The sequence below is a fragment of the Myxocyprinus asiaticus genome, chromosome 10 (genome assembly GCF_019703515.2).
Source record: "Myxocyprinus asiaticus isolate MX2 ecotype Aquarium Trade chromosome 10, UBuf_Myxa_2, whole genome shotgun sequence".
NCBI classification, from domain to species: domain Eukaryota; kingdom Metazoa; phylum Chordata; class Actinopteri; order Cypriniformes; family Catostomidae; genus Myxocyprinus; species Myxocyprinus asiaticus.
This window is the reverse complement of record NC_059353.1, coordinates 14,786,326-15,939,758: the sequence shown is the minus strand read 5'-3', so window position 1 is coordinate 15,939,758 and position 1,153,433 is coordinate 14,786,326. Positions and strand designations below refer to the sequence as shown.

Sequence of the window (1,153,433 nt, the reverse complement as noted above, 5' to 3'; positions counted from 1 at the left end):
CAGGTGGACTGTGCACATGAATTCTTGCAGAGCGTTTACTTGAAACAGAAGACCTGCAGCGAACAATACCCCAATCCCCCCGCACATCATATTTTTAATATATATTTTTTAGTGATGTACCGAAATTAAAATTCTTCGCCCGAAACCAAAAACTGTGGACACATTGGGGCAAAAACCAAAAATGATTATTTTAATTTAATCTAATATTATATATTCGATTAAATATAATATTTAATCACACTATTTAAATATTTTAATATTAAAAAAATTTTCTAAGTGACTATATTTGTTCTTGGTTTAGGTGGTGACATTACTATCAGAAATTTTATATATTATATTAGCTGTATATTTATATCTATCTATATGTATATTAGATACAATTCTACTACTCTACAAATGTAACAACCTACGCTCCTGAGTGTTGATTACAGCAATCTGTTTACATCCATTGAGGAGTTTTTGTAGCGTTGAGCATTGTAATCAATCACAGATACGTCTGCTAAGCACATGAATGCAATGCACAATCAGTAAAAACAAACTAATCCAAATGGGTGAGTTGTAAGCAGTCTAAACAGATGCATGCTTTATGGTTCTCTTTTGTTCTCTGTGACATAAAAATACACTGCTTCTTCACTTGCACATAAGAAACCTGCTCAATATCACTTTTAGTCCCATATTTGTAAATATTTTAAACAAACTAGAAATGTGTTAATTGTTGCATTTTATAGAGTTTATAAACTAAAATAAGGATAGTTCTTGAAATGGATATCCTTTTCACTAGAGTCTTTATTCATTGTGTACAGGCCAAATGGTCAGTGCAGCTGTCCTGCTCCTGCCCAGTTTTTTTTTAAAGAGAACCAAGATGAACATATTACTATTGATAAGGTAAATGTATTAAAGTATCCTCATTATTATTTCCAAAATAATCCTAAATCATCATCATCATCTACTACTCCCATAACCAAACCCTACTTTGATTTGAGATGTTGTTTATGATGCTAGGTCTGACAGGTCTTTTTTCATTGTCAGGATCCGGTGACTCCAGCACCCACGCTGGTCTTAGGTAGCTGTGATGGGAGTCCACTTGATAGCACAAATGTGACAATCAAAACGGATGGAAATGTCATGGTCCATGACGATGGAGGAGTTGACATTTCACTTGCAATGGGTCTGGCATTTTCATTGTTTCACGTGTTCCAAATTGAGTATCCCAGAAAATAATGTTGTTCCTTGAGGCATTTGTCTTCAAAATGAAAATTAGAGTACCAATTGCTGTCCAGAGAGTTTACAATTCTTTGTAAGCTGAATGTCTAAGAAAAACTGTTTTTTGTTTTTGTTTTGAGGCAGTTGTCTTCAAAATGAAAATTCAGTTTTTTAATTGCTGTCCAGAGAGTTTACAGTTCTTTTGTAAGCTAAATGTTTAATGTTTAACTTGTCTTTAAATTCCATGTCTTTTTAAAATTCAGTCTTAATGTTAATTTAAAGAATGAAATGCTAACTACAGCTAACTTGTTATGTTACCCAGGGACTATAAAGCCAAAGTCATTTGTATAAACTTAATGTTAAATTGTAAGTAAATACTTGCAAAAAAAGAAAAGAAAAAAAAAAAGCCAGATTAAATTAATTAAATCTATAAAAGCTATGGATGGTTAATTTTAATAAAATATTTGTTATCATTTTCAAAGGCTTTGGATTTTTTTATTTATTGTAACTGACCACATCCTTTTCTTTTGCTAAGTATCTTAACAGTGCTGTATAAAGCCCTTGGTCCTTCAGAGATCTAATGTATATTAGGTTCTTTGTGGAACTGGAAAAGTTTCTCCTATGGCATCACTCTTAAGAACCTTACTTTGGTTCCTTAGTGCACCATAGTACTAAGAGTTCTTTAGAGAACTTGTAATATCATGGTTCCTTGTGGCACCGCTGTGAAGAACCATTTCTGGCACTAGTATATAGATGGTTCTCTAGAACTTGACAATAAAGGGTTCTTTGTAGATCTTAAAAGGGTTCTCCTATGGCATCACTCTGAAGAACACTTATTGGTTCTAATTGGAACCTTTATTTATAAGTAGGTATAAAGGATACAAACTCTCAGAAATCTCTTGCAGCTACTGTCTATAGATATACACACAGTGAAATAACTGCCATTCTGGTGGCTAGAACTGCACGAAATGAAGCAGAAATGTGATATGTGATAGCCTAAGTTGTTGGATAATGCAGTATGCGATGAGATAATCCAATGATGACCTCATCAGAGCGTGCAGAACATCGGAACCCCCACCTTTATACTGTAGTTTTTTTGGGGGGAAAAAGGACTGTCTATTCCAGAGATCACAAACATAGCTGTTACAAAGGTTTTACCCTTAGCACCATATTTTCAAATACATGCTCCGTCATTTGTGTCCGAAATAATTTTGGAGAAACATGATTTTAGTCTCAGCTTCCAAATTATGTCCATTTTATCACAAAATTCAAACAAGAAATGCTTTTTTGATGCTCTTTAAAGGTGCACTCAGTAATTTTTTTACAATAAAAGTTGTACTTTTTAAGAAATGATTTGTATTTTTGAAACATACATATATATATATATATATATATATATATATATATATATATATATATATAATCATGAGCACTCACATGAGATGAAGACACAGTGTCATATCAATAACCTTATAAAAGCTGTTTTATTCTACATGGAGGGGGTCCGCACATGGGGGCTGCCATGTTAGAATCACATGACCAGCTGAGGACTACTCGCTTAATCTCAGCAATCACCCTGTTATTGAACACTTTCACTCATGGATTAAATTAATCGTGGCTGACTGTAAATAGTGAATTGCTACAATGGCATCAGTAAGTGAAAACATTTGTGTTTAAAATAATGCTGCATCCAGGCACCTAGGTGTCAGTATCCGTCTGAGGTGACTTGCATACAAAATTACTGAGAGCACTTTTAATGCTGTGTGTGACAGATCGCGCTAGCTGCCCATTTAAATGGATCAGGGCACAACATCAAAAGGTATGTTGTAAGATACAGTACAACTTACTGAAATATGTAATCTCATGTAATGCCCAATATGTTAATGTTGAAATGACATGGAGAAAATGAATGGGAAATCGCTCATTCTTTTCTGTGTGTCCTTTGAAAATAACAGCACTATGCACAGAGATATGAGTCATCAGGGGCTATCAAAGCTAAAGGAACATCAATCCCTCTAGAAAACATGATCACATGGAAAATTGTTAAGTTGCTTGAAATCGACGTCATGCTGCTGAATTACTAACAAGCGTCATCCCCCATTATGACTCTCTTTTTTTCTGCAGAACAACAATGAAGATATGTTCGTAGATGTATGATGTGTTTATATCCATACAATGCAAGTCAATGGGGTCCAAAACTTACAAAACTTCTTTCTTTCTTTTGCGGAACACAAACAAAGATTTTTGGATGGAGATATGATGGCTGTTTGTCCATACAATGAAAGTCAGTGGGGTCCAAAACTTCCAAGCTCCAAAAAGGACAAAACAGCAGCATAAAGGTAATCCATATGACTCAAGTGGTTTAATCCATGTCTTCTGAAGTAATGCGATCGGTTTTGGATTAAACCACCTGAGTTGTATGGATTACCTTTATGCTGTCTTTATGTCCCTTTTTGAAGCTTGAAAGTGTTGGACCCCATTGACTTGCATGTATGGACAAACAGCCATCATATCTCCATCAAAATATCTTCACTTGTCATAAGAGTTTTTCATAAGCCATAAGAGTTTGAGACAACATAAGGGTGAGTACATAATCGGCGAATACAATTTTTTGATTATTTCAACTAATTCAACTATTTATTTAGGTACTACTATGTAACCTTTAGGGACAGATGGGTCACTTAAGATACTAATATGTACCCTTTAGGACAGTGGTTCTAAATTTGTTTGGTTCACGCCCCCTTTGAAACAAGAAAAACGTACAAATAATCTAATTGACAATGATTAAATATAAAATAAGGCTTCACCTTTTTACTGAAAAAAAAAAACATTTACTTTTAACTTCATGTCAAAAAAATTTTGTTTGTTAAAAATACAATGAAAACTGAAAGAAAAGTTACTCTCTTCACTAAATTACGTTTACTTTTGTCACTAGGTTTTTCTGTTATTTTGTGAATACTTTGTTACATAAATATATAAAATTAAATAATTATGCCTATATACTTTCAAAACATCACAAAATAATAAAAATAAATAAATAAATAAATAATAATATAAATTGATACTGCTGCAGGAGCAGCCCCTGGGCATATTGTTGTATTTCATGAGACAGTGAAGTTTGCTTCCTCCAGGGGGCGCTTGGCATCTCTGAAAACCGAATCCTCCATTTATCCACATTTAACTATCAGAATGTTTTATATCTCATTGGAGAAATTTTTACCCTAGATAGTTATTTTTAATAAAAACTGATAATTGAAAGGATTAAAAAATGTGAATGGAAATAAGCCACAGCAGTCTCAATAAAAGTATTTTTTAAATCCTCATCCAGTTATATTAAACGACTGTGATTGGCCCATCCTGACCAGCGTCTATGTGCTGTGACATGTGCAGTCCCCCCACCCAAGTCTTTCAAAAATAATATGAATTTTTCATTCATGAAACACAAGATTGAGGGATGAGAGGATCGTGATTGTGGCTGTCCAAGCTCCAAAAGCACACATCAAAGCACCTTAAAGTAGTCCATAACACTCGTTGCTTGGATCTAAATCCTTCTGTAGCCATGTGATAGTGCTGTGAGAGGAACAGACCGCAATTTAAGAGTTAATTCACCTCTTCACCCATTTGAAACTGGCGCGCACGCCAGAACGGCTTGTTTACATAGCCTGTCGACAGGACGCACTGCGGTGCCAGGCGAAAGTTTAAACAAGGCAGGAGAAAAGGCAGAGGAAAAGATACGCCTTGCGTTCATTATCAGTATTTTTGTTGAACGTTGAAACTGAGATTTGAGCGGCCAGTCTCCGTGCCCCTCTATCTGCCCCCCCCGGGGCACGCCACCACACTTTGAGAACCACTGCTTTATGGACCGGATAAAGTACAAATACATTCCGACTGACATGTAGAGGGTACAGTGGATGTACCTTTAAGTGAACTGCTCCAGTGACAAGCTATTGTACCCCTAAAGGTTCAACATTTTTCTGACAGTGTTCACAGTGGTATTGCGTTGTTTTTAGCGCTAAACAAGTACGTTTTCACATGAATACATCTCCTTTTGTGTTTTGCATAAGAAAGAAAGTCATTAGGGTTTGGAACAACATGAGGGTGAGTAAATTATTGCAGTATTTTCATTTGGGGGGGGGGGTTACTTTAATATATTATAGGTCTTTATACATAATATGTAATATTAATTATTTTATTGTTATGATTCACACAAAGTAAATCATTTTTGTCTAATTCTAAATGCAGAAAAAGCTTTCTGCTGAAGACTAAGCAAAAGTGTGTGTGTGTGTGTGTGTGTGTGTGTGTGTGTTGGAGACACACGCACACACACGCGCACACACACACAGTAGGACTGTCTATTTGTCTCTTGTTTAGTTAACAAACAGCTGTCTCTATAAAAAAATAAGCAACTTATCAGCAATTACACGAAAATGATTACACTGCCTGTGTCATCTGTCAAAAGTTTACATGTCAAAAGACGATCATTTCTTTGTTGCTTCTGTTTAGGAAATAATTATCAATTTCTTCTTTGCAGAGTCAAATACAGTATCTGTCTCTTTTCCTTCCAGCCATTCTGAATTAACTCTGCTCTATTCTTTACTTCCTCCACTGAAAAGTACGTCTACAGACTCAATGTCCAATCCAACTATCTCAAGGTAACACTAACAAAACAAAACACTGCATTATTGATGCTGCAATTAAGAAACTGATTTAAAATTTCATATAGTCCACACACAAGCAGTCCCGTCTTCCTCCTTTCACGCTCTATTATATACATACAAACACCCTCACGTATTTATACTCACGCAAACTCTATCATTTCTCCCAGTGAGACGTAAATTTGATTATCTTCTAAATAGATAATAAGCACAGAAAATGATTTATAACATCATTATCGATGAAGGCATTTTTACAGCATCAATATAACCATATTTCATAAAGTGCATTCCCCCACGACAACTGAACTTCCAACTTTCACCAACAATATAAAACAATCAAAACATCCCGAATAATTATTTTCAAAACAATCATTGTGGAGAAAGAGAAAGAGGGGGAAAAAAGCCTTTTCAGAGAAAAGTAATTTGATTTAGCTGGAGGCTGGTGAGTCATACTTTTTTGTAGCATAGCAGGAAAAAGTCTAACTGCAAAAGACTTCTCTAATTTTCCGACAGTCATATGACTGGGCATTTTTAACCTGCATGCGCCCCCTCCCAAATCTCCTCATTTACATACTGAGGAATAATAACCCAGAGATGTGAAGCTACAGAAACACTGTGACTTGTGGTGTTGATTTCAAGTTGGCTATGAAACATAATTGCAGCACAAAGCAAAATGAGAGACAGTATGAAGTCCCATCTGATCCGGCGGCAGACAGCACATTGAGATGAGGCTAAAACCAGCTTTCCTCAGCCCAAACATGCCACTTACGGTGTTTAAACAACCTTAACAGCAAATTGCAGACAAATGTATCCTCACTCTGAGATGACCAAAGGTCTGTACACTACCAAACGTCAAACCATTTGGTCACTCAACTTGTGTTTTTATTTGAACTATTTTCCACTTTTTAGAACAATAGTAATTAAAACTATTAAATGAGACAAATTGAAGTAGTATGAGAATTATATAGTGACCAAAAACTATTAAACAAATCAAAACAATCTTAATGTATATTTTAGCGTCTTCAAAGTCGCCACCTTTTTTTGAGATTACAGCTCTGGACACAAGCATTCTCTCAACCAACGTTATGAGGTGCCACATGGGATGCTTTGTAAACACTATTAAAGTTGAGGTATTACTTGAAGTTTTTAAGTTGGAGTTCATGGTATTTTATAATATACTCAGCAGTTTAAGTTAAGAGCATTTAACATGCATGTATTGTACAAAATCTAAATCTTAAAGTTCTATTAACTTAAACTTTTGAGTTAACTTATTAGGGTTTACAGTGTACTCTAAAGTGATGATTAACAAGCTCATCACATTTTCCAATCCAAATGAATTCAGTGTGATGAGAGACAATGAGTCAGACAAATTTCCTTTTAAAGTCATGAAAGAGGTTTTGTTTTTACAGAAATACAGATATAGAATAGGAATTAAATAGAAGGTTTGTCATATTTAATACAGGATATGTAATTTCCCAGTAAGACTATTTAAATAGGGAAAGAATGTTGTCCCTGTGTGACTGGTGTTGTGTGGCTACAGCTAAGCTAAAATCTGCTGATTTGAAGTGATATAAAGGGATAGTTCACCCAAAAATGAAAAGAGAAAAGTATTTGAAAATCTGTAAAAAAGAGAGTGACAAAGTTTTAGGACAGTGTAATAATGAGAAAATAAATAAACTACTCATCCCCTTAAGCTTTGTTAATGATTTAAATGGATAGTTCACCCAAAAAAATATTCACTTTGTTTGTGTTCAGCAGGAGAAAGTCATACACATCTGGGATGGCATGAAAGTGAGTAAATGAGAGAATTTTCATTTTTGGGTGAACTATCCCTTTAATTGAATCAGTCTGGTGTTTTGCCCTGTAAAAACTGATTTTGAGGTTTAGGTCAAAATCACCTAAACAACTATCAACAAAGTCAACTATCTTTTTTGAGTTGACACAACTAAAATTTCATGCCAACTTAACTTGTTAAGTTTTGATTCTATTAACTTGTACTTAAGTTGGATTAACAACTGTATTTGCCATTTCAACTCACTTAACTAAGTTGACTGAAAAAGCAATGATTTGCCAGCTCCCAGCATGCATTGCAGCATTAATAAATAATGAGGTAAGTGTTGTAGGCTTATTTTTATTTATTTATTTATTTGCGATTTGTGGACTTTATTTGTGTTGTTTTTGTCATTGCTGTTAGTTTTAAACATTAACAAATGAAATGTTTTTGTGAAGAGTGATCTGAATGGTGTACACACATGAGATGAAGACTGTACTCATAATAGTTTTCTATAAAAAATGTTTTTATTATACATGGTCATCCCCTTCAGTGTGTTTCGCCATGTTGAAATGACATGGTCCGCTGTGTTTCACTAAATGCTGAATCCTTGCGCTCATTGGCTGCTGCCTATACAATTGGCTATGCTAAGAACAGTGTTGTTTGGGATGCGAAGAGCAAAAAGAATACAATGGAACATACTTATTATCGTGTTTAAGAAGTCGAGACAACAGGAGATTCAGTTGCTGTACTGCCGAAGAGGCGAAAAAGGTCTGAAGCAAGAAGACGGAAAGACCGGCAAAGGCCAAAAACATCAGTACGGCATACACAAGGTAGAAAGATTTGATGACGGAGAAAAACATGAGTAGTGATGCCGAAGTTGCTTCTTTTTTGTTGGACAAGTCAGGAATTCTTAATTGTTTAGACCACTCTCTAAAATATTACCGGTGGAATTTACAGAAAACTCATACAAGTTTCCCTCAAACTTTTTAAAATTATGTGTGTAGTCAACGTATGTTAGTAATGGACAGTTTTCAGCGATGTTTACGTAACCGGAAAGCAATGTGCAATTTTTAATTTTTTCTTATCATAGCCATAGTAAGAGCGGCCCATCTACCTCCACCTCTATGAAATTGCATACGTATTCATCCGTTTAGTAGCTTGGCACAGCGACTGTTCTGGATTGTGTGTAAACCATGACATTTTATTTGCTTGGAAACAAAACGAGTTCTCCAAATACAGTATCCATGGACATGCTAAATTTGATCATCAAAAACAATTCTAATCTTTCCTTTTAACATGACATTCTGTATCACTAGATAATTGAGGTTTATTTTATGCTAAGCAGTTCTCTAATAAAGGTAATAACTGTCTTTAGAAATAACATCACCAAAGATTATTGATACGAGGGACAATAATAATCGTCATGGTTACTTGTGTAACCTCCGTTCCCTGATAGAGGGAACGAGATGTTGTGTCGATGTAGTGACACTAGGGGTCACTCTTGGGAGCCCGAGACACCTCTGGTCTTTGATAAAAGGCCAATGAAAATTGGCGAGTGGTATTTGCATGCCACTCCCCCAGACATACGGGTATAAAAGGAGCTGGTATGCAACCACTCATTCAGGTTTTATGCTGAGGAGCCGATATAAGGTCCGGCCATTTCAGCGGGTGGTTCAGCGTTGTGGCAGGAGGGACACAACGTCTTGTTCCCTCCATCAGGGAACGGAGGTTACCCAAGTAACCATGACGTTCCCTATCTGTCACTCACTCGACGCTGTGTCGATGTAGTGACACTAGGGGTCCCTATACGAAACGCCACAATTGGCTGAACTGTGTTACGTGAACTGGCGGTGTGTGGTGGGCAGACTACTGTGTGCCTCATAGCCAACACACCAGGTCGACACGTAACCTCCCCCAACATAGTTATGAGTGTCGAATGGCCCTTTTTGGGGACAAGTCGACTACCCAAAAGATAGAGACAGGCTTAACCAGTCGTGGCCTCTTTTCCCCTTCTTTTTTTCCACTCCCTAAAAAAGAAGGGAGATTATCCGACTGGGCCGCCAGGTCTAGTCGGGGGGTGTCCCTCCCAAGGGGAAGATACAGCGGAGACCACACCTTGCCCAAAGAGAGGGGGGGATATTTAAGTGGAAAAATATGTCACATGGTCTTTCCAACCATGTGGAGAGTCTTCAAGGTAGATCCTGCCCAGTGGGGGAGGAGTTACTACAAACATGGAGACTGGGGCAGAGGGGCTCTGTCCAAGGAAGACACAGTTTGCCAACAGGGAAACGAATTAGCGGAAGATATATAATCGCATGGGGTTAGCCTTGCAGGGAACCGCCACATGCGGAGCACCTACCCCAGAACAGGGCTCTTAGTTAGCACGTGTACTGGGCCGGCAGCTAATCTCTCCGAAAACTCGACTGCCACAGGGCTCGGAGGAAGTCAACCAGGGAACAAAGTTTGTGAACACTACTGGGAATTAATGCCGCACGTCTTCAGCTCCAAGGGAGGTGGAAAGCGCTATGTGCAAGCGATACACCTGGCCAGCTACCCCGGGCTTATCCACTTGTGTTGCGTGCCACTACCTGGGATGAAACCGGTTCCACCTGGAGGTTGTAAAACCTTGCACAGGTGTTGGGTGTTGCCCAGCCCGCTGCTCTGCAAATGTCTGTTAGAGAGGCACCCCTGGCCAGGGCCCAGGGAGCCGCTACACCCCTGGTAGAATGGGCTCATAGCCCTACCGGGGGCGGCATGTCCTGGGCGACATATGCCATAGTTATGGCGTCAATGAGCCAGTGGGCGATCCTCTGCTTGGAGACAGCGCTTCCTTTCTGCTGTGCACCAAAGCAGACAAAGAGATTCTAGAGATTCTAAAGCTCTGCGTGCGATCCAAATAGATGCGTAATGCACGCACCAGACACAGCGATGACAGGGCTGGGTCTGCCTCCTCCTGGGGCAGCGCTTGCAGGTTCACCACCTGGTCCCTAAAGGGGTGGTGGGAACCTTGGGCACATAGCCCGGTCAGGGTCTCAGGATCACGTGAGAGTAACCCGGACCGAACTCCAGGCACAATTCGCTGACAGAGAAGGTCACCTACCCTCTTGATGGAAGTGAGCGCAGTCAGGACGGCAGTCTTCAAGAAGAGTGCCTTAAACTCGGTCTGGAGGGATTCAGCCTCCTGGTGCCTCTTAGGAACCTGATGATCAGGTCGTGCTTCCCTAAGGACTTACCATCGATTGCGTCGTGGTGTGCTGCTATGGCGGCAACGTATACCTTCAAGGTGGAAGGGGACAGCCTCCCTTCCAACCTCTCCTGCAGGAAGGAAAGCACTGATCCGACTGTGCATCTCTGGGGGTCTCCCCGACGGGAAGAACACCACTTAGCGAACAGATGCCACTTAAAGGCATACAGGCACCTTGTAGAGGGGGCCCTAGCCTGAGTGATCGTGTCTACAACCGCAGGGTAAAATTAAATTTTTTTAAACATTAACAAATGAAATGTTTTTGTGAAGAGTGATCTGAATGGTGTACACTCACATGAGATGAAGACTGTACTCATAATAGTTTTCTATAAAAAATTTTTTTATTAAACATGGTGCGGGTCATCCCCTTCAATGTGTTTCACCATGTTGAAATGACATGATCCGCTTTAATTCCGCGTCCTGTCCAGGGGCCAGACATGGAGATTCCAGAGGTCTGGGTGCGGGTGCCAGATGGTGTCCCTTCCCTGAGAAAGAAGATCCTTCCTCAGGGGAATTCGCTGGGGGGGGGGGGGCTGTCGCGAGGAGCGTGAGGTCCGAGAACCACACCTGGGTGGGCCAGAAGGGTGCTACCAGGACGACCTGCTCCTCGTCCTCCCTGACCTTGCACAGGGTCTGTGCAAGTAGGCTCACTTGGGGAAAACGCATATTTGCGCATGCCAGGGGGCCAGCTGTGTGCCAGCGTGTTTATGCCGAGGGGGTCTCGGTCAGGGCATACCAGGGCAGGCAGTGGGGAGGATTCTTGGGAGGGGAACAGGTGCACCTGTGCCTGTCGAATCGACTCCAAGTCAGCTGGACCACCTGAGGGTGGAGTCTCCACTCTCCCCTGAGGGTAACCTGTCATGACAGCACGTCCGCTGTGTGCCCATTGCAAACAGCACACCAGCCCATTTTGGAGGTGTCTGTTGTGACCACAACGCACCTGGAGACCAGTCCTAGAGGAACGCCTGCCCGTAGAAACGAGAGGTCAGTCCAAGGGCTGAAAAGACGGTGACAGACCGGCGTGATGACCACGCGACCTGTCCCGTGGCGCCATGCCCATCTCGGGACTCGAGTCTGGAGCCAGTGCTGAAGCGGCCTCATATGCATCAACCCGAGCGGGGTGGCCACTGCCGAGGATGCCATATGCCCCAGGAGCCTCTGAAAAAGTTTTAGTGGAACCGCTGTTTTCTGTTTGAATGCCTTCAAACAGGCCACCACCAACTGGGCGCACTCATTCGTAAGGCACGCCGTCAAGGAGACTGAGTCCAACTCCAAACCAAGAAAAGAGCTTGCTCTTTTCCCAGTTGACCCGAAGCCCTAGTTGGCTGAGGTGTGAGAGCACCAGGTCCCTGTGTGTGCACAACATGTCTCGAGAATGAGCTAGGATTAGCCAGTCGTCGAGATAGTTGAGAATGCGAATGCCCACCTCCCTTAATGGGGCAAGGGCAGCCTCTGCGATCTTCGTAAAGACGTGAGAAGACAGGGACAGGCCGAAAGGGAGGACTTTATACTGATACGCCTGACTTTCGGACGCAAACAGCAGGAAGGGTCTGTGTCGAGGAAGGATCGAGATGTGGAAGTACGCATCCTTCAGGTCTACCGCCGCGAACCAATCTTGATGCCGAACGCTCGCCAGAATGCGTTTTTGTAAAGCCTAGTTCAGTACTCACAGGTCCAAGATTGGCCACAACCCACCGCCTTTTTCGGTACGATGAAGTAGGGGCTGAAAAACCCCTTCTTCATCTCGGCTGGAGGGACAGGTTCTATTGAACCCTTCCATAGGAGGGTAGCGATCTCCGCACAAGGTAGCAGCGTTTTCGTCCTTCACCAAGGTGAAGTGGACACCGCTGAACCTAGGCAGACGCCCGGCGAAGTGAATCATGTAGCCGAGTCGGACGGTCCAGGCCAGCCCTCGTGACAGATTGGAAAGCGCAAGCCATGCGTCCAAGTTCCGGGCAAAGGGGGACCAAAGGGACAACGTCATCAGACGTACCGGCAGGTGGGACCTTGCGGCAGGGCGGAGCTCGAGGTGCCATACCACGTCATGGCCGTGCTGAGTCTAAGGACATCGAAGCACTTACCTGGCTCCTTGTTACCACCCCCGGAACAGCCTGGGATGGGGGAGGAAGAGGTCTGTCCTCGTGACCCATGGAGACTGTCACATCGGGGGCGGATTTGTGCCACAGCTAGGCGCTCAGGGGCGGGAGACCGCCGCTGGAGCGCCAAACCTGCCAAATAGAGTGGTGGATGGTGGTCATGATGATGGCCGTGCACACCGGATACGTGACCCAGGGAACAAGGAAACCGCTCTTGCTGAGCTCTTGAGTACTGCAGCCACTTGGGCATGCAGCACAATTAAATGCAATAGGTAACAAAAAGATGGAGAGATCTGCTTACCAGCTCCAGAGCAGCGGGTTTCGTTGTCCCTGGGTCGCCCTTCTCAAGGGCGCTTTGAAGCCTTTCACGGGTTCTGGGCGGCCACGAGACAGGTGGCATCTGCTTCCTGCAGTGGGCTCCGCGCAGGGACTGGGCCGAAGGGGCGGGCTGCCGTGGAGCCGGTGCAGTCACCACAGGGAGATGCCCTTGGCGATGAGTAGATGGGGTGCGGGATCTTGAGCCGCGCCGGGGCAGGATATGCCGGCTAGCATCTGTCTACTGCTCCACCATCGAGAACTGCTGGGCAAAGTCCTCGATGGTGTCACCGAATAGGGCCACCTGGGAAACAGGGGCAGCAAGGAACCATGTCTTGTCGGCCTCGCCCATCTCGACCAGGTTGAGCCAATGGTGGCGCTCCTGGACCACTAGTGTGGCCATCGTCCGCCCGAGAGACCGCGCCGTGACCTCCTTCGCTCGGAGAGCGAGGTCGGTCGCCGAGTGCAGTTCCTGCATCAATCCCGGGGCGGAACTACCCTCGTGCAGTTCCTTTAATGCCTTGGCGGACTTGCAGGAGAGCCATGGCGTGCAGGGCGGAGGTGGCTTGTCCAGCGGCACCGTAGGCCTTGGCCGTCAGAGACGACGTAAACCTACAGGCCTTGGACGGGGGCTTTGGGCACCCGCGCCAGGTGGCGGCGCTCTGCGGGCATAGGTGCACCGCGAGTGCCTTTATCCATCGGGGGATTGCCGGGTAGCCCTTGTCCGCCCCACCATCGAGGGTAGTGAGTGCGGGGAAGCTGAAAAGATCGTGACCGGGCAGTAAAAAGTGCCTCCCACGACCTTGTCAGCTCATCATGCACTTCCGGGAAGAAAGGAACGGGGGCGGGGCATGGCCGTGCTGACCCACTCTGACCTCTGGCGGATGACAGCTCGCTCCTCCCCTGTTGGATGGCAGCAAGTCCTCCGACCCCTGGCAGACGGAACGGTTCCTCCCCTTTCTTGCCGGATGACATCGGTTCCTCCGACTCTCTTGGCGGCCAGCAGCGACCCCTCTGTCCCCAGGCAGATGTCCGCGTCTGATGCAGCGGCGAGGACTCCACGACAGCGCATCCCTCCTCCTTATCGGGTTTCGGCACCAATGTAACGGGGTAAGGTGGGCAAGGAGGAGGCAGGAACCGGCTGAACAGTCAATGCAAGTTTTAATAACATAAATGAACTAAAATCAACTTAAACACAAACACATAGACACACACACACAGCGGCTGCATGTGGCTCTCTCTCTCTCGGCACCTCCAGCTCATCTTTATCCCCCTCCCGGCTGATTAGCCCGATTCAGGGCCGGGCCTGTATCCTCACGGCCCGGCCCGGCCCCGCCCTCCTCCTCGTCACATGGTGTTTTATCTTTTCCATGTTAATCTGAGTTGTTTTTCCTAATCAGACGTGACGAGTAACAGGAAAATATTTCAATTGCTTGGTCCTTTGTAAATTTGCTGGGTTGCCTCGCCCACTATGAAATCTCCTTGATCCAAAATTCTACTCTTCAGTATCTTACGTTAAACATCAAATATGTTCTAATTGTTTGTGACTGTGTTGCACCACACAGCAGTTTTACTTTCACTGTGGACAGACAAACTGCTTGTGGTATGCAAACTTGTGGTATCGTGCCTATGGTTAGGACAAAGTTTTAGTCAAAGAGGAATGTGGCTTTGTTCTAAAATTCAAGGCGCATTTAGAAAAATCTGAAAAAAGTCCATTGTGAGAAGTAGTGAGGCTATTGGCCACATCATGGGATCAAATGTAGTGTACCTACATTTATTTCCATGATGTGGTATGTGTTAACTTCAGAAACACATGGTTCTAGAAAGACCATCATCACAGTCTGCGATCAATGATAATTATTTAGCTGGATCAGATCCAGGGTGAAAACCATTGGACCACGTTCACAGAAACAGTCCCACCCAGTAACACCAGTTGCTAAGGGTCTTTGTACACTCAAAGACAGCAGGCACAAATTCAAGGCTGGATCTTCTAAACCAAACCCAAATATAAACTAAAATCAGAGAAACCACAATTCTGAGTCAGCAAAGACTTCAGCTTCACTGACAAATTCCTTCACCCCATTCTTCCTTTGCTCCTCTTTGATGGATGGTGAATTGCAATCCCTCGAAAGTGGCATCACGGTTAATGAAGAGGAATAGAAACCATTCACATGATTACACATTTCTGAATGAGCCACATGACTGACTTTTCATGATATTATTTGGTCTCAGGCAGTCAGAAGATGGAATAAAATAATTATGTAGCAGGATTATTAGTCAAGCCAATGTGAAACAGGAAACAAACACATGTGCAGGGATCTGGGTTAAGATGAAGATAGGGACCATTGTAGCTCCGTGATGCACAGCAAGGTGCTCTAAAATTAGAGTTTTGAATGTAAGCATAGCAGAATATCTCATTCATGTGGTATGGTGCTGTTCACTTCTGCTGTGTTCATTATTTGCAATGTTTATGTTTGAAGTGAATGGTAAGATCACAATAATTTGTTTAATGAAAGGCACTGAGTCACAGAGAGACGTTACTGTTGAATCTCTCTCCATATATGGACTTTATGCATTCAATTGGATTGTGTGTGGTCTAGTCTGAAAAGCTCTCTTTAAATTGACAGTGCTTTGAAGATGGTGGCATCTCCCCTTTGCACAGACACACAGCGAGGGCAGATGCTGAATTAAGAATGCAAACAAATTTCAATAGATAGCCTGAGATGAGCTAAACTTCAATGAACTTGATGTGAAATTTACCCCACTGTTATTTTAGTTTTTCAGAATCGATGAGCAATGAACCTCAGTTGGGCTGGAGTACGAAAATGAGGATATAGATTGATAGATACATAGATAGACAGACAGACAGACAGACCATCAGATAGAAAGTCAGATAAACCATCAGATAAACAGACAGATAGATAGACAGAAAGATGGATGGACAGACAGGCGGGTGGTTGGGCAGATAGATAGATAGATAGATAGATAGATAGATACACAGAAAGACAGAGAGATAGACAGACAGATAGATAGATAGATAGATAGATACACAGACATATGGATATATAAATAGATAGACAGATAGACATATATATATATATATAGATAGATAGATAGATAGATAGATAGATAGGTAGATAAATAGAGACAGACAGACAGACATATCGATAGATAGATAGCTAGATAGATAGACAGACAGACAGACAGACATAGAGATTATAGATTGGTCAGACAGATAGACAGACAGCCAGGCAGACAGCCAGACAGATAAATGTTCGCATAAGCTGGGGCAAATTTCTTTCCCATAGCTGTGCCATGTATTTGTAAATAGTGTTTAGAATTAAATACAAAATCAAAATTCTGCTTAGACCCATTTCCAGCAGTGACAGAATGATCTCATCTCATCTTCCTGGATCTGGATTTCTCAAAAATATGTTCTTTACTGACTTGAGTCCCAAGGCTGTATCAATATTTTTATAGAGGCTATCAATATCAATAGAAAACAAAAACATCTTTTCAGTAACTACAATATATCTAAGTCTCTGTACAAAATATGTATCCTTTATGTAACTGGTATGCATCTGTGATAGGGGATTTAAAAAATAATCAACATATTCTGCCACCCGACATGACTCCGAGCCACAGTCCGATACTATGGGTCGACCACATGGAACTTAAAAGGGAACCATCCATGTTGTTGGATCCTTATGTATTTTTGGTAAGAGATAAAACGCGCATGTGCACGTGGATTTGGGCCTATAAGATACCTCAGTTGCTTTTTATTAATATATTGTTGTGACAAGGAGGAGAGCGTGGCCGGGCTGTGTGGACACATGCTTGGCCCTGATTCGTCCTAATCAGCCGGGAGGGGGATAAGGATGAGCCGGATATCACGTGTCTGTGCGTCTGTTTCGTTGTTCTGTTTAAATTTGAGTTTGAAATTAAAGTTCTGTTGGTTGTTCACTCCAGTTACCGCTTCCTCCTTGGTAGGGAAGGCAGAGTCTGCCACGATTGTTTCTCATAAAGTACATTTAATACTTGTCTTATGCATAAATTTAAAGAGGCATATAATGTTTTACATTGCTTAACTGATGATTTGCTTCTAAAAGATATTGGCTACTATCCATAATTACTATGGCTGAACCTTTGTCCGCAGGTTTATAACAATATTCCGGTTTGTTTTTAAAAACTTTAAGGCCCTGCGTTGTTTCATTGTAAAGTTATCCATAGAATCCTGATTATTGAAATGTCTAAAAAGAACATTTCTATCTCTTTGAATAATTTTCTTAATAAAAGGAGACACATTTTTCTCTGGTGGTTCCCACATAGATTTTTCAATAAAAGGGACTGAGGAAAATTCATTATTAAAACCAAAGTGATCTAAAAGTTTTAGTTTTCTATGATATTGGTATAAGTTCCTTCTGAGTTCCACATAGTTGACCCTTTTGGGCATATGGACAAATGTAAGACCCTTCTCCAAAAGTTGTTCTTGGTCTCCAGAAAGAATAAAAGACTTTGACAAATTTTAAATACTTCCAACTTGTGGGGTAGTAAATACACACCCCCCCCCACACACACACACACGCGTTTAACTAAAACAGCCAGTGCTCCAAAATTTGCATTGCTGTTTCCTTTGACCAATGTACAGGATCACTTGGAACAGTACAAAAGAGGAGTTGATTGATATCTGTTAAAGAGTTACATTTATTCATTATGTATTCATTAAGCCTGCAGACGAGATTTTGTTGTCGCCCTGGTAACTGATCAGAGAAATTTATAATGGGCACAAACTGTGCATTGGGAAAAATACCCAAAGCTACATTCAACAATTGCTGTAATTGCTTGATCGATGTTAACGGTTCTTGTTCGCTCAGAAAATTATTTAAGCCCAAAGAGAGAACCACCCTCTGTACATTATCTTGAGGCGTCATTTTTTTCAGAACCCCAGTCATATGATAAAATGTGGCTCACGTAAAGCTATCAATCTGAACTAAGGGGTCAGGAAAATAAGGGATCCGAGATAAACTGGAACACAACACAATTGGTTTGTTAATCTCTAGATTCCAATCATTTATTTTCCTATTTGAATTTGGATAACGGGTTACAGATCTAACAGATTTGTCTTAGCTTAACAGTCCCATTGGAGGGAGGTGGATCACGTAAGGGCTTTGGGGGAGATATATAAACAGACAGACAGACAGACAAGCAGATAGATAGATAGATTTTTGCCCAAAGTTCTCTTTCACGGGATAAATAATTTCACACCAGTCACAATTATCATTATTCATACTTTATTAAATAATAATAATACCAATAAAAAAGAACTTTTTTTCTGTACAAAGTCTACAAACAAAATTGTTTTAATGATCAGACCAGTGCCGGGATCTCCATCTCTTTTGGTGTTGGCCTCCTGTCCCAGACAGACGAGGTAATACTATCACAGCTCTGCAGCAAAGCCAAAACAGGCCAGAGCTTCAAGGCACTTGGAAAAGAGTCAACAGAGTCTAATGAAAACAGAGCTGAATACACAATCTCTCTCTCCCAACAACTGAGAAAGCCATGTCTCTGGCTGCTTTCCGCACCTCCTAATAAGACAAGACCCTCCCTCCCTCACCCACAAGTCAACAGGACTCCCAGTGTGGCTCAGGGGAGTGAGAGGCCAGTCTGAAGTACAATAAAGAAATTTACACATACCTCCCACTATGTGCTCGCTTGTACTATCGCTCTCTTCACCTTGAGGCGAAACATTCTGTGAAATTCTCACCCTTCTCCCAGGTTTACACCAAACCTGGTCTTGTTAGCCTTCATTTTCAACAGCCCAAAATAAACCGTGGAGTAAACAGACAGGTGAAATAAAAAGAGTAAGGTCTGACTCCTCCAAGGCCCCAGTGACTTCAAACTCAAGAACTGGTGTTTCAATGGCTCTCCTCCAAAACAGTTTGCTTAAGGCTCAATTGTTTGTACATGAAAGTGGCTTGGGGATTTTCCAGCTCATTCACTAAAGTCGCTCTGCCAGCTTGAGTCTTTGTTACTTCAAGAATAGGGTAAAGCGAGGAAGAGAGAATCTGAAGATGCTTTCTCTCTTTGCACTCTCTCAACACTCTTTAGCTCAGTGGCTCTTTTTCCTTAGCAATCCATAGGTTGCGATAAAATTAGATTGACATTGTCAGCACAGTGACTTTAACGCTATGCTTATAAACCAAACAGTCAAAATTAAGAAAAAAATAAAATAAAAAAAGAGAAGAAAAGAGACACAAAAGACAGTTCTAATACTTCATTCTAACTTGCTTGCTAAAAGGATTTTTTTCTGAATGTAATAAACTTTCCTCATTGTCTAATGGCCACAACAAAAACATTAGGCTACAAACAGACTGAACTTAAGTATAAAACATTCATAAGAGGTGTTGAAACTTCAAAACAGTTGTAGAAAGATGCAAAGGATGATGATAGGATGGGAACTTAAGCAAATCAGCAAACAGACACAAGTCTAAACTAAATCAAATGTCCACAATATTCTAGGCCACAGCGTTCACAAAATAGAGGCAGAGATTTCACAATTGATCTGTCTTCTAGTCCTAGTGCCTCTCTCTTCTAACTTCCATTAGGCTTTATTAGATTGTATTTTCTTTACAAATCTATAGCAATATACATTTCTTTGAAGTTTTTTTTCTTTTTTTGAGAAACTCTTTAGCTTGATATGTGTTGATCCATTTTCACACCCGCTGAGCTGTCCACAGGAAGCCTCTATGCTCCCAGTGCTCCAGTCCGAGATCATTCCTATATTAGTGTGAGGTCCATTCACAGTTTTGAATCGAGCTAGCACCCGTTAATGATCAGTGATAAGGGAGCGCTGGAGAGAGCACACAGTCGCACCGATCCCACAAGGGCCTCTCCTGATCAGGTTCCTTCAGGCCTCGGAGCAGTAGCGCTGCTGGTTGATTTTCACTTTGTGCTTGATGCCGTCATATAGCTCAAAGTTGTAGTTCTCCAGGGTGGTGGTACTGCGTGAGGAGAGGCCATTGTAGGAACAGGTGCAGTAGAGCAGGAGACCGGCACACACCGCACCCAGCAGAACGCCCAGGGAACTCATGACAATGATGGTGACCAGGATGGGATCCAGCGTGTACAACCAGGCATTGTCTTTCTCGGAGAGCCGTGTCACTGGAGGCTCTCTTGAGGGGTTTGCCGTGGTCCAGACAGGGAATGGGAAACCTGGAAATAAGAGAGACAAAAATCAGCAAGCATTACATTAGTTCAGATGGGACACATTTGTCAAGCTTGCCTTTGTAAAAGAAATTGTTAAATTACACAGTAATTTTATTGAAAATTGTGGAAATTGTGAATCAGCATTGAGGCAAACGATTATCACAATCACTTGAGAAGAAGAATCACTTGGGAAACCGAACAGTGAAAACACATCATATGGGATTACCGAGGAGGGAATCACCACATATGGAGCACTGAGCCCAGTACACGGGCTCACCTGAAAAGGGACATACCACGAGTACTGGGCCTGGTGGCATTACTCCTCCGCCGAGTTCGCCACCAAATAGTGCTTAAGGAATTAAAGAAGCATCCAGTGTTCACCAGTCACAGGGAACTGTTGTGGACAAGATTGTGCACATTATTACCTCAAAAGGGGAAAGGCGCAATGCAAGCGATACACCTGACCGGCCGCCCGGCCAACCTGTTGTTATTCTGTAACATTCGGGTTGAAACCGGTTCTATGCGCAGGTTGTAGAACCTCGCAAAGGTATTGGCACTGCTCTGTATATGTCTGCTAGAGAGGCACCCCTCGCCATTGTCCAGGAGGACGCAACACCTCTGGTGGAGTGCGCCCGGACTCCCAAAGGGCACGGCATATCTTGTGGTTGGTAAGCCAGAGAAATGGCATCCACAATCCAATGGGACAACCTCTGTTTGGAGACAGCTTTACCCTTCTGCTGCCCTCCAAAGCAGACAAGAGCTGTTCCGAGCATCTAAAGTTCTGCGTGTGGTCCAGATAGATGTGCAGGGCGTGAACTGGACACAACAATGACAAGGCCGGGTCTTCCTCCTCTGAAGGTAGCGCTTGCAGGTTCACCACCTGATCCCGGAAGGGAGTGGTGGGAACTTTGGGCACGCAACCGGGCCAGGGTCTCAAAATCATGTGAGAGTGTGCCGGCCCAAACTCCAGGCATTCGCTGGTGACAGAGAGCGCCTGCAGGTCCCCCACCCTCTTGATATAAGTGAGCGCCACCAGGAGGGCTGTCTTCAGGGACAAAGTGCTGAGCTCGGCCTGCTCCAGGGGCTCAAAGGGGGCTCTCTGTAAGGCAGGTAGGACCACAGAGAGATCCCAAGAGGGAATCAGGCAGAGTCTAGGGGGATTCAATCTCCTCGCACCTTTGAGGAACTTGTTGATCAAGCCGTGCTGTCGAGAGGGTCTCCCATCCAGTGTATCGTAATATGCTGCAATAGCAGCCACGTACACCTTCAGGGTAGAGGGAGACAGCCGTCTCTCCAGTCCCTCCTGTAGAAAGGACAACACAGACCTGACTGCGCATCTCTGTGGATCTTCCCTGCAGGAAGAACACCAATTCGTGAAGAGACACCACTTCAGAGCGTACAGGAGGGGGCTGTGGCCTGAGAGATCATGTCTACCACTGCCCTTAGCCACTCCGCCGTCGAGGGTAGTAAGGGTGGACGAGCCGGCGAAGCGTGTACGGGCAGAGATTGGTGCCTTCCACGACTTCGCGAGCTCCTTGTGCACTTCTGGGAAGAAGGGCACCGGGGCGGGGCGTGGCCGTGAGTCACGTTCCGAACCCAGGAACGAATAATCCAGCCACGAATGCACAGGGCAGAGCGGAGGGTTCCACTCAAGCCTGATGTTCGTGGCCGCCCGGGAAAGCACGGCTGCCATCTCAGCTTCCGCCTCATCCTGAACTCTACCGCCTGAGAGCGGGAGCTCAGAAGATTCATCTGCTTCCGAAAGCAGAAGCGCACCCTCCGATGCTGCAACCGATAACTCATCCTCATCGTGAGCCCCAAACGAGATATTAAAACCGCCCTGAGGTGGACCGCCTACCTCGCTCGTGAACTCTACCGGGCAGAACGAGCATGCTGGGGACTGGGAGGTCCGCGGGGATTGAGCCAGCGGAAACACTCCCATATCCACATCTAGATCGCTCGTGCTGCTCGCCGACGCAGCCGCCTGAGTTTCAACCCAGGACGGACCGGGTCGGGAAGCAGCCACGGTGGCTCTCTGCTTTACGAAGAAGGAAGAGAGCCGTGACCGCAACGTTCTCATGGGCATGTTCCCACAGTGAGAACATGACCCCTTGGCGACCCAAGCACTCGAGACAGATCTCATGGCCATCCGGTGGGGAGCGATAACGGCCGCACCCAGTAGCACAAAGGCGAAAGGACATCTTTAAAAAGATGGCAATCGTTTGGGCGAGCTCTTTTAGAGACAATATACTCTTTTGGAATATACTCTTTTAACACCTGTGGACTCAGCTGCCGAAGCGCCCAGGGGAAGCACAACACTCGACCGTGCGAGGGTCATCATATCGTGATATGCGCCGTAAATTCCAGCAGCAGAAGATAAGGTGACGGGACGAACACACACACACACATGCGCTCGCTCCGAAGAACAAGTCTGAATGAGTGGTGCACGCCATCTCCTTTTATACCTGTATGTCTGGGGCGGAGAGTGGCATGCAAATTCCACTTGCCAATTTTCATTGGCTTTTTCTGAATAAAGCAAAGGTGACTGGGGCTCTCAAGAGTGAACCCCTAGTGTCACTACATCGACACAACGTCGAGTGAGTGACAGACAGGGAACTGCTCATAACGTTTCATAACACACTCACTATGATGCTGTGAACTCTTTATTTATTATCACCTTTACTGAGACCTGAATCAATACATAAATGAACTAAAGTTAAGTTATTAGCTTTAAATTACTTTAGAGCAAATGTAGGTATAATTGCTGAAGTTCATTTGGGAATGAGGACTGACACAGTTTAATCCATAGCATGCTCTTCTTGGGATTTGTTAAAGATAAAAAAAAGAAAGTTAAAACACTGCATGTATCATCTATGCTTTAGGTACCTTGTGTCACTATTACAAGTGACCCAGAATTTTTTTTGGATCATTTCTATAAAATTCAGCAAAAATATACTCAAACACACATTACTCCCGTAGACTCATGTTGGAAAAAAGCAAGTGCTTGACAGAGAAATGGCGGACGGCAACAGTTGCTAAGATAGAAATGGTCAGAAATGTTTTAAGGTGGGGCTTAGCGAAGGGTCAGTTGTAGCGCCTGGTTCACACATACTCCGTGAACGGACCGTGAGCATGTTAACAGATTACAGCCTTTACATTGCGTGCATGAGCCACGAGGTGTAGCGTCCCTGAAGAGTCCATGAAGCGTCCCAGATGCGGCAGTAAGCTGATAGTTTCGGCACTGAGCCTATTTTTTGCAGCACGGCTCATGCTGAATTTAGCAGCTCTTGGTGCAGTAGAAAAAGAAAAAAAAACCAGGAGATTATAGAAAAGACACAAAAGCAAATTACAAATATTTCAACTGAACCTACAATAACACTACAATTTATAGGTCTGAATAAAAACAAACACAAAATAACATTAGCGCCCAAGTTTTGTATAAATAGGTGTATAGTAAATGTGTCACAGCATTAACCAATCACGACCAAGTATACTGATATACAAGTGCACGTGACTGCCCACCGTTGTCATTGAAGCAAAAATTTAGAAATGACCTTCATTTATTTAGGATCTGCATATTAACGATGGATGATACCCGACTGATTGTGGAGATATCAATAACCCCCACTCAAAAAATTATAAATTATGGCCTAATGAAAGAAAATATTTGCCATAGGAATCTAGAGATAACTTTTTTCTGCGCACAGCAGCAGCACTGTCTCGCAGAAGAGATGCGGCCACTGGATGGGCGAGGAGTTTACCCAGAACAGAACCATAATGCCAAGATTGCTTTAAATGGTCTATAAGTCAATAAAAGTATTAATTTGATGGAAGTGGCTGACTGCAATATATTTTTTACTGCTCTGCAATAAAAATGTTATATGTATTGAATTTTGTATGAATCAATGTGACCTAAATTGATAATCTATAAAAAACAGTAAGGCCCTGTATGCAAGTATGTGAACGCAAGCACATCTGGCTTTGCAAGCTTGGTTTCACTCATTGTCGCCTTCCGAAATGTGTCAGAACGCAATTGTGCTGCTGCAAGGGAAGCTATAGCAAGCTATAGCAAATCTTCTTCTATAATCAGATTTCTCTTTCAGGTCAGCTACTGTCATAGCAGAGCAATAGCTCACTAAAAGGTTTAAAGAGAATCTTGCTGAGCAAGTTAGTTAAAGTTAATTAAACATTCAACATGTTTTTAGCTATCTACCGGAATAACACATCCAGTTTAATGGCACAGGCTTTTGAAGGTAACTCAAGGATAAAGGAAGAATGCACATTAAATATGTATAACAGGACTGTGTGCTTTTAATGTTTTGGCCAAGTATTTGTGTTTGTGTACTTGCATAGATGTTTCTGGCCCCAGACCTCGAAATGTGTGTATTTTTACAATTATGCTATTATACGCTTGAAGGTTGATGAATGGACTTACCTTGACCAGTTCGTTCTCTGCCGTGGAATAGAGGGTTGTTTCCAAGGTCTTCAGGTCTTCGTTCTGTTTGGAAGACAAACAGAACCAAAATGAAACACTCAGTTATGTCAGATTGAGTTCAGGCTACATAAACCAGGCTTTTTTGTATCTTCCAAGAAAAGAACAAATGTGAGCAAGTAATAGCAATAGTACAATGTGTGAGCACATAATTGGCAAGCAAAAAGTGCATGTTAACTGAAGATAACACCATATGACTTGGGTACAAATCATTATGGAAGTATGAATGCAGACAGTGTCCATTTTACATCATCAAATAAAAAGAACAAACCACTTTATCTGCAGTTTGTAGAAAAATATCACTTTATTATAACATTCCAAACAACATTTCCAAGACCATGAAATCCAACAGGCTAAAATATACCTCATATTGTATGTATATAAACAGGCAGAAATGCTGCATTGTAAACAGAACAGAACAGGCTAATATTGATGGCAGGGTCAAAGCCATGAATTCACAAAGGAAAAAAAAGTGCACACAACCACAGACTCTAAAACTTGTATCAAACTGATTCAAATTAAGAATAATGTTGACACAATGAACATCACAAAATCATGTTCAGTAGACATGAACCAGTTGTTTAAGCAAAATATACTGTATATAGAGTATACAACCTGGATTATTTTTTTGAACATTAAAATTCATAATTTCTCCAGACATACACTTTACACTAACTCTGTCTCTTGGAGGGTTGAGAGCATTTGCAGTTTTGTGCAAGTCAGAGACAGGTTATTGGCATCATAGGGGCCTCACTGAGTGCTTTTGCTTTTAATTAATATATATTTTTTAATATATAAACAGGCTTAATAAATGTAATCTAATCCATTAAATAATTAAAAATATTTAAGGATTACTCAAATCTCAAAAAAGCAGCAGACATATTGTTTTTTTTAGCAACGCAGCTAAAATAGTGAAAAAAAGACTGAGATATAAATAAAAAAGAAACTTTCACTTCTGTGAGGAGAAGTTCATAAATGAAATGGGTTAAACCCTCTAGAAAATAGAATCACAAATCACAAATGCTTTGTCTGAGTGAACAGCTCAATATAAATTCATATATTAATCATACAGGCATATGAACAACCAGGACTCTTCAGAAAAATGTATCTTGCTCAACATGACTCTAAACAGATGTCAAATGTGAGGAGTCAAAGAGGATAATAGCTCAAGACAAGACAAGACATAACAAGACAATTTTAACAGTAGCATTGTTACACATTCAGTTGGATGGCACAAAAAGTCATAGTAATATGTTTTTTATCTGCAGATTCTGCATTTAAGACCCCATGAAATCAGAATTGGAGTTTTGTGGCTTTTAGTCCATGTCTTTTAGCTTTAAAGCCATTTAAATGCCAGTATACTCCTAAAAGTTGACAAAATCTTTCTCAGACTTTCTCTATCAGAAAAACTCTCTCTAGAATTAAAATCCCTCTCCACCTAATATCAGCTGCAACTGACTAGTAAGAAGCCAAGGCTTCATGGCTGACGTAAACTAAAGCCTATTGGCTAATTAAAGAAAAGGGGATGAGCCCTTCAATATGTCCTGCCCAAACTTCCTGTTTCAATAGGAAATACACTCACTAAGCACTTTATTAGGAACTCTATGGTCCTAATAAAGTGCCCGACATGGTCTTCTGCTGTTGTAGCCCACCCGCCTCAAGGTTCGACATGTTGTGCATTCTGAGATGCTATTCTGCTCACTACAATTGTCCAGAGGGGTTATCTGAGTTACCGTAAACTTTCTGTCAGCTCAAACCAGTCTGGACATTCTCCGTTGACTTCTCTCATCAACAAGGCATTTCCATCCACAGAACTGCCACTCACTGGATGTTTTTATTTTTTTTTTGGCACCATTCTAAGTAAACTCTAGAGACTGTTGTGCGTGAAAATCCCAGGAGATCAGCTGTTACAGAAATACTCAAACCAGCCTGTCTGGCACCAACAATCATGCCACGGTCAAAATCACTGAGATCACATTTTTCCTCATTCTGATGGCTGATGTGAAAATTAACTGAAGCTCCTGACCATATCTGCATGAATTTATGCATTGCACTGCTGCCACAAGATTGGCTGATTAGATAATAGCATGAATAAGTAGGAACACAGGTGTTCCTAATAAAATACTCAGAGAGTACATTAATACAGGACAGAAAACTTTGCTCGTTAAGCAATTTCATGGGGTCTTTAAACAATAGAGAGATTCAAAAGGATCCACAATATGGCACTATAATGAAGACCAAATGTTCAGTAATGTTGAATATTTCAAAAACTGTAATTTTAAAACCTTTCTGAACACAACTGATGTGTCTCCTAGAATATTTCACATGAAAAGCTGTTGTGTACAGCTCGCAGCAGCTGTCCCATCTCCCCAGAACACACTCTACTGTATAGAGGATTAGGTGAGATGAGAAATAGAGAGAGAGACCAGAGAGAGACAATGCTCCTCTCTCCAATGGGCCACCAGGTCAGGTGGTCTCTTTAGCTGTCTGCGAGGATCTTTTATGTGCTTTTGTGTTTTAAACAAACCCCTTTAGACCCTGGATTTTTGCAAAGAATGTCTATATTTAGAGCAGGCTTTGCTTTGATCTCACCTTCCATCTCCCCACGCATTCTTTCGTGAAGAGCAGATAAACGGGTGAGAAAGGGAGAGTCCATGATGAGGGATTATTTTCACCTGTTGCCAGACGGAGGACATAACAAGATATCAGGATTTACTTTCTCCTTTCATCACATTCGCTTTAGATGAAGCCAAAATCTGACAGATGCTTTCAGTAATGGATGAAGCCTCAGACTCTCTTTATGTGTAGAGAGGAAAATATATTTTGTCGAGGGAATTTCCACCCTAAGCTCTGATGGGGCCTATTTTGTGTGTTTGTTTAGTAGAGAGGAGAACATTGAACGCTATGTACTTGGACAGAACACCTCACACCATATAGCATGTTTTGTCTTTCAAAGGTGCATCACCACGTTTCAAGTAGCACATGAAAGAGATTAATCTAATACTCACACTAAGACTTTGAATCAGTACGCAGGGAAAACTATTTCCAAGTGCATTTTAAAGGAATAGTTCTGAAGCTTTCTCCTGCATATATAATATGTTTTAATATGTTACATTAAAGACAAAAAAATCTGCTGCAAGATTGTCATATGCAAAAAAAGTTTTTCCAAGAATTCCTTGATCTACACATTCAGTTACAGATAGACATTGGAGACATGGTCTGGTGGGTCATGCCCACCACCTTTTTTTCTGTCTGCTCTGTAACTGTGCCAATATATATATATATATATATATATATATATATATATATATATATATATATATATATATAAATGGCAAAAAGGCCCCCAAAAATAATAATATAATAATTACAGACTGAGTGTTAGTTAGAGATTCAGTAAGACATCAGCAGGTGTATATATGGAGTGTGAAGATGTACAGGTCCAACGTGCCAACTCACTCCTTGTAGCAAATTCAGCAATCCAAGCGCTACTGCATTGACTGATACTTGGCAGATTTACAAAGCTCTCACTCTCTGCTCTTTTACAAGACTGTGTGTAATCAAAATCTCTGAGGAAACAACACAAAAGCATTAGCTATAAAAATAAAGCAAAGACGGTGTATCACATATCTTGACTATCAGCAAACTCAACGAATACACTCCATTTGAATATGAAAAGATTAAATGAGAAATGAGAACAGTGATTGGCTTGAACTAGCCCAATGCCACTGAAGCATCTTAAGGCCAATGTTGTGTATGTTAGTCGGCCAATCAGAGGAGCAGGCTGGCTAAGGCAGGGTCATTTGACCTTTGCATATAGGCAATAAAATAACATACTGTATCTCTTCAGACGTAAGTTGTAAAGCCCAGTGACTTTCAGGAAAGAAGTGTTTATGTACAGACACACTGACAAAAATTCAAATGAATTCTCAGAAAATGAGAACACAGCCTTCAAAATGCTTTTAAGAAGCTTCATTCATTCCATTCACTGGTCAAAAGGAGATCAAATAGGCTACTTAAACGTCTGTCTGAAGAAAAAAGGACCAAATCCATTGCCCTAAAGGTCCCTTACAGTTCATAAGAAAGAAAAAGGACCAGTCTTCATAATGTGAGCACTTTGTTGTAGAGGTATGAGGAGTTTAACAATTCTGTATATTATGTGATGCATGTAATAAGGACCCTACTCTTCCCCTTATATCCTGTGAAGAAGTTACAGACACTGATTCCTCCAGCAAGAGTGGAGGAGACCCAGAGTTTTCAGTTCTGTTTGCAGCTCATGTTTCGTCTGTTTCTTTGTATCTAAAACCTTTAAGTGTGCACATGAGATGCAGTACACATGCAGGAGTTTCCATGTGACATAAACTTTTTCTTTTATGTTCCAATCCTTTCCCATCTGTCTCTGCTCTTAGGCTCTCCTCAGAGTTTGGCAATGAGTTCTCTTGACTGTACAATAGGATTGGTCATGAACAGGAGATTAGAGCTTTGCACAGTGAGGTTCACATCCTGCCTTTCTCCACACAGAGAGCAGAAGGGGGGGGGGGGGAGAGGGTGAGGAGTGCCTGCCATTCAGGATTTTGGCTGGATGTCCCTCTGCACAACACATTTCCACTCTCTCTCATCCCTTGAGCTCTAAAAAAGTGTCCAAGAGGAACCCAGAACTTAACAACTCTGTTGTTTTTGTGTGTCCTCTTTTAACATCTTCTTCTTTTCAAAGTGGAGCTCATCCTGTGCAAAAATGAGTCTTTAAGGGGTACAATATGAGCATCCTCATGTCTGGTTGTTAGTTAGTTAATTATGAAACAGTAGGAGGAAACAATACATCAGTATTCTCTCAGCACTGGGAGCAGGGCTCTTCCTTCTCTAACCTAATAGTCAGCATGGGCTCCACCCCAGAGCCAGTGAGACCCCCGGGGCCGTTGCCTACGTACTGTCCCGTGCCCGTGCTCTGGTAGGACACAGAGTGCTGGCTCTTCTTGGCCGCCAGGTGGTAGCGATAGCAACACAGTACCATGACCAACGTGACGCAGCCCAGGAGGAAAAGGGCGCCACCTCCGGCTATTACGTAATACCAGTAGGTGGGCATGGGCTGCAGGGACACTGTCGTGTCAACAGTGGGTTCACTCCAGCCAGGTAAGTCTCCTCCTGGTGGAGAGACACAGAAGAGTTGGCTTGGGGTAGAGAGGCATGCAAGACTGCATAGCTTCAAGCCATTTTGGATTTTACTGGAATGGTTTTGCTCTAATTTGATGCTGTATACAAACAAAACAGACACAGACACGCAGATGCACATGCATGTTGCCTGTCCACGGCGCCTTCGCAGAGTTCATGTGAGCCAGTAATTACAAAACTGTGTCTTTTCTGTATGTTCTTTCAAGTAGATAATGTTTTGCTCCTATAAGTCACAATAAGGGGTCGTTCAGACCTACTGTGTTCTTGCGCTAAAAAAGGTAGATACGTTGCAATGAATAGTGCAGAAAGCATTTTTAAAAGTTGAAGTTACTTTTAACATTACACGTTGTCTAAAAAAAACGCAGCACACCTGCAAGACGTGGCACAACGGTCAAAAATGGACGCAAAAAAACATCTGGTGTGAACGGCCCCTAAGAGTGCTAAAATGTGTTTTATGGGCAGTGAACGGAAGCTGTATGATGTGGGTTTATAAAGAGCTCAGATACTTTACTAGAAACGTTTGCATTCATTGTGGAATCTGTACTAACGGTTTCATATGCAAACGAATGTCATAAAAGAATATTGTGTCACAGGCTGATGTCAGCACTATCTCTCAGCTGGAAAGGCCATTCTTTTGTAATAAAACTTTCTGGGGTGAAAGTTCTGTATTATTGCATGCATATATCTGTGCCAGCTTCATCTGCCTCAAGCCAAATTCTTCCATGAATCCAACCCAGCAGTGCATTGAAACTGCTCACCCATAACACGTGTTTATACATACACTCACACACACATATCCAGGAGATTAGTAAACCCCCACCAATTACTTCTTCTATGTCCTCTATTTCATCTTTCTCTTGTCTGTGTGTAAAATGCAAGTAATCTAGAAGTTCTATACCCAAATGCTCAGCAATGGGAAAATAACACATTTAAACAGGGAATTAATATCCACTTTAATTAAGAGAAAGGAAGATAGCTACTCAAAGAATATATAATTACTGATATATTCTGATATATAAATTACTTGTCAAATCATCTAAAATAGAGTGAAGGGAATTATTCCACTGCAGCTGGCTATATCTGATTGACCACAATCAAACAGCTGTCGGGGAACAAGCATATGCCATCCATAGCTGCACAGCAGGTCACACACACCACCAGTGAAATGCTCACGCACTTAATAAGGTAAAATATTGAATGTATTGTTGTTATTATAGTAATTTCATGAGGTTAGCACCTTATGTTTTTGCTAAAAAATACAAGTTCAATGCCACTCTGGATGAATATGTACAATAATGGACCTTTTCACAGACTGTAAGAACGCATTTTCACCTTATTTAGCAGCTTAAATCTAGCAATTTTTTTATCAAATATTTGCAATTGTTTAATTATGTTGTGTAAATGTATAACATTACACTTTGTATTATATTACCCTGTGATTAGTTTTAAAAACACGAGTTACCACAGCTGCGATGAGGTTTCTAATACAGCTGCTCTTTTTCTCTTCTGACTGCTGAAATCCACCACTTTTTTTTTCTGCTTTTGGAAAGCTGTGAAATCGTAATAGTGATTTTTTTTTTTCTTTTGCTGTTGTAGTAAACAGCTAATCAAAATTATATTTGCTGTGGTCTCACATTCACCTCTATACAAGTTTACCCTGCAGTTGTTTACTTCCGCATTCCAAACCCGGATATGTGATAGGGGTCCATTGCTCAGAGGTTGCTTTTTCAAAGCTCAGGAGACTTTCGGTTATGTTTTAAATATCAACTTTGTCTCAGATGTTTTGCTTAGGAAAAATAAAAATACACTTTTTCTCAAGAGAAAAATCTGAGATGCAGAGAACTTTCTGCAAAAGTCTCAATTTGCTCTCCATGCAGTCTCACTGCTTAGGTAAGCTCAGGTAAGGTCATATTGTTTATAGTCCCAAAATTTAAGGGGTAACATTTTAGGGGTAATATACTAAATTAATCTACAGGCCATATTTGTCCATGTTTAGCTTGATACCGGCACCATATAAGACAGCAAATGACGTGAGGCTACAGATGCATGCTAGGATACAGCCCATGCTCCAAATATCTGTATGACAATAATGATAGTAAGGACAATAACAATGATGAAAATAGAAATGGATTGACATCGAGGCACCAGTGTCACTTTACTCAAAACTTGACACAAAAAACTGCATCAGCTTAGCTTCTTCGTGTCTGACTGTGTCTTAAACTTGTGCTATGGGTTTGGAAACAAACTCTACAAATCCCTACTTGGTGTTGGAGTAAAACTGAACTAAAAATATAACGACTATCAAGCGCCCTTTAGGTGATGCAAGCTGCTAGGCATCAAGCAGGAAGCACAAACACTGGCACAGGAAATGACAATATGCCAGTGAAACTCACCAGTCATTTCAGGTGGGAATGCGGCAAAGGGTTCTGAAATATGAGAAGAAAATAAAGTTAGTGAAAAAAAAGTGGGCGAAAACTAAATATATCCACATAAATAGCAACAAAGCAGATGGACTGCGAATGATTAGGTGAAAAAAATATTCTAGAACTCTACATTTCTTTTAAAGCTGCCGTAAGTGTTGTTAGCCATTTCACTAACTTACGCTAGACTTTACCATTAAATACCGCCCCCTCTATCCAAAATCCTGCAACTTAAAAACATGTTAGCAAACCTGATGTCTGCGTAGAATGAATGACAAATGTTCTGATTGGCTATATAGCATTCCACAGTCAGATTATTGCTTGCTGTTTACAGAGCCTAGGGCTGTCATAGAGACTAAACTGATATGTCAGGACACCTATTTCAGTGATATCTGTCAGGTAGTAGGGACATTTTCTGTGTGCTATTACATTTAAAAAAAAAAAAAAAAAAAAAAAAACTTACAGCACCTTTGAAGCTGAAGTATGTATTTATTATTTAATTTTTTAAGTTAAAATACTTTGTCATATCCCAGTTTAATATGTAGGGTCTATAAGTAAGCCATTCAGGTTGATTTCTCTAAAAATTTAAACACTGTGGAGACAGAGGAAGTGTTCTTGAAAACTGTTTGAAAACATCATCTGTTTGGTGACACTAGTCATATTTTAAAATTCTTAGCAGAACTCTACTCCTCAGAAACCATAAAAAAAATAAAAAAAAAATAAATAAAAAAAAACTCATCAAGAAATGTGTTTGTGGGGCAGATATAAACAATGAATTTGGTTCATATGAAAAGAGAAAGAGAAAAAATAAATAATGGAAAAAAAAAGAGAACTTCGGGAAAGGGAGGAAATAGGATTGGGCTGCATGTCATTTGGCAAACTGTACTCTGCACACACTCAAAGTGCCAGGGAAATGGAATGCCAGTACACAATGTTTGGAATGCAAATGCTTTTAAAGAAAATGTTGCAGAGAGACAGGGGACAGATTTGGCAGTGACACAGGGGCTGGCACGTGCAAGTCGAATAGCTTTAATTGATAAGAGCTGTCCCAAAGCCTGGGACTGTGGAGGAAGTGTGTACATGAGTGAGTGAATGTGTATATGACAGCTCACACCAATAACTTTAATGAGTACATTATAACTCATTTTTTTGCTGATTTTGTTGCTTTTGATGGCTGATTTGCTAACATTGACAAGTATGATATATGTCCTGGGAGGAAGAGCAATGTTTTCCTCAGTAAATAACCTTCACAGTTCAGCATTGTGAGTCACTTGCTCTAGCAAAGAGCTTTGTTAGACATTAACATCTATTCTGTCTTTATACAAAGCTACACTGTTGAGAGCAGGGCTGCGTAGTTATAACCTGGCATGGCTCTGGAAAGATCTGTTTACAGATAAGAGAGGAGAATGAGCGGGGCTGCGTAGTTATTCCCTGGCATGGCTCTGGAAAGCTCTGTTTACAAATAAGAGGAGAATGAAAAAAAAAAAAAAATTAATCATAGATTGGGATCAGAGCCCACAGGATGAGTGTGGCCTAGTTTGCAGCTTTTTGTGTGTGCCAAGCACTTGAAGAACACATTCCATGTGATAATTTTTTTTTCGGGCTTGGATGGACAGAGTAGGATTGTGGAAGGGTGTACTTGTGGGCATGGAATGTGGTCTGTATGTAACGTTCGGTGACAGGCATGATGGGTGGTGGTTGAAAGAGAGAAAGAGGGAGAGAAACAGACTCAGATAATGATACTTACGTGTGCACTGCTCAAGCTCTGTGTTGGAGCTCATATGGATATTGTCGACCCAGATGTGCCCTCGACTGCCCCGCTCGAAGAAGCCTTCTATGACAACCTGGCAAATGACAGAGAAAAGAGGGAACTGGAGGCTGCAAGTTGACTATAATGCTCTCAGTTCACTTTGTAGGGCTTTACTGGTTGTTTAGATCAGTGTTACTATCAGAAATAATTAATAATTATTTCTGTAGATATTAATTAATATTTAAATTAATTAATTGAATCTAACTCATTAAAACCTCATATGGGGCTCCAGTAAATGTAGTGTGCTATGTTTAGGAGCAAGTTTGGTTATTAGCAATAATTAATAATTATCAAAGATAATTATTAATTATTAAAATCAATAGAACATTGATGAGAATCAATGTTAGCTTTTTTAAATCCTATAAATCAACAATTATCAAAGATAATCGTTAATTGTTAACATCGATGAAACATTAATTAAAATTAACACTAGCTTATTGATCATTCAAATTCAATCATCAAAGATAATTATCAATTATCAAAAATCAATAGAATATTAATAAGGATTAACACTGACGGGGCACCACCCTGGAATTAGGGTCAAGTCAAAAGAGCCCACCCCAAAGTCTCTATATCCGCATTTACACTATTAGGCCAAATGAGGGGGTACTAGTGTGTGCCAGGGCCTGTTGTGTTTCCACAGTCACTACCGCCTAAGGCCTTTCTTGGATGAACGATTACCCTTGGGCCAAACAAGGCGAACTGGGGATTGAGGCGGGGTCAATGTCAAAAGTGGAGTTTCACAGAACTTGCCAGTTTGTGTCCAGCGCACAACAGTAGAGGTTCAGGAAAAATAAAAAATTCAACGTTAAAACACACAATGGACAAAGCGGTGCCCAAAGAAAGAATTTCCATGGTTCGAGGTCATGGACGGTGTGCTGGGACATCGTCCCACTGTTAGTGGAGAGACCTACTCGGGACATCATGGCAATTACAGTCGGTGAGTTGTCATCACAAACTTTTTTTGCTAGCTAGCTAATGTTTACAAATGATATAAACTCAATATTCTAGATAACTAGATAACATGAAACCTCAGCTTGAGCTTCCCTCTTGCTTGTGAAAAGGGTGGGGTGTGTGACGTTGGCATCAGGGCGACGTTAAGGGTGGGTTTTAGGGCAACGCTGCGAGGCTATTGGCCCGACGGTGGGAACACCGTCTGGTCTCGCAGCTTGAGGTCCATGACTATTGGCCCCGGCTGGCCAGTTGTTAGCCCTAGCTCGCACTGGCCTGGTTGTGGAAGACTATGGGATTTTTTCCTGCATGCTTTATGGTTCAGCAAGTACAAACCATAAGTCTGATCATTTAGAATAGTAATAGCACAACTCTCTTCAACAAGCCACACAATTTGAAGTACAGTATCATTCATGTCTGTAGCACAATCATTACATAAATAGTCATGCCCCTCTATCTGATCTTTGTGTATAAGTACCTGATATTGCTTAGGGGACTGAGGCAGGATGGTGCGGCCCTCCCTCCACATGGGCCCCTGGTCTCCTTTCAGAGTCCAGAGCAGCGTCTCCTCCTGGTCGTCGTCTCGGAGCAGCACGCGCAGGCTGTCCTGACCCTCTCCCTGCAGCTGATAGTAGAAAAGCAGACAGACGGGACGGTGCTCGGGTCCCACCGACGGACTCACTAACCTTGCATGTTGTGGCTCTGTTTTAGGACTCGCTTCCACATACAGGAAATTCCCAAAGTCTGAAGTTAAAAAGAGACAATATAGAATGGATTGAATTTAAATGTGTAAATGATACTAAACTCCTTGAAACAACTGACAGGAGATTAGAAAGATGAATATGATATTGAATATGAAGTACTTTGAAGTGCTTACTCTAATGTATGGGAAAATCTCTTCACTTTTCAAAATTTTGCACTCAAATTTTAAGGTGATCATGATTTTGCCTAGTAGGGTGTGTTCCTGTATCAACATCTTTTATTTGTACTGGAACAACATTCGTATCAAACAAACAGTCCCTAGCCCTTATCCCAATCATAATCCTAACCCAAGCACCATGTCCAAACCAGGCCTGACACGGTATCTCTCATCTATGTAAATTATGTGTAAGAATTTTTGTCCTAACCATCTCTGACCATGAAATTTAATCTCCTAACCTTAATCCTGAAACTAATCTAAACTATGTTGATCTTGTTGACAGGAATGCTGCTTCAGGACCATTAAAGATGTTCATCCAGAAACATGTACTACTTGAAAAAAATCATCGTTAGCCAGATTTTATTTCTCCCTTTCTCTGTCTGCTTCACTTCTCAAAGCTGCATTAAACTAAACATTCTAGTACGTTGTTTATGTTTGGTAAGTGATTAATATTTGATCTAGTATGTTCATTATAATTTTAAGCAGGGAGGGAAGTAGAAAATCACCTCCCGACATAAAAGCACCTATGTTTTCAGAAGAATGGGTGCTTGGCCCTTGCAAAACAATCTCTGTCACATCCCACTGTGGACATCTCAGTAAAGTGGAGGAAAAATGAAGGAGAAGAGGGGAAGAGAGGATAAAGATGTCCAGAGAGAGGCCGAGACAGGAGGAGGACAGGACCCGCTCTGTGAGTTATCTGACTGGACTGCGTGGCACCAGAACTGATCATCATTACCCGTCCTGCCTCATTTATAATGTGGATGCAGAGATTCATGCTCATACCTTCTGCTGATGTATAGAGATGGCATAGTAATTTATTTTCATTTGCTCTACTTTGACACATTTCTCATTCTAAACTCACTTAAAATACAGCCCTGCAATCAGATCAGATCAGACTGCCATAAGTCTGAGATGCCTGAATAGATTATAAAATTAACTAATGCAAAAAAACTTCCTCTGTTTGATCCTGGGTATAAATACAGGAAAATTAATTACCCTTTCACAAGGAAAGTTCGCCATGGCTTGAAGACTGCTGAGCATAGGTTGATGTGCTTGTGAGTTAACTTTAGGGCAGGGGAAGGTACTTCTGGGATTATTGTTTTTAAATGGAACCTTCTACACCTAGAGTTAATTAGGCTGACTGCGTATTAACCCTTTCTGGCCCTCTTTTTATGTTTCCTGGTTAAAACACTGGGGTATGGAAATTCTTACTTGCTCAAAGTGCTGTTCCAGGATCCCAGGGAATCTACACGACTTGCTGGGATGTTGGATCGCTTTACGAGAGTGAGCTGAGCTGTAAAGTGAATGAGCTAAGCAGCTCTTGTACAGGGATGCTGAGGAGGGTTAGGTCAGAAAAATACTTCACACAAGTATGCAAACGTGAATGCTTGGCCAAAGCATTGCAAGTGTGTGGTAACAAACATCAGTACTCAGTACTCAAAAGAGTTAACTTCAAATATCTCTACCATTGAACAGTGTGTTGTTATTCAGATGTCTAGATACAAACATAATAACTGACATATTTTTTTATTTTAACTAACTTAGTCTACTCAATATTAGCACTCTTGGAATGCTACTTGTCCACTCAGATTACAGGACCAGAACTGTTGTATAATGTCCGCTATAGCACTCCTTGCTGTGCGCTGTAGCATCCCTTGTGGCAATGCTAATAATTAAATGCACTTCTGACACGAGAATTGGCATGTTTGTATTCAAGTACCAGCAGAGAGTATGTTTCAGGCCTTAAGGTCTCAGCAGAGTTTGTTTGGTGAGGGTCTGACACGTAAAGTGACTCCCCTGGTGTTAAAAAGAGAGTGTGTGAGTGACAGGCGAAGCGACTGGAAAGACTTGATCTGGAGGCTCAGGGGTGCACTTGGTTTGGGAATGGTTAAAACAGGAGTGGATTCTTTCCTTGTGACTCCTGGATCTCTCTTTAAAACCTAACATATGGAAAAGAGCTAAAGATTGCTTTAATGAGGACATGGAGAAATGTACACTTAGTGTGCGTGAGAGCTCAGAATTTGTGAAGCACTCCTCATTTTCTTTCAAGCAGAGTTTATAAAGGTCAGGTAAGCTTAAGGCTGGAGAGATTAACTAACTCCCACAGGAGGAGCGAGGATGGAGAGAGAGAGTGACAGACAATATTCACAGATGTCAGCTATCACATTAATTACACACCAGTAATGAGATGGATGGATGGAATATGAGTGAAGAGCATGTGTGTATGAGTGTGTGCATTTGGAAAGAGGACAAGGGCAAAGGAAGGTCAGAAAATGTCAGTAAAAGCACCTCTCATGCAGTGCGATCATAGCAAGAATCACATCACAATACAACACAACATTTTTCCATTCCTTTTAAACTTTCTTACTGAAAAATCACTTAAGCCATTCTAAACCTGTTTGATGTTCTTCAGTTGCTCCAGCCGGTCTCCAACACCTGGCAAGTGCAAAAAAACCCTCTAAAACTAGCAAACAGACCAACCTGACCAGGCTGGAAGACCAGGGTAGACCAGCAAACCAGTTTAAACTTTTTGTGTGTTCTCAAAATTCCAGATACTGTATTTCCGATAACATCCCAAAATTCCTAGTGTTCCCAGAGTCTGTGTGTCGAGTAATGCTTGAAGAAATTAGTGCAAACATTTGTTTGTTTATTTTAGGTCTTATAATATATTTTATTAAGGTGGACTTACTGTCAGATCCCAGTGTCAGGTCCAGACTAGGACTAGAGGAACTGTACAGAGACCAATTTAGATCAGACATGGGGTCATGGGTCCATCCGCACATACTCAGCTCAAAGTTACACAGACCACCCAGAGATGAGACAGTGGTGGGAGCTGAGAGAGAGAGAAAGAGAGCAAACAAGAAAACACTCATTATTCTGTATCCTCAGATTCTGCAGCAGGGTCTCTCATTACATGCACATTTGCCATAAAGTCCATAAAAATTTATACAAATGTATACAATTTATGTACCCACAAATATTTTCTTCATGTATATTTATTCAGTATGTGTGTTTGTGTTTGTGTGTGTGTGTGTGTGTGTGTGTGTGTGTATGCGTGTTATATGTGAATAGATTATTTTCTCACTGTATGTGTACAGATTGGCCCTAAAGCTAATGTTGGAGCTGTGTTAACATGCAGACACTGACAGACTCCAGCACAGTCTCATCTACATTAAGCGCAGTGCCTCAAATGTCAGTAGGCCTCTGTCATCCATTCATCCAGCAGCACGCTGCTATGCTAGTTAGCATAATGTTAGCGCTCATGCTGCGAGCTGCAACTCATCTAGACATAAGTTTGTACAAATGGAGGGTGCGACAATCTGTTATTAGAGCTCTGGGAAAGAGAGATTGGGACTGCACTCACACTGCAGATTACTGTAAATGAAAGTATTTGTATGATATGCTAAAATGTTTACTTACACTCATGAATGAATATGCAGTTAATCTGTGGTAGAGATGACTTAATGGCAGGTTGAAACAAGGATTAAGTCTAAGTGTTATGCATTGATCTTACTGGATGTATTGATTGCCAATGTACGTAGAGATCCTGTACTGTTTTGTTAACTACCATAATATATTCAGCTGGAGAAATGCTCTGACTGGTTACCTGGTGTTCTGTAGGCAGTACTTGTCTCTTCCTGAAGGGGGAGAGTAGGTCTAGCTGTGTCAGGGATGGTAGTAGATTCTAACAGGAAATAAAAAATAAAAAACATAGAGAACAAACTTTAGAAATAAAAGTGATACTTTAAAAGTGCTTTAAGCCATTTTTTCATGGTAAGGTATGCAAAAAATTGTCCTACTCCCTGAAAGATATTAATGAAATAAGCGTCCTGAGATAACTTACCAACCTCTGTGACAGCTGTAGACTCTGTAAACAGCAAAAAATAAAAATAAAAAAATGTCCATGGTTCGCGGACAATGAGGCTTTCTACCTGTCAAACATTTTGCGCGTTTTCATAGTATTGTAGTTGCAGCTAATTATTGAGGCATAATGCATTTTTATGCCAGTTGTCAGCTGAGGGTGCTATTTTGCAGCTGTTGTTTTAAACCACTGTTTCTGCTCTCAATAAAGCTCATTTTGGTATCTTTGGAGTGTGGGATTTGGAAAGAGGGGGTGTAGCTAATCCAATGGCTCATTCTTGTGGAAGTAGAATGGCTGAAATTGCTTACAGCACCTTTAAGACCAGAGTACAAAATAATGTTCTCACAAGTTATATTTGTGATTTTCTTTGTCTTTTTGCACTGCATACTTTATATGTGTATTTATTTATTTTTTTTCCTTTAAGCATAAACAAGTGAAAAACAAGTGTGACAAAAATCTGCCAGTTCCACAAAACAAAACTTATAAGATCATTCTTAAATGTTCAAGATAGATTCTAATCGTTTTGATATTTAGATATTTTTTCTGGAAAACAAGACAAAGACACTGGCTGATTTGTTTTTTGTAGTGTGCACACCAGCAACTGTCTACAGAAGAATTTGCCCACAACCATCAGGCACACTTGCACATATAAAACACAATTAAAAATGTGCACATGCAGCTCATACACACACTGTGCTTTTACAATAACAATAAGATATTGCAAAACCACAGCTTGAAAAAAATTCTGAGCATCTGAGAACTCTAATTGAGAGAGAGAGAGAGAGAGAGAGAGTATACTCTGTGGGGGCCTGAATATGGGGTAAAATAAATGGCTCATCACTGCTGCCACTGCTATTTTCCATGAGTCACAACACTTGCACTCCTGGCCTCTCAGTCTTCCAAAGGGGTTTACCCTCCATTCTCCCCTCTGACACTGTATTTATCTCCTTCTAGCTTTCTTTCTCACAGTGCAATGAGTTCACTCCTTTAGCATTCTCTATTTTCTGTCTCTCCAAATCTCTCTACATGAGTTTTGAACCAAATGACACAAGTCAGACGGCAACAAAACTTTTAGTGTCGCTGATTACAGCGGCGCTCCAACTTGGTTTCTGTGGTGATAATTTGTTATGACAGAAAATTTTAAATCAGCCATTCCGTCTCCCTTCACTTCTCAGCGGGGAATCGAGCGAATAAAGATTTAGAGAAAACAAGGCATAAATGAGTAATGATTGTCAGCTCTTAAAGTCATTAATGTCATTACTCTTAACAATTCCCAGCTTAATTGGCAAATACGTGAGTGGCGTAACACTAATCATGTAGACACTTCAGCGCAACATGAAAAGGAGAGGCCTACTGTAATATTAATATGTTATTAATTTCTATAAGCGGGTGGGTACATGAAAGGGATGCACCAGCTGGCTGCTTTTGACATTAAACTCTATTAATTCTCTGCCCTTTACAAATGCAATTAGCCTCCCAGCAAGTCCTGAATATCTGGGAACTGTAATCTCTCTTTCTCACCTAAAACCAGTGTTCATTTTTTCACAGTTTTTTGTTTTAGTCATAGTTTTAGTCTTTTGACAAAAATGTCCTTTAAAATTAGTCAATATTTCGTCATCTCATTTTCATTAGTTTTAGTCAGTTTTAGTCTGACGAAAATGACATAATTTTAGTCAACGAAAATAAAATCTTTTAGCTGGCGACAATGTGCAAAATGGACAAAAAAGTGTGTCAAACTGTAACAGACCAAACTTTAATCAAATTTTCAAACATTTAGGGAAATAAATTTATAAAAATTTTCTAATTAAAAATGTATCAAACATATAACTATACATCCTAAATTAATAATGAATAGACTGAAGTATTAGCTACTTTTTAGAAGTTAGCCTACTGTACTCTGAATTCTTCGTGCTTTACAGACTTATTAATTTTCCGTGAAAGGATATTACATTGTGTGTAGCGTGTTTCTTACGGAAACAGTGTATTCACAACACAAGTTATGCAACGCAAATTACGCATATTCTGATTAGCGAGTCATTTAGTTCAAGTTCACCTGTTCATTTGCTTCACTGTGCAGATGTAAGTTGTTATATTACATATATATTGTGTATATAGGCTACTATAGTGATTAAAATACTGAATGAATAGAATGCGTTTGAAATAGGTATTTACCCCGTTTTGAAGCAGTTCATTATGCCTGTGTTCAACTCACACAGCTCAAGCAGAGAAATACCAACCCGATCTCATGAAAATTCGTAAATAATTTACAGATTGGCTATTACGTATGGTCTTGCACGATGTTGTTCACATAAACTCGTAAGAATTCATCACATGCAAATTCCCGGATGTCAAATGCGGAAGCGCGAGTTCCGCTCATGAGGCATTAAGGACATTACCCAAATCCCTTATCTAAACTTAACCAATCAGTAGAGTGTGTAAACATGATAGGAAGCTGTTGTGTGTGACAGAAGCAAGTAATTGTCGCATATTAGATGGAAACAATGTCTAGTGATGTAATTTGCTGAGGTGAAAGTCATGGGAATTCAAACGAGTGCAGTCGCACAATATCATACGAATTAGCCAAATTTAGAAAATTCGTAAGAATCCTGACAATTTCGCCTTGAGAGTGTGTTGGAAATACCCAATTCCCTCCACATGGTCCTCACCGAGAGCCTTCCAGAAAGGTCATGCATTTCTAACCATATGCCTTTTATCAGCCAAATTGTTTATATGACATCTTTTCAAATGCTGCCACCATGCACAATTCAGTGAACCATTCTTGAAATGAGGGAGCGCCAATTGACTTATTATCTGTCTGCCAATCATTACGCTAGTTTGGACCCAGCTTTTTGTATAATTGTCACCTAGTTTAATAACCGCCCCATTTCCCAATATACATATTCTGGGGCAAAATGAAATTTGAGTATCTAAAACCTCACAGATAAAATTCTGGACTCTTGCCCAGAATTCTTGAATCTTAGCGCAGAACCACAGAGCATGGGCTGTCTCCATCCTCCAACTGACATCGCCAGCAGGTAGGTGTGTCTTTTAAACCAAGCCTAAACAATCTAGAGTGAGTCCAGTAGAAAAGATACAAATCTTAAACTGAATAAGGCATAGTTTTAATTTTTTTTAATTCTTTCCCACTCCCCATCCTCCAATACCAACTTCAAATCTCTTTCCTATTACCTCTTAAGAGCTGTTAAGGCCCCATCACCAAGACTCTGAATCAATGAGAAATAATATACTGATGCTTCATGCCCCTTTCCAAAGGCTGTGAGCACCATACAGAGGGTGTCTGCAGCTTTAGGGGGCTGTAAACTGCTACCAAACATACAGTGCATCTGGAAAGTATTCACAGCGCTTCACTTTTTCCACATTTTGTTATGTTACAGCCTTATTCCAAAATTGATTAAATTCATTATTTTCCTCAAAATTCTACAAACAATACCCCATAATGACAACGTGAAAGAAGTTTGTTTTTAAATCTTTGCAAATTTATTAAAAATAAAAAATAAATTAAAAAAAATCACATGTACTTAAGTATTCACAGCCTTTGCCATGACACTCAAAATTGAGCTCAGGTGCATCCTGTTTCCACTGATCATCCTTGAGATGTTTCTACAACTTGATTGGAGTCCACCTGTGGTACATTCAGTTGATTGGACATGATTTGGAAAGGCACACACCTGTCTATATAAGGTCCCACAGTTAACAGTGCATGTCAGAGCACAAACCAAGCCATAAAGTCCAAGGAATTGTCTGTAGACCTCCGAGACAGGATTGTATCGAGGCACAGATCTGGGGAAGGGTATAGAAAAATATCTGCAGCATTGAAGGTCCGAATGAGCACAGTGGCCTCCATCATCCGTAAATGGAAGAAGTTTGGAACCACCAGGACGCCTGGCCAAACTGAGCGATCGGGGGAGAAGGGCCTTAGTCAGGGAGGTGACCAAGCACCCAATGGTCACTCTGACAGAGCTCCAGCATTTCTCTGTGGAGAGAGGAGAACCTTCCAGAAGAATAACCATCTCTGCAGCACTCCACCAATCAGGCCTGTATGGTAGAGTGGCCAGATGGAAGCCACTCCTCAGTAAAAGGCACATGACAGCCCACCTGGAGTTTGCCAAAAGGCACCTGAAGGACTCTCAGACCATGAGAAACAAAGATTGAACTCTTTGGCCTGAATGGCAAGTGTCATGTCTGGAGGAAACCAGGCACCGCTCATCACCTGGCCAATACCATCCCTACAGTGAAGCATGGTGGTGGCAGCATCATGCTGTGGGGATGTTTTTCAGCGGCAGGATCTGGGAGACTAGTCAAGATCGAGGAAAAGATGAATGCAGCAATGTACAGAGACATCCTTGATGAAAACCTGCTCCAGAGCGCTCTGGACCTCAGACTGGGGTGAAGGTTTATCTTCCAACAGGACAACGACCCTAAGCACACAGCCAAGATAACAAAGGAGTGGCTCCGGGACAACTCTGTGAATGTCCTTGAGTGGCCCAGCCAGAGCCCAGACTTGAACCCGATTGAACATCTCTGGAGAGATCTGAAAATGGCTGTGCACCGACGCTCTCCATCCAACCTGATGAAGCTTGAGAGGTCCTGCAAAGAAGAATGGGAGAAACTGCCCAAAAATAGGTGTGCCTTGAGACCTGAGGCTGTAATTGTTGCCAAAGGTGCTTCAACAAAGTATTGAGCAAAGGCTGTGAATACATATGTACATGTGATTTTTTAAATTTTTTTCTTTTATAAATTTGCAAAGATTTCAAATGAACTTCTTTCACGTTGTCATTATGGGGTATTGTTTGTAGAATTTTGAGGAAAATAATGAATTTAATCCATTTTGGAATAAGGCTGTAACATAACAAAATGTGGAAAAAGTAAAGCAATGTGAATACATTTCGGATGCACTGTAGTACAAAGTAAATGGTGCAACAGTAAATATCTGAAAAATTGAAACCTAGAAATCCCAAATTGCTGTGTTATATTTTCAAATGATCTCAAAGCTCCATTTTCATAAAGGTCACCAAGTGTAGCAACACCCCTCTCAATCCATTCTTTCTAGCAAATGGGGAATTGTTAATACACAATTTGGGGTTCAGCCATATGCTTGAGGACACATTTAGGTAAATATCAAAATTGAACAAATGGGAAACCTTTATCCATACTGAATGTAAGTGTGAAATAATGGGATGCATTTTTACTTCTCCAGGCTTTTCTTTGAAAGACTTCGCAATGGCAAGATTGTGGCAAGGACCGCTTGTTCAATGTAGTACCAGGGAGGGGATCTCTCAAGTGGAAGAGACCAATGGGCCAAGTGTCTAAGATTAAAAGCATAGTAATAAAACAAAATTTTGGGGAGGCCTAAACCTCCTTTGTCAATTGGTCTTTGAATTTACTAGAATGCAACCGAGGTAATTTACCATTCCAAATAAAGGATTTTTTATTAAATTGTTTAAAATGAGAGGAACTTCTAAAGGGAGAGACTGTAGCAGATAATTTAATTTTGGGATACAATTCATTTTTATAACATTGACCTTTCCAGCCATAGACAAATGTAGTGAAGCCCACATATCTACATCACACGAGAATTTTTTCATTAATGGGTCAAAATTAACTCTAACAAAATCTCTCAAATTTGCTGGAAATAAAATTCCTAAATACTTAATGCCTTGCTTGTGCCATTGAAAGGCGTCAGGTTGGAAAGCCGTGGCAGGGCAATATGCTGTCAGAGCAAGAGCTTCCGATTTAGACTAATTCACACTGTATCCTGAAAATTTGGAGGAGGAATTAATAATTTTATGGCGGCTAGGCATAGATCTACTAGGGTCGGAGACAAATAATAATATATCATCTGCATAGAGTAGAAGTTTATGCACCACACCTCCTGTTACAATACCAGGAAAATCTTCCTCTATTCTTATTTGCGGCTGCTAATGATTCCAGGGCAAGACAGAACAATAAAGGGGAGAGAGGACAGCCTTGCCAAGTTCCCCTATCAAGAGAAAAATAATCTGAAATTATTCCATTAGTTTGCACAGCTGCTAATGGTTGTTTATAAAGTAACTTAATCCACCCAATAAAACTGTTCCCAAACCTGTAAATTTCCAAAATCTTAAAAAGGTAGTCCCATTCCACCCTATCAAATGCCTTCTCGGCATAAAGTGAGATGGCAGCGATCGGAGTCTGATCATTAGCTACTGACTACATAATATTTATAAAACATCTAATATTATGAGAAGAACTACGACCATGAATAAACCCCCACTTGATCTATATGTATAATAGATGCGATTACTTTATCAATTAACCAGAATTTTAGACAATATTTTTACATCTAACTGGATCAGGGAATTTGGACGATAACTTTTACATTAATTTGGGTCCTTAACTTTTTTTAAGAATGAGACTGATCAGGGCTTGCGTCATGGTTGGCAGTAGTTCCCTATCTGTCACTCACTCGACATTGTGTCAATGTAGTGACACTAGGGGTCGCCCTTGGGATCCCCAAACACCTCTGATCTTTGAGAAAAGGCCAATGGGAATTGGCGAGTGGAATTTGCATGCCACTGCCCCGGACATACGGGTATAAAAGGAGCTGGCTTGCAACCACTCATTCAGATTTTTTCTTCAGAGCCGAGCGGTTGTGTTTCAGCGAGCTGAATTCCTCCGCCGATCCATTCACCTCGAAAGATGTTGGATTTATGGCGCATTATAGCAGTTTCTCCCCCTCTTGCACCGGTGGTGTGCAGAGAAAGCCCCTGGGCGCTTCAGCAGCTAAAAGAGTATATTCTTCCTAATAAAAGAGTATATTTTCCTACTAAAAGAGTGGCACAGATGTAGTGTCTTTTTAAAGATGCCTTTCTGTCTGTATATAATTCCTGGTTGCAGTTGCTATCTCTCCGCTTCTGACGGCCACGATCACTGTCTCACGTGCTTGGGCGCTGCCCACGCAGAGACATCGTTCGTGGATGGGTCATGTCCTCATTGCGAGAACATGACTATGGCAACGTTGCAGTTGCGGCTTTCCTTCATCAGAGGGAAAGCCACCCCAGCGGCTCCCCACCTCGGTCCTTCTACCTATGGGTATGAGGCTGCGGCGGTTAGTACTGGGGGCGATTTGGAGACCTCAATGGGAGCTTCTCCGCCTGGAAACACCCCATGGACCTCCCATTCCCCAGTACGCTCGTGTGCCCCGGTCGAGTTCTGGGATGAGACTGCCAGCTCGTTTCAGGGTGAGTTCGTGATCTCATTTGGGGCTCACGAAGAGGATGAGCTCTTGATCGCAGCATCGGAGAGAGGGCTCGTCCAGTCTGACGCCGAGGACTTGAATGGGCTCCCACCCTTGGGTGCAGTCACCCAGTCGCAGGCTGACGCGGAGCTGGCAGCCATGCTTGCCTGGGTGGCTGCGAGCGTCGGGCTGGAGTGGAACCCTCCACTCCCCCCTGAACCCTGGGCGCTCGATGACTGGTTCCTGGGCTCAGAGCGCCGCTCACGGCCGCGCCCCGCCCCGGTTCTTTTCTTCCCGGAGGTGCATGATGAGCTCATGAGATCGTGGCGGGCACCTTTTACTGCCCGGACCCGATTTATGGGCTCATCCGCTCTTACTACCCTCGACGGTGGGGCTGCCAGGGGGTACTCGGCGATTTCCCAGGTGGATAAGGCGGTTGCGGTGCACTTGTGCCCGCAAAACGATGCCACCTGGCGGAACCATCCCAGACTCCCGTCCAGGGCCTGTAGGCTTATGTCGTCACTGGTGACTAAGGCCTACGGTGCCGCTGGACAGGCCGCCTCCAACCTGCACGCCATGGCTCTCCTGCAAGTGCATCAAGCCAAGGCACTGAGAGAACTGCATGAGGGTAGTTCTGACCTGGGATTGATGCAGGAGCTGCGCTCGGCGACCGATCTCGCCCTCCGGGCAACGAAGGTCATGGCGCGGTCTCTCGGGCAGGCGATGTCCACCCTGGTGGTCCAGGAGCGCCACCTTTGGCTCAACCTGGTCGAGATGAAGGAGGCTGACAAGGTACGATTCCTTGACCCCCCATCTCCCAGGTAGGCCTATTCAGCGACACCGTCGAGGACTTTGCCCAGCAGTTCTCGATGGTTAAGAAGCAGATGAAGGCTATCCAGCACATCCTGCCACGGCACGGATCAAGATCCTGCACCCCGTCTGCTCGTCGCCAAGGGCGTCCCCCTGCGGCAGCAACACCGGCTCTGCTGCAGCCCACCCCAGGAGGCTGGCCCCAGCATGGAGCCACCCGCAGGAAGCAGACGCCACCTGTCTCACAGCCCGCCACTAAGAACCCAAGAAATGCTTCGAAGCACTCCTGAGACGGGCGACCCAGGGAGACGGAGACCCACTACAGACCTGAAGCTGGTAAACAGACCACTCCATCTCCCAGTGGAGGGCCAGGAGGAGAATCCTTGTTTTCCTTTTCTTATGATTTCGCCGCACGGCCAAAGGGCTGCGGTACCCACATTTTCAAGAAAAGAGCGGTTTTCTCACTTCCCGGGTCACACATTCGGTGTCCACGACCGCCAGGCACTGCACCTTTATGGCAGGCATGGCGCTCCAGAAGCGGGCCCCCCGCCCCCGCGCGCCCATCTGTGGCACAATTGCACCCATGCCAGGGCGGTTGCGACAGGCTGCGAGGACGATTTCCCTCCTCCCCGTCCCGGACCAGTCCTATGGTGGGTATACAGAGCCAGGTAAGTGCTTCGATGTCCCCAGACTCAGCACGGCCACGAGTTCGGGGCTCGAGCCCCCCAATGTGGCGCCTCGTGCTCCGCCCCGCCACGAGGCCCCACCCGCCAGTATGTCCGACGCAATTGTTCCCTTGGTCCCCCTCGCCCAGAGCTTGAGGGAGTGGCTTGCGCTCCCCAACCCGTCGCAGTGGCTGACCAGGACCGTCCGACTCGGCTACGCGATTCAGTTCACCAGGCGTCCGCACAGATTCAACGGTGTCCGCTTCACCTCAGTGATGAGCGAGAACGCCGCTACCTTGCATGTGGAGATCGCGTCCCTTCTAAGGAAGGATGCGATAGAGCCAGTCCCTCCTGCCGAGATGAAGAAGGGGTTTTACAGCCCCTACTTCATCGTACCAAAGAAAGGCGGTGGGTCGCGGCCAATCTTGGACCTGCGAGTACTGAACTGGGCCTTGCACAGACTCTCGTTCAAGATGCTGATGCAAAAATGCATTTTAGCAAGAGTCCGGCATCAAGATTGGTTCGCGGTGGTAGACCTGAAGGACACGTACTTCCACGTCTTGGTTTTACCTTAACACAGGCCCTTCCTGCGGTTTGCTTTCGAGGGCCGGGCGCACCAATACAAGGTCCTCCCCTTTGGTCTGTCCCTGTCACCTCGTGCCTTAATGAATGTCGCAGAGGCAGCCCTTGCCTCTGGGACGTGGAAGACCTAAGTGGCCTACCGCCCGCGGTGGTAGACACGATCACTCAGGCTAGGGCTCCCCCTTCGAGGCACCTGTATGCCTTGAAGTGGCGTCTGTTCACTAAGTGGTGTTCTTCCCGATGCAAAAACCCCCAGAGATGTGCAGTCAGGTCAGTGCTTTCCTTCCAGCAGGAGAGGCTGGAGGGGCAGCTGTGCCCTTCCACCTTGAAGGTGTATGTGGCCGTAGGAGGAGGCAGACCCAGACTTGTCGTTGCTATGTCCGGTGCATGCTTTGCGCATTTGGATTGCACGCAAAGCTTTAGGTGCTCTGAGCAGCACTTTGTCTGCTTTGGAGGACAGCAGAAAGGGTACACTGTCTCCAAACAAAGGATCGCCCACTGGGTCATTGACGCCATCGCTTTGGCATATCATGCCCAGGACGTGCCGCCCCCCCTGGGGCTACAAGCACACTCTACTAGGAGTGTGGCGGCCTCCTGGGCTCTGACCAATGGCGCCTCTTTAGCAGACATCTGCAGAGCAACGGGCTGGGCAACACCCAATAACTTCGCAAGGTTCTACAATCTCCGGGTTGAGCCGGTCTCATCCCGTGTGTTGTCAGGTACGAGCAGGTAAGTTGCAGGACAGCTGGCCGGGTGTACCGCTTGCGTATAGCGCCTTTCCCCTCCCGGAGGCGAAGACGTGAGCTTTTTACCCTCAGTTGTGTTCACGAAGTCATGGACCCTGGATGTCCTTCCTCCTTAGCCCTGTGGCAAGCGAGTTTGTGGAGAAACTCATTGCCGGCCCAGTAAGTGTGCTTACTTGGCCCTGTACTGGGGTAGGTGCCTCACATGAGCTGGTTGCCCATATGTAACCCTGTGTGATGTATCTTCTGCGAGACGGTTCCCCCGTTGGTGAACTCGTGTCTTCCTTGGGCAGAGGCCCCTATGCCCCCGGTCGCCGTGTTTGTAGAGCTCCTCCCCCCCTGGGTAGGACCTACCATGGGGACTTCTCCACATGAGACACTACCGACAAGACTCGGTAAGGCCATGTGATGTATTTCCACACAATTTCCTCCCCCTCGGGCAGGGTGTGGTCTCCACTGTGTCTTCCCCTTGGGAGTGACACCCCCCCGATGCGGACGCTATATGGCCCCCAGCTGAACAATTTTTCCTTTTGGGGAGAAGAAAGAGAAGAGGCCGCGGCTGGGGCAGCCGGTCCCCATTTTTTGGGCAGTCGACTTGTCCCCGAGGTGCAGGGGACCGTATGATGCTCGTAAGAGCATTGGGGGAGGTTATGTGACGGCCGGGTGCGCTGGCTACGAGGCACACAATGGTCTGCCCGTCTCACACCGCCAGTTCACGTAACACAGTTCAGCTAGTTGTGGCATTTTGTGTAGGGACCCCTAGTGTCACTACAGCGACACAACGTCGAGTGAATGAAGGTCCTGGTTACTTTCGTAACCTCCGTTCCCTGACGGAGGGAACGAGATGTTGTGTCCCTCCTGCCACAACACTGAACTACCCGCTGAAATGGCCGGGACCTTGTCTCAGCTCCTCAGCAAAAACCTGAATGAGTGGTTGCAAGCCAGCTCCTTTTATACCCGTATGTCCGGGGGAGTGGCATACAAATTCCACTCGCCAATTCCCACTGGCCTTTTCTCAAAGATCAGAGGTGTTTGGGGCTCCCAAGGGTAACCCCTAGTGTCACTACATCGACACAATGTCTCATTCCCTCCATCAGGGAACAGAGGTTATGAAAGTAACCAGGATGTTCAACTTTCTTTAATGACTCTGTGAAACTTCCAACATAAGTGGAGCCAGTTCTGTGACATACTGTAAGATCTAAAAAATTCTGTGGCAAATCCTTTAATTACCTCAACAAACTCCTCCAAAATAATATCTGAGTCAAGAGAGTTTTTTTTTTTTTTGATCACTCATCAGTTTAGGAAGTCTACAAAGTTGCTAATATCTTTATCAGTAGACAAAAATGTGGAACTATAAAGATCGAAACACAATTCTTTAAAAGGCTCTATTAATATCTGTGGCAGAAGTAAATATATTGCCTCAGAAGACTTCACTGAAGGAATGGTGGAAAAAACTCTCTCTGTATCTGGTAAGTTGTTTCCCCACTTTGTTCCCCCAACCTTCTGTTACAGAATAGTATTGCACCTATATTTTAGCTGGGTCAACTCTCTAAGAACATTGGATGACATTTGACGCTTCAGCTCAGTTTCAGCACTTTAATACTCTTTTCCAATTCTATGAATTCTTGTGCTTTGATATTTATAATGAATGAGGCATATTGTATGATCCACCCCTAACAACTGCCTTAAGCGCCTCCCATACCAAGCCCACAGAGGACACTGAGGACCAGTTGGTTTCTACATAAACATTGACTTCTGTCTTTAACATTTGCTGGAATTCAGGGTCTTGTTGGAGGGAAGTATTAAAGTGACATTCTTTAATGACTCTGTGAAACTTCCAACATAAGTGGAGCCAGTTCTGTGACATACTGTAAGATCTAAAAAATTCTGTGGCAAATCCTTTAATTACCTCAACAAACTCCTCCAAAATAATATCTGAGTCAAGAGAGTTTTTTTTTTTTTTTGATCACTCATCAGTTTAGGAAGTTCTAATTGCTCTACAAAGTTGCTAATATCTTTATCAGTAGACAAAAATGTGGAACTATAAAGGAAAGGAAATCATAAGAAAAGGAAAACAAGGATTCTCCTCCTGGCCCTCCACTGGGAGATGGAGTGGTCTGTTTAAAGAAGACATCTATATGATTTTCTTCTCTCTATATGCGGCAACAACTCTAAACACACCAAAGCATGATCTGAAACCAAAATTTTCCCAATTGAGCAGTCAGTGGTAGATGGTATAAGAGACTTGGATAAAAAAAAAAATCTATTCTAGAATAAATCTTATGAACTGATGAAAGTGTAGTCCTCCCAGATGGATTCAGAAGTCTCCAAATGTCTGTAAGACCAAGATTTTTACACATCCTCTGAAGTGTCAACGTTGTTTTAAAGGGTCTACACACTTTTGCATCACTACGATCAAGGACTGGATCCATTAAAAGATTGAAGTCTCCACCCAAAACCATATCATGTAGGATCCCAGCTGCTTGTAGCTTCCCCTCAAGATCTATAAAAAAGTTCTGATCATCAGCATTGGGTGCATAAATATTAGCCTAAATAAGGTTTTGCCTCTGTATTTCATCCAAGACATCTTCCTAAATGGTCTTTGATCTGTTTGAGACATTTAAATTTATGCCCTACCATGCTTTTCAGCTTCCTGTGAAGAAAGGTGCGTTTCTTGAAGGAACACTATATCATATTTTTATGCTTAAGTAAAGATACAACCTTCCTTCTTTTTATAGGGTCCCCCAGCCCATTAACATTCCACATGGAGAGAAACATTTGACCTATATTCAGAGGTGGGGGACTCGAGTTACATGACTCGAGTCTGACTCGAGTTGCAAATTTAAGGACTTGTGACTTGCTTGACTAAATGAAGAAAATGACTTGACTTGACTTTGACTTGAGAACCAGCGACTCGAGACTTGACTTGACTTGAACTGCATGACTCGACAATGACTTGAATTTTTATTATTATTATTTTCAATAACTTATTATAAACAGCAATGAAATGTGTTTAAAAAAATATTGCGAGATCAATTAATTCATATACAAAAATGTATGCCTGCCAGCATCACAACGCGCCAAAATGACAGATGATTGTCAAGTTCCCAAAATAATCTCCTTTGGATATAAAGATTCGAATAAAAAAAGATTTGCCTGATGCACAATGTCCTCATCAGGACTCGACTTTGAACTTGCCTCTGAACAAAAGTCTCTGTCATTCGACCGCAAGTATCTTGCCAGGATAGATCAGTGTCTATCACCCGCCACGGGAAGCTGACTGAAAACTCTGTGGGCACGCTCAATTTCGAGCCGGGGGTCCGCTGTGTCGATCAAATTCAGAATAAGCCTCTCCAAAAACTTCACCATATCTTGACTTGACCTTCCTTTCCCTCGGGGATTCCACGAAACGAACATTATTACGCCTGCTCTGATTTTCCATATCCTCTCGTTTTTCCCACACACGTTAGTCTGGACATAGGTTAGCCTGTAGCTCTCTTGCGGCCGACTCCAGAAACCCGACCTGTTTTTCAACATTGTCCATTCTTATGATCAGGGTGAAAAGTTTCACCTCCATAGATGTGATCGTATTTCTGCGAGGCCCTCCGAGTCAGTCGAGATTTTCATCAGCGTTGCATAAATGTTCGAGATCTCCCAGCCTACTTCATGAAGTTCGCTGCCACCATCGACTGGACCTTTGCCATCTTGATCCTGCGAGGCATCTGACACATGAGAACGTAAGTGCTTTTTAATGTCCCCACAGGCCAACGATTTTGAATTTTCGACATCCTGCCACAGTTAGCAAACAAAACTATTACAGTTATCACTGGTTAATATTGCTTAAAAGGATAACTGTAGCAAAGTTAAGTGGAGCTCGCCTTTAATTGACCAACCTTCGCATAGCGTCACGTGACTCCTCAGCATGATCTTTAAAAATATTCATATTTTGAGACTGCTACCTGATATTTCTCTTAGAATGGCAATTATTTATATTCACAAATTGTGTGAAATGTACTGCTGCAGATTCCTCACAACACCTGAAGATCCAGCCATGGATCAGAGCAGAACATGGCAATAGATTTCTCTATTTAATTCCCAGTATGCACCAAAGCTCTACTGACGCAGCGAATTGATCTGGATCCAAGCACTCTCTGGGCATCGCTGACGAGATTTCCTCCACAGCCTGATAACACATTAAGGCCTTGAAAAGTTTCCAAGTCCAAAGATAAACCAGATATGTACAAGCAGGTGCTAGTTTTGGGATCACCCTCTCACGCCTGAAAGATTACCTTCTCTTTAACCTCTGTATTCAGGGCACAGAGTAGAGTCAGCCGTGTTCTACCCTCAAGGGCCCCACTGAGCCCCAGCAATATCTGACTCAGCGATTTCTTAGCAAGACAGAATTTTTTTTCAATTATGTAGAAAGCCTTGGAGTAAATCTGTGCCCCTGGCAGACAGTCCGGCAGTACCTCAGCATCTGAGTGAGATCTTGAGCAGACACTGCATTACAAAGGAAAGCAAAGGCTGTTATGTGTGGACCAACAAATCGAGAACAGGAATCAGATCAAATCAGCAACAGCAACAGCGACAGTGATCATAAAAAAGCTGATGAGTGAGAGGGTATGATTTTAAAATGTTTGAAAAAGTGTTCAAGTACACAACAAAATAGCAAACATGCACGTAATGAAATTCACTCACACATACAAACACTGAAGTTTATTCATAGGCAACCTAATTAAACATTTCCAACTTGAAAGACAAGGCTTTTTGGCCTCCAGAATTGTATAACAATAAAGCTGTTTTCCAGCAGCACTGAACTAATTAAATCTTTTGTCTCTATGTTTTTTGAATACAGAATGTAACAGAAGGTTTATCGTGTTATCACCGAGCTAGTCAATTCTCCAAATACAGATGCACAGAGACACACTGAGTTCAGGCAGGCCTGTTTGCTTGGCCCCTGATAAGGACCTTCCTCCCATGCTCAGTTAAACCAACAAATCATCTCCAGATAATGGATTTTGAATATGCTCCGCGTGCCCAGAAATATTCAGACCCAGATTAATATTCACTTCAGATGTCCTAAGAGAACCCTCTTCCAAAGGCAAACTGAGATGAGTGGCAAAAATCACAACAGCTTGGTGGAGAGTGAATACTATCTGTCACAAACATTTCCAATGTTAGAAAGTATTGTCACTGTCTGAAGAGGGATCATCTGAGTTTTTAAGCTGTTCACTATGCTTAACTGGTTAATGTCTTAACCCTGTGTTAAAGCCATTTTTATTCTTGGGTAAGGCAATGTTTCACATTCATAATTTTGAAAGGGTTTTGGTACCTCTTTTAACACTGGGTTAGTTGTTTAGAAACAGACAACCAATTTTATCATCAAAATAGTGCTTAAATAAATGCATTCATTAAAAATGTAATCAATGAAAATATAACAATTAATTTTTAACAAGATATTGTATTATTTTTAACAGTATTGGTAACGGTACATCCCTAATTTCTATAATGTCCATTTTGCTTACATAAGAAAGAAATTCTCTCTCAGCTAATGCTGTAAATTTTACGAAATCATACATTATGAAAATATTATTTAAAAAAAAACATCCAAACTGTCAAGAGATCAATAATAATCAACACAACAAAAACTGAAGACAACTTTAAAGTAAAAATGAAAGATTGATCTTGGGATTTTAAGAATCGATATTGGAATTGTTCAAAGGAAGATTGCAATTATTTAGAAGATCAATATTTTACCCAGCCCTAACATATACTGATTTACAGTAGGAGAGCTGTACTGTAAATTGCAAAGACAGAAGTAGGCACTCATTATATAATAGAAGGCATGGAAGACATGTGCTGTATGGGAAGAGAGGAGGATAGGAGCAGAGCTCAATCTAAATATTTACACTGGGAGGATATGAAGAATGACATGTGGGCTGTGTGTGTGTGTGCAAGCATGAGTTGGAGGCTACACTAAACAGAAACATGTGGATGATAACTTCAAAAAGCCAATTCAACTGGAAGAGGAGAGCTGCTGTCTGATGGTTTACATACATTAATTCCGATACCAGTGAATCAGAGAATGAAAGACCCAGTCACTCCAGTTTTAGCGAGAGGAAAGGACAAAGAGCCAGACAGCAGAGCGAAGTGATTACACTCTGCTTGTCAAAGATGAGAAGAAGAGGAAACTATTTTCCATCAAATTTCTCCAGCTGCCCAGGCGAGGAATGAAGGGTAGCGTGTTGTCATTAACCACACCCACTTTTCTATTGATGGACAGCAAAAGGCTCCGCCCACAGATGCGAGAGTGCTTAGTGCACATTCATTCAGACAGTTCAGACTCTCCCTCTCTCTTTCTGTTTGGTGTGTATCATTCTTGTTTACAAATTTAGGGTATGTTTACGCTGTCTTTATGGCTTGTGGCAGATTTAAGACTCCAGCTCTAAGCGAATGGAGCTGCTATTCCTTCCACATTTGACTCTGGGCACAAGGTGAACTCAAAGTCCCTTCAAGGCAAGCCAGTTCACTCGATGACGATCTTGCTAATGCCCCTGGACAGCTGTTTTCTATGTAGGTAATAGGCAAGCACAGCTCCTATCTACCTGCATGGGGAAAGACCGAAATTAACAAAACTGTCTGTCAAGATTACAATTAAATAGCATATTTCGAATCAGCCATAAATTCTGACAATGGCATAATAAATGTAGCTTCTTTAGCTCAAATCGAAAAAATAAATAAAAATAAAAAAACACCTACGTAGCAGGTTCAGCTAATGCACATGCATGTTTTTGAGTAATAGAAGCAGCCTCTTTGAAAAAGCTGATGTGTTTCAGATGTTTAATTGTGTTATGTTAATTTGATGTTATTGTAAATTGGTATATGTCTCATCACTGTCACGACTGCTATGTTGATCGGAACTGCACCCAAGAATTTCACACACCATTGCACTTGTGTATATGGCTTTGTGACAATAAAGTGATTTGATTTGATTTGATTTTTATGTGAAAGGTGTGACTTATATTCTCACAGCCGCCAAATTGAGCATTACAGTTTCTCTCATTCATTTTATGTGTGCCTGTCTCTTCTTCTTTTTACTGTCTCTGGTGAACAGCAGTGACCCTCTGTTCCTATTCTCACGTAGCCAGACCAATGACTACGGAAAAGGTCTGGGATCTATAACAACTTTAATTGTCCAAGAACCGCTCATTTAGACAAGAAAAGCCATCTAACTGACATGTTAAGTGACCAATCATAGTTATTTTTGTCATTACGGAGTGTTTAGGGGTGGGGTTATAGGAGATACATCATACCAAAATAAAAGACAGACATGGGGAAAAATTATTTATATAATGCCGCACGATTCTCCACGAGCGATTGCAAAGAAAACATGCAGGAAAATAATGCAAACTGTGTTGAGAGTCTAAATACAGCACAGAAAACATTACAGCGAATTTCACAGTCATAACTAAGTAAACAAAGCAGAAAATGCAGCTCTGTTCGTGGATATCTGCTTTACTTTATGTTACGTGCTTCAAACGAAACTCTGAATATCTTTACAAGATTTGGTGTCACTAACCTGGCAAACTTTGTCAAATTCTGTGATTATTTCATCCTTAGAAGCACTCATTGTATCAGTGCGGAACCTTGTGAACACAGCTTTGTTTCCAGGCGATTGATGAAAAGTCCTGTGTGCTTCTATTTGGGAAAGTTCCAACCAATCAGATTTGCGCTGATTAATCGAGAAAGTGTTTTCCAGTTTTGTGTGCCATGTGCATCAGACATAGAGCACGGACAGGCTAAGAGAGAAAAGAAGTCTTGGAGTGCCCAATCTGCAGGGTCACAAGCTGTGTTAAAGTTGTCTCCATCCAGCTCCAGTCATTATGAGACACATACATCCAGTAGAGGTCACTGTCCTCACTCTTGCTTCCTCTCTCTCTCTCCCAGAGGCAGGGACCTCAGGCTTGACATGAGGCTGAGTATAGTAATGAATAATAGACAAGGGTTTCTGATTGAAATATCTAAAGTCCCTCCGTGTGTCTTTTACGGTCCTGTTCACGCAAGGACTGTCTGCCATGCCTCTATTTATTTATTCATCAATTCATTATTTCTCTCCCCATGTCCCTCACCCCAGATTTCCTTCCTCTGGGAGAGTGAGGGGATTTTGGGACAAAATTTTAGCTTAGCCACATCTCAGGAATCCCGCCACATGACCTTGGTATTTTTGCTAAATTTGTGGCTATGTTTGAGTATTGGTGCGAATACAGTATGATACAAGTGATAATTTACCTTTGACTAACGGTCTGGTCCAAAATGCATACGAGAGACATGAAACTAGCCTAACTGTGTAAGAAATCGGTTGTCTGGGCAATGGTCAATTATAGAGTTTAGCGATAACTATACCAAATAATGTATTAAATTATAATAATTGTGTCTTAATATAAAAGTATGTGTGTTTTGTCAGTAGATTGCTCTGAACGCTATAGCAGATGTGTGATTGGCGTAAACAGCTCTGTGTAGTGGAGTGAGACTGATGTAGCCCTGTGAATATTTAACATCTCTCAATCGAATCCCCACGGCCTCTCAAAATCAGAACAAGAGCAGGCCACTGCATCACTCACCCTTGCAACACAGCTGCAAACAACCACAATTTACAAATGTACTGTCATGGAAGTGTGCTTTAGAGTGCTGAATTAGGGCAGTCTGATTCAAACATTAGTTCTGCATGTGTTTTGCTGTCAAATGGCTTCTTTGAGGAATGGTGCTGATAGTGATCACAGTGTATGTGCATAACAGATGTTAAGGAAACACATCTGCCATTGTGATGGTTTGTGTACAGAAAGAAAGAAAGCTTTAATGACATTCGAGCTGGATGGACTTAATTGTGCAAAACCTGATGATTTGAGAATGTTCCATCTTGTGTGCTTCAATAAGCTTGCATAATCTTAAATAATGTCATTCTGATGTGTAATGTTTCTTTGTTTTACAATTGCCAAAATCCTAAAACTTTCTGTTTATTTTTAAATCATATTTTAAATTCCAGATTTGCCATATGGTCTCAGAATTTTGGATCCCACTGTATGTATAAATAATACATATAAATGTGTGATTATAAAAGTATGTTTGTGCATGGTTTCTGTAAGGTTGTTTCTCAGAGTCTGTATGTGATTAGTTTTAGCGTGGAGATTATGCACTGGGCTGTATTTTCAACAGTGAGTGGGGTAGATTGAGCCCCCTGTGTCTTGAACATCTGGTGCACAGTTGTGCACTGCAGAGCCTAACCACACTGTCATTGCACACTCTCGCATTCCCTTGCAAACATATACTTGAGCGTACACAAACACAATCACAGTTTTTCCTCACTCATTAACTCACTCTCTTTGATTATTCCATCATTTTTTTCTTCTTTTGATTGTCTTGATTTTCTATGCCTTTGCCTCTCTCTCAATCCTTCATTCTCAATCATTTATGGCCCACAGGCTACATGAATCTTTGCCAGAATCACACCAAGCACTGATGATGACATATGAAGCTTTCATCCCGGATCACACCTTCCGCCTGCAAAGTGCCACCAACTAACCCTGAGCCAGCACCAGCTCTCCACCTTAGATTGCATCATGCTTTCTTCCTCCTGTAGCCCTGCTATGCTAAACCTGGGAACTCAGCCCCAAGGCTTCCCCTGGCCTCCACCCACACTGTCTCTTCTACCTCCTTCTAGCAGCTCCTCTAATGCTCCTTAGCCCTTGGCACTTCTGCAGATGCAGAGCTATGAAAACAGCCTGTCGATCACTGCCCCATGGCCAGGCGCTTTATAAAGCCCAGGCCAGGTCTAGCGGGCGAGGCCATGTGTCCGTTTGTCTGATCATCATGCAGCGACAGTTTAAATATTTAGGAGGAGGAGATATGAAGGACATCAGGGACAGAGAAGAGAACTGGAACTGACAGAGAGGATGGAGGGCTGCTCCTTTCTAGCTAAGATAGATGGTGTAGCTAGGGGCAGTGCGTTTATTTTGAATTATACAACTGATAATTCAGAGACTGAGATTTTGATTGGATCAGAAATGGAGCCACATTTAGAAGAAAATAGTCAAAATAGGCATACTTGTGAACGCACATGAGTTGAATTCTATATTAGTATGAAGTTGCTGCAGGCAACAGTAAACAGCCAACAGCTAGGCTAATGAACTATATTACTTAATGTCTGAATTGTTTATCATGATTATTAATCTGTTTTGCATCGTGCACATGGCTGTCATTTAAATCCATGGAGACTTGAAAAAAAAGTTTTGTGGGGAAACCCCTTTCCCTAGACTAATGTGAAAACTATGCCATAGAGGACCGTAGTGGGCCCAGGACGATGTTTCCAGTAGACCCCCCCCCCCCTTGCCTTAGTTGTGCCTAACAACATTACATAAATTAATGTAACACGCAGGTGGGGTCTTACCTGGCAAATCACAACCCAGTATTTCCAGCCTCATTCCAATGCCGGCAGGGGACCACCTCTCTGGATACACCCGGATAAACTGAGCCACAATCTCATCGAAGCGGCGGATTTCTGGGGTGTCGTAGTGTGTGTTTCCCTCAAAAAGCTGGAGAAGCAGGATCACAAAAGCACTTTAGCACAGCTGTGTGATTGAGAGAGCAAAGCTAATGGTCGCTGTTGGCCAACAGATGGCGCTCTGAAGCTCAGGTTTTAATTAACACAACTGTGGATGATTTTACTGGAATGTTATCAAAAGTTCGCAGTATAATTGAATTCTGCTCTGAGTGGAAGAGTTCTGAGTGGAAGATTGGGAATCTACAAGCAAAATGCTAAGTTGCTAAGAATGAAATGAGTCTGTTAATAATCTGATTCTGGTGAACTGTTTGTTAACAAGATGTTCTACTGATATTCTATCTGATCAACCATCTAGACCAGCTTGAACGAGCCTGCAAAATGACCACAAATAACTTGTATCAGCTAGAAACCTTTAGTTGGTTTTAGCTGGATTTTCTACCAGGGTTGATTTGAAAGTGCAGTTTAGTGTGTGCAGTACATCACAAGTCTGATTAAGGTTTGGTTCCTACCTTTGGGAGACTTGTCTTAGGGTCAATAATGTAGCTCCAGTCTTTTCCATTCAAACTATGGGACAGTCTATATTTTCGCACAAATGCTCGGTTCTCCGCACTGGTACTGCCGTCCACCCCACGGGCCCCTTGTGTGATGATACCACGTACAGTTTTCGGAACTCCCAGGTCCACCTGCAGCCATTCCTCCCCAGCCACGGGCTGCGTGGGACTGGGAAACCACCCTGAACGGCTGGCCACCAGCCGGGCTGCACCTGTGGCCCCATGGATGTCCCTCATGGAGGAGGCTGAGATCTGAGAGTCAGGAAGGAGGCCAGAGAGCATTCCCTGCATCTCCGAGCATGGAGCATCTGAACAGAGGTAGGGAGACGAGGATAGACAGACGAGTAATGGTGAAGCAGAGAGGAATTGACATTTTAAGGCTGGAGAAATCAATGTCATAAGAGAGGCCTTAGAAGTAAATAATAAATAAACAGAGAGCATGTGTGTGTGTGTGTGTGTGTGTGTGTGTGTGTGCACATACATATGTATATTCTCCGGAGTGGGTGCTTGTTTGGGGGATTTATTACAGGAAGTATTTTGTCTGGTGGTTTCACCTCTACTGAGTTAAAAGCAATCCCACTGAGCCCCAAACAGTCAGAATACAAAAGTACCAGAAATAAGTGATTGATTTTGGCCTATGGCTTAAATAGAGAACAAAAGAGAAGGAAAAATAGAGGAAGGGAAAACGGACACAGTCTGGGGCGTCTGCTTTAAGCCCATCCTAACAATCTCAGTTGAATTACACCCAGAGGTACACCCACACTCCGAGAGAAACTGCCATAAAACACAGATCGAGGCTAACAGTACAACGTGATCAATGGCTTCACGGGCATCTTTATGGGCTCGGCACAGCCAGATATCCTGCGGGCCGAGCATCACTCTTCCATGGGAAAGACAGGAAGGGCAGCAACATGCTTCACTGAAAGCGGTTCGTACTGGGCTATATGCCCGTGGGACAATGGCCCCCCTGGGACTGAAGCAGGTCTGAGATGGAGGCCAGTGGCCTGTTGTCATGCGTCGTTTGTGTCAGTGTTGAAAAAGACCCCATCTCTAAAAGCACATTTGTCCTGCTCAGTGTCAAAGAAAATAGGAGCAAATCACTGTTTAATAGCGCAATGATGGAGTGTGATGTCTCTGATAACATCAGTGCAAAAGCAGTTCACCTCTCTCATCTGCTCCAGAACATACTAACAGAATTAGACAACTGCTATCTCCATAAACAGCCAAATTCAATCAGAACCTTAAAGAGCTCTGATAAATACAGATCTGAGATCGGTTGAGAGGGACACAGTGGGCTTCTGGAACAATATTTGTCACGTACAGTGTGTGTTACCCTGCTGTGTGTAAGAAAGTTCATCTGAAAGTACAAAACATCTGAACACAGCTGTGTATATGAAAGAGGTGTAAAACTAGTTAGTGGCAGTACAAAGTTGCTTTGCATTGAATATTTAATTATTTTATGTTCAGCACAAAATGTTGATTCTAAAAGTCGACAACCATAAATTAGTACCCTTGGTGGAACATATTTGATTCTAGGATTTTCTAGGTGAAGTGAGTTTTGATGCAAAGACCACTAAAAGTAAGCTATTTGTACTGTAGGTTGATTTTTCTGAAAAATGTCAACTTTAACCCTATGAAAACATTACTTTGTTTGTTGGAGTAATCTGACCAGCCCAACTTTTAGCAACATTGGCTCAGTCAATGGTGTCAGTTTTTGGGTTGGGCTGTCTGGACCAACCAATGACAGACAGTTGTAGAGTGTTCGAGAAACCAAATCTTTTTCACCAGTTCTTTCATTTGGTGTCATTAGAGGCACAGAAACTTCACCTTTAAGTCAAATTTAAGATTATTCGCAGACTTAGAGAAAGTTGTGTGGAGAAAGTTTTACTGACCCGTGATTTGACAGCCGTAAAGTTCAAAGCGCAAAGCTATTCCATTCTTCCATGTCTGTGGACGAATACGGACAAACCGAGCTAAGACAGGCTGAGGGACCCGGTTCAAGACCACCTCTGAGGGGTCTACGTTAGCATGGAAAACCTAAGGAGAGGGAAACAGAGAGAGAGAGACAGAGAGATTTATTAGCATTCAGGGGCTGGTTTGGCAAAGACTTCTCATTCTGCAAAAACAAACTAACCCTGCAAACATACACAAATTCTCACACATTAAGAGGATCTTTACTAGGGTCAAGTGAGATTTTAACTTTAATCACTGCAAAAACACACAAGCCCCTCTAAACACAAACAGATGCCTGTGCTCACATCGTAAATTCAAACATGAAAAGTTGTTTCCTCCAGGATGAGTAAGAGGCCACAGAAATTGAACAGTGTGAGAATGTTTGAAGAATCAATTGTCACTTCAAGGGCTTGAATGTCTTTGTATAAACACAATATGAGATGCAACCACATTTTTTGGGCATGTCCCAAAGGAAAATTTTAGTGCTGAGAGGTTGCTCTTTTATAGATCAAGAGATTGTCAGAGAATTCACAGTTATGTTTTAGATATGTATCAACTTTCTCTCAGATGTTTCTCCAAAAATTCCTTAAAAATAAAAACAATTAAGAAAAATGTTAAAGAGTATAGAGCTCTATAGGTAAGGTGGGTAGCGTAGCTCAGATAATTTGGTCTTGGAAAATGTTATGAGATATTCGAGTTCACACTGAAATATCAGATTTTGATTACGATTTTGCTATCTTGGCAAATATGGGCAGTTTGTAATTACTGGAGTCTTTTTCTCAGGAAAAAAAATCTGAGAAAAAGGAGGAGACTTAAGCAAAATGTACACTCATTGCTGTCTAGGAGAAACAACCAGGGAGACACTTTTTGCATTGGTTGCAAGCTCTGCCAATGTTGTCATTGTTTACATGAATTGGGCAGATCATTAGTATTTCAACAAGCAATTCCCAGGCCATCACATAAATGTGCCATGTGCTTCAGACACAACATCTTGGGATGGTGAAGATGGACAAGATGACAAACTCTGATAACACTTCTCTATCTCCATCCTCCTTCCTCAGACATGTGAGTCTTTGTCAAGGTCTTGTCTCCAGAGAAAGGAAGTGGGAAAGAGGAGAAGGGCCAGAAGAGGGCAAGTCCTGCTCCAGTGCACACAGAAAGCAAGCCTGGACCCTAAGGACCTGCCCCATCTCAGGATTCAATGACATCTGGGCCAGCTGGCCTGGGTCAGGTCTGTACTAGGCCAGCTAATGTGGAGAGTGAAGGAAGAGATGAAAAAATATGTTGGAGAAGAAAGAAAATTAGAAAAAGCTTTGACATTTATCGTATCGCCCAATATATCACAAAATAAAAGAGAAGAAAACTATGAACTGAGGACCTTTGGTTATTTATCATTGTGCATATGGTTAGTTAAAAGATATTTAAGAGCAGAGAGTGAAATGAGAGAACAGAGCAAAGAGGGGAAAAAAACACTATCCAAGTGCAAAATGTAAGAGCAAATTGCCTTTGTCAGGTAAATAAACAGAGTTACTCACTAGATGGCCAGAAACCTTATTAGTAACTGTATAATTAAATGATGTAAGAACAATAGTCTGACCATCCTTCATGCAAGGCACTTAAACTAGTTGCAGTTATCAGGCGTGGCAAAAACTTAATTTTGTACCCTGCTTGGGAAATATGACTGTGTGTGAGAAGAGAAAGAGAGATTTTAGAAGGGAACGTGTTGTTTGTTGTCGGTAGGAAGATGCAGGCATGCATTACAGAAATCTGCTTTTGTTTAATGACCTCATGAAGGAGTGTATGACCTTGCCCCATCTCTGCCTGTGAAGTTTTTCAACACAGCACAGTATGTGAGAGCCGAGCGATGTGTGTGTGTGAACTGGTGGAAAGCAGTGTGTAATATATCACTTCTTTAATGTGTGGGAGAGTCCCATTTCTCACAATACACTGACATAACCTGCCACACACCCAGCACTTTAAAAAAAACACAGCCGCATCAAGAAGCCTGTGAAATGTTCTAAATCTGTGACCTTGGTCATAGGGAATATTCACTGTATTCCCCGAGGAAAGAGCAGGTCACCTTACGACCAGCGCACACACACAGGAACCTAATGGCATCACCATTACTTATTCTACTTAAGGTTAGGGATTTTTCAAAACCCCTACTGTATATCAAACTACGAATTAAACCTCAACATTTAACTTGTCATGTAACTACTTTTACCAGGCGTACAATAAAGCAGGTGAATATCCTTTAGATTTACACTGAAGGAGGAACGCAAACCAAATATAGGGATCAGAATATCATACGGGTGGGCACTTTTTACTTGGGCCAGTAAGCAACAACCTAGGAACTACCCAGAACATCCTAGCAACCATCTAGCAATGCCTTAGCAACCAAATAACAATGCGCTAAAACCACACAGAACACCTCATTAACCACTTAGCAGTGCTGGGTAGATTACTCCGGAATTGTAATCTGGTACCGATTACAAATTATGTAACTGAAATTGTAATCAGATATGTAGTCTCTTAGATTACCTTTTGAATTACCTCTGACCTAACTTTTGTTTATTTGATATCACATGCATTTGAGTAGGACGATCTTGTACCATTTTAGTGCAGTGGTGTCCGACCGACAACGTTTTCACTGTCCATCCGGGGGGTGGTGGTGTTCGACCGACTGTTGAAAATAATAAAGTAAAAAAAATGTATGACATGACCCTTTTGAGTTTTGGAAGGTACAGTTTACTTTGCACAGTAATATTTTTACCCTGTGTCTCCTTAAAAATTATATGATTTTTGTAAATCCAGTGGTCAAATGCTGAGTGAGACCGCTTCATCTTTAGTGTAATTATAGCCGCCTGCCGAGTGGCTAGCATCAGGTCTGTGTGTGCAATGCCGAAAACATTCTAAAGACTTACTAGGTCTCAGTTAGGCTGATTTAGAATAAAATATTAAAAAAGGAAGAATTAGGGGAATTAATAAATTATGAACAATTCACTGCCATTGCCTAATTAATAGTAATCACGTAATCCATAGAAAAGTAACTGTAATCTGATTACAAGTATTTAAAAAAAATAATGTGATCTGTTTACAAGTACTTGATTTCTAAAATTTGATTATGTAATCCAGATTATGGGTGAATTCCAATTGAAAATGACCATCCCTATGCCCTACTCACAACAAACAACAAAGCTCTTGATGTGGGCTCTCTAAAGAGAGCATGGCATTACAGTTTGAATGCACCCTTCACTAAAAGTCCTGTAAAATGGCCCTTTGTGAAAAAATTAACTTTCTTTCTTTTGTTTAGACTGACTCTTCGAGTGGCATCCCCTTCCCGAAATGCCATTCAAGGGCGCATAAATGCCATTTGGAAAACGGCCTATATATTATCGTTACTACCCAGCACTGCCGCTAAGCAACCACCAGTAACACAAATCGAGGTGGTGAGTTTTGCACGAGCAAGTACCAGTCACATTATCCGAAGGAGTAAACATCTAGTTTTATTCACTGTTGTCCATAGACTGGGCGGTTCACTGCCCTGGCTACTGATTGGTCAGCCTTGTTAATCCAAACCAGCACACCACATACAAACAGATGTGTATCACATGGGATTTAGGACAGAAGGCCCACTGGTAATTATGGGTGAAGTTCCAAAGAGGAGAGTATTAACTATGAAGATGCCAAAATATATACAGTATATATATATATATATATATATATATATATATATATATATATATATATATATATATCAAGAAATGTGTGAAAATCCTAAAATACGTAAAAGGATTGAACAGTCCAATTACAGTAAGGACTTTTGGGAGCAGGCTGAGATGAGTCTCAAGCACTGTGATTTCCCTCTGGTCCTCTAAGACAGAGGAAGATGGGAAGTAAGAGGAATGACAGAAATGACATAAAGTCCTGGGTTCTGAAAGCAGCAGTCAATCTATAGAGGGAGGCAGAGTTACACTGACACAGGTTTGTTACAAAAACCTAGTGAGCTGCCTGGCTACCTAAATAGGCCTTCTAAGTTAGCATCCTAACCACTAATTTGTAACACTCTAATTAGGCAGCAACTCCACGATCCAAACAATAGCACTCCGCATGGGAGACTCAACTCACAAGTGATTTTAATAGAGTTTGGTGTTAGCATGTTAGTAAGCTAATGGTGCAATACTTTAATAAACGTAAAAATATGTAGCACAAACAAATATTTGGTAAAATAATACATTTTTAATTACTTTGTATTGAAAAGTACTGATCAAAAATATACTGTACGTTTGAATGAAATATACGTTTAATGATGAAATCTCATCTTGTCCAACATTTTGGTTGTGTTTTTTCATTTAGCTTGTCGCTATGCATTGGATTGCCTTCTCTGTGAAGGATTCAAGCAATGCTGGTTTAACATTTGGGCAAATTGGGGTATATAAGACAGCATAATTAAGACACCTTCTGGAACACCCTTCACTTTGGGATCGTGCATATGAAACCTTGAAATGCTGCACCCGTAGCCAGCTCACTAGGAACACAGCAATAGCTTTTAGATTACCATTTTAGTGATATTAAATGCATGCCTTGTTATTCCTTTATTTACTCCCCCTTCTCTCTTTCTCTTTCAAACATGCACCTGTTAATGTTGTCTTTGCATCCCTGTGCTATGTTGGGCCCTGACTGGTGTTGTGTTAACAGATACACTGGTGCTGGTAATGACAGAATCTCACACAGTGAAACAGAAATGCTGTCAAGCCTGCTGCCATAGACCGTCTACTGATACAAGGCCACCCTTGCACTCGTTCTCTCTACTGCCTCCCTTTTCACTCTCTCTCCCTCTCCCTCTTTGCAGTCTAGGCGTTATCTATGATTGATACATTGTCTGTGTGTGCACACGTGCCTGTAGCCGGAGTTATAACGAATGGATACATGGCATCAGCATGAATCATGCATTTGCATGTTTTACTTATATCACCTTCCCTCCCCGCACTGCTTCTAGTGTTTCCCAGCAGGCAGTCACTAGGGGGGATCAGGTATGTGTCGCCTGTCTCAGGTGATGCTGTTCTATTCATGGAGGGGGGTCTGAGTGTATCTGAATACACACTTATCCAACCTGATGTTAGATGAAAGCCAACAAATGTTTGTTTTTTTAAGTTTATGTAAACAAGCTCAAATTTTAAATTTCCCAAACTTTGCCTCTTTTTACACACTACCACCAACATTTTACCGAAACTGAAAGTATATTACATTTGAGCTTCTTCAATGTAGCTACCATTTGCCCAGTTTTACACACTTTGGGTATTCTCTACTTCATAAGGTGCCACCTGGGATGCTTTTTTTTAAACAGTATTTATGGAGTTGCCATGTACAGTATGTGAACACTTGTTAGATAATTTTCCTTCAATATCTGGTCCAACTCATTCATTTCAAAAACATTTTACTTTTTTTCTTTTCTTGATATTTTTTTGTTCTATTTCTTTTTATTTTCGTTCTATTCTCTATTATGTGACGAAACTAAAATAAAATTAAATGTAACAAAGATGTTTTATTGATGTCCTCTGTTAGCCTTCTCAATAGTTAACAGTTCCATTGATGATGTGTTTCACTAGTGTTTTTATATTTCATACCTGACATTCACCATATATCTCACCTACACTCAAGCAGAGCTGAAGAGAAGAATCAACAAAAGAGAACATGTTTCACTTGTGGAGAGGAGCAAAATCACAGAAGAACCAGGAAAGGTGCAGCGAGCAGAACTATAACATCTACACCATTAGTACAGCTGGCACTGCTCAGCAAGAGAGAGATGGGGAAGGGGGCAGGCACAGGGCAATAGGTGTAGGTCTTCCTCCCTTTTCCTTTTCTGTGTGAAAGTGAGCACTCATCCCATTCATTCCTGCTCGGTCTTTCCCAGACTCTGACTCTGTGACCATATGTGAAAAATGACTCTCACGAGTAAAGTGTTTCCTCTCGAATGTTATTTGCCTTCACACAGAGCTGATTTTAGCAGGACACGCCAGATTTTTTTCTGATGTACTTCAGTACAAGAAACATTTGATTCAAATTGAGAGATTTTCTGATCAAGAAGTCAAGAGAAGCTTAAATTTACATTAGCACAAATAACCCTGCTGGTGGTCCTTTTGGCTGCATTTCTCTGCAAGGCCTAGTGCACAGATCTAATATTTAGATACATATCCGATTTTTTTTCTCCAATCAATTTATATCCAGTTCAGACATAAACGACTATGTTTACATTAGAGCTGTCAATAACCTGTTAATTCATTCGATGGGCACTGGTTCGAAGGGTGGAACCTTTGCGATGTGTCCACCCAGAGTCAATACACTGATGAACACTTCACAACACACACAGCAGTGTTTTAGTGTTAGTGATAAAGTGATGGGAGCTCTTAATGCTATTTGTTGTACAAAACAAGCCTAGATGGAACTTGTGACAGAAATCAAGTATTTTTTAGCCTATGTGAGGCACATTTTTATTACCACAGAAGCATGCCAAGTCTTAACTAACACCAAAATGCAGAATGAGTTTTTGTCTGCAAGCGATTTTCATGTGGAGTTCAAATCTGCGCTTAACGCTGGCACTGACGCCCTGACACGAATCATGAATGAGGCTTCACGATTGCTGTAACAAAGTGGATAGCCACAGTCTGTCGGCTAATTAATATTGTGGAGAATGAGAGTTTAAGAGATTTAATGCCCATTGCAAAGAAAATGCAAACTATGGGGAGACGAGTTCTGAAAAATTAAGTCTGCCAGTCCAAGGAGTCTAGAGTACAACAGATTCCTCAGAAAAATTATGTGGCTATATGAATGAGGTAAAATGGGGACCTCAGTGTTGGCCAATAGGGCAGTAGTGAAGAGTGCCCAATTTTTTTTATTCTTCTAATTATTGAAATATACATGCAACAAGGGCAGTCTGCTGAAATAATAACAACATCCCAAGGTAAACCCTCTAAGGTTAGAGTGTGAAGACAGAACAGCCTCAGTAACACACTTCCTCTGAAGCTTTCTCTGCTATTATAACAGAGAGAGAGAGAGAGAGAGAGAGAGAGAGAGAGAGAGAGAGAGAGAGAGAGAGAGAGAAAGAGAGAAAGAGAGATTGTGTTCTTATAGATGTGGACACTCTCTCCCACAAAGCCTCATTGCTTGGGCTATGTTCCGGAAAGTCACACAGCCACAGCGAGGTCACGGGAGATGAAAGAGGTGCTATGACAGACTGGACCGAGCTATGTTCCCCGGTCTGTCCATCTTTCTGTCTTTCATCCCCCATCACTCTCTCCCCGCATCACTTGCTGCTTTGCATTGGCTTGCTGCCATATTTTTTACCATAGACTGATGGGACCACTGGGAAATGTGGTCAGCATTCACAGTTCTGCTCGAGTCATTACTCTCTCCCCCTCCCTTTCTCGCTCTGCCCTTCTCCTGCTCTTTCCCAAACCTCGATGCCCCTGATGAAGATGTTGACAGAGCATGCTGGCTCTGGTTGGCTGCAGGCCAGTCCGGGCTCAGCCTCAGTGGAGGAGAAAGACAGAGAGATATAGACAGATAGAAAAAGAAAGAGAGAGGAAGTGCTAGAAGGGACCGATAGGGCTAAACACTGTGACTCACAAACTACAGAAAGAGGCACAAAATCTCAAAAGGTATAATGATGTTTGTACACAAACGACTCATCTTTCTCTTTTCCCCAGGTTCTTTTCATATATTTCTCTTGTATTCTTTCAAATGAATCTCTTCACACATTCTAATTTCACTTTTCTATATTTGGGTAGTTGAAAGAAAACACGTCCATGTTTTATTGGTATAAGTTTATATTTTTAGATGCTGTAACTGATCACAGTTTCTCTCACAATTTCACCTAGATTTTTTGCAATTCACTCTTAAAGTTCACAATAGTAATATTATATAGTAATACTATACATACAGTATAATATAATATACATAATTGCAAATTTGGTGCAAGGCCATTAACTGAGTGGCATTCAACAGTGTGCATGTGTTTTTGTCTAATGGGGCCTGTGACGTTGTTTTCTTTATGTGTTGTGAATTTCAAATTTTAAAATGAAATAAAATATTAGGCATAAATCAAAAAATTTTAAGAGTGTGATTCTACATGTTGAAATCTCTGAAAATCTGTTTATTATAAATGTAAACATACACAACAAAACTCCCTCTAAAAAGCTCATTAGTGTGGAAGCTCAGCTTGTGGATTACAATGGCTGGCAGACTTAATCATTTTCAAAGAGAAAAAAATCTGTGTAGAATGTTGATTTAGTTCTCTGGTTTCCTCTTAATTCCCAGTTTGCATCCAAGATTGAGTTGAAGAAACTGGAATGTGAAAGCCGTCCCTCCTTGTTTTACCTTCTCACTGTTGTAAAGAAAACATTTACAGAGAATTCAACTGGAATAAAGCTGCTGATGTCATTTGTTTGATGTTAAAATAATTCCTCCTATCTCAGTTTAATGTGCACAGACACTTTAAGCAAGCCATTTGTAGGTTGATTTCCCAAAGAGTGTAAACACTGTGGCTATGCTGAAACATTGCTGTTTGAGCAACGAGTCAACTTCTGCATCAATCAATGTCATTAGTTTGGGGAGAGACTTCCTGTTTCTGAACAATGGAAGACATGGAGAGTGTTTGGGAAGCCTTTTTGGTACACTAATCATTTTTGCTATTTTTTTTGGTGCTGCTAATGGCACAGAAATTTCACACTGCCGTTATGAATCAGAACAGAGTAATTAGAAGAACAGATGATAAATTGTATGACCCTCAGAGGTGTAAATGCTTCCTCTAAAACCACCACTTGTCATAGTCAATGATAACCATATTTACACTTCAGACAGGTAGCCTAACCGCGTGTTTCCATTTGTGCTTGCGAACTGGTTTCCTCATTTCACTGAGCACATTACACCATCACACACTCTGCCTGTCCTTTATGTAGATGACCCATCTGAAAGACCATCTATTCTCTATGACATCACAAAAGGTTAAATGCTCCAGAAGAACAGAGGATTCCTCCTGGGATCTGGCTGCTGTCTTCCATTATATTTGCGCTTCATATGAAATGAAGGAATGCACAGTGATGGACGGAGCTGTCAAGCTTCTGTTTTGAGGTCTGAGCTGGTGTTAACACACATACCATATGCTTTCACTCTAGATAAACCCATTAACAGAGACTTGATGGTATTGTTAAACAAGCAAGGAATCCAGCAGACCTTTCTAATGGAAATTACAATGGAAAGGGATATAGACCTTTTGACTTCCTCGCAGTTTGAAACAGCATGTTTGTGAAAACAGCTTAAAATTTCCTGTCGTTATGTTGATGACTTCATCAGATACATTCTCAGGAGGGAGATAATTTTTTGAAATGACACATTTTTGGGATTGAGTGTATATGCATGTTTCTTTGTATGTGTGTGTGCTGTGCTAGGTTTCCAATGAAATACTGGTTTCCAAGGAAGTCTGTAGCTCTGTTCCAAAATCTAGTAAGCTAGACAACATTTTAAGGCATAATAGTCACACTCCTGATGTGAAGGCTGTTCCAAAAGGTAGGCATCAACATTATGCACCTTTCTAAGATAACTTGTGTTGGCCAATTTCTAAGGACACAGCATTGCATGTATCCTTATTGGAAAAGGCAATACAAAAATACAGTAAAATTTGTTTTATTTTAAAATAAAAGATTGTTATGCTTATATTGTATTGCGTTGTTAAATCATTTAATTAAGAGGTTCAATTTTGGTCAGGATGCTCCCTCACAAGGTCTGTGTCTGTGCAAATCAGCTCACTAGGTTTTGGAACTGACCTTGTATGTGTGTGTGTATGTGTGTGTACCTACTTAGCAATAGTTTTGGGACAGTTTTGTACCCAAAAGTGAGCCAAATCAGACAAAACCTCCCTTTTGGAAAAATTTTGGACATCCTCATTTGGAAAAACTATCCATACATAAATAAATAATGATTTTAAAAGTTCCTAACCCTAACACAAAAAGTTTTCTGTTAGGGTTGAGTTTAGGGTGTGGGTTAGGGTTAGTTTAAAGTAATTATAGAAACATATATAAACATATAACATATAAAAACAACAGAAGTCTATGGTAGGTTTCCATTAAGATAGCTGAGCAAACGTGTGTGTGTGTGTGTGTGTGGGCAGGTTTAAGTGGTTACGAGGACTTTTTTTTAGGTTACAAACTGGTAATTACAAGGGTATTACGCTATAAATGTGATTTAAGAGGACATATCTAGTGTCCCCATTATTCAAATCACTTAAAAAACATACTGAATTATGTTTTATTGAAAATGTAAAAATGCAGAAGGTTTTTTGTGAGGGTTAGGTTTAGGGGAAGGGTTAGGGTTAGGGGATATAATCTATAGTTTGTACAATATAAAAATGTCTGTGGAGAGTCCTCATAATGATAGCTGCACAAACGTGTGTGTGTGTGTGTGTGTGTGTGTGTACTTATCAGAATTGATTAAACTGTGATTAAAATAAATGAGTTGCAGGTAATCTGGTAGTGAACCGAGAGAACTACCACAGAAGCTGGGAGAGTTGGAGAAAAATATAAGCTCAAACTTCTGATATCACACTTTCTACATCATGAACACCTTATAAAGAGGCTATCAACCACCAGGCTACAGACAGTTCTTATTATTTACAGATAGCTGCTCTAACTGTTTGTCCCTAAACACATAGACAGGCAAACACACACATCTATCAGTGTCCTCTGGACCCAGGAAACACACACCTCCATCACTGGAGGCTGATGAGGGAATGATGTGTACATCAATTTAAACGATCACCACACACCCTGAAAAATAATAACCTGGCTGACTCTGAGCCTGTTTACACAGACGCCTACATGCAAATGTTTTACAGTATTGCAAATTTACATATTCATTCAGTGCCAACACATTATTTCCTGTTAATCTATATTGCAGTATTTGGTGATATTAAAACGGCATGCCTGAAAGCATTCAGACAGACAATATATTTGCAGGGCTAGAACATCTTGCTAGATAGCTGCCAACATAAAAATAAATTTCTTCCAGGCATATGAATAAATAGTACATTATTAAATAGTACAGTTCCTAAATAGAGACAGATCGGTCATGCATTTCTCCCATTCCGATACAGTGAGACTTCTTAACAAAGCTTAGCCGCACTGAAACTAAAGCCGTAAATACACAGCACATTAAGGGAAGACTGAGCTTGGAGATTTTCCGGGAGATTAAAGCACAGGCTATTGCAGCAGGGGTTCCAGGGGGGTTCCCTTAATCTAGTTGGTGGTGGTCGGGTCGTATCGTTTTTTTCTGCCTCTTCCAAAATCATCATCATAACATCAAAGCTTTTAGATGTTACCCTGTCAAGCAATCAGCTCCAAACAGGATTTACAGGGGATTTGTTAATAAAATATTAGACACGTGTGCCACACAGGAGGGTGCCTTACTCCAAATAAACAAAAAAATGTCTTTGTCATCTTTAATCAAAATTTAATCATTTGCTCTTCCTCTGAATTGAATTTCCTTTTAAGCTGACATCACCTAGGCCATGCAGGCTTTTGAATAATGTTAACCAACATTCAAGCTATTTAGGTATTTAGGTCTAACTTCAATCTGATATGGAACGCCCATGCTTGACGATCTGATCAATGGATAAATCAAGTTCTGCCATATATTTTTTCTCATTTCAATATCCTGTATCACTCAAAATACATTACATTACAATGCTCATCAGCACAGAAGCCACTGACAACAGAAAACACAATTTTCTAACAAACCCACACAGCCTCACTACTAGAGCAAAACACACCATGCTGCTCTAAGAAGAGAAGAAAAAAGACCTAATAACAGAAAAGGGGGAAATTACAGTTAAACAATGTCCTGCACCTTTTTCTTATCTTGTTGGGGTTTTTTTTCTTGTTCTCTTGACAAAGCTGGCTAACAGCTCTATTAGACATTCACACGTGCAGCTCTGTTAGCTACACACAGTTGAGTGTGACAGTGCTTCACATATCTCTGATAAATAACCAGCACAGGAAGGAGAACCAACCAACTGCTCTCTCGCTCTCTGATTTTCTCTTCAGCTTAAACAAACCCACATATTCACATATCATGGCATTCCCACATTATCCTACCTTGTGGTTCTTGCCGAAGCGGTAGATCATCCAGTCCTCTCCATTAGTGCTGACCTCCAGCTTAAAGGTAGTGACGAAGTAGGACTTGTGTGTCTCCTTGGAAACCGCGCCCTGGGTGGCGATGCCCGTCAGGACCTTCAGGAAATGCAGGTCCACCTGAGGAGGAAGAGAAGAGAGAGAGGAGGGTAAAGAGAGATATTAAAAGGGGAGAAGCAACAACAAAATTCTTGGTGATTACTGCTGTAGGGCATTTCTAGGTGGTTTCTAGGGTATTCTGGGTTGTTGCTTACTGCCCCAAGTCAAATCCCAAAGTCTTTGTGACTAGATAGGGCTAGGGTCCCTCCATCTATGGGATTTTTCCAGCCTTCATATCGTCCATCACAAAGTAAAGTAATAGTACACCTCTCATTAAAGGGATAGTTCACCCCAAAATAAAAATTCTCTCATCATTTACTCACTCCCATGCCATCTAATATGTGTATGACTTTCTTTCTTCTGCAGAACACGAACGAAGATTTTTAGAAGAATATCTCAGCTCTGTAGGTCCAGTGAATGCAAGTGAATAGTGACAGCACTTTAAAGCTCCAAAAAGCCCAGACAGTCATAATAGAAGTAATCCATATGACTCCAGTTAATATACTGTATGTCTTCTGATGTGATGCAATCACTTTGGGTGAAAAACAGATAAATATTTCAATCATTTTGTACTATAAATCTTAGCTTTCACAATCCCTTTCAGAATGTGGAAGAGAAAGTAGTGATTTATAGTAAAAAAAAAAAAAAGGACTTAAATATTTATCTGTTTCTCACACACACCTATCATAATGCTTCTAAAGACATAGATTTAACCACTGGAGTCATTTCGATTACTTTTATGCTGCCTATGTGGGATTTTTGGAGCTTGAAAGGTCTGGTCACCATTCACTTGCATTGTATGGACCTACGGAGCTGAAATATTCTTCTAAAAATTGTTGTATGTGTTCTGCAGAAGAAAGTCTTACACATCTGGGAGAGCATAAGGGTGAGTAAATGATGAGAGGATTTTCATTTTTTGGTGAACTATCCCTTTAACAAGCCACATAATATGAGATAGCATTTATGTTCATAGCACAAATGGAGTGGGATGAGATTTAATACTTAAGGTTAGGGTTTGTTGAAATCCCTAACCCTAAATATGAGCAATAGTAATAGTGCTGCTTCCCTTCGCAAGCACCACTACAAATAGAATGATTCGACAGTGATGGGAGAGAGAACTGGGAGGAAGCAGAAGGTGGGGTGAGAGAGAAATGAGCTAGAGAGAAGAGCTGAAAGATAGATAGAGCTGTGGCAATATGAGTCTTTCCTCCCTGCAGATCAGCAAATGTGTTATCAGAGTCTTAAGATCAATCACCTCAGTTCTGATCGATACTAACTCTCTCTCCACACAGATTATCAACCCCCCCCCACCCCCCACACACACACCTTCTGTACCCCCCCCAGATGATGATGAAGATGATTACGGTATGAGAGCTGCCTCTCTGCTGCTCTGCCTTGACCGTAGCAAGGTCTTTAATCAGGCATGCAGCTACTGTCCTCAAGAAGGGCTGTTACCCATGATCCTCGACTTTCCCTGCTCAGTGGGATGTCATCCGAACATGAGCGGGAAAACTGCAGCATTTGTTATCTGTCAGAGAGACAGGTGTGGCTTTCACACACAGATTCAAGCACACACACACACACTACCTTCTGTAAAGCTGCTTAGGGCCACAGAGAAACACACCTAGACAAAAAATCAATAGAACCCAGAACTGTTGCTAACTATTAATTCCTAGGAAAGGACCCTCATCAATCAAATGGTTGTTACCATCAGTGCAGGCTGTGCATCATCAGCCCCTTTGCCCAGAATACAGAGAGAGAGAGAGAGAGAGAGAGAGAGAGAGAGAGAGAGAGAGCGAGAGAGAGATGCAGCCCCCCACATTTGAGAAGGGAGGGTAGAATAAATCAGTCCCTGATGAATTGTAATAAAGAGAGAGGGAGAGAAATAGAGAAAGACAATGGCTGTATCAATGGGAAAAGAAGAGCACACATAAGAAGATCTCATTAAATGTTACAGGAACATTCCGGGTTTAAAATAAGGCTGCACTTTTATCTAGCATTTGTACAGTAGCATAATGTTGATTACCATAAAAAAAATATTTAAACTCATCACACAGTTATCTTTAAGACAAAAATTGCTGTTACAATAATGCACTTACAATGTAAATACTGTAAATGGGGCCAGTGTCCCAGAGAGTTTAAAAGCAGAAATTTGAAGCTTGTATTGCTTATAAATTATATATATATATAAAGAACGGATTATTAATGGAGCTGTAAAGTTGTCTAAATAATCCTCTTTGAGGTGGGACAACTTTTCTAGATGGTTCAAATTCTGGTTATGCATGAGTTGACTGTAAACAGTCCCTTTCTGATATCCTGTAGCATATTATGCTAAGTTACCAATTTTACATGGTCATGACATGAGTTGAAATATTGGATATAACTTTACACAGACAAGGACAGTAAGCAATTTAATCACACTACTCTCATACCAACACGTACTGTTTGAGTCTTGTGGCTTTACTTTCAGTAAGCTTGTATTTTACTGTAACTACACGAAAGAGATTGAAACTGATCCTGCAAATTCACTCTTTCTCACTGACGTTCTGGGTGTCACATGTGCATTTGGCGCTCTTTCAATCCCAATCCAATTATCATATCATGATGAATCGAGATGTATCGAATCATGCTGTATGTTTCGCTATGTAAAACTTTGTCCTTATACACACATACAACAGAGCAAAGGTGTCTGGTATAAAGTATGGTCCTCGGGCATGTTGGAATTTATGACTGTAAGCTGTTTGTCAAGACAGATGTCTGGGCCATGGAACCTGAATGTGAAGGACTAATGTCAGACGTTAACACAAAACAACAGATATGAGTTCTACCACAAGCCCAAAACTCAGCAACATCCTAACACAAATACGATACCCCAATAATGGCAATACCAAAAGTAGTGAATGTCATTCAGAAGCCCTGGTCTGGTACCTCACATGAGTGACTCAGAATACAAAAGTTGAAGTCTGACAGTTCAGTGTCTTGAGATTTCGAAACAACGTTTAAAAATTTCAGCCAAAATATATAAAAATGGGAATGAATAGACAGCTCGCGAACGCACCTGCTTATAGCTACTTATGCATGATTTTGTGTGTCGCATTCTGACATAACACAAAACTCATATGCAACAGTACCTATAGAGAACATTAATCCCAAAGTATACTTTGGCCAGATGCTGAGCTTACAAGAAGCTTGACACAAATCTCGAGTTCTTTCAAGGTGCCGAAAAATTGCAACAATGCTGGACATGCATTTGTGTCTTTGTTTGAGTACATACGTAAAGCCTTATGCATAAGTATTACAATGGCCATCACTTGTTGTGGACATAATGAAGATTAAATGTGCAGAAAAGGAGATGAAAATGAGCAAGTAAGAGACAAATAAAGAGAGAAAACCTCACCTGGATGTATTCTTTGTTGCTGTCCTCATTGGGCGTCCATGCATTGTCATCAAAGTTAAGGCGAGCTTGTCTTGGAGACCAACGGCCATCATAGAAGGAGGATGATGCAGAGATCTGGTCATCGCTGATCTTGCTTGACTCCATGCCAAAAGCATTACTGCAGTGGAAATCTGAGGAACACCAGAGTTCTCTGAATTTAGATTTAAGAGAACAGAGATACACGCAGGTAAAAAACACAACAGTTGAGTGCACGTAAAAAGAAAGAAAGGACACTTACTGTCATTGACCTCCTTAAGTGTCATGTTGTAGCGGGCGGAGAAGCCATCTTTGGCCACGGCCATGTCCGTGTGAAAGGACAGAGAGAGGATACCTGTAGACGACTGTATTTCAGCTGGGATTTTGGTACCGCAATGCCGTCCAATTAGAGGGCCGACTGAAAAACACAAAAATGGAAGAATAACAAATGAATCGAAAACAAAAACTTTTAACAAGCTTCAAATCATCCAAACACCTTTTCATTTTCTCTGTCTACTGTTGGGCCTCATGTATTCAGATAGAAGACAAAGGCAGGCCTAACACAAGTCGTAAAACCTAACTCAGCCCCCACACACCAAGTCGTAAATCTTCCTGATAATAATCGCGCCAAAATCAAACAAAGGGAGTCCAAAACAGACTACAAATCCATGAAGCCTTGCTCACTAAAGGATCGAACTCTCAACTCCTATTGGATGAGGCACACAACAGAACGTCCCTCAAACATGACATCATCAGGAGTTGAAATATCTCTGAAATGTTTCGTGTGTTACTTCCAGTGACTTTGTTCACCGAATATAGACGTAGCTCTTTGCTGCTCTCAGGTGCAACCTCGTGGCACAAGGAAGTAACATCCGACTTGAAACTGTGGCCATACAATCTCCATCTAGCTGGACGAGTTGAGATTACTCTGTGTTCAACCAAACACTCTAACGGATCCGAAGGAGACCGCCGAGCAATTCGCATCTTCATCCGTTTGCCTACAGAAGTGAAGAGATTAAAGATTTCTCTTACATCTTCAATCAAGTCGACATTTCTGAGTTCTCCGCCAGCCTGCCGAGAATCAACAGCCGTACCGCCCGGCGACAGAGCGAGGAAACGGCCTCCCGTCATCACCCGAGCCTCAAGGAACCGGGTCATAGTTAAAGGATGGAGGAAAACACATTCTACCTGTGTCCTCATGCGATTCAAGTAAGAGGTTTACGTCTGGGCAGAGATAGAATATTATAGTGTGTTATTCTTGTGTTTCAAGGTTTTTGCTTGTACAGTTTATGGATCGCCATGTCCGCTCATTATTAATGCTCAGGGTATTAATTATCACAAATTTGTTTTGCTGTATTGTGGTCCAACCAAATTGGACTGTTGTGCAATTTCGCCATCACGGGTGAGACAGCAACTGAGTTCATCCATTAAAGAGTCAAATAACGCGGGACTTTTACGAGCCGTCCACCGCGTCTCTGAGTGATAAACACAGCTGCTTTCTCTCCCACTATCGCGAAATTGGCTTTAGGGCTGTCACTTAATCATCTCTCTCTCTCTCTCTTACTAACCACACACCCACCCACCCACCCACCCACACACACACCCACCCACACACACACACACACACACCTTATGTGTTATAGGATTATTTTATTTCCATATCTAATCATATCACTGTTTAGTTTGTAGTTGTAAGTCAGAAGTTTATTGACTGCATTGTATTAATTATTCATTGATATTACTGCATAAATAAACTTTGTTATATTACAAAGAGAAGTGTTTTGGTTTGTTTTGCATACGCCTGTGTCATGCTGACGGGATGTCAGTGCTCGGATTCAAACCTTCATTCGTTGTTTTTTTTCCCGAAAATCGATATTCTTCGGATGTCGATTTTCCTAAGAAAACAATCTAATTTTGAGACTGTTTTACTATTTGGTTATTAGTCCCTAATTCCAGGGTGGTGCCCCGTCAATGTTAATCCTTATTAATATTCTATTGATTTTTGATAGTTGATAATTATCTTTGATGATTGAATTTGAATGATCAATAAGCTAGTGTTAATTTTAATTAATGTTTCATCTATGTTAACAATTGACGATTATCTTTGATAATTGTTGATTTAAAGGATTAAAAAAGCTAACATTGATTCTCATCAATGTTCTATTGATTTTAATAATTAATAATTATCTTTGATAATTATTAATTATTGCTAATAACCAAACTTGCTCCTAAACGTAGCACACTACATTTACTGGAGCCCCATATGAGGTTTTAATGAGTTAGATTCAATTAATTAATTTAAATATTAATTAATATCTACAGAAATAATTATTAATTATTTCTGATAGTAACACTGATCTAAACAACCAGTAAAACCCTACACTACCATTATAACATTGAAATAATAATAAAACTGAAAACAGAACAGCGAAGTCTGGCTTTAATATATGAAATCCTTAACTGACAAATGTAAGCTCTGATTGGGTGTCCAGAGAGACTCAGAGCCATACACAGAGCTGTGTGTACTGAAGATCCATAAAGCTGTGCACAAAAGGGATGTGGGAATATGGTTTCTCTGTGCTGTGATGTGAACTGGTCACATTTTTACCTCTTGCTCCAGCTGGCCACTCTGAAGATTAGAATGCTTATTCGTCATATGTATGTAGTCAACCTATACAACAGAGCACCTCTGCGTACTGGGACGTTTGTGTCAACAGATGTATATGATTTAGTTTTCCCGGGCTGTATTGCTGTAGAGATGCTGCTGTCTCACAGTAATGAATCCATCCTCCACCCTCACACACTCACAGTCTTGGATGGATGAAATAGCATTGTATCATTCACACACATTGATTTTCTTCTCTTTTGGAGAGGAAAGGGCTTTAATACAGCAATAGCTCTTGAACATGTGATTGAAATAACTCTTTCTTGCCTTTGATGGTGTTGATGATCATATCAGGTGGTTAAGGTATCCTACTATGATCAGGACTGTATATCTGTGTGCATCTCTTTAATCGGTTTCATGTCGCTTGTGTGGGGGTAAATATAAAAAAATAAATAATAAAAAAAAAACATTTCCAGGTCACATTTCACCCCAAAATATAATATATATATTTTGCATTTTATATTTTGAAGAACATTAGCCTTATTTGCTTATTTTGAGGACCATTAATGTATTTTGTTTTGTGACATTATCTTCATTTACAATTAACCCCATTATTAATCGCTTATTAAAAGAGAAGTACTCAGTACTTTCAAATGTCATGATGTTGTTTTTTTGTTTTTGTTTTTTTTTTGTAATTTCCATTTTTATAAATGTTGAAACTCATGGGATTCTCATTCCTGTGATATATATATATATATTTAATATAAACAAAAAAAAAAATTAGATTGTACAACAAATACTAACACAATATATACATACAATTTAAACAATATAGCATTGTTTTTTTATGCATTACAACAATGAGAATAAGGATTTTTTTTTTCAATCCTAGTCTAGATGGTTGATCAGATGGACTACCAGCTCTTGGACCTGGTTTTGACCTGGCAAACCATCATAGTCAAGCTGGTTTGGGCAGGCTGACCACCAGCTACCTAAAAACAAAATGCATTCTAAAAACAGCTTGACCGCCTTAACTAGTGACCTGGTTTTTCCACCAGGGTGGTCCTTCAGTGTAGCGGTGTGTTTGAGTGACTGTTATCTGATTATATGTGCATGTGCAATGATAAAATATGAATCACTAACCAGATTCATGAAGAGTGGGGGGGTCAGTGTAAGTCTTTCAGGACTGAAGCATTAATAAGACAGCTGGGGGAAAAGCAAGTATTCCACACCACTCTACTCCAGACAAGGATTAAATCCTATTGCAGTGTTATTCATGCCCCATTTTCACTGCACTGATAAAGGTTACCATGGCTGCTGTTACCCCCATCCTTCATCTTCTCAACCCCTCTGCGTGGGAGAATATGGGTGTCATGGCTTTTTGTCCCGCCTGCCGCAGATAAGGCAAAGTAAGGCCCTGGGCTCCGCTTTCATCTGCCAACGCTCAGCACTAAAATAGCTCCAACGGCAGCCGCAGTAACAGCACGACAGAAATGCGCCTGAGCTTTATACCGGCGGAGTTGCTGGAACAACGGACAATGGGACCGGCTTGTGCGTGTTACAGGGGAAAAAGTGAACAGCTGTATAGACTAGTGGATAAACTAACCAGATGGCTCAGACAGACTCCCATAGTGTAAAGGGGATGGTATGTGGATTTGAAATCATTAAGTGACCAAATTATGTATGGCAGACATGCGACATACTGATCTCAAAGTAGACAATGAGGTCAGAGGTAAGTGGGAAACGCAATCCTCTTAAAGTCACGGGTGGTCTGGACTTGGAATACCACAGTCCTAATCCGAATTCTGACTATAAATCCACATGGAATTCTTCAGGATTACGGGCATCTAAACTCACCCTGTGGAAGGCCATCCCACACCTCCAGCCAATCGTACTTGCACTCGCCCTCAGACCCCTGCAAGGGGTCATTTTCCAGGTCGAAGGTCAGGAAGGTGAGGGTGACGTCCATGTTAGTAGGAACGATGATGATGAAGGTGCACTCCAGATTGTGGGGGTATTTGTCAGGGAAGCCGGGCGACTCGATTACGCCTGATGGACTGGTAAAGTTCCGGGAACAGTCAGAGCCTGAGAAGAGACAAATGAGAACATAAAATGCAGAGAGCAGATAAAAAACACTCTGACAATATATGTGAACGGTGGCCCCAAAAAGTATTTGGACCCTTAAGGCACACTTAAAAATATATGAATGCCTTTCCATTATATAACAAAATATTAAACCATTGGCATTTATTTAAAATAAATATAGCACTTTTCCAGCAAAACATTTCACAAAAAAAGTTTGTTAAATTATAAACAAAAATAATCTGGACACTTTCTGGTAGTCAAACTTTAGTGAACCATGTCCATAGTTAAAATAATGAACTACACCTCTGGTTACTCTGCAAGGACACCTGTATGAACTTGAGGGGAACTGACTTCAAACATTCGCTAAAATTGACCTTGAGACCAGTTCCCTATCTGTCACTCACTCGACGTTGTGTCGATGTAGTGACACTAGGGGTCACTCTTGGGAGCTTAAAACACCTCTGGTCTTTGATAAAAGGCCAATGAAAATTGGCGAGTGGTATTTGCATGCCACTCACCCGGACATACGGGTATAAAAGGAGCTGGTATGCAACCACTCACAGATTTTCTCTTTGGAGCAGAACGGTCATGCTCATTGAGCTGAATTCTCACGACTGTTCATTCACCTCTGCTGGATCTGACGGCGCATTTCATAGGCTTCTCCCTCCTCTGCACTGGTGCACTGCAGAGAACGCCCCTGGGCGCTTCGGCAGAAAAAAGAGAGTATATTTGTCTAAAAGAGTATATTTCTCTAAAAGAGCGGCACACACGGAACGTCTTTTTAAAGACGCGTCTTTTTAAAGATGCCTTTCCGATTGTGTGTTATTCCTGGTTCCGGTCGTTACCTTTCAACTTCATACGGTCACGATCGCTGTCTTTCATGTTTGGCCGCGACCCACACGGAGACAGCGTTCATGGATGGTTCATGTTCTCACTGCGAGAACACGACCATGGCAACATTGTGGTCGCGGCTTGCTTTCATAAGAAAACAAGCCACCCCAGCGGCTCCCCGCCTCGGTCCTTCTACCTACGGGTTTGAGGCCAGCGCGGCTAGCACTGGGGGTGCCTCCACTGGGTATCCACCATGGACCACCCATTCCCCAGCACGCTCGTCTGCCCCGATCGGGTTTCCGGATGAGTCCGCCGGCTCGTCTCATGGTGAGTTTGACCTCTTGTTCGGAGCCCGTGAAGCTGATGAGCTCTCGAGTGCAGCATCGGAGAGCGGGCTTGTCCAATCGGATGCAGAAGCCTCAGCTGGGCTCCCCCCTTCGGGGTCGATTGCCCAGTCACAGGCTGATGCAGAGATGATGGACATGCTTTCCCGGGCGACCGCGAGCGTCGGGCTAGAGTGGAACCCTCCGCTCTCCCCTGAACCCTCGCGGCTCGATGATTGGTTCCTGGGCTCGTGGCACCACTCAAAGCAGCCATGCCCCGCTCCAGTGCCTTTCTTCCTGGAAGTGCACGAAGAGCTGACAAAATCGTGGGAGGCACCTTTTACTGCCCGGTCCACTTCACCTTGGTAAAGGACAAAAACGCTGCTACCTTGCGTGCGGAGATCGCTACCCTCCTACGGAAGGGTGCGATAGAACCTGTCCCTCCAGCCAAGATGAAGAAGGGGTTTTACAGCCCCTACTTCATCGTACCGAAAAAAGGTGGTGGGTTGTGGCCAATCTTGGACCTGCGAGTACTGAACCGGGCTTTACAAAGACTCCCTTTCAAGATGATGACACAAAAACGTATTCTGGCGAGCATCTGGCATCAAGATTGGTTCGCAGCGGTAGACCTGAAGGACGCGTACTTTCACATCTCGATTATTCCTCGACACAGACCCTTCCTGCGGTTTGCATTCGAGGGTCAGGTGTATCAGTACAAGGTCCTCCCTTTTGGCCTGTCCTTGTCCCCTCGTGTCTTCACGAAGGTCACAGAGGCAGCCCTTGCCCCGTTAAGGGAAGTGGGCATTCGCATTCTCAACTATCTCGACGATTGGCTAATCCTAGCTCACTCTCGGGACATGTTGTGTGCACACAGGGACCTGGTGCTCTCACACCTCAGCCGATTAGGGCTTTGTGTCAACTGGGAAAAGAGCAAGCTCCTCCCAGTTCAGAGCATCTCTTTCCTTGGTTTGGAGTTGGACTCAGTCTCTTTGACAGCGCGCCTCATGAACGAGCATGCACAGTCGGTGCTGGCCTGTTTGAAGGCTTTCAAACAGAAAACAGTGGTTCCACTGAAACTCTTTCAGAGGCTCCTGGGGCATATGGCATCCTCAGCGGTGGCCACCCCGCTCGGGTTGATGCATATGAGACTGCTTCAGCACTGGCTTCAGACTCGAGTCCCAAGATGGGCATGGCGCCTTGGGACACATCATGTGGTCATCATGCCGCTCTGTCACCGTCTTTTCAGCCCTTGGACCAGCCTCTCGTTTCTACGGGCAGGTGTTCCCCTAGAGCAGGTCTCCAGGCACATCGTGGTCATGACAGGCGCCTCCAAAATGGGTTGGGGTGCTGTTTGCAACGGGCGCGCAGCCACCGGCTTATGGACGGGCCCATGACTGCATTGGCACATCAACTGCCTCGAGTTGTTGGCAATTCTGCTCGCCCTGCGGAGGTTCCGGCCATTGATCTAGGGAAAGCACGTGTTAGTTTGGACAGACAACACGGCAACAGTAGCATATGTCAACCACCAAGGCGGTCTGCACTCTCGTTGTATGTCACAACTCACCCACCGTCTCAAGTCGCTGCGAGGCACTCACATCCCGGGCGACCTCAACACTACAGCGGATGCGCTGTCATGGCAGGTTACCCTCAGGAGAGAGTGGAGACTCCACCCTCAGGTGGTCCAGCTGATTTGGAGTCGATTCGGACAGGCACAGGTAGACCTGTTCACCTCCCAAGAATCCTCCCACTGCCCGCTCTGGTACGCCTTGACCGAGGCACCCCTCAGCATAGACACGCTGGCACACAGCTGGCCTCCTGGCCTATGCAAATATGCGTTTCCCCCAGTGGGCCTACTTGCACAGACTCTGTGCAAGGTCAGGGAGGATGAGGAGCAGGTCGTCCTGGTAGCACCCTACTGGCCCACCCAGACGTGGTTCATGGACCTCACGCTCCTTGCGACAGCCCCCCCGGCGATTTCCCCTGAGGAAGGACCTTCTTTCTCAGGGATGGGGCACCATCTGGCACCCGTGACCAGACCTCTGGAATCTCCATGTCTGGCCCCTGGACAGGACACGGAAGACCTAAGCGGTCTACCACCCGCGGTGGTAGACATGATCACTCAGGCTAGGGCCCCCTCTACGAGGCGCCTGTATGCCTTTAAGTGGCGTCTGTTCGCTAAGTGGTGTTCTTCCCGACAGGAAGACCCCCAGAGATGCGCAGTCAGATCGGTGCTTTCCTTTCTGCAGGAGAGGTTGGAAGGGCGGCTGTCCCCTTCCACCTTGAGGTGTACATTGCTGCTATAGCAGCACACCACGACACATTGGACGGTAAGTCCTTAGGGAAGCACGACCTGATCATCAGGTTCCTGAGGGGCACCAGGAGGCTGAATCCCTCCAGACCACGCCTCGTTCCCTCATGGAACCTCTCTGTAGTTCTTCAGGGTCTACAGAGAGCACCCTTTGAGCCTTTGCAGTCAGCTGTGCTTAAGGCACTCTCCTAGAAGACTGCCCTCCTGACTGCGCTCACTTCCATCAAGAGGGTAGGAGACCTGCAAGCGTTCTCTGTCAGCGAAATGTGCCTGGAGTTCGGTCCGGGCTCCTCTCACATGATCCTGAAACCCCGACCAGGCTATGTGCCCAAGGTTCCCACGACCCCTTTTAGGGACCAGGTGGTGAACCTGTGAACACTGCCCCAGGAGGAGGCAGACCCAGCCCTGTCGTTGCTGTGTCCGGTGCACACTTTACGCATCTATTTGGATCGCAAGCAGAGCTTTAGGATCTCCGAGCAGCTCTTTGTCTGCTTTGATGCACAGCGGGAAGGAAGCGCTGTCTCCAAGCAGAGGATCACCCACTGGCTCATTGACACCATAGCTATGGCATATCACGCCCAGGACGTGCCGCCCCCCGGTAGGGCTACGTGCCCATTCTACCAGGGGTGTAGCGGCCTCCTGGGCCCTGGCCAGGAGTGCCTCTATAACAGACATTTGCAGAGCAGCAGGCTGGGCAACACCCAACACCTTTGCAAGGTTCTACAGCCTCCGGGTGGAACCAGATTCGTCCCAGGTAGTGGCACGCAATACAAGCAGATAAGCCCGGAATAGCCGGCCGGGTGTATCGCTTGGACATAGCGCCTTTCACCTCCTCTCAGCTGAAGATGTATTCCATTAATTCCCAGTAGTGTTCACAAACTATGTTCCCTGGTTCCTCCGAGCCCTGTGGCAGTCGAGTTTTCGGAGAGACTCACTCCTGGCCCAGCACATGTGCTTACTAAGAGCCCTGTTCTGGGATAGGTGCTCCGCATGTGGCGGTTCCCTGTAAGGTAACCCCATGCGATGTATATCTTCCGCTAATTCGTTTCCCTGTTGGCAAACTGCAGCTTCCTTGGGCAGATCCCCCTCTGCCACAGTCTCCATGTTTGTAGCAACTCCTCCCCCGTTGGGTAGGATCTACCATGAGACTCTCCACATGGTTGGCAAGACCATGTGACATATTTCCACTTAAATATCCCACCCTCTCTTTGGGCGAGGTGTGGTCTCCACGGTGTCCATCCCTTGGGAGGGACACCCCCCGACTAGACCTGGCAGCCCAGTCAGATAATCCCCCTTCTTTTTTAAGGAGTGGAAAAAAAAGAAGGGGAAAAGAGGCCACGACTGGTTTAGCCTGTCTCTATCTTTTGGGTAGTCGACTTGTCCCCAAAGGGCCGTTTGACACTCATAACTATGTTGGGGGAGGTTACGTGTCGGCCTGGTGCGCTGGCTACGAGGCACACAGTGGTCTACCCATCACACACCATCAGTTTACGTAAAACAGTTCAGCCAGTTGTGGCATTTTTTATAGGGACCCCTAGTGTCACTACATTGACACAACGTTGAGTGAGTGACACATAGGGAACATCTTGGTTACTTGCGTAACCTCTGTTCCCTGATGTAGGGAACAAGACGTTGTGTCCCTCCTGCCACAATGCTGAACTACCCGCTGAAATAGCTGGACCTTGTCTCGGCTCCTCAGCATAAAACCTGAATGATTGGTTGCATACCAACTCCTTTTATACCCGTTTGTCCGGGGGAGTGGCATGCAAATACCACTCGCCAATTTTCACTGGCCTTTTATCAAAGACCAGAGGTGATTCGGGCTCCCAAGAGTGACTCCTAGTGTCATTACATCAACACAACGTCTCGTTCCCTCCATCAGGGAACAGTGGTTACGCAAGTAACCAGGATGTTTTACATGTCATTGTTAAACTGATTAAGAAAGGTGAAGTTATTTCTTAGAATATTTTTAGCATAAACTATTTGCAGATTCCACTTGGTTTTGCATTTTTTTATACAGTTCATACTGTATATGAAGTTCATACATTTTTAAGTGCAACTTTAGTGTCCTTTTGGGGGGCCATCGAATGTGCAAGATCTTCAGAGTTTCATAAGAGACAGTCCTTTTTGTATTGACCAAAATGTCAGAGAGTGCACTTGTTTTGGAGTGTTGGCAAAAGCACATTACTTGCTCTCCAATTTTCTTGTATTTTTCACAAACAGAGAGAGAGATGCACTCGGTTAGCTCTCTGAGAAAAACATATTGATATGAATGAAAATGAGAACATTCATCAAAGTGAAGCTTTAAATCTTTACAGAAAATTCTTCATCTGCAAAAGTGCTGAATTAGAGTGATTTCCTATCCCTGGAGCTGCTGTCAATATTAATTTACCACGGGAGTCTGAAGCAGCACTCAAAAGAGTTTCTAAATGCTTGTGTGTGAGGGTCTAATGAAGGAGTGGCGACTTCTGTTAAACAGACACAGATGTAGTAGTGTGCAGGGTAGCAATAAGCATGCTAAGGTGTCATGTCAGGACATGATGTATGATACGCATTCATGTACTGTATCTAAGTTTGACTGTGTGGTAGCTCTTTTTGAAGCTTTACAGTATAAATCGTCAACCACTTTAATTGTATGAAAAAGAGCAGCCTGGACATTCTGCTAAAAAACTCATTCTGTGTTCCACAGTAAAAAAAAAGTAAAATAGGTTTTGAATAGAATGAGGGTATGAAAAAAATGACAATGTTTTCCTTTTTGTCTGAAAAAAATATTCAAGGCTACAAGGTAAACGTGTGCAGTTTTATGCTGGATTTAAGTCTGTGCTGGCCAGTGCTAGGCTTTGTATCACAAGGGTAATTGTTTTGTATGCTAACACATGCACAGTCATGCTTCACCTTCAGCCAACACATATGTCCTACATGCCAAGTCACCAGCAGCCTTTGACATGATGCACACCACGTTAACGTGTAATGCCATCTCTTCTAAGAGATGCAAAGTCACTGTGCTCATACTAATGCACAGAAAAGCACACACTCCTCAAAACACACACATTCAGTGTGCAAATGAAATCCTGTATGATACATATTGCAATCTAATATCTGTTAGAATTAGTTATTAGTAAATTGATAGTAACAAAGTTACACGCATAACATTGAGGTAGGATACAAAAAAGAGAGTAACATACTGGCATGAGAGATAGAAGGAGAGAGAAATAGTTTGAGAAAATGTTAACAAGGGTTTGGAATAGGTGGTGGGCTCAGGGTGGGGGCAAAATATTGGAGGATCGAAGAACAAATGCTCAGTGATCTGCGTCTCTTAACTCTTCAATAACTCAAACACTAACTATTTCTGTGCTTGCCGAGCAGCTGCATGGGAACCGCACAGACAGGGAGTGACAACTGTGTCTTATGGGTACATACATCCTCTAATCACCTACACACTCTCCATCACCCAGGAGAGCATGTACACACTTTTATTCCCTAACACTAACTGTCCTCTTCCTCCATGGCAGTAAAATCCATAAGTGAATCGTTCCCATTCCAAAAATAACGGCTCTATTTAAAGTTCTAGAGTTGCAGACAGAGCAGTGTAGTGTCTGAAGCCTTAATGATGGGTCACTGACCCCATGGGGAAGGGTTCGGGCCAGACCTCGACACTCATGATATACACAAACACTTGCAAACACACTCACCCTGGCAAGGGCTCTCAATGTGGATAGCAAACAGGAAATCTGGTCCTGTCTGGCACCCTGGCAGCTGATAGAGAGAGATGGGCCCCAGAGAGACAGCAGGCCCCGGTTAATGTTACACTCACTGCTCTCTCCTCCACTAATACTGCACACTACAACTGTTCAAGGCCTCCGTGTGTACGTGTGTGTGTGTGTGTGTCTGTGAGGGACTCACATTCTGGGTCAAATGGTCTTGCATATACACTAGCACCTGCTTGCATACGTCACTTGTTTGAATGCAATATCTCTCTTATATAGTGTACAGACACACACACACACATTCCTTTCTTACTGATGCTTTCTGCTGCCCACGGTGATCAGAAGTATTAACTCATTACATATACTGTATGCTTGTGTGGGTGAAATTTAGCTCTCAAACAATTCCCATCATGTCTTTACATAACACAATGTTGTCATAACTGACAGCCCAAAAATCCACCCTAATGCTTAAACAATTACTAACTCTAAAAGAACCCTAAAAACTAGAGCTGTCAAAATTAACGTGTTAACACATACGATTCATTTAAAAGGCTTAACACGTTAATTTGTCTTAATTGCGATAAACGCATTTACCGTTAATACAGCATAAACAAGCGTAAACACTGGTTAAAAGGGCAGAACCTTTGAGATGTGTCCATCCGCGGTCATTACACTGATACACGCTTCACAGCACACTCAGCAGTGATTCAGTGTCAGTGATAAATTCATGGAGAAAGGACCTCTTAACACTATTTGTTGTACAAAACAAGCCTAGATGGAACTTGTGACAGAAGTCAAGTATTTTTCAGCTTAAGTAAGGCACATTTTAATTACCACAGAAGCACGCCAAGTCTTAACTATCACCAAAACACAGAATGAGACATTTTTGTCTGCAAGCGCTTTTCATATGTAGTTCAAAGCGGCACTGACGCCCTGAAACAAATCATGAACGAGGCTTCACGATTGCTGTAACAAAGCAGATAGCCACAGTCTACTGGCAGATTAATATTGTGGCAGATGAGAGTTTAAGAGATTTAATGCCTATTGCAATGAATATGCAACCTATGGGGAGACGAGTTCTTTTAATTAGTCAAACTCCCACTTGGACTTTGGGAAACGTTTAATGTTACTTGAATTGGTGCTATTTTAGTACATTTCTATCGTAAAACTGTGAAAGGATTTGTTTGGAAAATGACAACACTAATAAAAACACATATTTTTTTCTGTTTTAAGAACAATTTAGGGTTTATCGCACCAAACATTCTTAACTGAAGCCTTTATGGTCACTACCATGTATGAATTTTATCTTGCCACAGAAAGTGAGTATGATTTAACACAAAACGGTACAAAACCAATGACGAAACCAAATTCTATTGCCCAGAGGTTGCTCTTTCATTGGTCTTTCAGTATTTTTCTTTTAGATGTTTCTCCTTAAATGTCTTTGGCGATAAAAAAATGAGACAGTACATGTTGACATACAGTAAGAGTATAGACCTAAAATTTATGTGGATAGCATAGCTCAGATAATTTTGGAATAATCTGATGAGAAATGAGAGTGGAGATTTTATACTGAAATCTATCATTTTTTATCGCAGAATTTCGTATTTTGACAAATCTGTGGACAGTTTGTGACATTTCCAGACACCTGGGAGAAGCAGACTTAAGCAAAGACTTCCAGTAAGCAAAAGCAAAAGTCTCCATTTGTTCTTCATTTAATCTCATTATTGTCTATAAGAAACTTTTGAGATATAGAGATTTCTCATTTGTGATATTTCTTTCATGTTGGTGAATCTGTTTCATTGCATTTAGTTTCCTCCAATCACCTACACATTAAAACCACACAAACACACTTGCGTGAAAGCATCTAGTTTGAGGGTGCCATGTTGCCCACATTACTGGGTCAGATCTGCTGTCAGACACCCTTTACCCTGCAGTAGTGACATTCCGCTTCATTATGGCCTGTTTCTCAGATTGGCTGTGTGTGTGCGTGCGTATAGCCAAGCGTATATTCCTGCTTATGAGACCCTGCAAGTCATGCTCTGACCCCTCATACTCATGCCACCTCAGACAGGCAGACAGTTTCCTAAACCCCCGCTGAGCCTCTACTGTACTGGGCTACAGTGTGTATTGCATGAGTGACCTGGATTCCATCAGCCTTTTTGTTCTCTCTCATTAATTCATGTTTGTGAGCATGGTAAAAACAGCAAGCATGCAGAAGGTTGGGGGAACTCTCCCCCACCCCTCTTCTAGCAGGGGAAAGCTGCAGCTGGGCTGAGCGTTGGAGGCTCAGAGCCGAGATTGCGAGTGTGATGGGGTTTGTCTGTGGCTGGAGGGGAAGGGGGTGAGGTGGGGGGGGGGGGCTGTTAATAAGGACCGTTGCTGGGTAGAATAGGAATGTTTGTCATGGTTGAGTGAATTGTGTTTGTGTGTGAGAGATTACTGTAGTGAATGTGGGAGGTGTGCTGGCATGATTCATGTCATGAGCAATATTGCAGATGTTGGTCTGTGTGAGGAGTTCTGGCATAGTGTCAGTGTGTCCATATGGACCTTGCATGTTTAGACAATTCTAAGCTTGTTTATTGGGATTCCTGGCTTTAAGAATGTAGCTTGAAAGTTAGCAAACTTTATTATTATGCCAATATTTGGTTTAAGTTGTCATGTTTACGTTAAAGACAAATTCTGCACTGCACAGTAGGACTTTATGGATCTGTGGTGTTTCCAGATGTGAAGATTTCTGTACTACTGTGATAAGAATCTAATGAGAATCACCATTTAGAATAATGGGAATACATTTTATACACACTCCAAAGTAAAACGTCCAATCACTTTAAGGTAATGAGAATTTGTACTTATTTGTCATTAAAATGACACAATGCAAAAAATCTTAATGGTTCTACAATAAGCCTCATTTACTTATACTGTATATACATTTTCTTTATATATATATATATATATATATATATAAAAAAATACATATCATATTTTCTTATATATTTGTTTTTTTTTTTTTCGTGAGATAACGCCCCCCCCCCCCAATTTGCCCCAGATTGATATTTCAAACAGCTGCGTCTCATCACAACAAAAAATAGCTGTGATCTGATTGGTGAACATGCCAGGGCATCAAAACTTCTCGAGGGCAGTATCTCCATCCGTTAGTCACTATTAATTCTGATAGTAGATGGGATGCACTCACTACTGGACTCTGGGCATCACTAGGGCTGTAAGGCAGTTGTATTGTGATCTTTAATTGGCTGTTACTCTACTAGACCTCTACTGATGAAAATCTGATTGGCTGAGATTTTTCATTTTGTTGCTGTGGCAACAGAATCATAGGGTTATATGTACGGCTGACTAAACTAAGGGGTTTTTATAAATGAGGTTCAGATTTAAGGCGGTATGTAAGGTGACTGGGCTTACACTAACACTTTTGGTGTTGTTTATTTTTTTGCATATTATGCAAATCAGACAACTGTGCCCACAAAAATCTGAGATCTGACCACACAGCGCAATTCTCAAACTTGCAGGTCAGTTCTGAGAGCTAGAGTGTGGAGAATGTAGCAGACTGTCGCGATCTGGAATACTCTGCTGGGACTGTAGAAATTCATTTAAATACAGCCCTATTTCAACACTGATTGCGCCTGGTTACACTGGATTGCAGGAGGTTAGTGAATAAGATGCAGGTTTTTGTGCTGAAAGGCAGCACACAAAAGTGCTGCAACTGTTTAGTGAAACTGCCCCCTTACAATTTTGATTTGAGTACAGCAGCCTCATAATAAAAATGTCTGATAATGACCACTTGAAAACAAATGTCTTTTTTGGGGTGTTGTCCAAGGAGCTAATGCTACATCACACATTAATTCTGCAAAATACAGTAGGAGTCCTGGACAAAGCTCCAGACAGCTTAAAAAATTACACATCATTTTGCTCTCAAGGGCAGGGGTTTGGTGGCACCAGTGGCATACACAGAAGGGGGGAACAGAATAGGCTATTATTTGTGATAAATTAAAGAATGGAAAAATTAGGATATGTATATAATAAAAGAAAATGCTTAAATACTGTAAAAACAAAGAAATAAGTATATATAAGTACTACTCATTCAAAAAAAAAAAAAAAAAAATCAGTGCCCTTTTTTTTAACCTTCCGCCCCTTCCCCTGCCCCTGCCGAGGTCTGTGCATGCCACTGGGTGGCACAGATAGCTGTTGGGCGGCCTTAAGTGCCACAAAATGCTGATTTTCTGTCTGCAACTGGAGGTGGAAAATTGATGCAATGTTTCTTCGCAGCAGGCTGGGCAACACAAGGCGGACACACCTCCAGGCTGTGTATTTACCCAAGATTCCTATCACTGCTAGAGAACACTGCCCTGACAGTGCCAGGACATGTACAGTAAACTCACCAATATAAATAAACAACACTTACACTCTGGTTTTCTGAAATCCATTTAAATTTCTGCTGTTGTTTCTCTCTTTAACTCTCCTGTTTATATTTCTTGGTGATTTAAAGGGATAGTTATCCAAAAAAAGTCACCATCCACTTTCATTGTATGGAAAAAAAATAAATTTTTGCAATGAAAGTGAATGGTAACTGAGGCTGTCATTCTGCCTAACATCTTCTGTGTCTTCTTTTTTCTTTTTGTAATAGGATCTTATTACAACCCTTTCTGAAGTATTCTGGTGACACAAAGGTAAGTTTAAATATGATTCAATAATGGCTAGAGAGTTTATGTTGGAATGAATATGCATACATCACCAAATCATGGTGGCAAACACATACAGTATTCTCTCAAATTTCATTACAGTTCAAAAACTCTCTTTGTCTTTGTGTTTGAACCAGTGCACATCCACACACACACTCCCACACATTTTCACACACACCCTGTGAGTATAATGAGATCTTGTTAATGCCATGGCAACTGAGAGCTTCCACACACCAATGGGTCTCATCATTATTGCTTGTTTATGATAAAAAAAAAAAACCTGCAACCTGCCGTCATGATAGCGTTCATCACTGTCTCGAGTCGTACCTCTGCGCTGTGTTCGGCAGGTTGCTTTGGAGCTCTCACACTATCAGATTACACTCACGTGACTGTGGGCTAGCATGTCATCACTTCCTTCCAGACGTGGGGCCTCTGTTTATGCTAAAGTGTTCACTGATTTCTTTCTCAGTGTTGGGTGTTCACACTAATGAGTGAGCTTAGCTTTTCGACTGACTAGTGGCTCATAAAGAACTCTCTTTTGTGTTTCAGTCCCTTAGAACAATCCGACTGTAACTTCCCCCAGGCCTAGACCCTCAATCTTGACACGACTAACTGGTCATTTCTGACAAATGTCTTCCTCCAACATCAAAACAGCAGCTCATGATAGGACCATGCCCTATCCTGGTTCACTACCGCAGGGAGTTGTGTTAGTTGTGTTGTGTTAGTAGCCCCAGCTGCCCTGCCCCCGGACTCAGGGGATAGTAGATCAGGAGTCAATTTAAGAGGCATTCCCGGAATGCTTTCAGAAGGTTGAAATAGGAACAAGGAACGTCCCCACTCTGTTTATTTTGCCCGCTAGCAGCTGCCTTGATCTGAACTTGTGACGGTGAATGTCGAACATGCTCCATAAAGAGAAGGGAAATCATATACTGTAGGTCTGTAATTCTCAACTGGTGGGTCAAGATCCAAAAATTGGTCGCTGGTCTGTTCTAATCGCAGGTCATGGACAGAAGGAAAAGACTAAACAAGTTTATCAACTTTCAAAAAAGGAGAAGAAAATGCTTCCTGTATCTTTTGTTGTTGATGTCAAAGGCTTTTGTCCAATCAAACTCCACCGTATTTTGGTGAAAATTCATCTGTGATTTGGTAGAAGCTGCCAAATTAGGCAGATGCCAGCATGGACAGGCTGTGTGACATGCCCTCATCCTCAAAAACCACAAACATATGTATGTAAGGTAAAAGAAAATATGACCAAGACTACATTTAATATGGGTTGAAGGGTAAATATACAAAACTGCCCATTTTCCAAGTCAGCCTATGTGATGTTAATAATATTGCATATTGTTGGACATACGGTATGCAGTTCGTTGAAATATTACAAAATTTAAATATTCAATCTCCAGGAGATTTTAGTTTAATTGGTAAATAATTGTTGAGTGTTGAGTTGCCACTTAAAGGGTTAGTTCACCCAAAAATTTAAATTCTCTCATCATTTACTCACCCTCATGCCATCCCAGATGTGTATGACTTTCTTTCTTCAGCAGAACACATTTGAAGAAAAATAGAAAAATATTTAATTCAGTAGGTCCTTAAAATAGTGGATGTTGATCTAACCTTTGAAGCTTCAAAAAGAACAGACAGTCAGCATAAATGTCATCCATACGACTCAGCTGGTTAAATGAATTTATTCTAAAGTGAAACAGTCACTTTTGGTGCGAAAAAGATAAATATTTAATTATAAATCATCTCTTCCGATCAGCAGCAGTTCGCGTGTGTGACGTAATCGCATTGGCATGTTCACGCGAGAACAGACACATACCAGGAAGAGCAGCGCTGTTTACAACTAGCAGGAACGCTGTACAGAAGCTTTGTTGGTTTTGGTTTGGAATAAGTATTTGTATCTGTTTGTTTACTCACAATGGTGCATTTGTGTGCTCATCCTGGATTCTCAGCCAAGAGAAAAGCGTGAGATTACGTCCTTAACATGCCATCGCGAATACGTCATGCGAGAGACCACGTGAATTCCACCCTCTCAGTAATGGGAATACTGTTGCTGACCAGAAGGGTTGATTTATAGTTAAAAATTACTTAAATGTTGATCTTTTTCGCACCAAAAGTGATCATTTTAGAAGACTGTTTATTACTATTAATGTAACCAGTGTGGCGTATGGATGACCATACACGATGATGAGCATATGGATGAGCATCCACTTGGTGCTACCTGGACCCACTGGGCTAAGATATTTTTCTATTTTTCTTCAAATGTGTTCAGCTAAAAAAAAAAGAAAGTCATTCACATCTGGGGTGGCAAGAGTGTGGGTAAATGATGAGAGAATTTTTATTTTTGGGTGAACTATCCCTTTAATGTTCAATCAAAAATCTGGTCCTGAAGCAAAACCACTGTAGTTGAGCTACTAGCATATTGCAAGAAGGCACCAGAGGTCAGCTACAGTAAAGCTGAATGTTCAACCCTGAAGACCTAAAGAAAGTCAGTAAAGGAGATTATAATAATGATGATCTACTGCAGTCTACTGCACACCCTTATCTCCAATCCATAAAAATAATTTGGAACTTGTCATAAATGGTAATCATGGCTTCCTGCTTCTGAACTCTCCAATCAGAACTTTTCCCTCCAGTTTACCAAAGCGAATCTTTACGTTTCAACCAAAGTAATAAAAATGGTGGGCTGTCAATGACGCCATGCTGACCAATGGAGACTCTTCCCTCCGATTTACAAAAGCCAACCAACACTTCTCAAGCAGGTGGGATTTGACACATTGCAGCCCATGCTGCAAAGAGCAGTGAGTAAATAAAAGAAGCTGTGCACTACGTGTTTCCTGTGTGAAGGGGAGAATTTGAGATACGTGTTAAGAGAGACAGTTCCATTGACACAGAAATCATGCTTTTCTCTGATCTTTACAAGCTCAATGGGGCCACACCAACTCTCCCTACACTTAAAATGTTGTGTTAGTAGACTCTACTTTGGAGCACAGAGGAGAGATGTGTAAACAGTAGGCAAGGCTTTGACACCGTATTGTTTATGATGAATTTCATCCTGCTGGGTATGGTACACGCTTACCTGTCTTATAGATTTCATAGCGTAGCGAGAAGCCTGCCCCCTGGTGGGCGTAATCTGAGACAAATTTAATGTGCAGAACAGGACCTGAGGAGATGATCGCAGGGGGAGCAATGTTACTGCAGTGTCTCCCCAACAGATCAGCAGTCTCTGAGTTCCCATCCCGGATCTCAATGAAGTCGTACCTATGGAGAAGACCAAACACAGGGACATTAATGCAAAGATCGGGTGTGTGGATAATCATCATGCAAAGTCGAAATTTTGATCCTCGAAAAGGGAATATACAGTGGCATGCAAAAGTTTGGGTACCTCTGGTCAAAATTTATGTTGCTATGAATAGGTAGAAGATGAACTGATCTCCAAAAGGCATAAAGTTAAAGATGAAACATTCTTTTCAACATTTTAAGCAATATTTAGAGTGAAAAAAAGGAAAGGAGCACCATGCAAAAGTTTGGGCACCCCAAGAGATTTGAGCTCTCAGATAACTTTTACCAAGGTTTCAGACCGTAATTAGCTTGTTAGTGCTATGGCTTGTTCACAATCATTGTTTGGAAAGGCCAGGTGATGCAAATTTCAAAGTGTTATACAAACTCTGACTCCTCAAATCTTGTCCCAACAATCAGCAGCCATGGGCTCCTCTAAGCAGCTGCCTAGCACTCTGAAAATTAAAATAACTGATGCCCACATAGCAGGAGAAGGCTATAAGAAAATAGCAAAGTGTTTTCAGGTAGCCGTTTCCTCAGTTCGTAATGTAATTAAGAAATGGCAGTTAACAGGAATGGTGGAGTTCAAGTTGAGGTCTGGAAGACCAAGAAAACGTTCAGAGAGAACTCCTCATAGGATTGCTAGAAAGGCAAATCAAAACCCCTGTCTGACTGCAAAAACCTTAAGGAAGATTTAGCAGACTCTGGAGTATTGGTGCACTGTTCTACTGTGCAGCGTCACCTGCACAAATATGACCTTCAGAAGAGTCATGAGAAGAAAACCTTTCCTGCATCCTCACCACAAATTTCAGCATCAGAAGTTTGCAAATGAACATCTAAACAAGCCTGATGCGTTTTGGAAACAAGTCCTGCGGACTGATAAAGTTAAAATATAACTTTTTGGCCGCAATGAGCAAAGGTATGTTTGGAGAAAAAAGGGTGCAGAATTTCATGAAAAGAACACCTCTCCAACTGTCAAGCACAGGGGTGGATCGATCATGCTTTGGGCTTGTGTTGATGCCAGTGGCACAGGGGAACATTTCACTGGTAGAGGAAAGAATGGATTCAATTACATACCAGCAAATTCTGGAAGCAAACATCACACCATCTGTAAAAAAGCTGAAGATGAAAAGAGGATTGCTTTTACAATAGGATAATGATCCTAAACACACCTCAAAATCCACAATGGACTACCTCAAGAGGCGCAAGCTGAAGGTTTTGCCATGGCCCTCAAAATCCCCCAACCAAAACATCATCGAAAATCTGTGGATAGACCTCAAAAGAGCAGTACATGCAAGAACTAGAAGACTTTTGCAAGGAAGAATGGGCGAAAATCCCCCAAACAAAAATTGAAAGACACTTAGCTGGCTACAAAAAGCTTTTACAAGCTGTGATACTTAGTACTGACCATGCAGGGTGCCCAAACCTTTGCTTCAGGCCCTTTTCCTTTTTTGTTATTTTGAAACTGTAAAAGATGAATATAAAAAAGTAAAATTGCTTAAAATATTAAAGAAATGTGTCATCTTTAACTTTAAGCCTTTTGGAAATCAGGCCATCTTTTGCTCGCTTAGCGATTCACAGCAACAGAAATTGTGATCAGGGGTGCCCAGATTTTGCATGCCACTGTAGACACCAGATTGTCCATTGTATGCTGGAAACATGAATATACTGAGTTTTACTAATAGCTTGTATTTGGATTCTCATTTGTTTCACCTGGACAGCAAAGAAATTTAATGTAGAGCAAAAGAATGATTTTGCCTATGTTCTCAGATTTTTTTTCTCCTGAGAAAAAGACCCCAATAATCTCACATGTCTTCACTACAGTTTCAGAAGAGGTCTCAAAAATGTCTAAAATTGTGCTCAGATATGCTAAGATAACAAAGTCATCAATCAAAAGTCAGATATTGCAATATTAATGTTAGTTAATATTGAGGTCTGTCTGCTCTGCCACCTCTTCATAATGACTTTTGTCTTTTTTTGTCCTCCCAACGAGAAGGTGCATTATCTGCTCTCTTTTGAAAATGTGAATAAAATAGTTACTTTTAAAAATAAAACCACAGAGAGAAGTGATACTGAATCCATTTGGCAGGTACAAAGATGTAACAAAGTATTGCTACTTAGCACAGTGCTACTGTGTTAATAAGGCTGGGTTTATGAAGCTGTACTAGAAGGAACACGTTTGACACCAAAGCGTGACTCCACACAGCACGCTGTGCCTCATTTAACCAACAATTCAGCAAACCTATGGACCCTCAGAGAATCTGCACCTTTCAACACTAGAGAGTCATTGTCTAAAATGCTGCTCCAACTCAAGAGACAAGCACACAGACAGAGAAATCAATGAGCCTGGAGTTGTAGAATGCATGCTCTCTCTGTCCTCTGAAGTATTTATTCAGCATGGTGCATTCCCTTGCAAAAATTGCATTGCTCAAAGGTTTTTTTTATAGTTTGGGAGTCCTAATGAAGTTCTCAGTCACGATTCAAATATCAACTCAGTCTCAGATGTTTCTCCAAAAATTAGATACAATGAGATAATTGTTGACATACAGTAAGAGAAGAGTGCAATAAAATGAAAGTAAAAAGCATAGTTTATAATATGGTGTTGGAAGATTTTGCAAGAAACTCTTGAGTTTATATTGAAATTTCTGGAGCAAAAAAGACTAAACAAAAACCTTATTCTTGTGCATTATTTGAGCTATAAATTTGTTTAGGGTTTTAGGGTTTGTTTACATTACAACTTCATTGCAAAAATTTTGTTTTTATAATTGGCTATAACTTTACACAGAAAAGGTTAGTAAGCGATTTTATCACAATAAAATCATGTTAACACACATATTGTTTATGTCTTGTGGCTATACGTTTAAAACAGAGAGGGGCAGATTCACTAAACAGGTGTGCCACTTTTGCGCGTGGTATTTCAGTGCAAATACCTGCGTCTTATTCTCTAACCACCCGCAATCAAGTTTAGTGGCCGCAATCAGCGCTGAAATTGCGCTGCATCTTCAATATTTAAATGAAGTCATTGTCATTCTTTTCCGCATAAACAGGCCTCCTTTCTATGTAAATTAGGCTCGAAAAAAATTGTGCTTCATACACAAAAATGCATTTTGCCCAGCGCAATTTTCATCACACTATTATTAAAATTAAAAAAGATGTTTGTGAAAATTTGTAATCGATCATTTTAGCAGTAATTAATCAAATAATCATTAAATGATGTTGACGAGCATTATAAACTGGCATATATTCAGATGCCCTGTGTTGTCAAGCACACGTTCTGCATGTTTAAGAGATGATCCAGGTGTCTGGATCAAAGTGATGCTCTTCAGTCCCGGCATGGTGGGTCAGATACAGTGGTCTGCGGCATCCTCGACTATATTGCGCTCAGAATCGGGCCGCAAGATCAAAATTGTGTGTGCAAATTGCGTTCAGCAGAGATTCTTTGAGCACGTTTGTGCCGTCACCTGATCTGTATAATTTCTCTTGTGAATCAGGTGCTAAATGAGCGCAGTTAGGGCATGCAAAAAAACGCCACTTTTAGCGGGCGCTATTCATTCTTAGTGAATCTATTGAGTATTTTAACGTTTACGGATTGGCTCCCATTCACTTCCATTGTAAGTGCCTCAATGTAACCTCGATTTTTGCATTTATTTTAAAGAAAAGGAGGGATTAGTCGAAATAAATTTTTGTGGTAATCAACATTATGCCACAAATGCTGTCGATTGAGCTTAACTTGTATTGAACCCAGAATATTCCTTTAACCCTCAATCTAAATGCTCTAAAATAGCTTTGCACAGTGAGAATTTAGTGAAATCGGTTCTAAAACAAATGTGCATACATTAAACATCAGTGTGCGCATTTCATTTTTAGTGAATTCATCCCTCTGACTTTTGATTGAAGACTTTGGTATCTTTGCAAATCTGAGCACAGTTTGAGATCTCTTCTAAACATCTTGAGAAGAAACGTGTGGGTTTTTTTTCTCAGGAGAAAAATCTGAGAGGAAAGAGACATAAGCAAAAGTCTGCATTTGATCTCCATTTAATCTTATTGCTGTCTACAAAAAACAACTGAGATATTAAATACATTTCATTTGTGATTTTCTCTCCTGTGGGTTTCTACAACTCTAAGTGAAAATCTATCTGTAAGGAGCATATTTATTAGTGGCTAAGTGTGCTGACCTCAAAATGTCGCATCCCTTTTGCTTTTGGTTGGATTATCATTTGTACACTTCCTTCTGGCTAACATTTTAAACACAGTGGTAGTTCTTGCTATGTGGGATGGGAAAGAGGCAAACTGGGGATTTATTGTAAAATTTAGTAGGCTATGTGTCTTATGCCATTCTATGAAAAATATGTAGAGTATGCCAACATCCTGATTCCTTTGCCCCCATCTGTTTGTCTTTTTTTTTGGCAGGCTGCAGGGTTTACGGAAACAGGGTGGGACTGTTTGCTGTGAGAGTAAAAAAGAAAAAGAAATCTCAGGAGCTGAAGGCACCGAGCACTCTCTCCAATCAAACATTTGTACAGCTCTCCTCAGTGCTTCTGATAACATGTCCCACCTGAACTCACACTGTCTGTCCTTCCTTCTGTCTCCTTCCTCATAATTACATGACATTCAGTGATAAAAGATGAAAACTTGACAGACAGCAAAAGAGAGATGGAAGTATAGAGAAACCAGACACTGCTATCATTTAACAGTCTGACAGACATTGGCAGCTGTTTGCAACTATCCTTAAACACACCAACACACTCTCAAATAATATTATTAATGTTATTAAATAATGCTGTAATGTTATTATTGTAGACTAACCCTAACTCCATCCTTAAAAATGTTTTGCATATTTAGAATTAAAATAATAATAATAATTGCTTTATTTAAGATTAAGCAAGACATTCCAGGCATCCTCAAAGGAAGGTTTAGTAGCTAACTTCTTAGGAATGAGTATAGATAAGTAACACACATGCTATTTTAGATCAGAACACACTTTCACTTTTCCTTTCTGTATCTTCATCTGAGCTTGTTAAAATTAGCTAATTCAACACAGTCTCCAATTAACTAAGATATAAGCTCTGCTACAAAAAACACCATTCTCCTAACACTGAGGACACTTGCTTTGTGGGGCAGTCACATGGGCTGCAAAACACAAACACTGGCTTGTGTTTGCTGCAGATGCAAAGTAATTAGATTTTCATGGATCTTATTACTGAATGTTGTTACCAGGGTGAATGTGTTTAGGGTTAGAATGTTGCCATTGTCAACCAACCCGAAAACATGTGACTACAGAAACTGTTTGTGATTGTCTTTTCTCTTTTGGCGATTTCTTTTCTTTCTATTTGTCTCGTTTTTACTCTTACCTTGCACCAGCAAATAAGGGTAAACACAGGCTTTGGCATCCCTGAGTTAGTTTCTGTGTGTGTTTTATTTGACCAAGGCAGAGTATCTGCAGATGTACCCCTCCTCCACTGTCAGAGCCGCTGGTTAATTGCTTTTCACGCGTTGTGTCTGGAAGAACTATTTTTCACACCTGCACATACCTATAAAGTATCAGAGGTCCCCTACAGATCCAGGCATCTGATCTCAAACACATTCTTGGTTACACAAGGTAAAAAAAAAAATATATATTTTGTGTTCGACAGCAACATATTGTAAATCAGTATCAGAAATGCAATCCGTTTAAGTGGCCAAACTGGGCCAGACATAACAGTGTTTAACCAATGCCGAGAGTTGGGGGCGAGGCTACCTGTTTGTCTGTTGAACGTTTCAAGCTCTTTGAAATTCTGTTGCTGCTAGTTTGAAGATATATTTGCCCTGGAACTGATTTTCAGGGGCATTTTTACCTTCATGAAGGCATTATTGTGTTCTTAACATATATAAACACACAACATGCCATTTAGAAGCATCTATTTCTGTCAAATACTTCAATTAAATCAATTAACTGAACAATTATGGCTGTTACCTATAAAATCAAATCATTGTCAAAAACAAAAGCACCTCTATATAATGCACAAATTAAAATAACACAATATATTTTAAATAATTGGCTATCACTATGTTAGATTAAATAGCGCTCTACAGTCCACTGTCACTGTGGATTTTGATGCAACCACGTTTCATCAAAAATCACTTCATACTGTATTAGCTATTCAACAACTCTTACCTATAGAAATATTTGCCAGCACAGTATCTATGGTGTCTGCACTACACCTATTGCAAAACAATAACTAGATAAGTAACATGTAAAGAGGGAGTATTTCACCTTTTTTGCCCCCATTGTACTGTAGATTCACTAAAAAATCAGCAGATTCACTCAAGTGGAAGGAAGTCTCACCCTTTGAGCAAAAGTAGATAATTACGGGTTTTGCGTAAAGACCTCAATCTTACCCAGAGGGAGAATTAAAATACTGAAAGTAGCTCTAAAATATAAACTGCTTCTTTGACAGAATTCCCAGACCATGCTCAGATCGTAGGCTATTTTGTTGGGCCATAAAAAGAGCTGTAACTGCCTTTTTTTTTATGTCAGAGAGAATTCTGGAGCCATGGTACAGTTAAATAATTTACCAAATCTAATAAAGAATTGTATTCTTCCATTATAGACCAAGCTATAATGGAATACTGTATAATGATGTTTTACAGGTAAGCATATTATGCTAGTATAAAAAATACACATTGTCTATTCATTAAATAGTCAATAATCTTCTGACCTGCAAGCCAAGCAATATGCCTGTACCCTGAGAAAGACATGATATGTGTGGGAGACATGCGTTACCCCCCTGAGTCTAGTCCACCTTCACACCATCCATTGATTCTTCATTACAAGCAGAAAACATGCATTGATCAGAAAAATCCCTGTGGAGCTGTGCAGAGTGATGATATCATCCACTACTCTTCGCCTTACTCAAGAGGAAATCTAGCTGTGAGGGTAGATGTGTTCATTTGTCAATTCTGTTCCAGACAAAGAGCCAAGCAGACAAACAGATAGGGTAACTGCTGTGTAAAATTGTTAGTTTCATAGATGTTCATGTCAATCATCAGCGACTAAGAGGCTAGTCCGTACATACTGGGCCAGCGAAATATCACTGCCTTCCCCTGTAAGGGTCCTACAGCAACAAAAGCAGCTGTCTTTGATCCCCAGCTGGAGCTGGTGGGGTGTCACAGGGCCCGTGATCACAGCTCTGCATGTGGCCGGAGATGAGAGGCTAAAATTGCTCTTAGACTATGGTCACAGTTAGGATCTCCCTCTTCACAGATGACAAAACCAAAACGTCAGTGAACCTCGTAGTAAACATGTGACACTGGTACTAATCTCCAGTGTAAATTAACTCAGAGACTCTTTTGAATGATATCCAAGACACCTTTGCACTCTATACACTAGGTAAAATAATCTTTGATCTACAAGTTTAGGATTTCACCACTGGCAATCTGAAGTGTATACAGGTGCATCTCAATAAATTAGAATGTCGTGGAAAAGTTCATTTATTTCAGTAATTCAACTCAAATTGTGAAACTCGTGTATTAAATAAATTCAATGCACACAGACTGAAGTAGTTTAAGTCTTTGGTTCTTTTAATTGTGATGATTTTGGCTCACATTTAACAAAAACCCACCAATTCACTATCTCAAAAAATTAGAATACATCATAAGACCAGTAAAAAAAACATTTTTAGTGAATTGTTGGCCTTCTGGAAAGTATGTTCATTTACTGTATATGTACTCAGTACTTGGTAGGGGCTCCTTTTGCTTTAATTACTGCCTCAATTCGGCGTGGCATGGAGGTGATCAGTTTGTGGCACTGCTGAGGTGGTATGGAAGCCCAGGTTTCTTTGACAGTGGCCTTCAGCTCATCTGCATTTTTTGGTCTCTTGTTTCTCATTTTCCTCTTGACAATACCCCATAGATTCTCTATGGGGTTCAGGTCTGGTGAGTTTGCTGGCCAGTCAAGCACACCAACACCATGGTCATTTAACTGACTTTTGGTGCTTTTGGCAGTGTGGGCAGGTGCCAAATCCTGCTGGAAAATGAAATCAGCATCTTTAAAAAGCTGGTCAGCAGAAGGAAGCCTGAAGTGCTCCAAAATTTCTTGGTAAATGGGTGCAGTGACTTTGGTTTTCAAAAAACACAATGGACCAACACCAGCAGATGACATTGCACCCCAAATCATCACAGACTGTGGAAACTTAACACTGGACTTCAAGCAACTTGGGCTATGAGCTTCTCCACCCTTCCTCCAGACTCTAGGACCTTGGTTTCCAAATGAAATACAAAACTTGCTCTCATCTGAAAAGAGGACTTTGGAACACTGGGCAACAGTCCAGTTCTTCTTCTCCTTAGCCCAGGTAAGACGCCTCTGACGTTGTCTGTGGTTCAGGAGTGGCTTGACAAGAGGAATACGACAACTGTAGCCAATTCCTTAACATGTCTGTGTGTGGTGGCTCTTGATGCCTTGACCCCAGCCTCAGTCCATTCCTTGTGAAGTTCACCCAAATTCTTGAATTGATTTTGCTTGACAATCCTCATAAGGCTGCGGTTCTCTCGGTTGGTTGTGCATCTTTTTCTTCCACACTTTTTCCTTCCACTCAACTTTCTGTTAACATGCTTGGATACAGCACTCTGTGAACAGCCAGCTTCTTTGGCAATGAATGTTTGTGGCTTACCCTCCTTGTGAAGGGTGTCAATGATTGTCTTCTGGACAACTGTCAGATCAGCAGTCTTCCCCATAATTGTGTAGCCTAGTGAACCAAACTGAGAGACCATTTTGAAGGCTCAGGAAACCTTTGCAGGTGTTTTGAGTTGATTAGCTGATTGGCATGTCACCATATTCTAATTTGTTGAGATAGTGAATTGGTGGGTTTTTGTTAAATGTGAGCCAAAATCATCACAATTAAAAGAACCAAAGACTTAAACTACTTCAGTCTGTGTGCATTGAATTTATTTAATACACGAGTTTCACAATTTCAGTTGAATTATTGAAATAAATGAACTTTTCCACGACATTCTAATTTATTGAGATGCACCTGTATATAACTTGAATCTCTAAATGAAAGACAGACAATTTATGAATGAACATCTGCACTAATTAAAGGGTTAGTTAACCCAAAAATTAATTTCTTTCATCATTTACTCATCCTCATGCCATGCCAGATGTGTATGATTTTTTTGTTTCTTCTGAACACAAACAAAGATTTTTAGAAGAATATCTCAGCTCTGTAGGTCCAAACAATGCAATTGAATGGGGATCAGGACTTTGAAGCTCAAAAAAGGAGAATAAAGTCAGCATAAAAGTAATCTATATGGCTCCAGTGGTTTAATCAATTCTTCTGAAGCAATCCAATTGGTTTTGGGTGAGAACAGACTTCAATGTAACTCCTTTTTCACTGTACATATTGACATTAGTCTCCCTGGCGATCATGATTTCAAGCTCGATTACACTTCCTATGCACTCTGCGCATGTGTCATGCATTAGGAAGTGTAATCGAGCTTGAAAACATGATCACCCAGGAGACAACTGTCAAGTTGTACAATGAAAAGGAGTTACATTTGCGGTCTGTTCTCATCCAAAACCAACTGGATCGCTTCAGAAGACATTGATTAAACCACTGGAGTCTTATAGATTACTTTTATGCTGACTTTATCTCCTTTTTGGAGCTTTTGGAGTTCTGGTCACCATTCACTTGCATTGTATGGACCTACAGAGCTGAGAAATTCTTCTAAAAATCTTTGTTTGTGTTCAGCAGATGAAAGAAAGTCGTACATATCTGGGATTGCATGATAGTGAGTAAATGATGAGAGAATTTTCATTTTTAAGTGAACTGTCCCTTTACCTCCAGCAGAAGATAGTCTAACCTATTGCGTGAAAGTAAATAATTAATGGTTTTACATAAAAACCTCAATCTTACAGTACCTGGTGGAATAACTAAAATACTCAAAGTGGCTCTAAAATATGAACAGCTGGTTTGAGAGAATTCCCAGATGCTCAGATCAACCATTGACATCAGAATGGTACTCAAAGACACTTTTGCACTGTTATACACTTTGAAAAATGATTTCTGAATGACAAGCTTAAGAAGGCACCACTGACAATCTGAAGTGTATATAACTTACAATTTTAAATGACAGTTTTAAAGCTAATATACACAGTATATATATATATACTGTATATATACATATTTTGTGAATGTGTATTCCACAGTGCGGAAGCCTCGGAGACAATATCGCTCTGCTGAATTCATAAAAATCCCCCGGAAAGGGTGAAAATATATAAATTTCTTGTGTATTAATATGGTGATGAGATAAAATCAAAAACTGGAATACTGTGCCCGAGGGAGGTAAAGAGAGTGTTAAGAGAGGAGAAGGAGAAAAATGAATAAAGATGAAAGAGATGGATAGAGAAAGAGAGCAGTAAAAGAGAGAAAGAGCCATATCTTCTACTTGCTCAGCCCCTGTCTATCTCCATGTCATTCAGGAAAGCAGCTTTGCTGATTGCATTACAGATATTTCATGATAATTCAACCCATGCTTATTATATTTATTCCACAATAATCTATTTATACCTTTTAGGAGCAGGACACATTTGATGCTGTGCCAAGGATGTGTGGAACGATCTGGTTAATTAGAATGCATTCGGTATGACAAGGTATGCTGCGAAAAGACAGAAGAGAGAGAGAGCAGAACAGTCTCTTCTGTGCAAGCTCTGAGTTTGCATTACATCTTGTCTTTGTCATCTAACCAGTAGAATAAATTGTGCACTTCTCCTCTGTCTTTTTCACACTTATCCTCTGCCCTTTTGTGACCTTCTGGGTCTGTTCCAAAACCTAGTGAGCTGCATAATTTGGAAGCATTTTAAGGTATCATAAATACGCTCCTGACACAAATGATTCCTTTTTTAGGCCAAATTTTAAAGGCTAGGGTGTACTTCGTTCTTCTGCGTGTCAATCCGTCTTGCACACAGTCATGCGTTCTAGTCTTTCAATATAAATTATTTTGACCTCAAGCCCGTCCTGATGTGCTCGACTCATCCACACTACAACTGCTTTGTGATACTCTTTAGTACTGTGAACAGAAGCCGCAGGTGCAGATGTCACTCTCAAACCGCATATCAAGAAAAACTATGCTGCACGTCTACAGTCCGCACATACTGTGCTGATGATGAAATTTGCTGTTTGCACACAGCACCATGTGGAAAACCAAGTTATACCTTGGCCTTAAGGCAGCAATGCATGTGTCCTTCATGAGAAGAGATAAATATACAATATACTTACTGAAAAGTATTTATAAAATGCAGTTTAATCTATGAAATATTGACTAACCCAATGTTTGTGTATATTCTATATTTGAATACTTATTAGAATATCACATTGTTAGCTTGGCAACATGCTAATTGAGTCGAGTCCCCTGTGTGGTTTGCATGAGAAGCACTATGTGTATGGTTCTATTTCATTTGGAATACTGCCATGGAAGGTAGCTGCCTAATGTGGCTGTTGACAGCAAGGTAGCTCACTTGTTTTTGGAAAAGTCTCCAAAGTTGCATCCTTTCCTTTAGTAATAACTACTCCAGAGCTTTTATTCAGCACTGTCTGTGGTGTGGTCTCTGCAGAGCACTGAAGATGCTGTGGAAGAAATGTTTGCCATGAGAGTGTGGCTGGACTATCAACACTGTTTACTTCATCCATGTCTGATGAGAGTGAGTGCTGACTGAGGGGAATGTGGAATAAAGCAATACTGAGAATGGGCTGTGCCTTGGAAGATGACTCATTTTAATCAGCTAAAATGAACGATGGAAAAGGGGGAGAAAGAAAATGAGTTGGAAAGTAAGAAGGAAAGAAATAGTACAAGAGAGCAGGAAATAGAAGGAAAGGGATGGAGGGAGAGAGCGAGACCAACATAGCTGGTCATCATTGTATTTTGGAATGCAGGTCGCTCATGCTATTCCAAACCAATGGATGGAAAAAAAGATGCAATAAAAGTGAAAGGTGACTGAGGTTAACATTCTGCCTAATATCTCCTCTTGTGTTCCACTAAAGTAAGAAAGTCATAAGGATTTGTAATAACATGAGTGTAAGGGAATGATGACAGCTAGCATTCCTAGGAAGACCATGCAGGTGACCAGCTTCACCAGCTATGTTTTTTTCCATAAGCTATACCAGCACCAAACCAGCACAAATCAGCATAAACCAGTCTGCATCAGCATGGAAAGAGTGTGGATGGAAGACCAAGAAGGAAAGAATACAGGACAGAAGGGAAGATATGACTGAGTGAGAAAGAAATGGGTGTAAAAATGAACATGAGGGTGTGGTGGCAGACAGACAGACAAAACCTCATGAGGTCAAAGGGGAAATTCAGAAGTCCAGCTAGTTTTCAGCATGTGTGCACATAAACATGTGTTAGTCAGTCAGAGTCAGGACTGAGAGGCATGCCTGGATATGATCTCTGAGCTGCATAATAGTATCTGACAGGGAAACGCTTCAGGTTAAATAAATTAAGTATGGCGCTTGGCTGCCGGTTGCATCCAGCAGAAAGATACTGAGCTGTTACTAAATCTGTATCACCATAAATCAAATAAACAATCTTCCCACAGTATCTATAACACAATATGTATGAAGGGTGAGAGCATATGATACATATGCAAGACCGTCGTAAACTGTACACACCCATAATAATAAGAGAAAGAAGTAGAAAAATACAAATCTGTTATAAAATGGCATTTTGTGTTATTACCCTGCTAGAAATAAATAAAAAAACAAATAACAGTTAATTTAGATTGTACCACATGAAGCAAATTTTTTAGATTGCCAAAAAACATTTAGATGTAGACTATTATTTTCATGCTGATCCAAGCTGGTTTGTGTTGGTTAGTGCTGATTTGGTAGACAGCCATTCTGTTAACTAAGGTATATAGAGCATATTTAACATACTGCAGCATGTGCTGCTCGGACCTGTGTCTCTTGATATCCATCTGTAGTCTTGACATTACAATAGAAGGTTCTGTCCATCACACAAAGACTTTGTTGTAACACCTCTACAGCGTGGCATCATGACAGTTTTCTCTGTTGAAGCTAATGGGAGAAGCAGACCTCTAAACTCGGAGAATGGTTGCTGTGTTTACGTGTTAATGGATAGATTATTTTATAACTTGTTTATTAAAGCCAAGCTTGTGTTTACATTGCATTAACAATTAAGATGTGTGTTGGGCCCCAAAAAGAACTCAATACTCCTAACTTTGTTCTTAATTCATCTGCCTGGCCAAGGAACAAAAACAATAATAACTACAGAAACAGCAGAGAACCAGCCAGGGAGTTTAAAGAAACAAGAATGGTAGAGCTCGATTATTTTTTTGTTGATTTTAGCCAAGAAGACTCAAATTTTCTTGTCTTGCTTTGTGTTGAACAGACTGACATATAATTAGTCTATTTGTGAAGTGTTGCTTCCATAAAGAAAGCTTTTACTGTCTCTGTGAAATCATAGGCTGTAAATAACCATACTTAACCTTTATGTGGTTGAAATGGTCACAGGGTTTCAGAGACAGAGAGATAAAATCAGAGCACAGGGTCAAAGTGGTGATCAGCTGAGCCCATATAGCTGTAGTCAACCCTATCAGCATACATGCCAGAGGCTTACAACTCAATTTTAACCCAATTCTGCTCTCAACCTCAAACAACATCCTCTAATTAAAGGCAGTTATGATTAGAGGTAGACTGATATATCGGTTTTACGAGTAATCTGTGCCAATAGTTGCATTTTCCTCTTTGTGTTCCACAGAAGAAAGAAAGTTATATGGGTTTGGAACAACACCGAGGGTGAGTACATGATGACATAATTTGTATTTTTGGGTGAACTAACCCTTAAAAATAACTAAGAACACACTGACTATGTTTACATGGACACCAGAAAGTGGCTTATTGTGAGAAAAAGGGCTTATTGCGAGAAAGCAGTGTATTGTGAGAAAGTAGCTTTCCTGTTTACTGTACATGCACTGTATAAGCGGCGTGCTCTTTACTCCCGTATACATGTGGCTCGGTCAGTAAGCAGCTTTCTCCACAGCAACTAAATTTCTCCATGACGCTTGTGTAAATAACAAACATTAATTACTATTTTATTCCCCGTTGTGTTGCTTTATTTCCAAATATTCCACAGTTGTTGCTGTGTCTGTATCCTTAACTTTCTATCACGTCCTGCAGTGGAATTGAGCTCTTATGTAAAACTCTGGGATTCCCCCAGTCTATGAGCACAAATATGCAAAGGGACAGTCAATATTTTACATTGGTGTGTATAAATGGGTATAGTTTATAGTGTATGTGATTTTCCCAATGTACTCCAAGAAATGTTGAATACTATCCCCTGATTTGACTTGTTGATGGGCTCCATCCTATGAGATTTGTTATCCAGTCTGTTCATGCACATGCAAATTCTTCAAAAACCTGTAACAACGCCGCTTATGCGTTTACATGGCCACATAAGCCACATTCTTTGGGAGAAACCTGGGTGTGTTAATCTGCTTTCTCTTAATCCCTTAAACGGCATAAGGAAATCAGCGTTTTTGTTTACATGACATTTCAGAACGCCGCTTACTGCAAAAACCCTAGAATAAACAGTTTTCTTAAGTGCCTGTCAACGAGGTCACTGCAACAATATAACAACACAATGGCATTATGGCTCACATTTTCTTCAAAAACTTTTAAAATACTGCATCTAGTTCTAACGTTTGTAACAGTTCAGCAGATGAGAGGTTAAAAAAAGAGAATGTTTTTAGTCTTTGATCTGGTTGTGTAAACCTGAGAACAACTGATGAAACTGTCCACTTTCCTCCTTTCTAAATCGAGCAATGTGTCTGATTCAATATGGAGTTCTGTTTACTAATGGACATGCAATGAAATCCCCTGTGAGAGGAGAGCACGGAAAAGGATGTGTGATGTAATGGAACGTGCAGCATCTTCTGTCAATCAAGCACAAGCGAGAGAGACGAAAATAACAACAGTACTTTTCTGTGCACAAACCACTAAGGAGTAAGCAAAGTGGTGAAATGAAACATATCACAGACCTTCTTGTCTCTCTCTTTTCATCTCTCTCTCTTTGTCTGTCTGTTGCTGTGCTTGCTGGAAGTGCTCCGAGAAGAGACTTTCAACAAAAGATTCTAAAAAATTAATGCTCAAATTCCAACAAATGAATGTCAAAAGCCATTCCATAAAACTCTCTTTAAAAACACTTCTATGTATAATTAATAGATCTAAAATGTTAATAAATGCCAAAAGGACAAAGGGCAATATTCAGTGAGAAGAGTGAGAGAGTCTGAAGTGGCAGGTTGTGACAGGCTTTGTGGCTCTGCTGAGAAGGGTTTCTAAAACATGACTCATGAGTGTCATTACTAGTGAGTGCTAATTCCCACGATTTTGTCCCACTTTATGAAACAAATCCACCCAAACTGTGAAAATAAAGCGAAACTTCAGTGGCTTCCTTTCGTATTATACTAAAAAACTGTATGTACCGGGTTCCATGCATTTCTTGACCACGTTCGATGCATTTCCGCTGCTGTCCAATAGAGGGAGGAATCAGCACAGCTGCCAGTGAAACCCAAGCTGTGAGCTCAGGCCTGCACATTTTCATTATTCCCAGAAATGTGTGTCAAAGCTTTGCTTATTGGATATTTAATTAAAATGAAAAGCATGTTTGTAATCTTGAATCTAGAGCCAGACTCAGCAGGGCATTAAGGGAAGACTTCAATAATCACAAGGCAAAAGACTGGAAACTTCAGCAGCCTTTTCCAAATCAACTATTTTTTAAAAGCACTACAGTTATGGCTGATGTTATGCAACAGAATTAATTAAAAAAATAATTCATTAAAAAAAAAAAGAAAGAAATTGATTGCCTCTTTTCCCTGGGTGCATGAAACATAGCCTTATCAAAGTGAATAATTTGCTGTTCTCCTTCACTTTCTATTTGCTATGAGGTCTGGGACTCACAACGTAAAAAAATTAAAAAATAAATAACATATCAAGAACTGTGTAAGAGAAATTTTTACTCACTTTTAATGTACTGTACTGACACATTCTTATTTCTTTTTTTTTTCCGCATCATCATGTGGCTAGTGGTGTAACCAGTGCTCGACGTGGAAGAAAAAAAGTGCAGGTACTCTCCTTGGGGGTTGGGGGCGCGTAATTATCTTACCTAACACATTTAATGTAACTAACATGTTAACATGAAAAAAAAAATTGATAATGTGCATTTATTTATATTAAAATAGTATGTAATTACATAAACAAAAGGTATTTAATTACAATTTTTAAGGTCTGGCTGTAAATTTTAAGGTCTGGCTGTAAATGAAGAACAAACATGACCTCAAACCCTCAAATTATAGCTTTACTTTGATAATAAAACATACAATGTAGGGTTATTGTTTATGAAAACTGAGGAAGAGCATAAGAGCATTTAGATCTGCTAAAGTCAGTATCTTTGACAATATCAACCCACATAAGAGACCATTTAAACAGTATGCATTAATACATTTGATAGAATAAGACTCGATAAAATACGCTCACCTAAAAGTTGCTGGTTCATGTTTTGGAGAAGAGTGTAACTGAACTATGGCCAGACAAGCCTGCACGCTCCTTTGGAACTGGACCACAGATCGCTTGATGACCACCAATGCTGTTGCGCATGTCAAGTGTTGTTAAACTCACCGCTGAGTTTTGCGCAGAGAGGGCTCGGATGTTTACCGCCGCGATTTTATCAAAATAATTTGGAAGGTCAGATAAAAGTGATTGGCTGTCCTCATCGCATCACTGACTACATTAAATAAAGACATTATATCATACCGGGAGACTCTGAGAAGTGGTAGTATGCAAGAAAAACTGCCGGTATGCTGTAGACAAAATTAGAGAAGTGCAGGTACTACGTACTGCTGCGTACCACCCCACTTCAAGCACTGGGTGTAACATACCCAACATATGCACTTATGACTACAGTGTGATCACCATGAGTTATTACAATGTTATTACAACTGTTTTCAGCAAATAAAGCTTCTCTGCTCACCTGCAGTCAAGTTTCTCAAGTTCAAAGTGGGGGTTGAAATTTAGGACGATACGTTGGGATGGTTCAGGTGCCGTGATCACCCATCTGCAGTTCTGGTGGGGTGGATACTCCAGTGGGTAACCGGGTGTGGTGATGTATCCTGCATCACTAGCATCCAAATGTCCACCACATGCCTCTGTGGAGATGAGAAGTGAAAAGGTGAGACGCAAGATTTGTGATTCAACTGTACGGTAAAAAGTAGTTACATGCAGTTATTCCCTAAGAAGCTATTTCTACCTGACCCTTAAAAATGGCTTTTGTTAAGTGTAACCTGATATATTCAGGTTGATTCAGTCATAGTAAATAATAATGTGACTTGAATAAATTAGTGTATCTTTTTTAGGTTACATTTTCTACCATAATGACTGGTCATTGTCCAATTGACTGAATACACATGAATCAATGTGATACAAATTATCCTTTAAATAACTGATTTAAAGGAAATTGCTGACCTCAACCAGTCAATAAGCTAAAAAGCTTTGTTCATTGTCCCTTTGTTTAACTCAAATGAACAGAAACTGGGCAATTAAACAATATGCTTTGCGTCCAGTGTCAAATATGCCTGTCCCAGCAGCCACAATTAATCACAGGCAACATCTAGCATACAACTGTATCACTCTCAAGCAGTCTGCAAACATTAGGACACAATTTTCAATACTATCAGCCTATCTTCAAAATAACCACTCTATCACACAGAGCAAACTATTCTGTGACAGGAAGTGTGTCTGCATGAAGTGAAAGGTCAACCCAATGCTGTGAGGAGTCCAGTGATCAGCCACAAAGATGCCTTTTTGTGTGGATAAAACAAACAGATAGTGCACTCTTTCGCTCTCTCCCTTGCCTGTGTTTACTATTCTCTTCCTGAACAAGCTCTTGGCTCCCACAGCTCAAATTATTGATATGGCTCTCATTCGTGATTGCTCTGATCATAGTATTGAAGCTCAGCTGTTTAACGTCTGCTAGAGCGTTACAGTGTCAGTGAGTATCAAAAACACATGTACATGGAGAGGCAGGGTATGAATGTTTAAGTTACAGAGGCACTGAATGATTCAGATCAGATGCTGTGTAGCAACTATGCTAAACTTGAGGTGTGCTACAAATTCCTCAAAGCCAAGCAACTTAAATGACTTGATAAATTGGTCACATTTTGTTCTAGAACTCGACGGTTACAGTAAATCAACAATGTGGCATGCACGTGAACACATGCTAACTCGAAAGCATTGTGCTGCCGTTACTTGAAATTCACAACATTTACTGCGCAACCGACATGCACGGAGCTGATGTTCCAACGTCACACATAGTGGTCCAGTGGGGATGCTGGGAAGCTGTTCAGAGGAAGTGAGAGCTTTGATTGACAGTTTGAGGTCTGTGGCTGGTTTCCACAGATCATTCTGTGAACAATAACAATTCATCTGCATTGCACACTCGATCTCTCACTTATTCACTCACTTCGTCACTGACTCTTACTGTCGGTGGATGTGGTGGGTTGCAACCTCTTCATACCTTTAACCCTTAAATGCATGGGTGTTTTGCCAAACATTATTACATAACTCAGGTCTTTAGTGACCCGGCACGTATATCTATCACAAATGGATCTACAAAATGCCAAGATAGTGAACATTTTTAAAAACATTTTCAAGAAAATTTGAAGATAATAGAACAGATTATATATTCTGTTATATTCTACTGTTTTATTTTTCATATTTTATAGAGATGATGCAACAAATGAGAATGGGATTTATTACTTCCACGCTGAAATTGTATGAGACGCAACAGGCTGTCAAACACATACTGAGATACACATAACAAACATATATGTATTTTCTCAGGCATTTATTGAGTCTAAATAGATATACAACTTACAGAATTTCAGTAGTACACCCAAATGGCAATAGTCATATCATAATGTCCATTTGTTGTACTTGTTATAGTTTACTTCCACGTTTCTTCTTTGTCAAATAGCAATGTCAAATATAAATAAAAACAATCACTGAAACAACAGTGCCACCTTGAGGATCGAATAGCATGTATAATATGCACATTATGTGTATTTGTCTTGTAATGAACAATGAAATACAATAAATATTCCGTGACAGTAAACTTATATAGATATGAAATTATTTCAAAAATATGATTTATAGAAACGCAATATATTTCGCAACACTATTACATATCTTGGGTGACTAACGACCCTATACACTTTTGGTAATTAAGATGTAACAAAAAATATATTTTTTGCAGTTTTGGTTTATTTTTATTGTACACTGTTCATAAGAGAAATGTTGTGGAATACTACAGAGGTGGGGACACAACTCCAAAAAATGATGAGGTAAAGGGGGTGGAATGAGGTCCTGGGTCACTAGAGACCCGAGGTATGCATGTAAGGGTGAAGTTAAAAATGCATCATGTTTTGAGTTTAATTAAGAATTGAATTAACTCAAATCTTAAGCAGAATGTTAGCTTTAGTCACCATTCACTTTCATTGTACCTTTTCTGCATAAAATCAAAGTTAAGGGTGACTGAGGCTAACATTCTGGGGTGCAGTTCCCAAAAGCATCGTTAGTCAACTATGGTCGCAAGTTCCATTGTTACCAACATAGTTCAACGATTTGGTGTTTCCCAAAACCGGAGTTTAAAACGAACATTCGCAAACAGCATCGCAAAGTTGTGTGGTTGGAACTACAGCTCTTTACCTGTGGTTAGAAGTTTAGTTCCTTGTTAATTTGCTGTGTGGACATCATTTGACATAGCTGAGGCTTCTATATCTTTCATTCTGTCAAGACTTTGACCACGTTTACATGTATTTAAGAAAACGATTTAGTCCAGGGTTTTGCAGAAAGCGGTGTTCTGAAACATCACATACTGTAAATGCGAGTGCAGCCTTTTAAGGGAATAAAGGATGTTAAGAGAAAATGCTTTATCACACACGGATTCTGTCAGAGAACACAGCTTTTATGTGTTTATGTTAACGCATAAGTGGTGTTAATATGTTAATATGTTTTGGCATTATCAGTGCGCATGTGCATACGCTCAAGTGTGTCGGGGAACACTGAAGTGTAACATAGAGGGAGACCCATCTATTGCAGCGCAATGCATCTGTCACATTACAAAGTGCATGGTGCCTTCGTGTCTTCAGCAGCTTTCTCGCATTAAACGGATTTCTGGCATAGGCTATGTCAAAATGATCTATTATAATTTAATATTTGTGGAAGTTATTACTCCACCCCCGAGTAACGTCATTAATGACAACTCAACCAACAACATGAGGGTGAGTAAATTATGACAATTTTCATTTTTAAGTAAAGTGAACTATCCCTTTAAGGTCAACCGCACACTGCAACTAAACCTGGAAAAAAGCAAACACCTTTTCTCGCTCTAACATGGTTTCTCGTCAAATATTGAACAGGGGAATGACACCAGCTGCTTGCAACGCAATAGAATTTCAAGTGTTGACATTTGGAAAACTATTATGACAACAGAAGTGTGCACAGTGCTGTATTGGATTTGAAACCCAGCTGGTCAGCCAACAACAGAAAAAAGACCCACTTTGGGAAATGATAACAAATCCACTTTTCAAGTACCACTAAACATGAAAAAAATAATGCAATCCCAACTCAAACTTCCAAACAACAGCTGCATTCAAGGGTTTGTCTGTGGGCTGTTTTATATGTCACTATACAACACTAAAACACCTCCTGGAGACTGCAACTGGACAATCACACCATCTCAACATGTTTCATGGTCTAGGCCGGTTCGTTTGTGTATGCGTGTGCATGCAGAAAGAGGAGGAGGGTCGACATGCTGACGGGTCTCATTAGGAGGTGTTCTTCCTCTCTGGGCCTCCATAGAACCGGTCTGTCAGTGCAGAGATTCATTTCTGCTCTAAGTAGAGAGAGATGGAGTAAGGGAGAGGAAGATACTGCAGTAGTGTTGTGTTGTGTGCAGTGGCCTCATGAATTATTGTGTCTGTGCCGCTAAAGGAGTCTATCCATCTACTGACTCTGCCACATGCTATCACAGCAGTACGCAGCCCTGGTGACTGGGACAGAGTCAGCCCCCAGTGTGTGTGTGTGTGTGTGTGTGTGCGTGTGTTGGTGATTTGCTATCCTGCAAATAAAGGTGAAAGTAGAACAGAAAGTTTGCATATGTTAACATTAGTTAATGCAATAGTTAATGTGAACTAACAATGAAAAATACTTAATCTTAATTTATGACACGTTCTACATGCTGTATAGTAACCTTTTTTTGTTTTGTTTTTTTTGTTTTTTTTTTTTGTTAAAAGATTAGCTAAGCATTATGAACTAACATGAACTAACACCAAATAAGTATATTTACAAATGAACATTAACCAAGATGAATAAATGCTGTAAAAAATATTGGGCCATAAAGCCGTTTTGATGTGAATTCTCGGATTCATGAAAGTTTTCGTATTCTCATAACATTAGTTGGTATGAACAAAATGTACACCTGCATTAAATAAGAAAAACAAAATTTAAATGAGTGAAATGAACTTTAAAAAAGAACATAATAAAAATAAATAAATAAATAAATAAAGCTTTGTTTTCTTTTTAAACCACAGCTTATACTTATTTAGAAACGTTTCTTTGCTGCTTGCATTTTTGTTTTCAGTTTCGTTAGTATCGTTTTTCCAGCAGAATTGCTTGACATGGGGTGAAAGATTCACGGAAAGACACAGTTTGCCTTTGTATTTCTTTAAAAAATTAATGCCCTCTAATGTGACTGGTTGGACATTTTATTTTTTATATGAGCTCTAAAATTTTGGTTTCATAATTTAATATAGGCATCGAATCGCGTTCAGTTGATAAAGTATGTTCAATGCTAATGCTGTTAAACACATAATTTTTTTTCTCCCAATTTGGAATGCCCAATTCCCACTACTTAGTAGGTCCTCGTGGTGGCGCGTTTACTCACCTCAATCCGGGTGGCAGAGGACAAGTCTCAGTTGCCTCCGTTTCTGAGACAGTCAATCTGCGCTTCTTATCATGTGGCTCATTGTGCATGACACAGCGGAGCCTCACAGCACGGGAGGCTCATGCTACTCTCCGAGATCCACGCACAACTTACCACGCACCCCATTGAGAGCGAGAACCCCTAATCGCGACCACAAGGAGGTTACCCCATGTGACTCTACCCTCCCTAGCAACCGGGCCAATTTGGTTGCTTAGGAGACCTGGCTGGAGTCACTCAGCACGCCCTGGATTCGAACTCGCAACTCCAGGGGTTGTAGTCAGCGTCATTGCTTGCTGAGCTACCCAGGCCCCCCTTTAGGCATTCTATTAATTTCTCTGAAGATTCTTCCAGATGCAAGTATATCACTGTTACCATCATGATTTACCCGAGAAGTTTCACAAATGATGCTGGTGGTGCGCTGCGAACTGAACCAGAGAAGGTTAATGGTGGTGGACATCCTCCTTCCGGCATAAACTGAAAATTTTTACACTCATGTCAAACCATTTATACTGATTTCTTGAACTGTTTAATTCACAAAAGAGCATCCGATGACAGCAAAAACATGCAATTTACTGTAAGTCCTCACTTTCTTTGAGACGCTGTTGTGCTTGCTAAATTAAAATTTTACAATGTGAATGCACTTCATTCATAAAATCGATTTCATTACTGTTCTGCATAGCGAGTCTGGTGCCTTCCTTATATGGTGTTTTCATGGGCGTGGATTATGATAATAGTGAATGAACGTGCACACGCCCCCTATTTACGAATGTTTGGAATACACATGCTTTAATAACAAATCTGGGGAGTACGAAGCTTTGTGAATCCGGCAGAAAGTTTTCAAGAAGGTCCATTTTACGCGCAAATTACTTAAAATTTACTAATGTTTAATGATTGAGGCCCATTGTTCGTTGTTAGTTCATGACACCTAATGCATTAACTTACAGAATCTTATTTTAAATTGTTATTCTGGCTATTCCAGTTATTCTGGAGTTTTTCACAGACCTTTTAACATTGGATTGGGAAGATTGAAGAATGATAAACTGTCCGAAGTTAGAGTAGGACTGGAGTGTTGGCTCACCGGAGAAGCTCTAAGCCTGTGATATCATGGCCCATGCTAAAGCAGAACCTCACACAGCTCAATAGAAAATGAATCTACTTTCGCCAATAGAACTCTTTCGATTAACAAAATCAAATCTTGCCTGAACCAATCAATAACTTGGATTGTAGCACAGGTCAATACTATCTTCCATCCTCACTTTGCCTAAGACTCAGAACTCAAACACTCACTATTCCGCACAACCCTATAGTCAGCTTGCTGTTCTGCTGAGTAAAACAAAACAGCAGCCACAGATCTCAGTCTGTCAGAGCTTCTGGTGTCGGCACACTCGGTTTGTCAACTCGTACAATCTCACGCCTCTTTCCTCTTCTCCTCTTTTCAGATGAAAGACACCTCTCCCCGCCTCACTTCCTACAGGATTGAGGATGCTGCCAGTAGGAAGGCCTGCTGCCTGCCCCCTCGCTTCAGGACCATAAGTAACTGTAAACGGTGCTGAGCAGGTGGGTGGGGGAATAAGAATGGAGCTGCATTATTTATGGCTTTCTTGCTTGTTTTGAATTTCATCTCGATAGCACTGTTTCAGCACATTTTCCAGCACCTTCCATACGAGAGTGAGTGAATGTGTGCCTGCACATATTCTGGCGCGAATACAAATATCTGACCTTCTTCTGGCTGATTTACAGGCCCATTTTCTGCTAAGGGAGTGCTAATATTACCCATTACAAGAGATGGAAAAAGGAAAAAACAGTGCAACCGAGTGAGCAGACATGACAACAAACTGCAGTCATTTACATAATGACCATTGTTTGTAGAGATTCTTTGCATTTATCTAATTCAAACTGATTATAAGTTGCAATAACATATGTGATTCTAATTGGCCTGTCACTCACACTAAGTATTTTTTATCTGATTAAACTTTGATGCTCAATGGTTTAGTGAGTTGCTTTGCCAATATGGAGACATATTCTGCACAGGGCACAGGAATACATTTAATCTGAAAATATTACTCAGCAGGCATGGAATGCATTGCCCTGGTCTAATATTCAGTGTTTGTTCTGATAAAAAAAGACGGTTGTGGTACACCAAGTACCTCTCTCTCTCACACACACACACACACACACACACACACACAAAGAGGTTGCCAAAACACCACTTCTGCCTTTCATCAGTGTCATCAGAAAAGGCTCAGAGGAGGTGCTGCTGGACAAAACCTAACTCTACACACACAAACACAAACATAGACACATGAAAGTTAAGGATCTAACAGACATCAGCCAGGTGACTCACATTAAGAGCTAAATGAACAGCTTAAAGGGAACCAAGAAGTGAAACTCAGAACCAATTGCCTATAAACCCAAAGATGTTCGCATGGAAAATGAAACAAGCTTGAGGCCACCGAACAGCAGAAAACGAACATGACAAATGGGCTTAGCAGGGATGCGATGTAACTTTAAAGAGATGCCATTCACTCCGTATGCCATGGAAAACAACCAGTGCCAGGACAGAATTTCTCTCATATTCCCCAAGAAATTCAGCACAACACCCCCATTAGCAGATTTCACAGTGGCTACCCGTTGAGTCTGCGTAGGTAGCTGTACTTTCTCTGAAGCGTGTTGATGGCTGGAGATGCAGGTGGTCAGGTGTGTCTGCACAGCTGCATAAGCATGTAATCAATCGCTGCGTTACGTGCAGGTGGCCAAAGCTTTGCCAACAACATGCTCTCTGCACTAGCAGCAATAGGCACACCAGGAAAATATGGAATACCATGTGAACGTGCTCTTTTCAGGCTCAAACATGTAGATTTAGACTCATCCACACCCTACCATACATGCCTGCTCTGCTCAGCAGCCATAACCACCGCCACAGGCAAAGAGCTGGAAAATATTTGCGGCTGACTGGCAATAGTTAATAAGGTATCTCATTTTCACTGAGTGAACATCAGCTGATGAATAGCTGATATTTCATCACAGTGATGAGACACTAAGAGCTCTAACATTCTGTCTTATTAAATCCCCCCTCCCCCCCATAGGGTTTCTCTAACTGACTACCTAGTCTAGTGTGCACTTCATCAGCTGCTGTCCCAGCAGTAGATGTTAAAGCCATTCTCTCTCTCTCTCTCTCTCTCTCTCACTCTCTCTCTTAACCATTCATCCATCTGATTCAGTAGGTCTGGAGCTTAACTGGACTAATTAAGGCACTGTTGTTGTCTCAGAAAGATAGCTGGGTTTTTAGAAGTACCCCTGTGGAGAGCTCCTTCTTGATCAGGTGCAGATCACCATGAAGATCTGTTGTGTCTGGCAGCAGTGCCTTCTACATTTAATTGGAAAATAAAGCTTACTCTAGTCCAAAAGAACTTTAGTGGAGAAAAAAATAATGTTCCAAGAGCAAAAAAATAAATACATACATAAATAATCATTAACAAAACCATAAATGATCAAAAACGAAATACTGTAACTACCTTAAGTGTTCAGACGTGAAATTTAAAGGAGAATGGTTCACACTTTATATTACTGTTTTTACTGTGTATTTGAACAAATTAAAAATACTGACCAACAGCCTACTAATGAACAACTTAACAGACTATGTAATTATTTTATGAATAGTGTTTAAGTACAATGCAATTACACACGTTCCTATATTGTAATCAAGTCTAGTAACATGTTATATGTATACCTTAGATACTGTAAGATTAAAAAGTGTTACCATAACTTAATAAGGCAAATATTAACATTTAAAAGTGACCCACAGAATCACGTAATGCTAACTATTAAACGGGAAAAATCCCCTTCATAACGTTTGGAAATAGGTTTTAGACATAAGACAGAAATAACAAACACAGACAAGTCTGCGAAAGCTAAGTTATCATTTACACGCCAGTTTATTAATTCACATATATATATATATATAAGTCCAGTCTAAACCACATTTGTGTCCAAACTTCCTTACTATATGGCTAATAAACAAGGTTACTTATGTCAGTCTTGGTTGTTCTCGCAATTCTCTGGTGGAAACATTAAATACCATTCCAATCTTTAGCTGTATATTGATGTAAAGATGTACCAAGACAGAAAAAAGCCTGCGTCTCCCTGAGTTAGTCACGCTTAAGATAGTTTAGATATTCTGTCTTAACAATCGAGAAACACCAGCAAGCAGGAAAAAAAAAAAAAAAAAAAAAAAAAGAAAAGGGAAAAAAAAGAAAAGAAAAAAAAAGAAGAAGAAGCCAACTAAAGGCTAAGTAATTATAATCATGCATACACATGTAACCGTGCAAACATACTTAGGCTAGTTTTTGTATGTAGCCTATTGATAAATTTGTTCATTTTATACTGTATTTGTGCTGATATTCTTTTTGAGTCCCTGAAGGTGCCATCATCTGCCCGTGGCTGCGCATATACAGTCGTCAAGATAAAGTAACCATGACACGGGAACACTAAAATAAGGAAATACACCAGTAAATGACGGGTTATGACCTCTGTTTGACAAAATATTTCAGTAAATTGTACAATTTGTAAACAAAAATAACTGATATTTCATTTAGAATAAAAATGTCCATCTCATGGCAAAATAGTCAGTGTGAAGACAATCTGCTGCGTAATTTACTCCGGACAGTGTATGTGCGTTTGTGGGGAAAATATCCTGACAATGACTGGAGCTCATTACCTAGCTCATTAAAAATGGATATAAGAGCGTAAAAAGAGTGCTGTGGAGTCCAGTGTGAAGCGCGGCGTCTGTTTGAGCTCATGCCGAGCGCGCGTCACCTCCAGCGGGGATGAGACTGGCTGTGCGCGCGGTGAGTTTTTACACATAACCAGACTAAACTCTGTTTAAACCATTTATATGAGAGGCTCTTTAGCCTGTTTTGGTGTTAATTGTATCCGTTTGGTTTTGTTCTTTTTATTTCTGCCTTTTACTTTTTTCTTCTTTTTGAGTTTGCTGCTGAAATTCTAAAGTACGACACCTGAATAAAACTCGATATAAACGATTAAAATTACACACAAAAAGACATATCAATAATACGGTCTCTGTGTCTAAGGCAATATCAATGGGTACAATTGACAAAAGTGTACCAATAAAAAAATAAAATAAAAAAAAAAACAAGAGAGAGAGAGAGAGAGAGAGAGAGAAAATGAACAAATGGCAAAAACAACAAAAACTTACCTTCTTCCCCATAAACTAAAGCCGATAAACACAAGACCAGTAAAGATCCACAGAGCTTTGTGAATAAATCCATTTTTTCTGGGTGAATATTCACCCAGTGCGTGCAGTGGAAATAGTGAGAGCTTTAAGTTCTTCTGGTGCTGTTTTAAAAATGTTCTTGTCCACTAATGTATCCACTGAGAACAGCTCGTGTCTTGAGTCTGATAACAGTATCTTCTGTTTGACGACCCGCCTGCTTTCTCGATACGCTTCAAATGTTGGATGTGTAAATTCAACCCAGACTTGGCTGTTTAACGTCTCCGAAACATAGTGGCTATCATATCCTAAACAAAAGCAACAGCAATGGGGGGACAACAACAACTGGATAAAACTAAATAACTTTTTCTTTATAAGCAAGTGTTCGGACAGAAAACATATTTCTGAGGGCGCATAACCTCTGGCTTGATTTCCTCGAGCTCGAGCTGCGCGTGGAGTGAGTGAGCGGGGCTCGCGCCTTCAAATCCAAGCGACATTAAGCGTTTTCCCGTTCTCTTCCCACCAGAATCCACTACAAGACACTCTATCTCGCATGGGAAACTGTACCCACTGCGATAAACTGTCAGAAAAAGGCAGTTCGGATCAGATCTTCCGTAGAGCGAATCCGTAATTGAAGTCTTGTGATACAGATCCTCCACGCGCTGTCTCTACGCTGCTCCTTTGCCACTGCGCGTCTGTGCGTTTGAGCCCTGAGTCTCGAGCGGCAGCAGCATGTGGATGTAATAGCATTAAGGACGGGTGCAGCTATCGCATTACAGTCAGCACCTCGGCCCGCCTCTCAAGTCTCTGATTAAAGACGAGCCACTCGCTTTAGACCGGGAGTTACGCTATAAAAAGGCGAGGGAAAGAAACAGAAGCGCCCACAGTCACACGGGCTCTTCAAACGCTCGTGGCTGTGTGAAACCACAATCTGGTTTCGAGAGTTTCTTGAAAGTGGTGGATCATGTATGCTGATAATAACAATGCTATAGATATAGCGATAGCATAAGAAAACAACAGAGGGAAACTGTTGTAATTATGGTAATTAAGTATGAGCTGCTGTTATGTTGACTCTTTGATGCAAGGTTGATGTTAGAAACTGAAACATTTGTGATGCCCTTCAGTTGACTTTAGGCTGAAAACTGAAAATGCTAAGTTGAACCAGGCATTAGATAAGGCAATGTGCATGGTAATGTGTGGCTGAAGTTGAATTAATGCATAAAACATTTTTGATAGCAAGGCAAGGGTATAAGGGTCAAACACAGTGCAAAAACACAAAAAGCTAAAACAATCCAATAGGTCAATGTACTATGACAATGGGGGGATTCTCTTGACTGATGCACTGCTGAAAAATACCCCCCCCCCCCCCCCCACACACACACACACACACACACACATGAAATATAAAATAAGAACAGAAAGCAGAAGTTTGTGGTAGGAGATGTTGTGGAATAGAGAAGGAAAGCAGATTTTGTGGAAAGCACTGTCCCTTCTGGCTTTGCCTATACATAAGTATACATATGAAACACATATGAAAACATGACAGAAATGAGACATTAAGGTACAGCATGAGGGTTATATGGTTTAGAGAGAACATAGCTGTGGGCTTAACCTCACCAACAACACTGCACACATCAAAGCTTCAGCAATCACATACAGAACCCAAACTCCAAGCTATATTCTTGTGCATAGATCTCTTCTGATCCACCCAACATAGGGCCAATAAGGGCCTCACTCTCCCTTTAACTACAGTGCCCTTAATGACACAGCATTACCCTGCAAGAGCCCGAAATAAACTTCTCCCTCTTCAACCATCAACTGGCAGGCGCTCTGCACACACTCTACACTGTGACAGAAGGCAGCTGGGGAAGTTTTTCTTCGCCTTGATGCCTTGTCAGTTTCAGGTCATGTTTTATTGAAGTCAGATGATTAATCATGTGCTGTGCCATGCCTAAAATGTTTATGCAGAGAATCATATCAGGGAAATTGGAACTGCAGAAAACATTTGCTTTCAAATCACTGGACTTTTCTACATCATCACCAACAAGTCAATGAGATGTTTCACAGATCAGCCTGACATCACCACAATGACAGCCCGCATGCTCTTATCCCTCTGAGCGTAACCTGCTGACTCCATCTCTCAGCTCTAGAGACCACTGCACTATTTGACCTGGGAGCTTATGCCTGTCAACAGAAATACTTGATAAAGGTCGGTACGCTACACCGTCTTCAGACCATTCATGCAGTTTCACCTATCACGGCTGAGGTTTGAGTGTTTGTGTTGTGATGACTGGTCTTGGATCAGTGCAAAATGATGGCTTCTTTTTGAAGTGTTGACAAGCCTGGCCTGTGCTGTCTACTCACACCTTGACCCAAAGCAGACCTGCGATCATCCATCTTATTGGCTAATGGCAGGCTGAGCATGAAGAGATCTCAGTAGAACAGTGGAGCCTCTGTGTGTGGTGGTGGGGCTATCTGCACTCTCAGCCTCACAGGGGGAATGTGTTGAGTGTGTGTGTGTGTGAGCGCTGAGGATCCTGATGGGAGGAAAGTCCCTGCTGAGGTCCCAGTAGTGGCTCTACTTCATCTTCCATAAGCCATTTGAGCTGCTCGAGCCAAAAAGCAGCCAATGCTGACACATCTGCCTGTTTACAGCTACTATTGCTGCCTTTTACTACTGGACATATTACACAGATTAACACCCAGATCCAATTACCTTTGCTAAGCAAGGCCCTGGAGCTTAATAGTGTACCACAGCTGGAACGGGCAACTGCTCGCCACCCAAAGTGGGGCAGACAGTTTTGGATGATGTACAGGCCTGGAGTAGAACTAGATTGGAAGCAGAGATTCTGTTTGCCATGGATATAACCACAGACATACAGCAGTTATCAGTGTTTACATGGAAGATGAATATCGAATGAGATAGTGTCCCTGTTCTTCCTTTAAACTCTTTTCAACAATGGTTCACGCATTTTGCCGAGAAAGACCACATGCTCACTAATGCCAAGTCATCAATGAGGACTTTAATTCAAAAGAAAACAAGATAAATCCTTACTTTGCATTACTCACTTCTTTATAAGTGAGTAAAGCCCAAAACATACTCTACACAAATATGAGAACACAGGTGCTTGTGTCAGACCGCAATTCAAAACACAGCACAAGTACATGCTGCAGTCTTAAAGGGATTCTTCAATCAAAAATGAAAATACTCTCATCGTTGGGTGTAAATTGCATGGTGGTGAGTAAATGAGAGATTTGTAATTATGGGGTGAACTTTTCCTTTAACGTTGCAATAAAGGGCGCTATAGCAGACATTAGTGTGAACTGTCCACTTCTACAGTGAGTTTTCTTTTTCAGGTCAACTACTGTACTGGCGGAGCAACAGTTTGAAGAGTAAGGAAGTAAAAGTCTATATACTCATAGCAACTTACCTGAATAACACGTACAGTTTAATGGCACAGCCTTTTAAAGGAAACTCGCCCTTGAGTACTGATGTTATTTACCGCCACAGTAACGTAAGAACGCACGTTAAGCATATTCAGCTGAACCGCGAGTACTATGAAAACTTGCATATAGTATGCTTCTGGCCTAATGTAGCACATACACACATGCAAAAACGATTTACTGTTCCTCAGATAAAAGGTAAGTTCAGTTCACTGAGGAGACCTATGAGGGAGACTAACAATGTGCATGTAACAATGTACATCAACAGTACATGTGTATATATATTAGTGGCTCTCTAAAGAGGAGCTTGGCTCTGCTGAAACATAGCTTTGCCCATTTACTTGGGATATCAACCTGTCCCCATGTTCAAACGACCCTTTGAGTTATTTCTGCTTCTCCATTTCACCCACTGCCCACACATACAAACATCCAAACACAGTAATCACATCTATCCTCTCTGATCTGCCTGTTTGTGTACAGAAGTTGTGCTGGGTGCAGTAAACCCAGATCTGAACGCAGTAGATCTTAGGCCGGGTTGTCTGCAGGAGCGGCTTTTATTCTCTATTTACTGCTGTGTGTCAGCTGTGGCCGCCTCTGGCATGATTATCACTGCAGGTTGAAGTGTTGTCCCGGGGTTCATACAGAAGAATAGTGGTGGAGGAAACTGTGCTTCTCATTATCCACAAAGCCATCCAACTCCCATAAGGCCTTTTGGTCTCCATACGCTCACATTCATTTAAACCAGCCTAAAGATATACCTACTTACCAGCAGAGAATAGGAGGCTATTGGATATTTTGGCCCTTGCTAATAATGTAACCTTGAAAATGAGTGCAGAATTTAATTGGTCTCAGAATATTACTTAATCAGCTGCTCTCATTGCGTTTTAATGTCCAAGGTGTCGCAAGTGATCATCACTGATGTTACTGATGCAAATATTCTGATCGTTATCAGAATGAATTAAATAATTAAACTCATAAGCATCATCATTAACAGAGGACCTGCATATTCCCACAAACGTCCTTATGTGAATTTTGGAGTCCTTAGGATTTGATGCAGTTCACCTTTGAACCATGAGGGGGCAGGTGTCTGCCAAAGGAGACAGATGAAAGCATTGCTGGATCATGGAACACACAAGAGAATTAAAGCCTATTGATCAAACAGTCACATCAAATTTAATGTTAAAGTTTAGGCTTATGCTTAATCAAAAGCATATAACTACAGGGTGGCAGTGTGTAGAATTCACTAAGGCAGAATTTCATCCAATAAGAGGCTGAATTTACTCAAATCACTGTGGACTGCAAAGACATCCTTATTAAATAACAATATTATATCTAAACTTGATGATTCACGATGAGAAATGATATGCAGTCGTCTCTAATTATCTTCACAATAGCTCTTGTCTCAGTGTGTTGTTCACCCCCTCCAGGATACGGTATTAACTATGGCCTGCTGTAAACACAATTTCCTCTTCTTTGATTTGGGATTTCATTTTGCAATCAGTGCATATACCCATCTCTCATTTATATGACATAAACTGCAAGCAGTTATTTGTATGGGACTGAATGAGCTGTCAAATAACAGGGAAAGTGCCCAGGGTGCATTAAATCTCTGGAGCACATAAATAATTGTTGTGTGCCTCTTGATCTTAGTTTTAATTACATAACTTCAAAACACTAGTATCTCAGAACCATAAAACAACACATATTTACACACGCATTGTAATTGAAATGCCTGGGGTGAGCTCCCCCCATTGCCTGTAACGGCCTGTAATGTGCTCCCCACTTCTTAAACACTGGTCATTGATAAGCCTTGGGGTCGGAGGCCAGGGTTTCTAACACTGATAAGGCAGTCTGTGGAATCCCACGAAGCTGATTGGGATCTAAGCAAGCACGGAGACCAGAGAATGTAAAGGAACACTGATCAAACACTGAAGTCTCCTCCTTATCACTCTTCTTCATTCCTTAGTGTGGTCTCCTATAGCGCTTCTTATCTGTAACTCACCATGACTGACATATTTAGTCCTCATCTTTCTCATCCATTCTCTCAGTTTTCTGTCTTTTTCTCTAATTACGTGTTTGGAACTAACATGCTCATCTGTGTTCAGGTCTTTCAAATGTTTACTGTAAATATGGCCAGCAGGAACCCAGCAGGGAAAACAAATAGGTGATTGTCCTCAGTGAAGAATGTCTTCAGGCTTTTTCCCCATTCACCCCATCTGTGTCTTTTCAGAATCAGACCTTTCCTTACATGCATAAGCAGAGGGATAGTTCACCACCCAAAGAATAAAATTCTGAAAAATAATTGTATTCCTCCTGTAGACAACAAAAGGAGATGTTAGACAGGATGTTTCACAAAAGCATTTGTCTTAAGATGGTTATTTATATCTTCAGCTTTAGTGTGTCAATAGGAAATATAAATGTTAGACTCCCAAACATTAATTTTACAAATAGAAAAGATTAGAACAGAAGAACAGGGAGCCCTACAACAGATGTCATGGCCCCACAAAGCCCCCCACTGAACATCGGGCGGCCCTCTTCAGCATATCGCGGCTCGTCCGTCATAATGCGGCGGCCCGTTTCAGCGTATCGCTGCACATTCTGCCCCGTTTCGTGGCCAGCCCACCGAGAAAAGTCCCAGTTCTCCCTATGGGCAGTCTGCCCCTGCACGCATTACACGGAACAACTTTTACTCTCAACGTGCAGTGAAAGGATCTCGCTGCTGAATACTTCACCACTATACTAAACAATTACTGGTGAGTGAATTCCAAACATTTACCAGCCAGTTGCCAAATATATAAATTTTAGTCGCATAGTGTGAAGTTTGGTTGCAAATGCGAATTATTTCCTCTCATTGTAGTAGAGGGTTGCGCATAGAGTAAAAGATCAATCTTAGGATTTAAGGATCGATATCGAGATGCATCGGAAAATCAATATTTTTACCAACCAGCACTATATTCCAAATCAAACAAAAGTTGTACTTCCCCTTCACTGATAATCTTCCCATATATTGTAGTCTAGCTCTCAAATCTCACCTTTCGTGCAATATGAAGGCACTTATTCAAATTTGGTGCATCGAGATCAGTAACAAGACATGCAAGAACCAGTAATGTTTGGCATAATTGATGTCAAACGTGGTGTGATACGTCTTGACCTGCCATATCTGAATATACATGAATGAGATTTGAAAGCAATGGTGAAGCAGATTATCAGTGATAAATGTATTAAATATCGACCTGTTCCTCAAACAGAGCTATCGAATGTCTTCAAAAGACTTGGAATATAGTGCAAGAGTTGTATGGGCAACTTTTTTGGTACTTTTATGGAGTTTTTAATGCTTTTTGGAGCTTCACAACCCCTGATCCCATTCACTTTCATTGTTTAGACAAGAGCAGTGTCAACATTCTGCTAAACATCTACTTTTGTGTTCCAAGAAAGTAATTCATACAGGTATGACATGAGGGTGAATAAAGGATGACAGAATCTTCATTTTGAGTTGAACTTTAAATAATTCTTAGCAGAGGGAAAGAACACAGTTTGGAGACATAAATACAATGACCCCAGTTTGATTAACAACCTTTATGGTTTAGCCCTCTGTAGAAGGAGGGAGGTGAATCTGTCTGGTTCTAAATGCTTCATTTGTTGGAACAATATGGAAAGTCTGTGATTTGCCAAGGCTGAAGCTCTTTGGACAGAAAAAGCCTTGACAGCAAAGTCTTATTTCACAACCTACATAAGTGCAGAAGAAACAGAGTGCTTTGATATCAGCACTTTTGTAATTTATTCTTTGAGTTATGAGTATAAATGAGGGGAGTTGATGATTGTGCGTTACTGTTTGAGATTAATATTTGCAGCATTACCCCAGGCAGAGCAAGCTTGCAAATCTGTATTTTCCTTGCAATCGTAAACATTTGATTAATCAAAAGTAAACACATAAAATAGTGCAGTATCAACTGAGATAGTCATCATACAATTGTGTAATAAATGGAATGTCATATGAATGCACTGAATATTTTTGAGCGATGCAGTGAGGATATTTCTGCTGTGTGTTCACTGCATGCAATCAAAGTGAGTCGCCATTTGGGTAATTAATTTGAGTAATGAACACAGAAATTCAAACATCTGCATTTTTCTCCTGTTAGGTCATTTTTCTCTGCATCTTTGAGACAGTAAAATTAAATGTAATTGAAACACATGGAGTTTTACCTTGTTCTGCGTCCCAAGTCTTTCATCACTGAGTGTTTGATAAATTATAAAACAGATTGCCAATTGTAACAGTCACATAAAATGACAATAAACTGATAATTTTTTTAGACACTTTTACTGCAAAATCTGGGAACACTCACCAAAATAATTGAGACTAGCACTTTTCTTTTCTTAAGAGCTTAAGGCTTCCACAGGTCTAGTATTCATTCTAGAGACTTTAAACTCTCCATTGAGAGTTAAAAAACCAATGACAATAAGGCAACAGAAGATAGTGAATGATAAAAGGACACTTTAACGTAATGAATCACTAAAAGCATTGTTTAAATTGAGCAGGGTGCAACTGCTCTCTGAGCATACACCAAAATGGATAAAGAGAGAAAGAGGAAAAGATAGGGAAATGAGTGTGTTTTAAGATAAATACACTGATTGATTATTATTATTTTTTTTTATTTATAGATATATTACATGAAGACAAAGTTAGTAAAGTAACTTAAAGGTTCTCAATGTTCATCAAAGTTTTCACTTGTAATTTTTTAGATGAATTAAAAAAGTACAATGAGACTAAAGGCCTCCCCAGTGGTGAAAGGCCCATTTTCTCCTAAACACCTGTTTGTCCAAATGCAATACAAAAGTTCCTGATCCATGATTGTACTGCATGCAATGACAAAAGGTTACATTTGAGGTCATTATCTTGCAACATCATTAGAATTTGTATATGGTGACTACAGTAATTCTCCTGATTTTTAATCAAAACAAACTTCTTTTACCATTTCTTTTTGCACAAATTATATTTCTCCATCAATCTTTAAAAAAAGGAAATATATTTTTTCATTCATCATACATTTTGGGACAATTTTGGGGCGGGTTTGGGTGGTTTACGTGGACATTGTAACCTAAAGAAAACTGGTAATAACAAGGGTATTATGCTACTAAACGATGTTTTTTTGAAAATGTAAAAATGCAGAAAGGTTTTTGTGAGGGTTAGATTTAGGGGTAGGGTTAGGAGACAGAATCTATAGTTCGTACAGAATAAAAATCATTATGTCTATGGAGAGTCCTCATAAGGATTGCCACACCAACGTGTGTGTGTGTGTGTGTGCGCGCGCGTGTGTGTATTTTTGGGTACTGGGGCAGACAGAGGATTTTGATGGGTAATGGGCTAAGGTAAATGAGGGGGGATTCTGGGAAAGCAGCAGATGTTGACCCCCTTGTCTCCGTCTATTGTGTCGGTGTGACGCTTCTCAATCAGTTAGGTTGAGTTAATCAGTCACTCATATCAGATGCTCAGTGAACCATCTTACTGACAATCCAATGCCAAATTAAATCTGAGTGCTACACGAACCCACCCTCCCACCCTCCTCCTGTGGGGACATTTGATTCCCACAATGTAGTATAAACATACACACACACACACACACACACACACACACACACACACACTCACACACATACACACACGTACACACAACACTGGCAATCCAGCAGTCACAGGTAGTGAGGTGGAAAAAACTGAAGAAAAAAAAAGATGAACATATGTAGACAGCGGGAGTAAGTTGTGAAATTTTAAATAATACCAAGCTATAGAAAGTCAGATTTTTTTCATCAAATTATTTATTATGTTTCCATGAATGTTGGTTATTCATGTTTTTGAGACATTGCATACATTACATCAGAACTTAGCATAATTAATTCTGATTCAAAGTAATGGCTGGCATCATCCAGTCACTGCCAACCATATTAAAATAAAATTATACATTATAAATTCTGAATCAATATGCTGATTACCATTGTCCCATGTCTGCCAAACATGTTGAGTGGTCCAAACATCATCTGCAGCCTGAAACTGAACTTTTGAGAGGAAGTTTAGATTGAATGCACTAAGCTGCATAGAGGGTTAGGATGCTCCCTTGCTCCCTATTTAGTGAATGACTTAACCTCTAGTGTGCTGTCTGTCTGCACCGGTCTCAGAACAGTTTGAAATGACCTTATTTTCATCCTAACTCCATATAAATCCTCTGAAAGCAAAATTTTTCAGCTTTTGGATGAAACCATTAATTATTAATGTGAGAATAATAATTATGTGCAATAATGTGCACAATAAATATAGGATTTCTAAGGAAAAAATGCTCTAAAGTTCACATTAGTGTACATTGTGTTTAAAAGCATGGCATTTCATGATAAATCGCTCAAATTTTAAAAATGGCATACTGGATGAAACTAGAGACTCTAATCTTTTGATTCACTGTAAAAACTTAATTAGGTTTCTTACCAGATGTAGTTTTTTGGCATTTCTCCCAAAGACAAACTCTGCAGTGATCTGCGCCATGATGTTTTGTCACATGACTCGGTGTGTTAAAAGTTTAACATTTTACTGACAGCACATAGTCTCCTGAACTGAGATTAGTCGGTATAAATGTATTTAAATTATGCTTTGCATAAGGCGAAGCCAAAATAAAAAGTCCACTCATGTGTGTGCGGGGTCGCACGAGGCTATAGCACACATGAACAGTGGTGTAGTAGTGTCTGAAGTGGTGGGCATACTGTGAATTTATGGATCCCGGTCTCTAAAATTAATATTTTTACATTTATATACACAGTACTTACGTAAAATGAAAATTTTATTTTCATAAAAAAAAACAAAAAAAAAACAATAATAATAAATGACTTGTAATTACAGTCCCACATGAACTTACAAAATGTATATCAGGGTAAGTTTCGTGCTGTACAGTACACTACTAAGAAACATGGTATGGTAACTTGATGTTAAATATGCATTTAAATTAATAGGTGCCATTAATGTTCCTTTCATTAGGCTACTATGAAAATTGTTAATACTTTAGAATTACTCTAATTAATAAACAAATACATACATAATACACAATAAACTGTATAGATAATATGAATGTAGCAATGTTCAACTTAACACGTTATCTTGTATTACCATATACAGCCTACATAAGAATGAATGGTTATTTGTTTTATTTGACAGCAGTAAAATAAAAAAAAAAAAAAAAAAAAAAAGAAGAAAGGAAAAAAAAAGACATTTGATATAATTACGGGACACAAGAGCATCAAAAACTAGCAGGGGTGCAATAACATGCAGTAAAAAGTTTAACTGCATAAGTTACATTTAAATGTATATATTAAAATATATATATAATATTTATTTACGTTTAGCAGGAAAATAAATTTACAGCGCAAATTATGTTTACTCCAGGGATGCTTGTGTATCAGAATTAGATGCTGGAAAAACAGAAAATATGATTGGTTAGCAAATATCCAATCGCATATGAAATTAATGTTCTGATTAGTTGGACTGTCCGTCTTGCCCATGCCATCGCTCCTGCCTCCCACAGCTCCATGTGCATTTACAGAGAAGCTCTATACACTTAAAAAAAAAATTATATATATTATATATATATTCATTAATTTAACGCGTTAGTAGAATGACAAAGTTCCGGGTCAAAAGCCTACTCGTTGTTCTGGCGGCCATATTTATCATCAAAATCCTAAGAAAGATAGGTGTGCATATGGCGTATACCTGCGTATGCCCTAGACTACACTACTGCACATGACCATTTAATCACTCACCTGTCATTCTTCAAACTTTGGAGGATTTCAGTATTAAGGAAAAATATAGACTCTGCATTCTACGCACACACATGCACAGTTTCACAAATAAGCTTTCACAAAGATACACACTCACACAGAGATCCCTATATAATTCTATTTAAATCCTCATTGCGTTTGTTGTCTTTTACACGGAAGTATAATAGTGACATTATTGGCTAAATAAAATAAATAAAATAACAATAAAATTGCTTTATGTAACAAAGTAAACAAAAATGTACTCACTGAAATATTTTAAATGGTTTATTATTGGTTTCTAAACGTTTCTTGAATGGCTTGAATGCTCTCAGCAGGACTAATTTACTGTACAAAACACATTGTGGCTGGAACAACCCATGTTTATCCTTGTTGCAAGTGAAATCGTATTTAACATTTTCTCCTCCCTTTTAAAAGTTCATACATGAATATATGTCTAGTTGCATCCTATCATTTGAATTTAGCATTGTTTTTACCTTGTTCCTGTAACGTTGGGTTCTTGGAGTGGAAGAGGAAGAGAGGAGATGCAGGAGTAAGTACTTTCAATCTTTTAATAACAATCGCTGGAGTGGAACTAATAATAAAGCTAAACATCACAAACTAGTAACGCAACGTAACACTTCATCAACACAATGTAACACTTCAAGGACCATTGATGAACAAAACTAGAGTGTACATAGAACATAAGGGAGACAGACTGTGACATTACTAACCCCCCATTACCCCCCCCCCCCCCCCCCCGAGGACCGAGGTAACGCCAAAGGCTCGGAGGACCGAGGCGGAGCTGGGGGTTCTGAGGAAAGAGGCAGAGCCAGTTGGACTGAGGAGGAGCCGTAGGGAAGGAGGTCCCCGGTGAAGCTGGAGGCTCAGAGTGACGAAGCATAGCTGGAGGATCAGAGAGCCGAGGCGGAGCCAGCTGACCGACTGACCAAGGCGGAGCTGGAGGAAAGAGGGACCCCGGAGAAACCGATTGGCTGAAGGACCACGGTGGAGCCAAAGGGACATAGAGCCGAGGTGGGAAAGAGGGAACGAAGGGCCAAGGCGGAGAACAGGGACAGGCACTGGGACGGTCGAGGCTACAGGCACTGGTTCTGGGACGGTCGAGGCTACAGGCACTGGCTCTGGGACGGTCGAGGCTAAAGGCACTGGCTCTGGGACGGTCGAGGCTACAGGCACTGGCTCGTTGACCATGGACGGCTTGGAAGGAGGAGTCTTGGATGGCTTGGAAGGAGGAGTCGTGGACGGCTTGGAAGGAGGAGTCATGGATGGTGTGGAGCAAGGAGGTGGCGCGGGGTTCCCGCCAAAACCCACAATGTGAGAGGAGAAAGCTGGGAGAGGAGTAACCGTGGTAATGGAAGATAGCAAGAGGTGATGAATGTTCAGTGTGGCAAGGATATAATCTGCAAGGGAGAGATTCTCCGCCTTTAAAAAAAAAAAGTTTAAACCCATACCGTAAATGGACTTGAGGTACATATCCGATATGGTGGTTGTTGCAGCGAGTTGGAAGAACTTGGTGGAATATTCCAAGAGGGGAAGATCCTGCCTGAACAGTTCCATGAAAACCCCTGTTAGCTCCATGCTCAATGATGTGCTTGTAGAGGTCTGGCTTTCTATGAGAGTGGGATAGCTGGAGTAGAGGAGGACATTAGGAGGAACAGGTAAGTGGATAAGTATTCTTTGTCTGGTCAGTCCTTCTGTAACATTGGGTTCTTGGAGTGGAAGAGGAAGAGAGGAGATGCAGGAGTAAGTACTTTCAATCTTTTAATAACAATCGCTGGAGTGGAACAAACACTGGATTAGAACTAACAATAAAGCTAAACAATAGTAATCGCTGGAGTGGAACAAACGCTGGAGTGGAACAAACGCTGGACTGGAACAAACAATGGAATACAGGTGAGGATGATGAGGAGCAGATGGAAGTGATGAGGGAAGTGAACTATGGGAGATGTAGTCCAGGGGAAAACTTCAAAATAAGTGTCCTTGAAGAACATGAGGGAGACAGACTGTGACAGTTCCGTGACCTCATTAGAACACACCTACAACCCATTTTTTGGGGTCGCAACCTACCACTTAAAAGCTATTGCTGAGAAAGACAACTAATACATACAAACTTCCAGCTATGGAAAAGAATGACTCACCCACAAAATCCTACCCATCCCTTCTATTAGCAAACTATAAATAAATAGTAATCCCTGTTTTTCCAGCCATACCTAAATATGAAAATAATCTCCTCAGAAACCTTTGCATTGTTTGTTGCTAATTCAAATAAATTAGCAAGATACACATGGAGAAACACTGCAATTTAAAGTGTTGTTTGCCACAAAAGTGAAAGTACAGCTCATTTTCCATAAGAAAGGTGGCAGCAGAGAGGGAGGTGCTTGACAGGTAGATGATACATTGACTAAAAGAGGTCTGATTTATCTGAAGGAGGGAATGTGTGCTTGATGAGCTCAGGAAACCAACAGCAGACAGTAATTCCATTCCGTCCTTTTCTTTTATCACAGCGTCTGAACAAGCTTCTCAAAATGACACAATAGATTTAAAGAAGTGCTGCTGCACACTCTAACTCTATTCTTTTATGGCATAAGCAACACCACAAGTTTTATAATGGCACCGTAAAAGGCAGACAAAAGACAAATGGTTGTCCGTAAATTACTGCAGCCCTGAGGGCTGAAACTGGGCACCTTATAGTGAAGAAGGGGCTAAGAGCAGAACAGAAGAAGGAGGGGTGTGTTATTTTGTCAGTCAAACCCCAAAACAAGGTAACAGTGGTTGGATCCAATCGTGTCCCCCACCTCACCCCCAAAAGCATACATGAACACACATGGCTGTCCTACTGCATCAGCTTTAATGTTCCCTGATTGGTTGGCATAACAAAGCCTTTTTGGCTGCTTGGTCAAACATTAGTGTATCTTCCTATCTCTCTGTTTGAGCTCCAGTACTCTCATCAAGACAGAATTTAGTGGAACGGCATCTCCAGTGCTTTTCTAAAAGGATTGTCAGAGTGTGAAATAACAGTAGAAAAATAACGGAAATCCACTCTGAACTTAAACTACACCCAAGCATAATGCTAGTCATGTCCCATACTGCATTGATTAAGACCAGTGTTTTATAAATATTGCCCACTATGATGTTTTGTAATGTTTTGGGTTTTGACATGAACTGGAATTTTGTATTATAATTGCTAAAATTATATTGCTCAGAGGTTGATCTGCAGTTCCAAACCCACTTTCTTTCTTATGTGTAACAAAAAAAGGAGATAATTTCATAAATATTTGTTCAATAATTAAATACAATGGCAGTACATTGTGACTCACTTTAATGCTCAATAAAGCACCCAAAAGTGTATAAAAAATAGTGTCATAAAAGGAAGTAAATCAAATTAAAGGTGATCTCAGTAACTTTTGTCTTTGTGTCATCTTGGACTTACACTGACACCCAATGGCTTGGATGCAGCATAATTTAAAATCAATAGTTTTCAGATTCAGATGACATTGTGGAAATGTAGTATTCACAGTCAGCCATGATTATTTTAATCAATGAGTGAAAGTGTCAAATAACAGGATGGTTACTGAGATTAAGCGAGTAGTATTCGGCTGGTCATGTGATTCTAACATGGCAGCCCCCATATGCGGACCCTCTCCATGTAGAATAAAACAGCTTTTATAAGGTTACTGATATGACTGGAGTCTTAATTTTAATGTGAGCGGTCATGATTTCCTACATATATTAGAAAATTATAATTCATGTCTTTAGGAGTTAAACTTTTTTTATGAGGAAAAAATGACTAAGTGCACCTTTAAATCAATAATAAAGTTGGTAAACAACGATGATATCAAATGTAGTGTCTACGTCGATATCACTCGCACGTCTCATGACCAAACTTCATGAAACAGTGCCCAAATCAAATATTGCAATGCATAGGCCTGTTGCGATTATTAAATCGTCTGATTATTGTGCACTTTAAATTCCAATGACATTTTACTGTTCAGATAAGGGAATGAACAGCGCGTTTGAGTGTCTCATTCAATTGAACTCCAACCGCATGCGACTCTAAAGAGCACGTTAAGACAAACCGCTTCTGAACTGTGATGCACAGGTTCCTGCCAAAACTCCCACGGAAATATAAACGAGGATTTTAGTAAATGCAAAGCACTCTGATTTCACTTTAATTTAACGGTTGTGTGATGGCAAATGTTAGTGACATGCAAGTTTTTATGTTTTGACGTTTTTAAAGCCTTAGAGGAAATTATGTAAAAGTTAAATATGAATAAATTACTTCTTAAGGTTTATGAAGTACACATACACCTATGAGAAAAGTATGATAATTTGTATGACAATTAATTGTCATAATCGTGAAAGCCCTAAAACAGACAATTAATCATCATAATTTTGAGAGCCCTAAAACAGACAAGTAATCGTCATAATCTCAATTATTTGTTTGACAATTGATGCGCGGATTGATGGTCTCCAAATTTCAGCCAAATTTCTTAATCGTGACAGCCAGGGACACGCACAGTGGGGTGGCTCGGTGGCCCAAGCCACTGCCCCTTTGCCCTCCTGGGCTGAGATGCCCCTCTGGAGAAAGCAATTTAATTTGCAAATATTCAATTTTGCAGATGCTTTTTATCCACAGCGTCAAAGCATTTAATACATGATGAATAGTGAAACACTCCCTGCATAATTTCTTTTTTTTTTTTTTTGTGGATTTTCTCCCCTTTTCTCCCCAATTTGGAATGCCCAATTCCCAAAGTGCTCTAAGTCCTCGTGGTGGGGTAGTGACTCGCCTCAATCCGGGTGGCAGAGGACGAATCTCAGTTGCCTCCGCGTCTGAGACCATCAATCCGCGCATCTTATCACATGGCTTGTTGAGCGCATTACCACGGAGACCTAGCGCGTGTGGAGGCTCACACTACTCTCCACGGCATCCACGCACAACTCACCACACGCCCCTCCGAGAGCGAGAACCACACATTATAGCGACCACGAGGAGGTTACCCCATGTGACTCTACCCTCCCTAGCAACCGGGCCAATTTGGTTGCTTAGGAAGCCTGACTGGAGTCACTCAGCATGCCCTGAATTCGAACTTGCGACTCCAGGTGTGGTAGTCAGCGTTGTTGGGCCTCATGTATTCAGACAGAAGACAAAGGCAGGCCTAACAGTCATAAAAAACATTCCTCAAGCCCCCTCCTTCTAAGTCATAAATCTTACTGATAAAATTGCGCCAAAATCAAACAAAGGGAGTCCTAAACAGACTACAGATCCATGAAGCCTTGCCCACTAAAGGATCGAGCACTCAACTCCTATTGGATGAGGCACACAACAGAACGTCCCTCGAACATGACATCATCCGGACTTCAAATAATTCTGAAAATGCTTCCAAAGTTGCTTCCGGCTACTTCGTTCACCGAATACGGACGTAGCTTTTTGCTGCTCTCCGGTGTAACCTCGTGGCATAAGGAAGTAATGTCCGACTTGAAACTGTAGCCATACAATCTCCATCTCGCTGGACGAGTTGAGATTACTCTGTGTTCAACCGAACACTCTAACGGATCCGAAGGAGACCGCCGAGCAATTCGCATCTTCATCCATTGGCCTACAGAAGTGAAGAGATTAAAGATTTCTCTTCCATCTTCAATCAAGTCGACATTTCTGAGTTCTCCGCCAGCCCGCCGAGAATCAACAGCCGTACCGCCCTCTGAGAATCAACAGCCGTACCGGCCGCCGACAGCGCGAGGAAACGGCTCTCGTCATCACACGAGCCTCAAGAAACCGGGTCAGAGTTAAAGGACGGAGGAAAACACATTCTACCTGTGTCCTCATGCGATTCAAGTAAGAGGTTACGTCTGGGCAGAGATAGAATATTATAGCGTGTTATTCTTGTGTTTCAAGGTTTTTGCTTGTACAGTTTACGGACCGCCATGTCCGCTAATTATTAATACTCAGGGTATTAATTATCACGAATTTGTTTTGCTGTATTGTAGTCCAACCAAATTGGACTGTTGTGCATTTTTGCCATCGCGGGTGAGACAGCAACTGAGTTCATCCATTAAAGAGTCAAATAACAAGGGACTTTTACGAGCCCCGCTCGTAAAACCGCGTCTCTGAGTGATGAACACGGCTGCTTCATCTCCAGCTATCGCGAAATCAGCTTTCGGGCTGTCACTTAATCATCTCTCTCTCTCTCTCTCTCTTACTAACCACACTGACACACACACACACACTGTCACACACACACACCTTGTGTTATAGGATTATTTTTATTTCCATATCTAATCATATCACTGTTTAGTTTGTAGTTGTAAGTCGGAAGTTTATTGACTGCATTGTATTAATTATTAATTGATATTACTGCATAAATAAACTTTGTTTATATTACAAAGAGAAGTGTTTTGGTTTGTTTTGCATACGCCTGTGTCGTGCTGACGGGATGTCAGTGCTCGGATTCAAACCTTCATTCATTGTTTTTTTTTATTCGAAAATCGATATTCTTCGGATGTCGATTTTCCTAAGAAAACAATCTAATATTGAGACTGTTTTAATATTCGGTTATTAGTCCCTGATTTCAGGGTGGTGCCCCGTCAATGTTAATCCTTATTAATATTCTATTGATTTTGATAATTGATAATTATCTTTGATTGAATTAGAATGATCAATAAGCTAGTGTTAATTTTAATGTTTCTTCGATGTTAACAATTGATAAGTGTTGATTTTAAAGGATTAAAAAAAAAGCTAACATTGATTCTCATCAATGTTCTATTGATTTTAATAATTAATAATTATCTTTGATAATTATTAATTATTGCTAATAACCAAACTTGCTCCTAAACGTAGCACACTACATTTACTGGAGTCCTATATGAGGTTTTAATGAGTTAGATCCAATTAATTAATTTAAATATTGATTAATAACTACAGAAATAATTATTAATTATTTCTGATAGTAACACTGATCTAAACAACCAGTAAAGCCCTACATAATAATTGGTGCCCCGTGTGAGGAATCCTACGTGCCAGTTCTGTCACAGTGTGTATGCATAAGAATCCAAAGTAATAAGTTGAAATCCTTACATCAAAGTTTGGTTCTGTTTGACAATTTACTTCTCACAACTTGCCAAACATAAGCCAGTGTGGTGTGAAAGTGCTCTTAAGAGTGAATTAGGGGTTGGTAAATTTACTATAGTCTGCTTAAAACCTGCTGTTGTTGTTATTTAACTCCTAACGCTTTCATCTAAATGTTACAGAGAGGTGCCAAGTCACTTCATTGACATCCACCAAAGAGAGAACACAGTGAAATTTGCACATTACATAACAGTAGACCGTAAGCCACAGGTCGAAGCCTCTCAACTGTGCTTTCGTGTTAGCATTATATCAACTGTAAAACAACAAGCTGTCAGAGCCACTATCACAAGAATTTTTACGGCCCCAGTAAAATGAGTCACCAATCGCCCTGTGTGACTGGAGCTGAAGCTCCACAGAGGTTAGTCGACCCAGCACTGCAAGATGTAGTTGCTGCTGTCCTTCGTCTCTCCATAGAGGAGAGAGATAACCTTAACGGCTACAATGTTAGTCGTTGTGATGAAGCATTGCAGGAACTAGTTGATTATGTCAACAACCCGGTCGGGAAGCCAATGCGCACAATCCTGGACCTAGTGGGCCAAATGTTCCTTCTTCATCACCGCAAAACCCAACTGCAAACCGCCGAGCACCAGGCCCAGCTCGCACAGCTGCAGAGCAGCTATCATGCGGTGCAGAGGGAAAATCTCAGCCTGCACCAAGAAATTAGGTGCACTCAAGCTGAGAAAGTCCAGGCACAGAAAGATAATGCCCGGATGCTGGAGGAAAACGAAGCCCTGCGCAGGCAGCTTCAAGCTGCCCAGCTAAAAGTAGAGTCAGATCAGGTAAGTGCAGCTGAAATGCACCACACGACATCTGACATAGAAGAGGGCTCCCTTTGTAGCGCTACGCGTAGAAATGTGCCCCTGAGAAACCCAGGAACACACGCTAGGAGCCGAGCTGCCCCTAGTGGTACAGTCTCTGACTTCGTCCTCCAAGACACCTTTCAAAATCCTCCAGCAGCCCGCTGGTTGGATGCAGGTGCCCCTCCTTATAGTTGCCCCCCCCAGTCAGTTTTCAGTCACGCCACCTTGCGTTTCAAACCGACTGATTCCACACCACGAAGGGGGGACAATTATTTTCAAGCCCAGAGTGGTGTAAGTGGCTCAAAGATCCCATTAGCCAGGGAGCTGTACGCAACCCGGGGTCCACCCCCATGCGTCGACTGGACTCCTTCCCCACCACGAAGGGGAGGAAGTCGTCCTCATCGCTATAGCGATCCGAGTGACTATGATGTTTCGGATGACTCGGACGACCCGTGGTCATACCGACACCAGCGCTTGCGCATCCGACAACTTGAGTCCCTCGCAGGGGACATAGAACACTTTGACCCAAATAATCGAGATTCAAACATCGACAATTATCTTAGGGAAATTGAGCACTGCCTGATTGATTTGCCTTACGCTTCGTCGCGCGAAAAACTCAAGCTCATATGGAAGACCACGGTAAGGAGTGTCCATGCTTTCATGGAAACGCTACCGACTAGTACACGAAACCGCTACTCAGCTCTGTGTAAAGCCCTACGCAAGGAGTATTCGCTGTATATCGACGAAGCCTCCGCTACCATAGCTGCTTTCGCCATCACCCAGAAGAGGCACGAGCCTCCGCGTGAGTATTATAGACGCCTGAGAACCATGTACTTCCAAGGAAGTAATGCACCAGGTCTGGAGGAGGAACGAGCTTTCAAGTCTCTTTTCCTTCACAACCTCCACGAGTGCGTGCGATATGACGTCACGATGCACTGCAGAATGGGCAACCCCACCATGCAGGAAATCAGAAGATACGCGCAACTGGCATGGGAGACACGAGTGCGCCCTGCCCGAGGGCACGAAGGTGACGCCAGAGCCCTGGGGATCCAAGCCTCATTTGCAGACCTAGTGCTTGAAGGCAACGAAATGCCTCGCGTTAAGGTGAATGCTAGAACAGGACCCCAAAGGTGGCGATCACCCCGCCAGCAGGGTAGGCAACAGAACCAGGGGGGTGGTGACCAGACACACCCCCAGGGTCACGGCAGGCCTAAACAACAAAACGTTCGCCGGCCGAAAAGAAATGCGCGTTTCGAACGAAAACCCAAACAAGAAGGTGAGTGGGTAGGCAAGGTTTCAAATCCCCTCAGAGAACAAGATTTGAGAGAGGAAATGGAGGATATAAGGAGACGCTTGACTGAGTTAGTAACTAAGCTTGACGTGCTCCATTGTTCACCAGGTCCGTCGACCTCCTCAAAGGAACACGGCACTGAAACCTCGTCAGTATGACTAGACGATGTACCCCCTCCCGTTAACGCCAAAGTTTACTTTGTATGTCGGGAAAAGGGGAACAGTGTCCAAGTTGCTCCCCAAAACAGTCACTTCTAACATGCCACACCCTCCTTTTCTGACCTTCTTGGGCGATCTGTACCGTAAGGGCAACGCCTGACACGTGGGTCATTCCGCTCCCACGCACTACTCGACACCGGTTCCGAAATAGTCTAATGGGTTCCAACACCTTCGCAGAGGTGGCTAGAGCAAAGCTCTCCCTTGGCAAACCGTTATAGACAGAGACCTGCAACGTAAGCGTCACAAGCTACACGTAAGATAGGTCGTCTATCACAAAACGGGCCTGGATTGACACCTTTCAAGGGATGATGCTAACAGACCCTGTTTACATATGTCCCATTAATACGGAACCACTGTTAGTTGGCCAGGACCTACTGAACCGATTGGCTCCGCTCATTGACTGCCGTCGTGGACACGTGGGCTCAGGTTGACATACCGAGACCACTTGGTCCAGAAAACAGTTCGCCAGCTTCAGATACACACGTCGCCATTGTCCAAAAATCCAGCAGAGACAACGACTCCAATAAGAACAATTACAGGGCCTGGGTAAAACCCTTCAGGGTACTATAGTCACTGTAAATTCGCAATCCGTTCTTATTGATAACACTTTGCACTCTTTAGGGATTTTGTCAGAGAAAACAACTTATGCGTGTATCATTAGAGATCTAATGCAGGACCTCAGGGAAATTAGCTCCTCAGTCAACAGTCTGAGTGGTGGAAGGATTCCAGATTACCTGGTCTCCCTAGACCTTTTCGAACAAATCCTTAGATCTGCTACTATCTCCATTGTGCAACCTTCACAGATACACATGGCATATAGTTTTGGCATTGAAATTCCAATCCATGTAAATCCTCAGAATCTCAAAATAGGATTTATCCTCAATCTACCATCATAGGCAGAATATATATAGACTAAAATCTGTATTTAATGTTGGTTTTCAGAGAGGTAATGCACACATTCACCTCAAAACACCACCAACACTCGCCTACCATGATGAGGACCCCTCGCTCTACCTTATCTCTAACCTAAACATATGTACCAAGACAAAGTACATTCAGTGGGTTTGTCAAAACGCAACCCCTTTGTTAGAGAGGTGACTAACTACCTCTGCGGCCAAAGAGCTGAATTCCATGAACAAGTGTCATGATAGCATGTCCATCAAAGATGAAGGAACGGAGACAAAGGTAGAGCGAGCAGGCAGTCGCTGGCTCGTTAACACACCAGCCACCGAAGTCATACGACTGCCATGATACAGCCACTAAGCTAAGGCCACTAAACTAAGGCTACCAAACCAAACGGTGTTCTTAATGGTTCCCCAAAGAGCCAGCGTGCACACTGACGATATTGTCCTCCATCATCTCAATGTCAACAAACATGACGCAGAAATTGAGATCTTGGACTCATTTAGAGGTCACGGGCTCACCGTTGATGACACCCTTCGACAGCAGCTTCAGGCTGAAGGGATGGAATTAGTGAAGTTCAGTCTCAAACCGACTGGCTTGACCACTATATTTCATAGTCACATAAGCAGATCGTCATCTTACCGAGAACACCCTATCAGTTTGGTTGCCCTCTGGCTCCTCCTTAGTGGTTGGATCATCATCTCAATTATTGAACACGCCATGTACAGGTACATTCAACACCTACAGGCCAGACTGGACTCACTTCTCATACAGCTGCGTTTTACACACCAGTCTGAGCCCATCACACAGGTTAACTCCATCATTTCCAAGGATAAGCCTTTTAACCTTTAACCCTCCTTTCCTCTAACATTTTGTTCCTAGTAACCAATGTCAGGTTCTACTTTGATTTTGTGTTATGACCAAAGAACAACAAAGGATTGTGTTATGGTTAATGCTGTGCCTTCCAATAACTTGAAATGTTTATGTGTGATGAATGTAGTTTTAGAATTAGCTAGAAGTTCTATGCCCAGATGTGCCTCAATCTCTGTCCAGACGATAAAACCTCTGTGAACTCTAATGAACTGTATGGACTGTGCAACCATTTCTCTTTCCTATCAGGAATACATGGATGGCGTAACCCACAGGTTACTGTGAACCGACAAGAACTGTTCGGCCCTTCAGTTGCTCTAAAGATGCTGGACAACAACCAACTCTTCAGAACAAAGGGGGGAATGTTGGGCCTCATGTATTCAGATAGAAGACAAAGGCAGGCCTAACAGTCATAAAAAACATTCCTCAAGCCCCCTCCTTCTAAGTCATAAATCTTACTGATAAAATTGCGCCAAAATCAAACAAAGGGAGTCCTAAACAGACTACAGATCCATGAAGCCTTGCCCACTAAAGGATCGAGCACTCAACTCCTATTGGATGAGGCACACAACAGAACGTCCCTCGAACATGACATCATCCGGACTTCAAATAATTCTGAAAATGCTTCCAAAGTTGCTTCCGGCTACTTCGTTCACCGAATACGGACGTAGCTTTTTGCTGCTCTCCGGTGTAACCTCGTGGCATAAGGAAGTAATGTCCGACTTGAAACTGTAGCCATACAATCTCCATCTTGCTGGACGAGTTGAGATTACTCTGTGTTCAACCGAACACTCTAACGGATCCGAAGGAGACCGCCAAGCAATTCGCATCTTCATCCATTGGCCTACAGAAGTGAAGAGATTAAAGATTTCTCTTCCATCTTCAATCAAGTCGACATTTCTGAGTTCTCCGCCAGCCCGCCGAGAATCAACAGCCGTACCGGCCGCCGACAGCGCGAGGAACCGGCTCTAGTCATCACCCGAGCCTCAAGAAACCGGGTCAGAGTTAAAGGACGGAGGAAAACACATTCTACCTGTGTCCTCATGCGATTCAAGTAAGAGGTTTACGTCTGGGCAGAGATAGAATATTATAGCGTGTTATTCTTGTGTTTCAAGGTTTTTGCTTGTACAGTTTACGGACCGCCATGTCCGCTAATTATTAATACTCAGGGTATTAATTATCACGAATTTATTTTGCTGTATTGTAGTCCAACCAAATTGGACTGTTGTGCATTTTCGCCATCGCGGGTGAGACAGCAACTGAGTTCATCCATTAAAGAGTCAAATAACAAGGGACTTTTACGAGCCCCGCTCGTAAAACCGCGTCTCTGAGTGATGAACACAGCTGCTTCATCTCCAGCTATCGCGAAATCAGCTTTCGGGCTGTCACTTAATCATCTCTCTCTCTCTCTCTCTCTTACTAACCACACTGACACACACACACACACACTGTCACACACACACACCTTGTGTTATAGGATTATTTTTATTTCCATATCTAATCATATCACTGTTTAGTTTGTAGTTGTAAGTCGGAAGTTTATTGACTGCATTGTAATAATTATTAATTGATATTACTGCATAAATAAACTTTGTTATATTACAAAGAGAAGTGTTTTGGTTTGTTTTGCATACGCCTGTGTCGTGCTGACGGGATGTCAGTGCTCGGATTCAAACCTTCATTCATTGTTTTTTTTTATTCGAAAATCGATATTCTTCGGATGTCGATTTTCCTAAGAAAACAATCTAATATCGAGACTGTTTTAATATTCGGTTATTAGTCCCTGATTTCAGGGTGGTGCCCCGTCAATGTTAATCCTTATTAATATTCTATTGATTTTGATAATTGATAATTATCTTTGATTGAATTAGAATGATCAATAAGCTAGTGTTAATTTTAATGTTTCTTCGATGTTAACAATTGATAAGTGTTGATTTTAAAGGATTAAAAAAAGCTAACATTGATTCTCATCAATGTTCTATTGATTTTAATAATTAATAATTATCTTTGATAATTATTAATTATTGCTAATAACCAAACTTGCTCCTAAACGTAGCACACTACATTTACTGGAGTCCTATATGAGGTTTTAATGAGTTAGATCCAATTAATTAATTTAAATATTGATTAATAACTACAGAAATAATTATTAATTATTTCTGATAGTAACACTGATCTAAACAACCAGTAAAGCCCTACAGCGTCAATACTCTCTGAGCTACACAGGCCCCCCCTGCATAATTTTTTTTTACTGTTTGTTTATATAAACATGCTAGACGGTCAGTTGCATCGCATCTTTTGTTTTGCAGGCAGCGGATCAGGCACGACAGAAGGAGTGGTGCTTGACACTTGAGTGGTTCCAAATGTGTCAAAAATGCGCATGAATTAGTACTGACATTGCTTGAGCGTGCCCAAATGTTGTTCATAAGGTGAATGATCAGATAGCAGAGCTAACGTAAGTCCCTAAAAATTTATAATTTTCTTTCATTTTGATGTTATTTAAACTTAAATGTAGGCTGTCCAATTACTACAGTTGCTGCACAGCTAAATCATAAAGTTATAATATAAATGATAAAGAATGATGAAGTGAGCCCTTCAACTGTTGCTGAACTGAACATATAAAGCAAGCTGTCTGTGGTGATGGGGGTGTGGTCGTGTGTCTGTTTGCGGAAGAGAGGGAGTGGTGTGGCTGGTCAAGCTGGTTGACATGATTTCTAACAGCTGTTTCTTGTTACAGTGATAGCAGGGAGAGGTCTCAAAAGCAACCAAAACACGTCAGAGAGGCAGAGAGAGAAGGAGTGTGCAGCACTGGCATCTGTTCACACTGAGTGTTGAATTTATGGAGTATTGAGAAAAAGTTTATGTTTATTTTGAGAGTGTTGATTATTGAACTGAGTGAAACATTGAAATGAGTACAAACGCTGCACATAAAGGCAGTGAAAATAAAAGTCTCACCTGAAGCGTGTCACTGCTCCTAGTCTCATTTCCACCCACAAACCCTGGTGTGGTGTCACACTGTCTTTTACAATTTATGGTGTATTAAAGTATACATAAATATTTAAAGTCAGTCATATATATATATATATATATAAAATAACAGTGAAGACAGTGATAATAACACTTAAGTAACCTTGGAATTTAACTGCATAATGTTAAATAATACCAGGTCTGCATATCAGGCATCACCTTATGCTGTGCATATTGTACTGTATATGTTCAAAGTGTATGTTGCACTATGTTATAGTATATCATGCCTTCACAAAAAAGATGATCGAAACAGAAAGAGAAAGAGTGGAGGGAGGCTGCTAAAGGGAGTGTTTCTTTGCAAAGCTGGATTCAAAACACCGGCAAGCAATCTTCATGAAAATATGTAGCATAAGATCTTTCACACTGTCTACAGGAAAGTTGTTTAGGAGGTTGCAAAAGGGGTGCCGCTCTTTTTCTCAGTTTGAGCCACTGCCCCTCAAAATGCACGGCCCTGGTGACAGCCCTAGAGACGCATCAATTACATCAAACCTCATCATGTTCTTGAAGCATGATTTAGATCAACGCCAGGAATGATAGATACAATCTCCCACTAGAGCTCTCTATCCATCAGAAGATATCAAAATATCAGAGTTTTGTCTGATATCGAAAACCAGTCAACATCAATTTGCAATTATCATCAAGCTTGCTATGTTAACTCTTCTACCAGACCAAGAGCTTTGCTTTGAGAGCAGGGCAATATAGCAGAAGGCAGGAGATGAAGTGATGATGAAGATAATTTATTGTATAATCTTAATTGTGTCTGTCTGAATGCTCAGTATGACTTGGTCTGACCAGAACAAATTCAACACGTGTTATTATACCAAGCAAAGACAATTGAAAATTACTGCTTCACAACAGGGTCCTCTGATGTTTAAGACCTTGAAATGGAGACAGCTCCCTGTAATAATGCATAGCAAGAGCAAGAAACAATATAAAAAAAGTAATAAGTAAAATTTAATATTTAAAATGAATATAAAGAAATAAGTAAATACAGTATATAAGTAATATGAAAGAATTAAAGAAACAAATGAAGAGCAACACAAAAGTATGTTTGCTCTCTTGAAGCCGCACACTCTCAGGTTGCTTTTAAAACTCAAGTGAGATCTTTAGATCCTTCAATGATGTCATAATGTTTGGTCACAAGATGTTTTTGGTTGCTTTATTTTTGCATAAAATTGAGTCACTATGTACTGCCATTGTACTGAATTCATCGAAGGGGAGATTACTTTAATAATTTCCTTTTGTGTTCTGCAGAAGAAAGTCATACTGGTTTGGAACAACATAATGGTGAGTAAATGTTGACAAAATTTTATTTTTTGGGTGAACTGTCCCTTTAATGTTTAATTTAAATATCAACTTGTTTCTCAACTTGTCTCAGATTTGACCCTCAAATTATTTTGAAAAAGAAACAGAGAAACAAAAGAGACAATTGTTAACATACTGTAAGAGTACAGAGATATGAAATGAACGTGGATAGCAGAGTCCAAATAATTTGATGTGAAATGTTTGAGTTCATATTAAAATTTCTGATTTGATTGCAGACTTTGGGATCGTGGCAAATCTGACCACAGTTTATAACTCTTCTGTAACTCTAGAGGACACACATGTTTGTTTATTAGTGTTACTACACAAAAGTAAAGTCTCTGGGTGTTTTCCATTTAATATCATTGCTATCTAGGATAAACATATAAAAAAAACAATTGAGAAATTATTTGGTATACTCTCCTTCGTCATTTGTCTTTCCTACAGGCTTCTACACATGGAGAGAGGCTCATTCCCCCTAATGTTGGTCCTTGGAATTGTATTTCCAGGTTTAAGCATGTTGGGGGCTTCACTGGCCCCCTACCAGTCAAATCAATCCAAGGGGTGGGGTCAAAAAATAAATAAACAGAGTACCTTTCCTTATCAGTGATCAGAACGACCTCCAAACACACACTCACAGTGACTACTAGATAAAGCAACAAAGCCCCCCCCCCCCCTCCTCCAACTGTATCAACACTGAGAAAGATTGTTAGGCAGACACACCCCTCTACTCTAAAAAAAAAAACAGATAATTTCAATATCAAGCAGACATGTGATGCTGTCTTTAATGTGGCTAATTGATCAAGCATCCCTTTTGTCTGCAGTTACTGAGATGCATGAAAAGGAACACAAAAACTCATGAACAGACAAACACACACATAAACAGCATAAACAAACAGATAAATCCATTCTTTCTGACAGGACCCATGGCAAGGCTGTTTGCACGTGTGTGTTAATGGTTGTTAATTGATGCACACCATCCTTTGTTTCATAATTTAAGAGCCTCCGTCATTACTGTGCCATTTTGAGAACAGAGTGCATCCACCACGCTATAAACAAGCAAAATGGGCACCTTGAATAGCCTCATTTTATCATACTGACAAGCGCTCTCTCTCTCTCTCTCTCTCTCTCTCTCTCTCTCTCTCTCTCTCTCTGTGTGTGTGTGGGTGTGTGTGTGTGTGCACGTGCATGGGGTATTGATGTACATATTTACAGAGTGTTTATGCACAAATAATTCATGAAGTTTAAAGGAACGTATGTGGGAATCCTTCTGACTTTAAGTGCTGGGGATTTAATTTGCGGCTGCCCCTACCTGATACTCTGTAAAGCTTTCATTGGACATAACATCTCACTGTCGTTTCTGCTGAGTCTATTTGAGTGCATTGATACACAACAGATGCTCTGTTCTGTTTGTGTTTCTATTTGGGAGGGTGTTTTATCTGTAATCAAGCTAAAAGTGTGTGTACAGTATGTGTGTGTATACAGAAGCAAGTAAGACCCTCAAAGGGTTTCAGGATAGATGGTGGAGACCTCCCAATTTGACCTCGCCAGGTGAGCACCTGTGTAACTGACATCATCTCTAACAAGTCAATTGTAGTCCTGCATGAGAAAATGTCATGGCTGCGGTCAGGGGTGGATTTACGATTTCTGAGGCCCCAAGCAACTAACAACCCCCCGGGCCCCATTTCGAAAAATGTAGCTTAAAAAAATGACAAAATTGATTTTAAATCATAATTTTAAATTCATCCTATCAGCCGTTGTTGCCAAGTACATTCAAAATGTTTAATTAAATAAAAATCTAGTTAAATATAATTAATGCATGTTTTCCAGTTTTTCCACAATACAGTGATAAAAAAGCAATATTTACCTGCATATATTTTTACAAAACACTTTTTTTTCTTCTTCTTCTTCTTTTTTTTTGTTTTTTTGGTGTGAACAGGGTGTGCAAAACTACTTCACCCAGTAACATTTTGGAATTCCGTTGTTACAGTATATATTATTATTATAACCCAACAATTATTTATTGTTGTCCAGTTTGTCATTATAATATGATACAGTATTATTATTATTACTTTGATGACTTGTTGTATACAGTAGTAATATATTTTGGTCTTATTTACTTTAATTTCATCTGGAGCTTATATTCTGATGCTGCAGTGCATTGTTCACCATGTTGCAAAATGCTTTATTTTATTTAAGCATCGTAGGCAACATTCGTAACTGTAACAGAAAACATACAAGGCACGGCGGCCCCTCAGCACACTACAGCAGAAGGAAAAAAACATTGCTGTTTATCAAGCTCTGAAACTTTGCTTGGTGCAGAACAATCTTGAATAATGTTAAACATTGTAACAGTCACCTCTTTGCAACCTGAACTTGTATTTGTGACACCTGTGCTAAAAACAACCTAGATGCAGCGCAATGACTGAAACAGAACGCAGGTGTCTCGACATACGCTTTTGAAACCTGAAGTTATTTTTAACTTGACTCATTGTCTAAAAATGTGCCAGTCCTGCGTGAGATGCGGTGCAGCAGTCAAGGACGTTTGTCCAGTGTGTTTACATAGAAAAACAATGGAAAACAGAGCAGACACACGCAAAAACACTAACCCCTAACTCATCCGTTCACGAGTTTCTGTGTGAGTAAAAGCGCGTGGGCGAAACAAATTCGGAAGGCTTTCCCTCAGAGAAAATGCTACGAACACATTGTTCTGCTGTTAAAGAACTACATCTTGGTAAACAAACACAAACAAACAATTTAGAGAGCGAAGACTCACTGCTCAAGCTCTTTATTCTCCAGAGAGAATGAGAGGAGAAGGAGAGAGAAAGAAAGAAAGAGAGAGGAGGAGAGGAAATGTGGTGAATAGATGCTGATGACTCCACCGTTAAGAGGATTTTGGTGGTTGGCTGAGTGGAGGGAATGAGAGGAGATATTTGGAGAGAATTACCCTAGAATATTAAAGCTTTGACACACTCCCTCCAATTGGAGCTATGAGCAGGAATCCACACACACACACACACACACACACACACACACAAGCATGGTCAGAGCTCTCAGGAATGCAGTGTGTTTGGCTACTCTGGCGGGGGTGGGCTGGGATGATATGACAGATAAGAAGACTATAAAAAGGCCAGTTTGCCAGGCAGGTCAAGGATCCTGTTTGTTTGTAAGAAAGGTCACTCATCTGTTGCAGTGTGGACATACCCACCCAAACAGAGCAACCTGTGTCTTTAAGTGTTTGCAAAAGATTTCTTATCTTTCTCAGTTTCACAATTTGTCAAAGCCTAGTCCCAACTGGAGAATGACCACCTCTTAAGGAAATGGTTCACCCAAAAATAAAAACATGTAGTTTCAAACCTGTATGATTTTCTTATGTGGAACACCAAAAAGATATATTTGTTGCAATGTTGATTTTCATACAATAGTAGCTGATAGTGACTCACTTTAAAGCTTAAAAAAGTACCAAAAAGTGTCAAGAAAGTAGTCCACGTGACTTATGCGTCACATTCCAAGTCTTCTAAAGGCATTCCATCACTTTCTATGATGAACAGACCAAAATCAAGTCATCATTTACTCTCAAATCAAATCATTGCAAACAGTGCATAAATCCAATATTGAAAAACGTCAATAACATAAAACGTCATTGATTCTTGTTTATTTGGTCATGGGACATTCAAGAAGCTATGAGCTTTGACGTAACTGACGTGTCACCATATTTGATTCAGAGTTTATTAATGATTTCATTTGATTTTAGAGTGAGTAACAACTTAAATATCTCTGTTCATCTATTCAAGTAATCATATTCCTTCAAAAGACTTGGAATATAAAGGACAAGTTGCATGGACTACTTTTATGGCACCGTTGGGTGCTTTTTTAAGCTTTAATGTGAGTAATTATCAACTGCTATTGTATTGAAAACAGCATCGCAACATGATTTAAAATATATCCTGTTGTGTTCCACAGAAGTCCTAATTGAATTTCAACTATATTTCAACATTTTTTCAGCATAATTTTCTTGGAAAGAATTAAATCTTTTGGAAAAAGATCCTTTTTTTATTTTTCCAAAGTGGTTAAAGAGAAGACATGGAAACATCTAATCATTTCAACAATTATATAATCTTGTATTTTTACTTTCTGAGCTGGGAATAGACAATTTCATGAGTTTACTTACTTTAAACAACACATTTGTTTAGTTAGCTTTGGCTTCTAGGTAGATGGTTATATAAAAATAAAACAAATCAACAAAACAATGCTCAGGGAAAGCGATTCATTTCATTTTAGAGTGAACTATACTTTTAGTTGAATGAACATGAAATCTTTGCTCAACCCTTTAAATGACAAAAGTCTATCATAGCAGTCCCAGAAACTCAACTACTAATAGGTAACCAGACCAAAAGACATGTCACATTTGACAAACTTTTGTTTTTGTCCAGTCTCAGCAATCTCAAATGATAATCAATCAAACTGTCAAGGTCTTTGGGGTTTTTGCTGTCATTCCAACAAATCAGAACAATTTTAGTCTTCCCATCTGTGTGGTGATTAGCATTGCCTCTCTATTTGCTTATGCTGAAACTGGTCAGCAAGTGGAAAAGCATCTATTATGCATTCATTAGCACTGAGGCACCATGGGAAGAAGAAGTTGCTATACTTACACCTTGTCACAAACCACTTGTAAGCAGAGCACGGAGAAAAGAGCCATGTCCTAATTGAATTTCAACTATATTTCAACATTTTTTCAACATAATTTTCTTGGAAAGAATTAAATCTTTTGGAAAAAGATCCTTTTTTATTTTTCCAAAGTGGTTAAAGAGAAGACATGGAAACATCTAATCATTTCAACAATTATATAATCTTGTATTTTTACTCTCTGAGCTGGGAATAGACAATTTTATGAGTTTACTAACTTAAACAACAAATTTGTTTAGTTAGCTTTGGCTTCTAGGTAGATGGTTAAATAAAAATAAAACAAATCAACAAAACAATGCTCAGGGAAAGCGATTTGTGGTCTCTCTCTTTCCTCAGTGGTAGTAGTAGCTTTTAAAAATGGCAATGAATCTGAGGCTGATTCCTAATACACCTAATTTAATTTGATTGGTGTTACCATGGTAAACTCTGCAAAACCTGGGAGCATTCTTCAAACCTAAATTTCCCTTCAGCAATTAAAACAAAACGTATTCAAACACATACACATAGACCAATAAAAAAACCCTTCTGCTAATACAAATACCATAGACCAGGGGTTCTCAATGGGGGCGGTACCGCCCCCCAGGGGGTGCTGAGAGCAAATTAGTAGAGAGGGGGGTGTTAGGTTACAAATGGGTGGCGTTTATCAGTCATAATAATCAAATCTATCGTCAAGATCCTCTTGGAGTACATCAGCTGGTTCTCAATTATATGGGTTGGTACGCATTTGTACCATGGTTCATCTGATTTTGAAGTATCTGGTTTAGCAGCGTCAAATACACAGGCGGAGGCACAACCTCGGCTAATGCACCTGTATGGCTCTGTAGACAGATACAGCTCAATGGACAGAGCAGCGAGAGTGCAAAGCAGGTGTGTTTTTACTCGCAGCTCTTAAACACGCAGCTTTGTGAGAATCGGTGAGAAGCAAGGCGTGAGAAGCGGAAACCATTTGAATTCGGCACAGAATTCTACATCACCACCCTTGAATTTACTATAGTAACACTAACTGTACTTAATTGGCAGAAATGGATTTATAATAAATATTATCATATCACTAATTCAGCTCCATTAAATTTGTCATAGGCTACATTAGGGGAGTCAGGGAATATAATACATTTTTGTTACAACTTATAAATATTTATATTTTGTATTTGGGGTAAGGGAATGAAGTGGGGGGCATTCATCAAAAAAAGGTTGAGAACCACTGCCATAGACGAACCATTTCCCAATTCTTTATTATTAACCATTTTTATTGATTCCATTCAACAAATTAAATAAACATAACAGAAAATGCGGAATCAATCAAATTATATAAAATTAAACCCTTTCCCCCAAACAAATCCCTCTCCACTGCCCCTCCCTGAGAACCCTCCAAAAAGGCCAAATAGTCGCCCCACTTCCTATTAAACCAATCCAAGTTTCCTAGCCTTATACATGACATTTCTTCGAATGCCGCTACCCTACCCATCTCTGTGCACCACTCTTGAAATGAGGGTGCTCCAGTCGAATTCCATATCCTAAGAATGATCCCTCTGCTGATCATAACACCAGCTTGGACCCGACTTTTTATGTATCTGTCCCCTATATTAATGACTGCCCCATCACCTAAAATACAGAGTCTAGGGCAAAATGAAATTTGAGTGCCCAATATTTCACACATAAAACTCTGAACTCTTAACACACCACCAAAAAACATGGGTTGTGTTCCCATCTTCTGATTGGCATCGCCAGCAGGTGGGTGTGTCTTTAAGACCAGGCCTACACAATCTAGAGGGGGTCCAACAGAATCGATGTAAAATCTTAAATTGCATAAGGCGCACCCTTGCATCTCTAGATGGAGACTTGATGTTTTTTAGAATCCTAGCCCACACTCCCTCCTCCAATACCATATTTAAATCTTTTTCCCATAATCTCTTGAGAGAAGTTGAAGCTCCGTTCCCCCAGACTCTGAATTAGCAGGGAGTAATACACCGATGCCTCATGACCTTTTCCAAAAGCAGTAATCACCACTCCCAGAGTATCTGCCAATTTAGGGGGGTGTATGCTACTCCCAAAAATAGTACAAAGCAAGTGGTGCAGCAGTAAATACCTAAAGAATTGATACCTGGGAATCTCAAAATGTTGAACCATATTTCCAAAGGATCTCAACACTCCACTCTCATATAGGTCACCGAGCATATTAACCTCACTCACAATCCACTCTTATTAATGCATAATTTGGGGTTCAGCCATATGCTTGAGGAAACATTTAAATAAATGTCAGAATTAAACACTCTGGACACTTTTGTCCATACCAATTGCAAATGCGAGATAACGAGGTGTAACTTAAATTCTCCGGTTAGTTTGACAGAAAGGCTTTGCACTGGCGAAATAGGGGTAAGAACTTCCTGTTCAATACAAAACCAGGGAGGGGCTCTTTCAGGTGGAAGCAACCAATGAGCCAAATGTCTGAGACCGAATGCATAATAATAAAATCTTGCGTAGGCCTAGCCCAACTTTGTCAATCGGCCTATGCACCTTACTGAAATGTAATCTGGGACGTTTCCCATTCCAAATGAAGGACTTCGCTATGCTATCAAATTACTTGAAATAAGAGAAGGGGGACATCTATAGGGAGAGATTGTAGCAGGTATTTGAATTTTGGAATACAATTCATTTTAATAACATTAACCTTCCCATTCATAGATAAATGTAATGAAGCCCATATACCCACATCGCTCGAAAACCTTTTTATTAAAGGGTCAAAATTAACTCTAACTAAATCACACAAATTTGCTGGGAATAAAATACTCAAATTCTTAATGCCCTGTTTGGGCCACTGGAAGGCACCCGGCAGGAAGACCGTTACTGGACAGTATGCTGTCAAAGCCAAAGCTTCGGATTTAGACCAATTGACTCTGTATCCTGAGAACTTAGAAAAGGAATTAATAATTCTGTGGAGGCAAGGCATAGATCTAGTGGGATCGGAGACGAATAATAAAATATCATCTGCGTAAAGCAAAAGCTTATGTGCCATACCTCCCGCCACCACCCCTGGAAAATCATCTTCCTTTCTTATCGCAGCTGCTAATGGTTACAGGGCAAGACAGAACAATAATGGGAAAAGAGGGCAACCCTGCCGGGTGCCCCTATCCAGAGTAAAATAATCTGAAATTAATCAATTTGCAGGGTTAGGAGGATTACTTTTGAAATGTATTCCACTACAGATTACAGAATACATGCTGTAAAATGTAATTTGTAATGTATTCTGTTAGATTACTCAAGGCCAGTAAAGTATTCTTAATACTCTGGATTACTTCTTCAGCACTTAAAAAATCTGCCAGAGCAGTAAGACAAAATACACATGCTAAAAATACATTCTCTGAAAAACCTAAATATCTTATGCAGTGTTGTTTCTAAAACAAGATAAATCAAATTTATCTTGTTTTAAGGATTTGTAGATATTTTTACAGGAAAACAATACAAAAATTATCAAGAATACGATTTTTGCCCTAATATCAAAGGTGTTACTAGAAAAAAAGAAATTATGATCCAATTTGAATTTTCTTGATAAAAAAATATGATCGTGCCTAGTAACGTGCATGTAAAATGGTTAGAAATGGCATTTTAGCTTAGCATAAAGCTGACAATTTACTCAAGGTTTATTTCTATTTCTTCTGCTCCAAATATTAATGGCTGAGGTAAATAATTCTCCACCAGCAGATTTCACTGAGGGAATGGAATAAAAAGACTCTCTCTGCTTTATATATCTAGCCAGAATCTTCCCTGCTTTGTCCCCTGACTCAAAGTATGACTGTCTTGCCCTGAATAGCCAAAACTCCACCCTCCGCGACAAAATAGTAATATATCTGTATTTCAATCGGGTCAATTCCCTGAGGCCATTCGACAACAATCGGCGCTTCAGCTCTGCCTCGGCACTTTTAATATTCCCTTCCAATTCCACGAGTTCTTGTGCTTTGGATTTTTTGGTGAATGAGGCATACTGTATGATCCGACCCCTAAGAACCACCTTATGTGCCTCCCAAGCCATGTCCACAGAGGACACTGAGGACCAGTTGGTCTCCATATAGACACTGATTTCAGCCTTTAGCATTTGTTGGAATTCAGGATTTTGCAAAAGGGATACATTAAAGCGGCAACTATATGATTTATTTTTCTCTGTACATGGCAACACCTCTTAACATACCAGGGTGTGATCTGAGACCAAAATGTTTCCAATTGAGCAAGCAACAATAGATGAAATGAGGGACTTAGATATGAAAGAAAAATCTATTCTAGAGTAAATCTTATGGACTGATGAACATTTCGCAATTCTTGATGAACATCACCACGGAGAAAGGGAGGAAGAGCAGTGCAAACATTTTTAAAGGTCTTTTCAACAGTTCCATTTTTTACTGAATGTGATTAACTATAATTATAAGTAATTCACAACACATTACTAATTACTACTGTAAAATTGTAATCAGATTACTGACTACTGATTACATCATCTGAAAAATAATTGCATTACTAATTACTTTTAAGTTACTTTCTAAAACACTTTTCACAGGAAAGTTTTTGTTTTTTCACTCAACAAATTCAAAATAGGCACGCATCTTTCAGCTGTCACAGAAACGCAAACAGATTTACATATTAATGTAATGTTATAAATATACTCCACATATACTATATTATTATTTTAGAAATATGTGTAACCCAATAAGTCAATCTGATAACAAGAATTTTTAACATTACTTTTTTTACTAGGTGCTATTAGGTTGAGGGACATTCTCATTCTAGAGAGCATTTGTTGGACAAAAATGAGTGCAGGATGAGTCATCAATATTTTTATTCCATTGTCCCGGAGGAGAGAGACAGGAAGTCTCTTAGGAGTAAACTATAGATGGCTTTAAAGCTAACAGTCACGGACTAAAAGCCACAAAACTCCAATTCTAAATTAATAGGGTTCTAAGACTGGTTGTTAAGAATTAACTTCTGTTCATGGTACAGTAGTTCATTACATGGCAGTTTCATGGATGTAGTGTACTCTATTTATCAAATTATCAGATTTCTGGACCTCCTCTATAGATTTCTGGGGTTTCTGCAATGTTGTGTGTGGTATGAGTTAAGGCGGATAGGGCAAATGTGGGGTGATTGCCCCACTTCCCCTGGTGTCGGCACAGTTTAGGTTTAAAGTCATTATTGTGACCTTTGATCTTTCCAGCACACAGTTTGAACCAGTGGTTTACTATTATTCCTGGCAACTCAGTGAAGCGGGTCTGACACTGGGGATAATGGGCCCAGATGGACTCTGTACTGGTCCAAACTGGTCACAGACCAATGCATTTTACTGCTTTACAACTCATCACCTGTGGAGGGTTTGCAAAGCAAGCACTGAAATGAGCTAAAGCAGACCATGTGGGTAACTACTATGGGACATTATGTATGATGAGGAAAACAGGCCACTTATATGGGAACTGACCACCACATGTGAATGCTTGGGTTGATTGGCCATGTGACTGAATGTCCTATGAATGTCACCAGGGGCAATATGCATCAACTTTTTTGAGGGGGTGCCAATAACAGTTCTTGCTCACTTGGTGCCCGAGTAAGATAAAACAAAACAAATGTTTTTATTTTTTTATTTAACATTCAAGGAGACACTGGTTCAAATCTCAACCTACAGTAGTATTGAAATACCAGGGCTAGTTGTCACACAGGGAAGTTGTCACAAGGTCTTTATCTCACTAAATGTTTTGAGTCAAAAGTCCAATTACACAAATGTGTGTTTTCTCTAGCAGTATTTTTGTATGTTGATTTCAAAAACAGGTTTAAAACCCTATTCAATTTGAAAAGTTTTTGTGAATGTATTCCTCCAAACAAAACAAAAAATCAATATCATATATTAGTAATAGCTGTTGGGTAAACAAGTAAAAACAATAAAACCACACTGGCATACATTCAAGTAAGGGTCAATTTTATAATGAAGCTCGATACATTTTTGCTGTTTCATGATATGATGAATAGTGAATAGAAGAGTGATGCATAATTGTTTAACTTTTTTTTCTTGACTCAATTGGACCAAATTTGTGTAATGTGTATATACGAGATACAAATGTTTAGTTTAGAAAGTTGTGTACAAAATACACTTGGTTAAAAAATTTGATGGGACACTTCTGTTTGTCACCTAAAATGGTTCAGAGACTTCTTGTGTGACCACAGTGTCTCTCTTTCAGTTTATTTTTCCATAAACTTCAAGCCAAAATGAACCATTTCCCTTGTAGGCACAGAGTCTCCATTAGAAAAGCCAACTTTGTCAAGTTAAGTGTGTCTTTTCTAGTCAGTCCCTGAAAACTCACATGGGGCAAAGTGAATTGTGTAAGTGAGGCTGTGACTGGGCTGAGAGATAAGAAAGACAGAGAGAGAGAGAGAGAGACAACGAGAGAAGAGACCTACTCGTCTGCTGAAGTGTCACAGTGTGGCCTTGTTCTCTCAGGACAGGAAATGAGGACGGGAAAGGATCTGAGACATTAGCGCACAGTGCTGATTCACGGCACATTTCACCGCTGTCTTCCTCCAGTGCTGATAGCACCACTGAATAAAGTACTTACCTGACAGTCTGCTGAGCCTTGAACGGCTTGGTATCCAGACAGACAGGACTGTGCCAGAGAATAGAAACCTATGGGGTGGATTTGGGACAGAGGACAAGTAAATCTCAGAGCTTTTTTTTTTGTGGTGAGAATGCAGATAAACAGAAATAGAAACAGAAATTCTGAGAGTGGGATTCAAAATGAAAGGCTGTTATTGAATCAAAACTACATTTATCGCCCAGGGCGAGTGGAATTTGTTTAGACAACTTCCATGCTACACAATGGCACCATGGACACTCTCTCAAGATCTACCATCGGGTTAAAAGAATAGAAACCCAAAAAAGAAAATTCTGTCATCATTTACTCAGTCCATAGTTCTTTAAAGTGCTTTTTTGGTTACACTTTAGAATAATGGTCCGTCATTAATAGGTAATTATGCAGAAATTAATACAAGATTAATGAGTAGTACTACGTTAACACTTTAGTTAATAGTATTAACTAATATGGAAACATGATTAACCAGTCAGTAAGTAATAGTGAACTGATGACTGAGGTAGTTCACTCTTAGGTAATTAATAATTACTGAATTAGATCTGCCTCATTGAGAACTATCAACTAACTATGGCTAATTTAAAATAACTACTTATTAATTACTAATCAAAACATTAACATGTGTCTAAAATGGGAATGAATATGTTTTTATTCTGAACAAGATCATGCATTGGTTATTTGTTGGAATTAATTTATGAATGTAACAGGCTAAATCAAGGCTACAGTGTCAGGTAGAGTATCAGAGTCAAGGATATAACCACATATTCAGGACTGATGGGGACCAAATATAATAATGTAATAATTAGCCATGGAGGGCATGGGGGCATGTCCCCCTCAATGTCTATGGTAGTTACGGCCATGATCATAGTTAGCTTACCTTACAGAAATACAGGGATGTATGTGCCCAACCTGTGTTCTCCTTGGGATACCTTTTCTGTTCATTAAAAAATAAGTAATGAGTCAAGTGTTACCACATAAGTATGAAGGAATTACTAATGATCTGGACCATTATTCTAAAGTGAGGGTCATGGTAAGGCATTATTGAGATCTTACTGTTTCCTTCCTTGGGAGTTAAAGGTTATCTGGACCATTATTCTAAAGTGAAAACACATTATAAATCATTAATAGTAACTGAGGTGATACTTGTCAGTTAGTAATGAATACTCAAGTGTTTGTTGCTACATTTTATTCATTTAATCAAACAGATCAAACAAACATTCATGAGCACCAGCATTGAATATGGCAAACCCTGATTGGATTAGAAGCTTGATGGATGTGACACACATTCTTTTCATAAATAGAAAAGATAAAGCAATATCAAACCTGCCGAAGTTAATAATTTGTAATGAACAGAGATATCCAAATGAATACACATGTTGGGCACATACATCTGTAAGCTGACTATGATACTCTACCAGACACTGTAGCCATGATTTAGAGAGCTGTTACATTCATAAATTAATTCCCACAAAGAACACACGTGAGGCGCATTTTATTGATCATGTTCACAATAAAAACATAATCATTCACATTTTAGACACTGTTTATGTTTTGATTAGTAATTAATAAGTAGTTATTTTAAATTAGCCATAGTTAGTAGATAGTTCTCAATGAGGAAAATCAAATTCAGTAATTATTGATTACCTAACAGTGAACTACCTCAGTCAACAGTTCGCTATTACTTACTGATTGGTTAGTCTTGTTTCCATATTAGTGAATAGTAGTAACTAAAGTGTTAATGTGGTACTACTCATTAATCCTGTATTAATTCCTGCATAATTACTTATTAATGATGGACCATTATTCTAAAGTGTAACCGTTTTTTTGTTTGTTTGTTTTTTGGTCCTCTTTTGACATCCATGGTCACTATGAACGTTTATTGTATGGAAAAGAGCTGGATGAAGATTCTCCAAAAGTTCTCCTTTTGTGTTTCATGAAAACTATCAGTCTGGACTGGTACAGTCAAATTTTAAGACTGAACCAAACTTGAACCAAGAATGACTCACTCTGTATTTATTTCTTTTCCAAGCAAGAAGACCCAGAAATGTGTTAAATTTCATCTATTGTCTACAGTTCACTTAGATGTGATTTTTATCCCCTGTATGAAATACTAACCAAACCTAACACAATCCCAAAGTTTTCACCCAAATAAATAGAAAACTGACCTGAGTGTTTCTCTACTCTGCTTGTTAACTTCAGTCATCTGCATGTAAAGACAACAGCTTTTGGACAGTCAGGCAGACGTAATTGCACCAAATGAAATGTACAGAGCAAGGGAACAACAACACCTCGGCACATTGAACTATAGCAAGATATTGTGGCTTAACATTACAAATAATGTAGCTATGCATTAATTTGGCTAGTGAAGCATAATTCACTCTCTTACTAAAGTAATAAAAGAAAGAGAGCCACTCAGACAAAGAAAACACACTAAAGGAGAAAATCCAATTGAGAAAATTGGTGAGGACTGAAAAAAATGTCTGAGGTGAGAGTAAAATAATAAACATGACCCTGCAATTTATTTTTACTTTAGACCTCAATTAAGTCTAATTGCATTTTTAATGAGGGTGACATTTTTCAGCCCTAATGAGACTCGGAGAGGTGATGGCCCAGTGGCTTAAGAACTCTGAATGTGTTTGCTGTTGGAAACCTCATATATCTCCACTTTCTAAAAGGATTGTGCTCTCTCTCTCTCTCTCTCTCTCTCTCTCTCTCTCTCTCTCTCTCTCTCTCTCTCTCTCTCTCTCTCTCTCTCTCTCTGCAGCTCTTTTCTCACTCACACTCTCCAAGTAATGTTTGTTTAAAATTTCAAACCTGGAATGTTTCAAGGGCATTAGCGATGGCTTTTAAAGTAACCAAACTCTTGGTAATTGAGATTAAATGACTGTTCATGCATCAGGATTCAGATTTTATATTGGACATATACAGTAGTGGCAACCCAACACAGAACCAAGCCAGTAAACCATATTTAATGCGGTCTGGCTTGGATTTTCTTTTTCCTTGCGTAGTTTTGTTCATGATTTTCGAACCTGCCTATGTTGGCATCTGCCTTTTTAGACTAGCTTCTACCAAGTGACATGAATTTGTGCCAAAATACTGTGGAATTTGACTGGACAGCGTTTGGTGTATATAGCAAAAGATATGGAAAGCATCCCCTTTTAACCTTATGTGACCCTGCGCACACATGCGTGAACGTTGTATTTTTGCTTTGAATAAGCAACGCATAATTTAAATTCATTTAAACCAGTTGATCTCAGTTCAGGAGGCTCTGTGCTGTCATTAAAGGGTTAAACTTTGGACGCACAGAGTCATGTGACAAAACAACATGCCGCTGACCACAAGGGAGTTTGTCTTTGGGAGAATGCTAACAAAACTACAGCTGGTAAGAAACCTAAATAAGTTTTTACATTGAAACCTGTTTGAATCAAAAGATTAGAGTCCAGTTTCATCCAATAGGCCATTTTTTTTTTATTTGAGCAATTTATCACGAAATGCCACGCTGCTAAACACAATGTACACTAATGTGTACTATAGCATATTTTCTTCCTTAGAAATCCTATATTTACTGTGCATTTTCACATTGAGAATCAATGGATTTATCCAAAAGCTGAAAAATGTTGCTTTCAGAGGCTTTATATGGAGTTAGGATGAAAATATGGTGCATTTCGAACTGTTCTGAGACAAGTGGAGACAGACAGCACACTGGAGGTTAAGTCATTCACTAAACAGGGAACAAGGGAGCATCCTATAGCTCTCTGTGGAGCTAAGTGCATTCACTCTTAAAATCTGAACAAAAGTTCAGGTTCAGGCTGCAGATGATGTTTGGACCACTCAACATGTTTTGCAGACATGGGACAATGGTAATCAGTACATAGATTCAGAATTTAAAAATGTATAATAATTTTATTTTAACATGGTTGGCAGTGACTGGGTGATGCTGGCCATTACTTTGAATCAGAATTTAGCATGCTAATTTCTGATGTAATGTCTGTAACGTCTCAAAAACATGAATAACCAACACTCCTGGACACAATTTGATTAAAAAAAATTTTTTTAAACTTTCATAGCTTGGTATTATATTAAAATATTAATATTAAAATGTCACAACTTAGTCCCTCTGTCCATATATGTTGCCATCAATTTGTAGAAAACTATTTGCTCAAGAAATGTTTTATTTTATTATTATTATTATTATTATTATTATTTTGCATGTTTATTAGGTGCAGCTATTTACAAATCAAAAAGGTCAAATGTAAAATGCACACAGAAGTCACGCTCAGGTCTCAGGAGCTTAAATGTAAATATGCCCATTTATTTTGCAATTACAGGATTAATTGCATTTCATTATTTGCACTAAGCATTGTTTTAACCCTGCTGTCCATGACCCTCTCTGAACAGTCCTGCGTCCCATTTTTGTGTCACAACTCACCAGTTGAGAGCAACTGCTCTATAGAGTGTGAACAAGAGCAAACCAACAAAAGAAACAGACAGGAGTTAAACTGCTCATAAGAGGGGAACCTGAGATACTGAAACGGAATCAGTGTCCAGGTGATAATCATTTCTCACAGCTCAGGCGTAATTACTCATATCACAAAAGGGCCATTCGATTTAGTCCTCTGAGTGAAGTGCCACATGGACATTAGGCTGAAACATAAGAAACTTAAACCATGACTATGAGCTGCAAGTGAGACATACGGAACAGTGAGAAATTGCACATTCATTATTGGAGACAGGGCAGACTTTGTGTGTGTTTTAAGTATAAAAGTTATAAAAAGGAAATATCTGACTTTTTATTGCGGATTTGGTATCTTGGCAATTCAGAGCATTGTTTGACACTGTTGAAAACTCCTCTGAAACTCTAGAGGAGACATGTAAGACCCTTACTGTAAGTGGTTTTCTCAAGAGAAAAATCTGAGAAGCAGGTGACCTACAAAAGTCTCAATTAGCTGCTCATTTAATCTCATTGATGTCTAGGAGACATAACTGAGATAAGAAAAATATATGCTTTGTTGGTTTCCTTTCCATTTGTGGGTATCCTAGAAGTTTCTATGCTGCCTGTGCCTGCCTATGCCGCACATTTATTTTGGAATGATTTGTCTGAGCTTTTAGATGGAAACAGAGGGAAACAGATTCATGTGGGTGCCCAAGTTCAGCAAACTTTATTGTGAGTTACAGCAACATATGGGCCCTCTCCAGGAATCCAGGATAAGCTGTGTTCCAAAGCATCCTGCTCAGACCTGCTAACTAAAACATGCATGTTCACAGCAGGGGAGAAGGGTGGCGTCAGTATGAGAAAAACAGAGACAGCCAGAGGGAAGGAACGAAAGTGAGCCTGAGCATCGCCGTTCTAGGTGTCATGTTGTTTACGTTCACTCAGACACAGTTCTACAGGTTCTCATCCCTTATCTTTTCCAGACTATTTGATGGTCAACACCAAGATGGAGGTGTTCCATATAAACGGTGGATGTTTGGTTTTAACTGTCCACCTGTTCAAAATAGACATTTTTACTGAACATTGGTTGTATATTCATTCCTTTGGAAGGGTTTTCCAAGAGAAGAGTTCTAAAATACACTCAATTAAATGGACTAGTTCTATTGATTGCCAACAAATGTAAGATTATGAAACCTATGTTCCCTATCTGTCACTCACTCGACGTTGTGTTGATGTAGTGACACTAGGGGTCACTCTTGGGAGCCCGAGACACCTCTGGTCTTTGATAAAAGGCCAATGAAAATTGGTGAGTGGTATTTGCATACCCCTCCCCCGGACATACGGGTATAAAAGGAGCTGGTATGCAACCGCTCATTCAGATTTTCTCTTCGGAGCCGAACGGTCGATGTTTACTGAGCTGACTGTTCATTCACCTCTGCTGGATCTGATGGCGCATTTCAGCGGCTTCTCCCTACTCTGCACTGGTGCACTGCAGAGAACGCCCCTGGGCGCTTTGGCAGAAAAAAGAGAATATATTTTCCTAAAAGAGTATATTTCTCTAAAAGAGTGGCACACACAGAACGTCTTTAGTAAAGACGCATCTTTTTAAAGATGACTTTCCGTTTGTGTGTTATTCCTGGTTGCGGTCGTTACCTCTCAACTTCTGACGGTCACAATCACTGTCTTTCGTGTCTGGGCACGACCCACACGGAGACAGCGTTCATGGATGGATCATGTACTCACTGCGAGAACATGACCATGGCAACGTTGCGGTCGCGTCACTGCGAGAACATGACCCCAGTGGCTCCCCGCCTCGGTCCTTCTACCTACGGGTATGAGGCCAGCGCGGCTAGCACTGGGGGCGATTTGGGGACCGCAACGGGACCACCTCCGCCGGGTATGCCCCCACGGACCTCCCATTCCCCGGCACGCTCGTCTTCCCCGATCGGGCTTCCGGATGAGTCCGCCGGCTCGTCTCACGGGGAGTTCGATCTCTTGTTCGGAGCCCGCGAAGCTGATGAGCTCTCGAGCGCAGCATCGGAGAGCGGGCTCATCTAGTCGGATGGAGAAGCCTCAGCTAGGCTCCCCCCCTCGGGTGCGGTTGCCCAGTCACAGGCTGATGCAGAAATGACAGACATGCTTTCCCGGGCAGCCGCGAGCGTCGGGCTAGAGTGGCGTTCAAACAGAAAACAGCGGTTCCACTGAAACACTTTCAGAGGCTCCTGGGGCATATGGCATCCTCAGTGGTGGCCACTCCGCTCGGGTTGATGCATATGAGACCACTTCAGCACTGGCTTCAGACTCAAGTCCCGAGATGGGCATGGTGCCGCGGGACACATCGCGTTGCCATCACGCCAATCTGTCACCGCCTCTTCAGCCCTTGGACCGACCTCATGTTTCTATGGGCAGGCGTTCCCCTAGAGCAGGTCTCCAGGCACGTTGTGGTTATGACAGACACCTCCAAAACGGGCTGGGGCACTGTTTGCAAAGGGCACACAGCCGCCAGCTTATGGACGAGCCCGTGGCTGCTTTGGCACATCAACTGCCTCGAGTTGCTCGCAATTCTGCTCGCCCTGTGGAGGTTCTGGCCGTTGATCCAGGGCAAGCACGTGTTAGTTCAGACAGACAACACGGCAACAGTAGCACATGTCAAACGTCAAGGCGGACTACGCTCCCGTTGTATGTCACAACTCGCCCGCCGTCTCCTCCTCTGGAGTCAGCAGCACCTCAAGTCGCTGTGAGCCACTCATATCCCAGACGACCTCAACACTGCAGCGGACACGCTGTCACGGCAGGTTACCCTCAAGGGAGAGTGGAGAGTCCACCCTCAGTTGGTTCAGCTGTTCTGGAGTCGATTCAGACAGGCACAGGGGCCTGTTCGTCTCCCAAGAATACTCCCACTGCCCGCTCTGGTACGCCCTGACCGAGGCACCTCTCGATATAGATGCGCTGGCACACAGCTGGCCCCCTGGACTTTGCAAATATGCGTTTCCCCAGTAAGCCTACTTGCAAGGTCAGGGAGGACGAGGAACAGGTTGTCCTGGTAGCACCCTACTGGCCCACCCAGACGTGATTCTCGGACCTCACGCTCCTCGCGACAGCCCCCCCCCCGGCAAATTCCCCTGAGGAAGGACCTTCTTTCTCAGGGACGGGGCACCATCTGGCACCCGTGACCAGACCTCTGGAATCTCCATGTCTGGCCCCTGGATGGAACGTGGAAGACCTAAGTGGTCTACCACCCACGGTGGTAGACACGATCACTCAGGCTAAGGCCCCCTCTACGAGGCGCCTGTATGCCTTTAAGTGCTGTCTGTTCGCTAAGTGGTGTTCTTCCCAACACAAAGACTCCCAGAGATGCGCAGTCGGATTGGTGCTTTCCTTCCTGCAGGAGAGATTGGAAGGGCGGCTGTCCCCTTCCACCTTGAAGGTGTATGTGGCCGCAATAGTGGCACACCATGACACAGTGGATGGTAAGTCCTTAGGGAAGCACAACCTGATCATCTGGTTCCTGAGAGGTGCCAGGAGGTTGAATCCCTTCAGGCCGCGCCTCGTTCCCTCATGGGACCTCACTGTAGTTCTTCAGGGTCTACAGAGAGCCCCCTTTGAGCCTTTGCAGTCAGCTGAGCTTAAGGCACTCTCCTTGAAGACTGCCCTCCTGACTGCGCTCACTTCCCTCAAGAGGGTAGGAGACCTGCAAGCGTTCTCTGTCAGTGAAACATGCCTGGAGTTCGGTCCGGGCTACTCTCACGTGATCCTGAGACCCCGACCGGGCTACGTGCCCAAGGTTCCCATGACTCCTTTTAGGGACCAGGTAGTGAACCTGCAAGCGCTGCCCCAGGAGGAGGCAGACCCAGCCCTGACATTGCTGTGTCCGGTGCACGCTTTACGCATCTATTTGGATCTCACGAAGGGTTTTAGAGTCTCTGAGCAGCTCTTTGTCTGCTTTGGTGGACAGCGGAAAGGAAGCGCTGTCTCCAAGCAGAGGATCGCCCACTGGCTCATTGACACCATAACTATGGCATATCACGCCCAGGACGTGCCGCCCCCAGTAGGGCTACGGGCCCATTCTACCAGGGGTGTAGCGGCCTCCTGGGCCTTGACCAGGGGCGCCTCTCTAATAGACATTTGCAGAGCAGTGGGCTGGGCAACACCTAACACCTTTGTGAGGCTCTACAATCTCCGGGTGGAACCGGTTTCATCCTGTGTAGTGGCATGCACAAGCAGGTAAGTCCGGGACAGCGGGCCAGGTGTATCGCTTGCGCATAACGCCTTTCACCTCCCCTGAGCTGAAGACATGCGCCATTAACTCCCAGTAATGTTCACAAACTGTGTTCCCTGGTTGATTTCCTCCGAGCTCTGTGGCAGACGAGTTTGCGGAGAGACTCGCTGCCGGCTCAGTACACGTGCTAACTAAGCCCTGTACTGGGGTAGGTGCTCCACATCGACGTATATCTTCCGCTAATTCGTTTCCCTGTTGGCAAACTGCCTCTTCCTTGGGCAGAGGCCCCTCTGCCCCAGTCACCATGCTTGTAGTAACTCCTCCCCCATAGGGCAGGACCTACCTTGGGACTCCCCCACATGGTATACTACCGCAAGAGGGAAGCTCGGCAAGACCATGTGTTGTATTTCCACTTAAATACCCCCCCCTCTGGGCAGGTTGTGGTCTCCGTGGTGTCTTCCCCTTGGGAGGGATACCCCACCGACTAGACCTGGTGGGCCCGGTCGGTGAATCCCCCCTTTTTTTAGGGAGTGGGAAAAAAAGGGGAAAAGAGGCCATGACTGGGCTAGCCCATCTCTATCTTTTGGGTAGTCGACTTGTCCCCAAAAGGCCGTTCGACACTCATAACTGTGTTGGGGGAGGTTACGTGTCGGCCTGGTGCACTGGCTACGAGGCACACAGTGGTCTGCCCATCACACACCGCCAGTTCACGTAACACAGTCCAGCCAGTTGCAGCGTTTTTGTATAGGGACCCCTATTGTCACTACATCGACACAACGTCGAGTAAGTGACAGATAGGGAATGTCCTGGTTACTTGCATAACCTCCATTCAGAGAACGAGACGTTGTGTCCCTCCTGCCACAACGCTGAACTACTCGCTAAAATGGCCGGGACCTTGTCTTGGCTCCTCAGCATAAAACCTGAATGAGTGGTTGCATACCAGCTCCTTTTATACCCGTATGTCCGGGGAAGTGGTATGCAAATACCACTCGCCAATTTTCATTGGCCTTTTATCAAAGACCAGAGGTGTCTCGGGCTCCCAAGAGTGACCCCTAGTGTCACTACATGGACAAAACTTCTCGTTCCCTCCATCAGGACGTTCCTTGATGTGCCAGGTCATAAACAAAATCTTTGAGTTTCAAGTTTTGAGTTGTAAGTTTAAAGCTGAAGTTGTAATTTTTTTTTTTTTTTTTTGTTAAAATACTTTCTTCTATTCTAGTTTAATATGCAGAGACAACTATAACTAAGCCATTTATAGGATAAATTCTCAGAAAAGTATAAAGTCTGTGATGCTATAAAAAATGCTCTGTTTGAGCATCCCAATAAGCAACAAAATTTGCTCAACCTGTGGTATTAATTTGTGGTGGGACTATCTGTTTGTTCGACCAATGGAAGAGGGAGGAAGTGTTGGGAAATCTGTTTCAAAACAATCACTATTTTTGCCATTTCGTTTGTGATCCTAATACAGTAGCTCAGAAATTACACACTAGCTTTAAGCAGGGACAAATTAAACTTTGCAATCACCATAAAACCTTTTTGAGATGTTTAGCATTGAGTTTATGTTTTAATTTAACAAATGGTCTTGGAGTGTTCTTAGCTCTCTGAAACTTTAGAAACACCGAAACCACTTTTAGATCCCAATTATTTTGCACTCCTGAAATCTCTACCCATTTCCATGCCATATTCCAATGTGAGTCTACCACACTTTTCTCAATGAGGACTGGAGAAGGCCAATATTCCAATATTCCTGGCTCTCTCTCAACCGTTAATTGTTGAAAGGTTGCCATAGAAACTGTTTGTTATAAGGTGGCAGTTGCCATCACTGATATTCCTGAAGACCCCACCCCCCCACCCTGCCAGACCTCCCCAAACCCGTCTCACTCTGCTGCATTCAGGGAGATGGGAGTAAAGTGTATCTTTACGCATTTTAACTGGATAGGATTTGAATTTACACTCAGTTAACAAGCAGGATAAGACTCCCCAACAGAGCGGATTAATGTGTTGAGTACTCGAGAGTGATGAGTGGCAGAGACTTGCGCCGTCTGGCTTTCACATGGCAACATGTCAACAGCATCCGTTACCACAGCTACTCCATCCTCTCCTGCTCTCCTTACCTCTCCTGCTGTGGTTTGAACTGCGCTTAACTGTTGCAAGGAATTTTTCATTTATTTTGCGTATTTATTTATTTAAATATTTATTTATTCTGTTATCATGAGCCACCACAAAACAACACATGTTGGTAATCTAGGCTGTACATTATGTGTGGTGGAAAATCCCTTTTTGGCATTTTCTCACCCAAATAGCTGTGTGAAGAATGTAAGCGATCTTCCGTTGCCGTAAATTGTGAGTTCTCTGAGGGTTGTTCGAGTGCTCTGTATCTGTGAGGAGCAGATCTAAATGGCTTTGCCTTTTCAAATCACTCTGCTTGGACACTTCAGTGGTTTTGGATTAGGCTTCAACTTCCCTAATGCAAAACCATTTAAATGCTAGCACATGTCTACAGAGACTATTTACACTGTCAGAAATTCCAAGCGGTTTTTTTTTATAATAAAATTTCCTTTCTGGAAATGAATGCCTTTTTGACAGTAATTGTGAGATCCAAGTACAGAAGTGTGCAGACAGAATGCTCCCTAGACAGCAGTAACAGGGTGCAAAAACAAAGCAATTATCTATAGGCTCCAGTTAGCGTAGCGTTTGTCTAGCTCTACCGTGACTCGCGTGGTACTTACATTTAGCAGATTGAGTGTGGATGACCACTTTGATCATGCCAGTAATGCCCACTCAACTGTTCAAGCAAGAGAGGATTCCCTGGTTTTAAGAGACATATAATTCCACATTTAAGGAACCCATGAAAATGTAGTTTTGTACCTTTTAGTCCATGTTTTTTAGCTTTGAGGTTAATGCTGGCATACTCCTAAAAGTTGATAAAAACAACTTTTAGTAGATATTAATATAAAATCATAGTCTATCTCTTCCTGGAGAATATACCAATAATATTGCTGACTGATTTTTTACACAGGGGGATATTAAAATTGAAAATACAACACAATAGACCAATCCTTTGACAACATCACTGCCTACGTCACCGACGGAAGTGGTAGCAAATAGACCGGTGCCAAAAGTAAACCAAACCTGAAGTTAGCTGACCCAACAGTCCTCAAAAAGTGAGCTGTTTACTTTGAATTGTCTGATTAAGCTAAATGAAATATGTGCTGCATTGTTGGCTGTCAAAATCGCAATGGCAAAAACCGAGGGCTTCACTTTTTCGTCAACAGAGCTGACTGGAGGTGATCATTTCCAACTCATGGCATTGCAGCAAATATTTTATTACAGGTACTGTATGTTATTAACTCATATCATTATAATAATTGTATAGCTACAAATATTTCTGTATTTATGATGCCTTTGTGTCGTACTTTCATTTTATTGATGATTATAACTAGCTATTACTAGCAATAGTGTACCCAAACTTAGCTAGATTTTAACCTGAAGTCTAATGTTATTCTTTATTATCTTTTAGCTATATTTAGAGGAGCTAGCTAGTGCTAGCTGTCTAATCTGTCAAATCTAACACAACAATTTTCTGACACCATTTACTGTGCATGTGCTGCAATGTTTGTAAACAATGGGATTGGTCTATAGCTATTGCAAGTAGCAACTTTTTTGTTAGTTTTTTGCCCAGAATTTAAGATTTTAGCTGGTTAGCATTAGCGATTAGTTTACATGTTGTAATTACACCATTATGTGGGCAAAAAGCATTTTTCCTCATTGGTGGCTATTCAAAAATAGTCATGGCCATATAGTATTATTCTGACTAATTTTTTATTTTTATTTAAAGCAACATAACATGTCATTAGTGACTTCTACCAGTGTTAAAAGCATGAAATCATGAACAAAGATAGCAGCATCCAGGTCGCACATTTCTGGGGCTTTAATGACCAGCCATTAAAAATGCAATTCACACAAAACAATTACTTGTATACACCTCTTCTATGATGAACATGTTTTCAGTTACTGAGTTGAAAGTTATTTTTATATTTTAAAGTAAAAAAAATTAATGTGGTGTAACCATCAAAAAATATCAAAGTCTCATTAAAAGATGACATTCTTGAAAAAACAAATATTGGTATGAGAAGTTAAGCAGAATATTTTATCATTATATTTATAAAAAAAAGCTGTGAAAACATTAATAAAATATTATTAATAAATACTGTATATATTTTTTAATTGCCCACCAAATCAAAGTAGAAAGTGTAACCAACAATTAGATTGCCATTTTGTTGTCATGTGAAAAAAAGAATAAATCATAAAATAGAGAGGACCCTTTAAAAAAATCTGATATTTTGACATTTTCATGAAAGGCAAATTTTGTTCAGATCAAATGAGTAACTCTTCTTAAACTTCTTAATATTCTTGATATTATTTTTGTTTACCTTGATAAATATGTTTGAAAACTTTTTTCTTTTTTTTTTTTTTCAAATGAATAATTAAAGTTGTGTACAGTCTTATGTATTCAAAGAGATTTTACTTGATGGTTTCACCACAAATCTATTATTTTTTTATTTTATTTAGAAAACACTATACATGTTTTAAAACATGTGAAAACAAAATAGACACAAAGATTAAATTTCTATGAAATTGAAACGTGTTTTAAACTATATTTTTTTTTTTTTTTTTTTTTATCAGGTATGCTAACATTTAGCTTTCTCCAGGGATATACGATTTCCTTGGTTGAAATAGGAAATATATCAACACAGGGAATACAGTTTCTTTTTTAAATTAATGGGCAAAGGTTACATGGCTCTTTAACATTTAAAATGTATGAGACAGACTGTGGGTTTTTCTAAATAAATTTGCAAGAGAAGAAACATACCATAAAGGAAAACCAGCCCAACAATCAGAGAGAGAGGTAAAGAAAATTGTGAACTAAATGATGAGTGAATGAATCAGGCAAGAACAACCTAGATGAGATCAGGCTTGATTTTTGAATATGGGTCAATTTGTTCCTGTTTCTTTGCATTTAGAGTGAGTAAAGAAACTTGTCTCGGTGACTCTTTTGCAATCAACTCACAAATAACATCAGCCTTGATGAAAGTGCGAGACATGATGAAAGCTCACTGGGTTTTAGTCATGCACTCAGAATAAAGACGTCAGATTCATTTAACGTTTTCTTCCCTGAACTCAACACCTTAGAGCGCAACAGTCTGGTTCTGGAAAAATCCCATAATTTTTTTCCACAGACAAATTGATTTTCAAAGACTTATAAACCTTTAAAGAAAGACCTACCATGAGCTCCGAGGTTGTTCATAGATGGTATATGCTTCTGTTGAAGGCATCCATCTGCCTTATTTCAGCTTAATAAAAAAAAAAATCATGTTTGATAGTGGAATTCATGGTAAACAACTACATTACCCATGTACCAGCAGAAAAAGCTTCACTAATCAGAGAACCATTGCCAACCAAGCCCGTGAAACATGCCTCGGAGTGAACGCACACTCCCATGATGCACTGTGAATGATGTAATCGAGTCGGTGTCTCTTCACCCATAAACTTCTTATCTTACCTTTCGGAATATTTTGCAATAAACTTAAAATGTATTGTTTCTATACTTATAATCAACAACCTAATCAATAGTTTTATCCATAATGTTTTATCCAGTGACATCATTTACATACTTCATGGGATTGTAGTTCGTGCCTTCATGAGAAATGGTAAGTACACAGTCTTGTACCTTTGTCTTTTTGTCTGATTTTCAAATACTTTTTTTGCCTCAAAAAGTTTGTGATGTTGTGATTTACCTCGGAGCTGGAACTCTTTTATGAAAAATCACAGATAACGCCGTCTAAATCGGCATGTAGTTGCCAAATACTGTCTCAGGTTTTTATCAGACTGGCCATGACCCCTCGGGACTCTCAGGGTGAACATGTATCATAAGACCCCTGGCAACAAGCCTGACCACAGGAAGCAGAAAGCACAACAGCCCTCAGCCACTCTAGGAATGTGGGCCAACCTCACAAGACAAAAGGAACACTGTATTCTTGAAAGGCCTAATAGAGAGGGAAACAAAACTATGCCAGAATTCTCTATTTCCCAAGCTCTATTTCCTTATTGGTTTCTGGCTATTCCTCTCCTCTCTGCACAATATGTTTGGGTCAAGAGTGGGTATGGCAGGGAACCGCAGCCAAAAGGGAAACAGCTGCTCCGGTGTTTGCAAGCACCATTAGACTGATACGAGGACAGGAAATGGAATTTATCCAAGCCAGATGCAACTCTGCTTTAATAGGGCTGAGCCAGGCATCTTAATACTCTGCCTATGACCTTCATGGGGAATACATTTTCAGGGTTGTGGTATCAGTGATACTGTCGTCAGCATCTGTTTTCACTTTTGTGAGTATTACAGTGTGGCCCTATCAAGCCAACGCCGTGACCGTGTGTTCTCCGCATCTGCAGTAGTTCTAGGGTCTAATTCTAGAAGGGCAGGAAGGAGAAATGTGAAATTGAGAAAGAGACAGCGGGAGAGTCCCTGTAACTGAACTGATGGAGCATAGACAGGGGCATGGGTTCGATTCCCATGGAACACGCAATCGATGAAATGTATACCTTGAATGCACTGTAAGTTGCTTTTGATAAAAGTGTCTGCCGAATGCTTACATTTAATTATAAAGACCCCATGAAATGGCTTAATGAGCGCAATTCTTTCCTGTTTCCTAATGAAAATATTAATGTTGGGCATATCAAAAGGCTCATCCCTTTTTTATTTTTAATAGCCAAAAGTGTTTAGTTACATCTCATACCCATGAACCAGTTACAGGGCAACATTATATATATATATATATATATATATATATATATATATATATATATATATATATATATATATATAAATCAACCCCATTCTGTCAAATAACTTACAAGAGGTAACCAGGAAGTAAATGCGTTCACATAAACAATGGTGAGCTTGATTCGGAGGTTGCTTTTTAACTCTAATCTTAAATTTCTAGTCTGCTAATGGTTAGGTTTAGGGTTGAGGTTTTGGTTAGGGCGTTTGGTTCATAAAATATGCATTACTCTTGACTATATTATATAATTTTCAACTAAAAATACAACTCGCTTTTTGGCGCCACTCTGTGGACATTTCACCTGGAAACTGGAGCTACCATGTGCCCTTACATTCAACAACACTTCCAGCATCGGCCACTGGGGGGCAGTGATTTAAATTTCAGTAAGCATAAATTTTAGCAGCAAAAATTCGACTTACTATTGCCGAATTCATTGTGTGATCAGTCTGTAGGGACAAGGACATTCTAATACTAGAAAGCATCTGATTGGAAAAAATCTTTGTAGTGCAAGATGAGTTTTTGGTCCATTTTATTAGAAGAGAAAGACTGCACATTTTAAATGTGTATATCTGCTAGAAGTACGCTAGGATATAGATGGCCTCAAAGCCAATAGAAAAAGACTAAAACCACAAAACTCAAATTTTGATCTTTAATGTCTGAGTCAATGTGATTGGGGTTTTTGAAAGCATCTGTATTTACTGAAATATCACAAAAGACAAATGTGAGGTTTTAAGCACCAGTAAAAACAGTACAAAAGCACTGTTGGTGACACTGAACATTCAGCTCAGAGCCGTGGAAAAGTTAAATGAGCGTTTTTATGTTGGTGTTAAGCTCTTAAGCTTGAACAAAGGGATAAGGGAGGAAACAACTCCAGACTGTCTGTCACAACTATCATAAATCAGATTCCCAGCATGCATTCACACTCAGACAAAGACACACAAATCAAAAGAAAAAATCATTCACACACTTGTCTTGAATTTAAAGTACATTTCCACTGGAAAATTGTAACAATTCACCACAAAATTTAATTCGTAAACCGTTTGAGAAGATAAAATCTTCACACTAAAGTACTGCTTGGGTTGCAGATACTCAAAAACAATACCAGGGAGTTTTTGATTGAATTTGAAGGAGAGAGAGAGAGAAAGAAATAGATGGTGAGAGGAACAGAACTTAATAAAATACAGCTCAAAACTAATAACACTGCTTTTCTAATATTACGCATAAGCTTAATCACCTGTCCTTTTCGCTTTATCAAATTAAATTAGTATCAAATTAATGACTTGTGTTAAAGAAATGATCCGTATGAATGACAGCCCAATAATTTGATCACACTGTGTAAGAACCATTCAGCATATCTATAGGAGACGCTTTACCACCAAAACATACACCTCGGAACCCCTCTCCCCCCGTCAGCCGTGACAGTGCGTACAGCCACACTAAGTAGAAATGTATAATTACTACGGCCTCACATGCTAATTAAAACTTTGCCTAATAATAACTTTCAATAATTACACATCCCAAATGAATTCTGGGGGAGGCAAACATCTAGCAATTATGGCATTGTACTTACTGAACTGTAAGAGAAATGAGCCATCCACACTCAAGTAAAAAGGAGAAATCCTTGCAAGCATATAGAAAACACAAATTATCAAAGGAACGAGGAGACAGAAAGCATAAAAACCGTGGAATAATAGAAAAAGAATATCATTAGATGGTACAGTAAGTAATTAAGTAAAGGGCTATACTAGAACCTATGATGTTGATTCCTTGTGTGGCAGCACTACATTTTTAACTTAGTGGTTAAAGATCTTGGCTGATTACCAGCACATAATAAAGTACTGTATTCATAGATAGCAAGTGTCAGCCAAGAGTCAATATCTACAGGTTTAGGTAAACGTAAATACTAATGAAAAGCTATGCAGATATGTATAATTTTTTTCTCGTATTGTCACAGCTCTGGTGAATTTGTCTGTTTGTTTTGTATGTTTTGTCATTTTCTCTCCCTCATGTCTCGCAGGCGCGGCCGGCATGCATGATTGGCGTTTCTATGGGAACATTGATTGTTCCCGGGGAAACGCTGATCCTGCCACTGATTAGCGTGCCGAGCAACACCTTGTCTCCTCTAATTCACTCCCTTCTTAAGCTTGTCGTATTCTCAGTATCTTTGCTATGTTGTTGTTTGATGTTGAGTACTAACCTCACTCTGTCTGCCTAGTTGGTCCTGTCTCGTGTATCTGTTGGTTGCCCGCATGTCGGGTGTGTGGTTGCCTTCCAGTATTGCTGCGTGTCAGCTGGTCTTCCACGGAGGATACCTTGTCTCTGCCAGCATGTCGGGAGTTAAGTTCGCTCATCTCTGCTGGGTGTTGTTCTGCATCTCACTAGCTTCAACGGAGGATTCTACAAATCTGTTCCTGACTTCCACAACGCACACACTCATCCTACGAACACACTTTTCACGGATTGCCCCTTGCGTGACTATGACGTGCATGCCATTGGAGATCGCTTCCCGCTGCTGCAGCCGGTGTAGGGATTTTCTACATTCCTCAACCCAGTGATTACTCATTATTATTGTTAATAAATCCTTTGAACTGTTCCTCTGCTCTTGGGTCTGTTTATCTCACTATCATTTGTTACAGAACAATCTAGCCAAGTATGGACCCAGCGGAGGAATCCACTCTTTGCTCTGTCCTCTCTCAGCAGGGAGACTTGCTGGGACATCAGCAGTATCAAATCGCTGCCTTGAACTGGGCTTTGGAGATGATGGCTTCGCAGCTTGCCAAGCTCACCTCCTTTGTTCAGCAGCTCCACCTATCTCCTGATGCTGGCCCATCTCTGGAAGCTTCCTTACCAGCTCCGGTGGTTCCAACAGCTCCTGGATGCTTTGAAGCCCGTATTCCCCCTCCAGCCCCATATTCTGGTGAGGCTGAATCCTGCATTCATCCTGAATTTCTTTTCGCAATGTTTCCTGTTTGTCATGTTACAGCCCTCCACTTTTGCTTTGGATACAATGAAAGTGGCCTGTTATTACGCTCCTCACCAGGAGAGATGGCGAATGGGGCACTGCCATGTGGGACAACAGACATCCCTGCTGCGCTTCCTGTCATGCCTTTACCATGGAGCTCCGCCGAGTGTTTGATCGCTCGGCTCAAGGTTGGGAGGTGGCAAGGTTTTTATCTGGTCTGTCTCAAGGAGATCGACGAGTATCAGATTATGTGATTGAATTTCACACCCTAGCTGCTTCTTGTGAGTGGAATGACCACACTATGTGGGATCGATTTCTGCATGGTCTTTCCGACGACATTCTGGATGTGATTTATTCTTTGGGTTCTGGATGAGATTTATTGACGCCGCTTTCCACCTGCCCTGGCGACTAATCCTCCTACCCGTTCTGCCTCTCCAGCCAACTAGCCAGTATCATGGCCCGACACTGAGCCTCTGCAAGTCGCTAGAACTCAAATCTCATGCAGGCAGAAACAGCGACGTCTCATTAATGGACTGTGTTTTTACTGTGCTGCTTCTGATCATCTCTTTGCTTCCTGTCCGGTAAAAGACATAGCTCGTCGGTAGGAGAGGGGTTACTGGCGAGCGCAACACCTTTGGACAAAACCCCTGGACTTCGGACACTTCTCCCAGCCCGGCTGCAGTATGGATCTGCCTGCTCTTGGCTCCTGAGAGGGAGGCCATGAACAGGTATATCAATGATTCTCTGGCAGCCGGTCTCATTCGCCTTTCCTCTTCACTGGCAGGGGTGGGGTTCTTCTTCCTGGAGAAGAAGGATGGCTCGCTTAGACCCTGTATAGATTATAGGGGCTGAATGATGTCACGGTGAAGAAAATCGCAGTCCTTTACTGTTGATGTATTCAGCCTTTGAACTCTTGCAGGGAGCGTCCATCTTTACGAAGTTGGACTTACACAATGCTTAACAACTTGTCCGGATTAGGAAGGGGGATGAGTGGAAGACAGCTTTTAATACCCATAGGGGGCTCATGAATGATGTGCTTAGAGACATGGACGATCCTTTTGTGCTTGATAATCTTGATAATATTCTGATCTTCTGCCAGAATATCCAGGACCATGTGCAGCACTTCAGGCAGGTGCTTCAGTGACTGTTAGAGAATCAGCTGTTCATCAAGGCAGAGAAGTGAGCTTTTCATGCACGTCGGTTCCGTTCCTTGGGATCATCACTTCGTCCGAGGGAGTGTGCATGGACCCAACTAAGGTTAAAGCCGTCTCCGATTGGCCAACCCCAGATTCTCGCAAGGCATTGCAGAGGTTCCTGGGGTTCGCAAATTTTTATCTGAGGTTTATAAGGAACTATAGTTAGCTCGCAGCACCTCTGACGGACCTCACCTCCACATGCACTGACTTTTGTTAGTCTTCGCAAGCTGAGGCTGTGTTTTCTAAGTTAAAGGAGCGGTTTCCTACCGCACATATCCTCGTTACTCCCAATCCTGCAAGTCAGTTTGTGGTGGAGGTGGATGTGTCTGAGGTCTTGTCGCAGCACTCCTTCTTGGATGGAAAGATGCATCTGTGCACTTTTTTTGCACCGCTTAACACCAGCTGAACGGAATTATGAAGTTGGCAACCGAGAATTATTGGCTGTCCGGTTGGCCTTGGGCGAGTAGCGTCATTGGTTAGAGGGTTCGGGGGTACCTTTCGTGGTCAGGACAGATCTCGCTGGGCACTATTTTTCACGCATTTCAACTTCATGCTGTCTTATCACCTGGGCTCTAAAAACGTCAATCCCGACTCCCTATCTCGATGTTTTGAGGTCGAGACCTCCACCGCCCCACCGGATACCATTCTACCAGCCACTTGTGTGGTGGGCCTGGTATCCTGGGATGTGGAGGCTAAAGTCCGTGTGGCACTATGAAACACCACGCCCCCCGCCACGTGCCCAGCGGGCCGGTTATTTGTTCCGTTATCTGCCTGGACACACGTCCTACAGTGAGGACACTCATCCAACGTCACTTGTCATCCAGGGGCAATTCGCACTCAGCGATTCAGATGGCCATCATTAGTGCAGAACATACATCGATTCGTAGCCGCTTGCTCCATTTGTGTGACTAATAAGATGTCCTGTGAACCCCCAGCCGGGCTCCTCCAACCGCTGCCTGTCTTGCAGTTGTCGTCTACAGGGTTATCACCCTTCCAGTGCAGCCTCATTATCAGCCTCATCTGTTCCCTGCACAAGAACCCGACGTACAAATTCCGTCCGTCCATGCCTTTATGCAGAGGTACCGACGCACCTGGAAAGCTTCCAGAGAAGCCCTCATATTGACTGGCACTCGCGTTAAGAGGTCAGCGGACCGGCACCGGGCTAAGGCCCAGCTTACGTGTGCGGGCAGAAGGTTTGGCTGTCCTCTAAGGACATCCTGCTCCGACTCCCCTCATGTAAGTTGGGTCCAGGGTTTATCGTGCCTTTTCCCATCGCCAAGGTCATTAGTCCAGTGGCGGTCCATCTCAAATTACCTCCTTACCTTAAGCGTATTCATCCCGTTTTCCACGTCTCCAAAATCAAACCTGTTTTACGTTCTGAATTACACCCCGCCACACCCGTCCCACCTCCTCCGCATCTTGTTGATGGCTCTCCGGTGTACACGGTCAGGAGACTGATCGATGTCAGGCGGAGGGGCTGAGGGTTCCAAAACCTGTTTGACTGGGAGGGTTATGGACCTGAGGAGAGATGTTGGGTCCCGGCCCTCATAGATCAGTTTCACTGGTAATTCTGCCGGGGACGGCAGAAATTAAATGAAAGGTAACTTAATTCATTTGAGCTGGGCTACATGAATACTTTCGTGGTGTTAATGTAGTATTGATGAAACTGGGCAGGGGATTTCCTCGAAAGGGAGAGTAAACATTAAAATTAAGTGTTATTTTATATTTTGTGCAAGATGAATATAAAGGGGGATACTTGTTAGTGTTTAATGTTTTGTTATGTTGAGATTTAGAAGAATTTCTGTTATGTTAACCATTATTGTAAAGAGTGGAGCTTGAGCTGATGATGAGGACAGATTCATTGAGCAAATGCTCTGCTAACCATAGCATAGTTACAATACTACACTCTTAGCATGCTGACACCCACTTTTGCTAATTAGTACATAAAGAAATAAAACAGATTTATTTGAGTTACACAGACACATCTAATTTTGTTGGGTTTACCCAATTCAACTAGGTTCTTCTACACAAAGTGTTTGTGTCGAGATAACAGTAATGTTAAGAAAACTCATTTAAAACATGTGGAACCACTGTCCACGACTGAATCAAGTTCAACCAAAGAGCTATTTTTTGAGTGTAATGTTAACAAATGGAATCTTATTGTAAAGTGTTACCACTACTCTTTGTGTGGAGTAATAATATCATGTCAACTTTTGCTCAATGAGTGTTGTCAGTTTGAGGAGGTACTATCCGTTTTTCTGAACAATGAAGAACAAGTGTTTGCAAAATCTGTTCGAAAGCAGTCACCATTTTTGCATTTCCATTTGCTGCCACTAGTAGAACAGAAATGACACATTTCACCTTTAACACATGCTGAACTAATGCATCTCTCTTTCTTTCAGCATTCCTCTTCTGAGAGTCGACACAGAGCACTAATTAATCTAGAGCAGATAATGTGGTCTGCAGCCTTTATAATTATCACATGCAGCTCTTCATTCTGCAATAGCCCAAATTTAATCTCAAATGTATAAATTGGGCTATAATCACAGATGCATATCACCTCTTCATCTTAATTGATAATTACTGGTGTGTTAATTTGCAGCCATATATTATCACACATGCAGGTAGTTTTTATCAGGGGGATGAGAGATTAAACTGAAAATGTTAACACCATACTGGTGGACAAAATCGTAAATGTTATTAATTCTCCACACAGATACTTTCAAAGTTTCAAAAGACAAAAAGCACTCATTGTTTAATATGTATGTTTATTGAAAATGTGTTATATAAAAGACATTTTTTTTTTTACATAGTAGGCTATTAATGTATGCAGTGATACTGGGTGCACAGATCTTTTAATTTTTGTTTTATAAAAGTTACATATGTGTTTGACATGATTATTGCATACTACAGTAAATAACACTTGTATTTATACTGTTACCTGAACTCTGAATGCAGAGAGAGTCTTTCGTACCAAAACAGGTGAAATCAATAATCAGGAATAAAATACAAAATAGTAAACAAACATTCAGATCCAAAATAATTGATGGCCCAACCCCTTTCTCCAAACATGTCAGGCCAGGGATCAACCTATTTAAAAGGGTTTGGATTCAGGTGGCAACTCTGTAAGCTCGGGACGGCGCTCGGTTCCTGGGGGTACAGATCTGACCCTCTCTCATCCTTCCTCTGTCAGAGGTTTTATGGACCCTCCTTTCCTCTTCCTGACAAACACTCTTTTTCTTTATCTTGCTCTGTTTATATAACTTCAGATACAGGACAGATTTCATGAGTGCTATGTTAAGTTGTATTGTGCTGTTTTAAAGGGATAGTTCACCCAAAACTCATTTTGTCATCATTTACTCACCCTCATGTCATTCAAAACCTGTATGACTTTCTTCTGTGGAACATAAAAAGTAGATTTTAAGCAGAATGACAGTCTCAGTCACCACTCACTTTCACTGTATAGAAAAAAAGATGCAATGAAAGTGAATGTTGACTGAGGCTAACATTCTGCCTAATATTTTCTTTTGTGTTTCACTGAATGCTAGCAGCCATATGGGTTTGGAATAACATGAGGGCAGAAATAATGAAATAATTTTTATTTTTGAAAATTAAAATGATGCCTTTAACAAAATATCTGAGACCTACTTAGATTTACTGTATGTAATTTGAGCTACTTTTTCTTTCCAATACACGTGACCAAATCTTTGAGTAAAAAGGAAATATTTATAGCTACTTTTTGCAGAGTGACAAAGTGATTGGTGGTGATTTGCAGTCATATAGTGGCTTCCACAATAAGAACAGAATGGCTACACTCAAGAAGAGTATGGAGTGCTCTAACATACATAAAATAACACCCTTTCATCTTTAAACATGCAAGTATAACCACACACACATTAGTATATAAATTCCACAGTTTCACATGGCCACTGTAAAGATTGTACAGTACTACTATTGTAGAGTTTAATACAGGGCGCAAATGCTCCCTCATACTTAAATTGTCCAAACCTCAGTCTACTGAGATGGCACATTATCTTTGGGCATTGCAGGCCAACATTTATTCAAAAAACCAGCTCTAAAACCATCAAAACAGACCAGGGATAGATCACCCAAATATGAAAATTCTGTTATAATTTACTCACCCTCATGTTGTTCTGAACCTGTGTGACTTTCTGTGGAATATATTGTACATTGGAGCATGTCAAAACTTTCACTGGATGTAAAAAAAACAAAAAAACAAAAAAAAAAAAAAAAAAAAAAACAAAAGCAGTGTAAACATTTTGCAACATTTCTTCTCTCTTGTTCCAAAGAAGAAAGAAAGTAATATGGGTTTAAAACGAAATTAGATGACAACTTTCATTTTTGGGTGAACTATCCTATCAAGCTGAGGTGGCCCGTAACCACAGAGCATTGTGGGACAGCATTCATCCTAAATAATTCTAACTGACACAAACATAGACTTTAAAGGGATAGTTCACCCAATAATGAAAATTCTCATCATCATTGTGCATGACTTTCTTTCTTCTGCAGAACACAAACAAAGATTTTTACAAGAATATCTGAGCTTTGTAGGTCCAGATGGCATGAAAGTGAGTAAATGATGAGAGAATTTTCATTTTTGGGTGAACTATCCCTTTAAGCACAGTCACACACACACAGGGAAAGGGACAGTCTGAGGCCTTATACTGAGTGGAACTGGGTTACATATTGGGTAATAATTTTCCCATCACAACTCCAAGATGTTGCTTTGGCTAGCAAAATTGTTAGTAAAAAACATGTAAACACCTGTCGATAAACACATGATGCTCAATCTGGTGCTTATTCTATAAACAACGTACACAGGGCAAAAAATAAATGGTGGGTTTAAACAGCTGCCGTCATTGCACTCTTCTGTCTCGGGTCAGAGTGTCGCTGATCTCCATATGCGTAGCGCTCTGGGCTGAAGTTGCGGTAGCCTCCGCGATTTATGGTGTCATAGCGTGGGCCTCGGAGAGGTATGGTGGGAGAAGGGGGCACGTCCTGCCGCAGTGGGCCTCTCTGTTGCGGAGGAGGGTGATAGAACCCTGAGTCACTCTGCTGAGGGTCCACTGGGCGAGGGTAGTTTTCCCTGGGAGGGTAGCTGGGGTGGTAGCCTGAGTGTGGGTTTGGGTAGTGCACAGGGTCCCTGTGTCCTGCCCACGACTGCAATGGATACACATTTTCCACTGGTGGTCTTCTGCAAGCGAGAAAATATGGAAAAAGTACAGTTAGGATCTGGAAAGAGTTTGGTCAAACACTATTTTATTTTACCTGAAAAAATGGGCTATTAAACTGAAACAAGCTCCAAAAATGGGCTATTAAACTGAAACAAGCTCCTCCACTTTAGTCAACACAACTGTGAACAAGAACAAAGGCTTATATTGTTTCTGACATTAAAGCTCTGCTCCAAAACCACAAGAGCTGCCTACTTAGGTAACATTTCTCGGCATCAGAGGTGGGCAGTCAAATACCTTTGCACAGATAAATTGCACAGCCAAAAAAGGCATGGGCTGATGTTGAATGCGTGTGAAACCAGCAAAACACTAATTGCCAAGCAGCCTATTTTTAATGCTGCACTTTATACTCTGTGAGAGTGATGTTAAAATTTGCCGCTAAAATGATATCCTTGTCCATTGTTAATATTCATTATGGCTGTATATGAAGCAACGTCCACAGAGGTCACTGCCAAACCAAGCAACTTCCTATTCATCAACGCAACGAATTCGCCTGTCCAAGTTCATCAAACTTGAACTCCACGCAAAATCCATGAAGGGCAATTCTTCACCACTGGAAGTCTATCGTGTGAAATTCCCATTTAATTGACTGCATTCTCATTGAAATGACTGCATTTCGGTGTGTGAAGGTTAATGTCACCGCGCCTTAAAGTGGTTTGCTGGTCTTAGCTGGTTTAAGCTGGTCTCCCAGCTGGCAAATGCTCAAAGCCCCTCTAAAAACCATTAAAACAGACCAGCCTAACCAGCTTGGTCAGGTTGGGAAACCAGCTAACCACCTTAGGTACACTATGTTTAAGCTGTTTTTTACATAACAGGGTGGCTTATGTTTTTAGCTGTGTTTAACTGTGATGGAATAAACTGAGATTTAATCGAGTCAAGTGTGGCTGACATGAAGAATGCTATATAGGTGGTGTAAGTAAGTGATTATTAACAGTCACAGCCTATGAAGAGTACTCAATCACTTCAGTCACTTGAGGTTCCATTTCAGTTAGGATGCTGCCTATAGGGCCATTCAATCGAATGCATTTTTGCCTCCATCTGCACTGTTTTTTAAATTATCTTTCAACGCAAGCCTGCACTAAATGGACAGTTGTGCTGCATTTTGCCATTTTTTCAGCATCTTGCACAGGATTGCCATGTTTTTTAGATGCCAAGTCAAAAAGAACTTCAACAGTTAAAAACACATCTTGAGACACCTGTGTTCCATCCTATTTGCTGCGTCAAATTTTATTTTGCACAAGGATGCATTCAGTGTGAAGATAGCTACTTGTATGAGGCACCTCACAAGAATTTGTATCAGTGTCAGTGTCCTGAGCAGGAGTTTGCAGGGTCTGTAGCTTGTACACTAAAACACTGTAGGGAAAAGGAGCCAATGGAAGAACCGAAAAAAGAATATAGAAACCCCTAAACTGACCAGTGGAAAGAGAGAGAGCGTTCCAGTCATGGCATCATGATCCTGCGTTACATGGCAACTTGTGCTGAGGCAAACATAACATAACATGGACCTGCAACATAAACATTTTAACACTTCCTGATTCAAGCACATAGTGTCTGGGACAGGGACTGACATGCGGTCAGGGTCCCTGGAGATGGTAATAAGGAGTCAGACAGTTTCATCTCTAGTTTCTTCAGGCTGGCTGATTAGGGTATAATCTCTGCTGTAAGGCAAGACACTGCACAGTAATTCAGCACGGATCACCTTTCATAGCACAATTCACATTTTTCCAGCTCATGCGCTGCTGTGCCCTCAATGTAGAGTTCCAAAGGCTTTAGCTGGCAGTTACATTACACCTAAGCTCAAAGACAGCCAAAGAGAGGCCTCTGAGAACAAGAAACCAGACCGAGGGCAGTATGATCGCCCCCTCTTGCTGTACTGCCAAATCAACGGTCTTCGTTCCTTTTCATTCCTGTCATAGCTCAGGCTAGTATCAGTATCAGCCCTGGCATGCCACATGTCTTAGGGAGCTGGGATCATTCTGTTTGACTTTCCAGACCATCCCCATGAACTTATTTATGTGTACAAAATGTGTCTGTGGACAAGTTTTGCGTTTGACGCCTCTCAAAAGAATCAATTATCTGCCATGTCCCCTATAGCACAAAACAGCGTGTTCGGCACGTATCGTGTCACCCCCCCCCCCAATCAGTCTTAAGAAAACATCAGTCTTAAGGCCCTCGACAGTAAGTTCAGTCTCTCGCTGTGGTCTTGCGCCCGTCTGGAGCACAAAAGGGAGGGTTTCCTGAAGACCTGGAGGGCAGGAAGACATTCCAAAAATCATCAGCATCCTCTTAATCTCTCCAAAGCTGTGACCACCCATCTAGTTGGGCGTCTTGATGCTTACACTCCTTTCTGACTCTTTCTGTCAGTCACTCACCATGTCATTGGCCAAAGCCTCAATGATGTCACAGCTTCACCAGTGTCAGATAAACAGCGCGTACTAGCGTCAGACATGAACCAGTCATGAATGGTGAACTAGTTGACAAAAAACAAACAAAAAAAAAAACATCTATTTCTATGTCTATTTAGTAATTTTAATACATTTAGCAGACACTTTTATCCAAAGCGACTTGCAAATGAGGAACATAAGCATATTGTCATATAAAAGTTAATAATATCTGCAGCATCGCACTGCCAAGTTTCAAGAGTCATCTAGTGAATTAATGAAGTCGACTAGCTTATGTTGTTGGATTTTATCTATAAATTATACAGATATCTTTAGTGGTGGTGCTTAAATTAACATGATATATCTTAGCTGTCAGAAAGTTTTCAGGGTACAACCCTCTCAGAAAAGTTGCATCTTTAAATTCATCCCTTTAAAGCAATTCTGCTATATCAATACACATTTAGACACATATTTTGGCCACTGCATCATATCTTGCATTGTTTTCTGAGTGACCTGCTACAGGCATTGCATTTTGAGGACAGCGTGTCAAGTTAAAATTGTCCAAATAATAAAAAAGAGTCTTGGGACTCCTGCATTCTGTTGCATTACATTGCTGTTCGCTGTTTCATTGTGTTCGCTGTTTTTGAACATCAAAGCAGGTCTTAAGTAACCACCCCTTAATAAATGTGTATGGTGTGTTAGGTGAACCCAAAAGCAGCCTGATTATACAGGACTTCCTTAAGACAGACTAGTCGTTCAGGCAACCCACTAACTAGTCGATTTTGAAAATACGTAGTTTTGCACATCGTTAGGATGTGTTTGTAAATTGCCAGTGAAGGCCAAAACCATCATTACTGAAGGAGATTATGGGCTCTATTTTCAAGACCGTGCTAAGTGCAGCGCTACGCTCAATGGCCGTGTGCTACGTCTTATCCAATTTCATGAGAGCGCTAATTCAAAGCGCAATTTTTGTGCCAGCGCAAAGCGCAAGTGGCCATGGGTGGGAGTGCTTGCGCTATCTGTGGGTGTATGCGTGAAAACTGTGGGTGTATTATATAGCGCAATTGGCTATTTTCCCTAGAAATAGGTCATTGAACTAAGACATTTGAGAAGCACATTTAATATCAGCTCAAAGTCTAAACTCAGTTGCTGCATTTGCAGATTGGAGATTCCACCAATAGTTGGTAATTCAGTTCATGTCCAAACTCTAAAAGTACAGAACATCATAATGTCCCAGACAATTAGGGCTGTCAATTGGGCAAAGAATCTAAATTCGAATTTTTACCTTAAATATTTTCAAAATGTGAATTAAATTCGAATTTTAAAGTCAGCTGATTTTTTAACACTGACTTTGTTTCTTTAGTCCACAAGAGGGCACATTGTATACATAAACCATACAGCACTGTGTTATATTATTGCAAAGAACATTCCTTGCTGTTAAAAAAAAAAAAAAAAAAAAAATAGTATTCCATTTTAAACTAATGTGCATAAAATAAATAAATAAAAAGTTTTAGTTTGTCCATATTCTCAAATGATAAGTCAAAAATAAAATGAGGGGGGAAAACGCTTCAATAGACAGTTCACATTGTGTTACACTTACACTGATGCCACAGTATACTACCGCAGATTCAAGCTTCATAATAACAGTTGTATGTTGGGTAGCAATACCACAGATAGCAGTGGTATTTGGCTGAACTTTCTGGTAAAGCGGCTCGACTGTGAGTCCAGGCCAGGGGCTGTTCAAACAGATGGAACACAACAGAATGGAACCGAACGCGAGGATCTCGAGATACACATTTCCAAGTTGAACTCTTTTCCTGACAAAGCATTTAAAAAACTCATTATAAGTGAGCAAGATGCAACGGCCAAAGACCTCCACCTACTGCAAGGGGCTGTTTTGCAACCATCCATTTGTTTCTCTATGTAAACGCGTACTAGACGAATGTCTTTGTCCATATTTCTATTCTTCTAATTCATTGCATAGTCCATTTACACTACCAACTTCTTATGAATGTGCTGTCTTTATTTATATTGCTGGTGCTTGACAGGGAATGGACTATATAATTGGATGAAGATGATGCAATAACTGAAGACAACCTCAGAATCAAACTGCACTTGACCCAGCCCATTAGCGTTTTGCGCACAATTTCGCCAAACCCACTTGTGCCTAGACTTAGCGCATGCTTGCACAAAAATATCACAACTTTGTGGCCATGCCCATTGACTACACACATGACTTAAAGCACAGCGCTGCACTTAGCACTCTTAATAAAAGGCCCTATTAGCTTTACCACACATTATGGCTGCCTGCACCTGGTTGTGCCAGCTTATTTACAGACACAAATCAAACAGAGTTCTTAAACAATTAATCTGTCATATTATTAAACATATCGTCCTCTAATACAAAACATAGCATTTACACACCTGTTCTGGTTTAGCCTTTTCTTGATGTAGAGTCCTAGAGTTTCAATGGGTCTACAGGGCCAGTATAACACAACAGGCCTAGTGGAGTAAAGAATGTTCCACTGTAAATACAATCAACAGCTGGGGACACCAGAGAAAGTAACAGGACCGGAAACTATTACTGTATTCTAGTCAGCCTCTTTCTTCACATTACGACCACTCATGTCTTCCCAAAAAGAAGAGGATGTTCAGGAGGCCTGTGTTGTTTGGAACAGGCATGTAGTGGGCAGATGAGTGATCAAGTTTAGAAACATTAGGTCAGTTCTTGTATAATTATTTCATGGCAGTGAATTTAGTATTCAGTCTGTGAAATCCTGATTTTTCAAACTAAATTTACTACAGTGGTATGAGGCCCTTTGGGAGGCATTTCCCTAATGGTTTAAATACTCTGTGCAACTGCCTTTAGGGCTTGGTTGAGAATTGTAAGACATTCCTGATTTGCAGTTATTTAAATGGTTTTGTGAGCTTGACAGCTGGGAACAGCTGTTTGGACCAACTGTAGACCTATTGAGGGTAGATGTAATATTAAATGATGCAAATGAAAATGAGGCTGTAAGGGATAGAAGTACAGCCTGTTCAGTGTTGTACAGTTGTGTACCTTGGTGTCAATCGTTCAGTCGATGAAACACAAAAATCTATAGATATTTTTTTACTGATGACCAAAGGAAAATACAACTCCAGAAAACATGCTACGTGAAAATTAGATGTGACAGCAAAATACGTCTGCCTAGTGCATCCAAAGACCAACAATAATAAGAAGAATATAAATATATGTATATTTAAATAGGGCAGTGGAATGCAAAAATGTGCCCTGTGTGAACAGCCCCTAAGACAGTACATTTCAATTGAATGGACTGTATTTCTGTCCCACTTTACCCTTACTCAGTTCCACAGCAGAGAAAAAGTTGTTACAAATGTATACACATTTTGTTGTTCAGTGACCACAACCTGTACCTACAAACATTTTAAGCTTTACAGTGCCAAACTGGATGCTTTTGGTACATACTGTATAATTATAGCATGATGCTGATGATGGAGATGGTGCCACAGATGCTGCTTCGGTGTGGAGCTCTCTAGCATTTGTGTTACTTTTGTTTGTTTGTCATGTTTTCTGTCACTCTTTCCCAATCAGTTTCACCAGGGATGAACTGCTGAATATTTGTAGAGCATGCCTGATAATTTTTTTGCCTCTGTTTGATTATTCTGACATTTTATTAGACATCTTAGTTGGAGGCACAGTGGTGCTCTACAAGCGATCCAAAAAATGCACGTGAGGGAAGCGAGCTGGCACGCTTGTGAAGCTTCGTCAACGTGGCATTAGGACTTCGCTGCAGAGTATTCATCTGGCGAATGTCCGCTCCCTCGCCAACAAAACGGACAAACTGCTTCTGCTCACTCAAACAAATAAGGACTTTTCTAACTCCGCTGCTCTGTGTTTCATGGAAACCTGGCTGAGCGAAGCCATCCCAGACAGCACGTTACATCTGCCAGGCTTTCAGCTGTTCCGAGCGGATCGCTTCGCGGAGTTATCGGGGAAAACAGGAGGCAGTGGAACATACTTTTACATCAATGAAAGTTGGTGTACAGATGTAACAGCGTTGAAGATGTGCTGTCCTAATTTAGAGGCACTTTTCATCAAATGCAAGCCTTTCTACTCGCCACGTTTATTCTGGTGAGTGTTTATATCCCACCACAAGCATGAACGCAGCGTTGCAACAGCTGGCTGATCACATCACAGACATGGAGCAACAACATCCGGACTCACTTATTATTATTCTGGGAGATTTTAATAAGGCTAACCTCACCCATGAACTGTCAAAATACAAACAACACATCACATGCCCCACCAGAGAAAAAAAATACACTGGACCACTGCTACACCACTGTAAAGGATGCATATGGCTCTGTCCCACGTGCAGCTTTAGGACTCTCTGATCACTGTCTGGTTCATCTTCTCCCGACCTACAAGAAACTAAAATCAGCTAAGCCTGTAGTAAGGACTGTAAAGAGATGGACCAATGAAGCAGAGCTGGAACTACTGCTTTGACTGCACAGATTGAAGTGTTTTTGAGGCTGCAGCCACAGACTTGGACGAGCTCACAGATACTGTGACATCATATATCAGTTTCTATGAGGATATGTGCATCCCCACTAGGACATTTTTATCATTCAATAACGATAAACAATGGTTTACAGGAAAACTCAGACAGCTTCATCATGCCAAAGAGGATGCTTACAGAAGTGGGGATAAAACATTGTACAACCAGGCCAGGAACACACTTACTAAGGAAATCAGAGTGGCTAAAAGAAGATTCTCTGAAAAGCTGAAAAAGCAGTTTTCAGCCAACGATACTGCATCTGTGTGGAAAGGCCTAAAAAGCATCACCAAGTACAAGACACCTCCCCCTCGCTCTGTAGAGAGTCAACTAATGGCTGATGAACTGAATGTGTTTTACTGCAGGTTTGAAAAGCCCAGTTTCAAACCCCTACCCCGCTCTGATCTTCACTTCACACACACCAACACCTCCTGGAACCCCTCTCCTCCCCCCTCCTGATACTCAATCTGCACTTATGATCTGTGAGGAGGATGTGTGCTGGGTCTTTCAGAAACAAATGACTAGGTAAGCTTGAGGCCCAGAAGGTGTTTCACCTGCCTGTCTGAAAGTTTGCACTGACCAACTGGCCCCCCATCTTCACACAGATCTTCAATAGATCACTGGAGTAGTGTGAAGTTCCCTGCTGCTTCAAATGCTCCACCATCATTCCGGTCTCCAAAAAAAAAAATCATAGGACTTAATGACTACAGACCTGTCGCTCTCACATCTGTGGTCATGAAGTTGTTTGAGAGACTGGTTTTGGCCTACCTGAAGGACATCACTGGACACTTCAGTTTGCTTACCAAGCAAACAGGTCTGTGGATGATGCTGTAAATATGAGACTGCATTATATCCTGCAACACCTCGACATACCTAGAACTTATGCAAGGATCCTATTTATGGACTTCAGTTCAGCCTTCAATACCATATTTTCTGATCTTCTCTCAACCAAACTGACTCAGCTCTCCGTGCCCACACCAATCTGTCGATGGATCACCAGCTTTCTGACAAATAGGCAGCAGCTAGTAAGACTGGGGAAACTCACATCCGGGACCCTCACTATTAGCACTGGTGCTCCTAAGGGATGCATCCTCTCTCCACTGCTCTTCTCCCTGTACACGAATGACTGCACTGCAAAAGACACCACTTTTAGGCTCCTGAAGTTTGCAGATGACACCATGTTCATCGGCCTCATCTGCGATGGTGGCAAGTCTGCATACAGATGGGAGGTTGATCAGCTGGCTGTCTGGTGCAGTCACAACAACCTTGAGCTGAACACACTCAAAATGGAGATAATAGTGGACTGCAGGAGAAATCCCCCGCACACCCACCCCTCACCATCCTGAACAGCACTGTGGCAGTAGTGGAGTCATTCTGGTTCCTGGGCTCTACCATCTCTGAGGACCTAAATTGGGACATGCACATAGATTCCATTGTGAAGAAGGCTCAGCAGAGGTTGTACTTCCTTCACCAGCTGAGGAAGTTCAACCTGCCACAGGAGTTTCTGACACAGTTCTACTCGGCCGTCATTGAGTCTGTCCTGTGTACATCTTTAACCAAAACAGTTCCATTGTAGTTTCCTTCTGTCTGTCCTGTGTACTTCTTTAACCAAAACAGTTGTGACTGTTTTGGTTCAGCCACCAAATCAGACAGAAGGAAACTACAATGGACAGTTAGGACCGTTGAGAGGATTATTGGTTTCCCACTACCCACCCTCCAAGACCTGTACATCTCCAGAGTGAGGAAACGTGCAGGTAGAATCACTCTGGACCCCCACACACCTTGCGCCAGGACATCCATGCACAAGAACAGTTTTTACCCTCAGGCCATTTTCCTCATGAACAATTAAACTGCCTCAGGACTCCCCCATAGAGCAATAATGTAAATACATATCTCATGTACATATGTAAATTCATATATTTAATTCAATAACTGTATGCACATACATTACCACTTGCACATGTACATATGCCATTCTGTTATATGACCTATTACTTTTATGTCTATTTATACTCTTACCTTCTTTTATATTCTGTGTCTCACTGTAATGTTCTGTGTGGACTTGTTTCTCCTATCACCAAAAAAAATTCCTTGTGTACATGAGAACACTTTGGCAATAAAGCTCATTCTGATTCCGATTCACTATTGATAGCCGAATCGATGTACACAGTCCTGACTTCTAAATTTGTCTTTTGACAAAATACAGCAATATTAAAACGCTAAATCAAAATTATCCTTCACCGAATGAAAAATGAATGGTTTATTAAAATCTGCCTGCAGTTTTCCATCATGTAGCAATGAGATGCAGAGACAATTATATTCTGGGACTGCTTTACTGTTACTTTCAAATGGTGATGACAGTCAGGAAGCCGCCACGTTATACTCTAAGACATCTTTACTTTCTCATGCTCTTCATATCAGCCAAGTTCAACCAGAAAGTAAGAGACTGTAGTCGTTATTTTGGCTTCCTAACAACGTTAAATTCTTATGAAACCCAAGGTAACAAAGTTTCCCTCCTAAAATAATTTTTTTATTATCAACTCAATTATTCCTTAACGACAGAGTGCTCAAAACAAAACAAAAAAACAATATAGGTAAAGTGAGAAATAATGAATGATAAGCGTTTTTGCCAACCATCACCGCAGAGAGAGAAGAGAGCAGAAACAGAGGGTGTTCATCTCAAAGCCAGCTGCTCTCTCCTCAAACTTTCATCTTGGAACATCAACTCCAGTGTTTGATTGGTGAATGGTGTCTAATGAACGTCTGTTGTCTTGTTTTCTGTGTTTTCCTCTAGGACTGTCATATTCTGCTGCCTGTAAAGCTCCTCGCCTGAGGAGTTTGTAGCTGACAATCACTTTTTGACACGTTAATATTCCTTTTTCATCTAATGTTTTGTGGATGCTGAGGATTTGGAAATCCATCTCATCTGATGTATTTCTTTTGGAATGCTATACTGTATATTAGAGAGGTAGGCATTTTCAGACGCAGGATATTCTAAGTAAACCAATTTCGGTCAAAACACCATTTTAACAAAGTTTAGTGTGTAGGTACTGTGTTTTTCCTTTGCACAGCAGAGTAGCTTCCTAGACAGGAGCTGTCATGAACTGAGTGCCATGTTTTTAAGATTAGGTCAGAACTGGTCTCCCATAGTGCACCTGGCAGCAAAAGTTACACTGTGGACCATATGAGAGCAGAGCTGTTTATTCAGCTGCCCTCGGGAACTGCGCACCTTACCATCACACACACAGACACATACACAAATACACACCTTACTGACCTCTGGCAGTCATATAACACCAGTTAGGCTCCCACTGAGAGGAGGATAGGAGGACAAATCCTGGCAGGATTATTTGGTTAGAATTCCAGACTTTATTGGGAGCAGAGTAACAAAGAAAAACATTCAGCTCTAATTTCAGCTGCATTTGTTAACAAGATATGTGTCTATCCATTAAAAATGTTTGCTAGAATGTAATTATACAAATTGGTCATTATTTTGCCTGCAAAAATTGCAGTTTGGAAAAATATTGACTGCCTGGGCGATTCGAGCTTTATCATCACCAGTAACTGAAGCTTCGCACTGCAGACGGCTTTGACAAAAGAGAAGTAAAAATGAGCAACAGAGCTTACACTTTAACAACACTCAGCCTTGAGAGTCTGAAATTAATAGGTGTCTATATGAATGTCTGAGAACTGTATGAAAGGTATGCGATGGGTGCTACATGCCTTCAAAGATGAGTTAGGTGGTTAAGTGTCCTCGTCCTTGTTGCGACTGTGAAGTCTGAAATAGATCTGTAGATTTTGATTTTCTGGTGTGGATTCTGAATCTCAGGCTGAGAATGCCAAGGTTCGATGCCTCTTGAGAATAATACCTCTCGCACTGCAATGCAGCCACGGGAAATGGTGAAAAATGCCCAGCTATTCCAATACCTCCAAGTGAATTCTGAGCATTGAATGAGTAATGATTGACCACATTTGCTGCTGCAAGTGAAACCATCAAAAAATTTCCATCTGCTTCATTTAATCATTAGCTTAATATTCTCCATCTGCTACCTGCCTGGCGTGGTAATGGAAGCTGGGGTTAAAATGGAGCTAAATGAGGTTTGTTCTGTAGAAGTCACGCTTGCGTGGTTGTCCTGCTATTGGACAGGAGACCGTCTGGGCAGGAGCCTGCGGTTCCCAGCTTGACAGACACCTGTGCGCTCACTTGTAGGAGACGCTAAACAGCAAACAGCCATCAGGGGTGAAGCCATAAATGGACCATGTCTTTAACATGCCAATGCCAATTTACAAACCTGATGCACCCCATAGGAGGCCGTAAATTTCATTTTGAATCTTAGAAGACTGAGGTGATTTCATGTATACGAGTGCAAGGGGTGAAGAATGGAAAAATACACATATGTACAGGAAGAAAAGGAAAGGAAAGAAGGAAGGAAAGGAACAGAAAAATATGGGAAACAAATGTGAGAAATAGGAAGAGGAGGTCCAGCCTAGCACAGATGGTGGGTGTTGGTTACCAGGGCAACACTGAACAGGCAGAACAATGACAAATATGGCATTATTTTCAGAGCCTCTCATCAAATGTAACCTTCCTCAGTCACCAGTTATTTTCTGACATTTTCATCTTAAAACTGACAGCTCACTAGCTAATCTAAAAGATATGAGAACAATTCCCCATTTTAACGCACAAAGGGTTGAACAAGAATAAACAACCTGACCATTGTGACTGTTCTGGGAAAGCCCACCAGCAAAAAAGTCATTGGACTGAAGATTCTTTGGAGAGATTTAGGAAAATCTGCATTCTAAAGAATTTAAGAAAAGCTTGGGTTAGTTTTAGAGAAGACAGTGAAGGATGGGGTGAGGAAGAATGTTTGAGTGAGATTGGTTTGTGCACCAAAGAACAGCAAGTAGCTTTAGTTCATTGAGATGGGCCACTATCTGTGCATTCATCAGCTAATTATCAATAGAACTGTCCAATGAAAGCCTCCACAGAATGAAGCAGATCTTCGACTTGCCAGTTAATCCAATAATCTGGAGGCAGGTGGTGAACACCCCCTTGGATTTGCTGACCCTCATTGAACACACTGTGTAATAAGTGGGTGTATCAATGCACTAATGGTTATAATTAGACACACAGAGAGGAGCTGCAGGGTCAGTTGCCCAGGCCAACGCTCAGCCAACTGCAAAACCAGTTACCTCAGCATGGGTCAGACACAGATTTGAACCAATTTCAATCTGGACTGGTGTAATAATCAAAGCCGGGGTTTGCTGCAGGCGTACTTGGCCCAAGTTTGGCCCCTTTATGCGTCAGCACAAAAGCACGTACTACCTTAATGGAGCTAGAGAAAAGGTGTGAAGCACTATTTTGAAGGAAAATAGCGTTGAAAGTATACCCTGGGGTCACTGATACTAAAATCTGTTCTGATAAGCCATTTTGGGGGACTGCAATTTTAGTTCAACCCAGTAATGATGCTGTAGGGCAATACTTTATATTGTGTAATTGTAATACTTTACAATACTTTATTTTAGTGTTCTATTAAAATTCTATGAGTGCTTTTAAAATGCAATGCCAACACACTAAAAAGTTCATCCCTTGCAAGTTCATTTTAGATTTCTTAATCTGGCAGAGATGCTCTGATTTGTTATCAGCTAGCTGTTTATAGTGGTCTGCAATCATGTGATGACAGGCCCAACATGCTTGCATGTGCTAACACCAGCGCTGTTAACACAGACTGCAGAGGGCAAACAGGCTGCGGACTTTACGAGCCAACAATCACGCCTGTACGATTAGTGCTGTGCCACTGTTTGTTTGCGCTGGTTGCAGTGGCTTGTCAGGTACAGCAAACATGTTAAGATTGAGAATGATAGATAAAAGAGAGGAGATACAGACAAAAGCCACTAGGGCTCTGGTGATAAAATCGTATAAATCAACCAATAAAGTCGATAAATTGCAATACGTTTTTGCACAATATTTTCCATGTATCAATGTATTTTAAAAAAATACAATATATGGCAATGTATTGAACATGACATACTGTATGTATCCCGATGTGTATCATATCATGAGGTAGCTGGCGATACCCAGCCCTAGAAGACAAGAAGGACTAGATCGACGGAGCTGAAACTTCAGTCTCCAGACATATACTCTGTGATCAGGTTACAGAGTTGTGACTGCATGGCCGCCTCCCTGGAGAGGATCAGGTGAATTCCCAGGATAGGAGGGCCTCAAAAGGCAGACACTCCAGATTGAATTATATGCTTTAAAGATGATTATTCAGCTCTAAATGAGAGAGAGAGAGACAGACAACTACCTGCTCTCCCCCCCTCTTTTCTCATTTTAATTCTCTTCCTTTCCATCTTCTCTTTCTCCCATCTCTGCGCCTTCAAACATCCATCTCTCTCTGTTTTGCCACAGAGGATGGAGGATTGATGGTGGCCGCTCTTACCTGGGCAGGGAGGCGTAGTGTCGCTCCACATCCTCGTAGCGGGGTGTCAGTCTGGGGTCAGGGTTTCTCACTGGCATCTGGTAAAGGGCAAGAAGAAAGCATAGTGAAAAAGAACCGAGAAGGGTGGGGGTTTGCCTTGACACAACAACCAAAACTGGACTGCAATACACAGGTTCCCACACCTTTTGACCAAAAAATATTCCATTACCTTTTCATGATTTTTTCAAGTTGGTCGTGATTACTTAAAACATTTTGAACATAATTTTAAAGATTTTACTGGTTGGCCAAATATATTAAAGATGAGTATAACAAGAAAAATTATATTCGCAATCAAAATTTCTTTGACTTTTCCATTACTTTTTAAGTCTTAATTAATTTGAATGACTTTTCCAGGCCTGGAAACAACAATTTTAAAATTCCTTGATATTTCCAGGTTTTTCATGAGTCTGGAAGCCCTGAATAAAGTTCTTTATAAAGTTGCAATATATAAAAACAAGTCAAGTTTATTTGTATAGTGCTTTTGACAATATACACCGATCAGCCACAACATTAAAACCACCTGCCTTATATTGTGTAGGTCCCCCTCGTGCCGACAAAACTGCGCCAACCCGCATCTCAGAATAGCATTCAGAGATGCTATTCTTCTCACCACAATTGTACAGAGTGGTTATCTGAGTTACCGTAGACTTTGTCAGTTCAAACCAGTCTGGCCATTCTCTGTTTACCTCTCTCATCAACAAGGCATTTCCATCCACAGAACTGTTGCTCACTGGATGTTTTTGGCACAATTTGTTGTCAATTCTAGAGACTGCTGTGTGTGAAAATCCCAGGAGATCAGCAGTTACAGAAATATTCAAACCAGCCCATCTGGAACCAACATTCATCCATGCGATTATCTAATCAGCCAATTATGTGGCAGCAGTACAGTGCATAAAGTCATGCAGATACGGGTCAGGAGCTTCAGTTAATGTTCACATCAACCGTCAGAATGGGGGAAAAATGTAATCTCAGTGATTTGGACCGTGGCATGATTGTTGGTGCCAGATGGGCTGGTTTGAGTATTTCTGTAACTGCTGATCTCCTGGGATTTTCACACTCAACAGTCTCTAAAATTTACTCAGAATGGTGCCAAAAACAAAAACATCCAGTGAGCAGCAGTTCTGCAGACGGAAACACCTTGTTGATGAGAGAGGTCAACAGAGAATGGCCAGACTGGTTTGAACTGACAAAGTCTACGGTAACTCAGATAACCACTCTGTACAATTGTGGTGAGAAGATTAGCATCTATGAATGCTATTCTGAGATGCAGGTTTGCGCTGTTTTGGCAGCATGAGGAGGACCTACACAATATTAGGCAGGTTGTTGTATTGTTGTGGCTGATCGGTGTATATAGTTTCAAAGCAGCTTTACAGAAAATGCCTAGAGTGAGCAAGTCAAAGGCGACTGTGTTAAGGAAAAAAAAGAAGAAAAATAAAAAACTCCATAACTTGCTTAGGTGAAAAACCTTGGGAGGAACTAGCATGTAGTCCTTTTAATATCAAATAATGTCTCAATCTAAACAATTATAGATGTTTCCTATAAAATCAAATGAACAGCAAATACAAAAGTAGCTCTAAATAATGCACAATATCATAACACAGTAAAAGCTCTGCTAGAATACATTTTAAATAAATGGCCTATCACTATGTTAGTTTGAATCATTGTTGACAGTTTAATATACTGACTATTTAAGGGGAGTTTTTACATGAAATTCAGTGTTTTCAAAGCAGATTTTATTATTTTTCATGAAAAACCCCTTCATATTAGATAAACAATCATTAACACTTGTGTAACAGGGTAACAGGGAAAGGAGGTGGCGAGAACTGGACGAAGCATCAAAGTAATATTTAATTAAACAAAAACACACAAACATAAACACACATAGGTCAGCTGCCTACAGCTCTCTCTCTCGAACTGCCACCTCCGGGTGCCTTTATCCCTCTCGTCAGCTTGATTAGCTTGATTAGGGACTAGGCGTGTGTCATCATGGCCCGGCCCGGCCCCACCCTCCTCCTTGCCACAACTTGCCTCCGAGACATTGAATAAAGATATCTGACTGCTAAAGGTTACTACGGTGTGGGCATAATAGATTTTTGTCACTTTCAGTTGCATTTTTTACCTGTTCCATGGTTAATTTCTGACCCAGGTGTGCTGGCACCTACTCTACCAGACAGACACCTCTATCGGTCATGATAGATTACTGTAGAGCTCATTTTTAGACACGAATTAACATGTGAAAAATTCATTTAATGCTAAATTCCAGACAGGATGCTGGCCCTTCACTCTCACCCTCTGCATTAATCACAGAGTTGCATTCCCCCTAAAATACATGCTGTGTCCTGTAATCAAGCCATGAAAGGCAGTGTGAGTTGCTCACAAAGGCTGCTTATTGGGGATTTAGTACAGAGAGTCATGGGGAGGGGGTAAAAGCCAGATCCCAGATTATGTTTCTGAAAACAGGATGGAGCCTAGCTGTCCTCCAACCCTCCTGGACTAAGCCTGACTCGAGCCCAAGAAAGAGCAAGATTAACTGTGCGCATTACAATAGCAAGATGAGCAATCTCTTAAAAGAATGGCTAAACCTCCCTCATTCAGCACACAGATTTGCGAGTATCTCCCGTTTCCTTTCTCTAAAGACCAACGCTTTTAATGGGATTTGCTCACAGCATTTCCAATTATGCTGTTTACACTGCACAAATAACTTTCTACATCAGTGGGGTTTTTTTTCTCTTTAAACAAGAATAATTTACTAGAGGCAAAATTGCCCAGGATATTAAGACTTTTATATCTAGTTTTAGGCATAAACCTCACCACATTTCGTATGCTTAAGGACATTTTTTATTTTTTTGCCAATTCCCTGAAAGCAAGTATTATCATCTTCAGCCATTTTGATTCTTACTGAAAGTAAATTTATCTTGTTTTAAGGATTTTAGATATTGTAACCGGAACAAATTCTGATTAAGAAAGTTCTTTTTGGCAGTGTAGAGCCTGAATAGATATTCAGATGCAGCAACTTCATTTTGTAGAGACTTTCCACCTCCATTTGTCTAACGTTTAAAGTTTTTCTCGTTGTCTTCTAGTCCCTCTTCACCCACGAAAGCAAAAAAGGTGACAGAGGATTGGGATTGGGAAAATTATACCCAGACACATATAGGCAACTTTATAAATTATAAATACTGACATATAATCAATGAGAAATTTATTCCAGTAGATTTAGCAGTGCCTGACAGTGCCTGACAGATGACAATATTTAAAAACCGACTTCTTTTCCGAGGGCAATATGTGTGAAATTGTGTCATCTGTCTCGATGAGCTGATTTTAAATACACAGCTCGCTGTGCCGCCACCTCTCTCTCCACTGTCCTCATAATGGCTGCCCTCCTGCCTACATATTAGCCACATTTTTCCTCTCCGTCTCTCAAAACTGTATGTCTTCAGGGATTCAATATATAAGATGAGAGGACAGGCACATATTATTTGGAAAAAAGGCTACTTGAGGAAGGGGCCAGTGATCGACAAGCAGAGAAATAAGTGTGAATGAAAGGAGAATGAAAGAGGAAATAAAATGTGCGAAAATCTGCGTACTTCACTGTTACAGAGTATGCAAAAAGCAGTATGTCAATGGAGTAGGATGTCGGAATACTCAATATTCATGATAAAATAGGTGAACAATACCCAGATGGCTTACTGCATCTGTTGAGATTCTAAAGTGTGCAACCAGTGGACACTTTGCTATCGCATGAGGTGAAAGGAGCTGAGAAGCCGACAGACAAAAAACAAAACAAAACTGTGAGGCAGAGAACTGTGAGACGGGTGGCTCATTTAAGTGTACACAGAAAGGTACCAAGAAAGGTATTCCTTGTGATAAGGTTTTATAAACAACACACAAGTAAATTGGTTTCACAATTATTGTTAGATTGTCATAGGTCAAAACTGCAAAAAATTGTTTTCTCACTCAGCATTTTTGTCTTGTTTTCCACTAAAAATATCTCAACATTCTTAAGAAGCAAAATGACATAAGATATTAAGGTTTGTATCAGAGAAATCTAAAAATTACAATATAGCTGCAAGCAGCAATTACTGGGGCAAAGCACTTAAACAGCAGAGTAAGCAGTTAAGCAAGCATAGCCGAATAATCCATTGAGAATCATCATTTTAAATCAAGCAGATTGCAGATTATTTGTAGATGTTACCATTTTTGATAGCTTTTGGCCACTAGGTTGAAACCCAACCTGAAACTTTACATGGAATCCCATGATCATGAGGTCAAATACCAAGTTTGGTATAGGCATCACAATTTTAGCACAAAGTATTCAAAAGATACAAGTAAAAATAGCAATCTTCCAGATTTCCACGTCACTGGGTGGCGCTGTGCCCAAACTGCTCGGGTACCCTCAGGGCATGGTGGTGATGAGATATACTGTGCAAAGTTTCATTTCTAAACACCAAAGCTTTGCTGAGATACAGCCTCAGATCCTTTTTGGAGTCTTGCCATCAACTTTGTAGATGCGTAATTCAAGAACCGTTTTGTCTATCAAAAAGCTTTTGATACTTTTTTGTTATGATATGCACCAAATTTCGTGTCAATCGGATGTACGCCTAGGAGGAAGTCTAAGGAGTAGATTTTCAATTACATTCAAAATGGCCGACCATGGCAAATTGGGTATCTAAAGAGAGCAGTCACAGGACGGTGTGCCAATGACACATACCCAGTATTGTAAATTTATGCCATCTCTTTTGTAAAAATACAGCAAATTATGACAAAATTCAAAATGGCTGATGCGCAAAGTGGCCTAGGAATACTGGGTATTTTTTTGATTCTGCATTCCCCAAGAAATCTAAAGAGACCAGTCTCATGACTTTAGACCAAACTATTCAGAAGTCCTATGCAAAAATGTCTATTTTTCCTAACTCTTGACAAGCAGGTGGTGCTGTGCCGAAACTGTGCCGGTACCCTCCCGTCATGCTTTTGATGACTGATGCCAAGTTTCTTTTCAAAACGGCAAAGCGCTGCGAAGATACAGCCTCACGTCCATTTTGGCATGCTTGAATTCGTTAAAGTGTTATTTGAGAATGGTTTAGTTTATCTAAAAGCTTACAAATTTGCAATGAGATATGTTGGGACTGGCATGTATCTGTGTGCCAAATTTCACAACTTTCCTATGGGCTGCCATAGTCTTCAAGCCAGAATAATTATAATAATAAAAAGAAAACTAACAACTATACAGTGCTTGGCCCTAATAAACAAATAAATAAATATTGAGGTTTATCCTTTAAAAAATAAAAAAATAAATAATAATCCAATGGAGTAAGAAAAATAAACAATTGATAGGGAAAGCAAGTTTATTTTTCTCACCCCCTTGGCAAATAGTTTTTCTTGTGAGCATAAACCTCTTCAAAATGTGTTAGATTTCTTTGAAAACAAGAGTAAATATCTTACAAAAATACTCACTAAGATAATTTTTTACAGTGGAAAAAAACACAAGGGTCAAAAGACATTGCCAACCTGGCGCATATAGTACGGTCCAGGAATGTATTTGTACTACACATCTACATACTTGCAGAACACTAGGCATGTCATAAAATATTGATATATCGATTACTGATAGGTACATCATTGTATCTATATATTTTTTGGGCATCTTCCATTAGCTGACATTTAAATTAGAAGTCTAATTTGTGTGCTTTCTTGGGCTTCTGTTTATTGTCTTGCATAATAGCACTGGGAGACAACAAGGGGGTGATATAACATTTCATGAAGCAGGTCGCAAAGGACAAGTATCACAACATAGGACTGGTATTTAAGAGTCAAAGATCTTCTATACTGAGGTAACAACCTCCACGTTTTACCATTGGAGAGAGCGTAACGGTAAACTGCCGTGTTACGACAGTAAGTCACCGTTTGCGGATAACATACAAATGAATGGGGAGGCCGTAAACTGACAAAATCGTTTGTGACTTCTCTTATAAAACAGCAATTTTATTGTAGTAAACTGCACACTTATTTAGTGAAAACATGTTGGAGATTAGCAGACATTGATGAACTGTTCCCACTGATGGCTAGATTAAATAGCCTTTGTCCTTTGATAATGATTTGGGTCAAATTTAATGGAAAACTATGTGAGTTGCGCTCCGTGGTGCTGCACATTTTTGAGCAGTCTCCGGAGACAGCGAGCCAGCAGTGTGTTTGTACCATAGAAAATAATTGTTTCCAATTTAGAATGTGCCATGTCATCTATTGTGCAAAGGGTAATCATATCAATCAGGAAAATCCCGATATATCTCGATAATCATAGGGAAAATCGTATGATTGTTGATGCATACAAAAGGCATCGATCCCAAGCCTACAGAACATATTTCATCCACAGTTGGGAAGTAAATTCAAGCAAGTTCAACAAATGCAATACATACTATGAAAGTCAGGGAATTTACAGCCAATGAGTAATTTATTTTTAATCATATGTGTCTTTTTCCTTTATCTATACCTCTCCTTTGTCAGATGCCCTGCAAGATGCAATGAACTCAACAAGTATCACAGAAGTGGGCGTCTTTGAATGCTGATGATGGTTCTGAGCAAAGATTTCACAAGATCATGTGCCTGGAGGGTTAAAGAAAAAAACGTATCTCCAAATAGAACAGACATCACTATTTGAGAGATATAGGTCTTGGCCTTCAAAGTTCAATATTTGGTATAGACACATATTTCAATGATCCTTCCCCAACAGGGATCAATATCTGCCTGGATCTCTCCCACTGTAATGATTGCAGAAATGTGCTTCATTATTTGGCTTTGGCCTCACATTCACACCATACAGCTAACCGTTTCCACACTCTGCCCTCTTGCCATCTGTGCTTTTAACTCTGGACAGAAGCTGCCAATCCACACTGACCAAGAACCAGCTAATCATGAGAAATGGAAAAACTCAGGGGTATGAAACAAACACATCACAAACCTGACATTGATAGAGCAAATGAGAATAAAAACACCTTTCCAGACATCTAGTCTCTGGCCAGAAATTAGATGAAGAAATTAATGATGATTTACCTAATTTAAAGGGATAGTCATTATTTACTCACCTTTGTCATTTCAAGCTAATATGACAGTGGATCATGACATCATATTTGAGTTGTTCAATGATTTAATTTAATTTGATGGTCAATAACAACTTAAATTAAATTTAACTTAAATTTCGGTCTGTTCATCATACAAAGTGATAGCATGTCTTTAGAAGACTTGGAATATGATGCATGAGTTGCAGGGACTACTTTTATGAAACATTTGTATGCTATTTTAAGCTTTAAGGTATGTCACTATCAACTGCTATTGTACGAAAAAATATGTCCTCAGAAGAAAGCAAGTAATATGGGTTTGGAGTGACAAATCCATACCCTGTAGGTTGCAAACCCCGTTTCTAGTCAACTGCCAACAAATGTTTAAATATGCTTTATTTTCATGTATTTTTGAAAATCCCTTTCTAAATTCTCAGTACACGAGTAGGTGTGTATGACTAAGTTAATTTGTGTCATCGAATGTGTGTGTAGGCACAGAGACCAGTGTTTGTGTGGGGTGTGTGTGTGTGTGTGTGTGTGTGTGTGTGTGTTTGCACAGGGGGCACTGCTGGTCCCTCTAGAGTGTGTGTATTCCATTCCTTTGCTCTGAGCAGTGCAGGGCACAGGGCTCATGCATATGTAAAACACACAGATGAAATCAGTCTGAATTTACAGTTCACTGCGGGCAAGGTAAACAAACAAATGAATGTGAGGAGGGGAGAGGTGTAGGATAGAGTTCTGGAAGGCAGGGTGGCACCTGCTGACTCACACCCTAAAACAACTGGCATCCCCCCCGGCCTCATTAGATGGTCTCGCCTGCCAGGATAACTGGATAAATCTCCTGATCTGCTCGCGCAAACTCTCACCCGCGACATTATCAAAAGTTTGCTCAAGCCAGCCAAACTCGCAGGGCTGGAAATGGCACTTGTTAAATGTTAATAACCCATAAACGAGTTTATTCATGGAGAAACCTTTTCACAGTGCACACTAATCTGGCCTTTTCGCTTCTCTCTCTCCTAACTGAGGTTGAACAAAATATGCTGTGTAGTCTGCCGTGTGCCATTAAATGCTAATTACATGATATCAATACATTGATCTTGTGCAGCATAAAGCAAATACATGTCAGATATGTCTGGCTCCACATAATAATTGATTTACTCTATGGTGAACATGAAATATCAAAATATGGTACACCTGGTGTATGTTACATATTTGGGTTCATATTGAAGGGCATATACACCTCTCTAAATATCCGTGAGCTTGCTCACTTTCTTGTGCATGTATCTAGACAGCAGTTAGTTTCAATACAAGTTATTATTAAGATTTTTAAAAGAATGCAATGGTTATTTATTTTTAAAGAAATATCAGACTATTCTACATATGCATAACACTTATGACATTAAATTTGTGTCTGTCAAAAGGTCTAAATCAGCTTAGTCTCAACTTTAAGAACAAATGCATATACAGTTTATCATGTATATATTTTATGTTTGAGTCATTAATTGAGAGATTTTAGAGAAACTTCCCACACCTGTAAATGTAAGGTGTATGACTATAAGTTATAAGGAGCGTAGATCAGGTTTGTAGGAATTCCTCACAGTATTACAGAAAAATATGCCGGCAATTTATTGCGAGATACTGACGTTTACTTGTGAGTAGCAGTGTTCCTACAAGCAAGCAAATGTTTTGGTCACCTCATCTTTAGCCATTCATTGCAAATATCATCTGAGAGAACAAAACATATTTTCAGAGTCACTTTCAGGCTTCTTATCACATATTGCTTCACAATCCTCCTGTGAGATAGGCCTAAGACAGAAACAAAAATAAATCAAAAAACCTTTGCTTGCTCTTAACTTAACAGGACATAAAAAAAAGTGCATAAAGCATGACATTGCAGCAAAAATTTAAGGACCCAGCAGACTGATCAATTGGGCCCCTGCTGTACTCTGCCCAGGGTGATGGTGGGCAGAAATAAACATGGTGGTGTCTGATTGACAGACATGCTGGGTGATGTGTGTCAGAAGCTAAGCTTCGTAATGAAGGCCAATAGGATGGCACGGTGGAAGCACAGGCCTGTGCTATATCCTCTGTCCCACTCGTCCCCCATTCCTTCAGAGCTAATGGTCTACAGAAAGCCATTTCACGGCGTGCCGAGCAGAGGAGAGAAGAGAAGAGAGGGTAATTCTGGCGGAAGAGACTGACACAGCCAGTCATAAAGCGTCTTCCCTATCCCTTTGCGCTGTGCACAGCCCATGAGCCCATCAGTGCTATTACCTGGACCTCCATTTGGCCTGGGCCACCCGTGCTGAAACTTATTTCGACGTATCCATCCCTGACACAAGACCAAAAATGGCAGGCACACGGCTGTAAAGTCAACATGAAACAACATTTGCAGACTGTAATTTTGTGATGTCATTTTAATAATGTCATTTCCAATCGCTATTAAAGCAATATCACACGAGCAAGAGTGCTGCATGGCCCTATATTAGCACGGCTGTGATTTGGCCACAGGCCATACAGCACGATTGCGAATGTGATATTGCTTATATATATATAACAGTTAAATAAATAAATGAGAAAAAACTAAGGACTGTCACAACCCCCACCCCCCCATAAAAAAAAAAAACCTTGTGTATGGAACTACTTTATTATACCATGGATCAGGATCTGCTGTTGCTAGTTCAAAAGATACGCTTAAGCATTCGTTAGTAATTCAAAAACGTCACTTTAAAACTAGTAATGATGGCTTGGGCTGTACAGGTTATTGGAGAAACAAGGATGTGTGTGTGTGTGTGTGAGAGAGAGAGAGAGAGAGAGAGAGAGAGAGAGAGAGAGAGAGAGAGAGAGTGAGTAGCGATTGATTATGTGAGATTACCTGTGTCTGTCACAACTCCCAAGCAGAGCTGAACAGTAAAGCTATAGTTCTTTAACTCTTTTCCTCAGCTGTATGTAGTGTTAGTGAGTTTGCTGAAGATAATGTAATTTTGGTCAAATACATTCTATTTGCTCTGTGTAAAAATAGCTGTCCTGCAACCGCTCCCTATTTCGCGGTTGCAGGTGGCGGTGCGCAAGAGTCATTCACTATAGAAACTGTACTCCCCTCCACCATGTTAAATGTTTGTTTACATCTCTTCCCAAAGTAATTCGAGCAATCATGGAGTGAGAAGTAATTACCGATGACTTCAAAGAAACCGCTCGCTGACTGGAAGCGTTCAAATGAACGTCAGCTCAGCTCGCTCATAACACACAAAAATGGTCTTTTGTCATCACCTGCTGGCTAAAATCTTTAAATATTACAGGGATAAATTAAAATACACATCTAAATCTTTTACACATCTGTGTTGCTCTTACGCTTTAGTTTAGAACACCACAAACACAAGCGGAGCGATACAAACAGTAAAGCGCCTCAGTGCTGCTGGTCTGAGACATTAGCACTCTTGGAACATCTCTTGTCCAATCAGATTCAAGGACCAGAACTAACTGTTGTATATAATAAGATATATATTACAAGTTTGGATATAGAAACAAAAAGGGAAGGATATTATTTTATCAAGCAGTAATATATTACTTAATGAAAAGGAGACTTTTGTTTAGGAGGCTTTTTGACTGAGAGGTTAAAGGTCAGTTCGCCCTCAATAGCTCATTGTATTCCAGTGGTAACACTTATTTTTCAAATCTACTGTTATTTGTTGATGTTCCCTGTCACCTTTATTACATTAACCGGCATTAAATTACAGTGTTAACCATTGACAATAGTGTTAACTATTGTGTCAACCTATAATAGTAGCCTAAAACAAAGCCTAAATAGCTAGTTGGCTGTTGGTTAACATTAACAAATAGCTAACCTCACCTTGGTTACTCAGCTGACAAGAAAAAGTCATTTTAGAGGCGGAACAAGCAATTTTGGTGAAAGACAACAATGTTGTTGTTTGGAATAACATGCACATACATAACAAGACCAGGAATATGTATTAAGAAAGTAAACAGGTTCAATTTTAAATTCATGTTGACTTTAAAATGTGACATGTGATAGTACAGAGTAGATGACTTCAGAAAATAGAGAATGTGCAGGGTGCAGTATGTGAAATGCCCTAAGAGTGAGGGTGGATAACATGCTGATATTTTGTGACAGGTCATATTTAATCTAATACATGCTGTTCTGGCATGTAAAGGACTGGAGCAATATTAATATATCTGCATTGATAAATAGGCTCAATTACTCCATCATGTTCAGCACTCGTAAAACACAGTGAACAAAAGGGGAACATAAAGAGTCTGGGAGGAAAAAATAAAAAAATAAAATAACAACGCTGCAGAGAGCTAATAACATCCAGCTTCTTTGCAATTTGTTAAGATCTGCCTTTCCCTCTGCTAAACGACAAGCTTTGGTGAATAATGAAAAGACCAGAGTTTCGGCTACTTTTCCAGCTGACTCAAAAGTTTCATCATCCATCAGAGAGCCGTGCACAAGTGCGAGCCTCCACTAGTCATTACTTATGCTCAGACATCTGATCGCTTTCTCCACAGAACATGAATTACCGGACATGTCAATTCTAACCACAGGGCAATCATTTATTCCTCTGAGCTGGTAATATAAATGTAACCAGCGCTCTAAACATGCACCACTTCCTTCTGGAACTGTTGAAAGTAGGAATGATGAGAAACAGAGAGATGAGCTAAGAAGAATATATCTCAATCTGGGATTGTTCATAGGAAAAGGGGACTGTGGTGCCAGAGTTGGATCTGGCACAAAGATGCATTCATAATCAAAGCCCTTACTGGCCATCTTGGTAATTCCAAAGCAGCTATTTTCTAGGCATTCAAGTACAGATCCTATCGTCTATCTAATGGGAAAAGACCAAAATCTTCAAAACTGTGTGTCAAAATTTTGTTTTATTATACAACAGTTAGTTTCAGGCCTCTCAAAAAAAGTGTCAAAAGTAGTCCATGCAACTCGTGCATAATGTACAGAATATTTTCAAGGCATACAATCACTTTGTGTGATGAACAGATTTAAATTTAAGCCGTTTTTTCACTCTCAAATGAAATCAAATCACTGATCAACTCCTGTATTTTGAGCCCAAATCAAATATGGCAAAACGCCAACGTCATCAAACCTCAATGGTTCTTCAGCATCTCAAGACCAAATGTCATGACAAAAGAACTAAAGACGTTTAACGTTATTTACGGGTCGCCATATTTGATTTGGGCTCTGAGTTGAACAATGATTTGATTTCATTTGAGAGTGATTAATTACATAAATTTCAAGCTGACCGTACGCCTTCAGAGGACTTAGAATATGACCCAGGAGTCAACGGACCAGGGTTTCCGTTAGCCAGTAATAATAGTTTTTTTTACCGTTAAAATGTCCGACAAATTCAAACAATGTCAGGCACAATGTCCGGTGAAAATATTAAAACGATGCGTCATCAACCCCTTTAGTTGATGCCACAAGTGTACAGCATGACATGATGCCATTGAAAAATGGAGGTTGAATTTTCCCGAAGCTTGGGTTGGGTTACTTTGGGTTGTATCCCACACACTGTCAAAAGCAGCCTACATTTCCTTTTCACATACTAGCAGTGAGAAGCTTCTAAGTTCAGAATCACATTAAAACAGCCTTGCGTTGCCAGCTTCTGGAGAGAAGGACTCCAGGGCTTATGTGAATCTCAAGTTGTAAAGAAACACTGGACACATTTGACTTCACTCTGGCAGCAAAACACTTTTGTGCTATGAAACATCAGAGGAAAATAGTCATAAAAATAAAGAGCCAAAGGAAATTAGCCAAGGTGAGAAATTATATGACATAAAAATTTGTTATTTAAAAATAAATTTATAAATATATTGTTAAATTTTTTTTTTTTTAATTAAACGCAAATTCCATGATTGACGTTTTTTTATTTTCCGAATTAAAAAGCAGCTATAATGAACAAACGTTTATCGTTCATTTGACTTGTGCCATTATTAGCCTATATCATATTATTATGCATAGTCCATCGCGTTTACAGTGCAAAATAAACAGCGAAATGAGATCCAATCTGTCTGGCAAACTTCATCATTCCCAGACACATTGGCTGGCACCAAAATGTATTAGCGGAAACTCTGGCATGGACTACCTTAGTGACACTTTTGGGTGCTTTAAGCTTAAAAGTGAGCCACTATCAACTGCTATATGAAATTAGCGATCGTGACATTCTTTAAAATATCTCCTTTTGGGTTCCAAAGAAGAAATTATACCATGTGCATTTGGAATGAAATGAGGTGGACTGAATAATGACAGAATTTTTATTTTGAGGTGAACAAATTCTTTAACTTCTTGTTTACAGAACTGTTGTATAAAAAGAAGCATACAACAGTACTCATACTCATATGAAATTGGTTTAACCCCTTAAACTCTATGGACCCACTGGCGGGTCCAAATTGGGGCACTATATCGCTAAAACAAGTTTATGCTTAAAACGTTGAAGTCTCCGTCTACATAAGTCAGGCATATGAGGTATCATTTGAAAGCTTAGAATCTGAACTTTTCAGAGATAACCATCACTTCTGCATTTTACTAAAATACCAAAATAAGGCCTCAAAACATTCACCTTGAAAATTAGCACCCCCCCCCCAGAGGTAATGGGGTATAAATATTTATATAAAAATAAAAGTCCTTCACATAAATGGACAAGTCATACATCAAATTAAATCTCTCACTCTCAGGAATGTGACTGTACAATAATACAAATACCACAATTCAAAAAGATTTTCAAAAAAATCACAAATATGAAATATGATTATGAAATATGACTTCTGTAGGTCATCAAATATGAACGTCTCTTTTATGCTCGGAAGTTCTCTAAAAAATGTGCCATTGTTTACTTGTCTGTGAGCTTGCTTGGCTGAATAATCCAATGTTATATCTTAGAGGTCCAGAACAATATACGCCATCCAGAAGGAAAAGCATGCAAAACAAATCATCAGAAAATAAGTTTTCGACTATTAATGATAAAATATTTTATATCATTACAGGAAGATCTCAGCTTTCTAATTGTATTTTTTTGTCTCCCCTTTTTGGAATGCCCAATTCCCAATGCGCTCTAAGTCCTCATGGTGGCGTAGTGACCTTAATCCGGGTGGCGGAGGACGAATCTCAGTTGCCTCCGCGTCTGAGACCGTCAATCCGCACATCTTATCACGTGGCTTGTTGAGCGCGTTACTGCGGAGACATAGCACGCGCACAACTCACCACATGCCCCACGGAGAGCGAACCACATTATAGCGTCCACGAGGAGGTTACCCCATGTGACTCTACCCTCCCTAGCAACCAGGCCAATTTGGCTGCTTAGGAGACCTGGCTGGAGTCACTCAGCACGCCCTAGATTCGAACTTGCGACTCCAGTGGTGGTAGTCAGCATCTTTACTCACTGAGCTACCCAGGCCCCCAGATCTCAGCTTTCTAATAACACTTAGACTGAGCTTCTAGTCCACTCAGAGGCTAAGATATTCAATGAAACAACAAGGGTGGTGCTTGAACTGAAAATTAGACCGAATGTCTATGGACGAGCACAACTTTGTAAAATGCGTTAGAGCGCCACCTACATTTCAGATCTGCATATTGTGATGGAATGTGATAGAGAAAAAAATATTTTTTCTAGTGCTTTCTGCCACCTAGTGGAATAAAATAAGACTTTTCAAAGTGAGACTGAGTGAACAGACCTAGAATTACATATTTACAAAGTTAGGACAACAAAAAATTTATCTATAAATATATATATATATATATATATATATTTAAAAGATTTCTGATTATCATAAAATTATAAACACATACAATATTCTTTATGAATAATTGGAGTGTTTTTTTATTTTTATTTGGACGGTTCTCTAAAAAAGTAGGCATTTTTTTTGCAATTAATCCATAGTATGTGTGAATGGTGAGATTTTAAATGTTAAAATTTAAATTGTTTTACATTTTACAATTTAAAAAATTGTGGACGCCAGCCCAAAAATCCAGTTTTAAATATATAAAATCTGAAAACAATGGTCTCATAAATTGTACTTCTTAATCTCATGCTAAAAAAAATTCCAGGCTGGTACTGAAAAATAATGTCCAAGCTAATTCGCATATGGGTTCTAAAAACAACACAGATTAGCTTTTTAAACAGAAAAGCAGGACTTCCCTTCTTATAGCCGCCATATTGAGTGTTGCGATCCAGTTCACTTTTCTACAAGTGGTCTGTCTGCTCCTCCCTATACTGTCTCTGGCGTAACCCTTCACACACTCAAACACATAATGTGCTCTGGCCTTGTGCGGCAGATCACAGAAGACCAGAATGCTTTGACTGATGACACTGATGGAACAGTTTCTCTGGCATTGACTACCAGCATATCACAGTCAGTCCTCCAAACCGCACAAGCGTTTGCCTTGAAAGAGTCTAATCTCAAACACCAATCTCTCCACACACACACACTTCTACACCCATACGCATACACACTCCAATGCATCCACCCACATCCAATCAGCCAGAACCACAGGCCCTCTTCTGACTGTTAATTGAGTTTAGCCAAAGTGCTGCCATCACACAAGTGATGTGAGTTATAGATTATAAGAAGCTCTCACACAGCCATCGATTCCACACAGGGCAAATGGCCCAGTACAGGGCTAGAGAGAGCTGATGTGAGCTGAGCATTACTCTGAAGATCTCTGCCATTTAATTAACAGGAGGAGAAGGTAAAAGGGCACAGATGCACCTATGCCACTAATGCAGCTATGAGAATATGTTTAAGGCATGTTTATGAATTACAGGAGAAAACAACAGATAGGTTAGATTGCTAACAATGCTGGGTAGAACTAGAGTCGAGCAGAACTTGGGACTCGGGTTGTTGTTACAGTACCAACATTTCCATAGTAATACCAGTGAAATTTTACAATTCTAAATACTACTTTCAATACACAGCAAAAATTAATATGCTATGGAACTCTATTGATGCTATGACGATTTTTAGTTACACAATTATAGAAATATTAACAAATTAAATTAAAACAATGGCATATAGCCTTCAAATATTTCTCAATGAGTAAACATTGCTTTAAGTTATTTTTAAACATTTAAGTACACAGTGAGTAAGGAAGAACAAAGAAATAAATCAAGAGCAGTATATGCAAGCATTCGAAAGCAGCCGTCTTTTAGTTAGGCAGCACCGAATTGAGTTTGCAGTCAGCATTAACTGTAGCCTAGAAAGGCTTGTATTGTTACAAAGTACCAGTACTTTTAATATTCTTTCTCGGGACGTAAAAATTCTCACATAGCTCATCCTCTCTCTCATTCAGTAATGATCAGGGCTCTTCTAATTCAAAATGGCTTTTCAAGTTAATTTCTTTTTGGGCTTTTTTGCCAGTGACAGTAGAAGGGAGACAGAAAATTACTTGGGAAGAGAGGGGTCAATGGGACAGACACATAATGCAGGTCAGTTTGAATGTAAATCTCCTGCATGAGCACCACGGCTCAACGTGTCTGGAGCATGTGGACTTCTGATGTGAGAGGAAGGCGTCTAGAAAGACCTTTCCTGCATATTTCACTTAGTCTACCATATTTACATGCAACCAAAGAAGTAAAGAGCCCCCAAATTTCAATGCCAAGCAAAATGTGACATGTATAGGGTGGAAATGGATTGTGTTTTGTATCAGCAGCTGAATCCCGATTGTCATTGTGGCTCTTGTTTCACAAAATTCAGCACTGTGAGGTCACAAAATGGTTTAGATTAAGCTGATAAAACAGAGCTGGTGACTCAAGCACGAACCAGCTTTTGGAACAAAAGTAGCCTTCCTGTGGCTGTGTCAGCCCAGGTCATCCTCTCTGTAAAGAGCACCTGGCCCTTAAAACTGCCAATGCAAAATGCATACAACCTCGAACACAAAACTAATTCAAGTAAGGTACTAAATGGTGTGGCATTCCTGTCTTACTTCAGTAAGAGGAATCGTAATTTTTGCATTTGACCTTTGGTCTTTCTCAGCTCTCTCTCACTCGTTCGAAATGTCACGAGGCAAAAGAAGAAAAACAAACTCATTCATTCAAGTCCACTTCTATCTGCCACTCTCCTTTACTGCAGTAATTGCTGTGGCTTGTGAAAAGCCATCAGTTTCCAACTCTAATTAGTGAAGGCTCTTAACAAAGTCTCTCCAGCAGACCCTCAACGCCGTTCCCCGCCGGCAGCCACTGCGATGGCCAATAGACTCTTACCCAGCAACAAAAAGATCTATTTGATAGCTTTCATTTTTCATAATTTTCTCTAATGAGGGTGAATTGATTTTAACTAGGACATGAATGCTGTGAGGGAGACCGGGAGCTAATGCAGTGATTTCTCTCTCTCTTTCTCTCTCTCTTCTTAGTTCCATCTTTATGATTATGTGTGCAAACTTGATTGGGCATCTGCTTGTTAATGTAAGGTTTTTGAGTTGTTTGTGAGTCTTTTTGGTAGGACCAACACAAGCTAATGCCAGCCTGGTCTCATAAACATTACTTGACCGTGGCAACATTTGGGCAAAACGAAATAACGCAACTTATTACGCGTTTGGCTGCAGTTTCCCAGTGAAATGTCCAGTGGGGGGCGCCAAAAGTGAGTGAAATGGTGTCCTAATCAGATGAGGTTTTTAAGGTGAATATTAGATGGAGGTTTTAATGAGCAAAATATTGTATTCGTTATTTGTGTGAAAGTTAATAAAACGTACAGTTGTTGTAACGCCTGTTAATTTCACTAGGAAACTGCAACAAAACGTAGAATTTGGCACGTAAAAGTCAGTTGGCGAAAATATAGTTATAGTAACGTTCATTCTATGAGACTATAGGTTGGCTAATGCATATCAACTTGAGAGTGTGCCCTAGATAATGCATTCTAGGTCTCATTTGGTTATTTTTGTATAATGTATTTTGGGTATAAGTGCCTTCAAATATGCATAGTAAGAACATGAAATTTCTTGTCTATGATGTGTTCCTGTGCATATTTTAAGGAATAATTCACTGTTAATAATTCTGTGTTAATTTAGTGTGAAAAAAATACTTTAGTATATAAAAATAACACCTTAATACATTAACACAATTAATCATGCCACCTAACCTGTGCGTAAATTCCATATTAAAAGTACATATACCATTGGAGCAATTCACGTTTGAAGGACTTGGAACTTTGTGTTGTTAAGAGCTACGTCAGCATGGGGCAGTCAACAAACATCTCAAACAACACAGCCACAGAACGAGGGCTGGTCACACAGGACGTGTTATTGACAGCTGAATGAAGCACAAGAGAATGCAGGGATCTCAAGATTCTCAAAGTTTCAACTATTTTAATTTAACAGAGCATTCTAAAAATGCAGTGTTATGATGCTGAAAACCAATGAGATGCTTCAAAAGTGTTAATCTTACGCATAGTCCAACAGTTAAAAATAGCGCAGATGGAGTTGTAAGAACAGGACAGATTGATTGAACTCAATTATAAAATGGATTGCTGCGGACTATAGGTCAGTGGTAGGCTTATGCTCAATGATTTGGGAATAAAACAAACAATACATTGACTTCTAAAGCCATTTTTTCCATTGTCTAACCAATGCTTTACTCTTCTGCCACAATAATGCAGTATATTACAAATATATATGAAATTCTGAATCACTGTATTTATTATTATTATATTTGTAATATTGATATATGCGATTAATTTGAAAAATGATCTGCATGTCATGTAATAATTTTTTTTAATTGACTAAAACATTTAATCAATTGACAGCCCTGTTTCTGTCATCATTCTGTCATTGGATTGTACTGACCACTTGAAATGTGCTTTTTTTTTTTTTTTATTAATTATTTTGAGGCTGAGAGCCCCAGTTTTTGGGTGAACTATTCCATTAAAGTGGTCTGTAATACACAAGAAGCAGCCTGTCATCAAAATCTATCAAAATCCAAATGTAAAGTTGCATGAATGGAGGAACTAGTCTTCTATTTCTATTTCCTCCTCATCCTGTACTGAAATGTCAAAGGGTACCTCCGGGATGTCTATATGAGTATGAGTGAATGTGTGGGTTTGTGAGAGGATGCAATGGAATATGAGTGTCTACAAGGTGTCAAAAAAATGCATGCGAGTACAACTGAATGTGAAAGTGTGTGTGTGTGTGTATGTGTATTGCTATAGGCACATGGGTGTATCTTTGAGGCCTCTCTGTGAAGTGCGATGAAGCTCCCACATGTAATTAGAACCGTTTTCTCCTACTTTACTTTTTTCCACATCCACTTAATTTTAGCAGCAGGGTTGGTTACGTAAACCTGGGAGAGCATTTCAACACTGTCACTTAACTGTGCACAAGATGATGATTCCGAAATGTATAATTACTTCAAATCTCGTATCTGTATTATAATGCAATAACAAAAGTGTGCGGATTGAACGGGGGTGTTTGTTTGCATTGCCAATCTTCAATCGCAATCTACACTCGAGTTAATGTTAATTTGAAATGTCAAATCCTTTCAGGATAAAGCCGGATAAACAGGAAAATAAGAAATGCCACATACTCAAGGCCCCGACACTCGGGCAATTAACCACATTAAAGGGCAATAACCAAATGCATGCTCCTTTTAATGACTAAGGCCTCTTCACACATGTCATTTAATGGCTTCCCATGTCTATTTTTATTTAGCTTCTCTCTTTAAAATAGCAAATCCAGGTCTGAAATTTTAAATGTTACATCGGGGCCAGCAAAGCTCAGTGCTACTGGACGTAAGTACCTGGTACAAACTAAATGACCTTCATTCTGTTTCATGTCTTTTAAATGATTATGTCCTTAACTCAAGGTTCTTTCAAGATAAATTAAGAACCCATAAATAGGAACCAGATTTTTTTATTTTTTTTATTCTAGGATGCAGACATTCTCTAGAAGATGGACCAATTTTGTACCTTCCTTTGTTCTCATAATCCCTGTCGAGAACTTCTATGATGGGAAGTCTGAAAAATGGGGGTCCTATCTGGGTGGCAACGATTTAAAAAAAAATTATCTCCAGTCTTAAACCCCCTTTTCATTTCCACTTTCCTCCTCATTTCTTCCTTATCGTCCATCCACCTTGAGTATTTTCAAGGACAACCTGCAAATTTAAGGGGGAAAAAAAAATCTAAAAGCCAGACCCTTTTAAATCTGATTGGCCCAGTGAAATACATCTTACCTTACATAATAGAGTTCTACAGTGAGTGTACTTTTTCTACAAAGAGAAGCATTTAAGTATTAGTTACTATATATACATGTATATGTTTGCAAACAGATCACTACATATAGTGTTGTATATAGAAATATTTTAAAAGAACAGTTCACTAAAAATGAAAATTCCTCATCCTCATGTCATTTAACCTGTGAGACTTTTTCTTCTGTGGAAAATACAAGATCACAGAATGTCCAAGCTGCTCTTTTCCATAAAATTACACTAAAATCATTTTCAGTGAATAATGCCTTAAATTTCAGTCTGTTCCTTGCATAAAGCTATCAAATGGCTTAAAAAGACTCGCAATATAGTGCAAAAGTTGTATGGACTACTTTTTATATGCTTTTATTGTGGCTTATTTTTTGTCCTTTTTGGAGCTTGACAGTCCCTGGTGCCCATCCACGTTCACTGTATGAAAAACAGCAGTTTGACATTCTCCTAAACTTCTCTTTTGGTGTTCCACCGGAAAGGAGTCACCATACAGGTTTGGAATGACTAGAGGATGAGTAAATAATTACAGCATTATCTTTTGAGTGAACTACTGTATCTCTTTAACTTACCGTTTGTTGTGGATATATTCTTGCTAGGACTCATTGGAGAATACTGCTGGTCTACTTTTGAATGTGGTAGTGACTTTTTTTAACTTGCTGTTTTTTCTTATTCCATGCTGCCGGCATGTCTGAATATGTTGCTTCCAAGCTGATCCCTTGTTTCCCCTTTATTATATTTAAAAATGTTTACATTTTCACACACATGCTTGAGAAAACAGGTTTGAACTTTAGCCTGTGAGTGACAGTGTGAGTGCTGTATTTCACCTTGTGTGTAAACATACATTTGGATGTGTGTGTGTGTGTGTGTGTGTGTTGGTCATGTGTCCAGACATGTGTCTTTGTCAGATAGGAGCGCAGCTGGCTTGGCAGGCAGCTTCAGATGAGGGTATAATGGGATGGAGAAACTGCCTCTCTCTCTCCCTCATGGAGATGATTGCTAGAGAGCACTTGGTTTCGAAGCAGCACCCCGTGCAACACCAATTCCCACAGCTAGCCACCGCTGCGGCCATCAACCACAGAATCCTACCTGTCAGTTTGTGCAGCAGACCCTCTGAAAATCACCTATACATCACACAGCACTCCACTGAGGACAGCTTCATTCTGCAAATCATGGGATTTTTTTTAAAATGAGAGGCCATGCATTACAGTGATATTACCACAACAGAAATACATAATTGTTCAGATGTTAAAATACTTTCTTCTAGCTTAATATGCAGAGAAAATAAAGGGATAGTTCACCACAAAAATCTTCTTTTATCATTTAATCACCTTCATGCCATCCCAGATGTGTTTGACTTCCTTTCTTCTGCTGAACACAAACAAAGATTTTTAGAAGAATATTTCAGCTCTGTAGGTCCATACAGTGCAAGTGAACGTGTGATCAGACCTTTGAAGATCCAAAAATCACAGAAAGGCCACATAAAAGTAATCCACATGACTCCAGTGGTTAAATCTATATCTTCAGAAGCGATATAATAGGTATGGGTGAGAAACGGGTCAATATTTAAGTCCCTTTTTACTTTCAGATGTGTAAGTGAACCTAAACAGGGTCCACATGTGACTCTTAGATGTAAAAGTGAAAATGGAGATTTAGAGTAAATCAGGGCACACATTTTCATCTGTTTCTCACACACACCTATTATATCGCTTTTGAATATATGGATTTTACCACTAGAGTCTTATGGATCACTTTTATGTTCCCTTTATGGGATTTTTGAAGCTACAAAGGTCTGGCCACCATCACTTGAACTGTAAGGACAGAGCTGAGATATTCTTCTTAAAATCTTTGTGTTCTTCTGAAGAAAGAGAGTTATACACATCTGGGATGTCATTAGGGTTAGTAAATGATGAGAGAAAATTCATTTTTGGGTGAACTATCCATTTAAGTGAGACGTTTGTAGTTTGTACTGTGGCTCTGTCAAAACATTGCTCTGTTTGTATGAGCGTCCCAACCAGCCGAACATAGCAACACTGGCTCAAACAATGGTGTGAGTTTGGGGAGGGACTATCCCAAACTGGACTATTTTGACCAATAGGAGATGGGGGGAATGGTTCGGGAAACCTGTTTAAGAATAATCATTATATCTGGAATTACGTTCTGTGATGCTAATGGCACAGAAATTGCACACTTCAGCTTTAAGAGGATACAAAGCTTTATATTCAATAAATAATTAAATGAAATAATAAATCACAAACTTCATCTACTGTACTTCATACAACTTGCCACATTCATAAACAGTTCAACAGATGTGCATATATCAGCAATTTAAAGAAACAGGTCACCCAAAAGTGACAATTCTGTCATTATACTGTATATTCACACTCACATCATTCCAAATCCACATGCTACTATTTTTTCCATATAAAACAAAAGGAAAAATGTGTATGTTTTTGCTGCTCAATGACAGTTCATGGTGACCAGGGGCAAAAAAATAAATAACATATATATATATATATATATATATCAAACAAACAAACCCAATGAAAAAGCACCATAAAAATATCAGAAATGCAGTCCAACTCGATTTGTGCACTATAGTCTTATGAAGTCATATAATAACTTTTTCGAGGAACAGACCAAAATTTAAGTAATTATTCAGTGATAATCTATTCAAAGATCTTTCATTTGTGGGTAAACTATTTCTTTAACAACAGCTTTGAATGTCACACCAAACAGATTTTAGATCAGGAACTTTCTGTTTATAACTTTGAATTAACATACATGGTAAGATATGTAAATATTATTAATGTGTGATATATTACTAAAGAACCAAAAACGAACATGTTTGTTTAATAAAGAGCTGATTAGTTTTCTTCATTGACACATTTGTTACACATAAAACACAGCTGCAGTACTGACAAGCCAAAAGTCCACGTTTCAGGGGAAGTACTGAGGTCTTTAAGGATAATTGCTACGTGTTCTCTTTCGGTGTGAATTTGTGGAGTTCTGACACTAAGCTTGGTTAGGCGCTGACATTCAGCTGTGCTGTAATCAGCAGCATGACGTTAAGGTGCATTACTGTCCATTACTGAGAGCCATTTAGTGCTGAACGCAGGCAGAGAGGGAACAAGAGGAGGCTTACTGTCATGCTGAACAGTACAGAAGAGAAGGTTTATAACTGCTCCCACTGCGACGTCTGTTTAAAAGGAAATGGGGAGCAATGACATCTAAATTCGAATATTTCTTTTTTGACATGCTGAACAAAACTAGACTCAATTCTAGAAATGAAAGAAAACAAAGTAGCAGATGACTCTAGATGTTTCAGGCCTAGCAGCTTATTGGTTTCTGAAACATCATTTGTTGAACAATACAGGCTAAAGACAGTGAACAAAAGCATCTAGTATATATAAACAGTATATACATCAGAAAGTGGTCATTGCTACACAGACTACACAGGACGCATGACTTCACCCCCATTTTTAAAATTTTAAAGTATAAATAATCTATATAAAATAAAAAATCTATTGTAAAAATAAAGTGTAAAATATTAAACTGCATTATCCTGCTTTTTATAACATAAGCCACTTTTATTAAAATATTGGCACCCTTGGTAAATATGAGCAAAGAAGGCTGTGAAAAAAAATCTGTATTGTTTATCCTTTTGATCTTTCATTCAAAAAATTCACAAAAATCTAACCTTTAATTGAAGAAAAACAATTGAAAGAGGGGAAATATTTAATTATTAAATAAATATTTTTCTCCAAAACACATTGGCCACAATTATTGGCACCCTTAGAAATTCCAATGAGTAAAATATATCTGAAGTATATTCCCATTCATATTTTAAATTTTTAGTGCACCTGGGTGACTAGGAACATTAAATTGTTCAGCCATGACTTCCTGTTTCACAAGGGTATAAATATGAGGTAACACACAAGCCAAATTCCCTTAATCATCAATCACAGTGGGTTAGACTAAAGAATATAGTTTGTTGAGTTTAACAAAATAGGAAGTGGCAATAAGAAAATAGCCAAAGAATTAAAAATGCCCATTTTCAATAATTAACAAGTTCCATTCAACTGGAGATCTTAAGAATCGACCTGGAAAAGGACGCGTGTCTATACTGTCTCCACGCACAGTGAGGAGGATGGTCAAAGAATCTCCAAGGATCACAGCTGGAGAATTGCAGAAATTAGTTGGGTCTTGGGGTCAGAAAGTCTCAAAAAAAAAAAAAAACAAAAAAAAAAAAATCAGACATCACCTACATCACCACAAGTTGTTTCGGAGGGTTTCAAGAAAAAAAAAGCTTCTGCTCCCATCCAACAATAAACTCAAGCATCTTCAGTTTGCCAGACACTACTGGAACTTTAAATGCGACCAGGTTCTATGGTCAGATGAAACAAAAAATGAGCTTTTTGACAGCAAACACCAGAGATGGGTTTGGGGCACACGGAGATGAAGAAGTACCCAATGCCCACAGTTAAATGTGGTGCTGGATCTTTAATGTTGTGAGGCTGTTGGTTCCAGATGGGCTGGTTTGAGTATTTCTGTAACTGCTGATCTCCTGGGATTTTCACACACAACAGTCTCTAGAATTTACTCAGAATGGTGCCAGAAACAAAAAACATCCAGTGAGCAGCAGTTCTTCGGACAGAAATGCCTTGTTGATGAGAGAAGTCAACAGAGAATGGCCAGACAGGTCCAAGCTGACAAATTCTAAAGTAACTCAGATAACCGCTCTGTACAACTGTGGTGAGAATATCATCTCAGAATGCTATTCCGAGATGCGGGCTGGCGCTGTTTTGGCGGCACGAGGGGGACCTACACAATATTAGGCAGGTGGTTTTAATGTTGTGGCTGATCGGTGTACAGTACAAGTCAGTACACGTATGGCACACAGAACCACTGAAACACTGCTTGAATGGGAGTCTATGGCACAAACCTAATATCAACTATCAATGTTCACTGGATAGCAAGCTTTAAACACGTCAATTTGTGTCCCTCCCTGATTGTTTATTGGATAGTGAGACTTCCATTCATGTATTTCTGTCCCACCTGGAAGCCTGATTTTTCCATCTGATTATTGGTGGAGCTCACAAAAGGGCAGAATTTTGCAACACAAGGCCAATAATTGAAATGGTGGAGTAAATGACTGACAGTGTTTGAAATTAAAAACATTAGTTATCAATTTATGCAGAGTGCTTGGAGCAAAGCACCAGCCACTAATGGTAGCAGAGTACCATGGTATTACCATCTGATACCATCACTGTAACATGGTATCACCACTGCACTTTTTTGTTCCACTGTCAAAAATATTTTACCAAAAAAGCAAGAAAACAGCTTCCTCTTCAGATCTTAATTCTAGCCAAGTTAAGCAGAGATCTGTTTTGTCCAACCGTGAATTGCTGCCCGCAGCAAGTTTCATGATGCTAAACCTGAGGGATGAAGGGGATGGTGCATTCCTTGTGGCCAAGCTGATCTCCAGGTGTTTACTAAATTCCTGAACTCCGGGTGGCATCATATTCTTTGAAGCTCTAATGCAGTAATCCATGGATGTAACCGGCACCCCTCATTTCTCCTAAACAATCTCAGATCTTCCTAACGCTCATTAACCAAGCACCAAAGCCTCAACAAAGCATACCTCGCTTTTCTCTCTTCCTTCCCCATGAGGCTCAATGAAGTGGTATAATCCATCCTGTCCTGTCATTCCTGTGAACCCCCCAGAAAAGATACAGGTCAACCCCAGGCAGGAACCACCAAGCACGACACCAGTGGCCGTGAGCACAGGGGAGGGCTCTAAGGTCTTTACCCACACTGTTCCAGGGTCAGAAGGTCAGAGAGGTGTAGATGGTAAATTTGTTAAGAGGCAGGGGGCAGACCTGACCGGTGAACCATCACAATCACACCGGGAAACCACAGCAAGCCAATTAGCTTAATAAGGAATGCAGCTGACCACAGCTGTCCACAGGATGAACAGAGTAGACAAAGCTGACTTAGATACCAGAGTTCTTTCAGGGTGCATAAAACAAGCTGTTTAAAGTAAAAGCTTGAAAAAGATATGGAACATTACAAGTCCTCATATAGTGCACAACAGCTAAAGAAGATATGATTTTGGCCATTGAGACAGGGAATTGAAAAATGAATAAGAAATTTCAATGTTCAACATGGCAGCTGCAGGAAAGGAATTTAGTGGTTAAAGAAATCGCCTTTTACGACAGTAATTAGTCTAGAATGTGCTTTAGCTGGACCAACCTGAAAAATACCTGATTTGAGCTAAATAAATCAAAGCTTGTGATGCAAACTTGACAAACACTTTTGGAGATTTCAGTCTTTCCACCAGATGAGAGTACTTGTTCTGTACTTGCATGACTGAAAATAGTTGCTTTGGAGGCGTTACCAATATGGTCGCCATATGGACTGAATCGGATGGACTCAAACAAGCTCAAACTGATGGTAATTAAATAGGAAAGATTTCCTGGATTCTAAAACAGCCAGAAGGTTGTTGTTTCAGTTGAACAGAGGAGTATTTAGCTTTGCCACTTGACACTGCTGAATGATGCTAGGAAAAACTCTTAAGTATGCAAACTAAACAAAAACAAACTTTCAAAACAAAAGTTGGCATTTTAATCCAAAATGTGTATTAATTAGGGAAGTGTACACAGCTCTTTCAATCCAAGATCTATTTAGACCAAAATAACAGCTTGTACACAGGTTTTTTTTTTTTTTTTTTTGTGAAAGCTGACCTGAGAGATTGAATCAATGCAATGAGATTACTCAAATACAGCCCACGCAAAAGGTCACATGTGCACTTAGCCAGGGTAATGTGGCTATACATGCTCAGATTGTATTTTGGGATTTGAACAGTAAGAATTGATTTCAAAGGTTTTGACTAACGCAGCAATTATTGCTTACACAAAAACATTTTGAACAGTGTTACTGGCCCTCTTGTTACTTTGGCTCTATGAGAGTTTACACTTATGCTGCTGCTATGGTAACTCCAGTCTCCAAAGAACCCAAGTGCTCGAACAGCCTGTTTATCCATCATGCTTTCTGTCCAGGGCAAGTAACAGAGCTTAGACCAAAAGCAAGGAATGCAAGCTCCCTTCTCAGAAAATACAAATTAGGACAATTCAATTTGCACCTATCTGTGCATGTTAATATTAAATGCATGTTCAATCAAGAATTCTGTTAGAGAAAGGAAAAGTAGGATCAATAATGGACAATTTAACAACAAGTGGGATTTACATGGAGTCATTTCCCAGTAAGCAAGCAAAAGTTGGCAAGATGTCTGTAACTAAGTTTCCATCCACTTTTTGCATTATTCTGTTATCAACATAGTGAAAATGAAACTGAGGAAAAAAACCTGAGTCTCCTCATCAGTCCAAGTGTTCCTCTCTGCTATGCTGTTTGTTGTGAGGACAGATGTGATATAATTATGTCATGTGACAGTAAATTTTTTGCATTAATGTAATTGTTCTCTGCTAGCTTTTCATGACATTTTATGTATCGACATAGGATTTATGCGCTAAAGTTAAACGAAAAAATATGTAGACACTTGTGAAATGTTATCTATAATTTGCGTTTCCATCAGCTACTGTATATTGGTAAACATTTTGATGCACTAAAGCTTTTTTCGCAAAAAAATCCTTGGATGGAAACGCAGTTTGTAACAGAGTGCATAATGGAAAGCATTGAATTCTCCCTAAAAATTCATATTTGTGTACACACAATCTAAATCATAAATGTCACAAAAAGACCTGCGGAATGACAGTCTAACATCCGTCAAGGATTTATTTTGCAATGTGTGGCAGATGAGCAAACACTCCAAAAATGACATCTTTCAGACGAAAATGCACTCGTCATATGTAGAAGTGTTGGCAATATGCATGTGCTATCGGGGTCGGGTCAATTTGCTAACATATTTACTAAGCAACTGGCTGCTGGCACCAATGCGCTGACTGTCAGTGCTGAAAAAAACAACAACAAAAAAACAGCTTAAGCCAGCCAAAGATGGTTTAAGATGGTCTACAGCTGGTCTTCCAGTCTTGCCAGGCTGGTGTTCAGATGATTTAAAAAAAAAAAAATGAAAGTCCAATCGAGCTCCTGGAAACAGAGTGACCTTCTGCAAGAGAGAGACAGAGAAAAGCAGAGCTTTGAGATTTTTGTTCTAATGAAAGGAACAAAGGCAGAGGAGTTCCTGTGTCCTGAATACTCATTTCTTCACTTCTGATGCGGGGAGAGAATGAGAGATAACACGCTGTGGGTGTGACGCTGTAACAGCGGCGATGAAGCTCAGGCTTAGAACACCATCATTATTCAGCTCAATAAATGAGAGGAAAGGCAGGAGCTGCAGATCTCTCATTACACAGAGCAGCAGAGGGCTCCCAGTGAAATACGCTGTGGATATTATACACCCCTACCAACAGTGTGTCAGGCTACTCACCTCCAGATTCTGCCAGACTGGCCTGTAGCATCCATTACCACCCTTGAACTGGACAAGCTGCACTAGAGGTGCCAGGTTAAAGGAGCTGAGGCCAGGTATGGCCAAGAATTATATATATATATATATATATATATATATATATATATATATATATATATGATTGGAAAGAAATCCAGATGCAGTCTGGGATGATTTAGAAAATGGGGGAGTGTTCAGGAAACCTGTTTGAAAACAGCTGTATGAAAGTCATATGAGTAACTTTGGGATTACATGCGACTGACCCAAATAAAAGTAAAGACACTAATACCAGATTCACTATAAGCCAAAAATAAACTCCACAAATGAGATACATCTTAAATTAAGCTGAAAATTGCTACAAATACTTGGCAGCAATGGGGTCTGAAAAAAGGCCTGGGTAGAGAAATTAAGTTTACAAGTTAATTAACTTGTCTATCTTAAGGTCTTGACAAATCCACAGGAGCAGTCAAGGAACCTTATATCCTTTTCAAAAATCGTAGTTTAAGAGCAATAACCTCAAACCACAAAGAGGCTTGTATAGCTTGGTGGTGATTCCGTGTGGAAACTTTCAGGCTTTGAGCTAATCTACAATAGCTGTGCTGGCCACAAGGGCCACGGCCAGAGCCAGAACTTTTTAATCAGATTAAACGTGGCTGATGTGGTGTGGGTCAGTACACTGAGCCCTGGTGCTGAGCGCCACGCGCTGGGCTTGAGGGTTATCACAAGCTCCCCAGACGTGTTGATTGGAATCGGGCAGCAGGCCGCTCTGGGCCATAGGGAGGTTAGATTAGAAGCGCACTGCAGCCTACACAAAGAGGCTTCTGTTTTCATAAGCGATTTTCTCTCCCCTGCAGTGGATCCACCAAGTCCCGGTTATAATCAAACACAGATCTAACTTTGCCACTGATTAGAGCCAATGGGACACACTGCAGTCTTTCACTATTGACCTCTATTAACAGGGCAAACCCAAGAATCGTAAAACTGGTTGGATTAAGCTTAATGAATGAATAAAACACTTTTTTCTTATTGCAACTATATATGGCTATATATTGTTGCAATTATATATGTATGGGTATAAAAAAGTGAGGTGTGTAATTTCTCTGGCACAAGAATTCAGTCACCAAACTGATGTTTGTCAGGTTTCCAAACATCTCAGTCTGCCATTAGTTGCAACAGAGAGGCTCAAATAAACAGTACAATGTTTGGATAGAGTCACAGTGTTTACACTTTTCAAAGAAATCAACCTACAAATGGCTTACTAATAGTCCTTTTCCTTATGGCTTACTTATATTTACTTATTGTCTCTCACTGATTCTTGAGACATGGGACAAAACAGATTTATATATATACAGTTGTGCTCAAAGGTTTGCATACACTGGCAGAAATTTTGACATTTTGGCATTGATTTTGAAAATATGACTGATCATGCAAAAAAACTGTCTTTTATTTAAGGATAGTGATCATAGGAAGCCATTTATTATCACATAGTTGTCTGGCTCCTTTTTAAATCATAATGATAACAGAAATCATCCAAATGGCCCTGATCAAAAGTTTACATACCCTTGAATGTTTGGCCTTGTTACAGACACACAAGGTGACACACACAGGTTTAAATGGCAATTAAAGGTTAATTTCCCACACCTGTGGCTTTTTAAATTGCAATCAGTGTCTGTGTATAAATAGTCAATGAGTTTGTTAGCTCTCACGTGGATGCACTGAGCAGGCAAGATACTGATCCATGGGGAGCAGAAAAGAACTGTCAAAAGACCTGCGTAATAAGGTAAAGGAACTTTATAAAGATGGAAAAGGATATAAAAAGATACCCAAAGCCTTGAAAATGCCAGTCAGTACTGTTCCATCACTTATTAAGAAGTGGAAAATTCGGGGATCTGTTGATACCAAGCCAAGGTCAGGTAGACCAAGAAAGATTTCAGCCACAACTGCCAGAAGAATTGTTCGGGATACAAATAAAAACCCACAGGTAACCTCAGGAGAAATACAGGCTGCTCTGGAAAAAGACGGTGTGGTTGTTTCAAGGAGCACAATACTTGTTAACCCCTCTCCAAACATAGCGCTTATGGTTGTGACCATAAAGCTCTATTTTGGTCTCGTCACTCCAAATTATAGTGTGCCAGAAGCTGTGAGGCGTGTCAAGGTGTTGTAGGGCAAATTGTAACCGGGCTTATTTGTGGCATTGGCTTCTTTCTGGCAACTCGACCGTGCAGCTCATTTTTGTTCAAGTATCATCGTATTGTGCTCCTTGAAACAACCACACCGTCTTTTTCCAGAGCAGCCTGTATTTCTCCTGAGGTTACCTGTGGGTTTTTCTTTATATCCCGAACAATTCTTCTGGCAGTTGTGGCTGAAATCTTTCTTGGTCTACCTGACCTTGGCTTGGTATCAAGAGATCCCCGAATTTTCCACTTCTTAATAAGTGATTGAATAGTACTGACTGGCATTTTCAAGGCTTTGGAAATCTTTTTATATCCTTTTCCATGTTTATAAAGTTCCATTACCTTGTTAACAAACTCATTGACTATTTATACACAGACACTAATTGCAATTTAAAATGCCACAGGTGTGGGAAATTAACCTTTAATTGCCATTTAAACATGTGTGTGTGTCACCTTGTGTGTCTGTAACAAGGCCAAACATTCAAGGGTATGTAAACTTTTGATCAGGGCCATTTGGGTGATTTCTGTTATCATTATGATTTAACAAGGAGCCAAACAACTATGTGATAATAAATGGCTTCATATGATCACTATCCTTAAATAAAAGACAGGTTTTTTGCATGATCAGTTATATTTTCAAAATCAATGCGAAAATTTCACAATTTCTGCCAGGGTATGCAAACTTTTGAGCACAACTGTGCATATATACACACACACACACACACACACACACACACACACACACACACACACACACATATGTGTATGTTAAACTTGGGAAACGCAGAAATATAAATGTGTATCTTTAACCCTTTAAGCTTTGAGGGTGTTTTTCAAGATTTCACCGTTTCAGTGGCATACCCAAAATTAAAGGCTTATATTACACACTTAAAGGGTAAAAATAACCATTTGGATGCTTCACTTCCCACTACAAGCTACATGCTAATGCACTGCTCTAAAACTAGACTTTGGGCAGTCTGAGAGGAAACAGCTTCCCTTAGGAAGTTTAGCAGACATGAAGACACCTGGCTCTGTCTGAAACCGTGTGTTGATCTTCCTGTGATGGGCGCAGATTCCACCACCACAGAGCCAATGAATAGACCCAAGCAGCTCAGCAAAGTCAAACTAGTCTATAATCCAATTAAAATTCCACAGTTATTACTGAACACATGCCTCTGTCTCTTTTTATGTCTTTCTCCAAGCTCAGACAGTCATCTGATCGATTTATCCCCACTTTGACCTCTTACTCTCTCTTTCCAAAACTCCCTATCTCATCTCCATGCCCTTTTGGTTGTGTTTTCCTCTCCATATTTGGATCCTACTTCCAGACCACATCTCCTAATAGTTTACCCTGTGGTAGAGGGTAAAAAACTACCTCAAAGAAACTCTACTCCCCACACAAAGACATCTGCAGAAGCAAAGGGCAAATCATGCTTCTCAAACAGCAAAGGTCACCCTGCCAATGGAGCTAGACCAAGAATACATGTCCCAGACCAACAACATCCATATGTCTTATCACCATTATCTAAACACACACAATAAAATATAAACTGATGGCCTGTAATTGTGATAGGCCCACGCCCAAAACAAAACTGTAATCCAGCCTTTAATCAGCCAGAAGATTTGTGTGCAGCATGTTCTCACGGGCGAGAGAAAGTGCTGAGGTCCTGATGACTACGCCAATGTGGTGCTTGGGTTAAACTGAGCGGGTCTGTGAAAAGCCTGATGGTTTTAGTCTGGTTTATATGACCGTGAGAACTTCATACATCCACCTGCGCTGCTCTAAAACAAAGAAATGCTAAAATAAGGCCAATCATTCTCTGTTGTGTGTTGAATGTTTGGCAGAATGTCATATACATTTATTATGGTGAACAGTATTAACAGTTAACAGTATTTGAAGTGAATACCTTCATGCTTTCTGATTCAGGTACTTAATTTCTGTCTGGGAAATTGTTGAGTTTTTTTTTTTTTTTTTTTTTTTTGAGAAAGGTTCTTGTCTGTCTGGCAGTATGCATTTGCTTTTTTGTTTTGTTCTTTTTGCTGAACTAATCTTTACCCATCAATAATGTGTGATCAGCACTACATCTTGTTTAATGATAGAACACCACATTGTTCATTCTCTTTTTGTACCTCCAGAAAAATGTGAAAAACAATGGGCAAGTGTTTCTACTGATGCAATTATTTAAGCTTACATGCATTCCTAGACATATCCGAAATGCTTAATAATTGTGTTGTGACTTAAAAGGGCATAAAAAAAACTATTCTTCCATCAACATGGCATCTGCAAGCATTCCCAGACAAGGCATTGTCTAAATATTAACTATTCCTCCACTTTTGTGAATGTCAGGGAGAAATTGACTCTGTACCACCATCTCAAAAACTTAAAAGTGACCATTCTCTTACATTAGTATTCTGGGTATTTTTGTAACTTGAGGATATGTGCTCAAACCGAAGCTAAATTGATTCAAGTTTACTTCCACTGTTCTCTGGCCTAGTTAAACTAAGGTTATGATGGTTGGCACACTATGTTTCCCATACTGTATTTTAAACTTGACACAATACATGGGCACAAAAGCCTTAATAATTCTTTAGAATTAATCTCCTCTGTGGTAATCTCATAAGCACCGGATACGTCAACACTTTCTCCAAAATATGTTGGGACAAAACCAAGAACAACTGATTGACAGACCAAAACATTATCTAAGTATACAGTTGAAGTCAGAAGTTTACATACACCTTAGCCAAATACATTAAACTCAGTTTTTCACAATTCCTGACATGTAATCATTGAAAACATTCCCTGTTTTAGGTCAGTTAGGATCACTACTTTATTTTAAGAATGTGAAATGTCAGAATAATAGTGGAGAGAATTATTTATTTCAGCTTTTATTTCTTTCATCACATCCCCAGTGGGTCAGAAGTTTACATACAATTTGTTAATATTTGGTAGCATTGCCTTTAAATTGTTTAACTTGGGTCCAACATTTTGGGAAGCCTTTCACAAGCTTCTCACAATAAGTTGCTGGAATTTTTGCCCATTCCTCCAGACAGAACTGGTGTAACTGAGTCAGGTTTGTAGGCCTCCTTGCTCGCACACACTTTTTCAGTTCTGCACACAAATTTTCTATCATACTGAGGTCAGGGCTTTGTGATGGCCACTCCAATACCTTGACTTTGTTGTCCTTAAGCCATTTTCCCACAACTTTGGAGGTATGCTTGGGGTCATTGTCCATTTGGAAGACCCATTTGCAACCGAGCTTTAACTTCCTGTCTTGAGATGTTGCTTCAATATAGCCACATAATTTTCCTTCCTCATGATGCCATCTATTTTGTGAAGTGCACCAGTCCCTCCTGCAGCAAAGCACCCCCACAACATGATGCTGCCACCCCCATGCTTCATGGTTGGGATGGTGTTCTTCGGCTTGCAAACCTCACCCTTTTTCCTCCAAACATAACAATGGTCATTATGGCCAAAAAGTTCAATTTTTGTTTCATCAGACCAGAGGACTTTTCTCCAAATAGTAAGATCTTTGTCCCCATGTGCACTTGCAAACTGTAATCTGGCTGTTTTATGGCGGTTTTGGAGCATTGGCTCCTTCCTTGCTGAGCAGCCTTTCAGGTTATGTCGATATAGGACTTGTTTTACTGTGGATATAGACACTTGTCTACCTGTTTCCTCCAGCATCTTCACAAGATACTTTGCTGTTGTTCTGGGATTAATTTGCAGTTTCTGCACCAAACTACATTCATCTCTTGGAGATGGAATGCATCTCCTTCCTGAGTGGTATGATGGCTGCGTGGTCCCATGGTGTTTATACTTGCGTACTATTGTTTGTACAGATGAACGTGGTACCTTCAGGTATTTGGAAATTGCTTCCAAGGATGAACCAGACTTGTGGAGGTCCACAAATTCTTTTCTGAGGTCTTAGCTGATTTCTTTATATTTTTCCATGATGTCAAGCAAAGAAGCACTGAGTTTGAAGGTAGGCCTTAAAATACATCCACAGGTACACTTCCTATCAGAAGCTAATTGGCTAATTGTCTAAAGGCTTGAAATCCTTTTCTGAAATTTTCCAAGCAGCTTAATGGCACGGTTAACTCAGTGTATGTAAACTTCTGACCCACTGGAATTGTGATAGTCAATTAAAAGTGAAACAATCTGTCTGTAAACAAATGTTGGAAAAATTACTCTTTTCATGCACAAAGTAGATGTCCAAAACGACTTGCCAAAACTATAGTTTGCTAATATGAAACCTGTGGATGGTTAAAGAATGAGTTTTAATGACTTCAACCTAAGTGTATGTAAATGTCTGACTTCAACTGTAGATTTATTCTTGACATATGTAAGCACACTACTGAGAAAAAAAAAAAAAGAAAAAAAAAAAAGCAAAGCAATGCAAAACAAAACAAACCAAAGCAAACCAAAACAAGCCAAATCAATTAAAACCAAACCAAACTAAAACATCTTACCCAGCCTAAGCTTTTCTCCCAGCCTGGTGTGGTTTGCTGGTTTTAGAGTGATTTTGGGCACTTGTTGTTCAGGCTGGGAGACCATCTCATTGTCTCATTTTTAAAGCAGGCCATTTGAATAAAGCTGGAATCAATTTCAAATATGAAATGTCAAAACTATCCAAACTTACCTTCATCTTACCTTTTTTTAACCATCCATTGCAAAGTTTAAGTCACTATTCTGAACCAATTGACTATTTCCTCCAGTATAATCTAATAACTAGAAGGCAGAAAGAAATGGGAAAAAGTATCGCTTTAACCCAGGTAAATTACGTCTGAGAGACAGACAAAACCTCATCGGCAGCTAGCATGACTCAGGCGTCCTGCTTTGATCCTAAGTGGCAGTGACTGTTCCACCAGATAAGGTAGAAGCGTTATGACATTGCACCTGAGTCAGCATCAACTCACCTTCGGCAATAAATCACAGCAGTTCATTCTGCACCTAAAAATACACTGAGGGCTCATATAACCCTCTGGTTGACAAGGTGAACGAGAAGGAGGGGGTCAGGGGAATGGAGCAATTGAGGAAGTTAGTCTTTTACAGCCTTAATTCCTTCCTTTGATGCTCTCCATTCCGCCTGTGAAAATGAACTCATGTTGAGTGCTTGAACTTGGTCATTCAGTCATGCGTGTTGATACCGATAATAGAATGGGCAAGTGATTACATAATGCATGTCTAGGGCTCAAGCTCCATAGACACTGGTATAAGACAAATGGACAACACCACACTACCCGTCTGATAGTCTCCTTTGCACTAGACACACATTCCAGTCCTGTGAGGCAGAGAAAGTGTCCCATTAGGCCTGTCTGAGAAGGTAATGAATATCCACAAGGTCGTGACCTCTGTTCAGACATAGTTACATCATCATCATCACAGGAGTTATTGAGGCTCAACATCTGCCCCTGAAGCTCCATATGAGAGAGGGAGAGGGAACCGATAACAACCCTCATCTGTCTTTATCACTTTCTCTCTAACACTCTGTGATGTAAAGCGTTTTGAAGTGAAGACGGAGTGTGTGATATAACAACATGCTTTCTGAAACTATAAACAGGGGTGTGGGGATTAAACCGTGTGACTTCAATCCTGTTTGAGATAAATCAAGCATATTAAAACAGATTAGTGGAACTTTGTTATAATTCAGGCCAAGTTTTTCAGCCATTGTATTTATTAGTGAGCAGTTCAATCTTTTTTGGCCTTTTTGTCACTTTTATGGATATAGATCAAGGTTATTATCGTAAACTAAAACGAAAACAAAATGTAAAAAAAACATTTTCGTAAATGGAAACAAAAATAAAAATCAACAATTGGAAAAACTGAAACTAAACTAAAATACATTTTCATGGCTCTGAAAAAACATATATATATATATATATATATATATATATATATATATATATATATATATATATATATATATATATATATATATGCATGTATCACGAACCCCCCAGGTGTCCCAGTTTGACACTTTCAATATCTGGTCACCCTATAGAAAACGCACTCGCCGTGTCTGGTACTTCAATTATGACACATTTGAACCTTTATTGGAATGACTGTTTGTCGTGTTGCCAATGCATGATGTTAAAACAAAGAGAACTAAAACAATATAATATCCAGTAATTTATTCTAACTTTCTTTCTACACACACACACACACACACACACACACACACACACACACACACTTTTCACTCATTTTTTCTTACACTGTCAATCAGTGATTTGTTTTACATTACATTTGGAATTGGTATAGAGTTTTGTTTGATATTCAGTTTTCAGAGTTGTGACAATACTTATTCCTCATGTCAAATGCACTAAAGAGGAATTTGTGGTTAAAGTTCAATGAAAAAGAAGCATTCTTAAATCAGAATTATGTGTTTTGTAATAACTGTAATATCAGTAATGAAATTCAGTTGGTCTTCTTAAAATTAAGATTTTTTTATATTATAAGTATTATTTACCAACTGTACATTTGGGTGTCCAGCTATACAACCCACGTTGCACAAATGCCTGTTTTTCCCATTCTATATGTATCACTTGATATAAAAATTAAAACTAAAATAAAAACTATATGTAATGAAAAACAAAAATTAAACTATAAAATATTTAAAAACTAAAACTAAACTAAATTGGAGCAAGAAATTTAAAACGAAATAGAATTTAAAACAATTATAACCTTGATACAGATAGACTATCAGTCAAGAGAGGGCAGGGAATGATGGGAATAAGAGGGGGGGAAATGACTGGACAATAATGCAAGTCGGATTCAAACTTGAATTGCAAGTGTTGAGCATGTAAAGCATGTGTAATAACCGCTAGGCCACATCTCAGACCCGAGATTAAATATAAACATTTTTCAAATGATTAAAAAAAAAAATATATATATTAAATAATAACTTTAAACAAAATAATTTTACTGATTATGGATTTTAATCATTTTATATTTTCCCTAAGGTCCACTTATGATGATAGTAAACTAGTTTTGTTTTTAACTGCCCCATCATAAGACTAGCTCATAAGACACATAAACAGATTCATAACACCATCACCACTGAAATGTGCCACATCAGACTGAAAATGGACTTTGACAAAAATAAACATTAGCCACTCTTTTCTTACATCAGTAACTTTTGGAAAGATATGCAGAGCGGCAGGTGCTTCACTCAGCCTTATTACTTCACACTGACTGGACATGCCACATTTCTGAATACTCAAAAGCCATCATTGTTGTCTAAGTGTGCAGTCATGTAAGAATGTATTCTTTTTGACATCATACATTGAGAATTAGTCATTTTTACAGCTTACAGTTTCAGTAAATGTTATTTTTGGACAAGGAAGGAAGTTTAAAGTTCTGAAAGTTCCTGTACATTTTTATAATACATAAGTACAAGTACTTTTATCTCAAACAATCAAAGAAAATTAGATTTATTATGGTATTCCCCTTTAAAGAACAATATAAAAGGAACTTGTAGCTTCCATTCTTGCAGCAGTGTTAAATGGAGTAAATGGCAGTTAAAAATCATGGAATAATTTTTTTTCTCCCATGTGAACTTCCTCTTCAGGAAGGGTTTGAAGTGTATCGGTGGCTGTTTGCAAGTCAAAGGCCTGGGTCTAAAACATTTATAACAATCTAAAGCTGGCATGGATGACATCCTGAATGTATTAGTCATTGTAGAACACATTAGATACAAAGGACAAAGCCTGCACTATACAAGGGAGAGAAAACACAGAGAAACAACAGCAGGTTGTTCCACTGCTTCAGTTGCCAGCACAATTAAGAAGAAAATCAGGCTGGAAATGAATTATCTAGCCCTCTAATCTCATCATAGCCATGATCAAGAGGGCAGGTTAACACACAAATTAGTGTGGAGTTCAGTGTCGCTCCCATGGTACCATTTGGTTTGAGGTCAAGGTGAAAAATAAAGTAACTGCAGTTCTGAATTCACTGAAAGAAAAACAAAGTAAACTCTCATACAAACTACCCTATTGTATAACTGTGACATTTGATATTACCTCAGGAACATATAGAGCAAATTATATTTCACAAATATAGTTTATGATATTCTTCATTAACTCTTGGAACATAGAAGTAATTCCAGGTTGTCTGATAAATATTGCTTCTGTTGAATGAATGAGAACACAACAGTCCCCTGAATTTGGCTGCAACAGAGAGACCATTCACAGAAGACAAAAATGTTTTCGTTTTCACATTACAAACAAATAGAGACAGGGGGGCCTGGGTAGCTCAGCGATTACTGATGCTGACTATCACACCTGGAGTCGCGAGTTCGAATCCAGGGCATGCTGAGTGACTCCAGCCAGGTCTCCAAAGCAACCAAATTAGCCCGGTTGCTAGCGAGAGTCACATGGGGTAAACTCCTCATGGTCGCTATTAGTGGTTTTCGCTCTCAATGGGGCGCGTGGTAAGTTGTGCGTGGAACGCGGAGAGTAGCACGAGCCTCCACATGCTGTGAATCTCCACGGTGTCATGCACAGTGAGCCACGTGATAAGATGCGCGGACTGACTGTCTCAGAAGCGGAGGCAACTGGACTTGTCCTCTGTCACCCTGACTGAAGTGAGTAACTTCGCCACCACGAGGACCTACAAAGTAGTGGGAATTGGGCATTCCAAATTAGGAGAAAAGGGGATAAAATAATTTTTTTTTTAAAACAACTAGAGACAAAACTGTTGTACTGGCATGCTATTTTTATAACAATAATGTAAGACCTTGTGCAATGGCATCTCATTGAATAGCCAGCCCCAGATGTTACATGGTAGGCAGCGGCTGGTTCTTACATCCATTGTCCAAGAGCAGCTGAAAAGAAAGATATAGATTTCCCCCCAAGAAAATCAGTGCGGCACTGACCATTTATAACCGCTCAAGGGGTGACCACCATGGGCCAGGTTCATAGACACTTTTTTAAAAAGTTTTGCAAAACCCTGGTGTTTTGAGTTAGTTCACTCTTTGGTGGAAACCTGATTCGATAAAACATTAAAGCTATAGATCGTTTGAGGTGGGTGGTCTGTGGGTGACTGCATACTCTGGCATGGTTCGTCTCAAATGTGACATCAAATAGAAGTAGAGAGTACATTTAATGCCCTAAATGGTGCACTTCATGTGAACTTGTGGTCTTGTGTCCTTCAGTTGCACTTGTTTGTGAAGAACACAAGACTGTACATTGTCCCATTTGTCATTTTATGATTCAGAGGAGTGCTTACAAGTTCCCTCTTTGTGGTCTGCAATCCTCAGTCCTCACGGTCCTCCTTAGAGTGTACATTTTGCCACGTGGGCTTTTGGGTATCAGTCTGGTGTTAAGTCAGGCTTGGCAAAAGGGCACATTGAGGGTGCATGGCAGCCTCACATATTTTAAATCAGCAGTAAAATATGACAACAATGGTATCATACATTGTTCTTCTTTAGCTCAGGTCACGCATAGAAAACACAATTTTTCAAGCTGGTTCAGCTAATGCACATGCGCATTCTCGAGTTGATTGTCAGGAGATCTCTGCATCTCTTTTACTTGTAAGGAGGTGCTTCCTTCTCTGAAACTGAAAACGCATGTGAACACATTGTGCTCGTAGTGTAAACATTGTGTTTGAACAGCAGTGAAGTGACACCTACTCACTTGTCCATGAACCGCTGCGCTTAAAAAGAGTTCAAACTTGCAAGAATATCTGGGCAAAATAGAGCAGATTTTTTTCCCCTTTGTGACGAGGAGGAGGGCATGGGCAGGCCGTGATGGAGCACGGCCGGCGCTGAATCAGCTGATCAGTGGGAGAGCGAGATAAGAGGAGCTGGAGTCACCGGTTCGAGAGAGAGAGAGAGACGCACGCGGCCACATTTCATATGTGTCTGTGTTTGTTTACGTTTGTTTTAAGTTGAGTTTCTCATTAAAACTTTGTTTACTGTTCAGCCGGTTCCCACCTCCTCCTTGCCCATCCATGACCTGTTACATTCTCACTTTTTTTTTTTTGCACTATATTATCACGCAGTATTACACTTAAGTAATGACTGATGTATGTCGCCATGAACATGTTGCCCTAAACACATCTTAATACCAGGTGTAAACAGAACAGACTTCACGGACGAGCACAGGTGAAGGTAACGATAATGTAAGTCCACATCAAGTGCACCATTCCAGAGAGGTCTATGTGACATTGCGTCACAGAAGTGTAGACTCAGAGGAAGACCACAAGAGCTTTGGGACAGGGCCATAGTCTGACTGCAACAGAGTTCTGTTTAACTGCCCTAACTGAATGACTGCTAAACCAATTAGCCTGGAGATGGTGGTCTTACTACAATTACCAATATTATTGTTTATAGATGTTTTTTCCATGTTACCTCATACAACGGAGTACAACGATTGGTGATCCCACAAGATACACTGTTATGAGGCATGCTGCCATCCATAATCAGACGAGAGCTAAACCAAGAGTCACTTAAACAGTGAATCAGCATCAATTACCACCTGGCAAAAGGACTTAAACACAAAACTAAAAGGTCTAGGCATTTAAAGGGCAAACTTATCCAGATTTCACTGACAGCCTTCCAAGATCTCCAATGCGGGATTCTAACTCCTTTCCCCAAGTCTGATGTCTCTTTCTCACTCTGCTTCAACTCTGTGGTTTGTATGGCTCCCACAAAGGAAAAGATGACAATGGTTAGCTGGGGAACATTGGGGAATAATCATTCGAGCAGACAGGAACCTATATGCTGCTGCTGCTCATTGTTACAGCCCTTGGCTGGGTCTCATGACACCATGTTGCTAATTTTGATATATGCTTTTGCACTGGGATTCAGGACTAACATCAAAGGATCAAGTCACATCCTGTCCCTCTTATGCCCAAATCAACCTTGACTTTGTAGAGCTGCTACCATGATACGCCCAGCAGTTCCGCAGAATCTCAGGTCAAAATCCTGCCGAGAAATTTGGGAAAACACACAAGGGTTGATCACATCTTTCTCAAACCACAACTAAAGAACTGACTCTTGCACAGTGAAATCCAGCACCCAACCAGAGAATATTAAACAAGCATTCTCCTCTATTATTTCAAGGGAAAAAAAAAATCTCTACTGGCAATGGGCTTTATAAAAGTGTAACTTGAAAAAATAAAAAGGAGTTACGGGAAAAGTGTGTGTGGGAAGTTTGTGTCATTGTGTATGTGTGTATACAGGAGATGTAGCTATTGACGTGTGCTGAAGAAAGATCTGGATCGTGTCCCAGCTTATGAAAGGAAACAGAGGATGATTCTCAGAGCAAGGGAGACAGAGAGAGAGAGTCTCTGACAGATTTGTGAGGTTAGTTTCTCATGGTCTGCATCGTTTCTCATGGACAAGAGAGAGAGAGAAAGAGAGAGAGGTGGCAATTGTTGCATTATCATACCAACTTTAACTGCACTACAGGCCCTAAAAAAGAGAAGCCTTTGAAAACATGCACTGCCTAATTCACAAGCCCATTTGCTTGAAATTTTCACAGGGTAAAAATAGCTTAAGTACATATTAGACACTGCAGGCAACACATTACATAATTGTTTGTTACACAGACAGTCTGGCTCGGTTTTATCTCAACATCTAAGGAATGAACAGCATAGACACAGCATGACAGCAATAGCATTTGCCTTTGAGCCTCTCACGTGCAAACAGGAAGTATTTAGGTATATAGGGAGAGCTGGGCTGGTTGTCACACAGGGAAGTCACAAAGGTTAGATCTCAGGAACAATAAAATTTGTCAAAAGTCCAACTGCGCAAAAATGTCAGTTGTCTCTAGCTGATGTTTTGTATGTTGGTTTCAAACACCTAGCTCAAAATTCTCCTACATTTGGTGAGTGGTGGTGGCATAGTGGGCTAAAGCACATAACTGGTAATCAGGAGGTTGCTGGTTTGATCACCACAGCCACCACCATTGTGTCCTTGAGCAAGACACTTAACTCCAGATTGCTCTGGGGGGATTGTCCTTGTAATAAGTGCACTATAAGTCGCTTTGGATAAAAGCGTCTGCCAAATGCATAAATGTAAATAAATGTAAATTAAAATAATATTCAAATTTTAAAAGTAAATTTTCAGCTATCATCATATTACTGTTGTAGCTCTTGGGTAATCAATGGAAAATAATCAAACCACACTGGCACTCATTAAGGAATAGTTCACCCAAAATGAAAATTCTCTCTTCATTTACTCACCCTCATGCCATCCCAGATGTCTTACTTTAGCAGAACACAAATGAAGATTTTGAGGAATATTTCAGCTCTGTAGGTCCATAAAATGCATGTGAATGGGTGCCACATTTTTTAAGCTCCAAAAAGCAAATATAGCCATCATAAAAGTAATCCATACGACTCCAGTGGATTAATTAATGTCTTCTAAAGCAAAATGCTAGGTATAAGGAATAGAGTAGATCAATATTTAAAACATTTTTAATAAAAATTCACGAGGGCCGAGGTCACGCAGCCTCTCACATAACGCAAACGCATTGGCAAGTTCATGTGAGAACTGACCTGAGAAATACGAAAAAATACAGAAGTGCAGTGTTATTTACAAAAGAGGAACATAGATATTCATACATAGATGCCTCATTCGGCTTGTTTGGATTTGTCAACTGCAGCACCATCTTGGAACGGTCAACAAGGAGAGCTGTTTGAATTGATTTGAATGCAAGTGAATGGAGGAGATGCCTCAGACCGAGCTCCTTGCTCAGACCGCTGCATAAACTACTTTTGTGTGGAAACAGGATTGCAGTCCATAGGAGCAGCTGCTAATAAGGCATCTACATATGAATGTCTATGCAGAGAAGGCTTATGTGCTTACTTCACGCGAGAGGCAGTTTGAACTCCACCCTCATGGAGCTGGCTGGAAGTGATTATTTTTATTTTTTTAATCTATTTCTTACACCTAGCGTTTCACTTCAGAAGACATTAATTAATCCACTGAAGTCGTATGGATTACTTTTATGATTGCTATATGTGCTTTTTGGAGCTTCAGAAATTTGGCACCTATTCACTTGCATTGAATGGACCTACAGAGCTGAGATATTCTTCTAAAAATCCTCATTTGTGTTCTGCTGCAGAAAGACAGCCACACACATATGGGATGGCATGAGGGTGAGTAAATGATGAGAGAATTTTCATTTTTGGGTGAATTATTCCTTTAAGGCAAGGGTCAATTATATCATTAAGTCAAAATTTTACCGAAAGGTCTAAATGTGTTCTTAGGACAAAGAGATTTTTCATGAAGTTTGGGGCATTATAGTACTACTTTTTAAAATTTAACTGAAGAGCTTATAATAGATTGTTTAATGTTGCAAATGCCATGTTCTAAACTTCCTGGGTACCTTCTGGAAAACACACATTGTTTTCTTGACCTATTAGTAAGAACACAAATACTGATGTAACAAATAAAAACCTTGAATTTCATAGTCAGAAGTCCTCAAAAGTGAACTTTTGATCACTAAAATGACTACACCACAGCCATGCCTGAGCAGACAGGCAATGTGAGTCAGCACAGAAATTCATGGAGTGGTCAAACAATCATCAATCAATGTCTATACACTCTATATCCAACCCCTCTCTAGTTTTGAAACACAGTTTGGACCGAGCAAGTAAACACTGCAACTCTTCGCATAAATACAAAAGAAAAAAGAAATGTTTATAACATCAGCAGTAGGGTCCTCAAGAGGAGGAAAAGAGTGTGATTGGCTAGGTAGGAGTGTGATTGGAGAACTATGTGTAAACTGAACTGTTCTTGTGTGGGAATTAACTGTACAGTTCTGTTTGCAGCATTCAGTGTTAGGTTTGTCCAACAGAACATATCCCAGTCGAAATATCTTTCTCACTTCTCAGTGTTTATTGTGAACATCCATGAGGGTTGATCAAGTGAGATACAGTACATAAGGGATAATATAGTCAGTCATTATTGCAAAATAAAATAAGGCGATCAGGACCCCAACGCGAAGAGGAGTGTTATCATCCTGAGGGTATTAATTTTGCGATAATGACCGACTGACTGTTCATTATCCAATTTGCTTACATAGCTACACACAAAATATCTGACTGAAGAATGCTGCGACTGACCAATCAGAATCAAGTATTCAGAGAGCCGTGTTATAAGTTAAGATATACCCATAAATGGGATAAATCTAAAAGCAGAAGTGAGCCATAACAATAGACAGCCATAATGCGTTGGTCATGAGGTGTATTTATATCTGAGGTGTAGACTACGTCACAGTAACGGAACAGGGTGTGTAAAGTTCTGTGAATGTCTGTCTAAGTGTGTGTGCGTAAGTGTATGAATTCACAGAATATGGGGATTTCTCTCATGTTCCCTTCAGGCAATCATCATCATTTCCACAATAAAATCATGTGGCCTGTAGGCAGCCCCAAAAAACTTGCCAAAACTGCTTTCTTTGACCCAAAAATGGTAGCTGATAACTTTTGTTTTGACGCAATGAATGTTTGTTTCCTTTAGTCGCTGAATAATTAGCACTGAACAAATAGATAAACAAGCACCAACGAGCAAACAGATAAATGCAGTGTCGACCTTAATGAGCAGGCTCGTTAGATTGGGTGATTGCTGTTTGGAGTTAGTTTAATTCAATCTGCCTCTCTAATCCCGCAGCCTGCGATTCTTCATTGTTCACCGCAGCTCTAAATAAAAAGACGTTAGATCATTAAAATTATAGAGGTATAACTATTGATCTCACATAAAAGGAATTGCTAAGTGTTCTGAGTGAAAACAAATTACTCTGGTTTGTCTCTTAATAAAGGGGCAATGCCTAAGGTCGTATATTTGGTGGAAGTTTCTGTGAGTTCTGATTATGAATGGCAAAGTCTGTACTGTTAAGGCAGTATGGAAATAATGAGGCAGATTAAAGCAGGGGGTTCCTGTGACTGGAAAGGTGAAAGTATGTGGGTTTGATGTCTTACTTTGTGTGGGTCATACTCTGGTCCTCTCCGTCGGGCCTCTAGCTCCTCGTAGGATGGAGCTGCTCCCTCCCTACGAGCCTGAAGATACTCTCTCCTTAGTTGCTGAATACGGTCCATACCACTGCAAAAACACAATTAACTTAGCTCAACTATTAAATTAATCAAGAAATATCATACCTGCAAACATCTGACATCACGTTAAGGGCGGTTGTTAAGGACGAAAAATGTCTTTGATCACGTAAATTATACATTTTGGATTCATAAAAGAGAAATTCTCAGAAAGGTGACTAGTTAGCAGCACTAAATAGCCAGAAGGTTGTAGGTTAAGCAATCCATGAACTTTCACCACTGGTGAAATTGGTCTATGTACATATGCTTTAGACTGACATTTTTTTACCTTTGCATCGCATCTCGCTGTTTTTTATTTTCAGTGTCTCGTTTTTAAAACAGTGTGTCAAGTTAAAACAGTTTAACTTTTTAAAACACATCAAGAGCCCTACATTTTATTCCATTTTGTTTTATTCCATCTAGCTGATTCTGAAAGGAAGAACATGTTGTGGTTTAAAAATGAGGCCCCTTTTTGCCATTTTGATTGGAGTGAAATGGTTTGAAGTTAGTTAAAATAATAAGTCAAGTCAACACCTATTATATCATGATCGATCATTGCCGGTGTTGGGTAAGTTACCAAAAAAGTAATCTACTACAAATGACTAACTAATTCTCTAAAATTATTATCAGATTACTTTAATGATTATTTCATTGAAAACGTAATCACATTACTAATTACTTTTAAGTTATTTTTTCCGCTCAACAAATTCAAAATAATGTCTATTTTCTACTTGTTAATTGTCGCACACCCTTCAGCTGTCACAGAAATGCAAATGGGTACATATGAAAATATGAATTCACATTTTAACTGTATTACACATAAATAATATATTTTTTTTAAATATCTGTAATCTATGTACTTAAAAGTAATAATTTCACTGAAAGTCAGTAACTGTAATCTGATTACAAACATTTTAAATGTAATGTATTACACTACTTTTTGTGCTTAAGAGTAATTAGATTACAGTAGCGAATTACTTTGTAATCCGATTACACCAACACTGATCATTGAAATCACATATTTGTGCCCATCCCTAAACGGTCATAACGATCGTCACTTGTGGGATCTGAACCTAAACCCTTTTGCTTAACAATCCAATCTTTCAAGACTCATTCACACCATCCCATTATATCCACACTCAAACGCATGAATACAATTCCCCAACATACACATGTATGAACCTTAAGCCATATACGCACATAAAATAAGCACCTGACCCCTACCTACCCTCACGCAACCAGAACAAAGGGCTTAGGCACTATCGATTTGACCTATACATGTGTTGGGATAAAAATCCAGAAGTATAGCATATCAGGCTGCTGATGTCCAGATTGTAGCCACTTAAGAAAAAGTCAGGCCACAGTGTGGTAGCACAGGCTACAGCTCTATCATTTGAACATATCACAAACTACAGGGTGACTATTGAGCTCAAGCAGACATAGAGATGACTCAATACAGTGACAGATAATCAAAAGCCCTATGTTACAGGCTACTTCAATTCACATAATAATGCACACTCACACACACAGAAGACTCAGAATGACACTGTCATTTAATGAACCCATGAAGTCAAAATTTTTTGTTTTATGGCTTTTAGTCCATGTCTGTTAGCTCTGAGGCCATCTACTGTACTGTATGTTAGTGTACTCCTTATAAAAACATATATTTTGGCTAAAATAAATACTTAAAAAAATTATTTAGTGGCAACAGACTGAAAATACTGATGACTCATCTTGCATGCTACGTATTTTTGTTCAAGAGGAAGAGCCCCAGATGTAGTAAAAACAATAAAAAATAATATTACAAAACAAAAAAATACAAATAAAGAAATAAAACATCAGTGTTAAAAATTACCAATATGGTATAACTTAACATTTTGCACCTGTCCAAAGCACAATATAACATATCTTCCTTTCCAGACAAAGCAAAATGACGTGCTTATCAGACATTCTAGAGAATGTGTGATATTTTTCTTGCTCATATATTGAGTTCTGGCACAGAACTGTGGAAGTATGACATTGGAGATAAAGTCCTGCCCAACACAGAAACATCAAAATCAATCTCTCAATGGTCAAGTAACACAAACACAACCTTTTCAACTGTTGCTTTCTCTTGTCAACCCTTAAAGTCGAATAGCCATGTCCACCATCTCACTAAGGAGTATATGTAGTGATCAGACACTTTGGTAAGAGTCCTTTCAGAAAATCCACACACCAGACAGTCATTTCGGAGGGCACCCACCTCTGGGGCATCATGCCAGTTGTCTCGGTACTATGAATGTGCAGCTAAAAAATATAAGAGAGCAAATGTTGATGCAAGGATCACTCAGAAAGTCTGGCTCAATGATACTGTTGAGAAAAAGGGCAACACAACGAGTTGAATAATTCTATGTTTAATAAAGACACTGTTTTGATAACCTAAACAGGATGTAACCAACAATTACAGTGAAAATCTAAAAGAAGAGGAAGCACTGCAAAGGAAGTACAGTGCATTGTAGAATTAGTAATATTATAGTTATGTTTTGACACACACACACACACACACACACACACACACTGGAATCTTGACGCATTGCACCTAGTAACGACGAGGTGTAAATATGTGCTAACAGTGCTCGACATGTAGTGAAAAAAGTAGTGGAATCTCTCCCTGAAGAAAACAGTCCTGTTTTCTCACTAAAACTACAACTCTACAACAAGAGAACAAGTAGTACTTTCATCAAAAACAAAGTGCACATTCACCACTTTCCAAAACCCCCTTACATTCTCCCTATAGACACACAGAACACTGAAATTCAATTTTCTTTTCTTCAGGTTGATGATCAATCAGATTATCTGAGAGAATGAAAGAGTAAGACAGAGAGAGAGAGAGAGAGAGAGAGAGAGAGAGAGAGAGGGAGAGAGAGGAACAGAGGATGAATTCGTATAACGATTAGATTAAGACAAAACAAATTAACATGCCTTTTTAAAACCTCGTTAGACAGACGGCGCAAGTGCCAAGCATTCCAGAGGGATGATGCTGTGGGAAAGGTCCAGAGCGCTGCAACCCGGTAGCCACACACACGCACACACACTCCTGTACACAGGATACTGAACTTGTACAGTGAGGTCTCAAAACAAACTAAGTGCCTATGCAGAAACTCACAAACGCAGGGACACACAAAGAACAGGTCTCATTGTGGATTAATAACACGCACCCACACAAAACACTGTGGCCGACCTCTCTCCATCATGCGGTTGTCATAAACAGTCTTTTTCATCTGTTGTTCTTTCAGGAACAATGAAGATTCCTGTGACTCAAGCAGGTTTAATGTTGCTGCCGCTGTGGCTCCCAGAGGTGTTACTGTGAAGCACATATTCAGACACACATGTAAACACACAAACATACACATATCTCCGCTCTCTTTGTCTCTGCTTTTTTAGGCCACAAAGTGTAACAGAGTACCCTGAACTCTCAGAGTTTACAATCAGTGTTATACACAGTGTCTACAAGGGATGCATGCTGTGGTCTGCAGTCAAAACTAAATGTCCATACAAGCACCAAAAAGGACAAAAACACCATAAAAGCACCACAGTAGTAGTCCTTAGTGCATCGAGTTTGGTTAACTGACACATGAGAACCAATGGCATTTGCTTTCACTGATGTCAAACCTGTTGCGATGTGTCTTGTAGGACCAAGTTTGAAAGTGTGCATGCACAAGGAATGTTCTGTGTTCAATACAAGTTAAGCTCAATGTACAGCATTTGTGGCATAGTGTAAATGAAAACAAAACTATTTCAACTGATCCCTCGTTTTTCTTTTTTTTTTCTAAAAGCAAAAATCACAGTTACAGTGAGGCACTTACAAAGGAAATTAATGGGGCCAGTCCACAAACATTAAAATACACAATGTTTTTCATAAAACATTATTCATGTTTTCAGGATTTCAGTGCAATAAAATTGCTTACTAAACTCATCTGTGTAAATTTATATCCAATATTACAAATTCATTGCCATTACATTGCCACAATTTTTGCATTTTATTTTTGATCTTTTTACATAATCGAGGGAGGAGTTTAAATTATTTCCTGTGGCAATCAACATCATGCAACAAATGCTGTCGATTGAGCTTAACTTGTATTGAACCTGGAACATTCCTTTATACATTCTACAAAATTTCTCCCATGTTGTACAGAATAAAGTAAGTAATTCAGTCATTCAGTGTCGAAGGCGAGTAATTAAAAGTTAGAATTTGAAATTATTTATTTACTTTCATTTAGTTATTAACGTTCCTGTAAAGAAATCAGGAAATCAAATTTGACATTATTTATATTTAACACACATTATGTTCCTGCTCTTATAGAGCGCAACAGTGCCACCCACTTTTTCAGTCATCTGGGTTCCAGAAGTATTTTCCCCATTCATTTCTTCCATGGACTTTTTATAAAATTCTTCATAAAAGCCATGAACCAAACCAACCAGCTCCAAGGTGAATCACAACATCACAAACTTTGTTTTAAGGCAAAAAAGTATTTGAAAATTGGACATAAAGAGGTTCAAGACTGTGTACTTACTGTCTTTCATAAGGGGAACAAACTACAATCCCATGAAGCATTGCAAATTATGTAATTGAATTAAAAATTATGGGAATATATAAAACTACTGATTTTAGGTTGATGATTATAAGTATAGAAACAATATATTTTACTTTTATTGCAAAAATATTCTGATATGTACAAATACGTAAGTAGTTTAAGGATGAAGGGAGACCGTCTCAATTACATCATTCACAGTGCACCATAGTAGTGGGCGGTTGCTCAGTGGCACGTTTCGTGGGTTTTGTTGGCCGCAGTTCTCTGATTGGTGGATCTTTCTCAGCTGTACCATGGGTAATGTAGTTGTTTACTATGAATTAAGCTATCAAATTTTTAAACAATGAAGTTGAAATAATGCAGATGGATGGCTTCAACGGAAGCATATATCATCAATAAACAACCTCGTAGCTCATGGTAGGTCTGTCTTTAAAGGTTTATAAGTTATCGTTGAAAATCAATTAGTCTATGGGATAAATGAATGGGATTTTTACTTCCAGAACTAGACTGTTGTGCTCTATTGTGCAGGATTCATCACTGCACTTTACTCTAAAGAACAACTTTAAAACATATTTCTTACTGACGTTACTAGAGCCATGTAGGCAGGGAAATATTTTCACTGTATGTTTACACATACAAAACTTTACCGAGGTTAAATGCGTTACGAATCCCGTTTCATGATGTCTTTACATTCACATCAGCATGTGATCCCATACCAACATGGCCACACACACAGAAGGCCAAACACATCAACAACCACAGAAATGGACCCCCATACAGAAGAATCACTCTGAGGCACCAGGTCTATAGATGCACTGCATCAATGATCAGGGTGGACAGCAGTCGGTCAGACAGACAGCAGCTCATCCGGGGAGGGTGGATGCAGAGTTATTCCCCTATTCCAACCCCGCCATTTTTCACTTCTCAATCTCAGTGATTGGAGAGCCAAGAGAATAGAGTGGGAATGTGTAGCAGTATCCATCTTCTCTTCACCACACTCCCTCACGGCTACTTTACACAATTTATGAGGCCCAGAAAAAAAAAAAAAAAAAAACACAGAGAGAGGAAGAGGGAACAGGGGATGAAATCACATGCACAAGTCTGCATCCAAATCTTGTATTGATCGGAACAGTGAATAAGGCCATAAAATACTAATACATAAAATATTATGAACTTTTACAGCTAAATTGAAATAGACTACAATCAAGAGCGATGGTATTATGCATACAAGCTTGCTGCGGCAGTTGTAGTTCACAATAATGGCATCTGAAATGGGCCAGTACTGTTAATTTCCTGACTGTGTTATTCTTAGGGCACCAACACACTAGCATTTACACTGCGTCAGAGAACGCTGCAGATCTATTGGTTTCAATAGTGATGATGTGTCACAAGGGTGTAGAGGAAAAGCACAAGGGTTTGCTAAAGTGACGCTCTGTCACTTTTGTTGCAACGGACCATGATGTAAGCATCTGTTAACCAACAAGAATTTCAGAGAGGCAGGTCCAGTTTGCTTTCGTAAATTCTATTTGCTGTATTTGAAACTCTCCCGGCACTTGCTACACCCTCAAAATGCATCTTACGCATTCCTATCTGTCAAATGCACTGTCAGAGCTTTCTAAAGTCTGTAGATGACCTTACTTTACAGAACAACATGTGATATGGCAGGTCTACACTAGTGCACTAATTTATGTCATACGATTAGTAGGGTAATGGCAATAAGTACACAGGCAAAAAAACAAAACAAAAAAACATTACTACCTTTCCAAATCTTTCTAAGAAAGAGGCAAAACTTGAAATTAAATCGAGTGAACCTATTATTATATGAGCATGATGCTATAACTTAAATCTGTGTTTAATAATGTTTTTGAATTAGGAGGCAAAAAGACCACAGGAGAGTTATGACATCGCTTTGAAATGTACTGGAGACCAATGACTATACTACACATTGATTGCAAAATGGCATGCATATACAACCATAATTACTGCACATCTTAACCACATCAATGACGTGATGTGGATACAAGATGGAAATCAGCTTCCATTGACATCATCCACAACCTGCGTTTTCAACCAAATATATCCAATCCATACAATTTCCTTAGCACATTTTTAATAATTAATACATTTCTAGCTTTCTAACTAATGATCTGTTACATATTATATAATGTAGTATTACTGTTCTTAATGAAAGTTATTTTGAAGTGTTACAGAGAATCTAGCTTTTTTATTGTAAAGGTTCCAGGGTTGTTTGAGAGTGTGAATGAGGCGTCCCTGTGTCTGTCAAGGTTTAAAACCCTAGATCTATCACTTTCATTAAGAACATTTAGAAAACAAAACAGGTTTTCTTTAAAGGTGTTTGGTAGGCATAAACCACAAACACACAGACACACACACTGTACAGCACCAAACATGTGTGTGTACATTTATTTTTGGCCTCTGGTTTCCAAGCAAGCCATTTCCCCTGCAGCGTCTGAGCAGCATAGTTATTCTTTCAACAATCCATCACGCAGCCATCATATCCAGAACGCCTTAATTACTGCTGCCATTTTGACTGAGCACCCTCATCATCCTCCAAGTGAATAACACCATCAATGTTTAATAAGGGTCCTGCTCTAATCAAAGACACAAGCACACATCTTTCACTCAAACACACGAGTGCACATATGATTCACCCGAATGTACACATAGCCCGCAGTTACAAACATAATCATAAACTCAGCTGGTCACACACAGACGGAAACCTTACATTAATATGGCCACAGGCTATGGAACTGGGATGAGGGAGGGAGGCAGAGAGAGGGGGTATGTTCAGAATGGCATACTGCCAAACTACCTGCACTATTTTTGCAGTATGCAGTGTGTATAATGTGCAGAGTACACATGCAATGGAGTCATTTTTTGGATGATTTCACAAGTGCAGGTAATATTTTACCACAAAATAAAAATAAAGACATCCTGTACATAATTTCAATCATTAGAACTTTAATTTTGTTCTTTTCTGCACACAAAACTAACACTTTAATTGTCATAGAAATAAGGTCACAATGCAATAAAGTCGTAAAAGAAAAAGTTCACCCAAAAAGATCATACGTTTTTTTTTTTTTTTTTCATTTACTCAACCGTTTGAATTGCTTTCTTCCATGGGACACAAAAGGAGGTAATATAGGAAGAATGTTAGCCTCAGCTCAGTCACCATTTATTTGAATTGAATAGAAAAAATGTTCCTCATTTTAATTATGCAAAACATCATTTCTTTTGTCTTTTTTTTATGTTGGTACAAAATATGATCTGGACATGTTTTTGTGAAATTTACCAATTTGATCAGACTGCCAAAAGTTAAGAAACATTAACAAAAATGGATTGAAAATGCAGAATAACTATATTTTTGGACAGCACTTGCTGAATTAAGCATACAACGAAGTGAAGTCATGTTATAATGTAGAATACTCTTGTTTGAAACAGTACGGTTGCATACTGCTGTTTCAAAATATATATATTTTTTAATTGCAGGCAGTATTCAGTACATACTGAGCAGTCTGTGAGTACTGAATTCCAAACTAGTGACAACAAGATCACATGGGAAGTCAGCATGTTGTTTTCGAGAGTTCCAGTACCCTAGGATCGGCCACAATATGCGGACTCCTTGACAAGTGGCATCTCCCATCAGACATTTTTGCATCGGCACAAGCGTGTTTTTCATTCCTTGTGGTGTGACCGGAAGCATGCTGTTGGATCCTGCGTTGCAACCAGAAAGTAATCGCATTTGCATAATCAGTGACGAGCACAATTCGGAGGTTGCATTTTCCCCTCTGACATTACATTTTAGCTACACTGATGGTTAGGTTTAAGTTTGGGGGTACAGTTTATAAAATATGCATTCCTCTTCACTGTATTACATCCTGGACAGCTGAAAACAACTTGCTTCAAAACTCGCTTTTGGCGCTCCTCCGTGGACATTTCCCCCAGAAAATGGAGCTCACACCTGCCCATACGTCCAACAACACTTACCGCTTTGGCCACTGTGTGCAGCATTTTAAGTTTCAGTAAGCACAGATTAATTTTATATAAAGAAAAGTCAACCTATTGTTTCCAGTTTCACAGTGAGATCAGTCTGGTTGTGAAAGAATGCTTTTGGTAGAACAAGAGACAGAAGGTGGGCAGCAGCAGGAATCAAATAAGGGAACTGCCTCTCTGTATAGTGTTTCCTTCAATAAGCTGAGCCACAGCACCTGGTGACTAAGAAAGGCTTAATTTGAACTCTGCTCTTTTGCTCACAGAAGCTCATTCTACAGGAGTGTTACAACAGAAAGTTCAATAAAGGGTAAATGTATTTATTTTCTCTCTCTGCCAGTGGCAGGAAAGCACAGCATTAACTATAGCCAATGGTATCGATTCCCTCAGGTCAGCACCACGTCTGTGTGACTGCAGCGAGGGGGGAATTTAGTGTTCGGCCGCAAAACAACAAGAGTTGTGATTTTTATCTATTAATTTTATCCTCAAGAGACCAACTTGGCCAGCTTCCTACAGAGGGGGAAGATGGGAGATATTACATGAATGGAGTCGTTAATAACAGACCAAGGAACCTTGCCTTAAATACACTGAAGGGGTGGATTTTCGAAATCCTTTTTATTTTTACAAGTTATACCTTATCTTTTATTGTCATTTATTGTTATTATATTAATCATTTGTATATTTTTCTTTTACTATAAGGTACAAGTATTATGTATGTGATTTCAGAGGTGACTGAGGGTCTGGACCATGCCAGGAGTGCAGTAACAGTGATTACTTATTTAGCCCGGCCTCCAGAGAATGTGCATTTTATGTTGTATTGCATTTATTCCATTTCTATTTCTATTACATAACGCATCTTATACCCTATTTAACTAGATGCAGCAATAGTGTGCTCTCTTGTGCAAAGGAGTGCCCTTTTGTTTCTCTCTGTGCTCTGTCCTAATATTCCACAGATGTGAGGCCCAGCATTCCATCTGGGTTGGGGAGAAGGCCTCTATTCCGGAGGAGAAGATAGCACCGATACATTGAATGTCTAGATAACTTATGTCTCTGAATTATTTACTGTTATTATGTCCTCTCAAACTTGACTTTGCCATAGTCGAAAACAACTTCCAAGGATTTTAATTGCTCTCCTTGGTACCCCTTTGATGTAAAGAAATAAGGAGTAGCCATAACTGATAGCTAACCTCTGATATCTGATCATAAGTTTGTCTCAACCAAGGATGGGACCTCGATTCATGTTGTGGCTAACAATTATTGTTTTCATGAAGACGGAAACAGTCCATATTTGTAATATGTTGAAGCAGTTGACCTACCAGAATTGTGGTATGATGACACCCTTAATGTAATTTGCACATGACTATAATTGCTTTGGAAAGTTTGTAAAACTTCACTTCGGCTTCCTGTCTTTCTAACTGTTATATCTCATCGACTCATGATGCCTACTGAACCTGCAGAGAACAATCAGAGTAAACTCTCTCATTTGATTACTGCAAAACCTGACTCAGTTTAATTCTTCAATATACATATTGAGGACCCAGCTGTTACCCCCAACAGCTTATGGTGGAGAATGCGGGCAACTTTATCGGTGTAAACTTGATCAACCAACAGAAATATGGTAGGTAGATTTTATTATTTTGTTAAGGACTGTCTGGTGGAGAGATTGAGTGAGACGCTGTTATTGCCCTGAATAAAAAGAGGCCTAAGACACCCCATGCTCTGTAAGGAGAGTGAGTGGGAGTGGTTACACCCTGTACTCTGTAAGGAGAGCTGGTGGGAGTGGTTCTAACAGTCCATGCTTATGTTCTAGTCCTCACTTAGAGTCTTTATTAAGAATCTAGCAGTGGCTAGATATTACATACGGTGTGGTATCTTGATTAGAATGCAAGGATGTCCTTGAGACATCGGAAACATCCATGAGGATGGCGCGCAAATGATAGTCTGCAGACTTATGGGAAAACTCGTCTCTCTTGGTGTCTCCAATCAGACAGGGGCGCCCCGAATTTAGGAAAGATAGATAATAGATTATTTTAGTTTAGATTAGATATTTATTTTTCTTTTATTTTCTTGCTTTATATACACAGTGTAGGCACTGGTTGATCATGGGTACACTGAGATCTGCCTTTGAGACTAAAATAAAAGGAAAGTAAATTTAAGAATGATTTGGATCATTTCATGTTCTCTGCAGTTCCAGTTCGCTGAAGTTGTGCCCTTAATACCTGTTCTCCTGATTTTTATGTGTGGCAGCTTGCCAATTTTGTAATGCTTTTTCCTTGGGTTTGATCTGTGACCAATCATGCCACATAAAATGAAAAATAAAGTCCCAATCTCCAATAAGAAAGCAGAACTAAGCAAACAATGTAAACAGTTTTGCACAGACGCTCTGATATCTAATACAATTGAAATTTTCTTCTTTTGTAAGTGCATAAAATGGAAAATGTTATTCGTGCTAGAAGTTCTGATTTGAAGATTTAAGAAATATCTTTTATGTAATTTGATTGTAAAAATATTGATAATGCTAAGGGAAATTTGGTCATTGGTAGTAAGTGAAACCCATGGACAAACGTTAAGATTAAACTGAACATTGTAACTTTCTCAACTATGAATGTTAATAACTTCATATTCATGCGTCTATTCTGTGTGTGTCTTTGATACTAACTATGTTTTACCCTTTCTTTTGTCATCATTATGTGTATGTTGTTTCACTAACTCATTCTGGAACCAGTCTCTCATCATTGCAGATGGCTGGGCCAGATGATTTATTGAAGCTGCTAATACTGTAGGAGGAAGCCCAGAGAAAAAGAAGATTGAAAATGAGGTGGGCTTTTATCCGATTAGTCCTCCCACTCTCATTACTGCTGGTAATCATTACTGATTTGCCATTTATAATGTGGATTCAAATTTCTCTGGATAAGTTGATTTCAGTATTATACCACCAATTGGGTTTATGATTTTCAAGACTGCCATCCATGGGTTCAGTACCCATGTCTAAATTTTTCTGAGGGTCTAAATTTAAATCCAACATCTAACCAGTGATTTATTGATTTGAAGAGTAAATATTACAAACCTGATGGCAAAGTTAGAGTTACCTATTGGATTGGTTACTCTCCCAAATTTTCCAGAGAGTACCCTCACTTTAAATAAAGGTTATTGGGTGCTACAAAGAAGGATTGAGTGTCTTTTTCTATTACTACTATTTATATTTTGAGATTAATCCATGAAAGTATCACTTTAGAGGCATACAGTTTCTGCACTGTGAATTTTGGTTCTGCTATTTAACTGAATAATTTGTCAGGAAATGCTGATAAGTATAAGAGAATAATAACTGAAAATATTTATTGTTAAATGATGCTGAAACATTAGGATAAAAAAAATTTGAGATGAGAATAAAAGGTTCAAGCAACTGTTCTAGCAAAAAGTTGACTCTTCTCAACATATAAGAGACATGAGAATTAAAAAGGCATTGTGTATTTTACTAATCAGTTATTTCAAAATACAAGAGATTTTTTTTTTAATTTCCATTCTTTACTACTTCTGTTTAAAATTGTATTTACTTTTCTTTTAGTTTAAAAGGTGATTTATGCTATTTTATTAGATAGAATGGAAGTTCCTTCTCCTGAGAAAGAGCAAGGCAAGGGAAAATGTAGTCATAAGACATTTGACTTAATAAAAAATAAAAAAAAAGGATTGTAATATATTAATAAGATGACAGGACTACAAGATAGGTGTTGTAAATTTAAAGTTCTGCTTGAACAGAAGGGAAAAGAATGTTTAATTGAATGTAAAGTGAATGTGGAAAAAGAAAGGCAAAGTTTGTGTTTTATTAAAGATTTGAAGGTTCTACAGTTTTTGATGTTGTATGTTGTTTGAATGGACAAAAGAAAGTAGGGGATGATAGAAATGGGTTGAAAGTTCTATAAGAGGTTTTCTTGAAGATGGTTTAAGATGGGAAATTTTGAAAGAAACCTTTGGAGAAGCTTTGTGAGAAAAGCAGTTAATATAATGAATTATTATAATTATCACTGTTTTCACTGTTGAAGAATAACTTAAATATATTATTGTGAGATTATAAAATGAAAAGAAGTATCAACTGTAATAAGATTAGAAACAGCGTGAGTTAGTCCCCCTCCGAATTTCTCCCCCACCCTACTATCTCTCTCACTCTCTAAGTTTGATAAGTGTCTGCTTGAAACAGAAACACAAGAGCAGATTTTGAAGTGTGCTAAAGGCACATCTCTAAATTGTTCTCTTTTCTTTTGATTTCATTTTCTTTTATATGGAAAATGATGTGACTTGACAATAATGTTTGATTCAGTGATATAACGGAAAAGTTCAAACAGCTTTCCTCATCATGATTAAAGATTTTGTATATTAAGAGGGCAATCTGATTTTTTTACTAAAGATAAGATGTTCAGTTGAATGTTCATCTGAAAGAATAAATGTAGGTTCAAAACAATCTAGAGACCATTACTGAAGTAAGGTGATGTTTTTAAATTAAGCTTCCTAGAAGCTTGAAAGAGGATACCCTTTATTTTGTTTTGTTCTGATGTTAGTCCCCACCATGATACATGCTCTTTTGTGGCATTTGTTACAGAAGTAGCAGAAATACAACCTGAATGGCAGGGCATCACCATCCTGGAAACCTGCCCTAAAAGGTAGGTGTGATGTGGGTTAATGAAGTGGATGGATGCTTTTAGGTCGAAAGCATCAGGAAAGGGAGGTCTAAAGGAAACTTGCACAAAAGTTCCACTCAACCTGACTGAATTTTAATAACTGCTTTACTAAAACAGCTTATCAAAGTGTTAAATACCAAGCATTAGGTCATTGTGCCATCAGGGGATGTGTACAAGATTATTATTTATAGATTGGTTTTGGGGGTAAAGTTTTGAGAACCGTTGCAGAAAAAGGGGTGCCTGACTTGGGAGACTGTTAGTATTAAACAAACTTGGAATGTTTGTATGATGAATAATTAAGATTGAAAGATGATTTATTACTTTTACTTATGCTTTTATTGAACTCATATACATTTTAATTGTAATGAATACTGAAAAAAAAAAAAAAAGGTTTAAGATTGCTTGTCTTGTTTGTTTATAACAATTTAAATAGAATTGTTTAAGAAATAGGAAATAGAAATTAGTAAAAAAAAAGAAAAAGAAAAGTGAAACAGACTAATAAGAAAAATGTTTCTAAAACCAAATTCTATTTTGTAACTTGAGTATGAAAAGCAAACCTTAAATGTGAAAACTTCACATTCATGTGTCTGTTTTACATTCTGTCTTGTCCAGTTTATGATATCCAGAGTGTTAACATTATATGTTGCCTTGATGTTTATGTTACACTCATTATGTTAATTTCTTCCCTTTATTATGGAAACGGTGTTTGGTAAAATTCCAGAAGAATTTTTAAACTCTTCAAGTTTGTATGTGTTTTCATATTCCCATTTTTATGAGGTTTAAGATGAAGCTTGAGAAAATGAAGGAAATAAGAAAAGCTTCAGTTCAGTTATTGTTTGCACAAAGACGGAAAGAGTCCATATTTGTAATATGTTAAAATGTTTGAAGCAGTTGACCTACCAGAATGCTAGAAATTGTGGTACAGTGACACCCTTAATGTAATTTGCACATGACTATAATTGCTTTGGAAAGTTTGTAAAACTTCACTTCGGCTTCCTGTCTTTCTAACTGTTATATCTCATCGACTCATGATGCCTACTGAACCTGAACAGAACAATCAGAGTAAACTCTGCCATTTGATTATTGCAAAACCTGAATCTGAGTTTTATTCTTCAATATACATATTGAGGACCCAGCTGTTACCCCAACAACACACACAGCATCATGTGGCAGGGTACAACGGGGCTGAAGTCTCCCATGGGGTAAAAGGCTCTTTTGATTTTCTTTTCTCCAAAAATACTAAATAGCAACAAACACCACCAGAGTACTTCCTTAAACACCTGTTTTTCAGTATGCACTGCACAATATGCAAAATTCCTGATCCATTACGTGCAATTAAGGTTTACTGTGATACCATTTGATATAGCATTTAATAATTTTTTTAAATGCTGCACATTTATTTTGTTTATGAAAATCCCTGAAACGATCACATATATTTTGAGACAAAAGACAGATATTTTTATCTGTTTTGTTCAAGGTGATTAAATCTATGTTTTTATCAATATTGTCAGGACAGTATTTGGGGTACTAAAAGTAATAAATATTTAAGAGGTTATGAAATGCCAAAAGTGATAAAATAAATAGAAAATTGATGCACCATATTACTAACGTAGTTCCTTAAAGGGGGCTTTTAGCCCTGTTGTTCTCTGTATAAGATATAATATCTTACAGCCTTTGACATCTCTCTCTTCATCTTTTCACCCCACAGTGAACAGTTTTCTTCTTTGTCTTGACACAACCCCCTGCTAGGTCTAAAGGTGGCCTCACTCTGTCTTTTAAAGGGGTCATGACATACTCTTTTGTTATAATTTTATTATCTTCCCTGAGGTCCATTTAGAATGTTAGTAAATTTTTTTTTTTTCAAACTGTCATAATTTAGTCATATATAATCATTTTCCTCCTGTCTCTGGCCCTCTGTCTGAAACGCTCAGTTTTAAGCTGCCTGGCCCTTCAAGACTTCACTGTAAATGCCCACTGTTGTGTTTGGCTAACATCGTGCAGCCCTTCCAATACAGTCATATTTGAAATGCAATCTGAAGAAAATGAACAAACTCCACACAACATTAAAACTACATTTCAGGGTTAACACATAACATACACCCAACACATTTAATCTGTATGTATCAAACTGTTCACTCAAACAGCACAGCATAAACTATCAAACAGTCATGACATATGAAATATTCATGAATGAAATTGGTTACTTACAGTTTTTCATCCAATAGTCCAATTTTAACTGCACCATCTTTCAATAACAATGTGTAGTAAGTCAACTTTGGATGAATCTCCCATGACAGGTGCATCTCTCTCCTCTTCACCTGTGTGACTGAGCACCAGTGGGCAGGTTTGTGGAGTAACGGAATACATGTAATTGGATTACGTATTTAAAATACAAAATATAAGTAACTGTATTCCACTACAGTTTCAGTTTAAATCATTGGTAATTAGAATACAGTTACATTCAAAAAGTATTTTGATTACTGAAGAGATTTCTTTGCATTTTATTGTCATTTGTTTCATTTCATATTTAGTCCATTCAGATGGAAAACATTTATACATATAAATGATGCGATCCAAAGTGCATTTGAACAGCGGTGAAACACTTTCTTATGATGTGTTACATTCATACGAGCAGACAGAGAAGTACGTTTGAAGTAAGTTTGAAGTTTGGAGCACAAGAAATAGAAATAAACCTTGTGTAAATTGTCAGCTTTACGCTAAGCTAAAATGCTATTTCTAGCCATTTTACATGCAAGTTACCAGGCACAATCATATTTCTTATCAAGAAAATTCACATTAGATCATAATTTCTTTTTTTCTAGTAAGATCTTTGAAATTAGGGCAAAAATCATATTCTTGATAATAATTTTTTTATTGTTTTCCTGTAAAAATATCTAAAAATCCTTAAAACAAGAACAGTTTGATTGATCTTGTTTTAGAAACAACACTGCATAATATATTTAGGTTTTTCAGAGAATGTATTTTAACGTGTATTTTGTCTAACTGTACTGGTAGAGTTTTTATAGTCAAAACAAGTGAAAAAAATCTACCAGTGCTGAAGAAGTAATCCAAAGTATTTAGAATATGTTACTGACCTTGAGTAATCTAACGGAATACGTTACAAATTAAATTTTACAGTATGTATTCTGTAATCTGTAGTGGAATACATTTCAAAAGTAACCCTCCCAACCCTGCCAGTGGGCGGGGCCAAGGGTGCAATGACAGAAAAATAGGTATTGATGACTTGCTGAAGAGGCAGTCATATTCAGATGTATTTGGTCCTTCCAAACGAGACGTTTTTGCAGCTTGGTTTAAATAAATGCTCTTTTTCTATTAAGGAGGACATTTTTCATTCTGAAACTTACAGTATGTTTTTATAGTACAATGACCTCTTATATGTCAAAAGATCAAGGAAAATATTATTCAAATGTGGATCAGACTTGTTGGTCCAGCACATCCCACAGATCTCAATCGGATTCAGATCTGGGGAACATGGAGGCCAGGGAAACACCTTGAACTCTTCATCATGTTCCTCAAACCATTCCCGAACAATGTGTGCAGTGTGGCAAGGCGCATTATCCTGCTGAAAGAGGCCACTGTCATCAGGGAATACCATTGCCATGTAGGGCAATGTTCTGAGCAGAACATTGCCCAGAGCATCATACTCCCTCCACCGGCTTGTTGTCTTCTCACAGTGTATCCTGGTGCCATCACTTCCCCAGGTAAACGGCACACATTCACACAGCCGTCCACGTGATGTAAAATAAAACAGGACACATTGGACCAAACTACCTTCTTCCACTGCTCCAAGGTCAAGATCCAACATTTGCGTGCCCACAGTAGGCGCTTTTGCTGGTGGACAGGGGTCATCATGGGCACACAGACCGGTCTGCAGGTTGCGATGCACTCTGTGTTGTGACACATTCCTCCCATAACCATAAAAAAAATGTCTCCCCTTTTCTCCCCAATTTGGAATGCCCAATTCCCAATGCGCTCTAAGTCCTCGCAGTGGCGTAATGACTCGCCTCAATCCAGGTGGTGGAGGACGAATCTCAGTTGCCTCTGCATCTGAGACCGTCAATCCGCACATCTTATTACGTGGCTTGTTGAGCGCATTACCGAGGAGACTTCTGCGGATGGAGGCTTCACGCTATTCTCAGCGGCATCCACGCACAACTCACCACACACCCTACCAAGAGCGAGAACCACACATTATAGGGACCATGAGGAGGTTACCCAATGTGACTCTACCCTCCCTAGCAACCGGGCCAATTTGGTTGCTTAGGAGACCTGGCTGGAATCACTCAGCACTGGATTCAAACCCGTGACTCCAGGGGTGGAATTCAGCGTCAATACTCTCTGAACTACCCAGGCCCCTCCCATAACCATCATTAACATTTTCTGTGACTTGTGCCACAAAAGACCTTCTGTTGGTTCGGACCAGACGGGATAGCTTGTGTTGCCCTCACGCATCAATGAGCCTTGGGCATCCAACACCTTTTCGCCAGTTTGTGGTTTGTCCCTCCTCGGACCACTATCTGTAGGTACTCACCACTGCTGATCGGGGACAACCCACAAGCCTTGCTGTTTCAGAGATGCTCTGACCTAGTTGTCTGGCCATTACAATTTGGCCCTTGTCAAAGTCACTCAGGTCTTTACTCCTGCCCATTTCTCCTGCATTCAACACGTTGACTATGAGAACTGACTGTTCGTTTGCCATCTAATCTACTCAGACCTGGACATGTGGCCTTGTTAGGAGATGATCAAAGTTATTTGCTTCACCTGTGAGTGGTCATAATGTTTTGGCTCATCGGCATGTATGTATGTATATATATATATATATATATATATATATATATATATATATATATATATATGCAGTATATACAGTATACAGTTGAAGTCAGAAGTTTACATACAGTTGAAGTCAGAAGTTTACATACACCTTAGCCAAATACATTTAAACTCAGTTTTTTATATATATACAGTATAGGCTTGTGGAGGTCAACAATTTTTTTATGAGGTCTTGGCTGATTTCTATTGATTTTCCCATGATGTCAAGCAAAGAGGCACTGAGCTTGAAGGTAGGTCTTAAAATACATCCACAGGTACACTTCAAATTCAGTACACCTCCTATCAGAAGCTAAGTGGCTAATTGTCTAAAGGCTTGACATAATTTTCTGGAATTTTCCAAGCTGCTTAAAGGCACAGTTAACTTAGTGTATGTAAACTTCAGACCCACTGAAATTATGTCAAAAAATATAGTCAATTAAAAGTGAAACAATCTGTCTGTAAACAATTGTTGTAAAAATTTTATTGTTTGCACAAAGACAGAAAGAGTCTGATCTATTGTAGATATATATATATAGCTTTTAAACTGGAATCTCTCTTATTTCTGAATAAGAACCAGTTCTCAATTCCCAACTCTATCTGCCAGTTCCAAATAGCTAGGAATGTTGCTGATTTACACACTGTACAAAGAGAGACATACATTTCTGACTTGAAGAACTGCAGAACAGGTCCGAAATGCTGAAATCAACACACACACACTAACAAACGCCACATTTGAAACACACTCATGGGCCATCAGGGGAATCTTGATGTAATCCACCAATTTAAATTCGGAAAAGCTCATTTGGTTGATAATCGGCATGCTTCTGTCAATCACACGCTCCCAAATCAAAAATCAATTCCATTCAAGCGCTCTTTATCAAGCCTGTTTAACACACATTATTAACATATTATCCTAGACCAACAACAAGAGCTTGACTGGGTAAGTACACCTGAGAAACCAAAAAAAAAAAAAAAGCATTATAATCAGAATTTGTTAAACATCAAAACCCTGGGGACACAAGGAGGGTTTCTGTATTTATTCAATAATGTACATGAGGTCGAAATATATTATATAGTTATGGCTTGCCTTCAAGCACTTCAGCCGTGACTATATTTACAATAGGAAATTCATTGAGTGCCATCTTTCTGCTAAAAGATATAGTCCCTTACATGTAAACCAAGGTCAACGTGAAATCAAAATATTGTTTCACGTCATAGTTGTTACTATATCAAGGGTTCACACACCATGAATTGTTATGTTTTTTTCCATGACTTTTTCAAAGCTTATCAAGTCGCTCTTGATTTTCTGGATAAGAGATTACTATTACAATTGTTAGCCAATTAAGCCATGCATAACTAGGAAAACTTATTGTGGCAGCGGGGGCGTGGTCGAGCATTCGTTCGGAGAGAGAGAAAGCAGTAAGGGTGCATACACCTGAGCCAGATAATGATTAACACCTGTTTCCAATTGTAGTGAGCTTGGGGAGAGTGGCATAAAAGGGACCTTGCCAGCACCAAGAGGACTGAGAGAATCTGGGTTCAGAGACCTATTGTGAAGCTGATGTGTTATTGTGAAGTGGTAAAGCTGATGTGTTATTGTGAAGTGGTAAAGCTGATGTGTTATTGTGAAACTGTAAGCGCTGGAGTTTATTCATTAAAAAACCTTACATGTGAGTGGAAGAAACCAGTTCCTTGTGTCCTCCTTCCCCTCCTGACCGGAAGTTTGTTACACTTACATTAATATACATTGTCATGACTTGTGCATGACTTTATTAAGATATTATTAATTTCAATTACTTTTCCAAACCTGGAAATCATATCCTGATATTTTCAGGCATTCCATGATTGTGGGAATCCTGAATAATGTGCATTTTAGCACATATGTAACACCTGACTAATAAGCATCTAAGACATTAAAGGTGCAGTAAGCAATTTCAGCCGTTCTTCTTCCACGAGACTGTGCAGTTAAATTAGCCGCACCCCTTCTTTCCAAAACCCTGAACTCCAAGGATACCAAATTAGCTTTATTGAGACCGACACTGAGCAGAAGCAGCTAGTCAAAAACAACAGCAGCAAAACAGCACCCTAAACTAATAACTGTTATGAACAACATGGCATAAAAATGGCATTAAGCCTCAATAATTTTCTGCAACTACAATATTAAGAGAACATGCAAAATGATTGACAGCCAGAAAGCGTCAGATAATCCACAATTATCCTGTGGATAATTTTTAATTTATTTTTTGCTGTTTACAGAGTCTAGAGCTGTCACAGAGATGGGTGAGACATCTCACTACACTTATTTCATTAATATCTTTCAGGGAGTAGGAAACTTTTTGCATAACTTTCCATGAAAAAAACAAAAAATCATTACATTACCTTTAACCATCCATTATATAAACAAGCATTAAATCTATTAGTGTTAGATGGAATCAATATAATTCAACCATGTCTAAGAATCAGTCTCATTCATAACAGATGAGAGAAAGTCTAACCTTATTCCCCTGACCTGCTGTTTAAACATGACCCGCATCACTCATGCCTGCAAGTGAGGTAGACGAGTAATTTTGAAGAAGACCATGTGACTCTCGAGGCTAAAAATGTCATGGGAGTGTTAGGACAGGGAGTGGAGAGGACCTATCAATTTCCTACCATTTTCCCTTGAGTAATTTCGCACTGGGTTTCCGCGCTCTAATTGGTGGACATTTTCAGAAATGAAATTTGACAACAAAAGATAGCGCACAATGACCAGCCGGCTCCCTAGCTGCCTAACCAGAAGTGACAGCACTTTTATATGCCATCTGCAATTGAAGAAATAATTAGAAATATGTTTGCTAGTGTAAAATTTTTTAGACGGGTCTTCAATGTTTGCCGACCCCTCCCGCGTCCTTTCGTTTGCAGTCGTGCAGGTGAAGATCAATTTGTGCCTGGACTGTTTCATTAAAAAAACACCAGTCACACTGGCTGAGACTCTATATTGCAGAAAGAGTGCATTCTGGGTAGGCAAATCTGTGTAAGAAAGATGGTAATCAAGTCTTGTATCCTCAACCTTCCATTCTAAAATTCTGCACCACAAAAAAGGTCTAAAAAAGAAAGAATATAAAATATTTCCCTTTCTGTTCAGTCAAGCTGAAATGGAATAATGAGGTAAATATAATTTAAACCAATCTGAGATTTCTGCTTTTTAGAAAGAAGCTTTCACATCCTTCTTTTTCCAAAAACAGAACTGTGCCATATGCAGCGGTATGACTTGTTGCTAAGCTACAAGATGCATCTAGAAGAAATCGCTAAGTGAATGCTTTGTGTGAGCGTACACGTGCGTTTGAGCGCATGTGTGCTTTTTTTCCTCATATGTGATTCAATAGGAGAGAGATGTGGAATTGCTTTTCTTCAATGAGTGACAGGAAGGAAGTTCTTGAACAAATATGAGAGAGGAGGAAATGCAGAATAAAAAAGGGAAAAATAGAATGAGGGAAGTGCATTGAGAGGAAAGAAAAGCTCAGGGGCGGAACGCATGAGTAGCACTTGTCCTGTGCTTCAGATTAGGCCAGATGAATCACAAGGACCCAGAAAAAAACAGAAGAAATTTCCCCTATACACTATACACTTCCCCTCCTGTTTTTCAGTCTTTCAAGGACTATTCACATTAAGTCTGAATTTGCGACACAAAAACGCAAGAAAAGATTTTAAAACAAAACAATGCACCTCTATGAACTTGATACATAGTTTGTACCATCGTAGTGATGATCTGTTGTTTCTGTATGTTTTATTTGATTTATTTTGCTTGTTTGGACACTGAACAATCAATTCAGGTCTCCAAACCTTTTCAGAGAACAAAAAATTGCAGTTGAACAGCTAATAGAAGACACTGTTGCTGACTTTCAATTAATTTAATTACTTTACTCAAGTACTTAATGTACTTAAGCACATTATTGGGTTATGCTTATTTATAACATATTATTTATAAGAATACATTAATTATGGCAATGTAACGAATCATTGTGAAGGAGAAATGTGATGTGCTGAGTGTGACTTGTGTGTAACAATGAACAAGAGAGAAATATAGACATTTTTTTATTTGTTAAGCAGAAAAGTGTTATAGAAAGTAACTTGAAAGTAATTAGTAATTAGTAAAAGTGATTACTTTTTCAATGAAGTAATTATTCAAATAATCTGATTACAATTTTAGATAAATAATTAGTAACCGTTAACTGTTTTTAAGTAACTAACCCAACACTGGTGAGTTGCACCAGACATAGAGTAAATAGACTTTATTTGGACACAAAAGTGAATCTTTAATTGTTCAGATGCAGATTCAGTCAGATATCCAAATATTTTCAAAAAATGAAAATTCTACATCAGATGTGAATAGCTATGCTGCAAATAATTGAGAAAATTTTATACTGTGAACAGGACTTATTTGGTTCAGATATCAAACAATTCAATCAGATGAAAACTAAGCATTAGATAGATTTAGTGGAAAAAAAAATTGCAAATATTTTATACTTTTATGTTGTTTAGCTGCACCGGACTCGGTTTGAACAGGCCTGTCTTGAATTGTGTTACATGGTCACCAATATTTTTTTTCAACAGACACATTGAAAACACATTAAACTCTCACTGCAGGAAAGATGGTGAAAGCAAGAGACAGAGGAGCAGCATCAGACCAGGGAAGGTCTCGCAGATGCGGGGAGACACTTAAAGGAGCGGGTTGGCCCCCTTTAAAAGCAGCCGAGCGCCTGCAGTGCTCATTCAGCTCAGCAGAATGGCTGATTAATTAACGGGCAGAAAAGCACTCCAGCACACAACCAACACTAAAAGCTTTTCTTTCTCCATCTAGTGATTTCTATAATTATTTTGATGGCGAAGCTGTGCTCCAGGCCTCAAGAAAGTGCAGTAAGAGGTGGTGGAGGGGACGAGGAGGAGAAAGAGCCCTAATAGTGGAACACATTTAGGTTTTTTATGTAGGCCAAATCTTTCAGCAAGATATGTGGGCACAATGGTGGCTGATGGGGGACTTGAGTGGACACTGATAACCTGTGGAGTAGCTCTTGATCGGTTTGTGCTGTGTTTAGAACTGACCTTGGCAGGGTGGCGTTGAGGATTGGTGGACTGTTTGCTCAGTGCTGCATGGGGGCTATTGTCCATGAGCACATCCAGGACACAGTATTCATATGGCAAGGTAAAGTGCTGAGTGGAGAGCAAGCAACCTTGAAGACCTTTTCCTCCTGTTATCAAAGTGATTCCCCTGTTTTTGGAGATGTGTAAGCAAAGGTTGCCTCTCTATCCTGCTCTCCGGTAGTCTCTAAAGAGCCCAGTCACCCCTGTGCGGATAACTGAGCCACCTGTCTCCCCCCCATTCCTCTCTCTGGAGGAAACAATGATTATTTTTTAATTGGAGCAGAGCAGAGCTCTGGAGAGTTTGGTTGTTATAGTAACTTTCCACGTTGAGTGCAAAGGGGGCTCTTCAGGGATTTGTTCAAGAAGCAGCCCTGAGCTCGCTGTGGCCCCCTCTTCTCACAGCCAATGCCAAATACCCCCCATCCCCCAGCACTCACTCTCTCATGAGGAGCACCTCAAGAGCCCCCCGCTCTTTTCTCTCACTACATTCCCAATGTCCTTCACCTGCCTGCCTGCCTCTCCATCTCTCACTTTCAGATAAAAGGAAGGATGGAGAGGGGGAATGAATGTCTTGAAGATTTCAGGATTTGGGCATTTAGATGATAAGACTTTCAGGGTTTTTTACTATACTTTTATATATACTGTATATATGTTTCCTATCACAGAATATCAATTTCTTTGTTTATCACAATCAGTACTATATTAATAAAAATAAATACTATATCACGTTGATTTTCTGTGAAACAATTAATTAACAATGGTGATTTATCAGTAACACATATGAGTGTAAACATATTATACAAGTTATTTCTTCCTAGGTGGCACTGCTGTTTTAGTGATTGACTTGATTTACATTTGGCATAGCTATTTGATTAAGAAACAACATGGAAGTAAACTATAGCAAGTACAACACATGAACAGTATGATATTACTATTGTTATTTGTGTGTACTACTGAAATTATGTAAGTTGTGCATCTACTTGGAATCAGTAAGTGCCTGAGAAAATACATACGTAACTTACGTGTAGCTTATATGTAGATTATGTGTTATGTTATGTATAGTTCAATATGTTTTTGACAGCCAGTTGCATCTCAATTTCAGTGTGCAAGTAATGAATCCTGTTCTAGATTTGTCACGATTTGTTGCATTTTCTCTTTGATATATGCAAAATAAAACATCAAAATATATCAAAACTTATTTTATTCTATTATTTTCTAATTGTCTTGAAAATATTTTGAAAATTTGACACTATCTGGGCCTTCTGTAGATCCATTTGTGATAAATATACAGTTGAAGTCAGAAGTTTACATACACCTTAGCCAAATACGTTTAAACTCAGTTTTTCACAATTCCTGACATGTAATCATTGAAAACATTCCCTGTTTTAGGTCAGTTAGGATCGCTACTTTATTTTAAGAATGTGAAATGTCAGAATAATAGTAGAGAGGATGATTTATTTCAGCTTTTATTTCTTTCATAACATTCCCAGTGGGTCAGAAGTTTACATACACTTTGTTAGTATTTGGTAGCATTGCCTTTAAATTGTTTAACTTGGGTCAAATATTTTGGGTAGCCTTCCACAAGCTTCTCACAATAAGTTGCTGGAATTGTGGCCCATTTCTCCAGACAGAACTGATGTAACCGAGTCAGGTTTGCAGGCCTCCTTGCTCACACACGCTTTTTCAGTTCTGCCCACAAATTTTCTATCGGAAAATAGAAATTATGCTGCCACCACCATGCTTCATGGTTGGGATGGTGTTCTTCGGCTTGCAAGCCTCATTCTTTTACCTCCAAACATAACGATGGTTATTATGGCCAAACAGTTCCATTTTTTTTCATCAGACCAGAGGACATTTCTCCAAATAGTAAGATCTTTGTCCCCATGTGCACTTGCAAACTGTAGTCTGGCTTTTTTATGGCAGTTTTGGAGCAGTGGCTTCTTCCTTGCTGAGCAGCCTTTCAGGTTGTGTTGATATAGGACTCGTTTTACTGTGGATATAGATACTTGTCTACCTGTTTCCTCCAGCATCTTTACAAGATCCTTTGCTGTTGTTCTGGGATTGATTTACACTTTTTGCACCAAACTACGTTCATCTCTAGCAGACAGAATGCATCTCCTTCCTGAGCGATATAATGGCTGCGTGGTCCCATGGCATTTATACTTGCATACTATTGTTCAGGCGTTTGGAAATTGCTCCCAAGGATGAACCAGACTTGTGGAGATCAACATTTTTTTTTTTTTTTTCTGAGGTCTTGGCTGATTTCTTTTGATTTTCCCATGATGTCAAGCAAAGAGGCACTGAGTTTGAAGGTAGGCCTTAAAATAAATCCACAGGTACACCTCCAATTTAGTACGCCTCCTATCGGAAGCTAATTGTCTAAAGGCTTGACATAATCTTCTGGAATTTTCCAAGCTGCTTAAAGGCACAGTTAACTTAGTGTATGTAAACTTCTGACTCACTGGAATTGTGATATAGTCAGTTAAAAGTTAAACAATCTGTCTGTAAACAATTGTTGGAAAAATTACTTGTGTCATGCACAAAGTAGATGTCCTAAACGACTTGCCAAAACTATAGTTTGCTAATATTAAATCAGTGGAGTCATTAAAAAATGAGTTTTAATAACTTCAACCTAAGTGTATGTAAACTTCTGACTTCAAATGTAAGTGCCGGGTCTCTAAATACCCAGATATGTATGAGTGTTTGGTGAAATTCTGATGCATTTAAGGGTTAAATTATATCAATTTACATATTTCACTTTGGCATACCTAAAATACTTCAGTTAAAAAACAAACTTAAAAATATAATGGAAATATTCTATATAATATACAATATATTATATAAAATATATTGAAAATCTGTAACTAGAGAAAACAGAAATTGAAAAAATTCACAACTGCTCCTAAGATACAGCATTTTTTAGCAAAATTTTAAGGCAGCATCACATGTATCCTCTATGGTGATGTCAATCTCAGAATGGATTGTGACAAGCTCAGTGAAATGTTTTTATTCAAGATGGCGGAGAAGGCGACAGAAATGTAGACCATAAATGTATATTTTATTAAATAATGAAAATTAACCATAAAAACAGCAGTGTAATAAAAAAAATAAAAAAAGATATTATTTTATCCAATATTACTTGTATAATGTATTTTTATGCTTATTAGATGAGAACTGGAAAAACCACACAGTTAATTATTGAAGGGACATAGCAATGGCAATGTTGCTTTAGCTCTTTTCCTGGTTTAAAGCACTTGTTCAAAATGTCTGCTGCACCAGGTGTAATTGTGTCAGAAAGATTTGCTAGAAGCAGGCAGTGCTGTGTTCTGTTCTTGCCTTCAGAGAGACAAAATCATTTCACAGGTAAAGTTTGCGCTTTAGGCAACAGTAGTGAAGCTGCTGAGAGGACAAAAGGTAATAAAAGAATATTAAACATTTTATAAACATTACAAATGCAGTCTTTCACACCAATACCATTAAAGGGAACACACATAATAGAAAACAGGACTTTTCTTGCACTTTTAAAATACAATTAGTAAAAGTACATTTGAAAGAGTTATTTTGCAGCCATAATTAAACATAAAGCTTCCTTCCCAGCTCACCCAGGCCATTAATGGCAACTAGGGCTGCAACTAATGATTATTTTGATAATTGACTAATCTAACGATTATTAGAACGATTATTCGACTATTCGGTCGATTATTGCAAAGATTAATCATTAGCTCTAAACCGACTATTCAGCTTGTGCCCCGATTTAAAAGGTTGTATACAATAAAGGAGGACAAAATCATCTTTTAAAAATACCTCTAAATGACATTCACTGAATTAAAGAGTAAAAATTTCACTACAAAAAAATCCTATTGTTATCAAATGTATTTGTCTTTTTTCCATTTAAAATTGTCTAAAAATCCTTAAAACATTTACTTGAGAAGTAACATACAAGATAATTAGACTTGCTTTAAGAGAATTTATCTTAAATATAAGTGTATTTTGTATATAAGTGTATTTTTTCACTTGGTTATACCTCTGCGAGTGCAGTAAAGACAAAATATACTTATATTCAAGATCTATTCTCTAAAAGCAAGTCTAAATATCTTATATGCTGCTTCTCAGGTGAATGCATCTTTTTTTAAAGGATTTTTAGATATTTTAAAATATTTGTATTTTTAATATTATATTCAACATTCTCAGATAAAAAAAAAAAAAAAAAAAAAAAAGTTCTGCAGTATAGCTGCTAAAATAAATGTATGTTGTTTTGAAGGAGTTTTAGATATTTATATTGGAAAACAAGCCAAAACAAAAACAAATAAAAAAATTATTTTTTGCAGTGTATAATGGGGCGAAGACCTCTCACCTTTTTGTTCACTTCAATCCATCTTTAACTCACAAAAAAAACAAACTCTTTCTTATTAATAAAGCTGCGTTTTGCCCATTTTCTTCATGATAAGAAATGCACAGTGACATATTATGATTCAATAAGCTGCCATCGCGTTATAATCTAGCTGCATTAAGTGCGCGCACTCGAGGGATGAGCGTCCCCGCAACAGAGTGTACCTCAGCCGGGTGCAGTTTCAGTCTCTCCCCCTTAGATCGGGACACTTCGCGCAACTCATAGAAGAGGCGCTGACCGCACAGAGAAATGCCAGTTTCCTTATTATTTTAACTTTAATAAAGCTATAACACATTAAATAGAACTGCATTAAAGATATAACGCCAGGGTGTTTCCTTTAAAGACGCTCGACATGCAAGTTTTGCTTAAGCTGAGCGTCAGCTCCGGCTCTGCTTATTCCACAACAAGAGTGCTTCTGTATTTACTTTTTGTATTTTTGCATTATAATTCCCTCATACTTTGCGATCTACATCACCTGAAGCTGTTTGGAAAGTTTAGAGTGCGTCTGGACTGTGAGATGTGTTTTCTTCCTCTCCTCAGTCAGGCGCGAGCTGCAGTGCTGCTCTTGTGCAATCATTAGAGTTTCATATGATGTTATGTTATGTTAAGATCAAACGACTATTCGACAACGAAAATTTTTGTAGACAATTTTTTATTGTCGACGTTGTCGATAACGTCGACTAATCATTTCAGCCCTAATGGCAACTAAGCTGCAGAAAAGGGTCATTCAGAAATTGATGACACAACCATAAGCACGTTAAGAAAAGACCACCTACATTTCAACTTCACCCGACCTGATTAGCAACAGTGACCATGTTTACATGCACTAAAGAAAACGGTTTATTTCAGGGTTTTTGCAGAAAGCGGCATTCTGAAACATGATGTAAACAAGAACACTTTCTTGTGCAACTTAAGGGATTAAGAGAAACTGGTTTAACACACAAGGGTTCCTCCCGGAGAACGTGGCTTAATGAGGACATGTAAACACATAAGTGGCATTCGGATGGGTGTTTGAAGAGTGCGCATGTGCGTGAACAGACCGGATAAAAAATGTCATAGGATGGAGCCCAACAACAAGTCAGTCTTACTGACAGAGCCACATGTATATGGGAGTAAAGAGTACACTGCTTATACAGTGCATGCAAACCAAAACTCACCTTTCTCGCAATAAACCGCTTTCTGGTGTCCATGTAAACGTAATCAGTAGCCGCGTTTCCACAATCGGGCCAAATGAGGGCATGCTAGTGCGTGCCAGGGCCAGTTGCGTTCCCACTGTCACTTCCGGGACTTCATCGGGCCTCCACGCCGATTACCCTTGGGCCAAACATGGCCAACCAGGGATTGAGGTGGGCCGAACTTCCCAGGTTGTGTATCCAGCGCACAACTATACCAGTTCAGGAAAAACATACAGTAAATAAAAAAAATGCGGGCACAGTACAAATACATTAAAATGGCCAATGGACAAAGCGGTGCCCAAAGAATTTACTTTCCATGGTTCGGTGAACTTTCATAGAAGGTGTGCTGGGACATTGTCCTGCTGTTAGTGGAGAGACCACTCGGGACACCATGGCAGTTACAGTCGGTGAGTTGTCAATGCTAACTTATCCTTCTGTTTACATTCAATATAAACTTTAACTAATATTCTTGATAACTAGATAACATGATACCTCAGCTTGAGCTTCCCTCTTGCTTGTTAAATGGGCAGGTTGTGTGACGTTGGCACCGCAACGGCGTATTAAGGGCGGGTTTTAGGGCAACGCTGCGGAGTTATTGGGCCAATGGTGGGAACACAGATCGAGGTCCAAGGCTATAGGCCAGTTGATAGCCCTGGCTCGCACTGGTCCGGTAGTGGAAAAGCGGCTTGTGTGAACTACGCTGGTGAAATTTTCAAATCAAAGAGGTTAGCCAGTCATAACACAGGTTATTTACATACAGAAGTCTTAAAGATACAGTATCAAAAACAGCCCACTTAAATGACTAATTCACCAAAATAAAAAATAAAAAATTGTCATTATTTGCTCACTCCATTTCATTCCAAAACTATATTATTTTATTTTATAAAAAAACTTGCCACATCCTGACACGGCAAGAGACATGTGACATGAGAACCAACTGTGTCAAACCTGGCGGGACACATCTAAAGGTGCCATTTTTGAACTGGCATCGAGAGTAAATATAGATTTGTGAGCTCTGACAGAGAAAAAGAGTGAACAATGATTTATAATTTGGTCTGTTCCTCTAACAAAGCTATTGCAAAGCTTCAGAGGAATTGGAATATAGTGTACAAGTCATACAGACTACTTTTTTGGTGATTTTTTTTTTTTTTTTGTCCTTTTGGAGCATAGCAGTGTAAATCACCATCCTTTTTAGTTGAAAAAAGTTTTCATTGTGCATTCTGTTTAACACCTCTGTGTGTGTTTTATGAAAGAAAGAAAAGAATATGGGTTTGAAACACCATAAGAGTGAGTAAATGATTTTACTTTTTGGTGGACTTTTTTGGGTGAGCTATTCCTTTAATTATAAGGCTCAGAAAGAGGGTGAAAAATGCTCATGAAAAACTACATCACAACTGTTTTTGGGGCAAGAAACCTTGAAGTGAAAATTGCTACAAGATGAATACGGTCCTTTTAAACAATTTATTTATAAAATGATGACAAAGCAGCAGAACAATCTGGCAAGGTGTAGATAATCCTGTTGCACTTCAACACAAATCACACACACACAAAATCCACCACACATTGAGAAACCCTTTTTATGACCGTGGTGGGTAGCAGACTGTGTTAAATGGCCTGTCCATCTAAATAAGTGAGCCGCTTTAATGACTCTCTGAGGATGCTTTTAAATCAGGCAGCAGCCATACGGCAGAGCAACTCTAACGTTTAACAAACTCTTCAAACGACAGGAGAGCATGCTTACACTGACACTAGAGTCACTAATGCTATTCTCATTCACAGCCTCACAATTTATCCTTTATCAGCCTATCAGCATGAACTCTCCCAAAAATACTCCCTTTATGCAGGGCAGAAATGAATAAGCAGCATTATTCAAATTCGCACCCTGACAGGTGTTAATCTAAAGGTGGGGAAATGAACCAGGTTGTGTTTATCAAAGACGGTGGATGTAGGAGTTGAAGACATCTGGCCACTGAGTCAGACGATGTGTCATACAGAGACGAATATGATAAAGATATATCTTTAATGAGCTGAGCTATACCTGTTATACCTTTCTCTCCATGTGACAGACAACTCCTTAATGTTCCTTAATGGCATACTTTTCAGTCAAGTATCTGACAAACAACTAACCCCACATGCTGTACTGACACATATAGTACCTGCTCCAAATTAAACTACTTGTGGCCAAAATATGGTATTCACAGTGATAATAGGTATTCTAGAAAAAGGCTGGTTTTCATTGAAAAATACTGCATAGTATTGGGAAATATTACTTTTAAAAGTAAACTGTTAAAGGATCATGAAACATGCTAACAGATTTGTTTGTGTTGCAGATGTTATAATACATTGCTGGCAACAATTCGTTTTATTTTCAAGGGGAAAGTGGTAATTTAGGGACTTTGTGCCTATTTTCTGGCTGGTTTTGTGCCTGGTTTGAAATCTATGTTGAGAAAATGTCACGTAAATGTGATGTATGAGTTTTAGATTTACACTTGATTTGAGCATGTTCACGTTGGTTTCTCGCGATATTTATGAGAAGGGGTGCTTAACCAGTCAGAGGCGTTGGTCGCGAATATGAAATTGCGTGGTTGAAAAGTTGCATGTTTTACACTGCAAAGATGACAATAACTGACACATTTGAAATGCTTGTTTGAACAAGCAGGTTTTTAAAGGGAGTTTATCGATTTATGGCAATGTGGACTGTGGCTCATACGTGCAAAGATAGTGGGCATGGTCACGAACTTTTGGCTTTATTGTGCAATCATGCGGTAAGTCTAGGCACAAGTGAGTTTTTATGCAACGCGTTAATGGGCTGGGTCTAATACAATTTATTTCTGAGGCTTTTCTCTGGTTCTGTTTCATTCCTACTAACCGCCAGAGGCAGTGTTAAGCACTAATGGATAATCGCAGCGCCAGCTAGATAGGTCGAGAAAATATAACAACAAAGTCACGTCGTAACATAGACCGAGCAAGGATATAATCCACAGTACCTCGGTACTCAGTCTCTTTCGCTTTCTCGCTCTATGATAGGTCATTTCTCTGCGCTGTTCAGTGCAGCTTACCTGAGTAGCGAGGACTCGCCCTCTCCAGCTGTGACAGCGTGCTCTTCACTATTCATCTGGACAGAACTTCATCTTTCGTGAGTGTATATTATTTCATTTACTGATTGTTAGTGCTGGAGATACACTGCGCTTCATGGTACTATCCGGTGGCTGGTATCTGACCGCGCAAAGGTAACGGTTGCCCCATAACCTATATTATTTATCGATTCATCTGCCATTACATGGTTATTTCCAGTGATAACTTATTGTGGGCCATACGGTGCTATTCAACGGCCGGTTATTTCGTTCTTGTGTTTCTCTGGCTTGCTTGTCATTCACAACTTACTATTTTCGGTTCTATCTGAAGATATAATTGATAGTCCAAGTTTTTATTGATTATATCTTGGCTGTCTGATTCCCTACGGTCCTAACCGAGGGCGTGCAGTAATCGGCTGACTCATGGCTCACAGCTTCATTGTCACCGGCTTCCCACCGAGTTGTAAGCTGTGTCCGAACACGCTTCTGCCTGATGATGGACACGATCACTGCCCATCGTGTTTAGGAATCCAGCATTTAAGAGAAGCTTTGACGGATCCGTGTTTGCACTGTAGTATGCTGCCTATGTCAGAGAGACAGCTGCGCCTCGCCGAGTTAGATCCTCGCTCACCTGTTAGCCTCACACAGCATGATTCAGCCCCACAGCGCGCTCAGAAGGCTGGTGCTCCGCAGGCAAAGACAATTCTGAGCATTTGCTGACGAAGACTGTCGCTAATCTCTCATCAGAAATGGCAGAAATTTAATGTCTTTGTAGAGCCGAGGAGGGCGGGGCCGGGCTGGAATGAGACACACCCGGTCCCCAATCAGCCTGTTGGGGCGCCGAGGGATAAAGGCGGCCGGGGACGACAGTTCGAGAGAGAGAGAATTGCAGGCAGCTGTACTGTGTGTTTTTGGTTGTGTGTGTTTGTTTAAGTTGTTTCCACTGAACCCCCTTACAGTCTTCTTCAAGCTCTCCAAACTCCAGCATTACATGCATCCTCTGGGAACACGCCAGTGGAATTGGACGTTCTTTCCATGAGTGCCTCCAATTCACATTTTCATGATGAGGAGTTGGTTGATGCTGTTATAAATCCTCCTTCTCAGGAAGTTTTTTCCAGCCTGTCTGTTACAGGTGGCTCGAGCGGGGGTTCAGCTCATTCACCTGGGATGGGCCGTCCTCTGCGGTTGACACTTTGATGGTGCTTCAGATGCCGGTGGCATGTTTGGGCCTGGACAAGTCACCTGTCCAACCCATTCAGGCTAAAGTGTTTTTCAAGCAAACATCAGATACAAACGCATTTGCCATGCTACTGTGTAAAGACTTTGTTTCAGAGTTTTCAAGCACTCTGACAGGTTCCAATGTGCCTAAAAGGAGATCAAAGATGGCCCGTATCCAAGCTTCAGTGGCTGAGGCCGACTCCATAGGTGTGGGGCGGGCTCTGGAAATCGAACAACCGGTGGCAGCTTTAGTAGTTTCACCAGATGAGGCTTTAAGAGGCAATGTACGGTGTCCAAGCGCACAGTGTGGACGTACTGACACTCTATTAAAGAAGCTTACGAATCAGTGGCCTATATAACTCGAGCAGAGAATACTATCTGCCAGCTGCTTCTTGCCTGCAACATCACATTGGGGTCGTCAAATGTAGACACTTTGGTACCTCAGTTCCTACAAACGGCTTTGTTGGCCATGGGTCATGTGACTCGCGAACTGGGTACACTTTCAGCAACTCTGCTAACAGCCCGGCACCAGGTGTGGCTTGCTCAAGCAAAGCTGCCTGAAGATTTAAAAAGACTCTGAGGGACCTGCCAATCGTACCGGGGGCATCTGTTTGGCCCCAATGTCTCTGAGGTATTGGAGAAGAGGGTGAAGTTGTCGGAAGCTTCCCGCCAGCTGACTCGGGTCCAACGGGCACCTAATTTTAGGATGCCACCAGCTCTAATGCACCATCGCTATCCAATACCAGAGCAGCGATTTCGTCACCACACTGCTTCCCAACCTCAGGCCCCACAGTGTCCTTGGGGCGTTGAAGAGGCCCAGGGCCGTCGCCCTTTTCAACGTCAGCCACAAGGGGGACCATGTCAGCACCCCCCCAACAGGAGCTAAAGGCAGAAGCCACAAGCCCTGAAGTGCTTGGGCCAGCAGTCGGTCGTTTCTCCCTACAACATTTAGACTATTGGAGAACCTCAGTGTCCGACCCATGGGTTCTGGCAACTTTGAGCAGGTGATATTCTCTGCAGTTCCAACGCCGGCCCCCCAAGTTTTCAAGAATTCTTCCAACAGTTGTCGAAGGCGTAGCCCGTTCTATGGCTCTTGCTCTGGAAATTTGTTCTTTGTTAGAGAAAGGAGCAATAGAGAAAGTTCTTCCCCTCAATCAGAGGGAAGGTTTTTACTCAACATACTTACTCGTTCCAAAGAAAGACGGCGTGTTTTATCCTGTTCTGGATTTATGACATCTAAAATGTTCCTAAAGTCTCTTCCTTTCCACATGTTGCGCACTGCCGATGTTCTTCGGTCCGTAATGAAAGGAGAATGGTTTGTAAGTGTAGATTTAAAAGACGCTTTCATGTTCCTATTGCACCACACCACAGGAAGTTCCTGAAATTCAGCTTTCAGGATCAAGTTTACCAGTTAAAGTCCTACCGTTCGGTCTGTCTCTGGCTCCCCGTGATTTTACAAGATGCATGAGTGCAGCCCTGTCTCCTCTTTGGTCCAAAGGCATGAAGATTCTGCCCTATTTGGAGGATGGGTTGCTTTGTTCCCCAACAAAACTGCTTGCTTTACGCAACAGCAAGATATTGTTAGAGCACATTCAAAAGTTGGGCCTCACAGTGAACGAGACAAAGAGTTGTTTGGTTCCAGTACAGTCCATAACCTTTATCGGAATGACACTGGACACTCTTGAGATGTCTGCCACATTGTCTCTCGCTCAGACAGGAAGTATTCGTCGTCTGCTGACTCGTTTTCGCCTTGGGGCAAAACTTCCTTATGGCGTTCTCCTACAACTAATGGGGATGTTGGCAGCTGACACCTCTGTGGTTCCTTTAGGTTTGCTCCACCTCAGTCCCCTACAGAGATTGAACTACAGTTTGCGGCTGAACCCGACAAGACATCGTCATCGTATGATCATGGTCTCCCATTCTTGCGTCCGTGCGCTGAAACCTTGGAACCGGTTAGCGTTTTTGATAGCTGGGGTGCCCATGGGAGTTGTTCTTTCTCACTGGGAAGTGGTCACAACCGATGCTTCGCTGACGGGATGGGGGGCAACAAGGAACTAGAGGGGTATTGGCAGCCATTGGTCGCAAATAGAGAACAACATTCTAGAATTGAAGGCAGTGTTTCTAGCGCTGCAACATTTCTTACCAGCCCTTGTAGGCCGCCATGTGCTTGTCCGTTCAGACAACACATCGATGGTTTTTCATCTGAATCATCAGGGCAGCACCAGGTCTCTCAAGTCCTTACAACTGACTCGACGGATCCTCTTATGGTCTCAGTACTGACTGGTGAGCCGTGAATTGAGCACAAAAATTGAGCTTAGAATTAGCACTCTCACGAAAATCGGATAAGATGTAGAGCAAGTCGTTGTGCGTAGCGTTTAGCACGGTCACGAAAATAGAATATTTTAGATATAAAATCATCTGTGTATTTTGGATTGTATTATGAGCTTACAAAAGTGTTTAATATATTTGTGCATTTTGTGAATTACAACATGCCGTTACCTGATTAAAGCAACATAAAACTGACTGGATGTGAAAGACAGTTGGTGTGTTTTCTTCCCTCTCCCACAGGGGGTTTCATTACACTTTAAATTATTGCATTACTCCCTAATAGAATTAGCCAATTACATTACATTGTTACTTTTTATAAAAACAAAATCTTTAGTTACTTTTAAGTTAAAGAGAATAGATTTTCTGGAGCATTTGTAAAAATAAAATAGAAATGTAACGTGTAACTTATTTTAAAATCTGTTATCTGTTATTGGTATTATGATATACAGTCACTGAGCACTTTAATAGGAATGCTATGGTCCTAATAAAGTGCCTGACGTGGTCTTCTGCTGTTGTAGCCCATCCGCCTCAAGGTTTGGCATGTTGTGCATTCTGAGATGTTCTTCTGCTCACTATAATTGTACAGAGTAGTTATCTGAGTCACCGTAACCTTTCTGTCAGCGCGAACCAGTCTGCCCATTCTCCGTTGCTCTCTCTCATCAACAAGGCATTCCATCTGCAGAACTGCTGCTCACTGGATGTTTTTTGTTTTTGGCACCATTCTGAGTAAACTCTAGAGACTGTTGTGCGTGAAAATTCCAGGAGATCAGCAGTTACAGAAATACTCAAACCAGCCTGTTTGGCACCAACAATCATGCCATGGTCAAAATCACTGAGATCACATTTTTTTCCCCATTCTTATGGTTGATGTAATAATAATAATAATAATAATAATAATAATACATATTATTTATAGGTGCCTTTCATGACACTCAAGGTCACCTTACAAACAGAACACAAAAAAGTCATCCTTGAAAGCATCAACAATAACAACATTAAGCAAACAATACTATGATATACAATAAGACACTGGAAGATACAAAGTATGAACTCAATGCATGCACAGTCATAAAAAGGCCTGTTTAAATAGGTGAGTTTTAAGATTAGATTTAAAAGTATGAAGACTATCACTTTTACGAATATCCAGAGGAAGTGGATGTCATAAGTGAGGGGCAGTATAACTAAATGCTCTAAACCCCATAGTGTTCAGACGAATCCATGGTATAACAAGAAGAGTTGATGAGGAAGATCTGAGGGTACAAGTAGGTGTATAGATATGAAAAATATCAGAGAGATATGAAGGAGTAAGATTATTTAAGGCCTTGTAGGTAAGAAGCAAGTTTTTAAAATCAATTCGGTACTTAACCAGAAGTCAATGCAAATGTTGAAGAACAGGTGAAATGTGCTCAATAGTAGGGGTTCTAGAAATGATTTGTGCAACTGAGTTCTGGACCAGCTGAAGTTTATGAAGAAGTTTGGAAGGAAGACAAGAGAGGAGAGCATTGCAGTAATCAATACGTGATGTAGCCAGCGCATGAATGAGAACGGTAGTGCTGTTCAATGTGAGAGAGGGACGAAGACGATTAATATTACGTAAATGAAAGTATGCAGAGTGAGTTATGTTATTAACATGGGCTTCAAAGGATAAGGTGCTATCAAGGACGACACCAAGTCTCTTAACCTGTGAAGTAGGAGAAGCAGTGGACTGATCGATAGTCACAGAAAAACTGTCAGTTTTTGCCAAATTAGATTTGGTGCCTAAAAGGAGGATTTCGGTTTTACCACAATTTAATTTGAGAAAATTATATGAGAACCATTTTTTTATTTCAGCTAAACAGCTGGACAGAGAGGGTGGAGCAAGGGAAGAAGTGGGCTTGGAGGACAGGTAGAGCTGGGTATCATCAGCATAGCAGTGAAAATAGACACCATGTTTCCTAAATATATGACCAAGGGGCAGTAAATAAATAATAAATAGAAGAGGGCCCAAAACTGAGCCTTGTGGAATGGCAGTGATAACTTGTGATGACTTAGAATGAAAATGTTTGAGTTGTACGAACTGAGTGCAACCAGAAAGATACGATCTAAACCAAGATGGGGGGTACCTGTAATTCCAACTGAGACTAGCCTGTCTAGGAGGATGTTATGTGAGATCGTATCAAAGGCCACATTCAGGTTAAGGAGAATGAGTATAGACAGCTGACCAGAATCCGCAGCCAACAGCAGATCATTAGTAATTTTGACAAGAGCGGTTTTCGTACTATGATGTGGACGGAAACCCAATTGAAATTGTTCAAACAAATTATTAGCTGAAAGATAATCATAAATCTGAACTGCAACGCTCATTTCCAAAATTTTGGAAATAAACTGTAAATTAGAAATAGGATGAAAATTATCAAAATTAGTAGGATCTGCCCCTGGTTTCTTGAGTATTGGGGTTATTGAAGCAGTTTTGAATGATATAGGAACCAAACCAGAAGACAATGAAGAATGAACGATCTCCATGATTAAAGAAGACACAGAAGGTAAACAAACTTTAACTAAATACGTTGGAAGAGGATCGAGTTGACAGGTGGTGGGTTTGGATTTCCGAATAATAGAGGATATCTCATCAACTGTAGGAATTTTAAAGATAGAAAAGGCAGAAAGAGGTAGTTCAAAGGAAACTGAGTCTGACGGGCCACAACCAGTATTACTGAAAAGTATTTGCTTGTGAATATTTTCAATTTTGGTATTAAAATAATCCATGAATGTGTTACATACAGTAGTAGAATACATGTGTGATGGTAGAGATATTATTTACAATGGAAAAGAGAGATCTAGTGTTCCCTTCACCTGTCCTAATTAGATTAGTATAAAATTCAGATTTCACTTTAGAGATGCATCCTTATAATGTTGCATATGATGAGCATACAATTCTTTCTGAACTGTAAGACCAGTTTTGGCATACAAACGCTCCAGCCGATGGCCTTTAGTTTTAAGCTGGCGTAATTCAGGGGTATACCAATGAGCAGAGTGAGTAAAAGAAACAGTTCGGGTTTTCAAAGGGGCAAAAACGTCTAAGATCTCATGAAGTCCATCTTTATAATAAGATACCAGGTCATCCACAGTCGATAAATCAACTTTGCTAGAGAAGGTGGCAAGTTCATCAGCAAAGACAGATATATCAATAGTCTTGATATTGCGAAATGTGACGGATCGACATGAGTGTATCTTAAATACTGTAAGGTGGGCATTAAAAGACAGCAACAAATGATCAGATATGGACAAATCTGAGACAGTACGGTTATGAGGAGTTATACCTGAACAACAGATAAGGTCAAGAATGTGCCCTTTGGAGTGAGTAGGAGTGTTGGCATATTGCAGTATACCAAAACTATCAAGACAAGATAAAAATTCCCTTGTACATATACTACTAGTATTATCAATGTGAATGTTAAAATCACCCAACAAAATCACATTGGGAGACATACAGTTGTGCTCAAAAGTTTGCATACCCTGGCAGAAATTGTGAAATTTTGGAATTGAAAATATGACTGATCATGCAAAAAAAAAAAACTGACTTTTATTTAAGGATAGTGATCATATGAAGCCATTTATTATCACATAGTTGTTTGGCTCCTTTTTAAATCATAATGATAACAGAAATCACCCAAATGGCCTTGATCAAAAGTTTACATCCCCTTGAATGTTTGGCCTTGTTACAGACACACAAGGTGACACACACAAGTTTAAATGGCAATTAAAGGTTAATTTCCCACACCTGTGGCTTCTTAAATTGCAATTAGTGCCTGTGTATAAATAGTCAATGCGTTTGTTAGCTCTCACGTGGATGCACTGAGCAGGCAAGATACTGAGCCATGGGGAGTGGAAAAGAACTGTCAAAAGACCTGCATAACAAGGTAATGGAACTTTATAAAGATGGAAAAGGATATAAAAAGATATCCAAACCTTGAAAATGCCAGTCAGTACTGTTCAATCACTTATTAAGAAGTGGAAATTTCGGGGATCTCTTGATACCAAGCAAGGACAGGTAGACCAAGAAAGATTTCAGCCACAACTGCCAGAAGAATTGTTCGGGATACAAAGAAAAACCCACAGGTAACCTCAGGAGAAATACAGGCTGCTCTGGAAAAAGACAGTGTGGTTGTTTCAAGGAGCACAATACGATGATACTTGAACAAAAATCAGCTGCATGGTCGAGTTGCCAGAAAGAAGCCTTTACTGCGCCAATGCCACAAAAAAGCCCGGTTACAATATGCCCGACAACACCTTGACACGCCTCACAGCTTCTGGCACACTGTAATTTGGAGTGACGAGACCAAAATAGAGCTTTATGGTCACAACCATAAGCGCTATGTTTGGAGAGGGGTCGACAAGGCCTATAGTGAAAAGAATGCCATCCCCACTGTGAAGCATGGGGAAGCACCAAACATCCCGGTATCAAACAGGCGAGCCACCTTATAATATCATCCAGTATAAAATTGCTCATCGTAGATAAAAACAACTAAAACACAGTTTAAAAGCTTCCTAAGAAGCCGTGCCTCAGCATATTAAACAGCAAAACAACTTAATAATAATGAATTCACGGAGAGCCAGCAGCAGCCAGTTACGCCAGAGTTCACCACTCCGGATGTGAACATTAACTGAAGCTCCTGACCCGTATTTGCGTGATTTTTGCATTGCACTGCTGCCACACAATTGGTTGATTAGACAATCACATGAATAAGTAGGTGTACAGGTGTACCTAATAAAGTGCTCAGCAAGTGTATATTCATAGGGTAATTTACAATTTTACACATTACTCCACAAATGCACAATTTGTGGTGTAATGAGTAAATTACCCTACAAAAGCAAAATTTTACATACACACACGAAAACATTCTCATTATGTAGCGTGTTAACCCGAACAAAAGAAAAAATGTAGGATTGAAAAAGGTTGTCTTACAGTAGCTGAAGGCAAATTAGAAAATATTACTACATTTCGAATGCACAATCAAAAGAGGTGAGTCGCAGCATGGATGCATCAGAACTGATGCATCGGCATTTTGCTGATGCATCAGCAAAATTTTACACACACACACACACACAAAAACATTCTCATTATGTAGCGTGTTAACCCGAACAAAAGAAAAAATGTGGGATTGAAAAAGGTTGTCTTACAGTAGCTGAAGGCAAATTAGAAAATATTACTACATTTCGAATGCACAATCAAAAGAGGTGAGTCGCAGCATGGATGCATCAGAACTAGAGACTAAGTTGAACTGTCCAGCAGGAAGTGAGAAAATCAATATAACAGCAGTGGAGGGAGCATGCATGGCTACTCTGGGTTTACAGGTGTCTCTCTGTGTCTTAAGGTTACGAGTGTTGCACAGGAAACAACATTCACTCAGTATGTTGGTATAGCATGGCAGTATAGTCATTTCAAGTCAAGTCATTTTTATTTCTATAGTGCTTTTCACAACACATTGTTTCAAAGCAGCTTTACAGGAAATCATGCATTAACAAAAACTGAAACTGTAATATCTATGAAGTCTTGTGATCATTGTGTAGTTTGATTAAATATGATAAAATTAATTAATTAAATAATAATTGTATTTAGAACCCCTGTGAGCAAGCTGAAGGCGACTGTAGCAAGGAACGCAAAACTCCATAAGATGTTGGTTAAGGGAGAAAAATAAACTTGGGAGAAACAAGGCTCACTGTGGGGACCAGTTCCCCTCTGGCTAAACAACATAAATATAATGCCAATATTAGTTATTTGTGTGCAGTGCAAGTCATGGTTTAAAATTTGTAAACTAAGGAAGTGTTAAGGTCCAGTGTTTATGAACTTCAATACATGGTACTTTGCTATATGAACTTTAAGATTAATGACTAATTTCTTTGAAGTTCATCCTGGATTAACTACAGAAGTTCACATAGATGCATTGTCCTTTGTTAACTGGCTGATGAAGGCTTTTGTTGGCAATTAAACGATAGTCTATGTATTCCATTTCAAGAGTGTAGTCCATCAATAGACAAAGGTGATGCAGGCAGAGATCAATGAGGTATATACTTTGCAATGGTAGAAATGTGTCAACCAGTCAATTTTGCTATACCGTTTATAGAGCGGTAGATATGTTGTGCGACTATCTATGGTTAGGTCTGCTTTATGTTATTCACATGTGAGAGTGATAAAGAAACATGGATGAATGTGAAAATGTAGAGCATGAGTTGTCCCAAACAAGTGAAGACAAGGAAGAACATGTCATAAGGGGTGTTGTTAGGCAGACGCATCTTGACAAATTCATACGGTATAATTCAACAGATGTATGGTCACAGGTGTGTGCACATAAACGTCTTTTTAATTTTGAGTCTTTTGTTTTAAAATCAAGTGTTTACTAACATGAAGCTGTTTTTGCAATGATGCCAGACTTGTCAGTCATACCTCTTATTTGTAAATTGTAGTTATTTGTTAAAACAGCTATATTGTGATATATAGTTACTTTTAGTCATATTGCCAATTTGGTCACACTGATCAGAACAACTAATGCATCTCATGTCTGTGATCTTCAGACACTGGGTAAACAGATGAGGACTGAGAAAAATGTAAATTAAGCTCTTTTACACACTAATCCTTTGTCAATCAATACAATCCCAAGTCCGCAGACTAAATGCAATCCAGGTGTGGTGCGATCTTAAGGGCTTGGCAAACGTGTTATGCTGGAAACACCTTCATGTGTGTAAACCTGAAGACGACGTGTGTGTGAGGCCTCTTACCTGTCCGCTGCAGATGGTGGAGGGCTTCGTTGTTTGTTGACTTTAGCGTACAGGCCGTCCAGAGGGTCCTCTGTGGATAGCTCTCTGCTGTGTGACACTGGGGGTGGGGGTCTTTGTGAGTAAGGGCAGCAGTTCCCATATGCGGGATGGGAAGGTGACCCACGCTGCCTGAAGTTGTTGATACGGGCGTAGTTCGGGTCCAGATCATCATCCTCTACGTCAGGTGGGGCAAAACAATCTTGAACCTGCCGGTCCCGCAGCTCCTGGTGCTTGGCCTCAATTCTGTCACACGGAAAAGATCATGTAAGAAAACTGTTAAAGGTGCACTACATATTTTTTTCTTTATGTTATGCTGGCTGATATGATCATCGTCTTGGACATCAGCTGGCACCCCCTGCCGTGGATGAAGCATCATGCCAATGCAAAAGATCTTAACATAGCTGCCACTATGATGAGGGACCAGATCAGAAATGTATCAGACCACAATTCATAACTCAGTGCAAGTACACGTTGCATTCTCAATGTTCAATGCATTCTCAAAGGGGCGTTATTGCAGACATTAGTGTAAAATGTTGGCTTCTACAATAATTTTTCTCTGTCATACTGGCGTAAAGAATGTGTCTGGCCTAGCCAAGTAAATGCAGCACCACACCCTGACAGACTCAACATATTTTAAAGGTACAGTGTTTGATTTCTGGGCCACTAGTGGAACCGAACAGAACTACACAAATAACGCTTGTTTTCAAACAGGTTTTCTGCATATTCCCCCATCTTACACAAACTCACACTATTGGTTGAGCTAATGTTGCTATATCACGCTGGTCAGGATACTTAAACAAAGCAATGTTTTGATAATGCCACAGAGCCACAATGTTTACACATTCTGGAGAAAATAATATGAATGGCTTACTTATAGTTGTATCTGCATATTAAAATGGGTTTAAGGAAAGTATTGAAATCACACACTACTCTTTAACTCAGAAAATATCAGTAAGATTGATATGAGATTGCCAATGAGAAGATAGTAAACCATTCATATAATGTATCCACATCTGAAAATACAACTGAAAGAAATTAAACTTGAATCGTATTTACACTTTCAAGGACAACTCCAAAAATACAATAAACTGGAAAGGTCAAGAAAGACCTTTCGGACATATACAGCTGATTTTCCTTCTCTCTCTCTTTCCTTTTCTGTCCCTCTCAGGAGCTACAACAGGCTCAGTCAATAAAGTCTCTCTCTGAACAAATGCCACCGTGAAGCATATGGAGAAGAACAGCATGGCTCCAGCTCACACTTAACATGCTTCCAAGTCCAAATAATCCTCAGCAAACACTTCACAAAATAATGACTATAAAAAACATCCCTGCATCTCAGCTAATATATATCCATTCCACCTGCCTGCGGGTACAGTATATATAATGCACATACAGAGAGGAAGAGATATCTAGTCCTGTGTGTCATCTTAATAATGGACCACACAAAGCTGTCAGACCTACAGAGAGAATGAAATGGAAAGAGTGAGAAAGAGAGAGAAATCTAGTCAATGACACATATGACAATGATATATTTATTATGAGCGTTACCTTTGTCTCCTTGTGGTGAATAACTTTCCTTCATATTAACAGAGTATATTTATGAAATCTACTTCAGCCAGTAACTAACTGACACCACTCACTAAGGCCTGCCTGAGTCAAATTTTAAAAACTTGTGGTGTAAAAATGCTATTCTCACAAATGACTAAACATACAACAGATTAATGCAGCGGTACCTCATTATTCAACTAACCTCACCCCTAATGACTGCTCTTTTTAAATCAGTGACATGTGTTGAGGCCTGGGTAGCTCAGTGGTAAAATATGCTGGCTACCACCACTGGAGTTCACTAGCTCGCTGGTTCGAATCCCAGGGCATGCTGAGTGACTCCAGCCAGGTCTCCTAAGCAACCAAATTGTTCAAGTTCAATTGAAAAAAAATAAATAATAATAATAACATTTTTGGTATCATTTTAAAGAAAACTTTTCAAAAAAAAATTTATGATATAGATTATGATAAATTATGCTGGAAAAACCACACACACACACACACACACACACACACACAAAAAACATGAGCCAAAAATTAAAGTTTTTCTTATTTTTCTGATTTGCCATTATATACAGTATCTCAGGGTGTAAATAAAGTAGCTCCGAATATCTGCTTTTTTTTTTCTCGCAATCATGTCATCTGCAACTGAGTAAAATTTTGTGTTGATACGACAAAGCAATCAAAAGTTATAGCATTACAAAAATAATTTATCCTAGTGTCTCCAAGTGTCCAAAAGCCTCTCCAAACAAATAAAACATAATAATTGTACATAATATCGAATTACACATGCAAATACAACAATGACTCCAAAGCATGCAGGCAAGAGTAATAAGATCTCATTCAGTTCCATTCTGTGTCATTTGAGCCATCATTGAGACATGCACTTGGCGCCATCCACTGGTGACCATATGTAATTAGAGTGAACGATCCTCTCTACCCATATTTGGATGACATTCACCTCTGGTTGTAGCAATCTGAATCTTAATAAGATTGGTTTAGCATTCCATGATGCTGGACAACATACTTCATAATTTCCGTTGAAGTCATCTGATTCAGGAAAGCAAACATGTTTTTAGCCAGATGGCACATTATGTGCTGTATGCACACTGTGCTTTGTGTGGATTATCTAATGATCTATGCATACGATTATGTTGTGTGGGAATTCCCTCCTCTAAGTAATTTTATGTGATATTTTATATTCTATTTATGTGATAGTTTATTTTTTGGGAAGTTTTAAGCGAAAACAAGCAACACCTGTTTACAAATACATACACTATATTGCCAAAGGTTTGTGGACACCCCCTTCTAATTAACAAATTTGGTTACTCCATTAAATCCAGTAAAGAAAAATCTTAATGTTTCTTTATATAATGGCTTGGGCTTTGTGTGCTTCCAAATTTGTGGCAACTGTTTGGGGATAGCACTTTTCTGTTCCAGCATGACAATGCCCCTGTGAACAAAGTGAGGTCCATAAAGAAATGGTTTACTGTGTCTGGCGTGGAAGAAATTGACTGGCCTGCACAAAGCCCAGACCTGAACCCCACTGATCACTTTTGGGGTGAACTGGAACAACAACTGTAAGTCAGGTCCCATCAACCAACATCAGTTCCTGACCTCACTGATAGCCTTGTGTCTGAATGAGAGCAAATCCCTGCAGCCATGTTACTACATACAGTATAGTGGAAAGCCTTCCCAAAAGAGTGGAAGCTGTTATTACAGCAAAGGGGGAAATTGATGCCTATGTTTTTGAAATCAAATATTCATCAAGCACATATGGTGTCCACAAACTTTTGGCCATATAGTGTATACTTAGCTATTACTCGCTATATTTTTGTTTGTGAGTGAAATAAATAGGCTGGTTGTATTCTACTTTAGAGATTTCCAATGACACATGGCTATTTGAAAAGATTTTTTAACCATTTACAATAATATGTTCAGTGCAAATTTATAAATGCATAATTAAAACGGAACATTTCAAAGCATTTTTTCAGTTTTGGTTTTAATGCCTACATGCATTGTAAAGTACAGCTTCTAAGTTTTAAAACGATACCTATTTTGTGTTCAAGACTGTTGCTATTAATATTTTGATAATATTTTTCTCGGCGGGCCAATCTGACATTTTACCACATTTGTCATTCTAAAGAACAACATGGCAACATGGTAATGGCTTAAAGTTTGAGATTAAAGTCCAAATGTTATGGTGTATTGACTCAAACATTTGTCCTTTATCATTTTTACTCAAGTTTGGTTGGCAAATCTTTGGTTGTCTTTAAAACAAAAAAACAAAAAAATAGCATTATGTTAGCAAATATTAAATTAGCCAATGTTGTTTTATACTTGTACAGAGGACATTTAAGGTAATAAATTCAGTTAGGTTGCCTATGTAGGCAGTAGACAGCAAGGCAGCTCACTAGGTTTTGAAACAGAGCCATTGTTTTGTGATAATGTAATGACATGATTTAATACATGAATCCCACCTTTCTCTCTCTTCCTTCATCCTCTCCAACTCTTCCTCACTTAGAATTTCTGACATCTGCTTCTGTGCATTAACTTTTGTCTCCGTCTTGCTCTTCTCTTCTTTTTTCTTCCCAAATCTGAGAGAGAGAGAGAGAGAGAGAGAGAGAGAGAGGAGGGTATAGAAAGACATCACTGAGTGATCATTGTTAACAAATCACATTTATCTAGGAAAAAAGGCTGAGTGACTGTCTATATGTGTGTGTGTGTTTGTGTACTCTGGGGAGTTCCTAAATTGCTGTATAGGCCAGAGCATGTCAGTAGAGATGTTCCGTTAACATGCATAATTTCTGGAGTCCTGTGCCCTTCTCCATTTTCTGCGCTCATAGAAGGTAATTTCTCATGTGTGCTTGTGTCTCAAACTCACTGCCGCCCAGCCGAGCATCACAGTACACAGCTTCAGCACACAGTATCAATGTCACAGCGAGCAGAGGTCATGGCCTCCAGATATACACTCACACACATCAGGATATGTCTATAACCACACACACACACACACACACACACACACACACACAAACACACACACACAACCACACGCACACAGTGAGAGCAAATCACACATGTACACACACATACACCGATCAGCCACAACATTAAAACCACCTGCCTAATATTGTGTAGATCCCCATCATGCCGCCAAAAAAGCGCCAACCTGCATCTCAGAATAGCATTCTGAGATGCTATTCTTCTCACCACAATTGTTAAGAGCAGTTATCTGAGTTACTGTGGACTCTGTCAGTTCGAACCAGTCTGGCCATTCTCTGTTGACCTCTCTCATCAACATGGCATTTCCGTCCACAGAACTGCCGCTCACTGGATGCCGCTCACTGGATTAAATTCTAGAGAATGTTGTGCGTGCAAATCCCTGGAGATCAGCAGTTAAAGAAATACTTAAACCAGCCCATCTGGCATCAGCAATCATGCCACGGTCCAAATAACTGAGATCACATTTTTTTTTTTCATCCTGATGGTTGATGTGAACATTAACTGAAGCTCCTAACCCGTATCTGCATGATTTTATACACTGCACTGCTGCAACACTATTGGCTGATTAGATAATCACATGGATGATTTTTGGTGCCAGACAGGCTGGTGTGAGTATTTCTGCAACTGCTGATCTCCTGGGATTTTCATGCACAACAGTCTCTAGAATTGACTCAGAATGGTGCCAAAAAAATAAATAAAAAAAAATAAAAAGTGAGCGGCAATTCTGTGGACAGAAATGCCTTGTTGATGAGAGAGGTCAACAGAGAATGGCCAGACTGGTTCGAACTGACCAAGTCTACGGTAACTCAGATAACCACTCTGTACAACTGTGCTGAGAAGAATAGCATCTAAGAATGCTATTCTGAGATGTGTTGGTGCTGTTTTGGCGGCACGAGGGGGACCTACACAATAATAGGCAGGTAATTTAATGTTGTGGTTGATACCATACACTCTGAGAGTATACACATACTCTCCACATACAGGGACGTGATCTGATCTTGATTAGCACACTTTAGACCCCACACATCTGCACATAATGATCATTATGTGAAATTTTCTTCCGTACATTCAGAGACAGAGGGGGAGAATATGAGCTTTATAGATTCCTACACAGTACTTTAGGTAGCACTCATACAAGCCATAGTGTTACTTACATAACATAATCGCAGGCCCTGTAACAGAGAAAAATACAAAGAACACACACTTACAAGAAAAGAAAGAAATTAAAAGTGAGGGAATGTTATTGGTGGTATTCTGTACTTTTTTAAAGGACACTGAATGAATAAATGAATGAATGAATGAATGAATGAATGAATGAATGAATAAATGAATGAATGAATGAATAAATGAATGAATGAATGAATAAATAAATGAAACAAATGAATTAAGGAATGAATGAATTAACACAAATGAATGAAGAAACCAATGAATGAACAAATGAATGAACAAAAGCAAGAACCAAACAACAAATGAAGGACCTATCAAACAAATGACGGAAGTAATGAATGAACAACTAATGGAATGAACAAATGAATAAATGAATCAACAAAATAATCGATTAAAATACAAATTAAACTAAAATGAATAAAGCATCTTTCATTTGTCTTGGATGAATATATTTCTCTAAGTAGTCATTGATGTAATGCAATGCATTCATAAACTCGAATTTAACACTAACACAAAATGACAGATGTTCATATGTTGTGGTAAAGTCTGTTTCCAGAAGGCACACAGTGAATACATCTAAAAGAGTTGCAAAAAACAGGGGATTCAGCCATCCAGGCCTTATCTAAATCCACAGATCTGCCCAGAACATTCTCCTCTTTCATTCAGTCTCCACCTTGTTACTCAGCGCTTTTGCAGGGGCTGATGATTCACTGCCCACCAGCACTCCAATATTTCCTCTAGTTTCTAAACAAAGTCCAACAAACAAACGCTATGTTGCCAATTCACTGATTGCCACCGACCCTAGGAGAACACTGTTTCCCCAAACAAACTGAGAACTTTGGCTTACTCAATTGTGAAGGTAAATTGTTTTGATAAAAGTGTTTTTTTTTTAAGTTTACTGACAGTACACAGAGAAAGCAACACATGCACACATACACACACTATTAAACGGCTGAAAAAAGAACTCAGATGTAAGATGACAGACAGCTCTTTGACCCTAGAGAGGCTAGACACCTGCAAAAACCCATGCACACATACACACAGTTCTTTTGAGTAATTTTTTTGTGACTAATACAGAGTCCTTTTAGCGCAGTACCATTCTTTCCATCGTCCACTCGGACACATCACAACAACACCCACATCTACTTGTTCTTAAAGCACTCCCTCTCTTTCCCACAGACATAAACATACAGTTGAAGTCAGAAGTTTACATACACTTAGGTTGAAGTCAGTAAAACTAATTTTTTAACCACTCCACAGATTTAATATTAGCAAACTATAGTTCCCTGTCTGTCACTCACTCGACGTTGTGTCGATGTAGTGATACTAGGGGTTCGATCTTGAGAGCCCCAATCACCTTTGTTTAAAATAGAAAAGGCCAATGAAAATTGGCGAGTGGAATTTGCATGCTACTCTCCGCCCCGGACACACGGGTATAAAAGGAGATGGCGTGCATCACTCATTCAGATTTTTTCTTCGGAGCCGAATGCTTGTGTGTTCATCCTCTCACCCTTTGCTATGCTGCTGGATTCTTACGGTGCATTTCAGTGGTCACCCTCACACGGTTGAGTGCTGTGCAGGGGTTTCCCCTGGGCGCTTCGGCAGCCTGAGTCTGCAGGTGTTAAAAGAGTATATTAGAAAGAGTATATTTCCTTCTAAAAGAGCTCGCGCAAACGCTTGCCGTCTTTTTAAAGATGTCCTTCCGCATTTGCACTACTGGTTGTGGCTGTTATCTCTCCCCTCCGGATACCCATGAAATCTGCCTCGAGTGTCTGGGGTGCCAGCACGGCGAGGCAGCTTTCGTGGAAGGGTTATGTTGTCATTACGAGAGCATGCCCATGAGAATGTTGCGGTTGTGGCTCACTTCCTTCTTCCTGAAGCAAGGAGCCACCACGGCTGCTCCCCAACCCGGTCCGTCCTGGGCTGACGCTCAGCCGGCCGGGTCAGCAATCATCGCGGGCGATATGGATGTGGACATGGGAGCGTTTCCACCAGCTCAGCCCCCGCGGACCTCCCATCCCCCAGCACGCTCGTTCTGTCCGGACGAGCTGTTGAGCGATGCAGGCGGTCTGCCTCAGGGCGGGTTTAATGTGTCATTCACGGCTCGTGATGAGGATGAGCTTTCAGTCGCGGCATCGGAGGGTGGGATTCTGCTATCAGAAGCGGACTAATCTTCTGAGCTCCCGCCCATGGGTGGTAGAGCACAGGATGAGGCGGACGCTGAGATGGCAGCCGTGCTTGCCTGGGCAGCTGCGAACATCGGGCTGAAGTGGAACCCTCCACCCTGCACTGAGCGTTCACGGCTGGATGATTGGTTTCTGGGCTCGGAGTGCAACTCACGGCTGTGCCCCGCCCTGGTGCCTTTCTTCCCAGAAGTGCACGAGGAGCTAACGAAGTTGTGGAAGGCACCTTTTACTGTCCGTACACGCTTCGCGGTCTCGTCTATTCTTACTACCCTTGACGGTGGAGTGGCTAAGGGATATGTCGAGCTTCCCCAAGTGGAGCACGCCGTAGCGGTGCATTTATGCCCGCAGGGCGCAGCCAGCTGGCGCGACCAACCAAGGCTCCCTTCCAAGGCCTGTAAGTTCTCTCCCTCTTTAATGACGAAGGCTTACAAAGCTGCGGGTCAGGCCACTTCCGCCCTGCACGCCATGGCCATCCTGAAGGTCCACCAGGCCAAGGCACTAAAAGACCTGCACGAGGGAGGATGAGCCAGGGCTGATGCAGGAACTGAGCACTGCGAACGACCTCACCTTACGTGCGACGAAGGTCATGGCACGTGCCCTGGGGCGGACGATGTCCACGCTTGTGGTCCAAGAGCGGCACCTGTGGCTCAACCTTGCGGAGATGCGTGATGGCGAGAAAGTCCGCTTCCTTGATGCGCCAATCTCCCAAGGGGGGCTTTTTGGTGACACCGTCGAGGAATTCACTTATCAGTTCTCGATGGTGAGAAAGCAGACCGAGGCAATTAAACACATCCTGCCGCAGCATGACCCGGCCGCCTTCAGGCCACCGAGATCCTGCACCCTGTCTGCTTCTCGCCAGAGGCGTTTCCCTGCGGTGCTGGCACCAGCTCCTGTACCATCGGAGCCCACATGCCGACCTCAGAGAAAAAGATCCTCCCACGGGAAGTCGGCTCCACCTGCCCGTCAGCCGGCCCCCAAGAACCCCAGACAGACTTCGAGGCGGTCCTGACATGGCCCGCCCAGGGATGAGGCGACCGCTCCTGACCGGTCTGGCCCGGGACATCTCTCCAGCCCCACCATTGCCCCTGGGTCAACGTGTGGTACCCACATGGTCAATAAAGAGCAGTTTCCTCATTCCCTGGGCCAGCACACTCGCAACAGCCAGGCGCTGGAAGTCTTTCCAGTCAATCAGGTGAATGAGAGTACTTCCCGTTCCCTCGTTCTCCATCGAGAGACAGCTGGCGAACAGGTAAGTGTGCTGGTCTCTGGGGCCGCTCGCCCGCCCCAGTCACCGGCCACCATTGCAGGCTTGCGGAGCAGCACGTCCCCCCTGGGCTGTCTTCCAGGTGGGGCGCCTGCTCTGCCTTGCCGCGAACCACCCTGCCCGGGCACGGTAAGTCCAGTCGTCCCCCTGGTGCCACTGTCACGGAGACTGGAGGCCTGCTTAGAGCTCTCCAGCCCCTCAAGGTGGCTCATCAGGACGATTCTCCTCGGCTACGCGATCCATTTCACCAGACCCCCACCCCGGTTCAGTGGTGTCCTCTCCACTACGGTGCAGGGCGAAGGTGCCTCTGTCCTTTGGGCAGAAGTTGCCACCCTTCTGGCGAAAGGGAGCAATAGAGCCCGTCCCCGTAGCCAAGTTGCGCAAGAGCTTCTACAGCCCTTATTTTATCATGCCCAAGAGAGGGTTAGGGTCGCAGCCAATCTTGGACCTGCGTGCCCTGAAAAAGGCCTTACACAGGCTTCCGTTCAGGATGTTAACGCAGAAGCGCATCCTGGCGTCAGTACGACATCAGGATTGGTTCGCGGCCATCGACCTGAAGGACACGTACTTTCACGTATCGATCCTTCCTCGACACAGACCCTTTCTTCGGTTTAATTTCGAGGGATGAACATACCAGTACAAGGTCCTCCCCTTCGGTCTGTCCCTGTCCCCTCGTGTCTTTACCAAGGTCGCAGAGGCTGCCCTGGCCCCGCTAAGGGAGAAGGGCATACGCATTCTCAATTATCTCAACAACTGGCTAATCCTAGCTCACTCACGAGATCTATTGTGTGCACACAGGGATCTTGTGCTTCAGCACCTCGACCGCCTCGGGCTTCAGGTCACCTGGAAGAAGAGCAAGCTCTCCCCTGTGCAGAGCATCTCTTTTCTCGGTATGGAGTTGGACTCGGTCGCTCTCAGGGCACGTCTTACAACCGAAACGTGCTCAGTCAATGCTGACCTGCCTGAAGACGTTCAGGCAGAAGGTAGCGGCGACAGTGAAATGTTTCTACGGGCAGGTGTTCCCCTAGAGCAGGTCTCCAAGTGCATCGTGGTCACGACGGACGCCTCAAACTCAGGCTGGGGTGCCGTGTGCAACAGGCAGGCTGTGTCGGGGCTCTGGACAGGGCCCCGACTCCAATGACACATCAACTGCTTAGAGTTGCTGGCAGTATCGCTGGCCCTGAGGAGGCTCTGGCCATTGATTCAGGGCAAGCATGTGTTGGTCCGAACTGACAACACAGCGACCATAGCGTACATAAACCGCCAAGGCAGCGTATGCTCGCATCGCATGTCGCAACTCACTCGCCGCCGCTGCCTCCTTTGGAGTCAGCAGACCTTGAAGTCTATGCAAGCCACTAACATTCTGGGCGCCCTCAACCATGCAGCAGACACACTCTCACAGCAGGTAATGCTCCGTGGGGAGTGGAGACTCCCCCACGTAGTTCAGCTGTTTTGGGAGAGATTCGGGGAGGCACAGGTAGACCTGTTTGCCTCCCAAGACTCCTCTCACTGCCCCCTGTGGTACTCCCTGTCCGAGGCCCCCCTCGGCATGGATGCCTTGGCGCTCAGCTGGCCTCGGGGGCTACGCAAGTAGGCGTTTCCTCCTGTGAGCCTCATTGCACAGACTCTGTGCAAAGTTAGGGAGGATGAGCAGCAAGTCCTGTTCGTTGCGTCATACTGGCCCAACCGGACTTGGTTCTTGGATCTGATGCTCCTGACAGTAGCACCTAGCAGGTCTTCCGCCAGTGTTGATAGACATGATCACTCTACGAGGCGGCTATATGCCTTGAAGTGGCATCTTTTCACTAACAGGTGTTCTTCCCATGAGGAAGACCCACAGAGATGCGCCGTCGGGTCTGTGCTGTCTTTTCTTCAGGTAGTCTGGAGAGATGGCTGTCTCCCTCTACCCTGAAAGTGTACATGGCTGCCATAGCAGCTCACCACAATACACTGGACAGCAATCCCTCACAATAGCGTGACCTGATCAACAGGTTCCTCAAAGGCACAGGGAGATTGAATCCTCCTAGACCACGCATGATCCCCTCTTGGAATCTCTCTGTGGTCCAACCTGCCGTACAGAGAGCCCCGTTTGAGCCCCTGGAGCAGGCTGAGCTCAGCACACTGTCTCTGAAGATGGCCCTCCTGGTGGCGCTCACTTCCATCAAGAGGGTGGGGGACCTGCAGGTGCTCTCTGTTACCAGCGAATGCCTGGAGTTCGGGCCGGCACACTCTCACGTGATCTTGAGCCCCCGGCCCGGTTATGTGCCCAAAGTTCTCACCACTCCTTTTCAGGACCAGGTGGTGAACCTGCAAGCACTCCCTTCAGAGGAGGAAGACCCGGCCTTGTCGTTGCTGTGTCCAGTTCGCGCCCTGCGCATCTATCTGGACCTCATGCAGAGCTTTAAATGCTTGGAGCAGCTCTTTGTCTGTTCTGGAGGACAGCAGAAGGAGAAAGCTGTCTCCAAGCAGAGGTTGGCCCATTGGATTGTGGATGCCATTTCTCTCGCATACCAGTCGCAGGACTTGCCGTGCCCCTTGGGAGTCCGGGCGCACTCCACTAAAGGCGTTGCATCCTCCTGGGCACTGGCAAGAGGGGCCTCTCTAGCAGACATATGCAGAGCTGTGGGTTGGGCTACGCCCAATACCTTTGTGAGGTTTTATAACCTACGCATAGACCCGGTTTCGACCTGAGTGTTACGCGGTAACAGCAGGTTGGGTGTACCACTTGCATTGTGCCTTTCCCCTTTTTCAAAGGTGATAATGTGTGCTTTTTGTCCACAACAGTTCCCCGTTCTGGTGAACTCCAGATGCCTCTAATTCTTTAGCACTGTCTGGTGACGAACTCGGCGGAGGAGTAACACCACCAGGCCCAGTACTCGTGGTATTCCCCTTTTCAGGTGAGCCAGTGTGCTTGGGCTCAGTGCTCCATGCATGGTGATTCCCCTTTGGTAATCCCGTATGATGAGTTTCCACTGTTCGGTTTCCCCCTTAGATGAAACCTGTGTTTCCCCTCGTCAGAACTTTCTCTGTCTCGGCCACTGTGCTGTGTACCCTCTCTGTAGATAGGGTCCTCCTGTGGTATCATTCCATATGTGTACTTCCCCTTTGGTAAGTCCATGTGAGGTATGCTCCCTTAACGGGACTAGGGAGACGCCTTACCTAACTCGCTGGAAGGTCACGACATGGTTGAGCGCTCACTGCAAGGCACACAGCAGCTTGCCCATGTCCACTCTTCCATGCCTCGTGACATGGTTCAGTGCCTGCGGCGTTTCCTACAGGAACCCCTAGTGTCACTACATTGACACAACGTCGAGTGAGTGACAGACAGGGAACATCTTGGTTACTGATGTAACCTCTGTTCCCTGATGGAGGGAACGAGATGTTGTGTCCCTCCTGCTGCGGTGCTGAACCGGCCGCTGACATGGCCGGGACTCTCTATCGGCTCCTCAGCATAAATCTGAATGAGTGATGCACGCCATCTCCTTTTATACCTGTATGTCCGGGGCGGAGAGTGGCATGCAAATTCCACTCGCCAATTTTCATTGGCTTTTTCTATTTTAAGCAAAGGTGATTGGGGCTCACAAGATCGAACCCCTAGTGTCACTACATCAACACAACATCTTGTTCCCTCCATCAGGGAACAGAGGTTACATCAGTAACCAAGACATTTTGGCAAGTCATTTAGAACATCTACTTTGTGCATGACACGAGCAATTTTTCCAACAACTGTTTACAGACAGATTGTTTCACTTTTAATTGACTATATCACAATTCAAGTGAGTCAAAAGTTTACATACACCAAGTTAACTGTGCCTTTAAGCAGCTTGGAAAATTCCAGAAAATGATGTCAAGCCTTTAGACAATTAGCCAATTAGCTTCTGATAGGAGGTGTACTGAATTGGAGGTGTACCTGTGGATTTATTTTAAGGCTTACCATCAAACTCAGTGCCTCTTTGCTTGACATCATGGGAAAATCAAAAGAAATCAGCCAAGACCTGAAAGTATCACGTTCATCTGTACAAACAATAGTACACACGTTTAAACACCATGGGACCATGCAGCCATCATACTGCTCAGGAAGGAGACACATTTTGTCTCCTAGAGATAAACGCAGTTTGGTGCGAAAAGTGCAAATCAATCCCAGAACAACAGCAAAGGACCTTGTGAAGATACTGGAGGAAACAGGTAGACAAGTATCTATATCCACAGTAAAACAAGTCCTATATAGACATAACCTGAAAGGCTGCTCAGCAAGGAAGAAGTCACTGCTCCAAAACCGCCATAAAAAAGCCAGACTACAGTTTGCAAGTGCACATGGGGACAAAGATCTTACTTTTTGGAGAAATGTCCTCTGGTCTGATGAAACAAAAATTGAACTGTTTAGCCATAATGACCATCGCTATGTTTGGAGGAAAAAGGGTGAGGCTTGCAAGCCGAAGAACACCATCCCAACCATGAAGCATGGGGGTGGCAGCATCATGTTGTGGGGGTGGTTTGCTGCAGGAGGTACTGGTACACCTCACAAAATAGATGGTATCATGAGGAAGGAAAATTACATGGACACATTGAAGCAACATCTCAAGACATCAGCCAGGAAGTTAAAGCTCAGTCACAAATAGGTCTTCCAAATTGACAATGACCCCAAACATACCTCCAAAGTTGTGGCAAAATGGCTTAAGGACAACAAAGTCAAGGTATTGGAGTGGCAATCACAAAGCCCTGACCTCAATCCAATAGAAAATTTGTGGGCAGAACTGAAAAAGCGTGTGCGAGCAAGGAGGCCTACAAACCTGACTCAGTTACACCAGTTCTGTCTGGAGGAATGGGCAAAAATTCCAGCAACTTATTGTGAGAAGTTTGTGGAAGGCTACCCAAAATGTTTGACCCAAGTTAAACAATTTAAAGGCAATGCTACCAAATATTAACAAAGCATATGTAAACTTCTGACCCACTGGGAATGTGATGAAAGAAATAAAAGCTGAAATAAATCATTCTATCTACTATTATTCTGACATTTCACTTTCTTAAAATAAAGTAGTGATCCTAACTGACCTAAGACAGGGAATGGTTTCTATTATTAAATGTCAGGAAGTGTGAAAAACTGAGTTTGAATGTATTTGGCTAAGGTGTATGTAAACTTCTGACTTGTACAAAAAAGATGTCTGAAATTAAATGAAAAAGGAAGCACTGAACAAATGAGTCATGTATGACAAACACCCCTCATGTACCCCTGTTAAGGAGTTTATGGTTTATTCCAGAGCTCAACAATAAGGATTTGTGTCTGTTAGTTCAGATTCTTACTTGCCTTGTCACAATTATGATAAATAGCTATTTGAACAACATATTTTGTATTATATACTTTATATTAGATAATATACTGTACAAAGCAATATCACTTGAGTAAAATTCTGCTGTTCTAAATAGCAGAACGACAAAACAAGAGGTTAATATCAAGTAACTTTCTTTTTATACACAATATGGCCAGTTATTTTGTCTATTTTTTCTCCACGAATTAAAATAGCTCCAAACTGAGCCAAAGCAGGATCAACCATTGTGTGTTCCAGGTGCTGTTTTATTAAATACAATATATGGGCAGATGTTTGTGGGTACCCTCTTTTAATTAACAAATTTAGCTATTCTATTAATTTCAGTGAAGACAAATCTTAAAGGATTAGTTCACCCAAAAATGAAAATTCAGTCATTGTTTACTCACCGCTGTGTTGTTATAACCCTATATGACTTTCTTTCATTTTCTTAACACAAAGGGAGAAATTGTGAAAAAAAAAAACAAAAAACAAAAACAATTGTGCTCAGTGATGTCATACAGTGGCAGTTTATGGTGACTACCTCTTCAAGCTTCAAAAGGACACAAAAGTATAATTCACAAGTCTAATAAATTATTCCATGTGACTCATGATTGTTATGAAAGCATACGTTAAGGTTTGGTGAGAAACAATTCGAAATCTAATGAATTATTTAGTGAAAATCTTCACCACAAAACAGAGAACAGAACTTACTAAATATGTCTGAAGAGTTTGTAGTCGAAGAATTTATGCATTTCTATGCCCAGCCTTATTTTTTTGAACGGAGTACTTGGAAATCAAACAGAAACATAGAGGAGGCTATATGCAGCCACAGTCACACCATGTTCTAACCTGAAGGCAAATTACATGCAATAAAAGGTATCTTTTCTATGTTAATCAGAGTTTTTGTCCTAACAAGCAGTGACGAGCGATGGTACATTCTATCGATCGCTTATTTTCTATTTTCTTATTTTTCTATTTCGCGCCGGCAACTCCGTCCACTGTGAACTGGCACCAGTCCAAACACAAAAAAAATAAGGCTGGGCATAGAAATGCATAAATTCTTCGATTACAAACTCTTCAGACATGGTTAGAAAGTTCTGTTCGCTGTTTTGTGTGCAGCTGTGTTGTGTTCTGTTGTCGCTATCGCTATGGCGAACCTGTTTTTAAACAAAACATGTTTTCAATTAAACACCCCAATGTCGCAAGGGGGCTGCGTGAACTGTTACTCTCATGCCTTATCATGAATGAGCATCGAGATCAACTGTCAGTGAACATTTTCACTAAATAATACATTCGATTTCGGTTTGTTTCTCACCAAACCTTATCGTATGCTTTCATAACAATCACGAGTCTCATGGAATAATTTATTAGACTTCTGAATTATACTTTTGTGTTCTTTTGAAGCTTGAAGAGGTGGTGACCATAAACTGCCACTGTATGACATCACTGAGCACAACATGTTTTCACAATTTCTCCCTTTGTGTTGAGAAAAAGAAAAAAATAATAATATATGGTTATAACAACACAGGGGTGCGTTAACAATAACTGCATTTTCATTTTTGGGTGAACTATCCCTCTAATGCTGCAGCATACACTGGCATTCAAAAGAATTGTGTGCTTCCAACTTTGTGGTAACAGTTTTGGGAAAGCCCTCTTCTCTTCTAGCATGACAATGAGTTTTAATAAAATAAATAAATGTCCATAAATAAATAATGTGGTCCATGACAAAGCGAGGTCCATAAAGAAATAATGTACTGCATTTGCTGTGAAAGAACTTGAATGATCTGCACAAAGTCCAGACCTGAACCCCATTGACCATCTTTGGGATGAACTGGATGCTGACTGTGAGCCAGACCCCTTCACCCAACATCAGTGTCTGACCTCACTGATGCTCTTGTGTCTGAATGGGAGCAAATCCATTGTGCTATATTCCAACATCAAGTTGAAAGCCTTTACAGAAAAGTGGAAGATGTTATAGCAGCAAACAGTGGGATTCATGCCTATGGTTTTGAAAGTAAATGTTCAACAACTACGTATTAATGCAAACACTGTACATAATCATCAGATATAGGATGTGGAATAATGTGGCACTGGCCTGATAGGGAAAATGACAACTCTCTGTCAACTCTCCTGAAACTCTCTCACACTGGCCCTGGGCCATCAGTCTATAATTTTTGTTAAGTCCTGTATACTGCAGGTTGTTCAGAAAAAAAAAAAAGAAGAAAAAAAAAAACATTTAGAAGTCAACTAGCCAAAAAGGTATGTGTATACCAGTAAAGAAGTCATGTATGAACATGCATGCATTATGCTAAATTTGAATGAATAGAGGAGAAAGGACAAGCTATCCCACTGTTTCTCCCACACACCCACTTTTCCGGTATGTCCTCTGGCTGTGTATTTGTGTGTGGATGCAACACCCTCATAACTTAATTATTGTATTTATCTTATTAGAGTGCAGCTATTTAATGTTAGTGCTTTGGCATGCGGTTCCCACATATCCATTCTGCTGCCTCATTAACATCAGGCCCTATGAGACCTGCACGCTAAAATTCACACTTACATTAACACGCAACATGCTGCTAATGCATTTTGACACAACATATATATCAATAGAATGCATGTAAATAATTCATGGTAATAAAAAGTCTTCGCTGCAATGCCTGTGAACAACTGCTAGATGACTCCATGGGATTTTAGTATAGAACAAGCTAAAGATAAGTTTAATATAATGCATTATGATTTGTTTGATATTAAGACAGGTTGCTTGCATCTAGAGCATGCAGCAGAGATGTTTGCTTAGGCTGATATCCACAGTTATTTAGTTATATACATCGGAAGACAATCCAGCTAATCTTGCAAAGCCAAACTTTTGACTGTCGGCATAACGTCTGGTCCACAATGCAGCCATGCAACCACAACAGCTTCCAGCAGTCTTCTGGGAAAGCTTTCCACTAAATGTTGGAACATGGCTGTGGGAATTTGCTCCAATTCAGACACAGTGAGTTCAGGCAATGATGTTGGGTGATGGACACTGATTTACAGTCAGCGCTCCAATTAATCCCAAAGGTGCCCAGAGTGGCTCAGGTCTGGGCTTTGTGCAGGTCAGTCTAGATGTTCCACACCAGACTCCAAGTAAACCATGTCTTTATGGATCTTGCTATGTGCACAGGGGCATTGTCATGCTAGAACAGAAAAGCACCCACCCCCAAACTTGGCTCCAATGTTTTTTAAATTCAGTGCTTTGAACGTGTTGTCTAAAGTGAATATGCACTTCAGAATATTTTCATATATAGTACTGTGCAAAAGTGTTGGGCACATAAGATATTTCACAAAAACATTTGTCTTAAGATGGTTATTTATATCTTCAGCTTTAGCATGTCAATAGGAATTATACATTTTAGACTCCCAAACATTCCTTTTGCAAATATAAAAGAACAGAAAAGAAGAATAGGGAACCCTGCAACAGATGGCATGACCCCAACAGAGGCCCCCCACTGAACATCGTGTCAGTCTGGGATTACATGAAGAAATGGAATAAATGGAGACAGCCTAAATAGATAGAAGTACTGTGGCGAATTCTCCAAGAAGCTTGGAACATCCTATCTGCCAATAACCAAGAAAAACTGTCCAGGTGTACCTAGGATAATTGGTGCTGTTTTGAAGGCAAAGGTGGTCACACCAAATATTGATTTAGTTTGCTTTATGTTCACTGGATTTAGAATGACGTTAATTGATAAATGAAAAATATTTGTCATTATTTTTTAAGAAATCCTTACTATGCAACATTTTTCACAAGTGCCTAAAACTTTGCACAATACTGTATAGTACAGTAAGTAGGTCATCAGGGTGTTTCTCACCTACTGTTTTAGGAAAACTGCTCACTTAAACATTAAGGGGCTATCTTGCGTAAAGCCAGCCAACCAGAATGGAGCTTGAGAAAGCTCATGTCTTCATATGTGCAATATGCATGAGATGCTCTGTGACTGGTCTGGGATCTAAGGCTAAGACCAGACTACAGCTGATGTTCCTGATTATAAGTGAATGCATGAGAGACAGGCATGTCATTGAACACAATCTCTGACTTGATGTTAAAGGGCAGAGCATTGCTGTCAAAGGACAAGCCCAGCTGAGCTTAAACCAGCAAATGGTTAAATAAAGGCAATAATTAGGCTGTCATAGGAGAATCTGCCACTGGCTTCAGCTGTTCAGAGACATTTCAAACACAGCCTGTCAATTAACCACGCACAGTACTTAGTGGGGGAGTGGTAATGGTACGAGAGAAAGTAAAAAACCTATGCTGAAATCTACAGCTTAAAACCAGTCGACGCTGGTTAGCTGGTCTCCCAGCATGGTCAGGTTGGAGGATTTGCTGGTTTTAGAGGGCTTTTGAGCACTTTTCAGCTGGTTGGGGTGAGAGCTGGTTAACCAGCTAAACAGCAGCTTGGCCAAGCAGTGAGACCAGCTAAAAAATGGCTGTATTTTTAACGGTAAATGAATTGAAAAATGTTACAGTAAAAAACAAACAAAAAAACTTAACTGGTAAACGGAACATTTACGGTACATTTTTTTAAATATATATTTAACAAGACAATACATGTAATTTTATGGTAAAATATTGTTTAAAAAAAATGACGCTTTTACTGTATAATTAATGGTAAAAATGTAGATTATGTTAAACAAGAGATCATATGTAAACTACTGTTAAAATTATGGAGAATAACAATAATCGGACCTTCCCAGAAGTCACATTTCATAATATTTTATGGGAATAGTTATGTTTCTTCTTATTTTTAATATCAGTTATGTACATTGGGGTGTACTGTGTTCTATTTCATGTAGTTTAGTTATTGTATATTGCATTATATTAGTGTCACATGTGTTACCCTGATGGTGCTTTGTGTCTGTGTGAGTAACACTGAACACTGTCTCAGAATATAGAATGAGCTTAGTGCCAAGTATGCTTACACACACAAGGAATTTGTCTTGGTGACAGAAGCTTCCAGTGCAAAGAGAATGCAACCATATATACGTACATACAAACATATACATCTAAACATACAGTACTGTGCAAAAGTCTTAGGCACATAAGACATTTCACAAAAGCATTTGTCTTAAGATGGTTATTTACACTACCGTTCAAAAGTTTGGGGTCACTTGACTGAAATGTTTCTCATGATCTTAAAAATCTTTTGATCTGAAGGCGTATGCTTAAATATTTGAAATTAGTTTTGTAGACAAAAATATAATTGTGCCAACATATTAATTTATTTAATTACAAAACTAAAATTGTATATATAAAAAAAAACGTTTTTGAAATGTATGACTTGGACCGAATAATTAAGAAAAGCAGCCACTAAGGGTCCAGCATACAGATGGGAACTCCTTCAATACTGTTTAAAAAGCATCCCAGGGTGATACCTCAAGAAGTTGGTTGAGAAAATGTCAAGAGTACATGTCTGCAAATTCTAGGCAAATTGTGGCCACTTTGAAGATGCTAAAATATAACACAGTTATGATTTATTTTAGATTTTTTTTGGGATTTCACAACCTAATTCCCATAGTTCCATTTATGTTATTCCATAGTTGTAATGACTTTACTATTATTCTAAAATGTGAAAAAAATAAAATAAAAAAATAAATAAATAAAGAATGAGTAAGTGACCCTAAACTTCAGCTTTAGTGTGTCAATAGGAAATATAAATGTTTGACTCCCAAACATTAATTTTGCAAATAGAAAAGATTAGAATAGAAGAACAGGGCACTCTGCAAGAGATGACATTGCCCCCACAGAGCCCCCCACTGAACATCGTGTCAGTCTGGGATTACATAAAGAGACAGAAGCAATTGAGACAGCCTAAATAGATAGAAGAACTGTGGTGAATTCTCCAAGAAGCTTGGAACAGCCAACAACCAAGAAAAACTGTGTCCAGGTGTACCTAGGAGAATTGGTGCTGTTTAAAGGCAAAGGTGGTCACACCGAATATTGATTTTGCTTTTTTTATGTTTACTGGACTTTGATTGACATTAAGTGATAACTGAAAAATATTTATGTCATTATTTTTGAAGAAATCCTCACTATGCAACATTTTCTTAGGATTTGTAGGATATGTTAAAAAATTATATAAATTAAATATAGATATAAGTAGGAATGGATGGATTGAATATTGCACATGGTTGTGTTGACAAAAAAGGAAAGTATTTGGGGACAGTTTTAACTGTTCATGAGGTGGACAGCCTGAGGGAAAAAAAAACTTCTGTGCCTGGCTGTTCTGGTACTCAGTGCTCTGTAGCGCTGGCCAGAGAGCAACAGTTCAGAAAGGAAGTGTGCTGGGTGAATGGGGACAAGAGTGATTTTACCAGCCCTTTTCGTCACTCTGGATGTGTACAGTTCTAGCAGGGTGTCTACATGCATATTAATTATTCCTCCAGGAAGGAGGATAAGGATTTTAAAAAGACTTTATTCACAGCAGCATCATCTTTTAACAGGAATGACAACGAGGCTGTGCAGGATAGATGTACAGTCACTTAAATGGGTTTTACAGTTGTTTAAATTGTTTTAGGATCGTTCCCCTGATGAAAAATTTAAAACATATCTTCCCAAGAAAATTCAGTAGACAAAAAACTCCAGAAAACATGAGTTGTGAAAAATTAGACGTGATCTAGGAGCTTTTTGATAGCTTTATACAGTGCATGTCATTGAAGAGATGGTAAGTGTAACCTGTCAAGTTTTCATTCCTGTCAAAAATCAAAGATGGTGCTAATGTGAATAAGGTCTATTTGCTAATGGATCATTCAGAAAAATTTATCAAATAGTTTGCCCGATTCATTAAAAATATTCATTAAAAAGACTAAAAAGAAAGATTCACCCACTAATGGGATATCACTATGGTTTGCGGGAGAGCATAACTAGAAAAAATTATACTAACTATAGAAATTTCAATGACTTTAAGATTGTAATAATTTTATTGACTTTTCTTGGCCTGGAAAACACAATTTTAAATTTTCCTGATATTTCAGAAAGTTTCCTGATATCCAACCCCCCACAAAAAAAAACCCCAAACAAACAAGAAAAAATAATCACATTTGAAAGGATTCTGCAATACAAGTTTTTATTGAAGCATGATGCTAAATATTGTCCTAACAATCTGTGACAATTCAAGCAATGTTAAACTGATTTAGAACACTGATAGTTTATCAAAACTAAGAGTTAAATTGGCAGCAGAGGAGACAAGAGCTTCTGATTTTTCCACAGTGTTAAATTTATCACTCTGCAGTAAACTCTACAGGGGGTGGAAGCCCGCGGAGAAGCCAAACTGTGCTGAACATTACCAAGAAATACATCACGGCTCTCTCCCTCTCTGTCCCAAACACTCATTTTCACCATGTCTAATTAAACTACCTCCTCTTACAGTAAAAAAATGTAGCTTCTTACTCTCACATTTGCCCATTAATTCACTCTTTGCTCTCCGCACTGCAGGCAAATCCATATCCTCTCAGGATAACTTTTCCCTGCAGGCTGAGGGAAAAGATGATGGGAACAGACTTGAGTTCAAGGTTCAATCTTTTCTTCAGAAGAGATGGGATGAGTGAAAAAGGTTATTTAACAGATTTTCTCACTCTGATCGTCTTTAACACAGATACACACACGAACACGTAATGCTCCACACACACAGTGCTACACACACACACACACACACACACACACACACACACACACACACACACACACACACACACACACTAGTGCGGCTATCCTTATTAGGACTCTCCATAGACATAATGATTTTTATACTGTAGGAACTATAGACTCTAACCCTAACCCTACCCCTAAACCTAACCCTCACAAAAAACTTTATGCATTTTTACATTTTCAATAAAACATCGTTTAGTATGTTTTTAAGATATTTGAATTATGGGGACACTAGAAATGTCCTCATAAACCACATTTATAGCATAATACCCTTGTAATTACCAGTTTGTAACCTGAAAAAAATTTCCTCGTAAACCACCCAAACCCTGCCCACACACACACACACACACACACACACACAAACACATTCCCTGACACCACAAAGAAACAGGGAGGTTTATTTAAAGACAATCCAGATAGATTAATGGAGAGAGCTTCAAACAAAGAGTACACAGCAGAAGAAGAAGGGGTTAAGATTCAAATATCTACTGTACACAAAACTGAAAAACTCACACCAAAATGTGCACAAACACAATGAGCTCACACACACAAACAAAGGCGTGCGTGTGCACGCACGCAAACACACACACACAGCTTCAATGTGCTGATAAAAGGAAACACACAGGGCACGTCTGTGTGTGATCTGAATATTATAGTATGCGGGGTGAGAGGCAGTTCACATCAATCCAAAAAGGAAAGACAACGACAGCAAGAAAAAACATGAAAAGCTCAAAACGCTTAAGGGCAAAACTCTACAGGCCACTTGATAATCATTATACCATGTACTACAGTGAAAATAATAATTACTGCTGGAAATGTTTTAGGGCGTTTTCACACCTGGCTCGTTTGGAGCATTTATTTCAGAACCTGGTGCGTTTTCTCCTTTGGTTCGGTTTGTTTAAGCATATATGAACACGGCAATCACACTCGGATCTGCACCAAAACAATCGGTCCGAGACCACCTCACCGATTGCAAACAAACTCTGGAGTGGTTCGCTTGTGGTGAGAATGCAAACCGACCCAACGAACCAAACAATATCCCTATAAAAACCATGAACATAACTGAGGGATCTTTGGAGAAGACATCTGTAGATCAGCACTTCTCTGTAATTCATCATCAAAACGTGGATATAGCCTTTTGGCAACTATATTAGATATAACTGCACGTTTAAAATAGGAGCTGTTTTATAATTCCTGAGGTAATTTTAGTACGATTGTTTCTCTCTTTTGGATAGCGGCAGAACACAAGTAGGATGGTGTTAGCAACTTTTTGACAAATAACAATGTTTTTTTTTTATGTGGCTTTACTTTGCTGTTTGTGTGTGTGTGTGTGTGTGTGTGTGTGTGTGTGTGTGTGTGTGTGTACGTGGGAGAGAGGGAGAGAGAGAGATCTGTGGGAACAGGCATGTTTCAATGGAGAAATAATGCAAAAGCAACTAATGATGGATAAAAGTAACCATGACAGAAACTTTACAACTCATATCCATCCGAGTGATGGATAATTTGTATTTAGAGCACAACCTCTAACTGGCGACGCTCGAAAATTCTCTAAAATTAGTAATGGTTACACATTTTTTACAGTCATATAATTTTAACCGTTATATCAATGGATGAGCTTAATCCTGGAACAGCGAACAAACATAGTGACCAATAAGGGGAGAGCTTGCTCACATGTGACTTTTATTGACATAGTTTTGGTCCATTTTGAAATGTTGCCTTGTGAAAGCAAACCAAACCAAGAAGAAAATGCAACATTGTAACAATTTAGTCCCCATTTCGGAACAAAGCAAATGGTCCACAGGTCTGAAAACGCCCTTAATGAAATCTATGCTCAGGATTTCTAACGGAGTTGAAAAGTAATAGTTTTTTTGGTGGAGGCAGTTCATCCAAAAATGTAATTTCTGTAATCAATTGCTTACTTTCATTTAGTTCCAAAACCGTATGATTTTCTTTCTTCTGTAGAACACAAATATGAGATGTTTTGTAGAATGTCCACTCTGCACTTATCCATACAATGAAAGCGTACAGTGACCTTGGGCTGTCAATCTCCCAAAAACCATAAAAGTACCATAAGAGTAGTCCATATAACTCATGCAGTATATTTCAGGTCTTCTGAAGCCATTAGATAGCAGTGTGTGAGGAATAGACTGATATTTAATTAGTTATTTTCTGAAAATCGTTTATTTATTTTACTTTGGACGTGTTGCAACACGTTTAACCTCAATGTCACAAAACGCCATTGGGGCTTGTGTGTCTCGTAACCAAATGCAACGTGTCAAGGACTACTGTTAAGGTACTTTAATGGTCCTTTTTCATTATATACACCGATGAGCCAAAACATTATTGGTCCTCCGCATGCCACCAAAACAGTGCTAACCTGCCGAGACATGGACTCTACAAGACCCCTGAGGGTGTCCTGTGGTATCTGGCACCAAGACATTAGCAGCAGATCCTTCAAGTCCTGTATGTTGCAAGATGGAGGCGCAGTGGATTGGACTTGTTAGTCTAGCACCTCCCACAGATGCTCAATCGGATTGAGATCTGGGGAATTTGGAGGCCAGTGCAACACCTTGAACTCTTCATCATGTTCCTCAAACCATTCCTGAACAATGTCTGCAGTGTGGCAGGGTGCATTATCCTGGTGAAAGAGATAACTGCCATCAGGGAATACCATAGCCACGAAGGGGTGTACCTGGTCTGCAATGATGTTTAGGTAAGTGGCCAAGTCATTTTGACGTCCATATGAATGACCGGACTAAGGGTTTCTGAGCAGAACATTGCTCAGAGCATCACAATCTCTCCAACGGCTTGTCGTCTTCCTACAGTGCATCCTGGTGCCATCACTTCCCCAGGTAAATGGCGCACAAGTACGCAGCCGTCCATATTATATAAAATAAAACGGGACTCATCGGACCAGGTGACCTTCTTCCACTGCTCCAAGGTCCAGTTCCTACACTTGCGTGCCCATTGTAGGTGTTTTCAACGGTGGATAGGGGTAATCATGGGCACTCTGACCGACTGGTCTGCAGCTATGCAGCCCCATATGCAGCAGAGTGTGATGCAATGTGTGTTGTGACACATTCCTACCGTAACCATTTTTAAAATTTTCTGTGACTTGTGCCACAGTAGATCTGTTGGTTCGGACCAGACGGGATAGCCTTCGTTGCCTTCGCGCATCGATGAGCCTTGGGCACCCAACACCCTGTCACCGGTTTGTGGTTTGTCCCTCCTCAGACAACTGTAGGTAGGTACTCACCACTGCTGACCGGGAGCACCCAAAAAAGCCTTGCCATTTCAGAGATTGCCATAACAATCTGGCTCTTGTCAAAGTTGCTCAGGTCTTTACTCCTGACCATTTCTCCTGCATTCAACATGTTGGCTATGAGAACTGATTGTTCACTTACCATCCAATCTACCCAGACCTTGTCATGTGGCCTTGTTAGAAGATGATCAATGTTATTTGCTTCACCTGGTCATGATGTTTTGGCTCATCAGTGTATACAGTATATATTATTGTTGTATGGAAATCAGCAGCATCAACAATCTTCAAAATTTGTACTTTTGTATTCTCTGTGTAGGTAAAAAAAACATACAGATTTGCAATGACATGAGGGCATGAGACACAAAAGAGAATGATGACAGAATTTCCATTTTTAGGTAAACGTTCACTTTAAGACATAAACTGTTTTGATTTCTTGTAAGTGATTGTGAACAGGAGCTGTTTTTCAGGACACCTGCAGACCAGAGCAAAGCTGTCTCTATTTTAATTATCTCTCCCTACTGCTTTTCCATATTCATTATGCTCTATTCCACCGAGACAAACACAAATCCACACACACTCTCAAGAAACACAACTACATACACACAAGGAACACAGGAAACAAACACAAGCACACATATGCACACAAGCAAAGAAAATGCAAGTCAAAAGAAGAGTCTCTGTAGAAAAGTCAAATTTTTAAGGACAAGCACAAATTGGGAAAGTTAAAATTTTTGTTCCTTTCTCTCCCTCTTTTGTTTTCCCGACTGTTACTTCAGCAGCAGTGTTATATTGCAGCGGGATTCAAGACCCAAATAAGATTAGCTCTGGCTGAAGTGATGTCACCGTTCTGACCTTTACAACTGTCTGTCGTTCCCAACAGGGCACCTCTGAATTAATGAGACTTCGTTACCACAGCAGCTTAATAGGTGCCAGTTGCAGAAACTGAATGAGCCAATCAGGACGGAGCACTGCTAAGTACCATCTAGCTGGCCTAAAAAAATATCCACTTTAGCCAAAGAACATTCCTGACACGTCAAGCTGTTAATGCTCAAAAAGTGCAAATGGGTATTAGGCTATTAAGAAACTGGCCTTTAACAATAAAAAAAAAAAAAAAAAATTAATCATACATATCAATACAATGGATAAATGATAAGGAGTCTCTGAATGAGGCCAAACATTCTGATTGGCAGCGAGGCATGCTTCTGATGGAGACTGGGCTGTTCAAATGGCCAATTAGCAGCTGATTCTGATGAATTCATTAGCATGTTCTCAGGTAATTAGACGAAGCGGCTGAGTGAATACTAAATATTCAACAGGAGAGAAGACACTGCCACACAGCTCGCCGTGTTCCTCTGAAGACTTTCATTAGCATAAACACACACACTTTAGCGACCTTCTGAAGAGAGACTATTTCATTCACAGATATATCAAATTCACACCTCCAAAATAGCCTTTCCATTTCAGGAAGAAACCAAGAGAAAGGTAAACAAAAAGTCTTCTATTAACATATATAAAATATTTTTGGTGAGTAACACATTTCTCACTGGTGAATACGATCTTTAAATACATCATGGAATGTTTTGACGAGTTCAGCTTTCAAATCCCATTTCCATTCAGCCAATAGCCCTTTAGTTTACATCACAGCCTGACAAAACCTGCGTTTAGCTTGTTCCATGCACTAAAGCAATCAAGACACTTTCAGAATGAATAAATTGCAACCACTTCCTTCGCAATCAATTGATTGTTGGGACAGGAATAAAAAATAAAAACAATTGCTTAAATGCAATGAAAGACACACATATAAATGATGGTTTGCTACTTTGTCTGGCGTCGCATCATCCAGGTGGATGCTGCACACTGGTGGTGGGTGAGGAGGGTCCCCTGTTCTGTATGTAAAGCGCTCTGAGTGTAGTGTCAGAAAAGCACTATATAAATATACCATTCATTTGTTCATTCATTCATACTTGCTATTGCTTGTCAGTGCAAAATTACCATGTTTTACCAGAACAGAAAGACAGTATAATGTAAATGTATTTATTTGTTATAAGTTAAATAGTATTGAGAGGTTTGCGTGTTAAAATAAAAAGAACTAGGTTGTTACCCAGGAGAGAGAGAGAGAAAAAATAACTCAGGATGGTTTGCTATGCTTAGCTGGTTTAAGATGGTTAAGCTTGTGTTCCAAGCTGGCCAAACTAGTATTAAGATAATCTGTCTGGTCATCCAGTTGTTCTCCCAAACTGACCAGCAGACAATTGCCATAAAACCCCTTTAAAAAACATCCAACTAGACCAGCCTGCACAGTGAAAAACAACTTGTTGGCCAGCTAAAGGCCAAAGTATATTTCAGGTGTGCGCATTGTGGGTCCCTCCACGCAAAGTATGTGTGACGCAAATTGCATCTCCTGCACAGCTGCGCGGCTTGACCGTGTGCTGCCTAGATTTTCTTGACTCGCGCACGTGGTCCTTGGCTGAGCGCGTTGTCTGTGCATGCCCTGGCCATTGACTGTACTAAAAGAGTGTCACAAAGCAGTTGTAGTGTGCATGCGTCGAAAGCGTTCCTATTCGTTCGCGGTCAGAAAAGTATACTCAGAAAAGCAAAGCCGTCACTGGGCACGAGGCGATCCGGAACACGCAAAAACGAATTATACCTGTGCCTTAAGACTAGCAAACAACCTTAGGCTGACTTAAGATGATTTCTTTCATCAGGAAATGGTGTATTGTATTCAGGCCTTATATTAGACCCCGAGGTGACTGGTGTAGAAAATAATGTTTAATAAAAACCTCCACAGTCTGTCTATCCCTACAGTTAGACATTAGAAGAAGCCAACCCTGTCTGACAGACAGTTGAAGAGAATAATATATATAGACCTAAATAACTTCTCTCATTCAATAGCCCTCATAAAAAGGTCCAGAAAAAAACCTCCTGGTGTCCATGCTCTCCAGGCCAGAAGGATAACAATGCTTAAAGCTAAGGGGAGCAGTGCAGGCTCTAGGGTTAATGGCACCCATGGTGCAGGGTACGAGAGCACACTGGCGTGGGTTGAAAGGGCAGAGGGATGAGAGGTGGGATCCAAGACTGCCAGCCCATCTGTTCCAACACACTGGGAGAGAACCAAGAAAAAAAACAGTGTGAAATTTCTGCCATCACTACAGCCACCATGCCAGGATCTTCATCAGAGCAGAGACACTGTGAGGTATGAGACAAAATGGAGTGATGGTGAAAAAAAAATACAGCATGAAAGAATTCAATAGCTGGATGGATAGAGAATGGGAACACTGGGGAGTAAGTGCAGAATAAAACACACACACAAAAAAACAAAAACAAAATATAAAAAGAGAATTCAATGAAGAAGAAAAAAAGAACAAAAGGACAAGAAAGAGAAGAAATAAATGAATGAAAGAACAGGGAATGAAAGCAATCAGATAATGAGTGAATGAAAAAGAAAGAAGAGATCAGGATTAGATCAGAGCCAGGTGGACAGCACTCATTCAAAGGAAAGTACTGCTTTAGGAAGTTCCACACATGTGCTCGTCAACAGAGAAAAAGAGTGAAAAACAAGAAAGGAGAAAATCTGCTCTTCTCAGAGCCTGCCACACATAGCCGTGGGGTATCTGTGTCTGAGAGGCACTGGGAGACCAGAGGGCAGGTTAGAGATGCCAGGGGCCACTCTGATTGATGTGTGTGCATCACTGAGACCACAAAAGGCCTCATTCTGCTCTCTTCATACTCCAACAATCATCTACACCAATGGCTCTATAATTAAAACACAATCAGTTATTCTATATGAGAAGCTGTTATTAAAGCCGGTGCTCTGAGAATGCTGTAACAGTCAATGCAACACTACAGAGGGAAACAAAAAAAATAAAATAAATCAGAAAAAAAAAAAAAAAAAAAAAGGGAATGAATTAGGATGTCTGTAAATGGTTTATTAGGCTTCTGAAATAACCGTGGCCATGGCAGATTCAGTAATTTCTAGTAATTTTACACTTCCATAGCAGATTCCATGCCTGTTTTTGATGGGGAACATCATGTGAGCCACTTGTGTTCACACTGCCAGAAAGACCCCGCGGGTACCGAGAGGGGAAAAAAACCCAAAAAAACACCAACAACAACTGACTTAACAGTCTGGGACTTGACCTGAATTACACACATACATACACACACACACACACATACGCACACACAGCTTGCCACCATTCATTATTTCCTATAGTTTGTTGATTGTTAGTACAGCATGGCGTCTTAATCAGTCACTAGTCCAAGCTCATCTGAATATTAACACTCCAATCAGAACTCAAGATTAGAACTTTGTGCAACAATACACAAACCACATTTTGCACATTTGTTTTTGTGATACACTTAATGTCTTTAATTGATTGGGCTTTTTGGTATTTTGATATAGTAAAAGTGGAGAGATGACAGGAAATTATGGGGAATATTCAATTTACACAGAGCAGTTCTACGACCGATTTACACAAAGTCGTTCTGCTCATTTTTCATAAATGATGCCTAATGGGCTGGAGCATATGTGCTAACCATCACCCTGCTGATAAAAAAAACAAAAACAAAAAAACAACTGAAACCAGTCTATGATGGTTGGCTGGTTAATCATGGTTTCCAAGCCTTGCTAAACTGGTGTTCAGCTCATTTAGTCGGCCAGGTAAATGAGCACACAAAATCCCTCTTAAACCAGCTTACCAGACCAGTCTGACCAGGCTGGGAGACCAGTTAAAACCATTTTTTTTTTTTTTTTTTGGGAGGATGAAACAGAATTATTAATGTTATTTTGCTGTGTTGATCTGAGGCAGGACAGGTAAGTGCACCCTCATTCGGACAGATCAAAGACAGGGGACATCAAATCTTAAACCAGATGGACTTAGCAGCAGAGGTCTGGGGAGCGACCCCTCAAAGCCAGACCTGATACTGGCCTCTCTAAACTCTCCACTACACCAGGAGGAAGTGGGAGAAATCACTCTTCCTGAAAACTGATCCCAGAAAACATTTCTCTAGACTCAATTAGAAACATATGGAAGTGTATATTCTGACCACTCATTTTCTTTCTTTCACTCTTGCCTCCCTGTCTTTCTACTTCTGCCATCTTTCATTGCAAAATAAGTGATTAAACTTTTTGCAAGATATCTTGGGTGAGATTTGCTTTGAGCATTTGGGGTGAGTACTGGCAGAGGAAACCAATCAATACCTCTTTGCCTGATGATGGCCATTCAGGGTGTAATTGTGTCGGGTCCTTTTTCCTCCAATGGAACATAACTGCCCCTTTCATCTATGCACTTTGTAGTAGACTCTACCAATTTCGCCTTTGTCTAACCTCTAATGGCTCTGAGACCCGCTCTGTCTTCTGACAGGTGCTTGAACGCTATAGATTATGTACAATGAGTAATGGACATTTTAAACTAAGGACATGCATATGACCTTTTAACTTAAACAAGAGCTTATTGCCATAGAGTATGCTGACCTGTAAAACAGAGGCATCTGAAGGGTTTAATTAAGCCAAGAGCACACTACACAACACACAGTTTTCACCATGTGTATGCTTAACGACTCTTTTTTTTTCAGTTGTTTTTGGTGTGCACACTACAAGACTGATCGCAGACCACAAGACCATTCGACCCCAACTGAAGCTACAATACCGAAATTAATTCTCACATACACTCAAGCACATAGCAACAGGAGAGTTTATTCGTGATAACATGTCAAACAAAATAAGAGAAGAGCTTGCAGACTTTTTGCACTTATTTGCACAGAACGGGAAAACATTTCGAAATCTCTCAAAGCGTATGAGCGAATTCCAATCGAAAGTGAGCCATGTGCCCCACTCACTCCGGAGGGCAAAGCCTTTGAAGTGGGTACTCTGAAGGGACCATGGAATTACTCTGTATATGTATCCTTCGCTAATGCCCTTGTGGAAGGGCCCTTCATGAAGGGATTCAGTTGAACAAAAAAGCCATTTGGAATTCACCCGTAGTGTGCACTAGGCTTTACCACAGTTGCTGGAATCAAGAACTGTTGGCCAAAACTCCAAAGGCCGGTTTGTTTTTGTGAGGTGTGAACGCAGTCATGTGGTGACATTACTGATACATCTGCACCAGCTGTCTCCAGCACGACTGCCTGTGCTTTTGATGCCAAACCTCCCACCACAATAGCACCAGCCATATCGCGTGAATACATTATCAGCTTTCACTACGTCAATGAGCTAAAGCTTCATCACACCTCGACAACCAAGAATCCCGCTAATTATGTACAGAGACTCTACGGTGTCTGTCCTGAACACTGCAGAGGACAACTGCACATTAAAATGGATGTCAGAGGCTGGTAATGTTAATGCACATTAACATGGAACTGTTGCTTTGCTCTGGCCGGCAGCCTTAAGCTATAGAGTTGACTGAAGATAATCTGCTCACGGTATGGAAGAGAGACAGAGGGAGAACAGAAGGGAGGTGAAGGAAACACTTGTCTGAATACATCCAGGAGGTGGCAAGAAGCAGAAGGAAGCAGGCCTGGATGAACAATGGAACAGACTGCTGAGCAGAATGTCTCCCCCCTGCTCAGATCTCTGGCTTCTGATCTTGGTCACTGCAAATTCTCTTTCGCCAAACAGAACTTCAGAAAAACTTTCCTATATCTTCTTCTGCAAGCTTTCCTGATTTGAGACAAAAGTGTCCTCAGTGAAAGGAAAGTGACACTTTGTCAAATACTTTCAACCATCCTCACTCTTTAAAAGACCCCATGAAATGGCTTGGCAAGTGCAATTATTTTACTTTCCTGTTGACGTATTTCCTATTAAAACAGGAAGTTTTGAAGGGCTCATCCTTTAATTTTAAGTAGCTAATAGCCTTTAATTAATGTAGGTGCTTTAATTAGAATCACAGTGAGCTTTATTGCCAAGTATGCTTACACATACAAGGAATTTTTCTTGGTAACAGAAGCTTATAGTGCACAAACAAAACAGCAACAAGACAGAAAAAAAATATATATATGTATGTACAAATACAAATCTGTTATATATAGTGCAAGGGAATGTAATGCAGAAGAGGTAGGTTATGTTAAATAAATATAATTGACTAAGCTGTGTATTGCACATAATTACTGCAGTTTTAACTGCCCCATTTAGTTTATATTACAGCAGAGACTAATTAGCAGAGACGAGCCACTTCTATTATACTATACAAGCCTGGAAAATTGCATTTTTAGCATAATCTGAGATAAAGAAACACAATTTATGATTCCAGTGTTGTCATATTTTACTGTCGATTTCAAATATGTTCTTTGATCGTAATCTTGACCAACTGTTTTGGAGATTTCGGTGTTACCACCAATTCAAGTAGATAGTAGCTGTTCTTTCATGACTGAAAATAGCTTCCAGGGAGTGTTCAGAAAGATGGCTGCCAGTGGACTGACTTGCTAGAAAGACTTTGGTTCTAGTCATGAACGTGATTTTCTACTTGGTTTCCTGCTAGTCAAAACAAACAACTGAGTGCAAGATAAGTCAATAATACTTTTAATACTTTTTCCTGGAAAAGAAAGATTGTACATTTTTAATGCATTAATTTGCTAAAATTTTATTTTGTCACTAGCATATAAATGACTTCAAAGCTAACAAATACTATATGGATTAAAATTTACATAAAACCATGTGTATGTTCACTTTCAAAAAACAAATCATTGAGATGTGAAAAGTTCATCCTCATTTCTTATCTGGCTGTGATGGCTACACCAGCAATTCTGAGCTCCACCACTCCAGGGAAGGCTCATAAGGTTGAGTATTGGCCATGATGCCAAAACCTCAGGGCCATTACTTGCCAACATGAACACAGAAATGGCTGTCATGAACATAGACACTTGTGTCAGAATAAAGCACAAGTTTTGATCAGCTTTATCCTACATCTTCGTTTGAGTGCTTCCGTTTTCCCTAACACTTGATTGACAAAGCAGATCAACTGAAATGAACTGAGAAATTATTTCCGGAAACCGTCCAATTTGAGGATGGGATTTTAATTCATCTGTGTGTGCCTGTCCTCTGACTGAGACATAACAGATAGAGATAACAGTAAAGAGCCTCCTCCTTTTTTAACAAAGAAAAAGCAAAAGTTGGGAAGGCATTTCTTTTAAAAGATTTTGTACTGAAAAAGACCCTACCAGAAAACATGCAAACCAACAACCACTTCGGTGATGGGGAGAAACGGTACATTTTCAGCATAGGTTGGTTTGCTGGTCTTAGCTGGTTTGAGCTGGTCACCCAGCCTGGCCAAACTAGTGTTTAACTACCAGCTAAAAAATACCCCAGAACCCATCTAAAACCATCAAAACAGACCATACTAACCAACCTGGCCAGACTGGGAACTACCAAAGTCTGGCTAAAGCTGTTCTTTATACATGTTTATGTATAAACATAAATACATAAGAACCCCAGAACCCCCTCCAAACATTCTGAGTTTGAGCATATGGTCAATGCCATTGCCCAAATCCAGAGCGTAGTTAGAGGTAAAACACGTTAGGTCTAATCATACATGTGGTGCAACACTAATCTGTCATGTTCATTAGCACTTGCCGTGCACATCGTTAGCATTATCCACAGAGCACCATAATGGCACAAATTACACCATCATCCTCAGCTATAATGACCTCACTTTCCACAGCCATTAAAACAAGCAAAGAAAGCCTGGGAGCCTTCAGTGACTTGAAACAGCCCCCCCCCCCCCACATCAGAAGTGGGTTTGCTCTATCTAGGATTAATGAAATAACTGCAACCCTTTCTAAATTGCTTTAATGTCTTGTAAATCATAAAAAATTTATCACTGAAATTAAGCAAAATAATATTATGAAATTATTTTAGGCTAATACATTCGAATTTTCTCACAAGACATTTTTTGATTTAGGAACTCTATTAGCCAGAGCCATATGAGGTACCTGACCCTCATAGATCTAATGGTTCTGTGATTATCTCTTTTTGTGTCATGGCTAAACCAAATAAGTTTCCAGTTGAGACCAATTAATCATTAGTCCGTGTGTAACTACTGACCTCTGCAGATGCAACACCATCTGCACTAATAAAGTTCCTGCCTGACTGTCCTTTGAACGTGAAAAATGAAGGGTTTGTTTCATGGAAACAAATTAATGTTTGTCCTGAATTAAATTACACAAGATTTTTCAGTGATTAACTACTTCTAATAATGAAAGAGAGATTTAATTTGGGGCTCAGATACTTCTGTATGGATTAAACTCTCATATAGTATATTGGGTACATATATTGGACAAATTAGGAAATTGTACAATCTTCAATCATTGTAAGATTTCCTGGTCACAAATAGCTCACAAGTAGTTCTTGTAGCTCAACTGCTAGAGCATGGCCTTAGCAGCGCCATGAGCATGGGTTCGATTACCAGGGAATCCAGAAACTGATAATATGTATACCATGAATGCATTGTGAGTCACTTTGGATAAAAGCGTCTGCTAAATGCATACATGCAAATGCATACTCTTTGAGATAACATAGACAACTAACCTCATATAGTGTACACATTGCATAACAAGAAATGACATTTGCTTGGGTGTGTTTCGGGTTACTTAAAGGGGACATATTGTGCCCCTTTTTACATGATGCAATATAAGTTTCAGGTGTCCCCAGAATGTGTCTGTCAAGTTTCAGCTCAAAATAACTCTGTCTGCAGCTTTAAATGCAAAGGAGCTGCTGCTCCCCACACCCTTTTCTGGAAGTGGGATGTGCTTTCCCTGCTGGTGCCATAAAGGAAAAAAAATAATAATAATAATATACTGGGTCTTCAGTGGCTCAGATGCCGTGAGTACATGAAGACTCTTGTGTTCGCTCTTGCAGTCAACAACAGAGCATTTGACGTGTTTACCTCGTAGCTGGGACATTCTCGAGTTAGCACAAGCGGCTCTAGCGAGGAAATAAATATGGCGGACTGTGCGCTGCTCCTTCAGGTTTTAATGAGGGTGGATCTAAGCTACTCGGGCGGATCTCTTCGCCAGCCGTAGGCAGTACCTTTCCCCTTTTGATGTTATATTGGGCTGCAAACCTGAACGGCTCGTTCAGAGACACTGTTTTTTATTGATGGGGAAAGGAAAGAAACAAGGGGATGGTCTTTTACCATATGTTGTGGTTGTCTACACACACTGGGGACACATAATTATGTTCAAAAAAATGGAAAAAGTGCATTTTGCATAATATGTCCCTTTAAGTTGTATTATGGGACATTCAAGCTCAAAGAGCAGTCAAGTTCCTGTTGACAACAAGAAATATGAGATGTTGAGCTGATGGACTTCACTTTCTCACATGGAAAGGTGCAAATTTGCTTATGATTAACACAAGCTGGAGCTCTGAGTGATGACATGAAACAACATCAGAAAAAAATATATAGTTGAGATTTTCAGAAGGACTTTTTTGTTCAAGTCAACATGAAAGCAAAAATGACCATATTTACTTCTTTTATATATGTTCCTGGTGCTGCTGTGCACAAATCATCGATGCACTTTCTTCAAAAAAAAAATAAAAAATCTTTGTAATCTTTAATCAAAATGCTTAACCAACCTTCCTTCACCTATGAAACAACTTTCCTTTTCAGATGACATCACAAAGCCCCCTTATTTTTGCACTCCTCTCCTCCAATCACTCCATTCTGGTAAGTAACACCCACTTTTCATGATCCAATCAATTCCTGCTGGACAAAATCAAGTCCAAACCTAAAAAAAAATTTTTTTCTCATTGAATATTCAGTTTCAGTGAGAACCATATTACATTACACAAATTAAATGGATTGTGAATACCGTTTTTGTTGATCATGTACTAACCAGAGAATTACTGTCAGTCAAATTAGGGTTGACATTTACTGGAAAAAATAAGACTCAGCAAGGGTGTTTGCAGCTTTAGAGGAAAAATCAGATAATTTTAATTCATATAGGTGTCCTCCAGTTTTATGCCAAAGAGACAGCAATTACTTCACAGTGACAGAAGCAGAAAATTAGAGCAATACACAATATGCAAATGCTAGTGGATATGAAGGATACAGCAGAAAAGGGGCCACATTCAAATGCTTTTTTTTTTACAACACTTTAATGTTAATTTAAAGTTTCTTGCATCAAAAACAGTAATAAATTATTCTTACATTTCCATTTTCTACCCTTTTTCTGACCCTTAGAATTAAACAGGTTGTGTTTGCTACTGTAATTTTAAGGCTAGAAACATGCTTCACAAACATTCACATGCTGTACAGGGATTTGAGTGCTTCGCCAATGCACAGTCCGGTTGAATATGCTTAAAGGGCGTTCTTGCGTTACTGTGGCAGTAACAAACATCAGTACTCAAGGGGGCGATAGAGTTTCCTTTAAAAGGCTGTGCAATTAAACTGTATATGTTATTATTCAGGTAAGTTGTTCTAAATATATTGACTGACTTACTTGCTAAGCTATATTCTCTTCAAACTGTTGCTCCGTCATGACAGCACTTGGCTTGAAAGAGAAACTTACCGTACAAGTAGACAGTAGACAAGTAGACGCTTATGTCCGCTATACAACCCCCTGCAACACTGAGAATGCAATGTGTACTTGTGTTGTGTTATGAATTGCAGTCTGACACACTTTGGAATGCAACAATGCACAAAATCGAGCTTGTGTAGCTAGAAGTGTCTGCGTTCACGTTCTAGCATAGAGTATGTTTCGGTCTTAAGACTCCAATATGTAAATGACCTCTGTTATTATTGTCTGTCCTCCACACACTAGCATAGTTGATATGATGTGGTTCATCAAGACAGGCCAAGCTGCTGACGTATGGTAAAGTATGCGGCCATATGTTAATATGCAGATGGTTGTGATGTTATCACTATGAAGAACATGTTTTTTTTGCCCTGCTTAGTCTCCATGAATGGCCAGGGCGGACTGGGGAGGGAGTTTTGCATTACACTACATTTGCATTACATTGCTTCACATTACAAAAAAGTATGAGAACCCTTTGGAATTAGCTGGTTTTCTGCATTATTCGGTCATAAAATGTGATCTCATCTTCTTCAAAGTCACAAGTATACACACAATGTGCTTAAGCTAACAACACAAACAATTCTAAACTTTTATGTCTTTATTGTGCACATCCCATAAACATGCACAGTGCTGTGGGAAAAAGTAAGGGAACCCCTGGTTTTAATAACTGGTCAACCCTCTTTTGGCAGCAATAACCTCAACCAAGCATTTCCGGTAGCTGCATATTAGACCTGCAAAACGTTCAGAAGGAATATTGGACCATTCTTCCTTACAGAACTGCTTCAGCTCAGCCATATTCTTAGGATGTCTGGTGTGAACGGCTCTCTTGAGGTCATTCCACAGCTTCTTTATTGGGTTAAGGTCTGGGCTCTGACTGGGCCACTCAAAAAGGTCGATTTTCTATTTTGAAGACTTCTGTAGAAGATTTTCTTCAATGTTTAGGGTCATTGTCCTGCTGCATCAACCAACTTCTATTGAGCTTCAGCTGGTGCACAGCCAACCTGACATTATCCTGAAGGATATCTTGATAAACTTGGGAATTTACTTTTGCCATGATGATGGCAAGCAGTCCAGGCCCCGAAGCAGCCCCAAGTCATGCTCCCTCCACCGTATTCACCAATGGGATGATATTTTCATGGTGGTATGCGATGCCCTTTTTACACCATACATAGTGCTGCGTGTTCTTCCCAAACAATTCAACCTTAGTTTCATTGGTCCACAAAACATTTTCCCAGTAGCATTGTGGAGTGTCAATGTGGTCTTTGGCAAACTTCAGGCATGCAGCAATGTTTTTATTGGAAAGCAGCAGCTTCCTTCATGGTGTCCTGACATGGACACCATGCCTGTTTTATGTTTTCCGTATAGTAGACTCATGAACAGAGATGGTAACCAGTTTCAATTATTCCTTCGAGTCTTTAGCTGTCACTCTAGGGTTCTTTTTACCTCATTGAGCATTCTGCGGTGTGCCCTTTGAGTAATCTTGGCTGGACGGCCTTTATCAGGGAGAGTAGCCACAGTACTAAATTGTCTCCATTTATAGACAATTTGTCAAACTGTGGACAGATGAATATCTAATCTATTCAAATTAACTTTGTTACCCTTCCAGCTTAATGCAAAGTAATAATTCTTGATTTTATTTCCACGGCAGCAGATGCTTCTTGTGAAGTGCTTTTTATAAGTCCAAATAGCTCTAACCCACACCTCCAATCTAGTTTCATTAATTGGATGCCAGGTTTGCCAACTCTTGATTCTAATTAGCTTATGTTGATGTAATTAGCCTAGGGGTTCACATACTTTTTCCAACATACACTGTGAATGTTTGAATGATGTATTCAATCTTTACAAGAACAATAAAAATAATTATTGTGTTATTAGTTCAAACGGATTAAAACAGATCTCGTTTGTTCAAGATTTTAAGACACATTTATACAAAAATGCAGGTAATTCCAAAGGGTTGACATAATTTTTCTTGCCACTGTAGAACATCTGATCAAAAGAGCAAAGAAAATCCTGTTTTTCATTATATGACTCCTTGAAAAAATCAGAACAAAGTACAGCATGTAAACAGACAAAAATGGGTCAGTAGGACAATCTACTGTCACCAACCTCAACAAAACCCACTTTATTCAATACATCTGGGAGCGCACACTGCAAATTATTATTTAATGATTTCTAGAAATAAAGAAGAGCACTATTGCCACTCCTATTTAGCTGTTCCTATTAATTTCCGTTCAAACCTAGCATATTCTCTTGCTGATTGTTACCTTTCACAGTCTGGTCTAAGCAAGTCTGCCACATCTCCACTCTTTAATCTAATCAAAGGCAGGAACAGGCCCGTAATAAAAAGATGATAAGACTGAACAAGAGCCTTATCACAGAGGTGCTACTGAGGAACAAAAGAAAAAAGAAAGGAAGAAAAAAAAGAGAAGAGATCCATTCAGAGGTGGGACACACAGACCCAATCACATATTCATGCCATTTTTCATTCAACCAATGATCTTAATCAGGATATTGCATCTTGGGAATTAAAGAGGAGATGAACTTCCTTTAAAGGGGCCTTTTAGTGATTCATATGTAGATGTGGAGGGGAGAACAGAGGAGGCCAGTTAGCTACTGTATACCTCCACTCGAAATGCACGTACGAACCGCCCGGTGATACCATTACCATGGAGAACTCAAGACGGAGAGACCATAGTCTTTCATAGAAATAATCTCCAGTGAGGTGGGCGCCAGTGTGGGCGGCTTTTGCCATTGACGTGAATCTGGTTTTGTATGCCTAGTATTGATTGAAGTTGGGATTTGGGGTACAGAGGAAGGTCCTTGATCTAAATGCTACAAGTCCTAGATCTGATAAAGAAAGACCAGCAATGTTCTCAGCAGCTGGTTGCAAGAAACCCCTTAAGTAAAGAAAACCCTTAGTGACAATTAGAACTTCGAGTTTTCTTAATTTAAAGAGGTTTCTTGCAACTCTGCCCAGATGCATAAGCAGCCATGTGTCTCCTTTAAGCCAAGCGTACACTAAAGTATAAACTTATTGCCCCACATTGTAGCCAACTCGCGCTGTGACTAGTTGCATATGCTGTGACTTAAGGCTGTGCAATACAACCATATACTGATACATCACAATACTTTAAAGTACTGTATCTGTACTTTAGATCTCTGTATATTCATATTACGTCCAACATTTCATTAATAAAGAAGCAGGCCATCCAATAAGAGAAAATTGACCATCATTTCTTAATCTGGTTACAGCCGTTTTTATGAAGCATGAGAGTAATTGAAACGTACTCGACTAACTTTTTTTTTCTTGTAGACATGCAAATAGTGACGTGAATGGTATGTACTAATCAGAAATTTGCACTTACAGTAATTCCAGTATTGCATGAACAGACCATTAACAAATGTGTAAAAGATGTAACCAGACAAGAAAAGTAATATAGTATTTATAGTGTGAAAATTTTATTTTATAATGTTTGTCATCATTATTATAATCACATTTTAACTTTTTAAAATAAAATAAAAATCCACATTCTATCAATGAATATGATGTCATGAAATTGCATATGTAATAATGATATCAGCTGTCACTGTTCGAAATAATTTGTCAGTATGTACATTGAGTTTACATTCATTTGTATTACATGCAACAAAATGGTAGTCTCTTTAACAGCGACAGTTCAGCGAGCATCTCACAGTAAGGATATTAAAACAAAAAATATATTAAAAGAGGCATTATTTAATGTAAATAGAGTGCGTATATCATCTTTGATGTACACGCAACAGAAGCGTTCATGCATCACAACACGCAGTACAAGGATCACAATTTTTTTGTCGCCTAGCGTGAAATTTGGTACCATATGTGAATAATTTACTGGCCTTGTAGAGGGTTTTGTATCAACATCGACATTCGGCAACACTGTGTGCAGTGGAAATTGCAAACATCATCAAAGATGTGTGGAAAATTAATATTTGTTTCTTAGGCATGCTAATGGCATAGAAACGGGGTTGCAGACAGTTATCACATCAGTGTGCGCTACCTGGACAGATTTTGTGGTTGTGTGCTATCTCGGTGTTTATATCCACATCTCCCGCTGAACCCGTTTAGATGCACTATATGTGGACCCCCCTCTACTCCGGCCCCCCTCAAGACTGGGACAAAAGGTCAAGCTGTACCCCCTTATTGGTGGCCCTGCGTGAAGGCCAGTGTTGTAGTCAAGACCACCTAAACTGAGACCAAGTCAAGACCAAGACCAGAGTGTATCGAGACCGAGACAAGACCAAGACTTTGAGGGGTTGAGACCAAGTCGAGACCAAGACCAAGGCAGGGCGAGACCGAGTCAAGACCAAGACCAGTGCAAGTCCCATGCTGCATGACACACTTATGTTAAAATGTGGAACATGCAAACCATAGGCACTCCTCAAATTGATCTGAAAGATCCACATTCCCATTAAAACACCCACAGAAAACAAATGAAGATTCCTCTTCATTCACCTCTTTTATTGCCATATATTTTATGATAATAATTTTTATGAACTGAAAAATAACTGAAAAATCTTGCTTGCATAAGTATTCAAACCCACACATTAATATTTGGTTGAGCCACCTTTTGCTGCAATAACTGCTTTAAGTCTTTTGAGGTACATATGTACCAGCTTTGCACACAGTGACGAAGTGATTTTGGCCTATTCTTTTCAGCAGATTTGCTCCAGGTTGTTCAGGTTGGTTGGGTGATGCTTGTGGACTGCAATTTTCAAATAGTGCCACATATTCTCAATAGGACTTTGACGGGGCCACTGTAGGACATTTATCTTTTTGTTCTTGAGCCACTCCAATGTTGCTTTGGCCTTGTGCTTGGGATCACTGTCATGGTGAAAGGTGGATTTCCTCCCAAGCTTCAGTTTTTTAGTGGACTGAAGTAGGTTCTCTTGTAGTATTTCCCTATATTTTGCTCCATCCATTCTTCCTTCAATTCTAACAGATGTTCAGATGTCAAACGCTCTACGTGAAGATTACAGTACCTCAGAATCTACACATCGTATCACTTGTTTAAAACAGGAGAATTTGCTTTTAGTAATCGTATGTAACAGTTTCTCATATTCTTTTTATGTTTCATGAGAGAAACGTGACAAGTAAGCCACATCTGTTCATAACATCTTTATCTCTATGCTGTGCACAAATAAACAGCTTTTAGTCTTTGAATAAAATAATACACCGGTTGTATTCTATTCATTCATTCGGTTCACTGACTGAATGTTTTTACTACAAGTGTGTGATGATGAAGCATAATTTTGTGGGCATGTGAGAAGTTGCATTTGACAGCGGACTAGAGTTTGTTAGAACAATAATGTTATGATAGACAAAATATTTAAACTGGTTGCATAAAATACTTTATAATGGAAAATATACTGAATTGGCAACTTTAAAACTCCTCTACCGTCTCTATGCCTTCACTAAAATACCAGGAATTTTTTTTTATTATTTATTTATTTTGAGGTACACTTGACAATCTTAATTTTCCATGGCACACCTGACAATCTTTCACGGCACACTAGTGGGCACAGTGTTTGGGAAACACTTGTTTAGTGAGCCAAATTGTATTACAGAAAATTTGTCTGACATCTCTCAGACAGCTACAGTTTCTTCTCCTGTCTCCTGCATTCACTTTCTTGGAGTGCATGTGAAGGGGGGTATGGAGGGGTGTCAGCCGTTAACAGTAACAAAAATGTCAAATTAGAAATGAGTCAAGTTATTGCTTGCATGAAGCAGGAAGTTTTGCATCCAATCACAGAAATGATGTTAACAAATAAATCAGACAACACAGAGGCAATTTAGTGATATCCCCACAGTTGTGGTTTTGACATAAAATCCTGAGTCCTCTTCGTCTGAGACCGAGACAAGACCGAGTTAAAATGCGGTCGATTCCGAGACGAGACCGAAACCTTCAAAAAGTGGTCATGAGACCAAGACCGATCTCGAGTACTACAACACTAATGTAGGCATTATGAACAAAACTGAACGAGTGTTTTGAAATTTTCAGACAAATTAGAAGTGTTCCGTTTTGATAATTTATTAATAATTTTGCACTGTACATATTATTGTAATCGGTAAAAACATGAAACTGATTGAATAACCATGTGTCATATGTCATTGGAAAGCTCTCAAAGATTACTATACAACCAGCCTATTTGTTTTACACACAGTCAAAATAAATCAGGCGAGTAGGTACATGTCTTTGACATACACTCTCTGAGCACTTTGTTATTAACACCCGTACGCCTACTTATTCATGTGATTATTCAATCAGCCAATCATGTGGCAACAGTGCAATGCATAAAATCAGACAGGCTGGTTTGAGTATATCTGTAACTGCTGATTAGATAGGATTTTCAAGCACAACAGTCTCTAGAGTTTACTCAGAATGGTGCCAAAAACAACAATCTCACACACAAAAACATCCATTGAATGGCAGTTCAGCAGATGGAAATGCATTGTTGATGAGAGAGGTCAATGGAGAATGGCCAGACTTGTTCGAAAGGTTACAGAAAGGTTTGACAGAAAGGCTACATTAACTCAGCTAACCATTCTGTACAATTGTATTGAGCAGAATAGCATCTCAGAATGCAAAACACGTTGAACCTTGAGGTAGATGGGCTACAACAGCAGAAGACCACGTCAGGCACTTTATAAGGGCAATAGCGTTCATGGAACGCTAAACCAACCGTATTAGGATAGTTGCAATCAGAGGTGGAAGTCATCCAAATATGGGCAGATAGGATCGTTCACTCTAATTACATATGGCCACCAGGAGATGGCGCCAAGTACATGACAGACTCGATGGCTCACAGAATAGAACCGAATGAGATCACGTTACTTATGCCTGCATGCTTTGAAAAGAGAGCATATGTTTAGTCATTGTTGTATTTGCATGAGTAAATAGTTTGCATGTACAATTATTTCGTTGGAGACATTTTCGGACACTAGGATAAATAATTGTTATAATGCTACAACTTTTGATTGCTTTGTCGTGTCAACACAAAATTTTACTCAGTTACAGGTGACATGATTGGCTACTTTATTTACACCCTGATATATATAATGTCAAATCAGAAAAAATAATTCAGCAGTTTCTTAGGCTGAGAGTCTCATAATTTATCACCATCTATTTCATTAACCAATCTGAAACATTTTCTTTTCTTAAAATGATATCAAACAACTGACCCTCTTAAATTTTTTTTAAGAGTTATAAGCCTTTAATTTTGGGCATGCCACTGAAAAAGGAAATCATTAAAAAATTCAGAGTTAAAAGGGTTAAGCACTTAAAAGACCTTGTGCCACCCATGTACCTAGTCTGCGATTATATGTTAAACAAGAAACTGTGAGTCTTTCAATGTGTGCAAGTCGGTGAGTTTCAGTACTGTAGTGTGCACATGGCTTTACATTATTTGCCCTGCTGTGTAAGGCGCAATGATGTCAGTTCCCATTTAAAGCGTTCCAGGTTTTTCAGATCAGTGTCAGACTTTGGTGTTGACTTGATCAAACATACAGACACAGAAGGAAAGACAAAATGTGTTAATTGAGAAAGAAAAAAAGAGAGAGAGAGAGAGAGAGAGAGAGAGAGAGAGAGAGAGACAGAGAGAAGAGGGAAAAAGAGTGTTGTCGCTCCCTCAGCAGGTCTGCAAGGGAGGGCCGAGGAAAGTTGTACCATCTGTGACTCCGACACTTGCTTCAGAGGCTTTTAGAGACCATTAGCACACTCACTAAAGGTCACACACCAGTGCTCTCTCTGACACACACACCATAATACATAAACGTGCACATGCATATACACCAACATATGTGCATATTAATAAACACAGTCAAGTACATTTGTACAAACTTGCACATACACAGATGCATTTAAACAGCTCCAGTCTGGCTGAATATCAATATGAAAAGAAAAAAGTTAAGGATGTGGCCAGCATGTATCTGTCCATCTCATCATCCTGAACATAAGGTGAAACACTTGAGGTGAATTTGAAAGACAAGACTAAAACAAGACTCTCTCTACTCAACCAGGCTTCAGTCAGCAAAAAAATAAAAATTTGTGACAATAATCTAAAGTGAAGTCGCCATTGCCGGCAGATGCAAAAACTTAATTGACATCGATATGCAGTTTTATGAGATATCATATGATAAGGAAGTGTTAGTTTTTACATCATAAGACTGCATGCCAGTGTTTTCAGTACCACGATTCAGCATCTTTCAGTTGAGTTATCCTCACTGAAAAAAAAAAAAAATGTACACAGTGCAACCTTGTGATGACTGTTTCTCAATTGTATTGTGTTCGAGTTTTTAATTTAATGAATTAGTTAAATGATTCACAAGTCATGAGATACAGGGTTTAAATAAAATTTCTATTCAGGGTTCCCATAGTCATGGAAAACATGGGAAATATCATGGAAATTTAAATATCAAAAGTATTAATAAAACCTAGAACATTATGGAGAAGTAATGAACATTTCTGAAGTCAATATAGACAATACTGTTATGCTCAGCTCTAAAATATATGATCAACTAGAAATTGCAAGTAGGACTGGAAAATTCATTGGTCAGGGGTGGTTGGGGTGGGAACCCTGTCACATGGTTATAAACAAGCCTTCCTAATAGCCTTCCCAAAAGAAAAGAGCCGCAATCATGGCAACTGCAGTGGCATTTGCTGGAAGGCAAAACGTCCAAAAGATGTGAGGAAAATGAGAAGATACGTAGAGGCAAAAAAACGAGAGGAAAGAGGACAGCTGGTGAGAGAACAGAAAGAGCGGGCCTGCTGCAGTTAATGATGGCAGCAAAGTATTGAACACTTGTTCTCACAGCTCTCTCCTCTACATAAACATCCGTTGGGGGAGCGCGCACACACACACACACACACACACACACACAAACACACACACATAGTCATTACACACATACATACACAAATTCAATGCAACTTTCTCTCTCACACGCACATATACTTTTCTCACTCACTCCACCCCTCCACCCCTCCAATACTTCAAAATCCGTCACATCTCACGGTTTTCAATTCACAAAACAGCATTTACATAGAGCCCTGCCTTCAAAACTATTTATCACACATGGCTGACTGAAAAGACATACTAATAATCGCTTGCCTTAAAAGGTAAAGAATGCTTTGAGGAACTGCAATTTTGCTGATTTACTCCAGATTAAGGTTAATTATGTAATATTTCATTTCTGATAAAAAGTTGATGAGATAAAAGGTAATCTGGAAATTTCTAGTTTCACTGTTTTAAGTGTTTCAAGACAAATGGCTCAGATCTGACTTCTTGACAGATTAATGCAAATTACCCCAACTTGCATATTAAGAGTTGAGTTCAAAATTTAACAAATGATGAAACAAATAGTTCTACCGCATTCCAAGACGTTGTAAAAGGCTGATAAACGCACAACTGTGAGCGCACATTCTATTTAAATGTAGGAAATTGCTATGTTGTTTGGCAACTGTAAATAGGCTACAGTTAGGCAAATAAACTATATTACTTGGAGAAAAAACAACCACAGGTAAGGGGTGTTTACCGCCTTTAACCATGGTAAAATCAATGCAATGCACATATCTTAGCTTACTGGTTTAATATCTTACAATTCACGTATTTGAGGGTGTGTCTGTTTACATTTGTGAGGAATATTAGGTTTCATAGGATTATGTGTGTGAGCAAGTGTAATGTGTGTTTGTAAGGCTGTGTGTGTGTGTGTGTGTGTGTGTGTCACACAGCAGCAGAATGAGAAGTATTTGGCAGTCCACACGGCTTCCATCTGTCTGCAAGTTGTAAAACATCCTAATGGGCCCCATCCTCCGCCTGGGGCTATACCTTACGCTCCATACAGCTACTCCATCTCTCTGTCACACACACACACACACACACACACACACACACTGTTATGACTTGTCGCTCAAAAGGATGCAACAAAAGAGAGGGACACATGAGTTTTGCCAAAAATAAACTTAAGGATTTATTAACAAAAGATAAAGTACAAAAAATAAAACAGCCAAAAAAAAAAAAAAAACACAACAAAAATGAATGTCATGTGTAATTGTCAGTTGATTGCGTTTTTCGTGGTCGACTGTATGGTCGACTGAATAATTCAGAGTCATTGAAAAGGCTAGATTTCATTTTTGGTAATTTGCCTCATTTGCAACGTGCAGAGATGAGTGTGTTTTTGCAGAGTTTTCAGACTTGTTTGGAGATACGCCGTCCCAAACAGACTAGACGGAACATAATACTGACGTGGGGAATGCTAAACCCATTAAACAGTGTTTTTATAATGTCTCGCCAGATAAATGTGAGATAATGGATGCAGAAATTAAATACATGCAGGAGAATGACATAGCTGTACTGTCTTTTACAAGTTGGGCATCTCCATGTCTTGTTAGAAAACCAGATGGGTCAGTGAGATTTTGCACCGCTTTTCGTGAAGTTAACAGTGTAACTTAACCAGTTTGTTTTCCACTTCCAAGGTTGGAAGACTGTGTTGATCAGGTAGGTTCAGCTACATTTGTGAGTAAGTTTGACTTGCTAAAAGGCTACTGGCAAGAGCCTTTGAGCAAGCAAGCTCAGGATATTTCTTCCTTTATCACTCCGTCAGGCCTCTACTCTTACAAAGTCATGAGTTTTGGTTTTACGGAATGCCCTGGCGACATTCCAGTGCCTCATGAACCATGTAATTTCAGGTCTTGTGCAGAAGGATGTGCAGTGGACGTACTTTGACAGGCCATTTTTCCTGCAGGTGGATGCCAGTCATGTTGGAGCTGGAGCTGTTCTTCAGCGGTCTGACGCGCAAGGTGTCGTCCATCCCGTCAGTTTCTTTTCGCGAAAGTTCAACTCGTACCAACCTAACTACTCTGTTGTGGAAAAAGAAGCGTTGGCTCTTGTTTGGGCATTACAACATTTTGCTGTTTATGTTAGTTTAAGTCTACCTGTTGTCATTTATATGGACCATAATCCATTGACGTTCTTGAACTCTCTTCAGTGTCCCAACCAGAGACTCATCCGCAGGTCTTTGTTTCTGCAGTCATAGTGCCTTGACATTTGACACATTCGAGGCTCAGAAAATGTTGTGGTTGATGCGTTGTCACGCGCCCCTATGTATGAAGACTAAATGCGGCCCATTTAGTTATTTTTTTGTTTTTCTAATTTTGTTTTGGCCCCTTGGCGGCTGTCCCTGGTTCTGAAATTGAAGAGCCTTACAGGTTATGTATGGAGATATCATTATTGTTTATGTGTGGTGACATCGTGTTTTTTTTTTTTCCCACATGGATTCTTGACAAAGCCCCTGTCTTATGGGGAGGGGTGTGACGGCCTTCTGTCTTGTTTGGAACGTGGTTTCCAGTGCTAGATTGACTGCTCCAACCAAATTGTCTCATTGCACACACGTGTTGGGCACCAGTACCTCTTTAAAAGGAGCCATGTACTGGTCCACAGGAGAGACAGAGAATGGGCTGCATATTTTGTTTGGACTTTTTCATTTGCAAGTTTAGTTTTGTACACACAACATCGTTACATTTCCATGTATTCATATTGCATTACATCACTGGATGGAAACACAATTTGATTCTGACCACTCCTGCAACTCAGCAACACATTCAAAGAGGGTGAAAAAAGTATCAGCATCATCTTTGTTAAATTTGGGAACACATTTTTAATTTGAAGTGCGAAAGTACCACGGCAGAATTATCACCACCAATCTTACCTTCTTATATAAGGTTTAGTTTGAGAAACTCCATCTCAATTCTTGCTTTCTTCAATTCAACCCTACCTTGTTCAGACTGCTGTTTAATTTTTTCGTGCTCAATTTGCAAAAGCAACAACTCTTTCTGTTGTTCAAAACTGAAGACAGACTGCGAGCTGGTCAAAACTGGTGACGGCGAGGTCGGAGCTTTATCCATTTGGAAGTCAAAATCCCCTCTCACCCAGATTAGACTTCAAAATAACTTTAATATTTTCCTTCAGTCTTTTATCACTAATCTCTATTTTGTAATGTTGAGCACTTTTTCAAAAGTTGCTTAAAACGTGAAACTAGACAGATTTCCAGATTTCGTTGTGACAGACCTTTTATCTCATCAGCTTTTTATCAGAAATGAAATATTACATAATTAACCTTAATCTGGAGTAATTCAGCAAAATTGCTGTTCCTCAAAGCATTCTTTACCTTGTAAGGCAACAGATTAGTAGTATGTATTTTCGGTCAGCCATGTTTGATAAATCGTTTTGAAGACAGGGCTCTGTGTAAATATTTTCCAAAAAAGCATGCAAAGGTGGTTTAATAAATGCATCAGTGTAAGCCATAAAGAAAAACACCGCAAACTAATAAGCAACAAGTGTGCAATAAAATACCTGGAGCGTCCCCCACTACCTACCTTTCTCAATAATAAGCTATCTACCTACACATGAGATTTGCCAAAAATAAACTCAAGGATTTATTAACAAAAGATAAAAGGAGAAAGTAAAAAAAAAATAAAAAATGTAATGTCATGTATAACGTCAGTGATGTAATGCAATATGAATACATGGAAATGTAATATGCTGTAGCGGTGTTGTGAATGTACAAAACTAAACTTGCAAATGACAAAGTCCAAACAAAATATGCAGCCCCTTCTCTGTCTCTCCTGTGGACCAGTCCATGGCTCCTTTTAAAGAAGTACTGGTGCCCAACACAGATGTGTGCAATGAGCAGTCAATGTAGCCTGCACTGGAAACAAGACACAGGGCCGTCACACGCATGCACGCACACCCTCTCTCTCGCAGAGCTAAATCATCTCTCTGTCAAATAACAACACACAGTACCAATTCTTTACCTTCAACGAGGTGTATCTTTATATCTCTCACATTCAAACACTTATACACACTAAACAAAGACATATGCAGTGCAGGCATAACAGAAGAGAACCATCACACAGCTAATAAACTAAAAGCATGTAATACATGTGCTCATGCATATCCAGTAGCTATAACATTCAACTATAACCTGTAATAGTAATAGCAATACATGTTCTACACAGAACTAATACAGTGAAGAAAAAGAAAATCCAATATAAACACCATTCTAATGCTACAAAAAGAGAGTATTGCACGTGACACACAAATGTACGGTGGCCATGAAGTGCAAAACAATATATCTAAAAACACAACGGCAAATCCAAAGACAAAATAATTCAGAAACACATCAACAAATCATAAAACACAACGGCAAATCCAAAAACAAAAGAGCAAATCAGAAAACACAACACCAAATCCAGAAACAAAACAAGTTAGAAAACACAACAGCAATTCAGAAAACACAACGGCAAGACAGAAAACACAACAGCAATTCAGAAAACACAAAGGCAAGACGGAAAACACAACAGCAATTCAGTCGAAACAGAGAGGGTAGGTACTATAGCTTCTCACCTGATTGGCTGTGCTGAAAATATCTAGTCCTTTCCTCAGGACTGGTTCTCTGCCCACATACACGATTATTTCAAAATTAATTCCAAATGCTCCATTACTGAAAATTGTGTTGAGTGGTTTGTCACTCAGTAAAACAGTAATGGGACACTTTATAACACAGATAGCAAAAATATCGTAAAAAAAAAAAAAATAAATAAAAAATAAAAAATAAAATTTTTTAGGTACGATGTTCATCAAGGGACCGTCTAAAAATTCCACAAACTGCGCTAAAATGCCGGTGTCCAAGCGTTCAATAAATTTCTTGCATATTTTAACATAACAAACATTTTTATTAAAAAAGCATTTTCTCATTCTAAAGATTGCAGTAGACTGCCGGCGTGATGGCTCACTTTCTACATTTGAAACCAGCATGTCTAATTATGAGTACAGTGTTCAATTATTTTAGAAAAAAAAAAAAAATGGCTGAAATTTAACCAAGATTTTATTTTCATATTATAAAGGTTGTAGAAGGCTGCTATTAGATATACTGATTTACTCTAGGTGAGATTTTCCCAGGATGTGGAATTATACATATACATTATTCAATAATTTTTTTAAATAATAATAATAATAATAAATCAAATAAAAATGTGTAGTCATTCACGCCAATGGCAGCCTGCTACAACCTTTGTAATGTAAAAATTACATCTTGATGAATTTTAGTGGTGTTTTTCCTAAAATAATTGAATACTGTATCCATATAATTAGATATATATGGAAAATCTATCCATTGGCAGCAACCGGAATCTTTATCATTTTTTTTTTTTTTATTATTATTATTATTATTTTTTTAAACAACAGTGTTTAAAATGATCTAACTTAAAAAGTTAGAAAATGCAAAATGAATGAACGCTTGGACACCACCAACATTTTAGCGCAGTTTGTGGACTTTAAGACGGTCCTTATGCACTAAATGTACCAAAAAGACAACAGATGAACATCGTACCTAAAACGAACTTTTCGCGCTCGCTGTTTTTACTTTCTGTATTATAAAGTTTCCTGTTACTGTTTTCCCGAGAGAGAAAACACTCCAAATGATTTTCTTTTTCAGTCAGTGACCTTTTGGCATGGATTTTGATAAAATCAGAGAACAAGTCCTGAGGAAAGGACTAGATCTCATTCACACAGCTAATCAGGCGAGAAGCTATGGAACATACCCTTTCCATTTTGACTGAATTGCTGTTGTGTTTTCTGGATTTGGTGTTGTGTTTTATGATTTGTTGATGTGTTTCTGAATAGTTATTTTGTCTTTGGATTTGCCGTTGTGATTTAGATTTGTTGTTTTGTTTTGCACTTCACAGCCACCGTACAGATGCATAGGAAACAGGGATACAACAGATTGTTACACTGTGTCTTAACTGGGGTGACGCAAAAGTGATAAATCCTATCTCTTTCTGGTTAATCTAAACCGTTATGACCACGACAAGTAGCACACAACTTTTTGTTGGTTTCTTACGCACTGGGAAGCTTTGTTCACAATGAAATCTCATTGGTCCAAAATCTGAACTCACATAGCTGTATACAAGACATCAAATATGTTCTGATTGGCTGTGATTTGTCATGAAAACAAATACAAATAAAATAAAATATAGCTGCAAGCAGCGATGACAGGCCCAAGCACAACTGGCCCATTTCCACCCGGTGGCATTCGGAAAACAATGCAAGGTGGACACATGCATTTGGCATTTGACATTAATCTAAACAATTTTGAAGCAATCTGGGAAAATATAAGAGGACTACTTTAAAGTCTGTTGTAAGAGCCACACATTCTGCTGCCAAGTGGTGGCGCTATGACCGTGACCCAAAATAGTCAAATCCATGTGATTAGCCCCCAAGACTAAACATACATCTCAATTTTCATCATAATCATGCAATGCACACAGGAACTTCCTGTTTCACATTTTTAGCCATACATTTTTTGCTATGCCATGGCGACACCGTTCAAAATATTAAAAATCTGTTTGCAATTTAGCATCTACAATGTCTTGGCATGATGTTACACAAATTTGGTGCAAGTCACATGAATCTCCTAGGAGGAGTATTTAAAAGTTCAGAGCCTGCGATTTTCAGAAAATCCAAAAGGGCCGACTTACTGTTGGGTGGAGCTAATTACTGTACGGAAGTTGTTCGGCTTTATGAGAACTACATATGTACCAATTTTGGTGACTGTAAATGGGGGTGCTACAGAGCCACCTTACATGCCCATTTCAAAGGGGTGCTACAGAGCTACAATAGCTCACCCAAAAAATGAAAATTCTGTCATTAATTTTCACCGTTATATTGTTCCTGACCAATAAGAGATGACAGTTTATAGTGATCCGATGGTCAAGCTCCAAACATGACATAAACATAGTCCATACGACTTTGAAACAGCCATAAATCACATTTGCAATCACGTGTTACGTTTGTCGTAGGCAAACCAGTATGCCAGTTTAAATGCGGAAAGAATAACGTATTGGTGCTGCAATGCTGTGGATGTTTTTCAATGAATAATGATCTAAATTCCATTCTGTTCCTCACACAAAGCTTTCATAGGCTTCAGAAGACCTGGAATACAGCAGATAAGTCATATGGTCATCATTTTATTTATTTAAGAATAGTGGTCACTATAAACTTCAATGTATGGACAAGAGCTGTATCAATAAACAAACAATGTGGAGACACACTTTCTGATTTAGTCAGTGGGGTAAGAGGTAATAATCCTCTTAGGGTGTCTGGCCTGCACTTCACCTGCTCTTAACCCTTGAGGTCAGACATCACAAACACACATAATGCTAATTGAAAAGAGTAGTCAATAATCTTCTATTGATCTAAATGATGTGTGAGATGCAAGATCCCTGGGCAGGAAAAAAATATGAGGGCGTGTACAAGAGGAATATGAGAAAAAAGAAACATGTAAAGGTGGTGCTCTAGGTTATGTAAGTACTGTATGTGAACTCTGCAAGTATCTTTGATATACGTCAGAAGAACAAGTAGCTCAATGTACAGCAAAAACAAGACTAACTCTTTATATTTAATCCAACTAAGTTACACATAAAGGACAAGAGGGCATACTGTCCAAATTCATAAGAATCAGCTGATTAAGAAATGTTTTTGTATAAGGCAAATAGTGTCTTGCCCACTATGTGCTTTCCACTTCATCTTCCAAAACAAACATATTTTTTGCAGTAAAAATGCTTTGCGACACAAAATAAAAAACTCTAGGAACACACACACACACACACACACACACACACACACACACACAAATGGAAATAAAATGAATCATTGTAGTGAATCATTGTAGTGCCAATTTTCTAACTTTCTTTAGAAAAGTGCTGAGAATTTTAAATTGGTGTGAAGAGCACCTTTAGCTTGACTCATTGACAGTCTCAAAAAAAAGGCATTTTGGTGGGTTCTGGAAGAAATAAAAACTCTGTCAAGGTCAAACTGAACAAAGATTCAGCGTTTTTACCCCATACATCACTGTACGGAGAAAAAAAAAAAAAAAAAAAGCATGGGTGCTCACTCTACCGAAGACCTTCAAAAAGTTTGACTGAAATGGCAGACACTGACTTTTCTATAAACCGTTTTTCAGTCCCTTTAATCCATCGATATTTGGCCTGTGCAGGTGACAGGTCAGTCAAGTGGCAAAAGAGGTAAATTTACGTCAGCTTTGAGCGAAGGCTGTGTCAGATTCTGTGGGCCTCACTGGCACGCACCGTCACTGCTCACCTTTCGAACCCACATCTCTAATCCCTGCCACCTACCAAAAAATAAATAAAACTACTGTGTTTTTCAATAATCTTTACATCCTTTAGCCCATCAGCACTGACAAGCCAGCATATAAATGCTTATCTTTTCAGAACAACAGTGCATATTAGAATGATTGCATGGGCGCAGGAGGCGAGTTGGCCACATTGTGCACACTGGCAGACTCTCGGTAGATACAAAGAAGACGAAAGATGGGAGATCAGGTCGAGTCGGATTAGTGGAAACGAGAGCTGTGTTGTAGCCCACACTTTTGATAAGTAGAGAAGGTTCACCTTGGAGACAGACACCTGTGGTATTGGATGCAAAACTACATATTTTTAAAAATGACTAGTCAGTAGGTTGCCTAAATGTCTAGTCAGTCTAAAGGAAGCCCTTTATATTTAGGCTGGTTGCAACCCTGGTTTTTGACCATAATTGGATGCATTTGTTAGGGGTTGTTTACATAAGACAAGTTTTTTATGTTTAACAACAGCTAAACGGAGCACCTCGGAATGGAACAGAACACAGAGGTCTAAAGATGTAGTATTGTTTAAGGTGGACTACTTTAAAGGGGTCATGACATGACCAAATTTTCCTTGATCTTTTGACATAACAGGTCATTGTACTATAAAAACATACTATAAGTTTCAGAACTGAAATACTTAATAGAAAAAGAGCATTTAATAAAACCAAGCTGCAGAAACAGCTCGTTTGGAATTTGTACAACTTGCGACATCACAAGGACCAACTACATCTGCATATGCAATGCAAATGTTTCCCTCATTGCAACCTTGGCCCCACCCACTGGTGCTCAGTTAGTCACACAAGTGAAAAGCAGAGAGATGGGCCTGTCGTGGGAGATTCATCCAAAGTAAACTTACACAGGACGCCTTCATGTGCCTATCTGGATTGAAATCTTTTTCTACATAAGCGTGCACTAGATGAACGGCTTTGACCCTTATCATACATCTCGTGCCGCTTTTAAAAGACATGATGTGAAGTTATAACTCTAAGATGGAGACCCCTTTTGTGTTTCATTCAGCTGTACTGTCTTGCTGAATGAAACACATCTCATTCTGCTGCAGCCACTGACAGGGAGAAACACATGCAGTCCTGTGTAAACAAACTGGGAAAATGTGAGACGTGAAGACCAGCATCTCTGCTTTGACCTGTTGAAGCCCGTTGAAGCACCCAACATCACCGTGGATTGAATTACGTTTGTGTATTCAGAAGATTTCAGTGTGAATTGCATGTGAAACAGACACAATATGATTCAAGCTTTGCAAAGGAACTGTTATTGAAAGATGGGGCAGTTAAAATTGGACTATTGGATGAAAAACTGTAAGTAACCAATTTCATTCATGAATATTTCATATGTCATGACTGTTTGATAGTTTATGCTGTGCTGCTTGAGTGAACAGTTTGATACATACAGATTAAATGTGTTGGGTGTATGTTATGTGTCAACCATGAAATGTAGTTTTAATGTTGTGTGGAGTTTGTTCATTTTCTTCAGATTGCGTTTCAAATATGACTGTATAGGAAGGGCTGCACGATGTTAGCCAAACACAACAGTGGGCATTTACAGTGAAGTCTTAAATGGCCAGGCAGCTTAAAACTGAGCGTTTCAGACAGAGGGTCAGAGACAGGGTGGAAAAATATTATATATTAATAAATTATGGCTGTTCGGTGCAAAAATAAAACTTTACCAACATTCTAAGTGGACCTCGGGGAAGTTAATAAAATTATATATCAAAAAAAAAAAAAAAAAAAAAAAAAAAAGAGTATGTCATGACCCCTTTAAACTTGACATATCGTCATACAGTCAACAATGCTTGAGCAGCACTCATCCCTCGACAAAATCAGGGATTTACTGGTGTTGTGGCATTTACCAGATTACATGGTTTACATTGCATTAATTCTTCATGAAAACAATGTTGTAACATTGGATATACCGTACACTCACTGAGCATTTTATTAGGAACACCATTGTCCTAATAAAGTGCCAGACGTAATCTTCTGCTGTTGTAGTCCATCCGCCTCAAAGTTCAACGTGTTGTGCATTCTGAGATGCTATTCTGTCACTACAATTGTACAGAGTGGTTATCTGAGTTACCGAAGCCTTTCAGCTCGAACCAGTCTGGGCAGCATTTACCAAAAGTATTGCAAGCTTAAGCTGATCATAGAGACCATTAGTGCCAATGGTTTCTACAATCTACTTAGGCTTACGATGCTTTTGGGAAATGCTGCCCTGGACAATTATGCAAAAATTGCTGTTGATTGAGCTCAACTTGTATTGAACCTGGAACATTCACTTAAAGGACATTCATTTAAAGACGTTACTTTTCTGAGAGGATTTTACCATGAAAACTTTCTAACAGCTAAAGCACAACATGCTGTTACCATGCTAATTAACAATACCAAAAACTAGAGAGAATAAAATCAATCAATAAAGAATAAACTATACTCAAGATCTCACTAACCATGTAGTTGGTTGCTGGATGACTAGCTTACTAGTCAACAATCATGACCCATCCCCTAGCTTACTAGTCAACAATCATGACCCATCCCCTAGGCTGACATCAAGTTCTCCAGTTCTTTCTCCCTCTCCACAGTTTCCTCCATTGTGTCTATTTCTCTCTCTCTGCTGAAATATAGCAGCATGGTGTGCTTTTCAGTTTTCCCGGCAGTCATCCAAATTAAAACAATTATAGAGCTAATTGCCCATTAGGTGGAGCCTGCTGGGGCATCCATGCTCTGATTTGTGGAATCAGTCATGCAGGTCGTCCTCCACTGTGATGGACTTAGCCACTCACTCTTACTGGTGCTGGAGCCAGCGCTAACCGGCCGGAAGATCCACGGGCAGATGGGCAGGGGTTGGCACAGGTGCCCACCGTGATGCAAATTAGGCCTGGCACTGGCGTGGTGTGAAGAGATTGAGCAATGTGACGTAGAGACAGCATGCCATATGGAGCTGGGGCTCACTGCTCCTTTTACCAGTGGTCAAAGTCAGTTACACAAAATCAAGTGGGCCGAAACACTCACAGCTGCAAGTGTGAGCCAGCAAAGCATCCCAAAGCAGCTCGGCCAACATTCCAACACATGACTGTGACCAGCCAGCAACCCGAAACTGCAGCTTATCATGTGTGTAAAATCAACTGTCATCTATCCTGACTTTAACATGTGTGTAAAGATCTGCAAATCAAACTAGCCTCAGGCTTAAGAGAGACAAAAATAGAGAGAGAAGAGGAGAGGCATGGCTCCAGACTGTGAATAAAATGGTCACAAATATGAAAAAAATAAAAATAAAATAATATTAATAATATCTGCGACAATACTTTAAAATCTAGTCACCACTGGTAAAAGTTGGATAAGAGAGACAGAGTGACATTGGCACAAATAAAATAATAATCACTAGAGTGACAGCATCAAACCGGAACAGACATTTAAAATAAATATAATTAAATAGACACCCTAGTTAAATTTATTTAAAAGGAATAGTTCACCTAAATATGGAAATTCTGTCATAATTTACTCATGTCACTTCAAACCCGTATGAATTTCTTTCTTGTGCGGAAAACAAAAGGAGATGTTTTAATGAATTTCTCAGTATTTCTTTCAATACAAAGGCACTTGATAGTGACTCACTTTAAAGCTTAATGAGGGCCCAAGTATCATACAAGTAGTTCATGTGACATCATATTCCAAGTCTTCTGAAAACATACGATAGGTTTTAAGAAAAACAACTTGATATTTAAGTAATTTTTCAGTGAAAGCATTCGTTGCACGTTCATGCATGCATATCGCTTCAATATATTGTGATAGAACATGAGAATGGACCACAGAGCTTCTGAACAACCATTTGTAACTAAAAACAATTGTAAGAGCCAATGGCTCCCTAGTCATTAATTTAGCCTGGAGCCCTGAGTGGGACAAAAGAGAACAAAACTAAGAAAGAAAGGGAAAACAAAAAATTGGGGTCTTACCTCAGTAACCCGAATCCTTTCTTCTTGGTCTTCTTATCCAGCTCATCACTGGCCTCCTCGGCTTTCTTCTTCTCTTTCTCCTTTCCTTTGCTTTTCAACTTGTCTTTCTTCTTTCCTTTGGCCTTCTTCTTTTTATCTTTCTTGTTCTCCTCATTGTCTCCTGTACCCTGTCTGGAGGAGCCGCTGGCCGGAGTGTCTCGTCCAGAGCTCTGGTCCGACCCGTCATCTGTTTCAACACAACAACATCTTTTGTTGACATCAAAGGCTGTGTCCAATCAAACCCTACATTATTTTGATACAAATATGTGTCAATTGGTAGATGCTAGCTAGCCAATTAAGATTAGATGCTAACATGGAGAGGTTGTCTGACATGCCTTCACCCTCGAAAACCATGAAGAAAAAAAAAAACTATACAAAGTAAAAGAAAACAGACAATTCAATAATAATAATAATAATAATAATAATAATAATAATAATAATAATACAAATCTGTGTTTGAGTTTAAGAACATTTCTGTTAACTTTTTTATGATGAACAATTTTGGTATCATATTGGGTCACTGGCCTATATCTCATTTTGAGTGTCTCTCACATCTGTACAGAGATCTACTTTTCAGTTAATCTCCCCTGAGCATGACAAATTTGCCCACATTATCATAATTAGGAGGAAAAAGAAAGGAGGGTTGGTGATAAACTGGGGAGAGAAAGAGGGAGAAAAAGGTATAAAAAGAAAAAGTACAAAAAATAAAATAAAAAAAAAAAAAAAACAGAAAAAAAGGCTTGGGTAACTTAGAAACCTGCTGACATAACCATCTGTTACTGGCTATCCACTGCGGGGCACTATGTCCGAGTGTGTGTATGTGTGTTTGTGGCAATCAATCGTGGCTGCATTATGTGTCTGCACCATGGTGGCGGTAGTGCTGGAAACAGATGTACGTTTACCAGGCCACCTTGGAGAGCATGTTAAAAGAGAGATGAGGAGACATGTGAAAAAGCATCAGTCTTTCATAAGCCTCACAGCAGCCATCTTACTAACTCTGCACTTGTCACGCAAGGAAAGCTCCCAATAACACTGTACTCTATGATTTATTGATGAGGGGATAGTTGTTTCTTTCTGGCAAAAATAGGACAAGGGAAAAACCCACATTTGAAGTCACATTCTGACTATTTTGGGGGTGAAGCCTAGAGGTTAAAGATCTGGGCTGATAACTGAAAGGCTGAAGGTTCGAACCTCAGAGTTAGTAGTTGACCGATATGTGTTTTTCAATGGCCTATATCTAAAGAGCATGGTGACATGGTGGTCAGTTAATGCTGATATATGCATAATGCAAATGAGATGTACACAATATTACTGAAATTAAACGATAAAATTAGTTCTGTTATGTCTTTAAAATAGTATGCACTAATTACTTTTGGACAGATGTGAATTCTGATCACACAGTGATCAAAAGCCAGTGTTTTCTTGACAAATGTTCACAACGACATACAGTACAATGAATGTGGTGTACAATTCCACTGGCTCACATTGAGTGGTGATAAAGATATATACCATTCTATATGGCTCTGAATATATTGCTTATACCATTTTGCATAACAGGGATAGACAATAAAAAAATAAAATAAAAAGACACTAAATGCTATCCCACACAAACTTAACATAAATCAGAGCTGTCTAACAGGTTCAAGGATGAAGCACTCTTCTGAGACTCAGTCCAAGGCCACAGCAGCAGCATCTGTTTCCCTGCGGCCCAATTTCTTAACAAACAAATGCAGATCCGCCGTTTAAACTAGCATTGAATTGAGCAGCACAGTAATGACTGTACAGCGCCCTATTATTCAGAGGAAGCTAAAAAGGCTCGCTCCAGCTCCCAGCTCTCTAATATGCATCAGAAAACTCTTTTGTTGGGACCAGCGCAATGGCTCGTTGTAAATATCAATCCCCTGAACACAATGACAAACACCAGAAAAAATGGTTTGTCAGGCTGAGAGAGAAAGGATAAGGAAAAAAAGGGGTAATATTTCTCATCATGCTCTCGTCTCAATATGAAAACACTTTAAAAGAGCAGGGCTTGAGGATTGAAAGAGCAATACCTGTGCTCCAAAAGCCTTCATAATAAAGCCATAATGACACTGCTGTGAGCTCAAAGAAAAATAATGGAAAGCATTTCAAAGAAAAATAAATCCCTTCTTTAAATGCCTCTGTGTTTATCATCCTCACTGATGTACGGTCTTTGATATTTATATGGTTTCTTCACTATGAAAGAAGGCCTTAGTTGGAGACTTTATGTAGACTGCATCCTCTTGACTTCTTTTCGCTGGGGTTGTGTGGTGTACTGGTTAAGGCTCAAGGCTGGTAACCTAGAAGGTTGCAGGTTAAATCCCTGCAAGAAATGATCCAAAAACCATCCCCATTATAGTTTCGAGGGCTGCCTACTCTGACAGGAATAAACCATCTGATGACATGTAAAGGCCAATTTACACTGCCTGAACAAATGCCAACAAACTCCAACAAACACTGTTGTTGGATTTTGTTGGATCAGTGTGCTAACCCTTTTGGTGTTTGTAGGGGCAGTGTGACAATGACAATTATACTTCACAACTTTTGAAAAACAATAGTCATCTTTAGAATGTTTTTGTTTGTTGAAGCAGTGTGATAATGACAATTATGCTACTCAACATTATAAATTCAACAGCCAACTTTAAAATGTTAGTGTTTGTTGGGGCAGTGTGAAAATAAAACTTATGCTTCTCATTTTAAATCCAACTGGTGTTTGTTAGTCTTTGTTGGGGCAGAGTGACAATGACAGTTATGCTTCGCAACATTCTAAATTCAACAGCCAAATTTAGAATCTTGGTGTTTGTTGGTACAGTGTGACAATGGAAATTATGAGTCCCAACATTCTAAACCCAACAGCCAACTTAAGCTTTTTGGTGTTTGCTGGGGCAGAGTGAAAATAAAACTTATGCCTCTACATTTTAAATCAATCAGCCAACTTTAGAATGTTGGAGTTGTTAGGCCAGTGTGACAATGAAACATATGCTTCTCAACAATCTAAATAATAGCCAACTTTAGAATGTTGGTGTTTGTTGGGGCTGTGTGACAATGAAACTAATGCTTCTAAACATTTTAAATCCAACTTCCAACTTTAGAAATTTTGTGTTTGTTGGGGCAGTGTGACAATGAAAGTTATGCTTTTCAACATTCTAAATCCAACTGGTGTTTGTTTGAGTTTGTTGGTCTTTGTTGGGGCAGAGTGACAATGACTTTTATGCCTCTTAACATTCTAAATCCAACTATCAACTTTAGAATGTTGGTGTTTGTTGTGGAAGTGTGACAATGGAAATTCTGTGTCTCAACATTCTAAACCCAACAGCCGACTTAAGAAAGTTGGTGTTTGTTGGGGCAGTGTGACAATTAAAGTTATGCATCTCAACATTTTAAATCCAACTGGTGTTTGTTGGAGTTTGTTGGTCTTTGTAGGGGCAGAGTGACAATGATATTTATGCTTCTTAACATTCTGAATCCAAAAATCAACTTTAGAATGTTGATGTTTGTTGGGGCAGTGTGACAATGACACTTACACTTCTCAACATTCTAAATCAAACAGTCAACTTTAGAATGTTGGTGTTTGTTGGGGCAGTGTGACAATTAAAGTTATGCATCTCAACATTCTAAAACCCATCAGTCAACATTAGAATGTTGGTGTAGTGCAACAATGAAAGTCATGCTTCTCAACATTCTAAATCCAACTGGTGTTTGTTGTAGTTTGTTGGTCTTTGTTGGGGCAGAGTGACAATGACATTTATGCTTCTTATCATTCTAAATCCAACAGTCAACTTTAGAATATTGCTGTTTGTTGGGGTAGTGTGACAATTAAAATTATGCATCTCAACTTTCTAAACCCAGCTGGTGTTTGTTGGAGTTTGTTGGTCTTTATTGGGGCAGAGTGACAATGATATTTATGCTTCATAACATTCTAAATCCAAAAGACAACTTTAGAATGTCTGTTTATGTTGGGGCAGTGTGACAATAATAGTTATGTGTCCCAAAATTCTAAAACTCATCAGTCAACTTTAGAATGTTGGTGTTTGTTGGGGCAGTGCAACAATGAAATTTATGCTTCTAAACATTCTAAATACAACTGGTGTTTGTTGGAGTTTGTTGGTCTTTGTTGGGGCAGAATGCCAATGACATTTATGCTTCTTAAAATTATAGATCCAACAGTTAACTTTAGAATGTTGGTGTTTGTTGGGGTAGTGTGAAAATGGAAATTATGTGTCCCAACATTCTAAAACCCAACAGCCAACTTAAGAATGTTGGTGTTTGTTGGGGCAGTGTGACAATAATAGCTATGTGTCCCAACATTCTAAAAAAAATAACAGTCAACTTTAGAATGTTAGTGTTTGTTGGGGTAGGGTGACAATGAAAGTTCTGCTTCTCAACATTCTAAATCCAAATGGTGTTTGTTGGAGTTTGTTGGTCTTTGTTGGGGCAGAGTGACAATGACATTTATGCCTCTTAACATTCTAAATCCAACTGTCAACTTTATAATGTTGGTGTCTGCTGGGGAAGTGTGACAATAGAAATTATGTGCCAGGGAGCCATCCGGCCTGCACAGTACTACCCCACCCCCATTTCTGGAGAGGAAGTCTGCAACAGCCATCTGCGCCCCCGGCCTGTGGACCACCTCGAACTTAAAAGGCTGAAGAGCCAGATACCAACGGGTGATCCGCATGCGATGGAGCCACTGGTGAGGGGCGTGGTCCGAACAGAGGATGAAAGCCTGTCCCAGGAGGTAGTACTGAAGGGTGAGGACCGCCAAATTGATGGCCAGACACACCTTTACAACAGTGCTGTACCTCACCTCTCTCGCCGAAAGCTTCCGGCTGATGTATAGCACCGGATGCTCCTCCCCCTCGACCACCTGGGACAACACGGCTCTCAACCCCCTGTCCGACGGGATGGCCTGTACAATAAAAGGGAGAGCAAAATCAGGAGCATGTAACAACGGCCTGCCACAAAGCGCAGCTTTCACTTGCATAAAAGCCTGTTGGCACACTGGACCAGGTCTGGGGCTCATTTTAGTGAAATCAGTCAACGGGCTGGTGACGTCCGAATAATTAGGCTCTATAATAGCCAGCCAGACCCAGGAACTGTCTCACCTCCTTTTCGGCCTTTCAGTTTGGGGTCGCACCTGCCCGTGACCCAAGTAGAACCCCAGATACCGTACCCCCACCCATCCAATTGCGGACTTCTTGGGGTTTTCCGAGAGCTCCGCCCGTCGCAGCGACCTCAGAACCGCCCTCAGATGCTGCATGTGCCACTGCCAATCATTACTGTATTATAATGATGTCATCCAGAAAGGCATCAGCATATGTGGAGTGCAGTCTGAGGACTCTGTCCATAAGGCGCTGAAACGTAGCCGGAGCCCTAAATAAACCGAACGGAAGAGTCACGAATTGGTGTAAGCCAAACGGTGTGGAGAAAGACGTTTTCTCCCGTTGTCTCACGGGATCTGCCAATAACCCATTTCTTTCAGAATCCCACTCAGGAGATGATTCTTAAGAGTGCCTCCGCAACACTATGTGCTTAAATATTGTGTAGAGAAACTGCTTCCGGATATCGCGTTGCGTAGTCCACCAGAACCAACATAAAGCGATACCCGCATGCCGTCTGCGCTAATGGTCCGATGAGGTCCATATCAATTCTTTTGAAGGGGACCTTGATCAAAGAAAGTGGCCGCAAAGGCGCTCTTGGGGTGGCCTGCGGATTCACCAGCTGACATTCACGGCATGCTACACACAATCTGCGAACCCCTGAATGCCAGGCCAATAGAAACGGGCCATTAGATGGTTCAGTGTCTTTTCCTGCCCTAAGGGACCCACCATTGATTATAATGAGCCGTCTGGAATAACATTTCCCGACGGCTCTTCAGTATTAATGACTGGATTGTATCTTCTTTTGTCTGAGAGTCCTGCGTCACTTGATACAACCGGTCATTTATAATAGAGAAGTACGGATATGCGAGTGCAATGTCTGGCGGAAGACGCTGACCATCAATCACTTTCATTTGGTCGAAGGTGTGCCTAAGGGTCTCCTCTTGTGTCTGCTCCAGAGGGAAATCCCAGGCGGGGAATCCTCTAAGGGTTGGGGAAGCCGAGACTTTCCCCTTCCTTAAGTTATCCTAATGCAGATCTAACGTAGACAGCCTTGGCTCCGCCTCCCCAGCCAGTGCATCACAAATCCCACACCGAGATGCTTTGTTACAGGACCCATCTTCACAAATTTCCCTTAATAAAGTGGAAAACGCTGGCCAATTTGTGCCCAAAATTAGCGGATGGGTGAGGCGGAGACTAACAGCAGCCTCAACACTATGCTTTTGTCCCCGAAATAGAATCGTCACAGTCACTACCGGATAATCATGGATATCACCATGCACACACCTTACCTTCACCTTGTGACTAGCATCCAAAGCCTCGGCTTGCACCAGGCATTGATGGATAGAGGTTTTAGAATGTTGGTGTTTGTTGGGGCAGTGTGACAATGACACTTACGCTTCTCAACATTCTAAATCGAACAGTCAACTTTAGAATGTTGGTGTTTGTTGGGGTAGTGTGACAATTAAATGTATGCGTCTCAACATTCTAAATCTAACTGGTGTTTGTTGGTCTTTGTTGGGGCAGAGGGACAATGACATGTATGCTTCTTAACGTTCTAAATCCAACAGTCAACTTTAGAATGTTAGTGTTTGTTGGGCCAGTGTGAAAATGACATGTATGCTTCTCAACATTCTAAATCCAAAAGACAACTTTAGAATGTCTGTGTTTGTTGAGGCAGTGTGACAGTAATATTTTTGTGTTCCAACATTCTAAAACCCAACAGTCAACTTCAGAATGTTGGTGTTTTTTGGGGCAGTGTGACAATGAAATTTAGGCTTCTTAAAATTCAAAATCCAACAGTCAACTTTAGGATGCTGGTTGTTGGGGCATTGTGGCAGTGACAATTATAATTCTCAGCATTCTAAATACAATCAGTGTTTGTTGGTGTTTGTTTGGGCAGTGTGACAATGACATTTATGCTCCTTAACATTCTAAATCTAACAGCCAACTTAAGACTGTTGGTGTTTGAGAAGTGTGACAATGGTGCTATTATATGGCGACATTGCATGAAAGTCGCAGAAACAAATTCCACTGGGATTGTATGGTGATACATAAAACTTTGCTTCTTGATTCTAATCTAAGAAGTTAAAACTAGATATGTGCAAGCATGTACAGCGAATATGTGCCAAACATTATATAAAAATGCAAGGACAAACAACCCAGCATGGATTAGGTCTTCTCCAAAGCCGCAAAGGATGGAAATGTAATTAAAATCTGAAAGAACATATGACATGAACATGCATAAGTAGACAGATAAACATATGTATGCATACAATTAGACACACACACACACACACAATCTGGTTAATGTGATGTTCGAACTATGTTCCCTGAACAGCGGAAGATTATCAGTCCATGACAGGAACAGTAATGAGAAGTGAGAGGAAAACTGTGTGTCTAATTACTGTCCTCAGTAATGAGCTGCCGCTGTTTTCTTGACCAGAAGATCTATGTGTGCATGTTAGAGTGTGTGTGGTACTGTGGGTTTGGGGGTGGGGGGCGGGGGGTATTTCCACATTGTGGTAAACAGCAGATGTAATCACACACTGACGAGCAAATGAGAAAATAACCTGATAATTTGTGTTAATGAGATTGTTTTGAAGCTACAAACTCATTGCACTATTGAACCAGATTTTTGTTTAAAACATCAGTGACCACGTTTACATGCACTTAAGAAAGTGGGTTATTCTAGGGTTTTTGCAGAAAGCGGCGTTCTGAAGCATCATGTAAACGAGAACGGCAATTTCCTTACGCAGTTTAAGGGATTAAGAGAATCACACACCTAGGTTTCTCCCGGAGAAAGCTGCTTAACACATATGCACCATTCTAACAGGTTTTTAAAGAGTGCACAGTTTTACGTAAAGGAAAACCGCACTATTGAAGGGCAATTCTGCTGTATAGAATGGTAAGGAAACAAACAGCAACAACTCTGGATATCTTGAAATAAAGCAAAGCAACAGAGAATAAAATAGTGAAGTCTTCCTCGGATACCATGTTTGTTTTTTACCCAACTGACGTGGGGTAATTACGTTGCTGTGGAGAAAGCTGCTTACTGACAGAGCCGCATGTATACGGGAGTAATGAGTACACCGCTTATACAGTGCATGCAAACAAGAATTCTGCTTTCTCGCAATAACCCACTTTCTGGTGTCCATGTAAACTTAGTCAATGAATGTCTTTTAATAAAGAGATTAGAGATGGCTCATGCCAGTTGATTGGTTGTCCAACAACCCGAGTCAATTAGCAAGGTGGACTAGTTCATCTCAATTTTTTTTAGGAATAATAATAATTATTATTATTATTTTTTTTGCAGCAGAACTTTAACTAGTGTGCTTTGCCTTAGCTTTTAGACAAATTGTGTGGTAAAACCTTCCCAGAAAACCTGTGTTTTTAAATTCTTCCCCCTATAAAACGATACTGCTACAGCCATACAAATTCAGCTGGACATCTTTGCTGGTTGCATCACTTCCTGTGTTGTTGTTTTTTTTTTTTTGTACATCCTGCCATGAACATTGCACTTTAAAGATGGGGTGTCAAGTTAAATCTTTTTTATACAGGTGAACCGAGTAAGGAAGTTAGACATAGGTGGAGTGTCAATGTGGTATATGTTATTGCATTGGGATGTGAGTGTATGTGTGAGATGTGTTCTTAAGTCTTCAGCTGTGTCGTATCTGTTCAACCTGACCATAATGAACAACCTCTCTCCTCTCTCACACTCGCTCTCTCTCTTTCGCCACATGTCTGTAGTCTGTCGTTTCACAAAAGGGCCAATTAGACTGGTAAGGGGAAAGAGGAATCTCATGACAGGGACAAAGCCAAACACTTTACTCTCAATTACTCTCTTTCACCAGCCACACGGCATGACACACACTGACATTACTCACATACATTCACAGCCTCTCTAAAATCACTGCTGTATTATCGATAAATTGCATCACCTGTGTCTATCATCTGTGTCTTTCTCTAGACTTTTGGACTTTTATATAGGGATCAAAGTGAAATGTGGAGTAGAGAACATTTCTTAAATGTGCAGTCAGTAATTTTTATCCCATTAAAAAAGTTTAACTCCTAAAGACACAAATTGTAATTTTGTAATATATGTAGGAAATCATGACCACTCACATTAAAATTAAGACTCCAGTCATATCAGTAACCTTATAAAAGGTTTTATTCTACATGGAGAGGGTCCGCACATGGGGGCTGCCATGTTAGAATCACATGACCAGCTGAATACTACTCGCTTAATCTCAGTAACCCTCCTGTTATTTGACACTTTCACTCATTGATTAAAGTAATCATGGCTGACTGTGAATGCTACATTTCTACAATGGCATCTGAAACCGAAAACTATTGATTTTAAATTATGCTGCATCCAAGCCACTAGGTGTCAGTGTAAGTCCAAGCTGACACAAAGACAAGTTACTGAGTGTGCCTTTAAAAACCCCATAAAATCATAATTGGAGTTTTGTGGCTTTTAGTTCATGTCTATTAGTCAATCAATATGCTAGTACACTCCTAAAAGGTGACAAAATTAACCTTCAGCAGATATACAGTTTTTAAATTTACAGTCTTTTAAATGTTGATGACTCATCTTGCACTACATAATATTTTGTCCAATCAAATGCTCTCTAGATTAAGAACGTCCCTCCCCCTAATACTAATGGCAACCAACTAGCAAGCAGCAAATCATGATTCATGGATGTCATGTGACTAAAGCCTATCGGCTACTTTTAAAAAAAGAGTCCATTGATATGTCCCATCCCTTTTTTTTTTGATAATAAAAACTTTAATTCACAGAGAGCACAGAGAATTGTAAGATAGTCATTTGTGGATTGACTCCTTTGCTCTGTTTGTTTAAGTGGCCTGACATGTCAACTTTTGGCTTAAACAATGGCATGTGTTTGGGGCAGAACTATTACCTGTTTGGTTGAACAATGGAAGACCTGCAGAGTGAAAATCTGTTTGAAAAAGTAATTATAATGTACTTGCAGTTCTGTTTGATGCCGCTAATTGTGCTGAAATTACACACTACACATTTAAATCCTGTGACTGTATTGCTGTTGGAAAGTGGAAGCTCACCGTCATCATCCTCTGGTGGCCCATCATACGATTTGTCAATGGCTGCGCGGAAGCTCTCGTTGCAACCACGCCCCCTAACCATGTGTGGGCGGGGCCTATGGAAGTGCAGCAGATCATTTTTCTTAGCCTCCGTCATGGCAGTCTGCAGACTCTCAAGAGAGCTGGACTTCTTCAGGCCTAACGTAGGTCCCAACTCCACCACACCACTCCCTGAGGAATGAGAAAAAAAAAAAAAAAAGAAAAAAAAGAACTTTAAGCATTATCACATGAAACAATAATTACAAGTCAATGTTAAATGGCTTTAATACAGTGTTTCCAAGGCAGCACTGTATTGACCCATCAAACATAATGGTTAGGGTTTGTTCTAAACTCCTAACCCCAAGTATTCTGCAAGTAATTCAGCCTAAACCACTTACTGTAGAGACTCCATTGAAACAGACTTTGGTGTACAATCTGTTTTTGTTTTTGCCATTAGGAAACTTAACAGCCAAATAAAACATGCATTCAAGTCAATTTTATATTACAAAACTGATGCACATATATCATGAATATTTTATATATCGGTCAGCCATTCAAAATATACCCATCATCAATGACATCATCGTGATGTCTGCACATGAAATTGAGATTTGTTTTCTTTCTTGCATTTATTTGCATACAAGTAAGAGTCATGACTAGTCATTTCTTTCTTACATCTGCAAAGGTGGCACAGAAGTTGTACTGTATGTTATAAACTGATTCTTGTGCAGAGCAGAGAGAAAACCAGATGCAAAGCAGCATTTCATTTACACTGAACTAAACCCTAAAACTGTAACACTATTCTTTTGCTGCCATGCCAGGACTGATATTTCCAACAAATCTAAGTTTTTGTGCTAATCAAAGATGGTGAGTCAATGGAGTCTACTGGACCATTTTCCAAAGGCATTCTAATAAGAAGACAAAGTGAAACATTAATAACAGGTGAAGTGCCAAAGCATGATCTTTACAAGATTGGACATGCAAGTGTGTATATACATAGAGTGCTTTTTGTATGTGCATTTGTGAGTGCGAGAGTATATTCATGTTAAGTCTATGTGCGTTTGTGTGATTGTAAACCCTCTCTCCTCTAATGAAAATAACTTTTAAACATGCTCCTCCACTAGGAATGATGGATGAGGGCTTGTTTCTCCATCAATCTGATCCATCCATTTCTCTCCTTTCTATGTCTAGATGCCACCATCCTTCCCTCTGTCAGCCCCACCCCGTCTCCATGCATCTCCTACACCCAGAATCATTAGTTAAAGCGCTGCAGCCCCCAGAATGCATTCATGAATCAGGAAATCATCGTATCGACAGGTGGTGCGCCTCACTGGAATTCCAATCAACCTGGCCTGCTGCCTGCACCAACCCCCTTTTTGTTTGGCTAATGGTCGTTTAAATGAAAGTGGAAGTGGGATCAGTCATTTAATCTGTGTGGCCACCAAACAAGCCACAAAAGGCCAGACGAGATGACTCCAGCCAGGCCCAACTGCATATCTCCTGCTCTCAGGATTATGACACAGGAGAAATGTATGCACATATAATTTGGGTTGCGGCAGAGAGAGAGAGAGAGAGACAGAGAGAAAGAAAGAGAGAGAGAGAGAGAGAGAGAGAGAGAATGAGGAATGAGGCGCTGAGAGATAGGAAGGGTGGACAGAGATGAGCACACAGCTGGAGTGTCTTTATGTATGATCACAACAGATGGCACCATGACATTTGATAAGAAAAAAGTTCAAAGTGTGATAAAAGACTGCATTAGCATTTTAACTTTACTAGTGTTTTTGACTATTTTATTTTTAAATAATAGTTCACCCAAAAATGATCATTCCCTCATCATTTACTAATTCTTACATATGCTGTCTCAAACTTATGACATTCTTCTGCAGAAAACAAAAGATAAAACATAAGATATTTTCATAGATGTATCATGTTTATATTCACACAATGTAAGTCAATGAATTCAAAAAACCTCCAAGCTCTAAATGCAGATGTCAAGATTTATAGTGAAAAATGGGTTACATTTTGGTCTGTTCTCACCCAAAACCAATCGTACTGCTTTAGAAGACATGGATAAAACCACTCAAGTTGTATGGATTACCTTTATGCTGCCTTTAGTCCTTTGGGAGTTTGAACGTTTTGGACCACATTGACTTGCATTGTATGGATATAAACACATCATACATCAATAAAAATATCTTTTGTTTTACGTCCTTGACAAAAGGGAGCCAATAAACACATCTTTTCAAAGTGTATGGTGGTCCATATAAATATGTCTCTGGCTCTGTGAATTCAAGCAATGGTCCTGACCACAGCTCAATGTGTCAGAGAACTTGCCCTAACCACCAGGCTACAGTCCAGACAACTTTTGACACTTTAACACTTTCATACCTACCGTCACATATATGTGTGTGATGGTTAATAACTGGGTCCCGCAGAGCAACATAGAAATATGTGTTTCTGCGATATCCAGTTATGTTACAAGCTGCCAGATTCAAATTGGCTTTCGTGCCGACACAGGCTGCGCTGGTCAAGAGTCTATAATTTATATTCGCTCAAACAGTTACTCATATAGTCTTTTAATCCACAAAATACGTTTATTTTATACACTGTACATACATCCAACTCGTCACCAAAGTACCACGATAAAAAGTTTATAGCTCTTACATGCACAGTCAATATATCAAATGCAATATTCCTCTGATGCGTGCTGCCATTTGTTTACATTAGTAGCGATTGCCATTCATCAAACAAACAGCTACTCAAAGAGTCTTTTCAAGCACATAACAGGGTTAGGCGATCTTATCCATAGTCAGATCGTCAGTTCGTCAGCATGTGAGATTGCCAATACCGATATGTTTGCTAGGTGATACTATGGGGTAATTTTATTTAAGCAGGGTTAGGGTTAAGCCTACACAATAAAACAAGACACCTTGATTTCAAACTTTGAACTTTATTTTTTATTTATTTTAACAAAAAATTCAAATGAAACTGAAAAAAAAAAAAAAAAAAAAGATGTGCAATTAAAATGTGTGTTGTTCAACTTTTTCAAAGATGGCTTTACAACAGTTGTGAAGGGCAACATCCCTTTGGCAAAGAACCTACTGGGATATTTCGTTGTCCGGGAAAATACATCATGTGTGTGAATACATTTGTTTTGTTCCATCCTTCACAATATACTGTGTATATATATATATATATATCGCAATATCCAATTACATCGGCAACCCCTGGGCTGAGGGATCTGTGAATATTCTTGCTACAAAAAAAAATATATATATATATATTATATTTACACTACCATTCAAAAGTTTTGAAACACTTACACATTCTTTATTATAATTTTTTTTTTTTTTTTTTTTCACATTTTAGAATAATAATAAAGTCATTAAAACTATGGAATAACATAAATGGAACTATGGGAATTATGTTGTGACTAAACAAAACCCAAAATAAATCAAAACTGTGTTATATTTTAGCATCTTCAAAGTAGTCACCCTTTGCCTAGAATTTGCAGACATGTACTCTTGACATTTTCTCAACCAACTTCTTGAGGTATCACCCTGGGATGCTTTTTAAACAGTATTGAAGGAGTTCCCATCTATGTTGAGCACTTATTGGCTGCTTTTCTTTATTATTTGGTCCAAGACATCAATTTCAAAAACTTTTTTTAAATTTTTATTAAATGTTAGTTTTATAATGAAATAAATTAATATGGTGGCACAATTATATTTTTGTCTACAAAACTAATTTCAAACATTTAAGCATACGCCTACAGATCAAAAGATTTTTAAGATCATGAGAAACATTTCAGTCAAGTGTTTCAAAACTTTTGACCGGTAGTGTATATATTATAATTGTTACAAAAAAACAATTATAAATGTAAAAATAATAATTATAATGATGATAATAATCACTGAAATATAAATCATGGTTTGAGGTGAACATGTTTTTGTATTATTTTATGTTTTAATCACAGATGTATAGGCTGCAGAGTTGTGGTCACAATGAACTGCTCTGTGGAAATAAAGCGAACTGAACTCAAATCACCTCCTGAACTGAGATGTCCGAGGTCATTTGCAACACTCATAGATGATACTGTTCTTGCAAAAGAAAATTCAGAAGACAGAAACAAAGAAAGAGTAAGAATGTTTTACATGCGCGTGTTCCACGAGACTGCACGCCTCCGTACAAACAGCGTGTCATACATGCGCATAGACGGCTTTTCTGTCATCTGTTCTTATTAATATAATAAAGTGTGTTTCTTCAAGCGTGTGTCTGTGTCTCTATGGGCAAATTATTTGTAATATTAATTTGATAATAATAATATCCTAATAATAATAATAATAATAATAATAATAATAATTATATTAATTTAATTAATTAATGGGAAAACGAGCCAAATATCATCTTGACATCGTCAAAGGCATCAGCTATTGCCGATCCCTCTGACCATCATCGATCCCCGAGATCATCGTCTATCGGCACAACCCTAGCACATAATATGTTTATTTTATATAACAAACAGCCTAACTGTCACCAAAGAACCAATATAACAGTTCACAGCTTGTATATGCACAGCCATCATATCTAAACGCGATCTTCCAATGCACGCAGCCACGTCTACTTATTAGATGCAGATGCGGTTTTCATTCACACAAACAGCAACTCAAACAATCTTTTCAGGCATATGTTTATTTTCTGAAACAGACAGCCAAACTATCACAAAAGCACCATGATAACAGTTTAAAACTTGTATACTCACAGTGAAAACATGCTGATCAAGCATGATTATATGATGCATGCAGCCAAGTCTGTTTACATTCATTAGTGCTTCTCTCACACACACGCACAATGTCTGAGAAGTCAAACAGTGCATACAGGCAAACTGGACCGCTGATTTTATTTGTTCATTTGTTTTTTACAGCTATAAAAACGAAATAATTAAAACAAATGCAGTACAGGAGACATAACCCATTTGTTCACGTTTACTATATTATATACAGTATTTTTTATTACAAGAAATAAAAAAAATAATAAAAAAACAAATAAATAAATAAATAATAAATAAATAAATACTCCTCTACACTCTGCCCACCTCTACCGGCTGTGCAGTGTCACATGCAAAAATAACTCACTCCAGGGGGCAATTCAGGGGAATTTATACCCTACTCATGAAAAGGTTCATTTAAAGACTTTAAGAACTTTAAAAAACTTAAGGATAACACATTTCCCCAACCAAGGGATGTCAGAAGCAGACCACTCTTAAATTGGACTTTAAAGTACACAGGGGTAGAGGATCATAAAGAAATGTTCATTAAACATCAGTATGGAGCAGCAATGAGTGGGTGAAGTTTGCTGCAGCTGAGCTCCAGACACTCAAAACAGAGCTGGATTCGTGTGAGAGGAGGTTTATAAATAGCGGCCCGCTGATGTACCAGCCAGTGTGACTGAAATATTCTCTGTGTTCATGTCACAAACTTAATTAACTCTGTCCCATGGTCGGCTGACAGAATTAAGCAGCTTTTAAGAGTACTGCATAAGTGCCACTTTTACAACTATCATGTCTCTAACAACAAGACGTCACGTCCGCAACGCCAGTTGTTCTTTATTAATGTGAAAATGACAAATAACAGAAATTAAATATTACATGCTCTTAGGAGTGCCAACCCTTATACATTTTATGTGGCTATTATTATATATGGATTGAGTATTTAAATTCAGTTTTTTTTTTTTTTTTTTTTTTAACAAAGTGTGTGGTCTCCAAAAAAACTCATGTCCACTTTTCCAATGATTCGAACAGCTTTTTATTTAATTTGATTAAATAAATGTAATATTATCGCACTACTTTTTCTCTGTGCTTTATTACAGTAGGGCAGAACACTTGATATAACAACATCGCATAGATAAATGTAACCATTATTATTATTATTCCAGTAAAATACGCTGGTTACCACCCCTGGAGTTCGCTAGTTCGAATCCCAGGGCGTGCTGAGTGACTCCAGCCAGGTCTCCTAAGCAACCAAATTGGCCCGGTTGCTAGGGAGGGTAGAGTCACATGGGGTAACCTCCTCGTGGTCGCTATAATGTGGTTTGTTCTCGGTGGGGCGCATGGTGAATTGAGCGTGGTTGCTGTGGTGGATGGCGTGAAGCCTCCACAAGCGCTATGTCTCCGTGGCAAAGCGCTCAACAAGCCACGTGATAAGATGCGCGGGTTGACTGTCTCAGACGCGGAGGAAACTGGGATTCGTCCTCCGCCACCCGGACTGAGGCGAATCACTATGCGACCACGAGGACTTAGAGCGCATTGGGAATTGGGCATTCCAAATTGGGAGAAAAAAGGGGAAAAATCCCCCCCCAAAAAAAAGCTGGCAGTGACCAAAATGTAAGAATCCGCAGCTAGGTGTGCATTAAACTATTTTAATGCACAACATGGAGGCGAACAACCATGTGGAGGTGGTTACCTCTCACTTATTTAATCAGACTCACACACATGAATTTTCAAAAGAATGCACCAGCAGAGCAATATTGTGGGGGATATTGAGAGGAGTTTGTCCAAATCCAAAGTTTAGTAGTAATGCGTTTAAAGGTAATGATTTTAGCTTACAGTAGGCCTACCTGAGAAAAAGGGGTCTTTGGTATCAAGAGATGCAATTTTATGACGTATTAATAGGTTGCATGTACCAGTATAGAACATTCTTTTAGTGTGTGCAAAGTGGGATGAATAAATTAAAATACAAATCTATACAAAAGTGCTGTATTCACAATGGCAGTGATGTGCTGGTTGATACACACTTGACCTGTGTCCCAAACTGCATACTTCGATTACATACTTTGTAATTGCACCATTCTATGCCATTTAGTAGATTAAGTAGTGTGAGTAGCTGGTTCACACACAAAAAAAAAATGCCAATGGAGGAAGAGTACTTTTAGTCCTCGGATGATGTCCTTCTTCAATTGAAACAAAGGAGTGTGGAATGTTGGACACTGCATGCACTCAGAACTCGTGACTTGCCCTATGTAGTGGAATAGGTGGGGTTACCTTGTGGTGATGCTGGCCTGAATAAACAATTGTAATTAATTGTGAATGTGTAAATTATTTAAGATATACATGTTGGGCTGAGGTTGGGTAACGTGTTGGAGCTAGCAGCAACACATGGCATGCGCTTGAAATGCCTCTTCCATCAGCTAAAAAATGGCACACAGCTTTGGTCCCAGACACAGATGAAAAACAATGCCAATTCAGGAGATATTTTAAAGAAACACATTTAGTCCAATGGACGACTTCACCTGTAACTACAATGCTCAATATTATATCAGACCATGTGATAAGGGTAAGGGACATAGGTCCTCTATGACATGGTGTCCCAACAAGGGCTTTGTGAACCGCTAAGGGAATACAATTTTTAACTAATAATAATAATAAAATAACTTTTACATAATATCATATATATTGACAGGTTAAAATAATTTAAAAACTCTTCAAGTAAGGGGGTTCTTCAAGTAAATAATTGACCATTGGTCAAAGGGGAGACCCTGCTCTAGATAAAAAAAGCTGCTAAACAAACTAGCACTGGATGAAGAAAGACTAGGAGTCTGACACTACAAAGAATAATCTATTGTGGTGGAACTCAAAGGAAAAGAAATTCAGCTGTCTTATGCCGAGTTTACACTACACGATTTTAGCCCTGATTTTCCACTCGCCGACAGTTAATGGAGATCGCCGACAAAAGCCCGAAATCAGAGGCAAATCTGTGCTCGCTCACGTGACCGATGATGGCTATGTGTGAATTTTCAAAGATGCGATCTGAGGGGGCCTGGGTAGCTCAGTGGTAAACTACCACCGCTGGAGTTCGCTAGCTCGCTAGTTCGAATCCCAGGGCGTGCTGAGTGACTCCAGCCAGGTCTCCTAAGCAACCAAATTGGCCCAGTTGCTAGGGAGGGTAGAGTCACATGGGGTAACCTCCTAGTGGTCGCTATAATGTGGTTCGTTCTCGGTGAGGCACGTGGTGAGTTGAGCGCGGATGCCGCGGTGGATGGTGTGAAGCCTCCACACGCGCTATGTCTCCGTGGCAAAGCGCTCAACAAGCCACGTGATAAGATGCACAGATTGATGGTCTCAGATGTGGAGGCAACTGGGCTTCGTCCTCCGCCACCTGGACTGAGGCAAATCAATATGTGACCACGAGGACTTAAAAGCACATTGGGAATTGGGCATTCCAAATTGGGAGAAAAACACCAGCAGGCAGCTATCTGCGTTCATTGCAAATTTATTTATTTATCTCCAACTCGCTCTGCAGAACAGACAATTCTTGCTGCCCGCATCTCCCCAACCATTCTCTCCTCCATATTCTTTTCTTTTTTGTTTTTTTGCTGTAAATCAGTGCACAAACAACTTGGATTGCAAGACCACCATTTTTAAAGGGAAGAACTCCAGTCTCGCATGAGAACTCCTGTCTCATGCGTGATCTACATCATTTCCTGTATCACTTCTTGCGTGCGTTTTGTTGTGAAACGTAGTTTGGAGACTAGACAAAGTTGTCGGGGATTCTTCCTAGTGAAATGTGCAAACCACAGCAACTTCAAGATACCCCATTATAGACAGACAGTTGTGTAGTGTGAAAAGAACAGCAATCCGACATCTTTGAAAGTCGTATAGTGTGTGGGCGGCATTAGTGTCACTTGTGTTTTCCTGTCAAACTCAGAAACACTTCCTCTCTGTTCATAATGGCTTCACGAAGCGGCTTTTTGTGTGTTACACTCCAACATACCTCACATACCCCTTTCTGTCAATCAAACTCAACAGTAATTCAGTCAGGAAGAAACGATAGACACACATATGCCAGTTACAGTCCAGACACTCGTCTGCTTCCCATGAACACACTCTGAGATCCCACACAGACTGTAAACCTGCTCTCCACCCCCAAAGCTGGCATACATCACCACTATTAAAATCATCTAATCCTGGAATGTTATGATATTTTTGCAGTGGGAGATGTATGGCTTTGATAATTGTCTATGGCAGACATTTAAAAGGCATCTCATAATTATGGATCAACTCTATTGAGTTAGTGTGTGTGTAGGGGGTGTAGCAGGGGTCGCTGACTCTCAGAGAGAGAGATGGTTGTGGGCGGGGGTCTGTCACTTTTTGAGTGCAGGGTGATGGATGGTTACTTGCATTGGTAACCTGCACACACCATTAAACCCCACCCTCATACCAGCTCAAGACAGAGACTCTCGCCTAGCCAGAAAGCTTTAATCTTACTTTGATGAAATAAAGATTGTATCGATCAATCAGAAATTCATTAAGACCTAAATTGGTGAAGGCAGGTATGTGTTTAATGTATGTGTGTTTTTGGGACTCTGCTACTTATGTTTACTAGATTTTAAATTGTTGTTCCAAAAACTGTACATCACTGGAGCGAAGTTTAATTCAACTGCAACCAACAGAGACAAGCAAATACAAGTTACATAACAGAAGAGGTGACTTCATCGCAGTTTATTTGGATGTGTCTATATTCATCCAAACACACCTGGGAAAATGCAGTAACAAACACAAACGCACACTGAGAAACAAACAGATGGCTTTCCACATCTTAAATTAATCTATCAATTCCAATCAGCTAAATATGGCAGCTTTCAACTTTAATCAAAAACAAACTCATCCTCAATTGTGTAAAGAGATTAGTGTGTGGGCACACGCAAATGAGACACACACAGAAAGAAAGAGAGAGAGAGAGAGAGAGAGAGAGAGAGAGAGAGAGAGAGATTGAGAGAGAGAGAGCAATGTGACATAAGGCTTCTCAACAGGCCAGCGTTTGGCAGTGAGTTTTCAAAGTCAAAATTATACACGAGACACATCAGACAATGAGCAGCAGCAGTCAGCCCTCAAAGCCTTCACAGCCAGGCTTCAGAGGCCTTTTGATCAAGCGGGGTACAACATTTGTTTTTTGCCACACCTGCTAATGCTAGGTGAAAATGTTTCGGGCAGGAATATTTCTTATGTACGTCTAATGACGTCTTAAGTTTACTGATCACCTCATCTTTTCTCTCGAGAAACCTGCTCTTTCATTCTTTTGTAAACAAATAAATTGCGTACGGTACAACTAAACTGACGGTTAATTTTATCGTCTGTAGATTCCTGGTCCCTGTATGAGATTTGCATGATAGCCAATTTTATATAAATAGCTCAGATCATTTTTGTTTAGTTTGATGTTAATTGTTTTTGTGTTATTGGCTGCTGTCTACCAACTGAAATGCCTCACAAGAACAAAAAAGATTGAAAGTGAAAGTAACTATCAAAAAAAAAAAAAAAAAAAACATGGTATCAATGTGCATTGCAATTTTATTAATATTAAATAATATGAAAATTATATATATATACAGGTGCATCTCAATAAATTAGAATGTCATGGAAAAGTTCATTTATTTCAGTAATTCAACTCAAATTGTGAAACTCGTGTATTAAATAAATTCAGTGCACACAGACTGAAGTAGTTTAAGTCTTTGGTTCTTTTAATTGTGATGATTTTGGCTCACATTTAACAAAAACCCACCAATTCACTATCTCAAAAAATTAGAATATGGTGACATGCCAATCAGCTAGTCAACCCAAAACACCTGCAAAGGTTTCCTGAGCCTTCAAAATGGTCTCTCAGTTTGGTTCACTAGGCTACACAATCATGGGGAAGACTGCTGATCTGACAGTTGTCCAGAAGACAATCATTGACACCCTTCACAAGGAGGGTAAGCCACAAACATTCATTGCCAAAGAAGCTGGCTGTTCACAGAGTGCTGTATCCAAGCATGTTAACAGAAAGTTGAGTGGAAGGAAAAAGTGTGGAAGAAAAAGATGCACAACCAACCGAGAGAACCGCAGCCTTACGATTGTCTAGCAAAATCGATTCAAGAATTTGGGTAAACTTCACAAGGAATGGACTGAGGCTGGGGTCAAGGCATCAAGAGCCACCACACACAGACATGTCAAGGAATTTGGCTACAGTTGTTGTATTCCTCTTGTTAAGCCACTCCTGAACCACAGACAACATCAGAGGCGTCTTACCAGGGCTAAGGAGAAGAAGAACTGGACTGTCACCCAGTGTTCCAAAGTCCTCTTTTCAGATGAGAGCAAGTTTTGTATTTCATTTGGAAACCAAGGTCCTAGAGTCTGGAGGAAGGGTGGAGAAGCTCATAGCCCAAGTTGCTTGAAGTCCAGTGTTAAGTTTCCACAGTCTGTGATGATTTGGGGTGCAATGTCATCTGCTGGTGTTGGTCCATTGTGTTTTTTGAAAACCAAAGTCACTGCACCCGTTTACCAAGAAATTTTGGAGCACTTCATGCTTCCTTCTGCTGACCAGCTTTTTAAAGATGCTGATTTCATTTTCCAGCAGGATTTGGCACCTGCCCACACTGCCAAAAGCACCAAAAGTTGGTTAAATGACCATGGTGTTGGTGTGCTTGACTGGCCAGCAAACTCACCAGACCTGAACCCCATAGAGAATCTATGGGGTATTGTCAAGAGGAAAATGAGAAACAAGAGACCAAAAAATGCAGATGAGCTGAAGGCCACTGTCAAAGAAACCTGGGCTTCCATACCACCTCAGCAGTGCCACAAACTGATCACCTCCATGCCACACCGAATTGAGGCAGTAATTAAAGCAAAAGGAGCCCCTACCAAGTATTGAGTACATATACAGTAAATGATCATACTTTCCAGAAGGCCAACAATTCACTAAAAATGTTTTTTTTATTGGTCTTATGATGTATTCTAATTTTTTGAGATAGTGAATTGGTGGGTTTTTGTTAAATGTGAGCCAAAATCATCACAATTAAAAGAACCAAAGACTTAAACTACTTCAGTCTGTGTGCATTGAATTTATTTAATACACGAGTTTCACAATTTGAGTTGAATTACTGAAATAAATGAACTTTTCCACGACATTCTAATTTATTGAGATGCACCTGTATATATATATATATATATATATAAAATTCAGTGATACTACTCTGCAACAGTTAAATTGTGCATTCGATTCAGTAATCACGTTTGTAATTTATTTTGATTCTAAACGGGTCTACCTTCATAAAAACAAAGAAAGGTAAAACTACTATTATTTTTTTTTTTTCTTCAGACATTAGCATTTATTACAATCAAAAATGATTTGGCTATTCACATTTGCCGTTTATTTGTTGGTGTTTTTATGTATTTTTTAATTTTTTTTAAAAAAAAACAGGAGAAAAACAGAAATGCATTATTTGGACCTAATGTTTTGGAAAATAGAAATAGATTAATTTTCAGTATCGATATGTTCTTACCCTTTTAGGGTAAAGAAAATAAACGTATGATCAAACAATTGCCATGTCGTAAGTTTGAACGCACTTTCGCAAGTTAGTCTACCTAAAAGACTATATTAAGTCATTACAAAAAAAGTGTACTGTAATCTAGGGAAAAGCATACTTTATTCATGCATTTTGAGAAATGAACAGATGTAATATAAACATAACAAATAATACAAATTTTACAACAGTATTTTACAGTAATTATATTTATGATTGACATTCAATAGCTTATGCTAGCCAATTATTTTACTACTTTTGATATTGGCAACAGTGAAGCATGATCTATCACAGGTTTCTACAAAAAGTACATAAACAAAAGCATTAAGTAACTGTATGTGGAGTTTATAAATCAGCACCCAGAGTTAGACAGGGAGATACACATTTTGTGAACTGAGGTAAAAATGGTGTGTGCTGACAGGAGCATCTGGAACTCACACTGTCTGTGTCTGCACACAACATCAGAACATCAAGCTGATGGTTGAGTCAGCAAAGCTAAAAGTGGACTACAAGGACCTGCTGGAACTTCTAGTCTGTGACATAAACAGTTATGACTGCATGCTCAACAAGTGTGACCAGTGTCCAGGTTTAGAGGCATTACTGCAGATGCTTGAAGAGTCAGACAAAGATGACACACTTCCTGATAACATCACCTTTAAAGCAGTGGGTTATGACTGACAGAGCAGATATCGTTCTCCCTAGGGATTAATTCTCTGTTTCTCTAGCTGAGAAACTCAATGCGTTAAAGACACATAATTGGTTGAGGACATCAGTGAGGAAAACTGTGATGTTTTTATAAAATTCTTCCACCCACCTGGACCAAGAACATCATTCAAAATGTCTACTGAGGACAAAGTGTGGGTTCCCATGAACAATGTTCACAGAAAACTGCCAAATTGACTTCTGCCACCAGACGCTCCCACAACATTTCAGAGAGACTGAGTGAGGAAATCTCACAGCTTCTAATAAAAAACATGTACATGCAAACATGTAAAATACTGTTCACTTTTGTTATTTGTTATGCTTATATTAGATCTGATCATTTCTCAAAATACTTTGGCTTTTCCCCAGATTTCTACTTGCCTCACTGTAACCCAGATTTTTGCTTTTTTTTTTTAAAGAAAAGAGGGGACAAGTAAAAATAATTTTTTGTGTTAATCAACACTATGCCACAAATGCTGCCAATTGAGCTTAACTTGTATTGAATCCAGTTCCTAATAAGGTTAATGGCTAACTGTTTTATTTACTCACCAAAGACAATTTTTACTCACATTTGGTGCTTGCAGAGGGATAATTTTCTCTAAATGGCTTTGCTCTCTTGCTCAATCTCTCTCACATATACACGCATGTGTACGCACACAGGTTTTCACACTTTTGATTTTAAATCCAGGGTAATTTTTAAGCCTGCATAACCATGCAGTCCTGGGTCAACTTCATCTATGTTTCACACTGTACATACTTCTGCACCGATCGATCAGCCACCGATCTATATCGGCCGATCTTCATCTTAGATCCATGATCGGCGATCGGCAGATCTTTTTTGCAGAACGCAAGGAATCACACATACACTGCTACTCTAATAAATGGGCACTAGCTCAGCCCTTGAAGCATGACAGAGTGGCCTTTGGAAGGTGAATTTTTGGCAATTCTAATCATTCATGAATTTAAACTTTCAGTCATGATGTAATTCACATGAATATGCTTTTTTTTCCCTTTTTTTTAAATGTGTAAGAATTACACGTGTATGTATATTAAGTTGCCCATTTTCTAGAGTCATTACGGTAGTAATTCTGACTCGCTGCACAGTGAGCACGGAGAGGATAAATTGGCTGCAAACGGGCATAAAAACAAATTAAACAACAAATAAACATGCAAATACAAATCTGAGTATATGTGATGTAATGCGAGTCGTGACAATCAGACGTTGTGGGGAGTGACAGAGACTGTTTGAGCCATCATGAGCGCTCTCGGTGTCAATCAAACATGCATGCTCTCAAGGTGCTCTAAATATCTCATCAGTCACTCATCTCAGCGCTATTCTGGGAGGAATAATATAATAATATAATATTTAAATAATATGATTTAAAAAGAATTTAAATCATATTAATGTTGGTCACAATACCACTAATAACAGATATAACTGTTTAAAGGTGCAATATGTAAAGAAAATTTTTTTTTTTTTTGCCAATGTGTGAATGGCTTGTAATGCAACTTAAAAAATGAGCCCTTCCCGGACTTCCTAGGTTGCCTATTAAAACCTGTAGACTGATTTTCATGCAGAGGGAGTGGGTCACTTTTGCCGGGATAATCCAAAGGATGTGACGTTTATGCGCACTCCCGAGAGCCTTGCCTCAAACAGTAATAGCTTCTCTTCCACTATTCAACAGCGACAACAAACTGCAACTCTAGGTAACGTTATCTTAGAGATGGAATCCAGCAAACGTCTGGCTCCCAGCACAACATCAACTCCTACAGACTCAGAGTAAGCCCAAAAAAAAAAAAAAACATTTATCTACTGAATCCCGTCTGGCTAGGCGGGAACGTGATCGTAGTCGAGCGAAAACTAGAGTGAACATCGGCAGGGCATTTGATTCCTGGAATGACCTTCGTTCAGTTTTGGGGATCAAAACCGACCTTAAATTGGCGCTCTTCTTATTGGACAGGTAAGCTTACATAACTGCAAAGCATGTGAAATATAGTGCCATAAGGACTGATCCGTGTCATTTTAGCTAACTTGATCTTGCCTGCTAATGCTGACGAATTGCAAGCTACTTTGCTTCGTAACTTTCAAATAATTTCATCAATCTTTATACTAAAAATCAGGTATACAGGATAAATTTAAGCGGACTGGCCATCGGGAGAACCGGGACTTTTCCTGATGGGCCGGCCGTGAAACGGGGCCGAACAGGCTGCCGTGTTATGCAGAACGGGCCACAAAATGGCGCCGCGATATGCCAAAGGGGGCAGCGATTGCAGAAAAGGACAACTTTTGGGCCAGTTTCTATGTAAAATCCCGGGCCGATTTCTCTTCCCACTCCGCACCTGCTGCAGCATATAACTTGCAAAAGTGTGGCAAAGGGCACTTTTTTTTTTTTAAATCAGTATCGGCCGATCTTAGTGTTAAAATATATGAGATTGGTATCGGCCTATCTTAGTGTTAAAATATCGGAGATCGGTATCGGCCTCAAATTTCCTGATCGGTGCACCAATAGTATTGTGGCCTGATGGCAAGCTACTCACAAGCTACTCTCTCACAAACAGAGAATGTTGCACTCTGGAAGAAATGGTGGCTTGAGAGAAGCTGAGAGAGATGCATGAATATGATATTTGTTATAGAAGAGATTCTGGGCAGCATCCCAGCTCTTGAGTGAGTGATATATGGAGAGAGGGAAACCACTGAATGAGAGCCAGCGAGTGAGAGAGAGGGAGACAGTAAACTGTTTTAGACAGTAAGCATTTATCTGTCTCCCAATCAACACACCTTTGTGAGAGTGTGTGTGTGTGTGTGTGTGTGTGTGTGTGTGTGTGTGTGTGTGTGTGTGTGTGTGTGTGTGTGTGTGTGTGTAAACTCCTGACTCAGTCTCTGAGCAATCTGAGTGCTGGAGGTGAGGAGATACAAACACATACAGCTGGAAAGTGCTTGCTCAGCACACATGGACTAAATCCATTTCCAATACTCCTCTAATACACTTAGCCAAGACAAAATCCTTACAAAGAACACACTGCTTCCACACATCTTTCTTAATCTGTTAAAAAACACAAAGATAAACAGGAACATAGAACAGACAAAATCTGATACGGCCTCCTCCCTCTGCAACACAAATAATGACACGCATGCGCACACACTACATGAAGTGTTCATTCTTGCCAATGTAATTCCTAAAAATTTCCTAGCCCGTTTCTGTTTGTTCTCTTGGCATCCCGGCCAAAACCTCAGACTGATATCCAGTGTTTTTCCTCTGTCTGGATCTGTGAGGAAAAACAAAAGTGAGGAAACATCTGTGGCCTCCCCGCTTAGGTCTTGTCAGCGATTTTCACTCTGTTGAGAGATGAATGATTGAATAAAACAAGCTTTTTAGTGCTAAATGATTCACGGTGAACCTCTCAAACACAGCTCTAGGCAGCTAGCGCTAGAGGCCAAAGTTACAGATATTTTCGTAAATATCAATGAGCTAACCAATCACGTTTAAAGATGAAATACACAATTTCAGTGCCACTAGTGGCACCAAACAAAATTGCAAAAATAATAAGTTTTAACTTTTTAAACAGTTTTCCTGAACACTCCATCCATCTGCCATCGATCGGCAAACAGATTTTTATTTTTTTTAATAGCAAAGCCTTTAGTTTCCAACACAGCCATGAACACGACTTGCTACTTGCTAATGCTAGTCAGAAGTTGGTGGTATTATGGGAAGGGAAATTCACATTATTGAGAGCATTTGATTGGACAAAATCTGTGAGTGCAGTATAAATCATCAAAATGTTTGGTCCATTGTCCAGGAAGAGAAAGACTACACATTTTAAATCTGTATATTTTCTAAAAGTGAATTTTGCAAGCATTTAGGTGTACACTAGCATATAGATGGTATCAAAACCAACAGACTGCACAAAAGAAAATTATAAAATGTAAACAGAGAAAAAACTATTGCACAAGTCAGCTTAAAGACCGAAAGGATTCTGCCAATCATACTGCTTTCCTCAGTGGATAAAAATGGACACGAAACCTGTAATGAAGAGTTTTCCCAAAGCTACAGACAAACACTTACTTGTTTTATGTACTGTATTTATGAATTTACCTAATTTGAACCAACATTCACATGTTGAAGGCAGGAGGCCTGGAGGACCGGCATGGGTTATTTGCACATGACAGCAGTTTCTGCGTATGCAACTCATTAGCAGAAAGGGTACAACCATTCTGAAAGCGAGAGAACAGGGTCGGGTCACACTGATTGTAATCTGCAGCATGCGCATCTCAGATGTCTGCATTTAATTTCTACTGACTGTCTTACATGCTCGCTTGGGCCTTATTGCACACTGGTGTTTGATACTAGTGGCATTTTATTCACCTGAAGATCATCGCCAGACAAGGGCAACTGTCCGATAAGAATGCATCAAAAACAAATGGACACAAAACTTTATTGTCTAACAAGAGGCCTCCTTAATATGTTTAACATTAACATGTTTTTGGCGATCAAATCACAATTGGAAAGCACTTGAAGATGCACTGAAATGCAGAGCGTAAATGCAATCTAGCTAAAGAATATCCAGATACTATCTTGGTATGAAATGCATGTTAAAGCCAGGTGTAAAGGTGGACAGATATTGGATTAGAAGCAAAAATCAATGCCTTTGGTGGGAATCATATTTTCTGTAGTTTCTGACTGGCACAGTGACCTTCCATGTCTCAGCGAGGGTTTGGATGAGTGGGGAGATGGATGAGGAATCAAACTCGCAGGTGCAAATATTCTGTTTAGTCTTGCCTTAAGCAGGTATTTGATATTACTCTGGTACACACCGCTGTGTAATAAAAATGCATGATCTTAGGCAGAGAAGAGATATACACAAGGAGAGAAGCTGAATTCTGTTTTACTTTTTAATGAACCAGTGCCCAGTTACAAGAAACCCCGTAAGTTAAGAAAACCCTTAGTTATAATTGTAAGTGTATTGTCACCAGTGTTGGGTACGTAATCCACTACAAATCTAAAAAAAGTAATCATATTACTGATTATTTTAATTTTAAGTTACTTTCTAAATCACTTTACCAAGAAAAGCTTTTGATTTTCCACTCATTCAAAATGTCTGTATTTCCTCCTCATTCATTGTCGCACACCCTTCAGCTGTCACTGAAACACTAACAAAAGTATATATTAATTCATATTTTAGATGTATTATACATATTACTTTAGCACAAGTTATGTACTTAATTACTTCAATTAAACCTCAGTAACTGTAATCTGGGCTCGTATTCACAAAGATTTTTATCTTACCACTAGGAGTTCTCGAAAGAGTTCCTAGCTAGGTGTTTTTGCTTAAAACCTATCCACAAAGCTGCTAAGAGCAAGCTTTACTAAGGAAATCTTAAGATAAGAGTAAGGCGGAATTTAGCTCGTTGCTATGGATGATGCCATGTTTTATTAGCACACTCTTTTAAATCACCTTCAGTGATTTGGTAGTCAGGGAACCACTATTTGTCAGCTACAACAGACAATGATATATATATATATATATATATACAGTTGTGCTCAAAAGTTTGCACACCCTGGCAGAAATTGTGAAATTTTGGCATTGATTTTGAAAATATGACTGATCATGCAAAAAAAAAAAAAACTGTCTTTTATTTAAGGATAGAGATCATATGAAGCCATTTATTATCACATAGTTGTTTGGCTCCTTTTTAAATCATAATGATAACAGAAATCACCCAAATGGCCCTGATCAAAAGTTTACATCCCCTTGAATGTTTGGCCTTGTTACAGACACACAAGGTGACACACACAGGTTTAAATGGCAATTAAATGTTAATTTCCCACACCTGTGGCTTTTTAAAGTGCGATTAGTGTCTGTGTATAAATAGTCAATGAGTTTGTTAGCTCTCACGTGGATGCACTGAGCAGGCTAGATACTGATCCATGGGGAGCAGAAAAGAACTGTCAAAAGACCTGCGTAACAAGGTAATGGAACTATATAAAGATGGAAAAGGATATAAAAAGATATCCAAAGCCTTGAAAATGCCAGTCAGTACTGTTCGATCATTTATTAAGAAGTGGAAAATTCGGGGAACTCTTGATACCAAGCCAAGGACAGGTAGACCAAGAAAGATTTCAGCCACAACTGCCAGAAGAATTGTTCGGGATACAAAGAGGAGAAATACAGGCTGCTCTGGAAAAAGACGGTGTGGTTGTTTCAAGGAGCACAATACGACGATACTTGAACAAAAATTAGCTGCATGGTCGAGTTGCCAGAAAGAAGCCTTTACTGCACCAATGCCACAAAAAAGCCCGGTATCAATATGCCCGACAACACCTTGACACGCCTCACAGCTTCTGGCACACTGTAATTTGGAGTGACAAGACCAAAATAGAGCTTTATGTTCACAACCATAAGTGCTATGTTTGGAGAGGGGTCAACAAGGCCTATAGTGAAAAGAATACCATCCCCACTGTGAAGCATGGCTCACTGATGTTTTTGGGGGGGGGGGGGGGGGGGGGTGTGAGCTCTAAAGGCACGGGGAATCTTGTGAAAATTGATGGCAAGATGAATGCAGCATGTTATCAGAAAATACTGGCAGACAATTTGCATTCTTCTACACGAAAGCTGCGCATGGGACACTCTTGGACTTTCCAGCACGACACTGACCCTAAGCACGAGGCCAAGTTGACCCTCCAGTGGTTACAGCAGAAAAAGGTGATCACAATGTATAGTCAGGCCATTAATAATGTGAAAAATTACTATTACAAAAAAAATAAAAAATAAAAAATAAATAAAATTAAACTACTTCAAAGAGTTCTCATCAAAAAATCCTCCACGTGAAGCAATGACAGCTTTGCAGGTCCTTGGCATTCTAGCTGTCAGTTTGTCCAGATACTCAGGTGACATTTCACCCCACACTTCCTGTAGCACATGCCATAGATGTGGCTGTCTTGTCGGACACTTCTCACGCACCTTACAGTCTAGCTGATCCCACAAAAGCTCAATGGGGTTAAGATCTATAACACTCTTTTCCAATTATCTGTTGTCCAATGTGTGTGTTTTTTGCCCACTCTAACCTTTCATTTTTGTTTTTCTGTTTCAAAACTGGCTTTTTCTTTTCAATTCTTCCTATAAGGCCTGCACCCCTGAGTCTTCTCTTTACTGTTGTACATGAAACTGGTGTTGAGCGGGTAGAATTCAATGAAGCTGTCAGCTGAGGACATGTGAGGTGTCTATTTCTCAAACTAGAGACTCTGATGTACTTATACTCTTGTTTAGTACATCTGGCCTTCCACATCTCTTTCTGTCCTTGGTAGAACCAGTTGTCCTTTGTCTTTGAAGACTGTAGTGTACATTTTTGTATGAAATCTTCAGTTTTTTAACAATTTCAAGCATTGTATAGCCTTCATTCCTCAAAACAATGATTGACTGAAGAGTTTCTAGAGAAAGCTGTTTCTGTTTTGCCATTTTTTATCTAATATTGACCTTAAAACATGCAAGTCTATTGCATATTGTGGTAACTCAAAAACAAACACAAAGACAATGTTAAGCTTCATTTAACAAACCAAACAGCTTTCAGCTGTGTTTGATATAATGGCAAGTGATTTTCTAGTACCAAATTAACTAAATTAACAATTTAGCATGATTACTCAAGGATAAGGTGTTGGAGTGATGGCTGCTGGAAATGGGGCCTGTCTAGATTTGATCAAAAATTACTTTTTTCAAATAGTGTTGGTGCTGTTTTTCACATCAGTAATGTTCTGACTATACTTTGTAATCAGCTGAATGCCACTTTGGTGAATTAAAGTACCAATTTCCTTCCAAAACAACAAAATATGTACATTATTCCAAACTTTTGGCCGCCAGTGTATATATACAGACAGACAGACAGACAGATAGATAGATAGATAGATAGATAGATAGATGTAATGAAATAAGTGTTGATATAATGTAATTAGTGTGGATTGTGGATTATAATGAGTAATGTCAACATTATAATATTTATAATATTATATTATTAAAATACACTGACTCAATTGTGATTCAGGTGATACCTTTTTAAACGGTCAATGTCATAATAATATTCGAATGTATTGTTTTTAATGTGGATTGACGACAGCAGCCATGCTTTGGATTGTTTGTGTGTCACTCTAAGCTGTTGTGGGTTTAGGAGCTACTTTTAGCATTAAAATGCTTCATGAATTACTCTTAGAGGAAAATGTTACAAGTCCTAAAATTAGGAGTGGCACGCCCTTAGAAGTTGCTCCTAAATTTCTGCATTAGAAACTACTTTTAGCCTTAATATTTTGAGTGAATACAGGTCATGATTACAATAATTTAAAATGTAATATATTACACTACTTTTTGACTTAAAATAAATTAGATTACAGTAACTAATTACTTTGTAATCGGATACACCTAACACTGAGTCACTAAGAGTTTTCGTAACTTAAAGGGGTTTCTTGAGGGGAAGATTGAATAGTGAATGACGAATTAAATTTCTTCTATTCTTCACATAAACCTATTGTATAGCTTAAGATGATGTAGTATATATCACGCATGTTGTTTAGACTACTTTTTTGCTCATTAAGGAAAAAGCAGTGCAAACATTCTTCAAAAATATCTCTTTTTGTGTTCCGCAGAAGAAAGTCATATGGGTTTATAACAATATGAGGGTGAGTAAATAATGAAAGAATTTATTATACATAACTATTCCTTTAAGATACTGTAAAACAGTCCAGGCCTGCATTTGAGAACACGCCCCACTCACATGATTTACTTTATTCTGATTTACAACTGTGTGGCATGGGGGCCGTGGTCATATGTCAGTCTGCGGGAGAGAGAGAGCGGTAAGGCTCGTCACCTGGCTCATAATTATCTCTAACACCTGTCTCTCATTATAGTGATGGCGGAGGGAGACTTAAAAGGCACGCCAGAGCATCAGTGAGGGGAGAGTGACCAGAAAGCTACAACAGTCAGAGCTTCTGAGAGTTTATGACCTTTTATGTTTATAACGATGGTTACCGTCATTTGTTTGAAAAACCTGCAAATTAAAGAACTGAACTTGAACCTGCTTCGTTGTCTTTGGAAAAAAAATAAACTTGTCTTTAACCTCAACTGGTTTAGATGGCAAAGATTGCAGAATCTCAGTGTGAGAAACACTGTGCCTTGGCTTCATCTGTCTGGCATATTAAAATAATAAGAAAGAGAATACAATTTCTGACATTCATTTTTCCATACAAAGTGTTCCCTGGTTTTGGCAGTGGTGAGGTTTTCCATGACTAAAGAGGGAAAGTTGGAGTGTTTGTCCTGTAGTAAAACCATGTGGTGTTGGGGTGTGGAGGGACCTGCGGTCTCTGTATTTAGGCCAAAGGAGGAGGAGAATAGGTTTCCCAGGGTGCTTTGCGCTTATGCCATGTTCTCCTTGTACTGCTGGCAAAAGACCTCATCTGCCTGAGACACACATGCATAGAGTCTCCTAATAGAAAGCAATGCTCAGATATGCAGTACAAGTGCAGAGGCTTTAAGGAGAAAGACATCTCATGCTTCTTCTCTGTACTCTTTCATCTGCACTTCACTGCAATTAAGGAGGAACGAAATGGCCACTCAGAGGAAGTGGATTTGACTACCCTCATACACTCAGACACAGATAGATGGAGAAAGCAACAGCGTGTGATAATATGACCGAGAAAGAGCAGTGGTGTCTAGGGAAATGTACAGATAACAACCTGTCATACACTACAGTATATGGCAAAAAACTACGTCGACACCCAAGCATCACACCCATATGTGTTTGCTGAATATTTAATTTCAAAACCATGGGGAATAAACAGTTGGTACTCCCTAACAGCTTCCATTTTTCTGGGTAGGCTTTCCACTGGAACATAGATACAGGGAATTGCTCCCATTCAGACACAAAAGCATCAGTAAGGTCAGACACAGATGTTCAATGATGGGGTTGTAGTCAGCATCCCAATTCATCCAAAAGGTGTTCATTAGGGTTCGATCTGGGTTTTTGGCACATTCATGTCATGTCCGAATTACCGTAACTATGAGATTTCGACTTGAAAAAAAAAGCTTTCACGTCTTCATAGAACTCGTAATTCGACTACAAGCTGAATACTTGTAATTGACGTAATGTAAAAAGAACCAACATGGCAGCGGTCTCAATAGTTCAAGGTAGTGAACATATTTTTGTTTGATATTCCATTTTATAATGCCATTTTGCTAAGCTAATGATGCAATACTTCAATAATTATTAAAATAGTAATTTTAATCAATACTTTTACTAAAAAAAATAGTGCTGTCAGTCAATTAAAATATTTAATCGTGATTTATCGCATCATTTTTCATAGTTATTCGCGATTAAATAACAGATTTTAGAAAGGGCTTAAATTTTACATCTCTTGAAACCCTCATCCTCCACAATATTAATCAATGCTGTTCACTTTGCTATAGCAATTGTGAAGTCGCATTCACATGATTTTTTTTTTTTTAACTCCACATGAAAAGCGCTAAATATACTGTATATCTATATCAAACTTTCTCTCTTCCCCATTTACCATTTTGGATAATTTTTAGTCAGCTTGCACCAGGTCACATTTTGGAACAAACACTGCATCTTAAGTGCACCTATGCTGTCTTAAAATGCTGTCTAGGTAGGCCGCTCACAAGGTTTTGAATCTATTCATTATATCCCTCAAACAGACATGCATGAAGATCATTTAGAAACCAAACACACACAAAACACACAAACAAGGGACATGCTACATCAACACACTCAAGATTCACTGAAGCGTTTAAGTTTGGTTATTGCTGGGTGTGGCGATTAGGGCTGCAGTATTGGATACAGAACAATATTGGCTACCATCCCACATGTGATTATGGAATTCTGCCGCTGAATAAGCATAGGGAATCAAAACTTGTGAAGAGAAAATGTTCTCCTTATTGTGTTGGACTGTGTCCCGCATCTGGTGACTGGATGCAGATTACTGCCTTGAGCTGCTTGGCCAGAGAGAGTTATGGGAGCTCTCGAAGCCGGAGGTGTAACGCAATTTTGATGGGAATTGGATTCCGAGGCTAGGAATCACGTGTGGGTGGAATCACAGCTGCCAAGAGAGGCTGAGGCAAATAAACAGGGAGGAATATAAGGAGTGATGGAGAGGGAGAGAGGGTGAAATTTGAGAGAAAGAAGACAGGAGAACAGGAGCCCAGCACTGAGAAGGTTTTAGGGAGATTAAAAGCCCAGTGCAAGGGCTCTTAAGACCATCCTGCTAATTAAATATGTCAAAGCACATAAAGACGCTTTTCCCAGAGCCAGGCTTTACCAAACCCACCTAGTCAGCAAAGCCTTCACATCTTGTCAATAAACATTAGTCTGGGCACCAGTAAAACATCCACAAAATGGATTGGTTTATTAAACGCATTACCAATAGGCCTTTTACTATAGTCTCAGAAATAACAGAAAAATTGCACATGCCACACAATAAAAAAATAAAAAAAAGAAAGAACTGAAAATTGCTAACCTGACCAAAATAAAGGAATCTGCCATTGTTTATATTGTCTGATAAAAGGAAATAGGAAGAACAATAAATATTGAGGAACAATGATGGACTGTAATCACATACTGTATGCAGTACAAAGTCATGTAAGCTCTATTGCTATGTTCCATTTAATTTAGAAAGTCTGATTTTCAGCCTCCTACGTGGAAAATTGCAACACAACAGCACTTAATGTCAGATGTCCAACTAGGAAATTCAGAAATCTACAACCCTGAAGCACCTGATTTGACTGGAATCTTGATTTCATGTGAATCCATACAATTTTAAACATATCTGTCCAATTTGTAAAAATTCAGATGTTTTATTAGAATATTTGAGTGTTTTTACTTTCATAAAGTGTGCCTTAAAGCTAATAAATGCATCAATAATGTAAATATGCAACATTACATTGATAATATAACCTGTTTGGTAAACATTTGCTGTGAAAGCTGTGTAAAACATTCTATTTTTTATTTTTTTTTCACCCACAGTATCAATTGTTTTTTAGCAAAAATAAATAAATTAATTAATAAAAAAAAATATATATATATATATATATATATAATTATTGTAATAACGGTCATTTTAGTAATCAAGTAAGGGTACTTGAGCCTTACTGATTGGCTGTGGGGGTACGTAAGACAAAACAGGTTAAATAACAGCGCAGTACACAAAAGACCTAAATTGTTCTGAACGAGGATAAAAAATGATGAGAAGGGTAAAACCTTTCACCATCTCAGTCCTTTCACTATAACTGGGCTCAGTCCAGAAGTGAAGGGCAGACTACAGAGGACAAGTGGGAAGGTAAAGAGAGGAGAAGTGAGGGATGAAGGGAGAGAGAGAGAGATCATAAGGTAGAAAGCATCTGCTGGGAACATGTTCCATCACCTCATATGCAACACACGTACGGTACACTTATCATGCAGACAAATGGGCTGGGCTTAATACCTAGTCAGCTGCCTACCAAGTCTGGATTTTTAAGTATCATAAACACATGCAGCATTTCTTAGGATCATACATGAGTTTAGTGCTGGCAGGCATGACGATATATATTCTGTGCAACGGTCTGAAGATGTCTGAAGTGACAGAGATTGTGCTATTACGGTAGATATATCTGCACGGCTTTCAGGGGGCAGGACTGCTTCCTTTTTTTTTTTTTTTTTTTTTATAAAGTAATGTGAAAATAGAGTAGCATGTGTCCCAAACAGGTCAAGATGGAAAATAATTTGTTATTAAGGGGTGTTGTTGCGTACAAAAGGCAGAGGTTAGTTGTTTAGAGTTGCCGAGCAACACCAACACCTCCATTATAGAAATCAACAGGTGTGCGTGTATCAGCTACTAAAATGGCTGCTTGGCTCTTCCAATCAGATTTTAGAATCAGAATTATAATATTTTTATCAAATTTGTTGTATTGTTTAGAGTCTTTTGTTTTTACTCAAGTGTTAAAAAAAACAAAGCTGTTTCTGCACTGATGGCAGACTTAAGGCGTGGTCACTTTTACCTTTGCATGGCAAAATTCTGCATGCAAAGAAGGCTGCTTACAAAGCATCGCCAACACAGAGGTCACTGCCAAACCAAACAACTTCCTATTGGTCAACGTAACAAATTTGCCTGTCAAAGTTCACCAAACTTGAAATCCACATGAAAACTGTGAGGGGAAATTCTTCGCCACTGGAAGTCCATCACACGGATTCCCATTGAGATGACTGTTTTTCGTCCATGGAATTTTGGATGGATTTTTTTTCATTAATCATATCTTTTGGTTTGTGTCCATTAAGTACCGAATAAAGAGAGAAAATAATCACATGAGCTAAATTACCTTACATTTCTTAAGTATTACATTCCCTGGATTAGTCCACAATTCCACCTGAAATCCTTTGAAGTTGGGAAGAAACTAGACTAAACTAGAAGCTAAATCCTTAACCACATAATTCACTGGTTTACACTAAGTTTCACTATTTCAAATATAACCCCCTGGACAAAGACTGCAATGAATTTGCTTTAAAGGAGAGACTGTGTTTGTGATATTTTACCAGGGTCCACACATTGCTTCAGACAATTCAACATAGTGCAGGGAAAGAATAAAGACTATTTGGTCTCCCTGTCTTACTCTCCTCTCCAGGCCCACAAAACCCAGCATGCTCATTACAGTGGTCTAAACTTGGCACTCAAGGGCCAATCCGTCAAGTACAATCACAACAGAACAGGTCTATCAGCAGAGCACTGTAGTCAGACCGGACACAGCTGTGGGCATGAGTGTGAGTGTGTCCGCTCTGATCCAAAGCAAGCGAGGGTGTATTCATTACCTGACTTCTGTCCTGACAAAGCACACATTGCTTTCATCTACCACAGAGAGAGAAAAAGAGAGATGAAAACTGTGCTCACTGTGACACTGGTGAGGCTGAGACAAAGATTTACAGAGATGAGAGAGAAATACTTTGACAAACTTTCAAACCTCATGCCACAGTTCACCTACTAATGCATGCCGGGCAGAACTAGACAGATACCCCCTAATTATTCATATTGAAATGCACAACATTGAGATTGCCTGCAATGACAACAAGCTCAGTCCGATGATGCTGTGACACATCGCCCCAGACCATGACGGACCCTCCACATCCAAATTGATCCCGCTCTAGAGTACAGGCCTTGGTGTAATGCTCATTTCTTCGATGATAACGCGAGTCCAACCATCAACCCTGGTGAGACAAAACCACAACTCGTCAGTGAAGAGCACTTTTTGCCAGTCCTCTCTGGTCCAGCAAAGGTGGGTTTGTGCCCATAGGCGATGTTGTTGCCAGTGATGTCTGGTAAGGACCTGCTTTACAACAGGCCTACAAGCCCTCAGTCCAGCCTCTCTCAGCCTATTGCGGACAGTCTGAGCACTGATGGAGGGATTGTGCGTTCCTGGTATAACTCGGGGGGACGTTTCTATAAAAAAGGGACGTTTCTTTTTTTGCTGAGTTTATATATATATATATATATATATATATAATGTTTTTTATTATTGTTTTTTTTTATTGTTTTTTTTTTATTATTATTTCTTGTGTCACCTGTTGCTCTGCCTTTTTTTTTTTTTTTTTTAAATTTGCTTGTTTTTGGTCAAAAACATTCATTGTTTGACTTAGCACCAGCTAATCTTATAATTTTTTGTATTTTTTTTTTTGTGATTTGGGTTGCATCAAATGACAAAAACGTATATATAAAAAAAAATAAAAAAAAAATAAAAACAGACAAAAGTAATGTGGGATGGAGGCATTGGTCTGAAAGTCCAGTAGGAGTGTTACAACAACAACAACAACAACAACAACAAATCTGTTACTAAAAATAGTATTTTCTGTAGTTTTTTTATTTATTTATTTTTTTTATATATAGTAAATTTTTATAGTATATTTTTAAGAATATAGTTAGGACCAAATATTTAGAATGCTTCTTCAAAATTTCAATTCAATGCAATTTCTGAATCATGAATTGATGCATTACATGTAATCAGAGTCAGGAACACAAATCTTAATTCCTTATGATTAATTCCTTAATTCCTTATCCTAGGGTTCACCTGAGAATAAAGTGTGTGTGTGTGTGTGTGTGTGTGTGTGTGTGTGTGTGTGTGTACGTGCACATGTGTGTGGGCAGCACATGTTCTTTGAATGCACACCTGAATGGAGCAAAGATTGCTTAGATCAGGAGAAAAAGGAAGTTTTTTTTGTGTTTTTTTTCCCACACACTGGTAAACAAAGTAAAACCACAGAACCACAGGGCTTGCTATTCATTTGAAGTATCACACAGGGGAGGGAAGAAGAAAAGAGAGAGAGAGAGAGAGAGAGAGAGAGAGAGAGAGAGATAGCCTGTCCTGTTGCTAATAACTCTTGCTCTCAAGTTCTAACCACAATCCCTGTTTAAAGCCAAGGCAGAATTTACATCTACGTCCACCCAGCTAAAGTGTTAACACAAACACCCCACTTGCTCAAAACCAGCATTATATTGAAAATAAATCATAAATGAAACTGCAACACCCTAAAAAACCCAGCCAACATACTGAAAGTGAGAGAAAAAGACATGTTGGCTTTCAAGAGCTTGGATGGTTGATATTAGTGGACTAGTTTATGTTACAGCCCTGCTACTTCAGAAGTGAATTGTGTACAAGTCCAAATAAAAATACATGGGGATGAAATTGGCAGGGATTTACAGTATTTATTAAGAGCTGGGGCTGTTGGGGTTGGGCCCTGTAACAAATATGATATGATGTTAAATTGAAACAAGTGATAGCAGTAGAGGTACGTGTAATCCACAGAAAAGGGATTTGAAGGGAGAGAGGCAAATGCCGGCAAGCAAGCAACGGCCTAGCACACAGTAATAGGTTTTCATTACATTGCAATCTCTTTTAAATAATCCCATTCATTTTTCATGAGGTCAATTTTTCCCAGCAGATGAGAGCTAGAAGGCCAAACACAGCCGTCAGTGGGCTGTGATCCGTCATATCATGATAGATTGCACAAGCTCAAAAAAAAAGCTAGCTTAACAAACACTGTTGCAAATTTATATTAGGTGTCTCTAACTACTGTGTATGGACATAAAAAAATAAAATAAAAAAGAAATTAAAAAAAATACAATGTACTTTTTGTGTACATAATACAGTGTTTAAAATACATTATTATTATGCAAAATTATCGAGATTTGTTTTTGCTGTTACCGAGTTTAAGGTATGGGTAGGGTTAGGTGTAGGGTAAACAGTATAATTACAGATGTATTTACATGCAGGTACCATGTAAGTACAATGCAACAACTTCTACAAAGCAACATTGTATACAAAGCCTCATAAAAAAAAACATAACTCCAAAATACTTGTGTAAATATACAAACAAAAAGACACAAATGGTAAACAAACTTCATATACTAGGTCACTAGATGCAGTTGGAGAGTTTAGACAGATTGGGTTCTCTTTGAAAAAAAACAAACACTTTATATATATATATATATATATATATATATATATAATGATAATAATAATGTTCTAAATTATAACTGTGATTTTGATTTCCAAGAAGAACAAAAGAAAATTGTCACAAATCAATCTGAAAAGGGTGGAGAGATAATTATGTCATCATTGTCTATTTCAAATGTGTGAAAACTTGTTGACTCAGCAGCAAAAATAACTTGAAAATGGTCTGTCTGTTTGCTGGCACCAGTGGTTGCAGCTACCAGAGGAGAAGTAAAGATGGGTGTGAAACAGTGCACTATTGTGTGGAACAACCGGTTTATCCTTTGTCTTGACTACAATGATGTGCATGGAGCTAGATTAGCCAATCCGCTTAGAGAACAACCCAATGAAACATCCTGCATAAATTAAGTCTTCACCCTAAGTCATTTTAACAGGCCTTTGAATTTATCTTCTGTCAAAAAAAAAAAAAAAAAAAAAAAAAAGCCTTATTGGCATGAATGAAAATAATAAAAATACAATGTTGTTATAGCATTAAAGATACTTATACAATACAGGGAATTAATAGAAAAATAGATTTGAACAAGTTTGAGTGGTGTTTGCCCTGTGCAAAACTCGCCACCACAATGCTAGCATATTCAAGGTAGTTGCCAGGGCATTGCTATGGTTGCTAAGGGGTTCAGAGCAGTTATTAGCACTTTGTTATGTGGTTGCTAGAGTCACATATTCTGGTCCCTAGATATGGATATGGATATGGCTTCAATACAAGTCTATAAGATTTTTCAATTTTTTTATTGTCCACCAGGCAAAATTGGTAAGCCTGATTGTGTATAAAAGAAACAGAACACCTCTCCTCAAAAAGCTGCATTATTTGAGGCATCATTAATGGCCATAGCACAAATGCTGCTGGAAAAGTTACGTACCAAAATTTAGAGGAATAGTTCACCCAAAAATGTAAATTCTCTTATCATATACTCACCCTTATGGTGTCTCAAACTCGTTGAACTTTGTTCTGTGGAACACCAGCAAAGATATTGTGTTGGAGATATGAGGTGTTTTTGTCCATACAATGGCAGTCAATGAGATCCAACACTTTCAAGCTCCAATAACAACATTATAGTAAAGACAGCATAAATGTAATCCAAGCTGTTTCTCATTCAAAATTGACTGTATTGCTTCAGAAGACATACACCAATTGAGTTGTATGTATTACAGTTATGCTTGAAAGTGTTGGACCCCACTGACTTGCACTGAACAGACATCATATCCCTATCAAAATGTATTTGTGTTCCGCTGAAGAAAGTACATTTTACGAGTTTAAGATGACATAAGGGTGAGTAAATGGCGAGATAATTAATATTTTATAATATTTAATATTTTTGGGTGAACCACTTCCTTAGTATTTAGGGTTAGGTGCTTGTTGAAATCTTTAACTCTTTTTTTTTTTTCTCCCCAACTTGGAATGCCCAATTCCCAAGTCCTCGTGGTGGCATAGTGACTCGCCTCAATTCGGGCGGTGGAGGACGAATCTCAGTTGCCTCCACATCTGAGACCGTCAATCCACGCATCTTATCACGTGGCTTGTTGAGCGCGTTACCGCAGAGACGTAGCACGTGTGGAGGCTACACGCTATTCTCCGCGGCATCCATGCACATCTCACCACACACCCCACCGAAAGCGAGAACCACAGATTATAGCGACCACCAGGAGGTTGGACCACCCATGTGACTCTACCCTCCCTAGCAACCGGGGGCCAATTTGGTTGCTTAGGAGACCTGGCTTGAGTCACTCAGCACACCCTGGATTCGAACTCGCGACTCCAGGAGTGGTAGTCAGCATCTTTACTCACTGAGCAACCCAGGCCTCCGAAATCTTTAACTCTTAAATATGAGCCACAGAAATATTGTTGGCACTACTAATAAAGTCAACATATAGTAAGATAAACAGTGTAATTTGTAGGACTGGGTATCACCAGCCACCTCACGATACGTATTGCGATACACGTCATGATTCCATTTATTGCGATACATCACGATATCATGATTTGATTGCTTAATTCGCTTAATTGAATAATTTCAATGAATTTGGTTATAATATCCATTTTGTACAGTATGAAAAAAAATATTTTTCAGCTTATGCTGTTATTCATTATACAGGGGACCTTCTAACTTGTTAAATTACAGACAAACAGTAACAATTTTACAAGTTTTACTACAATTTTTTCATCATTTTGTTTTTTTAAATATAGTCCATGATTTACATCAATAAACATGATGTATTGAAATTGAATATATTATATTGCATGTATACAGTATATTGTTACATGTTTGTTGATAACATGCCTAATTTGTACTATTTACAATATTTACTTTGATTTGTAGAACAAGTGCTAAAATGGTAGTGTCTCTTTAAGACCAGTGAGAGGGACTTTGACAGTAGTGTTTGTTTGGTCGAATGGCTTCTTCACAGCATCCATGATGTGTGATTAAAATTACATTTTTATTTTGTTGTTTTTGATAAATAACAGAAACAGAAAGGATATTAAAAGAGACATTATTGGTTTCACGTGACGCCATGCAAGAGACAGACGTGTGAGCGACTAGCTCTGCGAACTTTGATAGTTTTTTAATTATTTTCATGTTGTGATCCGGTGAGATTCGATACACCCAATTACATACTTGCTCTTTGAGGTAAATATGGCAAAGAAGTCCAAATTCTCAGACTCTGGAGACATTAAAAGACACTTATGTGTTCAAGCTGAGGCCTCTGACGGGACTGCGAGCCGGGGACTCGATTTGGATGGCACGTCGGGAGAAGAAATTCAGCGTCAGTTGTCCAACATGTCGGTGATGTTGACGAAGGTTCTTGCTGACTTGGAGGATCTCGCTGTAATACGTCGATCGATTACGGTGATGGAAACGTGGAAAAATGGAGTTGTTTACAAGAGTGACAGAAGTTGAAAAACGAAACGATTATCCTGAGTCATCGGAAAGGGAATTATCCGCTAATCCGCCCGCGTCCAAAACAGATTTGGAATTAATTTAGGAAAAACTGGAATATTTCGAAAATGTGAGCCGAAGGAATAACATACGAATTGTTGGAATTTCTGAGCATGAAGAGGGCAGAGATATGGTGAAATTCCTGGATGAGTTTTTCCAGAGTCTGCTTGACATAGGCCACAAGCTGGAAATCGAGCGAGCTCACAGAGTCTCTGCTCGCAGATCTGCTGAGGGAGACAGGCCCAGATTGATTCTGGCCAGATTTCTGAAATCATCCGATAAAGATAATATATAATATTATCCATAATATTTTCTTGTTCCCGGACTTTGCGAATTCCACAAGAGAGAAAAGCGATCGGTTCAAGGAATGTAAGAAACTCTTTCACCAACAGAAGATCACTTTTGCAATGATGTTCCCGGCCAAACTGAGAACTGAAACGAAGAATGGTCGCAAAGTATTTACTTGTCCAAAACAGGCACTCTCTTTCATAAATACATTGGAGTAAGCCATTTGATGTTTCTTATATTAGTGGACTAACTCGCGGTTCATGGACTCTATTATCTGAGGAAGCTGGGTGCCATTTTTGTTTCTTTTTGCGTTGACTCTGCCTAGCGGCTGGAGTTTGTTTTATGGCATGACTCCAAGAAACTTTTGCATTGACTGAGGATTTTTTTTTCCCAGCCAGATCGAGAATGGACACTTTGGATGACCACAAAATATCTACATGCTCACATAAAGGACGTCTTTTATAAAGTTGACGGGCTGAGTAAGTTATGGTGTTTTTTTTTTTGGCGCAGCCTCCGAGTTAGTTTGGCTCTTGATCATCTGAGGAACCGGGATGCCGGTTTTGTTTTTCGCGCTGGCTCTGCCTAACGGCTGGAGCTTGTTTTGTATTTGGTTTGGAATTACACTACTTCGGGACGGTTGTGGTTAAATATGTTTGTTCTTTGTGCTTATGCCTCCTAGTAGAATGATTACCTCATCTGCTGCACTCATAACAGCTGGCTCACTGATCATTTGTTTGTCTGTCCGAGGAAACTGAATGGCTTTATATCAGCTGGAGTTTATTTTGTGGAGGAACACACCTTCGAAACAGTTTTGTGAATGAATCTACATGTTTTTTCTGTTATTCTGCCTGTTGGCTGGGGTCTGTTTTACAAAGTATTTTCTGTTATGTAATTGTGCCTCACAAAATTTGAGCAGAAACACCGGACTTGAATAATCCGATGGCAAAGTTGTCGCAGGGGTTCTCGTAGGCGTACATGGACTCTTTGAGTTTTAAGGGATTGACGCCGGTTGGCACTGTCGTGTACAGGGTTAATGCGCACGTTTTTCTTTTTTCTGTTTGTTTTGATCCAGGGGAAGTTCAGGGTTTGATTGTTTCACTAATGGGGAATGTGGTCTGTGTAATCTTGTTTTTGACACACTCATTTTTTTATTTTTTTATTATATCAATATGTCAAATGTTAATGTGAATGGGTTATCTCTCTCCACATGGAATGTGAATGGGTTGGGGCACCCTATAAAAAGAAGGAAGGTTATTACTTTTCTTAAACGTAAGAAATATGATATAGTGTTTCTTCAAGAAACACATCTTTTCCCGCAGGAAGCTGAAAAATTTGGGAAGATATGGGGTGGACATGTTTTCTTTAGTGCTGGCTCAAGTAAGAGCAAGGGAGTTATTATATTGATTAATAAACATCTACAATTCAAATGTCTCAAACAAATTAAAGATAAATTAGGAAGAGTCATTGTTTTAGGAGAAATTCAGGGGCAAAGGTTGATTTTGGCTAATATTTACGCACCTAACGTTGATGATCAGGGCTTTTTTATAGATCTTGAAGGGATGTTGCAAGCTGCTGGCATCTCTCATGACATAATATTGGGAGGAGACTTTAATCTTTTGATGGACTCAGTCCTTGATCATAGTGAAGCAAAAGTGTGTAAACCCCCTAGAGCAACATTGACACTACACAAGATCTGTAAAAATCTTGGGTCTTGTAGATATCTGGTGACTTTTGAACCCATCTGGTAGGGATTATACTTTTTTTTTTCATCAGTTCATAAGATTTACTTTAGAATAGATTTCATCTGTTGCTGATTGCTCAGTTGGAAATATCTCAGATCATGCCCTGGTGAACTTAGAGATATTGCCACATACAGAGAAAAGGAAATCATATAGTTGGCGCTTTATGTATCCCTTTTGCAAAATCCTGATTTCCAACAAATGTTAAAGACTGAAATCGGTGTTTATATGGAGACCAACTGGTCCTCAGTATCCTCTGTGGGCGTGGCTTGGGAGGCACTTAAGGCGGTTCTTAGAGGTCGGATCATACAGTATGCCTCATTTATCAAAAACTCCAAAGCAAGAGAACTTGTGGATTTGGAAGGAAATATTAAAAGTGCCGAGGCAGAGCTGAAGTGCCGTATGTCATCTGATGGTCTCAGAGAATTGACCTGATTGAAATACAGGTATAATACTATTTTGTCGCAGAAAGTGGAGTTTTGGTTGTTCAGGGCAAGACAGTCATACTTTGAGTCGGGTGACAAAGCAGGGAAGCTTTTGGCTAGATATTTAAAGCAGAGAGAGTCTTTTTCTACCATTCCCTCAGTGAAATCTCCTGGTGGTGAAATATTTACCTCAGCCATTGATATTAATAATGCTTTTAAAGAATTTTATCTTGATCTCTATAGTTCCATGTCTTCGTCTACTGATGAAGATATTAGAAACTTTGTGGAACCATTAGATCTTCCTAAACTGACGAATGAGCAAAAAAACTCTCTTGACTCTGAGATAAACTTGGAGGAGCTTGACGAGGTAATTAAGTCCTTACCTACAGACAAGGCTCCGGGGCCAGATGGTTTTGCCGCTGAATTTTTTAGATCTTATGCTACAGAACTAGCTCCACTTTTGTTAGAAGTTTATACTGAATCATTAAAGAATGGAAAGCTTCCGCCAACCATGACACAAGCCCGGATCAGTCTGATTCTTAAAAAGGACAAAGATCCAAGTGAGTGTAAAAGTTACCGCCCAATTTACCTGATCCAGCTAGATGTTAAAATTCTGGCTAAAATTTTGGCTAACCGATTAAGTAAGGTTATGACATCTCTTATACATATAGATCAGGTGGGGTTTATTCGGGGCTGCAGCTCTTCTGATAACATCAGGCGTTTCATCAACATCATGTGGTCAGTAGCGAATGATCAATCTCCGGTCGCTGCCATCTCACTTGATGCCGAAAAGGCATTTGATATGGTAGTATGGGATTATCTTTTTAAGATTTTGGAAATGTATGGGTTTGGGAGTACGTTTATTGGTTGGATCAAGTTACTTTATAGACACCCTGTAGCAGCGGTACAAACAAATGGATTAATTTCAGATTATTTTACTCTGGATAGGGGCACCCGGCAGGGTTGCCCTCTTTCCCCATTATTGTTCTGTCTTGCCCTGGAACCATTAGCAGCCACGATAAGAAAAGATGATGATTTTCCAGGGGTGATTGCGGGAGGTGTGGCGCATAAGTTTATGCTTTATGCAGATTATATTTTATTATTCGTCTCTGACCCCACTAGATCAATGCCTTGCCTCCACATAATTATTAATTCCTTTTCCAAATTCTCAGGATACAAAGTCAACTGGTCTAAATCCGAAGCTTTGGCTTTGACAGCGTATTGTCCAGTAATGGCCTTCCAGCCAGGCGCCTTCCAGTGGCCCAAACAGGGCATTAAGTATTTGGGCATTTTATTCCCAAAAAATTTGTCTGATTTAGTCAGAGTTAATTTTGACCCTTTAATAAAACGGTTTTTGAGCGATGAAGTCAGGTGGGCTTCATTACATTTATCGATGATTGGGAAGGATAATGTTATTAAAATTAACTGTATTCCAAAATTTAACTACTTGCTACAGTCTCTCCCGGTAGATGTCCCCCTCTCTTATTTCAAGCAATTTGATAGCATAGCGAAGTCTTTCATTTGGAGTGGTAAGCGCCCCAGACTACATTTCAATAAATTACATAGGCCGATTGACAAAGGTGGGCTAGGCCTACCCAAGATTTTGTTTTATTATTATGCATTCAGTCTCAGACATTTGGCTCATTGGTCGCTTCCACCTGAAAGAGCCCCTCCCTGGTTCTGCATTGAACAAGAACTTCTTGCCCCTATTTTGCCATTGCACAGCCTTTCCATCAAACTGAACAGAGAAGTTAAATCACACCCCATTATTTCACATTTACACTCAGTATGGACAAAAGTGTCCAGAGTGTTTAATTCAGATATTTATCTAAATGTTGCCTCGAGCCTATGGCTAAACCCCAAACTATGCATTAATAAGTCCCCTTTTTGTTGGTCAGAGTGGATTGCGAGGGGGGTTAATTCACTTGGTGATCTTTACGAGAGCGGAGTGATGAGATCCTTTGAAAATCTGGTTCAATATTTTGGGATCCCCAGGTATCTTCAGTTATGCCATTTGCTCTGTACTATTTTTGGGAATAGCATACACCCCCCTAAAGCAGCAGATACTCTAGGAGAGGTGATTTCTGCTTTTGGAAAGGGCCATGAGGCATCAGTGTATTACTCCTTATTAATTCAGAGTCTGGGGGACGGAGTCTCAACCACTCTAAAGAGATTATGGGAGAAAGATTTAAACCTGGAATTGGAGGAGGGAGAATGGGCTAGGATTTTAAAATACATAAAAACTGCATCGAGAGATGCAAGGGTGCGCCTTATACAATTCAAGATTTTACATCGGTTCTATTGGACCCCCTCTAAATTGTATAGGCTTGGTCTTAAAGACACACCCACCTGCTGGCGATGCCAATCAGAGGAAGGAGACGTGGCCCATGTTTTTTGGTGGTGCACTGAGATTCAGGAATTTTGGTTGAAGGTACAGAGTGTTCTGTGTGACGTGTTGGGCATTCGGATTTCGTTTTGCCCCAGACTCTGTGTTTTGGGTGATGGGGTGGTCATCGACGCAGGTGATAAATACATAAAAAATTGGGTCCACACCAGTGCAATGATAGGCAGGCAGATTGTTTTAAGGGGTTGGAAGTCGGTGGGAGCACCCTCAATTCGGGAGTGGTGCAAGGAGATGGGAAGGGTGGCAGCCTTCGAAACATGTAGAAGGCTGGGGATATGGAATTCTTTTATTGGGAGATGGGGTAGCTATTTGACATTTTTCTTGCAGTGGGTCTGTGGAGAGAGAGGTATAGTTTAGAGTTGTATGTTTATTATAGGTGTATGTGTGTATGTATGTGTGTGTATATATATATATATATATATATATATATATATGTATGTGTATGTATATATGTGTATATGTATGTATGTGTCTATGTATGTGTGTGTGTATATATATATATATATATATATATATATATATATATATATATATATATATATTATATATATTTATTTATTATTTTATTCTCTGTAAATGTGTGTACTTATGTAAGACCACTGGGATGTTCGTTTGGGGTCGGGTGGGGTTCTTGATTGGGGAGGGGAAGTAGCGGGAGTTAATGTTGAATCATTATATATATGTTTTGTTTTTCTTTGTTTTGAAAATTAATAAAAATGTTAATCACTAAAGAGACATTATTAAACAACAAATGGTTTTCTTGAATCTAGTCCTTGGAGTCAAATCTTTTACTCTCAGCACACAGTGAAAATATCTCGGTGCTGAACTTCTATGCCACTACACCACTCAAACACTGGTCAGTGAAATCAAAAAAAATGACCAGCCAGTGGCTAATCACAGACATTTTTATTTTTTTTTTTAGCAAATGGGAAGTATTTATGCACATCTGATTATAGGGGATTGCAGATAGAAAGAAAGAGCAATCTTTGCATTTGAAGAATCAACATTGGGATCATACAAATGAAGATTAAGAAGAAAATTAATATTTTTGCCCGGCCCTATATCCAAACGCGTGAGAGAGGTCCAGCATGTATTTGAGAGAATATGTGAATCCTGCTAGATCAGTTTCAGTCTCTTTCATGCCTCATAGAAGCATCTCAGACTGCACTGAAAATATCACAATATATCACGATACATGGATCTAAGTATCAATACAATATCATGAGAAACAATATCGTGATATATCGATATCCGATTATATCGACAGCCCGAGTAATTTGTTGTCTATCATACATTTTTAACGATCACTCACATAATAAATGTATTCTGAAATGAACAACAATGGCAATACCTCACACATTTATGCACTATTGAAGACACAGACAAACACACACACACACACATAAAACCAACTGTACATTGTACAGTATAATGTCAATTCCTTATAGACAATTATTTCCTGTTTTTCCTTTTCAGATGATTCCTAAACCAGAATCTGGATAATGGTGTTTCTGAGCATTACAAATCTAATTCTGATTCTAGGGAGAGGGGTAAAACAATACAAAATAGGTCAATGAATAATGCTTCACGGTAAGACTCACACTCATCAAGCGAATGTATTCCTACCCTGCTGGTGAGAACAAAAGCCCAGGAGAATAACACACTTTGGCCTTGGACCTCCACACGGAGATCAAAGACGGGCATTTAGGACAGTTTCTGATCAAAAGAAGCCAGAAATAAAGCACTCTGAGTGCAAGTATTCATCTTCAAGTGCAATCGTACTAGTGTGTGGGGATGAAGCATTTTCTCTGGAGAGGCTGGTATAAGGTTTGTGTGAGAAATGCAATTATGCCAGTATCCATTTTATATCATTCACTCACGGCAGTGTTTTTTTCAGACTGTTATTTCTTTGTCATTGCTTTTTGTCTATTGACTGTGATCAAATACATTTTCATTTAGGCAGTAAGTCTAGGTATCGGCACCAATTTTCTTGATTAGAATCCGATTCACGAGCTCTCAATTCAATTCGGTATTGATTTATTTGAGAATTTTTAAAGTAACAATAGCAGATGGTTTAAATTAATCATCAGATCACAGCAGTAAATAATGTGCATTGTGCAAGCAAAACACTTCTGATTTACTTTATTTTCACGGTTACATATTTAAACAATATTTTGTTTTTTGTTTTTTGGCCATTAAAAGATCAATTTAAGGATTTTCAAAATCAACACTAGATTGGTGAAATGAAGATTGTGGTAAATATTTTTAGCCAGCCCTATGAATCAATTCTTCACCGCAAATGTCCCCAGTTACATATTTACACCCATAAAACCAAAGTTAATTAAGTGCTTTATCAAATATATATATATATATATATATATATATATATATATATATATATATTACACACACACACACACACACACACACACACACACACACACACATCGAGCTGGCTTGAGTAATTCTGTAACTGCTGATCTCCTGGGATTTTCACACACAACAATCTCTAGAATTTACTACGAATGATGCCAAAAACAAAAAACATCCAGTGAGCAACATTCCTGTGGATGGAAATGCCATGTTGATGAGAGAAGTCAACAGAGAATGGCCAGACTGGATGGAACTGACAAACTATATGGTAACTCAGATAACCGCTCTGTACAATTGTGCTGAGAAGAATAGCATCTAAGAATGCTGTTCTGAGATGTGGGTTAGCGCTGTTTTGGCGGCACGAGGGGGACCTACACAATATTAGGCAGGTGGTTTTAATGTTGTGGCTGATCGGTGTGTGTGTGTGTGTGTGTGTGTGTATATATATATATATATATATATATATATTCATCATTTGGTTTGAACCAGCAATGGCTTACGTCGCGTAAGAAAGTAGTTCCATGCACAAATTCGTTTTTATGACCGTACTCATTTTTTTGAACTTACTTGTTCATTGAACTGTTGTAAATAAGCAATATCACACTCACAATCTTGCTATATGGCCCTAAATCAGCACTGTTGTGATTACCTACGGTACTCGGCTTGCGGCCGAATCACAGCAGTGCTGATGTAGGGCCATATCACACTCTTGCTCATGTGATATTGCTTAAAAAAAATATATATATATATATATATAAAATAAAAAATAAATAAATAAAAATTAAAATAATTATATATTTATGTATATATATATATATATATATATATATATATATATATATATATATATACTCCTGTAATCACAAAGAAGCTTTTTAACATCATGAAATGGTTCATGAAGCTTTTATATTCATAACTGACTGCTCAGGATGGGTTTTTAGGGAGATGAGGGTGATATCTGAGTGATCTGCTACTGCAGTGGCTCACGTGTGGTGGTTCTAGGTGAGAGTCGAGATGAGGTCATTAAACTCGAGAGATTCAGTGAGATAAAACAATTGTTCTGCATTCCTTTTGTTTGCCTAATATCTCATTTAGAAACTAGCAAAAATGTCTCCGCTTCTGAGTGAGAAAGTGTTTTTGTATGTGCCTGTTAGAGAAAACTAGAAACGCACACGCACTTTTACACCATCAAGGTAATGAAAACCAATCAATTGTTTGCGTAGTCGGCTGCCGCCACTGAAACATTACCCTGTAAGAACCAAATATGGAAAACTAATGAAGTGTAATTGAAATTCTGCTGCATTCAGCTTTTTAAGAGAGTGAAATATTCCTCACTTGGTGTGTTATGGACAAAATGCCGAGCTAATAGGGTCATCCTTAGCTAATGTGTGGAAATGTGCTGCACTGTTCAATTCTCATGGTGAGCTTTCAATTTTTAGAGCCGTGCACACATCATGCCAGTATAGAAAATGACTTGCTAAAGCCGCCTTCTCATTTCTGTTTTAGTGATCCCTCCATTTCTCAGAGGCAGTCATCAAGCGGGCCCTTTTCCTCTTTCACAATGTCTCTGTCTTCTCATCTGCACCTCCAGCACCTCTATAATCTCCTCTTTCACTCTCATTATTCCTTTTCTTTCCCGTCTCTGTCCTGAGGGAGGAAAGGTGGCAGAAGTCTGCCATCGTTCTCCCCTGTGTCTCTCTCTCGAAAAAAAAAAGAAAAAGAATCCCTTCGCTAAAACACAGAATGTTGGACTACCTCTGTGGAGTGCTGCAGAGACCCCTGAATATTTAATGCAGGCATAGGTTATATAAAAGAAGTAATGGATTATTGACAGGAACAGTAGAGAGAGGACAGGAAATGATTGGGTGGAGATGACGCGAGACAGATTCGAACTCACATCGCCCACAAGCACCACAGCTCAAAGTATCAAAAATTCTAAATGGATGCAATAACCACATGAATCTCACAGAATGCCTGGGTCATTTTTCATCCCAAAACCAAGAGACAGAAATTAATAAATAATATTTTGTCCAAAGAAAATAAAGTCTATTTTAGAAGAACCAAGATTTAAACATTATTTTCATGACAGTTAAGCACATTTTCAGGCATTTCCATCTGGACATTTAACTTCCCATTATTGTCACAATGCAAACATTTTAATGGTCCTAAATACAGGCTTTTTAACAAATGCAAAATATAATTTTCTTTTGATTGTGGGGTGAAATATGACATGTTCTTGACAGGTTTTCTGAGATTCACCCAACCGCTGTGTAATGGCTCCAATAAAGATATTGCAATTTCACCTTGCATGGAAAACAAAGCACTTGCACTTTCAGCACTCTTCATTAATAAAGTTGCTGGCCTGCCCTGCTCTGGGAAACAAAAACGACACTGAAGCCCTCATATCACTGCATCCACAGTAATCAAAACAAAGCCATTACTGCAGCTGTAAACCTAAATCTACTCAACAGGTTTATATGCTCTAAGCTATTCACGAATCCCAGGGTGCCGAAGGCATTATTCTCCGCCTTTTTTTATTTTTTTATGTGCCCACATCCAGGTGAGAGAAAAAAAAAAAAATATATATATATATATATATATATATATATATATATATATATATATATATATATTCAAACTTTCTATTATTCATGAACTAAAGGAGGCTCTCTTTATTGGTTATGCATTATTAATATCCTAGCGCTCATATCAAAGATGATCCAATTTCATATCCAGCACTTGGAACCAAATTACAGTGGGTTTTTATTTAGGATTGAATTGGACCACAGGGCTCGCTCAGGCTGGCCATTGTGCCGCCCACCATAGCCACAGTCGCCACAATCACTGGAGAGCAGCCCCCCTCTGCCTTCTATCATTTTAAGCTCTCCGATACTTTCAAAAGTGTTCTGTTTTTAAATGTCATCATGTGACCCAGATTTGTTCTGTAACAGGACTGATGTATCAGAGATAGAGCGCCACTGATTAGATTTTCAAGGCAACAGTGGAACGCGTAACACGGATTAATTGTGTTACGGTGAGGAGGAGCATTGATTGGTCCTCAAGCATGCACTTACACCAGTCAGTCCACATTTTATAACAGACAGATTACTAGCAAGTGTACTGTTTCCCATTCTGTTTATTATATATTCTAAATACACGATCAGCCACAACATTAAACCTGCCTAATATCATGTAGGTCCCCCTCGTGTCACCAAAACAGCTCTGACCCATCGAGGCATGGACTCCACAAGACCTCTGAAGGTGTCCTGTGGTATCTGGCACCAAGACAGTTAGCAGCAGATCCTTTAAGTCCTGTAAGTTGTGAGGTGGGGCCTCCATGGATCGGACTTGTTGGTCCAGCACATCCCATTGATGCACAATCAGACTGAGATCTGGGGGAATTTGAAGGCCAAGTCAACACCTTGAACTCTTTGTCATATTCCTCAAACCATTTCTGAACAATTTTTGCAGTGTGGCATGGCGCTAAGCTAATGCTGAAAGAGGCCACTGTCATCAAGAAATACCGTTGCCATGAGGGGGTGTATGTGGTCTGCAACAATCTTTAGATAGGTGATACGTGTCAAAGTAACATCCAAATGAATGCCAGTACCCAAGGTTTCCCAGCAGAACATTGCCCAGAGCATCACACTACATCTGCCGGCCTGCCTTCTTCCCATGGTGCATCCTGCTGCCATCTCTTACCCAGGTAAACAACGCATACGCACCCGGCCATACACATGATCTAAAAGAAAACATGATTCATCAGACCAGGCCACATTCTTCCATTGCTCCATGTTCCACTTCTGATGCTCAAGTGTCCATTGTAGGTGCTTTTGGCAGTGGACAGTGGTCAGCGGCCATGCAGCCCCATACGCAGAAAGCTGCGATGCACTGTGTGTTCTGACACCTTTGCATTATGGCCAGCATTACGTTTTTCAGCAATTTGTGCTACAGTAGCTCTTCTGTGGGATCGGACCAGAGGGCTAGCCTTTGCTCCACACACGCATCAATGAGCCTTGGGCGCCCATGACCCTGTCACCGGTTCACCGGTTGTCCTTCCTTGGACCACTTTTGGTAGGTACTAACCACTGCATACTGGGAACACCCCACAAGACCTGCCGTTTTGGAGATGCTCTGACCCAGTCGTCTAGCCATCACAATTTGACCCTTGTCAAAGTTGCTCAGATCCTTACGCTTGCCCATTTTTCCTTCTTCTAACACATGAAATTCAAAACTGACTGTTCACTTGCAGCCTAATATATCCCACCCCTTGACATGTGCCGTTGTAACAAGATAACAAATGTTATTCACTTCACCTGTCAGTGGTTTTAATGTTGTGGCTGATCATTGTATATACTGTGTGTGTGTGTATATACGGGATCCACTCACAGGTACACCATCTATGAAACTAGAGTTGTGTCAAAAATATATATATATATAAAAAAAAGCATTAAACAAAAAAAGACAGAACTGCCACAAAAACAAAAAAAAAAACAAAACAAAAACAAAAACAAAAAACATGATCTCAAAGGCAAAACTGCTGAGTTATTGTTCAGGTTAATGGCATATTTTTGTTAAATCTGGGTTACATTGAGGCACTTACAATGGAAGTGAATGCGGCCAATCCATAAATATATTCACGGTTTCAAAAGTATAGCCACAAGACGTAAATAATATGCGTTAACATGATTTTAGTGCGATACAATCGGTTACTAACCTTCTCTGTGTAAAGTTATAGCCAATTTTACAACTTCGTTGCCATGATGATCTTATGTCTACAAACAAGTTTTTGTCTGCAAGCGCTTTTTATGTGAAGTTCAAAGCAACGATTGACACTGGCGCCCTGATGCGAATCATGAACGCAGCTTCACGATTGCTGTAACAAAGCGGATAGCCACAGTCAACTGACAGATTCATATTTTGGAGAATGAGAGTTTAAGAGATTTAATATCCATTACAATGAAAATGCAATCTATGTGGGGACAAGTTTCAATTAGTCAAACTCCCAATTAGACTTTGGGAAATGTTTAATGTTATAAGAATTGGTACTATTTAAGTGCATTTCTATCTTTATGCTGTTGAAGGCTTTGTTTGGAAAATGTTAATAAAGCATTATATTGTTGCATATTGTTTTGTTTTCTTCCCTAACATGGAAATAAATGTATTCTGAAAGAAAATAAGTATATTTAGTGTCAAATTTTAGAGCTTTCAAAATCTGCTTCAAAAGTGGACACTCCACCGAGACTGCCCTGCTGTCTGTCACTGAGTCACTGAGACAGGCGAAAGCTGGATCCAGATCATCCGTCTTGATTCTATGGACCCTTCTGCAGCCTTTGACACAGTCAACCATCAGATCCTGCTCTCCAACCTCTATATTCTGGGCATCACAGGAACTTGTGCTTAACTGGTTTAATTCCTATCTCTCAGGTAGGTCCTTCAAGGAAGCCTGGAGAGGTGAGGGGTACCTCAGGTCTCAGTGCTTGGGCCACTTCTCTTCTCTATATACACAATATCACTGGGACCCATCATTCAGGCACATGGCTTCTCTTACCACTGCTATGCCGATGACACACAGCTCTACTTGTCTTTCCAGCCCAACGACGCCACGGTGACTGCTCGAATATCTGCCTGTTTGGTGGACATCTCGGCCTGGATGAAGGAACACCACCTGCAACTTAACCCAGCCAAGACTGAACTCCTTGTCTTTCCAGCCAACCCTGCTGTTGAACACAACATCACCGTGCAGCTACAGTAATACCTTCCAAAACGGTCAGAAATCTAGGGGTAACTATCGATAACCAACTAAATTTCACAGACCACATCTCAAAGACTCCACGATCATGTAGATTTACACTCTACAATATCAGGAAGATAAGACTCTTCCTCTCTGAACATGCCACACAACTTCTTGTTCAGTCACTTGTCATAACTAGACTGGACTACTGTAATGCTCTCACTGCAGGCCTCCCTGTATGTGCAATTAGACCCCTGCAAATGATCCAGAATGCAGCAGCACGTATCAAATTCAAGGCTCTGATGCTGGCATACAGAACAGTCACTGGGTCTGCTCCAGCATACCTAAAATCATTTCTGCAGAGCTACGTTCCCACCAGAAGCCTGCAGTCGGCTAAGGAACAGCACCTTGTTTTACCAACACAAAGTGGCACCAAAACACTTTCCCGGACTTTTGGTTTCATCGTACCACGTTGGTGGAATGACCTTCCAAACTCCATCCGTGAAGCTGACTCACTTTCTGTCTTCAAAAAACGGCTAAAAACACATCTTTTCCATGAGCAAAAAAAAACCTTGTTGCACTTTAATCTGTCTTGAATACTACTATTCTGATGCTAGAGAAACTTTGTAATACAGCACTTTTCGTGCCACTGTCTCCTTAAGATGATTCGCTTATAATGTATTACTCTTTTGCAAGTCGCTTTGGATAAAAGTGTCTGCCAAATGAATAAATGTAAATGTAAATCAGGATTAAACATTTTACAGCACTAGTGAAAACACACGGTGGTGTTACAGAAGTCACTATCTTTGAAATTTACTTTGATATGAAGTCACTGTCACTTTGGTTAAAGACACTGATCATACATGTTGTATGAACAACACAATTCAAGAGTCATACTTGTAATACAAACAGTTGACAATCCTAAACACTGACTGTGTGAACATACATAATCTGTGAGTAATGTGAGCCTGCACGGGGTGGTGAGTCTTACCCAGATCCATGCTCTTGGAGGACTTGACATGATTCCGCTCTGCAGGACCCTGCTGGCCTCCATCAATCACAGAAGTGTCCGCTGAATGAAGACCTGAATTCACACTGGTCACACACAACAAAGGGCAGATTTTCAATACTCCATTACCTTTATTCAACACAAATCAAGGAATAAGAGACATGTTTGTCAATTCTGATGGTCCAAGGCAAATCCATGTTACCTCTGCTGAAGCATCAGGCTGTCCTGTCTGTGTGGATTAGTGGAAGACCCTTCATTATCCCCCTCTTCCATGTGACTGTATCCACCATTTGAAACTATAAGAGAACGGGCAAACAGAGAGAGAAAAGCAATCATTAGAGCTCAGTGGAATTATTAAGCAGGCTCATTTAAGAGGGGTCTGCTGGGGTCAGGCCTACAGTGGAGAAAGGTGACAGTCTGGTTTGAGCGCTGAGAGAGAGAGACTGAGACCATTATCAGCTCCAACATTCTACTCACCTTTAATGATCTTTCTCCCCTATGATAATGGGACTTGGGCCTTGGATTGACTTGATTTTTTTACGCTTCTGTCTGATAGTGTGTGAGAGATGGTGGCTTTGTGTCTCTATCACTAAAATCATAATAATTATTACTATTATTTACATATTTAAAGCTGAAGCATGTAACTTTTGCACCACTAGCAGCACCAAACAGAATTGACACAATAATTATTATTCTCGAACAGGTTCCTGAACAACATTTGTTTTTAGGTAAGCTGGTTTCACTGTAGCACACTATGAGAGTTTTCTCTCTGAAACTCTCCTCCTCTCTAGCACCACTTGTCTAGTTCTGCTTCACAGGGATTGTATGTACATGTCTGATGCAGCATGTAGCAGTAGCGAGTCTATGTACTTGCTCTGCAGTTACACCAGATCTAGTCCGAAGACCAAACCTACCAACTCATCATATTCATTTTAACAGGACTGTGAGTCGCAGGGTGTTGTCTGCAAGTTTAGTGTATGCTTGGCTTAAGTTAGTTTCTTGCTCAACACTGAATTTTTTTTTTTTTTTTTTTTTGCATTTTCTATTCTATTTGGTAATATTGCTCATTTACCTTATATCAACTTGTTTGTGTTAGTGCATACTGTCAGTTTAAAAGCAACTGCTTAACAAGCATAACCAAAACATGGTGCTTCTGTAGACAAGGGTTTATTAAAAATTGCAACAATAGTAGACCTTCATTTGCTAATATTTCTTTCAGCAACAATAGTAAGCACCATATGGGATGAACTTGTGGCATCCATGTTTCTTGTTTACAGCTGCGAGACTTCAAAACTTTGTAATATGTGTGACACAAGTATTCCATACACACACAGAATGATGCTTCATAGGATTCAATAGGATTACACTCACTCCCTGTCTGTCAAGACTGAAATTCACACTGAATACTGATACTGAATATTCAAAGTGTGAGAGGGTTAAAAAGATGCACGTATGCATGTCGCACAAATAGCCCAACAGAACAACTAGAAAGGAGATGGATGATAAACGGAGAGCAGTAGGCAGAATGATGCGGTGTATTCGCCTTGTGTTTAATTGACCTAAACAGACTACACACCACTGCAGGGCTCTGCTAGGCAACACAAAAGCCTTAAACCACCTGCTTTAGAGGAAGAATCAAAAATTCATGGATAGTCTATGAGTATTTTCTCAGAATTCTCCACATTCTTTAGTTTATTATGATTTCAGTATCTGACCCGTTATGACAATGGCCTCATTAACGTCTGTTAGGCCAAACAGTGCAGAACCACAACCAAGTCTGGAGGTCTTTGTCTGAGAGCCAACAATGTAAAATTGAAAACAAATGCCTCAGATTCCCAGACACTTAGCAAATGCTTTTTATGAACAATGTACAGTATGAGCACTCATCAGTACAGTAGTTCAAGAGATAGGCCCAATGCTTATACTATAATAATTTCCTAAATCACTTCCTTAAGTTGGAGGACAAAAGGGCAAGAAGTAAAAGAAAAAAACCTTAAGATTTTTAAACGGAATATGCTGTCATCATTTATTCCCCATCATGTTGTTACAAACCCGTATGACTTACTTCCATGGAACACAAAAGGAGATGATTAGGCCAGAGTGTTACAGAAGCCTGAGTCACAATTTACTTTCATTGTTGAAGATGTTTTCCAAGGAAGAAAGTCATACATGTTTGGAACAACATGATGGGGAGTAAATTATGACAGTATACCTTAAAAAAAAAAAAGTACAGTGGAAAGAGTCCATACTGTATAACTCATAAACTATATTTCAGAGAAGAAAACATAATTTGTTTATGAATTAGAGTGATCCAATTCTTGAGTTTAAATCACCAGACTCAATAGTCAGGGTTGCTGCGGATCTTGCGTTCTCTGCTCACTGTAGGGGAACACTATCAAGTGTTAAGGACTTAAATTTTGGTCTGTTCCTCACAAAAAGCCATAATGTGGCTTCCGAAGACTCAAAATATAGCACACAAGTCGTATGGACTACTTTTATGGTGCTTTTTTTTGTTGTCATTTTTTAAGTTTAAAAGCCATGGTAACTAAAACTGAACTGTTGTTGTATGTAAAAAAACTTGCATGAAGATTCAAAATATCTCAGTTTTTTGTTCCACAGAAGAAAGAAAGCCATACAGGTTTGGAATTTTTAATTTTCGGTGAAATATTCCTTTTACGTCTTGCTGTGTGGTGCTGGGATATGGAGACCACATTCTTCTCCATCGTTGTCGCCTTTTTTTTTTTTTTTTTTCTCCCCAATTTGGAATACCCAATTCCCAATGTGCTCTAAGTCCTCGTGGTGGCGTAGTGACTCGCCTCAATCCGGGTGGCAGAGGATGAATCTCAGTTGCCTCCGCGTCTGAGACTATCAATCCGTGCATCTTATCACGTGGCTTGTTGAGCGCATTACCGCGGACACGTAGCGCATGTGGAGGCCCATGCTATTCTCTGTGGCATCCACGCACAACTCACCACGCACCCCACAGAGAGCGAGAACCACACATTATAACAACCATGAGGAGGTTACCCCATGTGACTCTACCCTCCCTAGCAACCGGGCTAATTTGGTTGCTTAGAAGACCTGGCTGGAGTCACTCAGCACACCCTGGATTCGAATTCACGACTCCAGGAGTGGTAGTCACCGTCAATACTCGCTGAGCTACCCAGGTCCCTCTTCTCTGTCTTCTTGATAAAGTGTCTGTGTTTTGGCAGAGTGGAGCTGAAAATCGGGCCTGACAATCACATAGATCAGTGAGCCCCACCCAGCACAACGTCTCATCGTTACTCATCAGATTGCACTGGAATGACTGCATATTAGTATTATATATCTCATCTGTTTGTGTGCTGCACAACTGCTGTAATACATCAAGTCCGTACACACACACACACACACATAATTTAAAGATGAACTGATGTTGGAGTGAATTAAAAAATGAACATATAAACATATACACATTCTCAGTCACACATGCAGGCGCTCACGATTATTTATGTGCTAAAGTGCAGCGTAGTCGAAATGAAATAAGCCGTTCCTTCTGAAGATTATGGATCAATGGCTCTTCCAGCTTAAACATGGTTATTAATCCTACACGGCATGTGCTACCAGATCTCTCACCAGCAACAGCAAAATAGCTCCTTATGTAAAACATTAACTAAAATAAAACCCATATTCCTCTCAGCGAGGGCTGTGTATGAATCTATTACCACACACACTGGACAGATACAGTATTCTATATCTGTATACAGTATTCATGGTGACAATGTGCTGAACAATGTACACAAGATATATCCTAAAATAAAACTGGATTATACAAAATGCTGTTTTGCACATATACTATATAAATACCATGGTATTCTTTAAAGTACCTGGTTTTCCTTGACATACCATGTAAATAAAATAATATATGGATATGGTTATCACTCACATGGTATATTTCAAAGTATCATGGGAATACCATCTAACTAAATACCACCTTGTCCCATACCCTGACACACTATACAAGTTTTTTATTTTATTTTTTTATAAATACATAAAATAATATTCTGCATTTAAATTCCACAGACTCAAAGTTCATCTTCTGATGAAGGCGTTTGAGGCCAGAGAACAACTCTTCCCACTGTGTAGATGGACAGAGTTCACGCTAGTTCAGAAACCGTAATATTCATAGCAACCCACACTTCCACCCTCTCCTCAGCTTCCAGCCCACCGTTATCCAGAGTTATAATTAGAGCTAATTCTCCTGAGGAGCACCACTTCAAACACAAACACAAGACACATAAATATGTAAGAAATCATTAGCTTTCTTTTAGAGCTCAAACAACTACCCACAAATTACTTCCCTCAGCCCAAATGGCTGTGCCACACTAAAAAATTCTGCACTCTCTTGATGAGGGCATTATACATTTTAAATTATTTGTTACGCTATGTGATGAGCGGACCGCATTACTGTTGTGCTTGTGGAAACATGGCCTAGATAAAATGCCTATCAACTTCAAGGTCAGGGTGAGAAAATACAAGGCAAACACACAATCACAACAAGAGCGGAGGACTTGCCATGTTTTTGTGTTTTCCTTGCTTTCTTTTGTTCTTTGCTTATGTAACAACTTATGAAACGGGTGGGCAGTATGACCAAAATCTTATATCATTATACAAGTAATTTTGCATTGCGGTAATAGTACTGTTAAAATCACTTCATAGTTACACTATACAATTATGGGATAACATGGATTATACATTTTTTGCATAAACTTGTGGAGTCCATGCCAGCTCAAGTGCATTCTGTCATTAAAGCAAATGGGGACATTCCAAATACTAAAAAAAAACATGTTAATTTTGCATTACAATTTGTACTTAAATAGCATTGATAATAGCATTGGTCCTACTTTATATTAGGTGTTTTTAACTACAACTGTATCTACTACCATTCAAATACGTACAATTCAATGTACGTATTGTGTAACTAATTTTTTGTCTCCAAAATTCTCACAAGATTCACATTTGCTGCTACTGAGGTTGAGGTACATGTACTGTAGGGTTAGGGGTAAGGTTAACAGTGTAACTACAGATGCAATTAAATGCAGGTACTTTAAATGTAAGTACAATGCAACAACACATATATACATAATAAGTACATTGTATCAAATGCTTAAGTACATAGTAGTTAAAGACAACTAATATAAAGTCCACACCATTTGTAATGAAAACAAAAATTCTATTAAATTAAATGCAAATATATATTTTGATATATTAAGTGAACTCTTAAGTGGACTTTTAAACACTATTGTATATGAATATTTTCTTTTTTCCTGTTTTTTTTTTTTTTTTTTTTTTTTTTTGATGGACACAAACCAATAGGAAAGAATAATCAAAGTGAATTAATGATAACTGTGGCAACAGTACAAAAACAGCAAATTCACATTTTACAGTATACAACTTGAATTTAAAAAAAAAAAAGAAAGAAAAAATCATTATTAACGGATGAACAACATGTAAAGCGATTAGAATATTAAACAGTCAATATACACTCCTTTGACATTGTAACATAATTTGAATTCTACATTAATTTGCAACCATTAACAACATTGTATCTACCGGTACAGTACATCCGACGCCAACCAGTCCACATCTACAGTACTATATTGCTCCCTTTTTAATCAACAACGTAGTTTGCAGAGTAGACTAATGTTTTCTGCTCTGTGTCGGATGTTTTAAATAATGCTGTGGATATTCCGCAGTATAAACAGTATAGCAGAATACTGCCATATTTCTACCATCATGCAATATATACAGTACCGTCATACCACCCAGCCCTAGAGAAAATCATATACCCTGTTTGCAGAGGAGAAACGAGAGTTTATTTTTGACATATTTTTATGTATTACATATTTTAGGTATACCATGGAAATAAACAACAGGGGGAGAAATGAGAAGTGGCAGGGAGGGAAGATATTAAGCTGATGTGGCTGATATTGGACTATTTGTATTATTTCTTAGCACTGTGCACTCTGGGAATCCCAATGAGTACAGTGTGTGTGAGAGATGCTCTGCAAGAAAAGCTGCAGACACATAAAGCAGGCAGCTCCATTTTTAAGCCCCACTCTCTCTGTCTGTCTCTCTTGTGTTGAAATCCTGGAGGAGGAGTGGTACTCTTTCATCTTCGCTTAAAGGGATGGTCCACACGACAGGCTATGCACACAGGCGTTTCACATGAAAAGAATTGCAAATGTGCCCCAATTCTCAGACGAGTTAAAACTTCCAGCTTCTAATACAGCCATGATAAAAGAGTCTTTCCAGGCATGAGAGAGAGAGAGACAAAGAAAGTACATGTACTGTACATATTGTATTGATAGTGACAGACATTCATGTACAAACATATTTCCAGTACCACACATGCACTGAAAAGCCGAGACAATCCCTCTGTTCCAAACCTAGTAAGCTGCCTATGTAGGCAGCATTTGAAGGCATCACATGCATGCTCCTGATATAAAGACGGTTTCAAAATGCACCCTGCTGAAAAAACAAACAGCATAAACCAGCCTAAGGTGGTCAAAACGGTTAATGATGGTTTTAGAGGGGTTTTGGGCACCAATCAGCTGATCATACTTTGAGACCAGCAGGCTGACCAGTTAATCCAGCTAAACGGCAGCTTGAACAGGCTGGGAGACCAGCTAGACCAACTAAACACCAGCTTTAACCAGCTAAGACCAGAAAACCACATAGGGCCTTTTTACTTTGCCTAAAAATTATGATGATATGCACTGAAATTGCACCTTGAAAAAGGTGTACGTTTGGTGATATTTCTGCTGTTCACACACATCCCTGAAACTTTTGACCGAAGAGAACTCAGGTAGTCGAAGAGTGTTGATGATTGATTAAAACTAATCATGTTTGTAGTTTATTTATTCATCTTCTTTATTTATTTTCCTCAACAAGCTCATTTTTAAATGATGCCACACGTAGAATAAAAGCAGGCCAGGGTGCTTTAGTTATTTTAACTCAAAATGTTTCGAGTGCATTTTATAAGTCAAAGTAACTCTAACCCACAACTCCAATCTCATTTCATTCATTGGATAAGCACATTTTGTTTTGTCTATACTTGTGACTTTGATGAATATAAGATCACATTTTATGACCAATTAATGCAGAAAAACAGCTAATTGCAAAGGGTTCAGATACTTTTTCTTGACACTGTATTAGGTTCTATTTTGGTTATGATGCTTACTTAGAAGGCAGCTGCCTATGTACTGTAAGCATTAGACAGCAAAGCCACTCACTGTTTTGGAACAGAGCCATTGTCTAGTCCCACATGAGTCTGACCAGAACTTGCTTTCATTCTGGACATGTCTGGACATGTCTATTTATTTTTTCTCTGGTTGTCCACCTTCACCTTACAATTTCATAAGATAAAATGAAGAAGCAAACTTTCACTGTTTAGCCGATGAAGAGACAGCTGAGAGATTAGAAAGCAAATTTGCAGTAGATGACAGAGAAATATATTAGAGCTTGATGTTTGTGTGGCCTTCTCCTTGAACGTCTCATTGCTGTGCTGAGAGTCTATGAGATAAAAACAAACTGAGCCCATCACTCACCTGTACATCGCTCATAGATGCTGTTCATCACAATGGGTGGCTGAACGCTGGCGTCTGATTGGCTGAGGTGCCCTGCCAGCCCCATACAGCTATCAAAGGATCGATTGAGAATTTGTCGCATTTCCTTGAACTCCTGCGAGAGAGAATGAGAGAAGTTGTGTCACCGTATCGATTCTGTTTGTGAATTATGGAAACAGAAGAAGCAAATCTGAGCGTCAGGATAGGTTAAGACTTTAAAAATGGTAGGGACATCGTTAAGCCCGCTCCGGCATTCATTACAAAACAAACAGCACACTGAGATTTAGATTTTGGAGGAAGCAAAAGACCAGAAAGAGCTGTAAGAACATCTAGTATCTGCTCCCAGAAGTCCTCTTAATTCATCTGATTAGTCTAGCTGTCAAAGGCATGAAGGATTTAAGCCACTCACACAGATGTTACAGATTTTCTGTCTCTTTCCCCCAGAGAGAAAGAAAGAATGGTAATTCATTTCATTATCTTGCCCCCAGGCCTGAAGCGCCACTATGAAATATGTTAATTCGATTGGCAGATTTAAAATGCTGGAGAGAGGGTGCAGCACATTAGATGGCTCTTCTAATGGCCTGTTCGGATACTGCACATGCTGCCGGCATTTGGTTAACTGTGGATCATTAGAAAAGCAAACTGCTTGCATATATATTGTACATCAAGGTAGGGGTGTGTGTGTGTGTGTGTGTGTGTGTGTGTGATATTCCCTAGGACTAAATTGAATATGAGGGGCGACCGCGCTTTTGAGGTAGCTGCCCCTAAACTGTGGAACAGCTGACCTATTTATATTAGATCAGCATTAACAATACATGATTTTAAAACTAAGTTGAAAACATATTTTTCACCTTGGCTTTTAATCAATCCTAGAGGTTGTGCTTTGTATTTCTGTATTATGTGTGTGTTCAATGTGTATTATCTTGCTATTTTTATCCTTTTGTATTGTACAGCATTTTGGTCAACATCTGTTGTTTTATTTTCTGCTTTATAAATAAATGTGAATTGAATTGAATTGACATTCCTTAGTTGAATGACTGAAGGTCTGAAAACAGCAACCACAGAGAAAATCAAGGTGTCATGGCTTCTGTGGGATACAGCAAGCCATTTTAGCATTATTATTATATATATATTTTTTAAACATTTATGTTTTAATGTTCAGATTTTGGCTGAGGTGACGGCAACAGAATTATTTGATGCATGCCACAAAATCCATACGTTTTCACTCTTTGTGTCTCAAAATGACATTTGTTAACATGCAGCTCTGATACACTCAGATTTCTGTAGTGATTGAAATGACTGACTGCAGGTGTGTTTGTATCAAATCTGCATTATTCCACAGACTTTTACCCAAAATCAGAGCAGATATGTAAAGAGTCTACAGATTACATTTGGGCCTGCAAATGACTGTCCATTAGGACTGGGTACCACCAGCCACCTCACAATACAATACGTATTGCGATACACGTCACGATTAGATATATCACGATACATTATGATATCATGATTCGATTTTGCTTAATTCACTTAATTGAATAATTTAAGTTAATTTGGGTATCTTTCAGTTATAATGTGCATTTAGCTTACATACAGTATGAAAGCAATTCTCTTTCAGCTAATGCTGTTATTCATTATACAGGGGACCTTCTAACTCGTTAAATTACAGACATACAGTATCAATTTTAAAATTTTAATTTTAATTTTATTTTTTTCATCATTTTGGTGACATTATAGCTTTTTTTTATTTTATTTTTATTTTTTTTTATATATAGTCCATGATTTACATCAATGAACATGATGTATTGAAATTGAATATATTATATTACATATATACAGTATATTGTTACATGTTTGTTGTTTACATGCCTAATTTGTACTATTTACAATATTTACTTTGATTTGTAGAACAAGTGCTAAAATGGTAGTGTCTCTTTAAGACCAGTGAGAGGGACTTTGACAGTAGTGTTTGTTTGGTCGAATCGCTTTTTTACAGCATCCATGCTGTGTGATTAAAATTACATGTTTCTTTTGTTGTTTTGATAAATAACTGACTGTAAAGAACAGAAAGGACATTAAAGGAGACATCATTAAACAACAAATGGTTTGCTTGAATCTAGTCTTTGGACTCAGTAAAAACGTACTCTCAGCATGCAGTGAAAAAATCTCGGTGCTGAACTTCTATGCCACTACACCACTCAAACACTGGTCAGTGAAATCTAAAAAAAATTACCAGCCAGTGGCTAATCACAGTCATATTTTGTAGCAAATGGGAAGTATTTATGCACAGAAAGAGCAATCTTTGCATTTGAAGAATCAACATTGGGATCATACAAATGAAGATTAAGTAGAACATTTATATTTTTGCCCGGCCCTATATCCAAACGTGTGAGAGAGGTCCAGCATGTATTTGAGAGAATCAGTGAATCTTTCATGCCTCATAGTAGCGTCTCAGACTGCACTAAAAATATAACGATATATCATAATACATGGATCTAAGTAATGGTACAATATCATGAGAAAATGTATCACAATATATTGATATTTAATTGTATTGACTCAGCCCTACTGTCCATGTTTACATATCAATGCCCATTCAGTATTCAGCAACTTCAGGACATCCTGAACAGTGTAAACAGGACTTAGGCCAATCATAACAAAGAACATTTACATACAGAAGTCTACAGCAACAAAACTAGCCTGTTTAATTGTAAGAGTCAGAGAGAGGGTGGAAAGTGGTTGTGTAAACTAAATTACAACTGATTATTTTTGTTAGCATTCTAATCTGAGCACTGGGACAAGTTATCTTTAGCGGAAAATAAATACTATGAAAGTGTAGAAAATGGTAGAATATATATTTTAAAAAGCAGTAGGAACAGGACTATGGAGGGGGTGGCCCGGAAGGGAAGTGAACCCAGGCTGCCAAGAGAAGAAACAGTGGCGGGGACGAAATTAGATTACAGAAGGGAATCAATGAGGATTCCCCAGCCAACCTTCCTGTTTCCCTTTTAATATTTATCAGAAAAAAAGAGCAGGACAGCTTGCAATTTTCATAATAGGATGAGATTTAGAAAATGTAGGTGAATCAATACGAAAAAAAAATAGTTGAGAGTGGGAAGAGGGGGTGTAAAAGGTGTAGTGTAAAGTGTTTTAGGAAGAGATGCCTCTTACTAGTAAATAACATCCCCACTGCTAGAAAAAGTAATGTTCAAGTTGTCACCCTATCTGAGATACTCATTGATTTCTTCCAGATAAATACTGCTTTGGATGTAATTATAAATTAAATAAACTAAAGTTAAATATCTAATATATACTTAAAAAGATAAAAAGATTAATAGCATTGAAGCCTTCAATAGATGCAGCTTAAGCCACTTTTTGTTAGTAGCTTATAGTGCAGCTAACTACTTTATCACAAAGGCAGCTTTATTGTAGTACAATTCATTCAAATTATTAGTAGCATGTAGCTTGAAAAGCTAGTTTGTTTGGATAACAGTCTCACTGTGTTTGTGTTCTTGCTGTAGGCTTTTAGCGAAGAGAGGTCGACAAGGTTTTCGCATTTCATTGACAGGCACGCAAAAGACCACAGGTTGAGTGTAACACAAAAAAGTCTCTGGTCAGAAGATGAGAGGTATTGCATTTCCCACAGCCTCTCTCTCTATCTTCAGACACTGCTCTCAATGTCTGACAGCCTCATCCACACCTCTCTGCTTGAGGGTCCATCCACAAAAGCTCCACTTATGTCTTAATCAATCTCACAAAGAATACAATTCAGCCTGCTGTTAAAGACAAAAGTGGCCTGGCAGGTCTGTGAGACCCCCTGAGGCAGCACAGCAAACCTCCTAGCACTTCTGTGGCACAAGAGAAACAGGAAACAGCCTTGAGGGCACAGATCGGGTGGGCTCTCCCTGGCTACTTTTCATTATTAATACCCAGGCTGTAATGAGATTGTGACAGGTCTATTTAGATGGCTGTCTCAGAGAAATTGTGAGATGTATTGATTGGATCAGGCTGCAGAATAACGTGTTTATTCTGTAGAGAGGAGAGTTCCAAAAACAAACAAACAAACAAACCAACAAACCAAGCAACCAACCATCCTTTAATATTAATATTTATATATATTAAAACAACCAATGGACCAGAGGAACAACCAATTCACCCAAACAGCTATTGCGACCAAGTAGATTAAACGTGTTTTATGTAAATCAAGTTAAAAATAATGAAGGCATATTTTCCACACAGTTTTATACAAATAAACACAAAGAATGAGAATCATACTTTTTAATTTATTTGCACTATGTGGCATGGGGGGGGGCATGGTCATGTGTCCGTCTGCAGGAGAGGGAAAGTGGTAAGGCTCGTCACCTGGGCTGTAATTACTCTAACACCTGTCTCGCATTATAGTGATGGCAGAGGAAGACCTGATAAGGCACGCCAGAGCGTCAGAGTGGGAGAGATAGACACACACGGAGCTGTGTGTGTGTGTGTGTGTCGACCTGATGTTATGTTGCAGTTCAGTGTTTTAAGTTATTATTAAACTCTTGTTAAGTGTTAATCCGGTTTCTGACCACAACACCATTTGGTCCTAGGCCAGCTGGGTAGTGGTCCTCTGCGACGCCGGGTGATGACACTGGCCCTCGCCTCCTGAAGGATGGCGGCTAGCTCCTCAGCCTCGCCAGCGGCTGCTCCACCTCCCAGGCGGATGGCGGCAAGCTCCCCGCCCCTGCTGGATGGTAGTGGCTCCTCTGCCCTCTAGCGACCGGCAGCAGCTCCTCCACTCCCTGGCGAACGGCAGCGAGCTCCCTCACCCCCTGGCGGACGACAGCGGCTCCTTCATCTCCTGGCGGATGGCAGCGGGCTCCTCCACCTTTGGGCGAACCGCTCCAGTACCACTGCATCAAACATCCTTGGCGTCGTGAACCTCCGTCAGCGGCGAGGTCTCTCTGACAGCACATCTTCCTCCAGTCCCAGTGTGGCAGACAAGCCTCTTGTTCATCGGGAAAGGAGGAAGCAGGAACCGGATTAACACTTAACAAGGCTTTAATAATAACTTAAAAAACTGAACTGCAACATAACAACAGGACGACAAACACACACACACAGCTCCGTGTGTGTCTCTCTCTCCCACTCTGTTGCTCTGGTGTGCCTTATCAGGTCTCACTCCGCTATCACTATAATGAGAGACAGGTGTTAGAGTAATTACAGCCAAGGTGACGAGCCTTACCACTTTCCCTCTCCCGCAGACAGACACATGACCACGCCCCCCATAACACACTAATATAAAAATACATATTAATTATCAGTCAAATTTACCTATGAAATATTTATACAATAACATTTTATTATATGAAAAATGTCACTTGGAGACGTGTTTAAACAATGGCACAAATTTTTAATCAAATCTTATTATTTAAATTTACCAACTGTACCTCTAATATTTTAATCAATTAAGACAGTTTAATCAGTCTTCAGAAAATTTCAAGGTCAAATAAAAAACATATTAAAATTATTGTAAAATTCACAATGATGCTCATTTTTACACTAAAATCATTGTGATTCAATATATTGACCAGCTACACGGTACCATATCCAAAAAAACCAAAAAAACTTTTTGGTACTTTTTTGTTTCTGTTTTCTCTCTTGCCACAGTTTCCTTTTTCCATAGATTTTTGCAGAGTTGGCCAAAACTGGATTGGGATTGAGTGTAAAGCTGTTCTTTGATGTCTCTAAGAAAGTGCCCATAATTAGTGAAGTTACAGTAGGTCAGCAGATCCAAGCAAGAACACAAGAGTATAATGTACTCCCAGAAGCTCAGTAAGACTCAGGAGAACGGGGTAAAGCAGAGAAAAGGTATATATATATATATATATAAATGCATTTCCCTCACACAAAAGGGAGAATCTGTGAAAAATTAAAACTTGCTCAAGGGCAGAAGATAAGTTTTTGAGCTGTATTTATTAGAGCTGGAGAAAATCGCACAACTAGAACTGTCTGAAATTCATTAAGATCCTACGAATCACATATATAATATAAAAGAGCAAAAGCTTCAACAATACTTCCTCTTAGAGCCTTGTGGCTGTAGAAACTAATCTTCCCTTTATTACTGGATAAAGCTCTTACTTGTGGTACTAAAAGCATGCTGAGTAATATTTCAGCATCAGTCCACTGAGAGTTTCACCTCAGGATGAAACTTTCATTTTCCTGCATATGGCTTGAATGATCTATCGATTTGAACCCAGCGACAAGCTCTCGGATCCCATTCAAAGTCTCCTCACACACAATCTGTCCCCCATCCATTCATGCTTTTCTCCATCCATCCATCCATCAGTCCATCCATCCATCCACCAACTAGCATCTCACCCCCAACTCACGTACACACAAGAGTCAATAGCTTCCCATCAGCCCTGACTCCATTCTACGCCACATCAACAGCCATGGCGTCTAAAGCCATAAAGCATAATGAACATGAATCTTTATTTTATGAGAACAATAACACCACTGCCTTGCCAGCCAACCCCTCCCAGCCTGTCAGTCCTCACAAAGGGCCCCCAATAACCATCAATCCATATGGCCAGAGGAACTGCTCCATTATGTAGCCTAATTACACACCACTTTGGAGCAGTTGGAGGCCTTTGGGTGGAGTGTGTCAGCACGTGTGTGTGTGTGTGTGTGAGATAAAGAAGGGAATACTGAGGTGAGCATATGGCTGCTCTCAAACCCAGGTGCAGGGGAGGGGAAAAGGCTAAAACATCCTGCTGGAGGCAAATTCCACCAGCACAAGCAGAGAAAAAAATGGAGAAAGTTAAAGGATGTGGTGAATTACTAACTGCAATTACCAGCCGTTTTAGCAGAGTTTTATGACACAGCAAGCATTTGTCTGCATCCGGTCAATTAAAAGTCATAATAACTAATTAAATTAAACCCCAGTTAGTTTCTGTCCTGTAATTTGATTGGACAAGCAAAGTTCAAAGAGCACTGATATTTAGTATAGCAGCACTGGGACATTTTACTGTTTGAATCACTGAACTTGTTTGCTTGATGACAGCTTGGCGACACGCAATTGTGGAATGCGCTTTGGCTTCTTTTGGATCTATTTTCATTGGTGGAGCAAAACTAAATTAAATAGCTGGCCACAGTGTGTCTAATGCTTCACTATTTGTATCACTCCACTTCTCTATGTTCGTGGCTTTCCAAATAGTGATGGGGATTTTGATTCATCATTTGTTAATTCACTGATTCGTTCAGTGACCATTTTTGGAGTTCAAATATTTACACCAGTAGGTGGCGATAAATGAGTCATTCAATGATTGACTCACTTATTCGTTAAAAACAGAGTCGTTCACTAGAATCACCACTGAAACAATAGAACGGGGATGGAAATGATTTGTTCACTTAAAATATTTGTTCAAAAACAATGTGCAGTGCAGAGAACGCAGCTGTACTTGATGTTTTGGTCTCTTTTGGGACAATTTTTGTTTGTGCAGAATGCACAAACTAACTGGGCAAATTCTGTCTGTAATTCAAGTTATTCATTATTCTTTACGTTTTGTTGAACTGTTGTAAAAAAGCAATATCACGCTCGCAATCCTGAGTCTATACTGTCATGTCAGGCTGGACAGGCAGGTCAAATAAACAGAGCAATTTTGTTAAGCACAACAGAGCCACAGGGTTTTGGTAAAATCAACCTACTATTGGCTTACTTATAGTAAACTCTACATATTAAGATGGAATAGGAGAAAATACATCAGCTTTAGTCTAGATGAAAGAGAATGAGCAACTACACAGAGTATTCGTCTCTTCACTTTCAATTCATTCAAAGATGTAACACTCTACAGAGCAGCTCCATACTCACAGACAAGCAATGTGCACTTCAGGAGAAAAATTTACTATGTGGCCTGAAAAGCACACAGAAACGCCATTGCGGTGGCATGCAGTAATATAATTTTCCAAAGAGGCAGAGCATTAACCTCAGTCAAGGAGAATCTCAGTCGGCTTATGGGAAGAAATGAGTAATCTTCGTGAATATGCTGAACACCTGTGACTGAGCTACTTGTTGAACTGTTTTAAAGACAAAGGATAAACACATGGTGGAAGCATCGCTGGAAAAACAAGATCCTGCCAGATTAAGGTCGTCTAGCTGGTCACCAGTTCAACTTGTGTTTTGGAAGATGGTAGAACAGCTTGACCAGGTCCCCACAAGCTTAGCAAAGATGGTCTGCCCCAACCAGGTAGACCAAGAAAGTCTACCAGGTCAACCTCAGAAACACTAGCTTGTAATCCAGCTGATCTACCAGTTGAACCAGCTTGGACCAGCTAGGAACAACATAAAAGCAGATACCATCAGAGTCTGGTTTTAGCTGGATATTTCAACTTGAAAAAGAGAGTTCTGGGATCAAAGCAAATAGACATTCAGAGGTAAGTACAGTACATGTACCTGGTTAGATGGTAGGGCACGGAGTACCACAAGTTGGATCATTCCTCTCAGGTTTCCTTCCATGGACATGGATCTCCGCAGGGTCTCCATGGCCTCATGGTTGGACTTCCCCAACAGTGACTCACCATTGACGGCAATAAGCTGGTCATTGATGCGTAAATGCCCATCCTAAGTGAAAAATTATTTTGATTTAGTACCACAAGACCACAGTTGGTGATTTTGCCTTAATTTGTTTTTAGCAAATTTCACACAATTTCACAACAGAACAGCACAATGAACTGAAGGAAAATTAAATTAAGGAAAATCCCTGTGGTGCAACCTTGCTCAAGGGCACAACGGTGAAGGCTGTTGGTTTGGTTCTTGCAGGGATCAAACCAGCAACCTTCCAGTAACCAGCTCTGATCTTCAGCCACTACACCACATCAAGACATTTGGATTTGTGTGGCTTTTATCTTCAACTCTGTATACGGTTTCCATCGAAAGCACCTTGGCAATGTCCTACTTTCTACACATCTCTGCTGTATTTTCTTCACATTCTACAAAAACTCTCGGCTTTCCACAGGCGTATTATGCTCAGTTAAGCCTATAGGGGCCTGCTGTCAAGGAGTACATTCCCCACAATCCAACATCTCGGTCTCTCTGGTACTGTATAAGCACATTATAAGACATGCATATTACATGGCATATAAAAAGCCCTAAAGTTCATTAAAATTAATATTAATTAAAGTATTCACTGCAGAGGCCTCTGATCTGCTTTCTCTATCTCCAGGCAAGAGAGAGAGAGAGAGCGAGCGCAGATGCACATGAGTGTTTAAGCAGAAGCTTGCAAAAAAGCCTCAGATATATAAGCAAAAATTAATGGATAATTGACAAAATAATATATTACTGTATTAAAATAGGAGTGTTACAAACTATAGTTGATGAAAAGATTCCAGTGGCCCCAGGAAGGTTATGGACACTTAAACCACACTTCAAATGTATAAATTATGTTGTATTAGATAACAAAATAATAAACCAAGTGGCATCTGGCAACAAATGATGCTGGACCTTTTCACAGAACTTCACTTTTCGGAACAATTTTGTGTTTGCTAGCCCCAAGGTCATTTTTGGTGGATGTAACCGGTCAGTTTCCCTCATGTTCCCAAAGGTGTCCTCGAAGAGTAACCACAAGTGCAGTTATCACATTAACTATGGACATTTTCAACTAACGTATGACAACCAGACAGTGTCAAAATACTTCATATTAATTTTGAACAGTGCATCTATTGTTTTATGATTCAAATCCTAACAAACTTTGTGCGTGTGTGTGTGTGTGTGTACTGTTTTACTTTAAGAGTGTTTTGCTGTGCTATCTATTGTTAAAGCTGAAGTGTTTCAGCGCCACTAGCGTCATGAAATTAAACATTGAAAGTAAAAACAGTAATAAAAAATGTTTCCCGAAAACAGTCTCTGACTGCCATTGGTCGGAAAACAGATAGCACTGCCCAGAACTCATGTGATTGGTGGACCCAACTAGCAATGATAACGACGCATAGCCAGTGTTTATACTTTTCGGGGAAATAAACAAACAAATGGCTTGCTTGTAATTGTCTCTGCATTAAAAATAGACACTTCAGCTTTAAAATAAATGCCACTTGGTTTGATCATTTGTTATCTAATGTAATGACATTCATTAATTTAGTTTTTAATTGAGTAATTAATTTAGTTAATTTAATGTGTGGCTTAAGTGTCCAAATACTTATTGGGGCTACAATAAGTACATTAAATACATTCAAAACAATACCTGATACAGAGAAAACCAGAATGTTTTGCCCTGAATTTACTCTATAAGATTTATGGCACTCTGTGGAGACCTGACAGAGACAATGAGAAAGTCTATGGCGTGATAGAACTTTCTGTCCGCATTTACCACCTAACAGTGTTAACAGAGTACCTCCACATGGTTAAACAGAGTTAACTGAGATTACACACCCACACACTCTCTGAAAACCGTTCATAACATTTCTCGGACTAACCTGGTTGGCCTGATAGAAATGATGGAAGCACATGAGCCCTGACAGTGTGATCTGCTTTGGCTTTGTGTAAATGCAGGAGATTGGCTTTCATTACTGAGGTCTTTGGGTGAAAAGATGTCCTGTCCTCATGACACTATGAGTCACAGAGAATTAGGGATCTTTATTACAGTATAATCTAATTTTCAAACTTGATTCTGTGGAATCACATAATCCATCTCTGTCTGCAAGTTATGGTACTATTTTAACATTAGCACATCTGTCTCACATTCTATTTACTTTAACCTCCACCTACACTTTAGGACTGGGTAATACATAATGTGAAACAGTAGTTTCAACCAGTAAATATTTTGTTATAGTGTTTATACTGTTTATGGATATACACTGAACATTATGACCACCTGCCTAATGCACTGCTGGTCCTCCGTGTGCCGCCAAAACAGCACTGACCTGCCGAGGCATGGACTCTACAAGACCCCTGAAGGTGTCCTGTGGTATATGGCACCAAGACATTAGCAGCAGATCCTTAAAGTCCTGTGAGTTGCGAGGTGGAGCCGCCATGGATCAGACTTGTTGGTTCAGCATTTTCCACAGATACTCAATCGGATTGAGATCTGGGGAATTTGGAGGCCAGGGCAACACCTTGAACTCTTCATCATGTTCCTCAAACTATTCCCGAACAATGTGTGCAGTGTGGCAGGGGGCGCATTATCCTGCTGAAAGGGGCTACTGCCATCAGGGAATACTATTGCCATGAAGGGGCGCACCTGGTCTGCGCCCCTTGTCACATGTCAAATTGACGTCCACATGAATGGCCGGACACAGGGTTTCCCAGAAGAACATTGCCCAGAGCATCACACTTCCTCCACCGACTTGACGTCTTCTAGCAGTGCATCTTGGTGCCATCACTTCCCCAGGTAAACGGTACAAACATACATGGCCGTCCATGTGATGTAAAAGAAAACGGGACTCATCGAACCAGGCAACCTTCTTCCACTGTGCCAAATTCCAGTTCCGACACTTGCATGCCCACTGTAGGCACTTTAGACGGCATCATCATGGGCACTCTGACCGGTCTATGGCTACACAGCCTAATATGCAGCATGGTGTGATGCAATGTGTGTTGTGACACATTCCTCCCATAAACATCATAAAAATCTTCTGTGACTTGTGCCACAGTAGACCTTCTGTTAGTTCGGACCAAACGAGATAGCCTTCGTGCACTGATGAGCCTTGGTCGCCCAACACCCTGTCGCCGGTTTGTGGTTTGTCCCTCCTTGTTAGGTACTCACCACTGCTGACCTGGAGCACCCCACAAGCCTTGTCGTTTCAGAGATGCTCTGACCCAGTCATCTGGCCATAACAATTTGGCCCTTGTCAAAGTCACTCAGGTCTTTATTCCTGCCCATTTCTCCTGCATTCAACACATTGACTACGAGAGCTGATTGTTCACTTACCATCTAATCTACACAGACCTTGACATGTGGCCTTTTTAGGAGATAACCAATGTTATTCGCTTCACCTGTGAGTGGTCATAATGTTCTGGATCATCAGTGTAATGTGAAGCTGTTTTTGTGCTGATGCCAAACTTATCATTAGTTTATGAATAATAATGAGAAAATTAGGTGAGATGAAGTATCTTTAATTTGTGACATATTTTTCAGAGGATTATCAAAAAAAAATAATAATAATATATATATATATATATATATATATAGGCATTACAGCATGATTATTTCAAATATCAAAAAAGCTGAATTCGGAGCACACTATCTTTATTGTGATGTATACTATTACAGTGATAAAAATTATGTTATTGCATTTCAGCCACAATGCTCACCAATTCTACTTTCTTTCATTACAGTGCTTGCAAGGCAGCATTATTTAAGCCAGTTGATGGCTATTCTGAATAACAGTGGAGATGAGGTGGTGAATAAATAGCAGGAAATGGGGTATTGATTCTGATCACACTGGTCTTTGTAAATTAGAGGAAACACACATGCCAGTGTTTTATGAATCATGACTGACAAGAGGCAATTCATGCAGGGAAATGTTTTTTTTTAAGGGCATATTGGGAACAAAGTGATTAACAATTAGGGAAACAATTAGTGATTGACCTATTTGGGGCCACAAAATTGCTGAAATTACATCAACATTTATTTTACACAAAAGTTACTCAATTCAATTGCAAATATTTGAAAACTAAAAACAAGCAAACATCAATTGATGGCAGTCGGTAGATTTAGGAACTGACATAAGAGAAAACAAACACTTAATTGGCCAATTGTGTCCTGACTTGCAAAGGCAAAATGCAGTAATTCCACATTTTGTCAAAACTGAGTTGTAAACAAAATCCAGTCTCTTGGTCTCTGATCTGTCCTGTGACAGATGGCTTTGGCTAAAATATGCTCAAATTCAGAGAAAATGGAGTAAGAATAATTAATAATCCACATTTGGCTGGAAAGTAAAAAAAAAATAAAAAAAAAAAAGCTTTAAAGCCATTTGCTCACATTCAGTGTTGGCATAGTTATTGTGTTTTGGCTTTGTAAGGCAGTATGACCCAGTGCCAATAATCTAAAAATGGCCAAATATATGTGATTAATCAATCTGACTTACATATTAAGAATGACTATGACTAATTAGGACACTTTTGGATGTTGTTAACACCACTGTAAGTTTCTATCTAATCCAACCACCAAAAATTCACCAGACACATAACTATTTACCTTTACTGCAACTGAAAACAATCAGAAGTGTTGAAGAGTGGTTGTTCCTTAGCATACAAAGGTGCAAGAGCTCGGACACACTAGAATGAGTTCTGTACGCGGAAACTGCATTTTCCTGTTTTGCAAATGCAAGCCAACTTTAACTTTGCAAGAAACTGCTTCATTCACCCCGGCCTCCTCTTGCCTTCCCACTTTGGCTCTTGGAAGAAAACACATCCCACTCACAGACTCGGGACACTTCCAACTCATTAACATGGGCTTGGAGAGTTTTTAATTAGCATTAATGTGTTGGAGCTAACACAGGCAGCACTCTACAGTTTCTGCACTCCCTCACTGGGTACTGGATGGGGAATTAGGAGCATGTTACCCAGAGTTCTGCTGTGCTGGGACTCAAGTGTGAGAAGTCATGTGTATCACCTTTGCAGTGGCTCCTTCTACCCCTGTCTGAACAGTATGATCTAACGAAGCTTTAGGATGATGGAGAAGCTTTGGATTTAAGTCGTTTTTTTTTTTTTTTTTTTTCTACACAACCTCTGAAACACAAAAGCTGCATTTCCAAGCCGCTAAAGGCCTAAAAGCAAAGTGAGATGACGCAACTCAAACCCTTATCTTCACAAGTAAACTTCACACACTCGCGCATGAATGTGAATGCTTTGGGTAGAGACACAGATACACAAATCCACACATCTGACAAGTACATTTTCACATGACTGAGCAAAGTAGTAGCTGGAAGAATCTTGTAGTGACTGGTTCACAAAAAAATCTGTGTGGGCCATTGAGTCATTCATGTTTAAACATCATGACATTTATGCAGTAGTAGAGAAGGTAAAATCTCAAAGCAGAGACTTTTAATACCTTGCATAAATCCTGAAAAAATCCTGAAAAACTTAGATAAAAGAGATAGTTCACCCAAAAATGAAAATGTTGTCATTATCTACTCACCTACAAGTTGTTCCAAACATATATGCTGTTATTTTTCAGTGGAACACTTAAGTATACATTTTAAAAATCCATATACAGCTCCTCCCATACAACATTATTTCATGGTGATCAGGGGCTGTCAAGCTATAAAAAACAAAAACAAACTTACACCATAAAAGCAAAAAAAAAAAAAGCAAAAAAAAAAAAAAAAAAAAAAGGTCCATAGGACTTGTGCTATATTTTAGGTCTTCTAAAGTCATACAATAGCTTTGTGAGCGAAACAGACCGACATTCAAGTAATTATTATTTGACTATTTCCACTTTTGCCAAAGATCACATGCATCCCACATACACAGATTTATTTTTTTTTAAATGGTGTGCCAATGTCATTGATACCAAAACAACATTTGTTTTAATGTGTGTAGTAAACAAACGTGATCAGCGATTTTTGAATTCCGGACGTAACACGCAGGCTAGAAGTGAGCTTCAGGGGAGGGCAAGATTATCTGTAAATAATGACTTAAATTGCGGTCTGTTCCTCAGACAAAGCTATCGTATGGTTTCAAAAGAATAGACCACATGAGTTGTATGTCAAGATTATTAAATAATTGTCTGATCGTGATTATTTGATTGTATATTATGATATGATATTATATATATATATGATATGATATATGATATTATATAATATATAAAGCATGTAGCGAAAAAGACAGTCTTGTGTGTGCTATGACCGAGTTGAGCTGACGTTGACAAACGATGTTAGTCAGTGCATACATTTCTCTGAAGTCATATGGAATTGTCTCTCACTCCATGATCACTTGGATTACTACTACAAAACAGCTGAGAAATAGATTTAAACTAACAGCTTCAGCATTACTGCCGATCACAGCTGAGAGTTGCGACAGACTGAGAGTAATCAAATACACTCAGGGCATCCGAGCTGGGAGAACAAGTTCAAAAGAGGTAAACTTTCAACATGGTGGAGGAGAGAACGCTTTCAGTCTCGGTGTCAAAATAAGAGATCCCCAAGAAATTTGCAAGAATGAAACTGGTGTCCTTCACGTTTTATCTCTAATAACAAAATACTAGTAGAATATTTCAGATAACACGTATGGCAGCATCACTCCATGATTGGAGCCGATTATCATAACACTACTGTCAGGGAAGTACTGAGGATCCAGAATCAGAGGTGCAGTAAGTAAGATTTAATTGAGAAACAGATAAACAAAAATGCAAAAACAGTCACAAGGTGGTGAAGGAGAGACTATGGCGGTGGCCAGCTGCAGTAGTTGATGGAGAATGAAGGAAAACCAAAGTCCAAGGCTGAAACACAGATAAACAATCTACAATGTCCAAGGCAGATATTATCCACAGGGCACGAGGGCAGGCACCAGTAGAGCTGCAGCAAAAGGCAGAGAAAGCAGGGCAAGAGAGTCTGACAAAAAATAAATAAACCAAAGATAAATAACAAAACAAGAATCCAATCATAGCAGGACAAGAAACAGTGAACAAACAAGACGACCAGGTGACGAGACAAAACAAACACAGGGATTAAATAGACTGGGGGAAAATGAGCAACAGCTGCTGCTAATGATTAGCGAGCAGCACGAAGTGAACGTTGCCTAGCGACACTGCCCACAGCAAGCACGCGACACCAGACACACAAGGGAAAACAAACAGAAAACACGTGACCACACAGAGCAAACCTGGTTGGAGATCTGGACGATGACAGTACCTCCCCCCAGGAGCATCTCCTGGCACTCCAAGGTGGGTTGACGCAACGAAGATTAAACTCGTCAATGAGGGAGCGGTCCTTCGAGAACCGGTCCACCATGGTCAAAATTACCATATTGCCATGGGAAGGTGGAAGACCAGTAACAAAATTAATGGCAATGTGGGACCAGGGTCTCGAAGGGACTGAGAGTGGCTGGAGGAGGCCTGCTATGAGACAAACGGAGGTCTTAGAACAAGCACAGACTGAGCAGGCCAAGACAAACTGATGGGTGTCACGTGCAATGGATGGCCACCAGAATCGCTGCTTGACAAGGGCATGACTCACCCCTTGGTGACAGGCCACATTGGAGCAATGACACCATTGGAGGATGCTGGACTGAACACTCTCAGGCACAAAAAACTGACCCAGTGGGCAACTGGAGGGAGGAGTGACTTTGTGTAAAGCGGAACAGACTTTAGACTCGATTTTCCAGGATACCCCCGCTATCACCATATTGGTGGGAACGATGGTATCCGGGGACTCAAAAATATGAGACAGCGCATCAGGTTTAATATTCTTAGACCCCGGGCAATACACACTTCTATGCCTTAATGAAGAGCAGATTCTCTAGCAGCCATTGGAGCACCAACCTGACGTGCCGTACATGTTCCTGGAGAGACTGGGAGAAGGTCAGTATATCATCCAGGTACATAAAATGGTCTACCATGTCCCGGAACACGTCATTGACCAGTGCCTGGAAGACAGCCGGGACATTAGAAAGACCAAAAGGCATAACCTAATACTCAAAATGTCCTGTAGGGGTGTTAAAGGCTGTCTTCCACTCATTTCCCTCCATATACATACCAGGTGATAGGCATTGCGAAGGTCAAACTTTGTAAAGACAGATGCCCCCTGAAGTGACTCGAAGGCTGAAGACATCAAGGGTAAAGAATAGGTGTTCTTAACAGCAATGTCATTCAGACCCCTGATAGTAAATACAGGGACAGAGCGATCCGTCCTTCTTCTCCACAAAGAAAAACCCTGCACCAGCCGGAGAAGAGGAAGGGCAAATGAGACTGGCTGCCAGAGACTCTTGTATGTACTTTTCAATGGCCTCTCTCTCTGGGGTGGAAAGTGAATAGAGTCGGTCCTTGGGCAGAGAAGCACCCGGCAACAGATCTTTAGCATAGTTGTAGGGATGACGAGGAGGGAGAGACGCAGTCCGAGACCTGCTGAATGCCGCCCTCAGGTCATGATACTCCCCTGGTATGCCAGACACATCCACATGATCATCCTGCAACACAAAACAAAGAACAGGGGAGGATCCAGAACCAAGAAAATTAGCATGACAATAAAAACTCCAAGAAATAACGTAACTCTCTGCCCAGCTGAGGTGAGGATTGTGCCTCGCCAGCCAAGGATGCCCTAACACCACCGAAGTGAAAGGAGAGTACATAAGGAGAAATTGAATCTCTCGGTGGTTGCCAGAAACCATAAGACTCACCGGAACAGTACAGTGGGTGACGTTGGCCAAGTGTGATCCGCCAACGGCTCCAGGAGCAGAAAGGACAGAATGCCCATCCCCTTAGCAAACTTGTGGTCCATGAAATTGCCCTCGGCACCTGAGTGCACAAAGCACTAGTGTTGTTAACAGAAGAACCATACTGCAGCTTGGCCAGGAGGAGAGTCACCTGACAAGGGGTTTTCAGAGTCAAAGTACCACTCACCAGCAACCCCCAAACTACTAATGAGCTCTGTCTTTTACTGGGCACTTGGCAGCAATATCACCTGTACCTCCACAGTACAGACAGAGTCCCTGAGAGCGTTGTCGATGTTTCTGCTCCCATGATAGCAGAGTTCTGCCCACCTGCATGGGTTCGACCTCAGGAGACTGCTCTGAACCCCCTAACAGAGAGAGACAGGACATTGAAGAACAGACAAGGCTTCTCGGTGCAGGCCAGTAGAGCAGTGACATTGACAAAGAGCCAGATACCAGATTCACTAAGTCGTCAAACTTTGCCAGTAGGTCCAGTGCGTAGATCTCATCTTTGATGTAATCCGCCAACCCATGCAGGAACCGATCCCCCTCATTCCAGTCAGAGGAAGCTGCCAGGGTTCGGAACTCGATGGTGTATTCAGAGACAGTCCGGTCACCCTGGCGAAGATCAGAGAGAGCCCGTGCAGCCTCCTTGAAATAGGCTGTATGGTCAAACACCTTCTTCAGCTCATCAGCGAAGGACTGGAATGAGGCACAACACGGGTGGTTATTCTCCCAAACCGTGATTCCCCATACACAAGCACGCACAGACAGAAGAGTGATGACATAGGCAAACTTTGACTGTTCAGTGGGAAATGAAGATAGCTGGAGAGCAAAGACCAGATAACAATGAGAGAGAAATGAGCGGCACGTCTTGAGTTCACCAGAGCAGGAAGCTGGTGGGCAGAGGCATGGTAAAGAAACCAAAGATACCTAAAGCGAGAATCCAATCATAGCAGGACAAGAAACAGTGAACATACAAGACGATCAGGCGACGAGACAGAACAAACACAGGGATTAAATAGACTGGGGGAAAACGAACAACAGCTGCTGCTAATGATTAGCGAGCAGCACAAAGAGAGCATTACCTAGCGACGCCGCCCACAGCAAGCACGCAACACCAGACACACAAGGGAAAACAAACAGACACCACGTGAACACACAAAGCAAACCTGGTAGGAGATCTGGACCATGACAAATACAGCTGAGGAACAGAGTTAAACTAACAGCTGCAATATTACTGTTCATCACTGCAAAGTAATCACATGCACAGTCTCTCTTTCTCTCGTCCCTTTTTTCTCCAATAACTTGTTAGAAACAGCCCAAGCTGTTGTTAGCAGCCATATCACCCTGCAGCTCCTGCCTGGTTGCCCACTATAGCTAAGCAGGGTTGAGCCTGGCCAGTACCTGGATGGGAGACCTCCTAGGGAAAACTAAGTTTGCTGCTGGAAGAGGTTTTAGGGAGGCCAGCAGTGAGTGCTCACCCTGAGGTCTGTGTGGGTCCTAATGCCCCAGTATAGTGACGGGGACACTATAATGTAAAAAGACACCATCTTTCGGATGAGACATTAAACCATGGTCCTGATTCTCTGTGGTCATTAAAATTCCAGGCTTCTCGTAAAAAGTAGGGGTGTAACCCCGGTGTCCTGGCCAAATTCCCCCATTGGCCCTTCTCAATTATGGCCTCCTAATAATCCCCATCCATTAATTGGCTCTATAACTCTACTCTCCCCTCTCCACCAATAGCTGGAGTGTGGTGAGCGTACTGGCACACTTTGGCTGTCGCTACATCATCCAGGTGGATGCTGCACACTGGTGGTGGTTGAGGAGATTCCCCCTATACTATGTAAAGCACTTGAGTGCCTAGAAAAGCACTATATAAATGTAAGGAATTATTATTATTGTTATGAATTCTAAATTGTGGATTTTTAAAGGAGGCTTTGGGGCATCTTTTGAACTATCAAAGGCAGATCCTGAATCAGTGGCATAAGAAAGTCGTTCCACACACTAGAGCATTTTTTTTGGGACAGTCCTTAGTTTTTCCCTTCTTATTTAATTACTTGTTTGTTGAACTATTGTATAAAAACAATATCACACTCCTAATTGTGCTGTATTGTCCATCGATCAGCATGTCTGTGATTACCAATGGCCAAATCATAGCCATGCTGATAGATGGACATACAGCAATTTTGCTCCTGTGATATTGCTTTAATATAATATAATTACTTTTAGGTGGGATGGGTTCCAAAAACAACAATGTAAATGCAAAATGAAAGACTAAATGTGACCAAAAAGAGAGACATATTTGGAACTATTTGATCAAATATTTGAAGAAAAAAAAAAAAATTTCATGTCATCCTACACCTGTGCAATATTGTACAAGTGTTTAAAGCCTTTGAGGAAAGCATATATTCCTATTTCATTATGATTCCTTTTTAAATATGAATAAAGGACTTCTTAAAGTGTATGAAACACATATACACCTTGAGAAGTATGACTATTTGTATGAAAAGTAATCCTCATAATTGTGAAAGCCGTAAAACAGACAATTAATCACCATAATCACAATTAACAGTTTGATATTTAATCGTCAGACAAATTTCATAATCGTGACAGCCCTAAATAAAAGGCTTGACACCCTCGGACAGGTGCTTAAGAATTGTTAAAAGAATCAACTGTTATTGTTCACACAATAACAAAATAAAGGTTGAGAACAAAATAAAAGTGAGTAAAAGGTGGCAGTATTTTTATTATTATTAATGATTTTCATTATTATCAATTATTCCTTGTAGGCCCAAATGTTATCAATACCATGTGACTTCAGGACTGCATGTGAAACTGGAAAATGGCAGGTGCATCTGGAAAGAACATCAGAGGAAAGATAGAATGAGGGGTATATAGCAATCATTCTCAACACAGAGTTGGGTCCACTTAGCATCCTGCTGTCAGTCTCTATCCCTCCTGCCAAGGTTAAATGAAACCGATTCAATGGTGGTACCAGAGGTCGGAGGTCAAGGGAACCAAAACACATGCTAAAAGCAACTAATAGGGATTCATGACCTCTTTACAGTCTCAACTCACAACCCCAAATCAATGTTTAACACAGTAACACCTCACATCTCATTACCTTTCATAGATTTAATGAAGTTAGTTTAGAGACCTCCTAAGTTTGTCAGGTTTTAAATGATAAAACAATAGGGATGTTCAAAATTAAGACAACATTTTTTTATTTATTTTTTTTTGGATACTTTCTGGTTGCCAGATGTCAGTAAAATGGCACAGTGGAAATACAATTGTGATGAAATAACCCTGTGGTTTCTTTCCTAAGACACCTGTGTAAACATGAGGGGAACTGACCATTCATTCACTTAAATGCTTGGCAACAATTGATTAAAAGCAATTACAGGAGATATTTAAGTTGGGGCAAGCCATATTAAAGGGCTGATTATTTTTTTCTAATTTGATTCAATGAGGCCATTTGATGGTCATCAATATTTTTGGTTAAATTTCCCAGAGGTAAAACGCTGAACGTTTAAAATGTGTGTGTGTATGTATATATATATAGAGAGAGAGAGAGAGAGAGAGAGAGAGAGATTGCTATATACCCCTCATTCTATCTGGCCTCTGCCACCTATATATATATATAGTGTGTATATACGTGTATATATATATATATATATATATATATATATATATATATATATATATATATATATACTGAATATCTGTGTATATTAATAGATGGCCTCAAAGTAAACAGACCTTGACTAAAAGTCAAATAACTCAAAGTTTGATTTCATGGGGTTCATGTGATTTCATACCACAGTCGCTGTAGTGAAAAAATGCACTGGATAAAATCATCTGTCACATGAAAATGTGCTGCATTACCTTAAAAGCTGCTCCTCCATGGATGATGGACTTGATGAAGATCCCCAGGTCCTCGCCGGTCTCTCGGGACTTATTCCCCTTCAAGCTGATCCCTAACCCAGCTGAGCCTGAGTCATTGAGAGGAACCTCGAACATCAGTTGCTCCTTACCCTCCTCAGACAACAGCAACCGGGCCTGCTCCTCTTTCTGAGTGGACAACAACAATGATGGAAGAAAAAGAGAAAAGGAAGAGAGGTTATTCCATTCAAACAAAAAAAACCATCTATTTCAGCATAGAATAGCTCAACCTTTTCATGCCTCTTTTCAGTCTGTGATGGCAATGGGGTCATTTAGAAACATAATACATTCTCCATTACGCTCCCCACTGCATTCTCCCTCTCCGCTTTTCCCCATTTCCTTTTTTTCTCTCTCTCTCTTTGTCTGTTCTCATTCTATAATGATGCTAAATTTACCTGTACATCTCTTCAGCAAAAGTTTGTTTTAAAATGAGTGTTAATAAAAAAATAAAAAGGCAGGAAAAATTACATTATTATATCTGTATGGTGAAAGCAATTTTTTTGCCACCAGGGAAACATACTTTTATCTTGGGCTTTCTTTCCAAAGATCGAAGGAGAGCAAATTAAGAAGAAAATGGGTTTTAAAAAGGTCAGAAATAAGTCTGTATTTGATCTATACAATGGAATAGCATATGTTAGTAAGAAAGAGATAGCGAGGGATGCTGACGCCAGAGTGTCTAACAGTATTTTAATGGCACATTCGAAACATCCTACTCTCTCTGAGCATCTCAAATCTTTACTATACCAATATTATGCAGAGCATATTAAACAGGAAAAAGATTTTTCTTGGTCTTTTAAAATAAAATGATGCAAGTATGTTACCAAATGTTTAAGATTGGGGTAAAAGTAAATGAAATTGGCTAGATTTTGCACTTATGGAAAGAAATTGATGTGTTTATTCACCAGAGTGGCATTCAACTGATCACAATGTATAGTCAGGACATTAATAACATGAAAAATTACTATTACAATTTGATTTTTTTTTTTTTTTAAGAACTTCTTAAACTACTTCAAAGAGTTCTCATCAAACAATCCTCCACGTGAAGCAATGACAGCTTTGCAGATCCTTGGCATTCTAGCTGTCAGTTTGTCCAGATACTCAGGTGACATTTCACCCCACGCTTCCTGTAGCACTTGCCATAGATGTGGCTGTCTTGTCGGGCACTTCTCACGCACCTTACAGTCTAGCTGATCCCACAGAAGCTCAATGGGGTTAAGATCCATAACACTCTTTTCCAATTATCTGTTGTCCAATGTCTGTGTTTCTTTGCCCACTCTAACCTTTTCTTTTTGTTTTCCTGTTTCAAAAGTGGCTTTTTCTTTGCAATTCTTTCTATAAGGCCTGCACCCCTGAGTCTTCTCTTTACTGTTGAAGCTGTCAGCTGAGGACATGTGAGGCACCTATTTCTCAAACTAGAGACTCTGATGTACTTATCGTCTTGTTTAGATGTATCTGGGCCTTCCACATCTGTTTCTGTCCTTGTTAGAGCCAGTTGTCCTTGACTGTAGTGTACACCTTTGTATGAAATCTTCAGTTTTTTGGCAGTTTCAAGCATTGTATAGCCTTCATTCCTCAAAACAATGATTGACTGACGAGTTTCTAGAGAAAGCTGTTTCTTGTTTGCCATTTTTGACCTAATATTGATCTTAAGTCATGCTAGTCTATTGCATACTGTGGCAACTTAAAAACAAACACAAAGACAATGTTAAGCTTCATTTAATGAACAAAATAGCTTTCAGCTGTGTTTGATATAATGGCAAGTGGTTTTCTATATATACTGTGTGTGTGTGTGTGTGTGTGTATATATATATATATATATATATATATATATATATATATATATATATATATATATATATATATATATATATATATATATATATATACACACCACACACACACACACACATATATATATATATATATATATATATATATATATATATATATATATATATATATATATATATATATATATATATATAAATTACACATACAGTATTATTCAAAAGTATTAGGCACATAAGATGTTTTACATTTTTTTTTATCTTCAGCTTTAGTGTGTCAATATGAAATATAAAGTTTTGACTCCCAAACATTCTTTTTGGAAATAGAATAGAAAAGAAGAACAAGGTGCTCTGCAACAGATGGCATGGCCCCCAAAGAGCCCCAAACTGAACATCGAGTCAGTCTGGCATTACAAGAGACAGAAGCAACTGAGACAGCTTACGTACATAGAAGAACTGTGGCAAATTTTCCAAGAAGCTTGGAACATCCTATCTGCCAACAACCTGGACTTAGTATCATGTTAATTTATAAAATGAAAACTATTTATGGCATTATTTTTGAAGTAATCCTCACTTTCCAACATTTTTCACAAGAGCCTAAAACTTTACTGTATATAATCGACCACTAATTTCACTTTAAGGGCAAAGTGACTCCCTCAATGTCCATGGTGGTTACAGCCCTGGTTTAATGTACAGGGTTCCCACACCTTCTGGTGAATAAATTTCCAATTAATTTCCATGACTTTTCCAGGTCTTTTCATGGAATGGTATAGATGTCACAACCATGATAAAGACCATTTCAAGAACGTAAACAATAACAAAGGAATTAGAATGCTACTGCTCATGTCTGGCCCTGAAACATTTCCGGTAGCTGCATTTTTATAACCCAGAACTGTCAAAACAAAATAACTAGTGTGTACTTTCAGAGTCTAGCTAAAACAGAACAAACAATATATGTGTAAAAACTGAAAATAAACAATGAGGAATCATTACCGGATCCTTTAAATAAGTCAACAAATTTTCTCTAAGAACATCAAACATTAACATGAAGTGACTTATCCAGACATGTTGTTGATACTACAGAGGCGATGAAAGGGTCTCGTAGTTCAGATGTTTACAATTATATCCTCAGTGGCAAGGTCGGGAACATTGGATCGCTCCTGTTATAAACAATGAAGCTGTTAAAGCTGAAAGTGTGTGACTTGTAGACAAGGTAAATATTTGTTTTTATAAAAAAAAAAAAAAAAAAAACTTTCTTTGTGTCTCTCTTTCTTCTGCGGTAACTGTTATACTACTCCAGCTACTCTAAGATCTTGGCAGTGCAATACTGCAGATATTGTTGACTTTTGTTTGACAAATTGCTTATATTCCTCATTTGTAAGTCACTTTGTATAAAAGCATCTGCTAAATAACTAAAGGTAAATGACTTGTGCAGTTTCATTCATTATAATGAAAGCGATCTATAGTCACTTTTAGAGCCCGTAAAGAAATACTCTGACTTCACTAGCCAGATAAACTCTACCCATCAAACCAACTATTAGTTGGCAAAAATTTTGTTCACCTACCAGAGATAAGATGTGTGCTACAGTTGTTAGTACTACACGTATCAAGCCATCTCACTTCACTGCTGCAGTTCATGCACCTACTGTATTTGTGGTTTTCCAAAACACTTTAATTTCCATTAGTTCCAGGCATCCAGGGAGCATCCAGCCACCAAACAACATGGTTCACATTTTAATAATGATATTTTATGACAATCTTGTCAACGTTATTAACATTAATTGTGGTAAAGTCACTTTGAAAGAAGCACCTTCTGCTTTTGCTTTGCATTATTGTTTGAGTTTGGCAAATAGCCTGGAATGGAACAAAGATGTCCCTTCCTTAAACAGAGGAATAGCCCTTGAAATGGTCTATAGAAGTCTAAAATCTACAGTAGAAAAAACAGCCAACTTTAAATTACTTTTAAGGGTTGAAGAGAAGAGAGATTGGAAAACAGTAAACTAAAACTAAATTAAGACTGTTTTGTTGCAAGAAACATTGTCTAACATTATAAGTGAACTTAATTATAAGTGAAATCGCAAAAAATTTAAAAGCGACAAGTGTAGAATATACAGTTGCAATCAAAATTATTCAAACCCCCGACCAGCAATACATTCTGGTGATGTGAATTAAAACACATCAACTTAAACCTCAGTAAACAGTCAAAGTAAGTTTTTAATACACATTTGAGTGATTTTGAGAACAAAGAGTTCAGTTTACCCAAATTTAAAAATAAAAAATAACTAATTCTCTCCACAAATGTCATGTCAAAAATATTCAACCCCCAAAGTCAATCATTTTGGAATATCCTTCATCCTTAATATCAGCAAATAAATGTTTCAGGTAAGTGTTCTCAGGCTTCGGACACCTCTCTATTAGAATTGAGCAAAAGCTTCCAGCTCATTGACATTCATTGGTTTCTGTGCTCCCACTGCTTCCTTGAAATCCCAACAAAGGTTTGCAATGGGATTTTAAAGATGGACTGAAAGGGCCATTTAAGGACATTCCACGACCTATCCCTGAACCAAATTTTGGACAACTTGGATGTATCCTTGGTGTTACTGTCTTGCTGGAAAGTCCAGTGATCACCGAGCTTCAATTTACACACTGAAGGCATCACATTTTTCATGCAAAAATAGCCTGATACCTGAAAGAATCCATGGTGTCAGTCATATAGCCAGGATAGCCATTTCCTGCAGCCGCAAAACACCCCCATAACAGGACTGACCCACCTCCATGCTTGACTGTGGGGATGATGTCGTTCTTGTCATCACCTTGTCATCTTACTCCAGACATACTGCTGACCCATGGGTCTAAAACTCATTTTCAGTTTAGAGTCATACGTCTATAAAACTTTCTTCCAGGACTCCACAGGTCTTTCCTAATTACTTCTTAAATATTCAAGTCAACATTTCCCTTGGTGAAGTTTTGCTTTCTTCCACACCCCAAGAAGATTGCTGTTGTACCATATTTAGAAAATGTATGAATGGTGCTGCCAACTTTGTCTATTGGAAATTGAAGTGCCTTGGAAATGTACTTTTAGCCATGACCTTTCTTGTGTAATTAAATAATCTCCTCTATTAGCTTTTGAGACAGCTTATTTTAATTGCATTTTTTGCATAGAAATAAATTTTTGCTTACAACGCTAAACTTAAATTTTAAAACTTAAATAAGTGCCATTGCAGATTGATGACACAATTTTGTTTTAAAACAATCACTTGTGTAGCCTTACATATTTAAGAAACAGCTACATGCAATAGGGGGTGAATAATTATGACGTGGCTGTATTTTTAAAAAATCTTGCTATTTACAAATATTAGGTTATATATTCACACTATGACTTTGAATGTGTCACTCAACTGATATAGATGTAAAGTTTAAAAATTCTGGGTCATCAGAAAAGCTTACCTTTGTAAATCCTTACTGTCTAGAGGGGTTGAATAATTTCGATTGCAACTGTAGTTTAAGTCCCACCAGATAGCACATAAGAAACGTGATGCATAACCTGTAGTGTACAGAAAATACCTAACACTGACAGGAGCTATGACCACTGTAAATATTAGGAGAATTTACAGGAATGAACAAGGCTGAGAAGGCCAGCTAAGACTGAGTATGTGTGGGTCAGCAATGCCTGGTTTATCTCTGTTCACTGTGGGATTGTGGGTTTCGAAAGTATTAGTGTCAGGCACTCACAAACACACATTCGACTCAGCAACTCTGAGATTTTTTGTGAAAAATAAAAAAATACGGCAGACTGTATGTCATCATGAGGAGAGAAAAAAGCAAGGGATTTTAGGAATTTAACCCAGAGATGAAGCCCCAAATGCCCTCAAACTAACTTCCAAATGCCAGAGTGACTGGCTCTTACATGTCAAAACTGTCCAAACATAAATTTTTAATTATTATTTACTCAGGGACAAAGGCCGTCTTCAAATGCCTTGACACTTCCCAACAATGCCCTGATAAATAAGCCTCTGATCATTAACTGTGAGCTTTATCTGTCCTTGACTTTAAATTTGTTAATTACTAAAGCTAAGAGAAACCAATGCACACAACAGAGTAGGTAAGGGGAGCAAGAGAGGTTCAGAACAAAGACAAAGTCCTCAAATCATACAGAGTTGATCAGCAAGGGAAATCGCTGCGATAAAGCATGTTGTGTGTACAGCTACCAACACTTCAGTATGCTTACAGTCATGATATTTCACAGCCAAGCCCTCTGCCAGGACCCCACTCTGAATCAAAATGCCACATCGGTTTTATTTCAGCCATTTTCCACAGTCAAAATGGGTTTATCAGTCAGCTTGCACTCTTGCATATTTTTTTTAGGAGACATCTGTCTCAAGCGCAAGATGAGAAAACAAGTCTCCAATAAGCTTTACTGTGTTAGTCATTAGGGCAAGCAAATTCATTCAAACTGCAATTCTTACAAAGGACACAAGTATGTGAATAAGTACCACCTATATGTCTTAGGCATGCACTGCCTAATCTGCATATGAAACATCTGTTCCGCCACCGTTGAAACCATCTTAATGATGTCATAAAAACAACATATGATGTCATCAGCCACAGCAGATTGATCACCATCGTCTATAGGTACAGCAGCAAATGACATGCTGAGGATTTAAAGATGAGCAGATACACAGCTGTTCATTCAGGAAATTACGCTGTCTTTCATAACCTCTCTCACTCTCTTTATGTCAGTCACTCACAAACACATGTAGGCTTCTGTCTCAATTGTTTGTGTGTGAACAGAATTATTGAGCTTCAGAGACATAGATAGACAGTGTGTATGCTTAGTGAAGACAGGAAGAGGAAGTGAGAAGGTTCTCTGGGGAACTGGGATGTCATTGGACCTCTGTCATCTCCAAGAGTGAGCACTTTACAATAGCTACAGTAAACAAAGCTTTTTAGGCCCCCTCCTGAGCCCCATCCTCACCCCCACACAAATAAGCATACACAGCACAAAAAGACCTTCTGTGATAAACTGTAGAATACATCTGATGTATAATTTACCCACATGGGGAGTAATACTTCTCTGATAGTCCACAGGGGCAAAGAGATCACAACAGTGGACAGATGCTAAGAGACATGTGCACCATCCAAAATAAATTCATGCCAAACCAAAAGCTGTTGTGTGGTGTGACACTACAGCCAAGACCTCAGTTGTGTCTAACTGTCCATGCATCCATCCATGCTATTTTTCAATTTAGTTTTTTCTATGTAAACATGTGCAAGACAGATGTATTTGACCATTGTGCTGTGTCTCTGCATCTTGTGTTTTTTTCAGCTGCTCGGGCAGGAGTGTCATGCCAAGTTCAACTTTTAAAAAAGCATCTCGAGACACCTGCGTTTGGTTTCATTCGTTGCACTGCGTCTAATTGTTTTTAGTGCAAGAATGCATTCTACCTGAACGGCCCCTAAGGGATTACCAGAACTTTACCTCTCTGAATGACTCCAAAGACAAGGTGCTACAATAGAAGATTGTAATTCTACCCCTAATATTCATCATTCAGAATTAAAAATGGCATTCCAGGGAATCAACATTTAAGTGGCAAACAAGGTTCAGGAAAGCCACACCAAATGTGTCCACTGGTGCAGAGTAAATAATTTTAATACTGCCCAAAATGCCAGAGGTCTGCTTTCGGGGTGTGTCAGTAAAATGTACAACAAATTCTGGTTGTCTTCAGTATGATCTACTGTATGATTATTTTCAAGACACAGTCAATAAAGACATGTATACGCAGGATCATAGTTGGAAAAATCAAATGCAGTTTCAGAATGCCCGAGTATATGCTGTTACTCCATCCACAGCTTACTGTAGCTAAAATGACCATGTTTACATGCACTAGACAACGGTTTATTCTAGACTTTTTTTGCAGAAGCAGCATTCTGAAATGTCATGTAAACTAGAACGCTGATTTTCTTACACAATTTAAGGGATTAAGAGAAAGCGGTTTAACACACCCAGGTTTCTCCCGGAGAATGCGCTCATGCGTTGGGGGAATCCCAGAGTTTTAGTTAAGAAGGAAACCCCACTATTGCAGAACAATTCCGCATCAACTGGAATATCTGTAAATAAAGCAAAGCAACGGAGTATAAAATAGCCAAGTCTTCCTTGGATGCCATTTTTATTATTGACACAAGTGTCGTGGGGAAATTGCATTGCTGTGGAGAAAGCTGCTTACGGACCGAGCCGCATGTATACGGTAGTAATGAGTGCGCCGCTTATACAGTACCTGTAAACCATGTTGGGCCTCATGTGCTCAAATAGGAGACAAAGGCAGGCCTACACACAGTCATAAAGCCTGACTGAGGCCTGTAGGAACACTCAAAGCCTGATAACACAGAATCAGCCGCTAAAATCAAACAAAGGGAGTCCAAACAGACTGTAGATCCCATCAAGCCTTGCTCACTTTACACCTAGATGTGAAATTCTGAAGGATCGAACTGCTTTAGAACTCCTATTGGATGAAACACACGACAGAACGCGTCCCTCAACCATGATGTCATCGAGAGTATAAAACCCCGGAGATTCCTCCTAAGCCTTGCTTCCAGCGACAGCATTCGCCGTGTCTTGTTGCAGCCCTGCTGCTCCCAGGTGTAGCCTCGCTGCCCAAGGAAGTAACATACGTACCTGAACTTTGGCCATACAATCTCCATCTCGCTGGACGAGCTGAGATTCTCCGTGTTCCACCGAGCACGCTAACGTATCCGAAGGAGACCGCTGAGCAATCCACGTCTCACCTTTTTGCCTGCAGAAGTGAAGAAAGAAGATTTCTTTTCCTTCTTCAACCGAGTCGACTTCACTGATTTCTCCACCAACCCACCGAGAATCAGCCACCGTACCGCCTGCCGACAGAGCAAGGAAAAGGCCTCCCGTCATCAGCCAAGCTTCGAGGAACCGAGTCGGAGTCAAACGACGGACGAACACACATTCTACCCGCGTCCTCACATGACTCAAGTAAGAGGTTTACGTCTAGGCAGAGATAGATTATTCTGGTGTATTATTCTTGTGTATCAAAGTTATTGCTTGTACAGTTTACGGACCGCCTAGTCTGCTCATTGCTGCTAACAATACTCAAGGTATTTCTCTAACTTACGGTTACCATGAAATGAGATTTGCTGTGTTGTCGTCCAACCACGTTGGACTTTTTGTGCAATTCCGCCATCGCGGGTGAGACTGGCACACTGAGTTTATCCATTAAAAAACAACCACGGCGGATGGATTACGAGCCGTTCACAGCGTCTCTGAGTGATAAATCTAATGGTTGCCATCTCTCCCATGATCACTAAACCGGCTTCGGCGCCGTCATCCTGTTCTCTCTCTCTCATACTAACCGCACACACACACGATCTCTCACAAACATACCCGCACACACATTTGGCGAACAGATAACTTGGCGATAGAGCCCAGCTTTGTCCCCAAGTTATCGTACCAGCGGAGACACGTGTTAAACGGGCAGACGCCATTAACCAGTCTCTCCGCCCACATTTTCTGGCCGGAAACCTCGCGTGACACACTCTCCACTAGAGCCACACCTGCCATTTTGTGCACTCCTTCTCTCCATACATACACACACACACACACACACACACACACACACACACACACACACACACACACACACACACACACACACGCACAAACACCCACCCACCTCTACCGTCCTCTCTTGTATTATAGGCTTATCTGTTACCATATCTAATCATGTTACTGTTTAGTTTGAAGTTGGAAGTCAGAAGTTTATCTACTGCATTGTATTGATTATTAATTGATATTACTGCATCAATAAACTTTGTTATACTTTAAAGAGAAGTGTTTTGGTATTGTTCTGCATGCACCAGTGCCAAGGGCTGGCGGGGGATGTCAGTGCTCGGATTCAGGTCTTCATTGTTCCATTTTGAATGTCGATGTTCTGTCGACGTAGTTACTGAAAGCATGCCAATCTGGGTCAGAAATTAACTTTTCCATCGGGGGCAATATTTGCAAAAGGGCATTTTTTTATTTTTGTACGGGCTTTTTTTTTTTTTTTTTTTTTTTTTAATTCATGTATTTCCAAATATTTGTGGCTAAGTTAACATAGCCTATGAAACTAATTTAATGCAACAACAGAAGAGCAGATGATAGCATTTCTCCAGATTTGGAATGAGGAGCTTATTATGCAAAACTGTTCTTCATACCAAACGATTAAAACAAGGCAAAAATAACTATTTCACACAGTGTTAGTCAGAGATACATTATAATTCACACAGTAAAACTATTAGGCTTAACAAACACAGATTAGTTAACATATTAATATTATTAATTAAATTGCAGCATTTGGTTACATGTATTTTGTGATTTCTCAAAGCTGATTACTGTACTAAATATATAACCCTCCAGCACTTTTGGCCTCTAGCAGGTGAGAAGGCTTTTCAGACAGACAGATAGGAGCATACTGTAAGTGAGATGGACAGGGAAGTATAGCACAGGGAGCAATAGTGTTAATAACTAGGACCGTTTTTGTTGAATGAGAGGAGCAAATGGTCACAGAGCACGACACCGTACTGACGTGGAGCAAGAAAAGTGGTGAGCCCATCTGTGCGGGTTGATCATGCAAGTAACCTCCACTGATTCAGCAACATCTGCAAGATGGACGGCACTACAAATAATGTTCAGCGAAAATCAAATGAAGATTGCGATGTATATATTTCTATAGCAGATGTTTTTAATAAAAAATAAAAAAGAAAAATGACCCCCATATTTTGAAATTATGGGGCATTTTTATCCTTTTTTTCCATTTCCATCCCTGGTGCAAACTGCTTTAGAAATCTGGGAAAAAAATAAAAATAAATACTAATATGTAACAATTTAAGCACTGAATCCACCACAAACTCCAGGACACTCCAGGACTGTTTGCATCAGATTTTGATATACTTAGGACAGACGTCACAGCCGTCTGCCATTTTTCCCTTAACTTTTGCAGAATTTGTGACGCTCTCATTACTTGCTCTCCTCCAATGTTAATCCCTCAATCCCACAAGCAAACCAGCCACTCAGCTTCCACAGAGAGTGAATTGGAAACGCCTGCTCATGCTGCGCTCACTTCATTCCAGTAAACATGTAGGGTTGGTCAACCTCATCACTTCCTGCTGTGAAAGTCCATGCATTCATCCTATTAATGGGCTACAATCCTCAGCAGTCTTGCTACTCAGCCAGCCAGGGAAAAGCAGACATGCCCAGATTAATCAGTCCAAGGCAGCTGCTGCTGAAAATGAGAGTGAGACAACATCCCACAGATTTATCCAAGCATTAAGATCAAGGAAAACAAATGCACAAAAACCTACAGAGAATCAAGCTCTGGTCCAAAACCTAGTGAGCTGCCTGATTGTCTACTGTCTGCATAAGCAGCTAGCATTTTGGCAGCATCTGAACTGAAGTATACAAGTATACATACGATGCTGACTTTGAGAACATGAGGCAGAACAATTTTGCAGCCTACTGTTTGGAACGCTGTTGAGATCTGGACTGATCCTATGGCCAAAAATGGTGTCTAGGTAGGTAGCTCAATAGGGTACACACAAGAGACTAACATTCTTCTCTTTCTCAATCCCTTTAAGGACAATGCTAAGAAATAACATAATGGAATCTAGCAACACAGATTAGTTGTTTGCATGTGACATGTGCATGTCCAAACAACACTTGAAAACAGTCTAAACTTGTAGTTATGTAAACATTTGCATGGTAGCAGTCCCAAATAGACCATTTGTATCTCCAGTAAATGAGGAAAAGCAAGCTCAGGAAGAATATCTCAGAAGGAAATCTCAGGGTCATGGGTCCTGACTCTCTGCCATCCATGTCCTCTCGATAGTGTCCTGCAGAAGCTGATTCAACCAACGAAAAGGGAAGAAACAATGAGGAAGAGGAAACACCAAGTCACCGTCCTTAACTGGCATTCTATCTGTCATTAATCTTAAAATTCCTCCTTTTTGTTTGCCCAGAGGGTGTCAGGAAATCAAGACTCAAGGCCAGTGTGTAAAAACATGTGTCTGTGACAAAGATAATGCAGCAAGTATTTAGACAGCAAACACACACAGAGCTTTAATGGTCACTTTAGCTTCTTTAGTGGTGAGCAAACTGAAAAGACAAAAAACAGGTGTGTTTTGTCAAGTCTCAGGAACAAAGAGAGAAGCCTTTCACTCTACTGAAAGACAGTTCCAAAAGGTGGGCAAGTTAACTTTGCTGCCTTCTAATACACCGTTTTAGCCCAATTATAAAGCAGCATCACATTCCCAAGACCAGAATACACTATGATTGGGGTTCCCACTCATTTTGAACTATGAATTTCTGTGACTTTTCCATGGCCTTTTCAGGCGTGTGATCCCTGGATACAAATTTTAAAACAAATGTATCTAATTCAAACCTAGTTGCTAATAAGTCATTCAGACTGATTTGTGAACTGTTTCAACTAATTCATTCAAAATAACTGACTCAAAAGAAGGATTCACTGACAAATCTAACATTACTATAGCTTGCAAGCAAGTTTTACTCTACACGAGAGCAATAGTTAGCTCAGTAAGGATGCTGCCTTAGAAGGCGGCTGCCTATGTAGGCATTAGGGAGCTAGCAGGTCGATAGGTTTTGGTATAGAGCTACTATCTGTACCTGGACACTTGTGTCCCAAACAAGCCCTGTCTCAGAGGACACATAACAATGAACTGTACAGTTCACAGGCAGCTTTTAACACCACACACAAACACATGCACACACACTCTTAAGAGCACACCCCAAAAGGGCAAATTCAGCAATAAAGAGGATGTGGACAATGGGTCATCATATTTTACCACTCAATAGTAATAAAGTGATGTTTTGGATATGGTCAATTCTGCACATCTTCCAACTCTAAAACCTTGTTTGGTCAGTCTAAAAATATATGGCCTCCACTATCAAAATTACTATACAAACAAGATTTATACTGGATGTTCTCATCTACTTAATGCAATATGGCACAAAGGGAATTAGAGACACTGCGTTATCATACATAAGTCAGGAGCTAAATCATGTATGTGGTCATCGTGAACAACAAGTGAATGTGTATTTCTTAGAGTATTTCTGTTCCAATGTGACAAAGATGTCTAATTTCATTAACCATGAGCAAGAAATATGGCACTGTCTTTTATGCACAAACAGGAAAATATGAAATATTGAATTATTCAGCCTGAGCTCATGAAATTTACGTGACAATGGCAACATATTTGCAAACCAAAATAACGTGCTTCATTACACATTTGGCTGCAGTTTCCCACCGAAAAGTCCAGCAGGGGGCGCCCCAAGCCCCAAGTGAAATGATTTTGTAATCTGACAAGGTTTTTAAGGTAGATATTATATTGATGTTTTAATGAGTAAAACGTACCTCTCTAACCTAAAACTGTAGCCTGAACCTAACCAAAAGTGTCCTAAAAGACAAATGAGAGGTGAACAAAACAGACCTCCTTACCCTAAACCAAACCCTAAACCTAATCGATAGTGTTGTAAAATTAAATACAATATGAAAAGCACAATTAATGAAGCAACCATATCATTTTGAGTCGCTTCATTTCATGTTCACTTTCGTTTCGAGCATCCTTGGCTGGGTTCTAAGGCTGGGTCTCCAAGTTCAAAGTCCAACACTCTATCAGGTGAGCTACCGTCCTGCCAAAGTTAATCACATTGAAATAAGTGTGTAAATGTAGGTGGTTCTGTATTGTAAGCATTAAAATGTATAGTTTTTCAAGTGATGCATTAGAGTAAAAGTGTTTGATATAATAGCATAGCAGGGTGTGGGTTATAGAGCCAAACATAAGTGTTTAGAAAGTCATAAACAGCCATAATACCCGTGATTTGTGTGAAAGTGAATCAAATGCACAGTTCCTGTAGCAACTATAGTGATAAGTTCACCTGGAAACTGCAGCAAAGCGTAGAAAGTGGCACGTAAAACTTGGTTTGCAAAAAATGTAACGTTCATTCTATGAGACTTGGTTCCAAATCTTATTCTGTCTTCCACAACTGACACAGTATTAGATATTATGCAAAACACAACCAGCTACATAAGTGAGTGCAGCTGGGTTGGTATTAGCTACAGCAGGTCTGTAAGCACACCTAAATCCTGGATAAACAGAGTGGAGAAGTTGAACTGCCGGCCGGCATGCTGGGGATTTTCAGGGAAAAAGAGGATCTGATGTGACTGAATGCTGGCAAGTTGCACTGGTCAGTCATGAACTCATCGAGACATATAGCCACATGGGTATTAACTCATCTTGAGCCGATGAGGTCATAGTGATGTCAGAAGCATGCCAGGAAACAATCTCTTGAGAACGGAGGGAGGAATCTGCTCTCTTCTTGTTTTGAGCTGTTGTCAGTCTAAATTCTTGGTTGACTTTTTGTAGAGTGCTTAGCAGATCTTCTGTAATGCTGATTCAACGTTGCTGATAATCAAATCCTGTGAATACACTCACAAGCACACGACTCAAGCCCATGGAGGCTTTTATTAGGCATGGATCAAAGGCCTGGTTCTGTTGGGAAAAAGATAATCTTGCTAGAAAGAGACAGCTCACGCCATTGTGCAAGGGAGGGTGCTCAATATCTCCAGCATGTTTCTAAATGATTCTTTCATTTCAGAAGCACTCTAATGCCTTTCAGCAGTGAGCAGGTGGTGAATTGAGCGCAAAGGTGTGTGTTTATGTGTGTGTTGGTGGTGGTAAAATGTCTTTGTAGTACATTCTGTACATGCATTAAGAGTGTGCAGCAGATGGTAGAGGAAGGTGTGGGATAGAGGTATACCATCATTACACTTGTACCCACCATCATTAACAATGTACACTCTCTATTTCTCTCAAAATTTGCACCCGTATATCTTGTCCTCCTGTGTACGCCAAACTCTAAGGATAGGGAATCATCACAGACCTGGCATTATGATATTATATCAATATCTGGGTAGTGATGCAATAATATTGCTATTCTTTATGTCTAGTGTATTGTAATCTTTCACTCAATTGTTCCTCAAACCATCTTAAATGGACATTGGTGCTTTGCGCAACAAGTGCTGAACATCCTATTTCATCGTAGAGCCATAAAAGTAGCGTAAAGCACAGGCACATTAGTGTCAGTAAAAAATAAATAAATAAATAAATAAACAAAATGAAATTTAGGGAATAGTGTAACTTGGTTCCATTGTGTTTATCATTACACAGAAACCATTGCTGTCTATCTGTAAAGAGTATCTGTATGGTCAAAATGCAAACTCAGCTTGTTCAGAGTTTATATTTTGGTCAAATAGAAATAACTGACTGTTCATTGACCTAATGGCTTTTTTCCTCAATATATAGTGAAATATGTAAACCAAAAATTTTATTCTTGGCTTTAGAATGTTAAACAGTATTATACAAAAAATTTATACTAAAAATACTTTGAAATACAGATCCCGCTCTCCTGTTTTACCTCTTTTTTTTTTCTCTAATTCATCATCCTCCTCTCTCTTATTCCCAATTATGGTTCAGTCAGCAGTGGATATGTACCATTTGGGTCGTTATCTTTGGATTTTACAAAGCCATCAGAATAGACTTCATTTCAGCAAATGGAGCACATACCCTGATCATAATCAGGTCTGAGAATCAATAAATACCCAGTGCTGTTAATCGAGCCCAATTACCTATTCACTACGAGACGAATACATTTCCTCTTTTAATATAATGTCTCCGAAAGCTGTGTATGTGGTTGCAAGAGACTCATGAACCATATCATCAACCTCTCTGCTTACGGCACACATGCTAAAGTGAACTCTTTACCCCACGCATGCATATGGAAAGGACCATTCACCTTGCAGACCACAGCAACATTAAAGGAAACACTAGGATAAAATTGGAGGACAAGTACAGACAAACACATAACCTTTTAAACAAAGAAATGTCTCCATGACCCTTTCGAACAAAGCCAATGGACGGCTAAAGGCAGGAACACATGGCTAAGAGTGAAGTTTTCCATGAGTAAATGGATTCTGTTTAAGTGGAGATGAAAGCAAAACATTGAGAGAGGATGACCCTGTAAAAGAGAAAGAGGTCTGTGAAAAGAATTCAACGTCTATAACCCTGTCCTCTTTTGCTCAGGAAGCTGCTTTATTTACTTGTAAAGAGGCAAAGACTTCTCTACTTATAGATCATTAGCTTGTGCCTGGAAACCAGGCCTTGTGGGCCCCCAAGATATCAGAGGCAATGATACCAACATCAAAGGTTTCTTGAGGAAGCAATGCAGGTAGTAACAAGGAGGTCTGGATATGAGATTAAGGAGCAGAGAGGCCACCATCCCGGCTGGTTCGACTTCCTCGTTTTGAGTAGAACGAGCCAGAAAGGGGAAGACTGTCACAACAACATTATCGCATGTGCTAACTGCTCGTCTTCACAGCTGGAGTTTTTCTGGGAGAGATAAGGCTTTGTCAGAACCCTTATTACCCAGCCTGGTGCCATTGTTAGTGGGCTGTTTTGAAGTACACAAAGCCGCCTGTTTGAAGGGGTACAAGGGTCTTTTGTGACAAGCTCCACACTCTATTTTTAATCTGCCTCTGTTGCAGATGAACACTACAAACTGAACAGGATATGAGTCCCCAATCTTTCCCCTTTGTTCATGGAGTCATTTCTAATATCACTATTACAATTTCATCCAACAGGGGCAGCAGACAGAGCTCTATCCCCTACTGGGGGTCCATGCAATTGGAGAGAGATTAGGGCTGACTGTGTAAGGGGTGTGTGTGGTCCTCTGTGTGTGGTATTTGAAGAGCAGGTACAAGATTTTAAGACTCTTTTGGTCAGGCACTATGTTGCTAAGGGTTCCTGCTGATTCTCTGTTCTCCTTAGATGACCTCCTCTTGTCCATCCATTTCCACTGCATGATCTCTCTATCAAATTCCACTACCTTCTTACAGTCTGAAGCCTCTTCTTCATCTGTCAAGCTATATGGCTTGTGGTCGACTGATATGGGTCTTTCAATGACCATTGCCAATATCTAGAGAGTTGATACTGATGCAATTTATATAGAAACGAAACGCAAGCAAAAGAAATGTAAACAAAATTGTTGTGAATAAATTAACATTTATTTTACATAATACTTACTGAAAGTTCCCTCAAAAATCTGTGACAGTAGATAATGTGCACTTTGTATTTCTGCAGGTTTATCAGCTGATACCGATAATCAAAAAAATAAGAGACCGTCAGAAATGTGGTCTAAAGAAAAGAGCATGTGTGATGTCATTTAGAACAAAATCTGGCCAAAAAGAATGCGCTTTTTGTGTTCATTTCGGTGGTTCGTAACAGCTTGCCTGGATGAACTTTTAGAACAAATTCTTACCGGCTTCTAAATACCTTCTTTCTTCCATTGGTCCACATCATCGGTAGGTGTGACCTAGAGCTCCACCTACCTTGAGGCAGACAGCTAATTTTGTTTATGTTGTTCAGTCAGTCAAAATCAGTCAACATGAACACATCGACGAGTAGAGTTATTAGCGATCTGGTGCAAATTTACCTACATCTGTACAATAGTCCACTTTGAGACATTTTACAAGAACATGTCATGCAATTTTTGTTTTGTTTAATTAGTCTATAAAAGGAATCAAGTCTACTTAAATACTCTAAAGTTCCCATTCACTCGTGCCATCTTCAGCGAAAGCCATTCAAACATCTGCCCAAAGTAAGATATGCCTATCATCATTCTTTTGTCTTTATTCTGCACATTAATACTTTTATACACTCATCTTTGCAATATTATCAGTGTCATCATAAATTACAATAACAATGTAAATGGCACATTTTATGGCCACATATAGTGTGTTAGCGCATTAGTGTCACAGATTCAGAATGTAAACAAGACAAATTAAACATTTTCTACTGCATAAATATTACTTTAAATCATCATTGAGTGGTTAAAACAACTTATTTTACTGAACTCATGTGAATTCTCATAGAATGAGGCATAAGGTAATTGATAACACATTTCAATGCCCCATTAATTGATGCTTTACATGTAGCTCCCTCTTTTAAATGTACTTCTAAACGCCTCCCACAGCGGTGTGGCCAGTGTCTGAATGTTCAGAAACATTATACCATTGTTCAGCTGTTTAGAACTTCTTTTTACCCCTGAAAGAACAAAGAAGAACTTCTCCATAAGTACAGTATATGCAGTGCAGATTAATATATATTTATTTATTTATATTTATTACTTATTTTTGATAATACTGTTTTATTCAAAATTCTGCAAAAGGCCGGAATCTAAATTGTTCAAATGTTTGAAAATTATCTTTACTTTGGGCATTGTTTTAAGTCAAAAGGCACTTGCATTACTGTTTTAGTAGTTTAAGAATTACTTTTCCAAAAATGTGTAAAAAGTTATATTTATCATTATTGACACTTTTAAGAATATGGAATATAAGAATAAGCCAATTTTTCGGCCTGGCCGATAAATCAGTTTACACTCAACAATGCCTTTGACCTTTCACATTTCTGAATTACACCATTTTTGTATATATTTTCTTCTATCTTTGCATTATTCCTCAGGTTATTAAATTTCACCACCTCTTGCAGGTTTTATATTTCTCTCTTCTCAGCGTTTTTGTCTAAGAGTGAGAATGACAACTTTCTCTCCACCCTCTGTCACCACCCTTCTCTCTACCATTTCTTTCATTCTCTCTACCCTTTTCTCTTTGCCTCTTTGTCATTCATCACTTCTCTATCAGCGTTTCTATCTCTTTCACCCATTTTAAATTTTTACATTTCAATCACACTCTCTTTCAGCTTTTGCTCTTAAAATGTATCTATAGTCATCTTTCACTCTTTGTCTCAGAGCTATTTTTCCCATACATTAATCTACCTGACTACTCAGCCCAGACACACACATAGACGTCAATCCATCAGTCACTGAGTCAAGCAAACTCAAAGAAGCTGTTCAGTAATTCAAAGCTCAATGTGTATATTTTCCACAAAATCCAGCAAACGTTAGTTAGACAAATAAAATAATTTCAGTCACTGCAAATAATGTGCATAATTTTGTGTTCGTTTGAAGACCTTATACAGGTGCATCTCAATAAATTAGAATGTCGTGGAAAAGTTCATTTATTTCAGTAATTCAACTCAAATTGTGAAACTCGTGTATTAAATAAATTCAATGCACACAGACTGAAGTAGTTTAAGTCTTTGGTTCTTTTAATTGTGATGATTTTGGCTCACATTTAACAAAAACCCACCAATTCACTATCTCAAAAAATTAGAATACATCATAAGACCAATAAAAAAAACATTTTTAGTGAATTGTTGGCCTTCTGGAAAGTATGTTCATTTACTGTATATGTACTCAATACTTGGTAGGGGCTCCTTTTGCTTTAATTACTGCCTCAATTCGGCATGGCATGGAGGTGATCAGTTTGGGGCACTGCTGAGGTGGTATGGAAGCCCAGGTTTCTTTGACAGTGGCCTTCAGCTCATCTGCATTTTTTGGTCTCTTGTTTCTCATTTTCCTCTTGACAATAACCCATAGATTCTCTATGGGGTTCAGGTCTGGTGAGTTTGCTGGCCAGTCAAGCACACCAACACCATGGTCATTTAACCAACTTTTGGTGCTTTTGGCAGTGTGGGCAGGCGCCAAATCCTGCTGGAAAATGAAATCAGCATCTTTAAAAAGCTGGTCAGCAGAAGGAAGCATGAAGTGCTCCAAAATTTCTTGGTAAACGGGTGCAGTGACTTTGGTTTTCAAAAACGCAATGGACCAACACCAGCAGATGACATTGCACCCCAAATCATCACAGACTGTGGAAACTTAACACTGGACTTCAAGCAACTTGGGCTATGAGCTTCTCCACCCTTCCTCCAGACTCTAGGACCTTGGTTTCCAAATGAAATACAAAACTTGCTCTCATCTGAAAAGAGGACTTTGGAACACTGGGCAACAGTCCAGTTCTTCTTCTCCTTAGCCCAGGTAAGACGCCTCTGACGTTGTCTGTGGTTCAGGAGTGGCTTGACAAGAGGAATACGACAACTGTAGCCAAATTCCTTGACATGTCTGTGTGTGGTGGCTCTTGATGCCTTGACCCCAGCCTCAGTCCATTCCTTGTGAAGTTCACCCAAATTCTTGAATCGATTTTGTTTGACAATCATAAGGCTGCGGTTCTCTCGGTTGGTTGTGCATCTTTTTCTTCCACACTTTTTCCTTCCACTCAACTTTCTGTTAACATGCTTGGATACAGCACTCTGTGAACAGCCAGCTTCTTTGGCAATGAATGTTTGTGGCTTACCCTCCTTGTGAAAGGTGTCAGTGATTGTCTTCTGGACAACTGTCAGATCAGCAGTCTTCCCCATGATTGTGTAGCCTAGTGAACCAAACTGAGAGACCATTTTGAAGGCTCAGGAAACCTTTGCAGGTGTTTTGAGTTGATTAGCTGATTGGCATGTCACCATATTCTAATTTTTTGAGATAGTGAATTGGTGGGTTTTTGTTAAATGTGAGCCAAAATCATCACAATTAAAAGAACCAAAGACTTAAACTACTTCAGTCTGTGTGCACTGAATTTATTTAATACACGAGTTTCACAATTTGAGTTGAATTACTGAAATAAATGAACTTTTCCACAACATTCTAATTTATTGAGATGCACCTGTAAATGTATTTTAGTCCAATGAAGGGTTTTAATCTCCTGTGCGCAAGCAGAACTAGTGGTTTGTGGGTAATGAGTTGCAGTCATTCCTCAGACCACTGAATACTACATACTAAGTAATCAGTGGCAACGACGCAGTGAGAAGACCATTCAACACAGTGTATAGGACTCATAATTAAACAGTTAGAGGCCTAATTCGCTAGAGAATTTACCAGAACAATGTGTGAACAAGTGTGAATTGGCTTTGATACATTGAAAATAGACATTTATTGTCATCTTCTACCACAATAAATAGAAGGGTTTAGGGCATCAAGTGTTGATGTCGTTATCTTTGGGAAATGTTGATATTAGGGAAGTGCAATATACCAGTTAACGGCAAACATAAAGAGAAAAGCCATCAGATTTATTGAATGACGCTCAGTTATTATTACACAAAATCTGGATTAGCAGTCTCCCCCCCAAACAAAAGGCCAGTTAATTTATATATACAGTGTATATATATATATATATATATATATATATATATATATATATATATATATATATATATATATATATATATATTTTATTTTTTATTTTTATATTGATTGAGTACGGTATTGCTATTATTCACCCCAATTCAAAAAATGTAATTGTTAGAATTGTTGGTTTTGTGCATTAATTTCTATTTACGGGTGAGAGTGAAGCTCAATTGACATGGCATTTCAAACCTAACTAAGATATACAGTGATGAGCCAAAGCATTATGACCACTCACAGGTGAAGCGAATAACATTGATCATCTCCTAACAAGGCCACATGTCAATGTCTGGGTAGAGTAGATGGTAAGTGAACAATCAGTTCTCGTAGTCAACATGTTGAACGCAGGAGAAATGGGCAGGAGTAAAGACCTGAGTGACATCGACAAGGGCTAAATTGTTATGGCCAGATGACTGGATCAGAACATCGCTGAAATGGCAAGGCTTGTGAGGTGCTCCCGGTCAGCAGTGGTGAGTACATACCGACAGTGGTCCAAGGAGGGACAAACCACAGACAGATGACAGGGTGTTGGGTGCCCAAGGCTCATTGATGCGCAAGGGCAACGAAGGCTATCCCGTCTGGTCCGAACCGACAGAAGGTCTACTGTGGCAAAAAGCACAGTAAATTTGAATGATGGTTACAGGAGGAATGTGTCACAACACACAGTGCTTCGCACCCTGCTGCGAATGGGGCTGCGTAGCCGCAGACCGGTCAGAGTGCCCATGATGACCCCCGTCCACCATCGAAAGTGCCTACAATGAGCATGCAAGCATCAGAACTGGATCTTGGAGTAGTGGGAGAAGGTCGCCTGGTCCGATGAGCTCCCTTTTTCTTTTACATCAAGTGGATGGCCATGTAAGTGTATGCTGTTTACCTGGGGAAGTGATGCCACCAGGATGCACTGTGGGAAGACAACGAGCCGATGGAGGGAGTGTGATGCTATGGGCAATGTTATGCTGGGAAACCCTGGGTCCGGCCATTCTTGTGGACATCAATTTGACTCGTGCCACCAAACTAAACATCGTTGCAGACCAGGTACACCCCTTCAAGGCATTGGTATTCCCTGATGCAGTAGCCTTCTTTTAGCAGGATAATGCGCCCTGCCACACTGCACACATTGTTCAGGAATGATTTGAGGAACATGATGAAGAGTTCAAGGTGTTGCCCTGGCCTCTAAATTCCCCAGATCTCAATCCGATTGAGCATCTGTGGGATGTGCTGGACCAACAAGTCCGATCCATGGTGGCTCCACCTCGCAACTTACAAGACTTGAAGGATATGTTGCTAATGTCTTAGTGTCAGATACCACAGGACACCTTCAGGGGTCTTGTAGAGTCTATGCCTCAGCGGTTCAGCGCTGTTTTGGTGGCATGCGGAGGAACAACAGCATATTAGGCAGGTGGTCATAATTCTTTGTCACATCTGTGTATATTAAATACAAATTTAATTAAGTGGGGCCTGGTTAGTCAGCAAGTATTGACGCTGACTACAACTCCTGGAGTCGTGAGTTCGAATCCAGGGCTTGTTGAGTGACTCCAGCGAGGTCTCCTAAGCAACCAAATTGGTTTGGTTGCTAGGGAGGGTAGAGTCACATGGGGTAACCTCCTCGTGGTCGTTATAATGTGGTTCTCGGTGGGGCGCGTGGTGAGTTGTGCGTGGATGCAGCAGAGAACAGTGTGAAAACTCCACACGTGCTATGTCTCTGCAGTAACACGCTACGCCAGTCACTACGCCACCACGAGGACTTAGAGCTCATTGGGAATTGGGCATTCCAAATTGGGGAGAAAAAGGGGAGAGAGAAAAAACAGTCCGATGGATACCAATTATAGTATCATGAATTCCTCTCATAGCTCTGTGAATTTATCTAAATAAGGGGGCAAAGTTTGAGTGGCTTTGCAATGGCAATTGTCAAGTGTGAGTGGTTCTCATCAGTTGGTTATTTACAGAAATCGCTGAGTTGTACAGAATTTGGATGACAGTGGAGAGACGGGCACTACGCTGAGGGAGATACAGGAAGAGCCAGCACACAGCTGCACAGTCGTAGTCCCTGACTTCACACAGCCCTGCATGCTCCAGCACTTCCTGTAGGGGCGCTCCGACCTCCTGCACCACTTCCTGCCCAGCGCTGGATCAACAAGCATGGACAAGAGCAGGAAGTTAGACTAAAAGGTGTGCAGAAGGGTGTATGCAAGTATGTTTGGCCGAGTCTGTGGGTCGCAAGGATCATCAGGAAACATATAGAACAGATAAAAAGAGACAAAAACAAAGGTAGGGAAAGTCAGTGGGAGAAAGAGAGTGACAGGTGAAAAAGTCTGAACATCCTAACAGACAAAAGCTAGCATGTTTACACATCCCACAGGGGTTTGAGACAATGGCAGGAAACTCAGGACTTCCCATCCTCAAGGTCTGAGGAACTACAGAATGACTATGACCTTTTCCAGCTAAGACAGCAAACAGAGGCTGCTGGGCTCTGGAGATGGGCACAACAGTACAAGGCATTCCAAAGGAACACATGATATCACTGCAGATGACCCAAATAACATGCCACTACATTTCCTCTTGGTCTAAAGCACAGGAAGTGCCTTGACGATGTACACTGGCATATAAAGATAGTATATTTGCCGTTCATGGAGGCCGATTACTGATTAATGTTTTTTTAAAAGCTCCATTTAAACCATGGGGGTGGTTTGGTTCAGCGATAAATGACGATGGCTGTAGCACCACAGACAAAATAAATTATTTTAAATTTGTAAGAGATTATACAGTACAAATTGTAAGTGGTGTGTAATACAACAAAGACATAACATCTATCTACTGTACTGTGTTGTCTTCACTTGGTTTTACATGTAAAAGCAAACATAGCACAACCAGTGTCATCCACTTGTCACAAACGTTTTACTCTTGTGAGCTATGGGATTATATTTGTGCCAGTTGTTTTGAACTAACTTTTCAAGAAATGAATAAAAATATAAAATAAGAATGAATAAAAACAATCTGAAACTTAAAAAATAAATAAAATCAAAGGCAAAATTTAAACTCAGTCTTCGAATAAACAGCATCCTTTGTTAACGATATTCTCTGCTTGCGTTTGCTGATCAGGATTTACGAATGCACTGCTAGAGTTTTCAGTCACGATTCCAAAGTTTTAAGTTATGCTCCCTGAATTTTCGTTTACAGTTCTGGCACAAAACTCTCTTATGGGCAGGGCTAACTGAGATAAGTTCTCATTGGCTAGTGAGTTCTTGATTGACAGCTGTTTGACCTGGAAGAAGACAGGATTCTAACCCGATTAAGGAATTAATTATATTTGTATGGATTTAGCAAATGAGAATTCTGTCATTATTTACTTGTATGACTTTCTTCCATGGAACACAGAAGTCAAAATGTTATAATTCAGTTTCAGTACTTTTTTTTTTTCTTCTTTATTTGTTCTTTTTTTATATATACAATGAAAGTGAATGGGGACTGAGGCTGTCAGTCCCAAACTTTCTGCCTAACATTTCCTTTTGTGTTCCATGAAAGAAAGAAAGTCATACATAAGGGCTTGAAATAAAATGAGGCTATGAGTAATGACATAAGCCATTTTTTAACAATGTTTTAAGAGTAGCCATATCCACATTCTAGAAAATCATTTTAGAAGTAATCAAAAAACTAATAATATAAAACAAATACATTAATAATTTAGATCAGCCATTTGTTACATTGGAGTTCAAAGTCATTTGTAGTGTTTAACTATAATCTCTTTTCCTTTTCTTTTAACAGGACAAACAAAATTCTTATGACCCAGATGATGGAATGGTGGAACCTGAGATCCATTGCCCCTTATCAGACTAGAATCTTGCTATTCTGCACAATAAATACATCCCCTGACATCACCTTTGAACAGTGTTGGGGAGTAACGGAATACATGTAACAGGATTACATATTTAAAATACAAAATATAAGTAACTGTATTCCACTACAATTACAATTTAAATCATTGGTATTTAGAATACAGTTACATTCAAAAAGTATTTTGATTACTGAAGAGATTACTTTGCATTTTATTGTCATTTGTTTCATTTAATATTTAGTCCATTCAGATGGAAAACATTTATACAAATAAATGATGCGATCCAAAGTGCATTTGAACAGCGGTGAAACACTTTCTTATGATGTGTTACATTCATACGAGCAAAGTAAGTTTGAAGTAAGTTTGGAGCAGAAGAAATAGAAATAAACCTTGTGTAAATTGTCAGCTTTACGCTAAGCTAAAATGCTATTTCTAGCCATTTTACATGCACATGTTACCAAGCATGATCATATTTGTTTATCAAGAAAATTCACGTTAGATCATAATTACTTTTTTTCTAGTAAGATCTTTGATATTAGGGCAAAAATCATATTCTTGATAATAATTTTTTGTATTGTTTTCCTGTAAAAATATCTAAAAATCCTTAAAACAAGATCAATTAGATTAATCTTGTTTTAGAAACAACACTGCATAAGATATTTATGTTTTTCAGAGAATGTATTTTAACGTGTATTTTGTCTTACTGTACTGGCAGAGTTTTTATAGTCAAAACAAGTGAAAAAATCTACCAGTGCTGAAGAAGTAATCCAAAGTATTTAGAATACGTTACTAACCTTGAGTAATTTAATGGAATACGTTACAAATGACATTTTACAGCATGTATTCTGTAATCTGTCGTGGAATACATTTTAAAAGTAACCCTCCCAACCCTGCCTTTGAATGACCTGGATCTCCAGACACTATTATACAATGATATTATGCAGACTATGTTCTACTAAATATGTTTTGTGTTCTAGATTCAAACAAACACAATTCACAAGTACACAAACAGTTACAATTTATTAGACTACATTAGACGCTAGTCTCTGACTAGTATCCCGACAAATAAATGTTAATGCCTGATATTGCACTCAGTACCACGTACTATAGAATGCATACTTGGAAACGAAAGCTTATGTTACAGATACATCACTAGGAAGGCTACATTATATTAACATCCTTTATGCTTATAAAAATACCTGAGACCACTTGAAGTTTATAGACCAATTATAATAGTGTATTTGTACAGAACTTTATCTCTAGACCAGAAACAGGTGAGTTTTATAGATGATAAATTATGACTGACATCTGATGTCTGAAAATGAACATGAATGATCATTCTCTAGCTTGAGTGTGCACTTATCGATGCTTGAGGTGAAGACATTTAAAATGATATATGGTTTGTCCAGATTAATTAAATTGTACAGTACCAGTTAAATCTAAAGTACAGGAACACTGAATAAATAAAAAGAAACAAGTCCTTAATGTGTTGGCGTCCTCATGAATGTTCAATTATAAATGGGGTAACACATTAAAAAATATGTATATTATTATTATTTTTTATTTTTTTGGTCTATATTATTTATTGTTTTATTGTCTGTATATTGTGTAAAATGTGTGTATTATGTAATATGGATACTGTGTATTATGTGTACATATTGTTCAGTGAGTGTTGTGTATTCTGTATATCTTGTTACTACATGACTGCAATGTTGACGGAACTGCACTAATAAAGTGATTTGATTTCCACAAAAATTGTAATCAAGTTTAATCCATTCAAACTTTAAAATCAATCACTAAGCTGGTTTGTTAAAAGTCACATTTTGAAGCACTATTTAAAATGTCTTTCAACAAAAACATTTGGATTGAATACCCTTGCAATGCAATACCCTTGAAGGTCTACATCCTGTGAAAACAAGCTCCATGCTTGATTGCGATTTTCATAATCTGTTTAAATTCTTCAGAATTAATAATAATAATAATAATAATAATAATAATAATAAAGTGGGAATTGTGATGGTTTGAGTGCATGTGCTGACAATGGGGTAATTAAGTGTGTTTTCATGGTGACGGCATTCGTCAGTGCTGCTCCGGAAATCTTATCGCAACAAAATTTTAGGAGAAAAAAAAATACAGATATAATACAAAAGCAAACGCCTAAATATATATCACTAAATATTAATGAATTATAAAGATGCTTGCAGATTCTCGCACATTTACATGAACCAGAGCCCCTTCCACTGACTGACCTCTTCTTCCAGGTCAAAGAGCTGTCAATCAAGAACTCACTAGCCAATGAGAACTCATCTCAGTTAGCCCCGCCCATATAAGAGTTTTGTGCCAGAACTGCAAATGAACTGAAAACTTTGGAATCGTGACTGAAAACTCTAGCAGTGCATTTGTAAATCCTGATCAGCAAACGCAAGCAGAGAATATCGTTAACAAAGGATGCTGTTTATTTGAAGACTGAGTTTAAATTTTGCCTTTGAGTTTATTTTATTTTCCATTTCAGATTGTTTTTATTCATTCTCATTTTTTTTTTTTTTTTATTCATTTCTTGAAAAGTTACGTTCAAAACAATTGGCACAAATAGAATCTCATAGTGAGCCAGTTTATTTGAATGAATCTGTCAAAAAGACTCCAAAACGTATGCATTCAACGGTATGTTTAAATTATTCTAACAAATCATTCAATGAATCTGTCAGAACAGTTTCTGTGTAAACCTCTGACTCACATAATGGAAAGTCATTATAACTTTCATTCATGTCAGACTCAAACACAAAACTGTTACTGTTTACTTAAGGTTCCTGAGACTAAAATCAGAATATACAGGTGTATCTCAATAAATTAGAATGTCATGGAAAAGTTAATTTCAGTAATTCAACTCAAATTGTGAAACTCGTGTATTAAATAAATTCATTGCACACATACTGAAGTAGTTTAAGTCTTTGGTTCTTTTAATTGTGATGATTTTGGCTCACATTTAACAAAAACCCACCAATTCACTATCTCAAAAAATTAGAATACATCATAAGACCAATAAAAAAAACATTTTTAGTGAATTGTTGGCCTTCTGGAAAGTATGTTCATTTACTGTATATGTACTCAATACTTGGTAGGGGCTCCTTTTGCTTTAATTACTGCCTCAATTCGGCGTGACATGGAGGTGATCAGTTTGTGGCACTGCTGAGGTGGTATGGAAGCCCAGGTTTCTTTGACAGTGGCCTTCAGCTCATCTGCATTTTTTGGTCTCTTGTTTCTCATTTTCCTCTTGACAATACCCCATAGATTCTCTATGGGGTTCAGGTCTGGTGAGTTTGCTGGCCAGTCAAGCACACCAACACCATGGTCATTTAACCAACTTTTGGTGCTTTTGGCAGTGTGGGCAGGTGCCAAATCCTGCTGGAAAATGAAATCAGCATCTTTAAAAAGCTGGTCAGCAGAAGGAAGCATGAAGTGCTCCAAAATTTCTTGGTAAACAGGTGCAGTGACTTTGGTTTTCAAAAAACACAATGGACCAACACCAGCAGATGACATTGCACCCCAAATCATCACAGGCTGTGGAAACTTAACACTGGACTTCAAGCAACTTGGGCTATGAGCTTCTCCACCCTTCCTCCAGACTCTAGGACCTTGGTTTCCAAATGAAATACAAAACTTGCTCTCATCTGAAAAGAGGACTTTGGACCACTGGGCAACAGTCCAGTTCTTCTTCTCCTTAGCCCAGGTAAGACGCCTCTGACGTTGTCTGTGGTTCAGAAGTGGCTTAACAAGAGGAAAACGACAACTGTAGCCAAATTCCTTGACACGTCTGTGTGTGGTGGCTCTTGATGCCTTGACCCCAGCCTCAGTCCATTCCTTGTGAAGTTCACCCAAATTCTTGAATCGATTTTGCTTGACAATCATAAGGCTGCGGTTCTCTTGGTTGGTTGTGCATCTTTTTCTTCCACACTTTTTCCTTCCACTCAACTTTCTGTTAACATGCTTGGATACAGCACTCTGTGAACAGCCAGCTTCTTTGGCAATGAATGTTTGTGGCTTACCCTCCTTGTGAAGGGTGTCAATGATTGTCTTCTGGACAACTGTCAGATCAGCAGTCTTCCCCATGATTGTGTAGCCTAGTGAACCAAACTGAGAGACCATTTTGAAGGCTCAAGAATCCTTTGCAGGTGTTTTGAGTTGATTAGCTGATTGGCATGTCAAAATTTTCTAATTTTTTGAGATAGTGAATTGGTGGGTTTTTGTTAAATGTGAGCCAAAATAATCACAATTAAAAGAACCAAAGACTTAAACTACTTCAGTCTGTGTGCAATGAATTTATTTAATACACGAGTTTCACAATTTGAGTTGAATTACTGAAATAAATGAACTTTTCCACGACATTCTAATTTATTGAGATGCACCTGTATACATACTGGTTGCTCATATAACAACATGTAGTTGGAGTTCACACAATCACAACAGAGAGCATACAAAACATAATTCAGAAATAAACTTTTTGCATTCATCTTCCCAAGTACCCTCCCTGCCAGTTGTGTTTGTGGCAATTTATGCACTGGAGATGAAGAAAAGACCCAGAGAGTTAAATACTTTAAGAATTATTTATTAGCAGCAGATACGAAGGAAAAAGTAAGTTTATAAGATGGAGTTTACTGAGGGACTGATGACTGCAGAGCGGCAGAAGATGCACTGTAGTTAGAGAAGACTCTTACCAGCTCACGTGGTAGGAACATGTCTTCCTGTCTGGCCACAACCAGACACACACTGTCCCCCTGCTTAGTACTACGTAACATGGCCACCAGTTCCTCCTGAGTAAAACCTGTGATGTCCACACCGTTCACCTGAAAACACGTATGACTGCATTACACTGATTGCAATGAATTCCATATGCAACAACACATTGGCATTATAATTGTTTTGTATTCAGCCTGTGAGCATTCTCAAATTACATTGAAAACACCACTGAGAAAAATAGATATCAAAAATATTTAATTAGAATAAAAAAAACAACGTTCATTTAAAGCAGTCTATGCACATTGCTATATAATGTTAAAACGTCATCATACTCCAGAGAAGACACTCACTTCCAGGATCCTGTCACCTGACTGCACACGGCCATCTCTGACAGCAGCTCCTCTGGGCAGGATGTTTTTGATGAGGATGGGGCCAGGTCCATGCACTGAAGAATCTCTGGTCACAACCGTGAAGCCCAGACCTTCAGGACCTACAAAGAGATTGCACAAAGGTAGTACTAAAGTCTCCTATTTGTGTACAACCATCTGATAAATATCTTAAAGGGGTCATGACGTACTCTTTTTATATATAAATTATATATATATAATTGTATTATTTTCCCTTTGGTCCACAATGTTAGTAAAGTTTTTTTTGTTTTGTTTTTTGCACCAAAACAGTCAAAATTTAGTGATATGTGATCATTTCCAAGATGTCTCTGGCCCTCTGTCTGAAATGCTCAGTTCTGGCCTCAGAGTCTCCTTTAAACTTCAATGTAAACGCCCATTGTTATGTTTGGCTAACATCATGCAGACCCTCAAATACAGCTATAAATGTTTAAAATTCAATCGGAAGAAAATGAACCAGCTTCGCAATGAAAAAACTACATTTCACATAACATTTCACACAAACCCAATAAACTGCATCCGAATATAAACTGTTCACTCAAGCACAGCAGCACCATACACTATAAATATCAATCAGTCATGGCACATAAAAACATTCATGAAAGGAATTGGTTACTTTGGTTACGGTTTTGCGATCGGTTCCGAAAGTGTTTTTAACTGCCCCATCTTTTAATACCAGATACTTTGCAAAGCTTGAATCATATTGTGACTGGTTCACAAGCAATCAACACAAAAAAACAATATAAAACACGCTGAAATGAGCCGAACACACATACAGTACAATCCACGCTGAAATATGCTGAACACACAATATACAATCAACAGTGAAACATGACGCATACACACATAATACAAGGTGAAACATGATGTGCGCACATATCATCATTCACTGATGTGATCATGAACTTTGTTAAACTTCAGTCACTATTTCCTAATGTTGGGATGCTTCAACAGATGCCAAAGCAGAGACGCTGGTCTTCACACGCACGACATTTCACATCTCACACCTGTATAATATGGAGGAGACATGGTTCTCCTAGTCAGCAGCAGCAATGGAATGGATCAGAAAAGACACGTTTTTAAAAGTTACGCTTGTTCCACTCTTGAAATGCGGCGTACATCGTCGTAAACGCATCAAAATTGACAAACACATCAATCTAGTGCATGTTTACATAGGCCAACAATTAAAAATAGTGCAGACGGGTGCAAAAACGCATCCAGGACGTGTTTATACTCAAAACAGCAAGACGTAGAATGGAAGTCTCCTTTTAAGAGTTATAACTTGATATTGCGACTTTTAAAAACAGTGTGAGATGCATGATAACAGTTGAAGCAGTTCGTCTATTGCATTTTTATGTAGAAAAACAAGAAGGAGTCCAGTGTAAGTCCCCTTCGGTGTGCAGGAATATTAGGCCCATCTGTCTTTTTCTCTCCTCTTTACCTTTCTGAATGAGCACCGGTGGGCAGGCCAAGGGCACGATGATGTAAAAGTAGGCATTAAACTGTAGAGGCAGTCATGTGCATGTATTCATCTGTGTTACGTCACAAAGTAGGGAAAATCGAAACGAGCCATTTTTTTGCACCTTGGTTTAAATAAATGCTCTTTTTGTATTGAGAAGTTTTGAGTTCTGAGACTTCCAGTATGTGTTATTAAATCCTACATGTCAAAAGATCAAGGAAAATTGTATTCCTCATGTCACAACCCCTTCAAAAAGAGCTGATTCACATCCATTCTATAGAGGTCGACCAATATGGGATTTGGCCAATGCTAATATCTAAAGAACAGGGTAGCTGCTTGTATAATGATTTTAAATAAACAATCAAGTTAAAATATTTACTCAAAAATTTAATAAAATATATATGAAAACAGAAAATGTGTACTAGCCCGACATCACTTTGGTTTGCTTTGTTGATAACCTTGGGAATAAAAATAACTGTCACGTTGCAGCACTCGCTTCCAGAGTAGATCGGGTTTACACTGACCCTTCACTAACCAACCCAAGGAAACATCTGGGGAAAAAAATATTTTAGTGATGTATCCCATTTGAGCTAATTCCCTAAATGCTTTAATTTAAAAAAAAAAAAAAAACCCAGTCTCAAAACGATTAGCAAACAATCACAGATTTTAGCAAAGTTCCAAGACCTTTTTTATAAAGACTCAAAGGAAACAGTTGGAGGAGAAGTGATAGACTGGCTGAGGCTCTACCAGCATTAAGACTAAATACATACATGTGGGTCTGTCTGATGCCTGTCAGGCTGATAAAGGCCATCCTTGTGGGACACTGAGATTAGAGCTGACTGGCTTCAGAAACTGAAGTTTAATTTCACATATGAGCACATCTCAAAGAGCCAGAGCGAAAGGGACAGACAAAAAGAGATACAGAGTGCACGAATATCAAAGGTAGGATGAGAGATAGTTTGCAAACATGCCTATGTAGGCCAAAAAAAAAAAAAAAAAAAGAACGCAGTGAGGGGAGATAACTGTAGAAATCTTACAACAAGTTGACCCAGAACAGACACATCACAAGACGTTCGGGTCATTGTATGGCAAGAGCTGCGTAAAAATTCTTATAAATGTATCCTTTTCTCTTTTTTGATAAATAACAGAATACAGGTTTGAAACAACATGAAAAAAAAAAAATTGGGGGGGGGGGGGAACGTATCGCTTTAACAATAATTCATCCCTATTTTCCCTTTCAGCCAAGACAAAAGGAAGATATTAAAGGAGCAGGCCACTCTCTACCACAGATGGTGGTCCATTTAAACCCTGCTGCTGCCTTGAACTGTGCATATTGCTTCTTACGGTGGTGTTGATGCTGTCACGGTGACTGATAGGTAGATTAGAGAACAAGCTATAGCCCCCCATGTGACATGAGGCACGTCTTTAGGTCGGATATTTCCATTCCTGTCCCTGACGGGGCTCAGGGATATAATGATGGACAGAGCATGAAGTGAAAAAAAAAAAAAGAAAAGAAAAACTCAAAGAGCAGACTGCCTGAGGGGCAGTGGTTGTTCTTTAACATGGTTTTTATCAGACCATAGAGGACAATACAAATTGAAGGCAGTCTGTGGAACAGTGAGCCCAGCTGGAGCATTCTGACGGAATTTTATGCTTGTCATTTAGCACAATAGTTTTACGGTCAGCACTTTTTTGTTCCAGCAATGAATTTATATCATCATTATATGCTGGATCAATAAGAACTTAATAGACTTTACTGCCTGAAATTATAGCTTCATCAATTTGGCTAGACTGCCAAAGCCACAGAATACAAAGATGACCGTTGGAGTGAAGGAGAATAATTTTAAAAAGTGCACTCATTTAAATTGAAAAGATCTCAGGATTTCCCTTTCTCTTTTGAAAGATTGATTTTGTTGTTTTGTTTTTTTGTTTTATGTAATGAAGTCACAAGATGTAATATGTAATGTGATAACTCAAAAAATAGATGCAATTTTGTCGTTTGCTTTCTATTTCTGTTGATTCACACTGGGTAGATCCGCCCACAGTGACATCTTATTACTCCAAAATCCCACTCCATTTAACAATACATTAAATATCAAATTAGTTCTGACTGGATGCGATTGTGTCACGTCACAACATTTCTGTGTTCATTGTAAACAGAAAAATGGCTAGTTGGGACACCATGTAAGCTGCAAAAATGTCTAGTTTGAGAAATCATCATGGCTATACATCACTAACATTACATTTACATATTAACGCAATACTTGCATACTGAATGACATTGTGAACAACGCAGGACTGCAGAGGTTAGCCAATCATAACAGAGGTCATTAACAAAGAAGTCTAAAAGGTATAGCATCCAAAATAGACTGTTTAATTCAAAATGTGGAAAACAGTCATATGAAACTAAATTAAAAAAAAATTTGGTGCAAAAAAGCTTCACTTACATAAACGAAAAACAAAATAAAAAGTGTACGATATGGGCCTTTCAATATCCCAGACAACAGTAATCTCCTATCTTACCATCTTAAACATCTGTTTACCTTTCTTGAGGTCAATTCTAAGTCTCTTCCCACCCTTTTTGTGCTGATTTTGCACAGGTGATTGTCCCATGCTCATTTTCAGGAGGGGGCTATCACTGCTCTTGCCCCTGGGGGTGGGGGAGAGGCTGTGGGTGAATGGAGAGCCCAGAGAGTGACTCTCAAGATTGCTGCTAGACTCCTGAAGCTCGGCTTGCCCTCCCGAGGACTCCAAAGGCAGCATAATGGGCTTCACCTTCAGTGGAGAAGGGTCTTTGGTCTGTGTAGATGTGTCAGGGTTTTCTGAGTTAAAGAGGTGACCGATCACACTCTTCTCATAGCGATCTTTATTAACAACTGGAACGACTTCTAAACGAACGGTGGGTGAATGCATGGCTTGCCGGAATATTTCCTGTGCTCTGGTATGAGAGACAGAGAGAGAGAGATAAGGTATGCAGCAAATAGAAAAAAGCAGTAGCAATTAAGGGACAATCAATTATTTTACAATTATTTGCAAGTAATGTGATGAAATAAATGAACCTGAAAACTAAAAAAGGTGTAAATTATTATACTGAATAGTCTTAGTTTAGATAAAACTCACTTTGACATTTATTCTGACAACATAATTGGGGTTATGACTAATGAGTCTTACGCATTACAAATGACAAAGCAATCCCCCTCCTTCATTTTTGGTTGAGTGATTTAATTTAAAAACTGTCCATCCATCCTCAGCCTAATAAGATTAATGTGACCTTCTACTGGATGGGAGTCATTTTCCTTAGTAAAGAAATGTATTTATAACATATGCATAATGTATATATACAATGACCCTGGAACATCTGGGCAATGTTTCAACAGGTTCACCAAGGTTTTCAGACAGAACTTACATAATTTATTAAAGATTAGATTTTAAGTCTATAAGATACTGCATTTTTATAAACCTTTTAAGATCTGAGCTGTAGAGCTCAGTAGAGTTAAACCCAGGCATACAGATTCTCACAGGCTCAAACCTAAAGTGAGTGTGAATGACATATTTGCGCAAAACGGGTTCTGTTAAAATTAAAGCATAATGCTTGTGTTATTTAGGGACAAGCAGGGATTTGTGAATATAGTTTTCATTTCTGTAGCATCATGTTGGGTAGCCCCTTCCACTGTGCATCTCATTGGTCCAAAATCCCTCATAATTGCACATTAAATTTCAAGGTAACACTTTACAATAAAGTTCCATTTGTTAACATTAGTTAATGCATTAGGTATCATGAACTAACAATGAGCAGTAATTATATAATTCATTTAACAATTTTAGTTAATGTTTGTTAATATACACTCAGTAAGCACTTTATTAGGGACACCTGTACACCTACTTATTCATGCGATTATCTAAACAGCCAATCATGTGTCAGCAGTACAATGCATAAAATCATGCAGATTCGGGTCAGGAGCTTCAGTTAATGTTCACATCAACCATAAGAATGAGAAAAAAAATTTGATCTCAGTGATTTCGACCGTGGCACGATTGTTAGTGCCAGACGGGCTGGTATGAGTATTTCTGTAACTGCTGATCTCCTGGGATTTTCACACACAACAGTTACTAGAGTTTACTCAGAATGGTGCCAAAAAAAAAAAAAAAAAAGAACATCTAGTGAAAAGCAGTTCTGCGGACAGAAATACCTTGTTGATGAGAGAAGTCAATGGAGAATGGCCAGACTGGTTCGAGCTGATAGAAAGGATACGGTCACTAAGATAACCACTCTGTACAATTGTCGTGAGCAGAATAGCATCTCAGAAAGCACAACTCATCGAACCTTGAGGCTGATGGGCTACAACAGCAGAAGACCATGTCGGGCACTTTATTAGGACCATAGTGTTCCTAATAAAGTGCTGAGTTTAGATAACTAATGTTAACTCATACAACCATATTGTAAAGTGTCACCAATATCAAATATGTTCTGATTGGCCTATTGTGATTGGATGATCTGACAGAGATTGCTTGTCACTGGAAACTTGCCAAATCCCATCTGGTCAGGACAGTGTAAATTATTGATATACTAATAATCTATTTTTTCATGAATTACAAGCCGAACCCATTGCAAACACGAAGTTATACATGACAATCTGACCCCTAACCCAATTCTTAATCAGCATGACAACCTGCAGTAATGGAGTGTAAGAGATATGCTACATGCCATAAATATAGTAGGAATGCACCGATCCAATTACATGGATCAGTATCGGCTCTGATACTGTTGTTTTTAAATGGATCGAGTATCGGTCCGACAAGCCCGATCCAAATCCGATACTGTGTTAGTCATATTCGTTACTCTCAAGCTCAAAAAATGACATAAAATAACCATTAAAACACAGTTAAAGTAGTTCATATGACTCGTGCATTATATTCAAAGCCACTTGAAGATGTGCAATAGCTCACAAAAGTCTGTGTTTAATAAGTAAATATATAAAATGCATGTGCAGCTCCAGCGCATCAGTGAATGGTGCTGCTCTGTTTACACACACATGCGTGGCTATTTTTAGACTTCATGTGGTGCACAATATTTGCTGTTTCTACTCACAAACAGTATCTCAGATGTAGATGGTCAATAGTTCGGTTCACTTATAATATGCATTTAGAACGGCACCGAAGGTGCATTTGACCAGAATTTGAATAAGAAGCTAATTAAACTACTCTAAATTAGTCTACAAACACACACATACAGGACTTCCTGGAGAGTTTAGAATGTCAAAATAAAAGCATGATGGTTTAAAAGTTAAAGGTGCACGATTGAGATATATTACTATATATTACTATTATAATATATTATTATTATTATTATCATTTGTTTACAATTTATAACAATATTTAAGTTGAATGGGTTCCAAAACATAACTGTATGAATGAAAAGTGAGCTGATATCTTACAACTAAATTGAACAAAAAAGAGATCTGAATCCTTTAAAGTCCAGATACAAGCTGAAACAATTTTGCACAAAAAAAACAAAAAACGGCTTATTTTCTACTGATGACTTATACTGGAATTACTGTTAATTTTGCTGCTACATTATCCAGTATACTAGTTAATAATAAAGTGTTTCTTAATAAGCTATACATTTATATTGAAATAATGTGTAGTTAGAGGTTTGTGTTTCTTTACATATTAAAGAGTACTCCCAATTAGTTCCACACAATAATGTAAAGATATTCTAAACTGATTATGCTAAAAAACAACACTGGTATCGGATCGGGATCGGCCGATACTGAGATTTCCGATATCGGAATCGGAAGAGAAAAAGTGGTATCGGTGCATTCCTAAAACATAGTGCAGTAATGTAATAACTATGACTGCTGGATGGGCTGATGCCTTGAGTCCAGTGTTTTTTCAGTCCAGAGACAGCCATAAATAGAGTGCAACAATGGAGACTGTGAAGACTGACTGTTTTTACAACCATGACATAAAACGATAGGGCTAAAAACTAAGTAGCTAGACAGGAAGGAAGGGAAGGGACATGAGAAGGATAATAAGAGTGAGGCAGCAGGTGGGTTCGGCTCGGGGACTCACTGTGAAAAGGATTTGTCCATTAATTCAGTGTCATTGATTTTAACGATACACTCATCGTCCTGAAAGATGTCTTCCCTCTTGGAGCGACTATTCTCCTCCACGCCTCTAATGTGCAGGCCAAGAGCCCTGGGAAAGAAAGCGAAGCATAAATCATCAACAAAATTCGAGATTACAGCAGCAACTAGTCATGACAATATGTGCTGCTTAAATAATAGAACAACAAAAAAGTGCCAGTACACCAAGTAATAACATTAAGTTAGAGAGATGGGGAAAGAGATGCAGCCTCCCTCTGAAACTATATCCACTGGTGTTACTAATGTGCTTTACACGATATCTAATCTTATTTTACTTTGTAATATTTATTTTGCTTTATTTCTGTCACTGCCTCCCTTGCCTTCTCTGAGAAAATGCTCTTGTTCCACACTTATAAAGTCATGTCTGCTTTACTTATAGGACAAACAATGTGTTAGTGTGTAAGAGATGGAAATCCCTTGCTTTATTTCAAATTTGCTGCGTCTTCCCTTTGCCCTCCCAACCCTCGTACAAAACTAACACACACACAAACGGCTTGGCAAAACACAAGACAGCAGCGCTCTGGCTGGCAGTGATAAAGGCTATCAGGCTGAAACTCATAAAGCAGCAGCAGGAACAGCAAGCGAGAGTATTAATCCCTCCACCTTCGCTGTAGGCTCAGCAAAAGAGTCCATTCAGATTCATACATTACATTACTAAAGACATTACTGCAGCCCACTGTATAGGCATAGACAAATGATGGGAGATATGTTTGCACAGATTCAAATGGGCAGACAACAGGTCATTGTGTCCACACCAAACTTAAAAGTCAGAAAGGTGATATCCCACGTGAGGGCTGGGGTAAATTTGGGGTATGTAAATGAGAGACTAAGTATATGTGTCTGCTTCTGCTAACAGCCAGCTCACATCTGAAGCCATAATAACTGGCCTCTTAATGATTCTACATGACACTTAAAAACATTGAAGTACAACAGCAATGCAGAACAATTTAAATAACTATAGATGAAATTACCGTTACGTCACACAGCGGGCAACCGCGCTTCCGGGTCCTTCAACGCAGCAGGTAGATTTCCAAAATGTAGGATGGCAGGGGAAAACTTATTCGTATTTAAGATGAAAAGCACTACCTGGTTGGTTAGATTTAGGTTTAGGGTTAGGTTATAGTTTCTCAGAGCAAATCAGGTAGCGCGCTTGAATATTGATGAATATTACTAATTTGTCCAATCAGGTATGGCTTTCTTTATGAATATAAATGACTCTTTCCCTGCCATTATATATCTCAGAAATTCACATGCAGCAGGTTTCAGGGATACGGTTTAAAGTGAAGAAATATATGTAGGTTATTTAAAAAAAAAATAAAAAAAAAAGGATCTTACATAGAAACAAGATTTTTATTAGACATGTACTGTAACAGGTTGCTGTATGTCTCTGATATCGATCTATCTATCTTGTCTGTCTGTCCGTCCATATATATATATATATACAGTATATACAGTATATATATATATATATATATATATATATATATATATATATATATATATATATATATATATATATATATGTATACACACACACACACACACACACACATTACTAAAGTGAGAAATGTGGCATATAAAAGTGAAAACTAACAACAGACATGCAATATGCATCTTTACTGCTTAAATGATTGGTCCACTTACAGTTAATAACAACATGTGACTTATTCAATATTCAATTTTTTTTCTAGACAGAAATCTCAAGAATCTCAAATCATCAATCATTTTTGGGAGTTTTAAACCCACAAAGAACACTTTTGAGACATGTTCAGCTCAATTTGAACGAAACGCACAATAACCGCAGTTCTTTTCTGAGCTGCTTAAAGAACCCGGAAGTGCCATTACCGAGCATTTGTAAACAGTAACTTCATCTATACTGTGTGGCCTCATTCTAAAATATATCAAAAATGACAAAAATGTCAATATATCAAAATTCACATTTTATAACAGAAAATTATACATTTTCAAGGCTGTTTGTTGATTTTGATACTAACACAAATGATAATTTTGTTAATTGGCTTAGCAGCTAAGGTTATGGCCTGATACTGATAACCTCAAAATGTCAGAAAATCAACTGATTTATCTCTATAGCTGATATATATCACAAATTAATTATATATTTTCAATTTCTGGAACTAACCAAAACTCTGAAACAATATGATTAGGAGTGTATTTGTGTGATATTGAAATTGAAATATGAAAAATAATTAAAGGGAAATTTGTTTTGGACTCCAGATTATGCATGCATATACGATACAGAGACACTCACTACACTACAAATAATTGTAAAAATTACAATTTAAATAACTTTACAACTCAAATAATACATGAGTTTTAATAGAAAAAAAATATGTAAGAGCTTTTATACAATTAAAAGCTTGTTTAAACCCTGCAAAAACTGGACCCATTAACTTCCATTATAACATTGATTTTTGCTTTTTTTAAAGAAAAGGATGTACGAGTCAAAATAATTTTTTAGTGGCAATCAACATTATGCCACAAATGCTGTTGACTGAGCTTAACTTGTATTGAACCCAAAATATTCCTTTAAAATCACCCCATTTCAAACAAACAACAGTAAATAAATGCCTTATAAAACATTGTCATAAAACCTCATTTAAATAACAAAATAGAAATAGAGAATAAATAGCTATATCACCCAAAATATTTGTATGCTACCCTTGAAACTTAATATGTAGCATTTTGACTGAAATAGATTTAATATGCATAGTATATAAGGATTTATTTATTACAGTTACAGTGCCCATCGGCTACCATCTACCAGACAGTAAAAGCTTGTGCTCTGTATGTAAAGTATGTGATGGATCTGGTATTATATTTTGTGCTTGCTTGAGAACAAACTGCTCATAAATTAACTCAAGGGAAAGCTATCTTTTATCCTTTCATTACTGTTTACAGCTGCTGTCCATCCTAAACAAAACTGCACAAAATTTTTTTGTCTCCTGTTATCACCTTTAGACTAAACAAAACAATAAAGAACAAAAACAAACATGTGGAAGAATTCTTCAATAACATGCTAGAGGTCAAATTAGCACTGTGGAATCTGTGTGAAGAGAACAGCGCACAATCTGGGGCAAATTAGCCTTGTGTTGGTGTAAGACGCCAGTGTGTGACCTGCTAATGCTCAGGAAGGATCTCTTCACCCCTCCATTAGACATGCTAAAGGCTACCCTGTATTTGAAGTTAGTCTGCATTAGCTAACAGGCCTGTTTACATTATGCTCAGCTCACTTTAGCAGAATATTAAGGCAGTCTTAAGATGGGTGACCTTTGACACGTCGATAGAGGGGGTAAGCCATGTCTAAAGGAAACAGATGGAGGTTATGGCCTGTGGGAGATATGGGAGGGGGATGAACAAGAGATACAGGCTGAATGGATAGAGAGAAAGAGAGATATTTCTATCCTACAGGGAGGTATATGTCTTTATTAAGACTGCTGTGCTGTCTCAGTCTCTTGTGAAAATCTCTGATGACTCAGTTTCAGTCTTCCTTGGTGCATGTCAGACAGTAAGACTGCTCAACCGTGACAACATCTGGTCATTAACTGAGCCCTTCTACTGAAGTTCATGCGAGGTGACAGTTAGCTCAAGTTTCTAAGAATCTGCACTTTGAAGATTAGGTGAGCTGCAATAGCCAGTCTTCTTTAAGTCAAATCAAAGACATCAAAATCAGAACTGCTTTTCGATTCAATATGTTTCTTCTAACAACAGCACAACAAGCCACCAAAGCCAAGTTATTAAAGCTAGAGATGTACTGATAAAGACATTTCAGACCATAGCGATTACAAGATTATTTAGATTATGTGGTCGATATGCAGGTCCAGATGGAAACTGTAGGTTTTGTACCATTTTCTGCACTGATTTTGCAGAAAAATCGACGGAATGTATTTAAAAATGACAAATTATGTTAAAAAATATAGTCGAAGACATAATAAAACTAGCCAAAGTATTCAATAAATGAGCAAACGAGCAGTGAGAAATATGCAGAATTGTATAAATAACAGGCCATTTTTGAAGTAATCTGTGGAGTTTTCTGCGAGCACAGATTTCATGTGGACTACTTACAGACTGCTAAAATGAACATATATTTGGCCAAATCAAAACAGTGCCCGCTGATTAATACATGTGTTAATCCTCCCATGTGTCAGTTCCAAAATCAATCAGTAGTCAATGGAAAATGCACACTTTTATTGCACAAAGATCTTACTTTTTGGAGAAATGTCCTCTGGTCCGATGAAACAATTGTTAACTGTTTGCCATAATGACCATTGTTATGTTTGGAGGAAAAAGTGTGAGGCTTGCAAGCCAAAGAACACCATCCCAACCGTGAAGCATGGGGGTGGCAGCATCATGTTGTGGGGGTGCTTTGCTGCAGGAGGGACTGGTGCACTTCACAAAATAGATGGCATCATGAGGAAGGAAAAATGATGTGGATATATTGAAGCAACATCTCAAGACATCAGCCAGGAAGTTAAAGCTCAGTCGCAAATGGGTCTTCCAAATGGACAGTGACCCCAAACATACCTCCCAAAGTGTTGGCAAAATGGCTTAAGGACAACAAAGTCAAGGTATTGGAGTGGCCATCACAAAGCCCTGACCTCAATCTGATATAAAATGTATGGGCAGAACCGAAAAAGTGTGTGCGAGCAAGGAGGCCTACAAACCTGACTCAGTTACACCAGTTCTGTCTGGAGGAATGGGCCAAAATTCCCCCAACTTATTGCGAGAAGCTTGTGGAAGGCTACCCAAAATGTTTGACCCAAGTTAAACTATTCAAAGGCAATGCTACCAAATACTAACAAAGTGTATGTAAACTTCTGACCCACTGGTAATGAAAGAAATAAAAGCTGAAATAAATTACTCTTTACTATTATTCTGACATTTCACATTCTTAAAATAAAGTAGTGATCCTAACTGACCTAAGACAGGGAATGTTTTGTACGATTAAATGTCAGGAATTGTGAAAAACTGAGTTTAAATGTATTTGGCTAAGGTGTATGTAAACTTCTGACTTCAACTTGAGCATTAAATTCTAGTTACTGGCATTGAAAATAGAAAAATCTGTATCAGTTGACCACTAATGTGAGCCTGCCAATGATAAGCCATATGGCCAAAATGACAAATCTATACTGTTTTGTAGAGGTAGACAATATATTGGTTTTACCGAGAAATCTGTGCCGATAGTTGCATTTTGGAACTATTGGTTATCTGCAAAAAATCTCTGCCGATAGGTGCAGATAGTTTTTTTTTTTATTTATGATTATTATTATTATTATTCCTCATCAATAAATCTCATCTGGGGAAATATATATATATATATATATATATATATATATATATATATATATATACACACACACACACACACACACACACACACACACACACACACACACACACAAAACTCTTCATTTAGTGAATATATAGGCTAATAAAGCTTCATTTGGTAAATATTTTTATATAGAGCATTGTAAGAGAGCCAAGTTGCCGGTGTATTTCAGGTCCCGCATTACCCACCAAAACTTCATTTCTCTGGCTATTATTGTGATTTTGGTTGCATTATAAACTGCTTTTGGGATTTTAATCATTTTGGACTCTTGTAGCCTCAATGTCTGTGCCTGTCATAGTAAAGAAAGACAAATAAATCTTATATATATATATATATATATGTATATATATATTAGTGCCCGACCGATATATAGGCTGATATTAGCCTTTCGCCGATATATCGGTATCGGCGTATATTTTACTGATATGCGCCGATATGAAAACTTTTTTCAGAAAATATAATGGTTTAGAATTGGTGTCATAGCGTAGTTTGTCCAGCAGAGCACACTCTGACTCCACTGTTTACAGAGCTGACTCTGAACTGATGGTGGCTCTGCAGACAGGGCGGAGTTAAACAGTGCGGATTTGAGCGATCTCTTCTCATTAAATTGCTAACTAGTTTGTGAAATACATACTGGAAAGTTAAATAAAAATTACCCCATCATTTAATATAACTAATATAACGTTAACCCTGTCCCTGACAACCATGCCACTCATGTTGATCAGATCTGTTTGTTATGTTAGCCAGCTATATTTTGTCAGTGCAGTCAGTAATGTAGCAGATTGAAAGATAAACATCAGAGCATCTTTTTGCAGCTCAGCAGACAATGGTGCGGTAGTGGATTGTGTCTGTTGAGTGTTGATTTCACGCTATGTTGTTACCTAGTTGGTGAGACACAATGCTGGAAAGTAAAATAAACAACGTCCGTCTTTTACTCTCCGTTACAATGAGCTTACAGCTAACTAGCTAATCACGTAGCTACTTTCATTGCTTGTCAGCTGAGTGGAAGCTAATGTGTAAACATGTATTCACCAAACTGATTTGTTCAGGATTCATTGTTTGGTTTTTCAACCGAACAATTCCAGTCGTTGCAGTTATAAAATGAAATATTTAAAAGTCTGGTTTTCCAGACATTAAAATAGGATATGTAATAAAAGTAGATTTAATGAACAGTATGTTTGCCCTGTGTAAATAAATATATATATAGGAGCTGTATCTAAAATAAATGAGGGGTGATAAATAAATACTATTACAATAGACAGGAAAAACAGACATTTATTAATTTTAATATACTATATATATTTTGAATGTGTTGAAACTTGACACCGGGCGACGCACCCTAAAAATGGCACCGTTAGATCAGTTTCATGGTGAAGAGCTGCTTAAAAGTACTTTTTTCTCTCTCTCGTAAATGTAAACGAATGTAAATGCCAAGAACATCATATATGTCGAAAGGACTGATGCCTGTCAACCAAAACATGAGCTCATTGATGTCATTAAATGAGTCTGCTTTTTCATTCCATCAGTTACTCCTGGTCGGAGGCTTCCGTATATATTTAGTTTATACGTAGGGTTACGTCCTACCTAAGTTTAATGGTGCAACACTCAAATATTTAGTAGAGCGTAAATTGTGACTTAGTGCTCATTTACGCCACAACAAGGCTAAGTTGTAATGTACATATAGCTGAAGCAACCGGCCCCTTTTACTTAGCTATTTATTTTATTTTTATTTATTCTTTATTTAAATGGTCAGCAATTGACTGATTCTAAACATACAGTACTGATTTTTATTTTATTTTATTTATTCTTTATTTAAGTGGTCAGCAATTGACTGATACTAAACATACAGTACTGATTTTTATTTTATTGTATTTATTTTATTTATTCTTTATTTAAGTGGTCAGCAATTGACTTAACAGAATCAGAATCAGAATGAGCTTTATTGCCAAGTATGCTTACACATACAAGGAATTTGTCTTGGTGACAGGAGCTTCCAAATACAAAAACAATACAAAAACAGCAGCAAGACACAGATAATAACAAATAATAATAATAATTATACACATACGTACAGACACACAAATACATACATACACATTTTTATTTTATTTTATTTATTCTTTATTTAAGTGGTCAGCAATTGACTTATACTAACAGTACTGATGTTTATTTAGCTATTTATTTTATTTTTATTTATTCTTTATTTTAATGGTCAGCAATTGATGATACTAAACATATAGTAATGATGTTTATTTAGCTATTTATTGTACTTTTATTTATTCTTTATTTTAATGGTCAGCATTTGACTGATACTAAACATACAGTACTGATGTTTATTTAGCTATTGTATTTGTATCTATTCTTTATTTTAATGGTCAGCCATTGACTGATACTAAACATACAGTACTGATGTTTATTTAGCTATTTATTTTATTTTTATTTATTCTTTATTTTGATGGTCAGCCATTGACTGATACTAAACATACAGTACTGATGTTTATTTAGCTATTTATTTTATTTTTATTTATTCTTTATTTAAATGGTCAGCAAATGACTGATACTAAACATACAGTACTAGTTTTTTATTTTATTTTATTTATTCTTTATTTAAGTGGTCAGCAATTGACTTATACTAAACAGTACTGATGTTTAGCTATTTATTTTATTTGTATTTATTCTTTATTTTAATGGTCAGCGTTTGACATACTAAACAGTACTGATGTTTATTTAGCTATTTATTGTATTTTTATTTATTCTTTATTTTAATGGTCAGCAATTGACTGATACTAAACATACAGTACTGATGTTTATTTAGCTATTTATTTTATTTTTATTTATTCTTTATTTTAATGGTCAGCAATTGACTAATACTAAACATACAGTACTGATTTTTATTTTATTTTATTTTATTTATTCTTTATTTAAGTGGTCAGCAATTGTCTTATACTAACAGTACTGATGTTTATTAAGCTATTTATTGTATTTTTATTTATTCTTTATTTTCTCAGTGTTCATTTCTAGAATTTGTTGAAAATGTATAATAATAATGTCAAATATTCTTTGATAAAAATATTTGTTTAAGAAAGCAGCCTTCTGAGTACCTTTGCATAGTCATATCGGTGCAAAATCGGTGCACAATCCACACAGAAAAGGTCTGTTTTCATTCCAGCTCAAATTAGCTATATCGGTCACTATATCGGTAATCAGTGAATTTTCCCTCTCTAAAATCAGTATCGTCTCAAAAATCCCATATCGGTCGGGCTCTAATATATATATATATATATATATATATATATATATATATATATATATATATATATATATATATATATATATATAGTCTGATTAAACGGTTATCAGCCTGAATAAATTGGTAAAAAAATTATAATATTTTTTAAACTTTTTTTTTTTACATTAAAATAAAATTTGATATAAATTTTAAGCCTTAATAGGATACCAATTACTTATATAACTAATAAATTACTGATATTGAAAAATACCACAAATTAAAGCATTTAGGAAAAGAAACAATTTAGGAAAAACACGTAAATCTGAATCTAGAATTTACGGCCCAAGGGCCGGATCCAGACCCTCACATGGTTCATCCTAAAAACCAACATATCATTTATCCTAAAAGTGTTTTTTTTTATTAATGTTTTTTTATTGGATATTTCAGTTATCTTGCATTTGGACCTAACACTCCTTCACAAGCGTTTAACATGCTCAGCGTTGCCAGATAAGAGACGCAACTACCCCAATTTGAGATTTATACTTGCACAAATTGGAAATATTCTGCCTAGTGTTATACTTATATTGTGCAATCTGGCAGCTATGCACGTGAGTGTGCTCTTTCTAGCTCTCACTTTCCCCTTTAAACAAACTTAGCGATCTCTAGTGCAATATTCTGCTCAAGGAAAAGTGATATACGGCCACTCTGTGTCCATTCTAGAGGCTGCTTGTGATGTTTGATGCTACTAAGTTTGCAGGTAAACCTTCTCAGTGATGAAATTAAATACAAAAGTAGATCTCGGCATCATTGACACGTGGTGGGGTAATCACTGACACGCAAGCAAAAGCAAGCGAAAGACGAATATGTATATGTATTTTATATTTGTGCAATTTCGAAATGTTGACGTTCCCTCGCACCTGTATATTAATCTAACTCTTGCAGTAATCATTTATCATTGTCATGCAGCCTGTTTTATTCAGTTGTGTGCTGAATGTAAAGTCAAACCATTGACGAGGCCCGCATCATGACACTTTTAGCATGTAAATGGGTAATGTTTTGAGAATAAAATAAGTAAACGCACCTGCTTTGTACAAACATTAAAAGTTCTAGAATTTTCGATTTTTTTTATTTTTATTAAAACAGACCCCTGATGCAGAGAGTGTTACATTGCATAATAAATTAACAGGGAAGTAGAGATGGTAAATTAAATAATTTATAAGCTCAGCCTTTATTCAGTTTCTAATGCCTGTTAGAAAAGTATCTACCTTTGTAGAGCAATACAATACTTTAGGCAATTGCAGAATAGTCCCATTAGTCACATAAACACTTCAGAAAATTTAGTACACAACTATTTCTGGGCTTAAAAGATACAAAAACAAAATCAATGTGTAACATTGTATCTCAGGAATACAATGTGGCCCCCTATGCACTACTTAAAGCCTGATGTGGCCCCTTCACACTACAACAGACAGTAGTCTATTCTGTTCTGCAAACAGCATCACACCCAAACCCCTCTTTTAGCTGAAGTACTTAACTCTTAACCCCTACTAAATGACAATGAGTTTTTCTGAGCAAGCACTTCATGCTGACCTCACAGCTCTGCTTCTGCAAGCATTCAAAGAGAGCTGTGGGTTTGCATACTGCTGACCCACTCCAAACCCCAGCTGCAGTAGTCTGCTCATACAGGACACACTGGTTTTACTCACAGCAACAGAAAACAGATTTTATTTATTTTTTTCTCACTATATGATCCTCACTTTCAAAGCATTAAAGCCAAAGAGCTCAAAAGACTACCAGTACAGTGTTGTAGTGTTCTTTTTTAATATAATTTAAAGATGGCACATCATGGGACACAAGTATTTTGCTCTTTGCAAAAATAAAAAATAAAAACAATGTATGATGTAGCCTACTATATTGGCATAATTTAACCTCTACGCAAAGCTCCCTCCCCAGTTCACCCTCACCCTCATTTATGGAAAACCTGCAAAAACGGTAATTTAGAAATCATGATTGTTTTAATTTTTAACCATAAGCACATGCACACATGACCGCACACATTTACAAATATATATATATATATATATATATATATATATATTATATACAAATAATCAATTTCTGTGATTAATTGAAAGTAATTATGTTACATGATACATTACAACACACATTAAAATATAATTGTAAATATATTGACTTTATACTTTGTCTCTCAAACAACTTGCAAAATATTGAGTAGTCATAATCAATATTTATTTTATTTAAATATGTACATGTTAAAATGTTTTTTTTTTTTTTTTTTTTTTGTACAGAGTTAATTAGACACTTTTTACAGGTATAAATCTTTAATTCAAGTATATGTTTACATGCCATAAAATCAGTGGACACACTGTAATTAAAACTCAAGGATCAAATGGCAGATTCAATTTATAACAAGCTTTATTGGAAAGAATTTTAGCTTTCCAATAAAGCTTGTTATAAATTGAATTGTTATAAAGTGTACATTGCCAGTGCATTATTAGACACTGTACATACAGATATAAAAAAAAAAAAATTGAATGCTTAAGTTTAATTTGCTGAAGTTTAAAATCTCAAAACTATTATTTTCTCTGGCTGCCGTTTCTTCTCTATTGCGCTCACACTAGGTCTCTCGCAGGGTTTTGTTTTTGACACTGCTCAGATGACAGTGAATGAGCGTTTTCAGGATATGCGAAGAGATACAAAAACTTGCCCGTATCTCTTCCACACCTGTGAAGTCTCCATTTTTCACACAATAAATCCACTCCTGTGTTTATTATTCTCTAATAAACTATAGACAGCGATAGACCCGCTATAGACAGCAACACAATCCCATTCATTTTCAAAAAGATCATAGCAACTTCCGGCGACATGAGCTGTCGTGTCATGAGGGCGACAAGACAAAGCTGACAAAATTTCAACTTTATGCAAATGACGAGCGACATTAACGAGTAACTACCAATGAGAGTGAAGACAGCGGAGCTCACGTCATCTGTCTCCTGGCAGACGGAGAAGTTTCAGCGTTGCTGTAACCACAGACAAATGATAAACAATGATGCATGGAAAAGAGTGTCAGAAACGGTCTGCATTCCGAGTGAGTTTGATTCATTCATTCATGATAGACTGGTTGTCTTGTAAATTATTTAATGCACTGAACACTGCTGTGCGTTTAATAAACAATTTACACTGCAGAATGTTAATTTTTAGAGGCAAGAGAACTGATTCCTTGTCACATTGTAATATCATCTTAATTTTACCGGTATTAGGTCTCATCCATGATCAAATTTTCAAAAGCTATGGCCAGACGTGCAGTCAACCAATAACGTTACAGCAACAAACAGTAGGATTGGCCACTAGCGACACCAAACCACAAAGTCGCTGGCAGTGTGAACAGGGCTTAATGAAAAAGCGTGCACTGCTCCACACAAGCAGTTTCTGTGCTAGGATGTGCAGTCGAGTGGAGCGTGTACCTGCTGGAAATTTTTATATGGCAATTTTAGCTACAGGAAGTGGGGAAAAACATTAGTGAAGTTTAGGAAGTGAAAAAAAATGGACAACAGTCAACTATTAATCGCAGAAATCAATGTGTTAAATTTTTCATATATACTGTATATACACCTAACACAGTCATGCCGCCAACCCCAAAGTAAATTCCGTAATTAGGAATGTTACTACCATCAAATCAATTCAAGCTTGATATACAACCTTGATGCTTTTATGAATATGTGACAGTAAGGGGCAGTCCGCACTCCAGCTGTACAGGCAACACGCCTCGTCAAACCAACGAGCAAGTAGCACAGCCAGAGATCTTCCGTTGCATTGGAGAGAGCGTAACGGAGAGAGCGAGACCGTTACATTGTAGAAAGCGTAACGGTCAACTAGGGTGTTACAAGGGTGACATTAAGTCACCGTTTGCAGATACCATCCAAGCGAATGGGGAGAACTACATGGCACAAAATTGTCTGTGACTTCTCTTATAAAACAGCAATTGTATCGTACTAAACTCCACACATAGTTCATTCCAAAAGGCTTGTTTAGTGTAAAACATGTTGAAGAATAGTGGACAGGCAGTCAATTCATTAAATGGTGATCTGTTTCCTCACAAAAGCAGTTTATTCAGCATAATGAAGCATCTCCTCCATAGACATCCATAAAATAAAAAAACAGCCTCTTTTTTTCCCTCGCCAGTGTACCACCCATAGAATGTTATGCTATTTTAGGCTAAGCTTGTAGGCTCCCCTATGTAGAAGGGTTCTGGCACAGTGTTGCACATATTCCGCACTCTTATGTTCGACAGCTGGACTGAGAACAACAGAATGCAGGGCTCTCGAGACGCATTTATTAAAGCTTATTTCACAGTTTTCCCTTATAACTACATATGATGAAAAGCAGTGCAATGCAACCAAAGTGAGATGCTCAAAAAGCTCTTTTTGGTGCAGGAAACCTTGACTAACATTATACTGTAAATGTTATGCATGTAATTCAACGGAAGAAAACATTTAATTCTACAAGAGTGTAGAATATTACCCCTTTTTTGTTTGGAGGAATCAAATACACTATATGGCCAAAGGTTTGTGGACACCCCCTTCTAATTAATGAATTTGGTTACTCCATTAAATCCAGTAAAGAAAAATCTTAATGTTTCTTTATATAATGGCTTGGGCTTTGTGTGCTTCCAAATGTGTGGCAACTGTTTGGGGATAGCCCTTTTCTGTTCCAGCATGACAATGCCCCTGTGAACAAAGTGAGGTCCATAAAGAAATGGTTTACTGTGTCTGGCGTGGAAGAAATTGACTGGCCTACATAAAGCCCAGACCTGAACCCCACTGATCACTTTTGGGGTGAACTGGAACAACAACTGTAAGTCAGGTCCCATCGACCAACATCAGTTCCTGACCTCACTGATAGCCTTGTGTCTGAATGAGAGCAAATCCCTGCAGCCATGTTACTACATACAGTATAGTGGAAAGCCTTCCCAAAAGAGTGGAAGCTGTTATTACAGCAAAGGGGGAGATTGATGCCTATGGTTTTGAAATCAAATGTTCATCAAGCACATATGGTATCCACAAACTTTTGGCCATATAGTGTACATATCAGAACTAGTTTTGGAACACATTCAATGACTTCAACCAAAAGGCAGCACAGAATATAACTCCATTCCCAAAACCACCCACAAAAGAATAATAAATAAATAAATAAATAAACCTATAAAAAAAACATGTACAATCAAACAAAGAACTCTAAATGTGTAGTGAGGACTTTAACATTTCTCAAGCACCGTCACTGTGCTTCAGGCAAGACATGCATCATGAGAGAGTGTAAGTGTGTGTGTATTAGGATGAGAAATTCTGGAGCAAAGCACTTACCTTCCACTGAGAGAGGAGCAGTATGCCACCACGTGTATTCCTAGAGGCCCTTGTTCTCCAGAAATCTCCACTGTCTTTGTGAGGCTGCTACACACACACACACACACACACACATACACACAAACATACAGCATCAGTCACATTATTAAGAAGTCAGACATCACAACATAAACACGTGTAAACTCACTATCTCCTGCCCCTCAGATCTCTTGCGTTCAACGGTGCTGAACTAGAGTACATGTCTGTGAGTTAGTCAGCGCTTCAGCAACACACTTCAGTTTCCCTACACTCCCTGCTCAAATTGTTTCCATGTCTGTCTTGCTGACTAATTTTCAAATGCTCCACATTTTTTCAGCTTTTTCAGCAGTTAAAGGAACAGTTCACTGAAAAATGCAAATGGTCATCATATACTCAGTCTCATGTCATTCCAGTGAAGCAGCTTGGACAATCTTCCTAAAATGTCCTTCTGAATTTCACAGAAGAAAATTATATGGGGTCAGAATGACAGGGTGAGTAAATTATGAAAATTTTCATTTTGGGGTGGATTATTCCTGTAATGTCCTTGGCATGTAGTGTGATGATATAGCAGGGGAGTATGTGGATAACTGCAGAGAGAACGGTCTGGTGCACTGCTGCAGTGATCATCCACATTTAATCTACAACTAATAGCTCTTCATGGTGGAATATTTGCAGAGTCATACATGAGTGAGTACAGAGAGCCACTGCAGGAACTGCCAAAGAAGAGCAAAAGCAAGAAAGAGAGAAAGGTTGACAATGGATTTAAAATTATCCATGCAGTGTTCCAGCCAAGGTGTCCAGGTTTGGCTGGTTAGCATGGGCCAGTTGCATGACATTGATGTCTTAAATTTTAATTAAACAGGGAGTCATTTGTCTATTTACAGTATACTTTTTATTGTTACCATTATAAACTTAGTTAATTTGAATGTTTGCAATGTTATGAATGTCTGCGATAGTCATAAAGATACAGTTTGACTGATATTGCTAAATATATGAGAAAGATGTGATAGACCGTGACTATGTTTGGAATAGCATGTTACCATACTACTTTTAGTGTCTATGCAGTATTAAAGTGATAGTTCACCCAACATTTTTAATTCTCTCATCATTTACTCACCCTCATGCCATCCCAGATGTGTATGACTTTCTTTCTGCTGAACACAAACAAAGATCATTAGAAGAATATCTCAGCTATGTAGGTCCATACAATGCAAGTGAATGGGCACCAACATTTTGAAGCTCCAAAAAACTCAAAGGCAGCATAAAAGCCAGGCTGACAAACAACATGGTAAAAACAACCAAGAAGGACTTGCAAATGTGGAGATACATTCACCAACTACTTTATTAGGTACACCTGTACACCTACTTATTCATGCAATTATCTAATCAGCCAATCGTGTGGCAGCAGTACAATGCATAAAATCATGCAGATATGGGTCAGGGACTTCAGTTAATGTTCACATCAACCGTTAGAATGGGGAAAAATTTAATCTCAGTGATATCGACAATGGCAAGATTGTTGGTGCCAGACGGGCTGGTTTGAGTATTTCTGTAGCTGCTGATCTCCTGGGATTTCAGCAGCTACAGTTCTGTGGAATGCACAACACATCAAACCTTGAGGCGAATGGACTACAACAGCAGAAGACCATGTCGGGTTCCACTTCTGTCAGCCAAGAACAGAAAGCTGAGGCTTCTGTTCTAGGTATATAGGTGTTCCTAACAAAAGTGGTCGGTGACTGTATGTATCCCTTTATTTTTTGAAGAGCAATGGATGATGTGATTAAACAAACTAATCTTGAAACATTGAGCACATAACCGAATGTGGGAACAAGCACATGAAACTCATGGCCAGTAAATGGCATATCTGCCATGCAACAGATGGAGACGTTAAAAGAAACAAAAACTATTTTGTAATATGCACAAGTCAAAGTATTAAAAATGAAAACGAAAAATATGTTATGATCATTTCTATTTCATTTTAGTTTTAAAGTAATGCCTGATAGTTTCAGTTTAGTTTTAGTTTTTTTTGAAAAAGTTAGTTTTAGTTTTAATTTCGTTTTCTAGGTTATTTTTTGGAATTTCGTTTCAGTTTTATTTCCAGTTAACTATAATAAGCTTGCTTCAAAGTTCTGGTCACCATTCACTTGCATTGTGAGGACCTACAGAGCTGAGATAAAAATATTTTTTTGTGTGTTCAGTAGAAGAAAGAAAGTCATACACATCTGGGATGACATGAGGGTGAGTAAATGATGAGAAAATTTATTTTTGGGTGAATTATCCTTTTAATTCTCGATTCATAACACTGATGCAACAATCCGTTTTGTTTAATCCAAAATGGGTTTCCTGTTCATTTATACACACTGAAGGACAAAAAAATCGAAATGACTGTCTGTGGCAATCACCAGCATGCCACCATTGAGAAACATGCACATTAAGCTGTAACTAACCTTGAAATTCCTTTAAGTACAGGTAAATATGAAGAGTTGCTTGAAAGTTACTTGTCAATTACCTTGCATTTAAAAAGTGCTGCTTAAGTAAGTTTTACCAGCCCCTCTATTCATTCCGACAGTAAACAGGTTTTACGTTAGTCATCCTTTAATGCCACGTGTCTGGTATATTAGCCACTGTAGGCTGACAGCGTGATTGTATGCACTGTGCTTTCCGCATCCCTGTTGAGTGACTGGATCCCTGATTGTAAGGCCGAATTAAAGTCCTCCTGAATAGAAGGATTATTTCAGCCCTGTAGGGGAGCTTTACTCTTGGGTTAAACACTTGCAGGTAAACACACAGCCTTGTTCGCACCATTTTCCATTACTCAATCCTCTCCGGTCTCCATCAGACATCTCTGAATTCTCACACACAATAGCCGCCACATAAAGAAACGGTGACTGTATTCAAATAGTACCTTATTCAAAAAAGAAATATTGCATGTTTCTCCAGGAACTCTCATGAAGCGGCCCACACTCGGCCGATACACAAAGCGAGACCGTTAATCTGAACCACTGCTCTCCTATTTGTGCAAAGCTGCTGGAGCTCAGCACTTTGAAGATGGGAGTTGAAAAGATGAGAGAGCTTTGGTAATTTGCTCTCGTTTATTCCTATCTGCCTTTTATTTCCTTTTTTGTACCTTATGTCTGTATGGAAGAGAGAGAGCTGGTAAATAAAGAGGACACCTGCCTCAAGTGCCCTTTTTCCACCCCTCTTTCCTGTTACACAGTCATCCTTTCATCCGCTGTCCTCATCTTTAGACGATGCGGCAGGCTTTCTTCGCCGTTCATTTGTTTGCCTATTGATGCAGGATGTTTAACTGAAGAGGCAAATACGGAGTTAAGGAAATGAAAGAAAGCAAATGGAAGTGAAACGTGGGAGCTAACAAGAACAGAATGTGTTGGGGATGGAGAGAAACAGAGGGAGGGAGAGGTGGAATGATGTTGGCTTATTTATTTTATTTTATTTTTTTCTCATTTAAGCTAGTATAATTATTTCTGGGCTCCTTGGACCCTCCTCATGGAGCTCCTTCTGTTTTAAATATCTTATTTGGTCCAGCCTTGGTTAACAAAACGTTTGGTGAGTTGATGAAACTGCATTTCACAGGATTTACCCATGCTTACTACAGTTTGTTTTTCTATCTTTGTTGCTTGCCATCTCTCTTTCTCTCTCTCTCTCTCTCTGAGAGAGTTATCTGTGCTAGGGTAGCTTATCAGTGCTGAGTCCTCTGAGCCTTGGGCCAACAGCTCTTTCCTGCATTAGCATCTCAACAGTTTCAGTCTTTCCCTTCTCCAAATAGACTCTCATATGCAGTCATACACAACCCTTACTACATACTTCAGAGGGAAAAAATGGAAGAATTAAAGTCAAATAGGAGTATTAGCAGCCTGGAAAAGTGTGTATTTGCATTGCTGTGTGTGGTCAGCCTGGTAAAGTCATTAAGACCTTACACAAGGGCAAATTATTTGACTAGAAGTCTGTTTGGGAGCATTGGAGGCAAAGGCCTCAGGAAAAGAGAGGTTATCCACACATTCTTTAACTTGCTATGTTTTATCCTACCAATACTCCTCTTCACGCTTGCTCACACCTGACTGAAAGTCACAGCAGAGGCCATAGAGTCAAAGTTGCATCTCTACAGACCCATTATACGGTCATTGCAAAATATTTTATTGTGCTACGAGGACTGGAAGATATAGCTAAACAAATCTCGATATATCCTGATGTTTATGTATTTTGTATTAAATGGCTTAAAAGCATTTTATTTCTTTTTTGTTATTATTATTTTTTTACCTAACAGCCATTGAACCCGATTACATAAGGAAGTTGTTACAATGGAAGTCTAAGGGATGATCGTACTGGAGGGTTTAAAGGCAGATATGTGTATTTATTTATTTTTTTTAAGTGTTTACATGTATTCCTCAGTACCAAAAAAATAAATAAATAAATAAAATAAAATAAAAATAAAAATTCCATGCACTTTCATACACCAATTAGGCTTGATAAGCCGACAACCTACGTGGTCATATATTTGCATTAAAGGGTTATCGGGGTAAGGTAATAAATGATTTAACCAAAATACGATCAGCACTCATAGATATTTGCCCATTACACCAATTTTGCTTTGCATGTAAATATACTTTGGTTTTCCATCTTACGGATCGGATGACACACAGTATGCTTGATGCAATTTTCCACATCAGCAAAGTCTGCACGGACTGTCCTTGTGTGGCCCAGTTTTTCTAGAACCATGGACAGTAGTCTGTGTGCAGTCGCACATGTGCCTGCTGTTGACTGTTCTAAAAGAGTATCACAAAGCAGTCGCAGTGCCCATGCATCAAACACGTTGTCAGGGCCAGTTGCGTTCCCACTGTCATTTCCGGGGCTTCATTGTGCCTCCTCTGGGCTTCCTCGGGGCTAATGGCCAGTGGCCTTTGGCCCGACGATTACCCTTGGGCCAAACAAGGCCAACTGGGGGTTGAGATATGAAACGAAGACATGATTAAGTATATTGTCTTCCAACTTGCCAACTTACAGGTTCGGGAAAAAACTTAAACTAAACTTAAACTAAACTAAAACTGACAGTTACAGAGTGAAAACTATTGAAAACTAAACTTGAATGACAAATTGAAAATAAAATCAGTCTCCAGACTGAGCTGCTGGAAGGACATAAGCTGCTCACTGCCGTGGTGTCAGTCAAAAACTCAAGAGCAGAATGGGGCTCTCAGTGCACCCTTCCCTTGCATAATCCTACTGCCATGTTGATCCGATGCGGCGCTGACGCTGTCACAATGTGGCTCTAATCCACTGTGATACTGACCGCTGAGCCTCAGATTACCAGCCACACATCTTTTCATTCCTTCAATTACCTTTCACTTCAAAAAGAGCTCTCGCTTAATTGATTCAAGAGAGACTGAGTGCTTTCTATTACAAAATTTTAAGCACCAAGGTATAATCTTGTGGCGGAAACTAATACAAGGCAAGTCTTTGATATTGCTGTTTATCTTTGCTGAGACTGAAGTCCCAGAGGCGGCATGTCTGAAATATTATCCCACAGACTGTTTTGAGATAAGTTAAGGGGAAATTCAGAGTTAGATGCAGGAGTTGGGCTCAAAGCTGGCAGGTTAGAGTTTAAGATGTTCTCTCTGATCAAGCGGATGGTTATCAGTGGATGTGTGTGTGATTGGCAGAGAAGGTGATGAGAGGATCATGATAAACGGGTGTCAGTGTGAAAGACCCAGAGGGGCTGACAGCAGGGAGTCAATGGCACAATGGCACAGCAGATAAGAGTGTGCAGATGATTCTGCAGCCCATCAGACTGAGCGGAGAGACAGACAGAGAGAGAAAGACAGACAGAGAGGAAGAAGAGAAGAGAAAACAGATAGGGAAAGAGGTGAAGAAAGAACAAAGGTAGAGAGGTGAAGTACTTATAAAGAAGGGGGCACAGTGGCAGACATCAATGCGACAAAATGATGATGAAAAACTGGGAGACAGAAACACACACAGGAGTGCAAAAAGGCCAAATGAGACAAAGTTACAAAGAAAATACAGAACAGTCTGGGGGAAAATTGAGAGAGTGAGGAAGAAATAAAAAGATAAAGACTGAAAGGGTCCAGACAGACTGACAATAAAGAGAAGATCAGAGAGTGACAGCACACACCGTGAACCTACTGTATGTTTAGCTCATACACTCCATGGGGAAGCTGTGATTCACAAACAAACGACTCTTTAGCTAGTTCTTTTAAGGAATTGGTCAAAAAGACTCATGATCTCTAGAGTTGTCGGTAATCATGCCCAAATAAAATAATTTTCGGTAACACTTTACAATAAGGTTCAACATTAGTTAATGCATTACACGTCATGAACTAACAATGAACTAATATATATATATATATATATATATATATATATATATATATATATATATATATATATATACACATATACATATATATATATATATATATATATATATATATATATATATACACATATACATATATATATATATATATATATATATATATATATATATATATATATATGATTTTTTTTACAGCATTTATTAATCTTTATCAATATTAGTTAATAAAAAAATTGTTCATTGTTAGTTCATGTAAGTTCATAGTGTATTAACTAATGTTAACATATTCAACTTTTGATTTAAAAAACGTATAAATAGGTTGAAATTAACATTAAGAGTAATAAATGCTGTAAAGGTATCGTTCATTGTTAGTTCATGTTAACTAATGTTAACAAATGGAAGCTTATTGTTTTCTGTACAACAAACTGCATCCCTTTAGCTGCTTTTAGAATGAAGGAACATTTGTCAAAACATTTATAAATACTAAGTACCATATGTATTACATTATAATAATATTATATTTATTACAACTGTAATTACAACTGACCACTGTTGTTTATACAGTAGACTACTATTCTATTAATATATTCCTGTATCACACTATCACACTATTTTAGTAGTACATTAATGGTTCTTTTATGGTGTTTTTCCCCCTTGTTGAAGTTTGACAAACATGGTCAATATGAACTTTTGCTATATTGAAAAGAGTGTGAATATTCTACTTTTTATTCCTTTCGTGCCCCAATGGAAAAACAAAACAAAAAACAGCATACTGGTTTGGAACAACATGAAGGTGGGTAAATGATGAAATAATGTTCATGTTTTGGTGAACTATTACTTTAAGATGACCAACCAAGAATGCACAAAGCACTCGATTACACATTCCCACAATCTATACATGTTATCATCAAAGTGCTGTCTGTACTTATGGCTCACAATTTCTATATTCAAAGTGCAAGTGATAATTCATTTTTTCCCCCTTTCAATTTCAAGGATCATTTGCCAAAAGCAGAGAGCATACAGCATTCCTCACAGTTATGGCAAAGAGACTTCCATGCTCCATGGATATAGCCGGTTGCTATGGTGAGAGAGCAGCTAGTGTAAGAGTACAGGAGCCAGGCAGAAAGGTTGTGACCCTTCATACTGTCTGTCTGTGTTCTGAATGTGCATATGGGAATTTCTGACTCTCCTTCCTGCAAATCAAATAGGGCTGGGTATCACCAGCCACTTCATGATACGATACGAAATGTAGTACGATACCCATGTAGCAATTTGATATATCACGATCAATCACAATATGATGATTTGATTAAATTCCAATTAATTTGTGTATATTTCAGTTATACTGTCAATTTTGCTTACATACAGTATGAAATAAATTCTCTTTCAGCTAATGATGTTCATAATAGCACAGAGGACCTTCTAAACTTGGTAAACTATGGAAATATTAATTTGACCATTTTTATTTTATCATAATTTTTTATATAATTTGTTTCTATTTTGGTCACATCTGAACTTTTTTAAAATATACAAATTCCATGTATTCCCTCAATAAATATGATGTCTTGAAATCGCATACATTATAGAGGTCGACCAATAGTGGGTTTTGCCGGTACCAATAACTAAGGTGGGAAAACAGGCCGACAAACGATTAATCAGCCGATAGTTTTAAAAATGTATAATATGAATTACAATTTTTTACTCTATGTAAAATAGTACTGAACTTTAGTAAGTATCACTTTCAGAGGTGATACTTTAATAAATGTCTCCCACACTGGTACCTTCTTCAAAGCCTTTGCCATTTTAAATTAATTAAAATATTAATTAAAATATTACAGGTCAAATGTTTTCGTTGCATAAATTACTGCCTTACGAAGCCAAATAGTCACTGTATGCTTCATCAATACTGACAATGTATATATAAAAAATTATTTATGTGAAATCTATGAATGAAGTACATGAAAGGAAGAGAGAAAAAGGGATAGAAATAAAATCAACTCAAGTCTTGTATTTTTAAATTTAATTATAGAATGGCATTGTATATATTATATATTCATGTGCCCTCACATGAACACACTGTATATATTACATAACAATGTGCCCTCTCAAGAATATCAAATTTATATTTCAGATGTATATATATTTTACCATGCTCTTACGTTTCTTTTGTACATAAATACGTCATAAAATTAGGAAGCTTGGACAGAAGTTTATTTTATCAGAGCGGAGAAAAGTTTGGGAAACTTTATAGACAAAAAACGATCAAACTTAAAACTATAAACCTGTTCCTGCACGCGTGCATTCATATAATGTACTGTGCTCGCTCTTGGTCTTCTGACGCAAGCGAACGGCTGAGCAAAACAAAAACTCAAACAGCATTTTCACATAAGGTTGACATTAACATGGTATTATGATTTACTACTGATATTACCTTATAAATCTGCTTCGCTACAAAACCTCTTCAGAGCGCTTATGTTTATAACATGACTGGAACAAATTGCACGCCTCTCCACCCCGAAAAAAAAAAAAAATTATCTGCACAAATTCATAAGTGACTTTTTGATTCAAAACGACAAATTAAGAGGAAAAGTAAGCAGTTTTCATCTTTGACTTTGTAACATTGTTCTAACCATTTGAACTGATGATGTTCCTCTCTACCTTGTTGGCAATGCAGCGATTAGTTTGAAACAAATTAATTATCAAACCACATTTGGTGGTCTTAAATGATTGATTTATTGTACCACAACAACAATAATAATATTGTGTATTGTATACTTAACTTGGCTTTTCTCTGTCCATGTTTTAAATACACGTCCGTCTCTGCACAGCCTAGTCAGGTGACACAACAAACTCCACACGGAGTCAGTGATTGCTTATTATTTAACTCTAGAGGGCACCGTTATACTGCAGAACCAAGTAATTTAGACTGTAGAACCCTCCAGCAGCGCCCAAGAAGGAATTAATAAAAAAAAATAAAAATAAAAAAATAACTATCTGTATTGATTTTTGCCCAATACACAGTTTAAAGAAATGCAACTATCAGCCCCGATTAATAATTAAGTCCAATATACCAGTTGACCTCTAATACATTATATTGCATATATACAGAATATGTATATTTTGCAACATTTTTGCTGTTTACATGCCTAATTTGTTTAATCTGTACAAGTATTTACATCGATATGTAGAAGTAATAAAACGGTAATGTCTCTTTAAGACCAAGGGCAGGGGACTTCGTGAGAAATGTTTCGGTTTAATGACTTATTTACAGCAATCGTGCTATGTGTGATTGAAATTAAATGTTTCTTGTGTTCTTTCTGATCAACAACTGACTGTAAAGAACAGAAAGGGTTTTAGAAGAGACATTATTCAGCGATAAATGAATTGGGTTGATCCCGTCTTTGGACACACATTACACAGAATGAGACTCTAAGCACGCAGTAAAAACATTTCGGTGCTGAACCACTACACTATTCAATCACTGCTACTGAATTCTGAAAGATTAATAGCCAGAGGCAAATCACTGACATTTTTAGTTGCATAAGTGAGTGATTTTCTCGCATTGTGTAGGGTTACTCATAGAATAAAAGAGCATTTTGGAATCATTCAAATTAAGATCATGATTAAGCGGAAAAATCAATAATTATATATATATATATATATATATATATATATATATATATATATATATATATATATAAAAAATTTAAGAATTTAAAGAATCAATCTAAAGAATCCAAACCCCCATTCTGGCTAAATAACTCCACTTGTGTTCTATTAAAGAAAGTAAGTCAACACGAACAACAAGTGGGTGGAAAAAAATAACACAATTTGGGATTAACTATTTCTTTTACTATATGCGTTTTTAAAGTGCAATACATTATTTTAAATGCAACACAGTATTTTGATCAAGCCTGGGCAATATGAGCCACTTGGGACAAATGAAAAAATTAAAATAACGAGACAATAAAATACATTGTTTTGCAGCTATTTTGAAGACCATAATGAAAGCACAATGACATTGGAATTCACACCACAGTGGTCCTACCTGAAGTAGCGTGTTTGTGTGTTTGAGTGTATGTGTTTTTGGTGTACAGGAGTTGAAAGTGAATGAGAAGTGTCAATCTGAAGGCCGGGTGTGTGCCGGGCTCTAATGTTCAGATGCACTCTGGGATTCAGAAGAGGCTGAAGAGAGAGTCTCTAATCCCACACTGCCTCATTAGTCATCTCTCTCCTTGATTAATGCATGTGTTTGTTTGTGTTGGGCGAGCCCTTCCCCTCTGCTTTCTGAAGCTGCTTAATGAATAATCATTTTATATGCAAGTGTCACAAAGCCTTGATCTTCTCAAATGAGGAGCAGGAGAAATTGGGATGTTAGCTAATAGTATGAGGGAGAGAAAAAGAGATGAGAATAGATGCAGTGGGGTCCAAAAGTCTGAGACTACACTGAAACTACAGAAAATCAGGGATTTTCCTGGAAATTAACAGAACGAAGAATGAACAAAAAGAAGTTTTGAGGAGAAATATTTGAGTTTCTGCACTTTTTATGTCACTAATCAACACTGACCATGTTAAACTAATTTGTACAAAGATTTCCTTGATTCCACTGAAGCACACTAGATGCTCATTCTCAAATCATGCTGGGCAACATGGATCATCAGGTTTTACACAAAGTTGTGGAGTCCATGCCGGCTCAATTGCAAAGCAAAAGGGGGACATATCACATACTAAGAAATTCTCAAACTCATGTTAATTTTTTCAATTCAATTTAATTTTACTCAAAATGTTATGCAAATGTTTTGTGTGAATTTTATATGCTATTGTTATGATAATGCGTGTATAGAATTTTAAAAGAATGCAAAATAGAAGCATTTTCACTAATGGTCTCACCCCACTGTACATAAATGTGACACACATACACACAGGCTTCTTACTTGACACTGAAATGGCCAGATTTGTTGCTGCCAGTCACCTCGACTGAAAAGTCCATGTCAGTCTGCACATGTATTCCCTATGGAAACAGGACAAATGCATAGAAACAGTGAAATAAAATGAACAGTGAGACAAACTCAAAATAAAAGGCTTACAGTGCATAGAGACTGTACATCCTCAAACAGAGCAGTTGTTCTCAACTGGTTTTGCTTCTTGATTTTACAAGTTAACAAATGTACAAGTGTCCTTAAAGAGGTCGACCACTAGTGGATTATGCAGATACACATAAACAAGGTGGTAGAAAAGGCCGATAACTGATTAATCGGACGATATTTATTATTTTGTATTTTTTTTTAATCAGGCAGATAATAACCAGAAAAATTACGATTTGATGCATAATGTGGGACCTGAAATACACCGGCAACTTGGCTCTATTACAATGCTCAATTTACCAAATTAAGCTTTTTTATAGTCTATATATCTCATCTCATCTATATATGTCATCTGCAAACACTGGTAACATTGATAAGAACATTGGTAACATCTTTATATGTATATTACAAGATGAGGTTTATTGGTGAGGAATTAAATATATATCATATATATATATACATACATCCAGTGTGCGGCAGTTCTGTGGACGGAAATTACTTATTGATGAGAGAGGTCAACAGAGAAAGGCCAGACTGGTTCGAACTGACCAGAACTGCAGAACTGTCTATGGTAACTGAGATAACCGCACTGTACAATTGTGGTGAGAAGAACAGCATCTCAAAATGCTATTCTGAGCTGCGGGATGGCGCTGTTTTGGCAGCATGAGGGGGACCTACACAATATTAGGCAGGTGGTTTTAATGTTGTGGCTGATCGGTGTATATAAACAGCTCTGAAAAAAATGAAGAGACCACTGCAAAATTATCAGTTTCCCTGGATTTACTATTTATAGATATGTGTTTGAGTAAAATGAACATTTATGTTTTATTCTATAAAATACTGACAACATTTCTCCCAAATACCAAATAAAAATCTTGTCATTTAGAGCATTTACTTGCAGAAAATGACAACTGGTCAAAATAACAAAAAGATGCAGTGTTTTCAGACCTCAAATAATGCAAAGAAAACAAGCTCATGTTCATTTTTAAACAACACAATACTAATGTTTTAACTTAGGAAGAGTTCAGAAATCAATATTTGGTGGAATAACCCTGATTTTCAATCACAGCTTTCAAGCGTCTTGGCATGCACCCTATCAGTCTTCCACATTGCTGTTGGGTGACTTTATGCTACTCCAGGCACAAACACTCAAGCAGCTCAGCTTTGTTTGATGGCTTGCGGCCATCCATCTTCCTCTTGATCACATTCCAGAGGTTTTCAATGGGGTTCAGGTCTGGAGATTGGACCACAGGGTCTTGATCCAGTGGTCCTCCTTCCACACCTTGATTGACCTGGCTGTGTGGCATGGAGCATTGTCCTGCTGGAAAAAAAACAATCCTCAGAGTTGGGGAACATTGTCAGAGCAGAAGGAAGCAAGTTTTCTTCCAGGATAACCTTGTACGTGGCTTGATTTATGCGTCCCTCATAAAGAAGAAACTGCCTGATCCCAGCTTTGCTGAAGCACCCCCAGATCATCATCGATCCTCCACATGGTCGTCTTATGGTCAGATGGAGATCTGGAGAGGCCTTCATGCCACAGTGTCTTCCACCCACTGTGAAATTTGGTGGAGGAATAGTGATGATCTAGGGGTGCTTCAGCAAGGCTGGAATCGGGCAGATTCATCTTTGTAAAGGACGAATCATTTGCTGCAAATAAATGCTCTAAATGACAATATTTTTATTTGAAATTTGGGAGAAATGTTTTCAGTACTTTATAGAATAAAACAAAAATTTTCATTTTACTCAAACACATACCTATAAATAGTAAATCCAGAGAAACTGATAATTTTGCAGTGGTCTCTTAATTTTCCCCAGAGCTGTATGTGTGTGTGTGTGTATATATATATATATATATATATATATATATATATATATATATATATATATAAAACCACTGCACAGATTTCACATGAGCAAATTATTAGGACATCTACTTTGTGCATGACGCAAGCACTTTTTCCAACAATGGTTTACAGACACATTGTTTCACTTTTAATTGACAATATCACAATTCCAGTGGGTCAGAAGTTACATACACTAAGTTAACTGTGCCTTTAAGCAGCTTGGAAAATTCTAGAAAATGATGTCAAGCCTAATTTAGCTTCTGATAGGCTTGTGAGGCTTGCGAGCCGAAGAACACCATCCCAACCGTGAAGCACGGGGTTGCAGCATCATGTTGTGGGGGTGCTTTGCTGCAGGAGGTACTACTGCACTTCACAAAATAGATGGTATCACGAGGAAGGAAAATTATGTGGATATATTAAAGCAACATCTCAAGACATCAGCCAGGAAGTTAAAGCTCGGTCGCAAATGGGTCTTCTAAATGCATCTCCAAAGTTGTGGCAAAATGGCTTAAGGACAACAAAGTCAAGGTATTGGAGTGGTCATCACAAAGCCCTGACCTCAATCCAAAAGAAAATTTGCGGGCAGAACTGAAAAAGCGTGTGCGAGCAAGGAGGCCTACAAACCTGACTCAGTTACACCAGTTCTGTCTGGAGGAATGGGCCAAAATTCCACCAACTTATTGTGAGAAGCTTGTGGAAGGCTACCCAAAACAAAGACAGACTCCATGGATGGAAGGTTCATGGCAGTTATTGAAAAGAAGGGTGGCTATATAGGTCACTGAATATTTTTGAAAGGCCAAAAATGTTATTTAATTGTCATTTTGTGTTACTTATTTGTTGCACTTACTCTAAAAATTGAGAATAAACAATTGAGTTGGGAGAATTATTTTTTTTTTAATTTAGTTGCCAAATAATTGTGCACACTAATAGTTGCCTAATAATTGTGCAAACTTATGTATTCCCCTGAGAAAGACAAAACTCACTTTTCCTTTTTTTAACATTCAGGTTTGAGGTTCAATAACATTTTGGATTGACTGAGAGCATTGTGTTTGTTCAACAATAAAAATTAATCCAGAGGAATACAATTTGCCTAATAATTGTGCACGTAGTGTATATATAAAACACTCAGCAGAGATTTTTACTGATAACTGATATTTCCAAAAAGCAACTTTCGGCACAGATTAATCAGTGAAACACATATCGGTCTACCTCTATTCCTTAAAATCAAACACTGAAAGTTAATACAATAACAATGAACTGCACAGACCTAACAATATGCAAATTTACCAAAGGCTGAATATAAAAACTGACAATTTAGTAAATGCATAAACAACAGCAGAAGTGCGATTAACCAGTCTAACACGTAGAACAAACCCTAGGCCAAATATTGTATTAATATTAGCCATACTACCAAGTGGCAGATGAATTTGCCCCAAAACACTGTAGAGGTTGATTGAACACATGACCTTTGACATCAACAACAAAACATATGGAAAGGTTTTCCCTTTCACTATCCAAACTATACTGCATTTTGTAATTTTGTATAGTTCTTTCCTGCTGTCTGCAACGCTATTAGAACAGACTTATGACCCATTTTTGGGTCATGACCTACTTTATATCTTTTGTGATGTACAAATAAGACACTCACTTGCATAAAAAAAAAAAAGAAAAAGAAAAGAAATAGAATGGAACTGAGTAGTGGGGTCTCGGGACATAACCAGATTTTAAAACTTGCCAAGCTGTTTTGATGCAACACTCATGCTGAAAGGTGTGACTCAACAAAGATGTCCATCTGATGAATATATACACTGGCCAAAAATTCAAAAGCACAGAAGAAATGCAATAATAATGCATTTATGAATGCCTCCTAAAACAACAAAAAGCAACACTCAGAAAAGACACAATTATTTATTTATTTATTTATTTATTACATTTAATGGTAAAATAAACAGCCTTTTAAATAAATGTCAATGCTAGCTAATGACAAGTAAAATGAGTCTCCTTTACATCTCCCTAAGAAAAGACTCACATAATAGAATTTTATTTCACTCGCCAACTAGTTGCAAGACTCAAGGGAGGCATTTCCTCTGACAGAAATGTCTGCTGATTCCTGCATTAAAAGACCATTAGAATGAATGTGCCAGAACTGATGAATTTCAGTCAAGAAATACACTAAATTTATCTCATGTCAGGATTTGAGAATGATCATTAGTCATGTAGGTGCTTTTACTAATGTGAAAGTGTGGGCGTGCGTCACATTATACATGACAGTAATTACAAATATGTAGCACATATGCGTGCAAATGTGGTTTGTAGTAGGATAATGACTTGAGTAACGTGTGTCCAATGAAATGCAGTAATTTATTGTATGTGGCATGTCAAGCTTCAGTTGGATGGCTATGTTTATATCGAAGACATCATTTACTGGCTGTTGATCAGAGCATATAGAGGTGGCCATTAATGAGTATAACTGTAACAAACAGTGTATTAAGAGTGTGTGTGTGAAAAAAGTGCTTCAATCAAATGTGAGGTTTGTAGTGACCACAGTAGTAATGTATAGTATGTAGTTTTGGGCCAGCTGAGGTGGGGGTGACAACCCTGGGGAGGGCCAGTCACTGAGACGTATCGAGCAGGAGAAAATGCATCATGCTGCCCTTCAGCTTTGACAGAAAGTGTGGCAGGGGTCAGCAGCAGCAGAAAGCCCTAATGTACTTGCCTGTAACCTCTGACCCCATTAGCACCTGTCAATCAAATCGCTACCCCACAAAGCTGTCCTTTCAAAAGCCAAAAGTGTGATTTAAAGAACGAGGTCAGGGGGTTTTGAGAAGAAGGGAGCTTGATGTTTAATATATCATATGGTCGGCCCAATAAGGCCTCCTTTTCTTGCAAACAAGGCAAAATAACTTTCCTTTAAAGGGGCATTTCATGGAAATCAGGTTTCTCTTTTGAAAAAGAAGGGTTTGAAAGCAGGGCTGTGTTAACATCAATATATAAAACATTTTCTCACTATATCGATACATTAGATCTATGTACAGCTACTTTGTACTTTCTCTGTGCAATTAGAGATGCTTGTATAAGGTGCCGTACTGTACAAAAGCGAAGCGAATCGCTTGAGAGTGACTGATCCTGCAGATTCATTCCCTTGTGCGGATATACTTGGACTCTGTTGCACTTTTTGTTTCACAATCTGATTATGACATTGTGATGCATCATCCTGTATTGAATTGTGATAAATTTACTGTAATATTCATATCATAAAGTAGTCGCAATACCCAGTCCTATCCCGATGCACTATGTAGTAGTGATAGATTACTGCCCAAGTCGATTAATCAGATTTTTGGCTATTTTGAGAATATTGGTGTAAGCCGACAACTGTGTCCGCAAAAAATGCACATTTTCTTTTCTTTTTTTAGCTATTTTAAATTTAGACTTAAATTGTGTGTGCATCTCGCCATCACTATTATATGCATTTGACATTATATCTGCCATCGGCCACACTGCTCTCATGATATCGGCATAAAAAATACTTATCTGACGATCACTCTACGTTAACAACACTCTTATGTTAACAACACAAAGCAACTTGACCTGATAAAAGATAGAGTGAACTACGCTGGTAGTTTTCACATGCAAAGATGTTAGACAATCATAAAAGCAATATGATCACATGGGAAAGTGACATCTGAATGTCCATGTACCCTAAAACAGACTCAATTCTTCCAAATTACTGACAAGCGCCATCTCCCATCAGACATTTTTCCATCAATTCAAATAAGATCAACTTATCTTCTAATGCTACTGATGGCACATTGTGGCTACAAAATAATAATAATAATAATAATAATAATAATAATAATAATAATATATATATATATATATATACTTCGTAAGAGCACTTCAGGCAAAATAATTTTATGCTACATAAGTGCAGAACATGGCCCCTTTAATTCAAAGATAAACATCAAGATGATCTGGTAACCGCTGTAAAACTCAAGAGAGCCAAGCGTTTGTAAAAAGAAGCTTGGATGTAGGATTGAATGTCTCATCTACTTCACCTCAAAGCCTTTGTACCGCACATTGGGCTTTACGCAAGGCACTGAAGATAGAGGTTAGGACACAAACTACTGCATGGTAAATGTGTCATTGAGTGTCGACCTAGGCAGTGAAGAAATTTCTACCATTAAAGGGATAGTTTACCCAAAAATTAAATTGCTGTCATCATTTAGTCACCCTCATCTCAAACCCCAATGACTTTCTATCTTCCATGTAAAACAAAAGGAGATGTATAATGGGCCTCATACATGAAACTTCGTAAATATATGAGTAAATCCGGAGTAATGTGCGTGTAAAATGGACCTTCCCAAAAACTTTCCGCTGGATTCACAAACGCTTCGTATTCCCCAGATTTGTTAGTAAAACGTGTGCATGTTAGTGAATTCCAAACATTCGTAAAGAGGGGGCATGTGCACGTTCATTAACAATTGTCATAAACCATGCCCATGAAAATGCTATATAAGGAAGGCACCAGACTTGATAGTAAATGCTTTTAAGATCTATGCGGAGCGGTAATGAAATTGTTTTTTATGAATGAAGAAAGTTGTTGATTTTGCACAATAGCGTCTCAAAAAAGTGTGGACTTGAGCCCTGGGTATATTTCCATTTTGACGCGAACGCTCAGCGACGACTGCTATGAGACACCAGACTTTCTCTTCAGGAGTTTAGACCCATTAAGATGTCTTTATATTCCTTCAGACTCGAGTTATACAAATGCAGGTATCTCCAGACCTCTTCACACGTGCTCTTGACTTGCACGTCCACTGTTGTTGTTTTACCTTCATCTCCTGATGTTTAGCGGCGACTACATTCACTGACCGCAACGGCTCAAAATGTAAGTATTGCCACCTTGTAGACCCACTAATTAGTGCAAATAACTCTAGCCATATGCGCATTCTGTGTGTTCAAAGATGCACATTTAGAAAAATTGGGCTGCTCGCATTCAGAGCTCACGCACTCTACTGATGACTAGATTTGCATCACACGTCCTGTACGGTTTGACATGAGTGTAAAAAAAATTCAGTTCACGCCGGGAGGAGGATGTCCACCAACATTAACCTTCTCTGGTCCTGTTGAGTGCATCACCAGCATCATTTGTGAAACGTCTCTGGTAAATCATGATGGTAACAGTGATATAGGCTACTTGCAACTGGAAGAATCTTCAGAGAAATTAGTAAAATGCCTGAAGAAAATATTTGACCGATTCGCTGTAAGATATTATAGATTTGCAAACTATACAACAATGTGCGGGCTTTTTCTATTTTTTCCACATTATATTGTGTACGCACCTGTCCGCAACGTGTTTATTTATGGATTTTAACAGCATTAGCATTGACCAAACCTTATCAACTGAACACGATTTACCGATGCCTATATGAAACCTAAATTATAGAGCTCAAATCAAATTTAAAAAACTGCCCAGCCAGTAATATTTTAGGGCATTATGTTTTTCAAGAAAAATCAAGCAATTCTGCTGGAAAAAACGATAAGCAGACATGGGAAAAAACTATACTTTAAAAACAAATTCAAGCAGTAAAGAAACATTAATTTTAAACTAATTAACGTTATTTTATAAGGTTAATTTCTTATTACTTATACATTACTTTTTTACTTTCACTTCCATCAAAACATAGTCATGACAGTTTGCCTGAAAGAAAACAACAAGTTAGGATGTCTTACACACGATTTACACATGATCGGGAGCAAGTTTAAATTTCGTTCATACCAACTAACGTTTTGAAAATACAAAACTTTCATGAATCTGAGAATTTACATCAGAATGGCTTTACGGACGATTTACCAAAAAATTTGTTCTGCTCGTTTTTCATGAATGAGGCCCACTGAAGTAGATGGACACCATGAAGAGCTGTTGTCACCAGAAAAGAACAACTTGGACATTCTCCTTGACATCTCCTATTGTGTTTCACTTAAGAAAGTCATAAAGGTTTGGAACGAAATGAAGGTGAGTAAATGATGACATAATTGTCATTTGTTGGTGACCCTGTAACAACACAAGCAGTTATGTCAGAACGCCCACCTTAATAGACAGGCAAAGCAAACAGTTAAACGAAGAGTGACAACTGATGGCGTGTTCCCTTGTTAATACAGACACACAACATCTTTTTTAATAGGCACAAACAACATAAACGCCCACCCCAAAAAAACTAAAACAAGAGTGAACCTGTGATTCATTCTCCTCTCATTTTTAATTATTACTCTGTGCCGTTTGAGTCACGCTTTGGTGCTGTTGCTAATTGAAGAACAAAGGCATTATTCTAGCGGCTGACTGATGATCTGATGAATGTGTCACCGTTTTTATTTGCACATAGTGCCTGATCTCCTCGCACTGACCCCCTTCTAATGAATGACACGGTCGGAGCTGCCGGTAATGGAACGGTGCCAAACAAAGACAATGCAGCAGCCGTGATAGGGCAGAGAGGGAAAAAGCAAACACACTGGACGAGGGCATGACGGTATATGTACCACATGCTGGAAGAGTTATGAGAGTTTGCTTATGTATTTATATAGGTGTGTTTCATCGTTTTACCCAGGCAAACATCATACACCCCTGAAGACATCAATAACTCCAAGCTGATGATGGTTATCAGCCTGTGAGTTTGACTACAGTGGGCCTGACATCTTAACGTATTACAGTTAATGCAGTTAATGCAGTTAATGCAGTTAACTTACACTATTTAGTATAGGGAAGAGAGGTGTAACTAAACAAACAACATTATAGGGATTTGGAAAAACCAATGCAGACAAATGAAGTAAACCAAACCATTTCTATGCACATCAGCAAAAATTTGGGTCAGAGTGGTAAGTAATTATCTGAACAGGGGCAGCTGACATGAAATACTTTTGGAAAGTTGACATGTCCTGTGGTGCGACAGGCTATACCCCATTATTTCTATTACACATTAATTTAAATTTTAACCTAAACCAGTGGTTCTCAATCCTGTTCCTGGATCCCCCAACACTACACACTTTGAATATCTCCCTAATCAAACACACCTGATTCAACTCATCAGCTCATTAGTGGAGACTCCAATACCTAAATTGGGTGTGTCAGAAAAGGGAGATATACAAAATGAGCAGTGTTGGGGGGAAAAATGTACAATGGTGTTACAATTTTTTAAAGACACAGTACCATGGTTTTACCATGATATTGTTCAAAATACCTTGGAGAGTACCATGTAAATACCATAGTATATGAATATAGGAATCAATCAGTACCATAATATATATATATATCAAAGTATCAAGGTATCTATCTGATAGCATCAAAGTATCACAGTGCTTTTCAGTCAGGGTTGATGCTTCACTCAGAGTGTCATGTCTTTAATGAACAGCAACAGAGGATTGAAACCTTATTCAATAAGGCAAAGAACAATCAAGAATCTAAGTTGACTTGTTTTTTCTCTGGTAAATGTTCTATTACCATCGACACATCAGGTGAACGACCAACAAAGACAGTGAGAATCTCTGTCAATAATGTACATCAAACTCCTCACAGGAAACACAGTGTTATTTACTATCAAACACACACTTAAACTATACACAAAGACTCAGAGGCCCCCACAGGAAGAGAGGCATCGCAGCACCAACAATTGATACATTTAAAGTAACACTTATTGGCGACTATTCAACCCAGAGGGTTTGAGATACTAAAAAATACTCCCAGAGCAATTAGCAGCCACTGAGATTCTCCCAGAGGATGACAGTGCTAATGAAGGCAGGACTGACAAATAGACCAGCATGTGACAGACCTCATCATGGCCAAAAGCATTTACGGTAGAAGTGAAGTACAAAAAAATAGACAAGGACTAGCATACAATAATAAAATTAAGGATGCAAAATATAACGGAGACAAACATTGGTTTAGGCCAATGTTGGCATCTATTACATTTTCTGTATTGCTGTGATTTAGGCCAATAATTGAAGCAGACAATATTACATGACTCTCTGGAATACTTGATTCTGCTTGGTCAATCACAGCTTTCTGAGGTCAAACACTTTTGCACATTGACTGCTACACTGTATAATTACCACTATCTCCATCAACCTATTTCCTACAAAGCTATACTAATTTCTTAAATCTTGTGTCTCGTAAATGTTGTAAATCTCTGCAGTCTCTTTTCACATAATAAAAACCATTTCAACTACTGAATTAATTAAATTCAATCAATATCGCACACCCTTCCTTCTTAAAAGACCAGCTTAGATCAGCATGTATTTAAATTTTTATGTTGGGTATTGTTGGTTTAGTGCTGTTCTAGCTGGTGGACCAGTGTAGCTATGTTATTTACCAGCAAAACTTAGCTAGTGAAGCTGGTCAACCAAGTTCACCAACCAAGTCTGGTGGGGAAACAATCACATCACGTGCGTTTTTGACCACATCCATATGTGGTTTTTGTGATCTGATCACAAAACTTTTTGACCCCGTTTAGATCAGTATTTAGGGCTGACCACATGTGATCAGATCACACGAAACGCATCTTAATGCCAGTTGTAAACATGGTCTACGTGTATCTTTACATGCCTAATATAGGGCTGTCAGAATTAATGTGTTAACACGTGATTAATTAAAGTTTAAAGCGTAAATTTTTCTTAATCACGATTAAGGCATTTACCATTAATACAAAATAAACACTGGTGTGAAGGGCGGAACGTTTGTAATGTGTCTGCCCGGAGTCATTACACTGATGCACATGCCACAAACAGACACACAACAATGCCAAGAAGCCTACATGCTTAGCATAAAACAGCATAATGCGGCGGTCACATAGACATTCTATGTTATAGAAATCAAGTAATTTTCAGCCTATGTAAGGAGCGCTTGACGCTGGTGTTGCCGCCCTGACGCGAATCATGAATGTGGAGGATGAGAGTTTAAGAGATTTAATGCCCATTGCAATGAATATTTAACTTATATTGGACTTGTTCTTTCAATTAGTCAAACTCCCACTTAGACTATGGGGAAATGTTTAATGTTACTTGAATTGGTGATATTTTAGTTAATTTCTATGTTTATACTGTGTTTAAGACTTTGTTTGGAAAATATTAAAGCATTCTATTGCTTCATGTTGTTTTGTTTTGTTTTCTTTCCTAAGATGGGAAAAATTCATTGAGAAAAAAGGAAGTATATACAGTATAGTATCAAATTTCAGCACTTTCAAAATCTGTGATTAATCGTGATTAACTACAAAAAAAAATAATGAGTCTAACCACGATTAAAAATTTTAATGGACCGACAACACTAATATATACACCGATCTGACACAACATTAAAACCACCTGCCTAATATTGTGTAGGTCCCCCTTGTGCCGCCTAAACAGCGGCAACACATATCTCAGAATAGCATTCTTAAATGCTATTCTTCTCACCACAATTATACAGAGCAGTTATCCGAGTTACCGTAGACTTTGTCAGTTCAAACCAGTCTGACAATTCTCTGTTGACCTCTCTCATTAACAAGAGTGGATGAAGATCATCATCACTGGATGATTTTTTTTTATTTTATTTTTTTTGGCACCATTCGGAGTAAATTCTAGAGACTATTGCGTGTGAAAATCCCACTCTGTAAAACTGTGGTGAGAAGAATAGCATCTCAGAATGCTATTATGAGATGCAAGTTGGCACTGTTTTGGTGGCACGAGGGGGACCTACACAATATTAGGCAGATGGTTGTAATATTGTGGCTGATCAGTGTTTATACAGTGATGAGCCAAAACATTATGCCTAATATGCTGTTGGTCCTCTGTGTGCAGCCAAAACAGCGCCGGCCCACCGAGGCATGGACTCTGCAAGACCCCTGAAGGTGTCCTGTGGTATCTGGCACCAAGACATTAGCAGCAGACCCTTCAAGTCTTGTAGGTTGCGAGGTGGAGCCACAGTGGATCAGACTTGTTGGTCCAGCACATCCCACAGACGCTCAATCGGATTGAGATCTGGAGAATTTAGAGGTCAGGGAAACACCTTGAACTCTTCATCGTGTTCCTCAAACCATTCCCGAACAATGTGTGCAGTGCGGCAGGGCACATTATCCTGCTAAAAGAGACCACTTTCGGGAGTCGCGTGGCGCTACGCGAGGGTCAGACGTGTGAACGGTGAGCTCTGCGCACTTTGCTAGTTTTTAATACTTTTTGTGTCATAAATCAGTGAGATTCAATACACCCTGTTCCATAACTGTTCTATGAAGTCAATATGTCAAAGAATTCAAAATCCTTGGGCTCTGGAGACATTAAAAGACACTTACGTGCTCAAGCCCTGATACCCCTGACAGGGCTGCAGACCGGGCACTCACTTTGGACGGTGCAGCGGGAGAGATTCAGTGTCAACTGTCGAGCATGTCGGAAATGCTGGCGAAGGTTGTTGCTGACTTGGAGGGTCTTGCTGTAATATGTCGATCGATCACTGCCATGGAGATGAAATTCTCTGAGTTGGTTACAAGAATAGGGGACATCAAGAAATGGATCGATTTTCTGGAGTCATCGGAGAGGGAATTAGCTGCTAACCCGCTAGCGACCCAGGCAGATTTGCAGCGCATCTGGGAAAAGTTGGAAGACCTTGAGAATTGTAATCGGTGAAACAATGTCCGAATTGTTGGAATTCCTGAGAATTAAGAAGTCCGAGATATGGTGAAATTTCTAGACAAGCTCTTCCCGAGTCGGCTCGACATAACAGGCCATAAGCTGGAAATCTCACAGGGTCCCGGCTCGGAGATCCACGGAGAGAGACAGGCCCCAATCAATTCTGGCCAAATTTCTGGCAAGGTGAGGAGCAAAGGAAGGCTTTCTTGGAAGAACCTGTTGGGCCTCATGTATTCAGATTGAAGACAAAGGCAGGCCTAACACAGTCGTAAAACCTAACTCAGCCCCCACATACCAAGTCGTAAATCTTACTGACAAAAACCGCGTCAAAAATAAACAAAGGGAGTCCAAAACAGACTACAAATCCCATGAAGCCTTGCTCACTAAAGGATCGAACTCTCAACTCCTATTGGATGAGGTACACAACAGAACGTCCCTCAACCATGACATCATCAGGAGTAGAAATACCTCTGAAATGCTTCCGGGATTTGCTTCCAGCAACTTTGCTCGCCGTGGATAGACGCAGCTCATCGCTGCTCTCAGGTGCAGTCTCGTGGCACAAGGAAGTAACGTCCGACTTGAAACTGTGGCCATACAATCTCCATCTCGCTGGACGAGTTGAGATTACTCTGTGTTCAACTGAACACTCTAACGGATCCGAAGGAGACCGCCGAGCAATCTGCATCTTCATCCGTTTGCCTGCAGAAGTGAAGAGATTAAAGATTTCTTTTCCATCTTCAAACAAGTCGATGTTTCTGATTTCTCCGCCAGCCCGCCAAGAATCAGCAGCCGTACCGCCCGCCGACAGAGCAAGGAAATGGCCTCCCGTCATCACCCAAGCCTCGAGGAACCGAGTCTGAGTTAAAGGACGGATGAACACACATTTCACCTGCATCCTCATGCGATTCAAGTAAGAGGTTTACGTCTGGGCAGAGATAGAATATTATAGTGTGTTATTCGTGTGTTTCAAGGTTTTTGCTTGTACAGTTTACAGACCGCCATGTCCGCTCATTATTAATACTCAGGGTATTAATTATCATGAATTTGATTTGCTGTATTGTGGTCCAACCAAATTGGACTGTTGTGCATTTTCACCATCGTGGGTGAGACCGGCAAACTGAATTTATCTATTAAAGAATCAAAGAACGCGGGACTGTTTACGAGCCATCCACCGCGTCTCTGAGTGATAAACACAGCTGCTTTCTCTCCCACGATCGCGAAATCGGCTTTGGGGCCGTTACTTAATTTTCTCTCTCTCTCTCTTGTACTAACCACACACACACACGCGACCCCTCACAAACATTCTGGCACACATTTTTGGCTAGCAGATAGCTTCGTGATAAAGTTCAGCTTTGTCCCTAAGCTACCATTGACTGGTTTCTCTCCGCCCACATTCGCGGTCATATTCCCTGGCCGGAAGTCTCGCGTGACATACTCTCCACGAGAGTCACGTCCGCCGTTTTGTGCGCGTCCCTCCTTACACACACACACACACACACACACACACACACACACACACACACACACACACACACCCTCATGTGTTATAGGATTATTTTGATTTTCATATCTAATCATATCACTGTTTAGTTTGTAGTTGTAAGTCGGAAGTTTATTGACTGCATTGTATTAATTATTAATTGATATTACTGCATAAATAAACTTTGTTATATTACAAAGAGAAGTGTTTTGGTTTGTTTTGCATACACCTGTGTCATGCTGATGGGATGTCAGTGCTCAGATTCAAGCCTTCATCCAAGGATGGCCGCAAAATATTTACATGCCCACAGCAAGCATTGTCCTTCATGAAGTCAATGGAATGACTAGGTCATGGTGTGATTCTCACGTTGCAGCAAGTGAGCCTGACTCACTGAACATTCACTTGACCGTCCAAGGAAGCTGGGTGCATTCTTTGTTTCTTTTTGTGTTGGTTTCACCTAGCGGCTGGAGTTTGTTTTGTGGAATAACACTCCTTCAAGAAACTTTTGCATCAACGAAGGGTCGCTTTTACACTGAAGTTCCTGGCCAGATTGAGAATAGATGCTAAGGATGGCCGCAAAGTATTTACTTGTCCCCATCAAGCATTGTCCTTCATTAAGTCAATGGAATGAGTAAGTCATTGTGTGGCGCTCGCTTTGCTGCCAAGTGGACCTGACTCACTGAACATTCACTTGACTGTCCGAGGAAACTGGGCACCTTTTTTGTTTATTTTTGTGCTGGTTCCACCTAGCGGCTGGAGTTTGTTTTGAGGAATAAAACTCCTTTGGGACAGTTGTGGCTGAATCTGCACGTTCTTTGTGCTTATGCCTCCTATTGGATGGAGTTTGTTTTGTGGAATATTTTTTGCAGGACATTGGAATGATTAGGTCATCTGCTGCACTCATAAAACAGTGAACATTCGTTTGAATGTCCGAGGAAACAGAATGTTTTTTTGTTTTTGTTTTCTTGTTTTTGTGTGTTTTTGTGTGTGTGTGTGTGTGTGTGTGTGTGTGTGCTAGTTCTGCTAGAGGCTCGAGTTTGTTTTGGGGAGGAACACACCTTCGGGACAGTATGTGGATGAATCTACATGTTCTTTGTGTTTATTCTGCCTATTGGTTGGAGTTTGTTTTATAGATTTTCATATGTTATGTAATTCTGTCTCACAAAATTTGTACAGAAGCACCGGACTTGAGTAATCCGATGACAAAGTTGTCGCGGGGGCTCCCGTGGCACACATGGACTGTTTGAGTTTAAAGGGATGGACGCTGGTTGGCGCTGTCGTGTGCGGGTTAATGCGCACCTTTTTCTTTTTTCTGTTTGTTTGGTTCGGGGGGAAGTTCGGGGTTTGACTGTTGCACTAATGTTGGAATGTGGTCTTTATAATTTTGTTTTTTGACACACAATCTATTTTTTCTAATATGTCAAAATGTCAAATGTTAATATGAGTGGACTGTCTCTCTTCATGTAGAATGTGAATGGGTTGGGGCACCCCATAAAAAGAATGAAGGTTATTTCTTTTCTTAAATGAAAGAAATATGATATAGTGTTTCTTCAAGAAACGCATCTTTCCCCACAGGAAGCTGAAAAATTTGGGAGGATATGGGTGGGCATGTTTTCTTTAGTGCTGGCTCAAGTAAGAGCAGGGGAGCACTGATAAGTAAACATCTATAATTAAAATGTCTCAAACAGTTTAATGATAAATTAGGAAGAGTCATTATTGTTATAGCAGAATTTCAGGGGCAATTTCTTATTTTGGCTAATATTTACACACCTAACGCTGATGATCAGGGCTTTTTTTTATAGATCTTGAAGGGATGTTGCAAGCTGCTGGCACCCCTCATGATATAATACTGGGAGGAGACTTTAATCTATTGATGGACTCAGTCCTTGATCATTGTGAACCAAAAGTGTGTAAGCCCCCTAGAGCTATATTGACGCTTCACAGGATGTGTAAAAAACTTGGTCTTATAGAAATTTGGAGACTTTTGAACCCATCTGGTAGGGATTATACATTTTTTCATCAGTCCATAAGATTTATTCTAGAATAGATATTTTATATATATATATCTAAGTCCCTCGTTTCATCTGTTGTTGATTGCTCAATTGGAAACATCTGAGTCTCAGATCACTCCCTGGTGAGTTTAGAGGTGTTGACACATACGGAGAAAAATAAATCATAAAGTTGGCTCTTTAATGTATCTCTTTTGCAAAATCCTGAATTCCAACAAATGTTAAAGGCTGAAATCAATGTTAATATGGAGACCAACTGGTCCTCAGTATCCTCTGTGGGCATGGCTTGGGAGGCACTTAAGGTGGTTCTTAGGGGTCGGATCATACAGTATGCCTCATTCATCAAAAAATCCAAAGCACGAGAACTCATGGAGTTGGAAGGGAATATAAAAAATGCTGAGGCAGAGCTGAAGCTCCAAATGTCGTCTGATGGCCTCAGAAAATTGACCCGACTGAAATACAGATATAATACTATTTTGTCGCAGAAGGTGGAGTTTTGGCTGTTCAGGTCATACTTTGAGTTGGGGGATAAAGCAGGGAAGCTATTGGCTAGATATATAAAGCAGAGAGAGTATTTTTCTGCCATTCCCTCAGTGAAAACTGCTAGTGGTGAAATATTTACCTCGGCCATTGATATTAATAATGCTTTTAAAGAATTCTATCTTGATCTTTAGAGTTCCACGTCTTCGTCTACTGATGAAGATATTAGAAATATTCTGGAACCATTAGATCTCCCTAAACTGAAATTCTCTTGATTCTGAGATAACCTTGGAGGAGCTTGACGAGGTTTAGATCTTATGCTACAGAACTGTCTCCACTTTTGTTAGAAGTTTATACAGAATCATAAAAGAATGGAAAGCTTCCGCCAACCATGACACAAGGCCGGATCAGTCTGATTCTTAAAAAGGACAAAGATCAAAGCGAGTGTAAGAGTTACCATCCAATTTTCCTGATCCAGCTAGACGTTAAAATTTTGTCAAAAATTTTGGCTAACCGATTAAGTAAATAATCGAGACATCTCTTATACATATAGATCAGGTAGTGTTCATTCGGGGCTGCAGCTCTTCTGATAACATTAGGCGTTTCATCAATATAATGTAGTCAGTGGCGAATGATCAGACTCTGGTCACTGCCATCTCACTTGATGCCGAAAAGGCCTTTGATATGGTAGAATGGATTATCTTTTTAAGATTTTGGAAATGTACGGGTTTGGAAATACTTTTATTGAATGGATTAAGTTACTTTATAGACACCCGGTAGCGGCGGTACAAACAAATGGATTAAATTCAGATTATTTTTTTCTGGATAGGGGCACCCAGCAGGGTTGCCCTCTTTCCCCATTATTGTTCTGTCTTGCCCTGGAACCATTAGCAGCCGCGATAAGAGAGGAGGATGATTTTCCAGGGGTGAAGGCGGGAGGTGTGGCACATAAGCTTTTGCTTTACGCAGATGATATTTTATTATTCGTCTCTGACCCCATTAGATCTATGCCTTGCCTCCACAGGATTATTAATTCCTTCTCTAATTTCACATGTTACAGAGTCATTTGGTCCAAATCCAAAGCTTTGACTCTGACAGCGTGCTGCCCAGTAACGGCTTTTCAACCAGGCGCCTTCCAGTGGCCCAAACAGGCATTAAGTATTTGGGCATTTTATTCCCAGCAAATTTGTGTGATTTATTTAGAGTTAATTTTGACCCTTTAATAAAAAGTTTTTCGAGTGATGAGAGTAGGTGGTCTTCATTACATTTATCTATGATTGGGAAGGTTAATGTTATTAAAATGAATTGTATTCCAAAATTCAAATACCTGCTACAGTCTCTCCCTGTAAATTCCCCCTCTCTTATTTCAAGCAATTTGATAGCATAGCAAAGTCCTTTATTTAGAATGGTAAATGTCCCAGATTACATTTCAACAAGTTACATAGGCTGACTGACAAAGGTGGGCTAGGCCTACCCAAGATTTTGTTTTATTATTATGCATTCGGTCTCAGATATTTGGCTCATTGGTCGCTTCCACCTAAGAGAACCCCTCCCTGGTTTTGTATTGAACAGGAAGTCCTTGCCCCTATTTCACCATTGCAAAGCCTTTCTATCAAACTAACCGGAGAAGTTAAGTCACACCCGTTATCTCGCATTTGCACGCGTTTTGGACAGAAGAGTCCAGAGTGTTTAATTCAGACATTTATTTAAATGTTGCCTCAAGCATATGGCTGAACCCTAAATAACATATTAATAAGTCCCCTTTCTGCTGGTCAGAGTGGATTGTGAGGCGGGTTACTACACTCGATGACCTATATGAGAGTGGAGTGCTGAGATGTTTTGAAATTTTGGTTCAACATTTTAAGATTCCTAGATCTCAGTTCTTTAGGTATTTACAGCTGCGCCACCTGTCCTGTACTATTACTGGGAGTAGTATACAGAGATGATTTTTAGAAGGCTGGGGAAATGTGATTTGTTTGTCAGGAAGTGGGGGGTTATTTGGCTTTTTTGGAAGGTTTTTGGGGAGGGGCTGTTGAGAGGGATTTGTAGTTTAGTTGGGTATGTGTATTATTGATGTTGTTTGAATGTATATCTTTTTTCTTTTTTTGTTTATGTTCAAGTTATTAGTGACCACAGTAGTGTGTGTTTGTGTCGGGTGGGGCGTGGGGGGGGGGGGGGTTGAAGGTTCTGGAGTGGCCATCACAGTCTCCTGACCTTAATATCATCGAGCCACACTGGGGAGGATCTCAAACGAGCGGTTCATGCAAGACGACCAAAGACTTTGCATGACCTGGAGGCATTTTGCCAAGACGAATGGGCAGCTATACCACCTGCAAGAATTTGGGGCCTCATAGACAACTATTACAAAAGAATGCACACTGATTTTAATTGCACATTGATGCTAAAGGGGGCAATACACAGTATTAAGAACTAAGGGTATGCAGACTTTTGAACAGGAGTCATTTCATTTTTTTCTTTGTTGCCATGTTTTGTTTTATGATTGTGCCATTCTGTTATAACCTACAGTTGAATATGAATCCCATAAGAAATAAAATAAATGTGTTTTGCCTGTTCACTCATGTTTTCTTTAAAAATGATACATATATTACCAATTCTCCAAGGGTATGCAAGCTTTTGCACACAACTGTATATATATATATATATATATATATATATATAAGATTTTTTTTTATTTCAAATGCCTTTTTCAATCACTTAAGTCCAACTGAAATCGTACCAGATGATTTTTGCAAATCCAGACAAAAAGACCTAGATAATGCAATTGCAGCTCGGCTTCTTCAGCATGTGTATAAGTTATTCAGACCACAACTGGACCTCAGCGTTTTGTGCCAGTGGTTACCAGTATTGCCATTTTTCACAGCAGGGCTTTATTTAATTGGTAAGTCACCAAGTAATAAGCGAGACCTGAAACTGTTATTGAAACTGTATGTTGGAACTGATCAGCAATCTCTCCATTTTGTTTTAAAGATACTAGTTCAAAGTCTGAAATCAAAAATGTGAATTTCAGACTGAGTTAATGTACTGGATATTTTGTGGTGATTAAACTTCCATTAGTTAAAGATGACCATCTAAATGCTAGAATAAGAGAGCAATAATTGTCTGAAAAAAAGTCACGTCCAAACTAATTACATCTTAAAAATCACTTGAAATAATGCCATGTGAATGCTCCAATAGAGTCTGTGTGGAATTCTGGATCCTTTAAAGTGGGTTATTACAGCACTTCTTTTGTCTTTGGAGAGGGAAGCGTATTTTTCTTGAAAGTTTAAAATATCTGCCTGTGCTCCTCAGTGGGATGTGAGGGCATACCCAATGGCCATTTCTCTCTTTTCCAACCACTTACTTCTGTCAAAAAGGGCAAGTGACAATCTGAACAATTACACAGTCCTATTACCTCAATTAGGTATAGAGTGGTGTGGGCTCTCTCTTTCTCTGCCTGTCTCTGGTGGTTTGGGCGCAGCTCTAAGTGCATTAGTGAGTTCTAACCCTGTCATTTCTCAGACACACTCGCTTATTACTGACACGCCGCATGCACCTGCAGCCAGGGGAGGGAAAACACAGAGCAGACAGGTCTAGCAGAGAACAAGAGGTAGAGGTGGGTGAAAGACCAAGAAGAAGAATGGTAGGTCAAAGAGACACAAAGCCTGTCTTTGTGAGCTGCCTGGAGAAAAAAAAAAAAGTCCCAGTCAGACCAACTGACATGTGCCCAAAACCCTAGCTTTGCCAAGCTTGTTTGAATTTTTTTTTTTTTTTTTTTTTCAGCAGGGCTGTCTCCATAGATCCAAACTGAAATGATTACTTGTTTGAAACACTGAGAGCTGAAAATTGCAAGAGTCAAAACCGAGTAATGCTCACAGTAGACTTCAATATATAGTATTGCACGTTGCAAAGCTAACAACATAATACTCAAACAAAACAAATGAATGGCACTCACAGCTATATTTAAGTACATATGCTTTGAGCAATATCGTCCTCTTAACTGCAACTGTGGTTTACAATAGGCTATTTTGACTGAAGTGTCACATAAATGAGGATTTCTTCTTTCCTGTCTCTTAATAACATAGAAGCCATCACATTTATTCATAAGGTTGGCCTATTAAGACTGAACACAATGGCCATGCAATACTGCTTCTGTGTGTAGGTGTCTGAGTGAACAATGTCTCAAAAGCTTATTGCTGAATTCAATTAATGCACATCACTATTAACTGAATACAAAGACTAACTAACATGACAATACCCACTAGGCCCTGTGATAAAAGCTTCTCATTGAGATTATAAAGATTAGAAGGAACAATAGCTGATTTAATTAGTCATAAATTAAGTCCATATTATCAACTATTATATACATTAATGGTTCTCAGTTAGTTTTGCTTTAGGACACATATTTTAGATTGGGCATCAAGTGGCAACCCAACACAGCATCAAAATCATTATGGTACAAATGTAACCAAAATTAAAATGGTGTTGATAAATAAATGTGTCCAAGGTTGTGACCTCAATAATGTGACGATTGCAAAGTACTTTGAACTCCTATTTATAAAGGTAATAAACTAGAAAAATATACATATATTTTCATTCATGATGCATTTCCCTTTAAATTTCACAGAACAATACAGAGATTGTGTCATCTTCAGTAGTCTCTAAAAACTGCTTACTATTTATTCTGGATTACCACTGACTGTGGCAAAAACATCTTAATTTGGGAATGACAAAACTGCGCTGAGAGAAATTCTAGTAATGGTCTCCTGCCATGTTTCTAATGTTTCTTTGACTGGTTTCTTTGTTCAAATTCTCTCTCACACAAACACATCTCTCCTCCAGCTGTACATAAGCCTTTATCAATGAAAAGTGCCAGTTTAATTACACCCAATGGGCTAAAAAGAGAGAGAGAAAAAGACAGAGAAAGTAAGAGAGGGAAAATGCGAGACAGAAAATTGATGTTAATTGGGGGTTTGTGAATAAGAGGCTGTTGGATTAGATGCAGAGCCATTTTAATTTGAGATCACGTATCCTTTTTGAGTGTAATTTTAAAGCGGCACGAGAGAGAGCGGAGTGTGTGTGAGAGTTCACACTGCACACAGCAGTCTGAGACACTGTATCATCAGACAGAAGTCAGGCAATGACATCACAATTAGAGGAACTATAATTTCAGCCAAACAGCCATTGTAGCCAATTAGATTCAAAATGTTTGTTGCAATAAGTAAAATACTAGAGGTAGACCGATGTAGGTAGTTGTGCACTGGAAGCTCCTGTCACCAAGATAAATTCCTTGTATGTGTAAGCATACATGGCAATAAAGCTCATTCTGATTCTGATTCTGATATTGGCAATACGATTAATCGGTGCTGATAGTTGCTTTTTGGAATCAGTTATCAGCAAAAATATACGCCAATTGTTTGTTTTTTTTGGTTATTATTATTACTCAATTTTCCTCAGTGGCCAACACTAGAGGATTCTACAGTTACAGCTTAAATCTACAGTTTAACAGCGGCCTCAAGAGGTGAAATAAAAACAATTACACAGGGATATGCTATATTTAAATCTTTTATCACTGACAATATTAATCCATATTTTTATACATCAACTCAATGCATATTTTGAAATTGTAATTGTAACTTAGCTAAGTCTCCATAATTTTATAATAATGACATCCCTTGTGTGTTTTGGGCTTGTTCCCGCATTATGCACCAAATCGTACGTTATTAAAGTCACCATGAATTCAAAATGGACAATTCTTATTTTCTTATTGGATGTTGCTGTTTTTATTATAAACGATTTATTCATCCACATTGGGTTTTTTTTTGTTTTTGTTTTTTTATGGTTTGCCTCTTAATCTTTAATGAAAAACAATATCTTATGAAATTGCAGGGTTTACACATAATGCACATCCAACACATTGCATCTGAATATATTAAACTGTTCATCTCAAGCACAACTGTTAACACTCAGCACCATAAACTATCAGTCATGACATTTGAAATATTCATGAATGAAACAGTTTACTTAAGTTTTTGAAGTGTTTTTAACTGCCCCATTCTTCAATAACAGCTCCTTTACAAAGCTTGAATCGTATATTGTCTGTTCACAAGCAATCCATGCTGACATGAGCCGAAATAAACGCACATACATAGCCCAAAGAACAGTGAAATTACGCACATACATACTGAAGGCTCAATGAGGCGCACATCGGCAAAAAAACACAGAAACGGTCGAAGACATCCATCATCAAAGACATCCTATTTTTACATACAACAATAATTAAAAATAGCACAGATGGGCGAACAAATGTGTCCATGATGCGTTTGTGCTCAAATAAACAAGAGGCAGCAGCAGAATGAGAGAATTGTTTCTCCCTTAAAGAGTTGTAACTTGACACCGCATCTTTTGAAAGCGGCGAAATACGTGACAGCGGTCAAAGAGTGTATGTAGTTCATGTTTATATACAAAATAATTCAAAATAGTCCAGATGGGTCCCCTATGGTGTTACACAAGGCCTGCCGTCTGGACTTGAAATGCGCACCAGTGGGCGGGGCCAAGGGTGCGATGACGCATGTTGTGGGATGTGTAAATACAAATGAGCAATGTGTTGTGACATCATTAACACAGAGATTTCAAAACAAGACATTTCAGCAGGGTGGCAACAATAAATGCTCTTTTTAGACTGGGGAGAAAGTTTTGAGTTCTGAAATGTAAATCTAAATAGCAAGGAGAATTTCATTCTCCATTTTATGACCTTTTAAGATGTGTTGCTAGGTAAAAGGAGAAGCAGAGTTTAGCTTTTTACGATTGGCGATGAACAACGCAACTTGCAGCATTGATATAGAATTCATCTGATATGCAATCACAAGTTGTTGAAATATTTCTGAGTGAGCTGAGTTCAAAATGCAACCTGCAGTCCATAACTACCGTTGCAGTGACATCACACATTAAATTACATGGCTCAGATTAACCTGAAACTAATACAGCCATATATCCCCGTCCAAGTTTACCCAAATAAAAACAGTCGAGATGTGAAGGGTTTCACACTGCCAGTCACCCAGCATTACTGATATTCTAGACTGTACAGCAACAGCTGAACCTCTACTTCAAGTCCTGCTTAATACAGGTGTGGAAAAAACTGTAATTATCTGGTATAGTGAGATGGCCTGGCGTGTTGCAATACAAAAAAAGCACTTTGATGGAGCCATGGCCTAACAGGTAGCAAACAATGTTTGAAATGTCTTTTGAGAGCAGGATTTTGGAATGTGTTTAAATGGTTAAGAATAATATTCCAAAAAACCTGCTGACAGCATTTTTGATAGTGGGTAAGTTTACAGTTGTTGACCAGTAATAAGCTCTTACATATGCAGAAACGTCATGAACTATTAGTCCACATACATAGTTAACGAGCTCATTAATTATGGTATGTGTGTCTTGGCCAGTGAGAGCACTAGACATCCTCCATGCCATGAGTGACACAAACACCAACAAGAGAACACTATAATCCCAGAGAACAGAGGTGTGCTGCCAGCTGACCCCCTCTGAAGCCCGGAGGTGGCCGGTGGGACAGCAGGGTGAAGTCCCTGGGTTCCTGCTCGGACCACCATCATAACAACCAGCACAGATAAAAACAAATCAACATACTAATTGGTTCTTAAGGGACATAAACATTCAGAAGGCATAAAAATAGACTGGGACATGCAGGACAAATATATCTCTCTGGAATTTCAGTCTCTCATGACTAATACCTGTAGAGATGTTATACGCAAGCAATGGTTTCCAAGGTTACAAAAGCTTATCTGCTATCTCCATCCTCTAGAGTTCTGATTTTAAATTGAAAAGTATGATTTTCAAAGTAAATTTAGATAATGTGCAGGAAGGCCCATACAGAATCAGTGCACACAGAATATGCAGAAAACCAAATATCCCCTGCCCCTTGCTTGTTTATTAAATATGATTAAATATTTTAGCTGATTTAATAATGCTTTCAGCAACCACTGAGACTACAGTACACCCAGTTCATTTTAACACATTTTACTGTTAAAATTCACAGAATTCTTCAGATTTTCCTGCAAAATCGTTGCAAATAATGGTTTGATATTAGCCTTGGCTGGGCCTTATCAAACCACATGAAAGAGTTTCAAACAACAGGTTGTGATATGGACTCACAGAACCCTAAAGGACAGAAATAAGTTACAAAGCTATATTTCCTCACCCTTTCGATCTTTTTTTTTTAGCTGCTAGTTACCCTCATTTCTTACCAACTCCTCTATCCAATCACTATTTCCAGATTTTCCTCTCCCTAGTCTTAGACAGCAGACCCACAGAATGCCTACAGTCCTCTCGATGATCACCTAATGCATATTGCAAACAAAACTGGAGAGCATTTTCTCAAACTAACAAACTCTAATCTGACTGCCATGCTGTATGCAACTCCCAGTTTTAGAGCAAACAGTTTTTAATGATTTATTTCTACACCAGCTTATTATTGAGGTATAATACATTTTAGTTAACCCTGTCACCATAAAAAAACTAAAACTGTGGTTGGCCAGTTTGCATGTCGGTCAGACTGTCTCTTCCTGTCTAAGCAGGTGGACAGTGCCTGAAATTCGGCACGGGATTGCTGGTATTGCACACATTTGGCCATTTTTAATGTAAGTGCTAGGTATTGACTTGTACTCTTACTAAGGGATTGTTAACCCAAAGTTGCTTAAAAGGTTGCTTAAAGGGATGGTTCACCCAAAGATGAGAATTCATGTTGCAAACCTCTATGACTTTCTTTCTACATTGTAACTCAAAAGGAGACATTAGGCAGAATGTTAGTTTCAGTAATCATTCACTTTCATTGTATAGAAAAAAAAAAAATGCAATGGTGACAGACTAACATACTGCCAAACATCTTTTGTGTTCCATGGAAGAGAGAAAATCATATAGGCTTGAGGGTGAGTAATGATGACAGAAAAGTCATTTTTTTGGAAGAACTATACTTTTAACTACCTGTTTAGGTGTTTGTTAAAGGTATTGGCCAAGAACAACAAAAATCTCTTGTTAGCTCATGACTGCATCATGGCTTGCAGGGTAACAAGACACTGAAGGGCCATAATGTAGGCTGTAACGTACACTGATGAGCCAAAACATTATGACCACCTGCCTAATATTATGTTGGTGTTCCGCGTGCTGCCAAAACAGTGCCGATCACCGAGGCATGGACTCTACAAGACCCCTGAAGGTGTCCTGTGGTATCTGGCACCAAGACATTAGCAGCAGATCCTTCAAGTTCTGTAAGTTTCGAGGTGGACCTGATTTGGATCGGACTTGTTGGTCCAGCACATCCCACAGATGCTCAGTGGGATTAAGATCTGGAGAATTTGGAGGCCAGGGCAACACCTTGAACTCTTCATCTTGTTCCTCAAACCATCCCTGAACAATGTGTGCAGTGGCGCATTATACTGCTGAAAGAGGCCACTGCCATCAGGGAATACCATTGCCATGAAGGGGTGTACCTGGTCTACAACAATGTTAGGTAGGTGGCATGTGTCGAATTGACGGACACATGAATGGCCGGACCCAGGGTTTCCAGTAGAACATTGCCCGTAGCATCACACTCCCTCAACCGGCTTGTCGTCTTCCCACAATGCATCCTGGTGCCATCACTTCCCATGTAAACGGCACACTTGTACACAGCCATTCACGTGATGTAAAAGAAAATGGGCCTCATCTGACGACCAGCTGAAGAGAATGTTCTGGGCTGATGAGGTGTTGCGGGTGTGAATGAAAGCTTCTCAAATCTCCATTGACACATTCATGCTGCTTGCGTTCTAATGAAGTGTTCACAAAAACAGACATGTCCAACTGACTTAGTTCCCTTTTGCTTGATTCAGGGGTCTCAGAGCAGTTCGCAAGAATGTTGGGTTGTATGTGAGCTCCAAACAAACCCATACCATCTCAGAAGTCCACTGTGCGCTAAGGTGAAACAGCAGTTTCACCTTATTTTTACATTTGCATAATTCCAAATATATCTGGCCATTTCACGATGCCATATAAAACTAATCACAAACTGACACACAAATACACTGGAACACAAATAGTAGACAGAGAAATGTTTGCCATAAAAAAACAAGAGCAACTGACTTCATGTAATCTACGACTCCTCAACACAGGCCCAAAGCATTCACAGGTAAATTAGCCATTAGTCAAAAGTCTGGCTACACAAGTCTACTCTCTCTTTAGATCAGAACAAGAGCAAACAAGGCAAGAGTGTAAATGAAGCAGCCCGCCATCTGCTCCAAATACTGGTTCCATATTCCATTGCACAACCTATTATCTTTCTTTGTGTGTATCTATGAGACTGAGCGAGATATGTCTGTGAGTGAGTGTGTGTGTGTGTGTGTGTGTGTGTGTGTGTGAAAGAGAGCAGAAAACCACCATTTCTGCTGTGCCCCAGGTGCTGTGAGCCCCAAAGCAAAATAAAGCTTAACTACAATGAAAACACAGGAGTCAGCCAGCCGGCTGCTAAATGACATACAGGAGATGAGGGGAGCGATGAAGGAAGCGAGAGGGAAGAGGGAACAGGAAAGGGAAACGGGCATGGCCACAGGTGTGAGGACACCCAGGAAAAAAATAGGAAACCTGCCAAAAAAAGCCTTAATGTGTAATGAATATCTAAGGAAGACAAAACAACAAAGAGAAGATAACAAAGGTCTTAAGGACAGAAACCAAGGGCCAAAGAACAGAAGTCAGGTTGCAGAGGGAGGAAGCATCCCCATTTAGGAATTTTTGTGGAACATTCCGGAATGCTGACAAAGTTGTGTGGGGGCATATACTCTCAGGGTTCCGTTGGCCGCTTCACATTCTTGTCACCTGGAAAGAGAGGGAGTTCCCTTAACCCTGCAGGGAACAGGGGGTGTAAGACACTTGAGGTCTTCTGACCCTGGAGAAAAAAGATAAGCTCATTAATCTTGGTACTGCAGCTTTATCTGTCAGCTTGCATTGAAGGTGGCTGTCTGTCGTACTGCAAAAGCCGGAGGAGACACAAGAGTTTCCTGCAAGTCTGAAGGTGTGCAGACAAAAGGAAAATTTCCCCTCCCTCATCAGACACATAAATTATGTCAGAACCACTCTAAGCCACCTGATACTGCAGGAATACCTCTGCTCTGATCTCAGTTTATAACAGCCGTGGAGAACACACAAACCCCCATCAATCATACAAAGACCTAGAAGCACTCAGAAAAGTGTAATAGAGAGAAAACACTAATTAATTACCAGCGTGTCATCTGCCACTTGCATTAATCACTCAGCCACTGCTACATGTTAAGGCCTATTCAAACAGAGCATGTATTTTCATTACTACACGTTGTTAAAAAAACAATGAATTCTTATGGACCCCTTCAGATTGAGAGTAAAAATTGTAGAAAGCTTTATATTTCACGTTTTTCTTAGTATGCTCAGCAAATATCCTCACTGACCAATAAGATGCAAGCTTTTGGGTCATGCTATATTGTTAATGTTATTTATCTATTTTTATTTTTTTGTCTTTTTTGCCAGAAAGTGGACCGAGGACAGGATTTTTAAAAGAATACCTCAGCTCTGTAGGTCCTCACAATGCAAGTGAATGGGTATCAAAAGTTCCAAAACACAAGCATATAAAGGCAGAATAAAAGTAATCCATAAGATTCCAGTGGATAAATCCATGCCTTAAGAAGCAATTATGATGGGTGTGGGTGAGAAACAGATCAATATTCAAGTTGTTTTTTTACTATAAATTCTCCTCCTTGACCAGGTGGCGATATGCATTAAGAATGCAAATCCCCAAAAACAAAAGAAATGTGAAAGTAAAAGTGGAGATTGATAGTAAAAAAGGACTTAAACATTGACCTTTTTCTCACCCACACCTATCATATCACTTCTGAAAACATGGATTTAACAACTGGAGTCTTATGGATTACGTTTATGCTGCCTTTATGTGCTTTTTGGAGCTTCAAAATGTTGGCACCCATTCACTTGCATTGTATGGATCTTCAGAGCTGAAATATTCTTCTAAAAATCTGTGTTTGTGTTCAGCAGAAAAAAGAAAGTCATACACATCATGAGGGTGAGTAAATGATGAAATAATGTTTATTTTGTGTGAACTATTCCTTTAAAGCAGACTAAGGTGCACAAGAGAGGATTTATATGGCAAAGCCAAAGAGCAGAACTTTCAAGATCTAACCCACATATATACACAAAAATCCCACATACAGCTGATGAGTAAACATGTGGTCAGACAAAGAGGAAAAATGAAAAGGGAACAGAATAAAGCAACAAGAAAAAAAAATTAAGAAATTCAGAGTGAGAAAAAGGACAGCCAGAGAAGAGAGAAAGAAAGAGAGGTGAAGTACATTAAAGCCATTTACGCTGCTTCAAAAAAGGCCCCGAATGAGCAGAGTGGTAATCATAAAAAAAATCCATCTATTCTGAGCCAGTCCATTAAGCAAGGTGGGGGGAGAGTGAGACAGTCCATTAAGCAGACCAGGGGGGAGAGAGAAACAAATGGGTATACTTCACTAACTCGACAAAGCTCTAAATGCATTCAACCCACTGTAGCGATACAGCTCTGTTCATATACAATTTCATCAGAACATTGTGGCTATTCTAGATGTTCATTTTATTGATGGAGAAGAGGGAAAAAAACACAAGAAAATGCAACAAAAGAGAAAGGTCGGTTATGAAAGAACACAAAATAGTGGATCAATGTCTCAGTGTTGGTTACAGTGTGGATGACTTAATGGAAACCTTGAGACAAAGACCTTCTGCAATATAACCAGTTACAAAAACAACCTTCCTTACAATGAATATGATACAGTGAAGTGAGAATGTATTAAGTATGTTTTTTTTTTTTTTTGGTGTGTGTGTCCAAGCCGTGGTGCAGTGGGCTGTGCTGCGGTGCTAAGGAAATAAAAGTGCTGTTTGCTCATGGGGATCCAGGTTCGAGTCTGACCTGGGTAATATCCTGATCCAACTCCCCCCACCCCTCTCTCTCTCAACCCTACTTTCCTGTCATACTCTACTGTCCTATAAAAAAAAATAAAGACCCAAAAAAAAAATATATATATGTTTTTAGCTGAATATTATGTTAAAGGTGATGTTTGTCTTTTCTTCAATGTTAAAATACTATCTTTTTGTGCAGAAACACATAATAAGTAAGCCGTATGTAGATTGATTTCCCTGAAAAGTGCAAACATTGTAAATCTGTGGCAATATAAAAGCATTGCTCATTCTTTGGGTGACCCAAAATGTCAAATTTGGCTCAATCAGTGATGTGAGTTTGGGGCGGGATCATCTGTGTCCGACCAATGGAAGACAGGGGGAGTGTTTGGGAAACATCTTTGAAATCAGTCATTATTTTTTGCAATTCCGCATTAATTAGCATTTCATATACACCATGTTGAAAAAAAAACACTTTTCAATTTGGAGAAGCTTACATGATGCAGATCTCAGTCTTGCAATGCTGGTCTGTTACTGGAACAAACTGGTTAAGCTGGTTATTGCAGGTAAATAAGCTTCATGTCACCATGATGGATGACCAGCAAAATGCAGAATGAAAGTGCCCAAAACATACCTTACAGTATGAGGTCAGTAAGAAGCAATAAGGTGCTTTTTAATGGTCATGTAAGCTGGTCACCACCTCAACCTTTGTTTTGTTTAGTTGGTGAGAGCACTTTTTTCAGCAGGATCAGTAAGGTTATAACAACTTAAGTGGAACACATTGATTGAACATTAGAAATAATGGTGATACATACAGTATAATCATTTGATGACATGAACAGGATGACATGTTGACAATTATGTGATGACATGAACAGGAAGAAACTGATCTGAGATCAGCACTCTCAAAGAGCTTTGAGAATGTGTCAGTGTGGTTTTACCATGTGTCTGCCATTCAGATCATCAGTCTGAGGGGATGCAAGGGCTGAATCACTACTACTCCGTACCAACAGAGGAGTACCTGAAAAACAAACACAAACAGTGACCATAGGGAGAAAGAAAACTACAAAGGCAACTACACTTAAAATGTTCATTTTGTCTCCTCATTACATATTTTACATACTAAAATATTTTAGACAAAAAATATATGCAGTTCAACATTGCTGTTTTTGTGCTGAAGTTGTGTTAAAGGAATAATTCCCCCAAAATTATAATTCTCTCATCATTTACTCACCTTTATACTTTACACTTACTTTCTTCTGCAAAACACAAATGAAAATATTTTAATGGAGGTCATCCCCCCCCCATGCAAGTCAGTAGGCACACATGCTGTACATCTGTCAAGCATGAAGAAAGTGAAATCAAGCTTCAAATCATGATCGTGCCTAGGAAACTGCAGATGTCAAGATTTATAGTGAAAAAGGAGTTACATTTTATTCTGTTCCTCACCCAAAACTGATCGTATTGCTTCACAAGACATGGATTAAACCTCTCAAGTTGTATAGGTTATCTTTATGATGCCTTTATGTTCTTTTTGGAGCTTGAAAGTGTTGGACCCCATTGACTTGCATTGAATGGACAAATATACCACATATCTCCATCTAAATATTTTTGTTTGTGTTCAGCAGAACTAAAGTTGAGTAAATGATGAGAGAATTATGATTTTTGGATGAACTATTCCTTTAAATTGGTAATGAAATGTAATTCTTCTTGTTCACTTCGTGAAAAAAAAAAAAAAAACTGTTAGGTTATATAAAACAATTTGCTACTTGAAAACATGGCTGTTTGTAAAAAAAAAAAAATCACACTTAGAGAAATGCACGCATCTGTTTGGACTCGTTTTAATCACAATGCTGTGATGCAAGTAACCGCATGAAAACAAACTAACAAATTATCAACGAAAATATCTGCAGTAATTCTATTATCAGTACGTTAACAATATTTAGATTTTCCTGGTTATCGGCCGATAATATATCGGCCGCAGATATATTGTGCATCTCTAGTTGTGAATGCTGTTTCATGTTGTCTTCAACAACCGTCTCTTCTTAAGCCCAGCACACTCTGTTTCATGACTGGATGTGTGCATTTGTTGTCTTGTTATCAGTCTCATTCCTCCAGCTCAGCAGCAGCAGCTGACTCTGAACCTGGAGTTAAACACAGTTTACATCTCACTTATTCACACTTCACTGGAGCAGGGGCACATCAAGCACCCAATGAGATTGAGGAAGTATAAAAAAAATCTGACAGCGTTTCAAGAGGTTTTAAGGGAATATTTTGTTCTTTTTCAGCATAGTAAACATGGGCTGTCTCTGTGTCAGAGGCTCTGACATGACACCTTGTAAATTCCAGTCGGCTGCCTCGCTCAAGCATGCTGCATTCAATTTTAGACCTGTTGCCTTCCATCAATAGTTTAAAACACCTCTAACCATGCATGTGGACCACAGCTCTCAGTGGAAAAGACCCCTCATGGTTCTCTGGGTGATATTCTAACTGAATGTGTAAAAATAAAACCTCAAAATGTATGTTATATATTAATTATTTACATAAGATGTGGATATGTATCACTTACTGAGATAAAACAGATTTGTACATAAAAATTGGAGTGTCACTTGCCCGTGCACACCTCAGTGCCACAATGCTAAAGAGCTGTTAATGGTTGCCAGGGAGTTGCTACAGGGTTGCTAGGTTTACGATTATTGGCCCAAGTCAAAAGAGCCCACCCCCAAGTCTCTATGATATTCTGATTGCTAGAACTGACTCTGGGTTCAGTTGCAAGAAACCCCTCAATTCAAGAAAATTGTAAGTTATAACTGTAAGGATATTGTCACTAATGCTACGTCCACATTAAAAAACATTTGAAAACTGTGTTTTCATAATGCTCACCATCCAAAATGCTGTTTTCAAGCATTTTCCCAAATTTCTTGTCCACACTGAAACATATGAAAACTCATCAATCCCCTAACTGCGCATCTGAAAAACTGCCGTTCCATGTACAGTCTGAACACAATTGTCTTTGTGTTCTGTCACCAGACAACAATTCCGAGTAAACTTCCCATCGCCTTTGAATGAAAGCAATGTGACGGTTGTTCAAAGTAACATTTATCTTTAACAATGTTATCAAAGTGAGTAGCAAGCACAACAGCACTAGCAAATAGGCCTCCATCTTGAATGTTTTGGGTTTAATGGATCACATGAATGCATCACATGACAACAAATATATCATCGTTTTCAAATATCTCCATTTGGGAGAGCATTTTTGAAAAGCTCAGTTTTTGCTAGATTATTACACATTCTCAGTGTGGATGGAAGGCCAAAACGTAGAGAAAAAGATGTGCTTTCAAATGAAAACATATTAGTGTGGATGTGGCCTAAGGGTTTTCTTAACTTAAAGGGATAGTTCACCCAAAAATGAAAATTGTCTCATCATTTACTCACCCTCATGCCATTCCAGATGTGTATGACTTTCATTCTTTAGCAGAACACAAACAAAGATCTTTAGAAGAATATGCAATCTCTGTAGGTCCATACAAAGCAAGTGAATGGTGATCAGACCTTTGAAACTCCAAAAAGGAGATAAAGTCAGCATAAAAGTAATCCATACGAATCCAGTGGTTTAATAAATGTTGAAGCAGTCCAGTTGGTTTTTGGGTCAGAACAGACCAAAATATAACTCCTTTTTCACTGTACGTCTTGCCATTGCAGTCTCTAGGCACAATGATTTCAAGCTCAATTACACTTTTTATTGCACCATCTAGTGCTTTGCACATGCATCAAGCACTATGAAGTGTACCGAGCTTAAAATCATGATCGCTAAGGAGACTGCTGACGAGATGAACAGTGAAACATTTTACATTTCGGTCTGTTCTCACTCAAAACCAACTGGATTGCTTCAGAAGACATTGATTAAACCACTGGTGTCTGATGGATTACTTTTATGAAGACTTTATCTGCCTTTTGGAGCTTCAAAGGGCTGATCACCATTCACTTGCATTGTATGGACCTACAGAGCTGAGATATTCTTCTAAAAATCTTTGTTTGTGTTCTGCAGAAGAAAGAAAGTCATACAGATCTTATATGGCATAAGAGTGAGTAAATGATGAAAGAATTTTCATTTTTGGGTGAATTATCCATTCAAGGGGTTTCTTACAGTCGGCTGTTGATCTTTCCTTCAATGCAAAAAGATTTTATTTTATTTTATAATTTTTTTTTTTTTTTTTTTTTGCCCGATTGATCAGAAAATTAGCAGCACATTTCTCCTCTACACGCCGTATCATTTGATGCAACATTCATGTCTGTAGTGTAAACAGTGTGGGAAAAGTAACCCACCGAAGTTTAATACTTAGGGTTATGGGTTCATTCAAATCCCTAACTCTAATTATCTGCAGTGGTAATAGCTGCTGTTGTTGTCATTGTGGCTGCCTATCATTACCAAAGATGATGCCACTTTTGAAAATGGTGGTTGTGGGCTACTATTTTTTTAAGCAATGTTATTGAATATACAGTATTTTCCAGAAATAAAGTCGCAATTGAATATAAGTGGCACCTGGTCAACATCGTGTTGTTGAGAGAAAAAACATAGGTGAGTTGCATTTTTGTATAAGTCATACCAAAAGAGGTTTTTAAAGGTTTTTTTTTTCCGCTTTGGAACTATTTTCACAAGTGGTACATTTACAAAACTCTTATGGTGCATTCACATACAACTCGAAGTGAGCGTTTTGCGTGCCGCGATTACATACAAAGTCAATGCAAAGATGCGAATAGATGCAAATTCACGCCGGGCAGCGTGAATGACGCGACTCGAACACAAAATTTTTCAACTCGAGCGAGAAATTTGCATGACGTGTTGTCGCAAAAGCCTATCAGCATTGAGATTGTCCGGATGTCACTGACGTACTGAATTAGTAGCAGAAAAAATCTGGAAAAATGGATGAAAAAATTGGTGTAGCGGTGTGTGGGCACCTGGAATTATATGACACAACGTCATACAAGTACAGAGACTGGACGAAGCGGCAGTCATCCAGACGCAATTCCTGGAGAAGGCGGTGAAATTCACCGAGCTGTATGCGCCTCCGGATGATATCATGCACCCAAACACGATGGTGTTAGGTTTTCCGACGTACTTCAACAACAGATACACAGCAGCAACCGTTGTGATATTGGCCATGGTTGATGGCGGAAAGATAAGTTGTCGTAGAAGCCCCTCCTCCTGTCCTTTTCTGGAAGAGTAGGGGGAATACTCGCGGGTTCGCATTACTTGCGCGAACGTAAGTTTAAACACAAATTTATAATCCAGCGGTCAAACTCGAGCGAGCAATGCGAGGTGAAAATTTTCTTCGCGTTGTATGTGAACGCACCATTAGTACTAATATCTAGTAACTGCCTGTCATAATGCTATTACTATTAAACTTTTTTATTTACATCTCTTCTCATTTATTTGAATACATTTAAGTATAATTTCATCCAACTGATCTCAACGATTAATAAATTAATAATTTGGTATATCTATAGATTTTCAACTTGTTTAACTAATTTATGTGTTTGTAAAATATCAACATCTACAATAAATCACATGTTCAGAAGAGCATAACCAAGCATAATGAATTTGTTACAATATTGATCATTTATATCCTACTATTTACAGTATGTAACATACAGTATAAATTCAGAGTGTATGAGAATTTGCAATTTATAAACATAGAGCAGGATAGACTGCAAGGAAGAGGAACCAAACAAAGAATTTGTATACTGGAGGCCAGTCAGAGAGGTCACAGAGGTCACAGAGGTGGGCATCAGGGGGAGGAAGAGGGCAGGAACTGTTAAGCCCAATGACATCTGGGTCATCCCAATGTCCCAATGTCAACTATGTGATTTAGTAAACAAAGGCCTAACTAATGTAAAGCAAATTACAAGACTGTGACAAATCTGTGAGTCTCTCTCATTTGTAAGTCACTTTGGTTACTATAAAAGTGTCTGCTAAATGACTAAAAGTACAGTAAATGTAATTACTCACCCCAATCTGAAATGGTAAACTGTCCATTCATTCATAATGACTTTACAGTACTGTAAAACATGTTCAACATCTTTATGATTAATCTGTAACATGTATCTTGCATTGTTTGCTACAGAATGAACAGACTGATAAAATTACTAAACTGAAAGATCATCATTCTGTTGTGTTTGGTTGATTAAACCAAATGTTCTCATTACACATCACAATAATCATGTTTTCTGACAGTGGCTACGTTTACATGCACCATCAAAATGTGATTATAATGTGATTAAGGCAATTCTGCGATTAAACTATAGGTCATGTAAACAGAATATTGCATTATGATAATAATCATAGCAATGATAATCAGAGTAATGATAATCGGAGTAAGATATGTGGAGTACTCTTCTTTTAATCGCTTTATTCTGGCATGTAAACACTTTAATCACATTTCTTCCACTCTGACCAAAGTGCGCCTGTGCCAGTGCTGCAGACAGATTATGTTCTACTCAAGCACAGGTTCAAAAACATTGTGAAAAAGATGAAGCAGTTCCATGCACCGTTTTCCAGCATTTGTGCTCCCCCATCTACAGCCCCATGGCAAAAGAAAACATATTTTTCAGAGTTGTGAATGTCCATTTGCAGTCTGAATTGAATGTTGGAGAGATAAAAAGACCATATGCCGCAAAACAATGGGAAGGAAACACGTCTTTGAAATGTGTTTGTGCTCGCGGGCGAAACACAACAACATCCATCGGGTGTATTCCAATTCACACAAAAATGACTCTTAAGAACCGATTCTTTTTAGTGAATCAAAACAGACAGAGCAACCATTGTAGTCTGACAAACAAATGACTCTTATGAACAGATTCTTTTCAGTGAATCAAAACAGACAGCACATCCAGTGTAGTCAAAAATGACTCTTATGAAGTGGTTCTTTTAATAAATTGTTCAAAAAGACTCACAAACTGACTGACTAATTTTCCCTATGCCAAACTCTATTTAAAGAGACATATTTGCAACATGTTTTTTGTAATAAATATTCATTTATAAAAAAGCAATAAAACATTACATTTCTCAGCAAATAATCAGAGTAATGGCAAGTAGCATGTAAACAGGATTGAAGTGGTAGGCACAAATCATGTAAACATCTTAATCTAATTATTCCTTATACTCTGATATATGTAAACCTAGCCAGAGATTATCTGAAAGGAAACATGTACAACCCTGATGAAAGCATGTTAGGAGGTTTTGAAAGAACAACTAGCTTTGTTACAAGTGTGATCAGTTTGGTGCTTTGTACTTAGAGTTTTGAAAATTAACCACTTGCGTGTGAAAACAGTACCAAAGTGAATAAAAACTGTACAACTGTAATATGGCAGGCACTAGGACCCGGGAGCAGCCACCCAACTCCCCTTCAGCTGCTCAATGTCAAAATGTGCTCCGTGAAGATTACTCCAGGTCCTACGCATTGTATCGCACAGTATTTGACCTTGTTTTAATCGGGAGCATTTGCTTTAAATAATCGTGTGGAACAGTTTTTTTCATATTCTGCTTATGTTTCATGAAAATAATGTGACAAATAAGCAAATGCAACTCTATGCTGTATGCATATAAATGGCTTAAAGTCTTTAAACATTATGCCTGTTCTATTCTATTCATTCATTAACGTTAGCAACTGTCTGTCTATTGTTATTTTATTTTATTTTATTTCTTTATGTACTAATAATCCGGTTCACTGACTGAATGTTTTTACTACGAGTGTGATGAAACGTCATTTTTTGGACATGTTAGGAGTTGCATTTGACAGCAGTCTATAGTTTTTTAGAACAATAATGTTACGATAGACATAATATTTAAACTTGCTGTATTAGAAAAACTTCTACCATCTCTATGACTGACTGATGTTTTCATCTGTTTGTGTGAAAGCATACTTGTTTTGAGTGCAGTTTGTTTGACTGGCTGACATCAATTACATATCAATTATGTAAATAAGTCATTTCGGACTATACAGTAAGTCGCAGGATCTTTCCGATTATGAAAAACACGCAACTTAAATTCCGGCAAATATGGTAATAGTGATGTTTGCCTTTCCCTAGTCCAGCAGGGGGTAAGCAGTGTGTCCATCTCTTGGTTTTCATTCAAACCTGAACATCCTTTCAAACCCTTGGAACCCAAAACTCCCAGCTGTTCACTCACTCTCTACTTCCAACTTAAGCACAGTCTCCTCAGGGCTAAATGCCCTCCAGGGCTGCCCCTCAGCCTTGCTCTCCCTACAAGAGACAATAAGCAGACAGTTCTCTGCCTGGCCCTTCCAGACCCCCAGCTGTTAAGAGAGACAGTCAGTGTGAGACTCCTCTCCATTCAGTCAATTACATCTAACAAACAGCCCAACAGAGAAGCATGTCTTCTTAATGCAGCAAAAGTATCCTAATATAACAGCTCATAGGCATGAATACAGATAAACAGTTTAATAAATTACCATGTAAACTGAAAGAAAGGACATTGTGTTAACCACAGGGGTGTGTGCTGATTCAGAACATTTATGTAATGCTCTATACTAGGCATACACCGATACAGAAATACAGACTGATGCTGGTAGCCCAAATTCTTTTTAGTATTTTTTTTTTTATTATAACCGATAGCCTATATGATGACCAAAATATATCAATATCAATACAATGACTATCTCTACATTCTAAATGGCATAAAAACCCTTCTGCTTTTTTTTTTTTTTTTTTGCAGTTTAGTTTGCATAAATGGCCTGGGTGGACAGGGAAGGGAGCTTTGCTTTGCAAACCTTTATGTCTATATAGTTGGCCCTACTTTGAACACTATAAAAAAGGAAAATCCTGTTCTACTTCCTTGATACATTTACTTTAAATTTATTCACATATGTTTTACTTCAACCCTATAACTATTTTATTAGGAACACCTGTACACCTACATATTCATGCAATTATCTAATCAGCCAATCGCGTGTCAGCAGTGCAATGCATAAAATCATGCAAATACGGGTCAGGAGCTTCAGTTAATGTTCACATCAACCATCAGAATGAGGAAAAATGTGATCTCAGTGATATGGAGCGTGGCATGATTGTTGGTGCCAGACGGGCTGGTTTGAGTATTTCTGTAACTGCTGATCTCCTGGGATTTTCACGCACAACAGTCTCTAGAATTTACTCAAAATGGTGTCAAAAACAAAAAAACATCCAGTGAGCAGCAGTTCTGTGGATGGAAACACCTTATTGTTGAGAGAGGTCAACGGAGAATGGCCAGACTGGTTTGAGCTGACAGAAAGGCTATGGTAACTCAGATAACCACTCTGTTTAATTGTTGTGAGCAGAATAGCATCTCAGAATGCACAACACACTGAACCTAGAGGCGGATGGGCTACAACAGCAGAAGACCAAGTCGGGCACTTTATTAGGACAATAAAGTGAGTGTATAATCCACCCAGAGAACATTTCTACATGGTCTAGATCTGAAACATGTCAGAGTGTAGCTTCTTTAAATGCTTAATTTGAAAAAGTGGAATCAAAATTAAGCACACCTCCATTAACCAACAGAGTCAGTGGTAGGGTTGCTCCGATACCAAAATTTTGGCTTCGGTACGATACCAGCCCTGGTACCTCGGTATCGATACTAAATCGATACTATAATCAACAAATAAAAAGCCTCAGATTTTTTATGAAAATACACAGAAAATGACTTGATTAAAAGAACTGCATAAAGTCTCACAGCTACAAATTATGCGTTTTCCGTTTTAATTTTTCTGGATTCCATGTTAACTGTTTTAATTAAATATCATGATCAAATGGTGTTTAATGAAATTGATACATACAGCTTTAATCAAATCAAATCAAATAAAAAAAATAAATAAATAAATAAAAATCTTCACAGTATTTATGAAAACATTAATGGAATAAAAATCTGATTACCTGTGGCACAAGACTGTTATGTCTGAATCACAACATGCTGATAAAACACTTGCATTTGTGATATTGCATACAGATAATAATAATAATATTAAAACAACCATTTCATATTATATCATTGTTATTATAAGTATTTATTGCTACTTATTGAATATTACATTTTTATATAGTAATTAAATTTTTCTGTCTTCAATTTCATGCATCCATTTGAATAGAGCTTTCATGTCAGCGGAACATTTATTTTGACAGACCTTTGAGTTCTTCCAGTTTTTCGGGTTAGTTATATCAAGCTTCCCATTAGTGCTGGGATAATCCTATCGTGACTCTTGAGCTGAAATCTCCGAGCTGCACCGGAGGAGTTCATTTAAGTGTTAACAGCCATTTATACTCTAAACACACTGCATGAAAATTAAGACCCAGTAGTGTGTGTTGGGTTTGTGTGAGTGTGTGCGCATGCATGCGCCTGTGTGTGTGCGTGTGAAGCAGATGAACAGAACGGCACCTCTTGTTCATTCTGTAGTGTGCAGCGCATGTGACTGTATATTATTTAATTAAATTACATCCTTCTGCAGTTTACTGATCACATTTGGCCATATCCAGAGGTTTTTTATTTTATTTTCAATTTGTCATTGATTTCATCTCAAAACTGTCACATCTCATATTGTTTTGCTAATGACAGCATACTATAATATGGTACCGACATGAGCAACAAGATGATATTGTACAGTTTAAATTTTTTTGGTATTGCGATACTGCGTTAGTACCGGTAAACCGCACAAACCTAGTCAGCAGCATGTCACACAATGACAAGGAACAAGAGTGAACACCTTAAGCACAATTAGAAACACTGGCCTTCCTCCTCACCACACCACAACATCCATCACTCTCAGTCATGTGTGATTAGCCTAGCATGATGGCTTCAGTGGATGAGTGTTAGACTCCAACTTTGATTTGGCAGCACTAGCTGATTCATCAGTCTTACTTTGCTTTAGATCACGCAGCTTAGGATACTATTGGTCAGATGAGAGCCGAAGGCCATTAAAGGAGAGCGTAACGGATGGTGTGTCTGCAAGATGATGGGTGTAGATTTGGACTCAGGGATCAAGGCAGATGGAGACACGTTGCCAGAGACAAGGGGGACGTTCTGCTCGGTGGTCTAAAACTGTAGACCTGGGGGTCTTTTCACTGTCTGTCTTTATTTGTCTCTTTATTGCTGGATGAATGATCTATCCTTCTCTCTTACGGTTTGTGTGTACAAATGAAAGAGAACAGAAAAAAGGCAATGTCCTTTTTGCCAATGAAATGATGTTTACATGCACACCATTTTTATTTATTAAGGTATAGACTAAAGTATAGTCTCTGGTTACATCTTCATTATGAAAAAGATGTTTACAAACTTCACAGCTTTTGGAATATTTCTTTATACAATCTAAATAAACAGACTTGCACATTCTTCTCCTGCTATTCTCTTCTTGAAATAGCAAAGATGCTTGCTTTCTTACCATTTATCATGCTGCATTTGAGTAATTTTGGACAGTAACTACTCAATTCATTTATTCTCATTAATTGGCCAGAACAACAACGCACAAAAGCAAGATGAGTTCCAAAATGAAGGTCGACATTTTAATGTTTGTAAAATGGCAATAAAAAATAGTTTCCTCCTTACTGCAAAAATGGGTTTCTGAAATAGCTTATAGCTTCAGCAGTTTTACTGTCTCTATTTAATATTAACCAGAATTATCTTTGTTTGGACATGGGCATATACAGTATAAATGAATGTTCAGTTACAGCGGAAATTCCAAATAATGCGAGCTGTCCTATTAATATTTCTAGACACCAGAATATTGGCTTAATATGGCTATGGCAATCAAGGTAATGCATTTACACGATGCTTATATTATCTGAATATGACTGAATTCTGATTAATATTGGAAAATTTTTGTGCATCTAAACACAGTCAATGATGAGCTACCAATCCAGAATAAAGGTGTCTGACAGTTCATAGAGGACATCATGGAATGCTAAATTGATACTAGGAAAGAGATCTGACCTTTGGATATCAAACCCCTGGGGTCTCACCAAACCCAAAGAAAATGTATGGGCATATGTCAAAAATATGTGTAGGGTCAAGTATTGATTCTGATTGAAAGAACACCCTGGATGCATTTAAATCTGGAGTTATTGATGAAACCAAACAACAACAAAAAAAAATCAATGCTCCTTTTAATCTGATCATTCAAAATGTGTTTTAGGGGTACAGGGTGGCCATTGTGTGTGTGTGAGAGAGAGAGAGAGAGAGAGAGAGAGAGAGAGAGAGGACAAATTAGAGGGGAACATTTTATGAATTATGGAGTATAAACATATTTTATGGTGTTGTATCTGTCCTTTCTGGAGCATGACAGCCGTGGTCACAATAAACAGTTTTTGTATGGAAGAGCTGCATAAAAATTGTTCAAAATGTTGCTTGTTGTGTTACACTGAAAAAGAACAACAGCCTATTGGTTTGGAATGACATAAGGATGAATAAATAATGACAGAATCTTTGGGTCAACTATCCCTTTAGCTCTTCTGAAAAAATGCAAAAACTTAAATACCTGGCTGAAGATACCTGTTTTCACCAGCATAGCTTTCCCCATGATTATAGACAGGAGAGACAACCTGACTTCCAACTGAGCAGAAATAATGTAAAGAAAACCTGTGACTTACATTTACAAACTGTATTTGAGATTACTTAAAAGGCTGATTTTGCAGTTAAGTCTAAAAGACCTCAATGTCCCACAACGTAAGACTGTTCTTTATGTTTAGAGCACTTCGGATTCATTGACATTATTATGGAAAAATTCCTTTTGAACAGTAAATGCCAGCAACATACTCTACGCAAACAAGCTTGATCTTTTGGCATGTAAGAGGTCATTGTACTTTAAAAACATAATGAAAGTTTCAGAACTCAAAACTTCCCCCTCTCTGCAAAAAAAGCATTAGTTGAAACCAAGCTGCTGGTTTCAACTAATCCTCCACATCTAGTTTCAACTAATGGGAGTCGTGTGGCGCCATGCGAGGTTCGGATGCATGAATGGCGAGCTCTGCTGGTTTTGGTACTTTTTGTGTCATAAACCGGTAAGATTCGATACACCCTGTTCCATAACTGTTCTATGAAGACAATATGTCAAAGAATTCAAAATCCTCAGGCTCTGGAGACATTAAAAGACACTTTCAAAACTGAAGCCCCTTAGCAGGAGGCTGAAAGCCTGGGACTCAATTTGGCCAGTGAGGTGAAAGAGATTCAGCGTCAACTGTTGAATATGTCGGCATTGCTGACGAAGGTCGTTGCTGACCTGGAGGATCTTGCTGTAATACGTCGATCGATCACTGCCATGAAGACGAAATTCAATGAATTGGTTTCAAGAGTGGTGGATGTTGAGAAACGGATAGATTATCTGGAGACATCAGAGAGGGAATTAACTGCTAACCCGCTAGCGACCAACGTGGACTTGGAGCGCATCTGGGAAAAGTTGGAAGACCTCGAGAATCGTAACCGGCAAAACAACGTCCGAATTGTTGGAATTCCTGAGGATGAAGAAGGCTGAGATATGGTGAAATACCTAGACGACCTCTTCCTGAGTCTGCTCGACATAACAGGCCATAAGCTGGAAATCGAGTGAGCTCACAGAGTTCCGGCTCGGAGATCTGTGGAGAGAGACAGGCCCTGATCAATTCTGGACAAATTTCTGAGATCATCCGATAAAGATCTCGTGTTACGCGAGGCGAGGAGTAAAGGAAGGCTTTCTTGGAAGAACCACAGTATTTTCTTGTTCCCAGACTTTGCGAATTCGACAAGAGAGAAACATGATCGATTCAAGGAATGCAAGAAACTTTTACATCAACGGAAGGTCGCTTTTGCACTGATATTCCCCGCCAAATTGAGAATAGATACTAAGGATGGCCACAAAATATTTACATGACCACAGCAAGCAATGTCCTTCAAAAAGTAAATGGAATGAGTAAGTCATTGTGTGATGCTCTTGATGCAGCCGAGTGGGCCTGACTCACTGTACATTTACTTGGCTGTCCGAGGAAACTGAGCACCTTTTTTGTTTCTTTTTTTGTTGATTCTGCCTAGCGGCTGGAGTTTGTTTTGTGGAATAACACTCCTTCGGGACAGTTTGTGAATGAATCTGCATGTTCTTTGTGCTTATGCCTCCTATTGGATGGAGTTTGTTTTGTGGAATATTTCTTGCAAACATTGTAGTGATTAGGGCATTTGTTGCACTCATGTAACAGCCGAATGGGCCGGCTCACTGAACACTCGTTTGACTGCCCGAGGATATTGAACAGCTTTCTTTTTTTTTTTTTTTTTTTTGCTGGTTCCACTAGCGGCTGAAGCTTGTTTTGTGGAGGAACACACCTTTGGGACAGTTATGTGGATGTATCTACAAATTTTTGTGCTTATTCCACCTATTGGCTGGAGTTTGTTTTATAGATTATTTTCTGTTGTGTAATTCTGTCTCACAAAATTTGTATAGAAGCACTTGAACAATCGGTCGGCAAAGTTGTCGCAGAGACTCTTGTAGGCGTATTTAGAGGGATGGACGCCGGTTTTGGCTAATATTTACGCACCTATCGCTGATGATCAGGGCTTTTTTATAGATCTTGAAGGGATGTTGCATGCTGATGGCACCCCTCATGATATAATATTGGGAGGAGACTTTAATCTTTTGATGGACTCAGTCCTTGAGCATAGTGAAGCAGAAGTGTGTAAGCCCCCTAGAGCAACACTGATGCTTCACAGGATGTGTAAAAATCTTGGTCTTATAGATATTTGGAGACTTCTGAACCCATCTGGTAGGGACTATACATTTTTTTCATCAGTCCATAAGATTTAATCTAGAATAGATATAGATATATATATATATATGTATGTATGTATATCTAAGTCCCTCATTTCATCTGTTGTGGATTGCTCAATTGGAAACATCTTGGTCTCAGATCATGCCCTGGTGAGTTTAGAGGTGTTGCCACATAGGGAGAAAAAGAAATCATATAGTTGGTGCTTTAATTTATCCCTTTTGCAAAATTGTGAATTCCAACAAATGTTAATGGCTGAAATCAATGTTTATATGGAAATCAACTGGTCCTCAGTTATCCTCTGTGGGCGTGGTTGGGAGGCACTTAAAGCAGTCCTTAGGGGTCGGATCATACAGTATGCCTCATTCATCAAAAAATCCAAAGCACGAGAACTCGTGGAGTTGGAAGGGAATATTAAAAGTGTAGAGGCAGAGCTGAAGCCCCAAATGTCATCTGATAGCCTCAGAGAATTGATCCGATTGAAATACAGATATAACACTATTTTGTTGCGGAAGGTGGAGTTTTGGCTATTCAGGGCAAGACAGTCATACTTTGAGTCGGGGAACTAAGCAGGAAAACCTCTGGCTAGATCAGACATGGGCAAAATATGTCCCCAGGGCCGGAACCAGCCCGTGGACCATCTCAATACGGCCCGCAACATCCTCAAAGGAAAACAAAACAACCCACAAAAAAATCAATAAAAGGCAGCACTATGTTATTGAATCTCGAGGCGAATGACTACAACGAGTCTGTACTGCTATTTAAGTCGATTCCAACAGAGGGCGCTGTCTACATTTAGATTGGACTAAAGGCCTCAATTTGACTCTTGCTCATCTCAAGTTGGCGGTTGTGTTGACAGAATCATTTTACATTTACATTTTTACATTCATGCATTTGGCAGACGCTTTTATACAAAGTGACTTACAGTGCCCTACTTACAGGGACAATCCCCCTGGAGCAATCTGGAGTTAAGTGCCTTGCTCAAGGACACAATGGTTGTGGCTGTGGGGATCGAACCAACAACCTTCTGCTTACCAGTTCAGTGCTTTAGTCCACTACGCCAACACCACTCCTTGAGAATCAGTTAGGATGAATGTCGCATTTTTAACCAAGAATGGACATCTAAATATTTCATCACAAGTGTTGGTTCAAAGGCGGTATGTTTGATATGCCAAGACAGTATCGTGGTGTTCAAGGAATACAACATCAAGAGACATTTTTCGACCAAGCATGCTAACTATGCCACAAACTTTTCATCGCGGGAAAGAGACGAAAAAGCCCTGAAATTGTCTTCCAACTTAATTGCAAGACAGAATATTTTTACAAAGCAGTTGATCATCCAAGAATTGGCAACGAAAGTTAGCTACATGTTGTCACACAAACTCGCTAAACAGAGCAAGCCTTTCTCTGATGGTGAATTTTTGAAAGACTGTATGGTAGAGGCGGCTAGTATACTGTGCCCTGACAATAAAGCTCAGTTCGAAAATGTCAGTCTGTCTCGTCGCACAGTCACTCAGTGTGTGGAAGTAATTGATGAAGAGTTGTCTGCTGAATTGTCAAAAAGGGCAGCTGATTTCACATATTTTTCCATCTCGCTGGATGAGCACGGATATCAAAGATACCGCCCAGCTACTTATTTTCATTCGAGGGATCAATGACAGGTTTTAAATAGTGGAGGAATTTCTTGCCATGGAGTCGATGAAGAGGACAACAAGGGGATCGGACCTCTACAACAGGGTGTCGGGATGTTTGGAGAGACTGAACCTGCCATGGGCTAAATTGCTGAACGTGACAACTGATGGATCTCCAAACCTCTCCGGGAAGAACGTCGGGCTTCTGCGGAGGATAGAGGACCGGGTAAGAGAGGACAAACCCAACTCAGATTTGATCTTCCTACACTGCATCATTCACCAGGAATTCCTGTGTAAATCTGTGTTGCAACTTGATTATGTCGCTAAAACGGTGGTGAAACTCGTGACCTTTATCCGGGCCCGAGGGCTTAACAATCGCCAGTTCATCCAGCTACTGGAGGAAAGTGACACTGAACACACAGACGTGCTGTACCACTCGAATGTTCGCTGGCTGAGCCTGGGGAAGGTGTTTCGCTGTGTGTGGGAGTTGAGAGGAGAGATAGGGACGTTTCTGGTGACTGTCGGTAAAGCTGACGAGTTTGCAGAGTTGCAGGACCCGGATTGGGTGTGTGACTTTGCATTCGGAGTGGATGTAATGGGCCATCTGAATGACCTCAATCTGAAGTTGCAGGGGAAGAATGTGTTCGTGCACGAGCTGTATTCATACGTGCGAGCGTTCAAAGCCAAGCTGACCCTGTTTTCCCGACAAATGACCAACAAGTGCTTCACACATTTCCCAACACTGGCTACCTTGGATGTGCCACCCTGCCACACCAACAGATACACCACTACTCTCACAGACCTCCACACCGAGTTCAACTGGCGTTTCTCTGACTTTGCATAGATTGAATGAGAGCTGGAGCTGGTGTCCTCTCCCCTTTCATTCGATAGCGAGAAAGCGCCCCCAGATGTGCAGCTAGAACTGATTGACATCCAGTGTGACACTGCTCTCAAACAAAAGTTCACTACATCCACACTGGACAATTTCTATGGCTCACTGAAGGAAACACAGTTTCCGAACCTGCGCAGGCATGCACAGAGGATGCTTGTTTTGTTTGGCTCCACTTATGTGTGCGAACAAACTTTTTCTGTGATGAACTACAAGTCACATTACAGATCCCGGCTGATGGATAAACATCTGTCCTCTGTGCTGCGTATTTCAACATCAGACAGGATGCCAGACTTTGATGGTCTTGCAAAGAGAGGTGACCGTCTCAATTGTTCCCATTAGGCAAAAAAATGACATGGGTAGGCAATGCTTTTCATAACACACAGTGTTATTCATAAATATCTCAGTTTTAATTCATTCTCATAGGTTAGTTACAGTTACATGAGTAAAACAAAACAGAAGATAAATTAATGTATTAATGTATAAGACAATGTGTTTGTTCATAAATAGTCAATATTAGCCTAATCTGTTCTTCATTCAGTGATGCAAGTCTGTACTGCAATGGTATTAACGTTTGAGTTAGCTAAACAAGTAAAAACAGTCTCACAAAGTTACACAACTAATAACAGAAAAAAAAAATTATTTGAGTAAAGTAACTACTTTACAGATGTAAAAAAAGTCAACATTTTCTAAGAGAAAGTTCTTATTTTTTGAAACAACGACCCAGGCCTTCTGGGCTGGCAAATAGCGTATTGTAAAGCAATCTGTCATTTCTACCAAATTCATGTAGTTTAACATGACTGAAACACTTTTCAATTCAATTGTCCAATATGTGGCCCTTCGCTTATTTTATCTAAGTCAGTATGGCCCTCTGGAAACAAATGTTGCCTACTCCTGGGCTAGATATATAAAGCAGAGAGAGTCTTTTTCTACCAGTCCCTCAGTGAAATCTGCTGGTGGTGAAATATTTACCTCGGCCATTAATATTAATAATGCTTTTAAAGAGTTTTATCTTGATCTCTATAGCTCCACATCTTCGTCTACTGATGAAGATATAAGAAATTTTGTGGAACCATTAGAACTCAAACTGATGGCTGAGCAAAAAAATTCTCTTGATGATGAGATAAACTTGGAGGAGCTTGGCGAGGTAATTAAGGCCTTGCCTACAGGCAAGGCTCCGGGGCCAGACGACTTTGCCACTGAATTTTTTTTAATCTTATGCTACAGAATTGGCTCCACTTTTGTTAGAAGTTTATACAGAATCATTAAAGAACGGAAAGCTTCTGCCAACCATGACACAAGCCTGGATCAGTCTGATTCTTAAAAAGGACAAAGATCCAAGCGAATGTAAGAGTTACCGTCCAAATTCCATGATCCAGCTAGACGTAAAAATATTGTCAAAAATTCTGGCTAACCGATTAAGTAAAGTTATGACATCTCTTATACATATACATCAGGTGGGGTTTATTCGGGGCCGCAGCTCTTCTGATAACATAAGGCATTTCATCAATATCATGTGGTCAGTGGCGAATGATCAGGCTCCGGTCGCTGCCATATCACTTGATGCAGAAAAGGCATTTGATATGGTAGAATGGGATTATCTTTAAGATTTTGGAAATATACAGGTTTGGAAATACTTTTACTGGATGGATTAAGTTACTTTATAGACACCCGGTAGTGGCGGTACAAACAAATGGATTAATTTCAGATTATTTTACTCTGGATTGGGGCACCCGAAAGGGTTGCCCTCTTTCCACATTATTGTTCTGTCTTGCCCTGGAACCATTAGCAGCCTCGATAAGAAGGGAAGATGATTTTTCCAGGGGTGGTGGCGGGAGGTATGGCGCATAAGCTTTTGCTTTACGCTGATGATATTTTATTATTAATCTCTGACCCCATTGGATCTATGCCTTGCCTCCACAGAATTATGAATTCCTTTTCTAAGTTCTCAGGATACAGTGTCAATTGGTCTAAATCCAAAGCTTTGTCTCTGACAGCGTACTGCCCAGTAACGGCTTTTCAGCCAGGCGCCTTCCAGTGGCCCAAACAGGGCATTAAATATTTGGGCATTTTATTCCAAGCAAATTTGTCTGATTTAGTTAGAGTTCATTTTGACCCCTTTAGGTTTATGCCCACATCACTCGAAAACCTTTATATTAAGGGGTCAAAATTTACTCTAACTAAATGGTCGGCATCATTACATTTATCTATGATTGGGAAGGTTAATGTTATTAAAATGAATTTTATTCCAAAATTTAACTGCCTGCTACCACTCCCTGTAGATGTCCACCTCTCTTATTTCAAGCAATTTGATAGCATAGCGAAGTCCTTCATTTGGAATGGTAAGTGTCCTAGATTACATTTTAATAAGTTACATAGGCTGATTGAAAAAGGTGGGCAAGGCCTACCCAAAATTTTGTTTTATTATGCATTTGGCCTCAGACATTGGCTCATTGGCCACTTCCACCTGAGAGAGCCCCTCCCTAGTTTTGTATTGAACAGGAAGTTCTTGCATCTATTTCGCCATTGCAAAGTTACTAATCGGAGAAGTTTAAGTTACACCCCGTTATCTCGCATTTGCACTCGGTGTGGACAAAAGGGTCCAGAGTGTTTAATTCTGACATTTATTTAAATGTTGCCTCGAGCATATGGCTGAACCCCAAATTATGTATTAATAAGTCCCCTTTTTGCTGGTCAGAGTGGATTGTGAGGGGGGTTACTACACTCAGTGACCTATATGAGAGTGTAGTGTTGAGATCTTTTGAAAATTTGGTTCATCATTTTGGGATTCCCAGATCTCAGTTCTATAGGTATTTACAGCTGTGCCACATGCTCTGTACTGTTTTTGGGAGTAGTTTACACCCCCCTAAAGCGACAGATACTCCAGGAGAGGTGATTACTGCTTTTGGAAAAGGTCATAAGGCGTCAGTGTATTACTCCCTGCTAATTCAGAGTCTGGAGGACGGACCTTTAACTTCTATCAAGAGATTATGGGAGAAAGATCTAAACTTGGTATTGGAGGAGGGACTGTGGGCTAGGATTCTAAAAAAACATCAAGTCTGCATCTAGATCTGCATCTAACCTTATGCAATTCAAGATTTCACATAGATTCTATTGGACCCCCTCTAGATTGTATAGGCTTGGTCTTAAAGATACACCCACCTGCTGGCGATGTCAGTCAGAAGCTGGAGACACAAACCATATCTTTTGGGCTGGGGTGTTAAGATCCAAGAATTTTGATTGAAGGTTCAGACTTTTATGTGTAATGTATTGGGCACTCAAATTTTATTTTGCTCCTGACTCTGTATTTTAGGCAATGGGGTGGTCATCAATATAGAGAATAAGCACATAAAAAAATCGGGTCCTAACCAGCATCATGATCGCCAGACAGGTTGTTTTGGATGGAAGTCGGTTGGAGCGCCCCCATTTCAGGAGTGGTGCTGGGTGACATGGGGAGGATGGTAGCTTTTGAAGAGGGGTCATCCAGAAGACTGAGGAATTAAGACTTGTTTGTGGGGAAATGGGGCAAATATCTGCCGTTTTTGGAGGGCTCTCAGGGAGGGAAAGTGAAGAAAGAGGTGTAGTGGTTAATGTGTGATTATTATAATATATATATATATATATATATATATATATATATATATATATATATATATATACACATATTTTTTTTTGTGCGTCTATAATGTGACCACTGCAGTGTTGTTGGGGTGGGAGGGGGTGTTAAGTATTTATTCTGTTTGTATATGTTTTGCTTTTCTTTATTAAACAGATGAATCAATAAATACATTTCATTAAAAAAAAAAAAAAAAAAAATCCTCCACATTGTGGTTACACTGTGGTAGACATTTGCATCTGACCACCTCCACAACAACACATTGACACCTACTTTACCATATCACTTCCATAGCCCGCCCAGTAGAGGTGAGCAGTGAGATGGCAAGAAGAGAGCAGGACAGTCAAGAGCAGAAAGCCAATCATAACAGCAAGTGTGTACTGTCAAGTCTTAAAGGAGAGGCAGCACCAAAACAGAGCATTTCTGACAAAGGGTCAGAATAAGGGGGAAATTATCATGTTTTACAAACATATGAGTGTCTTTTGTGCAAAAAACTTCACTAATATTATAAGTGAACCTCAAGGAGCATATTTAAATAATTTAAAAAAGGCATGTCTATCACCTCTTTAATGTGCATTCTTGCGTGTTGTGGCAGTAACAATCCTCAGTACTCAGGTGGGCAATAGAGTTACCTTCAAATGACTGTGCCAATAAACCAGGGGTGTTATCATTCAGCTTGCTAGCTATAAATATAGCAACTTTAACTAAATCGCTCAGCAGGATTCTCTTTTAACTGATGCTCCACAATGAGAATAGTTGATCCGAAAGAGAAGACTCACTTTAAAAGAAGACCGTCACTTGTGGTAACACTTAGAGTGAAATGCATACTTGTGTTGCGTTACTGAATTGCAGTCTTACACATTTAAAAAAATATAACGTATATAATCAAGCTTGTGTAGCTAGAAACGTTTGCGTTCATGTACTTGTATAGAGTATGTTTCGGGCCTTTGTGTAGCTGACTACATCGGGTTTTGGAAGAATTCTGCACACTTTCATAGAGCCTCCGGAACTGTGGGAGTTTACAGTTATGTCATGGAACAATTCATAAACATGTCAGGGGTGATAAAAGTGTACAGGTTTGGCTGTGTTAAAGATAACCTCTCTGCCAGACTTCCTCATGCAGGCCGAACACTGATATTAACCACCAGGCCTCAGGTGACACTTGCCAGAAACCCTGCAGTGAAAAGAGCCCTCTGAGCTAAAGCATGCACTTCCTTACTCCTTCATCTGTCTTGTCCTAAATCACAATCAGCCACTCTCTCTCCTGCTGTCTCTTTCTCTTTTATGCTGTCCTATTTCTTTCCACCACATCCCTGCTTTCTCTCCTCTCATCCCTCGCTCTCTCTGTCCCATCTCACGCCTGACAGCATGACAAATGCTACGTTAGACACTCTGCTGCCATGTGGCCTGTTTTGGATTAGGCGAGAGATTGCGCCGGAGATGTTTACACTGGCCATCAGTGCCGGTACTTCAGCAGACTGCAAGGTCAGGATGGAAGAGAGAGACCTATGTACACGGTCAATGGGGAAAGGTTGAGTGTGACAGAGGTAATTTACAATGACAGCTCCTGAGGGACACGTTACTCACAGTCCAACATCCAACAAAAAACCCTAAGGTTAGAGATAATGTCGATGAGAAAAACATGGAGAAGCCTAAAAAAGGATTGAGACATCAGTCTAAAAATAAAGTAGGGAATGGTCTTGTAAAGAGTTTAAAATAAAGAATCCAAGCTGATTTGTAAAACTGAGAAGTCTGATTCTTTTTAGCAGATCAGTTAATTGGGATGTTTCAATGTATCAATGAACAAGTTACAAAAAACAATTTGTTGGAGTCGTCATTCAAACATGGTGTCAGAAGGCCACATGCTGCATTTATATAGTATATATTACAGTATTAAATACTACTGTTTATCACTGTGTTTTCAATTAAACGGATGGTTCAGCTCTAAAAGAAATGTAAGCGCAGCGTAGTTCTAGCGGGAAGGCTAGCAGCTGTACATCATCGCACCATTAGCTAGTTGTGCTAACACGGCAACCTCCACCACCCCACCATCACCAGTCGAGTCTCGTCCTGCACAGGGGTAGGTTCCTCGCCCCTGCCTCCTATCTCTGGCAGGATATGACGGTTCCGAGTACAACTTCTTCGGACCGCCAGACGGGGCTTACGCCAAAGAGAGACATTACATTTCTGTTCTATATTCATCAATAAATGTCATCTTAAATTTCACTCAAGTCTGCAAGACTTCCTGATAGAAATGTAAGCGCAGCGTAATTCTAGTGGGAAGACTAGCAGCTGTACATCATCGCACCATTAGCTAGTTGTGCTAACACGGCAACCTCCACCACCCCACCATCACCAGTCGAGTCTCGTCCTGCACAGGGTTAGGCTCCTCGCCCCTGCCTCCTATCTCTGGCAGGATATGACGGTTCCGAGTACAACTTCATTTCTGTTCTATATTCATCAAATAAATGTCATCTTAAATTTCACTCAAGTCTGCAAGTCTTCCTGATAGAAAATGTTATCATAAAAAAAGGAGATATTCTTTACCTAGGGATGCACTGATTGTCGTCTTAAATCTGTGATCGGCGATCATGCATACATTAAAGGCTGATCTTTTTTTTTTTTAAATAGCAACAAGCACACATGCACTATTCCAATGAATGACCACTTTCTTAGCCCTCGAAGCATGACATTGTGGCCATTGAAGGGTGAGTTGTTGGCAATTACACGTGCATGAATATTAAGCTGCCTGTTTTCAAGAGTCATTACGGTAGTAATTATGACTCGCTGTACAGTTACCCTGCCTTCAAAACAGGTTAAATCCACCCCCAAAGGGCACTTCAAAGTGAGAACACTCATGATAGCCATGCTGTAAGATTGCTTCAAATGGAATTTCCAATAAAAATGACAAAAAAGGTGAGTTCTCAATAAACGTTATTATTGAGCCCCATACCTTTCAGCCATCCAAAGCTCTCACAGTGGATGGTAAAGTCTTCGAAGGGAATAGGGCATAGGGATGAGCACTTAAAAATGGAATGTACCCTTAAAGACAGAGGACAACGATAGTGCAAACGGATGTAAAAACATGAGTGGCAACAGTCAAACAGTATGTGAAGCGATAGAGATAGTTTGAGCGATTGTGCGTACTCTGTTTCACTTTCCAACTTGTGCAATCTCCAGGTGCTCTCAATCTCTAATCAGTCACTAATCCCAGCGCTATTTTGTGAGAACCCTGATTTAAATCAGAGATTTGTCACAATACCACTAATAACAGCAGTTACTTAAAACTTTCAATAACGGCACCGCATCTTCGAGCAGTTGCCTTATAATTAGTAATTCATGTTACAACAAAATGCTAAAGACTGTAAACAAATCAAATACTAATGATTTCTCACGGGAGCAGTTTGGAACTTGTAGTGGATATATTTCTTATTTTTGAACATATCTCAGCTGTGTGTGATGCTCTTATTGTGTTTAATGGCTGGCAGTATGTCACAATAATATTTGAAAGTGACAACAGAACTATATATAACTGTTTTTAATTCAAATAAATGTTAGAATTTTACAATTAATGTAAATGTAATGTCATTTTACAGTGTGGCAAAAGTAGCCTGCGTTATTCCAGTCTCACATGCCCGCAGTGAGAAGTTTCTCACTTCAGAAACGCATTAAATAGCCTTGAGTTGCCGTCTTCTGGAGGACTTCACATCGGCAGCAAAACACTTTTGTGCTACAAGGAAAACAGTCATAAAAGTAAAGAGAAAGAAATGAGGCAAGGTGAGGAATTATATGATATAACAACTTAACGATTTTTGTTATTTTAATATTTCTTCGTGAATGTAAACCTGTGGCAAACTGCAGTTTAGCTTTTTGCTTTGTCCTCTGTTTCTGTTTTGAATGGATTTTTTTTTTATTAGATGCTAATTCCATGAATGCCATTTTTTATTTTTATTTTTTGTATTATTATTTATGGAAAAGCTGCTATAATTAACTAACATTTATTGTTCATTTTACTTGACTGTGTCATTATCATATAGCTTATTATGCATAGTCCATCACGTTACAGCGCAAAATATAACATCGAAATGAGGGGAGGTCACATGACGCTATGCGGATGTGTAAACGACGAGCTCTGCGCACTTTGCTAATTTTTTATGATTTTTATGTCATAAACCGGTGAGATTCAATACACCCTGCTACATATCTGTTCTTTGAAGTCAACATGGCAAAGAATTCAAAATCCTCAGGCTCTGGAGATATTAAAAGACACTTACGTGCTCAAGCTGGTGCCTCGGACGGGCCCGCAGACCAGGGACTTGGTTTGGACAGTGCAGCGGGAGAAATCCAACGGCAGCTGCCGAGCATGTCTGTGATGCTGTCGAAAGTCTGCGGACTTAGAGGATCTTGCTGTAATACATTGATTGTTTACTATGATGGAAACGAAATTCTCTGAGTTGGTTACAAGAATCAGTGACATCGAGAGACAGATCGATTATCTGGAGTCATCGGAGATGGAATTAGCTGCTAATCCGCTAGCGACCAAAGTAGATTTGCAAAGCGTTTTGGAAAAACTGGAGGATTTGGAGAATCGTAGCCGGCGAAATAACGTCAGAATTGTTGGAATTCCTGAGCATGAAGAAGGCCGAGATATAGTGAAATTCCTCAACGAGCTCTTCCCGAGTCTGCTCGACATAACAGGCCATAAGTTGGAAATCAAGCGAGCTCACAGGGTTCCGGCTCGTAGATCGGCTGAGGGAGACAGGCCCCGATAAATTCTGGCCAAATTTCTGAGATCATCTGATAAAGATCTTGTGTTGCCCAAGGCGAGGAGCAAAGGAAAGCTTTTGAAAAATCACAGCATTTTCTTGTTCCCAGACTTTGCGAATTCAACAAGAGAGAAACGCGATCGATTCAAGGAACGCAAGAAACTCTCCAAGTGTGCTGTCTCACTGTACATACACTTGGCTGTCTGAGGAAGCTGGGCGCCATTTTTGTTTATTTTTGTGTTGGTTCCACCTAGCAGCTGGAGTTTGTTTTGTGGAATAACACTCCAAGAAACTTTTGCATCGACGAAGGGTCGCATTTATAATGAAGTTCCTGGCAAATTTGAGAATAGATACTAAGGATGGCCGCAAAATATTTACATGCCCACAACTAGTGATGTCTTTCATAAAATCAATGGACTGAGGAAGTCATGGTGTGTTTCTCACGTGCCTCCAAGCTGTCTCGCTGAACATACACTTGACTGTCCGAGGAAGCTGGGCGCCTTTTATGTTTCTTTTTGTGCTGGTTCCGCCTAGTGGCTGGAGTTTGTTTTGTGGAATAACACTCCTTCGGGACAGTTGTGGATGAAACTGCTCATTCTTTGTGCTTATGCCTCCTATTGGCTGGAGTTCTTTGGTGGAGTATTTTATGCAGGATATTGGAAGGTTTACGTCATCTGCTGCACTCATGAACAGCCGGTTCACTGAACATTCGTTTGTCTGTCCGAGGAACTGAACAGCTTTATACGTATTGTGGAAGAATGATCTGCCCCTCCGGCTCGTCATCGTCGCCCCGCCTCTTAGGCCCACCCTTCAGCCAGGCTCACGACGGGAGTTGGGCAGGAGAGTGAGAAGAGGTGCAAAATTAATAAGCCTCGTTCATCTGATGTGAATAATGCTTCATCACCCCTGTCTTTTTTTTATGTGCTGGAGGAACACACCTTCGATACAGTTTTGTGAATAAATCTACATGTTCTTTGTGTTTATTCTGCCTATTGGCTGGAGTTTGTTTTATAGATTATTTTCTGTTATGTAATTCTGTCTCACAAAATTTGTACAGAAGCACCAGACTTGAGCAATCCAATGGCAAAGTTGTCGCGGGGACTCTCGTAGGTGTACATGGACTTTATGAGTTTAGAGGGATGGACACCGGTTGGCACTGTCGTGCTCGGGGTTAATGCGCACATTTTTCTTTTTTGTTTTCTGGGGGAATTTGAGGTTTGATTGTTGCACTAATGGGGAATGTGGTCTTTATAATTTTATTTTTGACACACAATCTATTTTTTCTAATATGTCAAAATGTCAAATGCTAGTATGAGTGGATTATCTCTCTCCGCGTGGAATGTGAATGGGTAGGGGCACCCCATAAAAAGAAGGAAGGTTATTTATTTTCTTAAACGTAAGAAATATGATATAGTGTTTCTTCAAGAAATATATCTTTCCCCGCAGGAAGCTGAAAAGTTTGGGGAGTGGACATGTTTTCTTTAGTGCTGGCTCAAAGAGTCATTATTGTTTTAGCATAATTTCAGGGGCAAAGGTTGATTTTGACTAATATTTACGCACCTAACGCTGATGATCAGGGCTTTTGTATAGATCTTGAAAGGATGTTGCAAGCTGCTGGTACCCCTCACGATATAATATTGGGAGGAGACTTTAATCTATTGATGGACTCAGTCTTTGATCACAATAAAGCAAAAGTGTGTAAGTTCCCTAGAGCAACATTGGTGCTTCACAGGATGTGTAAAATCTTGGTCTTACAGATGTTTTGGAGACTTCTGAACCCACCTGGTAGGGACTATACATTTTTGTCATCAGTCCATAAGATTTATTCTAGAATAATCATTTCATCTGTTGTTGATTGTTCAATTGGAAACATCTTAGTCTCAGATCATGCCCTGGTGAGTTTAGAGGTGTTGCCACATATGGATAAAAATAAATCATATAGTTGGTGCTTTAATGTATCCCTTTTGCAAAATCCTGAATTCCAACAAATGTTAAAGGCTGAAACCAATGGCATGGCTTTGCAGGCACTTAAGGTGGTTCTTGGGGGTCCTAAATTCAATAAATTACATATGAATAAGTCCCCTTTTTGTTGGTCAGAGTGGATTGTGAGGGGGGTTACTACACTTGGTGACCTGTATGAGAGCAGAGTGTTGAGATCCTTTGAAAATTTGGTTCATCATTTTGGAATTCCCAGATCTCATTTTTATAGGTATTTACAGCTGCACCACCTGCTCTGTATTGTTTTTGGGAGTAGCACACACACCCCTAAAGCGGCAGATACTTTGGGAGAGGTGATTACTGCTTTTGGAAAAGGTCACGAGGCATCAGTGTATCACTCCCTGCTAATTCAGAGTTTGGGGGATGGCGCTTTAACTTCTATCAAGAGATTATGGAAGAAAGATTTGAACTTGTAATTGGAGGAATGAGTATGGACTAGGATTTAAAAATATGTGAAGTCTGCATCTAGAGGCATGGGTTCGCCTTATGCAATTTAAGATTTTACATAGATTTTATTGGACTTCCTCTAGATTATATAAGCTTGGCCTTAAAGACACACTCACCTGCTGGCAATGCCAATCAGAAGTTGGAGACACAACCCATGTCTTTTGCGGGTGTGTTAAGGTCCAAGATTTTTGGTTGAAGGTTCAGAGTTATTTGTGTAACGTTTTGGGCAGTCAAATTTTACTTTGCTCCAGACTTTGTATTTTGGGCGATGGGGCAGTCATAAATTTGAGGGACAAATATATAAAAAATTGGGTTCTGACTAGTATTATGATTGGCAGACAAATTATTTTAAGGGGTTGGAAGTCAGATGGAGCGCCACCATTTCCAGAGTGGTGTGCAGAGATGGGGAGGGTGGCAGCTTTTGAGGAGATGGTAGGTAGAAGGCTGGGGTTTGGGGAGTTGTTTTTCAGAAAGTGGGGTAGTTATTTGGCGGTTTTTGGGGACTCTCAGGGAAGGGATGAGGAGAGAGAAGTTTAGTTTAATTATGTATGTTTATTATATATTTTATTGCTTATTTATTTATTTTTTTGGTTTGTTTGTTTGTGTGTGTGTATTATTTTATGTGACCACAGGGGTGTTCGTTGGGGTTAGGGTGGGGTTGGTGTTTGGGGAGGGATATTAGTGGGGGTTAAAAGTGAAATGATGATTCGGTGTGTATGTGTTGTGTTTTTCTCTTTGAATCAATAAAAATGTTAATTACAAAAAGAAATAAACACCAAAATGAGATGACCGTGTTTTTTCCAATTTGTCCGGCAAACATTATAATTCCCAGACACGTTGGATGGCACAAAGATTTCTTAGCAGGAACTCTGTGTGGGGCATAAACATATAACTGCTGCATATAAATTATAAAAGTGTGTCAAGGGGTACTTTAAAAATAAATATCAGTGATCGGATTAGTATTGGCGGATCACAGTGTTAAAATATCGTTGATTGGTATTGGCTTCAAATTTCTTGAATGGTGCACCACCATCTTTAACACATTTTAAAATAATAGCAAAAACATCAAAACTATGAAATAACACAACTGGAAGTATGGGAATTATGTTGTATGTAGTTTTCCAACATGTTACCCAAGCTACAGTTTTACTCCCAAACTTCAAAAAGTGATGTGCAAAAAAAAAAAGTTCCAACAATAGTCATAAAAAAAGAAAACTGCTTATAAGGATGATTCAAACATCTTTTCAGCTGTGCAGGATTGCACATAAACTGAGGACTGTGCTAGTAATTATTCAGGAGCCCAACAATGTCACTTCCTCTCAAAATGAGAAGCTTTTCCAATTTTCACATCCCAATTATTTCCAACTGAAAAATGACGAGCAATTGTAGCGTTTCTCCAACTTAATGTTAAATGTGAGCCCAATGAGTGATGAGAACTGTCTAATGGCTGCTCCAGTGTGACAAACTAATTAAAGTCTTTTAACTGTCTTTCTTGGGTTTTAACTCAAGCATATGGGTGCCAAATAACAAAAGTACTGCATGTTTAAATGTGTGTGAGTATTTATTCACACACAAAGACACAACCTCTCCCTCCCAACAGGAGCTCACGTCTCAATAGAAAACACTTGAATAGATGTGAAACAACCAGAATGATGTTTGCAGTAATAAAACAGTGTCCCTTTATAAAAGAAGATCAATGAAGGGCTGCATTTAGACCTATGCTCACTGTGGTACTTATAGAGCCTTGTAGCAGTTGAGCAAAACAACTGAAAGAATAGTTAACTTAAACATTAAAATTATGTCATCATTTACAAACATTCCAAACCCATGTGGTTGTCTTTCTACCATAGAACCTAAAAGGAGTTATTTTATGAAGAATGGCCAAACTATTCCTTTCCATAAAATGATAGCTTACAGTGACTACTGGCTGTCAAGCTCCAATCTGAACATAAAAACATCATAAAAAGTAACACATACAACTCATATGCTATATTTAATGTCTTATGAACCCATAAAATACGATTTTTTGTTAATTTGTGAACTTTACAGTCACTTATCACTACTGACATTGAATGTATTGAAAAGAACAGCTTGGAAATTCCACTAGACATCTCTTTTTGGATGTTGAAAAAGGAAGAAAGAAAGTCATAGTATGGGACGACATGACATAGTGTGTAAATGATGATAGAATTGTAATTTTAGGTTGAACTAGTCCTTTTTAAATACCTTTTAAAGCTCTGGAGACTGGTTGCTTTACTTCTGTCAAGCTAACTGATATCAGCTGTAGGTTTGTTTTGAGGGATGGCTTGATTTTGTGATTTCCAATAAGAACTATGATATTTGTTTTTGGAGCTGCAAAGTGACAAGAAAGTGAGAAAATGTATATTTTAAAAGGGTGCCTGAAAGCACAAAGTTTGGTTCTTTAAAAATATGTTTGTATAAACACACAGCGAAGGGATAAATATCACAAAACATGTCAAGAACATGTTTATAGAATGAGCCCCCCTCCCCCCATTGCATATGATTGTAATGCAAAAAAATAAGTATATTTATTCTCATCACTGTGGTGCAAAAAATAATATATTCTTTAAACATTAGGCCTGTACATAGCAGCTTATATTTATATAATTTAAAAAAATTATTAAGACCACTTGAGTCATATGGATTACCCCTGAAAGTGTTGAAAGTGTTTGAACCCACTGACCTACTGATTCCTAGGCATGTAACGATACACAAATTTCAAGATACGATATGATACAATATGATACGAGCACCCACAAATGTTTCGCTCAAACTTACTCAAGAATTCGACATAAATGCCACAAAAGTGTCTGACCCTGGAAAGTAACTTAAACAACAGCACTGCATTTATTTTGTTTGATTGTTGAGAAAAACTAATATGAACTCACAATTTTCATGTTTTCTTGAGAACATAAGTTCGTCTACACTCATTTATATTTGTATAGCACTATTCACAATACGTATAGTTTCAAAGCAGCTTTATAGAAAACCATTCCTTGTCTGAAAGCCCCCTGTGAACAAGCTGAAGTGACTGTAGCAAGGACAAAACGCTTTCAATGTTATTTAGTGGTGAAAAACACAAAACAGAGAGGAACCTGACCTCTGGTTTTACGATATATGCAGCCTACATAATCCAATATTATTTCGCGGCTTGAGCAAAAGCCGAACGGCACACTTAATTTTTTTTTGCCCTCTTCCCCGCTTCACTTTGCATGTAAATTTTAGCGCCGTTATTACCGGCTTATAACATGTGCGCAAATGTTGTTTTCAAAGCTGTTAACAAATTCGAACTCAAAAGCAGATAATTATAAGTCTCATGTAATCGAGGGTTTCTTACGCTGTCGTCTTTTTTAATAAGCTGTTTTTTTGATAGTTTTTGATAACTCATATCTTATGAGCATCTTGCTGTACATATCACGCTCAGTGTCGGCTGGGAGAGGCAGCTGTTAAACTTACTGCTGCTGTTTCTGCCTCACAAATCCACCAATTTGCGCAGTGATGTCAGTGTAAATAAAACCACATGTTTAATGTACTGTAGCACCAGGACATGACACCGTTGTATGGCAAATTTGACAAGCTGTACCATTACAGTACAATCTACTTGCCATTTGCCATCGATCGTCTCGCCTATGTACTGGAACTGTGTTGCTCTGCTTTCCTGTGAGTGCTCAGAGCTGCCTCTCCGGGGAGGAGACTGTTCCGCAGCTCTCAATATTGCGCTGCTTGGTTTTAAATACACTATAATATATTTGTTTATGTATCGTACGATACATATGGTATTATATAGTGAGCGTTGTATCGTACAATATAATACAATACAATATTTTTTTACACCCCTAAGTCCTATCATATTTCCATCAAAAAAGTCTGTGTTCCACAGAAGAAAGAACGTCACACGAGTTTTAGAGGGCATAAGCGTGAGTAAATGATGAGAGAATTTTCATTTTTGGGTGAACTATTCCTTATATAAGAATTTAGGGGAAAACTATGATAAATTGCAAAGAAAATAACACCACAATGGAAAAATCATCCCAAATTGCCTCAAAAAGGAGGAATGAAATATGGCGTGGACATGTTTTCATGAGAGTCACCCACAGAAATTATGCTGTGACGCATTGTGCTTTGCTTCTGAGAACAAAATAAACAACAAATAAATGAATGTATTATATTCTAGCATGTCTGCTAATACCAATATTAGTATTCATGATAGTTGTATGGTTCAAGCAATAGTCAAGTATGGCCACAGTGCTTGCCAAAAAAATGGGCTGAAATGTATACAGCCTCAGCAGAGACCAGAGCTGCTGGCTTTTACCAAACTACACTGCATCAACAGCACACTATAAAGTACTCAAGATGAGAGTATGTGGGGAATGTGTGTCTACTCCCCGACACACTCCAGATGACACTGCTGGTCTCAACAGACCTCTGGGCATGAGCTTATCAAAGCACACATCACTAGTGCAAACATATGTGTGTTAAACAGCCCAAAGTGACAAAACAACATCCTGTCAAATCAAATTAAAATGATCCATGAGTTCACATACACATCAACTCAACAGCCGCTTTTGGCCCCAAAAAGTCCACCAATACCCAGCAAACATACAACTAGCTAGAAGCGTTATACTTCTGTGGAGTACGTTTCTTGCCTTGTGGAGCTAAACTATTTTAAATTCACCCCTCCCTGGTCTGCCCTGAACAGTCAGTGAGCAATCTTTTCAAAAGATGAAATTAATTTCTTTTTTTTTTTTTTTTTTTTTGCCTTTCTGCTTTGAGAACTAATTGTGGTAATAAAACAAACCTATAGAGCATAAAATAGAATTAAAGTTCTGCTCTCATTGCTGGATTTCACAGGTCATCATATAACTAAATGAAAGGTGGCTGATTGGATTGTAAAGACGTGTATTCTTCCTGTGTTCATGGATGGCTGAATGCTGAGCATTCATTTGGATTGGAGGAATAATCCACTTAGAGAGGCAGGTCGGGCCATACGCTGGGTATTTAGGGAAATACCAGGGTGTGTGTCTGTGTTTTGCCTGCTGAATAAAGCCGCTTAAATCAGCCTAATGTGGTTTGGTGGTCTTAGCTGGCCTCCCAGCCTGGCAAAGCTGTTGTTTAGTTGGTCGACTACAGTAGCTGAAAAGTGCCGAAAATCCCTTTAAAACCAGCAAAACAGAACAACTTAACCAGCATGGCCAGGCTGGAAGACCAGATGTCAAGGACTGGTTTAATATGCTTTTATCAGCAGAGTTGGAAGGTGTTTTTAAAAAAAATAATTTTATGACAAATTTTTGCAGGGCTGAGTCTTGACAAAAATGCAATTTTAGAGTACAAATGCATTTTATAGGCACTTTAATTGTTGATGTACGCACACATGCATTAGCGAATGTCTTGATTTGTGTCTTGCTGTTGTTTCCGAGTCTTGTGTTTTTAAGACAGAATGCTGCATTAAAACAAAACAAAAACAAAAACTACTAAAAAACTCACACTAACCCCTTAAACGCCCACAATTTTTCACACTCAAATTTAAAAGCTCACCATTCACACATACTGTGGACTAACTGAAAAAATTGGTCTCATTTTTCAAAGAACCCTCCCCCCCAAAAAAGACTCCAATTATTCATAAATAATATTGTATGTGTTTATAATCTTTTGATAAACTTAACTTTGTAAACATGTAATTCTGGTTCTGTTCATTCTACCTCAAGTTGAAAAGTCTCATTTTATTCCATTAGATGGCAGCAAGCACTAGAATTTTTTTTTCTCAATCACATTCCATCATAACATACAGATCTGAAACATAGGTGGCGCTCTAACGCATTTAAGCCCTCACACATATGCTCGTCCTTAGACACTGATTCTAATTTTCAGTTCAAGCACCACCCTCGTTGTTTCATTGAATATCTCTGCCTCTGAGTGGCCTAAAAGCTCAATCTAAAGCGGAGATCCTCCCATTTGTGATGATATATAACATTTTATCATCAATAGTCGAAAACATATTTTTCTGATTATTTGTTTTGCATGCTTTTCCTTTTGGATGCCATATTTTGTTCTGGACATCTAAGATATAACATTGGATTATTCAGCCAAGCAAGCTCACAGACAAGTACAAAATGGCTAATTTTATAGAAAACTCCCTTTTACTCCCTTGTATATAAGCAGATATACAATTTTTGGCTGCTTGGGGCTTACAGCAGAAGTTATCGGAGAATAAAAAAGATGTTTGAATTTGATGACTTACAGAAATCATATTTCACCTTATGATTCTTTAAACATCTTTCGAACTGTGGTATTAAGGCAACAAAATTAATGTACAGTCACATTACTGAGAATGATAACTTTCATTTGATTTATTTATTTATTTTCATATAAATATTTGTACCCCATTACCTCTACATTTACATTTATGCATTTGGCGACGCTTTTATCCAAAGCAACTTACAGTGACCTTCTTACAGGGAAAATCCTCCTGGAGCAACCTGGAGTTAAGTGCCTTGCTCAAGGACACAATGGTGGTGGCTGTGGGGATTGAACCAACAACCTTTTGCTTACCAGTTCAGTGCTTTAGTCCACTACGCCACCACCACTCCACCTCTAGGGGGCGCTAATTTTAATGTGTTGAAGCCTTATTTTGTTATTTGCAGAAGTGATGGTTATCCCTGAAAAGTTCAGATTCTAAGCTTTCAAATGATACCTCATTTGCCTGACTTATGTATACGGAGAATTTTACATTTTAAGCGTAAACTTTTTTCGCGATATAGTGCCCCCACTTTGGACCCACCGACGGGTCCATAGAGTTAAGCTTTAAAACAAAGGACTAATCAAAAAAGCAAGGCACAGGACATCAAGCATATTGAATGTTTACATTAAGAAGTGTAATACTGTATATGTCTGCTACAGTGTTAGAGGAAGCTCATATCGTGCCGGTGTCCGGTTGTAAACCCTAAATTGTGCAGCATACTCAAGAAACAACAACAAGAAAAAGACTGGAGAAAAAAATATCGACAGTGGGGACTAAAAGTCTCAGACCACTAGTAAAAATGATTGTATTTAGCCGTTTTTTAATTTAATATAGTAAAATTATTCGAATATATATTATTATTATTATTATTATTATTATTATCATCAGTGTAACAAATTTTGCAAAAAAAATTCAGAATTTCTCAGCATTTTGTATGTCGCCCTTTTGCTTTAAAGAATGCATTAAATCGAACTGGCATGGGCTCTACAAGATTGTGCAAAGCCTGATGATCCATGTCAGCATGATTTGAAAATGTTCCAAAGAGCATCTTTTGTGATTCAATGGAAGCAAGGAAATATGCCATTTTTTTTTTATTTTTTTTTACAAAGGAGTTTATGTGGTCAATGTCTTGCAATATCATACTTCATATAATTTCTGTGCTTTATTATTTATTCATTTTTTTCAAAATCCTAAATCCTTTGTTTATTGCCAGTTTTACTTCGATTTTGAATACCAGATTTGATTGTCATTGCTAATTCAGACTTTTTAACCCCAAGCATCTACATCACTTAGAGTCTCTGGTTAATTTGTACATTAAAACGCACCTCAAGAACCATGAGATCTGTTCCATTCGGTTACACTTCGGTTCCATTCTTGAACACAAGAGCAAATTCTGTATGTTCTGTGTGCCTGCTTAGAGTTGCAAGCCCTAATGCTCACCACTTTCTTTCCCCACACAAACTTTATGTGTGTGTCTGTGTACAGAGGTGCGTGTGATCTCCCTTCTTAACAAATGATCCAGATTCAGATGTATGTCAGACATGACAAACGGCATATTTACAGGCATGGAGAATGAAAGAGGAAAAGATCACTCATTTAACTGACATCTCCACCTTGATGTAGAGACACAGAAACTCGAGCACTTCCCAGAAATGTCTGGCTCAAGGAGAAAAAAAAGCCACTTTTCCAGCACACTGAACATTACAAGCCCACATGTCTATCTTTACAACGAAACCTAAAACACAACAGGCCAGACTCACAAGGAGACACAAAGAACTCACACTTACGTACAAATATACACACAATTCCCTAGCTTATTTTACCAAAGGTTTAATTTTGGTGTGTAAACATGTTCTAAATCACACGCACTCTCTGACATTTGGATGAAATAGGAGTGTGTTTTCTGTACTGGAGGTGTGCATGACATCAAGCAGAGGTGAAACAAGCCCAGATTTAAAAAAAATATATAAACTACCGGTCAAAAGTTTTGAAACACTTACTCATTCTTTATTATAATTTTTTTTTCACATTTAGAATAATAGTAAAGTCATCAAAACTATGGAATAACATCAATGGAACTATGGGAATTATGTTGTGACTAAACAAAATCCAAAATAAATCAAAACTGTGTTATATTTTAGCATCTTCAAAGTAGTCACCCTTTGCTTAGAATTTGCAGACATGTACTCTTGACATTTTCTTAACCAACTTCTTGAGGTATCACCCTGGGATACTTTTTAAACAGTATTGAAGGAGTTCCCATCTATATGCTGGGCACTTATTGGCTGCTTTTCTTTATTATTCGGTCCAAGTCATCAATTTCAAAAATGTTTTTTTCTTTTTTTTTTTTTTTTATTAAATTTGAGTTTTATAATGAAATAAATGAATATGGTGGCACAATTATATTTTTGTCTACAAAACTAATTTCAAACATTTAATCATACGCCTTCAGATCAAAAGATTTTTAAGATTATGAGAAACATTTCAGTCAAGTGTTTCAAAACTTTTGAGCGGTAGTGTATGTAAATATATAAAATAATAAAATAATAAAAGAAAAAAAAAAAAAAAACAGTCTCCTCAAGTCCTGATCTGTTTAAACTCTAATGTCCTTCACAAAATAAATGAAAAAAGCGATATATCACAATAGAAAACTTTCTTAATTCTCAGCAGTAATGATTTTCTCATTGTACAATTTTCCAGACAAATTTTATTAAAGGTATCAGTCAGAGAGGTTGGCTAAAAAAATTGTTTTTCATTGAAAAATGACTAAAATTTGGGGTTATTTCTTAATAAAACCTATCATTTACTTTCAAATAACTCTGAATATGACGCACAAGCCACATGGGCTACTATTATAATACTTCTGGGTAAAGTGAGTCACTATCTTTTGTAAACTTTTATATAAAAAAGACGGACCGCGATATTCATTAAAAATTCATCTTTGTGTTCCACATAAGAAACTATATGGGTTTGGAATGGCATGAGGCTGAGTAAATTGTGATAGAATTTTCATTTTTGGTTAACTATTCATTTAAGGTGAGCACTGTAAAAGTGATATTACCTTTCAATATGAAAGAGTGCTGTAACACAGGGAACAGCGTTCATTTGTTCACGACCACATGAGTGAGTCAGAGCATTTCAAGCTTAAAACAGGGCTCAATTATACCATATAATATCGTCTTTCATAGTGAAAGTCTATTATTTCACTCACCATTAACTCAGAACCACACAAAGAGCTTTGATCACAAGTCTGTTTCTGTAATGCTGATACATTACCTTCTCTCTAAATACTTTGATTTGAAACACTTTGTACTATTGGATACGTACTAGATTTGAGGGCAGAGGAGTTGACTTCGATTTCTCCTCCTTTGATTGGCTGGAAACAGGTGAGTTCAGAGTCATAGGGTTCAGGGCTGGACTGTCCTGTTATGCTGCTCCCTGTCCCTGTTCCATTCCCAGGACTCATGGCACCCCTCTGCTGGGCCTCCTTTTCCTCGTACACAGCGATCAGCTGTAAGAAATACACATCACAATCAGATTCAGAGCACCACACAACCGACATCCTAAACCACAACAAAAGAAAGATGGTCAAGTATAAACACGCAGACAGAATCACCATCATTAGAGACAAATAACGTTACCATACAAAGATACACTCAACTGACATAAAACAGATCTAAATTCTGACTGGATGAGATATGTTAGAAGCAGTTGTAAAATAACCATTAAGCACACCTGTGACCAAATATCAGATGAATTCTATATTAATGTGCCATGTTACCTCAGGCAACCACAAACGGACTACAGTTGGGCTCATGAACTGTATTACTTAGAGTAACTGACTATGTTATTACACACATTATATCATATTGCCGTTGCCATTGCTTTGTATCCAAAATTACCCCTTTACTGGGGTAAAATCACTGTAATGCACAGCCTATTGCTTCATTAAGATGCACTCACATCACATCTGTACCCAATACCCACTCTCGTCACTGATTTACTATACCCTATATAGCGTATGCCAAATAGTTCACTTTATGGAGTACATGAACATTTGAGCGTTTATTGTCCACATGCGTCCATATTATTATTACCATCCTGTAATAATAATAGTTATCATCAATAACATAAATTGATTAGAGAATATGTTACCTGCATGTAATACTTGAACTAGAGGTAGACCGATATATAGGTTTTACCGATTAATCGGTGCCTATAGTTGCTTTTTGGAACAATCAGTTATCTGCAAAAATCCATGTTGATAGTTGCAGATAATTTTTTTCATAATTTCTTCATTTCAAAATAAGAGTCCCCAGTGTGTTTCAAGCTTGTTTATACTTAAAAGTCCCTTGTTATGCACCAAATCTTCATTTGTTCTGGTTATTATTTGAATTTGGTTGAACAAAAAACTGCATCTGGGATTTTATTAATTTTGGACTCTTTGTCTTTGCCCTCCATAGTAAAGAAAGATTTTATTTTATTTTATTTACATTCTATGAATCAATTTTAAAAACTATTGGCCAACTAATCAGTTATCAGCCTTTTCCACCACCTTAGTTATCGTATTGGCAAAATCCACTATCAGCTGACCTCTAACTTGAATATTTGAATCATCCACCAAATTATCATTTCCTCTGTGTATAATAACTTTACCTCAGTAAAGTAGTTAAAGAAAGATCAAACGCATAGCATTAAGCTAAGTTAAAAGGCTAAATCTAGCTATATTTCAGCTTGCTATATTTTTATATGATTTTTTATTTTATTTTTTATCAGTTGATGGCTTATCAAAAAAGTCAGGACTAGTAACACAGACAATAAACACAGCAAGATTCAGGAAACTGAAAACTGTGTCTTTTTTTCCGATAGTCCTCTCCACATTGGATAATGAAGAATATGGTATTAGTTGGTACACGCTAGAAAACAAAGATCTAATATCATAATCAGCTGAAAACTACTTTAACATTTCTAAGGCAATCAAACAATAGGCAAGATACTGGCCTGCATACCTTCTGGATCAGGATGCTATAGAGGACATCTAAGGAGCCCAGCATGGCTAGTGTGTATGAGGTTGATCTCACTGTGCAATAACGTCCATTTACGTAACTCAGTTCTGTATGAGTGTGAGGCCCGCTGGCCTAATCAGCACTGTTATATACATTCACAGAGTCACTGACTCTGCATGTAGACTACTAGCTTCACTGCTGTTCTAGGGGACTCCATGTGTGTGTGCGTTTGTAGGGCTGAATGCGGTGAATGAATGCACAGTCAGGGACTGGTAAAACCTGGTAAAACTTGAGGCTTCCTGTCTGAGAGAGACAGCGGGAGAGTAAACGTATAAACAAACAATTCACAGTGTGACATCCGGGGAAAAACGGAGACTGTAAGACTGAAAATGTGAAAAAGGGCGGTAATTGAACAGAATTTAACCTGTGAAGAGCTACAGCGAGAGTTATGGGGAAAAAATTTATAATTTTGTTCAATCATCCATAAAATTGACAAATGATCAGAGAGAGAGTAAGAGTAAAGGAAAAAGACAGGGAGATCATGAACGGCTAAATGACAAAAGTGACAAAATAATTGTACTGTATAAATTTCATTTATTATCATCTCTCTCTCATTCATCTTTTCTGAACAGCTGCCAGTATGGAAAACTGCATTCCAAACAACCCGCAAGGCAAGTGGAACACCACTAGAGATCAGTTAGCTCTAACATCAAAATATTCTCTCTTTATACTAGTAAGACCCCAATATCTCAGTCGATGTGGCTGATAACATGAAAATTATTATATTATATTTTATTTTATCTATTGAGTACATATTATGTCCTCTTATTTTATCTGTATGGAATACTGAACATATTGATTTTGGAATATCCACAGGCAAATTCCTCTCTGTGTGTCATTTTATGGTATAAAAGTTTGGCTGGCATAGAGCCCAATAAAATCTGTTTTATTTTTTCCCAAATTTCATGTTTTTCATTTTATAATTTCGAATTCTGTGTTTTAATGTTTAATTTAATTTTATCATCAAAAAACTGTCTAATTAAATTAATCAAATTAAAACTGAAAAATTACTTGTCAACATACTATTGCATTATTTTTATCAAATGAAGTTGTATTATAAAGATCCTCAGAGCAAAATCCAAAAAACAGTATTAATGAAATCATTAATAAAATATATTATTCAGAACAAAAGCACTCTTGCTTGTGAGATATTGCTTAAATATAATGTAATTATTATTAATATATTATTATTAATAATAATTATTATTACTACTACTAAATTGAAAATTACATTTTACTATATAGTAGTGATATATTTTTGTCGCAATTTGTTCAGTTTCACGTGTCTGGTTAAACTGATCTTTTATTTTGGATTTTGATCATTAATTTAAGTGTGCAGCACATGCAGACTGTAAATATACTGTATATATATATATATATATATATACATACAGTATATATATATTTCATTCAATCACAGACTTTTGTGGTTTAATCATCACAATATAACGATTTGAATTTTATTATTTTTGCATTCCACATTGTGGAAATCATAGTGTCCTACTGTCTCCTGTTTCAATAGTGTAATTGGCCATGAGTGTTTGCAACAAATTTTGACTGGCCACTCTAGATTTTACATTTGTAGGTGATTCATCTTTGGCTTGAAGATACTTGAAGAAGGTCGCATGACCAAAACGTTGTTTCAGTAAACTGATAGATTGTTTAAAAAAAAAAAGAGCAGCATGCAGGATTCTGTCTTGTTTGTATTCTTCAAAGTTTTTTCCAATACACCTGCTACACCTGCAACTATCAGGTGTGTAGTGGTTAGGGTTGCAACGGTATGAGATTTCCACAGTACGATAAATATCAAGGTTTCATGGTATACGGTATTACACAATTAATATTATCAGTTACAATGACCCTTAAAGAAGTGAAAACGGAAAGCATTTTTTTTTTTTTTTTTTTTTTTTTTTGGTTGAACAAACGCTTTATTATAATTGAAACTTGAAATCTTTTTCTTTTTTTTAATGGAAGTATGTGTAAAAAAAGTATCCCTTTTGAAAATAAATAAAATAGAATAAATAAGAAAACTAACAGAATATAATAATAAACCGAATTATAAACATGATAAAAAAACAGCATGTAACTATAACATGTTATATAACTAAAGCATGTTAGTTTACATGTTTGCATAGCATGTTAAATGAACTACTAAATGAAAAATAACATCAGCTGTGTGAGGTTTTAAAGTAATGACCTATGATTATTAACAATTAACATATACCTGTCTGTACCTTTAACTCAGTGGTTCTCAAATGGTTTTGCTTTAGGCCCCAGATTTTACATTGGAAATCAAGTGGCGACACACCATAGGAAAAACTTAACCTGTATTTAATGTATCCTGGGTCGCATTTCCTTTTATGTTGCATAGTTTTGTTCATGGTTTTCAAGTACAAGGACATGCATGCATCAAGTGACATTATTTTTGTTGTTGACGTCAAAAACAAAAGCACCAGGAAGTTTTCTCTCCCCCCTTTTAAAAATTGAAGAGCATATTTACTTATATGAGCCCATTATTACCCCGTTTGTTTCCTAATTTCAAACATAATTCAAACAGAACATACATATTACACAGGAGGAAAGGCTCCTCATTACCATGGTTAGGTCAGTGTAGCTAGTCTTAAATAATAACAAATTATAATATTTAAGAAAAAATAAGTACTCGCTGAAACACATCTTGAAACTTTAACTACAACTGCCACTGTTGATATAAAATGAGTTCTAATAGATTCTACCTTTAGATTATCTCATATGAAATTATAACATTTTGTCAAAATATAATAGTTACTCTTACTCGTGTAAAATCGTGAAACAATTTTGTAAAGGTGATGACTCAAGATGGCGCCGAGTATGGCTGCTGCGTTGCGAGGTCCGACACAACATTGTAGTGTTTTGTTTGTTTTGTTTACAATTCTTATGTTTTTTGTATTGGATGTTGTCTGCCTTATTGTCTACGACAGACAAAAACTTTTGGACATTGGTTCAGCAATTACACACCGTAAACCTGACTTCAAATTCCTCAATGCCGACCCGTTGTTTACAAACACACCAGCGGAGCCCTTTGTCTGAGCTGCCTGTCCACGGAAACGCAGGAGGAAAAGGGGAAACAGAGCTGGCATTCTCATCAGAGTAAATGTTCAGTCTCTGGATAACAAGCTCTGCGAGCTGAAAGCGGGGATCTCTTTCCAACGAGAGACGAGGGACTGCTGCATTATCTGCCTAACAGAAACTTGGATGTCTGCTGAGATTCCAGATTCAGCCATTGAACCCGCGGGGTTCTCCGTGCGCCGAGCGGACAGAGCAAAAGACCTCTCAGGTAAAAGCAGAGGTGGTGGTGTATGTTTTATGATCAACAAATCCTGGTGTGATCAGAGGAACGTACATACTATCAAGTCTTTCTGCTCTCCTGATCTGGAATTTCTCATGCTTCTGTGTCGACCATTCTGGCTACTGAGGGAATTCACAGCGGTCATTATCACTGCTGTGTACATCCCGCCACAAGCCGACACAGACCGGGCACTCAAGGAACTGTACAGGATTATAATCAAGCAGGAAACCGCGCACCCTGAGGCTGCGTTCATTGTGACCGGGGACTTTAATAAAGCCAGTTTCAAATCAGTCACACCAAAATACCACCAACACATTAGTTTTAACACACGAGGGGACCGGGTTTTGGACCATTGCTATTCTCCCTTCTGGGATGGCTACAAATCCCTCCCCCGCCCACCATTTGGCAAATCAGACCACTCTTCCATTCTGCTTCTGCCCGCTTACAGGCAGAAACTGAAACAGGAAGCACCCACCCTCAGAACGATCCAGTGCTGGTCGGACCAATCAGACTCTACGCTACAAGACTGTTTTGATCACGTGGACTGGGAAATGTTCCGGTCCACCTCTGATGACGACATCGAGCTTTACGCTGATAGCGTAACGTGTTTCATTAGAAAGTGCGTAGAGGACGTCGTTCCGACCAGAACAATACGGATCTATCCGAATCAGAAACCTTGGATTAATAGCGATGTTCGCGCAGCACTTGATGCGCGGACCTCCGCTTTTAATTCCGGGAACGCGGAGGAGCATAAACAAGCCAGTTATGCCCTCCGAAAAATCAGATTAGCAAAACGTCAGTACAGGAACAAGATTGAAGGACAGTTTAACACTACCAACTCTAGAAGCATGTGCCAGGGAATTAAAATCATCACGGACTTTAAAGGGAATAAAAACTCCGCCATGAACACTGCTGCCTCTCTCCCAGATGAGCTAAATACTTTTTATGCTCGTTTTGAGGGAAATAACACCGCCCTCACGGAGAGAGCTCTCGCGGCCGAAGCTACAGAGGTTAGTTCCCTCTCCGTCTCTGTAGCGGATGTAACCCGATCCTTCCGACGGGTGAATATCCGCAAAGCCGCGGGTCCAGACGTCATTCCGGGCCGTGTCATCAGAGCGTGCGCAAACCAACTGGCTGGTGTTTTTACGGACATTTTCAACCTTTCCCTCTCTTTGTCTGTAGTCCCCACATGCTTCAAAACGTCCACCATTGTGCCTGTACCAAAGCAATCCAAAATCACTTGCTTAAATGACTGGCGTCCTGTTGCTCTGACCCCCATTATCAGCAAATGCTTTTAGAGGCTAATAAGAGATTACATCTGCTCTGCCTCACTGGACCCATTGCAGTTTGCTTACCGCAACAACCACTCCACTGATGATGCCATTGCATCTACAATACACACTGCTCTCTCCCACCTGGACAAAAGAACACTTATGTGAGAATGTTGTTTGTAGACTACAGCTCAGCATTCAACACCATAGTGCCCTCCAAGCTTGATGAGAAACTCTGGGCTCTGGGCTTAAACAGCTCGCTGTGCAGCTGGATCCTGGACTTCCTGTCAAGCAGAAGCAAGGTGGTTAGAATAGGCAGCAACATCTCTTCATCACTGACCCTCAACACTGGAGCCCTGCAGGGCTGTGTTCTCAGCCCACTCCTGTATTCCCTGTACACACATGACTGTGTGGCAACACACAGCTCCAATGTCATCATTAAGTTTGCTGATGATACGACGGTGGTAGGTCTGATCACTGACAATGATGAAACAGCCTACAGAGAGGAGGTGCACACTCTGACACACTGGTGTCAGGAGCACAACCTCTCCCTCAATGTCAGTAAGACAAAGGAGCTTGTGGTGGACTTCAGGAGAAGAGATAGAGAACACAGTCCCACCACCAGTGGAGAGAGTCAGCAGCTTCAAGTTCCTGGGTGTCCACATCACTGAGGAACTCACATGGTCCATCCACACTGAAGCCATTGTGAAGAAGGCTCATCAGCGCCTCTTCTTCCTGAGACGGCTGAGGAAGTTTGGAATGAACCACCACATCCTCACACGGTTCTACACCTGCACCGTAGAGAGCATCCTGACTGGCTGCATCTCCGCCTGGTACGGCAATAGTACCGCCCACAACCGCAAAGCACTGCAAAGGGTGGTGCGAACTGCCAGACACATGATGAGCTTCTCTCCCTCCAGGACATATATACCAGGCGGTGTGTGAAAAAAGCTTGGAGGATCATCTGAGACTCCAGCCACCCGAGCCATGGGCTGTTCTCACTGCTACCATCAGGCAGGCGGTATCGCAGCATCAGGACCCGCACCAGCCGACTTCATGACAGCTTCTTCCCCCAAGCAATCAGACTTTTGAACTCTTGATCTCCCACGATCAAAATACATCAGCACTGCACTTTATTACTCTTACTCTTATATCTCACACCGGACTGTCATAATTATATTATTATTATTTTACACTATATTGCCAAAAGTATTCGCTCATCTGCCTTTAGACGCATATGAACTTAAGTGACATCCCATTCTTAATCCATAGGGTTTAATATGACGTCGGCCCACCCTTTGCAGCTATAACAGCTTCAACTCTTCTGGGAAGGCTTTCCACAAGGTTTAGGAGTGTGTTTATGGGAATTTTTGACCATTCTTCCAGAAGCGCATTTGTGAGGTCAGACACTGATGTTGGACGAGAAGGCCTGGCTCGCAGTCTTCGCTCTAATTCATCCTAAAGGTGCTCTATCGGGTTGAGGTCAGGACTCTGTGCAGGCCAGTCAAGTTCTTCCACACCAAACTCGCTCATCCATGTCTTTATGGACCTTGCTTTGTGCACTGGTGCGCAGTCATGTTGGAACAGGAAGGGGCCATCCTCAAACTGTTCCCACAAAGTTGGGAGCATGGAATTGTCCAAAATCTCTTGGTATGCTGAAGCATTTAGAGTTCCTTTCACTGGAACTAAGGGGCCAAGCCCAGCTCCTGATAAACAACCCCACACCATAATCCCCCCTCCACCAAACTTCACAGTTGGCACAATGCAGTCAGACAAGTACCGTTCTCCTGGCAATCGCCAAACCCAGACTCGTCCATCAGATTGCCAGATGGAGAAGCATGATTCGTCACTCCAGAGAACACATCTCCACTGCTCTAGAGTCCAGTGGTGGCGTGCTTTACACCACTGCATCCGATGCTTTGCATTGCACTTGGTGATGTATGGCTTGGATGCCGCTGCTCGGCCATGGAAACCCATTCCATGAAGCTCTCTACGCACTGTTCTTGAGCTAATCTGAAGGCCACATGAACTTTGGAGGTCTGTAGCGATTGACTCTGCAGAAAGTTGGCGACCTCTGCGCACTATGCGCCTCAGCATCCGCTGACCCCGCTCTGTCATTTTACGTGGCCTACCACTTCATGGCTGAGTTGCTGTCATTCCCAATCTCTTCCACTTTGTTATAATACCACTGACAGTTGACTGTGGAATATTTAGTAGCGAGGAAATTTCACAACTGGACTTATTGCACAGGTGGCATCCTATCACAGTACCACGCTGGAATTCACTGAGCTCCTGAGAGCGGCCCATTCTTTCACAAATGTTTGTAGAAGCAGTCTGCATGCCTAGGTGCTTCATTTTATACACCTGTGGCCATGGAAGTGATTGGAACACCTGAATTCAATTATTTGGATGGGTGAGCGAATACTTTTGGCAATATAGTGTATATTCTCTCTTAACAACTTACTATCAACCGACAGCCTGAATGTCAATACAGTACAATACAACCTACTGTACATTCTATATATACTATATATACTTTTTTATTGTATAATGAGTATTCTATATTGTGTGTATTGTATACTGTACATTGTATGTTATTATTTGTATATTGTGTTGTGTGTAATTATGTGTATATTAGATTTTAAATTGTATTGTAAATCTGATGTTTATTGTAATTGGTATATGTCTCATCACTGTCACGACTACTATGTTGCTCGGAACTGCACCCAAGAATTTCACACACTATTGCACTTGTGTATATGGTTGTGTGACAACAAAAGTGATTTTGTTTGTTTTTGTTTTGTTATAATGAAAAATTAGCGCATAGCAGAGTGTTGCTCTTTTCCTCCTCAGTGCTGTTTGGCATGTCAGGGCAGCCTACTGTTTGAGAGGTTCGAATACCTCCTTAACGCTTTAAACTAGAAAAGTCTCACTAGAATTGAAATTGGTCACGTCAGTTTTGAGGTCTGCGCTCCGCAATATCGAGGGTAGCCCGGTTGTTGCACGCGCGCACCAGAGAGAAGAGCAGACCATTAGAGCGAGCTGGTTCTGTTACACTCATGCGAAAGTGCAGATGAGAAGCCTTTAGCTGATTGCGAGATTATCATTAAATCTGCCTCGGAAGTCCTAAATAGGCTATCACTTGGGCGGCTGCCGAAATATCTTCAATGGGAGAACCATGGCATTGTTCTTTCCCTGCTGTCCACGACCCAGTCCGAACAGACCTGCGACCCACTTTTGGGTCGCGACCCACCAGTTGAAAAACACTGCTTTAACTCTCACACACACACTCACTTATGTCTGAAACTTCACCGATTACCAATATGGTGGCCGATATAGTTAATTTTTGAGCTGGAATGAAAACAGACCTATTCTATGTGGATATTTCACCGATTTTGCACCAATATGACTATGCAAATATACTCAGAAGGCTGCTTTCTTAAATATATTTATCAAAGAATATGTGACATTATTATTATAAATTGTCAACAAATTCTAGAAATGAACACTGAGAAAATAAATAATAAATAAAAATGCAATAAATAGCTTAATCAGTACTGTATGTTTAGTATAAGTCAATTGCTGACCATTTAAATAAAGAATAAATAAAAATAAAATAAATAGCTAAATAAATATCAGTATTACTGTTTAGTATCAGTCAAATGCTGACTATATTAATACTGCCTAGTCAAGATAAACAGCAGCAGCGGTGTTACACCGTCTTCTGCTATACAAGTTCAAGGGAAACTTTCAACAGTGGAAAACCAGACTTTTAAATATTATATTTTGTAAATGCAACGACTGGATTTGTTCGGTTGAAAGGGGTACCAAACTGTGAATCCTAAACAAAACAGTTTGGTGAATTCATGTTTACTCATTAGCTTCCACTCAGCTGACAAGCAATGAAAGTAGCTACGTGATTAGCTAGTTAGCTATAAGCTCATTGTCATGGAGAGTAAAAGACGGACGTTGTTTATTTTACTTTCCAGCATTGTGTCTCACCAACTAGGTAACAACATAGCGTGAAATCAACACTTAACAGACACAATCCACCACCGCACCGTTGTCTGCTGTGCTGCAAAAAGATGCTCTGATGTTACCTTTCAATCTGCTACATTACTTACTGCACTGACAAACTATAGCTGGCTAACAGCAAACAGACATGAGTGACATGGTTGTCAGGGACAGGGTTAACGTTATATTAGTAATATTGAAAAGGGAAAATGATGGGGTCATTGTTTATTATCTTTCCAGTATGTATTTCACAAACTAGTTAGCAACTTACCGTGAAGACACACAGCTCAACTCCGCCCTGTCTGCAGAGCCACCGTCAGCTCAGAGTCAGCTCTGTAAACAATGGAGATGGAACGTGCTCTGCTGGACAAACTATGCTATGACACCAATTTTAAAGCATTGTTTTCTGCATTATATGTTCTGAAAAAAGTTTTCATATCGGCGCTTATCGGTAAACATATATGCCGATACTTATATATCGGTGAAAGGCTAATATCGGTCGGGCACTATTGTTACTTACATTTGCCTCTGAATATCAAGCTGGGATGGCAGAAAGAACTTAACACTTAAAAAATTACATCACCTTTAAAGCCTATTTCTAAGCCTTGGACAACAGAATTGTTTTATGGTAAGACATCATCTAGCACTCAACTCTAACTTTGAACGCAGCATTACACACCGCCCTCAACACAATCCACACCTCAACCAATACTTCCTCATCTATCCATCCATCACTGATTGGTATCATCTCTTTCCAAAGACAATTTTTTTTTTCATGATTAGGCCTTCTGCTTTTACTGACAGATCTCACACACAACCACATATACACACACACACACACACACACACACACACAGAAGAAGGGCTAGGGTGTGATCACTGTGGAAGGCTTTTGATTTATTCACAGAGGCAGGAGAAGAGCGGAGCACGTCCTCCATACCAGAGGGAGGAGAAAGCATGGGGCTTTAGAAATGTCATCAATCTGTTCACCCTGGGAGGGATATGAAAAGAGAGAGAGAGAGAGCAGGAAAGAGAGCAAAGGGTCTAGCACTAATATTTATCTTTTCTGCTCTCTCTCTCTATTTGGCTCTGTGTGATGTCTCATTTATTTCTAGCAGAATGTCAGCCCTCCTATAAAACTGGCTGGGATAGCATTTGAGGAGAAACTCATGTAAGAGGTGCCCATCTATGAGAGGAAACAAGATTCAATTCAGCTTCAACACAACCACCCACTACAACCATACACCATTCCCAAATACACACACATCACAATACCAAACACACATGTAAAACATGGGTGAAAGATAAACCCTTATTACTCGTATATATATATATATATATATATATATATATATATATATATATATATATATATATATATATACAGGTGCATCTCAATAAATTAGAATGTCATGGAAAAGTTCATTTATTTTAGTAATTCAACTCAAATTGTGAAACTCGTGTATTAAATAAATTCAATGCACATAGACTGAAGTAGTTTAAGTCTTTGTTTCTTTTAATTGTGATGATTTTGGCTCACATTTAACAAAAACCCACCAATTCACTATCTCAATAAATTAGAATATGGTGACATGCCAATCAGCTAATCAACTCAAAACACCTGCAAAGGTTTCCTGAGCCTTCAAAATGGTCTCTCAGTTTGGTTCACTAGGCTACACAATCATGGGGAAGACTGCTGATCTGACAGTTGTCCAGAAGACAATCATTGACACCCTTCATAAGGAGGGTAAGCCACAAACATTCATTGCCAAAGAAGCTGGCTGTTCACAGAGTGCTGTATCCAAGCATGTTAACAGAAAGTTGAGTGGAAGGAAAAAGTGTGGAAGAAAAAGATGCACAACCGAGAGAACCGCAGCCTTATGAGGATTGTCAAACAAAATCGATTCAAGAATTTGGGTGAACTTCACAAGGAATGGACTGAGGCTGGGGTCAAGGCATCAAGAGCCACCACACACAGACGTGTCAAGGAATTTGGCTACAGTTGTCATATTCCTCTTGTTAAGCCACTCCTGAACCACAGACAACGTCAGAGGCGTCTTACCTGGGCTAAGGAGAAGAAGAACTGGACTGTTGCCCAGTGGTCCAAAGTCCTCTTTTCAGATGAGAGCAAGTTTTGTATTTCATTTGGAAACCAAGGTCCTAGAGTCTGGAGGAAGGGTGGAGAAGCTCATAGCCCAAGTTGCTTGAAGTCCAGTGTTAAGTTTCCACAGTCTGTGATGATTTGGGGTGCAATGTCATCTGCTGGTGTTGGTCCATTGTGTTTTTTGAAAACCAAAGTCACTGCACCCGTTTACCAAGACATTTTGGAGCACTTCATGCTTCCTTCTGCTGACCAGCTTTTTAAAGATGCTGATTTCATTTTCCAGCAGGATTTGGCACCTGCCCACACTGCCAAAAGCACCAAAAGTTGGTTAAATGACCATGGTGTTGGTGTGCTTGACTGGCCAGCAAACTCACCAGACCTGAACCCCATAGAGAATCTATGGGTTATTGTCAAGAGGAAAATGAGAAACAAGAGACCAAAAAATGCAGATGAGCTGAAGGCCACTGTCAAAGAAATCTGGGCTTCCATACCACCTCAGCAGTGCCACAAACTGATCACCTCCATGCCACGCCGAATTGAGGCAGTAATTAAAGCAAAAGGAGCCCCTACCAAGTATTGAGTACATATACAGTAAATGAACATACTTTCCAGAAGGCCAACAATTCACTAAAAATGTTTTTTTTTATTGGTCTTATGATGTATTCTAATTTTTTGAGATAGTGAATTGGTGGGTTTTTGTTAAATGTGAGCCAAAATCATCACAATTAAAAGAACCAAAGACTTAAACTACTTGTCTCTGTGCACTGAATTTATTTAATACATGAGTTTCACAATTTGAGTTGAATTACTGAAATAAATGAACTTTTCCACGACATTCTAATTTATTGAGATGCACCTGTATATATATATATATATATATATTTTTTTTTTTTTTAACATATATGTTTTGCATATACAGTACTGTGCAAAAGTTTTAGGCACTTGTGAAAAATGTTGCATAGTGAGAATGTCTTTAAAAATAATGCCATGAATAGTTTTCGTTTATCAATTAACTTCATACAAAGTCCAGTTAACATAAAAAAGCTAAATCAATATTTTGTGTGACCGCCTTTGCCTTTAAAACACCACCAATTCTCTTAGGTACACCTGGACACAGTTTTTCTTGGTTGTTGGCAAATAGGATGTTCCAAGCTTCTTGGAGAATTTGCCACAGTTCTTCTTTCTATTGCTTCTGTCTCTTCATGTCATCCCAGACTGACTTGATGTTCAGTGGAGGGCTCTGTGGGGGCCACGCCATCTGTTGCAGGGCTCCCTGTTCTTGTATTCTATTATATTTGCAAAAGGAATTTTTGGAAGTCTCAAATTTATATTTCCTATTGAAATAGTTAATATTAACTATTGTAAAATACAACCTTATTAAATAGAGTTTAAATAGAGTTTTCTTTAGTGGTGTTTACGGCAAGAATCACTTTTATTATTGCTCAAATTTGGTGCATAAATCATCCAACATCATGAATGACACCTCAAATTGTGCTGTTTGATGAGATGTGTGCCTTTCCGATTTCTGGTTGGCAGACAATAAAACAGGCAAAAAAATAAATTAAAAGGCTAAACAAAATCCATAGTCATTGCTTAATTGAAGGAGGAACCAGAATATCATAGAGATTTAGGGTGGGCTTTTTTGACACAGACTCCTTAATACAATTGCAAATGTAGTTTTAGTCTCAACTCCATATAGTCCTAATAAAACTTGCCTAAATTAAAAGAGAAAAAGTCATTCTGTTTCTTGGGATGTAACTGGATAAACTCTAAAATGAGGAAAGTGAGACGGGACAAGACGTAAACACAGCCACTAAGGCTACTTTAACCCTGGCTATTTAATCACAGCATTACCCCTTTACAAGCACTTACACAAGCAGAACAAATGTGTCCAAACTAACTTTGGCCAAATGAGCTAAATCCATCAGCTCTATTATCCAATCATGAGCCCACTGGACCCGGTCTGGTTCACACTGCCACACAGCAAAGAAATACACAACTCTAAACCACCATCTTCACAGGGAACCAATAGTGAATCATTCAGACTACAAAATTGGATCAATAGTCTGTTATCAAGTGGAACTGCTCAACAGGGTAAATAGCCACTTCTTTCTCTCTGTCCTTAGATAGTCTGAGCTTTCACAATAAAAGGCAGAGGACTGAACCAGACACCATCATTTTACATATCTGATTTAAACAACATAATACAACTTAATTTATACAGTGCTGTTCATATAAGGAGAAAGAGTGTTTGAATATGAATTATCCTGTAGTTCCATAAGTTCAGAGGCAGAGAGCTCATCGATATCTCATTCAGCTGGAGTTTGAGTGGCATAGTCGCTCACCAAACGGTGATGATTGTTATTTGTGCAACAGTCTAGAGGTGTTAATGACCTCACATGACGTTTAAATGAAGAGTTCATCCATAAAATTAAAGTTGACATGGTTGCATTATTCCATGTCAAATCAACCAAATGTCAGAGACATCCCCAGCAGAAATGTTTGATTTTGTTAAAACTTTTTCAGTAGAAAATTGAAAAAAAAAAAAAACACATATGTGTGTCGTTTTTCCAAAGTTGAAGTGCGTGTAACTTCAGATGAATTAAAGATATCTTAATATCCCTTTAGATTCTGGTTCAGAACAAACCTTCCTTTTTGTATCTTCATTTTAATATGGTTAAATCCCAGAGATATGAGGCTGTCCTAATGTGGCTCCATCCAAAAATTGCAAAATGTAACCCATTTTCAATGGTGGGTCATAGTATAAGCCTATTTTTCTTGTCCACCAAAACAAAGGTCTTAAGTACAAATAATGTTGAAACTAGAAATGTACATTTATTTATATAACAATAATAATGTCAAAAATTTTTGACCAAAAATACACATTATTAAGATTAAGTGACAAATGTGGCTCTTCAGTTTGTGCAACACCTATCTCTGGTTTTTGGATTTCAGAAATCTGCAAAGCTCTGGAATGCATCATTAGAGGTCCAAGCACAATTTTTTCCCCTCTCTAAATCCTTTGAACCAGGGATCTCTGGTTGAGTTGACACAGAATTATCCAATTATTTCTGTAGAATACTGTAGAGCCGAGGAGGGCGGGGCCGGGCTGGAATGACGCACGCCCGGTCCCCAATCAGCCTGACGGGGCACGCGAGGGATAAAGGTGGCCGGGGACGACAGTTCGAGAGAGAGAGAGAATTACAGACAGCTGTACTGTGTGTTTATAGTTGTGTGTTTTGTTTAAGTTATTTATTAAATTATTATTTATATTATTAAGCCGGTTCTCGCCTCCTCCTTTCCACCGAACCCCCTTACACTGGTGCCGAAACCCGGGAAGGAGGAGGGATTCCCGTCGCAGAGTCCTCGACACTGCCGTCCACCCAGGGGAGCGCCGCTGCTGTCCGACGGGGGACGGAGTAGCCCGACCACCCGGACGCGGGGAACGGCCGCCGTCCGCGAGGCAAGTGGGGACGGGACTCCCCGACCGCCTGGAGCGAGGGAGCCGCTGCCGGGGGCAGAGGAGTGCCCTGCCGTCCCCCGGGAACGCGGAGGGGTCGAGGGAAGACCGCCATCCGCGGGGGGAGGAGGGAAGCGACTCCCCGACCGCCTGGAGTGGTAGGGCCGCTGCCAGGGGCGGAGGAGTGTCCCCACGGGACGCCGGGAACACGGAGGGGCGTTCTGTCTGCTGGGGGTCGGAGGTCTGACTCCGGTCCGCCCGGGGAGGAGCGGCTGCAGTCCGCCTGAGAGGGTGGAGTAGTGATCGAGGACCACGCGACGGCGCATCAGAGAACCGGTGAGTTTCTTTTTCTCTCTCTCCTCTCTCTCTCTCTCTGTCGCTCTGTGTTGGCCTTTCCCTCGCCATTTTGTTTTGTTGTTTTTCCCCTCCTGTCTCCTCCCAGGTCGAGGAAGGCGGGGATGACCCGCCGGCAGTCGGGGCGTAAGGCACGCCCCCCCCCCCGGAGAGGAAGGGTGGGGGATGTACGTCATGCCAGGGGCTCCCCGGCCTGAGGCAACGCCGGGAGGAGTGTAGAGCTGAGGAGGGCGGGGCCGGGATGGAATGAGACACACCCGGTCCCCAATCAGCCTGATGGGGCGTGCGAGGAATAAAGGCGGCCGGGGACAACGGTTCGAGAGAGAGAGAATTACAGGCAGCTGTACTGTGTGTTTATGGTTGTGTGTTTTTGGTTAAGTTTATTATTAAACTATTATTTATATTCTTAAGCCGGTTCTCGCCGCCTCCTTTCCACTGAACCCCCTTACAAATACAAAGGTGTAATTTTTGAGGAATTGTTTTTCTTGCCATTAAATGACAGTTCATATTAACCAAAAGCTGTCAAGCTGTCAAATAAAAGAAAAACTTTTAAAAAGTATCATAAAAGGTATCATAAAGTTATCATAAAGAAAAGTTACTCACCGATAATCTGGCCCTCGAGTCAAGGTCGGTTACTATACACTCGAGAACCAATGGCGTTTTTCCACCGATGGCATCAACATGCTATTTTTGAATCTGGAGGCGGACTAGACACAATCTTTGGCAGATTTTGTTGTGATTTTCAGACAGTCAATAATTACATTTTGGTCTGTTACTCACATAGTTAGGAAAGGACACAAACGGAAGCACATGCACACATATAGTATACACAGGAAGGTGCACTCGTACAGGTGTGTAAAGATGCGAGATCGATGCCAAATTACATGTGACAGCGGAAGCAAAACCTGTCAAGCACAATAACAAAACTGACTCCATTAGCGGAAGGGACAATGATGTCAGGCTGAGAGAGGGAGGGAAACTCCGGAAGAGACGAGTAGCAAACCGCCTGTGAAACTGCATACGTGTCTGATGAATTCAAGCCGAGATCCTGAGGAATTAATGAGGGTGATCTAAGGAGTTAGACCGCTCTGGACCGCAGCATGCATTTACCTTTCAGAAAATTAAAAGCTGATAAAGTACACAAAGTGCAGTAGGGCAGATGAGGACAATAAAACTCATTTGTTATCAATGAGCGAAAATCACTCAATGAGATCAACGGTCCCTTTAGACTAATTTGATGGGGTGTTTTTATGCATCTTTTTACAGCATGTGAGACAAGTGAGATGGACAACCAATAACTACAGCAAGTCAGGCATGCCAGTGGGACTACAACTACCAGTCACTATAGGCTTGTCAGGTAACTGTTGGGATCAAAATGCAGAAAATACCAGCAAAAGACTGAATCTTTAAGCCAACCACCTTTAATACACTTAATATCTCTCTCTGGCTTTAAGGCTGCAGTGATGTATTGTTGTGTATCGTGGCAAAGGTCCTTCTCCTTGAACCGTGTAACCCACAGTGTCATAAACACATCCATCTTAATGAGTGTAACACATGCAGTAAAGTGTTCTGAACACAGAGGCCTGGCAAAGCAAAGTTGGATTCACAGCAGGACAGCACAACATAGGATTATGCAGAGAGAAATACAGGAGCTCTGTTCCAAAACCTGCCTTCCAAGGCAGCATCCTAGCCATCATGTAACCTCACAAGTGACCTATTTGGAACAATTAAAGTCCAAATAGGCAGCAACAACATTTTCACTTCATCTGCCATCTTGAATGGATTTTTTAGCACACTCCAAGCAGGGATACATCCAAAGCTCCACTGCATATGAGAGAGAGAGAGAGAGAGAGAGAGAGAGAGAGAGAGAATATACTGTCAAATTTTAGAGTAGCATCTGTGAGTAATAAAAGAGAGAAAAACAATAAAAAGCTGGGAGGAGAGAAAAAAAGAAATAAGACGCTGATAATCATGAAAAAGAAGAAATGAAATGCCCCCTCAAAAGAATATTCTGGACTAAGGAGTACAAATAGCCATTTATAAAAAAACAGTTCATCCATGGCCAGCACCCACACACATCAATAAAATGTGTGTTCGCTTTATCATCTTACTAATCAAAACTGCTTATTGCTGATTCATGCCCTCTTTTCAATCAATAGGATGTTAATCAACTAAATGTACTGTCATGGAGGTTGCTATAGTGCAGACTCTTAAATAAGCTTCTCTGTTGTTTAGTGCTGGATGGAGCACCAGTCAGAGTTAGCTTAAAACAGTCATGAATCAGGACGGACCAGGCTTTTGTGGAGTCAGCACAGGGGAGTGACTACTTCATTATTGAAGCAGCCAGTATCTGATTCAAGTAAGGGGAAAAAAAAAAAAAAAGAGAAGTACTTCACTGTCTGGATGGGATGATATGGTTATCTCATGATTCGGTTCGATATACGATATGAGTTTCATGATTCGATATAATCTCGATTCTATATAATAACACAAAAATGACAAAGTATGACAGAAAATTGTGTTTATTTTTTGAAAATCTGTTTGCACAAAATGCACATTATAATTTCTCATCAAAATAAAGTTCTTTAATACACAATATAAATGCTCAAATTTTAAGTAATAACAGTTGCTCACATACCTTTCTCAATAAGAAAAGATCACAAACAAATAAGCCTTCAAAAATAGTGGGCGACATTCAGGCTGATCAGGTGCAGAACAAGCAATAGTACTGAAACTGACCCTGTCCTGAAAATGTCTGTAAAAGTGTATATTTATTTTTTTAATCATTTGTTTGACACCATTATTATAATCACAATTGAACTTTTTTTAAAATATAAAAATTCTACATTCTTTCAATTAATATTATATCATGAAAATGTATAATAATGATATGAGCTATCAAAGTTTGAAATAATGTGCACAATTTACAAGTAATAACATTGAGTTAACATTCATTTGTAGAAAAAGCGCTAAAAAGGTTACTGTCACATTAAGAGTTCACCGCGCATCTCACATACTCACACACACACAGTGTCCCAGTTTATTAACAAGAGAGGTCTCGATTTTTTAGCGCATCTAAGCTATTTGTGATTAAAATGTATATTTATTTTTTACATTATTCGATGAAAGTGGAGTGCAGGATCTCATCATTGATGGACACACATTACATGGAAGAAATGTTCTGTTTTAATTTCAAGCACTTTTGAACACAAGGTGACTTTCCAGGTATTCCAGTACTCACATTTCTAAAAGCTAAATTCAAGCACTTTAAGGACCTTGTGTGAATCCTGTTAACAGTGTAGAAATAAGTGCAGTGGGGGTAGTATCAAGCAATAAAGAGATTTGAAATTGATGGGTCATTTCATTAATGATCACATGAACGGAAAACAATGTTGCACATTTTGAAATATCGAGTTTTGCCTCGATGTGGTTTGTCATTTTTTAAAAGATATTTTTAAAAGTGAATTAAGTAATTTCCGTGCAACTACCAGTACGAAACAGAACTGTCCACTCAGGTTTCCCAAACACCCATCTTCTTTTGGCCGTTCAAACAGTTAGTCTTGCCCCAAACTCACACCACTGACTGGGTCAACAGCCCCATGTACTGTCATTTACTGTAAATGTGTTTTCAGTGATCGGAAAGCTATCGAATAGCACTTGACCACATTAAATGCCAGGTGGAAATGCACCTGAGACGAATTATGATCAGATCACTGAAAACACTTTCGGAGGTGGTCAAGGACAGATTCTGGGATGGAATAGGAATCCATGCGATCGTGAATTTCGCGCTATGGACTTCCTGTAGCGAAGAATTTCCCCTTGCAGATTTCGCACGGAGTTCAAGTTCGGTGACCTTTAACAGGCAAATTTGCCATGTTGAACAGTACAAAGTTGCTTGGTTTGACAGCGACCTCTTTGTGGGCAGTGTTTCGTACACAGCTACACTGAATATTCGCAATGGACAAGGATATCATTTAAGTGGCGAGTTTCATTTTAACTTCACTCTCCCACAGTATAAAATGCAGAGGCTGCTTGGCAATTAGTTTTTTTTGCTGGTTTTCACATGCAGTCAACAGCCGTCCTTGCCTTCTTCGTCCGCGGAATTTCGCCATGCAAAGGTAAAATGCACCTTTACACAGTGAAAGACAATTGCGATCTTGTCACAAGATTTAACAAACAATATCCAATCATTTACTCTATTAAAATATGCTTGGAATCTCTCGTTTCTCTCAAATCCCCACTCACGTCTCTTTCCTGGTCTGTTTACTAATCACTGTTCCTCATGCAACACTCACATGAAACCAGGCTTCAATAGTGCCACACAGATGCATGTTTCAGATGGAACATATTTAGTGCTTATAAACATTTTCCATTGACTAAAGGATCTACACACAATGACTAGTTGAATTCGACTCAACTAATGGGCTCGACTAGTCGACTATTAAAAAGCAGTAGTTGTGCAACCCCTAGAGTCCACTCAACTTAAAATCTACTAAATGTTTACAACCAATCAAAACTCTTACATTTATCAAGTTGTCATTTTTGCCAATGAGGACGCAACACTCAGAACTGTGTTCCTGTGTTAAGAAAAGAGATAGAAATCTTATAGAGAAATCAGAGCTCGTGGATGAAGGTGTTCTCTAGATCTCATTTATTCACACTGCATTGACCCCACTGCAGAATTTATGTCCTTGCCATTTAAAAAAAGCCCATGTTTGTGTATTATTTGCAATGGTTTCCTAGCCTAAAACTGAAATGCTCATTATATATCCTGCACATAATATGAAACCAAACAATAACTCACTAGCTTTTGATTCTCTCGATTTCTTACAAATGTATGATTCTATGACTGAAATAAATATCTGTATTTATGTGGATGTCTGTTATAATTTAGAAATAGAAGAACTCATTTGGAGGAAATCAAGTGGATATATTTATTATCAAATCATCTCATCTCAAAATAAATACCAGAAGAAGAAGAAAAAAAAACACTGAGCTTCTTCTCAACAGTTTTATTGTTGAAAATACAGAGTGCAATGAGAGACATGAATCTAGCACAGTTTAGAACATTGGTTGCTAGGGACAACAGTTAAATATACAGTTTAGCAACTATTATAAAAAGCTGAGCGGAGATTGCTGCGATTGACCAATAAGAATCAAATATTCCAGAGTGGAGAGGTCTTTCTACTATAAAAACATTTTGTAAATTTCAGAACTCAAATCTTAATCCCCAATGCAATAAAAGCATTTATTGAAACAAAGCTGCAAAAATGCCTCGTTATCTACTTCTGCGACTACCCTATGTCATTTGGGGGCTCCTTAATTCATGACCACCTCTACAGCTCAAAAACATCAACGCCTACTTAAAATCATCACACCCTTGGCCCCACCCAATTGTGCTTCAGTTCGTAAATTGAGAGAGAAGGACAAACAAGGACTACTGTGGCCTAAATATTCATGAACACCAAAGAGGACCCATCTGGACTATTTTGGATTATTTTTGAATATATTCATGCATCAGACAGACATCTTTGACCACTTGATACATATCTCTGGCCACTTTAAAAAGACGCGGTGTCAAGTTACAACTTTGAAGAGGAGACTGCATTCGTTTTCATTCATTCAGCTGCTGTGTCTCGTTGTTTTAAGAACAAACATGTCATGGATGCGTTCTTTTGCCCATCTGCGTAATTTTTAATTGTTGGTGTATGAAAACATGCGGTAGATGGACGTCTTTGACCACTCTGATACGTTTCCGGCAATGTGATTCTGTATGTGTGTGCGTCTAGTTCACACAGTGCTTTAGACTATGTGTGTGTGTCATGTGGATGAGTCTTCAACATATATCTTGTATGTTTTTTTGGCTCATGCATGGATAATACGATTCAAGCTTTGCAAAGCAACTTTTATTAAAGGATGGGGCAATTAAAAACACGTGGACCTGATGCAAAACAGTAAGTAAACCATTTCATTCATGAATATTTCAAATGTCATGACTATTTGATAGTTTATGGTGCTGAGTGTTAACAGTTAACTTAAGATGAGCAGTTAATATATTCTGATGCAATGTGTTGGATGTGCGTTGTGCAAACCCTGAAATGTTGTTTCCTAATAATGTGGGGTTGTTCATTCTCTTCCAGTTGAGTTTCAAATATGTCTGATTTCGAGGGGTTGCACGCTGTTAGCATAACAGTGGGCATTTACTTTGAAGTTTTAAGGAGGCACTTAGGCCAAAACAGAGCGTTTCAGACAGAGGGCCAGAGACAGGGTGAAAAATGATCATATATTACTAAATTATGACTGTTTTGTTGAGGGGGAAAAACTTAACATTATCAGTGGACTTATAATAAAGATAATAAAACTATATAAAAAAGAAAAGAGCATTTCATGATCCCTTTAATAATAAAAAAATAACTTATTCAGGCTGTCTTTCTTGAAAGTTACCAGAAACTTGTTTTACACCTCTCAGTTTAATAATTCTGGTGTTGTAACACTACTGAGTGTTTACTGATGTACATCTCTGTTTCCTTAATATTACCTTGTTGTCACTCCCTCTTCATGTCTCGTCGAGTCCTTTAACCTGCTTTTGCATGAAAATAGAGATGTTGCATCCCAGTGAAAGAGAGGAATATCTGCTCATTGTTCTAAGCCCCACACACACAGTCACACTGAGCACAGATTGACAGCACCACCTAGCTCTTGTAAGGATTAACTGCATCTCTATCACAATACTTTGCTCAAGTTCTTTCTCTCTCTCTCTCTCTCTCTCTCTCTCTCTCTCTCTCTCTCTCACATACACAAACATGGGCGATACTCGGAATCGAATATACAATACTATACTGTATACAGCCAACTATTTTTGAATTACAGGAAGTGTAAAAAATACTCCACATTTAATGTTTTGTTTAAAACAGTTGTATTCCACATTGTGGTCACATAACCTGTGAGTTGTCTTACCAATGGCATCTCTTGGAAATAAAAATGTTACATTATATATGGCGGTAGGTCATCCAGGTATTCCATGCATTCAGAAAATCTGCATATACTGTGCACAGTATACATAATTAGTAGTATGTAAGTACTGTATGCTATGCTAAACAGTCATATATTAGAGCCTGTTCCAGCCATATTAAGTTTTTTACCATAAAGTACCATAATATTACAATGTTTGTCTATATGTACCATGGTAGTACCATGGTATTCCTTGAAGTACATTGGAGCAATATGTAAATAGCAAAGTATATGAATATGGTATTAAATGAATGGTATTATCATTACTGCACCATGGTATGGTACAATAACTTTTCTGAAAAGTGAGCTGCAACACTACTACAAAATCTCTCTTTCTTTGATTCGCTCTCTGTCTGTGATTGATGGGAGGTCACACACAAACTCCTACAGCCTCTTTATGCCTCAATTCTGCTTTTGTTTCACTGTCAATTCAAAAGTGTTTCCTTTTCTGCATGACAGGACCAGCACAGCAGAGATTGTCTGTAGCAAACCCACACACACACCCAGACAAAGCACATCATTCAGTGTAATTACCACACTGTCTTACTGTACACAACATTTAACAAGCCATGTATATCCAGCAGTGCCCACATAAACCCTCTATTTTTCTCAACTTGTGTTTTCTGGACTTTTTTGTTCATTGACATTTTTGGGAATAATGTATTTTCAATGTTTCGTCAGCTGAACAATCAAAACCATTTAAACAACACCCATTTAACTGACTACGCTTCTACCCTTACAACCTCGTTTTCATTCTCGTCAAAAATTAAACATGGCGCGACTCTGAATATGGTCCATACATTCAAGACGCTTACGATCAATTGTTCCTGGCCACTTTAGTCTCCTTCTACACAAGGCCAACTGTATGAATGGGCACAACTACCCTCTTCACATATTTACGCAACATTCACCTTTACAATCTCCATAAATGGCTTTCCTTACAGCCTTCCCTCCATTGATTCTCTTTCTTTCCTTCTCATTAAATAACACAGAAAACAAGGCTTTGAATTGATACTTTGCAACATACTTCTTTTAACTCATCTGGTAGTTTTGGCTTCTTTTAAATGGAACTCATTACAATCAATTCAAGCAAAGATTGTTAATGTGTCAGGTTGGACTCTTGTTTCACAACTCAATCCAATCAAGGTGAAACAGATTCAATTAACACCACATTAACCAATCACATTGATCTGGTTTTCTTGATCACATATACCAGCTCCTAATGATTAGAAGTCCACTCCACACCTGACTAACACACCAGGTTAAACACTTCAGCTTCACCTGGAATTAAAAACTATAACATTAACTTCCCATATTAAGCCCCTGTAACCACTGGAAATATTCATATTCCATAATGAGTTTTCACAGAATTTTTTCAAGTGCATACTCTGCACAGTATAGGTACTATAAACTGCAGAAATAGCAAAAGTAGCATGTTATCCTGCTATGCCAAACATAGCCATACACAAGAGTCCCTTCCAGCCAAATAAAGTATAATACATGGGCCATCCTTAACAAATTAGTACCATGGTATTACCATAGTATCTCTTGAATTACCTTTGGCCAACATGTAGCCTAAACACCAAGGTATATTGATATTTTATTATTTTAATAATAATATAGTTTTAACAGTTTATTATACAACATTTTACTGAACAAGCAGTGTTTGAAGAGTGCTGATAGTCACTGTGATGCTTCACTGTTTGTATCACTGTGCTTGACTGTGTTTGTGGCATTCCTGACAGGATGTCAGTCTGAAAAATATATACATTTAAACTTACTGGTTTAAGTTACATACAGGCTTACTTAAATGTGCATTAAGCTATTTTTTCATGGAAAGGTATGCAAGAAATTTCTTACTCCCTGAAAGATATTAATGAAATAAGCATTGTGAAATATCTCACCATTCTCTGTGACAGCTCAAGACTCTGAACACCAAGAGTGGAGATCCACTAGATGCAGCCACACTGTTAACTGCTGTACATTACAGTAGTTATTATTTGTAATAACTCATAAAGGCGAGAGATGAACTTCCCATAAATCACACAAGGCCAGGAGGCGTAGTAAGGTTCGACAGGTCTTATTTTTACATCTTACACAAATAAAACCTAATTCATCAAGGCCACACAGCTAACGCATCGCACGCCCTACTATATCTCCGCTCTTACAGCTCCACCTCTTCATTTCTTTGTTCACTCGTTCGGTCCATCTTCAACTACACTCCTGTCCACAGGGGCGGGGAGGAGAAAATGGAATTTGTGATTAACCTGCACTCAAAGCTGCTCCCTAACCTTGTACAACACAGCAAGCCTGAATGGGGTCCTTTTACAGGGTGCCCGAGCTAAGTGCCTGAGGAAACTGCTCTTTGTTATTACAGCTGCTTTATGATGCTGGAAAAAAAGCCTTATTAGTGCTTTAGTAATTGAAGCGTAATTTCCAGCAGTCCTTGGGCTATTTTTCTTGATTGCTCATGCTAGAATTATTCTTTTCACTTTTCCCCCTCTCCCATCCTTCTTTCACACTCTGAAAAAGTAAATGATTCATTTTTCCAACAAGGTAACATTTACATCTCACTCACACCTTGTTAGCTCTTACTCATGCATCCAAAAATGCCTAATAGCTGTCAAAATGTAGGTGCTTCTCAATGTCTGTCCAAATGCATCTTCTTCTTTTGTGCAAATCACACTGCTGGTCTTTTGGGATTCTGGAAAACGGCAAAAACTTTGTGAAATCAAAACTGTAATTGGGTAGTTGTCACATAATCAATGACACTTTAATTAACATTAAGATTTTAGGTTACAATTTATATGAATGTATAAGAGAAATTTTGCATATTAGGTCCTGTTACTGGTCACAATTTTTAATAGTTCCGGAATGTGAAAAATGAATTTATAAAAAGTACAAATATTCCATGTAGTCTCTCTTACTTTAATGAGGTCAAAAAAGCTACATGAATAATAATGATAAAAGAATTAGCAAAATGCTGTTTAAAATAGTTTAAGATGGAGTACAGCATGCCGCAGTGCAGGACATGTCAACTAACCAACTATGATGCAACAAATCTTTAAATTTAAACTGAAAATACAAATTCAATCTCCTCATTTTAGTTTATTAGTCTTGAAGTGCTCCACATTGGTTATGAAAACTGCATATTCATGTCTGTTTCCAAAGAATGAATCCAAATGCCACAACAAATTCAATTCCAAATCCCGAGGATCTCTGTTCAACATTTCTTCTTAAACTTTAGTTTCACAATCAATGTGAAAAACTGTGATTATTTCAAGGCCAATCAATGAGTGAGTCCAACAGCCCATAAGCATGACATTCAATACTTCATCTATTCCCCCAATGTCAAAAGCTCAATATGGGTATGATGTGATGAAGATGAATGTGTTTAATGCATTTCTAAAATGTCAACCATGTGAAAGCTGAAACTGCAAGTCTGTCTCATCAGATTCACATCACCGCTAACATTTGTCTATCAAAAGAACAACCAATAACAAAAGTAAAGCTATGCATCCAAATAGTTTTATTGATTGCATACAATTAAATGCAAAAATGTAAAAGTATTAAAGGGAAAAGACCATCACTTATTAGGGGTTGCACAGACCAGTCGACTAGTCAACTATCACTAACGCAGTCAAAGCCAAAAGCCAATTGTCAAAGACGTTTGATGTAAATTCTTGGATTCATGAAAGTTTTCGTATGTTCAAAACATTAGTTAGTAAAAACAAAATTTAAACCTGCTCCCGACCATGTGTAAATTGTGTGTAAGATCTACGAAGGTTTTGTGTTCTTTTAGACTGCCATGAATACATTTTGATAGAAGTGAAATTAAATAAGTAATGAAAAAATAACATTGAGTGAAATTAACTGTAAAATATAATCAAATTAGGGGGAAAGAGAGCTGGTGGAACATGCTTTTTTACATCAATGAAAGTTGGTGTACAAATGTAACAGCATTGAAGAAGATGTGCTGTCCTAATTTAGAAGCACTCTTCATCAACTGTAAGCCTTTCTACTCGCTACAGGAATTTTCCTTGTATATTCTGGTGAGTGCGTACATCCTACCACAAGCATGCATGAACACAGCACTGCAACAGCTGGCTGATCACATCACAGACATGGAGAAACAACATTCAGTCTCTCTTATCATTATTCTGGGAGAATTTAATAAATCTAACCTCACCCGTGAACTGCCAAAATACAAACAACACATCACTTGCCCCACCAGAGACAGAAATATACTGGACCACTGCTACACCACTCTAAAGGATGCATATTGCTCTGTCCCACGTGCAGCTTTAGGACTCTCTGATCACTGTCTGTTCATCTTCTCCCGACCTACAAGCAGCAACTAAAATCAGCTAAGCCTGTAGCAAGTATTTTAAAGAGATGAACTAATGAAGCAGAGCTGGAACTACAAACCTGCTTTGACTGCACTGATTGGAGTGTTTTTGAAGCTGCAGCCACAGATCTGGACGAGCTCACAGATACTGTGACATCATATATCAGTTTCTGTGAGAATATATGCATCGTTTACAGGAAATCTCAGACAGCTTCATCATGCAAAAGAGGATGCTTACGGAAGTGGAGATAAAATATTGTACAACCAGGCCAGAAACACACTGACCAAGTAAATCAGAATGGCTAAAAGAAGCTACTCTGAAAAGCTGAAAGACCAGTTTTCAGCCAATGATCCTGTATCTGTGTGGAAAGGCCTGAAAAGCATTACCAAGTATATGATACTTCCCCCTCGCTCTGTAGAGAATCAACAATTGGTTGATGAACTGAATGTGTTTTACTGCAGGTTTGAAAAGCCCAGTCTCACACCCCTCCCCCACTCTGATCTTCATTTCAACACACACACCAACACCTCCTGGAACCCCCCTCCTACTACTCAACCTGCACTTATGGTCTGTGAGGAGGATGTGTGCCGGGTCTTCTGGAAACAGAAGACTAGGAAAGCTTCAGGCCCACACGGTTTCTCACCTGCCTGTCTGAAAGTCTGCGCTGACCAAATGGCCCCCATCTTCACACAAATCTTCAATAGATCACTGGAGTAGCGTGAAGTTCCCTGCTGCTTCAAAAAGCTCCACCATCATTCCGGTCCCCAAAAAAACCCAAATCACAGGACTTGATGACTAGAGACCTGTCGCTCTCATGTCTGTGGTCATGAAGTCATTTGAGAGACTGGTTTTGGCCTACCTGAAGGACATCACTGGACCGCTGCTAGACCCCTTCAGTTTACTTACCAAGCAAACAGGTCTGTGGATGATGCTGACAACATGGGACTGCATTATAACCTGCAACACCTCGACAGACCTGGGACTTATGCAAGGATCCTATTTGTGGACTTCAGTTCAGCCTTCAATACCATCATGCCTGATCTTCTCTCAACCAAACTGACTCAGCTCTCCATGCCAACCACAATCTGGATCAACAGCTTTCTGATAGATAGGCAGCAGCTAGTGAGACTTGGGAAACTCACATCCAGGACCCTCACTATTACCACTGGTGCTCCTTAGGGATCTGTTCTCTCTCCACTGCTCTCCTCCCTGTACATGAATGGCTGCACTGCAAAAGACCCCTCTGCAAAGCTCCTTAAGTTTGCAGATGACACCACGGTCACTGGCCTCATCCGGGATAGTGACGAGTCTGCATACAGACAGGAGGTTGAACAGCTGGTTGTCTGGTGCGTTCACATCAACCTTGAGCTGAACATGCTCAAAACAGTGGAGATGAGAGTGGACTTCAGTGGACTTCAGGAGAAATCCCCCCGCACACAGGATTATTGGTGCCCCCCTGCCCACCCTCCAAGACCTGTACGTCTCCAGAGTGAGGAAATGTGTGGGTAGAATCACTCTGGACCCCACACACCCTGCCCAATCCCTTTTTGAACTATTGCCCTCTGGCTGGCGCTACAGAGCACTCAGCGCCAGGACAACCAGGCACAAGAACAGTTTTTACCCTCAGGCCATTTACCACATGAACAATTAAACTGCCTTCAGGACTCCCATAGTGCAATAATGTAACAATATTTCATGTATATGTAAATTCACTCATATTTAAATTCAATAACTGTACATACCCCTACCGTGCACATATATTACCACTTGCACATGTACATACACCATTCTATGTAATATATCCTATTTTCCTGTATGTCTATTTGTACTCTTGTTTTATATTCTGTGTCTCACTGTAATGTTCTATGTGCACTTGCTTGTATCTCCTATCACCAAAAAAATTCCTTGTGTACGTGAGCACACTTGGCAATAAAGCTCATTCTGATTCTGAAAAAAATTATTAAACCAAATACTTAAAGCTTTTCTTTGGTGCTTGCATTTATTTCTTGAAAGTATAGTTTATTCCCAACTCTGCTTCATAAATTTTATATCACTTTACAGCAGAATTTCTTGCCATGGGGCGAAAAGTTTGTGGTAAGAAGCAATTTATGTTTGATTTTCTTGAAAAAAATAATTCCTTCTAAAATGACTGGTTGGAGAGTTTCTTCATTAGATATTAACTCTATTATTTAGGTTTCCTAAATTTTGTATAGGCATCGATACATTGTTTTCAGTTGATAACATGTGGTCAGTGTTTATGTGTTTCAGTCAAAGTCAAAGACCTTCGGGAATTCTATAAATTATTTTGAAGATTTTTCCTGTTGCAAGGTAAGTATATAACTGTTTATAACTTTGTACTGTACTGTATATAAGTTTCTCCAATGATGCTGGCGATGTGCTCAACTGAAAACAGAAGGTTAATGCTCACTCCATAGTACAGGCAGCGCAAGAGCTTCAGACTGCATTTCAGTCATTACAAACTGCTCTGCTGAGTTTAAAATTGGTTTTGAATGCTCAGAAAACAAAGTTTATGGTCTTCTCAAAAGCTCATTTACAGCTGCTTGCTGATTTTAGCATTCTCACCTCCGATGGTAAATCCACTGAAAGGGTGTGTTCGTACAAGTATTTGGGTATATGGATAGACGACAAGCTTTTATTTAATGTAAAGTACATATTGCTGATCTAGTTATTAAGCTCAAAGATTGGCTTTTATTTTAGAAATAAATCTTGCTTTACTTTTAATGGCAAGATAAACTTGTGGAAGCTACATTTCTGCCTGTGATTGATTACGGTGATATATTGTATATGCATGTAGCCTCCTCGTCTTTACGGAGCCTTGATTCATTACAAATGCAAAGTCTCTTACCATTGTATTCTTTATGATTTAGTGGGTTGGACATCATTGACCACTCGCAGACAACAGCATTGGTATATTTTTATCTATAAAGCTATACTAGGTAAACTTCCAGCCAACCTCTGTACCCTTCTCAGCTTTGGCAGTTACCAGCTGCGCTCTTCCAAGTGGTTGCTTTTTAATGGGTGGTGACAGATCTGGTGAAAACTGCATTTTCTATGCACACTATGCTCCTTGGACATGGAATAATCTACAGAAAGATCTCAAATTAAACTTATATCCATTGATGAATTTAAGGGCATCATAAAGAATATGGTGGAGGCGGCATGTGATTATTTTTCATGAGAGACCACTGTGTTTAAATAGCTGTTCATGTTTATGGGTCAAAGACGAAAACGGGTTTTCAAGCATCAAAAAAATAAAAGTGTAATACAACCTTAAATTTGTACTTTTTTCTGTACATTAGAATGAGTCCTGTTTAAGTTTTTTTTTTAGTGGATGCCCACTAAAATGTCATTCAGTGTTACAGTAGTTTATATACAATAAAATCTTGTCAGGCATATTTATAACAACAATCATTTGATCTTTTAACACATTTTAAAAGACTCTATTTAAGGATCACAGTGCAGCCCCCAAATACTAATTAGTTGTAATTAATTAATTTTAAATCTTTATACTTTGCCAATATCCTTCAAACCACTAGGGTTTACCCATTTGTCAGCAAGAAGTTTTTGTAAGGAAGTGAAATTCATTTAAAATATAATAAAATGTTGTAAGATCACATATTCCTTTATATATTTTAATAAGAACAGGTCAGAATAAGTATATGGTTTTATTTTTACCTAAATATATGTTACGCCAAATGACCATGTTTTGTTACTCTGAATGACGTTTCGTCAAAAAGCGAGTGTTCCCATTATTGCAATGTTTTTAGTATTAGTCTGTATCATTAAATTAGTTTTAATAATATTCTTGAGTAAATGATAGCATAAGCAGATGTTGAAAAAGAATAAGCATTTTATTCTATGAGGCATGTGAATAATGGTGCAACCTGAAAAACATGCATAACGAAGCCCTTTAAACTGAAAGGTACAACAGAGGGAAGTTTAAAAACCTACAGGTTGTGTAGCCCACTAGAAGAACAGATTGTTATACATGTATAAACAAAACAAACATTATTGGCAATACAATATATTCAACATCTCTCATTTCATTGAGAACTTAGAACTTAAAGAACACACACGCACGCACACGCACGCACGCACACACAGTTCTGCCTACTCAATAAACTTCTCCCAATCTGCCCTGTGTTTTCTTTGATTTTCCCCCTATTGCTTTCACCTCTTCTCAACTGCAGCATCTGATAAATTCCTGATTGCCGTGTGATCAGGATTTCCACCCAAGTCTGCTAGCTTACTTCTCTGATAGCTGAAATGCAGATTTCATGCAATTATTGACATGAACATAAAATTACTGACTTGGATATAAACTCAGTGTTATTAATTATGAATACTTTCTGTTTGCCAACATAAATGACATGTTATCAGGATGGGTATTTTGGGTGGGGAATCCCTTCAGTGGCCTCTCTTGAACTTGACATAGGGAGGGGGGACTCTATGTCCAGAAATAGTGGTAAGCTATTATTCTGACAATTGCAATCCTCCATACCTTTCTCGCTGTCCTAGCTACTGGGTCTGCATTTACTTTCTGGCTGTGCCTAGCAACTCTCTCTTTGTTCGTGGGCATCTAAAATAAATCAATAATATTAATTATCTTTATTGAAAATGAAAAATACAAAAATGCATTAAAATATTCATATTTATAAAGTTTAACACATTTGTCAGTGCTAAACATCCCTCATTTATCTGAAATATAAATAAAATGCTAAAATTGTTATCTAAACAGTGATACTGTCATTCAGTACAATGGATGACACTGTGGTGTAACAGAGGATCTGCATTACACCGAATGACAAAAACATTACCCTGGATGATGAAACGCCTACTTCAGCTTATATTGCAGGCTATCAACTGGCTACCTATATCAAATAGTGAGCTTGACCAGTAAAGTTAATCACAGTTATTCACAACATCTACTTACTTTTCAAAAAATCTATCAATAAAAGTGTTTTTTGGCATTTCACTGAACGACATGTGGTTTTGTAACTTAGGTTACCACACCATGAAAAGGTGAAATTATCAAATATTTAAGAGCAATAAACTCACCTTGCTGCATCACCACACGGTCTTCAGGGCACCTTTTGATAATGTCACAGACTGTTGAATGACTATTAGGCTGTGTCTCGTTTCGAAGGCTGCATGCTAGGTAGGACGCGTCCTTTGAAGGCTGCAGTATACCGAGTGTCCTCCTTTAAACAAGTCTCGTTTAAACGAGACGGCCTTCGTAGGACAAACGGAAACGTAACGTAACATGGTTACTATGACAGCACGCCACTTAACAAGTGCGAGCACTTTGAGTGACAAGGGAACAAAGTCCCTTTAGAATGGAATATATGAGGTAAAATTTAGGAGAGTTATAATGATGTAAAGAGAAAAGAAAATAGATTTTACAGGTGTACATTTAGTCTAATATATATTTTAATTATATATTAATATAATTATACATATTATATACTCTGCACTCATCTACTGAGGTACTTCAACTTGGGAATTAACATTCCTTGCATTTGATTTATGGGCAAATTGGTGCTATTTGTTTTTAGACAGTTCCGTTGAAGCAAAGAATTTTGGGTTGTGAGTGGCCACGAAGGATACACCTCATGCATCTTCCGAATTCCCGTGAAAGAAGGTCACATTCGAAGTGTCCTACTCGCTTTTCTGAAACGAGACAGCCTCAATGACATATGCAGCCGACAAATGCAACCTCCGGAGAATGCAGCCTTCCAAACGAGACACAGCCTTAGTTTTTGATGAGATTTCAAAATGGCTTCTTGATCTAACAAACTGCATATTTGGGACAAAAGTCCCCTGGTTATTTCAGTACTTAAGAAAAACAATAAGACACATTCCTTTTAATATAACACAGCCAACACTTATTTGAATATGCCAAGAAAACAAATATATTTTTTTACTTGGTATTTTATATGTTTATTTAAAGATGTAATGGTAAAATCAAAGTTCGGACCATTACACTGAATGACAATTTCGCAGTTTGGAACATTATTTCACCCATATTTTGACATTTTATCTCCACAAAAGTTATTTGAAACATTAAAGTAGAAATTTGAAACACTTTACTTGCATTTAATAGGTTTTCTATGTATATAAAATCACTTTTGTAAATTTAATTCATTGCGTACACAAAATGGGGACGTCTCGTCTTTGACCCTTATATGTTACATTTTAATATGTTGTGAGTTTGTATGGCTGCTACCTTGGCCAAGTCTCTCTTGTAAAAGAGATTTATGATCTCAGTGGGACTTCCTGGTAAAATAAAGGTAAAATTACATTAAAATAAATAAATAAATAATGGTGGTGGACATCCTCCTGCCATCATTAACTGAAATTGTTTTACAATAAAGCTTCATGTCAAACCATTTTTATTGACCTCTTGGACTGTTTAATTCACAAAAGATCCTCCAATGACAGCAAAAGCATGCAATGACCAAGTTCCTCACTTTCTTTACAATGAACATGTCAGTGTTTGCTAAATTAATATTTTATGATGTGAATGCCCTCCATAAAAAAATACAAAAAAAAAAATGTGCCTACCTTTTATGCCATTTTCATGGGCATGGATCATGATAATTGTGAATGAACATGCTCTATTTATGAATGTTTGGAATGATCTAACATACACACTTTTTACTAACAAATCTGCAGGGTACAAAGCATGCATGAATCCGAAAGAAAGTTTTCGTGAAGCTCCATTTTACGTGTAATTACTCCCAATTTACTCATATATTTATGAAAGTTCATGAGTGAGGCCCAGTGATGCTAAGCACAAGCTCAAGTGTCTTGCAACCAATCACGACACACAAAGTTTAAAAATGTAGAAGCATGATTGAGTTTTCAGAGCTAGGGCTGAGGGCAAGAGAAAATGAAAACAGAATGTTCATATTTAGGTAAACTATCCCTTTAATCCATCATAAAAACAGATTTTATGCAGAGGCACTTTTGAAATGTAAACATGTTAATAAGTGATTCTAAATGCCTGAACACTTACAATAAACAACATCTTCCAACTTCATTATTAAAGATAGAAATATGTTTTTGTTGTTGTTCCATTCAAAATTCACCTGGCTCAAAAATCTGAGGGGCACGTGCCCCCTCAGAATGGGCATGATGCTTCTGCTAGTATTTTCTCATAAACCTTCAAATCTGAATAAAACACCTGTTGAGAACTAGGGCCTAACTGTACCATAAACTAAAATGAAATTAAACCCTTATTAAATTAAACAACAATTCAGAAAACACATTTGCCATGCATATCCTGTTATATCCAGTCATACTGGCCATTTCATAGCATCATCTCAGGGGGAGTTCACACTCTGTAAAGTTCACACCAATCTGTGCAACATAAAGCCCATCAGCACTGGCCTCTTATAGAGAGTGATGGAGGTGAGCAGGGGTCAGAGACATTAGGCAGTCTGGGTACATAATCATACATAAACAAACACTGCAGTATTATCGCTTAACAGCCCCACTCTCAAACCAGTGCCGGCATTAACCTCCACTTTGCCTTTTATTCGTAGCTGTTTGAGAGCAAATACAGTAAGGCAAACAAAACCCCTCTTACCATGTTCCCAAAAAAACATTCCGCCTGTTTGATCCACACACTGGGTGGTTGCTCAATAGATGAGCAGATATGAATATAAATACTGTTATAGATTTGGCTGACTAAACACCAGAGCACTAAAGGTCAGCACCAAGAATTCTCTCAATCAAATAGACTGATGCTAATCAACCAGGTCGCCTTGACTGGCCCCTAACCAATAACACTGAGCTGGATTTACTACTCCGACAGGTCACTGGTGTCAAAACAGTTTTGGTGTTTAAACTGCAGAAAACCTAATAAGCGAGTTAAAACCTGCTGTTTGTCCACGCTGGTTCACATGCACTCTATTTCCAATGACCTTGGTAGTAATAATCCCTGAATGTGTGTGGTGTCTGCTCTGGGGTCAGGAGATTGTGTCCTTGGGGTAGTTTTCGGCTTTAGGAATCCAGTAGTCTAGAAGGACCCAAACCTTCTGATGCAACAGCACAATGAGTCTTTTCACACATGTCACAAAGGCAAGAAGTGAATGAAGTCTTGTTTACACCAAGGGGTCAAGCTTTGGCTGGTTAGCATGGTCCAGTTACCCTCATGCTGGTATATGCCTTAACTACACCATCTGGACCCAAAAGGCATCTTTCTCATTTGAAAGCCATTCAAAAGCAGCGGTGTACTCTAAAAAAACTAATGTAGGACTTCTTGTGGTGCCATCAGCCAATCAGTGTTGTCATAGAATCATTTCTGTGCGGTTTCAGAGTTATTAGTCATGTGGCATTTACGGTCAAAGTGATCTGCCCAAAGAATTCAGTGATTCCCATTAAAAATTGTGCAGGCTACTTCCGGGGAGGTCCAGAACCAGCCAAGACATTGAGATGAATGGGAATGCTAACGGATCACTCTCTCCAGGTAAGGACCTTAATCAGTGTAGAGCCATATTTAATTTTTTGACAAAAATGAGAACAAGGCTATAAATGATTTAAGTACAGTCTGTTCAATGGGTTGGACTGTTCAATATTTTTGCAACTATCGCTCAACTGACGAAAATATTCAACATCATGCCAAAAGAAATCCAGTTGACAAAAAAACTCCAGAAAACATGGGTTGTGGTAATCTAGAATATGTAGAGACAGTAAAATCCATTGAACAGACTGTACGTCCATCCCTCTCATCCTCATTTTCAAGTACATAAAAATAAATATGGCTCCATTCTGAATAAGGTCTATTATAGACCACCTCCACACCAACTGTAATTTGACTTAATGGCACGAAAGCATACATTTTTCACAATGTTTTGCACCAAAGTCTAATGCTAAAATTTTGTCATTGTCGTAAAAATTTTCAGATATCCAAGTCCAATGAGACTTAATGAAAAACATTTATACAATTTTCACAATGTTTTGCAAGGTTCCACAGAGTCCAATGCCGAATTTTTTTTATTAATGTTGGGATATCTGAATGAACTGTGCCGAATGCAAACAACTGGGGGGAAAAAACAACAATAAAAACAACAACAACATAAAAGGAAAGGAGTAGGGCTGCACGATTATAGCAAAAATCATAATTGTCGATTATTACCCTTGATATTGTAATCGCAATTATTAACGTCGATTAAAATATGAAATTACCGTGATGTCACAAAGCAAGCAACCGTGCGGTTCTTCAGAGTAGCAGATTTCAATGGTGGATATGAGCTGCACTCCAGTTTCTTTTAAGCATTAAATATTGTAATAATGTTTGTTAATGTTAGGACAAATAAAAATTCTTTTAAACGGATATCTATGGTATAGAATAAATGTTAAAAACTTTAAATTATTGCTAAATTACTGCTTTAATTATTAGTCCACATACAGTAAATAATATGACATATCAATATTCAAACTTATTAACAGCCGATTTAAATCGACCAAGTTACTGCGTTCAGTAAGCCCTTTGGTGGCGAGACAGGGGACCATTCATCCCTTTAGATCTTCAATGGTGATCTTATTCATGTAAGATCATCGTTAGATCATTTTTGGCCTCAGTGGTGCACTTTGGAAATTAACATTTGTGATCGGAGTTTGTGCGATTCGTGAAAAAGATAAATCTACTAATACCAGCTGCATGGCAATGGGTCTTATTAGAGAAGATGCGATAACAATGACAGTGATTCCTGAAATATGCTATTTATGCCATATTCTTTATGTTGGCTACACCTCCAAAACAAACTTAGAACAGTTAAGCTGGATTAATTTATTGATATGTTGTACAAATTAAATTCACACTGGTATACTTCTTAACATAAAAAAAAAAAAAAAAAAAAAAAACTGTTATTGAATTTTTTATAAATTGTACACAGAAATCGAGCAATGCAACAGACTCTCCCATTACAATGACTGCTGTCACTCACTGCAGGTTTACACTGTTTGAGACATACAGGGCATCCGGAAAGTATTCACAGTGCTTCACTTTTTCCACATTTTGTTATGTTACAGCCTTATTCCAAAATGGATTAAATTCATTATTTTCCTCAAAATTCTACAAGCAATACCTCATAATGACAACGTGAAAGAAGTTTGTTTGAAATCTTTGCAAATTTATTAAAAAGAAAAAAAGAAAAAAAAAAAGAAATCACATGTACATAAGTATTCACAGCCTTTGCCATGACACTCAAAATTGAGCTCAGGTGCATCCTGTTTCCACTGATCAACATTGAGATGTTTCTACAACTTGATTGGAGTCCACCTATGGTAAATTCAGTTGATTGGACATGATTTGGAAAGGCACACACCTGTCTATATAAGGTCCCACAGTTAACAGTGCATGTCCGAGCACAAACCAAGCCATGAAGTCCAAGTAATTGTCTGTAGACCTCTGAGACAGGATTGTATCGAGGCACAGATCTGGGGAAGGGTATAGAAAAATTTCTGCAGCATTGAAGTTCCCAATGAGCACAGTGGCCTCCATCATCCGTAAATGGAAGAAGTTTGGAACCACCAGGACTCTCCTAGAGCTGGCCGCCTGGCCAAACTGAGCGATCGGGGGAGAAGGGCCTTAGTCAGGGAGGTGTCCAAGAACCCGATGGTCACTCTGACAGAGCTCCAGCATTTCTCTGTGGAGAGAGGAGAACCTTCCAGAAGAACAACCATCTCTGCAGCACTCCACCAATCGGGCCTGTATGGTAGTGTGGCCAGACGGAAGCCACTCCTCAGTAAAAGGCACATGACAGCCCGCCTGGAGTTTGCTAAAAGGCACCTGAAGGACTCTCAGACCATGAGAAACAAAGATTGAACTCTTTGGCCTGAATGGCAAGCGTCATGTCTGGAGGAAACCAGGCACCGCTCATCACCTGGCCATTACCATCCCTACAGTGAAGCATGGTGGTGGCAGCATCATGCTGTGTGGATGTTTTTCAGCAGTAGGAATTGGGAGACTAGTCAGGATCGAGGGAAAGATGAATGTAGCAATGTACAGAGACATCCTTGACAAAAACCTGCTCCAGAGCACTCTAGACCTCAGACTGGGGCGAAGGTTCATCTTCCAACAGGACAACGACCCTAAGCACACAGCCAAGATAACAAAGGAGTGACTCTGGGACAACTCTGTGAATGTCCTTGAGTGGCCCAGCCAGAGCCCAGACTTGAACCTCATTGAACATCTCTGGAGAGATCTGAAAATGGCTGTGCACCGACGCTCCCCATCCAACCTGATGGAGCTTGAGAGGTCCTGCAAAGAAGAATGGGAGAAACTGCCCAAAAATATTTATTTTTAATAAATTTGCAAAGATTTCAAACAAACTTCTTTCACGTTGTCATCATGGGGTATTGCTTGTAGAATTTTGAGGAAAATAATGAATTTAATCCATTTTGGAATAAGGCTGTAACATAACAAAATGTTTCCGGATGCACTGTAAGCTCAGTGACGCTCCGCACAAAGTTCTGCACTCTTGCGAATGCTCATTAAAAACAAAGCTGTCTAATCAGCATAATAAATCAATTATTTACACCACGTCTGTGCCATGATTAGAACGTGAGTGTTTTGCCGTGTTGCTCATTTGCAGTGTATTTCACATCTACGTTCAAAGCGAGCAGTGCAATATGCGATGAATCCGAAATAATTCCAAAGTGCTTTTCGCTCTTGTTCTACAGCTTCTTTTTGAGTGTCAGGTGATGTTTCTTCAGTGTTAATTTTCATGTGCCACCGTAAACAGAGATGGAACATAAAGCAAGCATCTGGGCATTCAGACGATTTTAAAACTTGCGCATTAGGATCAGTTGCCATTACTGATAGGACGGAGGACTAATTCAAGCTGCTCTGATTGGCCATTGGCGTTTCATTGCTCAACGAACATGTTAGTGATTGGTAAGAATACTCAACCACTGCAAAAACATGTTGTAAACAGAAACCATTGACGCAAAAAGAGCAGACTTAAATTGAACTGTAATCATCCATTTTCACGATTACATAATCGTGGCAGTTGTAATAGTAAATCGCGATTAGTTTTTCGATTAATTGTGTAGCCTTGAAAGGAGAAAAGGCTAATCATCAAAGTAGATATGTCAGTGTTCATAAAGTTGCATAGATATGCCTTGTTTCATTTTAAAATCTCACTATGCATGTTTTTGTGCCAAGACTTGGTCTTAAAAGTTATAATTGTCAGTGTTTTTTGTGAAGTAGGGAACATGTGTAGCCACAATTAATTATTTCTTATATGGCCTATTGCTCTGCTAGCAAATCCCTAACAGAGAACAAGTTTTATTAGGGTACCATCATCCAAGTTTAGGTTTTATATGCTTCCAGAATAATTATCTTATCACAAAACAAATGTGTTACTGTAATGTTGATGGTAGAGACGAGACGGGAGAGTGTGGATCCAAACGCAGACTATTTTATTTAATGTAACTCAGAAGATGAAGACATAAAATGAAAATAAAACACTTGAGAAAAAGGGCAAATCAAACGTCACAGCAGTTTGCTGGTAAATGTGAATGTAACATTTGAATTAACATGTTAACAAACAAACTGACAAACTAACAAGAACCTACTAAGAGGGAAGGAACAAGAGGGTATAAATACACAGAAGGATAATGATGATGATGGAACAGGGAACAGGTGTGGAAGGAGGAGGGCAGGTGAGGGTAATCAAAGATGTATCCTGGGAAATGAAGTCCATGAATAAGGGGAAAACAAAGGGCAGTTCGTGACAGTTACCCACTATTTCCAAATATCTTTGCTGCAATAAAACTTTATGCTGTATTAATGCATCCTAAATCTCTTGGCTTCGCTAACTATTAAGCAAAACAAACATTTGGGCTACGTGAAGGCTATGTGACAAACTACTGCAGATGGCAATATGAGTCCCCTTAGAGTTACATACAGAACATAAGACCTATCTGAGGTAAAATGTTTATAAATACCCAAGCTAAACGTAAGGAGTGAAGCAATATAAATCATATATATATAAAAAAAAAAACATTCTAATCGCCCATGATCTCATGCATAAATGCTAAACCCTAAAACAACTATTAAAAAGAGCCCTTTCAAAATATATGCTGACTAACAGTACTTAATAAACTCCTCTTATCCATTTATATCAACAGTCTTTAGTATACTAATCAGGATATAGATGCATTAATTATGGATTAGGATCAAGGCGAGCGGGGAAATTACAGCCAACAGCTGTTCAGAGAAGGAGCACTGCAAGCATTCAGTATGCATGCTTGGAAAAAGAGATGAGCATTTTGAGTGTGAAGTCCACTTCACGTCACATCTCCCCTCTTCCATTTCAATGGTACATGTTGCCTGGAAACTGCCTTAATAGCAAATCCATTTTAATATCTGTTCATATGTATTCCAAATGTATTATTCAAACATTTAATATCTTTTTAAACTCCCTCTGGGTAGTTAGGACTATTAGAAAGTGCCTTTATTCTGTTTTTGCCCCAGTCTCTCATTCACTCATTCTTTTTCCCAGAGGGGAGACAAGACCACGGCTCGTTCGCTGCCTCCTTATAGAAAAGTCTGCCAGCAGGAGAGTGTGTGCTTTCACTCAGAAAGAGTGGAGAAGTAGTTATGAGACTGAAGAGAACCTCAAGATGAAGATTGGAAAAATGTAGGAACAATAGACAGAGTAAATACTATATTTAATTTGACACAAACAAAAACAGTCTTTCGCCAAATTGCCAGTGAACTACAATTTGCAGCATTATGAGCCAATAATATCTGGTTAGATTTGCTGATCTAGAGCCATTTTAATAAAGGCCCCGATATACTTCCAGAGAAGTTCTTCTTTGTTCAAAGGTAAAAAGAAGTTCTAAACAGCCGAGCAAGGGTATACTGTTTCCAAACATTCAGACTCCGGCCCCACCACTGTGGGAGGCGTTTAGAAGTAAATTTAAATATGAGGGCACTACATGTAAAATATCAACTAATGTGACATTAAAATGTGTTATCAATGACTTTGTGTCATTCTATGTGTAGAATTCACATGAGGTCAGTAAAAGAAGCTGTTTTAATCACTCGATGATGATTTAAAGTAATATATACTGTATGCAGTAGAAAATGTTTAATTTGTCTTGTTTACATTCTGAATTCATGACACTAATGCATAATGTTACACTCTGTTATTGTATTTTATGACACTGATACTAGGGCCCTATGATTCCTATGATGACAGCGGAAAACACGGTCAGAATCGCGGAATCCAGTCATAAACACTTAATTAACTATAAAACACGGAATGTCACAAAAATTTACATATTTGGGATAAAATGAATGTATAAATGCACAATTAATTCAATTAAAATTGTAATATGTCCTAGTGTGATTAAAACATAAAAGGCTGAGATTTCATTAAACAAATATATGGTTTAAACGAGCTGCACTTTAACAGTAAGTGAATGTGAAGCCACTACTTAAACACTAACCACATCATTAAAATCACGTGCAGGGTCCGAAATTAACTTTTTAGCCCACCAGCCAAGGTGGCTGGTAGATGAACAAAATGTGCAAGCCAGTCAGATTTCTTAACAGCTAATTTCTTTTATTTATTTAATTGCACTTTATTAAAGTGGATTTTACAGACATGATAGAAAAATAAACAAAACTGTTGGCATGTTTAAATTATTTTTTTTTTAAAGAATTATTTCTGAAATATTTATTTGCCAGATAGTCCATTTAGAATTATTTTTCAGATTATTCACTTATTACAACAAAACTAAATTTGTATTTTAAACTACATGTTGTCATATGAACAACCAGTTTGTAAATGAGCTTTTAGTACACATAACCTAGTAACAGTTCTTGGTTTATTTGGAGTCAATTAATTCAGTCAGCCCCAACTGATTCATACGTCTTTTTAATTCACTAAAGAAAGCCGGCTTATAGATTTACTGCTAGTAGGGATGACCCAATACCATTTATTAGTTAACGAGTACTGATACTTCCTTTTCAGTACTCACCGATACTGATACCTGTTTATTTGTTTTATTTTTTCTGAAATCCATGTCAACAGTTTATTTAAATTTTATCATCAAAATGGTGTCTACATAAATGAATGAATTAAAACTTTAATCAAATGAAAATAGAACAATGAATTCTCAACATAATATTGTATTATTTATTTCAAATGAAGTGCTTTTATTCAGAACCTCACAGCACATTCCAAAGTACAACGCTATTTTTGTCAAATAAAGTGATGCATAACAGAGCATCATAAGTGAGAGATACTGCTTAAATATCATACAATTACTACTGATTTATTATTATTAGTAGTAGTAGTAGCATTACAGTGAAAGTCCTTTCCGTTTCTGTTTTAATGGAATTTTTCTCTTCCAGAAAAGCTGGTCGTTCCCTGACTCAAAGTGATTATTAAACTGCAAATGGCTGCTATTTAATTAAATATGTAGTCTGTATGAACTGAATTAGTGCTCTGCTTGCGGTAATCTGCTACAAACAGAGCATGTGAGTGTGAGCCAAGGTGCTCGTAAGAGCAGCCAAATCAGCACAACACTGGCTCCACACATACAGGCGCCAATCCCGTGAGTGCTCGGGCGCTCGAGCGCCAATCCCGTGAGTGCTCGGGCGCTTGAGCACCCACGGGAATGGCTGAGCACCCACGGAAAAACACGAGATATTCCCCATTAATTTTCTCCATAGGCATTTAAAAAATAAATAAATAAATAAATTTTTCTCAGCCTTGACCAAAACCAGAAATCTCTATTATTAATTAACTACATTAAAACATTAGATTTGAAGCAAATAATCACGGTTCCAGCCAGAGATCTGGACCCAGAGGGATTTTACGAGACACAACTGCAGATTGAATTCTTTAATAATTAATTAAGCAAGCGCACCAGCGCACGGAGAAAAAACTTTGTGATTGAGCAGGCTGATCATGCGCAATCTTATATTCCTTCCTATTACTTAGGATAAAAATGTTATAGTTAATGGGCATTTGTTGCATGCATAAAAGTGTTTGTGCACACACCGTGCTTAGTTTTTTGTCAGACACCCCATATATATTGAAGGCTTTGTGTCTTGTATTGAAGCAAAAAAGGGTCTGACAACAAGACTCTTGAAGAGGACTCCCATCTTTAATTGAAGCACTCAAACTGCTCAAGAGTCCCATATTACGTGGAACATTCAACATTATCGCATTGTGGTGGCTCGCAGCCAGTGTGATACCTCACCTTATGTGCCTGGGTAGCTCAGTGAGTAAAGACGCTGACTACCACCCCTGGAGTCACGAGTTCGAATCCAGGGCATGCTGAGTGACTCCAGCCAGGTCTCCTAAGCAACCAAATTGGCCCGGTTGCTAGGGAGGGTAGAGTCACATGGGATAACCTCCTCGTGGTCGCTATAATGTGGTTCGCCCTCGGTGGGGCACGTGGTGAGTTGTGCGTGGATGACGCAGAGAATAGTGTGAAGCCTCCACGCGCGTTGTGTCTCCATGGTAACGTGCTCAACAAGCCACGTGATAAGATGTGTGGATTGACGGTCTCAGACGCGGAGGCAACTGAGATTCGTCCTCCGCCACCCGAATTGAGGCGAGTCACTACGCCACCACGAGGACTTAGAGCGCATTGGGAATTGGGCATTCCAAATTGGGGAGAAAAAGGGGAGAAAATCAAAAGGGGGGGCGGGGTTGGTCGTTAGGGCACCCACGAGCAGAAATAAATCGGCACCTGTGCATACAAGTACATGAGTGCGGTATCCTTTCTGCTAACTGAGATGTTTGATGAACAGCGGGACTAGCTAATGAGAGCCGTTCTATGTAAACACCTGCAACCTTAGTGACTGCTGGCATACTGAGCCCCCTTGAGGACAAAACTGGAACATTATTTTACAACTTGAAACAAACTGATATAAAAAGAAAAAGGCGCCCGCCAGAGTGGAGCATGATACCACAAAATTCACCAGCCATATAGAAAATGTACCCGCATTTGGCACTTGACAGGTGTTAATTTCAGACCCTGATCACATGCAATCTGTATGTGTATAAATTACAAAGAGAAGATCACTTTATTCACTGTGACACGCAACACATGCACACTACATATTTATAAAATTAAATCATAGCCTTTAGCTAATTAATAAGCACATTAGCCCTTAGAGCGAACGGCTTTTCTGGAGGTAAGAAGTGAAGTCATCCAAATCATCTGGTTTTGTGGTAAAATTTTAAAATAAAAGCCCCACTTAACTAGACGCATGAAATTTTAAAAATGCGACTGAAATATATTACTTCTCTATAGCAAAATGTAATATTCAGTGTAGTAGTAGTAATAATGATAATAATACTAAATCAATAATAATTACATTGTATTTAAGCAATGTCTCACAAGCAAGAGTTTCATCATTGCTTTCATTAATACCGTGATGCTCTACAGTGCAGCACTGTGTTTGACAAAACCATTTTTTATAAAATTAATTTAAAAAATCTAATTTGGGGTTTTGGACTGTGCTGTGAGGATCAGTATAGAAGATCTTCATTTGATTAAAATAATACAATAGTACATTGAAAAGTTATTGTTCTGTTCTCATTTGATTAAACTTCTTTGAATTCATTTGATTAGTATTTTTATAATGATATACTAAAATTAAACTTTAAAACCCGGAATTCAGAGAAAATCAAACGGAAAACATGGAATTTGGGAAAAAAATCAAACGGAATTTAGAAAAAAAATCAAACGGATTTCATAGGGTCCTATCTATTGCAAAGATGGGTGTATAAAAGAGTTTTAATGTTCAGAATAAAGACAAAAAAAATGATGATAGGCATGTCTTACTTTGGACAGATGTGTGAATGGCCTTCACTGAAGATGGCTCATGAAAGAATGGGCACTTGAGAGAATTTGAGTAGATTTGATTTCTGTGTCTCTACGCAAACCATCGTACAGATGTAGGTCAATTTGCATCAGTTCGCTAATAAAAGCCCAGATATACACTGGCGGACAAAAGTTTGGAATAATGTATAGATTTTGCTAATAAGGAAAGAAATTGGTACTTTTATTCACCAAAGTAGCATTCAACTGGTCACAATGTATAGTCAGGACACTACTGACGTAAAAAAAAACAGCACTATCACTATTTGAAAAAAGTCATTTTTTATCAAATCTAGACAGGCCCCATTTCCAGCAGCCATCACTCCAACACCTTATCCTCAAGTAATCATGCTAAATTGTTAATTTGGTTAATTTGGTACTAGAAAATCACTTGCCATTATATCAAACACAGTTGAAAGCTATTTGGTTTGTTAAATGAAGCTTAACATTGTCTTTGTGTTTGTTTTTGAGTTGCCACAGTATGCAATAGACTGGCATGTCTTAAGGTCAATATTAGGTAATAAATGGCAAAAAAAGAAACAGCTTTCTCTAGAAACTCATCAGTCAATCATTGTTTTGAGGAATGAAGGCTATACAATGCTTGAAATTGCCAAAAAACTGAAGATTTCATACAAACGTGTACACTACAATCTTCAAAGACAAAGGACAACTGGCTCTAACAAGGACAGAAACAGATGTGGAAGGCCCAGATACATCTAAACAAGAGGAAAAGTGCATCTGAGTCTCTAGTTCGATGCCTAACATGTCCTCAGCTAACAGCTTCATTTAACTGTACCTGCTCAACACCAGTTTCATGTACAACAGTAAAGAGAAGACTCAGGGGTGCAGGCCTTATGGGAAGAATTGAAAAGAAAATTCAACTTTTGAAACAGGAAAACAAAAAGAAAAGGTTAGAGTGGGCAAAGAAACACAGACATTGGACAACAGATAATTGGAAAAGAGTGTTATGGATCTTAACCCCATTGAGCTTTTGTGGGATCAGCTAGACTGTAAGGTGCGTGAGAAGTGGCCGACAAGACAGCCACATCTATGACAAGTACTACAAGAAGTGTGGGGTGAAATGTCAGCTGAGTATCTGGACAAACTGACAGCTAGAATGCCAAGGACCTGCAAAGCTGTCATTGCTGCATGTGGAGGATTTTCTGATGAGAACTCTTTGAAGAAGTTCTGAAATTTTTTTTTTCAAATTGTAATAGTAATTTTTCACGTTATTAATGTCATATACATTGAGATCAGTTGAATGCCACTTTGGTGAATAGAAGTACTAATTTCTTTCCATAAGAGCTAAATCTTTACATTATTCCAAACTTTTGGCCGCCAGCGTTCTTCATACGAAACTGAAGAACGAATGGGTATGACGTCATTTAGAACAAAATCTGGCCAAAAAGGTGTTTTTGCATTTGTTTCGATGGTTCAGAACAGCTCACCTGGGCAAACATTTAGAAAAACTTCTAGCCTGCTGTTGAACACCTTACCGCCATTGGTCCACGTCATCGGTAGGTGTGACCTGAAGCTCCACCTACTATATGTTTTTCAGTTAGTATTCAACGTGAACACACCAGCGTGCAAGACCATGTTATGCTTTCATTTTTTTTTTTTAATTAGTCTACAAAAGGAATCAAATCTACTCAAATACTCTAAAGTGCCCATTCACTCGTGTGCCATCTATAGCTAAAGCCATTCAAACATCCTCCCAAAGTAAGATATGCCTCTCTTATCATCATACTTTTGTGTATTTTGCCCAATATTACACTTTTATACACTCATCTTTGCAGTTTTATGTGTCACCATAAATTACAGTAACAGAGTGTAATCAGTGCATTTCAATGCCACGTATTCTCACGTATTCTACTGACAGCAGATGTCTTCGACACATTTTTTACTAACAAGGTTAGTAAGGTCAGCACCACACCCCCTCAAACACCTGCCTCCTGTATGCAGCTCTTCTATCTCTATGTTCTCTCCTCTGAATGACACGGAGGTCTCTAAACTCCTCCTCTCTAACCACCCCACCACCTGTTCCCTTGACCCCATTCCTTCCCACCTTCTCCAGGCCATCTCTCCGTCTATCCTACCTGCACTCACACACATAATTAACACATCTCTACTTACAGGCATTTTTCCAACTACATTTAAGCAGGCTCAAGTAACCCCGCTGCTGAAAAAACCTGCACTTAACCCCACACAAGTAGAACACTACAGACCAGTCTCTCTCATCCCATTCATGGCAAAAACACTTGAAAGGGCAGTTTTCAATCAGATCTCTGCCTGTCTCTCACAGAACATGCTGCTGGATGACAATCAGTCAGGCTTCAAAAGTGGACACTCCACCGAGACTGCCCTGCTGTCTGTCACTGAGTGTCTGAGACAGGCGAGAGCTGGATCCAGACCATCCGTCCTGATTCTACTTGACCTTTCTGCAGCCACTGACACAGTCAACCATCAGATCCTACTCTACACCCTCTCTACTCTGGGCATCAAAGGAACTGTGCTTAACTGGTTTAATTCCTATCTCTCAGGTACGTCCTTCAAAGTAGCCTGGAGAGGTGTCCAAGTCACATCAGCTACTTACTGGGGTACTTCAGGACTCAGTGCTTGGGCCACTTCTCTTCTCTTATAACATCACTGGGATCCATCATTCAGGCACATGGTTTCTCTTACCACTGCTATGCCAATGACACACAGCTCTACTTGTCTTTCCAGTCCAACGACACCATGGTGACTGCTCGAATCTCTGCCTGTTTGACAGACATCTTGACCTGGATGAAGGAACACCACCTGCAGCTTAACCCAGCCAAGAATGAGCTCCTTGTCTTTCAAGCCAACCCTGCTGTTGAACACAACATCACCGTGTAGCTGGGTTCAACTACAGTAACGTCTTCCTACTATTCTGATGCTAGTGAAACTTTGTAATATAGCAATTTTCGTACCACTGCCTCCTTAAGATGATACGCTTATAATGTATTCCTATTCCTGTAAGTCGCTTTGAATAAAAGTGTCTGCCAAATGAATAAAATGCAAATGTAAATGTATAGTGTGTTATTGCATTAGCGTCATGAATTCAGAATGTAAGCAAGACAAATTAAACATTTTCTACTGCATATATATTACTTTAAATCATCACCGAGTGGTTAAAACAACTTCTTTTACTGACCTCATGTAAATTCTATATATAGAATGAGGCATAAAGTCATTGATAACACATTTTAATGTCACATTAGATTAGGATTTACATGTAGCGTCCTCATATTTAAATGCTCCCCTAAACGCCTTCCACAGCGGTGTGACTGGTGTCTGAATGTTCACAAACAGTATACCGTTGCTCGGCTGTTTAGAACTTATTTTTACCTTTGAACAAAGAACGCAGAAGAACTTCTCCGGGGCCTTAACTCTGCTCGTCGGTGTGTTTATGTTGAATGATCTTTACTGACTGAACAACAGCTGAGTTAGCTGCCTGCCTCAAAGTAGGTGGAGCTTCAGGTCACACCTACTGATGAAGTGGGCCAACTGAACTCTTACCTGCAAATCGGGATGATGATAAGACGTGTGACCACTAGAAGCTCGAAACGTCACACACACCTTTTGGCTCAAAACAAATAGTAAATATTTCAAATCTGCACGTTTTTACTGTTGCAGACAAATTAACGGACAATTTATTTTAACATTTTGAATAATATTATTTGCTATTTGTGATATTTTATATAACATATACAGTATGCATTAAAATAATTTAATTAGCCGACAATTAAATGACTGTATCTCGACAAAGGTTTGGAGTAGAATCATCACAATTTTATCGTTAGAAACCTGAGAGTTTGCATAAAACTCAAACTTTAGTGCTATTTACATTCTATAGACCGTATTCATGGTAGTGCCATCTTAAACTTTTAATGAGAATGACAACGAGGCTGTGAGTGATAGACTTACCATCTCTTCAATGGCATGCACAGTATAAAGCTGTAAAAAGCTCCTAGATCCCATCCGATCTAGAGTAGAGCCCACTGAAGAGACTGTACGTCTGTCCCTCACAGCCTTGTTGTCATTCCCTTTAAAAATCAAAGATGGTGCTGCTGTGAATAAGGTCTATTGGCCATTGGCTATTCTGCTCTCGAGATATTAGTGTTGGCATCATCTTTTACAAAACCCATCTCGGTCAACAACTAACAGAGACGCAAACACAACATGTATATTAGATTAAAAAAATGTAACTGTAGGGACTTGTGTTCCTGCGTGGATCTTAATTCTTCCACAGTTGCGGAGACATGCCACCACCTGTGACACACTGAAATGAATGTCTTTAAAACACTGCTAACTGCCTGGAGTGATTAAAAAAAATATAGAAGATGCAGTAATTATGATGTGTCTTATTCATCTTATTTATATTATCGTTTCCAGAGAGGACCTCCTAACCCTGACATCCTTCTTTCCTTCACACATGGCCTGTTGCCATGGGGAGCCAAACTCACATTTACCACTAAGCATGACCCAGCTGTTTACAAATGTAGTGGACAAAGCAAAAAAAATGTAAGCGTATGCACATACAGTACTGCACAATAAAAGCACAATGAGTTTGAGCGTCAGTCTGCCACATAAAAGAATTCACCTTTATTTTCTGTATTTATTTGTTCTGTTGATGTGTTACTCGCAAAAACGCAAGTTTTGCAACTACAATTTCCTTTGTTACCCAATTTAACCTGCGACTGTAAAGCATACTGGGAAGGAGGTTGTGTGCTGGTTAAGGTGAAAAACATCCCAGTCGGGTCCAGGGGAGGCAGAGAAAGGTAATGAGGGTGATCCTTTAGGTGTTACCCTTCGCTCCACTCACATTAGGGAAGTCTTTTAATTAGGGCAATGATCAGACATAATGAAGTGGAAATGTCATTTCACATTTTTTAAGGTACTGCTACTTAGCAACCCTGGGTAATGCAGTCTGTTTTAACTAGTGGTTCTCAACTAGTTTTATTAATTATTTTTGGACGACCCAACAAAGTACCATTATTGTTTACCATACAAAAGGAAATGTCCTAAAATCAGACACTGAATTGTATAATTACAATTTATTACATTTTATGGCTGTCAATTTAATGCTTTATTTTGTGCGATTAATAATATTAAAAACCAATTTTCCCTAAAAATTCCCAATGTTCAATGATATGAAATAAAACAATGACTTCTAAAACCACATTTTTATTGCCTATAATCAATGCTTCACTCCTCTGCCACAATAATGATATGTATTAATGATATTATATTTATTAAATACATTTACCATATTTATATAAGAACAAAAAATATAACTATATACTGTATATTTATAAATACAGTTGAGTGCATAATTTTGCATGGCCATTTTGCCTCATAAATTTATACACCCCTTTCGAATGTTCACATATAAGAAATATATTAGGGATGTAACGGTACATGTATTCATCCCGAACCATCACGGTACTGACATCATGGTTCGGTGCATGCAGTCAGACGAAGAATACATCTGAGTCAGTCACAGGCGATCCACTCCAATCCAGAAGGTGGCGCGTGCGGTAATGCAATGCTGTTTGCTAACCGCCACAACAGGAAAAAGAGCAGAAGAAGAGACCATCTATGCACCAACCCAAAATAAGAATGGCTTCTCCTAATGCACAAGTTTTATCTTTCATTATTCTATTTATTTTGTACTTTTATAACACAAGAGATGCTTTTCAGTTTTGTAGCTGATTGTGACCAAATACCTTTTGTTTTTTATCAACCCTACAAAAAAATATGGCCTATGCAAGAGTGCATTCTGTTTACTGCTTAGTGCTTAATACACTAAAGGAGGCTGTACTGTACCAACTGCCTCAGGGGGCACTAAATGCCACTAGGTGGAACAAACTGTAATTTGCACTACTCTCTGTTCAAAATAAATGAAAAGAAACCTAGCATTTGGGATTTGTTGCTTTTTCCTGTTGTACCGAACTCGTATCAAACCGTGACCCCAAAACCGAGGTACGTATTGAACCGTGACTTTTGTGTACCGTTACACCCCTAATATCTATATCTATATCTATATATATATATATATATATATATATATATATATATATATATATTAAGTACTGCCCTTCAGAAGCTACATAACAGATATTTACATATCTCCCACAAGACAAAATAATAAAGATGTACACAAATCATCCTGTTCAAATGTTTACATCCCCTTGGTTCTTAATATGTAGTGTTGCCTTCTTGAGCATCAATGAATGTTTGCAGCCTTTTATAATAGTTGTGTTTGAGTCCCTCAATTCTTCTAAGTGTCAAGAGCTGGATGTCAACATCATGTAGCCACTGTTGGGAAGAACTGAAAAGTGTAGAAGACGCTGGGGAACCAAAGAACGTGTAGTACCTGGAGAATTGTTTTGCTTAAGAAAAGTGAGCAAACACAACTTTTACAAAAGACACAAACATTAATCAACACACAGTAAAAAGAACAAAGGGAATATATACTTTAAACAAATTTGTTTAAATTAAATTATTATTTTGTCTTGTGGAATACAGTATATGTGAGTATCTGTTATGTCAATAGTGTCATCAAAGCAAATAAAAACAGGCTAAATAAACAAAATTCATTTTTATGAATTTTTTTTCATTTTGCAGATTCTGCAAGGGGGTGCAAACTTGATCTAAACTGCATATTTATAGTACTGTGCAGAGGTAATAAGATGTTTCACAAAAACCTTTGGCTTAAGATGGTTATTTTATATCTTCTACTTCAGTGTGACAATAGGAAATATCAATTACAGATTTCCAAACATTCCTCTTGCAAATGGAATAAAATAGAAGTAGAACAAGGAGTTCTGCAACAGATGGCATGGCCCCCACAGATTGAAGATATCAACATCAAGTCAGTCTGGGATTGCTTGGAACAACCTACCTGCCAACAACCTTGAAAAACTGTGCTAAAGTCTACCAAGGGGAATTGGTGCTGTTTGAAAGGTACACTTTGTATGAAGTTAACTGATAAATAAAAATGGCTGCATTACTTTTGAAAATGTCTGCACGATACAGCATTTGCCTAAAAGTTTTGCACCTTACTGTGTGTATACAGTATATGCTATATATATATATATATATATATATATATATATATATATACACAGTTGTGCTCAAAAGTTTGCATACCCTGGCAGAAATTGTGACATTTTGGCATTGATTTTGAAAATATGACTGATCATGCAAAATATTCATGTCTTTTATTTAAGGATAGTGATCATATGAAGCCATTTATTATCACATAGTTGTTTGGCTCCTTTTTAAATCATAATGATAACAGAAATCACCCAAATGGCCCTGATCAAAAGTTTACATACCCTTGAATGTTTGGCCTTGTTACAGACACACAAGGTGACACACACAGGTTTAAATGGCAATTAAAGTTTAATTTCCCACACCTGTGGCTTTTTAAATTGCAATTAGTGTCTGTGTATAAATAGTCAATGAGTTTGTTAGCTCTCATGTGGATGCACTGAGCAGGCTAGATACTGAGCCATGGGGAGCAGGAAAGAACTGTCAAAAGACCTGTGTAACAAGGATATAAAAAGATATCCAAAGCCTTGAAAATACCAGTCAGTACTGTTCAATCACTTATTGAGAAGTGGAAAATTCAGGGATCTCTTGATACCAAGCCAATGTCAGGTAGACCAAGAAAGATTTCAGCCACAACTGCCAGAAGAATTGTTTGGGATACAAAGAAAAACCCACAGGTAACCTCTCTCTCTCACACACACACACACACACACACACACATATACTGGCAGCCAAAAGTTTGGAATAATGTACAGATTTTGCTGTTTCAGAAGGAAATTGGTACTTTAATTCACCAAAGTGGCATTCAACTGATCACAAAGTATTATCAGGACATTACTGATGTAAAAAACAGCACCATCACTATTTGAAAAGAAGTTATTTTTGATCAAATCTAGACAGGCCCCATTTTTTAAAGGTCAATATTAGGTCAAAGAAACAGCTTTCTCTAGAAACTCATCAGTCAATCATTGTTTTGAGGAATGAAGGCTATACAATGCTTGAAATTGCCATAAAACTGAAGATTTCATACAAAGGTGTACACTACAGTCTTCAAAGACAAAGGACAACTGGCTCGAACAAGGATAGAAAGAGATGTGGAAGGCCAGATGTACTAAACAAGAGGATGAGTACATCAGAGTCTCTAGTTTGAGAAATAGACACCTCACATGTCCTCAGCTGACAGCTTCATTGAATTCTACCTGCTCAACACCAGTTTCATGTACAACAGTAAAGAGAAGACTCAGGGTGCAGGTGTTATGGGAAGAATTGCAAAGAAAAAGCCACTTTTGAAACAGGAAAACAAAAAGAAAAGGTTAGCGTGGGCAAAGAAACTCAGACATTGGACAACAGATAATTGGAAAAGAGTGTTATGGATCTTAACCCCATTGAGCTTTTGAGGGATCAGCTAGACTGTAAGGTGAGTGAGAAATGCCCGACAAGACAGCCACATCTATGGCAAGTGCTACAGGAAGCGTGGGGTGAAATGTCACCTGAGTATCTGGACAAACTGACAGCTAGAATGCCAAGGACCTGCAAAGCTGTCATTGCTGCACGTGGAGGATTGTTTGATGAGAACTCTTTGAAGTAGTTCTGAAAAAAAATTGCCAAATTGTAATAGTAATTTTTCACGTTATTAATGTCCTGACTATATATTGTGATCAGTTGAATGCCACTTTGATTAATAAAAGTACCAATTTCTTTCCATAAGATTCTTTCCAAACTTTTGGCCGCCAGTGTATATATACAAATATTGATATATGCGATTATTGTGATTAATTAATCAGCACAAAATGTAATTCATTAGAATAAAATATTTATTGATTATAAAGTCCTAACTAATTAAGCTTATTATTCACAGTGCAAAACAAAACATGGTCTGAATATACCATGTTTATCCTTTTTGCAAGTGAATCTGTATTTAGTCCGATTTTATTTAACCTTGCCTTTATTTTCAAAAAACATGAACTATATTGTGAATCACAACCCATCCATGTTAGCATCTGCCAAATTTGGTTAGCTTCTACCAAGTGACAGAAGAATTTGAGCCAAAAAACTGTAGCATTTGATTGAACACCTTTTGATGTCAGCAACAAAGACATAGGGGAAGTGTTTTAACTTTCCTTGATTGCTCATGAGCCTATTTATCTATTTCTCTGCATGGTTATACTGTTAAGATTGTTCCTACACTATTGTTTACAAGTAAAAATTTGCAAAAGCTCTGATATAGTACTTATGTTTAAAACCCAATCCCATTCTAAGTTCTAAGAACTGAAGTAAACCCTACATCTGGCCCATGATCAGCGGAGTGATGTTTCAGCTTACCGGCAAGAGAATCACGCCCTCCTCAAGGTGAATGACAGGAATTATGGGCCAGTTCTTCAGAGCCGAGCTATCTGAGGTTAGGCAATTAGAAAACCCTATTATCATTGCTCATGTAACTAAAAGGGTTCAGACTATCAGGCTAAGTCAAATTACCATGTCAATGTATGTTAATCTCAGGTTTTCTTTGCCCTGTTTAAATCAGATTCAGCCACCCTAAACCTCAAATTTTTTTTTATTCGAGCTTTCTTATAGAAGACCACACAATGGTCTGTCATCTTAAGCCTCACAAACTTCAAACGTTTTGTCTGTCTAAAGTTTAGGTTTAATACAGCTGGTAAAATCATTTTAGCATAGAACTGCCTTTCAATTTCCACAAAGCCCCTGTACAAATCAAGAGCCTGGTATATAATTTCTGCAAGCTGTAAAGGGATGGTTCACCTAACGATGAAAATTCTGTCATCATTTACTCACCCTCATGTCGTTCCAAACCTGTATGACTAAGGAGATACTTGGAGGAATGTTCAAGCTGTTTATTTCCAAACAATGAAATTGGATTGGAAACAGGGACAGCTTTGGTCACCATTTACTTTCATTGTATGGAAAAGAGCAGCTTGGATATTCTGCAGGATATTTATCCTTTTGTGTTCCACGCAATAAAGAGACGGTCATACGGGTTTGGAACAACATTAGGTTGATGAGTAAATGATAGAATATTAATTTTTTGGGTGAATTATTCCTTTAAGGTTTTAAAAATTCCTTCAGTGTGATTTGAGCCATACATATTTTGACAAAGCAATGTGTTTTACACACTCCTAAGATGATAATTCAAACTGGCAATTTTGATGGGCAACCATCTAATCAGGTGAAACCATTCATTAAGGTCATTAATTACTTTGGTAGAGCCATCGAGAGATAAATATGATAACAATAGTGCCAGCTCCTCAAACTAATGTGGACAGGCCTGGTCCCAGGTGCTGTTATTCTCTTTAATTGAGGGTGAAAGACCACAAAGAGTCTCACTTTAACATTTCATTCACTCATCCAATTAACCTTGTGTGCTGGTACCAGGTCACGATAACATACCCCCACCTGCTGCTCTCAAGAAGTGTGACTTAAAGATTATTTTAGTCATTAATGAAGGGGAGAAAAGGCATTGGAGGTGCAGTGAGAGAACACAGTGACAAAGGTCTATAGAAAGCAGAAGCAGGAGTTACTCAACAGACTGTATTTATAGACTATTTAAGTAGGCTTTAGCCAGTGTTTTCAAGGCTAGATGATATTGTATTTTCTATAGACTATGTTATTAGTGATGTTTGCTAAGGCTGGAAACCTCTGTTTTAAAGAGATGGAAAGGGGGGGATGGCCATCATTATAAAGTCAACAGACAATAATTCTAGTATTAACTGACATTATTAAGGAACTGCCTAGAGTGGAAATCTAATAAAGAAATGACATATATGTGGTGGCACTTTTCTTTTTTGTTTAATAGGTCTGTATTAACTCTTCCTAGCTTGCCGCCTGTTCTTAACATGTTTATGATTCATTACTGGAGCAGATTCAAGCATCTGTAGTGTAAATGCAGCTCTATACATTAACCAGATGGTTGAGACACTTTCATGGTAGTGAAAGTTACTGCACAACATTAAAATTTCCACAAAATTAAATTAGCTTTAAGAAATGTTCCACTTCGCTGCTTTGGGATTGTGCGTAACACAATTAAAAACACCTTGCCTGTGGCAAACCCTACACAAAATAGAGCCATGAATTAGCACAATGAATTAAAACCTATATTAAAATGTAATATAATTTCCTCTTATTTTTATTGCCATTACACCAGATGCAGGGACACAAGCAATCAAAGTAATGGAACATAACAATTGAATCTAAAAGGCAAGTATGGTCCCTGTCTTCTACGCATTAAGCTATAGTCATAAAATGCAATCTAAAAGATTTAGATAGATGTGTCATTAAAGGCCCCTTGTCACATATTTCTCTGCCCATTTAAATCACGGTTTTGAACTCTGGTCTGATGAACTCTCAGCGAGAGTAAACGTTCTGCTCACCTCTAACATCGCCCTCCATTAGTGCGTAATGAACAGCGCGGTTTGAAAGTGCAGCCATTAGACAGAAAAATACAATGCTCTGAAATCCCGTTGACGACAGCAATTTAAAAGGGGTGCATTCAAGTGCTCCATTTTGTTCACTGATAACATGACAACTAGTCATCAAGAACATAACATCAGGAGGAAAAAACAAAAAAACATACCATTTTATAAGTGTTCTCTTCAAGGGAACATAATGAAAATTGGGATTTTAATGCAGTCGTAATCTAATGTTTGCATCTTAAGTAAAAATGGAGGATATGTCTGCATTATCTTGCTGTTGCACACTGTGTGTCAAATTCTGTGAATCAACAGCAGGGTTAAACAGGGTTCAGCCTGCACAATAGTGTAACACTAAGTCATTACACTGTATTGCCTATGGCGATCAGTTAGTTTTCATTGGCAGTGGTTCAGTACAGCCAGACCACAGACCATTTAAAAAGACACATTATGCCCAGAATAACCATAATTCTGCAGGTTCTAGACATTTATGAACAGTTATAAAAAGTCTCAGAATTTAAATGTCACTCTGTGGCTGATCAAACAGTTAAATCTGAGTTTTATTAGGCTTTAACCAACAGACAGGGTGGCCCATCTACAGTAAAGTATAAAAAAAAAACCTAAAAACAACACTGTTAGTACTGGCAAGGGGGGAATTGATATTTCAAAGTATCAAGAAATATTAGGCTACTGTATCAATATTACAACGGCAAGAATCAATATCAGCTACATTTTTCACATTAATATTTTTTTGGGGGAAAAAGTGATTGACCACCATTTAATGGCAAGAGACTGAGAAGATGAAACGTACTGCAGTATTACGTCAACAAACACTCAATTATTTCTATTCAGCTAATATGCAAATTTAGAACACGCTAAGAATACAAGTCTATGACTTGTTTCATTTGGAAAGATGTCCAGATTCTCTGAACAGCTAAATTGCAAAGGTGTGTGTGTAATGATACACACTGGAACAAAGGTTTGCCATTCCTTCACATAATTTTTGTTACTGACGCTGACGTGTCTATGATCTACACTACCTCTATGGCTCTACGTTGAAGTAAAGCAAAAGTTCAGCAGTTGTACAAAGAATGAAAGTCCAATGAAGATGAATGAGGAAACAAGTGAGTATAAGATTGCAATATGTCATGGTTTGAAGTCACAATACACTGAAAAATTAAACTGCAATATACACCGATGAGCCAAAACATTATGACCACTCACTGGTGAAGTGAATAAAATTGATCATCTCCTAACAAGGCCTGTCAAGGTCTGGGTAGATTAGATGGTAAGCGATCAACCAGTTCTCGTAGTCAATGTTTTTAATGCAGGAGAAATGGGCAAGAGTAAAGATCTGAGTGACTTTGACAAGGGCCAAATTGTTATGGCCAGACAACTGGGTCACCGCATCTCTGAAACGGCAAGGCTTGTGAGGTGCTCCCGGTCAGCAGTGGTGAGTACCTACCAACAGTGGTCTGAGGAGGGACACCCAAACTGGCAAAAGGGTGTTGGGCGCCCAAGGCTCATCGATGTGTGAGGGCAACGAAGGCTATCCCGTCTGGTCTGAACCAGCAGAAGATCTACTGTGGCACAATTCAGGAAAATTGAATGATGGTTACGGGAGGAATGTGTCACAGCACACAGTGCATCGCACCCTGCTGCGTATGGGGCTGTGTAGCCGCAGACCAGTCAGAGTGCCCATGATGACCCCTGTCCGCCATCAAAAGCACCTACAATGGGCACGCAAGCATCGGAACAGGACCTTGGAGCAGTGGAAGAAAGTCGCCTGGTCTGATGAGTCCCCTTTTCTTTTACATCATGTGGATGGCCGTGTATGAGTGCGCCATTTACCTGGGAAAGTGATGGCACCAGGATGCACTGTGGGAAGACGACAAGCCGGTGGAGGGAGTGTAATGCTCTGGGCAATGTTCTGCAGGGAAACCCTGGGTCTAGCCATTCATGTGGATGTCAATTTGACACATGCCACCTACTTAAACATCATTGAAGACCAGGTACACACCTTGATGGCAATGGTATATCCTGATGGAAGTGGCCTCTTTTAGCAGGATAATGCGCCCTGCCACACTGCGCATTTGGTTCGGGAATTGTTTGAGGAACATGAACATGCCTCCAAATTTCCCAGATCTCAAGCCGACTGAACATCTGTGGGATGTGCCAAGTCATCCTCTTAATTTACAGGATTTCAAGGATCTGCTGCAAATGTCTTGGTGCCAGATACCACAGGACACCTTCAGGGGTCTTTTAGAGTCCATGCCTCAGTGGATCAGCGCTGTTTTGGTGGCATGCGGAGGACCAACAGCATATTAGGCAGGTGGTCTTAATGTTTTGGCTCATCAGTGTACCCCTGCATCGCGACCCCATAACAATATAATATTCCCAACCTAACTGACAAAATGTCAAGTTTACCAGTCACATTGCCTAAATATTTACACTTATAAAAAATTAATGTAATTTCTATGGGAGAATGTAGAAAAATAAGTCTTAAAGGGATAGTTCACTGTAACTGATTTTGAGTTATATTTTGGTCTGTTCTCACTCAAAACAACTGTATCGCTTCAGAAGACATTGATTAAACCACTGAAGTCTTATGGATTACTTTTATGCTGACTTTATCTCCTTTATTGAGCTTTTAGAGTTCTGGTCACCATTCACTTGCATTATATGGACCTACGGAGCTGAGATATTCTTCTAAAAATCTTTGTTTGTGTTCAGCAGAAGAAAGTCATATACATCTGGCATGGCATGAGGGTGAGTAAATGATGAGAGAATTTTCATTTTTTGGTGAAATGCCTTTTAAAGCCCTCCTATGGAAGAATGAGAGACAAACATTCAACCAATAACAACAAAGTGAGCCTGATGAAATGAAGGAAATGTGGCATTCTCGATAATTGCCATAATACTTCTCATTATAGCTCACAGCCACATCCATGCTGTTTTTGTTCCAGAAAATGAACATGTGGGGCCCAACATAAATGAGACCAACACCACACTGTCCCCCACAAGGCTTATGCACACACTTTCTCTCTCTGCCCTGAATTATGTCTATTTTCAGGAGAGACTCATAAAAAGGCCAATTACCCAGCACTCCCCTCCTGCCTCCCCATCATCATTCTCGGCAGGAGGAGCGGACTGGCTGTCAGCCTGACAGAACAGCCTCTCAGCTACTGGTGTTTTCACAAGTTCCCTGGTCCTCCAAGCTCCCCCGCCAGGAGATGAAGGGGGAAGAAGGAGGGGGCTAAAAATCCATAACGCCTATTCAGAGGGAAGGAAAAAGGGAGAAATGAGGAGAGTTAGTCATAGGACTCATTTCCTAAATGAGGCTGAATTATCTTAACAACCCGACATCAAACCCAGCACTAAGCATCTGTGCACCTGATTTAAAAGGTGGCATTTTGGTGCTAGTTTTCAAGTTCAAAGCACAAAATAAAGGTGGTATTTTTTATTTTTTTTAAAGAGCCTGGGCAAAAATATCCCTCAATCATTCTACACTACATGTTAATTTTGATTCTGAACAGGTTTTTGTTATAAGAAATAAATGATTTAAATAATTTCTACAGACAATATTCAATCTATATTTATATTCTTGGTCAAATAACTAAAAAGAAAAAGACCAATCATAACGCAGTATGCAAATATGTAAGAAAGAAAACCAATCGCTATTCAGTGTTACAATGATGTCATCACTGTTGGTTACATTTTGAAAGATAAACATTCTACAAATTTCAATAAGATCTTAAATTCATTCTTAAGCCCAAAGTTTACTTTGGTTTTGAAGCGAACGCTTATCGTCTGTGAACAGTCAGAGGCTATTTAGCAGAGACGGAACCCATCTATTAAAATAAATGGAAGAAATTGGAATGCCCAACGGCCAATGGATATAGAAAAGTAAGTCCCGTCTTCTAGGTAAATGAGCCAATCACCTTTAAGATACAGACATTGGCTGTCAATCAACACTAGAACACGCATGAGACTTTGGTACAGTCGAACACTATCCTTTCAAAGTATACTTCATTTGACTGTGCATGCATACACAGGTGGTTGGAAGTCACGAGTCCTGTACGCGTACGCATACGCCTAGCGTTCACATCTAACCAAAAGTAACCTTGTTTTCAAGATGGCGCCGTGGATGGCAGCCTCGGCGTGGAGCACTCCACTTCTTTTGTTGTTTTTGTTTGTTTGTCCTGTGTTTAGTAATTTTTTTTTCGATCATTTTTACCAGGGACGAACTGCTGAACATTCGGCAGCACATACCAGACAATCTTTTCCCGATTTTTGACTATTCGGATGTTTCGCTGAACATTTTAGTCGGAGGCGCAGCTGTGTTGTTCAAGCACGCTATGAGATGAAACAGCCTGCAGAGAGGAGGTGCACACTCTGACACACTGGTGTCAGGAGCACAACCTCTCCCTCAATGTCAGTAAGACAAAGGAGCTTGTGGTGGACTTCAGAAGAAAAGACAGAGAACACAGCCCCAACACCATCAATGGAGCACCAGTGGAGAGAGTCAGCATCTTCAAGTTCCTGGGTGTCCACATCACTGAGGAACTCACATGGTCCATCCACACTGAAGTCGTTGTGAAGAAGGCTCATCAGCGCCTCTTCTTCCTGAGACGGCTGAGGAAGTTTGGAATGAACCGCCACATCCTCACACGGTTCTACACCTGCCCTGTAGAGAGCATCCTGACTGTCTGCATCTCCGCCTGGTACGGCAATAGCACTGCCCACAAACGCAAAGCACTGCAAAGGGTGGTGCGAACTGCCAGACACATCATCGGAGGTGAGCTTCCCTCCCTCCAGGAAATATATACAAGGCGGTGCGTGCAAAAAGCTCGGAGGATCATCAGAGACTCCAGCCACCCGAGCCATGGGCTGTTCTCACTGCTACCATCAGGTAGGGGGTATCGCAGCATCAGGACCCGCACCAGCCGACTCCATGACAGCTTCTTCCCCCAAGCAATCAGACTTCTGAACTCTTGATCTCCCACGATCAAATACATCAGCACTGCACTTTATTACCCTTACTCTTATATCTCACACCGGACTGTCATAAATTATATTATTATTATATTATATTCTCTCTTAACAACTGACTATCAACCGACAGCCTGAATGTCAATACAGTACAATACTGTACATTCTATATATATATATATATATATATATATATATATATATATATATATATATATATATATATACTTTTTTATATATTTTTATTTTGTATTTTTATTGATGAATGTGTATCTATATAGTGCGTATTGTATACTGTACAGTGTATGTTATTATTTGTATACTGTTGAGTGTAATTATGTGTATAACAGATGTTTAATTGTGCTGTGTTAATTTGATGTTATTGTAAATTGGTCTCATCACTGTCACAACTGCTATGTTGATCGGAACTGCACCCAAGAATTTCACACACCATTGCACTTGTGTATATGGCTGTGTGACAATAAAGTGATTTGATTTGATTTGATTTGACTTGAGATGCAAGTGAGGGAAGTGAGCCGGCAGCTTTCGAACAGCGCTGCAGAGTATTCATCTAGCGAATCTCCGCTCTCTTCCTAACAAAACAGACTAACTATATCTCCTCACCCGTACAAACAAGGACTTCTCAAACTCTGCTGCCTTGTGCTTTACAGAAACCTGGCTGAGTGAAGCCACTCCGGACAGCGCATTGGACTGAATCATATCCTGCAACATCTGGAAAGAGCAGGGACATATGCAATGATCAGACAACACTACTGCCTTGCAGACAACACTACTGTCATCTTCCTCATCCAGGATGACGATGAGTCTGCATACAGAAGAGAGGTTGAACAGCTGAATGTCTGGTGAGGTCAAAACAACCTGGAGCTGAACACGCTCAAAACAGTGGAGATGATAGTGGACTTTAGGAGGAGCACCCCAACATTGACCCCACTCACCATTGTGAACAGCACTGTGGCAGCAGTGGAGTCATTCATGTTCCTGGGCTATACCATCTCACAAGGCCTGAAGTGGGAGACCCACATTGACTCCATTGTTAAAAAGGCCCAGCAGAGGTTGTACTTCCTCTGCCAGTTGAGGAAGTTCAACCTGCCACAGGCCCTGCTGATACAGTTCTACTCAGCAGTCATTGAGTCTGTCCTCTGCACTTCAATAACTGTCTGGTTTGGTTCAGCCACGAAATCAGACATCAGAAGACTACAAAGGACAGTTCGGAATGCTGAGCGGATTATTAGTTGCCCTCTGCCCTCCCTTCAAGAACTGTATACTTTCAGATTGAGGAAAAGGGCTGGAAAAATCACTCTGGACCCCACTCACCCAGCCCACTACATTTTTGAACTGTTGGCTTCTGGCCGGCGCTACAGAACATTGAGCATCAGAACCGTCAGGCACGAGAACAGTTTTTTCCCTCAGGCTATCCATCTCATGAACAGTTAAAACTGTCCCACTGAGCAATAATTATGTATAATACACAGCTTAGTTTATTTATATTTATCCAACATATCCTACCTCTTCAGCCATTACATTCCCATGCACTATCTGTATAACAGATTTGTATTTGTACATACGTGTGTGTGTGTGTGTGTGTGTGTGTGTGTGTGTGTGTGTGTGTGTGTGTGTGTGTATATATATATATATATATATATATATATATATATATATATATATATATATATTTGTCTTATGTATTTCTATATATACTTATATTTTCTATTTGCTTTTTATTTTTATTCTATTTTTGTATCATCTCTGTCTTGTTGTTGTATTGTCTGTGCACTGGAAGCTTCTGTCACCAAGACAAATTCCTTGTATGTGTATGCATATTTGGCAATAAAGCTCATTCTGATTCTGAAGTATAATTTGGGCTTTAATACACCAATAAGGTTTTTTTTTTTTTTTTTTTTTTTTTTTTAACTCAATGATTTCGCACTGTTTACGCCTCTCATCCACACTAGAACAGAGATTTCCTCCACTGAAAATGCATTTGAAAACGCTCTCCATAACCACATAATTAAGAAAATGATGACGTAAAGAAACGAAAAATGGAGGTTTCAAACCAAAATGTATTCGTGTGGATGTGGCCTTAAATTCTGTAAAAAGTATGGATGGAGTCAGCATGTTAAGTGGTTTGGACTGAATTACTGGTAATTGCAGAAGTTTAATACTTTGGGTTAGGGATTTAGACCTCTTAACAGAATTTTGAGGAATATCAATATAGTGCTGCCTTGCAAGCATTGCCATGGGAAGCAACACTCCCTGTCGGCGTTCCAGCCCACCCTGTGAAGTTCTGTCAAAACAGTGTACGCATGAAAAAAGTATGACAATTTATTAATGTTATTTGAAAACTGTCGTATTCTGTTAATCTCGTTAACGAAAGTAATGACGAAATATATAGGGTATTTTTTATTTCAAAACCATAACAAAAACGACAAGAAAAAGATGATTGACAAAAATTTAATGATTTTAATTGAAAAAATGTTACTCTATGAAAATGTGAGAATTTTTTTTTATTCTGAAAGACATTAACAGTTTTTGAAAAGGAATAATCAATCAATATTATGTATTAAATAATCCAGGCATAATGTTAGTGATTTCCCCGCTTGGGCTGCGTGAATTGAGCTGATCACTAATCACAACACCATAATAAAAAGATGGCTAATACTAGCTAATACTTTATTATTATTTTAGGAGTGCAGATTTTCACAAGGACAGTTTTCATACCCTATGTTATATATTTTATGATCATTAACCTAAATCTGTTCATAGAAATGTTTCAATAAATTTTTATACATTTTTCGAAATGTTTAATTAATTGGTTAAAGCTTTTTTATATATATATTTGACTGACACATATTTTATAGCGGTTTTATAGCGTTATAGGGTATTATAGCACAAGTTTGATTTTATGTCTCCAACACTGCATCATCACCCCCATCCCCCCACAGTTAATCTAATAATTGATTTACATAATGGTTAAGTTGCAACCAATATAAAATACAACCAGAACAAAAAAGAAAAAACGGACTTACCACAACATTGTTGCTTCTTCAGCATTATTCGTTTAACATGCATGTTTTTTTTGGGGGGGGGGGGGTTGGCTAAAAAATGGCCCTACAAAGGTCAACAGAAGTCAAACTAAGGAGCCGTAACTGGAACCATCGCCCAGATTTCTAAGCAATCCCTCCAAAGCCATAAACATTCTTTTCCTCTGCCCTCACTAAACGAACATTTTCCTAAAGCTTAATGGGCTAATTTATATTAACACTAATTAATACGACTACTGCATTATTTATGAGGCATAATTTACAAGCAGGACAAAGATATACGGAGGCCTCTTAGTGGAGAAAGGAAACCATTGTGATGCACAGCTACAAAACGCCACACTATTATTTACAAATTATCATCATCATTTTTCCTTTATGGATGCGGTGCTCGCTAATTAACTGGCGCATACGGAGAGGTGGAGTACTCAGATAGGGCTACAGTTCCAAAAGCATTTCTGTGAAATTACATTTCTAATTTCTTAATTACAGTTATTTTCTTTCTGACAAATGAGAGAGATCCAACACAGAAACAAAAATGAACAGTTTTTTTTTTTTTTTTTCAAAGCAGAGTAGAATGGAAGCAATTTGCAATGTCACCTGCATATTTATAAAAAAAAAAAAAAAAAAAGATTTATTCTTTTAAAGCTTTTACCACATGCCAGAATCTAAGCAATTTCAGTCATATTACTGAAGATCAGTATGAAAGGATTAAACATGCCAATAAGCCTCTTTTACCAACTATAACTAGAAACCTGTTGCTGTGTATATTAAATATATATATATATATATATATATATATATATATATATATATATATATATATATATAATGCACTCACGTGTGATTCATGTGATTATCTAAATCAGGCAATTGTGTAGCAGCAGTGCAATGCAAAAAATCATCAGATACAGGTCAGGAGCTACAGTTAATGTTCACATCACCATCACAATGGGGGAAAATGACAAAAAATGATGGAAAGGCTACGGTAACTCAGATAACCACTCTGTACAATTGTAGTGAGCAGAATAGCATCTCAGAATGCACAACAAGTCGAACCTTGAGGTGGATGGGCTACAATAGCTGCGGCACTTTATTAGGACCGTAGTGTTCCTAAAAAAAAAAAAATAGCACAGTGAGTGTTTATATATTTAAAAAATTTAGGATTTTGCTGTTTCGGAAGGAAATTGGTACTTTAATTCACCGTATTCTCTTAGATTATTCAAGGTTAGTAACGTATTCTAAATACTTTGGATTATTTCTTCAGCACTGGCAGATTTTTTCACTTGTTTTGACTATAAAAACTCTGCCAGTACAGTAAGACAAAATACACATGTTAAAATACATTATCTGAAAAACCTAAATATCTTATGCAGTGTTGTTTCTAAAACAGGATAAATCAAATTGATCTTGTTTTAATGATTTGTAGATATTTTTACAGGAAAACAATAAAAAATTTATCAAGAATAAAATTTTTGCCATAAGATCAAAGGTCTTACTAGAAAAAAGAAATTATGATCTAACGTGAATTTTCTTGATAAAAAATATGATCGTGCCTGGTAACATATGCATGTAAAAAGGCTTGAAGCTGACAATTTACACAAGGTATATTTCTATTTCTTCTGCTCCAAACTTACTTCAAACTTAGTTCTCTGTCTGCTCGTATGAATGTAACACATCATAAGAAAGTGTTTCACCGTTGTTCAAATGCACTTTGGATCGCATCATTTATTTGTATAAATGTTTTCCATCTGAACGGACTAAATATTAAATTAAACAAATGACAATAAAATGCAAAGTAATCTCTTCAGTTATCAAAATACTTTTTGAATGTAACTGTATTCTAATTACCAATGATTTAAATTTTGTATTTTAAATACGTAATCCCGTTACATGTATTCTGTTACTCCCCAACTCTGTATATACACATAGTTGTGCTCAGAAGTTTGCATACCCTTGGAGAATTGGTAATATATATACCATTTTTAAAGAAAACATGAGTGAGCAGGCAAAACACATTTCTTTTATTTCTTATGGGATTCATATTCAACTGTAGGTTATAACAGAATGGCACAATCATAAAACAAAACATGGCAACAAAGAAAAAAATGAAATGACCCCTGTTTAAAAGTCTGCATACCCTTAGTTCTTAATACTGTGTATTGCCCCCTTTAGCATCAATGACAGTGTGCAGTCTTTTGTAATAGTTGTCTATAAGGCCCCAAATTCTTACTGGTGGTATAGCTGCCCATTCGTCTTGGCAAAATGCCTCCAGGTCATGCAAAGTCTTTGGTCGTCTTGCATGAACCGCACGTTTGAGATCTCCCCAGTGTGGCTCGATGATATTGAGGTCAGGAGACTGTGATGGCCACTCCAGAACCTTCACCTTTTTCTGCTGTAACCACTGGAGGGTCAACTTGGCCTTGTGCTTAGGGTCATTGTTGTGCTGGAAAGTCCAAGAGCATCCCATGCGCAGCTTTCGTGCAGAAGAATGCAAATTGTCTGCCAGTAATTTCTGATAACATGCTGCATTCAACTTGCCATCAATTTTCACAAGATTCCCTGTGCCTTTAGAGCTCACACACCCCCAAAACATAAGTGAGCCACCACCATGCTTCACAGTGGGGATGGTATTCTTTTCACTATAGGCCTTGTTGACCCCTCTCCAAACATAGCGCTTATGGTTGTGACCATAAAGCTCTATTTTGGTCTCGTTACTCCAAATTACAGTGTGATAGAAGCTGTGAGGCATGTTAAGGTGTTGTCGGGCATATTGTAACCGGGCTTTTTTGTGGCACTGGCACAGTAAAGGCTTCTTTCTGGCAACTCGACCATGCAGCTCATTTTTGTTCAAGTATCGTCATATTGTGCTCCTTGAAACAACCACACCTTCTTTTCCCAGAGCAGCCTGTATTTCTCCTGAGGTTACCTGTGGATTTTTCTTTGTATCCCGAACAATTCTTCTGGCAGTTGTGGCTGAAATCTTTCTTGGTCTACCTGACATTGGCTTGGTATCAAGAGATCCCTGAATTTTCCACTTCTCAATAAGTGATTGAACAGTACTGACTGGTATTTTCAAGGCTTTGGATATCTTTTTATATCCTTGTTACACAGGTCTTTTGACAGTTCTTTCCTGCTCCCCATGGCTCAGTATCTAGCCTGCTCAGTGCATCCACGTGAGAGCTAACAAACTCATTGACTATTTATACACAGACACCAATTGCAATTTAAAAAGCCACAGGTGTGGGAAATTAACCTTTAATTGCCATTTAAATCTGTGTGTGTCACCTTGTGTGTCTGTAACAAGGCTAAACATTCAAGGGTATGTAAACTTTTGATCAGGGCCATTTGGGTGATTTCTGTTATCATTATGATTTAAAAAGGAGCCAAACAACTATGCAATAATAAATGGCTTCATATGATCACTATCCTTAAATAAAAGACAGGTTTTTTGCATGATCAGTCATATTTTCAAAATCAATGCCAAAATTTCACAATTTCTGCCAGGGTATGCAAACTTTTGAGCACAACTGTATGTACAGTTGAAGTCAGAAGTTTACAGACACCTTAGCCAAATTCATTTAAACTCAGTTGTTCACAATTCCTGACATTTAATCGTAGAAAACATTCCCTGTCGTAGGTCAGTTAGGATCACTACTTTATTTTAAGAATGTGAAATGTCTGAATAATAGGAGAGAGAATGATTTATTTCAGCTTTTATTTCATTCATCACATTCCCAGTGGGTCAGAAGTTTACATACAATTTGTTAGTATTTGGAAGCATTGCCTATAAATTGTTTGACTTGGGTCAAACGTTTTGGGTAGCCTTCCACAAGCTTCTCACAATAAGTTGGTGGAATTTTGGCCCATTCCTCCAGACAGAACTCGTGTAACTGAGTCAGGTTTGTAGGCCTCCTTGCTCGCACAAGTTTTTTCAGTTCTGACCAAACATTTTCTATCAGACTGAGGTCAGGGCTTTGTGATGGCCACTCCAATACCTTGACTTTGTTGTCCTTAAGCCATTTTGCCACAACTTTGGAGGTATGCTTGGGGTCACTGTCCATTTGGAAGACCCATTTGTGACTGAGCTTTAACTTCATGGCTGATGTCTTGAGATGTTGCTTTAATATATCCACATAATTTTCCTTCCTCATGATGCCATCTATTTTGTGAAGTGCACCAGTCCCTCCTGCAGCAAAGCACCCCCACAACATGATGCTGCCACCCAATGCTTCATGGTTGGGATGGTGTTCTTTGGCTTGCAAGCCTCACCCTTTTTCCTCCAAACATAACGATGGTCATTATGGCCAAAAAGTTACATTTTTGTTTCCTAAGACCAGAGGAAATTTCTCCAGAAAGTACAATCTTTGTCCCCATGTGCACTTGCAAAACGGTAGTCTGGCTTTTTTATGGCGGTTTTGGAGCACTGGCTTCTTCCATGCTGAGCAGCCTTTCAGGTTATGTCGATATAGGACTTGTTTTACTGTGGATATAGACACTTGTCTACCGGTTTCCTCCAGCATCTTCACAAGGTCCTTTGCTGTTGTTCTGGGATGGATTTGCACTTTTTGCACCAAATTACGTTCACCTCTAGGAGACAGAATGCATCTCCTTCCTGAGCAGTATGATGGCTGCATGGTCCCATGGTGTTTATACTTGCGTACTCTTGTTTGTATAGATGAACATGGTACCTTCGGACATTTGGAAATTGCTCCTAAGGATGAACCAGATTTGTGGAGGACCAAAAACAATTTTCTGAGGTCTTTGCTGATTTCTTTTGATTTTCTCATGATGTCAAGCAAAGAGGCACCGAGTTTGAAGGTAGGCCTTAAAATACATCCACAGGTACACCTCCAATTCAGTACACCTCTTATCAGAAGCCACCTGGCTAATTGTCTAAAGGCCTGACATAATTTTCTGAAATTTTCCAAGCTGCACAGTTAACTTAGCGTATGTAAACTTCTGACCCACTGGAATTGTTATATAGTCAATTAAAAGTGAAACAATCTGTCTGTAAACAACTGTTGGACAAATTACTTGTGTCATGCACAAAGTAGATATTCTAAACAACTTGCAAACTATAGTTTGCTAAAATGAAATCTGTGGAGTGGTTAAAAAATTAGTTTTAATGACTTCAACTTAAGTGTATGTAAACTTCTGACTTCAACTGTGTATAAATATATATATATGTGTGTGTGTGTGTGTGTGTGTGTGTGTGTGTGTGTGTGTGTGTGTGTGTGTGTATTAGTACCTGAAGCATGATTATATCAGCCAAAATACAGCACACAGTCAAACATGAAATGGGCGGGGAATGTGTACAGCTAAATGAATGACAGGCATTCAAATTCTGCTGAGATTAGTTCCCAAAACTGATTAAAAATAAATATGCCTGAACAAATAACAGAAGTGTGTTAGTTACCCCCTTTTTCAGTTTCAAAATGTATCAAAACTCTGGCAATAGATAATGGACCTGTCAATAGATACAATCTGTTTTCAGGCAGGTTATTTATTGTGAAATATGAGTAAATATTGTTTGAAATATGAGCCTATATATTTTTTTTTTTTTTTTTTTTTTGTGAATTTCATTTGCCAGCATTATATCAGCCACCCTGCTCTCTATATACTGTATTGTAACAGCCACTGGAAAACTTGTATCAGTGTCACAGTACTTTTTTTGTAAGAGTAAATTGAAATTTAAGTGCATTCTCAAGAACTAGCCTATTCTAAATCCACTGGGGCACAGGACCCTGTGTGTTATTCACACTGCAGCATTTTTCCCCGGCCCTTCAAAATTTCTCTGATCTTCTCAAGTGGACACAGAGAGACTGAAGGAGAGTTTTCAATGCAGAGAAGATTTGGACTGAGACTAAAGCCTGCAAGACTAAAGCCCTCCTAACTGTCTGGATGTCTGGCAGACCTCAGACACACACACACTGAGCCCTCAAACCAATGCCAGCTCAAACTTCAACTTATAGAGGACACCTGGAGTGCCAGTCCAGATCCACTACACCAAATGTCCCATACATCCACCTAGGGATGCCCCCTAATAGTCGACCCTACATTAGTCCATGAGAAGAGTCTTGGTCGACCAAGTTTTGATTGGTCGGTTGGTCGCAGAAAATAAAAAACACTCCACAGGAAACCAATGAATTATTACCGAGTATTACCGCTGGTTGGACACTAGGTGGTACTATGGGGTAATTTTCGTTAAGCAGGGTTAGGGTTAAGCCTACACAATAAAGCAAGATACCCTGATTTCAAACTTTGAACTTTATTGTTTATTTATTTTAACTAAAAATTCAAATGAAACTGGAAAAAGTTCAACTGTTGTTCAACTTTTTGTTGTTGTAAAACAGTTGTGAAGGACAACATCTCTCTGGCAAAGAACCTACTTCATCTGCGCATTCTCTACCGGTCGGGTATTTCGTTGTCCGGGAAAATACATCGTGTGTGAATAAATTAGTTTTGTTCCCTCCTTCACGATATATATATATACATATATACACAGTATATATATCGCAATATTTCTAAAATCAAATTGCACACCAAACTAAACAAAAAAGCAATAACATAGTGAAGTGATCAAAAAAATAATATATAAATATTGCATAAGTAGCCTTCCATTTACCGTCAGGCATATATCTATCTAAACATGCAGACAGAAAATTACTTACACAAATAAAAACAATTATAAATGTAAAAATAATAATTATAATGATGATAATAATCACTGAAATATAAATCATGGTTTGAGGTGAACATGTTTTTGTATTATTTTATGTTTTAATCACAGATGTATAGGCTGCAGAGTTGTGGTCACAATGAACTGCTCTGTAGAAATAAAGCGAACTGAACTCAAATCACCTCCTGAACTGAGATGTCCGAGGTCATTTGCAACACTCATAGATGATACTGTTCTTGCAAAAGAAAATTCAGAAGACAGAAACAAAGAAAGAGTAAGAATGTTTTACATGCACGTGTTCCACGAGACTGCACGCCTCCGTACAAACAGCGTGTCATACATGCGCATAGACGGCTTTTCTGTCATCTGTTCTTAATAAAATAATAAGGTGTGTTTCTTCAAGCGCGTGTCTGTGTGTCTAAGGGCAAATTATTTTTAATATCAATTTGATAATAAAAATAGCCTAATAATAATATTAATAATAATTTAATACAAAACAAAAATGAGCCAAATATCATCTTGACATCGTCAAAGGCATTAGCTATTGGCGATCACTCTGACCATCGTCTGTCGGCACAACCCTAATGTGCATTTCTCTCTATAAATTAACAAAATTTTCAGACAGTCTCTTGCTGATTTTTCAAACACATTCAGAATCATTACCACTTTTGCTGGTGTCGCTGCGGCTTGCTTCGTGCGTGCACATGTAAAATTTATATTTTAAAGGCTCATTATTATGGTTTAGTGTTTCTCTGTAATGTAGAACAGTGTTAGCAATGTTACTTATAACATTCTTTCTCAGCCCTGGAACTCAAACCCTTTTCTGATGTCCCCCAAAAATATATATTTAAGTAATTAAATTAATATCATAAAGGTGCGACAACTAGTCGACTAATGGCTTAAACTAATGACTACTAGTCAACTAGGAAAATCTTTGGTCGGGGGCAGCCCTGCATCTGCCGGACATGAGACACTTATTTAGGGCCCATTTAATGTCAAACACACTGGAGAGAGACACAGCTCTGTGTTCTGCAGGAGAAGTACATGAGCACAGAAAATCACTTCCTGATGTTCAGCAGGGCAGAACTGCTGTCGAAAAGCATGTTTACAACAATATCTGCTATTGCATTTATGACTGCCTATGTCTAACACTAGGCCTACGATCATGTTCTTTTAAGATTTAACACATTTCAATAAAACTTGGTCCAGTTACATTATTCTTTTTAAGTCCGTTTTGACGAGAGGTACACCGGTTTTACAAATTAATCTGTGCCAATAGATGTTTTTTGGAACTATCGGTTTTTGGCAAAAATGTATACCGATAGTTTTTTTTATTCGTGATTAACAATCACGTTGGGATTTGCTGTATCTATTTTGGGCGCTTTGTTCAGGAGTGGGTTTGGTTATTAGCAATAATTAATAATTATTAAAGATAATTATTAATTATTAAAATCAACAGAACATTGATTAGATCAACATTAGCTTTTTAATCCTTTAAATCAACAATCATCAAAGATAACTATCAATTATCAAATTCAATAGAATAATAATTATCAAAGATCATTATTAATTATTAAAATCAACAGAACATTGATTAGAATTAACATTAGCTTATTAATCCTTAAATTGAACAATCATCACATGTGTGTGTATGTGTGTGTATGTGTGTATGTGTAAGGAGAGAAGGAGGGCAAAAAATGGTGGTCGTGGCTCTTGTGGAGAGAACATCATGCGAGGTTTCCGGCCAGAGAATGTGGCCACGAATGTGGGCAGAGAGACTGGTTAATGGCGTCTGCCCATTTAGCGCGTGTCTCCGCTGGTACGATAACTTGGGGACAAAGCTGGGTTCTATCGCCAAGTTATCTGTTCGCCAAATGTGTGTGCTGGTATGTTTGTGAGGGGTCGTGTTTGTGAGTGAGGTTAGTACGAGAGAGAAAGAACACGGTGACGGCACCGAAGGCAGTTTTAGCGATCGTGGGAGAGAAGGCAACCGTTAGTTTTATCACTCACAGACACCGTGAACAGCTCGTAATCTGTCTGCCGCGGTCGTTGGTTCTTTAATGGATAAACTTAGTGTGCTAGTCTCACCCGCGATGGTGGAAATACACAAACAGTCCAACATGGTTGGACAACATCACAGCAAATCTCATTCATGGTAAGAGTAAGTTACAATAATACCTTGAGTATTATTAGCAGCAATGAGCGGACTTGGCGGTCTGTAAACTGTACAAGCAATAACCTTGATACACAAGAATAACACACTATAATAATCTATCTCTGCCAGACGTAAACCTCTTACTTGAGTCACATGAGGATGCGGGTAGAATGTATGTTTGTCCCATGTTTGACTCTGACTCAGTTCCTCGAGGCTCAGGTGATGACAGGAGGCCTTTTTCCTCGCACTGTCAGTGGGCGGTACGGCGGCTGATTCTCGGCGGGCTGGCGGAGAAATCAGCAAAGTTGACTCGGTTGAAGAGGGAAGAGAAATCTTCTTTCTTCACTTCTGCAGGCAAATGGGTGAGATGCGGATTGCTCGGTGGTCTCCTTCGGATCCGTTAGCGTGCTCGGTGGAACACGGAGAAATCTCAGCTCGTCCAGCGAGACGGAGATTGTATGGCCAAAGTTCAGGTACGTACGTTACTTCCTTGGGAAACAAGGCTACACCTGGGAGCAGCAGGGCTGCAACTAAACGAGGCACATCCTGTCGCTGGAAGCAACGCCCAGAAGGATTTCTGAGGTTTTATACTCTCGATGACGTCATGGCTGAGGGGCGCATTCTGTCGTGCTTTTCATCCAATAGGAGTTGAGAGTTCTATCCTTCAGAATTTCACACATAGGTGTAAAGTGAGCAAGGCTTCATGGGATCTGTAGTCTGTTTCAGACTCCCTTTGTTTGATTTTGGCGGCGTTGTTGTGGCTGAGGCTTCTAGTGTTTATACAGGCCGCAGTCAGGCTTTATGACTGTGTGTAGGCCTGCCTTTGTCTCTTATCGGAGTACATGAGGCCCAACACTAAATCTTTCATCACTGACAATATACATCCATATTTTTATCCTCACTTCAATGCATATTTTATTTTGATTAGACAATCAAGTGTTCTTAATTGGAGCGAGGGCATGCAACATCGTGTCTACAACTTCATATCTTGTGAATAATAATAAACCTTTTTCCTCATTAAACCTCATCTGGTGAAATATAGTCACAAAATCCTTTATCTTGTAAATATACTGCTAAAACAATTATTTGGTAAATATTTATTTATTGAACACTGTAATGGAACCAAGTCTCCCTCATTTTAAAATAAAAGTCCCTTGTGTGTTTTGGGCTTGTTTATAGTGAAAAGTCCCACACCAAATCTTATTTTTTTTTTTTATGGTAATTATTGTGATTTTGGTTGAACACTGCATAGCCTTTATGACTGTGCCTGTCATAGTTAGGAAAGACTTAAAAAAAAATGTACATTCTATAAATCGATTTTAAAAATTATCTACCAATTAATCGTTATCGGCCTATTCCACCACCTTAGTTATCATATCAGCAATATCCACTATGGGTCAACCTCTAGTTTTGACACTTAAAGAGAGAACAGAATGTGTGCTAACTGCTAGGCCACAGCTTCAAAAATCCCCCCAAAAAAATCAGAAAACACCCATAAATGAACTGCAAATGAATAACTTACAGTATTTTTGAAAAAATTTTGTTTAACAGTATTGCGTACAATTAAATTGCAGAAGAGACCGTGAATCTTTGCTAGTCTAAATTGATCTTAATATTAAACTGCTAATATGAGCAATGCAACCTAATACCATGATACCATTATACTGTGAAAATCTCATACCATTACACCCCTAGACTGTCTAAAAGCTATATCACAGCACATTGTCAGCACGTTAATGAAAGCACCACAGATAAAATTATATATATATATATATATATATATATATAAAAACAATAATCTAAAACTAGTCAACCTCACTAATCAACTAGTCAGTTGTTGGACAACTAGCGGACTACCCTGACCCATCCCTAGTCTCAACCCCAACTGAAAGAGAAATAGAGAAAAAAGGAAAAAAAGTGAAGGGGGTGGGGTGGGGTTTCCTCCATTTCCCTCACTGCTAGAGCGTGACCATATAATACCGGCTCTATTATCAGAGTTCAAGCCCAGAGTAAAGTCATGCTCGCTGTTCCTCCCCAAATCGCTCATGTCTGTTTCACTTGAGCTGATGATAAATTAAAGCCTCAGAACAATAACAACAACAACACAGAGGAAAAGAGCATAAAGACCACAGTCAATAGTCATCCACAACCTCTCTAAATGACCATAAATTAAAACCTACGGACCACACACACCAGCAAGGGGGACAGAATTTCTTCAACAGCGATTCTCCTTTTATTTTCCCTGTTTAAAACTCCTTTCCCTCCCTTGATGGTTCACAGCTGATTGCTTTTTAGGAATCTTTGAATTTACAGCACGGTGAATTCCGTGGAAATACGGATGGTGGCTCAGTGGCCTGAGCAGGGCTCAATAATAAAGTGTAAGAGAGTTTAGGGTCAGTTGATTGTAGGGCTGCCCCCTGATAGTCGACCAAAGGTTAGTCAATGAAAAGAGTCTTGATCAACCAAGTTTTGATTGGTCGGTTGGTCGCAGAAATAAATCCATATAAAAACGACGAACTAACAGTATTAGCGCTGGTTGGACACTAGGTGTTACTATGGGGTAATTTTCATTAAGCAGGGTTAGGGTAGCCTACACAATAAAGCAAGACACCTTGATTCCAAACTTAGAACTTTATTTTTTATTTATTTTAATAAAAAATTCAAATGAAACTGGAAAAAAAATAAATAAGTGCAATTAAAATGTGTGTTGTTCAACTTTTTGAAAGATGGTTTTACAACAGTTGTCAACATCTCTCTGGCAAAGAACCTACTTCATCTGTGCATTCTCTACTGGTCGGGTATTTCATTATCCGGGAAGATACATCATGTGTGAATAAATTTGTTTTGTTCCCTCCTTCATGATATATATCCAATTACATCGGCAAATACTGGTGAATATTCTCGCTTTAGTGATTTTGCATTGAAAATTAAATGTATTTAGTTAAAAAAATGAAAAACTTAAATCAAATACATTTCTAAATTCAAATTGCACTCCAAATGAAACTAAAAAGCATTTAAAATAATGAAGTGATAAAAGAATAATATATATATATATATATATATATGCACGTAGATGGCTTTTCTGTCATCAGTTCTTAATAATATAATAAAGTGTGTTTCTTCAAGCGTGTGTCTGTGTGTCTACGGGCAAATTATTTGTCACTTTAATTTGATAATAATAGCCTAATAATAATAATAATAATAATAATTTAATACATGGGAAAACGAGCCAAATATTGTCTTGACATCGTCAAAGATATCAGCTATTGGCAATCACTCTGACCATCGTCTGTCGGCACAACCCTAATGTGCATTTCTCTCTATAAATTAACAAAATGTTCAGACAGTCTCTTGCTGGTTTTTCCGACACATTCACGATCATTACAGGTTTTGCCAGTGTCACTGCGGCTCGCTTCATGCATGCGCTTGTAAAATTTACATTTTAAAGGCTCATTATTACAGTTTAGTATTTCTCTGTAATGTAGAACAGTGTTAGAAATGTTATTTATTACATTATTTCTCAGCCCTGGAACTCAAACCCTTTTCAGATGCCCCCAAAAAATATATATTTAAGTAATTAAATGAATATCATAAATGTGCAACTAGTCGACTAATGGCTTAAATTAACTCCTACTAGTCGACTAGGAAAATCTTTGGTTGGGGGCAGCCCTAGCTGATAGAACTGAAACTTGCCCTGTTGGGCCAGTGCTGCAATGTCACTAAATCTTACATTCATTGATATTTTACATGAGGTTTTTATGCCTTGAAAATTGTAAACATTTGGTATTCTGTGATATATTTACGTTTTTTGTAGCAAATTCTGCTGATTTAAATTTGCCACCATTACAGCGTTGTCTAGCTGGCTAACATAGATGAGGTTTAGTCAAAATTCCAAGAATGACTTGTCAAATCATAAACCAATCACTAAGTTGCATCATATGGCATAATATTTAACAAAAATATTTAAAATGCCCCATTTATAAATGTGTTGGTGTCATGGAGCTACGTAAAAGATGTAAAAATGTCCTGGTATTACAGCAAATTTAAAAACCTAGTGGGTTATTTTGCACACAAAATAAGGAATAGTTCACCCAAAAATGAAAATTCTCCTCTTGTGTTCCAGAGAGGAAAAAATAATAATAAGGGTTTGGAATGACATAAGTAGGTCTTAATGATGACAGAATTTACATTTTTGGGCAAACCACCCCTTAAACATTTAATGAAAACTACAAAAAACATTTCTGGCACATATAAAAAAACATTCCTAAAAATAAAATGCATTTCTTTTGTTTTTGTGGTGGGGCCAATTAAATGTTGGCAGGGCCAAGTAAAAATCTGGATGAGTGGTTCAACCGGGCCTGCAGACAAAATCCTTATGTTAAGCCCTACTGTGGAAGGATGATCAGAGCTAAATTGACTGGACAAGATGAAAAGGCCTCTCTAGTCCAGCCTGGCTGTGTGGTGTTAGTTGCTGCTGGGCCAAGGTTTTCCATGCCATCACCCCTGCCAGTTTAATGACCATTATTTTCATTCATCAGCTCCTGCTGAATATTCATCAGCTCGTGCAATCGGCCCAACCAATGGGGCAGTGAGCCTGCTGGGGGTTAATGGCAACTGGATGAGGGGGGAGTACGGTAATCAAATCACACAGCTTTTCACATCTCAGCCTCTATAGCGAGCAGACAGCAGCACTGCTGAGAAGCGAGAATGGCTGTTAATTAATCTTGATTAACCTATTTAATTAGCATTAAGTGAGATTTTAAGAAGCCCTCATTGTAATCAGTTTGAAAGAATCAATCTCCATCTAAACCCAACAAAGACATGGAAGAGTGCTCTATAAAACCTCTCATCTTACGCGAGTTATCTTTTACATGCACAAAATCTTAGTAGCCCTGAAGAGAGCTGATTTGTGCTAGTATGGAGTGTTTAATTACTCCAGATGAAGCACACAGACATTCTAATCCCTCCAAATGTCTGAGATTTTACCCTGCATTCTATTTCCATGGCTACAAACACACACACACACTGTCTAAATGGTATTGCCTCCAGTCAAATACATGCAAACAAAGTTATACACACTGCTAAAATCTTTTGTTCATGACATACCATATAAAAATTAATCAAGACCAGCACGCAGCTTGTCTTTCAACATAAATATCGGGTACAGATAGAGAACAGCGTTTTTTTCATAATAGGAATGACTGCTGCAAAGGACGAAATTATCAAAGGATTGTAATTTAGTTTGCTTAATTAGAGATGAATCGATCAATGATTCATAAGGCCGATATCAACTGCTGATTGCTCTGCAAGCAAAAGTGGCAGATTCCAATGCAGATTGGTATCAAATACAGCAGTAAGAAAGAATTTCTATTTATGGGACAGGACCAGAGCTGGAGGAATTTGTTTCTGCGACTTTCAAACAATGTTATCATTGACTGGCACTATGAACCCGATAAGATAAAAAATATATATGGTAGATATAGATGATATGTGAAGATTAATATCATGTGAAATTATAGCTTAAATTAAGATTATTTACACTGACGTTTGTGTAATGTGTGTGTATATGAAACAGTGTGCGAGTTGCTCCCTCCAGGCCTGGCTCGCAGTCTTCGCTCTAATTCATCCCAAAGGTGCTCTATCGGGTTGAGGTCAGGACTCTGTGCAGGCCAGTCAAGTTCTTCCACACCAAACTCGCTCATCCATGTCTTTATGGACCTTGCTTTGTGCACTGGTGCGCAGTCATGTTGGAAAAGGAAGGGGCCATCCCTAAACTGTTCCCACAAAGTTGGGAGCATGGAATTGTCCAAAATCTCTTGGTATGCTGAAGCATTCAGAGTTCCTTTCACTGGAACTAAGGGACCAAGCCCAGCTCCTGAAAAACAACCCCACACCATAATCCCCCCTCCACCAAACTTCACAGTTGGCACAATGCAGTCAGACAAGTACCGTTCTCCTGGCAACCGCCAAACCCAGACTCGTCCATCAGATTGCCAGATGGAGAAGCATGATTCGTCACTCCAGAGAACGCGTCTCCACTACTCTAGAGTCCAGTGGCGGCCTGCTTTACACCACTGCAACCGACACTTTGCATTGCACTTGGTGATGTATGGCTTGGATGCAGCTGCTCGGCCATGGAAACCCATTCCATGAAGCTCTCTACGCACTGTTCTTGAGCTAATCTGAAGGCCACATGAACTTTGGAGGTCTGTAGCGACTGACTCTGCAGAAAGTTGCCGACCTCTGCGCACTATGCGCCTCAGCATCCGCTGACCCCGCTCTGTCATTTTACGTGGCCTACCACTTCGTGGCTGAGTTGCTTCTTTATATTTATTTTTTTAAACGCCATTTTGGAAGTGTGCAATTTCAGTGCCACTTGCGCCACCAATCAGAATTGCAAAAATAATGACATCCCAAACACTGGCCGATTTCCCATTGGTTGGACCAAAAAACAGTCCCGCCCCAAACTCACGCCATTGACTGACGCAATGTTTCTACAGTAGGTAGTCAACCAAAATGATCCTTACTGCTTGCGCAGTACCGCCACATTTACACTGTAAATTCTTACATGTGAGACTCCGCCATGTGGTGCAAAGGAACACTTTTTGCACCAATGTTTAGTGTAAAGTGAGAGTTGTTATTATTAACATAGTTTATATTATTATTTTTATTGTATTTTATACATTTTGGTGAGTAGGAGGAGATATAACAATGCAAAGTTAAATGGCAGCATTTATAGCTTAGTTTGCTCATGAATTTACCATTGGCATATAGGAAAAAATACTGGAATGTCAGCCTTTTTCAATAAATGGAAACCGTTGCTTCAATGGTTAATCGTACCATCTTCCTGAAAATCGAAACTAAATACATTGTGCACATTTATAATTTGATTTAATATTATATGTTATATACATTAAAAGTTACAGAGGGTGCTGTGGAGTATACAATAATTCATAATAGTTCTCTAATGACACAAGTGAACTGGCAGTCTCGTGGTAGCACATTTGGCTCGTGCAGCAGAACGCAGGTTTAAAACTCGCTTTAAATTATCTTTTTGTTTGTTTGTCTGTTTGGATACATGTAAAAGTAAAATTCACCCAGCAGATGAGTGATATGTCTTAATTGCATAAATACACATTTGACCACATAAATGATAACATTTGATACTGATACTGTAAAATCATTGTTCATCATTTGATCTCATGTTTGATATTATGCCTACATGGTATTTGGTCTTATACTTTTATTTTCACAAATGTTTCACAAATGTCTCCACAAAACACTTTCAAATATTTTATGTAAGTTTTTAATAAAAGAGAGTGTCTGTCTTTGCTGACATGATATGGAAATGGGAAGAAGAGTGGGATCAGGAAAAAACTGATCTGAACCCAGGTCACAAGTAGAACCAACATCACAGATCACACCATTACTCTGTTAAAAATCCAGGGGTTTTCTATAGTTTTGTCTGGTTCCCTCTGATTTGGAATGTAAATGGATTGTGAACTTGAAGGCAGTCAGTGCTATTTACATCTAGAACACAGTTACTCCATAAAAACAGAGGCTTTAAATATATTAATCTCATATACATAAGCTCCTTGTCTTTCACACTGCATGAACCAGGACTTCATCCGCAACCTCCTTCAGTCGCATTCTTTAAAAGGATATGACCCGCAAAGTTTGTTGGTATTTATTAATGCATTATAAAAATAAGATGAGAATTTCCCACAGAAGGCATTTCCACTTGAAACAGATCATTGAACAATCAGTCAGTCAGAGAGCAGAGGCTGGAAAGTGATCCGGAGTGGGTGGTACTACAGTTGCGGTGAGGGTTTTGTTCTGCTTTCACAGAAGGCAGCGTGATACAAAATGGCATCCATAAAGTTGTTTCCCAGTAGCAATCTACTTCTCACAAGAATGAGCTATAATGCATTCAGAGTACATTTGATTATTATTCAAAGACTAACAGTTAGATTACAAAACGATTCTCGATGCATCACGATGCATCTTGTCCTCCAATTTTTTTATCAATACACACACTCAGTATTAAATAGTATTAAATTATTAATTTCAAATTAATAAATCCCTAGCCTATTACTATAACCACAACTATTGGTTGCTGGTCCAGGATGGCTTCATATATCTGCTTCAGTGAGAGTGCAGATGCCATCTTATTTTCCAGTTTTCACACTTTCTGTGCAAATCAAGCCCATCTTTCATGATGTTTGTTGACATTTTATCACAAATAAACTCTTCTGTTGCTATGTGCTTGAGTTTGTGAATGAATTTTGGGATTGTAGTTTCAGTCAGGGACGATGGTCGTGTGGTTGATACATACACGTGTGGCTTTCGTATATGCACGTCTGACCATGTTTCTAGCATCTCACTCTGCCGTGGTTTAATTAAAGTCAGAATCAATTCTGAATTTTAGAAATGATTCAGAAACATTAAAGAAAGATTTACACTGCATCAGAGAATCGATTTTTTCTCTCACCCCTAGTTAGCATGTTGAAGTAGTATGGTTACAGTGCCATCTAGCAGTTTAGAAAGAAGTGGACAGTCGCCGTGGCAACCACAGCAGAAAAAGTTCATTCTGGTTGAGTACCATCTGTATGTTGGAACAAAGCAAACAGAGCAATATTTTGATAATGCCACAGAGCCAAAGTGTTTACATTTTCAGGAGAATCAAATATGGCTTAGTTGTCTCTGCAAATTAAGCAGGGATAAGAAAAAGTGTGTTAACATTGAATAAAATTATACACATCACCTTTAATAACACATTTGCCATGCTTTAATATGTTCTGTCTTGAATATATACATCAAAGACTGGCTTTTAGTACCCATCTAGTGAAAGGAACATCGACCAATCAATCACATCCTTAAAAATTTAGTCAATCAATTTTGATCAATAGGCTTTCAAACTAGACATAAACCTAATCAAGAAACTGATGCACAGGCCCCGAACATTCAAAGTCAATGTTGAAATCATCCGGTTGAAATCAGAGAGGCAACAAGACCAAAAGACTTCCCACTTAGCAAAGACAGAGCACACTATTAAGTTTAAAGATAAACTGAGATATGCCACAAGACAAATAGATGGCTCAAATTTAGAACCCGAAGAACGTTGCGGTCTGATGTACCTGAAACTGATGTCATTGAGAGTTGTTTAAATGCCTCCCTCCATGCTTGCCTTTACACTCTCAGTAGAGACAGCAAAACAGAAGCCAGGAACACCATAGGCCGACACGCATGAAACAGTGCAACTTATTGAAAAACGGAAGCTGAAGGCATTATGACAAGCCCCTTAAAGCGGTAGCACTCCACTCGGAGTGAGATGAATGTTATCAAAGTCTCAGGTGAGAGTAGGCCGAGACAGCCTCAAACATATCTTAACACTCAGACAATGTAAAACACTAGAAAAATGTTTCTGTTTTTAGTACATCGTTGTCGTGTAAACGTACCCTAAGGGGCCGTTTACACGACAATGTTTTCAAATGAAAATGGAAAACTTTTTATGCGTTTTGGCTGTTCGTTTACACGACAACGGCATTTTGAGGCCTGACAATGCAAACTTTTGAAAACGGGTTTCAAAGTGCAAGTTTTTGAAAACGATGCTTTTGTAGTCTCCGTGTAAACATACAAACACGCGAATTTGTGAAAACGATGATGTAATGCGCACGTGTATTACATGTTCAGTCTATAGGCATGTGCGCAAGTACTTCAAAACAATGCGCGAGACATTCAAAACTAAAATGCCGGTTTGTGCTGCTCAAGACTTTTAGTAATAAATAATCCTCATCTTTGTCCAGACAAAATTGCTCGATGCTTTTGCCATCTTCACTGTTTGTCTTCACCGCTCTGTGGAAGAATGCTTATGTGCACAGGCGCGTAGTGTTTCTTTACAAAGTGACATCGCCAACTATTGGCCTGGCATGCATAATACAGCGTTTTTAGTCTTTTTTGCGGATCCATGTGAACGCGAAACTTTTCAAAAACGCAAAGGAAAACTTTTCCGTTTTTTAGTACATCGTTGTCATGTAAACGTACCCTAAATTTATAACAAACAAGTCGGATACAACTAAACTGGAAATGCACATGAACGATGTTAAATTCATTACACCCATACTGTATAAAGGTATGTGATAATTGTAACACATTGTAATCAATAAAAAGCATTATAATATCAATATATAGTATATATTTTATGTGTATATACTAATGTTAGTAACGTCAGTATTAGTAACTTCATTTCGGCTGCTCTAAAAGCAGCTCTTCCATACAGACAGGATCATCAAAGACATTGTGTAATACTGTGACCAAATCATACCAAAAAACAACACGAAAACATTTGTAACTTCTGAATGAGAGACGTTTTCAATGATGCACTGGTTGGTGCGTGTACTCGCTGGTTGCAAATTAGGCTCACTGGTGTACAGATATGAATCTTGGATAAAATATATTTAAATTTCCACCAAAGTCAAATTTTGCAATATCTGTGCTGACTTTAGATCTATATATACTTTTGCTGAGACTTGGCATGGATCAAAAGCAATTTTTTGACGTTTCTCTTGATATTGTTTCACAGGTGTTTCTCGCTTATGGTCACAAATATGGGCATTGCAAGGTAAAAGTGACCTCAATGAAACAGGTCAACTAGCAGGTCAGAAAAAGCATATATTAGTACAACGTTTATGTGGAATCTTTGCACAAAACGTGGATGTTGCAAAGAGCAGCATTAACTTGCTGAATAATTGTGTCACTATTTGTTGAATTGAGATGCATCGAGAATGGTTTTGGAATCAGTTTGTCAATGAACAAAACTCAATGAATTAAAATCGAATCATGATGTATCTAAAGATTCCCACTCCTAGCATTTGTGTGAGAGAGTGAGTGTGTAAATGACCAGTACAGTGTGAGCTGAAAGCGTGTGATTGATTTGAGGCTGGTCAGTCTGCCTGCCTGCCCTCAGCCCATGATGAATGACTGGAGCTTTTAATTAACCTCCTTCACACACATCAATATTATTCACACACATTACTCCATTTCCCCTGCTCTCCCATTACACTGTAACCTTTAAGATAGAGTTTTGGGGCTGTTTTTGAAATACCATGAGAAATGAAAAATTGTAAATACTGTGTAAAAAGTGCTGCGGAAAATCTATAAAGAGCGTTTTGCCATTTTTGTTTGTTTTAAATCTTGTTTTCGCCCACTGTTCACCTTCTGACACAAAGTAGCTAATGCAGAATGTTAAACTCTGAGCCAGGGGGTCTCAAAGGGGGACCGTGGTGGCATTTCATGGGGACTGCCAATTTTAGTTTGATCTCAAATATGCTTTAAACAAAAATACAATATTAAGCTAACTTCAACCACAGCTAAAGTTAAGAAGCTAAGTTAAATTAAGTGTTTCACTATCCCTCCCACATTAAAATCTATCAAGTAAAACTAAAATGTAAAATGTACAAGTATACAACTCTGTATTTCATAATTATTTTAATGGCTTTGCAATGTAAGCATCATGACATAGTATGTAAATAAATACATATGGTTCTTAATGCATGTTAGTATATGCCACGTTTAAAATGCAACACAAAAAGGTTGAACACCCCCGATCTGACCAAGAAAAAAAATCTACACCATAAATTACCTCTAGAGGGCAGAAATGAGCAAGTGAACTCCGTAATTCCTTCCTCCCAAACACAAAGCATGCCTGACACCAGCCAAATAAGAAAAACAACTCAGCAGCACAGATTCAGATGAATATTCTAATGTCTTTCTCTCTTCATATATTGATGAGAGTGTTGATTAATGAACCATTTTTTGCCTCCAGTTGAATGTGAATCAGAGCTGTGAGCATATCATTAACACATAGAACATGCATCTGTGAGTACTATATGTGATGGTGTGTGCTCACGCTTATGAGGAACATTTCAGAAGTAAATCGGACATCTGAAAACTGTTGACTTTTCCAGCTTCAGAAATAAAACTAGAGCACTTCTTCACACCAGACAGATAAAAATATATTCGAAAAAGAACAGTTAACTCAAATCATTTACTCACCCTCAATAAGTTCCAAAAGCTGTATGATGTTATTGCTACATATTTTGTAGTTTGTGTGAGAACAGACTGAAATTTCATTATTCACTGAAATCTTCAAAGAATCATGACTGAAATATCAGTCAGCTTCTCATATAAAACTATCATATGGCTTCAGAACCAACTTGGAATATAGCGCAGAAGTCACAGACTACTTTTATGGTGTTTTTGTCCCTTTGGAAGCTTGACCGATAGTGTATTTTGCAGATACCGATAACTAAGGTGGGGAAAACAGGCCGACAGCCGATTAATCGGCCGATAGTATTTCAAATGTATAATATGAATGAAAAATTTCACTCATTGTAAAATAGTGCTGAACTTCAGTATCACTTTCAAAATGGCAATACTTTATAAATGTCTCCCACACTGGTACCTTCTTCAAAGCCTTTGCCATTTGAAATTAATGAAAATATGAATGAAAATATAACAGGTTAAATGTGTTTGTTGTTCAGCAGTAACATAAAATACTGCCTTAGAAAGCCAAATAGTGACTGTACGCTTCATCAGTACTGAAATTATTTATTTTAGTATCATGAAATCTATGAATGAAGTACATGAAAGGAAGAGAGAAAAAGGGGTAGAAATAAAATCAACTCAAGTCTTGTATTTTTAAATTTAATTTTAAAATGGCATTGAATATACAGTATTATATATTCATGTGCCCTCACATGAACACATTGTATATATTATATAACAGTATGCCCTCACATGATTAACAAATTTATATTTCAGATGTATATATATTTTACCATGCTCTTACGTTTCTTTTGTACATAACTACGTCATAAAATTAGGAAGCTTGGACAGAAGTTTATTTTATCAGAGCGGAGAAAAGTTTGGGAAACTTTATAGACAAAAAACTACAAAACTGAAAACTATAAACCTGTTCCTGTGACTTGAATGACTTGACTTCCTATCCGAGTACATTCATGCAATGTACTATGCTCGCTCTTGGTCTTATGACGCAAGTGAACAGCCAAGCAAAAGCAAAAACCCAGGCAGCATTTTCACATAAGGTTGACATTAACATGATATTATGATTTACTGCTGATATTACCTTATAAATCTGCTTCGCTACAAAACCTCTTCGGAGCGCTTATGTTTATAACATGACCGGAACAATCTGGAAACCCCTCAACCCTGGAAAAAAAAATTGGATCTGCACAAATTCATAAGTGACTTTTTTTTATTTATTTAAAACTGCAAATTAAGAGGAAAGGTAAGCAGTTTCCATCCTTGACTTTGTAACATTGTTCTAACCATTTGAACAGCTAATGTTAGCTCTGATTATATCCTCTCCACATTGTAAGCAATGCAATTCTCCCGTGCAGTGATTAGTTACAAACAAATTAATTATCAAACCACCTCTGTTTTTCTTAAATGATTGATTTATTGATTAATTGTACCATGACAATCATAATAATAATAATAATGTGTATTGTATACATAACTTGGCTTTTCTGTGTCTGTGTTTTAAATCCGCTTTTGAAGCGTCTCTCTGCACAGCTTAGGAGGAATTAATCCCAGAGTTAAAAAACGCAACTATCGGCCCCAATTGATCGGTAAATCTGATATATCAGGTGACCTCTACTGGTCACCATATGCTTTCATTATGGGAAAAAGCAGCAAAAACATTCTTCAAATTCATATGGCTTTGGAACAACATGAGGGTAAATAAATGATGACAGATTTTTAATTTTTGGGTGAACCACTCTTTTAACTAGACATTGTGTAAAGTTTACCCACAGTATATTTGCAAAAAACACAGGGTCACAATAAGACTGGCCCTTAACAACACATCAAATCCCATATATGCAATGTTCAGTTCAATTTAGATATCATAAAGTTCGTAAACTGCCAAAAGATGGTTTAGTGAACGTAACGGATTCTATACTACACATCACAATGTTGTTTGACACAGCAACAACAGCTAGTGTGTGTATACACTAAAGCCCAAACCAAGCACATCTTGTAATTTGCCTCCAGGCTGTGTCTGTGTTAACAGCCGAGTGGTTCATTATGTTAGCTTCATTAAAGAGGGAGTGGCATGGTAATTACCAGAATGCTGCTCGTGTTTTTGTGGACTTGGAGGAAGATCTTACGCCCTAACAAGATAAATGGCACATTCCACAAACGCAAACATGCACCATATGTGTTAGTTCTAGAAAACTGATTTTAAAAGTACATTTTGCAGCACACTGTTTGTTTTAAATGACATACATTTTAGATGCACATGCAATGATTCAAAATTACTGCAGTACATTAAAGAAATATTTCTGAAGAAAACCCCACTCCCAGCTTACAAAAAGCAAAGAATAATTATTGGATCACCAGGATACAGTAACACAGGCTGTGACATTTGGGAAAGCTGTCACCATGGCAACGTCAGTACAGCCAAAGCTCATTCCTCCTCCCGGTCTGGATTTATGAGTTAATACCCAATGAAGCCACAATACCAATGGGCAAGTGTGTGCCTGTCTACGTATGGATGAAATAAGGAGAGAGATGAAGAATCCATGTTTTTATACAACGAGTATGTGTGTCTCCATGTTAGCTTGTATGAAATGCAGTTAATTACAGCACAGAATATTCATACAAATCAGAATCAGAATCAGAATGAGCTTTATTGCCAAGTATGCTTACACATACAAGGAATCTGTCTTGATGACAGGAGCTTCCAGTGTACAACAATACAAAAACAATACAAAAACAGCAGCAAGACATAGATAATAATAAAAAATAAAAAATAATTATACACATACGTACATACACACACAGACACACACATACATACATACACATACATAGTACAAATCTAATACAAATCTGTTATCTGTTATGTACAGTGCAAATGTTTTTTTTTTTTTTTTTTTTTTTTTTTGAGGAATGAAATGGCAGAAGAGGTTGGATGTGTTGGATAAATATAAAAAAGACTAAACTGTGTATTGCACATAGTTATTGCTCAATGGGGCAATTTAACTGTTCATGAGATGGATAGCCTGAGGGAAAAAACTGTTCCTGTGCCTGACGGTTCTGGTGCTCAGAGCTCTGAAGCATAGGCCAGAAGGCAACAGTTCAAAAAGGTAGTGGGCTGGGTGAGTGGGGTCCAGAGTGATTTTTCCAGCCTTTTTCCTCACTCTGGAAGTGTATAGTTCTTGAAGGGGGGGCATGGGGCACCAACAATCCTCTCAGCAGTCCGAACTGTCCTTTGTAGTCTTCTGATGTCTGATTTCGTAGCTGAACCAAACCAGACAGTTATTGAAGTGCAGAGGACAGACTCAATGACTGCTGAGTAGAACTGTATCAGCAGCACCTGTGGCAGGTTGAACTTCCTCAGCTGGCAGAGGAAGTACAGCCTCTGTTGGGCCTTTTTAATAATGGAGTCAATGTGTGTCTCCCACTTCAGGTCCTGTGAGATGGTAGTGCCCAGGAACCTGAATGACTCCACTGCTGCCACAGTGCTGTTTAGAATGGTGAGGGGGGTCAGTGTTGGGGTGTTCCTCCTAAAGTCCACAATGATGTTGTCCAGCAAACTGAAGGGGATCTAGAAAGGGTCCAGTGATGTTCTTCAGGTGGGCCAACACCAGTCTCTCAAATGATTTCATGACCACAGACGTCAGGGCGACAGGTCTGTAGTCATTAAGTCCTGTGATTTTTGGTTTCTTTGGGACAGGAATAATGATTGAGCATTTGAAGCAGCGTGGGACTTCACACTGCTCCAGTGATCTATTGAAGATCTGTGTGAAGATGGGAGCCAGCTGGTTAGCACAGAATCGAAGACACGCTGGTGAGACGCCATCTGGGCCTGAAGCTTTCCTTGTCTTTTGTTTCCGAAAGGCGTGGCTCACATCATCTTCACAAATCTTAAGCGCAGGTTGAGTAGCAGGAGGGGGGTTGCAGGAGGTGTTGGTGTTTGTGTGAAGTGAAAGTCAGAGTTGGTGTGGGGTGTGAGATTGGGCCTTTCAAATCTGCAGTAGAACACATTCAGGTCGTCAGCCAGTTGTTGGTCCACCACAGGTTTGGGGGTAGGAGTCCTGTAATTTGTGAGTTAGTTCATGCCTCTCCACACTGATGCAGGGTCGTTAGCTGAAAACTCGTTTTTCAGCTTCTCAGAGTATCTTCTTATTCAAATTAACTTCAAATTAATGCTCTATAAAAAGGCACCACAAAGTTAATAGCCCAACTCTTAATCTTTAAATCATAGCAATTTTTCATCTTTCATATGCAAATTATTTTTTCAGAAATGGGCTGCATTGCCTATGGCTAAACCGTATAAAACATTTCTATACTTTATGATTATGAAGCGATATCCCAGAAATCATCTTACTCCGAGTGAGAGAGAGAGAGAAACCCAAACAGCCTGGTGCCTTCACTTCTATTAATTAGTGTGCAGAAATCAAAAGCTTTGCATCTGATAGACCATTTGATGTCTGTGAGAATTCAATTAGGAGGAAAATGCCCTTCTGTGTTATCGAGTAAGGGGCAGCCACACGGCTCAATATAATAACCTTCATACAGAGAAGGGACAAACAGAAACCCCCAAGGGCTCATTGGAGAGACCACTCTTTCCTGAGTGAGGGTAGTCCAAATGGGCTCCTCGCAAGCTAATGTCAATGATTCACTTTCCATATGAAATGCTGAAGTGTATGCTGTGTGTCCATTATGAACAGTGAATGACCATTATGTCTATAAAAGGTAATAAATACATTATGTCTCAAAATTTCTATCATGACCTCCATCAAAGACCTGAAAGTACTTCACATTTTAGTGTTGCACCATTTACTATGTTCTGCATCATTTTCACAGGAAACATATTGGGTGCATATTGCCTTGCAACCATACCTGTGATTTTTCAAGGTTTTCTCAACAAACCTTCTCACATTTGCACGAGTAAATGTGTGCTGGTAAGCAATCCGTGGCAGGTTTTGTGCATTGTTTTGTTCCTCTGGGATAATTCTAACCACTGGAGTTGAACACAAATGAAGATTTTTGGAACAGTATCTCAGCTCTGTAGGTCCATACAATGCAAGTGAATGGTGACAATAAAGGCAGCATAAAAGTAACCCATATGACTCCAGCAATCCAAATCTTCTGAAGCAATCCAATCGGTTTTGGGTGAGAACAGACCAAAATATAACTTATTTTTCACTGTACATCTTGCCATTGCAGTCTATAGGCACAACCATGGTTTCAAGCTCAATTACACTTCCTAGTACTTGACGCATGCGCAGAGTGCTATATGGCGCTATAGGAAGTGTAATCAAGCTTGAAATCATGATCACCAGGAAAACTGCTGATGTCAAGGTTTATAGTGAAAAAGGAGTTGCCATGTAAGGCACTCACATGATCAGCCGAATACTACTCGCTTAATCACAATAACCACCCTGTTATTGAACACTTTTACTCGTAGATTAAATTAATCATGGCTGTCTATGAATAATGATTTTCTACAATTATATTTTTAACTGAAATCTATTGCGTTTAAATGATGCTGCATCCAGGCCCTTAACTGTCAGTGTAAATCCAAGACGACATGAACAAAAACATATTGAGTGCACCTTTAAAGTATCATAAATATTGTCCAGACAACTCACACGTTATCTTCCAAGTCTTCTCTCACCATATCATTTAATGCATTAAGTGAGATTATTATTTTTTTAAATGTTTTATCATGTCCCCTGACCATGCATAAATTCCCCAATAAGGAACTTTAGCAACACAACCACAGTGACATGCACTAAAAGTGTCAAACACATATGTACTTAGATCAACATCTCTTAAGTCTACCCAAGACAGACTGACAAACTTAATTGTAAAATGGATTGCTGTGGACTGTAGTGCCAGTAATAGGCACATGTTCAATCATATGGAAATAAAACAAACAATATATATACTTCTAAAGCCACTTTTTGTATTGTCTATGGGTCCACAGACCCCTGGTTGAGAAACGCTCATCAAAATAATGCTTTACTCATTTGCTACAATAATGTAATGTGTTTGAATTATATGGATTATTTTACTGTATTATATATTATATACTGTATAATAAATGATTTATCAGTTTAATAGTTATAAATATCATTTTAATGATATATACGGTGGCAAGAAAAATATTTTATATATATATATATATATATATATATATATATATATATATATATATATATATATATATATATATATACACACATATATACATACATACATACATACACACACACAGGCAGCCAAAAGTTTGGAATAATGTACAGATTTTGCTGTTTCAGAAGGAAATTGTTACTTTAATTCACCAAAGTGGCATTCAACACATAGTATAGTCAGGACATTACTGATGTAAAAAACAGCACCATCACTATTTGAAAAAAGTCATTTTTGATCAAATCTAGACAGGCCCCATTTCCAGCAGCCATCACTCCAACACCTTATCCTTGAGTAATCTTGCTAAATTGTTAATTTGGTATTAGAAAATCACTTGCAATTATATCAAACACAGCTGAAAGCTATTTGGTTCATTAAATGAAGCTTAACATTGTCTTTGTGTTTGAGTTGCCACAGTATGCAATAGACTGGCATGTCTAAAGGTCAATATTAGTTTAAAAAATGGCAAAAAAAAGAAACAGCTTTCTCTAGAAACTCATCGGTCAATCATTGTTTTGAGGAATGAAGGCTATACAATGCTTGAAATTGCCATAAAACTGAAGATTTCATACAAAGGTGTACACTACAGTCTTCAAAGACAAAGGACAACTGGCTTTAACAAGGACAGAAAGAGATGTGGAAGGCCAGATGTACAACTAAACAAGAGGATAAGTACATCAGAGTCTCTAGTTTGAGAAATAGATGCCTAACATGTCCTCAGCTGACAGCTTCATTGAATTCTACCTGCTCAACACCAGTTTCATGTGCAACAGTAAAGAGAAGACTCAGGGGTGCAGGCCTTATGGGAAGAATTGCAAAGAAAATGCCACTTTTGAAACAGAAAAACAAAAAGAAAAGGTTAGCGTGGGCAAAGAAACACAGACATTCAACAACAGATAATTGGAAAAGAGTATTATTGATCTTAACCCCACTGAGCTTTTGTGGGATCAGCTAGACTGTAAGGTGCGTGAGAAGTGCCTGACAAGACAGCCACATCTATGGCAAGTGCTACAGGAAAAGTGGGGTGAAATGTCACCTGAGTATCTGGACAAACTGACAGCTAGAATGCCAAGGATCTGCAAAGCTGTCATTGCTGCACGTGGAGGATTGTTTGATGAGAACTCTTTGAAGTAGTTTAAGAAGTTCTGAAATTTTTTTTCAAATTGTAATAGTAATTTACGTTATTAATGTCCTGACTATACATTGTGATCAGTTGAATGCCACTTTGGTGAATAAAAGTACCAATTTCTTTCCATAAGAGCGGGTTTCTCTGCAAATATTGATATATGTGATAAATTCATTTAATTAATCAGCACATCATCTAATAGGATTAAAAATGTATAAATTGACAGCCCTAGTTCTTGCATGTGACTGTGCCAAATATGACATGCCAGTACAGATATACAGAATGGAGAGTGAGATTTGAGATTTGAGAATGACAGATTTGGAACAACATGAAGGTGAGACGATGACAGGATTTTCCTTTGTAGGTGAACTATTGCTTCAAAACCCAACTGTCATTTCATGATCCTTACCTTGTCCTTGTCTTCCACGAGGTCTGTTAGCACATCATCAGGGTCCAGAATTCCCCCATCACAGTACTCAACATGGTGCGTTCGTACCAGGAAATCTCCCTCCTGCAAAACAACGTGTTGGTGTAAACTATCAGTAAGAGCACACAATGACACACATCACTGACCTCAAACTTATCAGTAACCTAAATTTCCCACAGCGGTGTCTGAACTGTAACTATGCTTTAAAAAAATATTTTACTAGTGCCATTGGCTTGAGTCTGCCCATCAGGGCTGACAATATTTTTTGTGTGTTTGTGCTAACATCAACGCAGTGTGTATCCAGACACCCTGATTACAAGCAGGATGGGACGTTGTTCATAAAACAGAACAGTGTACCCACTGAACTCCTCCATTGTTACCTCCTACAGGGGGAGTGCAGCAAGGTTCCAGCTTGGGCCTAATGGACTTTTCTGATTAATGCTGAGAGAGTGCAAAGTACCACACATCAACACACACAAATCATCAAACCAGTGAGCTCACAACAACAACAACCATCAACCAGGTCCCAGAGATCTGTGTGATACAACTACAAATCTGTGCTCTTAGGCCACATTAACACAGTCAAGCAATACAGATTTCACATCGGTCACACATCAGGGCCCATATTCACAAAAAATCTTAAGGCTAAAAGTAGCTCCTAATGCAGAAATTTAGAAGCAACTCTTAAAGCTATACAATGTAACGTTTGACCCTCTAGCGGTTAAAGCATAAAACTGCAGGTTACTTGCAGAGGAACATTGTTTTGGAAATTACATGAGTTGGGCTTCAAATCTGATGGTTTGAGGAGTAACCATGGTTACAGGTGATCATCTTATCAGAGCAAATGTCACTAACGACAACAAAACTCACCCCCTCCCCTCAAAAAATAAATAAATAATGAAAGGAAGAGAAAGACGGATATCTGAAAGTATGTCTTATGTGTAGGTAGTAGCATATCTCCCGCTGTTGTTTTGACTAATTGAAAATAGTTGTTTTAAAATAAATAGCATTACAAAAGTTAGGCAACGATGACATTAGACGTAACAATTGCTAGTCATATCAGATAAAAACTATTATAACTTAGCTAGCAGTCAAATAGACCAAGGCAGTAACTAGTTTAGAGACTGGCATTGTTACCAGCATAAAAGTAAAAATTTTTCCATTGTCCTTCCTTCCTCGAAAATGAAATTGAAAGCACTGCAGTACCACAATCCATAATAAAATGCCCCATTAGAGTGGCTAACACCATCTAATGACCTACCACGCTAACAGAGCCACCTGGCTCACTATCAGTCCAGTAAAATATCTGTCCAGCAAGAAAAGCTCCAACTCTGTGTCGATTTTAAATCCTTAAAAATCTCGGAGTTGTCGCCACCTCTGAAAAGCCAATCCGATGTTGTTTTGTGTTTTATTACAGGTTCTGTCGCTTTTCCTTTTTGTTTGCAGACTCTTCTTGGTTAGAGGTTTCTTTATTTTGAAAACGGGTGATTCCCCAGAGGCTTCCCTTTTAGAATGGTCTGTGGTCAATGTCGCAATTTCATATTTCCGTAAAACAGCAATTGATAGTGACTCACTTTACAACTTAAAGCAGAAGTAAAGCTAAACTTTTTTGGTGTTAAAACACTCTCTCCTTTACCAGCTTTATATCCAGAGACGACTATAAGCCATTTGTAGTGAATTTTCTCGAAAGCTGTAAACACTGTGTCTCTGTGGGACTATGAAAATTCCTCTGTTTGTTTTGAGCAACCCATCCAGCCTGAAACAACAACACTGACTCAACCAATGGTGTGAGCTGGGGGAGGGACTATGTTCGTTGGATCAACAGCAGACCAGGGACGTTTTTGGAAGTCTGTTTGGTGGCACTAGTGGCACAGAAATTTCCCTAAACCTAAGCTTTAAAAAAGCACCTAAAAGTGTCAGAAAAGTACTCCATGTGACTCACTGGCCTGAAGGTATGGGATCACTTTGTATGATGAACAGACCACCAAAATTTAAGTAGTTATTCACTCTCAAATACAAATTCAAAATAGCGACATGTCAATAACATAAAATTTCAATGAATCTTAAGCATCTCATGACCAAACATCATGATGTCACGACACAAGAACCAATGAGGTTTGATGATTAAACTTGTTGCCATATTGGATTTGTGCGCCGATTACAAGAGTTTACAATGATTTTATTTTTATTTGACAATCGGATAATCGGACAGAGAAAAGACTGATATCTGTCAAAATATCAGATCTGTAGGTCTTACAGCGTAAATGCAACATCTATGTAATGATAAGCTTCAATTTCAGCTTATGCCAAGATGTAATATATAAACATGACTTATGCATGCTTTTGCACGAGAAATTACTTAATTCCATCTTGTGCATGATTTTATGTCGTTACATCTAATTTTTTGGATGCATTTATGTTGCTTGATCACTTCACATGAAGCAACTTTTGCAAGTTGATTGTTTTCAAGCAATGTCATGTAGAAAGACTAAAGCCAGCAGTGGGAGGTATGGTATGCCTAAATGGTGTTTACCTTAGCTTGGAGTAAATGCAAAACTCCATTGATAGAGTGAAACATGACATTGATATGGTCCTACGCTGTTTATCTTGGCTGTTGAAGGTCTACAGAGCTTTCAGCTTTCACAGGATGAACTGTGATTGCATGTATGACTCATATAGTTATGAAAGGCTTGTTTAAAAGCCAAGTCCCACCACTGGAGAAAAACAGTCACCAGATTTGACCTTCTCTCAGTACATACTAACATATATCATCACCACTAAGAAAACATACAGTATGTTTAAAAGTGTTTAATCGATATTGCACATCGGCCGATTCTTTTTCCATTTTGGCCACGACAGCACCGAGAATCACCTACCTGCATGTGAAGGAGCCTTCTGAGACATACAAATGACCAATCACAGTTTGTTTTGTTGTTACGCACCATTGTGTTACCACAATAATAGACTGGTGTGCAACACTGTCTCATTTAAACGGTCCTGCATATCAGACAGACGCGTATGAGCTCATGATGTTTAAGTGCTCACGCACTTTTCTTCCTCTGGAGCGCTCTTATATCTTCCTCTGAAGCACATATTATAACAGCCTGTGTCCCTCTGTCTCATGAATGTTGTGCCACGACAAAGACTATTCAGCCCGAGATGTACATATTGGTGGACCTCTAACTTTTAACATTAAAGAGATCAAGAAAACTACATATCCTGGAAAGTAGAGTGGAGAAGCCAGACCAACAGCTCTGTGTTGACACAATCAAAAGTAGCCCATCTCTGGGGGCCTGGGTAGCTCAGTGGTAAAGATGCTGGCTACCACCCCTGGAGTTCGCTAGTTCGAAACCCAGGGCATGCTGAGTGACTCCAGCCGGGTCTCCTAAGCAACCAAACTGGCCCGGTTGCTAGGGAGGGTAGAGTCACAAAGGGTAAACTCCTCGTGGTCGCTATAATGTGGTTCGCTCTCGGTGGGGCGCGTGGTGAGTTGTGCGTGGATGCCGCGGTGGATGGCATGAAGCCTCCACACGCACTATATCTCCACGGTAAAGCGCTCAACAAGCCACGTGATAAGATGTGCGGGTTGATTCATCCTCCGCCACCCGGACTTAGAGCATATTGGGAATTGGGCATTCCAAATTGGGAGAAAAAGGGGAGAAAATCCAAAAAGAAAAAAAAAGTAGCCCATCTACCTACAAGGGGTGGACAACAAATAAAAACAGCCCAAGAGAAAATGTATCTTTGAAGTAACAATCACAATTTCAACTGCTACTGCAGCTAAAAGTGTGCAAAGGTGAGTTAAATTAGATTGGCAATTAGTGGCATGTGACAGCTCCAAAAGTTTATTCATAGGTTAAATTATTGTAAGGGATAGATAGCCCCAAAAATGAAATTGATGTCATCATTTACTCACCCTCGTTCAATATTACCATATTATTATATTCAATATTACCTCCCCCTTATATCACCTTCCTTGGACAAGCAATAGCTAGTAGCAAATCATAGTTCATGGCTGTGATGTAAAGCAAAGCCAGAAAGTGTGTATTTGTGTATTGCACGTAAACATGCATAATTATACATGCTATTTGTTACTCAATGTGGCACTCTTGTGTCAGTGATTGACTTGATTTACATTTGGCATTGCTATTTGATGAAGAAACAACATGGAAGTAAACTGTAGCTAGTACAACACATGAACAGTATGATATGACTATTGATATTTGGGTGTAAAAATGTACACTATCTGGGAACATTTGAGATACATTTTTTGATAGATATAAATGCCGGGTCTCTAAAGACCTAAATATGTAAGAGTGTTTGGTGAAATTCACATGAATTTAAGGGTAAATACTGTTTAGAAAGATGGTGAATATACCATGAAGCTGGTTGAGAGAATACCCAGAGCATGCATAGCTTTAATATAGGAAAAGGGTGTCTATTTTAAAGAAGCTACAATATAGCATAGTTGTGATTTGTGCATTGATATTTTTTCATCACTTTACTTTGATCAGCCTTACTGCCATACTTGCAAAGTTGTAATGACTTCATTTTGGGAAATAGAAATAAATGAGTAGGTGTATCCACACTTTTGTTTGGTATGGTACATTATCTTTTCCATTGTTATAAGGCCTTTGTGTTTACAAAAATTGAATTTTCATTTATTCTATATATTTCATTCTAAAAAGGTATATGTGAAATCCCCCACATACAATTCCAAATGTGACTTATTGCAGTCTCATTATATCAGTGCAATGTTAATGGATAGCAGAAACCCCACTGCATCACTAAAAAGCTTGTATTCCACTCAAACAACAAAACCGATGAACCTGGATCCCACACAATCTCATCTCATGCAGCTTGTGTGCAGAATGACATTCAACAGCCAACGCACCGGTCTAATCACAGTTTCACCCAAATGAGCCCTGAGCTTTTGAATGCTAGCAGTGCAGCAGGGTGAATGAGGGTTAGCCAAAGGCCACGAGTGGTGCAGTTTCTTGCATTCAACAAAGTTATTCTGGCATTCAGCAACAGTATGCCAGTCTATGGGAAGAATGCTGTATTACATGCCACATTAAAGCATATTCCCAGCTGTGCAGCCACTGAATGGGGGTATGTGTAGTGCGGCAGATAGCAAGGCTGCCAGGTAATGAAATGATAGAAATCTCTGGAACATTTTGCAGTTTTTACCATGATGACAGTGAGCGGCAGGCCTCCTGCCGTATTTCTACAATTGCTTTTGTTGGCGAAGGGTCCATTACCAAGCCTAACATCATTACCAGCATCATAAACAGTAATGATGATCATGATGATAATGATGCAATAAGACGTTGTCCATCTCCGAGAACGAACTCCCACCTCCACACCGCATTCTTACACTTTCTGGTCAAATATTAAAATACCAATTTTGCCATGAATTGAATTTAATAAACATACCATTTTCCTACCCACACCTCATTTTCCATTATGGACCACAATATAGCCTGAATGAAATGAGATACTTTTTATATGGTAGTAAAAAATTAAATTAATATTTTCCTGGACACAGAGGGCAATGTGGGTGAAGTGATGTGAATGTGGATAATCAGAGCTTAAATGAAACTAACAGATACAGGAAGAGTCCTGATCAGACAGCCTGTCTGGACAGCCCACTCCCACTCCAGCATTGTGCTTGATAAATATCTGCATTGCTAATGCAATAATCAAGAAGCCAAAGCAAATAAATTATCCACAGAGACATGCACATACAATTTCACTCTCTATAATACACAGACAAATCCATAGACTTCTAACCAGTGTGTAAATTATACTTGACTTTTAGCAAAGTCCACTTGGCACCCAAACATCCAAATATGATGGTCCATAATATATTACAATTCATCCACTGATCAAATGCCGCTTTGAAATTTTTTTCTAGAAGTCAAAGAACATGGAAATATTCAAACATTGTGATTTCTGTATGTACAACTTAGCCTAAACCATCATGTTCAGGAAGACAGGAGTTGTGTTAACCCTCTCAGAAAAGTTGTCTCTTTAAATTAATCCCCTTTAAAACACGGCCACTACCTTACAAAAAATCTAGAGTTCAAGCAAACTAGCCATAAACTTGCCAAAAATTTGCCATTTACCATTTTCACACTCAAATGTGCTTATGGATGTTAAAATGATCAGTAGCGAATTTGGCGCAAGTTTGCGGCAAATCTGCCATGAACTCTCGTCAGATGGACATCTTTGGCCACTGAATTGCAAATTGTACCGTTTTTTTTATCCCCTTACGAAAATCAAGAGTATATGGCAAATTTACAGGGAACTTTCCGCAAATTCGGCACTGATCATTTTCACATGCAAATGAGCTTTGCGACAAACTTACGGCAAATTGTCCATTCTTGCCAAAAGTTGGCCGGAGGTTCACCACTACCGGCAAAGAGCTGCAAACTTCTGGAAAATATTTGTAGCGAATCAAAAGCTCATTTGCATGTGAAAATAACAAGCAACATATTTTCTGCAAATTTGCGGCTATTTTAGATTTTTTTGTAAGGGAAGTTATGTGCTATGAGCGTTAAGTTTTTAAAATGGCGTGTCACGTTAAAAATGGTTCACTTTTTTTAAAAACATGCCTCGAGACCCCTGCGTTCTGTCCAGCTGTTTTTAACACAACAATGTGTTCTATGTGAATGCCCCTAAGAAACTCATCTGATTGGGGTCAGGTGAACCCAAATCCCAAAATTTTCTAGGTTTCTTTAAAGCCAATTGTCAACTAGTCGTTCAAGCAACCCACCGACTAGTCGATTTACAAAATATGTAGTTTTGCACATTCCCACCATGCACCTAGTTTGGACGCTTTTCATTAAGAGCTGACGCTAAACAACTAACTCTGTTTCTAAGGCGAGTCATGCTAATTGTTTTCTCTGCTGGCAGACGGCCAGGCTTTTCCATGATATCAGCTGCTTTGGCAGCCAGCTCAGCACTAGTGCATCTGGCATTCTTAAGTTTAATGAAAAAACAGCAGCACAGCTCCAGCCTACATTTGCCTGGGTAATTAAGTGTCCCTTTTCAATGGCCTGATAACTTCCTGAGTGACTCCTGAGCACTTCCTCCACCTCCTCTTCTAAAGGTCTCACACTCAACAATTTACTGCCTCTGGCAAAGGCTTGCAGACATGCAGAGTATTTAGAGTCTACGAGTCAAGCACATTTCCACTTAGTTTCCCAGCCCGGAACATTCTTGAGCATGCTGGCTGAACATCACAGGAATCTCTTCTTCCTGCTGGAAACTGACATGTCTGGGTCAATGGAAATAGGGATGTGCAAAACTACATATGTTTAAAATCAACTATTCTTTTGGTTGACGAAATGACTTATCAGTCTTTAGGCTTGATCCGATTTACCTTTGCACTTCGAAATTTTGTGAAAAAGGTGTAAGAGGATGTGAAGCAAGTGTGAAATCTGCAAAAACAACTTGTCAAGCAGTATCTTTTTTATTCTGCACTTTAAACTATGGGAGAGATGTTAAAAAGAAACTCACAGCTAGAATTATTTGCTTGTTCATTGAGAATATTCAGCACTGAGCACACAGAGGTCACTGCCAAAACAAGCAACTTTCAACTGGTCAGCACTGTGAATTTGCATGTCAAAGTTCATCAAACTTGAACCCCATGCGAAATTCGTGTTAGGAAATTCTTTGTTACTGGAAGTTCAACATGCGTAATTTTCTGATCGCAAGGATTCCCAGTGAAATGACTGTATTTCAGCCGTGGAATTTTGCCAAGAAACAACTGAGCTTTTCGAAAACATAAATTTCAATGTGGGCAGAGAAAACTGAGATTTTTCTTTATTTATTTTTGGAATTATCCAAAATAAATCACACAATAATCAAATACACAATAATAATAACCACAAAAACTGAGATATTTGAAAACGATGACGTATTTGTTGTCATGTGAAGCAGTCATGTGATCCATTCAACTCAAAACAATCAAGATGGTAGCCCATTTTGTAGCAGGTCCCCTTTGATAGCGTTGTTAAAGATAAATGTCACTTTGTACAACCTTCACATTTAATTTCTTCAAAGGCGACAGTAAGTTTACTCTGAATTGCTTTCCAAGGGTGGAACAAGGACAATTGTGTTTCATATGAACATGGAAATAACGCAGGGCCAAGCTTCTTACATGTGTTTCTTTTCAGCATGTGCAGTAAGGGGATTTAAGTGTTTTCAGAAGTTTCAGTGTGGACGAGCAACTGAAAATGGTAGTGTGGTATTTTTTGAAACGAAAACTGCATTTTCAAATTTACCCGGGTTAATGTGGACATAGTCTTAAGAGCCGTTTACATAAGAGCCGTTCTTGCATTCAAAATCAATTTGGAGGACACTTTTAAATTTTTTATTAGATGTACATGCCTTGATGTCTTACAAATGCAATGCTTGTGGCAGCACACAAAAAACAGTGCAAGACGCAACGCATTGGCCAAAGAGTTCATCTGAATGTTTACAGCTGTAACAGCCGTGGTGTAAAGGGGCTAATTTTAAAAACGCAACATTTCCAAGAGGTTTTTACCATACAAGCGGCCTAATATGGTCTAAGCGGTCTCGCAACACATTGTCAGCACATAGTTAAAAGCACCATAGTTAAAAATATCAATCTAAACTATTTTTTTTAGAAAACAAAATCTAGATAAGTAGCCAACCACATGAATTGACTAGTCAGATGGTGGGCAACTAGTCAAACACCTCAGTCAATAGAATAAAAAACAAAGCAAGAAATGCAATCATGGGTCGCAGTATACACACACAGTTGAAATTAGACCGAAAATCCTCAAAGTGGCGGCTGTGCTCTATTCAAGTGATAGTGATAGCTCTTGTCCACTGATGTATGACACTTTAAAAGGGGTGAAGATTAGTGCAACTAAATCATTTCTCGTTCACTTTAATCCTGAACTGCATTAAATGCATAATTACACAGCTGCAGGAAAAAAATTAAAGTCTGTGAGCTGCCGAGACTTCAATGGCGAAGAAGGAAATCTGGTAATTATGGGGACGATAACGCACAACCAAGTAGTTGTGCTCAAAGCTGTGACAGCTACAGTAGCTAAGAGGTCGAACTGTCCGCAAATATGGAACACAGAGTGAAAGGCTACAGCTTAACCTCCATTAACTTACAGGCATTTGGAAAAGTTAAGAAACAGCAGTGCAACAAGGCCTTGCACGTTGGCATGTTCGATTTGCAGCTCAATTTGTTTACAGGAGAACACTGTTCACAAGCGAGGGCATGTTAAATTGAAAGCAAAACCAATAAAGCTTGTGAACAGTGTTGTCTTTTAAACAAATTGAGCTGCAAATCGAACATGCCAACGTGCTTAAGTCACGCGAGAGGTGGAGGGAACCAAGTGCCGTTGTGGACAGGCATCGGACAGCAACCGGAAGATACAATTACAGTGAAAAGGACTTAAATTATGATTAGTTTCTCACCCAAAGCAATCGTATTGCTTTAAAAGACATTAACCACTGGAGTCGTATGGATTGCTTTTACTATGATTGTCTGTACTTTTTGCAGCTTTAAATTGCTGATCACCATCCATTTGTATTGTATAGACCTACAGAGCTGAAATATTCTTCCAAAAAGCTTTGTTTGTGTTCTGCTGAAAAAAGTCATACACATAACAAGAGATACTTTAATCTAGCTAACGTGAAATGTTCAGAGGATTAGTATTTAAAACCGATAATCAGGGTTTGAATTTAACATCCACAAACTCGCCAAATGCGGGTATTTCGTGCACAGTGGCGGGTACTTTTGCTCATCTACCCGCCACTGTGGCAGGCGACCATGTAAGACATCTCAGATGGACATATGACAAGAAATTAGACACAAAGACACATGTTTGAAGAAACACACTTGACATATTTTTAAGAACAGACCAAAGAAGAGCTGTTGATGCCCGCCATCCATATGAAAACAGTCTGATTTGCTGTGTGTTCAGAGGTTCAGTGGCGCTCTGCCCCAATGAGCGCAGCACGAACGCTTCTCACGGAGCACACGCATGGATAGAGTTCTCACTCTTTCTTCTCCATTTCAGTCATCTGAAAACAGTTTGCAAGAATAGTAGCATGTAAAATGAAAACCCCGTTTTCAAATGTATCCGGATTAATGTGGAAGTAGCCTTGACGTAGATGTTGTTTCCGTTGCCACATCTTCAAATATAGAAATAATTTCCAGTTGAAGATGCAGAAGCATTGATCATGAAGGTCTGAGGACACTAGTGTTGTCAAAAGTACCGGTACTTCGGTACCAAATCGGTACTAAAATAAAAAACATGTAATGATATCAGTGTTTCTGCGATACCGGTAGTACAGAGCACTGACTCTATCCAGTAACATCACGCAGTATGACTGACACACGACAGCTTTAAAATGCTCACGTGCTTATTTTAAACATGTGCTCTGTTACTCCTTTTACACTGAAATGGACAATTAAACCAAGTGACATGTCCTAGTGTGATTTATTAAACCACTGAAGGCTGCAATCTTAGCATGGATAAACTGCATACTATAAATTAATGTATAAATCCTACCGCTCATACTCTGGAAACTCCACAGACATTGAAATTCATTCACGTTGTATGAGATGACAAAGCAGAGCACTAATCCACTGTGAACCACGCAGAACATGTAAACTATATATTTATATATTTAAATCACAGCATTTGTGCTTTAATCTCAGCTCAGCTTTATTTATATTGCATTTAAAACAACAGAGTTGACCAAAGTGCTTCACAGTAATAAAATTTCAAAAATTTCAAAATTACCACATACACAAACACCAGTAGTCTAAAATACAAACACTCCAAAACTGTCCTACATTTCATTTGTCAGACAATGTAAACAGGTGAGATCAGACGTGACTTAAAAGTAGGGATGGGGAGTCGACTCCAAAAGAGTTGATTCCTCGACTCTGACTTGTCCCAGAATCTGAGTCGACTCTACTACAGCAATCTATTATTTTGTTTGATTCCACAACTTTACTAAAAGGACGTCATGATTGGCTCAAATCAATGAATTGCCATTCTTAACAAACAATCACATCCTCTGCAAATTCCTGTTGGTTGGTGGGACACTTATTCCTCATGTGCGCAGTGTTTGAGTGAGAGATAATTTGCATGCGTGCAAAAGAGAGAGGATGTGTGACAGATTTGAAAACTTTCGGCAGCCTACTTTGTGTAGTATTACATCAATGCATGGGGCAGTGGTTGGAGTAGATTCTTCCAATTTGTCTAGTTTCTATTTTACAGTTAAATTAATTATTTCCGACCCCTCTTAAAATTGGATATGAGCAGCAATAGATAATGACATTGTTACCGGTTATTTGAAGGAAAAGTTACGTAATGTCTCTAAATTAGACAAAAAAAAAAATTTCATGTAATACATTAAAAAAATTCTTAACAGGAAATAAAAAATACATTTAGTGTGCGATAAAGACTGCATTCTTCACAGGGCCATCGCCAGAAGGAAATGGAATAGTAAACAATATAATCTTAAATATACAGGTAACCTTGACATTTTTCAAAGCAATGACCACACCAAAATATCTTAATAAATCCCATTGCTATTTAATCCGTTGAGGTCGAGACTATCGAGTTTAAAAAGCTGCCGTTTTTAAATTTTCACCACATTCCATAAAAAAGCGATTTCACATGCCATACTGTACGTTCCATTAAAAACAATGGTCCAAATTAATTATTTTCTTATTTGATTACGTCTCCATACTATGCTTATTGATAATTACTGAAGTGAGTCAGGCATTAATATATGTGTGATTTGTTTTTCCATCGGCATGGAAGCCATGTAGAGTCAGCTTCTCCCTTCGCACTAACAGTTAAGGTTATGATTTGAGTAGACGAAACTGACCAGGAGTTACAGAAAAACTTCAACTTTATCACAGGGTGGCAATAAGAATTGGATTGAGCAAACTATATACAAGTGAAAATGAATGATGATTTCTATAATTCCATTGATTTTCCGTTCATGCCTGATAAGCAATTTTGGTGGGGGAAAATGCGTCACTTGGGAAGGCACTGCCCACAAATGGCTACCCCTGGTGACGGCCCTTAATTTTGACACAGTCCTGATTAAATTAAAGTCCAACGGCTGAAGTCGGGAATCGGAGTTTACTCCAAAAAAACTAGAAATTGAACACCCCTACTTAAAAGTCTTTAATCACATCTGAACTGTGTCGCAAACTGTTTATCTGGAAAAGTGAAGCTTCCAGCAAAAAACACGTCATAATAAAAGCATGATTCAAAATATAACCTAGATGCTTGAAATTGAAGAAATTAAATAAAAAATGGAATAAAATATATTACAACTGTATAGTAAAATATAATATTCTCTGTAATAATAATAATAATAATTAATCAATTTATCACAAGCAAGACAGCTGTTGAATAAACGTTTGGCAAAAGAAATGCAGGCATGTTAAAAAGTAGTGCCCAACCGATATACTGATATTAGCCTTTCATATATATCGGTATCGGCGTATATTTTACCGATATGCGACAATATGAAAACTTTTTTTCAGAACATATAATGCAGAAAACAATGCTTTAGAATTGGTGTCATAGCGTAGTTTGTCCAGCAGAGCGCGCTCCGACTCCATTGTTTACAGAGCTGAACTGAAGGCGGCTCTGCAGACAGGGCGGAGTTCAGCGGTGTCATCACGGTAAGTTGTTAACTAGTTTGTGAAATACATACTGGAAACTTAATAAACAATGACCCTATCATTTTCCCTTTTCAATATAATTAATATAAAGTTAACCTTGTCCCTGACAACCGTGTCACTCATGTCTATTTGCTACATTAGCCAGCTATAGTTTGTCAGTGCAGTCAGTAATGACTGAAAGGTAAACATTAGAGCATCTTTTTGCAACTCATCAGACAATGGTGCAGTGGTGGATTGTGTCTGTTGAGTGTTTTTTTTCACGCTATGTTGTTACCTAGTTGGTGAGACACAATGCTGGAAAGTAAAATAAACAACATCCATCTTTTACTCCGTGACAACAAGCTTATTTATAAAATGTAATATTTAAATATTAATTTCTATAATTTGTTGACAATGTATACTAATAATGTCAAAAATTCTTTGATAAAAATATTTAAGAAAGCAGCCTTCTGAGTACCTTTGCATAGTCATGTCAGTACAAAATCAGTGCACAATCCACATAGAAAAGGTCTGTTTTCATTCTAGCTCAAAAATTAAATATATCAGCAACCATATCGGTAATCAGTGAATTTTCCCTCTCTAAAATCAGTATTGTACCGGTCTCAAAAATCCCAGGCTCTATTAAAAAGTTATATTTTCACATATTAAAAGTTTAAAGAATTAATTGATTAGACACCATTTTGATGATTAAATTAAATTAAACTTTAAAACATGTTCTGTAAAATAATAATAATTATAAAAATAATTATTAAAAATAACTAAACTTATGTGTTCAATAGCACATTATCATATTAGCATATTTTTACTGTTGTATCGAAATTGGTATCGAGAACCATGAAATTCCACTGGTATCGGTACTGACTACTGAAGTTTTGGTGTCGTGACAACACTAGAAGATACAATGCAAATGATAATTTAGGAATCCAGGAAGTGATCTGATCAGACATACCAACTGAGAAGAAAAAGGTGCATCATTTGCAAGACAGAACCAGAGCTGGGGATGCAGAGAAAAGACACTATCTATCAGGCAGAAAGAAACCTTATCTGTCTTGGTGAATGATGAGCTTTACAAAACATCAAAAGCAAGCTCAGCATGTGCGTTTCATGTCTATGGTAATCATTGAGAAAGCTATCAGACACAGCAACCCCAAATCATTCATGCATGTTCAGCAAAACGTAAACTACATGCATTCAGGTTTTCCACCAAGTGTTGAATGTATTGGCACTGAATTCAAGCTCCATGTGGCAGAGCCGAGAGGTTCATGAAAGGTTCAAAAACCACACTGATTGATGAGGGTGCTAGTATTCCCACAAACATAAAGCTCCGTTTGTTCTGTGTTTTCTGCTGAAAGCACTGGGACATGATTTGTGAAGCCTCCCTGCATTCATGAATAAATGCAACATTATGATTATTAACTCTATTAATGAAACTTCAAGGGAAAGCTGAAGGGCATTAGTTACCACCAGCTCTGAATCATAGTCTCACAGGGATAAGTACTAAGTAATGAAAACAATCTATCACAAAGATCAATTGTACAGCCTTCTCGATAATGACAAACCATACTGTAGTACAATGCTTATGATAATAAACAAAATATATGTAAACCCAATCTTACCGTGTAGGCCAGTAACCTACTATTCATGAAGCTAATATGATTATCCATCACTGTGTGCGAGTGTAAATATGTTCAATTGTGTGCATGCATGTATAATTTTATGAACAAAGGCTGCAAGATTATGACAAAAATCGTAATTGTCAATTATTTCCCCTGATATTGCATTGCGAATAATTTCACTTACTAGGACTTGCATTAAATACTTATTTTGTACATGGGAAATCTGTATGCCATATTAGGCTACACATCCAAAACAAGCTGAGAAGGGTGTTCCTGAATTACTTTATTGCCGTTTCATAATTAAATCAAGACAGTGCCTGAGCGTCACATTTACCCCCTTAGTAGCATGACAAACAAAACTTTGAATAAATTAAACCCAAAGCAAGCAACAAAAATGTTTGTGATTGGTTACACTACTCAACCGCTTAAAAAATCATGTTGTTAATATAGAAAATGTTGATGTAATGAGAAGAGGTCAACCTCTTCAGAACTAAGGTGGTGGAATAGGCAGATAATGATTAATTGGCCAATAGTTTTTAAAAATCGATTTATAGAATGTTAAAAACTATTTATTCTTACTTTACTATGATAGGCACAGACATAAAGGCTACAAGAGTCGAAAATGAATTCAATTCCAGATGCAGTTTAGTTTAGATGGGCTGGTATGAGTATTTCTGTAACTGCTGCTCTCCTGGAATTTTCAGGCACAACAGTCTCTAGAATTTACTCAGAATGGTGCCAAAAACAAAAAACATTCAGTGAAGGGCAGTTCTGAGGACGGAACCACATTGTTGATGAGAGAGGTCAACAGAGAATGGCCAGACTAGTTCGAACTTACAAAGTCTATGGTAACCCGCTCTGTACAATTGTGGTGAGAAGAATAGAATCTCAGAATGCTATTCTGAGATGTGGGTTGGCACTGTTTTGGCGGCACGATGGGGACCTACACAATATTAGGCAGGTTGTTTTAATGTTGTGGCTGATTGGTGTATATATACACAGTATATATGAAAAATCTACTGGTAAGAAGTGGCTGGTAAGAAATCAAAGTGGCTGTTATAACTGACCACTCACCCGCCTGGTGGGCAAAAAAGTTAATTTAATATCCTGATTCACAAGCTATGAAGTTGGAGACACAATGTTGCATGCCCTCGCTACAATTAAGAACACTTGATTACTGAGTCACGTGACGCCATGCAAGGATCGGACGTGTGAATGGCGAGCTCTGCACACTTTGCTAGTTTTAACACTTTCAATGACATAAACCAGTGAGATTCGATACACTCTGTTCCATAACTGTTCTAGGAGGACAATATGTCAAAAAATTCAAAATCCTCGGGCTCTGGAGACATTAAAAGACACTTACGTGCTCAAGTTGATGCCCCCAAGCAGGCCGCGAGCCTGGGAGTTGATTTAGACATAGAAGTGCGGGAAATGTGGCCAGAGATGCTGAACATGTTGGCAATGCTGACGAAGGTCGTTGCTGACTTGGAGGATCTTGCTGTGATACGTCGATCGATAACTGCCATGGATGCGAAGTTCACTGAGGTGGTTACCAGAGTGGGGGATGTCAAGGAATGGATAGATTATCTGGAGTCATCGGAGAGGAAATTATCTGCTAATCCGCTAGTGACCAAGGTGGATTTGGAGCATGTCATGGACATGGAGAACCGTAGCCGGCGGAATAACGTCGGTTTTGCCTGAATTCCTGAGGGCGAAGAAGGACAGGATTTGGTGAAATTCCTAGATGGGCTCCTTCCAAATCTGCTTGATATAGCAGGCCATAAACTGGAAATCGAGCAAGCTCACAGGGTTCCTGCTTGGCGAGCCGCGGAGGGAGGCAGGCCCCGATCAATTCTGGCCAAATTTCTCAGATAAATATCTTGTGTTACACGAGGAGTAAAAGAAGGCTTTCTTGGAAAAATCACTGCATTTTCTTGTTCCCAGACTTTGTGAATTCAACAAGAGAGAAACATGATCGATTCAAGGAATGCAAGAAAACTTTACATCAATGGAAGGTCGTTTTGCACTGATATTCCCGGCCAAATTGAGAATAGATGCTAAGGAGGGCCATAAACCATTCAAATGCCCACAGCAAGCGATGTCCTTTATAAAGTCAATGGAGTAAGTCATCTTGTGGAACTCACTTTGCAGCCATGTGGACTGGCTCACTGAACTTGACTCTTTGAGGAAACTGAGTGCTTTTTGTTTTGTGCTGTTCCGCCTAACAGCTGGAGTTTATTTTGTAGAGTAACACACCTTCAGGACAGTTTTATGCTTGAATCTACACACTCTTTGTACTTATTCCTCCTATTGGCTGGAGTTGTTTTGCAGAGTATTTCTTGCAAAGGCATTGGATTCATTTGCTTGCACTCATGTTGCAGCCGAGTGGACCGGCTCACTGAACATTTGCTTGACTGTTTGAAGAATCTGTGTGCTTTTTTTGTGCTGGTTCTTATTTTGTCAAGTAACACACCTTCAGGACAGTTTTATGGATGAATCTACACACTCTTTGAGTTTATACTGCCTATTGGCTGGAGTTTGTTTTATAGATTATCTTTTGCTGTGTAATTCTGTCTCACAAAATTTGTATAGAAACACCGGACTTGAGTAATCCGATGGCAAAGTTGTCAAGGGGGCTCTCGTAGGCATGCATGGACTGTTTGAGTTTGGAGGGATGGACACCAGTTGGCGCTGTCGTGCGTGGGATTAATGCGCACGTTTTTTTTTTTTTCTGTTTGTTTTGTTCTGGGGGAAGTTCGGGTTTTGATGGTCGCACCAGTGTTGGAAAGTGGTCTTTATAATCTTGTTTTTGACACACAATATATTTTTTCTTATATGCCAAAATGTCAAATGTTGGGGGGTCACGTGATGCCATGCAAGAGGCAGACGTGTGAGCGACAAGCTCTGCGCACTTTGCTAAATTTTTTATTAATTTTATGTTATAATCTGGTGAACTTTGATACACCCAGTTACACATTTGCTCTTTGAGGGAAAACATGGCAAAGAAGTCAAAATCCTCGGGCTCTGGAGACATTAAAAGACACTTACGTGTTCAGGATGAAAGCCCCGACAGGCCTACAGACCGGGGACTCAATCTGGATGGTGCGGCGGGAGAGGAGATCCAGCGTCAGTTGTCTGACATGTCGTTGATGTTGACGAATGTTCTTGCTGACTTGGAGGATCTCGCTGTAATACGTCGATCGATTACTGCGATGGAAATAAAATTCTCTGAGATAGTTACAAGAGTGACTGATGTTGAGAGACAAATTGATTTTCTGGAATTTTCGGAGAGGGAATTAACCGCTAATCTGCCCGCAACCAAAGTTGATTTGGAACATCTCCTTGAAAAGCTTGAAGATCCTGAGAATAGAAGCCGCAGGAATAACATTTGAATTGTTGGAATTCCTGAGCATGAGGACGGCAGAGATATGGTGAAATTCCTTGACGAGCTTTTCCCGAGTCTGCTCGACATAACAGGCCACAAGCTGGAAATCGAGCGAGCTCACAGAGTCCCAGCTCACAGATTTGCTGAGGGAGACAGGCCCCAACCGATTCTGGCCAGATTTCTGAGATCATCCGATAAAGATCTTGTGTTGCGCCAGGCAAGGAGCAAAGGGAAGCTTTCTTGGAAGAACCATAATATTTTCTTATTCCCGGACTTTGCGAGTTCGACAAAAGAGAAACACGATCGGTTCAAGGAATGTAAGAAACTCTTACATTAGCGAAAGATCACTTTTGCTCTGATGTTTCCGGCCAAACTGAGAATAGAAACGAAGGTCGATCGCAAAGTATTTACATGTCCCAATCAGGCAAAGTCTTTTATTGAATCAATGGTAAACCAATGGAGTAAACCATTGGGTGTTTCTCATGTGAATGGGTCGACTCACTGTACTACTCTGGCTTTTGAGGAAGCTGGGCGTCATTTTGGTTTCTTTTTTCTTTTTGAGTTGGCTCTGCCGAGCGGCTGGAGCTTTTTCTGTGAATAACACTTTTCCTTAAAGAAACTTTTGCATTGATGAAAGATTACTTTTGCATGGAAGTTCCCTGCCAGTTTGAGAGTGGACACTACGGATGACCGCAAAATATCTACATGCTCACACAAAGGATGTCTTTTATAAAGTTGACGGATTGTGTAAGTCATGGTATATATTTTATGCAGCCTCCGAGTGAATTGACTCAACCATCCGGGGAACCTGGATGCCGGTTTTGTTTCTTTTTGTATTGGTTCCGCCTAGCGGCTGGAGCTTGTTCTATTGAATAACACTCCTTTGGAACAGCTGTGGATTAATCTGTTTGTTCTTCATGCTTATTCCTCCTGCTGGCTGGAGTTTGTTTTGTTGAGTATTTTTACGGGACATTGGAATGATTACATCATCCGTTGAACTCATAACAGCCGGCTCACTGAACATTCGTCTGTCTGTCCAAGGAATCTGAACGGTTTTATATCAGCTGGAATTTGTTTTGTGGAAGATCACACCTTTGAGACAGTTCTGTGAATGAATCTACACGTTCTTTGTGTTCATTCTTCCTATTTGCTGGGGTTTATTTTACAAAGTATTTTCTGTTATGTAATTTTGCCTCACAAATTTGTGAGGCAAAATTGAGCAATCCGGTGGCAAAGCTGTCATGGGGGCTCGTGGGCGTTCATGGACCTTTTGAGTTTAAAAGGATTATCGCCGGTTGGCGCTTTCATGCGCAGGGTTAATGCGCATGTTTTTCTTTTTTCTGTTTGTTTTGTTCGGGGGGAAGTTTGAGGTTTGATTGTTTCACTAATGGGGAATGTGGTCTGTATAATTTTGTTTTTGACACACAATTTATTTTTTCTACTATATCAAAATGTCAAATGTTAATATTTACATCTCTCCCCGCAGGAAGCTGAAAAATTTGGGAAGATATGGGGTGGACATGTTTTCTTTAGTGCTGGCTCAAGTAAGAGCAAGGGAGTCATTATATTGATTAATAAACATCTACAATTCAAATGTCTCAAACAGGTTAAAGATAAATTAGGAAGAGACATTATTGTTTTAGCTGAAATTCAAGGGCAAAGGTTGATTTTGGCAAATATTTACGCACCTAACGCTGATGATCAGGGCTTTTTTATAGATCTTGAAGGTATGCTGCAAACCGCTGGCACCCCTCATGATATAATATTGGGAGGAGACTTTAATCTTTTGATGGACTCAGTCCTTGATCACAGTGAAGCAAAAGCGTGTAAACCCCCTAGAGCAACATTGACGCTTCACAGGATCTGTATAAATGTTGGTCTTACGGATATTTGGAGACTTTTGAACCCATCTGGTAGGGACTATACATTTTTTTCCTCAGTCCATAAGATTTATTCTAGAATAGATTTTTGTTTTGTTTTTTGATATCCAAATCCCTCATGTCATCTGTTGTTGATTGCTCAATTGGAAATATCTTAGTCTCAGATCATGCCCTGGTGAGTTTAGAGGTGTTGCCATATACAGAGAAAAAGAAATCATATAGTTGGTGCCTTAATGTGTCCCTTTTGCAAAATCCTGATTTCCAACAAATGTTAAAGGCTGAAATCAATGTTTATATGGAGACCAACTGGTCCTCAGTATTCTCTGTGGGCGTGGCTTGGGAGGCACTTAAGGCGGTTCTTAGGGGTCGGATCATACAGTATGCCTCATTCATCAAAAAATCCAAAGCACGAGAACTCGTGGAGTTGGAAGGAAATATTAAAAGTGCAGAGGCAGAGCTGGAGCGCCTTATGTCAGCTGATGGCCTCAGAGAATTGACCCGATTGAAATATAGATATAATACTATTTTGTCGCAGAAAGTGAAGTTTTGGTTATTCAGGGCAAGACAGTCATACTTTGAGTTGGGGGACAAAGCAGGGAAGCTTTTGGCTAGATATATAAAGCAGAGAGAGTCTCTTTCTTTCATTCCCTCAGTGAAATCTGCTGGTGGTGAAATTTTTACCTCAGCCATTGATATTAATAATGCCTTTAAAGAGTTCTATCTTGATCTTTATAGCTCCACGTCTTCGTCTACTGATGAAGATTTTAGAAACTTTGTGGAACCATTATATCTTCCTAAACTGATGATTGAGCAAAAAAACTCTCTTGACTCTGAGACAACCTTGGAGGAGCTTGACGAGGTAATTAAGTCCCTACCTACTGGCAAGGCTCAGGGGCCAGATGGTTTTGCCGCAGAATCCTATGCTACAGAACTGGCTCCACTTTTGTTAGAAGTTTATACTGAATCATTAAAGAATTGAAAGCTTCCTCCAACCATGACACAAGCCCGGATCAGTCTGATTCTTAAAAAGGACAAAGATCCAAGCGAGTGTAAAAATTACCGTCCAATCTCCCTGATCCAACTAGATGTAAAAATATTGTAAAAAATTTTGGCTAACCGATTAAGTAAGGTTATGACATCTCTTATACATATAGATCAGGTGGGGTTTATTCGGGCCATAGCTCTTCTGATAACATCAGGCGTCTCATCAATATTATGTGGTCAGTGGCGAATGATCAGACTCCGGTCGCTGCCATCTCACTTGACGCCAAAAAGGCGTTTGATATGGTAGAATGGGATTATCTTTTTAAGATTTTGGAAATGTATGGGTTCGGGAGTACATTTATTGGTTGGATTAAGTTACTTTATAGACACCCTGTAGCAGCGGTACAAACAAATGGATTAATTTCAGATTATTTTATTTTGGATAGGGGCACTCGGCAGGGCTGCCCTCTTTCCCCTTTATTGTTCGGTCTTGCCCTGGAACCATTAGCATCCGCGATAAGAAAGGAAGATGATTTTCCATGGGTGGTGGTGGGAGGTGTGGCGCATAAGCTTCTGCTTTACGCGGATGATAATTTATTATTTGTCTCTGAACCTACTAGATCTATGCCTTGCCTCCACAGAATTATTAATTCCTTTTCCAAGTTCTCAGGATACAAAGTTAATTGGTCTAAATCCGAAGCTTTGGCTCTGACAGCGTACTGTGCAGTAATGGCTTTCCAGCCGGGTGCCTTCCAATGGCCCAAACAGGGCATTAAGTATTTGGGGATTTTATTCCCAGCAAATTTGTCTGATTTAGTTTGTGTCAATTTTGACCCTTTAATAAAAAGATTTTCGAACGATGTGGGCAGGTGGGCTTCATTACATTTATCGATGATTAGCAAGGTTAATGTTATTAAAATGAATCGTATTCCAAAACTTAACTACCTGCTACAATCTCTCCCTGTAGATGTCCCCCTCTCTTAGTTCAAGCAATTCGATAGCATAGCGAAGTCCTTCATTTGGAATGGTAAATGTTCCAGATTTCTTTTTAATAAGTTACATAGGCTGATTGACAAAGGAGGGCTAGGCCTACCCAAGATTTTGTTTTATTACTATGCATTCAGTCTCAGACATTTGGCTCATTGGTCACTTCCACCTGAGAGAGCCCCTCCCTGGTTTGTTTTTGAACAGACAGTTCTTGCCCCTATTTTGCCATTACAAAGCATCTCTATCAAACTAAACGGAAATGTAAAGTTACACCCCGTTATTTCGCATTTACACTCGGTATGGACAAAAGTGTCCAGATTGTTTAAATTGGACACTTATTTAAATGTTGCCTCAAGCATATGGCAGAACCCAAGATTATGTATTGGCATGTCCCCTTTCTGCTGGTCAGAGTGGATTGTGAGGGGAGTTGCTACACTTGGTGACCTATATGAAAGTGGAGTGTTGAGATCGTTTGAAAATTGGTCCAAAATTTAGGGATCCCCAGACCTCAGTTTTATAGGTATTTACAATTGCGCCACCTGCTTTGTACTATTTTGGGGATGCTTTGGGAGAGGTGATTGCGGCTTTTGGAAAAGGTCATGAGGCATCAGTGTACTACTCCCTGTTAATTCAGAGTATGGGGGATGGAGCTTTAACTTCTATTAAGAGATTATGGGAGAAAGATTTGAATTTGGTATTGGAGGATGGAGTGTGGACTAAGATTCTGAAAAATGTCAAGTCTGCATCTAGAGATGCAAGGGTTCGCCTTATGCATTTAAGATTTTACAAAGATTTTATTGGACCCCCTCTAGGTTATATAGGTTTGGTCTTAAAGACACACCCACCTGCTGGCGATGCCAATCAGAAGTTGGAGACACAACCCATGTTTTTTGGGGATGCGTTAAGATCCAAGATTTTTGGTTAAATATTCAGAATTATTTGCGTGACATTCTGGGCACTCAAATTTTACTTTGCCCCAGACTTTGCATTTTGGGCGATGGGGAAGTTATAAATTCGGGCAACAAATATATAAAAAATTGGGTTCTGACTGGCATGATGATCGGTAGACAAATTATTTTAAGGGGATGGAAGTCAGACGGAGCGCCATCATTTCCGGAGTGGTGTGCGGAGATGGGGAGGGTGGTGGCTTATGAGAAGATGATAGATGGATGGCTGGGGCTGGAGGACTTATTTTTCAGGAAGTGGGGTAGGTATTTGGCAGTTTTGGAGGACTCTAGGGGAAGGGATGAGGAGAGAGACGTTTAGTTTAACTATGCATGTTTATTATATTTTTTTATTTTTTTATTTTTTATTTTATTGTTTGTGTGTGTGTATTATTTTATGTGACCACAGGGGTGTTCTTTGAGGTAGGGTGGGGTTGGTGTTTGGGGAGGGATGTTAATGAGTGTTAAAAGTTAAATGTTGATTCGGTGTGAATATGTTGTGTTTTTCTCTGTTGTGTTTTTTCTTTGAATCAATAAAAATATTTTAATTACAAACAAAAAAAATATTGTCAAAATTTTTGGCTAACCGATTAAGTTATGACTTCTCTTATGCATATAGACCAGGTGGGGTTTATTCAGTGCCGTAACTCTTCTGATAAAATTAGGCATTTCATATTGTCATGTGGGCAGTGGCGAACGATCAGACTCCGGTCGCTGCCATCTCACTTGACGCCAAAAAGGCATTTGATATGGTAGAATGGGATTATCTTTTTAAGATTTTGGAAATATACGGGTTCGGGAATACTTTTATTGGGTGGATTAAGTTACTTTATAGACAACTGGTAGCAGCAGTTCAAACAAATGGATTAATTTCAGATTATTTTACTCTGGATAGGGGCACCCAGCAGGGTTGCCCTCTTTCCACCTTATTGTTCTGTCTTGCCCTGGAAACATTAGCAGCCGCGATAAGAAAGGAGGATGATTTTCCAGGGGTGGTGGCGGGAGGCGTGGCGCATAAGCTTTTGCTTTACGCAGATTATATTTTATAATTTGTCTCTGACCCTACTAGATCTATGCCTTGCCTCCACAGAATTATTAATTCCTTTTCTAAGTTCTCAGGATACAGAGTCAATTGGTCTAAATCCGAAGCTTTGGCTCTGACAGCATACTGCCCAGTAACGGCTTTTCAGCCGGGCGCCTTCCAGTGGCCCAAACAGGGCATTAAGTATTTGGGTATTTTATTCCTAGCAAATTTGTGTGATTTAGTTAGAGTTAATTTTGACCCTTTAATAAAAAGGTTTGAGCGATGTGGGTAGATGGGCTTCATTACATTTATCTATGACTGGGAATGTTAATGTTATTAAAATGAATTGTATTCCAAAATTCAACTACCTGCTACAATCTCTCCCTATAGATGTCCCCCTCTCGTATTTCAAGCAATTTGATAAACAATTGAGAAGTCCTTCATTTGGAATGGTAAATGTCCCAGATTATATTTCAGTAAATTACATAGGCCAATTGACAAAGGTGTGCTAGGCCTACCCATGATTTTGTTTTATTATTATGCATTTGGTCTCAAACATTTGGCTCACTGGTCTCTTCCACCTGAGAGAGCCCCTCCCTGGTTTTGTATTGAACAGGAAGTTCTTGCCTCTATTTTGCCACTGCAAAGCCTTTCTATCAAACCGGAGAAGCTAAGTTACACCCCATTATCTCGCATTTGCACTCAGTATGGACAAAAGTGTCAAGAGTGTTTAATTCGGACATTTATTTAAATGTTGCCTCGAGCATATGGCTGAACCCACAATTATGTATTAATAAGTCCCCTTTCTCCTGGTCAGAGTGGATTGTGAGGGAGGTTAATACGCTCGGTGACCTGGGTAGCTCAGCGAGTTAGACGCTGACTACCACCCCTGGAGTGACTCCAGCCAGGTTGCTAGAGAGGGTAGAGTCACATGGGGTAACCTCCACGTGGTAGCTATAATGTGTGGTTTTCGCTCTCGGTGGGGTGCGTGGTGAACTGTGCGTGGATGCCACGGAGAATAGCGTGAAGCCTCCACACACACTACGTCTCCCCGGTAACACGCTCACCAAGCTACGTGATAAGATGCACGGATTAACAGTCTCAGACGCGGAGGCAACTGAGATTCATCCTCCGCCACCCGGATTGAGGCGAGTCATTATGCCACCACGAGGACTTGCTCTGTACTGTTTTTGGGAGTAGCATACACCCCCCTAAAGCGGCAGATACTCTGGGAGAAGTGATTACTGCTTTTGGAAAAGTTTCGGGGGGAAGGGTTTAATTTTATATAATTTTATTCTGTATTTTCTGTTATATTTATTTAATTTGTTGAAGTGAATCGATAAAAATTGTTAATAAAAAAAAAAAAAGAACACTTGATTACCTTATCAAAATAACAAAATATGCATTGAAGTGAGGATAAAAATATGGATGTGTAGCACTGCCACATAATGTGCACATATGTATATGTATTTTAAATGCATTGTAAATGAAAAAGTAAGAACAATGCAAAATTATGATTGTATATATATATATGTTTAATCCTCAATAGTACTCATCTTTGATGAAAGACTGGATTGTCAATTACTTTTGTGAACTTGCATTTGAGTTCCTGTGACGTGATCACATGACAGGAAGGGGGAAGTGGATATAAAAAGAACTTACCATCTTGAGGAGCTCCCTTCATTACCATCTCAACTACAAACACATGTTGTTGTTGGATTAATCCTTATTTTGGAGTACCTGCTGCATTCTTGTGGATTTAATTCATCTGGGAATACTTTCTATAAAGGATTATTAGCACCTTCAGTATGGGCAAAGTAACCTGTGACTGAAACCATGTCTGGTGAGAGCTATCCATTATCAAGACTGTTGAATCTGTGGATTGAGACTTCCAAAGACTCGTATCCTTCAACGGACTGAACAGGAGAGAGAAAATATAGGCTTATGTGGGTTGTTTCTATTCCTTGGTGCACATTGTTAATATTTGTAAATACATGGGTGACACTCAACTTTTAAGGAGAAGGGTAATTTGTTTAATCACACACGCTGCTGAACTAGATCCCCTTGGTTAGTGTAACAGGGCTAAGATGCCAATGTCAATGAACATCAGACAATCACCTTGGCCTGGAAAAAAGGCCCTGGAGACAACAGCCAATCAGGATCCCTCAAGCAGTTCCATCCATCCTCACTGAGCCCTCCCGTGCATCACCAACTCAAACGTCTATTCCTCTGAGAATAACAGGCAATAATAGCACTGGGCTGATGGGAATAACAAACACACAAATAAAGGCTGGGCACGCACATAAACGTGTCTGAGTGAAAGGACGTGCCTATACCAAATAAAAAAAAAATTGTCTGAGCTCAGTTTGACACGCAGTGGCCTCTGTGAGTAAAATCCTGTTAAGATCTCACACACGATCGCATACTAAACCCAAGCAATACCCAGATCTGACCGGCAATCTCACGACACAGCCCTGACCTGCCAAATTCATTGTGTGATATCACTCTCTGGTACACGACAGGGTGCAATACAAGACAACCGCCACCCACGTTCCGATCACTGCCTGTACCTGCTTCTGTACAAATCGCACAGACTACCTCTGATCAGTCAAATTGACCACTCTAAAGACAAAGCAATAACATACTAAACTGTAAGGCGAGGAAGTCTTGCAGCAATCTACGATCTCATTTAGGCCCAGCGGCTCCCGGAGAGATGCAGGATAAAAAGCCTGTTGTTTATTAGGGGCTAGACTACACCCTAATGCACAGGAAGAGAGAGCCAAATCCACATCCCCTCAGTCCACAGAGAGCAGGCAAAAATGGATGCCACTCAAACTATTTTGATGTTCTATTTAAATAATGAAGCTCAAGCAGCAATGAGGGAGACATCTGATGAGAGGGCACAGGGTCAGTGCTCAGGGGAGAGACTGGCCGCCACATTTTAACTCTGATTTGCATTCATCAGAGAGAGAAAAATTGGACAAGGCACATCTGCCCCGACTTGCATAAAATCAGTTTTGCAGTTTCCTGTCATCAGAGAAAGGCTCTGTGAACCCCTTTTAAATTTTACAATAATAAAGAGTCAAGGTCGACATTTTAGCTTCCATCAGGAACCAAGGATGTGATTTTGATTAACAGGTTTGAAATTAATGAATAAGGCCACTTACAGTTCACTCAATCCTATAAGGTACAGCATGCATTTTTGAACAGCCTCTAATTAAATTTAAACCCAACTATTAAAAAGGGATTATAATATAGCGTGTGGTAGTCCCACTGTGATTTTGGCCGTTTTGTGTTAAAATAAGACTTAGCCTAATTAGGTGACATTAAATCAATTACAGTTAGTGAAGGAACAAATCCCATTAATTATTATAAACCTTCATAAACATGTAAAAGAAGAACACATTAAGGCCTTAGTTCAACTAAAATTGCAATTCTGTCATCATTTAATCACCATTTTTTCATTCCAAACTGGTACCTCTGATTTTCTCTCCTCCATGAAACACAAGAGGAGATGATTTGCAGAATGTCCAGGCTAGAGGTCGACCAATAGTTGATTTTGCTGATACCGATAACCAAGGTGGTGGAAAAGGACTATAACTGATTAATCGGACTATAGCTTTTTTAAATCATTTTATAGAATGATTTATTGTGCAACCAAATTCCAATAATAACCAGACAAATTACGATTTGGTGCATAATGTGGGACCTGAAATACATAGACGACATGGCTCCACTACAATGCTTTATATTCATGTATTTATCAAATGAAGCTTTTTATAGCCTATATATTCACCAGATGAAAATGTTTGTGTATATAATATATATATATATATTTCACCAGATAAGGGTTATGTATGAGGAATTAATTTATAAATTTTTTTTAACTATCGGCAACTATCTGCAGAGATTTTTGCCGATAACCGATAGTTCCAAAAAGCAACTATCAGCACAGATTAATCGGAAAAACAGATATACTGTCTACCTCTAGTCTAGGATGTTCTTTTCTATACGGTGAAGGTATACAGTACAGTGACCAGGGGCTGTCAAGCTCCAAAAAATGGACCAAAAAGTACCATAAAAGTATCATAACAGTAGTCCTTATGACTTGTTCGCTATAATTCCAGTCTTTTAAAGACACACAACTAGGGATGCACCAATACAAAATATGTGTGCCAATATCGATATCCGATTATCTCCCGATACCAATAGTTTTGTAGTTTTGTGGTTCTGCTACCATCACTGATGATTAATCACACAAATTTGAAAGAAATGTAAATAATAACTTTATTCTCCATGTCTATACTAGGGCTGGCTGATAGGATGATGTAATCAGATATCGACGTGTCTTACAAATATCCTGATGCCGATTTCGACACTTATTGACAGACGATGACCGACAATATTGGGAAATGGCAAAACCATGGATCTGGAAATTCGCCAAATCTATTAAACACCCTCCAAATGCGACGAGGCTGAATCCAGCTCCTTATTCACAAGCTCCTCATCCAAATGCAGATATTTCATGCACAAGTAATTTTGCTCATCTTCCTGCAACAGTGGTGGCCATCCAGTAAGATGTCTTGAGGTAGACAAGAAATGCATTTAAACACAAAGACATGCGCATGAAGAAAAACACTGTATTATTTTTTTAAGAACAGACAAAAGAAAAGCCGTCAATGCTTGTGTCTGAATCGCTGTTTGTTCAGAGGCATGCAGCAGGAGCGTGTCTCGTGGAACACATGCATGTAAAGAGTTACCACTTTCTTTTCTGTTTCAGTCTGTTCTGAAAACAGTTTGCAAGAATAATGTCATCTATGAGAATGCTGCAAATGACCTCAGAGGATCTCAGGAGGTGCTCGAAGTTTAGTTCGCTTTATTTCTACGGAGCAGTTCGAGCTTAACATGCGTTTTGAATGTGAAAACAAACTCTGCAGGTTCGCTCATATATATCTTTGTATTAAAGAAACAAAGACGAAAGTGACTAAATCATAAAATAATACAAGACCATGTTCACCTTGAACCTAAAATTGAGTTGTATTTTCTTTTCTTTAGGCAGCATTAACTGTAGCCGCTGGAGATGGTAAATGTTTGGATTTGGGGAGGTGGTAATATACGATTTTTTTTAATCATTTTGTTATTTTAATTTATTTTTTGTTTTGTTTAAAGTACAAATTGAATTTAGAAATACCTTTTGTTTAAGTTTTTGTGTTTCAATACATGAATATAATTTTTAAAACAAAATCAATAAAGCAAAAAAATCCACAACCCTCAGCAGGGAGGTTGACGGTGTAGTCGGATATCCTGATATTTTTTCTATCAAATATTGTGAAAATATTTTTTGCATATCACCAGCCCTAGTCTATCCACCTTTTTCCTACATCCCGTGATGCTTAGCGCGAAATGTGAGCATTACTTCCGTTGTCAAATAAATACAGTTGTTGTTGCGGCGTATGTACTTTCATTCTTTCATTGCGGTGTTGGGATTTTGAGGAGAGCGTGTATGATTTCAAGAGGACATCAGTCACTATATCAGTGTGTTAAATCAACACATAAGTTTAAACTTTTGTTCGGTGGGTGATTGACTGGTGAGAGGTAGTACTTCGCTGCAATCCGTGACACAGCAAGACGCAGTTTTAAACCTCAAATGCGATATGGTTTTTGACTACCTCTGTATGTGTTTTACAACTATATTTAGCGCTGACCATTTGCGGGATCATCTGAAATGTGTCTTATTACCAGATGTAAACAGGGTCTAAAATGACTGCAGCCAGAGTTAGGGAATGCTGTAGAATGACTTCCGGTGGAAGTCCCATCTGCATTTGTTTCCCTCCATGTTTCAGAGGAACTGGCCTCAGTTGTAAACAAAACATTATTAACTCACATTAACTGAATTCTGACTGATGAAGCTTGTCCCTTTTTAGCTGAAGCACCCTCCGCTTTAGCTTTAACAAACTCATATCCCTTGTTGCGTCAAGCTTTTAGGTGAATAATCAAATTAGTTGTTTTGTCTGACCGAAAGAAACTCATACTAGTTTGAAACAATATGAGGGTGAGTAAATGTTGGCAAAATGTCATTTTTGGGGCGATTAATTCCTTTAAACCAAATAAGATCTCTATATTCACCTGCTCCAGTAGTTTTCTGTATCTCTGGGTAGCTTGCTGGATGAGATCCCGGACCGTCCATCCTTCCTTACATGGGACAACTACACCAGTCCTTCCAAAAGTCACTGTCACTTTCATTTTTAATCCAAAAAGTGGATGATTATTCCAGATGTGTCCTTAAACAAACCCACCAGCAGCAACAGGTGTTTATCTCCAGCCAAACTGATCTTCTGCATCCAACTTCACAGCATCAAAGATGACATTACCTAATTCTAGAAGTAATAAAAAAAATAAAGTCCTATGTTTTAGTTATGTTTACTTAGTAAAGGCAATTGTCAGATTTGCTAAACTGTTTGCTAAAACGCATGAGTGAAGATTGTCATGAAACATTATAGAGTGCGTGTTGCGTAGCAACAGTCAGCTGGAGGGAAAAGTTGGATAGAGTCGGTTCGCTAATAACATAATACTTATAATTTCAGGCTTATTTGTATTATTACAGTTCGAAATTGACGACAAGAAGGTGGTAAAGGACCAGTTTACTGAAATCAGGCGGCTAACTGGTTAGCTCTAATAGCAACAGTTGTTTAAACTCCGTGCAAACTCTTTAATAAAAAAAATGCACTGAAAAGAGGTGCATTTGACAGTTAGTACATGCATTTATATGTATTTCTATAGGCCACCAAACCAGTTTTGCACTTACTTGGGAAAAAAAAAGATGGAGAGGCGAGCAGGTTAGCGGCAAAACAAAATTGGCGACGAGTTGTTGAATAAGCTCAGAAATCATGCTATCGTTATGCCTTTCGAGAAATGCGCCACCATACCGATGACCGAAGAGAAATGCGCATTTAGTAATGAAAGCGAGCATGTGAGGATGTTGTTTGCATCCGTATTTTCCCAGGATGGAGTTGCATGCCTTCCACCATTCCTAAAGTTCCCCAGCAGCAGCCAGCAGCAGCCAGCAGCAGTGTTATCCCAAATCGGAGCTGGGCCACACAGTGGAACTTTATTAAAGGGCCAGAACACACTATATACGGGGACGGATGCAGGACAGGACGCACTCATGTCTATGGGTAGAAATGTATGAAACATGTCCTAAATATTTTGTATTAGCCATATACTTTTAATACCCCAAAGTATGTATCCATCCATCTATCTATCTATCTATCTATCTATCTATCTATCCATCCATCCATCCATTTATCTATGTATCTGAGCACTAAACACAGTATGCTGGTAGATCAGTGTAACAGTATAATAGCTAATTTCTGGGTCATAAAATAAAACTTTCACATGAAAAACTTTCAGTTGCTAATGAGGCCCCGAAGTGAATGCAGATAACTTTGAGGATGGTGTTGAATAATTAAAATCTGTCCAAAGAAATAATAATTTGCAATGCAGACATAATATTAGCTCGAGAAATAGATTTCATGAAAGAATCCATGATAATAGTTAGTCACTGGGGGCAGTTTGTACCTGGAGCATACCGTATTTTATTGAACGTTGGTGGTATGCAAGGGTTAGTTATAACAATAAGACTAGCTGAGCTACATTTTTCAATTGTGCAAATCAGTGAATTGAGCAGGCTACATTTACTGCAATGGGGAATTCAAGGGAATTATAATATCAGCTAATGATTACACCATCAGCATTTTTTTTTTTTTTTTTTAGATTCAAAACACCCCAAGATCCAGAGATAACGGTATTCAACAAAATTAATTTCCATTCTATTGCGATTACTTTGTGAACATTGCCTTCATTTATTCAGAGCTTACTGGAGTAAGCTGGTTGAAAAGGTACATAAACCTATCAGTGGCACAATGAGAACATTGCTGTGTTTGTTTGAGAGGCCAGTCCAGACACTGCAACACTGACTCAACAAATGGCAGGACTATTTGTTTGTTTGACCAATGGAAAAATTATTTGGGAAAACTGTTTGAAAACAGACCTTGTTTTGCAATTCTGTTTGGTGATGCTAGTGGCACAGAAATGACACACTACAGGTTTAAGTGCACAATGGGGATCATTTATGGTTTGCTCCTATTGGTTTAAATCTGCGACCAGTGTGTTCAGATCCTTAACCATTGGGCTATTAACTTTCAAATTAAGTTTCCTCCTGTCTAATATCTGTATACACATGATATATATATTTAAAGTACACCCCTTCAAGAGCTTGTCATGTAGACAAACCTGGCGTCGGTCGAAGCAGCAAACGCACTCTTTGCATTTGCAAACTACACTGGTTATGCACACAGGCTTGAATTTTTACATTTCAATGAAGGAAGAATAACTGCAGACTTGCGGTTGTTGTTCGAGGCATTTCACGGCTGAATGTTTCCAGAGGTGATCACTTCTATATAAAATTCGAGTCGGATGCAGAGAAAGTGGCTGGAGTTTATTCATATTTTATAATGTAGGCATTTTTCTGAGATATCTTGGTATGTACAGTACAAGTAAGTGTTCTTTATTCTTTATATTTAGTATTTTGTGGTTCAAAATGCGGAAATATTGTGATCTTTCTCATTCATCTGCACTGAACTTGCACAATGGCTCCAACCTCGTCGTAAGCAAAGATTGTGATGCGCTGTGGTCCACATGCCCGCCTCCACTTCCTGTTTCAGTAGGGAATATGTCAAAACTGCCCTGTCAAGGCACTATAAGAAACACTAAGTGAAATTTGCAGACAATGACACCATTAATGCAGAATAGTGGGGAGAAATCCAGGAATCCAATACTTTTTCAGTAAAGGATAGTATTGTTATGCTGTTGTTACTTTTGTTGTTTGGCATCTCATGTGTGGTAATATTATCTACAGTATAATGCAATATTGGCACTCACTTTAGAGTGAAAGAAATTCTTCATATGAGTATTCATATAAACAAAGCAACTTCTTAAAACCTTTTGAACACAGGGCATATCAACTACGAAACATTAGCATGAGGTTAAGTATGAGAATATGTCAGACAGATTTAAAAGCTGTTATTTGCATTAGAATCAGAAGTCACTGAAAATTATCAATGTCATTTCATTTAAGGATATTTTCCAGAGACTGAATGTCATAATAGGGCCGTAAACTTTTTGCAAAATGCAAATTGTGCCTGCTATTTGTACAGTATGTAAATAACAAATGTATAATAGACATTGGCAAGCAATGTGTTTACATTTCCATGATGTGCAATATTGCTATCATTTAACAGCATTAGCAACTGACTATATACCACTGAACTAATGTACAGAAACAGCACCTAAATAGTACTTACTGTAAATAGCAAGTTTGTGAATAAGGCACAATCTATTATATGCCTAAATTACATAGAGAGGGGATGTGTTTGCACTGAAAAGCATGACTATTTAAATATCTCCATATTTAAAGCACTATTTCAGCAAACTGTATTTAACTCTTGGTTGAGATGGATTGCGAGTGGTTATTAAATAAACTCCAATATATATAAATATATATATATATATATATATATATATATATATATATATATATATATATATATATATATATATATTTCATAATTGAAACATCCTTAAATCAAGATTTTAAAATACTTGACAAAAAATATATAGCGTACTGATTTTCCCTTTAAACTTATTTTTCTTGCACCATTGGTATTTGCATTTTTTTCTTCTTGTTTTAAGCATAAACCTTATTAAATGTTGTTTTGCATTTCTCTGAAAACAAGACTTCTTATGAAATAAATGATGACATTTTCATTTTCAGTTAAATGTATCTTGTTTTAAGGATATTTATTTATTTTTTTAATGGGAAAACAAGATGAAAATACTAGAAGATGTAAATGTGCAGTGAAGCATGCTTTTGAAATACCCTGTGCAAAAGTGGTGCAACTCTTTAGTGAATTTGCCCCTGTGTGCCTTAACATAAAACACATGAGATGGCACATCTGCCCCCCCAGGAGAAACAATTATTGGTAACTGGGGTTGATACTTTCCAGGTGATAAGCAAATACAATCTCAAATTTAAAGCAGAGCATCTCAAATGAAAGCATAACAAATTTCCATAAAATGGAGGTAGCACGTGCTATGAGCATTGAGAGATTGCATTATCAAGCATAACATCTGTAATAGGAGGTGTGATTTACATGTGTTTTAGGTCTGCATGCCTGAAAATCCATTCTCAGTGTGCGGCATGCACGGCCATGTGTAAATGCACTCCCACTGTTCGGCAGAGACGGTGAGAACAAATCGATGTGTCTGTACAACATGTCCAAACCGAGGAACCACAGCGGGGGGTGATCGTCACTGAAGACTTCCCACTGAAACATTACATTTCCCCCTTTAATTTCCAGTTACATGGAGTTTTAACCATACCATACCAGCATCCATCTTTCCCTGGGATTGGGGGTCTCGTTTGTAAAGTCATGGTAAAGAGTGATCAGTGTCTAAATGAGTAGGGTGAACTTGGATATAGAATTGTTATCTTGTTTTACTTGGTGAAACAGTAGGCATTATTCCATGATTAACATATCAATCAGTAGTATGCTACATTGTTTTCACATAAACTCACAACAATTGTAACATGACCTCATCGCATTGAATTTGTAATTTAGTGAGTGGCGTCCATTTATCATCTTGAGAAAAATATTGTGAAAAGATTTCTTTTGGCAGTCAAACAATGAGTCTGGAATGATTTCTAAAATCCAGGGCTGATGTTCCATCACACTGGAAATGGAAGGTCAACCCAACTGCAGTTTTGGGATACAATATTCCATGCTGTAAGCACTCTGTATACTACTAATTTTAGCAAATATAGATCATCCTGATATTCTATATGTAACGCTGGGTATGAAGAGTGGAAGAGAGAAGCAGAAGTAAATCCTTTAATGACAATCGCTGGAGTGGAACAAACAATAAATCTTAACATCAAAACTTAACACAACGTAACACTTCAAGGACTGACAAAGGAATGGGCAAAACTAGAGGATATTTATACAAAAGGAACAGAGGGAATGGAATACAGGTGAGGATGATGAACAGATGGAAGTGATGAGGGCAGTGAAACATGGGAGATGTAGTCTGGAGGGAAACTTCAAAATAAGAGTCCTTGAAGAAAATGAGGGAGACACACTGACACTATATGCATACAGAAATTCACACACATTTCTCTTACACATATACTGCATTAATGGTAAGATTGAAATGTTTATATGTTAGTCCATACACTGTAAAAAAAAAATATCCTGTTGTTTTTACAAAAAAAAATTGGCAGCTGTGGTTATATAAAAAATACAGTACAAATATAAACAACTTTAAGAACAACCTGTACATTTTACAGTTTAAAACTGTTGTGATTTACATGACCACACTGGCACAGTTAAAAAAATTAAAAAAATAAAAAAATATCTGCTTTTTACTTTATAAGGTATTGTTAATCACCGTAAAAATGACAGTTTAGCACATGATGACATAAAGTTCACCAATAGTGGTTCTTCCAGGAGCAATGACCAATAAACATGTAGAGACAGTGCTCAGTGTCACTCACACAAACATTAAACACCATCAGGATAACACATGTGAAATTTAAATAATGCAATATAAAACAGAACACCCCAGTGTACGTAACTGATATTAAAAATAAGAAGAAACATAACTATCCCCATAAAATAAAATGAAATACGATGGGTCATGCAGGGAATTGTGTGAATGCCCGATTATTGTTTTGTACTGTAATTTTAACAAACATTTACTGTAAAAAGTACATGTACTCTCTTGTTAAACATAATGTAAATTTGTACCATTAATTATACAGGAAAATCTATCAAATGTAATTTTTACAAAATGTATTGTAAAAACTAGAGTATTGTTTCTGTAGCATTTTTACAGTCTTTTTCCATTAAAATGCATACATTTTTTACAGTGTACAAAGCAATGGCTTTGAATGAAATTATCAGTGTGTTTCTACTTAAAACCACCATAGTGCTCAGCAATATACAGTATATCACTTGCTTGCTCACAGATTTGAATCCGTTTTTAGGAGTCATGCCTCCATGTGCTATTATTGTGAGACTTATTCAATAAACTCTGCTTCATTGGCTCTTATTCTGTTCCATTTAAAAACAAGTTCATTTGATTACAGTTAAAGGAAAGAGAATACAGAGATCTGCCCTTTTGCTTTCCTCTGTACCTTGCAAAGATTAATACATAATAATCTCACTTTCTCATGAACAGACGTAATGTGAAATGCAATTGCTTTTATAGATATTTTTGCTATTATTATTATTATTGAAATACTCTCAATCGACCCCAGACTCAAAGGGATATTTTACCCAAAAATGAAAATTCTCTTACCATTTACTCACCCTCATGCCATCCCAGATGTGTATGACTTTTTTTCTGCTGAACACAAAAAAAGATTTTTAGAAGAATATTTCAGCTCTGTAGGTCCATACAATGCAATTAAAGTAATCCATATGACAACAGTGGTTAAATTCAGGTCTTCAGAAGCAATGTGATAAGTGTGGGTGAGAAACAGATCAATATTTAGATCAATATTTTTATTTTTATTTTTTTTTATTTTATTTTTTTATAAAACTCCACTTTCACATTCACATTCTTCTTCTTACGTTTTTGGCGATTCACATTCCTCATGCACATCACCACCTACTGGGCAGGGAGGAGAATTTATGGTTAAAAAAATTACTTAAATAATTATCTGTTTCTCAACCACACTTATGATTTTACTTCAGAAGACATTCGCTGCATCCGATTATCCATACTTCTCTACTATATAGTATGCCAAAAACAGTATGACAATATAGTAGTATGTCTGAATCCACAGTATTCATGAAGCAGTAAGTGAGAAAGACCTGGAGATTTCCGGCAAGATTCTGAAGTGCGCAGCGAATGGACACTTTACGATTCCATAATCCCTCGCGAGTTGAGGTGACATCATGTTCAAAACACTGGATTTAAAGGAGCGGCAGTGAATCATGAGGCGGACACCTCTTCTCAACTGTAAGTGCTATATACACCAAGATAATTGTTCCTTGTGCTTAAATGGTGCTTGTTTAACAAAACCAAAGCAGATAGTTTTCACAATTGTTGTTATTACATCATATATTCGGGTCACGAGACGATGCTCACATCCCTGGTTGAAGCATGTCCGAAATCTATTCATACTACTCCAAGGGTGTTAAAAGTACACAAAAATTATACTTAAGTGAAAGTATGGATACTGAGTGAAAATTTTACTCAATAAAAGTCCAAGTATAAGCCAAAAATATACCTGAATGAAAGTAAAGAAGTATTCACATTAAATTGTATTTAAGTATTAAAAAAGTAAAAAGTCACTTTTTTCCTAGCTAGAATGAAATCAAGAGAAGAGACTGTGTGAGAGAGGATGTTAAATTTGATTGGTTTGTTAAGTTACTGTCATATTTCTCCCCCAGTAGCATTTGCAACCTGGTCAAAGAATCATGTTACAATAACTAAATTTGTGCATAATGATTTTAAGTGGCCTGTTGTACATAACACGGCAATTTCCTGGTGGAATGAACACTAGAGGCACTAAAACATCAATGACTTTTATTTCCTTTCACTCAAATCACCAGTAAAATGACAGATTATCAATTCATTAAATTAATTGAAATTCAGTAACTGTAATCTGATTAAAATAATTAAAAATGTAATGCATTACACAACTTTTTTGACCTAAAAGTTATTAGATTACAGTAACTAATTACTTTGTAATTGGATTACACCCAACACTTGTCATCATTCACTAAAATTTGTTTCACTTTCAGCCTTCAAATCAAATACAATATGGTGACTATGGTGAAGGTTTGACGTCATGTCATTTTGTTATGAGACACTCAAGATCCAATGATGTTATGTACTGTATGTCCAGCATGTGCCATATTTGATTTCAGAGTGCACATGCGATGTGAACTATGGTGCATTTATAATACTTTTTTGTCCTTTTTGGAGTTTGACAGCTTGTGTTTACTACGGTATGAACTGTCAGGAAAGATCTATGTGAAGCATCCTTGAAAAATGATGTTTGTATTCCACAGAAAAATAACAGCATGGTTTGGAACCGCATGTGCATGATTATAATACAGAATTTTAATTTTCAGGTGAAACAATCATTTAACCCCATGTGGAATCGATAAATACATTAATATTTCTCTAGTCTATGCCTGCAGCTTGCAAAATTCCCAAAATTAATGCCATATTGTAGAGTGTAAGGAACCCCCCTGAAACAAATGATAGTGAAAGGGAAAAAAAGTGTTTGTGGAAAAGAGCTATAATGCAATGTAAGCTAAATCTAGCATTGCTGGAAGGATTAAACCGCACTGAGAAACAGAGCCTCATATCTAATGCAGTAAGTAATATTTCCTATAGATATGACTCTCATGCTGTCATTCTCTATATGCTTATTTTAAGCTGAAAGGCACACATGTTCCCATCCTCAATCTTTTTTCATTACCTTAACATTTTGCAGGACAATATTATTTTCCACCCTTGTTTTGCATCTGACATCTCTGCATTCTAAATGCAAATGTGAGGTCCTTGAGAATTTTTCTTAAGTCTTAAATGCTCCATAATATCCTCTTTCTTCCTGACTTTTCATCAAGAATGTGAATCATAGACATATGTGAATGTATTGCATTTCTCACACTCAGAAACACAGCACCTATGAGTGTTACTGAGGAGTTATATCCTCCAGGAGAATCACAGGAACACGTAAGCTTGCACCTGTGCCTAAAAGACCAAATTAGCACCTTGTCACATAAGACAAAATTTTCTGTGTGCATTTCCGCTTATCACTGAAGGTGTGGAAAATAGACAGTAATTATATCTGTCGGCAAAGAGACCTTTATGAAATTAATTAGGTGTATCATAATAGGAATAGAAAATTGTTAAATCACCTTCTTCTTGATGTAGTGCTGTGTAACCATGACAGTGAGCCATATTAAGCATGCTGCCACCATGCCAAAATGGTGCACAATGATCACAACTATTTCATGCTCTAGTATAAAGCAACTATTTTTAATGTATCCATTAATACATTCATGGTTTTTATATGAATGTTTCAAATACATGTCACTAATTTAGTGAAATTAGAAAGAATTAAATTTTATAGTTGTTCACCCATATTGGAAATGTCTGTCATAATTTACTCATCCTCATGTTGTTCCAAACTCATATGACTTTCTATCTTCCATGGAACACAAAAGGAGATGTAATGCCAAATGTGAGCCTCAGTCACCCTTCAGTTTCATTAAAAAAAAATTCTGGTGTTCCAGACGGAGTGTTGGAGTATACATGAGTTCAGAATCAGCTTGTGCAGTTGTTGGCTGTCATGACAACTCTAAGAAGTTTGTTATATCAATGCAACTTACCTAGGTCCAAAGCTTCACATCATCCACCAATTCTGAAAAAAAAAAAAAAAATGGTCATTGTGACTCTCTAAATATCGGCACTATGGAGCCACATGCTTTTTTGGCCATTTTTTTTTTTCTTTTTCAAATTTTAGACACAAAACATCACATTTTCCAAACACTGCAGACCTGAAAGTAAAAACAGGCTGCCGTTATGAATCGTGGAACACTTCCACATTCAGGAAAAAAAGGTGGATACATTGAAAGTAAATGGTGACTGAGGGTGTCAAAATCAAATCAAATCACTTTTATTGTCACACAACCATATGCACAAGTGCAACAGTGGGTGAAAGTCTTGGGTGCAGTTCCGAGCAACATAGCAGTCGTGACAGTGATGAGACATATACCAATTTACAATAAACATCAGATTTACACAACACAATTTACATATCTAATATACACATAATTACACAACACAATAATAATATACAATAAAAATAGTATATATATTGTATATAAAATATACAGTAGGTTGTATTGTACTGTACTGACATTCAGGCTGTTGGTTGAAAGTCAGTTGCCAGTGTGTTGTTAAGAGAGAATATAATTTATGACAGTGAGATAATAAGATTAATAAAGTGCAGTGCTGATATATATTGATTGTGAGAGATCAAGAGTTCAAAAGTCTGATTGCTTGGGGGAAGAAGCTGTCATGATGTCGGCTGGTGCGGATCCTGATGCTGTGATACCTCTTGCCTGATGGTAGCAGTGAGAGCAGCCCATGGCTCGAGTGGCTGGAGTCTCTGATGATCCTCCGAGCTTTTTTCACACACCGCCTGGTATATATGTCCTGGAGGGAGGGAAGCTCACCTCCGATGATGTGTCTGGCAGTTCGCACCACCCTTTGCAGGGTTTTGCAGTTGTGGGCGGTGCTATTGCCATACCAGGCAGTGATGCAGCCAGTCAGGATGCTCTCCACAGTGCTGGTGTAGAACCGTGTGAGGATGTGGTGGTTCATTCCAAACTTCCTCAGCCATCTCAGGAAGAAGAGGCACTGATGAGCCTTCTTCACAACGGCCTCAGTGTGGATGGACCATGTGAGTTCCTCTGTGATGTGGACACCGAGGAACTTGAAGCTGCTGACTCTCTCCACCGGTGCTCCATTGATGGTGATGGGGCTGTGTTCTCTGTCTTTTCTCCTGAAGTCCACCACAAGCTCATTGGTCTTGCTGACGTTGAGGGAGAGGTTGTGCCCCTGACACCAGCATGTCAGAGTGTGCACCTCCTCTCTGTAGGCTGTTTCCTCATTGTCAGTGATCAGACTTACCACCGTCGTATCATCAGCAAACTTAATGATGGCATTGGAGCTGTGTATGTGTGTACAAGGAATACAAGAGTGGGCTGAGAACACAGCCCTGCGGGGCTCCAGTGTTGAGGGTCAATGATGAGGAGATGTTGCTGCCCATTCTAACCACCTGGCATCTGCTTGATAGGAAGTCCAGGATCCAGCTGCACAGCGAGCTGTTTAAGCCCAGAGCCCGGAGTTTCTCATCAAGCTTGGAGGGCACTATGGTGTTGAATGCTGAGTTGTAGTCTACAAACAGCATTCTCACATAAGTGTTCCTTTTTTCCAGGTGGGAGAGAGCAGTGTGTAGTGTAGATGCAATGGTATCATCAGTGGAGCGGTTGTTGCGGTAAGCAAACTGCAATGGGTCCAGTGAGGCAGAGCAGATGTAATCTCTGATTAGCCTCTCAAAGCATTTGCTGATAATGGGGGTCAGAGCAACAGGACGCCAGTCATTTAAGCAAGTGATTTTGGATTGCTTTGGTACAGGCACAATGGTGGACGTTTTGAAGCATGTGGGGACTACAGACAAAGAGAGGGAAAGGTTGAAAATGTCCGTAAAAACACCAGCCAGTTGGTTCGCGCACGATCTGATGATGTGGCACGGAATGCCGTCTGGACCCTCGGCTTTACGGATATTCACCCATTGGAAGGATCGGGTTACATCCGCTACAGAGACGGAGAGTGAACTAACCTCTGTAGCTTCGGCCACGAGAGCTCTCTCCACGAGGACGGTGTTATTTCCCTCGAAACGAGCACAAAAATTATTTCGCTCATCCGGGAGAGAGTCAGCTGTGTTCACAGCTTTTTATTCCCTTTGTAGTCCGTGATGATATTAATTCCCTGCCACATGCTTCTAGTGTCAGTGGTGTTGAACTGTCCTTCAATCTTTTCCCTGTACTGGCATTTAGCTGCTCTGATAGTTTTGTGGAGGGCATAACTGGTTTGTTTATGCTTCTCCGCATTCCCGGAATTAAAAGCGGAGGTCCGCACATTAAGTGCCACGTCAACATCGCTATTAACCCATGGTTTCTGGTTGGGGTAGATCCGTATTGTTTTGGTCAGAACAACATCCTCTACGCACTTTCTGATGAAACACGTTATGCTATCAGTGTAAACCTCGATGTCGTCATCAGAGGCGGACCGGAACATCTATTAGTCCACGTAATAAAAACAGTCTTGTAGCGTAGAATCTGATTGGTCTGACCAGCACTGGATCATTCTGAGGCTGGGTGCTTCCTGTTTCAGTCTCTGCCTGTAAGCGGGCAGAAGGAGAACGAAAGAGTGGTCTGATTTGCCAAATGGTGGGCGGGGGAGGGATCTGTAGCCATCCCGGAAGGGAGAGTGGTCCAAAACCCGGTCCCCTCATGTGTTGAAACTGATATGTTGGTGGTATTTTGGTGCAATTTATTTTAAATTGGCTTTGTTAAAGTCCCCGATCACAATGAACGTGGCCTCAGGGTGCGCGGTTTCCTGCTCACTTATATTCCCATACGGTTCCTTGAATGCCCGGTCTGTGTCGGCTTGTGGGGGAATGTACACAGCAGTAATAATGACTGCTGTGAATTCCCTCGGTAGCCAGAATGGTCCACACAGAAGCATGAGAAATTCGAGATCAGGAGAGCAGAAAGACTTGACAGAATGTATGATCCTCTGATCACACCAGGATTTGTTGATCATAAAAAATACACCACCACCTCTGCTTTTACCTGAGAGGTCTTTCACTCTGTCCGCTCGGTGCACGGAGAACCCCACGGGTTTGATGGCTGAGTCTGGAATCTCCGCAGACATCCAAGTTTCTGTAAGGCAGATAATGCAGCAGTCCCTTGTCTCTCGTTGGAAAGAGATCCGCGCTCTCAGCTATCAGAGCTTGTTGTCCAGAGATTGAACATTTGCCAGTAGAATACTGGGTAGCGGGGGACAATTTGCGCAACGTCTTACTCTGATGAGAACGCCGGCTCTATTTCCCCTTTTAATTCTGCGTTTCCGCGGCTGGGTGGCCCAGACAAAGGGCTCCGCTGGTGTGATTGTAAACAGTGGGTCGGCATTGATGAATTTGAAGTCTGGTTTTTGGTGTGCAATTGCAGAACCAATGTCCAAAAGTGTTTGTCTATCGTATACAATAAGGCAGACAACATCCAAGACAAAAAACATAAGAACTTTAAACAAAACAAACAAAAAACTGTAATGTTGTGTTGGAGCTCGCAATGCAGCAGCCATACTCGGCGCCATCTTGAGTCCAATCAGTCCCTAAAATCCTGCCTAATATCTCTTTTTGTGTTCCAGGGAAGAAAGAAATTGATACATGTTTAGAAAACAACATGAGGACGAGTACATGATGACAGAATTAAAATTTTGGGGTGAACTTTAATATGAGCTAAAAAAGTATATAAGTATTTCTGTTTAATCCTAATGCACAATGTCACCAATAGTAAACAGATCTTTAAAAGGCATTTTATGTTATGTGTTATGTTAAATCCAAACTAAAATGGGTGAATAAACTTGACTCTTTAATTTTATATGACTGTTCTCCTCTTTATATGTCTTGAGTCTTGAATTTATGAAATCATAAAGTCAACATGGTGATGCTGGAATATTAACTATTATACTGTAATGGACAGATGTGTAATTCTAAAAAAAAAAAAAATTATATGCTTGTTTTTAAGTAAAAGAAACATTTAGATTTGTTTGTGTCTGTGACAAGGTTCTTTCAACTCTCTCAAGGAGGAAGCGGGAGACAGGTAACAATTCAACATGTGTTTTTATTTCCCACACAAACTTCAAAATGCTTTCCAGCTTCAACACAATGACCACACACATAAACACAGTGCTGCGTGCAACTCTCTCTCCCCTCCTGCGGTCTGGATTGCCCTTTAAATTCCTCTCCACTCTCACTGCAAACACAAAACAGCTGTTAGATGTGATTTCCCACAGGTGTCAATCCTTACCATACTTGCTCTCTCTGCCTCGCTCTCCACAGACATCGCTTGGCCACGCCCCCATCACCACATACCCCCATCGCCCGACTCAGGCTGGGGAGCCATCTTTAGTCGCATGCTCTCATAGAGAGAAAGTACAGCACAGGGCGCTCCTCCCCCTACTTTCATCTGGGACAGTACCTCTCCAAACACCCATCTGATGCATCCATCTGCAAGATAAAAGGGAGAGAGAAGTCAGAAGAGTGCAATAATGGCCCACCGCAAAGTGCAGCTTTCACTTGCATGAACGCCTCCTGACATGGCTCCGCCCACTGGACTGGATCTGGTGCCCCCTTTTTAGTAAGATCAGTCAGCGGGCTGGTGATGGTCCAATAATTAGGCACAAACCTTCGATAATAGCCAGCCAGCCCCAGGAACTGTCTCACCTCCTTTTTGGTCTTAGGTCATGGGCAGGCTGCAATTGCTGCAGTCTTATCAATTTGGGGCCGCACCTGTCCATGACCCAAGTGGAAGCCCAGATACCGCACTTCCACCCATCCAGTTGCACACTTCTTAGGGTTTGCTGTGAGTCCCGCCCATCTCAATGACTTCAGGACGGCCCTCAGATGCTGCATGTGCCACTGCCAATCGTTACTATAAATAATGATGCCATCTAGTTTGGCAGTGACGTAAGCGGCGTGTGGTCTGAGGATTCTGTCCATCAGCCGCTGAAACGTAGCCGGGGCCCCAAACAAACTGAAATGATGGGTGACAAATTAGTGAAAGTCAAACGGTGTGGAAAATGCTGTTTTTTCACAGGACATGGGAGTTAAGGGGATTTGCAAATATCCCTTCATTAAATCCAGTGTCAAATAAAAGAGAGCCGTGCCTAACCGATCGAGCAGTTCATCAATCCGAGGCATCAGGTACGCATCAAATTTAGACACTGCATTGACTTTTCTATGATCCACACAGAACCGGACTGAGCCATCTCTCTTCGGAACCAACACCATCGGGCTGGCCCAGTCACTGTGGGATGCTTCTATTACCCCCATGTCTAGCATGGCCTTTAATTCTACAATTTATTTTGTGCTTGGGAAATCAGTAGGGATGACTGCGTACCACTATCCCTGGGTTCATTTCGATATGGTGCTCTAATAGATTCGTACGACCGGGAAGAGGCAAAACACGTCAGAGAATTCTCCTTGCAACCTGGCAACCTCCCTGACAGGTGACGGTGAGAGGTGGTCTCCACAAGTGACCATGGTGACACGATCGGTGGCTTTTAAGTTCACCTCCGGTCCGAGCTCCTCCCTCTCTGGAACCACCGTCGCCAAAGTCACGGGGACCGCCTCTCTCCACGGTTTTAGGAGGTTGAGGTGTTAAATCTGACATACTCTGCCTCTCTCCGTTAGCTTAATCTCATAATCGATTTCCCTGACTCGCCACGTGACCTCAAAGGGCCTTTGCCACTTGGCGAGTAATTTAGAGCTTGATGTGGGGAGTAATACAAGAACTTTATCTCCCAGTGCAAACTCCCTGGCTTTGACATTCTTGAGCCTGAAGCAAATTCTCCTGTGTTAATTGCCCCAGTGTGTGGACTTTTGCTCTCAGGTCAAGAACATATTGAATTTAATTTTTAGTATTTGAAGGTCCTGCCTCCCAATTTTCTAGTAGGACGTCGAGCATGCCACGCGGTCGACACCCATACAGTAATTCAAATGGGGAGAACCCCGTGGAGGCTTGCGGGACCTCTCAAACAATAGGGGCTCAAGTCACTTGTCCCAGTTTCGAGCATCATCGTGCACGAACTTACGAATCATATTTTTAAGTGTCTGATTAAATAGCTTGACCAAGCTGTCCATTTGGTGGTGATAAACACTGGTCCAAATGGATTTAATCCCCAATAATTCATATAGTTCATGTAGTGTGCGTGACATAAATGTTGTGCCTTGATCAGTGAGGATTTCTTCCGGAATCCCCACTCGGAAGATTATTCTGAAGAGTGCCTCCACAATAATACACGCTGAAATGTTGCGCAGAGGCACTTCTTCCAGATATTGCGTTGTGTAGTCCACCAGAACCAACACAAAGCAATGACCATGTGCCGTCTGCTCAAATGACCTGATGAGGTCCATACCAATTCGTTCAAAGGGGACCTCGATCAATGGAAGGTTGCTCTTGGGGTGCTCTTGTGGTGGCCAGCGGATTCACCAGCTGACATTCACGACATGTCACACACCATCTGCGGACATCTCCGTGAATGCCCGGCCATTAGAAATGGGCCATTAGACGGTTCAGTGTTTTTGGAATAACATTTCCCAAAGGCTCTTTGGTGCTAATAATTAGGTTGTATCTTCCTTTGTCTGAGCATCCTGTGAATACGGATATGCTTCGCAATGTCTGGCTTGAGAAATTTACCATCAATCAATTTCACTTGATCAAAGGCGTGCCTAAGGATCTCGTCTCAGGTCTGCTCTAGAGGGAAATCCCCAGCAGGGAATCCACTAAGGGCTTGGGAAGCCAGAACTTCCCCATCCCTTTTGTCATTCTGACACAGAGCTGACATAGATGGCCCCGGCTCTGCCTCACCAGCCAGTGAATCGCAAACCACACACAGAGACACTTTGTTACAGGACCCATCCACACTAATTTCCCTCAATAAAGTAGTAAATGCCGGCCAATTCGTACCCAAGATTAGTGGATGGGTGAGGCGGGGACTAACCGCAGCCTCAACACTATGCTTTTGTCCCCAAAATGGAATGATGACTGTCACTAACGGGTAATCGTGAACATCCCTGTGCACACACCTTACTTTCACCCACTGGCTTGTATCCAAAGCCTCGCATTGAATCAAGCTTCGGTGAATAGAGGTTTGATTACAACCTGAATCCACCAAGGCTTGGTATGTACCCCCCTTTATACTCACAGGTATCCGGTACACTCCTGCTCCTGTGGCGCATCGGGGACCGGACCTATGTCTCCACCTTCATCATTGGGCATCAGTCCTGGAAATACCCAGACCCCTGCAGCTCCAGCAGACCGGCCCAGATTTCACACCCACACCAATGGCAGCAGATTCACCAGCCTGTGGGGGAGAGCGGAGAGGGTTAGCGAAGGCTAGCGGGACGAACAGCCCATGGGACCAAGAACCAGTTTTGGGGAATTAATTCCCTGTTTCCGGGGAGCAGGAACAGGATGAGGGAAAGGGAAGGGGGAGGAAAGGGAGAAAGAGGGAGAGAGAGAGAGTGAGAGAGAGAAGGGCTTGCCATCCCCTGGATACGCTGCTATATGGTCCTCAGCCAACTGGATTGCCTCCACCAGTGGCGCTGAATGGTGGCACTGGCCCCATTCCGCCATTCCCTTCGGCAGCTGGGAGACGAACTGCTCCAGCACCACGATATTGATGATCTGCGTTGCCCTCCTCCTCAGCCAGCAACCACCACCGGCAGGAGTTGCGAATCTGTTGTGCGAAGGCAAACAGGCGGCCGACCTCGCTCAGCATCAGTGTGCGGCTGAAGGATCACCTCAAAATGCTTCTCCTGCTCCATCCGCAGCTCCATGAGGGCCTGGTGTTGTGCTTGGTGGATGCTGGCGAGGGACTTGAAGACTTCTTCCTGCGGCGAGGACGTCATGGCAGCATATCCTTCCTCCATCACTGGTTTTGTCACCAATGAGACAAGGTCCTTTCAACTCTCTCAAGGAGGAAGCGGGAGACAGGTAACAATTCAACGTTCAGTGCATCCAGAAAGTATTCACAGCGCTTCACTTTTTCCACATTTTGTTATGTTACAGACTTATTCCAAAATGGATTAAATTCATTATTTTCCTCAAAATTCTACAAACAATACCCCATAATGACAAAGTTTGTTTGAAATCTTTGCAAATTTATTCAAAATATGAAACAAAAAAAATCACATGTACATAAGTATTCACAGCCTTTGCTCAATACTTTGTTGAAGCACCTTTGGCACCAATAATAGCCTCAAATCTTTTTGAGTATGATGCTACAAGCTTGGCACACCTATTTTTGGGCAGTTTCTCCCATTCTTCTTTGCAGGACCTCTCAAGCTCCATCAGGTTGGGTGGGGAGTGTTGGTGCACAGCCATTTTCAGATCTCTCCAGAGATGTTCAATCAGGTTCAAGACTGGGCTCTGGCTGGGCCACTCAGGGACATTCACAGAGTTGTCCCGGAGCCACTCCTTTGTTATCTTGGCTGTGTGCTTAGGGTCGTTGTCCTGTTGGAAGATGAACCTTCACCCCAGTCTGAGGTCCAGAGCGCTTTGGAGCAGGTTTTCATCAAGGATGTCTCTGTACATTGCTGCATTCATCTTTTCCTCGATCCTGACTAGTCTCCCAGTTCCTGCCGCTGAAAACATCCCCACAGCATGATGCTGCCACCACCATGCTTCACTGTAGGGATGGTATTGGCCAGGTGATGAGCGGTGCCTGGTTTCCTCCAGACATGACACTTGCCATTCAGGCCAAAGAGTTCAATCTTTGTTTCTCATGGTCTGAGAGTCCTTCAGGTGCCTTTTGGCAAACTCCAGGCGGGCTGTCATGTGCCTTTTACTGAGGAGTGGCTTCCGTCTGGCCACTCTACCATACAGGCCTGATTGGTGGAGTGCTGCAGAGATGGTTGTTCTTCTGGAAGTTTCTCCTCTCTCTACAGAGAAATGCTGGAGCTCTGTCAGTGTGACCATCGGGTTCTTGGTCACCACCCTGACTCAGTTTGGCCAGGCGGCCAGCTCTAGGAAGAGTCCTGGTGGTTCCAAACTTCTTCCATTTACGGATGATGGAGGCCACTGTGCTCATTGGGACCTTCAATGCTGCAGAAATTTTTCTGTAACCTTCCCCAGATCTGTGCCTCGATACAATCCTGTCTCGGAGGTCTACAGACAATTCCTTGGACTTCATGGCTTGGTTTGTGCTCTGACATGCACTGTTAACTGTGGGACCTTATATAGACAGGTGTGTGCCTTTCCAAATCATGTCCAATCAACTGAATTTACCACAGGTGGACTCCAATCAAGTTGTAGAAACATCTCAAGGATGATCAGTGGAAACAGGATGCACCTGAGCTCAATTTTGAGTGTCATGGCAAAGGCTGTGAATACTTAAGTACATGTGATTTTTGTTTTGTTTTTTATTTTTAATAAATTTGCAAAGATTTCAAACAAACTTCTTTCACGTTGTCATTATGGGGTATTGTTTGTAGAATTTTGAGGAAAATAATGAATTTAATCAATTTTGGAATAAGGCTGTAACATAACAAAATGTGGAAAAAGTGAAGCGCTGTGAATACTTTCCGGATGCACTGTATGTTTTTATTTCCCACACAAACTTCAAAATGTTTTTAAAGGAATAGTTCATCCTACTGCTTTTGGCTGCTCCCATTAGGGGTCACCACAGCGGACCATCCATGATCCACATATTTGACTTGGCACAGGTTTAATGCCAGATGCCCTTCCTGACACAACCCCCATCTGGCTGGGGGACTCTCACTCACACCTACAGGGCAATTTAGAGTCTTACTTAACCTGCATGTTTTTGGACTGTGGGGAACATCCAGAGGAAACCCATGTGAACATGGGGAGAACATGCAAACTCTTAACAGAAAGGCCCAGTTAAGCCAGGACTTGAACTGCAAACACAAAACAGCTGTTATAGCTGATTTCCCACAGGTGTCAATCCTTACCATACTTGCTCTCTCTCTCTCTCTCTCTCCACAGATGTTGGCCATGCACCCATCACCACAGTGTCCTTTGTCAATTCAGAATTCATACATCATAGGGTGAAATGGGATTTTAAAGGAATAGTTCATCCTTCTGCTTTCAGCTGCTCCCATTAGGGGTCACCACAGCGGACCATCTGTGATCCACATATTTAACTTGGCACAGGTTTGTATGCTGGATGTCCTTCCTGATACAACCCCCAGTGGCTGGGGGACTCTCACTCACACCTTCAGGGTAATTTAGAGTCTCACTTAACCTGCATATTTTTGGACTGTGGGGAGCATCCAGAGGAAACCCATGTGAACACAGGGAGAACATGCAATCTCCTAACAGAAAGGCCCAGTTGAGCCAGGACTTGAACCCAGGACCTGCTTGCTGTGAGGCAACAATGTTAACCACTGAGCCACGAGCTTGAAGATTCTGCCATCATTTACTCACCCTCATGTCATTCAAAACCTGTATCACTTTCTTCCTTCCGTGGAACAAATTAGGTGATGTTAGGCAGAACTATAGCCTCAGTCACCTTTCAATTCCTATTGCATCTTTTTTCTCTATACAGTGAAAGTGAATGGTGACTGAGGCTAACATCTCCAGTTGCCTAACATCTCTTTTTGTGTACCATGGAAAAAAATTGAACCAAGTTTGGAACAACATTTTGGGTGAACTATCCCTTTAAGTAAATTATTTTACCATATTAATTTAGGTAGCTTGGAAAGATTTATAATCAGGTAAATGTGGATGTGCCATTATTTTTCTTTCTCCATGACCTTCTTTTGTCTGTAGGCCAGTGAAGGCCATATGTGAATAGATCTTTGGTTCAGTTGGGTTGACTTAGTTAATCTGTGGCCATGAAATGTCACCTCTGTTGCACTTCACAAAAACATTAGTTATTCTCATGCATGAGGCAATTTATTTATTTATTTTTATATAAAGAAAAGCAGATCTGGATGAAATTTGCGTTACGTTTACTGTGCGTGGAGCGATCAGCAATGTGAAGAACCGAAGTATACTTACTTGACTTGGAGGTGCTTTCAAAACATTGCTGTTTTTTTTTTGAGCATCCATTCAGCCCGACAATGCCATGAGCCAACCAATGACATGGTTTGAGGCGGGACTACAGTATCTGTTTGTCTAACCAATAGAAGAGGGGGGATGTTCAGGAAACTTGTTTGAAAAATAGGATAATAAAATTGTTGTACCATTGAATTGTTTCAAAATGACGCATTTTTGGTGAAGATATCTCCTTACTTCTACATCCCCTGTCTCTCTTCACTATTCCCATAACAAATCCTTTTACAGCAACACTTTCTGATCCACACTTCCTATCAGACCTGTGATTTATGGCCTGTGTGGTTCTGAAAGTGCTCAATGTCTTCTTCAGTGAGTATTGACCCATGTGCTGGTGACCTGCAGACTCAACATGCCTGGACCTGCTTTGACACTCATGTATTCAGCAAATCTGTTCAGGGCCAATATATCGCTTTAATGACTTTGTGGGTCTGATAGCTATCAGCCACAGTTCAACTCAATAAAACACCACCTCCATTGTATCTGTTAACACACTGGAATGAGTGCAGGATTGCTATGGTTACACTGGATGTAATAATATCTCTTCAGTGTTTGCTTGCACATACTTGCTATATTATAGGCTATTTATGTATTATTATTTTGCATTGTGTCATTCACAGAATAAGAGTTTAAAAAAGGGGAACATGTAAGAAATTCAACAAGGAAGATAATGTTATATGGGTCAATGACAAATGTTTGCAATGATGAAGAGGAGCAATCTTTTAAAATAATTTCTGAAATATATATATTTCAACAGCAACTTTTTTTTTTTATTGGTAATACTTTACAGTAAGGTTCCATTCATTAACACTAGTTAATGCATCAGGCATTATGAACAAACAATGAACAATTTTCACAGCATTTATTAATCTTTGTTCATTTTAGTTAATAAAAATACAATTGTTCATTCTTAGTTCATGTTAGTTCATAGTGTATTAACTAATGTAATCATGTATAACTTTTGATTTAAAAAAATTTATGACTATATGTGAAATTGACATTAACCAAGATTAATAAATGGTTAATGAGTATTGTTCATTGTTAGTTCATGAAAACTAATGTTGTTAACTAAGTGTTACTAAATAATTTTAAAGACTTAAAGTATATAAGTTTATTTATGTAGCGTAAGTAAAAAGTGATACAATATTTTCCTTTCCTTACAAATCATTTTTAAAAATAAATAAAAGAAAATCACAAAAAATACAAATTATTATTATTATTATTATTATTATTATTAAAATAATGAATAGTACTTGGAGTTATTCCATTTGAAATTTTGAAAACAAATATACCTTGGCATACAGTCATGAGGTTCTACAGTGGTCCTCTCTGCGATATAATTTCCTATAATGCATATATGATTTTCTAGTCACATAACAAAATGACATCCTGAATATATATCACATTAACTTTGATTTGATGGACAAATAAACAACAATAATATATATATATATATATATATATATATATATATATATATATATATATATATATATATATATATATATATGATTATGAAAATGATTAAAGTTTGTGATAAAAATGTTAAATTTTTCAAGAATTTCAGTCTATACATCAACTAGACATTTTTAAATTTAAGCTCCACAAAATACTGTATATCAGAATTAATTTGAACCCTGCTGAAAAAATAAATAAATAAATAAAAAAACAAAGCAAAAAAAAAAAACAACAAAAAAAAAATCCAACCAATTTGGATTGATTGGCTGACCAGTTTGAAGGTGCCCAAAAACCTCTAAAACCAGCCAAATTACTGGCCAATGAAATGCATTTTGAATGTATGTTTGAATAACGTAATATATATGTAGAGTCACGTTATTAACCTTTATGTTACAGTTTCAAACTATAATCTTTCTTAGAGAACAAATTTTAGTCAAAAAAATGACTTTTAGTCTTCCAGTGAGTCCAGCTCTATGGCAACAGCGCCCTCTAAAGGTTCGCACCACCGGCACCATGCCACACCACACAAGCGAGCTGACAGCCTCTTTGGTACAGCTTCGCATACATAGAAAGCAAGTGTATACACACACACACACACACACACACACACACACACACACACATATATATATTTTTTCTTCTTTATAGATACCTAAACGTATTCAGAAATTTCTTTTGCATGCATGACAAGCACACAGATCTCATATGAACGCTGTTGTGATGTTCAGGTGCGGTGTGAGGAGAGAGAGAGATACAGTTTATTTTTGGTAAATTAAACATGCAATAGAGCTTTTTTTTTTTTTTGTTTGTTTGTTTTTTTACAGATATTTCCCTCCCTTTTCCCTTGGTCTTAATTAGTCACCCACACATGGAGCTAAACGGATTTGTTTCTTTAGGTGGATTCAAGAAATATCCACACGAAAGTGGAGTGACACTTCCAGCAGAGATTTTAGCCTTCACAAGTGTAAATGAACCCGAAGGGTTAAAGGAGAACTGAATGACTGTAACTCTTACAAAGAGATGGCGGAAGGTTGTATATAAAGCAAACTGGAGGTACTGTAAGTGATTACAATTGCTTTACCTTTGGTTTGCATTTTGAAATTATATGATTGCATCCATTCATCCAGTCACATGTTTATGGCACTAATATAAATGCACACTCAAAACATCTGCTGGAGTGTTAAGGACCCTTGAATAAATGTAAAGACCCCATGAAATTAACATCAGAGCTTTGTGGCTTTTATTTCATGACTATTACCTTTGAACCCATCTATTGTATATGCTTACATAGTTCTAAAAGTTAACAAAAACAATGTTTAGCTTACATCCAGATTTCAAATGTACCCTCTTCATCTTATGGGAAAACTGACAAAAAATACTGATGTCACATCCTGCACTACACAGATTTTTGTCCAATCAAACGTTCTCTGGATTGGTAATATTCCTCCACCTTACAGGAATTGTTCACTCAAAAATTAAAATACTCATACAAATCCCAGATGTTATTACTTTCTTTCTTCTGCAGAACACAAATAAAAGATTTTTATAATAATATCCCAGCTCTGTTGGTTCATAAAATGCAAGTGAATGGGTGCCAACATTTTGACAAAAAGCACATAAAGGCAGCATAAACGTAATCCATAAGACTCCAGTAGTTAAATCCATGTTATGTGATAGGTGTGGGTGAGAAACAGATCAATATTTAAGCCAATTCTTGCTAGAAATTCTTCTCCCTGTACAGTAGGGGGCGTATGCATGAAGAATGGGAATAACCAAAAACACAAGAAGAAGAATGTGAAAGTTAAAATGGAGATTGATTGAGCAGGGAGGAGTAAAAATTAACTTAAATATGTATCTGTTTCTCACCCACACCTATCATATCCCTTCTGAAGACATTGATTTAACCACTGGAATGATATGGATTACTTTTATGCTGATTTATGTAATTTTTGGAGCTTAAAAAATTCTGGCACCCACTCACTTGCATTGTATGGACCAAAAGAGCTGAGAAATTCTTCTAAAAATATTCATTTGTATTCTGTTGAAGAAAGAAAGTCATACACATCCGGGATGGCATAAGGCTGAGTAAATGATGAGAGAATTTTCATTTTCGGGAGAACTATTCCTTTAACACAAAGTTCAACCAAAAATAAAGTATACAAATCATAGTTCATGGCTGTGACACAGGTACTGTGGCTATTGGTTACATATTTAAATAAAAAGACAGGTCCTTTGATATGTCGTGGTTTCCTATTTCAACAGGGAATATGTGAACAAATGTCAACAAGGAAAGAAAACTCATCATGCCATTTCATGGGGTCTTTAATATCAGAATTTCTTCACTTGAACTCTTCTGGGAACAGCAAAGATGATTCCTGTTTCTGATTTGACTTCTCCCTCCTGAGACAATTTCCAAAGAACAGGTTTGATATATTTCCAATCCACATGAATAAATGATACAGAATATATGCAATGTATTTAAACTACACAGCTGATGTTATTCATAATTACCTTGTGTAGTTCACTGCAAGTGTTTACCTATTCCATTGAGCTTTAGATAAGTCTGCCTGCTATCAATACGCATTTCCTAAGCCTTGAATTCCCCACCCTGTGCTCTTCACTGTGCCTAAGAATCCAGATTATGAAGTCACTTTACGCTCCTTTGAGCATAAGTATAAAAAAAGAGTGGGGAAAAATTAATTCAATCTCTCTCTTTCTCTAAAACAAACAAACAAACAAACAAACAAACAAACAAACAAAAACAAAACGTTTTCAGGAGAGACATCTCTTTTTGACACATTTAGATAAACTGCTGGAAAAGCATAAAACATGCTAACATGGCAAAGAGGGCTGAATATCTCCTTTAACCTCGAACAGTGGAGGCAGTGAATGTGGTGCAGCAGCTCAGTTGAATTTTGCAGCTGGCTTGGTCAAAATTACCATAAGTCTTCACAGTTGAAGAAAATCATTTTGACTTGGCATTCAGACTTTTTACTGCAGAAACTGAAAATCAAATGTTGTCGTAACACTGTAGACATAAAGGGGACACATGGGCTCTGGAAAAGCCTCTGTTTTCTTAACAGTGTAAATTAATATTAAGGATATAATCTAAGTAATTTCAAGAACATTATGCTCTGTGGAAACTAGTGATCAGCCTTGCTTTTTAGCTGCCTACATAGGCAGCTACATTCTAAGGTAGCATACTAACCATCCCTGCTTAAAAAGACCAACGTAACTAGCATGCAATTCCCACGATGGTCTAAATTTGTGCTGTTTTTGTTGTTATAGTTGGTGGACCAGTATAGCCATTCTTTTCAAAACCAAAACCTAGCTGGTGAAGCTGGTTGACCAGCATGGTCTTTCTGATGAAACTTGTTAAGATAGTTTAAAAGCTTGTTGCAGACACCAGCACACCAGCATCCCATGCTGGATAATCAGCACCAAAAATACAACATAAACTGGTGACCAGCAATGCCTATCTTTTTAGCACAGATAGAACCTCATAAGTGACTCATGTGGAACTGAACTCTGTTGGTATCAATAATGTTTGGCATTAGCATGTTGCTAAGCCAACAATGCAATACATTTATTAATTTGGCAGATGCTTTTTTAAATACTCTAATACTGTAAGCATGTTAATTTTTGGTATTGACTGAATTATATTTATAATCAACATTTCTCTTGCATCATCTGCCATCCTGAATGGATTTTTTTCACTGAGCAAGTCACAATACATGCAAGGTTGCCTTAGAATTTGGCCAAAAGAAGGTTTCTTAGAAGGTAGCATAATCATGTTACCTACATTTTGGAACAGCCTCAATTTCATGCCTTAGTTGCATTGAAATGCAGCTCACTAGGTTTTGGATCAGAGCTTAAAGGGGTAGTTCACACAAAAATGAAAATTCTCTCATCATTTAATCACCCTCATGCCCGCTCAGATGTGTATGACTTTCTTCTGCAGAACACAAACGAAGATTTTTAGAAGATATACAATGCAAGCGAATGATGGCCAAAACTCCAAAAGATTCAAAAAGGAGATAAAGTCAGCATAAAAGTATTTTATAAGACTCCAGTAATTAAATCAATGTCTTTTGAATCGATCCAGTTGGTTTTGGGTGAGAACAAACCATAATATAAGTACTTTTTCACTATACATCTTGACAGCAGTCTCCTTGGTGATCATGATTTCAAGCTTGATTACACTTCCTGTAGCGCCATCTATCACTCTACACATGTAATCGAGCTTGAAATCATGATTGTTCCTTGAGACTGCAATGGTAAGATATACAGTAAAAAAGTAGTTATATTTTGGTCTGTTCTCAATGCAAAACCAAACGGATCACTTCAGAAGACATTGAAGAATGTCATACACAACTGGGAGGGCATGATGAGTAAATTATGAGAGAATTTTCATTTCCCTAACTGTCACTCACTTGATGTAGTGACACTAGGGGTCGCTCTTGGGAGCCCCAAACACCTCTGATATTTGAGAAAAGGCCAAAGAAAATTGGCAAGTGGAATTTGCATGCCACTCCCCCGGACATACGGGTATAAAACTCATTCTTGGAACTTGGAACCACTCATTCAGATTTGTTCTACGGAGCTGAGCAGTGTCGATGAATTCCACTGCCGTTTCATTCACCTCGACAAAGTATTGTAAACTGCTGGATATATGGTGCATTGCAGCGGGTTCTCCCCCTCTTGCACGGATAAGTGCAGAGAACCCCCCTGGGCACTTCGGCAGCTACGCTAAGAGAGTATATACTTAAAAGAGTATTCCCTCTAAAAGACTGAGCACTGACGGAAAGCATCTTTTTAAAGATGCCTTTCCGTTTGTGTGTAGTTTCTGGATGTGGTTGCTATCTCTCCGCCTCTGATGGCCACGATCGCTGCCTCACGTGTATGGGCCGTAGCCACGCCAACCCAGACTTGGTTCTCAGAGCTCAAGCTCCTTGCGACAGCCCCTCCCTGGCAAGTTCCCCTGAGGAAGGACCTCCTTTCTCAGGGACGGGGCATGATTTGGCACCCATGCCCAGACCTCTGGAATCTCCACATCTGGCCCCTGGACGGGACACGGAAGACCTAAGTGGGCTACCACTGGCGGTGGTAGACACTATCACTCAGGCCAGGGCTCCCTCAACGAATTGGTGTTCTTCCCAAGGTGAAGGCCCCCAGAGATGCGCAGTCGGGTCGGTGCTTTCCTTTCTGCAGGAGAGGTTGGAGGGGCGGCTGTCCCCCTCCACCTTGAAGGTGTATGTAGCAACTATAGCGGCACACCACGATGTGGTGAACGGTAAGTCCTTGGGGAAGCATGACCTGACCATCAGGTTCCTTAGATGTGCTAGAAGGTTGAATCCTCCAAGGCTGTGCCTCGTTCCCTTGTGGGATCTCTCTGTGGTCTTGCAGGGTCTGCGGAGAGCCCCGTTTGAGCCTCTAGAGTCAGTCAAGCTAAATGCCCTCTCCCTGAAGACAGCCCTCCTGACTGCACTCACTTCCATCAAGAGGGTTGGGGACCTGCAGGCGTTCTCTGTCGGTGATACGTGCCTGGATTTCGGTCCGGCATACTCTCATTGAGACCCCGGCAGGGCTATGTGCCCAAGGTTCCCACTACCCCTGTTAGAGACCAGGTGGTGAGCCTGCAAGCACTGCCCTGGGAGGAGGCAGACCCAGCCTTGTCGTTGCTGTGTCCAGTACGCGCTTTGCGTATCTACATGGACCGCACAGAGAGCTTTAGACGCTCCGAGCAGCTCTTTGTCTGTTTTGGGGGACAGCGGAAGGGGAAGGCTGTCTTCAAACAAAGGATGGCCCATTGGATCGTGGATGCCATCGCCTTGGCATACCAGGCCCAGGGTGTGCTGTCCCCCCTGGGAGTATGAACACACTCCACTAGGAGTGTGGCATTTTCCTGGGCCTTGGCGAACGGCGCCTCTCTAGCAGACATCTGTAGAGCAGTGGGCTGGGTGACACCCAATACCTTTGTGAGATTTTATAATCTCCGGGTTGAGCCGGTTTCGTCTCTTGTGTTGGCAGGTACGAACATGTACGTTTGCGGGTAGCTGACTGGGTGTACAGCTTGCACACAGTGCCTTTCCCCTCCCTGAGGTAAAAACATGCACTTTTTCCCCCCATGTGAGTTCCCGAGACCGGTGAACCCTAGATGTCTTTCCTCCTCAGCCCTGCAGCAGGCGAATTTGGTGGAGAAATTCGATGCCAGGCCCAGTACTTGCATTAGTATGCCCTGTACTGGGGTTGGTGCTCCACATGTATTGGTTGCCTGTGGTAACCCCATGTGATGTATTTTCCACGGTACGGTTTCCCTGACGGCAAACCCATGTCTTCCCTCGGGCAGAGCCTCCTCTGCCACCAGTCGCCACGTTTGTAGAGCTCCTCCCCTCTGGGTAGGACCTACCGTGGGGGCTTCTTTCCACATGTGTACTACTGGTTGGTAAGTCCATGTGATATATTCTTCACATGTTAACCTCCCCTTCGGGCAGGATGTGTTCTCTGCGGTGTCTTTTTCCCTTGGGAAATAGAACACCTTCCCCGACGTGAATACATCTGGCCCCAGCTGAATGATTTTTCATTTTTTGTGGGAGAAAAAGAAGAGAAAGGCCAAAGCGGCTGGTGCGGCCTGTTCCCATTGTAAGTCTCGTGCCACGAGATCTCGCGATATTAAAACGTGACATTATTTCTCATTGAGTTGAAAAGCTGGATCACGATATCAGCATGACAGAGTGTGAGGATGAAATTAGCATAGAAGATGCCCCCGCCACTTTTAAATCGTTTGTGTGGCAGCATTTTAGGTTGTGTCTCGTTTGGAAGGCTGCGTCTTCTGGAGGTCGCATTTATCAGCCGCATACGTCATCGAGGCTGTCTTGTTTCATTTTTTCGATGACGTATGCGGAGGATGCAGTCTTCCAAACGAGACACAGCCAATATGTAAGCACTGTAAGAAAATAGTGCTGTACACTGCGGCTAACACAAGCACTATGCAAAGACACCTATAGAACCACCGCAGCTCTCAACTAAAATCAACCAGGTCTGAAGAGACTCATGTGAAATCATACAGGAGAGAAGCCAGTCAGTTGAGTTTGTGGCAAAACCTTTTACAGTGCTTGCATATTGTTCTGTCTTTTACTGCATATGATAATTCATACTCAGAAAGTAGAACTGAAGTGACATTCATTACAAGATGATTAGTTAAAACATTTCAAAATGCACCTGCATTGTTTTGCATTTTGTGACTTTCAGTCAAATAAAAGACTATTTTTCCAGTCATATACACTACCGGTCAAAAGTTTTGAAACACTTGCCTAAAATGTTTCTCATGATCTTAAAAATCTTTTGATCTGAAGGTGTATGCTTAAATGTTTGAAATTAGTTTTGAAGACAAAAATATAACTGTGCCACCATATTAATTTATTTCATTACAAAACTAAAATGTATTTTAAAAAAAAGTTTTTGAAATTGATGACTTGGACCAAATAATAAAGAAAAGCAGCCAATAAGTGCCCAACATAGATGGGAACTCCTTCAATACTGTTTAAAAAGCATCCCAGGGTGATACCTCAAGAAGTTGGTTGAGAAAATGTCAAGAGTACATGTCTGCAAATTCTAGGCAAAGGGTGACTACTTTGAAGATGCTAAAATATAACATAGTTTTGATTTATTTTGGATTTTGTTTAGTCACAACATAATTTACATAGTTCCATTTATGTGTTATTATTTGTATATTGTGTTGTGTGTAATTATGTGTATATTAGACTTTAAATTGTGTTGTGTTAATCTGATGTTATTGTAAATTAGGATATGTCTCATCACTGTCACGACTGCTATGTTGATCGGAACTGCACCCAAGAATTTCACACACCATTGCACTTGTGTATATGGCTGTGTGACAATAAATGTGATTTGATTTGATTTGTTATTCCATAGTTTTGATGACTTTACTATTTTTCTAAAATGTGAAGAAAAAAATTATAATAAAGAATGAGTAAGTGTTTCAAAACATTTGACCGGTAGTGTATATAGTGTTAAAATATCATCTCGTCTCGTTCTTGTGAACCCAGTATCGTGTATTATCTCGTCTCATGAGCTAAGTGTATCGTCACACCCCTACCCTAATGTCACTACATCGACACAATGTCGAGTGAGTGACAGATAGGGAACTTCTTGGTTACTGTTGTAACCTCCGTTCCCTGATGGAGGGAACGAGACGTTATGTCCCTCTTGCCACAACACTGAAATAACCTCTGAAATGGCCGGGACTCTGTCTCGGCTCCTCAGCACAAACCTAAATGAGTGGTTGCAAGCTGGCTCCTTTTATACCCGTATGTCTGGGGGAGTGGCATGCAAATTCCACTTGCCAATTTTCGTTGGCCTTTTCTCAAATATCAGGGGTGTTTGGGGCTCCTAAGGGCGACCCCTAGTGTCACTACATCGACACAATGTCTCGTTCCCTCCATCAGGGAATGGAGGTTACAACAGTAACCAAGACGTTTTGGGTGAACTATACCTTTAAGGGTAATTTTACCGTCATCTACTGTATAGAGGAGATCAGTATGGATGGTTAGTTCACCTGCCCAATCTTGGCTGCACAAAAAGTAAAATAATTTTTTTTTATAGAACCTGCAAATAAGACCTGACTTACTGTATGCTACATTGTCCTCTATCTAAGTCATTGATAGGGAGATTAAATGAAATAAATAAAAACATTTATTAAAAAAAAATTCACCAAAGAAAGGTTTACAGATGGTGACATCTGACCACTTACTGAACATTTGGTTCACTCTCCTCCCTAAGTATTCCCTTCCCAGGTCATTAGTGTGTTCAGATGTGAAGAGAAGGAAGAAAAGATTAGTACAATGCTTAGCCTAGTTCCTCTAATGTGTTGATATAATAAGCAAGTATAGTCAGGGAAAAACACAATGCAGGGTATCTGTGTCTATTCACTTCTTCAAAGGTTTTTTTTTTCTACTGATGTCCTGAAAGAGACTGCAGCCCAAACTGATCCTTCAGTCATTTATTAATTCTTTCTTTTACGGCCTGAAACAGACTCAATGAAAGTATGTGAATGCAGACCCTTCTAGATGCCACAAGGTCTGTTATAGCATAGGGCCAAAGCAATGGTTTAAAGAGAATTTTGCTGAGCAAGTTACTCTAAGTCGCTATGTCGCTAGCTACGTAACTCTATAAAAACAGATCTGGTTTAATGTCACAGACCTTTAAAGGCAACTTTATCGGCCCATACTGAGGTTTTGTTACTGCCAGAGCAACACAGGGACGTTAAGTGTGGTTAGTTGAACCGTGTGCTTGCAGTGTGTCGAACAAATATTTGCATCTGCATTTGTGTACTTGCAGAAGGCAAAGTTTTGTATGTTACGTATGCTTCTGGCCAAGACAAAATTTATCTAATTATTTTTCTTGTCAGTTCCACCTTTTCCTCAGTCACATGTGTTTCATGTTTTGGAAAAGAAGAGAAAGAGATGAGAAAAAGTAGAGAAAAATTCTATGTTGAAAATGCACAGTGTAACTAATCTGTTCAGCGAAAGGGAGTTTTGGAAGGCAGAAGACATTTTCAGAGAGGCTTAAATATAATCTAAAGTGGAGCTGTTACTTAGCTTAGCTCCTCAAACCCCATTCTGAATGCCACATTTAGCTCACGGATCATTCGACCAACACCAATGAATTTGAATGTGACATCTTTCTCATACATACTCTATATCTAATCCTATATCTATCTGCTAGCATAATCTAAACAAATCTATCTCCTCAATAGAGAATCTTTCGATTTGGCTCCCTGAATATCCAGTGGTTTCATAGAACTGACTGTGGTTTCCATGGTATCAAAATGACACCATCTTGAACTTGGCATGGTGCTATCACAGCATGGCCCTCGGAGAGTCCTGGCAGTGGGTATTAATAATTGGCTACAATAAGAAAAATTAGCATCACATTCTAAGATGAGAGCTCAAGCTGTGTCCAAAAAATATGACCTCTTCAGAGAGACAGGAACTGGATGTTCCAAATGAACCTGATTTATTTTTTAACTTGCACCCCCCTCAGAATATAAAGGCAATGAAGGGGAAGGGTGGTGATGGTGGTGGGTTGTGGATAGTTCTGGCATCCAAACAAACTGGCTTGTTATATAGGGAAAACAAAATCCCTGCAGGCAATTTTGCCGTCAATGGATAATCCCTTATAAGTTGTAGGATTTGTGTGAGGAGAGGAGCAATATCATGGCCATGGCCCAGGAAAGGGGCTCAGAGAGTCTCAATTATGAAGCCTTAGCCCTCCTGAATGTCACATGGTCCCATCAAATACCCTTCTGTGTGAACCAGCATCAGCCTATTCTACTCACCTTAGCCTGTCAGCAACAGTCAAGATGGCAGCTGTTGCTGCGGAGATAAGTTTAAGTGAATTAATCAAAATAAATGGTAATGTATTGATAAACCCTGAATGGATTTTTGTGAGAAAATGAAAAAATTTGGGTTCGAATTACTTCGAATTCTGTTGTTTTTTTAGACCACGTCCACACTAATATGTTTTAAAACGCATTAATTTAGCTACATTTACACCGTTCATCCACACTATTAGGCATTTTTCTTCACCGAAAACGCTCTCCGTTACCACATACTTTGGAAAATGACGACGTTTGCAAACTGAAAGCATTTTTCAAGTGAAAATGGATTAGTCTGGATGTGGCCTGAAAATAGGGGAGTTAGCTATATAAAGTGAGTAATATTCAGCTGGTCATATAATTGCAAAAATGGCGGCCCAAATGAGCCAATAATCATGGCCCTTTCCCAAATGGGACACTAGATGTGGTCTTGTGGACTCGTGGCCTTCATTTGCGCATCCCCCGAAGTCCACGAGACTGTAGGGTGTCCCATTTGAAATTTTAGTGCTCAGAAGGATACTCAGGAGCGCCTCCTTTGGTGCACCCTTCCGCAACTGCTATAGGGTCCTTGAGTATATAGTACGAGGAAGCGCATCTGGTGGAGTTTATGGTGCCCACCTGGGGTAAGATGGTGCCTCCCTAGGGAGTTTGTGCAGTACTGTGTAATATGAATATAGGGAGCAGCTGGGTTTTGTTTTTGTTATATCTGCACTTTATTGAGTTATTTAATAAAAACAAATATCCAAAAATTAGTTTAAAGTGTGTTCCTTTACCATTTCTATCAATGTCTTGACTTGTACAAAACATGTACAAAAATCTGATTGAGTCTTGAAGCATGTCCCAAATGCATGCTTTAACAACTCATGCACCCTCATGGACTCGCTGAATAACGCCCTATCGGTCTGCACTGACTGTCACCAAAGTCCGGATCGGAGGATACGTAGGAGCTTTGGGTGCTATTTGGGACAAGGACTTAAAGGGACTCTCATCATTTACTCACCCCCATGCCATTCCAGATGCATATGACTTTCTTCTGCTGAACACAAAGGTTTTAAAAGAACATTTTAGCTTTGTGAGGACCTACAGAGCTAAAATATTATTTCGTGTTCGAGTGCTGGCTTGTGAATGGAGAGCGAGATCGGGAGATGAGAATGGTGAGGGTCATCACCTGTCATTGATTGTCTCTAATAGCTGTTTGTCATTGCAGTGAGAGTGGAGATGGATTTAAGAGCATGTCAGATGGAGAGAGAGACACAAACACACACAGCAGTGTTTATGTGTGTGCTTTTGGTGTTATGCTGGAAAGCGAATTTGTGTTGAAAAAATAAATACACTTTTGAGTTGGATTTCGCTGTCTTCCGCTTCCTCCTTGCAGAGAGTTAAAGAACTCGTTACATATGTATATTGTTTACATCTTGTGGCTATACTTTTGAAATAGTGAGTATTTTAAAGTTTACAGATTGGCCCCATTCACTTCCATTGTAAGTGCCTCACTGTAACCCAGATTCTTGCTTTTTGTAGAGGAGGGACAAGTCAAAATAAATTTTTGTGGTAATCAGCATTACACTACGAATGCTGTCGATTGAGCTTAACTTGTATTGAACCCAGAATAATCCTTAAAATATTTATCTGTTTCTCACCCACACCTATCGTATTGCTTCTGAAGACATGGATTAAACCACTGGAGTTTTATGGATTACTTTTACACTGCCTTTATGTGCTTTTTGGAGCTTCAACATTTTGGTACCCATTCACCTGCATTGTCTGGACCTACAGAGCTGAAATATTATTCTAAAAATCTTTTCTTGTGTTCAGCAGAAGAAAGAAAATCATACACATCTGGGATGGCATGAGGCTGAGTAAATGATGAGAGAATTTTCATTTTTGGGTGAACTATTCCTTTAATTGAGAAAATGAGTCTCAAAGATTTGTAGAACCACAGCTGTTTTAATGAGGAAAGTAAAGAAAAGACAACTGAAATGACTGGAGTCATGTGAGTGTTTAGCATTTTAAACATCTTTTTCAAAAGTACTAGGCCTATTCATTTTTTGGGGGTTAATAAATTACTGAGTGCAACTTGATATGATAGATAGATACAGTAGAAAAATAGATAGATATAACATTTGCAAGCTGTTTAGCTTTCAAGACATATATGAATGTCAGATATATTTCCCCTGAGCAAGAGAGCCTGACAAATTAGTCATTCATGCATCCAGACATCTAGACCCATAAGTAAGGCTGGTATGAGCCAGTTAGCAATGTACATGTTGCACAACAGCTGCCGCTAATTAAACATTTATGCTTAGGTTCCTGTGAAAATCCTGTTTGTTGGTGAATTCTGGGGGAGGGCTGGCAAAATGCAACATAAGGTGGCGAGAAAGCGACTTGGGCAATTGGTAGATTGTTTGTCTCATCCAGTACAGCCATGTGGTAATGAATCACACACACTTTTTAAGGTGTTGCTCATAAAATGGGTGTGAACATTTATGAAATTGCTTATTTTTATTTGCACACTAGATGAAAATGTTCTTGTTCTCATAATTACTCCCCCAAAAATACTAAGTAAATATTAATAATCTTACAGCTCTACTTACTTTTCAAATTTAAAGACCTCTGGTGGGCTTGGTTTCACTTATAATTTAGTCCAAATTAATTTCTATGCTAATATGCTGAATTGAAAAATGGAGATAACTTTTATAAGTTGTCATTTTTTTATTTTTATTTATTTGAGCAATTATATATGTATAGTAGTTAAGAAATAATGCAGATACAGTTTTATTCAACCTGAACATGCACATTTACTTGGAAACAACATAAATCAAAGTGTCCTTAGGTACCATCATAACACATAATGACATTATCTACAAACATAGTCAAAGAGTCCTTTAATTATTCAAAAGTCTTGGTGCCCATTCAATGAAAATAGCACTTTTTTTTATGTGCATAAGTCATATTTATTTGTTTATATTTTTAAAGAGATAGTTCACCCAAAAATGAAAAATCTGTCATTGTTAACTTACCTTCATGTCATTCCAAACCTGTATGACTTACTTTCTTCTGTGGAACACAAAAGGAGATACATAGAGGCTGAGGCTGTCTGTACCTTATGTTCAGTCTAATCTCTCTCTCTTTTTTTTTTTTTTTTTTTTTTTTGTGTGTGTGTGTGTGTGTGTGTGTTCTACAGAAGAAAAAAGTTAGGTTTGGAATAATATGAGAGCAAGTAAATGATGAGATCCCTTTAAAGGGTTAGTTCACCCCAAAATGAAAATTTTCTCATCATTTACTCACCCTCATGCCATCCCAGATGTTTATTTCTTCTGCTGAACACATTTAAAGAAAAATATCTTAGCTCAGTTGGTCCTTAAAATGCAAGTGGATGGTGATTAGACCAACCTGGTCTCATAGAAAAAAACGTGACCCTATATACATTTTTGCCAAACTTGTTATACGTGTCTCCAGGTCCAATTCACTGCAGTTTTCAGGTGAAATGAATGATAGAGGCGCTACAACAACTGTGTGTTTTATTAAGTTTCACTCAAATCATGACTTCATAAATTATAAATTTATGCTTGTATTACAGACCCACCTACATATATATATATATATATATATATATATATATATATATATATATATATATATATATATATATATATATATATATATATACACTTATTCCAATATGATTAGCTTGTGCTGTAGTTCACCTCATAGAGTGTTGGACTTTGGACTTGGAGGACTGCAGTTTAAAAAGTTTAAGAATCAAGCTGACATGTGACAACAGAGAAATAGAAGTGACACGAATTGATGTGGTTGCTTCAGAAAATGTGCTTTTCATTAGGCTTCTGCATTTTAAAACACTATCGGTTAAAGTTAGGTGTTGGTTAAAGGCAAGGATATCTGTTTGGTTAAACTCTCATTTCTCTTTTCGGACACTGTTGGTTAAGTTTAGGGTAAAGTTTTAGGTTAGGGAGGTACGTTTTATTAAAACCTCAATCTAAAATTCGCTTTAATAACCTCGTCTGATTACAACCTCATTTCGCTCAGTTTTGGTGCCCCCTGCTGGACATTTCACTTGAAAAGTGCAGCCAAACGTGTAATGAAGCACGCAATTTCAATTTTGCAAAAATGTTGCAATGCTCACGTAATATTCATGAGACCAGGCTGTATTAGACCTTTGAATCTCCAAAAAGAACAGACAGTCATCATAAATGTCATCTATATCACTCCTCTGGTTAAAGTAATGTCTTTTAAAGCGAAACGATAGCTTTTCCTGCAAAAAATATCAATATTTAATTCAATATTTGAACTATAAATCATCACCTCCGTTTAGCAGCAGAACTCGCATGTGACATAATTGCAAGCTGGCATGTTCACGTGAGAAAAGACACACATGTGACACACCCAGAAGAGCAGCACTGTTTACAAATGAGGAGGAACTCCTTTTACTCACAATGGGGTGTTGGTGTGCTTATCCTGGATGTCCCAGCTGAGAGAAAAACGTGAGATTACATCCATAACATACTGGCGTGAACGGCGTGAACTCCGCCCTCTCGTGAATGCACATACGACTGCTGACCGGAAGCAATGATTTATAGGCTAGTTAAAAAGTACTTAATTATTGATCTTTTTTGCAGGAAAAGCAATAGTTTCTCTTTAGAAGACATTAATTTAACCAGTTGAGTCGTATGGATGACGTTTATGCTGACTGTCTGTTCTTTTTTGAGATTTAAATGTCTAATCACCATCCACTTGCATTTTAAGGACCTACTGAGCAGAGATATTCTTTTATTATTCTTCAAATGTGTTCTGCTGAAGAAAGAAAGTCATACACATCTGGGATTGCATGAGGATGAGTAAATGATGAGATAATTTTTATTTTTGGGTGAACTATCATTTTAATGGTAGGATATGACAATAATTCAACCAAAAATTCAAATAAAATCTCCACATGTATCAGCCTTAAATGCTTGCTGCCTGTGAAAAAAACAAATTGCATCACACTTTTACTATAGCCCTTTTACTATAGCCAGTTTTTTCTTTTCTTGTGACCCTGCAAGGCTCAATTCAACCCAGTGCTATTTCCAGAGCGATGACAAGCCCCCCTCATTAACACAGGAAACAATACAAATGGACCGAAGATCGAGACAAGACCCCATGATGTCTGATTCGAGCTGTTAAGTTCATCTCTGGCACAGTGTGTGTCATTTTATTTGAACAGGCCTGCAGTTGAAATCCAGCAGTACTGCTCAGCAGCATGTCCAGCTCTTGGGGAAAAGGCGAGAGTTAAAATCAAGGCTGTGGGTTCCAGTGGGATGAGTTTCACTGGAGAAAGCTCTGCAGGTACAGCTATATCTATACAATGGGTCTTTTACAGTATAATTACTCTCAAGAGAACAATCACCAAAGCCCACTTTAAAAACTTTTTTTTATTTAGATATGTTGCAAAACAGCATTGCAAACTAAATAGTGAATTTCCATTCAGTAATACAATGCATGTTTATGCCTTGCTTTAAATGACATGTAGGTTATAAAATGACTACGCCCCAGCATCTTTTATTGTACTCTCCATAAGACTGCCTTTTATAAGATATTTTTTACTCGTAACGATATTTTTATGCACATTTATTCCAGTTATTATTGCATAGGAATAGAACAAGATACTAAATTATACTGGAGAAAACAGCAGCATTGATTAGTCAATTCAATTACACTCCTTTCAAGTCTAATATATTGGTACACAAATATTTTTAAACGCATTACACCCAGATGCCAGTATTTTTTATTTTCCATGCTAAAAACAATCCTGGAAAATCACTTACAAAGGGCTCCAGTTTCCATAATGATCTGTTGAAATCAATGGTCTGAGACCAGAAAAATGCTGGTGATTCTCGTACTTTGCGGACCCCAACACATCTCACAATGATTTATTAAGTCGATAGGTAGCCTACTGCTTCAGTTTAAAGCAGAGCATGTTCGTCTGTGAAAGGGCGCCATTTTCCAAATAATTAATGCATTTTAGTTGGTGCACCCAGTCTATAGGAGCAAGATTTGGTTTAGATCTTTGCTTTGGTCCATTAAATTTGAAACTTTGCTAGTTGGATCCCATTAATTAATGCTGTGTGCTACAGATACATCACACCACTGTGAACTGCTTTTAATGGACAATTCTGTTTTTACTCTGTGACAGTAGACTAATGCAGTGACATGGAACATCGGCACTCTAATGCATGAAGGCCAGCACTGAAGAGAGTGAATGCAGCACATTTTACCTTTCTTTTGCAAAGAATGGCCTTCCCATAATGGGTTTTGTAAAAAAAGAAAAAAGGCAGAGATGGTAGAGAGAGATGAAGAACATGCTACATCTGCTTAGTAGAACAAAGAGCTGATTAAATTAGTTTCAAGCTTTTATCCCCTTATATCTAATCAGCGATGAGAGGTGCTGTTTTTCACACCTTGCTTGTGCTTTTTAAATGTTCTCATTTGCTTCGTTAAAATTTTTCTGTCTATACTGCAAGAAACATTTTCTTACTCAGTATTTGTGTCTGGTTTTTTTGTAAAAAATATCTAAAAATCCTTATGACAACATACATTTACTTGAGAAGTAAAATGGCATAAGACCTTAAGTCTTGTTTTCAGATAAATCTAACAAAATTTGATGAAGTTTATGCTTCAAACAATAAAACGCTATCTACCAATGGCATAAGAAAAATAAAGTTAACCTTACTCTGGTTACTCGGGTCCTTAGTTATATTTATCTGAAAACAAGACTTAAAGGGATATTTCACCCCAAAATGAAAATTCAGTCATTGTTTACTAAACCCATATGACTTTCTTATTTTTTTTTATAACACAAAGGGAGAAATTGTGAAAACATTGTTGTGCTCAGTGATGGCATACAATGGCAGTTTATGGTGACCACCTCTTAAAGCTTCAAAAGGACACAGAAGTATAATTCAGAGGTCTAATAAATTATTGTATGCGACTCGTCTTGTTCTGAAGGAATAAGATTAGATTTGGTGAGAAACAAACTGAAATCTAATGTATTATTAAGTGAAACTCTTCTTGACCAACAGCTGATCTCCTGTGCGTGTTCATGAGTCTGCACGCAAACTTTAGAGCTCTTGGCATGAGAGCAACTGTAGTTACGCTGCCGCTCACAAGGTGGGGTGTTCAAGTGAATACTCATTTTGTTCCGCTTCAGCAGGACCACCAGTGATGTTAACAACAGAAAGCACAACATAACTGCACACAAACCAGAGAACAGAACTTACAAACATGTCTGAAGAGTTTGTAGTTGAAAAATAAATGCCCAGCCTTATCTTATTTGTCCTCAATCAAACAGAGAAATGGGGCTGAAGGTAGCTACAGTCACACCGTATCCTACTCAGATGCCAAATGACACGCAATAAAAAAGAAACAATCTTCTATGTTAATCAGAGTTTTTTGTTCTAAGCAGCTGTGATGAGCAACGGGACATTCTGTTAATTGCTTGGTTTCTATATTTGGCATCGCACCGGGTAACCCTGAACTGGCACTGGTCAAAAATGCGATGCGTGGTGCGAGCGCGAGGCGATCGTCTGTGTTCCGCGACTATTTTTGGGTCCTTGAATAATGTATAACGAGCAAGTAAGGGCAGCCGGTGGAGTTTCTGGTGCCCCCCTAGGGTAGGGAGTTGGTGCCCTACGCAGACTGCATAATATGTGTATAGGGAGCGGCGGTACTGGTAGCTACCTTTGGCCTCCTCCATCACACTGTTTGATTGAGGACTCCGGTTCAAACAAATAAGGCTGGACATTGAAATACATCTATTCTTCCACAACAAACTATTCAGACAAGTTTGTAAGTTCTGTCCTCTGGTTTGTGTGCAGTTATGTTGTGTTTTCTGTTGTTAACATTGGTGGTGGTCATGTTGAAGTGAAACAAAACGAGTTTTCTTTTGAACGCCCCATCTCACGCATGCTGCATAACTACTGCTGATCTCGTGCAAAAAGCTCTAAAGCTTGCCTACAGGCTGTCTCATGAACACACACATGAAAATAACGGTCAGTGAACATTTTGACTAAATAACACATTAGATTTCAGTTTGTTTCTACCAAACCTTACCGCATTCCCTCAGAAAAAGACATGTCACATACAATCATTTATCTTTTTTTTTCTTTTTTTTTTTTTTTGCAGTGTAATGGATAAATACAGCCACTCTCTCCTCCCTTACACCCCCTTTTTCCTCCTATATGCCCCTCTCCCCCTCTCACACGCTCTTTTCTCATTACAGTTCATGGTCAACATGCTGAGATGCAAGGCTTCAGTAATGGTCTCAGCCTGCAGGAAATTGCAAATGCCCCATAATGAAATATCACAATCCAAGGACGTAAATCAATGGCTATAGAGGATGAGTCGTCCTCCATTAAAAGACTGTAATACCCATCGTCATCCAGAGTGGCTGATTGGTGTTGATGGAGATGCGTCCTTCTTGTCTTGTTAAGTTCCTTTTCATTCTGTCCTCTTTTTCAGCCCAATGGCCTGCCGATAATGGAAAACAGCGTCTGTGTGCCCAGGTTCATGATGAAGACCAGGGAAAAACAGAATGAATCAGGCTTGCTTAGACACAAAGAAGAAAAGCCTCTAGAAAAGCAGGAATTGCGGTTAGATAAAAAGCAATCACTTTTCCTTGAGAGAGATGGGCAGTACAGTTGAACAAAATTTCAAGAATGTTAAATGAGCAGTTGGGTCGCCCTGAATACTATTTCAAGAGGTATGTCCATGAAGACCATGAGTGAGTGAACATTACAGATGATCAATACCCTCTTTCACGCAACATACCAGGCTCACATTGTTAAGATAGGGAGTAAATAAATAAAGAAAACACCACTGGAGTGGTGTTTGGATGTGCAAAACTTGCTGTCATGATCCTAGGTGGTTTTGGGTGGTAGCTAGAGTGTTGCTACTGTAGTTGGTTACTAGGGTGTTCTGGGCGATTGCTAGGTGGTTGCATTCTGGTCAAAAGAGCCCATCCCCAAGTCTCATGATACTCTGGTACCTAGATATGGCTCCCTCCCAGGCCCGAATGTAGAATGGTTACATTTAAGGGGGAGTTCCAACTACTCCAACTACTTAGTTGCACCTCTGATATTGACACATAATTTTTCTTTGCTGAGAAGGTGAAAATATGTTGAAATTTTTATGTAATGGCTTAATGTTGAGTTTAGAGCTGCAATTTTAATTCAGATTTATAAACAGATTCACTTTCCTGTTTCAACTTGGACTTAGCTTTTATGGACTCAGAGCAGCACTTAATAAATAGGTTAGCTGATCTTCAACTCCTGGTGACTAAAGGCCTTTACTCATCAAACACAAATTTTAACATTTTTAATTGAAACAGTGGATTTCTATGAAGCCATTCATACCTGGAGAGAACATTCGCATGCCGACTGAGCGGGATTTTTGTTTACAGTGAGTATGTCAGTGGTGTTTTTTTCGCTCACATGATGAAAAATATGAGCTTTGGATCACGTGTCAGGAGCTGTTGCAGTTACTAAAACCAGCACAAACTGTGGCGCTAAAGCACAGAAAGCTGTTTTGACCACCAACAGTAAACGCTGAAGTAACCAGCAGTGAGAATGTGTAGTTAATTTAAATACAATTCCTTAAAAACTGAAACGTTTTTTTTTTCTCATATGGGTTCTCTTAACATGTAAATTATTATGCTGCATCACTGCCTTGCATCCCCTTTAAAAAAAAAAAAGCTATGTAAGCGTAAGTGGTAGTTCTATCAGGAAGACTTGCATACTTGAGTAAAGTTTAAGATAACATTTATTTGATGAATATGAAAAAGGAATGTAATGTCTCTCTTTGGCGTATGCCTCATCTGGCTGTCTGAAGAGATTGTTCTCAGAACCTTCAGATCCTGCCGGAGATAGGAGGCAGGGGCGAGGAGCCTACCCCTGTGCAGGACGGGACTCAACTTGTGGCGGTGGGGTGGTGGAGGTTGCAAGCAGACTTATAAAGCGATGGCTGACACATGATTGGCTAGGAGTACCTAGCTAATAGTGTGATGATGTACAGCTGTGAATCTTCCTGCTAGAACTATGCTGTGCTTACATTTCTGGCAGGAAGACTCTGGACCCTTATGCTTTCATACAATCAGGCATCTTATCCAATCACAATACAGCCTCTGTTTTATAAGCCTACACACCTGTCTTTATTGTTCGCATACTTCCATTGCTTTCACATCACACGCTATGCCTTGCTTCTCCAAGCAACAGTCGCTTCATGTCGGATTATACATCATGGTCTACTCACCAAGATGTTCACGCTACTCAGCGCAGCTGATCTCCATCAGGAAATACGCTAAGTTCTCCGTCTATTCTTCTTTTGGGGAACAATCATCAATGCAAATAGCTGGTGGTCGATGGGGTTCTAGTCTTTCTGCTAGCAATGTTCTCAATTATACGTGCATCATTTCCCTTATACTGCAGCAATATCACTTTCAAGTGGCAACAATAAATTTTTACTACAGTTCTCTGTTCTCACCAATTATGTAAGGTGATCGTGCATTCTGCCAGCATGGCGGCTAGGTTCGTGAATAACCGAGCCCTGGCCATTCTCCCATGGGAGAATCAGCCTCCAAAATAAATGCACATCATCATGCATAAGTAAGGCTCTGATGCTGGCATACAGAACAGTCACTGGGTCTGCTCCAGCATACCTAAAATCATTTATGCAGGGCTACGCGCACACTAGAAGCATGCGGTCGGCTAAGGAATGTCGCCTTGTTGTACCAACACAAAGAGGCACCAAAACACTTTCCCGGACTTTCAGCTTCATTAAACCACGTTGGTGGAACGACCTTCCCAACTCCATCCATGAAGCTGACTCACTCTCTGTCTTCAAAAAACGACTAAAAACACATCTTTTCTCCATGAGCACTTAAATAGTCATAAAAAAACAAACAAAAAAAACATTTCCTGTTGCACTTTATTCTGTTTTGAATACTATTATGATGTTAGTGAAACTTTGTAATACAGCACTTTTCATACCACTGTCTCCTTAAGATGATTCGCTTATGTTTTCCACTTTTGTAAGTTGCTTTGGTTAAAAGCGTCTGCCAAATGAATAAATGTAAATGTAAATGTAAATGTAATTCAATGTATGGGGTCCATTACATCCGTTAAGACACTGCTTCTGTCGGCGCTCCTATCGCATGTTAAATCATGTGCTTTCTTGACTTCTACATCCTTGTTCCTTTTAAAGGGGAAGTATCATCCGTATTAGCTGTAGGCCCTCTGACACCTAGTAGGCTTTGCTCATTACATTCCTATTTCTTTAACAGCTCAATGCATTTGTTGCTCTAATACAAGTAATAATCAAGTCAAAACAATGAGGTAATAATTCCTATTTACAGTTATGTTACATGTTCTGTTCTATTAGAGTCATTCTGGCCAAAAAAAAAAAAAAAATGCTCGCCACCATCGTAGGGCTCAAACGCAAAATGTTGTTAAAATGCAAATATGTTTTCTTTGCAAAGGTATTACACAAACAATGTTGCCCTCATCAGGGCTCAAACGCAAACTTCTTTTTCCTCCTGCAGGGGTATTGCACAAACAATGTTGCCCCTATTGTGGGGCTCAAACGCAAACAGCGTTTGTCCTTTTGCAGGAGTATTGCACAGAATACGTCGCTCTTATCAAGGGCTCAAACGCAAAATGTTGTTTTATACTTTTACAGGGTACTGCACAACTATGCCCACATTTTTTCAAGGGCTCAATGACAAGGAAGGGCCCAATCACGAGCATTGTTTACACCTCTGCAAAGATATTGCACAACAAGGCTCACCCATTCGCAGGGGCTCTACAATTCTAATAAGCTTACCTACCCTTCAGCAGGGTCTGGCACAATAGTAGCATGTCACACAGTCATACAGGCATATGTTTGCATCATTCATTGATATTTCCTCTTCTTTCAGATTTGTCCCTCAACAGACCTGGGTGTTGTCCTGAGTCTAATTATTTGGTTTTATATTTTCTTTTGGGGGCATAGGTTAAATTAGGTTCTTATTCCTTTTGGGGTAAGCTCCGCTCCCCTGCCATCATTGCCTCAAGGCAGGATCTGATGGTTCAGGTGAGTATCTGAGTGCTGAACCGTAGGATGGGGCTTACACCAAATATTATACGTTTCTCTACATTTGAAATAATTCCAATCATCAAGAGTCTTTTCTGATAGAACTGATCTTATGTGGATTGTCTTCATAATTTATTTTATATGTCTGCATTTATTGCCTTTGCATTTAATCTTATGTGCATTTAATCTTACATGAGCAAATCAACAACAAAATCATCATTGCTACTGCAGCTTGTAGAGAAATTTGTTTTCTTTTTTCGATCGGCTTGCTAGAGAACTTGCCTGCATGTCTTTTGTATTACAATTTCAAGGTTGTTTTGCAAACTTCTCAAGTAGTTCTTCTCATCAGTGATGGGCGAGGGGCAGACCATCTTAAAGGTTTTTTTTACCACCTACCATACCGCGGTAAAATTGCTTGTCGATTAGTGCCACCTATCATAAAGTCGTGAATGTGTTAACATCAATCATTCACCTCGATTTTAATGTAAAAGGGCCATTCGTTGGAGATTCGTTTCATATTATTGCATTGCCTCTGGTATGCAAAGGCCTTTAGCTGCTATAATCCTACTCAGCACTACTGGATTAGTAAAAGCACTTTGCTAATGAACTCTGTGTGGATGCTCTCATCATAGGCTGTGAGATGCTTGCCATCCTCCACTTCTATCCTCTTACTCCCCAGCACTCCTGACCTGGAAGATGTCTGGACTAATCACCAGGTTTGTAAGCCACTTCTGAAGCCAAGGTAAGTCCCAATCCCTGCCTAGATGAAATCAGAATGCCGCAGTGAGACACAAAATGAGCCAGCCTGTCCAAATGAGACAGACTCTGAAAATTCATCTCTGGCATCTGCGGGATAGCTGTTTACCTGTTCGCCATGAGCACAGAGCATGGTGGGGACAAAACCTCGGCTTCAGACGAGCTCAGTGGGGAGGGGATTGCACTACATCTGATTGGATGATTGATGGCAGCAGGAGATACAATCAGGGCCTTTCAGCAAGTACAGTTTGTTTAAGTGGACTGGCAGAAGGTATTTCAGTCTGTCTGGCCCAGCAGGGTTGACATTTGGATTGCACATTTCTATTGGAAGAAGAGAGAAAGAAGGGGATGGGATAGGAAAGGAGGAGGCTGGGTTTAATGCTGCAAAGCAGTATCAGCAAGTTATCACTGTTGGCTGCCAAGAAAAGCCTCATAATCATGGCAAACACCAAACGGAATGCTGGCTTTCTTTTTGAACATTATTGGCACACATGTCCAGAGCTTTGCTTTATTTTTCTAAAGCAAACAGCTGTCTTTTGTTCCAGGGGGAGCGGACACTGCTGTAGATTCTCCTTGTTTAATGAGCGGTTTGACAGTGAACATCTTCACCCAAGGGGCTTCTGAGGAGGCGCTAGACTGGGAAAACATGTAGCTACCAGCCCAGCACAACCCTCACACAATTAATCACAAATTCAATTGCCTAAACATCTGATGGGGGGATCAAAGACATCAAATGTGAAATTGGTTGAAGATCAGTTTGATGGAGCTTGTCCTTTCCTCAATTCAGTCTTGCAAAACAATGCTCTTTCAACATAATCTCCCCCCTCAGGAGTATGTCATTGTTCACACTGATCATCATTTGTGGGGGGAAAATTAGCTGGTATGTCATAATTCTGACAGTATGTAGGTGTTGCTAATGGTTACTGTTTGGAATGTTGTCAAAATGAAATGAGTTCTGTGTTCCATGTCATTTTTGGTCATTGTATCTGTCCTTGTGGTGTTGTATTTCCACAAGTCATTGATCTGTATTGGACAGAACACATTCTGCATTATGTGAAAGAATTCTAATAGATCTGACAAAGATTACAAAAGCTTTCAGTGTGTGCAGGGATAAACCCAATGAAACAACTATTGATTCAGTCATGGTAGCTGCTTTGTACCAGTGATGTTAGAGATATGCCCATGATGAAACACATTTTGCTTTCAAAACTATAAATCATTGGGAGACCTGGTAGAGTTTTTCCACCATGTATGGCTGTTTTTACAGTAGGAAGTCTCAAATAATTTCCATCCTCACACATCGTTATTATTAACTGAAATTACAAAGACACAAACTAGCAATAATAAAAAAAAATAAAACAAATAAAAAAAATAGGCAAAATAACTTCTAAACAACACTAAATCTAAGCTTATTTGCTCTACAATACAAACAAAAAATAAATAGAATTACAAAGAAAATGTCTTAGTATATTTTCAATCAAAGCTGTATGGTATAATTCATCTCCCAAACCTGTCTTCTGATTTGCGTATTCTGTCCAAACAACTGCCCTATCAGACAGGAAGGGAGCATCGGATCAATATGTAAAACAACCAACCACAGTTTGCTTTTTGTATATGAAGCAGTCAAATCTGAAATTGATGACACCACAATATTTTTTAGCACGGTGCTATATATTTTGGAACAATCCAAAAGTCTATCAGTGCAAACAAAACATTAGAATTCCACCAGCAAATCATAATGGACACTTGATTTACCCGATCAACATAGAGCAGTGGTTGCACTAGAGGTTATTGTATTATACTGCTGGGTTGTTACAGATGGTAAGACTATTGCAGGACTGTTGAGTTGGTTGAGGAGTGACCCCATCTGTTACACAGTGCCATCTAGTGGTGGAAAGTGAGAGTACATTTGCTTTAATCTAGTGTTCCCTATCTGTCACTCACTTGAAGTTGTGTCGATGTAGTGACACTAGAGGTCACTCCTGGGAGCCCAAAACACCTCTGCTTTTTTTTAAAAAGGCCAATGGGAATTGGCGTGTGGAATTTACATGCCACTTTCCCGGACATATGGGTATAAAAGGAGCTGGTGTGCAACCACTCATTCAGATTTTCTCTTCGGAGCCGAGCGGTTGCATTCAGTGCACTGAATACAATTCCTCCAAATTCACCTCGTAAAACTGCTGGATTTACGGTGTGTTTCACCAGCTTCTCCCCCTCTGTGCCTGTGGAGTGCAGAGAACACCCCTGGGTGCTTCGGCAGAGTGAAAAAAGAGATTATATTCTATTCTAAAAGAGTATATTTTCTTTCACAAAAAGAGCGGCACACACGGAACGTCTTTTTAAAGATGACTTTCCGTTTGTGTGTTATTCCTGGTTGCGGTCGTTATCTCTCTGCTTCTGACAGCCACGATCGTTGTCTTACATGTCTGGGCGCTGCCCACGTGGAGACATCGTTCGTGGATCGGTCATGTCATCATTGCGAGAACATGACCATGGCAACGCTGCGGTCGCGGCTTGCGTTCGCGGCTCCCCGCACTGGTCCTTCTACCTACGGGTTTGAAGCCACGTCGGTTAGCACTGGGGGCGATTTGGGGACATCAATGGGACTACCTCTGCTGGGTATCCCCCCGCGGACCTCCCATTCTGGGCCGGCAAATTCCCCTGAGGAAGGACCTTCTTTCTCAGGGATGGGGCACCATCTGGAACCCACGACCAGACCTCTAGAATCTCCATGTCTATCCCTTGGACGGGACGCGGAAGACCTAAGAGGCCTACCACCCGCGGTGGTAGACACAATCACTCAGGCTAGGGCTCCCTCTACGAGGTGCCTGTATGCCTTGAAGTGGCGTCTGTTCGCTAAGTGGTGTTCTTCCCGACGCGAAGACCCCCAGAGATGCGCAGTCGGATCGGTGCTTTCCTTCCTGCAGGAGAGGTTGGAGGGGCGGCTGTCCCCCTCCACCTTGAAGGTGTATGCAGTAGATGGTAAGTACTTGGGGAAGCACGACTTGATCATCAGGTTCCTGAGAGGTGCTAGGAGGTTGAATCCCTCCAGACCGTGCCTCGTCCCCTCGTGGGACCTCTCTGTAGTCCTTCGGGGTCTACGGGGAGCTCCCTTTGAGCCCTTGGAGTCAGCTAAGCTTAAGGCACTCTCTTTGAAGACTGTCCTCCTGACTGCTCTCACTTCCATCAAGAAGGTAGGGGACCTGCAGGCGTTCTCTGTCAGCGAATCGTGCCTGGAGTTCGGTCCGGGTTACTCTCATGTAATCCTGAGACCCCGACCGGGCTATGTGCCCAAGGTTCCCATGACCCCTTTTAGGGATCAGGTGGTGAACCTGCAAGCACTGCCCCAGGAGGAGGCAGACCCAGCCTTGGCGTTGCTGTGTCCGGTGCGAGCTTTACGCATCCATTTGGATCACACGAAGAGCTTTAGAAGCTCCGAGCAGCTCTTTGTCTGCTTTGGTGGACAGCGGAAAGGAAGCGCTGTCTCCAAACATAGGATCGCCCACTGGATCATTGACGCCATCGCAATGGCATATCAGGCTCAGGACGTGCCACCCCCTGAGGGGTTATGAGCCCACTCTACCAGGAGTGTGACGGCCTCCTGGGCCCTGGCCAGTGGCGCCTCTTTGGCAGACATCTGCAGAGCAGCAGGCTGGGCAGCACTCAACACCTTTGCGGGGTTCTACAGTCTCCGGGTTGAGCCGGTCTCGTCCCATGTATTGGCAGGCATAAGCAGGTAAGTTCCGGGACAGCTGGCCAGGTGTACCACTTGCGCATAGCACCTTTCCCCTCCCTTGAGGTGAAGATGTGCGCTCTTGACTCCCAGTCGTGTTCACAAACTGTGATCCCTGGATGATTTTCCTCCTTAGCCCTCTGGCAGTTGAGTTTGCAGAGAAACTCGCTGCCGGCCCAGTACGTGCGCTAATGAGGCCCTGTACTGAGGTAGGTGCTTGACATGTGCTGGTTCCCCAAAGGCGACCCCATGTGATATCTTCCGCAAAATCGTTTCCCTGTCAGTAAACTGCGTCTTCCTTGGGCAGAGGCCCCTCTGCCCCTGGTCGCCATGCTTTGTAGAAACTCCTCCCCCTTCGGGTAGGACCTACCATGGGACCTCTCCACATGATATACTTCCGACAAGACTCAGTAAGACCATGTGACGTATTCCACTCAAAATACCTCCCCTCTTTTTGGGCAGGGTGTGGTCTCCTCGGTGTCTTCCCCTTGGGAGGGACACCCTCTGACGTAGACACTTATGGCCCCCAGTCGGTTAAAAAATTCCACTCTTTTTGGGGAGAAAAAAGAGGAAAAGAGGCCTCGGCTGGTCTAGCCTGTCCTTATTGTTGGGCAGTCGACTTGTTCCTGAAGGACCGTTCGACGCTCATAAGAGCGTTGGGGGAGGTTACGTGACGGCCTGGTGCTCTGGCTATGAGGCACACAGCGGTCTGCCCGTCACGCACCGCAAGTTCACGTAACGCAGTTCAGATAGTTGTGGCGTTTTGTATAGGGACCCCTAGTGTCACTACATCGACACAACGTCGAGTGAGTGACAGATAGGGAACGTCATGGTTACTTTCGTAACCTCCGTTCCCTGATGGAGGGAACGAGACATTGTGTCCCTCTTGCCACAATACTGAACTACTCGCTGAAATGGCCGGGACCTGGTCTCGGCTCCTCAGCACAAAACCTGAATGAGTGTTTGCATACCAGCTCCTTTTATACCCGTATGTCCAGGGGAGTGGCATGCAAATTCCACTTGCCAATTCCCATTGGCCTTTTTTAAAAAAAGCAGAGGTGTTTGGGGCTCCCAGGAGTGACCCCTAGTGTCACTACATCGACAAAACGTCTCGTTCCCTCCATCATGGAACGGAGGTTATGAAAGTAACCATGATGATTCCCAATTAGGGTTGTGTGTGAAGTAGCCAAATGGGGATGGTGTTTACGGCCCCTAACTACAACTCAGGGGTTATTCAAAGGAATAGCTCACCCAAAAATAAAATTTTTCTCATCATTTACTCACCATCATGACTTTCCAGATGTGTTTGACTCTCTTTCTTCTGCTGAACACAAATGAAGATTTTTAGTAGAATATTTCAGCTCGGTAGGTCCATTTCAATGCAAGCGAATGGTGATCAGACCTTTCAAGCTCCAAAAATCATATAAAGACAGAATAAGAGTAATCCATATGACTCCAGTGGTTACATCCTTATCTTCAGAAGCGATATGATAACTGTGGGTGAGAAACAGATCAATATTTAAGTCCTTTTTTACTACAAATCTCCACTTTCACTTTCACATTCTTTCATACGCTTTCTTGTTCTGAAAGTGAAAGGGGAGATTTATATTAACAACTGATTGAAATATTGATCATTTTCCTCACCCAAAGTGATTGCATCGCTTCAGAAGACATATATTAAATAACTGGAGTTGTTTGGATTACTTTTATGCTGCATTTATGTGCTTTTTGGAGCTTGAAGGTCTTGCCACCATTCATTTGCATTTAAAGTACCTACAGAGCTGAAATATTCTACTAAAAGTCTTTGTTTGTGTTCAGCAGAAGAAAGAAAGTCTTACACATTTGGGATATCATGAGGGTGAATATATGATGTGAGAATCTTTATTTTTTGGCAAACTATTTATTTAAACAGGTTTCAGGGGATACTTGGAAAGATTTACATTTTCCTTTGTTAAGCCTGCAAGTCTTTGTTACTTGTAAGTTGCAACTTCCCATTAAAATTTGTACCAATTTATTCTATGGTGTTTAAATTCCACCATACAAAGGCTGCAAATGATTTTACTTTTTTAAACATCCCATTTAAATTTCTTTTATAAATAAGTTCACCATTAAGTCTTTCTCTGTTAAAGTTTCCCTGTGATTGCCCCCAGTTCAGGTTTAATTAAAGGGTCAGGATGCTCCAACAAAAAGTAATATTTTGAAAGCAAAACAGAGCAAGTGTTTATACTTTTTTGTGAAATCAAAAGGCCTAGTTACAGTTTAGTGTATTTTATCGAATAGGAGAAAATCCAAAACTATACAAAAACATCTAAAAAATTAAACACTTTTAGATTTAGAATTGATGAAGTGAATTTTTGAGGTTGCAGCATTATAAAACAGAAATATTGGCATAAAAGCTTACACCTGTCCTCCCTCAAATCCCAAATTGAGGGCCAAAAATGCTACTTGTTGGATCACCAAGTGCTCTTAAAATTTGGCAAGACTGAAGAAAAGCTTGATTGTGTGTTTCCACTCAGAAGCACGCACGAAAGTCATCATCATTCCTCACTATATTAACTGAGTCCAGACAGAGACCTTACCGCCTAAGCACTTAAATCAGCCCGAGAGGAGAGTGAGAGAGAGAGTGGGGCGACACAAACACAGAACAAAAGTCATTAGGCATTCCTCCATTTCTTTGACAATATTGCGTTTGTGTGGATGCATTCTGCGGGGGCTGTATCAGATGAGAAGAGTCATCCGTCAGGGGCTGATTATGTAATTTGGGGGTAATTGCCCCCTCCCGCCCCCTGTTCCTCCTCTGCGCTTGCGGTATGGTGTGACTGTGATCTCTGCTTTGTGCTAACAGGCACTAATAATTCTGTTTATCTGAACTGGCTGCAATATGCATATCCGCCCTGTTCCTTTGGCAATCAAATTACAGTCACCCTACAATAAATCACTGACAAACTGTTTATTAAACAAAGAGGCTGGGATTGCATTAGTAATGACAGAGATTAATTTGGGCTCTGTTGTGTACAGAGAGTGCAGCCCCCTGGGTTTGAAGTTTTATGCATAATTTGATGCATGACTTTACTATATATGGTTGATGCAGTGTTATGATCAAGGTGGTAGAAAGTAAACATGACTTATGGCCTCACTGAATCTTTGCCTAAATCCTCGCAATTTGAAAGCGAGAGTTTAAAGATGTTAAACTAACAGGAAAATTAGAACTCATTTTCATAATTGCAGGACAAGCAGGGGCAGGTGCGTGAGAAGAAGCAACATGTGATGAAGTAACTGTATTTGTATATGTGTACAGATGTAATTTATGTTTTCTCACTTATTGATTTTTCTGCTTGCCGAGCCATCTGTCCATCCATCCATCCCTCCATCCACTAGCTGCTGTTTTCATGTTCATGCTCCTGTATGTGGCCAAAGATGTTGACAAGATCCAGAGAGAACTATTCAGGTGCAGAGACAGAAGTTTTGCACTGGAAAAACGTCTTCATTGCATCACAAACAGTAAAATGAGATTAGCTGTTCCTCTAAGATGCAGATCCTTTTAAATGCTTATTTTTATTTAATTGTCAAGAGCACACTGCTTTTAACAAGTCAGACACCTGCCGTTTTACCATATTCATTCAGTTATTTTTTTCTAAAAGAAAATATGTTTCAAAAGGGATTACAACCAGTGGTGCCTACAGAATTCCAAACTGTAGTATGCAAAAGAAAAACTTTGGTTTTAGTAATAAGTTTAAAAGGGATAATTTGTCCCAAAATTAAAATAATTATTTTTTTCAGCTGAAAACAAACAAAGATTTTTAGAAGAATATCTCAGTTCTGTAGGTTCTTACAGTGCAAGTGAATGGTGGCCTTTGAAGCTCCAAAAATCACATAAAGGCAGCATAAAAGTAGTCCATACGACTCCAGTTGTTTAATACAATCATTATGGGGAGAAAGAGATATATATTTAACTTTTATTTTCACTTTCAGAATGTGAAAGAATATGAAAGTAGAGATTTATAGTAAAAAAGACTTAAATATTGATCTGTTTCTCTCCCACACCTATTATATTGCTTCTGAAGACATAACTTTAACTACTGGAGTTTTGTGGATTACTTTTATGCTGCCTTTATGTGATATTTGGAGCTTGAAAGGTCTGGTCACAATTCACATGCAAATCACTTGCAAATGATGAAGGATTTTTCATTTTTGGGCAAACTATCCCTTTAAATGTGACACAGAGGTGATATAAATGTAATTACACAAGATTCATATTCCATAGCTTTTGTTGCCAAGATCAGGGTACCACTGTTGACGACAGTGTCAACTGATGAAAACAATGTCTCATGCCCATTTAGATATGTGATTAAAGTTATTAAAGCAACAAAACATGAGAGGCTATAGGTTACAGTGATTTTTGTAAAGAAGGAACAACGCAAAACAGAGTGCCTAAACCCCCTTACCCATCGTCAAAAACACATTTATACAATTATTATTAATAATAACCGGTATAAAAAAGGGGCCTGGGTAGCTCAGCGAGTATTGATGCTGACTACCACCCCAGGAGTTGTGAGTTTGAATCCAGGGTGTTCTGAGTGACTCAGAACCAGGAGTGCCAGGTCTCCTAAGCAACCAAATTGGTCCAGTTGCTAGGGAGGGTAGAGTCACATGGGGTAACCTCCTCATGGTTGTGATTATGTGGTTCTTGCTCTCAATGGGGCGTGTAGTAAGTTGAGAGAGTAGCATGAGCCTCCACATGCTGTGAGTCACCGCGGTGTCATGCACAATGAGCCACGTGATAAGATGCACGGATTGACTGTCCCAGAAGTGGAGGCTACTGAGACTTGTCCTCCGCCACCCGAATTGAGGTGAGTAACCGCGCCACCACAAGGACTCTAAGTATTTGGCATTCCAAAATTGGGGAGAAAAGGTGATAAAATTAAAAAATAATAAATAAATAAATAATAATCGGCATAAGCAATTCCTTCGTGAAGAAATATAGCTCCTTATCCTAACTGTAGGCTGTTTGCGGTTGCCAGACAACATAATGTATGAACTTGGCACATTAATATAGCCTTGTGCGACCCCGCGTACACATACATGGATGTTGTATTTTGGCTTTGCTATATGCAACTCATAATTTTATTTCATTTAAACAGACTGATCTCAGTTCAGGAGAATCTGGGCTGTCAGTTAATGGTAAAACTTTCGATGAACCGAGTCATGTTACAAAACAGACAGCACACTGGGGGTTAAGTCGTTCACTAAATAGGGAGCAAGGCAGCTTCCTATAGCTTTCCTATGAAGCCTTCCTTCCAAACTTCCAAAAGTTCAGGTTCAGGCTGCAGATGATGTTTGCACCACTTATCATGTTTTGCAGACATGGGACAATGGTAATCAGTACATAGATTCAGAATTTATTATGTATAATTTTATTTTAACATGGTTGGCAGTGATTAGACAATGCTGGCCATTACTTGTATCAAAATTAATTATGCTAATTTCTGATTAGTGAAATGCTTCAGCACCGGCTATCATTTGTTTGTTTGACAGTGCAAAGAGAGAACATTGAGATTTTGTTGCCAAAGTAGAAAAAAACATTGTAACATAAAAGTAAAATCAAGTCACATAATTTGTATTTGTATAGTTTTTTTTATTTGTGCTTTTCCTAATTCATATTGTTCCAAAGCAGCTTTACAGAAAATCAGCTGTAATGTCTGTAACATCTCAAAAATTTGAATAACCAACACTCCAATGGAAACATTGTAAAAATTATATATAAGCAAATCGGACTTTCTATAGCTTGGTATTATTTAAGATGTCACAACTTAGTCTCACTGTCCACAAATGTGGACATCCATTTTTAGAAAAACCATTTGCCATAGAATTCTTTTTTATTTATCAATTTTTTCATGTTTATTATGTGCTACTAATTACAAATCAAAAGGGGAATGGAAAATGCACACAGTAGTCACGCTCGGATCTCAGGATGATATAATGTGTGCTCAAAGGTGTTTGTTCATTGTCATTTTACCACTTCAGATGTGGCATATCCTGTCAGAATTCAGAGTCGAAACTATCAGATTTATAATTTTCCTTTTCAAAATATAATTTTACCAAACAAATTCAACACTGTACATAGTTCCTAAAATCTACATTTTCTCATCTTCAGCCATCTCAACAGACCATTGGTCAGTGCCCACAGCACCACCCACATGATTTAGCACACACACACACACACACACACACACACACACAGAAGATAATGTGTTTTTTGAACAGTGCAACACATGTAGTGTAGTATGCATCTCTGGACAGTGGTTACTTCTGATCAGCTGTCTCCACTCTTGTTAAAGGTACCCATAGCAGCTGGTAGTGGAGGGAAAGAGGGGTTGGGCTGCATTTGGGGAGTATTTGCCTCCTTTTTTTCTGGGCCAGATGGGTGCTGATTATTGGGAACTAAGCTAGAGACACTACGAAGCCAATTTGAAGCTCCCCCAGGGCCAATTGAAAATCCAACTGAAAATGGAGCACAGGACCCTATTAAAGATATGAGTTTGACATGCATGATGTTTTTCCCTGTCACGAGGCCCAGAGATATGCATACGTGTGACCAATCCGGTACTGCTAAATCAAGAATGTAGGAAATGTATCTATAAGTGGTGCGTCTTCAAAACCAAGTTTTAAAGCCAGGCTGAACTGTATAAGCTTTCTGAGTGAGTACCTCCCAAAGGCATCATCTAGAGTTTGATCTGTGAATACCCTGACCAACTAATGAGAGACAGTTGTTAAATAGGAATTGTTCAATGACCCTCAATATCTGAACTTGAGTGACATACACAATGGAATTAATTAGGTATTGTCTTCTATGCCTGATGGAAACACACAGCTATATCTAATGAACTGTTGAGGCCTTCTCCCATTGTTTCCATTGAGTGCACATCACATTCCAGTTCATCAAAATTGGTAGGGAGTTCAGGTGGGGGATATGTGACTTGTGATGGAAAGAGGTGTGTTGGCTGTATGCTGTGCGTTAACCTTATCTGGCACATATTACAGACGTTTTGTGGTTGAGATTCTTGTGGGAGCTCCTGCGGCAGTGAGCAGATGTGTTTGTGTGTCTCTCAACATGTTTTTGTAAAAGTAAAATTCAGGGCTGGTCTTTAATATTTCCATTGGTTTTAAATATTTCACTTCTTTCACAATAATATCTTAACTTGATTTCAGATGAAAATGAAAATGAAAATTCTGTCAATTTTACTCACCCTATGTCAGTCCAAACCTGTATGAGTTTATTTCTTCCATGAAATATGAAAGAACTTTCATTTCAAACAACTTTCATATATATATATATATATATATATATATATATATATATATATATATATATATATACAGGTGCTGGTCATATAATTAGAATATCATCAAAAAGTTGATTTATTTCACTAATTCCATTCAAAAAGTGAAACTTGTATATTATTTTCATTCATTACACACAGACTGATATATTTCAAATGTTTATTTCTTTTAATTTTGATGATTATAACTGACAACTAAGGAAAATCCCAAATTCAGTATCTCAGAAAATTAGAATATTACTTAAGACCAATACAAAGAAAGGATTTTTAGAAATCTTGGCCAACTGAAAAGTATGAACATGAAAAGTATGAGCATGTACAGCACTCAATACTTAGTTGGGGCTCCTTTTGCCTGAATTACTGCAGCAATGCGGCGTGGCATGGAGTCGATCAGTCTGTGGCACTGCTCAGGTGTTATGAGAGCCCAGGTTGCTCTAATAGTGGCCTTCAGCTCTTCTGCATTGTTGGGTCTGGCATATCGCATCTTCCTCTTCACAATACCCCATAGATTTTCTATGGGGTTAAGGTCAGGCGAGTTTGCTGGCCAATTAAGAACAGGGATACCATGGTCCTTAAACCAGATACTGGTTGCTTTGGCACTGTGTGCAGGTGCCAAGTCCTGTTGGAAAATGAAATCTGCATCTCCATAAAGTTGGTCAGCAGCAGGAAGCATGAAGTGCTCTAAAACTTCCTGGTATACGGCTGCGTTGACCTTGGACCTCAGAAAACACAGTGGACCAACACCAGCAGATGACATGGCACCCCAAACCATCACTGACTGTGGAAACTTTACACTGGACCTCAAGCAACATGGATTGTGTGCCTCTCCTCTCTTCCTCCAGACTCTGGTACCCTGATTTCCAAAGGAAATGCAAAATTTACTTTCATCAGAGAACATAACTTTGGACCACTCAGCAGCAGTCCAGTCCTTTTTGTCTTTAGCCCAGGCGAGACGCTGAAACCCATGTCTTGCATACGTCTGTGCGTAGTGGTTCTTGAAGCACTGACTCCAGCTGCAGTCCACTCTTTGTGAATCTCCCCCACATTTTTGAATGGGTTTTGTTTCACAATCCTCTCCAGGGTGCGGTTATCCCTATTGCTTGTACACTTTTTTCTACCACATCTTTTCCTTCCCTTCGCCTCTCTATTAATGTGCTTGGACACAGAGCTCTGTGAACAGCCAGCCTCTTTTGCAATGACCTTTTGTGTCTTGCCCTCCTTGTGCAACGTGTCAATGGTCGTCTTTTTGGACAACTGTCAAGTCAGCAGTCTTCCCCATGATTGTGTAGTGTACAGAACTAGACTGAGAGACCATTTAAAGGCCTTTGCAGGTGTTTTGAGTTAATTAGCTGATTAGAGTGTGGCACCAAGTGTCTTCAATATTGAACCTTTTCACAATATTCTGATTTTCTGAGATACTGAATTTGGGATTTTCCTTAGTTGTCAGTTATAATCATCAAAATTAAAAGAAATAAACATTTGAAATATATCAGTCTGTATGTAATGAATGAATATAATATAGAAGTTTCACTTTTTGAATGGAATTAGTGAAATAAATCAACTTTTTGATGATATTCTAATTATATGACCAGCACCTGTATATATAAAAGATTAAATGAAAGTGAAGGGTGACTGAGGATAACATTCTGCCTAACATCTTCTTCCATGGATTCATGAAAGTCATATGGGTTTGGAACAACATGACGGTGAGTGAATGATGACAGAATTAAATTTTTTTTGTGTGAACTGTCCCTTTACACTTAAAGTAAAGAAGTCCTCCTGGTCATGTCCTTACCAAAAATGTTCTTTCAGTCTAATATTTCCAGTCCCTTGCATGCTTTTGTCTGTCAATCACAAGAACCATGAGGTCCAAACCCAATCACTCTATGATTATGCATATAGGGGAGGTGTCCTTGCTATGGACAGTCAGCAATTACAGGCACTCTCACTAAATGACTAATGAATCACCATCGATAACTTGGAACACCAGGCCTGACATTTGCATTAAACATCCACAGTCAGCAAATGTACCTATACTGCTTTCATCTCCTCTCTCCTGAGCCCTTAAAAGGCTAAATACTAGCCTCATATGTGCGTGAGAACTGATCATGGACCTATCAGAGATTGGCCATGCTAATGAACTTAAGTTAATCCTGACATTACTAGTCTCATCACATTTTGTGTTAAGAACCTTTTAAACCACAAGCACACTCCTGAGAGAGTTATAACCATGCGAAGGTTAATTAGCATTTCACGTTTAACCTTTATCTAAGGAAAATGACCAAAAAATGCAGTTACTTTGATCAGTGAGATGGTAAATTTACCTGGCTGAGAACTGATATTTAAGATAACATAGATATGTCAATGTTTTATTCAAATCTCTGCAGGGGTCACATCAAGCTCCACTTATAATTCTAGTAATGGCTTCAAAAAACAGTCCTCATTTATTTTTATACGACAATTTTCCACCATTTCTCTAACTCTGACTTTATTTTTTTTAATTTTTTGCTGGGAGCCTTTTAGACTTTATGTAATGTGACTTCTTTGCATGTGAAATGGGAGCAGCCTTTACTCACGGGTTGTGGGTTTACTATCGGGCAGGGACTAAAAATGAAATGTTTTCATTTAGGCTAGAATGGAATTAAAGAACAGTTAATAATGTTCTTTTAAAAAAAATGAAGTACTCTTTGCTAAGGGTGAGTGATGTACCAGTTGTAGTGTTAACAGATCTCTCAAGAAAAAAAAGAAACCTGGTCTGGAAAAACATGCTCAAATTATGGAACTTGCCTCAACCAAAATAAGTGATAATAAACAATTAAAAAATGAATTATCAGCATAGAAATCATAACAAGCAAAGTATACAGTAGCCAGTGTTGTAGTCGAGACCAGCTAATCTGAGTCCAAGTCCAGTTCGAGACCAGAGTAGGTCGAGTTCGAGTCAAGATAGAGACCAGAAGAACATGGGCGTAGAATACGTGTCCCCCTCACTTTCAATAAAACCCAAGTTGGTCCCCTGCACTTTTTCACAGGGCAAATATGCTTACATTGTCTGTATTATACAGCAAATGTGTAAATATGTAAATGTAAACGTTCAAATTTATAGGTCAATCTCTTAGGAGATCAGACAGCTGCTCAACCACGCACTGAATGAGCTCATCATGTAGCGTTGTTTCCATGGCAACCCTGTCAGTCATCTGGGCTAGATCTGCAGCCACCGGCCACTGGTCACAAACTCAATGTGACAAAATACTTTCCACTCATGTTTTTACTGTGACGTCAAGCAATGTAAGTTGTCTTTGCCATCTGTTCATGTTTTGATGATGATCTATTATATTGTTATAGTATGATAGCTCGAATCGGAAAGCGGAAGAAGCTTTCTTTTAATTATGCGACTGTGACTAAGAAGAAGGGCTGAAAATTAAAATTAGCCATATAACTTAAGCATTAATGCAGGGTTTTAGATGGCTTATAAAATTTAACGTTATCCAGCCACGAAAATGAATTTTTCTCTTGAAATTTGCTGTCAAATGGAGTAACTACGCCAACACTGAAACTGGCTTAAAACTTTTTGGATTTATTTCCAGCCAAATCTTCATTATCAAAATTTTCACACTTTGTTTCCTCTGAATCTTAGTTGAACCAAACCTGTCTGTCACAGGATAGATTACTAAAAAGTGGAAACCTGCAACTGTTACCTTAAAAAACTATTTCTACTTGATCTAACCCCTGAAGCTTGCTTTTTTCAGTTATGTTAAATCATATTTTTGACTTTTGACAATCAAACCTGTTACCATTTAGATGTTACCACATAAAGCACTTTTTTAGGTTAACTTTTTTTCTCTTCTAAAGAGTGTAAATTTACACAATTCAGATGTGTTGTTTCTGTGTTTTGCCTTTGAAGGACAGTATTGTTGTTTGTTTGATTTTACCACTCTAATGTAGTGCATATAAAAATGTTTAGTCAGGTAGCTTGTGCTAGGTAAAAAAAAAATCTGCTGTGTGGTAACATCTAATTTAACTGCTTTTTAAATGAAAAACAAATTATGACTAAATCCACCTGGTTACATTAACAACAAAAGTATTTTTTTTTAAGGTGAGATCAGGTAGAAGTAGATTCACAATATAAATATTTGCCTTTTTACAGAGTAAGTTGTAAGAAATCAAAAACTTTCTGGTAAATTAATTTAATAAATTCCATTTGCTTAATAAGCTCACACAGCTCCTTCATCGTTCATAATGCCTCGTTGTTTTCACCCCCACCACCCCATCACCACCAGTTTAGGTCCCGTCCTTCCGTAGTGGTAAGCTCCTTCTCTCCTGCTGCCTTCGGCAGGATCTGACGGTTCGAGCAAGTATATGAGCTCTGAACCATAGGACGGGCTTAATGATCTAAAGGATCTAAATATCTCTACATTCGTATTCATTCCAATCATCCCAAGTCTTTCTTGATAGAAGTATTTTTACATTTTCTTCAGTATGTGTAGCATTCATGTAACTAATGGCTAAAGCATTTCTAAAAGACTAGAGGCCGTTCAGACCAACGCAGTGCAACGAAACTAGACAGCACACGTATGTCTCCGAGATGTCTGTTTTAGATCTTTTTGATCTGGAAAGTATTTAACATCTGCTAAACATGTAAATCAAATTTACAATTATTCTAAATCATAAACATCTCAAAGACATTTGCTGAATGTCTTTGTAGAAGATTCAACAACAAGGAAGCGGGAAGCGGGGTGGCAGTCCAGGTAAATCAAGCTTTAATGGTTTTCCCAGTCCAACATACAGTCTTTGGCTTTTCAGCTTCACAGCAGTGCATTTACTCTTCAGCATCACACCAAGGTATCTACTTTAGCTTTAGTCATAAGAGACAACACAAACTCATAAATAATTAAGGTTAACAGCTTTGCAGTGTTCAGCTTCACGATCTGGCAGGTCTGTGTGACTGGGACTCTCTCTCCCTCACTGGCATTCTCGGCGGCCTTTTCAAGCCCATCTCTGTCGTCACTGTAACGAGACACAGGTGTTACGCATCATTAATCACCGGGGCCGGATGCACCAGCTGTGCGTAAGTTCAAACTTAGCCTAGTTGTGGCGTAAATGGGCACTAAGTCACAATTTACGCACTACTAAATATTTGAGCGTTGCACCATTAAACTTAGGTAGGACGTAACCCTATGTATAAACTAAATATTTACGGAAGCCTCGGACCAGGAGTAACTGATGGAATAAAAAAGCAGACTGATATTTTATGACATCAATGAGCTCATGTTTTGCATGACAAGCATCAATCATTTCAACATACATTATGATGTTGACATTTACGAGAGTGTGAGAGAAAAAAATGTACTTTTAAGCAGCTCTTCAGCATGAAAATGGTGCAGTTTTCAGGGTGTCACCCGGTGTCAAGTTTCAACACATTCAAAATATATATAGTATATTAAAATGAATAAATGTCTGTTTTTCCAGCCTGTTGTATTAGTATTTATTTATCACCCCTCATTTATTTTAGATACAGCTCCTATAATATTGTTATTTACCCAGGGCAAATATACTATTTATCAAATCTACTTTTATTACATATCATATTTTAATGGGGATGTAATTTATTACAGCTGACAGTTACATGAGCAGACAAGGACTGAACATCAACTGTAACAAGATCAAATTGAAGTTCATGTCTTTTTAATACTTCTGTGCACAAATTTGAAGGCTGCTTATTGGATAAATACAGGTAAACGTCATTATGCGACTACGCATCATTTTACGGAGAGCTTACGGCCTACCAGTTAAGTCTTGCCTTAAGAACAGGTGGTGCAACCAAATTCAGCACTGACTTAGTTACAAACTAACTAGTAGTGACTAAGCCCTTAGTGTGAACTTTACGTCCTAACTTACGTGAGAACTTATGCACAGCTACCCAGGGGCCGGTTGCACCAGCTATACGTAAGTTACAACTTAGCCTAGTTGTGGCGTAAATGGGCACTAAGTCACAATTTACGCACTACTAAATATTTGAGCGTTGCACCATTAAACTTAGGTAGGACGTAACCCTACGTATAAACTAAATATTTACAGATGCCACCGACCAGGAGTAACTGATGGAATAACAAAGCAGACTTATTTAATGACATCAATGAGCTCATGTTTTGGTTGACAGGCATCAGTCTTTTTGACATATATGATGATGTTGGCATTTACACTCGTTTAGATTTACGAGAGAAAACATTATGTTAAAAATGTACTTCTTCAGCATGATTAAACCAGTCTAACGGTGCACTTTCCTGTGTACGCCGCCCAGTGTCAAGTTTCAACATGTACGAAATATATAAAATATTAAAATGAATAAATGTCTATTTTTTTCCAGCCTGTTGTATAAGTAATTCTATATTTATTGTCCCTTATTCATTTCAGATACAGCTATTAAATATTTTTATTTACATAGTCTAAATATAACATTAATGAAATCTTGTTTTATTATGTATCATATTTTAATGGTGATATAATTTATTACAGCTGACAGTTACGTGAACAAACAAGGTTTGAACATCAACCGTAAACTGAAATACACAGCTTTTTAATACTTCTGCGTACAAATTTGAAGGCTGCTTATTGGATAAATACAGGTAAACGTCATATTATGCGACTATGCATTACTTTACAGAGAGCTTACGACCTACTAGTTAAGTTTTGCCTTAAGAACAGGTGGTGCAACCAAAATTAAGCACTGACTTAGTTACAAACTAACTAGTAGTTACTAAGCCCTTAGTGTGATCTTTACATCTTAACTTACATGAGAACTTACACACAGCTGGTGCAACCCTGCCCAGGTGATGGCCCTTACCGCTTCCTCTCTCCCCAGTGACAGACATATGTCCATGTCCCGCTCCACAGTCTTATTGACATCTGAGTCATACTTATTGACATACGTCTTATAGATGTATTGCAGATGAGCAAACAACATAAAATAGACATCTTCTAGAAGTAAACACACACATTAACTAGATGCCTGGGTGTTGTACATGTGCTCTCAGGGAATAGAGTATAATATGAGTGTCTCGCGACACGTTTTTAACAGCTGATGTTCTTTTTAACTTGACAAAAGAACGTAAAAAAATTGTGGTGCTCCTGCATGAGACGCCAAAAAACACAGCGATACATACTGCAATGGTCAAAGACATCCGTTTAGCATGTTTACATTGAAAAACAACTGAAAAATAGCATGGATGGATGCAACAACACTTTTGGTGTGAACAGCCCTTATTAACTAGACAAAGCACCAATGGAAGTTTTTCAAAGTTACCTCTCAAAAAGTAGTCTTTTGTTGACTGTATGTAAATATCCACTTTATCCAACATTGGTTTGTTTTCAGTTTTCTAAAATATCCCGATGCTGTTTTAATGAGTGAGAAACTGCTGCCTAGTATTGTGATGTTATCTTGAATGAAATGGGAAAAGCAGTTTGCACAATTGTATTTCCTACAAATGTGTAAAAGCTTCATTAACACTCAATATATTTTTCATAGATCTGGCTGTATAGGTATAAATCATGTACCTGCAAATAATCAGTGATGCAGGCCTGATGTCAGTATAGATTTATGTGAGGAGTACATTATATTTATATTCATATATATTTAGGTTATTTACTGTGTAAGAACACTGGTTCAGATCATGTGAGCTGTCAACATAAAAATCATAAAACTGCCTCCAGACTGAGCCTGGCTTTTTGCTGTACGCTTACATCACTATGTAAATGTATCAAATTCATCAAATGGACTGTTCACTAAAATACAATATATGTAATTGATGAACACATTTTACAGATGAATGATATGACAGGCTTCAAAGATATGCTTCGGGTGACTGTAGATAAGAGTTACTGTCCATGGTTGAGCCTTTTATTTTTAAAAACAAACACAGTCATGAGAAGGAGCATCAGTGTCAAAGACAGACTGTCAGTGACACTGAGGTTCCTAGCCACAAGTAAGTCATGACTTGCATAAAAGCAAAGATTTAATACTGTATTTAGCCTATGTGTCTTTATTTTCTTTCTCTTTATCATTTCTATGTAAAGCATGTTGAATTACCATTGTGTATGAAATGTGCTGTATAAATAAAGTTGCCTTGCTTTGCTTTCATAAAATAAATATATTTGACCTTTTTTTTGTGTGTGTGTGTCCAGGGGAGTCACTTGGCTTTCAGTATTGGTTGGGAAGCACAACAATTGGTAGGATTGTAGGAGAAACATGTGAAGCTCTCCACCAAACTATGAAGAAGGCTTATTTGAAGGTTTGCAATCACTGGCAAAAGAAGAAATACATTTTACAATCTATGTGTTTGCATTTCAAAGTAAAAAATGTGCACAATACAAAATGTGACTTTTAAACGTTGCCGAATTATTTTATTTTCTGAAATATAATGAAATAAAACAATTACGTTTTCACCAATCATTGTTCTATTTAGCATTATACCATGACTTTGCCATTGATTGCACCATTTTCAACTGGCTGTGTCTTAGTTAATCTGATAAACATGTGACATGATGTCATGTTTACAGACACACACTTCTGAAGAGGAGTGGAGGAAAATCACACAGGAATTTGAAGTCAAGTGGCAGTTTCCTCATTGCCTCGAGGCAACTGATGGAAAGCATACTGTATCTTTATTCAGCCCCCAGCCAACATTGGCAGCATGTTCTACAACTACAAGTCAAGATTTTCCATCAAGTTGATGGCTGTAGTGGATGCCAACTATAGATTCATCTACACAAATGTTGGTGTTCAAGGCAGAGTTTCAGATGCAGGTTTATTTGCACAGTCTGATTTCCGAGCTGCCCTAGATGAAAGATAATTAAACCTTCCACCTGCTGAGGCCCTACCAAACAGCAGCATCATTATGCCATATGCTTTTGTGGGAGATGAAGCTTACCCCCTGAGAAATGACCTGCTGAAACTACTACAGCCTGAACAACACATTTTCAATTATAGACTATCACGTGCAAGACGAGTTGTGGAAAATGCATTTGGGATTCAAGCAAACCGACTCAGGGTTTTTGACACAACCACCTGCCTTGAGCCTAACAAAGCAGTGACAATCACACAGGCAGCATTTGCCTACACAATTTCTTGCGTCACAAGCAATCAGATGCCTACCTTCCACCTTTCTTCATTGACTGGGAGGATGGGATGCATCAGCACCACTATGGGGTATGGCGAGAAGAGAGAACCTTGCAGTCTGTGCACTTGGGAGGAGCAAGAAACCCAACAATAGCTGCGAAAAAGCAATGTGACTGTCTGTAAGATTGCCTTGTCTCCCCAGCTGGCAGTGTAAGATCAGTGTGTGTAATGGCTAAATTGATGATTAAGCAGAGTACACATTTGTTTATTTGCAACATTTTGTACTGTACAACGGATTAACGCTGAACATTTTTAACATGTAATGTAACTTGTTACAAAAAAAATTATCTGTAGATCATAAATTAAAATAATAAATAAAATAAAGACACTATAATAAACTGTGAAACAAATAAAAAAAGTATAAAAATTAAATTTCTTCACAGAAAATCCTTGTTGTTTTGGCTGGGTCTTTTAAGTTTTTCTGAACGAACAGTATTTTATTGGAAATTTCAATATAACCATTTATAGAGCTGTACTATATCATCACACAACACAGAAAACAGAAAAAATCTTACAGCACTTCAGAACAGCCATCCAGCCCAAAAAATAAAGAAATAAAAATGAAAGCTCTTGTAGCTGACTGCACCCAGTGTCATCTGGCTGATGCAGCAGTGTGTATGTTTGCTGGGACAGTAAGGGGGGTGGTGTTGGCATGGGTACTGAGGATGGTGGAGGAGGAATGTATGCTGGATGGTGAGAATAGTAACTTCCAGACATGGGGAAGCCTGGATAAGTTTGCATAGGATGCATTGGGTGGGATTTTTAATTTGCCCGAGTTCCTCCCTGACCTGTTTCCCAAATGAATACTCCCCCTTATCCTCTCTGTTGGAAATTTGGTCAGCAACCTTATTGAGTATTGCTATTTTTTGTAGCTCAATGTTGTCATCATTTGTCTGAAACCTGTACTTGGCATGGCATGGCATGACATGACGGTGGTACAGAGCCTTGTCTTGCAGAGCAAGATGGTGCAGAGCAAGGTGGTGCAGAGCCAGGTCATGCTGAGCAAGATGGTGCAGAGCCAGGTCATGCTGAGCCAGGTTCTTCATTTTCACAAGTTGTGTCTGAAAAAGAGGATCGCAGGGGACTCTGCTCTGGACCAGGTGATGGATCAATTTCAATTTCCATTTCCATGTCCTTTCCTTCTTGAACAGTAGTCTCATGTTCCGGCTGTAAAAGATACACATTTCTTATTGTAACAATCAAAATGGAATAATAACAAGGAGAATCTTAATTTCTCCAACTCCCCCCCCCCCCCCCCCCCATTTCTCCCTCCCATTATTCTTTGTCCCTAGTAAATCTACTTACTTCCAAACTAGTTTCACTTGGTCTGTGCAAAACAAAAGGCTGCAGGAATTGCAAATGTTGAATTATCCACTTTGCCTTGGTGTTAGCTGTTTAAAGCCACTCCCGCTGGGTTTTCCTTTGATGAGCTTCTCAAACTGCATCCTCAGCATAGCCATTCTAGTTAGGACATCTTCTACTGTATAAACAATTACCAGAAGACAAACAGCAAAGTTAAATTGATTGTTGAATTGAAATTGGGTGTGTATGCATGTGAATGCCAATTTGGGACAAATTTATACCAAAATCAGAGAAAACCTCCTGTTGGGTACATTTTGGGACATCCTCATTTGGAAAAATGATCCATACATAAATTTTTTTATTTAGTTTTTTTTTTTTTTTTATCATTCTACTAACAATGCAAACATTTCTGTTAGGGTTAGGCCAGTTTATAGTAATTATAGTTAGCCTTATAAAACAACAGAAGTCTATGGTAGGTCCTTATTTAGTGTGTGTGTGTGTGTGTGTGTGTGTGTGTGTGTGTGTTGTGAAAAAACCTGTAGAAATTACAAACAACATAGCTAACTATCTACCTATATGTACTGCAACTCACCTGACAGCTGTAGCTCTTCAGCAATCCTCTGTTCAATGTCATCTCTGATGACCCTGTCATGGGAGACACTACAGGAAACATCATACAGAGCTTGCTGCTCCTGCCAAAGTTGAACTATTTTATCCTCTTTTCTTACGAGCGGTCGTGAGCTGCTTGTAATTCCTCTCACACGATGCGACAGGCAAAAATCACACCGTGTACGCCTGCCTTTAGGGTTTGTTGACATTACATCGTCATGGTAATGAAGTTGTAGAATTGGCTATAACTTTACACAGAAAAGGTTTGTAAGTGATTTTATCATACTAAAATCATGTTTACATGCATATCCATATGTCATGTAGCTAAACTTTTGAAACAGTGAGTAATTTAACATTAAAAAATTGGCCCCATTCACTTCCATTGTTAGTGGATCACTGTAACCCAGATTTTTGCATTTTTTTTAAAGAAAAGGAGGAACAACTTGAAACTAATTTTTGTGGTAATCAACATTATGCCACAAATGCTGTCAATTGAGCTTAACTTGTACTGAACCTGGAACATTACTTTAAGGCAAAGAAATATGTGATGGTGCAGTTTCCTTCAGAATCAAAGGACATGCTTATCATGTTCAACTAACAAGAGAGAAGCCCCATTTTTGGGCAACAGGAAGTGATGTAGTTCTGAAAATTTCGCTTTTTTGGCTGAACTTGATCAAAGTCTTTCTAGCAAATCCACTGTCAGCCATCTTTGGAATGCTCTCGGGAGGCTATTTCCAGTCATGAAAGTGCAGCTCCTATCTACTTGAATGAGAAAAGACAGAAATCTCCTAAACGATTGGTCAAGATTATGATCAAAGGATATATTTCAAATCAGCAGTAAAATGTGACAACACTGGTATCATAAATTGTAATTCTTTACCTCAGATTACGCTAAAAAACGCCATTTTCTTGGCTTGTATAGCTAATGCACATGCGTTTTGTCGAGTTGATTGACAGGTGATGTCTGTATCTGAAAGGTGATTGTCTCTTTTACCTGTAAGGCGAGACTTCCTTTCTACATCCGTTGACTGCCGTTGGGCGTTCCATTTCTCCCATTCATTTTAACAGAAGTGGCCCATCTCTGCTAAGTAATCTCTGAATTGATTCAGTCGTAGAGTGGTTCCACGTGTTTGAAATTAGATTTCTTAATTTAAAATTACTACGTTATCTCAACACAAAAGCTTTGTGTAGAAAGAACCTAGTAAAATTGGGTAAACCCAACAAAATTAGATGTGTAAATCTAACTCATATAATTCTCTTTTATTTCTTTATGTACTAACAAGTGAAAGTGAATTTTCACATGCTTAATACATGCTGGTTGGAAGCACTACAGAGTGCAGTTTAGTAACTATGCTATGGTTAGCACAGCATTTACTCAATGAAGTGAGCATTTAATTTCACCATAATGGTAACTTCCAAATCTCCAACATAACAGTGTCACACCTGAGACTTTTGCCCTAGCGCCCACCAGAGGTCGCTAGGTGTTTAAGAGACTTTTAGTTTGAAATTTTGTTTACCTCCTTCTGTCTCTTACCACGCCAGCCACGGCCAACGAGCCAACGCCCACACTTGTCACGGCCAACGAGCCAATGCCCACGCCTGCCATGGCCAATGAGCCAACGCCCATGCCTTCCACGGCCAACGAGCCTGTTCTTGAAGCCTCGTCTGTCCCAGAGCCAGCATTGCCAGCCTTGTTTGTCCCAGAGCCAGTGTTCACGCCCGCTTAAGCCCAAGTGGCCACCATTGCTCCGCCCCTCGAGCCTCCCATGGCACCACCCCTCGAGCCTCCCACAGCTCCGCCTTCTGAGTCTCCCACAGCTGTGCTCACAGCCATCCAGAAGTGGAAGAGGAGAAGGGCTCCTACTCCCCAGGCACTGCCAGTGCTCACGACCACTGAGGTCGTTCCCCAATCTCTGCCCATGCGCACGACCATGGAGGTCATTCCCCTGTCACTGCCTCTGCGCACGACCACGAAGGTCATTCCCCAGTCGCTGCCAGCGCTCCTGACTAAAGTGACTCAGCCCTCAGGGTCTGCCACGACTCCACCCACTCCCCCAGAGACTCCTCCTCCAGCGGATCTGTCCACTCCCCTAGAGACTTCTCTTACAGTGGCTCTGCCCACTCCTCCTCCAGCGGCTCTGCTGCCTGATCCTGTCTCGGCCTTGTGTCCACCTCCCAGGCCTCCTGACCCTGTCCCAGCCCTGTGTCCGCCTCCCAGGCCTCCTGACCCAGTCCCGGCACTGTGTCCCAGCCATGTGTCCACCTCCCAGGCCTCCAGACCCGGCCCTGTGCCCACCTCCCAGGCCGCCTGACTCAATTCCCAGCCCTGTGCCCACCTCCCAGGCCGCCTGACTCAATTCCCAGCCCTGTGCCCGCCTCCTGACCCAGTCCCGGCACTGTGTCCCAGCCATGTGTCCACCTCCCAGGCCTCCAGACCCGGCCCTGTGCCCACCTCCCAGGCCGCCTGACTCAATTCCCAGCCCTGTGCCCACCTCCCAGGCCTCCTGACTCAGTCCCGGCCCTGTGGCCGCCTCCTGACCCAGTCTCTGCCCTGTGGTCACCTCCCATGCCTCCTGATCGTCTGCAAGCTCCTCATATCAAAATTTTTTTTTTGGTGTTATGTTTATGAGCACCAGGAGTCGCTCCTTAAAGGGGGGCCTATGTCACACCTGAGACTTTTGCCCTAGCGGCCACCAGATGTCACTAGGTGTTTAAGAGACTTTTAGTTTGAAGTTTTTTTTATCTTCTTCTGTCTCTGTTCCTGGTTCCTGTCCTGATTGTTCCCAGATGTTTTTCGTTTACCTTGTTTGCCCCAATGTATTTAATGTCCTTGTGTTTGCTTTTGTCTTTGTCAGTTGTTGTTTCCTGTTATCCCCATGGATGTAATATTTGTTCAGTTCCCGAGTTTTAGTTTTGTTTTGTTCCTGTATTTTCCAAGTTTTGTATCTGGACTAATTTTCTCATGATCCTACTCTCTTGACTTCCTCCTGCATTCGTTACAAACATAAACTCGAATAAATCTCAACATAATAAAACATTAAACACTAACAAGTATCCACCTTTATATACATCTTGCACAAAAACACATAAAATAACACTTAATTTTAACATTTACTCTTCCTATTGTCCCATGCAAAGCATCCAGGGAAATAGAAATCCCCTGCCCAGTTTCATCAATACTACATTAACACTACAACAAGTATTAATGTAGTCCCAACTCAATTGGATTAAGTAAACTTCAATTTTATAAATTTAAATGAATAGAACGCAATGAAATAAAGTTGTGGCAAAATGTTCTAGAATTGTGTTGCTTTAGTTCATTTTAATTAAGTAAAATGAACAAGCAGCAATAATTATTTTTTTATATATAAATAAACCATTTAGACTTTGGTTTCATGAAAAAAATTAACCGGTTATTAACTGTTTACCAATATTTAACATTATAACAAATAACGTTTTCACTCTGGAGCAATTGAAAGAGACTTAGTTCAAAAAACTTTATTCATTTTTATTTTTGGCTTGTCCTACCTTTTTGTTACAGTTTCATTGTTGGTCGGTCTCTACGTGGTAAATTGGTAAGTACTTTTTTTCTCTCTTCCTGTTTGGCTGTTTTCGTTTTGAGTGTGGAAGCAGAAGCAGACTGGGAAATTAAGCTGCGTGAATGGGATTTGTTGGGTAGAAAGCCTGTTCCATTACCTTGCCTGTTCCATTGCCTTGCTCTAGACCTCCCTCTGCTTCTTCTCTTGCTAATTAACCTGTTGCTGCCTTAACTCAAAACCCTGACCTCACACCCTCTGAGTCTAACTTTGATGTTGGCAAATATATTAGACTGGTGCCACCATTCAGAGAAGCCGAGGTCAACTCTTACTTTGTTGCTTTCGAACATGTCACTGCGAAATTGAGGTGGTCTATAGACATGTGGGCTTTATTGTTACAGTGCAGTCTCTCTGGTAAAGCCCAGTAAGTTTGTTCTGCCTTAACAATAGAACAGTTCCTTTACTTCGAGGTCGTGAAATCCTCTGTCCCCGAGGCATATCGCCAAAAGTTTAGGTCCCACACTGAGACAGTGAAACAGACACATGTAGAGTTTCACGGGAGAAAAAAGCCCTTTTTGAGAAGTGGTGTATTTCTAGCAAGATTGCAACTTTTGAGCATCTTCAGGAGTTGATCTTGCTAGAAGACTTTAAAAGTTGCATGCCGGAGAATGTTGTTGTCCACATAAACAAGAAGAAAGTAGCTTTGCTTTCTGATGCTGCAGTTTTGACTGACAAATTAGTGTTGACTCACCGAAACATTTTCCCCTCCATATGACAGTTCAATATTTTGTCTTCAGTTGCTGACGGTTCGGGTAGAAAGGCGGCTTGTGGTCCCCCAAAAGTGAGGATCGGTCAAATTTGGGTCGTAAGTCTACCTCAGTGCAATCCAGTGACAGGCGAATTTGCTTTTACTGCCTTGACCCTGGTCAACTGATTTCAGACTGTGAAGCTTTGAGGCAGAAAAAATTGGTTTCAGAGGTTAAAAGTGTTGCTCTTGCCCAGTCTGTGCCTAAATTGAATTGTGCTGAGGTTGGGACTTATGAGCCTTTCATGACTGGTTCAGTATCTCTCACTGCTGAATCTGAGTACAGACCAGTCTTGATTCTGAGAGACACTGGGTCAGCCTAATCGTTCATTTTGGAGGATATCTTGACCTTTTCTGCAGTCTTCTGCAGTCTTCAGTCTTACACTGGCCCTGACGCATTGATACGCGGTATTGAAATGAGCTGTGTTAATGTTCCCTTTCATACTGTTCACTTAAAATCTGATCTCATCACAGGTCCTGTTAAGCTGGGTGTGTGCTCGCAGTTACCTGTGGATGGTGATAGTCTCATCTTGGGGAATGACCTTGCAGGTGGTGAAGTTTTTCCCTGTCCAGTTGTTGCAGATGAGCCTAAGGCCTGTGATCAGCCTGACATTTCTAGTCCATGTCCCTCTGCATTCCCTGCCTGCATAGTGACGTACGCAAAGTCACGGAAGTTCAGAGATGATGTTGGGCTCTCTGACTCACTCTTGGCTTCTCCATCTGAGCTTGAGTGTAAACGTTTATTTGACCCTGCTCCTTAACCTGCACCCATGGTTTCTAGTGCAGTCACACCGTCCGTTTATAGTCCTGTGGTGGATGGGCTTGTCGTATGTACTCTAATCTTCTTTATGCATTTGCGGAAAATGTTGCTGAAGACAGACACCTCCGAGGTACAGTAGAGGTTTCCCTACCTTACAGCATTTCTTCCCTAGTGACCACCATTAAAGGGCAAGTAAAAAAAAAACAGTACATTTTTATGGCTTTAAGCTTTTTCCCATCTGTTCAGGAAAACTGTATATATGTGTGCGAGGAGCAGAATGGTGGGAAAAGAGCAGATTCTCTTCATACAGAATATTTTCTGGACATTTACATCTCCTTACCCGTAAGCCAAAATTAATGTCATACACAAGCCTCGCTTTTGAAAGGCAGCACATCAGCAAAACGTAATCTTCAGACACACGCGTATATTACCAAAATGCAGAATGAGATGTTTTTGTCTGCAAGCTCTTTTCATGTGGAGTTTAAAATGGCGCTTGACGTGAATAATGAGCACAGTGTGTGTGTGTGGAAGCTTCACTGGCTGGTTGAAAAGCAGCAGTTTTACATTGACAGCTGAAAAGCATTAATTTTATTTGAGTTGCATTCAGACTGTGTAAATAAACTCACGTAGTTTGCTGAAGCCGTCTCCCGCTTCCTTCTTTTGATCCAAATATGAACATCTGTTACACTGGTGCCAAAACCCAGGACAAGGAGGAAGACTACGCTGCTATGGAGTCATCTTCGCCTCTGGAGGAATTGTTCCGATCCCTCGCCAGCATCCACCAGGCTTAACACCAGGCCCTCATGGATCTGCGGGCAGAGCAGCAACAGAGCTTCGAGACGCTCCTTCGAGGCCAAGAGGAGGAACGACGGGAGCTTGGTGCCTCAGGAGGGGGCGCACGCCATGACCCCGGCAGCAGCAAACCCCCATGTGTTGCTCGCAAAGATGGGGTGCAAGACAATCTGGAGACCTTTCTGGAGCTCTTCAAGCGCACGGCCCAAGCTCTGGAATGGCCGTGGGCACAATGGGCCGTCCACCTCTTACCGATACTGACAAGGGAGGCCCAACTCGTGGCCCAACAGCTCCCGGTCGACAAACTCCTGAGGTACCCTGAGCTGAAGAAAGCCATCCTGCAGCGGGTTGACCACAGTCCAGAGGAGCACCACCAGCGGTTTCGATCTCTGATGCTGAGCGAAGTCGGCCGCCTGTTTGAATTTGCTCAACATCTCCGTGAAACCTGCCGGCGATGGGTGCTGGCTGAGGAGCTCAGCTACGTCAGGTATGTCATTGATCTCATGGTGCTGGAGCAATTCATCTCTGACCACCGAAAGGATCGGCGGAGTGGGTCCAGTGCCACTGACCGGCGTCGCTGGATGAAGCAGTGTAGTTGGTGGAGGACCATTTAGCGGCGTACCCAGGGGCTGGCACGCCACACTCACTCTCTTTCTGTGATCCATCCCTTTCCCCTCCTTCCTTCCAATCTATCCAGTTCCCCTGGAAACGGTGGTGTATTAACCCTCCTGTTTCTCTCTCCCCCAGCTCTAACCATTCTTCCTCTCAGGTGGGAGAAGCTGCCGCCACTAGTGTGGGTGTGAGGTTCGGGCCAGTCTGTTGGAGTTGCGGGGAGCTGGGTCATGTCCGGGAACAGTGCCCGGTGACGGAGGTGGGGACATTGATCCATGTCCCTGACACCCAACAGGCTGCCCCCTGTGGGACATACCAAATACCAGCAGACGCGAGATGAGATGCATAATTTGACGCATTTGACCAAGTGAAATTAATTGATGGTCAGCACCTTCAGCCATGCATTGCACTCACATATCCATATTTCTCAATAATAAACAATGATGCAGGACGCTCAGACAAAGGAAGATACAAACCGGTTGTTAGTGCCAAGGAGCCGTCGGGAAATGTTATTCCAGGTGGCTCATCATAGTCCGATGGCGAGTCATTTGGGACAGGGGAATCACTAAGCCGTCTCATGGCCCATTTCTATTGGCCGGGCATTCGCGGGGATGTTAGCCGGTGGTGTGTGACATGCCGTGAATGTCAGCTGGTGAATCCGCCGGCCACTCCAAAAGCGCCATTGCGCCTTCTTCTGTTGACCAAGGTTCCCTTTGACAGAGTTGGCATGGACCTCTTCGGGCCATTAGAACGGTCAGCATGTGGGCATTGCTTTGTGTTAGTTCTGGTGGACTATGCAATGCCCGGAAGCAGTGTCTCTTCACAACTTCTCAACATGTAGTGTTGCGGAGACACTCTTAAAAATTATCTCCCGAGTGGGTATTCCGAAAGAAGTCCTCACTGATCAGGGCACTACTTTCATGTCACGTACATTAAGTGAGCTGTATGAATTATTAGGTATTAAGTCGATTCGGACAAGTATGTACCATCCACAAACGGACAGCTTGGTCGAACGATTCAATAAGACCTTAAAAAATATGATTCGTAAGTTCGTGCACGAAGATGCTCGGAATTGGGATAAGTGGCTCGAACCCCTGTTATTTGCAGTGCGAGAGGTCCCACAAGCCTCCAAGGGGGTTTTCCCCATTTTAATTGTGGCGTAAGCCCCGTGGTATGTTAGATGTCATGAAGGAAAATTGGGAGGAGGGACCTTCACAAAGCAAAAATGAAATTCAATACATTCTTGACCTGAGAGCAAAACTCCACACACTGGGGCATCAATCACAGGAGAATTTGCTTCAGGCTCAAGAACGTTAGTCCCAGCTGTATAACAGGGGATCTCAGCTATGGGAGTTTGCACAGGGAGATAAAGTACTTGTATTACTGCCCATGTTGAGCTCGAAATTACTCGCGAAGTGGCAAGGGCCCTTGGAGATCATACGGTGAATTGGGGAAGTTGACTATGAAGTAGTGCATACGGATAGGGGCGGGGCTTGTCAAATTTAAACCCCAACCTACTAAAATCATGGAGGGAGGCAGTCCCTGTATCCTTGGTGATGGTAGTTCCGGAGAGGGAGGAGCTCGGTCCAGAGGTGAGTCTAAAAGCCAATCAGTTCACCCCGGTCCCTTGTGGAGACCACTTCTCACCGTCACAGCGTATGGAGGTTGCCAGATTGCAAAAAAGTTTCTCTGACGTGTCCTCGCCTCTCCCCGGACACACTTACCTCTTAGAACACCACATTAAAACAAACCTCGGGGTAGTGGTACGTAGTCGTCCCTTCCGTTTACCCGAACACAAGAAACAGGAATTATGTGAAGAATTAAAGGCAATGCTCGATATGGGGGTAATAGAAGAATCCTACAGTGATTGGGCCAGCCCGGTGGTTCTGGTACCTAAGAGCGATGACTCGGTCCCGTTCTGTGTGGATTATAGAAAAGTCAACGTGGTGTCGAAATTTGACACGTATCCGATGCCTTGTATTGACGAACTGCTTGATCGGTTGGGCACGGCTCACTTTTACTCGACACTGGACTTAACAAACGGTTATTGGCAGATCCCCTTAACGCCGATGTCCCATGAGAAAACGGCCTTCTCCACACTGTTTGGATTACACCAATTTGTGACCCTTCCGTTCGTTTTGTTTGGGGCCCGGCTACATTTCAGCGTCTCATGGACAGTGTCCTCAGACTGCACGCTGTGTATGCCACTGCTTATTTGGATGAAATCGTTATTTACATTAATGATTGGCAGCTGCACATGTAGCATCTGGGGTCCGTTCTGAGGTCGCTGCGATGAGCGGGGCTCACTGCAAACGCAAAGAAGTGTGCAATTGGACGGGTGGAGGTAGGGTATCTGGGGTTCCACTTGGGGCATGGGCAGGTGTGACCACAAATTGATAAAATCGCAGTGATTGCGACAGTTTTTGGGGCTGGCTGGATATTATCGATGGTTTGTGCCTAATTATTCGGACGTCACCAGCCCGCTGACTGATCTCACTAAAAAGGGAGTCCAGTGGAGGGAGCCGTGCCAACGGGCTTTCACACAGGTAAAAGCTGAACTTTGTGGCAGGCCGCTTCTGCATTCCCCTGATTTCTCTCTCCCTTTTGTTTTGCAGATGGACGCATCGGACAGGGGGCTGGGTGCTGTACTGTCCCAAGTAGTGGAGGGGGAGGAGTGCCCAGTGCTATACATTAGTTGGAAGCTCTCTATGAAAGAGACGAAGTACAGAACCATAGAGAAGGAGTGTCTGGCCATCAAGTGGGCATCAAGCTTTGTTTGAAAAATGTTAATAAAGCATTATATTGTTACATATAGTTTTTTTCCTAAGAAGGAAATACAATTATTTTGACAGGAAATGAAGTATATTTAGATGACTTGGACCAAAAAAAGCAGCCAATAAGTGCCCAGCATAGATGGGAACTCCTTCAATACTGTTTAAAAAGCATCCCAGGGTGATACCTCAAGAAGTTGGTTGAGAAAATGTCAATTTACATTTATGAAAATTCTAGGCAAAGGGTGACTACTTTGATGATGCTAAAATATAACACAGTTTTGATTTATTTTGGATTTTGTTTAGTCACAACATAATTCCCATAGTTCCATTTATGTTATTCCATAGTTTTAATGACTTTACTATTATTCTAAAATTTGAAAAAAAATTATAAGTGTTTCAAAACTTATGACCGGTAGTGTATATATATATATATATATATACCATACACACTGGTGGCCAAAAGTTTGGAATAATGTTCAGATTTTGCTGTTTCGGAAGGAAATTAGTACTTTAATTCACCAAAGTGGCATTCAACTGATCACAAAGTATAGTCAGGACATTACTGTTGTAAAAAACAGCACTATCATTATTTGAAAAAAGTAATTTTTGATCAAATATAGACAGGCCCCTGTGACAAGGTTAGGATGGGCAAGGAGGATGTGGGAACCGGACAAACCATCAAAATAATGTTTAATGAAAACGTAAAAAGACACAAACATAAACACACACGGCAGCTGCGTGTGGCTCTCTCTCTCCCGAACTGCCACATCTGGCTCAGCTTTATCCCTCTCGTCTGCTGATTAGCCTGATTTGGGGCCGGCTGTGCACACTCACTGTGCCCTGCCCTCCTCCTCGTCACACACCTCCCTCCTTTGGCTCAGGCCGGGGAACCCCCAACATGAAGTACCCCCCCCCCCCCCCATTTCCATGCCTGCCGGCAGGCTTTCCCTGCCTTTCAAGCACCTGGGAGGGAGATAATGGGAGGGAAAAGGGGAGAGGTAAAGAGCAAGGTGGAGCAACAGTGAGAGAGAGAGAGAGGAGAGAGAAAAAAAATTGCTCGCTGGTTCCCAGACACACCGTCGTCTGGTCCTCGACCACTCCTCCACCCTCTGGCGGACGACAGCCACTCATCCCCGGGCAGACAGCAGCAAGTCCTCTGACCCCTGGTGGATGGAACACCCCTCCATGTTCTGGGGGCCGGTAGCGAGCCCCTCCGCCCCTGACAGAGGCTCCACTGCTCCAGGCGGCCGGCAGTGAGCCCCTCCTCCCCTCTCGGATGGTGGCCATTCCTCCGCGTCCAGGTGGCCGGCAGCAACTCCTCTGTTCCCCGGCGGATGGCCGTGGCTGCTTCTATGGGTGGATGGCAATGGCGAGGACTCCACGACAGCGCATCCCTCCTCCTTCCTGGGTTTTGGCACCAATGTAACAAGGTTAGGATGGGCAAGGAGGAGGCGGGAACCAGACGAACCATCAAAATAATGTAACAAATTTATCAAACATAAACACACGGCAGCTGTGTGTGGCTCTCTCTCTCCCGAACTGCTCGGCTTTATCCCTCTCCTCGGCTGATTAGCCCAACTGGGGGCACAGCCTCCTTGTCACAGCACCATTTCTAGCAGCCATCACTCCAACACCTTATCCTTGAGTAATCATGTTAAATTGCTAATTTGGTACTAGAAAATCAGTGCCCGACAAGACAGCCACATCTATGGCAAGTGCTACAGGAAGCGTGGGGTGAAATGTCACCTAAGTATCTGAACAAACTGACAGCTAAAATGCCAAGGATCTGCAAAGCTGTCATTGCTGCACATGGAGGATTTTTTGATGAGAACTCTTTGAAGTAGTTTAAAAAGTTCTGAAAAAAATATTTCAAATTGTAATAGTAATTTTTCACATTATTAATGTCCTAACTATACACTGTGATCAGTTGAATGCCACTTTGGTGAATAAAAGTACCAGTTTCTTTCTATAAGAGCAAAATCTATACATTATTCCAAACTTTTGGCCGCCAGTGTGTGTGTGTGTGTGTGTGTGTGTGTGTGTCTATATATATATATATATATATATATATATATATATATATATATATATATATATATACATACAACAGATTGGACAAGAGACTGTTCCATGAGTACTGATGGTCTCACACCATCATCACTCCGCTTGTGTTCGTGCCATTCTAAACTAAAGTGTAAGAGCAGTGCAGATGTGTTAAGAGCTACTGTATATGTGTCTCTTTACATGTAATTTTTTGACATTACATATGTTAGCCAGCAGGTGGTGGCAAAAGATCATTTTTGTGTGTAATATGAGCTTAGGTAATGTGAAGTAAGTCAGCGTCAGTCAGTGTTTACATAAAACAGCACTACGTGATTGCTTGTATTACTACTACACTACTAAAGCCAGGAAATTGCTTTAACCCTCTGGGGTCTGAGGGTGTTTTGGGCCCTGGAGAAGTTTTGACATGCCTTGACATTTGTGCTTTTTTCAGTTGCTTAAAAACATATTAATGGCTAAAGTCTGATAACAGTGTATTCAGCACAAACTGGGCTACAATAATATGTGAGCAACATGTATGTACTGTACATGTTTGTATTTTTTAGAAAATAATGTTTATGCGTGGTTTTTTAAAAACCTAATATTTTAAGTCACTGAAATAAGGCCATATAGCACATACTAAACATTTGTTCACAAGACTTCCTGATCACTCATTCATACAAAACAATATAGTCATTTAACTTTTGTAAGACACTTTTAGTGTTAGAAAGGCCATATGCGAGGTGGCGTGGATGATCATTAATATTGATATGATTCACACCTGAGGAGACATAGACCCCTCCCCTGAGAGAGAATGAATGTGAGGAGACTTAATGATTGAATGTATTGTTTGTAGCTTATTCACAAAATCAAGTTTAAGTTAAAAGAAGTAATCTGACTATACATTTTCTTTACATAAAGACTTTACTTAAAAACCTTAGACCTACACTACTATTTAAAAGTTTTAGATCGGTAAGATTTTTTAAAATGTTTTTAAAAGAAGTCTCTTCTGCTCACCAAGGCTGCATTTATTTGATCCAAAATACAGCAAAAACAGTGATATTGTGAAATATTTTTACAATTTAAAATAACTGTTTTCTATTTGAATATATTGTAAAATGCTATTTATTCCTGTGATGTAAAGCTGAATTTTCAGCATCATTACTGCAGTCTTCAGTGTCACATGATCCTTCAGAAATCATTCTAATATGCTGATTTTCGAATATGGGCATATTTACAGCACATTTTACACATTTACACCCGAACAAATATTTGCAAGCACAAGTTTCGTTGATGATAATGAGGCAGCATAAACACTAGTTAAAATATAATCTAAACATTCATATTATTTTTATATCATATTACATATTATATTTATATCATACAGCATACAATTTAAATACCTGCTTTAGCCGAAACAACATTTAAATGTAAGTAAAACTTGCCTATTAGGACATATTTCAAATTTCAATACTTTGAATACTGGCTGGCAAGTCTGGAAATAATCCATCTAGTAAAATATGTACATGTTTATATAAAATAGCATGTCAACTAATGTAAGTAAAGACTTACTCATCCGAAATTGTATTCTCGGCTGGATCAAGTCACTCTTCAAATGTTCATCATCGGAGTCCCGCTCTTCTTCTGAGGAAAATGCTTAGGAACTCTTCCTACCTGTGTAGCATGCCATCTTCCAAATACGCAGGAAAGTTAATGAATCTGATGATGAACTTGATGTTTTTTAAGGCATTGTTGGGGGCGTTTACCATTTGCATTGATCGCCTCAGCACATTACCGTATGAATAGCACACTCTGCTGGTGGGTGTGATCACATTAGTGATAATTAGCTGAGCCAGGAGAAACTGTACATCTCTTTAGTTTCATACAGATTACATTGCAGAAGAATATTTGTTTTAAATTTGAATTGTTTTATTTAAAAGTAGACATTTTAAGCTTTCTTTAGACATATGTTTCATGTTTGTCTGATAAGTATTAGCGGCGTTTCAGTTAATTTTTGTGACGTGTTTCAGAATGATGCTTGAGGAGACAGAGACGGATGAAAGTGCACCCTGTTTATTTTCTTTATTTTACAAAAGCACAAGGTTTTGTTGTTATTGTGAGTGTACACAAATAAAAGTAGACCCTTTATAGTTTCTAATGATGTCTTACACTTATCTGTATGCCCAAAAATGACGGAGTATTTTAAATTGTTTCCGCTGTTATGAGGAAAAAATCCAGCAGGACGCGCTGGATCGCGTTCCGTCGACCCCTGAGGGTTAAACAGCTTTAAACGAACAACTTCAGCAATATGGCTCATAACAGCTGAGAGACACAACAGACTGATTAATTACACAAACTCAAGGCACTTACCTCTTACTGGAGTTTCTACATTGGAGAGAACATACTGTTTAAAATGGCGGAGAAGATTGCGGTTTCTATTGTGAATGACTCTTGCACACCGGCTACCGTGAAATAGGGAGAAATACTTTACTATTATTCTAAAATGTGAAGAAAAATAAATTTATAATAAAGAATGAGTAAGTGTTTCAAAACTTTTGACCGGTAGTGTATATATATTTAAGCAATATCACACGAGCAAGAGTGCGATATGGCCCTAAATCAGCACTGCTGTGATTACCTGCGGCCAAATCACAGCAGTGCTGATGTAGGCCATATCGCACTCTTGCTTGTGTGATATTGCTTAAATATATATATATATATATATACACTACTGGTCAAAAGTTTTGAAATACTTACTTATTCTTTATTATAATTGTTTTTTTTGTTTTTTTTTTGTTTGTTTTTTCACATTTTAGAATAATAGTAAAGTCATCAAAACTATGGAATAACATCAATGGAACTATGGGAATTATGCTGTGACTAAACAAAATCCAAAATAAATCAAAACTGTGTTATATTTTAGCATCTTCAAAGTAGTCACCCTTTGCCTAGAATTTGCAGACATGTACTCTTGACATTTTCTCAACCAACTTCTTGAGGTATCACCCTGGGATGCTTTTTAAACAGTATTGAAGGAGTTCCCATCTATGTTGGGCACTTATTGGCTGCTTTTCTTTATTATTTGGTCCAAGTCATCAATTTCAAAAACTTTTTAAAATACAATTTTAGTTTTATAATGAAATAAATGAATATGGTGGCACAATTATATTTTTGTCTACAAAACAAATTTCAAACATTTAAGCATACGCCTTCAGATCAAAAGATTTTAAAGATCATGAGAAACATTTCAGTCAAGTGTTTCAAAACTTTTGACTGGTACTGTGTGTGTGTGTGTGTGTGTGTGTGTGTGTGTCTATATATATATACACATATTCAAGGTATATTTGCTGCTTTAGATGCAGCTTCTATATATATATATATATATACAGGTGCATCTCAATAAATTAGAATGTCGTGGAAAAGTTCATTTATTTCAGTAATTCAACTCAAATTGTGAAACTCGTGTATTAAATAAATTCAATGCACACAGACTGAAGTAGTTTAAGTCTTTGGTTCTTTTAATTGTGATGATTTTGGCTCACATTTAACAAAAACCCACCAATTCACTATCTCAAAAAATTAGAATATGGTGACATGTCAATCAGCTAATCAACTCAAAACACCTGCAAAGTTTTCCTGAGCCTTCAAAATGGTCTCTCAGTTTGGTTCACTAGGCTACACAATCATGGGGAAGACTGCTGATCTGACAGTTGTCCAGAAGACAATCATTGACACCCTTCACAAGGAGGGTAAGCCACAAACATTCATTGCCAAAGAAGCTGGCTGTTCACAGAGTGCTGTATCCAAGCATGTTAACAGAAAGTTGAGTGGAAGGAAAAAGTGTGGAAGAAAAAGATGCACAACCAACCGAGAGAACCGCAGCCTTATGAGGATTGTCAAGCAAAATCGATTCAAGAATTTGGGTGAACTTCACAAGGAATGGACTGAGGCTGGGGTCAAGGCATCAAGACACAGACATGTCAAGGAATTTGGCTACAGTTGTTGTATTCCTCTTGTTAAGCCACTCCTGAACCACAGACAACGTCAGAGGCGTCTTACCTGGGCTAAGGAGAAGAAGAACTGGACTGTTGCCCAGTGGTCCAAAGTCCTCTTTTCAGATGAGAGCAAGTTTTGTATTTCATTTGGAAACCAAGGTCCTAGAGTCTGGAGGAAGGGTGGAGAAGCTCATAGTCCAAGTTGCTTGAAGTCCAGTGTTAAGTTTCCACAGTCTGTGATGATTTGGGGTGCAATGTCATCTGCTGGTGTTGGTCCATTGTGTTTTTTGAAAACCAAAATCACTGCACCCGTTTACCAAGAAATTTTGAAGCACTTCATGCTTCCTTCTGCTGACCAGCTTTTTAAAGATTCTGATCTCATTTTCCAGCAGGATTTGGCACCTGCCCACACTGCCAAAAGCACCAAAAGTTGGTTAAATGACCATGGTGTTGGTGTGCTTGACTGGCCAGCAAACTCACCAGACCTGAACCCCATAGAGAATCTATGGGGTATTGTCAAGAGGAAAATGAGAAACAAGAGACCAAAAAATGCAGATGAGCTGAAGGCCACTGTCAAAGAAACCTGGGCTTCCATACCACCTCAGCAGTGCCACAAACTGATCACCTCCATGCCACGCTGAATTGAGGCAGTAATTAAAGCAAAAGGAGCCCCTACCAAGTACTGAGTACATATACAGTAAATGAACATACTTTCCAGAAGGCCAACAATTCACTAAAAATGTTTTTTTTATTGGTCTTATGATGTATTCTAATTTTTTGAGATGGTGAATTGGTGGGTTTTTGTTAAATGTGAGCCAAAATTATCACAATTAAAAGAACCAAAGACTTAAACTACTTCAGTCTGTGTGCATTGAATTTATTTAATACACGAGTTTCACAATTTGAGTTGAATTACTGAAATAAATGAACTTTTCCACGACATTCTAATTTATTGAGATGCACCTGTATATATATATATATATATATATATATATATATATATATATAGAAGCTGCATCTAAAGCAGCAAATATACCTTGAATATGTGCATTTACACTGATGTTTTCATGCACAGAGGTGGCATAAATGGATTTACACATGAATCACAATTGTGGGAAACAGTGTGTCATGCTTGTGTGCCAGTAGCTCAGCTGGTCAATCATGGTGCAAGCAACATCAAGGTCATGTGCTCAATTCCCAGGAAATGCATGGGATAAACGTATGTATATCCCAAATGCAATGTAAGTTACTTTGGATAAAGAGTGTTTGCCAAAATGCATAAATAAATGTATACATTTAATAAAGTTATTGAAGTGTCAGTGAAAAGCCAAAACTGTATGTAAGCATACAGTGTTTTAAGATAGTAATAAGAAATTGAACCACAACACCATTCTACCCACAAAATAATAATAATAAAAAAGAAAGTTTTTTTTAAATGATTGATTTATTATTTATTTACATGTTCAAACAACTATTAAACAGTTTCGTCCCTGGCAGAGTAGTGTTTTTACTAGTGAACTTGAAAGCAGTGTTATAGAAGAATTAAAACAGTAGACACAGCCACACTGGACTGGAATAAAAGAATAGAGTGAAAGAGGAAGTAAGGAGGAAAGGAGCAGTGTTGGGGGTAATGCATTATAAGTAACGCATGTTACGTAATCAGATTACTTTTTCGAGTAACAATTAAAGTAATGCCATATTTCTTTTATTTTAGACCAATAAATCTGAGTTACTTTTTAAATAAGTAACGTGTTGCTTTTGTACACCTCTCCTTTCCCAGTATTGCGATAAATCAGGAGTAAAAGTGTGCAAGCTTCGCAGAGGAGACATAGTGCATGATGGGCATTGTATTTCTAGAGAGTGGGAGGCTTGATTACCAGAGATGCACAATGAAGTTGTAGTATGTGTGTGCATGATGGGTATTGTAGTTCTAGAGAGTATGAGCCATACTAATCAGCGATGGGCAGAACACAACAAGTCTTCTTTTAGCCACTTTACTTTTTGTTTTAAAAACTGCTAAATATTGCTGCCAAAGGAACGTAAATCTGAATGCTTCAGTGGAATACAGATGTTCTTATCATTTGCAGCGGTTGATTTTTTTTTTTTTTTTTTTGTGCACTGGAGCTTACATGAGCAGCCCTCATAAACTTTGCCGTTGTCATGACAATCACAGCAAGAGTTAAGAAATGTGTCCTCATAAGGCAACATTCTGTCAAGAATGTAACATTCGGCTAAGTGATACTTTGATTCTCGCAATTGATTCATGTAGGCTGCATTTAAAAGTGTGTAAACACACATTTTCGTGGTATAATATAGCACAGGCATATGCCGGGAGAAGTCTTCCCGTGGCCACGGCATGATTACAGTTACATACAATGTGGAATGATCACTGACTGCAGGGGCAGACTGGCCATCAGGAGCACTGGGCGTTTTCCCAGTGGGCCGCTGGGTAATTTGGGCCAGCCTGCTGCTGCGCAAGTACAGACCTGTCCTACAGGCGATATAGGCGGCCGTCCTGGGTTCCAACATGCTCGCACGGAGCAAAAAGTAAAGAGTAAAAAAAATTTGAAGAAATGCTGACTTGTCACAACACCTAAAATACACACTTTCCCTTGTACCTTTATGTACATTTGAACCTATAACTGTATTTTGGGGATAAAAAGGTTTCGGACATGTTATTTGTCTGAGCTATAAAGTGCTTATTTTTAGGGCTTTCTCTAAAAAATCCACTCATCACATTTACAGTGGTTTTATATGTTTTAAATATATGACAATGTTTGTACTGGTGGGCTCATTGTCATGACTAGCAGTCAATAGAAATATCTTTTTTTCAATTGAGTTGGAAAATGCAATCAATGAGCTTGTGTTGTGTTGCGGGCCAGGTTTGGTGGGCTGCTCTGGGCCAGAAAGTCCAGGGCCACTTTTTAGTATCAGTCCGCCCCTGGCTGATTGTTTGAGCATCCGAATTGCTTAGTTTTAAAACTGCCCATAACTACTTCTCTTGGATCAGTTTGCATCCGAACTGCTCTGTGTTAAAGCATTTAACATTCAACATTCGGTTGAATGAAACACGATTGACTCAGGTGTAAATACATGCTGATTAAAAAAAATCAGTAAACGCAATTTGCAGAGGGATTATAAGACTAGCCTTCCACTGGCCATGGCATGATATACAGGGTGATATACTCGCTCAATTCACTGACTTATGCAGCCAAACTGCTCCGTGTTAGAGCTCCCCGTAACTAGGAGAATGGGATAAGAAAAGCTGACTCTGGATCAGTGGCTGTGAGCAACGTACTAAATGGTTTTAGTATGCAGACAAAATGTCTTAATTTCTTAAAATATTTGACATTTTTGCTTTACAATAAACAAGTAATGTGATTTGTGAAACATACCGTTTGTTTGACATTTTGGTAGCATTCGATTCCATTCAAGTTGTATCAACATGCGCGTTTGCAGTAGGCTGTCCGCAGTACGCACCATGGATCAACTCAAAACAAGCTGCACTGAGAGTGAAAAACATTAATTTATTCATCAGACTTATTCCTTGAACATGTTAGGTTGGCATTTCCCACTGATTTTTATCCTGACTTATGAAAAACATCTCAAGTTGACTCTGGCATTGTCGATGGGCACCACATATGATGACATATGACGCAGGTTCAGATGTTGAACTGTGTTGCATTTGGTAAGACAGTGGTTATTCTTCATTATTCATGTTGTCTGCCATATCGATGGAAAAACAAATCATGCATATTCCTGTTATTGAGTCTTTATTATGCATATGACATGAAGATCTACTGATTGTAGACTTTCTAAATATCTGTTTGTTTAGTATGTTGTTTTGACAAGAGTTTTGTACAGTAGCTAGCATGACCTGTAATGTCTCTTGTATGCAATGCATGGATTATTTGTATGGAATGCATAGCATAGCAGAAGAGAATTGTACAGTAGCTATCATGACCTGTAATGTCTCTTGTATGCAATACATGGCTTATTTTTATGGAAAGCATAGTATAGCGGAAGAGAGAGTGGCGGTGAGAAAAAAATGTAATGCAAAAATAACGCAAAAGTAACGTAACACTTTTTAATTAATTACGTTATTTTTTAAGGAGTAACGCAATATTCTAATGAGTTACTTTTAAAAGTAACTTTACCCAACACTGGAACGGAGATGTGTTGAGTAGAGTGTTTCAGATTGAAAATCCCTGAGGTCTGATGCTGCATGGGCTGCTATGATTGGAAAAGTAATTATTGGCCTGTGCGGGGCATCAGGGTGAGTGACAAGCTGAGCCAGAGGGTCTAAGGCAGAATGTGTCAACCTTCTCCACTTACACTACACTGCCACAGAAGCCCATCTCCATGGGCATGTCAAACCTAGGCTGTTTCTATCCCTCTGACACACATTCAAGGAAAAGTGCTTATTCCTTTTGCTACTCTGTTAAAACTACTTAAATACTGCACTGAAGAGAGATATGGAGGATCAGGGTACAAGGGGTGAATAACTGTATCCACACAAGAGGTAAAACATGTTTCATCCAAACTTTTGAATGAAGGTTCATCAGCCCCAAAGTAGAGCCTTCGCTCTGTTGCTCTCGCCAGAAAACATACTGGTATTCTAAGTGTCATACTATAATTTTTGACGTGACTTGATCATGTCAGTGGAGCAGATTAAAGATGTAATTTCTGTGCCACTAGTATCACCAAATGAAATTTGGAAAAATGAACACTCCTGAACACATCTTTCTGCCATTGAATCATTGCCATTGGTGGAACATAAAGATAGTCCCACCCCCAAAGTCAAGCCATTAGTTGAGCAGATTTTGCTATGTTGGGCTGGCCAGGACGCTCAAACACTTTTCAGGGGAATCAACATGCGTACAAATAGCTTACAGCCATTTCTGCATACGTAAGCTGAGCTAGGAGAAAGACATCTCCTATAAGTTACCTGGAACTTGGAAATACATAACACAACTTGTTTTAGACTCTGAGAATTAAAATGGTTTGTATCATGCAGAGTTCTTGTTTATATATTTGTCATTTTCTTGAAACACCTGAAATCTGAGCGTTAATCACTTGTTAAATTTGAACTTTGATTCTCAAAACTTCATGGTTAGCAAACATAAACATTACTTTGTGTCCACTTTATGTATCCATGAGTTTATGTATCTAATTTTGGATCAAAAGACTCCATCAAAAGCTTGCTATGTTAAACTCTTGAATAAGACACCAGAGCATTAAAAAGCAATCAGGGAAGTGAAACATCTGACACATTAATAAACTATAGTTAATGTAGTTCAAACCAATTTCAAAAGCTGCCTGATTGCAACAAAATCAATATGTGCTGGTCTACCAAAGGGCAAACCATGCTTTTTGAAAGACTGGAAAGTGTGAATAGAATGGTTTCCATATGAAGGTACACAAAGATTTCCATGTACACAAAATGGACTGCCCTATTGAAAGACAGTATGGACAACATAAAAACATACGTATATTGTACCGTTTCATTGCTTCACAAGAAATTATATTCTAAAGTCTACTGTAAAAATAAATAAATAAAATAAATCTTGTTTTTACAGTAATTTACTGCCTTTTCATGAACCATGTTAATATAGTACAGTGCTCAATGTTACTCAAAGACAAAACAAAATCATGGTAACAGACATGATATAAATGTAATGCAATAAACATTAACTAAGCAACATAAATATAACATAAACACCATACTGTATATAACTGATAGTAAAATAAGAAGAAACACAACTATTTAAATGAAATATAAACAAATGTGATTATATTTAAATCAAAAGCCATTTCTGGGAATGTCCTTTTACTGTTTTCACAGTAAATTAAATGGTAACATGGTTTTTACTTATATACACTTTCAATTATTTTACAGACAGACTGGTTGAGCTTCCACTCTCGGAACAGTGGGGGTTTAAATCTGTCTGTAACCCCTGTGTAGAGCACCTAACATCAGTGTCAGAGGGTCAGGTGTTTGGGTCGGAGAATGTTTGTTTACTGAAGCCTTCAGTTATCTCAAACCCCATTAAGAGACCCCAAGCACAACACTGACCAGTCCAATGTGGAAGTCTGAAATGAATAGTACATATGGCCGACCATGCACGAGTTACATGATGCAGACACCATTAAATTTATATGGATCACCTTCAGCAAGAATTTAGACCTTGCAAGAGAGCTTGCAAGTTATTGATATCGAGTTACATGTGCAGTTTCCTTGCTTTTCATGTTATATTTTTCTCAATGTTAGTCAATATTCGCTAGTTGTCACACTTTATACTTTATTGAGCATTTTTCAGGTTTGATTTTTTACATTTCAAAGGAATACTGTTCATTTGTTACATTTTAACCTCTTGTGAACTATAGAGGGGCATGTTGTCTGTCTATATGAAAAGCACTATATAAAAGCTTTATATAGTGTGACAAGGAGGAGGGTGTGGCCGGGCCGTGAGGGTGCACGTCCAGCACTGAATCAGCTGATCAGCGGGAGAGTGAGATAAAGGGGAGCCTGGGGACGGAGGGGTCGCTGCCGTCCACCGGGGGAGAAGCGAGCTGTCGTCACCAGAGGAGAGGACTGGTTGAGGACCGGCGTGTCCAGGAACCGGCGGGCAAGTTTTCTCTCTCTCTCACTCTCTCTGTGTCTCTCGCTCGCCCTTTCCCTCTCCCCATATCTCCCCTTTTCACCTCGTATACTTTTTTTTTACATGATTTGCAACACAAGCCCTACAAAGACAGCATGGCCAAGACAAATGAGTAGAGAGAGATTCGAGTTTTTAAAAGTGGAAGGGGCCGTGAAAAGTTTAATAAAGCAAAGAAGCGACATAGCGCTAAAAACACAAAAAACCTGTATTATTGACTTTAATTGTGGTTGGAACAACATGTTTAATTCTGTGACATCACCCTCAATGAACTAATTTTAAAACGACGCTGTGCGTAGTATAAACGCCAGCTTCGATCGCCTAGGGTGCTTTAGTTTGTCCAGGAGACAAAAGTTTGGCTTCTTCCAAAGTATAAACCAGGCTTAAGGTATGGATTACTTTTTTGTTGCCTTTATATGCTTTTTGCACCTTCAGAGGTCTGGACCAACAGAGCTAAAATAATTTTCTTAAAATCTTCGTGTTCAGCAAAAGAAATTCATATACATCTGGGATGGCATGAAAGAGAGTAAATGATGAGAGAATTTTCATTTTTGGGTGACCTATCCCTTTAAGAGTGTTTTGAACTATGTGTTTCAAACCACTGCTATACTGAAAACAAACATTTGTGTAACTGGACTCAAAACCTAATAGTTACTGAGATACAGCTCTGGTGACAACTTCTTCATGTGACAAGTAACTAGTCCCATTTCTCCCATAAATGCTAGAGAAAATAAATCCCTTTTACTCTTGCAGGTACAATGGATAGATTTAGCCATGGACTGAAAGCCAGAAAAACAATTACATCTTATCGACTAATTTTTTGTTTCACAGTCAGCCAGCAACAAGCTTACCTGTTCCCCTTCCATCTTCATTCTTTCAACACATATGAGCATGACTGACACTTAGATTTTTATCTGTTAATTTTTAATATCATGCTCCAGTTATTTATTCTTTAGGTGTATTAAAGCTGAGCTTAATGGTGACTAGATCCACCCTGTTAGCTTTAATTGCCTGTCTTTGTTCATTCCTATCAAAGTTTAATGAATGAGCCGATAAAAATTAAAAATGCGTAATGAGATTACGAGCCCAAACAGCCAACACATTTCCTTCGGCTGGGTTTGAGTGGGGTTTAAAACACGATAATAATAATTTATCACTGAATTGTTGAGCTATACCAGGCATGTTCCATGGGCTTTGAGACTGGGCAAGCATCAAAGATTTTTAATACACATTATTAAACGCTGTGCCCAAAAAACATTATACTGGTGAGTGTAATGTTGCGGAAATGTTATTGACGTAAATTGTTGCTAGAACCCATCAGTCAATGGAAACAATTGTCACAGTGGTGAACTTCATGACCAAAGTGTTTTAAATTCGGGACAATAATATTGCACATATCAAAACAAAATAAAGATTGTCATATATTGAGCTGAGCATGTTTATGTCCATTAAATCATACAATGAACCATAGTGCCAGAAGACATACAACAAAAATAATTATTATTCATTTATAGAATTATTCGATTATTTGTCTTCTTTATCTTATTTATGTATAAATTTTTATGTAATATTTTTTTCCTAATTTTTATTTTTAATTTTCTTATGATTTATTTCCTTGTTATTACTATTTAATGTAAACTGAAAGCTTTAATGAAATAAATCTATTTAACTTTCTGTGTTTTTTACCTAAAGATCTCAAATCACCTGCAATATATTTATACACATCTGCTACATATCTTACACAGCTTTGTTTTTTTTTTCTTTTTTTTTTTAGAATTTTTGAAAAGTTCAAATCCATTTAACTTCCTGGTTATGTGACCTAGTGATGTCAGAGCTATGACAATGTTCCCCCACTCTAAGGATTGGTTTTTCCAGAAGGACAATGCTCCATGCCACACAGCCAGGCCAATCAAGGTGTGGATGGAGGACCACTGGATCAAGACCCTGTCATGGCCAGCCCAATCTCCAGACCTGAACCCCACTGAAAACCTCTGGAATGTGATCAAGAGGAAGATGGATGGCCATAAGCCATCAAACAAAGCCGAGCTGCTTGAATTTTTGCACCAGGAGTGGCATAAAGTCACCCAACAGCAATGTGAAAGACTGATAGAGAGCATGTCAAGACGCATGAAATCTGTGATTGAAAATCAGGGTTATTCCACCAAATATTGATTTCTGAACTCTTTCTAAGTTAAAACATTAGTATTGTGTTGTTTAAAAATGAACATGAACTTGTTTTCTTTGCATTATTTGAGGTCTGAAAACACTGTATCTTTTTGTTATTTTGACCAGTTGTCATTTTCTGCATATAAATGCTCTAAATGACAATATTGTTATTTGGAATTTGGGAGAAATGTTGTCAGTACTTTATAGAATAAAACAAAAATGTTCATTTTACTCAAACACATACCTATAAATAATAAATCCAGAGAAACAGGTTGTTCTTCGCATAACACATTTGCCAGGTTTTATAACCTAGAAGTGGCCTCTCTCTCTTCACTGGTCCACCCTGTCTAAGAGTGCTAATTATTCCAACACTCAGCAGATGAGCCCAGGCTCATTTATATGAGTGGGCTATCTGCTATAATTTTAATACAGCTGCCGGTATGTAGACCGCTGTCAAAATTAAGAGCACTTCTTATTAACGTCTTCCTTCCCAAACCTGGTTGTGAAGTACTTATACTAACACTGTGTATTTATAAGATTCATATAAATTCCTAGTCAATATTAATTTTCCCTCCTGGGTTTTCACTAAGTAGGGAGATTAAATATTACTATGTACTTTGAGGCATGTTTTCACAGTCTTATTTGGCCTGTGACATCCTATACATATCCTTCCTCAAGGATGTCTATGCCTCGGACAAGGCCCCTCTGGGGGGTGTGACGTCACGTCAGTAGTGTGGCGTGATTGGACGCTGTTCCCATAGCATCAGCAATGCAATATTGAGAGGCCGTAATTGAAAGGGAACATCTTGGTTGCGCATGTAACCTTGGTTCCCTGAGATGAAGGGAACGAGACTAAAGTCGCACTACTGACCCAGAGCTTTGAGGTGCGAGTGTTGCGGTCCTTATCCCTCAGTCAAAAAATTCTGAGGAAATGGTGGTTTCACACCCGCTTATATAGGCCAACTGCACACCTAAGGGGGCGGGGCTAAAACACCATTGCCAATTTTAGAATTGCCGTTATTGTACAAAGGGCTTCAACTAGGTAATTGAGAAAGGAATTTCCCAGAGCGTCAGCGATGTAATGTCTCATTCCCTTCATCTCAGGGAAACAAGGTTACATGCGTAACTGAGACGATTTCCTTTCCCTCTTTTCTATGGCGTTTGAGTGCACTGCAATTACAGCTGTAATAATTCAACTGTTAGGACTTTATATTAGAGTGTAAGTACATAAGCAAGTAATGAGTTATATGTTACTGTAATAGGCTGTTTTTCTACAGCTCCTGACACAATGTAAGTGTTGTCAGTGCAACTACTTAAATTAATATAAGGGCCTAATAAGTGTGATGTAACCATGTAAAAGTACAAAATGTCCAAATGTTCAGGAGGATATTTAAAAAAACAAAGATGGGAAGGATTTTTTTTAAAATTATTATTATTATTATGGGTAGGATGTGTTTACAAAAGCATTAGATGTGGTGTGAAATCATCAGGTCACATGACCAGGAAGTTATATAGATTTTAAAATTTCAAAAATTCATAAAAAATACATAAAATCATTTTCCCAAAGTTCAAGTCATGTATGATGTGTTATAGGTGCTTGTAAATATATAACAGGTGGTGTGACATCATCAGGTCGCATGGCCAGGAAGTTATATGGATTTGAACATTTCAGAAATTCATAAAAAATACACAAAATGATATTTCCAAAATCCAAGTTGTGTAAGATGTGTGTCAGGTGTGTGTGAATGCATAACAGGTGGTGAGACATCATCAGGTCACATGACCAGGACGTTATATAGATTTGAATATAAAAAATCATAAAAAAATTATTTAGTTACGATTCCAAAATAAAAGTAATTTAGGGTGGAAAGGTGTTGTGTATACATGTGCTATAGGAGGTCTGACATGCATCTATTTCTGTTAGCTTTAAGTTAAATGCAATTTCAGTTACATTGCATTGTTATAGCATCATTACATATCCTAGGGAATAAGCCATTTATGGCTTTAAATGTTTGTTTTTTGTACCATATATTTCTAATTTACTTGTTTGACAATATTAAGTTACTTCTGGATAAAGCTAAAAATGTTATAGCCTTTGTCCATTTTCACTTTAGAGACACTCCCGAGCTTTGCCTGCCGAATGTCTAACGAATGTCCAATATAAAAACAAATTTACTGCAGTGAAGTTTCGATAGCCTCTCAACTTTGCCAAATCTGTGTAGGTCTTCAGTGCTTACACTAGATAAATTTTAGCGCTTAATAACGCATAAGTTCCATGAACTTGAACATGTTGATGCAAAACAAAAATCTAGCCTATCAGATAGCGTGTCTGAAGGAAGCAGTTTTTCATTGGCTTACTCATTATGGTAAGCATGCTTACCTTGGCCATTTGTAGTAGCGGATGTGATTAAGTTTGAATGAACATACAGTGTTGAATGAAAGGGCGGTAAAGAATGCTTTGAAACAGAGAAAGCATAACATAAAGTGCTTACACCTGAGGTTGGCACCAAAGCGAATAAATGTGTTGCTCAACTGAGATGAAAGATGACGAATTTGAACGAAAACAGTAGTTTATATTAACAATTATATTTAAATATTTCATAGTGTCATTTTTCTTTTCACCCTTCTGTTAGGTAAGCACTGCTTACATTGCTTATATGGACGGCACGTCCCTGAGCTATACAGTATAATGACAGAGAACTGATTTCCAGTGTTTGTTATTATTATCATGCTTATCTCAGTTTGAACTAATATGCCACAGTTGAAGAAACAGCAAGCCCTCCCATTTGTTCAGGCAGTATATTTCCATGGATGGGAAAAGATTGTTTGTCAAGATTATGCGTGGCATCAGAAAAGTCAGGTGCCTCGTATATAAAGCAGACGGATGTCAGTATGTGGTGGTGAGGTGGAGAAAGCAGAGGTAGGAAAGAGATGAATGTCACTGCTAGAAAAACAAACGGCACCCGCACTGTCCCTGCACAGAATTAAACCAAATTTCATCAGACTAACAGCCTGCTGTAAACTAGAGTCTTCACTGGAGACAAACAGCCATTTAGATGCAAGTTAACAAGTGGGACTGCATTGTTTTGTGGCTGATGGTTTGTCTAAATGCTAATTTATGTTCAAAAAGCGGTCAAAATTCCAAAGGCATCGTGTGTAGATAAATTGCAGCAGAGACATCAAGGCTGTGAGTGTGTTGTTCTGTGCTGGAAGGTTATTTCCCCCCACTGGCCAAAGTGAGATTGGATTTCAGTAATGAAAATGCCTAATAATGCTCTTTATACCCTTAATCTGGGGACATTTTTTTTTTTTGTGTGTGTGTGTAATTAAAAAGTAACGTGGAATTTATCACCCCAAATTAGACAAATGCGGCGTGATGGATGTGGAACTGAAATGGCTTCTGAACCATTAAAATATCAAAATAAGCGATATAGCAAAAACTATTATGTCAAAAGATTTTTTTTTACTTTTAAAATACAAATGAAACAAAGAATGCTATGTAATCCAACCAAGCTGTTGTAGACTAAGCATATCAAAGACAACTTGAAGGCACTTTTCTTTTGAGTTTGCCATATTTTCTTTGAATTACTCCAAAAAGAGTGGAAGCTCCAAACCACCAGCAAAGATATAAGGAGCCCCAACCTAACCCATTCCCTAAACCTAAGCATGATTGGAAGTGACGCCCCCTTTTGGAGTTGGCGCAACGCCCTTTTTTTTAGATAACCCGCCCCCTTATGGAGTAACCCCACCCCATTTGGAGATCTCTAGCCTACAGCTATACCTACTTGAAATCTCCAACGAATATTAAGGTTAAATAACCATCTTGAATGATTTCGCCGTAACACCATCAGACCAGCTTAAATGCGGGACAAAACATGTCCTGTATTGGTTTTGATATGGGACGCATCATTTAATCTTTAAAAACGGGACAAGCAGGATTGGCTCTGAGTAGCTTCTGAGTCTACAGTTCACATTCTAAGAGCAGTGGTACTGACCTGGGGTCAGCTAAAGTTTACACTTTAGACACAAATGCACAATCTCAGCTGCTGGCCATGATTCTTTCTTAATTTCCTGCCTGTCTGCTAAGAAAAGATTGAGTCAGTGGGATAATCTGCCAAATCAGCACATCTTTAGCCACACAGAGAGGATGAAAGAGAAAGATCATGACAGATCATTCAAAGTGCAGAATTCACAAAGTAAGCCATTACAAGCAAAAAGATCAATTTTCTTGATTTTGTGTTTCATTGCACAGATGAAACTCCTTCAGATAACGTCTTAATACCCCATTTCATGACACTTTTGAAGGAAGGAATGGAAATGTGGCATGAATACGTTAATGTCTCACAGTCTGTGTTGCAATCTGGAGAATGGAAAATCATGTGAGACCAACTGACACATTTCAGAAAGCAGGCCACACACACACACACACACAAACACACACACACACACACACATACACACACATTGGTGTGGCTAACCTTATGAGGACTCTCCATAGACATAATGATTTTTATACTGTACGAACTATAGATTCTATCCTCTAACCCTAACCCTACCCCTAAACCTAACCCTCACAAAAAACTTTCTGCATTTTTACATAAAAAAACAAAAAAACAAAACAAAAAAAAAACATTGTTTAGTATGTTTTTTTTAAGCGATCTGAATTATGGGCACACTAGAAATGTCCTCATAAACCACATTTATAGCATAATACCCTTGTAATTACTAGTTTGTAACCTAAAAAATGGCCTTGTGATAGCCAGTTACAGTAACTAATTGAATGTTAATCACCACCTTTATTGTTAGTTTAAATGTGTCAATTTTTTTCACCAACCTAGAGACTGACAAAGAGCCAACATGCTAAAACACCTTCCTACATTTTACCCAAACTATTCACACTAGGTATTGAAACATGTTCAATAGTTTGGGGGAAGAGCAAAGGTGGTATACTAAGGAGGTTCCTAATTATCCATTCGCCTCCCGGAATGTCAGTCAGAACACAGGATAGGATCCTAACAGCCAGGTTTAATTCAAAGGGGATTTATTTACATTGAAGAAGCCACACGGCACAGGCACATGACAGGTTGAATATTAAGGTAGTCAGGTTGATATGAGGGTTATAGGAGAGTATTTGAATGGGTGTGTTTATGCTTGTGTGTGTGTGTGTGTGGTTCTACAACAGAAACAGAAATAAATAAATAGATTAACATACCATCTCTGTACTGTTATACCTCTAACAAATCACAGGAGATTATGTAATTGTAACGTGGTGGTGATCTTTTAGAAAAGAGGCTTAGGATTTAATTGCAACTTCTTTTAATGATAACAAGGAAGAAGGTAATTCAATAAACATGGAAGAATACAAAATAACTAAATATATACATCAATTCCACAGCTTAACATAAGAACAAGAACTGACAATAAGTGAAGGAAACAGTTGTGGAAGATGGAGGGCAGGTGAGTGTAATCAAAAAGGTGCATACTGGGAGATGTAGTCCATGAACAAGGGGAAAAACTTAACAGTCACTGAAACTGAACTGAAGATGAGGGAAAAACCCAAGGCAGTTTGTGAGTAATCATCAATAGCAACAAACATAACATAACCTAGGAATATCAACAGGGAAACTGTCCATCTGTGCCCTCCTTAGAACAAATTTTTCGGCTTCTCAGTAGGCACTCACTGGGGGAGAGTCATCCTGCACAACAGCTCCATGTAGCTCTCGAGCGACAGCCTCTACAATGGCCTCCCACCTGTTGTACTTCCTCTCATAAGAAGTAGCTAGGGTCACAGTAATGATTCCACAGAACGAGCTCCCTTTCAGCTCAGTGGTGTCCTCAACTTCGGAAAGTGCAGGGCTGGAGGAGAGGGCCTCTCTGCTGGAGGTTGTTGTAGGAATCCTGGGCCTTGTATCCATCAGTTAGGACTGGCAAAGTCTTTCAGGTTCCTGCCTCGGGTGAGATTGTCAGCAGGGTTGTTTGCGGAGTCTACATATCGCCAGGCTTGTAGGTCAGTCAACTCCTGAATCTTCACTACTCGGGTGCGTACGAAGACCTTATAGCGGTAGGACTCAGAATGCAGCCAATGGAGGACGTTCATGGAATCTGTCCAGCAGGTTTCTGAACTCGTCCGATTTCCAGAGTGAGCTCCTCCAGGAGCAGTTTTGCCAGCTGTGCTCCTGTCAGGCCTGTGCAGAGCTCCAACCTGGGAATCGATTGCTGCTTTCGTGGGGCAATCCTGGAGCGGGCTAGTAGGAAGGCAACATGCAATACTCCTTGGGGATTCTTTGAACATAGGTGGGCGACGGCCCCGTATGCCTTGTCCAAGGCGTCACTAAAGATGTGAATCTCATGGCAGGTACCTGGATGATCCATTGTGATAGGAGTGTAACATCTAGGGAGTGTTATCTGTGGTAGGTATGGTAGCTCATCCTCCCAGGCTGTCCAGACCCACTGGAGCTCATCGGGTAGCTGCCGATCTCGTTGGCCGTCCCATAGCTGCTGCACTATTATCTCTACCTGGGTGGAATAGGGAAGGATGACTCCGAGGGGGTCATACTGGCTCGCCAGCACCCGGTAGATATTCCGCATGGTCAAAGTCTTGTAAGTGATAGGTCGGCGATTGAATCTCAGGCGGTCCAGCTTGCAGTGCCAGCTCAGACCTAAGGTAGACTCTCTTGGTCAGCTTTGTCATGGGAAAGCTCCAGCTCGGTGGACCGGGCCTCCTGGGGTAAGTGCTTAATGACCTCAGTTACATTGCTGGCCCACTGATGGATATCAAATCAACCGGAGGCTAGAATCTTGAGCAGCTTGTCCAGTAACTGTTGCGCCTCTTGTGCTGTGGGAAGGCTCTGTAGAAAGTAGTCAGGAAACCGCAGGAGGAGCCCTAGGAGTGAAGGACTTAACATGGGGCCAGGTAAGAGAGAGTCATTAAGGTTCAGACCCTCATATTGAAAGGAACAGTTAAATACTAGGCGGTCCTTACTGTTGTGGTGAACCATGTGGTGTGGGATGTACCAGTTCTAACCTAAGGCCGCACTCTCTGCCACTGACAGCTTGGCGGCCGCCCATTGTCCTCCAACTTCTTGATCTCTGCCTTGTCCACTTCCACCTTGGCAGGGATCTGGGCGAGCCATCGCTCCATTCCTTGGAGATTAGGCATCACTGCATCCTTTGGGGCACGGAAGAAAGGGAAGTCTTTTCTGCATAGCAAACGAAATACTCCATCCACCTCCACTCGGGTGATCACTGCTTCCAGGAGGCGAATAGCTTCTTGAGCCTCCTTAGATCTGGTAACTTGTTTCTCACAGTGGTAGGGCAGAACATCAACTTGCCACAGCCTCTCGACATCCTTCCACAACGCAAGATCAGCAGGGGTGTAGGATAGGAAGAAGCAGTTCTGCAGGCCTATCTGAGCCTTCACCAGTCTCACAGGTCCTTGCAGAGTCATCCGAGCCTGGTCTGAATAGCAGCAGATCCTCCAGTTGGGCCTAAGCAGACAGGGGATATAGGTGTAATGAGGTGGGTATTATCTGCTCCAATGAGCAGAAGTGGGTGTGCTTTCTCAAAGCCTTGCAGAGGCAGGTTTTTTAGGTGCTTGTACTTTTCCAGAACACTTTGAGGGTAAGAATGGTCAGCTAGGCCTAAGTGCTCAGCTGTGAAGGCAGCAGTGATCTCGAATACTTTCTGTGGTTGCGTCAGAGGCGAGGTACAGAAGGAGACTGAGGAGCCAGTGACTATATGCACATCCTGTCAGATGGTCCGCAGGGCTAAGTTCTCCACCTGTCCACAGACCCCCAGCTCTTTAGCAGCAGGTGATAGGAGAATTGTCCTCTCCGAGCCGTCATCTAGAATGGCATGAGCTGTCGGAGCTGACTGTGTAGGAACTTGAAACCGTGACAACCCTCCGACGCGCTCTCTGTCATAATGAGGCGCTAGGTTGTAGGTAGGTGCAGACCACTCATCCATAATGCTCCAAGAATACTGACTAATAGGGCTGGAGGCTCTGTCTGACAACGAAGGAACTCTCCCGACATCATCACACAGGCTACCCTTTCCTACCTCCTCATCATATAGTGACAAAGGCTGACTGACCTGTTTCTGTCGTGTGGCCGTGAGCTTATAGTCCTTTAAGTAAGCTGGAGGGTGGACGTGCCGCTGAGGCCTTCCTCCAACTGCATATACCGCTTGTGGCTGCATATTAGGGCTGATGAATCCTCTTTATCCAGGGGAACAACTGAATCCGGCTCGAAGGACCACAAATGTTCGATAGTTTGGGGGAAGAGCAAAGGCGGTAAACTAAGGAGGTTCCTAATTATCCATTCGCCTCCCGGCATGTCAGTCAGAACACAGGATAGGATCCAAACAGCCAGGTTTAATTCAAAAGGGGTTTATTTACATTGAAGAAGCCACACGGCACAGGCACATGACAGGTTGAATATTAAGGTAGTCAGGTTGATATGAGGGTTATAGGAGAGTATTTGAATGGGTGTGTTTATGCTTGTGTGTGTGTGTGTGGTTCTACAACAGAAACAGAAAGAAAGAAATAGATTTACATTCCATCTCTGTACTGTTATACCTCTAACAAATCACAGGAGATTATGTAATCATCAGTAGCAATATACATAACTTAACATAGGAGTATCAGCTTGTAATGAAATAATGCTCAATAAAATGCACTGATATGGCTTTAAAATGTAAACACATAGAAACTGAAACTGAAAGTAAACTGCTGAGCGGCAATGAACATCACTCAGGTGAATTACACTTCATTCATACGAACATAACAGATTAATTTTAGTCATCATCAACACAGTGACATGTAGAAAGACATAATTTGCAATATTATTGTCTCAGGAGTCAGATACACTATATTGCCAAAAGTATTCGCTCATCTGCCTTTAGACGCATATGAACTTAAGTGACATCCCATTCTTAATCCATAGGGTTTAATATGACGTCGGCCCACCCTTTGCAGCTATAACAGCTTCAACTCTTCTGGGAAGGCTTTCCACAAGGTTTAGGAGTGTGTTTATGGGAATTTTTGACCATTCTTCCAGAAGCGCATTTGTGAGGTCAGACACTGATGTTGGACGAGAAGGCCTGGCTCGCAGTCTTCGCTCTAATTCATCCCAAAGGTGCTCTATCGGGTTGAGGTCAGGACTCTGTGCAGGCCAGTCAAGTTCTTCCACACCAAACTCACTCATCCATGTCTTTATGGACCTTGCTTTGTGCACTGGTGTGCAGTCATGTTGGAACAGGAAGGGGCCATCCCCAAACTGTTCCCACAAAGTTGGGAGCATGGAATTGTCCAAAATCTCTTGGTATGCTGAAGCATTCAGAGTTCCTTTCACTGGAACTAAGGGGCCAAGCCCAGCTCCTGAAAAACAACCCCACACCATAATCCCCCCTCCACCAAACTTCACAGTTGGCACAATGCAGTCAGACAAGTACCGTTCTCCTGGCAACCGCCAAACCCAGACTTGTCCATCAGATTGCCAGATGGAGAAGTGTGATTCGTCACTCCAGATAACGCGTCTCCACTGCTCTAGAGTCCAGTGGCGGCGTGCTTTACACCACTGCATCCGACACTTTGCATTGCACTTGGTGATGTATGGCTTGGATGCAGCTGCTCGGCCATGGAAACCCATTCCATGAAGCTCTCTACGCACTGTTCTTGAGCTAATCTGAAGGCCACATGAACTTTGGAGGTCTGTAGCGATTGACTCTGCAGAAAGTTGGCGACCTCTGCGCACTATGCGCCTCAGCATCCGCTGACCCCGCTCTGTCATTTTACGTGGCCTACCACTTTGTGGCTGAGTTGCTGTCATTCCCAATCGCTTCCACTTTGTTATAATACCACTGACAGTTGACTGTGGAATATTTAGTAGCGAGGAAATTTCACGACTGGACTTGTTGCACAGGTGGCATCCTATCACAGTACCACGCTGGAATTCACTGAGCTCCTGAGAGCGGCCCATTCTTTCACAAATGTTTGTAGAAGCAGTCTGCATGCCTAGGTGCTTCATTTTATACACCTGTGGCCATGGAAGTGATTGGAACACCTGAATTCAATTATTTGGATGGGTGAGTGAATACTTTTGGCAATATAGTGTATCAGCGAAAAAACACATGTGAAACACCGTGCAGATGACGGCAAACATCAGATCTCAGTACACTCAATATCAGCGGACAAACATCATATTAACAGTCATGAAAGGATCTGTGGCTTAATCAGAACATATATCAAGGAAATAATTACTCACAGTCACTCATGGACGCACACTTTAGCACCCACAACAAGTTATCTTAGCACATTTCATGGGCATGTCTCTCCTCTGCCTTGCTTCGCTGTGCAATGGCGGTAATTGACAGGCGCTCTAAGCTCCGCCTTTCCAACAGATACAGATGTCCTAATTAGATTCTGGTTAATATGGCTATATTTCAGTTGTAATGATCATTTTGCTCACATATGCATTATTTTTTCTCTCATCTAATGCTGTTAAGTATACAGGGGACATTCTAACTGTGTTTATGTCTAATATACTGTATGAATTACAGTATAAAATGTTTTGTTTTAATGTTTGGGCTTTTGTTTTGTGTGCAATTTTACAGGATAGTATAGATGGACAGTAAACTGAGGGGGAGAGAGAAGGTACAGGGTCGAGACATGACCCAGGCTGGATTCAAACCAGGGTTCCCGTGAGCCAACAGCTTTGACATGTTAGGGGCACTACCTTCTGCTCCACAGTTACAGCAATTTAAAAAAATATATATATTATATATTATTTACATTTTGTTTTATCATTAGTATTTCATCATTTTGATAAGATTTTAGTTTAAAAACAATTTACAAATCAATTTATTCATCAATAAATATCATGCCTTGAAATTGCAGAATTTGAATGGTTTACAATTATTTACATTGATATGTAGAACAAGTGCTAAAACGTCACTGTCTCTTTAAAAATAGCAGCAGCTCAGCTCAGCAAGCATCCCACAGATGTGTTTTGGCTGAGCACACATCAACGAGAGTGGAGTCAAATGGCTTTTTTATCGCATCCATGCTATGCGTGATTAGAATTAAATGTTCATTTTAGAAAGGATATTAAAAGAGACATTATTTAATGACAAATGGATTGCATGGATATCGTCTTTGGACACACACTACATGGAACAAATCTAAACAGACTTTTACTCTCAACATGCAGTGAAAGGATCTCAGTGCTAAAATTCTTCGCCACTATCTTAGTCAATTACTGGTGGGTGAAATCTGAAAATTTACCAGCCTGTGGCCAATGTTCCCTCTAATTTTTTACAGCACTGAGCAAATAAAAATTTCCCTGTGCGCAAACTTCAAAACTGTGAGCAACTTGCGCAAAAAATGTCTTCTGTGACTGTACCAGTAGTCTACATAAAAAGGGCATGTTACCATAAACTAATATAGTCTTGGATGACTTAGTCCCTTCTGTTAGCTGTTTTACAACAAGTACAGCAACTAATGATAATATGACAGTAGAATACTTTTAAACAGCCACATTTTCATTAAACCCATATATATATATATATATATATATATATATATATATATATATATATATATATATATATATATATATACATACCGACATCATGGTGCTGCTAGAACTTCATCAGTCCCTTGACTGGCCCTGCAGGTCTGTGGAAGACTTCACTCAGAGCAGCACCTAAAAAACAAAGATGCACCACAATAGTAAAAACACCACATACACCACCACATTATTACAGTAATAATTAAGATGAAAGTATTGCTAGGCACTATACAAATAAAAGTGCCCTCAATCTTCTATCTCTGTCTGTTTCACTTCAGTGATTATAGACCTTGTTTAGGTATATACACTCCCCTGTTTCGGCTTATTTCTACTGGTCTGTACACATACACCAAAATAATAACCTAAACTTAAACAAAATGTAAAGCTTCAGTCAGCTAATTAATAATTACTTTATACATTATAATGATATGCTTAAGGAATTATTAAAATTGTTATTACAGTAAACAGTAAAAATATTGTTCAAATCAAACACATGAATACTAAATATATTATTTAGTATTGTAGCCTACCTTAAAACTTCTCCCGTCTGTTCTTGTCCCCTTTCCAGTGGTTGTAGAACTTGTCCAGATTTATAGGGTCCTCTGCTTGTGTAGACTGGATTCTCATTAGCTGATCCATGTGCGTGGTCTCAAGTCAGTTCTGTGATTTTGTCTTGATACGATTCATCAAACTGAAACCGCGTTCAGTCTGCACTAGACGCTTGGAATGTTCCACAAATGTCAATCAGCTGTACAAGCTCAGTGAACTACTCACTTTTTAGTGTCCAGGTTACCATCTCAGCGAATGTCCGCAGCGCTCCCATCTTTCGTTTTTCTTTAATAGTGAACTTGAAATCCTTGTACTGTTGACAGATATGCTCTGTGGCGGTCTTGTCTGTTTATTTTAGAATAGCTTGGAACTTCTCTGTCAGTCTGGTTACATCATCTGTACCATGATCAAAATCGAGTGTTGAATCCAATGTTTCTAGGTTAAAAGCAGACCATTCTTTAAGCTTACCTTCAGGAAATCGAGCATCAAGATGGTCACAGACTTTAAGAACAAACAGAATAATATCCACTGTATTTACCGCACTGTCACTTGTTTCCAACAGCTCGTTTACTTGGTTGCTCCAGTAAACATGCTCTCCGAGATACTGAGACCGAAGTTTTTCCATTTTTAGTTCTGGCAAGGCAATGGGCATCAATGATGCTAAGATTGCTTCACTGCAAGGAGACACAGAGCTGAGCTAGTTCTTCCAACACATCTCCAAGCACAGTGAGAGCAATTCTGTACTTCGGATCAGTCCGTTTTTTGTGACAATATTTTGCAATCGGGTCGTCATTGTCAGCTTCTTTCACGCAGTACTCTGTTAATACACTGTAATTGTGCAAAAATGCATTTACAGCTTGGCAACGTGACAGCCAACGTACCTCATTCAAAGGTCTGAAAGACAGTGAATCCACTTCTAAAACATTTGCTAACTCTTCGAATTTGCTTTTCTTCAAAGAAGACCTACTAAATAGTGAATATACCGTTCTAAGCAGTGTTTCCACTTCCTTCATCAAAGGCACACCTGTCCAAGCATCATCAATTCCCAAATCCTCTCTATGACCAACACAATGTTGCTCCGTAAGGTGCGGTATCTGTTGTCTCAGTATTGCAGTGACTCCATTATGTTTACCTAACATGACAGAGGCGCCGTCGGATGTTAACATTACAATTTTCTGTAAATCAAGTCGGTGTTCTGTGTAGAACTTTATTATTGCATCCACAATATGCTGAGTGCTGCATCCTGCCAGCTGAATGATCCCGGCAAACACAGTTTTGTAAGTGATGTCATTTTGCTTCCTAAACTTAATGTAAAGAACCACCATTTTATGCACTGTAATGTCTGTGCTTTCATCGACTATCAATGTGTGAACATGGGGATTTCTCACACTTTCCATAGTCTCAGCTTGTACAACTGCATTAATTGACTCATTCAAATGCATAGTTTTTACTTCTCCAGCTGTCGGGAAGGCTAACATATTTCGACAGATGATAATGAATTTCTTGAACAGACAGCATTGGCGTGTTCATTTTGATGGCAAGAAGCACGTTATCGATCAATATTTTGATTTGTTCAGGGTTTGACTTGTTCTTATTGGTGAGGTCAATACGCTTTTCTCTCGATTCTCTCGACTCCCCAAGAAGCTGGTTAATCGAAGTTCCATGTTTTTGATTATGTGATGTTTTCACAGCAGCAATGTGACCTTTTTGTGTTAAGTAGCGTTTTAGGTAGTCAAGTTTCCACTTGGTCCACGTTTTCCCGATGGAAAACTCTCCTTTGATTTTAGCTTCAGAGCAAAATTTGCACACGACCCCACTAGCTCCGTAGCAGAATATGTCAGACATTTTAATTGTCTTACTAGGACCATCACTTGTATTCGTTTGAACTATTTCATTTAGCCATTCTTGTTTGAAAGTCAAACTAACCTTTTTCTTAAGAGGTTCTAGAGGTAACGTTTCTTCTTTTCGTTTCACCATTGCTGCTCACTGGATGCTTGCCTACTCGGTATCTAGTAAGTTTTTGTGCGCATCCTAAAATTGTGCTGTACGGGACCTTCAATCAGTCAGTGCGGCCACGCACGCGCGCAGCTTAGAGGGAACATTGCCTGTGGCTAATCACAGACATTTTTAAATGCAAGTGATTTACTCGCATTTTAGAGTGTTGCTCATAGATTTTAGTGATCTTGGGATTTAAGAATCGATATCGAGATCGTTCAAATGAAGATCACAATGCATTGAAAAATCAATATTTTTACCCAGCCCTGATTCACAACAGAAATATCATCATGAAACATAACTTGATCATGCATTTAAATATTTCACACAACCTTTAGTCACAAGTTAAGGATAAATGCCATAGAATCAATGCTGTGCAATCAAAGCCAGTTCAAAACATGTAACTAGTTTAAGTAATAGCTATATAGGTACATATGTTTTATTAGTAGTTTACAATTAACAACATGAGTTTAAATGGTAGCTGACATGAAATACTTTTCCGCTAGTTGACATGTCCTGTAGTGTGACATGCTATACTCCAGCTAAACCTCTTTTAAACAGCTTTTTGCCAATTCTTGTATAATTATTATGCATTCAGCATTTATGATCTTGTAGTAATTGAGAGCCTACATGGAATATTTGTACTTCTAAAAAACTATTTGTCACACTGCAGTACCATTTAAAATGAACTAGTGAAGGTACAAAGGTGATTAAAAATTATGAACAAATTTAAAAGAAATTGTGACCAGTAACAAGACCTAAAATAAACACTTTCCCTTTATACAATTTGTAACCTAACATTTTTCTGTTGATTAAAAAGTCCATGGACATGTTATTGATCAACTATCCATTTATTTAATCTGTCTTTCATTATTCTCTAGATGATGGGAAAACTACTGAGTTACTGAAGAACAATGCAATTCTATCCCTTTATCTCCCCAGAGTGTCCTTTACTTATCTACTCTGCAAAATAATAAGCAATTTGTTAAACACTAACTTCTACTTAAGACAGTGGGGGAATTTGCTTCATTTCTGAGTGCTTTGCCAAATCAAATATTTGGCTCTTCATACATCATAGTGCATCTGACATTAAGTAGCTCGGTGTGCACTGCAGGGTAGAGAGGAAGGCCCACAGACTCGCCACAGATTGATTTACGGAGGCAGAAGGCAGTAAATCACCTGCCGGAGGGCGAGACCGCCTCACAGAGCTCGAATAACAGGCCGCCAGCCAAAAAGCTCTGGGAGTAATCTATCAAGAATGGTTACAGTCAGACGCAAGGGGGTATAGAGGGTCTACAATCTCTCTTGTCTTTCAGAGACACCAGCTCCCATCACAGAACAGGAAACTGTTTTATCTTTGAGAGAATAAACTTCCTTTGAGACTATGTAAAATTCTGAACATTCACTCAGAATCAATGTCTGCTCAGTTCTGGAGTTAAGGAGTCAAAACGTCAAAGTGTGTTCACAAAACTCTGAATAGGCAACCTTTTTACACTGAAAAATGTGTGTAAGGTAAAGTGGCCAAACGACCAACCAAATGAACAAATTGCTTAAAGGGGGATTCAGTAGTTTTCTAGCTAGCTTTAGCATTGCTCTTCTTCGTGTACTTTAAGTACTGATACGACAGTGGTGTTAGATGCTGTACTGCCATCTATCGATGTGGATAAGCATGATCGTCTCTGCTGCCCCCACCAGCTTTGAAATATCATTTGCATCTGGAAAATATCGGAGTTTGAGGTAATTTCTAAAGTTATTTATTACTACTATAATATAATTGCTTTGACTAAAAACAAACATCTTCAAGTGAACAGACTTCTACAGTTAAGGACAGATTATTATTGTCCCTCATATCAATAATCTTTGGAGATGTTATTTCTAAAGACAGTTATTACCTTTATTAGAGAACTGCTTAGCATAAAATAAACCTCAATTATCTAGTGATACAGAATGTCATGGTAAAAGGAAAGATTAGAATAGTTTTGATGATATAATTGAGCATGTCCATGGATACTGTATTTGAAGAACTCGTTTTGTTTACTCAAAATCCACAACAATCGCTGTGCCAAGCTACTAAACGGATGAAGATGTATGCCATTTCATAGAGGTGGATGTAGATGTCCCCCTTACTATACCTGTGATAACAAATAAAATAAAATTACACGTTGCTTTCTAGTTGCGTTTGTAATCACCGGTGAAAACTGTCCATTACTAACATATGTTGACTACACATGTAATTTAAAAAGTTTGATAGAAACTTGGATGAGTTTTCTTTAAATTCCACAGATACTATTTTAGAGAGTGGTCTAAACAATTAATAATGTTTTACCTGTCCAACAACAAAGAAGCAACATTGGCATCACTACTCATGTTTTTCTCCGTCATCAAATCTTTCCACCTTGTGTATGCCGTACCGATGTTTACTCTAGTTTTTTGCCTTTGCCGGTCTTTCTGTCTTCTTGCTTCTCACCTTTTTCACTTCTTCAGCAGTACAGCAACTGAATCTCCTGTTGTCTCTGCTTCTAAAGCCCGATAATAAGTATGTTCCATTGTATTCTTTTTGCTCTTCGCATCACCAAACAACACTGTGCTAAGCATAGACTCGTGTATCTACATAATGTGCAAAACTTTTTAAATTAGCCCCAAATTACTGAATGCACCTTTAAGAAGGCACAGAGCAAAGTGCATTGACCTAACACCTCTCATCTACATTTTCCTTGATCAAGACCTGAGAGAGCAGATGGCACGGAAATGAACAGGAGAATTTCATTAGCGCAAAGACTGGAGTTACAGATGCACCGGACACTGGTGAATCTTAGAAATTGTAATATATTGCCCTGATAATACAATTCCAGGAAAACAACAAGAGTGAATCATGGCTGAACAAAGAGAACACAGCATGACTGGTACATACAGTATGCAACTGTTCAAATGCACAGTTGATAGAGTCATTTAACCCCTCTGATCCATACATTTTTAAATAACAAAGGAAAATAATATATTAATGTTTCTTTTTACTTATGGCAGTTACAGATGGGCGTTGCATCTAAGCTGAAAGATAATACTTACAAGGCTATACAACTCTCTGGTCAAGCTATACGGCTAGATGTTTTTGGTTGGAATGTGTAAGGTTTGAGGTTCAACTGAGGTTGACTTATCATGAACACAAGTTCCATTAAGAACTAACATAGATTATAATCATATATGTACCAATCACATGTAATGAGGACCCACAAAATAAATCGTAAGCATAGAGCAGAGCCATTCATCACTCAGACCAGCAGACTCATAAATCTCACCAGTTTTTACACAAAACCATGGGCCATTGATCACTTCCATACTTGAATGCATGAGTCCAAGAAAACAGTGAAAGTGTATGGAAAGATTAATAGAGATGTGTTGGTCATTCACACAAATAGCATATAAATTAATTGATGGACAATCTCGGATAAACAGACTAATCAATCACATTGCTAAAGATGGATGAGAGTATTGGCAATGGAGAGATGTAATCTACAACACAATATTACCATTTCACTTCTTACAAGGCAAGTTTTTCAAGCAACATAAATGACCAGTGGCTTTAAAACAACATTCTTAAATTTCAAAGTGAACCTATGAACCCCTCATTACAGTAATGGATGCTCTTTTAAGATCACAGATCACTTTTTACATCATATAAATTAAAAAAGAATGGTCTACATCCAGGGTTTTCAACAAGGGGTCTGCAGATCCCTGAGGGCCTTGAAGGTCCTACACGTGGTTTGTGGCCTCCTAGGAGGATTTTGTTTTGGGCCTAGAAACAGCCCTGGATCTCAATATCGATTCTTAAATCCCAAGATCGATCTTTCACTCTGTGCGGCAATGCTCTACAATGTGAGTAAATTGCTTGCACATGCGACCAAATTTAGTGCTATGAGACTAAAATGCATGTGGTTAGTCACTGGCTGGTAATTTTTCAGATTTCACTCACCATGAGTAGTGAAGAAGTTTAGCACCAAGATCCTTTCAGTGTGTCTTATGTCCAAAGACGAGATCCACGCAATCCATTTGTCATTGAACAATGTCTCTTTTAATAACCTTTCTGTTGTATTTGCAGTCAGATGTGGATCAAAAACAGCCAAAAAATAAACATTTAATTTTAAATACACATAGCGTGGATGCAGTAAAGAAGCCATTAGACTCTGTGCTATATGTGCTCAACCAAAACACTTGTGTGAATGCTCCCTGAACTGCCGCTATCCTTAAAGAGACAGTACCGTTTTAGCACTTGTTCTACATGTCAATGTAAACTGTAAGTAGTACAAATTATGCATGTAAACAATAAACATGTAACAATATATTTTCAAGACATTATATTTATTGATGGAATACATGGTACATTTTAAAAAGCTAAAATGGGACCAAAATGATGAAAAATGAATGATATTTTATTTTGGACATTTTTTTTTATTTTATTTTTTTATGTATTGTAATGTATTTTTTGTAATGTACTGTACTTAGTTAGAAAACCCCCAGTATAATTAATAGCATTCACTTAAATAGAAAGCCTTTCATATGTAAGCAAAATGGACATTTTAACCAATTTACCCGAATCAGAAAATCTGTATAAATTCTCAGCCCTATTTTATAAAGTTTCTAATTATTACAAAATGTTGCATAGTAAATCTAGGTTTTTAAATACAGTCAGAGTAAAACTGGCTCTCACTCATATTTTAAAACACAGAGTCTGATTTCGGTGTTTCCTTCAAAGGGGAAACTGTTCAGGCAAATCTTAAGAGAAACTGCCAAACAGATACTAAGGCTTTTCATCTTTAAAAAACCCTTTTACTCCTGCCAGGTAATCCTCACACAAGAAATCTTTGATTATCAGTGCACATCTTAATGGTGGCTAATGTAATCACACATTTCTGTAAAGAGATTCAGATGTGTTTGAGAGTAATGTGATTTTCCTTGGCTGCTCCTTAGCCAACCTGGCATGATATGTTTAGATTTTCATCTGATCCGGATTGGATTCAATAACAAAGGGCTACACCAAAACAGATTTCAACACTAACACAGACCAGCCAACAAGTTAGAAATATGAACACGGGTAATAACCATGATCCAAAAACACTGATCCATCTCCTGCATTCCATGGACTGAATGAAGAAAAACACCTGAGAAGCAAAACAGGGTGCAGGATGAAGTCTTAGTCTCTTACAGAGGAAAGAGCAATACTGCCATCTGCTGTGAAAACATCAAAACAACATCTTGTGTCTATTTTGTGTAATATAACAACATAATTACATCCAGGGGCCACCCTCAAAGATGCTCTGCCAACCAACAGACTCCCAACACAAAAAAGCTAAATTTTTTTGGTAACACTTCATAATAACTTTCATGTAGAATATTTACTAACATTACTGCATTATATAATGCTTAATAGATTAGTTTTAGACCAAGAGTTAGAATTCAATGGCATGTGATGGACTTTTGAAATGAGGAGGAAGAGCCAGAGACTGATAGAGGAAGAACCATTAACCTGTCCCATATGAAGTAAAATATTAACACATGTACAAGACATACAGAAAAGAGGAAACATGGACATTGCCCTCAAAAAATCTGAGAGATCATATGGGGATTGTTTTGTATGTGTTAGCAACTGGGACTGGATCAACATTCCGATCATCATCACAAACCAATCACAAAGCCAGGGTAATAATAACTGCATACAGTGCTGAATCATATTGTCAGGATTTGTTAAGGGATAGGTGAGGATTCTAATACAGAGTACAACAATGGGCTTTATTAATAAAAAAATAAAAAAATAGACAAAAACAACCCCAAAGGGGAAAAACACTGTCCAGGGCGACTAACTCATAGACGGGCTGGGCTGGAGCAAAACTGGAGACACTACTGACGGGACAGACAGGACGAGGAAACAAGACGAACTGGCACAGGACAACGCACACGAGGAGACTAAAAAGGGAGAGAAATCAATGGGTTAACAAGCAGAGTAGGTGAAACTAATGAACTGATAATGGGCAGACAAGGAGGCAGCAGGGACGGAGCCAGGAATTTTTCACAGGGGTGGCCTGGCAGGGGCCAGTGATCAGTCTGTAGTGGCACAGAAATTTCAGGCAGCATTTCCATATCGGGGGGGGAATACAGTGACACCCGGGACAGAGAGGTGCGGCGACCTTGGTGTGCGCACGTGTTAAGACTCCTGTGTGTTGCGGTTGTACAGAGACAGTTCCACCTCTAAAAACTAAATTGTGCCCAAGACAAAAAATGACCAAAGCGGCAGTTGTGAGTGGAGTGGCCAAGGCGGTCCATGGTGGCCACGGCCACCCCTGGCCACCCCCTAGCTCCGCCACTGGGAAGCAGGGTATTACGCAAGACTGAGAGACACGTGGCAAAACAGAAACAAAACAAAGCCACACGCTCTCACAAAACATAAACACACGAATGACACGAGTGCATATCGGCAGAATCTACAAGGCAACATGCGCTCATGCCAAACAACAGACGAGACAAGAGAATGCACGGCAACGCCAACAAAGTGATGACATGCACTCTCACACTAGACAAAGCTTGAGCGTACACCGTGAAACAAAAAACACAGGATGCATACAACAGGTGACAAAATGAGATGAGACACCTGTGCGAGAGTTCGGTCACAAATAAACAGGCAACTAAGATCGAAGCGGCCGAAACCCAACACAACATGAAGACAGATTGTGATCCGGACGCGCAGCACAAAGCGAGCACAACGCAAAGTGCACCCGAGGTCGCGAGAGACAGACATAAACAATTGACATGAGTGCATGCCGCCAAGATGACATAAGAGCAATGCACTCACGGCAGTAATCGACAAGACAATGCCAAAGGCAAGCCATGCATTCTCACACAAGACACAGACTAGACAAGAGTGTCAGAGTTCAGCAACAAAGACAATAAAAACACAACCTACAGAAATGGCTGAACCCTGACACTACCCCCCCCCCCAAGGGGGATGGGAGGAAATGCAATAGGGGCTCGGCTGCCTCCTGGCAGTCATCAGCGGGCTCCTCCTTGCCAAGAAAGTAGGTAAAATACATCCAGGTTTTCTGTGGTTCCTCTCTTGCTGATTGAAACAGCATAGCTAATCCACTCATTATTTCAGCTTCAAAAGTCCACTTGCTGTCACGGTGACGGATGACAAACGCAACTTGTTTAGAATCAGCTTTACAGTTTTTTTGTATCTCGCATAAGATAACTTCGACTGTTTGCCCTTTTGAACTATAATAACGATTGCTCATTCATTGCCACGGCTGCTAACGTTAGCATTCCTAATTTGCTATCGTGTGCCTTAACTCCATTCTGCCTCTGATGTCACTCAGTTCGTTGTGGCTCCTCTCTGTTTTTCACCTTATTTCCCATCCCGCACTTTCTCATCCTAATTTTACAATGTTGCATGTTACAACACACACACACAGCACCATCATCATCAGCGCTGTCTTCTAGGATCGACTTGGGTATTACACATAATATTAAACAGACCCAGGACCCGCAGCAATAGAATGGGACCCGACCTGGACCCGGTGGACGTCTACTACCCCCCCGCAACTTTTTCCAAGTCCTAATGGCCGTCGACTCTGATGTGTGTGCAAAATTTAAGCATGCCAAGTGCCTCAAACACCCAACTATAGGAAGAAAGGAATAATAACAATTAATACATTGCCATGGCAACAGTATTTAAGATATAAAATATTCCTTTACAAATTTACATCAGCAGTGTCTTGTCATTATTCTAAATAATTTTTAAGCAATTCGTGTAAACACAAGACAGCTATTTCAAAGTCTGTTAAAAGTGCCACACTTCCTGCTTCCAGATGGTGGTGCTATGACTGTGACCCATAATAGCCACATCAATGTGATCAGCCCCCATTAACAAACAAACAGCTGAATTTTCATCAAAATCACACAATGCACACAGAAGATATAAGGTACTTCCTGTTTCCCAATTTTCACCATAAATGTATTGCTTCGCCATGGCGACACCATTCAAAATATAAAAAATCTATTCGCAATATAGCATCTACAATGTCTTGGTAATCCCCACACGCCCATGTGTGAAATTTTGCCCAGTCCTAATGGCTGATGACTCTGATGTGTGTGCAAAATTTCATGAAATTTTAAGCATGCCAAGTGCCTCAAACACCCAACTATAGGAAGAAAGGAATAATAACAATTAATGCGTTGCTATGGCAAACGTATTTAAGATATCAAATATTCCTTAACAAATTTACATCAGCAGTGTCTTTTCATTATTCTAAAGAATTTTGAAGCAATTCATATAAACACAAGATGGCTATTTCAAAGTCTGTTAAAAGTGCCATACTTCCTGCTGCCAGTTGGTGGCACTATGACCGTGACCAGTAATAGACGCATCAATGTGATCAGCCGCCATTACCAAACATACAGCTGAATTTTCATCAAAATCATACAGTGCACAATTTTTGTCCTTAATTTATTGCCCCACCATGGCAACAACGTTCAATATATCAAAAAGCTGTTCGAAATTTAATGTCTTTGCATAATGTTGCCTGAATTTTCAATTCAATCCAAAATGGCAGACTTCCTGTTGGGCAGAGCTAAAGACTAATTTTGAAAGTTGTCCGGCTTGATGAGAACAATATATGTAGCAAGATTGGTGACCATAGAAGAAACTGACCCCACCACTTTTGTCAAAAGGTGGCACTACAGAGCTTCCCAGCCACACCCATGTGTTAACTTTTGCCCAGGCCTAATGACTGACAACTCTGATGTGTGTGCAAAATATCATGAAAATTCAAGCATGCCAAGTACCTCAAAAACATGTGAATATACATAAAAAGGAAAAATGACATTTAATGCATTGCCATGGCAACACTATTTAAGATATCAAGAATCGCTTCAAAATTTTAAATCTGCACTGTCTTGACATTATTAAAGAAAAATTTATAGCAATTGAGGTAAACATAAGAGGAATATTTCAAAGTCTGTTAAAAGTGCCACACTTCCTTCCGCCAGTTGGTGGCACTATGACCGTGACCCACAATAGCCACATCAATGTGATCAGCCTGCAAGGCCAAACATACGGCTCAATTTTGATGTAAATCACACAATGCACCCAGAAAATATGAAACACTTCCTGTTTCCCATTTTTTTTTATGTTACTTTATCATGTCGCCATGGCAACGCCGTTTGATATATCAAAAATCTGTTCACAATTTAGCATTGTCAATGTCTTGGCATGATGTCACCCACATTTGGTATTTCAAATTCCAGAGCATGCATTTTTCAAACAATCCAAAATGGTCAGCACGAAAGCTGTCCTGCTTGATGAGATCTGTATATGTACCAATTTTTGTGACTTTAGGTGAAAATGGGGGTGCTACAGAGATCCCCATACATGCCCATTTTCAAGGGGGCGCTACATGCCTGCCAACCTCCCCCTGCAACTTTGCCCAGCCCTAATGGCCGACGACTCTGATGTGTATGCGAACATTCAAGAGTTTTCACTCATGTTAAGTACTCCAAAAGTACCGAAAACCTTGAAAAGAAGAAGACGACTCATTAGAAGAACAACTGGGCCTCCACACTTTCAGTGCTTGGGTCCTAATGAGATGTTGTTATATATTCTCTCTGCGAGTTCCCTTGAAGCTTCTAGAAAATAGGGTTTTCTAGAATAAAAGTTATGAATCAGCTGTATTTTTTTTTTTGGAAAACATTTTATTAAAAAGTATTTTTGTCCACAGTAGTTAAGACTTTGGCACCTAAAAAAAAACACAAACATAAAAACAGTACACACCCATAATCTGCATTCCATAAAAATGCATACATAAAATGGATAAATAAAAATAGCAAACAAATGTTTACTTCTTCATTAACACAGTGCTTTCCTTTGTCTCCTGAAAGACACAGAGGCCACAGATTTAAACCAACCAATCAGATTAAAAGGGGTGGAAATTACATCATACTACAAAAAGGTGCCTACAAGGCACAAAGGTTTTCATTGTGAGACAGTGCTTGTTTTAGAAAAGAACACCAATAAACGTTTTGATCACTGACAAAAAAAGTCACAAAATCATTAAAAAACACACTGTAATCAGACAAAAGGCAATAATACTGAAAAATGATGAGATGTGTTGATTCTCTGTAGATGTTCCACTGATATCAGTTTAAAGTTGACCTAGAATGTTGCAATGATGTGCAGTGGTATAGATCTTCCGCAAGACTTTGGAATTGAAACAAATCTGTGGAATTTTGATTTATAAGAATGGTGACTCTCCTTTCTATGGAAAGACATGAAGAAGCAACTAACTGATCGGCTGAGGACTCAACCAATCAGAAGAGTGAGAAGTTTTGTCTCCGGGCATGATGTCACAGGTGGGCAGCGGGTGGAAGCAGCAGGACAGAGTTTGCAGTGTGGGTAATATTAGGATGGAGAAACACTGACGGAGCGAAGTACAGTCTCTGGGGGGTGTGACCTCTCCAATATTAGGGAAAAACTGTTATGCACATTTATTCTGGGCTCTGGGCATCTGCTAGCAGGTCTGGTCTGAGGCACTCAATGGGACATTGGATGTTCTGTAGGAAAAAGTAAAAAGTGCATTTCATTGCCAAATCCTAAACATATGCAAATCTCCAAATGCTTTATACCTAAATGTGAACATGAAAACAAAAGTTTACTTAAGTTAAGTTCACCAAAACATGAAAATTCTCACATCATTTACTCACCCTCATGCCATCCCAGATGTGTATGACTTTTTCTTTTGCTGAACACAAACAAAGATTTTTAGAAGAATATCTCAGCTCTGTAGGTCCTCACAATGCAAGTAAATGGGTTGCAAAATTGTGAATCTCCAAAAGCACATAAAGGCAGCAAAAGTAATCCATAAAGCTCCAGTGGTTAAATCCATGACTTCAGAAGCGATATGGATAGGTGTGGGTGAGAAACAGATCAATATTTAAGTCTTTTTTACTATAAATCTCCACTTTCACATTCTTATTTTGTTTTTGCCGATTTGCATTCTTTGTGCATATCGCCACCTACTGGGCACGGAGGAGAATGTATAGTAAAAAAAGGACTTAAATATTGACGCAAACACCAGCGTGGCCAATTCAGACACAGCAACAACCTCTCAGAGTCCTTCCCAATAGGCAATGGTGTAAAGCAAGTCTGCATCCTCACGCTGACTCTCTTCATGATCTTCCTCAGCATGATGCTCCAAAGGGTCACAGTAGACCTTGATGACGAGGACGGTGTCTACATCAGATACCACACCGATGGCAGCCTGTTCCACCTGAAGCGACTAAAGGCCCACACCAAGACAGAGGAGCAACTCATCTGAGAGTTACTCTTCACTGACGATGCTGCTCTTGTTTCCCATATGGTGACAGCTCTGCAGTGTATAACATCCTCTTCGCAGAGGCTGCCGAGCTCTTCAGACTAGAAGTCAGCTTGAAGACAGAAGTTTTCCACCATCCTGCACCTCAGGAAGATTACCACCCTCCCCGCATCATCATTGGCGAGTCAGAGCTGAAGACGGTCCACCAGTTCAACTACCTGAGGTGCATCATCTCTTCGGACGCCAAGGTCGACAAAGAGATTGACAGCAGTCTGGCAAAGGCAAATTGTGCATTTGGCAGACTGTACAAAAGAGTCTGGAACAATAAGCATTTGAAGAAAGGCACAAAGATCAGTGTGTACAGAGCCGTTGTACTGACCACCCTCCTGTAACCATCACCACCTGCAACTCCTTGAGCGCTTCCATCAGCACTGCCACCGCACCATCCTTGACATCCACTGGAATGACTTCACTACCAACACTGAAGTCCTCAAACAGACAGAGGTCACCAGCATCGAGGCCATGCTGTTGAAGACACAGCTGCGCTGGATAGGGCACATCTCCAGTATGGAGGACCATCACCTACCCAAGATCGTGCTGTATGACAAGCTCACCACTGGCCACTGCAACAGAGGGGCACCGAAAAAGAGGTACAAGCACTCTCTGAAGAAATACCTTGGTGTCACATTGACCACCGACAGTGGTCTGCTTTAGCCTCTGATCACAAGGCCTGGACACCATTCACCAGGCTGTCTCCTCCTTCGAGAACGCGCACAGGGCTGGTCTTGAGGTCAAAAGGAGATGGAGGAAGAACCGTGACACTGCAGCACCAAATCTAGAACAGACATTCCCTTGTAGTCGCTGCGGCCGAATCTGCCTGTCCTGCATTGGCCTCGTTAGCCACCAGTGTGCCTGCAGCAGACATGGACAACTCCCTTCCTAAATCTTCATTCGTGAATCCAAGCCATGAATGGATGAATGTGCTTTTTGGAGCTTCAAAATTGTAGTACCCATTTACTTGCATTGTATGGACCAACAGAGCTGAGAAATTCTGCAGAACCTCAGTTTGTGTTCTGCAGAAGAATGAAAGTCATACATATCCTGGATGGCATGAGGGTGAGTAAATGATGAGAGAATTTTCATTTTTGTGTGACCTATCCTATGACTTTAATGCATGCTCCTGGTCAATCAATGCTTGTTATTCTAAATGAAAAAACTGTTTGTCTTTATAATCCTCTATCATAATGTATTGCAATAACTCAAAATATAATCCTTTAATAAAATATAATTGCTCCGCCTCTAAAACAATGAACACTTTAGGATGAACGTTCGATTTTACATCACAAATCCCTTTTACTTTTTCGATCCCTCCCCAACAAAACAGCTGGCTCCATTCTGGTATGTGACACCACACTTTTCAAGATCCAATCAATTCCAAATGGATAATATCAAGTGCTTCCCTATATTTTTTCAAACGGTGTTTAATGTTGACTTTAAAATATCCACAAGTGCTACAGTTATAACCAAAAATGACTCTCATTAGAGATTAATTTGAATCTTCTTTTGTACATAAACGTTTTTGTTATTAATTTGTCTGTCAAATGTATTCCATGAAAGACTCACAAATTTACGTAGGGCATTCTCTCTGTAGCGGTTGAAAGCATCCGTGTGCACTGGAGGCTGAATGAGGTCCATGTCAACTTCAGCACCAGGCCGACGGCAGTTCTCACAACGCCAGCCCTGGGGAAACAACATGGTTTTACATACACTATAAAATCCTCATCCACAGACTAACCCTAAACCAGACTCCAACTAAGACATGGGCATACCAGACCCCCAACACATGGGCATATAAAAGGGAAAATAAAGCAGTGGAAAGGTTTGCATTACCTGTTGTCCTCCATAACAGGTACAAGTGCAGATGGCTCCAAGATACTCCTTCTGCCATTGGTTCCCAACCTGGTACAACTTCCCCTCATCATAACACGTAGACTCATCTACAACAGAGCATGTTTAACAAGTCAGTGAAGCAACAAATAGAGTGTGATACAAATTTAGACACAACAAAACACTTTCAGACTTACGGGGTTCACACTTGAACTCTCCTTTCTCATTGCCCAGGCAGGTGCAGCTCATCATGTGACCATTCTCAGCATGGCGGTCCCACTTCTCACCAATTCTGTAGTTGTGGCCATTGTCATGGCACCACTCTGCAGATTGAGAGATGTGTGTTGGTTAGCATATATACTCTGTGCATCCTCTTAGTTCTCAGGTCATGGAGAAAACAATTGAGTAACATTGTTCTTGTTCCCAGAGAATTCCTCCTTCACACACACACAGCACTGAAGCTTACATTCAAACAGTGGTTGTAGCACATGGTAAGCTGGTCTCAGAGTTTAATATCATCTGGTTACAGGGTGACAATACAAATCTGAGACAGAAACCACCTCCTCTCAGACTGTCATGTTTGATGACTTCTACAAACATGTCAAGAATGGCTAGCATGGCAACAGTATGTAGTTTGAACTTTTGTTCAACAATTATTTCACTCCAGTTTTGTTCTGAAGAGTATTCCTAAAACAAAGATACAGTGGGGTTTAATATGAAAATGCTTCCATTTTGCATTTTTCTTACTGAATACAGTTTCTTTTTATTACAAATTACATTATCAACATAATAATTTGAGTAAAATATTTAATTGAAAAATTAACGGAATTCTTTATATTTAGTGGTATTTGCTATGTTCCCTTTTTGCTTTAAAGACAGCTTGCACTCGAGCTGGCATAGACATGATGGAATCATGTCAATGTCACAAATTTGCTTATTTGTTTAGAGACCTAGAAATAGTGCAGAATCTGTTCTGTTAAATATTTCGTATTCATTTTACATCATAAAATAATAAAATATATATTTTTAATCCTTAAATGGGATAGTTCATCCACAAATATTATTTCTCTCATCATTTACCTACCCTCATGCCATCCCAGATGTGTATGACATTCTTTCTATTGCTGAACACAAACAAAAATATTTAGAAGAATGTCTCAGCTCTGATACAATGCAAATGAATGGTGGCAAGAACTTTGAAGATCCAAAAAGCACATAAAGGCAGCATGAAAATAATCCAAAAGACTCCAGTGGTTAAATCCATGACTTCAGAAGAGATATTATAGGCGTGGGTGAGAAATAGATCAATATTTAAGTCCTTTTTCTACTATAAATACTCCTCCCTGCCCAGTAGGTGGCGATATGCATGAAAAATGCGAATCGCCAAAAACAAAAGAATGTGGAAGTGAAAGTAAAAGTGGAGATATATAGTAAAAAAGGACTTAAATATTGATCTGTTTCTCATCCACACATATATAACTTCTGAAGACATGGATTAAACATTTGAAGTTTTATGGATTAATTTTATGCTGCCTTTATGTGCTTTTTGGAGCTTCTGGCCACCATTCAGTTGCATTGTATGGACTTACAGAGCTGCGATATTCTTCTACAAATCTTTGTTTGTGTTCAGCAGAAGTAAGAAAGTCATACACATCTGCAATGGCATGAAGGTAAGTAAATGAGAGAATTTTCAGTTTTGGGTGAACTATCCCTTTAAGAAAGTAAACTTTGTTTTCATGTTCACATTTAAGTATAAAACATTTGTAGATTTGGAGACAAATTCTAGATATTCAATGTGGACTTTTAAACCCAACTGAACATGAAAAATATTAAACATAAAAATAAAATATTTTTAAAAAAATGGTTGCCCATGCTAGAATGGGGTGTGGTATTTAGCATGTAGCACACTGTCCATTCACTCACTGGATGAATCACATCTGAAATGGCCACTGCCGAGGCCAAGACACTTGCACCACAGCTTAAATCCTGTCTCCGACATACGCTCCCACTCCGTGCCCACCTCATGGTAGGTGGCAGTGAATGTGTCATGGCATATATCCCTGGCTGTGGGGATCACTCCAGACCCTGGAACTAAAGCACATGAGGAACACATTTAGAAGGGTAAAGAACAAGCATATGGACATGAAATCACAGAGAAAATTATGAACTGTGGTTACAAATTAGATTGGTTAACAGAGGCTTTACCACTGTTTCCGACAGTCACAACATCTTCTAGGACTTTCTCTTTTTGGTCTCTACTGACAGACTCCACAACAACATTGTAAGAGGCACCAGCAGTGAGACCGATCAGTGTTGCACTAGTAGAAGTTCCAGGCAGACGCATCTGAGAGGGAACAAAATTAGGAGGTTGTTGTCTAACTAATAGTCACTGATAATGCAACGAAATGAAATGAATAATTAAACAATCAACATCTAGAAGTTGCATTATATACAGTGGGGTTAAATGCCTCTATTTGGACTTTTTTCAAATTTAATAAGAGTTTTTTTTTTTTTTTTTCAAATTATATTATAACTGACTAAAATGTTGAATTGAAAAATTAACATGCATTTCTGAATTTCTCAGTATTTGATATGCCCCCTTTTGCTTTAATAACAGCATACACTTAAAGGGACAGTTCAAGCCAAAAAGAATAATATCAATATTTTTGTCTTTTTTTTTTTTTTTTTTTACACTAAATCTCCACTTTCACATTCTTCTTCTTTTGTTTTTGGCGATTCACATTCTTTGTGCATACCGCCCCCTACAGGGCAGGGAGAAGAATTTATAGTAAGAAAAATGACTTAAAACTGATCTGTTTCTCACCCACACTTATCATATCGCTTCTGAAAATATGGATTTAATCACTGAAATCTTATGGATTAATTTTATGCTGTCTTTATTTTCTTTTGGAGCTTCAAAATTTTGGTACCCATTCATTTGCATTGTGAGGACCTACAGAGCTGAAATTTTCTTCTAAAAATCTTTGTTTGTGTTTGAGAAAAAAGTCATACACATCTGGGATGGCATCAGGGTGAATATATGATGAGAGAACTTTCATTTTTGGGTGACCTGCCCTTCCTTTAAGCTGTCATGGATTTCACAAGATTGTGCAAAACATGATGATCCATGTTTTCCATCATGATTTAAAAATTTCCATAGAGTCTCTTGTGTGCTTCAATGAAAACAAGGAAATCTGAACTTTGTACAAAGGAGTTAACATGGTCAGTGCCACAAAGTTGATTATTTGATTAGAAAACTATAAATAGTGCAGAATCTTTAATATTTCATATTAATTTTACTTTATAATTTTTTTTTTTTACGTTTTAAAACTTAGTTTATTTCAAGGCATAAATTAGGTTTTGAATCAGATTTTTAATGTGGACTTTTTGAACGCCACTGTATCTTACATATTTTGGTTGGAAATATAGATTGCAATATATATATAACCTACATTTCTAAGCAGGTCAATTTGCAATTGTTGCTTTTGTGTTTTTATAGAGTCTTAAGATTTGTTTCTGCATGCGTGTGTTTTTTTGGACACCTATCTGTTCATTTATAGGAGTACCCATGTCAGATATGGTACATTTCTGTTCTCACCTGGAAGCTCTTCTCATTGACCTCTGTAACAGGACTGCATGACACCACATACTCTGAAGTGTGCGGCACAGGTTGCCATATAATTGTGGTCTGGGTCTGAGATTCCTGGGGCAGGTTTGTCTCATTGTAAAGGTCTCCGAATGGGAAGCTGGGTTCAGGGCCCTCATTCACCTTCACAACTGGCACTCTCTGTCCATCTGCTCCCGGCAGGGGGATATAGACCAGGGGCTCTCTGTGGTTTGGGGGGTGAAGCTGCTGGCCGTTGTTGCCCAGGCTGAAGCTCTGATATTCAGTGTAGATGTGCTGGCCCTGCTGCCCCAGTGTGTTGTGTCTGTTTGGACCCAGCATATGCACATGATTGTTGAAGTGGTCATTATCCTCTGGCACATCCAAGATGTCAATGTGTGGTCGACTGGGGTTGGGGAGCTGGGGGGTCAGTTGGTGACTTTCCATATCTGGTGGGAAAATTGTGTTCAGGGCAAAGAAATGAGTAATGCAATAGCATATTTTTTTTCAAGCAGAGGGCACTGTATGTAAAGTGCATGTAATTTATTGTGCTACAGCAATCCAAAAAGGCATAATATTGCTTTAAGGATTTTTTAACAAGCACCAGGTTTGATTCATGATATGCCCTGTATTATTAACAGCAAACTATTTTAAAATATATCATAACATTTCACTGAGAATAGCACCACCAAAGGACTAAAATTTTACAAAATCAGGCAAAGGACCCTGCTACATATTGCCTAAAATGTGCTGGCCAGTAAGAGTATGTGTATATATTAATATATTTACATACTGTTATGTATACATGGCAAAGCCATTAAAGTAATCATTATTGATGTATGTACAGAGTCATCTACTTGCACATTTTAATTTTATTTAATAAATTTTAATGTGAGTTGGACAGTGAAATATTTAGCTAAACTTTATTACTTAAGCTAAACTTTTTATTTTAGCTTTGGTTAATCCCTAAATCCATTGGCTTTTGCAAATTTTATTACATACCTCAGGTCTTTTGCAGCCCGGCAGTTACAGTATATCTATCACAAATGGATCTACAAAAAGCCTAGAGGGTGTAACATTTGTCAAATAATTTTTAAGACAATTAGAAAATAAAATAACTAAACTATATGCAACAAAGGAAAGAACGCAATTCATTACTTCCATGCTGAAATGTTATGAGACTCAACTGGCTGTCACACACATACTGAGCTACACATAACACATAAGCTACACATGTGTATTTTTTCAGGTGCTTACTGTGTCCAATTAGACTTACAATTTATGTGATGTACTTGCTATAGTTTACTTCTAAGTTGCATCTTCTTCAAATAGCAATGTCAAATGTAAATCAAGTCAATCACTAAAACAAAAGCGCCACATAGAGTAACAACGTGTATAATATGTACAGTATGTGACACGCATATGTGATACTGATAATTCACCACCATTGCTCAGAAAATTGACATGATATAGTAGTAATTTGTATGAATATGGCTCTCATTTGACTTGTAATAAACAAAGAAATAGATATCCTGTGATAGTAAACTTAAATACATATTAAATAATCATAGAAATATGATTTATATAAGTGGAAAATATATAAAAATACAGTATATATTGTATCAGAAATATATATTGTGATACTATTACATATCTCGGATCACTAATATTTTCTTTGCAATTTTGTAAACATTTTTATTGTTAGACAATTCATAAGAGAGAAAGGTTGAGGAATACTACAGAGGTGGGGGCATAACTCCAAAAAATGGATGAGAAAAAGGAGTCAGAATGAGGTCCCAGGTCACTAAAGACCCGAGGTATGCATTTAAGTGTTAAAGGTAAATTACAATTGAAATTTTTCTAATGAATATTTTAATAATAATAAAAAAAATTGGTTTGAGATTAAACTGAACCCTGTTGATAGTTCACCAAAATGGTGACTGAGGCTAACTTTATGCCTAACATCTCCCTTTATGTTGCACAGAAGAAACAAAGTCTTCTGGGTTTGAAACAACATAATCTTGAGTAAATGTTGACAGAATTAAAAAAATTTGTGTGGACTATCCCTTTACATTTCAACATGTAGTGGAAATATGGAAATGCTCATAAGGGTGTACTTACGAGTTCTTGCCTTTCCAAGCAGCGGAGTGCTTCTCTGAGCATTATTTAATGCAACAATCTTGATAACATACTCAGTGCCTGGTTTCAAACCTACACGTATAAACACACAACAACAAAAATGCTTATTAAAAAGGATGATCCAGTGGCGAACTATTGAAGAAGCAGATCCCAAAAACCAGGAGTATAAAAAGAGTGTTATGACAGAAACTTCAGTACCAGAGATGGAAGCAAAGGTCCTGCCAGCCTGAGGTCTAGGGGTCAACTCTTTGGGAATGTCCCCTGGCTCCTCATAGGTGACATAGTATCCAGTGATGGTGCTGCGTGGAGGCTTCCAGGTGAAGGAAATTGTGTTAGGAGTCAAAGAGGTGAAGTGGAGGTTGGTAGGAGGGCTAATTACTGGTTTTGCTAAAAAAAAAAGGCATATCATAATAATATTTATTAAATGGACCTCTGAAATAGTTGATTATGACTGGTCAATCATGGGATTCTTTGGTTAAATATTGCTTGTTTCATATCTCTCGTAGCACTCTTTGGTCAACTTTAAGTTTTCCATTTATTTTATTTATTGGGTAGGTCTAGCCATGTAATTAGCGGGATCATTTACAGTTTCCTGGTATTATACAGTTTCCTGGTATAAACTCAGCTGGCTGTACATTATTTCTTAAATATTTTTAACATCAAGAACCAAACATTTAAACAGTCACCATGCATTTTTTTTTTTTTTTTTTGCATTTGTAGTTTGAAAATGGTACCTGTAGTGGCTGTAAGGGTGAAAGGCTCACTGCGTGCATTTCCATTCAGTGTATAGATATTGATTTTATAGGTGGTTCCTGGCTGCAAACCTATAGGAGACAGATTCATATGATTGAATCTCACTACAGATGCCCTTTTAAAAAAATATATTATTTGCTAAGCATAGCTTAGATTAGTGCTTTAAAATAGATATGATACTGCCTTTAGTATAGATTATTATAACTGAGTGATGTTGTACCAGTAATGGTGTAGGTGCGTGAATCAGGTTCAATGGTCCTCTGAATAGGGTTATGGCTGCCAGTGGTGGGAGTGGCTTCTACCAGGAAGCCGGAGATAGTCTCTGTCTTAGAGCGCCAAGTGAGAGTGATGGAGGAGTCATTAACATTGGAAATACGAACACGTCGCGGTGGGCTGATGTCTGAGAAAATGAGATCTGTAGTGAGTTTTTACCAGCACATTTAATGGAGAATAGTTGGTACAAGTCTGATTCAGAGAAGTTTAAGAAAGATGGCTTACTGTCAAGTGTCGTGACTTGGCCTTTGACACGATGGCTAGTAAGAGAATTCTTCACACCATAAACCTCCACTTCATAATCAGTGCCAGGCTATAAAAACACATACAGGACAAAACTGAAGAAAAGCCTAGATAATCTGCTCCACAAAAGCGCCATGTAATCCTCCGAAACAATCTACGTAAGGCTTAAATCTTTTGATCTACCCACTGAGCAAAATTACAAGGTGTGTTGTACAATCAGTGAAGTTTGAGAGAATGCTCTTTGGCTGTTTGAGATGCTTACTCACCGTGAGTGAAGTGGCGTGGAACTCAGTGGAGTCCGGGGCAATGTTGACCTCTTTAGTGGGGCCACTCTTGCTTTTGGGGGTGATGGCCACACGGTAACCTGTCAGCTTGACGTTGGAAGCAGACCAGGAAACAGTGAATGATGTTGGACCCACCTTGGAGAAGTACAGATTGGTAGGCCCAGGAATAGCTACACAGAGAAAAGAGAAGATTAACCAAACATGAATTATTTTACATTTTCTGAGTGGCGAGTTCTGTAAAAGCGAGTGGTGCTTTCCTGTGCAAAACTCGCCTCCATGATGTGAGGGTGTATTGATTTTACAAATGTATGCACTTCTAAAATGGAAAGCAGGTATGTTTTTTACAATAAACAATATAACATGATGCTGTTTGGTTTATATGTATGCGTTTGCGCCCTCCTGTGGACTTAGGACAGGTGTTTTCAAGCTTTTTGATGCCAAGAACCCCCATATATTTTGATCCCCTTGCAAGGGACCCCCTTCCTAAAGCATAAAAACAGCTTTATATTTTCATATATAAAGACCCCTTTATATTGTGTGAGAAAAAAATGTAAACAATATAAAGAAGAAAACATGTTTTTAATTAAATCCATTAAATAATTAGTTTTACAATTTTAATTTAAATAATTCGCTTTTATATTTTTATTGTAATACATTCAATATATATATATATATATATATATATATATATATATATATATATATATATATATATATATATATATATATTAAAAAATGTAATTAGAATCAAATTACATGTATGATCACGAAAAAAACCTTTTTTGTTCAATTTATTTGAAATTTGTTTGTAGTCTTTAGAAAGCAGAATGAAACACTAATGTGTCAAATCAAATGTCTAATGGTGTAAAATGTTAAAATTTGTTTCTCTGAAATTTTCCACGGACCCCATAGCATCTCCTTGCGGCCCTCTGGGTGTCCTCGGATCCCAGTTTGAAAACCCCTGATTTAGGAGGCAACGTTGGTTTAAAAATCTGGTAATCACTGATATATTGTAGCTTTTCCCCCCCAACTGAAATTAGAATTTTAATGTCTTTAAAATTCAAATATAATTCTTATTTTGTAATTCCACCACTAATTCCAACTAGTTATTATACTTTTTTTTTATAATTATAGTTACAAAATGCTGAATATGAGAAATTTTGGTGTCCCTGATATTTAAAGAGTAGACGAGCATTTGCTTAATATAATACCTGTTGTCTGAGTGGCCACTAGTGGAGGACTGGGTGTCCGGTCATGCAGAGCAATGACTTTAACTGTGTATTCTGTGCCTGGTCTGAGGCCTTGAAGCACCGCAGACTCGTCATCTCCGCGTGGGGCAGGGAATAGCTCTCTCTCTCCCTCTTCTGGACTGTAGTACAACACTCTGTAAGAAGAGACCAAGCCATCAGGACTTTCCCAGGAGATGCGCATGGAGGTTGAGTCCACGTCACTGAAGGTTAGGTCTTTGGGTTTGTCCACCGCTGAAAGACAGAAATATTTTTTGAAACTACTGAGTTCATCTATTTCAGGTATATGTTATGAAAAGAACTGAATTGATTTGTGAAATTTAGTGAGTTATCTAGTACCCTTGCTAAATATTTGAAGTTCTTTCAAGTATTCGTATTATGCAAATGAACAATTGCACCATGTTGTACTGTCTGAAAAAAGAAAATGAAAAGAACAGATCTGCTGGATCTGTTCTGTTACCCCTGGGGGTTTGATTCGCTGCTCTCCCTGCTCTTTCCATGCATGGCTGCATAGATAGGCAGGGAGTTTTTGGCCAGAACAGAAACATACTGCCAACACCAACAGATTGCTTTAGAAATAAAAGTGTTCAATTGATGAAAGTGGTCCTGACTGAAATGGCTATTTCACATTTTTAATCCAAGTCTGTGTAAAATTGTCTTAACATCTGGTAGTTTGGAAATGGTAAGAGAATTACATTTGTACACCTACTTGTGACTATAGTTTCGACCAGAGGGGGGCTCTCTCCATCCTGACCCAGAGCAAACACACTGACTGTATACTTTGCTGTCGGCATCAAGCCAGAGAACGTCATTTCAGTCTGGTCTGCAATTACACATAAAAGACACACCTTCTTAACTCTTGCTTTGACAACATTCCTTATGTACTCTTTTATATCAAATGTATCAAATTTACATTTTTAATTGACAATGTTATGCATTACCTGGAGCCACCACTTCAGAGAAGGCAGGACCCTGTCCATTGAGTGGCATTCCTGTGACACGATATCCTGAGATGGGGCCTGCTGCTGGGCTCCAGCGCACAGTAATAGTGTTGTCCTTAACGTCAGTCACCTCCATCTGTGATGGCGACTCAATATCTATAAAAAAAATTAGTCCATTATTTATACTCTCCCTTTCCTGTTATGTAGGCATATTTAGCCCAAATCTCTCTTTTTCTCTATTTCCATAAATCATATAAAAACTGTCAGCATATTCAGGTGCATTTGTGATGTACCTGTCCTGTGTTTAACTTTGATTGGCGTGCTGGAGGCTGGGCTGTCCCCTCTGCCGGTCACAGCGTAAACAGTGATGGTGTAATCAGTGCCTGGACGCAGACCCTCAATGGTGGCAGTTGACTGGGAGCCAGGGACAGTAAATTCCTGAGTAGTGTCAAAACCTCCTGAATGGGAATAATAAGAACAAGATTCAGCAAACATAAGGCAAAACCAGAAGCATCATGCACATTCAAACTGAGGGGGCATGCACCCCATCATCATGTCACTCAAACTTTGAATGACTTTTTCCTGTGTAACAAAAATATCATTTTTTTATCAAAATGCCAAAGCTGCTATTTTCCATACAGCAAAAATGCATGGGGATGTCTGGCAAATCAGCAGTAAAATTCATTGCAATTTTGGTTGGTTTATTAAAAATATCTATATACATAATATACAGTATATTTCATTGGTCAGATTTTGAACCTGGGTCCTCTTGCGCACTATATGAATGACTGTTCCGCTAGACTAATGAGTCTTATAATTATTTATTACATGGCTCTCTGGAATACTCAATTCTGACTGATCAATCTTGGCATTAAGTGATAAATATATTTTTGAATAATGCAAAAAATTTTCCCATTCAGGATTGAAGGGGTCGATAATACAGGTTTATTTTGTGATAATAACCGGCTGACTGTAAATCATCCCCTAGTTAAAGGGATAGTTCAACCCAAAAAAATAATTTATTCACCCTCATGCCATCCCAGATGTATATGATTTTCTTTCTTCTGCAGAACACAAACATAGATTTTTAGAAGAATGTCTCAGCTCTGTAGGTCCTCACAATGCAAGTAAATGGTGACCAGACCTCGGAAGCTCCAAAAATCACATAAAGGCAGCATAAAAATAATCCATTATATTCCAGTGGTTATATATAAGTGTGGGTGAGAAACATATCAATATTTAAGTCCTTTTTACAATTAATCTCCACTTTCATTTTCAAATTGTAAAAAAAAAAAAAAAAAAATTACTTACATCTGTTTCTCACCCACACCTATCATATATCTTCTGAAGACACAGATTTAACCACTGGAGTATAATGGATGTACTTTTATGCTGCCTATATGTGATTTTTGGAGCTTCATAGGCCTGGTCTACATGTACTTGCATTGTGAGGACCTACAGGGCTGAGAAATTCTTCTAAAAATCTTCTTTGTGTTCAGCAAAAGAAAAAGTCATACACATCTGGGATGGCATGAGGGTGAGTAAATAATGAGAAAATTTTCGGTGAAAAACGAATAAGTTTGCCTAGTGAACCAAGGGAGCCAGGACAGCCCCTGGTGATCCATTCACCCACCTGACTCTCCATGTGTGATCCTGTAGTACCTCACAGTGACAGAGGGGGCATCCCAGCGAACGGTAATGCTGGTTGGTGTTGAGGAGGTAACCTCCAGATCAGTGGGGGCATCTGAGACTAACAGAGAAATAGTGATAAGAGACAAGAAGTACTATTAAAACAAAGTGAGCTGTAGATATGCAGGTAATACACTGAGAAGTCAAAAACAAGAAGTGAGGTTACAGCATGTAGTTATAATGACAAACATACTGGTAGACTGAGTTCCAGTCAATGGCAGACTCTCGCGGGATCCACTAACGGCATAGATGTTGATGCTGTACTTGGTCTCGGGGGTCAAGCCTGTGAGAGTGAAATGACTCCTGGATGGAGGCAGTCTCTCCTCTTTAGCACGCCCACCACTGGTCATTTGATAGCGGATACGGTATCCTGAGATAACGGCCTGAGGAGCCTGCCAGCGCACGGTGAAGGAGTTGGTACCGACATCAGAGAATTGCAGACCGACAGGAGCATCCAGGACTGTTGAGTAAAAGGATGCGTAACTTAGTCAACCACCACAACTGCAAGTACAGAGCTAATAGATTTATTTGCAAGGTTGAACTTGATTATTTTTTCAGTTGGCAGGTAAAAGAAAATGGTTCTGGAGTTTGGAAAATGTGTCCAACTCCTTTTAAACCAATGAATTTTGTTTATGCATTTGTGGATATCACTGGATAAGGATTCCCAAAAATAATTTTGATAGGGAGTGCACTCACAAAGAGCAATTTCTAGCCATTTTATCTATGCAAAAGTTATTGTTCTACAGTTTCAAGCAAAAACTCACCAGTTCTTTTAGTGCCAATTACAGGTGAGCTCTCTCTCTCCTCATAGACACAAAGCACGCTCACCACGTACTCAGTATTGGGCACGAGATCTAAAAATAACAAAGAAGGATGTGACCACATATTTAAGAGTGGGGAAACCAAATATAATTATTTAACAAACAACCAATATAAACCCATATCGGTCGACCACTAATCTAAATATTGAGGGCAGCATGACTTCCTCAAAAGCCGCGTTTCCACTATCGGGCCAAATGAGTGCGTGCTAGTGCATGCCAGGGCCAGTTGCATTCACAATGTCACTTCCAGGGCTTCATCATGCCTCCTCGTGGCTTCGTCAGGGTCAACAGCCAAGCGCCCTGGCCCATTGATTACCCTTGGGCCAAAGAAGGCCACCTGGGGATTGAGGCGGGGTCAATGTCAAAGGCATTGTCAGTTTCGCTGAGTCAGGTCAGATGTTTCAGCACACACTAATTTCCCAATCTTTCATATTTTGCTACCAGCCTACCACAACAGATCGACGGAGAATGGAGAATTGTCAGTACTGTTTAGTAGACTAAATCAGGGCTCTTCTGAATATTTGGGCTGATGAAAATGTGCAACGTCAGATTGACGTCATCTGCCGAAACGAAGATGTGATTAAGAATATTGTTGCCAAACTTGCTAAGTGGTGTATCCAGTGCACAATGGTACAGGTTCGGGAGGAAAAAAGTACAAATCAGTGTTCATTTCGAGGGCTAGCTTGTCTCCTGCCTGTGAAATGGGAGAGATGTGTGACGTTGACACCATGGCTCCGTATTAAGGGCGGGTTTTAGGGCAATGCTGCGTGGCTATTGGCCTGATGGTGGGAATGCAGATCGATTTAGGTCTTGTGGCTCAAGGTCCGAGGCTACTGGTCCCGGCTCACCAGCTTATAGCCCTGTCTCGCACTGGCCCGATAGTGTACAAGAGAATACATGGTAGTTATGGCCCTACTAACGAGTGTTCAGTGTTCATTTGAGACAGTAAAGATGGGACTGGACAAATAAATATGGATAAATTCTGCTGTAAGTTACATACTGCGAAGAATGACAAATTCTGAATTTCCATCCAGAATGCGCTCAGTGGTGTCATCTTCGTCATCAACTGGGTGGTAGCGGATGATGTAGCGGTCAATATCAGAGGGTTTGGGCACCTGAGGGGCATTCCAGGTCACCAGCATACTGTCTGCGGTCACGTCCCCAAATGACAGACCAGATGGGGCAGGGACAGCTAAGAGAGGATGAGAGACAGGAAAAAATATATATATACAATTTTATAGAAATGCTTGATTTTCTTCAACTGTGATAACAGTCTGTGCCACAGTTGCTTAAAGAGATAAATATGTGAGCATAATGAACCTCTGGTTTTAAAGCCTGTTTAAACGTAACGGGGTAAAAGCCACTGGTGGAGGAAAGAGTGAGAAAAGGAGCACCATCTTGAGGCATCTAACTAAAAATGTGTTTATGTGCAAAAAGTAAACTTCACAAAGATTGATGCTATGTGAGAGTACACGTCAGTTTTCTTCATCCAAAAGAGAGACAGAGTGAGCGCCCTAAATAAGATACAGCTGCTAGTCTTTCCTCAATCAGCATTCAAACGAGGATATGGCTGCCACATGTACTGGGACTACGAAATATTGTAGCAACAAAGAACAGGAATGTTAAACAAGTTATGAAGGCACAGACTTACTCCAGATACAACTAGGCCAACAGTTCATTAAGTTCACAGATCTTACATTTCTAATCCATGTAGATTGTTCAAAAATGTAAAATACAACAAACTTTACAATATTCGATTTGTGAGGCTGACAAGCCCTTAGAGGTACACTAAGTCATTTTATGTTCATGTTTCACTGACCGATACATCCCAGTTCTTGGACTTTATACTTTAAAATAGTAAATTTAGAGTTTACAATCAGCATGAAAGCAGAAAACAAACGTTTTCTATTGTTCTTCAATTATGCTAATATTAATTATTATAGACTAACTTCAACCCAAAGCTTAATCTTAAAATCATATTTTGACTTCTTTAAGAAATATAATAAAGACATTATTTGGTGTCTATTATTAATTTTTCCTTTTAAAGCCCAAAGTATACTTCAGTCAGACACGAACACAGGACACGTGATGCAAATTTTGTCATCAGCAGAGTGCTCGAGCACTAAACACGCTCAGCCCGAGTTTTGTAACCTCGCGTCTTTGAACACGCAGAATGTGCATGCACCTGGAATTATTTGTACTAATTAGTGGGTCCACAAGGTGACAACCCTCACATTTGAGCCATCATTTGATGCTGTTGCGAAGAAGCGCTAGAAAAAGATGTAATCGATGGTAAGCAACAAGGAGATGAATGTGGAAACAACAACAGTGGATGTGCACGTCAAGAACGCATGTGTGAGAAGGTCAGGAATCTCTAGCCTGAAGGATTATAAAGACTTACTTTGACTTTTTCTGTCTAAACTCCTGAGGAGAAATAGTCCCGTATCTCCTGTGTATGTGCACAGTCATACGAAGTATACTTTGACAGGCTCGCATTCGACTGTACGTAGACGCTAGGTGTTTGCGTCAAAACCGAACTATACCATGGGCTTAAGATGTATTCAAAAAAGTATTATTTTTTAAGGTTTAGGGGAATAGGGATTTTTTTCAGCAATTCAACCGCCAAAAGTATGGTTAGTTTATACAAACACACCCAGGCACACATACACGGTCTTACCTGTTTGCTGGGTGATGGTGATGGGCTCACTCTCTCCATTTTCTGTTATTGTTGTGATGGTGATGTTATAATCGATCCCAGGCTCTAAACCATGCACAGTATAAAAGCTTGTTGTGGGCTCCACAAATTCAACAAAGATTGGGACACTGTCCCCAGCGGCCAACACGGTGACGCGGTAGCCGGTGACAACGGTAGAGTTAAGTGGACTCCAGGTAAGGCCGATAGTGGAGTCAGTAATGTTGATAAAGTGAAGGTCAGTTATTTTGGGCACATCTAGAGGACAGAAAGTGCCAGAAGCCAAACACAGACATAGACACAAGACAGAGAGGTGGATGTTAGTCATCTATCCAGAGAAAAGATCCTTCACGGTTCATATTGTGAACGATACTGAACCACGGAGATGTGCGTAGAAGACATCTGGGGTATGAGAAAAGCATATTGAGCTCTCATGTTCTGGTTGCCAACATTAAAAGCGCAGGTAAAAAAATATATTGTATATTTTGTTCATCTACTGATTAGGAGGCTGTTAATGTTGACAGCAGAAACATGTTGATTATATTGTTGCTTCACATTTCTTTTAATTGATTGAAAAAGCAATGTGTATTCAGTTATATGCACGTTCTTTGAATTTAATGTCTCAAACCAAACAAAAATAGACATAAAAAGCAAGTACTGCAATTACAATACACATGCTTTCACAGTTTATGCATAATTATTGATCTTGAATATCAAGCACAAAAAGGCAAATTTGTACCAAGGAATTTTTCCTATCATAGATATCAAAGATAGTGCATCTGTACCCCTCATGTACAGTAGATTGAGACCAAAAATATTCTCTGCCCCCAAACCCCAACATGACTACTGATTTAATCCATTTCCTGTTGTAATTAAGAAGCTTCTACACCTACCTGGAGTCATGGTGGTTGATACAGGGGTGCTCTCCATGTCATCCTTTACTGTAAACACACTAACATTGTACTCCACTCCTGGACTCAGGTTCTCTAAAGTGCACGAGTTCTGTCCTGCCTTCACAAACTCCTCCACTGAGTTCCCATGCTGCCCTTTGGTGGGAGTGGAACTCACTCTGTAGCCAGTGATGTCTGAGGGAACAGAAAAAGTGTTGCAAAGGCAAGACCAAACAGTACATTTTCATAGTGAATCCACAAACTTAATCCTTCATGGTCTTTCTTCGAGTTCACACTTTGGTTACATAGTTTTAAATAAGTCAGGTTTCCATCCATGTTGCGAAATTAATTTATGAAAAATCTTATATCAAAAACACTAAAGCAGAGTGTCCATTCCATGTGTTCAAGTGAACATAATCGTCACTTTCGGGGAAATTGGCACAAAGGAGAAATGGAAATGGAAGTTGTAGCCACTAGGCATGTGACGGTATCAAATTTTCACTTTACGATAATTGCTGAATTGCTTTTATCACTGTATACGGTATTGTCATGGTATTGAATTACATTTAAAAAACAGGTTGAAAGATAAACAAACTTTATGGTTGTTCTCTTAATAACAAGTTTAATAACTTTTTCAATACCAAACTGGCCTTTTAAATTAACAGATAACAAAGAACTTTGAAAAGAACCCAGAACATTTAAAAAAAAAACTAATTGAACATATAAATAATTAAAAAAAAATAAATAATTATAATAAAAAAATAAAAATGACATACAATAAAAAATTGTACAAATGTATAAAGTAAACACATTTTTGAAAATAAATATTAAGTCAAATAGTCAAAAAGTAAAGTGCAAAACTGCAAACATGTAAAGTCCCATATGAACAACTGCCACATTGCCATTATTAATTACAGGACTAAGTACTAGCTGATTACAACTCTATTTTAGTTGTTACTACAAGACACAAATGTTACTGTGTAGCTAGCAGAGTTTTAGTGAACTACTCTTCGGCCAATTGGAAGCAAGTTACACATTATCTGCAAATGGCAACAACAGGTCACTTTCTTTGTCATCTTAGTTGTCACTTAGCTAGTTGTCTCTCAGTTTTCAAAAAAAGTTTGGAAAAACGAGCAGAACTCTCACTATATACTTTTGTCTATCTGAATTGCATGTGATGATTGTCCTGCAGATGAGCGAACACTTTGGAGGTGTTCCCATGTTTTTCTGCCACATGTTTTGCACAGAGGGGAACATCTTTGACCAACAATCCCTCTGCATTTTTATTGAACTCAAAATACTTCCACACTTCCGCCTTCTCTTAGATAGTGGATAAAGGATTGGCTCTGTTCCTCCTTCAGCCATGCTTCTCGTCCATGTTGATTTTGTTTACATCAGAGTGTGCATGTGTCATTTAAGCCGAATACACGGGTGTTGTGAATCTCGATTCGTTGATGGGGAAAGAAACTACTGTGTGATCAGAAAAATCTAAACAATTTGGCTAAAAGGTTATCTAGAATTATTTACGGTATTTTGAAGTGCCCACGATAACAATATTGTGTATGTTAATTACCGTGATATACCGTATTACCGAATACCATCATATACATAGTAGCCACTGGGAAAGCCACTGTGGCTGTTTATTAAATGTAATAAATTACGTTTTAGTTTAGTTGGCTTGTTGAGGTAAAGTAACATGACGTTTTGATGCACATCTAGGAATTTATTTGGTAAATGAATTTCTATCATAGTGTATACATGTCTTCTTACAGAATAAAAACAATTATTCACCTCAGGCAAGTGTATTTTAAAGCAAATTTTATCCACATCTTGATGTTTCCATTTAGCATGTTTTATGCGATAACCCCAAATTCTAATAAAATATGTGGATGGAAACCCAGCTATAAACTGTCTATAAACTGTCAGGTAGTAGTCCGCATCAGTGCAGGCTTAGTAAATTGAGGTTGCATAGCACTTGTGAGCAACCTTCTGAATTATAAAATGACACCCATTCCAAGTCTGCAAGTACACATCAACTGCATCATTTGGAAAAGGCCTTTGAGAGAGGACTTTGCTTTCATCAAATTAACCGTTAGCAAATTCACAAATTTATGATGAAGTGCATGGTGCTAACCTGGAGTTTTGGCATCTTTCCATTGAACAGTTACTTCTCCGGTGTTTGGGTTGGACTTCAACTTCAGATCAGTAGGTGGAGAAAGAGCTGTAGACAGATAGTCATAAGACAGCTGCACAACTCTGCCAACAGTGTGAGAAACCTACCTCTAACACTCCCAAATCTTTATTAAATCAGTTCAATATCAAAAGAACAAAAGCACACTTACGAGTGACCACACGTCGTGTGATGGGGTTGCCGTGCTCATAACCGTTAATGATGGGCTGGACGCTGTACGTGTACTCAACTCCAGGGGTTAGACCTGAGATAACAACACTACCAGACTCAGAGATCACATCCCTAGGGGCTTCTCCACCTTGGCTTGGCCTCACGGTCAACTGCAGAGCAGAGTTAGAGTGAATACGATTGTGTACAGAGTAGTATAGAGTGATCATGGATGAAAATGTATGAAAAAGAATGTGAAATGGAAGAATGTCAAAAGTCAAACAAGCTGTATGGTGAGAGTTGGACTGTTCCTCAAGAGTACTTTTACATGTCACACACGGCCCATTAAACCTAAGAGGGATGGCCTATAGCTGTGCTTCAGTGCCTCTGGTATGTTTGAACAGTACCTTGTATCCAGTTCTAGACAGAGGGGTCCAGGATATAATGATTGATGTGTCTGTGACATCAGTGCTGAAATGGGGAGCATTTCCCATTGGCTGAACTGAAGGCAGAAAATGCAGTGATCTCACTTTAGTACTTGTGTTTTTCTTTAAACATAAGCAATGCTCAGGACAATGAAATGTATTTTAGAACTCCATATTAATTAAGACTATCAGGTACATGGTACTTCTAATGATATAAGTGCAATGTTTTCGACATCATTTGAAAGCAAACTTTTACTTAAAGGTGAAGTGTGTGATTTTTCAGTGTAAAAATACCTTCTCCAATTCCAGCATTATTTGCAGAGACAACTATAAGTAACCCATTCATAGGTTGATTCCCCAGAAGAGTGTAAACACTATGACACTAACATTATTTGTTTGAGCATCCAAACTGGCCTGACACAGCAACATAGGCTACACCAGTTGTGTGCGATTGGGGTGGGGCTATCTTGTTGCCCGAATAATGACAGAGGTGTTTTTGGGAAAACCCCAAATACTCTTATTTGAGCAATTCCACTGGGTTACTTTAGTGGAGCAGAAATTACACACTTCACCTTTATATTCAAATTTAAAGTATGACTCGAAACCTTCAATGACTTGTCATGGCAGCTGTGACTAAGTTTGATACTCACTTGTGGTGAAGGTGGCGGAAGACCCCTCGCTAAGCACGTTGCCTCTTTCTGCATGCAGAGTGGCAGTGTACTCAGTATCAGGCTGCAAGTTGAGGATGGTGTACCGTGACAGGCGGGCAGGAATACGCAGCTGTTTGGGGTTCAAGCCCTCAACAGTCAAGAAGAGCCTGTAACCTGTGATCTGAGCCTTTGGAGGGGACCAGATGATCATAGCACTGTCTTCAATAACATTAGTGAAGTGGATATTGGTGGGTGAGTCAGGCTCTGTGCAGAGAAAGATTTACAGGGTTAGTGCAAATTGTATGGCCAACAATAATAGGAATATAGAGCCAGATGTTTCATATTGTAAAAATTATCAAACTGCTTTGAGAGCATATTGACTGTCAATGATTAGGCAACTATTATTGCTGTTCCAGACTATGAATTACTGTGGTTTTAACCACGACACTGCAGAATACTTGATTCTGATTGGTTGACAGACATTCCATGGTATTGATTAATTTTCTATAACTGAATGGCTATGAAGTAGATCCATGTTCACTACGCCATGTCTTTCTGAATTATTAAAATGTTTCAAATAATCAGGACTTCAAAGAGCCATACAGTCTACCATAGCAAAGGAACCAAGAAAAGACACTGAACAAGTACAGCTTGTAGCCAGTAATGGTGGCTTGGGCTGTTTCTAATCTGGAGGTTGAATCAGTGGTGTAAGAAACTAGCTCTACACAAAAAAGCATTTTTGTAATGAAAACCTGAAAAATGTATAGGAAAAAAAAAATGTCTTACAATAATACATTTATGTGGTATAAGCAGAATAATTGAGCCCTGACCATCGAGGCCACATTACTACTTTGGGTGCGTATTCATTTTCAACTTTGTCTGGCTTGACAAAGCCTTGTCTGAAAGTTTATACAAGTTTTAAAAGTTTGATGGTTATACAGACATTACCCAGACAGCACACATACATCTCAGAGATGTCTGTTTTAGATCTTTTCATCTGAAAAGCATCGCATTTCAATTAACATCTGCTAAACATCTTAAAAGGATCAACTTTACAAACATTCTAAATCATAAACATCTCAAAGATATCTGATTATTGTTACAACCGAGAGGAAATGTATTATAGACAAATTGACAGTCAGACAGACTGGCAGCTAGCTAGCTAGATAGTCAGACAAACCGGCAGCTAGATGGATGGATGGATGGAACTTAAAACAGATTTAAGGTGTTTTGTGGGTTTGTTTACATTATAATTATTTGACAGTTGGAGTTTGAATTAACAAGCATTCCGTTGGCTCATTTGAGCATTCCCTCAATGGGCAAATTCCAAACTGAAGGGAAGTTCCAAACAAAAGTGAGCAACTCAAGCTCTCCATGAAGGTCCCTTCCACAAGTTAGTAAAGGGTATATGCGATGGTCACTTCGAAGAAGTAATTTTACAGTTTATGATCACGTGACCCTGGGTGGCGTGTCGCCATGTCCTCAGCAAATATTTTATAGCAAGATTGTCGATCAGAACATACAGTATTACATGTTCAAATGCTCAGGCAAGCACTATAGCCCTTTGTAACATATACTTCTCCTCCTCTGCAGTTTACATTTTGTCCTCATACATGAGATAGTAGAAAGCCATAAGCAGAAAGATACTCCAAAAACAGGGTCCATTTCTTCCTGTAGACTATTCTAAACACTGTGGTTTATGATTATTTTTTATTATGACCTCTGGTGCACCAAATAACTTTCGGTGGGAAAAGTTCATTAATGTATTTTATATACATATATGTACAGATATATTACTATTGTTATTATTATTATTATTATTAAGACAGCAGCAGTAAGCAATTTTAAATAAGACACAAAAGGCAATGTTTGACAAAAAAAAAAAAAAAAAAAAAAACTATTACATAAAGTATATTTATTTGCAACAACAAATTAACAGCAATAAATAAGAGATCCCTGTTGTTAGAACAACGGCGCCGCGTCGTCATGGTAACGTTTAAGGCGAAGATAAAGTGGAAGTGACGTATGTCTTTCATTACTCCCTTCATCAAGGGTGTTCCAAATGGCCATCACAGTCAACATCAACGGAGTCACAAGTGCCCTGCTCCAGGGCTCAGCCCTTCGGAGGGAGTAGGGCATAGGGATGCTCACTTCCGCTTGGAATTCGCCCGATGTAAGTCTATGGTATTGGTCCAATTTTGATCATCTGCTGTGCAAAAACTGTAAGTCTGACCAGTTAGAAAAGACATAGCATGCTATTCCAGAACAATCTGAAGGTCTGTGCCGAGTTTGGTGGACGTAGCTTGAAAACTCTAGGAGATCATTTTAGAAAACTTGGGGCTGGATTCACAAAATGTTCTTATGAAGAAAATTCTTCTTAACTATCATTTTCTTCTTAATTTCTGTCTTAAGAAAAAAGTTAAGAATATTTTGTATTCCTGACAAAAAGTATCTTTTTTCTTAAAAGTGTTCTTAAGAATTCTTGAAAAAAAAAAAAATCTTAAAAATCGTCGTAAATAACATCTTAAAGTTAAAATAACCTCAGAGTTGTCTTAAACCCCAAAAGGTAAGATATTTAATGAATTTACTGGGTTCTTTCAAATGTGTTTCATTCTATCATGTTGAGTTATATATGTAGAAATGAGATTTTAGACCAAAACACGTTTTTAAGACTGTTTTGTATTTGTTATTTTTATTTTCAGATTATAAACCATGTAAATGTTATCACAAAATTTAAACAATACATGTTGTTTTGAAGTTTCTTAATGTTAATGCTAGTATGGATGCACTGCATAGCGCATTCTCTCCACGATCTTTAGAGTCCATAGAAACATAATAATGAAATCATCACATGTGACTCTACCCTCCCTAGCAACTGGGCCAATTTGGTTGTTTAGGAGATCTGACTGGAGTCACTCAGCACACCCTGGATTTGAACTCGCGACTTCAGGTGTGGTAGTCAGTGTCAATACTCACTGAGCTTTCCAGGCCCCCTCTAAGAAGTTTCTTAATTTTTTCTTAAGAACATTTTCGTGAATCCGGCCCTTGGTCTCGGTTTAGGGATTTTGAAAAAACCCTGAACCAAGTTTGTAGAATAAAAGTATGTTGCCAACATAATAATAGTCAGTATCACCACATATTTATTTTTTTTCTTGATTGAACACAAAACTGTGAGAGATAAGCATTGTAATCAGTAGGTTGTAATTTTTAATATCTTTGTGTGTACCATTATGCCAAAAGAAATCCAGTTGACATAAAACTCCACAATACACAGGTTGTGATCATAAGATGCAATTTAGAACATTAAGACAGTACAACCCATTGACCCGACTTTACATCTATCCCACACAGGTTCGTTTTCAATCACAAAAAAGTACATACTGTATGGCCTCTACCCTGACTAAGGACAATTTAACAGTCCGTCACTGATTATTCCTTACGCATCTTTGCAAATCATCTTTGGTTATTTACACTCTTTTACACTCACTTGTAGCTTGTTCTCCAACCAGTGGCTCGCTCTCCTCCTCTGATCTGAGAGCAAAGATGAAGAAACGGTATAGGGTTCCAGGCTGGAGGTGTGTGATCTCAGCGTAGGCGTTGCGGGTTACTGGGAGCTGGATTTCTCTCTCTGTCAGCCCGTCTGAACCTAACTTAGCCACAGACACACGGTATCCAGACACCTCTGTGGATGGACTGGTCCAAGTGATGGTGATCTTAGAGTCAGATACCTCAAAGAACTGCAGATCAGTTGGAGAGGGGACTTCTTCTGTGGGTGGAAAACAGTATGTCACCACCAAACAATGTTTTTTATTCTTTCAAGCTTTAATCAGTCTACAATGGATTCAAGTTTCGATTTGGACTATCCAATAAAACAACCTGCCTGGCCAAACTTGTTAGGCTGGATGGTTTTGATTGGTTTAGAGAGATTTTGGGCACTTTTAAGGCTGGGAGACTTACAAACAGCAAATCATCAGCCTGGCCAGTCTGGTAGATCAACAAGTCCGGCTTAAACCAACTAAGACTACCACACTACCTTAGGTTTTTTTTTGTTTTTTTCAGCAGGGCACTAGGACATCCCAGGACTTTAAAGAAACATATATGCAAGAAACAGCATGTACTTCTCTAATAAACATAATTTGGACCTTATTCTACATTCTGAGTCATCAAAAGAGATTTCAGACTACGCTGAGCTATATCCAATCAAAGGTTTAACATATCGTAGCTCCTCATGCAGACATGGCGTTTGGTTGTTTACTATTTTGTAAAACTTGCTCATCTGAGTAGCGGAAACCAGACACCCTACTGGCAGACCAGCCAGCATAACAGGAATAAGAATAACATGATATCAGACTGATTGTTTGTTTTTAGACCAGTCATAATATATCAGCAGACATCAAAAAATTAATTACATGGGAAGCTGGTCATAATAGGAGCTGAATTGCTTGTTGAACCATTTTTGTAGCATTTGCACCATCGATATGATGCAGCACAGAAGAATTAGAATAAAGGTCAATGTAGGTAAAACCAGATAAACATCTCCTATAATGACCAAGACTAAAGTTTTCTAAAGTTGCAATGTTTGCTGATTTGCTAGATTGGTATGAAACAGACAGACCTCTGATGTTCTCCCAGCCAGTCCCCATAAAATCAAAAACCACACACTCGAGACATATTACCCTATAAGGATTCACAGGCAGTTGGACTTCTAATAGCTGACTCAACTAAAATGTGATCTTATCTTTGGACTGCCAGACAAAACATCTAAATCTACTCAAAAGAAACCAATAAAATACATTTATTGCATGATGACATCATCCTATGTTTCCATTGCAACACAGAGATCAAAACTCAAACTGTTAGAAGCTATTATATTCAGTCGTGTCCCAACACAATGATGGAGGTAAATTGATGATTACATTTCCTTATTAACAAAAAAATATATATTTGGTCTGTTCCAAAACCTAGTGAGCTTCCTCCAGAGGCAGCATATTAAGACATCATAGGTGCGCTCCAGACGTGAAAGCTGTTCCAAATCGTAGGTATCTTAATTATGCTGCCTCATAAGATACCTCGTTTTGGACAAATTTTAAGGTAGCATCCTATGTATCCTTCCCAGTCGTGTCATGAAGGCAATCCCCAGTAACCTAAAGTCACACAAGAGCAGCGTTGAATGTTCCCACAATGTGTTTTTTTATGCTTATTTAGAGTCATACAGAAACCCTATACCTACACCTACCCCTAAACCTAACCCTTACCTTAACCCTACCACTAAATCTAACCCTAAATCTAACCTTAGTAACAGCGAATGAGACTCTTGCAAGACTTAGGCTGCTGGGAGGTTACCCTCTAGACACAGCCATCCTTCTCCGGGTAGGCGATCCCAGAATGCACCGTAATGAGCTCAACGGACAAATAAATCCAAGATATCACAGACGAACTGAGATACATTTGGATTATAAATATACTTCTAATACATTCAATACTGAAAATTAGCGATAAAAAATAGGTTAATATTATAGAAAATTGACTATTTTACCTAAAATGTGCGTGTACTATTCGTATTTATGCTGATTAGAGTATCGCGTTGTTCCTCATGCGTCACCTCTATTGAAATCGTTTGTGAGTTGAGACTCGTGCGCTGCGCAAGACGAGCGCTATTTCAGTGATGCACAAAGCTGCCGCCTATGCAGAGCATTCCAAATCGCTCTCTTATGAGGCATCACTTTAGTAAGGATGCTGCCATAGAAGACAGCTGCCTATGTAGGCAGGAGACAGCAAGGCAGCTCACTAAGTTTCGAAACAGACCCATGTTGTATGCGAGTCTCACGAAAAGCTGTCAAGATGTTTGGGTTGTTTTTCACCTCAAAATTAAAATTATTTTGCTAATAATAAAATTAAGCCTATTTTAAGACCATTAAGATCTTTAGCATTGTGACATTATTTTCATGACAATTAAGTACACTCCCTACTATTGTAATGTCTTAAAACTTTCTTATTACTGCAATGCAAAAAAAAAAAAAAAAAAAAAAAGGGGAAAGTTTATATATTATGGTAGTATTTGTTTTACTGCCTTTAATTTATAATTTATGCTGGTTTAAATAATAAAAAAAGCAAAATATAACTTTTTTCCCCTTTTATTTTGATGTTAATCGTGTGACAGACATGTTTCCACGTAAAACTCATTTAGTGATTCTCTACTCTGTATAGTACCTGTCAGTGGTTTCCCAGCAGTGGTGACCTGAACAAATATAGGCTCACTCTCCAGACTCTCTTCCACCGAGTAGAGACTGATGTTATAGAGCAGACCAGGGCGAAGGTCACCCAGGGTCACTGAGGTGGCAGTGTTGGGTAGATTCAGCTCAGTGCTGCCAGAACTACCTTCTTCAGATGGTGTATAAACCACACGGTAGCCTAAACAAACAAGATCTATACTTGTCAGCATTTGTCTTCAGTGTATAATTTGTGTATAGGTGAAGGTGACATAATGTTTTGTGTTTCTAAAGTAGGCCCAGTTTACCTGTGATGGGAGCCAGAGGTTTAGACCAGCTGATAACAATGGCGGTCTCCCGCACATCCTCCACTTCATAGTCAGAAGGGGCATCAGGAGCTATGGAAACACATCAAACATAATCCAACAAGATAACATCAGAAGATGAAATATGATACAGTCAATTACTGTGTGTAAGAGTATTTGTCAATGGAAGATGCTGTCAATGAGTGTTAAGACAACATGAAATTAAAATGGACCATTTTATTTTCTCAATATATATACCTGTTATAATTGTGCATGATCACTGCACGTTATTCCAAAGAAATAATGTGTTTTAATAATCTTCCATCACAATATTATAACTTTCTACATTTCTGAAGCAACTTCCACTTTAATGCTGACACAACCAAGGCTGTGTGGGCAGGGAAATATAATATTATACAATAATATATCATATATTTTATTTTTTTCCCCTTTGATTTTGATGTAAATCGCGTGACCTGGACATATTTCCATGTATAACCCATGCTATAATGGTCTACTGTACCTGTCAGTGGTTCCCCAGCAGTGGTGACCTGAACAAATATAGGCTCACTCTCCAGACTCTCTTCCACAGAGTAGATACTGATGTTATAGAGCAGACCAGGGCGAAGATCACCCAGGGTCACTGAGGTGGCAGTGTTGGGTAGATTCAGCTCAGTGCTGCCAGAACTACCTTCTTCAGATGGTGTGTAAACAACACGGTAGCCTAAACAAACAAGATCTATACTTGTCAGCATTTGTCTTCAGTGTATAATTTGTGTATAGGTGAAGGTGACATAATGTTTTGTGTTTGTAAAGTAGGCTGTGTTTACCTGTGATGGGAGCCAGAGGTTTAGACCAGCTGATAACAATGGCGGTCTCCCGCACATCCTCCACTTCATAGTAAGAAGGGGCATCAGGAGCTATGGAAACACACCAAACATAATCCAACAAGATAACATCAGAAGATGAAATATGATACAGTCAATTACTGTGTGTAAGAGTATTTGTCAATGGAAGATGCTGTCAATGAGTGTTAAGATAACATGAAATCAAAATGGACCATTTTATTTTCTCAATATATATACCTGTTATAATTGTGCATGATCACTGCATGTTATTCCAAAGAAATAATGTGTTTTAATAATCTTTCATCACAATATTATAACTTTCTACATTTCTGAAGCAACTTCCACTTTAATGCTGACATAACCAAGGCTGTGTGGGCAGGAGAATATAATATTATACAATAATATATCATATATTTTATTTTTTTCCCCTTTGATTTTGATGTAAATCGCATGACCTGGACATATTTCCATGTATAACCCATGCTATAATGGTCTACTGTACCTGTCAGTGGTTCCCCAGCAGTGGTGACCTGAACAAATATAGGCTCACTCTCCAGACTCTCTTCCACAGAGTAGATACTGATGTTATAGAGCAGACCAGGGCGAAGATCACCCAGGGTCACTGAGGTGGCAGTGTTGGGTAGATTCAGCTCAGTGCTGCCAGAACTACCTTCTTCAGATGGTGTGTAAACAACACGGTAGCCTAAACATACAAGAGCTATACTTGTCAGCATTTGTCTTCAGTGTATAATTTGTGTATAGGTGAAGGTGACATATTGTTTTGTGCTTCTAAAGTAGGCTATGTTTACCTGTGATGGGAGCCAGAGGTTTAGACCAGCTGATAACAATGGCGGTCTCCCGCACATCCTCCACTTCATAGTAAGAAGGGGCATCAGGAGCTATGGAAACATACCAGACATAATCCAACAAGATTACATCAGAAAATGAAATATGATACAGTCAATTACTGTGTGTAAGAGTATTTGTCAATGGAAGATGGTGTCAACGAGTGTTAAGATAACTTGAAATTAAAATGGACCATTTTTATTTTCTCAATTTATGTACCTGTTATAATTATGAATGATCACTGCACGTTATTCCAAAGAAATTATGTGTTTTCATAATCTTTCATCATAATATTATAACTTTCTACACTTCTGAAGCAGCTTCCGCTTCAATGTTGACATAACCAAGGCTGTGTGGGCAGGGAAATATAATATTATACAATAGTATATAATATATTTTCTTTTTTTCCCTGTGATTTTGATGTAAATCGCGTGACCTGGACATGTTTACACGTATAACCCATATAGTGATTGTATACTGTACCTCTTAGTGGTTCCCCAGCAGTGGTAACCTGAACAAATATAGGCTCACTCTCCAGACTCTCTTCCACAGAGTAGATACTGATGTTATAGAGCAGACCAGGGCGAAGGTCACCCAGGGTCACTGAGGTGGCAGTGTTGGGTAGATTCAGCTCAGTGCTGCCAGAACTACCTTCTTCAGATGGTGTGTAAACCACACGGTAGCCTAAACAAACAAGATCTATACTTGTCAGCAAATGTTTTCAGTGTATAGGTGAAGGTGACATAATGTTTTGGGTTTCTAAAGACAGCCCGTGTTTACCTGTGATGGGAGCCAGAGGTTTAGACCAGCTGATAACAATGGCGGACTCCCGCACATCCTCCACTTCATAATCAGAAGGAGCATCAGGAGCTATGGAAACACATCAAACATAATCCAACAAGATAACATCAGAAGATGAAATATGATACAGTCAATTACTGTGTGTAAGAGTATTTGTCAATGGAAGACACTGTAAACAAGTGTTAAGACAACATGAAATCAAAATGGACCCTCTTTAGTTTCTCAATATACAGTATGTACCTGTTACTTTTGAGCACGATCATTGCACATTATTCCAAAGAAATAATGTGTTTCATAAATTTTCATTACAATATTATAACTTTATACACTTTTGAAACAACTTATGCTTAAACGCTGACATAACCAAGGCTGTGAGGGCAGGGAAATATAATACTATACAATAATATAATATTTTGCATTTTTTTCCTTTGACTTTTATGTCAATCGTGTGACTTAGACATGTTTCCACATACAGTTCAAGTCAGAAGTTTACATACACCTTAGCCAAATACATTTAAACTCAGTTTTTCACAATTCCTGACATTTAATCATAGAAAACATTCCCTGTCTTAGGTCAGTTAGGATCACTACTTTATTTTAAGAATGTGAGATGTCAGAATAATAGTAGAGAGAATGATTTATTTCAGCTTTTATTTCTTTCATAACATTCCCAGTGGGTAAGAAGCTTACATACACTTTGTTAGTATTTGGTAGCATTGCCTTTAAATTGTTTAACTTTGGGTCAAACATTTTGGGTAGTCTTCCACAAGCTTCTCACAATAAGTTGCTGGAATTTTGGCCCATTCCTCCAGACAGAACTGGTGTAACTGAGTCAGGTTTGTAGGCCTCCTTGCTCGCACACGCTTTTTCAGTCCTGCATACCCATATTTTCAATCGGACTGAGGTCAGGGCTTTGTGATGGCCACTCCAATACCTTGACTTTGTTGTCCTTAAGCCATTTTGCCACAACTTTGGAGACATGCTTGGGGTCATTGTCCATTTGGAAGACCCATTTGCGATGAGCTTTAACTTCTTGGCTGATGTCTTGAGATGTTGCTTCAATATATCCACATAATTTTCCTTCCTCATGATGCCATTTATTTTGTGAAGTGCACCAGTCCCTACTGCAGCAAAGCACCCCCACACATAATGCTACCACCCCCATGCTTTACGGTTGGGATGGTGTTCTTCAGCTTGCAAGCCTCACCCTTTTTCCTCCAAACATAACGATGATCATTATGGCCAAACAGTTCCATTTTTGTTTCATCAGACTAGAGGACATTTCTCCAAAAAATAAGATCTTTGTCCCTATGTGCACTTGCAAACTGTAGTCTGGCTTTTTTATGGCAGTTTTGGAGCAGTGGCTTCTTCCTTGCTGAGCAGCCTTTCAGGTTATGTCGATATAAGACTTGTTTTACTGTGGATATAGATACTTGTCTACCTGTTTCCTCCAGCATCTTCACAAGGTCCTTTGCTGTTGTTCTGGGATTGATTTGCACTTTTTGCACCAAACTATGTTCATCTCTAGGAGACAGAATGCGTCTCCTTCCTGAGCGGTATGATGGCTGCATGGTCCCATGGTGTTTATACTTGTGTACTACTGGTTGTACAGATGAACGTGGTACCTTCAGGCATTTGGAAATTGCTCCCAGGGATGAACCAGACTTGTGGAGTTCCACAATTTTTTTTCTGAGGTCTTGGCTGATTTCTTTTGATTTTCCCATGATTTCAAGCAAAGAGGCATTGAGTTTGAATGTAGGCCTTAAAATACATCCACAGGTAAACCTCAAATTCAGTACATCTCCTATCAGAAGCTAATTGGCTAATTGTCTAAAGGCTTGACATAATTTTCTGGAATTTTCCAAGCTACTTAAAGGCACAGTTAACTTAGTGAATGTAAACTTCTGACCCACTTGAATTGTGATATAGTCAATTAAAAGTTAAACAATCTGTCTGTTAACAATTGTTGGAAAAATTACTTGTGTCCTGCACAAAGTTGATGTCCTAAATGACTTTCCAAAACTAAAGTTTGCTAATATGAGATCTGTGGAGTGGTTAAAAAATGAGTTTTAATGACTTCAACCTAAGTGTATGTAAACTTCTGACTTCAACTGTATAACCCATATAGTGATTGTGTACTGTACCTCTCAGTGGTTCCCCAGCAGTGGTGACCTGAACAAATATAGGCTCACTCTCCAGACTCTCTTCCACAGAGTAAATGCTGATGTTATAGAGCAGACCAGGGCGAAGGTCACCCAGGGTCACTGAGGTGGCAGTGTTGGGTAGATTCAGCTCAGTGCTGCCAGAACTACCTTCTTCAGATGGTGTGTAAATCACACGGTAGCCTAAACATACAAGAGCTATACTTGTCAGCATTTGTCTTCAGTGTATAATTTGTGTATAGGTGAAGGTGACATAATGTTTTGGGTTTCTAAAGTAGGTAGGGTGAATATATTCTGGTTTTCCAAAAAGAGGACACCTTTTGTTTTTCGCAGGGGGGAGGGGGGATTGGGTGGGGTGGAATAATAGGGTTCAAAACAGTGTTACTATGAATGCAAACTTTAATACAGTGAAAAAGACACTCTATTAGCATAACATAAATATATATAAATAAATAAATAATTTCAACATTCTTTTGAATGTCCATGTACTAAAATAAAATATTTGATACCATGAGTGTACCTTCATTTACTATTACTATTATTTTGAATGGCCATGGAAAATGAAGCAATGTGATAACAATTTTACCTGGTCGCAAAAAGTAGTCCGTTAATTTACCTGATGAACTTTCACCTTTTGCTGACCCTTTATGCTCGCAGAGCTTATGTGTGCTTCTAAATCACTTGCACCTTTATTAGCAACTGACACATAAGTGCCAGCTTTACATGTCATACATTCTGCTTTCCACGGATCTCGACCTGGATGAAAGCATGGAAATTTTTTGTGCAAATCTTCTGTAAATTTGCACTTTCGTTTGGGCATTGTTTCCACTCAGCTGTCATTTGCTGCTACTGTCAAACCACTGTTTTATGCCGAACACAACAGCGCTTCACGCATTCGCGGATAAATTGACAGGCAGGAATTTGGCCAATAGTTGCTGCAAGCCTCTTATAATCGACCAATTGGTGTGCGAGAAGGCGGGACTTACAAAGAGAGGTTAAAGCAATGCAAATATGTGCGCACACACAGTGAAGTATTAGACCAGATGCACATCATAATGCAACTAAAGCCAAATCCCGGACATTTTCGCAAATTTAGAAATCCCAGCCGGATGCTATTTTAAGGTCTGAAAAAGAGGACATGTCCGGGAAAAAGAGGACATATGGTCACCCTAAAAGTAGGCCCAGTTTACCTGTGATGGGAGCCAGAGGTTTAGACCAGCTGATAACAATGGCGGTCTCCCCCACATCCTCCACTTCATAGTCAGAAGGGGTATCAGGAGCTATGGAAACAAACCAAACACAATCCAACAAGATTACATCACAAAATGAAATATGATACAGTCAATTACCATGTGTAAGAGTATTTGTCAATGGAAGATGCAGTCAACAAGTGTTTAGACAACATGAAATCAAAATGGACCCTTTTTACTTTCTCTATATATGTACCTGTTATAATTTTGCATGAAAATTGCATGTTATTCCAAAGAAATGATGTGTTTTCATTCATTTTCATTACAATATTATAACTTTCTACACTTCTGAAAGAACTTATGTTTAAACACTGACATAACCAAGGATGTGTGGGCAGGGAAATATGATATTATACATAATGTAAATCGTGTGACTTGGACATGTTTCTTTGTATAACCCACACAATGACTGTGTTCTGTACCTCTCAGTGGTTCCCCAGCAGTGGTGACCTGAACAAATATAGGCTCACTCTCCAGACTCTCTTCCACCGAGTAGATACTGATGTTATAGAGCAGACCAGGGCGAAGGTCACCCAAGGTCACTGAGGTGGCAGTGTTGGGTAGATTCAGCTCAGTGCTGCCAGAACTACCTTCTTCAGATGGTGTGTAAACCACACGGTAGCCTAAACAAACAAGATCTATACTTGTCAGCATTTGTCTTCAGTGTATAATTTGTGTATAGGTGTATAATGTTTTATAATGTTTTGTGTTTCTAAAGACAGCCTGTGTTTACCTGTGATGGGAGCCAGAGGTTTAGACCAGCTGATAACAATGGCGGTCTCCCGCACATCCTCCACTTCAAAGTCAGAAATGGCATCAGGAGCTATGGAAACATACCAGACATAATCCAACAAGCTCACATCAGAAGATGAAATACTGTCTGATACAGTCAAATACAGTGTGTAAGAGTATTTGTCAACGGAAAATGCTATGTGAAATATAACATTATATAATATATACATAAGAATATATATATATATATATATATAATGTTTTTTCCCTTTGATTTTGAAGTAAATCGCGTGACCTGGACACGTTTCTACGTATAACCCAAATAGTAATGGTCTGCTGTACCTGTCAGGGGTTCCTCAGCAGTGGTGACCTGAACAAATATAGGCTCACTCTCCAGACTCTCTTCCACAGAGTAGATACTGATGTTATAGAGCAGACCAGGGCGAAGATCACCCAGGGTCACTGAGGTGGCAGTGTTGGGTAGATTCAGCTCAGTGCTGCCAGAACTACCTTCTTCAGATGGTGTGTAAACCACACGGTAGCCTAAACAAACAAGATCTATACTTGTCAGCATTTGTCTTCAGTGTATAATTTGTGTATAGGTGAAGGTGACATAATGTTTTGTGTTTCTAAAGTAGGCCCAGTTTACCTGTGATGGGAGCCAGAGGTTTAGACCAGCTGATAACAATGGTGGTCTTCCCCACATCCTCCACTTCATGGTCAGAAGGGGCATCAGGAGCTATGGAAACAGACCAAACATAAGCCAGCAAGATCATGTTATTAAAGTAATCTGTATTGCAAATGTCATTTCATTTTCACTGTGTGAGTTTACAAAGAAATAGAGAAATAAAGAGAATGATAGGAGACAGGGATGTCGAAATAAGTGATATGTCAGTACAAAGTTGATCCTAAAGATAAAACAAAAAGTCTTTCTACAGTATTGATAGTTCTTTATTTTATTACTGACTGTTTACTTGAATAATAATTTACTTCAATATAATCACTAATGATATAATGAAAACCCTAGTAGGAGATCTGAGAGGTCAGATATGGCACTTCCATGTGGTAAAATTCTTCTATAGTGTTACAAAGAGGAAGGGAGAGAGAGAAAGAGAACAAGAAAAGGCAAGAACGAGAAAGACAAGAAGAAAAACAGGCTCACCTGTGGTCTGAGAAGTGGTAAGGATCAGATTAGGCTCCCCTTGGTTGGTCACTTCATACACATTTACTGTGTACTTCCTGCCTGGGAGAAGCTCACTGATGTTCACTGATGAAGCCGTATGAGGCAGATCTGGAAATGATAAACAAGTTAGCAAGTATTACACCAAGACTCATTTGGTACATCAAGTTCTACAAATCAATTTAGGCCGAAGGTAGAGAAATAAATAAAATACTCATCTGAATAAACCATTGAAACCACATTTCAGATGCACATACTGACCCAAGACCATGGGCTGTCCAGTCTGCCCTCCCTCTTCACTCAGTTCATATTCCACCCTGAAACCAGACACTGTGTCTGATGCAGAAATCCACGAGATGACGAAGCTGCTGGAGGTGATCTCAGTCACAGATTCGGAAGTGTCCACCACAGGAGGGGGCTGTGTTGTATCTCCCTCAAATGTTGCCACTAGAGAAGAGATGGAAAAGAGAACATTAGTGAAACTGCTATGAAACGGCAAAAATGAGATGGCTTGCGAATACTGGACAAGCCTTAGGATACAATGTCTATATATTGATTCATTCTGTATTAGCACAAATACCTTTTCAACATTTGTACAATCTTTGCACTACAAAACATTTTTTGAGTATATTTTTATTGTATTGTATTGAATAGTTCTGTACTGTATTGTCAATTTCCTCCAAAGGATTAATAAAGTACCATCATATTATATCTTAAGCAACATCATCAATAAATGTAATGACAAAAGCCATTCACAAAGGTGGATGACCTACATGAACCATAGGTAGTGGTGAAGTCAAACCGAGTGACTTCTCTACGTCCGAAGTGCAGGATGCTGATGAGTTGACCCTCGTAAGTGATTCCTGGTTTCAGTCCAGCGATGGTATAAGAGTTCAAATGGCCAGGAATAGTGACCTCCATCCATTGGCTATGGGTGTTTTTCTGTTCAGAAATTAATAAGATGCAGCTCAATAGACTCCCTAACACAGTCACATTCTATTGTTTTGGCACAGGAATGAACTGGGTCCAAGAATGCACAGAAGAGGCTCACCTGTCTCCATTTGAGTATGTACTGTGTGATGTGCGCAGAAGACGGGGGATTCCATTGGATGGGGTGGGAGTTGGGCTGGTTGCCAGATTCTGTTATAATCACCTGGACTGGACGTTGACCACCTGATATACAGTATACAGACATGAGGATCTAAATCACTATAATTATACAGGGCACAAAACAGGTTCCTAAAAGATATTTGATATTTAAATCATATTTGAAGCCAAGAGCTACTGCATTTGTAATCTGTTTTCATAGGACACATATAGTGTCAGCCACACATGAGCTGCCCACACTTTGTTCACTGAATGCCTGATGCATATTGCTCAAAAAGAAATTAAGTATTTGAGTGCATGTTAAGCTCTATTCTGATTGGCTGACTTCATACAACTTCAGGTAATAAGGGCGCACAGGGTTTTTTGTTTTTCTTTTCTTTTTTCTTTAGTCCATCTGGAAACAAAGTGGAGTTAAAAAGGTTTCAGGTTGATACAAGTGCTTTTGAGGATGAAATATCACTTTATTTGTTCCAATATTTACCAAGTTAGTGACATCAAATAAAAAATATTTAGATTTTATTTTTTTATTTATTTTTTTGTTGTTGAGGGAATTAGTAGCATGTTTCTGTGAAATATACTGTACTTTTGGATGGGCAAAAGTATCACAGGTAAATTTTCAGCTATTTTTCAGTTTTTTCTGTATAATCATTTGTAGAGACTGCTGCGCCATTAGTTATTTAAGTACTTTGTTTTTACACTGCAGTCTATTATAGTGGTATTGTCTATTTACGATAAACCCATCCCTAATTGGCATTTAAAAACAAATGAATTAGTTGGTCACTTAACATGTCAGTCAGATGGTCTCTTCCATTCCAAGTAGGCAGTACTTGGCCGAAATAAGCAGCAATGTGGCTTTATACTGTTTAGGTCTGGCTACGCAAAACTATAAAACACCATGCAATTAACTCTCAGTGCTAATACTATTAAAACAACAAATACTGGTTATAATACAACAGAGAGTATCTGAACAGTGTTTGCATAACAACTGGCATATTGAGAACAAACTTAGATGTTTTCTGAGATAAAAATTGAATTAAGGATGTCAGAGGTGTTCTTAGAAAGAGTAAAAAATGTTTGTAGCATAATAGTGTGTTCTGTTCCTTTTGGGAGACACTGAAATGGGAAAGTTAACACTTCTCTATGAGATTCTTACCAGTTTCAGCACTGAGACATGAGGGGGAGAGGACACTCACTGACTATGATTACATGGACACCAGAAAGCAGCTTATTGAAAAAAAAAAAGGGAGTTATTGCAGGAAAACAGCATTCCCATTTACATGCACTGTATAAGTGGCATACTCTTTACTCCCATATACATGCGGCTCAGTTAGTAAGCAGCTTTCTACACAGCAACGTTATCCTAACCCCCGACACTTATGTAAATAACAAACATGGCATCTGAGGAAGACTTAGCTATTTTATTCTCTGTTGCTTCGCTTTATTTCCAGATATACCAGAGTTGTTGCTGTGTTTGTTTTCTTAACATTCCATCAAGACCTGCAGCGGAATTGCGCTGCAATAGTGGGGTTTCCCTCTTACTTCAAACTCTGGGACTCCCCCAATGTGCATATACACAAACATGAGGGACCGTCAGTATTTTACAGTGGTGTTTATAAATGGGTATAGTTTATAGTGTATATGCTTTTCCCACTTTACTCCCAGAAATGTTGAATTCTTTCCGCTGTGTTGACTTTTTTTGGGCTCCATCCTATGAAGTTTGTTATCCGGTCTGTCTATGCACATGCGTACTGTAAGAATGCCACTGTGTTAACATGATCACATTAAGCCACGTTCTTCAGGAGAAACATGGGTGTGTTAAACCGCTTTCTCTTTATTCCTTAAGTGGTAAAAGGAAATCAGCATTCTCATTTACATGATGTTTCAGAACGCTGCTTTCTGCAAAAACCCTGGAATAAACTGTTTTCTTAAGTGCGTGTAAACATGGTCATTGTCTCATGCTTTCAAAGCTTGAAATCCAGCAGACAAACCTCAGCAACATGTTACTTTTCTGAAGTAGTACATTTCTAATATTATTTATCTAACACATTTCCCAACACTGTATTTAAAACTAATTTTACTTCAAGTGTCCTCTAGCCTCATATGGCAATATCACCAAATTGCCTCTGATCCCAGGCTTTCATTTCAATCTGGTCCCCATTTCTCCCAATTAATGCCATGACAGCCCACTGGCAGTGTAGTCTGTATACAGCATTTAAAGCTCACTTAGTCTGCACAACGCTCTGCCAGCTTGCACCAGCCTAACCCCCACTATTCCCAGCCCTCTCACAGCTGGGCGCCATTACTAAGGGTTATTGCCTCTACTTACATTGAGCAAAGGGACCACTTTTGACCATAATAAGCTTTCAGAATTGGAGGGGGAAAAAAAACATTATAAATGTGTGATCTTCAAGGGGGAGTGTTGTGTTTGTGTATAAATTCATATAAAAACACAAATCTCACTTCTGCTAAATGTGACTGGATTAAGACAACCAGCATAGCAGTAATTTGCTAAAAATGTTTCTCTACCAAAGTTTCAAACTTGAGTCAACAATGTCATTAACGATGGAAACTATATAATCGTTGAATGACTTTACAGATTCCATGGCAAGGCAAGCAGAAAAAGTAACAGGTTTTGTTGAAATTCAAGTAAATTGACTGCACAGGCTGAAAGAACCTCAATATCAAACAAACAACACCAAAAGGGCTGTGGGGGGTGATTGAGACAGCTGTGGGTGTATGTCCAGAGAACTTCAGAGAACAGACAAAGTCACAGACCCACCCAAATCAAGGTGTGGATTAGGACATCTGAAAGCCAACATCCTTGACACTGCCAGATGACGAGCATTTGTTTAAAGTTGTAAAATAAAAGATCACAAGGAAGAGCAAACACTAATCGCTACTCCAGCAAAGCACCTGGGAGAAAAGGCAAACAGCACCCTTGCTCTCAGTAAACATCTGGAAGCCTTTGACTTCCAAACCTCACCCCTCCCCACCCATGCCCACAAGACTGCTAATAGAAGCGCACAGCTTGACCCACATACACGAGTGAGAGAACATATGTCCCATAAAATATCACCCGAAAAGATGCCTTTTACTCACCAGGGAAAGATTGCTGAGGCTCGCATCTTAACTCTCCAATTCCATTTCCATAACAGTAACACCTGTAGCGGATTCCCTGGATCACTTTGTCCCAAGACTCTCCGATCTGATAGAACACTTTAGTCTCCGGCTCCTGGCAGTGATCTGGAAATGGAAATCAGAGTAACATGGTCATTATCTAATCATTAGCTCAAGCATTCTAATTGTTTCAAGAAAAGTTCATTTAAGCAAATGTCCCATTTCCTCAATGGCTTCCTCCTAATACCAGTGCCCACTAAAATTATCTCTACCTCTTTTCTTATTACTAATACTGTAGAATAAAAGGAGATAACTGATGGCTCACCGATAGCGTCACACTTCCAGCGTCCACGGCCTTGACCAAAACAGGTGCAGTTCATCATGTAGCCTTCATCGTGCCGTTTAGTGAAAGTCTGGTTTACTTCGTAGGTCAAATTATCCACAATGCACTGGTCTGAAACATGAAGAGACACTTATATAATGGATTCCTTCACTAGTCATCACTAGACTTCATCACATCAAAACCCCAGAAAGGGAGAGAGAAAGAATTTTATTTCCTGTCCTTAATACACATACAGCTGTGACCTCTCACCTTTGAGTTGCGAGTAGGCGACGCAGCTCCATTCTCCACGGCCATTGCCCACACATGTACAGCGCATCATGTGACCCAGGACATCATGGCGTCTGTCCCACTGATCACCCACATGATACATCACACCCTCATTTGTGGTACACACCTCCTCATGGGCTAATGGAAATAAATCAAGTTAACCATTTACATCAGTCATATCAAACTATAAACCTGGAGAAAATGCTATTACTCCTACGCTACGACAATGTATGCATTTCATCAATACTTGCCAAACTAAAATTGAAGTATTTTTTAATTATACACTTATTAAAAGCCCCTGTGATAATCTCATTACTCTATTCACAAACTTCTGGCTCTGAAGCTACCAAATGATGCTCAACTCTCCTGCCAAAAATGTGTGCGCGGGTCAAGAAAATCTAGGCGGCATGCGTGGGTCATGAAAATCTAGGCAGCGTGCAGTCAAGCCGCGTGGCTGTGCTGATGATGCAATTTGCATCACACATACTGTGCACAGAGCAATCCACAATGCGGATACCCGGAGTATAAGCCTTAAGTCCTTCTAACAAGAAGCATTAAGTATTGTGGGAGCCATTCAAAATGAATGGGAATTTGAGGTACTGAAGTTGTTCTCTTGAGATGTGGCCAATAGATTTCAGCATTAATAATCTGCTAAACAAATTGGGGGTCAATTAAGGCAAAACAGCCAAAACGAATAACTATCACAAAAGGCCTTATTGTTTTAACTGGGAAATCACTGATTAGGACATCTGGGTTATAAGAAAGGGATGAGAGTGGGTAAATAGCTCCAAGGTTAAGAGTGGAGGAGGCTGCTCTGAACACAGCTGCCCTGGAGGCCAGCCAGATGTATATGCTCCACTGCCAGCTAGACTCTGGTCCCAAGTCAACTTCCCTTTGTCTGCAGCCCTGCACAGCCGAGGGCCATGGCTATCAGAGATGGACAGAAATGTGTGCATAAAAAAAGACTGCTGCTTCTAAAGTACAATTGTTAAAATGTGCTCTTCCTTTGACAATCACTGGACACATTCAGTAAAAACCACAGTACATCCAGTGGCCACAAACTGTATCACACTTATGACACACTATGACATACAGAGAAGTTTATCAGGTTTAAAAATACAAAAGATATATTGATAAAAATTAAGACAAAAGTATTTTAGACCTAAGAAGAATTTTTGGTTGGGGAAACATTCATGGAACATGTCCATAGTTAATGTGATGAGCTATTTTACACCAGTCGGCACTCTGCTAGGACACCTGTGTGAACTTGAGGGGAACTGACTTCATACATCCACTAACCAAAATAAAAGTTGGTTAAACATTGCTAAGAAGAGTAAAGTTAGTTCTGAGAAAAGGTCTAGCACCATTTGTCTGCAGATGCCACTTGGTTTGATATTTGTATGAACATTGTCCTTCTGCTTAGGGACAAAAATCTGTACCCCTGACAAAACAGACACCACATAGCAACACAAAGAGCAGCCCCACCTTCCACATATTTTCAGTCACTGAATCTCAGCACTATCAATAAACTCTCTAGGGTTCGCCTGGCACTAACTGTCACCTTTGTGTCAGAGACAACCATCAGTGCTCATTCAGCAGGAGGCGTTTATGTAAATATGGTTGAATAGGTGCTGAGTGATCTTTTGTTCTACATTGTTAACATCCTCATCTTAACGGTTACCAGATCACCTCCCACAAAGATCACAAGGTTATTAAAAGGCTGTGAGACATTGCACGTAATGACACCTTTATCCTTCCAATTTTTTTCTAATATGCATCTAGAAAGGGGCATGGGAGGCAAGACAAGCAAATATTTAACAGACCTGGACTACAGCCTCTCGCAGTATCTTGGAAATGTTGAAGATAAAATGTTTTGCTCAAGGTTATTCATTTCCAGAACAGCTGCAAGCTTAAAATGATTTAATAATATTAACTCTGCAGCCTCCTTTGGGCCAAGTTCCAGTCAAGTCCTGACCCGCTCCAACATTTACTGGTAGTGTAAAACCAGCACTTACCTGCCATGGGGCAAAAGCCAAAGCGCTGCTCTCTGTCATAGTCATAGGTGGTGCCACACCATTTCATGCCATCTCTTCTGCCATCAGCAGTGCAGTCAGTGTAGTTACGGCCATTGAAGAGGAATGGGAAGTGGCACAAGGCACCATTTGAGTTTCCTCCTCTGGTTGCCACCAAAACTAAAAGACAGAGATATTTACTCATCAGTGAGAAACAAGTAAATAAGTAGTCAATTTAACAGAAACTTTTTTTTCCAAAGCAACTATGAGTATATTTATTATGCGTACAATCATCCTAGAGCAAAATGGGGATAAGTGCTTTGCTCAAAGGCTAAATTGTCATGGCTCATGGATTGAAGCTCGAAATAGCATCCTTCTAGTTACCAGATCTGAGCCAAATCTGCACAAACCCACACCAAATCTAGCCTCTTAAGGATAAATAAGAATCAACATGAAACTTGCTTAAATTGATAAGAGAAAAACCATGTAGATATAAACTAGAGATTTTTAGGGGCCGTTCACACAAAATTGTTTTTGCGAGAATCTACTCTGTTTTTCAAATGTATTTCTATGTGAACATGCATCAGACGGACGTTTTTGACCGTTGAACGACCGCTTGCTGTTTTTTTAGTGTCTCGTGAAGGAGCGCCTCGTTTTTTACACTTTGTGTCAATTTAAAAAGTTTGAGAAACGTTAGAAACTTTTCAAAATGAGTCTGAAGACACCTGCATTCTATTTTGTGCGCTGGGTCTAGCTTTTTTTAGCACAAGAATGCATTCGGTCTGAACGACCCCTAAGGCTACTGATATGACTGGAGCCTTTATTTCATGTGAAAACTTTTTTTATTAGAGAAAAATTATTGAGTGCACCCTTAAGCTATGAGTGGACTTTAAACTAGTCAAGAAAATCAAACTACTAACTATGATATCCATTTTTTTCTCACCATTGTTCCCAGTACAGAAGGAGTACTTGTAGTCTTTCTCAAAGTCGGATGAGGTGCTACACCAGAGCTGTCCATCACTGCGGCCCTCAGAAGTGCAGGAGTAGAACGTTTTTCCCATGAACACAAAAGGGAACACACAAGGCTGGCCATCTGAGCTACCACCATACACCTGAGACTGGCCCTCTGTATAAACATACATCACGTCACACAATGAAAAACTCAGATATGCCAATTCAGTCACATACATCAGCTGAAAGATGTGATGAATGAAGACACTAACCCCAATCTTCACAGCTTACACCGTTACCCAAGCAGGTACACAACAACTGTTTGCTGCCTTGGGTCTTGATCCAGCGCATGCCTAGGGAGTAGGAAAGACCTCTGTCTGTCAGACAGGTTCCCTCTGCAGGGTACTCTGGTACTGCCACTGGGTGCAATACTGCAGTCTGGGCATTGGTAATCACTCGAGACCCAGTACCTAGTGTACAAATAACAAGAATACAGATTTTGTCTCCATATTCCTCCACATGTCTTTGGTGAGTAAAGTAGTAAAACAGTTCATCCAAAATGACAAATAATAATTTACTCACCTTCATACTGCTCCAAACCCATTTGCACTTATTTTTTCTGGTAGAACATTAAAGGAGAATTTTGAAGAATCTTCACGCATCTTTTTTTCATACAATGACAGTTCATAGTGACCACGTTTGACAGACTCCAAAAAGGGCAAAAAACACCAAGAAAAGCACTATAAATGTAGTGAATTATTCTCGTGTGCTATATATCAAGTCTTCTGAAGTCATATGACAGCTGCATTTTAGGTGCCATAATTAATTAATTTGGGGGGGGGGGGCATTTTTTTATAGCACTTTCTTGGTGTTTTTTTATTTTGCATGAATGGGGCCTCACCCGGGATATGAATCCAGGATCTCTCGCAAGAACAGGAGCACTACATAAGAGGGCTTTTACCCCTTTAAAAGCATGCTGACAGTCAACGGACCATATGAAAGGTTTAGACGGATTTAACAAACAAGTGAGGGGGTGGAAAACAGTTTCCTACAGAAACTGCGCCGCCATGCCTAGAAATCTGCATAACTTACTTCTGGTGGTGGGAACCGGAAAGTCGGCAATGGCTGTAACCTTGGACTCCACAGGCCGAATTTGACCTTGCCCAACCTCTTTACCAAGGTATGTGGCTGTCACTTGTATAAACTCACATTCTGCCAAATTTATAGTAAGTGAAGCTTTTGCTAGGCATTCAAAAACTGTGTAGAAGTGAGATGTGGTATGACCATTCTGATGAGTATACTACCAGGTCATCTACGTGTGCATTGCAATTAGGCACACTGCAATGCACACATCCAAGACCAAACTGACCAGTCTTTGAAACGTCAAAAGACAGGCATGGTCACTATGAACTGTCATATGGAAAATAGCACCAAGATTTTTTAAATTCTCCTTTTTTAATGTACGGGTTTGAAACGACATGCTGGTGAGTAAATTTTCATTTATATTTACATTTATGCATTTGGCAGACGCTTTTATCCAAAGCAACTTACAGTGCACTTATTACAGGGACAATCCCCCTGGAGCAACCTGGAGTTAAGTGCCTTGCTCAAGGACACAATGGTGATTTTCAACATAAAAACTGAATTATTTTTCCTTTTTGGGTGAACTATTCCTTTAAGAATAGTATTAATGTGAGTTTCTTACCCAGGCTAGTAGAGTGCATTGACACATGTTTCTCACACTTCCATTCTCCACGTCCATTACCAGTACATAAACACTGTAGCACATGCCCTTGAGAATCTGTTTTGCTCCATGTGTCTCCGATACGGTAAGAAGTGCGCATTTCCTGGTCGTTACAGCGGTCTGTGATGCACAACACACAAAATCAGATGGATCTCACCACAACCGTGTTGCTATTCTTCAAAATAACAAAATAATTTTTAAGTACACAACATAAAAAAGCAGAGAGGTGAAAGTTTTTCCCTCTACTTTCCACTTTACAATGTCCTTGCACTGATGCCAGAGGGTTTAACTACACTGGTTTTGAGTGGATAATTAAAGTGCAATCCAATTGGACAAATGGACGAGTTGGATTGGAGGTATGTGTGGTTTGGACTGTTCCACTACTCTTAAAAGGTTGAAGTGGTTTTCTTACTTTTAGATGTGCATGTGATGCGTCCATTTCCTTCCCCTAGACAGGTGCAGTCCACGATCATCCAGCCTTGGTAGGGTTTCTCCCAGGTCTCACCAACCACATAGGATGTACCAGCTGAATTGTCATAACAACGCTCCGCTATCAAGCAAAGAAAAAAGGGGGAGAAAATGGATTTAACATCTGTACTGGTGGATCTTGAGAGTTTTAACTCTAATATGATGCATTTCAGTTCCATTCCTTCATTCCCAATCCCACTTTAATTAATTTAAAAGGTTAGTTCACCCAAAAATGGAAATTCTCATGTCATTCCAAACCTGTATGTTGTTATAATGCTGAATAGTGACATAATACATGTTCTTTACACTAAAGCTATCGTACAGCTTCAGAAGACTTGGAATATAGTGCACAAGTTGTATGGACTACTTCATGACATTTTTTTTTTTTTTTTTGACAGCTTGACAGCCCCCGGTCACCAGTATTAAGATTTTTACATTTGTGTGTGTGTGTGTGTGTGTTTTTTTTTCTGTGGAAAAAATAACAGGATAGGAGTTTGGAACCAAATAACACAATTTTCATTTTTGGGTGAACTGTTCCTTTAACAGTAAAAGCTCACCAACAGCTTTGCAGGTCCACTCTCCTTTCCCATTGCCTAAACAGACACACTCCAGCATGTAGTCTCCAGTGTCATGCGGTCTCCTCCAGGTGTCTCCAATCTTGTAGGATTGCCCTCCCTCATGACAGCGGTCTACAACAGTGGCCAATTAGGTAAACAGAAGCACAACTCCAATACGTATCATTCCCAGACTGCAGTAAAGTGCAGTAAAGGAAAGTTCCAGTCTACTCACTCGCAATGGTGCAACTGATTTTCCCTCGACCAGAGCCAATGCAAGTGCAGTCCCAGATCATCCCATCTTTGGGCCTCTCATAAGTTTCTCCAACTCGATAGGAGCGGCTATTTACTTTATCATAGCAGGTCTCCTCAGCTGGGAACACACATGCACATTGTTCTTCACACTATTCACTATTAACACTCATCTTAAAGATGTCATATGCAATAACCCCTGTTTACAGTCCTCAGTGTGTGCTACCTGTATTTGCAAAATGCAAAAACACAAGCATTATATTAACTATTAATTCAGCCGAGTCAGGAATCGTTCTTCAGCACATCATTTGGCCAATACATTTCCATGAAGTTTCCATGAATTGTTTTTGTTTTTTTTGAAAGGTGCACATAATTAACTATTCTCAGTCAGTCATGATTAATTTAATCCATGTGTGAATTAAAGTGTCCAATAACAGGGCTTTAACTAAGATTAAGCGAATAGTATTAGGCTGGTCATGTGATTATAACATGGCCGCCCCCATGAGGGGACCCTCTCCATGTAGAATAAAACTTTTATAAGGTTACTGATATGACTGGAGTCATCATCTCATGTGAGTGCACATTACTTTGTACATATGTTTCAAAATGACTGTTCATTTCTTTAGGAGTAAAACTTTTTTTAATGAGGAAAAATTACTGTGTACACTTTTAAGGATCATTTTACAGAGATTGCACTCAAAAAGAGCAATTTTTTTTAGCCGATTAAATAGTTCAGAGCTGAGAATAACTAGAAATAATAAGTAAATATATTTCTACAATCCAAACTCCCATGACTTTTTAATAATTTATTCCTTTCCATTACTTTTCCAGTTCCCTGATACTATAGTCATGGAAAAGCTGGGTCAAAAGTCAGAACTAACGTGGAGGAACTCACCATCGGGCTTTGATTTACACTTAATACCAGAGACTCCGTGACAAGTGCAGAGCAGAGTGCTGCCCCGATAACTGCGCTCCCACTGCTGTCCAACTCCATAAAACTGACCATTCTCGACACAGCCATCTGCAGAGGACACAATAGCACTCTCTGAGCTCTAAAACATTCATAAACAACTTTCTCAACAACAAACCATGAAAATAAATAAATAAATAAATAAATAAATAAATAAATAAAATAAAATCAGGAACCCTGATGTGCATTTGCCAGCTTTTAAAACACAATTATCTTTCAAAGTCATAAGATTCATTCATTTTTCATTTGGTTTATTAGCGTGCGCAAAACCCCAAAGATGCGACTAAACGGTCCATTCTCTCAAGGCACTTTAGTTGTAAACAAAATCAGACAAATTGGTGATCGCACCTACCTTGGGATACAGATGACACCGAGTGTTCCTGAGCTTGTCTCCTATGTTTCCCCGTCGCTTTCGGCATACACTGCACAGCGCAGGCGAGCAAAGCCACTGCCAGCGCCGTGCCCAAAGGGCCACCCGACATTTTCACAAGTGAGATGAAGCAGCAGTTGTACAAAAATAGTTAACCCTTCTTTTCTTGGGGGCTTGAGGAGACGCACTTCACTTGCTGAGGTTTTCAGGCTCACCGCAGCTTCTCCAAGTTTCCAAGCACTCGTTGCACTCTCTCTGTGCGTCCTGCCCCTCCAACTCTCTTGCGCACCTCTGTGGAGAGCTCAGATGTGCGGAGTGCTTTTATTTGACCTCAACTTTCCGCCCGGGCGGAGGAACAACCCTTACACACGCGTAGGAGAGCGTCATATTAGCTCGATCCTTCTTCTTCTTCTTCTTCTTCTTTTTTTGTTTTTTGTTTTTTGTTTTTGTTTTTTGTTTTTTGCGGGGGGGGGGGGGCACTGTCAATGCAGGCACTGTCAATGCAGTTCACTCACTTTCAGTTTTAAATTTAAAAAAGAATCTGCATTTGATTTTCTACTCCAGTGTTCAATAAGTGACCCAAATCGACCCAGTCCATTTCGAGTCACAGTATTTCGTAAGGAAACTACTAATCTATTAGAGATCATGCTACAGTTGAAGTACATGGAAGTTCCATGTCCCATTCACAGATGGGTCAGGGCGCTACACCCATATGAAACCAATTAGAGAACCTCTCAACTTCAGTAATACTTCCTTGCTGATAAAAGTAAGTAAGTTTATTCTCAGTTTACTATCACCCTCAGAGAAATAAACAGTCAGAGAGGAATCATAAAGCAAACGCAAGAGGTAAATATACGATTTGCCTAATCATTCAGATTCTAGTTACAAATGGCTAATAGTCACTTTCATATTCAATGTGTTTAATAAAGCAAAAAATGTATTTTTTGGTACTTTTCTGTTACTCACAGAAAGGTGGATCTATAGAATTATATATGTATAACTGATTTATAATGTGTCTATGGACTTTTTCTTTAGCAACATCACAATTTTATGTTTTCATGTATATCAATGTCTAAGGGGAACTGTATATCTTAGGTCCTGTAACGAGTTGAAATTTCTTTTACGGGTTTCACCATTTTTAATCATCTTTTATCCTCATTAACTCATTTAAAATTGTCCTGCATTGTGGCAAAAGTACAAATATGCATTCTCAGTCATTTCACTAGAACAGAATTACTGTTGCAAAATGCTTTTAAAAATCATTTTAGATGGATGCCACACCACAGGACAATTAAACTTTTCAAAAGTATTTCATATCAGCTACTCATTTCCTATCTCTATGGCTGATCTTGCAGGTCATTCATGAAAAGCTAGGGCTGATGTCAGCACCCTCTCATAAAACTGTACTCACTCCTCTTGCTCTATGAATTGAGGTCACTGTGCTGACAGATCTCCCATTTAAACACCATTAGACTTTTTAGAAACTGCGTTCTGCGCTTTCTGTGCTTGTAATAAACATACCACCACACATGTATTTCAATTCTTCACATGATGATATGAGACAGATTGCCTCTTTACAAATGATTCAGAGATTTCTGTCACTAGTCCAGATGTTTGGTTTGACTCATGCATGCTTTATTCTACATGCCTGTCTCCCCTGTGATCTCTCTGCAGTCTGCTCCTAACTCCTTTCTTTACCCGCCCCCAGGATTAGTGTAATCTATGCTTATGAGCTGATATGCAAGATATCGTGCTCTTAAAAGGTTTTTAAATAGTGTTGTCCACAAAGTTTTTAACGACATTCGCTTCCATTTAAACAGCTTAATTCCAAAATTCCTTTAAGGCAAATTAGTTCACTCTGCACCCATCTTGGTTATTCCCTTGGGCAGCTGTTTTCTATACAGGCTATAGGCATACAAGTACAAGTACTTGTATACTCTACTTGAATGAGGTAGACTGAAATAACCAAAACTGACTAATAATATATTTCAAATCAGCCATAAAATCTGACAACAATGGTACTATAAATTGAGCTTTTTTGTGCTTCTTTAACTCTATCAAGGAGTCTCTTTTAACTGAAAGCTTGAACTGACATTGCTATAATCACCATTTTCTATTACAATTTCTCCCATTCATTTTGTCTATGAGAGGTCTGTCTCCTCCTCATATTGTCTCTGTTAATATTCCGTTTACAGGACCTTCGGTTTTCCTGGTTTGAATTTGGATGACTTATGTCAACATGTTGCTTTGGTGATTTCTCAGTTTAGCCCACCTTGTCATCAATGAGGTATATAGTCTTTATGAATCAGCTTTGCTGTGCTTAAAAGTTGAATTTTTTATGGGCACAGATAAGGTTGATCTTCCTGTCCATTATAGGTTTCTCAGTCTCTGAAAACCACTGGTAGTGGTGGGTGGCAAAATATTCCTGTTTGGGGGATTTTTGTGGAGTGGAGAAAAGTTACAGAGCTCGAATCTAGAGCTGATGAGTCAGGAAGGTGAGAGCACCAACAATGAAACCAGGAGATCTGACTCCTCTAACAAAGATCTTGATATGTGAGAACAAACATCTGGTTTTGTGTCTATGATACAGTCGGTTTCGAACACTTATGAGAAGATCTGTAAATATCAGACTGTGAATGCTATACTGTGATGTGATGAACAACAGTGACAGTCTGGACCACGCAATGAAAATGAATGGGAGAAATCGCAACGATCAGTATGGTGGCTGGAGGAGTTGAAGTCCTGCCTTTCAGTTAAAATAACCAATTGCCTTTTTGATAAAGGCATTGGCTGTTTATTTAAAACTAATCTCACTGTGAATTCGATGACAGTTCTTCAGCTGAAATTAGTCGGCGCTTACCGAAATTCAAACAACTGCCACCAGGGGCTGAAGCTGGAAGTGTTGTTGAATGTATGAGGCAGAGATTCAACAGAGTGGCGCCAAAAGTGATGAAAAACAGTCAACAGGAATGCACATTTATTAACCATATGGCCTAACCCAACGCCCAACCCTAAACCTAACCTCTTGGAGTAAAAATGTAATTTAAAAGGGGAAAAAAGTTTGAAATTTACTTTTATTTCCTGGTTTCCAGGGGACCAGAACTTAGGCTCCGAGGATGATCAGTAGCGCCACAGGAAAAGGTAAACATGTTGGAATTGATGCAAAAATGGGGTCAATGTCAGGGTCCCAGAACATTTGGTAGCAACATGTTGATTTCCCATGTGATCATGTTGCTTATTTACTCTAGAACGCGCATTAGTTGGACTAGCTTGAAAAATACGGTTATGTTTTTTTAAGCTAAAGAAGCAACATTGATCACTGTAAGATTCATTGTTGTAAGATTTTATTGCTGCTTCGACATGTTATTGAAACATAATCTTGGCAAACAGTTTTGGATATTTCAGTCTCCAAAACTAGGAGCTGTAGGCTACTTGTATGCCTATTGCCTAGATAGAAAATAGTTTACCGGAGGCATTCCCAAGATGGAAGCTGAGTGAACTGATTTGCCTTCAAGGAACTTTGGTAACAGCTAGTCTAAGCTGCTTTGTAATCTCTACATCTCCGCTCAAGTGTATGACATCATTCTCCCAGAGGACAGGGGCGGGGTACAGCTGCAACCCCCATCAGTTGACTCAGACTCCACTAAACTCCTGCAACCCCCATTGAATCTGCAAAATCAGCTCAAATCTAACCACTCCTTTCTGCCCCTCAATTTTATCTCTATTTACACCATCTTAACTAGTTCTAGCTTAGTAGTAGTTGCTTAGTGCTTGTTGTGGACTAAAGTCTTTAATGGAAAGATGTGTGTATTATGTGCATTTAAGAATATCACATACAAAATCTTTAGATCCCAAAATACTTGTTTGATCTAACATTTATAAGACAAGTATGATCCCAAGATTTGTGAAGTTGTCCTCTAAGCAAAAATCTAATCTGAAAAAAAAAAAATAAATAAAAAATCATAGCACAATATTTGTATGCTTGTAGTTATCATGTATAGATCTGCCAGAAGTACTCTCAATGGCCGTAGGCAAAGGAAGCCACAAAATGATAAAGTTACTTGCCAGAGGAACCAGAGGAAGTTTCAAGTCAGTTACTGGATACATTAGATGGGTGTGTGCTTATCTTAACAATTTGTCCATCGTGCCAAAGTTATTTCCTTTACAACATCATTATTGTCTGGATGCCTCTGTGCGTGCTTATTTTCATGTGTGCACACATATGCACATGAGCTTGTGTGTGTGATTTTTGTGGGGTAACTTATAGAGCTGCTGAGTGGTCAGAGTGTAAAGGGGGATCGCTCATCGAAGTTCTCATCACATCTCAGGCAACTAAAATCCACTTTGGAGCAGACTCAATATAGTTTATAAATCTTGCAGACATAGGCACATGCAGTGGCCCCATAAAGTATTTGGATACTTAGGACACTTAAGTCACTCTTAAAAATGTATGCATTTAATTGCATTACCCTGTTTCCCACAAGTTCACACAGCTGTTCAATCAAATATGTAGTTCATCACATTCATCATATGGAAATGTTCCACAAACGTCTGACAACTAGAGAGTAGAATGTCCAAACATACTACATTTGTGAAATCATTTGCTTGAAAAGTGAGCACTGTGCTAATTTTTTTTTAGTATAAATGCCACAAAATGCAAAGACATTCATATATATTTAAGTGTGGCTTAGGTCTTGTGATGAGGAGGAGGGCGGGGCCGGGCAGTGACTACGCATGTGACTAAGCCCCCAATTGGGCAAATCAGCCGAGGAGAGGGATAAGTGCAGCGGGATGCGGCAGTTCGAGAGAGAGCCAGACGCAGCTGCTGTGTGTACGTTTATGTTTTGTGTCTTTTTGTTTAAGTTCTTACTAAAATCTTACTTTGACTGTTCAGCCGGTTCCCGCCTCCTCCTTTCCCATTTTAACCTTGTTACATTGGTGCCGAAACCCAGGAGGAAGGAGGGATGCACTGTCGTGGAGTTCTCGCCACTGCCGTCCGCCCAAAGGAGCAGACACTGCCGTCTGCCGGGGGATGGAGGAGTCACTGCCGGCTGCCTGGATGCGGAGGAACGGCTGCCATTCGCGAGGGGAGGAGGGGCTCGCTGCTGGCCGCCTGGAGTGGTGGAGCCCCTACCAGCCACCAGAATGCAGAGGGGCGTTCCATCCACCAGGGGTCAGAGGACTTGCTCCGGTCTGCCAGGGGAGGAGTGGCTGTCGTCCACCAGAGGGTGTAGGAGTGATCGAGGACCAGGTGATGGCGTGTCTGGGAACCACGAGCAATTTTATTTCTCCCCTCTCTCTCCTCTCTCACTGTCGCTCTGCCTTGCCCTTTCCCTCTCCTCTCCTCTCATCTCAAGACATGGGGAAATGCCTCTCCGGAAAGGGGAGGGGGGGGGGGGTGTACGTCATGCCGGGGGTTCCCCAGCCTGAGGCAAAGGAGGGAGGAGTGTGACGAGGAGGAGGGCTAATCATCCGAGGAGAGGGATAAGTGCAGCGGGATGCGGCAGTTCGAGAGAGAGCCACATGCAGCTGCCGTGTGTGCATTTATGTTTTATGTCTTTTAAGTTCTTATTAAAATATTACTTTGACTGTTCAGCCGGTTCCTGCTGCCTCCTTTCCCATTTTAACCTTGTTACAAGTCTCCAAATACTTATACTGTATCAGGCCACTCTGTACTAGCTTTAGATACAGTCTTGTCAATGTCGTGGCCAAGAACAGAATCACTGTTTCATCACCATGACAACCCATATTGTGCATATAGTAGGTTCAGTGATGTCTCAGAATGACTTTCCATAGCCTGCTCAGTGAAATGAAACGTTGCACAGAGGAAGGAGGGTATCCCTAGTTACACCAAAACACACAAAACTTCAGTGACAGGAATGCTTTCTAAGTTGTTGAGTCACAAACTGGACATTTTTAGCTTTGGTGGAAGACGACAATTTATTTCCAGAGAAAAACTCTTGTGGCAAGAGAGTGTGTGATGTTTCTGGGCGGAAGTTCACAATTCAGTTCACACACATTTTTTCCCCCTAAAGTTTTGCTGTTAGGCAACACTGTACTACACCCCTGAGATATGTGTGAATCAGAACAAAATCTGGCTGTGATTTGTGAACACGCCATGGTAGGTATACTTAAAATACATAGCTTGGGGGCCACTTTTAGAAATGGCTGGGGGAGAATAAGCCAGTGAATAAAATAACCTGGTAAAACCTAGTATACTTCACTTATTTGGTCAACTTATCACCTCACCTTAATCAAAACAGTCATAATTGCAGGTCAGATACTTTCTTTTTCCAGAACAACATAGACTGTTAAATTGTATATATGTAAGAAATGTTTTATACAAAAATGCACATTAAAATTTGTGACTGTAGTTCATCACTAGCTCCATTGTATTACAGGAATAATTGTGGTCTCTTTTGAAAGTGTACACTTTTGTGAAGTTTGTTGTATAAAAGGTCATAATAAGTCATGAAGAAAAATAGTTAGAAAAGTTTAAGTGTAATGTTTGGAGGAAGTATGAAAGCAAGATCTAGGTGCAGCATGATGTTTAATAAGAAATAAATCAAAGCACAAAAACAAGGTAAACACAGGAATAAGGCAAAACTAGGAACTAAAACAAACCTTACATCCACGACAGGAACTGGTACATGAAACGGAGAAAACAACAACTGACAAAGAATAAACAGAAATCAGGGCATTATATACACAAGGACTAATGAGGGAATGGAACACAGGTGAGAACAATTGGGAACAGCTGACAGAGATGAAGGCAGTGCATTTTGGGAAGTGTAGTCCAGGGAAAACAGAAGACAGATAAACACAAGGCAACACAACAGTGAATCATGACATTAATACTGCATTCCATTTGTCTCGGAAGTCAGAGCTCAGGACACGGATCGACGTCATATCCGTTAAAAAAAACAAGAAATTTGAGTAGGATGCGTTCCATTACACACAACACGAAGAAAAGATGGACGCCTCCAGGAAAGTAATTGTTGCACTAGCTCTTTTGGAGTACAGAGAGCTACAAAATAAGTATGCCCTTCACCTAAGAGACCTCGAGGAAGATGACAGAAAGCGGAGAAGGTAAGTTAATGTTTCCGCGTATTTGATTGTATCAAATCATGTTAACCACGTTTTAATCGAACCAGCGGTGTAAACAAAGGGCAATGCCCTATGGAAGTACAAATGTATATTTGCAATATAACTTTGCCTAACGGGGTTTATGTGTAAACGGTTTTACGGTTTGTAACGTTAGACAGTGTTGTTGTAGCAACATTGACCATTGTTCTTGTAGCAGCAGCGACCATTGTTGTTGTTAGCAGCAGAGATCTAGACAATTTTAGCTGTACCAGTTTATAAACAACACATTATGTGGTAATTCATGCATAACAGGATCATAGTAACATGCCTATAGGCAACGGTAATACAGTACTGTGTAAACGCCTTATTAAATTGGACACAAAAAAGACAAAAGTGCTAAAAAAAATCTTTAAACCCACAGCATACTACAGTCGATGCTCTTCGCAGCCATCTTGCTTTCTGAACTCGGGGTCCTCTGAGTTCGTCCGACTTTCCGAGTAGGAATTCCGACATCGGGGGGTGTTCCATTTGTCAGTTCCGGTCTCGGAACTCAGAAAATAACTCAGAGCGCCGAATTCCGAGACAAATGGAATGCACGATAAGTATAAACTGTCATCTCCCTCAAGGTCTCTTAGGTGAAGGGCATACTTATTTTGTAGCTCTCTGTACTCCAAAAGAGCTAGTGCAACAATTACTTTCCTGAAGGCGTCCATCTTTTTTTCCGACTTGTCATGTTATTTGTAATGGAACACATCCAACTCAGATTTCTTGTTTTTTTTTTTACGGATATGACGTCGATCCAAGTCCTGAGCTCCGACCTCCAAGACAAATGGAACGCAGAATAAGGTCAAGTGATCAGCAATTTGTTCCATAACATATTTTGTTCACGAAATAAAAAAAAAAAATGACACTGAACTTGCTAAAGCATAGAAACACATTGATGCTAAAGTCACAAGTCTGATAATGTTAATTTCAAATTTGAGGATGATAACTTTAAAACTCTTAGTATTATAAAACATTTTCCAAGACCATGTCATGGGATTCTGGCCACGTATAGCATTAGCCATTTGGATTAGTGACATGAATGCAGAATGAACATTACATATTACACATTATCTACTGCATATATCTTACTTCCAATCATAATCGAGTTGTTATAGCAGCTGCTTTTACTGATTTCACATGGATTCCATTCATAGAATGAGGCAAAAGCAGATTATTTGTAGAATATCCAGCATGCAGCAGATGACAGCTGTGCAGCTCTACTGGAGTGACAGCTCCAGAACTGTCAATACACATATAAAAATACCAAAGACCGCTTGGAAAATACAGACAAACCATATATTTTTGTAATTGTATTTTTATTTACAACATGTCTCATCAGACAAAACAATTTTTGGGGCACTGATGTAAGCATAATCAAAGACTTTTTAGCCCGAGATGGAGCACTTGTATTAAAATTAATGGGAGAAATTGGAACGCCCAATATGGTAGATGCAGTAAAGGATGTCCCACCTTAGAGGTAAAAGAGCCAATCACCATTTAAATACAGACATTGCCTGTCAGTTAATTTGAGAATGTGCATGTGCATTAGCTGGACCAGCCTGGAAAAATAAAAGAAAACAATCTTTTCTCAAAAGGTAAAGAAGCACACTTTGTGATTCCATTGTTGTCAGATTTTACTGCTGATTTAATCATAATCTTGACCCACTGTTCTGGAGATTTCAGTCTTTCCCCATTCAAGTAGATAGGAGCTGTACTTTCATTCTGCTTTTATCCATAGAAAATGGCTGCCTGGGAGCGAACTCAAGATGCCCACCAAGTGGAATGACTTACCTTGAAAGGGAGTGCTTCTCATTTCTTATAGTCCCCATGAAGTGCCTCGAAAAGCACAGCTTTCATTGGTCTCGACGTCTTTTCTACTGAAACATGAAGTTGGGATGAGACTTGTTGAACAGCTTGTGCCTTATTAAAAAATAGCCAATAGGCTTGAGTTTACATCGCTGCCAACACAAAAACATTCCCCCTGTCAACCGTGCTGCTGCTAGAGAGTGAAACTGGTACAGAAACTGAGAAGCAATCTCAATACTGAGTCCAACCACTTTTCCACTGACTTGAGCACCGAATGATGATCATACTGACCACGTTACAACATAAACAGCCCACAAACAAACTTAGCACATTGCGGTCTTACGACGAGGCTGGAGCCATTGTGCAAGTCAATACAGATTAATGTGAAGTAAAACATCACAATATATCAATGTTCCCTATCTGTCACTCACGCAACGTTGTGTCGATGTAGTTACACTAGGGGTCACTCTTGGGAGCCCGAAATACCTCTGGTCTTTGAAAAAAGGTATTTGCATACCACTCCCCCGAACATACGGGTATAAAAGGAGCTGGTATGCAACCACTCATTCAGATTTTCTCTTCGGAGCCGAACGGTCGATGCTCACTGAGCTGAATTCCCACGGCTGTTCATTCACCTCTGCTGGATCTGATGCCGCATTTCAGCGGCTTCTCCCCCCTCTGCACTGGTGCACTGCAGAGAATGCCCCTGGGCGCTTCGGCAGAAATAAAAGAGTATATTCTAAAAAAAGAGTATATTTCTCTAAAAGAGTGGCACAAACGGAACATCTTTTTAAAGACGTGTCTTGTTAAAGATGCCTTTCTGTTTGTGTGTTATTCCTGGTTGCGGTCGTTATCTCTCGCCTTCTGACGGTCACGATCGTTGTCTTTCGTGTCTGGGCGCTGCCCACATGGAGACAGCATTCGTGGATGGGTCATGTACTCATTGCGAGAACATGTCCATGGCAACGATGCGGTCATGGCTTGCCTTTGTAAGAAAGCAAGCCACCCCAGCGGCTCCCCGCCCCGGTCCTTCTACCCATGGGTATGAGGCCAGCGTGGCTAGCACTGGGGGCGATTTGGGGACCCCAATGGGACCACCTCCGCCGGGTATCCCCCCACGGACCTCCCATTACCCAGCATGCTCATTTGCCCCGATTGGGCTTCCGGATGAGTCCGTTGACTCGTCTCCGGGTGACGAAGGTCACGGCACGGTCTCTCAGGCAGACGATGTCCACCTTGGTGGTCCAAGAGCGCCACCTTTGGCTCAACCTGGTCGAGATGGGAGAGGCCGACAAGGCACGGTGCCTTGGTGCCACCATTTCCCAGGTTGGCCTGTTCAGCGACACCGGCGAGGACTTTGCCCAGCAGTTCTTGGCGGTGAAGCAGCAGACGGAGTCTATCCGGCACATCCTGCCCCGGCGCTGCTCAAGATCCCGCACCCCGTCTGCTCGTCGTGACTGCACCGGCTCCACCGCAGCCTGCCCCCATGGCCCGGCCCCGGCGTGGAGCCCACCGCAGGAAGCAGACGCCACCCGTCTCATGGCCGGCCGCCAAGAACCTGCGAAAGTCTTCGAAGTGCCCCTGAGATGGGAGACCAAGGGATGACGAAACCCGCTGCTCTGGAGCTGGTAAGCAGACCACTCCATTCCCCGGTGGAGGGCAGGGAGGAGAATCTTTTGTTACCTTTTCAATTAATTTCACCGCATGCCCAAGTGGCTGTGGTACCCAAGAGTTCAGCAAAAGAGCAGTTTCCTGGTTCCCTGGGTCACATACCCGGTGTGCACGGCCGTCATCAGGACCATGGTCCACCATTCCATTTTGGCAGGTTTGGCGCTCCAGCGGCGGTCTCCCCGACCCTGCGCACCCAGCTGTGGCACAAATCCGCCCCCGATGTGATGGTCTCCACAGGTCACAAGGACAGGCCTCTTCCTCCCCCATCCCAGGCTGTTCCAGGGGTGGTCACAAAGAGCAAGGTAAGTGCTTTGATGTCCCTGAACTCAGCACGGCCACAACATGGCGTGGCACCTCAGGCTCTGCCCGCCACGAGGCCCCACCAGCCGGTACTTCCGACAAGATTGTCCCCTTGGTCCCCCTCGCCTGGAGCTTGGACGCATGGCTTGCGCTTTCCAACCCGTCACAATGGCTGGTCCGGACCGTCCGACTCGGCTACGCGATTCAGTTTGCCAGGCCTCCGCCCAGGTTCAGCGGCGTCCACTTCACCTAGGTGAAGGGCGAGAACGCTGCTACCTTGCGTGCGGAAATCGCTACCATCCTATGGAAGGGTGCGATAGAGCCTGTCCCTCTGGCCGAGATGAAGAAGGGGTTTTACAGCCCCTACTTCATTGTACCGAAGAAAGGTGGTGGGTTGCGGCCAATCTTGGACCTGCGAGTACTGAACTGGGCTTTATACAGACTCCCGTTCAAGATGCTGACGCAAAAACGCATTCTAGCGAGCGTCTGGCATCAAGATTGGCCATCACGCCGGTCTGTCACCGCCTCTTCAGCCCTTGGACCGACCTCACATTTCTACGGGCAGGTGTTCCCCTAGAGAAGGTCTCCAGGCGCATTGTAGTTATGACAGATGCCTCCAAAATGGGCTGGGGCACTGTATGCAATGGGCACGCAGCCGCCAGCTCCTGGATGGGCCCGCGGCTACATTGACACATCAACTGCCTCGAGTTGTTGGCAGTTCTGCTCGCCCTGTGGAGGTTTCGGCCATTGATCCAGGGCAAGCATATATTAGTTCGGACAGACAACACAGCAACAGTGGCATACATCAACCGTCAAGGCAGTTTACACTCCCATTGTATGTCACAACTCACCCGCCGTCTTCTCCTCTGGAGTCAGCAGCACCTCAAGTCACTGCGAGCCACTCACATCCCGGGCAACCTCAACACTGCAGCGGACGCGCTGTCATGACAGGTTATCCTCAGGGGAGAGTGGAGACTCCACCCTCAGGTGGTCCAGCTGATTTGGAGTCGATTCGGGTAGGCACAGGTAGACCTGTTCGCTTCCCAAGAATCCTCCCACTGTCCGCTCTGGTATGCCCTGACCGAGGCACCTCTCGGTATAGACGCGCTGGTACACAGCTGGCCCCCTGGACTATGCAAATATGCATTTCACCCAGTGAGCCTACTTGCACAGACCCTGTGCAAGGTCAGGGAGAATGAGGAGCAGGTCATCCTGGTAGCACCCTACTGGCCCACCCAGACATGGTTCTTGGACCTCACGCTCCTCGTGACAGCCCCCCTCCACCCGGTGAATTCCCCTGAGGAAGGACCCTATTTCTCAGGGATGGGGCACCATCTGGCACCCGTGACCAGACCTCTGGAATCTCCATGTCTGGCCCCTGGACAGGGCGTGGAAGACTTGAGTGGCCTACCACCCATGGTAGTAGACACGATCACTCAGGCTAGGTCCCCCTCTACGAGGTGCCTGTATGCCTTGAAGTGGCGTCTGTTCACTAAGTGGTGTTCTTCCCAATGCAAAGACCCCCAGAGATGCACAGTCAGATCAGTGCTTTCCTTCCTGCAGGAGAGGTTGGAAGGGCGGCTGTCCCCCTCCACCTTGAAGGTGTATGTAGCTGCTATAGCGGCACACCTTGACACAGTGGACGGTAAGTCCTTAGGGAAGCACGACCTGGAGGTTGAATCCCTTCAAACCGTGCCTCATTCCCTCATGGAATAACCTCTCTGTAGTTCTTCAGGGTCTATGGAGAGCCCCCTTTGAGCCCCTGCAGTCAGCTGAGCTTAAGGCACTCTCTTTGAAGACTGCCCTCCTGACTGCGCTCACTTCCATCAAGAGGGTAAGAGACCTGCAAGCGTTCTCTGTCAGCAAAACATGCCTGGAATTTGGTCCAGGCTACTCTCACGTGATCCTGAGACCCCGACCGGGCTATGTGCCCAAGGTTCCCACAACCCCTTTTAGGGATCAGGTGGTGAACCTGCAAGTGCTGCCCCAGGAGGAGGCAGACCAACCCTGACGTTGCTGTGTCCAGTGCACGCTTTACGCATCTATTGGATTGCATGCAGAGCTTTAGAGTCTCTGAGCAGCTCTTTGTCTGCTTTGGTGGACAGCGGAAAGGAAGCGCTGTCTCCAAGCAGAGGATCGCCCACTGGGTCGTTGACGCCATAACAATGGCATATCACGCCCAGGACGTGCCGCCCCTTGCAGGGATACAAGCCAATTGTACCAGGAGTGTGGCGGCCTCCTGGGCCTTGACCAGTGGCACCTCTCTAACAGGCATTTGCAGAGCAGCGGGCTGGGCAACACCCAACACCTTTGCGAGGTTCTACAATCTCTGGGTTGAACCGGTTTCGTCCCGTGTAGTGGCAGGCACAAGCAGGTAAGTCCAAGACAGCTGGCTGGGTGTATCACTTGCACATAGCGCCTTTCACCTCCCCTGAGCTGAAGACGTGCGCTGTTGACTCCCAGTAGTGTTCACAAACTGTGTTCCCTGGATGATTTCCTCCAAGCCCTGTGGCAGACGAGTTTGGGGAGAAACTCGCTGCCGGCTCAGTACATGTGCTAACTAAGCCCTGTACTGGGGTAGGTGCTCCGCATGTGTTGGTTCCCCATAGGTAACCCCATGCGACATATATCTTTTGCTAATTCATTTCCCTGTTGGTAAACTGCGTCTTCCTTGGGCAGAGGCCCCTGTGCCCCAGTCACCATGTTTGTAGAAACTCCTCCCCCATAGGGTAAGACCTACCATGGGACTTCTCCACATGACATACTTCCGACAAAGCCCGGCAAGACCATGTGACGTATTTCCACTTGAAATATCCCCCTACACCCCCCCCCCCGGTGGCCCTAGTCAGTTAACAAATTTCACTCTTTTTTGGGGAGAGGAAGAAAAGAGAGGATAAGAGGCCACAACTGGGCTAGCCTGTCCCTATCTTTTGGGCAGTCGACTTGTCCCCGAAGAGCCGTTCGACACTCATAACAGCGTTGGGGAGGTTACGTGTTGGCCTGGTGCACTGGCTACGAGGCACACTGTGGTCTGCCCGTCACACACCGCCAGTTCATGTAAAACAGTTCAGCCAGTTGTGGCATTTCGTATAGGGACCCCTAGTGTCACTACATCGACACAACGTCGAGTGAGTGACAGATAGGGAACATCCTGGTTACTTGCATAACCTCCGTTCCCTGATGGAGGGAACGAGACTTTGTGTCCCTCCTGCCACAATGCTGGACTACCCGCTGAAATGGCCAGGACCTTGTCTCGGCTCCTCAGCACAAAACCTGAATGAGTGGTTGCATACCAGCTCCTTTTATACCCGTATGTTCGGGGGAGTGGTATGCAAATACCACTCGCCAATTTTCATTGGCCTTTTTTCAAAGACCAGTGGTGTTTCGGGCTCCCAAGAGTGACCCCTAGTGTCACTACATCGACACAACGTCTCATTCCCTGCATCAGGGAATGGAGGTTACGCATGTAACCAGGATGTTTTGAATCACAATACACTATACATAAAGAACAAAGAACTATTACTTGTGCTGTACAAGAAACCTATAAAAAATGGCTGGATTAAAAATAAACTCCAGCCACTTTCAAGTGTAATTCCCGCAAGTGCATTCCAATCAGAAGTGATCATCCCTATGCCCTTTTCCCTTTGAAGACAATTACCCTACATTTAGAGAGCTTCAGAAGGCTGAAAGGTGATTACAATCAGTTCAAACTCACTTTTAAAAATATTATTTTTGGAAAATCTGTTTGGAACGACCCTACAGCATGGATTGCGCTCCCTTCGAAAAGCCCTGCAAAGGCATCATCTATGCCGGTTAGAACACAGCCATGTGTGCTGAACATTTGTAGGGGGAGTGTGCATTCTCTTTCTGGAAAGCATTTAATTGGACCAGGTTTCTGAACCTCTTTGTGATGTCATGGATGTTCCTGTGTCTTTTGTAGCTAGAAGAAAGAGACTACAGATTTTAAATGCTTATATCTTCTGAAAATGAATTTTGTCAACATTTAGAAGCACACCAGGATATAGATGACCTTAAAGCTAATAGATATGGACTAAAAGCAGCAAAACTTTAATTTTTATTTCGCAGGGTCTTTAAATTGTGCATTCCTGTTTCCTCGTTCCTCCATCTTCCAGCCTGTTACCCTGAAACCAATTAAAATCCGCCATCATATAGGATGTATCAGTTCTCTGAATGCACATGAGGAGGAGAGGATCGAGGACAGAGGAAGCTTCCCGAGGACTCTTGAGTTAGGAAACACAGGCGGAGCCTATGCGGAAGTCTTCTTTGTCGAAGGGACTGACAGACACATAAATTCTCCTCCCCCTTCACATCTAGCACAGCAGTTTTGGGTTTGAAGTTTCACTTTTGCAGTTTAAATAAAACATAATTGTCATATATTGCAACAGTGCATCTAGAATTATTAGCATTTATTAAGAGTATATTAATAAATCAAGTTTGAACAACATAACAGCAAGCGTGCAGATGAGACGGCGCTCTGAAGTGGTGATCGAGTGAGCAAGGAGAATCCATTTTTCAAATACATCTTGCTTTGTTTCCTCAATCCTCTTTTCCTTTTCTTGCATCCTTTCCTTTTTTCCTAAGAGGGTGGAGCAAGGTATGGAGGCAAGATTAGGAAACAAGGATGCACAAGTTCAGAAATGAGGAGCACCCAGGGGACTTTGGCATAATGTACCCTGCGTCCAAATGGCCTAAATGATGCCTCCGGAGGGCACTTAGAAGTGAAAACAATCATTATTGCCATGCTGTAAAGTCATTCCAAACAGAATTTCTAATTAAAATGACTGATATTTTTGAGCCCCACTCTTTTCAGCACTCCACAGCTCTCACAGTGGATGGTAAAGTTTTTGAATGGAATAGGGTTTAGGGATGATCACTTCCGAATGGAACGCACCCATAATAGAGCTGTTCAGGTAACCCGGAAGAGAATTTGCCATGATTCCCTCGGGATTTTCCTATGGGTTTTTATAATGGGGTTTTTCCACCAGAGTAAAATAAGGTCTGTGGTTAACATTACTTGACGATACCTGGACGTTTTGTTCTACAACATAAATTATGCATAGTCATACCTCAGACGTGAATTTTGAAGCCACCGTGTGTTTTTTTGAAAAAAGTATGCAAATCAATATGGCTTCAAAATTCACATTTGAGGTATGACAATGTATATTTTATGTTATAGAACAAAACATATCACGTATCGTCAAGTGATGTTTACAACAGACCTTATTTTACTCATAAATTGAAAAAGCCCATTATAAAAACCCATAGGAAAATCCTGAGGGAACCCATGGCGAATTAGACTTCCTTAGTATGGGTAGTATGCTATTCAAGACTCAGCATATGATTACTTTCTTATTCTTTGACCATATTTAGAATGAGAATGCACGCGAGCACGCTCTGGCTTCCTGGGTGAATGGAACTTGCACCAAATGAGATTACACTGCCTGGCCAAAAAAAGTTGCATACTCTAATATTTCATTGGACTGCCTTTAGCTTTGATTATGGCACAAATTCGTCGTGGCACTGTTTCGACAACCTTATGCAATGTCACAACATTTATTTCCATCAGTTGCATTAATTTTTGGTCAAGATCTTGTATTGATGATGGGAGAGTTGAACCAGCATAAAGTCTTCTCCAGCACATCTCAAAGACTTTAAATGGGGTTAAGGTCAGGACTCTGTGGTGGCCAATTCATGTGTGAAAATGATTCCTCATGCTCCCTGAACCACTCTTTCACAATTTGAGCCCAATGAATCTTGGCACTGTCATCCAGGAATATGCCCCTGCAGTCATGGAAGAAAAAATCCATTGATGGGATAACCTGGTCATTCAGTACATTCAGGTAATCTGCTGACTTTATTTTATTGCTGCATAACATTGCTGAGCCTAGAACTGACCAACTGAAACAACCCCAGATCATATCACTGCCTCCAGAGGCTTGTACAGTGGGCACTATGCATGATGGGTGCATCGCTTCATGTGCTTCCCTTCTTACCCTGATGCGCCCATCGCTTTGGAATAGGGTAAATCTGGACTCATCAGACCACATGACCTTTTTCCATTGCTCCACAGTCCAATCTTTATGCTCCCTTGCAAATTGAAGTCATTTTTTCGATTAGCCTCACTAACAAGTGGCATTCTTGTGGCCACACAACTTTTTAGTCCCAAACCTGTAAGTTCTCGTTGCATTGTGTGTGTGGAAATGCTCTTACTTTCACTATTAAACATAGCCATGAATTCTACTGTCATTTTGTTACGATGTGACTTAAAGCGTTTTAGTGATCTCCGATCACGATCATTCAAGTTTTCTTTTTGACCACATTTCTTTCACTAAGCTGACGGTTCACCACTATCCTTCCAAGTTTTAATAATGCGTTCTTAACACAATTCCAGTGATTTCAGCAATCTCCTTAGTTGTTTTCTTTGCTTGATGCAGTCCAATGAGTTGCCCCTTCTGAAACACAGAACATCTTTTCCATGAGCACGGCATACGTCTTCTGACATGGTTGTTTAAGAAACGAGAAGCTACACACTGTGTCATTTAGGGTTAAAAAATTGTTGCCAGCTGAAACATATTAATCACTGCAATAATGATCCAGTCATAAGTATCTGCTTATTTAAATCCAAACGGCAACTTTTATTTTGGCCAGGCAGTGTATTAGAGTGCTTTAGCGCTACAAAAAATCTTTGTGAAGAGTTACAATGGTGGGCCACTTATAACCTCGTGAGGGACCGGATTTGGCCCCCGGGCTGGACTTTGTGTATCACTGCGCTATGGTCTGCCCCTTCGTTCATTTACCCTCATGTTCTGTTCAGATTGACTTTTGGGGTCCTGGAGACTTTAATGATGTTTATTTAAAATGTATAAAGTAATTGTAATTTCAGAATGAACCTTTTATTTTCTCTCCAGATTGTTTGAATATATTCCTCTGAAATAGTCAAAAGTAGACAGAAATTTTTGAAGCTGTAGCTCTCAAAGAAGGCATGCACTTGTCAGAAATGTGACTCTAATCCAACATAGTAAAACTGTTTAAAGTATGTAAATTTGAACCCTGAAAAAAAAAAAAAAAACATATTGTAGAAAATACAATAAAATTATTCAAAATAGGAAAATGGCAGGGATGTACTGCTACATTGTGTACACCAATTCATTGGATTTATTTATATTTTATACCTGGAGGATGTATGAAGAGTGTTATCAAGATTAAATTTGTTTATGGCTGGTTTTTATAAGATTATAAAAAGTCAAAAAGTACTTGATATTTTGAGTATCACAAGTTATCATTAATGTTGAGTATGTTACTAAAGTTACTAGAAGGGCCTTGGGGTCTTTCATACTCCAAACAGAACATGAGCGTTAATAAATAGAGGCTTAAATATAATTGATTTATAATATATTTCTTCTTACTAAAGAAAAGTTGCCTAACACAAAGTTCTTTTGTAGGGGTGGAGTAAGCAAACCACAGATACAGTGTTTCGCAACCATGGAAATGTTTTGTGGAAAGAGGAATGGGCGGAGGGGGGAAATAGCTCAAATGTGGCCAGGGTGAATCCAACAGAGCCCCTGCTGAGCTGATAAGGTGACCCTTTATCCATAATGAGGGGCACCTTCCCCACTGATCTCAATCTCATCCCAGACTGCCCTATTTCAGAAACAATGGCAGGTTATTTTTGTCCTGTTAGATGATCTGATTTAGGCAGGTCACTCTTACCTGGACCCAAACCTACCTGCCTCCAGCTGGGCCAGCCCCAACTATATGACTCAACTTCCACCAGTGCTGCAAGCTGAGCAGTATGAGGTCTCAGGGAGAGTAGAAAAAATGTCTGCCAGTATTTGGCTGTGTTTTCCCATATCCTGTTTAATGAGACTAATTCATCCACAGTTAAAAGCATGGGAGACAGTCCGTTTGCATTACTCTGGACCAACACTGAAAGACTGTAGTGATGTTTGCCCATCTAAGGCATTGATCACGCAATAACAGTGATACATTCAAAATGACTTTTAATAATCCTGGATTAACTTTAATATATATCACATAAACAAGAACATCTTCACCATATATAGTAATGTGCTAAATTTTACCTGATAACAGGCTTAGAGAAAAACCTTTCAGGGGTAGCATTTAGGAAATTCATATTGAACACCAAAGTTGATATTATGCACAGCAGTAAATAACAACTCTTTCAAATTGTAATATATAATTTAGCTCGGGCTGACAAAGACCAAGGTTTTAAACACTTGGTGCTGCAACTTAATCAATGGCAACTGTTTATCAAGTGTGTGTTTAAATCTGTGTTTAGATTTATGAGTGCATTAACCTTTAAGACAAATCTAATCTTGTTAGTTCCTGTCATGCAGTATGGAGAGAGTCTTAATTTGTTATTGTTTACCAGATCTTCCTTTAGGTTTTTACAGGATCACAAACAAGTTTCATTTTAGGGGAACGGGCAACATTTTTAAAACAACAACAATGCACATTCAAAACAGATAATTAATAAATCAGTACAGATTCAGGCTCATAAAACCCAACAAACTACACATACACCATTTAGATGAAATACAGTATGTGGATGAGTGGAATTGTTATTCTGTACTATAATTATTAAAAGTTATGTCATAGTACAGCTATGGTGGGCAGTTTTAGTGGAAACCTTTAGACATCTGGCACGTCATTCCAGATGGTGCTTCGGAAAGGATTTCCTTGCTTTGGAAATCCAATGGTGTAGAGTGACAGGCATACAGAGGAAAACTTGTGGAGTTCTTTATTGCTGTGATACACTCAACCACCAGAAAATTAAAAAAATATTCTTTCACCACCAACCAGTGTTGGAGAGGAGAGGGTTGGAGAGTTTCAGAACATAGAGTCTTAATGCCATTCCAAACTCATGAGTAGAGCCAATCTTCCGAGTAAACATCTGGATGAAGCTCCCTCAAGGCACTTAATTCAAAATGACAAAAAGGTAGTTTATCTTGTCAAAGATGCACTCTACTGTATATTTCATTGTACAATAAGGGAATGACATCATGTCGTAAATGGTTTTGGTGCAGAGTCAGAGATAGTCATAAATCTTGTACAGGACTCATAGAAAGCTTGACTACCCTATTTTGTTATGTTTCTCACAATTTGATGGACACTTTCATCAAGTGTGGACATCACAAAATGGTGCTCTTGTGCCAATAAACACAAAACAGTTGTATTTTAACACAAAATCCTATATCTTTTTCATTGACCACACACAATCCAGCTTAAACAGGCGCTAAATGATGTTTCGGCAGATTTCACCTCATGCGACCACGCATACACATGCGTGGACATTGTACTTTGGACTCTCTATATGCAATGCATAATTTCATTTCATTTAAACCAACTGATCTCAGTTCAGGAGACTCTGGGCTGTCAGTAAAGGATTAAACTTTCGACGTATGGAGTCATGTGACAAAAAAAACATGGCACTGATCACAGCAGAGTTTGTCTGTGAGAAATGCCAACAAAACTACCTTTGGTAAAAAACCTTCTTAAGCTTTTATATTGAAACCTGATTGAGTCAAAAGATTAGAGTCTCTAGTTTCATCCGATATGCCATTTTTTAACATTTTAGTAATTTCTCACGGAGCGCCATGCTGCTAAACACAATGTACACTAATGTGTTCAATAGCACAACGTTTTAATTAGAAATCCTATATTTACTGTGCATTTTCACATTGAGAATAAATAATTGCTTTCACAGGCTTTATATGGAGTTGATGAAAATACAGTGCATTTCGAACTGAGACCAGTGCAAAAAGACAGTACACTGGAGGTTAATTCATTCACTAAATAGGGAGCAAGGGAGCATCCTATAGCTTTCCTATGAAGCCAAGTGCATTAGATCAAAACCTCCTCTCAAAAGTTCAGTTTAAGGCTGCAGATGATGTTTGAACCACTCAACAAGGTTGGCAGACATGGACAATGGTAATCAGTACATAGATTCAGAATTTATTATGTATAATTTTATTTTAACATGGTTGGCAGTGAGTGGACAATGCTGGCCATTACTTGTATCAGAATTAATTATGCTAATTTCTGATTGGTAAAATGCTTCAACACTGGCTATCATTTGTTTGTTTGTCAGTGCAAAGAGAGAACATTAAAATTTTGTTGCCAAAGTAGAAAAACGTATTGTAACATAAAAGTCAAATCGTCACATAAGTTTTCTTTGTATAGTTTTTTTCACTTGTGGTTTTCCCAATACACATTGTTCCAAAGCAGCTTTACAGAAAATAAACTGTAATGTCAGTAACGTCTCAAAAACATGAATAACCAAGACTCCTGGAAACATTATAAACAATTTGATTAAAAAAAATAAAAATAAAATAGCTTTTTATAGCTTAGTATTACAGTATTTAAAATGTCACAACTCAAATGTGGATGACAATTTTAGGAAAAGTATTTGCTATATATATATATATATATATATATATATATATATATATATATATATATATATATATATATATATTTTTTTTTTTTTTTTTTTTTTTTTGCATGTTTATTAGGTGCTAACAGTTACAAATCAAAAAGAGAAATGGAAAATCTATACAGCAGTCACACTCAGGTCTCAGGAAGTTCAATTAAGTCATTTCTATGCAAATTATGCTTTCAATGGAATGTGCCATATTAACAAAACTCAGCATTATTTGACTGGCGCAATTAATATTGCTCTATTACTAATCCGCTTTTACATTGCACTATTATCTATACTGTTTTGTTTTTTTTATTAGTGAATATGCATAAGGAGCTGTTAAAAATGAGATTTTAAGGTCTGTGTATATAGCATATCTGTTATTGATGGGAATTTCCTCCCTTTCCTTTTGAAAATCCAAGAATCTGTTTTCTCTCACAGTCTCTGATTGAGTCTGTTGGTACTATTGCAGTGTCACTTTGTTCTTATAGTGTTAATATTTTGTTGTTCTCAGACAAATCAATCTTGTGTGCAAAATTGAACTAAAAAGCTGAGAACAAATTCATGAGGCCAACTAAAACAAATCCCACACGATTATTTTATCATTGTCAAGTAATAACCTAATAGAATCACAATGAATGTAGTTTCACAACCAAATTTTGGATAGATTCTCAGTGGTTTCCTAGGAGAGTAAACTTTGACTTTCAACTATGTTTGAAGCCTTTGCAGCTACTGTATCCAAAGCTAACTATAGTGACAGTTTAAAAGAAAGGTTGTGTGAAAGGGAAGGGGATCACCCTTGTTTTTCCACCTTCCATCCTAACATTTGGCACCTGCAGTTTTTCCAACATTATTCACCTCAACAAATGATCCAGTCATGTATAGACTGCCAGAAAAGCGGCTAAAGATATCATATCACTGAGAGACTGCCCCAACTGTGTTTTTTTGTTTATAGTTCTGGGTCTCTTTCAGACAGATTTTGCCATGTGGCAGTTGGTATGCTACTAGAGAAGACTTATGGAGTCCAACTGCCATGGACTACTTTTATGATAATGTTTTCTAGTGAGTCACTATCAATGTAAGCTTCTTCTTCTTGTTTTGTTTTTTTTGTTTGTTTTTTTGTTTTTTGCACTTTGTGGTCTCGCCTGACCAGTTTGATCAGATCACCCGATATGAACGTAAATACCAGGTGTAAAAAGGGCCTGAGGGTCCTAGGCTAACACACCCACCAAGTCTACAAAGCAATCTCACCAACCTGTCTGTTAGATAGGCAGGCCATTTTAAACCCTCTTCCTGTTTAATTTATAACATGTTTGGTAAGGTGCTTGCAGATGAAAGGTTCTGTTATGTTTTATCGCCATGTGTTTGATGTGTGAGTTTGTGTGACTAAGAGAGATATAGAAAACAGACAGGGGGCTGAGGTGTGTGTGTGTGTGTGTGTGTGTGTGTGTGTGTATGTATAGGTTTGGGTGGTTTACAAGGACATTTTTTTAGGTTACAAACTGGTAATTACAAGGGTATAATGCTATAAATGTGGTTTATGAGGACATGTCTAGTGTCCCCATTGTTCAAATCTCTTAAAACATACTAAACGATGTTTTATTGAAAATGTAAAAATACAGAAAGTTTTTTGTGAGGGTTAGGTTTAGGGGTAGGGTTAGGGGATAGAATCTATAGTTCGTACAGTATAAAAATTATTATGTCTATGGAGAGTCCTCATAAGGATAGCTGCACCAACACGTGTGTGTGTGTGTGTGTGTGTGTGTGTGTGTGTGTGTGTGTGTGTGTTTTTGCTTCCTGTACGGCATTCTTTAACATTAATCAGTATGGAAGTAAAGGGCACTTTTTTTAAGGGTGCGGTCTGTGTTGCAATCACACAGATGTACATACAGTAAAGTGGTGGTGCAGATCTGGGCTGGGCTGATAACTGCTAGGTTGTACCATGCTATATAGCTAAAAAGTTTACGCTTAAAACATTAAACTTTATAGTGATAACCATCACTTGTGCATTTATGTTACTTAAAATAACAAAATAAGGCCTCAAAACATTTGCATTGAAAATGGGTGCCCCCCAGAGGTGATGGAGTAGAAATATTTATATAAAAATAAAAGTCCTTCACATAGCACATAAATGGACAAATCATGTATCAAATGAAATCTCTCACTCTCAGGAATGTGACTGTACATTTAATTTTGTAGCCTTAATACCACAGTTTGAAAGATTTTCAAAAGAATCACAAAGTGAAATATGTCATTATCATCAAATACATATGTCTCTTTTTGCTCTGGTAACTGCTCCTGTAAGCCCCAAATAGTTAAAAATGGTATATCTGCTTTTACCTTATGAGGTTTTCTAAAAATATACTGAGCCAATGTTCACTTGTCTGTGAGCTTGCCCGGCTGAATAATCCAATGTTATATCTTAGACGTCCAGAACAAAATATGCCATCCAGAAGGAAAAGCAGGCAAAACAAATCAGAAAATGTTTTCGACTATTGATGATAAAATGTTTTATATCATCGCAAAGGGGAGGATCTCAGCTTTATAATGACACCTAGATGGAGCTTTTAGTCCACTCAGAGGCTAAGATATTTAATGAAGCAACTAGTGTGGTGCTTGAACTGAAAATTAGACTGAATGTCTATTTATGAGCACATCCATGAGGGCTAAAATGTGTTAGAGCACCACCTACATTTCAGATCTGTATATTGTGATGGAATGTGATAGAGAAAAAAAATATATATATATTTCTGCCACCTAGTGGAATAAATTGAGACTTTTCAAAGAGAGTTAGAGTGAACAGATCCAGAATACAAAGTTAGGGGGAAAAAAAATAATCATTATCCACAATATGTGTGAATAGTGAGCTTTTAAATTTGAGTGTGAATCCAGTTTAAAGGGTTAAGGAGGATTGCTGGTTTAAACTGGTCTAAGCTGGTCTTCCAGCCTGGCTAAGCTGGTATTTAAATGGTTGATCAGCTGGTCTCAAGCCTGACCAGCTACATGGGAGTGCCCAAAAAACCCTCTAAAACCATCAAAACAGACCAGCCTCACTATCTTGACTGGGCTGGGAGACCAGTTGTTGTTTTCAGCAATTCTTTATTGAACTCCCCTGATGAGTAACTAGCACAGAAAAATTCAGATGTAGATTCTCAAATTATTACAGCAAGAGTTGTACATGTTGTTGATATCAGCAGGTTTGGACTTAATTTTAGAGTGGAACTTTTAGTAAGATGATGTCCTATATTTTTCAGGAAATGCAATCAGCTTTTGTGATGCCCCATATCTCAAAAGTATGTAAACAAATGTGCACTTTAGATTTAAATTAAATGCAAATCCAAATAAAAAAGCACAGTCAGAAGGTTTCCAAATATATGTGGAAATCAGAATCAGTGTTTTACCCTTGTAAAAAACAGAGAACACAAATCTGACTGACCATAATGCCAACAAGCCATTGTAAGTTTTACGTGTAGATAATTGGTGTAGATAAGCAATGATTTAGTCAGCTTTTAATACAATGCTCAATATAAGCCCTTGTGTGGTTGGGTAATTTTGATAAAGTAAGCATACAGTATATGTTAATGTTCCTTTAATAGTTTAATGTGTTGGTCATATTATACAGGACTTTCTTTCAAATATCAGTTTTGTGAATGTACGTATAGTGTATAGTGTATAGAATAGTGTGAATGTATATGTGTTTCTTTTTTTTAATGTGTACTGTATGCTATATAAAAAGTATAGAGAAGTGGCTTGCTGATGTCTTGAGGATTTCTTTACATTTATGCTAAGTAAGTAACCTTTATTTAACCAGAATAAAAGCTAAAGGGCCATGTAGCAAATACTTTTGTCAGTGCTTGTAATGGCTGGGAAAGTGCTAGCAATAATGCTAAATGCTGTTGCTATCACCCTTTATAGCGGTATAGAGGTAGCAAAAGTATGGTACAAAAGTGGATTCTGATTAGCATTGAGATAATCAGTCATTCATAACTGTCTGAATTTGTGCAAGAAGACATTTTTAAGTCCTTGTGTGTTTTCTAAAATGACTTATTTTGTCTCTGGCTCATATCACCCATTTGCTGCTCCTTTTTCTTCCCAGGAAATAACCCACTGAGTCTATTTACCCACTAAGAGGACTGCATCCGCTGTGACTATTTGTTCCTTTAGTTTGTTATAAACGCAGAAGAAGAACTTAAGGAGAAAGAAGAGGGAGGGAGTTTTTGGCACTGTCTGTCACATTCTAACATGCAAATCTGATAGAATGTTGTAGATAAAGCTGGGGTGGGTTGTATTCTGCTCTTCAGGGAATAAAACAAAATCTTTTTGGCACATCAACTTCTGCCACATCTTCAAGGGCCAGTATGGGCAAATAGATAAGCGCTTTGCAATTGCTGCTCCCCAGGGGATGAAGCTCCATAGGGATTCTACCTTATCAAGTTCCTGCCCTACTTTTGCTACAGAGGCATTTTCGATGATAAATAAACAAACCTAGCTATTTACCAGTGCAAATTTGACTTCACATTGGTACAGAAAGCTAATCTTAAAGCTGCTTAGGAGGTATCTTAATCAGTGATATGTTAGTTTGCTTTGAGAATTTGTGGTTTTTACTCTGTCTTCAAAAGTAGGCTAACCAGTGTTTATTGCTTTCTTTAGCGAATGGGAAATTTCACTTTGGATTGTATTTATTTGCTTTGTGCATTCCCCATGCAGAGATAAACATGTACATTAAAACTACATAATGGGCCTCATACAGCTTAAAAACACAAATAAGACTTTTCTCACAGGAGACTCTCTCAGGATCCATGCAACATATGAATCTCATTTCTTGATCTCTACTTTTTAAAGGTTAGTTCAACCAGAAATTTTAATTTTCTCATCATTTTCTCACCCGCTTGCCATCTCAGATATGTATGAATTTCTTCTGCTGAACCCAAACTAAGAGTTTTAGAAGAGCATCTCAGCTCTGTAGGTCCATACAATGCTCGTGAATGGTTATCAGGCCTTTGAAGGAGATAAAGTCAACATAAAAGTAATCCATATGACTCCAGTGGTTTAATCAATGTATTCTGAAGCGATCCAGTTGGTTTTGGGTGAGAACCTACCAAAATATAACTCCTTTTTCACTGTACATCTTGACAGCAGTCTCCATAGTGATAATGATTTCAAGCTCAGTTACACTTCCTATAGCACCATCTAGCACTCTGCACATGCGTCAAGCACTAGGAAGTGTAATTGAGCTTGAAATCATGATTGTGCCTAGAGACTGCGATGGCAAGATGTACAGTGAAAAAGTAGTTACATTTTGGTCTGTTCTAACCCAAAATCAACTGGATCACTTCAGAAGACATTTATTAATCCACTGGAGTCTTATGGATTACTTTTATGCTGACTTTTACTGGATCACCATTCACTTGCATTGTATGGACCTACAGAGCTGAGATAGTCTTCTAAAAATGTTTGTTTGTGTTCAGCAAAAGAAAAAAAAGTCATACACATCTTAGATGGCATGAGGGTAAATGATGAGAGAATTTTCATTTTTGTGTGAACTATCCCTTTAACAGCAGCCTACCTCTGCCTCCAGTACTGGCACAGATACAAATTTAAAGACAAAATGAAAATTGTGTTACCATTTATCATCATGTCATTCTGAACTTGCACAAATTTTTAGTTGATTCTGTTCACAAACCCAGTCTGAATCATTCATTCACAAATGGAATGAGTCCGCTTCTCAAGTTCTGGTTCTCGAATTAACAGCTCACTGGAGGGGAAGATTATCAATAATGACTTAAATTTCAGTCTGTTTCTCACCCAAGCTACTGTATATCTTCAGAAGACTTGGATTATAGTGCAAAAATGGTATGGACTACTTTTATGATACTTTTATGGTGCTTTTGCATCCCTTTTGAAGCTTGAAAGGCCCAATCCCCATTCATTGTAAATGCATGAAAAAGAGCTATCAGTGTATTATTTCCTTTTGTGTTCGAAACAAAGAAAGTTATACAGGTTTTAAACGACATAAGGGTGAGTAAATGATGATGGAATGTTTGTTTTTGGGTGAACCATTACTTTAATATTTTAACTCTGGCTGAGATGGAGATCAGCTGAGCATGTTTTCCTCTGGCTGTGAAGTTTTCCAGGCCTGATTTACGAGAATGCTAAAACCTTTTAAGGGAACGTTGGAAAAAAATCAAAAGATGGCTTAGATATTGGATTACAAATGCAGTAAGTAGTGCAAATGGAGACCCTTTCGAATGAAAAAAGCAAGCAAGAAAGAACAGATCTACAGTACAGGGAGAAAGAGACAGATGTAATTGTGCAAGATGAGCTATGAGAGGTGCTTCTCAGAGGATGTAAACAGTGATAACACACACCACTCAATATCCTTTCCTGGAGAACACAGTAATTACAGATGTTTAAAATCCATTCAACAAGGGACAAGTTGCTACATGTTAAAACACAAAGTGAACTAGAGTACTAAGATTCAGGAATCAGTGCTATCTGTTAATAACCCTTCTCTAATGGTCTCTCTTTATTTATCTTCTGTTCTTTCTTTCCCAAATGTCTCAGTGTGTCCTCTGACCTTGACTTGCCTGACAAAGCCATTTTGTTTCCACCCCCAATGGGAAGCTGTGCAAAGAACACAAAGGTCAACACACTTATTTGATAAACTAGCATCTGGACAGCCAACCTGTTAGCGCTCTAGCATTCAGATTCCCACGTGGAATCTACAACAGTCAATAGAGCCATTGTTAAAGCTAGTTAGGGATGTGACAACCAATAGAACTTTATTATGTGGCCCCTTGGAATATTCTGGAATAATGTATGGGATTTGTGTGCAGTGGATTAGTTGAGGACTACAATGAAAGTTTATTTTTTGGGTGAACAATCCATTTAACATGGCTAAGTGTAATAAAAGCTATCAGTTTCATGGATTTATGTGTATGAATTGCTGATGAACAATGGGGAAAAGTCCTTACTTCCTTTGTACCTCTGGCTGTGAGACTGTGTGAGGATTTAAACAACCCAGTTGATGCAACATTTTGTATATTATTGGGGCTATAAAACAAGCAAAGTTTGAGAGTTATGTTACATCCAAAACAAGCACAATAGAAAGTAATTTCTGATATAATGCACTTAAATGCAGTCAGACAAAACAAGATTTTCCATGGTAGATTAGGACAGGAAGTCCACCAGACATATGCAGTAACCTCTGTGGCTTTTCCACATTTGGCAAAACTTAAGCACTTGGTGACCAGTTAAAAAAACACATGAATCATATGAGAAGCCCACTTGAACATTTTACTGTTCCAAGAATGATGAGAAAATGCTAGCTGATACTAATTGGTATTTTGTGTAGTGGGTGCTTTCATAGGGGGTAAGAGGATAAGCTACGGAGTGATAACAAGCTCTGCGTGACTCAGACCATGGTAAGAGAACAGGAAGCAAGCAGTCCCTGATGTCCATCTTCAACACCCACTCAGTCTCCATACAGTTTTCCTTTGCTAAGAAACCTACACCATGGAAAGCACTGGCCTCTCTCAACCGAGAGCAGGTCACTGGTTTTCCTCTTTGAAGCTTGTGACCTTCAACTTCTTCAAAATAGCATTTTCCCTTTTTGAAAGTACCTTTATTTACTGAAATTAGAATAAGAAGTGAAATACTGATGAACTAATGATGAACACTTTGTTTCTAATAACTCAGAACAGAAGTTGCATTGCTTCTCCGTAAAAGGATTCCTCTGAGGAAATGCTATTTTTATACTTTATCATTGTTGAGGACTGTGTCTTCAATATTTTACACGCTACAACTGTTGACAGCATTTACAGTAAGCATACCTCAGAGTTACACATTCCTCTTCTGATTTCTGGGGCAGACCAAAGACCTGTGGAGTGTCATAAAACAGGCATAAAATACCAGTTATCAGCACACAGGCATGGTGAAGAGATTTTCACACTACAGTAGTGTGAAGTAACAGCATGCAGATTGCTTCTAATAAGGTAAAATACGCCATTCTCTACAGATCACAGAGGGGGGAATCACCAAGACTGAACCTACACCACATGAACTGTGTCGTTTCTTTACATGGACTGTCTGTGATGTTTCAGCACCTGTTTCACAAAAGAAACTATTTAAATCAGGTAATAGTGCAAACAGGGCAAAAATATGTGCTGAATAGATTTGCACTTCACAATTCCCCATTTTACAGGCCAGTTCTCAGTGCTAGGTAATGAAGGTTCCAGCAGACTACCACGATCTGGCATCCTTTACTCCACTGCGATCAAGACACCTGCATCATTTCTTAAAAATCCACTTGACTGCATGTTGCATCTAAATATACAGTATGCCCGGTTATAATGCTTTTCAGCATACAGTAATTCAGTCAGGATTACATCCGTCAAATTAATATTTTTATACAATTTGAAGCAGTCTGTTGGTCTTGGCGGTATGGTTCTTTTCTGGGCAAACCACACCCATCCAGAGCATGGAGAGCAGCTAATCTTTGTCTTAACTGATATAACTTGGAAATTGTTAAACCAAGAACAAGGCACAAAAACACATTGAAGATAGACTTACAGTTGACTGCCAGATTAACAGATGTTAAGTGCAGCATGCATCCATGCAAAGGAAAGGTAGTTAAGTGTATGAATTACTGGAGTATTTAAATAGAACCGCCCTGATAAGTGTTTGAATTGTACTGGTAGACATCATATTCAGCTGAGTGGTCAATTTATTGCAAGCTCAACTAACGTGACCTGCCTGAACTAACGCAATGCTTGATTTTTCATTGTTTGAAGAATTACTGCTGCCATGATCACTAGAATATGTATACAGAAGTCTCTTCTAAACAATTTTGTCTTTTAAGGCACAATCTATAACGAGTTTAATTTGGATAGAAACGAGACATGTTTGTGCTGAAAAGAATGACAAAGACTTTATTACATCCTCCGGCCACAATGCTATTCTAGCAGAGATGGCACTTGGTTAAACTGGATTGCAGATGAATAGTGGATAAGATGCAGTTTTTTCCATTGAAATACCATGTGCAAAAGTAACACAACTGTTTTGTGAAATCGCTCAGAGAAAGAACACACACACACATTGCCACACAAAATTACTTACACATGCACTCACACACGGTTGTCACTGCCTTGCATTATTGTTTATGGAGTCTCTGTAATTTCCCACACCATTGCAGAAGACACAATTCTGTGTGCTTCATGTCTTTGCTGAGGTTTGTGTGTGCACAGAACATTCCGTATTCTGCCCCCAATATATGCTGGAGAGTGAAAAGACAAGGCTGATGTCATACACAAAAATATTTTTGGTTTGTATACGTGTAGTTTGTAGACGAAAGAAAAGCAGTGGGGCTGGTTTGCTCAACAAATAATGAAACATAAACGTGAAGGCCTGATTGCTGGCACAGAGGATGGCGAACTCGTCTCTTTAATCGATTACATACAGGCTGCATGATGAATGAAACACAAGCAGGGGCCCTGTCTGCATATCTATAGAGAGAGAGAGAGAGAGAGAGAGAGAGAGAGAGAGAGAGAGAGAGAGATGGGGTGGGGGGTGGGAGAAGAAAAGAAAAACATAGGCATAAACTAAGATGAAGGAGTATGAGGGGTAAATGAAAAGAGGCAGGAAAACTACATGGAAAGTGAGAATTAAAGAGGCAAGAGAGGTTGAAAGTTGGGAGTTTGGACAGTGGAAGAAAAAGGCATGGCAGAGGGGAAAAAATCAGAGATAAAGGGGAACTTACCCTCATTCTGGCTAAGGCAGCTGTGTGTGTGTGTGTGTGTGTGAGAAGAAAAAGTTAAAAGGAGAACTCTCTGTAAAAGGTCTTACTGACTTTAGTAATGGACATTTTTCAGACTTCGAGGAAAAATACAGAGGAAATATTTGGCTCACTGCCTGTTGTCAGATATAGAGTAAATTAATTTGTTCCCCATTCTCACAAAAATCAATGATATATTTTCATTTATGTGAGCTATGAATTGTGATGTCCATTACATAATGAACTTGTTAATGTCCATCCCAGAAACATTAATAAATTACATGCAAGAAGATGCATCCAATGAATTAAATTAAAGAGTGTTGTAGCAACAGATAAAAGTGCTGTAAGCGATTTTAGCCATTCTAGAATTTCCACAAGATGAGCCGTTGAATGAGACATGCCCTCTCTTTCCAAAACCTGGCACTCCAAAGATACCAAATGTGCTTTACTGAGACCGACACCAAGCAGAAACGGTTGTCAAAAACAACAGCAGTAAAATAGCACCCTCAACTGACAACTGTTATGAGCAACATGACATAAAAATGGCATTAAGCCTCAATAATTCACTGCAACTACAACACTTTGAGAATGCGAAAAATTATTGACAGGCAGAAAGTGCCAGAGCCTGCGGACCGCATACACATTTTTGTTTGCTGTTTACAGAGTCTAGTGCTGTCATAGAGACTGGTGAGATATCTAACAACACTTATTTCATTAATGTCTTTCAGGGAGTAGGAATTTTATTTTTTTGCATACCTTTCCATGAAAAAATTGTTACAGCAACTTTAAGGAAAACTCAATCCTTAAGAATTCACTTTATACTAAGAGACTAAAAGCATGCAAACAAAAGGCTCTAACATAATTTCTCTGCCACTAGTATCACCAGAATGAATAGCAAAATAATTGCTAAGATCAGAATTACATACTACCATACTACTCTTATTGTTTCTAAGAATAAGAGTAGGCCTAAGTGTAAGAGTTATATGGTTGTATGTGATTCCGCACAAAAAAATCTGCTATTGGTTGGCAAATAGACAACCTCACCCTAAACTCATGCCATTGGTTGAGCCAATGTTGTTATGTTGGGCTGGTTAGGATGCTCAGACAAACAGAGCAAATAGTTTGATAGCACAGAGCCACAGTGCATATACTTTTCAAGGGAATCAACCTTCAAACGGCTTACTTATAGTTGTTTCTGCATACTGTTTTAAGCTGGGATATAAGAAAGTATTTTGATTAAATAGACTGTTAGTGAGCTTTGTGGAATATTTAAGGTCTTTACATTGTAAATGTTAGGAATCTCCATATTTCTTTTTTTCCATTGAAATTAAATTACCTTTGACAACACACTACCCTTTCATCAACTTCTGCCGCCTTAGCAACATGGGTGTGTCTATATAACACACGCAGACATACAAACTCACAGCTGCATGATGGGGAATTTGGCCCAACATTTTTGTCTCACTTTCATTGGTATTTATAGATCAAACTTAGCTTAACTGTGGGTTCAGTTCTTGGCTAATGTCTGAGATACTCCTAAAATGTGGTTGATTTTTAAACATAGAGCTCTGCAGGCTCTCTAAACATCTCCCCGGTCCCATCAGACTGGAATTTCTGTCACTCTAATAGGACCAAGAACTGTCAATGAAGGGCCTGGCTATGGCCATGTTAAAATGAATGGTCAGACATGGTTATGTGTTTTCCCCCTGATGTCATTGTGACCTGAGTCAAAGACTATTTAAGCAAGCCAGTGGTCAGAGTTTATAGTGTAATGTGTGTAGCGGATGTTTTAAGTAATGGGTAAAGTGACAGTTAAGATGGGTACAACAGGATCATTTGTCTATAAAAGTCTGGACAGTCTAAGTTATGATTGTGGGATGTGTACATGTGGAGAAGAGTAAGAAAGTTTATATGAAAGGAAAATTCCAAACGAGATCTTTATTATTGTCTCAATTGTTTCTCAAAGACAGCAGTTAGATAAAATGGAGAGCAAATTGAGACTGTTAAGTGTTATCTGGAAAAGTCCTGACCACAGGATGTGGCTTGGGTGTATCACCTGAGAAAAATGCTCCCTTTAAAATATAAAATGCAAGAAAAATGCTATCTTTAATATCTCAATTGTTCCTAGACTGCGATTAAATTTTGTGGAGACCAAATGGAGACTTTCCTGCTTCTCAGATTTTACTTGAGAAAAAGACCCTAGTAATCGCACATGTGTCTCCTCCTGAGTTTCAGAAGAGATCTCAATAATGTCACATACTTGCTCAGATTAGCCAAATACCAAGATATGAAAGTCTGCAATTAAAAATCATACATTTGAATATGAACTCAAACATTTCTTAAATTCTTCCAACATCAAATTATCTGAGCTATGCTATTCACATTAATTTTGTAGATTCATACACCTACTGTATATCTTTTTTTAATTTTATTATTTTATTATTATTATTATAATTTCTTCTAAGGAATTTTAGGAGAAACACCTGAGACAAAGTTGATATTTAAATGAAATATGACTGAGAACTCCACTTTGTCTCTTGGGCTATGAAAGAGCAACCTCTGAAGCAATAACATTTTCTTCTGGGAATGACAGGGGTGTTTCTATAGGGTCCTTGCTCACCTGTGTGTTCTCTGAGCCTCAGGCTGGTGATGTTAGTGGTGAGTCAGAGTTTGACAGCTCAAGGTAATATAGAGCAGTCTAGAAGATAAAAGTCAACAGGTAACAGTCATGGAGCAACTTTCAAAATTGTGCTTCTGTCTACCCCAACATATGCCCCTTGGTTAAAGGTCACAGCATGGAGATTACACACTGCTGAAAGACATGTCATGCCTTGTTATAAAACCTAACCAGTCTATGCAATCATTGTCATTTCCCGTAAAATACAGAACCTAAAATTACTACTCACCATCTCAAACTCAAGTTGTTGTCCAAAGTCAAGATACACGCTTTTACCAAATCAAAGCAAAAACTCAGAGTAAACCTTTATAGAACACTTTAACAGAATTAATGCTGGCAATAAATGTCATCCTATCACTTGTGATTGACTTTGTAATTAAACAGACATTGTGTTTTCCTATGATAGCAGCAGTAATCTGTAGGGCGTTACTGTAAAGGATGCACTCAAGAGTCTTTGCTGAGTTTAGTAATTATCTGACTGCACCATGCAGAGTCTTTAATGTGTGTCAATAAATCATGCCATAAAAAGGGAGATTCCTGCTCAATTACCGCCTCATATCCACCACACTGGGCTGCTTTAAGACCAACCTCTACCAGTCTGGGCGTTCACCTACAAAATAAAACCAGCTGTGTGTGTGTGTATGTCTATGAATATGTGCACATATTTTAATAGTTTGATATATGCAAACTGATATTCATTCCAAATGAAAATGTACTTCTTGTACATTACTTGAATGCAAGTTTTCGCTTTATCATGTAAGCGGGTAAACATATCCAATAGGACTGCATACGTTTACATTAGTTAACACAATAGTTAACATGCAAACTAACAATGAACAATGCATTTACAAAATTAAAATAATGTTAATTATGTGTACATTAAAAGTTGTATACGTTAACATTAGTTATTACACGGGTCTCTGTAATTCTCGATTATGATTGGTCAATGGTGCCAGAGCGGTCTGGTATTTCTGAGGGTGGGTCTCATTGCAAAGGCTGTTGCTAGGTAGGACACACGGGATACCGAGCTTCCTCAACTTAGAATTAGCTTAGTTTAAACTAAGATCAATCTGCACAAGAGCTCTGAGTGAGAAGGGAATTACTGAGGAAAACTTTAGGAGAGTTGTAATGATGTAGAGAGAAAAGAAAATGGATTTTGCGGCTGTACTTTTATATTTATGATAATTTATTGTACATTATATATTATTATAATTTTACATATTATATATTTTACTCCCGTCTACTCAGGTACTTCAACTTGGGAATTAACATTACTTGCATATGAACATCTTATTTTGGGATGATGTCCATTTCCGTTGACACAAAGAATTGTGGGTTGTGAGTGCCAACGAAGGATACATCTCTTGCATTCTCCGAAATTTTGAGAAAGAAAGTTGCATTTGAAGGTTCCATTCAGAGTGTACTATTTGCTTTTCTGAAACGAGACAGCCTCTGTGACATATGTGGCTGACAAATGTGACCTCCTGAGTAACAACCGCATATCCATGGATTAATAAATATCAAATAGCTGGATAATGAGCAGTCTGACGGTAATTTTCACAAAATAAACACCATCAGAACCATCAGAGGTGGATATCAGCTGTTCAGTGATTTCTTTCTTCTCACAGAACAACATAATTTACATGATATTACATTACTTTTAGTAATTTAGCAGATGCTTTTATCCAAACGACTTACAAATGAGGAATATAGTAAATAATTTGTCATACAAAGTTCAACAACATCTACAGTGTTGTAGTGCCAAGCTCTCAAGGTGGCTGGAGTAGTATAGGTGCTAGCGCCGAAGAAAGAGACAGAAGTTTTTTTGTGTGTGTACAGTAAGTGCAAGTTAAGTTCAATAGTAAGTGCAATTAGTGTGGATTGGTTAAGTGATCATGGAACAGATGTGTTTTCAGCTGGTTCTTGAATGTTGAGATGGTATCAGCAGATCTTGTGGATGTTGGAAGCTCATTCCACCACAGTGGAACAGAAAAAGTGAAAGATCGTGAAATAGACTTTGAGCCTCTTTGTGATGAGACCACCAGGCATCGCTCGTTCATAGATCGCAAAGAGGGAGTTGGAGCAAAGACCTGGAGAAGTCAATTGAAGTAAGAGGGTGCGGTTCCATTGGCTGTCCTGAGGGCCAGAGTCAAAGCCAAATTTCAACATCTCAGTATTTCATGTTCATTTCAAATCAAATCAAATCAAATCACTTTATTGTCACACAGCCATATACACAAGTGCAATGGTGTGTGAAATTCTTGGGTGCAGTTCCGATCAACATAGCAGTTGTGACAGTGATGAGACATAGATGAGACATATACCATATAAATATTTGCATATTTATTTGGCAAGTAGTCTTGTAATAAGATGGATAATGAGCAGTCAGATGGTCATTTTTTACTAAATAAACATCATTAGCGCTCAAACGCAAACCGGAGGTGGAATTGTTGTGCAAATTCTTTCTTCTCACATAATATCATAATTTAAATGCAAATCAATATTTCATGCTGTGTAATAAGCGGGATAATATAGGCTACAGTCAGCCAATTGTTGTTGCAAAATAAAACCTTTGAGGGTGATAAAAGACCCCTCCGCTTCGCATCAGTGTCCTGATCACCCTGTTGAGGTTTATTTTGCTATAACAACCGGCTGACTGTATATGATCCCTTACTTAACGCATTATGATCAAACATGAACTGACAACGAACAATAGTATATTCATAAATGAACATTAACCATGATTAATAAACGTTGTACACATATTGTTCACAGTTAATTCTTGATATCTAAAGCATTTACTAATGTTTTTGTATAAAACCTTATTGTAAAGTGTTACCTGCAAGTGTGTGCCTAGATTAGAAGACATTTTGGGTTCTTCTTTATCCTGTTATGTGGCAACCTGAATATATCTCTTTCTTTCTGCACACTCTCTCTAACTGTTGTCTGCATGATGTTATTGTAAACTAGAAGGGGTTTGGTATTTCAAGGTCACAGAGTCACTTTTGGTGTGAGCTCATTTTTCCATTGCCACACATACATTCAAATGAGCATGAATTTCGCAGGGTTACAGATATAGTCAGATAAACATAGCATAGATGAACACGTTAATACTTTCTTTCAGCTGAAGCAGGGAAGACCTATTCACGTGTGTAAAGCTTTCTCTTCTGTATGTTTATCTCAATCCAGAGGGCCTCTCTCTTAAACAAATCTCTCTGCTCCCCTCTCTCCCCCAGCACTTTGTGACATAACTGCACATTTCACCCTCCAAGCACATCTGGATTTCTGCTCTGCTCCAAAGGAACTGTGTCACCCCTCAAAGCAGTTTAAACCAAACTGTTTGAATCAGTGAATAGCATCCAAAACGTAAAACTGTACAAGTTGATGCCAGTTTGCGTACGTGCAAATTTGGATCCAATGATGTCCAGTCACACGAGAACAAAGCATATTCGGTTTAATTTGTGGGCTATTTCAACTGACCCATATAAGTCTAATGTATCTTGAGGGGGTTGAGTGAGCCTGCGGACTTAGCCAAAGGGGTCAGTTTAGGTTGTGAAGTGTCTTGTGGTGAGATAAAGCAGAGTAGAGGAAGGCTGTAGATAAGGGCACAGCTCATGAGTCAACTGAGTTGATTTAAAGCTGGTTATCCTACCTTTGTCTGGTGTCCTGAACCTTGTGTTGCATATAGGAAGGAAACAGCAAAGTACATTTAACATTGTTTATGGCCCCCCCAAAAATACCTTCAACCAAATGTGTATGCAACAGGATTGAACTAGACTGTCTGAGTGCAATGACTGCAATGGCCATTGATCTCATTCAACTGTTTTCAGTTCCTAAAGTCATAATTTTACAAAGAATGTAGTACTAGAGAACATTTTCAAAATTACTATACATTCCAGTGTGGATGAGAGGCGACAGACACAGCAAAATCTATGCAAAATAACTCTGTGCTCAGTCATCGAAGAACTGTGTGAAGATTACATTTTTTCAAGTTTAAAGTTGTTGTTTTTTTCTGCTTCCAAATACAAATCCTTGCTCTCAGAATCTCAGTATGATGATGTTATGAGTTCATTTAAAACAGCAGGTGGGGTAAAATAAGCAGGATTTGGAATGATTTACACATGTGATTTGAAGCATTACCTATAGTGACCTCTCACCTTTTGCCCAGTGAAGTCATAAATCTATGTATGTGATCCAACATGCCTGGGGCTACATGCTCATCTTTTATATTGCAACACAAAACTCTCCTAATTCTGCTCTTATTTGATAAGAATAGAGAAATTGCCCCAACCTGGTTAGAGCCTCATGATGAGGACAGTACATATAGAAAGTCCAACATCCACTTGTATTACTGCATTACATAAAAGGCCAGTCAGTCCAATCATTGTTGGCTACAAGCCGCAGAATCAATTCCCTCAATAGGAAAACAGAGTATGGCCTCCTCAGAGCAAAAGCAAGGATCATATATTATATACTTATTTCCCCTCAAGACCAAATTCAACATAAATAACTGTTCCTTGCTCTGGCCTAGAAATCCAGCCTGACATAGTAACATTTGCTCAACCAATAGGTCTGTTGCACACTGACTCAGTACACTGATTAGGTCTAAATCCATGGAACAACTCATGAATCTTTTTCTTAAACAAAAAAAAAAAAAAAAAAAAAAAAAAATGACCACAGATGATGATAAACAGCTGTCTCTAAAACCTTCAAATTAAAGGTTGAACCTAAACCTAAAACCTAGGTATTGCACAGAGTTTTCCAAGAGAAACCTTGTGTAATAAAGAGCTTTCTCTTAACAGCCTTTAATCCCTTAAATTAATGGCACTTGCATTTGCAAGACGTTTCAGAATGCTACTTTCTGCAAAACCCTGGAATAAATAGTTTTCTTCAATGCTTGTTAACATGGTCAAAGTCTTGACAAAATGAAAGATATAAAGTATATGGAATAAAGATATATAAGCCTCAGAGAGTCAAATGATGTCCACACAGCAAACTAACAAGGAACCATGCTTCTAACCACAGGTGGAGAGCTGTACTTCCAACCACACAACTTTGCGATGCTGTATGCAAATGTTTGTTGAAACTCCAGTTTCGGGAAACACCAAATTGTCGAGGTAAGGATGGAACTTGCGACTACAGTTGGCTAATGATGCTTTTGGGAAACGCACCCCAGATCGAGATTCTTAATAGGGGCTAAAAAAATGTATTGTTAAAATACTTTTTCAAGTTTAATATGCAGAGACAACTATAAATAAGACATTTGTAGATTGATTTCCAGCCTGATCTCACATAAAAATCGCCATGTGTGTGCCGATTTTTCTTTAGCTGTAATCGGTATACGTTGACCGGATTTGAAAACACTGCCTGCAGAGGCTAAAGCGGTAAGTGTTTCAGAGCATATAAACAAGTGTGACATCCATTTACATCCAGGAGAAGTCACCAGAAGCTAATTGTAAAAAGAATTGTTTTCAGTTGAATAGGGTTTAAAACAGTGAAGAGAAATGCTTATTTTATTTAATCTACCCCCCAACCAAAACCCAAATCTAACCTTAACCATTAGTAGAGACAAAATGCAATGTTAGGGATAAAAATGCAACCTCCTTATCACACTCGTGATTTACACAAATGATTACTTCCTCGTTTGAATGGGGATTGAACTGTGGTCTTCCATGCAACTGACGCAACGCGCTACCAGTTATGCCATGATGGAAAGTAAATGTTGTTGAGCCGTTCCAAATATGTCCGATGGGAGATAGGGAATGTCAGTGAGTTGGCATCCCGTTGCCGGTCCTAGGGTACTGGAACTTTCAGAAACTAAGATCTAAGCAGAAGTTATTACTCCACCCCCTGCGTAACGTCATTGGTTCGAACAATGACTGTTACTACAGTTTCGAGAAACAGTTAATTTCTCCAACGATGCATCATACTATGGTGGTTAAGCAGTGAATTACTTCGTTGTTTGGGAAACACACCCATGGTTGGGATGCTCAAACAAACGTGGTAATGTTTTGAAAGTGCCACTATGTTTACACTTTTCAGGGAAATCACAACATGATCACACGGGAGGTCGGCAAAGTAAAAAGAAAAATTTTGTGGTCAGTGTTGATTTGTGCTGTGTAAATGTTACAATTCTTGATACTTTCATTATGATCTCTTGATCTGCAGCTTAGGCGTAAATCGCACTAGAATTTCTCATGAGAAGTAAATCGTTCAGACTCTTTCCAAGCTTCACGCATTGGCTGTTCGTGGCAAATGTCACTCATTCTTGTGCATGCACCTCAGTGTTAAGCACGAACTCAGGATCAAAATCTGAGTTGACAGAGAACGTTTATAGTGAGCATCTTGAGATCACTGAACCCGAATATAAACCGGTTTGGCTCCATCTGGTTTTGTCAACCTGAAACTTACTCTAAAACTCTGAGTTTATGCAACTAGCTTCACACAACAGGCCTCTGAAGAGAGGAGTGTTTGAGAAAACTGTTTGAAATTAATCATTAAATTTGCAATTCCGCTTAGTGATGCTATAGTGGCAAAAAAAAAAAAAAAAAAAACACACACACACATCTTTAATTACTCAAACTTTAATAGTTTTTGTTGCATTATCAAAAAGAAGGTGTTAATACATTTTAACAAAGGTTTTCCTTAACTAGATTTCATGATGTCTTTACTGTAATAGACTGAATCAGAGTTTAAATTGTTGTCTGGTTCCTGGTCAGGCTGGCTGCTGAAATGAAAAGCAATTCTGTGAGATTATACTCATTTTCTTTAAACGACAAAATTATGCCACTCAAACTGATCTCTCACGTACATATTACAGGGGCAATGGGAGAGATCTCTGGCTCCAGACATGTTTTACCTCATAGGGCAACAGAGCAGGGAGACAGAGAGACAGAATGGACTGCACTCCCTAAGAATCCTCATGATGAGAGAACCATTCTCGCCTCCCCCTCATTTTATTAAATACGTACTTAAATAGGAGCATATTGGTACAACATATTAGTGCTTTTGACTGGAGTTCAGGTTTTAGCACCATTATTTGACCAATAAGTCACTGGTTTTGGTGTTGGGCATCATAAGTGGTGAAATGTTGACACAGTGACAAACTCTGTTCGCAATGGAACATTTTGGTTTTCTGTAAATAAATAAGGTTTCCCACAGTTAGTCAGTGAGGATATACATGGTTTGGAAGTTAGTATATATTACTCACTTGAGCAAATTACATCAATAGTCATGCCCTGTGGTGTGGTGTGGTGTGTGACAAGCAGGCTAATGTCAAAATCAGAGGCCAGATGGTACATAGCATTGGTCTAATTTAATGACCTCAGGATGAATAAAAGCCAGTTCCATTTTTTTTTTTTTTTTACATTGTGAAACTTTAAATGCTCTGAAATTAAAACTGTGGGAGCTATATCATTTCTGTAATAATTTAGTAATGCAGCATAATTCCAGTCAGGCTGGTCTGCTGCTGTCATCAAGCTAGCACCAAAGAAACAGAGACGAACACTCAGTTTAGACTTTATAAGACTCTACATTGCAATTTGTTTCTATTGTGGTCCTACCTCTTTTCTATGTTTGTGTGTATCCATTCAGATAGGACCTAGGCAACTGGAGATTTTCTGCTGAGAAAAGATAGATTTCTAGAAACTAAAAGATACGCCAGGAGGAACTTGAGCAACACAGTTGGAGAAATGGGGAAACAGTAAAAAGAAAGAAAAAAAAGGAGGCAGGGTTGAGAGGGTAGGTTGTTAAGAGTAAGAGAGTTAAAGGTGTAGTTCGTCCAAAAAAAAAAACAACAACAAAAAAAAACAAAACAAAAAAAACAATTCTGTCACCATTTACATATTACTTTCTTTGTTCTGTGAAACACAAAAGGAGAAATAAGAAAAGTAGCAATTTCCGAGTTGGATCTTTTAAATAAATCAGTTTGTCACTTTCACAAAACCGGTCTGAATGATTCATTCAGATTTATTTAGACTGATTCAGCTAACTGACTTGAGTTAACAGCTCAATTGAGGGGAAGATTATCAGTGAATAACAACTTTGGTCTGTTTCTCATCCAAGAGTGTATTTGATAAATAAAGGACAGGTGCCCTGCTTTACTATAGCACTCAGCCTGAACCAGTTGTAGAGCTGACATGAAACCGGACTCCATTCAGTAATTATAGTCATTACGAAATGCAATCACATACTCTGGGATACAGTCTCTTATTGAGAGACTATTTTTCCTATTTTGCTCTGTCTGTGAGGAGTTGAATAAATGCAGATCATCTGTCATAGACAGACCCTGAGATGATGTTAACTTTAGAGAGTTAGTCATTGTTCTTACTTTGGTCACAGACAAACTGCTAGAGGGACATGAGAACAAAGCCAGCACTGTCCCACATATACACATAACACACTCACACACAAACAGATACACACATAATTAGAACAAGGTGTTCTTCAACAATGCAAGAGAGCCAAGCTTGGAGACGGAGGAGATTTATAATAAAGCCCCCTCCTCCACCTCACACTGCTCTCTCTCTCTCTCTCTCTCTCTCTCTTCCACATCTGTGTCTGCCTGGCCCCTTAGAGCAGGCCCAAGAGAGAACAATATATAGGTCAATGTGCACAGCTGAAACTATGACCACACTCACTTATTGTCTGATAGAGGGACATAAAACAGAAACATGTGGCATCATGCCCACCATGAAACAGAGAGTTACGAAACACACTTTGGTCAATCATCATCATGAGATATGTCATTTCAGACATTTAGTGATCTCACATTGGCCTGCTTCTGGGTGGTGGTGGTGGTGGTGGTGGTGGTGGGGCTGTTGGCAAGGAGTATATTTAAAATAAAGATGATGCTGACCTCTGTTGGTGAATTTGATGAAGTACACAGAGAAATTATATGCATTTGCAGATTATTTGGGGTAATTAGATTTACCCTATTAAGATACAATTTCCCAGACAACCATTTAACACAAACTGATCAAAGTAAAACCTGCTATTTTACCATGAGGTTCTATATCTAATTTAGCTAAATAAATCCATATAACTATATATTCCAATATCAGACATAAAAAACACCTTCATTTGAAGCTATATTGACTGATCGTATACAAATGTTAATAAATGAATGCAGTTGCAATGCAATACAGTGTATATGTATTTTGCATCTATCTAACATCTGATGATTTCAAATGATTGTTAAAAAAGTGATTTGAGGATTGAAAGGGATGTAAAGTATTTACAATAGTGGCTCTCATCAGAAAGTTCCATATTTCAGAAGTAAACATTACTCATTCTCTCTTCCACAGGCCAAAAAATTGATGAGTTTAGATCAGGTTAGTGCTAAAAAAAAAGTATTTGCAGAAGAAGTATCTACTATATACAGTATGATGGTGAAGAAATAAGATCCTTCTTAATCAAACTATAACACTAGGGGGCAGTCATTATAAGTTTTTCTCTATGTCATCAACCCCCCTGTGTCTCCCTGTACCATCTATATATATATATATATATATAAAACGCCCATACATTCAGAAGACCAAACTGAATGTTCCTCTCCATCTCAAGACTCTATTCTCGGATATTTCTCTTTGGCCAAATGCACAAAGTCCACAGCACTGTCCAAAGACACCAGACGATCCTAGGAAATTATTATAACAAGATTAATTTATAATGCCTGTGCTGCTTGTAAATGTGTGAAAACGTTGGTCAAGCAAAGTGTAATATAGTGGAGAACTCTAGTACTTTTGATAACATGATTATGATGACATTCATGATGAGTCCAAATAATGTACAAATACAGTATACAAATGTAGAGGCTAAGGATCAGGACTGTTATTGCTTATACAGAAACTGGTTTACCATGACAAAGAGGTATCTTTCATTAGTGCCCAGCCCACGGGGGAAGAGGCCTGTCTCCTCTGACACTATGCGCAGAAGTTCTTTGGCCTTCTCCAAATTCTCCCAGTCACTCAGAATTGTCCGTCTGTTTACTGTCAGCAAGGAGTCGACCTCCCTCTGGTAACCTGATAAACAACATGCATGTACAATTACACCACACCACAGCAATGAGCAATTAATAAGGGTCATGTTTCACTTGGTATGCTATTACAGTATGTAAGGCTGGCATTGTGCAAAAGCATGTAAACTTAAATAAGTAAAAAATGTAAACACAAAAAAGAACATTGTTCTTGCAAGTCCTGATAATGCCTATAGCAGAGGTTCTTAGCTGGTTTTGCTTCATGAACCACATTGTAGCCCACATTGGACATTTAGGGAAGACCCTAACACACTACTAAACATAACTTAATGTAGTCGAGGATGAGGGTATATTGGCATCTGCCTAATTTGGTTAGCTTACAGCAAGTGATAGGTGTTTTTGTACCAAAATACCAAAGAGTTTAAAGGGAAGCACGGACTGTGACACCAACAAAAAAAAAGGGATATGGGAAGCACTTTCTCCTCCCTTTTAAAGGGATATTTCACCAAAAAAAGGAAAATTCTGTCATCATGTACTCACCTTCATACCTTCCCAGATGTGTATGACTTTCTTTCTTCTGCAGAACACAACACAAAGATTTTTAGAAGAATATCTCAGCCCTGTAGGTGCATTCAATGCAAGTGAATGGAGGTCAGAACTTTGAAGGTCCAAAAAGCATATAAAGGCAGCATAAAAGTAATCCATACGACTCAAGTGGTTTAATCCATGTCTTCTGAAGTGACATGATAGGTGTGGGTGAGAAGCCCTACCGAGCTGAGATATTCTTCTAAAAATCTTTGTTTGTGTTCAGCAGAAAAAAGAAAGTCATACACATCTGGGATGGCATGAGGGTGAGTAAATGTGAGAATTTTTTCATTTTTGGTTGAACTATCCCTTTAAAAGTTGATAAGCCTATTCATTTTGCTATCATAACTATGGTAGTATGTTAAGTTGTATTTTAAGTGCAACAAGACATACAGTATAAACTCAAAATTAAAATAGAGAAATGAAAAATAAAAAGCTAATTTAATAAATAGTCCTCACCTAACTGAAGTAAGATCTTCTTCCAACGTGTACAAACTTCTCTATGAGCACATCTCAGACTGTGGATATCATAGTTCAGCTTCTCCCATTCCTAAAACACACACACACACACACACACACACACACACACACACACACACACACACACATTTCATATAGATAATTGTTCTACACAACCTGTACATCTTATTCACCAATCAATTAATGATCTGTGCTAATGACAGGAACTGAGAAAAACAAGAAGAGCAGTCAAAGACTATGGCAAAAAATGCACAAGGATTTCTGCTCTGACCCTGTAATAGTGATTTACAGCTTAAAGGGATGCAGTTTCTGTTAATAAAAAAAGAATGTTCTCAAGCACATGATTCTAATACCTTCCCTTCTTGATCAAAGTTTAGTGCCAAATCAGTGTCCTTACATCAAAGGTAGTCTCTGAAGTGAACTCAGGAAACATCACCACTTGTTTTCTGGTACAGCTCAGTGAACTAAATTAAATTTTGGAAAATTGGCAAATTATATCAGCCTAGATTCCAACTTGTTATTTATTTAATCATGGCCAAATTCTGCTAGAGATGCAGAAAAAGTCAATCCGATTTGTTAAAGAAGTCAAAGTTAAGTCTGTTCCAAGGTTCTGAAGCATAAAGCATTAAAAATGCCAGGACGTATGGACTTCAGCTGGTTCAGAAATGATGAGATTGCTGAAGGAAGCCTTTCAAACCCATACAGGAGTAAAAGATTCCCTTATGCAGTCTGGTTGGAGTTGAATTAGGACAGCAGTGCTTATTGAATGATTGCATTAGGAGGAGCAAGCAGGACGTGGTAAATGCAATAGCTGTATAGCATGGGCAGAGGGGGTTCCTGTCCTAATACAAGTGCCAGTTGTGTGCTCTCTAAAAACATGTCACTGACCAACATTACAGCAACTGACCATAATTTATATGAAGTTAATTTGTGTACAGGGTGGCTGTCATTTTAAAGGACATAATTTAAAAAAAGAAGAGTCCATGAAAACTTGTGATTCAAAGAACTTTTGAATCATTTTAGATGTAAAAAGATTGTTCAAAAGAAATCCATTACAGTACATTATGTGACAGAGGTAAGTTAATAAAGTAAACCAATAGTTAGTAATCTATTGGTATATATAAGAAATGGTATATTTAAGCAAAGTCCTGGCTAGATAAGATGCATAGTGTCAGAAACACAGTTGTAGTACTTCTTGAAAATATCTTAACTCAGTTCTGGGACTGTGTCACAAAGTGTGTGTAAATGTGTTTCTCACCTCAGTATCTTTATCTACTTGGTTCCTCATCATGATGAATGCATGTAATTCAGTATCTGATTCCCCCTCAGTAGTGGAGATGGAGGTTTGATGACGGCTCCAGACTTTCCCTTCCTTCTCAGGTCCAGATCTACCGTCCTGCTGCTCAGGACCAACTGCTGTCTCACTGCCACTAGACATACTTGTCCTGGTGGAGCAGTTTTACATATTGTGTAATTTTAGGAAATTACACACAATCTTTAAAAGAAATGACTGGTTTAGAACATTTCAGATTAAATTATTAGATTTTTTGGTCTTTGCTAATCAAAGTCACTTACCTTAATATACAATCTTTCTCTTCGGTTTCATGAATAGGACAGCAGCCGGAATAAAATGCACCCATTTAGAACATAATATATAGGATATATATTATATACTATATATATATTTATAATTAGCTAAAATTTAGTGCATCGTTATATAGCCTTCTAAAGTCATCATCCTCCCTGAACTAAGACAGAAATTCAAGCTACTGAAGTTATTTCTCTGCCTTAACTTGATAATGGGTAACTATGGCCATGTGACTACACTGTTTACATGCCTTGAGACTAACCAATGCCCTAGTCAGGTCTATCACAAATACAAAACACTGCAAACATATGTAGCTACCTCATGTGTAGAAAGTAGTTACTTACTGGTTTGAACAGTTAGTATAACATTGAACATCATGACACACATTTGTAGAGTTTCTTTTTTTTTTTTTTTTTTACAAAATTCAAGGCACTCTCAGATGTTTTGCAACAACACTGGTACATTTAACATCCCACCAAGAGAATGTGTTTTGCTATGACAGCTTTAGTAGAAGATGCAGATGTTGTGGATGGAGTCAATGAAATTACACTGAAGTTTGTCACTTTGAATCCTGTTTAATCCAAATCATTGTCATGAATGTCATACAGTGATACTGAGTTGTAGTTAAAAGAGTAGTTCATTGCTGTTGTGTTTCCAGGTTTGACAGTATAGCTGAGGTAGGCATGTATTGGCTTAGGCTGGTCAATAGGGGGCGCTTCTGATTCTCTTAGATTCGGCATTGAAATGTCTGCTGGAGCTTAATTCGTTTTCTCCTACACATTCATAAATTTAGAAAGTAAAGTCTTGGTTAATACCTCTTCAGCTAATTAAACAACAAGAGAGAATCTGTAAAAATGTGTAGTCCTGAGGAGCACTGCCACTTGTATGGATTTGTTTGTTAAAGCTGAAATATGTAATTTCTGCGACACTACCGCCACCGAACAGAATTACAAAAATAAACAATGTTTTCAAAACAGCTTTCCAAATACACCCCTCGTCTGCTGTTGTTAAAAGAGTCAGATAGTCCCGTCCCAAACTCATGCCATTAGTTGAGTGACGATGTTGAGAGGGGTCTAAGTAGGTCGCTCAAAACAAACAGAGGAATTTTTATAGCACCACAGAGACACAGTGTTTACGATAATTTTTCAAGAAAATTAACCCATGAATGGCTTACTAATAGTTGTCTCTGCATATTAGGCTTGAATAAAATAAAGTATTGCTACACTGATAAAGTTACATACTTCAGCTTTAAAACACTACTCAATTTTTAAAACTGTAAGGTAAAGTTGGATTAATGTAAAATGTAAATGTTACCTGGAAGAGGAAGGTGGAAGAGTGATGATCTGTGGTTGTGACATCAGCACCAACTCACCCAAGAAAGCCTCCATCATTAGGTTCTGCAAGGTGTTGGACAAAATATCCTCAATCAGATCACAAATCTCAGGCAACATTGCAGAAAAGCAGTGAGAAATAGAGAGAACAAGGATAAGTTGTTGAAATGGTGACAAGCTGTTCCTTAAAGGTGTACTCAGTAATTGTTTTGAAGTATGTCAAAGTGGCTTACATTAGCTTACACTGACACCTAGTGGCCTGGATGATGCATCATTCAAACACAGTAGTTTTCAGTTATCAGTTCCATTGTAGAAATTCACTTTAATCCATATAGAGCCTGTAAACAAGGATTAATTAAGAAAGTGTCCAATAACAGGGCAGTTACTAAGATTAAGCAAGTAGTATTCAGCTGGTCATGTGATGCTAACATGGCAGCCCCCATGAGTTGCCCCTGCCCCATGTAGAACAAAAGAGCTTTTATTATGTTACTGATATGACTGAACTCTTCATCTCATGTGAGTGGTCATAATTTTATACATATGTTTCAAAATTATTATTCATTTCTTTAGAAGTAAAACTTAGTACTAAAATACTAAGTGAACCTTTAATGTGTTATAAGAGTAAATATTTTAAATGCTTCTAAACAAGTGGTCAAGGAAATAATAAAATAAACTCAGGCAACCTTGCAGAAAAGAGAGAGTGAGAAAGAGAGAGAACAAGGATAAGTTGTTGAAATGGTGACTAGTTGTACCTAAATTTGTGATAAGAGTAAATATTTTAAATGCTCCTAAACAGGGGTCAAGGTTAGCCCTTGCTGTTAGTTGTGGTTACAACACCATTTTGGGGGCAAAGAACATCTATCTCAAATGATGGCCATTCAAAACTAGCATTCAGTAAAAATAAAATGTTTTGCAATTAACATTTAAATCACAAATATTTCATTAAACCATAGAAGATGTTTCACCAGTGCCTAATTTTTTAGGGGACTCTTTAAAGCATAAAGTGAACTACTATTTTTTCCTCTGACAATGCTCATGATAATCGCCAGTGAAGGGCTCAGTGAGCGCTCTTGTGTTGGCAGCACCAAAACAGCATGGACATGATATAATTTTCCTGCATTTCCAGAATAATTAATCACATGGCATTTACGGCTCAGGTAATTGACTCAAAAATGTCAAAACCTGAGGGTTGCAACCATTGGATACTGTAATTCCAGGGGTGCATGCGCTACCTGAGCAGGTACCACTAAGATGAATGGGAATCTTAACATAATGCTTACAGTTTTCTCCAGGCACAGGCACCGATCCCATGGGTGCTTGGGTGCTCAAGCACCCACGTGCATGGTCGAGCAGCCACGGAAAAGCACAAGATATTCTCCATAAATTTTCTCCATAGGCATTTCAAAAAAAATATTTAATAAATATTTCTCAGCCTTGACCCATACCAGAAAGCTCAATTATTAATTAACAACATTAAAAAATTTGATTTGAAGCAAATCATTTTCAAAAATCGAAAAAAGCGATTGGTAATTGGGAACTTCTCTGGTTGTTGGATCTCACTTCCGGCAGGAGATCTGGAACCAGAGGAATTATTCGTTGGATTTTACGACACACAACTGCAGACTGAACTCTTGAATAAGGAACAGAGAAAAAAACTTTGTAATTGAGAAGGCTGAGCATGCACAATCTTATATTCCTTACTATTACTATTAATAGTTTAATGTAATTAAATACTATTAGTTAATGGGCATTTGTTGCGTGTGTTCATGCACACACTGCAGGAATATCTGATGTTTTTTTGTTTTTTTTCAAATATGATTTTTGTAGACTGACTGTTCAAACTGCAGGTTATATGTGGACAGATTAGATTTGTTTTGGTTCTGACTGCAGTTGCTTTTGCTAGCACGTTCACATAAGAAACTATGCAAACTTGCATATGTTCACCATGTGTGAGAGTTTATGGATGTTTTTCATGAGGGCATCCAAATATTAACATTCTTCAGAGAAAACTGCTTAGAAAATGGGAGAGGTGGCATATAAAATGTTTATTGCTGCTAAGGTTTACAACTGTCCCATTTTTGCCAGACTCCCTGTATTTCATCTCATACAGGACGATAGCATCCCATATTTAAGGCTTTGGTTGTTAGGGCACCCACCGGCAGAAACATAAATCGGCGCCTGTGTCTCCAGGTATTATAGACCTACTTGCTTTCACATCAGCCCTGACTCTATAATACATTAAAAACCTTATGCTGCATATCAGATTAAAAAGTGAACAGTTCTGTCAGTTTGAAAAAAATAACTCAGCACACCCAGTAGCAGTTCTAGCTTGTATGGCGCCCTGGGCGAAACCCGCTTCAACACGCCCCCAAAATTGTTGATCCGGGGTGGAGGGGTGATTGTATGGCACCTTGGGCGAAACCTGCTTCAACAAGCCCCCAAAGTTGTTGACCGGGGGGTGGCGGCGCGAGGCACCCACACAGACCCCCCCACCCCCTGCAAGATGCCGCCCTGGGCAACTGCCCATGTCGCCCATGCCTAAATCCGCCACTGAGCACACCTGCGAATGGACTCCTGCACCTTCATCTTGAGCTCCTGCGGAAGCTCCTGCTGAGAATCATGCTCACACTCACTCTTCTTCTGTGTGTCTACAGTGCTGGTGCTTTCTGTGTAAAGCTCGAACAGCACTGGACATTTCTCCAGGATCCTGGCTCTACGCACAAAGTGTTTGTGTGGGGGGAGCAGGGGCAGAGTGCAGCTGTGTGAAGTATGGCATGTGCTCAGTGTCGCCCTCTATCAGGCACTGCTGGAACTGAGGCTCATCTAGAAGACTCCTGTAGAAGGCAGAATGATCAGTGACGTCCCATTGAGCAAGACTTGAGTTGTATTATGACAATTTTTCCATACAGAATAGTTGCAGAATGCATAAGACAACATAAGGGGATATACCCACTGATCTATATATATATATATATATATATATATATATATATATGAGAGAGAGAGAGAGAGAGAGAGAGAGAGAGAGAGAGAGAGAGAGAGATCAGTGGATATACCTGTATATCAGTGAGAACATGTGCAATGATGTCTCTCTCAGGACCAAATTTAAATAGGGGCAGGTCTGCAGGACAATGAGAGATTTCAGCTGTGACAGTCTGGGAAAGCTTGGGCTGCCTAGATCTAAACAAATATTCAGAAATAGAATAAATGTCAAGCTTCTCTAAAATAAAGGAGCCTTATCTAATGATTAGCCAAATAGTAGAGACAACAAGTGAAAATTCTTCTACTTTGCATTCTTTTCTAATTATGTTGGCTTGACCAAGTGATTTGGTACTATTGAGTTCATAACAGCAGTGAACCGTACCAGAGTTCACATGAACCGCACCCCAGACCACCTTTTCAAGTGGACTCAGGTGCGGTTCTCATCATCAAAATAAAACCGAACTTTGATGTCATTCGAACCTAGTTGCACACCAAAAGTGCTAGTGTTAAAGCACCCTTATTCTACAGTCATAGTTTATGGTATTTCAAAATCCCTAAACCAAGACAAAAATGATCAATTGTAACTCGTACAGACTTCAAACTACACCCATCAAACTTGGCACAGACATACAGACTTGTGTTGTTATATTTTCCCACACTGATCCGAACTGCAGTATTCGCACAATGATTGGTCAAAAATTTGAACAATTCCATAGACTTACATTGACGGAAAGTTCAAACAGGTCAAGACTATTCAAACTTCAACTGTCAAAGAATTCCAACACACCTGCCATATCATGGCTTTAAATTACTATCTATCTATCCATCCATCCATCCATCCATCCATCCATCCATCCATCTCAAACTTTACCTATTTAGTTTAATATTTTTTTTTCATTACAAATTATAATGATATTTCAGAATTTCTTTTTCTTTTTTAGCATGCACTCAAGCTGGAATAGACTCCAAATGTTTGTGTAAAACCTGATGATCCATGAATCCCAGCATGATTTGAGAAAGTTCCAAAAAGCATCTTGTGTGCTTTAGTGGAAGCAAGTGTAGCAATGAAATGTTGACATGCTACACAAGGAAATCTGACCAATGTAACAAAGTTGCTTAGATTTTTCATTGTATAATTTTTTTCAGAACGCTAAAGCTTTCCAGGTTTAAATGAAAAAAAAAAAAAAAAAAAAAATCCCAGATTACAAAAGTGGTCTCTGACTTTTGGACTCCATTATACCTGTAGACATAATGGGTATTGAACTGAGAGGGTAAATGTGTCTGGTACTCCATTAGGATGTGAGAGCGTGCAGTGACACCCAAGTGGAGCAATGCAGGACGTGGAGGCTCAGGACGTCTTCTCATTTTCTGGCCTGTCTGCTGCTGGGCTCGCCTCTCTGCTTGACTGAGTCTCACATAGTGACTATAAACTGCTTGATCACTGCTGCAGATGGGCGGAAGAGTCTGCCACACTAGAAAATGTTGGTTCTCATTTGCTAATAGATAAATTAAATAAATAAAAATTGCTTCAGCTGAGTGCTACCTAGTATATATACAACTGATGTGCTTTGTGCCAGATATTAATGTGCTTAAAAACTGAATAAGACACATTTAATTCTCTCAGAATTTCTCTGTATATAGTTTACCTTGCATTTTCTTGTGCCAGATATCTGTTCAAACACCGCACCTAGACACGAGTCGAGAGGGGTCAATTAATTAATTAACATGATGTTTTTATACAGTGAGTGGGATATGACAGTGTATTTTCCAGTGTCTTACCAGTGTATGAAAAACGTAAATGTTTGATTTCTGACCTGAGATCATTTATCCTTTTGGTTTGTCTGTATCAGGTCTTTCTCAGTGATAGTAAATTCATGTTTCTGTCTCTCCGTCTCACCCTCCCACTGTTGAATGTCTTTTCGATACTGTGCAAGCATTTTCTCAACAGTTATCTGTTAAAGAGAGGACCAGACATTTAGATGAAGAGTTCCTTACAGTACAGTATATGTGTCACATGACTTAGCCTTGACTGGACTTTGCAGCTAAGTGCAAGTATCCATATTCCCTTTGATCTTTACAAGTCCCTTTAAGGCAAATCAGTCCAATCAGTGGCCATCACAATAAAATCTGAAAACAGTGGTATCATAAAATTAGTTTATTTAGCTCAAATCATGCAATAGACTGCACTTTTTAGGTCCAGCAAATGCGCAATCTATAGTACAATAAAAACGTTGAAGCCTTTATCAAAAATGCGATTGGCTGTTTTAACTGAAAGGCTGTACTTCCATTCCTAAAGCCACTTTATCAAGCATTGTGATTTATCCCACTCATATTTCTAGAGTGGTCTGTTTCATTTCTTATGCTGTCTCTTAAAAACAAAGACACCTAAAAGACACAACTCAGTGGCTATGGCCAATTGCGTCATTGTGCATAAGATTCAGCCTGATCTCATGAAATTTATGTGACAATGGCAATATGTTTGCAAACCAAAATGACGTGCTTCATTACACGTATGGCTGCAGTTTTGTGGTGAAATATCCAGCAGGGGGCGCCAAAAGCGAGTGAAATATTGTAATCAGACGAGGTTAAGGTGAATTTTAGATGGATTTTTTAACAAGTAAAACATACCTTCTTACCCTAAACCAACACCTAAACCTAACCAATATTGTCTTAAAAGATAAATGAGAGGTGTACAAAACAGGTATCCTTACCCTTAACCTATGCCTAAACCTAAACAATAGTGTTTTAAAAGCAAATTCGACATGAAAAGCACAGTTACTAAAGCAACCATGTCATTTTGTGCCGCTTCTATGGCACTTTTGTTTCAAGCGTCCTTGGCTGGGCTCGAGGCTGGGTCTCCAAGTCCAAAGTCCAACACTTTATGAGGTGAGCTACTGCAAAAGCTAATCACATTGGAACATGTCTGTAAATGTAGGTGGGTCCGTATTACAAGCGTTAAAATGTATTGTTTTTCAAATGATGCGTTAGAGTAAAAGTGCTTGATATAATAGCATAGCAGGGTGTGAGTAAAAGTGTGAAAAATAAGTGTTTATAAAGCCATAAACCACCATAATACCTGTGATTTGTGGGAAAGTGAATAAAATGCACAGTTGTTGTAGTGCCTCTAGTATTAATTTCACCAGGAGACGGCAGTAAAATGTAGAAAGTGGCACGTAAGGCTCATTTTGCAAAAATTTAGTTTTATTATATTTGTTCATTCTATGAGACTAGGTTGCCATGATTACATCTCTTTTCAAATAAAAAATCAACTGTTAAAACTACATAATAGCAGGAACTGGCATATTGGATTTCTCTTAAGAGGATGCTGATGAGGGGTAACCAACACTGCATGTTTTAGCTTCCAGCGGGGAGAAGATCCATTCAGTCAAGGCTGTTTGGCCTGGCTCCACCTCTCCATTAGGGTTCAGACACTGTAAGACTGGGTGACTGAAATTCTCCTCCATCAGCTGCTGCAGTGGAGTAGTGTTTTGAAGTGGTACCTCAGTGGGAGAGAACCTGTATTATACAGCTCATAGACCTGTACATATTAAACATGCATGTCTGTGACCATTTAAAAAAAATAAAAAAAGATATCTTCATCCAGATGACTGTAAAAATCTGTCAAAAATGGAACAGGAGCTACAGATACTACATTGGAAAAGAAGTAAGTGAAAGAAGGTTTTGGTCTTAGTACTGTTATATTTAGATTTTAGTTAGGTTTATGGTTTGGGTTAGGAGTATATTAATGTAATTACTAATCAAATGTTTTCGAAAATTGGACGTGCAGTGCTTTTAAGTCACATCCATTCAAAGACGCAAGGACTTGCGATTGTGCAGTGCATCACAACTGTAGTTACAAATTAAGCCACTGATAGGAGCAGTTTGAACATTCAGAAAGAATACAATGATTTTAATAGACAAAACATTCAACCTCCTGTCAACGATTTTTCGTGAGATCAGTCTTAACAGACAGTTTTCAGCGAAACCTCAATTCAGGGAATTTGTACTGACATGTTTCGGGGGACTGCACCCTCCAATTTGCACAGGGGCAAAGATGTGCCTGTTGGAGGAAAGGTGAATGTAGCATCAATGTCTTTCCACAGTTACTCCTGTAAAATTGATATGGAAAGATAAACAGAGTTGAGAAAATATTAAAACTAAGCAAAGAAGACTTTTAAATAAACAGTGATATATTATTTGTTAAACAATGATGGCCTTCACTCAATAAATAAATATGTAACAAATGGACTTTATCCAATTTCTGGAGCTTGCAACTAACCCAGGCTTTTTTATTAGCACTGAAAATGGCTCCACCACTGAGCTTGACTTTATGTTTAAAATATGATGAATGTGCCACAATAAAAACTAAAAAAATACTTTGGCTCACCATTATCTCTCTTCTGTGTGAAAGTTTCAACAGGACAGGAAGACAATCTGTTGCTACAAAGTCATGTCTGAGAGAGAAGCATACTCCTTATGAATTTCTATGTGTTATAAAACAAACCTTCAGAGTTAAAGCAGTATTGTGCTTTTGGCCTGACCTGTATGAGAAATGCACTGTCCTCTGTTGACTGGGCTGGAGTTTTCCAGAACTTGGGGAGACAGAGAAGAGCCTGTGGTCTTGAATCTTCATCAGCAGGAGTTCAGAGGGGCTGAAATCTCCACTCTCAGCCCAGTACTCCAGCTCAGTCTGCTGGTCCTCTGGGAACAAGAATGACCTGTGAGCCAGATGGAGACCATTTTGACCATTTTAGCATATTGCATGTAGAATAATTATTTATGACATTGTTTGCTGCACAGGAAACTAAACCTAGACAGAAATATGGATACTCACCACTCTACAGGAATACTTCCTGTGTTCTTAAACATGAGCAGAACACTGGAGGGGTTTGAGCCCAGAGGAGCAGCACTGAAGTTGAAAAAAAACATGGCTGAGGTGAAGATGGAAGGGCAACATTGAAGACTGAAGGAGGTTTTTATTTACAGACATCAAAAGACAGAGGGGTAGAGAGATTGAAAGAGATAAATTAATTCATATCTGTTTTAATGATACCATAACAAGAAAGCTACAACTGCATTATTGCCATAACAGTTTCCCTGCTAAAAAGACCAGCATAGATGGTGACCAACATACAGTATGTTGTGTGCTGGTGCTTGATTCCCCACCAGGTTTTAATCTGGGTTAACCAGCAAGACTTCCTTGGTCAACCTTTTCATCAGAAAAGTCATTCTGGTTGACCAGCTCCTCCAGCTACGTTTTGCTGGACGGACCAGCCTAGACAAGCATGGAAATTCACACAGAATTGAGGGTGACCGGTGTTCTGATTTTAAAACATGTTTGTTTTAAGTATTGCCTTTATTACCTGTGTTAAGTGGGCACACTGAAGATGAGTTCAGGTGGGCTGGGGTCCCTGCATAGGTGAGCACTGAGTGCATCCAGACTGAAGAGGTGCCAGAGCTGCAGTTTACTCAGCCACACTGCCACAGCTATGGACATTCATCACCTCCAGGGCGGGGTGCACTCCCTCTGCCTGCAACTGGCACAGCGACTGGGGCTCTTCTCCCACAGAGCCTGGCCACCCCACAGAGTGACCAATAGAGAAAGAAGAACAGAAAAATACAGAAGAGGAGTAAAAAGTATTCTATATTACAGTGACTCACAGAGAGAAAGTGAGGATTTTAAATGAAATCTTCATGAAATATATAAAATCTCTGTAAAACTCTCAAAAGGGCATAATGGCAGATATTGGAACAATCTAACTTTGTGAGTAATGTGTTAATAACCCTTCGATAAGACCGGCTTAGACCAGGTCAAGGCTGGTTTATGGTGATTAGTGCTGGTTTAGCTGGTGGACAAGCATAGCCACGTTGCTTAGAGATGGTTAAAGGGATAGTTCGCCCCAAAACTAAAATGTTCTCATCATTTACTCACCCTCATGTCATCCCAGATGTGTATGAATTTCTTTCTTCTGCCGAACACAAACAAAAGTCCTCACAATGCAAGTCAACAGGGTATAAAACTTTGAAGCTCAAAAAGCATATAAAGGTATTATATAAGTAATTCATTCAACTCCAGTGGTTAACTCTGTGATAGGTGTGGGTAAGTAATAGATAAATATTTAAGTTAATTTTTCTATTAATTCTCCCTGCCCAGTAGGTGGCAATATGCATGAAGAGTGTGAATCATCGAAAACAAAAGAAAAGAACAAAATGTGCTTAGGAGGGCTGTTTGAAAGTGGAGATTTATAGTAAAAAAGAACTTAAAATTGATCTGATTCTCATCATCATATCGCTTCTTAAGACATGGATTTAACCACTGGAGTTTTATAGATTGCTTTTATGCTGCTTTCATATGCTTTTTGAGCTTCAAAGTTTTGGACCCTGTTGACTGTTGACTTGCATTGTATGGACCTACAGAGCTGAAATATTCTTCTAAAAATCTTCATTTGTGTTCAACAGAAGAAAGAAAGTCACACATCTGGGATGGCATGAGGGTAAGTAAATGTTGAGAGAATTTTCATTTTTGGGAGAACTATCCCTTTAAGCTGGTCGACCAGTGAATCTTACTGGTTCAGCAAGACAAAAACGCTGACTGGGATACCAACAATCCAGCTGGTTTGGAGACTGGCATCAAAACAAAGCATATGGCTGTGACTAAGAATGCTGGACTTTTTAGCAGGAAAGTTATTAGAATATTATCAAACACAATGAAAACATCAGAATTGCATTTTCAACCATAAATAGCATTCTTTTTTGTACACTACCAGAGGCACTGAGGATGTGGTAACTCATTGTCCAGCAGTAATGGGCCCTGCGAGCCAGTCTAACTGTGCAGTGGATCAGTAGTCTGCAGTGAGCAGGTATAGTTCCCTTTAAATTCTCCATCTCCAGAACTGAAAAAATACAATTGTTTTTCACCAGGGCCTAGGATGAATGCCATTTCATTCATCCTTCTACACAATCTTTTCAATTGAATATAAACTCTGAAGTGTTAAAAGTCACCAGGCAGTGGCAGAAAAACGATTTATATGAAAACAGATTTAAAAATGCATGAAAAGTGTGTCCTACCCAAAGGATCTTGCGTCATGACAACAGAGAGGCCTGTAACAGTGACACTCTGCTGTGTGGTCAGAGAGTAGCTAACGGCACAGGAGCTGTCATTCAGTAGAGAAACACCAAATGGTTTACAGCTTCCAACGAGTACCTCACCCAGATCTATAATAGACCGTTCTGCCTGGGATAAATTATTTTAGAACATTAAGATACACACAGACATATTACAAACTTTTGGAGAATTTATAGAAGTGTGTGCACATCCAAGTGTAGAATACAATGCTGCTGTTCTATTCAACAACTTCAACATTTTGACCTCTTAGGTATACCCATAAATGACCCTGTCTGAGACCACATTGAAAATCTGGATTTTAACAAAGTTTTAGGATTTTGAAAATTTGAAAACAAAGAAAGGTTATGACCTAAAATGAAGACCTTAGAGGTTGAAATGTCAGAGTTGTTGCTTTTTTATATCAGCATTTCCCAACCGGGGTGCCGTCTGGCGAGATCAGTGGTGCCATGTAAAAAATCCTTCAAACATTACAAAACTTTATAAAAACATCTTAATAATAACAAGTAATAATATTATTATTGGGGTGCCACAAGATTTTGTAAATTCTCAAAGGGTGCCGTGACTGAAAAAAGGTTGGGAAACACTGTTCTATATCACAAACTTTTAACAGTCAATAATCTGGCTGGGTTCCAAACCTAGTGGCCAGCTTTTTCCTAATCTTAGATTTAAATAACACACCTGGAGAGGGCCTTTGGATGCCAGTCTGACAGCTTTAATGGTAAGGCGAGACTTCTTGCATTGTGGTGTTTGGACAGGCCAGAAAGTGGGACTGGGCTTCATGTTGTACATCATCGCCTCGATTGGGACCATTTCTGTACCTGAAAACAAAACAAACCCTTTCATCAATAGGACTGTACCTATTATGCCCCAAAACACCACACACACACTGCAGCCTCACGTGGATGGTGATGGAAACTGACTTAGATGCTGGGCCATCATAAAAAAGGAGCTCAGAAGGCTGAAGGGGTTTGAGGTGTTGTCAAGATCTGTTTCTGCTTCAGGTGCTGAATTAATGTGGAAATACTCCTCCAGAGGACTCTGTAGGCTGAAGATGTTTGTAGAGTCCTGGTGAGATCCAATGAAGAAGCAATTTCATGTAATGTCTCACTGCATTTTCCTGAAAGATTGTAACTTTTCGGTTTGGTGGTGCATCCTCCATTTTTTGTGAATTAGAACTGTAAAAAAATAAACTGAGGAGTAAATGTTCTGAAGTTTGTATTGCAATTTAAGACAAATTTAAATACATTTTAACCCTTTAAGCTCGGAAATATTAATAAATACAGTCTTGACCAAGACAAATATGTATCATTTAAAAGCTTAGAAGCTCTTCTTTTTCAGTGCATGTAGGCATTATGACCAAAACTGAACAAGTGCTTTAAAATTTGCAGACAAATCAGAAAGGTTCCGTTTTGATCATTTCTGAAAAATTTCACATTTCAAATAAAAATCAAATAGCCATGTGCTTTCAAAGAGTAGAATACAACCATCCTATTTGTTTTACTTACAGACAAAAATATAGCGAGTAATAGCCAAGTATATGTCTTTGACATATATGTTTCATGTAAACAGGTGTTGATTATATAACAGGTTTTCACTTATAACTTCACAAAAAATAAACAGAACATAAGATATCACATACCAGTATTTGTAGAGGAGGCGATTATCTTTCAAACGAGTCCACACACAAGGTAAATGGATGCATAGATGCATAGATCATTAGATAATTCTGTGTGCACTGTGCACACAGAATCTGGCTACCTGGCATCTTGCAATCTGGCTGAAAAAACGTTAGCTTTCCTGGATCAGATGATGTTATCGGAAATTATGTATCGATGACTCAAATGGTCGTTCATTCTGTGAAATCTCATTACTAAAATCATGTCTGCATGCTATGCAAACCTTTAGTCATTGTTGTGTTTGCATGTGTAATTAGTTCTTATGAACAATTATTATGTTTTATTTGTTTGGAGAGGTATTTGGACACTTGGAGACGTTTTTGTACACTAGGATAAATTATTTTTCCAATGCTATAACTTTTGATTGCTTTGTTGAATGACCACAAAATGTTACTCAATGACTGGGAACAAAACAAAAGCAGTTTTTCAGAGCCACCTTATTTACACCAAGAGATGTATCATGTACAAAATAATTTTTGGCTCAAGTTTTTTTTTTTTTTTTTAAGCAATTACTTAGGCTGAGAGTTTTCGAATTTATCAAAATCTATATCATTCAAAAAATGTAAACGTTTTCCTTACAATGATACCAAACACTTGACCTTCCTTGATTTTATTTTTTTTATTTATTTTTTTTATACGCCTTTAATTTTAGGTAAGCCACTGAAACGGGAAATCTTTAAAAACACCCGAGAGCTTAAAGGGTTAACCTGATCTGATTATTCATAACAATCTTTATCAGTGCCCATATATAATATTTACAGTCCAAGTAGCTTTATAATGGTACATAAAATATACTGTCTAATAAATTGCAGCTTTTAAAAAGGTGTTACTGTGGGGCAATGTACCTATGCAGGAACCTGACACTTTGAGCAGGTCTTTGCTTACCGCACCAGGATAGGAAAGACAGAGGTAGTCCATACTTGTGCTATCCACCGTGAGTGGGAAGAATCAGAAAGGGACTTTTAACACTGAATGTGGAGCGATCTGCCCTTGCACCTCGCAGCGAAACACTGACTCCATTAGAGCAGGTTGTCTCAACCATGATAGAATGAATGTAGTGGAAACCTGAAAAATCCATATATGTGTAATATCTATACAGTATATTCAATGTACCAGTGGTTCCCAAACTTTTTACAGTGGCACACGCCTCCAAACATTCAACATCCTTTTGCGTACCCCCTTTCTAACACATAGATAACATTCACACAATGTATTTTGAAAATATGTAAATTTAACACAATTATCTTTGTAAAACAACTCCATTACATTAAACATGTTATATTTGTACATGTTTTGTACATATTATATTAAACATATGAATATCACTGTGTAACAAAAAAATGGTTTTTTTTTTTTTTTGGTTCCTGGGTAGTAAGTGTTATTTCCTAATTGCTTATGCTTCAAAAGTATAGAAAATGGCTATTATTCCCCACAAACTTTGCTTTTGTGACCAGGACAGTGATATTTTGAAATTTACCTATTTTACAGAACATTCCAGATAGATTCAGTGCTGAGTAAACTTGGAGTAACTTCTAGAACTTTCTAGAAATTTCCAGTAATATAAATAGTAGTATAAATACAGGGGCCTTAAGCCCACCAGTTCAGTTTAGTTCCAGCTGCCTAATTGGATACATATCTGCATTTTTCAAAGATGGCATCAAGAGGCTGCAAGCATCCAGCAGATGCTATGTCTGTGGCCAATTTATCAAGACAAGAGCGAAAAAGTACTCCGTGGAAGCATCTGCTCAGATGTGTGAGGCCTACAAGGCATATTTCGGCATGCCTGTCGGAGATCAAGACAAACCCTGGGCACCTCATTCACCTGCGAGCACTGCACTATGTTATAAAATTTGTTAATTTTTAAAATTGTAAAAGTTTTTAATTTTAAAATGTTTTACAATTTTCAATGTTATTGAAAAAATATATCATATATGAAAAATGTTGCAAGAATCTCTTACACATTAGTCATGGGTGAAATAAATGTATTTTTGTAGGATGGTACAGAGGGGAAAAGAGAGCCATGAAGGTCGCTATCCCAAGAATTTGGCGGGAACCCACTGACCACTCAAGCAACTGCTACTTCTGCATTGTGGACCCTTCCAAAAGTCGGACTGGCAAGAATGCACCTGCTATCACGTATCTTGACCTTCCTTCATCCATCGCCCCGGTGCCACACTGCCATGAGCTCCCCGTACCCACTCCTCCAGAGAAAGAGCAGCCATCTTTAGAAGAGAGCAGCAAGTCAGAGATCAAGGAAGATGTTGTAGATCCAGATGACACTTTCAGAGGTGGAGCTGAGGAGAGAAACCCATACTACCCAAACCAAAAAGACCTCAACGTCTTGATTAGAGATCTTGGTCTCACCAAGTCCAGTGCCGAGCTTTTGATGTCTAGGCTCAAGCAGTGGAACTTGTTGGATGAAAGTGTGCAAGTTGCTGATCAGAGGAAGTGTCACCAACCTTTTTTCAGCTTCTTCACCCATCAAGATGGGCTCTGCTTCTGCCACAATGTGACCAGTCTGTTCAAGGCAATCAGAATCACCTGTAACCAGAATGAGTGGTGCCTCTTCACTGACAGCTCATCCAGGAGCCTCAAAGCCGTGCTGCTCCATAATGGTAACAAGTACCTGTCTCTTCCCCTGGCTCACTCGGTACACCTCAAAGAGGATTACAACAGCATCAAGACCTTGCTGGACGCCTTGAAGTATGATAAGTACATTTGGGGGCTGATTTGTGAAAGTGATTTATAGTATAATCGTAAATCTTGAAAAACTACTCACTTCTAAATCTTTTGTAGTCATTTTTGTATTACTTTAGTATAATACATGTTAATTTGGATTCGTCATGGTTACTGGTGTAACCTCCGTTCCCTGACGGAGGGAACGAGACGTTGTGTCGATGTAGTGACACTAGGGGTCACTCTTGGGAGCCCGAGATACCTCTGGTCTTTGATAAAAGGCCAATGAAAATTGGCGAGTGGTATTTGCATGCCACTCCCCCGGACATACGGGTATAAAAGGAGCTGGTATGCAACCACTCATTCAGGTTTTATGCTGAGGAGCCGATATAAGGTCCGGCCATTTCAGCGGGTAGTTCAGCATTGTGGCAGGAGGGACACAACGTCTCGTTCCCTCCATCAGGGAACGGAGGTTACACCAGTAACCATGACGTTCCCTATCTGTCACTCACTCGACGTTGTGTTGATGTAGTGACACTAGGGGTCCCTATACGAAACGCCACAACTGGCTGAACTGTGTTATGTGAACTGGCGGTGTGTGGCGGGCAGACTTGCTGTGTGTCTCATAGCCAGCACACCAGGTTGACACATAACCTCCCCCAACATAGTTATGAATGTCAAACGGCCCTTTTTGGGGACAAGTCGACTACCCAAAGATACAGACAGGCTTAACCCAGTCATGGCCTCTTTTCCCCTTCTCTTTTTCCACTCCCTAAAAAAGAAGGGGGATTATCCGACTGGGCCGCCAGGTCTAGTCGGGGGGTGTCCCTCCCAAGGGGAAGACACCGCGGAGACCACACTTCTCCCAAAGAGAGGGGGGGATATTTAAGTGGAAGAATACGTCACATGATCTTTCCAACCATGTGGAGAGCCTTCAAGGTAGATCCTGCCCAATGGGGGAGGATTTACTACAAACATGGAGACAGGGCAGAGGGACTCTGCCCAAGGAAGACGCAGTTTGCCAGCAGGGAAACGAACTAGCGGAAGATATATATCGCATGAGGTTAGCCTTAAAGGGAACCGCCACATGCGGAGCACCTACCCCAGAACAGGGCTCTTAGTTAGTGCGTGTACTGGGCCAGCAGCGAGTCTCTCCGAAAACTCAACTGCCACAGGGCTCGGGGGAAGTCAACCAGGGAACAAAGTTTGTGAACACTACTGGGAATTAATGGCGCACATCTTCAGCTCCAAGGGAGTTGGAAGGCGCTATATGCAAGCGATACACCCGGCCAGCTATCCCGGGCTTATTCGCTTGTTTTGCATGCCACTACCTGGGACGAAACCGGTTCCACCCGGAGGTTGTAGAACCTTGCACAGGTGTTGGGTGTTGCCCAGCCTGCTGCTCTGCAAATGTCTGTTAGAGAGGCACCCCTGGCCACTACACCCCTGGTAGAATGGGCTGGTAGCCCTACCAGGGGCGGCATGTCCTGGGCAACATATGCCATAGTTATGGCATCAATGAGCCAGTGGGCGATCCTCTGCTTGGAGACAGCGCTTCCTTTCCGCTGTGCACCAAAGCAGACAAAGAGCTGCTCAGAGATTCTAAAGCTCTGCGTGCAATCCAAATAGATGCGAAAAGTGCGCACCGGACACAGCGACGACAGGGCTGGGTCTGTCTCCTCCTGGGGCAGCGCTTGCAGGTTCACCACCTGGTCCCTAAAGGGGTGGTGGGAACCTTGGGCACATAGCCCGGTCAGGGTCTCAGGATCATGTGAGAATTTTGCTGACAGAGCGCTTGCAAGTCACCTACCCTCTTGATGGAAGTGAGCGCAGTCAGGAGGGCAGTCTTCAAGGAGAGTGCCTTAAGCTCGGCTGACTGCAAAGGCTCAAAGGGGGCTCTCTGTAGACCCTGAAGAACTACAGATTTCTGATGAGGGAACGAGGCGTGGTCTGGAGGGATTCAGCCTCCTGGCACCTCTTAGGAACCTGATGATCAGGTCGTGCTTCCCTAAGGACTTACCGTCGACTGCGTCATGGTGTGCTGCTGTGGCGGCAATGTACACCTTAAAGGTGGAAGGGGACAGCCTCCCTTCCAACCTCTCCTGCAGGAAGGAAAGCACTGATCTGACTGCGCATCTCTGGGGGTCTTCCCGATGGGAAGAACACCACTTAGCGAACAGACGCCACTTAAAAGGCATACAGGCACCTCGTAGAGGGGGCCCTAGCCTGAGTGATTGTGTCTACCACCTCAGCACCAAACCTGCCAAATAGAGTGGTGGACGGTGGTCGTGATGACGGCCGTGCACACCAGATACGTGACCCAGGGAACAAGGAAACCGCTCTTGCTGAGCTCTTGAGTACTGCAGCCACTTGGGCATGCAGCACAATTAAATGCAAACGGTAACAAAAAGATGGAGATCTGCTTACCAGCTCCAGAGCAGCGGGTTTCGTTGTCCCTGGGTTGCCCGTCTCAAGGGCGCTTTGAAGCCTTTCATGGGTTCTGGGCGGCCGCGAGATGGGTGGCATCTGCTTCCTGCGGTGGGCTCCATGCCGGGGCCGGGCCGAAGGGGCAGGCTGCGGCGGAGCCGTTGCAGTCACCACAGGGGGACGCCCTTGGCGATGAGTAGACGGGGTGCGGGATCTTGAGCCACACCGGGGAAGGATATGCTGGATAGCATCCATTTACTGCTCTACCATCGGAAACTGCTGGGCAAAGTCCTCGACAGTGTTGCCGAATAGGCCCTCCTGGGAAATGGGAGCAGCAAGGAATCATGTCTTGTCGGCCTCCCCCCTCTCGACCAGGTTGAGCCAAAGGTGGCGCTCCTGGACCACTAGTGTGGCCATCGTCCGCCCGAGAGACCGCGCTGTGACCTCCATCGCTCGGAGAGCCAGGTAAGTGCTTCTGAGTCCTTAGACTCAGCACAGCACCGTAGGCCTTGGCCGTCAGAGACGACATAAACCTACAGGCCTTGGATGGGGGCTTTGGGCACCCGCGCCAAGTGGCGGCGCTCTGCGGGCATAGGTGCACCACGAGCGCCTTTATCCACCGAGGGATTGCCGAATAGCCCTTGGCCGCCCCACCATCGAGGGTAGTGAGGGCGGGGAAGTTGAAAAGATCAGGACCGGTCAGTAAAAAGTGCCTCCCGCGACCTTGTCAGCTCTTGATGCACTTCCGGGAAGAAAGGAACGGGGGCGGGGCGTGGCTTTGAGCGGCGCCGCGAGCCCAGGAACCAATCACCGAGCCGCGAGGGTTCAGGGAAGAGCAGTGAGTTCCACTCTAGCCGACGCTCGAGGCTGCCTGGGAAAGCATGTCGTCATCTCCGCGTCAGCCTGTGACTGGGCAATCGACCCCGAAGGGAGGAGCCCAGCTGAGGCTTCCAACTGGAGGAGCCCACTCTCTGATGTTGCGCTTGAGAGCTCATCACTTTCGCGGGCTCCGAATAAGAGGTCGAAATCGCTGTGAGACGAGCTGGCGGACTCATCCGGAAGCCCGATCGGGGCAGACGAGCGTGCTGTGGAATGGGAGGTCCACAGGGGGATACCCGGAGGAGGCGGTCCCATTGGGGTCCCCAAATCGCCCCCAGTGCTAGCCGCGATGGCCTCATACTCGTGGGTAAAAGGACCGAGGCGGGAGCCTCTGGGGTGGCTCGCTTTCTTACGAAGGCGAGCCGCGACCGCAACGTTGCCATGGACATATTCTCGCAATGAGAACATGACCATCCACGAACGCTGTCTCCGTGTGAGCAGTGCCCAGACACGAAAGACAGCGATCGTGACCGTCTGAAGGCGAGAGATAACGAGCGCAACCAGGAATAACACACAATCGGAAAAGCATCTTTAAAAAGACGCATCTTTAAAAAGACGTTCCGTGTGTGCCGCTCTTTTAGAGAAACATACTCTTTTAGAGAAACATACTCTTTTGTTTCTGCCGAAGCGCCTAGGGGCATTCTCTGCAGTGCACCAGTGCAGAGGAGGGAGAAGCCGCTGAAATGCGCTGTCAGATCCAGCAGAGGTGAATGAACAGTAATACCAGCTCCTTTTATACCCGTATGTCCGGGGGAGTGGCATGCAAATACCACTCGCCAATTTTCATTGGCCTTTTATCAAAGACCAGAGGTGTCTCGGGCTCCCAAGAGTGACCCCTAGTGTCAGTACATCGACACCAACGTCGAGTGAGTGACAGATAGGGAACATATGTTGTTTTTATCTGACTTTATGTGAATGAAAAGACACAAATTCGCCCGTCTTCTCATTGGAAATAGGTAAATTTCAAAATATCGCTGTCCTGGTCACAAAAGCAAAGTTTGTGGGGAATAATAGCCATTTTCTATACTTCTGAGGCATAAGCAATTAGGAAATAACACTTACTACCCAGGAACAAAAAATGTGTTACATAGTGTATTGATTAAATGGCTTACCGATTGAGATAGGTATTCTAGATATGATATAACTGCATAACTTGAAAACTTCCCCCACATTGCGTCACGGTATGCAAGAATAGCCTTTGGTTCTGTGCCTGGAATTGTGCATCATTTCAGGTACGGCATTGCCGGCTGACTTCGAGCATTGCGGGTATCTGTGCAATTGCGCGGTCAGCTCAAGGTGCTTTTTATGTCACATTTGACATTGTTAGCAAGGTTGAGCTCATTTGCTGAAAAGACATCATGCAACAATGGAAAAACAGGTCTCTAGCATGCAAGCAAATGTGAGTAAAAATTACTGCGTGTGAATGTGGAAAATTATTTGGCCACACCGGATGTCTGACACCTGTCATCAAACCTTATGAACTTATACCATCAGAATCAAAACTCCCTATGCATCTAACCTTAAAAACAAATTACATTTTAAACTGCGAAAAAACAAACAAACAGACAAACTAAAATCATGGATGACTCACATGTGCAAGTCTGGCAAAACAGTGAAGTATCAATTTTACTTGCTATCACAAAGCTATGTCACCTATAAGTATTCTTGGCTAGCGAAAAAAGATACTTGTGTGATGCATGATGCATGAGTAGATGCATTTTTTTTTAACCGCAAAAGATAGGGTTATTTCATTGCATATTTATCTGACCTTTATGACACAAAATCTCAGAATTTTATTTGCGTACCCCCATTGTCACCTCACGTACCCCAGTTTGGAAATGCAATCAGTGTGAAGGAAGTGGAGGGGTTGTAGATGTCAAAGTGCTTTTCAAGAGATTCTCCTACAGTTACACAGCCAAAATCAAGCAGTTTACAGCCTTCCTCCTTCTCAGTGCAGCTGATCTGAAGGTGGGGGTACTTGGCTGTGAAAAGGTGATGAGTGTATTTTTTTCTCAATTTTAAAATACTTCTCCTATCCCATCTAAATATGCAAAGACAATTTTAAATACATAATTCGAAGGTTGATTCCCCTGAAAAGTGTAAACACTACGGCTCTGTGGTGCTATCAAAACTGCTCTGCTCTGTTTGTTCCTTACAAGCCCTACATAACAACATGGGCTCAACCAATGGCATGAGTTTGGGGTGGAACAATCTGTTTCTAAGACCAAGGCAGATGGATAAGAATTCGTTAAACTTGTTTGAAACTTGTCATTATTTTTGCAATTCGGTTTGGTGACACTAGTGGCTCCGAAATTAACCACTTCACCTTTAAAGGGACATTTGACCCAAAAATGAAAATTCTCTTATCATTTACTCACGATCATACCATCCCAGATGTTTATGACTGTCTTTCCTCTGCAGAACACAAACAAAGATTTTTCCCTTCAATCTCCACTTTCATATTCTTCTTTTGTTTTTGGTGATTTGCATACTTCGTGCATATCGCCACATACTGTGCAGGGAGGTAAATTTATAGTAAAAAAGGACTTAAATATAGATATTTTTCTCATCCACACCTATCATATAGCTTCTGAAGATATAGATTTAACCAATGAAGTCTTATGGATTACTTTTATGCTGCCTTTATGTGCTTTTTGGAGCTTAAAAATGTTACCCATTAACTTGCATTGTGAGAACCTACAGAGCTGAAACTGAGATTTTTTTCTAAAATCTTTGTATGGGTTCTGCAGAAGAAAGAAAGTCATGCACATCTGGCATGGCATGACGGTGAGTAAATGATGAGAGAATTTTAATTTTTGGGTGAACTATCCCTTGAAGAGGTGTGTGAAAAAAGACCAGAACATACCCTTATGCTTTTTAACCTGATTTTTAAAATTTTCAAAATGTCACAACCACATTGTATGCAAAATTAACTTCTTTGACCTTGGAGCCTTATAGGCTTAGTCTACACACACAGTCCACTCAGAAGTACAGTACAGCTGCTCTCGCCATCATCACCGAAAGCACAGCAGGCCTTAGCCTGGTACACCATAGCCTCCTTGGGTTTAAACTCCACTGTAACCTTGCACTCTTCTTCTGACTTTAACTGTCCAGTCTCTGGGGATGGTTGGAACGGAGGATCCACAGACCATCTGAATACTGTCTGAGCTTACTAGGGGAAAAATTTACATTCAGAGAGTAAATATAACAGTATTGGTACACCAATGCTACAGCATGAAAGCAATCATTAATAATTTACCATTGTTTATTTTTATTTTTTTAATTACATCTGCATACTCTATACCTTAGCAACCACCTAGATTCTCCTAACTATTATTTTAAAAATAAATAATAATACAAAAACACTATCTGTATTGAGAGATATAGAGTAATAAGCAGTCTCTCAAGACTCCTTAGATGAAAGTGGTATTTTTTATCACAGTCTTCCTCGTTTCTTACCTGGAGTTACGAAAAAGGAAGCTGGTTTGTGAGCTGTGCTGGGCCGCACAGGGTGGCAGCATCACAGTGTCTGGTACCTCCAGGGCATGGTGAGGAATTATCTTATGCAGAGACACCTGGAATGTGCCTTCCTTACTCTGAAACTCTATATTGTCCACATGCTGCCCCTTCTGAAACACAGTAACATCTTTTCCATGAGCACGGCATACTTCTTCTGACGTGGTTGTTTAAGAAATGAGAAGCTACACACTGTGTCATTTAGGGTTAAAAAATTGTTGCCAAACATATTAATCACTGCAATAATGGTCCAGTCATAGGCTCTTAAGTATCTGCATATTTAAATCCAAATGGCTACTTTTTTTTTTTTTTTTTTTTTTTGGTCAGGCAGTGTACAACTTTTGGACATTTCGAGTCATTTACATAATTGTTTTCCATTTCTGAAGACTGACCTGAAGCTGAGTTTCTGCAGTTTTCCATGTATACTTTTAAGAAACAGAGGTTTGGTGTACTCTAACCCTGGCTCCCAGCCCTCCCAGACCAGCTCAGCCCAGGTCTCCACCCCAAAGAAGCAGCTTTGGGTTCTCCTCTGAGGGCCACCTGACCAGAGGCTTGAGACCTGCTAAAAACAAAAGCAAGTCAGAATCAATAATATAACAAAAGTTTCTTTTTTTTTTTTTTTTTTCTCTCAAACAATTTTATCATTATTTTGGTTAACTTAATGTTGCATGGACTGTCCCTTTGAATTGTATCATGTGAAAATCAATGTACTGACAACTACTGTATATACTGTATAACGAAAATTACAGCTGTGTATTGGGTTTTTACACCACCAGAGGGCAGTATACATTAGTGAAGCATTTTAGCAGGCTGATTACATAAAGCCAGGGCACATCAGTCAACTTTAAAAATAATAATAATAATAATAATAATAATAATAATAATAATAATAATAATAATAATAAACCATTCTACAAATCATAACAGAAGACATTAAACATGATTAAGTAGTCAGAATAACAAAGAACAATAAATAAATGGAGACAGGGTCTATTATCACATGGGCTATTTCAGTAGCTATAAGGTTTTGAGTCAACATTTCAAAGAAACAAATGAAAACAATTTTCTCAGTCAGTGGTTTTGTATGTCAGTTTCAAACACATTCTTCAAAATGATTTAGAACATGTATTTTGTGAATGTTATCCTCTAAACTAAAATTCCAGTATCATCATACTTTTGCAATAGCTGTTACATAAACAAGTGTGCACATGTGCACAATGAACAGTATCCTTTTCCTGGGCAATACCAGTGGAGATGTGTAATAGCTTTTTGTAACAAAGACTTAATACAGGGTCTTTTACTTACAGATCTGATCCACATTTAGTAAAATTTAAATAAACATTTTATTGGAACATTTCACATTCCTTATAAACACATGTTTACTCCTATTCAACATAACATATGGAAGCCTTACACAGGGAAGCTTAAAGCTGAAGTATGTAACTTTTTCAGTGTTAAAATATTTTCTTCAATCCACACTTAATATGCAGAGACAATTATACAGTAAGCCATAGGTTAATTTTCTTAAAAACTGTAAACACTGTGTCTCGTGCCACTATACAAATTTCTGTGTTTGTTTTGAGCGACACACTTAGACTGCCCCAACAAGGTTACTCAACCAATGGCGTGAGTTGGGGGCAAGACTATCTGACTGTTTGAACAACTGCAGACAAAGGGCGTATTCAGAAAACTGTTTTGAAAACATTGTTAATTTTTGCAATAGAGCGCAACTGTCTGGTTCCGGAAGTAAAAATCCCATTCATTTATCCCATAGCCGAATTGATTTTCAATGATAACTTATAAACCTTTAAAGACAGACCTACCGTAAGCTACAAGATTGTTCATTGATGGTATATGCTTCCGCTGAAGCCATCCGTCTGCATTATTTCAACTTAATTGTTTAAAAATCGTGTTTGATGACATTCTTGGTAACCAACTACATTACCCATGTACCAGCAGAGAAAGATCCACCAATCAGAGAACCGTGGCCAATGAAACCCACAAAACATGCCTAAGAGCGATCGCACTCTCACATGATGCATTGTGAATGAGGTACATTTAGAACAAACTGAAATCAATAGTTTTATATATTCCTATCATTTTTAATTCAATGACATCATTCGCAATGCTTCATGGGATTGTAGTCCTTGCCCTCATGAAAGACGGTAAGTCTTGTACTTTTGCCTTTTTGTCCGATTTTCAAATACTTTTTTTTTGCCACAAAAAGAAAAGTTTGTGATGTTGTGATTCACCTTGGAGCTGGTTGGTTTGGTTCATGGCTTACAACTCTTTTATAAAGGATTTTATAAAAAGTCAATGGAAGAAATTAATGGGGAAAATACTTCCGGAATCCAGATGGCAGAAAAAGTGAAACTGTTGAGCTCTATTCCGTTCGGTGGTGCTAGTGTCGCAGAAATTACATCAGCTTTAATACATGCTGTGTAGTCTACTGGATAACATCACCTTACATTATAGGCATCCAAATCATGATACAGAGCTGCCCAGAACTCAACACTTGGTTGAAAACACAAAGATGGTAATACTCAAAAGGTAATTTTTTGATCATGAACAGGTAATTTTAAGTAAAAAATGAACTTCAGACTTCACAAAACAAGAAGCTGCCAAACGTAACAGTAAAATCAAGAATAAAAACATTGTAAATAAACTTGCAAACAGTGAAAACATGCAAGCTCAGTCATTTTTCAAGCTCGGTGCATGCTGGGAACACCAGCTTCGAAAAGTTAAATAAAATGTACTTATTTTGTTAACCTTTGAAATTTACTCAAATTAGCAAATAAATATAAAGTATTTTCTATTTTGAGATTGACACATGATGACACATTGTAAAGATAACAGACAATAATGAATAATATTTACTCATAAACTAGAGCATACTTTTTTCTTGATTGAATTTAAGTACAAATGTAGAATTTACTCAAGTTCATGCTTTAACATACTTATTCAATGTGGAAAGTAGTTCATCTTTTCTGCTATATTTAATTCACCACAAAATCATTTTTTCAATGAAAAGTAGGTTAACCTAAATTCCATCTGACCAATAATTTTAACATATAAAGTAGTCTACATGTTGCCTTATATCTGCATGTAATTCTTTAAACTGCTGCATACTAAAGTGATATTGCCAATTAGTCTACTCTCAACAGTCCTCCTCTCCATTTATCGAAAAGCAGGGTCTGTTATGTGATGTCTGAGGTTAACTGAAACAGGTGTAAATTTATGACCCTGCCACTCATTTATTTACCTTTCTATTAACTTAAGTGATTTGCCTAAAGGAAATCACCGACAGCAAAGGTGATTGCTTTAGAGGATTAAAAAAAAAAACAACAACTAAATGTTATTGATAAAGTGACGCAGTGGTTGCTCTGATTTACACTATATGCAAAGGCATTTTCGGTTTTAGTTCTCTACTATCAGTGGCATTTGAGGATGCTGCAGTTTTGTTTAATATGGAAATAATAATCAATTTATTTCAGTAAAAGCAGAAGTTGATAACTACCGCATCTGTTAAAAATTAATCATACATCATTTTTCTAAGCATTAAAACTATTTAAATTTGATAAAGCTATGCGCTTGAATTCCTTTTATTTTATTTTAAAATAATAGCATACCACAGTATTTTACTGCACGTCATGTAGATATATATGTATAAAAAGAAAACTGAATAGAAAACGTGGCGAATTATATTAGTATTGTTTCCTTATGTTTAAAGATTTACTGGCAATTCAGCTGTGTATTCGACCTCCATGGAAGCGGCCGAGGGACATTTAGACACAGTGATACATTTGTCTGCGAGGCACAAGTGTAATTTTCCAAATGCATGATAAATGTTTACAGTTTTCCTCCTTGAGTACCCTATTTCCCTTTGGTTTGGCAAGGTATTTATTCCATTCACTGCAGTGCATTTAATCAACATATATATCCTATTCTAGCTTGGCTGAGATTGCATATTTAATTGTTGGCCTTACACCACGCCCCCGTTAAAATGCTCTTTTGGTCACAGAGGTAATTCATCTTTTCGCAAATGAAATGGCCCAGTGACATCAGCATAAGGAGTAGATTATTTTGCTTCTCCTTCATTAACTTAATTATTTGCCCATCAGTAAACCCCCCTGAGTAATTCATATTTGAGAGGCTGTGGTCATAAATATCAGGGCGGCCTACGTTGTTTATAATGCACTGTAGATTCATCTGTGCTGTAATCACCATCTATGTCAGCTAGAGGTTAAAAAGGAGAGGAGAGTGGTACAATGAATATGTAGGGTAGGGGTGCCTGAGAGAAGGGATATTAATTTAGCTTTAAATCTTTCGCTCATGTGCTAGATTTGTCTGTGCCTCATACACAAATACATTGATTTCAATACACGATGTCTATCTTGAAGAATATGAGGGTTCAATGACTTCAGGTGAGAGACTGCCAACAGACTGATTTCTGTCCATACAAATCTTCAATGTTGTGTTTATTTCCCTTTTTCTCCAAGTACATATTTTAAAAGCAATGTTTGAAGGTCACACAATCCTTCAAACACAGTGCTGATCTCTTTCAGCTGAATAAATTAGATATAATCTATAAGAGTTAAATAACATTAAAGACACCAACAGCAACAACATGACATAAACTAATGGACTAAGTAATGCACAGTTTGCCCTTGTCCAATATTTGCTGAGGATTTAACAGTTCCTCTGTGTTCCTCAGTCAATGGTTACTGGAAGAAAGCAGTGACGCCTGCCAGTACATACTATTGAACAAAACATGCTCAAGAAATCACAGAGATTCTTCTATGAACAGCTGTACAGCACAAGTGTCAGCCTGTGACTTTCAGTGCAAAGGCTTCCTCATTTGGTTTAACACCACTGTCAACCAAAATGTTAAAGCTGAGGTATGTAATTTCTGTGACACTTGCACAACCGAACGGATTTGCAAAAATAAAAAATGTTTTCAAAACAGTTTTCTGAATACACCTCTTGTCTGCTGTTGTTCAAACAGTCAGATAGTCCTGCCCCCAACTCACACCATTGGTCGAGTAACATTGTTTGGGTGGGTCTAAACTGGTCACTCAAAATTAACACCAAATTTTGTATAGCGCCACAGAGACACAGTGTTCACAGTTTTCGACAAAATGTATCTATGAATGGCTTACTTATAGCTGTCTCTGCATATTAAGCTGGGATAGAAGAAAGTATTTTATCACTGAAAAAGTTAAATTCTTCAGCTTTAACATAGAGGGAAGATTTTGATCACATAAAACAATTTAGGTTGGAACAGTTAGCTGTTTACAAGCTGCCTTCAAAAAAAACAACAAAAAAAAAAAAAAAAACAATATATATACATATATATATATTAAGTGCAAATAAACTGGAAGACCATTTTTAATAATCATTTCAGAATGCCATATCTGGTTTTATGACTGTAAATGTCCTGTCAATATTCATTATAGAATGTGTCATGGACAATAAACTCATGGGTCTAAGGGATAGTTTTGACATCAACAAGGTTGTAAAACCTAGATGTAGTTAGCTGTCCAATTAATGAATTGATATAGAAGCCATCAGTTCCTCATAACCCCAGTCTGATCTTTCTGTCTCCTCCAATCTCTTCGAGGTCATCATCAGAGTAAGAGCCATGAGAGCTGTAACTCAACTCTGTGCTGTGCTGCAGAAAGTCTGAGGGGTGAGGTAGACTCACACCTACGTTAATAGATTTTCTGAATTCTTCCTCTTCTTCATCATCTTCATCCTCTGCATCCAGATCCTCATCCTCATCTTGTGCACTGCAGTGACTGAGGACTTTTGGCTTGTTTCCTCTCTTGCCTGTCTCCATCTGTGCAGCTTGCTCTTTAGCTTTGCGGCTGCGTTTCCACTTCATGCGTCGGTTCTGGAACCAGATCTTCACCTGGAAAATGCATAAAACATCTCAATCATTCAACATGACGGTTGTTCCATTGGATCAGCATCAAGAGTTTTCAATATAAATTAATGAAGAAAATTATATTGTGTTTATGATAGACTGGCTTGTTTGTGAGCTGATCAGATCTTGTGACCAACTTTCAACATTCACGATATGTTTTGTTTCTCCTTTCTCCTCTTCTCCTCACCTGTGTCTCAGTCAGCATAAGAGATGTGGCCACTTCAAAGCGTTTGGGTCGTGATAGGTACTTGTTGAGTTTGAACTGATTTTCCAGCTCTAGTAGTTGCTGACTGGTGAAAGCTGTGCGTGGTCTCCGGCACTTACCAATCAGACCTGACTGAGGAGCCCCTGAGAAGAAAGTTTGTTGAGAAAGGAAGTGTGAGACTTGTGCCAGATACAAAATAATGCAAACAACACAAGACAGATAATGATAACAGCTTTACTTCAGTTTATTGTTGATGACAGGAGATATTGTATAGCAGGACAATAAAACACCAGAGAGCACCATTAACTTAATGAAAATTCAATAAATGCTACCAGAAAACTTTATTGATGAAGCTCAGAACGGTCTAAGTGTTTCTTTATAGTTTTCCTTAAGATGAAGGCGGTTTTAATGGCGTTGTCATTTATGATGCAATGAAAAGACTGAAAATAAAAAAGCTAACATTATAGTTCCGTTAGCAGTAAACAATGATTCAGTTGTGCTAGATAATATTTATAGCCCATGAACTGACTTTATTGTGTTTTTGCTGAGAGATACAATAGTGTGCATGAATCAAATCAAATTAATTAACAAACAAATATTGCTAGGCAACTTAAGTATTATTTATGCATTATTATTTTTTATTCTAATTTGGCCCTGCATTTTTGAAGAAGAAAAAATATTTGGATCCTCAATGTGTAGGCTATATAAATCTTTATAGTTGTAAAGTTAGTTACTATAAAATTGTAATATATATATATATATATATATATATATATATATATATATATATATATATATATATATATATACACACACACACACACACACACACACACACACACATAAGGGTCAGAATATCCTACCGCTGTAGTCTGCGAGGCGTGGCATTATGAGCCCTGCCCGGAGCCAGTGTTCTAACGGGAATGAGCCGGCCACGGCTGCGGCTTTCAGGTGCTCCGGGTACGGTTGCGCGAAACCAGAATACGCGAAGGTGTGGTGCTGCGCACCAAGTGAAGTGATGGAGTACATAGGTGAGGGATACATTCGTGGCATAGACCCTTGAGAAAGAGACGTTAATCCTGGGTGAGAAATATTTAGCATGTTATTGGGTATGACCCCTGTCTGTAGCTGAAAAGCTCGAGGAGGAGAGTTTACTGTCCGTCTGCATGTCATGGACTCAATGTCAGTGCCGTCCTTACACAGTCCCGGTGAATCCTCCCGTATCCGCTGAGAGCTCTCTGACAACAGAGCATCAATTCGAAAGTTCTTCGACTTATCCATGGACCCAAACTTTCAGCCTGAAAGTATTCTCTTTGCTAAAATAAGTTATTAAAAATTATCAAATTTAGATTTTTTTTATTTATTTATTTATTTATTTTTTTACTTTCTTTTCTCTTAGGCTGTTCTTCACACTTAACAATTTAACAATAATGCCACTGACCTGACCGTCTGTAATAGCCTATTGTCTGACCATACTTTAAGATAGGTTATTAAGTATATTCCGTTGCTCAATAACTGCGGTCAATGTATCTGTGTTTTCATTATGACTCTCTGCGCCCGTTACGCAACGCTATGCCAAGTGCACTTGCAGACATCAGTTTTTGTCCGTCTCGCGCTCCAGCACGCTCCTCCTAAACACAATCTGATTGGTTCATTTGGACGCCTTTAGATTTGAGAAACTTTCGATGCATTTTCATTTATTCATTATAAATTAAACGCATTTATTTCCACACTCTCTTAACCTCTTACGAGTAACTGGCATTTATATTATAGGTCAAAATACAAAAATACAATGTAGCCTATAAATCTTCCGAAATTTTATTTTGGTGTTTTAAAACGTTTGAAACAACATCAACAATACAGAACTGTTAGGCTAATGTTATAGCATCATAATTATAGATGAATGTACGAATAAAAGTATGGTTATACTTTTAATAAAAGTCTACATTATGTAGAATAAAATCTAATTGTATGCAATCGACGTCTTTTAAAGTAGCTAAGTTCACAAATTCATAGATAAATTATAACTGTAAGTAAAATATTATATGTGCTATTACATTTATCGTTTCTTTTTTATATTTAAAATGTATTATTTCATTGGACAAAAAGGGTTTCATGTTTGGTGCAAGGATATTATGATGAATGACAAAAAAATAAAAATAAATAATATATATATATATATATATATATATATATATATATATATATATATATATATATATATATATATATACTACAGGTCAAAAGTTTTGAAACACTTACACATTCTTTATTATATATTTTTTTTTCTTCACATGTTAAAATAATAGTAAAGTCATCAAAACTATGGAATAACATCAATGGAACTATGGGAATTATGTTGTGACTAAACAAAATCCAAAATAAATCAAAACTGTGTTATATTTTAGCATCTTCAAAGTAGTCACCCTTTGCCTAGAATTTGCAGACATGTACTCTTGACATTTTCTCAACCAACTTCTTGAGGTATCACCCTGGGATGCTTTTTAGTTGTCCAGATTCCAAAAAACCCAAGTCCTTGTAATAGGCTATTCAGATTGCAATACAAATGTCACGCCTTTTGACTAAAGAACCAAATGCCTGAGCCTTAGTTCAAATGAGCGAAGAGCCTGAGCCAAATGCCTGCCTATTAATGGCAGAGGGGAGGAGGTACTATTAAACGTATTCCTCTCTTCTCAAAATTAGCGGAATATAGTTTCTAAGGTTCATATACACTGTCGACACCCTCACCTTGACAAAGTTGACTGACTGATTGACCTTTTTCACTCTGCGCGTTTGCAGGTGCGATGACGCCTTGCTTTTCTCACACATTCAGTACGGATTATATACATGATCACATTAATGCACAAATAAATCAGCAATCATGAAAGAACTTGTGCTTTTCTGTGCGTTGTAAACATGCTGCAGGACTAATATTCCATTATTTTCTGTTTGTTTGTACTTGTTTTCCAATGACCGCTGGCTGCCACTGAAGCGACCGTTTACACGGGCTAGTGTGAAGTTTGGCAGGGGACAAACACTCTGGCACTGTCCGGGGGTAACGTGCAAACATTGACGATAATGTAAAATCGACTTTTAATTAAAAATAATTTCTGTTTCATACTTGAGTCATGATTCAAAAGTGAGAACCATGCCACTGTTTTTCAATTGCTTCAAGACATGTCAAACGATCATCTAAACCATTTGTTCAGTTATTTAAAGCAATTTTTTTTTGTGTATGAAATACAATATTTTTTCTCATGGGAAGTCTCATGTTAATGCAAGACTATAATGCAAGATATTTGTGTGTCAGTGTGTTCACAGACCAGACCTTGAAGTGATGATTAATCAAAATGAAACATCAAAATTTGAATGGAAGACTCAAAATTATTGAAACACAAAAGGGCAATATTAACTGCTATTTTTGATTACATCTATATATATATATATATATAAAAATATTCATAAACATAAACACATGTACCAGAGATTTTGATTTTGATATTGATTAATCAGATGGTTGGTGTGGGTTTGTGGTAAACAAATTAAAATAAAATAAATAAATAAAATTAAAATAATAAAGTAAAAAAAAATCTGTAGTTAAGGGAATTTCACTTATTGCCTGCAGGCTTTTTCCACAAGCAATATGAACTTGTATGTTAGCATAAAAAAAAAAAAAAAAAAAAAAAAAAAAAAAAATCAAATCTGATCTGCAAATGTATGATCACTTACAGCTAACAATTCACTTACACTGGGAAAAAAGGTGCAACTGTGTGAATGTCCACAGTTAACAGTTTCAATAAATGTTTAATTTTAGTGACATAATTATTTTAATTATTTTCCCATCTTATTGGAACTAGAAATACAATTTAGGTGTTGTAGAGACACATTTTAGACTAATATATTGCATATGCTGCATACTTTATGCAAACTCCATTGATAAACATAAACCATAAACCAATTCCAATGACTGTAATAAAATAATTTACATTAATGGGGGAATTAAGGAAGATGGCATGTTGGAACCTCTAGAAGTACTGCTCTTAACCAATTCTTTCAGACTGATACAAAATCCTACACTGAAATTTTGTCACCTTGTTGGAGACATGGCATAGCAGTTGGCACATATGCTCCAGGAGATTGAGCTGTGGTACTCATATGGATAATGCAAATCTGGTTTACAATTTATGTCACCTGTACACTCGCCATAAAACATATAAACTGAAAGCCCAAAATAAAAACAAAACAAATAAAAAACATATGTTTTTTTTAAAGCACTATATTAATTATAAAATTAGTGATATAATTATAAATATGAATATAATCTGTTATAATTAATAAGATTTTTTGCTAACACTTTACAATAAGGTTCCATTCATTAACATTAGTTGATGCATTATGTGTCATGAACAAATAATGAACAATATATTTTATTACAGCATTTATTAATTTTTGTTAATGTTAGTTAATAAAAATACAATTGTTCATTGTTAGTTCATGTTAGTTCATAGTGCATTAACTATTGTTAACTAATAAAACTTTTGATTTAAAAAATGTAAAAGTATATGTTGTAACTAACATTAACTAAAATTAATAATAGCTGTTCATTGTTATTCATGTTAACTAATGTTGTTAACTAATGTTAACAAATGGAACCTTATTGTAAAGTGTTACCATTATTTTAATGCAAAGAATTTTAAAATACTCTAAACAATAATATGATATGTATGTACTCAGATCCTGTGTTGCAGAAATTACCACAATAAAAAAAAAAAAAAAAAAACAGGAGACCACAGATGCCTAACAAGCCTGCCAAAAGTGCATGCACTCTGCATTCTGACTGTCCAGAAGGGAGCCAGCACTTGTATTCAAGAGACTGTAAAAGAGCCATTGAATGGACAGCTATTCATACACAAATGCAACACGGTGACACGGGCTGCCCCTTTCGTAACTGTCTGACCTTTTGCTCTAGGTCAGATGTAAAAAAAATGTATGGAATGTGCTCTTGTGGGTTTCAGCGCTGAAGTTAAGGAAATAACCTCGGTGACATCCAATATCAAATTTAAGCCTTCCTATCCAGAAAATGTAACATTTAGTCCAGACCTACCAAAACTGAAAATTGCACTCCTGGAATCCATTGAATAGCTTATATTTTATTTTAATTTCCATTCATAACCATCCAATTGTTACACCCTTGTGTCCTTGTGATTGACCAGAGGGAGTTGAAAACTTCCACAGTAACCAGGGTTGGGTGGTACAGGTTAACCAGTTCAGGCCTTCATAGAATTGTTTGATTAATGACACCAATGTTACCGGGACATCAAGACAATGGTGGAGGCAAGAAGGGTGTGTTACTGGATAATTACTGGCAAATTCTACCATTGTTGAGTTAAAGCAAAACAGAGAGTTCAACACACACGTGCACGTACTACACAAAGAGCACGGCTTGGATGGATAATTAGTCCAGCAGAGCTTCAACAAACATCTGTTGCTCCGGAAAAAATTGTGACAACATCAAGAGCTGGTGGTGCGTCATGGGTGGTTCTCTTGCCCAGACACTATATGCAAATAGAGAGACCTCCATTACGAATCATCAAAATATCCATTCCATATAAACGTTATAATGCAGAATATAATCTGGTTATAGAGATATATGGTCATGCGCCTTAGGCAAAGTGTAAAACAGTTTAATCAGAACATTCCTTTTTGGGCCATTGTTGCTCCTGAGCCACATTTTACAATAATTTATTGGATATGATTCCAGGTGTCTGAAACCCAATGTTATAACTTCCATTTCCAAAATATAGCCGTATTTTCATTTTGTCATGGTGGAATTTAATTAGCAAAGCAAAAATCAAACAACGTGCACAGAAGACAGAGCTGAATTGCCTTACCCAGAGTATGAGTATGTGTGTGTTTGGCCAGGCTGGAGATATATAACAGGACAGGCATGATAAATAACTACTACTATCTAATCAGGGTCTGTGTTTATCTTCTAGGACCATCCTATTTAGATCACAGATGCATCCAGGTTTGTATGTGTGTGCGTGCTGTCAGTGGTGAACAAATTAAATATGACAGTTCAATTAGCCCTGCTTGTCCAACTGGTTGCACCTAATCCTGTTGTAGGATAAGCAGCCCCACCCACCTATAGACTATATGTTTTTTAATCAGAGAGTTCTCAGTGTGGCCGGAATGAAGGGAACACACAGCTATAATTTAAAACCATGAATTGTGCACCCACCCCTTACTTCACATGAAACTACTAGGATGATATTTTAAACAAGCCTATCTTCCACTTTAGAGGACAGAATCAAAAGTATAGGCTAAAGCAGAAATGTAATTCCAATTCAAATTGATATAGCCTATGCAGACATGAGCATTTTTTGTTGTATGGGGTAACCCTAGAGATTCAGTAAACTGGGCTCTGAATGAAATGCCATCTTGCATACAGCCTGAGATCCCTTTATGTGCTGATTATGTCAATGCTTTTATATCATAAACCTGTCATTCATAAATTACTTGATTTCCATCAGGAATTCATTAAAATATTCTCTTAGATAATGACATGCACACATTAAATCTCGGTGTCTGGAAGGTTGTCGTTAAAATTTAATATTTGCTTTGCAAATCTATGCCAATTTGCAGAGTGACCGCATAGGCTGTTAGGTGTATTTAAATTGTTGATGATCTATGGGGGTTTAAGTCAGGGTCCAAGAAAGCATATTCTCAACCAGAGACAAATCTCTCTTGTGTATTTAGTATCTTGCCCACTGCTGAAATGTATTCACCTTATATTATTACTTAAACTTAATTGTCAAATAACAGTGTAAACTTAAGTTTCATATATCACAAGCTTGATAATCAATCTATCAGTGTCCCTCTTTTTAAATAGGTCTATACCAAAAATGGTTTTGCAGACAATAAGATGAACTCTAGATCAACAACAACCAAAGTAGGTTTACACAAAGTTCTGAATATGTGTAGTCCCTATTTGCTTTAGGTATAACAGCATCTGTATAAAGTGGCATTTTGCCATTGCTAAACAGCAGCAGCCTATTTAGGAAATGGTCTTGGTTGTGAACAGCGGTCCGGACCGGCGAGGGCTCAAAGAGGAATTAGCAATCCGTTAACTGGCCGTTCTGTCAGGAGTTCTGACAAGCTGAAAGGGAGGACCTGTCAAAAGCTAATTTATCTCCTGTGGAGCCCAACATGAAATTTCATTCGCTAATTAGAAATCCCCCACCCTTCCTGTTCTAGCACTTCTTCACCTCTCCTCGATCCCTCCGCCTCTCCGTCACCGTCCCGGGGCGCAACATCACAGTGACAATGCGGCATTATGGAAATAAATAGTTCCATTATGCTGCATTGTGTTTCGGAGTCGGGCTCGGCGCCCTGCTTTAGTGATGAGGTGAGTTCTACTTTGATTAAGATGGATATTATATAGAGGAACGGTTGCAACATGTTTGGAGCCGGCAGGAGTCAAATCTGGGAAGGTCATACATTGGATGTTTCTTGCATCTGTAGGCACATGCATTCAAAAATGTTGCCAATATACTAATGCACACAATTGCATTGTAATTTTGGAAAAACAGAACACACTGTTGCCATACGCTCTTAGATCAACCTTTGGTTAGATTAAAAAATAAATGTATGCAGAATCACAACTGTACTGCAGTTTTTGCTGAAATATTTAATTTCAATGAATAGCCTATGTAGCCTATACTCATGGCCGCCGCCACCAGTATTGCCAGTTTTGCCATGCTACTTTTAGTTAAAGTATTGCCCCACAATAGTTCAAAATAGAATCCACATATGTGATCCAGTCCTGACATTAGGCTACCTTTCGCGTTGTGATTGGAATCGTTGTGATTGTTCAAAATCAATTGGTTGCCCTGCTGCTTAACTGAATGTGCTGCTTTAGAGCAGCCGTATTTTCTGCCCTGAGAAGATGAGAAGCATGAGCAACGAATGTGAGAGGATAAAATAGCTATCTGAGGGTAGGGAGGGTTACTTTTGAAATGTATTCCACTACAGATTACAGAATACATTCTGAAAAATGTAATTTGTAACGTATTCTGTTAGATTACTCAAGGTCAGTAACATATTCTAAATACTTTGGATTACTTCTTCAGCACTGGCAGATTTTTTCACTTGTTTTGACTATAAAAACTCTGCCAGTACAGTAAGACAAAATACACATGTTAAAAATACATTATCTGAAAAACCTAAATATATTATGCAGTGTTGTTTCTAAAACAAGATTAATCTAATTGATCTTGTTTTAAGGATTTTTAGATATTTTTACAGGAAAACAATACAAAAATTATTATCAAGAATAAAATTTTTGCCTTAAGATCAAAGGTCTTACAAGAAAAAAAGTAATTATGATCCGTTGATAATATTTTATTCAGCAATATTTAAGTTTGTTCTGTAAATATTGAAACAAAGAGCTTGCTAAATAATTATTAAAAACAATATTTTATTTAAGTCTTTTCATTGGACATAGTGGATATGGAACTTCTATCATTTCTCTGGACATTGTTTTAAATCAAAAAGGAATTTGATTCTTTCAGAAGTTTAATCACTTTTCATAAAAAATGTGTATATCACGACATATGGTTAACCAAAAGTGTTAAGAATTTCACAGTACAATATTTGCTTATATCGCCCACCCCTAAAAGTGACAATTACAAACATCAAACGTAATGAGTGCAGTAAGATGTCAGGTCCAAATGAGTAAGTGGTGATTTTGCAAACAGACAGAAGCAACAAGTGGAGACAGCTGGTCTCTCATCACCCATCAGTGAGAGTTTGTACAGGTTAGTAAATAGTTTAGTAAGTTAGATGAAGTAAATGTTCAAAACAAGTAAGTTAAGTGAAGATTAGAATCATTAAACCTAAAAACACCTTAAAAAAAACTGCAGCAGACAGTGAAAAAAATATCACTTTTATGATCCCCTCAAAAAAAAAAAAAAAAAAAAAAAATCTTGAACCATTCAATTATCTATATTAATATATGATTTTATGTTGCTTGCAAAAAAAAAAAAGTGTAACAATTTGGCAATACTACTTTGTGGCATGTGATGGCACCCCTGTGTATACTTATATATATTGTATGTTTTCAATGTACAATCTAATTTGGTGTATATTTTGCAAGTAGATTGTAAAACAACTGTCTAGACAAAATGACTAAAATGCCGTTTTCATTTTCAAAACGCTCTCTGTCCACACTGCCTTTTTCAATTGTTTTCCAAATGTTTCTCATCCACACTGAAACATGAAAACTTAAATTCCCTTACTACGCCTTTGAAGGAATTCAATGTGAAGGTTGTACAAAGTAACATTTATCATTAACAACACTATCAATGTAAATAGCAGGCACAACAATGCCGCTACAACATGGGCCGCCATCTTGAATGGATTACATGACTGTGTCACATCATTGTTTCCATATATCTCCATTTTCCTTGTCCACACTACAATGCGAAGAAGGCGTTTTTAAATGTATCTACTTGAGAGAATGTTTTCGAAAAGCTCAGTTTTTGCTGGACATAAAAGCATGGACGGAAGTTTAAAACATAGAGAAAGAGATGCGTTTTCAAACTAAAATTTATTAGTGTGTATGTGGGCTAAGATAAAACAGTTTAGAGCACAACCTGCTTTGTCCATATTGATGCCTTGGAATTGAGAACGGGTTGATATAAGACAGCAAATATGCGCAGCCATTAAAGGAATAGTTCACTCAAAAATGAAAATTCTCCCATCATTTACTCACCCTCATGTCATCCCAGATGTGTATGACTTTCTTTTGCAAAACACAAATGAGTTTTTAAGAAGAATATTTCAGCTCTGTAGGTTCTCACAATGCAAGTGAATGGGTACCAAAATTATGATTCTCCAAAATGCACATAAAGGCAGCATAAAAGTAATCCATAAGACTCCAGTGGTTGTATCCATGTCTTCAGAAGCGATATGATAGGTGTAGGTGAGAAACAGATCAATAGTCAGTTTTTACTATAAATTCTCCTCCCTGCCCAGTAGGTGGCGATATGCATGAAGAATGCAAATTGCCAAAAACAAAAGAAAAAGAATGTGAAAGTATAAGTGGAAATTTATAGCCAAAAAAGATCTTATGGATTACTTTTATGCTGCCTTTACATGATTTTGGAGCTTCAAAGTTTTGATACCCATTCACTTGCATTGTAAGGATCTACAGAGCTGAAATATTCTTCTAAAAATCTTTGTTTGTGTTCAGCAGAAGAAAGAAAGTCATACACATCTGGGATATCATGAGGGTGAGTAAATGATGAGAGAATTTTCCTTTTTGGGTGAACTATCCCTTTAAGAACTACTAATATCTTAAAGTTGTATTAAAGTGCCTGATAAATTATAAAGTATGATGTGTGACTATGGCTCAACTAGGTTTCCTGTGGATTGCCCACTTGATAACAAGAGAAGCCAGATGACACCTTTGAAAACTAACACGAGTGTTTAACAACTCATCATTTTAATAGAAGAAGGGGACACAGCAATAACAAAAGGTGAACAGCCACTTAAACAAATGTAGTCAGTGATGTCCTTTCAAGCAGAGTCAACAGATGTCACTCGCTTTCTTTCTATAGGACTTGAGGTCAGTCAGGCAGAAAAGAGATTACTGTTTGGGAATCTCTCAATTATCGTCTCACTGACTGACTCTAGTGAGACACAATGAAAGAAGATGGGGGGAGCTCAGACAAAATGAATCCCTGCCAGCCAAAAGCCTGTATTCAGCAGAAGAAGCCATTTATCAGGCTGCTTAACCCCTAAATGCTGTGGTGTGGATTGAGGGTTGGGCACTCGCTGCGATTGGACTGATTAAAACACTGCAGAACAGCTAAATTGTACATCTGGTCATGCAGTAGTTAAATGGCCTGCTGTTCCTGTAAGGCACATAGGGTAAGATTTAGTGATGAAAATGTCCTTTGCGAACACTGAATTATTTTCTAGTTTAACATAGTGAAATGCCTTTTACTAGTAGGCTACTTCTCAAAAGCAGTTTACATTAAGCATAAATACAAATACTTAGAATTTACATCAAACTGAAAAAAAAAAAGGATTTATGGGGGATTTAAAAGGAAACTAAAGCAACACTATTCTAGAACACTGTCACAACTTGATTTCATTGTGTTCTTGCCAATTAAATTTGTAAAATTGACATTTACTTAATCAATTTGAGTTGGGACTACATGAATTCATTTTGTAGCAGTGATAAAACTGGGCAGGGAATTTCAGTTTCCAAGCATGCTTTGATGGGACTGGATAGGGTGAACAAATGTTGAAATTAAGTGTTATTTTATGCATTTTTGAGCAAGATGAGAATATGAGGAGATTTGTTAATGTTTAATGTTCTGATATATTGGTATTTAAAAAGTGCCTGTTAGACTGGAGTTTTGGGGGTTACCATTGTGGTGAAGACTGGCGCTTGTGCTTAGTTTGAGGATGAACATTCACCTTAAAGCACTGTTTGATCCGAGTGCTGCTTTTCAGTTGCTATCAAATTGACAGTGCAATTACACTTGCTCACCTGGCATGTACTAATGATTATTAAAATAAATTAAAATAAAAGTTGGACCAACATAAGAATATGAATAAATTAAATAAATTAAACATTAGTAAATTAAGTTTGATGAACCTAATAAAGTTGAGATAAAACTGCTAAAGTAAATTTATTTGACCTAATCCAACTAAATTATGTTGGCTTAATGAAACTGACTTAATCTAAATAGAAGAAATTAAATTGCTTGTAAAAACTTTATCAAATTCAATTAAGTTTGTGCAATGTCTTCAATTTTTGAGTGCACAGACAAGGAATTGTCTATCCATTTGGTAGGCGCTTTTATCCAAAGCAACTAACAGTGCATTGAAGGTATATAATATAATATAATATAATATAATAGTGGTGGTGATGATTTTAGAATGAGGGTAATGACTGTGCTTCATTCACAATAGTCCTTTGTTTCATTCGTATAAAAGCACAGTCAACTTAATTTTTCTTTTTCCTAACACACAAAGACAGAGTGTTTGATACACTTGAATGGGGGATTAATTGCTATTCAATCTCTCAGGTTTATTAAGCAGCAGTTACATCATTTTAAATGGTCTTTTGAATAAAGAATAAACCAACAATGAAGCTCTATGAAATCATACGGCATCACCTGCAAATATACAGTAATCTAGAGTACTCGTGTCTCTGAGTTTGTTTGATTATGCTGTTTGCATTAAATAGCCAAATTGCAGTGTGACTTCAATGGACCCAGTGTTGAAGTCCTCAGTGAATAAGCATCAAAGGACTAATTGTCATTATTATTTTGAAATGGTTGACATTTCAACACCTGGTATTGTTTACTGGTCATTTAAATTAAATCACAGAGAACTTTAAGTAAATACAGTAAGTATAAAAGGCTCTTAGCATGGCTATCATAGAATATTATATCCTTTATTATTTAAACCATAAAAATCAACATAGCCAGTAACAGAAACTATGGATTACTTGCAGAAGATTAAGTTCAGAATTGTCTAATATGCACTTTGATTCACGATTCAAGTGGTTTTTCCCTAATCACTGAAAATTAGCTACATAATATCCATGAAAATGTCTATTTCTATTTCTTTGACAAAAACTTATCATGGAACAGACTGTTCTTAAAATGCACTAAAAGCCTTAAAATGAGCAGGTGATGAGTACTGGTGTTTTCATTAAATTTTCAGTGAATCCAGCTAGGCCTAACGCAGCAGTCAGCAAGTCTAAACTTGAAGCGTGAGAACTGACTTTCGATTAAGTGAAAAAAAAAAAAAAACTTTTGCAAAGCGTTTGGTGTATATAGATACATGCTCTCTGAAACATAAGATTAGAATTGTCCTTTATGTAAACTGATCAAACAAGCAACAGCAGAGTGAGGTCCTAGTGTTCCAATAATATCCAGCCATTTAATCAGAATGAGGGCTTGTCAGTGTCACTGTTTCAGGGAAATGAATAAGGTTTACTGTAAAAAGACACTGGAGGGTGTGTGATAGACAGAGAGAGAGAGATACAATGTAGGTTAGGGAAAGAATGCCTCTTCAGACTGAATTATTTCAAAAACAAATAATAATAATTTTAAAAAAAACAGACGGAGGGAGGGAGGGAACCGAAGTGTGTGTGTGTGTGTGTGTGTTTATGTCCAACCCATGTTTGTCTTTTGACATGATAATGGGTACAAATTGATGAATACATTTCACTTTCACTCTGACAACAATGTGGCAGAATACACAAATGCTCCACCACCCATTAGCATGAATAAATCACAATCCTGCACCTCCTCCTGTTGTTGCCAGTGTACAGGCTGCTTTAATCAACTAATTCCTCCTGCCACTGACACCCCTAACTTGTGTGGTGTCTCTCGCCTCCTGTTTTGTCCCATCTCTCTCTGAGCCATATAATTCCATCAACCTTAATCTGTTTTAACAAGGTCCTAATCCACCAATTAGACCCTATCAAACCTCTCATTAAGACACGGTTAAATAAATTACCAGTGTGCTTTAAATGTCATTGAATTAAACCATATTACAAATTCTGTAAATCCATTCAAAATACCTTATGATCAGAGCTTTAGGACACCACGGACACATTCAAACTCATAGCTCTCAAATTACACAAAAATTCAAACCAAGACCAGACGTCTTGAGCCCTAGTCCCAAATGGAGACTACACCTCATGTAGCCAAATCCCTAAAACAAGATAAGTTGTCTGTCAAGAAACACCAAAACAGGTACCGTTACACATGACTGGTCTTTTTTGGTAAGTAGTTACCAGAAATGATACTTACCAGATCAACTGAATATTTTTGGATACAAGATGGCACCGCAGATGGCAACCACAGTGTGGAGCTCTCCAATTGTTTTGTTGTTTTTATTTGTTTGTCATGTGTTTAGTAATTTCTTTCCAATCAGTTTTAGCAGGGATGAACTGCTGAACATTCGGCAGCACATAAAGTTGAAGTCAGAAGTTTACATACGCCATAGCCAAATACAATTCACAATTCCTGACATTTAATTGTAGAAAACATTCCCTGTCTTAGGTCAGTTAGGATCACTACTTTATTTTAAGAATGTGAAATGTCAGAATAATAGTAGAGAGAATTATTTATTTAAGCTTTTATTTCTTTCATCCCATTTCCAGTGGGTCAGAAGTTTACATACAATTGTTAATATTGGGTAGCATTGCCTTTGAATAGTTTAACTTGGGTAAAACATGTTGGGTAGCCTTCCACAAGCTTCTCACAATAAGTTGCTGGAATTTTGGCCCATTCCTCCACACAGAACTGGTGTAACTGAGTCAGGTTCGTAGGCCTCTTTGCTCGCACACGCTTTTTCAGTTCTGCCAACACATTTTCTATCAGACTGAGGTCAGGGCTTTGTGATAGCCACTCCAATACCTTGACTTTGTTGTCCTTAAGCCATTTTGCCAACACTTTGGGAGGTATGTTTGGGGTCACTGTCCATTTGGAAGACCCATTTGCGACCGAGCTTTAACTTAATGACTGATGTCTTGAGAATGTGCTTCAGTGTATCCACATAATTTTCCTTCCTAGTGATGCCATCTATTTTGTGAAGTGCACCAGTCCCTCCTGCAGCAAAGCACCATCACAACATGATGCTGCCACCCCCATGCTTTACGGTTGGGATGGTGTTCTTCAGCTTGCAAGCCTCAACCTTTTTCCTCTATAGTCGTTATGGCCAATAATTTCCATTTTTGTTTCATCAGACCAGAGGATCTTTGGCCCCGTGTGCACTTGCAAACTGTAGTCTGGCTTTTTATGGCGGTTTTGAAGCATTGGCTTCTTCCTTGTTGAGCAACCTTTCAGGTAATGTCGATACAGGAATTGATTTACTGTGGATATACGTATATCCTTGTCTACCTGTTTACTCCAGAATCTTCACAATGTCCTTTGTGGTTGTTCTGGGATTGATTTGCACTTTTTGCACAAACTATGTTCATCTCTAGGAGACAGAATGCGTCTCCTTCTTGAGTGGTATGATGGCTGCGTGGTCCCATTGTGTTTATACTTGCATATTATTGTTTGTACAGATGAACGTGGTACCTTCAGGCATTTGGAAATTGCTCCCAAGGATGAACCAGACTTGTGGAGGTCCACAATTTTTTTTTCTGAGGTCAATGATGTCAAGCAGAGAGGCACTGAGTTTGAAGGTAGGCCTTAAAATACATCCACAGGTACACCTCCAATTCAGTACACCTCCTATCAGAAGCTAATTGGCTAATTGTCTAAAGGCTTGACATAATTTTCTGGAATTTTCCAAGCTGCTTAAAGGCACAGTTAACTTAGTGTATGTAAATTTCTGACCCACTGGAATTCAGATTTAGTCAATTAAAAGTGAATCAATCTTTCTGTAAACAATTGTTGGAAAAATTACTTGTGTCATGCACAAAGTAGATGTCCTAACCGACTTGCCAAAACTGTAGTTTGCTAATATGAAATCTGTGGAGTGGTTAAAAAAAAATAGTTTTAATGACTTAAGTGTATGTAAACTTCTGACTTCAACTGTATGTGTAAGCATACTTGGCAATAAAGCTCACTCTGATTCTGATATTTTGAATAGTTCTAAACCAACATTCTTAAAAATAAAAATTCTTTAATGGTTCTTTGGTTGGGCTAAAAAGGTTTTCTTATAAATAAATATTTTTTGCTGTATAAGGTTTTTGAATTGGCTATATATCTAATGGAGTTTAAAAAGTTCTCCATGTACATTATACATTTTTCAGGTAGTTTCTGTATTTTTTAAGCATGTGTAAATAGACAACTTTCTAAAGAACTTGAAAGTAAAGAGTTCGTTGTGGAATTTAAAGGGATAGCTCACCCAAAAATGAAAATTCTCTTATCATTTACTCACCCTCATGCCATCCCAGATGTGTATGACTTTCTTTCTTCTGCTGAACACAAATGAAGATTTTTAGAAGAAAAAAAAAATGGTACCAAGTGAATGGGTACCAAAATTTTGAAGCTCCAAAAAACACATAAAGGCAGCATAAAAGTAATCCATAAGACTACAGTGGTTAATCCTTTCGCACATGTGATCAAACCGGTGTGATTACAGCTGGCTGGGCTCAGAGGCGTACAATCAGACTGGTGTGATCTGCATTCGTGCTGCCATTTACCAGCAAAAGAGGGACTTAAGCGGCTGTCATAATGAACCATCTGCTCAAATAGTTTTTTCAACATCACATTATGTTTCATTTTTATGTTACAAACATTCAATCAATCACTAAAAGTTTAAAGCCATTACCCTCAGAGCTGACTGTTTTAATGCAGTAATGTGGCCATGTTTTGTTACGTCAAACAAAGAATATACAAACTAGTCAGTCTACTCGAGACATCTCCATTATAACCACTTCCGGTGCTGGGAAAGTGGAAAAGCTATGTTTTTAGAACCTTCTATGCTTCTATGGCAAACTCAGAATCCCATGTTGCATTGTATGTAAACAATATGGCAGCACATATAGCCGACAAGCACATTTGCGATCGCATCTTATCTATCATAATCAATAATTAGAAACATCTAAAAACCACATTATATGTTTGATAATATATAATCTGACCTTCAGTGCACCTGCTGTTATATAATCTGTCCTTCAGTGCACCTGCTGTGAAGTGTAAGGGAAGATTCTTTTTCAATTACAGCAAGCATAAAATAATTCACGCTGGGGAGTCCGTCAGTACAGGAGAAACTCACGTGCAAAAAGGTTAAATCTATATCTTCAGGAGTGATATGACTGGTGTGGGTGAGAAACAGATACATTTTTAAATCCTTTTTTCCTATAGATTCTCTTCCATGCCCAGTAGGGCACGACGAATGTGAATCACCAAAAACAAACAGAAGAAGAATATGAAAGTGTTTTTCACCCACACCTATTATATCACTTCTGAAGATATGGATTTAACCACTGGAGTCATATGGATTACTTATCTGCTGCCTTTATTTTATTTTGGTACCCATTCACATGCATTGAATGGACCTGCAGAGTTGAAATATTCTTCTAAAAATCTTCATTTGTGTTCAGCAGAAGAAAGAAAGTCATACATATCTGGGATGGCATGAGGGTGAGTAAATGATGAGAGAATTTTCATTTTTGGGTGAACTTTCCTTTAAGAAGGTTCTTTCATGGAATCAGGCTTTAATCATCCACTTTTATTTTTAAAAGCAGATGCAGGTCATAACCTAAGACCAATCGAGAGAATCTGAAATCCATTCCAAGAATGCCTTTTTGTGCTTCTGAATAAAGATTAAGAGCACTACCTTTATACCAGAACACACTACAGTACATAACTGATTCAAACCCTCAGGTAGATAAATATATTTTTTATTAAATTTGCTGTGTTGACAACTTCATGTTCTAATGACATAACTCAGTTGAAGTGGAGTGTGCTAATGAATTAAATCAATTATTATCTACATTGATCCATGTCAGTATTGATTATCCCAAAATGTTTTACGTTTTCCAATCTGCCTGTTAGAATCAGAGCAAACAGAAGGGCTCTGAGCCCAAAGTGTTGCATAGAGATGCAATACTCACCTTCAGGAGTGAAGTGACTGGAAAACTGTCATAAATAAATGGAATCAATGTAATCAGCTAACAGCTAAATGCCATTGCCAGTTTCACACCATTTGTGTTTTAGTTGCTCCCAGGGGCTCCATCTGAGTCCAATATTGAACATTTTCTTAATTAGATTACATAAGAAATATAATACACACCGCATTTTTTATCTTATTGTAAAATAGTGACATTTTTCTCACTCTCTAAAATTTCCTCCAATAATACATCATCTGTGACTGGTACATCCTTTATATTCAAAATAAACAACACAGAAGAAATAATGAATGTTTATAGGTGTGCAGAATATTTAGTGCATCTTTTTAAAAACAACCCAAAGCATTTTATATTTTTTGATCTGAAAAGCATAGCCTACTAGTAGAATGGCTGTGCATAAAAGACATAGTCTCTACACTGGAATGCATGAAACCCAGGTTTGCTCGTGAGGACGTAACTGTGGCCAACTTTAATCAAAGTGTAATTCATTCCACTGTGTGTGTATGAGCTACAGGGTTAAGGTCACTAGAGTGATTAATTAGGACATGGAAAGAGGTACGACGTCACTTTGAGCTTGCTGACCTTGATGGTTGTAAATCTGCTGGCCAACATATTTCTTTGTGATGGTCTGAGACCTGTTGGCCACTGGATCCTTTGACAAATATCATCAGCTTCATGTTCCATCCCTTTATGTTCTTACAGCAATCCTATCAGAATCTTAAACAGAAACAGAAACACACACACACACACACACACACAGACACACACACACACACACACACACACATATATATATATATATATATATATATATATATATATATATATATATATATATATATATATATAATGTATAGAAACTATTATTTGCAAGATAGATAGAAAGAAAGACAAAGCAAAGACATTTACATCACAAAACATTAAGCATTAAACAATTACCACCAATATTACGGTAAAGTCCTACAATATCTATGTTCTGGAATTTGCCAAATACGATGCATAATGCTTTTTATTATTTATTTATTATGAGTCCATTATTCATATAGTGTTCATCTCATTTATTTTTTATAATGTTGCACTTCCTATCAGTCTAAAGCTGACAAAAGCTACTATACACATGCAGTTTTACCTTTAACATGGTTTATGGGTATGCACATGGCAGACAATCCACCTCACCACGTTTGTGACTCTTCCATTCACAAAATGAATCCTAAAAAACTTTAAGTAATACTGTCCTCTAGTGGTGTGTTTACTACAATGCAATGTTGTGGATCAGTTCCTCTTCAGTAACAAAGATCCACTACATTCTCTCAGTTCAGTGTTCTTCAAGTATTTTGCTGACTATATGTTTATGAAGCTATTTTTAGTGGAGGTGAATATAACAATGAATTATCTTCTCCGCTAAGCTAATTGCTAGTCTGGCATGACAAAATCAGTCATGATGCCTGGGTTTCTCATGGATTTTTCTTATAGTGCATAACGCATTCTCATAGTGTTGTAGACAGTTGAAGCAGATCATTCAGGTCATATTCAGATTCATTCCCATGGCGCACTGTGAATGACGCAGTCGAGTTGGTCTCATATATTCTACTCATATTTTTTTATTTAAATCGCTTTTAATTCGATTAGGCCACTCGCAATGCTTCATGGGATTGTAGTTCATGCCCACGTGAAAGACGGTAAGTACACAGTCTTGTACTATTTTCATTTTGTCAGATTTTCACTACTTTCAACCAATTTTTTGCCTCAAAACAAAGTGTGTACTGTTGTGATCACCTCGGGGCTAGTTGGTTTGGTTCATGGTTTACAACTCTTTTATGGAGGATTTTGAAATGTGCAAAAGAATTATCTGGAAAATACTTCCGGAACCCAGAGGACTGAAAAAGTGAGCGGGCACTGTTGCGCTCTATAGGATTAAAGCACTGCATATACAGCATGAATAAATACAAAAATTGGCATGTGCACGAGCCTTTCAGAGGGTAGGTTATTTTAGTGTGCCAAAATTTTTTTCGCCATCTGCTGGTCAAATACCAAATGCACTGTTTAATTGAGTTAATGAGAGGAATCATTACAAGTTTAGCATTTACTTTTGCAACCATTAGGACATAAAATTCAAACTTATCTTGGGAGTTCAACAAAAATGAACATTACAAGTGCAGTTGAATAAGGTTAGAAAGTGAAAGATCATGGTACAGAAATTTGAAACTGCAGTTCAAAATGCAGTTTGAAACCCTTGTTTGAATGATTCTGTTATTTTCCTGCAATAAACAATATATATATATATATGTTTGAATGATTTTGTTAATTTCCTGCAATAAACATAGTCTATTTATATTTATCCATCATATTCTACCTCTTCTGCCATTACATTCCCTTGCACTATCTATATATAACAGATTTGTATTTGTACATGTATTTATATATACACAGTATATACAGGGTTGGGGAGTAACGGAATACATGTAACGGGATTACGTATTTAAAATACAAAATATAAGTAACTGTACTCCACTACAGTTACAATTTAAATCATTGGTAATTATAATACAGTTACATTCAAAAAGTATTTTGATAACTGAAGAGATTACTTTGCATTTTATTGTCATTTGTTTCATTTAATATTTAGTCGTTTCAGATGGAAAACATTTATACATATAAATGATGTGATCCAAAGTGCATTTGAACAGCAGTGAAACACTTTCTTATGATGTGTTACATTCATACGAGCAAAGTAAGTTTGAAGTAAGTTTGGAGCAGAAGAAATAGAAATAAACCTTGTGTAAATTATCAGATTTATGCTAAGCTAAAATGCTATTTTCTAGCAACATTTTTGTTGGATCATAATTTCTTTTTTTCTAGTAAGACCTTTGATATTAGGGCAAAAATCTTATTCTTGATAATAATTTTTGTATTGTTTTCCTGTAAAATATATATATATAACAACACTGCATAGATATTTATGTTTTTCAGAGAATGTATTTTAACGTGTATTTTGTCTTACTGTACTGACAGAGTTTTTATAGTCAAAACAAGTGAAAAAATCTACCAGTGCTGAAGAAGTAATCCAAAGTATTTAGAATACGTTACTGACCTTGAGTAATCTAACAGAATACATTACAAATGACATTTCACAGCATGTATTCTGTAATCTGTAGTGGAATACAGTTCAAAAGTAACCCTCCCAACCCTGTATATATATATATATATATATATATTTATTTTTTTTTTCAAAATCTAGTTCTCTTAATTTCTTTATATATATATATATATATATATATATATATATATATATATATATATATATATTAAATATAACTGTTAATATAAACTACTGTTTTTGTTCAAATTCATCATCTTTCATCTCAGTTGAGCAGCACAGACAATAAGTTATTTATTTATTCGCTTTGGCGCCACCTTTAAGTATAAGCACTTTATGTTATGCTTTCTCTGATTCCATTGTTTACTGCCCTTTCATTAAATACTGAACGTTCATTCTCGCCCGCTACAAATGGCCAAGGGAAGCATGCTTACCAAAATGAGTAAGCCAGTCAGAAGCTCCTTCCTTCAGTCACGCTATCTGATAGGCTAGATTTTAGTTTTGTGTCAGCACGTTCAAGTTCACATAACTAATGCATTATTAAGCGCTAAAATGGATATAGTGTAAGCATCGACGACCTACGCGAATTTGGCAAAGTTAATTTCAATTAAAAATCGAGAAAGATTGGCTATCGAAACTTCAATATGTGGGCGACTTTTACAACAAAGTGACGAAGATGTTCATTCTCAAGGAGAGATGCATGGATTTTGTGTTCAAGTAAAGGTAATTTTATATATACATTAAAATCTGTGTCATAGATACTAGTCATTGTTTCTGGTTAGTCTGAGGCTATGAAGTGGTGACCTGGCAATCATGTCCTTCTTGTGTTATGTCTGTTTTATAGTTCTAACGTTAGGGCAAAGCCATGTCTATGTTACATTTGCCTTGTGTATTCAAGTTAAGATTGTTGTCTTAGATAGTCAGATTATTCTGTGAGGTGTGAGGCCTATGATGTTGAAACATATTGCCTGCTAGTAACTGGCAATATTTTTTTGTTCTTTTCGATGTATGTCAAAATAAACCTCTTCTGGCACTATGGTTCATTGTATAATTTAATGGACATAAACATGCTTGGCTCAGTATATGACTATCTTTAATTTGTGCGATATGAGCAATATTATTGTCCTGAATTTAAAACAATTTGGTCATGAAGTTCGATACTGTGAAATAATTGTTTCCATTGACTGGTGGGTTCTAAGGCAACAATTTGCGTCTATAACATTTCCGTGACATTACATTCACCAATATAATGTGTTTTGGGCACAGCGTTTAATAATGTGTATTAAAAATCTTTGATGCTTGCCCAGTCTCAAAGCCTATGGCACATGCCTGATATAAACTGTATATACACTGATGAGCCAAAACATTATTACCACCTGCATAAAATGCTGTTTGTCCTCCACGTGCCACCAAAACAGCACCGACCCACCAAGGTATGGACTCCACAAGACCCCTCAAGGTGTCCTGTGGTATCTGGCACCAAGTCATTAACAGCAAATCCTTCAAGTCCTGTAAGTTGCGAGGTGGATCCGCAGTGGATTGGACTTGTTGGTCCAGCACATCCCAAAAATGCTCAATCGGATTGAGATCTGGGGAATTTGGCAACCTCCTTCCACTGCTCCAAGGTCCAGTTCCAATGATTGCATGCCCATTGTAGGTGCTTTTGAAGGTGGATAGGGGTCATCATTGACACTCTGACCGGTCTGTGGCTACACAGCCCCATACACAGCAGGGTGCGATGCACTGTGTGTTGTGACACATTCCTCCTGTAACCATCATTAACATTTTCTGTGACTTGAGCCACAGTAGACCTTCTGTCGGTTCGGACCAGATGGGATAGCTTTCGTTGCCTTGGGGCAACTATATATATATTTTATATATATATATATATATACTACTGGTCAAAAGTTTTGAAACACTTGACTGAAATGTTTCTCATGATCTTAAAAATCTTTTGATCTGAAGGTGTATGCTTAAATGTTTGAAATTAGTTTTGTAGACAAAAACATAATTGTGCCACCATAATAATTTATTTAATTATAAATCTAAAATTTAATTAAAAAAAAAGTTTTTGAAATTGATGACTTGGACCAAATAATAAAGAAAAGCAGCCAATAAGTGCCCAACATAGATGGGAACTCCTTCAATACTGTTTAAAAAGCATCCCAGGGTGATACCTCAAGAAGTTGGTTGAGAAAATGTCAAGAGTACATGTCTGCAAATTCTAGGCAAAGGGTGATTACTTTGAAGATGCTAAAATATAACACAGTTTTGATTTATTTTGGATTTTGTTTAGTTTTGTTTAAAAATTGTGAGTTCATATGAGTTTTTCTTATTACAGTCAATCAAAATAAATGCAGTGCTGTTGTTTAAGTTACTTTATTATAAAGCTCTATGTTGCCAGTGTCAGACATTGTTGTGCCATTTATGATTTAAAAAACATTTATGTTGAATCCTTGAATAAGTTAGTGAAACTGTTTTTTTTTTTGTTTTTTTTTTAAACCGTATCATATCGTATCGTATAGTGAGGCTTTGCACCGTATCATATTGTATAGTGAAAACAGCTCTGGAAAAAATTAAGAGACCACTGCAAAATTATCAGTTTCTCTGGATTTACTATGTATAGGTATGTGTTTGAGTAAAACTTTTTTCCCTCTATAAACTGCTGAATAATTTCTCCCAAATTCCAAATAAAAATCTTGTCATTTAGAGCATTTATTTGCAGAAAATGACAACTGGTCAAAATAACAAAAAAGATGCAGTGTTTTCTGACCTCGAATAATGCAAAGAAAACAAGCTCATGTTCATTTTTAAACAACACAATACTAATGTTTTAACTTAGGAAGAGTTCAGAAATCAATATTTGGTGGAATAACCCTGATTTTCAATCACAGCTTTCATGTGTCTTGACATGCACCCTATCAGTCTTCCACATTGCTGTTGGGTGACTTTATGCTACTCCAGGCACAAACACTCAAGCAGCTCAGCTTTGTTTGATGGCTTGCGGCCATCCATCTTCCTCTTGATCACATTCCAGAGGTTTTCAATGGGGTTCAGGTCTGGAGATTGGACCACAGGGTCTTGATCCAGTGGTCCTCCATCCACACCTTTATTGACCTGGCTGTGTGGCATGGAGCATTTTCCTGCTGGAAAAACATTTTCTTGTCACTGCACCTGTCTTCCCACCATGCTGTAGAAAGAGTCCAAAAGATGTTAATTCTTGGGTGTCACAAAGAATTTCTACATGTTGGACACAGAAAAATATTGTATTCATGGTAATTAAGTGGTTGTGGTATTTGCACTCCAGTGGTCTGGTGGAAACACAAAAATTGAAGACATACTGCACCCCTTGTGTCTCTACAGTGGCGTGGGGTGTTACGATAGTGTGGAAATGCTTTTTGCATGCAGTCGACTTGGGTTCGATTTGTGTATTTAATGTATTGTGTTTAATATATTTAACAAATTACATTTATTGTAACGTATATATTTAAAAATGTATAATATTTTTATACATTGTAAATGTGTAAATCTTAAAAAATAGAAATAAAAATGAATATAGACGCTTGTTTCACCCCTCACATGGCCTGATCTGTGTTTTGTTTTTGTATTTTCTGATTTTGTTTAGCATTAAAGTACCAGCTTTACAGGTCAAGTACAGAGGATGCACTACAAATATCAGCGGAAGGGGTTGTCAAATTTTAATTATGGTCTATTTTATCCGCCCTATTAGTTTACGTTTCCCTGATAAGTAGTATATTTCAAAGTCAACAGTTTTTTGGCAACTTACTGACATTATTTATGATTCTGGTTGAGAGTGCAGGGCACATCTGGTGACATTTTGCCTACACACATTCAGTGCAAGGCTGCGTGCGCAGAAAGCAAGTGGGCGGGCAAGAGAGAGAGAGAGATTTTTTTTTTTAATTTTAAGACTGCACGCTTAAGGTGCTTCTCAAATGGAAGGCTGCAGCCTAGTAAGGCTGTGACCAGGCCTTCTGAGGCTGTAGGCTAGACTCCTCCTCAGCACTCAATGCTAGTAAGTGTGCATGGCTAACCATAAGCTTAGAACCATGTGATATTTTCTTTGTTTAGAAAACACATACACTTCAAAAAATGAGAAATATGTCCTTAATCCATTAATTATTTTAGCAAAATGTTTCATTCACAAATCTAGTCACTCAAAAAAGCCTTTATATAATACATTTCACAACACTGATCTTAGAATGTATATTTAAACCCTTTAAAATATGAAAAAACTGAACCCTAGACTTGTACAAACTATAAAACCTTTAAAGCTTTACAAATTCATGTAACTGCCCTTTTATTAATTTTGTTTATTTATTTTTTTGTGCTTTGTATCTTCTAATTTGTTGTATTGTCTAAACTACAAGCATTTTCTTATTTTTCTACATAATGTTTTGGTGCAAATGTGAATAAAAAAATGGTTTCTGCCTCTGTGGTCACGCAACTCGTTTTCCTTTTTTTAAATAATTTTGGACATGTGCAAAGGATTGTGGTTGATTGAAGGCCACAAAGGATACACCCGATGCATCCTCCAAAATATGGCAAAGAAGGCTGCGAAACGAGGCTGCCTTCCAAGTGTCCTCACAATTGAGTCAGCCTTCGACGGTGCTTGATGATGTAGCACCCAAGATATCCAGCCTAAAGTCTGCCACTCTCTGTCAGAATAACCACGTAAGGACACGTGAACACAAAAACTGGTGTGGAGTTTCAAATACACAGAATGTATGAGAGTCCTAACTGCACATCAATATGAAGATAAAGCCAAATCCCAGACATTTATAGCCAATTTTGAAATCCTGGCCAGATGCTTTTTTCAGGTCCAAAAAAGAGGACATGTCTGGGAAAAAGAGGACATATGGTCACCCTATATTAAATATTACTATACCAAACAGACCTAATAGTTCCCACTACAAAAACATGAGAATTATGCTAAGGCTTAAAAAAAGTAATGGGACATCAAATGTGGCAGGTATGACTTGCATGGCAAAACATTTTAGAGGGAGGCTGGACACAGAGCACGTGTTTGCAGAAATTTGAGAACATTAAGAGGAAAGGCCTTACTTTTGAAGTAAATGAAGTAAATGACATGTCTAACAATGCATTGCTTTTGGGCAGACACATTTGTAAACAGAGCTATATGTAATCACAGAGATGGAATTGCTGACATTTAATATACTGCATATAACATCTCTTCGTTCAGTTAAACTGTCAGTATGCAGAAAACTACAGACTCTGCCATTTCAGCAGATACTTGGGGTCAGATTACAAGAAAAGCTTGTGAACTGCACCTTTGCAATGTCCAGGAAGCCACATGAAAGGAAAATGTAAGGTATATTGTTCTCATGCATCAATATCTGTAAGTCAATCCAGGCATCTATTGTATTAAAATTTTTCAATCACATTCAACAAACCTTATTCAGAGCACACACAGAGGGTATCACATTAATCTACTCTGAAATAGGAGTAGTCATTATTAATTCATGAAAGTGGGTCCTCCAAATGAGTAACCTACTAATACTTTCTTAGATACATATATGCTTCTTTGTGTTGAGAATGCATGAACCACAGTTTAAAGGCATATAGTTTGTTCAGCTGTGCTTTTGTCAAAAATGTTCCTCAGAGGATCAAAGGAGCTTTTTGTAACACTGTTCACCAGCTTATTCAATTTTATATCTTGCCATTACAATAAAGTATTCCATAGAGTGTAGGAGGTACTAACCTCATCTTTCTTTTTGTCCTCCTTTTTTTTTTTTAGCCTGAAGATAATATCAGCATTGGCGACTTCTCATATTACACAAAACACTGTTACCCCGTGATGCTCTAGGTATAAATATGTTGAATGCCTGAGTTTGACGCATTTAGAGCTTCATTCCGAACCCTGAGCATCGGCTAGAAGACAAAATACAATATGGTAACGTATCACAACTTTATTTTTAAACTCATAATTATAAAGTCTTTTTTTTTTTGTCTTTATGATTGCAAAGATTTATGTGAAATCTGAATTCTGTTGATCATCAGCGCGAGTGCATTTCCGTCCATGTTGGTCAAGCTGGAGCGCAGATTGGTAATGCATGCTGGGAGCTTTACTGTCTGGAGCATGGTATTCAGCCAGATGGGCAGATGCCCAGTGATAAGACACCAGGAGGAGGAGATGATTCCTTCAACACTTTTTTCAGTGAGACGGCTTCAGGGAAACATGTTCCACGTGCCATCTTTGTAGATCTGGAACCCACTGTGATTGGTACGGGAATATCTTTGACAATGGTTTAAAACAGCATGCAACGTGAACACCACAATGATAAAATTGTAAACCTGGATACCCTTTTAGTGAATACAAATGTAATGGTAACACTGTACAATAAGGTTCTATTCATTAAAATTAGTAATTTAATTAGATATCATGAACTAACAAAGAACAATATATACTGTAAATAGTGTATTACAGCATTTACTTATCTTGGGTATTGTTAATTTATATAAATACTTTTGTTTATTGTTAGTACATGTTAGTTCCAGTGCTGGGTAAGTTACTCAAAATAAGTAATCCACTACAAATTGCTAATTATTTCTCTAAAGATTTAATCATATTACTCTACTGAATATTTCATCTAAAAAGTAAGCACATTACTAATTATTTTACTTTTAAGTTAATTTCTGTATCACTTTTCCTAGAAAAGTTTTTGGATTTCCGCTCAAAATTCCTCATTCATTATCACACACCCTTCAGCTGTCACAGAAATGCTAACAGATGTACAAATGAATTCCTATTTTAGATGTATTATACATATTACATTAATGCAAGTAATATACTTAAAAGTAATTACTTTAATTGAAAGTCAGTAACTGTAATCTGATTACAAGAATTTAAAATATAATGCGTAACACTATGTGTAGTGTAACTACTTTTTTAACTAAAAAGTTATTAGATTACAGTAACTAATTATTTTTAATCAGATACATCTGACACTTGTTAGTTCATAAAGTATTAACTAATGTTAACATATAGCCTACTTTTAATGTAAGAAACAAATATTACTGTATATGCTGAAATTAACATTAGATTGCTGTAAATGTACTGTTCATTGTTAATTATTGCGTTAACTAACGTTAATGAATATAATCTTATAGTAACATTCACCAAGGAAAGTTTCAAATTGATTATTGTCTGTTTTCCATGAATAGACGAGGTACGGACAGGCACCTACCGTCAGCTCTTTCACCCAGAACAGCTCATCACTGGAAAAGAGGATGCTGCCAACAATTATGCCAGAGGACACTATACCATTGGCAATGAGATCATTGATTCAGTCCTTGATCGAATCCGTAAACTGGTATTATTTCATTTTGTCTGATTTATAATGAATCATTAAAAAAATTGTAACAATTACTTCTTGGCAGTCAAATTAGTGTATTGTTGGAAACAAATGAACAGTGGTTTTTTTGTTTTGTTTTTTTTTTAGCTCTCTTTACCCCTTTCTCCCAATAGACTGATCAGTGCACTGGTCTCCAAGGTTTCCTGGTGTTCCACAGCTTTGGTGGAGGTACTGGCTCTGGCTTCACCTCCCTGCTGATGGAGCGTCTCTCTGTTGACTATGGCAAGAAGTCCAAGCTTGAGTTTGCCATCTATCCTGCTCCTCAAGTGTCCACCGCAGTCGTGGAGCCCTACAACTCCATCCTGACCACCCACACGACCCTGGAGCACTCTGATTGTGCCTTCATGGTGGACAATGAAGCCATCTATGACATCTGCCGTAAAAACCTGGACATCGAGCGTCCAACTTACACCAACCTCAACAGGCTCATTGGCCAGATTGTGTCCTCCATCACGGCCTCGCTGAGATTTGATGGTGCTCTGAACGTGGATCTCACTGAGTTCCAAACCAACCTTGTGCCCTACCCACGTATTCATTTCCCTCTGGCTACATATGCTCCAGTGATCTCTGCTGAAAAAGCTTTCCATGAGCAGCTATCTGTGGCTGACATAACCAATGCCTGCTTTGAGCCTTCTAATCAGATGGTGAAGTGTGATCCTCGTCATGGTAAATACATGGCCTGCTGTCTTCTGTATCGTGGAGATGTGGTGCCCAAAGATGTCAATTCTGCCATTGCTGCCATTAAGACCAAACGCACCATCCAGTTTGTTGATTGGTGCCCCACTGGATTCAAAGTAGGCATCAACTACCAGCCCCCAACTGTGGTTCCTGGTGGAGACCTGGCCAAAGTACAGAGGGCCGTGTGCATGCTGAGCAACACCACAGCCATTGCTGAGGCCTGGGCTCATCTAGACCACAAGTTTGACCTGATGTACGCCAAGAGAGCTTTTGTGCACTGGTATGTGGGCGAGGGAATGGAGGAAGGAGAGTTCTCAGAGGCCAGAGAAGATATGGCAGCTCTGGAAAAGGATTATGAAGAAGTGGGCACTGACAGCATTGGAGAGGATGAAGAGGATGGATTGGAATTTTAAATACAATTTTCAAAATCTCAGCGTAATCTGCTATGATTTGTATCTGCAAATGTGTCTTAGATGTTTTTAGTACAACAAAGTTACTACAAACTATTTTTCTACTTTTTGTGTGTCTTATACAATAGCTAAACTTAATATAAAGTAAGATTAACTGGGAAGAGTAGAATAAAACTGATCATAGATAACACAAAGTAGCCAAAAGCCTGCGATGACAAGCTCTTTCTGAACAAAAATCTTGTTTTAAAATCCTGCACTCTTTCATGATATACAGCTGTTATCTGTCTGTTATCTGTTTAAAATCTGTGTATGGTTGCACATGCAAAAGTTATAAAGGCCTTTAGGCAAGACAACATTTTCCACCATGACACCCCTCCCCCACCAGTGTCTATGCAGCACAAAAATGGCCACCTGCTGTAGCTTTTACTCATGATTCAGCTGTCTGTACATGTCTATGGACATTACTATGAAAGGCTGGATATTGTCTGTGTTTTTCACTATCACTGTAGCACAGAAATTAAAGTCTGATGCCAACTGGGCCTGAGTGTTTGTCTCTTTTTGTACAACAAGTACCACGTCTTCAGACAATCTTAGTCAATGGATCTCTTCATGCTTTTTTAAACACAGACAAGACATATCGGTTTTCAAATAGGGCTACATGTTCAGTACTGTGACACAAATGTTCCCTTTTTCATATAAAAGACTTGTAAAGCAATTACCAGTATGAAATTACACTTTCACCCTGTAGTCTTTAAACTAGTTTTTCTTCATACAGGAATACCAGAGAATAAGGAATCTGACAGTAAGCATGATATTACATACAACTAAGATATCAGGTCTCCTACACTTGGTATGCAACTTTAACATATTAACGTGGAGAACATTGACATATAGTCTGTAAAATTTCTTGGCATTGTTCAGTATTATCGCATGCCCAAATAATAGTGAAGGGGCCAGATGGATTTCACAGACCCTAAACTCCCAAGAGGGAGGGAGACTTTGCTTGTGGAGGAAGGACGGCCCTTTTACATTACTATCCTTACACCAACAGGCGATCCTGCTTCCTGCTAACCCCCTCCCTTCCTCCTCCTCTTGCCTCTCTATAAAAACCCCACCTCTCCTTTCTTTTCCACATCTGCCTTCTCTTTCTGAATCCTCAAGTCAGCCTGAAAGGAAAAATCTGACAAGATGGTAAGTGATATGCTTGATCGGTTATTAGTTCTACACTTTTCATAAACAATGGCAACAGATTTGAGTAAAATCACTATGCGATGCTTCAATATTTTTGTAATTTTTATATTTTGTATTTTTTGTGTGGAAGACAAAATTAGAAGCCCTGTGGTTATATTGGAGAAACAAGTTTTTATGAAAATAATCAATTGTGAAGCATTCCGCCTGGTTGAGTTTCAGACGAAGAGTTGGCCTTTCTTTATAAAGAGGATGTGGCTATGGCCTTCACAGCCCAATCCCAGACTATGACAGATTTCAGTAGGAAACTCCAGTACTTACTTTGTATTTCTGAATATAACATTCTTCTATGTTTGGTGGTTCTGCAGAGCCAAAATAGCTCACTGAATCTTCATCAACTAAAGAGGAGAAAAGGGGAACTACAGCATGAGAAATTAAGTTGTTACTCAAAGAATGAATACATTCATGCCTTTATGACATACAGGGAGGCATTGATAATAGATTAGATCATGAGTGACAAAAACTGGAGCATAACAGAATAATATATATATATATATATCTGTTCTGGTGAAAAGGCCTGAGTGAGATATCTCTGCCTTTTACACAAAGAAGAGTGTGAAGCTGAATGAGAAAGGGTGGGGGTAGATTGCCTCAAAGGAAGTCACTTAGCCTCTTCTTCTGTATTCTAGGATAGATAATTGGATAAAATGAATGTAAAGATAATGTAAATGAAACTGAGTTGTATATTGAACAATAGATCCAAAAGCTTAAGAAAATGCATGAGGCCGTTACAGTGTTAGACATTGGATGCGCTCAACCAAGGCAAAATCGACAAAAATAACTGACCCAGCTATGGGTAAATTCCTCATTTAAAACAAGAAAAGAAAAAGTAGTACGTTTAATACTAAAAGCTAGCAGGTTGTATCTTTAATCTCTGAGACAGTCTGAAATTCTCATTAGATGCCAAAAGTAGTTAGCAAAAACATTATGAGCTGATGCTTGCCATAGACAAAATGATGCCCTGGATAAAAGGACAAAATAAAGACTTCTCCAATGGAAACACATATTTCATAAATAAATCTGTATACTGCATTTGATTAATTTATTCAGTGAACAGTTACCGTTTCATCCTGCTTCTCTCTCCACAAACAGCGTGAGTGTATCTCCATGCATGTTGGCCAAGCTGGGGCCCAAATGGGAAATGCATGCTGGGAGCTTTACTGTCTGGAGCATGGTATTCAGCCAGATGGGCAGATGCCTAGTGATAAGACAATAGGAGGAGGAGATGATTCCTTCAATACCTTCTTTAGTGAAACAGGAGCAGGAAAACATGTTCCACGTGCCATCTTTGTTGATTTGGAACCCACTGTGATTGGTAAGTTAAACTTAGCAAACAGATATAGATAAATCTTAAAAGCAACACATATGCAAATATATTTTGGATTTGTTGAACCATTTTAAATTGTATTTAGTTAGAGTTTTTATTTTTATTTTCAGATGAGGTGCGCACAGGTACATATCGCCAATTGTTCCATCCTGAGCAACTAATTACTGGCAAGGAAGATGCTGCCAATAACTATGCCCGTGGCCATTACACCATTGGTAAAGAGATCATTGACCTAGTGCTGGACAGGACCCGCAAACTGGTGAGGTTTCTAAAAATGTAAACCCAGAAATATTATAAATGCAAATTGAGTGTGACTTATAAATATTAATGATTATGATATTTAAGCTAATTTCCTCTAAATCCAACAGGCTGATCAGTGCACTGGCCTTCAAGGATTCCTCATCTTCCACAGCTTTGGTGGAGGTACTGGCTCTGGCTTCACCTCCCTGCTGATGGAGCGTCTCTCTGTTGACTATGGCAAAAAGTCCAAGCTTGAGTTTGCCATCTATCCTGCTCCTCAAGTGTCCACCGCAGTCGTGGAGCCCTACAACTCCATCCTGACCACCCACACGACCCTGGAGCACTCTGATTGTGCCTTCATGGTGGACAATGAAGCCATCTATGACATCTGCCGTAAGAACCTGGACATCGAGCGTCCAACTTACACCAACCTCAACAGGCTCATTGGCCAGATTGTGTCGTCCATCACGGCCTCGCTGAGATTTGATGGTGCTCTGAACGTGGATCTCACTGAGTTCCAAACCAACCTTGTGCCCTACCCACGTATTCATTTCCCTCTGGCTACATATGCTCCAGTGATCTCTGCAGAAAAGGCTTACCATGAGCAGCTATCTGTGGCTGACATAACCAATGCCTGCTTTGAGCCTTCTAATCAGATGGTGAAGTGTGATCCTCGTCATGGTAAATACATGGCCTGCTGTCTTCTGTATCGTGGAGATGTGGTGCCCAAAGACGTCAATTCTGCCATTGCTGCTATTAAGACCAAACGCACCATCCAGTTTGTTGATTGGTGCCCCACTGGATTCAAAGTAGGCATCAACTACCAGCCCCCAACTGTGGTTCCTGGTGGAGACCTGGCCAAAGTACAGAGGGCCGTGTGCATGCTGAGCAACACCACAGCCATTGCTGAGGCCTGGGCTCGTCTAGACCACAAGTTTGACCTGATGTACGCCAAGAGAGCTTTTGTGCACTGGTATGTGGGTGAGGGAATGGAAGAAGGAGAGTTCTCAGAGGCCAGAGAAGATATGGCAGCTCTGGAAAAGGATTATGAAGAAGTGGGCACTGACAGTATGGGAGAAGAGGATGAAGAGGGAGAAGAATATTAAAGAGGCAGAATCACCCAAGCGTAACTTAGCTGCCTAGCAAAATGAAGGTCCCATCTGACCATTAGGGTTTTAGGGGAACAAAATTTGAAAGGTCATCTGCATTTCAGTTGGTTTTAAAAATGTTGTACAACATTTGAATAATAAAAGAAAGAATGCATAATTTTGTGTATGTGTTTTTCTCACCATTCTCAGACATGTTACCTCTTTGAAAATATGTTTGTGCAGAGCAGAAACTTTAAGATTACATTTATAAATAACATAATTTAATGTTTATTAAATATTATTAATTAAATAATTTAATACATTTATTTATTATTCTTTCAAATGAACAGTTCCCTTTGTGACCTGCTCTGCATTAAACTGAATGTTACAGATGCTTACCACCCTTAACCAAATAGTTGATGAAAACCAATGAAAACACTATGAGGCAAAAGACAGCCTAGCATACCGAATGCCTAACTATGTTGAAAAAGTTTATGTTATACATTACATTAGTTTGCGAAGCTTTAAATTGTACTTACCTAAATGCCACCTCTAAACAAAGCTTTATTTATTATTCATCATATATTCAAGTTCCCCAAAAACTTTTAAAGGGGTCATGACATACCCTTTTTTAAATAATTTGATTATCTTCAGTGAGGTCCACTTATAATGTAAGTAAAGTTTTTTGGTTGTTGTTGTTGCACCAAACAGTCATAATTTTGTCATATATAATAATTTTCCACCCTGTCTCTGGCTGTCTATCTGAAACGCTCAGTTTTAAGCTGTCTGGCCCTTTAAGACTTCACTGTAAACGCCCACTGCTGTGATTGGCTAACATCATGCAGCCCTTCCAATACAGCCGTTTTTTAAACGCAAACTACACACAACATTATAAAACTACATTTCAGGGTTAACACATAATCTACACCCAGCATATTTCATCTGAATGTATGAGACTGTTCACTTAAGCAGCACCACAAACTATCAAACAGTCATGACATATGAAATATTTATAAATTAAATTGGTTACTTGTGGTTTTTCATCCAATAGTCCAATTTTAACTGCCCTATCTTTCAATAAAAGTTCCTTTGCAAATCTTTAATCATGATGTTGGCTGCTTCAACCGGCTTTAACAGGCCAAAGCAGAGACGCTATTCTTCAAATCTCACAACTTCCGTGTTTGTATACACACAGGACTGCAGGTGATTCACCCATCCAGTGGCAGCAGCAGAATGAGACATGTTTTTAAAAGTTGTGCTTGTACCACTCTTCAAACGCAGTGCACATCACCAAAAACGCATCAAAATGATCAAACACGTCCATGATTAAAAAAGACCAACAATTAAAAATAGCACAGATGGGTGCAAAAATGGTCCAGGATGCCTTCAAAACAGCACAACAGCAAGACAGAGCAGCTGAATGAAACACAATGGGGGTCTCCATTTTAGAGTTACAACTTGACATTGTGTCTTTTAAAAGTGGTGTGAAATGTATGATAATGGTCTAAGCCTTGCACGTTTATGTGGAAAAACATTTAAATACAGATAGCCACATCAAGGTGTCCTGTGTATTAAGCCCACTTTGGATGAATCTCTCATGACAGGCCCATCTCTCTGCATTTCACTTGTGTGGCTGACTGAGCACCAGTGGGCGGGGCCAAGGGTGCAATGAAGGAAAAATAAGCATTGCATATGCAAATGTATTTGGTTCTTGTGATGTCACAAGTACCACGAATTCCATACAAGCCTTTTTGCAGCTTGGTTTAAATAAATGCTCTTTTTCTATTAAGTAGGAAGTTTTCAGTTCTGAAACATACAGTTTGTTTTTATAGTACAATGACCTCTTATATGTCAAAAGATCAAGGAAATTTTGATTCCTCACATCATGACCCCTTTAAATAAATATCAAAATGACTGGGATATTTTCCTAGAGGCGACTATATTCTTCCTGAGATCCAAAATACACATCACAACAAATTCATGGGATAGGAGGTGAGATTTCCTTCTGAAGTACCAGAAGAATTGCCAGTAAGTATAGTTTGTTATGCCTTAAATTTTGAATTTATCGCAGCTGTTCACAATATGAAAAGCACAAATCTCAGTCTTAAAGCTGTGTCTTAAATTATATGTAATTTCTGCGGCACTAGCACCACCGAATGGAATTGCAAAAATAAAAAATGTTTTCAAAATTGCTTTCTGAATACGCACCTCGACTGTAGTTGGTCAAACAGTCAGATAGTCCCGCCCCCAAACTCACGGCATTTGTTAAGTAACATTGTTGGGGCAGGTCTGCGCTAAGGTGACCAGTTTTCTGAAATGAAAAACGGGGACATTTCTTGTTCAGTGGTAAATATGTAATTGAAATTTCACATTACTTATCTATTAATAGGGTGACCAGATTCCTGCTTGTGGAAAACGGGACAGCCCCCTTCCAGCAAATATTAAATTGACGTATCCTAGGCACAGATCAAAGCGAAGTAGAGGGTGAATCCGCATCTGTAGCTGTTGTCACCTTGTCCTTTTCACTGGCAGCAATTTTTCTCAGTCTGCGCTTGTCTTTCAAGTTTATCGTAAAATACAGAGGAGTCCAGTCCAAAATTAAGATGTACGAAAAGCATTGCCTTTATGAATCGAGTCGAGATTTATCCGGTGTCCATGCTGAGTTCATTAATGTGCAGTCCCACTCATCAAAGAGCGTGGTTTTGTCAATCAAACAAAGAATGGGAATTCTGGAATAGAAGTGTTCGAGGCTGCTCTGAATGTCTTCCACTCTGGGATGTCTCTCAGTAGGGCCCACTCAAGTTTTTCTGTGTTCTCCAATGAGCGGCTCCAATTTTCTAGGTAATCCACCAATGCTGAATAAAAGTTTCTCACTGCACAAAAGTAATCATCCGCTCACATGTCACCAGCATCAACCAGGGCATCCAACTTCTTTTTAATGTCAGAGGGTATTAATGATTCCTCCAGCCTGGCCTGTAAGACTTTTCTCAGGTCATGAATGTGCAAAGCTGTGGCCGTGCACAACAGAATGATAGGCAAAAAGTCCTTTACTTGCGTGCACCTTGTCAGATTCTGAACTTTGCTTCACACAAAAAAAATCGCTAACATTTGGTGTGGCACACTTACTTTTTTTTTCAATTAACATTTTTATTGATTCATAAACATAAAAAATAAATAAAAAACACAACATTTATATATTGAATCAACATTTAACTTTTAACCCCCCCAATACCCCTCCCCAATCACCAACCCCACCCTAACCCCCAACGAACACCCCTGTGGTCACAATTAGACACACACACACACACACACACACAAAAATAATCATATATAATTAAAACTAAACATCTCTCTCCACAGCCCCTCCCCTAGAGTCCCCCCAAAACACCAATTAACTGCCCCACTTCCTGTCAAACACATTCTGAACTCCCAGCCTTCTGCTTGATATCTAGCAGAAAAGTAGCCACCCTCCCCATCTCCGCACACCACTTTGGAAATGAGAGTGCTCTTTCCGATTCCATCCCCTTAAAATAATTTGCCTGCCAACCATAATGCTTGTCAGAACCCAATTTTTTTATGTGTTTATTCCTAAAATGTATGATTGCCCCATTGCCCAAAATTCAGAGTCTGGGGCAGAGTGAAATTCGAGTGCCCAAAATGTCACACAAAAAACTCTGAACCTTCAACCAAAATTTGTGGATCTTAACACACCCCCAAAAGACATGGGTTGTGTCTCCATCTTCTGATTGGCATTGCCAGCAGGTAGGTGTGTCTTTAAGACCAAGCCTATACAATCTAGAATGGGTCCAATAGAATCTATGTAAAATCTTAAATTGCATAAGACGAACCCTTGCATCTCTAGATGCAGACTTGAAATTTTTTAGAATCCTAGCCCACACTCCCTCCTCCAATACCAAATATAAATGTCTCTCCCATAATCTCTTGAGAGAAGATGAAGCTCTGTCCCCCAGACTCTGAATTATCAGAGAGTAATACACTGATGCCTCATGACCTTTTCCAAAAGCAGTTATCACCTCTCCCAGAGTATCTGCCACTTTAGGGGGGTGTGTGCTACTCCCAAAAACAATACAGAGCAGGTGACGCAGCTGTAAATACCTATAGAACTGAGATCTGGGAATCCCAAAATGTTGAACCAAATTTTCAAAAGATATCAACATTCTACTCTATATAGGACACTGAGTGTAGTAACTCCCCTCACAATCCACTCTGTCCAGCACAAAGGGGACTTCTTAATACATAATTTAGGGTTCAGCCATATGCTTGAGGCAACATTTAAATAAATATCCGAATGAAGCACTCTGGACACTTTTGTCCATACTGAGTGCAAATGTGAGATAACGGGGTGTAACTTAACTTCTCCGATTAGTTTGATAGAAAGGTTTTGCAAATGGCAAAATAGGGGCAAGAACTTCCTGTTCAATACAAAACCAGGGAGGGCTCTCTCAGGTGAAAGCGACCAGTGAGCCAAATGTCTGAAACCGAATGCATAATAATAAAACAAAATCTTGGGTAGGCCTAGCCCACCTTTGTCAATCGGCCTATGTAACTTATTAAAATGTAATCTAGGATGCTTACCATTCCAAATGAAGGACTTCGCTATGCAATCAAATTGCTTGAAGTAAGAGAGGGGGACATCTACAGGGAGAGACTGTATCAGGTAGTTACATTTTGGAATACAATTCATTTTAATAACATTAACCTTCCCAATCATAAATAAATGTAATGAAGCCCACCTGCCCACCACACTCGAAAACCTTTTTATTAAGGGGTCAAAATGAACTCTAACTAAATCAGACAAATTTGCTGGGAATAAAATTCCCAAATACTTAATGCCCTGTTTGGGCCACTGGAAGGCACCTGGCTGGAAAGCCATTACTGGGCAGTACGCTGTCAGAGCCAAAGCTTTGGATTTAGACCAATTGACTCTGTATCCCGAGAACTTAGAAAAGGAATTAATAATTCTATGGAGGCAAGGCATTGATCTGATGGGGTCGGAGACAAATAATAAAATATCATCTGCGTAAAGCAAAAGCTTATGCGACACACCTCCCGCCACCACCCCTGGAAAATCATCTTCCCTACTTATCACGGCTGCTAATGGTTCCAGGGCAAGACAGAACAATAATGGGGAAAGAGGGCAACCCTGCCGGGTGCCCCTATCCAAAGTAAAATAATCTGAAATTAATCAATTTGTTTGTACCGCTGCTACCGGGTGTCTATAAAGTAACTTAATCCATCCAATAAAAGTATTCCCGAACCCATATATTTCCAAAATCTTAAAAAGATAATCCCATTCTACCATATCAAATGCCTTTTCGGCATCAAGTGAAATGGCCGCAACTGGAGTCTGATCATTTGCCACTGACCACATAATATTGACGCCTAATCTGATCAGTAAAGCTGTTGCCCGAATAGACCCCACTTGATCTATGTCATAACTTTACTTAATCGGTTAGCCAGAATTTTTGACAATATTTTTACATCTAGCTGGATCAAGGAAATTGGACGGTAACTCTTACACTCGCTTGGATCTTTGTCATTTTTAAGAATCAGACTGATCCGGGCTTGGGTCATGGTTGGCGGAAGCTTTCCATTCTATAATGATTCTGTATAAACTTCTAGCAAACGTGGAGATAGTTCTGTAGCATAAGATCTCAAATATTCAGCCCCGGAGCCTTGCCAGTAGGCAAGGCCTTAATTACCTCACCAAGCTCATCCAAAGTTATCTGAGAATCAAGATAATTATTTTGCTCTTTTGTCAATTTAGGGAGTTCTAATGGTTCCACAAATTTTCTAATGTCTTCATCAGTAGACGAGGATGTGGAACTATAGAGATCAAGATAAAATTCTTTAAAAGCATTATTAATATCAGTGGCCGAGGTAAAGATTTCACCACCAGCAGATTTCACTGAGGAAATAGTAGAAAAAGACACTCTCTGCTTTATATATCTAGCCAAAAGCTTCCCTGCTTTGTACCCCGACTCAAAATATGACTGTCTTGCCCAGAATAGCCAAAACTCCACCTTCCATGACAAAACAGTATTATATCTGTATTTAAATAGAGCCAATTCTCTGAGGCCATCAGACGACATTTGATGCTTCAGCTCTGCCTCAGCACTTTTAATATTCCCTTCCAACTCCACGAGTTCTCGTGCTTTGGCTTTTTTGATGAATGAGGCATACTGTGTTATCCGACCCATAAGAACAGCCTTAAGTGCCTCCAAAGCCACACCCACAGAGGATATTGAGGTCCAGTTGGTCTCCATATAGTCACTGATTTCAGCCTTTAGCATTTGTTGGAATTCAGGATTTTGCAAAAGGGATACATTAAAGTGCCAACTAAACTCAGCAAAAAAGAAACATCCTCTCACTTTCAACTGCTTTTATTTTCAGCAAACTTAACATGTGTAAATATTGTATGAACATAAAAAGATTCAACAACTAAGACATAAACTGAACAAGTTTCACAGACATGTGACTAACAGAAATGGAATAATGTGTCCCTAAACAAAGGGGTGGTGGGGGGGTGGGGGTGTCAAAATCAAAAGTAACAGTCAGTATCTGGTGTGGCCACCAGCTGCATTAAGTACTGCAGTGCATCTCCTCCTCATGGACTGCACCAGATTTGCCAGTTATTGCTGTGAGATGTTACCCCACTCTTCCACCAAGGCACTTGCATGTTCCCAGACATTTCTGGGGGGAATGGCCCTCACCCTCCAATCCAACCAGTCCCAGACATGCTCAGTGTGATTGAGATCCGGGCTCTTCGCTGGCCATGGCAGAACACTGACATTTCTGTCTTGCAGGAAATCATGCACAGAATGAGCAGTATGGCTGGTGGCATTGTCATGCTGGAGGGTCATGCCAGGATGAGCTTGCAGGAAGGGTACCACATGAGGGAGAGGATGTCTTCCCTGTAACACCCAGCATTGAAATTGCCTGCAATGACAACAACCTCAGACCGATGATGCTGTGACACACCACCCCAGACCATGACGGACCCTCCACCTCCAAATCGATCCCACTCCAGAGTACAGGCCTCGGTGTAACACTCATTCCTTTGATGATAAAAACGAGTTCAACCATCACCCCTGGTGAGACAAAACCATGACTCGTCAGTGAAGAGCACTTTTAGCCAGTCCTGTCTGGTCCAGCGAAGGTGGGTTTGTGCCCATAGTCGACATCGTTGCTGGTGATGTCTGGTAAGGACCTGCTTTACAACAGGCCTACAAGCCCTCAGTCCAGCCTCTCTCAGCATATTGCGGAGAGTCTGAGCACTGTTGAAGGGATTGTGCATTCCTGGTGTAGCTCGGGCAGTTGTTGCCATCCTGTACCTGTCCCGCAGGTGTGATATTTGGATGTAGTGCAGGTGTTGTTACACGTGGTCTGCCACTGCGAGGACGATCAGCTGTCCTTCCTGTCTCCCTGTAGCGCTATCTTAGGCGTCTCACAGTATGGACATTGCAATTTATTGCCCTGGCCATATCTGCAGTCCTCATGCCTCCGTGCAGCATGCCTAAGGCACGTTCACTCAGATGAGCAGGGACCCTGGGCATCTTTATTTTGGTGTTTTTCAGAGTCAGTAGAAAGGTCTCTTTAGTGTCCTAAGTTTTTATAACTGTGACCTTAATTGCCTACCGTCTGTAAACTGTCTTAATGACCGTTCCACAGGTGCATGTTCATTAATTGTTTATGGTTCATTGAACAAGCATGGAAAACATTGTTTAAACTCTTTACAATAAAGATCTGCAAATTTATTTGGATTTTTACAAACATTTTATATAATTTTTCAGAACACTTTAAAATACAGTGTCCTGAAAAAGGGACATTTCTTTTTTTGCTGAGTTTATATGATTTCTTTTTCTTTGTATGTGGCAACACCTCTAAACTCACCAGGGCATGATCTGAGATTAAAATGTTTCCAATTAAACAGTCAACAACAGATGAAATGAGGGATATATATATATATATATATATATATATATATATATATATATATATATATATATATATATATATATATATATATATATATAAATCTATTCTAGAATAAATCTTATGGACTGATGAAAAAAATGTATTGTCCCTACCAGGTGGGTTCAAAAGTCTCCAAATATCTGTAAGACCAAGATTTTTACAAATCCTGTGAAGCATCACTGTTGCTCTGGGGGCTTACACACTTTTGTTTCACTGTGATCAAGGACCGAGTCCATCAAAAGATTCAAGTGTCCTCCCAATATTATATCATGAGGGGTGCCTGTGGCTTGCAACATCCCTTCAAGATCTATAAAAAAGCCCTGATCATCAGCGTTAGGTGCGTAAATATTAGCCAAAGTCAACCTTTTCCCCTGAATTTCTGCTAAACAATAATGACTCTTCCTAATTTATCTTTAATCTGTTTGAGACATTTGAATTGTAGATGCTTACTTATCAGTGTAATGACTCCCCTGCTCTTACTTGAGCCAGCACTAAAGAAAACATATCCACCCCATATCTTCCCAAATTTTTCAGCTTCCTGCATGGAAAGATGCGTTTCTTGAAGAAACACTATATCATATTTCTTATGTTTAAGAAAAGAAATAACATTCCTTCTTTTTACGGGGTGCCCCAACCTATTCACATTCCACGTGGAGAGAGACAATCCACTCATATTAACATTTGACATTTTTACATATTAGAAAAAATAATTGTGTCAAAAACAAAATTTTAAAGACCATATTCCAACATTAGAGCAACAAACAAACACCGAACTTACCCCAGAACAAAAAAAAAAAAAGAAAAAAGAAAAACGTGCGCATTAACCCTGCGCATGACAGTGCCAAATGGCATCCATCCTTCTAAACTTCTAAACATAAGAAAGTCCATGTACGCCTACGAGAGCCCCCGCAACACTTTTGGCATCGGATTGCTCAAGTCCGGTGCTTCTATACAAATTTTTTGAGACAGAATTACACAACAGAAAATAATCTATAAAACAAACTCCAGCCAAAAGGAGGCATAAGCACAAAAAACATGTAGATTCATCCACATAACTGTCCCGAAGGTGTGTTCCTCCTCAAAACAAACTCCAGCCCCTAGCGGAACCAGCAAAAAAAAAAAAAAAAAAGGCTGTTCAGTTTCCTCTGGCAGACAAACGAATGTTCAGTGAGCCGGCTGTTACATGAGTGTAACACATGCCCTAATCACTCTAATGATTTGCAAGATATATTCCACAAAACAAACTCCATCCAATAGGAGGCATAAGCACAAAGAACATGCAGATTCATCCACAAACAATCCCTAAGGAGTGTTATTCCACAAAACAAACTCGTCAATAGGAGGCATAAGCACAAAGAGCATGCAGATTCATCCACAAACTGTCCCGAAGGAGTGATATTCCACAAAACAAACTCCAGCCGCTAAGTGGAACCAACACAAAAAGAAACAAAAAAGGCACCCAGTTTCCTCGGATGGTCAAGTAAATGTTCAGTAAGTAAGGCCGACTCGGCTGCATCGAGAGCATCACACAATGACTTACTCATTCCATTGACTTTATGAAGGACATCGCTTGCTGTGGACATGTAAATATTTTGTGGCCATCCTTAGTATCTATTCTCAATTTGGCCGGGAACATCAGTGCAAAAGCGACCTTCCGTTGATGTAAGAGTTTCTTGAAGGAGTGTTACTACACAAAACAAACTCCAGCCACTAGGCGGAACCAACACAAAAAGAAACAAAGAAGGCGCCCAGTTTCCTCGGACAGTCAAGTGAATGCTTAGTGAGTCAGGTCCACTTGACTGCAACGTGAGAATCATACAATGACTTACTCATTCCACTGACTTTATGAATGACATCGCTTGCTGTGGGCATGTAAATATTTTGCGGCCATCCTTAGCATCTATTCTCAATTTGGACGGGAACATCAATGCTAAAGCGATCTTCCGTTGATGTAAGAGTTTCTTGCATTCCTTGAATTGATCACGTTTCTCTCTTGTCGAATTCGCAAAGTCTGGGAACAAGAAAATGAAAAAAGAAAAAGAAAGTCTTCCTTTACTCCTCGTGTAACACGAGATCTTTATCGGATGATATCAGAAATTTGGCCAGAACTGATCGGGGCCTGTCTCTCTCAGCGGATCTCCGAGCCAGAACTTTGTGAGCTCACTCGATTTCCAGCTTATGGCCTGTTATATCAAGCAGACTCGGGAAGAGCTCGTCTAGGAATTTTACCATATCTCTGCCTTCTTCGTTCTCAGGAATTCCAACAATTCGGACGTTGTTCCGCTGGTTACAATTCTCAAAGTCTTCCAACTTTTCCCAAATGCGTTCCAAGTCCACCTTGGTCACTAGCAGGTTAGCAGCTAATTCCCTCTTCGATGTCTGCAGATAATCAATCCGTTTCTCAACATCAGACACTCTTGTAACCAACTCAGAGAACTTCATCTCCATGTCAGTGATCGATTGACGTATTACAGCAAAATCCTCCAAGTCAGCAACGACCTTCGCCAGCATTGCCAACATGCCTGACACTTGACGCTGAATCTCTCCCGCCGCACCATCCAAACTGAGTCCCAGGCTTGCGGCCCCGTAAGGGGTATCAGCTTGAGCACGTAAGTGTCTTTTAATGTCTCCAGAGCCCAAGGATTTTGAATTCTTTGACATATTGTCTTCATAGAACAGTTATGGAACAGGGTGTATCGAATCTTACCGGTTTATGACACAAAAAGTATTAAAAACTAGCAAAGTGCGCAGAGCTCGGCGTTCACACGTCCGACCCTCGCATGGCGCCACACGGCCTTGGCACACTTACTTTTAGCAGCATCCACATGCTTTTTGTATGAACATGCTGCACGATGTCGGTGCGGCCTCCATGGGCAATGGAAAAGCGAGCTGCACAAATCTCACACCTCACTTTACTAGGATCTATCTGGGACTCCTTTTTTAGAAATCTAAACGTCTACTTAAGCAAACTTTGATTATAGTCCCAATAAGGAAAAATTGATAATGCAGCCAAGGACAAATTATGAGAAACAGAAAGATTAGTTCACCTCTGGAATCTTCTTGTTGGAGTCGTTCGTTCTTTTGTCACTGCATAGCGTATACGGCTGTCACGTGACAAAAGAACGAACGACTCGGACCAGAAGACTCGAGAAGTGAACTAATAATTTCTGTTTCCTGTGTGAGCAATGCAGAGTGTATACAGCTGTCACGTGACAAAAGAACGAACGACTTGGACCAAAAGTCTCGAGAGGTGAACTAATCATTTCTGTTTCCTGTACAGTGCCTATGCGGTTTTCACGTAACAAACGAACGGAGGTTGCGCTATGCAAATGAGCGGCCAACACAAAATGAACGAATCACTCTCTGAGACTACTTGTTCTTCTGAGTCACATAAAAGATTCGTTCAAAATGAACGAATCATTCATGAACGACCCATCACTAATTAAAATACTCACGTGACTGAGAAAGCCGCATAGGCGATAGAGAAATTTTAGGAGAGGGAAAATACGGGACAAAACACGATTTTTCAGAATAAGTCGGGACACTAGAAAATGTGCTTGAATAAGGAACTGGGAAAAACTGGACGTCTGGCCACCCTATCTATTAATTCAAAAAGGTGGACAATTCAGTAATGTAGTAATGTCCTGAACTATAGTATATCATAATTTGTTGAATATGTCTCAATTAAATTCTGATACGGAGGTAAAGTTGATCATATTTAAATGTCTTCTGTTACATATGACTTTATTCTTTCCTACACTGTATACAGTAGATGAAATTGTGTCATAAAAGTGAACAAAACAAACATATATAAACTATGGTTGAATACAGGAACTGTTGCAGCTGACTCCACAGCACAGGGACACCTGCCCTTGGTCACACTCTTTGCATTACTCTTCTTACTCTGTTCTAAAATCTCTTCTCATCTCCTCTTTTCCTTTACCTTTACCTGGCACTTTCCTAAAAGTAAGACTATAGGCTGCTAACTTGCAGGCAAACTGGCAGAGGAATTTCAAAAGAAATGATCTCACTTGATTACCATTTCCCTCAGTATTACAACTGAAATAATATGAAACACTTACACTATGTATTATATCAGGGCCTGAAATTCATTTCTGAGGGGCTGATTGCCCCCCTTAGATGCCTTATATTGTTGGGGATTTTTTCCACTTTGTAGTCATGACACAAAGATATATATAATATATATTATCTATTATTATTATTATTATTATTATTATTATTACACTATTTCACCTAACAGTTTCTATCAGTTATCTCATATGGTGTATCCTATGGACCTGTTTTTCTTAATTATACCTTAAATTTTGATCAACTCATACATTATGATGCTTTTTTCGTTCACTTGTTTCCCAGCAAAGCGCAATGTAATCTATGCTGTAATGTGCTGACTTACATTTATTGTTGTTCTTTTCAGATACTTTATTATACATGTCATTTATTTTTCCATGTTATTTATGTCGTATTCTTATTTTAAATACATTAATTTTATATAATACATAACAATATAACTTCTTTATAGCATAGCTAGTATGTGCCTCACCTCGAAGCTGATAACAATGATGATGATGATGATTCTTTTCAAGTGCACTTGCTCTCTGGTCCTGTTCTTAATGGCAAAACTGGTGCGAACAAGTAATCAGTAAAGAAAGACGAATGATTTAAACCTGCTATAGCGAGCAGCCACCTCTGTTGGTCAAAATAAACAGCACACGGTAAACCTTGTTGCCGGTAGGCTATAGTTGGGGCTTTCATGCCATGTATTTTCACTTTGCATACTGTTTTGAATGCGAGTATAACATGACGATGTAAGTCAACAAATCCTAAAACCCTAAAACAACTGTAAAAATGACAATTTAAACAACTTTACAACTCAAATAATACAGAAGTTTTAACAGAAGATTTAATGCAAGTGATTTTAGAAAAATATAAGCTTCACATTTCTGTGTTTAAAACCTTCCCAAAATGTTCCTCATTCACTTTCATTGTAAGTGCCTCATTGAAACCCAGATTTTTGCTTTTTTTTTTAAAGAAAAGGAGGAACGAGTCAAAATTTCATGCTACAAATGCTGTCGATTTTGCTTAACTTGTATTGAACCCGGCTGGGATAGAAGAAAGTATTTTAACACAGAAAAAGTTACATCAGCATTAATATTGCTTAATTTTTTGACTTGCTTAATTTTTATTTAGTGCCTAATTAGGATGATAAGAATTTTGTTGAGGACATACAGTATCAAAGCAGACAGAAATTCAAAAATAAACAAATCACAAATTAAGCAACAAGAGGCGCATACAGAAAAAAAAAACTAACCATGTGAACTTTCAAACTGGAGACAAAGTCGTGCTCTATGATGCAAGAAAAGGGTGGTAGGCTTCAGGCAGACCTCTCGGGTCTGGGTCTTTACTCTCTTTAAACCATTAGTGATATTTTAGGGATGTCCTTGTCAAACATGAATCAGGAATGATGGACTCATTTTAAAAGCAAGTTATAACATAAGTCAACAGACCATACAAAGAGGGCTACAAAGATGAAGAGACTGAGGAATCTACAAATGTTTAAGGTCATGTTGGCTATTCTTAATGAAAGCTCAATATGCCGAGACAAAAGTGGACTAGGTGGGACAGGATCTTAAACCAATAGCAACTGTGGACTTGAAAGGGAGGGAGATCAAATGTTCAGGTAAGAAGACAGTTTACATCAGAAAGTAAAAACAAAGAATAAAGAAAGAAAGAATATATATATATATATATATATATATATATATATATATATATATATATATATATATATATATATATATTTTTTTTTTTTTTTTTTTTTTTTTTTTAAGAGAGAACAGCAAATATTCAGCAGGCAGAAAAAGGGAAAGACAACTAGGATGAAGACAGAGTTGTCTACTGCAGTTAGTACTCCAGAGGAGAAATGTATTGTGGAAAAAGTTGACTTATTTTTTCTTTGAGGATATTTGTTATTGGTAGGCCATACAGGGATTATACATGCTGTTACTTTGATATACCACCAGGGGGCAATGTAGATATTGCATGTGTGCAGAACTAAACTATAGTTTATTTTTTATCCTTTCTCCTCCAATCCTCTGTCATACAGGCCTAGGGACCACTTTTCCCCATGAATAATTCCCGAATAATCAATTCCCGAGGTTTAGAATCAAGTCAAATGAAATCAATTTATAGTAGATTATCATAGGTATGCCACGCTAACAAGATGTGCTTTCCATGTTTTAATGTTAAATGCAGCTCATTCTCAAAATAAAGCACATTTCGTCAGACTGAGCAGTTCACATGGCTTCTTCTGGGCAGTAGTGGGCGGGGCCTGTGACGTAGACAAACGCTGGCATGTTCTAGAGCTGTCCTGTTTTTATTAACTGTCGCTCAGCTGATCGTGACGCACCGTTTTCACAGTAGACGGCAGAAGGACATACAGATATAGAAGTTGTGTCTCAATTACACGCTGAAGTAATGAAGCACGGTGTGCCAGCGGTAAGCGGGGGAATCTAACGGAATTCCTTACCCACGCTTATGTTGAAAGAGCGTCAGTTCCTGTAACCCGCGTCTTGGGACGGACTGTGTCGTTCCAGTGGCTTCACCTTGCCTTGTTTACAGAGGCACGGCTCCTCCTGGGTGGATAAACTTCTAAAGAAATGTAAGTGTTTTAATAGGGGTGTAACGCTACAACGCGGCCATTGGCATTGCTGAATGATCTCTAAAATACTGTATTTATATGCAGTTGTCGTGTGTGTTTCTATGGGATGGTGATAAGGCATGTTTAAGCAGCGCAGCAGCTGTCAGTGGCCATAAGGCTCACACACAAATCGCTTTTTAAGTTTGGGCTTGAAATAACATCACATTGTGTCCGGTTTCCAGAGAGTTCCAGACATGGGCAGGCCAGACTCCAGGGAAATACCAGTCTATATTCAGTCAATCAGGCCAAGTCCAACAGTTTATTGAATTAGTGTATAACATTCTGTCTTTGAAGAGCCTACAACTTGAAATAGTTACCAGTGATTTCTTTACATTAGTATTATATAATCAATATTAGCTGTGTCCCAGATTCATGAAAAAACACACTGCTTGGCCTGCATGGCATTGCCCAAGTTGTTGTTGTTATGTTTGGTGTCATGGCAGTTGATTTGAAGGATCACACATGCCTTCTTGTGTGAACATGACTGTAACTGACATGTAATAACTGTTCTGAAAATCAGAAATGTTTCTGAAACAGTTTAAAATGTGTTTGTGACTCATTTTGATGCTTTTTAATCATTTCACTTTCACAAATGTAAGTAACAGGTGCACTGAGCTAAAGGGCGCAATGGTGGATTATTATGATGTTCTGGGAGTGTCACGAAATGCTTCTCCGGACGACATCAAGAAAGCGTAAGTTAAACTCCCTTAACAGTGATTTGCCGTATGGGAAGGCTTTTGGCATTGTTACTATTCAATGTTACTAAATTTGTCTGTTCTAACGGATACAAGTGAAGACTATTTGGTTTAAAACCATGAGTGGCTCAACAGACTGTGAAGCATATTACCTGTTAAATGCATACCTCAGGTCTTTACTGACCCGGGAACTCATTCCACCTCCTGTACCTCATCCATTTTTAAGAGTTATGCCCCCATATATTTAGTGTTCCTCAACCTTTTTTCTTCTGAATAGTGTAACAACAAAAAAAAAACTGCTTCATTTTTTATAACTGCTTAATTACGTGTAAGTGTAAGACCCTATATAGGTAATTGTGTCATTTTTTATTTTTTTTTTTGCTCTTCTGTAAATCACATTTTTATGATTATTTCATATTTATATACATTTACTATCACAGGACATATATTTCTTTGTTTATTACAAGACAAATTAGTACTATATTCATTCAAATTACAACTATATCACATTGATTTTCTGTGTGACAGTGGTGAATTATCAGTATTCTATTAGTGTGCACACATACTGTATATATTATATTATATATACGATTGATTTACATTTGACACTGCTATTTAGCGAAGGAAGTAAACTATAGCAAGTTTAACACATGAACAGTATGATATGACTATTGTCATTTGGATGTACTACTGAAAAGTTGTGCATCTATTTAAACTCAATAAGTGCTTGGGAGAATAATTAAGTGTTAATTATGTGTATCTTATTTGTTATTTGTAGCTCAATATGTGTTTGACAGCTGTTGCGTCTCATAAAATTTCAGTGCGAAAGTAATGAATCCTGTTCTAGATTTGTTGCTTTATCTCTTTGATATATGAAAAATAAAACATAAAAATAAATCAGAATATATTCTATTCTATTATTTTCTAATTTTCTTGAAAAAGTTGGGAAAATTTGACACTATCTGGGCATTTTGTAGATCAATTTGTGATATATATATATATATATATATATATATATATATATATATATATATATATATATATATATGTGCCGGGTTTCTTAACCCGAGTATATACGTAATAATGTTTGGCAAAACACCCATGCATTTAAGGGTTAAAGTAAGATAATTTATAACACTATGTCATGACTTTTTTAATTTAATATCTTCAGTAAAAGCCAGAATTACTTACCTATTTAACATTTATTAGCAATTTTCCAATGACTCTGGTCCATAGCAAATTTTCTGTTTGCTTTGAAATGAAGTACACTGATCAGGCTACCTAGACTGTTGAGATGCCAGTCAAGCTAAGTTTGCCTATCAGTTTATTTACGTGCATGTATACAGTTACAGGAAACTGGCTCTACGGTGGCACCCTGACAAGAACCCAGACAACAAGGAGGAGGCGGAGAGAAAATTCAAGGAGATAGCAGAGGCCTATGAAGTTCTTTCAGACAGTAAGATATCAGATATTTTAACTTACATTTATTTTACTTGTGAGAAAGTGGATTACGCTGGGTCTTACACTGTTGTGTTTTGTCATTTCCAAGAAAGCAAACGGGAAGCTTATGACAGATACGGTAGATCCGACATGCCAAGTTCGGGTGAGTAAATCTTCACAGCGCTTGATACTGTCTTATTGCTATATGAGTTTATGTCAGGTCTCAAAGCTATTTTGATTTTTACATCTGTCTCCCAGGCTCTGGTAGCTCTTCATTTCCTGATGACTTCCCAGGATTCACCTTCACATTCCGCAGCCCAGATGAGGTTTTTCGAGAGTTCTTTGGAGGGCAGGACCCATTCGCTGACTTTTTTGGTGGGTGCTCATTGACTTCTTCTGTAGATATGCTTCTTGCTGGCCTGAAACTCTCTCATAGATTGGTATGAGTGGTTTCCTTGTGTAAAGGCCTTTGCGCACCAAACGCGAATTTTCACCACAATTAACATTTTGAATAGAAACAATGGATACATATGAAGCCAATTCACGCCTAAATCGAACATTCGCTCGCTGACAAAGTTTTTTTTTTTTTTTTTCTTCACTTGCTGATGAAATGCCCTGACCAATAAAATATGAACAATGGATCACATATCAGGAGCTGCTGCAGTTACTAAAACAACGCAACTGGTAGCGGTAAAGCACAGAAAGCTGTTTTGATCATCAACGTTAAATGCTGAAGTAACTCGAGGAAGAAATCCTGAACCAGCAGTGAGGATGTGTATTTCATTTGCATCAAATGCCTTAAAAAAAACAAAACAAAGCAAAAATCTTATATGGGCTCTTTTAACATATAAATGATATTGTTGCATCACTGCCTTGCATCCCGTTTAAAACAAACTCTCTGATCTTATGGTGATTGTCTTCATAATGTATTCCATATTGCTCTATTTTTTGCCTTTTCACTTAATCTTACGTGAGTTCTCCGATATCTCTAATTAGGGATGCAAATTTTGGCAAATTCTTTTAACAAACTAACCGCCAGTATCAACCTTATTAATTGGTTAACCGATAAGCCGTGAATCAAACAAATGACCAAACAGGCATTACAAAGGTATACTGGCTGAAACAAGACAGATTTGCATATTTAGCAATAGTTATTACATCAAACTTTGAATGAACAACCGTATATCAAAAACGTGATAATGTTGGTTTGGATTTATGCTTTATTGTTTGCATTATATAGACTCTTATTGGAGCATTTAGATGTCGTCACGTTTAATTTGTAACATGCAGGGTTTTGAGCAAATCTACAGTATAAAACAAGTAGATGAACATGGAAATAATATACAATCTGTATTGTTCCTATTGATATCATGTTTTAACCATTTTTTACACTCTGTTCTTTCTAATTACCCCTCAGACTGTGTAAACATATCTAGCAGGTTAACTGAAATCGTTTGTGAAGTATCTTGAATGTTTTCTTTCTTATTGAACAAATCAACAACAAACACGTCATCACTGCTGAAGCTTATAGAGAAATCTGCTCACTAGAGAACTTGCTTTCTTGTCTTTCGTATTGTGATTCCATGGTTGTTTACTATTGAACTTGTAAAGTAGTTCTTCTCATTTGTGATGTGCAAAGGGCAGACCAGCTGAAAGGTGCTTTGCACCACCTACTGTACTTTAAAAATTCTTGTTGATTAGTGCCACCTATTGTAAAGGCATGAATGTGTTAACGCCGTTCATTCGCCCCACTTTTAATGTGAAAGGGCCAATAGTCCAAGTAGGTATAGCTGCAGGCCAGAGATCTCCAAATGGGGGTGGAATCTACAGAAGGGGCAGGGTTACTCCAAAAGGGGGTTGTGCCAACTCCAAAAGGGGGCGTCACTTCCACTCTCGGTTAAGGTTAGGGAAGGGGTTAGGTTAGGGGCTCTCTATATCTTTGCTGGCTGTTTGGAGCTCCCACTACCCCTTTTTGGAGCTCTGTCTGCACCATATTCTTCTCCATTAGTTGGCGACAAGTTTCGCATTATCTCATCGCCTCTGGTGTGCAAAGGCCTTAAGCATTTTCCCTTCCACCCATACTGCCCTACAAAGGCAGAATGCAGAAACTTCACTACTAAAACTGAGTAAAAAAGCATCACAGATTTTTGATTGTTCAGCCAAATGTGTTGTATATACATGCATAGTAATGTACTGATTAGATATGAGCATGAATCTTACAATAGTTGAGCTGTATGTCACAGGATAGATCATATTCTAGTCTAGACTCTTAAAACACCCGATTTTGGTCATAAAACTATTTTGATAAAATGTGTAGTTACTATGTTTTGCCTTTGCATGGCAGCATAGTTCTCACAATCTCATCACATTCTTCCTTCATCTCTGCCTCAGTGTCTCACTTGCCTTACCCACTTTAACCCTTTCTCATTCTCTATCTCCTCCCACCTTCCCATTAGATGATTTCCCATTTGGTGGGATGCATAGTGGGTTTCACAGCTCCTCCAGGCTTGGGCCCAGTCGCTTCTTCTCATTTCCCTCAGCAAACGGTTTGTATTTTAAACTAGTCTTCTCACTGGTCTGCATTATGGGTATCTTGGTCTCTTTTTGCATATACTCCCAGATTAAGACTTAATTCAGATGAATTTTGCTTTAAATGCATTATATCTTGTTTGAACCAAGAATCCAAAAGGGGTATGAAAATGACAAGGGCTGTGTAAAAATAATGATTTTCCGATGCATCTCCTTCTTCGTTTGAACGATCTCGATATCGATTCTTAAATCCCAAGATCAGTCTTTCACTTTATGTGGCAACCCCCTATAAAGCAAGTAAACCACTCGCATGTGCAACCAAATCTCCCGCTATGTGACTAAAAATGTCCATGATTAGCCACTGGCTAGTATATATTCAGATTTCGTTCACCAGTGATTGAGTAGTATAGTGGAGAAGAAATTATTAGCACAGAGGTCCTTTACTGCTTGTTGAGAGTAAAAGTTTGGTTTCTCTCATTCTGTGTGTCCAAAGACAAGATCCACAGATCCATATGTAATTGAATAATGACTCTTTTAATACCCTTTCTGTTTTTTACAGTCAGTTTTTGATTAAAAAGAAGAAAAAAATAAATAATATATATATATATATATATATATATATATAATTCTAATCACACATGGATGCACTAAAGCTTCCCAACATTTTTTCAGTCACAACACCCTTTGAGTATTTACAAAATCTTGTGGCACCCCAAAAAAAGTGTGGGTGGTGGGTGGGGTAGGGTAAAACTTGTAATACTCAAAAATTTTAACAACAATCTCATCTAAATCTGCCAGGGGACTATTTCTTACCTCAATTCTCACCCTTAGTTTTATTCAAATTGAAATGTTTTTTTAGTTTACAACATACATTATGATCCTTCTATTCAGGAATTTGTTTTCCATCAAGACATGCAATAATATGCTGACTTGTATATATATTGTTGTTCTTGACAAATATCTTTACAGGTAGTTGAAAGGATAGTTCACCCAAAAATAAAAATTCTGTCATGAATACTCGACCATATGTTGTTCCAAGATGTTAGGCTGAATGTTAGTCCCAGTAACCATTATCTTTCATTCATCTTTTTTTTCCCATACAGTGAAAGTAATGGTTGGTTAGGACTAATGGTTGGTAATGGTTGGCAAGGGTTGTCTGACATCTCCTTTTAAATTCCACGGATGAAAGAAAGCCATATGGGTTTGCAAAAACTTGAAGGTAAGTGATGACAGAGTTTTCATTTTGGGGTCAACTATTCCTTTAAGTCAGTGCTCTCCAGTTTAAAGTTGACAAAATGCACAGAAAATGTACAGATGAAATCCTGAAAAAGGGGACCTTGCTGCTAAATCAGTTATGATGTTTATGGAAAATGTATAATAATATGTACACTGGCAGCCAAAAGTTTGGAATAATATACAGATTTTGCCGTGTTGGAGGGAAATTAATACTTTAATTCACAAAGGTGGCATTCAACTGATCACAAAGTATAATCAGGACATTACTGATATCAACAGCACCATCACTATTTGAAAAAAGTCATTTTTGATCAAATCTAGACAGGCCCCATTTCCAGTAGCCATCACTCCAACACCTTATCCTTGAGTAATCATGCTAAATTGCTAATTTGGTATTAGAAAATCACTTGCCATTATATCAAACACAGTTGAAAGCTATTTGGTTTGTTAAATGAAGCTTAACATTGTCTTTGTGTTTGTTTTTGAGTTGCCACAGTATGCAATAGACTGGCATGTCTTAAGGTCAATATTAGGTAAAAAAATGGCAAAAAAAGATTTTTCACATTATTAATGTCCTGACTATATATTGTGATCAGTTGAATGCCACTTTGGTCAATAAAAGTACCAATTTCTTTCCATAAGAAAAAATTCTGTACATTATTCCAAACCTTTGGCCGCCAGTGTATACGAAAGATAGATAATAAGATGATATTTTAAAAATTATGCATGTATATTATTAATAATATCATTTTTTATTTGATGTAAACCGTTAAACAGGCCTAGTTATTATTCAGATGACTAATTCACAAGGCAGAGAAAATACCTGTACAGGGGCCGGATTCACAAAATGTTCTTAAGATGAAAATTCTTCGTAACTACCATTTTCTGCTTAATTTCTAATTTAAGAAAAAAGTTATTATAATATATAAGAATATTTTGTATTCCCGAAAAAGACTTCTGAAGAAAGTTCTTATCTTTTTTCTTAAGATTGTTCTTAAGAAAAAACTTTACAATTCTCGAAAAAAATGTTCTTAAAAATCATCGTAAATAACATTTTAAAGTTAGGAAAACCTCACAGTTGTCTTAAATCCTAAAAGGTAAGATGTTTAATGAATTTACTGGGTTCTTTCAAATATGCAAGTTCTATCATGTTGAATCTGAAGTTGCAATTGTCTGTTTACACAGAAATGTGATTTGAGACCAAAACACGTATTGTGTTTTGTTATTTTTATTTTCAGCTCATAAACCATGTAAAAGTTATCACCAAACTCAAACAATACATGTTGTTTTAAGCTTCTTAATGTGGTGACCAATCATGCTAATTCAAATGGATGCGCTGCATATAGCACTCTCTCTCTCTCCGCAATCTTTAGAGTTCATAGAAACATAATAATTATAACATTAGAAAGCTGAGACTTTATTTTTCACCCACCATCCACATCCCTATCGGAGTTGGGCACAGCAGAGACAGCCTGCGCCATCCTTTCCCATTTACCCGCCTCTTATTTTCCAACTTGATATAATTATCAAGCTTTCCAAGGAGATATTTTTCCTTGCAGTGATTTCCTCAACAAGAACATCTCTACAGAAGTATTTGTTTCTTTTCTTATCCTCCATGTAAAATAAAAAATTATCAAATGGTTACCAGCAAGTCAATTCTCCTATATCTCACGCACTTAACATGAAAAATAAATAAATAAATATTGCGAGGTGCTTGCTACTAAAAAAAAGGTTCATAGATACATTTATCATTACGATTTACCAGCGTTGAAGTACTGAATTTGTTGTAGACTATTAGACAAAGCAACTCCATGATCAGACAATGTCAAAGCCTGTCTTTTTTGTATGTATGCAACATAATATATGCAATTTTATGACATTAATTGATGGAATAGACAACTGAACTAACCATAACCCTAAGCTAAAATGTGACCAATTTGATGTAAAACTAATGATAAAATATCATTTGTAAAATTTGTATTTTTGAATTGTACCTAGAAGGTTTCTTTATAATTAAGTGCATTAGCTGAGAGAGAATTTCTTTTATACGTAAGCAAAATGGACATTGTAACAGAATTGTACCCAGATGAATTGACATCGAATCCAATTGAGATCGGAAACGGATCCAATCGAGAGCTTGTGAATCGGAATCGAATCGGGAAATCTGTATCAATACCTAGCCCTAAAAATGACATTGCTAAGAACACCAATCTCAGCTATATCATTTTAAATTCATTAAGAGCTGCATTTGTTTTCTCTCGACACCAACAGTTGACTTCACCTCCTTCTCTTCTTCAATGGGAGGGATGGGCAGCATGGGAGGGGCAAACTTCAAGTCTGTTTCTACTTCTACCCGCATTGTCAATGGAAAACGTATCACCACAAAAAAGTCGGTTTGCCTCTTTTTATACTGATTATGTTTACTGTTACCCTTGTTCCATATGCAGTGTAATTCAGCAATATAAAACACTGTCGTTATTTGAAATAATCTCAACCCACTGAAATATGACAATGCACAGTGAAGATTTTTTTTTTTTTTTTTTGGTTGATTATGTAATGGACAATTCAATGCAGTTGATGTAGAATAGTAAAAGATTTATTAAGGTTTAGCTTTTGCCATACTGCAAAAGCCAGCCTACAGAAAGTCAAGTTCTTTTATATATATTTTAACTTCATTGTGTTAAACACAGGGTCAGAGAAAATGGACAGGAGAGAACTGAGGTTGAGGAGGACGGGGTTTTGACATCCATCCTCATTAATGGTAATATTAGTTATGTATCTTTTAATAATAACATGCTAGTAGATTTAGGAAGGAGAGACTGGGGGTGATAGTAACAGTGGGCAGTTGTAACACAAAATTTCTTCAATCACAATCAAGCCAGAGTGATGACACTTATACAGCACATGTTCTGTAAAGTTCTCTCTGTGAATAAGGAAGAAACAAGTGTGATCATTTCGCTTTAAGATACTTTTTAAAAAAAATTTTTATCAAGTTGTAACACACCGATATCTTGTATTAAATCAATATGATGATAGAGTCTTTCTCAATGTGAATATTTTAATGGCACTATAAATGTAGGCACATAAATATGTTTTCTAAACATTTTACAATTGCCCCCAGTCTTCCCTATTTCATGACATTTTACACCAGCCTCTTGATTTTGCTAATAACTACAACATGTGTTCATGTAGAAATTATCTGACATTCAGCTGTGTTCGTGTTTGCAGGTGTGGAGGATGAGATGGCTTTAGCTTTAGAACTGAGTCGTAGAGAGCAGTTGGGTCAGCCTTCCAGACGGCCCCAACAGCCACTGCTCCGCCCCTCCACCAACAGCTCTCCAAACCCTGCCCTGCGCTCCTTCAGTGCTGCCCCTTTCTATAACTGTCCCGATGCCAGCCAAGATGAGGATGACGAAGACCTGCAGATGGCGCTGGCCTACAGCTTGTCGGAGATGGAGGCCCAGCAGCGGGCAGAGGACATGATCACAGGTGCTGGGGGAGGGAGGGTGAAGCAACCAGGGGGTGGTGGTGGCGGTGAATGTGGGAATGGGAGTGGTGCCGCTAAGAAAACCAAATCTGAGAGGGCTGGGACAGATGATTCAGCACCCAGTTCCCTCTCTTCTCCAGAGGATAGTGTAGCAGAAAAGTGGCTGGATAGGTGTTCCGAACATTTGCATCCAGAGGGTGTTGTTGTAAAGGAGAATGAAAAAACAGTGGCCAATGGGACTAATATGATAAAAAAGAGGAGGAATTGTCAGTGTGTGGTCTGTTAGTAAGAGTGTGTAGAATAATCCTGCTTGTTGAACATGTGTTACGTTAGCAGTGTGTTGGCCCTATGTTTATTTGATGTGTTTTTGATCCTTCATGAAGTGTTGGACTGTGCCTTGACTTATAGCTCTCTGTTTCTTGTGGCAGGGCTTATGGCATTGCACAAGGATGACTGTGCTGATTTTGTATATTTTTGCCTTATGGTATAAATAACAGGTGCCAAAATGTGTTTATTCACCACAAAGAAAGCTAGAGGTTACACATTTAAAATTGAAAAATTAAAGGTGCTGTAAGCACCAGTGTTTTTGGAACCATGCATAAAATGTCCCTAGTACCTGACATTGCTCTGAAATTGGTATCCTAAGAAAACACATCTCTGTGACAGCCCTTATCTCAGTCAAATCAGCTAAAAAGCAATATTAGCTATATTAATATTAGCAAATTCGAAAACGCTCTCTGCCTTTTAATTGTTTTTCTCACTCAGGATTTGCTAACATCAGGTTGGTTTACATGTTTTTGAAGAGAAGATGTGTTCAGGTGCACTCTACCCCCCTCATTTTAAAGGTTTTAATGCTAAAGAAATGTATAGTAATTTTGAAACATGTTTAAATCATTTGCACTCACATGAGATGAAGACTTCAGTCATATCAGTAATCTTATAAAAGCTGTTTTATTTTACATGGAGAGGGTCCCCTCATGGGGATGTTGGGATCACATGACCAGATGAATACTACTCGCTTAATCTCAGTTACAGCCCTGTTATTGGACACTTTGGATTAAATTAATGGACCCTTTCACATATCCAGGTTTGGAATGCGGAAGTTAATGATTGCAGGGTAAACGTGTATAGCGGTAAATGGGAGACCACAGCAAATATAATTTTTGCTTACCTGTTTGCTCCAATAGCAATAGAAAAAATCCACTGTTACGTTTCACAGCTGTCCAAAAGAAGAAAACAAAATGTGATTTTTTTTTTTTTTGGTGGATACAGCAGTCAGAAGAGAGAAAGAGGCCACATTTTCTGTCACTCCCTCAGCAGCTGTATTAGAAACCTCATCGCAGCTGTGGTAACTCGTTTTTTTTTTTTTTACTTTTTAAAGTTTTTAAAAATTCCAGGGTTATATAATACAAAGTATAATGTTATAAATGTACACTTAATATAAAAAAATGTTTGCAAGATTTCCACTGCTAAATAAGGTGTGTTGGATTTACTTACAATATATATGTAGCATTTTGAAGTTAGCAAAATGGTTGAAGTTAGCAAAACAGCTAATAGCGTTTACAGCGCCTTTAAATCGTATTAAATATGACATTTTGGCTGCCAAACGAAGATACGGTAAATGCTCTTCCCTTAAATTCTCATTTAAATAAAATTGCAGCTGAGCAAGTTAGTGTTTCAATTTATGCTTAGCTGCCTAGTTGGCATCTCATTTCCAAATACCTTACAATTAATTGTTTCAACAGAACAAGTTTTCAAGTGCATCAATGTTTTTAAAAGGATTTGCAGTTATCTTTGACCGCACCTGGTAATTTTGATGCTAGCTGCAGATACATCCATACACAAATGATTATTGTAATGGTTTCTTCTAGAACAGAGGTTGTCTGATTCTTTGTAGTGACTAATCCTCTCCATTAATCCGGATTTATTTGAAAACGGCATTTTCGTTCTCGAAACGCTCTCCGTCCACACTGCCATTTTCAAACGTTTTCCAAATGTCTCTCATCCACACTGAAATGTATGAAAACTTTTAAATCCCCTTACTGCACATGCGAAAAATCGCCGTTCCATGTTCGGTCTGAAATGCAATTGTTCTCGTGCTCCATCTGGACAGCAATTTCGAGTAAACTTCCCGCCTTCTTTAAAGGAATGCAATGTGAAGGTTGTACAAAGTAACATTAATCTTTAACAATGCTATCAAAGTGAATGACAGGCACAACAATGCCGCTACAACATGGGCCGCCATCTTGATTGTTGCGGTTGAATGGATCACATGACTGCTTCACGACAACAATTTTGTCATCGGTTTCAGATATTTTCATTTCCCGGTCACACTACAACGCGAAGGTGGCATTTTCAAATTTATCCACTTGGGCCAAAAATTGCTGTCTCAGTGTGGACAGAAGGCCAAAACATAGAGAAAAAGATGCTTTTTTAAGTGAAAATGTATTAGTATGGATGAGGCCTAAGTGTCTGGATACTTTCTGTTTCTTTACTGCATTTCTCATTCCTTCATTCCTGTTGAACGTGATAGATGTACAGTATTTTTTGAGATGTTATAAACTTTTGCACAAAAAGACTTCAATATAATCACACTGTCTTTGAAAGCTAGTGCAGTACATAATGACTTCAAACTGTGGGAACCCAGGCATGTAAAGGATACATAGTTTTCTTAATTTATGTGCCAAAATAAAAGTGACAATGACACTCATCTCTAGTTTTATATGCATCAAATAGTTCAGTATTATTAATGGTTTGTTCCTTTTTTTAGTATAAGAATGCATGGCTGTGGTTTCCAGTGCCATATATTATGTGCCAGCCCGTTTGCCAAACATGTTTGCCAAAGAAGCACATTTAACTTATTATTATTTGTCTGTGTAGTTTCTTTCATATTAGCCAGCAAGTGTGTAATGTGAAATGAACAATCAAAACTTCAATAAAATTTGTTCTGCTTAAAAGACACTAGACAAAGCACAAAAAGGTAGAATGTTATGCTATGCGAATGTTTATCAAATACGTTATTTTGTATAATTCTAGAAATTGCAAAGCAAAAACAATTTATTTACAAAATTATTTGCTCTTATGTTTAAAAATGTTATGTGAGATGACAATTAAGAGTATCCTAATTCAGAGGGATTCAGTTCGGTGCTCTGAAAGTGATATTTAAAAATGATTTGATTTATTTAAAATGCTGTTTCAGTCATTGTTAACCTGAAGTTGTTGATGCTAATATGAGAAACAATAAACTGAAATAAATCAGTTTTGGTCATAAGCATTCATTTTTAGAACATAGAAAGTATTTTGATGGACTGCAAATATTTGCTTCCTTCTACAGTGTGACTCAACTCATGATATGTTTTGTCCACTTTACCTGATAATGAGTGGCAGTAGCTCTTTATAAACTTTAATGCCTTTAATTCTAAATCTCTGTGTTGTATTGTCATGGGATTTGTAACTTGCAAGATTCAAAAGGTTGAATTCCTTTCTTAAGTCATCAAGAGACCTACTTACTGCCGCAATCCAATTTTCTTGTCTCGCTACACACTAAAAGCATACCATTCTTATTTTTCAGAGGTTTTTTGTTGTTGTTAGTACCGCACATTTATTGAGTCTTTCCCACTCATAGATTTTATTTGTGCATTAGCATTTTAATATATTTTTGTCTTTTTACCTGACTCATTCTCCCTGCCGTTACAGAGTCCGACTTCCAGGCCTTCACAGGCTGATCTGTGGCTGTGGCCCCTTCTTACCACCCCCAGAGGTAAAACATAGTGTAGACCTCTCTGCAGCCCTCTTCATGAACTTTAGCATAGTTTTCAGACATTTCTCCCCACTTTCCAATAGTAAAGCAGAACACATTGTTAATTAAAAATGTCTATGTAATTATCTGATTGTTGCCCGTCCCTGCTGTAAAACATGCCGTGTTCCAGTAAGGAAAATATCAAACTCTGTATAATTAGAGTCTATTTTAATTTGTGCAAAAGAAATACCATTAGCAGGCACTACTGTAGACTCAAACCTACAAACAGTCCTCATAATAACACTTGATTCATCCATCTGCCCTTAACAGGTGAAGTGTTCCCTGGTGCTCTGCTCTTGCTTTTTGCCCCTCTGTCTTTCTCTCTCTCTCTCTGCCTGGCACACCTGCTGCTCAGAACCTTTTCAAAGTTTTATTTGGAAAATCCCCAGGCAACACTACATAAAGGTCAATAATGTACATGCTAATGATGTTTGTGTGTTTGTGTATGAATGTGTGTTCAGCCTTAGAGAGGGAAGATTGGATTTTTTTTTTTTTTTACATAATTATATATTTATGGCCTGCACTGATCAGAAATAGTGGCTGATGTTTTATGGACAAAATTATTCGGTATCATTTTTAATAATTATGAATGAAACAATGAATGTGTAGCAGCACTATATTTGAGAATTTAAAATCTTCATAACTTATGATAAAGATTTATTATTTATTCAGAAAGGTTTCCTGTGTTTTATTTCAAATATCTGTATATCTGATATTTTCTTCTGCAAGTCTTCTAATAATATACAGTGGCAAGAAAAAGTATGTGAAGCCTTTGGAATTAGCACATTCACAGTGCTGTGGAAAAAGTAAGTGAACCCTAGGATTTAATAACTGTCCGATCCTCCTTTGGCAGCAATAACCTCAACCAAGTGTTTCCAGTAGCTGCGGATTAGACCTGCACAACGTTCAGAGGAATTTTGGACCATTTTTCCTTACAGAACTGCTTCAGCTCAGCCATATTCTTAGGATGTCTGATGTGAACGGCTCTCTTGAGGTCATTCCACAGCTTCTTTATTGGGTTAAGGTCTGGGCTCTGACTGGGCCACTCCAAAAGGTGAATTTTCTTTTTTTGAAGCCATTCTGTAGAGGATTTACTTCGATGTTTAAGGTCATTGTTCTCCTGCATCACCCAGCTTCTACTGAGCTTCAGCTGGTGCACAGTTACCCTGACATTATCCTGTAGGAAATCTTGATAAACTTGGGAATTAATGTTTCCCTTGATGATGGCAAGCAAAGCAGCCCCAAATCATGATGCTCCCTCCACCATATTTCAGCGTTGGGATGCGGTGCCCTTTTTACTCCATACGTAGTGCTGCGTGTTCTTCCCAAACAATTCAACCTTAGTTTCATCGTTCACAAAACATTTTCCCAGTAGCGTTGTGGATTGTCAAGGTGGTCTTTGACAAAATTCAGGCGCACAGCAATGTTTTTTTGGAAAGCAGCGGCTTCCTTCTTTGTGTCCTGCCATGGACACAATGACTATTTAATGCTTTCTGTATTGTGGACTTATAAACAGAGTAGGGCTGCAACTAATGATTATTTTGATAATCGATTAACCTAACGATTATTAGAACGATTATTCGACTATTCGGGCGATTATTGCAACGATTAATCATTAGCTCTTAAATGACTATTCAGCTTGTGCCTGACTTAAAAGGTTGTATTAAACGTGCTTGCTAACAATAAAGTGGACAAAATCATCTTTTAAAAATACCTCTAAATGACATTCACTGAATTAAAGGGAAAAAAATTGGTTTAAGTTTAATTCATTAAAAAATTCTCCGCAAAAAATCCTATTGTTACCAAGTGTTTTTGTCATTTAAAATTGTCTAAAAATAAATTTACTTGAGAAGCAACATGTAAGATATTTAGACTTGTTTTAAGACACAAATATAATTGTATTTTGTATATACATGTATTTTTTCACTTGGTTATACTTATGCGAGTGCAGTAAAGACAAAATATACTTCAATATATTCAAGATCTGTTTTCTGAAAGCAAGTCTAAATATCTTAGATGATGCTTCTCAGGTGAATGCATCTTTTTTTTTTAAAAGGATTTTCAGATATTTTTTTATATTATGTTCAACATTCTCAGATAACAATTTTTTCTTCTGCAGTATAGCTGCTAAAGTGAGTGTATGTTGTTTTAAAGGAATTTTAGATATTTATATTGGAAAACAAGCCAAAACAAAAACTACTAAGAAAAACATATTTTGTTGCAGTGTATAATGTGGCGAAGACTCTCTAACCTTTCTGTTCACTTCAATCCATCATTAACTCTGAAAAAACAAACTCTCTCTTATTAATAAAGCTGTGTATTGCCAATTTTCTTCACGATATGAAATGCACAGTGACACATATACTGTATTATGATACAATACGTCGCGAGCCATCACGTTACAATCTAGCTGCAGCAAGCACGTGCGAGGGGGATGAGCGTCCCCACGACAGAGTGTGCACCAGCCGGGTGCAGTTTCAATCTCTCCCCCTTAGATCAGGACACTTCGCGCAACTCATAGAAGAGTCACTGACCGCACAGAGAAATGCCAGTTTTGGAGTTTGTAGTTTTTTAGATGACCTGCTTCCTTATTATTTGAACTTTAATAAAGCTATAATGCATGAACTATAACTGTATTAAAGATATAATGCCGGGGTGTTTCCTTTAAAGACAATCGACACGCAAGTTTTGCTTCAGCGGAGTCGAAGCTCCAGCTCAACTTATTCCACAACGAGAGTGCCTTTGTATTTACTTATTTTGTATTTTTGTATAATTCCCTCGTACTTTGCTATCTACATCACCTGAAGCTGTTTGGAAAGTTTCGAATGCATCTGGACTCTGAGCTGTGTAATTCTTCCTCCCCTTAGTCAGACGCGAACTGCAGTGCTGCTCTCGCGCATCATCATTAGAGTTTCGTATGATCTCATGTTACGTTAAATGACATCAAACGACTATTCGATAACGAAATTTTTTGTTGACAATTTTAACATAACAGAGATGTTAACCAGCTTCAATGATTCCTTCAAGTCTTTAGCTGTCACTCTAGAGTTCTTTTTTTTTTACCTCATTGAGCATTCTACGGTGTGCCCTTTGAGTAATCTTGGTTGGACGGCCACTTCTAGGGAGAGGAGCCACAGTGCTAAATCATCTCCATTTATAGATAATTTGTCTAACTGTGAACAGATGAACAGATGAATATCTAAGCTCTTCGAGAGAACTTTGTAACCCTTTCCAGCTTTATGCAAAGCAACAATTTTTGATCGTAGGTCTTCTGAAATCTCTTTTTTTGCGAGGCGTGATCCATGTTAGCTGATGCTTCTTGTGAATAGCAAACTCAAAATGGTTGATTGCTTTTTATAAGTCAATAATAATTCCTTATATTTATATAGCGCTTTTGTAGGCATTCAAAGCACTTTACATATAGTATAGGGGGAATCTCCTCAACCACCCAGACTGCAGGGAGAACACCCCCTGCTGGCCTCCCTAATACCACTTCCAGCAGCAACCTTAGTTTTCCCCAGGTCTCCCATCCAGGTACTGGCCAAGCTTAATCCTGCTTAGCTTCAGTGGGCAACCAGGCGAGAGCTGCAGGGTGCTGACAAGGTAAGTCGAGGTAGCTCTAACCCACACCTTTTTTTTATCTTTAGCCTAGGTATTCACTTACTTTTTCCACAGCACTGTTAATGTGTATTGGGATATGTTCAATAAAGGCATGAAAGATTATAATTGTTTGTGTGTTGTTATCTTAAGCATGTTGTGCTTTGTCTGTACTTGTGACTTTAATGAAGATGAGATCACAATTTATGACCAATTAATGCAGAAAACCAACTACTTCCAAAGGGTTCACATATTTTTTCTTGCCACTGTTGATCCACCAATGCAAAAAATAATTTTCTTAATTAGTAGTTTTGTCTTGTTTTCTAGTAAAAATATTTTAACATTCTTAAAATAAGATAAATTTACTTGACAAGCAAAATGGCATAAGATAGTTAGTCTTGTTTTCAGAGAAATCTAACTTAGGGGCCGTTTACACGACAATGTTTTCAACTAAAAATGGAAAACTTTTTATGCATTTTGGCTGTTCGTTTACACGACAACGGCGTTTTGGGGCCTGAAAACACAAATTTTTTATAACGGGTTTCAAAGTGCAAGTTTTTGAAAACGATGCCGTCATCGTCTCCATGCAAACATACAAAAACGAGAATGTGCACGCATATTACGTATTCAGTCTATAGGCATGCGCGCGAGTACTTCAAAACAATGCGCGAGACATTCAAAACTACGATGGCGGACTACAGGACAGTGTTTGTGCTGCTCAAGATTTTGAGTTTATTGACGCTCTCCAGCAAACTGCAGATTTACTGCATCACTACTACAACCAGCGATCGCTATCTTCATTGTTTGTATTCACCGCTCTGTGGAAGAATGCTTATGTACGGAGGCGCGTAGTGTTTCTTTACAAAGTGACATCGCCAACTACTGGCCTGGCATGCATAATACAGCGTTTTTAGTCGTTTTTGCGGATCCGTGTGAATGGGGATTGTTTTGACAACGTTGTCGTCTGTACGATAAACTTTTCCGTTTTTAGTACATCATCGTCGTGTAAACGTACCCTTAATTTAGTGAGGTTTATACTTTTTTTGTTTGTTTGTTTGTTTTATGGCAAAATGTTATTAATGAGAGAGTGCAACAAACATCCATCTTCCAAACCATGTCTTTACCCAAATACACTTTGATAAACCTGTAATAATGATTTATATTTTAGAGCTGTCGGGACTGATTTCGCAGGAAATTGCATACATATGTCATTTGCTTGTGCGTGTTCATGTCATATCCGTACACAGAGAAAATATACTCTGGCTACTGTAGCATGTGTATGGTGTGGGAGTAGCTGAAGCTGAAAGTTTGTTGTCACAACGAATGAGAAAAATTGACCATGGATCATTCAAAACGGCAAACCTCCGGGGAATCACCGGTTGTAAAAACAAAGAAACCCCGAACAAAGCAGAGTCTACAAGCAAAAAAGGAAAGTGTCAGAGTCCATAATAAAACCCGAATCAACATCGGCTTGGCTTTTCAGAGGTGGCAACAACTGAAAGGATTTAAAAACAACCCAGAGATAGATATATTATTGATATGGTTTATGTATAGTTGTGTAATCACACACACGTCTGTGTCTGTGTATTTATAATGGCAATAATTTATATAAATAAATCCTTTAGTCCTAGGCTTGCCAAGGACATGTGAGTCTTGAAATGATGTTGACCACTGCTTGGTAACAACGACAATCTATAAATTAGTTACTACTGTGGTCTTTTTGGGCAGAATATCCAGCAGTTATAAAAACTTTACAACGTTTGACCTTATCAGACTAGCAATCGTTATGTCTAATGTTAACGAACGTTGCCTAACTTTTGTAACGTCACTCATTTCAAAACATAAACATATGTCAAAACAGCAGCATAAGATATGGCACTTGCCTGCTCAGATGACGTTTTATCTGTTAACTTCATCTGAGCAGGCAAGTGCCATATCTTATGCTGCTGTTTTGACGTATTGGGAACATTGATGTTTTGAAATAAATGACGTCTTTTCCTTTCTTTCATTATTTATTTGTCCATTCGCTCTGATAAGATGTCCTGTATCCATGTGTACACCGGTGCCTCAAACCACAGAGCCAAAGCACAACCAAAACAATGTCCTTCCACAAGACACATGCAGTTTTATTTTTTATCTGCTAGAGGGCCAAAAGTTACATAGTGTAGCTGTAAAAGAAGAAAAACTATTTGCCAAAAAAAGAGAAACAAGTTTATTTTTCTTTTCCCATTGGCAGATTTTTTTTTTTTTTTTAAACAAAGTTTCCTAAATTTTGTCAGATTTCTCTGAAAACATGTAATTTTGCTTGTCAAGTAAATATATCCTGTTTTAAGAATATATTGATATTTTTACTGGAAAACAAGACAAACATACTAATAAAAAAAAAAGATTTTTGCAGTGAAAGCAAACAAACATACTACCAAGATATTTTAAAGGTGTAGTGTGTATTTTTTTTAGCCACTAGAGGCACAAAACAGAATTGCAAAAATAATGAGTGTTTTCAAACAGGTTTCTCAAACACTCTCCGTCTTCCATTGGTTGAGCAAATACAAACAAATAGTCCTTCCCCAAACTCTCACTGCTTGAGCTCTCCGCTCATTGCTTGAGCCTGGCTTATCTGTATTTTCTCTGCATATTTTACACCAAAAAATTACACACTTCACCTTTAACAGTGCTGTGTTTACCATGATTATTATTGTTAATAAATAGGCGCAGTCTGCATAGTCATTATGAAAGCGAGAGAACAGTATGAAAAGTCACACATCAACCAGCGCTGCTCCACAGATTCACATTTAATTTGCAACCATTTAAAAATTATAGTCATATAAGTCTCTCTTTTTGTGATGATTTTCGGAACATTTGCTACAGGAACAGACAAACATACCTCTTTGTGAATTATTTACAGTGATGACATGATGTCAAGGCTGCACTAGACATGAATGCACTCAATGTTTTACAGGAACTGTATGACTTCACAGGTGCCTTTCAGGTTATACATTCCACCAAAACAAACAAACCACTCGTTTTCAGACGTGACTGTGCGTATATGAGCACATGTTTGCCTTTTTTGAATATTTGATACATGGATTGCATTTTTGGTCATTTCAAGGTAGAGAAAGCATTTGAAGAACATTAATGTAAATGTAGACACTGCATTTTAAACATCAAACATATATATTTATATAAAAAGACAACATTATATTGACAATCATCAGGAATTAGGTCACTTAAAATGACTGCAGTGTGTGTAAAATTATGATGTCTCATAAAGCCACTGTTCTCCCTGAAACAGTATGGACTGAAGAATTTGGCCCCTGTAAAATATTTTCAGAATACAGAAATCTTTCATTGTCTTTTACAAAGGGAGTAAAGTTTACGTTTCTGACTCAAAGTGAATGAGGTGCACGAAAAGAGAAATGTGTGAGCAGAAATTGTGTAATAGGGACACAGTGGGGTGTGGCTCACTGAGGAAGGGCTTTCAGAATGGCATTCACCTCTTCTGCCACAGCTGTTAGGGCAAACTCAAACTGGTCCTGAGGAGAGAAACAAGCTCATTTGTCTCTTGTAAACAACCACAAACAAGCACACCCAACAGGTTGTTACAGTTTTGAATTTTGAATTTAGTTTTAATTTCTATCATACTTTTCAATTTGATTTATTTTTCAGTATATTTAGTTTTAGTATTTTAGGGATGCCAAAGTTAATGCTCAAATCAAATGAAAACACTTTGTTCATACCTTAGTGCGTACCATACTTGGTCTTTGATCACGAATATGCTCCAGTGTTGCGGCGATATCAATCTCCTTCACGCCTAAAAACATAAAAACAGCCTGTGAGTATGAAGTACATGCACAGTGTACTGAAATGAAGCAGCTATTGAGAATGAGTTGAAATTTTCAACAAGTAATGAGGTGCTTACCTTTCGCCATGCGGTTAAGTACCATGTCAATAAGAATGTAGGTGCCAGTTCTGCCAGTACCATCACTGTTTGAAACAGGAAACACAATTTCCATTTACTGTAAATGCTTCAATTGCAATGAAAACACTAATAACAAAACACAACACTGAGTCTGAGATGCATATTTTAGCTGTTTACCTGCAGTGCACAATGATTGGGCAGGAGCGTCCTCTGTAGCACTTGTTTACTTTCCTGAAAAAAATATGCATAAGGATTGAAAAAGGGGGCATTCAAAATGGAGCATGTCATAATGAGCATAATTTTCCATTTGTCATGGCCAACAATTCATTATTCTGCCAACAGAGGAGATGAAGGAACGATACATCAGTCTGTTTAGAATGGTAGGGGAAGGAGGAAGGGGGAGAGTGGCGATGGAGCATCTGTTAAGCCTCACTCCTGCTGCACTCACACCTACCAATGATCATTTTTGTGACTATGCAACTGGACTCAGACTACTAGCTGCAAATCACAAAAATGACACTGGGAGGTGTGCTACGTCCAGGGATCTACCGATCTCCATCACAGGCCGCGAGATTATTGGAATGAGGAAAAGCAGAGGATAAAGCAGAGCCAGTGGAGCATATAGAGCACAACCAGGGAAAGTCCAAAGTGCAGAGGCATCCACGTGTGAGGAACTGAGGGGACTGATCTTCAAGGTTGTGAAAAAATCCACAGATTTATAAGGAAACCCAAGCATGAAGCAAACCTTCATATCAGGGTTAGGTAGAAATAGCAGGGAACGTACAGGTTTTTTTAATAGTACGACAGATATGAATGAACCATTTGTGTACATGTCAGTGGCGTGTGGTGGACTCTGGGTTTGTTTGTTTAGTCCAATACAGTTTCAGGGTTTAAGGTATGTGGAACACCATTTACCTTATGCTATCAACAAGAAACATATGTTGTATGTTTATATTAACATGCTATTTATTAAAACCAAGTTTATGCATTTTCACAAAAAAAATTGACATTGCTTCATAAATAATAATGACAATAATACAGTAATAAGCATGTTTCCTGTCAAATCTTTTATTTGTTATTACTAGCTGTTGTTCGGCTATTATTGTTAATTGTCACTTTTTCAGACCATCAGCAACAAATCATGTGTAAACACCACAGGTATAAAAATGACCTTTAATTTCACTGAGCTGTGTGGTTGCTAAAATCCTGCTCACTCACAGTTCATCATTTCAAGTAATTTCAATATCTATTTGGATGTGTCCGACAGTCACAGCGGGTTCACACATCCTCCGTGAGCAAGGCGTGAGCGGGGCGGTCGCAATGGACGTTCACATTGGCAGCATCTCTTCTGCTAGAAACAGCAGTGCCTCTGCATAGAAAATAAAGTTATCTATGGGATCCTATGCCAAATTTTTTCTTAAATATGGTCATAATAAGCTGCGGTTATTGCTGCTTCAAGTACAACAGCGAGCAGTCACGTGCTCTTCGTCTTGATCAGCACACTTGGTTGTGATTGGTTAATGTTGTGTCTATACAGTACACTTATATACACAGAATGGCAGAAGGTCCAGCAGTTTATTAATTCTTTAATTTATTAAGTTATTTTATTGAGTTTACTAGCACGCAGACAGTAAATTGTAGTGTTGGTTCGGTTTGAATAATTTTGATTTGCTTTTGTGTCTTTTCTATAATCTCTTGATTATTTTAGTGTTGTACTGCACAAAGAGCCGCTGAGCTCAGCATGAGCCGTGCGGCAAAATAGCTCAACGCCGAAATTATCCACTCACTGCCGCTTCTGGGACGCGTCACCTCGCCCCTCACACTTGCAGTGGGAATGGTGTAATCTGTTAATATGGATGCCGAAACGAAAATGCGTCGCTCACGGAGGATGTGTGAACCAGGCGTAAGTTGTTAAAGGGATGGTTCACCCAAAAAGCAAAATTCTCTCATCATTTACTCACCCTCATGCCATCCCAGATGTGTTTGACTTTCTGTCTTCTATTGAACACAAACGAAGATTTTTAGAAGAATATTTCAGCTCTGTAGGTCCCTACAATGCAAATAAATGGTGACGAGAACTTTGAAGCTCCAAAAATCACATAAAGGCAGCATAAAAGTAATCCATGTACATATATTAAAATCCAGTGATTTTAATATGTCCTCTGAAGTGATGCAATCACTTTGGGGAAGAAACAGGTTAATAGTTAAATGATAGGACTTAAATATTCATCTGTTTCTCACACACAGTTATCAAATCGCTTCTGAAGATCTGAATGTACCCACTGGAGTCATATGGATTAATTTTATGCTGCCTTCTGTGCTTTTTGGAGCTTGATTAAAAGGTCTGTTCACCATTCACTTGCATTTTATGGACCAACAGAGCTGAGATAGTCTTCTAAAAATCATAATTTGTGTTCTATAGAAGAAAGAAAGTCATAGATGTGGGATGGCATGAGGGTGAGTATAAAAAAATGATGTTTACAAAAAACACAGGTTGTGATCATATGATGTTATCTGGAACATTTAGATAGCACAACCCATTAAACAGACTGTACATCTATCCCTCAGCTTAGTTTTTTTGCAAAAAAATGTAAATGGATTTTACCCTGACTCAAGCAGCGTATACACAGGGGAATTCCAAACGGAAGTGAGCATCCCTATGCCCTATTCCCTCCGAAGGGCTGAGCCCTGGAGCAGGGCACTTGTGACTCCGTTGATGTTGACTGTGATGGCCATTTGGAACACCCTTGATGAAGGGAGTAATGAAAGACATACGTCACTTCCACTTTGTCTTCGCCTTAAACGTTACCATGACGACGCGGCGCCGTTGTTCTAACAACAGGGATCTCTTATTTATTGCTGTTAATTTGTTGTTGCAAATAAATATACTTTATGTAATAGTTTTTTTTTTTGTTTGTTTGTTTGTTTTTGTTTTTGTCAAACATTGCCTTTTGTGTCTTATTTAAAATTGCTTACTGCTGCTGTCTTAATAATAATAATAATAGTAATATATCTGTACATAAATGGGGGGGGGGGGGGGGGGGGGTTGTACTTGCTTGTTTTGATTACTGGGGGGTTACCTCCCCCCATCCCCCCTGAAATCTACGCCCCTGCACAAATGTATATAAAATACATTAATGAACATTTCCCACCGAAAGTTATTTGGTGCACCAGAGGTCTTAATAAAAAATAATCATAAACCACAGCGTTTAGAATAGCCTACAGGAAGAAATGGACCCTGTTTTTGGAGTATCTTTCTGCTTACGGCTTTCTACTATCTCATGTATAAGGACAAATTGCAGAGGAGGAGACACGCCACCCAGGGTCACGTGATCATAAACTGTAAAATTACTTCTTCGAAGTGACCATCGCATATACCCTTTACTAACGGCCTTGTGGAAAGGACCTTCATGGAGAGCTTGAGTTGCTCACTTTCATTTAGATCTCCCCTTCCCGCAGTGCCCTTCAAGGGCGCAAAAACGCAGTTGGGAATTCGCCCATATGCAGCGACAAAGAGACCTCATTTCATTCATTTTCTATGACAGCAAGCGACTTCCGGCGACCCGAGCGACAGCGACCTCTGGCGATTAGATGTGGGCGTGGCGAGCGACACGACAAAATTGAGAAAAGTTTAACTTTATTAGGAACAAGAAAACTGAGTCCTTGTCAAATTGGAAATAAATATTAGTTTTACCGACATCTCATCTGTGAGCATATATTCAAAAGACATGGCCAGACGTGCAGTCTACCAGTAACGTTAGAGCGACAGCATGTGTGTACGGGGCTTAAGCATGAAGCCGTGTTCAGTTGTGGCAGTACCTGCGGAAGTCCAGCAGGGGGCGCGTGGAGGACGGAATGCCTTGTGCGGGCCAGCTCAGCAAGTGAAATTGGGTCAGAGTGCGCGTCTCTTGAGTCTGAACGTTCTTCAGGTAGAAACTACGAACCAAGAAGTCTTTACACCAGATGTGTTCAGACACAAGATTCACCTGAGAAATGTAGGAGAAAAAAGTAAGGTAATAAAGCAAAAAAAAAAAAAAAAAAAATGCCACAAGGGACATTACTGAGCAAAGACTGAATGGAGTTTTTCACCTCATAGATGTTGTACAGAGACGATCCTTCATCGGGCCAGTAACGTTCACACTGTTTCTCTCCGTCTTCCACTAGAGCTGTCATCATCACTATTACAGTACACCCACTCTCCCATACCATCTAACACAAACCGAAACAGTGTCAGTATAACAAGAATGGCGACAATTTACAATGAGGTTCCATTTGTTAACATTAGTTAACATGAACTAACAATGAACAATACTTAAGTATTTATCAATCTTAGTTCATGATAATTTCAACATACAGTAATACATTTTTAAAATCAAAAGTTGTAGCCTATGTGTTAACATTAGTTAATATACTATGAACTAACATGAGCTAACAATGAACAATTGTATTTTTATTAACAAAGTGATGTAAAAAATGCATTGTTCATGATACCTGATGCATTAACTAATGTTAACGAATGGAACCTTATTGTAAAGTACCAAAAGAATAATTGGTAACACTTCACAATTAGGTTACATATGTTAATGTTAGTTAAATAGTTAGTTAAACATGAACTAACCATAAACAATGTTTAAACAGCATTTATTAATGTGGGTTAATGTTTATTTTGTAATATTCAAATGAGTATGTTAACATTATGAACATTATAATCTAACATGAATTAACAATCATCCAATTATAAATTAACATTAAAAACAAGATTAATAATGTGCATAGAACCTTATTGTAAATTGTTATAAAACAATCGATCTCTTAGATACGTATGAATGTAAATCATTTTTCTGTTTATTCAGCTTTGATTCATTTTGAAGACATGTAATTAAATATTTAAGTGTTAGGACCTTGTTTGAAAGCAATCAGAATTAAACTAGATTCATACATCTTGATCTTAAAATCTTCCCATTTCATCATCAAACTCAGCATGTGCAATTCACCTGCCAGAAATCAGCAATAGTGTGTGGCAAAGGTCCTTGAGTGGCAATATAAGCAGGCAAACGTGGATCATGATCAATCTATGGGCAAAGACAACAGTATAAATGAAGACCCTTTCCTGTCTCATTACCACATTTGTTAAATGTTTTGCTAGAAACAATTCTTTATTTTTCCAGAATACATAATAGTACTTTTATAAAGGTCTTTGTTCTATATAGATTACGGTAGCAGTTTCTTACAATAGTGCTGGCATTTATGTAGTCTTCTTTGGAGGGGTTGGTCTCTGCCTTTAGTTTTACTCGTGAATGGTCATCTAAAACATAGAATGTAATGTAAGCCCCCAAGAGTTGTTCTGGAATTGAGGTTAAATAAATCTAAATTCTCTCATCATTTACTCACGCTCATGCCATCCCAGATGTGTATGTCTTTCTTTCTTCTGCTGAACACAAGAAGAACATTTCAGCTCTGTAGGTCCATACAAGGCAAGTGAATCGAGGCCAGAACTTTGAAGCTCCATAAAGCACATAAATGCAGCATAAAAGTAATCCATACGACTCCAGTGTTTAAATCCATGTCTTCTGAAGTGTTATGATAGGTGTGTGTGTGAGAAACAGATCAACATTTAAGTCCTTTTTACAATAAATCTCCACTTTCGCATTCTTCTTCTATTGTTTTTTGGCAATTCGCATTCTTTGTGCATATCGCCACCTACTGGACAGGGAGGAGAATGTATTGTAAAAAAGATTTAAATATTGATCTGTTTCTCGTCCACACCTATTATATCACTTCAGAAGATATAGTCATAGCGATTACTTTTATGCTGCCTTTATGTGATTTTTGGAGCTTAAAAAGTTTGGTAACCATTAATTTGCATTGTGAGGACCTACAGAGCTGAGATATTCTTCTGCTGATGAAAGAAAGTCACACACATCTGGGATGGCTTGAGGTAGAGTAAATGATGAGAGAATTTTAATTTTTGGGTGAACTATCCCTTTAAGAACACTGACATATTAACTAAATTTGGTTTGTGTTGTTTTTTTGTTGTTTATTTGTTTGTTTTTTCAGTTATATGATCTGGGGCATTTCTAACCATCAAAATAGTATTTAGCAAAAGCAGTGTTCTGTATGCGGATTAGATCACTATAATAAATATTCCTTTAAAAAAAGAGGCACATTGCTCTTACAGGGCACAAAGTCAGGACAGCGGTTCTTCTCCATGTTGCTTTCATTCTGGGCAATAGAGACGGAGCTCGGCTCAGCCTGGTACGAACACAAAGCCTTCCACTCTTTCTGCAAACGGTCCTTATTCTTCAGATGGTCCTCCATATATGCCTGAACAAAAGAAGTAAACTTTACAAATTTCGCTGGTTGCCCATGACTAGTCTAATCCTTCCTTATATAATTAATAACGGACTGGACATGGAAAACATGACTCCATACTAGAGTATAGAAACCAACTAGAGGCTCTGATCTGACAATATAACTAAAATAACATGAAAGTCTTTAACACTTCTTTAATTTACTGCTGTGTGTGTTTTAAGATGGAATTGTTTTGTACAAGCAGGTACTAAAATGTGTAGAGGGATAAATAGTGTATGGATCACAACACTTTTTTATAAGACCCAGACAGAATTACATTTTTTGTGCCTGTTTTTTTGGGTGTGGGAGTGAGCCAGTGTGTGTACCAGTATCATGTGTCCAGTGGAGATGTCCATGTTGGACTGTGCAGGCTCTTCACTCCAGGATGGTGTGCTGCTGTGAGAGCTGGGGCTGTGCTGCGGTCCGTCGCTGCAATGAGACGACACACTGCTGACTCGAGACGTATTGGTCCCCCGCCGACCACCTGGCTCCGGACGGGTGAACGATGTCTTGGCTGCCATGTGCTGGCGACATAGCTCCTGAGAGACGCATAGGGACCTTATCATTAGCATTCAATAATATATTTAAAATTATATTTTCAAATCAATAATCCTCAGTGTCTCGTGTACAATTACCAATATCATTAATACTCAGCCAAAGTCAATGCAAATTTAAATGCAATTACAGTGCTGATTATGTGTCAGTTGCACCATATTTTAGTGTTTGTTGTATTCATCTGAAAATGTCAATGCCTCCTCTCAAGCTCATGTCTTAATAGGCAAAATATATAAATGTTATTAAAATTATATATTTATTATTTTATATAAATAATTAAATTTAAATAAGGTTTTGCAGACCGCAGGCATACAGAGGATTCCTACACCTCCATACCGGAAGGGTGGTATGATTTTTTTCAATTTTTGGCAACATAATTTCCCTTTCTTGATCATAGAGTAAATTTCATTCTGTATTTGTCTTTTTCTCCCTGTATCTGTATGCCGGTGTGTACCTGGTAGTCAAAGTGGGTTTCCGTGCCAGCCTCTGGTCCCAGACCCAGTTTGCCTGAGGCTAACTGACGGGTGTGGTGGCGAAGACAGGCAATTCCCAAGGCAACCAACAACCCCGTGCCCACACATGCCATGGCGACCATTGTCAGGACGACCCCACGTGAACCCTCCCCTACCCGTGTGGCCTGGGGCAACCCCCGCCCCTCGCTCCTCTATGGCGAAAAGAGAAAAAGAGAAAGAAAGAAATACTGTAAACGTCAAACAGCATAATGCAAAAGAAGAGACCAGTGAAGCAATGCCAATGAAAATTAAAATGCTAGAAAATTATAGTAATAAAAAAAGTGTCAATAGAAGTCAAAATAATATTATTGCACAATCAAAAGGAGAGAGTGGAAGGTGCCGTGTTTGTGTGGTCTCTTTGGCATAAGACAGTGTCTTCCTTACTCTCTCGTCCTATCTTTTGTCTCTCTCTCTGTGTTTGTGTAAACAAGTTGGATGTCACTGCCACCATCAGCTACTGATTACCCTGACAACACACGCACAATCTCACACACACACGCACAGCCACGTGCCAGCCTTTCTCAACTCCTGAAATAATTAAAGAAAGTCACTGACCCGCCCGCCCCTCTGAATAATTACCAGCAAGTAAACAATTAAGGAAATCCCCCACACAATGCAGGGTCAATCACTCTGAGGGGATTCTCATTTATTTTATTCAATCAATCTCTCTCTCTCTCTCTCTCTCTTTTATCTGTACTCTTTCTACATCACAAAACAAGAAAAGAGAATGAACTGATTGGCAATGATTGTTGATGTCATGCAACCGCTTTCCCAACCCTCTGCCCCCGTGTCTCCATCCCCTGCCTGTTGGTGTTGCCATGGTGTCTGGGAGCCTCAGCAGGGGAGAACAGGCCATAGCGCTACCATGGCAACAACAGAAAGCTCAATGTAATCTGTGGCCATCACAGTGTGGAAAGGAAATGAGAGAAAAGGAGATATGCTGTCATCATTATGCATAAATCATTCAATTTAATCATATGTGGTGTAATCTGAAGAATCTTACTTAGTATTTAGTACCTACATACTAACACACCTTTATTACATATTATATTCATTTCATATTTAAGGGTTTTACTATGCTGGTAATTTTATGTATGGAAAACTACATAATATTATGGAAATTAATAATTGATCAAATGTATTAAAATGAAAGGAAATAATCTCTGTACCAAAATAAACTACCGCTTCAGTGAGGCTTTAAGAGGACTATAATAACATCACACAACTCAATTTCTCAAGTAAAAATATGCTTGTTTTGTATAATTAATAACTTTTTCTTTCAGCTGAGCCACCGTGCCACCCCATGTAATTAATAACTAAACTTATAAATTCTAAATTCCCACATTAAAAACACTGAAATATCATCCTGAATTAGGATTTTTTAAAAATCAAGAATATCTTTGCTTTACATTACATTAATTTAAATTAGATGACATACTCTCTCTCTCTCTCTCTCTCTCTCTCTCATCAACCAAAGCCAATAAAAGCATTAACTGTATTTTGTGTATAATTCTCAAATTTAAAAGGAGAAAACTCAACATGAACATTTTACATTTTATAGAAGATGCATAAAGAGTGTTGTAATCAACTGTTACTTCTACTGACTACAATCTTTTGTGAAATATTTTATGTATGATGGAGCTTTACATATTACTGACTATTTACTTTTCCAGATAAATTTAAAGGAAGTAGTTTACCAATAAATGAAAATTCTCTCATCATTTACTCACCCTCATGCCATCCCAGATGTGTATGATTTTCTTTCTTCTGCTGAACACAAATGAAGACTTTTAGAAGAATATTTCAACTCTGTAGGTCCATACAATGCAAATGAATGGTGACCATAATTTATTTTATTATTTTTTTTCTCCCCTTTTGTGGTGGCGTAGTGTCTCGCCTAAATCCAGGTGCCGGAGGACGAATCTCAGTTGCCTCCGTGTCTGAGATCATCAATCTGCGCATCTTATCACGTGGCTTGTTGAGCGAGTTACCGCGGAGACATAGCACGTGTGGAGGCTTCACGCAATTCTCCGCGGCATCCACGCACAATTCACCACGCAACCCACCAAGAGTGAACCACATTATAGTGACCACGAGGAGGCTATCCCATGTGACTCTACCCTCCCTAGCAACCGGGCCAATTTGGTTGCTTAGGAGACCTGGCTGGAGTCACTCAGCACGCCCTGAATTCGAACTCGTGACTCCAGGGGTGGTAGGACCAACATATTTAAGCTCCACAAGGATATAAAGGCAGCATAAAAACTCCAGTGGTTAAATCTATATTATTAGAAGCGATATGATAAGTTTGGGTGAGAAACAGATCAGTATTTAAGTCCTTTTTTACTATAAATCTCCACTTTCACATTCTTCTTCTTTTGTTTTTGGTGATTCACATTCTTCGCACATATTGCCACCTACTGGGCAAGAAGGAGAATTTGGTAGTAAAAAAGCACTTACATGTTGATCTGTTTTATGGATTACTTTTATGCTGACTTTATGTGCATTCTGGAACTTCAAAATTTTGGTACCCATTCACTTGCATTGTGAGAACCTACAGAGCTGAAATATTCTTCTTAAAATATTCGTTTGTGATCAACAGATGAAAGAAAGTCATCCACATCTAGGATGGCATAAGGGTGAGTAACTGATGAGAGAATTTTTCTTTTTAGGTGAACTAAATAACCTTTAATAGCCTACCATCTTTATGTGGATCAAATCAGGATTTTTTTTACAGGCTAACCTTTTAACAACCCATTCTTACAATGGATGTAATTTTCACCCAAGCACCCACTGGTTTTTGAGAACGGTGTGCAATAAGTGGAACAGACCTTTAGGTTGACACCTCACCACCATCTAAACAGGTTCTGCAGCACACAGCCAGCCATTAAAAGCTGCAAAGAGTGAGTAAATGAGCACTTATTTCTGACCATAAAGAGGTCAAGATGCTTTCCCTCCTTTTCTATCCTTTTCTCAAAATGTATCAACCATTTTCCCCCTTGTTCCCCATCTCTTTCTGCCCTTTTCACACATGCACACACACTCTCCATTCGTTCCTCGCACATTTCATTCTGTCCCTCTTGTTCCCACTCAAATTCAGCCATTTCTCCTGAAAAGCTAGAAGAATGTTCTGGAGAGGAGATTGAAGGAGTGGAAGAAGGGAGGGGGTGGTTTGAGGCAAGGGTGAGTGGCTGGATGGAAGGACAATGGGGGAGGAGATAAGGGGTGTGGGGCGCCTCACCTGCTACTCTGGAGAGGCCCCGAAAGGAAGAGTGACAGGCATTTAGAATGAAGCACGGGAGCAGGCAGGAAAAATGAGCTGGTTTAGGACAAGAGGACAAAGGCCCCCCAAGGTCTGAGAGGGGCAGGCAGAGAATATGAAGGCTGAGAGAGCAGAGAAAACGGGAGAGGAGGCAACCGATCAGAGGGGTGGAAGGAAAGAAAGCATGGTTACAGAGTACGAGAGAGTAGAACTCTGCATAGGAGGGGTAAAATGGGTCCAGAAAGGGTGATGCATGCAGATATACTTGAGAAAAATCTCAGAAGAGAGGTCATATAATTACATGGTCTATTTCTGCCACAAAAAAAAAAAAAAAAAAAAAAAAGAAATTACACAATGCAATACTCTTTATAAACATACTAACAAATACAAATGTGCATTAGAATCACAATAGCTGTTGGCTGCATAATTTTAACATCTGTTCCTCAAGAAGCAGGAAAATAGGATTCAGGGTCCCAGGACCCCTCCACCATTCCCCATGACCCCTCTGACCTCCACTGAGCCCTTTGACCTCAACCACAGAAAAAGAAGATACACACAAACACACATGCATGTCTGTGTGTGTGCTTGTTTGTTTTGGAAGATCTCAGGGGCAAAGATCATCAAGAGCTTCGCACACTGAATCACAATAGCAGTTCAGGCACAGTCGATATGTCAGAGTCAGAAATGGAGCGTCGGCCATCTCTGAGTCTCTCGCTGATATAAGATTTCATCAGCCTGTCTGTCCCATTATGTATCTTCTGGTCCATTCACTCACTGTGAATTGATTTCACAATTCAGCAAGACTGTTATCTGATAGAACCGTTCAAGCTATGACTCGTCAGGATTCTCATCACCGCTGTAGTGTCTCTGCCTTTATATTACACAGCAGATGGTGTGCAGTAAATTTCAATTTTCATTAAGTTTGCTTGAAAAACAAAAAACAAAACAAAAACAAAAAACCTTTGGAGGGTTTTTGTTATATAGGAATATTCTCTCTCTCTCTCTCTCTCTCTCTCTCTCTCTGTCCTGCACCTTTCAGTGTACTAACATTCACACCAATTGTTTTTGTTTGACAAATAACTAATATTTGAAATAGCAAAGACAATACCATTAGCAATGTTAAAATTATTTTAAACGATCTATTTGGAAACTAGAAAATACTAAAACAATCATTTGAATGTTTTACCGTAATGTAAAAAATTATATCCAGTCAGTTCTAGTCACTGAGTGGGGATTTTAGCAGCACATGAGTAGGAGATAAAATTTACAAAAATCCCTTTGAAAATGAGTACACGAAACCTATAGAAATAGTGTAAACTTAAGTGCACCTGCAACGGCTACAAACAAATTACATCATCTCTCTCATTTAGTCTGCTCTGCCCTGTTACCACAGCAACCAGTCCACCTGACATCACTAGTCAAGATAGCACACGGCTCTTAAAAAAAGGGTTTAACAAAAAATTTTCATGAACACTTGAACACACACACACACACCACAGTACTGTGTGTATGCCAAGCTGCTTAATACTAAAGGGGTTAACTGTGGTCAAATGCATATGCTTAATTGTTATTATTATAATTTCTACTCATCATACTTTTCCAAATATTGCAGGCAAAAGAGTAAGTTACACTTTTACTGTAATGCCAACCTATATTTAAGATCTGCTGTTTGTAGTATACAGTTATACAATAAAACAGACAAGTATTGTTTACATAAATATTTTAAATATGTATCAAAATGTTTATAAATGCAGACTATTAAATGCATACTAATCATAATTTACTTTGACCCCTGTAAAATTGAGAGACAGAGAGAGAGAGGGAATTTTTTTTAAATATATTTTTCACAAGTTAGTATGATGTTGACGAGTAACTGGAGTACTTTATATTTTAGACATTTCTTAGGATTTTGAAAGAAATGTACAGAACGGATAAAGCTTACTACATATTTTACAAAATACTGACATAACAGTAGTTCATAACATATCAGCATTTTCATGACTAAATATCCCAGCCTTTAACTCATATTATAATTTTAAAAAGTGTACGAGTGTCACCAATGATTTTTGACGAGTGATCAGACTGCTTTAAGATTTTTTTTTTATTTAGCCAAAAAAAAAAAAAAAAAAAAAAGTCAATTTAATGCTTCCATAAATACACATGGGGACTAATAAAATGTGTTCTGAAAAAGTGTTTATAAAAGTGTTGTTTACTCTTTATTTTACAGTGTCCTTATTACAGTGTAATTACATACATAAGTACTGAGTAATATTAATTAACAACATGTACTTACTAGGTTTAGGGTTAGGTTTAGGATTAGTTGCATGTAATTATGCATAATTTACTGTTATTACTATAGTAAATACATGTAATATGTATAACAAGGACACTGTAAATAAAGTGTTTATAATAGTGTTGACTAAACTGGAATCACGATAAATGGCATCAATATATCGATCGACTAATAACGCGACAAGTAGCCAATATCTATTTAAATACTTTACATTATTTAACATTATTCATAAGGAAATTAACAATTTTATAGGCCTAAGTTTGTTGCTAATGTTAAATTTGAACGGCGTGGAATATGACTTTTAGACACGAATGACTGGTCACATCCTAGTGTCAAACATAAACGTATGCAAAACACAATAGCCGCAGAATACAGCGGATTTATTTACTGGTATCTCAGCATTTACCTAGTCCATTAAGGCCTACAGCATCAGTGATGAAGAGTGTTTAGAGTGAACAGAACTCACCCGCACACATCTCTACATCAGCGCGAGAAGGACTGTCTTCAGTTTCACATTTTTCAGCCTCCTCAAAGTCCACGCGTCCCAGTCGGACAACTTAGGCTGGAGCTACACATCAAACAAGTGCCTCAAAGTAGCCAGTGCTCAACATTCCAGCGGTGAGAAACCACAACGGAGGGAAAGAGTGCCATACAAGTAGAGTCAGAGCGCAAAGGTAAATGAGTGAAAATAACCGGCGAGGACAAGAAAAGGGAGGGGGAAAGAGAGAAAGTGCCTCCCCGAGAGCTGTGTCTGACTCGTATGAAGGCCTCGGTGCCTCTCAGCCCCATTCAACCAGCGCCGACACTTGTCACATCAAACGGCGTTGCCATAGTGACAGCTCCACATGTTGCTGATGGTGAAACGTTGGAGGGGAGGGGGTGGCATTGATGCCCTGGATAGGCCGTCCGTGAGAGGGAGAGAGAGAGCGAGCGAGAGAGAGAGAGAGAGAGAAGGGAAAAAAACAGGCCAAAAGCAACTGGAGCAGGAGGGGGCACAACGAATGGGGTGTAACTAAAGTGCCATGGGCCTAAAAAAGGGGTTTGTAATTAATATGGTTTGGCAGGGACACAAATACACAGCCTTCACATCTGGAATAATTGTATCAGATATACAAGAATTGGGGATGATATTGAAGATGCACCCTGTGATTTATAGAATAATAAGTATTTAGTTTGATATGAAAATAAATAGGCATAGATTTTTGCAGCTTGTTTAATTTGCTTAATCAAAATGAATTAAAGCAACAAAATTCACAATACATTCTATGCATTTACATTTGTAAAATGGAAGTTTACTTAATCCATTTGAGTTGGGACTGGATGAATACTTTTTGTAGTGTTAATGTAGCATTAATGAAACTGGGCTTAAGTGTTATGTTATGTGTCTGTGCAAGATGAATATAAAGGGGGATGCTTGTTAGTGTTTAATGTTTTGTTTGTTGAGATTTAGAAGAGTTTGTTATGTTGGAGTTTTGGGGGTTACCGTTGCCCGCTGAAGCTAAACATGGTTGAGCCTGGTCAATACCTGGATGGGAGACCTCCTGGGGAAAAACTAAGGTTGCTGCTGGACTTGGTATTAGGGAGGCCAGCAGGGGATTCTCACCCTGTGGTATGTGTGGGTCCTAATACCCCAGTATGGTGACGGGGACACTATACTGTAAAAAGGCATTGCTTTTGGATGAGACATTAAACTGAGGTCCTGACTCTTTGTGGTCATTAAAAAAAAAAAATCCCAGGGCACTTCTCGTAAAAGAGTAGGGGTGTAACCCCGGTGTCCTGGCCAAATTCCCCCCATTTGGCCCTTCTCAATCATGGCCTCCTAATAATCCCCATCCATTAATTGGCTCTATAACTCTACTCTCTCCTCTCCACCAATAGCTGGGGCGTTCTGGTGCACTACGGCTGCCGTCGCATCATCCAGGTGGATGCTGCACACTGGTGGTGGTTGAGGAGATTCCCCCTATACTATGTAAAGTGCTTTGTGTGCCTAGAAAAGTGCTATATAAATTTAAGGAATTATTATTATTATTAACCATAGCATTGATACTAAAATACACTCTGTACTTCCAACCAGCATATGTTTCGCATGCTAACATTCACTTTCACTAATTAGTACACAAAGAAATAAAAGAGATTTATTTGAGTTACATCGGCATGCCTAATTTTGTTGGGTTTACCCAATTCAACTAGGTTCTTTCTACACCAAGTGTCTGTGTTGAGATAACATAGTAATTTGAAGTAAAGAAATCTCATTTCAACCTTGTGGAACCACTGTCCATGATTGAATCTGTCAAAGAGTGATTTTTTTTTTTTCCGTGCATGTGAAGTCGGATGTGTTTGGTATTAAATTGATAAATTATGCTAAAAAGACAAATTATTAACAATATTGTCTGTATATGTTATCCAATAAATATAAATGTCATCAACAGGATTTAGAAAAAAAAAAAAAGTGCACTACTATGTGTGTCACTGTGGAAGATAAAAACCTTAATTAACGAAGAGAAGGGGAAAAAGAGACTGACAGAGAGAAAAAGCATGAAAAAGAAACAGAGAAAGAGAGAAAACAGCCTATGCAGAAAAGCATTTATCCCCAATAAAAGGTGGACAAAAAACTGTCAGGTGCAAGCAGGTCTCATTACTGAGGCAGAGAGAGAAATTATAAGATAAAGGAGAGAGAGAGAGTGTATGCACACACACTCTTACACACACGTACACTCATTCGCTCATACACCGTGCACTTCAGAGCAAAGAAAGTGTCACGCCCACAATGGAACAAGAAAGAATAATTAAAAATATGAGCAGCCGGATGCAACAAAAGACATTATTCTGCATTCAAGGGCCTGCAACAGCTGTACAAAGTGAAAGGAGAGCAAGCGAGGGAGAGAGCCGAATGCCTCAATATGCACCAAGCACAAAAGCCACCCAAGAAAGTGGGGGAACGAGGGAGGACCGGGAGGGGTCAAAGACAGAGGTAACAAAAAGAGAAGGGGCAAAAGAATGGCAGAGGGGAGAATGGCATGGGACAAGAAGAGAAAGAATGAGTGAAGGAGAGAAATGAGGCACAGCAGGAAAAAACGCAGAAGGATTTGAGATGGGAGAACGGTACAGTGGAGACAGTTAGAGATTTAAAAAAAAATTTCATTTGAAATGCCCTCCTTGTTCAGTTCAGTATAAAACACCAAAGTGATTCATGAGAAAGGGGAATTATATCTCAGTACATCATCTGTACATAATAGATGGACAAACTGTAGAATCTATGAATTTCAATGACACCCCGTTTGCTTGATGAGGGCTGTTTTCTAGAGAATAATGACCTGTGTGGCCAATTTGGTTGCTGACTTACAAGGAGAGAGTGGTTCATTATACCAAACAATTAACATAATCACTAATCCACAAACCTGCCGATCAGGGCGAATGTGTGGCTTTTGCGGTGTGTGGTTGGACGACTTTAAAAAAAAAGCAAGAGAGAGAGATGCTTACCTCTCCCACTCCAGTCTGGACAATTTTAAAACCTGTCTCACCCTCGAGGAAATTCTTCTCAGCTACTGCAATGTAAAAGCAATAATGTTTGCGTGTGTGCTGTTAAATGAATAATACCTGCTTAAATACCTTGGAAGAACTAAGACTTTTTTTCCCCATCTAGCTGGATGTAAAATTAATGGTCTAAATGAGAGGGCTTGTCACTTACCAGCTTTATTGGCCACATCCTCTGCGCTGAGATTCAGAGAGTTCTGTCTGATCCTGAACGTCAGGGCAGGACCCACCACACTGCAGACATGAGCAGAGACAAACAGATCTTGTTTCTTTTATTCTCAGTCTTTACTCACTGATCTTTCAGTCTCTCTCCGTCCAGCAAATCAAACACACACACACACACACACACACACACGTTGGTGCTGCTATCATTATGAGGACGCTCCATAGACATAATAATTTTTATACTGTACAAACTATAGATTCTATCCCCTAACCCTAACCCTCACAAAAAACTTTGTGTTTTTACATTTTCAATAAAACATCATTTAGTATGTTTTAAGAGATTTGAACAATGGGGACACTAGAAATGTCCTCATAAACCACATTTATAGCATAATACCCTTGTAATTACCAGTTTGTAACCTAAACAAATGTCCTCGTTATCCACTTAAACCTGCCCACACACACACACACACACACACACATGTTGGTGCAGCTATCATTATGAGGACGCTCCATAGACATCATAATTTTTATACTGTACGAACTATAGATTCTATCCCCTAATCCTAACCCTACCCTAAAACATCGTTTAGTATGTTTTAAGAGATTTGAACAATGGCGACACTAGAAATGTCCTCATAAACCACATTTATAGCATAAAACCCTAGTATTAACCAGTTTGTAACCTAAAAAAAGTCCTCGTAAACCAGCCAAACCCACCCACCCACCCACAAACCCACACACACCCATACCCACACACACACACACACACACACACACTTTACCTAATGTTGATGAAACTGCTTGTAGAGAGATGAATTCTTTCTGCCAGGGTCTCTAAGAGTTTCACCCCATCATACAGACTTAAAGGACTGGCGGGAAAACACAGGAAGACGTCACACTCATTTTCTTTACAAGCATTTAGATACACAAATAAAATAAATACAATTCAAGAAACATTCAGCCATAGTAACAGAAATACATCTAGACTATATTTTGCAAATGTCTCAATAAAGGAAAGCTGATCTAGAATCATTTTTGCTTTATAAATCCTCTTAAAACCTATAATATAAGAAGGGGAAAGGTAATAATAAGGTAAGGTAATTTTTAGGAAGTATGATGAACTGGAGCAACTGTTCCTTTAATTCTATTTCTTAAACGAAGATTAAATTAGTATATTGATTACACATGATTCACTCAATTAAATAAATCCCATATATACCTTGATTTTAAAACAAATATAATTTAATACAGGGTTCCCACACCTTTTAACCAATGAATTTCCACAACTTTTCCAGTCATCCGTTATATTTATAGAGATTGCATTTACAAAAACAATTTGTAGCCCATTAAATATTCTAGAGCTGAGAATAACACTAAATACAGTATATACAGTGTTGGGTAGTAATGGATTACATGTCATCTGTATTATGTAATAAGATTAGAAAAATGTAGTACTTGTAATTAGATTAAATTATATTTTTAAATAATCATAATCAGATTACAGTTACTTTTTATGGATTACACAATTACATATTAATCAGGCAAAGGCTGTAAATTACTTACAATTTATTGATCTCTCAAATTCTTTGTCTTAAAATGCTGAATCGATTGCATTAGTGCGGTAAAGTTAGTTTTAGTTTTGTGAATTTCTTTTGTACTTAGCTTAAAAATTGTACATTAATGCGCTTTTGCGACAAATTTTGTGATGTTGATTCACAAATATAACTGGTCTATAGGGCTGGGCGATATGTAAAACTTATTTTAGCGATAATCACCGTAAAAAATATTGTGATATCCGATTATAACTTCAACCCCCTGCTGAGGGTCCTTAAATATTTTTGCTTTATTGATTTTGCTTTAAAAATAAAATAAATTTATTGAAACACAAAAAAAAACAAACCTTAAACAAAATATATTTCTTAATTCAAATTGCACTTTAACCCTTAAAAGCATGCCTCGGGTCTTTAGAGACCCGAGACATAATTCCATCCCCTTTACCTCATATAAATAGATTTACCACATCCATTTTTTGGAGTTGTGCCCACACCTCTTTAGTATTCCTCAATCTATCTCTTATAAATAGTGTGACACAAAAAAAATCCAAAATTGAAAAATAAATAAAATAATGGTTTAAGTACCAAAGTGTATATAGAGACACTAGGTATGTAAGTGTCGTTTTTTTATTTTAATTATTTTGTATTATTTCATATCTATTTAAGTTTACTATCACAGGATATCTATTTCTTTGTGTATTACAAGAGAAATGAGTACTATATTCATACAGTTAAATATTATATCTCATTACATTTTCTGTGCAACAATGAATTATCAACAATGATGAATTATCAGTATTTTATATGCGTATACACATACATGTTATTTCTTACTCAAGGTGGCACTGATATTTCAGTGATTGATTGATTTATATTTGACATTGCTATTTGACGAAGAAACAACATCGAAGTAAACTTACAGCAAGTACAACGCATGAACAGTTTGAAATGACTATTGTTATTTGGGTGTACCACTGAAATTATGTAAGTAGTGCATCTATTTAGACCTGAGTGCTTGAGAAAATACACATAAGATACACATAAGCTAGACATAAGTTACACATACATTATACATGTATAGATTTTGTGTTTTGTGTAGCTCAATATGTGTTTGACATCCAGTTGCATCTCATGAAATTTCAGTGTGAATATAATGAATCCTGTTCTTGATTTGTCCTGATTTGTTGCATTATCTCTTTCATTTATGAAAAATACAACATCAAAATATATTTTATTTTATTGTTTTCTAATTGTCTTGAAAATATTTTACAAATTTGACACTATCTGGGCATTTTGTACTTCCATTTTTGATGGATATAAGTGCCGGGTCTCTAAAGACCTGAATATGTAATGGTGTTTGGGAAAATTACCATGCATTTAAGGGTTAAACGAAACAAAAAAAGCAATTAAAATAACGAAATGACCAAAAAATCTTATATAATCCCCTTCCCAAATCCATTTACCATCTCCAACGGCCTCATTGCCATCACGCAAGTATTCGTCTATGTCAACATGTGGGACATTACTAATAGCCTAAAAATTAAGAACTAAAGATAATTATAAATGTAAATTTAATAATAATAATAATAATAATAATAATTGATACATAAACATTCAGCACAACCCACATAATTTCTACTTTCAAAGCTAAAACAGTTTGTTACATCGCTTAAACGAATAGTCAACACTAGTTTTTATATTAGTTGTAAGCCTAATAAATGTTCTTGTGTTCCCAAAATAATGCTGCCAAATGTGTGTTCTTATTGAATTTGTGTTTGTATTGTGTTTTGTTAATACAGTTAATGCTGCCTAAAGAAAAGAAAATACAACTCAATTTTAGGTTCAAGGTGAACGTGGTCTTGTATTATTTTATGATTTAGTCACTTTCGTCTTTGTTTCTTTAATACAAAGAAATATATGAGCGAACCTGCAGAGTTTGTTTTCACATTCAAAACGCATGTTAAGCTCGAACTGCTCCGTAGAAATAAAGCGAACTAAACTTTAAGCACCTCCTGAGATCCTCTGAGGTCATTTGCAGCATTCTCGTAGATGACATTATTCTTGCAAACTGTTTTCAGAACAGACTGAAACAGAAAAGACTTTTCTTTTGTCTGTTCTTAAAAATATAATAAAGTGTGTTTCTTCATGCATGTGTCTTTGTGTTTAAATGCATTTCTTGTCATGTGTTACCTCAAGACATCTTACTGGATGGCCACCACTGTTGCAGGTAGATGAGCAAAATTACTCGTGCATGAAATATCTGCATTTGGATGAGGAGCTTGTGAATAAGGAGCTGGATTCAGCCTCGTCGCATTTGGCAGATGGCAGGTGCATATTTCATACCCTGGGCTACAGTTTAATATATCTGATGACTTTTTGATAATTTGTTTTGCCATTTACCAATATTGTCAATCATCGTCTGTAAATGAGTGTCCAAATCGACATAGTCGATATCTGATAACGTCATCCTATTGCCAGCCCTGGTCTAATCTGTTACCACACATGGATGGCGTTTGTAATGCATTTAAGCAACATTATGTCAAAATGGTACAAGCTTATCCTACTCAAATGCATGTGACATCAAATGAACAAGAATTACGTCAGAAGTCATCCAAAAGCAATCAGATTACATTACCTTAATAATGTAATCCAAGATATTATGTTACTGACTAAAAGTTTTGTCATGTAGTTTGTAATCAATACCAGATTACAATTCAGTCTACCCAGCACTGATATACTGTGTGTGTATATATATATATATGTACTGTATTTACACAGCACATTCATATTTTATTAATTGCAATGACTTTTCCAGGCCTTGAAATCAAAATGTTAAAATTCCCTAACATGTTCAAGGTTTCCATGACCATGAGAACCCTGCTATTGTTATAACACTGCAAAATCACATTATTACTATGCTACTACAATGCTCATTATTCTGATTCAATTTATTTATTACTTTAAAAGCAGGAAAGAAAAAAATTCTAATGGTTGATCAGGAAGCTGTTCTACTGTACTCTGAGACAAAAAGTAACTGTAAAACCTGCCCAGCCTAATACTAAGAAATGTAAAAATAATGCAGGGCAAGGGGTTCATGGCAACAGATAGATGCCTTATTTACACTGCTGTTGAGCATGGATTACTGAGTCTGAAAATTATCAGGATGGATTTCATGAACTCCACCACCAAAGTTAACTGTGTAGCATTAGCCCTGTTAAATTTTTTTTTTTTTAATTAATTAAATTAATTATTAATTAAAATTAATTAATTAAAAATTAATTATTAAAACAAAGTCTTCAGAGGTTGATTTATGGGAAGCTGGTGAAGGCTGGTGCCAATGTAAATCAGATCACAACTGACTCCTACCTCTGATTAGTGACAATATAGCCATACACTTCTCTGGTATTTGTCCCATCCTTAGCGGTTGTCAGGATATTGGCTGTTTTCTCTTTCAGATCCAAGTCTTTTGCTGACAGGGTGGGGACCATAGTGCTCTTACGGTCTTCCTTAGGCACAGTTGCAGGGGCTGGTGTGGAAGGAGGGTCAGTAGGGGTCAGCTGGTATGTTGGGGTAGAGGGCAGAGCTGAAACAGGTGAGGGGGATTTGGCTCCTTTTTGTGTCACTTCATCACTGCCTTCTACAATTGTCTGTCAAGGAAACAAACCAATATGGGCAAAGATAAAGCACAAGAAATAATGTGCACTCATCAAATGAATAAATTAAATTTTTAAGGTTTTTAAATGAGAATTATGATATATGCCAGCGTTATTTAAATAATTAGATGACTCATTTAACTATGTTCTGAAAGCAGTGTTTATGAACAAATCCTGGTATAAGTGTTAATAGGTTCTTTTAGCAATCAGATAAATAATAACATGGCAAACAGAACCTACCTCTTTTACTGTGACTGTTCCTGGGGATTGATCTGAGCAAGACAAAAATTAGAAAAGCAACAAGTAATAATAGAAAAACATATGGTCTGAATGATTAAAGGGATAGTTCACCCAAAAATGAAAATTCTCTAATCATTTACTCACCCTCATGCCAGATGTGTATGACTTTTGTTCTTCAGCTGAACACAAATTAAGATTTTTGGAATAACATTTCAGCTCTGTAGGCCATACAATGCAAGTGAATGTTGGCCAGAACTTTGAAGCTTCAAAAAGCACATAAAGGTAGCATAAAAGTAATCCATATGACTCCAGTGGTTTAATCCATGTCTTCTGAAGCGATATAAGTGTGGGTGAGAAACAGATCAATATTTAAGTCCTTTTTTACTATAAATCTCCACTTTCACTTTCCTTTTCACATTTTTCTTCTTTTGTTTTTGCCGGTTTGCATTCGTGCTTATCGCCACCTACTGGGCAGGGAGGATAATTTATAGTAAAAATAGAACTTAAATATTGATCTGTTTCTCACCCACACCTATCATATAGCTTCTGAAGATATAGATTTAAGCACTGGAGTTTTATGGATTACTTTTGTGCTGCCTTTATGTGTTTTTTTGGACCATCAAAGTTCTGGCCACCATTCACTTAAACTGAAAGGACCTACAGAGTTGAGATATTATTCTAAAAATCTTCATTTGTGTTCTACAGAAGAAAGAAAATCATACATATCTGGGATGGCATCAGTAAACTATTTCTTTAAGATTAGGTGCAGTGACTACTCCCTACATCATTTATGCAGTGTGGCAATGCATACAGTACATCTCAATGCATATACCTGTACATCTCTGAGTGTATCAGGGACATGCTTTACCTGTTTTCTCCATGTTTTGTAACAGCTGTAACAGTAGAGTGAGTCTTTTTATCTGCTGAGGGCTCAGGTCTCGTGGGTTTATCCCAAAACCTTCTAAAAGAGTGGCCAGCTGCGCCAGTGTGTCCTCTGTAACACACACACATTCAACCTACTACTGCACAATGAAAACATCAGCACACAAATCCTTACTAACAACTAATTGTTTTTTTACTGATGTTGAATTAAATTCTGTCCTAAAGTTCTGTTTTATTGCAAGTGTTCCTGTAGCTCAATTGGTACAGAATGTTGCTAGCAATGACAAAGTCATAAGGTTCAATTCCCAGGGAACACATGCACCAAAAAATGTATAGTTAGAATGTGCTGTTAAGTTGCTTTGGATAAAAGTGTCTGCTGAAGGTAAATGTATTTTTCAACAAAAATAAAGAAATCTAATGAAAAAAAATAAAAATAAAAAAAAAAATCGCATTCAGACTTCAGTAGTTCTGAAGGTGCATTTCATTTGAAGCTTCCAGAAAAAGCCAGATGCCACCAGATTGATACTCACCATCAAGTTCAGCAAGAGAGCTGTAGTCCTGAGGGACTTTCTTGTTTGTGCGCTGGGGTTGCCCCTGTAGGGTGTAGTCCTCTCCATAGTCCAATGGAAAGTCTAGATCTTCATAGTATGGGGCGGCAGGGAGTGCTGCTGCCCCCCTCTGGCGAAAAGAAGGCTGTGCAGAGGCAAGGTAGAGAGAGACAGCATCTTCCAGGAGCTGACGGTTTCTATCTCTCTGCTGGGGTCCAGTTCGAGAGGAGGGTTGCTGGTATCCCACACTGGTGTGAGGATGGAGAGAATGGGTCATGTCTTCCTGTTTGGGAACAATGAGTACAATGAGTGGGAAAAGGTATTGATAACTCTTTTTCAGTACATTTATATTTGTGTTTCCATTGTAATGTGCATTTCTTTATCTACAGCCCCAGTTTTACCTGCAGGTATGAGTAGGGGTCCATAGGTAGGGCCTGCATCCTAAGCGATGAGGACTGACGGGGGTCTAGAATCATGTAATCCATATAGCTCTGTGCTGGACCAGGCTCAGAGTTAGAGCTGGAATAGACCTTCTTAACTGCAGGCTGTGAAGGCCTAAAAAAAAAGTCAATTACACTAAATCGTCTACAAGATGTAGCTGCTCATTTCATTGAAATCAAAGGTCTGAAGTCTGACAAGAGCCCCGAAATGAGGTTTTCCAGCCTCAATAGCACACACTTAAACTAAAAGCATTCATTGAAAATAATATAAGTGCAGTTTCAATATTTTGATTCCATGTTTCTACTACACCTCCGGTACTCACTGTGCATTCTGGGTCTTTTGGGTGCGTGTGTGAGGAATGCGGCTCAGCTCCTTAGCAATGATGTGCTGTGTGATGTCATCCTGCCAGGAGAATCCTGTTCACATGCATACAAATGCACAAACACTGCATGAAAGCATGTACGTTTAATGAATAGATCCTTTTGCTGGTGTCTTTACTACAGGAGTGAGTCGGTGTGTATGTCGGCTGATTGTGGGTGTGCTTTCTCCTTGAAAACAAGTCTGAAACCTCAGATGCAGAATCCTGCTTATGATCGATACAGCTGGACAACACTGAGAAGTTCTTAATCCAATGGCTTGGCTTGCTTTTTTTTCTCTCAAAGTTTTGTCCATTAGTCTCTCCATAATTCTAATGAATAATCTTCCTGTCATGATTTCATTTAATATTATGCTACAGTATTATTTTTGATACATCTTGTATAATGCATTGCACGCTACACTAGATCAAAGTCTTTCTAGCAAGTCAGTCCACTGTCTGTTAATGTTTTTAATACAGTTTTACACAGGACACAACTGTTAGGGATAGCTAAATGTCATTTTGAGCTCCAGGAAAACATTAGCTATTTTGGGTGCTCTTATATTTCACTGATATCTAGAATTTAAACAGGGTTTTTATTAATAATGAAATAATATTATAATCTAACTTATTTCAAAATCAAATCAAATCACTTTATTGTCACACAGCCATATACACAAGTGCAATGGTGTGTGAAATTCTTGGATATTGTTATTTATAATAACATTCAATGTATTTGTACCTTATTTTACATTATTCAATTATTCATGTGTTAAAAAAGCACAATAATAATATTAACAACAGTGTGTGTGAGTGTGTGTGTACTACTTACCCTGAATCATCAACTGTTTGAGCACTTCCTGTAGTCTTTGAAGAACAGGAACAGAGACTTGGTACTGAACCTGATCATGTCTGGAGCTCTGACACTGTCCAAATATGCGGTCTGTAATACATGCATAGATTAGATTCAGCACGTATCAAACACCAAAGAATAGCTGGAAAAGATATCTGTTCATAAAAACTCCTTTTTCTAATATTTTGTTCAATCATTGTGTGAAGAACCTATGAACTAAATCATGTTAAAAAGTTACTGATGACCATCAAATATTAAGAAAAAAGAAACAATGAAATGTAAAACATAATTTAAAACACTTTTGTGAAATATGGTGTAACCAAAATAAGCCATAAATGAAAAATGAGCCAGTTGTTTGATTGACAAACACCCATATCATATTCAGCCCACCCCACACACATTCCCACACATATACCATTGACTCATCCCTGACTAACCCCCAGCTGTGTGGTTTAAAAAAGACCTGAAGGGCTGAGTTGATCCCCTAACACAAATGAGCTCCAAACATGAACCCAGCCATTTTCTACATCTCAGAGCAGGTCTGCCCATGAATATGACTCACGGCTATTTATAGCACAGATGGAGATGTGAGAGCACTATGGGGGAGATAGATCAGTTGCCCTAGGGCATGAAAATACACAGTACATTATTCATCGTAATAGAAGACACCCAGGAGAATGATGTCACACCACAATTTCAGTAAAAGAATGAAAAAGTGGAGTAACAAAGCATATAAACTAAAAAAAAATTTTGTTGGGTCTCTCAGAAGGCAAGGCTATATGAAGATTCACAGATTGCTCACATTTTTCTGTTGTGCCATTCTTGTCTATACCCATAAACACAAAAAGACACACACTTACAAAAGTGTCTGAAATTACCTTTTTTATTAGGGGAAATATTTGACCCCTGTAATTGAATTTCAAAAGGATATTTTACCTTATGAGGACATATTTTTTCTAATACAGATATCTGACAGCTACAGGTCCCTAAATGATTTATGCACTAAACCCATAACTCACAAGTTCACTAGTTCATATAATAATAATAATAATAATAATAATAATAATAATAATAATAATAATACGTTTAATTTATATAGCGCTTTTCCCGAGTTCAAAGCGCTTTACATGCAACAACCAACATAAATACATCAAAATAAAACACAAAAACAATAGTCCACACAAACACAAATCACTAAAACAATACAGTCCACAAAAGCACAACATAACAATCCAGTAGTAAAATGTATAGTCCAAAGTGAAAATGTGGATGTGCACAAGTCCGATCAAACAGTTCAAAAGAAATGAGCAGAGGGGGAAAAATGACATGACCAGAGTTATCCCATGTGGAGTGGATGGCACCAAGCAACCCGCGCCAACCCGCATCTCCCACGCCATAGAGCCAAGTCTTGTACAAACTCCAGGACACCAAATGGCGAACAGGAACACACAATGATGACAGGCACCATGCCACAAAATCCCTCCATAACAAAGCACAGCAGCGCCATCCACAGCAACCACGCTGAAAACGCCACCAGGTAGGCAGGCGGAATCAGGTAGACTGGGTAACACACCGTACCAGGCCGGTGAGCAGAGCAGCCCGCCCCCATACACCAGAGGGAACCACGAAAACAACATATAGTCCTGGAGTGCATTAAGGTAAACAGAACTGGTGTGCTGTCCATAACAGAGGGGCTTGAGCACAGGACTGGGCTCAAAGGAATTCATGTTCCTTTCATGTTCTGAGATCCCCCCCTGAACTATCTGACTAAAGCAAGAAATAGAAAGACAATTTTGAACTAATAATAATTGGTTTAGGCGTTATGCAATATAAAAGGTGGAGATGGGAGGTAAAGGGATGCTGGAAGAATTGTCAGCTGTTTATATATCCTTGGGATATGATTAGCAGGCCTAGATGAAAAAGCTCCACCCGAACATGTGTTTGTAACTTCCTTTACATAAAATATTATGAAATACATCAAATTCAAGAAAACAGATTAAAAAATAATTCATTAAGGTGTTTTTTTTTTTTTTTACTGGGCATTTTGTCTTGAGCTCTATTGGGGGGGGATCAATGGAAACATGCAACCTACAACACCCCCCCCCCCAATGTTCAAGACAAATCTACTCCCTTGCGTACATACATGCTTAATTATTATTTTTTTGTAAGAATCTGTTTCTGACCTGAGAGCCACAGAATTCACAGAATTGAATGAAATCATTCCAAACAAAAGAAACGAATGACAGAATGAAGGATAAAGTGAAGGCTTTAGGAATCTCTAGTTATTTTACCAAGATAATTTAAACCCCTTTTGCCCAAAAGAAATAAAACAGTAAAGATATATATATATATATATATATATATATATATATATATATATATATATATATATATATATATAATATAATATATGGGTATAAATGTGAGCATACGTGCGTATGATTGTGTCTGGATGCATGGCAGATATGTGTTTCTGTGTGTAAGCACCGAGCAGTGAGTCATCAGTGATTGTGGGGGTGTACACCCAGCTTCCATGGGCTTGATGATGTCACCGTTACCAAGGGGACATAGAGCAGAGGTGGGAGGGACTTGATGCAGAGAGAGAAGAGCAGGTGACAGAATACTAGTGGCTCAGGGTTGTGGAAATACATGCACAGGTAAATCCCTGAGAGGGGTATAAATCAATGGGATATGTGAAACAGTACTGGTTTGGAATCTTCAGATTACTACATTAAAACACTTCGAGTCATATGGGGTCATTCTAAAACCGTAAGACAAAAATATCAACATTTAGTCAGTGCTGATAGTGTAGGATTGTAGACATACAGTATTGTTTACAGAACTTATTTCAGAATGTCTTGTTACAGTGTGTTCCAAAAGTCTGAGACCACATCGTGGGATTTAGTTTTTTATGATATTTTTAAGTTATGATATGAAATATTCAAATAAATATTTAAGATTGTGCACTTCAATGTCACTAATCAAATAAGCAGATTTGTGACAATGAACTTATTAACTCATTTGTACAAAAGGTCAGCTTTCTTGCATACACTGAAGCACAAAATATGCTTTTTGGAACACTGTCAAATTATGCTGGGATAAAATGGATCACCAAGTTTTGGACAAACTTGTGGAGTCAAAACAAGCTTAAGTGCATGCTGTCATTAAAGCAAAAGGGAAACATACCAAAGATATTTGTGTAAGAAAATTCCTGTTAATTTTTTCCCATTTTACTCAAACTGTTAGGCTGATAATATTGTTTGAATTATATATATATATATATATATATATATATATATATATATATATATATATATATATATATATATATATATATATATATTAAATTACAGTGAAAATGTTTTTGGAGTGACCTAGGAAACAATGTCCATGCAGAAATTGCAAGTAAATTTAACAGACCACATTTTCAAGTAAAGTTAACTTTGCAATAACCTGTTTCAAGTGCATTTTACTCACTTTTTGTTTGTACATTTTACTCAAGCAATGTAGCACTGAATTAAGTCATGCTTTTAAAAGTGTACTGGCATTTTAATGCTTTTTTAATGTACTTAATCATGTACCACATGCCACACACAAGCCTTCCACAGGGAAGCTTAATGCATGTTTTGTAGTCCATTGGACAAGAACACCTTGCTTTAATGGCTATAGAAACAAGATCCAGAGCTGCGCACGCAGACCTCAACACTTGGTGCATGAAACACGACGAATGTAACAATCAACAGATACAGTAATGCTTTTGATCATGAACTGGTTATTTTAAGTAGAAAATGAACTTCAGACTTCACAAAACAAGAAATTACCAACAAAGCTAACAACAAAATTAACAATAAAATTGGTGTAAATCAACTTGCAAACGGTGAAACTATGCAAGCTCATTCATTATTAAAGCTCGGTGTGTGCTGGGAACACCAACTTCAAAAAGTTAAGTAAAATGTACTCAAATTAGCAAATAAATATGACATGGTTTTCTCCTTTAGGTTTCATACATGATAACGCATGTAAATACAACAAACAATCTTAAATAATATTTACTTATTTTTACATGTTTGAATTGAGTACAAATGTAGAATTTACTTAATATTTTCAAGTTTACACTTTAACTTATTCAATGTAGAAAGTACTTAATCTTTTCTGCTATATTTAATTCACCACAAAATAGTTTTTTTCAGTGTAGAAAAGAATGCAAAATAGAAGCATTTTCACTAGTGGTCTCAGACTTTTGGACCCCACTATATTTCCAAGTGGACTACGTAAAACATCTTTGCTACTATTGACTAGTATGAAATGAGTGAAGCAAAAGTTCCTGGAGTGTAAATTCTTTAGCCACATGTATGTGTCTCCTGTTGTCTGAGCAGCAGGATGTAGCAGAGCTGTGGTGTCAAGTGATGATCCATAGTTGGTGATTAAATCATCATGAGCAAAACATGAAGAGGAAGGACACAGGAGATAGCACCACGTGCTATTCTAACATCAGTCAGCCTTATCCTTTTTTCTGAACTACAGAGATTTACTATATCTGTGAACGACATGCAATACTGTCCCCCTAGTGTGATACTCACCATCAGAGCAGAACTGCTCCCTAGAGCACAGCCTCTTCTCAAATAAACAGCCTGTGTGCAAGAGAGAAGTGAAAAGGAGAGAATGAGTGAGAAAAATGAGGAGGCATAAGATCCAGACAAATTACAATAAAAAAAGGGTCCAATACAATTATTGAACATAATGGAGGGATATGTGAAACTGTATTTGTGTATTGAGGGTTAGACTGAGCATTTAATCTGAACTAGACTGTCTAACTGACCTTTCCTCCACCAACACTCATCTCAGCATGGGACTATAAACAAACTTGTCAAAACTGTCTCTCCTTAATTCTCTGTGTCTGTTACAAGAGTTACAGCTTAAAAACCCAAACATATCCAAAACATTTAAGCATTATTGAAACAAAATGGATCGATGACACAAATCATTCATCCATGATGGCCAATAGTTGCAGTAGATAGCTTGGTTTCCCCTAAGATGCAGAACTGCTGCGTGGAACGATGAGGTGCGGAGAAAAGCTCTGGGCATGAGCTGAACACAGCTGATCAAATAAAAAAGGCGCAACTGCCAGTGAGCATGACCTGACTATGCTTGAGTGTGTATATGGGTGTGTGTGTGTGTGTGTGTGTGTGTGTGTGTGTCTGCATGTTTGTGTGCCTGGATGTGTGTGTGTGGGAATCACCAGGCTGGCCAACAGCACTGCTGTCAGGGGAACAGAGCAGGACAAACATAGATAAAAAGTCAGGCTGATAAACCTAGAGGAGAATAAATCCAGAACTGGCATAAAAACAGATGTGGAGAGTTTAAAGGGTGTGCCGCATAGTAAGCATTCTGTTTTGTTGAAATTCGGGTAACACTTTACAATAAGGTTCCATTTGTTAACATTTGTCAATGCATTAGGTATCATGAACAAACCATGAACAATACATTTTTTTAACTATTTTTTATCGTTAGCTCATGTCAGTTCATAGTGCATTAACTAATGTTAACAAATACACCTCAAAAAATTTCTATATGCTGAAATTAACATTAAAGAAATAATCCGGGTTCAAAACAAGTTAAGCTCAATTGACAGCATTTGTAGCATAATGTTGATTAGCACAAAAAGTAATTTTGGCTTACCCATCCTTTTTTTAAAAAAAGCAAAAGTCGAGGTTACGGTGAGACACAATGGAAGTGAATGGGACCGATTTTTGAACGTTAAAAAAATTATTTTTTCATAGTATAGCCACAAGACATAAACAATATGCATGTTATCATGATTTTAGTGTGATAAAATTACATACTAACTTTTCTGTGTCGAGTTATAACCAATTTTACAACATTGTCATGACGATGTAATGTCAAAAAACCCTAAACCCTAAAATGACTGCAAAAATGACATTTTAAACAAGTTTACAGCTCAAACAATGCATTTGTTTTAACAGAATAATTAAGTGCTTTTATAAAATTATAAGCTTCACACTTCTGCTTTTAAACCCTCCAAAAATTGGCCCCATTCACTTCTATTGTAAGTGCCTCACTGTAACCTCAACTTTTGCTTTTTTTAAAGAAAAGGGACAAGTCAAAATACATTTTTGTGGTAATCAACATTATCCCACAAATGCTGTCAATTGAGCTTAACTTGTATTGAACTCAGAATATTAACTAAGATTAATAAGTAATAACTAATACTTAATAAGTATTACTCATTGTTAGTTCATGTTAACTAATGTTGTTAACTAATGTTAACAAATGGAACCTTACTGTAAGGTGTTACCTAAACATTCTAAATGGAATTATACAACAACCAAAACAAGTAGCAATACTAGTAACTGATTGGCTCTATTAAGAGTGAAGGTTACTGAACACAGTTCTTACAAAGAGTTAATTTTTAGTTATTTTATGCATCCCAGTTTACCTCAGAATAAGAGGTGTGATATTTTATCATAATTTAAAACCTCTTTTCCAGGGAAGCAAACTGACAGGTAAGCTGCTGATATCCACCAGTCTCAGTAGCAAACTCACATTTCCCCTTTCCTTAGTTATCACATTATGCAGAGACAGCCTTGGACATGGTTTTACTCATACTGGATTAATGATGAAAATTGCACCTCTTGTATAAAACATACAGTAGTGACCAACACCAAACATTACCAGAGTTTAAACTCAGATAAACATATCTATTCTCAAACCTCCATTTATATCAAGCCTCTTTCAAGTCTAAAACGCTAGATAATATTCTTTAAACCCTTATCTTTTTACACGATTAGCTATATGCATGTTCTCAAGACACTTTCTCTTTCCTGCAGTGGTATGTGTCTGCATTGGACATTGTGAATCATAATTGTCCCCAAAAGCAAGACAAAATGGGAAAACACAAGAAACTGAGAGACAGGAGGGGCACCTGTGGGAATAAAGGCAGGGTGGATGGCAAAGACCGTATTTGTCAATAACTATATCAAAACCAGCTCTCGGAAAAATAAAGGCAACTAGAGGCAAAGGACGAACAAGTCGAAACTGGAGCTGCAACATTTCACAAATGCAACGGTAACACTTCACAATAAGGTTCCATTTTTTAACATTAGTTAACATGAACTAACAATGAACAATACTTTTACAGCATTTATTAATCTTAGTTTAGGTTAATTTCAACATATACAGTAGTAGTATATTTTTAAAATCAAAAGTTGTATTTGTTAACATTAGTTAATGCTGAACTATGAACTAACATGAACCAAGGGCGTAGCAGCCAAGGAGGACATGGGGGGCACATCCCCCACACTCTTTAAAAAAGTTGATTCGGTCCCCCGCACTTTTCCAAGCTAAACCCATACCGAGTCCAAATGGTGGATTTGTATACAGAATTCTTTGCGTTTTGTAACTTTGGGTTGAGCAACCATCCAGCCAGTTACAGGTGAGTTTCATAAGCCGAAACAACCATTACGTAATAGGCCGTCAGTCAGAGTCTAACCAACGGCTCTGTTCATTTCTACAAAGTTGCTTTCAACAATGCTCATTTATCCATGTTTTTTATCACCACTGATGTTGATCTAAATTAATAATCTAGATATGCGGAACACACAAACGAGAGTTATTTATCGGCATATCCTTGATTGGCAGCATTACGTGGAATGCACTGCAGAAAAAAAACGAAGGACAATCCTTCTTTTAAGAACATATTGTAAATGGAGTTTATATCAGCACATGAGTCTTTTACATTATGTTTGTGAGGTAATAGTTTGATCGGTTGTTTTTGCCAGTTTAAGCAGATTACTAGATCTGTGTTAAATATGTAAAGCTATTTTTAATATCAGCTCCTGTTTTTTAACTCTATGTTGGTGTGCAGTCAACAAACTGTAGGAAAAAGATCTTCTGTGTTCTTAGAACACTTACTGAAGTGAATAGATATGTAGACACACTTTTTTTATACATGAAAATGTACAGCCATTATTGAAACTGATTATAATTATTATAAGACTATTATTGTTGTCTTTTGATAAGTCATGACAGCAGCTCACAATCAGTAGGGAAATAATAGATTTGCTTTGTTCTTTAAATGCTTAAAATCTCTATTAAAATCTCTTTGTAGGTCTGTAGACATACACATTTTAAAGGGTTAAAATTTTCTTTTGATCGTCGATTGAGTGTCTAACTCATTTCACACAAGACATCACCAGGTGGCATCACCAGAAATGGTCACTGAACGAATCATTAAATAGATCTGAACGAATTTTGGTGAACGTAGTCAAAACACTCGAGCCACTTGGATACATTTAAATCCCACAATGCAATGTAAAAAATTAAATTGTGCACATGCACAATTGGCATTATTGTAATTGATTAAATCATTTATTCAAGGACCAGCTTGTGCCCAGTCTTTTATTGTCATGTGTGAAACAAAAGCAAGTGCTCCACAAGATACCCTTTATTTTTGCTAAGTTTTGCACTTAATTTGCAATACTTGAATCTTGAAAATACTACAAATACTACAAGTATTTCAGTAGTTCGCAGTTAATGTAATCCTGTATTAAGGATATTGTAAAGATGTGTGGCTCGCTGTCTGGCGAAGGGCTCGAGGCTCCCGCCCCGCACTGGATTAGTACTGATGGAATACCTAGGAGGAGATGGGGAGATGGTGGGATGCCGGAAACTCTCAGTGCTACATAGAGGTAAGCAGCTATTTATATACTCTTACTCTGGCTGTGTGAGTGGTCGGATTAAATGAATTTGCTCTTCCCGAACCTGTTTAATAAAGCTACATATAATACTTATATATTAATATAATAATTATATCATACTTGCATATTAATGTATATATACTGTAATATATAAATACTGCACTGTAAGTGTTGGGTCTGTACGAGCCATACTGTCAGCTGTGTCCCCCCACTTTTAAAATGACTGCTACGCCCCTGACATTAACTAACAATGAACAATTGTATATTTATTAACTAACATTAATAAAGATAAATACATGCTGTAAAAAATATATATTGTTCATAGGCCTACCTAATGCATTAACTAATGTTAACGAATGGACCCTTATTGTAAAGTTATGTCAGTAGTAAACGCATGAATAAATAAAAACAAAACTAACAGCAACCTTACGAAAATCGTTATGACGGCTCTTAAGAAGCGCCCGAGAGACACAGTGATGACGAATCAGCAAATGTATAAGACTTATTGGATAACATCTAATAAAGCTTTCAGAAACCAAATGGGTCACTGTTCCCGTTTCCGAGAACAAGGGGCCGTTCAGACCTAGACGCAGCGCAACGAATGAAACAGAAAGCAGGTTTCTCGAGAAGCGAAGAAGTTCTTGAAGTCACAAATGTGGCGTTCCTTCGCGAAACGTTCAAAGACGCCCGTAGCGCGTGTTAACGTAGAAAAACAGCAAAAATACGGTTGGTGTGAACGGCCCCTCATGTGTCTTTTTGTTGTTAACCAAATAATGCTTGGATTGAAGGGTATGAGACCTTCGGGAATGCTAGATTAAGTGGATAAATGTTTTATAAAATAAACGAATAGCAATGCTGTCCCTCTCCGTGGTGCTGAAACGCTGCTCTTCACCGAACGGCTCCTCTAGGATGTGCTTTCCCACCAGTTGCGTGATAGAGCTGAAAGCAATTCGCTTTATCATAACGGTTTTGATGCATGTTAAGGGAAGAGGTCACAATGTTTTGGCAAATCAGGTCTCTCTTTTAGACTCGAGCAAACACCTGAACAATTTATGTGGATATCTCACAAATTGATTTATATGAATGACAAGACTAGCCTATATGAAGCATCTTATACGTGATCCCACACGTCATACAACGCAATACAAATGCAAACGCGTTGCAGCATTTTCTGTTTTTGCTCAAAACATCTGCAAGTAACAGCAACTACAAAATGGCAGAATTAGGAGCATCCAGCCATAAGTAATTGTAATAGGCCTTAAAACCGAACCAATTCACAGTCTGTCTGAATGTGCAATGAAACAAAAAAAAAAACTGTGAATATATTTTTGCATCTTTCATTTTATTTCTCAGTGTCTCTGTTAGCGATCCTAATAGATACCCACCGTATTTGCCTGCCATCCCAAGCTGGTAGAATGCGGTCATCAACAACAGGGCTCTCCATAGTGGTGGATGCATCATTTTAACTGTCCACGGGACTGAAGTCAGCACGCGTTATTTTACGTACGTCAGGGATTTAAATCCACATTTTGTCTATCGTTGCCGCAGGCTTGTGCTAAACGTTTGTAGCACAAGTGATGGACGCGGCAGGTGAGGCAAATCAACTATAGGATTCAGTTTTAGGTGGTCATAAACACACGGAGACATTTACGAATGCACCGAATTTGTGGTGCGGATCTGGAGCGGGAATCACGCTCTTCCTGTGGCGGAGACCCGCAATGACGTCACAGAGAGACCAAGAGATTTATGAAGAGTCGTGAATGGAGGAGGAAGTAGCCCAAACATCAATATTTACTGGTTTACCAGTGAAATGAAAGACTGGGCAGGATGTGCAGTTGAATTCTGGAATTCAGGCTGAACAACATTATGTTTGGATAATGCAGAAGATGTTGGAATCCTTCTGCTTTTCATTTTTCTCCACTCAAAAAAAATAAAAATAAATAAATAAATAAAAACACATTGTCTGCGGAAAGAATAGCCTACATATCAGATTATGTATTCCTTAAAAGGTAAATCATTTCCAATAACAAATACTACTTGTTTTTGTATACATTTTTGTTTTGTTTTTTACACTGAAAATTAGTATGTATGTGGACTCATAAAAATACAAATAGGCCTACATACTGTATGCTACAATATAAAAATGCATCAACAAATATATTTGTCGACGTGAGATAATGAAGTTGTTTAGGCCTATTAATGTTGACAATCATATGTTTATTCCTGAAAATATTCCTGTGATGTCCAACATTCATTATGAGACATTCGTCTCAGTGGCTGATGACACTAATTTAGTGCAATAGTAGGGGGCGATTGTAACATTATTCACTTTTTCCTTCATAACTCACCAGGGCTGTTTCTAGGCACAGGCGAACTAGGCGGTCGCCTAAGGCACCAACTCCACCAGGGTGACAATTCTCACATATGACGCCAAAATGGCCAGAAATGGCTCTGTATCTCACATACCTGCCATAGCTTTGGTATAAGAAACATTTATATGTATCCCAAAATAACTGTACCATTTAAGGAATATTCCGGGTTCAATACAAGTTAAGCTCAATTGACAGCATTTGTGGTATAATGTTGATTACCATAAAAATAAATTTCGACTTGCCCCTCCTTTAAAAAAAAAAAAAAAAAAAAAATCTGGGTTACAGTGAGGCACTTACAATGGGGCCGATTTTTAGAGGGTTTAAAGTAAGAAATGTAAAGATTATAATTTTATAAAAGCACTTACATTCATTCTGTTAAAACTCATATATTATTTGAAATGTTAAGTTGGTTAAATTGATGTTTTTACAGTCGTTTTAGGCTTTTAGTGTTTACGGTGTTACGTTGTCATGGCAACAATGTTGTAAAATTGGATATAACTAGTTAGTAAGCGATTTTATCACACTAAAATCATGTTAACACGCATATTGTTTACTTCTTGTGTTTCTACTTTTGAAACAGTAAGTATTTTAACGTTTACGGATTGGCCCCCATTCACTTCCATTGTAAGTGCCTCACTGTAACCCAGATTTGTGCTTTTTTTTAAAGAAGAGGGATGAGTTGAAATTAATTTTTGTGGTTATCAACATTATGCCACAAATGCTGTTGATTGAGCTTAACTTGTATTGAACCCGGAATATTTATTTAATACACCTAAAAAAAAAAAAAAAAAAAGATAGTAATATCACATTTAATACAAGGTGTTAGAAGCAATTTTAACTCTTGAAAAATAAATTATATAAACACACCTCAAAGTAGCATTGCTTTAATACTTACTAATATTTCTGAATAGATTTTGCCTTTATATGGTAGCCTACTAATTCAGTCTTCATGTGTTTAAAGCAAAAGTCTTCCTTCAGTATGCATCTACATTATAATTTACTGAAAGTAACAAAATATATTGATCTTCAACTAGATTTCTGTTTTAATTTTTTGGTGAAACATTGTTTTCCTTTATTTAAAAAAAGATTGCTCACTTGTGTGCGTTACATATGCCAAACTACGTGCATTCAGTGTACATAATTTTGTGTGAAAATAAATACACAAAAATAAACAAATAAAAAATAAACTACAAATTCCAAGACAGGGAATTAAATGCAATGAGGTTCAAATAAATTCCCTCTCAGTGTCCACAATATGTGTCCAAGCCTCAACAGTTTTGCTCTTTGCGCCCTGGTTCAACTAGATATTTTGTTGAAATCATGTTCATTACACATTTTAATGATTACATTTTAAATTCAGCCACACAATTTATCTCAAAGGCTACAGCAGGGCTAAAGGCTAATGTAGCTAATGCAAATCCCTGAAATTTACATTTATTTTGAGACAAAATACTTATTTGTCATTTTCAGTTTTGTTCAAGGTGGGTGATTAAATCAAAAGTCTTTTTAATAACTGTCTAATACGTGAAAGGGTAGTATGTATTAGGTTTTTATTAGGTGGTGAGAACAGATTTCAATCAATCACATTTATTTCTATAGCACATTTAAAAACAACACATGTTGACCAAAGTGCTTTACATTAATAAAAAAAGAAAGATTTCAAATATACTCACATTTAAAACACGTGGACAGTATAAAGCATAACCCCGAGAATAAATACAATGCATCTAGACACAGTTATGGGCAATAGAGAAAAGATGAGCCTTCAACTGAGATTTAAAAGATTCAATTGTACCACAGGATCTAAGATGAAGAGGCAAACTACTCCAAAGGCGAGGGGTTGCAACAGAGAAGGCACGATCTCCTTTAGATTTCAAACGAGACTTGGCGACACTCAAAAGCAGGCTCTGTGAAGATCTTAGTGATCTAGCGGTTTGATACTGCTGTAAAAGTTCCGACATGTAATCAGGTGCAAGCCCATGCAGACCCTTAAAAACAGTCAAAAGCACCTTAAACTGAATTCTACATTTAACTGGAAGCCAGTGTGGAGACGCCATCACAGGAGAAATACTAGTGTGCTTCCTGGTGTCAGTTAGGAGTCTGTATATATGTGCACAGGGGACAAAACTATACATATCTATTTTAAATAGTTGCACTTCCAAACTGCACAACACGGTTCCGGAAAATTGTAGCAACCCCCCGTTGTAGCGCAATGAAGCTGGGCGCTGAAATGGAAGATCGGAAACATATGCCCCCGCAGCCGAGAGCCCTTCTTAGTCTCACCCTCACCCCGCCTCGCTTGCCCCGTCTCTTTTTCCGTTTCCTTCGATGAAGTGAGCAGTCCGGGAAGCAACAGATGTCCGCCGGTAAACGTGCAATGAATGGGAAATCAGATGACTTCTGCCCCCTCCACTTCCAGCTGGATACATCCACAGCAGAGTTTCGAAAGCTGAGAAGGAAATCGCGGTCATAGAAGTGAAGTGAGGTACCTCGATGCAGAGACAAACACTGAAACAGGACGACGATGGTTAAAACATGCAACACAACCACCAAATGACGTCCTGCCCGACAAACACACTGGCGCCATCTTGAAAATCTTTTTGTTGTTGTTGTTGTTGTTGTTTTAAATGAAACATTTTCAAAATGGGCTCACATTGACTGATCAAATCACTATAGAGTTTATATAATGCTTAAGAAATAAAAAAATAAAAATGTGTTTGAAATTAACAAATTGTGCACCCTTTTCTGAAGTAGTTACTGTATGTTGAGTAAGCATTATCTTAATTTGTTACTCAAAAAATCATGTTGGTGTCTCAAAATTCTTTGCATTAGTTGGCAAATTTTGCTCTATAACTTGTCTCTATATTTACACGATATCACCACAAGAGTATGGACCTTTTACCCTAAATTTGGGGTAAAAGGCTCCCTAACCACCTTACCACTAACAACCTTCCGTTATTATTTCTCTTCACACAAATGATGTTGCTCCATCAATATTCAATAAAAAGAAATCAATGTTTTCAATCTTGATACATTTTGTGACCAGAATAAAGCACACATTTCTTAAGGCCCCGTTGTACCCTATTTTAGAGTTGCCCCCAACCTTACAGCCATGATGAAATCCTGTATGGTAGCAACAAGCCTCTGTGTAAGATAGTAAGATATTTTTTTATATCTTAAAATCGTTTTTTGTTGTTGTTGTTGAAACAAATGCTCTCCTTTTTCCAAGACAAAGAACTCTACTGAGCATTTGCTGTGTTTACTCTAGCTGAGTATGTTTCAAGGAATTTAGTGTGTGAGGATTGCCCCCGGTTTTGTATTTTGCAGAACTGTGGTGCCACCAACTGTCCAGATATTGTCAGTGTAGTATTATTTTCACCCACCCTATGAGGAACATAGTACAATAAATTATAGATTATATGCTAATCTTATAAACGTTATGGATTTGCCTTTAGGATGCTAGCACATATTTGAATTCTGAAATAAAAATATTAATTCCACGTTCCCATGTGTAGTGCCAAATGTTAAAATAAAGAAATAAATGTTATTTTGCCTCACTTATAAATTCCGTTTTTAACTACCACTTATTTAATATGTTGAACTATCTTTCTCTTAATTTGTCTCGTGTGTGATTTTCCGAGTTATTTGAAATGTGAAGGTCTAATGAAATTTGGCCTCAAGCTCTGCAATATACTATAGGACAGGATCAGATAGTACTTTATTCATCCCCAGGTGGAAATTAAGGCATAACTGAATATTATGTTTTACAGAGGAACCCTTACATATTTTACAACTTTAAAACAATGTCCCACTGTCCCTTGTCCTGCTCTCATTCACCCTTCCCCTGTGGCATTTCACCTTGTTGGAATCTGTGTATGTCTGTTTGGTGGGTTGCTGAGGCACCCGTAGGGTGTTTTTGAAAGACGACACACTGGGCACCTCCCATCATTTCCCATAATTCCCGCTGACTCTTGGTGTCACATGTCTTGGCATTTAGACACCACAATCCACTGGCATCTATACTACCACCTCCCCATGTTGGCAAACCATCTGCACAGGACATACTGATGCAGGATCAATTTAAATAATCTGATGTAACACAAGAGAAAACCTCAATACCACAGGACAGCTACAGATGTTATTGTCTCTGGTTAAGTCTCAGTGTTCTGTAATGAAGTGATTTAGAATTATTTTGTCTTAGTTAAACTTCTTATTCAGTTACAATAACACTACAATGAAAGTATTTTCTTTTGGGTCTGACTGAAATGGCAAGATAAATAAATAAAAGAATAAATAAATAAAAATTATATTAAATTCATTTCAGAATTCTACCCACACAAAGTAAATGAAAATCTGAAAAAGAAAACACTTCAAAGCTTTTGTCCTCCAAAGTCACTCATTTCAGTTGCTAGCTTTTTGAATCCTAAATTTAGTTTTAGTTTTGTTTGTCTCACTGACTCAGTTTAAATTGAAGTAATGAATTAAAAATAAACAACACACAAACATTATATAAACTGCCAAATGCATAGACACAGCTAATAGTGGAGCAATGCTGAATTTCTGTTTGTGGTTACCTGGCAACATAAACTGTGTGATCTGACCTTGTCAAAATTCATTTTTAAACAGCCATCCCTGCTGACACATGCCTGTCCCAGAATTCTTCTGTGCCTCTGGGATTTTCCTGAACCTTACATCATAATGTGCCACAAATAACTTAGACTTTTAATGCATGATGAAGCAAAGTGTATATCGGAACACTATTGTCAATAGGTTATATTTGGGACTGTTGAAATTAATCTTACATAATTTCATCAGTGTACATCACTACTCCTTAGGTCAGAAATATACTACACACCCTGCCTCTCTCTCTCTCTCTCTCTCTCTCTCTCACTCACTCACACACACACACACACACACACACTACACAAAATTCAGAAGCATACATTTACTGAACATAAATGGCTCTTACTGGGTATGAAACTTTATTTTGCATGATTAAAATATATAAGACATGTTTATCTTGGTTAATTACTTGGATATTTCTTCTTGTCTCATTGTAAATGAAAGGTCAAGTTCAATGCACTGGATTGTGAGATATAGTAGATACCCAGCATATGCTCTGTAGAATACTGCAGCCTTTTTTGGTGCAGTATATCATTTGCTCATTCCACACTGTAAGCAATTCTGCTGGGTAACAGAGCTCTTTGCAGAAAACAAAGTGATTACAGGGTTACAACATTAAATCCATAAATAATGGCCACTTTTTTATGTTTTCTGGAGTGAGCCCAGCCCACAGCATGCACATTGCTTGCCAGATTTTATTTTCTGTCTCGCTCAGGTGGCCCATTTCATCCACAGGCCTGCCGTTCTGTTGTGCATTAACAGATACTTTTTAGCCCGAGATGGAGGACTTGTATTAAAATGAATGAGAAAAATGGAGCACCCAATATGGCAGATGTAGAAAAGGAAGTCCCTCCTTACAGGTAAAAGAGCCAATCACCTTTTAGATACAAACATCGTCAGTTTACTCAAAAACGCACATGTGCATTTGCTGGTCCTGCCTGAAAAAGTGTTTTTCAGTGTAATCTGAGCTAAAGAAACACAATTTATAATACCATTGTTGTCATATTTTACTGCTGATTTGAATTATGTTCTTTGATTTTAATCTTGACCATCCCTTTTGGAGATTTCTGACTTTCCCTAGTCAAGTAGATAGGAGCTGTATTTTATGCCACTTGTATTGACAGAAACACCTTTTTGATGAGAGAGGTCAACGGAGAATTGCCAGACTTGTTCGAGCTGACAGAAAGGTGACGGTAATTCAGATAACCACTCTGTATAATTGTAGTGAGCAGAATAGCATCTCAGAATGCACAACTCATCGAACCTTGAGGCCAGGCCCGGTTCCAGATCAAAATCACTGAGGGTGCTTCTGAAAATAGTGGGGGTGCTCTGTATAAAGTGGAGATGTATCGTAATTACACATTTTTTAAATATATTAAATCATGTTTAAATACTAAAACAACGTAAATAACAGTTTTTGATGTACAAAACATTTACTGCTTCATTTTTTTCACATGATCTGTCGCTGAAATTGCTCGCATGTCCCCTCCTTGTGCGAATGGTGCGAAGATCTATTGGGATTTTACTAAAGTTCGTCACTGAAAGGTTTGCTCGCAGACTTGGCACTAAACAGCACACGCAGCCTCACGAATGGACACGGAATGGCTGCATCACCCTTTTTTTTTAACATTATATTGCACTATTGAGCACTTTAAGCTTTGTTTCCGAAGAGGAGAGAGCGTGGGCACACTTGCATGCATGGTTGCCAGATTGCATAAATTAAGTATGACATAAGGTGAAATATTTCCTATTTGTGCATGTAAATCTCTGATTGGGGTGTTGCATCTATTATCTGGCAACCCTGAGCATATTAAATGCTTGTGGATGCATGATAGGTCCCAAAGCTAGATAAATGAAAGATCTAATAAAAAACATTCATGATAAATCGATCCGTGGGCAGCAGTTTGCCCTGGTCTGCAATTGAGGGTGCTCTACGATTCATTGGAGGGTGCTTAGAACCGGGCCTGCTTGAGGCGGATGGGCTACAACAGGGTTCCACGTCGGGTTCCACTTCTGTCAGTCAAGAACAGAAAGCTGAGGCTGCAGTGGGCCTACCATCTGTGTACCTCAGCAGAAATGGAGATTCATCAGACCAGGCTATGTCTTTCCAGTCTTTAATTGTCCAGTTTTGGTGAGCCTGTGCCCACTGCAGCCTCAGCTTTCTGTTCTTGGCTGACAGAAGTGGAAACCGACATGGTCTTCTGCTGTTGTAGTCCATCCACCTCAAAGTTCGACGTGTTGTGCATTCTGAGATGCTATTCTGCTCACTACAATTGTACAGAGTGGTTATTTGAGTTACCATAGCCTTTCTGTCAGTCTGGCCATTCTCTCATCAACAAGGCATTTCTGTCTGCAGAACTGCCGCTCACTGGATGTTTTTTTGTTTGTTTGTTTTGTTTTTTTGGCACCATTCTGAGTCAGCTCTAGAGACTGTTGTATGTGAAAATCCCAGGAGATCAGCAGTTACAGAAATACTCAAACCAGCCTGTCACAGACATCACATTTTTCCCTCATTCTGATGGTTGATGTAAACATTAACTGAAGCTACTGACCTGTATGTGCATGATTTTATGCACTGCACTGCTGCCACATGATTTGCAGATTAGTTATTTGCATGAATAAGTAGGTGTACAGGTGTTCCTAATAAAGTGGTTGGTGAGTGTATATTTAAATATATATCATATAAAATAATAAACTTAATTTTATTATTAAAATATCCTTTGAAATATATACCTTGATTCCTGTTTTTTATTCTGTATAAACAACTCTTAATTTAGTGTTGTTGGAGTTGTTGCCCCATCAAATACACTCTTTCTCCAAGAGGCCCTGAGGAAAGCACTCTGGTGATGGGGTTCAGACTGGAAATCTATTAATATCTGTGACAGTAGCAGCTGAGGAGTAACACTATGAGGAACAGGGCAGAGCTATGGGGGTTGGTGTGTCAGAGCTCTTATTTGGGATCACATGTATTTGATGGCACCAATACAATGTTACATCCCTCTGATTTCCCAGGTGCAATTTAAGAGGTTATGACACAAGTAAAACAAATTAGGAACATTCCACCAGAGAGAAAAACAGGTGAGAGACCTGTAAAAATCAAAATCACCAAGAATAGTGTTCTGCCTCTATGAGTGCAGGAATGGTGTGATATTTCTAAAATAATAAGTCATCCTCATCCAAACACAAAGTTTACAAAGTGTTGTTCTGAAAAGGATTTAAACTTCATAGGCAAAAGCATGAAATGAACTGTTAAACCAGGGAAAACACTTCACAGTGCGCAAAATCATTGGTGGTACATACTCTGTTAACAGAATTATATACACTTTAATCCATTTTCCTTTTCAATAATCAATATTCTTTACCAGTCAGCCTGAGCACATTGTCTTAAAAATCATACATGGGCATTTGAGTTTAAAGTAAGCAAGAGAATATAAATAAAAAAATAATGTAAATAAAATATATTGTCCATCACAATTGGTTAATAGAACCTCAACTACTACCATCAGTCTTACAATCGAGAAGAGTTCAGGGCTCAGAGCCAGATATTAAAAGCTTCTGCTTCCTGTTTGCCTGGCCCAGACAGCCTTTCAGCCACTGAGAAACCTGGTTTTCTCAGCAAAGGAAATATGGCAACTCTTTATACACAAAATGCATGCGTTTGTCAGAGTTAACAGGAGTTCTACCATTAGTAGGGAGACTATGTCATGATGAGTAATCTTGAATCAAGTAGAAATGGCATAAGAGAGAAGTCACCTGTAACTCAAAGTTTGGAACTACTGCGCCACCTAATGCCCCATCAGCGCTAACCACCATCCATCTGCTCCACCCAGCTGCTAGAAACCTGACCCATGACAGCTGAGGAAGCAAGGTTCAAGAAAAGATAGAGAGGGACAGAATTGGGGGCCAATGTGTGGGGTGAGAACAGTGAAAGAATGAATGTGAAGGAGTGGGTGGGGGCATTTGGGGTGGGAGCTACACTATATATATAATCTAGTTTAGCCACTTGACCCTCATTCTTGTCACACAGCCCTCAGCGACCCAACATTTGTGCACAGTCCAAACCTCAGAGGCCCAGTCATGAGTAAGACCTATTCAGCTTCTGCCGAGACGGCTTCCTCCTACCGCCGAACCTTTGGCTCTGGTCTGGGCTCCTCAATTTTCTCTGGCCGTGGTTCTTCTGGGTCCTCTCGTTTGTCCTCCAGAGTTTATGAGATGACCAAGTCCTCCTCAGCTCCCATTTACTCCAGCCAACGTGCTTCCAGCTCCTCCTTTGGTGGTGGCGGCTCAATGGTCCGTTCCTACGCTGGCCTTGGTGAGAAGCTGGACTTCAACCTGGCCGATGCCATGAACCAGGACTTCCTCAATACACGCACAAATGAGAAGGCAGAGCTGCAACATCTGAATGACCGCTTCGCCAGCTACATTGAGAAGGTGCGCTTCCTAGAGCAGCAGAACCAAGCACTGATGGTAGAGATTGAACGTGTGCGGGGCCGCGAGCCAACACGTGTCGCAGAGATGTATGAGGAGGAGATGAGAGAGCTACGCAGACAGGTAGATGCACTGACCAATCAGAGATCTTGCGTTGAGATAGAGAGGGACAACCTGGCCGATGACCTCCAAAAACTAAAACTAAGGTGAGAAGACATAGATTTAGGACTCTACATGACAATCTGTCAGCCTTTTGAAGTCAGCATTCAGATTTATTGATTTTGATTCAGAATTAAGTTGAATTTTTTATATTGCATTACTAAAAAAACAGTTTGTCAGCATATGTTCGTTATTACAGAAGGTTGAGGTGGTGAGATATTGCCATAGATGATGGGGCCTAACACTTGTTTTGATCTTCAATATCCAGACAGTGACATTTATTATGTAATGCATGTGGTCTGGAATAAGTCACATAGCATAAACTAGAACTAAAGTCATGATAGCATTCATAACTCATGCACATGTCATTGAGTTTGAAAGGACATTATTAGACATGTACTTACTACTCTCTCACTACTGATCTTCTCTCAAAAAACATTAAAGTGCAACATGATGTTTGGCAATGAAAGAATGTTGTGAATTGGAAAAGAATTTGGATAAAAATACTCCCTGAGTTGTCTAAATATGACAGTGACATAATTGCCAGATTCCTAAAACATAGACACCAGACACATTACCTCGAGGAATTTGAAGAAGAAAGGGTTCAGGACCACCTCAGACATCAAGACAGAATGCAAGTCAAGCAGTGACCACCGGTGTAACTCATATCTGTGCATGATGTTGGAAACAGTATGTGAGTGTCACTGCCATTTGCAAGAGGACCCAGAGTCATATTACACATTGCTCAGATTAGACTGCTATTATTATCCTCTTCAATATACCACCCAGCACTAAGAATTCATATGCCTTAAAATAACCCTTATCTCACTCATAGTCTCTCACTGTGTGTGTGAGTGTGTGTGTGTGTGTGTGTGTGTGTGTGTGTGTGTACATGCATTATACTCAAGGGACTCTCTTGGGACTGCCCAACGTTATCAACCCTGATTAATGATAACTGTCCTAATACTACTCACAAAAATTGCTATTCATAGACATTGCTTAAAGTGAACCTATTGAGGACTGTTTAAAAATTATGTATAGAGATTATAATGAACTCATAATGACTTTTTACAGCTAAAAGTGTAAATTCTAGATATTCAGCATTGGTTGAAAACTAACTAAAACTTAATTTTTATAATTGAAGTCTTTCACAGATTCCTAGTGCCCACAGAGTCACCAGCTTTGGCATGGTATTATTTATGGTATGACTCCTTTCATCTCTCTGATGAAAATATCAGATTCCAACTGACTGCCAACAATTACATTCATGAAACCAGATACAGTATGTGGCACATAACAACATACCTCTTTCAGAGAGGTCAGGGACATTTACATTAAACCTAAGCAATGTGTGATTCCAAGCAGTTTGTGAGAGTATAATGTTCCATCTTGATCTCCGGGCATGAAGGAATGCCAACATCACGAGCTCTCCTCAGCATATTTCAAAGACTGAGGACGTTTAGGACACATTGACCGTTAGGACTGGCTCTATTTCTGGCCATGCAGGAATTCCTGTAGAACAAATGACAATATACATAATTAAAAATCATCTTACTAAAAATGTCAAGGACATAACAGGCTAGTTACAACAATTTTCTCAAATTATGTCATGACAGAACTGGAAGTTGAGACGTTACATGCTTACATTAAGATTGTTAAACCTTAATATCTATGTCTTCCACAGACTTCAGGAGGAGATCCACCAGAAAGAGGAAGCTGAGAACAACCTCTCTGCTTTTAGAGCTGTATGTTCTTTCTATCATATGTTCCTGGAAAACCTTTAGTTTCAGCAAAAGTTTGTTTATTTCCAATAAAGTGCATTGGTAGACACATTAGACTTGATTGACGAGACTCTCTTTTAAAGATACACACATACAAATATAAAACAACTGAATTTGAAGAATGAATGAAAATGATTTTATTATTATTGTTTTTGTGCTTTCTATAGGATGTAGATGCTGCCACTCTGTCCAGGCTGGACCTGGAAAGACGCATTGAGGGGCTTCAGGAGGAGATTGCATTCCTCAAGAAGATCCACGAAGAGGTCTGTCCACTGTACACATCTAAAGTCACATTTATTCACTTATTCCTCAACATTTTCCAAGACTATGAGTGATTGATTGCTCATCTCCATTAGATACCAAAAAAATCGGAATTTGATAATTTATTGGGCTTATCAAGAGTAAGCTCTCTGCTCACTCTTTGTCTCTGCCTGCAAACCCTAATCCCCTTTCTCAATATACTACAACACATAGCCTACAGTTACCTTTTACTGACAGGGCTCTGATGCCAAAGTCTTCAAATGCTCTGCTTTTTATTTGACAAGTTAGAATGAAATGGTCACCTGTGTATACGTGTGGTGCATGTCAGCTGTGCACTGACAGTGAGGGGGCAGTGTAAAACTGTGGAACAGATGCATCCCTATAATTAAACAGAGACAGATTCTCTGTCTCTTAGACACAGCTGTGAGCAGGGTGGTGGACATAAAAAGCCTTACAAGGCATCAAATTCCTACACTTAGCCGTCTTCATAAGTTGAACTTTTCCATCAGGAAATCCGTGAGCTGCAAAACCAGATGCAGGAGACTCAGGTGCAGGTCCAAATGGACATGTCCAAGCCAGACCTAACTGCTGCCCTAAGGGACATCCGCGTGCAGTACGAGGCGATTGCTGCCAAGAATATCCAAGAGGCTGAGGAGTGGTATAAATCCAAGGTCTGTATTAGAATTTTTTAGCTATAGACAGAAATATGTATTTCAAATGCTGTGTTTATTCAGTAACCACAAGGGCTATATTCAGGTGTGTGTATCAGTGGGTTAGACCCAGGGGCGCATTAACGCACGGGTACATTCATACAATGGGGCCTACAACTCCCATGGGGTCCAGTGGGAGGAGCACGTTTATACACTTTCAGCAGGAGATTGGAGTTGTTGACATGGTGACAGTCCGCAAGCGTTAAAGGTGTCCGTGTAGTGCTTGTTCAATGCACAGCAGTTGCACCCCCCCCCCCCCCCACCTCTCCTAACCTATCGTCTTCCTCCCTCAGGTGTCAGATCTGAACCAGGCAGTAAACAAGAATAATGATGCTCTGAGACAGGCCAAGCAGGAGTCCATGGAGTTCCGTCACCAGATTCAGTCCTACACTTGTGAGATCGACTCTCTCAAGGGCACCGTAAGTCTTTAAAGGACCTGCGGGCTCTAAATCAAGTTATTATATCCCAGCCAAAACAAATATTTGCTGAGCTGAGCTGATTCCACCTTAAAACTAATGATGAAGCCTGTTTCCCCAGGTGCTCCATGAGTACATTTGATTCATTAAAGAGCCACAAGTACCACTTTCTCTGTGAACCACTGTCTCTATAAATATCTAGCTAAATTTATTCTCAAGTTTTTTTTTAAATACTGCACTTAGTTCTCAACTCCTCTAACTATTTTTTCCTTTTGCACCTTAATTTCACCTCTTTCTCTTTCTTTTTTTTTGTCTATCTACCTTCAGAATGAGTCTCTGATGAGGCAGATGAGGGAGATGGAAGAAAGGCTGGGTCATGAGGCCGGTGGTTACCAGGACACAATTGCCCGCCTGGAAGGTGAGATCACTAAAATGAAGGATGAGATGGCTCGCCATCTGCGCGAGTACCAGGACCTGTTGAACGTAAAGATGGCACTTGATGTTGAGATCGCCACCTACAGGAAGCTGCTGGAAGGAGAAGAGAGCAGGTAAGAGATTCAGGAAACTGAGAAAAAATAGGTTTTGTTTTAAAATGTGAACTGATAGCAAACTATTGCTGTTATTATTATATTTTATTAGTAAAAGGATTCATATAATTATTTCTGTTTGTTTTGCAGGATTTCTCTGCCTGTGCAGTCATTTTCTAGCTTGAGTTTTAGAGGTGAGTGCTCATATTTTCACAAAAGATACCTTTTAAGCTTACAACCTTTAAACCTGTAAACCTCTCCTGAGGCCTTTGATCAAAACTCCTGCCATTTTCATCCACAATGGGGGCTGCCTCCTTTCCAATTGGTAACCGGTTAGAATGAAATTAAATAATATATATATATATATATATATATATATATAATAACATTACTCTGCAATGCTACCAGATACCTCAAGAACCCCCCCAAAAAAATACAAAAATAATAATCCATCTGTTCTGGAAAAACACGCTCAAAATAAGGGATAATAAGCAATTAAATGATTTATCCCCATGTGGGGGAATTATCAGCATAGAACTCATGACAAGCAAAGTATGCAATAGCCTATATAAAATAAAGTATTTTTTGATAAATGTATTTTTTTATATTAAATATATCCCCCAAAATATTTAAAATATGTCAAAAATACATCTGTAATTTAAATCAATAAATAACCAAAATCTCTCTTTGAAATGAATCGAACGTTTGGGCGTGTTTGTACTAAATGTCATCTTATGCGGGTCGAATTATATTATTTTAATTATTTTATTTTAATGATTTAGTTACAGATCTGCTTCTTGGTCAGAACCCAGCATCATCAAATCAGTACCAATAAATCATTTCTAACAATAATTCAGTGAAGAAATAATTGAGAAATTTACTTTTTACCTCAATATTTTTGTTAAATATGTGATATGATTTAAATGTGTGATGATGCAGTTCTTCAGAATCAGAGCACATGTTTTTCATGCTCAACTAAAAAGAGAGAAGCCTAATTTTTTGGCCAAATTTACTGTAATAAACCATTCAGACTTTGGTTTTATGAAAAAAAAAATATATATCGGAACAAAATTAACCAGTTATTTACTGGTTATCAACATCCGGAACAACTGAATGGGACATTGTTCCTATTTTCGGTTACTTTCTGAAAATTTTTTGAGTTGGTTTTTGTTTTTCGTTTTTGTTCCTTGGAACGTTTTCAGTCCCTGATCAATAATGCGATATTTCTATAGTTACTATTTAAGTGTTAGTTTACTGATGCAGATATTGTGAATTGCATTGCCATAGAGACCAGCCCAGAGCAGCAGCACCTTCACCAGCCACAGCGCTCATCTGAGGTCCACTCTAAGAAAACAGTTCTGATCAAGACCATTGAGACCCGTGATGGCGAGGTAAACTGAATACACAAACAAATCAACAAACATTAGCTTACAGGCTTGTCATCTCTTGACGTAATTGTTGTGTTAAAGGAATAGTTGACCCAAAAATAAAAATTCTCTCATGATTTACTCACCCTCATGCTATCCCAGATGTGTATGACTTTCTTTCTTCTTCAGAACACAAATGAAGATTTTTAGAAGAACATTTCAGCTCTGTAGGTCCATACAATGCAAGTGAATGGTTGCCAACATTTTGATGCTCCAAAAAGCACATAAAGGCATCATAAAAGTAATCCATAAGACTCCAGTTTTAAATCCATAGGTGTGGGTGAGAAAGGGTTAAATATTTCAGTCCATTTTTGCTAGAAATTCTTCTCCCTGCCCAGTAGGAGGCGTATGCATGAAGAATATGAATCACCAAAAACACAAGAAGAAGAATGTGAAAGTGAAAGCATACGCCTCCTACTGGGCAGGGAGGAGAATTTATAGTAAAAATGGACTTAAATATTGATCTGTTTCTCACCCACAGCTATCATATAGCTTCTGAAGACATTGATTTAACTACTGGAGTCATATGAATTACTTTCATGCTGATTTATGTGATGTTATCCACACACATGCATATGTATGTTTATAGTGTGTAGGCTACATTTAATCATTATTATCAAAATAATTTTCCATTTCACTCTAAATTAGGACTAGTGAGGCTATGCGCACCCTTAGTGCTCAGTGTGTAAGTTGAGCCATGGCTCATTTGTTTCATCTGTTTCCTGTTCCCGAGCCAAACCTGTTTTCTATTAACCAGCACTGGGATCACTGAGGCACTACAGGCTCTCAAAATCTTCCAATCCTCACTGTTAATATCTGTTTTCTGCAAGCGTTCTGCTCGAACTCATAGCGTTTTATCACTGCACACTCTCAATTCCTCACTTGACAACTCAAAAGGAGAACTTAGTTTATTAAAAAATGTGTCCTTGTACTTTCCCACTATTCATTTGCTGCAAGAAAAAGGCTGTTGTAACTTAAGCCTCTCCCAATTGTCTCTATTCCTTATTACTGATTAATGACTTTATATCAACGATTTACTTTGTATAGCATGTGTTTTCATCATATTTATGTGTGGCCAGTTTTCCATTTCTGTGCATGTGAGTCATCACTGACATCTTCAAACATCTCTAACCATTCCCCTTTTTTCACTCTCTTAGGTCGTCAGTGAGTCCACACAGCACCAGCAGGACATCGTTTAAAATCCATGAAACAGATTTTAATTTCATCAAATCTCTAGCCCTTACTTAGATTTTCACTGATGGCCTCATGTTTTGTATGCACACCCAGATTTGTCATGACCCATGACCACAGTGTGGATAAACACAATGACAAAAGGAAAGTGAGCAAAAGAACAAGAGAGAGAGATTGAGTGGAATCAGACCTGCGATACACATACAGTGAGGAGTGTCCTGAAAGTGATCAGTTGATCTCAAAGTTTCTGTTTGTATGAATGTACACGTGCACATGTGGTTGGGTCATATTTGAGAAATCGTGTTCCACCTCTACAAAAAGACATTAATAAAGATTCACTGTTTCTCCTATTAAATTGAATTCAAGGTTTCTTTGCTTTGGGGTTCTGACTCTAATAATTAGTGGTATATGTATTTTATAAATCAAAAGACTCAAAATGACTAAAGGCACGGTCACACATACATTTGCACGGCGAAATGCCATGGGCAAAATACAGCCATCTCAATGGGAATCCACGCAATTGTGAATTTCACGCGTAACATTTCCGAATGCAAAATTGTCACACTACTGCAATTTATAGAAATGAATCGAATTCAAGTTTAATCTAATCAACTTCATTGGTGTAATTCTTCTCACTAGAGAAAAATCATCTCTGGTTGTCAGTATTAATTGTCATTGGATTGAAAGTGGGGTTCTCCCTCTAAATGATAACAGGAAACAAGTCACTCAGAGATCTCAGACATATTAATATCAGAGAGTATAAAACAGGCTATAATTGGGAGCATATAATCATGCTAAAACTATCAACAGATAGCGTCTTCTAATCAAGAGAGTCCGGACCACCACAAAACATGCATGCTGGGCAAGCACTCATAAATGAAAGAGAAGCGTTACTAGCTGAGCCCCACTATCTGAGATGACTCGAAAGATATAAAACAGACTTCTTTATGTTTCTAGAAGACGAATGAGGGCATTGCAGAAAAGCAAGTATTTTACAGCTTGCAAGAGTGCATTGTGAGAGATCTTAGATAATTTAAATGAAATCACAAAGCTGAAACCATTTTCATAGCTTTTTCCATCAATATGCAACTAAACAAATAAAATAAGATGAAACAGCAATCCATTTTAATGTGATTTACTTTTTATTTTCCTCAGAGTAAATGAATTCTGCCCCTGCAGGGATTTGCACATTTATTTTTAAAATGGAAAATTATGCAGTGTATCACAGAGGTACTTGAGCATGTTTTGCCTTCATTGCTGGGCATGTCCACCAGTAACTAGTGAACACAATTTAAAATGTTTCACCCCGTGCCTCAAAGGCATCTTCCGCCTTCAAAAAGACCAAATTCGTCCGTTTTAAACAGCAGTGTATTAAGAGGGAAATGGACACAATACATAAAAGCATATTTGACTTCAGGAGCACAACATTTATGGTCATAAAGTTTGTACAAATTCATGCTCAATAATAATAATAACGGTCAACATCAATTTAATTACATACAGAGTTCCACTTGAAGTCCTTATCTAATAAATTAGAAATAAATTATAATTACAAATGACTATCAATGACACATTTGTCAAAAGGACAGTTCTTCACACAGATGTAACCACTGATTAGAAAAAAAAAAACATTAAAAAATATTAATCAAAGCACTAGCAATGATACAGAATTGCATGTAAGCATATATACATTCGGAAAATGTACAAAATTTTACTAGAGATCCAAGCTGTCCCTTTAAAACATGGTAAACAGAGAGGAATTTAAGCCTTTGAGCCCTTTCACTACTCCAAAGAGAGGAAGAGATTAGACTGTGACTTCATTGCTCTTACAGCCCTGATAAACACAGAGGAGAAACTGGGTGTGAAATCACTCTGCCTTCCTAGGCATCTTTCTTTAGTCCCTTAGTTACTTTCAAAACTCTCTCACAGTAGACAAGGACACTTTTTAATCATCCATACAAAACCCTTAAGTGTTCACAGTTACATCGTTAGGCCTCCCCTTGCTACCACAGCCCCTGAGATTTAACTGGGAGCCACGCAAACAGTCGCTATGTACTTTTAACTAAGCCTACAACAGACATAAATAGGACATCTAACAACAGGTTTATAAAAATGAAAACAATGCATCGCTACTTCACAAATAAGTAATGGTGGCACTTTTTCCAACATGCACTGGCTGACAAAGATAAACACACAGGACATTTTGTTATTTGTGGTTTCAGCAATAGGCTCATGCTGAATAGAGCTTGTTTTCACCTTACATGGTTTGACAGAAATTGCGTAGGTCCTGACACAGAGCAGATAAAGCCATTTGAAACTGTTATAAAATGGTACATACTTCCCTGCCTGTGCTGTAAACATCGTATTATCTGAAACATGTCTAACAGGTCATAAAATTTTGACTCTGTAAACCAGATATATGAATGGTCTATCCTGCAGAACCCATGCATGCTATATGGCAACTTAGTCACTTAAAAGTCAAAGCCGTATTTGGTCCCATGTTCGGATTGAACATAATGTACCTTCTTTAAAACGGCTGCTGTGATTATGAGACCATTCTTCCTGAACAAAGTGAGACAGCCGCCTAATTATGGGTAGAAGAGCCTCAGAAGGGCAGATACACATACTACACCCATCTTCAGCATTACAAAATAGAGTAATATGCAGGAGAATAGAGCACAACTAGGCAGTGGTGTGCAAATGATAACACTCTGTGTTGTAGGTAAACAATTCATTTGATGCAACCTCAACAGCATCACACTTACTTAGCAAAAAATGCATGGGAACATGGCAAATCGGTTTGGGTATAAGAGTCCCTTGAGCCATTTGATTTGATCCGGCCAGTACGTTCTTGGTTCTCAGATTGGTTGCTGCTGTGCATCTCTAGGGGAACTGGGTCAACCTCTCACTGCAGGGCCTGTTTGGGCTGTTAGTGGCACTTGGGAGCCATAGTCATAGTCTAAATCTACAATGTGTGAGCCACCAATCAACCTGTTGTGAGAGTAGCCCCTCCTGTCTGCACGCCTGTCACGAAAGTTCTGGATGTAACTCTAAAAGAGATAGGAGAGTGAACATGTAACACAATCTGAGATTAGACTGTTTTAAGTTTTGTATAGATTTTTGAAAAGACAAAAAGTGCCACTAGTATTATGATAATGAAGTCCAAATGTTTTGAGATTAATCTCATTACATGCCTTTTACGAGAATAAAGTAATATAAAGCCTATAAAGTCTAATAAATTCATAGAATAATGAGATCAAAGTCATAATATTTTGAGAACAAAGTCAAATTACAAGAATAAAGTCATAGCATTTTGAGAAGCCAGCAGCTTCATCAATGCAAGAAATGGATGTGGAAGATTTAGTTAAATCATACTTTAGGACATGTCCTTTAGGATAAATCCTTGGTCTTTTGGCGCATCAGCACAGAGTTAATATTAGTACCCAGACACTGATTTAGTAGGAAAATGAATTTATTCAGGAGAAAGAACCAGACAGACATTCATGCAGTCCCGCTCGGCGTGGGTGATGCTTGGTTTTTGCTCTTAAAACAATACTACAATTTAGGGGATGTTACCACATGCTGTACAATGTCTTTAAATGGACCTACATAATTCACAGCAGTTCACTTGAGTGCAAGCCTATATCTCATGCCTCCCTTGCCAGGCGCCCACAGGTTGAACATTTCTGAACTAATGCATACCTCATTCATGAACACAGAGCTCGCAAAAACTTCCCACAAATTCAGCTCGGCCAACTTGACAACAAAGTTGCATAGCCAATGTTATCTCCCTGGTTAGTATTGTTTACTGTATCCAAAGACTTGAGAGTCTCCACTTTGCTGTTGTCCACCACATCACTTTGATGTTACTTTCCTTACGAATTTTTCTCAAAATATTATGACTTTATTCTCAAAATCGTAGTTTTTAAACATTTTTATTTTTTAATTTTAAATGTGGCACTAAAGAAAAAAACTATGTAAATTGTCAGATGGATTTGTGGCAGAATAGACATTAGCTGAAATAGCTGAGATTGAAATCCACAGATGGAGACTGATGTAGTGGGATGGACATATGAACAGATGATACTTACTGGAGAAATTATGTCTCCATCAAAGCGGCGAGTGGTGTTGGGTTTCCGACGGTGGATGGGCTCTGGATGCTGGAGTTTGGGTGGAGGGTTGGGTGGACGAGGGTTGGACTGAGGGGGGTGATGGTACTTCTGTTGCTGTGGTGGCTGTTTCTGTGGCTTTTTCTTCTTCTTTCTACATTCTTTTCTTTCTACCTTCTGACGAATTCGCATTAACTGCACTCGTCTCTGCTGGTGACTGATGAAGACTTTATGAACAAAAAAAGGAAGGAGAGGAGAGAGCACTTTTAGCAAAGGAATTCACTACCAGAAACAAGACCAAATAGTTAGAAAGGCCGACAGGAATGAGAGTGAAAATGGGAGAAATGTTCTCTCTATTCATGGCCCCAAAGTATCTTGACTGCAAGACAGAGGCTTTATGTAACCTTTCTTCTCTCTGCTCCTATTTTCCTTATAATGTAAAGACACTACTTTATGCTGTGAGTATTGGCTGGATTGCTCACACGATAGTCCAAAGCCAAGCTGCTAAACAAATCATTGAGTATTTTGACACAAGGCTAAATCAACATTCTGTTCTCTGTCATTATTAAAAACAGACAGAGTATTTTTGCCCATTCAGTCCCTCTGTTGTGCCTCAACAGCTTCGTGGCCCATCTGTCAGGGAATTCATGTAATGATCTCTCTCTCTCTCCCCCTCGCAAACACTCCTCCCACCCTCGCTTCTATTTTTCTATCCCTTCCTCATAACAGCCCCCTCCCCCATTCCGCCAAACAAGGGCCCAACTTGTAGCCATGGTAACCACTCCCAGTTGTGGCTGCCTGTTCTCCCAGTACACACTTTAATTCTGAATCTCTGTGTTCCATTTTGTTCAGTCTTACATTTGATAAAGAAGAGTATGGATGTGTGCTTTTAAAGAGAACTGTTCAAGGCCTTCTTAAGTGCCATCCATTTTTAACAACCCACAATTTAGTGTGGTTTTACTTATCAGTCAAAGACAGTGGCTTCTACCATAGACTTTATTAGATTAGGAGAGAAACCACTCGTATTTACTGTATATAAATCGGAGAATCTGTCACACTAAGGGTCTGTTCCAAAACCTAGTGAGCTGCCTCGCTGCTTTCTGCCTCTGGCAGCATCCTAAATTAAATGGAGCATCTTCACAAGCAGCAACTCCACACGTCATTCAAAAAGTGTTCCTCACGTGCAGCGAACGGGAGATTCAACTCACAAATGATTTCAATACTGGTGAAACAAGAAGAACAACACAATACTCTAATGAACGTAAATATGTATAGCACACACACAGTATGGTAAAAATACGAAGCTCACTAGGTTTTGGAACAGACCCTAAAATTGGCTGCTGCCTTGCAGTTAAAAGAACCTTTAAAAAGAGTCAATGCCCTTTTTATAAAAATAATCATAACGTTCAATAAGGCAGCTGTAAGTATGGAAGCTGCTGTACAGTTAAAAGAGCTAATCACCTCTTTGTTTTTTCTTGAACGAGCAAGCGCATGAGCTAGACCAGCCAGTAAAAAAATCACAGAAGCCCAATTTATGATACATTGTTGTCAAATTTTATTACTGATATGAAATATGTTACTATAACATTATCTTGACTAACAGTTTTGGAGATTTTGGTCTTTCCCCATTCAAGACAATATATGCTACTTGTATGACTGGCAATAGCTGCTCTGAGACGTTACCAATATGGCTGCAGATTGAACTAACTTGAGAGACTATTTAGCAGAGACAGGCCACTTCTATTAAAATGAATGGGAGAAATTGGAATGCCCAATGGTCAACGGATGTAGAAAGGAAGTACCACATTACAGGTAAAAAAGCCAATCACCTTTGACATCGCCTGTCAATCAACTTGAAAACATGCATGCACATTAGCTATACAAGCTGGGAAAATTGCACATTTTATGATTCCAGTGTTGTCAGATTTTACTGCTGATTTGAAATATGTCTTTGATCGTAATCTTGGTCAACCGTTTCGGAGATTTCAGTCTTTCCCCATTCAAGTAGATAGGTGCTGCACTTTCATGACTGTAAATAGCCTCCCGAGATTGTTCAAAAGATGGCCACCAGAGGACTGACTTGCTAGAAAGACTAACGTGACTAATTTGTCTTAAAGGGACCTAGACGACATCAAACCCATGGAACTATTCATGCATACTCCCTTGCCCTGCATGTTGGTTGCTTTCTAAAAGACAGCGATGAAGCAATTTGAAAATCCCCATTCACAGAGGTAAAGCCTTCCCAAAAAAGTCTCAGAATGAGTATGTATGCAGGGCACAGCTGAGACAGTCTGGTCTCCATAGGATCACCACCACAGCAAGTAATTAACGGGGACACCCATAAATAGAACAGAGCCATAAAACCCTGCTCATTACCCCAAAATGCACTGGATACCCAGGGGGAAAACTTATTTCATAAGGTCCATAAAGGCCATCCCATTTTGGAGTCTTGCTAATGATGTAATTTTTCTGTTACACCAAGCTTATTTTCAATTGTCCTAGACACCATAAATCAGTGTTTCTCAATCCTGGTCTTGGAGGAGCCCATTCCTAAACATTTTGTATGTCTCCCTTTTCTGACAAACTTGATTTTACTAGTAAGTCCATTAGAAGAGACTACATGACCTGAAATGGCTGTGCAAGATAAGGGAAACATTCAAAATGTGGAGTAATGGAGGCTTTTGAAACTTACCTTCTGTGTGTGAATATCCTTCACCCGTGACCTTCCACTGAATCAGAACACCAAGCAGCGCCAGCACGGGCCAAACTCCCATGACCACCCACGTGAACCAGCACACGGGGCGAGGTGGATCCACCTTCACCCTCTCGTAGATGTATCGTGTCAAAGCGAACAGCTCAACAAAATAATCCACAGTCACCGTAACCACGGCTGATCCAAAGACGGCAGTGGAGAGGGTTGTAAAACAGCGCTGCCATTGCAACGTGAGCACAGCAAACAGCATGCCTGATCCCAGCAGCACACCCAGAGGAAGCCACACTGTCCTCGGGTGGTAAAACTCTTCCAGAACCACCAGAGAGGCAAGGGCCATCAGTAAACCCAGGAGAAGTCCAACCATGAAAAGCCCCACACTGCGGACCAGCATAGTAACCAAGCCACACAGAGTGCCAATGCCCAGGCCGATGCCCACACTGGCCTCCACACTTAGCTGAGTATCCATGACCCTCTCCTTATAGCAGAGCATGAAAATGATGATGGAGCCAAACATTAGACCTGTGAGGAACATTACGGCCTTGAAGCAGCGGTACCCTATGACAGAAAGAAGAGGGGTAGAAAGGGCAGGATAGGGGAGGAGGTGGTGGAAAATAGAAAGGTTATAGAGACAAAGAATAATTGGCATTATTTTAACATTAAGAAATAAGAAGAATAGTATACAGCAGTATTTCCAAAACTGGGGTACGTGAGGTGACAATGGGGGTACGCAAATAAAATTCTGAGATTTACCGTTCTTTTAAGTTCATCACAGTCTAAAATAACATTCAAACCCAGTTCATTTCTCACTGGCAAAAATAATTTTGTGTGCCCCCTAGTGTAGAAACACCAAAATGGGTGTGTCATAATGGTCAGATAAATATGCAATGAAATAACCCTATCTTTTACGGTTAATAAAAATGCACCTACTCATGCATCATGCATCACACAAGTATCTTTTTTCGCTAGCCAAGAATACTTATAGGTGACATAGCTTTGTGATAGCAAGTAAAATTGATACTTCACTGTTTTGCCAGACTTGCACATGTGAGTCATCCATGATTTTAGTTTGTCTGTTTGTTTGTTTTTTCGCAGTTTAAAATGTAATTTGTTTTTAAGGTTAGATGCATAGGGAGTTTTGATTCTGATGGTATAAGTTCATAAGGTTTGATGACAGGTGTCAGACATCCGGTGTGGCCAAATAATTTTCCACATTCACACGCAGTAATTTTTACTCACATTTGCTTGCATGCTAGAGACCTGTTTTTCCATTGTTGCATGATGTCTTTTCAGCAAATGAGCTCAACCTTGCTAACAATGTCAAATGTGACATAAAAAGCACCTTGAGCTGACCGCGCAATTGCACAGATACCCGCAATGCTCGAAGTCAGCCGGCAATGCCGTACCTGAAATGATGCACAATTCCAGGCACAGAACCGAAGGCTATTCTTGCATAACGTGACGCAATGTGGGGGGAGTTTTCAAGTCATGCAGTTATATCATATCTAGCATACCTATCTAAATCGGTAAGCCATTTAATCAATATGTATATGATTAATATAACATGTACAAAACATGTACAAATATAACATGTTTAATATAAGGGTGTAATATAAGATAACTGTGTCAAATATACATATTTTCAAATTACATTGTGTGAATGTTATCTATGCGTTAGAGAGGGGGTACGCAAAAGTATGTTGAATCTATGGAGGGGTACGCCACTGTAAAAAGTTTGGGAACCACTGGTGTACAGTATATACCCACAAAAAAGATTGTACAAGTACTAGAAAACTTCAATGTATAATTTCTGCACTACTAGTGTCACCAAATGGAATTCCAAAAAGAGTCATTGTTTTGAAACAGAGTCCAGAAAAGTCCCCGTTTATCACTGGTTGTACAAACAGATAGTCCCACCCCAAAGTCATGCCATTGGTTGAGCCAATGTTGCTCTGACAGGCTGAATGAGCTGCTCAAAAAACTAAGGAATGTTTTGATAAAACCATAAAGACACAGTGTTACACTTGCAGGTAAAATCAACCAACAAATTATTTACTTATCCTCCTGAGAACCCACATCCACATGCATGGACATTACGTTTTGGCTTTGCTATAGGCTATGCATAATTTCATTTCATTTAAACCAACTGATCTCAGTTCAGGAGATTCTAGGCTGTCATTAAAGGGTTAAACGTTCAACGCACCGAGTCATGTGACAAAACAACATGGTGCGGATCTCATCTGAGCTTGTCTTTGGGAGAAACGGCAACAAAACAACATCTGGTAAGAAACCTCATTACGTTTTTAGATTAAAACATGTTGTAACAAGGTTCAAATGGGCAAGGAGGAAGCGGGAACTGGCTGAACATTCAAAGTAATATTTAATGAAACAAAAAGACACTAAACACAAACACACACACGGCAGCTGCGTGTGGCTCTCTCTCTCCCGAAATGCCGCATCCGGCGAAATGCCGCCTTATCCCTCTCCTCGGTTAATTAGCCCGATTGGGGGGCGGCCGAGCGGACTCACGGCCCGGCCCTGCCCTCCTTCTTGTCACGCATGTATACGAGTGGTTCCCAACCCTGTTCCTGGAGGCCCCCCAAAAGGTCTCGCTTTTCTGACACACCCAATTCAGGTCTTGGAGTCTCCACTAATGAGCTGATGAGTTGAATCAGGCATGTCTGATTAGGGAGATATCCAAAATGTGTAGTGTTGGGGGGCCTCCAGGAACAGAGCTGGGAACCACTGATGTATACTTTTAAAAGAAGAGTCTCTAGTTTCATCGGATATGCCATTTAAAAAATTTCATAGATTTTTTTTGCAAAACGGCACACTGTTAAACACAATGACCACATACAAGGACTATAGGCTAATTTTCCTGAAAATATCCTATATTCACTGTGCATTATCACACTGAGAATCAATGGACGCATCCAAAATCTGGAAAATGTTGTTTTCAGAGGCTGTATGGAGTTAGGATGAAAATTAGGTGCATTTCAAACTGTTCTTTTGACCAGTGCAGATAGACCGCATACTGGAGTTTAAGTCATTCCCTAATTAGGGAGCAAGAGAGCAAGCTATCATCCTATAGCTTTCCTATGCAACCAAGTGCATTCACTCCTAACATCTGGTCAAAAGTTGAGTTTCAGACTACAGATAATGTTTGGCAGACACGGGACAATGGTAATCAGTAAATAGATTCAGAATTTTTCATGCAAAATTTTATTTTACCATGGTTGGCAGTGATTGAATGATGCTGCCGATTACTTTGAATCAGAATTATTTATGCTAATTTCTGAAAAAACATGAATAACCAACACTCCTGGAAACATAATAAACAACTGTATTAAAAAATACTTTCTATAGATTGATATTATTTACAATTTCACAACTTAGTTCCACTTTCCACATATGTGGACATACATTTTTATGAAAACTCTTTGGTCTAAAAAAAATATATATATTTCTTAGAGGCTACTAGTTACAAATCAAAAAAGCAGTCATGCTTGGGTCTCAGGAGGTTTTAATGTTGTCTCTGCATATTACAGCATCAAAACACTTTAAAGATACAGTCAATCAATACTCAAATAGCTCTATTTGAAACCCAAGAGATAAATATTGTGTTTGGAGACATGTAAGTAGAGTCACCAAAGCTGCATTGAGAGGCACAGTTACTAAAGGTGTTTGGTGCTCTTTGTCATTAATGCCCATTCTGTCCATTCAGTTACAAAAAGGTAGCTTTTAAATCGACAGGAGCCTTTCATAATGCATTGCACATCTCTTTTCACAGAGATGTTTGGCTTTTAACTGATGCAATTTAGAATTGTCAGTAATGGTCCAAATTGGTGTTTGGAGAGAAGCAGAAGGGGGGCAAGAATAAATAACTTGTTTTTAACAGTTTATTCATATTGGAGCCTGAATGCCACAGAAAGAAAATAAAGGAAATGGCCTGAATCCTCACTTTCACTCTTACTCCCCGAGCAAGTAATGGGCAGCGAAAGCACATTTCACAGTCAAGTGAAACTGATAAAGCTTATCTAATAGAGAGGAACAGGGATTTGTCACCCTTGTCTGGTTGTCACAGTTATACTTGCAGCCAAAACTTTGGATTAATGTACAGATTTTACTGTTTCAGAAGGAAATTGGTACTTTAATTCACCAAAGTGGCATTCAACTGATCGCAAAGTATAGTCAGGACATTACTGATGTAAAAAACAGCACCATCACTATATGAAAAAAATCATTTTTGATCAAAACTAGACAGGCCCTATTTCCAGCAGCCATCACTCCAACACCATATCCTTGAGTAATTATGCTAAATTGCTAATTTGGTACTAGAAAATCACTTGCCATTATATCAAACACAGCTGAAAGCTATTTGGTTCATTAAATAAAGCTTAACATTGTCTTTGTGTTTGTTATTGGGTTGCCACAGTATGCAATAGACTGGCATGTCTTAAGGTCAATATTAGGTAAAAAATGACAAAAAAGAAACAGCTTTCTCTAGAAACTCGTCAGTTAATCATTGTTTTAAGAAATGAAGGCTACACAATGCTTGAAACTGCCAAAAAACTGAAGATTTCATACAAAGGTGTACACTATAGTCTTCAAAGACAAAGGACAACTGGCTCTAACAAGGACAGAAAGAGATGTGGAAGGCCCAGATACAACTAAACAAGAGGATAAGTACATCAGAGTCTCTAGTTTGAGAATTAGATGCCTCACATGTCCTCAGCTGACAGCATCATTGAATTCTACTGCTCAACACCAGTTTCATGTACAACAGTAAAGAGAAGACTCAGGGGTGCAGGCCTTATGGGAAGAATTGAAAAGAAAATTCCACTTTTGAAACAGAAAAACAAAAAGAAAAGGTTAGCGTGGGCAAAGAAACACAGACATTGGACAACAGATAATTGGAAAAGAGTGTTATGGATCTTAACCCCATTGAGCTTCTGTGGGATCAGCTAGACTGTAAGGTGCGTGAGAAGTGCCCGACAAGACAGCCACATCTATGGCAAGTGCTACAGGAAGCATGGGGTGAAATGTCACCTGAGTATCTGGACAAACTGACAGCTAGAATGCCAAGGATCTGCAAAACTGTCATTGCTGCACGTGGAGGATTATTTGATGAGAACTCTTTGAAGTTGTTTAAGAAGTTCTGAAAATGTTTTCAAATTGTAATAGTAATTTTTTACGTTATTAATGTCCTGACTATACATTGTGATCAGTTGAATGCCACTTTGGTGAATAAAAGTACCAATTTCTTTCCATAAGAGCAAAATCTGTACATTATTCCAAACTTTTGGCCACCAGTGTAGATGTTATTATGTGAATTAAATTTGACTAAATAACCACAACTAAAATTATGTTTGTCATAATGAGGCAAAAACATACCCATGCATTTATGTCATGCCAGAATCTGACCTGGTTTGGAGTGAGTAATATTTCTTTTTTTTTTCTTTTTTTAATCCCCTTTTTCTCCCAATTTGGAATGCCCAATTCCCACAAATCAGTAGGTCCTCGTGGTGGCGCGGTTACTCACCTCAATCCGGGTGGCGGAGGTCAAGTCTCAGTTGCCTCCGCTTCTGAGACAGTCAATCTGCACATCTTATCATGTGGCTCATTGTGCATGACACTGCGGAGACTCCCAGCATGTGGAAGCTCATGCTAATCTACGCGATCCACCCACAACTTACCACGCGCCCCATTGAGAGCGAGAACCCCTAATCGCGACCACAAGGAGGTTACCCCATGTGACTCTACCCTCCCAAGCAACCGGGCCAATTTGGTTGCTTAGGAGACCTGGCTGGAGTCACTCAGCACGCCCTGGATTCGAATTCATGACTCCAGGGTGGTAGTCAGCGTCAATACTCGCTGAGATACCCAGGCCCCCATTAGTAATACTTCTTATGCAAATCTTTGTTTCTCCAAACCAGTGATCTGCCATCTGTAATCATCATCTTAATATAATCAGTGCATTCATGAACCTTTTGACATCCAGCCTGTGTTGCAACCTACCAAAGAAGCAGTAGATGATGCCAAAGAGGCAGCACATGGAGCAGACGACAGACGGAACCACCTCGTAACGCCGTTCAATGTTCTCATCACAGTTGAACAGACGCTCTGAACTCTCATCCTGAGAGGGTGGGGAGAGCTTAAAGGCCAGAATCTGTGGAGTGGATGTCATGCTGACGGTGTATGTTGGAGAATGTTATGGTTTTCACAGGAGCTGAGAGCAGCAGGAGAGTGGGGTCATGTGGAAGACAGAGGATGCAGAGATGTTCCTATCCACAGCAATTTACCTGTTCAAAGAGATCAGAAGAAGAGTGTGCAGATATTAACTCATGACAGTCTACCAGTTTGAGTCTACCTGTCAAAATAAACATGGTATATACAATACTTTGCAAAAGTCTTAGGCACATAAGATGCTTCACAAAAACATTTGATTTAAGATGGTTATATATATCTTCATCTTTAGTGTGTCAATAGGAAATATACATTTTAAACTCCCAAACATTCCTTTTGCAAATAGAATAGAATAGAAGAACAGGGAGCCCTGCAACAGATAGCATGGCCCCCACAGAGCCCCCCACTGAACATCGAGTCAGTCTGGGATTACATGAAGAGACAGCAGCAGTTGAGACAGCCTAAATAGATAGAAGAACTGTGGTGAATTCTCCAAGAAGCTTGATACATCCTATCTGCCAACAACCAAAAAGAACTGTGTCCAGGTGAACCTATGATAATTGGTGCTGTTTTGAAGGCAAAGGTGGTCACACCAAATATTGATGTAGCTTTTTTTTTTTGTTTACTGGACTTTGTATGATGTTAATTGATAAATGAAAACTTTTTAGGGCTTTATTTTTGAAGACATCCTCACTATGCAACATTTTTCACAAGTGCCTAAAATTTTTCACAGTACTATAGATCACATTTAAGCATTCATTTTGACAATATCAGACAGCATAATGCCAATCTTGCTGCTGTCTGCTGTCCAACTCCATTAAATCAAATCATGTCTCCTATCACAGAAATGAATGTTTTCACTTTATTTAAAAATATAAGCTCTTTTAACTTTTTAAAAACTGCAAAAATATTTTTTGCATACTATTTTACTATAAAAAGAGCTAAATATACTTAAAATAAGATACATTTACTTGAAGAAATATTACAAAAGAAATTAAGTCTTATTTTCAGAGAAATCTAACAAAGTTGAGCAAGGTTTATGTTAAAAACAAGAAAAATGATTTGCCAATTGGGTGAGAAAACTAAACTTAATTAAAATTATAAGGGGGAAAAAAGTGTATTATTCTCATTGGCAGATAGTGTTTTCTTATTTCCATTACACAGAATTTACTTGAAAACATGACAAAAATATACTGAGAAACAATTTGAATTATTCATTTATTGCTGTAATAACCAGCTGACATGGTATAAATAACCTATAACATCAACACCTTGACATAAAAGAGCCAAGTAAGCATAGATAAATAAAGAACATAAGGCTTATAATTCTTATTTAAAACTTAAGCCAGTGGATTATATACCCTGCTTTGGTTGACAGCAGTTATCTAATTACTTTTAAGTGCATCACACTGAGCATATTTGCATTTTTGAAAAGTCAATATTTGCGAGTGTGTACTTCAAAGTAACATGGTGAGCTAAGTACTTTGTTAATGTAGGAGCCCGAGGGACAGAACATAAAATGTTTTACAAAACACTGTATTAGATTCTTCATAGAATTTCTCCTACATGATAAATAAAATATCTGACTACAAATGACTTCCGCTGTTTGTCAGTAAGAGATTTTGTTTGCTAGAGAAAAATATATACAACAAGCCTCCATAAAACCACCAATGGGCTGTTTCACAATAAAGGAAATAACTGCCACATATAATTAAACAGTCTTTTGATACAATAGTTCACTGCCAGTACTATGATGCGTTCTTTGGAGGGGCTTTTTGATTCTTAGGGTTGGTAAATTGTCTCTTTGTCAGACCGGGGTGGGGGGCTCCTCTTGATCGTTTTGCCATATGACCCCCCCCCCCCCCCCCGCTCCCTCCTTTGACCCGAAAATGCAATGGTTCCCATTCCATGAGATAGCCTCTTTCCCCCGGATAACTAACAGCAGGAAGGAATTTACACATTGCTATACCAAAATGCACAAAACTCTTCTGGAATCATGGGAGAAGTGCCTATTTTTGCATGAAGGGAATACTGGTACTAGAAAAATTGTGAACATCCTCTCCACTACTCTGAGTGGTACACTTTATCTCTCGTGATGCTTTGATGAAGACCTGAAATGACATTATCTAACTTTAAAAGCTGATGAAAGCCGGGGAATAACATAACGCTGTCCATTAGGCACCTAAACATATCCAGCTTTGATCCAATCTCTACAGTGTTTGTTAGTCTAATTCCAAATAAAATATTTAAATATTTGAAATGCGTTTTGGCGTTTACTGTGCATCTAACAGAAAAAGCGAGTTTGATTAATGAATACAGACATATTATTTTAATCTGTGAATCACAAACTGTAATCTGCAGACAAGCAGAACTGTATTTTAACGTAAACTGTAATTGTCATTGCCAGCAACACCAGTGCTATGTACTGTATATTTAGAGCATGTAGAACAATTCAGAAATGTTCAGACATCATGACATATAGTTCAGAATGATTTATCTTCTCAGCTCTGTGACAGATGCCTAAGGGCAGCCTTAAACTGGCAATGAGTAGACATACGATGTCCAAGAGAGCTCTTGTATGATGACACATTCTTGAGTGCAGATTAATTTGTTTTGGGGCGAGAACGGTTTTAGAAAATAAAGCCTTTATATAACTGACATAACAATACCCCACTTCCTGTCTGTTGTCATAACAAAAGTGGGATTCTGGGATGTTATACACCAATTATACACCATTTGGCTGCAATGATGAGAGTGACCTGCCTCCATGGCAACAGCCTGAGAACCAATCAATGTTTCAGCCTGCCTTGTAGTCTTTCAGTGCTGGAGAGTTATCGCTCCCCATTAAAGCCAACTGCACCACTTGCAGTCAGTGCCCTGCAACTCACAGATGACTACATGACTGATCGCAGACTGGGTGTATCAACTACTCAACCATTCATCCCCAACTGATGCCCTGTGTACATCTGGTATTAAGATGCGTTTTGGGTGATCCGATCACAAGTGTACAAGCCAGACACATCACCGTTACACTGGTCCTTCTCTTTTGACCACTTCCCTGCTGAAGGGACCAGCTTAACCAGCATGCAATTCCCATGCTGGTGTAGGCTAGTTTATGCTGGTTAGTCCTGCTTTGGTGCTATCTAGCTGGTTGACCAGCATAGCCATGCTGATGAAGCTGGCTAAGCTAGTTTAAAGGCCTGGTGGGGACACCAGCACACCAGCATCCAAAATACAACATAAGCTGGTGACCAGCAATGCTGGTCTTTTCAGCAGGGTTGTGTTCAGATTTCAACGTTAAGTTATTTTAGTGCAGTACCTTTAACTGAGCTTCTAATGAGTGTGCTTCTCATACCTGAATGTGTTTGAAGTGGAAGAATCTCAGAACAGTTTGGACCCTTTTATAGCAGTCTTCAACGTCATCCCGTTTCAAACGGATCGCCCAAAACGCATCTTAAAATTACAATAACGAAATTCATTCACGCACAGTTTATTCGTGATAACATGTCAACAAACATGAAAGAACGGCCCGATTGTGCTGATTTGCACAGAATGGAAAAAAATACAAAAAACAGCTGAAAATAAAAAAAAAAAAACAAGTGGATAGGGAGACGTCGGTGATGTTTTATTTTATTTTCTAATTATTTTTGTTGCTTCCCAATACCTTGCTCTCCTCTTGCGCTCTCTCTATATTTCATTGGCTGTTGCTCATTGTCGTTTCTCGCTCGTCGGGACAGTGCACACCTGACGACAAGACATCTATCTTGTCTATCTGTCGTAGCATCTGCGACTAGTCGGGACGTGTCGCAGGAGTGCGCACAATCTGAGACTTCTCAATGCAGACCAGTTGACAACTCAAATCATCAAAGGAGACGAGTTTGAATCGTGCAGTGTGCACTAGGCTTAAGCAAGCCCCTCCTCTTCTGCACCCAAAACATGCAAATAACAACTTGGCCAATTTTGGAAAGCCTGGGAAAGGTAGAGACAGAGAAAGAGAGGATGAAATAGGAAAATAATAAGAGACTAAGAAGCCAACAGAGTAATCAGAAAGACAGGGACAGAGAGAGAGAGAGAGAGAGAGAGAGAGAGAAAGAGAGAGATCTGGCAGAATATCTCTTCATCGTCAGAAATACAAAGCAGAGAAGGATCCTTACCAAATACAGGCTCAGTGACCTCTATTCTAGCCACAGAACAAGGCAGATACAGACAAATACGACTTCGAAAAGATGAAAAAGTCTGTGCTCACTTTGAGACTGGAGAGATTATGATAGATGCTTTCTCCTTCACTGAAATAAAGAGAGAAATACCTTGAGGGAGAAAGATTGTTTTACTAAGCCATGTTTACCTTCATCCATGCATGGGTAAACTTGTAGCACACAGTTCAAACAGGTTCATGTTACAACAAGAAAAAAGAAATCGATCTAGTCCAACACTCTACAACAACTCTCAGCACTCGAGCGAGAAATACATCACTTGGATGTACATCACTTGGAGAGATAACATAACATGAAATTTCACCACTGGAATAGCTTGGGGAAAATACCTTCAGGTATAGCTACATTTAAAGAGCGTTATTTTATACCAAATAACTCTCTCTTGCGCAAAGAAGCTGTCTTTCTATTTCATTCCTGTCACTAAAAAACTAAAATCTCTGTTGTATCTCCTGATGGTACCTTCAGTGTGTCCCTGTTCACTCCAGACCATGGGCAACCAGTCCTTGTCTGCCTCAGGTGTAGATGTCAGTCATGATGTAGAACAAACGGCTCTATTGAGCTTGCAAATTCACATGAATATTTTACACAGCCTGCTAAAAGCCCCACAGAGAAAATGTCAGCAGAATGAAGCTCGACCTGTGTATGCACGTGTAATATATTACGCATGTGTATATGGATGTGTGCTACTTATTAGATGGAAAATAGCAGATCAATGTAAACAGCCGTCCAGCTGAACAAAAACAAGCAATATGATGGGCTTGAATACAGCCCTTTTGTCTCTACAACGGCCTAGGAGTTTGAACCCTGGTACCCTTGCATGCTTAATAAGAGTCATACCACCGGACTATGGCTCCTTAAATCTTAAATAATGAGCAATTAGGTTAATATGTTTTCTGAGTTAACCCTCATTGGAATAAAATCACAATTTGCAATAGTAGCCCAGATCTATGGTAAAATTGCCACATGTGTGTGTAAATAGGTTATCTATCACAGCAACCACAAGGCATCTGGTGGTCCTAAACATGCATCATGCCCCTGTGCACATGTCTGCTCTATGTGGAACACTGGGCACAACTATCACAGGTGGCAAAATAAGGTAAATACCCATCCAGCTGGAGAGAAACAGACATAATGCTTCTACACTGTGTATTAAGTATAAAGAGACGTAAAAAAAAAGAGTCTGAATTTCTCAAGTAATGAATAATTACTTGTTTAAAACGTATAATAAAATATTAAAAGAGCCCTTCTCTTGATGAAAATCTTAAAGGGGTAATATCATATTTTTTCCCTGATGCCCACTAATAATTTTAAAGTTTTGAGCTGTAAATACAGTCATACTTCACTTTTACATAGGCCTAAGCATTTTACACTCTCTCTTAGAATTAAACAGAATATTTTTGAAACACTGCCTTTAAGACTTTTATGTAAACATTATTTTCACGTGTTAAATTAATTACAACACTTACTCACAGGTTGATGGTTTGCTGTTAGGTCACTATACTTGATGTTGCCCTATACTTCAATAACAGCCTCTTCGTAAATTCCTTTATTTCATTTGTGACCCTGGCACAAACCATCCACAATGTGCTCAAGTTAAAGGTGCACTCAACAACTGTTTTGTTTGTCGTCTTGGACGACAGCGGTGCAGATGCAGCATCATTCAAACAGAATCGTTTTCAGTTTCAGATGCCATTATAGAAATTCACTATTCACAGCCATGATTATTTTAATCAATGAGTGAAAGTGTCCCATAACAGGGCAGTTCCTGAGATTAAGTGAGAAGTATTCAGCTGGTCATGCGATCCTAACATGGCCGCCCCCATGAGGGGACCCTCTCCATGTAAAATTAAACACCTTTTAAAAGGTTACTGATATGACTGGAGTCTTAATCTCAAGTGAGTGTTAATGACATTGCAATTAATTTCTTTAGGAGTAAAACCTTTTAAATGATGAAACAATTACTGAGTGCATTAAAATGTAATGATCAGGAATCTTTTTTAAAAAATAAAAAAGCCACTCTTTCCTGATGCTGGAATCTTTGGAAGGATACTGTTATTGTTAATTTTATACTAACTGGAATAATATATAATAAAAAGTATAATAAAATAATAAAAAGATAATAGGATCTTTTTCTGGTGTTTAGAAATAGTAGAATCTGTCCTTCCTCCTTTTCACTTCACTGTGATTGGGCAAGCCAAATTGCTAAACACCCAATGGACCCTTTTCACAGACCTGTTATGACGCGTTTCTGCCTTCTTTAACAATGTAAATTTAGCAAAATTTCCAATATTTAGTGTAAATTTATAACATTGTATTTTGTATTATATTACCCTGGAATACGTTTAAAAAAATCAGTTACCATAGCTGCGATGAGGCTTCTAACACAGCTGCTGAGAGAGTGACAGAAAATTTGGCCTATTTCTCTCTTCTTACTGCTGTTATCCAGCGCTGTATATTTTCATCTTCTTTTGCAAAGCTGTGAACGTGTAATTGTTGATTTTTTCTTTTGCTATAGATAGCAAGAACCTTTGGGCCAAATGTGGAAGTTAGCTGTCACACCTGGCCTAGATCTGGCATGGCTAAACACATGTGGGCCAAACTTTCACTATATATGTTTTGCCAAATCTTGGAGGGAATTTTCTCTTTGGTCACAACTGGCATTGAGGTATATGGCCCAGATGACAACACGTAGCTGAGAGCCATGTGTGGCTTGGTTATGGCAAGCCATGGAAAACGTTAACTTTTTTTTTTTTTTCTTGTTTTTAACTTAGGACCAAAAGTGTTAGGTGTTGTAGATGATGTGTTATAAAAAGTGTCTGATCTGTGACTAATTCTATTAACTCTATCTAACTCTATTTTCTTCCTAACAGGTTGTGAGTGAAAAAGATACTGCCCATGGGTGAGATTTTTCTAATATGACTACCAACTTTAATACACTTTTCATGTGATATGTTTAACATTATCTTATATGAAAAATAAAAATGATTGTAAGTACACTCACATCATGCATTAGACAATTCTAACCACTTCCAACGTTACTACCAACATCAACACACTTCTGTAATGTTTAACATGCTATTTTTACTTCAAATAAAATAGATTGTAATTTAATTTTGTGGTTTATGTTTGATTTATTGTGCAGTAAATTAAAGTATTGAGTAAGCTTGGTGTTCATAGGGTTAAATTCGGGGAAAATACGGGCATTTAGTCTATCAGCCAAATTTGGGCCACATAAGGGCAGTAAGGCCTTAATAGAACTCAGCCAAACAAGAATTACACATAAGGCCCATGTATGGGCCACTCAAGCTTTACTAATTTGGCTTTCTACTGGTGGAGTTATGGCACTGTTTTGGTTCAGTTCTGGCAAAAAACATCTGTACCAGGTTTGGGCCATCATTCACTTTCTGAGCTGGGCCACATTTCAGCTGTTTATTTGGACCAAAGCTGTGCCAAAGGAAATTTGCTGACTGCGGTTGGAGCAAACAGGTAAGCAAAAATTGTATTTGCTGTGGTCCCCCATTCACCAACTATGTTTATCCATTCAAGTTTATCCAACTACTTGTATGACAACTTCCACTTCATGAACGCGGACGTGTGAAAAGAGTCCATAGATGTTGTTGAGTAAATGTGGGCGGTCTCAGTCATATGTTAATGTATTTATCTCACTGACCTTTAGAAATTTCAGAACAAACCATTTTTGCACATTTAAGAATGGACTAAGTAAGAAAATCAGTTCTGAAAGCTACAGATGTTTTCATAGAGCCTGGCATCAAACACTTATTTCTAAAGATTTTTCATTATATGACCTTATACGACTTTAAATTCATTCTAAAATGCTATAGCAGGCTATCGCTTACATACACAATAATTTCAGTCCCACTATGAGCTACATGAATAGGTCAGAAAGCTACAAAACGAAGCCTCAGTAATCCTTCTGCACTCTAAACTCTGAATCACAACACCCCATCCATTAGCTCCCTGCAGTACACTTGCAGGTGTTGAAGACAGCATCTGACAGGTAAAATGTACAAAAGGGACAGATAGAGGTATGTGGAAGATAAATCGGAGAGGCAGGAGCGCTGAATGTTGGGGTGGGGTGAATGACAGTGTGTGTGTGTGTGTGTGTGTGTGTGTCTGGGCTGTGTGGTTTAACAGACAAGGCAATGGCTCTGCTAAACCTAATTAATCTTGTTGAGAGCTTCTGCTCTAAATTCCATTAGCACTGGACCGGCTTTCTCCTTCTGCTGACCTGAATGAGATCAGCAGTGTAATAGGTGTGTATTTGTAATGTGTATGGTCATGTGCAAACCAGTGTGTGCATTTGTGTGTATATACACTACCAGTCAAAAGTTTTGAAACACTTGACTGAAATGTTTCTCATGATCTTAAAAATCTTTTGATCTGAAGGCGTATGATTAAATGTCTGAAATTAGTTTTGTAGACAAAAATATAATTGTGCCACCATATTAATTTATTTCATTATAAATCTAAAATGTAATTAAAAAAAAAAAAAAGTTTTTGAAATTGATGACTTGGACCAAATAATAAAGAAAAGCAGCCAATAAGTGCCCAACATAGATGGGAACTCCTTCAGTACTGTTTAAAAAGCATCCCAGGGTGATACCTCAAGAAGTTGGTTGAGAAAATGTCAAGAGTACATGTCTGCAAATTCTAAGCAAAGGGTGACTACTTTGAAGATGCTAAAATAAAACACAGTTTTGATTTATTTTGGATTTTGTTTAGTCACAACATAATTCCCATAGTTCCATTTAAGTTATTCCATAGTTGTGCTGACTTTACTATTATTTTAACATGTGAAGAAAAAAAAATTATAATAAAGAATGAGTAAGTGTTTCAAAACATTTGACCGGTAGTGTATATATGTGTGTGCGTGTGCGTGTGCGTGTGTGTGTGTGTGCCTTGCAGTCCAGCATCCTTCAGTTTTATCCACTGCTCTAAACAATGACTAGCTCCACAACAGGCCCACTGTGCATTTACATTCTGAGTCAAAGGTAAAACAGAACAACAGTGGGGTGGTCATCTGATGTCCAACAGCAGACCTGACAGCTCTCAAAACATAATTACAACATTAAAATCATACACAGAGTATAGCTTCTTGAATTGCACATTGAATACATGAGAGTATACAGAATTGTATCATTCATTTAAAAAAAAAAAGTTTTCAAACTCACTGAGTATTTTATTATGGACAGCTGTACACCTGCTTATTTATGCAATTATCTAATCAGCCAATCATGTGGCAGCTGTGCAATGCATAAAATCATGCAGATACGGGTCAGGAGCTTCAGTTAATGTTCACATCAACCATCAGAATGGGGAAAAACGTGATCTCAGTGATTTCGACCATGGCATGATTGTTAGTGCCAGAGGGGCTGGTTACACATCGAAACTTGAGGCAAATGGGCTTCAACAACAGAAGACCGCATCTGATTTCACTTTTGTCAGCCAAGAAAGCTGATGGTGCAATGCACAGGCTCACCAAAACTGGACAGTTGAAGACTGGAAAAACATAGCCTGGTCTGGTGAATCTCAATTTCTGCTGAGGCACACAGATGGTAGGGTCAGAATTTGGCACTAACAGCATGCCAACCTGCCTTGTTTCAACAGTCCAGGCTGGTACATGTATAAGTAAAAGTACTGCTACTGAAGAAATAATTCACTTGGGTACAAGTACTGAGAAATATTATGACTCAAGTAAGAGTAAATAAGTAGTTTGCAGAAAAACTACTTAAGTAATTACATTACAAGTTACTTTATGAAAATTATATTATATATAGTATATACGCTTCCATTTTTAGTACACAAAGACATTTTTGTTCTTGAAATAAACAAATGCTTCCTTTCACCAAGGATGCATTAAACTGATCAAAAATACTGTCAAAACCATTAATTGCCAATATTACTATGGTTTGAAATAATTGTTTAAAGTGATATTTATTCCATTTTTTTCTTTACCCGTGATGGCAAGCATATACTGTGTCACCTATTCCTTACAAAAGCATTCAAAATTGCTAATTTGGTACTCAAGAAAATGTTCTTATTATTACAAAAATTTAAAATGGTTGCACTACCGTGTGTTATGGATCTTAACCCCATTGAACTTTTGTGGGATCAGCTAGACTGTAAGGTGTGTTAGAAGTGCTTGAAAAGACAGCCACATCTATGGCAAGTGCTGCAGGAAATGTGGGATGAACTGTCACCTCAGTATCTGGACAAACTGACAGCTAAAATGCCAAGGACCTGCAAAGCTGTCATTGCTGCACGTGGAGGATTTTTTATGAGAAATCTTTGAAGTAGTTTAAGAAGTTCTGAACATTTTATTCAAATTGTAATAGTAATTTTTGACATTATTAATGTCCTGACTATAAATTGTGATCAGCTGAATGCCACTTTGGTGAATAAAGTACCAATTTCTCTCCATAAGAGCAAAATCTGTACATTATTCCAAACTTTTGGCCGTCAGTGTATATAAAAAGTTTGTTTTAGAAATTAAACAAGATATCTCCACATTTATATCAAAATACATTGTGTTAATGTTTGACACAGTTAAAAAATTGCCTACCTAAAAAACAAGTGAAGTTTGATCAGTGGTTAAACATGCTCAGATGGTTTCCTTGTCCCTGAATGAATGGCTCCTTTCAAGAATAAAATTAAATGTGCAGAAAATCACAGTATTACAGTTCTTGTATAGTGATAGGGCTGAAAGTCTTGGAGAAGTTAGAGAAGAGAGGACACCGGCAGCAGTTTACGAGAGCTGCTGTGCTCATGATGATGTGCCCTGTGGGCTTCCATCGTGCCGCACACAAAAACGCGTTTTATTTTATAAACAGATTTAGCGCTTATAACTTTCTTCTTCCCAAAAATTCACAAATATTATGTATTTTTTTGTACTTTGTAATTATGGTGAAAAATAATTGTAGCGAAGTTGAATACTTCATTTTTAATCAACTAAAGTAAAAGTACTATTATGCATTTATACTTAAAAAGTTTAAAAAAGTTAAAAAAATTAATCAAGTACTGTAACGAGAGTAGTTGTAATTCGTTACTTTACACCTCTGGTGGGGGGGTTCTTGGTACACTTTGGGCCCGTTGATACCAATCAATCATCACTTGAATGCCACAGTCTATTTGAGTATGGTAGCTGACCATGTGCATCCCTTCATGGCCACAAATTACCCATCTTCTAATGGCTATTTCCAGCATGATGGTACAACATGTCACAAAGCAAAAGTCATCTCAAACTGGCTTCATAAACATGACAATGAGTTCACTGTCAATGAGCCACTTCAGTGGCCTTCCCAGTCACTAAATCTGAATCTAATAGAACACCTTTGGGATGTGGTTGAACGGGAGATTCGTAGCATGAATGTGCAGCTGACAAATCTGCAGAAATTGCATGATGCAATCATGTCAACATGGACCAGAATCTCAAAGAAATGTTTCCAACATCCATTCCACGAAGAATTGAGGCTGTTTTGAGAGCAAAGGGAGGCCCTACCCAGTAATAGTGTTCCTAATAAAGTGCTCAGTGAGTGTATTTTTCATGATAATTTTTTTTTTTTTTTTTTTTTTTTTTTACAAATATCATGAATTGTGAAGAATATCAAGTTTTTCTCAGGGTTCCTTCATATGACCTTGACAAAATATGCCTTTTCATAAAAAATGTCAAAACATGATATTTTTCAAAACCTCACACACAGTCTTGAGGGTCTAAAGATTTTGACAACAAACTGGCAACTTACATGTTGTTTACACCACCTGACTTCAATTTAGTGGACAAAGGTTTTTCAAATATTATTAATATTGTAAATATTTTATTCATATTTTTACTGTTTTTGTTTTTTTAAAGAAACAATAATAAAAGATTAATCTGCAATACTGACAGATATGAGTGAGTGATTATGAGTGCAATCATCATTAGCAACATAATCACCACCTCAGAGCCAATGCAGCAGACTTCAGCACATACTGTAACTGGCAAACTCAGTTGCAAAAGTACACATCAGTCCTGTATAATTCTGAACGCAATGGCCTACTATAGAGCTGAAAACACACATTTCATCCCCCCATCAACATGAGGACTAACAGAGCACTCCATGATGCTCCTGGCACAAAGTCCAGCTGAGAGGCCCTGAGTGAACCCCTCTAAACTCATTTCACTTTTCACAACCAAGACAAAAGAGAGAGGAAGAGAGGAGAGGAGTCTTTTTATGATAAAAGCTAGTGACTTCAAATAATACACACCAAGGAAAACTCTATAACATATATCAGAGGTATTTCACACTTCTGATCCAAAAATTCAACATCTTCTGTAGTTGATTATTTTCATTGTTTCATAAGGGCCCATCTCTCTCTGATTGTTCTTGATTGTGCTGTGGGTGGATCTGTAATCAGTGAGCCCCAGTCACAATCAGTTGTTAACATGTAAATCAGAGCAAACAAAATAAAGTGAGCACGTAACTGCCAAGCCTAGGTTCGAATTCCATTTGTCCTAATACAAATGTGGGGGCTAACATATGCATATGCACACACACATAAATACACAACCCTCTCACAAAGGGCTGAGTGACCTCTTGCACTGACTTTGTGTCTAAATCAAATGCTTTGGTGATTTTCCCAGGCTGCTCTTGGGGATGATACAGAGCATCTATTGAGCTATTCTTGGCAGTGGGAGTCACTGACAGTCCACTGAAGCAGAAGTGGATAGAGTAAAGACAGGCCTGAGGGAAGAGAGGGTGCCATCCAGCAGATATATATGGAGATGAAAAGACACATTTAGGGTACGTTTACACGACAACAATGTACTAAAAATCCTTTGCATTTTTGAAAAGTTTAGCGTACAGACGACAACGTTGCCAAAACGATCCCCGTTCACACGGATCAGCGGAAATGACTAAAAACGCTGTATTATGCATACCAGGCCAGTAGTTGCCGATGTCACTTTATAAAGAAACACTACGCGCCTGCGCACATAAGCATTCTTCCACAGAGCGGTGAATACAAAAAATGAAGATGTCGATCGCTGGTCGTAGTTGTGATGCAGTAAATCTACACTTTGCTGGAGAAGCGTCAGTAAACTCAAAATCTTGGGCAGCACAAACACAGTCCTGTAGTCCGACATTGTAGTTTTGAATGTCTCAATCGTTGTTTTTAAGTACTTGCACGCATGCCTATAGACTGAACACGTAATACGCGTGCGCGTGACATCATCATTTTCACAAATTCGCAACTTGCAATTTGAAACCCATTTTCAAAAGTTTGCGTTTTCAGGCCCCAAAACGCTGTTGTCGTGTAAACGAGCAGCCAAAACACAAAAAAAAGTTTTCCGTTTTTAGTTGAAAACGTTGTCGTGTAAACGTACCCTTAATATATATATTAAGTGCATCAATCTCCCCTACAGTCAGTCCAAATAATAATAATAATAATAATAATAATAATAATAATAATAATAATAATAAATAAAAAAGTATAAAGGCCCCTATATACTCCTGGAGAAGTTCTTATTCATTTTTCATTCAGAGATAAAAAGAAGTTTTAAACAGCCGAGCAACAGTATACTGTTTGCGAACAATCAGACTCCAGCCCCACCTCTGTGGGAGGAGTTTAGAGGAGCATTTAAATATAAGGACTAATGTGACATTAAAATGTGTTATCAATGACTTTATGCCTCATTCTATGAATAGAATTTAAATCAGGTCAGTAAAAGAAGCTGTTTTAATCACTCGATGATGATTTTAAATAATATTTATGCAGTAGAAATGTTTAATTTGTCTTGTTTACATTCTGAATTAATGACGCTAATGCGCTAACACACTATACGTGGCCATAATATGCGCCGGTTACACTGTTATTGTAATTTATGATGACACTGATAATATTGCAAAGATGAGTGATTAAAAGTGTTAATGTGCAGAATAAAGACAAAAGAATGATGATAGGCATACCTTACTTTGGGCAGATGTGTGAATGGCTTTCGCTGAAGATGGCTCATGAGTGAATGGGCACTTGAGACTATTTGAATAGATTTGATTCCTTTTGTAGACTAATTAAACAAACAAAACAAAAACACATGACATGGTCTTGGAAAATGTCTCTAAGTGAACGATTGTACAGATGTAGGTAACCACCAGCTCAGTAATAACTACATGCCGGTGTGTTCATCTTGACTTGACTGACTGAACAACGTAGACAAAATAAGCTGTCAGCCTCAAGGCAGGTGGAGCTCTAAGTCACACCTACCGATGATGTGGACCAATGGAAGTAAGAAGGTGTTTAGCAGCCAGTTAGAGGTTTTCCTAAAAGTTTGCCAAGGCAAGCTGTTACAAACCACTGAAACGAATGCAAAAACACCTTCTTTTTGGCCAGATTTTGTTCTAAATGACGTCATACCTGTTCGTTCTTCTGTTTTGTACAAAGTATATTGGGGCCTTAAGATGAGCCCTTTTTGTGTGTTAAAGGGGCTTTATGTAAGATTGACAACAAGCATTTGAAATGGGTACTGCAGTCCAAATTCAAAATATTGGAGAGTTGTGTGCCCCGCCCCAGACTCTAAGCTCATGCGGGTTGCCGGAAAGTTGACATGCAAATTAGCCTATTCAGCATCCGTTTAAAGGATTTCTGGGCTTTAAGCTATCTCCATCTTCCAAAGGCATCTCCAGTATTTATCCTTGTTTTACTACGCCTCTGGTCATGGTGGTTTTTAGATGGATGGCGAGGCTTTTTAGGTCGGGTGGAATCTGTTTTCTCTGATTCAGTTCGTTTGCTGGCTTCCATGGCTGCAGCACGCAGTGTTGTTTGCCTGCATAAACAGAAATTCTGGCCTGGAATGGAAACTTCAAAGTAGAATATACTGGTTGTAGCATTGTTATTGGAGAAGCCAGTATTTCAACTTAGCATGTTTCCTAATTCTCTAATGACATCTTATGGTCATTTTATGATTTAGTAGAGTAAAAATATTACATATAGCACCTTTATGTAAAGATCGTGTTTTGTCACTGCGGGTTATGTCAGAAAGATTTGAAAAAGCCATATACTGTAAATGATCTAATATGACAGGTGAATTACTTTCTTTATTCAATCAACATCACATCAGTGTATTAGTTGAGAACCCGTCGAATTCGCACCCTAGTTGCCGAATTCCGAACAAGATCCACCATGCGGTAAATGTTTATGCCCCAAAAATCACTCTCGCTGTGCTTTTGACGTAATTGAAAGTGAAAGAATGCTGTTAGGGTAACAGTATGTTAGGGTTAGGTTTAGGGTTTGGGGTATATAAATGTAATTATTTCTTAAAGGTTTCCAAAAACCAGACGCACTGTGCCTTTCACCTCTCAACCATTCAAATAAGTTAGTGAAAAAATGCTGTTTTGGTCTCAGTACTGTTCCACATGTGCACAACTGTAGTTCCAGCTTCAGATATTTCAGTTCAGAAATTCAAAAAGAATAGACTCATATTAGCTGACAAAACAATCGACCTCCTGTCGCTGATTTTCCCGTGAGATCAGTCTGATTGAATTCCATTCTAACCCGTTTTAACCGACACCAATGTCAAACCTAGCAGCAGCAATCTTCAAGACACAGTAAATGCCAGTTTCTCTTCTCTGAACGGATGCCTTGGAGTTCTCTTGTCATATTAGCAAGCGATGAGAGACAAAGATCCAAATAGGCTTTTCTCAGATTAAAGCTTCCCTCATAATAATGACTAGAAACCAACTCCCTCATCTGTTAATGAAGCCGTCGCTGACCCATTAAGAAGCTTTGAATTTAACTCAAACTGATAAACAATGAAGTTTTAAATAATCATACATCTTAAATGTAGCTGGAGGGAATTTATGAAAGGCAGGACAATATGATGAAATGACTTCAGTTCGGGCTCAAGCAAAAATCCATTATTTTTTCACTTGAGAGAACGTTGTGAGGCCAAACAAAGATTCACACTCATCTCTCATGAAAACAGCACAAAATGCGCTAATTTAAACCATAAATTTCAATGGCATGGTAGAGAATCAGTAGATAGCCAGTGGCGGACTGACCATTGGGAGAACCGGGACTTTTCCCAGTGGGCCGGCCGCGAAATGGGTCCACATGGGTCGTCGCGTTATACAGAACGCACCACAAAACGGTGCCGCGATATGCGGAAGGTGGCAGCGATATGCAGAAAAGGACAGCAACAAACTCCCACCCCCCCCCAACTTTTGGGGCAGTTTCTATGTAAAATCCCGGGCCGAATTTTCTTCCCAGTCCCCCTGTAGATAGCTGTACAATATACACTGGGGAATACTTTGCTTGGCTCTTATATCATTACATGACTCATCGAACATCTGCTCTACTGGATCATATTATAGAGGACAAGCTTAGACAGAGACGTTCAGAGTCTTTTGAAAGCCAAGGACGTATGAGTGATGTGCCTATGAGACAATTCTAAACTGACAATATTCCTTCCCATGCACAAAGGCTGTTGTGTTGTTGTTAGAAGGTGGAACAACTGATCTGAGAATAATACAACATAGTGATGGAAAGCTGATTCTAGATCAGTGCGAAAAGACAGCTAGAACAAAAGAGACCACTTATATATTGGCACAAAAAGGACTGCTACAGACAAACTGCATGACAATTTCTTACATTTTGTGCGAAGTATGGGCAGAATTTAAAGTCTACATCAAGAATGTTACTGTAATGGATTAACTATGACTGTTGGGCAGAACAGCAGTGAAATGGATGAAAAGATTTATCATCTTTCTCTTCCTCTCCCACTCGCTTCTCTAGACGTCTCTTTCCGGTCTTACCTCCTCTGGTCCACCATCATTCTTTTCATCACATCTTCTTGTTCATCTTCATTATCTCTCCTTCCATCTTCCACTCTCCCTCAAATGAAATACAAAATGTTTGGTCTGCTGCCGCCTGACTCAATTAGACATGGATCTCTAAGGGGCATTGCTGCTCCCTTCATCCCTCTATTATTACATAACCGCCTTCATTACAGAACACAGTGCCTGGCTCTTAAACAACTTCACTTACTTTTTTTTCCTTTACCACCACACCCATTATTTTAACCTCCCTCCATGTGTGCATTGTTCCACACATCTGTGCCTCATCATGACTGAACTTTTATATGAGTGTGCAGCCGGGAAACCCAGATGAGGATATTTCTTGGTATGACTCATAACTCAGTAAAACAAAATGCATGTAAGCTTTCTTGCAATCTTTGCAAGCTTTAATTGTCTGTTTCACTAATGTTTCATAATAGATAGGTGGTTAGACAATGGCCAGTCGTAGAATACATTAATTTTCTATGGCACATTAGAGGTGTTCAGTAAAACTGGTCAGCATAAAAGCTATTCAGAAAATATCTGCAGAGAATGTTTATACCTTATAATTACTGATGTCAAATCTCACTCTGCTCAAATATGACAAGATTCAGAGAATCGATCTCTTTAATTAAATTACACCCAGTTAGAAGACTGCCAAGAGAAGCCCTCTATCCAAGGCAATTTCACTCAACTGTCCTGGATAATTCAAAAAATGTCAGACAAAATTTTCAAATTTCAGAGATGAACCAAAATTCAGTTAACCTAACATTAATTAAAAAATTTTGAACACAAGCAATCTAAATATTACAAGAATGATGCAAAATGTTTCAACACATACACTCTTAAGCCCAAAGTATACCTTTTTAAATGTTTTCGTCATTTCTGGTGCGAATGCGATCCTGTCAAGGTATACATGAGCGCTACGACTGATATGAGATACTGGACTATTTCTCCTCAGGAGTTTAGACACATGTCTTTATATTCCTTCGGACTCGAGTTATACAAATATACATCCACTGTTGTTGTCGTTTCCACATTCGTCTCCTGTTGATTACTGGCGATAACATCTTTTTCTAGTGCTTTTTTGTGACCGCAATGGCTTAAATGTGAGTGTTGCTACTAGTGCCCGACCGATATATCGGTCGGCCAATATTAGCCTTTCACCGATGCATCGGCGTATATGTTTACCGATATGAACGCAGATATGAATTTTTTTTCAGAACATAAAATGCAGAAAACAATGCTTTAGAATTGGTGTCATTACGTAGTTTTTCCAGCAGAGCGCGCTAGTTGAGTGCGGAGTTGATTGGTGTCTTCTCGGTAAATTGCTAACTAGTTTGTGAAATACATACTGGAAAGTTAATATACAATGACCCCATAATTTTCCCTTTTCAATATAACTAATATAACATTAACCCTGTCCCTGGCAACCATGTCACTCATGTCTGTTTGCTGTTAGCCAGCTATAGTTTGTCAGTGCAGTCATTAATGTAGCAGATTGAATGGTAACATCAGAGCATCTTTTTGCAGCTCAGCAGACAATGGTGTGGTGGTGGACTGTGTCTAATGAGTGTTGATTTCACGCTACGTTGTTACCTAATTGGTGAGACGCAATGCTGGTCCATCTTTTACTCTCTGTGACAACGAGCTTATAGCTAACTAGCTAATCATGTAGCTACTTTCATTGTTGTCAGCTGAGTGGAAGCTAATGAGTAAACATGTATTCACCAAACTGTTTTGTTCAGGATTCACAGTTTGGTTCTTCAACCGAACAATTCCAGTCATGGCATTTATAAAATGTAATATTTAAAAGTCTGGTTTTCCACCGTTGAAAGTATCCCTGAAACTGCCCCTAATTAAAATATTAAAATATTGGCAGTATTAAAATAGTCATCATTTGACTGATACTAAACATACAGTACTGATGTTTATTTCGCTATTTATTTTATTTTTATTTATTCTTTATTTTAATGGTCAGCAACTGAACTGAACATACAGTACTGATGTTAATTAAGCTATTTATTGGATTTTTATTTATTCTTTATTTTCTCAATGTTCATTTCTAGAATTTGTTGACAATGTATAATAATAATGTCAAATATTATTTGATAAAAATATTTAAGAAAGCAGCCTTCTGAGTACCTTTGCATAGTCATATTGGTGCAAAATCTGTGAAAAATCCACATAGAAAAGGTCTGTTTTCATTCCAGCTCAAAAATGAACTATATCAGCCACCATATTGGTAATCAGTATCGGTCTCAAAAATCCCATATTGGTTGGGCTCTAGTTGCTACCTTGTTGTCCCACTAATTAGTGCAAATAATTCTAGGCGCATGTGCATTCTGCGCATTCAAAGCAGTTCATTTTTCTAACATGCAGTTAGAAAAATTGCAGAACCCTTCTACATAGGGGAGCCTACAAGCTTAGCAAAAAATAGCATAATGCGGCAGTCCCATAGACATTCTATGGTCAGTACACTAGCGAGGAAACAAGATGCCGTTTTTTTAATTGATGTTTATGGAGGAGATGCTTCATTGTGCTAAATAAACTGTTTTTGTGAGGAAACGGCTCATCACTTAATCTTTAACATGTTTTACACTAAACAATCCTTTTGGAATGAACTATGTGTGGAGTTTACTATGATAAAATTGCTGTTTTATAAGAGAAGTCACTTACAATTTTGCGATAGGTGTCCATTTACGGCTCTTGCCATTCTTTAGTATGGTATCCGCAAACGGTGACTTACTGTCGTATCACGCTAGTTAACCATTACTCTCTCTCCTATGGTAAAAGTGCGGATGTTGTTATCTCATTAAATAACAGAATGGAATGACTAATTGCACTAGTTGTAAATAGCACCTGCCCACACAGTCCAAATTTTGGGGTTGATGTTGGAAAGGTCGAGGGGGCCGACTGTGTGCCGCTGGCGCCCCCCTTTACATGGCGCCCCTATGCATTGCATACCTTGCATATATGGTTTTTGCGCCTCTGGGCCCAAATGTACTCCAATGTTTTTAACACTACACTGACACTGAGGTCATGCTGCAGTGTCTGAACCGCAAGCCTTTTCCATTTCTGAGTGCAAGTGTCAAACACAGCTGCTAACCACATGGACTGATTCTTTTTTTTTTTTGGTCAATACTGCTAAAATATAAGTGGGCTGTGTTGTAAGTAAAGTTCTACAGGAATCCTGCAGGATTTTCATTGTATCTGAAGGATGTTTGCAGGTATCCTCCAGGAATGATGAAATCCTGCAGGACACATGGACAAACTGTGCAGGATATTCATACAGGTTTTAGAATGGAACTTTAAAAACCACAGAGACATGCAGGAATGGCCAGCACACTTCCTGCACAGGAGAAAAATCCTGCAGGATTTTGTCATTTCTACAGGACAACTGCAAACCTCCTGCAGGAATAAAACAGTATCCTACAGGATATACAGGAGGACATACTGATGTAATAACAGTAATAACATATATTAACACTGCTGTTATATGTAAAAGTACCTGACTGTCTTTTCAAAACCAAGACAATTATTTACATAAAAAAAACTAAGAATTTAAGAAGAGACACCATTTGAAGAAAACATATATTTTTTACTATTTTTAAACAAATATTGAAAATGGCATTTTATGTGTTAGAGTGTGCAGTATATGCTGTAGTGTTTACACATACAATTAAAACGATACATATTATTAAGCATCAGACTACATACATAACCTTTTTATCTATTTACATTTGTACATACATGTGTCTGTTACGTCAGTCAATGCGTCCGTTATCGCCCTGAACATTACATAAATAGTTTTCATTTATCACGTAATGTTATACAAAGTCCAGTAAACATAAAAAAGCTAAATCAACATTTGGTGTGACCACCTTTGCCTTTAAAACAGCACCAATTCTCCTAGGTACACCTGGACAGTTTTTCTTGGTTGTTGGCAGATAGGTTTCAAGCTTCTTGGAGAATTCACCACAGTTCTTCTATCTATTTAGTCTGTCTCAATTGCTTCTGTCTCTTTATGTAATCTCAGATTGACTCGATGTTCAGTGGGGGGCTCTGTGGGGCCATGACATCTGCTGCAGGGCTCCCTGTTCTTCTATTCTAATCTTTTCTATTTGCAAAAGTTATGTTTGGGAGTCTAACATTTATATTTCCTATTGACACAATAAAGCTGAAGATATAAATAACCATCTTAAGACAAATGCTTTTGTGAAACATCTATTATACAAATGAACAGTATTTATTTACCAAACTAATTTATTTGCCTTTAGAGTATTTTAAGTAATTCCTTTATTATATACAGTATACATATCCTAATTTTGCATTGTTTCCATTATCAGAAAATAAAAATCTATTCTGTTATATTTATCACAAAAAGCACCATGGTATTTCAATGGTTTTTTTAGACAACCTTGGTATTTTTTTAAGTACCTTGGAGTACCATTACAATATCATGAAATATGAATATAGTAATCATTTGGTACCATGTTATTACCCCAGTAAAACCACAGTGCTTCAAAGTCTTCAAATCTTTTTCTTGTCTCATCACTCTTCTCTAAACTTTCATCTCTGCTCCTTCACTTCATCCTGTCATCTTTGCTGTTTCCTCTCTGATCTCATCATCCTCTTTATACAACTGACACTTTTTATTTTGCTTTCTCTTCATTTCCTTTCATATTAATATAATGTTATTTTAATAAATTCCGGCATTAATACTAAGAAATGTCAGAAATTAGAGTTTTATGCGATATTGGAAAACCAATCGAGTTTTATTCTTTTGATGAATGTACACTACAATACTTAGAGTGGACTTTTTATCGGACCTGTAACTCTTCTGGGGCAACGTCACTTCAGTGTTCCCGGGGCAAATTCCAAACCGCATTTTTGCTCCCTAGAAGGGCACCGCTGCGGGAAGGGGACACCCCTTGAAAGCATGTTCCAAACAAAAGTGAGGAAACAAGTCTTTTCTCGAAGGCGCCCCTGTAGCACGCTTTCTGTGCACGCCACTGAAACCTATACCACCTAAAAACGTATATTTTTTACACTGTTAGGATCTCATCTCACACCATTGTTTTGATCTATTTTTCACAGTTGTCAGCAATGATGTCCTGTTTCTCAGCTTGTTTAATTCTCTGTTTTTTAGGTGTGACTGACTCAGCTGCTTGGGAATTTAACAGATTATGTCATTCATAATGACAACATTTCCATAAATAAAATTATTCCTTGGTAAAAATGTACTATTTGTGAGGGACAAATCGTGCAGGATACCACCCAAATAGTTCCTGTAGAAAACTCCTGCACAATGTGTACGGTTTAGCACTTGCTATGTTTTGCAGGATTTGAAATCTACCCTGGACAATATTCTTGCAGGGACTAAAGGTGTTTTAATGACCTGTAAGACAATTCCTGCAGAAAATTCTTTCCATTCCTTCATAATATTCCTGCACGATTGCTACAAGAAAATGAGCCGAAAATCCTGTAGGAAAACGGCAGAAAATTCCTGCAGGATTCCTGTAGGTGTTTTTTTTTTTTTTTTTTTTTAGACAATTTTTTTTAATAGCCAATCGTTGTTCACAAGTATATACATTACTTAGAATTCGCACCTATTATTTTCGCAATTGTCTGTCATTGCCCCAATCTATCACATCAGCCAAATCTTCAGATAAATACTTTACGGGTTTGTCTTTATCTGTGGACATCTTTACAGAATTATACCTAAGGAAGGAAGTAAACAAAACACAAATAAACAATAAATACCGTGAAAACAGTGTAACATTCGACGCTAATGCAATGAAATGGAAACAAATAATACAATTTTCTTGGCAAAGCGCGGGCACAGGATTATTACCGTGACGCAATAACACAATGAACACGTGACTAATTCCACAGCACGGGATCAGTTCTGCTTGTTTTCACTGTGAATACCTTAAGTATTTTGGGGGGAAACGTTTCTGCACAACCATCAAGCATAGAGGGCTGTCTTTTGTGGTTGTCGTTTGCTTCTGTTCCCGCGACACATGAGTACTCTGCACAAAACAATCCAGTACGGCGCGTATACATTGCGATTAAACAAAAGAACACACACACACAATGGGATTGAACAATGCCTCATGTCTCTAAGTGAAAATATTACGAATGGTTTTAAATTACGGAAGATTCTCAGTGACAGTTGTTCATTAAAAAAAAGTAGTCTGCCTACTTTTCTGTTGCAGTACTCTAGCATTTTAAAATCGTACATAGCACAGCATACATTGTGAACAAAGGACTGGATGCCAACCTACAACCAACCTATCTACAATGCATCATCACACATCCCCACCTATATACATCCAATATATTTAAGAATGAATGAATGTTTGCAAACTTATTTGCGATTACATTAAAAGCGCGCCATATCTGTATACGATATTGGGGGGGGGGGGGGGTCATAACTTACCGTTGTGTCAGCTCGAGATCAGTAGTTTTAACTTCTTTTATAAAGCGCTGATAAATCACGTTTGAACGTGGTGACCACAGTTAACATCCTTTGTGGTGGAAGCTTTTCCCATTCCAAAGCAATGCTTTAGAATCCAGTCTTTCATTAAGTTATACAGTGATCTAAGGTAAAGACAACTGGTATTTCACGACGTTAACCCTCCAGTAGGAAATGGTTCACATCATTCGTTAAAACAAGTCCTGATTCTTTCAAACGTTCCCCTTTCATAATAAGCTTGCTTTTTGGTCTCCCTCTGGTTTTCTTTCCTTTCTAGTGTACTATCTGATGGCACACACTGTTTTCATTTTGACTCTCATGCTCGGTCTTTGGAGTGTACCATTCGCTTAGGCAGCGGGGGTGTCCCGGGGCAAAGGCGCACAATGAGTGCACTGCATTCTGTATTATCTTTATACAATTATAAATGTATATATGGGTATACTTAAATCATATGAGTGAAATTGAATTGTAAACAATATTCCTGTAAGTGGGCAATGTCAGTGTTCACATATGGTTTCTATAGTGTATACTTATTCATAGTTTAATTAGAGGACACAGGGAGTGGTCAAATATTCCAGGATGTGACCGAGCATCCGCGACGAGCATATGCAACAACAACAACAAACAAAGCGGCGTATTTATAAAGACAGACCGTTTAGAAATGAGAGCATTTTTAATCTTATCTTGTCTATTTCAAAAATGTGAGTGGCACCGTGAGAGGTTTTGCTCAACTGTATTATCGTCCCTGGCGCTGTCTAGTGCTGAAACAGGACACATGTATCAGTAGCAAAGAAGCTTCATGCGCTTCAAAGCTCCTCTAAAAAGACAGACCAAAGAATATACACCACAAATAGTGTTTGTTTTAGATCCTCCAGGGGATGTCAACAGTCTGTGCGGTGTAGGCCTTTAACACACAGTTTAGTTTTCTTCTCGCTTCAACAGGCAGAATTTGCACGGCTTGTTTCTATCGCCCTCTTGCGTAACAGCTGCATCAATACAATACTACAGAACAACCTATATAGGTGGCTAACTAGAAAAATCGTTTGGATTTTAACGTAGGTTCAAATGTTCTCAACACTAAATAAGCTTTTTACTACATACGCATAAAAAAAAATTATATATATATATATATATATATATATATATATATATATATATATATATATATATATATATATATATATATATATATGTGTATGTGTGTGTGTGAGGAACTCCCCCTCAAACCACAAAGAAATATATACTTTTTTGTCCACATAGGCTAGCAAACATCACACTGTAATAAACAGTAATAAAATGCAGTAATAAAATTAACTGACATTAATAATAATGAAAAGGTAAAATACTGTCAGTTTTCCTTAGAACTTTATTGCTCCAATGCATCAAATAAAACATTTGTCTGAATACTTGCATTAAGTTGTAGTCCTCCTATAGTGTTTTTATTTTATTTTATTTTATTTTATATAAATATATGAGTGTGTAGAATCCAAATGGCGCAGTCTATTACTTAAAAAGAACATTTACCTGTTTAAGTACGACTGGGGGAAAATAGACGGATGGGTTTTAATTGCTATAATTTTCAGATATTTGACCCCTCTAAATTGACTTATTAATGTAACTTTTGCAGATTTATGCAGAAGGGTCTACACCTTAAAACGTTTCTTTTTTCTTCCTATATGAAGATGCACAGGGCTGTAGCTAGTGTGGTGAAAGGTGGAAATGATTCTAGGGGCCCACAATTCAACAAATCCTAAACTGTATTTTTTAATAGGAAAGGAGCCCAGAGCAATATACAATTAGGGGGCCCAGAATACCTTCCTACGGCCCTGTAGATGCATATATGCTGGTCATGATACTCTGAATAGATACACATGCAAAGTGCTCGCCCTGTTGGTGCTACATTGAAACTGCAATGAGAACTAGGTTTTCTGTTTGAAAAAAATGCATTGTTGAAATCAAATGTATCTCTTAAATCTAATGGTAGTTCATTGTTTAAGCATGATATTGGCTAGAAGGATTATAACACCCCATACTTGCTTTTGCACACATACATTTAATTTAGAATAGAGAAAACTGACAGGTTAATCTCTCTAAAAGCAAGAAGCTAGAGGTAATAAACTATTCTGTCAAATATTAGATTTCTGCAGACAAAATTAATTCAGATGCCAGGCGAATAATTTGTTAGATGGGTCGATAATTGTCAACTGAATACAGTATTCTACACCAACCATTCTCAGTCTTTAGAGTTCTAGCAGAAACTAAAAGTAGGCTAAGTATCTCAGAGAACTGAAAGCATATCTGAAGGATCTCCGGAGGGTTCCACTGATGTGGCAATTGAGGAACCCCAAATGGTGCTTCAAGTATCTTTTAATTTTTACACAGTATCAGGGCTATTTAGGCCACAGGAATCACAGTTCCCATTTGTAATTGTTCAACAGGACAAAAATGTCATGGAATGTCTATAGCTTGATTGACAATATTATCAAGAAGACTTTAAAAAAAATCCTGTCATTGTTTTGGGCATTCATCACACAACCTGCATTGCATTGCACATTAGCACTTTGCTTGATTTCAGAGATGCATAAATTGATGAAGACTGGTGAGCTCAGATGTTCACTCTTCCATCTAAAATTGTATTTTGGCACACAGTGCAAATACACCAATGTTCAGTTTAATCTTTGGCCTATGTCCAGTACACCGCTGAGCTGGAAAATTTGCCTTATGTTACCATTGTTATGTACACAGCTGATGGCTATGCTGGTTTTGAAATAGTAATTACATCACTTGCAGCTTCCATAGAGGCTGTGCTTTGAGGTTTTACCACAAACTACCAAATGCCATGAACTGCCTAATCCTGGTGCTCAAATAAATGTTTGATCCATGAACCACTAACAGGCTGGCTATGTGAGTCTTGCAGACCGCAAATAAATCAGAACCATCTGTTGAAATTCGATGGAGAGTTTATGGAGTTTTGTTCATGCCAATCCTCGAATGAGGCTGACCCATGCACAACCCACAAACATTTATTTCCCTTTTTTCTTTCTTTTTCATGTATTTAAAGCACATGTTACTGATTTAAATAGACTACTAAAGCAAATCAGTGAGCTCACTTTTAAAGATTGTTTACGGCACAGCTTGAAGTAGCAGGCCCTAATTTTTATTGTTCTAAGAACCCATTTTCTGAATTTCAGGTGCGCGATACTTGTTCTTTAAGAAATAGCATAGTGAACATTAGACTTTATTCAGAGAAAGTTTCGACGAGAATGAAAGGATGATGTAAGGGATGGACTTACAGTCTGTACAATGGCAAACACTGTAGGTTATAATGTGGCTAAAAGCCCCCAAGGTAAAAGGCACTTGATTTTATTTTCTCCCAAAACACTACAAAAACAAAAAACTACCATGGTACTTCCCTTAACACCTGTTTGTCACAATACACTGCAAAATATTCCTGATCCATAAGATCATTGCGTGTACTATCTAAAGATAGATTTTGAGGTAATTTGATCTATTATTTAATCATGTTTAAAATGTTGCAAATTTATGTAGCCAATGAGAATCCCTGAAATTATTATATTTAGTTTGAGACTAAATTAAATGATTAAATAAATAAATAAATAGATAAATAAATAATAATAATAATAATAATAATAATAATAATAATAACTGTCCAATAGTATTTGGCATGATCCAATCACTATGGAGATTAATTAGTTTATAGAATACCCCAGATGTTATTAAATGAAAAATGTGTTTGAAATTAACAGGAAATGGTTAAACTTTTTTCAGAAGTGGTTATTTTGAATAAGTATTATCTGAATTTGTTTAAAAAATAAAAAAAAAAAAATTCCCCTATAACTATTATTTACACAATATCACTTTAACCCCCCTGGGTGCCTTTTACCCGAAATGTGGGAGCCTTTTACCCTAAATGTGGGCACCATTTACCCCAAATGTGGGAGCCTTTTACCCTAAATGTGGGTGCCTTTTATCCCAAATGTGGGTGCCTTTTACCCCAAGGAAAAGACAAAAAAGGCTCCCACTCCACCTTTTTGATAATAATAATAATAATAATAATAATAATAATAATAATTTTAATCAAAACAAACTTTCGTTATTTTTTTTCACATAAATTATGTTGCTTCATCAATATTCAATACAAAGCAACATTTTTTCAATCGCGATACATTTTTGTGACCAGAAAAAAAAATAAATAAATAAATAAATAAATAAATAAATAACATTTTCCTTCAGGTATGCCTTTAGCCCATTGTACCCTACTGTATAAAGGTTCTGACATCTCATTTACACGATTCGAGTTTTCTTGAGTTTTATTTTTTCTAGTAACTGAATAAAGCTGAACTATCAACACTGCTTCAAACAACAGTTTGAAACTGTTTATAGACTGGAAGTCTATTTCTCACCGTCTCGTTTTCATTCTCGTCAAAAATTAAATATGGCGCTAATCTTAATAAGGTCTATGACCTGACCTCAATATTTATATGATACATTTCACTGTAAAACCATTGTAAAATCGACAACAGTTAAGTACAAATTAGTAAATTAGTATTGGGTTACGGTGTTTCGCCCTCCGTGGCGTGACATGACAAATCGTGTCCTGTCTCTTTAAGACTGCGCTATTGTCATTGGTCAATGATCATGCGTCTCCTGTGTGCGCTTGTGCAGGTTCATTCTATTCCACAGGCGAATATTAAAGGCCTGTAATTTAATGCACCCACATCAAGGCAAGCAGCACTGTGTTCAGTTATTATTATTTTTAAATAAATGCTTATTTGAACGGTTACTTGCAAACAACAAATTAAAAAAGGATAAAGATGGCTGAATTACCGATGGGGAAAGGGGTTTCCGCAGGCAAAATAGCGAGTAATGTACAGAAAAAAATTACCAGGGCTCAGGAAAAGGTAAGACATTTTAGCCATTATATTAAAATACAGCGTCATAGTATTTAGTGCCGTCATCGTTTCTGTTAGCATTGATCTCAGCGTAGTCTCTCTTACTGTCGTTGTATCGTGCTTAACCTGATGTTTTAAATTGTGCAGTGAGTAAAATATATCGATGGCTCGTTCACATATTGAATAGCAAACACCCCTTTTCACTAGAATACATTGAATTAGTGGTTTTACTGAATTAACAGATTCAAAAAGGTGCGCGAGCTCGCTGTTTACTTCATTGCAGCGAAATGGGTAGTTGGAAGCAAGCAGAAAAGCTGCGCGTTTTGTACGCCGATTTGTGCGTTCACTTGACGCTTGAATACCACAGTGGTCAACTCTAGATGTATTTTAGGTTTAAACCAATGCATTTATTGCTTCTGAACGTTTGCACTGAGCGAGTATTCAGATGAGCGCAGCTGCATCGCGCACTGCTGCTGGCCCTGATCCTTCATCACATTTTCAAATGGTGCTGCGGCCTGACAGTAATGAGCGACTGTCACGTTTGCAAACACTACAGGACGTTTCGTGGGAATACTTTTGCAGAGCTTTCTTTATATCACGCACTTTGCCATACGTGTATTTTAAAGCTCTCGACTGAAAAAAAAATCATAAAAAGAGGACATTTAAAGGGATTGTTCATTCAATAATGAAAATTCTGTCATAAATTACTCAACCTAATGTTGTTCCAACCCTGTATGGCTTTCTGTCTTTCTTGGAACACAAAAGGAGATTATTGCAGATGATTGGCAGAATGTTAGCCCCGGTCACTGTTCACTTTCATTGCATCATTTTTTTTCTCTCCATATATTGCAAGTGTTATGACTAAGACTAACATTCTAACTCACAATATTAGGTTTGTTAGGTATATATATATATATATATATATATATATTGGAAATTGGTTCCCAAAAATAACCAAATGGGAACCACACACTAACGTTAGGGGAATGTTTACATTTCCTTTTGTGTTCCACAGATGAAAGAAAGTCATGCAGTGAAAAACTGATTACAGAATTTAAATTTTTGGGTGAACTATCACTTTAAGGTCAGTGCAGTATTTAGGAACCATATGCAAATGTATGATGTATGCAAGGTATAACAAAAGACGGTGGTTTATAAATTTTACAGCAATACTTTGCAACATATTTGTGCAATTTGAGGTGAGTACTGCTCCACAGCTGCTCTTTAAGGGATAGTTCATACAAAAAATTCTCTCATCATTTACTCACTTTTATGCCATCCCAGATGTGTATGACTTTCTCTCTTCTGCAGAACACAAACGAAGATTTTTAGAAGAAAATCTCAGCTCTGTTGGTTGATACAATGCAAGTGAATGGTGATCAGACCTTTAAAGCTCCAAAAATCACATAAAGGCAGCATGAAAGTAATCCACACGACTCCAGTGGTTTAATATGTGTCTTCTGAAGTGATGCAATCACTCTGGGTGAGAAACAGATCAATATTTCAAACTTTTTTTTACTGTAAATCTCCACTTTCACTTTCGATTTCAGAATGTGAATGTGAAAGTGAAAGTGGAGATTTATAGTAATAAAAAAATAATAATAATATTGATCCGTTTCTCAAATACACCTATCATATCGCTTCTGAAAATGTGGATTAAACCACTGGAGTTGTATGGATTACGTTTATGATGCTTTTATGTGATTTTTGGAGCTTGAATGTTTTGGTCATCATTCACTTGCATTGTATGGACCTACAGAGCTGAGATATTCTTCTAAATATCTTTATGTTCAGCAGAAGAAAGAAAGTCATACACATCTGGGATGGCATGAGGGTGAGTAAATGATGAGATCATTTTTATTTTTGGGTGAACTATCCCTTTAAATTAGGGCCAGGCACCAAATAATTAAAGACCATCTAAATTCTTGTTAATAATTGTTATCCATATTGTGTAGCTAACTTATGAAGTATGTAGTTAAGTGTCACTTAAGGAAGTCATAGCACATTGATACTACTCTATATGATCTGTGCAGATGTGCAGCTAATAGTCTTAAATCATGCAGATCATTGATTTATATCGGAGAATATATAGATACCTAGGTTTTATCATGAAAAGGAAACTCTCTCTGTGTAAGTGCAGTTGGGTTGTGGTTTATCATTATCCATTCCCAAACGACATGTTTTCCTCTTCTGTTCTTTAAGTCAACCTTTCAAAAACAGCCTTTGTACACTACTAAACATACTGGAGAAATATCAAGCCATAAGAAGTGTTTTTGTTTTTTTTCACAATATAGGACAAATATATGCAATAATATGATGATCTTCCTTCAGGTTCTCCAAAAGCTTGGCAAAGCCGATGAGACTAAAGACCTGGCATTTGAAGAGGGTGTGATCAACTTTAACAAACAGCTGGTGAGTTTTATATATATATATATATTTTTTTTTTTTTTTTTAAATATTATTTTTAATTTTTTTATTTATGTATGTTTTAATAAATGTTTTCCCAGTTCTGAAGCGATACGTCCTAAGCATTAAAGGCCCTTTCCTGTTTTATGCCCTTGGTGTCAATTTTGTCACTTTCTCGTGCTCGCATAGGTTGAGGGTACCAAACTGCAGAAAGATCTTCGAGCCTATTTGACTGCTGTGAAAGGTGAGATTATTAATTGGCTCAAATATACACATAAATACAGTAAGTAAAGGATGAAGTGCACTTAAACAAATTGGATTGTTTTCTTACTTTATTGTTTTCCTCTTCTCTCGCTGATACTTTTTTCTTGGTTTCCCCTAGCCATGCATGAGTCTTCTAGACATCTCTACGAGTGCCTGGATGACATGTATGAGACTGATTGGTATGGCAGAAAGGATGTGGACTCCATCTTCGAGGTTATTGTTTGATTCATATGTCATTTTCAGAGAATAATGTGTTTTACAGTCTCAGAGCACTTCAGGATTAAATAGAAGCCAATTTGGTCCAAATATGCACTTAAAAAAAAAGAAAAGAAAAGATTGCATAAATGAAAATTTGGTTCCCCTGAAGCGAGGTAAAAAAAATCATATTTTCTTTCATTCTTTCTTTCTTTTTTATTTCTTTCTTTCTCTTCTAATTACATTTTTCATTTCTAATTCACTCCCATTTTACCCATTTTAAATGTAATTTTACCATGTTTTCATTACTGAAAATAAATTTGTGCCAAGTTCCAGAATTTTTTCTTGATTTCTTCTTTCTTTGAAAACAGTGTGAGAAATGCATTATAGAAGTGAGGAAACAGATGGGAGGTAATTCAAGGGGTTTTAATTCACGGTATTTAGATTCATGTTAATCTGCATTGTTTAGTCTTATATGTAGATTATATTCATGTAAATGCAATATAGTTTTACAGCACAGTAATTACATTACAGTACAAAACAAGCAGTAGTGACACTTGATCTACAATTAGTTTCCATCCTAAATAGCTGTACAAAATTAAGGATAGTTCAGCTGCTCTATAGTTAGATATGTTTTTGTACGTGTGTGGGTTTGCAATTGAATGTATTAATAACAGTTTTGTACCATCCTGATCTCTAGTCTCTAGTGTTGTATGTGTATAACAGGACTCAGACCTTCTTTGGACAGACTTCCATCAGAAACTGGTGGATCATGCGCTTATATCCATGGACACTTACCTGGGCCAGTTCCCTGATATCAAGGTACTGAGATCAGGATAAAAGAATCCTGTTAGCATAATCTTATAATATTACATGCTATGATCTTTCTATTTAATATCTGTATAATTGTTTGTAGGCCCGTATTGCAAAGCGAGACCGGAAGCTGGTGGACTTTGACAGTGCCCGTCACAATTTTGCCGCTGTAAACAAAGGCAAGAAAAAGGATGGGATTAAGATCACCAAGGTAAACACTGGACAGAAAATTTCTCACAGCCATTTTGTATTTTAATGGTTTTTTTGTTTGTTTTTTGACCCTGTAGTCAGTGCATATTTGTGCACGCATGAGTTAAATGTATTTTTCATGGCCTCTCTTGTTCTGTATGTAGCCTGCTTCTCTGCTGGAAAGGGCCGCTCCAGGCTGGGCTCAGGGGATTCTGTCAGCCCATAATGTGGCACAGACCAGCCTCTCCAGGAGTCAGGTGACAAATTAGTGTCCATTACTATTACTACTATGTACTTATTATGTATATGTGTTGTTGCATTGTACTTACATTAAAGTACCTGCATTTAATTACATCTGTAGTTACACTGTTAACCTTACCCCTAAACCTAAACCCAATCTAAACCCCAACCCTTACCGTAAACCCTAACCCTAATCTAAACCCCATCCCTTATCCTAACCCTAAACCTACCTGTACCTCAACCTCATTAGCAGCCAATGTGAATCTTGTGAGAATTTTGCAGAACAACATATAGTACACAATAAGTACATTGTATGCATACATTTTAATATTAGTACATAGTAGTTAAAGACACCTAATATAAAGTGGGACGCTATATATTCAGAATTTTAACTGGACAGTATTTTATAAATAAAGGTAAAAATTAAATGAAAGTCCTTGCACTTTTGGGCTAAATATATGACATGAAACAGGGCTTGTTTTGTAGTGCGATTTAGGTCAATTGGTTTCAACAGCTGAAACCAGTTGAAATAAGATTAGGTGCTGTCCATTTCATGTTATGATGTTTTTTATGTGTTTGTATTAATAGGCAGAGGAAGAGTTGGAGAGGGCACAGAAGGTGTTTGAGGAGATCAATATAGATTTGCAAGAGGAACTGCCATCATTGTGGAACAGGTGTAGTTCTATATAATACTGTTGATTAAACAATATGGAGAATTAAATTACATATGTCTGCTGTCCCACAGAGCCAGACTTTTGACTAGTGATGTATAGTGCAGTTCACATTGTCCACATAGCTTATTCTTGCTCAGAAGACAGTATATATTTTATTTATGTGATATTTAGGGGATTGCAAATCTGAAATCTATAATACTACAATAATAGACTACTGTGCAATAAAGCTGAAACACAATCAAATAATTGTGTAACAGTCTCCTTGAATGGTTTTACAGACAACACCAAAGAAATTAGTGGAAAATGCATGTATCCTTTATTGTCAGTATCTCTGTTCACCCATCAGTAATAAGTACTGATTATTTCACAGACACGACTCTAAAAACAAAGCATAATAAACTGTTTACTTGCTACGAAGTCCCTCAAACAAAATTCTGAATATCTTTCAAAGATTCAGTGCCATGAACATCACATACTATTGCAAAATTTCTTCCTCGTAAGTGCTTACCTTATAAAATGTGTTAAAAACCTGTGTAATCAGATTGGCCCTTGCTATTTTTGTGTGCAGTATGCATAAGATGGGCCATTAGTCTGGGACTGTCTGTTCTGTTGCTTTATTGAGGGCTGATATTGTATCTGCTCTCTTCCAGTCGTGTTGGCTTTTATGTGAACACATTTCAGAGTGTGGCTGGTCTAGAGGAGAAGTTTCACAGAGAAATGGGCAAAGTAAGGAGTTGTAAATAATAGCTTTATGGTAATGTTTTGAAGAAAAATTAAATATAATATTTTCTTGGGGCCATGGTAGCTCAGCGAGTACTGACGTTGACTACCACCCCTGGAGTCGCGACTTCGAATCCAGGGCGTGCTGAGTGACTCAGCCATGTCTCCTAAGCAGCCAAATTGGCCCGGTTGCTAGGGAGAGTAGAGTCACATAGGGTAACCTCCTCGTGGTCGCGATTAGGGGTTCTCGCTCTCAGTGGGGTGTGTGGTAAGTTGTGGGTGGATCGCGGAGAATAGCATGAGCCTCCACATGCTGTGAGTCTCCACGGTGTCATGCACAACGAGCCACGTTATAAAATGCGCAGATTGACTGTCTCAGAAGTGGAGGCAAATGAGACTTGTCCTCCGCCACCCGGATTGAGGTGAGTAACCACGCCACCACGAGGACCTACTAAGTAGTGGGAATTGGGCATTCCAAATTGGGAGAAAAGGGGGATAATATATATATATAATATGTTCTTGAAAGAGAGAAAAAAATTCTCTAAAAGTATGAAACTACTGTATATTACTGATAGCAAAATATGAAGAAAAAAACTGAAATGAAAGAAGTCTAACATATTGTCTGTTTTCACTTATTTTTTTCTTACAGATTAATCAGAATTTGAATGATACTCTGGAGAAGTTAGAAAATCAAGATATGTCCAGGTCAGACACATTTACGTATATACACAATGTACAGTAATATGTACATTGTCAGTAAAATGCAGTCTAATCCTAAACTGTGTTTACTGTACATTTTAAACAATGCTGTATAGAAAGATGTATAAACCGGATGTGCATATGGCTATTATTAGTATATTATACTGTAATTACACTACACATAAAAAAAAACATTAAATAAATGAACAAACCCCAACACGACTCTCACAGAAAAACAGGTAGCCAAAGGGTGAGGACATCAGCAGCTCAGAAGAGGTAACAGCGGTATCTCTGCAGTGCTCTGTGTGTTTGAGGGTTTGTGTGTGAGTGTGTGTGTGCTTGTGTGTCTATGCATTCCCTGTTACTGAAGCTTTTGTGCACCATCAAGTGCTACCCATTTAGGCAAGGTTTGTCATGTGCAATACGGAATCTTTGTCAATGCCGCCTGCAGCCCTGAGCCTGTAGGTGATACACAGTAATTAACCAGCAATAGTGTTGCATTCTGCCATTGTATGTTTTAGATCAGTGTTTCCCAACCTTTATTGCTGTAAGTACCCGCACAGCACCATCAGTAATGCTAAAGTACCCCTTCATTGACACAAAACCAAAGATATGTAGCAAAGACTATATCATTTAACATTATCATTAATGATGATTATTATTAATGATTATAATTAGAGCTGTCAGAATTAACGTGTTAACGCATGCAATTAATTAAAAAAGTTTAGCACATTAATGTTTCTTAATCGCGATTAATGCATTTATCGTTAATACAGGAACCTTTGTAATGTGTCCACCCAGGGTCATTACACTGACACACACACACCAGAGCGCTTCTACCAAGATGAGCCTACAAGCTTAGCATAAAATAGCATAACGCGGTGGTCCCTTAGACATTCTATGGACAGTACTGTCTTAACACGCTAAAGTTGACCGTTACACTCTCTCCTGTAATAGAGCCACGGAGGTTGTTATTTAATTAATAAAAGAACCTCTGACAGCGCTTCCCTGTCAGTAATAAAAATTATGGAGGAAAGAGCTCTTAGCGCTATTTGATGTACAAAACAAGCTCAGATGGTACTTGTGATAGAAATCAAGTATTTTTCATGGTGAGTTCAAAGCGGTGCTCGAAGCTCTGACACGAATCATGAACGCAGCTTCACGATTGCTGTAACAAAGCGGATAGCCACAGTCTACTGACAGATTAATATTGTGGATGAAGAGAGTTTAAGAAATGTAATGCCCATTGCAATGAATATGCAACCTATGTGTAGACTTGTTCTTTCAATTAGTCAAACTCCCACTTAGACTTTGGGAAACATTTAATGTTACTCGAATTGGTGATATTTTAGTGCATTGTCTTAATACTGTGGAAAGATTTGTTTGGAAAATGTTAATAAAGCATTATATTGCTACATATGGGTTTTGTTTTCTTTCTAAGATGGAAATAAAGAAATTTTGACAAGAAAAGAAGTATATATTTATTGTAAAATTTCAGCACTTTCAAAATCTGTGATTAATCGCGATTAACCATAAAAAATTATGTGATTAATTGTGATAAACAAATTTAATAGACTGACAGCACTAATTATAATCAATTATATTTCAGGTATATTTTAGTTATAATGTCCATTTCGCCTAAATAGGAAATTGCTAATGCTGTTAATTATACAGGGGAACTTCTAACTTGGTACATTATGAAATATTAATTTTACAAATTGTATTTTATCAGAATTTTTTCATAATTTTGGTCACATTTTAGGTTTTAAAAAATTAACAAATTCAAATAAATATGATGTCTTTGAATTGCATATGTTATATTGCATACATATGTTTTATTACATGTTTATTGTTTATATGCATATTTTGTACTATTTTGCTGCGTCGCTATTCGCCTACTTACACTACGCCCTTAAAGTATCAGCTTTTTTGTTATGGAAAATTACACACTTTTGCGTGTGTAGCGAAAGATTGTGCAAGTATTAAGACATACTATCACGCATACAACTGCATCTTGAAACCAAAGACCCCTTGGACGCATAGTTACATGCATCCTGTCACCATACACTGACCTGTCAATCATCCTGTTACAGTTATTATGACATAAACGTTCCTCATTTAATTTTGTCTGTCATTCATTGATTCATTTATTCATTATTTCTCATTCCATTTTATTTACGCTATCCTACAATGCTTCCTATCGTAGAAGAAGCAGCGCATCGTTGAAGATATGTCATGATTCACTGATGTTTTTACATATGATGCATGATGTAATGTGTATTTAATGCAAGCCAAGCTTATATAATTCACTATCATTATCTTCATTAAATGTGTGTAGTTCACAATGTGTTGCAGATTAAATTTAACACATTTAACAGTAAATAAATGATCACGTTAACAATGTTATCTTGTGATACATCAAGTAAAAATCTAGGATTATTTACCACATCTTTAATCTTACACCAAGTCGGAAAGACAGAACATTTGCATGACACTGTGCTGAATAACTTTGTTGTTTTTGTTGCTTTCGCAATGTCACATTACGATTACATCATTACAACAGTCCATTGAAAGAGAATCTGGCCTTTGCTATAGTTCAGTGACAAATTAAATGGAAAAAAATTAAATGAGAACAGACAATTTATTATTTTTAAGAAAGAACTCTTTAAAAACACACAGCAGCATCCACAATAAGCAATACAAATAAATGAGGTGTAAATAAAAGCGTGCAGGTAAGATGATAATGATTATTAATAACTTAAACCCTTTTCTGTTCTCTATGTAAATGGAGCAGTTGATCTTTTGCAAGTTAATGAGTTGATCAGTATGAACAGTTGTAGGGGGAGTGTGTGTTCTCGTTCTACAGAGCACCTGATTGGACAAGGTTTCTCAACCTCTATGTGACATCATGGATATTCCTGAGTCTTTTTAGCTGGAGCAGAGATACTACAGATTCTAAATGCTTATATCTTCTGAAAATGGATTTTGTCAACTTTTACAAGTATACTAGCATATAGATGACTGTAAAGCTAATAGATATGGACTAAAAGCAACAAAACTTTCATTTTGATTTCACAGAGTTGCACCGTCGGTTTTACCGCTGCCATGTTTGTAGTTTTCCTTATTTTACAATTGTAGTTCTAAAGCAAACCTTCCGTCGAGCAAAGGATTGTGGGCAACATTAGCCGAAAAAGCGTGAACGAATACACAATTTTAAAATCTAGCACAAATAGTAAACCATCTAAATAGTAACTTTTGCATACCTTTTTAAACATACAATTATTTGAGATACACTAATTCTCATCTCACATATATTTAGGATGGATAGAATGCAAAGTGAGACGCAGGGATTGATATGTAGAACAAGAGATATCGGGATTGGTCAAATGAAGATTACGATTAATTGGAAAATCAATATTTTTACCCATCCCTAATTGTATTATTTTAATTTTAAGCCATAAATGTAATTTTGTTAGGTTCAACATAGCAAAATCCAATTCTTTTCACGTACCCCCTGGAATCTTCTTACATACCCCGGTTGGGAATCACTGTTTTAGATGATGCCTTTCCAGTCTGTTTGAGATCACTGCATGAGTAAAAATGTGCTTCCCCAGAAAGCAACTGTGTCTGGGTCTGCATGAATATTGTTATGTTTGATACTATCCCCAATGTAGTTATTATGCAGTTCTTGCTTGGATGTGTCTCAGGCTTCTGGTACACACCAGTTAGGTGTGCTTGGATTGATCCCACTTCATGAACATGTTACTATATTAAGATCAGTATCTGTAATTTGTGCTTCAGTGACAGACCACAAGATGCCAATCACACTTTGAGCCCAGGAGGACCACCGGCCATTCCAAAATCACCATCTAAGGTAATGTATGTGTTTAGAAATCACTGGTGTTATAGTTACAGTCAGAGTTCCCTCAAATTTTTGTTCTTGCTGAGCAAACCTTATGTCTATTGAGGAGACCCTGCGACCACATGAGCCAAAACACCCCATATACTGTACTAGACCAGTGGAGTGTTCACTGTGCCTTTTCATTTAGCTCTAATTCAAGAAATCGCTACCTTTTTTAGTCTTATCTCCACTCATTTTGGTCTGAATGGGAGCAACATCAGCAGTGTGAGGTGTATACGCATTCAGCTGGAATTTTGTTGCAGTAAACAATAACTGTGCTGGCACCTGTGAACAAAATTACAGTGATTTCTCATCACTCTCTGTGTTAGCATCAACGACATTGGCCTCCATTGCACTTTTTTTAGACGTATTTCTTATTTATGTGTTTCCAGCTAAGGCCTGTTGTTCCTCCACCTCCTAAAGTTACTCCATCAAAGGACCTGAAGCAGGAGAGCATTATTAATCTCTTTGAAGAGGCTGCTACTCCAATCATCAGTGTCACCTCACCAACACAGGTCAGCAGAATGTCTAGGCTATTGTTGCTACATATAAAGTTACCATGAGTACATGGCTTATAATTATGGCTTCCTCTTAAAATTATTTTGCTTGATAGTCACACATTTTGCTCGAATAACCACACATTTTAGCTATGTTGCTAAGCCAAAAAAGGTTGATACTATCTTTTAAGATACCTAAAATCTAAGGCAGCATTGCATCTTTTGTGAATAAGGCAATTTCACTCAACATGTGTGTGTTCTCATTATACAGTATTATACATGCTCATTAGAGTATTGAATATTATGCTAACATCAAACTCTAATATGCTAAAAGTGAGTAAAAGTCTACTCTCTTTTGCAGTTCATGAACTTGCTAACCGTGAAACTCTTTATTGTTCTCCTCTTTTTGTGTCAGTATGATGCTCCAGCCACTGCTAATCTGCTGGATATGGACCTGGACTCACTCCAGGCTGCCACCACCCCAGCACAGGTCTGTCACAACTGAAGCATAATTAAAGCAATTAAATAATAAACAGTATAATTGCAGTACAGTAAAAATTACAGTATATTTACTTTTAGACTGGATTGGATATTAGCAATGGGATTTCATTGTGGAATATCTCTTAGTAAAATGGACACATCTGGTTTGTCCAGTCATTAATTATACTTTATCTGTTTTTTGGCAGACTTGGGATTCATGGGGGGTGAGTGCACTTTTGAATATGTTTACTCTCAAAGTTGTCTATACTAGCAGAAATCACCTTCTCTTTTAATTCAAATGGATTCTCAAGCTTAGCTGTTTTAACCCTTGAAGCTTGAATGTGCCGAGACAGAAATATAGCGAGTAATAGCTAAGTATATGTCTTTGACATGTAAAAACAGGTGTTGCTTATATGCCTCGTTTTCACTTATAACTTAATGGAAAAATAAACAGAAAATAAAATAACACATATCATTAAGTAGAGGAGGTGATTATCTTTAAAACAAGTCCACACACAATGTAATCGGATGCATAGATCATTAAATAATACACACAAAGGATGTGCTATCTGGCTAAAAACACGTTAGCTTTCCTAGAACAAATGACTTCATCGGGAATAATGTAGTACGTTGTCCAGCATCATGGAACACTAAACCAATCATATTAGGATTCAGATCGCTGCGACCAGAGGTAGAAATCATCATAATATGGGCAGAGGATCGTTCACTCTAATTACAAATGGCCACCAGGAGATGGCGCCAAGTATATGACACAGACTCAATGATGGCTCAAATGACACAGAATGGAACTGAATGAGATCTCGTTACTCAGGCCTGCATGCTTTGGAGAGAGAGCATACCTTTAGCCATTGTTGTATTTGCATGTGTAATTAGTTCTTATATACGAGGCTTTTGGACACTTGGAGACTGTGACAAGTCTCTAGCTTTCCAACGTAAATTTTATTTCACTTACAAAGATCTGCAGCATAACACTCAATGTGCACACGATCATTGTTGCGTGCATCTCCCTCTCCCCCTCCGACGATCTGGATTGCCCTTTTTATTCCTCTCCACTCTCACTGCAAACACAAAACAGCTGTTAGAGGTGATTTCCCACAGGTGTCAGTCCTTAGTGTTCTGTCTCTTCGGCCACACTTCCATCACCACAGAGAAGTTTTTGGACACTAGGATAAATTATATTTGTAATACTAATACTTTTGATTGCTTTGTCAGATCAACACAAAATTTGACTTAGTTACAGGTGACATGATTGGAAACAAAGCAAAAAAAATCCAGAGCTACCTTATTTACACCCTGAGATATATAAAGTTAATTCAGCAAAATAAGATTTTTTTTTTTTTTCAGCAGTTTATTAGGTTGAGAATATCAGAATGTATCACAATCTATACCATAATTTTTTTTGAAAAGTTTTCTTTAAAATGATACAAAACACCCTCAGAGCTTAAAAGGTTAAATTATTTAGCTAATTCTGAAATACTTTTATGTCTTCTGTGAATAATAGCCATGTTATTCCAATTTCTTGAAGGGCAGAGAAAACAAGTTCAAATAGTTTGAGATATAAATCTACAGTTGCAAAACAGCTATTCCATAAAATTTCCTCTCACTGCAAGCTGTCCTGCATAAGCTGTAAAGTTTGTAAATGTCTGTCTGTCTTGCTTTATCACTAACTGTCCATGATATTAATGTTGCATGTTTCACATCCTCCAGACAACACTGTGTTCAGCAGTAGAAATGCTCATCTGTGTTTTACACTCTTTCTGGATCCTCATTCTTCCTCCACTCCGAATGATCCCTGGTCATGCTTTTCCTGGCTCCCACATGCCCCTCCCCCCCCTTCACCATACCCCTACTGCCCTAATTACCCCACCCCCCTGCCACATGTAGCAAGCAGAAAAGGAAGCTGACGCGCCCCAGACATGGGACGATGATGGTACCCAGCCTGTGGGCTCTAGCTGGGGCGATGATGGTAACCAGGCTACCTGGGATGATGGTGGTAGCCAACCTGTGCGTGCTCCGGCCGCATATTCCACCTGGGAGGATGATGCCTCTCAGCCTGTGCAGGGGAATGACAATGGTTCTGTCCAGCAGGCCCAGGGGTGGGACGATGATGGGGCACAGGTACAATTCTCATAGAGCTAGTAGATAAGAAGAGCAAAGGTGTGCTAGACTGAGGGCATGCTCATATGGACGCCACTGAATGGGAGCAAGAAGATGCTATTAGGAGAATGCTGGTGGCAGTGGTACTGTAGTAGCATTAGTAGTAGTAATAGATATAGCTGGGCATGATATGCTATAAAGAAAGCTGTGTAATTTGCACCTTTTTTGTTCTCTCTTTCAACTCTCTTGATATTTCACCCTCTCATTCCTCAATCTATATTGGCTCTCTCCTTCTTTATCCCCAATCTTTCCCTTTTACAGGCCACAGAAAATGCAGCTGCTACAGAAATTGAAGCTGCTACAGAAGCTGAAACTGTAAGTGTCTTCCAGATGTTCAGATGTGAAACAGTAGACAAACACAAAGTGCAGTTAAAGAACAGCCAAAGGCCAGAATCCAAAACCAAGTCGGCAACTAAATCTAAAGCAATTCGATCCAGGCTAGATATAAGACAAAAATGTATATAAACGATGCCTTCGCAGGGCACTTTGAAGGGAGAACAATCATGATAGCCATACTGTAGGGTCATTCCAGACAGAATTTTCATTGAGAATGACTTGATAATGAGTTCAGAATGACTGTTATCTTGGGGCCACACACCTTTCAATCCTCTGAAACTCTCACCGTAGAAGGCAAAGTCTTAGAAGGGAACTGGGCATATGGATGATCACTTCTGAATAGAACACACCCTGAAACTATTGAAAGGTTGCTCAGAACTAATATTCAGGCTAGGACTCCCTCTAGTGGATTGAAGGAGCAGCTACAAACTTGTCAGTGTGCACATTGTGCACATCTACATTCCCTGTAGATGATCAGACCTACAGATCGGAAGGGTAGAGTCAGGGCCTCTTCAGCCTGACACACACTTGGTCACACTTGCATTTTCTTGTTTCTATGCTAGTTCTTCATATATTACATAATATATACACATATCCATATATGTGTTTCTGTTGTTATATTTGCATTTATACTTAAAATCCAGACGGTAGAGGCAACCACCGTGAGCACAGAGAGTGTAGAGATGCCGGAAGCCTTCCAGTTCAAAGTGAGTGCAAAATTATGCTTTAATTTAACTAACAATTTATTTATTTTTTTTTATTTTTTTGTACAGTATGTTGATCACAATTTTAAGCAAAAGAACTGACCCAGAGATATATTTGTGTGAATATAGGTGAAAGCAATGCACGATTACACTGCCAATGACTCTGATGAGTTGGAGTTGAAGGCAGGAGATGTGGTGTTGGTGTTGAACTATGATAATCCAGATGATGAGGTTAGTGCGGCCTTTCGTTTTAACCATTACTAACCCAAAAGATCTCAGTAGTGTTATATGCAGTGTTGGGTAAGTTACTTAAAAATAGTAATCAATTACAAATTGCTATTTTTTTCTCTAAAATGTAATTATATTACTTGACTAATTACTTTATTGAAAATGAATCACATTACTACTTACTTTACTTTTAAGTTACTGTCTAAAACACATTTCCACTCATCAAATTCAAAATAATGTCTATATTTCTTCCTTGTTCATTGTTATACACAAGTCATCCACTTAGCACCTCACATTTGTCTTTCCCAATGACTCATCACGGCCATATATAATTCATGTATTCTAGATAAATAATATATTTAGAAATAAGCATAACCGTATAATGTTTTTAAAAGTAATTAATTTATTAAATTAATTGAAAATCAGTAACTGTAAGTGAATTACAAGAATTGAAAATGTAATGCATTACACTACTTTTTTGACTAAAAGTAATTACAGTAACTAATTACTTTGTAATTAGATTACATAGGGGTGTCCTGTTACCAATACTTGTATCTGAATGGGGTCCGATACTGCGCTCATGTACTTGTACTCGTTAAAATGATCTGATACCAAAAACCGATATCATCTAATGTACGAATGTCATTGTGTAAACATTCAGTGCAAAAATTAAAATCACTTTATGTTCTAGTGATATTTTTTTATCCGCAAAAGCTGTGATAAATTATAGTTTTAGAATTATAGTAAAGTATAGATTTGTAATTATAGTAGGAGTTTGTGTGTTCTTCCTGTGTTCTTCCCGTGTTTGCCTGGGTTTCCTCCAGGTGCTCTGGTTTCCAGAGTACAGATTTTGCTCTTATGGAAAGAAATTGGTACTTTTATTCACCAAAGTGGCATTCAGTTGATCACAATATATAGTCAGGACATTAATAACATGAAAAATACTGTTACAATGAAAAAAAAAGTTTTTTTTCAGAACTTCTTAAACTACTTCAAAGAGTTCTTATCAAAAAAATCCTCCACGTGCAGCAATGCTTGGAATTCTAGCTGTCAGTTTGTCCAGATACTCAGGTGACATTTCACCCCATACTTCCTGTAGCTATAGCTTTCTGTCCTTGTTAGAGTCAGTTGTCCTTTGTCTTTGAAGACTGCAGTGAAATCTTCAGTTTTTTGGCAATTTCAAGCATTGTATAGCCTTCATTCCTCAAAACAATGATTGACCGATGAGTTTCTAGAGAAAGCTGTTTCTTTTTTGCCATTTTTGACCTAATATTGACCTTAAGACATGCCAGTCTATTGCATACTGTGGCAACTCAAAAACAAACACAAAGACAACGTTAAGCTTCATTTAACAAACCAAACAGCTTTCAGCAGAGTTTGATATAATGGCAAGTGATTTTCTAATACCAAATTAACAATTTAGCATGATTACTCAAGGATAAGGTGTTGGAGTGATGGCTGCTGCAAATGGGGCCTGTCTAGATTTGATCAAAAATTACTTTTTTCAAATAGTGATGGTGCCGAAGGCAGGGAAACACCCTGGACAGATGGCCAGTCCATCACAGGGCTTACACACACAGCAAACCACATTCACACTCTCACTCACACCTACACTGGTGGCCAAAATTTTAGAATAATGTACAGATTTTGCTGTTTTGGAAGGAAATTGGTACCTTAGTTCACCAAAGTGGCATTCAACTGATCACAAAGTATAGTCAAGACATTACTGATGTAAAAAACAGCACCATCACTATTTGAAAACAGCTGGGATAAGCTCCAGCACTACCCACATAAGATAAGCGGCTATAGAGAATGGATGGATGGATGTTCTTCGCGCTTCAAATTTGAGCACTTAAGGGTCTCCTTGGCTCATACACGGAAAAAAACCATCATGAACATTGCACGCTCTGTTTGTAGCAGATGATAGTGAACCGAGCGCAAATTCACTTTGTAGCGCAAGGCACATACAGACTACTGAACATATATATTTAATTAAAAAGCAGCCTTTTGCAGTTTGATAATCACTTTGAGTCATGTAGAAACTGGCTTTTCCGGATTGACCATCATAACGACACAGAAACACTTCAAAATAAAAGCTCAGTCAAAATAAAAGCTCAATTTAAATGAAAAAAAGTATGACAGAAATAGATCCCAACTGTATAGTTATGTAATATTTACTGTACTACTACTACTACTACTACTACTAATAAATTAATAGTAATTGTATTATATTTATATTTAAGCAATATCTCACATCTGTGATGCTCTGTTATGCAGCACTTTATTTGACAAAAATAACTCTAATGTAATGATTGTGCTGTGATATTCTGTATGAAAGCACTTCATTTAATAGAAATAACACAATATTATGTTGAAAATTAATTGTTATATTTTCATTTAATTAAAGTTTTAATGAATTAATTTAAGCATGATTTTGATGATAAAAAAAAAAAAAAATTGGTATCAGGACATCCCTAGGATTACACTCAACACTGGTTATATGCCATGTTAAATAAACTCTAAATCAAGCATTAAAGTTCTTTAAACAAATGTACAATACTACAGTATTAGTTCTGCTTGTAACAGTACAACTAGTTCCTTTTGTAAACTGATTACCAAATCTTTTGTTAAAAATGCAGTTGTTATTTCTGTGCCACCAGGGGCATAAAACAGATTTGCAAAAATTGGTGTTTTCAAACAGGTTTCCTAAACACTCTCCTCGTCCTCCATTGTTCAATAAACATGTAGTCCCACCCCCAAACCCACGCCATTGGTTGAGCCAATATTACTAAGTTGGCCCACTCACTCTCAACAGAGAAATATTGCACTTTTTGGAAAATCAAACTACAAATGGTTTACTTTTAGTTTTCTCTAAACATTTGGCTGCAATTAGAGAAAGTATTATAAAATTGAAAAAATAAATGCAGCTGCTTTAATTAAATGAGATGCTTTTACATAGAAGTCAAGAAGATTTCTTGAAAGTTTTTGTGCTGAATCATCCAACTGAAGGTGTAAAGCATTGTGTGCATTGTGTGTTTGCAGGATGAAGGGTGGTTGATGGGAGTCATAGAATCCGACTGGATTAAGTCTAAAGATCATGCAAAAAAAGGAGTCTTTCCGGAAAATTTCACGCAGAGAATGTGAGCCTGGACATCAGCCTGATCTGTGTCACTTCAACCCTTGCTCCTTTTCTATTACTCCTTGCTCCACCTTCTAAACTTTCCTTGAAAATGCATATATGGAAAATCTGTCCTACACCAACAAATGCACAATCTGTTGGTTAGGTTTGTGGAAGTTGTTTGCATTGTTTTGGGTGTCCTCACCATGGCTCAAATTTGTCACGATGTAAGGACTGTATGAAATTGGATAAACCCCTTCTTTGACAAAAGAAAAGTGTCATTCTGTTACTTGTTTTGCCTTTTATGATGTAGGGAAAGCTGTTTCATCTGCCAGTGAGTTGCATACTCAAAGTTAGGAAATCGTCCGGTACTTTGGTGTAAATTTTATTAGACTAGGCACTCCTAACCATGTCCCATTTTGTGTAAAAATGTTTTAAAGTCACATCTCTAAATGACATATCCAATTCCTGAACAAAAAGCAAAATGTTAAGGAAACTGCTAATCCATGTGGTCTAATCCTGAGCACTGTTTAAGATGTATGATATTGCTTAAACAAACCATAGTTCTGTCACAGGTGGAAACAAACAGTATTTATTTTTAAGTTGTGAATAATTGCCCTCTTAGTTGCAAAATCCTACAGTATGAGACAGTGCTTTTGAGACCAAGTGCTGAGCACTCTTCTGTGGAGATGGAACTTGGCTACTCAATGTCAAAGATCTACCAGCACCATTGTTTCTGCATGTTTAAATCAGTAAAAAACAAAAAAGGAAAAAGGAAACAGACTCTAATATAGTATATTGAGTATATTAATAGAGTATTTTAATCTACTCTATTAATAATAGTAATAGAGTATATTGTCCTTCTCATTATGCACTCATTCCTTAACATACAGTATGCAGTTAATGCAGTCATTAGTTGACACTAATGAGGCTGACATATATAACCCCGGACTCTTGCTCAGGTTAAATGTTAATGAGCCTGTGTGCTGTGTCTAACCCTCAGCTTTACTGTATACACAATATTACTGGCCACAGATGTCTTTGAAAAAGCCATTCCAGATATGTATCTCTGTTTATTATTGTACTTCACTGTGCAAATGGAATCATGTAAAAAATAATGTGTCTGTCTGTCTGTCATTCAGTGAAAAAGGGTTTATATTCTGTGAAGGAGAATTACTGTCACATGCTCTTCTTCCTTCTTAACATGAAATGCAATAATGTCTGCACAGGTCTTTATTTCTTTATCAGTTGTATTCATAAACGTGTGTCTGAGATATTGGCTTTTTGTGATTTGAAAAAAAAAAGGGGTGGATATTAATGCTCACAAATTTGAGTTTTAATATGGTGCAACACTCAAAAGTTATTCAGAATATGCATAATATGAATTCCATCCTCTTACACTGTATTTATATTTTTATTTTTGTATATTGTGAGACAAATGAGAGTCTATGTGCCATGAACACTGGCTTATAACTGGGGTCTTTTACTCAGTGTTCTTTTAATGTTGCAATCAGAATTTACCATCAATCCCATAGCAGCGAGAGCAGAGCCTATTTATAAGGAAGGACTATTTAAAAGTAAGCCGGTGTTACAGAGATATTAATTTACCAGTTTGTTGCGCTGAATGAAAACTTGTTGTTTTGTTACACCTGATCTCTCTCTAATTGGACGTGTCATGTGACCCAAGCTTGGAGGGTGTTTGCCGTGCTTCATCAGTTTTGAAGCACGTGAGTGTGTGTTTGTTTGCGCACCTGGTTTTTGTATCCTGTACTAGGAAATCAATGTTATCTGTATATAGAGCTGACACTGCATCTTTATTGAGTTCTCATGTAAGCTTTTGATTAAATCGAGAAGACATATCCTCTGCCCGTGCTTAAGCGCAATTAAAATATTTGCTAGTGTTGTTGTGATATTGCATTTGTAGCTGTTTACATTGTGTAGTTTTGTTGAGTTCCGTCACTAAGGATTCTTTGAACATATCTATATCTGTGATTAGTGTGAATGTGAAAGGGGCATGTTAAAATCCATGAGCAGTGTGTTAGTGTGTAGTAACTTGGTGTTTTCTTGCTGAGGTGGACTGGGAGACCAGGGCCATTTTACGGCACTATAAGCCATGAGTGTAATAATTCCACTATCCTGTATCCTGCTCACTCACCAATGCTAATAAACATGGATTTAATCCTGTATTATTTAATTTTGTGAGTGTACCATAAATATTCTTACTTTGTTAATCCTCTATATATTTGTACAAATGATGTCACATTCATATACACTGCTTGTTTTACACCTGTCTTAATGATATTATTGAAATGCCCTGTTAAAAAGTTAACAGTGTGTTCAAGCACATGGATGTCACCTGTGCATCATGACTATTATTTTATTTATTTATTTATTTTGTTAAAGGGATAGTTCACCCAAAAATGAAAATGCTCTCATCATTTACTCACCCTCATGTCATCTAAGATGTGTATGGTTGTCCAGCAGCCATCACTCCAACACCTTATCCTTGAGTAATCATGCTAAAACAGCTGGGATAAGCTCCAGCACTACCCACATAGGATAAGCGGCTATAGAGAATGGATGGATGGATGTTCTTCGCACTTCAAATTTGAGCACTTAAGGTTCTCCCTGGCTCATACACGGAAAAAAACATCATGAACATTGCACACTCTGTTTGTTGCAGATGATAGTGAACTGAGTGCAAATTCACTTTGTAGCGCGAGGCACATACAGACTACTGAACATATATATTTAATTAAAAAGCAGCCTTTTGCAGTTTGATAATCACTTTGAGTCATGTAGCAACTGGCTTTTCCGGATTGACCATCATAACAACACAGAAACACTTCAAAATGAAAGCTCAGTCAAAATAAAAGCTCAATTTAAATGAACAAAGCTAAGAAATAGATCCCAAATGTATAGTTATGTAATATTTACTGTAATACTATTACTACTACTACTACTAATAAATTAATAGTAATTGTATTATATTTATATTTAAGCAATATCTCACATCTGTGATGCTCTGTTATGCAGCACTTTATTTGACAAAAATAACTCTAATGTAATGATTGTGCTGTGATATTCTGTATGAAAGCACTTCATTTGATAAAAATAACACAATATTATGTTGAAAATGAATTGTTATGTTTTAATTTGATTAAAGTTTTAATGAATTCATTTAAGCATGATTTTGATGATAAAAAATAAATAAAAAAAACTATAGTTCACCCAAAAATGAAAATGCTCTCATCATTTACTCACCCTCATGTCATCTAAGATGTGTATGGCTGTCTTTCTTTTGCTGAAGACAAATATTTTTAGAATATCTCAGCTCAGTAGGTCCATACAGTGCAAGTGAATGGTGATCATGCCTTTGAAGCTCCAAAAAGGAGATAAAGTCAGCATAAATTTAACCCATCAGACACCAGTGGTTTAATCAATGTCTTCTGAAGCAATCCAGTTGGTTTTGGCTGAGAACAGACCAAAAAATTACTCCTTTTTCATTGTACATCTTGACAACAGTCTCCTTAGCGATCATGATTTCAAGCTCTATTACACTTCCTATAGCGCAATCTAGCGCTCTGCGTATGCGTCAAGGACTAGGAAGTGTAATCGAGATTGAAATCATGATCGTCCCTAGAGACTGCAATATCAAGAAATACAGTGAAAAATGAGTAACATTTCAGTCTGTTCTCACCCATATCCAACTGGATCATTTTATAGACAATTATTAAACCACTGGAGTCTGATGGATTATGTTTATGCTGACTTCATCTCCCGATCACCATTCACTTGCATTATACGGCGGTCTCATCCCAGAACTCGACTGGGGCGAACGAGCGTGCTGGGGACATACCTGGCGGAGTGGCTCCCATTGGGGTCCCCAAATCACCCCCAGTGCTAACCGATGCGGCCTGAAACCCGTAGGTAGAAGGACCACGGCGGGGAGCCGCTGGGGTAGCTTTCCCTCTGAGGAAGGAAAGCTGCGACTGCAACGTTGCCATGGTCATGTTCGCGCAGTGGGGACCCGAATGCTATCTCCACGTGGGCAGCACCCAAGCACGTAAGACAGCGATCATAGCTGTCGGATAGGCCTTTTATTAGGAAGAATATACTCTTTTAGCTGCTGAAGCGCCGGTTCTCTGCGCACCACCGGTGCAAGAGGGGGAGAAACCACTGTAATGCGCCATAAATCCAACAGCTTTCGAGGTGAATGGATCGGCGGAGGAATTCAGCTCGTTGAAACACAACCGCTCGGCTCCGAAGAAAAAAACTGAATGAGTGGTTGCAAGCCAGCTCCTTTTATACCCCTGTGTCTGGGGGAGTGGCATGCAAATTCCACTTGCCAATTCCCATTGGCCTTTTCTCAAAGATCAGAGGTGTTTGGGCTCCCAAGGGCGACCCCTAGTGTCACTACATCGACACAACGTCGAGTGAGTGACAGATAGGGAACTCAAGTCAAAGGCCAACATATGAGTTGGAAACGGGGAAAAAGCAAAAAGCAAAGATATAGCCCACTTACAGTAGCATTTTAACCAAAAAAGAAAATGGAAAAACAATGGTGAGGACTGGTGGATATAAAACACTGGTGATATGCAAGGAGGAACCTTTATACCCCAAAAAGGCTGAAAGGATACAGAGTGAATTTTGCCCTTGTGCTGTAGGTAAGTATTTTTTATATATGTATATCATACATAATAATTTAAAGTATCTGTCTAAGACAGGATTGTAAAATAAGAGCATGCACTTTACAGCTTGCATGGTTCACAGCTTTGCTGAGAAACTTAGTTGTTAAAGGGATAGTTCACCCAAAAATCATAATTTGCTCATGCTCATGTAGTTCCAAACTTGTATGGCCTTCTTTGCTCCGTGGAACACAAAAGGAGATGTTAGGCAGAATGTTAGGCTCAGTCGCAATTCGCTTTTATTGTGGGGGAAAAAATATATGACTAACTTTCTGCCTAACATATCCTTTTTGTATTCCACAGAGAAAAGAAGGTTTTGCAAGAACATTACGGTGAGTAGACCTATATGCTGACATAATTTTCATTATGTCATCACTATCCTATTTGGATATCTCATGTCATCCCTGAGTGATTTGAAAAAAACAAAAAAACATTTTTTTTTAATAATTTATAAATGCTGAGATCTTCTAAAGTCATAATGAACTGCAGATCCCAGAGCAACTGTACTGAACATAAATCCGAATACACATCTATTTTGTTCTCTGTCTCCAGGCAACATGTGATGGTCCTGTCCTCCTTGTGTGTGTTGGTTGTGGGTACACTAATTCAGGAAGAAGGCAAGGAAAGAATAGTGCTCTTTTACTCAGGTATATTTACACTACTGCAAAGCTGCTTTGGATCAAGGTTAAGATTACCATGACTCACATTCTGTTCCTTCCCATACAAATTTACATAGTTTTTTCAAAGCTTCTATAGTGTTAAATGCAAAGTTACCCCTGTCCACAGCTTGCCACTGATCCAGGCTCCATACCTGGACTTTCTCATCCCTGCCATGATCCTGCTTTCTATACAGTCAGGTAAGAGTGTACTGTCCAGAATGAAAAAGTAAAAGAGAAGAAAATAAAAATGAGAAGAGAGAGAGAGAGAGAGAGAGAGAGAGAGAGAGAGAGAGAGAAATCAAATGTATTACATTAGATACACATTACATATGCAGTACTGTGCCAAAGCATTAGGTACATTAGATGTTTCACGAAAAACATTGGTCTTAAGATAGTTATTTTCTGACATTAGAAAATATCAATTTTAGATTTCAAAACATTCCTTTTGCAAATAGAATAGAATAGAAGTAGAACAAGGAGTCCTGCAACAGATGGTATTTGTCCTTTGACGCTCATTGTTGTATTGTCTTGTAGGGACTCTTGTAACCTGCAGAGGGCAGTGTACTGAGCCTGAGGTGACTGTGGCCCCAGCACACCTAATAAGAGAGGTAGAGCACAGTGCTGTCCGTGGTGCTGAACATTCAGACCACCCCTCCACTATCTCTCAGAATGTTCCACAGTAGCAAACAATAGCAACCTACCAGTTATTAGGCACATTTAAGATCTTCTGAAAGTTTTTTTATTTTTATTTATTTATTTATTTATTTTTTTTGGAGACAGATATTTCTTGGTCATCTTGTAAATACATGCTTTCCCATTGAAGAGTATTTATACATTTGCCATACTCTGTGTATGTGTATGTGGGTTGGTGTGTATGCAGTTGAAAGGCATGACTGTAGTTGCAGGTATGATACAGTTGGTGGTGGGTTTGACTGGTCTGAGTGGGTTTGCACTTGGACGCTGTGGACCATTAGTCCTGGCCCCTCTCCTCTGCATGCTGGGTTTCTCCATCTACAGGGAGGCAGCTCTGCTTTGTTTCGACCACTGGGGCATGGCTGCACTGTAAGAACTTCTCCGGAGTCTGCCTTTCATATTGTGTTTCTATTTTATTTTTTGCAGTGCAGCTCATATCTACTTGAATGGAGAAAGGCCGAAATCTAGAAAACGGTTGGTTAAGATTATGATCAAAGAACATATTTCAAATCTGCAATACAATTTGGAATCATAAATTGTGCTTCGTTACCTCAGATAACACTTAAAAAAAAAAAAAAAAAAATCCTGGCCTGTATTGCTAATGCGCATGTGCGTTCTCGAGTTGATTGACAGGCAATATTGGTATCTAAAAGGTGATTGGCTCTTTTACCTGTAAGGCAGGACTTCCTTTCTACATCCGTTGACCGTTCCAGTTTTTTCCATTGATTTTAATAGAAGTGGCCCATCTCTGCGAAATAGTCTCTGACTGAAGGCACAGGTGAGCAAACAATCAGTATTTTTTTTTAGTCACGATGGGACATTTGCTAACCAATCATATTTTCCATTTCAGTAAGGGGCGGGACATTTCTAGCATCTACAGTGAATTGCTGATGCGCCAGCTGTGCTTGAGTCATCATAATATGCCCTTTAAATGTACTTCACTGCTAAACATGAAAATATTTATGTACTTTAGTTATTAAACTTTGTGAAAATACTGACTGCACCCGTGCTACACTCAAAAAAATAGCTCTTTGGCTGAACTTGATTCAGTCATGGACAGTGGTTGCACGTGTTTGAAATTGTGTTTGAAAAATGTGTTTTCATAACTTTAAATTACTATGTAATCTCAACACAAACACTCATGTAGAAACAACCTAGCTGAAATTGGCAAACCCAACAAAATTAGATGTGTCAATGTAATTCAAATAAATCTCTTTTTTTTCTTTGCGTACTAGTGTGAACTAGTATGGATGACGGATCCTGCCAAGTAATAAAAAATTAAAAGAGGTAATCCTGACTTTTTATCTCACAATTGTGACTTTTTTCTTGCAATTGCAAGGTATAAAGTCGCAATTATGTGATATAAACTCGCAACTGCATGATAAAAACTTGGAATTCCTACTTTCTTTCTCTCAATTTTTAATTTATTACTCTCAATTGCTTGATATAAAGTGAAAGTGAATGTTGGCATGATAATACATACTGATTGGAAGCACCACAGGGTGTAGTTTAGTAACTTTGCTATGATTAGCACAGCATTTACTCAACAAAGCAAACAATCAATTCCAAGTGCAGCATTTACTTGTCCTTATTGGTTGCTCAAGCTCCACTGTTCACCATACTGGTAACCCCCAAAATTCCAACATAACAGAAAGTCTTCTAAATCTCAACATAACATAACATTAAACACTAACAAGTATCCCCCTTTATACTTATCTTGCACAAAAACACATAAAATAACACTTCGTTTTAGCATTTACTCTCCCTATCAAGTCAAAAAGTATTAATGTATTCCCAACTCAAATGGATTAAGTCATTTAAATTTTTTATTTTATTTTATTTTATTTTAATTGATAGAATGCAATGAAATCAAGTTCTGACAAAATATTCTAGAATTGTGTTGCTTTAGTTCATTTTTGGTGTAAATTTTGATAAATTCACAGTATGCAGGCCTCTTCAGTCACCACTGATTGAAACAGTGTTAAGTCAATGCTGATGCGTTAATGTTAATGTCATTGAATTAACATTTTAATTTGATGTTGGTTCTACACCCTCAGTAAATGAAAAAAAATAAATAAATTAGAATAAAAATGAGAAATTTCAACAAAAATCCAACGTTAAATCACTGAAACAATGTTAGAATCTGATATTGATTCTTCATTACGTTTGTTGAATAAACATTTAAATAAATAAAAAAATCCAACATTAAGTCATTGAATTAACGTTAGAATCTGATGTTGATTCGACATCACTTTTGATGAATGAACATTGAAATTTTAACAAACAATCAATAATATCATCATTGAATCAACGTTACAATCTAATGTTGGTTTTACATCACTTCTGCACCCTCAGTTTATGTTGAAACACCACTGAAATTTTAACAAAAATTAAATGTAAAATCATTGAATTAACGTTAGAATCTGATGTTGATTCAACATCACTTGTGTTGAATCAACATTGAAATTTCAGTCTCAACCAAAATTATGGTTTGGATGAAAAATCTACAACATCAACATCAATTTGCTATTTAAATATAAGACATATTTACCATCACAATTGTAAATGTTACAGAATAAGTATTTATTTTTTGTAAAGTCAATGTGCAATCACATACATTCGTAGACACCAATAAATACAAATAGTCTGTTTTTGTTTATTTGTTTGTTTTTCACTTCAGAGCAATTTTTCTTACAGTGATCCTATCTCAGCACCTACACTCTTGTATGTGACTGTCTGTGTCCCCAGTCTGCAGGAGACTCTCTGTGAGTAGAGCTGAAATGTGATAAACTAAGGAATGTTACTCAAATTTAGGGTGATTTACTGTATGTTGACTTTGGGAGCCATTGATGCAACAGTCTTTTAAAATTTTGTGTTAGATTTTCCACAAAAGATAAGTTTACTTGTACTTGCAAAAACCAGCCAAACACAGACATCCTCAGTCATGATTTATGGGACATCCTGTTCCACTGGTAGTAGAGCTCTTTTACAGCTTTTAACCTGCAGTACATTAGATTGATGTTTTGCCTGTAAGAAGATTAGACCATTGATCTGGGCAAAGTTTCCCAACGAAGATGTGCCTTGTGTTACAGTGATCATTGGCTAAAATGTTCTTAATTTAATATGAGGTTGAATGTTGTCAATGGTGATGGGAAACAACTTGAGGCTTTTTATGAGTGATCGTAAGCTCGCATTGGAATCTTGCTTTTGGGAAATCCTTATTGGTGTGGAACTAGACCGTGCCTGACTATTTAGTTCTTATTTTTATCTGAGTTGTAGTAAATGTATTTATGTCTGCGTGTTTGTGCATGTATGTGTATGTGTAGGTACCTGTAGCTATATGCAGGGTCCCAAAACAGTATTGGGACACTTAATCCACACTTAAAAGATATATTACCAAGTATCATCTGCAAACAAATGATGCGTGACCTTTTCACCTCAGAACTAACTTTTCAATTTTCTTGGACGTTTTTGCAGTTACCTGTACCCAACTAGTCACGAGGTCAATTTTATTGGATGTACGGAGGTGCCCTAAAAGCATAACCATAGGTGTAGTTTATCAATTTAACTGTGGACATGTTCCACTAAGTTTCATAACTAGAAAGTTTTCAAATACTTTTGTCTTAATTTTGAACAGTACATCAATTGTTTTATAATGTATCATTTAAAACCTAACAAACATATTTCCGTAAAATGTTTTGAAAGTGTGCTTATGCAATCATCTTAAAATAAGTGTCCTTAAAGGCATAGTTCACCCAAAAATGAAAATTCTCTCATCATTTACTCACCCTCATGCCATCCCAGATGTCTATGGCTTTCTTTCTTCTGCTGAACACAAACAAAGATTTTTAGAAGAATATTTCAGCTCTGTAGGCCCATTCAATGCAAGTGAATGGTGACCAAAATTTTGAAGCTCCAAAAATCACGTAAAGGAAACATAAAAGTAATCCATAAGACTCCAGTGGTTAAATCTATATCTTCAAAAGTGATATGATAAATGTGGGTGAGAAACAGATCAATATTTAAGTCCTTTTTTACTATAAATGTCCACTTTCACTTTCACATTTTTCTTCTTTTGTTATTGCCGATTTGCATTCTTCATGCATATCGCCACCTACTGGGTAGGGAGGAGAATTTATAGTAAAAAGGATATAAATATTTATCTGTTTCTCACCCACACCATTAATATTGCTTCTGAAGATATAGGTTTATCCAGTGGAGTGATCTGGATTACTTTTATGCTGCCTTTATGTGCATTTTGGAGCATTCAAATGTTGGTCACCATTCAGTTGCATTGTATGGACCTACAGAGCTGAAATATTCTTCTAGAAATCTTTGCTTGAGTTCAGCAGAATAAAGAAAGTCACACACATCTGGGATGGCATGAGGGTGAGTAAATGATGAAAGAATTTAAAGGAATAGTTCACCCAAAAATAAAAATTTGCTGATAATTTACTCACCCTCAGGCCATCCAAGATGTATCTGAGTTTCTTTCTTCATCAAAACAGAATTTAAGATTTTTAGGATTTCATTTCAGGCCTCCTCCTCTAAACAATGCAAGTGAATGTACTCCATTTTTTTACAGTCCAAAATGCATATTTAGGGTGCATTAAAATAATCCACACAACTCCAATTGACGAATAAAGTTCTTCTGAATGCAAACGATTGATTATTTTTTAGAAACAAAACAATACTTATATACTTTTTAACTACAAATATTCACTTCCGTACATCTCTGTGATGTGTGCTTATGAGAAGGATGACGTAAGCTCGTTGGTAAGGTCACGCGTCACGTGGTGGAGGAGTCAGGAAGCGCGTCATTGTTTACAAGAGAAACATGCACAGAGCACAGACCAAGTGCCGTTCACAAACCAAAACAGTCCAAAACAATTTCAAAGCAATATAAAATAAAATAAAAAATCATTTCCAAATAATAATAATAATAAAAAAACAACAATGTAAACAATGACTTGCTTCCTGACTCCTCCTCCACGTGACGCGTGACCTTACCAAAGAGCTTACGTCATCCCTCTCATGAGCGCACATCACAGAGATGTACCAAAGCGAACATTTGGAGTTAAAAAGTATATAAGTATTGTTTTGTTTCTCAAAATAATCAATCGTTTGGGTTCAGAAGAACTTTATTTGTCGACTGGAGTCGTGTGGATTATTTTGATGCACCCTAAATATGCATTTTGCACCGTCAAATAATGGAGGACATTCACTTGCATTGTTTAGAGGAGGAGGCCTGAAATGAAATCCTAAAAGTCTTAAATTCTGTTTTGATGAAGAAAAAATGAAATGTCCTCATAAACCACATTTATAGCATAATACCTTTGTAATTACCAGTTTGTAACCTAAAACAAAGTCCTCGTAAACTACTTAAACCTGCCCACACACACACACACACACACACACACAAAATGCAATAAACCACATATTGCTCCTACTATTTGCATCAATCCTGTGTAGGTACTTCTGTCTGTGATGGTGACATGGGGTGTTTGTGCTGCTCTGGTGCAGTGGGGACATCTTAACTCTGTGACCCAGATGATTTAAAAAAAAGGGAATTTTAAATGCCACCTTTATTCAATCCATAAACGGTTCACATTCCTCTGACTTCATCTTTCCTAATGACTCTGTACCATGGCTGGACTTCCCCCTTCCTGGTACACCGAAAGGTCTAAAATTGTTTCCACTTTATCTGCAATTGAATAATTTTGTCCAATTCTGGCATCCATCAATACATTCGGTCACATATAATCCTTCTGGATCGAACTTCAGGCTGTGTTTATATCAAACTGTCCATGCAGTTATTGTGGTAACTGGATATTGGCAGAATACAAGTACTAAAAATGTACTCATATGTACTCACTATTCACTATTTCTTAAAATAATTGTTTTTAAATTACATCATGGATTTCTTGTGTACTTTCAGCTTCAGCACTCCCCATTCTGTCTGGAAAAAGCATTGCAGCAGGAGTGCTAGTATTTGCTCCTTAGCTGTGTATGTGGTGGCAGCTCGGCTCCTGAAGGCTCCAGTGCCCCCAGCACATGCCTGTAACAGGGGCCTGTGTGTAGATGGACTAGGAAGTCTGCTCGCTGGCCTGATGGGGGCGCCAATAGGACTGTGCAACAGTGTGCCTAACGCACGTGTTATTGGGCTCAGCCAGGTAAAACACCTTGTAAGCAAGGCACTCACACACCAGCAGTGTGAGTTTGTCAGAAATGATCAACTCTCATTGTAACATCTATTTTAAAGCTTTATCGTCTGCATTATGATGTAGTTTTGTGGTACTATTGCACACTGTTTCTTTCTCACTCAGTCTGGGTCCTGGAGTACAGTGCAGCTTGCTGGGGTGTTGTTTGTAATTTTGGGTGTGTCTCCACAGCTTGCTCAAATGCTCTTCTCTGTCCCTCTGGCCATCCATGATGATCATCCTTTTATATCTTTACTGCTGTCCCACACTGCATTGATCTCTCTCCCTTCACAATATCTTTGTTTCTTTCTTCATTTCTCATTGTTTTCTATATTTGTATTCCGCCCATCCCTCATACTCTGCCTCTGCATCTCTCTGTGTTTCTTGACTAACAGATATATACACAAATGCACACAATTGAGGTTACATAGTACTGGCAACAGTCAGGTTGAACTAGTTTATATTCAAGTTTTCAGCTTTATGAGGTTACTAAGGCACACTGAGACTAAATAAATAATAATTTTAATTCAAATCATAAATAATATTTGCTTACTTTGGTTTGTGTTCTGTCAGGTGCTATACTCAGTGTGACCTACACACTTGCCATAGGAACAGGCATAACTTATTTCCAACATGCCAACGTGGACTCAGGACGCAACATTTTCAACATCGGCTTCACTGTGTTCATGTCATTAGCATTGCCACGCTGGTTCAGACTTCACTCTAACTTTATCCAAACAGGTGTAATATAATGCTCAAAGTATAAGAGTATATGTTCCTTATAGGTTCTTATTTTCGTTATACTCTTAAAGGGATAGTTCAAATCCAAAAATTACAATTATTTTACCATTTACTCACCCTAATGCCATCCCTGATGTGGATGACTTTCTTTCTTCTGCTGAACACAAACAAAGATTTTTAGGAGAATATTTCAGCTCTGTAGGTCCTCACAATGCAGGTAAATTGGTAACAAAATTTTAAAGCACCAAATGCTCAAAAAGGCAGGCTAAGAGTAACCCATAAGACTCCAGTGGTTAAATCTATGTCTTCAGAAGCAATATGATAGTTGTGGGTGAGAAACAGATCAATATTAAGTCCTTTTTTACTACAAATCTTTACTTTCACATTCCTCTTCTTTTGTCTGGTGATTCACATTCTTCGTGCATATCTCCACCTACTAGGAAGGGAGGAGAATTTATGGTAAAAACAGACTTAAATATTGATCTGTTTTTCACCCACACTTGTCATATTACTTCTGAAGATTTACCACTGGAGTCTTATGGATTACTTTCATGCTGCATTTATGAGTATTTTGGATATTCTAAATTTTGGTACCCATTCATTTGGTTTGTAGGACCTACAGAGTTGAAATATTCTTCTAAAAATCTTCATTTGTATTCAGCAGAAAAAAAGAAAGTCATACACATGTGGGATTGCATGAGGGTGAGTAATTGATGAGAACATTTTCCTTTTTGGGTAAACTATCCCTTTAATTGATATGCATTCATTTGGACATGTATGCATTAATGCATTTGATTGCATGAATTTTCCTCTTTTTGTGCTCAGGTGTATGCAGTGTTGATGTTCTTCTCCAGTCTCTTTTAACCTCACCTGTTTTCTTTGTAGGGGTTTTGGCTTTTCTTCTAGAGCACACTGTTTCAGGTAGAGCAACAGAGAAATACAAACTTAGTCAACACTATAAATAAAGCACTGATATATATATATATATATATATATATATATATATATATATATATATATATATATATATATATATATATATATATATATACAGTACTGTGAAAAAGTTTTAAATCAATATTTGGTGTGACCACCTTTGCCTTTAAAACAGCACCAATTCTCCTACTTACACCTGGACACAGTAATTCTTGGTTGCTGGCAGATAGGATGTTCTAAGCTTCTTGGAGACCTAACCACAGATCTTCTATCTATTTAGGCTGTCTCAGTTGCTTCTGTTTCTTCATGTAATCCCAGACTGACTCAGTGATGCTGAGTTCCGGGCTCTGTGGGGGCCATAACATCTGTTGTAGGACTCCTTGTTCTTCTTCTATTCAATTCTATTTGCAAAGGGAATGTTGAAATCTAAAATTGATATTTCCTACTGATACACTCAAAGCAGAATATATAAAAGAACCGTTTTAAGATGAATGTTTTTGTGAAAAATATCATGCGCATAAGTGTGTGTGTGTGTGTGTGTGTGTGTGTCTATATATATATATATATACACTGTATATATGATTTTTTTTTTTTTCTTTTGCATTTAGGAACTTTGTCTGAGAGGGGTCTTGCACGACATGAAAGCACAAAGAAGATTTTATCTCTCGCTGATCAGCAGCAAGCAGCTACAGCCCAGATGCCATATATAACCCACCTTCCTCTGTGATAAAAGTGCTGAACTTGCCCAGGTTAAGAACTATCCCCTTCTGTGCCTGCAGAATATCACCCGTTGAAGAGGTGGTAGTGACAGTAGCAGAGATGTCTTATTAATAGAACTTATTACCTGACAAGGATGCTGGTTTCGGTAGTGGCTGAATTGCAACTTAGTTGTATCAAATTGTATATAAATGGTCAAAAACTTGTTTGTGTGTTTTTGTATGTTGTATTGTATTGTGATTATTACTAATACAGTTTATTAATATAGCTTATACTTTAGGATTGGAGCTCTCAGAGCAGAGCATTTTATCAAGAGAGTACTCATAACAAACTGAAGTAATCCTTAAATAATGACAAAGGCACATATTTCCATAATCTTTAATTCTGAAAAATAGATCTTTAAATAGTTTTACAAATATTATATAATTTCTGACATCTTTAAGTCAAATGTAAATAATGCCACAAAACAGATAAATACAGTAAATTGTACTGGAAATTGAGTATTACTGCATAAAGCACACATAAGGACTACATAAACTGGCATAAACTCTGCTGCTTATAACATTGCTACACATTGCAATGAGTAAACTTTTTTTTTTTTTTACAAAGCCTTCATAAACATTGTGTACTCAACCCCTTATGTATGCAAGATGTAGAAATACAGTGTACAATGTGACCATTAAATACTTGATTAAGCTGTGAAAGACACCGCCACCTTTACAGTGAGAAACATGTAATTGACCATGTGAATGAACACAAAACAGTTACAAACCTTCATGGACCTATAAGTACAGCAGATTTCTTGTAGTATAATAAGACATGTTCCTGATGTTTGAAAGGCATTGCTTGTTTTACCCCAAGCTGTCTTTAAGTGTAAGTTTCTGAAGGTGTGTTTGTGTGTGCCTTCCAGTCTCATTTCTTTTCAAATATCAGGTAGGGCTGGGCTGATTTCCTGTGGTTGAGTCATTGCATACCTGAGTATGAGCAAATTTATGCATAGTTTAACTGCTTTATTACTTAAATGACTATAACAATATGTAAAGTTAACTTGTATGTGTATAGAACAAGAGAGACAGCTATGTAAAAATGTGTGCGTCTTTACTGTATATGTGAGAATGTTCCAGTGTTGGCAGAATAGAAAACCCATTTTAAAAAGTTGTGTTTAATATCTTTTTTACAAATGGATTTTTTTAAAGAATCAATTTAGTCATGTCCATGTCCACTTGTTTCCTCAAATGAGGGTCGACCCACAGAATTGCTGTATCCTTTTAGTCTTTTAATAGAGGAGTCTATTCAGGGTCTTAAATGGTTCTGTTCTTCATTTCAGAATTTGTTCCTCACTTCCTTTTTCTCAATTAGGTTCCTTTCTCCATTCCTTTCTTTTCTTGTTTCCTTCTTTTAGATCCTTTGATCCCATCAATTCAGTTCCTTAATGACTGAACACTTCTTTTTCTAAAGACATTCTCAGCCCCCTGTCTTCCTTTCATCTGTCATTGTCCATCATGCTCCAGGGGTGGAAATGTTTCGGGTCCAGCACATGAGTCCCGACCCAGTGCAGCAGTGAGGAATACCAGTGTATCCCCATGGCCTGATGTCCAACTGGCCCTCCCCAGCTATGGAGTACCCTGAGTGGGCCAAAAGCCCAGTGAGCCAGCCAGTGCTGGTCCACGGCTGCATAGCAGGAGGAAACTATGCCATTGACCACCACTGTGCCATGGCGGGTGAGTGGAGCAAAAACCCCCTTGTCCTCCTGGATTTGGATCTTAGTGACCCGGGACAGATGCCCCTGCTGTCCTGCTCCTTGTGTGGACACCACACACTGACCTGGCAGAACGTCACTAGCAAACACAGATTGCAGCTCTCCACTCACTACAGGCCCTGAGCAATTCCCCTGAAATACAAACAGGAGATGGGCTGCCGTCAGGGTCAGTTTAGCACCTGAGTCTGTTTCAATGGTGTAGAACTGCTTCTGTACAGAAGAATCTCGGTCCAGGAAGGCGATAACTTCACTGTAGATGAGCGGTCCGCTGCCATCACTCTTTGATGATGCAAGTACTTTCTCTCCAGGCTGTATGCTCTCTATGGTCTTCATGCTACCATCCTCAACAGTGACGAGAGCAGAAGCTGGAAAACAGCCCCCAGTCTTAGTAGCCACAGAGTGCTCTTAGAGGGAGAAAAAAAAAACATAGGCAATGTGAAAGTCTTGATACCTTGATAGCACGAGTCAAATGTAAACAGTACCCTAGAAGAATTTTAAAGGCTATGTGGGCTCATCGTAGAGGGTTGTCCATTAAAGCTTTGGATTGTTCAAATATATAGATGGCGCAATACCTTCCTCAGATTAATCTACTATTGCCTCAGCATACACATACATATTTTTTTTTCCATCACAGTGGGAACTTTCCATTGACTTCCATTATATTTGCAATGAGCTAGAGATATTTTCTTTCTCCGATCTTAACCTAACCCTTAAGAACCCAATATACTTCAAATACAATCGAAGAATGAATCGGTGTGACATCATTTAGAGCAAAATCTGGCCAAAAAGGTGTTTTTGCATTTGATTCTGTGGTTCGTAAATGTGCGATATTTTAGGAAAACGTCTAACAGGCTGCTAAACATCTTCTTACTTCCATTGGTCCAAGTCATCGTTAGGTGTGATCTGGAGCTCCAGCTACCTTGAGGCTGACAGCTAATTCCCACTCATGGCATTCAGTCAGTCAAGATCAGTCAAAATGAACACACTGGTGTGCAGTTATTATGGAGCTGGTGCAAATTTACCAACATCACAGATTGTTCGCGTAGAGACATTTTACAAGACCGTCATGCATTTTTTAAAACTAGTCTATAAAAGGAATAAAATCTTCTCAAATACTCTTAAGTGCCCATTCACTCTTTTGTTTTATTTGCCTTCTGCAGTGAAAGCCATTTACACATCTGCCCATAGTAAGATATGCCTATCATCATTCTTTTGTCTGTATTCTTTACATTAACACATTTTTATACACCAATATTTGTAGTTGTATCAGTCATCATAAATTACAATAACAGAGTGTAACGGGTGCATAATATAGCTGGATATAGCATGTTAGCGCATTAGCGTCATGAATTCAGAATGTAAATACAAATTGCACATTTTTTTCTGCATAAATATTAAATCATCATCGAGTGGTTAAAACAGATTATTTTACTGATCTAGTGTGAATTCTACTCAGAATGCGGCATAAAGTCATTGATAACACATTTTGATGTCACATTAGTTTTACTGAGCATCTTCATGTTTAAATGTACACCACAGTGGTGTGGTGGGTGTCTGAATGTTCGCAAACATTATACTTTGCTCGGCTGTTTCGAACTTCTTTTTAGGCCTACCTCTGAACAAAGAACGAAGAAGAACTTCTCCTGAAGTACATCAGGGCCATTAGAGAAACCTTTTTGCATTTTTTACATTTAATGCAAGGGAGGAAAAACCTCACACACTGTCCATAAAACATTTTTGTCTTTATTTAGAGGCCATAAGATTTTTTTCTATGGACACGTGTGCAAGATTTTTCTTGCATTTGACTTTTTGAGCCTACAAACCTAAATAAAGTGGATATAAAAGTTTTTCAGTGTTTGGTGCTGGACGTCTCAGCTGTTTTATTGTTTACTATGTTTATTAAGATGCTTTCTTTGTGGGGACCATTGATTGGTACCCACAATGTAGGTGATTTCTGATTGCACTATACTTGTCAGGACAACTGCTCCTGAAAATCTAGGAAAAACACACAGCCAAGCACACAAACACACTCTCGCTCTCATTGTAAATGCATACAAATCCAATCAAACTGAAAGTCGCGGTGGCAATGTAACCCTGTGTGTGCAGGTAAACATTTCAAATGCCATACTTCAAGCTAATTAGTTTTCTCTTTTCACAAAATTCCAGTCAGTAGGTAAAACTGCAATAAAAGCTTATAAATAATCACTTGATTGAATCAATCTCTCCTGTCCAACAGAAGTGACTGGGGTCAAGAGCCATGCATGCACTACAGAAACTGTAATGAGTCTCAAGTCTCCGTTTAGACCTACACAAATATTTGGGAAAGGTAAGTAATAGGGCAGGTGATAAGACAGGCTGTGTGTGATGAGGAGTTCCTCGTCACACTGAGATAAGAGATCCGAGAGAGGGAACAACAGAATTGCCATCTGGAAAACAAAGGAGCTGGTTAATCATTTCAGAACACTTTAGCAGCCAGTCCTACTTCTTAAGGCACATTCTGTCTCTCTTATACACATCCACAAGTACACAAGAGTAAAGCACTCTGAAATCGTCACAAAACCACTATAAATACTGTTTGGTTTCTCTTGAGTAATGCAAATTATATTTCTTATACTAATCTCCCTCTGTCCAGTTCTTCACCAATAGTATTTACTTAAGTCATGATTGAAAATAAATCTTATAAAATTATAAGTTATATGAGTTAGTATTAGGAAATCTAAAGGTGGGCAAATACATGAATCTTGGTTTCAACCAAAGAGTCACACTGTGGATCCTTGAATCAGCTCACTATAATCTGACAAACTGCATATTTATTACTGATTCTAAGTGCCTGAAATCTAGGACTAACAGCTCAGACTGCTGAAGAACACACCTATAGAGGACTTTGATAATGCAGAAGCAGACAACAGGTCTTGGTCGTGTTTGCACGCTCTATCAGAGAGATAATGGAAATGACTCACAAATGTCCACACAAGTCTCATTCCTCAAGGAGAAATACTCAACAGACAAAAAACTGACACATTTAGGCCATTAAACATTGGGTTAAAGCCAAATCCTCACGGCCAAAAAATTGATTTATGCATGTTTTGTATATGCTCATTTATGTGTTTGTGTACTGTATGTGTAAGTGAGGAGAAGTTGTAGCGTTTGTTGAATAAAAGTAAAGGGATAGTACACCCACAAATGAAAATTCTGTCATAATTTACTCACCCTCATGTTATTCCAAACCCATATAACTTTCTTTTTTCCATGTAACATGAAAGATGTTAAGCAGAATGTACACCTTAGTCACTATTCACTTTTTATTGTATAGAAAATGCCCATGTAAATGGGTGAGCCATCCCTTTAACTTCCTAAAAATCTAAATTGGAATCTTAGTGTCCACCAAATGATTATCCAGGCCAAACACTGCCAGAAGAGACAATAAGAGAGTGCACTTTTATTTTGCTGCTTGTCTGGCTAATAATTTGGTCTCTGGTGACTCAGGTAGAGGCAGGTGTTTTAGGTTTAATGATGTGGTCTGTTACCTATTTGTTACCTTCATCCCAGGTCTACCACTTATCTCACCCTAAGCCAATGAGAACTGACCACCTTCTCCACAATAGCACACACCTCATTTAATTGCAGCCTGAATGCATATGAACCTTTCAACTTGAGCTCTTTTTATAGTTTTAACACATAGATCAAATGGGGCCCATGCACAAGCTCTGGGGACTGACACTTTTATACCACAGTCATAAACCTGTTTAAACAAAATGTCTATTGGGAGAGCCAGATAGTTTATTCCAGTATTTACCTCATATTAGATCACAGTTTTGGTGGTGGAAAGCTATAGTATAATAATGCTCAATTAAACCGATAAAATCCATCACTGAATATTGGAACATTTTGTTATATAAATGAATCTATTTAAAATGGTGCCTATGGACTTTTATTATCAAAGTCGAGATTTTAGGTTAAAATTTATAGTACTGTATATAAGAAAGTGTATATATTAGGTTCTGTAACTGGTGACCATTTCTTTACATTTTTCACCATTTAAAAAAATGTTTTGCCTTAATTCGTTTTAAATGGCTCTGCGGTGTGACAATTAATTATTAAAAGTACTAATATACACTCACTGAGTACTTTATTAGGAAAACTATGGTCCTAATAAAGTGGCCGATGTGGTCTTCTGCTGTTGAAGCCCATACGCCTCAAGGTTCAACGAGTTGTGCATTCTGAGATGCTATTCTGCTCACTACAATTGTACAGAGTGGTTATCTGAGTTACCATAGCCTTTCTGTCATCTCGAACCAGTCTGGCCATTCTCCGTTGACCTCTCTCATCAACAGGGTGTTTCCGTCCACAGAACTGCTGCTCACTGGATGTTTTTTGTTTTTGGCACCATTCTGAGTACATTCTAGAAACTGTTGTTCATGAAAATCCCAGGAGATCAGCAGTTACAGAAATACTCAAACCAGCCCGTCTGGCACCAACAATCATGCCATGGTCAAAATCACTGAGTCACATTTTTTCCCCATTCTGATGGTTTATGTGAACATTGACTGAAGTTCCCGACCTGTATCTGCATTGTTTTATGCATTGCACTGCTGCCACACGATTGGCTGATTAGATAATCGCATGAATAAGTAGGTGTATAGGTGTTCCTAATAAAGTGCTCAGTGAGTGTATATGTAGTCTCTCGATGGATGAGGTCATAAAAGCTACATGAATAATGATCATAAAAGTAATCACAAAATGCAGTTTAAAATAGTTTTCAGTGGAATATAGCATGTTAGGGTTAGGACATGTCAACTTAATAAAAGTATTTAATGTCAACAAACCATGTGTATGCACCTATCTATTTATAGAGTAATTTATTAATTCTCAGTCCTACCTGACTTAACACTGCAGTGGACGTGAGCTTTGGACTCATAGTAGACCCAATCAAAACCGGCCTCCACTGCTAGACGTGCCAACATGCCATATTTATTGCGGTCGCGATCAGAGGTGGTGATATCGATAGCTCTGCCCTCGTAGTGCAGTGAATCTTCAAAATGATGGCCGTCTTCATCCCAGCCCTCAGTCACCCGGAGCTTCAACCCGGGCCACATGTTCCTCACTGAGATAGCCAAAGAGTTCAGCTTATCTTTACAGCGCTGTGGATGCAACACGGAAAGAGTCTAAGGTTATAAAAGTGGAAGATTATGTTTTTCCTTCATTAGAGTTTTGCAACATATATTCAAACAAGATTTCTTCATGTATAACTCCAAAGAGCTACACAGATTAAGGTTTCTGGCTGACAACGTGAGACAAGAATTTAACGATACAACTGTTAAAAGTAATAAATACTATGAAGAATGTCAGAAATGCCGAGTGAAGCACAAAAAAAGCATTAATTATGGAACAATGGAAAAGAGTGGTAAAACTGATACAAATGATAGTATGTTATTGTTGCATACAGTTTCCTGTAGCACATTATCCAGAGCTGTGTTATGCCGGAATAAATGATACTTCAAAGGGCAATGATCACCTCTAAACTGGGTTAAAGTGTATGACAATATTACTGCAGACCTTATGCCAAATAAATGTTTGCTTGGACAGGTTAACATCTACATTTTTATTATGTAAAAGATTTCTTTGATCCACCTTATTCATTTTTTTATTTTTAGATATTCCCAAACATTTTCTTTCATAAATAAATTCGTTTTTAAATGCTGTATTAATTACTTAATGTGTTTCTATAATGCCCCGCTCCCCCCCTCCCCCCAACACACACCCACCCTTTTACTTCAATGTTTCATACTACATGCCACTGTGATAGTGCTACCTCTGTTATAGTGTTTAACCCATGAATAGTTTGTTTTCAAAAGTTCCCATGTAAAACATTACATATGACAAATTATTGAATCATGAGAAGAAGAACTGACTGATGCTACAACCCACAAAAACAGACCAAGTTATTTATACCTTCCCACAGGTATTTTTCAGTGACCGAGGTACAAACATGTTCAAAATGTTAAGAGTGATTCGCTTTTACTCATTTAGCCTAACCACATTCACCACCCTCTAAACACAGGACAACATTTTTGCTTTTAAAAGCAAATTCATATTTTTAGCATGGAAACAAGAGCACATTGCCAAAGAACAGTACATACATAACCATATACTATTTCAAGACAATATCTGTTACATGATTTAAAGAGAAAATAAGAGTAAATATGTTCAAATGTATGACCCATTTATGAGTTAATTTATACATTGTTTATATCAGGTACACACTGAATGGAAATTGGTGCAGATTTTTTCTCTCTCTCTCTCTCTCTTATTTGAGACATCTATTTATTCTTACAACTGTCTAACAAAGACAATATATATATATATATATATATATATATATATATATATATATATATATATATATATATATTATGTTTAATGTTAAATTTAGAATGGGTTACACTAAGAAACTTAATTTTGTCCCAGATTGTATATTAGCTTCCACACCTGTCCTGGAAACACCTGCTCTCCTTCCCAGTTGATAATTTGAAGAACACGAATGTTCCTAATGAACAAAGATAAAAGTTCCCTCGATGGTTAAAATAATGCTGATAAAATATTTCATATTTCAAGTTACTTCTGTATTGTTATGCATGCGCACTAACCGTTGTTATATAGAGTCAATGCGTAAAAGGTCAAATTGAACACAGACGATCATAAGGGTTAACATTTGACAGGTTTTAGATTTGACAATGACAACTTGTGTTAATATTAGCCTGTGTGAGTGACGCCCGATCATAACTTAAACACAAACCGCTGTCAGCAATCAGTTCCACTGAAAGCTGTGAAGATCGATAAGAGCGCGTCGGTGGGACTGAGCAAAGGGCACACTGGTGAGCAACAGGTTTAATGTGCTTGCAATTGAATCAAAGCCACTGAGTGTCTTTCTAATGGGCAGATAATTGAATTCATTCCCGTTGCATTATCCAAGTGTTGCTCACCTGCGTCATGAGTCGATCCGCACCTGTGTTCTCCTCATCTTTGAAGATGATATCTGGGTTGTAGTTCGGCGTCAGCTCTTTAAAGCGCTCAGAGTTCCTGCTTATCTTGCCCTCGTGTCTTCCGCTGGCTCCCAGTGTCTTTTCGGCAACATTTGGACTAAACTGCTTGTAATTAAGGGGTGTCAGTTTCTTCGGAGGCCGCCTTTTCCCATATCCCCTCCCCGGCCCACAGCCCTCGTTAACAGGTGCGAAAATCAGGGCGCAGCCGACGAGGATCCCAAACACCACGGGGAGACGCATTCCACCCCAACCCCCCGGGCACTCGAACACGGAGTGGTAAGGTGGCACAGCTTGCCGTTGAGTTAGAAACTACCCCCCCAGCCGATCCTTATTCCCCCCCACGGGGTAAAAGATGGGGGGTGGAGGACAAAATCTCTACTTCTTTATCACCCTTATTCTCGTCATCGTCAGTGCGTAAAAGTTAAGTCGGTTTACGCAGAGGCTGTCATGGAGAGACGCTGGAGAAAAGATCCAGTGGTACCAAGTTTTCAGTGCCCATAGAATGCGAAACGTTCGTCTCTCGAGAAAAACACCGACATGAGAATGAGCAGGCAAGTCCATTTATTTATCTAAAAGACCCTAGGCAAGAGTGAGAGAGACGCGGTATAACTCCGACGCAGACCAGGACAGCTGTCAGAGAGACTTGCTGCTGTCTTTGAATCAGCTCCTTTGGCGCACGTCTTCCACTTGAATCGGGAATTAAAATGATCTGAGTTGCCACCGGCGCACTGAGACCGCACCCTGCCAGTTTTTTGCCCCTCTCTATCCCTGCCTGCCACTCCTCCCCACGGGTCACATTGGGTGCGTCGTATACCCACCGGCTCTCTTTAACGCTTCACAGCGCCTGACTGGGCAAATACAAATCTCAGAGACGAACTGTGGACTCAGACGCTCCCATTCATAGATCCACAAATAGAGCGCAAGAGAACAAGCCTAGCTACTCCTCAAACAAACGCGAGCGAATATTGCCCTGCCCGCCTACTTGTTATAACATTAATACACTTAAGGAAACACACTGGACAAGAAGCTGGCGCACTCATTTGAATGATTGAATTAAAGAGTTCACCCAAAAATAAAAATTCTCTCATCATTTACTCACCGACATGCCATCCCAGATGTGAATGACTTCCTTTCTTCTGCTGAACACAAAGATTTTAAGAAGAATATTTCTGCTCTGTAGGCCCATACAATGCAAGTGAATGGTGACCACAATTTTGAAGCTCCAAAAAGCACTTAAAGGCAGCATAAAAGTAATCCGTAAGACTCCAGTGGTTTAATCAGAAGTGATATGAAGGTGTGGGTGAATTTTTTCCAGTAGGTGGCGATATGCATGACGAATGTAAATTGCCAAAAAACAAAAAGTGAAAGTGGGGATTGATCATATAAATGGACATAAATATTGATCTGGGATGGCACGAGGGTGAGTAAATAATGAGAGAATTTTCGTTTTTTGGTTGAACTATCTGTAAAGGGGGTACAAGGGAAAGGAGGAGGCGAGAACCGGCTTAACAATGTAAATAATATTTAATTAAATAAAAAGACACACAAACACATACAGGGCAGCAGCCCATAATTCTCTCTCTCTCGAACTACCGGCCCCGCCCTCCTCCGCACTACACTCCTCCCTGCGTTGCCTCAGGCCGGGGAGCCCCCAGCATGACGTACACCTTACGCCCCACCTGCCGGCAGGTCGTCCCCGCCTTCCAGGAAAGGCCAACACGGAGCAACAGCGTGAGAGAGGAGAGAGAGAAAAAGCTCACTCACTGGTTCTCTAATGCTCCGTCGCGTGGTCCCCGATCACTCCTCCACCCTCTCAGTCGGATGACAGCCGCTCCTCCCTGGGCGGACCGGAGTCAAACCTCCGACCCCCAGTGGACAGAATGCCCCTCCGCTTTTCTGGCCACTGGCAGTGACTCCATCACTCCAGGCGGTCGGGGAGTCCCGTCCCTCCTCGCCTCGCGGATGGAGGCCGTTCCCCGCATCTGGACGGTCGGGCTACTCCGTCCCCCGGCGGATGGCAGCAGCGCTCCCCTGGGTGGACGGCAGTGTCGAGGACTCTACGACTGGGTTTCGGCACCAATGTAAAGGGGGTACAAGGGAAAGGAGGAGGCGAGAACCGGCTTAACAATGTAAATCATATTTAATTAAATAAAAAGTCACTGAAACACATATAGGGCAGCATCCCATAATTCTCTCTCTCTCGAGCTGCCGTCTTCGGTCGCCTTTATCCCTCGCTCGCCTCATCAGGCTGATTGGGGTCCGGGCGTCCGTCATTCCACCCGGCCCCGCCCTCCTCCGCGCTACTCTATACCTTTAAGATTTATTGATCAGCAGACACCCGTTCGTATAGGCTGTTAAGTTTCAGTGACAGATGTAACGATGTTGCTTATATGAATTAAGCAATATCACAAGAGCAAGAGTGCTGTTGTTCCACAGGCCAAGTTTTGAACTAGTGGTGTTTTATTCATAAACGAATAAGTATTTTAAGTGAACGTCCACATCCATTGTTTCGGTGGTTCACGACTCTTGTGTGTGTGCTTTTTTCTTTTAAATCAGTTAAATCAATGATTAAATGACTCACTTGTTACATAAAATAAGCTAATTTGTTGCCGTCTATAGGTGTACATATGCAACTCCAGAAATAGTCATTGAAAGAATCTGTGAATAAATTCAATAGCTGCTTATCCACCATCTTGGTGAATGGTTAACTTTGTGGAACTGTGCCATTCCATACCAATCTGGGCTCATTGGCACAGTTACAGTTTCTTTTTCCACTGTGGTGCTGCAAAATTGGGATTAGAATGGACTGACTGGGGAAATGATCAATCATGAGCTGCCACGTCAATTCAAGCATTCCACCAGTACAGTTCTCTGTCCTGAGCACGGTTAGCTAACTCACTGCAATCTAACGGTTCCTCAACGTGCTCAGAACCATTTGTCCCAAAGGTGGAAATGTGCTTAAAATGAAGTAAATTCGGGAGGAGATAGTTCATCTAATCCTGTCAATCATAATTTCATAACCTTTTGTTTTTATATTCTGCTGCTTACCTTGGTCTTGCGACAGTCCTTCTGGCATCCCACCCCCTCCCCTACACCTTTATTTTCTTGCATCGAGGTACCTCCTTCAGTTAAGGCCATGTTTCACCTTTATATCTCCTTGCTCTAATCTGGCAGCTCAGAGGGGGATCTCAAGCCCGAGCAGAATCCAGTGCTCGAGCCCCCTGTTCACTGGACTGCTTGCCAAATCTGTTTATCATTATTCCAAGGATTATATGAGCAAGCGAACTCATGAAATAAACCATGAATAAAAATCACCAACATTAGAGCTCAGCAGTGCCCGCCCACTTTTTCAGGTGTCTTGTTTCCTGAAGTGTTTTTTCCATTCATTTTTTTCACAGGGATTTCATAGATGACTTCATAAAAGCATTCTAAGCAGTGAACCAAACCAACCAGCTCCTATGTGCATCACTAAATTTCAAGATTTGATTTGAAGCAAAAAAGTAATTGAAAATTGGACAAAAAGCTGAAGATACAAGACTGTATAGTTTACGTCAGTAATGAGGGAATGAACTACAATCCCTTGAAGCATTGTGAATGGTGTAGTCGCCTAAAAATGACAGAAATATAGAAAACTCGGTAATTTTGTTATGCATGTGGACATGGACTTGCACTGACACCTAGCAGTGTGGATGCAGCATAATTTAAACAACAGTTTTCAGGTACTGATGCAGTTGTAGGAACCCACAATTCACAGTCAGCCATGATTATTTTAATCAGTGAGTGAAAGTGTCCAATAACAGGGTGGTGACTGTGATATTAAACAAGTAGTATTCGGCTGCTCATGTGATCCTAACATGGCAGCCCCCATGTGCGGACTCTGTAGAATAAAACAGCTTTTATAAAGTTAATGATATGACAGGAGTCTTCATCTCATGTGAGTGGTCATGATTTTATACATATGTTTCAAAATTACTATTCATTTCTTTTGAAGTTAAACTTTTTTTGAAGAGGAAAAAAGTACTTTGTGCACCTTTAAATTGTTGATAATAATTATAGAAACAATACATTTTAAGTAGGAAAATGAATCAATTAAAAATATGTTACTAATTAACCGCACAATTTTTTTGTGAGTAATCGTGATTAAATATGGTACATGGTACATTAAACATAATCATAATCATAAATATATTTATTAAATACTCTGTCTTGCAAGAAATTGGTTAGTCATGATTTATTTTTACCATTTAAATATGTACATTAGTTAACAAATAGTTAATTAGACATATGTTTACATGCCATAAAATCAGTGGACTTCTTGTAATTAAAAGTTGAGCCAAATCTTCTGGCGTTATCCCGGGGACTTTTTTAATAATAGAATCAAATGGGCAGATTCAATTTATATCAGGCTTTATTGGCAAGATAAAATTAAGTGTACATTGCAGATGCATTATATAATACACTATACTTACAGATATAAAACAAATTGAATGCTGATGTTTAATTTGCTGAAGTTTAAAATCTCAAAACTATTGTTTTCTTTAGCTGCCATTCAGTCTCTATCATGCACACTCTGGGTCTCTTTCCCACACCTGACTCACCGCTTGCAAGCGAAGTCTCTATTCTCCATACAGTAAATCTGCTCCCGTGTTTATTATGCCCAGGACATGTGTCGTGCGTAATGAATAAATGTGCACTGCTCCACACAATCAGTTTCTGTGTTAGGATGTGCAGTCAAGTCAAGCGTGTACCTCCTGGAAATGTATATATGCCAGTTTTAGCCACAGGAAGTGTTATTTGTACCATATATTAACAACCTCGGACCTCACAGTTCTTTAAAGGTTTATAAGCTATTGTTAGAATTTTATTCCCTATGGAAAAAATGAATGGGATTTTTACTTCCGGATTCTGACCGTTGCGCTCGATTTGGAAAGCCACAAACACTGAGAAATGGAGTTATACAAATACTGAAGCATCTCAGTGCTGTTGGACTGTACATCAGCACTCTTAGAATACCGCTCATCCAATCAGATTCGAGGACCAGAACTAACTGTTGCATAATACATTATAAAGTATGGCCATGACAACCATAGTGAAAATGCAATTTAACTGAGAACAAACACAAAAGACTTGTATGTCACAGAGAAAACATCAAATACTACCCATGGCAACCTTTTATTTTAGTGCATAATTATTTTTTAGAAATTCCTGTTGGCTCTCATTTGTATCAGATATTAGGGGGAAAAAAAGCTTCATTGTGTACTGGCCTGTGCTGAGGTGATGGGCAGTGGTGGGACCTGCATGAGGGGTTCACTGTTCTAATTGCAGATGAAGCTGGTAAAGAGGGCCCCTCTTTACCGGCTTCATCTGCAATTAGAACAGTGAAGAGGGGAGCATATATCTTGGATGAAGGTTACACAGGAGCAGCTCTATTCTGCAGCACTGAGAGAAGACGCTCCACTTAAACAAGTGAAGACTGTGTGGATATAGCCAGTGGTCAGCACCTTAAGAACAGTTATATCCATGACACTCAAACTCTGTTCAGTTTCTCTTTAAATGAGGGAAAGGAAACAGACCCAAGTCTTCCAAATTAGCTCTGCAAATATTTGCCGGAAAGAGGCTAGTGGTTTTCTGCCCATTTCAAAAGCAAATTTAACAGACGTAGGGTTTGGTGTTGATTTACTTTTTATTATTTACGTCTGTAAATATCAAAGTATTTTAGTTCTGGGGGGGTGTTGTGTCCTCATTTGGAACAGGGAGTTAAAGAGAGTAATTGAGCAAGTGAGCAAAACACTACTGTCACTCTTTCACTCATGCTCACTTTCACTCTCTCTCACCTTGACAACTTGTCAAATACAGGGGAAGTGAAACGGTGTGCCTATCTTACTCATCCGTCATTCTCTCACTCATGGCCCATTATTCTCTATCTGTTCCTCTACTCTGTTCCATAAATCATGTGTTTTTTCCTTTCTTCAATCCTTCCCTGGCGGTTGTTTCTGTTAGCCTGCTATGTATATTAAAAGCCTTTCAACCTTTCAATGGCTACTTACAAGATCCAAAATTAACTTTTTGCCACACTTGGACAATGGCGGATGCTTTGAAAAAATATACAGACCAGGCAACTATATTTTGCATTATTTTATAAACATTGTCCATATGACAATGGAATTTTCGAGCATTTTTTTTCCTTGCATATTTATTTAACAGATTGTGTCACTTGCAGCATCATATATAAGATGACATAGCCTCCGTCTCAGATGAACTGCACCTAGTATCAGCCTCAGACGGCATGTAACATTTTCTGCTTTCCTTACTTAAGCGAGTCTAAACTGCAATTGTCACAAAAGCATTTAGACCCATTCCGATTTTGTATGGGTGGCTTAAAGTAAGGAATATTCCACATGTATTGCCACATGTTCTGGAGGAAAGAAAACTTGAGGTATCCTAGACAAACTTCTGACTGTAATGTTTCCACTTAAAAGGTGAAAGTTGTAAGGAGATGAGCAAATCACAACAAATGTTTAGTAGAATGTTTGATTTTAATCTTGCATGTCAATTTCATCAGCGAGGGTCGGGCTATCATTTTTACAATTCGATTTAAACCTCATACAGTATTATTCTGCAGTTTCTTATTAAGTAACTGGCCAACTGGTGAGTTGTATCAGCATTTGGTGCTTGGTGGGTGTTCATTTTGGACCCTGGTTACCTTGAATCCTAGCTGTTCTCTAGCTGTTCAAACTCTCCTCTAAACCTTATTTGACAAGACTTGCTTTCTTTACACAAGTCACACAACAGAGGATGGAAGGATTTCCCTTGAGGTTTATGATCCCTCTTGAAACCAGGTACTCTATCAGCATCCATGATTGGAATGTAAGTTTGAACTTGTTTTGACATTTTTTGCATCTTGACTCTGAAGATCACAGAGACACAATTACAGAGTTTGTGGATCCCATGGAGTGTGTCCTCTTCTCTTTGATGGACGTAAATACAGACATGGCTCCTTGCAGGCCTGCCTATTGAACTTGGCTGTTGACAATGCTTCAGAAGTGGTCAGATCCACTTAGAAATCCCTTCTGCCTTCAAGAAAAGAGCCCACGTCCTTAAAGGCAGCTCGGCAGCGGCTGTTCCCCGTCAACCAGGCGATGGCAGTGGTTTAGACGCCAGCCCAGGCCCTTTTAGTATGAATCCATTGATGTAGCAGAGTTATTAATTTGCCCTGTGAAATAAGAGGACACCACGGCCAAACAGAGGGAGATGGGTGCCTTTCAAATAATGCCAGCCAGGGAGTCTTTCATCTGCTGTCAGTGGAGTGAGAGAACTGGGTCTACTGGGTTTTCACATGGGCACTAGGGATACCCACGGAACTAACCAACAAAGGGTGTGCAGGAGGGACAGAGGGAGACTAAGCACAGTCGGGAAGGAGGAAAAAGAAAGAGAAAGAACATGGGCAAATTGTTTTTTCTCCACTATTAACTGGTTAACAATTCTGTTTTTAGTTGTTTTCGTTCTTTGGAATGGCGTTCTTGTGGATTGTGGTGGGATTTGGCATTCTGTGTGCCACTCTTTCACTCCCCTCAAGGTAATAGGAGCTTCTTTTTTCCTTCCACTTCCTGCTGTCCTTAACAACCTCAGAGGAAAGAGAGGAAGCACCTCAAAATGCATGATAAACCTCGTATGGCCTTAACAGCCTCCATTCTCCACTCATTCTTCCTTCAGTGGAAGCAACTTCCACCTTCCTTGTTTAAAAGACCTACATTGCTGCTCATCATGGTGGTATGTTGATGTCCCAATTAGGCTTCTTAACCAGCTAGCCTCCCTTGGTTAACCAGCTTTATTAGAAAGGTCAAGCTGAATAACATTTATCATTGTTTGCTGGTGAACAATATCTATGTTGGTCCACCAGGTAGACCAGCACCAAGCCTGCGTAAACTACAAACCCAATTCCAAAAAAGTTGGGACAGTATAGATAGATAGATAATTTATTTGTTCTCAAAGAGGAAATTTGTTTCCACCATGGGTGTGTAGAAAACATAAACACAACAACACCATACATATTAACCATCAAAACAATCACAAACATAGAGAAAAAAACAAAACAAAACAAGATCATACAATGAATGCCAGAGCATAAGATGGCATCACAATGGCAGATAACCTATGTGTTTAAAGCTCGTATAGCCATAGGAACAAAACTCCTACCATAGCAGGCCTCTCTGCACATGGGTAGTCTATACCTGCGGCCAGAAGGAAGGAGGATGAAATACTGATAAAATGGAATGGTCTGGATCATTTAAAATTTGATGTGCCTTCCGGAACGTAAATGAAATGACACAGTCCGATAAATTAGGGGTAGGAATACCAATAAATTTTCACGCTAAATTAGTTATCTTTAAGAGTTTGTTCTTATTGGTAACTGTTAGCATATGAAAGAAACAAATTGCACCATACATAAGACTTCGATAATACTTCGATACAGAAGAAGATGAAGACTAGGCTGAACAGACAGATGTTTAAGTTTACGAATAACTGCAAGTCTCTGTTGACAGCACTTGTAAATACCTAGAGTGTGCTGACTGAAGTTGAGATGTTTATCCAATGTTATGCCAAGATATCTGAAATGCTCCACCCTTTCAGCCATCTCTCCATTAATGATAATACTGGAAGGATGGATCAATGTTTTGGAAGGGCTAAAAACCAGTTCCTTATTCTCTGAGATATTAAGGTGGAGAAAGTTATCATCACACCATGTACTAAAATATGCTATAGAGAGTTGATAGTCCAAAAATGAATCATTGTCCTTATTAAACAGTGCAAGAATGGCAGTATCATCTGCATATTTAAAGTAGTGAGTGGTGGCAACTGGACTCTGACAGTCATTTGTATAGAGAATATAAAGAAATGGGTACACACCCCTGAGGGGCGCCAGTGTTAAGAACAATAATGGTTGATAATGCATTGTCCAGCTTTACCACTTGTGGTCTATTAGAAAGGAAATTATAAATCCAATATACTAGTGGTGATGGAACTTGCAGACACTGTAGTTTCTTGATTACCTGATGATGCTGAATTGAATTAAAGGCGGAGCTAAAGTCAATAAAAAGAAATCTGGCATGATTTCCAGGGATATCCAGGTGTTGAAGTAGACAGTGCAAGAGACAAGCCACTGCATCCTCTGTACCTCTCTTCTGCTTACATGCAAATTGGAGACAGTCCAAAAATGGTAGAACATATGAAAAGCATAATGTTTTGAACCATTTTCTCAAACATTTCATTATGATAGAGGTTAACGATACCAGCCTGTAGTGATTTAACTCTGTTGGATGAGTTTTTTTTGGAACAGGAATAACAACTGATGTTTTCCATATGACCGGTATTGTTGAAGTACGAAGTGATCGAAGGAAAACAGAATGAAGAATGGGGGTTAATTCCAGGGTGCAGTTTTTCAAGACCCGACCTGGAATTCCATCTGGCCCGGGAGCCTTATTCGGTTTACACCTAATAAACTGGAAATAGACATCCTGCTTAGTTAGAAGGGACTCATAATCCAACTCTTGAGAAGGCAAAGTATCCAAAAGGCTATCACATTCTGCTGAAAAATCAGAGGTATCAAAACGGGCATTAAAATTATTAAGATTAACAGCAAAGGTGGTGGGATCTAATACAGAAATAGCCTGTTTAACGGCTTGTCCAGTAAGAGACCTGACTCGCTGAAAAGCCTGTTTAGTGTTCATATTTGCAAAGTCCTGCTCCAATTTTTTTTATACTTCTTCTTAGCCTTAAAGATTTCATTTCTGATGTCCTGATTTATAATTTTTAGACCAGCAAAGTCCTTCTACCTAAAGGAAAGTTTTCTCTTGTGGAAAATATATTTTATCGATGAGTTGATCCATGGTTTTGAATTTGGGTATGTTCTGATAGTCTTTACCGGTATCAAGAAATCCATACAGAATTTAATGTAATCGGTAATAACTGAAGTCTGCTCATCAAGTTCTCCCTCGAAAACTTCCCAGTCTGTACATGCAAAGCAGCCTTGAAGGCATACAATAGCATCCTCCGACCATTGAGGGATGCTGTGTATTACCGGTCTGCGTTGTTTCAGCTGTTGTTTTTAAACAGGAACTAAATAGGTAATATTATGATCTGCTAATCCTAGCGGCGGGAGAGCTCTAGCTCTATAGGCTTCCGGGATATTACTGTAACACAAATCTATAGTTTTATTAAATCTTGTTGGTACATCCACATATTGATTGAAGGCTGGCAATGAGTAATCAAGCTGACAGCTGTTAAAGTCACCAAGAAGTAGTACTGGAGCATCCGTGTATTTGCTAAGCATAGCCTGTGTATTATACGCTATCTGCTCAGCCGCTGCCTTGACATTAGCGCTTGGTGAAACATACACACAGCTAAGCACAACATTCGAGATCTCCCTCGGGAGATAAAAGTATGAAAAATGCTAATAAAACAAAAAGGATTGATTTGTAAATTATATTCACCCTTTGTTATATTGAAGAGTACTACAACTACACATTATATGATGTTTTCCCTTGTGAATTTCATCTTTTTTTTTTTTTGTTGAAAATGTACAGTAATTTCAAATCAGATGATTGCAACACACTCCAAAAAAGTTGAGACAGAGGCAATTTAAGACTAATAATAATTTGACCAGTTGAAATAGCAAATCGATGTGAAACAGGAGATGTTAAACAGGTGAGGCAATTGTGTCATAATACTGTATACTGTATAAGGAGCCTCCAAAAACAGCCTAGTCCGTCAAGAGCAAGGATCGTTCAAGACTTGTCAATTTGCCAACAGATGCTTAAGCAAATAATCCAGCACTTTGAGAACAATGTTCCCCAAAGACAAATTGGAAGGATTTGGGGCATTTCACCCTCTACAGTGCACAATATAGTTAAAAGATTCAAGAAATCTGGTCAAATCTCGGTGTGTAAAGGGCAAGACGAAAACCATTTCTGAATGCGTGTGATCTCTGATCCCTCAGATGTCAATGTCTTAAAAGACAGCATTCATCTGTAATGGATATCATGAACATGGGCTTGGGATAACTTTAGTAAACCTTTGTTAGTATATACCACTTGCTGCTGCATCCACAGATGCAAGTTAAGACTTTACTATGTAAAGTAGAAGCCCTACATCAACACTGTCCAGAAGCTCTGCCGACTTTTCTGGGCTCGGTCTCATCTTAGATGGAAAGTAGAACAGTGAAACTGTTTTTATTTTGGTCTGAAGAGTCCACATTTAATTATTTATAAATATATATATATATATATATATATATATATATATATATATATATATATTTTTTTTTTTTTTTTTTTTTTTTTTTTGAGAAACAAAGTCGTTGTGTTATCTGGGCCAAAGAGAAAAAGGGCCATCCAAGCTGTTATTAGCATCAGGTCCAAAAGCCAGTGTCCATATGGGTCAGGGGTGTCAGTAACCATGGCATGGGTAACTCGCACATCTGTGAGAACGCCATGAATGCAGACAGATACACTGGCGGCCAAAAGATTTTGCTGTTTCGGAAGGAAATTGGTACTTTAATTCACCAAAGTGGCATTCAGCTGATCACAAAGTATAGTCAGGACATTACTGATGTAAAAAACAGCACCATCACTATTTGAAAAAAGTCATTTTTGATCAAATCTAGACAGGCTCCATTTCCAGCAGCCATCACTCCAACACCTTATCCTTGAGTAATCATGCTAAACTGCTAATTTGGTACAAGAAAATCACTTGCCATTATATCAAACACAGTTGAAAGCTATTTGTTTAATTAAATGAAGCTTAACGTTGTCTTTGTGTTTGTTTTTGTGTTGCCACAGTATGCAATAGACTGGCGTGTCTTAAGGTCAATATTAGGTCAAAAATGACAAAAAAGAAATAGCTTTCTCTAGAAACTAGTCAGCCAATCATTGTTTTGAGATTTCATGTTATCAATGTCCTGACTATACATTGTGATCAGCTAAATGCCACTTTGGTGAATAAAAGTACCAGTTTCTTCCATAAGAGCAAAATCTTTACATTATTCCAAACCTTTGGCCGCCAGTGTATGTACAAATTTTGGAGCAACATATACTGTCACCCAGCACTGTCTTTTCCAGGGACATCCCTGCATTTATAAGCAGAGAGTGTGGGTGCTAGATTGGCCTGCCTGCAGTCCTGACCTTTCTCCAATTGAGAATGTGTGGCGCATTATGAAGCACACCATATGGCAATGAAGACCCCGTACAATTGTGCAGCTAAAGACCTGCATAATGGATGAATGGGGGGAAATTCCACTTTCTACTTAACAAACTTGTGTCTTCAGTGCCCAAATGCTTAATAAGTGTTATTAGAAAAAAAAGGCAACTTTTTTGGAGTGTGTTACAATCATCTGATTTGAAATTACTGTACATTAAAAAAATGAAATTCATAGGGTAAAAATGTGTAGTTGTAGTGCTTTCAATATCGCAAAGGGTTTATATAATTTACAAATCACAAATTTTAGTTTTTATTAGTATTTTTCATACTGTCTCAACTTTTTCAGAATTGGGGTTGTTGCTTAGACTATCATGCTGTTGTAAGCTGGTCTTTTCAGCAGGGTTCTTTTCTTGCAGGGCGCCTGAATACCAACCTCTCTACCACTCACTGAGCACACAGGAAGTTTAGGTCCATTCTGAAGTCTCTAGAGGCCACAGAGGTTCCTTTTTTGATTGGACCAGAGACAGGAGATGTCATCAAATTCATTCATGCATGCAAGGAGCTGCACAGTGTAAATGACTGATTACTCCATCTGTCCACATGCAGCTGAGCACGAGGAGTGGTTGGGGCAGTCACAGTTGGAGCAAGCAGGGAAAAAATAATACCAGAGATGTATAAAAGCAGAGGCTAAAAGCAGCCTGAGCTAGCCGCCTGCTAAAAAAACAAAGCACTGCCCAGGGGACAAGCTCAGGGTCGGGCAGTGTGGACCGGACTCGCCACAGCCGCGTCTCCACACGTTAGTGCTCCTGCCAAATGGCTGTAATTGAGGCCTAAAGTCAAGAGCCCTGAATAACTCAATGCATCAATAGCAGCTTGCAGGACCTCCCCCCTCTATGTTTCTCTTTACCTTCATAACCAACCAACTTTTTTCCCTCTGACAACCTTAAAGGAATAGTTCACCCAAAAATGAAAATTCATTTACTCACCCTCATGCCACCCCACATGTGTATGAGTTTCTTTCTTCTGCAGAACAAAAACAAAGATTTGTAGAAGAATATTTCAGCTTTGTAGGTCCATTCAATGCAAGTGAATGGTGACCAAAACTTTGCATTGTAAAAAACGACTCCAGTGGTTTCATTCTTCTGAAGTGATCCAATCGGTTTTGGGTGAGAACAGACCAAATTGTAACTTCTTTTTTCACTGTACATCTTGCCATTGCAGTCTTTAGGCACATTCATAACTTCAAGCTCATCATTGACGCATGTGTAGAGTGTTAGATGGCGCTATGGGAAGTGTAATCGAGCTTTAAATCATGATCGCCAAGGAGATTGTAGATGTCAAAATTCATAGTGAAAAAGGAGTTACATTTTGGTCTGTTCTCACCCAAACCCGATGTAGAGCCAAGGAGGGCGGGGCCAGGCTGGAATGACGCACGCCCGGTCCCCAATCAGCCTAATGGGGCGCGCGAGGGATAAAGGCGGCCCGGGACGGCAGTTCGAGAGATAGAGAATTACAGGCAGCTGCCCTGCATGTGTTTATGTTTGTGTGTTTTTGTGTGTTTGTGTGTTTTTGTTTAAGTTTATTATTAAACTATTATTCAAGCCGGTTCTCGCCTCCTCCTTTCCCTATAACCCCCATACACTGGTGCTGAAACCTGGGAAGGAGGAGGGATGCCCGTCACAGAGTCCTCAACACTGCCGTTCACCCAGGGGAGCGCCGCTGCCATCCGCCAGGGAACAGAGTAGCCTGACCACCCGGACACAGGGAACAGCCGCCGTCCGCGAGGTGAGGAGGGACGGGACTCCCCAACCGCCTGGAGCAATGGAGTCGCTGCCAGGGGCAGAGGAGTGCCCTGCCATCCCCCAGAAATGCAGAGGGGTCGAGAGAAGACCGCCGTCCGCGAGGGGAGGAGGGAAGCGACTCCCCGACCGCCTGGAGCGGTAGGGCCACTGCCAGGGGCGGAGGAGTGTCCCCACAGGTCACCGGGAATGCGGAGGGGCGTTCTGTCCACTGGGGGTCGGAGATCTGACTCCGGTCCACCCGGGGAGGAGCGGCTGCCGTCCGCCTGAGAGGGTGGGTGAGTGATCGAGGACCACATGTCGGCGCATCAGAGAACCAGTGAGTGAGTTTTTTTTTTCTCTTTCTCCTCTCTCTCTCTCTGTCGCTCCATGTTGGCCTTTCCCTCGGCTATTTTGTTTTTTTTGTTGTTGTTATTTTTCCCCTCCTGTCTCCTCCCAGGTCGAGGAAGGCGGGGATGACCCGCCGGCAGTCAGGGCGCAAGGCACGCATCTTTGTGCTCTGCGGAAGAAAGTCATACACATCTGGGATGGCATGAGGGTGAGTAAATAATGAGAGAATTAAAATTTTTGAACCACACTTGCCTCCATTGGCTGAGCTGACCTTTACTTTCAGTTAAATATATTGTAACAGTTCTGGGCTGGGATGAAAAGTGAAACTGTTTCTAGTGTTTGTTCTAGAATAACTTTTTGTTGTTGTTAACTTCTGTTGAAACATTCTTCTGCGTGTGTAAGTGAAGGGATAGTTAACCCAAAAATGTAAATTCAGCCATCATTTACTCACCCTCATGTTGTTCTACATAGCTGAATTTGAGTGAAGATGTCACCCATTGTGGCCAAAATTAAATTATGTCAAAGCTGTTTAAATTCATTAAATAATAATAATATTAAGCATGATGACTATTACAATGATGAAGGTGTTCAGCGCTGTTTGTGTATGGATGGCTGTAGAGAGATCCATACTAATGGCAGCATTTAAGATGAAGTAGGGCACATGCTGCACATTTCTGCCAGTTTATTGGTCCTACTGGGTTCTTCTCTCAGGCTTCAGAGGCCTGGGCTGCTTTTTTCCTGCACGCATGCCACAGTTGTGGTCACTGTGGTGATGTTTCACTGCTCAGAATGGATTCACCAGCTCAAAAACGTTCTTATTATATTTATATTTTACTATACCGCTGCTCCCCTGCCAGCTGTGTACTAGCTAACAGCCTGTTTCCTTTAAATAGGCTGTGACAATATGATTAAACAGCTAAAACTAAGGTAAACATCAACATGCATTGCCTCAGTATTGACATAATGCCCACAAGCAAACAATGCTGCATTTTGGGCCTGAATTTTTGCTAAGAAGCAAGACAGGGGAGCAGAAAGCGTACAGAGTTTCAGTAAGTGAGATATTGAGTTTGATGTTATGAGTAAAAAATAAGCTCTCAAGCTTGTTTAACTGGGTTCATACAAGCCTTTGAGAGTGTTTTGTGCTTAAAAAAAATCATGTGATCAGGCACCCCTGCTCAAAAGATAGTATAATGCCAACAGACCAGCATAGTTGGTCACCAAAATTATATTGTGTTTTGGATGCTGGTCCCAAGTGTCCTGGTGTACCCACAAGGTGTCTTAACAAGCTCAACCAGCAAAGCCAGCTTGGTCAACCAACTTCACCAGAAAGACTGTGCTGGTCGACTAGTCGTTGTGCTGGTGAACAGCATGGCTTTACTGGTCCACAAGTGAGACCAGCACTAACCAGTATAAATCAGACTGAACTGCTGGTCTAGGCTGGTCTTTTGAGCAGGATTGGTCAAGGTTGATGTTTATCATACCTTGTTTATGTCAATAAGAAGAAAGATTAACTTATGGATGAGTTGAAAATAAATGAGATTCGTCCTTTTCTTTGTTCTGCAAGCTGGAGCTACAATTCCAGGAGTGTTTGAAAATACAAGAGGGGCAGATCAAGAAAAAAAGAAAGGAGGAAGGACAGAGTGGGAGAAGAACAGATGAAGAGCATAGAGGATTGAATGGTAGAAAAAGTTAGTGCAAGAGTGAGTGAATTTCAAGGGAGAAGAAAGGTGAGGAAGGGTGAGGATTGCGCAATTACAATGAAAGGGAGCCTGCGTGTCCATGTTGTACGGGTTTGTCTTGTGATCTTCTGTGGGATGCCGCTGTCACCCCAGCTGTGGTGAGCTGCTGTGGAGCTGCTGCAAGCTTCAAAGACTGCAGGCCTGCCCACAGCCCTAATTAGAGAGTGCTCGCTTGGAGCTGGGGACAAGCTAGCAGAAAGTGTGCGCAAGTGCACACACTACGCTTCAGTTGGAACAAGCTGACATGGATGAAGGGAGGGATAGCATCCTACTCTCATCTATCCCACAGTAGTGTCTCTCTCTCTCTCCCTTTCTGTCTGTTTGTCCATCTCTGTAAGTACAGCCCACGGCCCATTCCTTGAAGGAAACCATCAGAACAGTGGATATTATGGCCTACCCAGGGCCGTAGCTAGGAATTCTGACTGTATATTGCTCTGGGCCCCTACCTTCTTTTTTTTAAGTGTAGACAGGGCCTGGTGCAGGGGTTTTCAAACTTTTTGATGCCAAAAACCCCCAAATATGATGATCTCCATTCGATGGACCCCCTTCCAAGAAAATAAAAAGACAGCTTGATTAAATTAAAGTTTGATTAAATTTGATAATCAAAAAAACAACTGTCTAATCAAATGAATTCATAGAACTCTAATTAAATGAAAAACAGAACAATTACTTTTCAATATACTATTGCATTATATAATTTTATTTAGTATTATTGGTTTTATTATTATTTATTACTACATTGAATATTACATTTTACTAAACAGTAGTAATATATTTCTGTTGCAATTTCATGATTTTACGCGTCTAGTTAAATTGAGCATTTATTTTGACAGAAAACAGAATGAAGCACTTATTTCCCGATAAGCAATCGCTACATGGCTTATTGTACTTTTTGAATGGCAAATGTTAATTCCGGACTGGATTTCATCCGTTTTTGATATCATAGGGCTCTAAAAGACCCTTTTATACTGTGAGAGAAAAATAGTAGGTATGATATTATAAAAACAATAGCCCCTTTCACACATACAACCTTTTCCAGAAAACTTACTGCAATTTTCAAGTTAGAGGTCATGTTTCACACATGACCTCTCTCCCTTTCATGACCCTTTTGAAAATACTTGAAAATAATTTCCCTATATGAGAAGTTGCATCATTACCTAGAAATTTCCATATTAATGGTGAAAAGAGCTATAAGATTACTAGTTTCAGTTCGTACGAGGTCAGGATGTTTTGATGTAAGAAATTTCTGACAGAGATGACGTTACTCCACCCCATAACACCGGTGAATCAGAAGTAATAAAAATGTCAACAAATTGGTCAGATAGTGAAACTAGAGCACTTCTCTTTGTCCGAGCGGATGAAGAAATTTGCCGACAGCTTAAAAGAACAGTAAGCGATTCCGTTACAGTATGAACGATAAAATAACCTGCTGCCTTCGGGAACGCACAGACCTCTTTGTAGCAATATATTTTCAGCCGCAGATAGCATCTCTGCTGTCGAATTCCAGCGATAGCAATTTGTTCTATGTAGTTCATTAGACTTATTTGAAGTCGTCGCATAATGTGTCGTTGAGTCTCAAGCAACTGCATAAATGTGAACATTTGCCCAAAAATGTAAAACATCACCAGCAGTACTGACCACATTCGTTCAGATACAAAATAATAACCCACCATGTTTTCAAACAAGAAGCCTTAATTTCCGGTGCAACCATGTAGATCTCATTGACATCATCAATGATATTATCATTGTACAAAATGCAAAATAAATTATTAAAATATTATCTGGAAATATTTACTTTGTATTCAAGTTAACCACATACTGTATCTTTTTCTACCCAGTATTAGAGTAATGGTGAATGTATAAAATCTCTTTGTAGTCCTTAAAAACAGAATGACAGAGTAATAATGTGAAATCTGGTAATTGTTTACTTTTTTATTAGTGCTGGGTGTCAATAATTTTTTTTATCACTATTAATCGCATAATTTTTCATAGTTAATCGCGTTTAAGTGCAGATTTTGAAAGTGCTGAATTTTTACTATATATACTTTTTCTTGTCAAAATGCATTTATTTCCTTTTTTTAGGAAGGAAAACAAAAAAAATGTGTAACAATATAATGCTTTATCAACATTTTCCAACCAAAGCTTTCCACAGTATAAAGATAGAAATGCACTAAGTCTAAGTGGAAGGTTGACTAATTGAAAGAACTAGTCCCCACATAGGTTGCATATTCATTGCAATGGGCTTTAAATCTTGTAAACTCTCATCCTCCACAATATTAATCAGCTGGCACTCTGTGGCTATCCACATTGTTACAGCAATTATGATTCTGTGTTCATAATTCGCATCAGGGCATCAATGCCAGCGTCAAGCACCACTTTAAACTCAACTGAAAAACACTTGCAAACTGCTCGTTCTGTGTTTTTGTGATAGTTAAGACTTGACCTGTTTCTGTAGTAATTAAATTGCGTCATACAGAGTCTTGGTTTGTACATACAAATAGTGTTAAGAGGTCCTTTCCCATTGCTGTTGTGTGTGTGTTGTGTTGTGGTGTGTGCATCAGTATAATGACTCCGGGTGGATGCATTACAAAGGTCTCCCCAGTGTTTTAAAAGTAAATGCGTTAATCGTGATGAAAGGGGTCATGACATGAGGAGTCAAATTTTCCTTGATCTTTTGACAAATAAGAGGTCATTTTACTATAACAAATATACTGTACGTTTCAGAACTGAAAACTCCCTCCTTAATAGAAAAAGAGCATTTGAAACAAGGTTCTTTCGTAGAGGAAGCGGGAGACGACAAATCCAACTCAAAAGGTATTTTATTTTTACAATTAAAGAAAATGTCACACTCGACACTGCGGGCTGCATGGACACACACATGCAGGCTCGGCTCTCTCTCTCCCTCTCTGGGGTTTTGGGCAGCATTTTATCTCCCTGCCTCTCACTGTGAACATAGAAATCACAATTATCTGCAATTCATCACAGGTGAAAACCCTTACCGCTTCCTCTCTCACCAGACAAACGCTTGGCCACGCTCTCACCTCCGCATACAACCACTGCCCAACTCAGGTCAGGGGGAGAGCTCGGCCTGCCCACCCCCCCTTTACTAGAGAGGAAGTCCGCGACAGCCATCTGCGCCCCCGGCTTGTGGACCACCTCGAATTTAAACGGCTGGAATGCCAGAAACCTACGGGTGATCCGGGCATGGCATCCTTCATACGGTGGAGCCATTGGAGTGGGGCATGATCCAAACAGAAGATCCCAGCAGATAGTAGTGGAGAGTGAGGACCGCCCACCTGATGGCCAAGCACTCCTCTATGGTGCTGTACAGTGTCTACTAATGCTTGTTGGCATGGCTCCGTCCACTGGACCGGGTCTGGAACTCCCTTTGTAGTGAGATCAGTCAGCGGGCTGGTGACATCTGAATAATTAGGCACAAACCTTCGATAATAGCCAGCCAGCCCCAGGAACTGTGTGTTGTAATTGCTGCGGTTTTATCAGTTTGGAGCTGCACTTGCCCATGACCCAAGTGAAACCCCGGGAGGCTTGCGGGACCTCTTGCACTCAAATAACAGGGGTTCAAGCCACTTATCCCAGTTCCGAGCATCTTCGTGCACAAACTTACTAATCATAAAAGCCATGCCCAGATCAGTGAGGATTTCTTTCTGAATCCCCACTCAGGAGATAATTTAGAAAAGTGCCTCAGCAACACTACATGCTGAGATATTGTGCAGAGGCACTGCTTCTGGATATCGCGTTGCGTAATCCACTAGGACTTATACAAAGCGATGTCCATGCGCTGTCCATTCTAATGGCCCGACAAGGTCCATGCCAATCGCTCAAAAGGAACCTCGATCAATGGAAGAGGGTGCAACGGCACTTTTGGAGTGGCCGGCGGATTCACCAGCTGACATTCACGGCATGCCGCACACCACTGGCAAACATCCCCGTGAATGCCCGGCCAATATAAATGGCCCATGAGACGGCTTAGTTTTTTCCCCTGTCCCAAGTGACCTGCCATCGGATTATGATGAGCCACCTGGTATAACATTTCCCAACGGCTCTTTGGTACCAACAACTGGGTTGTATTTTCTTGCATACGAGTGTCCTGTGTCACTCTATATAACCAATCTTTTATAATTGAAAAGTATGGATATTAGAGTACGATGCCCTGTTAGAGCTATTGACCATCAACCACCGCCTCAATATTATGTTTTTGTCCCCTGAATATTACAGTGACGGTCACTACATGATAATCATGAATATCCTCTTGCACACACCACACCTTTACCTGATTATTTCAATCCAATCCCCCACCTCTCACTGTGGACACTGGCGGCAAGCCCGAGAGGCCAGTCTTGGGGGAATGTTTCCCTGTTTCTGGGGAAACAGAACAGGATGGAAGGGGGGGGGGTGACATTAGTGGAAGGTAAGGCAGGAGGCATGCCTGTGCCTGGATATGCTGCCAGATGGTCCTCCGCCAGCTGGACCACTTCATCCAGCGACGCAGGTCAGTGGCACTGGACCCACTCGGTCGTCCCCTTCGGCAACCGGGAGACGAACTGCTCCAGCACCACCAAGCTGACTACATCATCGGTGTCACTGTCCTCCTTGGCCAGCACCCACTGGCGGCAGGCGTCGCAGAGCTGCTGGGTGAAGGCAAATGGGCGGCCGACCTCACTCAGCTTTAAGGACGGAAATGCAGGCGATGTTCTTCCGGGCTACGGCTGACCCATTGCAAGATGGTCTTCTTCAGCATTGAGTAGTCTTTGGGTTCCCCGGTCAGCATTGGTACCACTGGCCCTGTGGCCACTTCAGCACTTCGGCGGTATGCTCAAAGAGCTCCAGGTATGCTTCTGGGTCATCTTGGGGGCCCATCTTAGTAAGCAACACGTGGGGGTGCACGGGGTCATGGTGGCCGCCCCCTCCTGGGAAACCTTGCTCTGTAGCACCCACCGATCTTCTTCCTGGGCTCGAAGGAGCACTTCAAAGGACTGCTGCTGTTCTCTTCTGAGTTCCACGAGGGCCTGGTGTTGGCCTTGGTGGATGCTGGTGAGGGACCGTAAGGCTTCTTCCAGTGGCGACAACTCCTTGACAGCCTCTTCCTCTACATCCTTGGTTTCGGCACCAGTGTAACAAGGTTCGTTTGTGGAGGAGGGAAAGGAGGAAGTGGGAGGTGACGAATTCAACTCAAAAGGTATTTTATTTTTACAATTAAAGAACATAACATACTCGACACTGCGGGCTGCATGGACACACACACACATATGCAGGCTCGGCTCTCTCTCTCCCTCTCTGGGGTTTTAGGCAGCCTTTTATCTCTCCGCCTCTCACTGTGAACATAGAAATCACAATTACCAGCAATTCATCTCAGGTGAAAACCCTTACCACGTCCTCTCTCCCCAGACGAACGCTCGGCCATGCCCTCACCTCCACAGCATTTATTTAAACCAAGCTGCAAATACGGCTCGTTTGGAATTTGTGGAACTTGTGACGTCACAAGGACCAAATACATTTGCATAATACTGCCTCTTCAGCAAGACATCCATGCCTATTTTTCATCATTGCACCAATGTCCCCGCCCACTGGTGCTCAATCAGTCACACAGGTGAAGAGGAGAGAGATAGTAAATTCACGTTAAATTCATTCAAAGTGGACTGACACAGGACACCTTCATGTGCCTTTCTGGATTTAAATCTTTTTCTACATAAATGTGCACTAGATGAATGGCTCTGGCCATTATTATACATCACATGCTGCTTTTAAAAGACACAATGTCAAGTAACTTTAAAATGGAGACCCCCATTGTGTTTCATTCAGCTGCACTGTCATGCTGTTGTGCTGTTATTTAGACGTCCTGGACCATTTTTGCACCCATCTGTGCTATTTTTAATTGTTGGTCTTTTGTAAACATGGACATCTTTGATCATATTGATTCATTTCCACACAACAAAATGTGCGCTGTGTTTGAAGAGCAGTACAAGTTTTAAAAACTTGTCTCATTCTGGTGCTGCCACTGGATGGGTGAAACACCTGCAGTCCTGTGTGTAAACAAACAGAGAAGATGTGAGATTTGAAGACCAGCGTCTCTGCTTTGGCCTGTTGAAGCTGGTTGAAGCACCCCAACATCATGATGGACTGTATTACATTTGTGTATTCAGAACATTTCAGCGAGGATTGTATTGTATGCTTGTGAACCAGTCACAGGAACTGTTACTGAAGGATGGGGCAGTTAAAACACTACTGGACTGCAAATCTGTAAGTAAACAATTTAATTAATGAATATTTCATATGTCATGACTGTTTGATAGTTTATGGTGCCGCTTGTGTGAACAGTTTAATATATTCAGATTAAATCTGTTGGAAGTGGGTTATATGTTAATCCTGAAATTTAGTTTTATAAATGTTGTGGTCTTGAGGAATTTGTTCATTTTCTTCAGACTGCATTTCAAATATGGCTCTATTGGAAGGGTTGCATGATGTTAGCCAATCACAACAGTGGGTGTTTACATTGAAGTCTTAAAGGGCCAGACAGCTTAAAACCGAGCGTTTCATACAGAGAGCCAGAGACAGGGTGGAAAATTACAACCCCATCTCATGAAAATTCGACATATTTTACAAGTTGGCTATTTTATATGATTTCGTATGATTTCATTCATATAAATTTTAATGATTTCATCATGTGCAAATGCCCAGATGTCTAGTGCAGAAGTAAGTGTAAGTTCTGGCATTAAGGACATGCTTATTAATATTATGCCCTTATCCAATACCCTTATCTAAACCTAACCGATCAGTAGAGTGTGTAAACATGATAGAAAGCTGTTGTATGTGACAGAAGCAAGTAATTGTCGCGTATTAGATGGAAACGATGTCCAGCGACGTCACTGGCTGTAGTGAAAGTCTGTAGAGTGCAGTCGTACGATATCATACGAATTAGCCTAATTTAGAAAAGTTGTATGAATCCTTACAATTTCGCTGTGAGAGTGTGTTGAAAATTATTATATATGACTTAATCATGACTGTTTTTGTAAAAAAAACAAAAACTATAGTTAACTAAGATTATAAGTGGACCTCAGGAAAGATAATATATATATATATATATATATATATATATATATATATATATATATATATATATATATATATATATTCTTTTTTTTTTTTTTTTTTTTTAAGTATGTCTTGACCCCTTTAAAAAAATTTACATGTTCAACTTTTTAAATTAATCACATGCATTAACTCATTAATTTTGTCAGCTCTATTTTTTTTATTTATTAAGCAGTCCCGTGGGGGTCCCCAGTTTGAAAACCCCTGGCCTGGTGGACAGTGCACATGTATGCTGGCACAACTCTATGT

General features: G+C 39.2%; 13 protein-coding genes, 2 long non-coding RNA genes and 2 pseudogenes across 61 annotated transcripts in view; 7 read left to right on the top strand and 10 right to left on the bottom strand.

Annotated features, from left to right (window-relative positions):
* The window catches only part of LOC127447410 (uncharacterized), a 6,314-nt gene extending 4,793 nt beyond the window's left edge, over positions 1-1,521 (top strand). The window contains exon 3 of the long non-coding RNA XR_007898382.1: positions 1,030-1,521. This is a non-coding gene — a long non-coding RNA (uncharacterized LOC127447410). The remainder of the gene's footprint in view (positions 1-1,029) is intronic.
* A 17,010-nt stretch (positions 1,522-18,531) lies between these two features.
* On the bottom strand, positions 18,532-126,797 carry nrp2b (neuropilin 2b). Of its 5 annotated transcripts, XM_051708782.1 has the most exons (21): positions 125,982-126,797; positions 115,757-115,931; positions 99,818-99,859; positions 98,541-98,722; positions 83,371-83,598; positions 79,171-79,326; positions 78,894-79,063; positions 75,362-75,517; positions 63,155-63,299; positions 61,221-61,570; positions 60,598-60,742; positions 39,862-39,939; positions 38,944-39,087; positions 35,814-36,079; positions 34,322-34,418; positions 32,548-32,580; positions 29,851-30,127; positions 28,445-28,554; positions 27,578-27,660; positions 24,929-24,991; positions 20,315-20,499 (listed from the first exon to the last, which is right to left on the bottom strand). In XM_051708782.1, the coding sequence occupies exons 1-21, from the start codon at positions 126,052-126,054 to the stop codon at positions 20,446-20,448; spliced, it is 3,027 nt and encodes a 1,008-aa protein (XP_051564742.1). In that variant the 5' UTR covers positions 126,055-126,797; the 3' UTR covers positions 20,315-20,445. The 5 variants fall into 5 exon arrangements, with proteins under 5 accessions (XP_051564740.1, XP_051564741.1, XP_051564743.1 ...); XM_051708780.1 differs by lacking the exon at positions 27,578-27,660 and having other exon boundaries at positions 18,532-20,499; positions 125,982-126,794; XM_051708781.1 differs by lacking the exons at positions 27,578-27,660; positions 99,818-99,859 and having other exon boundaries at positions 18,538-20,499; positions 125,982-126,793.
* A 59,709-nt stretch (positions 126,798-186,506) lies between these two features.
* LOC127447162 (partitioning defective 3 homolog B-like) lies at positions 186,507-688,659 on the bottom strand. The gene is made up of 23 exons (XM_051708779.1): positions 688,402-688,659; positions 687,723-687,973; positions 658,047-658,148; positions 564,376-564,559; positions 527,612-527,691; positions 497,101-497,177; positions 485,800-485,886; positions 471,769-471,894; positions 468,240-468,634; positions 464,184-464,323; positions 463,812-463,940; positions 434,220-434,405; positions 421,419-421,586; positions 412,973-413,105; positions 405,586-405,679; positions 405,366-405,469; positions 358,896-359,105; positions 348,658-348,883; positions 294,552-294,668; positions 290,488-290,769; positions 248,230-248,350; positions 202,370-202,446; positions 186,507-188,949 (listed from the first exon to the last, which is right to left on the bottom strand). The coding sequence occupies exons 2-23, from the start codon at positions 687,837-687,839 to the stop codon at positions 188,598-188,600; spliced, it is 3,507 nt and encodes a 1,168-aa protein (XP_051564739.1). The 5' UTR covers positions 687,840-687,973; positions 688,402-688,659; the 3' UTR covers positions 186,507-188,597.
* Positions 688,660-753,584: 64,925 nt separating this feature from the next.
* Positions 753,585-756,720, bottom strand: LOC127447165 (uncharacterized). Its single transcript, XR_007898346.1, has 3 exons — positions 754,988-756,720; positions 754,399-754,573; positions 753,585-754,260 (listed from the first exon to the last, which is right to left on the bottom strand). It is a non-coding gene; the product is annotated as an uncharacterized LOC127447165 (long non-coding RNA).
* A 46,381-nt stretch (positions 756,721-803,101) lies between these two features.
* Positions 803,102-852,267, bottom strand: fn1a (fibronectin 1a). 37 transcript variants are annotated; one of them, XM_051708965.1, is made up of 56 exons: positions 851,955-852,267; positions 851,528-851,653; positions 850,616-850,753; positions 850,384-850,515; positions 849,771-849,908; positions 849,320-849,478; positions 847,887-848,084; positions 847,607-847,789; positions 846,667-846,843; positions 844,634-844,789; positions 844,367-844,495; positions 844,024-844,167; positions 840,869-840,990; positions 840,591-840,759; positions 840,079-840,264; positions 839,800-839,928; positions 839,287-839,376; positions 838,980-839,180; positions 838,639-838,728; positions 838,328-838,528; positions 837,846-837,935; positions 834,176-834,376; positions 833,656-833,745; positions 833,349-833,549; positions 832,829-832,918; positions 832,522-832,722; positions 832,002-832,091; positions 831,695-831,895; positions 828,972-829,250; positions 825,485-825,748; positions 824,817-824,911; positions 824,414-824,582; positions 824,206-824,292; positions 822,075-822,266; positions 821,167-821,439; positions 819,490-819,681; positions 818,433-818,522; positions 817,862-818,128; positions 817,613-817,729; positions 816,273-816,437; positions 815,980-816,135; positions 815,748-815,861; positions 815,003-815,272; positions 813,774-813,961; positions 813,490-813,577; positions 813,212-813,391; positions 812,973-813,062; positions 812,437-812,625; positions 812,221-812,310; positions 810,094-810,548; positions 808,701-808,839; positions 808,419-808,586; positions 806,693-806,818; positions 806,499-806,605; positions 806,232-806,348; positions 803,102-803,847 (listed from the first exon to the last, which is right to left on the bottom strand). In XM_051708965.1, the coding sequence occupies exons 1-56, from the start codon at positions 852,082-852,084 to the stop codon at positions 803,782-803,784; spliced, it is 8,895 nt and encodes a 2,964-aa protein (XP_051564925.1). In that variant the 5' UTR covers positions 852,085-852,267; the 3' UTR covers positions 803,102-803,781. The 37 variants fall into 37 exon arrangements, with proteins under 37 accessions (XP_051564925.1, XP_051564924.1, XP_051564936.1 ...); XM_051708964.1 differs by lacking the exon at positions 837,846-837,935 and adding an exon at positions 834,473-834,562; XM_051708976.1 differs by lacking the exons at positions 833,656-833,745; positions 834,176-834,376 and adding an exon at positions 836,806-836,838 and having other exon boundaries at positions 833,349-833,516.
* Positions 852,268-892,405: 40,138 nt separating this feature from the next.
* Positions 892,406-898,548, bottom strand: LOC127447309 (melanoregulin-like). The gene is made up of 5 exons (XM_051709095.1): positions 898,408-898,548; positions 898,091-898,277; positions 896,812-896,902; positions 895,650-895,813; positions 892,406-895,428 (listed from the first exon to the last, which is right to left on the bottom strand). Exons 1-5 carry the CDS (start codon positions 898,470-898,472, stop codon positions 895,351-895,353), a joined length of 585 nt encoding a protein of 194 aa, XP_051565055.1. The 5' UTR covers positions 898,473-898,548; the 3' UTR covers positions 892,406-895,350.
* Positions 898,549-899,730: 1,182 nt separating this feature from the next.
* On the bottom strand, positions 899,731-921,453 carry LOC127447357 (cilia- and flagella-associated protein 65-like; annotated as a pseudogene).
* A 5,155-nt stretch (positions 921,454-926,608) lies between these two features.
* On the bottom strand, positions 926,609-928,445 carry LOC127447397 (motor neuron and pancreas homeobox protein 1-like). Its single transcript, XM_051709264.1, has 3 exons — positions 928,028-928,445; positions 927,147-927,307; positions 926,609-926,944 (listed from the first exon to the last, which is right to left on the bottom strand). The coding sequence occupies exons 1-3, from the start codon at positions 928,443-928,445 to the stop codon at positions 926,609-926,611; spliced, it is 915 nt and encodes a 304-aa protein (XP_051565224.1).
* Positions 928,446-953,770: 25,325 nt separating this feature from the next.
* Positions 953,771-956,899, top strand: LOC127447215 (tubulin alpha-1A chain-like). Its single transcript, XM_051708880.1, has 4 exons — positions 953,771-953,816; positions 953,924-954,146; positions 955,088-955,236; positions 955,392-956,899. Exons 1-4 carry the CDS (start codon positions 953,814-953,816, stop codon positions 956,367-956,369), a joined length of 1,353 nt encoding a protein of 450 aa, XP_051564840.1. The 5' UTR covers positions 953,771-953,813; the 3' UTR covers positions 956,370-956,899.
* Positions 956,900-957,486: 587 nt separating this feature from the next.
* Positions 957,487-960,438, top strand: LOC127447214 (tubulin alpha chain-like). The gene is made up of 4 exons (XM_051708879.1): positions 957,487-957,557; positions 958,707-958,929; positions 959,052-959,200; positions 959,310-960,438. The coding sequence occupies exons 1-4, from the start codon at positions 957,555-957,557 to the stop codon at positions 960,285-960,287; spliced, it is 1,353 nt and encodes a 450-aa protein (XP_051564839.1). The 5' UTR covers positions 957,487-957,554; the 3' UTR covers positions 960,288-960,438.
* A 14,197-nt stretch (positions 960,439-974,635) lies between these two features.
* On the top strand, positions 974,636-988,846 carry dnajb2 (DnaJ heat shock protein family (Hsp40) member B2). Of its 4 annotated transcripts, XM_051709164.1 has the most exons (11): positions 974,639-974,946; positions 975,591-975,677; positions 977,027-977,136; positions 977,230-977,283; positions 977,379-977,495; positions 979,577-979,666; positions 983,157-983,274; positions 983,576-983,646; positions 984,114-984,374; positions 988,069-988,132; positions 988,442-988,846. In XM_051709164.1, coding segments are annotated over exons 1-10 (939 nt in total). In that variant the 5' UTR covers positions 974,639-974,944; the 3' UTR covers positions 988,098-988,132; positions 988,442-988,846. The 4 variants fall into 4 exon arrangements, 3 of the variants coding, with proteins under 3 accessions (XP_051565122.1, XP_051565123.1, XP_051565124.1); XR_007898372.1 differs by having other exon boundaries at positions 974,636-974,946; positions 984,114-988,132; XM_051709162.1 differs by having other exon boundaries at positions 974,636-974,946; positions 984,114-988,846.
* Positions 988,847-993,764: 4,918 nt separating this feature from the next.
* ptprna (protein tyrosine phosphatase receptor type Na) lies at positions 993,765-1,031,262 on the bottom strand. Its single transcript, XM_051709338.1, has 23 exons — positions 1,030,987-1,031,262; positions 1,025,465-1,025,515; positions 1,020,864-1,020,974; positions 1,019,999-1,020,092; positions 1,019,637-1,019,790; positions 1,019,218-1,019,518; positions 1,018,674-1,018,799; positions 1,017,806-1,017,837; positions 1,017,279-1,017,559; positions 1,013,142-1,013,228; positions 1,012,346-1,012,425; positions 1,012,138-1,012,202; positions 1,003,048-1,003,257; positions 1,002,365-1,002,577; positions 1,001,864-1,002,011; positions 1,000,919-1,000,992; positions 1,000,682-1,000,759; positions 999,777-999,896; positions 999,507-999,673; positions 995,865-995,918; positions 995,688-995,752; positions 995,506-995,579; positions 993,765-995,301 (listed from the first exon to the last, which is right to left on the bottom strand). Exons 1-23 carry the CDS (start codon positions 1,031,060-1,031,062, stop codon positions 995,230-995,232), a joined length of 2,733 nt encoding a protein of 910 aa, XP_051565298.1. The 5' UTR covers positions 1,031,063-1,031,262; the 3' UTR covers positions 993,765-995,229.
* Positions 1,031,263-1,040,602: 9,340 nt separating this feature from the next.
* Positions 1,040,603-1,047,851, top strand: LOC127447290 (desmin-like). 2 transcript variants are annotated; one of them, XM_051709069.1, is made up of 10 exons: positions 1,040,603-1,041,230; positions 1,042,868-1,042,928; positions 1,043,132-1,043,227; positions 1,043,735-1,043,896; positions 1,044,229-1,044,354; positions 1,044,679-1,044,899; positions 1,045,029-1,045,072; positions 1,046,166-1,046,269; positions 1,046,954-1,046,990; positions 1,047,463-1,047,851. In XM_051709069.1, the coding sequence occupies exons 1-9, from the start codon at positions 1,040,674-1,040,676 to the stop codon at positions 1,046,957-1,046,959; spliced, it is 1,377 nt and encodes a 458-aa protein (XP_051565029.1). In that variant the 5' UTR covers positions 1,040,603-1,040,673; the 3' UTR covers positions 1,046,960-1,046,990; positions 1,047,463-1,047,851. The 2 variants fall into 2 exon arrangements, with proteins under 2 accessions (XP_051565029.1, XP_051565028.1); XM_051709068.1 differs by lacking the exon at positions 1,046,954-1,046,990.
* Positions 1,047,852-1,048,631: 780 nt separating this feature from the next.
* tmem198a (transmembrane protein 198a) lies at positions 1,048,632-1,084,331 on the bottom strand. The gene is made up of 5 exons (XM_051709067.1): positions 1,083,988-1,084,331; positions 1,060,334-1,060,617; positions 1,054,298-1,054,873; positions 1,051,588-1,051,832; positions 1,048,632-1,050,546 (listed from the first exon to the last, which is right to left on the bottom strand). The coding sequence occupies exons 2-5, from the start codon at positions 1,060,500-1,060,502 to the stop codon at positions 1,050,394-1,050,396; spliced, it is 1,143 nt and encodes a 380-aa protein (XP_051565027.1). The 5' UTR covers positions 1,060,503-1,060,617; positions 1,083,988-1,084,331; the 3' UTR covers positions 1,048,632-1,050,393.
* Positions 1,084,332-1,088,694: 4,363 nt separating this feature from the next.
* LOC127447287 (myc box-dependent-interacting protein 1) lies at positions 1,088,695-1,108,772 on the top strand. 3 transcript variants are annotated; one of them, XM_051709063.1, is made up of 20 exons: positions 1,088,695-1,088,945; positions 1,091,268-1,091,348; positions 1,091,532-1,091,586; positions 1,091,725-1,091,819; positions 1,092,528-1,092,623; positions 1,092,718-1,092,825; positions 1,092,968-1,093,060; positions 1,093,632-1,093,717; positions 1,094,368-1,094,443; positions 1,095,087-1,095,142; positions 1,095,368-1,095,412; positions 1,098,938-1,099,010; positions 1,099,430-1,099,552; positions 1,099,950-1,100,024; positions 1,100,221-1,100,238; positions 1,101,920-1,102,153; positions 1,102,454-1,102,507; positions 1,103,173-1,103,235; positions 1,103,362-1,103,463; positions 1,106,503-1,108,772. In XM_051709063.1, exons 1-20 carry the CDS (start codon positions 1,088,859-1,088,861, stop codon positions 1,106,602-1,106,604), a joined length of 1,722 nt encoding a protein of 573 aa, XP_051565023.1. In that variant the 5' UTR covers positions 1,088,695-1,088,858; the 3' UTR covers positions 1,106,605-1,108,772. The 3 variants fall into 3 exon arrangements, with proteins under 3 accessions (XP_051565023.1, XP_051565025.1, XP_051565026.1); XM_051709065.1 differs by lacking the exon at positions 1,095,368-1,095,412; XM_051709066.1 differs by lacking the exon at positions 1,101,920-1,102,153.
* A 2,367-nt stretch (positions 1,108,773-1,111,139) lies between these two features.
* Positions 1,111,140-1,121,371, top strand: LOC127447356 (solute carrier family 23 member 3-like; annotated as a pseudogene).
* Positions 1,121,372-1,121,576: 205 nt separating this feature from the next.
* ihha (Indian hedgehog signaling molecule a) lies at positions 1,121,577-1,130,857 on the bottom strand. The gene is made up of 3 exons (XM_051709350.1): positions 1,129,955-1,130,857; positions 1,127,851-1,128,112; positions 1,121,577-1,123,375 (listed from the first exon to the last, which is right to left on the bottom strand). Exons 1-3 carry the CDS (start codon positions 1,130,252-1,130,254, stop codon positions 1,122,696-1,122,698), a joined length of 1,242 nt encoding a protein of 413 aa, XP_051565310.1. The 5' UTR covers positions 1,130,255-1,130,857; the 3' UTR covers positions 1,121,577-1,122,695.
* Positions 1,130,858-1,153,433: the final 22,576 nt, after the last annotated feature.

Excerpts from the sequence above, each read along its gene's own strand:
- nrp2b (XM_051708780.1), bottom strand. The coding sequence starts at position 126,054 with ATGGATTTATTCACAAAGCTCTGTGGATCTTTACTGGTCTTGTGTTTA. Across the intron at positions 61,571-63,154 it reads TTACGGCTGTCAAATCACGG|ATGCTCCATGCTCGGAGATG; the intron begins GTCAGTAAAACT and ends ACCTCTGTTCAG. Across the intron at positions 20,500-24,928 it reads CAGAGAACGAACTGGTCAAG|GTTTCCCATTCCCTGTCTGG; the intron begins GTAAGTCCATTC and ends TCTTATTTCCAG.
- LOC127447162 (XM_051708779.1), bottom strand. The coding sequence starts at position 687,839 with ATGAAAGTGACAGTGACTTTTGGAAGGACTGGTGTAGTTGTCCCATGT. Across the intron at positions 421,587-434,219 it reads ATGGAGGAGCAGCTTTTAAG|GATGGGCATTTACGCATCAA; the intron begins GTAATGCAGCAC and ends TTTTTCACTTAG. Across the intron at positions 294,669-348,657 it reads AAAGGATTCGGGTTACTGAG|ATTTGGGAAGAAAAAAGAAG; the intron begins GTAAGACCCCAA and ends TCTCTCTCTCAG.
- fn1a (XM_051708965.1), bottom strand. The coding sequence starts at position 852,084 with ATGTCGGGTGGCCCTTTGGGCACGGCGCTGGCAGTGGCTTTGCTCGCC. Across the intron at positions 840,265-840,590 it reads CACCACTACCTATGGTTCAT|TGGCAACATTTGAGGGAGAT; the intron begins GTAGGTCATCCA and ends TCTCTTCTCTAG. Across the intron at positions 810,549-812,220 it reads GCTTGGAAAGGCAAGAACTC|ATATGGAAAGTCACCAACTG; the intron begins GTAAGTACACCC and ends TTTTCCCACCAG.
- LOC127447309 (XM_051709095.1), bottom strand. The coding sequence starts at position 898,472 with ATGGGTGCATTTTATTCCGGCTGCTGTCCTATTCATGAAACCGAAGAG. Across the intron at positions 896,903-898,090 it reads AAGTAGATAAAGATACTGAG|GAATGGGAGAAGCTGAACTA; the intron begins GTGAGAAACACA and ends TGTGTGTTTTAG. Across the intron at positions 895,814-896,811 it reads GAAGATCTTACTTCAGTTAG|GTTACCAGAGGGAGGTCGAC; the intron begins GTGAGGACTATT and ends GTTGTTTATCAG.
- LOC127447397 (XM_051709264.1), bottom strand. The coding sequence starts at position 928,445 with ATGGATAAGTCGAAGAACTTTCGAATTGATGCTCTGTTGTCAGAGAGC. Across the intron at positions 927,308-928,027 it reads ACGCCTCGCAGACTACAGCG|GGGCTCCTCAGTCAGGTCTG; the intron begins GTAGGATATTCT and ends CTTTCTTCTCAG. Across the intron at positions 926,945-927,146 it reads TTATGCTGACTGAGACACAG|GTGAAGATCTGGTTCCAGAA; the intron begins GTGAGGAGAAGA and ends TGCATTTTCCAG.
- LOC127447215 (XM_051708880.1), top strand. Across the intron at positions 954,147-955,087 it reads TCTGGAACCCACTGTGATTG|ACGAGGTACGGACAGGCACC; the intron begins GTACGGGAATAT and ends TTCCATGAATAG. Across the intron at positions 955,237-955,391 it reads TTGATCGAATCCGTAAACTG|ACTGATCAGTGCACTGGTCT; the intron begins GTATTATTTCAT and ends TTCTCCCAATAG.
- LOC127447214 (XM_051708879.1), top strand. Across the intron at positions 958,930-959,051 it reads TTTGGAACCCACTGTGATTG|ATGAGGTGCGCACAGGTACA; the intron begins GTAAGTTAAACT and ends TTTTATTTTCAG. Across the intron at positions 959,201-959,309 it reads TGGACAGGACCCGCAAACTG|GCTGATCAGTGCACTGGCCT; the intron begins GTGAGGTTTCTA and ends TAAATCCAACAG.
- dnajb2 (XM_051709162.1), top strand. Across the intron at positions 975,678-977,026 it reads CCGGACGACATCAAGAAAGC|TTACAGGAAACTGGCTCTAC; the intron begins GTAAGTTAAACT and ends GCATGTATACAG. Across the intron at positions 977,137-977,229 it reads CTATGAAGTTCTTTCAGACA|AAAGCAAACGGGAAGCTTAT; the intron begins GTAAGATATCAG and ends GTCATTTCCAAG.
- ptprna (XM_051709338.1), bottom strand. The coding sequence starts at position 1,031,062 with ATGATGCATCCACCACTATGGAGAGCCCTGTTGTTGATGACCGCATTC. Across the intron at positions 1,012,426-1,013,141 it reads AGCAGTTTCATCAACATTAG|TGTGGTGGGTCCTGCCCTGA; the intron begins GTAAAGTGTGTG and ends TCATGTCTGCAG. Across the intron at positions 1,002,578-1,003,047 it reads AAACCCACTTTGACTACCAG|GAGCTATGTCGCCAGCACAT; the intron begins GTACACACCGGC and ends TGCGTCTCTCAG.
- LOC127447290 (XM_051709068.1), top strand. The coding sequence starts at position 1,040,674 with ATGAGTAAGACCTATTCAGCTTCTGCCGAGACGGCTTCCTCCTACCGC. Across the intron at positions 1,041,231-1,042,867 it reads CTCCAAAAACTAAAACTAAG|ACTTCAGGAGGAGATCCACC; the intron begins GTGAGAAGACAT and ends TGTCTTCCACAG. Across the intron at positions 1,044,355-1,044,678 it reads TCGACTCTCTCAAGGGCACC|AATGAGTCTCTGATGAGGCA; the intron begins GTAAGTCTTTAA and ends ATCTACCTTCAG.
- tmem198a (XM_051709067.1), bottom strand. The coding sequence starts at position 1,060,502 with ATGACATCCACTCCACAGATTCTGGCCTTTAAGCTCTCCCCACCCTCT. Across the intron at positions 1,054,874-1,060,333 it reads CATCATCTACTGCTTCTTTG|GGTACCGCTGCTTCAAGGCC; the intron begins GTAGGTTGCAAC and ends TTTCTGTCATAG. Across the intron at positions 1,051,833-1,054,297 it reads AGGATATTCACACACAGAAG|TCTTCATCAGTCACCAGCAG; the intron begins GTAAGTTTCAAA and ends TTGTTCATAAAG.
- LOC127447287 (XM_051709063.1), top strand. The coding sequence starts at position 1,088,859 with ATGGCTGAATTACCGATGGGGAAAGGGGTTTCCGCAGGCAAAATAGCG. Across the intron at positions 1,092,826-1,092,967 it reads ATGGGATTAAGATCACCAAG|CCTGCTTCTCTGCTGGAAAG; the intron begins GTAAACACTGGA and ends TTCTGTATGTAG. Across the intron at positions 1,099,553-1,099,949 it reads GTGTCACCTCACCAACACAG|TATGATGCTCCAGCCACTGC; the intron begins GTCAGCAGAATG and ends TTTTTGTGTCAG.
- ihha (XM_051709350.1), bottom strand. The coding sequence starts at position 1,130,254 with ATGCGTCTCCCCGTGGTGTTTGGGATCCTCGTCGGCTGCGCCCTGATT. Across the intron at positions 1,128,113-1,129,954 it reads CGGATCGACTCATGACGCAG|CGCTGTAAAGATAAGCTGAA; the intron begins GTGAGCAACACT and ends TTGCATCCACAG. Across the intron at positions 1,123,376-1,127,850 it reads CCACTGCAGTGTTAAGTCAG|AGCACTCTGTGGCTACTAAG; the intron begins GTAGGACTGAGA and ends TCTCCCTCTAAG.